The following is a 1,153,433-nucleotide window of genomic DNA, read 5'->3' on the forward strand; positions in this document are numbered from 1 at the left end:
TCTCTCATTCTTTGGCCACATGTTCTTGCTCGGCATATTTTAGAGAGTTTGGGAAGATTTTTGTCCTCATTTTGGTATCATAATGCTTGAGGGTGGTTATGTAAGTAAACATTACTTAGGTAAGAGCTGTCAAATGTGTTGTGAATGCTCAAAAACTTGTGATTCTAAACATCTTTTTGGAATGAGATTTATTCTTTTTCAGAAAGCCCAGGAAGACTTTGCTAGATATCCTCAAAGTTCATTAGTGCTTAATGATTCTATAAGCTTTTAGAAAATACAATTAAACATACATTATTACAAATCTCACAAGAGTCAGGGTTGTGTCAAAATTTGGCATGGTTCTTCTCCAAAGAAATGTGATGTTCTCATAGAATTTTGAGCCAATATTAATGCAGAAAGTTTTTATTAAAATTAATAAACCCTTCTTTTGTTTTATACCATAGAGTGTGGTAAGAGTTCAATGTCTTAGTCTCATGTTTGCAAAGGTAATGCTTGTGTAAAAATGCTGGCTGGTCATTATTCTTTCAGTGATCAATTGTATATTGAGGATCTGTCAAGCCTGTGCTAGGAAACTAGGGTTGTGCAAATGAGCTTAAACTCAGTGTGGTTTGTGTCTTCATGGAGCTCAGAGCCTAGTTAAGGAAGATAGATATGGGTCAAAGAATTACTCAAACAAATATAATATAGTGCTATGAGAGCTTGTAATAGGAGAATCTGACAAGGAGCTCAGAGAAGTTTCATGAAGGGAATAACACAGTTGAAATCCAAAAACTGGGTAGGAACTCACCAGGAAAAATGAGGAGTGAAATGTTACTAGGCTGAGAAGACAATTGTGCAAAGATCCTTGTGGGCAGGAGTATGGTAAATATGAGAGACTGGGAGAAGGCAAGAGTGTTCAGTTTGAGCTGGTAAAGGAAAGCAGGGTAAAATGGGAAACTGAAAAAACATTTTAAGGCAAGATCCTGAAGGGATGTAGGCTCTTTTAAAGAACTTAATTTTTATTCTTATATATAAAAAAGAAAGCCAGTTAAGAGTTTTAGGGAGTATTTCTGTAGGGGGAAGAGCAGACGGATGTGGACAGACCAGAATAGTTCTTATATTACAGTACCTAAAGGCATAGTTTTGATTAGTGTGGGAATAGTAGATAAAAGGAGAATGGAATAAGTTCAAGAGATTTGAGGAGGCAAAATCAAAAGTTTTAGAGTTGGATAAGATATAGGAAGTGATGGAGAAGGACATGTTAACACTAGTTTTCTGACTTTGCACAAATTGATATATGGTGGTTCCATTAATTGAGATAAGCAATAGCAAGAGGAAAGCAGTTGTTGTGGGGGAAGATTATAAATTGGGTTTCAGACATGCTGAGTTGGAGGTACTTTTGCAACATCCAGAGGATATTTAAGTTATTAGATATATGAATCTATGAGGTATGATCAAACAATATGGTGAATATTTAAATTAAAAACATTGATTACAGTAAAAGACACATTGCCATTAACCATGCTCAAAATGCTCCCTGTCATTTTGAACACACGTATCCCATCGTTCTTGCAACTTTCCAAAGCAGTTCTGGAAGTCCACTTTCCTAAGTGTCTTTAGTTCCACTGTTGTGGCTGCCTTGATGTCCTGAATCATCTTGACTTTGGGGAAGAGCCAGATCCAGTGAATAAGGTGGATGAGGACACACTGTAATATTTTTATTTGACAGAAATTGCTGTACCAGAAGCTGTGTGTGACATAGAGCATTGTTATGATGGAGGATGATTTATGGCACACTTTAAAACACACTCTCCCTCTGTAGGTCACACTTGATTGACTGCACCAAACAAGATGAAACTTGTCACACATTTTTACTAAGGTTCCACGTGCTACTTCCTCTATCAAAGATCCTTGCCTTTCTGTTGAATGTCACTCCACAGCAGCATTCACCATATTTTTTTTTTTTTTTTTTTTTATCACGACAGAAAGTCTCTATGTCACACATCACTGCTGGTATACGGCAATTTATGTCAAATAAAAACATTAGGGTGTGTCCTCATCCACCTTATTCACTGGATCTGGCACCATGCGACTTCTGGCTCTTCCCCAAAGTCAAAATGATTCACGACATTGAGGCAGCCATGACAACACAGCTAAAGCCACTCACGAAAGACAACTTCCAGAACTGCTTCAGAAAGTGGCAAGAATGATGGAATAAGTGTGCTTGAAGCGAATGGGGGTATTTTGAGGGGGAATAATGGCAAAGCGTCTTTTACTGTAATAAATTTTTAAATTTAAACATTCACTGTGTTTTTTGATCACACCTTGGAAATCTTAGAGGCAAATCTGAAGATGTAATTTGTAAGCCTTCTGCATCGAGATAATAATTGAAGCCATGAGTGTAGATGAAATTATCTATGGAGTTTGTGTTCGAATAAATATAAAATGACAATGGTGATAATTTTCTGCCTTCAACATATGAAGAGATAGCTACTGATCTATTTATGTCTAAATTACTTGAAATTATTTAAACAGATTTCAGATCCTTTCAAGTGATCATTCACATATATCTACTTGCAATAGATACCTGAAAATGTTAGAATTTTCAACAGCCTAGTAAAAATAAGGTTAAAGGAGAGGATAGACTTGCTATATTATTAAGTTGAGAAAACAGTGGAAAAAAACACAAAGCTAAACCCCTCTTTATTTGACTGGGCCAAAGCCATGACATAAATCAAACAAACCTAACTTCAAACATTATACTGCTTTAAATTGGTTTAAAGTAAAAATAATTTTTTTTCAGAAAAAATTTTCTTGGGAAATTTGTCAAGTCATATACACAAAAAACTTAAAGATGTCTGCACTATAATCAATCAGAACTTGCTGGGTTGTCTTATTACCCTGCTAAGAACAAAATCTACTTCTGTGCATTTTTCACATTCATTAGTAGTCAATTCAAATACTAGTTGCTTATCCTACAGCGTATTAGATTGAAATCCAGCAGAAAGCATTCAACCTGCAAGGCATCCCTGGGTGAGTCTAGAACTTGGGAGATTTATTCTAGGAGAGCATTGTTGGAATGGGAAGTAAACAGAGCTGTGTTTAGTGGGTTCTCAGTAGGTGCATTTTGGAAGAGATTATGAATTTCTTATGAATTACTAAGTATAAATTGGTAAGTATAAAATATTTAAATGTAAAAATTAATATTTATCAATTACTTTAATTACTGTGGAGTGCAAATCACAATTTTTTTGGTAAAAAATATAATTATATGATTTTTCCTTAACATCACAGTAGCTATGATCTTTAATAAATGGTTGTATTTTATTTTAACACTTAGATGTTTCCTTGACCTGATTACAATTGGCTCAGTATATTAGAAGCCTTTCCAACAGAAAGCTCTCTTTAATTCTATTTACCTTACTAGTTACTTTTTTCTATTTATCTAGACACCTGTGCAAACTATGCAGATACATGTTTGATTGATAATGGCAGGAAGACTAGTGCCAAAGGAAAATGTTTATGGTAAACTCCAGTTTTATTTGTGGTGAAAATGCTAAAAAAGAAGTTGTTTACAAGAAGTTTAAAATGTGGGAATGTGGAAAAACAAAGCCCTAGCTCATTTGTAAATCAGAATATTCACTTTTAAAACCTGAAAGTTGGTATTAAGGTGGCTAAACAACAAATCCTGGCTTGTGATCTCTTTCTTTGTGGCTTGTTAGGTTGTTTCATGACCTGGAATGGGTTACTTTCCTTCACCTGCCAGAAGAGAAAGGCACTAATATAGATGGAGAATGGCTACCAAGCAAATTGAGAAGCAGCCTCCAGTGGTGTTTGGGAGCATGGGTTTTGCTTGATTTGTGTCTTGGATTTAGCTCTGATTAGCTCTGTGGCCTTGGGCATTTGATCTCTCCATGTGGAGTATCTGTTTCTATATGTAAGAAAGGCTTTGCTCCTGGCATTGTTAGATCAGGTTTCAATAGGTCATCTGTGTGTGTGCTCTGCCTGTGTATGCTGCTCTCTTTGCCTCCAGACAGACTGTTGGCCCAGGTTATGAGACACGTCTGCCTAATCTGAATCTTGGTCCCAGAATTTCCAAGCTGTGAGAAACTGAGCAAGTTACTTAACATCTCTGTACCACATTTTCCCATTTAAATAATGGGGATATTTATCGAACCTACTTCACAGTATAGTGTGAGGATTAAAAATCACTAAATGATGTAAACCACTTAGGACAATAAATGTTTGTTGTTATTATTGTCATTTAGCTCATGCTAAATTAAAGCTCTAATCAACATTTATTCATATTTATCATAAAGTGTCTTTTATACTGTTCACTTGTGAGCATGGACTACAATGACTCAATGCATTTCACTTGGAAAGAAAAATTTTGAATAGACTTCTTTCCAAATCTTTCTTTGCTGCAGTCACTGAACTTCTCTCTCTCCTCTCCTTCCTTCAGCATGGAGTCTTCTCCCCAGCACCCCATCCCTACCTCTCCTTTCTTTAACTCTCTCAAGCTCCCTCTCCTTCACTATGGGCTAGACCAGTTATGGAGGTAATGATTTTGTAGAGGGAAGTGTGTGTGTGTGTGTGTGTGTGTGCGTGCGCGCGCGCGCGTCTAAATGTTGAATAACAAAGTTGTTTTATTCAAATACTAAAGAAATCGTTGCAGTGTTGTATACAATGTCATTGTTTCACTTTTATAATAAGTGGAAACCTTGAGAAGAATGCTTGTGACCTCCAACCAGGATGCCAAGTTTCAGAGGGTGGGAAGGTACAACACTGACTTTAGGATATAACCTAAAGCAGTTAGAAATTATCATTCCTTTTCAACTACATTCTTTTCATGCTATTGTGATTATTATGCTTTTGCATCAGGTGTCTTAAGTGCTTGTCCTATAATAATGATTTTATAGGAAAGAAGCCTATGAATGAAGCAGAAGTGCTTCTTTTTCCTTAAATGTTTTTATTTTCTTATTTCAAAAGTATTTCTGATTGTGATTAAACATATTTTGTGTAAACATATAAGATATAAAGCTTTTGTATTTATTTGTGAGCCTTTAATTCAAGTCAAGGAATTTTCTGTTGTAACCTTGAGCAAGTCATGTGTAATTTGCTGTTTCCTCCCATATGGACATACTTCAGTTGTTCCTTTTCAGGGTGACTTCTGTGTTTGAGGTACTTTCTGCAGGCAATTCACCATAGACTGCTGCTGTTTGTTTTATTTTGATGATTTGAAAAAGCTGTGTTTGGAAGTCAGGTGCAGAGTGAATTTTTAAATTTTCAAAGAGGCCTATGCAGCTTTCCAGGGCATCTAAGATTTGCTCTATTCAGTTTTCTCCTTTGAAAGCATCCTTCTCCATTTCATCGCAAAATTTCTGAGGGAAGTGTAAACTTTTCCATCTTTAGTTGTGCTGCTTGTTGTTTCAAGATGAGCCTTTCTGAAATGGCAGCTCTGGAAATACCTGCTGGATAAATTGAATAGGGGGATAAGGAGCACTGGAAAGGTCTGGTTCTAAAGGGATTAAAACAAGACACGTTATGTTTTATGTATCCTCTAGCATTATAATTAGTTTATTTCAAATATTCATCATATCACATCAAGTATGTCGTTCTTTGTCTTCTCTAGCCAGGAAAATTTTCTCCATTTTGAAGTGTAAATAAGCATGTGGTTACTTGTAATATGTCTTATTATGATTCCAATTGTTCTCATTATTCTAGCTTCATTGACTTTAAGAGTTTTAATGAGTAGAAGAGTAACTTCACCAACCACTTAGCATCTTTCTACTTAAGAGCGATGCCTATGGAACTTGGCAACGTCAAGTTACAATTTCTGTATGGACTTCCCATTCCCCCTTGGAATATCGGGTCTTTAGACCCAGGACTGTGAAGGGTGGAAGAGACTTGAAATACCTCAGAGTTGAATTTCAGCTGAAGTTTTTACTAATTCCTCACACATTTTATTTTACTCATGAGCACAAGAAATAAGCAATTTGACCTTGTGCCTCCCAGGTACTTTCATTTCAAACAAATAGAAACACTACAGGCAGAGACCTTTGGAGACCTTCTGAAATTATAACAAATTAAGTGTTGACTCCTTATATGTACTATGCTTCTGCCATACATATTCTACTTATATAACATATTTAGTGTGCTGTATATCATGATATTTTGTTGTAAGTCTAAGAAGGATAGCCTGCACCTTTGTACTATAAAATAAAGTTACTATATCTCTAGTTTGAAATCAGTGGACAAAAGATGAATAACCCAATTAAAAACAGGACAAAAAGATGAATAGCACTTCAAAAATGAGGTAAAGCCACTTTGAAAACTTATGGCAGAAACTATTACAATTGAACATACACATACCCTATGACCTATGAGTTCTACTTCTAGTTATAGATAGAACAGAAATTCACATGTGTGTGCACCAGAAGATGTGTTCTTGAGTGTTTATGGCAACATCACTTCTAATAACTCCACATTAGAAACTACCCAAGCATCCAACAACAAAAGAAAAGAGAAATAAGTTGTCATATACTCATAGAATATTATACAACAACATAGATGAAACACAGAAACATTTTGAGAAGCAAACAAACAAAACCCAAACACTGAAAATTGCATAGTTTGATTTTGCTTTTAGAAGAGAATAAAAAACAGATAGCAGAAATATATGTAATATTTAGAAGGCAGACAGTATTTACCTTGTAGAGAAAGAGATGACTGAGAATGGCAGAAGGGAACTTCTGCAGTCTTACAATGTTTTGTCTTTTTTTTTCCCCCTCTTGCGTGGTAATTACACTGTTATCTTCACTTTGGGAAAAATCATTGTGCTCTATATAATGATGTGTGCACTTTTCAAACCAAATGTTGTACTTCAATAAAACTTTACTAAATACCAATGACAAACCTAGGGAACACTTGGACAGCCTGCTTTTGTTTTGTCTTTTATCTTGATTGGTTTTGCCTGTTAAGCAATTAATGCTGGTCTACTTAGCTTTGAAAATAAATAACATCTTTCAGTCTCTGATTATTGATGCAATTTCCAGTCTTTTAAATATGTTAAGAGAATGAACAGCAGCCTTTTTAATGTTTCACATTGAACTACACTAGTTGTAAAATAATGAAATAAACTTGTAGCCTAGAAATAAACATTCATAAATTGTCCAAATTATGTACTGTGATACACTATAAGCTGAACTTGTAATACTCTATAAGCTTTCTCCATTATGAAATTCCACTCCAGTATTCTTTGATATATAGAAATGTGTTAGGGCTTGCGGTGGGGAATAGAATTATGTGTGACTTCCATCTGTACATCCATCTTAACCTAACCGTTCACTATTCCTTCTCTAGTCATTTCTCCTGAGTTTGGTAAATTTGATGGGGCAGGGAAAGATGAGTATAAGGAATCAAAACAGAAAAGATCAGGGAAAAATTTATTATCTACTGAGTTGTGCATTCAATTTCCAAGACCATAAAGAGTTTGGCTCCTTCTTACTCCCCTTTACCTTTACCCCTAAGAGATAAAATAGCTAAAATAAAGCTAAAAACATAACATTGATTTTTTAAAAAAATGGTCAGATAATCTTACCTAAATTTGAGAGAGGGACACTAGTTGTGAGGTCATGTCATTGAGAGGCTGGATATTGCTAATTGTTAATATTTTCTCCATATAATTTGACTATGATCATTTCCTCCATTCTCACGAAATAAATGGCATGGAACTTTCCTACATTTTGCAGAGACTATTGTTTTGTCCTCTTTCATATGTATGCTCTTTGTTGACTATGCACTCAGTGGTGCCAGTGACCAGACAGTCCCTAGCTGGTGATTTCCCTAGTCATAATTTATCTAATCATAGTAGGAGGAGGTGGTATGGTCAAGGCAGCACAGAGGGAGCTCAAACCAATACAAGGCTGCTCAGGTAGAAGGAGGAGAAGTACCGTTGCCTTGGTCTCCCCTGCTTCCCTCTGCCCTCCATTGTCTTCCATGGTGGAACCTAACCCAAAAAAGGAATTAATGGGCCACAGAGCCTGGGAAATGCGCTTCTCTGTTATCCTGCTCATGGCAGAAGATACGGGCATGAATTTGAGAGGGAAGAGGCAGACAGTTGGCTGAGCCAGCAACCACAGCAGTACCAGATGGGATTATAAATTAGCCGGACTATGGCTGGACAATAAACTGAGGGACAGACATCCACAGGATCCAGTTAATCGTGGTTCATTTGCAAACTTCTGCAGTCATATATTTTTATTGTGCCATTCTTCTTGATGCATACATTGTCTATTTACCTTGATTTCTTATGTGTTTAAAGATGTACTTTTTTCTGAATTTCTCTTTAGCATTTGTAATCTCTAAATGAAACAAAAAATTCAAAATATGAAAAAAATCCTAATATAGTAGTAGATACATACACGTAAATCTTTAAAACAAATGCTTGCATAAATGACACTTTGCTTTGTATTTGACCTTTCTCATTGAAATATTTTTAAAATTGTCCCCAAAACTCATATTACTGTGTTGTGATTTAAAGTTACCTTTCCCTGCTCCCCCAGATTTCTGCATAACAACAAATTATCTAAAACTCAGCTGGGAGCTTTTCTCATCTGGATTCATTAAAAAGACTGTAAGTGAAAGCAAATGCAAAAACACTAAAACCTTATGATTTTCTCCAAAATATGTAAACTCCAAGCAATGACTTGCCTTTGTCTCCTTTTGATGTGAAAGATCACTGAGTTCTAGCGTGTTACGGAGAAAACGGTTGTGTTAACTGTGGAGTGATAGAGTACACAGATAGTCTACTAAGCTTTCATGTATTCTCTTAGAAGTGGCATTCAAAAGGAATATCAAAGATAGAAATTTTCCTCGGTTCTCAGTAATTTTCTTTCTGGGCAAATCTAAAGACTCCCAAGATTCCTTTAACTTTTATTAAAAAAGAAATCTGAGATGTTCCAAAGAAAGTCTAACTCCTCTGGCCAGGCTTCAGACATTTTCCCTTGTCACACATTATATGATTACCAGTACAGTTCATTTCCTTCTACATTAAATGAAACATAACTAAAATCCCGATCCCAATTATCTCATAATCTCTGTTTGCCTCCGTTTTCTGTTTGTCTGTCTGTGTGAATCACTCTCCTGTTCTCTGATCTGTCGCTTCACCCTGATCTGTGTGTATATGTCTGCCTTGTTGATGTTTTTCGTTTTTGTTATTTTTCTCTCAGTACACACAGATATAAATTCCAGTTACCAGGTAAACGTCAAATATCTTGCTTTCCAATACTAGTTGGAGAGCACATAGTGGAGAAATCAGAAAGGTGTATCTCATCTGCTCTTGAGACCACTTTGTTGGTGTTGCCTTTCTGAGGTTGTGTGCCCAGGCCTGTGAGCAAGGAAATGTTAAGATTAAATAAAAATCAGAATATTGAAGTAAATAAATTTGTGTTCAATTGGTGCCTGGAAATAATGCTTGGAATTTCTGCATTTAAAAGATCATGAGAGACTTCCGGAAAAATGGCGACGTGAGGTAAGCCTCTGTAAAGCTCCCCTGGAATTTACAACAAATCGAACAACAAAAACTCCACAAAGGACTCCCTGCACAGCAGACAGGCAAGACGAAGAGGCCCACTACCGACTGAAATCACCTACAGGTGGGAGATTCGCGCGAGTGGAGGGAGGAGGAAACGGAGAAGTTTTCGGAGACGGAGCCGCGCGGGCGCAAGACGCAGACCTAGCTCAGTGCTCCGAGCTCGCTGCTTCCCAAAACTACCGCAGCTGCGGGAGAGGGAAGAACTCGGACTGCTAGGGCTCCGCTTGTGGCCCACAGGGCTGAGGGGACAGCATATACCACGGCTGAACCCAACGCTCACGGCAGAGACCTCGGAGAAAAGACTGAGGGAAAAAGGCTGAAAACGGTGGTTTAAGCCCACACTGCCGAGCAGAGAACGGAGCCTTAGGCACTGAGACTAGCCACCCCTTCCCACCCCTCCCAGAGCTCGCCCCACCCCCACCTCCCCGGTGCTAGAAGCGGAACAGTAGCAGTGTCAGATCAAAACAACAGAAAATTTGCTGTTTTGAGATCTGTGGGCCGCAGACACAAATTCACAGCCCAACTAGTTCCGGCAAAGGGGAGGTAGCCGTGGAAGCAGGACCGGCTGTGGTGGTGGTTGCCGCCATTGCTCTGGGCCACCTCTCACAACTTACCCCGCCCCTGACCCCACCTATCTGGGCGGATCCCTGCAGGAGTAAACAGAACTGCTGAAACATACGGGCTCTGAATCAGGAGCTGGAAGAGCTTTGGAACATCAAAAGTTCTCTGCATACCCACTGGGACACTGCGCCCTGTGACCTAGACGAACTATTAACAGAGGAGAAGCCATCTCCCAGGGAATCCCCCCATTGTGTGAGAAGCAGGAATAGTGCAGAGAAAACAGCACTACCGTGTGGCAGAAGAAAAATAAATTGCAGTTGGAGAAATAATAAGACATTCTACCAACAAGTACTGGAAGACAAAAGAAAGACCTCTTGCTATCAACCTGTTGCAGAAGTCACTCCTGTAGATGTCTAGGAAGAGAAATAGTAAACCAGTAATCGCCATGAATAACCAAGGCAACAAGATTGCTCAGAAAGAAAGTGAAAAATCTCCAGAGAAGGCACTTAAAGATACAGAAATATGTGACTTAAGTGACAGAGAATTCAAGATTGCAGTTCTGAAAAAACTCAACGAGATACAAAAAAACACAGATAGGCAGTTAAATGAACTCAGAAACTCAATCAAAGAACAGCATGAGCATTTTACGAAAGAGATTGAAATTTTAAAAAAGAACCAAAGAGAATTTCTGGAGATTAAAAACTCAATAGAAGAAATTAAGAAGGAAATAACCAGCTTAGGTAGTAGAGTTGACCAGATGGAGGAAAGAATCAGTGACATCGAAGATAGAAACCTGGAAATGACACAGATAGAAGGAGAAAGAGAATTGAGACTCAAAAGAAATGAAAGAACTTTACAAGAACTTTCTGACTCCATCAGAAAGAGCAATATAAGAATAATGGGCATACCAGAAGGAGAAGAAAGACAGAAGGGAACAGAGAATATATTCAAACAAATTGTCGATGAGAACTTCCCAAATTTGTGGACAGAACTGGACCCTCGAATCCAAGAAGCAAATAGAACACCTAGTTACCTCAATCCCAACAGGCCTTCTCCAAGGCACATTGTATTGAAGCTGTCTAAAATTAACGACAAAGAAAGAATCCTCAAGGCAGCCAGGGAAAAGAAGGCAGTAACTTACAAAGGAAAGCCCATTAGATTATCATCAGATTTTTCAGCAGAAACTCTACAAGCCAGGAGGGAGTGGAACCAAATATTCAAACTATTGAAAGAGAGAAATCATGAGCCAAGAATAATATATCCAGCAAAAATATCCTTTAGATATGAAGGAGGAATAAAGACCTTTCCAGGCATACAGAAGCTGAGGGAATTTTCTAATACACGACCTGCACTACAAGAAATACTAAAAGAGGCTATTCGACCACCATCAACAGGGACAATTTGTGGCAACCAAAACTCAAAAAGGGGGAGAGTAAAGGCCTGAACCGGAATATGGGAATGGAGAAAGTAAGCGTGCTGAAGAAAATGGAATACTCTAAATATCAAACTTTCTTTTACATAAACTTAAGGGTAACCACTCAAAAAAAATCCAGAACTGAAATATATACTGAAATAAAAGAAGAAACAGAGGGAAACATCATAGACTACCACCACACAGAAATAATAGACAACAACAGAAAGGCAAAGGAACAACGGAGACACAGCCTTACCAGAAAACTAAAGACAGAATGACAGGAAATCCTCACATATCAATAATCACCCTAAATGTAAATGGACTGAACTCACCAATAAAAAGGCACAGAGTAGCAGATTGGATCAAAAAACTAAACCCAACCATATGCTGTCTCCAAGAGACACATCTCAGCTACAAGGACAAGCATAGACTCAAAGTAAAAGGGTGGAAATTGATACTCCAAGCAAATGGTACCCAGAGAAAATCAGGTGTAGCCATAATGATATCAGATGAAACAGACTTCAAGGTGAAAAAGATAACAAGAGACAAAGATGGACATTTCATAATGGTGAAGGGGACTGTACAACAAGAAGACATAACAGTCATCAATATTTATGCCCCCAATCTGGGAGCACCGAAATACACCAAGCAACTACTAACAGAACTAAAGGGAGAAATTGACCAAAACACAATTATACTAGGGGACTTAAATACATCATTGACAGCTATGGATAGATCATCCAAACAGAAAATAAATAACGAAATAGTAGCCCTAAATGACACATTAGATGAAATGGACATAATTGACATTTATAGAGCACTTCATCCTAAAACATCAGACTATACATTTTTTTCTAGTGTACACGGAACATTCTCAAGGATAGACCATATATTGGGACATAAAATTAGTCTCAACAAATTTAAGAAGATTGAAATCATACCATGCATATTCTCTGATCACAAGGCTTTGAAATTGGATATCAACTGTAAAAAGAAAGCGGGAAAAAACACAAATACATGGAGATTAAACAACATACTTTTAAAGAAGGACTGGGTCAAAGAAGAAATTAGAGGAGAGATCAAAAGATACATAGAAACAAATGACAATGAAAATACATCCTACCAAAATTTTTGGGATGCAGCGAAAACAGTTTTAAGAGGGAAATTTATCTCATTACAGGCCTATCTCAAGAAACAAGAAAACTCCCAAATAAATAACCTCATGTTACACCTTAAAGAACTAGAAAAAGAAGAACAAGTAAAACCCAAGGTCAGCAGAAGAAAGGAAATAACAAAAATTAGAGCAGAACTAAATGAAATAGAGAACAAAAAGACAATAGAAAAAATTAATGTGACAAAGAGCTGGTTCTTTGAAAAGATTAACAACATTGACAAACCCTTGGCTAGACTTACTAAGATAAAAAGAGAGAAGACACTGATTAACAAAATCAGAAACGTAAAAGGGGAAGTTATCACGGACACCACAGAAATACAAAGGATCATCCAAGAATACTATGAAGGACTATATGCTACCAAATTCAACAACCTAGAAGAAATGGACAAGTTCTTAGAAACATATAGCCTTCCAAGGCTGAACCATGAAGAACTGGAAAATCTAAACAAACCGATCACCAGTAACGAAATTGAATCAGTCATCCAAAACCTTCCCAAAAGCAAAAGTCCGGGACCAGATGGCTTCACTAGTGAATTCTACCAAACCTTCAAAGAGGATCTAATACCAATTCTGCACAAACTCTTCCAAAAAATTGAAGAAGAGACAGTACTCCCTAACTCATTTTATGAGGCCAACATTACCCTGATACCAAAACCTGGTAAGGACAGCACAAAAAAAGAAAACTACAGACCAATATCTCTAATGAATACTGATGCAAAAATCCTAAATAAAATTCTAGCAAATCGAATACAACAATGCATTAAAAAGATTATTCATCACGACCAAGTGGGGTTCATCCCCGGGGCACAAGGATGGTTCAACATCCGCAAATCCATCAATGTGATACATCACATAAACAAAATAAAGGACAAAAATCATATGATTATATCAATTGATGCAGAAAAAGCATTTGACAAGATACAACATCCATTTATGATTAAAACACTTAATAAAATGGGTATAGAAGGAAAATACCTTAACATAATAAAGGCCATATATGACAAGCCCTCTGCTAATCTCATAATGAATGGAGAAAAACTGAAGCCCTTTGCTCTACGTTCAGGAACACGACAGGGATGTCCCCTATCACCTCTGCTTTTCAACATAGTGTTGGAAGTCCTTGCCAGAGCAATCAGGCAAGAGAAAGAAATAAAAGGCATCCAAATTGGGAATGAAGAAGTTAAATTATCACTCTTTGCAGATGACATGATGCTATATATAGAAAACCCTAAAGACTCCACCAAAAAGCTATTAGAAACAATCAACGAATACAGTAAAGTTGCCGGCTACAAAATCAATGCACAAAAGTCCATTGCCTTCCTATATACTAACAATGAAATCTCAGAAAAAGAAATACAAAAAACAATTCCTTTTGCAATTGCAACAAAAAGAATAAAATACCTAGGAATAAACTTAACCAAGGATGTGAAAGACCTATATGCTGAAAACTATAAGACATTTTTGAAAGAAATTGAAGAAGACACAAAGAAATGGAAAGACATTCCGTGCTCATGGATTGGAAGAATCAACATAGTTAAAACGGCCATATTACCCAAAGCAATATACAGATTCAATGCAATCCCCATCAAAATCCCAATGGCATATTTTAAAGAAATAGAACAAAAAATCATCAGATTTGTTTGGAACCACAAAAGACCCCGAATAGCCAAAGCAATCTTAAGGAAAAAGAACAATAATGGAGGTATCACACTTCCTGACTTTGGGTTGTACTACAGGGCTACAACAATCAAAACAGCATGGTATTGGCAGAAAAACAGACACATAGACCAATGGAATAGAATTGAGAACCCAGAAATAAAACCACGTAAATATGGACAGATAATTTTTGACAAAGAAGCTAAAAACATACAATGGAGCAAAGACAGCCTCTTCAATAAATGGTGCTGGGAGAATTGGATAGCCACGTGCAAAAGAATGAAACTGGATTGCTATTTGTCACCATGTACCAAAGTTAATTCAAAATGGATCAAAGACTTAAGCATAAGACCTGACACAATAAACTGCATAGTAGAAAACATAGGTACTAAACTTATGGACCTTGGGTTCAAAGAGCATTTTATGAACTTGACTCCAAAGGCAATGGAAGTAAAAGCTAAAATAAACGAATGGGACTATATGAAACAAAAGCTTCTGCACAGCAAAAGAAACCCTTGACAAAATAAAGAGGCCACCAACTGAATGGGAGAAGATTTTTGCAAACAGTGCCTCCGATAAGGGGCTAGTATCCAGAATATACAAGGAACTCATGCAACTCAACAACAAAAAAACAAACAACCCAATTGAAAAATGGGCAGAGGACTTGAAGAGACATTTCTCCAAAGAGGACATACAAATGGCAAATAGACATATGAAAAAATGCTCAACATCACTAATCATCAGAGAAATGCAAATCAAAACCACAATGAGATATCACCTCACCCCAGTCAGAATGGCTATCATCAACAAGACAAATAATAACAAATGTTGGAGAGGCTGTGGAGAAAAAGGAACCCTCATACACTGTTGGTGGGAATGCAGACTGGTACAGCCGTTATGGAAGGCAGTGTGGAGGTTCCTCAAAGAATTACGAATAGAATTACCATATGACCCAGCAATCCCCCTCCTGGGTATCTACCCAAATATTCTGAAAACATTTATACATAAAGACACGTGTGCTCCAATGTTCATTGCAGCTTTGTTTACGGTGGCCAAGACATGGAAACAACCAAAATGTCCTTCGATAGATGAATGGGTAAAGAAGTTGTGGTATATATACACAATGGAATACTATTCGGCAGTAAGAAAAGATGATATAGGAACATTTGGGACAACATGGATGGATCTTGAGAGAGTAATGCTGAGCGAAACAAGTCAGAGAGAAAAAGCAGAGAACCATGTGATTTCACTGATATGTGGTATATAAACCAAAAACAACAAAAGAACAAGACAAACAAATGAGAAACAGAAACTTATAGACACAGATAATAGTTTAGTGGTTGCCAGAGGGTAAGGGGGGTGGGGGGTGGGGCTGGGAGATGAGGGTAAGGGGATCAAATATATGGTGATGGAAGGAGAACTGACTCTGGGTGATGAACACACAATGGGATTTATAGATGATGTAATACAGAATTGTACACCTGAAATCTATGTAATTTTACTAACAATTGTCACCCCAATAAATTTAATTAAAAAAAATAAAATAAAATAAAAGATCATGAATAATCAAGAAGACAATTTTGCTAGTTCATTTTTATTTTCAAGTTTATATTCCCATTTTCTTGGCAATTCTCACAGCAGATACACACAATGCTTCCTCACAGTATTTTCTCCTCTGGCTTTGCTCTTTGTGCTCAAACCCACAAAGTCCTTGCTTAGTTATTCTCTTTTTCTGCCAAAGTTTTCCTACTTGTTTTCAGAACTGGTTGCACTGCAGCAATTTGAAATAATGCACACATCCATTCTTGCTTTTTAAAAAAATAGACTTTAATTTATAGAGTACTTTTAGGTTCACAGAGAAATTGAGCAGAAAATACTGAAATTTCTCATATACTCTCTGCCCCCACACATGACAACTTCCCCCACTATAAACATTCCCCCATCAGAGTAGTACATTTGTTACAATAGAGGAACCTACATTAATGCATCATTATCACCCAAAGCCCATAGTTTACCTTAGGGCTCACTCTTGGTGTATATTCTATGGTTTTGTACAAATGTATATGACATGTATCCATCATTATAGTACCACACAGAGTGTTTTCCTTGCCCTAAAAATCCTCTGTTCTCCACTTATTCATCCCTTCCTCCCCTCTAATCCCTGGCAACCGCTGATCTTTTTACTGTCTCCAAAGTTTTGCTTTTTCCAGAGTGTCATAATAATTGGAATTACATAATATGTATTCTTTTTAGATTAGCTTCTTTCACTTAGCAATATGCATTTAAGTTTCCCACATGTCTTTCATGGCTTGATACCATTTTTTCTTTCACCACTGAATAATATTCCATTGTCTGGATGTGCGAAAGTTTATCCATTTGCCTCCTGAAAGATATCTTATTTGCTTCCAAAATTTGGCAATTATAAATGAAACTGCTATAAACATCCACGTACAGGTTTTTGAGTGGACATACGTTTCAATTCTTTCGGATAAACATCAATGAGCATGATTACTGGGTGATGTGGTAAGAGTATGTTTAGTTTTGTAAGACACCACCAAACTGTCTTCCAAAGTGGCTGTGCCATTTTGCGTTCTCACTAGCAATAGATGAGAGTTGCTGTTGCTCCACATCCTCACCAGCACTTGCTGGTGTCAGTGTTCCTGATTTTGGCCACTTTAATAGGTGTGTAGTGATATCTTTTTTTTTTAAAAACAATCTTGTTTTTTAAATCTTATCTGGGAAATGAGAAATGCTGACATTTTGTAACAGGGTCATGGGATCCTTCATTTTGGTAGTGGGAGGAATGCTGTGTTTTATTTGCACTGCCCTCTTTCTCTTTGTTGGATTTGCATTGTCTTTGTATACTTGCAATTATGATCTCAGTTAAGCATTTTTTCTACATAGGTTTATCTGGGTATCATTCTTGGCTTCTGAGACTTGAAATGCTAAATCTCTTAGTTGTTTTTTTTTTGTTGTTGTTGTTGTTTTATAATCTCTTTCTATTATTCTTTCTCCTTGCATTTTAGTAGCAACTTTTTCTGTTCCAACCACTTACAGTTAATAAAATAATATTCATTACATTGCTGGAACACACACAGAAATAAATACTAGTAAAGGTGGCTTAAAGAGATCCTACTTACAGTTATGTACCAGTATGTATCTTACATATATGTACTATGTTTATTTCAAATGCTTTAAGTCACTTTTTAGATAATTTTGTTAGTATGTTATGTTGATGAAGTATATATTTTATGAATGGGAAGCTGGCATACAGACAATTTGAACAAACTGCTGCAGGGTCTATGAGATCCTGAGGTCTGAGACAGCGGGCACTGTCATGTAATTATTCCAAATTTGTGCCTATCCAGGCTATAATTTAAACGAGAAAATCAGAATACAGGAATGTGACTGAGGGCTAATAAATAAGCTACATCAATGATCAAATAAAGGCCATCTTCAGCATCTTCTGTGAATCACATTTGTATATCACCACTGGGTTCTCTGTGTGACACCTGACATTGGCTTCCCCATCTGTATGATGTAATTTTTTAAAACTAAATAGCTCACTGACAAGGAGTGGGGCTGAGCTGCAACACTGGAGCAGAGGGGAGCACAGCTGTGTTGCCAATGTAGAGCAGAGCAGAACTGCAACAGTGGGGCAGCCTCAGCTCATGATTACATAACAGCTGTGCTGTATCATAATTGAGCTGCAACACTATTAAGCTGTCTTACAGCCATGCTATATCACAACTATCACAACTGACCTGTCTGCACTGAATAAAGTCTCCCCATTCACCACACCCCGAATTGGGGACCCCATGTTGGCAATGAATTGGGGTGACAACCTTTGATTGACAACTCCTTTATCATTATGTAATACCCTTCTTTGTCTCTTTTTACAGGCTTAGTTTTAATATCTATTTTGTCTGATGTAAGCATTGCTACTCCAATTTTTTTTCATTTGTATTTCCATGAAACATCTTTTACCACTCCTTGACGTTCAGTCTTGTGTGTGTCTTTCAATCTGAAGTGAGTCTCTTATAGGCAGAGTATAGATGGGTCTTGTTTTTCATTCATTCAGCCACCATATGTCTTTGGATTGGATCATTTTGTCTATTTACATTTAACATACTTATTGATAGGTATACACTTATTGCCATTTTGTTAATATTTTTGGTTGTTTTTGTAGTTCAGTGTTCTCTCTTTCTTCTTGATCTCTTTCCATTTGGTTTGCTGGTTTTCTTTAGTGTTTTGTTCGGGTTTTTTGCTCCTTATTTTCTGTGCACTTTTTGTAGTTTTTGGTTTGTGGTTACCTTGAGATAGATAGATAGATAGATAGATAGATAGATAGATAGATAGATAGATAGATAGATAGATAGATAGCAGTCAATTTTAAGCTGATAGGTGTTTAAGTTGAGACACATTCTAAAAGCACTATATTTTCACTCCCCTCTCCATACTCTGTGTTTTTGTCATCATGTTTTATTCCTTTTTGTTTTGTGTATTTCCTGATTATTATAGTTAATTTTGCTACTTTTGTCATTTAACCTTTATTTTTGCTTTTTAAGTGACTGATTCACTGTGTTAACTCTATATTTGCCTTTACCTATGACATTTTCGCTTCCTTGTATTTTCTTATTTCTAGTTATGGACTTTTCTGCATAAAGAAAACCCTTTAATATTTCTGTAAAGATGACTTAGTGGTGACAAACTCCTTTAGTTTTTGCTTGCCTGGGAATCTGTTTATCTCTCCTTCAATTCTGAATGATAACATTGCCAGATATAATATTCTATATTGTAGATTCCTTTCTTTCAGCACTTTATATTTCCTGCCACTCCCTCCTCGCCTAATAATTTTTTTGCTGAGAAATCAGCTGATAGATAGTCTTATGGGGTTTCCTTTGTCTGTGATTTGTTTCCTTCTTGCTGCCTTCAAGATTGTCTCTTTATCCTTAACTTTTGCTATTTTAGTTACAATATGTTTTGGTGTGGGCCTCTTTGGATTCCTCTTGTTTGGAACTGTCTGTGCTTCCTGAACCTGGATATCTCTTTTCTTCCTCAGATTAGGAAAAATTTCAGCTATTATTTCTTCAAATGTACTTTCTCTTTCTCCTTCTGAAATCCCTATAATGAGAAAGTTAGAGTGATTAACATTGTCCCAAAGTTCCCTTACACTTTCCTCAGTTTTTAAAATTCTTATTTTCATTTTGCTGCTCTGATTGGGTGATTTTCACTCTTCTGTCCTCCAGGTTGCTAATTTGTTCTGTATGAATCTGCTGTCTATTCCTTCTAATGTATTTTTTCTTCATCTCTGATTGTTTGTTGTTTTTCTTTTTAATTATATTTTCTAATTCTATGTTGAAGTTCTCTCTGAGCTCCTCCATTGTACGCTCAAGTTTGTTGAGCATCCTTGTGACTGTTACTTTGAATTCTTTATCTGGCAAATTACTTAATTCTGTTTCATTAGAGACTTTTCTTGTTTCTTCATTTGGGACATATTCTTCTGTCTTCCTGTTTTGTTTGGCTTTCTTTACTTCTATGATTTAGATGGAATAGCTAGCTATCTCCCCGTCTTGAAAGAGTGGTCTTGTGTAGAAGTGGCTCTGGATAGATTACATGTTGGGTGGTTTCGGTAGGCTGGTTTGAATTGGGGCATGTATGTATGGTGCCTGGGGTGCTGCCTGGCTAAAAGGAACAGCCAAATCTGTATTTGCCTGTAGTAGCTCCCTGTTGTTCTAGTGGTACAAGGCCAGACCAGAAAAATTGTGGGACAGACTGATGTTTGTGTGTGCCCTGCTGGTACAGGTGAAGCAGTCCTGAGGGCTCATGCTACAGAGCCCTGCTAATCCTACACTTGATCTGTGAAGGGCTGCCTGGTGTGTGAATAAGAGGCACACCCTGTTGTTTTTATTGACTGTTGGCCTGGGTTGAGGAGCCCTGTCTACAAGAGTGCTGCATCTCTCCACTGGCTCCCTCTTACTCTGGGTCTGGCCTCCTGCTGTGTGCTAGTGAGGCATGCTTTGATTAACTGCTGCAGGAGCCAGCTCTGAGCTGGACTGCCCTGTGGGTATGAGCACTGTTGCATCTCATCAATGCCTTCTCACTCTGAGTGAGACTGCCCAGCATGCTGAGAGCTATGACTCCCTGGTGGTTCTGCTTTTACTCAGGGTGGTGCAGCCCAGTGCATAAATGAAGCAGTGGCTTGGTGAGGATAAGCCTCAGCTCCCTATTCAACCCACTAGATCTAGCTCCAGATATGGGGGGGCCTTTACACAGCTTCTATGGTGTCCGCTTCTTCCTGCTGGAGCTAGCTCAAGGAGGGGTAGCTGGATACATGCTACTATGACCTTGCAGATCAATCAGAGCACCTGGTTAGAGTTCCTTCTTCCACCATCTCAGTGCAGAGGAAACACAAACAATGGTGCCCATGAGCTCCTCCAATCTTGGTGGGTTCTCTCAGATTCTGGAGAGCTCTCGCAATTGCCCAATGTTCTCATGACCGCTCTCTCTTTCTCTTCTTTCTTGTGTAGAAGCGATTCAGTTGTCCTTCAGTTGTCTTTCAGGAGGACTTATTGTAAATATAGGTGTGCATTCAGTGTTTTCATGGGAGGTGGCAAGTCCTCGTCCTCTTATACCACAATCTTGGACCTGCCTACCAGTTTGAAATCTTGATTGAAGTGTTAAGTATATAAAATCTGTACCACTAAGTAACTTTTTAATGAATATGAGATTTTTCCCCTTATTTTAACAATTTTTTTTTAATCGTAATTTTTTTTAATTAAATTTATTGGGGTGACAATTGTTAGTAAAATTACATAGATTTCAGGTGTACAATTCTGTATTACATCATCTATAAATCCCATTGTGTGCTCATAACCCAGAGTCAGTTCTCCTTCCATCACCATATATTTGATCCCCCTTACTAGCTATGGTTTTCAGTGTAATACAATTTAAATACAATACAACTATCATGTGGGAGACCCTGCTCGTGCACCATGTGTCATGCGGGGCAGCCTGCGGAGTCTCAGCTCCCACTCCCCACATAAGAATGCAGGATGTGACTAGGCCAAAAAGGAACACCCACTGAGCTATAGGTAGGGGAGTCATACCACTATAGTCTCTCGGGACTCTGAGTGAGACACACGCAGTAGTAGCCACACCATCGCAGTCCACCATTCACTTCTCTGCGTGCCAACCAACCAACCAATCAACACAGCCCTGCAGGTACATCAGTAGCCAGTTGGCTAACCGGTTACAGCTGATGGCCAACCAATCACAGTTGATGGTCATTCACTACCCAAGCCAGCACCTCCCCACACGAAGCCGAGAGCCTGGAACCTGCTCTCTGGGACTCTGTCCCCACAACAACTTAAACTTATGGAGCATCTACAGTATATGTCACAAAGTCATCACACAATAAATGTTTCTTAAATTTTTTACAAATATATAGTTTTCTGGAAGTATTCTTCATTCTAAAACTAGGGAAAAGCATGATATTTTTTATTTCAGAAGAAACAATATTACTGTTCCAGTAAATTGATATCGATACAAACTTCTAAATTTAAACAGCTAGGAGATTTTTAATTTTTGTATGTAAATTGATTTTTTAAATTCCTTTGTTTGCTTGCTTATTTGTTTTCCTAATTTTTTTTAGGAGTTTTAATACAAGTTATCTGAAATTATAGCATTTTTGGTCTGCTATGGCTTATTACATTAATATTTAAAGCATTGCTTATTACAATAATATTTAAACAACATAACCCTCCCTATCATAAATATCTTCATATTATCCTTTTATTACTGGAGGTTTTCTTTGTATGTGTAGAATGTTACCTGATTATAGACAGATTAGCAAATTTCATTTAGCTAATGCCCTCTTTAACCTTTGGGATAAATGGAAGAAAAAAATTTCATTTCTTTGCTCTTTTGCTACACATCTTTTGGCAAGAATGGAGGCATACACCATTAATCTCTTTGGCTATCCATCAATTTTATTTCATGACAAAATATACTACAAAATATTAGGGAAAGATAGTAAAATTTGGTAAAGTGCCTAGATTAGGAAATAGCACAAAGAAATGTATAAAGGGTATTTCCCTTACAAAGAGACAATTCCAGATGTGGACCTTTGTTAAAATGGCATCATTTGCATGTGATACCTGGGTCTTTGGCATAAGATGAAATATTTTTAAGTCCTGCCTCTATCCTTTAGGATAAATTCAAAACATAGAGAACACATGCTTATCCATACTGATGGAGGTTTAAAGGAGAAAATAACAAGTCATCTGCAGTTGCTGCATGAGTCATACACAAACACATTTTTAGACCTCTGAGCAATAAAGCTTCTACTCTTCTAATCTTTATGAAAATGTTAAAATCAAAGCCCATCAAATATAAATTCTCTGTTTTTTTAACATTTTAACATTTAAAAGAGCTGTAACATTTCAGTATGTGTAGTTTTAATTCTTAGTTTTCTGTAAAACAAATACTTGTTCATTTCGTCTTACAATTATTTATTTATAATTAAATAATATAGTGCGTGTTAAGTGGAAACCAGTTTTTGAGGCTGAAAGTGCTTTCCAAAATATTGTGAATATGGAAATGTATCTACTCTGTTCAAGATATGCAACCAGGTAAGCATTTGTTTTAATTTGTTAGTTGAAAACAAGAAATCCTGGAGTCAAAAATGTGAGAGAAGGCAAGTTAGACGAAATTAAGTACTTTAATTATAAAGATTCAAAATAGAAATCAGTAGTTACTTTTAACAGTTGTAATTCTTACCTGCATGCCTAGGTATCTGGATTCCAATGCTCTAGTTTGTGACTGTGATTTAACATGGGTGGGGAACTTATGAAAGACTATGCCAGAAATGGCCAAACTCAGGCTGCTGCTATATGTGAATATGCCAGAAGGCTTCAAGGATGCTCCATAGCTTCCGTGATAATAGAGGAATTCAGTTGTGGTATGTAATGTTCTCTGTGCCTATAAAAAAGAAATGTGCTTTATTTGCCCTCTTTCTATACAGGTCTATTATATGATACTGTATTTGGAAGAGCATATTATCAGAAAACATTTTTAAGGGATGTGGTTAAAAGTATAGTCAGTTTCTTTTTCATCATCAGTGTTTTTATTTACATACATTTTTATCTTTATAAACTGCTAGAGATGAAAGAATTTTTGAGGATCATTTAATCTAACTTTTATTATTTAAAAGGATAAATATTGAGAAAAACTATTTTTCAACAAGGTCACATGACACTGTCACCATTATTAAAGTCTTCACTTATACATCAGTATCACTTAGTACTAAAAGTCAATAATTTAGGTTTCTCAACTTTAGATAGAATAATTGCAAATATTCACTGCTAGGAAAAACACTAAACAAATTCATTAAATGGTTTCTTTCTCACATAAAGTATGACCACAAATATTACTTAAGTAATGAAAACCTATTTTAATATATTTTTGTATATTTTAAATACAAACTTTTGAATTTATTATGCTATGTTCATATTCTCACAAATAAAACTATTAGGCGTTACTTAAACAACTATGGCTTCTTAGGATATTATTTGATTCTCACTTAAGACTTTTAATATAAATAAAATAATATCTATCTATCTACTTATTTATCTATTCCTATATGTAGCTTTAAATATGAATAAATTAATATGAATGCATATATATATGTGTGTGTGCATGCATGCATATGTGTATGTATATGTGTGACAATTTGGCTCCGTAGAAATTTACTCAGATGATAGCTTACAGCAGATATTTGCTTTCTAATGACCCATTTACTAGAAGCCCATTTTTGAATTTCTGTAAACAAGTAATTTGAAATAAATTAACATAATTCATTTCCATCCAGATTGAGAAGAAAAATGACTTTGTCTTTATTTCCAAATAAATCTCAAATTTGTTCATACCTTCCATCCTTAATGCCAACTTCTAGTTTATGACACAATTGAGTATTTCCTGGAATACATTATGTATATTTCTCTTTTTTTTCCCCTTCCTTTTCTTTCCTTTCTTTCTTTCTTTTTTTTTTTTTTAGTTTCAAGTGTATAAAATGTAATAATTAGACGTTTATAGCCCTCACAAAGAGATAACTCTCCTCCCCCAATCTACTACACCTCTGACATCTTATCTTAACTGATGTCCCAGATTTCACTTTTCTCCATCTCTAATATATTATATTTGGGGAATTCTTGTAAAAATACATATCTGATTACATCATTATTTTGCTCTCTTTTATAGCTTCTCACCTCTTAAAATAAAACACAAAATCCTTAATGAGATCAACGCTCCATATATGTTGTAGCCCCTGGCTTTTCTATACAACCTCAATTCATTTTACCCTTCGCTTCACTTCGTGATGCTTAGCAGTCATGATGTTCTTTCAGTGCCTAGACATTCTTAAGTTTTTTTTCTCACTCAGGGACAGTCTACATGCTGTTTACTCTTCTGCAATAGTCTTACACGTCTTCTTCTTTTAATATAACCTCTTCCTTTTCTTAAATATCAATTACTTGGAAAGGTTTTATTTAATCCCCATTCTTAGGCACCTCCTCCTTATCAAACACACACTGAATAACGTCTCTTTTTATAATCTACCAAATCATTTATTTTTTCATCTTAGTATTTATCACAATATGTCATTATACATTTTTGTGCTTGTTTAATTTCAGTTGCTTCCATGAAATTCTAAACCCATGAGTACAGAAACTTTGCTTTGATTAATTACTGCTTCATTATTAGTCTTAGCATTGTGCCTGACACACCAGAGATGTTGAATTAATTTTTTATGTATAATGAATAAAACCATGTTTCTAAAAATAATAAAGCCAAGATATTTGTCATATGGATTTTTAATGAACTATATAAGGTTACTAAAAATCTATATAATATTCTCTAGGCATATTAGGTATGATTATTTGTTAAGGATTGAATGTCTCTAATGATACATTTATGAAAGGAAATGTTTTCTCATTTAGAAAGGTTTAAAGATAATTATAGAAAAGTGAAATTTCCTTTGTATTTATTCTCTATAATTTAAATTCAATATTATTTGATTCATTAAAAATATTTATTAAAATAATTTAAATATTTCCATGTTTTACCATTCATTTGTTATTTGAGGATGGAATCATTCATTTATAGTGATAAGAAATTTTGCTCAACCAGATTTCAGGTCTAGACATAAAAATTCTTATAAATTATATAAATAGTAGATAGCTAATTTTCTAGGGAGGTTGCCTGTAAAACTGAAAGCTCTATTTAAGTTCTTGGTTGAAATATTGACCCATGGGTTGTATTAAAGTACTAGAAATAAAAGCATAGGAACATTTACTTAATTTACTTCATTGGAGATTCCTTTACACAGTGAATATTTCTTTTTATTTTTTATTTTATTTATTTATTTATTTATTTATTTATTTATTTTGAATATTTCAAACTTCTAAAGTTTAAGTTAAGTATATGTATAATGTCTACACTGGTACATGTATTACTGGACAAATGCAGTGTGATGTCTAAAATTTTATGTATAAATACTTAAAACTACCTATAGCTGTTTCTCAAATATCTTAGAATGCTATAATTCTATATCGTTTAAATATATACTATTAAATTGTTCTGTTACAGAGAGTCCTCAAATTACTTTTGAGCCTCAAGATGTGGAGATAACATCAGGAAATACTGTCTACTTCATTTGTTGGGCTGATGTAAACCCCAAACCTAAGATTATTTGGATACATAACAAGTAAATACTGAGCATGGGAATGTGTTGTAATTCTCTTTCTGATTTCAGTAAGTATTTATCTTACTTCAACTCACTTACTTAGAGATGACATTTCTAAAGTTATCAGAAATTTTTGCAGATAAAATGTCTTTAAGTTTTATTTTTTGACTTGCTCAAGGTATCTAGAGGACTTAAAAATTGCTTATTTCCAGACATCAATGATTGTGAAACTAACTAAAATAAATTTACATTATTGTTGTTAGAAGAAAGTATTGGATTATAACAAACTATTACATTTTGAAAACTGAATGTAATTTAATATAACCTCTTCTCAATTATTTTAGGTTCAAACTGCTATTTTGTGTTGTAACTTTCATATAATAAGTTAGTATAGGATTATGTAAGTACATTGGCAATAACAGATTTGCAAGATTATTTAAAATAGTCATTTATTTTATTTTCATTGTACCAGTTGATAAAACACAGAACTTGAAGCTAAAAGCCTGTGAATGTAAAATTAGTTAGTAATAATAAATCTTTAAAAAGTTAAAGTAAAAGTGCTAAAAGAGGAATGGGAAGATAACATAAAATCAAAAATAAAATGAACTGTATACTTGATACAGTTCAATGATTGTACTGTATTTGAACAATTATCATTTATTACATTATTGGTAACTAGTATTCCACTATTGCACAAAATCTCATTGATCTTCTGTAATGTGTATAATCAACTCTGAATTTTCATCCTTGCATTTATAAGATATTTTAAGAGAGATTACAAATAACTTATATGTCTTTTGTATATAATTTGGGTTTCTAATTTAGTCGGAAACTCAGGCATACTTGTAAAATGTGGTTTTAATTCTTGCAAAAAACAAAACAAAAAACAAACAAACAAACAAAAAAACACCTAATAAGTATAGGTTAAAAATAGCTTGGAAAGAAAGCAATTATGAATACTATTAAGTCTGGAATCTAGCCCAGGAGAAACACTTCAATTGCTAGAAGACTTTTACTGATTTCCATCTAGAGTTAGTTCAAGGGCACTTGAGAAACAGAAATTGAGGCTTATAATGTCTTAAAATTGCTTGGTCTGACTTTTTACAGTTTAAGTTCAATCATCATGTGTTCAAGGTTACAAAGGTACCTACTAGTATTTAGAAGGAGACTAGTGAAAAAATCATATTACCTAATGGAACTTATGACATAGAAGTTTTAAATATAGTGACTAAAGAAGCTAAGATGAATTTTAAAGGAAACAAAAATATTGAAAAGCAAGGAATAAAATAACGGTGAAGTATAGGTAGAAATGTTTGTTAAAATATTTCATTTCATATAGAAAAATTAAAAATAAAAGGGAATAATTTATGCTAAGAAATGCTTAACAACAAGTTTTAACATTATTTGTTGTTGAGTATTTTTCATGAAAAGATAATACAAATAGTGAAAGTACATTAAACATATAGTATAACAAATAATTTGAAACAAACATCTGTTTAACATAAATCAGGCTAAGAGAAAAATACTGTCAATTCATTAGAAGCTACCTAGGTATTGCTTCCTTAATATTATCCTATTCTTCTCCCCTTGAGATAACCTTTATCCTGACTTTAGTTTCCTCAGAGGAGTGGGTAAAGACCTGATTAGACGCAGTAATGGTAGAATTAAAGAATTAAAAGGTAGATTTGTTGAAATAAAGTAGATTTCAGAATACTTAAGAGACAGAGTCCATAATGAAAAGGTACAAGACATATCCACTAGGAAAGGTTAGAACTTAAGAGCTGGACGCAATGTTTGGAGAGGTAACAACTAGAAATTTACCAGAAAGGAAAACAATCATGAGATTTCAAGTTAAGAATTGTATTGATCCCCAAACAGGTTTTAAAAAGAAATCTATACCTGGTGCATTATTATCACAACATTGAGATAAAGTCTTTCCTTCCAAGGTAATTTTCAGATTCCCTTCAAATGTATAGCTTAAAATGGCAGTTAACTTTATATAAGCTAAAAAGTATGAAATACATTTAGAGTGTTAAGGAAAAATTCGGGTTTTCTTCAATTTTGTATCCACCTAAATTATCTGACAAGTAAAATAAAGGTACTTCAGACAAATAACTGAGCCAGCCTTACTAAGGGATATTTGGTTAAAAATCAAACAAACAAACAAACAAACAAACTCTACAAATGAATGTGCTTCAGTAAGTCAGAAATCTGATCCATAAGGAAGATGTGATATGCAAGAAGCAAAGGTGAACAAAGTATTTTTTAAACATGTTGATAAATAAGAATAAACTGAGACCATTAAATACAGCATCAATCAAGTTTAAAGTAAGGGAGAAGTAAAATGTTAGACATACTAACAAAAGAATTGTAAAGAAAAAGCACACAATTAAACTATTTTCCATGGCTCATTTTTTTAATTGGAAAGGCATCTTAACTTTGGATTTTATTATGTCAAGAAAACCTATTAAAAATTATGGTAAAAATATGACTCCAAAGGCAAGGGAAATAAAAGCTAAAATAGGACTATATCAAACTTAAAAGCTTCTGCACAGCAAAAGAAACCATCGACCAAATAAAGAGGCAACCAACCGAATGGGAGAAGATCTTTGCAAACAACACCTCTGATAAGGGGCTAATATCCAAAGTATATAAGGAACTCATACTACTCAACAACAACAAAAAACAAACAACACAATTGAAAAATGGGCAGAGGACCTGAAGAGACATTTCTCTAAAGTGGACATACAGATGGCAAATAGACATATGAAAAGATGCTCAATATCACTAATCATCAGAGAAATGCAAATAAAAACCACTATGAGATATCACCTCACACCAGTTAGAATGGCTATCATCAACAAGACAAATAATAACAATTGTTGGAGAGGCTGTGGAGAAAAAGGAACCCTCATACACTGTTGGTGGGAATGTAGATTGGTGCAGCCGCTATGGAAGGTGTTGTAAAGGGGATCAAGTATGTGGTAAAGGAAGGAGAACTGACTCTGGGTGGTGAACACACAATGTGACATATAGATGATGTATCACAGAATTGTACACCTGAAACGTACGTAACTTTACTAACAACTATTACCACAATGACCTTTAATTTAAAAAAAAAAGTGTTCTGACTTTGTGCCAATACTATCTTAATGGATATTAAAAGTGTAAATCTATGGGCAAAGAAAAAAAAACTTACTGTGAATGGTGAACACACAATATGATATATAAATGATGTATTACAGAATTGTGTACTTGAAATCTATGTAATTTTACTAACCATTGTCACCCCAGTAAATTTTAATTTTTAAAAAAGCCATTCTAAAAAAATTATGCTAAAAATACTAACAAATAGAAAGAAAATATAACTTCCATACTAGAAGGGAAAGAATGAATAAAGAAAACTGTATTGAAGGAAGAAGAGAGAATAAAAAGGCAAAGAAAGAGCATGGGAAAGAGAGAAAAAACAAACAAAAAATCTCATCATAAATAAATTAAAATACATCAGTAAAAACAATGAATGCAAAGATTTAAATAACCTATTGAAAGACATTACAAGATTGGATTTAAAAATCCAGCTATGTGCTATTTATGAAGCATATCTAAAACATTATGACACTGAGAGGTGGAAGCTAGATAAACGCATTTAATAACAAACTTATACTAACCCAAATAAAGGTGATACAGATATATTAGTATCAACTAAAATCAATTTCAGAGCAAAAGTATAATTACATAAGATTCATAAATCTGCATAGCTTACAAAATAGCTGCTAAAAATAAAACAAAATTGAGAGAAATAGGTGAATTGACACAAACCCAATTATAGTGTTAAATTTTAATGCTTTTTTCTTAGAAAAAATAAAAATAAAATTAAAAAAATATCTAAAAACATAAGAAGCCTGATTTTATTATATATATTGGAGGTGCCATAAAAACGTATACACATTTTAAGAGATATTATCTATACGCAAGCAGCACTTTGAACATGTCTTGTAATTGCAGAAGTCAATCGTGACTTGTATTCATCTTTTTTTGGTATAGATTGAGTATTACAATTAATACAGTTTTTTCCTTTCTTAAAATGTGTATACATTTTTGTCACCATATATATATATATATACATATATGTATATATATGTGTGTATATATATATATATATATATATATATATAACAGCTATATAAGAAGCTTAACTATATTATCTTTTCAAGTAACTATGGAACATTTACCCAAATTGATCGCATATAGAGAAACAAAATCTCAAGTTATAGCAAAAAATCAATTTCATAAAGACCTCTTTTTTTAACATAATTTAATAAATTTAGAAAGCAAGCATCTGTCAGTGTAATTTTGGTGATTCCTTGGGCTATTAAGCATGAAAGTAAAGCGACTACCAGCACCTAGGAGTAACATTTTAAAATAAATTTTAAATAAATAATTGACTAAATTCAAAGAAGAGGGAAAGCATTCCAGCAAGAGGACTAATGAGTAAAGGCACAGGATGGAAATCAATAAAGACTGGATTCAGGAAAGAAGGTAGACCATGTTTTTAGGAATAAAGTTTTTACCTATGAGAGTAATAGAAAAAGATTTCAAATTAGCTAGAAGACTTTTAATATGTAATTTTTGAATGTTGAATAAGAAGATGTTGATTAAGATAGTGATACGATGAAAGAAAATTTTAAACCCATTATACTTTTCTAATGTTGAGGTTCTAGACTATAGAAATTTTAATAATTTTAAAGAAATTGAAACTGTGGCAAATATTACAGTTACAGTAGGTTACAAGAAAGCCTTATATCTTAGAGTTAAATATAACTTCATATAGAGGGCATTTTGAAATTGTGGGCATGGATAATAACATTCATCTTTATATTTCTGGTAGTTAGCCACAGTTCTTAGTTCTTAGAAAGCACTTAAATGCTTCTCATAATGAATTGCCTTTATTAAAGGTTATTCATACTTCTATTAATCAAATGTGTTTATTGGCATATTTTCAAGGTGGAAATAAAAAATAAAAACTAGATAAATTCCATCATGCAAACCTTTGTGCTTTTACATATGATTGCTACTTGTTTGCATCAAACTAACAATGTGAAAGGAAATACTGAACCATGAAAACTTGGTTTGACTTTTTGAAGGAACATCATGCATGATTCATGAGAAAATAAGTTTTTGAGAATAACAAAGAGGCTATGAACAAAGGGGGAACTAATCAGGAAAAGGAATGTTACATTTAAAATTTATGGCTGTGATGCGCTGCTGTTCATTTTATATAATTTTTAACATTGTGAATCTTGGTGAATTCTATTGCATTATCTAGACAGAAGGTAGGTAGCGTGTATATGTCTGGTAACTTTTTGTATTTTGGGGTTCAGAGTTTTAGAACAAATTTTTTGGCCCCATATGCTTTATTTCAATATATGTTATGTGTATACATGTATGTTTCTTTCCCTTCCCCTCTTCCTTCTCCTCCTTCTCTTACTCCTCCTCCTTCTTCCTGTCTGAATTCTCCATCATATGGAGGATGAGACCATTGCTGTGTTGTTCATAGTCTATCCGCCTACGAGACTCTATCTCCATGAAGGAAGGGTTTGTGTCTGTTATATCAATGTTCCAAGGATCTAACAAGAGGTAGCTTGCCCATTATTTAATAAAAGAAAATAACTCAGGAACAGCCAGATGAAAGAGATGCATAGGGCAACGTATGTGGGAAGGAGTATGGAGCTTCCATGCAATCTGAGCACACTACTCTCCCCGAATCTCCACATGTTTGTCAACCTGTAAGCAACTAGAACAAATTTTAAGGAATCTAAATCATTTTCTGAAAAGAAATGTTCCTTTGCAAATATTCTTAATTGAGTTCATGTTAGATGACTTTAAAATTATGTTTAAGATAATTAATTTGTTTAACACTAAATGAGCCTTTTGTATTTGGGTACTTTAATTTTTTTTTAATGTTCATTCCATATTATTTATACTGAGTAGGTCACAGAAATATCTGGTATCTAGTTCCGTTGTCTGTGCCTAGTATAGCTGGCCATTCAAAAGCAATACTGTTTTTCCTGAAGCTAATCTCTTAAAAATTAACACGTTGAAGTTCTCATTTAACTAATTGGCACTTTTTCTTCAGATTAGGCTTTTTGATGGGTGAAAAACAAATTTCCTCTATCTGTCCAAATTAAATTTGGCCATTATCTGCTTCTTCATATTTTATGACAAAAATTGCTGAATAAGGATGATCACTTCCCCATTTCTTTAACATGCTTTAATCTTTGCATATGTAATAATAGGTTCAGTTATTATTCTTCAGTGTTGGCACATTTGGAAATTAGTAGACAAATATTGACATGGAATCAACTGACTTTGTAAAACAAGCAAATGAAAAAGAGAGAAATGGGACTTTTCCTCTATGAAAGGGTGTTATTGGTGGATGACATATAGAAGGTAATGAATGAGTGTTTGTTCAACGATAAATGATGGGGGAATGGATTTCCTTTTTTATGCCAAATATATTCATTAGTACTAAGTGTACTCCCGTGAACATCTATGTACCCCACTCCATATGATCATTGAACGTTTTTAAAGAAATAAACAAACCCTGGCTTGAACATAAATTTTGTAAAATATTCCGACACATATGCATGTGTCAGTAGTTTTGTTAATGTGATTTGTTTACCTGTAGTTAATATATTGTATAGAAATTTTAAAAATATATACTAGTACATTGAAAAATAATAAATCCATTACATTAACATACATTTTATTTTTATGAATAATTACAATTCTCAAAACAAAAAAATGAGTAATAAGAGCCGTATTATTCTACAGTACAATTTCTCTTTTTTTTCAATTATAGTTAACATACAATATATTAGTTTCAGGTGTACAACATAGTGTCATATGGATATTAGACTACCAGCTTGATCACTTCATAAGTACAACTTATGAAGTACAATTTATGAAGTGATCAAGCTGATAGTCTAATACCCCTATAGCACTATATATAGTTATTACAATGTTATTGACTGTATTCCCTATGCTTTAGTAGTGTTGTATTTGTTATAAAAAATGACCCGTACATGCACTCCCTTTCTTGTAATTATTGATGTAATGTGATGTTACATGTCTGAACTTCCTGGATGATAGTCATCACTACTTGTACTCAATGGATTTTTCCATTTAAATTTATAAATGATATTTTCCTAGTATTTCCAAAATGTCCCACCTCAATTAAGAGCCTAACATGCAACAACTGGGGAGGTAGGGTATGACTATTTAATGCTAAGTCATATAATTATATCTGGCTTTGAGCCATGTTACCTTGATATGATTATTTCTATTACAATTTTTTTAATTTTTAAAATTTATTTTTCAGTTATTGTTGACATACAATATTATATTAGTTTTAGGTATACAAAACAACATAGTGATGAGACATTTATATACCTCACAAAGTGATAACCCCAATAAGTCTATTACTTATCTGACACTGTACATAATTATTACAATATTATTGAATATAGTCTCTGTGCTGTGCTTTACATCCCCATGACTATTTTTCAATTATAATTGACATACAGTATTATTTTATGTTAGTTTCAAGTATACAGCATAGTGTAGACATTTATATAATTTATGAGTGATTGCCTCAATTAGTCTAGTACCCACCTGGCCCTATACATAGTTATTACAATATTATTGATTATATTCCATATGCTTTAATGTATATCCTTGTGACTATTTTGTAACTACAAATTTGTGCTTCTCAATCCCTTCAACTTTTTTACCTAGCCCCCAAACCCTCTACCATCTGGTCAGAAGTTTGTTCTCTGTATCTATAAGTCTATTTCTGTTTTGTTTATTCATTATTTTGTTGTTTATATTCCAGATATACGTGAGATCATATGGTATTTGTCTTTCTCAGTCTGACTTATTTCACTTAGCATAATACCTTCTTGGTCCATATAGCAGAGTAATATTCCATTGTATGTATGTACCAGAAATTCTTTATCCAGTCATCTATTGATGGACATTTTGTTTGCTTCCATATCTTGGCTATTGTAAATAGTGCTGTAGTGAAAATAGGGGTGCATATATCTCTTTGAATTAGTGTTTCATATTTCTTTGGATAAATACCCAGAAGTAGAATTGCTGAGTCATAAAGTAGTTTGATTTTTAATTTTTTGAGGAAAGTCCATACTGTTTTCCATAGTGGCTGCACCAGTTTGCAATCCCACCATGCACAAGGGCTCCCTTTTCTCCACATCCTCCAACACTTGTTGTTTTGTTGATTTATTGATAATGGCAATTCTGACAGGAGTGATATTTCAGTGTGGTTTTAATTTACATTTCTCTGATGATTAGTGATGTTGAGGATCTTTTCATATATCTGTTGGCTATCTGAATGCTATGTTTGGAGAAATGCCTATTCAAGTTCTCTGCTCATTTTTTAATTGGATTGTGGTTTTTTTAGTGTTGAGTTGTATGAGTTATTGTAAATTTTAGATATTAACACCTTATCAGATGTATCTGTAATGATGAGTGGGGAAAAGAGAGAGGAGGAGCACACTAGAGAGGGACTAATATTTATTTATTTAGCAATATCTAATCAATATATTTAGCAATGTGCAATAACAAAAGACAAAGGCAATTCAAACGAGGTGTGAATGACAGAACGTAAAGGTGGTTAAGACTAAACTATATACATTGAAAACAATGTCATATCAAAGGATTATGCATACATATAAGTTTAAGAGATCTCAATATATTTACTATTGATCAAAAATTACTTGTCTAAATACACAAAAAACATCAATAAGGAGTATCCAAAAGCAGTGATAAACTTTATAGAATAGTAACTATTACAGTAGATGCCAAAAGCTGACCGAATCACAGGAAAAACAGCATAGAAAAGTCATAAATCAAACTTGCCAGGTCTGCAGCTGAGAGAAACTCAGGCGTCTCCCACACTGCTGCTTGCTAGTTCCCAAGAATGTTGTTACTGTTGCCATTGCTGTTGCAGTTGTTGTTGCTGAAAGTTAGGGTGTCTTCTGATGCTGCAAGCTGCATGCTACATACAAGTTTGTGGGATGCTAACAAGTCCTCAAGAAGGCTAACCTTCTGGGGACAACACTGGAGAGTTCGGAACGAGCCAGACCTCACCAGGTCTGCAGCTGGAAGTCAGGGCATCTCCTGGTGTTGTAAGCTGCACGTTGCTGGAAGTTCCAAAATGTTAGAATGATGAAGAATCACCAATGACAAATGACAAGATGATGAAATTACACTGCCAACTGAGGTCTGTCTTATATGTTTTCTCAGATGTACTCTACAGCCAAGCTCCTTGTCCCTACCTCCCACTCCGGAAATGGTCAGTTCCGGGAGGGCCCAGCATTTACTGTGATATTACTTATCCGGCTGAAGGGCCAGTTCATTCAGACAAACAACACCTGCTGTTCTCGCCTGGGACCATCAGCCCAAGGCCTTCCAAAGCCTGGCAACATGCCTGTCACATCATTCTGATATAACTTAGTTACTTCTCCATCTTATCTGCTGATGTGGGCAACACAGACAGAAAGCAATATCCTCCTATATCTCTCCTGCTGGGAATGAGGTGAGGGAGAAATTTTCTTAGCCCTAAGCTAACCAATACTTCATGTGTAGTCTCTCATGGGAGGGAACCCTACATGCAGTCTCTCATGTGGGGGAACAAAAAGCTAACCAGCTCCTCACATGCAGTCCTCCACATGTGAGGGAACAAAAAGCTAACCAGCTCCTCACATGTAGTCCTCCACATACGAGGGAACAAAAAGCTAACCAGTACCTCACATACAGTCTCTCACATGAGGGAACCCCACATGCAGTCTCTAAGTGGGAAAACAGAGGAACAAAAACTAATCAAAAGCTAACCATCAACTCTCATGCAGTCTCTCATGTGAGGGAACAAAAACTAACCTTAATCTGACCAACCACTTCACATGGGGGAGACTAACATTGCTCCACATAAGGGAAATAGACAAACAAAAAAGCTAACATCAGCCAATGAAGGCGAATTTTCTTAACATCTTCCCTACAGTATTATTGGTGTATATCGTCTCACATTCAGTAGGATGTCTTTTTGTTTTGTTGATGGTTTCCTTTGCTGTGCAAAAACTTTTTTAGTTTGATGTAGTCACATTTGTTTATTTTTTCTTTGTTTCCCTTGCCCAAGGAGATACATCAGAAAAAATATCACTAAGGTTAATGTCTGAGAATTTACTGCCTATGTTTTCTTCTAGGAGTTTTATGATTTCTGGTCTTACATTTAAGGCTTTAATGCATTCTGAACATATTCTTGTATATAGAGTAAGAAGGTGGTCCAGTTTCATTTTTTTGCATGTATCTATCCCGTTTTCCCAGTACCATTTATTGAATAGACTGTGTTTACTTCATTGTATATTCTTGCTTCATTTGTCATAGATTAAAAGACCATATAGGCATGGATTTACTTCTGGGCTCTTGATTCTGTTCTATTGATCTCTGTTTATATGCAAAATACCATGCTGTTTTGATTACTATGGCCTTGTAGTAATCATTTGATATCAGGTAGCATGATACCTCCCACTTTGTTCTGCTTTCTCAAGATTGCCACGGCTGTTTGGGGTCTTTATGGTTCCATAAAAAATTTAGGATTATTTGTCCTAGTTCTGTGAAAAAAAATGCCATTGGTATTTAGATAGAGATTGCATTGAATATGTAGATTGCTTTGGGTAGTATGGACATTTTAACTACATTAATTCTTCCTATCCATGAGCAGGGTATATGCTTCCATTTGCTTGTATCTTTATTACTCTCTGCAATGTCTAATAATTTTCTGAGCACAAATATTTTACCTCCTTGGTTAATTTATTCCTAGGTATTTTATTGTTTTTGATGCAATTTTAAATGGGATTGTTTTCTTAATTTTTATTTCTGATAGTTTGTTATTGGTGTATAAAAATGCGACCAATTTATAAATATTTGTTTTGTATCCTGCTACTTTACTAAATTCATTCAGCAGTTCTAAAAGTTTTTAGGTGTAATCTCAGGGGTTCTCTATAGTATCATGTTATCTGTAAATAATGTCCATTTTTTGTCTTCCTTTCCAATTTGGATGCCTTTTATTTCTATTTCTTTTCTGATCGCTGTGGCTAAGATTTCCACTATCCAATACTATGTTGAATAACAGTGGTGAAAGTAAACATCCTTGTCTTTTCCCTGATATTAAGGAGAGTGCTTTTAACTTTTCCCTATTGAGTATGATGTTAGCTGTGGTTTTGCCACATATGGCCTTTATTATGTTGAGATATTGGTTGCTGTATTCCCACCTTGCTCAGAGTTTTTATCATAAATGGATGCTGGATTTTAACAAATACTTTTTTATCTGTTGATCTATATGATATACATGATCATATGATTTTTATTTCTCATTTTCTTTATGTGGTGTATCACATTAATTGATTTGCAGATATTGAACTAATCTTGCATCCCAGGAAAAAAATACCACTAGGTCATGGTTTATGATCTTTTTAATGTATTGCTGAATTCAGTTTGCTAATATTTTGTTGAGAATTTTTGCATCTGTGTTCATCAGGGATATTGGCCTATTGTTCTCTTTTTTGTAATATCTTTGTCTGGTTTTGGAATCAGGATAATGGTGGCCTCATACAATGAATTTGGGAAATTTCCTCTTGAATTGTTTGAAAGAGTTTGAGAAGGATAGGTGTTAATTCTTCTTTGAACGTTTGGTAAAATTCACGTGTGAAGTCGTCCAATCCTGAACTTTTGATTATTGGGAGCTTGCTGATTACTGATTTGATATCACTTGTAATTGGTCAGTTCAGATTTTCTGTTTCTTCTTGATTCAGCCTTGGAAGACTGTATGCTTTTAGGAATTTATCTATTTTCTTCTTGCCCAATTTGTTGTATAGTTGCTTGTAGTATTTTTTTTAATTTTATTTTTTTTAGATATCCATTGTCACTTCTACTCTTTCATTTCTGATTTAATTTACTTGGGTTCTCCATCTTTTTTACTGATGAATTCAGTCAAAGGTTATCAATCTTATTTATCTTTCCAAAAACCACCTCTTGGTTTCATTGACCTGCTGTATTGTTTTTTTTAGCCTCAATTTTATTTATTTCCACCCTGATCTTCATTATTTCCTTTCTTGTACTCTATTTGGGCTTTGTTTGTTGTTCTTTTTCTAGTTTGCTTAAATGTAAAGTTAAATGGTTTATTTGAGATTTTCTTGTTTCTTAGGTGGGTCTGCATTACATGAATTTCCCTGTTAGGACTGTATATGCTGGGTCCCATAGCTTTTGGGTCATTGTGGTTTCATTTTTGTTTGTCTCAAGGTATCTTATGATTTCTTCCTTGACCTCATTGTTGACCCACTCATTATTCAGTAGCATGTTATTTTAAAATGTTCCATGCGCACTTGACAAGAATATATATTCTGCTTCCTTGGGGTGAAAAGCAATACAAATATCAATTAAATTCACCTAGTCTAGTTTATCATTTAAAGTTGCTATTTTCTTGTCGATTCTCTGTCTGGAAGATACGTCCATTGGTGTCAGTGGGGTGTTAATGTCCCTTAGTATGGCTGTATTACTGTTGATCTCTCCCTTCATTTCAGTCAATATTTGCTTTATATATGTATGTGCTCCTATTTGGGTACATAGATGTTTACTAGGGTTATGTCCTCTTGTTGTATTGATCTCTTTATCATTAGTTAAGGCACTTCTTTGTCTCTTGTTATAGTTTTTGTTTTAAGGTCTATTTTGTCTGATATAAGTATAGCTACCTTGTTTTTTTGTTTTGTTTTGTTTTTTCTCCCTCTTGTTTCCATTTGTGTGAAATATTTTTTTCCATCCCTTTACTTTCAATCCATGTCTGTCTTTTGATCTGAGGTGGGTCTCTTGTAGACAGCATATGTATGGGTCTTGTTTTCTTGTCCACTCAGCCACCCTACGTCTATTGATTGGAGCTTTTAGTCCATTCACATTTAAAGTGGTTATTGATAGGAACTTATTGCTATTTTGTTATTCATATTTCTGGTCTTCATTTGTTAGTTTGTTTTCACCTTTCTTCTGCTTAAAGAAGCTGTTTTAACATTTCCTGCAATGCTGCCTTGGTGGTAAGGAATATCTTTACCTTATTCTTTCCTTGGAGCTCTTTATCTCTCCTTCAATTTTAAGTGATAGCCTTTCTGGATAGAGCAGTCTTTGTTGTAGGACTTTTTTTTTTTTTTTTTCATCACTTTCAATATTTCCTGCCACCCTCTTCTGCCCTGAAAAGTTTCTGTATGTAAGTCAGCTGATAGTCTTATGGGAGTACCCTGCTAAGTAAGTTGCTGTCTTTCTGTTGCTGCTTTTAGGATTCTCTCTTTGTATTTAACATTTGCAATTTTAACTATGATGTGTCTTATTGTGTGTCTGTTTGGTTTCATCTTATTAGGAAATCTCTTATTAGTGCTTCCCGGGTTTGTGTGTCATTTTCCTTCACCAGGTTAGGAAAGTTTTCAGTCATTATTTTTTTAAATAGGTAATCAATCCATTGTTTCCTCTTTTCTCTTTCTGGTGGTCCTGTGATGCAATTCTTGTTGACGTTGAAGTTATCCCACAGGTGTCTTAAACTATTTTCATTGCTTTTTATTCTTTTTTCCTTTTGTTGTTCTTATTGGGTGATTTCTGCTCTCTTGTCCTCTAAATCATTGATTCAATCCTCTGCTTCATCTAATTTGCTGGAGATTCCTTCAAGTGTATTCTTCATTCAAGTTATTGTATTCTTTATTCTGACTAGTTATTTTTATAATTTCTGTATCCTTCTTTATGATTGCTATATTTTTTTATTTTTTTTTTTACAGATTCTCACTAAGTTCCTTAAACATTTTTTTCATTTATTGGGGTGACAATTGTTAGTAAAATTACATAGATTTCAGGTGTACAATTCTGTATTACATCATCTATAAATCCCATTGTGTGTTCACCACCCAGAGTCAGTTCTCCTTCCATCACCATATATTTGATACCCCTTTACCCTCATCTACCACCCCACATGCCCTTACCCTCTGGTGACCACTAAAGTATTGTCTGTGTCTATGAGTTTTTATTTCTCATATGTTTGTCTTGTTCTTTTGTTGTTTTTGGTTTACATGCCACATATCAGTGAAATCATATGGTTCTCTGCCTTTTCTGTCTGACTAATTTCACTTAGCATTATACTCTCAAGATCCATTCATGTTGTCACAAATGTTCCTATATCATCTGTTCTTACCGCCGAATAGTATTCCATTGTGTATATATACCACAACTTCTTTATCCATTCATCTATCGAAGGACATTTTGGTTGTTTTCATGTCTTGGCCACGGTAAACAAAGCTGCAATGAACATTAGAGCACAAGTTCCTTAAACATTTTTTGGGTAGATACCCAGGAGAGGGATTGCTGGGTCATATGGTAATTCTATGTGTAATTTTTTGAGGAACCTCCACACTGCCTTCCATAACAGCTGCACCAGACTGCGTTCCCACCAACAATGTATGAGGATTCCTTTTTCTCTGCAGCCTCTCCAACACGTGTTACTATTTGTCTTGTTGATGATAGCCATGCTGACTGAGGTGAGGTGACATCTCATTGTGGTTTTTATTTGCATTTCTCTGGATTAGTGATGTTGAGCATTTTTTCATATGTCTATTTGCCATTAGTATGTCCTCTTTGGGGAAATGTTTCTTCAGGTCATTGGCCAATTTTTCAATTGTGTTGTTTGTTTGTTTGTTGTTGAGTTGCATGAGTTCCTTGTGTATTTTGAATATTAGCCTCTTATCGGAGGCACTGTTTGCAAAAATCTTCTCCCATTCAGTTGGTTGCCTCTTTATTTTGTCCATGTTTTCTTTTGCTGTGCAGAAGCTTTTAAGTTTCATATAGTCCCATTAGTTTATTTTAGCTTTTACTTCCCTTGCCTTTGGAGTCAAATTCATAAAATACTCTTTGAACCCAAGGTCCATAAGTTTAGTACCTATGTTTTCTTCTATGCAGTTTATTGTTTCAGGTCTTATGCTTAAGTCTTCAATACAGTTTGAATTAATTTTGATACATGGTGACAGATAGCATTCCAGCTTCATTCTTTGGCACCTGGCTATCCAATTCTGCCAGCACCATTTATTGAAGAGGCTGTATTTTCTCCATTGTATGCTTTTTGTTTCTTTGTCAAAAATTATCTATCCATATTTATGTGGTTTTATTTGTGGATTCTCAATTCTATTCCATTGGTCTATGTGTCTGTTTTTCTGCCAATACCATGCTGTTTTGATTATTGTAGCCCTGTAGTACAAGCTAAAGTCAGGGAGTGTGATACCTCCAGTATTGTTCTTTTTTCTTAAGATAGCTTTGGTTATTTGGGGTATTTTGTGGTTCCAAATAAATCTGATGTTTTTTTGTTCTATTGCTTTAAAAAATGCCATTGGGATTTTGATGGGGATTACATTAAATCTGTGCGTTGCTTGGGGTAATATTACCATTTTAACGATGTTGATTCTTCCAATCCATGAGCATGGAATGTCTTTCAATTTCTTCGTGTCTTCTTCAATTTCTTTTAAAAATGTCTTATAGTTTTCAGCATATAGTTCTTTCACATCGTTGGTTAAGTTTATTCCTAGGTATTTTATTCTTTTTGCTGCAATTGCAAAATGAATTGTTTTTTGTATTTTTTTCTGAGGTTTCATTGTTAATATATAGGAATGCAATGGACTTTTGTACGTTGATTTTTAGCCAGCAACTTAGTGAATTCGTTGATTATTTGTAATAGCTATTTGGTGAAATCTTTAGGGTTTTCTATATATAGCATCATGTCATCTGCAAAGAGTGACAATTTAACTTCTCATTCCTAATTTGGGTGCCTTTTATTTCTTTCTCTTGCCTGATTGCTCTGCTAAGGACTTCCAACAATATGTTGAAAAGCAGAGGTGATAGGGGACAGCCCTGACATGTTCCTGAATGTAGACAAAGGGCCTCAGTTTCTCACCATTAATTATGAGATTATCTGAGGGTTTGTCATATATGGCCTTTATTATGTTAAGTCATTTTCCTTCTATACACATTTCATTAAGTGTTTTAATCGTAGATGGATTTTGTATCTTGTAAAATGCTTTTTCTGCATCAATTGATATAATCATATAATTTTTTCCTTTATTTTGTTTATGTGATGTATCACATTCATGGATTTGAGGATGTTGAAACATCCTTTCCCCTGGGGTTGAACCCCACTTGGTCATGATGAATAGTTTTTTTAATGCATTGTTATATTCGATTTGCTAGAATTTTGTTTTGGATATTTGCATCTGTATTCATCAGAGATATTGGTCTGTAGTTTTCTTTTTTTGTGCTGTCCTTACCAGGTTTTGGTATCAGGGTAATGTTGGCCTCATAAAATGAGTTAGGGAGTACTGTTCCTTCTTCAATGTTTTGGAAGAGTTTGACCAGGATTGGTATTAGATCCTCTTTGAAGGTCTGGTAGAATTCAAGAGTGAAACCATCTGGTCCCGGACTTTTGCTTTTGGGAAGATTTTGGATGACCTATTCAATTTCATTACTTGTGATCGGTCTGTTTAGATTTTCCAGTTCTTCATGGTTCAGCCTAAGAAGGCTATATGTTTTTAAGAACTTGTCCATTTCTTCTAAGTTATTGAATTTTTGGCATATAGTCCTTCATAGTATTCTTGGATGATCCTTTGTATTTCTGTGGTGTTCATGATAACTTCCCCTTTTTCATTTCTGATTTTGTTAATTAGTGCCTTCTCTCTTTTTATCTTAGTGAGTCTAGCCACAGGTGTGTCAATTTTGTTAATCTTTTCAAAGAACCAGCTCTTTGTCACATTAATTTTTTCTATTGTCTTTTTGTTCTCTATTTCATTTAGTTCTGCTCCAATTTTTGTTATTTTCTTTCTTCTGATGACCTTGGATTTCATTTGTTCTTCTTTTTCTAGTTCTTTAAGGTGTAACATGAGGTTATTCATTTGGGATTTTTCTTGTTTCTTGAGATAGGCCTGTAATGATATAAATTTCCCTCTTATTAATGCTTTCATTGCATCCTAATAATTTTGATAAGATGTGTTTTCATTCTCATGTTTGTATGTATCTTTTGAACTCTCCTTTTATTTATTATTTGATCCAGTCGTTTTTTAATAGCATCTTATTTAATTTCCATGTATTTGTGGTTTTTCCCACTTTGGTTTTGTAGTTGATCTCAAATTTTCAAAGACTTGTGGTCAGAGAATATGCTTGGTGTGATTTCAATCTTCTTAAAGTTGCTAACTCTGGTTTTGTGTCTCAAGATATGGTCTATCCTTGAGAATGTTCCATGTGCACTAGAAAATAATGTATAGTCTGGTGTTCTAGGACAAAATGCTCTGTAAATATCAATTATGAAAAGGACAATAATCTTAAAACCACAATATAGAATAAATTTTTTAAACTGCTACTGGTACTTACCTGCCACATAACTGCTGTATTATTTTTTTCTCCTCTTTCCCCCATCCACGCCTAGTTTTGTAATCCAGTTCCAGAACATAGAGGTTTTAATTGGCACCAGCACATCTTTGGAATGTATGGCCACAGGCCACCACATCCCCATGTTACTTGGACCAGGGACAGTGGGGAGATGCTGGATGAATCCAGGCATCTGTCTACTCCCAGAGGCACTTGCAGAACATCACTCTGCAGGATTACAGTCCATTTACCTTTCATGCCAACCACAATCAAGGCTTTGTTCAAGCTACTTGTATAAAGTATGAGATCAGAAAGTCATGATTGAAATGTTTATGCTTCCACACTCAGAAAATTATTTTTGAACATAAAAAAAGTCAATAAATAAAGGGAGAGATATTTTTATTTGCTGTTTATTTTTGAAATAATAGAATTTTTAAAGTTAATCTGTTTCATATTAAAACTTGGATTTTTCTTTTTCACTTCAGTCTTTATCGAAGTGCCATAATCAACCACCAGCAATAAAAGAGATCAAGTCATTAATCTGGTAGCAAACTGTCAGAAGATATTTGTGCTTCACAATGCTTTACAATATAGGAAAGACACTCCAGATATGAAAGTGGAAAGGCTGTGCCCTACATTCGTAGTCACTTACTAAGCTGTCTACTCAACATAGCTTAAAAATATGCTGATAGCTTTTACAAGTAGCCTAGGCTGTATAACAAAAGCAATAATAAAATTATTTTGAACACAATAAATTCATATACATGGGCATGCAAACAAGTTAGAAAGGCTGTGTTTTTCTGCTATGCTATTCTTCTGTTCTTAAGCCAGGGCCTGCCTCTTTCTATTGTGGTTGTTGTTTGTGGGGATGTAGGTTTGTGTGCATGTATGTGTCCATGCATGCACTCGACACTCCTTGTGGGCTTAGAGGTTTAATAAACAGCAAGATATATGTTTTTGGAGTGATGTCAAAAGTCCTGATCTATACCAAACAGTTTTTCATCAGTTGACAAGAATACAATAATTTATAATTATCCATTTCAAGAACTTGCTGGAATCATGGACATTGTCATTTAGTTAAGAAATTTTACTATTTTACTTAACATTTGCATAGGATCTGATTTATCAAAAAATCAGACTCTGATAAACACAGGGGAAAATAAAAAACAGTTTAGAAATATGGAACTGACCAGCATAGCTCAATACTTGATTGTGGGCAATATCAGGGCAGTTCACTGCTGTGAGCAGTGAAACTGACCTACCAAAAGGCACAGTGCTTCATCTATACTAGGTTTTCAGCATTCAGTAAATATTTGCTGAATTAAGTTCTTTACCGTTAACTCCTAAATAGCAATAGATAAGTAATTTCTTGTTCCAATTGATATGTGTTAAGAAAAAGTTGTGTTTTCTCCTAGGAATATTAAAACCATGAAAATCAGTTTCTATACTCTAAAAAAAAAGTGTACAAAATAAATTTTTTCTTGAAGTCTATGGTAATTCCTGGAGGAGATTACTTTTGAAAGATTAAAGCATTATTTTGAGACTTTTAATGTGTTGGGATTGAAAAATATTTTTAACACAATGGTGTTTGTTGTTTTTTTTTTTTTTTTGCTTGTGTTTTTTTATTTAATGTCTGTTTTTGATGCATAATGACTAATCAAACATTTGTCCTCTAATAGTCTTTATTTCACATTGTACTAGTCTTCTGTTTCTAAGCTTCTTGCCTTTAGTTTCTATTTGTCATATTTGTTCATCTGCCTCAGTTTATGTTTAACTAAACTCTAATAACATTTACGATCCTCTTCGTTTCTCAACTACAATACACTAATGATTTCCATTGTCATCAGTTTGCACTGAAATCACCATCTGCTTATCTTTTTCTCCTTGCAACTGTGTACTTGTAGATCTACATGTTGAAATTTTTAATTGGTCTTGATATTGTTCATTAATTATTCAATACATTTATAAAAGAGGCTTATTTTGACTAGTGCATACATATTTTAATATTTTAAGATTTATCTCTTTTGAGTCATCAACAGATGTTTCATCCTGTTTTTTTTTTAGTTCTTTTAATGTCCATTTAAGCCAAGACCACAATTACTTACATTTTAATTTCCTTCCTGTAGCGGGCCAGCCGCCACGAGTCGAACGGTTCCTGACAAGGGGAGTGGGAATGAAAGAAGGCACTCACACTTTGATGATGGCGATCGCGGACCCCAGTGTTCCTGGAGACGCTGAGTTTATTTTGTCCCCAGAATTTATACCTTCTGTGGACGTGCAGTTTAACAAGTACAAACAATGCATTACCTAGTTAACAGTGAATCTTTAACTTTAACACAGGAGACACAAAATTTACTGAAACTCCCAAATGTAATTATCTTATCAATAGCCCTGATAGGCATCAGCCTTCTGTTCTGGGAACTGGCCACTCCCACCACATTCCTGAGCAGCATGCAAGCACTCTCCAGATGCAGGCAGAGACAATTGCTTCAGGGGGAGGAAATAGGTTAAGTATAAACTGAGCCATTAAGGCTTTAAAGTTAACTGCAACCATGGCTCCCCACATCTCCCCCTTTTTTATTTTATATTTTTGAGATCGTGTCTGGCTTAGGTGGTCAGTACAGACATTTTTACTTACCCGTCATTGGATATCGATCATCAAAGCGATCGACTCCTGTCTTAGGTTGTAAAAACGCTTACTGATCATTACCCGTCATTGGCTACCGATCTCCTTTGAGGAAAGCCAGAGACAGCAGTGGCTTTTCCCAGGCAGGGGGAAGGGGAGGCAAGGCCTCTTCCCATATTTTTCTAAGGCAGCTCATTGGGGGTCCCCACTCGGTTTTGCCTGGCTTAGGTTGTATCTCCCTTGAGATATCTTACCCGTCTTTGGCTGCAAACCATCTTTTGGGGACCAGACAGAGAGACATGAGGTGTAAAACATAAAGATAAGCAAAGTCCTAAAAAGCCAGTCTTACAGGCTCTTCTTTCCTTAAGGAAAGACATGGGGGGACAGTCGGCTAGGCTGTTGTGTGACTACATCTCCCCCTTTTTTGTTTTTGAAGCATGAGAAACACAGAACATGTAGTTATTTCATTTACAGCCTGTCGGAGGGCTATTTGTCCACATCTGAGGACTATGTAAAACAAACAGAACAATAAACAGAATAGCAATATCCCCAGCAAATCCTCTACCCAAAGTCTTTATCCATTTAACAGGGTCTGAAGTGGAAAGTCCTTCTGCAGCTGTGGAAAGTGAGAGCTTTTTCACACCCTAGGGGCGTGGATGGGTATCTATAGATGTCTTCTCTTCTGTGGGCTGTCGCTCATGGTATGGTTTAACACCGACCAGGAATTTACAAAGGTTTTTTCTTCCAGACCTGGAGAAATACAAGCAAAGCCTCTTCCCCATGTTATCTCGCGGAGAGAAGTAGGATCAGCTTTTCCACGTAATATTTTAAACAAAGGTTGTAATTTACCAGTTGTCAACTGCAACTGAGGTCTAATCCAATTAATGTCTCCCAGTAGCTTTTGGAAATTATTTAATGTTTTTAAACAATCTCGCCGGATTTGTATTTTTTGAGGCACAATGGCTTGAGGCATTAAACAATATCCCAGATAAGAGTAAGGACGCACTTGCTGAATTTTTTTGGGGGGCTAGAACTAGCCCATAATTGTGGAGCTTTTTTTGTAAATGAGCAAAAGCAGCAAGCAACTTTGGTTCACAAGAGTGGGCAAGAAGTATGTCATCCATGTAGTGGATGATGTAAATATCTGAAAATGCCCTTTGGGTAGATTTTATTTCAGCTGATACAAATTTTTGACATAATGTAGGGCTATTAGCCATACCCTGAGGTAGCACTAGCCAATGATATCTCTTAAAAGGTTTTTGTAAATTAACAGAAGGAACACTGAAAGCAAATCTAGGGCAATCACTAGGATTTAAAGGTATAGTATAAAAACAATCTTTTTAAGTCCAAAACAATTTTATATGTGTTTTTTGGTATGGCTGTAGGACAGGGCAAGCCTGTCTACAAAGCTCCCATTAATTTCATGGTTTTATTAACTTTTTGTAAATCTTGTAATAATCTCTATCTACCAGATTTTTTTTTTTTTTTTAATAACAAAAATGGGAGAATTTTAGGGAGAATTGGAGGAAGCAATGTGTCCCTTTTAAAGTTGCTCCTGTACTAGCAGCTTGTAAAATCTCTTGTAGGGGGGACCTTTGATCTTTTACACCTGATAATTGCCTGATTGTCACAGGGGCTAAAACAGGAGCCTCAGGCTGTGGATCCAGCCCTGCAACTACACTTGGAGGAGAATTTAGTTGTAATCTAGGCTTTTATTTTGATTGAGATTTTAATAAAGGCCCAGTCTGTTGAGCCTGGACTAATTGCATTTGAACAGAGAGGGAAGTGAGTGCAGCTTGTAATCTTTGCACCTCTGTTTTTAAGGGGGATCTTTACCCCGAGGATTTTATTGATCTCTAAAAGGAATCTGGGGACTCCGAGGACAATTTTCTCTGTCCACAGCAACTTTAAGCTCAATCAGCTGTCCCTGAATCTTTTTTAGCTGATCTGCAAAAGAGAGTGCAGTGCCTGCAGGCTGCTCCTCTCCTTGAGCCATAGCCACTAAAGGAGGGTTTTTGTCCCTATCATATTTAGCAGCCTCATCCTCTAATTTTTCCTGGTCTCTAGGGCTCAAATTTTTCCATATGTCGTCTGGAAACTCTTGAGCAACCGGCTCTTTGTTAACTTTAAGAACTCCCTCTAACAACTTTGCGCCCCCTCCCTCCTTCTCTCTCTCTGCCGGAGAAGCGGCAGAAGCGGCAGATGGGAGAATTTCCTCGTTTTCAGCTTGTTTCACTTTTTCTAGCTTGCAGCCCTTTTGTTTAAGTCCATGGGCAACATAATAATCTTGTAACTGTTTTTCCACCTTTCTTTTGCAATTTTTATAAAACTTGTCTAACTGTTCTCTGCTCACCCGACTGCCACGGGCGGTAAGCAACTTCTTAAGTCCTCTAACATACAGGTCCTTGCTGCTGGTGTGACCCATCCTTTTTCCCTAACTCGGCCCTTCTTTCAAACAAAGAAAAACACCCAGGTGTCCTTCTGGCCGTGTCCCTTGCGGGGCTAAATCCGTCTTAGCTAGAGGCGCTCCGGTATAAATCCCCGGACAGGTGGGTTGTAAAACCCAGTCGCCGTTATGCCATATGACAGAACCGGAACCGCAGGTTAGGACCCAATCAAGCTCCGTAACACAAAGTCGTGGAGCTATCACTCACTCACACACTCATTCGACCGAGGGGACAGTGCCTTGCTCACCGTGCATCCACTGATTAGCTCCAATGAGCTGGGCCCTTGCCACACAGTGTTCCTCACTATTACCCCTATATCCAGTCCCTGTTCGGGCGCCACTTGTAGCGGGCCAGCCGCCACGAGTCGAACGGTTCCTGACAAGGGGAGTGGGAATGAAAGAAGGCACTCACACTTTGATGATGGCGATCGCGGACCCCAGTGTTCCTGGAGACGCTGAGTTTATTTTGTCCCCAGAATTTATACCTTCTGTGGACGTGCAGTTTAATAAGTACAAACAATGCATTACCTAGTTAACAGTGAATCTTTAACTTTAACACAGGAGACACAAAATTTACTGAAACTCCCAAATGTAATTATCTTATCAATAGCCCTGATAGACATCAGCCTTCTGTTCTGGGAACTGGCCACTCCCACCACATTCCTGAGCAGCATGCAAGCACTCTCCAGATGCAGGCAGAGACAATTGCTTCAGGGGGAGGAAATAGGTTAAGTATAAACTGAGCCATTAAGGCTTTAAAGTTAACTGCAACCATGGCTCCCCACACTTCCTTAGACTGGCTGAGCAAATAATAAAAAAATTTAAAAAGCTTTATTGAGAGGGTTAAACATAGTGTGGAACAGTTAGGTGAAAAGGTCTATAGTCATCAACAATGCAAACGAAAACACTTGCTTTGTATGAGTCACCATGGTCATGGATTTTGTAAAATCTTCTCGAAGTGTGGGTTTTAATAAAATAGCAAATGCTTCATCTAAGCGCATGCTGGGTTAGCATTGGAGGTGGGATTCTGATAACCACCATTGTAAATGAAAGACCAAGAAATATCAAACTCATCATTCCGGTCTAGTTTCTCCAGCCTGCACTACCTACTTTGGTTATGTTCTGTTTTTTTGGGTTTTCTCACCATTGTATCAAAATTTCTTTATTGATCTAGCAAATCAGTCATTTTAGTGTTAGGAATGAATGTAAAATGATCGTGTACTCATTTATTTTCCTTTTTCTTTTTCTTTTTTTGATAGAATGTGGAGTCTTGGGAAATTAAAAAAAAATATATGAGAACACATGAAACATAAAAATGCTTTTCACCCAGACTTGGCTACTTACCTCATTGCTGAATATCACTACAGTCACCTTCGAAGCACTACCCTTGGGAAGTGATGCACCGATGCCAGTGCAGTTTTGGAACTCATTTTCTGGAATGGCCATCAGAGTTTTCATCGTATTACATTGAATATCATGAATGTCATCAAAATGTCTTCCCCTTGGGAAGCTATGCACTAACACCAGCACTTAGTCCGTTCTTCAAAGCAATTTTGGAACTCTTTCTGGAATGGCCATCAGAGCTGTCGGCCTGAATGTCTCAAAATGTCTTCCTTTCGATAGTTCCTTTATTTTTGGGTAAAGAAAGAAGTCATTGGCAGCCAGATCAGGAGAGTAGGGAAGGTGTTCCAGTACAGTTGTTTGTTTACTGGCTAAAAACTCCGTCAGAGACAGTGCTGTGTGAGCTGGTGCATTGTCGTTATGTAAGAGCCATGAACTGTTGGTGTTCAGGTAGTCCAACTTTTTCATGCAGCCTTTTCAGCACTTCCAAATAGTAAACTTGATTAGCTGTTTGTCGAGTTGGTACAAATTCATAATGAAAATCCCTCTGATATCAAAAAAGGTTAGCAACATCTTTGCAACAAGTTCTTGAACTTAATTGTGTGTGTGTGTGTGTGTGTGTGTGTGTGTGTGTGTGTGTATAGTACTCGTATATATCAACTTCTTTATCCATTCATCCATTGATGAACCCCAGGCTATTTCCAAGTCTTGGCTATTTTAAATAATGCTGCTATAAACATGCAGGTGCAGATATCTTTTGAGTTAGTGTTTTTGTCTCCTTTGGATATTCCCAGAAGTGGAATTGCTGGATCATAAAACATCTAGGAACAAATTTAACCAAGGAGGTGAAAAACCTCTACTCTGAAAACTGTAAGAAATTGATGAAAGAAATCAAAGAGGACACATAAGTAAATGCAAAAGTATCATGTGTTCAAGAATTAATATTGCTAAAATGTCAATACTACCAAAAGCCATTTATAGATTCAATACAATGCCTATCAAGATTCAATGGAATTTTTTTGGAAATAGAAAAAAAACACTCCTGAAATGTATATGGAACCACAAGTAACACTAAATAGCAAAAGAAATCCTGAGAATGAAGAACACAGCAGAAGGCATCACACTTCCTGATTTCAAGCTATACTATAAAGGTATAGTAATTAAGGCAGTATGGTACTGGCATAGAAATAGACAAAAGACCAATGGAACAGAATTGAAAACCCAGAAATTAACCCAAGTATATACAGTCAACTAATATTTGACAAGTGAACCAAAATATTCAATGGTGAAAAGATAGTCTCTTCCATAAACAATGCTAGGAAAATGGATATTGACAGGTAGAAGAGTGAAACTTGACCCCTATCTTTTACCACTCACAAAAATTAATTTGAAATGGAGTAAATATTTAAATTTAAGATGTGAAACTATAAAACTCCTAGAAGAAAACATACGGAAAAGCTCCTTGACATAGGTCTTGGTAATCATTTTTTGGAAGTCTAAAATAAAAGAAGCAAAATAAAAAATAAACAATTGGGACTGCAACAAACTAAAAAGCTTCTGCACAGAAAAAGAAACCATCAGCAAAGTGTAAAGACAACCTATGGAGTGAGAAAAAAATAACTGAAAACCATGTATCTGATAATATGATAAGGAATTAAATCCAAAATAGATAAAGAACACATACTACTCAATAGCAAATAATAACAATAATAACAACAGTAATAGTAATAATAATAATAATACAAATAAAATTAAAACCCCCCACAAATAATTCAATTAAAAAAATGAGCAAAGGACCTGAATAGACATTTTTCTAAAGAAGATATATGAATGACCAGCAGGTAAATGAAAACTTGCTCAACATTTTTAGCCATTAGGGAAATGCAAATGAAAACCACAATGGGAACATCTCTTTTTTGTGCCTTTGACACATCCAACCCAACAGGAATTTATTACTTAAGTATATTTTGCTATATAAGACCTGAAAAATTGCAAATTTGACACCTTCTTTTAATCATATTTCAACTAGAATTTTATTTCTACTAATACTAGTTATTATCATGTTTTTTACAAAAATACCATTTTATGTTTTCTTGAAACATATTTTTACAAAGCTAGTTAATTAGCCCCAGCTGCATAGACTATCTCATAGGAGAATACAGTTTCTCAAACCTGACAGGCTGAATCTTGGTCTTATGTTGATATATTTTTTATACTCGGGGTTATTGGGAATATACTGCAGACACTATGTTTAGACTCATGTCTAAACACTTTAGACATGAGCACTTTGGTTTATCATTACTAGTAATACTCTAAAATGAGATAGTTATTTGTCAGTAATTTAATGTCAAATGATGTAGAAAAGGAGAAGACTCAGGTTTAACTTTTTAAAGATAATTCCAATATAAGAATGAAAAATGGTTTTATTAAATACTATTGAAATTTCTAATTTCCTTGTTTATGTCGAAATGAAGGAACTTACTTGCAATATATATGACACCTAAATACTGCTTTACATTTAAATGGTATTTTTTTTATGTTTCTCTGCAAATTTGCTATAATTTGGTTTGATGTACTAAATCTAAATTAGGAGGCAACACATATTTAGATAAGAATATATGAAAAGTAGAAACAAGCTACTGTCAGATACAGCAATATAAATGTGAGAAGAAATGTTAGTAAGTTGACGTATTCATGATGCTGGGACATGGACCTAAGACTACATCAAGCTAACACTATAAATTATGTTCTCACTATATTTTAGACATATCTTATTTTTTAATGGTGGTTGAAGTTGTACGAGAAAAGATGCTGGGGAGGCTGTGAAAATAGCAACTCAAATTCAAAGGAAGTTTTGAAAATATTAAACATCCATTTCTTTGGCTCCATTTTGTCTAAATGGAAATACCAAAAGCTGGTCTGCAGAATTTTTAAAACTACTTTCGAATTGGGTTTCAACTGACTCAACTAATTAAAAGGATCAGAAGGTTTAACATTTATATGTTTTTAAAAAGGAGGACATAGAAAATAAATATTAGTCAAATAAAATATAATATGAAGATGCTAAAGTTGATGATCTTAGTTTTGTTCTCTTATTACTCCATTGTCATGTCCTTTCACCTCATAGGATATCTCACATTGATCACTAAATCTCAATTTAGAAGCCACTTCCCTAAGGGGGTTTCCTTTTTTTGACTCTATAATATCATAAGGTGCCTCTGTTGAAATTAATATTAAAATATACCCTTTAATTGAGTGATGTAAATGAATTTGGTAAATTTATCAAATATCCATAGCTGAGAAAACACCATTAGCAATAGGGGTAAATGTAGAAACAAACATTGTTTTAGAGAATGGAGAGTCCTAAATGTTGAAATTAGATTGTGTGAATGGAGTAAGGGTAGAGCACCATATGGAAGGAAACACTTGGAATGATTGGTTGAGTTAGAATGTACCAGATTTTGATTTTTGGCTATGGAAATATTGAAAAATGTTGATCATATTTATTATGTAGAATATTAATCAGTTCAAACTGAATATGATAGGCTGGAGTAAAGAAACACTGAAAGTGAAAAACCATTAGCGGTCTGACTATAGCCAAGTGATGTGTGAAGAGATCGACCATCTATGATAGTAGGAATGGAAAAGTAAATAAATTTTTTTCTAATAACTGGTAATATTTTTCAGACTCTTCCTTTCTTTCCTGAAGAGAATCAGGTTTCTTAACAATATTTTGAGCATAATGTCTCAATTCTTACGAATTTTTATATATCATGACAGCCTCATTCTAAGATGTCTCTTGCTGAATTTCCTATCATATTTTATTATGAAGGTTCTAATAATATTTATAGAATATTTTTAAATTAATTATTTTAATATTTCATGTGTCCCATTGTGTTGCGTCCCGCACGGTAAGAGTTGTGGGGGGCAACGAGGGCAGCTCAGGGTTAAGAAAAGACAGCAGCCATGAATATAATTTAAATGTGGAGGCTAAGGGACCGGCAGCCTCAAGATCTGGGCTGTGGCACCTGGTTGGGCCTGTGCAATAACTTTTATTAGTTAGGTGGGGAAGCAAAGGAGATAAAGCTTGTCAATTTCAAAATCTGTGAATTCTGTGCATCATAATAGAAAACCAATTTGAGTCAATCACCCTTGCCTGCAGGCAGCTGGACCATAAGTCTCAACTTCCCCAAGAGACAAAAACCTATATGCATATGAATAGATGGAGAACACCTCATTGAATTACTTCCCTTGCAGGTTTTGGGAAGGAATGTAGGGACAGAGGCTGAGGCTTTCCTTAGCCTGAGGAAGGTGGGGGGGCTGTGCCCAACTCTGTGAACCCCATGGGTTCTCCTGTTGGTCCCCACGACTGCATCTGGCTTGAGTTGTTCCTTCTGTGAGGAATCTTACTCGTCATTGACTGTCCAGTCATCTTTCTGGGACCAAACAGGGAGGCATAATGTGCAAACACAAAGGTTTAGCAAAGTCCCTGAAAGCATCTGTCTTACAGACTCTCCTTTCTTTTGGGGGCAGGTACAAGGAAACAAAAGGTGAAGGTGTTGTGTGGTGACACCATTGTTTATTGCTTTCTTGAGAACATCCACAGTTTATGTGTATTGCAGTGTTTCTCAAAGTTCTGTAGATCATTACTGGAGGTAATCTCCAAGACCCTTCTAGAATATTCTGGATCAAAACTATCTAATAATAATAGCAAGATGTTAATCCCCTTTTACACTGGGTTGACATTTGCACTGATAGTACAAAATTAATGGTAGGTAAAAGTGCTAGAACCTGAGGATGAACCAAGGCAGTGGCACCAAACTGCACTAGTGATGTTTATACTCCCCACTTGCAGTGGGGGAAAAAAATTATTTTACTTAAGAATGTTAGTGATAAAACAGGGGAAAATGCTACTTTTATTAAATCTTGACCCTTTCAGTAGTATGTGTGATGAAAAAAATTGGAAATAAAAACTACCAATTGTCAACTTTTGGTATAGTATCAAAGATTTTTCACAATTATCTGAGAGTTTTTAAAAAAATCTTATTTTTTTAAATACTTATAATTTGTGAGGCCATTCTTTATTAATATAGTTCAACTGACATGACTAATTGTAATACATTGAATTAAAAACAATTATTCGATTGAGATGTATAAAAGTATAAAACAGTGCTACTGCACTGTTTTAATTTTTGGAAAAATTAGTTAATTTTCATAAAAATAAGTTATTTATCTGAAATGTTATGGGTTTATATTGTGATTTTTAAATAAGTAAATAAAATGTAAATTTGTCAGATTTAATTTCTAATGTAAACATAGCTATATTTAACTGACATTAATAAAAGCTTTAAGGTTCTCAATAATTTTTAAATGTAAACTGTTCCTCAGATCAAAATGTTTGGGGAGCACTCATTTGTTAGTTTTTCTTTGCCTTTTTTCTAGACCTTTCACTTGTTTGGTTTTAATTTATCTCTTTATTTCCATATAATTTCATTTGTCTTTATCATGCATATTCTTTATGTCCCTTAATGTGTATTCACTCTAGAGATGCTTCTTTTAGTTATGCAATGGTTTTATTTTCTCCATCAATAATTTGCCCAACTATATGCAAATAAATGATAAACATTGGGTGAAATAGTAATAGTTAATGAAACCTTATTCCAGAGGAGATAAAAGTCTAAACAGAATATAGCAGGGGAGAAAAAAGTTGCCAAAGATCAGAGCAATGCAGAAAATCCTGCTGTTACTCTCTGGCATTGCAGTTAATTATCTGAATATTAAACTGTGAAAGAGTACCTTCAATAAAAACATGTGGCTAGGTGGTTTCCCAAGAAAAAACGTATTTTTAAATAAATGACAAACAATTCTAATGTGTTTAAATTGTTTCAGGGATTAGAAAATATTGAACACTATAAATATTTTTAATGAAACAAGCATAATCTTGATAATAATATCCTAAGAATTCATCAAAATTTGAAAAATGATATCTATTTCAAAAACCTATGCAAAAAAATCTAGGAGTATAAACAAATATTATAAATCATAAAGAATCAAGTAGTGTGATCCTGGGAGACAGTTGGCACAGTGCCCACCTATTCCACCATTTTAGCTCCTCCCTCCTCTTGCTGTATTTTTGATAGGAATTGCATTAAACTTAACATCAGTTTGTGGAGAAGTGACATCTTCTTGAGACTTCTATCTTAAGACTTCCAATCCATGAATATGATATGCGTATGTCTTTTCATTTATTTAGATTTTATTTGATTTCTTACATCAGCATTTTGTAGTTTTCAGCACACAAGTGCTATATACACTTTGTTAGATTTATGCCTAATTATTTTATTTTTTAAACACTTTTAAATCATTTTTAAAATTTCTGGGTCTGTATGTTTATTGCTTGAATACACAAATATATATATATATATATATATATATATATATATATATATATATATACACATTTATCTTGTATCCTACAGTTTTACTAAGCTCACTTTGAAGTATTGTAGATTTCTTAGAATTTTCTACATAGACAGTAATATTATCTGCAAAAAGGGACAGTTTTATTTCTTTTTATTTTCTAATTTGCATGCCTGCAATGTCCTTTTCCTTCCATATTATACTGGCTGAAACTTCCAGCACTATGCTGAGTAAGAGTGGTGAGAGCAGACATCCTTGCCTTGTTTTGCTTTCTGAGAGGGAAAGCGTTCACTCTTTAACCATTAAGTAGAAAGTCTATGTGCATTTAAAAATTGTCTAAGTTCTATTCTTATTTTTTCTGAGAGATTTTATTTAATTATAAATGAGTGTTGAGTTAAGTGAAGTAACTTTTTTGCATTAATTGGTATTATCATGTGACTTTTCTTCTTTAGATGTTAGTATGGTAGATTCTATTAACTGATTTTCAAATATTGAACCAATCTTTCATCCCTGAATAAATTCTACTTGGTCATGGTGTATAAATATTTTTATACTGATGAATTTTATTTGCCAGTACTTTGTTAATGATTTTTGTGTCTATGTTCATGAGAGGAAGTGGTCTGCAGTGTTTTCTTTTTTGTTTTGTTTTGTTTTTTTTCTTTCTGGTACTCCCTTTATCTGGTTTTGTATCAGGCTAAACTTCCTCAAAAGAGTCAGTCAACATGCTCTTTTATTTTCTAGACAAGATTGTATAAAATTGGCGTTAATTTTTAAAAATTGTTGTATAGAATTCTCTATTAAAGTTTTTTTTTTTTTTTTCCCTGGAGATTTATGTTTTGGGAGTTTAAACAATTATTAATTCAATTTCCTTAATAGTTATAAGGCTATTTCAATAAACTCTTTCACATTAGGTGAGTTATGTAGTTTGTGTTTTATGAAGACATGAAGTAAGATTGAATCTTTTCAATTTTAGCCAGCAATAAATATTTGGTGTTACCATGTATCTTACTACAGACTTACAAAAAGATACTGGGAAAGAATAATGAAAATCTCTGTACCCACTATTTAAATTAAGAAATAAATATGGTTAAAAACTGTGTGCATTCCTCTTCCTTTTTATCTGCTCTCCCCTCTACCTTAATTGCTACTACCCTGGGTTTAATGTTTATTATTTTCTCAGATGTCCAAGTAATTGATTTTTGAACTTCTTTCTTTAATTTTTCAATTATAGTTGACATACAATATTACATTAGTTTCAGGTGTACAGTATAGTGATTAAACAGTTATATAACTTATGAAAGGCTCACCATAGTTATTACACTATCACTGGCTATGTTCTTTATACTATACATCCTCATGCCTATTTTGTAACTACCAATTTATACTTTTTAATCCCTTCCCCTTTTTTACCCATCCCCCCAACCCGCCTCCCATCTGGCAACTCAAAATATTCTTAATATCTGTGAGTTTGTTTGTTCATTTATTTTGTTCTTTAGGTTCCACATGTAAGTGAAATCATATGACATTTGTCTTTCTCTGTCTGACTTACTCCACTCAGCAAAATACTCTTTAGGTCCATCCATGTTGTTTCAGATAACAAGATTTTATTAATTTTTTTATGGCTGAGTAATGTACCATTGTATATATGCACCACGTGTTCTTTATGCATTCATCCATTGATGGACTCCCAGGATACCTCCATATCTTGGCTATTAGTAATTGATTTTTTAAAAAAAACTAGTGTGGCTAATCAATATAGTATTCAGATATTTACTGTTTGACATGGCTGGCACATATTGACAAAAAAAATGATATTAACATGACATTAATTTTGTTTGTTTCCACAGTTTTCCCAGTGTTTACTGAACTGCTTCAGGATACAAGTGTAGAAGTTGGAAAGAATATAAACATTTCATTTCATGCTCAAGGAGAACCATAGCCCATAATAACTTGGAACAAGAGCTCAAATAAAAGTACAGTAATATTAAAAACACTGACAGATGTATTGACCCACTGAAACAGAGGTAATAGTTATCATATTGATTTTTTTACTATTGTGATTTTTGCTAGCAGGTAATACTTTTACACTGAAAGAGGTTTATTTCCTGCTTTTTCTTTTTTTTTTTTAAGTAACTATATCTGATTTTGGTTCAGGGCTTTGAATTTATCCTTTCTCATTTGCTTGCTCATAATAGCTTCATAAGTATAGCTAAATTTTTCTAAGGAAAAATTACTCTTGTTATGTATAAATTAAGAGTTTTCATGGCTAGCGAGAAACAAATTTGCATTAATAACTCAGAAGTAGCCATTAACTGATACAAGAAAGGAATGAAAAGCTTGGTATTAAAACAAAGTTACATGAAAAAAGTACTGCTCTGGGTTCAAAACTTGAGTGACTTTAGTAAAACAATAACTCTTTACATATCTTATTCCCTTACTCCTTTACTCCCATATTATTTCAACATAATTGATTAATTTTTTTAATCAAAATAAAATAATGGGTCTCAAATTCTGGTAGTCTTACAAATAAATGAAACTGCATACTCCTGAATGGCCATTTTTATGGAAAATTTTGACAAAATGTAAAATTTTTGAAAGTTGCTTTTCAAAACTACTTGGTTTATTATTATTTTTTGTTGCTATATGGTAATAAGGCCTTATATTTTTTGGTGGCTCACTTATTTTGTGCTGGAGCTAAGAATCGTATGCAGTTCTCTATAAAGAGTAAGTTTAGTGGTCTTAAATTTGAAAATTTAGGTCTATGTTCTGTCAATAGTATTAATATTTTTTTATAATTTCATTTTAATTTACTATTATATAATTCAAATGTTTTTAAGCTAAAATAGAAAATGTGAAAAAAAATACATTTTGGTCTGTATCTAAAGCATTGTTTGATAGTCTACTAAATGCTTTATCATATAATCTTACCAGCAAAATATCTCAGAGTCTAATTTCAAAAAGGTATCTTCTAATCATAAACAAACTGATTGAGGGCTGACTAAATACCAGACATATTACATACACTATCACGTTTTAGCTTCATAACAATCCTCTTCAATTCACAAATTTGAAAGGATATGTGTTAGGATACATTTGCTATGAGCTACAGAAACTACCTAAAACAAGCAGATAAGGAATTTATTGGAAAGCTGTCTGCTAGCTCAAAGACTCTAAGGGAAAGTTGTAGAACTGTAGGTCTAACCCAAGAGTTCTGGCAGCAAGTAAGGAGAAGAGAGGGGAAGGGAACAACTTTGGAAAGAAGATGCAGCAGTGGTCCATTAGAAGGAAGTGGAGGGACTTGTCCAGAAGGGAGGACCCTCTAGATCCTACTGCAGTGCACCTGTTTGCCTCATGCCCCTTCTATATAGATCTGATCTCTTTCAGTGTGCCCTTCCACCTGGTATGTCCCTGCCACTTATTCTTATTCACTACCTTGAGTTACCAGCTTGGACTTGTTTTGTAGCAATGACCAAAGACAGATGTGAGAATCTGAAGATCTATTAAACATTTTTTTTTTCACTCAAAACTTCTGTGGCTACATTCTGGCCTGTTGGATATCACTGGAATATAAATACTTTTGAAATAGTATCTCCCATCCTCAGTTTCCTGTAAGTCTTTGGGGGGAGGGGTGCAGGATAGAGACATCTCCATCCCTACTCCATTCCAAGTGTAGTCTCATAAAGCCAATTTCTTTTCCTCTCTAAATTAATAGCATAACAATGAAAAGTAAATAAATCCATGTTAACTATAAATGAATACACTTTAATAGTATTACATATAAAATGTAGCTATTTTTATCTTTTAAGGTATAATTTTAATTGAGAAACTGATATATAAAAACCATACAGTGATACAAAACTTATGAGTACATATGAAGACTTAGAAGAAAAATGAAAAAGATGAAATTATTTTGATGTTTTTATGTGGTAGATTTGTGAACATTTTTCTCCTTTTCAAATTTTGTTTTTATTGTTGATAGAATTCTTTTTTGGAAGTAAAGAGAGTATGGATAAACTGTATAGATTCTTCCATTAGAATGACGATTATAAAATAATCATCATATTAAATAAGTACATGACTGAACATTTCAGTATCATATTTATTACAATGAGAGAGAGAGAGAGAGAGAGAGAGACAGAGAGACAGAGAGAGAGAGACAGAGAGAGAGACAGAGAGAGAGAGAAACCCCACCTCCTGAAAACATCTCTCTCTTTTTTACTGTCCATTAGACTCATATAATACCTCATTTAGTGCTTGACACATAGTGGACACTTAATAGATATTCATTGAACAAAAAAAACTACATCAAACAAAATGTAAAGATGTTATTTTATAAGAAATCACATTTTCTCGCAGTTGACAATTCTTTTTCACTCCCTAGGCAGGCATTCAGATAGTGGTACATTCCATGTCAGCAGTGGAGGCATGTTAACCATCTATGATGCAGGGCAAGCTGACCAAGGAAGATATGAATGTGTGACTTGGAATTCATTTGGCCTCATGGCCAACATGTTTTTCACAGTCATTGGTAAGTATTTGTAGCTCCTCCTACAACACCAAAATAAATGTTTTTGAACAGCTTGTATTCTTACTACCCAGTTACTTATACATTCTTTTAAATCAAACATGTTAATGTTAAATTACAGCTATTTTAATTTTTTAAAAAAATCTGAGCTCTTAAGTGTAAACTATGTTAATAGGTATCAAACACCAAAATTAACAATGCCAAAAGAGACCATAAATAATAATGATTTGCAAATGTATATCATGTTTTCTTAAGATATGAAAATTATAGAATATAAGAATATTCATAGCCAAATAAATGTGCAGGCAGAGATTTAAGGATAAATGGAATTTACCATGTATTTAAACATACAAGGCCATGTCACCTTTTATTTAATCCTACATTAAAATTAAAAATCAATCAGTCAGTCAAACTTGTAGCTAAGATTTGCCACTATGAGGACAAATATCTTAATATTTGGAAGCATTTATAATTGGCCAAAATTGCCATTTTTAAACATTTTATCATCAATCTGGTTACATAGCTGCAGCCCTCTGTACTTGATTATAAATGATGATTGTTTACAAATTTGATTGTCATTATGTTATAAAAAATAAAGTCCTTTTTTTTAAATTTTATTTTATTAAATTTATTGGGGTGACAATTCTTAGTAAAATTACATAGATTTCAGGTGTACAATTCTGTATTACATCATCTATAAATCCCATTGTGTGTTCATCACCCAGAGTCAGTTCTCCTTCCATCACCATATATTCGATCCCCCTTACCCTCATCGCCCCCCACCCCCCGCCCCCCTTCCTTTTTTCAATTAATCATTTCATGTTAGATGTAAGACAGTCCGTTTGTGGCCAGACTCAAGTAGACTGAACTAAAACCTCTGTTGTGGTTATAGAAATGGAAACAGGCTGTCATGATTGATTGATATGTTCTCCACGTGGGGAAAATATTCCAGAAAAGCACATTATGTCTGCATGTGTGAGTTGACATCAGAGTTGCTTTTCTTGCAGATGATTTTAGCAGTTTTGGCCTTTTTGACAATCAGAAGTGGAAATAAATGAGTTCAGCTGCAAGTGTATGGGATGTTGTTTTGAGTTGTGCTCATTTTTTGATCTCCTCAGAAATGGGCAGATTTCACAAATAGAGTTTTGCAAATTATTTATCCTTTTTAGTTTTTCCAGCTCTTGTAGGTCTACAAAGGATATTCAGTGCTCTTTTCATTGTAAATACAGGCCTGGTTAAAAGTATTTAAACGAATCATATCCATAAAGATGTCACTATTTTTCTATCGTATAGTATATTAATTTCATGATCTTCCACCTGCAAATTCTTCTGAGGCAACAAACATGAATATCCCATTTGCTTGAGTATTTCATATGAAGTGTATCTTCATTAATAGCATATCAATTTTTATGTATTTACTATACTGTATAGTAAAACCTAGTCTCTGTAGAACATTTTTCTTAAAATTATAATGTAGCTAGTAACCAGCAAATATTTATTCTAGTAAGGATAGGAATTCCTTATTACTCAGGATTTCTTAATGTTACATAATCTTAGTCTTACTCAGCTATCCTCTATAATTTCATGTTTTTCCTGATTTAAAAATCTATGTGAGTTGTTTTCTTTTTATAAATTTGTGAAGGTCTCTCTGTGCTATTCAACTATTTATGAGACCGAACAAAAAATATCCTTGAGCCATCTGGAAAAAAGCTAATTTAAAATTTATGTTCTATACAAATGGCAAATAGACATATGAAAAAATGCTCAACATCACTAATCATCAGAGAAATGCAAATGAAAACCACAATGAGATATCACCTCACCCCAGTCAGAATGGCTATCATCTACAAGACAAATAATAACAAATGTTGGAGAGGCTGTGGAGAAAAAGGAACCCTCATACACTGTTGGTGGGAATGCAGACTGGTGCAGCCGTTATGGAAGGCAGTGTGGAGGTTCCTCAAAAAATTACGAATAGAATTGCCATATGACCCAGCAATCCCTCTCCTGGGTATCTACCCAAAAAATCTGAAAACATTTAGAGATAAAGACACGTGTGCTCCAATGTTCATTGCAGCTTTGTTTACGGTGGCCAAGACATGGAAACAACCAAAATGTCCTTCGATAGATGAATAGATAAAGAAGTTGTGGTATATATACACAATGGAATACTATTCGGCAGTAAGAAAAGATGATATAGGAACATTTGTGACAACATGGATGGATCTTGAGAGAGTAATGCTGAGCGAAACAAGTCAGACAGAAAAAGCAGAGAACCATGTGATTTCACTGATATGTGGTATATAAACCCAAAACAACAGAAGAACAAGACAAACAAATGAGAAACAGAAACTCATAGACACAGACAAGTTTAGTGGTTGCCAGAGGGTAAGGGGGGCGGGGGGTGGGGGGTGGGAGATGAGGGTAAGGGGGATCGAATATATGGTGATGGAAGGAGAACTGACTCTGGGTGATGAACACACAATGGTATTTATAGATGATGTAATACAGAACTGTACACCTGAAATCTATGTAATTTTACTAACAATTGTCACCCCAATAAATTTAATAAAAAAAAGAAGAAAAAAAATTTATGTTCTAGAGATGCTAAAAATCTCTACCCAAAGCAAACAAATAAACAAACAATCAAACAAACATTTTCTCTCTGCCTCTTATTCGCTCCCTGTCTCTGTTTTGCTCTGCCACACGCACACAAACATTGTAATCACAATGGCTAACATTTTAGAACCTCCAGTAAGACTTCCATTGTGGTTAGCTGAAATTTCACTAACGATCTTATACATACACACTAAAAGTAAAACATTCAGATTAAAATGTATTAATTGCTCTAGCAGATTTTAACACAGTGATGAGTAGCATTTATCAATAGTCTGCTCTATTGTGTAGAAAACAGAAAAATTAGGCTGTAGGTATAATACAAAAAAAGAGTTATTGTATCAAAAGAAAAAAAAATTTTGCTCTAGATACATTTATATATCAATATAAGGGAAAATTAATTTATATTTATATCACATACCAAATAAATTTAATAATATTAGAAATGTTTGTTTTTTTATAAAAGGAGGAAAATATAAGTATATAAATTTAAAAGGTTTGTGTAAGTTTAAGATTTCAGACAAGAAGTGTGTGTGTGTGTGTGTGTGTGTGTGTGTTTACATAACCCAAATTAGCACAATAGGAGAAATGTGTCAATATAAAATATCACTTATAGAACATTTTATGACTTAGATTTAGATTGACCAGGTAATCCTAATTAAAGGAAAACGCCCACGTGTTATAGGAAAATTTTCCAATTTTCTTGCCCTCACTTAGTAATTATGGAATGTTGTAAGTCCACTCACTGTGTAATAAGCAATACAAAGAGAATTATGCTTTCCAGTTTCTGTTCTGCATTGGGGAATATAACCATAGGAAGTAATCTAAAATAATGAAAACTACACAATAGAAATTTAAGCAAAAACTGAGCATTATTTATAAAAGGTACATTTTAGTGACCAATGTTCAAAGCAAGGAATTTATAATAGACAAAGAAAGTTTCCACAAGTTGTATTTTTTAAAGGATGTTTATTTTTCATAAATTTAATAGATTTTTAGTAGTTTTAATGGATTTAAATGACCAATAAGGCTGAAATAGTATTTACTGGGAACTTATCCTTTTGTTTAGGGTGACCTCAATGTGTTTTATATTGGCAAATATTACTCATGTCTGCACACTTCTTTTTCTAGATCATATTTGGCATGTGAATGCTATTCATTTCACTTTTAACTGAAAAAAAACAAAACATCAATTTTTGTTCAAAACAATTTATTTTAAATACACACACAAACACTGTTAAGTACTATGAAATATAAGACTTAGTTCCTGGTTTTGAAATGCTTCAGTCTAACTGAAGACACAAGACATTTATGTTGAAGATGAGAAGTGTGAGACAGTGGGAAAAAAAACTCTGGGTTAAATAATCAGACTTTATTGATATCAGCCACTGGATATCTTACTTTATATAACCGGAATTAATTTTCTCATTTAAAAAGGTGGAATTGAACACTCCTGAGAGTCCTCTGTGGTATAGAATTTCTGTTTCTGTGATAGATTCAAATGTGCAACAATAGTCTGGAAGCAGTTTTTGGCATGTCTGCATGATAGAATGCTTACTGTTGAGACTATAATATGTAGAGAAGGCTAAAATTATGGTGACACAGAATTTATTAAACAAAAATTTTGGAGCACAGACATGCACATACTATTTTTAATTATATAAAAATAAATCTAAACAATGTTCTTTTCTCTGAAATTCTGAGTTGAATATATAAGTGTCTGTTGGACATTTCATTTTGGTTGACCCACAGTACTCCCAATTCCAAATGTTAAAAATTGAGCTTGAATGTATTCCTCATTTTCTGAACTCCTCATTTTCCCCTCAAGATCCTGTATCTTTCTAGCAGCCCTTTAATATTGTCTGTATTCCTATGTACTGGAAGCATGAACCACTATTGATTTCTTCTTTTCCCCTATCCTCCTTTACCCCCACTACCACATATCACAAGGTTTTTTCTTCCTAACATTGCTTCTTTTCCACTGTTTTCTACATTACCTCCTCTTCCATAGTTTATCTTTTTGTCATTCAAGCTTTTGCAGTATGATCTTCCTATGATCATCCCATCTATAATATTCTCTACTTTGACTATATCTTTAATGCAATAAGTAATTATTGAACTTAACTGAATGAGAATTAAGGTTACATTAGTTGACTTTAAATTAGTGAGAACTTTTCTTATTTTAAGTAAATAACCTGTGTTAAATTCATACTAATATTACCAATAAAAATTAGTTAACATTTTGGACATTTACCATTTACCATGGACCACACCCTCCAGTTCTGTGACTTAAGCAGTCCTTTAAGGGCTTCCCCACCCTTACGCTGAGCAGTACTGACAGAGAAGCATGTAAACACATGGCAGACATGTAGGCTATAACCACTCCTGCGACCTAGCATAGAGGTGGAGGTCTAGTATTAGCCTCCAGCTTGGAATCTGGAACCACATTGACTTTCAATGGCACATCATTATCAATCTCGGCACCATCAAGATGGCGGGCCATGGAACCTGGGCTGGGCCTGCTAGGTCTGTGACTTCATTTACCAGGTGTTCCAAGTGCTATACATCAATGAACTTATTTAATTCTTGTGGGATACTTTTCAAATTTCTCAATTAATAATTTACTGATTATTTGACATTTAATGCAGATATTTATCATTGTCTAGACAAAATGTCAGTTCCAAAACTTCTGACCTTTTGCATGAGTGAACTATGAAGTATCAAAAATATTTAATGAATTATATTTAGTCAAATATATCAATGGAATTAAATTGATAATTGAATCATTTTAAATTGCTATTTTACAATATTTGTTAGTTTTCTCTGAATATGGTAGAAATTAGTTTACATAATAATTAATAGATACATGACAATCTTGTTTATATCACTAAACTTTAATACAAAATAAATGGTGAAATATTTCTATTAAAGGCAGCATATACATACACATACATTTATACTTTTTAACTATGTTGAACACATTACCCTTGCAGTTATCCATTAAATTTATAATAAACACGTGTCTTCATGAGATAAACCATGTGTTTCAAAAATGTTAGCACCACATTTCAAGATAAGTAAGTAGCTTTTCCAGATTTTTAGTGTAGATGTTTTTGGATACTTTAGAAATCATAAAGAAAATAAATCATATAGTTCTCGACTTTTTCTGTCTGACTTATTTCGCTTAGCATAATAATCTCAAGATCCATCTATGTTGTTGAAAATGGCACTATTTCACCTTTTCTTATGGCAGAGTAGTGTGTATATATTTGTGTATACATGCCACATCTTCTTTATCCAATCATCTACCCAAGGACACTTTGGTTGTTTCCATGTCTTGGCCACTATAAATAAAGCTGCAATGAACATCATAAAACGTACAACTTTACAGATAAATGTTTTCAGATTTTTTTGGTATATACCCAGGAGAGGGATTGCTGAGACATATGGTAATTCTATTCTTAAATTTTTGAGGAACCTCCACACTGCCTTCCAAAGCAGCTGCACCAATCTGCATTCCCACCAACAGTGTATGAGGGTTCCTTTTTCTCCACAACCTCTCCAACACTTGTTACTATTTGTCTTGTTGTTGATAGGCATTCTAACTGGTGTGAGGTGATATCTCATTGTGGTTTTTATTTGCATTTCTCTTATGATTAGTGATGTTGAACATTTTTTCATGTTTATTGGCCATTTGCATGTCTTTGAAGAAATGTCTATTCAGGTCCTCTGCCAATTTTTCAATTGGATTGTTTGTTTTTTGAGCTGTATGAGTTCCTTATATATTTTGGGTATTAGCCTTTTTTTCGGAGGCATTTGCAAAAATCTTTTCCTGTTCGTTTGGTTGCCTCTTTATTTTGTCAATGGTTTCCTTTGCTCTGCAGAAGCTTTTTAGTTTGATATAGTTCCACTCATTTATTTTAACTTTTACTTCCCTTGACTTTGAGATCAAATTCATAAAATCCTCTTTGAACCCAAGGTCCATAAGTTTAGTACCTATGTTTTCTTTTATGCAGTTTATTGTTTCAGGTGTTATGTTTAGATTGAGAATCGTATGATTTCACTGATAAGTGGGATATAAAACTGAAAACAACAAAGGATCAAGACAAACAAATAAAGAAACAAAAACTCATAGACATGGACAATAGTTTAGTGGTTACCAGGGGTAAGGGGGGAGCTGGGTGGTAGATGAGGGTAAGGGGGATCAAATATATGGTGATGAAAGGAGAACTGACTGGATGGTGAACACACAATGTGATATATAGATGATGTAATACAGAATTGTACACCTGATACCTATGTAACTTTACTAACTATTGTCACCCCAATAAACTTTAATTAAAAAATAATCAAAATAAAAAGCATATTTCAAATATCAAAACCTAAAAAATAAAAATACCTGATGTCTTTCTATTTTTCAGTCTCTGAAAAAAAACATGGCACCTGCAAGACAATGAATCTATTTACATTTTTAATGATGCAAAATAATGAGTAAGGCACAATTGTTTCTTTTCAAAGGAAATTATATCACAAAGGCAGTTATTTATGTCAATCTATATACTGTGAAAGTATCTGGTTTCCTAGGACAACAGTCATAAATGTCAGAGGTGGTCAGTGCCATTCTTTTTAGGGGAAGATTTAATGTGATCAGGTCTATTTAGTTATGACAGTTACATTATCCTGCTACTTTTCTCTAGGGGATGGGAAGGGAGAGATAAAGAATACTCAAAAACCCTGTTGGCAACTGGAAAATAAACTCAGCTTCAATGGAGACCTAGGCATTTTGTGGTGAGAATGATAGCAGGAGTACTCATTATAGTGGCCCTCCTCTAAGTTTCGTCCCCAGTCATACAGAGCAGACCATTTAATACGGTGGACACAGCACAGGTGGTGGGCCATTTGGCCTAAGCTTCCATTCTTGAAAGAACTTTAATTTGTCTTTTGACTTTATTCTCAAGGGGATAGAGTCTCATAGATACCATATTTTGCTGTGTATAATATGCTCTATATATAATGTGCACCCAAATTTTTGGCCTAAACTTGCAGGGAAACATTTTTTTTGGTTTTAATTCTTTAATTCAAAATTTTATTTGTTTACATTTAGGTACTTGTTTCTTGCATTATTAAGGAATTTTAGCATTTTTAAAAAACATATTATGGTACAAGAAATTTTATGTAACAAATAGTTTCAAAACACAAGAACAGATACAAGGTAGAAGAAATTTTATGTACCGGTAACAAATTTATGATATTTATGCATCATAGAAGGCCAAGAACTCTTCATTTTTGCAAGTTTGTCATTAAATACAACAGAACTGATGATCATATTCCAGGATATTATTTTGCATGTGGATATCATTATTGATTTCTAGAGTTACACTTTTAACTCATAAGCATAAATAAAAGAATTAAAAACATTTGTATATATATATGGAATTAGTACTACCCATGTATAACATGCATCCTTATTTTTCTCACAAATTTGGCCAAAAACGTGCTCATTATACATGGCAGAATACGGTGCATGGGCAGGATTTAAAGTAGATGTTCATCAGACAACTTAAGATGTGTTTATTTCTTAAACCTACTGAGGCCTTTCTTCTTTGTTAACTTCAAGAATTAAAGAAAAATAATCTAATTCTCTCTCCACCTCTGTAAAATTTTGCATAAAAAGATGGAGAATATTCTCAGAATTTTCTGATCATTCCATTCCTTGTGCCATTAATTGAGGCAGTTTTTGATACAAATAATTTATTGACAGTATGGTTTGATTCTAATGTGCCCCTCAAAACTGAAATTGTTTTGTATAATACAGTGCTGTTGTAAAGAAATTATAAAAATCCTTTCTCAGTTTGTATCAAATCAAACAAAACAATACTGAAACAAAATGAATAAAAAGATTAATATTGTCAAGAATATTTTCTGTGTGAACATATTGCATATTTAATGTACTTTTAAAATTCTGTGAACAACTTTTATATGTTTTTAATTTGTGTACTTTAAAATTTAATTATCTCAAAGTATATTTACATATTATGCCACCTTTCTTGTTACTTTCTCCTTTTTTTTATATCCTGACACTTGTTGGTTTCTTTTGAATACAGAGAAATAGCAAGTCAAGTTGAAGGAAATGACAGAAGACAATAGCAATTGAAAATTATGTGAGGATATAGATTACCTATTGGTTTAAAACATAATAATCATTATATTCACTCATTTTTGAATTGACATGTAGTTTTCTGCTTGCCTTTTTTGTTTGATAATCACACTTGATAACCACATCAAGCCTGAACTATATACTGAGTAAGTCTTATTATTTCTTATTATTTCTATTTTATGAATGAGTCAAAAGATCAAGAAGAGTTGTTAACTACCTTATGCTTATACATTTTATACAACTATAGCAGCAAAACTATTTTATAAATAGAATAAATGCAAAATTATCCAAGAAATGAAATTCAGATTAACATGTTAAATGATGCTTTCTGACATTTAACTATCACTTCCCAAGTTCTGTCTGCCACAATGAACAGCTTTTTGAGTTTTGGCATCTCAGCACTACTGTGTGCTCAGGGATAACTTAGTCCTAGCACACTTTTCTTACTTCCAAATGCAAGTACCACCTTTGATAACATATATTGCACACAGGTGCAGTGGTCCAATGACAATAATTGTCGTTAATAAGAGCACATGATTCATGATATTTTCTACACTTGAGGTTCAAGAGTGAAGGAGTTACAGGAAAACATGTCAGCCTAGATTAATTTGATTGATCTGTTTCCTTATTTCCAAGTAAAAGTAACAAATTAAGTGGATTCATGTTTACTGATTTTTTCATTAACATATCACAAGCAGATTGATGTACCTATATTGAGAATATTCAGTTTTCTCATAATCATTGTAATTATATTTATGTCATACCCAACTCCCATCATGTTCATTATATATGTAACAACTATAATACATTTAAATACTGGTAGTGTATGTTTTAATTAAATCATTTTATGGTAGTATGTTTCAGCTTTCTAATTTTTACATTAAGCGCTCTTCTTAGCTTCCATCCATGAGGGCATCCGGTCAATTCTAACTGCTGCATGGATAATTCCATATTGTGCTTCCACCATATTATTCTTGCCCACACTTCCATTGCTGCACAATTTTCTCCATTTCCTTTCACAAAAAGTTGCAATGAACATTCTCATTTATAACCCTATGGATTTGTATGAGAATTTATATACATATGTATATCTGTGTGTGTGTATATATATATGTATATATATATACACACATATGTATGTCTGTGTGTGTGTATATATATGCATATACACACACAGATATACATATATACTTATATATACATATATACACACATATATATACATATGTATATAAATTCTCATATATATATACACACATATATACATATATAATTAGATTAATAAATATGTATATCTTTGGACTAACATATATATATGTGTGTGTGTGTGTATATATGAATGAGCTTGATGAATTAAGGAGGTATACACTGGTAATTAATTCATTGATACTTTAAATTTTATTTCTGAGGTTTAAGTGATTTAGAACATCTCATATATTTATTAAACAGGGGTGTTTCCTCATTTATAACTTGCCTACATGTATTTTTTTCTTAGATTTAGAAACTGCAAATGTCATTACTCATTGTGTCATTTTTCTATGACATGTTACTTTTTTTACTTATGTCCTTCCTTGAATGAAAGTTGTTAATTTCCTATAATCAAATTGATCAAGTTGTCTTTTTTCTTTCAATTATCTTTAGCTAATATATGGTCAATACAATGTTTTTTGTTTTATTTGTTGTGTGTGTGTGTGTGTGTGTGTGTGTGTGTGTGTATTTTGGACTAGAAAACGTAACACTACCGTGTTACCCTGAAAATAAGACCTAACTGGAAAATAAGCCCTAGTATGATTTTTCAGGAGGACATCCCCTGAACATAAACCCTAATGTGTCTTTTGGAGCAATTTTTTTTTTTTTACTAGAATGCAAATCATTTTACTTTTATAAGAATTTAAATAAGATTGAATAACAACTCCCAAATATTAAATTAAAAATAATAGCCTTATTTAATTTTGATATAAAATCTATAGTTATTAACTATAATTTGTACTTCACTTTTCATTTGATAGAACATTTGTAATAGAAATAAAACAACAGAAACAAAACCATTGTTTTATGAATATATATGGAAACATTGATATTTTTGTTTGCATTGCCTTTAATGTATACCTATTTAATGAAAGCATATTCAAATGTGTTCCTTTGAATGCAATCACGTTTTATTTTATTTTTTGATATTATAAATTTGCCCAGTAAGACTCTCTTTATTTATTTATTTTTTATTAATTTTTTAAACTTTTTTTTATTAGTAGTTTCAGATGCACAAAACAATGTAATAGTTAGACATTTATCATTTATATCCCACACATAGTAATAACCCCCCTTCCCCCATCCACTGCCCCTTTGACATCGCACACAGCCATTACATTTCCAGTCTCATTTCCTAATGCTGTATTCCGCTTCTTGTAACTATATATGTATATAAAATTGTACCTGACATTCATTATTGTTCAGCTTCAGCTTCAGGTGTACAGTGCAGTGATCAGGCATCTAAATCATCCCTGAGGTGGTCTCCCTAATAAGACAAGTGCCCGTCGGATACCTACAAAATCTTTACAACATTGTTGATTACATTCCCCAAATTGACTTTCGTATCCCTGTGGCAATCTTGTGGTTACCGACTGTGCTTTCTAATACCCTCACTTTCCCCCTTATATCCACCCCCACCTCCCATTTAGCAACCCTTAGTTTTTCCACTATGTCTCTGAGACTGTTTCTGATTAGTTCATTCATTTATTATTTTATTTATTTATTTATTTATTTATTTACTTATTTATTTACTTATTTATTTTTAAATTTATTGGGCTGAAAATTGTTAGTAAAATTACATAGATTTCAGGTGTACAATTCTGTATTACATCATCTATAAATCCCATTGTGTGTTCACCACCCAGAGTCAGTTCTCCTTCCATGACCATATATTTGATCCCCCTTACCCTCATCTCCCACCCCCCACCCCCCTTACCCCCTGGTAACCTATTGTCTGTGTCTATGAGTTTCTGTTTCTCATTTGTTTGTCTTGTTCTTTTGCTGTTTTTGGTTTATATACCACATATCAGTGAAATCACATGGTTCTCTGCTTTTTCTGTCTGACTTATTTTGCTCAGCATTACTCTCTCAAGATCCATCCATGTTGTCACAAATGTTCCTATTCATCTTTTCTTACTGCCGAATAGTATTCCCTTGTGTATATATACCACAACTTCTTTATCTATTCATCTATCGAAGGACATTTTGGTTGTTTCCATGTCTTGGCCACCGTAAACAAAGCTGCAATGAACATTGGAGCACACGTGTCTTTATGTATAAATGTTTTCAGAATATTTGGGTAGATACCCCGGAGAGGGATTGCTGGGTCATACAGTAATTCTATTCATAATTTTTTGAGGAACCTCCACACTGCCTTCCATAACGGCTGCACCAGTCTGCATTCCCACCAACAGTGTATGAGGGTTCCTTTTTCTCCACAGCCTTTCCAACACTTGTTACTATTTGTCTTGTTGATGATAGCCATTCTGACTGGAGTGAGGTGATAGCTCATTGTGGTTTTTATTTGCATTTCTCTGATGATTAGTGATGTTGAGCATTTTGTCATATGTCTATTTGCCATTAGTATGTCCTCTTTGGAGAAATGTCTCTTCATGTCCTCTGCCCATTTTTCAATTGAGTTGTTTGTTGTTTTGTTGTTGAGTTGCATGAGTTCCTTGTATGTTTTGGATATTAGTGCCTTATCGGAAGCACAGTTTGCAGAAATCTTCTCCCATTCAGTTGGTTGCGTCTTTATTTTGTCAATAATTTCTTTTGCTGTCAGAAGCTTTTAATTTTCATACAGTCCCATTCATTTATTTTAGCTTTTACTTCCCTTGCCTTTGAAGTCAAATTCATAAAATGCTCTTTGAACCCAAGGTCCATATTTAGTACCTATGTTTTCTTCTATGCAATTTATCCTTACAGGTCTTATGCTTAAGTCTTTGTTCCATTTTGAATTAATTTTGGTACATGGTGACAGATAACAGTCCAGGTCCATTGTTTTGCACGGGCTCTCCAGTTCTGCCAGCACCATTTATTGAAGAGGCTTTCTTTTCTCCATTGTATGTTTTTCGCTTTTTTGTCAAAAATTATCTGTCTATATTTATGTGGTTTTATTTCTGAGTTCTCAATTCTATTTCATTGGTCTACGTGTGTGTTTTTCTGCCAATACCATGCTGTTTTCATTATTGTTGCCCTGTATTACAAGCTAAAGTCAGGGAGTGTGATACCTCCAGCATTGTTCTTCCTTCTTAAGACTGTTTTGGCTATTCGGGGTCTCTTGTGGTTCCAAACAAATATGATGCCTTTTTGTTCTATTACTTTAAAAAATGCCATTGGGATTTTGATGGGGATTGCATTAAATCTGTATACTGCTTTGGGTAATATGGCCATTATAACTATGTTGAATCTTCCAATCCATGAGCATGGAATGTTTTTCCATTTCTTTGTGTCTTCTTCAATTTCTTTAAAAATGATGTCTTATAATTTTCAGCGTATCATTTTTTCACGTCTTTGTTTAAGTTTATTCCTAGGTGTTTTATTCTTTTTGCTGCAATTGAAAAAGGAATTGTTTTGTTTTGTTTTTTCTTTTTCTCAGAGTTCATTGTTAACATATAGGAATGCAATGGACTTTTCTACGTTGACTTTGTAGCCAGCAACATTACTGTATTCATTGATTGTTTCTAATAGCTTTTTGGTGGAGTCTTTAGGGTTTTCTATATATAGCATCATGTCATCTGCAAAGAGTGACAATTTAACTTCTTCATTCCCAATTTCGATGCCTTTTATTTCTTTCTCTTGCCTGATTGCTCTGGCAAGGACTTCCAACACTATGTTGAAAAGCAGAGGTGATATGGTACAGCCCTGTGGTGTTCCTGAACATAGAGCAAAGGGCTTCAGTTTTTCACCATTAATTATGAGATTAGCTGAGGGCTTGTCATATATGGCCTTTATTATGTTAAGGTATTTTCCTTCTATACCTTTTTTATTAAGTGTTTTAATCATAAAAAATTTTGCATCTTGTCAAATGGTTTTCTGCATCTATTGATATAATCATATGATTTTTGTGCTTTATTTTGTTTATGTGATGTATCACATTGATGGAATTGCATATGTTGAACCATCCTTGTGCCTCTGGGATGAATCGCAATTGGTCGTGATGAATAATCTTTTGAATGCGTTGTTGTATTCGAATAGCTAGAATTTTGTTTAGGATTTTTGAATCTGTATTCATCAGAGACATTGGTCTGTAGTTTCCTTTTTTTGTGTTGTCCTTACCAGGTTTTGGTTCAGAGTAATGTTGGCCTCATAAAATGTGTTAGGGAGTACTGTCTCCTCATTAATTTTTTGAAAAAGTTTGAGCAAGATTGGTATTAGATCCTCTTTGAAGGTTTGGTAGAATTCACTAGTGAAGCCGTCTGGTCCCGGACTTTTGCTTTTGGGAAGGTTTCCTATGACTGATTCAGTTTCGTTACTGGTGATCGGTCTGTTTAGTTTATCCAGTACTTCATGGTTCAGCTTAGGAAGCCTATATGTTTCTAAGAACTTGTCCATTTCTTCTAGGTTATTGAGTTTGGTGGCATATTGACCTTCATAGTATTCTTGGATGATTCTTTGTATTTCTGTGGCATCCCTGATATCTTCCCCTTTTTCATTTCTGATTTTGTTTATTAGTGTCTTCTCTCTTTTTATCTTAGTGAGTCTAGCAAAGGGTTTGTCAATTTTGTTAATCTTTTCAAAGAACCAGCTCTTTCTCACATTAATTTTTTTCTATTGTGCTTTTGTTCTCTATTTCATTTAGTTCTGCTCTGATTTTTGTTATTTCCTTTCTGCTGCTGACCTTGGGTTTCACTTGTTCTTATTTTTCTAGTTTAAGTTGTAACATGAGGTTATTTATTTGGGATTTTTCTTGTCTCTGAGATAGGCCTGTAATGATATAAATTTCCCTCTTAAAACTGCTTTCGCTGCATCCCCAAAATTTTGGTAGGATGATTTTCATCGTCATTTGTTTCTATGTATCTTTTGATCTCTCCTCTAATTACTTCTTTGACTCAGTCATTCTTTAAAAGTATGTTGTTTAATCTCCATGTATTTGTGTTTTTTCCTGCTTACTTTTTACAGTTGATATCCAATTTCAAAGCCTTGTGATATGAGAATATGCTTGGTATGATTTCAATCTTCTTAAATTTGCTGAGGCTGATTTTAAGTCCCAATATATGGTCTATCCTTGAGAATGTTCCATGTACACTAGAAAAGAATGTATAGTCTGATGTTTTAGAATGAAGTGCTCTATATATAGCAATTATGTCCATTTCATCTAATGTGTCATTTAGTGCTGCTATTTCATTATTTATTTTCTGTTTGAATGATCTATCCATAGCTGTCAATGATGTATTAAAGTCCCCTAGGATAATTGTGTTTTGGTCAATTTCTCCCTTTAGTTCTGTTAGTAGTTGCTTGGTATATTTCAGTGCTCCCTGATTGGGTGCATAAATATTGATTACTGTTATGTCTTCTTGTTGTATAGTCGCCTTTACCATTATGAAATGTCCATCTTTGTCTCTTGCTGTCTTATTCACCCTGAAGTCTGTTTCTTCTGATATCATTATGGCTACACCTGATTTTCTCTGGGTACCATTTGCTTGGAGTGTCAATTTCCACCCTTTCACTGTGATTCTGTGCTTGTCCTTATAGCTGAGATGTGTCTCTTGGAGACAGCATATGATTGGGTTTAGTTTTTTGATCCAAGCTGCTTGTCCATGTCTTTTTATTGGTGAGTTCAGTCCATTTATATTTAGGGTGATTATTGATATATGAGGATTTCCTGTTATTCTATCATTAGTTTTCTGGTAAGGCTGTTTCTCCATTGTTTCTTTGCCATTTTTTGTGGTGTATTATTTATGTGTGGTGGTATTGTATGATGTTTCCCTTTGGTTCTTCTTTTATTACAGTATATATTTCAGTTCTGGATTTTTATTTATTTATTTTTTTTGAGTGGTTACACTTAATTTTATTTAAAAAAAAGTTTGATATTTAAAGTATTCCATTTTCTTCAGTATGCTTACTTTCTCCATTCCCATTTTCCAGTTCAGGCCTTTACGCTCCCCCTTTTTGTGTTTTGCTTGCCACAAATTGTCTCTGTTAATGGTGGTCAAATAGCCTTTTTAAAATTATTATTATTTCTTGCAGTGCAGGTCGTGTATTAGCAAATTCCCTCAGCTTTTGTATGTCTGGAAAGGTCTTTATTCCTCCTTCATATCTAAAGCATATCTTTGCTGGGTATATTATTCTTGGCTCATAATTTCTGTCTTTCAATAGTTTGAATATTTGGTTCCACTCCCTCCTGGCTTGTAGAGTTTCTGCTGAGAAATCTGATGATAATCTAATGGGCTTTCCTTTGTAGGTTACTATCTTCTTTTCCCTGGCTGCCTTGAGGAGTCTTCCTTTGTTGTTGATTTCTGACAGCTTCAATACAATGAGTCTTGGAGAAGGCCTGTTGGGATTGAGGTAACTAGGTGTTCTATTTGCTTTTTGGATTCGAGGATCAAGTTCTTTCTACAAGTTTGGGAAGTTCTCATTGACTATTTGAATATATTCTCTGTTCCCTTCTCTCTTTCTTCTCCTTCTGGTATGCCCATTATTCTTATATTGCTCTTTCTGATGGAGTCAGAATGTTCCTGCAGATTTCTTTCATTTCTTGTAAGTCTCAAGTCTCTTTCTACTTCCATCCGTGTCATTTCCAGGTTTCTATCTTTGATGTCACTGATTCTTTCCTCCATCTGGTCAACTCTACAACCTAAGCTGGCTATTTCATTCTTAATTTCTTCTATTGAGTTCTTAATCTACAGTAATTCTATTTGGTACTTTTATAAAATTTCAATCTCTTTGGTAAAGTGTTCATGTGTTCTTTGTGTTTGTTAATTCATTGAACTGCCTTTCTGTGTTTTTTTGCATCTCATTGAGATTTTTCAGAACTGCAATCTTCAATTCTCTGTCATTTAAGTCACATATTTCCATATCTTTAAGTTCCTTTTCTGGAGACTTTTCACTTTCTTTCTGAGCTATCTTGTTGCCTTGGTTATTCATGGCAATCAATGATTTATTGTTTCTCTTCCTAGACATCTACAGGAGTGGGTTTTGCCACAGGTTGATAGGAAGAGGTCTTTCTTTTGTTTTCCGGTATGTGTTGGTAAAATGTTTTATTTTCTCTCCACCTGCAGCCTGTTTTTCTCTCTCACCCTGTTGTGTTATGTTTTCTCTGCACTATTCTAGCTTCTCACACAATGGGATTCCGTGGAAGGCAGGCTTCTCCTCTGTTAACAGTTTGCCTGGGTCATAGGGCATGTGTCCCTGTGGGGATGTGGAGAACTTTTGAGGTTCCAAAGCTCTTCCTGCACCAGATTCAGAGCCCGTGTTTTTCAGCAGTTCTGTTTACTCCTGCAGGGATCCACCCAGATAGGTGGGGACAGGAGCTGGGTGAGTTGTGTGTGGTAGCCCAGAGCAATGTTGGCGACCACCACCCCAGCCGATCCTACTTCCCCAGCTCGTTCCCCTTTGCCGGAACTCACTGGGCTGTGAATCTACATTGGTGGATCACAGTTCTCAGAACTGCAAATATTCTGTACTTTTGATCCGACACTGCTATTGTCCCGCTTCTAGCACTGGGCAGGTTGGGTCAGGGCAAGCTCTGTGAGGGTAGAGAGGGGGTGGCTAGGCTCTGTGCCTAAGGCTTCTGTTCTCTGCTTGGCAGTGAGGGCTTACGCCACCTTTTTCAGCTTTCTTCCTTCAGTCTTTGCTCTGAGGTCTCTGCTGTGAGCATTGGGTTAAGCTGTGTTATATGCTATCCCCTCAGCACTGTGGGCCATAAGCGGAGCCCTAGCAGTCCGAGTTCTTCCCTCTCCCACAGCTGCGGTAGTTCTAGGATGCAGTGAGCTCGGAGCACTGAGCTAGGTCTGCGTCCTGTGCCTGCCTGTCTCCTTCTCCGCCCTTCTCCCTTCCCCCCTCCCCTGCTCACACAATTTGCCCACCTTTAGGTGAATTCAGTAGTGAGACTCTTCGTTTTGCCTGTCTGCTGTGCAGGGAGTCCTTTGTGGAGTTATATTTTTTCAATTTGTTGTAAATTCCAGGGGAGATTTTCAGAGGCTCACCTCATGCCGCCATTTTGATGACTTGTCTACACTGTAATGTTTTTATTTGACAGAAATTGCGTTGTTCCATAGGTGATGTGTGACACAAAGCATTGTCAAGCTAGAGGATAATTTATGGCACACTTTAAAACACATCTTCTCTCAACCGTAGCTCAAACCCAACTGACTGCAACAAACAATTTGAAACCTGTTATACACTCTTATTAAGGTTTGACACACAGTCTCCCATATTGAAGATCCCTGCCTTTCTGTTGGATGCCACTCAGCAGCAGCATTCACCATATATTGTGATCACAATGGAAAGTCTCCCTGTCACATATAGCTTCTGGTATGGCAATTTCTGTCAAATAAAAACATTACGGTGTGTCCTTGCCCACCTTATTCACCAGACCTCGTACTCTGCGACTTCTGCCTCTTCTCCAAATTCAAACTGACCATGAAAGATAAACATTTTGAATCGATGCAGGACATCGAGACAGCCACGGCAGCACAACTAAAGACACTCATGAAAGAGGGCTTCCAGAACTGCTTCAGAAAGTGGCAAGAATGATGGGATAAGTGTGTTCAAAGTGAGGGGGAGTATTTTGAGGGAGATTAACGGCAATGTGTCTTTTACTGTAATATTTTTTTAAACATTCACCCTATGTTTTGATCACACCTCGTATATATATTGATGAGAGATATTGGTCTGTACTTTTCTAAGTTCACATAATGAATTGAGAAATGTTCTCTTTCCTTCTCCAGTCGTGGACCACTTAAAAATGGGGATAGCTCTGAGAAATTTGTCATTAGGCAATTTTGTCCTTGTGTGAACATCTTAGAGTGCACTTACACAAACCTAGATAGCATAGCTACACACCTAGGTCATATATTATATGCTATTTCTCCTAGCCTGCAAGCCCATACCACATGTTGCTGTACAAAATATCATGACATTAAATCAAGTAGAAGAGAAAATGATGCAATCAAGAGACAGGGTAAGCACGAGATATGAGGCTGCTGCAGGAGTAATACAGCATCCTGTTTTATAGCAAACTTCTTTTCATAAGTAGAAAGAATACACTTTAAAATAATGACAAAAAGTATAGAATAGTAAATATATAAACTAGTAACATAGTCATTGATTATAATTATTAATTATTATGTACTCTACATAATTGTATGTGATATAGTTATATGTGACTGGTTGTGCTGTTACTTTGTTTACATTAGCATCAGCAGAAACATGAATAATGTGTTGTATTATGATGTTACTACAGCTTGATGTCACTAGATGATTAGAATTTTTCAGCTCCATTATGATCTTATGGGACAGCCATTTTATACGTGGTCCATCTTTGAAACATAGTTATGCAATGCATGACTGTTTTTCTAAGACATTGTGTAGGACTGGTGTAAATGTTTTTTTTTTTGTTTGTTGTTTGTTTGTTCATTAAAGTTTATTGGGGTGACAGTTGTTAGTAAAGTTACATAGATTTCAGGTGTACAATTCTGTAATACATCATCTATCTATCACATTGTGTGTTCAGCACCCAGAGTCAGTTCTCCTTTCATCACCATATATTTGACCCCATTTTCCTTCTTCTAAAACATCCATCCCCCCTTACCTTCTGCTAACCACTAAACTACTGTTTATGTCTATGAGTTTTTGTTTCTTCATTTTTTTGTCTTCTCTTGTTTTCAGTTTTATATAATTTTTCTTTAAAAAAAAATCACGTGTTTTGATTTTCTAGTGAAAATATCTGAGCCTGTAAATTTCTTCTTGGGAAGATTTATAATTATGAATTCATTTTTTAAATAATTATAGAGCTTTTCAATTTTCTGTTTTATGTTGAGAATGTTGTAGTAGTTTGTGCTTTTCAAGGAAATGGCCAATTCATCTATTGTCAAATCTATGTATTCAGATTATGTGTTTAGAGTTCATATCATTTCATATTATATTTTTGATGTCTGCACAATATTTAGTAGTATTCCTTTTTTATTCCTGATATTGGTAATTTTTGTTGTTTCTGTTTCTTTATTAGTCTTTTTGATATTTCTTGATATCCCTCTTTACCCATGTATTATGTAAATTGTGTTATTTAGTTGCCAAATGTTTAAAGATTTTTCTGTTCTTTTGTTGCTAATTTCCAGTTTGATTCCATTGTTGTCAGAGAACACATTCTGTATGAGTTCAATTCTTTTAAATTATTTTAAAATTCTTTGTTGAGGCTTGTTTTACAATCCAGAATATGGTCTGTGTTGATATGTGCTGCATAAAGCTTGAAAAGAACATGTAATCTGCTGATGTTGTGGTGTGAATTGTTCTATAAACAGCATATACAGTTTGGTGAAAACCTGTTAAAATCTTCTGTTCTTGTGAATTTCTGTCCAGTTGTTCTATCAATTGAGACAGAGTTGTTGAAGTGTTTAATTATAATTGTTATTTTTTAAACGCTCCTTTCAGTTCTATAATGTATTGCTTCATGTTTTTCAACTCTGCTTTTTGGTACATATACATTTAGGATGATGGACATATGTTCTTGGTGGATTGACTCTATTATCATATTATAATAACCATGTCTATTCTTGATCATTTTTTCTTTGTAATTGTGCTTTATTTGACATTACTATATTCACTCTTGCTTCCTTTTGCTTAATATTTGTATATCATATACATATATTTCATGTTTTTTATTTTCAACCTATCTATATCACTATATTTGATATTAGTTTCTTCTAAAGAGTCTATAGCTGGATCATTTTCTTTCTAAATCCAATATTCCAATCGCAGCTTTTACTCTGGCATTTTTATATAATTTACTTTTAATATAACTTGTGATATGTTGGAGCTTTTGTCTGCCACTTAATTTTTTTATTTTCTATTTGTTCTCTTGATTTTTATTACCTTTTTTTCCTTTCTCTTTTTCTGCTTTGCTGCAGGTTATGAAACATTTGTTTAGATTTGTATTTGTATTTATCTATAGTGTATTTAAATGTAAATGTCTGCATAATTTGTTGGGTTTTTTTAGTACATTATATCTTCGTAATATGCCTCTTTCTGTTGCTATTTACCAGTTCAAGTGCAGTATAGAGATCTAACTTTCCTTTACATCCTTTTATCAGCCTTCATTTATAATATAAATGTATTAGGAAACTTTATAAACAAGTGTTCTTATTTTCAACCATCATTCATAATTTAAAAAGCTCAAAACAAGAAGTTAAATCTAGTGTATTTAATCACATTAACTTTTTCTACTGTTTTTTCTTACTTCATGTAATGACAAGATTATGTTTTCATAGTTTCTTTTCTCTTTAGAAAATATCCTTTAGCCATTTATTTATTTATTTATTTTGTAAGTTTGTTGCTCATAAATTTCCTTGCTTTTACTTAGTCTGAGAATGTCCTGATTTCTCCCTTCTTTTTGAAGGATATTTTTACTGGATATAGGATTTGGGGTTCATAATTAATTTATTTCAGTACTTGAAAATTATTGTGCTACTTCCTTCTGGCCACTCTGGTTTCTGAAGTAGATTTCGATCTACTGTCATTCTAATTGTTTGCTGTTCTTTCCGCCCCTGCCCCATGGGGATAGAAAACAGGTCAATAATTGAAAGATGTTGGGATTAGGGGAAGGGGCTATCTATAAATGGCACCAAGTAATTTATTGGTGAGACTAAATTGTTCTATATATTGAATTTGGTGGTGGTACACAACCATATCCAATGTCAAAACTTGCAGAATTGTATTCTGAAAAGGTTGAATTTTTGTACCTGGTATTTACCTTAATTTATCTTAAAAATTAAAATAAGAATATTCTTGAGGTCATGATTCTTTTAAAACATATACATAATTCTACCTTTTGCTAACACAGTTGACTCTTTAACAACGTGGTTTGAACAGCACAGGTCCACTTCATATGCAGAATTTTTTCAATAAATATACAGTTGACCATCTTATCTCCAGGTTTCGTATACTCAGATTCAACTGACTGCAGATCGAAAAGAGTATTTTTGATCTGTGATTGGGAATCTGAGGATGAGGAGGGTGGACTATATGCATAGTTCTACACCATTTTAAATAAGGGACTTGAGCATCCGCAGATTTTGGTATCCTCAAGGTGTCCTGGAACCAATCTGCAAATTTCGAGCGACTACTGTAGTTACATTTTGGGGAGCAAAGATTATCTGAAGATTTTCAACTACACAGTGGTCAGTGCCCCCAACCCCTGTGTTTGTGAAAGGTCGACTGTATATAGTTAACTTTTAAAAATTCACATTTTGCTATTCTTGTTCATATATCCCTCAAAACACAGTTATCTGTTTATTTTTTGTGTGTGAGAATATATTTATAGAAGCATTTAAATCTATGTACTTGTACATCAACTATTTTTTACCTCAATGTAAACATAAATGTATGTATAGAATAACATTTATCTAAAATTCATAGCACATATTTGTGATTGATATTTAATATCTGTTTTGTTTCTTGTATTCATTTTAAGTGCTTAAGTTACCTATGATAGGCATGTACGATTTTTTCTTCAAAACACACAAACAAAAAACACATATAAAACAAGAGAGATGTTTGTTTGGTAGCTGGAATAGTATAGATATCAGACTTGATTTTAAAATTATTTACATGATCAGTCACTTTTATGTCACTGTAATTACCTGAAGGACATCTGTGGTCTTGTATGACATAGTGATGAGTTGCTTCTCAGTTACAAATGACCAGATAATGATGCCCTGTCAGACTAGTCTTCTTGATATAGAGTCAGCTCATAATCAAACATTGTGAAGAGATCTAAGTTGTCATGCTTTCAATAGTTGTAACTCTGGTTGTTTAAGTAACTTGTTAAATAGTATTTTTCTTCACACTTTAGGACCTTTTAGAGGTCAGATATCTATCTTCATAAATATTGATGAACTAGAATAGATCATGTCCGAAGAGGTTTGCATCCAAGTCAGACAGCTCACATCTGCTCCTGTTTATTGTAGTTATATCTCTTAGGATCATGCTCTAAACATATACAAAACTTACAAATGCAGTCCAAAAATGGAAACACAAATGTAGTTAAAGTATTTGTTTTTATTGTCTAGGATGCTTCATAAAAAGGTTACAGTTTTATTAGTAGTACATTGATAAACTCAAAGAACAAAGTGACAAGCTTTTGTCACTGATATTAATTTACATTTTACAAACATCCACCAAAACAATTAAAAATGAAATAAATAGATTTACATTTCATATTTCTGGAATTTTCACTGTATTTTAATATGTATAAAATATATAACATTTATAATATTTATTTATCTTCAAAAGCAACGTCAAATGTGCAAATAAGTGAATATTGATTTTAAAGTATTGAGGAATAAGAATAAATCATAAACAAGAGTTTTAGAGGTATGAATAAAGCAATTCTTTAAGGAAAGTTCAGAGTACAGCAGTATTAAGAGTTGTAAAAGGTTTGTTATTAATATCAGAATATCTACTCTTACCTTAAAAAGTAAAGCACAAGATTGCCCTTGTGCTTTTAAAGCTTCTCCACACTGCTGATTTCTATCAGTAGTTTGAAAGAGTTGTTCAAATATTACTGTCCAGAACAATAAATTAGGCTTCTCTCAAATCCAGCATTCCATGTAGACAAAGTTTATGAACAAGCTTTGTCATTGTAAATGAGGGAAATGTCAATATATAAACTAATGCACCCAAAGGAAAATTACTCTGCTAACATTGTCAATATGGACTTGACATTTATTTTCAAGTGATTACTTTTCTACTTGCTAAACGACAGTTTTGTGAGCAAAGGCTTTAAAACTGTAAGTTGGTATATGTTTGGAAAATGGGCAAGAAATTATTAGCTGATAATTTAATTCTCACTTAAATATAGTGCTGGATGATAAATGTTAGGATACACATTACATTTACATTATTTATTGAAATATTTTTAAAGTAAATACTTGTTGCAATATGACACATTTAAAATTGCCTTGTTTTAATATATTTTAGCTTAAATGGATTGTTGTTATTCTTTATCAGGCAAAATACATTATTATAGTAGTTAGCAAAGATTTGAAATGATAGTTGAACTCCTTTCTCTGACCTAAGAATCTGTAATACAATATTTTCTTTGAGCTTGCACTGTGTGCACTATAATGTATCCTTTAATGTGCGTATATAGGCACACTTTGTATACATATATATGCACACTTTGCATACACACACACACAAACACACATACACACACATATACCAAGGCACTAGAGGGGTTAACACAAAATTGAGCATTCTTCTATTAAAATGTGCTCTAGTACAAACTAGGTTTTGATGAATAAATCTCATGCATCTAAACCTAAATTAAATAAGAAATAGAGATTTTTCTTAGTATTTTTGATTTCTAAAGTGTCTCATTCAAGTAATCCAAGTTATAGCAAATGATACTGACTAATCATTGCACTATAAAAGAAAATGATAAATACTATTTACTAACTAATGAAAATCAGAATCATAATTTTTAATAGGTGGCTGCTCTACTAATCCTGTTAAGTAAAAACATAGGCCGTTTTTATCAATAGTACCAAAAATAAATATGGTAGTATCATAAACTAATTCAAGCTAAAATTTACAATGTAAGTTTAAAGTATGTTAAGTGTATGTATTTAAAATATATCCTTCTAATATAATTTGTGGTTAGTATTTTATTTTATATACACATACGTATATGTGTATGTGTGTGTGTGTGTGTGTGTGTACTATACAATGAGATGTATATATCTCATTGTGTACCTTTTCCTTTATCATACACAGAACCACAGGCTAGAAGATTTTTATGATATAAGAAAAAGGATATTGAAATAAATTGCCTTTTTGTTTTTTTCTTCTGGTTTTTGTTTTTAAGAAGGTCGCAGCTCATAGTGGCCCATGTGGGGATTGAACTGGCAACCTTGGTGTTATCAAAACCACGTTCTAACCAACTGAGCTAACTGGCCACCCCCCACCTTTTTGTATTTTTAAAATGGAGTTTTTACAAAACTCAACATTAATTTTTAATGATTACATTATATGTATTTAAAGTTTTTAAACTTTTTTTTCCTTTTGGCTAACTAGCCAATTTCATATTGCCTGTCGACCAGGTTATCTCACTGTGGACATATAGATCTTATCCTAAGGTGAAGCACACCGACATACAACTCTATTAGTAGCAGAGATTCTATAATGAACTGGCTGCTACTGTTTCACATCCTAAGTTAGACACCTCCCTCTACTTTTTCTCCATAAGCTCTCGACAGTGGCCTACCGAAGCCTGTTTTGTGGTGGGCTTCTGATTTTAGAATGACTGTTGTGTTTGATCCATACATAGTGAGGGGTAATTCCATGGTATTACCATAATTATATATATGTACTTAGTTTTTTGATCAAAATAAATTATGCTAAAACAGTACATTGTCAAATTTGCCACAGTTATTTTAATAGTGTGTCCTAGATTCAACTTGACACTTGCACGCACAGGTAAAATTATGAACCTTCACTTTTTAAAATTTAATATTCTTCAGAATTAGTCAGATGGAAAGTGAATTGATAATTTATGGTTATGTAAATAGTTTGATGTTAAATTTTTAATTGTAATGGTAGTGCCCTTTTTATAAAAGATCATGTGTCCTTCTTGAGTGACTTTTTTCTTCCATTAAAAATGTAAATCAAAGCACCTTATTAGATACTTGGTCATTTTCACAAGGAAATATTCCACTTTGATTTAGTTGAGAACATGTGCATACATAAAAAAAATATTATTTTCCTTTTTTTAATGAGTAGCTGTTGTTTAAAAGCAGATCTCATGCAGTTGTAGTGAAGGTCAGAGAGTGTTTCCACATTATGTAAATAGTTATGTAATACCTGGGATTTGAGTCTCGTGCACACACCTCCAAGGCTTTCAAATTTCAAACCTCTTCAGATTTACATTCCTAAGAAAAAATACCTAAAATTACTGACATAGCTTGCTGTTATATGATCACTTTTCATGACATGGTAAAATACACATTTTAAATTGTATTTTCATATCTCACTTTATTTTCTCATAAAATATTACTAAAATGGAAAAAATGTCATTTAACATAAGTAATAGTTTTGAGACTACTTTGTAGAAACATTTCAGTTCATGATTAGCTAGCAGGGTTTCTCACGCTATATTTGTTGATATTTTTTCTACCAAAGTTTTCTCATGTCACTGCAAGTGTATGAAACTTTAACTTGATAATAAATCCCATTAGGTAAAATATAAATCTCCTTAAATGAATGAAAGAACAAGAGGTTCATGAATGTTTCCTTCATTCATAATGAAATTAACACATTTTGGCATATTTGGTTGACACTGGCAGTGAATAAAACATGTAGTATCAGTGATCCAAAGATGAAATAGTCCATTTCATACTGTGTCTATCATAGGTCAATGTTATTATCCTTTTATAATTCTTAGGAATATTTACAATAAGATGAACAAAATTGGAGAACCAGTGTCAAATCATGGAATGAGAATACAGGAGAAATCTATGTCAGCAAGTTAAAGTGCTTTTTACTTTGATGAAATTTTTTTGTATGCTAATGTTCTTGTTGCCATATGTTTTTTTGCCTCATTTACATCACTAATAAAACAATTACAAAGGATTAATTTATGATCTGAACCCAACATGTATTTTGAATGCAAAATAATCTAAAATACAGAAGTAGCCATTTAATTGGTATTTTCATTGATAGATAGGTTACAATTTTTAAATTATTTACATAATTTGAATCATTCATTCTTTTGTCTCCAGTTTTCATGAAAATATACTGGTACAAGTCAACCAAGTGAGAATAAGCTCTTGCACTCATTTAGGATTATTCACAGATGCCTTTCAAAACAGAAGTGCTTTTGAGATTTCTTATGATCCTTTTTCTGCAGAAACTTTAATTTGACTTCACTGTTGATTTGATGATATCATTCTTTCTTCATGGCCCAAAATGATGAATATGTTTATCCTATTTATATAGCATGGTAAATGGCAATACAAATCTCAGCGTGTCAAGTTGTGTACTTTGCTTTGTTTGTAGTAGCAGAGCTGGCAGCAGCAGAAGCAGTAGCCTGATTGCCCAAAAAGAGAGGGTCCAAACAAGCTACTTTGGCAGCAAAGAATGAATGAATGCAGTGAAGGACAGCAAATAGATTTGAAAATTCCAGCTCCTGCAAAGAAAACAGAAATGGGTCAAACAAAATAAAAACAAATTCCTTTAAAAAGTTCATAATACCTAGACAACTAGAAAATAACTAGACATTTTTTTCAAGTGCAGTAAATGTTACTAGAATCAATTACATCTAATGTATGGAAACTGTAGAAATATTTATTCAATTTGTAAATTCCATATGCATTGTAGATTTACTTCAAAACATGGTGGTCTAAGAGCTAGAAGGACTAAACATTCTTATTATCCATGCAAGTCATTTCAGTATTGATATATGCTGCATAAAAATTTATCTGTCCAGATTAAAATTTTATTCCTGATAAAGTATAAGTAAAGAGAAACCTGGGGAATGCTTAAAAACTATTTTTATAACTTTACACACTTCACATAATAAATTTGAATTGGAATAATTAAAAATACTTTTCATTATTCTATAGAATAAGTCACTATTTGTCATTAAGACAGTGAATATGAAATACTGAAAGCAAGAGGACATGAATGTGTTTGACATTAGTTTCAATTTAAAAAAGTAATGTATGCCTTAATTTTAAATTTAAATAATGTTTTTAAAGTTTATTGGTGTGACGATTTTTAGTAAAGTTACATTGGTTTTAGGTGTACAATTCTGTAATGTGATATATAAAACTGAAAACAACAAAGGAACAAGACAAACAAATGAAGAAACAAAAACTCATAGACACAGACAATAGTTTAGTGGTTACCAAATTTATATAACTTCAATTGTTGTACTTGGTTGTTAAAATCAGTAAGTGATGCTCAGGATAGATTTTAAAAGTTGACATCACGAACATTTTTTATGAAAAACCATACAAATATTTTAATTCCAAGAGGATTGAAAGAAGACAGATACATATATGTGCTTAATAAAGTCCATATGATAAAATTATCCTAAAGAGGATAACTAGAGGGTAATAAACCATATGAAATTGCTGATAAAACTGTTGCTATATCATTACATATTTGTAATACAGGATGCAGAATTATATTTGATATGTACATTACTGAGAGTGTTTGCAGTTTATAGTGTGTGGCAATCTATTCAATTAGGACATTTTAATACCTGCATGTACGAAGGAACTATTTTTATCAAATAACTCACTTTGGGGGTATTTTTCTCAGGTCATGCCATAGGAATGCAATAGATCACAGCATAGATTCATAGCTCTGTACAACACAGATAAAATTGCCTATGTTGTCTCAGTGATTCCTTTTAAAACTTGAATATTTCATACTCAGTTTCCTATAGCAAATGTTGACATTCTATTTAATTCAAGTATTTGAATTTTCTAAAATGCTTCCCTATAAAAACTATTTTAGTTACTGCATCATAATTATTTCAGAAGCTTTAATTTAACAATTCACTTCACTGGCACTGTATGTTATTCATTAACTTACAGGTTTCCTCTTGACTTAACTGAACCCCAAAATCCTCCATTCACCGCTTCATTCTTTGTGTAGTCAGCATATGTCACCTGCCGATTTTTAATAATTTCTGTGTCAACCCATATTAAGTTCACCAGATATAAAAAGGGTGGGACAGGTTTAGAAAATAAGAAATGTGCTTGTGTAGTATTAAAAAAATAAAACAAACAAAAACACCCATGAAATTCACTTTTGGTGAAGGGAAAAATATTGTTGAATTTTGCAACTGGACAACAATATAACGAATAACTTTTTCTCAAAAATAATTCTGTCACATCTTTATTAAATTGGAGATTATATCTTTGTTATCAAAAACAAATATCTAAATATACAATAATTTTGGGAAGATTAAAAATTTCAATTATTCATGCCTTGTCATTTATATGTCAATTACGTGATGTAGACTGGCACTTTAAAAATTTTATGCCTTTTCTCAGGGAAGTAAGTAGTAGACAAGAAATAATAGGTAACTAGAAGAGAAAGCAGGAGACAGAGATGTGCTCAAGTGTGGTCCTTGATTCCAATGTCAACTCATCTTTCCTCAGCCTGACGGATCCGCTTTGACAATCATATTCATTTCTAGGGTTTCAATTATCACTTCTACGTATATAAGTAAGACCCTCTTTTACTCGTTTATAATGCAAACCTTAGACCTACAGTTTCATCTATCTACTAAGTATCCAAGTTATTTACTATCTCCTTGTAATAAAGCTCATCCAAACCCCATCTATCTCACCAAACATGATTTCTTCAAATTTAATCATTCATTCCTTAAGTGAATATTTATTGATGCTTACTATGCATGTAGTCTTTTTCTTGGTGAAACATATAATAGTGAGTAACACAGACAAAAATAAGTATTGATGGAACTTATATTCTAGTGGCAGGGAACAAAATATAAAGGCATAAGTAAATTAAATATAATATTTCTAAACATGATAATAAGTACAGTCAAGAAAATAAACAGGAAAGAGAGCTGAGTGTGAGAGAGGCTGTGGGACAAGAAAATCCACATTACCATGTGGGCAAACCTGAAGGGGACATAGAAGTAAACCAGTTGAATGTTTGTGGTTAAGACCATTCCAGGAAGAAGTGCAATTTCAAAGGCTCTGAAATAGAGACATAATTGGAGATTCTGAGGTAAAGCAAGGGGCTATTATGCTTGGACAGAATGGATTAAGGAGTAATTAATAGAAAATGAGGTCAAAGAAATAACAGAGGTCAGAATTTGCAGTGTTGTATCAGCCATGTGTGAGTTTTACTCTATGTGCGATAGCAAACCACTGGAGATTTGTTAGCAGAGAAGTGGCAAAAACTGACATAAGTCTTAAATGATAATTCTGGCTACACAGCTGTGAATGAACTTTCTGGGAATAAAATTGAAATAAAGGAGAGAAGTTACAAAGATTTTCAATAAGAAAAGGTGTGGCATTTGAAAGTAAAGTTGAGTCAAAGATGATTCCAAGATCTATGATAGAACAACTGGAAGGAGAGACTTGCCATTTACTGAAACAGAAGTTTCAGTGAAAAGCAAATCTCTCCTTCCAGTTTGCTCAACCAATTTGCTATTTACTGCATTGTGGGAAACACAGGCTTGTCATGAAATATCAAGACTGGTTTTGGACATATTGCATGTGAGAGAAAATTAAAATTATAAGGAGTAAGTATATAGCTGCATAGATTAATATAAATGTAAGGGAAAATGTGAGATCAAGATGTGGAGGGCACTTAGCGAAAAAGATATAGGACTAATTCCTGGAATCTTACAGTATAAAATTGTAGGATTAAATAGGAAAGAACGAGGAAAAAAAAAAAAAAAGGAAAACAGAACAGCAGTTGCCAAGGAAGTGAGACAGAGAAAACAGAAAGTCTAGCAAAATGACACCTGAAAATTGACCATTACATTTAGCAATATGGAGGTTATTTTTATTTTTGACAAGAGAAATTTTTATGGAGAAGTAGAAGCAAAAGACACATAGGAATGGGTGACTGGGTGACTAGGTGTAAAGAAATTAGAGGCTGAGTATAGATAACAACACTTTAGGAGTCCTTTTTTTTCCTATATGAGCAGAAAAATGGATCAATAGATAAAATCAGTAATGCTTTTCTAATGTTTAAGAAATTAGGGAGCATCTACATCTATAAAGTAGATATTAACAGACCCAAAGGGAGAAATAATATAATATATTACAATATAATACTAGTAAGGGACTTTAATACCCCACTTACATTGATGGATAGAGCTTCTAGATGGAAAATTAGTAAGAAGACATGAACCTTAAGAAACACATTAACCAGATGAGGTTAACAGAATATTTCATCCAATAGCAGCAGAATATACGTTCTTCTAAAGAACACATAGAACATTCTCCAGGATAGGTTATATTTTAGACCACTAATAAAGCCTTAATAAATTTAAAAAGATTGAAATCATATCAAGCATCTTTTCTGACTACAATGATATGAAAATAGAAATCAATTACAAGAAGAAAATTGGAAAATTTACAAGCATGTGTAAAATTGAAGAACATGCTGCTAAACAACAAATGAGTCAATGAAAAAATCAAAAGACAAATCCAAAATACCCTAAAACAATGAAGATCGAAATACAACATACAAAAACTTATGCAGCAAAAGCAGTTCAGAGTGAAGTTCATAGAGATAAATGCCTACCTCAAGAAACAAGAAAAATCACAAATAAAAAACAAACTTTACAGCTGCTGGAATAAGAACAAGAAGAACAAATGAAGCCCAAAATTCGTACAATAAATAAAATAAAGAGTACAAATAAATGAAATAGAGACTAAAAGACAATAGAAAAGAGCAATGAAGTTGGCATTTAGATTTGAATGCATTTATGACTGTTTGTCTCCTAAACACTGTCCTTTAAGGTATTTCCTCCACTAGGATTTCCTTTTAATAAGCTAAAATTGTATTCAAAAGAAAAAAGAAGAAAAGAGCAATAAAACCAAGAGCTGGTTCTTTAGAAAGATGAACAAAATTTACAAATATTGGTTAAACTCACCAAGCAAAAAGAGAGAGGAATCAAATAAATTAACTTAGAAGTGAAAGAGAAAATATTATAACTGATACCACAGAAATACAAATGATCATAAGAGACTACTGCTAACAATGATATGCCTGTGCCAACAAGTTGGACAATCTGGAAGAAATGGATACATTTCTAGATATACAGCATTTGAAAACTGAATCAAGAAGAAATAGAAATCTGAACAGAACCAATTACTAGTAAGAGGTTAAATCACTGATAACAAACTATAGTCCAGGACAAGACAGCTTCACTAGTGAATTCTACCAAACATAAAAATAATACCAATCCTTCTAAAACCCTTCCTTTTAACCTACTGAAGAGAAGGAAACACTTCTAAACTTGTTTTAAAAGGCAGGTATTACCCTGATACCAAAACCCAACTAGGACTCAACAAAAAAAAGAAAATTACAGGCCAAAATCCCCGATAAACATAAAATCATCAAAAATGCAAAAATCTTCAACAAAATATTAGCAAACTAAATTCAACAAAATGTTAAAGAGATCATACACCATCTTTAGGTGAGATTTATTCCAGTTCAAGGATAGTTTAACACCCACAAATCAACTATTGTGATATGCTACGTTAAAAAAATGAAGGATAACAATCATATGATTGTCTCAGTAGATGCAGGAAAAGCACTTGACAAAATTCAACATCAATTTATGATATAAACTCTCAACAAGGTGGGTATAAAGAGAATGTACCTCATCATAATAAATGCTATATATAAGAGAAGCCTTCAAAAACATCACACACAAGAGTGAAAAGCTGAAAGCTTTTCCTTTAAACTCAGTAAGAGCAGAACGATGCCCATTGTCATCACTTTTATTCAACACAGTATTAGAAGTCTTAGCCAGAGTAGTTAAAAAAGAAAAATAAATAAAAGACATTCAAACTGAAAAGAAAAAATTAAATGTCTCTATTTGCAGATGATGTAATATGGTATACAGGAAACCATTAAAACCCCACCAAAAATCTTTTGTAATTAATAAACAAATTCTCCTAAGTGTCAGAGTTCAAAATCAATATACAAAAATCTGCTGTGTTTCAATACACCAATAACAAACTATCAGAAAGAGAAAATTTTAAATAATCCTATTTACAATTGCATAAAAAAACCCTCAAAATAAATTTAACTAAAAAGGTGAAACAGCTGTACATGGAAAACAAAAAATATTGATGAAAAAAATAGAATAAAACACAAATAAATGAAAAGATATTCCATGCTCATGGATTGAAAGAATGATATTGTAAAAATATCCATCTAGGATGGATATTGCAAAATATCCATCTATCCATCCTGCAGGTTACCCAAAGCAACCTACAAATACAATGCAATCTCTATAAAAATTCAATGTCATTTTTTCACAGAAATACAACAAACCATCCTAAAATTTGTATGGAACCAGAAAAGACACCAAATAGCCAAAGAAATCTTGAGAAAGAAGAACAAAGCCTGAGGCATCAAGTTGCTTGATTTCAACTATACTACAAAGCTATTGTAATCAAGACAGTATGGTATTGGCATAAAAACAGACATATAGATCAATGGAACAAAATGGAGTCCAGAAATAGACTGACACAGTCTACGGTTAATTAATTTAAAACAAAGGAGCTAATAATATACAATGGGGAAAAAACAGTCTCTTCAATAAATGTTAGGAAAACTGGACATCCACATGCAAAAGAATAAAACTGGGTTAGTGTCTTATACTATACATGAAAATAAATTCAAAATGAATTAAGGAATTCAATGTAAGACCTGGAGCTATAAGACTTATAGAAGAAAACATAGGCAGTAAGCCCCTTAACATTAGGCTTGGCCATGAAGTTTTGGGGACCTGATACCAAAAGTAAAGTGAACAAAAGAAAAATAAACAAGTGTGACTATATCAAACTAAAAAAAAAATTCTGCCCAACTAAAAAATAACCACCAAATGGAAAGGCAACCTACTCAATGGGAGAAAATGTTTGCAAATCATATATCTGATAAGGGGTTCATATCCAAAAAAAATATGAAGAACTCATAAAATTTAATAATAAAAAATAATCCAATTAAAAAATGGGCAAAGAAACTGAATAGACATTGTTCCAAAGGAGAGAACAGATGGCCTACATATACATAAAAAGATGCTCAATGTTACTAATCATCAGAGAAATGCAAATCAAAACCATAATAAGATATAACCTCATGCTTGTTAGAAAGGCTAGTATCAAAGAGACAATAAATAATAAGTGCTAGTGAAGATATGGAGAAAGGGAACTCTTGTACACTGTTAGTGGAAATATTAATTGGTGTGACCACTATAGAAAATAGTATGGATGTTTTCAAAAACTTAAAAATCAAACTTCCATATAATGTAGCATTTCCACTTCTAGGTATTTATCCGTAGAAAATGAAAAAAATAATTTGAAAAGATATGCACCCGCATGTCCATTGTAGCATTATTTACAATAGCCAAAAAATGGTAAAAATCTATGTGTCCATAGATGGATAAATAGATAAAGAAATTCTAATTATATATACGTGTATACATATGGAATATTCAACCATGGAAAAGAATGATTCATGCCATTTGCAACAACATAGGTGAACATTGAGGTCATTATGCTTAGTAAAATAAGTCAGAGAAAGAAAGACAAATGAAGTATGATATAACTTTTACGTGGAATTTAAGGGGGAAAAAAGTTCATAAATACAGAAAACAGATTGATGGTTGCCAGAGGTGGGAGTTGGGGTTTGACAAAATGAATTAATGGGTCACAAGGTACAAACATCCACTTATACAATAAATAATTCATGGGATATAATGTATACCATGGTGACTATAATAATACAGTATTGCAATAAAACATCAATACAATTATCGAATGCTGCTAAGAAAGTAAATTTTACACGTCCTCATCATAAGGAAACAAATTTTGTAAATGTGTATGGTGATAGATATTACCCAGACATATTGTGGTGACAATTTTACAATATATACAAATACTAAATCATTATGTGTTACACCTGAAACCAATATAATGTATATTTCAATTTTACCTAATTTTTTTAAAAAACTATTTTAATAGCTTCACAACTTCAGGAAAAAATCATGTTTAAATTCATGCTTTATCACATATATTTTAAAACTGTGTATAGTGAAAATAATGTCCAAGTTAAAAAATAAATAAAAGTATAAAGCTTAATTAGATTTTTTAAATTTAAAAGAGGTCATCACATGCTGGATTATGTTTATTTTTAATTAATTTTGCTAACCTTCGGTTTTTGTTTGGAATGTTTAACTTATAAGGCCTGAAAACTAAGTTCGCGAACTTAGCACTGTGCACTTACATTGGCTGCACTGTACAAACAGCTCGGTAAGGTTTCATAACCTTGGTGTATCAGTTTCTCACAGCTGTGTTCATGTTGACGTGTGGCGGTGTCTTGCTGAGTGTCGTTCATTAATGTTGCATGTTTTTGTGTGCCATCTCTAGAATGTCTGAGCTTGAATTAGAGCAATGAACAAACATTAAATTTATTGTTAAACTTGGCAAGAGTAGAAGTGAAATCAGGGACATGTTAATCCAAATTTATGGGGATAATGCCATGAAGAAAACAGCAGTGTACAAATGGATTAAATGTTTTTCTGAGGGGAGAGAATAGGTCACTGATGAAGAGAGGTCAGGGCAGCCAGTGATTAGCAGAACGGACAAAAACATTGCAAAACTTCATCAAATTATGTGTCAAAGTAATTGGCTGAATGTGAGAAGCTAGCAGACCAAGTAAACATTGATAGAGAAACAGGAAAATCTTCACTGAAAATCTTGGCATGAGAAAAGTGTGTGTGAAAATGGTCCCGAAAAAGCTCACCGATGAACAAAAACAAAGGAGAGTCAAAGTTTACCAAGACCTTTTGGAGAGGCAAAACAGAGTTTTGGGCCATGTTATCACTGGTGATGAAACATGGGTGTACCAATAGGACCCTAAAACAAAGCATCAAAGGGCACAGTGGAAGTCAGCCAATTCTCCATGACCAAAATAGTTCTGTCAGTCCAAATCAAAAGTCAAAACGATGTTGCTAACCTTTTTTTGATATCAGAGGTATTATTCATTATGAATTTGTACCAACTCTACAAACTATTTGGAAGTGCTGAAAAGGCTGCGTGAACAAGTTAGACGAAAATGACCTGAACTTTTCGCCAACGATTCATGGTTCTTGCATCACAACAGCTCGCACAGCACTGTTGGTGAGGGAGTTTTTAGCCAGTAAACAAATAACTGTATTGGAACACCCTCCTTACTCACCTGATCTGGCCCCCAATGACTTCTTTCTTTAAACAAAGATAAAGGAAATATTGAAATGAAGACATTTTGATGATATTCAGGACATTAAGGGTCATACGACGACAGCTCTGATGGCCATTCCAGAAAGGGTTCCAAAATTGCTTTGAAGGGTGGACTAGGTGCTGGCATCAGTGCATAGCTTCCCAAGGGGAGTACTTCAAAGGTGACCATAGTGATATTCAGCAATGAGGTATGCAACACTTTTTCTAGGATGAGTTCGCAACCATAATTGTCAGAGCTCATAGTGACTTTAAATGTAATTTATACATAAAGTAAATTTAATATCTCTCATTTGCTATTTATTTGCAATATATCTTAGTAGTTTTTGTTCCTTTATTTTTCATTACTGCTTTCTTTTATGTGTGTATATATTGTTGAAGACTATATACATATATCGTGTTGTTTTTCTCTTATTTTAATTATCTTTTTTATTTTAGTATATGTTTAACTTAATCTCATTCAGATCAATAGCAACTTAATTTCAATAGTATTCAAAATTTATTCCAATATGCCTGTCCCCCCTTCTTCATGCTATTACCTGTCACACGTATTATATCTTTGTAAATTATAAGTCCAATGACACATTTTTACAATCATTGTTGTATGTAACTGTCTTAAAACAGAAGAAAAGAATTACAAACAAAAATGTATTTATACTGTCAATTTAACAGTGTTAATTTCTTCATGTGGATTCTAGTTACTGTCTTATTTTATTCTTAAGGACTCTAGTATTTCCTGTAGTGCAGACCTACTAGTGACAAATTATGTTGTTTTTGTTGTAATTTTTATTTTATCTGGTAATAACTGAATTTCTCTTTCATTTTGGTTTATTATGAGAAATTACCTGTTACCTTTACTAATGGTCCCATGTATGATTCACATCATTTTTCTCTTGCTGCTTTCAAGATTTTTTATTTTTGGCTTTTAAAAGTTTAATCATAATATTGTTTCTCTTTGTATTTATCCTACTTGGTGTTCACTAAACTCCTGGGATGTGTAGGTTAAGGCTTACATCAAATTTGAGGTTTTCATTTCTTCGCTTCTTCATGTATTCTTTCTGCCCTTTCTTTCTCTGCTCTCATAGGGTTCCCATTATGCATATGATGGTAAACTTGATGCGGCCACACAAATTACTTAGAACCTTTTCATTTTATTGATGGATTGTTTTCTTCTTACTTAGACTGAATAATCTCCATTGACTTATTGAGATTGAAATGTTTTGAACTTTTCAAGTTCTCTCATTGTTTCCTCAAAAACTGTAATTTTTAGTTGTTCAATTCCTTTATGGAATTTTTTATTTGTTATTGCACTTTTAAACTACAGAATTTCATTTAATTCTCTTTATGATTTCTATCTCTTAATTAACAGTCTTCATGTCATGAGATATGCCATACATTCTTTTAATCCTTTGACATGACTTTTTTTAGTCCTTTGATCATATATGCAGTTCACAGTGCACAGCTTTTGTCTAGTAAGTCCAACAGCTGAATTTCCTTAGGGAAATTTGCTACTGATAACTTACTTTATTCCATAAGGACCATAATTTCCTGATTCTTTGAATGTCTCATAATTTTGTTTAAAACTGGACAGTTCAAATAATATACTCTGGAAATTAAGGTTCCCATCCCTCCCAAGGGTTTGCTATTGTCACAGTTTGTTATTAAGTCGTCATTGCTCTTTTTTGTGTGTGACCTTTCTAGAGTAATTCATAATTTTTAAAAACTTGTATTTTCGTTAATATTGCCAATAAAGTATCTGCTTGTTTAGAGTAGGGGTGTAATGATTTGACAGATATTTCCTTAAATGGCTTGAATCAATTTCTTCTAACTTTTCCGTGGATTTTTGTGTGTATTTTGTTGTACTCCTTCAGTAGTCTAGCAGTTTATAATTCTTTCTAAGCCTTCACTTCCTTCTTTCACAAGGTCATAAAATCATCCAGGTCTGAGACATTAGGGCATCTTTCCTCATCATGTGCACAGCCCTGCTCAGTAATATGTCCTTTTAGGTTCTCAGGAATATATTAGTTTTTCAACCTCTTATTAATAGCTATGCCTCAGATCTTTATTTAAGTTTCCTTAGTTTCTTATTTGAACAACTGGTATCACCAACTCAGGAATATTAAACAATATTGCTGGTTGTTTTCAATAAATATCTTGCAGTACAGTTTTCCCAGGAAACAAGGTCTGAGTCATGTTAAGTAATGACAAGCATTGTAAATGGGCTTTTCCAGGGAGTTTCCAGATAGATCAAATAATTATGATTTTTCTGGGCATAGAGCTTTTTGAGGTGCTCCAAACCCAGTCTGCACTCTTAAGTGGCTTCTGGGCTGCTGGTTTTCAAAGCTGTCATGTTTTCTAGGCATCTCATTTTCATGGTGATAATGAAGCTCAGGAGCAGGTGATAGGAAGAAATAAGGCAAGTTAAAAAGCCATAAATCTCCTTGTTCTTTCCAAAATTTACCTGTTTGTTTTGTTTTTAATAAATGCTCTGTGATTATTACAAATATTTGGCTAATTTCCAGAGTTCTGAAAAAGTTAGTTCTGATAATTATGAGTGTTTTCTCATTATTTTTCCAGAGAAGTGCCATTTCAGAAAAACTTTTTGTGTCATTCTGGAAGTCCAACCCACAGTTACATCTGATTTCTTAAAATGCCTTAAGATATAATGATTTTCAAAATGTATGCAGTCAATAAATAGCAAATCATTTGCATTGCAATGTTTATATAAATAGATCAGATTCCAACCCTTTTTTTTTGGATCCTTTCATTTTACTCTTTTCACCTACATTATGGGTTCCCAATAATAACAGCCTATATCTCTTTGAGGTTTGGGTTTTTTATTTATTATGTATTTCTATCTCCTGACTTCAATTACAGAGCTTGTTGAATAAAAATAGAAAGTATTTAATTGACAATCTATATTAAACTGTTTACTTTCAAAGTCTTAAGTACTTCTAAAAGCTCGATGCAATATAATCCTGTTTAATAATAATGTCATTCCTTCGAGTTAATTTAAAGAAAATAAGATACGGATATATGTTAATATCATATTTATACCACTTTTCTACTATTAAGTTATTTAGTAAATGGCAACATATTAGCCAATGTCTTGATATATTGAACCACAAATTTGGAGAAGACATGACTACTGCAGTAAAGAAACTTGTCTGGTGCATTATTAGATCTAAGTTAAACAGTTAATCCAGTGCATATGCAAACGACTAATTAATATATGTGCGGCTTCAGAACAATTCTATGGTACTTGTTATCATCATCAAATAATTAATTTTTTAGGTTGAAATTCAGTTCATTTTTCCTATTGTGAAATACTTTCATGGCTATTGTATTGCTTATGTTTTTTAAATTTATTTTTGAATGATAGTTAACATACTGTAATATATTAGTTTCAGGTGTACAACGTAGTGATTAGAAATGTATATACCTTACAAAGTGATCATCCTAAGTAAAATACACATCTGGCGTCATACATAGTTATTACAACAGTATTGACTATGTTTCCTATGCTGTATCTTACATCCCCATGACTATTTTTATAATTGGACATTTACAGTTAATCCCTTTCACCCTTTTTATCCAGCCCCCAATGTCACTCCCATCTAACCACCATCAGTTTGATTATTGTAATTGTTGATATTATTTCTTTATTATGAGAAGATAACACAGTACCTGGTTGCTATACTCTGTATTTTACGTTAATTTACCTCCTTGGAAAATGCTTTTAAGTGCATCTTTGTTCTTAAAATTCTGTTTTTCAAAATGTTTTTACTTACATGAATTAATTACAAAATATAATTACATTTCTTCTGTAGGTAAAAGGTGGCTTTTGGCAAAAAGGAAACAGAATTAAAAATCACACTATGAACTAGTTCCCCTTCACAGGTTACTTTAGAGGCATTTAATATATTTATTTCATCCAAAAAAACATCAATTTAAGTTTTTCCAGAATTTGTAAAGAGAGAATGAAGATTTATAGAGATTAGCTAGAAGGTGGCATTATTGAAAGTCAATATTCAGTTCCTTATTTGAATCCTACTGAACCATAAAAGATGTGGAAAGGTCTTTTATGGCAGCATATAATCTCTGAGATCCTGGAGATTGGGGGAAGGAAAAGGTTTTGGGGACGAAGCCTCCAGTGACCAAGTCTATTTAAAAATGTTGTCAAACTCAGCACCGCTCCACTAAATAGAAAAGCGATCTTTTCCTTCCTTTATTAGTACTGTACAAAACATCTTGGCCTTGGTTTCTAGATCTCAAATCCAATAATTTAGGATTAATATTATGTATACACTCATTTAGGAAATTCATATATATTTTTTTCTTTACCTAGGAAATTTTTAATGTATTAAAAATTTTAATCTTTATGTATTAGTGTCTATATTAACAATACATATAAACCACTTTTTAAAAACTTTAAAACAATAATAAAATGAGCTTTTATTGTAAGTTTTCAAATAACTACAGCATTGCTCATGACTTCAGTTGGGAATCATTCCCTTGTTCTAGGAAAATTCAGAGAAGTTTAATGAGGCTTTAGAAAACAGATGGGAAATATATTCAGCTTTCTGAGTACTGAAGTGAGAATGGGGGTTTCTGTATTCAAAAAAGGGTATAACAGGCTTTTGGATTATGACATTGTTCTTATATAGCTATAAAACAGCAACAACAACAAGAATTAAATTCCCCCCAACTCCCACATAAATCTGCATGTCTTCTCTCTGGATTTCTGAGACTTTTTCACAACAAAAGTTAAATAATACTTTTAATCTTGTAGTACATATGGTAACTCAAGCAATCATGTCCCCTAAACAAACCATATTTTTTTGTTGTTAAATAAGTTCTGGTTATAATTTGCCTTGTAACTGGAAATGTATATACATATTATTAAAATAAGGCATGTTTTATTAAAAATATTTACTTATTATCCCATGTGACAAAATTAGGGTCCACTCTCTAAACCATTTCATCCTTTTTAAAATGATTTTCAAAAGAAGAGAAACATTGTAATAGCTTCCATATTTAACCACTTTTTCTGTACTATATTTCAAATGCTGACTCATTTTTTATTTTATTTTATTTTATAAAGCTTTATTTTATATCTTTGACATGTAAAGTGGTATATATTTAAAATGTATGAATTTATGTTTTTATATATGCATAGATTGTGAAAAGAGCACAACAATCAAATTAATTAACATACTGTCACCTCTAACATAGCTACCATTGTGTGTGTGTGTGTGTGTTTGTGTGTGTGTGTGTAGATTTTATGGTAAAATCTGTCCTCTTTGCAAATTTCAAGTATACTATACAGTGTTGTTAACTATCATCATCACATTATACATTAGATCTTTATTCATTTCTATAAGTGAAATTTGGTGCACTTTGACCAGCATCACCCCATTTCCAACTCCCTCCAGGATCTGGCAACCATCATTTTACTGTCTGCATCTGCATTTGAGTTTGACTATTTTAGATGCCACATATAAGTGAGATCATGTGATATTTCTCTTGCTGTGTCTTGCTTATTTCGCTTAGCATAATGTCCTCCAGCTTCATCCATGTCACAAATGGCAGGGTGTCCTCTTTTCTAAGGTCGAATAATATCACTTTTTTTTATTTACTCACCTGTCAAAGGACATTTAGATTGTTCCCATATATCTTGGCTATTGTAAATAATACTGTAATGAACATGGGAGTGCAGATATCTCTTCAAGATACTGGCTTTATTTCATTTGGAAATATACCCAGAAGTGGGATTGCTGGATAATACTGGTAATTCTGATCATTCTATTTAATATTTTGAGGAATGTTTATACTGTTTTCCATAATAACTGTACCATCATACATTCCCAACAGCACTGTATAAGGGTTCCCTTTTTCTTCATTCTTGTCAACATTGTTACATTTTGTCTTTTTGGTAATAGCCACCCTAATAGGTGTGAGATCACATCTCATTGTAGTTTTGATTTGTGTATCCCTAATGATGCATGCTGTTGAGCACCTTTTCATATATTTGTTAGCCATTTAAATTTCTTCTTTTGAGAAATTGATTAGTCCCTTTGCCCATTTTTTCATCTGAGCTATTTGTATTTTTGGTATTGAGCTGTATGAGTTCCTTATACACAAGGTTGGATAATTAAGTTCATGAACTTGTTGCAATGATGTTGCTAATAACCTTTTTTGATATCAGAGGGATTATTCATTATGAATTTATACCAACTGGACAAATAGTTAACCAAGTTTATTTTATGGAAGTGCTGAAAAGGCTGCATGAAAAAGTTAGACGACCTGAACTTTTCGCCAACAATTCATGGCTCTTGCATCACAACAATGCACCAGCTCACACAACACTGTCTGTTAGGCAGTTTTTAGTCAGTAAACAAATAACTGTTTGGAACACCCTCCCTACTCACCTGACCTAGCCCCCAATGACTTCTTTCTTTACCTGAAGATAAAGGAAATATTGAAAGGAAGATATTTTGATGACATTCAAGACATCAAGGGTAATACAAGAGCTCTGATGGCCATTCTAGAAAAAGAGTTCTAAAATTGCTTTAAAGGGTGGACTAGACACTGGCACCAGTGCATAGCTTCCCAAGGGGAATAATTCGAAGGTAACTGTAGTGATATTCAGCAATGAAGTATGTGGCACTTCTTCTAGGATGAGTTCATGAACTTATTTGTCTGACCTGGTGTGTGGGTGTTAATCTACTATTGTATATATGTTTTACAAACCATTTTTTTTCCCATTCCATGGATTGTCTGTTAATTTTTTTGACTTTTTTGTTTTTACTTTTGTTTTTATTTATTTGTGAAGAAGATTTTTGGTTTATGTAGTCTCACTTCCCACTTGTCCATTTTGGCTTTTGTTGCTTATGCTTTTTGTGTCATATTCAAAAAAATATTGCTAAGATCAATGTCAAGAAAGATTTTTTCCTGTTTCCTTCTAGCAGTTTTATGGTATGAGTTCTTACGTTTAAGTCTTTAATACATTTTAAGTTCATTTTTATGTATGGTGTGAGATAGCCATCCAATTTCATTCTTTTCCGTGTAGATATCAAGTTTTCCCTGCACAAAATTTTGAAAAGATTGCGTTTTCATTGTATGTTCTTGGAACACTTGTCAATAATCAGTTAATCATAAATGTACGGGTTTATTTCTGAAATCTCTATTCTATTCCATTGGTCTATATGCCTCTTTTATGCCAGTACTGTACTGTTTTAATTACTATAGCTTTGTAATATAATTTGAAGTTTTAGGAAGTGTGATGTCTCCAGGCTTGTTCTTCTTGCTCAACATTGCTTTGGCTTTGGGGTCTTTTGTAGTTCCATATGAATTAATTATTATTTTACTTCTGTGAAGATATCATTGTAATTTTTATAGGTATTAAATCTGTAGATTGCTTTGGGTAATATGGTATTTTAACAACATTAATTTTTCTATTTCATCAACACAGATGTCTTTCCATTTATATGTGTCTTTTAAAATTTTCATTAATGTTTTATAAATTTCATTATACAAGTTTTTTACCTAAGTTAAATAATAAATAATGTATTTTTTTTGTTGCTATTGTAAATTCGATTATTTTCTTAATTTCTTCAGATAGCTGGTTGTTAGTGTATACCACCAACTTTTATTAGATCTTTTTATTTTCTCTGTTATCCATTGTATGTTTCTCTACTTAAACAGAATGTTTTATTTTTCTTCAGAAATATATGTAAAATATAATATTAAAACCCTCTAAAACTAGCCCAGACTTGATAACTACATTTTAAATACTCAAATATTTTACTCATAATTTATCTGGTGAAAGCTTTACATTTATATGGTCATTAATATTCCTAGGCTGTGAAAAACTAAATAAAAAATTTTCAATAACATTACCAAAATCAGCAATAAGCAAAGTAAAACATATGGGCATCACATAAACTACTTAGTAAAATCTTGAAATACCAGGAGAAACTATCTTAATATAAACATTTTTATATCTTAATTATAAATTATATAAATTATAACTATCTTAATTATAATCATTTTATAAACATTTAATATAAACATAATTCATAGGCCACCTATTTGATTATCTATATAAAATGGGATCAAAGTGTGAAATACAAATTTTATTTTGATAAATAAATACTATTTAATATTCTAAGGATGAAAAATGTTCTGTTGAATGATAACTAATGGAGTGAGAGATGTGGAGAAAAACAAATTCTTGTATGCAGGCAAGGGCCTTCACCTGAACAAACTGGTTATTACAATCTCTCCCTAAATAAAAACTATTGCAACTCATAATTCAACCACAATTTAAATTTATTTTTTATTTAAAATTGAGGATAAAAAATATAAATATAAATGTTAAATTACTTTAAACCATATAAATTCCTCCAGTACTTTTTAATCATGTGGAATCTATTATTTTATTGTGTCATATTTGCAATGAAGATAAAGTGGAACCCAGGAATACATTGTAGAAACCTTTTTATTCTACAAAAAAATAAATCTATATAACTAGGTCCTTGTATATGAAGAATTCTTGCTATCATACTATTGAGCTATAATAACAAGATTTATGACCATAATAACTTTAATTATCAAATTTTGCTTTATTTCTGTTACTATTTCATTGGGGATGCGAAAGGTGAAGAACTAATAATCTGACTTACTATGACAATTATTTTTCTTTTAGAAGTGACATTAATAGCAAGTTGTTTAAAAATAAATATAATTTACTTTGAGACAATATAAGCAGATGTATGTTTCTCTATTCCTCCCACTAAAAATAATCAAAAGCTGTGGATATGATATGTAAAATAAACCAGAGGACACTCTGAAAAGAGGTGAGAAGAAGGCAGATAGGCTAGGGATCTAGAGACCTCAGGATCTGAGGAACAATATCATAGTTAGTTCTAGGTTTTTTTTGTTTGTTTATTTGTTTGTTTTCAGCATACTGGGGGTGCCAAAAAATGCATACAGGTGGACACTTTGGTCAGTGTTACTCCAAGCAGTAGTTTGCTGTAATGGGAAATGTCTGGATGCTGACGGTAACCACTTTGAGCACCTCTTGTAATTGCAGAAGTCAAACATGACTTGTATTCATCTTTTGTTATCGGTATATATTGAGTATTATAATTTTAATAGTTTTTTTTTCTTTCTTTCTTTCTTAAAATGTGTATACTTTTTGTGGCACCCTCTGTATATCCCAAACAAGATAGTGGAGAGTCTGGCAACCCAGAAATACCAATGAGTGCAAACAAATAAAAATAAAAATAAAAAAATCCCAGGAGACATCTACTGTATCTAACCATATGACCTGAAAAGGGGCAGTATAGCCTGGCAGAAAGCTTACACACATTAATTGCTCTACTTTAGCCAAATGTTACAGTAAAATTGTGACCCTGCTCCTGCTCCCACCAGCAAAGGTGGAGTGAAAAGCCTACACTTCTACTCTTACCAAGCTCTAATAAAGTCATATCCTGGACCACAAAGATAATGTCACCTAATTTAAAAAAGAAAAAAGTGAAATCATACAGAATATGTTCTCTGAGCAACCAGGTCAGACTAGAAATTAATTCGAGAAAGATAATAGAAAAGTCCCCAAATACTTGGAAAATAACATCACACTTTTCAAAAAGTCCATCTGTCAAAGAGGAAGCCTTAAGGAAATTAAAAACACATTGAATTGAGTGAAAAGAGAAATACAATATATCAAAATTTGTGGAATGCAGTAAATGTAATGCTAATAAGAAAACTACAGAATTAAATGCTTTATCAGAAACAAGGAAATTTCAAATAAACAATCTTAAAATCCCATCTTGGGAAGTTAGAAAAAGAAGAGCATTGTAAAACCAAAGCAATCAAAAAGAAGCCACTAATGAAGATAATAGAAGAATTCATTAAATTAATAACTGATTTCAGTAGAGAAAATCATGAGAAAATAATTCTAGGTCTTTGAGAATTCTTTAGCAAGATTAACAGAAAAATAGAAGGCACCAATTTAATTACTAATATGAAAAAGGAAACAGATATAATTACAGAATCTGCAGACTTCACAGTGGCAATAAGGGAATGCTATGAAAAAGTCTACACACATAAATTTGACGACTTAGATAAAATTGACCAAGATCTTGAAAATCAATTACCACAAGCAAAAATTACCACAAGTTATCTGATAAGAATGGGTAATTTGAATATTTATGGTTTCAGTAAATTGAATTCATAATTTTAAAATATGCCAACAACGAAATCCTCTGCTCAGATGGTTCCACTAGAGAGAATTAATAACAACTGTACATAATATTTTCCAGAAACTAAAAGTGGAGAGAAGAACATTTCCAACTTATCTTATAAATCTACTGTTATCCTGATACCAAAACCAGACAAAGATAGTGCGGAAAAGAAAAAAGAAAAAAGAATAAACACCAAAACAAACAAACAAACAAAACCCTACAGATCAATATCTCTCATGGATGTAAAAGCAAATATACTTAACAGATTTTTCACAAATATAATTCAACAATATATATAAAGAATTACACATATTTATCAAGTAGGCTTTATCCCAGGAATGTAATATTGGTTCAATATTTGAAAATCAATTAATACATCCCACTATAATGACAACCTAAACAAGAAAACTTACATGGTCATATTAGTTGATACACAATCATAGTGAAAACTTTCAACAAATTGAAATAAAAATAGAACTCAACCTGAGAAAAAATTCTTTAAAGTACTAAAGTTAATAACATACTTAATGATGAAAGATTAAATGCTTTCTGCTAAAATAAGGAATTAATGGAGAATGTCCACAAAGGTATTCAATATAGTATTAAATTTGTAGCCATGACAATAGGCAAGAAAATAAAAGTAATATGAACAGATTTTACAAAGAAAATATATCTTTCCTTATTTGCATGCCTTTATGATTTATGTAGATAAACACAATAAATCTTAAAAACAAAAACACCTAGGACTAATAAGTATATTTATACAGATTTCAGAACGCAATATAAATATAAAAATTATACTTCTACATAATAACATTACTATTTGGAAAACAAAATTTAAAAAGAAATACCATTTACCTTCCCTCAAAAAGATAAAAAAAAATTATTTACCTAAATGCAAACTAACAAAGCATGCATAAGGTTTGTATGATAAAAACTACATAATGCATAAGAAATAAATCAAAAAGGTTTAAAGAAATAGAGAACTATTCTGTTTTCGTTGCTTCAAGACATATACATAGTAAAGTCGTCGCTTCTCCTCACATTGATATGATTTATGCCATTCCTATCAAAGTGCCAACAAGATAATTCAAGACATGATAATTCTAAAATGTCTATAAAATAAGGAACTACAATGGCTAAAGTGATTACAAAAAATAAGAGTAAAGTATGAATCATGCTATTTAATTTGAAATATTATTATATATATAATGTATTCATAAACACACACACACTTGTGTTTTGGTATCCTGTCTGTGAAACCATTGCCTAATTCAAAATAACAAAGATATAATAGCATATTTTCTTTTGCAATTTTATATATTTTTAATATTAGTTTCAGGCATGAAAAATATAATGATTAGACATTTAGATCTCTCACAATGTGATACTCCCCCAAAGTCTATTACCCCTCTGACATCATATATAGCTGTTATAATACCATTGGCAAAATCTTACCATTTGCAAAACCAAGGATAGACCTAGAGAATATTATGCTAAGCGAAATAAGTAAGACTGACAAAGATAAATACCACATGATCTCACTTATATGTAGAATCTAAAGAACAGAATAAACGAGCAAACAAAATAGAAATAGACTCCGAGACACAGAGAAAAAAACTAATGTGTTTTGGAGTATAGGGGAGAATGTGAAGGGATTAGAAAGTAAAAATTGGTAGTCACAAAACAAACACAGGGACATACAGTGAAATACAGTATGGGGGATATAATCAATAATGTTGGAAAGATTATGTAGGGTGCCAGACGGATAGTGGACTTATCAGGGGATCATGTCATAGATTGTGTAGATGTCTGACCACTGTGCTGTACACCTGAAGCTGAAGTAGAATGATGTTGAATGTCAACTATAATTATATATATATATATATATATATATATATATATATATATATATGTATATGTATGTGCATATGTATATATGTATATGTATATATAAGTTAAATATTATATATATATGTATATGTATATGTATATGCATATGTATATATATGTATATGTATATATAAGTTAAATATTATATATATGAAATTACATATATATATATATATATAGTCACAGGGTGTAAAATAACATGCATATTTTCTTGTAAGAGTTTTTTAATTTTAGTTCTTATATTTAGTCCTAAGATTGATTTTGTGTTAATTTTCTTATGGTTTAATGTAAGGTTTCAAAATCATTCTTTTGCATGAGGATACCCAGTTGTAGCAACATTTATTGAAAATATTATTTTTTCTTCAGTGAATTGCCCTGGCAACCTTGTCCAAAATTAACTAACTGTAAATGGGAGGGTTTGGTTTTGGCCTGTCAATTCTATTTTATTGATCTATATCTACCCTTATACTAGAGTAATCAATACACTGTCTGATTACCATAGCTTTGTAATAAGTATTGAAATTAAGAATTCTCCAACTTCATTCATTGTCAACTATTTTGGTTACTCTAGATTTCTTGCACTTTCATAAAATTTTAGAATTAGCTTATCAATTTCCATGATAAAAACAGCTGTCATTTTGAAAACGTTAGTATTGAATCTATTGTTTAATATAGAGAGAAACTGCCTTTTTCACAATATTGTCTTCTGATTAATGAATATAGACTGTCATTTCTTTTATGCAAATATTCTTAATTTTTTTTATAACAATGTTATGTTGGTTTCAGTATAAAAGTTTTGTACTTATTTTGTTGGAAAATGTTTTTTATTTTATTCGTTTAGATGTTAATGTAAGTAAAATTGCTTTCTTAATTTTGGGGCAGAATTTTTTATTACTAGTATATATAAATGCAACTGACATTTTTATGTTGCTACATTGCTGAAATCATTTATTAATTAAAATAGTATTTTAGAGAGTTCCTTATATTTTTAAATATACAAATCATAGCATGTGTGAATCAAGATAGTTTTTATTTCCTAATTGTCCTGGTTAGAAAATCCAGTACAATGTTGAATAAGAGTGGTGAGAACAGACAATCTTGGCTTGTTCTGACTTTATCAGAAAAACATTCAGTCTTCTTACTATTAAGTATGATGCTAACTGTGGGTTGTTCACAGATACCTTTTATCAGATTAAGAAATGTCCCTTCTATTCCTAGATTGAGTATTTTTATAATGAAAGGGTGTTGGGTTTGTCAAAGCTATTTCGGTCTCTATTGAAATGATATATATTTAAAAACTTTTAGTATGGTCTATTGCATTGATTGATTTGGGGTTGTTAAACCAATCATGAATTCTTGTAATAAATCTCATTTGGTCATGTTCTATGTATTTTTAACTGAGGTCACATTAGTTAAAATGTCATATAAGTTTCATATCTACAATACTATATGAGGTCTGACAATTAAGTTTGCGAGTTCATCCTAGAAAAAGTTCTACATACCTCATTGCTGAATATCACTATGGTCACCTTCGAAGTACTCCCCTTGTGAAGCTATGCACTGATGCCAGCACCTAGTCCACCCTTCAAAGCAATTTTGGAAATGTTTTTCTGGAATTGCCATCAGAGCTGTCGTAGTATTACCCTTGATGTCCTGAATGTCATCAAAATATCTTCCTTTCTATATTTCATTTATCTTTGGGTAAAGAAAGAAGTCATTGGGGGACCAGATCAGGTGAGTACGGAGGGTATGTCAATACAGTTATTTGTTCACCGACAGTGCTGTGTGAGCTGGTGTATTGTCGTGATGCAAGAGCCATGAATTGGCACAAAGTTCAGGTTGTCTAACTTTTTCACGCAGCCTTTTCAGCACTTCCAAATAGTAAACTTGGTTAACTGTTTGTCCCGTTGGTACAAATTTATAATGAATAATCTCTCTGATATCAAAAAAGGTTAGCAACATTGTTCAGACAAGTTCGCAAACATAATTGTAACACCTCGTATACACTATAGCATGTTCACCACCAAGTCTAGATTCCATCTGTCACCGTGCAATTTGACCTGCTTTACTTTCACTCTGCCCCCTATTCCCTTCCCCTCTGGTAACCACCAATATGTTGTCTTTATCTGTGAGTTTACTTTTATTTTGTTTTGTTTCTTTTTTGTTTTATAATCCACGTATGGGTGAAATCATGTGGAATTTATCCTTTTCTGTCTGACTTATTTCACTTAGCATAATAACCTCAAAGTCCATCCATGTTGCAAATGGCAATATTTCATATCTTTTATGGCTGAGTGTATTACATTGTGTGTTATATAGACCACATCCATCATTACCAATTCATCCATCGATGGGCACATAAGTTATTTCCATACTTTGACTACTATAAATAATGCTGCAATAAACCTAGGGGTGCATATATCCTTTCAAATTAATATTTTCTTCACTAGTGAAGTCACTTTTTTATGGAAATGCTTAAAGTATTAATTCAGTATCTACTTTTTTTTTTTTTTAAAGATTTTATTGGGGAAGGGGAACAGGACTTTATTGGGGAACAGTGTGTACTTCCAGGCCTTTTTTCCAAGTCAACTTGTTGTCCTTTCAATCTTAGTTGTGGAGGGTGCCGTTCAGCTTCAAGTTGTTGTCCTTTCAGTCTTAGTTGTGGAGGGCACAGCTCAGCTCCAGGTCCAGTTGCCGTTTCTAGTTGCAGGGGGGACAGCCCACCATCCCTTGAGGGAGTCGAACCGGCAACCTTGTGGTTGAGAGGACGCACTTCAACCAACTGAGCCATCCGGGAGCTCAGCGGCAGCTCAGCTCAAGGTACCATGTTCAATCTTAGTTGCAGGGGGTGCTGCCCACCATCCCTTGTGGCATGAATTATAGTGCTGTTGGCTGGGATAACTTATAATGTATGTATGTGGGACTCGAGGAATTGAACTGGCAACCTTGTGGTTGAGAGCCCACTGGCCCATGTGGGAATCGAACCGGCAGCCTTCAGAGTTAGGAGCATGGAGCTCTAATCACCTGAGCCACTGGGCTGGCCCCCAGTATCTACTTTTAAGAGGTATAATAAAAAATTTCTTGTCTGGTCATTTTTGGTCGTTTGTGTTTTTATATAAATTTCATCCTTTCATCTAAGTAATCTAATTTGTACATAAAGTTGTTCACTGTATTCTTTTTTTTTCTTAACTGTTAGATCAGTAATGATGTCTTCTCTCTCCTCAATTATTTTAGCAATCTGAGTCATTTTTTTAAAAATCAGACTTGCTAAGGGATTTTCAATTCTGTTGACCTTTTGAAGAACCAACTTTTGATTTTGTTGACATTCTGTATTGTTTTTTCCTTCTATTTCATATTTCTCTGCTCTAATCTTTTTTTTTTTCTTACTTGGAAATCTGTTAAAATATTGATTTGTGATCATTTTTTCTTTTTTATGCACACATTTATATGTATAAGTCTTCCTCAATCACTGCTCTCTATGCATTTCATAAATTATCATGTTTGTTTTTATTTTATCTCAAAATATTTTCTAATTTCTCTTATAATTTTACCTTTGACCCACTAACAATATAGAGGGTTTTTTTTCCCTCCTCATTATTTGCAAATTCCAAGATTCTATATTTGCAAATTTATCTACTTGCAAAATATTTGTATTCCAAAATAAATAGTTGTGGTGCTTTCCAGGTCATTCATGAATATATGCAGAGCAGTAAAATATTTTAGTCACCCAACATGCTCTCTCCCAACAGACGTCAAACAAGGTGGTACTCTGATTTCTTGTTTCTGCTCTCAAACAGTAAAGTGTGTACAAAAAATGTGCCCTTGTTGCAGCTTCTTTAGTGTTAAGTTTTTAACATTTTTGTATTTGTCATTTTCTGTTTAAAATGTCCCCCAAAGATAGTGCTGAGGTGTTTTTTAGTGTTCCTAAGTACAAGAAAATTGTGATGTGTTTGCAGAGAAAATACATGTGTTAGATGAGCTTTGTTTGGGCATGAATTATAGTGCTGTTGGCTGGGATTTCAGTGTTAATTAATTAGCAATAATATTAAATAAGCTGTCTTTACACAAAAACACAAATAAAACAAAGTTATGTATTAATTAGTTGATGAACGTGCTATAACCAGAGACTTGCAGTATGTAACCCTGTATTTCCCCTAAGAACAAAGTTTCCATATTTGCTGACTTAGTGTTTATGGCTTTATAGAACTTATCACAAGTAACAAGAATCAACTGTAATCATGAATTTCCCAAATTCTATTCTTTTATTTCAATTAAATCTATTTGATAGAGAATACGTTTTGTATGGTTTCAATCATTTTGAATTTGTTGGGACTTTTGCATGAGATAGCATGTGATTTATCCTGAAGAGTGGTCTATGAAATGTTGAGGAAAATGTATATATTCTGCTGTTGTTAGGTGGAGGGTCCCATAGATGTCTGTACAAACTAGCTGTTTTCTTCTGTTTTTCAGGTCTTTACTCATTCATCTTCACCCCAGTTGTTGTATCGATAATTGTAAAAGGGGTATTGATGTTTCCAACTATTATTGTTGAATTGTCTATATCTCTTTTCAGTTCTGTGTGTTTTTGTTTCATGTATTTGAAGTAATATTATTGGGTACCTGTATATTTATAATTGGTATGTTTTTCTCACAGATTCACCCTTTTATCCCTTTAAAATGTTATTTTTTCTCAAGTAACAATGATTGTTTTAAAGTTTATTTTATCTGAATAGAGTTCCCATCAAGATGGCAAAGTAGATAAACTCTGTGCTCACCTCCTGTGACCAGATCAAAATTACAACTAAATTATAGAATAAATCAACCTGTGGAACAACCTGAAAACTAGCTGAACAGAAGTCCTATAACTAAGGATATAAAGAAGAAGCCACATCTAGATTGGTAGGAGGGGCTGATGTGAGATGGGCTGGTCCCATATCCATACTTGGTAGTTTAGAATTGGGAGTCATATCTCAGCTGCAAAAGGTCCCCACCTGAGGAGCAAAAGGTCCCAGCCTTACATCAGGCTGCCCAGCTCTGTCCACAACTTCTGACTGTAAAAATAAGCAGTGATTCCATCCATCTGGGTGAGACAGGCAGATGCTGGAAACCTAGGTGCTCCCTTAAAGGTCCCGTGCACAGACTCACTCACTTGCAAGCACTCACCCTGTACTCCAGCAGAGGGATGGCAGCTTGGGAGGTGCCAGAGATATATAGGAAGAGACTGAGGTGTGTGGCTTCAGAGCAAGAGCTAGAGAGAACGCCACCATTATTCCTATGTTGAGCCCTCCTCCCACACAGCTGGCAGGTGGGCACCATATTTAATGTGTTGAGCCCTACCCCCACACAGCCAAATCTGAATCTGTATTGTCCTGGTGAACACCACTCACTTCACCCTGATGACACTATGAAACAAACCCTGCCTCATGCAATCCCCATACCACCAGAAGCTTTTATGGCAGCAGACAGCTGGCCTTGGCCCACTGCCTTTTTAAAAAACTCTCAGAGGTCCACAAACCCTATTGGTAACAGCTGACCTCATTGCATCCTGTGCCTTTTCATGACTAGCCTCAGGCTAAGCATTGGTGCCAAATGTGAACCTGCATTATCTTGGTGAACACAACCTGTACAACCTTAATGACTCCTTGAGACCCTGCCTCACTGAACAGGTATACTACCCAAAGCTCTTTCAGTATCTGAGCCTTGCAGTCAGCTGGCAGGCAGTGGTAGGTTTTGGAGTACCCTGTAACTTATGGTGAGCTGCCCCAGGACCTATTCAGTGGCCCTCATTTCCCAGCATGGCCTGTGCCATGTGCTTCCAGTTTGAACACGAGAGGCTACCAACCATGGATCCCTTTATAGCCCTGGGCCAGTCATAGGCAACTACTGAACTGGACTACATAGGAATCTTTCCCAAGAGGTCCCAGAACCAACACAGGCTGTGGTTGATTTCAGTCACAACAGAACATCACCCAATTAGCTCACAAGCAGCACATCCAAAAGGTGGTCTTGGTAGGCACCAGAGCCTTCTGGGGAAAATCCTGCTCCATGGGGCCAGCCACAACACAGCAGCTTATAAGCTATAGTCATGGTAAATCCTCATATCCAGTCTGCTTGAGGGTCAATCACACCCATTGATGTGCCAACAGCAGTGAAAGCTCAACTACAACAGGAGTGTACATACAACCCTTACAAAGGACAATCCTGGAGCACCCAGGTCAAGTGATAAGGGACAATGTGCCACTGGGTCCTACAGGACACCCATTATATAAGACTACCCTGCCAAGACTGGGAGATGTAGGAGATCTACATACTACATAGAAACAAACACAGAGAAGTAACTACAATGAAGAGATAAACAAACATGTCTCAAATGAGAGAACAAAGGAAAACTATAAGAAAAGAAATACATGAAATAGAGGCAATCACTCTATCAGATACAGAGTTCAAAACACTGATAATAAGGATGTTCAAGGAACTTTGTGAGAACTTCAGCAAAAGATAGTAAACATTAAGAAAGGACATAGAAACTATAATAAAGAACCAGGTAGAAATAAAGAATGAAAGGACTGAAATGAAAAATAAACTAGAAGGAATCAACAGCATATTAGATGAAGCAGAGGATCAAATCAGCAATTTGGAAGACAAGGCAGCAGAAAACACACAACCAAAACAACAAAAAGAAAAGAAGAATTGAAAAAAAAAAAAAAAAAAAAAAGAGGACAACATCAAGCATAACAACATTCACATTATAGGGGTGCCAGAAGGAAAAGAGAGAGAGTAAGTGGTTGGGAACTTATCTGAAGAAATAATGACTGAAAACGTCCTTAACCTGTCAAAGGAAACAGACATGCAAGTCTAGGAAGTACAGAGTCCCAAACAAGATGAACCCAAACAAGCCAACACCAAGAAATATCATAAATGCCAAGGATTAAAGACAAAGACAGAATCTTTAAAACAGCAGAGAAAGGCAGTTAGTTAACTAGAAGGGAGTGTCGTGTCCATAAACCTGTCAGCTGATTTGTCAACTAAAACTTTGCAGGTCATATGGATTGGCACAAAATATTCAAAGTGATGAAAAACTAGGAACTACAGCCAAGACTATTCTATCCAGTAAAATTGAAGGAGAGATAAAAGCTTCCCAGACAAGAAAAAGCTAAAGAGTTCATCACCATCACACCAGTATTATATGAAATGTTAAAAGGACTTCTTTAAGGAGAAGGGAGAAAAATAAAAAATAAAAATAAAAGTAATGAAATAGCAATAATTATGTACCTATCAATAATCACTTTAAATGTAAATGGATTAAATGTTCCAATCAAAAGATGTAAGATAGATGAGTGAATAAGAAAAGAAGACCCACACATATGCTGTCTATAAAATACCCACTTCAAATCAAAAGACACACAGAATGAAAGAAAAGGGATAGAAAAGGATATTTCAAGAATATGGAAAGGAAAAAAAAACTGGGGTAGCAATACTTACATTAGGGAAAAAACAGACTTTAAAACAAAGGCTATAAGAGACAAAATAGGACATTTCATAATGATAAAGGGATCAAACCAACAAAAAAATGTAACCCTTGTAAACACTTATGCACTCAACATAGTTATTTATGCACTCAACCTAAATGTATAAAACAAATACTGACAGGCATAAAGGACTTTAACACCCAACTGAAACATTGTCAAATATTACAGAAAGAAAATCAACAAGGAGTGGCCTTAAATAACACAGATGGATTTAATTGATATTTCTATCCCAAAGCAGCAGAAGATACATTCTTTTCAGGGGCACATGGAACATTTCTGAGATATAGTACATTCTTGGCCACGAACAAGTTTCTATAAATTTACGAAGATTGAAATCATACCAATCATCTTCTCTGACCACAATGGTCTGACTCCAAATCAATTACAAGAAAACAAAGAATGGAAAAACACACAAATACATGGAGGCTAAATAATATGGTACTAAACAATAATGTTAACAATAAGATCAAGAAAGAAGTCAAAAGATATTCTGAGACAAATGAAATGAAAACAAAATGGTCCAATATCTATGGGACATAGCAAAAGTCATCTTAAGAGGGAAATACATAGCAATAGAGGCGTACATCAAAAACAAGAAAAATCTCAAATAAACAATCTACCTTTACACTTAAAGCAAGTAGAAAAAGAACCACAAACAAAGCCCAAAGTGAATAGAAGGAAGGAAATAATAAATACTAAGGTGGAAATAAATAAAATAGAGTCTAAAGAAACAATACAAATGATCAGTGAAACAAAGAGCTGCTTCTTTGAAATGATAACCAAAATTGATGAACCTTGAACCAGATGCATCAAGAAAAAAAGAGAGAGGAACCAAATAATTGAAATTAGAAATGAAATAGGAGAAATGACAACTGACACCACAGAAATACAAAAGGTTATAAGCAAATACAATGAACAATTATATGTGAACAAAATAGACAATCTAGAAGAAATGGATAGATTCCTAAAAACATACAGTCTTCCAAGACTGAATCAAGAAGAAACAAAAAATATGAACTGTCCGATTACTACTAATAAAATCGAATTAGTAATAGAAAAAACTCCCAAGAAACAAAAGTCCTGGATCAGATGGCTTCACAGGTGAATTTAACCTAACATTCAAAGAAGAATTAAAACCTATTCTTCTCAAACAATTCCAAAAAAATTTAAGAGGAGGGAAGTCTCCCAAGCTCATTCTACAAGGCCACCATTATCCTGATTTCACAACCAAGCAAAGACATTACAAACAAGAAAATTACAGGCCAATATCCCTGGTGAACATAGATGTAAAAATCCTCCACAAAATATTACCAAACCAAATTCAACAATACATAAAAATTATCATACGCCATGATCAAGTGGGATGTATTCTTGGCTTAATGTTTGGCTTAATATCTGCAAATTAATTATTGTGATATACCACATACAAAAGAAAGATAAAAATCATATGATTTTTATCAATAGGTGCAGAGAAAGCATTTGACAAAATCCAGCATCCATTTATGATAAAAATTCTCAGCAAAGTAGGAGTAGAGGAAATATACCTCAACGTAATAAAGGCTATATATGACAAACCCACAGTTAATATACTTAATGGGAAAAAGCTAAAAGTGTTTTCCTTAAAATAAGGAACAAGACAAGGATGTTCAGTTTCATGACTTCTAGTCAACATACTATTGAAGACCTATCCACAGCAAACAGACAAAAAAAAAAAAAAAAAAAAAAAAAAAAGAAAGGAAGAAAAATAAAAAGAAAAGAAAGGTATCCAGATTGGAAAGGGAGAAGTAAAACTATCATTATTTGCAAAATACATGATGATATAGAGAGAATATTAAAGATTCATTAAAAAAACTGTTAGAATTGATAATTGAATTCAATAAAGTAGAAGGATACAAAATTAATATTCAGAAATTGGTTTCACTTTACTATACCAATAACAAACTATCAGAAAGGGAAATAAAAAAACAGTCCCATTTACAATTGCATCAAGAAAATATAAAATACCTAGAAATTAATCTAAACCAGGAGATAAAAGGCTTGTACTCAGAAAATTATAAGACATTGAAGAAAAAAACTGAAGGAGATACAAATAAATAGAAGCATATACCAGTCTCATGGTAGGAAGAATTAACATTGTTAAAGTTCCATACTATCCAAAGCAATCTATAGATTCAATGCAATCTGTATCAAAATGCCAGTGACAACTTTAACAAACTAGAACAAATAATCCTAAAATGTATGTGGAACAGCAAAACCCAAATAGCCACAGCAATCTTGAAAAAGAACAGCCAAGTCAGAGGTACCACTCTACCTGATATCAAATTATATTACAAGGCCATTGTAAGCAAAACGGCATGGGACTAGCATAAAAACAGACACATAGATGAATGGAACAGAATGAAGAGCCCAACAATAAGCCCAGGCTTATATAGACAATTAATCTATGACAATGGAGGCAAGAATACACAGTGGGTAAAGACAGTCCATTCAATAAATGGTGCTGGGAAAACTGAATCAATACAGGCAAAAAGATGAAACTAGAACACCTCTTTATACCACATATAAAAATAAACTCAAAATAGATTAAAGACTTAAATGTAAGACTCAAAATTATAAAACTCTGAGAAAACATAGACAGAAAACTCTCTTATATTACTTTCAGTAATATTTTTTCTGATATAGTTCTTCACTCAAGGGAAACAAAAGAAAAAAGAAACAAATGGGACTCTCAAACTAAAAAGGTTTTGCACTGCAAAGGAAACCATCAACAAAATGAAAAGAGAACATACTTAATGGGAGGAGATATTTGCCAATGATACATTTGATAAGTGGTCAATATCCAAAATTTATAAAGAACTCATACAACTTAACACCAAAATAATAATAACAATAATAATAATAAGCTAAAATAGAGCAATCCAACTAAAAAATAGGCAGAATACTTGAATAGACATTTTTCCAAGGAGGACATACGCATGGCTAATAGACATATGAAAAGATGCTCAATGTCACTGTTCATCAGAGAAGTGTAAATTAAAACCGCCATGAGATATCACCTTACACCTATCAGAATGGCTATCAATAAATTAATAAATAACTGTTGGTGACAATACAGAGAAAAGGGAACCCTCATGCACTGTTGGTGAGAATGTAAATTTGTGCAGCCCCTGTGGAAAATGATTAGGCGTTTTCTCAAAAAATTGAAAATAGAGCTACCTTATGACCCAGCAATTCCACCTCTGGGTATTTATCCGAAGAAATCCCAAACACTAATTTGAAAAGATATGCATACCTCTATGTTCACTGGAGTACTACTTACAATAACCAAGATACAGAAGCAACCTAAGTGCCCATCAATAGATGAATAGATAAAGAACATATGGTACATATGTTCAACTGAATACTACTCAACCATAGAACAAAATGAAATCTTACCATTAGCAGCAACCTGGATGGACCTATTGGGTATTATGCTAAGTGAAATAAGTCAAACAAAGAAATCCAAATACCATGATTTCATTTATATATAAAATCTAAAAAACAAAATAAATGAAGAAACAAAACAGAAATAGACTAATAAATACAGAAAATAAACTGATGGTTACCAAATGGGAGGGGCATTCAGGAATTGGATGAAAAAAGTGAAGGGATTAGAAACTAGTATAAAATAATATTGAATGCACAATTTTGTCATACTTGAAACCTATGTAACTTTACTAACCATTGTCACCTCATTAAACACTAATTCAAAGTGAGACTCTGCTTAATACAGGAAAAGAATAAGGGAGAAATCTGAATGGTGGCAGCTTCCAAAACAGGAAGCAAAGAGATTTTGTTTACTTGAATAAAGGAACTGAAACAAAAAAACAAACAAACAAACAAAACCAAAAAACAAAAAAGCATTGAACATGAATTATAATTGGGAAAAACAATAAATTAAAAAATAAAATCCATTTTGTCTGATGTTATTGTAGCCATTTAAGTTTCATTTGATTTACTGCTTCTTCGTTGGTATATCATTTTCTATCCTGTGACTTTCAATGTATTTATTTTTCTGAATCTTAATCATGCCTTTTATAAACCACATATAGTTGAACATTTTAATGCATTCTGCCAATCTCTGCCTTAAACTGGGACATTTAAGCTCTCTGCATCTAATGCAATTACTGTACATGGAGAATATTTTTCTGTCATTTTTCTCATTGTTTACCATGTTTATTGGATTTTTTCCTCACTATTTGTTGAGTCCTGCTTTCTTTTCTGTTAGAGATTATCTAATGCAGATTTTTAATTCTCTTTTCTTCTTTATTTTATAATTTTATTTTTGCTGTTGTTACTAAGAGGATTACAATAACTTAAATCAATCTATTTCTTATTAATAACAACTAAATTAAATTATTTAGATGAGACTTTGCTTCAGTATGCCCCTGCTCACTATTTTTGTCATACAAAGTATACCTTTTTTACATTTTAAGTACATCAATACAGTTTTCTGAGGTTCTGTTCATTTTTTATTACTTTATTTTCTCCTGCTCAGAGTAGATCATCTTTATTGGCCTATACTCAAGATTGTTGATTCTTTCTTCTGCCAATTCCAATCTTGTTTAGCCCCTCTAGTAAGTGTTTAATTTCAATAAATGAGTATTTCAACTATATATTGTCTATTTTTATATATAATCTCTGTTTTTTTATTGGTATTTTCTATTTGGTAAAACACCATTGTGCTACTTTCCTTAATTCTTTGACATGATTTTCTCTAGTAATTTGAATGTATTTATATAGCTAATTTGAAATCTTTGTCTACTAAATCCAAAATCTAAGCCCAAGTAGAAGTATATTCTGTTGATTGATATTTTTCCTGTTTATGTATATACTCAGAGACCAAAACTAACAACATAGGATGGTCTGAACATAAAAATTCCTAACTACTTGAAAGCAAGTCATGGCCAGTAGTCACATCCTTAGCCTGTAGCTTCCTCTGACAAAGGTCAATCTTTACCTTATCTGAGCCTGTCTATTGAATTTTTACAACTAAGATAACACACCCTTTGAATGTCAGAGTAACCCCTTTTTTCCAACCCCTCAGAGCACAACCTGCCATACCAGAGCAGGAAACTACAGTCTCTCATTGTTGTTCCTATCCCGATTACTATCTCTATGTGCTGTAAAATGCTATTAACTATCCTGTACCCACCAATGTAAAAGAAGTATCCATCTCTCCAATTTACTTTTTATCCAATCCCAGAGATTTCCCCACTTTGCTTTCTCCCACCCCCTTAATCTACCACCAATGGATCATGTAATCCTCCTACTTAGATTCTAATGTATAAAGTAAATTGCAAAACCGCCATTTTCTGGAGCATTTTCTCAATCCATTGAGATTTTGCTTCCTGGAAATTGTCAGTTTGGCTCAAATAAACTCTTATAAACTTTCTCTTAGGCTGGATGTTTTTTCATTGACATTGCTATTTCTTTGTTTTGCAGTTTTTTGCACTGACTCTACAGATTTTGCATTCCCAGTAGTGTGTGGCCACTAATTTGTGTGTGTGTGTGTGTGTGTGTGTGTGTGTGTGTGTGTGTGTGTGTTTAACATTTATTAAGTCAAGCTTTCCACTGGTCATGTCTGGGTCAGCCAACTGTGGTCAGACAATTTCATTAAATGTGTTGCCTCTATATCTGTTACCTTTTGCCCAGGGAATTTGCTTATGAAGGCACATTTTCTTACATTAGACCATTCCCAAGACAAACTTGACTTTAATCTCCTGCCTGTTATGATCTCAAGCTGTCAGAGTGAGTAACTCCTGCCTTTTCCTTTTTCGTATCTTTTGTAAACATGCATACAGCCTTGAATATGCATATATGAATTTAGATCCCCAAGAATATGTCAGAAGTTTTCCTAAATTGTCAATCATTATCTAATTTTTCAAGATTTTCTTTTAAATTCTAGGCTAGGATTTTATTTACTCCAATTTAAATCTCAGCCTTAGGTATTTGAGATGTTGCTAACAGCTTGCTATTATTAGGTCCCCTTTGTTTTTTCCCCTCCCGCTGCTAGCTAAGCTCTGAGTCAAATAGCCACACATTCAATATAGAGAATTCCCAGGGAGTTGCAAATTCAACCAAATTATTGATTGTGCTCTGATTGAGGTCAAGCCTCTCGATTTTCTGCCATGCTGTTGGCTTTGCTACAAAGCCACTGATCTGGAAAAGGAGAGGCTTTTAATATCTTCAAGTAAAAATTTTAAGACATACCCCATTATCTTACTGAGTGAGATCCAGCACAGAAAATGTTCAGTCTGTTCTGTAACTTTCGTTATTTTTCATTTTTGTTAATTTGACTAATTCTAGAATGTTTTTAAATGAGTGTTTTATCTCAGCTGCTTTGCCTGTATTTTCAAAGTTTTAGAGGGATTCCACTGGATGATTTAACTTTTGTTTTATTTTTGGATTTTGAAATTTTGGTAATATGATTTAGGGTTTTTTGTTTTTTTTGTTTGTTTATTTGCCTGTTTGTTTAAAGTAATCAGGGCTCAGATTTCCCCTTGAATATGAAAACTCAAGTACATACTCAGTTTGGGGGATTTTCTTGTAATTTTAATTTTTTGTCTCCTTCATTTCCTACTCATTTTAAATGCTAGTTATTTAGCAGTAAATTCATGGAACTGTCTTTCACTTTTTATTTTCTATATGTTTTCTACTTTATCTTTAGAGAATCTCTCAGCTATAGTTTTCAGCTTTAGATGTTTCTATTCTGCTGTGGAGTTTTTATTTCAATTCTGATATTTATATTTCATAGAATCACTAATTAGTCTGGTTCATAAGAGTTAGGTTTTAAAAATTGGCTGCAAGTTTTTCTAAGCACTATGAGGAGTTTGATGTATATTCTGCTTAAGTGAGCTTGTCTTTGATGATTATTGAAGATGAGAAATATTGTCCCTAAAGATAGCTGGAAGTTTTCCTTATGGAGTAGGGGGTGCTATCCTTTCTAGAGACCCGTGGGGCACTCAGAGATTGATCCACATTCACAGCTGAAATATGAGAGTAAATCATTTCTTATGTCTACCTTAGCAAAGCTCATGAGTTAGGAGGGATTGGCTAACCCATTAAACTCAAAGGTAGTTTTCAAATAACTATCCTGACAATTGCACAAGTGTCGACCCTCATCCCCCAGTACTTCAGACTGTATACATGGATAACTTCCCGAATAAAGGTCAATCACTTGAATTTCTTTCATGGTCTTCTCTTGCATCTGTTTAGAGTCATGGGTTCTTCTGTGAATTGATCTTACTTTAATGCCGATGGCACAAATGACTTTTGTACTTTTTCTCTACCTATAACTTTCTGCCAATTCTAGGATATTTTTGAACATGTAACAGAAGTACATTAGTATTCTCAACCTTCTGAGAATAGCACATGTACTTTTATCCTTATAACTACCGTGGAATTTATTAATCTCCATCTTATATAAGAGGATGCCAAGGCTGAGTTTAATAACTTATCCCACATAAAAGACATTTATATGTTAAAGCCAGAGCTTAGAGCTTATTAACTATTAAGCTCATATTCTTACAACTACAGGGCAGCATTTTATTATAAAAATTAGATAAACAACAAATGATATATAAAGATAAACTGCAATAAATGATTTTTAAAATTTCAGTAACTGATATTCATTTAGTATTGCTTTATTTATTTAAAGCTAGGACAAGTGAGGTAATACTTACTGTCTCCATATCTTTACTCACCAAAGGGTTCTTTACGTTTAACCTAAAAATAATCTTTCATACATTAGTGATTATAAGAAAATATTCACAAGTGGTTCTCCAAGATCATACAGGATTTATAACATACCTGTAAAAGTACACTGAGACCTCTTACCACATAGCTTTCAAAACATTTCTCAAAATACTGTAAGTTGAAATCATCATCATTTTGATCTCTTTAATCTTAATTTAAGTCGTAAGAAAGCTGATATTTCTAGGTTTGGTCAATTTTTCATTAAATACATATGGAATTTTATGTCATTGGTTTTTAATGAAAATATGTTTAGTGTTTCTTCTTTTTTATTAGCTACTTCAGGAAATAATACCAGGAATATGGTGATAAATATTGTTTTTGTTAAACATTTGTTCATAAAAGCTCAGTTGCATCAAGTGATTTCATGCTTTGGATCCCTAAGAATGGGATCAAAATTGTATATATACAACTTACTTTCTTAGAAAACAATATTTTTTAATATAGACTAAAATATAGTGATCTAATTTGCTGGTTATTTTGTCATTTTACTAAGATTATTTTCTACTCAAGTTAAAGTTTACTTAGTCTGCTTTTAGATTATACAATTAAAAGTATATAATTGCAAATTATTTAAACAGCTATAAATTCAAGGCACTGTCCAATAAAACAATGGGTGAGAAATTTGGAAACAGATTGAGAGAGACAACATTCCACAAATAAAACATATCGCAAATTGCTCAATCATGCTTATGTCTGCAATTTACTTCAAAATGTGTCAACATTTTGATGGATTAATGGATAAATGATGAAGTGGATAGACAGATGTGTGATAAAGAAGTATAATGGAATATCAATAGTGGAATTTAGATTGATTATATATGGGTGTTTATTGGAAACCACGCTAAATATGCTGTATGCTTGAAAATTTTCATAACAAAATGTTGAGAAAAGTGTTTACAATTCTCCACTGTAAAGTAGTGACCTAGTATGTTTTAACAAATTTTTATTTTATGTCTGTAAACAAATTCACAAATACTTTTAAATCCATATAGCTTTATTTTTGTTTCTGATGGTTTGGTAAATGCCTTTAATTTCCCCAGAAGTCAGTTTCTTATACGTGATAAATAACATATTTCTGTACTGTTTTATTTTCTGTTGAAAGAAAGTATAAATGAAACCAAAATATAAAAAAATAAACAAAAGGAAACAACAGATAATCAGCATAAACAATTCAGCATGCATTTATTATACATAAAGAAATGCCAAATACTTCTACAGATCTTCTAATATACATTCACAACATGTACTTCATAGTCCATTCAGATTATGACTAATTAGTTAATTTGTTTGCCTAAGTGGAAAAAAAAAAAAGATTGGAGAGAGTGACTAAATAATGATACCAGGAAATATTAACTAAAACAGAGACAGTTATTACTTGTGCATTCCCAGGCAAGCATCAGGCTAGCCTTAGGAATACTATGTTGTAAGATATATTCTTTGTGTTTAAAAGTTGTTGATCTAGAGAATAAGGCACACTGATGAAATAACTGCCAGGAAGGATGGTCACCAATGTTATGGTATATATAAATTTAGAGGAGTTATATAATATAATCTATAAAAGTAGTTCTTGTCTCTGTAAAGTTTATAGCTCTAAACTTGAAAATTTTAAATGTGGGAAGGACAGAAGATTTATATACATTTAATAATTATCTTTACTGACTACTCTTCTAATAATAATAGCTATTTTTTCTAATATTTCCTTAGTTACTGTGCTAGTTTCTTTAAAAATGAAACCTTTCATTAGTGATTTATTGAGTGTCTTCTATATGCTGAAAACAGGGGGTATTTATTCTTTATATTTTCCCTGCAAGGTAGCAGTGGTAATTTACTGGTAAATACCCCAGGTAATAAAGCTAAAGAAGAGATTTTATCTCAAAGCTACCTGATTCTAATTTTCTTTTGACTGTATCATGTTACCTACCCCCTTAGTTAAAAATAGTGATGTTCTAACAAAATGTTGAATCCTCAAATGATATCAACTTCAATCATAAGGATGGCTTATGATACATGGGTCTTGTAAGTCCAGTAATGAAATACTTGCTGGTTATTCTCCTTGCTTTCCTTCTATGTGATACTTTTAATTCTTGCTCACAGTTGTAATTATAACAGTTATAAAATAGAATTTGTGGTAGTTTTAATTCTTATACAATTTCTATGATGTCAACAGAGGTGACACATACAGTATGGCTAAACGATTCTATAGAACTGGTCATTGTTTGATTGGTTAGTGGCATTTGATGTTAAATAGTATCCACGTTTAGTCTGGTATTTTCAATGTTATTCATGGAAGTACTATTTTCCCTTGTTTTATAGAAGGAGATGGTGACTTTACAGAACTTCAATAACCCACCAAATACTCTCATTATTTTTAAGACTGCTCTTTCTACTATTCAAAAATTGCCTATAAGTTTAACACATTCAATGAAAACCTTTTGAAACTAGCTCTTAATGAATGAATTTTTAAAATATTGTTAAAAACACTATAATAAGCATATAATAAGTAATATTTAGAAGCTGACAGGTTACTAATAACTAGTAAAGTTAACTAAATATAATTAGCTGCATATATAAAGGACTTATCTTACTACATTAAACTTGTCTATATACTATAGTGAATAATCATTTTATTGAATTTATCTTTTGCTTCTGTTGTCATAAAGGATTTGTTGGCACATTAGAAAGGATTACAAGAGAAGTAACTTATCAAATGCTATACTGCTGTCAGCAACTAGGGCTTATGGTTCAACATTTGCCAGAAGAATATAGAACTGACAATATTAACATCATTCACCAGTATTAAGATATGTCCAGTGTTTTGAAACATTGAGAAATCTATCAAAAACTAAATATAAATAATTCTGAACAATAGTAATGCATTTTGATAATAACAGAAAGAATCAATTTAATGAGCAGTGTTAGTGGCTGGAACAAAGTAAATGATCAATCAATGGTAACCAGAGGGGAAAAGAGAAGATGTAGCAAGAAATGAAGAGAAGACTGCTCCATAGATAAGTCTATACTTAGGGAAGAGGCAATGATGGAATGTAGATTTGAAAATTATGAGACAAGTTACACAAAGGAAGTGGATGAAGTTACCAAGATATTTGTCTAAACTGAAGGGAGACAAATACAAGGCAAGACCATGTGTAACAACAAAGCTCTGGAGATATACAGTAGGAAAGGAACCAGCAAAAAAGGACCTACAGCCACAATTCCCTTTTTAAATAACCTACAGACTAGGAGGGGGTAGTAAGATAAGTCCAAAGACAATCATAAGACAGAAATGGGTTATTCTCAGAGAGAATCAGGAAAAAACTAATGAAAAAAGTTAAGAGAAAAGCATGAGCAGATATATAAGGCAAAAAGAAGATATCTTGTTAAAAGAAGAATGAGAGTGCTAGAATAGCAAATAGGGTCATTCGTTGGAAGACTTTTAATGTCAGGCTAAGACTATTGCCCCCAAATTTAATAGGCACTTTAATGTAACAGAATTGTGGTAATTTTGATCTAGAGTTGAAAAATTAATTTTGAGGATTAATTTCCATAGAATTAATTTTTCACTTTGGTATTTGTTATTTTTCCTTTTTTTTCACATTGGAATACTATATTTATAATTAATTCTAACCCAAACATTGTTGTGGTGAATTCCATAGTAGAGTAATGGAAATAATTCATATTTTTAATAGTGAAAAATATATGTATTCATAAAAATAAAAGTAGTGAATATTTCTAATGAGTTAAATACAACATAGTTAATGTATTTCAGAATATCAAACATTTGCATGAAACAAAGCAAAAAATCATTTATTTATTAATTTCATTTAAAACATAATAACATGAGGAAAACATAAATTAATTTTAAAAATAATTTTTGTAAGGATTTCTATTCATATCCAAAGAAACCCATAAATAATGATAAAATAGTCAGATTTTTTAAAACATTTAAATTATCATTTAGAATGTTAAACCACTAAGAAAGTGACTGTTTAGTTACCAGAATGTTATTTTAGTGTGATATAAATGCAGTTCATAAGGAATTAAAAGTAAGAAATGCAATCAGTTATGCATAATTTAAGTTATGCCTTTCAGTGAAAATTAAAATCTTTAATTTATTCTTTTGGTCATGAGAGACATTAAAGGTAAACAAAGAAAATGTGTCCTTTTACACTTTTGGTTCTCTTAAATTTTCTCCCCTTTGCTTCTTAACAGTATTAATGCAGTTAGAGGTGGTTTATGTGATGAACTTGGGTTTACCTTTGCTTCAATCTGTTTAGTATCTGGATTCTGAAACAAAAATTTGATTTTGCTTTTGCCATCATCTGAAGAACCTTTAAGCTGAGAAAATTTATACCTCCAAAGTATAGCCTAAAAGAAAAAAAGAAACATATACAAATCAATACAATTAATACCTGTGTTGAAACCAAGATAGAGTTCTTGCTTAAGTGGGAAGTTAATCGTATTAAGTTAACATTATATCTCACTATTAAATACTAAATTGAAATACATTTATCTAAGGCTATAATAGTATTCAATATATACTTTAATTTCTAAAAATAACTTTAGTATGTATTTTCAAAAAATACATACAGAAAAATCAGAGTATCTTGATTTATATTATTATAAAATAAAAACAAGCTCATTTAAAGCATATGTCTATGCCAGCCACTAAGCAAAAACACCTATTGCTTGTTTCTTTGTTTTGTTATCAGTAGAAGTGATAAAGTAATTTTGAATTTATACTTCCATAGATAATTCTCAAGAACTTTCTTGTGAAGCTCAAACTAATAATCTGGAGCTTTTCAAAGATGAAAATAATTATGAGTAAATAATTATGACAAAGTTTTGCATGGAGTCTTCCTGAGATTGAACTAGAATAAGCATTGTATAAAACTAGACACATCAAACAATAATATCTCAGTTCATTGGATTATTTGACTAAAATTCCTCTTCCAGTATTGCAGCATCAGATTTAGATAGTATACAATCTACATAAGAATCAAACCACTAATTAAAATGTAACTGTGCTCATATTGTTTAAATACATAGTGAATTTTTCCATTTCTTTGAGATTGTCCAATTTGTTAGCATATAATTGCTCATAGTATTTTCCTATACTCCTTTGTATTTCTGTACTGTCATTTGTCACTTCTCTTATAGTGCTGATTTTATTTCTTTGGGTCTCTTCCTCTTTTTTTTTTGATGAGTCCAGTAAAAGCTTTATAAGTTATTTTTTCAAAGAATGAGCTGTTGATTTCATTGATCCTTTGTATTGTTTTTTCAGAGTCTATTTCCTTTATTTCTACACTAACCTTTATTATTTCCTTCCTTCTACAGCAATTGGGCTTTGTTCACTGTCTTTTTTTCTAGTTCCGTTAAGTGTAAGCTTAGCTTATTTATTTGAGGTTTTTTTTTTTTGTTTTTGAGGTAAGTCTGCATTGCTATGAATTTCCCTCTTAAGACTGCTTTCACTGTGTCTCATAGCTTTTGGGTCATTGTGCTTTCATTTTCAATTGTCTCAAAATATCTTTTGATTTCTTCCTTTATCTCATTGTTAGCCCATTCATTGTTTAGTAGCATGTTATTTAGCCTACATGTACTGGTGCTTTTTCAGGGTTTTTTTTTGTGTGTTTTTTTTGTTTTTTTTTTCTTGTAATTGATTGAAAGTTAAATACCATTGTGGTCAAAGAAGACACTTGATATATAATTTCAATTTTCTTAAATTTGTTGAGACTTGTTTTGTGGCCTAACATGTGGTCTATCATGGAAAAGTATTGATATGCACTTGAAAAGAAAGTATATTCTCCTGCTTTTGGGGTGAAATGCTCTGAAAATATCAGTTAAATCCACCTGGTCTAGTGTGTCATTTAAGGCCACTGTTTCCTTGTTGATTTTCTGCCTGGAAAATCTGTCCATTGGTGTCAATGGGATGTAAAAGTCCCTTTCTATGACTGTATTGCTGATTGCTGTCTCCCTGATTGCTGTCGATCACTCCCTTTATGATGATCAATGTTTGCTCTATGTATTTGGTGCTCCTATGTTTGGTGCATAGATATTAACTAGGGTGTATCCTCTTGTTAGATTAATCCCTTTATCATTATATAATGTCCTTTGCCTCTTATTATAGGCTTTGTATTAAAGTCTATTTTGTCTCATATAAATATTCCTACCCCAGCTTTTTTATTTTTTTGTTTCCAATGCATGGGATGTCTTTTCCATCCCTTTACTTTCAGTCTATGTTTGCTTTTCAATCTGAAGTGGGTATTTTCTAAACAGCATATATATGGGTCTTGTTTTCTTATCCATTCAGCTACCTTATGTCTTTTGATTGGAGCATTTAATTCATTTACATTTAAAGTGATTATTGATAGGTACATAGCTATTGCCATTTTATTATTCATATGTATGTTCTTTTATTCTCCCCCCCAACACACACACACCTTCTCCTTTATCATTTCTTATAATATTAGTTTGGTAATGATGAACTCCTTTAGCTTTTCCTTGTCTGAGAAACTTTTTATCTCTCCTTAGATTCTAAATGATAACTTTGCTGGGTAGAATAATCTTGGTTGTAGGTCCTTGCTTTCCATCACTTTGAATATTTGAAGCCAATCCCTTTTGGCCTGCAAAGTTTCTGTTGAGAAATCAGATGAGTCTTATGGGAGCTCCCTTATAGATAACTAACTGCCTTTCTCCTGCTGATTTTAAGATTCTGTATATGTCTTTAACTTTTGGCACTTTAATTATAATATGTCTTAGTGTGGGCCTTTTTGGGACTCTTTGTACTTCCTGGACTTGTACGTTTACTTCCTTTGTCAGGTTAAGGGAGTTTTCACTCATTATTTCTTCAAATAGGTTCTTGATCCCTTGGTCTCTTTCTTCTCTTTCTGGTACCTCTATTATGTGAATGTTATTACACTTGGTGTTGTCCTAATTTATTATTTATTGATTGATGGATTGATTGATTGATTTTGCTGTTCTTGTTGGGTGTTTTCTGCTTTATTATCTTCCAAATGGCTGATTCAGTCCTTTGCTTCATGTAGTCTGCTGGTGATTCCTTCTAGCTTATTCTTCATTTCAGTTATTGTATTCTTTATTTCTGGTTGGTTCTTTTTTATGGTCTCAATGTCCTTTTTTTTATGCATGTTATTTTTTTGTTGAAGTTGTTACTAAGTTCCATGTGCATCCTTATAACCAGTGTTTTGAACTCTGCATCTGGTAGCTAGCTACTTCCATTTCATTTAGATTTTTTTCTGGATTTTTCTCCTATTCTTTCATTTGAGACATGTTTCTTTATTTTCTCATTTGGCTGCCTCTGTTTCTATATATTATATTAGGAAGAGCTCCTATGTCTCTCAGTTTTGCCTGGTGGCTTTATGTAGTAAATGTTTTGTATGTCTCAGTGGCACAGTCTCCCTGATTACCCACACCAACTGCTCCAGGAGTGTCTCTTGTGTGAGTTGTGTGCCCTACAGTTGTAGCTGAGCCTTGATTGCTATTGGCAAACCAGTGGGTAGGTAGGATTGACTCTCAGCCTGACTGACTATGAAGATTGGCCATGCCTACAGCATATGAGCTGCTGTGTGGGGGCTGACCCCACAGAGGGGGATTCTCCCCAGTGGGTTTGTGTGCCTGTTGTGACCACCCTTTTGGTGTGCCACTTGTGGGGTTAGTTGCATAGTAACTCTATTATAGCCTGAGGCTGGCTTCTTCTTGTGTTGGTTCTGGGGCCTCTTGGGTGGGGCTCTGGTGCAGGCCCAGGTCAGCCACTGTCTGTGACTGGACCAGTGCTACCTGGTAGAAACTATAAAGTTACCCATGGTTGGTTGCTCCCTGTGATGGACCTGGAGGTGCATGGGAGAGGCCACGCTGAGAACTGAGTTTAGCTGTTACCAGTACCAGGCCTGAGGCAACTCATTAAAATGTTCAAGGCACCCTGAGGCTTGACTCTACCTGCCAGTTGCCCGTGAGGTTCAGCTCAGCCACTAAAAGAGCCTTGGACTCTACACAAGTTGGGTGAGGTTGGGCCTAGAATAGTCACCAGGGTGGGGCAAGTTATGTTTACCAGGTCAATGTAATTCAGGTTTGGTGCCATTGCTAAGCCAGAGGCCCTTAAAAAGTCTCAGAGCAAATCTAGGCCAGCTGTTACCCTCCTCATGTTTGCAGACCCATGAGTGTTGTCCAGGTAATACTGAAGCCTTGGTGAGGCGGGTTACTCACCATGGAAAGTGCCTCATTCAGCGTGCAGCCTGAGACAAGCTATTTCTTCCTGAAAGAGTCTCCTCAGGTGCATGGGTTGGGGTTGGTTGTCCAGGCTCCCAAAATGGCTTTGGTGGTGTGCTAGTTGGGTGAGGCAGTGTTCCAGGGAGTCACTGGGGTAGAGTTAGAAATGTTCACCAACCCAACACAGTTTCAAAGTTGGCCATGTATGTGAGGGCTCAGGGAAAGATGGTGCCACCTATAGGCTACATTGGAAGAAGACTCAACACTGGGACAGCTTTTCCGTGTTCCTTTGGTGTCACTTGAGTTGCAATCCCTCTGCCAGAGTCCAGAGTAAATGCCTGTGAGTAAGTCTGTGTGCAGGTCCTTTAAAAGGACATCTGGGTTTCCAGCAGAGTTTCTGTTTCACCCAGATGGGTGGAATCCTTGCTGATTTTCACAGCCAGATGTTGTGGGGATTCCTCTTCCCGGCACTGGAAACTTACGCTTGGTGTCCTTGTGTGATGCTAGGTCCTAAGGGTGGACCTCTGCCATCAAGATATCCCTCCTGATGCTCCACCAACACATGTGGGTGTGGGGTCAGCCATTTTGTGTCTCTGCCACTCTTACCAGTCTCAACATAGCATCTTCTTTAAATTCTTAGTTATAGGACTTCTGTTCAGCTAGTCTTCAGATAGTTCTCCAGGATGATTATGCTATAAGTTAGCAATAATATTAATGTGATCATGGGAGGTGGCAAGGGAAGTATTTTCCTACTCTGCCATCTTGCCTGGAACTCTGCTTGCACCTCTGTCTTCAGAAGGTTTAGTTCTGGATAAGGCTGGGGTGGTGAAAATGGGTTATCTTCATTCCACCTCACTCCAACCAGCTTGGGAACCCCACTTTAAATCAATCCCCTGAATAAACCCAGGTGGGATTAATGCAGATCTTCTTCAGGAAACCAAAGACTGTGGTTGCTAATGGCGACTGCATGTAGCAGGAACAACTAGTGAATTCTAATATCTCAAAAAGTTGATAATGTGTGTATAATTGAACAAAATGTATTTTGATGTTTACCCATCCACCATGGGAACTACAGTATCTCTGATCACATAAAAACAGCACAAATTGGAAGATATTTGAAATATTAGTAGCTACTTTTTAAAAATGCCCAGAGTTTTTATAATATAATTAGACATATAATTATATTTAAAAATCATTCTTTTTGCATAAGTATTTATTTAGATCAAATGACTCTGCTTTAAAAAAAAATCTGGTCATTTTGAACTTCAAGTTTTCTTATACATGTATCAAAGTGAAGCTATTGAAATTGATTTGTCTCCATTAACAGGAAAACTTCACAATTAAATGATGTCATTTGTCTACTGATATTTTACTTAGAAAATCAGTTAACTCTAATAACTTTTTTTTCCATTTAAGTTGTACAATCAAAGTAAAGCTTTAGAAATTTCACTATGTCAAATCTATTGTTTTGAATGCTATTATAAATTCAGTTAAAACTTCAGCATTGGATATGTTACTTGTAACTGCAATGGTAATATGAATCAGTAGAGCACAATGTTGTGGTAATATTAATATTTCCCTAAATTAAGAAACATGTAGCTAAAGTATACTTGAATTGGTTTTGGTGAATACATCATTCATAATTGCATCTTAACAAGCTGCAGTACTTTACTAAATTATGTACCAAAAAATAATTACCCTGCTTATTAAAACTTAGATATTGATACAAATGTCTTTCAATTTTTCTCTACTATGCCTAAAAACATGTTTATATTTTAGGGATAATAGTCTTTTAAAATAACTTTTGAACAGAACTATTTTTCAGGTCTACCAATATCAGAAAACTAACGTGTTTTCTAATAATTACTTATTATCACATGTGAAGAGTAAATTGCATGGTCACCCCACTTATTGATTACAAAGGGGTCTGATATTCAACTAGAACTGTAGGGAACTCAAAATTAGAGGAAAATGTTTGACTATGTCTCCTACTCTCATCCTTTTTCCAGAGATCTGACATCTTTTACTTAATGATCAATGACCATATAAATGTACAATATCTTTCACTTGCTACCTTTGTTGGTTTGTAATTATCTCCACTATATCTGCATGTCTTCCTAAAGCATAGACTCATCCTACTTTTGGTATTAAATATGGAAAAGTTAGTTAATTTAGACCACTTAAAGTAAAAGGCATATGTTAAATATGAGGGCAGAAAATTAAGTTCCCGAACTCATCCTAGAAAATGTGCTGCATACCTCATTGCTGAATATCACTATGGTACCTTCAAAGTACTCCCTTTGGCAAGCTATGCACCAACACTAGTGCCTTCAAAGCAATTTTGGAACACTTTTTCTGGAATGGTCATCAGAGCTGTCATCGTATTACCCTTGATGTCCTGAATGTCTCAAAATGTCTTCCTTTCAATATTTTCTTTATTTTCAGGTAAAGAAAGAAGCCGTTGGGGGCCAGGTCAGGTGAGTAGGGAGGGTATTCCAATACAGTTATTTGTTTACTGGCTAAAAACTCCCTCACAGACAGTGCCGTGTGAGCTTGTGCATTGTCGTGATGCAAGAGCCATGAATTGTTGGCGAAAAGTTCAGGTCATCTAACGTTTTCATGTAGCCTTTTCAGCACTTCCAAATAGTAAACTTGGTTAACTGTTTTTCCAGCCAGTACAAATTCATAATGAATATAACCCCTCTGATATCAAAAAAGACTAGCAACACTGTTGCAACAGTTTGGGAACTTAATTGTCAGACCTTGTACAAACAATGTTATGAATCAGAGGCCTCAGATAAGTTACAAATAAACACATAAATCTATGTTTTTACAATTAGAATGATCTCTCTCTCTGTCTCTCTCTCTCTCTCTCTCTCTCTCTCTCTCTCTCTCTCTCTCTGTCTCTCTCTGTCTCTCTCTTTCTCTCTCCCTTATGTTTCAAAAAAAAAAAAATCCTTTTGTTTTTCTGGCTTAACAGTTCCTTTTGCCACTTTTTGAAAATTCTTCCCCCAACTTATTTCATAGCTGTTCCATTCTTTCCATCTAGGCCCCTCTAGAAATAGAGACCTCAAAGAGCCTTTTCCTGGCAAACTGTTAAAAGGCCCTTCTGAGGTCTTCTTTTTCTCAATACTTTGCTCATTTCCTTGACAAACCTGACTGCAATCTGTGATCATCTTGCTCTGTCTCTCTCCAATATGAAGAAAGTTTCAAGTCGACAGGTAGTTGATCAAACAAGCTCATCACTGCATCCCTCGATCTTAACAGAGCAGCTGATATATAGTAGACACACAGTGAACCTAACTTTTGTGAAAAAAATGCATTGAGAGAGGATAAATATTAAAGAAGAAACGTGTCCCTTCTCTTCCCTTGTATTATTAGGCTGTCATGTTATTGGAGTCGTGCAATTAGGAGAAGTGGAAGAGACATACACTAAAGTGAGAACTTATAAAGTACTGTGAATTTTCCAATCACCAGTAGTAATCTTAATAGGTTAAACTTGATGGAAATCAGGTCAAAAAGGAGGGAGTAAAAGGAAAACAAAACAAAACCAATAAATAAATAATAGCAATTTATGAAGATATTTCAGAACATCTTTGAAATCTGGAATTTGACCCAAAGCCTTCATTTATAATAAAATTACATACTAAATTTTCACTTCCCCATGTCTTTTCATGGGTAACTTCTGCTTGCTCCTGAAGAAAAAGGATGTTAAATAAACATGGTCAAATACATTTAATGAGGATTATCTGCATAATAGCGTCTGAGGATATTTTTGGAAGAAAAACGTATTTAATTTTGTTAAACCAGGTAGATTTTCCCATGGAATACATTTCAAAAAATGATAAACATTTTCAGTATAAAATAAAATATTGAATGAATTTAAGTATAGCAATAATGGATCCAAAACACCTATGATTTATCAAAACATTTATTTGTTTTTGACAGTCAAAAATAGTGTTGTAGTCAACATATTCTTTGAATGATTATATGGACTGATACATATAAAGTGCATCTGGCATTTTGAAGATACATTTAAATATTTTAAGTGCTTAAAAGCTAAACGCAAAGATAACTATATGTATGAAGAAAGAACAATACAATGGATCACAACATTTTCAATATTGTTGGTGTAATAAAGTCATTGAAGATGACAAAGAAGGAAAATAATATGAAAATATATAGTAAAAGCTTATTAATCTAAGTGCTCTTACATTAAAGATTTTGAAAAATAATCATTTTGCAAAAGAATCTTTTGTCCCTGAGCTACTCTTTGCAATAGCTACATTTTATTTAAAACAATCCAAGCAAACAGATAAATGCTAAAAAACTTTGGATGTAATGCCATTTGGGGTTTATCATTTAAGGTCATAATTCTTAACTTGGGGAGTAATCTTTATAAAATGTGCTTACAAATAATGATTAATGCATTTGTGATTGAAGATGAAACATTGATTATTATCAAGCACAGTATGTTATGTAAAGATAATGAAGCACATAATACGTAATCTATCATTTATTCCTAATACTGATGGGTGAATACATGTACAAATCAATTTTAAAATACTTCATTTAGTGCCTGTGAAGCATTCCCTGTGTCTGTTGTTGTCTTTTCATGGAACATTATTATTACAATGAACATAACACTGTGGTAGGCCCTTTTGTACATTTTCTCTAATTTTTGCAAGAGCTGTGTGCTAACTAGAATATTGCCATTTTCTAGACTATATAATTAAGAAAACATCATACACATTGATAATATTTCATAGCTAATTAGTGGGAATCAAATCCAAGTCTGTTATTCTCCATGGTTTATATTTCTTCTTTTATCTCAACCTGTTTCTTTGCTTTGCTATAATTACCTTAACTAAACACCACAAACCCATTTATTGAGCATGATTATAAGTGAATTGCCTGATTTCTTTCTAAATATATAAGAAAAACCCAGAGCACTATTTAGTACAAGACACTAAACCCAGAAAAAGTAATTTACTGATTTTTTTCAAACATAGTGTGCAGAGTCATAATTTCTTCTTCCTTATAATGCTGTTATTATTTTAAGCTCCCCTCCCCCACCTCCTCTAGTAAAATGTTTCCCATAAGCTATTCATTCGTTTAAGATCCATTTTTAGAACTGACTTTAAGTTTGGAAATGCCAGTGATTTAGAGAACTTCAGTGGGAAGGAAAAAGAAACACCCTGCCCTTATTCTTCACTTTTGCCATTTATAACAAAGATTCTCAAAGGTAGGTGTAATCCATCAGCGAGCTGGAATGCAAAGCTGGCTACAAACCAAGGGATGCGGATTAGTGAATTAATTGACATTTGTAGAGCATCCAGCGTTCCTTAGCTGCAGGCTATTAAAAAATAAAATTCCTTGATTGTATATAAATGAAAACCAAAGTTACACAAATGATAGTGAAAACTTCCATATTGAACAAAAATAGGCAAAACAAACTCAAGTGCATCATTTATCAGTTTCCTTATCACTATTTGCATACCCCAGTTTTTCATGCCCTACAGAAAAATTCTTCTTTAAGAAAAACAGAAACAACTACTACATATGAAGATAATTTAAGCAGTATGCCAGCTACTTCATGAGAAATGGAAGTAGGATAGTTTACTATATAGGGGCCAAAAACACTAAAAGAATAATCTATGTGGATTGTGACTTAATACATAGAGCACTAAAAATTATAGCAAAGATGCTTTGAAGCCAGGATCTAATTTTGCACTCCTTATAACACCAGTTACCTGGTATTTGACATTTAACTAATGTTTTCCCAGGAATAACCACAAGCATTTTTATTTTCTTTGCAAATTATCTTTATGTGTCTTTTAGTTAAGCAGTAAATCAAACCTTCCCACACAGTCCTATTTCTATTTTGCATCACCCTTCAACTTTAGCAAAAAGCACACGGACACATAATCCTTTTTGGCCTTCTATCCACCGCTTACCCTCACAATATTAATGTGGCTCTTCAAAGTGTCTCCTTTCCTTCCTTTTTTTGTGGGTTTGCTAGGGGGTCATATTTAGTAGAAAACCATGAGAAACCTTTTCTTTACCACTACTTTTCTTTACACATCTTTACACTTCTCATTTGTTTTTCATTCATGTGAAATTATCCTAATTAAATATGTCTTTGGCTTAAGTAATTGCATTTTACAAAATAAATATTTCAACTACATACTAATTTTATAAATTTTGTAAATTTGAATGGCAATTATGAATAAAGGGATAAAAATAGAAACATCAAAAGATCACAAAATAGACAAATGTTTATAGCTTTCACTATTTCCTTAGATAGTATCATATTAATTAATATATTTACCACTAGTCATAGAATTAATTCTGTGTTACTGAACTATGTTTGAGTCTGGACAAAGAGGTTAGAGTTAACATCCCCACCAGACTCGACTGTAATGCATTATAATAAGTGCTATGCTAGGGTATGCTTACAATTCTCTGCTCTCAAAGGGACATCTAAATCAGATTGGTGAAAAAAGCTTTCTGAATGAGGGTTTGCACTCTTGGGAGTGTTACGTATAAAAGCATGGAGTATAGCAGAGCCACTGATTGCTGGGGGGGATTGCAAGAGATGATGCTAAATTGTAGGCAGAGACCAGAACATTAAGAGGTTTCTATACTATGCTAACATATTGTCTTAAAGGTAGTAGGAAGCCACTAAAGTAATTAACAAGACATACTAATGACATAGCTGAATTTACATTTTAGAAGGATCACTAATCTGGTAGCGGTGTGGAAGATGGAACACAGAGGGATATAACTATATGTCCTTATAATGCTTTGGCTTCTTATCACACTATCTGAAAGTAACCAGGTCCAGATATGTCTTTTCTATTACATTGTAGGTTTCTTAAGAGAAGGAACTGTATCTATTTTTGTATTCCTAGTGTCTGTCAATGATCGTAGCACGTAGTTGGTGCATAAAAAAGAATGTGTTCAACAATAAATCGAGCAAGCCTTTTTGGACAATGTTGCAGTAATTCAAATGAGAAAGGATTACCCAAGTTAGTTAAGGTACACCTTCTAGATTTATTTAGAAGAAGTTGTTGAGGAACAGGTATAAGTATAAAATACAATTCAAATTCCTTTCAATATCTGAGATAGAAATGCAAAGGAGTCAGACAGCAATGGACAACAAATTCAGGGGTGGACACTCTCTGTTTAAGGTGCAGCCTTTCAGATCAAGATGTATGTCTGAGCTGGAGTTAACAGAACAGAAATTCATTATCATCAGGAGAATTGCCTAAAGTAAAGACTGGATGAAATTGCTCAATCAGGCTGAATTTCTCCATCAAAAGTATTTCAAATAAATTAATTCCCCCCAAATTGACTCTACATATTGAAATATATTTATATTTTTTTCATCAAATATACGGAACAATCAAAGAGGAGTATACAGATTTTCACTCTAAGAATTTATTTGGTTGATGTATTAAAATAGAAGTAATAAATATTCAAAAAATTATTTGGAATCTATAAAAAAGTTAAAAAAGGCAGGATAAATGTTTCTAAAACTCAGACCTTGTAGGTCATTTTATTTATTTATTTATTATTATTTTTTATTCATTGTGAGGCAACTATGTCTTAAACACTGTCCAATGGGAGCTGGTTACCATAAGGTCCTCAGTTCAATTCACAGAGTAACCTCAGTAATACAGATAAATTGAATTTGGTTTCTTTGCAGTCTAAAGATTACTGACTATTATGCTTGCCGATTAGAAATTTCTATTTATTTGTTTTAGTTTGTCTGAAATCTATGTTTTTTCATTTCATATATTTGATAGGTTGTTTTGTATTAGATTAAATTCACCAATTTAGTGAGTTGATGTACACAGAGTACTTATTTTAATCATATTTATGTAAAATTTTTCAGAAGAATAACCAAAATACATGTGGGAAAGCAAGCACTAACATGTTTCCACATATTATTCAATATGGTATGCCATTTATTATTCTTACCATACTAATTTCATTTTGAGAAACTTTATATGTTGTCTGTATAATAAATACTGTCAAGAAAATTTTGTTTTGTTGGCATAAATTTCTCAGAATCATAGGTTTTTGTTTTGTTTTGTTTTGTTTTAATTGTTGTTGCTGTTTTCTGACAACACGATAAAATTCAGCCACACTTATAATTCGTATTATCAATTCTCTATATAAGTCAACTCTTTTCTTTTTAACATATGCACACACAGTTGCTGCCAGCTCAGTGGATAATGACAACTCTAGAGAGAAAAAGAGATGAGTTTACTGCGATAGCTACATCTAAGTCAATATACCTGTGCAATGCAATAAGCCATCACTGTTTCATGCTCCAGGTTGTCTGTAGGCTGCTCCAATGACAGAGATTAAACACTTCATTTAAAACTGCTAAATTAACACCTAAGTTTCTGCATATTTTTATTTTGAGGCAGCACCAGCTAGTCTACACATTTACTAATTTGATTTCTAAACTTTAATTATGAATTTTATTGTTATGAGTCAACCATTTATTATTTTTTCCCTGAGCATAATAAAAAAAAAAATCTCCAAATTAAAACAAATTTGTGTTTCTAGCAATTGATAGTTTCCATTTGACTCAAATGTAAAAAGTATCACTTGGGAAATTATTGCATTCATTAAATTAGCAACATATAATGAATTGCCTTGGGATGTATACTCTTTCTTTCTGTATTGAATCATTTTGATTTAGTTAAACAGGCCATACAATATTGCAAATGGTGAGAGTCTGAATTACTCAAGGTTAATAAGGGTATATATACCATAAATATGATGCTTGAGTAAATTTATACAGGGTAGATCCAATATAGAAGGTGCCAGCTGGAGCCTAAATCTTGTTTACCCAGTGAATTTGGAAAAAAATTATATTTTGGTATCCTGGTGAAGCCTGATAGTCATAAATTTGTTTGTATTAGAGACAAGGAAACCTTTTGAAGTGAAAGTCATTCTGAGATAAGTAATACATTATATAGCATTGCATAGTATATGGAAAAGCTATTAGAACTAAACCTTGGCACTTTAAGTCCACAATATACTTTGTTTATAATATCTGAATCTTTGGTATATCACACTATGTTCAAATGTGTTTTTTCCAAGAAACAGGCAAGTTATTTAATGTAAGACACATAGCATTAGAAAAGTGAAAAATGTGTACTTCTCATCTTTACATTGAACATTCATAGTAACTATTCAGTGACCTCTCCATAGCCACTTTCATGAGAACAATTTAATGAATATCCTGCACATCCATTTCTTTTCCATTGTATTTCCTTTTCCCACATAATGCTCAAGTCAGAAACTTTGCTGTCATGCTTGTTCCATCCTTTCTATTCTCAAGCCCTACTCAGAGTCTATCCTCATTGTTACACAATCCCAACCACTCTGCATTTGAAAAGCACCTACGCTAAACCACATAATCTCCTATTAACCTCCTCCCATCCCAGCATCCACTCTTCTCCATCTCCAAAGCATTCTCCGCAAAGATGCTGAAGTCGTCTCAGATTGTACCCTGTTACTCACATAAAATCTGTTAGTGGGTTTCCATGGCCTTGGCACGATGGGCATATCAACCCTAATTTTCACGAATGCCTATTGCAATATAACTTAGAAATGCCCTTCCACCATAGACTGAGGTGATCTGTCTTTTTACTTGGTTTTGGTCTCAGTCACATGACATGCTTTGAACAAGGGGATTTTGCAATTTTTCCAGCAGCAAAGGCTAAAGCAAAATTGCACATTAAGGCTTATATTCTTTTGCATTTGCCATCTACAAGAAAAGGACACGCCTGGGATAAGCTGGTTCCACTAATAATAAGGAACAAGGAGAGCAGAACCTAATCGAGCATATTTGAAAGAACCATCCAAACTGCAGTCTCATTGATGAACCCTGTCCAAATCAACAGTTTGAACCCCACGGAAGTGTGAAAAATAAATATTTACTACTGTAAGCCAGTGAAGTATTGTCATTGTATGTTACATAGCTATTTTGTGGCCACAGCTATAATAACTGATGTAAGTTCCAAAGCTTTACAGTGAAGATAAAAGCTCCTCATTATTTGGTGTCTGACTACTTTACTTTTGAAAACTGCTCCCCTCTTATTCTCCTGCTCTTGCTACATTGATCCTGTCAGCACTTTCTCACATCTTAGCACACATGCTACTCAGTCTTTCTCCACCGTGTGCATAGTTAGCTTCTCACGACCTATGAATTCTCAGGTGTTATGTAATTTTCTCTAAGTACCACCTATGGTCCCTTAACCTAGTTTATATGCTTCCATGCTATCCCAAACTCCCTTTTCTGAGAATCATTAAACTTATCAATTACTTGTTTAATGTCAATCTTGTCTACTAGGTGCCATGAGAACAAAAACCTCTATAAAAGCAGAGACCCACGAGGACTAGAATATAGCAAACATGTTGATTGATTGATTGATTGATTGATTGATTGATCAAGAATTCTAAAAAAGACAGTGCCACTTTGACATCTTGAGAGTGCCAGTGAGGTAGAAGGTGTTGTTTGTGCTAGTGCCCTGCAGTGGTCAGAATTACCTACCAGTGAATAAGCAACAAAATATCCACCTCTTATTGAAGGTTCATCATTTCCCACTCACTGTGCAACACATTCCACATACATTTTCTTAATTAACTTTACAATAATCCTATGAGAAGGGTGTCATTTTCATGTCCACGTTAAAGGTGAAAAAGGCTACAGCAACTATATGATTTGCAAAGATCCCACCAATGTTAATGGTGGGAGGACAGAAGCAGCTAATTTATGAATTTTGGAGGATTTGAAATAGAAGGGGGAAAAGAAGAATAGATTCCTGGGGTTAGATGAAAGACTGTGATTTGTGGTTGAGACAAGATCCATTGAAAGGTGGGATACCTGGAAATAATACTTAAGGACTTCCAAATCTAGGTGTTATATTTTTTAGTTTACTATTTTTTTTTCAAATAAGCTGTCTCATTTAGTTTTAGAATAATGTTGTGAGATAGACCCACAGCTATTATTATTTCCATTTATTATTTGAGAGTTTTAAAAATCAATACATTGTATTAACAAAAAAAAATAATGTAAATCAAAACTGACAGCTGAAGGAAAGACAATCTAAAACACAATGAGAAAAGTTTTAAGAGAGATATTCTTACTAATAAAAAATAAATAAAACCTATCAAAGACCATAGAAGGGAAGTAGAATTAGAAAATGTAAAGGGTGAAATAAGAGGAAACAAAAGATATAAAATGAAAGAAGTATGTAAAGCATATATTAGCCAAAGAATTTTTGACTATTACCTGATTTTTTTCTTTATATACTTTTAATTATAAATATAGTCAGTCATCTAATGAAGGACATTTTGGTTGTTTCCATGTCTTAGCCACCATAAATACAGCTTCAATGAACATTGGAGCACACTTATCTTTATATATAAATGTTTTCAGATTTTTTGGGTAGATACCCAGGAGAGGGATTGCTGGGTCATATGGTAAAGGGGATCAAATATATGGTGATAGAAGGAGAACTGACTCTGGGTGGTGAACATACAGTGTGATTTATAGATGTTGTAATACAGAATTGTACACCTGAAATCTATGTAACTTTACTAACAATTGTTACCCCAATAAACTTTAATTAAATATAGATAAATAAATAAAGTCAGTAAAGTATGTGTTAATTCTACATAACTTTCTAGTCTTTATATGGCAAGAAATGAACCAAAAAATCCAGAATTTTATTATTGTATTACATCTAGTTATATACTGGCACAAATACTTGGGTTAATACTTTTCTTCAGAACATTTACAGCTAACTTTGAAATGTTTGAGGGTTAAAAAAAATTACCTGATGGATTGTTTCCCTAAATGCCTGAGTTTGTTTTATAATAAGTGCAATGTTTTTTATTGCAAAGAAGAAATAATTTATCTGAAGAACATAAAATTTCCATCAAATAGTTAATTGTCCGTCTTTTGGTGCTGTAAGTTACACAATTAGAGAATAAAAAAGATTGAAAGATACTGTAAAAAGGAAAATGCTAAGATTTATATAGATATTGTCATAATGACATTCTAATTAATGTATTTTAAAATTTCTACTTAGGAGATATTTCAAGAAAATATTCATTTCAATAACTTCAAATTTTCCTTTTGTATTTTTAATAACTGTCTTTGATATGAAATAGCAAAAATACTATAGAACAAATAGCATAAAGTTAAAAAAAAAGTAATTCTATTTCAAGAGGTCTGACCTACAGAATTCATATTATAATTCTTTTATAATTATAAACGTTTTTTAGAAAAATTCAAATAAGCATATTATGAAATGTGTGCATATGAAAGACATACATATATCTTTAGGAGAAACAGTAGCTCAAACATTAGCTCTTTATAATTAGTGACCTTCAATTTATCCAATCCATATCAAAGACTTTTGAAAATGAAAAGTATAAGTATAAGTCAAATTAACTTTCAGATTCTACCTTGAAACACTGTAGAAATCAGTGTGTACTTAAAGGTATGAATGGATTAGATCGATTAAGATATTTCATGAATCAAATGCATTAACAATGAATTTAGTTCTGAAGCACAATTATTTGGGAACAGGAGCACTTCTAATTTTATAGAAAAAAATCTAAAACAAGAAGGAAGTGATTTTGGTTAGGGTGATATTGTTTTTTGCTACACAGAATATAAGTTCTTAAATTGCAAGTCACCATGCGGATATATGGGTTTTACAGATTTTCCCTAGATAATGTTTTCAATCTATGTTCAATGAAAATTAGTTATAAGGATAAGAAGAAAGCATAATATCTTTATAATAGATTCTAACATACAATGGAGCTAATTCTTTAAAATGTTACTATTTTATTTTGTAATTTATGATCTTTCAAAGATCTGTTGTTAATCATGATATCAAAAAATATTTCTAATATGCTATGTATTATTTAAATATCTTGAAATAAAGAAGTTTTTAAGTAAAGAAGCTGTTAAAGAAGCTCTTGACATTTCTCAAATTCAACTATTAAAACATTAAAAAAAAAACAAAAAACTATCAGACAATTACAATTTGGCAGAACTAATGGATTCACAGACTCTACCAGGGAAACAGTAAGAATGTGAGTAATAATGTCTTTCACTTTGACCCAGGTTTAAGGGTCAAGTTTTGTGGTGTTCCACACATTGCAAGGGACAATTACACAGAATGAAGTCCTCATGCACCAATTACAGCCAATGGAGCACTTGAAGTTGGCTCATCTGCAACATGATAAGGACTGAAGGGGAGCTTTATGGTGTGGCATTGGGATGACTTTTTCCTCATTTTAACCGTTACAGATGAGGTGTTATTTGGTTGATATAAATAAATAAAAAACACGCCTTGTCTCATTTTTTTTTTTTTTTATGGTTTCAAATTTCATGATTTTTTTTTTTAAGAAGTTATTCTTCTAAATTTTCAAGGGATAACATAAATGTCCATTAATTCAGTCTTGCCTCCACTCAATCAATGCAATCTATGCACCTCAGCTAGAATGATCTTTCCACAGTATAAATTAGATTTAAGTCAGATCTGGTCAAGATGGCAGAATAGGTGAATGCTGTGGTTACCTCCTTTTACCAACACATCAAAATTACAACTAAAGTACACAACAACCATCATTGATAATCACTTGAAGTCTAGCTGCACCAAAGCCCTACCATTAAAAAAATACAGAAGAAGCCACCTCAAGACTGGTAGGAGGGGCAGAGACACAGCATGGGGGGTCCTCTACAAGCATGTGATCATTAAAAATTTGGGGAGATATCTCCATTGCAGAGATCCTGCTGGGTGGAGTGGGGGGTCATATAGCCCCACACCAGTTTCCTCAGCCCAGAGTTTAATGAATTCCAAAGACTGAAGGTCCCCCATAACTTCTGCCTGTGAAAACTAGTGCCATTGTTTCTATGTTGAGACTTCCCTTCTCCCAGCATGTAGCCATAGGTGGCCACCATATCTGAATCTCCATCAACCTGACTAACACCATTTGTTTGCCCTGATTCCCTGAGATCCTATCCCACCCCACTTCCAGGCACATCCAAACTGCTTCCAGTGACTTTTCTGGCCTTTCTTGGTTCATGCTGTGGATTTTCCTAAAATCTCTCAAAGGCTCACAAATCCCACACAAGCAGTATCTGGCTTTGGTATGTCCCCTATCTCTGGCTAAGCAGACCTAAGCACTAGTGACAACTGACCTTGGTTCTTGGCTTGGCCTCTTGAGACACCTCCAAACCCATTTCAGGTGTTGGCCATCTGTGAATTGCTTTGTGGCTCATTCCAGGTGTCCCTAGGCAGGGTGAAGTCTATGGTTGAGCATAGCCTGCAGTGGGGCCCCTTCCAGGAGGACATGGGGCTGGCATGCCTGGCTAGGGCATCAGCCTGCTGCTCTAGGGATAAAACACTCAAAAGGGCACACTGGGCAGGCACCAGAGCCCTGCAAAAGTGCATCCTGCTCTGTAGGGTCAGCCCCTGTACCACAACACCTCCATTGTAGTCTCGACCAATCCTTACAACTAATCAGCCCAAGGGTCAATCTCTCCCATTGACATACAATTAGCAACCATACAAGGCTCAACTACAGTAGGAGGGCACACACAGCACACACAAGGGGCACACCTGAAGCACGTGGCTCAGGTGACCAGGAAGACAGCGCCACTGAATATCACAGCACACCTACTACATAGGGCTACTCTACTACCGTGTTTCCCCCAAAATAAGACTGGATCTTATATTAATTTTTGCTCCAAAAGATGCATTAGGGCTTTTGTTCAGAGGATGTCATCCTGAAAAATCATGCTAGGGCTTATATTGCAGTTAGGTCTTATTTTTGGGGAAACACAGTAAGAGAGAGAGAGATAGCAGGCCTCTCTAATGCATAGAAACAAACACAGGGACACAGCCAAATGGAGAGATTGATGAGACAAGCGTTAATAACAGCAAACTTGTACACTAACAGGAATGAGCTTAAACATGAAGCACTTGGCTCTGAATCCCCTGGCTAGTACTGCACCTGCAAGCTGACAAGCACCTTACATCCAGCATAGGTGGAAATAGAGCAGTTCCCAACCGCAACAGCAACCTATAAGCTGACATGCATCATATATGGGAGCAGGACAGTTCCCAGGAGAAGACAGTTGTAATGGCCGCCCCCACCCCCCAACCCCCTCAAGCCAACAAGCACCCTGCATTCTGCTTAGAAAAATATAAAACTCAAGCTAAACAGAAACCCAATGCAGCTGTCTCCATTGGCCTCTCCCCTGGCTAAACTCCTTTTGCCAGTATCTCTCTTGCCTCTCTGTCTCAGCAGCTCTCCCTATCAGACTGCTGTGGCAAAACTTTTGCCATTATTTCTCTTCCAAACAGAACTCTCTCTCTCTGCCTGACTTTCAATACAGCTTTCTTGCTCTCCCACTTTGTAGAGTCTCGTGGATGCTTTCACATTCTGTGAATGACCAGGGGTTAATTCTGTGCCAATACAAAGACACAGAAACATGTCCCAAATTAAAGAACAGAACAAAGCTCCAAAAAAAGATCTAAACAAAGAGGAGACAAGCGATCTACCAGACACAGAGTTCAAAACACTGGTTATAAGCATGCTCACTGATTGCAGGAAAACTTCAACAAAGACGTGGAAAACACAAAAATGGGAAAACATAAAACAGAACCAGCCAGAAATAAACAATATAATAATTGAAGTGAAGACTACATTTGAGGGAATCAACAGTAGATTAGATGAAGCAGAAGTTCAAATGAACGACTTACAAGATAAGGTAGCACAAAACACCCAAACAGAAGAGCAAAAAGAAAAAGAAGAAGAAGAAGCATCCAAAAACTGAGGATCGTTTAAGGGGCCTCTGGGACAATATCAAGCATACCAACATTCACATCATAGGGCTACCAGAAGAAGAAAAGAGAAAGGGAGGAATTGAAAACCTATTTGAATACCAATGACTAAAATTGATAAGTGAAGATGTAGTCAATATGCATATTACACATGTTTTAAAGAAATGGAAATAAATAGTCCTTGGCTCTGCAGTGAACAACACAGATGGCATTCCCTCTCCAAACCCTCACTCTCCATCCTCTGGAGAGTACATACATTTGGATATTTTGGGGGATCTGTTCCTTACCCTCTGAACTCCCACTGCTTACATCTGAAACCCAGACCACAAATAAATTTGGATCATTTGGATCATGTGGTGCTTTTCACTTTCTGAATTTGGTATCTGACTCAGGAACTAAATAGATTCAGATACTTGATATTTACATAAGCTTACTGTAACTGCAGACCCTTAACTGGGAACTCCAACCCGTGTCTGACTCATGCAGCATGGAAGGAAAGGTTGAAAAGGAAATGTTGAGGATTCTGTTTTCACTGGCATAAGCCCTAGCGATCAAGATTACAGAAAATATCTGACAGTCGTAGGGGCATCCAAACTTGTTTAAACTGATTTCTCTTGTTGAATTCTGAATCTCTTTCCAAAGTAAACAGCATACTTTCTTCTTGTTCAGGAAAAAAAGAAAACATATTTGAAGAAATGGTGACTAATAAATTTTCTAACCTGGTGAAGGAAATAGACACACAAGCCCAGGAAGTGCACAGTGTCCCAAACAAGGTGAACCCAAAGAGGCCCACACCAAGACACATAATAATTAAAATGCCAAATTAAAGACAGAGAGAGACTCTTAAAAGCAATAAGAGAAAAGCAGTCAGTTACCTACAAAGGAGCTTCCTTAAGACTGCCAGCTGATTTCTCAACAGAAACTTTCCAGGCTAGAAGGGATTGGCAGAAAATATTCAAAGCAATGAAAAGCAAAGACCTACAATGATGATTACTCTACCCAGCAAAACTATCATTTAGAATTGAAGGACAGATAACGAGCTTCCCATATGAGGAAAAGCTAAAGGTGTTCATCAACACCAAACCAGAACTACAAGGGATCTTAGAGGGATTTCTTTAAGATGAACAACAAAGAACAAAAAAAGGATAAGGAATATAGTCAACAATATTGTAATAACTATGTGTGGTTTCAGATGGATACTAGATTTATCAGGGTGATAGATGAAAGAGGGGTTTGGGAACAGGGTGAAAAAGGGGGAAGGATTAAAAAGTACAAATTTGTAGTTAGAAAATAGTCAAGGTGTGCAAAATAAAGCATAGGGAATATAGTTAATACTATGGCAATAACTATGTATAATGCCAGATGTGTACTAAGACTAGTCAGGGGTACGTACAGCATAGGGAATACAGTCAATAGCATTGTAGTGTCAGATGGCAGCTGGTGATCATTGGTGATCATTTCTTTAGATACACAAATGTTTAATAACTGTTGTGTACACCTGAAACTATAATAATATTGTATGTTAGCTATATTTTAATATAAATCTTTTAGAAAAATCAGATTTAGGTCAAACATGAAATGGAACTTAACCATGTGGCCCTGCTTATTTTTTTCCCCCTCCAGTATTGTCTCTCTCCATCCCCTTCCTGCACCTTATCTTTCGGTTATACTAAACTACACTGTGATTACTGTTACCCTCAATTTGTAACAATGTGTTTATTTGACCTTGTCAACCATGCATATAATTTTCTGAGCGATGTCGTAGAGTGATAGATGCCCAGTTGAAGACAGATTTTGAGAATTTAGAATCTGTAGTTTGCCCAGGTTCGCTCAATCTTACTCATATACTCTCCTATTAGTTGTGTATTGTCAAATAAACCTCTTATCATTTCCTTCCTTTTTCTCAAACCCTTCAAAGGTATTCTTCTGTTCTTAACACCAAATCTGAATTCTTTAATAGAACCCCTTTCATCATCTGTCTCTTAGTTAGCTACACACTTGATCTCACATTTCTGACCTCAAATTCAATGTCCTTCCTCACTTACAGATATATGTCTGGATAATCTTACTCTCGGTGTCTCAATTTCTATGAAGCCTTCCTTGAGCACCCACGACTGACAGGTATACCCCACCTGTGTTTCTCTATAAACAGCAAGTATCAAGTAAATACTTATTTGAAAATATTACCAATGAAGACTCTGTTTACATGGAGATCTATTATTATATATAATTAACTAATGTACCTACGACTATGTGTGTTTAAAGGAACATAATGGCAGAACATTTATACTCTTAGCTATGAGAATTATATAAGTACCGCAACATCAGACTTTGACACATTAGTGAGAAAACCTTTTCCTAACATGGAAAAGGCTACATTTTAACAAGGATGAGGATTACAAAGGACAAGCTGAGCTGTATATGCCAACAAACTTCTGTGAGGGAATAACCCCAGCAACACTAAGGGAAACAGAAGAATGTACAACCTCCTGCTATGTTGCTAATGTAAACTGAAGTACATGGAATATGGTGCTATTTAGTGTGTCTTACACTCTCTGGAAAATCCAGGAAAATGGTTTTTATGGGGACTTTCATACACAAGTACTATGTAACAAGAACCAGCTTGACATTCCCAGACACCTCGCTGCTTCCAAACCAGTAGTATTCAAGTATAATCTAAAATCATGCTGACTCTCATTTCCTACGCTGACCACACCAATAGACTCTTATTTTTTCTCAAGATCAAAACACGTCTCCTATCTGTACACTGCCTTTCTCACATATTTATATCACTATCCTGTTTTATTTGCATTTGCTTTTTTAAAATCCTGTACAAGTCTTACTTTCTAGGTAAAATATATTTCCCAGTAAAGGGTTTCTCGTTAATCCTTAAAATTAGTGACAAAAAAAATATTGGTTTGTTTCTTAGGTTATACTTCGATAAAGGAGAAAGTGAGGTGCACCTAAGGAATTGATGTCCTTTTAGGAGAGAAGAGAGTGTCTTCCATTAAGACCAGAGCTCCAAGTCAGAAAGTTGAAGCAGTGACTCCAGTACTGGAAGATTAACAGTAGATGGTAGGTCAGTTGAGCTTTAGGATTTTTTAGATATAACTGGCTGAGAAAGTGCCCTTAATCATTCAATATATGTCCGTCCCACAAACATAACCTTTGTGAAAATGGCACCCAATTAGAGAGCACAAGACCATATTAAGTTATGTGTTTACAAGGATTGTATCCTTGGCTTGAAACTTCAAACCCTTAAATTCCTCCATTCTATAATTCTAACATATTATCCATAAAACTGAAAAATATATTTTCCCTATTCTGATATTGGAGATGTTGCTGCAGAAAAGTAATAAAGGGATATTTTGCTTTAAAAATAGTTTGGGGGAAGGAAAATTTCCCCTCAATATGAAGCCATACCTTTAGTAAAAGAGGATATATATGTATACATATATAATATCATATATACACTTTATATAGTTATAGTGTTTTTTGGCAAAAAATTGTTTATTAAAATTATTTTTTTTTGTTTTTCTATAAACAGATTAAAGCATAATTTAACTTTTTGAATGACAGGCATTCGAAGTTATTTCAATCATTCTTAAATTAGAATGTATGCAGCACATTTCCCAGAGCTGACTTGATCACATTACCTTTGTTGCAGCATCAAAGCAGATAAATCCTGTGCTAAAGTCAATCGTGAGTCCCATTAGATGACTTTCTAGGACACATGCATATGTCTTGCTCTAGACAAAACAGAAAATACTGTTACTTTTCATGTAATTGACCCAATATCAGCCTAAATAGCCAACATTTTTCAAAGACACTGTGAAAGCTCCTGTAGTAAGTTCTCTATATAATAGCTAACTTAATATCTGCAGTAATTGTATAAGGAAGAGAGTGTTATTAACTTCTTAATGTTAATAAAACAGAAGCTAAGTGATTTTTGACCTGCTAGGGGATACTCAGGGCCAAATTCCCAATTCTGCTCTGTCAGCTCTTGTCTTTACCTTGGGCCACACTGGCTTCCTTTGGTATTTTGGCAATAAACTTGGTATTAAAAATTTTAGGTGTAGGCAAGATTATGTTCAGTTGTTAAGTCCACTAGCTAAATATCACTGCATTTTCATTAAGTCAAAAGTGAATTATTAAAGATTAAAATGTTACTTAAATTCTTGACATATTAATTTTATGGATATTATTAGAAGAACTCTCAGGCACACAAATTCAGATTCCCTAACAAAGGCAAAAAATTCAAGAAACATCTTGACCTTAACAGTTTCAGTATGTTCATTCATGTCATGTAGCAAAACATATTTCCCAAATTACCACTTGTTATTATTTGTATAAACTTATTGATTCTTCAGAAATCAACAATTAATTAATTTTTACATTGAGACAGATTAATTTATAATGTTACTTATATAAAATTATTGGAAAGACTAATAAAACAGGTACTGAAATATAAGAATAACAGGAAATAAAAACTTGAGGCTTATACGCAACGTAATACATTTTTATATCCATGGGCTTGTTTTATTTGCATAGTTAGATATCCAAATAGAGAAAATTACTTGTAATTAACAAACAAGGAGAAAGAGAAGGAGGGAAAATAAGGCATAAATCTATTTCAAGCAAATTTTCAATACCAATCCTTACATTGCATTTGTTTTTGTATTACTGTATATGAAAATACATTAAATGAATCACATTCTCACTATAATTTCGGAGAAATGCATCAAGTTGTCTTCACCAAAAAGCTATATGGTATATTCATATATTTAAGTTCAATTTGCAAAGGAAAGTTATAACCATGCCAAATTATTCATTTGGAAATAACTTTTTTAGGATTAGCAAACAAACTTAATAGGACCTATAAGGTCGTTTGGGGTGGAAGTTTATTTATTTAATACATGGACATCTTCTATGCTTGCATCCACCCATTACTACTTTGTCAATACGACTATCAACATTAAGGAATGTTCAAGGCTATCTCATTTCCTCTAATTTAGACATAATTGTGTGCTACTTCAAGTACTATCATTTTTTAAAAATATGTCAGGTGAAAATATTAAATATTACAGAAAATTAAAATTTATTTCTTTAAGTTCAGATTTACAAATTAAATTACATTGTTTCAATAATCATTAAATTGAAACACATATGATGTAAATTAAAATACACTGAAGTTTAATTCTATAATGTCTAATCTTAATAAACATATATAATGAGTATACTTAACATGTTTTTCACATTAAAATATTTGATTAATTTCTATGTTTATTTTATAATAAAAATGGAATTATAGTTAGAAAAATGCAAAAAAAGTTTAGGAAGTTTCAAACTAGAAACACTTCAAAAGATTTTGCATAATTATATATTATTAACAACATTTAAAGATACATGACACAAAATATTTGTTAATATACCCTGTTGAATGACAGCTAAATGTGTATAGCTTGGTAATATACATATGAAATTGTCTGCAATCATAATTAAAGGAAATCATTATTTTCTTTTATAATTATATTCAAAAGTGAAATGATCACTTTTGAAAATGATACACTTTTTCCTTAAAAGTTCTGCTGTAAAAGAACTATATATTTTTCAAATTAAATTAATGTAAAGTCTAAAACAATTATCTGCTTTTTACTAACATTATTCATTTACTCTGGGAAGATTGTTCAGAAATAGGACAAGCAAAGGAACTAAAAATACTATAAATGAATTAGGCTTCATACTGGTACTTTGGATACTATGGAAATGTAAGACTTTATTCATATAAATTTTTACCTTTCTGTTTCAATATTTACTACATTTTCTATTACTAAGGTGTGAATTTAAATGTCAATATCAAGTGTTTAGAAATACCTGCATTCAATGGATTACCTATTAAATATGTAGATATTTATAACAATATTTAGTATAGTAGAGATCAGAAAACTTGTAAGTAGATAAAGGAATAGATTACAAGCTAGGAAATGTTAGAGTGCAATCCCATTAATGAAAACCAATTTCCAAATAAAAATAATTTTATTTATTAATTTATTAATCATATTAATCACTTCATTAATTTTCTACATTTCTGCCTATTTCACATATTTTCCCTCTTTATTTTTTTTATCAACTTTAATGTTAGTGGGAATATTGAGAACATAGAAGGAAACATATAAAGTTCTTTTGTAAATATATGCACATTCTTGTTTTTGAAAATAACACTACCAAAGTGTTTAGTCATTAGCTATTGATTCCTGATAAAGTAATTGACATAAAAATATTTTTATATTTGTATAGAAAATTTATGACTGGGAAATTATAAAGTCTATGATAAAACTGAAAGCTACAATGGCATTAAATATTTTACTTTTCACTTACTATATGCATTTTAAATTGGCATTGTGAATAGGTAAGTTGATAGATAGTCCAAAGAAATGCATTGCTCAAGACATCAGCTTAGAGAATATGAAGCCCATTTTACAAACATACACACACACACACATAAATAAACAAAAAGTATTCAAATATAGTAAAACAACATAACTTTATCTCTAGCTCATTTCTAAACATCAGGAGACTCAAAATGAAATATCAAATTGAGACCAACAGGTAGAAATCAATATGTAGATTTTTCCAAGTAAAATGTGATATTCTAGGAACATGATAATTAGGGAAACCTAAAAAATATCAATATAATTTTAAATAATGTCAACGTCTATGAAACTGACATGTTTTATGCTTTAAAATGGTCTTAGATGTTGTCACTTGAAATAAAATAATATTTAAGACAGTTTTCACCTTTTCATTTTTGATATTAATGTACCTATTTACTAAATTGAGGTTATATATACAGTTAAATTTTTGAAAGAGTATTTCTGTTACTTTAACATTTTTAGATATATGCAGATCAGCAGAGCTATTAGAAAATGTCAACTGAGAAATAAAACAAGTAGAATTTGAATCTTCTTCTTGTTCTTTTCCCCTTTTGTCATGTCATACTGCAAATTGATGTGTTGAATACAGGTTTGTAGTCAGAAAAAAATAATAATATATGTTATAAATCAGTTCAACATACGGAAAAAATATGCATCCAATCTCCTATTGTAGATAAGCATTCTAGGATAGTCAATGCTATATCATCATCGTCACATATTTGTTTTTCAAAATTAACTGCCTATGTGTCTATTTAGGTTCTGGTTCTATGAGTCTATTCACATGTGGCAAGTGCACCACAACTGTTCAGTATTGCCATTGATCTCTGGTCCCTGCCAGGCTCATAACCTATATTTAGTAGTCTGCTTCATTTCATAGTTCTATGAATTAGGGAGGCTGAAGGCTCTATGAAGTTTGATCTGGATATAACTTCATACTTAAGAAATAAAACTTAATAAGTATGTATTGAATACTAGTGATGTACAAAATACACTGTACTTCCATTTGTAGAGGAATAAAATAATCTCAAGCAAACTATAACTATTGTGAGCAATGTCAAGCACACATCACTTCAATACAGACAGTGTGAGCAGACTTAAGAAAGTGATATTGGTGTTAAAAAGTGAACAGGTTTGTTGTGGAAGGAGTAGTGGTACTCAGTGGCCAGCGAAGACTGGAAGTCAGGAAAATCTTCATGGATAATATGACCTATGAAAAGAGTTTCAAATTCTGTGTAGAGTTTTGAAACATAGAGACGAAGATAAAGCTTTCTAGCAAGAAAAAACATTATAAGTGAATGAAGCCATTCAGCTGAAAATTTGGTGGTCATGATTGGAGAACAGAAAATGGTCTTGTAAATGATTAATGAATATCAGAGTATTTCATTTTAGATTTAAAGTGGAGAAGATTATAATTAAAATTAGAAAGAATATATTTTGATGAGTGGCAGGAAATAGCCTAGACAGATCAAATTTTAGAAAAATTAAAGTGTTTTTCACAGCTGTATTACTATTCATTTAATCACAATGAATAATTATAAAATGTATTTGAGAAGCCAAGACTCACAGAACTGTATTTTTATGCTAATTTTAATTCAATAATTAGACCTTTAGGCCAGTGGTCATATATCTGTGTGAATCATAGATCCTAAAATTCCACAGACTCTCACCTGTATTCGTTCCACTTCCAGAAAGGTTGCTGTTTGGAAGGCTCTTTCCCACTGGGCAAGGTCACAATCTAACTCCACAGAGAAGTAGAGGTCTTCTCCAGACTCGGACTGCACAGTGAAGCAGTGTTTCCGCCGGTCTAGCAGGTCACTGTCCTGTGATGTATACACAGGCTGGCATACATCAATTCATATTGCTAACATGGTCAAACCTTGAATCAATGTTGACTAATGCACACTTAATACATGAGATTCAGGTTCTTATTGTACAAAGGGATAACACACAACCTCCTTTATTAATAATAGAGTCATAAAGGTTACTCTATTATTTTTATCATGTAATCTTCATTAAAATTGGTCATGGCAGTTAAATGCCAGGCCTCAAAGTCCATTACTAACATGTTTCTTTCCTGTATTGACACTGAAGTATGTCCATAAAATCGAAGTTTGGATTTCTGGTTTCAACTCTTATTAGCAATGTAACTACCAAACATTTAATACATGAGATTCAGGTTCTTACTGTACAAAGGGATAACACATGGTTATTCCTTTATTCCCCTACAGAGCTGTCAAGATGATAAAATTAAATAGAATGTGAGTTTGGCCCCAATAGAAATAATAACCTCCAGAATACTTTTTGCTAATTGGAAAGTATCATTTAATAATGGTAATAAAATAATAACTAAACATATCTGCAACAATATCTTTGTACACTTCCCTCATTTATGATTTCTCCTTTCAGAAATATCCTCTAGATTTTAGATTTATTCCAAGTCTCCTGGACATTTTCTGCAGACTAATAACCAAATGCTGTCCTTCCTAGGATAAGTTTGAAATTTATAAAGCAATAGTACATAGAAACCACATATTACAAATATGGTTGATAGTAATGTCTATATTTTTTCTAAGGTATTCAGAGATCAATGGGTCTAACCAAAGTGTATTACTTTTTTAAAACAACAACCAAAACAAACCATATGCTTATAATAATTATTGAACATATAGACATTACCAGTCATAAATTTTCTACTGTCTCAAAACATATAAAACTAAAGGCACTAAAAGCTGCAAAAAAAAATCATTGAGTAATTTATTGCTGTGGCAAGTTTCTGCATATATCAGTATGGTTTCTTCTCTCCTTTATACTATATCACCCAATATTCACTAATATGACAAGTTACTTGTTTCCCACTGTGGACAGAAAAGGGGCCACATACTAAACCTGACAAGCTCAGGGGAGGCCAGCATGGGAGGTCCTGCAAACTCAGAGACTGAAATTAACCACATAGATTGTTCTGCGCATAAAAAGTCTTGACTAAAAGCAGTCACTGCTGATATTCCATCCTTGGCATATAGCTTCCTTGAAAAACTCAATCTTTATTTACCTTAAGTGAACCTGTCTATTGTCTTTTTGCATCTAAGATAACATACCCTTGGAATGTCAGAGTAATCCCTTTTACCAGACCCCTCAAGGCTCAACACACCACACCAAAGGAGAAGACCACAGAACCCCTCATTTTTATTTTGTTCCCCAAATACCATTTCTATGTGCTGTAAATGTTAACTATCACCTATCATGTACTCACCAATGTAAAAGAAGTATGTGTCTCTCCATTTTACTTTTTATTCAATCCTAAAGATTTCCCCACTTTGCTTTCTCCTACCACTTAACTAGCACAAATGGATTTCAGGTTACTTTCCTTACATCTCCTCCTTTGATTCTAATAGATAAAATAAGCTGCAAAAGTGCCATTCTCAGGAGAATTTTCTTTTCTTCTTTTTTTTTTTTTTAATTAAAGTTTACTGGGTGACAATTGTTAGGAAAGTTACATAGATTCCAGGTGTACAATTCTGTGTTACATCATCTATAAATCCCATTGTGTGTTCACTACCCAGAGTCAGGCATCCTTCCATCAACATATATTTGATCCTCTTTACCCTTATCTCCCACCCTCCTCTGCCCTTACCCTCTGGTAACCACTAAACTATTGTCTGTGTCTATGAGTTTTTGTTTCTCATTTGTTTGTCTTGTTCTTTTGTTGTTTTCAGTTTTATATACCACATATCAGTGAAATCATATGGTTCTCTGCTTTTTCTGTCTGACTTACTTCGCTTAGCATTACAATCTCAAGATCCATCCATGTTGTCACAAATGATCCCATATCATCTTTTCTTACCGCTGAATAGTATTCCATTGTGTATATATAACACAACTTCTTTATTCATTCATCTATCGAAGGACATTTTGGTTGTTTCCATGTCTTGGCCACTGTAAATAAAGCTGCAATGAACATTGGAGCACATGTGTCTTTATGTATAAACGTTTTCAGAATTTTTGGGTAGATACCCAGGAGAGGGATTGCTGGGTCATACGGTAATTCTATTCGTGATTTTTTGAGGAACCTCCACACTGCCTTCCATAACGGCTGCACCAGTCTGCATTCCCACCAACAGTGTATGAGGGTTCCGTTTTCTCCACAGCCTCTCCAACACTTGTTACTATTTGTCTTGTTGACAATACCAATTCTGACTGGGGTGAGGTGATATCTCATTGTGGTTTTTATTTGCATTTCTCTGATGATTAGTGATGTTGAGTATTTTTTCATATGTCTATTTGCAAATTTTATGTCCTCTTTGGAGAAATGTCTCTTCAGATCTTCTGCCCATTTTTCAATTGGGTTGTTTTTTTTTGTTGTTGTTGAGTTTCATGAGTTCCTTGTATATATTGGATATTAGCCCCTTACCGAAGGCACTGTTTGCAAAAATCTTCTCCCATTCAGTTGGTTGCCTCTTTATTTTGTTGATGTTTTCTTTTACTGTGCAGAAGCTTTTAAGTTTCATATAGTCCCAATCATTTATTTTAGCTTTTACTTCCATTGCCAAATTCATAAAATGTTCTTTGAACCCAAGGTCCATAAGTTTAGTACCTATGTTTTCTTCTATGCAGTTTATTGTGTCAGATCTTATGCTTAAGTCTTTGATCCATTTTGAATTAATTTTGGTACATGGTGACATATAGCAGTCCAGTTTCATTCTTTTGCACGTGGCTATCCAATTCTCCCAACACCAATTATTGAAGAGGCTGTCTTTCCTCCATTTTATATTTTTAGCTTCTTTGTCAAAAATTATCTGTCCATATTTATGCGGTTTTATTTCTGGGTTCTCAATTCTATTCCATTGGTCTATGTGTCTGTTTTACTGCCAATACAATGCTGTTTTGATTATTGTAGCCCTGTAGTACAAGCCAAAGTCAGGGAGTGTGATACCTCCAGTATTGTTCATTTTTCTTAAGATTGCTTTGGCTATTCGGGGTCTTTTGTGGTTCCAAACCAATCTGATGATTTTTTGTTCTATTTCTTTAAAAACTGCCATTGGGATTTTGATGGGGATTGCATTAAAACTGTATATTGCTTTGGGTAATATGGTCATTTTAACTATGTTGATTCTTCCAATCCATGAGCACGGAATGTCTTTCCATTTTTTTGTCTCTTCTTCAATTTCTTTCAAAAATGTCTTATAGTTTCCAGCATATACGTCTTCACATACTTGGTTAAGTTTATTCCTAGGTATTTTATTCTTTTTGCTGCAATTGCAAAAGGAATTGTTTTTTGTATTTCTTTTTCTGAGATTTCATTGTTAGTTTATAGGAATGCAATGGACTTTTGTATGTTGATTTTGTAGCTAGCAACTTTACTGCATTCGTTGATTGTTTCTAATAGCTTTTTGGTGGTCTTTAGGGTTTTCTATATATAGCATCATATCATCTGCAAAGAGTGATAATTTAACTTCTTCATTCCCTATTTGGATCCCTTTTATTTCTTTCTCTTGCCTGATTGCTCTGGCAAGGACTTCCAACACGATGTTGAAAAGCAGAGGTGATAGGGGACATCCCTGTCGTGTTCCTGAAAGTAGAGAAAAGGGCTTCAGTTTTTCACCATTAATTATGAGATTAGCTGAGGGCTTGTCATATATGGCCTTTATTATGTTAAGGTATTTTCTTTCTATACCTATTTTATTAAGTGTTTTAATCATAAATGGATGTTATATGTGGCAAATGTTTTTATGCATCAATTGATATAATCATATGATTTTTGTCCTTTATTTTGTTCACGTGATACATCACATTGATGGATTTGCAGATGATGAACCATCCTTGTGCCCCGGAGATGAACACCACTTGGTCGTGATGAATAATCTTTCTAATGCATTGTTGTATTTGAATTGCTGGAATTTTTTTTTAGGATTTTTGCATCTGTATTCATCAGAGATATTGGTCTGTAGTTTTCTTTTTTTGTGCTGTGCTTACCAGGTTTTGGTATCAGGGTAATGTTGTCCTCATAAAATGAGTTAGGGAGTATTGTCTCTTCTTCAATTTTTTGGAAGAGTTTGAGCAGGACTGGTATTACATCCTCTTTGAAGGTTTGATAGAATTCACTAGAGAAGCTATCTGGTCCCGGACTCTAGCTTTAGGGAAGGTTTTGGATGACTGATTCAATTTCATTACTGGTGATCGGTCTGTTTAGATTTTCCAGTTCTTCATGTTTCACCCTTGGAAGGCTATATGTTTCTAAGAACCTGTCCATTACTTCTAGGTTATTGAATTAGTGGCGTATAGTCCTTCATAGTATTCTTGGATGATCCTTTGTATTTCTGTGGTGTCCGTGATAACTTCCCCCTTTTCATTTCTGATTTTGTTAATTAGTGTATTCTCTCTTTTTACCTTAGTGAGTCTAGCCAAGGGTTTGTCAATTTTTTAAATGTTTTCAAAGAACCATCTCTTTGTCACATTAATTTTTGTGTATTGTCTTTTTGTTCTCTATTTCATTTAGTTCTGCTCTGATTTTTGTTATTTCCTTTCTTCTGCTGACCTTGGGTTTCACTTGTTGTTCTTTTTCTAGTTCTTTAAGGTGTAACAAAGGTTATTTATTTGGGATTTTTGTTGTTTCTTGAGATAGGCCTGTAATGATATAAATTTCCCTCTTAAAACTGCTTTCACTGCATCCCCAAAATTTTGGTAGGATGTATTTTCATTGTCATTTGTTTCTATGTATTTTTTTATCTCTCCCCTAATTTCTTCTTTGACCCAGTCATTACTTAAAAGTATGTTGTTTAATCTCCATGTATTTGTGTTTTTTCCTGCTTTCTTTTTGCAGTTGATATCCAATTTCAAAGCCTTGTGATCAGAGAATATGCTTGGTATGATTTCAATCTTCGTAAATTTGCTGAGGCTGATTTTATGTCCCAATATATGGTCTATCCTTGAGAATGTTCTGTGTACACTAGAAAAGAATGTATAATCTGATGTTTTAGAATGAAGTGCTTTATATATGTCAATTATGACCATTTCATCTAACGTGTCATTTAGGGCTGCTGTTTCGTCATTTATTTTCTGCTTGGATGATCTATACATAGCTGTCAATGATGTATTTAAGTCCCCTAGTATAATTGTGTTTTGGTCCATTTCTCCCTTTAGTTCTATTAGTAGTTGAGTTGCTTGGTATATTTCGGTGCTCCCTGATTGGGGGCATAAATATTGATGACTGTTATGTCTTCTTGTTGTATAGTCCCCTTTACCATTATAAAATGTCCAATTTTGTCTCTTGTTATCTTTTTCACCCTGAAGTCTGTTTCATCTGATATAATTATGGCTATACCTGATTTTCTTTGGGTACCATTGGCTTGGAGTGTCAATTTCCACCATTTCAGTTTGAGTCTATGCTTGTGCTTGTAGCTGAGATGTGTCTCTTAGAGACAGCATATGATTGGGTTTATTTTTTGATCCAATCTGTTAGTCTGTGCCTTTTTAATGGTGAGTTCAGTCCATTTACATTTAGGGTCATTATTGATATTTGAGGATTTCCTGTCATTCTATCTTTAGTTTTCTGGTAAGGTTGTGTCTCCATTGTTTCTTTGCCTTCTTGTTGTTGTCTATTATTTCTGTTTATTGGTATTCTATGATATTTCCCTACGTTTCTTCTTTTATTACAGTATATATTTCAGTTCTGGATTTTTTTTTAGTGGTTACCCTTAAGTTTATATAAAAGAAAGTTTGATATTTAGAGTATTCTGTTTTCTTCAGCATGCTTACTTTCTCCATTCTCATATTCCGGTTTAGGCCTTTACTCTCCCCCTTTTTATGTTTTGGTTGCCACAAATTGTCCCTGTTGATGGTGATCGAATAGCCTCCGTTATTATTTCTGTAATGCAGGTCATGTATTAGAAAATTCCCTCAGCTTCTGTACGTCTGAAAAAGTCTTTTTTCCTCCTTTGTGTCTAACGGATATCTTTGCTGGATATATTATTCTTTGCTCATAATTCCTCTCTTTCAACAGTTTGAATATTTGGTTCCACTCCCTCATGGCTTGTAGAGTTTCTGCTGAAAAATATGATGATAATCTAATGGGCTTTCCTTTGTAGCTGACCGTCTTCTTTTCCCTGGCTGCCTTGAGGATTCTTTCTTTGTCGTTGATTTTAGACAGCTTCAATACAATGTGCCTTGGGGAAGTCCTGTTGGGATCGAGGTAATTAGGTGTTCTATTTCCTTCTTGGATTCGAGAATGAAGTTCTTTCCACAAGTTTGGGAAGTTCTCATCGACAGTTTGAATATATTCTCTGTTCCCTTCTCTCTTTCTTCTCCTTCTGGTACGCCCATTATTCTTATATTGCTCTTTCTGATGGTGTCAGAAAGTTCTTGTAGAGTTCTTTCATTTCTTTTAAGTTTCAAGTCTCTTTCTTCTTCCATCTGTGTAATTTCCATGTTTCTATCTTTGATGTCACTGATTCTTTCCTCCATCTGGTCAACTTTGCTACCTAAGCTGGTTATTTCATTCTTAATTTCTTCTATTGAGTTCTTAATCTCCAGAAATTCTATTTGGTTCTTTTTTAAAATTTCAATCTCTTTCGTAAAATGCTCATTTTGTTCTTTGATTGTGTTTCTGAGTTCATTAAACTGCATTTCTGTGTTTTCTTGCACCTCATTGAGTTTTTTCAGAACTGCAATATTGAATTCTCTGTCATTTAAGTCACATGTTTCCATATCTTTAAGTTCCTTTTCTGGAGACTTTTCACTTTCTTTCTGAGCTGTCTTGTTGCCTTGGTTATTCATGGCAATTGCTGATTTATTATTTCTCTTCCTAGACATCTACAGGAGTGGCTTCTACAACCGGTTTATAGAAGAGGTCTTTCTTTTGTTTTCCAGTACTTGTTGGTAGAATGTTTTATTATTTCTCCAACTGCAACTTATTTTTCTTCTCCCACACGGTAGTGCTATGTTTTCTCTGCACTATTCCAACTTCTCACACAATGGGGGGATTCCCTGGGAGAGGGGCTTCTCCTCTGTTAATAGTTCGTCTAGGTCACAGGGCGCAGTGTCCCAGTGGGTATGCGGAGAGCTTTTGATGTTCCAAAGCTCTTCCAGCTCCTGATTCAGAGCCCGTATATTTCAGCAGTTCTGTTTACTCCTGCAGGGATCCGCCTAGATAGGTGGGGCCAGGGGCAGGGTGAGTTGTGAGAGGTGACCCAGAGCAATGGCTGCGTCCACCACCATAGCCAGTCCTGCTTCCACAGCTCCCTCCCGTTTGCTGGAACTAGTTGGGCTGCGAATCTGTGTCTGTGGTCCACAGTTCTCAGAACAGCAAATATTCTGTTCTTTTGATCTGACACTGCTACTGTTCCTCTTCTAGCACCGGGCAGGTGGGGGCGGGGTGAGCTCTGGGAGGGTAGGGAGGGGGCGGCTAGTCTCAGTACCTAAGGCTTCCGTTCTCTGCTCAGCAATGAGGGCTTAAACCACTGTTTTCAGCCTTCTTCCTTCAGTCTTTGCTCTGAGGTCTCTGCCGTGAGCGTTGGGTTCAGCCGTGTTTTATGCTGTCCCCTCAGCCCTGTGGGCCATAAGCGGAGCCCTAGCAGTCCGAGTTCTTCCCTCTCCCGCAGCTGCGGTAGTTCCGGGAAGCAGCGAGCTCCGCGCACTGAGCTAGGTCTGCATCCTGCGCCCACGTGGCTCCTTCTCCGCACTTCTCCCTCTCCTCCTGCCCTGCTCGTGCAATTCTCCCACCTGTAGGTGACTTCGGTAGTCAGCCTCTTCATCTCCTGTCTGCTGTGCAGGGAGTCCTTTGTGGAGTTTTTGTTGTTCGATTCGTTGTAAATTCCAGGGGAGCTTTACAGAGGCTCAACTCACGCTGCCATTTTGATGAGCTTCGAGTGCTGTTTTTCTTATTCACAAAACTCCAAGCCCTACTAAAACAAAGCTTCACCTGTTGAGTCCTTCAATAATCATTTAGATTTCAAGTTTATTTAAAGCATTCTATAACTTTCCTAATTTTTTCAGTCAGCTAGGCTTTTTGTCAGCTCATCCTTCCTTTGAAGTTGTATTGAATCTCTAATACATACTGGAGTCCTTGGTATATATAGGGTACTTAACAAATATTTTTAATATATTTTTATTTTTCAATTACACACACATATGATGTTATATTAGTTTCAGGTGTACAACATAGTGATTTGACATTTATATAACTTATGAAGTAATCATTCTGATAATTCCAGTACCCACCTCACACCATACATAGTTATTACAATACTACTGATTATATTCCCCATGCTATACTCTATATCCCCATGACTATGTTGTAACTACCAATTTATACTTTTTAATTCCCTTCCCCCTTCACCTATCCCTCAGACTTCCCATCCAGCAACCATTAGAATGCTCTTTTTATCTATGAAATTGTTTATGCTTTGTTTGTTCATTTATCTTGTTATCCAGATTCCGCATATAAGTGAAATTATATGGCATTTGTCTTTCTCTGTCTGACTTACTCCACTGAGCAAAATACCCTCTAGGTCTATCCATGTTTTCACAGATGGCAAGATTTCATTCTTTTCATGGCTAATATTCCATTGTATATATGTACCACCTCTTCTTTATCTATTCATTCATTGGTGGACACCCAGGGTGCCTTCATATCTTGGCTATTTTAAATAATGCTGCAATGAATATACAGATGCACATCTCCCTACAAAGCAGTGTTTTGGGTTTCTTCAGATAAATACCCAGAAGTGAAATTGCTGGGTCCTCTTTGTCTCTTGTTATCCGCTTGTTTTAAAGTCTATTTTGTCTGGAATAACTATTACTACTTCAGCTGTTATTTTTATTTCCATTTTCATGAAATATCTTTTTTTTTCCATCCCTTTACTTTTTAGTCTGTGCATATCTTTCGATCTGAAATGAGTCTCTTGTAGGCAGCATTTTTTTTTTTTATCCATTCACCCATCCTATGTCTTTTCACTGGATTATTTAATTCATTAACATTTAAGGTAATTATTGATAGATATATAATTATTGCATTATTATTATTATTTTTATTAAAGTAGTTCCTCTAAGATTCCTTGAAATACTGGTTTGGTGGTGATTAACTCCTTTAGTTTTTTCTTGTCTGGGAAGTTCTTTACCTCCTTCAGTTCTAAATGATAGCTTTGCTAGGTAGAGTAAACTTGGTTGTAGGTCCTTGCTTTTTTTTTTATCACTTTGAATATTTTCTGCCAATCCCCTGGGCCTGCAAAGTTTCTGTTAAGAATTCAGCTGACAGTCATTTAAGTAACTAGTTGCCTTTCTCTTGCTGCTTTTAGGAGTCTCTGTCTTTAACCCTTGACACTTCAATTATGATATGTCTTGGAGTGGGTCTGTTACAGTTAATCTTGTTTGGGACTCTCTGCATTTCCTGAACTTGTATGCTTATTTCTTTCACAAGGTCAGAGAAGTATCCAGTCATTACTTCAAATAGGTTCTTGATCCCTTGCTGTCTCTCTCTTCCCCTTCTGGAACTGCTATGATGCAAATATTGTTATGCATGATATCCTGAAGCTCCCTTAAACTATCCTCACTTAAAAAAAAAAAAAAAAAATTGTTGTTGTTGTTGTTGTTGTTGTTCTGATTGGGTGTTTTCTGCTACCTTATATTCCAAATCACTGATTTGATCCTCTGTTTTATCTAATCTGCTGTTGATTCTTCCTGATGTGTAATTCATTTCCATTATTATACTCTTTATTTCTGACTGGCTTTATTTATGTTTTCTATCTCCATTTTTTTATGTGTCTATCTCTTTGTTGGAATTTTCCCTGAGATCACTGAGCATCCTTATACCCAGTGTTCCAGTGTTGTGAACTCTGCATCTGGTAGTTTGCTTATCTCCACTTTGTTCAGTTCTTTTTCTGGAGCTTTGTTCTGTTCTTTCATTTGGCATGTATTTCTTTGTCTCCTCATTTTTGCTGCTTCTCTGTGTTTGTTTTTATATATTACATAGGACTTCTATGCCTGCCAGAGTTAGTAGAGTGGACTTATGTAGTAGGCATCCTGTGGAGTCCAGTGGTATAGTCTTCCTTGTCAGCAGAGCTGGTCTTCCAGGTTTGTCCCTTGTGTGGGACTTGTGAGCCCTCCTGCTGTTGAGACTTGGTTTCTGCTTGCATATCAATTGGAGAGAGACCCTTAGCCTGCTTGGTTTTGAGGACTGGCCATGACTATAGTAGAGGAGCTGTTTTGTAGGGGCTGGATCAACAAAGCTAGACTCTCTTTAGTGGGGCTCTGGTGCCTGCCCAATCTGTCCTTTGGGTGTCTTTTTTGTGGAAGTGGTTTGTTACTGCTCTGGTATGATATAAAGCTGGCCACCAAATGTGTTGGTTGTAGGGCCTCTTGGGAGGGGCTGTGCTGCAGGCCAAGGTCAACTGCTGCTTGTGCCCTTCCAGGGCCACTTGATATAAGATACAATGTGACCTGCAGCTGGTTTCCACTTTTGTTGGGCTTGGTGGCACCTGGACGATTCTAAATAATAGCTATGCTAAGAAGAAGCTAAGCTGGGAACTGAAGCTGGCTTCCACTAGTGCCAGGCTTGGGGCTGCTTAGCAAGAGGTACAGGGTATGCCACACCAGGTACTGCTTGTTTGTGTATCTTTGAGAGATTTAAGGAAAGTCCCCAGAATGAACCAACTTTGTATGGAAAAGCCATTGGAAGCAGCTTGAGTGGCCCACAAGTTGAGTGTGGTGGTGTCTCACCAACACGGGGCAAACTGTGTTAGCCAGGTTAATGGAGAATCAGATATGGAGGCCACCTCATTTGCATGTCAGGAGGAGGGAACGCTCAATAGTGGAACTATGGATTCTGATAACACTTCTGTGTAGGAGAAAACTGCTGCATCTCCCCTTGCCCTGGATCCAGACAATTCCATTCCTCTGTATGTCCCTGGTACCTCTGAGCTGCTGCCCCAGTACTGGACCTCAGAGCAAGTGAATCTGTCAGAGAATGTGTTCATGCTTAAGAGGAACACCTGGGATTCTAGCGGCCCTCCATCTCACTTAACCAAAATCTCTGCTGGTTTTCACAGCCAGAATTTGTGGAGGCTTTTCTTCCTGGCACCTCAAGCCTGGACCAGGGAGCGTGGTATGGGGCTGAGACCCCTCACTCTTCAGGAGTACCTCCACAGCTGAGATATCCCTCTCAATTTTTAACCACCATATGCGGGCATGGGAAAGCCCATTCCTCATCTCTGCCCTTTCTACCAGTCTCAAAGTGACTTCTTCTGTATGTCCTTAGTTGTATGACTTTTGTTCAACTAAACTTCAGGAGGTTCTAAATGATGGTTTTTCTGTAGTTTAATTGTAATTTTGATGTGTTCATGACAGGAGGCAAGCATAGTGTTTACTTACTCTGCCATTTTGTAGAACTCTCAACAAATATTTATATTATGAATTAATAAAGAAAAATGCATTTACAAATCAATTAATGCATTGCTGATCTTCACAATAGCCTATGTTTTATTAGCCCCATGGTCCAGGTGAAGAAACTGAAGCTTACAGTGCCTAATATAATTGCAAAGGGTAATACCCTAGCTCTTTGTAAACAGTGTATCTCTTTTCAGTGTGCCGCTTTCTCATTCTCATATCTTTCCATTTTATCAATGCTTATACTACCAGAGAAAGGGTCAATATGTTATAACACTTAAAGCACAGATTTCGGGGATAGATTGCAAGATTCAGATCCTTTGCTCCAACGTTAACTAGCTATATGTCCTTGAGATATTTAGTTAAACTTTCTTTGCCTTACTTTTCATATCTGCAAAAAGGGAATAATAATAACTGCCTCATAGTGTTGTATTATGTAAACCCCTTAGAATAATACCTGGCACATACATGTAAGCTATATACAACTAATGATTATTTCTTCATTTTCTCTTTTATTACTTGGTGTAGCTTCATATCAGAAGACAGAGGGTTTTCTCAATTAGTGGCCCCAGGCAAGATGTTCTCTGGTCCAGATCATTAAATTGTGGTTTCAAATTGCTTTACCTGAGGGATCCCTTTCTGGAGACAAAAGTCATCAACACACACAGCTTGCAGAAGACTTCTACCTTACAGTAATAAATGGTTGGTTCTTAGGAGTTGCCCCTTCAAATTTGCTACCCAGATCCAACTGTCTGAGACCCAGCTTCTTGTTAAACCAATTATCCTCCAGGCACTGGTCTGCATGCAGGAGATAATCCATTTAGCACTAAAGCTTATGTCCACTCCTCTGTTCTTGTGCTATATGGAATTTTCTGTTGGGAATGAGAATTCTTGATGGATAATTCTGCATGTCAACTGTGAATCCATGATGCATAGAACTTTGGTGTTTTACTCAGTAATGGTAGGAGTGTTTTCTTATTTATGTATAACAAATAAGAGTAGATTTTTTTTTTTCTGTGTCTGAAAATATTTATCTCCAGGCCTCACTGCCTATGCAAAATTTTCCCAAAGCAACTAATAAGCTAAAGACACATTTTACATTGAAAGATAAATGTAAAGTGCTCTTTGATTTTAATTCGGTCAAAGTGCAAATACAAGGGCACTTCCAGATACTTGTGATAGCATTATAAATTGGTATGGTTTTTCTAGGAAGCAATTTAGATATATAAACCTGACATCTTCAATATATTAAGATATTTTCCACCCAGGAATTCCTAAACTCATAATTTACATTAAAGGAAATAACTTGGAATTACATAAACTCTGTGAGCAAGGTCAATTCTTTGCTATCTATTTTTTGGTATCCCTTTATATTTACTTAACATCTGTGTGATCCTTATAAAAGGTAAGCTCAATGAAAGCAGAGATTTTTCTTTTCCTGCCTTTTCCCCAGCCATATCACAATATTATCTGGTATATAACAAGTACTCAACAATTATCTATTAAATAAATCAAAGAATGTTTGTTGTAATATGTCTGATAAATGGGAAAGTATATAAATCGTAAAATGAAGGATTTAGCTAAATAAATATGACTAAATGATGGGATAGATGAAATCTACCAAAAAATATCATAGTATTTTTGAAAGAATATTAGTTGACATGAAAATTTCAAGACACTTATTTTTACATAAAAAAGTAAATTACAAACAACGTAATCCTAACTTTGCAAAACACATTTTTTTAAGAAAAGAGAAATAAAATAATGAGTACTTATATGGAACCAGATATAATTCATATTGTCTCCTTTAAAATTGTTCCTATTTCAAGTATAATAAACCACAGGGTTTTTAAATGTTCAGACATCTTTTTTTTTTTTTTTTTAATAAGAGGTTATAAGGACTACTTAGCTACTTGGACAACAGGAAATAATCTAAGTCTAAATAAAAATATAAAAATGCATGCTGATCAAGAAAATTATACTGATGTATAAAAAAAGTCGTATTAATGTATAAATAAGGAATGGACAAATAAAATTGATTTGTTAGGGTAGTTTCCAGGTTTCTTTCTTTGTCTTTTCTTTCTCTATTTTCCTTCGTTCCTTCCTTCCTTCCTTCGTTCCTTCCTTCCTCCCTCCCTCCCTCCCTTCCTTCCTTCCTTCCTTCCTTCCTTCCTTCCTTCCTTCCTTCCTTCCTTCCTTCCTTCTCTCCTTCCTTCCTTCCTACTATCCTTCCAACTTCCCTTCCTTCCTTCCTTTTTTCCTCCCTTCCTTTCTTCCTTCTTACCTGTCTTTTTTCTTTTTCTTTCATTCCACTGGGGCTTTTGCTTAAAAAAATTCAACTAGAAAGCTATCTCATTAGCCATTTTTTGTAGTTATTTCAAAAACTAGAATTGAGTATTATCTCCTTTACTTCAGATGCTGGTACACCTTTTAATAGTTGCCAGAGCCAACTTTACTAACAATAAACTCAAGAATATCAGAGTTGTTCTTCCATGGTTAGTCTCACAATAGAATTAAAACCACGCACAGCAATGAACAAGCAATAACGTATATTTTTATTTAGCTCTTATGTTGTTGTAAATATCAGCTTTAATCTAGGATTATTCTGTAGGGAATAAAAATTATGAACAGTTTTGAGGTAATGATATATGTTATATATATAGCCAAAAAATGTATACACATTTTAAGAAAGGAAAAAACTGTATCAAAATACAGATAACAAAAGATGAAACCATGTGTACACATTTTTTTGACACCCCAGGATATATATATGTATTTATTTTCTTTGTATTTATCTTGTATTTTCTTTTATATTCATGCATCATTTATTGTCATGAGCTACGTTTAAGCCCAGAACCACTCTTTGTTGAGAAAAATACACTAAACTTTTACTACATATTGATCATACCTTGAGAATCTTGCACATAATCTCGTAAACTGAAAACGTTTTTTCTGCTCGGGTCCAGTCCCATGTTGTCACCTTGAAAAGATAAGAAACTAATATGCCATTTGTTTTAGAAAGATAGCTTTAATTCCTTTATGTTATTTATATAATATGGTGTATAAGTGAACCACTCACATATGTACTATATAATTTCTCAATTGTGAAGTTACTGTCATAGAGATCCACGTATAATGTTTTAGTTTCCTCTCTTCTAAGCTTGATCACCTCCTTCAGCAAATTTTTATATAACATGCAACAATCTCCACTTGCCTGATTTTTTTATACATTTTAAATAATGTGTGTATTCTCTACAATAAATACTAAGTATTTATATTTCATACATATTTTTTCAGTTTACCTTTATATATATATATATATATATATATATATATATATATATATATATGCATATATATGAATACTAGATAGCAACACAGACTTTAACTTTTTAAAAAAAGGCATTATTTTATATTAAGAAGTCATATCAAGATGTGAGCGTTTTATAACACTGTAAATGCATCAAACACTACAGTAAAGTTGTTTCATTTATTTAAGTTTGAAATATATATCCTCTGTCCAGTCATAGAAAGTATTCAGAGTAGTAATATAGTAAAACTTATAAATACAAACGTTTTTTTCCTACCTTCCTGGTGTTCTGAACTTTATGACACAGACATTCAAAACAGCAGCAAGCCAGACTTGATCATTCCAAGACCCTAAGCATTATTACTTGTGCAAGTGAGTGATATAGCATTTGATATTTATAGTCAACAAATATTTATTGAGAATCTACTGTTGTGTAAAGTGCATGTTTCAAAGGCAGGACTTTACATACAACAGATACCCATACATATTTAATACAAAGCCTAAAAACTAGAATATAGGATATCAAAAACATTATTGATTTGATTTAGATAGACATGCCACATAAGCTTATTGTGACTGTTATAAATGCCTAAACAGAAAGGACTTCTAGATTTTTCTGGGGTTATAAAGAAATGTTTAATGCCAGAACATATATCTTTAGCTAAATATATTCAGAAATATTTGGACTGTGTTCTATATTTTTCCTGTATTTTATTTTCTAAATATACTGGTAATATATTATCTGCTATTGTTTAGTTGATATCACTCTGTTGTGATAAGATGAGAAAAATAAAAAATGTTGGACAAAAATACTTACTGGAGGTGCCGGAAACTTGTGAAGACATGAGCCCCTCAGGGCTAGAAATGTTGGAAAGTACACACATTCTTGAAGGGGGTCCTGTTCCCGTGCTTCACACCAGCCCATGTAGACTATCTGCAAGGAAATTGAATATAATTACTGACAAATAAATCTCATATCAGTGTGTTATGTGAATTTTTTCATATCTTGTAGTATTTTAATTCTCATAAAATTATCAAATTAATTGATGCAAACAAGTACATTAACCAGATTTACCTTCAATAAGTGAATGGGAACCACTCATAAGAGTTTACAATATGTTTCTACCAGCACTTATTAAGTTTTTATTTGTTCATGTAATCCATCTTGGCATAAATTATAAATCCCACCCTCAGCCATTCATACTATGAAAATATTTTTTGTAATATAATTCGTTGACTTATACCATCATTTCCCCAATTAGTCACATTTTACTGTCTGGGAATGTGCTCCCAGGATAAAATATTCAAATGGATAAAGGAAATAAGTCAAAGAGAGAAACCCGATGTGATTTCCACTAGTGTGGTGCACCACATCTCTCCTGTGCCTGACAGGGTGGGATGATAACCTTTCTTGTTTTAGTCACTGATCTCAGAGGAATATAGATTTATTAAGCACTATTAATTTGTAAAGTGGCAGTGACATCAACTCTTTTCTTCTAGCTCTTAATTTAGGTGGAACAATTTCCAAAAGAAAATCATGAGATGAACCACCCCTCTAGACATCATTTGACAGTTTTAAAATAAAAAATGTACATAAACATTTATTAAATGAATATTACATATCTGAAAACATATTCATACGTCATTGCATGTATCTTTGACCACAATCTGTGTGGTATTATTTCCTACATCATGTAACTTTGATTTTATGGTTGGCAAAATGTTCTTTCCTGCTCCTACCATGTTTTCCCGAAAATAAGACCTAGCTGGACAATCAGCTCTAATGCGTCTTTTGGAGCAAAAATTAATATAATACCTAGTTTTATTTTACTACAATATAAGACTGGGTAATATAATATAATATAATATAATATAATATAATATAATATAATATAATATAATATAATATAATATAAATACTGGGTCTTATATTAATTTTAGCTCCAAAAGATGCATTAGAGCTGATTGTCTGGCTAGGTCTTGTGTTCAGGAAACAGTAAACTTTCATTTTTTGTTATGATGACTAGAATATTAATGCACATACACAAGTAAGTTTAACGTATACCTTGTGCTTCTGTTATTACTATGAAAAAAGCATGCCCAAGACACTAGCATATGGAGCAGTCTAGAGAGCCCAAACTATCTCCTGTACCAAAACCCAGCCAGTTATAGCCTAGTGGCTAATGTCAAACAACCAATTCACTTGCAGAGAGAAATAAATACTTATTGTTGTGCTACACCTACTTTTTGGGTTGTTATGCAGCATCACTGTGGTGATAGCTTATTAAAAACAATGAAAAATTTGAAATGTAGAATTGGAATTAGGATATCTGTTTGATTTCAGCCTCATTTCCTTTCCACTATATTATAGTTACTCTCCAAAATAACTATATTGTCCATTATCTCATTATCAGAGTTTGATAATAAGCCTCTAAGAAATACAGACCTTTCTTTAGTAAATTAAGGAATTGTGATTTAAATAAATTATCCTGACAAGAGAATCAAACTTGATATGTTAGAATTGGAATTTGAACCAAGGTCCCTTATTCTTTTAATTATACTATGTAGTCTCTATATCTGCTTTGAAATATATAATACATGGGAGCTATTCAGAACTTCATTGGTTAACAATAACACAATAACAACCAGCTATAATAATTGATTATTTTGTATTGCTTATATGGCTATGTAGATATTTAATTAGATATCATCTTTTTCTTTCTTTTAGAGTAACTTCATTACTCTTTTAAAAAAGTTACTTCATTACTATGTGACCTTCTGAAATTTAGGGATGCATATATGAAAATTATTATTATTAAACATTGACAATCCCAATCATAATCTCAGCAATTCATTCTGTGGATATCCACAAAATGATTCTAAAGTTTATATGGAGAGGCAAAAAGATCCAGAATAGCCAATACAGTAATGAAGATGAACAAATTTGGAGGACTTACACTACTCTACTTCAAATCTTATTGTAAAGCTACATTAAATAAGGCAGTGTGGTATTGGTGAAAGAACAGACAAATGAGTTAATGTTACAGAGTAGAGAGACCAGAAATAGATCCACACAAATATAGTCAACTGATTTTTAACAAAGGAGCAAAGGTAATACAATGCAAAAAAGAAAGCTTTTTCAACAAATGGTGGTGGAAAAACTGGACATTCTCCTTCTAAGAAAAAGAAAGAAAAAAGAAAGGAAAAATCTGGACAGAGACCTTACACGCTTCACAAAAACTAACTCAAAATGGATCACAGCCCTAAATATAAATTCCCAAATATAAAACTTCCAGAAGATAGCATAGGAGAACATCCAGATTTTCTTGGATATGTTGATATTTGGCGTGCAACACCTAAGGCATGAGCTATGAAAGAAATCATTGCTAAGCTAGACGGCATTAAACGTTAAAAAACAAACAAACAAAAACTATGCTCTGCAAGAGACAATATCAGTAGAATGGGAAGATAAGCCACCAATTTGTGAGAAAATATTTGGAAAAGACATTATCTGATAAAGGACTTTTATCCAAAATATACAAAGAACTCTTGCAACTTAAGAATACAAGTACTGTAACTCAATTTAAAAAGTGGGCCAAAGACATTAACAGATACCTCACTAAAAAAAGATATACTGATGACAAATAAACATATGAAAAGATGTTCCACATTTAAGTTATTGGGGAAATGCAAATTGAAAAACAATGAGATACCATTATACATCTATTATAATGGCCAAAATCCAGAACACTGACAACACCAAATGCTGGTGAGGACATGGAGTAATAGGAACTTTAAAACCTTGCTGTGCGAATGCAAAATGGTATAGACACTTTGGAAGACAGTTTGGTGGTTTCTTACAAAACTAAGTATACTTGTACCATACCTTTCAGCAATCATGCTCCTTGGAATAAACCTAAATGAGTTGAAATCTTATGTCTACACAAAAACCTGCACATATATGTTTATAGCCCATTTATTTATAATTTCCAAAACTTGGAAGCACTCAAAATGGTTTGGTAGGTGAATGGATATATACACTCTGTTACATCCAAACAATGGAGTATCATTTACTGATCAAAACAAATGAGCTATCAAACTATGAAAAGACATGGAGGAATCTTAAATGTATATTACTATGAGGTGTGATCAGACAATACGGTGAATGTTTAAATAAAAACAATCATTATAGTAAAAGACACATTGCCATTAATATCCCTCAAAATACTCCCCCTCACTTCGAACACACTTATCCCATCATTTTTACCATTTTTTTGAAGCAGTTCTGGAATTCCTCTTTTGTGAGTGTCTTTAGTTATGCGATCGTGGTTACCTCGATGTCCTAAATCATTTTGCTTTTGGGGAAGAGCCAGAAGTCACACAGTGCCAGATCTGGTGAATAAGGGGGATGAGGACACACAATAATGTTTTTATTTGACAGAAATTGCCATACGGCGGAAGTGATGTGTGACACTGATCATTGTCATGATGGAGGACGATTTGTAGCACACCTTAACACACAATTTCTGTCAATCGTAACTCTCACCCCATTGACTGCACTGAACAAGCTGAAACTTATCACACACTGTTACTAAGGTTCGAGGCACTGCTTCCCATATTGAAGATCCCTGCCTTTCCATTGGATGGCATTCGGCAACAGCATTCACCGTAATTTCTGATTACAACAGAAAGGCTCTGTGTTACACATAGCTCTGATACAACAATTTCTATCAAATAAAAACATTAGTGTGTCCTCATCCATCTTATTCACTGGATCTGGCATCCTGCAACTTCTGGCTCTTCTTCAAAGTCAAAATGACCATGAATGGTAAATGTTTTGGATCGATTCAGGACATTGAGGCAGTCATGATAGCACAACTAAAGACACTAACAAAAGAGGACTTCCAGAACTGCTTCAGAAAGTGGCAATAACAATGGGTAAGTGTGTTCGAAGCGAGGGGTAGTGTTTTGAGGGGGATTAATGGCAATGTATCTTTTACTGTAATATTTTTTATTTGAATATTCACTGTATATTTGATCACACCTCATAAGTAAAGGAAGTCAACCTGAAAAGACTGCATGATCCCAATGATATGTCATTCTGGAAACAGTAGAATTATAACAATAGTAAAAATATCAGTGGTTGCTAGAGGTTGAGTAGAGAAGGATGAATTGGTGAAACACAGGATTCTCAAGATAGTGAAATTATTCTGTATGATACAATACGGAGTATACATGTCATTATACATTATTAAAACCCATAGAATGTACAACACCAAGAGTGAACCATGATGTAAACTATGGAATTTGGATTATAATGACCTCTCAATGTAGGAGCATCAGTTGTGACAAATGTACCATCTGATGGAGGATGTTGGTAATGGAGAAGTCACACAGGCTGTGTATGGGAGGGGGGCAGGAGGTCTATGGGAAATCTCTGTATCGTCCACTCAGTTATGCAGTGAACTGCATAATTCTCAAAACTAAACTAAACTAGTGAACTAAAACTTCTCAAAAAACAAAATGTATTTAAAAGAGGAAAATTATTATTTTAGCATTTATTATATTTTATTATGTAATAAAATATAATAAATTATTATACTTATATTATAATGGAAGGGGAAGTATTTAAGAAGATAGATATTACAATATAGCTTGTAATAACATATGCTTAACAAAAAATAAAACTGAAGCAAAAGGTACATTCTTGCAGCAGAATAATTATAGCACACTAAGTCTTTGCATTTATTAATATAGGTCAACAAGGGTGGGTTTAACTTTTCTTAGCTAAAGTGAAATCAGACAGAACACTTAATCTGATCTCCTGTGATAGTGTGGTCCTTGGTCCATCAGCATAAGTATCATCTTGGAACTTGCTAGAAATGAAGGTTATTATGCCATATGATTCATATCTACTGAATCAGAACCCTTGAGGTCGGGGCCCAGCACTCTGTGACTTAACAAACCCTCCAGCTGATGCTGGTGCTGCCTAAACTTTGAGCATACTTATCCTGAAACTAGGGAGTAGACTATCTAATTGTGTTATACTCCCAACAACTGGTAAGTTTGTGTATTATTGAGAACAGTGTTTTCTACTTATGATAGAAGAAACCACTGCAAAAGTATTTTAGTTCTTGAAAGAGAAAAAGAAATGTTGAGTTCTTCATAAACAGGGTATTTCCAAATACAACAATGGTCGACCAGCTTGTTGAAGACAAATTCTACTTCCTGGGACAACTAGAATAAAGTAGGCAACCATTTTAAAAGGAGGATTGTCATGCAGGGTGACAGGAGGGGTCTCTGCTCTCGCTCCCCACACAAGAACGCAGGATGTGGTGAGGCCCAAAAGGAGCACCCACGAAGCCATAGGTAGTGGAGTCATAGCATTATAGTCTCACTGGATTCACACGATGTGTGACCTGCTGTCCGCTTTTCTGCCAACCAACCGACTCCCCTCCACTCGATTCCCCAGGGCAGCCAGGGAAGTTATATTAGTGGCCAGTTGGCTAACCAGCTACAGCTGATGGCCAACTAGCCACAGTTGACAGCCATCTACTACCCGAGCCAGCACCCCTCCACGTGAGGACGAGAGCCTGGAAACTGCTCTCTGGGGCTCTGTCCCCACAGGATAAAAAACATTTTAGAAAGTATCGCTATGTTACCAAGGTATAAAGACTTAAGCAGTCCAGCTCCTAGTGAAAAATAAAGTGTAGAGATATGAGTCACCTTCAATTCTAGTCCCTCATGACATTCATCCTTTGTAAACTAGCTGTGGAGGGGCTGAAACAATGGACCTCAGCCTATTCAAAGTTTGATGTAATATGTTGGATTTCAGAGCATTCCAAGAAAAAAGTCCAGCAGAATACAACATAGGAGTAAAAACAAATGAGTAATAGGCTAGACCTCCTAAAGACTGGCGCTTATTGTATAAGCACTCAGTCCTGATTGTGACTAGGTAAATTGTAATTCTGATTTTATTTTGCCAGAATGAAAATAAATTCTCTCTGGAGGAAGGTGACATCATTCAGAGCCTCAAATTATGTCTATATAGATTTTTTTTTTTGCAGTGTCTACTCAACTAATATTTAGAAGTCATATAAGGAGACAAAAATAAATATAATTAGGAAAAACAGGAGATAAAACAGACAATAGGGGTAAAATAACACACACATAGGAAATTCAGATTTTGGAAGTATCAGACCCATATTTTAAAACTGATGTTATGCTCAATATATGTTCAAAATATAGATGACTAGTTTACAAATTATAGCAAATAGCTGGAAATTGCAAAATAATAAAACACATATCTAGAAATAAAAATATTAGAATAACTGTAACTGCACCTCAATATAATGATTTGCCAGAAGTTTATATACACCTGAAAAGAGGAGCACAGAATTAAATGAATTTAATAGTCACTGTATATAAAAGAAACATCACAGTCAGTTGCATTTCTATACTGAAAAGACCATTTTCTACCTTTTGATGTGCATGTGAATTTGCACTTGTGCACTTGTACGTGTGTGTACAAAGATAATTAGCAGAACTTTAAATGCTACAACTAAAACCAACTGGGAGTAACAGCTCTTTCTCAAGGCCAAAGCAATCTAAAATGTCTACAGAAGTCGAGAAGATAAAAAAAAATTAAATTATTTATTATGGAGTTCTGGTTTAGTGGTACCCTCGTCTCACAGCACTCCTCACCTTGCAGAACTTCAAAATTAGCCTCAACTTCCTAAATCAAAGGAGAGATGTAATATCTCCTAAATTACAATCATCTTTATGTTCCACCTTGCCCCTTATTCTTTCAGACCATGACATCGACAACTTCTAACAAATTCATGTCTTCCTTGGATAATGTTTCCAGGAGGTTTCTGACAAAACTGTGCCTATACTCATGACAGTATGTGGTCACTGCTGCCACTGTGTAACTCAGTTGTCTTTTCCCACAGTATCCACTCCAGCTGCTTCTTGGAGAAAAGCCTTTCCATGGACCTGTGGGCTTGAGTTCTGGACTGGTTCACCTGCTTTATAATGTGAACATGTCCTTTCTTCCCCTCCCATTGTTCTTTGCATTCAGTGGACACCACTTCCAGAAGCTGAAGCCATTCAACTCAAGTAACAGGACAGACTATGTCTCATCAAAAACGTTTATGTTAGTTGGCATCAAATTCACCCTCCCTGTCAGGCCAGGAGGCCAGCCTGTTTCTGTCTGGCCTCAGAGTAGAAGTCAAAACCACTCCTTCAGTCCTTTCCTCTGTCCAACCCCATTGTAATGTCATTCACTCACTGTTTGATAAATGTTTCATCAGGTGATTTTATTGAGGGGGGACTTTTACAGTACTTCTGTTGTGCTGATTTTTCTCTAAGTCAAATCTTAATAAAATGAATTTGAAAGAGAGCTAAAAATGGAAGAGAAGTTACAAAATATACCCTGAGTGCTCTGGTACAAGCAGGGAGAAGTAATCGTCACATTGTTGATTATGAGTTTACAAATGAACCTTTACCATTTTTATGCCAACTGTAGAAAACCATCCCCTTTCCCTGTTGCCAGCTGCTTCCCTGAAAACCACTGATGAGCCAGCAATTATTGTAGCAGCACAAAGCACCTCAAATAGGGGAGCGTGGCAATTACTTTGATTTGTCACCACAAAGGGTTGGCTATAAAGACTTTTTTCAAGACACTGAAACTAAGCAGCTTGGGACTATGCCAGGGTATTTTAGAGAGTAGCAATCAGGAGAGAAAAATGAGACACCACTGTCAGCACAAAAAAGTAGGTAGACTTGGCAGGAGGGGCTAAATGTGTTAATAAGAAATAGGATGACTGTTTTCTGGCAACAGGTGTCAGAGTTATCTGAGAAACATTGTTTTTCTGAGGTTGGTCACTCTCAGACAAATAAAATTATTCTAGGCCATCTTGATTCACAATTAAAGAGTAGAACAAGATTTTTGTTTTGTTTTATTATGTTTTGTTTTGTTTGGCTAAGAGGCATTTCATAAATAATGACATTGAAAGTTTCTGCATATATAAAGGTAACATTTTCAGATGATTGGTAACCTGAACATCTTTCCTTTTCATATACGCAAAATTTAGAGTAGTTGATTCAAGCCTCTGTTATAAACATTGGTGATATAGCAGTGAACTAAATACACACTGCAATAATATAACTTAGAGTCCAATTTCGAAGATTGAGAATGAAAAGAGAAAAAAATTAAAATATATGTTATATTAAAGAGTAAGAAGTCCTAAGGGAAACAAAGTTTTAAAAAAAAATAGGGAAGGAAAAAGAAAAAGAATTGGGAAGAGTCTGAAACTTTAGGTGAGATTGCATAAGGTCTTATGGAGGGGACATTTGCGTACAGATGTAACAGAACTGATATTTTCCAAATACTATATTTATCTGGAGGAAGAGAATTAAGGTGAAGGGACAAAAAAAGGCAAAGGCTGGAATGTAAGAGCGTGACAGGATGATTGGTAGGACTGTGAAGCTATGACGATTAGAGAAAAATGATTTAGAGATTATAGTGGATCATGAGGTAGATGGAACGTGACCACAGATGTGCACAACTTTGCAGACCACTGTAAGGACTCGGGCTTTTGCTCTGAGTGAGAAGGTCAGTTACTGGAGGGTCTGAGTATAGGAGACACAGAATCTGATTTGTATCTGAACAGCATCACTCAACTGAAAAAGAAATGAGAAAAGAGGCAAGGAGGCCTGTCAGAATGCTTTTGCAGCAATTCAGGCAAAAGACGATGGAGGCTTGAAAAGACTGGCAACAGAGCAGGTTTTAGGAAGCTGTTGGACTCTGAATGTATTTTGAAAATTGAATTTCAACATATGGTGTGAAAGAAAAAAGTGAAGTGAAAGATGATACAAGGGTTTTTGACCTTTACAAACAGAAGAATGCTGATGACCATTATGAAATGGGAAACCTTTGAGAAAATCAGCTTTGGAGGAAAAATCAGGAACTCAGTATTACACATTTTAAGACTATGATCATTTTTGACATAAAGTGGACATACCCATAAAATGTTGTGGAGTTCAAGAGAGTGGTCAAGTCTTATTATGTAGAATCCTGATTTGTCAGTTTAAGATATTTAAAGCCTTGAAACTGGGTAAATGTGTACTGAAGAGAGAAGAGGCCCAAAGATAGTCTTGGAGCAGCAAATGATTTGTGTGGCAGAGAAAAGGAGAAAATACCAGCAAATTTGATGTCATGTGAGATAAGTGAAAAGAGGTTGATCAACTGTATCAAGAAGGTAAATGGGGTCAAATATATGGTGATGGAAGGAGAACTGATTCTGAGTGGTGAACACACAATGTGATATAAGATGACATATTACAGAATTGTACACTTGAAACCTATGTAATTTTACTAACCATTTCACCCCAATGCATTTTAATTTAAAAAACAATGCCGCTGATGACTCCACTACCATGAGGACTGAGAACTGATCATTGATCTAGCAAAACAGTGTTTATTTGTGTCCTTGGAACAAACAGTTATTGAGTTGGGCACAAGGAGGACTCTAACTGGAGACATTAAATATTTAGCCTCTCTGTTAATGAGGTTCACTCTAAAGCAGTGGAGAATGGAGTGGTCATAAGAAACAAATCAGTGGAGAGGAAAACAATGATGTCAAGTTCCCTTGACTCAGGAGCACTATGCCTGAGTGAGCAACAGTGATAGCTAGGAGCTCAAACAATTCATTTAGACAAGAGCAACAGCAGAGCCAGCACAGATGCAGGGAGCTGGACAGATGTGTTCACTTCTCATCTGATTGCTTCAATTTTCCCAGTGAAGCAGGGAGCAAAATTGTCTTTGGAGTCTAAGGATATGGGTGGAGAGTTGAAGAGACAGCAGAAATTCATTTAAAAGAGAAGGAAATAGTGACCTAGGGGAAGATAGAATAATTGCCAAACTAGGAGTCTACTTGAGGTCAGTGATCATGAATCTGAGACATTATCATGACTGTTTATTGTTCATTAGCTATGTTTAGCTATATGAGAACAGTGATATAATGGAAAGAAAGTTTGATTTTATTTGAATTATTTTTTCGCAAGGGAGAATAAGGAGAAAAGCAAGCTGAGGATATATGTGATGGAATGGTAACATTAATTGATCACAGAATTTAAGCTAGGTAAGTGTAATGAATGCAGTAAAATTAAAAAAAAAATGATAGGGGGGGAAAAGTTGAAAATTCCATTAAAATCAGAGTATTATGCAGTTTGGGGTGCTAGAAGGGCCAGGGGAGAAGGATTAGATTTATCATTCTAGCAGAATGTTTGAAATTTAGATTACAGTCACTTTGTAGTTCCTCATAATGACAAGGTGAAGGGAATGACCAAGTGGTGAGGAAGTATGAAGGTCAAAGTGATTGGATAGGAGCAGGTCAGGAAACTGAACGACCAGGACACTTTAGTACATCTTCTTTCATATGGAGATACATATTGAATGAGTAATTATGGAGATATTTATAATGACCCAGGGACTAAAATTGTCACCTAGCTGGGCAGATATCTAAAGATGTCTGGCATAGTGGATAGTAAAAGCACGCGCGTGTGTGAGAGAGAGAGCGAGAGAGAGAGCGAGAGAGAGAGAGAGAGAGAGAGAGAGAGAATGATGAAAAAAAGATTAGAGGGACAATGTAATGGGAGCAAGCTTAATGGCTATGCCTCTCCAAGATTAATAATATGAAGAGTTAGGGAAAGAAATTAGATACCACTTGAGAGAAGTACAGGACTAAACAACTCTCCACAGGAAAGCCAAGTTTCAGTTAGCCCAGGAAAGTAAGCAACTCAGATTAAAGAGCTAAAATAATAACAAAAAGAACACCTTTAGCTAGACTCATCAAAAGAGAGAGAGAGAGGACCCAAATTAATAACATCACAAATGAAAGAGGAGAGGTGACAACAGACACCACAGAAATACAAAAAAATTTAAGAAAATACTGCAAGCAACTATATACCAACAAATTAGACAATCTGGAAAGAATGGATAATTTTCTACAAGTATACACCCATGTTTCCCTGAAAATAACACCTAGCCAGACAATCAGCTCCACTGCGTCTTTTGGAGCAAAAATTAATATAAAACCCAGTATTATATTATATTATATTATATTATATTATATTATATTATAGGAACTAGTCTTATTTATATATATTATATTATATTATATTATATTATATTATATTATATTATATTATATTATATTATATTATATTATATTATATTAAAGACCTCATTTTATATTATAGGAAATAAGACTGGGTCTTATATTCATTTTTGCTCCAAAGACGCCTTAGAGCTGATTGCCTGGCTAGGTCTTATTTTTGGAGAAACACGGACCCTTTCAAGGCTAACTCAAGAAAAAAACGGAAAACCTGAACAGACTGATTACTACCAGTGAAATTGAATCAGTAATCAACAGGCTCCCAACAAACAAAAGCCCTGGACCAGATGGCTTTACAGGTGAATTTTACAAAACATTCAAAAAAGAACTATCACCTGTTTTCCTCAATCTATTCCAAATAATCCAGAAGGAGGGAGGGCTCCCAAACTCTTTTTATGAGGCCATTATCACCCTGATCCCAAAATCACACAAAGACATTATAAAAATAGAAAACTATAAGCCAATATCCTTAATGAACATAAATACAAAAACGCTCAACAAAATATTCGCAAACAGAATTAAGCAATTATTAAGATCATACACTATGACCAAGTGGGATTCATTCCTGGTATACAAGGTTGATTCAATATCTACAAATCAATTAATGTGATACACCACATTAACAAAATGAAAAATAAAAATCATATGGTTATATCAATAGATGTAGAAAAAGTATTCGACAAAATCCAGGAGCCATTTATGATAAAAAATCTTAAGAAAGCGGGAATAGAGGGATCATATCTCAACATAATAAAGGCCTCATATGATAAACTCACAGCTAAAACATAGTCAAAGGGGAAAAACCTAAAACCATTCCCCTTAAGATCAGGAACAACAAGCTTGACCACTTTCACCACTTTTATTTGACATAGTTCTGGAAGTTCTAGCTACAGCAATCAGATAAGAAAAAGAAATAAAAGACATCCAAACTGGTAAGGAGGAAGTAAAATTGTCAGTATATTTAAACAACATGATACTATATAGAGAGAACCACAAAGACTCCACTAAAACACCATTAAATCTTTTAAATGAATGTAGTAAAGTAGCAGGATATAAAATTAATATTCAAAAACCAGTTGAATTTGTATACACGAATAACAAACTATCTGAAGGAGAAATTAAGAAAACAGTCTCATTTTCAATTGCTTTAAAAACTATAAAATACTTAGGAATATATTTAACCAAAGAAGTAAAAGACCTGTACTCTGAAAATATAAGACATTGAAGAGAGAAATTAAAGAAGATGCAAATAAATGGAAACATGTAAAATGTTCATGGATAGGCTACATTAATATAGTTAAAATGTCCATACTGCCTAAGGCAATATACAGATTCAACGCAATTTCTATCAAACTACCAAGGACATTTTTCACAGAACTAGAATATGTAATCTTAAAATTTATAGGAAACCATAAAAGACCCCAAACATCCACGGCAATCTTGAGAAATAAGGACAAAGTGGGAGGTATCACAATACCTGACATTAAGTGATACTACAAGGCAATAGGAATCAAAATATCATGGTGCTGACATAAAAACAAACCTATAGATCAATGGAACAGAATAGATAGCCCAGAAATAAATCCATGCCTAAATGGTCATTTAAACTATGAGAATAGAAGCAATAATTTACACTGGGGTAAAGACAGTGTATTCAATAAATGGTGTTGGGAATCCTGGACAGAAACATAAAAAAAAAAAAAAAAAAAAAAAGAAAGAAAAATGAAGCTGAACCTCCTCTTTACACCATATATAAGAATAAATTCTAAATGGATTAAAGACTTAAATGTAAGATCTGAAAACATAAAACTCCTAGAAGAAAATATAGGGAGTAAATTGGCAAACATTACCCTTAGTAATATTTCTACTGATATATTCCCTCGGGTAAGGGAAATAAGAGAAAAAATAAGCATATGGGATTACATCAAACTGAAAAGTTTTTCAAAGCAAAGGAAACCAGCAATAAAATGAAAAGGCATCCCATTGAATGGGAGAAGATATTTATCAATGATACATCTGATAAAAAGTTAACATCCAAAATTTGTAAAGCAAACTCATTCAACTCAACATCCAAAAAAAAAAAAAGAAAAGAAAAAATACACAATCCAATTAAAAAAATAGGCAGAGGACATGAAGAGACATTTTTCTAGAGGACACACAGATGGGAAACAAACATATGAAAAAATGCTCAACCTCGCTAATCATTAGAGAAATGCAAATAAAAACTATGAGATACTCCCTCACCTCAGTCAGAAAGGCTATCATGAGTAAATGAACAACCAGTGCTGGCAAGGATGTGGAGAAAAGGGATCCCTCATGCACTGCTGGTGGAATTGCAGATTGGTGCAGTCACTATGGAAAGCAGTGTGGAGGTATCTCAAAAAACTGGAAATGGAACTGCCTTGGGACCCAGCAATTCCACTCTTACCTGTCTATCCAGAGAAATCCAAACACTAACTCAAAAATATGTATGCACCCCTATGTTTATTGCAACACTATTCACAATAGCCAAGACATGGAAACAACCATAATGCCCATCGGTAGATGACTGGATTAAGAAACTGTGGTACATGTATACAATGGAGTATTACTCGGCCACAAAGAAGAATGAAATCTTACCATTTGCAGCGATATTGATGGATCTAGAGAACATTATGCTAAGTGAAATAAGTCAGACAGAGAAAGACAAATACCATATGATCTCACTTATATATGGAATCTAAAGAATAAAATAAATGAAAAAACGAATCAGAAACAGTCTCAGAGATATAGAGAAAGAAACTGAGTGTTGCTAGATGGGAGCGGGTAGGGATGAGGGAGAAGGTAGGGATTAGAAAGCACAAATTGATAACCACTGGATTCCCATGGGGATAAGACAGTTTGGGGAATAAAATCAATAAAGCTGTAAAGATTTTGTAGGGTGTCTGATGGACACTTATCTTATTAGGGAGACCACTTCATGGACAGTGTAGTTGCCTGAGCACTGCAGTATATACCTGAAGCTGAAACTGAATAATAATGAATGCCAACTAATATATATATTTTACAGGATGTAGAGCATAGCATAAAGAATAGAGTCAGTGGAACTGTAACATCTATATATGATGTCAGAAGGGTAGTAGATTGGGGAAGGGGGGTTATCACTTTGAGTGGTGTAAATGTCTAAATATTACATTGTTTTGTATACCTGAAACTAATGATAATAACAAAAATATATATATATTTTTTTATTTCTGTGGTGTCTGTTGTCACTTCTTCTCTTTCATTTCTGATTTTATTAATTTGGATCCTCTCTCTCATTTTCTTGGTGACAGGCTACAGGTTTGTCGATTTTGTTTATCTTTTCAAAAAAAACAGCTCTTGGTTTCATTGATCTTTTGTATTTATTTATTTATTTTTTGGCCTCTATTTCATTTATTTCCACTCTGATCTTTATTGTTTCCTTCCTTGTACTCCATTTGCTATTATTTTTCCAGTTCTTTTAGGTGTAAAGATAGACTGTTGATTTGAGATTTTTCTTGTTTCTTTAGGTAGGCCTGCATTGCTATGAATTTCCCTCTTAGAACTGTTTTTGCTGCATCCCAGAGATATTGGGTCATTGTGTTTTCATTTTCATTTGTCTTGGGATATCTTTTGATTTCTTCTTTGATCTCATTGTTGACCCATTCACTTTTTAGGAACATGTTATTCAGCCTCCATGCGTTCGTGTGTTTTCCGATTTTCTTCATGTAATTGATTTCTAGTTTCATAGAACTGTGGTCAGAGAAGACACTTGATATGATTTCAATCTTCTTAAATTTATTGAGACTTGTTTGGTGGCCTAGCATGTGGTCCATCTTGGAAATTGTTCCATGTGCACTTCTGAAGTGTGTATATTTTGCTGCTTTGGAGTGAAATGCTCTAAAAATATCGATGAAATCCAACTGGTCTAATGTGTCATTTAAGGCCACATTTCTGTGTTGATTTTCTGTTTAGAGGATCTGTCTATTGGTGTCAATGGGGTGTTGAAGACCCCTATTATGATAATGTTATTGTCGACCTCTTTCTTTGTGTCAGTCAAAATCTGCTTACTATATTTAAGACCTATTATGTTGAGTGCATAAATCTTTCCTAGGGTTATGTCCTCTGTTGGATTGATCCCTTTATTATTATGTAGTGTCCTTTTTGTCTTTTATTATAGTCTTCATTTTAAAGTTTATTTTGTCCAATATAAGTATTGCTACCCCAGGGTTTTTCTCCTTTCCATTTGCGTGAAATATTTTATTCCATCTCTTTACTTTAACTCTGTGTGTGTCTTTTGATCTGCAGGAGTCTCTTGTATAAAGCTATGCATGGTTCTTTTTTATCTTATCCACTCAGCCACCCTACGTTTTTTGATTGTGACATTTAGTTCATTCACATTTAAAGTGATTATTGATAGCTATACATTTATTGCCATTTTATTATTTGTATTTCTGGTCTTCCTTTGTTAGTTTGTTTTCAATTTATTTTTAACATTTAACATTTCCTACATTGCTGGCTTGGTGGTAATGAATTTCTGTAGCTTATTATTTTCTGGGAACTTCTTTATCTCTCCTTCAATTTTAAATGATGACCTTGCTGGATAGAGCAATATTGATTCTAGGCCTTTATTTTTCATCACTTCAAATATTTCTTGCCACTCCCTTCGGGCCTGCAAAGTTTCTGTAGAGAAGTCAGCTAATAGTCTTATGGGAGTTCCCTTGTAAGGAACCCACTGTATTTCTTTTGCGGCTTTTAGGATTCTTTATTTGTCTTTAATCTTTGCCATTTTAACTATAATGTGTCTTGGTGTGGGCCTGTTTGGATTCATCTTGTTAAGGATTGTCTGTGCTTCCTGGGTTTGTGTGTAATTTTCCTTCACCAGGTTAGGGAAGTTTTGGGTCATTATTTCTTCAAAAAGTGTTTGATCCCTTTCTTCTCTTCTCTTTCTGGTATTCCTATGATGCAAACGTTGTTACACTTGATGTTATCCCACATGTCTCTTATTTTCATTGTTTTTAATTCTTTTTCTTTTTGTTGTTCCAATTGGGTGATTCCTACTATCTTATCTTCTAAATCACTGATTCAATCCTCTGCTTCATCTAATCTACTGGTTATTCCTTCAAGTGGGCTCTTCATTTCGGTTATTGTGTTCTTTATTTCTGACTGGCTATTTTTTTATGATTTCTGTATCCTTCTTTCTGTTTACTATCTCTTTGTTGAGATGCTCACTAAGTGCCTTAAATATTCTTATAATCAGGGTTCTAAACTCTATATCTGATTGGTTGGTTACCTCGGGTTCATTTAGTTTCATTTCTCCTGGTTTCTTCTGATCTTTTATTTGGGAAATGTTTGTTTCCTCATTCTGGCTGTCGCTCTGTGTTTGCTTCAATGTACTAGGTAGATCCCCTATGTCTCTCAGTCTTTTCTGAGTGGCCTTATGTAGTATGTGTCCTTTATATTTGAATTTCATAGTCTCTCTATTCTCCTGTGTATATGTTCCAGAGGTGTTCCTTGTGTTGTGTGTATTCTCCTGTTGATGTTGAGCTTTAATTGCTTTTGGTTTATCAGTGGGTGGGATTGCCTACCAGGCAGGCTAGTTGTGAGAATTGGCTATGTCCACAGTGTATGAGCTGCTGTGTGAGGGTTGACCTATCAGAGAAGGCTTGACCCCTGTGGGCTCTTGTGCCTGTGGAGAATTTCCTTTGGATGTGTCGCTTGTAGGTCCAACTAGGTAGTGCTCTGGTTTGGTCTGAAGTTGGCCTCTGGGTGTATTGTTTCTGGTGTCTCTTGTGTAGGGTTCCTACACAGAGCAGTTTCAACCCTGTCTGTTACTTGCCATGGCTACCTGGAAGGTTCCTCAAAGCTGTATGCAGTTGGCGAATGCCTGAGCTGGGCCTGGATTCATGTGGGGGTGGCCTCTCTGTGATCTGAGCCTGGCTGTTTGAATATGGGAGTGGAGAAAGTAGGCATGCTGAAGAAAATGGAATACTCTAAACGTCAAACCTTCTGTACATAAACTTAAGGGTAACCACTCAAAAAAACTCTAGAATGGAATATGTACTGTAATAAAAGAAGAAACACAGGGAAACATCATAGAATACCACCACACAGAAATAATAGACAACAACAAAATGGAAAAGAAACAATGGAGACACAGTGTTACCGGAACACTAAAGATAGAATGATAGGAAATCCTCACATATCAATAATCACCCTAAATATAAATGGACTGAACTCACCAAAAAAAGGCACAGAGTAGCAGATTGGATCAAAAAACTAAACCCAAACATATGCTGTCTCCAAGAGACACACCTCAGCCAGAAGGACAAGCATAGATTCAAAGTGAAAGGTTGTAAATTGATACTCCAAGGAAATGGTATCCAGAGAAAATCAGGTGTAGCTATACTGATATCAGGTGACAGACTTCAGGGTGAAAAAGTTAACAAGAGACAAAGATGGACATTTCACAATGGTAAAGGGGACTGTACAACAGGAAGACATAACAGTCATCAATATTTATGCCACCAATCAGGGAGCACCAAAATATACCAAGCAACTACTAACAGAACTAAAGGAGAGAAATTGACCAAAACACAGTTATGCTAAGGGACCTAAATACATCATTGACAGCTATGGATAGATCACCCAAACAGAAAATAAATAGTGAAATAGCAGCCTTAAATGACACATTAGATGAAATGGAAATAATTGACATTTATAGAGCACTTCATCCTAAAACATCAGACTATACATTTTTTCTAGTGTACATGGAACATTCTCAAGGATAGACCAATTTTATTGGGACACAGAGTTAACCTAAGCAAATTTAAGAAGATTGAAATCATACCAAGCATATTCTCTGATCACAAGGCTTTGAAATTGGATCTGAACTGCAGAAAGAAAGCAGGAAAAACCACAAATACATGGAGATTAAACAACATACTTTTAAAGAAAGACAGGGTCAAAGAAGAAATTAGAGGAGAGATCAAAAGATACATAGAAACAAATTACAATGAAAATACACCCTACCAAAATTTTCGGGATGCAGCAAACGCAGTTTTAACAGGGAAATTTATATCATTACAGGCCTATTTCAAGAAGCAAGAAAAATCCCAAATAAGTAACCTGATGTTACACCTTAAAGAACTAGAAAAAGAAGAACAAATGAAACCCAAGGTCTGCAGAAGAAAGGAAATAATAAAAATCAGAGCAGAACTTAATGAAATAGAGAACAAAAAGACAATGGAAAAAATTAATGTGACAATGAGCAGGTTCATTGAAAAGATTAACAAAATTGACAAATCCTTGTCTAGGCTCACTAAGATAAAAAGAGAGAAGACACTAATAAACAAAATCAGAAATGAAAAAGGGGAAGTCATCATGGATGCCACAAAAATACAAAGGATCATCTAAGACTACTATGATGGACTATATGCCACAAAATTAAATAACCTAGAAGAAATGGACAAGTTCTTAAAAACATAGCCTTCCTAGGCTGAACCATGAAGAACTGGAAAATCTAAACAGACCGATCACCAGTAACAAAATTGAATCAGTCATCCAAAACCTTCCCAAAACAAAAAGTCCTGGACCAGATGGCTTCATTAGTGAATTCTACCCAACCTTCAAAGAGGATCTAATACCAATCCCGCTCAAACTCTTCCAAAAAAATTGAAAAAGACACAGTACTCCCTAATTCTTTTTATGAGACCAGCATTACCCTGATACCAAAACCTGGTAAGGACAACAGAAAAAAAGAAAACTACAGACCAATATCTCTGATTAATATAGATGCAAAAATCCTAAACAAAATTTTAGCAAATCGAATTCAACAATGCATTAAAAAGATTATTCATCACGACCAAGTGGGGTTCATCCCAGGGGCACAAGGATTGTTCAACATAACGTAATTCCATCAATGTGATAGATCACATAAACAAAATAAAGGACAAAAATCATACGATTATATCAATTGATGCAGAAAAAGCATTTGACCTGATACAACATCATTTTATGATTAAAACACTTAATAAAATATATATAGAAGGAAAATATCTTTACATAATAAAGGCCATATATGACAAACCCTCAGCTAATTTCATAAATAACGGTGTAAAATTGAAGCCTTTTGCTCTACATTTAGGAACATGACAGGGCTGTCCCCTATCACCTCTGCTTTTCAACATAGTGTTGGAAGTCCTCGCCAGAGCAATCAGGAAAGAGAAAGAAATAAAAGGCATCCAAATTGGGAATGAAGAAGTTAAATTGTCACTCCTTCCAGATGACATGATGCTATATATAGAAAACCCTAAAGACTCCACCAAAGAGCTGTTAGAAACAATCAACGAATACAGTAAAGTTGCCGGCTACAAAAACAACATTCTAAAGTCCATTGCATTCCTTATATACTAACAATGAAATCTCAGAAAAAGAAATAAAAAAAGCAATCCTTTTGCAATTGCAACAAAAAGAATGAAATACCTAGGAAAAAACTTAAGCAAGGATGTGAAAGACCTATATGCTGAAAACTACAAGACATTTTTAAAAGAAATTGAAGACACAAAGAAATGGAAAGACATTCCATGCTCATGGATTGGAAGAATGAACATAGTTAAAATGGCCATGTTACCCAAAGCAATATACAGATTTAATGCAATCCCCATCAAAACACCAATGGCATTTTTTAAAGAAATAGAACAAAAATTTGTCAGATATTTATGGAACCACAAAAGACCCCGAATAGCCAAAGCATTCCTAAGAAAAAAGAACAATGTTAAAGTTATCACATTTTCTGACTTCAGCTTGTACTACAGGACAACAATAATCAAAACAGTATGGTATTGGCAGAAAATTAGACCAATGGAATAGAATTGAGAACCTAGAAATAAACCCACATAAATATGGACAGTTAATTTTCAACACAGAAGCCAAAAACATACAATGTAGAAAAAACAGCCTCTTCAATAAATGGTGCTGGTAGAATTGGAAAGCCACATGCAAAAGAATGAAACTCTCTCTTCTCTCTCTCTCAGATTTAACTTACAATATTCTTCCTTTATTGTACAATTATAGAATGATGCAGATATAGACATAAATTAAGATTTCAAGTTTCATATTTCATGATCTTACATATCTGAAGTTACATAAATAATTTAAAAATTTAATAATCCCTACTTAGCTTTTATCATTTCTGATTTCTCATCAATAACATGCCCAACGGAAATTGAATCTTGAAACTAATTATAAAATTATTCAGGCAATTGAGAAAATCAACTGATTTGTCAATTGAAAAAAATAATCAAATATTTCCAATGCATAGGCTCTGGACTAGGTAATGAGGTCATACATATTAACAATATCAGAAGAGATTGTTTTCCTTTGACACAGTAGATAAGTTCATCAGACAATATATCTTCCCAATATTTTTGGATTATGAGATGTACTAGCTACAGTATGGCATGTTAAAAAGCACAGAAAATAATGAACTTACAGTTTATAAGAGCATAGGAAATTACCTAATCAACGTGGCTTTGAAGTCATAAAATACAGTGCTCTGTGTGAATCTTATAGAAGTATAAGCAGCAGATGAGTGTTGAAATGCATCTTTTATGAGCAGGGATGGCATGTCTAATTTTAGGGATTCATTATTCTCTCAGCTTATAAAAATTGTTCATATCACTATGACATATTTAAAAAGCTTCCAGTCATGCAAAGCATAGATGATTTGCAAACATTCTAAATTTGAGAAAAAGAAAAATATTTTCAAATGTTTTTCCTCCCATAACCAGAATTTTGTATTTATTATCTGGGTATGGTTAATAAGGATCTGTTAGGGTAAATGGTTTCAGGAAAGTTTGTGAATGTCTGAATAGTGTTGGCTCCTGCTCTACAGTATTGACGAGGGAAAAAATTACTTCATTTGAAGTATCACTTTATTATCATTATAATATCTCTTTATACGTACTACAACACAAGGGAAATTATAAACAGAAAATATCATTTCAAAATAAACAATATTCAGGAAATATTACAATAACAATTTAAATTGTAATAAAAATTTGCATACATTTGAAAAAAATCTCCCCTACAAAACAAAACAAAGCAGACATAAAAACCACAGGTAAGACACTAAAACAAAAATGAAAAGAAACATAGCTGGTTTATCTCAGTAGAGAAATGACAACAAAATTTAAAATTTACAGAAATGAAGTTGAAATTCAAAGATACTATCAGAATAAACACTGCTGAAACTCACCTAGGAATAGACAATAAGACTGAGAAAATACGAAAAGTAAAATAGAAATGAAGAATATAAAAGAGTTCACTAGAAAATAACTATGGAAGAAAAGTAAAAGACACCCAATATGTACGTAACTAGTGAAACTGAATAAGAGAATAACACTTATGGGGAAAAAAACAAACATATAGAGCTATATTTAATACAAAAAAAGTTTTTGCAAAATGTAAGATTTGTGTCTAACAATCAAATAAGCACATGGTGTTCCAGGAATAACTGAACCAGAAAAGTCAATATTGAGGCCTAGATCAATCAAGTTATAAAAAAACAAAACAAACAAACAAACAAAAAAACAGAACAACAACAACAAAAAAAAATCATCAAAGAAAAGGAAAGAATCTTTTGATCATCTAGGCCAGGTCAATAAAGAAATCTTCTAAGAGGAAAATGGATGGATTTTGCGATTATAACGCTAAGCAAAATAAATCAGACAGAAAAAGCAGAGAACCATATGATTTCATTGATAAGTGGTATATAAACCAAAAACAACAAAGAACAAGACAAACAAATGAAAAACAAAAACTTATAGACACAGACAATAGTTTAGTGGTTACCAGAGGGTAAGGAGGGAAAGGGGTGGTAGATGAGGGTAAGGGGGATCAAATATATGGTGATGGAAGGAGAACTGACTCCGGGTGGTGAACACACAATGAGATTTATAGATGATATAATACAGAATTGTACCCCGGAAATCTATGTAACTTTACTAACAATTGTCACTCCAATAAACTTTAATTAAAAAAAATCAATTTAGCTTCGGTCACCTCAACTGCAAAATTTAACACATGAAGATAATAATGTTTTGAAAGGAAGAAACTGTGAACTTTTAATACCAATATGCTAGTCAAGCATAAAGGACACAGTTTACAAATTCTGAACATGTAAAAACAAATGGAAAAATTATTCTCTTGAAGAGAGATAATTTTCTTATAGAAAATATAAGAGGGCAAACTTCTGCCAACCAGAGAACTGAAATGAGTAAAAACAAACAAACAAACAAACAAACAAACAAACAAACAAACCAAGATGGTACTGGATAGTAGAAATTATAGTGTCTTTAAAAAGTAAGACTAAATTGAATCGGCAATTGTTACAAAAGCGGATTTAAATGTTGCAAACTATTGAACATTAAAACGTGCAATAAAATAAATAAGAATAGTTGGGAGTGTTTGGGGAAAGAAAACTACCAGTAGCATAATTATGCTGACTTTATCATATATTATAGTCAGTTATCAAAATATACCATTCAATGCTAAAGATAAAATAATAGGAAAGTAAATATATTGAATATATAAAATAATTTATAGAAGTCATGTGACATTAGGAAAGAAAAAAGAAAGGATAAATGTTTACTCGTACATTATCTTATTTTTCAAATTAGGGATTCTATAGCTCATATCTAATAAAATGGAGAATAATTGTAAATTAGAGGATTATAGTAAGGTAAACCTTTTCAACTGAAAGTAAGCACAAACAGGGAGTATTCAGTAATATAATGTATTTAATAAAACCTATAAAATAGGATTGTAGAATTAACACATATCTGTTATTTAATTATAATAAATGAAGTAAATTTCTTCATTAAAAGAAGTCTGTCATATTATTTCAGTAAGCAAAACACAATTATGCAATATATATAAAAATCATATGAAACGATGTGACTCAGGAAAGTGAAAATAAAAGGTGAGCAAAGGCAGACATGCCAAGCAAATGGAATAAAACAGAAGTGACGGTGTTTATATCCAGACATGGTAGAATTCAGGGAAAAAGCATTAAATAAGATTAATAAAAGCACTTTATAATAAAAAGGTGTGCAATAGACAATATCAATGTGCAAATAACAAAACCTAAGTATCAATAATAGAAAAGAAATGAGAATTTTGTGAGAAATAAATTAAGACTTTAATTTGCATTTCTTTTTTCATGACGGTCAAATGGCTTAAACCTTAATAATAACATAGAAGACTGTTCTTTCTAATTGAGGAACATATTTAACTTAATTCCTTGAACTGATTTATATAACCTACATTTGTATTGCTGCTTTTGTTACCTACTTCAATGTGTAGTCAATAACGACATAGTAACTGATATTTTCAGCATACTTTTGAAACATTTTGGCAGACTCTAACAAGAAATACATATTAAAAGGAGCTTGTTCTACAAAGAAAATTCAGCACACATATCTTCATAAGTGTGGTTATGCCTGAAAATATATATCTTAGAAACTCCTAGATCTAGCAGAATCAGCTGAAAAAGTGTATGCTCTCAGACAGACAAATCTGCATTTGAGTTCTGATATCAGAAGAGACTTTGAGCAGCTTAAGTAACCAGTCTGGACCTGTGCGTATAGCTGCAGGACGTGTACAAAATCCCACCACCACAGAAACACTAGGAAGAAAAAAAAACATGAGGTGTCTGTCTTCTAAAAGAAGCTTTTAAAAACAATTTAATACATATGCATTCCTATGCCATCCTAGCTATGTGAATCATATGTACACATATCAGAATACCCAGGTCATGTTTAACAATTTTATGATTCACTGAATGAAACCAAAACATATTATTTTTTTTAATTAAAGTTTATTGGGGTGACAATTGTTAGTAAACTTACATAGATTTCAGGGGCACAATTCTGTATTACATCATCTATAAACCCCATTGTGAGTTGTCGTGCTGGAGACCCTGCTCGATGCGCCATCTTTCAGGCGGGGCGGCCTGCGGGGTCTCTGCTCCCGCTCCCCACACAAGAACGCAGGATATGGTGAGGCCAAAAAGGAACACCCACGGAACCATAGGTAGGGGAGCCATACCACCATGGTCTCACTGGAGGCTGGGCCCACTGGACGCCGACCTGCCGTCCACTTTTCCGCCAACCGACCGACCAACGACTCTCCTCCACTCTCTCCTCTGTTCCTCTCTCTCGGCTCTCCTCTTCCGCTCTCCTCGGCCCTCCTCTTCTGCTCTCTTCGGCTCTGCTCGGCTCTGCTTGGCTCCTCGGCAATCCTCCGTAGCCGCAGCAGTTATACCAGCGGCCAATCGGCTAACTGGCCACAGCCGACGGCCAATCAGCCACAGCCAACGGCCATTCACCACCCAAGCCAGCACCCCTTCACATGAGGCCGAGAGCCTGTAAACTAGTCTCTGGGGCTCTGTCCCCACAGAGTTCACCACCCAGAGTCATTTCTCCTTCCATCACCATATATTTGATCCACTTTACCCTCATCTACAACACCCTTCCCTCCTTACCCTCCGGTAACCGCTAAACTATTGTCTGTGCCTACGAGTTTTTGTTTCTCATTTGTTTGTTTTGTTCTTTTGTTGTTTTTGGTTTATAAACCACAAAGCAGTGAAATCATATGGTTCTCTGCTTTTTCTGTCTGACTTATTTCACTCAGCATTACACTCTCAAGATCCATCCATGTTGTCACAAATGGTCCTATAACATCTTTTCTTACCACTGAGTAGTATTCCATGGTGTATATATACCATGACTTCTCTCTATTCATCTATTGAAGTACATTTTGGTTGTTTCCATGACTTGGCCACTGTAAATAAAGCTGCAATGAACATTGGAGCACATGTGTCTTTATGTATAAATGTTTTCAGATTTTTTTGGGTAGATACCCAAGAGAGGGATTGCTCGCTCATATGGTAATTCTATTTTTAATTTTTTGAGAAACCTCTACACTGCCTTCCATAATGAGTGCACCAGTCTGCATTCCCACCAACAGTGTATGTGGATTCCTTTTTCTCCACAGCCTCTCCAACACTTGTTGCTATTTGTCTTGTTGATGATAGCCATTCTAACTGGGGTGAGGTGATATCTCATTGTGGTTTTGATTTGCGTTTCTCTGGTTATTAGTAATCTTGAGCATTTTTTCATATGTCTATTTGCCATTTGTGTGTCCTCTTTGGAGAAATGTCTCTTCAGGTCCTCTGGCCATTTTTCAATTGGGTTGTTTGTTTATATTGCTCTTTCTGATGGAATCAGAAAATTCTTGTAGAGTTCTTTCATTTCTTTTAAGTCTCAAGTCTCCTTCTTCTTCCATCTGTGTCATTTCCAGGTTTCTATCTTTAATGTCACTGATTCTTTCCTCCATCTGATCAACTCTACTACCTAAGCTGGCTATTTCATTCTTCATTTCTTCTATTGAGTTCATGATCACCAGAAATTCTATTTGGTTCTTTTTAAAAATTTCAGTCTCTTTAGCAAAATGTTCATGTTGTTCTTTGATTCTGTTTCTGAGTTCATTAAACTGCCTTTCTGTGTTTTCTTGCACCTTGTTGAGTTTTTTCAGAACTGCAGTCTTGAATTCTCTGTCATTTAAGTCACATATTTCCATATCTTTAAATTCATTTTCTGGAGACTTTTCATTTTCTTTCTGAGCTGTCTTGTTGCCTTGGTTATTCATGGGAATTAATGATTTATTATTTTTCTTCCTGGGCGTCTACAGGAATGGGTTCTGCAACAGGTTTATAGAAAAGAGGTCTTTCTTTTGTTTTCCAGTACCTGTTGATAGGATGTTTTATTTTCTCTCTGACTGCAGCCTTTTTTTCTCTCTCACAGTGTAGTGTTATGTTTTCTCTGCACTATTCCAGCTTCTCACACAATGGGGGATCCCCTGGAAGGCGGGCTTCTCCTCTGCTCATGGTTTGCCTGGGTCATAGGACGCCGTGTCCTTGTGGGGATGCAGAGAGCTTTTGAAATTCCAAAGCTCTTCCTGCAGCAGATTATGTTTCAGCAGTTCTGTTTACTCCTGCAGGGATCCACCTGAATAGGTGGGGACAGGGGCAGAGGTGGCCCAGAGCAATGGCTGTGACCATCACCACAGCCAGTCCTGCTTCCATGGCTTCTCCCCTTTGCATAACTAGTTGGGCTGCATCTCTTTGTCTGTGGACCACAGTTCTCAAAACTGCAAATATTCTGTTCTTTTGATCTGACACTGCTACTGTTCCGCTTCTAGCACTGGGCAGGTAGGGGTGGGGCGAGCTCGGGAAGGGTAGAGGGGGCCCAGCTAGTCTCAGTGCCTAAGGCTTCTGTTTTCTATGGCAGTGAGTGCTTAAACCACCGTTTTCAGCCTTCTACCCTCAGTCTTTGCTCCAAGGTCTCTGCCGTGAGCAATGGGTTCAGCCATGTTATATGCTGTCCCCTCAGCCCTGTGGGCCATAAACGGAGCCCTAGCAGTCAGAGTTATTCCCTCTCCCACAGTTGAGGCAGTTGTGGGATGTAGCAAGCTTGGAGAACTGAGCTAGGTCTGCGTCCTGCACCTGCGAGGCCCTGTCTCTGCACTTTTCCCTTCCCTCCTCCCCTGCTTGCGCAATATGCCCTCCTTCAGGTGAATTCAGTAGTGAGCCTCTTCGTCTTGCCTGTCTGCTGTGCAAGGAGTCCTTTGTGGATTTATAGTTGTTCAATTTGTTGTAAATTCCAGGGGATATTTCCAGAGGCTCACCTCACGCCGCCATTTTGATTGCAAAAGATATTCTTATCAAAACTACAGTAGCAAAAACTTCAGAATATTAGCTAATATGTTGTTGATCCAAATAGTTTTTGTTAGACTGAAACAAACTGATGGCATTTAAGAGTATTAGATGTGAAAATATTCACTTACTTTTAGAAGGTTAACTAGGTATGAGCAGGGTAATCTGTGGTACAATGAGATGGTGATATGTGATTACTTTAAAAAAGTAATGTCCTGAAAGATCAGTATAGGTAGATGACTTCATATACAGGTATTCCTCATGTTATTGTGCTTTGCTATATTGCACTTCGCAGATATTGCTTTATTTATTTATTTATTTTTATGTAAATGGGAGGTCTGAGGCAAACCTGCGTCAAGCAAGTCTGTTGGCTCCATTTGTTCACTTTGTGTCTCTGTGTCTCATTTTGGTAATTCTTACAAAATCTAAACTATTTCATTATTATTATATTTGTTATGATGATCTGTGATCAGTAATCTTTTATATTACTGTTGTAATTGTTTTGGGGCACCACATACAAATTGCAAATTTAGTCCATAAATATTGTGTCTGCTCTGACTACTCTACTAACCAACCCTTCTCCCATTTCTCTCCCTTTCCTCAGGTCTCCGTATTCCCTAAAACAGAAAATGTTGAAATTAGGCCAAGTAATAACCATATAATGGTCTCTAATTGTCCAACTGTAAGGAACAGTCACAAGTCTTTCACTATAAATCAAATGATAAAAATAATTAAGCTTAGTGAGGAAAGTATGTTGAAAGCCAAGATAGGCCAAAAGCTAGGGCTGTTGTACCAAACAGTGAACTTGTGAATGTAAAGGAAATGTTCTGGAAGGAATTTAACAGTGCTACTCCAGTGAACACATGAATCATAAGAAAGTGGAACAGCCATATTCCTGATATGGAGAAAATTTTAGTGGTCTGAATAGAAGATCAAACCAACAACAACATTCCCTAAGCCCAAACCTTATGCAGAGAAAGGGCCTAAATCTCTTCAATACTGGCAAACTGAATTAAACAGTACATTAAAAGGATCGTAATTATTGATCAAATGGATCAAGTGGGATTTACACCAGGGATGCAAGCATGGTTCAATATCCACAAAACAATTAATGTGACTCATCACAAAAAAGAGAGAGAAAAGAAAGATAAAAATCATATAATTATCTCAATAGTTGCAGAAAAAGGATTTGTCAAAATTCAACATCCATTTATGATAAAAACTGTCAACAAAGTGCATATAGAAGGAACTTACCTCAACTTGATAAAGGCTATGTATGTGACAAGCCCATAGCTAACATCATACTCAATGGTGAAACTCTGAAAGCTTTTCCTTTAAGATCAGGAACATGACAACCATGCCTACTCTCACCACTATTATTCAACCCAGTACTAGAAGTACTAGCCGCAAAAATCAGACAAGGAAGACACATAAAAGGCATCCAAATAGGAGAGGACGAAGTAAAACTGTCACTATTTACAAGTGACATGTTAGTATATATATAGAAAACCCTAAAGAATCCACCAAAAAAATTAATAGAATGAATCAAATAATTCAATAAAGTAGTGGGAAACAAAATTAATATACAGAAATCTGTCACATTCTTGTTCACTAATAACGAGCAATCAAAAGGAAAAATGAAGAAAACAATCCCATTCACAATTGCATCAAAAAGAATAAACACCTAGGAATAAACTTAACCAAGCAGGTGAAAGACATGTACTCTGAAAACTGTGAGACACTGAAGAAAGGAATTGAAGAGGACACAAATAAATGAAAGGATATATCATGTTCATGGATTAGAAAGATTAATATAGTTAAAATAACCATACTACCCAAAGCAATTTATAGATTCAATGCAATTCCTATCAAAATACCAATGTCTTTCTTCTCAGAACTATATCAAATAATCCTAAAATTTATATGGAACCACTAAAGACCCTGATTAGCCAATCCATTCTTGAGAAAAAAGAGCAAAGTTGTAGTTATCAGGCTCTCTGATCTCAAACTATTCTACAAGGCTATAGTAATCAAAACAATATGGTACTGGCACAAAAACAGACACATAGATCAATGGAACAGCATAGAGAGACCAGAAATAAACCCTTCCTTACATGGTCTACGACAAAGGAGGTAAAAAATATTCCCTGGAGGAAAGACAGTCTCTTCAATAAGTGGTGTTAAAAAAACTGAACAGATACATGCAAAAAAAATGAAACACTCATATCATATACAAAAATAAACTCAAAATGCGTTAAAGACAAATGTCAGGTCTGACACCATAAAACTCCTAGAAGAAAACATAGGTAGTAAACTTTTGACATCAATCTGAGTAATATCTTTTTGGATAAGTCCCCTTGAGCAAGGAAACAAAAGCGAAAATAAACACATGGGACTACATGGAACTAAAAATCTTCTGCACAGCAAAAGAAACCTTGAGTAAAACAAAAAGTCAACCCACTGAATGGGAGAATATATTTGCTAATGACATACCTGATAAGGGGCTGATATTCAAAATATACAAGAAACTCATATGACTCAATACAAACAAAAAATCCAATTGAAAAATGGGCAGAGGGCATGAAAAGACATTTCTCCAAAGACATACAGATGGTTAACAGACATACGAAAGATGGTCAGTATCATTAATTGTCAGGAAAATGCAAATCAAAACTACAGTGAGATACCTCACACTAGTCAGAATGGCTATTATCAAAAAGTCAACAAATAATATGTGTTGGTGACAATGTGGAGAAAGGAAACACTTGTGCACTGTTGGTGGAATTGCAAACTGGTGCAGCCTCTATGGAAAATTCTATGGAGATTCTAAAAATAAAATAAAAAAACAAACCTAAAAGATGTATAGACCATATGAACCAGCAATTCCAGTTTTGGGTATTTAACCAAAGAAAAGGAAAACGCTAATTCAAAAAGACATATGCACCCTTATGTTAATTGCTGCATTAATTACAATAGCCAAGATATGGAAACAATCTAGGTGTCCGTCAATAGATGAATGGATAAAGAAGTGGTTATATGTATATATACAATGGAATATTCTGCGTCAATAAAAAATAATAAAATCTTGCCATTTGTGACAACATGGATGGATCTAGAGGGTATTATGTTAAGTTAAATAAGTCAGGCAGAGAAAGACAAACACAGTATGGTTTCCTTTATATGTACAATCTGAAAACAAAAGAAAACAAAAACAGACTCATAGAAATAAAAATCAAAGAGATGGTTATCAGAAGCAAGGGAGTGGGTGGATGGGGAAAAGGGCAAGGGGAATATAGTCAATAATATTATGATAAGTTTGCATGGTGACAGATGATCACTAGAATTAGTGCGATAAACAAATTGTAAGGTATAAAAATGTCAAATCACTATATTGTACACCTGAAACTGATATAATAAATATAAGATTATATACCAACTATACTTAAATAAAAATTAATTTTAAAAATTCAACATCATTATGTATGTAACAAAAGAATAGTTGTGAAACATTAACATTTGAAACATTCACACTTAATATAAATTACACTAATTATTAATTCTTCACATGTTTTGAAAGATTCACATTTAATATAAATTACACTAATTATTAATTCTTCACACGTTGAGGTTAGAAAGGGCAAAGAAGGGTACTAACACAGATATTAGAGTCATTCTTCAAAAAGGTTTATCATTTATATTTTTGGCAAGAATTCCCCAAATAAGTTGATCTACATTTCTATACATTTGGCAATAAAACAACCTAGGTTTCTGATGGACATTACAACCTTACTCCATTGCTGATGTTTCTTTCCATTTGATTAATTTCTCATTAGTAATTTCTTTTCCCTTTACTGAAACCCTATGAAATTGTTAAACTGTTTTTCCCAAGATGTCACCTTGTACCACCAGCATCAGAATTACCTGGGATGGGATGAGAGATGCAAAGGTAGTTTTTCATGTTTCGTCATAGAGCTATTGAATCAGAAGCTCTAGGCAAAAGATCTGGTCTTAGCATTGCAAACAAGGGCCTCAAATATAACCACAGCTTGCTGAGGAATGTGATAAGACACATATATCTCTCCAACCTCTGCATCTATGCAAAACATCAACCTGTCTCAAGCATGAGGTCCTGAATTTAGGAGGCATGGGATGCCTAGGGCTGGAAATACATAGTTCTGAGAATTGTAGACATGCTGAGTTCTGCCGAGCTGTTCTCACTAATATTTCAGTCACACATGGCTTTGCGTGCTAGTCAGGGCTAGTGGCATAATTAATAATATAATTTATACAAGAACATATATTTTGTATTCCAAAGAACAAGTCTAAAAATTTAACACATTATCGATAATAATAGTGTATATTGAGAACTTTACATGTGATACCATTTAATCCTAAAAACAAACTTATTAGTTGTGCTTATACAAACAGATGAGGGAACTGAGGTATAGTTAAGAAAATAACCTAGTTTTTATAAACTGAAGGCAATTTTTACCATTGAAATTAATTTGTGATTGGTATACCATTTATGAATAGATACCTTAGACATTTAATTTTGATTAGTGGTTGCAAACTGAGGTTGATGTCAAGGGTAAGAAGTTTACGCCTTGCCGATGCAGTTGCACCATCACACAAATCCTGTATACCAAGTACATGCATGAGACAAAACACTGAGCCTTCACATACTTTTCCTACTCAAATTAATGTTATTTTGTTTATAAAAGTAACACAAAACTTGATTTTAGCATAATAAAGTTATAAGGGGTATCAGTTATTTACTATAACCAACTATTAATTTTATGTCAACTAAAATCTTTGCTTGATTAATTAGACGTTATCTTCATTCAATGCCTCAATTTAGACTCATTTGAAAAACAGTCAGCAAATTTTGAAAATTTCCTTTAACTTTTAGATCAATTTAATAAAGCTCTCCCAAATGTTGATACAGTAAAATTCTCATGTAAATAGCTTTCCAAGTTCTTTAACATTGTATTTAAATACATATAATATATTTGTATAATTAGTTTACTTAGATAAAAGATTTTTAAAACTGCTTTTTAATATAATGAAACAGACATATACTATGAAAGAAATCTAATAAACTACGTATTTTCCTGAAGATAGCAAATGATAGTACCAACTATTTCCACATAAAAATGAAATGCAATCAAGATTATCTTCTGTAATAAATAAAATGAAAGAAATACATAATTTGACTTTCTAAGTATTCTTCCATCTTACCTGCTGGTTTACAGGGAAGTTTCTGTTGATTTTTTTAATCTGCAATGTAAATAAATAATAAAAGTGAGAACAAAGATAAGGTGACACAAGATTCTTGGAATTTTATGAGAATCTGTTTCTAGTGAGTACTTACTATTGGCATACTAAAATAATTGCATATCAAACAACAATTATAAAAGTTATAAAAGTAAATTTTTTTTACCAAAATTATCCCATATTTCATATGAAAACATTTTTTTAATGAATACCATGGTATCACTTCAGGAGAAGAAACCAGCTCATCTGAAGTAGTAAGTTATATACAAAAAGAAAAAGATTTTGTTGATTTTTTAAGAGATTTCCATCTAATTTATTTTGTTGTTTATGAGAAACCAAAAGACTGTGTCTTTTGTACACGTTAAATAACTATCTACTAAGAATATAGAGATTAACATCTGTAGTTTTGTATTTTTTTTTTTTTTACTTTGAAATCATATTATTTTCAAGGTGCTTTCACACTTAAGAGAACAAAGGAAATGGGATATTCAAATACTAAAGGATAAAATATGTGTTAAAATATTTTCAGTGAGAATCCCAAATAAAGTATAACATTTACTTCAAGACAAATGAGTGACATTTATAAGAATTTAAAATAAATCTTCAGAGAAAGAATTTCCTCCATCATAAGTTATGTTAAAAAACTTAAAAAACCCAGTGAAAATGAGTGTGAGATTTAGATAAATGATTGTACACTACACAAAGTCTTTGTTCAACAGCATTTGTACTAATCAAAACAATTATGATTTTTCTTTCTTTTTTAGATAAACTTAAAGAACGCTAACTCTGTATGGTTTAACCTTATATCCTACTAATGCAGCCTATTTTCATTTATAAAATGTTTTATTTATTACTTTATTTTTTCCGTTTTAAATTTTAGTTCCCTTGTCTTGCTGATAAATGTTAAATCATAGGAAATTTAATGGATATGGTGGATGAAATTGGAGAATCATCAAATAAATCACCTACAAGCAAGACCAGATTTTCTAGCAAGGTATTTCTCTTTTAAAATAGAAAAGAAATTTGAGAAGATTTATATGATTTCAGCAGGGTCATGTAAAAGAAAAAAATGTCTCTCTTACATTACAATAATTACTTCAAAGTAGTTTTGCTCTGGTGAGGAATCAGCTAAGCAAATCTCTAAAACTACTGGTGCCTTCAGCTAAAATGAGGATAGTTTGGAGATGTAGACAGAAAGAGCAGATCCTTATACATTTGTTATAAATCAGTCAAAAAGCCTGTATTGAATACTTTGTGGAATTATGCTTCTTGTTAGGTCTTATTAATTATTATAAAAAATCAATTAAATAAAAATATTTTTGTGGACCTGTGTTCAAGTGTATGCTATCTAACTTTGTAGTTTTGGTTTTTTGATCTGAAAAAAAAAGTCTGAATAATCTGTTTTGGAAAGCTGAAAATTATGTAGAGAAGCATTCCTTGATGGAAAATAGTGGTTGAGAGTAAAATACATGTGGATCGCAGAAATCTTTTTCTACTAACCCACATTCAGTAGTGTTTGTGGAATTCACATGCTTTTTTCTGTAGTAGTACAATTTCTTTTCCCATTACAGTATTTACTAGACCATCAGGTTTATTTACCTGTGTAAAGCTAGCATATTGTATTTGTTGTTGTTTTGTTATAGGTATCCTTAGTATATCCTGACTGTTCTCATAGATCAACTTAGTAACATATGAATCTTACCATCTGTTTTTTAAATACATTTATTTTATACTATTACTTCTATATAAAATAAAATGCATGGTATATTTTCCACCACTCTCCCCAAACTGCCAAGAATGTAGAAGCAACATAGATTGACAACAATTAGAATATAGGAAAAGTAAAGAAAGGGTATTTTAATGATTAGAGAGTTAGTATCACAAAATATTTAGTGAGATATACAAACAAGAATAGAATCTTTTAAAAAATGGTATGTAAAGAAATAAAAAATGTCTGGAAAATCATGAAATGGACCTTAGAAGTTACTTCTAGATTGTTTTCCTAACATGCAACAAATACAATATATTAATAAAAATAAAACAGAATAAGACCTTAATATTAAGTCAATTATTGAAGAATTAATGTTTTTAAAATTGTAAATACTAATAAATTATGTTCCTTTTTTCAAATTATACCATCATAAACTTATGACTTCATGCTTCTTTATAAATTCTTCATACCATATTTTTAACAATTTATCTTAACCTAGGAATCTGAATAAAAATATTTAAATATTTGAAAACTGCTACCTTTAGTATTAATAAATTTAGTTGGCAATGGCATGAACTTTTAGAAAGTTATTTCTAGTAAAATATACATATTTTAATTGTGTTTTGTATAAAATAATCTGCGTATACTTCTTCATGTTTTAATTAGACAAAAAATTAAATAACCTAAGTACTAAGCATAAAGAAGTGGAAGGTTGCTAATCAGAGGGTGAGGCTGGTTCTATGGCACAGGAAAATGTCCCATCTAGTGCCCCATTTTGGCAGCAAGTAAAGTAAATCAATTCAGGTTTTTGTTGTGGAGTTTTAGACACAAAATATAACTAACTGTTAAGATTTTGAACCCATTTACACACCGTAATCCACTCTAAAGATAATTTCAATTATTCCTACAGCAAGTAGAGTAGAGCAATATAAAATATTCCATTTTCTTGTTATAATATTAACATTTTAAAATAAGACAATATAAAAAAATGTGAAAGCCTCACATCTGAAAAATTTTAAGAGTTCATTTTAAACATTCTAATAGTATTTTACACTCCCACAGAGAACAAAAATTGAATATAAAGTGTACTGCTGTTAAGATTTATATACAGCATATGGGGGCTAAAAAAATTAATACTTGTTCACCCACCTTCTAAGTTCTTCTAGCTGGGCTAATAATCAAATTAACAGGAGAAAAATCAAATGTTTTAATGTGTGCACATGGGGGATTCATATATGCATGAAAATTCCAAACACAGTGAGGCAATATTGGCCATATAAGACATTTTTGGACAAAGGAGAAAGTGAAGGGGACTACTGGGGTATTAGATTGTAGAAATGAGAATGGGTACTTAAAGAAGAGTGGAATGCACACTCTAAATTCTTGCCAGGCAACTTAGAAACAAAGAGACACAGGGTATCTGACTAACAGGTACCTGTCTGATGTCCTCTTATTTAACATACTTACTTCAAATTATCCTAAGGCAGCATTCTAACATTCCTTCCTGAGAAGATTTCTCTCTCTGAATCTCTTGGGCAGGAAAGGGGAAAGGGTTAAGGGTTCTTTTTGAGAATTATTTTTTGTAAAAGCTTAAAAATCAATATCCCAAAAAGCAGCTTCAGGGTGGCAAAATTTTAGTTCCCTTCAAGCATATACTGAATTATTTATAGTATTAAACAATGATCGATAAGTCCAAAACATTAGAATACTGTGTAGTCATCCCTAATGTTCATGGTATATTATTTATTGACTGATAAGAAACAAGGCTTATAAAATGCTCCCATTCAAAAACCGTGTTTTAAGCAATTATTTTAAAAATTTGATATAAACACATGTAGATTGGTAAATTATGCATAATCAAACACTTATTCTTTTAGATTAATGTATGCATGTATGAACCATTTATTTTTGTATGTCAAATACACACATATAAATAGACATATATGTATTTGTGTACAACAAAGTTTTTGACAATTATAAAAAATGTTAATTTTATTTTTGGTTTGGGAATTATAGCATAATTTTTTCCTTTGGTGCTCTGCATTTTCTCCTTATTATTTTAAAACAATATTACTTGGATAATTAAAAAATAATAAATTAGTGCAAGCCTTATTTTCTTAAAAAAGCTGTCTCACTATACATAAAATACCTTCAACACAAAGCCCAGAATAAGACGTTTTAAGGAGAATCCCTTTTATGTTTTCCCTCTCTACATGAAGTTTTAAGTCATTCGTGACATATTTAACAACCCTCAGGCCACAGTAATTGTATGTATGTATGTGTACGTGCACACACACATTTCTGTATATATTTGATAAATTAAGTGAGAAGGGGGTAGACTACTATTCATTCGTTTCTAAAATCCTTTTAATGATCTTCTACCAAGTGTGAGTCATGGTGCTAAGTGGTGGAACATGGAAATGAAAGACATCCCATGCAGAGACAATAACATAATGATGTAAGCCTACAGAGTCCAAATGGTCCAAAATGGCTACAGTGGGGAATAAAAGTTGAATGCAGGAGCTACAATGGAGATGGATAATGGCATAGTCAGGGAAACCTGAGTTTGAATTCTAACTGTAGCTGTTATTAAATATTCTAAGCAAGTTATTGATTACCCTGTTGTCTAATTCTCTTTCTTTGTAAAACGTCGATAATTACATTAACTGCTTGTATTTGTTGGAAAATTAAATGGAAAAACAAATGTCATGAAGGTAGACCTCAATAAGTGACAATTATTATTAATATAAAAGAAGTGTGGATTTTATTTTGAGACCGGAAGGTGACTTCCTCCTGTTGGTCAGAAAGGTCAGCTACTGGAGCCTGATAAGTTCATATCTGCCCTAGAGTACCACGCATCAGCATCAAGGAGACTTGAGAGGCAAACCAAAAAGATCCACTGCAGGGACCTAGCCCACAGTCATATATGAGATCTGACAGTTAAGTGCGCGAACTTGTTGCAATGGTGTTGCTAACCTTTTTTGATATGAGAGGAATCATTCATTATGAACTTTTACCAACTGGACAAATAGTTAACCAAGTTTACTATTGGGAAGTGCTGAATAGGCTGCATGAAAAGTTAGACGACCTGAACTTTTTGCCAACAATTCATCATGACAATGCTCCAGCTCACAGGGCACTGTCCGTGAGAGAGTTTTTAGCCAGTAAACAAATAACTGTATTGGAACACCCTCCCTACTCACCTGATTTTGCCCCCAATGACTTCTTTCTACTCGAAGATTAAGGAAATATTGAAAGAAAGACATTTTGATGACATTCAGGACATCAAGGGCAATATGACGACAGATCTGATGACCATTCCAGAAAAAGAGTTGCAAAATTGCTTTGAAGCATGGACTAAGCAATGGAATTGGTGCATAGCTTCCCAAGGGGAGTAATTCAAAGGTGACCATAGTCAAAGGTGACCATTCAGCAATGAGGTATGTAGCACTTTTTCTAGGATGAGTTCACAAACTTAATTGTCCAATCTCATAAACTAATAGTCAAGGTCTCCTGCCTCCTTGGGCATGCTGTGTATGTGAAAGCATGCCTGCAGGGCCTGCCAGATGATTTCTCCCACAAAATGCTCTTTGTTTAGCTCTACCTGTATAACCTTGCTTCTTCTTTGCCTCTCAGGTCGGTCACCACCAGAGACTCTCTCCAGTCTGTAAGTCTCAATAAACCTATGTCCCTCACTCATCCACCCAAATGTTCTCTGGGCTTGTGGCTTATCGAACACAAATCTTGAAAAAACTCAGATTCAGTCTGACCATCCACATACCATCAACAAATGATTTTCCCTATTACTGCACATGCACAGTAAGGCCCAAGAGTGTCCCTAAGGTGAACTTTCCCTAATTTAAATACTAAACATCATGCTCAGGGGTGGAGATTTCCAATGCAAATGAGACATGCGATGCATGAAGCAGCAAGTGGACGCACTTCCCAGGTGCCAAGAAACCTCCACCTTTATAGGCCTGAACATAGCTTTTACCCCACCTAGTTCCCTTTAAAACCCTGTCCCAACTTTTCTCAGGGAGCTACCAGAACCTTTCCTTTCTTGGTGTTGGCTCTGTTGTACACAAGCTTAATAAATCTTTTCCTCTTGCCTGAACTTTTCTGTGGTGATCTCACTTGATTTCCATCTTTGGAGACCTCAAGAACCTAGGGCACCAGTAACAATTTGAAGAGAATGAGGGTTTTTTTAAGGAATGCTGAGCAGAGATGTTTTCCCTCCACTACACTTTGCAAGTGCCTGTCTGTTTTCTTGCAAACTCTAGGTTAGGATTTGCACACTCACATGTCAAGTGGATGACAACTATGTGTGAATCAGGCTGGCTGCAGACCCTATGGCAGACTGGAGATTGCCTGCTATTAGCCTCCCCACTCTCAATCATTTGTAGGCATGCCCACAGTTACATGGATAATAAATCAATTAAAGCTTTCTCAGATGTGAAAGAGGTAGAATATCCTACTGTTTATAAATTGGAAACAGTATACCTCCTTTAAAACTTACAAGCATAGTCTAGGAAACCTAAATTATGAATAAACTCTGTGTGTAGAAAATACTAGATATCATTTGTTCTGAAAATTACTTATTTTGTAATCTTAACAACTAATATTGATAAAATAGCTTAATAAGATAAAATATTTAAAACATTGACAATAGAAATTTATTTTTAAAATAAAACATTATGTCATATGAGTGAGCTTGTTTAATTTATTATATGTAATAAAACGTTAAACTATAAATAATATATCTTAATAATAAAATACATTTATAAAGGGAGATCAAAGATGGCAGAGTAGATAAATGCTGTGTTTGCCTCATCCAGTGAACACATCAGCATTACAACTAAATTATAGAACAATCAACCTGGAGAACTATCTGAAGTCTAGCTGAACAGAAGTTATAATTGAGGATATAAAGAAAAAGCCACATTGAGACTGATATGAGGGGCAGAGATGTGAAACACATAGGCCCCAAATCTCTGTGTGGAAGATGAAAATTGGGAGGGATATCTCAGCTACAGAGGTTACCCACAAAGGAGAAAGGGACCCCAGCCCTACAAGAGGCTCCCCAGCCAAGAGTAATGGTAGTGGGAAGAGGAGCCCCCACATCTGGCTTTGGAAACAGTAGGGATTCACCAACAGACAGCAGACCACAGGGTGTCCTGGCTTTTTGCACAGCTACACTAGATGGATACTGGTAGCAACCATCCTCAGCATGGCCTCTCTCTTGCACATCCAGATTCAGCACAGGCAGTGACCAACCATGGATCACTGTACCTCCTCTCAGGTAGTCTCCAGATGATCACAGGCAGTGGGTGGCCTAGGCCTACAACAAAGCTCTTCTAAAGAGGCCCCAGACCCAACATACTTGGAGGTTGGCTTCAGACCACAGCATAACACCACCCAATTGCCCCACAAGTGGCACACTCAAGCAACAGAGCCCACTGGAACAAATCCTGCTGCATGTGGTAAGCACCCTGTATAGCAGCCCATAAGCTGTGGACATGGCCAGACACCACAGCAAGTCAGCCTTAGGACAAACCCCACCCACTGAAATGTCAATAGCAATCAAGACTCAACTATAACAGGAGGGCACACACAGCACACACCAGGGACAATCCTGGAGCACTTGGCACAGGTGAACAGGGAGACTGTGCCAGGGCCGAACAGGGCCAGTACTATATAAGGTCACACTTCAAAACTGAGAGATGTAGCAGGTCTACCTAATACATAGAAATATACAGAAGTGCCAAGATGAGGAAAAGAGGAAATATATCTCAAATGAATGAACATAAGAAAACTCGAGAAAAAGAACTAAATGAAATAAAGGCAAGTATCCTACTAGAGACAGAGTTCAAAACACTGGTTATAAGGATGTTCAAAGAATTTAGTGAGTATGTCAACAAAGAGATAGCAAGCATTAAAAAAAAAAAAAAAGACGTAGAAAACAGTCAGAACTGAAGAATAAAGTAACTGAAATGAGTAGTGCGCTAAAAGGACGCACCAGCAGACTAGATGAAGCAGAGGATCGAATCAGCAATTTGGAAGAAAAGACAGCAGAAAACGCCCAATCAGAAAAGTAAACGGAAAAAAGACTTTTTATAAAAAAGAAGATAGTTTAACAGACCTCTGAAACATCCAATATAATAACATTTGCATCATAGTAGTATCAGAAGGAGAAGAGAGAAAGCAAGAGATTGAGAACCTATTTGAACAAATAATAACTAAAAATTTTCTTAACCTGATGAAGAAAATAGATATATGAGGTCTGACAATTAAGTTTGCGAACTTGTGGCAACAATGTTGCTAACCTTTTTTGATATCAGAGGGATTATTCATTATGAATTTGTACCAACTGGACAAACAGTTAACCAAGTTTAGTATTTGGAAGTGCTGAAAAAGCTGCGTGAAAATGTTAGTCAAGGCAAAGAAACAACGGAGACACCATTCTACAAGAATATCAAAGATATAGTGATAGGAAATCCTCATATATCAATAATCACCTTAAATATAAGTGGACTGAACTCATCAATAAACAGGGACAGAGTAGCAGATTGGATCAAAAACTAAATTCAACCATATGCTGCCTCCAAGAGACATATCTCAGCTATGAGGACAAATGTAGACTCCAAGTAAAAGGGTGGAAATTCGCATTCAAAGCAAATAGTATTCAGAGAAAAGCAGGTGTTACTATAACGATAACATATGAAACAAACTATATGATAAAACCGGTAAAAAGAGACAAATATGGACAATTTATAATGATAAAGGAGACTATACAACAAGAAGACATAACAGTCATCAATATTTACGTTCTCAATCAGGGAGCACCAAAATATACAAAGCAACTACTAACAGAACTAAAGTGAGAATTTGACCAAAACACAAATCTAGTAGGGGACATAAATACATCATTGACAGTTATGGATAGATTATTCAAACAGAAAATAAATAAAGAAATATCAGCCCTAAATGCAACATTAGATGAAATGGACATAATTGACATTTATAGAGCACTTCATTATAGAACATCAGACTATACATTCTTTTCTAGTGTACATGGAGCATTCTCAAGGATAGACCATGTGTTGGGACATAAAACTAGCTTCAGCAAATTTAAGAAGATGGAAGTCATACCAAGCACATTCTCTGATCACAAGGCTTTGAAATTGGATATCAACTGCAAAAAGAAAGCAGGAAAAAAACCACAAATATGTAGAGATTAAGCAACATACTTTTAGAGAAGGACTGGGTCAAAGAAAAAATAAGAGGAGAGATCAAAACATACATAGAGAAAACAAGATGGTGCAGTAAGTAAACACTGTGTTTACCGTCTCTCACAACCACATCAAAATTACAACTAATCTACAAAACAACCAATATTGATAATCCCCTAAAATCAAGCTGAACTGAAGCCATTAAACTAAGGACTTGCATAAGAAGCCACCTCCAGACTGGTAGGAAGGTCAGAGATGCGGAACGGGCTGGTCCTACACCTGCATGTGACCTTTAAAGATGAAGAGAGCTATTTCAGTTGTGGGCGTCCTCCTATCCCCTAAAGGAGCCAGAGAATCCAGCCCCATGCCAGCCAAGGATTCCATAACCAGGAAAAGAAGTCCCCATAATTTCTGGTTGTGAAAACCAGTGGAGATTATGACTAAGTGAGACTGAGGGTGGCTGCACTCACAGGAGCTTTTCTTAAAGGGACTGTGGCTGTACTTATCCCCCAACAGAATCACTTACTCTGAGCTCCAGCACTGGGGCAGCAGGTGGGAAGGCGGTGGGAACAGATGGTGGGGAAATGAGTTGTCTGGCTTGGGATGGGGGCTGGAGAGGTGGTTTTCTCCTGGACCAGGAAACCAGTGGAGGACATCGTTTCTTTGTTGAGCCCACCCCCTTCCTGGCGGCTGAACACAGGCCACTACTGAGTGTCCCTGGGTGGGGCCCTGGGTGGCCCTGACTGGGGCTGAAGTAGGCCTACAGTGGATCCCCTCCAAAGTGGTTTTGGGGCTGATGCCCCCAGTAGGCAACTTCAAAATGAGCTGGAGCATCACCCAGCTGCCTCCAAGTATGACACACTGAAGGGGAGGTTTGGGCAGGCACCAGAGTCCTACTGAAGCAGATCCTGCTCTGCAGGGAGTCAGCCCCTGCACCACAACTCCTATACTGTAGTCAAGGCCACTCCTCACAACCAGTGAGCCCAAGGGTTAGTTTCTCACACTGATGTGCAATTATCAACCAAGGTTCAACTACAAGAGGAGGCCACACACAACTCACACAAGGGACACACCTGGAGTCCCTGGCTCAGGTGACCAGAAATACTGTGCTAATGAACCCCACAGCACACCTCCTACATAAGGCCACTCTACTAATACTGAACACATAGCAGCCCTAACACAGAGAAACAAACACAGGGAGGCAACCAAACACTGGTTATGAGAATGTTCAATCTGAGGGAGAACTTCAACAGAGCAACAGGAAGTATTAAAATGGAGATGGAAACCATAAAAAAGAACCAGTCAGAAATAAAGGATACAATAATAGAAATAAAGAATACATTATAGGGAATCAACAGTAGATTAGATGAAGCAGAGGATCCAACCAATGATATATAAGGTAAAGTAGCAGAAAACACCCAACAATAACAGCAAAAAGAAAATAGAACCCCAAAATTTGAGGAGTGTTAATGAGCCTCCAGGAAAATATCATATGTACAAATATTCACATTATAGGGGTACCAGAAGGAGAAGAGAGAGAGCAAGGAATTGAAAACCCGTTTGAAGAAATAATGACAGAAAATTTCCCTAACCTGGTGAAGGAAATGGACATACAAGCCCAGGAAGCACAGGATCCCAAACAAGATAAACCCAAGGAGACCAACACCAACACACATCATAATTAAAATGCCAAAGGTTAAATACAAAGACAGAATCTTAAAAGCAGCAAGAAAAAAATCAGTTAGTTACCTACAAGTGGGTCTCCATAAGACTTTCAGCTGATTTCTCAACAGAAACTTTGCAGGCAAGAAGGGAATGGCAGGAAACATTCCAAGTAATGAAAAGCAGCGGCATACAACCAAGATTGCTCTACCCAGCAAGGCTGTGATTTAGAATTGAAGGACAGATAAGGAGCTTCTCAGACAAGAAAAAGTCGAAGGAGTTCATCACCACCAAACAAGTATTACAAGGAATCTTAAAGATTCTTAGAGAATCTAAGTTGAGGATGGATGGGTTAGATTAAGGATGGGGGGTTAAGGATGGGTGAAAAGGGAAGAGACTAAGAAGTACAAATTGGTTGTTATGCAGTAGTCATGAGAGTGTAGGGTATAGCATAAGGAATATAGTCAATAATCTGATAATAACTAGGTACGGCGCTAGATAGGTACTAGATCCATCAGGGTGATAGACGGGAATGGTGTTGGGAGCAGAGTGAAAAAGGTGAAGACATTAAGAAACACAAATTGATACAGATGAGACAAATAAAGTGTTAACAGGAGTGGGCTTGTGAGCTGGCAGGATGGGACAGGCAAAAAGTTAACAGGAACGAGCTTGTGGGCTAATAGAAACAAACTTAAACATTAACCATTTGGCACTAGCTCCCCTGGCTAGCACTAAAACTGCCAGCTGACAAGCACCTTACATCCATCATAAGTGGGAACAGAACAGTTCCCAATGACAACAGCAACCCCCTGCAAACTAACATCCATCATAAATGGGAATAGAACAGTTCCCAGGAGAAGACAATCGTAACGGCACTCCCCTGCAAACTGACAAGCATCCTACATGCTGCATGGAAAAATATAAACCCCCAGCACACCTTCTCATTGGTGCAGCTGTCCTCCATCAGACTCTGCCTTGGTTAACTTCCTGCCAGTGTCTCTCTATTACCCTTCTGTCTATGCATCTCCATAGCTGTCCCCAATCGGACTCTGCCCTGGCACCACTCCATTTGCCAGTATCTCTCTCTTGCTCCGCTGTCTCTGCACCTGTCTCCATCAGACTGCTCTGGCACACTTCTGCAAATATCTCTCTCTTACCCCTCTGTTTCTGCAGCTCTCAGTCCCAAATGGCCCTGGTAAAACTTCTGCCAGTTCCAAACAGAATTCTCTCTCTCCCTTTTCAACTTTCAGTAAATCTTTTTTTTTTTCTGGATACTCTTATAGAGTCTTGTAAATTCTTTAACATTCTGTGAATGATGAGGGGTTAATTCTACACCAAGACAGTTAACACAGTATGGGGAGTGTAAGCAACAATGTTGTGAAGATCACATAAGGTGCCAGGTGGGCACTGGACTTATCAGGGGGATCATGTCAGAGACTGCATAGATGCCTGACCAATGCAGAATACACTTAGAGAGCTGAAGTAGAACAATAGTGAATGCCAACTATAACTGAATATATAAGCATATATAGTCATGGTATGTGGAGTACAACATAGGGAAGATAGTGTATGGTATAGTAACAGTTATATAAGATGTCAGAGGAGTAGTATCTTGGGGGGGGGTTGGTTATCACTTTATGAGGGGTTTAAATGTCTAACTATTACATTGCTTTGTACATCAGAAACAAGCAAACAAACAAACAAAAAGAATAATTTAAAAAAAAGATATATAGAAACAAATGAGAATGAAAATACATCCTGCCAAAATTTTGGGGATGCAGGGAAAGCAGTTTGAAGAGGGAATTTTATATCATTACAGGCCTATCTCAAGAAAGAAGAAAAATCCCAGATAGCTAACCTCACGTTGCACCTTAAAGAACTAGAAAAAGAAGAAGAAATGAAACACAAAGTCAGTAGAAGAAGGAAACAATAAAAATCAGAGCAGAACTAAATGAAACAGAACAAAAAGGCAATAGAAAAAGTAATGCAACATAGGACTGGTTCTTTGAAAAGATTAATAAAATTGACAAACCCTTGGCTAGATACACTAAAATAAAATGAGAAAAGACACAAATAAACAAAGTCAGAAATGAAAGAGGGGAAGTTATCACTGATGCCACAGCAATACAAAGGATCATCCAAGAATACTATGAAGGACTAAATGCCACCAAATTCAATAACCTAGAAGAAATGGACAAGTTCTTAGAAACATATAGACTTCCTAGGCTGAACCATGAAGAATTCGAAAATCTAAATAGACTGATCACCAGTTAGAAAATTGAATCAGTCACCCGAAACCTTCCCAAAAACAAAAGTTCAGGACCAGATGGCTTCACTAGTGAATTCCAGTACACATTCAAAGAGGATCTAATACCTGTCCTAGTCAAACTTTTCCAAAACATTGAATAAGAGATAATACTCCCAAACTCATTTCATGAGGTAAACATACCCTGATAACAAAACCTGGTAAGGATAACACAAAAAATTACAGACCATTATCTTTTTTTTTTTTTTTTTTAAAGTTTATTGGGGTGACAATAGTCAGTAAAATTACATAGATTGCAGGTGTACAATTCTGTATTACATCATCTATAAATCCCATTGTGTGTTCACCACCCAGAGTCAGTTCTCCTTCCATCACCATATATTTGATACCTCTTACCCTCATCTCCCACCCTCCTCCCCCTTACCCTCTGGTAACCACTAAACTATTGTCTGTGTCTATGAGTTTTTGTTTCTCATTTGTTTGTCTTATTCTTTTGTTGTTTTTGGTTTGTATACCACATATCAGTGAAATCATATGGTTCTCTACTTTTTCTGTCTGACTAATTTAGCTTAGCATTATACTCGCAAGATGCATCCATGTTGTCACAAATGGTCCTATTTCATATTTTCTCACCACCGAATAGTATTCCATTGTGTATATATACCACAACTTCTTTATCCATTCCTCTATCGAAGGACATTTTGGTTGTTTCCATGTCTTGGCCACCGTAAATAAAGCTGCAGTGAACATTGGAGTACACGTGTCTTTATCTCTAAATGTTTTCAGAATTTTTGGGTAGATACCCAGGAGAGGGATTGCTGGGTCATATGGTAATTCTATTTGTAATTTTTTAAGGAACCTCCACATTGCCTTCCATAATGGCTGCACCAATCTGCATTCCCACCAACAGTGTATGAGGGTTCTTTTTTCTCCACAGCCTCTCCAACACTTGTTACTATTTGTCTTGTTGATGGCAGCCATTCTGACTGGGGTGAGGTGATATCTCATTGTGGTTTTTATTTGCATTTTTTTGATGATTAGTGATTTTGAGCATTTTTTCATAACAGACCATTATCTTTGTTGAATACAAATGAAAAATCTTAAATAAAATTCTAGCAAATTGAATGCAACAATACATCAAAAAGATTATACATCGTGACCAAGTGGGGTTCATCCCAGGGGCACAAAAATGGTTCAACATATGCAAATCGATCAATGTGATACATCACATAAACAAAATAGGAGAAAAATCATATGATTATATCAATAGATGCAGAAAAACCATTTGGCAAGATGCAACATCCATTTATGGCTAAAACACTTAATAAAATGGATATAGAAGGAAAACACCTTAACATAATAAAGGACATATATGACAAACCCTCAGCCAATATCATAATTACTGGTGAAAAACTGAAGCCCTTTGCTCTACTTTCAGGAACACGACAGGGCTGTCCCCTATCACTTCTGCTTTTCAACATAGTATTGGAAGTCCCAGCCAGAGCAATCAGGCAAGAGAAAGAAATAAAAGGCACCCAAATTGGGAATGAAGAAGTTAAATTGTCACTTTTTGGAGATGACATGATGCTACATATAAAAAGCCCTAAAGACTCCACCAAAAAGGTAGTAGAAACAATAAATGAATACAGTCAAGTTGCCGGCTACAAAAGTCAATGTATAAATGTCCATTGCAGTCTTATATACTAACAATGATATCTCAGAATAAGAAATTAAAAAAAAATTTCCTTTGCAATTGCAACAAAAAGAATAAAATACTTAGGAATGAACTTTGTTTCTTTTTAGTATTTTTTGAATTAAATTTATTGGGGTGACAATGGTTAGTAAAATTACATAAGTTTCAAGTGTGCATTTCTATAATACATCATCTATATATCACATTGTGTGCTCACCACCCAGAGTCAGTTCTCCTTCCATTATCAAATATTTCACCCCATTTACCCTCTTTTACTAACCCCCTCACCCCTTGTCCCCTGGTAACAACTAAACTCTTTTCTGTGTCTATGAGTTTTTGTTTCTTTGTTTGTCTTGTTGCTTTGTTGCTTTCAGTTTTATATCCCATACATGAGTGAAATCATATGGTCCTCTACTTTTCCTGTCTGACTTATTTCGCTTAGTATAATAACCTAAAGATCCACCCATGTTGTCACAAATGGCACTATTGCATCTTTTGTTACGGCAGAATATACGTACACCTATGTTCATTGCAGCATTATTTACAGAGGCCAAGACAGAAACAATAAAAGTGTCCTTTGATAGATGATTGCATAAAGAAGATGTGGTACATATACACAATGGAATACTAAGAATAAACTTAAACAAGGACATGAAAGACCTATTCACTGAAAACTATAAGACGTTTCTAAAGAAATTAAAGAAGACACAAAGAAATGGAAAGACATTCCGTGCTCATGGTTTGGAAGAATCAACATAGTTAAAATGTCTGTATTACCCATAGCAATATACAGATTTAACATAATCCTCATCAAAACCCCAACGACATTTTTTAAAGAAACAGAACAAAAAATCATCAGATCTGTATGGTATCACAAAAGACCCCGAACAGCCAAAACAATCCTAAGAAAAAAGAACAATGCTGGAGGTATCACACTCCCTGACTTGAGCTTGTACTACAGGGAAACAATAATCAAAACAGCATGGTATTGGCAGAAAAACAGACACACAGACCAATGGAATAGAACTGAGAACCCAGAAATAAACCCACATAAATATGGACAAATAATTTTCAAGAAGGCCAAAAACGTACAATGGAGAAAAGACAGCCTCTTCAATAAATGGTGCTGAGAGAATTGGAAAGCCACATGCAAAAGAATGAAACTGGACTGCTATCTGTCACCATGTACCAAAATTAACTCAAAATAGATCAAAGACCTAAACATAAGACCTGAAAAACTCACTGCATGGAAGAAAATATAGGTACTAAACTTATGAATCTTGGGTTCAAACAGCATTTTATGAATTTGACTTCAAAGTCAAGGGAAGTAAAAGCTAAAATAAATGAATGGAACTATATCAAACTAAAAAGCTTCTGCACAGTGAAATAAACCATTGAGAAAATAAAGAGGCAACCAAAAGAATGGGAGAAGATTTTTGCAAATAACACCTCCAATAAGGGGCTAATATCCAAAAAATATAAGGAACTCATACAACTCAACAACAATAAAACCCAACAATACAATTTAAAAATGGGCAGAGAGCCTGAATAGACATTTCTCCAAAGAGGACATACAAATGGCCAATAGACATATGAAAAAATGCTCAACATCACTAATCATCAGATAAATGCAAATAAAAACCACAATGAGATATCACCTCACCCCAGTCAGAATGGCTATCATCAACAAGACAAACAGTAACAAGTGTTGGAGAGGCTGTGGAGAAAAAGGAACCTCATGCACTGTTGGTCAGAATGCAGATTGTTGTAGCAGCTATGAAAGACAGTGGACATTCCTCAAAAAATTAAGAATAGAATTACCATATGATCCAGCAATGCCTCTCCTAGGTATCTACCAAAAATAATCTGAAAACATTTATCCATAAAGATATATATGCTCCAATGTTCATTGCAGCTTTAATTACTGTGGCTGAGACATGGAAACAACCAAAGTGTTTTGATAGATGATTGGATAAAGAAGATGTGTAAACACAATGGAATACTATTGTGCCATAAGAGAAGATGAAATAGTGTCATTTGCTACAACATAGATGGATATTGAGATTATTATGTTAGGCAAAATAAGTCAGACAGAAAAAGTGGAGAACCATATATTTTCACTGATATGTGGTACATAAAACTGAAAACAACAAAGGAAAAAGACTAACAAATAAAGAAACAAGAACTCATAGACACAGGCAATAGTTTAGTGGTTGCCAGAGTGTAAGTGGGGAAGGAGGTGGTAGATGAGGACAAAAGGGATACAATATATGGTGATGGAAGGAGAAGTGACTCTGGGTGGTGAACACACAATGTGATATGCTTTCTCCTGCAGTAGTTCAATTTATTTTCCCATTACAGTATTTACTAGGCCATCAGGTTTATTTAGATATGTCAAACTTTCATATGGTATTTGCTGTTGTTTCATTATAGTTTTCCTTAGTATATCCTGACTGCTCTCATAGCAGTCTGGTATGGCTTCTGGTACGGCTATTTCTGTCAAAGGAAAACATTATGGTGTGTCCTCATCCACCTTATTTACCAGATGTGGCACCATGCAACTTGTTCTTCTTCAAAGTCAAAATGACCATGAGAGGTAAACATTTTGAATTGATTCAAAACATCAAGGCAGCCACAACAGCTCAACTAAAGACACTCACGAAAGAGGACTTCCAGAACTGCTTCAGAAAGTAGTAAAAATGATGGGATAAGTGTGTTTGAAGTGAGGGAAAGTATTTTGAGGGGGATTAATGGCAGTGTGTCATTTATTGTAATGAATATTTTTATTTAAATATTCACTGTATTATTTTATCACACCTCATATAAAAAATAGATTCCTAATTGGAATAGGAGAGCAAGAGGCACAACTCCCTTCCTATTGTTATCAACTGGAATGGAAAGATACGCTTACTAAAAGCATTTTGTTGAAAGACATCTAAGTGTTCCTGCTGTAACAAACGTGAGCATGACTAAGAGTACAGAGATGAGAAACACAAAGACATGAGGTGACCTTCTGTTGCTGGAAGGTAAGCACAGAGAAGAGGCTGGGAAGTGTAATTTGCTGCACAGAGAAAATGTGGGCAGACAGAGAAAGATACAGAGCATTTGCTTTTCTCCTAGGATATTAGCAACATTTGTGAACAGTGAGGCTTCAAACACAACATTGGTTCATCACAAGACATTTGCTATATTCTGAACCTTGAGCAAAACAAAAAGCTACAAATGTTAATGGGAAAACCTATGAAAAAACAGTTGATTTAGAAAACTTGCTATGCTGAGAGGTAAATGAGGAAAATTCATAATCAGCTAGGAACAGGAGTTTTGAGAATAGACCATATTCTCAGCTCTAAGGCATGGAGGGCTGTATCTTTGGGGACATGTTGAAAACAGAAGTTAACAGATCCTTAAAAAAACTTCAAGCCAGCCTTAATTCAGCTGATTGGATTAAGACATAAATCTCGGAATACAGGACTGTTGAATGTTCATATTCTATGATTTTTTTGTCTAAATACTTACATTAAGTAATGTTTTCAATGATTAATGTACAAAAAATTAATAAGACACTTTGATATTAATGATATGTTTTAAATGATTTATATGTCAAGTAATAACTCATTCATTAATTATGATGTAAATAAATAGCAGAATACCTATTACTTCATTAAAAGTAGGTAATCTCAGAATATAATTACTGTTGTGGAAAATGCTCATGATTAAATGTTAACTGAGCAAAGGATAATATCATCTACACAAGAGGATGGCAATTTTATTTTATATATGTAAACAAAAATACATATATCTCAATGTATATATAAACCATACATTAATTTAAAAAAAGCAGTAGCAATAAATATACCAGTATTATTCCAATATTTGTTATACTTTTCTGCATTTTCAGAAATACCTAAAACAAAAAAATATGAAAACACATATTTTAAAATATATTTGTTTACCAACTCTATTAACCCCAAAGACAAATGAGCCTTTTTGTTTAATTTTCTAGAAAACAATTTGTCCAAGATACATTCAAATCAAATAATATTTATATACTCTCCCAGAAAGAAGATTTCAAATAATCTCCTTAGGGAAAGTGTAAGTTAAAAACCCAACACGAGGAGAATCTTCACAGTTTTTAATGAAATGGACTAGAAAGAAAGTTATTTTAAAGATTTTACAATTTATTACTGAAAATTGTACTCGTTGTTGCAGATCATCTGCATTATTTTTACAGATGTTAAATAATATTACGAAAAATATGCATCATGTTTTATCAAATATTTTCATCATTTATGTTGCCCTCTTATTTTATTCTATTACATTAGTGATTTTTTTTTTCCTAGTAGGAATCTCTGGCATCATTGAAGTTTTACATTTAAAGAGACAAATAGCTAAAATCTCTATTATATGCAAAATTATATTCCCATATTAATAAAAGTCTAGTTTATATTCAGTAACTTATTCATTACAGAATTGTCATTAGAACTTTGTTAAATTTAAGACTCTACTTAAAAAGCAGAAGGACAAATATAAAGTTATTTAATGCTTATATTGCAAATGTTTTTCAGATGGTATTCCTTACCATCAAAAACTGGAGAGTGGTGATGTCATAAGATTGGCGTCATCTTGAGACCTGGTCTTCTTGAGTTCTTCTCTAAAATGTATCACAAATTGAACATCTATAACCCATCAAAGGACTTTCTGCTCATCACACAGAACAGCTAAGAGACTCCTACGAGGATTACTTGAAGGTAGGCAAACCAGACAAGCAGGGGAAGAGGGAAGGGAGCAGTGCAGAGACACAGCCCACATCTGTGGCTGCTGGGTCATGGGGCCTCAGGTCACAGAACAGAGATCACAAGACCCAGGAAGTGGGCTCTTTCACTGCTTCCCGCACCTGATCTCTCCTGCTGAGAAAGCAGCATATACAGCCTTTGAGGCGGTAACCTCAGCTAAATTCTCTAGCTGGGCCCTAGGGCAAACAAAAAAGACAAAAGGCAAATTCCACACCTGGGCTCCTCCCCCCACTATCCCACAGCAATCCTATCCCTGCCCTTCCAGAGTCTCAAACTGGTCACTGAACTGAAGAGTAGTGTCAGATTACAGAGGAGCTGTAGTGATCAGGACCTAAAAAAAGCCACCTTACAGCTGTGACCTAGGAAAAGGCTGGAAAGAGTGTGACACTACTGGGCTGGGAGACGGAAGACATCTCCCTTCCCAATCCTCACCTTCTTGGGGTTGCAGCCAAGGAGAATTACAGCTACACACACACACACACACACACACACACACACACACACACACACACACACACACGGTCAATAGCAGGTGGCAGAGGCAGCTGTGGGCTTTTAACAGGTCAGAAATCTCACACCCTCCACACCCCCTGAAGAAAGAAGTGCCCTAAGACTCAGGAGAACTGGGCACAGGGAATAAACCCACCTCCGATTGACTGGCTAGGGTGCTCTCAGAGTATGTTCTGTGCAGACAAGAGCAGAAACTGCACTGACTTTGTAAAAACAACCATCCACACCCCACAGCCCCACTCATCTAGAACTGCAGTGCCAGGGAAACTCTGGGCACAAGGTGGACAGATCTGCCCCCACAAGATCCAGAGGACTTTTTGTACAGCAGAGGACAACCTGGAGAAAGTTTGGTAGGTTTAAGCAAAGACTGATGCTTTTTTTCCTTTTTTTTTCATTCTTGTATTTTTGCTATTTTTGCCTGTGTTGAGTGTAGGTTATCGGTTGTTTTTACATGTTAGTGTATCTGTTTTTTTCTTTTTAATTTATTTTTTTTATTAAATTTATTGGGGTGACAATTGTTAGTAAAATCACATAGATTTCAGGTGTACAATTCTGTATTACATCATCTATAAATCCCATTGTGTGTTCATCACCCAGAGTCACTTCTCCTTCCATCACCATATATTCGATCCCCCTTACCTTCATCTCCCACCCCCACCCCCCAACCCCCTTACCCTCTGGTAACCACTAAACTGTTGTCTGTGTCTATGAGTTTCTGTTTCTCATTTGTTTGTCTTGTTCTTTTGTTGCTTTTGGTTTATATACCACATATCAGTGAAAACACATGGTTCTCTGCTTTTTCTGTCTGACTTATTTTGCTCAGCATTACACTCTCAAGATCCATCCATGTTGTCACAAATGTTCCTATATCATCTTTTCTTACGGCCGAATAGTATTCCATTGTGTATATATACCACAATTTTTTTACCCATTCATCTATCGAAGGACATTTTGGTTGTTTCCATGTCTTGGCCACCGTAAACAAAGCTGCATTGAACATTGGAGCACACGTGTCTTTATCTCTAAATGTTTTCAGATTTTTTGGGTAGATACCCAGGAGAGGGATTGCTGGGTCATATGGCAATTCTATTCGTAATATTTTGAGGAACCTCCACACTGCCTTCCATAATGGCTGCACCAGTCTGCAGTCCCACCAACAGTGTATGAGGGTTCCTTTTTCTCCATAGCCTCTCCAACATTTGTTACTATTTGTCTTGTTGATGATCGTCATTCTGACTGGGGTGAGGTGATATCTCATTGTGGTTTTGATTTGCATTTCTCTGATGATTAGTGATGTTGAGCATTTTTTCATATGTCTATTTGCCATTTGTATGTCCTCTTTGGAGAAATGTCTCTTCAAGTCCTCTGCCCATTTTTCAATTGGGTTGTTTGTTTTTTTGTTGTTGAGTTTCATGAGTTCCTTGTATATTCTGGATATTAGGCCCTTATCGGAGGCACTGTTTGCAAAAGTCTTCTCCCATTCAGTTGGTGGCCTCTTTATTTTGTCTATGGTTTCTTTTGCTGTGCAGAAGCTTTTAAGTTTCATATAGTCCCATTCGTTTATTTTAGCTTTTACTTCCATTGCCTTTGGAGTCAAATTCATAAAATGCTCTTTGAATCCAAGGTCCATAAGTTTAGTACCTATGTTTTCTTCTATGCAGTTTACAGGTCTTATGCTTAAGTCTTTGATCCATTTTGAATTAACTTTGGTACATGGTGACAAATAGCAGTCCAATTTCATTCTTTTGCACATGGCTATCCAATTCTCCCAGCACCATTTATTGAAGAGGCTGTCTGCGCTCCATTGTATGTTTTTAGCTTCTTTGTCTAAAATTATCTGTCCATATTTATGTGGTTTTATTTCTGGGTTCTCAATTTTTTTTTTTTTTTTTTTTTTTTTATGAGTCTGGCTGGAAGTTTGTCGATTTTGTTTATCTTCTGTAAAAATCAACTCTTGGATTCATTGATCTTTTGTATTGTTTTTCTGGTCTCAATTTCATTTATTTCTGCTCTGATTTTTATTATCTCTTTCCTTGTACTTCCTTTGGGCTTATTTTGTTGTTCTTTGTCCAGATCTCTTTAGTATGAAAATAAATGGTTGAATAGTGTTTTTTTGTTTCTTTAGGTAGGCCTGCATTGCTGTGAATTTCCCTCTTTGGACTGCTTTCACTGCATCACATAGATTTTGGGTCGTCATGTTTTCATTCATTTATCTCGAGATATCTTTTGATTGCTTCCTTGATCTCATGGTTGACCTATTCATTATTTAATAACATGTTAATATTAAAGTCTATTTTGTCAGATGTAAGTATTGCAACTCCAGCTTTTCTCTCATTTCCAATTGCATGAAATATCTTGCTCCAACCCTTCACTTTCAGCCTGTGTGTGTCTTTTGATCTGAGGTGTGTCTCTTGTATACAGCATATACAAGGGTCTTGCGTTCTTATCAACTTAGCCACTCTATGTCTTTTGATTGGAGCATTTAAACCATTTACATTTAAAGTGATTATTGATAGGTGCATAGTTATTGCCATTTTTTATTTGTTGGTAGATTGTACTAATCTTTCTTCTGTTTGCAGAAGCCCTTTTAATAATATCCTGCAATGCTGGCTTGGAGGTAATAAATTCCTTTAGCTTACTCTTTTCTGGGAAGCTCTTTATCTCTCCTGCAATTATAAATGATAGCCTTGGTGGATAAAGCAATCTTCGTTGTAGGCCTTTGTTTTCCATCACTTTGAGTACCTCCTGCCACTCCCTCCTGACCTGCAATGTTTCTGTAGAAAAGTCATTTGATAGTCTTATAGGAGTTCCCTCGTATATAACCTGCTGTCTTTCTCTTGCTGCTTTGAGGATTCTCTCTTTGTCTTTAACCTTTGCCATTTTAACTATAATGTGTCTTGGTGTGGACCTGTTTGGGTTTATTCTGGTTGGAACTCTCTGCACTTCCTGGTCTTGAATGTCGGTTTCCTTCACCAGGTTAGGGAAGTTTTCTGACATTATTACTTCAAATATGTTCTCAATCCCTTGCTCCCTCTCTTCACCTGCGGGTATTCCTATGATGCACATGTTTTTGCACCTGATGTTATCCCAGAGGTCTCTTAAACCATTTTCATTCTTTTTTCTTTATGTTGTTCCACTTGGGTAATCTCTGCTAGCTTGTCTTCTAAATTGCTGAGTCGATCCTCTGCCTCATCTAACCTGCTGGTAATTCCTTCAAGTGTGTTCTTTATTTTAGTTATTGTATTCTTTAGTTCTAACTGGTTGTTGATTATGATTTCTCTATCCTTATTTATGTTGTCACTAAGTTCCTTAAACATTCTTATCATCAGTGTTCTGAATTTTGTCTCTGATAGGTTGGTTACCTCTATTTCATTTGGTTCCAATTCTGGAGGTTTCTAATGTTCTTTTATTTGGGACATGTTTCTTTGTTTCCCCATTCTGAGTGATTCTCTGTATTTGGTTCGATGTATTCGGTAGATCTCCTAGGGTTCTTGTTTTTTGCTGGGTTATCTTATGTAGTATGTGTCCTTTATATTTGACTTACACCACTTCCCTATTCTCCTGTGTATGTGCTCCAAAGGTGCCCCTTGTGTTGTGTATATTGTTCTGTTAAAGTTGATCTTTAATTGCTTTTGGCTTGTCAGTAGGTGGGATTGACTCCTAAGCTGACTAGTTGTGAGACTTGGCTCTGCCTACAGTGGATGTTCTGCTGCATGAGGGTTGACTGCTCAAATGAGGCTTCACCCCTATGGGCTCATGTGCCTGTAGAGAATTCCCTCTGGGTGCGTCCCTTGTAGGTCAAACCCAGTAGTACTCTGGTTTGGTCTGGAGTTGGCCTCTGGGTGTGTTGAATCTTGTGCTGCTTGAGCTGGGCCCTGGTGTAGGGCAATTTCAGAAAAAGCAAATCACCAAGCACAACAAAAACAACAACAAAGAAAAAACCAAATGCACTCACATGTAAAAACAACTGATAACCCACAGTCAATACTGGCAAAAATATCAAAAATGCAAAAATAAAACAAAACAAAAAAGCAGTGCCAATCTTGGCTTAAGCCCAACAAGTAATCTACAGGTTGTCTTCTGCTGTACCAAACAGTCCTCTGTGTCTTGTGCAGGCAGAGCTGGCCAACTGGTGTCCAGAGTGACCCTGGGACTGCAGTTCTGGATGAGACGGGCTATGGGTTCTGGATGGTGGTTTTTACAAAGTCAGTGCAATTTCTGCTCTTGCCAGCACATATGCGCACTGAGAGTAACACAGTCAGCCCTGTGTCCCGGTCTTCGAGTCTTAGGGCACTTCTTCCGTGTGTGTGTGTGTGTGTGTGTGTGTGTGTGTGTGTGTGTGTGGAGGGTGGGAGATTTTTGAGCTGCTGAAAGCCCAGAGCTGCATCTTCTGCCTGTTGCTGACCCCTGCGTATGTCTCTGCAGTTGTAATTGCCCTGCTCTAGGCAGGCCAGAAAATGTGGGAGCTGGGGATGGAGGAGTCTTCTCTATCCCAGCCCAGCAGTGTCACACTCTTCTCAGCCTCTTCCTTGGGTCAGAGCTGCTAGCTGGGTCTTCCCACATCCTGAGCGCTATGGCTCCTCTGTAATCTGACACTACTCCTCAGTTCAGGGGCAGCTTGAGTCTCTTGAAGGGCAGGGATAGGATTGGGAGAGTGGCGGGAGGGGCCCAGGTATGGTTTTTACATCCTTTGTCTGACCTAGGGCCCAGCTGGAGGTCGCAGCTGAGGTTACTGCCTCAAATGCTGGATATGCTGCTCTCTCAGCAAGAGAGATCAGCTGTGGGATGCAGGGAAAGAGTCCACCTCCTGGCTCTTGTGGTCTCTGTTCTGTCCTGGGACCCCCTACATCTCCGCAGCTGCGGATGCGGCCCGAGTGTCCACTCTGCTCCTTTCCCTCTTCTCTTGAGCACCCAGTTTGCCCACCTTCAAGTAATCCTCATACAAGTCTCTTAGCTGTATTGTATGATGAGCCGAGAGTCCTTTGATGGGTTATAGATGTTCAATTTGTGGTAAGTTCTGGAGGAGAACTCAAGAAGACCACCTTGCTACTCCCATTTCTATGACGTCTCCGCTTTCCCCTCTATGATAAGAACATTCCTGGGCTAGCTTGGGCTCCAGTGAAGGGATGGTGATTGGGGCGGGGGGGGGGGGGGGGGACTCAAAAACATACAGGAGACAGACTGTGGTGTGTAGCTTCAGCAAGAGGACTGAAGGACAGTTGGCATTTTTCTGGAGAGGGGTCCTTTTCCTGTGCAGCCAGCAGACGGGTGCCTTCTTTCTTATGTTGAGCCCAATCCCACAGGACATCAATGTTATTTTATATTAGTTTCAGGTGTACAGCACGGTGGTTAGGCATTTGTATAATCTATTAAATAATCCCCCCAATAAGTCCAGTACACATCTGACAACTTACATAATCTTTACAACATTATTGACTATATTCACATCCCCATGCCCATTTTTCAACTACCAATTTATACTTCCTAATCCCTTTACCTTTCTCTCCCATCTTCCAACCTCCCTTCCATGTAGCAACCATCAGTTTTTTTCCCTGTATCTCTGTGTCTATTTGTTTTGTTTTCTCATTTATTCTGTTCTTTAGATTCCACATATAAGTGAGATTACATGGTGTTCATTTATCTCGGTCTGACTTATTTCACTTAGCATAATATCCTCCAGGTCTATCCATGTTGTTGTAAATGGTAAGATTTCATTCTTTTTATGGCAGAGCAATACTCCATTGTATCAATATACCACAATTTCTTTATCCAATAATCTATTGATGGACATTTCGATTGTTTCCATATCTTGGCTATTATGAATTGTTCTGTAGTAGACATAAGGGTGCATATATTTTTTTAAAATTAGTGTTTTGGATTTCTTTGGAATAATATCCAGGAGTGGAATTGCTAGGTCATAAGGTAGTTCTAGTTTTAATTTTTGAAAAAAACATGGCACTGTTTTCCATTGTAGCTGCACCAATTTGTAATCCTACTAACAGTGCACAAAGCTCCTCCTTTTTTTTCACATCCTCACCAACACTTGTTGTTTGTTGATTTATTCATGATAGCCATTCTGACAGGAGTGAGGTGATATCTCATTGTGGTTATTATTTGCATTTCTCTGATGATTAGTGATGTTGAGCATCTTTTCATATGTCTATTGGCAATCTGTATGTACTCTTTGGAGAAATGTCTATTCAGGTCGTCTGCCTATTTTTTAATTGGACTGTTTGTTTTTTTTGGTGTTGAGTTACATGAGCTTTTTACAAATTTTGGATATTCACCCCTTATCAGCTGTATCATTGGCAAATATCTTCTCCCATTAAGTGGGGTGTCTTTTCATTTGGTTGATGGTTTTCTTTGCTGTGAAAAACACTTTTTTAGTTTGATGTAGTCCCATCTGTTTTTTTCTCTTGTTTCCCTTGCTCAAAGAGATATATCAGTAAATATATCACTAAGGGTAATGTCTGAGAGTTTACTTCATATATTGTTTTCTAGGAGTTTTAGGTTTTGGGTATTCTAGTTTTCAGGTCTTACATTTAAGTCTTTAATCCATTTTCAGTTTAATCTTATATATTTTTTTTCATGTATCTTTCTAGTTTTCCCAGCACCATTTATTGAATAGAGTGTCTTCACTCCGATGTAAATTCTTGCTTTTTTGTCATAGATTAAATGACCATATAGACATAGATTTATTTCTGGGCTCTCTATTTTGTTCCATTGATCTATGTGTCTGTTTTTATGGCAACACCATGCTGTTTTGATTACTATGGGCTTGTAGTTTAATTTGATATCAGGTAGCATGATACCTCCAACTTTGTTCTCCTTTCTCAGGATTGCCATGGCTAGTCAGGGTCTTTAATGGTTCCATATAAATTTGAGGATTATTTGTTCTAGTTCTGTGAAAAACGCCATTTGCATTTTTGATAGGGATTGCATTGAACCTATATATTTCTTTGGATAATGTGGACATTTTAACTATGTCAATTCTTCCTATGCATCCTTGTTTTAAAGTTTATTTTGTCCAATATAAATATTGCTGCACCATCTTTTTTCTTACTTCCATTTGCATGAAATATCTTTCTCCATTCTTTTACTTTCAGTCTGTGTGTGTCTTTCAATCTGAGGTGGGTCGCTTGTAGACAGCATATGCATGGGTCTTGTTTTCTGATCCATTCAACTACCTTATATTTTTTTATTGGAGCATTTAATCCATTTACATTTAAAGTGTTTATTGATAGGTACATAGTTATTGACACTTTATTATTCATATTTTTTTATCTTCGTTTTTTTTTTTGTTTTCTTCTTTCTTCTGCTTAAAGGAGTCCTTTTAACATTTCCTGGAATACTTCTTTTGTGGTAATGAATTCCTTTAGCTTTTTCTTGTCCAACAAGCTCTTTATCTCTCATTCAATTTTAAATGATAGCATTGCTGGGTAGACTAGTCTTGGTCATAGTCCCTTGTTTTCCATTACGTTTAATATTTCCTGTCATTCCCTTCTGGCCTGCAAAGTTTTTGTTGGGAAATCAACTGATAGTCTTATGGGAGCTCCTTTATAAGTTACTAGTTGTCTTTCTATCACTGCTTTTATGGTTCTTTCTTTGTATTTAAACTTTGCCATTTTAATTATGATGCATCTTGGTATGGGCCTGTTTGGGTTCATCTTGTTTGGGCCTCTGCACTTCCTGGACTTGTATGTCAATTTCCTTCACCAGGTTAGGGAAGTGTATGGTCATTATTTCTTTAAATAAGTTCTTGATCCCTTGCTCCCTCTCTTCTTCTGGTACTCCTATGATGCAAATGTTGTTATGCTTGGTTTTGTCTCACATGGTCCTTAAACTATCCTCATTTTTTAAAAAAAATTTTCTTCCTTTTGTTGTTCTGATGGGTGTTTTCTGCTACCTTGTCTTCTAAATCACTGATGTGATCCTCTGTTTCATCTAATCTGCTGTTGCTTCCTTGTAGTGTATTCTTCATTTCAGTTATTGTATTCTCTATTTCTGACTGGTTCTTTTTTATGGTTTCTATGTTCTTCCTTATGCTTGCTATAATTTTATTGAAATTATCACTAAGTTTCTTAAACATCCTTAAAACCAGTGTTTTGAATTCTGTCTCTGGTAGGTTGCTTGCCTTTATTAAATTTAGTTCTTTATTCTGGAGGTTTTTCCTGTTCTTTTATTTGGGACATGTTTCTTTGTTTTCTCATTTTGGCTGTCTCTCTGTGTTTGTTTCTATGTATCAGGTAGATCTGCTATGTCTCTCAGTCTTTGTGCTGGGGGTGGCCTTATGTAGTATGTGTCCAGTGTCGTCCAATGATGCAGTCTCCCTGATTGCCTGTTAATGGGTTCCAGGAGTGTCTCTGGAGTGTGTGTTCTCTTATTATAGGTGAGCCTTGAATGCTTTTGGCGTGTATGTTGGTGGGATTGACACTCAGGTTAGCTAACTGAAGATTATCTACCCCCACAGTGTATGAGCCGCTGTGTGGGGGATGACCCCCAGAAGAGGCTTCACCTCTGTGGGCTCTTGTGCCTGCTGAGACATCCCTTTGGGTATCCTGCTTGTGGGGCTAACTAGGATGTAATCTGGTGTAGTCTGAAGCTGGCCTCTGGGTGTGTTGTTTCTGATGACTCTTGGGAGATGCTCCCGTGCAGGCCAATTTCAGCCTTGCCTGTTACCAGCCCATGGCGACTTGGTAGGAGCCACAAAGCTATATGCTGTTGGCTGCTGCCTGTGTTGGACCTAGAAGCATGTAGGGGTGACCTCGCTGTGAACTGTGGCTGGCTGCCAGTAATATTGGGCCTGAGGCATCTTATCAAAAGGCCAAGGGGCCCCTACACCTATTTCCACCTGTCAGCTCCCTGTAAGGCTCAGCTGTTGAAAAATCCTCCTGAGGTGCTTGTGTGGGGCTGGTTGACCTGGTGTTGAGAGTGCCTTTAGCGATGCAGCACTAGCTGAGCAGGGTGGAGTCCCAGGGAGTCATGAGACATGGCTGGTGGTTTTCACAAAGTTAATGCACATTCAGTTCTTGCCAGAGTCCAAATTATGACTACTTTGCACAGTGCCCTGAAAACACCACAGTGAGCTACCACTTGCTTTGAATTCACAAACTCCTGAGAGCTGCCCAAGAGTGACTGCAATGCTGGTTTCAGGTCACTATCCAACTCCAAGAGTTCACCAGGCTGTTGCGGGCCTTCTGCTACTATAAAACGTTTTCACAGGCTTGTGAGTCAAGGCTGGCCACTCAGGCACTGAGAGTGCTCCCTGACAATGCAACTTTAGATGAGTGGGGCAAGGTGACAGGGAGCTAAATATTGTGATCAGTGGTTTCTACAAAGTCAATGCAGTTTCTGCTCCTGAACAAGTGCCAGACTTATGACCACCCCACAAAAAAGTCCCAAGAAGTCTAAGGCCAGCCACTGCCTGCCTCAGACCCACAGGTCCCCAAGAGCTGTGCAGGTCTTGGGTCACCACCCACCAACAAATGTTTCCCAGACCACCGTGGGCTGTCTATAGCTGCAAAAAACCTTCTGCAGCCTGTAGGGCAGGGCCAGCAACCCAACAGTTAAGAGTGTTCTGGGCAAAGCAGCACCAGCTATGTGGGGGTCAGGGATCCAGGGTATTACCAAGGTGGTGTGCACACTGCAGATTCTACCCAGTGCAGTACCAGGCTTGGCCCTTTGGGGGCAGACTCAACACAAAAACAATGGTGCCCTCCTGTAGACTACATGTGTATCAGGCTCCACACAATGATAATAATGACTCCTGTCCCTCTAGTCCTCGCCCTCCACACAACCTAGTCTTTCCCCACACATCTCTGGTCCTCTCGAGTTGCCATCCCTCCACCGGAGACCAGATGAGTGTTTGCAAGCGAGTGCGTCTGTGTGTGGGCTCTATAAGAGGGCATCTGGATTTCTAGCTGCCTTCTGTCTCACCAGGACAGGCAGACAGAGTCTTCATTGATTTCCTCTGCCAGATGTTGTGAGAACTTCTCTTCTTGGTACTGGACCCCTGGGTGATGTTCTGGCTATGTCCAAAGTTGGCCACTGGATGGCCACCCTGGCACCACCTGGGAAGAGACTTGCTGCAGATCAAGATCAGCTGCAGCCTGTGCTCTGCCTGGGACTACCTGGCATGAGCCACAAAGCAATCTGTAGATGGCCTCCTTTTGCATTGGGCTTGGAGGTGCCTTGAGAAATCAAACTGTAAACCAAGGCTGGCTGTCGCTAGTGTCAAGCTTACTGCTGCTCATTCAGAAGTACTGAACACACCAAAGTCAGATGAAGCTTGTTTGGGTTTTGTGAACCTTTGAGAGATTTTAGGAAAATCTGCAGCATGATCCACAGAAGGCTGTTTGTATGGAAAAGCCACTGGAAGTGGCTTGGGTGGGCCCACAAGTTGGGTGGAGCGAGGTCTTATAATTACCAGGGAGGGTTGAAGGAAAGGTGTTGGCCAGGTTTATGGAGACTCAGATATGGCAGCTGCTATGTCTTCAAGCCAGAGGAGCGCAGGGTTCAACAAACAATGGTTTCTGCCAGCTCCTCCTAGGACAAAGCTCCCCCTCCAGCACTTGCCCTGAGATGAGACACTTCAGTTCCTCCTTGTATGTCCCTGGAACATTTCAAACTGCTGCCCCAGTGCTGGAGCTCAAGGCAAGTAAATCTATCAGTGAGAAAGTCCATGTGGGTAAATCTATCAGTGAGTAAGTCCATGTGGGGTTTTTTTAAGAGGAACACCTGAGACTGCAGCTACCCTTCATCTCACTCAGCCACCATTTCTGCTGATTGTCAGAACGAGAAGTAATGGAGTCTTTTCTCCCTGGTACTGGATACCTGGGCTGTGGAGCCTGGTGCGTGGCTGGGACCCCCTCACTCCTCTGGTGGGGGACGTCTGAAGCTGACATATTGCTGCTGATTTTTTTAATGGTCACACGAGGTTGTGCGACCCATCTGTTCCATGTCTCTGCCCCTCTACCGGTCTCAAAGTGGCTTATTCTGTATGTTTTTATTTGCAGGACTTCGGTTCTGTTAGACTTCAGGTGTTTCCCGATGAATGTTCTATAGTTTAGTTATAATTTTGATGTGGTCATGAGAGGAAACAAGCACAGCATTTATCTACTCTGCTACCTTGACCAGAAATCTCTCAAAATCATTCTTATGCACACTAATCTTTAGATTGGAATTTCCTTAGATAGTTGTCTCAATATTTTTCTTTTGCACATATTAGTAACAGGTAAATTATTCAGAGTCAGACTTATAAAGGCCTACATGCCCTCAGAGTATTTGCAAATATAGAGATATTTAGTTCTATATTAATAGTATTAATGATATCAATATAGTCATTATACCATCACTAAAGTCAATCTAATGTTTACATATTATTACTATGGATAATAAGTTTTCAACATTTATGTAGCACTACAGATATGAGAGTGTGTTTTAATCATTAGTACTTTTGAATGAAGACTAATTACAAGATCAAAGGACATGCAATTGGAGTATAACCACAGGAAGGTTAAAGAACAAAAAGAACTTATAAAACGGCAACATCATCATACTAGATATAGCTAAAACACAATAGATAGAATTGTGTGCTTTCCTAAGTTTGATGCTGAACACTTATGAAAAACACGCAATGAAATTTGGTTCTTCCTTTTTTTGTGCTTACAGGGGACAGTGGCATTTATACCTACACCATTGCTGTTTTTTGTGTTTTCTTTTAATTAATATAGTGTTAACTTTTCATTAGCTTGCTTTTGGGGGTCATAGCACTCTAACTGAACATACATTTGAAAGAAACAATTTTTATAACAGAATTCCTAGGATTTAGGGTTGATATAAATTTGTATCTAGGTAAAGAGAAACACATTAGATTTAAAATTTAACTTTCTGTTCTTTAATTTTTTTCCTAATAAATATAAGATCTAAGCTTATTTGGGGCACTCTATTCATTGCATGTAATGAAATAGTCAGTACTCTAACAAGATATTTTTCTCTTTTTTTTAACCCTGGAACACCCATGTAAAGGAGTAAGGGATGAGGAGAGGAATGATCCTCAGAGAAATGCTGCTTTTTTACTTTTTATTTATTTTTAGTCAATCTGAAAACCTTCTGTCATCTTTTGCTGTTCCTGTATTATATCAACATATTAACAATGATTGGGTGTTGTCAGGTAATTCTTGCCCAAGCCAGACATGCCGAGGCCAGGCCTCGTTGTTGAGTGATGTTCCAGGTAAGGCTTTGTTTAGTTGGACCTATTTAGACACCATGAAAAAAATACACCTGCTTTTTATTTTATACCACAATGAGACACAGTTCCACACACACAAAATAGCCCCAAATTAAAAAGATAGGATAGTAAGAATTGTTCCAGTGATCTCTGGGAAAAGATTTGTCAGTCACTGAAAATAAGGAGGTAAATTACAAGTAATTTGGAAAACACTTGGCATTAACAGCAAATGTTGAACATGTACATATCCCATGCCTATCAATTCCATTCCCAGAAAATCCCTTCAACATCCACTAGGAGAAATAAGCATAGTTGTATATGATGATATTGTTGTCTTTAATGGCTAATGGTCTTCGTATTTAAAAAAAAAAAAATATATATATATATATATTTTTAATATATATATATTTTAAATATATTTAAATATATATATATATATATTTATCACAATCTTTTATAGATTTCAAAGCAAAATCTGTGCAAAGATATTTGGGTCTGGAGGGTCATTTATGTGAAGAGTTTTATATGCTCATGAGTTAGTGAAAAAGTTATATACTTTCAATTGACTATTTATATATCAGACCTCTGAATTTCCCATAGGACTTCTTAAATGCTCCAAAATGGCATAGAACAATTGTGGAAAGAGGACAGTATTATGCCATGGGTGGTATCTATTTTTTTAAATTAATTAAGATCAAATAATTTTAAATAATATGCATTAATACTCAATGAAGTGAGGTTTATGATTTTGCATATTTTGTTAAACTAATTTAAGTTATCAATCAATAGTGATAGAGAAAATAGTAATAATAAAGAGACAGGTATGGGGAAAGAAGAAAATGTTTAAGTAGAAAGACAGAGAAAAAGTAGAGAAGCCATTCCTAGTAATATAGACATGGCTTTTATATGCAAGTTACCAGATCCCACAATGACGTGTTCGGACTGTTCCTATACCAGTGTAGTCTTAGGTAATATCTTCAGTGTCCATGCTAACTCTTTTAACCATTCCTTCCAACTCCTTTGATAATTTCTACCTGCAATTCTCAGGTCACTAAAAGAAAATCAGCAATATTTTTGAAATTCATTCCAGAATGCTTTTATATAGATGATAGATAGATAAATGATCTAGACATAGAAATAGAGGCAGAAATAGAGACCGGTATTTAGTGATTACATGCTAAATATCTATTCTCATTTAACTAATGTAGATGTTTAGCAGGTTTCTGAATGGAAACCTATGTGTGTAACTATTCTGGAACTGATAAATTGGGCTAAAACTCTCAGGATAAAGTGATTTTCTTTTTATTAGTATTCCAGAAAACTTTCATGATGGATTTTCTTAGATGAAAACCGAACAGTTGATGCAGAGTTTTCCATATGTATATGGAATTCACCAAGGGGAGAAACTCTATGGTCATGTATCCCTTGAATCACTACTTACATTGTGCTTTGTGAGGTTTGAAATATTAGTTGCTATTGCTTGTAGCCAGTCAATACAGTCTTCAGCAGAGAGGCACTGAATAATCCCACTGCAGACCCCATCCACAGCAATGACTTGAAAAGCATTCTGCCTATAGATATGTCAGAACAAATCAGATCAAAACATTATCTTATTTATATATTTGCAACTTGAAATAGTAGCTGTTGAAAAGCTCTTCGTTCATACAATACAAATACAGCTTCAAATTCATATTTGCTTACTTCACTTAATATCTCTGTTTCTAAATGGAACACTAAAGACACATTAAGACAATATATAATTTTGAATTACTAGAAAGCATCTTAAGATTTAGATAAATTTGGAAAAACTTTGGGTTATAAAATATATATTATGTAAATGGAAGAATATCTAAGATATTTTAGGATTCTTTTTTCAGTTTATCATGAAATTATACGTAAAAGTTCAGCCATTATTTTGGCTATCATCCTCGCTTAACAATTTTAATGCATCTTCTGATTTATAATTGAAATATCACATTTTAAAAACCCAGAAATATAAACATATATAAAAAAAATTCACTTGATGTCATGACCTAGCATTTTGTCAGTTGGTAAACGACTTTTGATTTCAGTTAATTTATCTTCTCAGAGATGGTTTGGGAAAGAGATCATAGCTTCTCTTCAGGTCTAAATTGTCATACTGTAAATTACATGAATGTTGTGTATTTCAATGGCAATTAAACTTTTTCCTTAAAATGCAATGGCCAGTCTAAATATCCCTATGATCTTTTGTTATTGTTATTGGAGATAATTAAATAAGTTGTTTACCAAAATGCTATAGAATTTAAAGAAGCTCATAAAGCTTTGATGATTGACTTCTTTTTTTTTTTTTTTTTCCTGTATCAAGTTCTTGCATGGTCAGATATAAGCTTAATGAACAGGAATAGACAAAAACCCAAAATGAATAAAAGGTAACCAAATGTCTCATGCTTAAGAATTACTCTGTTGTATAACACTTTAGAAAATGTACAAAGTATATTTAAATTCCAGCCAATTATAATGCAATAGAAACATTCTGTAGTTCAGTATTCAAAAGCTATGTAAAAAAAGTATATATATATATATACATATATATGTATATATATATATATATATATTCCAAATATATACATATTCCAAATAAATACTTTTCTGCCTCTTCTGAGTTTTGTAACTAGATATTTGTTGACATTAGACATGCTATTATTTCCCCAAACAAAGTATACCCCACAGAGCATATGTCTGGCTCAGTCTCATCACTAGGCCTGTGTCGCTCTTTCTTCCCATAAGAACCAGTCCCTATCTCTGAACTAGGCATTAAACTTCAACATTAAACTTTTTCCTCTAAGATAGTCTGCATCCAAATTATTAATATTTTTAGAGAAATTTGCTCTCATATCTTTGACCAAGCACTTTCAACTGATAACAAGGAAGTGTTCAAATACACTTTTTTTGTTTTATCTTAAACTACGTGAAAAGCCTTCAGGAAGTACAACTATTGTTTCTCTCTGAAATAATGTTCTTTGGAATTTGTGAAAAGAAAAAAATATGCATAGCATGAAAAGAATATTACAACTTTATATAATTTTCTTAGCTTTAATTTTGATATTCAACAGTGAATAGGACTTTTAAAATCCAGAAAGAAGTTCAACTGTCCATGGAAAATGAGTTAAATTAAAATAATTTCAGATTAACAATATACACTTCTTTCTATTCTCTGATCATCATAAGCATTACTTAATGAACCACAAATTAAAACATGTCTTGACATACTTGTTTTTTCTGCTTTAAATGAGTCATGGCAGTTTGATAGTTTTAGCTGATTACAGTTAATAGACTTACATCAAATCTACAATCTATATTATATATGTAACATCGGCCCTAGATGGAATGATTCTGAAGACTAACCTTTTATAAACCTAGACTATATATTCATATATATCACTTTTACATTCTGTTTTCACTTTAAGGTTGATTTGATGGAAACTCTCATGACTATAACTGAATTATTTGAACAGTTTCTTTGCTTACATAAGATTTCTTGCAAAATAGGCTGATCATAGAGATTGCCACTTGGGTCATAGTTCTGCCTCTAATATTGAATAAGTGAGAGTATTGATTAATTAGTCCACTTGTGCCTCAATTTCCCCTAAAGGAAAATAAAAATAATATACTTTGCAATTTAACAATTATTTATGGGGTAACTGGTGGGATCCAAATACTTTTACTGAAGCTGTATGAATACATTTCCTTTGAATGTTCAATTAATATACGGTCTTGATAGCAGTATTTGAGAGCATTTAGTGAGAATGTCTCCACATGGACTTACTATTTCATTAAGGATTTAATAAGAACTGCAGTGCTTTTTATTTTATTTGTAGCCTTTACAGAATGTAATTCTTTGAGTGAAGATAATTGAAAAACAAAATTGTTTCATATTATTTGATTGTACAAGGTATCAAATAATCGAACAATACAGTGAATGTTTAAATAAAAAAATATTACAGTAAAAGATACATTGCCATTAATCCCCCTCAAAATATCCCCTCTTGCTTTGAATGCACTTATCCCATTGTTCTTGCCACTTTCTGAAGAAGTTATGGAAGTCCTACTTTGTGAGCATCTTTAGTTGTGCTATCATGGCTGCCTCAATATCCTGAATCGTTTTGACTTTGGAGAAGAGCCATAAGTCCCATAGTGCCAGATCTGGGGAATAAAGTGGATGACGACACACCATAATGTTTTCATTTGACAGAAATTGCCATATACCAGAAGTGATGTGTGACATAGAGCATTGTCACGATGGAGGATGGTTTATGGCACACTTTAAAATGCACCTTCTCTCAACCATAGCTCACACCCGACTCACTGCACTGAACAAGTTGAAACAGTTTCACACTGTTACTAAGGTTTGACGCGCAACTTCCCGTATTGAAGACCCCTGCCTTTTCTTTGGATGGCACTTGGCAGCAGCATTCACCATATTTTCTGATCACAATGGAAAGGCTCCATGTCACCACTGCGTCTGGTACAGCAATTTCTGTCAAACAAAAACATTACAGTGTGTCCTCATCCACATCATTAACTTGATCAGGCACCATGCGGCTTCTGGCTCTTCCCCAATGTCAAAATGACCATGAAAGATAAACATTTTGAATCAATTCAGGAAATTGAGGCAGCCACGACAGCACAACTAAAGACACTCATGAAAGAGAACTTTCAGAACTGGTCCAGAAAGTGGCAAGAATGATGGGATAAGTTGTTTGAAGCAAGGGGGAGTATTTTGAGGGGGGATTAATGGCAACTTGTTTTTCACTGAAATATTTTTTTTTTTATTTAAACATTCACACTGTGGTATATATTTTCTGAAATCAGTAAACTCCATTACCCGTTTATTTAGTATTGTAAGACATTAAACTTCAACATTTCTAGCAGTCTTGAGGATACCCCAAAAAAATTATGATACTTAGTACACACACACACACACACACACACACACACACACACACACATATTTGTTGAAAAAAGTTATGTAATTAAAGAGTTAGATAATCTTACGTTTTGAGTACAGATTCTTTTTCCACTCTCTGTTCAGTATCTTTCACATTTTTCTAGGGATTCTTGGTCATTGCCTTGGCAATAAAAATTATTCTCAAATGTTGCTGAATTTTAAATTAGGTTTATTTATTTAAAATAAAAATTTAAGCTTTGTATGAAAAATACACTGTTCACTATACTAATATATAAATAACCTTCAATATACCACATATATATATATATTATATCTATAATATATATGGTATATATATAGTATATAACATATATATTTCTGATTAATACAATAATTATTGTTTTGATTCATTGTTGATTATATAACACATGAAGTCATATGCCTAAAATTTCCTTCTATCCCACTCCGTTTATTATCTGTATGGTTATTACAAGTAACTTAATGTTATGTAACTCTCTGACCTCCAACTTCTTTGCATGTAAAATAAACATGGCAACATTTTTCTAGCATACCTCACATATTTAGAAACTTTTTTAGAGCAGTTTTAAGTACACAGCAAAATTAAGAAGAATGTCCTATATACCTCCTGCCCCCACACATGCACAGCCTCCCCAATTATCAACACCCCCACTAGAGTGGTACATTTTTTACGTTTAATGAACCAACATTGACACATCATTATCAACCAAAGTCCTAAGTTTACATTAGGGTTTACTCTTGGTGTTCTACAATCTATAGGTTTGGACAACATATAACTCTCATTATATTATAATGAGTATTTTCTCTGCCTAATAATTCTCTCTGCTTTGCCTATTCATAAATAGCAACACCCCACTATCCCCAGCTCTGACAATCACAGATCTTTTTATTGTCTCCATTGTTTTGCCTTTTCTATAGTATCACATAGTTGGAATCATAAAGTATGTAGCTTTTTCAGATTGGCTTTTTTCATTTAGTGATATGCATTTATTGTTCCATCATGTCCTTTCATGACTCGATCATTAATTTCTTTTAAGCACTGAATAATCTACTGCCTGGATGTACCACATTTTATTTATTCATTCACCTACTCTAAGATGTCTTGCTTTCAAGTTTGGCAATTGTGAATAAAGGTGCTATAAATATCTGTGTTTGGGTGGACATACGTTTCAACTCCTTTGGGTAAATATCAAAAACTGTGATTGCTGGATTATGTGGTAAGAGAGTTTTTAGTTTTGCATTAAACAACCAAGAGTCTTTCAAAGTGGCTGTACTATTTTTTCTTTCCCACCAGCTATAAATGAGATTTCCTGTTGCTCCATATCCTCCCTCACCAGCATTTGATGTTGTCAGTGTTCTGGGTTTTCAACACCCTAACAGGTGCATATATCATTATTGTTTTAATTTACATTTCCCTGATGACAGAAGATGTGAGCATCTTTTGATATGTTTATTTACCATAGTATATCTTCCTTGGTCTAGTAAGATTTTTAGCTCACTTTTTGGTAGCTTTTTTCTCATTTTTGAATTTTAAGAGTTCTTTGTATATTTTGCATAAGAGCTCTTTGACAGTCGTGTCTTCTGTAAGTATTTTCTCCCAGTCTGTGGGTGTTCTTCCCATTCTCTTGACATTGTCTTTGGCAGAGAAAAAGTTTTTAACTTTGATGAAGTCCAGCATATTGATTATTTTTTTCATAGATCATGTCTTTGCTTTTATATCCAACAAACCATTGCCAAGGTCATCTAAATTTTCTTCTATGTTATCTTCTAGGAGTTTTATAGTTTTGTGTTTTACATTTAGTCTTTGATCTATTTTGAGTTAATTTTTGTGAAAAGTGTAAGATCTGTATCTAGATTCGTGTGTGTGTGTGTGTCCATCTGTCCCAGCACCATTTGTTGAAATGACTGTTTTCTCCATTATATTGCCTTTGCTCCTTTGTCAAAGATTTGTTTGACTATGTTTATGTGAGTCTAGGATGGGTTATCTATTCTCTTCCATTGATCTATTTATCTGTTACTTTGCAATACCACAGTGTCTTGGTTACTGTGGTTTTGTAGTAAGTCTTAAAGTTGGGTAGTATTAGTCCTCCAGCTTTGTTCTTCTCCTTCAATATTGTGCTGGCTATTCTGGGTCTTTTGCCTCTCCAAAGAATCACAAAATAACTTACTGGTATTTTGAATGAGTTTGCATTGGATCTATAGATCAAGTTGGGAAGACTTAACTCTAACCCTAATCCTAATCCTAACCTTAACCCTAACCCTAACCCTAACCCTAACCCTAACCCTCCTGACATCTTCACAATATCAAGTCTTCCTATCTATAAACATGGAATATCTCTCCATTTATTTAATTCTCCTTTTATTTTCTTCATCAGTTTTGTAGTTTTCCTCATATAGATTTTGTACATATTTTCTTATACTTAAGTATTTCATTTATTTGGGTGCTATTGTGATTTTAATTTCAAATTTCCTTGTTCATTACTTATATATAGGAGTTATTGGCTTTGAATAGTAACCTTGTATCCTGCAACCTAGCTATAATTGTCTATTAGTTGCAGGAGTATTCTTTTGTTCATTCTTTCAGATTTTCTATGTATATGATCATGTCATCTGCAAACAAAGACAGTTTGGTATCTTCTTTCCCAATCTGTATATCTTTTATTTTATTTTCTTGCTTTTTCATTTTAGCTAGGACTTAAAGCATGATGTTAAAAATGAGTGGTGAGAAGGACATTCTTGCTTTGTTCTTGATCTTAGTGGGAAAGCTCCCAGTTTCTCACCACGGAATATAAAGTTAGTTGTAATTTTTTTGTACATATCCTTTATGAAGTTGAGGAACTTCTCTATTCCTAGTTTACTGAGAGGTTTCTTGTGTTGTTTTTTTTTTTTTTTCATGAATGAGTGTTACATTTTGTCAAATGCATTTTCTACACAGATTTATATAATCGTGTGATTTTTCTTCTTTAGGTTGTTGATTTGATGGATAACATTAATTAATTATTTTAATGTTGAACTAGCTTTACATAGCTGAGATAAATCATACTTGGTTGTAGTGTATATTCTGTTTATACAATGGTGGATTCAATTTGATAATATTTTGTTGAGAATTTTTGCTTCTATGTTTATGAGAGATATTGGTCTGCATTTCTAATTTTTGTTTTTCTTAATAATGCTTTTGTCTGATTTTTGCATTAGAGTCTCAAAGAATGATTTAGAAAGTATTATTTTTGCTTCTATCCAATGAAAGAGATCATAGAGAATTGGTATGATGTCTTTCTTAAAGTTTTGTGGCATTCCCGCTGGACCATGTGCTTTCTGTTTTGGAAGCTCATTAATTATTGATTCAATTACTTTAATAGAAATATGCCTATTCAGCTCCTCTATCTGCTTGTGTGTGTTTTGGTAAATTTTTTCTTTCAAGGAATAGGCCTATTTCATCTAGGCTATCAAATGTAGGCATAAAATTGTTCATAATATTCCTTTATTATTCTTTTAATGTCCATAAGATTTGTAATGATGATGTAATAATTTGTGAAGATTTGGAACAATGTCTTCTCTTTATTCCTAATATTATGAGCTTGTTGTCTTTCTTTTTTTTTTTCTTAGCCTGGCTAGAGTTTTGTCAATTTTATTGATCTTTTCAAAGAACCCAGGTTTTGATTAGTTTTCTCTATTGATTTCCTGTTTTCAATTTTATTGATTTCTGCTTTAATTTTTATTATTCATTTTCTTTACTTGTGATTTAATTTTACCTTATTTTTCTAATTTCATAAGTGGAAACTTCACTTATTGATTTTATATCATTTCTTATTATGTGCATCTGATGCTATAAATTTTTCCTCTAAGGACTGCTCTTACTGTATTCCAAAATTTTTGATAAGTTGTATTTTCATTTTCATTTACTTCAAAATATTTTAAAATTTTCTTTTGAGATTTCTTGTTTAAGCCATGTGCTATTAGAAGTGTGTTGTTCCATATTCATGTATTTGGGTGTTTTTCAGTTATCTTTCTGTTATTAATTCTTATTTTAGGTCCACTGTGCTCTAAGAGCAGACATTTTATGATTTTTCTTATTTTAAATATTTTCAGTGTGTTTTATGGCTTACTATTTGGTCTATCTTGGTTAATGTTGCATTATATTGTATTTTGAAGCCTATGACTGCACTTCTTAAAACCTGACAATCTGTTAAAAATGCTTGTTGCATTATTTCTACCTGTCAAATACAATTCAAATTTTAAAAAGTTAACTCAGATATCATCTAGTCCATGACTTTTTCTGTAACCCAGGTATTTGGAATAAATCTCTTCCACTTGAGTACTCTCAGTTTTCCCCACCCACTTATTGTAGTCTTTGTTCTTTGTGTTTCTTAAACCTCTGTTTGTATATATTACATACTGTTCTTTCTTAGTAGGCTGTAAGCTCCATGAGGAAGGACCATGTATGTTCATTTTAATTGCTCATAGTACTAGCTCAGTGTTGGTACTCTGAACTTTAATTTGTAAGTGCAAAACTATCCATCCCCATTTTATTTTAGCAATCTCTGCTTTTGCTAATTTGAGACCTAGTTGTAATTCAAGACAGCTTCACTCCTCAGCTTGAATTCTGATATTTCTGTTCTTTGACCTCTTTCTTTTTAACCTAATTAACTTTTCTTATTTTTATTTTATTTTATTTTATTTTATTTTATTTTATTTTATTTTATTTTATTTTATTTTATTTTATTTTATTTTATTATTTTTACTCCTTCCAGTTGTCTGGCCCATAAATACATTTAGGATTCTGTATCCCTACCAAGACTGGGTTCCCTGTTCATCCATATCAATTATGTGATTTTTTCTCCCCACCCTAGAATTTCTTGTCATTTTGACCTCCAGCTCTTCCTACATTACTAATATCTAGCCCTTAATAACTTCAATGTATAGCCTATTTTTCCTAATGTGCCAGGATTCTCTGGCAAAGGAATAATTTGTGAAAAGGAGTCACAATATAATTGGTCACTGGGAATCAGGTTGTTTATTTCCTCTTATATACTTTACTATGTTTCTACCCTCACAGCAGTCAGCATTGTATATTGCAGATTATTTGCCACCTAGTAGTCATTTTATTTATCTCTTCCTGATAAAATAAGAAAGTCCTATTCCTCATAACATATCTTCCTTAGCTTATCTGTCCGTTTTTAATTCCTGAATCCCTCCATCTCTATGTCATTCTGAGAAGACAGCTTTGCCTTACAACTCTTGAATATTTAGTTTTCAGGCAGCAGAAGCACCACATTGTATATCTTTAGTCTATTTTTGTCATAATTCATGGGTTTTTGACATACATATCCTTTCATTTCATCAATTAGAAAATCTTTCATCTGAGCCTAATGTGTACTGGAATATTGCTCTTTCAATGGTTAGTCCCTATTTATTTATTTATTTATTTATTTATTTACTTACTTATTTATTTTTTCTATTTTCCAGAGATACTCAAGTTCCCTGAGACTCTCTCTTTTCTGTCTATGGGAAATATTAAAATGTAATTAAAATGTAGTCTTGTATCATTGAATAAATATGTCACAAACTTCAGAAATGAAACCAGTAGGAAATCTTTGACAAGACAATTTTCTCCAGTTTGTAAAACCTATGCAAAGTTGCTCTAGAGCTGTCTATAAGAGTTTTGAGCTTTTAAAGAGAGAATTGTGTATCTTAAGGGTATTTTGGCAATTTCTTACTTAACATCACAGTACAATTGTGTAAGAAGGTGAAAAGGTGAGGTATATATGAAGATTGTGCTAGACATAGGGACACTTGCATTGCTCAAAAAGTAGGTAAAATCAAGTAGTATCTTAATTTTATTCAGTTAAATATTTTTTGAAAATCATTGAATGTTCCTGGTTTACATAGAACACAGTTCCTGTGGATGTGTTTATCTATTTGTCAGTTCAATAACTCTGGATCCCCATGTGTAGAACCACATGTAAAAATACAGCAATGGAATGGCAAAGGCCATGACACACCAAAAAAGGGATGTTGTCTCCATCTTTGATATTGACTCCCTCTCCTTAATCACTAACCATGAACATGATATACCTTGAAATTTATATGCCTCTTCTTCTTTCCTCATCACATTATAAATACAATAACCTTATACATTGGTTCTCTTTCTTTACTATCAATAATATTCTTATAACAAAACTGTTTTTCATCCAGTTGGTTCCAAAAATTATTCTACCCCAAATCACCCCAGAATTGATCACTATTTTTCAGTCATTTTAACATATTCTTTCTGTCATTGATGTGATCAACCATTTTCTTCTCTTTACAAACCTGTTTGAAATAGCTTCTCTGATATCATAATATCATACTTAGTTCTTCTTCCATTTACTTCTTTTCTATTTCATACATTCACTGTTTCTGTTTCCTCTTCAGATCTTCAAAAGTATACATTACTGAAAGTGCCACCCTTCCATGAGCAACCATGAATTGAGTGTTTACTATGAAGCAGATTCATACTTCTTTCTATTGTTACAAACCTATTTAAGCAGGTACTTGCATTATTGCAAGCATAGTTCTCACAACCCCTATCCTAAACTACTGTTCAGATACTGAATTTCATCCATAGGTGCCCCGTATGGCATCATCTCAGATGTTCTCACCTCAGGAGAAAAATGCTGTGTGTTCTTGAAAGGACAATAGAAATTCTGCTATCATTGGAAATTTTCTAAAATTAGTAGAAAATTCATTTCAATACTATTAATTTCCATAATTTATAATAAGCATGCAGTAGATGATACTCCTACTAGTAAAACAAACTAGAAATGAAATTCTTCCTCCTTATTATTTATTTAATTAACATTTATCAAGCACTTTTGAGCCATAAAATATGCTTAACACAGAAAGTACAGAGATAAATACTGTTTCCAAAACAGAAATACACACACACACACACACACACACACACACACACACACCGGGACTGCAACGTTCTGCATTATTAACACACTTCAGAGTTGAAAATAGGACATATTTTTATGAATTGAATATTACTCAGACATAACAAAAGGTAAACAATTGAAAAATGCAATGAATTGAAATAATTGTCAGGGAATTATGCCAAGTGAGAATATCCAAACCAAAAAAGTTATGTACTACAATATTCTGTTTATATAATGCTTTTAAAATGACAAAGTAATAGAGATGAAGAAGAGATTAGTAGTTGTCAGAAGTTAGGGGCATGGTAGAGGAGGAGTGATGCTGGCATGTTTGATAGAAAGGCAACAGGAGGATTCTTGTCATGAAACTTCTATATCATGACTGTGTTGATGAATATAGGAACATACACATGTGATAAAATTCTATAGAACTAAATACAATCACACACACACACATAAACTCTGAATGAGTGATTGATTTTATCAATATCAATTTCCTGAATGTGGTATTGTATTACAGTTTTCCAAGATGGTACCATTTGAGAAAATGTGTAAAGTATAAATGGAATCTCTCTGAATTATTTCTTACAATGGCATGTGACTCTACAATTAACTCAAGATAAAATATTTAATCATAAAAGTATTTTAAAGAATTGAATATAAAACAGATACTAAAGATAAAAATGGTGGCGTGAGGTGAGCCTCTTGAAATCTCCCCTGGAATTTACAACAAATTGAACAACTATAAATCCACAAAGCATTCCCTGCACAGCAGACAGGCAAGACTAAAAGGCACACTATTGAAATCACCTAAAGGTGGGCAAATTGCGTGAGCAGGACAAGAAAGAAGGGAGAAGTGTGGAGATGGGGCCGCGTGGGTGCAGGACGCAGACCTAGCTCAGTGTTTCAAGCTCGCTGCATTCCGGAGCTACAGCAGCTGTGAGACAGGGAAGAACTCGGAATGCTAGGGCTTTGCTTATGCCCCACAGGGCCAAGGGGCCAGTGTAGAACATGGCTGAACCCAATGCTCACGGCAGAGACCTCTGAGCAAAGACTGAGGGAAGAAGACTGAAAACAGTGGTTTAAGCACTCACTGCTGAGCAGAGAAGGGAAGCCCTAAGCACTGAGCCTAGCCGGCCCTTCCCCACCCTACCCAAGCTCGCCCCGCTCCAACCTGTCCAGTGCTAGAAGAGGAACAGTAGCAGTGTCAGATCAAAAGAACAGAATATTTGCAATTTGGAGAACTGTGGTCCACAGACACAGACTCACAGCCCAACTAGCTCTGGCAAAGGGGAGGGAGCTGTAGAAGCAGGACTGGCTGTGGTGGTGTTCACCACAATTTCTCTGGGCCACCTCTAATAACCCACACCACCCCTGCCCCCACATATTTGGGTGGATCCCTGCAGGAATAAACGGAACTGCTGAAATACATGGGCTCTGAATCTGGTGCAGGAGGAACTTTGGAACTTCAAAAGCTCTCAGCATCCTGAAATAGAGGAGGTGCCTTATGACCCGGGTGAACTGTTCACAGAGGAGAAGCTTGCCTTCCAAGGAAACCCCCTATTGTGTGAGAAGCTGGAATAGTGTAGAGAAAGCATAACATTACAGTGTGAGAGAGAATAAAAGGCTGTAGTCAGAGAGAAAAACAAACGAAAACATTCTACCAACATGTACTGGAAAACAAAAGAAAGACCTCTTCCTATCAACCTGCTGCAGAACCCACTAGTGTAGAAGTCTAGGAAGAGAAATGATAAATCATTAATTGCCATGAATAACCAAGGCAACAAGAGAGCTCAGAAAGAAAGTGAAAAGTCTCCAGAAAATGAACTTAAAGATATGGAAATATGTGACATAAGTCACAGAGAATTCAGGATAGCAGTTCTTAAAAAATTCAGAGATGCAAAAAAACATAGAAAGGCAGTTTAATGAACTCAGAAACACAATCAGAAAACAAAATGAACATTCTACCAAAGAGATTGAAATTTTAGAAAAGAACCAAATAGAATTTCTGGAGATTAAGAACACAATAAAAGAAAGAAAAAAAAAAAGAATGAAATAGCCAGCTTAGGTATAGAGTTGACCAGATGGAGGAAAGAATCAGTGACATCAAAAATAGAAATCTGGAAATGACATGGATGGAAGAAAACAGAGACTTGAGACTTAAAAGAAATGAAAGAACGCTACAAGAACTTTCTGACTCCATCAGAAAGAGCAATACAAGAATAATGGGCAAACAAGAAGGAGAAGAAAGGAAGAAAGGAACAGAGAGTATATTCAAACAAATAGTCAATGAGAACTACCCAAACTTGTGGAAAAAACTGGATCCTTGAATCCAAGAAGCAAATAGAACACCTAATTATCTCAATCCCAACAGGCCTTCTCCTGTTGGGAATCATTGTATTGAAGTTGTCAAAAATCAATGACAAAGAAAGAATCCTCGAGGCAGCCAGGGAAAAGAAGACGGTAAACTACAATGGAAAGCTCATTAGAATATCATCAGATTTTTCAGCAGACACTCTACAAGCCAGTAGGGAATGCAATCAAATATTCAAACTATTGAAAGAGAGAAATTATGAGCCAAATATAATATATCCAGCAAAGATATTCTTTAGATATGAAGGACGAATAACGACCTTTCAGACATACAGAAGCTGAGGGAATTTTCTAAGACACAACCTGCACTATAAGAAGTACTGAAGGAGGCTATTCGACCAGCATCAATAGGGATAATTTGTGGCAACCAAAATATAAAAAGGGGGAGAGTAAAGACCTGAACCGGAATATGGGAATGAAGTAAGTAAGCATGCTGAAGAAAATGGAATACTCTAAATATCAAACTTTCTTTTACATAAATCTAATGGTAACCACTCAAAAAAAAAAAAAAAAAAAAAAGAATCCACAACTGGAATATGTAACATAATAAAACAAGAAATAGAGGGGAAAATCATAGACTACCACCACACAGAAACAACAGACAAAAAAAAGGCAAAGAAACCATGGAGACACAGATTTACCAGAAACCTAAAAATACAATGACAGGAAACACTCACATATAAATAATTTTAGAAACCTAAAAATACAATGATAGGAAACACTAAATATAAATGGACTGAACTCACTAATAAAAATACACAGACTAGCAGATTGTATCAAAAATTAACCCAACCATATGCTGCCTCCAACAGACACATCTCAGCTACAGGACAAGCATAGACTCAAAATGAAATGGTGGAAATTGACACGCCAAGCAAATGGTACCAGGAGAAAATCAGGGGTAGCCATACTGATATCAGATGAAACAGACTTCAGGATAAAAAAATGGTAACAAGAGACAGAGATAGACATTTTGTAATGATAAAGGGGACTAAACAAAGAGAACTTAACAGTCATCAATATTTATGCCCCCAATCAGGGACACCAAAATATATCAAGCAACTACTAACAGAACTAAAGGGAGAAATTGACCAAAACACAATTATATTAGGGGACCTAAACACATCATTGAAAGCTATGGATAGATCATCCAAACAGAAAATAAATAATGAAATAGCAGCCCTAAATGACACATTAGATGAAATGGACATAATTGATATTTATAGAGCACTTCATCCTAAAACATCAGACTATACATTTTTTTTCTAGTGTACATGGAACATTCTCAAGGATAGAATATATATTGGGACATAAAAATAGCCTCAAAAAAGTGAAGATTGAAACCATACCAAGCATATTTTCTGATCACAAGGCTTTGAAACTGGATGTCAACTGCAAAAAGAAAGCAGGAAAAACCACAAACACGTAGAGATTAAACAACATACTTTTGAAGAGCGACTGGATCAAAGAAGAAAGAAGAGGAGAGATCAAAAGATACATAGAAACAAATGAGAATGAATATACATCCTACCAAAACTTTTGGGATGCTGTGACAGGAGTTTTTAGAGGGAAATTTATACCATTACAGGCCTATGAAGAAACAAGAAAAATCCCCAAAATAACCTCATGTTACACCTTAAAGAACTAGAAAAAGAAGAACAAATGAAACCCAAGGTCAACAGAAGAAAGGAAATAACAAAAATCAGAGCAAAACTAAATGAAAGAAGGAACAAAAAGACAATACAAAAAATTAATGTGACAAATAGCTGGTTCTTTGAAAAGATTAATGAAATTGACAAACCCTTGGCTAGGCTCACTAAGATAAAAAGGGTAAAAACACTAATAAAAAAAATCAGAAATGAAAGAGGGGAAGATATCACTGGTGCTACAGAAATACAAAGGGTCATCCAAGAATATTATGAAGGGCTATATGCCACCAAATTCAATAACCTAGAAGAAATGGACAAGTTCTTAGAAACACATAGCCTTCCTAGGCTGAATCACGAAGAATTGGAAAATCTAATAGACTGAGCACCAGTAAGGAAATTGAATCAGTCATCCAAAACCTTCCCAAAAGCAAAACTCCGGTACCAGATACAGCTTCACTAGTGAATTCTACCAAACTTTCAAAGAGTATCTAATACCTGTCCTATTCAAACTCACCAAAAAATTTAAGAAGAGACAATACCCCTTAACTCATTTTATGAGGCCAGAATTCCTTGATACCAAAACCTGGTAAGGATAACACAATAAAACTATAGTCCTATATCTCTGATGAATACTGATTCAAATCCTAAACAAAATTCTTGCAAATCGAATGCAACAATACATTAAAAAGATTATTCATCACAATCAAGTGGGGTTCATCCCAGGACCACAAGGATAGTTCAACATACCAAAATCTATAATATGATACATCACATAAATGAAATAAAGGACAAAAATCATATGATTATATCAATTGATGCAGAAAAAGCATTTGACAAGATACAACACCCATTTATGATTAAAACACTTAATAAAATAGGTATAGAAGGAAAATAACTTAACATAATAAAGGCCATATATAACAAACCCTCAGCTAATATCATAACTAATGGTGAAAAACTGAAGCCTTTTGCTCTACTTTCAGGAACACGACTGGGCTGTCCCCTATCACCTCTGTTTTCAACATAGTGTTGGAAGTCCTCCTCAAAGCAATCAGCCAAAAGAAAGAAATAAAAGGCATCCAAATTGGGAATGAAGAAGTTAAATTGTTACTCTTTACAGATGACATGACGCTACATATAAAAAACCCTAAAGATCACCAAAAAGCTCTTAGAAACAATCAACGAATACAGTCAAGTTGCCGGCTACAAAATCAACATACAAAAGTCCATTTCATTCCTATATACTAAAAATGAAATCTCAGAAAAATAAATAAAGAAAACAATTCCTTTGCAATTGCAACAAAAAGAATAAAGTACCTAGGAATAAACTTAACGAAGGATGTGAAACCTATATGGTGAAAAGTGTAAGACATTTTTAAAAGAAATTGAAGAAGACACAAAAAAATGGAAAGACATTCTGTGCTCATGGATAGGATGAATCAACATAGTTAAAATGGCCATATTACCCAAAGCAATATACAGATTTAATGCAATCCTCATCAAAATCCCAGTGGCATTTTTTAAAGAAATAGAACAAAAAAATCACCAGATTTATATGGAACCACAAAAGACCCCAAATAGCCAAAGCAATCCTAAGAAAAAAGAACAATGCTGGAGGGTATCACACTCCCCGACTTTAGGTTGACCTACAGTACAACAATAATCAAAACAGCATGGTATTGGCAGAAAAACAGACACATAGACCAATGGAATAGAATTGAGAACCCAGAAATAAAGCCCCATAAATATGGACAGATAATTTGTGACAAAGAATCAGAAAACATACATAGAGGAAAAACAGCCTCTTCAATAAATGATGCTGGCAGAATTGTAAAGCCACATGCAAAAGAGTGAAACTGGACTGCTATCTCTCACCATGTACCAAAATTAATTCAAAATGGATCAAAGACTTAAGCATAAGAACTGAAACAATAAACTGCGTAGAAGAAAACATAGGTACTAAACTTATGGACCTTGGGTTCAAAGACCTTTTTATGAATTTGACTCCTAAGGCAAGGGAAGTAAAAGCTTAAATAAATGAATGGGACTATATGAAAGTTAAAAGCTTCTGCACAGCAAAATAAACTATCGACAAAATAAAGAGGCAACCAACCGAATGGAAGATCTTTGCAAACAACGCCTGCAGTAAGGGGCTAATATCCAAAATATAAAGGAAATCTTGCAACTCAACAACAAAAAAACAAACAACTCAATTGAAAAATGGGCAGAGGACCTTAAGAGACATTTTTCCAAAGTGGACATACAAATGGCAAATAGACATATGAAAAAATGTTCAGCAACTGTAATCATCAGAGAAATGCAAATAAAAACCGCAATGAGATATCACCTCACCCCAGTTAGAATGGCTATCATGAACAAGACAAATAGTAACAAGTGTTGGAGAGGCTGTGGAGATAAAGGAACCCTCATACACTGTTCGTGGGAATGCAAATTGGTACAGCCGCTGTGGATGGCAGTGTGGAGGTTCCTCAAAAAATTAAGAAAAGAATTACCATATGACCCAGCAATCCCTCTCCTGGGTATCTACCCAAAATATCTGAAAACATTTATCCATAAAGATATATGTGCTCCAGTGTTCATTGCAGCTTTTTTTACGGTGTCTAAGGCATGGAAACAACCAAAATGTCCTTCAATAGATGAATGGATAAAGAAGTTGTAGTATATATACACAATGGAATACTATTCGGCACTAAGACAAGATGAAATAGGACCATTTGTGATAACATGGAAGGATCTTGAGATTATAACACTAAGTGAAATAAGTCAGACAGACAAAGCAGAGCACCATATGATTTCAATGATATGTGGTGTATAAACCAAAAACAACAAAAGAACAAGAGAAACAAATGAGAAACAAAAACTCATAGACACAGACAATAGTTTAGTGGTTACCCAAGGGTAATGTGGGAGGGGGGTGGTAGATGAGGGTAAAGGGGATCAAATATGTGGTGATGGAAGGAGAACTGACTCTGGGTGGTGAACACACAATGTGATTTATAGATGATGTAATACAGAATTGTATACCTGAAAGCTATGTACCTTTACTAACAATTCTCACCCCAATAAACTGTATTTAAAAAAACCCAAAAACAAACAAACAGAATATACTAAAATGTTAGATATTCCAATTATATAAGTAATTACATTAAAAGTAACTAGACTAAATAATCCAATTAACAGACTAAGATTTTTCCTTTGGATTAAAAACAAATAAAGAAAAAGAAAAAACACCCAAGCATGTGCAGCTGAGAAGAGGTGCATTTCATAGATCAAAAATAAAAAAGGTTAAGGATCTGGTCAAAATGGCAGAGAAGGTAATACGTTGTGCTTTCCTCCTGTCATGACCACATCAAAATTACAATTAAATTACAGAGCAACCATCATTGAGAATCACCTTAAGTCTAGATGAACAGTCGCCTAATGAAAAATACAGAGAAGAAGCCACATCAAGACTGGTAGAGGGAGTAGAGAGGCGAAACAGCTTAGTCCCACAACCATGTGTGGTGGTTAAAAATTGGGAGGAATATCTTGATTGAGAGGTTCGAAGGGTCACAGTCCCACAGGAGGCTCCCCAACCTGGGTTTCAGAGCCAAGAAAAGAAGTACCCATAACTACTGGATGCGGAAACAAGCAGGGGTTGTGGTTGAGTGAGCTAGAGGGCTGCTGAAGTCCCAGGTGCTCCTCTTAAGGGGCCATGCATACAAGGTCTGACAATTAAGTTTTTAAACTTGCCACCATGCCCTTACATTGGCAGCACTGTACAAACAGTTCAATAAGGTTTCATAACCTTCTTATATCACTGACTCTTGGCTGTGTCCATGTGGTTGCATGGCAGTGTCTTACTGAGTGGAGCTCATTATTGTTCTTGCATGTTTTTGTGTGCTGCCACAAGAATGTCTGAGCTTGAATTAGAGCAATGAAAAAATGTTAAATTTCTTGTTACCTTGGCAAGAGTGGAGGAAGAATCAGGGACATGTTAGTTCAAGTTTATGGAGATAATACCATGAAGAAAACGGCAGTGTACAAATGGAATAAACATTTTTCTAAGAGGAGAAAATGTGTCACTGATAAAGAGAGGTCAGGGTGGCCAGTAATGAGCAGAACTAATGAAAACATTGCAAAAAATTCATCAAATTGTGCATCAAAATTGTCACCTGACTGTGAGAAGCATAGCAGAACAAGTAAGCATTAATAGAGAAAAGGAAAATTTAACTGAAAATCTTGGCATAAGAAAGGTGTGTATAAAAATGGCCCCGAAGGAGCTCACCATGAACAAAAGCAAAGGAGAGTCGAAGTTTGCCAAGACCTTTTGTAGAGGAAAGACAATGTTTTGGGCCATGTTATCACTGGTGATGAAACATGGGTGTACCAATACGATCCTGAAACAAAGCGTCAAAGTGCACAGTGGAAGTCAACCAATTTTCCATGACGAAAAATGTTCCGTCAGTCTAAATCGAGAGTCAAAACAATGTTGCTAAACTTTTTTTTTTATATCAGGGGGATTATTCATTATGAACTTATACTGACTGGACAGACAGTTAACCAGGTTTACTATCTGGAAGTGCTGAAAATGCTGCGTGAAAAAATAGACAAAAACGACCTGAAATTTTGACAACAATTTATGGCTCTTGCATCACGACAATGCTCCAGCTCACAAGGCACTCTCTGTAAGGGAGTTTTTAGCCAGTAAACAAATAACTGTATTGGAACACCCTCACTACTCACCTGATCTGGCCCCTAATGACTTCTTTCTTTACCTGAACATAAAACAAAAAACAAAATTGAAGACTTTTTGTGTTTGTGTGTGGTATGAAATACTTTATTTATTTATTTTAAATTAAAATTTATTAGGATGACAATTGTTAATAAAGTTATACAGATTTCAGGTGTACAATTCTATAATACATTATCTATATCTCACATTATGTGTTCACCACCTAGAGTCAGTTCTCCCCCCATCACCATATATTTGACCCAGTTTACCCTCTTCTAGCATCACGTCATCTGCAAAGAGTGACAATTTAACTTCTTCATTCCCAATTTGGATGCTTTCTATTTTTTTCTCTTGCCTGACTGCTCTGGCTAGGACTTCCAATACTATGTTGGAAAGCAGAGGTGATAGGGGACAACTCTGTCATGTTCCTGTACATAGGGCCAAGGGCTTCAGTTTTTCACCATTAATTATGATATTAGCTGAGATTTTGTCATATACGGCCTTTATTATGCTAAGATATTTTCTTTCTATACCTATTTTATTAAATGGATGTTGTTATAATGGATGTTATCATAAATGGATAACACTTTTCTTGTCAAACACTTTTTCTGCATCTATTGACATAATCATATGATTTTTGTTCTTCATTTTGTTTATGAGTTCTATCACATTGATGGATTTGCATGTGTTGAACCATCCTTGTGCCACTGGGATGAACCTCCCTTGGTAGTGATGTATATAATCTGTTTAACTCATTGTTGTATTCGATTTGCTAGAATTTTGCTGAGGATTTTTGCATCTGTATTCATCAGAGATATTGGTGTGTAATTTTCTTTTTTTGAGTTATCCCTACTAGGTTTTGGTATCAGGGTAATGTTGGCCTCATAAAATGAGTTAGGGAGTACTATCTCTTCAATTTTTTGGAAGAGTTTGAGTAGGATAGGTATTAGATCCACTTTGAATGTTTGGTAGAATTCACTAGTGAAGCCATCTGGTCCCGGACTTTTGCTTTTGGGAAAGTTTCAGATGACTGATTCAATTTCCTTACTGGTCTATTTAGATTTTCTAAATAACATCAATCTATTTAGATTTTCCAATTCTTCGTGATTCAGCCTAGGAAGGATATATGTTTCCAAGAACTTGTCCATTTCTTCTAGGTTATTGAATTTGGTGGCATATAGTCCTTCATAGTATTTTTGGATGGTCCTTTGTATTTCTGTGGCATACATGATAACTTCCCCTCTTTCATTTCTGATTTTGTTTATTTGTGTCTTTTTTCTTTTTATCTTAGTGAGTCTAGCCAAGGGTTTGTCAATTTCATTAATCTTTCCAAAGAACCATCTATTTGTCACATTAATTTTTTTGTATTGTCTTTTTGTTCTCTCTTTCATTTAGTTTTGCTCTGATGTTTATTATTTCCTTCGTTCTGCTGACTTTGTGTTCCATTTGTTCTTCTTTTTCTAGTTCTTTAAGTTGTAACGTGGGGTTATTTATCTGGGATTTTTCTTTTTTCTTGAGATAGGCCTGTAATGATATAAATTTCTCTCTTAAAACTGCTGTCGCTGCATCCCCAAAATTTTGGTAGGATGTATTTTCATTCTCATTTGTTTCTATGTATCTTTTGATCTCTCCTCTCATTTCTACTTTGACACAATTGTTCTTAAAAGTATGTTGTTTAATCTCCTCATATTTTTGTTTTTTCCTGCTTTCTTTTTGCAGTTGATATCCAATTTCAAAGCTTTGTGATCAAAGACTATACTCGGTATGATTTCAATTTTCTTAAACTTGCAGAGGCTAGTTTTATGTCCCAATATATGGTCTATCCTTGAGAATGTTTCATGTACACTAGAAAAGACTATATAGTCTGATGTTCTCGGATGAAGTGCTCTATAAATGTTGATTATATGCCTTTCTTCTAATGTGTCATTTAAAGCTGACATTTCTTTATTTTCTGTTTGGATGATCTATCCATAGTTGTCAGTGATGTATTTAGGTCCCCTACTATAATTGTGTTTTGGTAATTTCTCCCTTTAGTTCTGTTAGTAGTTGCTAGGTATATTTAGTGCTCCCTGATTGGGGGCATAAATATTGATGACTGTTACGTCTTCTTGCTGTATAGTCCCCTTAACCATTATGAAATGTCCATCTTTGTCTCTTGCTACCATTTTTATCCTGAAGTTGTTTCATCTGATATCAGTATGGGTACATCTGATTTTCTCTGGATAATTTTGCTTAGAGTCAATTTCCACCCTTTCTCTTTGAGTCTTTCTTTGTCCTTGTAGCTGAGATGTGTCTTTTGGAGGTAGCATATTGTTGAGTTTAGTTTTTTGATCCAATCTTCTACTTTGTACCTTTTTATTGGTGATTTCTGTCCTTTTACATTTAGGGTGATTATTGATAGATGAAGATTTCCTATCATTCTATCTTTGATTTTATGGTAAGACTGTGTCTCCATGTTTTTTTTTTGTTTGTTTTTTGTTTTTTTGTTTGTTTGTTTGTTTTTGCCTTTTGTTGCTGTCTATTATTTCAGTGTTGTGGTATTCTATGATTTTGCCTCTGTTTCTTCTTTTATTATGTTATATATTTCAGTTGTGGATTGTTTTTGACTGGTTTCCATTAAGTTTATGTTAAAAAGAAGTTTGATATTTAGAGTATTCCATTTTCTTCAGCATGCTTACTGTCTCCATTCCGTATTCTGGTTCATGCCTTACCTTACTCTCCCCCTTTTATGATTTTATTGTCACAAAATATCCCTTTTATGCTGGTCAAATAGCCTCCTTCACTATTTCTTGTAGTGTAGGTCGTGTGTTAGAAAATTCCCTCAGCTTCTGTATGTCTGGAGAGTTCTTTATTCCTCCTTTATATCCAAAGTATATCTTTGCTTGATATATTATATTTAGCTCATAATTTCTTTCTTTCAATAGTTTGAATATTTGATTCCACCTCCTCCTGGCTTGTAGAGTTTTTGCTGAATAATCTGATGATAACCTAATGAGCTTTCCTTTGTAGGTTACCATCTTCTTTTCACTGGCTGCGATGAGGATTCTTTCTCTGTCATTAATTTTTTGACAGCTTCAATACAATGTGTCTTGGAGAAGGCCTGTTGGGATTGAGGTAATTAGGTGTTCTATTTACTTCTTGGATTTGAGGATGCAGGTCTTTCCACAAGTTTGGGAAGTTCTCATCGACCATTTGTTTGAATATATTCTCTGTTCCCTTCTCTTTCTTCTCCTTCTGGTATGCCCATTATTCTTATATTGCTCTTTCTGATGGAGTCAGAAAGTTCTTGCAGAGTTCTTTCATTTCTTTTAAGTCTCAAGTCTCTCTCTTCTTCCATGTGTATCATTTCCAGATGTCTATCTTTGATGTCACTGATTCTTTCCTCCATCTGGTCGACTCTAATACCTCAGCTGGCTATTTCATTCTTCGTTTCTTTTATTGAGTTCTTAATCTCCAGAAATTCTATTTAGTTCTTTTTTTAAATTTTTCAATCTCTTTGTCAAAATGTTTATTTTGTTATTTGATTGTGTTTCTGAGTTCATTAAACTGCCTATCTGCATTTTCTTGCATCTCATTGAGTATTTTAAGAACTGCAATCTTGAATTCTCGGTCATTTAAGTCACACATGTCCATGTCTTTAAGTTCATTTTCTGGAGAATTTTTATTTTTTTCTGCACTGCTTTGCTACCTAGTTTATTCATGGCAATTAGTAAATTATTATTCCTCTTTCTAGTCATCTACAGGAGTGGGTTTTGCAATAGGTTGTTAGGAAGAGGTCTTTGCTTTGCAGTAGGTGTTGACAGCATGCTTTATTTTCTTTCCAGCTATAGCCTCTAATTCTCTCTTGCTGTAGTGTTATATTTCTCTGCTCTGTTTCAGCTTCTCACACAATTGGGGCATTCCCTGGAAGGGGGCTTTTCCTCTGTGAGTAGATTGCCTGGGTCTGTGGGCACTGTCTCTGTTGGGGATGTGGAAAGCTTCTGAAGTTCGGTAGCTCTTCTAGCACCAGATTCAGGGCCTGTGTGTTTCAGCGGTTCTGTTTACCCCTGCAGGGATCTGCCCAGATAGGTGGGGAGGGATGGTTTGTGAGAGGAAGCTGTGAGTAATGTCAGGACCACCAGTACAGCCTGTTCTGCACCCAAGGCTCCCTCCTTCACTAGAACTTGTTTCGCTTTGAGTTAGTAGCTGCAGGCCACAGTTCTCAGAACTGCAAATATCTGTTCTTTTGATGTGACACTGCTACCATTCTGCTTCTAGCACTGGACAGGTTGAGTTGGGCGAGCTCTGGGAGGTTAGGAGGAGTCGGCTAGGCTCAGTTCCTAAGCCTTCCATCCTCTACCTGGCAGTGAGGACTTAAACCTCCATTTTTACCCTTCTTCTCTTAATCTTTGCTCTGAGGTCTCTGCCATGAGCATTGGGTTCAGCTGTATGATATGCTGATCACTCAGGCAGGACTGTGGGTCATAGCAGGAGCACTAGCTGTCTGAATTCTTCCCTCTCCCATGGCTGAGGTAGCTCCAGAATGCTGGAAGCACTGAGCTAGGTCTGTACCTAGGTCCTGTGCCTACATGGCCTGTGTGTCAACACTTCCCATTTCTCTCCTCCCCTGCTTGCCTAATTTGCCCACCTTTAGATGATTTCAGTTGCATGCCTCTTAGTCTTGCCTGTCTGCTACACTGTGAGTCCTTTGTGGAATTACAGTTGTTCAACTTGTTATAAGTTCCAGGGGAAATTTCAAGGGGCTCACTTCACGCTGCCATTTCTATGACGTCATTTTTGAACTTTTTATTATACAAGGGCAGAGCTGAGTAGTTGTGACAAAGACGTTAAGGCCTACAAAGCTTAAAATACGTACTATACTCTTCTTTATAGGCAACTTTCTGATACCCTAGAAATTCCATCTCAAGAAACTGTAAGAACAAATAATAAAGCCATGGAATGGAAACAATCAAGAAAGAAGAGGAGACTTCTGATTTACTATACATACACATGTAGAAGACCTTCAATAAAGCCCCAAATTAGTCCTTTGAAAAACAAATTAATAAAATTTACAACCCCCTTGCAAAAGTGACCAAGATAAAAGAGAAAAATACAAAATTCAAGAATGAAAAGGAAGACATAGTTAGTGCCCCTACACTTATTTAAAAATATAATAATATGAGAACATTATAAACTACATGAAAATAATTTTTGCTATTAAATGAACTATATAATTTCCTTGAGAAAAAAATACTCATTAAAGAGGACACAAGAAAAATTTAAAAATCTGATGACACTATCTCTATTAAAGACACTGATTCCATTACAAATGTTTGTATTAGAGTCAGGGTTTTAATTTATGTTTTTATTACCTGATTCATAAATATTTTACTGTACTATACTATTCTTTTCTAGCTCTTTATCTTGCTATTAGAAACGTGTTAAAAAAAAGGATCATAAGCATACTATGTTAAAAGCATACTATGTAAATGTCTCTTTTTCAATCAACAGTAAATTAGAACTCAGTAACATGAACTCACCGACTCAAATCTGTCCCAGGTACATACTGAGAGAAACGAGAATGAAGTAGAGGGATCAGTCTAAGGTCACACCATTGCTTTTCCCATCTCAAGCCTGGAGATGTTGGCCATGAGGAGCACGATAATGTGTCCTGAAAAAAATATTAATATTCAGTATTGTTTTTTTTCTTCCTGTTTTGAGTTTCTATGTAACAAATCCTTAGACATTTACAGACTACCACAAGAAGAAATCTATATTCATTGACAATAAAAATGTATTTAACGTCTTTATTAATGTAATTCTATAAGAAAGTGAGGAGCAAGTTGTTAAGATTAATATTCATAGTGAAACATGAAAAAGATGGGTTGGGAGAAGAAAGAAAAATTAAAAGTATGACGGAACTGATTTCATCGACAAATGGTAAAGATGGGGTAAAACTGTAATTGTAATGAACTAGTAAGTGACAAATAAAAATAAGTTGTACTTCATCCAATTAGCCAATATTTTCTGAGTATCTGCTAAGCACAAAACACTGATATAAGTCTGTGTGATTTATCAGTTATTTGTAAATATTTTTCAGTATAATGAACAATATTGAGTAAATATTTTTGAATATTTTAAACAACATTTAAAAACTACTCAAGGAAATGTTTGTCCATTAAAACAATGCTATACATTAAAACAATACTTAAAACAAAACTTAATGCTTATAAAATGTTTGTATTTTTTTATATTGTTTTAATGTCAAGTCAACTTGCATGTATTTTATGTTTCATTAGAAGTCTGTGGTTTTTTCCCTTATGTATGGAGGAAACAGATTTGAATAAAATTTGAGATTTTCACTTGATGTTGATTTATGCTTCTATCACCATATGAGCTTCATTGTTAAAATTTCTTCATGGCTATAGTTTAGTGGTTATCAGAGGGTAAGGGGGTAGGAGAATAGTAAAAAAATAAAGTTCTTCATAGCACTAGCACATGAAATAAAGTTGATATTTAAGTTGCCATGGGTTGTAAGGAGCCAAAGCTTAAATTGATCAGGGAAATATTGATACTGATTTTCTATAATTTTTGAGTGACAATGTTAGAAGGTTCTGTTTTAGTCATGTTGAAACTTTTAGTCTAATATCTTTTGGATATTAATTTATTTAAAAATGCTTTAGGGAAACAAAACCTTCCATTATTATCACTAAAGGTTGAGTGTTTCTTGGCATTATTATGTTGTCTGTCACCAATTGTGCAAATACAAATCTACTAAATCCTTAGAACAGTTTAGAACACCCAGAAGGGAGAACTGGCTAAGACCACTCAGTGAGGTGTCCCCTACCAGTGATTCAGTGAGCACTTTGGTCTAAGACAAAATCCTTTGATGCAAGACAGTTGCCTTTAATGCTTATCTGGTAATTTCAAAGGCACAAACCTAGGATTCATGTTTGTCTTTCTTCTGGCCTTCATGACAGATGTTACAGATGGTCAGCATGGGGTCGTTTGTGGGCAGGGGGGTGAAGGCTCAGGCTCCAAATCAGAATTGGACCACCTGGTTTCAAAATCCCAATTTCCCAACTGACTTGTCCTTTAAAGCTAGGGGAAGTTATTTAAATTGTTTGTGCCTTATTGTGCCTATTTCCAAATATAAAGGTATTATAAGGCTACGCTTACAAAAAAAAAAACCTCAAAGCTTTTTTAGACTCATTAAATTATTGCTTCCCCACCTTTTCTTCATGAGGACACTTGAAGAAATTATAATCCTGTGTGACACACAAGGATAAACAGACTATGTTTCTGTGGTCAGGCCAGAGCTAACCATAGGTATTGTAAGTGTCCCAGGTCCCACCAAGCTGCCCTATAACTCAGCCCATATCAGCATATAGTTCAAACCTTTTCCAAGACTCCAGTACACTGCTAAGACGGCCCACTCCTGAGCATTTCTATGGTCAATAATTTATCCAAGTCATCCAGCCAGCAAATGACTGGACCAGGATTTGCAGAAAGTTACATCTTTCTGATTCCAGGACCAACAAATCTATCATAGCACATTTAATATTCATAACCAAAGGTGAAATTATGGAAATAATTCAGATCTTTATCTTGATTATTTTACAGTTTTGCTATATAAGTTTAGGGAAATTATTTAACATGGTTCCTCATCTTTCTTGAAAAGTACAAATAGTTCCCCATTTGTTCATGAACAAATGGGATAGAAAATGTAAAAAATCATAAAAGACATAGGCAATAGAATATTGAAGACAATGATACCAATACACAAGTACGATAAGTTTTAAAAATGATATTTAATAGACTTCATATATTGCCAGATATGAAAATACATGTGATCTTTTACATAACTTTGATGTAGCATCCCAACTTGAGGCCTTTAGGAACCAAAGTTGTGAAATGTCACTTTCTTTAATGTTTGCTCCTTATAAAAAAGATGAATAAGCCCCACTTCAGCTATTGAATTAATCAGGGTTAATATATTTCATTTTATAGAGCTGTTATTTCATGGAAGACCTAGTGTATTTTGATGATTATTTATCTTTATTTATTTTAATTATGAAAGCAATGTAAATTTGCTTTCTGTCTTTTACTATAACAGTAATCTTAGAGTTACTGTGAATTGTATGTAAGATGATCTAAAAACACAACAATTTTTGGTTTTAAGGCCCTTTACTACTTTTCAAGAGCTTTATTCTTCAATGTCAAGAATGTTGAGTCCCATATTACTAATAACATGAATGGAGAAAGTAGCATTTATATAGCATTTGCTTTAAAATACTCTTTTTCCAGAACTTAACACATTTCAAGATGTATTGCCATAAAATAACCTCAGGGACAACCGTCTTATCAAAGTAGAATTGCAGAGATGGCAAAATGCTGATCCAGTTTCATTAAGAAATTTGCTTAGAAAGTATTTGTCAAAGGTATATAGTTATAACACAATGTTTCTAAAAGTCTGGCTGGATGATTATCTGAATTTAAGTCTCCTGATGAGAACAAAGCTAATTGTTTTTCTCTACCTTGGCTGGAAAACAAGATGACTCTACACTCTGAAATTGATGACATGAAGTCCTTAAAAAGACTAGACTATAATTTTCTGTAAGATGATGAAGTGATGTTAATACATTATAAGGTGTGATTTTGCCTTATTCTTAAAATACTGTTTCCAAAAAACAGAATTGTGCCTACTTACCCAAAATTTGCTTCAGAGAATAACTAAGGCATAGGAAGTGAAAATGAAGTTACCTGAGTCCAGGATAGATTCGAGGATTTAGACATATCAGTGAATTAAATATTTCTCTTAAGGAAATAATACATGCACATTTGGTGAAAAATACACGAGGTCTGACAATTAAGTTCATGGACTCATCCTAGAAAAAGTGCTACATACCTCATTGCTGAATACCACTGTGGTCACCTTCAAAGTACTCCCCTTGGGAAGCTATGCACGACACCATCACCTAGTCCACCCTTCAGAGCAATTTTGGAACTCTATCTGGAACAGCTATCAGAGCTGTTCTCGTATTACCCTTGATGTCCTGAATGCCATCAAAATGTCTTCATTTCAATATTTCCTGTATCTTTGGGTAAAGAAAGAAGTCATTGGGAGCCAGATCAGGTGAGTAGGGAGGGTGTTCCAGTACAGTTATTTGTTTACTGGCTAAAAACTCCCTCACAGACAATGCCATGCATTGTCATGATCCAAGAGCCATGAATTGTTGGTGAAAAGTTCCGGTTGTCTAACTATTTTATGCAGCCTTTTCAGCACCTCCAAATAGCAAACTTGGTTAACTGTTTGTCCAGTTGGTAAAAATTCATAATGAATAATCCCTGTGATATCAAAAATGCTTAGCACCATTGTTGCGACAAGTTCTCAAACTTAATTGTCAGACTTCGTAATTCACAATGTACACTTCCTTACAAGTTCCCACTGTTCTTTGTTATTTAGTGATGGATCACAAGATAACATGCATTTGACTGCTTCTAATTTTATAAATCTCTGAGCAAAATGTCATCCATTCTTTACATCTACATCAAAGGCTATTCAAGTTATGGAAGAGAAACACAAGATAGCACTTGCTGTGTAAGTCTGTGTGATCCAATCAAGCCTGAAAGCTCATTCCCACAAGGGCAACAGAACATATTTGTTTGTAATTTTTGTTGAGTTCAATTAAGTCAGATACTCAAAGTCTCTAACAGGTCTTTTCTCTGATATTAGGATGCTAATCTAATATCCATTATTTCTTTTCTGTTTATGGTATAGTTAAATGCATGCATTTTTTATAGATCTGAGTTTTAAACTTTTGAGTCAAGAACCATAATTAAGTTCATCTCCTGTTCCCTAGAGGAGTGTTTTCACCGAGTAGTGTCCTGGTAAATACTCATTTAATTGAAATGCATTGAGATTATTTTCTTTATTTTTAATGTACTTTATTTGAATTTACATTTGTCTTTATTGCAGTCTAAAATCATGATAAATATCATTAATTCCCTTACACCTAAATATCTTTAGCAATGTCAAAATAACGTTCAGTCCTAATGCTAAAAACAAATAAAATGTGTCTCTTGAAAATAGAAAGACATAACTCCAGTAAGAAAAAAAAAATTATGACAACTGTGTTTTTATTTTATACAACTGAATTTATTTGGAACAATCCTGTTATGGAATTACTCGGTGATTTTTCTTGCTTTACTTATAATTTCCTGAAGAACATTATATATCAAGCAATGACATAGAGGCACCATTCATAAAATGAATTCCATAGATTTGTTTCGTACATCAATGGAATGAGTTAAAACCATAATGATTATGGTTAACCAGAATGATTTTTACGCATAGAACTTCCACTCTGACTTCTCTACTTTTTATTATTATAGAGGAGTTCAGGGGTACCAGGAGAAGAATTATGATAAAAATATTACCAGTTTTCTCCCAGTGTTGAATAAAATAGCTCTTCTTTCCTGTCTTAAAGCAGAGCTGAGATGGGGATTCTTCTGTGACTGTCATGTGGAGGGAAAGTTGTTGGGGGAAACCTGTGAAGACTAAAGGAAGCAGTGAATGGGGCAAGGAAAAACCTGGCCAGAGATGGAAGAAAAGCGTCCATGTCATCTGCCAAGGCCCTGTAAGAGGGTTTGGTTTTACACCCCATCAGTAAGTCCTGGGCTGCAGCCACGCCAGGGAGTGGGGTGGGACGCCCTGATTCCTAGGCAAATGTTCTTTACAGGAGGGGTCCCTGTGAATTAGGGGCAGCCAACACTCACAGCAGCTGGGGGTGTGCACAACAGCTCAGTAAAGAGAACTGGAAGGTCTTTGAAAATATCAAGAGCATTTAGAATGGAAGAGAAGAGGTCAGCAAAGCAATGACTAAAGTAAGAGGTGAAGATTTGGTTGTATATTATAAGTTTGTAGAATTGAGAAGGGAGCTAATAGGAGCACAGAGTGTATATATTCATTTCTTTTCATTAGGAAGTCAATGTTTAAGTAACTCAGAACTTGCCGTTTTCTGAAGATTAGTGTTTTAAGATAACCTCTGTATGACAACTGTTTCTGTGGCAACAAAAGTAAAAGAAAAGCTCAGATAAAATGCACTCAGATGTGGTTAGGTTATACTTGGAGAAATAATATTGGTTTTGCCAAGGGTTCTTCTTTAGGAGAAAATAAATACCTTATTTTGCCCAAATTTGTGAGGGAAAAATAAGGATGCACTTTATACGTGGGTAGTACTTCTGTATCTATATAAATGTTTTTAATTATTTTATTTATGCTTATGAGTTAAAAGTTAACTCTAGAAATCAATAATGATATCCATTTGCAAAATAATACCCTGGAATGGGATCATCGGTTTTGTTGACATTATGACAAACTTGCAATGACGAAGAGTTCTTGCCCTTCTAGGATGCATAAATATTGTAAATTTGTTACTGGTATGTACCTTGTATCTGTTCTTGTGTTTTATAATTATTTGTTACATAAGATTTCTCATACCATAATGTTAAAATCTAAACACTAAAATTTATTTATAATACAAAAAACAAGTACCTAAATGTAAACAGATAAAAATTTGAATTAAAAAATTAAAATCAGATTTTTTCCCCCTGAAAGTTTGGGCCAGAAACATGGGGGTGCATTATACACAGGAGCGCATTATACACAGCCAAATATGGTAAATAAATAAATAAATAAATAAATAAATAAATAAATACTAAAATAAATAAGACTTGGGGACCTCAGGCACACAGCTTAAGAATGATACTGATACAGTTAGGTACAATGGAGACTATTCAGGCCTTAAGATGTTCAAAAGGAGTAAAATTTTACTTTGAAGTAAAATGCTACAATTGGATTAAGAACTTCAAATAGAGGATGAATCATACAAGTCAGAAAAAGAATGTATATGTCTTATATATCCCAATATGTGGAATAAAAACATAAAAGCCTATTTAAAGTAAGCTCTGCTACTCTTATGTTTGTGAGCACAGGGGATAATCGTTAGTCTTATATATAGCTAGAAAGAATTGTTTTGTCTTTAGAATATGTGAATATTTTAAAGGGTGAAATCCATGACAATTAAAAAATACTTAAAAAAAAATTTTTAAACCTATTTACTCCAAAATACAAGTGAAAAATAAAAAATTAACATTTTATTAAATATATTTAAAACACATGTCAATTTTTCATTACTAAATACATGTTTAAAGTTCATTACATTTAACATAATGTGTAGCTTAGATTTTCTCACTTTGCATTAATTCCTTGATATGCATGAAGATTTCTGATAAATTCTAACAAATGGCAAACGAAATAGCTAAGTTTAGCTAAATAATTTCAATAGAAAAGGTTATTTTAAAAATCATGGCAAATCATTTAGAGCATGAAATTACATGTAATACGCAATGTTATAAAGTGATTATATGATATTATGCATGATGGAGAAAAGTGACATTAAAAAACTAACTGACCTACTTATTTTTTCCTTCCTGGATTATCATAATATTTAATGATGAAGCAACCAAGGATTTCAAACCAGATTCAATAGCAGTTTTTACAAACTATAAATATACATATTGTCCTGGGTTTTTTGTTTGTTCGTTTGTTTTGTCTTGTTTTGTGTGTGTGTGTGTGTGTGTGTGTGTGTGTGTGTGTTTGTGTGCGTGTGTGCGTGTGTGTGTGTGTGTATTCAATCTTATTAATCTGAACTCTGCTTCAGTCATCTTACTGTATTGTTGGGATGATAGTTGAGATGTAAGCCACTGTCACAAAGAGGAGAGGAGGTGCCACTGCTCTCGTTACTTGGCGCACCTACAGGAAACAAAAACACAATGCACCATTGGTCAGAATGAGAAACTGTCCTAAACTAATGTGTTCCACATTATACATGTGTACTTCAGCATACCCAATTTTATCAAGTAAATCAGGTAATAAAATAAAATTATTGTACTTATATCAATGTACATTTTGCAAGTAAGCTAACTGTCTAAATGTATAAGGGCTGCAAGTCTTGATCATTGATTTCAGAACTTTGAAAGCTTTATTAAGGAAAATATATGAGCTTATAAAAAGTAAGGCCATTATCCATAGTGGCTTGTACTTATGAACCATACTTATAATAGCTTTGTTTGCCTACAAAGTTCTACATAATGTCATGTTTCAACCTACTGGCAAATCCTATCATTAGATACCATAATTTTCCATGATGCAAAAAAGTTTGCCTGTGCTTTATCACTACAAATGCTCTTGGTATATACTATACTTGGAAGTACCCTCATTATTGCTATCTAATTTTTGTGAAACTGCAACTAAATACTTCATGTTAGATCTTAATGAGAAACCTAATATCTATTTTTTAAAGAGAAAATGGGGGCCAAAGATTTTTTATTTTCTAAGAGTCTATAATTTGGTTTTAGAATTAGAATACATATTTCTTGTTTTGTGTTTATTTAACATTTTCTAGAAGCATTATGTTTTCTGGAGTTGCTAATGTTCATGAATATAAGTTCTTAATTTACTTGACTCCCAAATTTTATTTGGAATATTATACTTAAATTTAAAATCAGCATCATAGGTAAAACTCCTAACATATTAAACAATGAGTTCAAAAAATAATGATTTTGTTCACCTCTTTTATTACTCTAAAATTCTGTAGTTTTCATGATGCTAAGAAGGGACTCATATCCTTTTTTGCTATACCAGCATGGATACAGTTTTTCCACACTTTAAATCTTAAAGATTTCATACTTTGTTTTAGCTACATTTTCCTGTTGATGTTTATCTACATTTCTCTTATGAGACAATAATTTTAATACACACACATATTACTTCAATGCTTGTATGTTGTCACGCAGCAGCCTACCCGTCTGTCCCCTCGTACCTACCCCTAAAGAAAGGAGAAACTGATCCTTTCAGGGACTTTGCTTCACCTTTGTGCTTACACCTTATGTCTCCCTGTTTGGCCCCCAAAATAGTGGCTGGTTAGCCAATGACGAGTAAGATTCCCCACAGGGGGGACAACTCAAGCCAGGCACAGTTGAGTGGGGACCAGCAGGAGAACCCACGGGGTTGATAGAGGTGGGCAAAACCCCCCACCCCCCACCCCCCACCCCCGGTTGAGAGCTTCTGCCTTTGTGGCTGTGTTCCTTCCCACAACCTGCTTGGAAAGAGATTCAAGGGTGTAATAACATCAGCTCTCCATCTATCCATTTCAGTAAGTTTCAGCATAAAGGTTTTGTCTCTTGGGGAGGTACATCCTGAAATTGACAGTCCAGCTGCTTGCAGGCAAGGGTAATTAGTTCACATCAGTTTCTTAATATAATGTGTGAAATTCACAGACCTTGGAGAAAGCAAGTTTGCTTTCTTGTGTGTGCATCAATAAAAGCCACAAGGTGCAGGTCTGATTTGGGGCTCTCAGTCCTTTGAGGCTGTGAGACCCTTGGCCCCTGTTTCATAACTTTCTTGATTTCTGTTTCTTACTTTCTTAATCCTTCGCCACCCCTTCTCGTTCGCTCACTGCCTGTGTTGTGCTGGAGGTGACACTTGTATCCATTTTGAATTGAATAAAATGAAAATGTAACATATCAAATTCTGTGAATGCATATACAGCAGTCTTTTGAATAAAATTTAAAGATTTAAATGTATGCACAAAAATAAGGTAGGCATAAATTCAAGGATATATGCTTATATCTTAAGAGTTAAAAATGGAAGAGAAAGTTAAACAAATAGAACACTGAAAATAATAAAATAAAAGTGGAAAGAAATGAAATAGAAAATAATACTCAAAATTAACCAAGTCAAATGTGTGTTCTTTGAAAAGATTAATAAAACCTATAGTAAAAATTATCTAGTAAGAAACAGAAAAAATACAAGTTACTAATATCAGGAGGCAGCATTACTACAAGCCAACACATATTGAAAGGAAAAATGAAAGGATTTCACTAATAATTTTATGCAAATACATTGACAACTTAATTGCAATGGACAAAAACAATGAAAAAGCTCTTACCAAAACTTACAAAAGAAGAAAGTTAACAATATATTAACAAATTAAAACCTGTAATAATAATAATAATAAAAACACAGTATCTATGACGTTGTGGTGCTTATCCTAAGAATGCAAGCTTGATTTGGCATTTAAAATCCACTTTTAAAAAGTCACTATATCAACAGAATACTATATATATATATATATATATATATATATATATATATATATATATATATATATATATGTATGTATCTCAATCGACTTTTTAAAATTGAGACAATTCAATATCAACTTATATTTTAAAAAAAGAAAGAAAGGAAACAAAAGAAAAATCCTCAGTGACCAAAGAATAGAAGGGCACTTCCTCAAGCTAATAAAGGGCATCTGTGATCACCTATAGCTAAAATCATACTTAACGGTAAGAGACTGAAAATTTCCCCTCTGACGTCCTGAGCAAAAGAAGGATGTTGGCTTTCAATATTTTATTCAACATTTAACTGGAGATCCTAGCCATTGCAATAGGAAAGAAAAAGGAATTAGCATATAGTTTGGAAAGGAATAAGGCAAACTCATTACTTGCAGATGACATAATATTATATGTAGAAAATTTTAAAGAATGTACAAAATGTCTTATTAAAATTAATAAGAAAATTAAGATATGTTGCAGAATACACAATATGTAAAATTGTATTTCTATGTGTTAGCAACAGAATTAGAAATTAAAGTATGTAAATGCCATTTACAATAAAATAGAAAAACAAAATGCTTAAAAATAAATTTACTGACAGATATGTAAGACTTCCCCACTGAAACACTAAAATATTGCTGAGAAAAATTAAAATATAAATAAATGGAAAGGCATATTATGTTCATGAATTAAAATGTTTAAAGTTGTTAAGGGACTTAATCCTTCAAAATTGTCTATAAATTCAATTTAGTCTCATTTACAATCATAATAGGTTTATTTCAATAGAAATTGACAAGCTGTTTCTAAAATGTATGCAGTAATGTAAAGGATTTAAAATAACCACTGATCTTGAAATTTTGCAAGGTTGAAGAACCTATCCTAGGGGATGTTTTAAAGACATTATAGGCATACCTCAGAGATATTGTGGGTTCAGTTCTAAACCACTGCAATACAGTGAGTACATATAATGTTATGTTTATACTACTGTAGTCTATTAAGTTTGCAATAACATTATGCCTAAAAAATGTACACACCTTAATAAACAATATTGCTAAAAAATGCTAACCATCATCTGAGCCTTTAGCAGGTTATAATCTTTTTCACTGGTGGAGGGTCTTGTCTCAATGTTGTTAGCTGCTGAATGATCAGGGTGGTGGATGCTAAAGGTTGGGGTTTCTGTGGCAATTTCTTAAAATAAGACAACAATGAAGTTGACTCTGACATTAATTGACTCTGCCTTTCATGAATTATTTCTCCATGGCATGAAATGTTGTTTGATAGTAGTATTTTACCCACAGTAAAACCTCCTTCAAAACTGAAGTCAATCTTCTCAAATTCCACTACTGCTTTACAGACTAAATTTATATAATATTCTAAATCCATTGTTGTCATTTGAACACTATTCACAGCATCTTCACCAATTGTAGATTGATTTCAAGATAACACTTCCTTTGCTCTTTCATAAGAAGCATGTCCTCAACCATAAAAGTTTTATCATGAGATTGCAGCAATTCAGTCCCATGTTCAGGCTCCACCTCTAATTCTAGTTCTCTTGCTATTTCTAACACATCTGCAGTTACTTCCTCCACTGAAGTGTTGAAACCCTCAAAGTCATCTACAAGGGTTGGCATCTTCTTCCAAATTCCTGTCAATGTTCATAGTTCAACCTCTTCCCATGTCTCCTAAATGCTTTTTAATGGCATCTAGAAGGGCAATCTTCTTCCAAAAGTTTTCAGTTTACTTTCTCTAGCTCCATCAGAGGAATCACAATCCATGACAGTTATAGCCTTATTAAATGTATTTCTTAAATAGTAAGACTTTAAAGTCAAATTTTCTCCTTGAAACGTGGGCTGCAGAATGGAAGTTGTGTTACCAGACATGAAAACATTAATTTTGTTGTACATCTCCATCAGAGCTCTTGGGTGACTGGGTGCATTGTCAATAAGCAGTAATATTTTGAAAGGAATCTCTTTTTTCTTTTTTTTTTTCTGAGCAGTGCATCTCAACAGTTGGCTTAAAATATTCAGTAAATAACAGATGTGCTGTCATCTGGGTTTTGTTGTTCCATTTATATAGAGTACAGGAAGAGTATATTTAGAATGATTTTTAAGGTTTATAGGATTTTTTCAGAATGGTAATAAGTATAAGCTTCAATCTAAAGTCACCAGCTGCATTAGCCCCTAACAAGATATTCAGCCTGTCTTTTGAAGATCTGAAGACAGATATAGACTTCTCTTCTCTACTTATGAAAGTTTTAATGGCATCTCCTTCCAATATAAGGCTGTTTCATTTACATTGACAAACTGTTGTTAGTGTAGCCACCTTCAGTAATTATCGTAAAGTCTCCTTATAACTTGCAGCAGCTTCTACATCACCATGTGCTGCTTCACCTTGTGCCTTTATGTTTTGGTCCTATGTTCTTCCTTAAACCTCGTGAATCAACCTCTGCCAGCTTCAACTCTTTTTCCTGATGATTCCTCACCTCTCTCAGTCATAGAATTGAGACGAACTAAGGTTTTCCTCTGGATTAGGCTTTGGTTTAAGTGAATGTTGTGACTGGCTTGACTTATTTCCAGAATATTCTTCATGTAAGATGGCCATGGGCTGTGGCTAGTTGGCCATCAGCTGTAGCCGGTTAGCCAATTGGCCACTGATATAACTGCCGTGGCTGCGCTGGGGAGGGGAGTCGGTTGGTTGGCAGGCAGAAAAGCGGACAGCAGGTGCAGGACGTGTGACTTCAGCCTCCAGTAGGACTATAGAGGTATGACTCCCTTACCTATGGCTCTGTGGGTGATCCTTTTTGGCCTCACCATATCCTGCATTCTTATGTGGGGAATGGGAGCTGAGACCCTGCAGACCGCCCCACATGAAACATGGCGCAACGAGCAGGGTCTCCCGCATGACAAATAGCGCAGCGAACAGGGTGCGGTGCTGGCCAAGGCCTACTGAAGGATGGTGGAGCAGTTTCTGCATGTGAAAGCTCAGCTTCGGGAGGCCCGTGAGGAGCAACACCGGGAACAGGAGATGCAGTCTGCCTGGGAGACTCAAACCTCCGGATGGCACGCCACCCTGTTGGCCACAGCAAGTGTCATCTTCCTTTTGGTGGTCTGCTGCTGCCGTGGGTTCCTAGAGTTGTGGACATCTGACACGGATCCTCCACCCACTCAGACACCTGGCACGGAGAGCAGGATTCTGACCAGGTAGGAATGAGGTCTGACTCTGGGCAGGAGGATGTGTGGCCCCCCCTCCCCCCGGTGTGTGGTGTCCAGTGGCCACTGTTCTCAGGAGTTGGACCCCCAAGGAGGGGTGGGAGGACATGGATGGCTCTCTGGCCAGTGTGGAGAGGGCCCTGTAGGCTCTGGCTGAGCGGTTGTTGGAGGAGGCAAAGGCTACAGCTGGTCGCGTGGGCTGGATGTTCCTCACGGCCTTGAGTCTCAACATGGAGGGTGAAATAGCCCAGGTGCCAGACCAGGTGTCCCAGTTGGAAGCGCTAGAAGCCCAGGTCCGCCTGTTAGAACAGGGGCCCCATAGTGGAGACTGAGGCAGAGGTGGATGAAGTAAGTGGAGACAATTTAGCTCCCAACCCCCAAGCCCAGCCAATCTTGAAGCAAAGGGTAAAACGTGAGCAACCTTTGGGCCCCGGGGCATTGTTGCAGGCAACCCAGCTGTGACTGAGTTCACGACCTACACCCCATACACTCCCACTGAGTTGCAGGAGCTGGGGAGGCAGTACAGACAGCAACCTGGAAGGCAAGTCTCAGCTTGGCTATTATGTTTATGAGATGAGGGCGCAGACAACATTCTCTGCTCCCCAGGCGAGATGCATCCATCCTTGTGACAGTGCATCCATCCTTGTGACAAAGGTTACAGAATTGCCATAGGTTGGCCCAAAACCAGGGCAACCATTCTCTAATGGAGTGGCTCACTGCTGCAGTAAACACAGTATGGGGACAGGCTGGCGAGCTGCCAGACACTGTGAGTCAATGGCAGTCATATACGGAACTTACTCAAATCATCCATGAAATGGGCATGAGACATGCTATTTTCAACCCTAATATGCAAGGGCCAGATGACGAGCTTTTTACAGCCAGAATGAGAGATCTGGTTTTGGATACTGCACCTGCGAATGCTTTTGGATCCTTGGTCACCATTCTTACGTCCTATATGGGGCGGCGGATCCATAAAGTTACAACTGCCATGGCCACCCTAGGAGATGGTAAAAGCCAGAGGTGAAGGAATTTAAGACAGGAGGCCCAAACAGTCGAGACCTGGAAGCCCAAATCAAAAGTAAAGGGGCAAAGTCCTGGGCCTCAGAGAGTAACACGCACTAATGTGGCGTGACCTCGTGACAGCAGGGGTTGATCAGGGAAAAACAGACCAACAACCCGATGCACTCTTGTTGAAACTTTGGAAACAGTTGCGTCCAGAAGAGCAATTCTGGAGAAGCTTAAAGAAGTCTGGGAAAGTGCGACCTGTGTCCCTCCAGGACTTCATACAGCTGCCTGAGGCCGATTCCCTTCATCTTGATTAGGGGTAGGGCCAAGGTACCCAGTCAGAGGGGACAAGCAGGGACCGGAGGCCCCACGTGGAACTGTCCATACATTGGTCCCCTTCTGATGTGCAGAGGGTTTTAGCCCTAGTTGACACTGGCACAGACTGCAGTCTTGTTTATGGGAACCCAGAACTGTTCCCTGGACCAGCAGTCTGCATTGATGGCTACGGGGGAAAAACTGACTATGAAAGCCGTTTCCTTACCACTGGGTATAGGAAGGTTTCCCCCTTGTACCTACAAGCTTTATGTCTCCCCCATTCCGGAGTATAGTCTAGGGGTGGATGTGCTACATGTCCTCAGCTTACAGACGTCGGTAGGAGAGTTCCGTCTCTGGATCCAGGTAGTGAAAGCAGTGACACGTGGGCATGCTTGCTACCCGCCTCAAGTGTTGCCACAGCCCTGGCATGTGGTTACAGTGCGACAATACCGCCTGCCAGGAGGAGACTGGTGGTACCCTAAGAGGCCCAGGAAGTCTGGCTGTGCCCAGAAGGACTTGGGGTGCCCTGAGAAACCCTGACTGTGTCCAGAAAGCCTGGCTGTGTCCAGGATATTGCATACACCTCCAGGGTCCTCACACAGGGACCTTGCGGAAGATGCTTGTCGTGTAGATTGTGAGGTGAGACCCTGGAGGGGTGGAGAGTGGGGACAGACCCCCAGGGAGCAGTTTCCAGGCTCTCGGCCTCACGTGGAAGGGTGCTGGCTCAGGTAGTAGATGGCTGTCGGCTGTAGTTAGTTGTCCGTCAGCTGTAGCCGGTTAACCAATTGGCCACTGATATAACTGCCGCAGCTACGCTGGGGAGGGGAGTTGGTTGGTTGACAGACAGAAAAGAAGACAGCAGGTTGCAGGTCGTGTGACTCCAGCCTCCAGTGAGACTATAGTGCCACCAGTGAGACTATAGTGGTATGACTCTCCTCCCTATGGCTCCGTGGGTGTTCCTTTTTGGCCTAGCCACGTCCTGCGTTCTTATGTGGGGAGCGGGAGCTGAGACCCCACAGGCCGCCCTGCACGACAACTTTGTTGTCATTTATGTGGTCACTGGAGTAGCACTTTGAATTTCCTTCAAGAACTTTTCCTTGGTAATTTGGTTAACTGCTTGGTGCAGGAGGCCTACCTTTCATCCTTTCTTGACTTTCAACATGCCTCCCTCACTAAGCTTAATCATTTCTAGGTTTTTTCGTAAAGTGAGAGATATGTAACTGTTCTTTTCACTTGAACTCTATGAGGTTGTTGTAAGGTTATTAATTGGCCTAATTTTAATATTTTGTGTCTCAGAGAATAGGGAGGCCTGAGAAGACGGAGAGAAATGAGGGAACAGCCAGTCAGGTAGAGCAGTAAGAACACACATGACATTTATCAGTTAAGTTCACCATGTTATATGGGCATGGTACATGGCACTCCAAAACAGTTATAGTAACATCAAAGAAGACCAATCACAGATCACCATAAGAAATATAATAATGATAAAAAGGTTTGAAATATTGTGAGAATTACCAAAATTTGACAAAGAGACAAGAAGTGAGCAATGGTGTTGGAAAAATGACACTGATACATTTACTTGATGCAGGGTGGCCACAAACTGTCAATTTGTAAAAAAAAAAAAAAAATACAGTATCCCTGAGGCTCAAACAATACAATGAGTATGCCTGTAATGCTATAATAATTATCAGTGTGGTTTTGCTGAAAAAGTAGACACATAAATTCATGGAAATAAGAAAATGATTCCTTGATTCTTGATTCATACCTCAAACACAAAAAAGTAAATAATATGAAATGGATTATAAACTTAAATATAAAAGCCAATGCTCTAAACCTTCTAAGAAAAATTTAGGAAAATATCTTTGTAACTGTGGGGTAAGCCATTATTTTTCACAGAAGATACAGAAAGGAATAAGTATATATAACAAAAATTGCAATAACAGAAAGGTAAATCAGACTTTATCAAAATTAAAAATTGAGACAGAGGTCAAGATGGTGGAGTGGATAAATGCTATACTCGCCTCCTCCCATGACCACATCAGTTGTAATTTACAACTAAGTTATAGAACAACCACCTTTGAGAACCACCTAAACACTAGCTGAAAAAACTCCCATAACAAAGGCTATAAAGAAGAAGCCACAATGAGACTATTAGGAGGGGTGGAGAAGTCAACAGGTTGGTCCCACACCCATGTGTATCAGTTAAGAGAAAGAAGGGATACCTCAGCTGCAGTGGTTTCCCCATGAAAAGTGAGGGGTCCAAGCCCCAAACTGGGCTCCCCAGCTCAGACCACCAGTGCCAGAAAGAGGAGTCCACACAACATATGAATGTGAAAATCAGCAGGGATTCTGTCCAGGAGATGAAGAGTTGCTGGAATTCCAGGTGCTCTTCTTAAAAGACTCAAGCATGGACTTACTTACTGACCAAATGACTCACTATGAGCTCCAGGGGCAGCAACTTGAAAAGTTCCAGGAATATACAGGGAAGAACTGAGTTGTCTGGCTTCAGGGAAAGGGCTAAGAGGGGCAGCTTTGGCTAGGATGGAAATGCTGGCAGGTGCCTTTGTTCCTTTATTTAGCTTCCCTACCACATAGCCAGCAGGGACTGGAGAGCACGAAATCTGAGACTCCATCAAACTGGCTAATAATGCTAACTCCACTATGGTGATTCCCTGAGAACCCTCTCCACAACTCATACACAGGTCTGAATTTCCTCACAAGTGGTTATGTTTGACTCATGAGGCTGACTTCCTTATAAGCTCTGAAAGGAGCACAAACTCCCAACAAGCAGCAACTGGCCTCAGTGTGCCTTGTGCCTCCTGCTAATAGGCCCCATCCTGGCATGAGTGGAAGCCAACATCATTTCACAACACATCTTCTCTTTGGTGGCTCTAAGCCTAGTACAGTCAGCTATCAGGCACAGATCATTTTGCAGCTTCTATTTGGTGATGTTGGGCTTGGCACAGGCAGTGGCTGTCCTGAAATTGCACCATAGGCTCTCACAAGAGGCCTGTGAACAAACACACCCGATGAGCAGCTTCAGACCAACTAGAGCACCACCCAATTAGCTGCACAAGTGACACACCCATAGGGTAGACTCAGAAGGTATCAGAGCCCCACTACAGAGAATCGCAATCCATGGGATCAGCCCCCACACAATAGCTCATCTGCTATAGTCACAACCAGTCCTCATAACCAGGCAGCCGAAGGGTGAATTCCACCAACTGAGATGTCAAAAGCAATCAAGGCTCAACTGCAGTGTTTCCCCGAAAATAAGACCTAGCTGGACCATCAGATCTAATGCATCTTTTGGAGCAAAAATTAATATAAGACCCAGTCTTATTTTACTATACTATAAGACCGGGTCTATAATATAATATATAATATAATATAATATAATATAATATAATATAATATAATATAATATAATACCAAGTCTTATATTAATTTTTGCTCCACAAGACACATTAGAGCTGATTGTCCAGCGAGGTCTTATTTTCAGGGAAACAGGGTACAACAGGAATGCAAAAACTATCCACACAAACCCTCCTGGAGCACCTGGCTCAGGTGACCAGGAAGAGTGTAATACTGAGCCTCATGGGACACCTACTAGAAAAAGCCATGTTGCCAAGACTGAGAGATGTAGCACATCAAGCTAATATGTAGAAATAAACCAAAGAAGGCAAAAATGAGGAGATAAGAAAACATGATCCAAGTAAAACACAGGATAAATCTTCAGAAAAAGAACTAAATGAATTGGAGGGAAGATGTCTACCAGATACTGCATTCAAAACACTGGTTATGCAATGCTCAATGAAATTAGGAGAAGAATAGATGAACTCAGTGGGAATTTACACAAAGAGAAAGAAGCGATAAAAAAGAACGAGTCATAAATGATGACTACAATAACTGAAAGGAAGAATACATTAGAAGGAATCAACAGCAGATTAGATGAAGCAGAAAATCATATCAGTGATTTTGAAGACAAGAAAAAAATTAATTGGAACAACAAAAAGCAAAACGATTTTAAAAATTAGGATCGTTTAAGGGACGACTAGGACAACACCAAGCATAACGACATTCACATAATAGCGGTACCAGAAGGAAAAAAGAGAGAGCAGGAGACCGAAAACCTGATGAAAAGATAATGACTTTAAATTTCCCTGACCCGGTGAAGAAAATAGACATAAAATTCCAAGAAGTACAAAGTGTCCCAAATAAGATGAACCCGAAAAGGCCCACACCAAGATATACCATAACTAAAATGCCAAAAGTTAAAGACAAAGAGAGAATGTAAACAATAACAACAGGGATGCAGTTAGATACTATCAAAGTAGCTTCCATTAGATTGTCAGCAGATTTCTCAACAGAAATGTTGCAGGCCAAAAAGGATTGGCATGAAATATTCAAACAAATCATCAAAATGGCGGCATGAGGTGAGCCTCTGGATATCTCCCCTGAAATTTACAACAGATTGAACAACTATAACTCCATAAAGGACTCCCTGAACAGCAGACAGGCAAGACAAAGAGGATCATTACTGAATTTACGTAAAGGTGGGCAAATTGTGTGAGCAGGGGAGGCGGGAAGGGAGAAGTACAGAGATGGGAACTTGGGGGCGCAGGACGCAGACCTAGCTCAGTGCTCCGAGCTCGCTGCATCCCGGAACTACACAACTACAGTAGAGGGAAGAACTCAGACTGCTAGTGCTCCGTTTATGGCTCATAGGGCTGAGGGGACAGCATACAACATGGCTGAACCCAACACTCACGGCAGAGACCTCGCAGAAAAGACTGAGGGAAGAAGGCTGAAAACGGTGGTTTAAGCCCTCACTGCTGCAGAGAACGGAAGCTTTAGGCACTGAGACTAGCCGCCCCCTCCCTATGCTCCCAGAGCTCGCCCCGACCCTGCCCCCCACCCCCCGTCCAGTGCTAGAAGCAGAACAGTAGCAGTGTCAGGTCAAAAAAACAGAATATTTGCAATTCTGAGAACTGTGGTCCACACACAGATTTGCAGCCCAACTAGTTCCGACAAAGGGGAGGGAGCTGTGGAAGCAGGACTAGCTGTGGTGGTGGTCACCGCCATTGCTCTGGGTCACCTCTCACAGCCCAACCTGCCTTTGTCCCCACCTATCTGGGTGGATCCCTGCAGGAGTAAACAGAACTGTTGAATCAAAAGGGCTCTGAATCTGGTGCAGGAAGACCTTTGGGACTCCAAAAGCTTCCGCATCCCCACAAGGACATGGTGCCCTATGATCTAGGTGAACTGTGAACAAAGGAGACACTCACCTTCCAGGGAATGCCTGCATTGTAAGAAGCTGTAATAGTGCAGAAAAAAACATAACACTACAATGTGAGAGAGAATAAAAGGCTGTAATCAGAGAGAAAATAAAACATTCTACCAACATATACTGGAAAACAAAAGAAAAACCTCTTCCTATAAACCTGTGGCAGAACTAACTCCTGTAGATGTCTAGAAAGAGAAATAAAAAAATCAATAATTGCCATAAATAACCAAGTCAACAAGGCAGCTCAGAAAGAAAGTGAAAAGTCTCCAGAAAATGAACTTAAAGATATGGAAATATGTGACTTAAATAACAGAGAATTCAAGACTGCAGTTCTGAAAAAACTCAATGACATGCAAGAAAACACAGAAAAGCAATTTAATGAACTCAGAAACACAATCAAAGAACAACATAAATATTTTACCAAAGAGATAGAAATTTCATAAAAAAGCCAAATAGAATTTCTGGAGATTAAGAACTCAATAGAAAAAATGAAGAATGAAATAGCCAGTTTAGGTAGTAGAGTTGACAAGATGGAGAAAAGAATCAGTGACATCGAAGATAGAAACCTCGAAATGACATGGATGGAAGAAGAAAGAGACATGAGACTTCAAAGAAATCAAAGAACTCTATAAGAAATTTCTGACTCCAACAGAAAGAGCAATATAAGAATCATGGGCATACCGGCAGGTGAAGAAAGAGAGAAGGGAACAGAGAGTATATTAAAACAAATAGTCAATGAGAACTTCCCAAACTTGTGGAAAGAACTGGATCCTCAAGTCCAAGAAGCAAATAGAACACCTATTTACCTCAACCCCAACAGGCCTTCTCCAAAGCATATTGTATTGAAGCTGTAAAAAATCAAAAACAAAGAAAGAATCCTCAAGGCAGCAGGGAAAAGAAGACAGTAACCTACAAAGGAAAGCCCAGTAGATTATCATCAGATTTTTCAGCAGAAACTCTACAAGCCAGGAGGGAGTGGAACCAAATATTCAAACTATTGAAAGAGAGACATTATAAGCCAAGAATAATATACCCAGCAAAGATATCCTTTAGATATGAAGGAGGAATAAAGACCTTTCCAGACATACAGATGCTAAGGGAATTTTCCAATACACGACAGTACTACAAGAAATACTAAAGGAGGCTATTCGACCACCATCAACAGGGACAATTTGTGACAACCAAAACATAAAAAGAAGGAGTAAAGGCCTGAACCAGAATGTGGGAATAAAGAAAGCAAACATGCTGAAGAAAATGGAATACTCTAAAAATCAAACTTTCTTTTAGATCAACTAAATGATAACCACTCAAAAAAAATTCAGAACTGAAATATATACTGTAATAAAAGAAGAAACAGACAAAAAAAAACATAATACACCACCATGCAGAAATAACAGACGACAACAAAAAGGCAAAAAAACAATGGAGACACAGTCTTACCAGAAAACTAAAGATAGAATGATAGGAAATCCTCACATACCAATAATCACCCTAAATGTAAATGGACTGAACACACCAATAAAAAGGCACAGAGTAGCAGTTTTGATAAAAAACTAAACCCAATCATATGCTGTCTCCAAGAGACACATCTCAGCTACAAGGACAAGCATAGACTCAAAGTGAAAGGGTGGAAATTGACACTCCAGGCAAATGCTATCCAGGGAAAATCAGGTATAGCTATAAGGATATCAGATGAAACAGATTTCAGGGTGAAAAAGGTAACAAAGGACAAAGATGGACATTTCATAATGGTAAAGGGGACTCTACAACAAGAAGACATAACAGAAATCAATACTTATGCGCCCAATCAGGGAGCACTGAATATATCAAGCAACTACTAACAGAACTAAAGGAAGAAATTGACCAAAACACAATTATACTAGGGGACCTAAATGCATGATTGCCAGCTATGGATAGATCATCCAAACAGAAAATAAAAAACGAATTAGCTCCCTAAATGACACATTAGATGAAATGGTCATACTTGACATTTATAGAGCACTTCATCCTATAACATGAGACTATGCATTTTTTTTCTAGTGTACATGGAACATTCTCAAAAATAGACCATATATTGGGACATAAAACTAGCCTTAGCAAATTTAAGAAGATTGAAATCATACCAAGCATATTCTCTAATTAAAAGGCTTTGAAATTGGATATCAACTGCAAAAAGAAAGAAAGAGAAAACCACAAATACATAGAGACTAAACAACATACTTTTAAAGAATGACCGGGTCAAAGAAGAAATAGAGGAGAGATCAAAAGATGCAAAGAAACAAATGAGAATGAAAATACAACTTACCAAAATTTTTGGGATGCAGTGAAAGCAGTTTTAAGAGGGAAATTTATATCATTACAGGCCTATCTCAAGAAACAAGAAATATCTCAAATAAATAACCTCAAGTTACACCTTAAAGAACTAGAATAAGATAGATTCACTAAGATAAAAAGAGAAAAGACACTAATTAACAAAATCAGAAATGAAAAGGGGAAGTTATCACGGATGCCACAGAAATACAAACGATCATCCAAGAATACTATGAAGGATTATATGCCACCAAATTCAATAACCTAGAAAAAATGGACAAGTTCTTAGAAACATATAGCCTTCCTAGGCTGAATCACGATGAACTGGAAAATCTAACAAACTATCACCAGAACAAAAGTCCGGGACTACTAAATTTTACGAAACCTTCAAAGAGGATCTAATACCAATCTGGCTCAAACTCTTCCAAAAAATTGAAGAGACAGTACTCCCTAACTCATTTTATGAGGCCAACATTACCCTGATACCAAAACCTGGTAAGGACAACACATAAAAAGAAATCTACAGACCAATATATCTGATGAATACAGATGCAAAAATCCTAAACAAAATTCTAGCAAATCGAATGCAACAATGCATTAAAAAGATTATTCGTCACAACGAAGCAGGGTTCGTCCAAGAGGCACATGGATGGTTCAACATATGCAAATCCATCAATGTGATACATCACATGAACAAAAAAAAGGACAAAAATCATAAGATTATATCAATTGATGCAAAAAAAAACAAAAAACATTTGACAAGATACAACATCCATTTATGATTAAAACACTTAATAAGATAGGAATAGAGGAAAATACCTTAACATAATAAAGGCCATATCTGAGAAACACTCAGCTAATCTCATAATTAATGGTGGAAAACTGAAGGCCTGTGCTCTACATTCAGGTACCCGAGAGCGTTGTCCCCTATCATCTCTGCTTTTCAACATAGTATTGGAAGTCCTTGCCAGAGCAATCAGGCAAGAGAAAGAAATAAAAAGCATTCAAATTGCGAATGAAGAAGTTAAATTGTCACTCTTTTCAGATGACATGATGCTGTATATAGAAAACCCTAAAGATTCCACCAAAAAACTATTAGAAAAAATCAATGAATACAGTAATGTTGCCGGCTACAAAATCAATGTACAAAATTCCACTGCATTCCTATATACTAACAATGAAATCTCAGAAAAGAAATTAAAAAAAAAAATTCCTTTTACAATTGCAGCAAAAAGAAAATACCTAGGAATAAATTAACCTAGGATGTGAAGACCTATATGCTGAAAACTATAAAACATTTTTAACGGAAATTGAAGAAGACACAAAGAAATGGGAAGACATTCAGTGCTCATGGATTGGAAGAATCAGCATAGTTAAAATGGCCATATTACCCACAGCAATATACAGATTCAATGCTATCCCCATCAAAATCCCAATGGCAGTTTTTAAAGAAATAGAACAAAAAATCATCAGATTTGTTTGGAACCACCAAAGATCCCAAATAGCCAAAACAGTCTTAATAAAAAAGAACAATACTGGAGGTATCAAACTCCCTGACTTTAGCTTGTACTACAGTGCAGCAATAATCAAAACAGCATGGTATTGGCAGAAAAACAGACACATAGACCAATGGAATAGAACGAAGAACCCAGAAACAAAACCATGTATATATGGACAGATAATTTTTGACAAAGAAACAAAAAACATACAATAAAGAGAAGACAGACTCTTCAATAAATGGTGCTGGCAGAATTGTAAAGCCACATGCAAAGAGTGAAACTGGACTCTTATCTCTCACCATGAACCAAATTTAATTCAAAATGAATCATAGACTTAAGCGTAAGACCTGACACAATAAATCGCATAGAAGAAAGCATAGGTACTAAACTTATGGTCCTTGGGTTCAAAGAGCGTTGCATGAATTTGACTCCAAAGACAAAGGAATAAAAGCTAAAATAAATGAATGGGACTATATGAAAGTTAAAAGCTTCTGCACAGCAAAAGAAACCATTGACAAAATAAAGAGGCAACCAAGTGAATGGGAGAAGATATTTGCAAACAGAGCCTCCGATAAGGGGCTAATATCCAAAATATAAAAGGAACTCATGCAACTCAATGACAAAAAAACAAACAACCCAATTGAAAAATGGACAGAGGACCTGAACAGACATTTCTCCAAAGAGGACATACAAATGGCAAATAGACATATGAATAAATGCTCAACATCACTAATCATCAGAGAAATGCAAATCAAAACCACAATGAGATATCACCTCACCCCAGTCAGAATGGCGATCATCAACAAGACAAATAGTAACAAGTGTGGGAGAGGCTGTGGAGAAAAAGGAACCCTCATACACTGTTGGTGGGAATGCAGACTGATGCAGCCGTTACGGAAGGCAGTGTGAAGGTTCCTCAAAAAATTAAGAATAGAATTACCATATGACCCAGCAATCCATCTACCAAAAAAATCTGAAAAGATTTATACATAAAGGCAAATGTGCTCCAATGTTCATTGCAGCTTTATTTATGGTGGCCAATACATGGAAAGAACCAAAATGTCCTTCGATAGATGAATGAATAAAGAAGTTATGGTATATATACACAATGGAATACTATTTGGCAGTAAGAAAAGATGAAATAGGACCATTTGTGACAACATGGATGGGTCTTGAGATTATAATGCTAAGTGAAATAAGTCAGACAGAAAAAGCAGAGAACCATATGATTTCACTGTTATGTGGTATATAAAACTGAAAACAACAAAAGAACAAGAAAAAGAAATGAGAAACAAAAACTCATAGACACAGACAATAGTTTAGTGGTTACCAGAGGGTAAGGGGGTGGGGGTGGTGGTAGATGAGGGTAAAGGCGATCAAATATATGGTGACGGAAAGAGAACTGACTCTGAGTGGTGAACACACAATGGGATTTATAGATGATGTAATATAGAATTGTACACCTGAAATCTGTGTAACTTTACTAACAATTGTCACCCTAATAAACTTTAATTAAAAAAAAAGAAATATTAAAAAATGATGAAAAGCAAGGACATAAAAGCAAGACTATGCTACGCAGCATAGCAATCATTTAGAATCTAAAGAGAGATAAGGAGCTTCCCAGACATAAAACAAAACAAACAAACAAACAAACAAACAAAACCTAAAGGATTTCATCCCCATCAGACCAGTATTATAAGAAATGCTAAAAGGATTTCTTTAAGAAGATGAGTGTGAAAAAAAGATAAAAATATAAATAATAAATGACAACAATACAAAAGTATCAAAAATTAAAATAATAAATGGATTAAATTCTCCAGTCAAAAGACATAGGGTGGCTGAATGGATAAGGAAAGAAAACTCATGCATATACTGCCTATAAGAGACCACTTCTGATCAAAAGACACACATAGGCTGAAAGTAAACTGGACAGAAAAAGGTATTTCATGCACATAGAAGTTGGAAATAAAAAACAAAAATCTGGAGTATCAATAGTTTTATGAGCCAAAATAGTCTTTAAGACAAAGGTCAAAGACAAGAGTCAAAGAAGGACATTTCATGATGATACAGGGATCAATCCAACAAGAAAATATAATGCATATAAACATTTACACACCTAACAAAGGAACACTTAACTACATAAAGCAAATATTCATGGACAAAAAGGGAGAGATTAACAGTAACACAGTTGTAACTCAGGACTTTAACACCCTATTGACATCAATGGATAGACCATCCAAACACAAAATCCACAAGGAAAGAGTGGCCTTAAATGACACATTAGACCAGGTGATTTAATTGATATGCTTAGAATATTTCCCCCCAAAACAACAGAATATATATTCTATTCAAGCACAAATGGGTATTCTCCAGGATAAACCACATATTAGGCCACAAAACAAGCCTCAATAAATTTAGAAAGATTGAAATCATATCAAGCATCATCTCTGATCACAATGGTACACAACTAGAAGTCAATTACAAGAAGAACAGGGAAAAACTCACACAACATGCCACTAAACAATGAATGAGTTAACGAAAAGATCAAGGGAGAAATAAAAAATATCCTGAGACAAATGAGATGTAAAACACAATGACCTAAAAAATCTATGGGACACAGCCAAAACAGTTGTGAGTGGGAAATTCATAGCAATACAGTCCTATGTCGAGAAACAAGAAAAATCTCAAACAAGCTAACCTTAAAAAAAAGGAACTAGAAAAAGAAGAACAAACAAAGACCAAAGCGAGTAGAACGAAGGAAATAATAAAGGTTAAAGTGGAAATAAACAAAATAGAGTAAAAAAAAAAAAAATCAGTGAAACCAAGAGCTGGTTCTTAGACAAGATAAATAAAATTGATAAATCATTAACCAGATTCATCAAGGAAAAAAAAGTGAGAGGACACAAATAAATAAAATCAGAAATAAAAGAGAAGTGACAACTGATATCACAGAAATACAAAGGAGTAGAAGAAAATAGTATAAAGAATTACATGCCGACAAGCTGGACAACCTGGAAGAAACAGATAAATTCATAGAAACATATTACCTTCCAAGACTGAATAAAAAAGAAACAAAATCTGAAGAGATGGATAATTATGAACAAAATCAAATAAAGGATAAAAACAAACCAAAAAAAAAAAAATAAATAAAATAAGAAGAAAAGAAAAAAGAAAAACTCTCAACAAACAAAAGTCCTGGACCAGGTACTTCTCAAGTGAATTTTACCATACATTCCAAGAATTAACACCTATGCTTCCCAAACTATTCCAAAAAATTCAAGAGAATGGAAGACCCTCAGATTCACTTTATGAGGCCACATTACACTGATTCCAAAAACAGACAAAGACAGTATAAGAAAAGAAAACTACAGGCTGATATTCCTGATGAATATAGATGTAAAAATCCTCAGCAAAATATTAGCAAACCAATTCAACAATACATTAAAAAGATCACATACCATGATAAAGTGGGATTTATTCCTGGTATGCAAATGTGGTTCAATATCCACAAATCAATTAACATGACACACCACATAAACAAAATGAAGGATAAAAATCATCTGATCTTATTAAGAGATGCAGAAAATGTATCTGACAAAATACAGCATACATTTATGATAAAAACTCTCAGCCAACTGGAAATAGAGGAAATATACCTCAACATAATAAAGGCCATATAAGACAAACCCACAGATAACATAATACTCAGTGGTGAAAAGCTAAGTGTTTTCCTTAAGATTAGGAACAAGACAAGGATGTCCAATTCCATTACTGCTATTCAACATAGTAATGGAAGTCCTAGCCACAGCGATCAGAAAAGAAAAATAAATAAAAGACATTCAAACTGGAAAGGAAGAAGCAAAACTGTCATTATTTTCAGATGGCATGATACTATATAAAGGATCCACTCAAAACTACTTGAACTCATATGAATTCAGTAAGTAGCAGAATACAAAATCAATATTCAGAATTGGTTGCATTTTTGTACTCCAATAACAAACTATCCCAAAAAGAAATTAAGAAAACCATTCCATTTACAATTGCATCAAAATGAAATAAAGTAAAATACCTAGAAATAAATTTAACCAAGGAGGTTAAATCTGTACTTGCAAAATTGTAAGACATTGAAAACACAAATTGAACAGGATATAAATAAATGGAAGCATATACTGTGTTCCATTAGGAAGAAATAACATAGTTAAAATGTCCATACTCCCCAAAGCAATCTATACATTCAATGCAATCCCTATCAAATTACGAATGGCAATTTTCACAGATCTAGAACAAATAATCCTAAAATTTTATGGAACAACAAAAGACCCCAAATAGCCACAACAACCTTGAGAAACAAGCACAAAGTTGGAGGTATCATGCTGCCTGATAACAAACTATACTACAAGGCTATAGTAATCAAAACAGCAAGGTACTGGCATAAAAACAGACACATAGATCAATGGAACAGAAAAAAAGAGCCAAGAAATTAACCCAAGCCTATAGGGTCATTTCACCTATGACAAAGAAGGCAAAAATATACAGTGGGATAAAGATAGTCTATTAAATAAATAGTGTTGGAAAAACTGGACAGACACATGAAAGAAAATGAAAGTGGACTACCTTCTTACTCCATATACAAGAATAAACTCAAAATGGATTGAAGACTTAAATGTAAGACCTGGATCCATAAAACTCCTAGAAGAAAACATAGACAGTAAATTCTCTGATATTGCTCTTAGTAATATGTTTTTTCTGATATACCTCCTTAAGCAAGGGAGAAAAAAATAAACAAATGGGACTGCAACAAAATAAAATGCTTTTGCACAGCAAAGGAAACCATCAGCAAAACAAAAAAGACAATCTACCTATTAGGAAGGTATTTGCCAATGATACATCTGATAAGCAGTTAATATCCACAATTTATAAAGAACTCATACAACTTAACACCAAAAAAATAAACAATCCAATTAAAAAATAGGCAGAGGAACTGAGTAGACACTTCTCCTAAAAGGACATACAGATGGCCAACAGATATATGAAATGATGCTCAATGTCACTAATCAGATAAATGGAAATTGAAACCACAATGTGGTATCTCCCCTCACACCTATCAGAATGGTTATCATCAATAAATCAAAAAACAACAAGTGTTGGTGAGGATTAGGAGAAAAGGAAACCCTCATGCTCCATTGTGATTACAAATTGATGTAGCCACTATGGAAAACAGTTTGTTGGTTCCTCAAAAAATTAAAAATAGAGCTACCATATGACTCAGCATTCCCATTTCTGGGTACTCATCTAAAGAAATCCAAAACACTAATTGAAAAGAAACATGCATCCCCATGTTCATTGCAGCATTATTTACAATAGTCAAGATACGGAAGCAACCTAAGTGTCCACTGAGAGATGATTGAATAAAGAAGAGGTGATGTGTGTGTGTGTGTGTGTGTGTGTGTGTGTGTGTGTGTGTGCGTGCGTGCATGTGTGTGTACTATATGTAATGGAATATTACTCAGCTGTAAAAAAATAAATAAATCTTGCCATTTTTGACAACATGGATGGACCTAGAGAATATCATGTTAAGTGAAATAAGTCAGACAGAGAAACACAAATACCATATGATCTCACTTATATGTGGACCTTAGAAACAAAACAAATACATAATCAAAAACAGATACAAACTCATAGAAACAGAGAACAAACTGATGGTTGACAAGGTGAAGGGATTAAGAAGTATGAATTGGATTAAGAAGTATTAGTCATGGGGATGTAAAGTACAGCATAGGGAATATAGTCAATGTATTGCAATAACTGCATCATGTCAGGTGGGTACTAAGCTTATGTGGGGATCACTTTGTAAATTACATAAATGTATAAACAATATGCTGTACTCCTGAAACTCATCTAATATTGAATGTCAACTATATTTGAACAATAAAAAAGAATTTAAAAATAAAGCAATGTTCAAGAAAATTTAACATATAAATCTAAGACAACTTTAGACAAAAAATACTAGGGGTGCCAAAAAAATGTATACAAGTGGACACTTTGGTCAACATTGCTAAAGCAGTAGTTCAACATTGCATAATCAGAAGTGTCTGAATGCTGATGGTAACCACTTTGAGCACCTTTTGTAATTGCAGAAGTCAAACATGACTTGTATTCATCTTTTGTTATCGGTATATATTGAGTACTATAATTTTAATATAGTTTTTCTTTCTTTAAATGTGTATACATTTTTTGGCAACCCTGTATAGTTATAGATAGACTGAGTGAAAATATTTGTTTCACATAGAGCTGATAAATGGCTGTACACAGAATACATTTTTAAAACTCCTGCAGTGCAATAATAACATACAAAAAAAAAATGGGCAAAAGACTTGATTAGATGCATTATAACATTACATATGCAAATGAAATATAAAATACGCAAATGGAACATGATAAGGAGCTCATCATCATTAGTTTTCAGGGAAATGAAAATTAAAACTACAATAAGCTACCACTACACACTCCATATAATGCCTTAAAAAAATTTTGACCATTAAACTTGGAATAATTATAGAACAACTTGAACTCTCATATACCTACTGGGGTGGGAATTGAGAGTTCTTTATATATATATATATATGTTTGTTTTATAAATAAATTTGGCAGTTTGTTAACAAGTTAATTATACATCTGTCTGTAACTCTACAATTCCACTTCTCGCTACTTGTAATAGTGCCATAAAATTCTAAGACTTCCAAAGCTTTGTACAAGAATGTTCATAGCAGCTCTATTTATAATAGCAAAATACTGGTAAAAGATAGGTGTCTATTGACAGGAGAATGCATTACCAAACTTTACTATATTCATATAATGGAGTATTACACAGCAATGTAAGTGAATAATCTACAGAAATATGTAACAAGTGATTATACATAATGAAAGAAACCAGACAAAAAGAATAAATACAATATGATTCCATTCTATACAATTTTAGAAGAAGCAAAAATAATATATGATGATAAGAAATGAAGTTAATGGATGTTTCTGGCAGTGTTATTTACTGGGAAAAGACACAGAGGAATTATTTGTGATTTAAAGGAGTGTGGAGTAAGCAAATGTGTGTATTTGTCAGAACCATTCCAACTATGCATTTAAGATCTTTTAATTTCATTGTATGCAAATTATACCTCAGTTAAAAAATATTGTTCTATCAAAAACATTAGAAAACATACCTTCCATTTCATAATATGCAAATGATTGATATTTTTAAGTAGCTCTTATGAAAATTAATACACTTCCACGTAGACTGGTACTTCCTGCAATCTTCCAATTTTTTTATCAGGACAACTTACATGTAAATGCTTTTTAGCAAGTAACTAGTCAAATAAGTGTATATCATTTTCTAGTTAAAGAAAATATATTCATCAAATATTATTAATAAAATTTAATAAAGATATACAATGTGTATATTTGATATATTTATTTTCAAACACACAATACTTCTACAATTATAGATTAAAAATAACTGTAAATGTAATGAGTATATTTTGAAATAAAAGTTACATCTGTTCTCTTTATATAAGAATAACAGAATGCCATAAAAAATGTTTGTATTCAGGCAGAAATCCCAATATTAAAAAGAAATTACTAATTACTGTCATGAAATAATACTTTGAATGTAAATATGATGAGTATTTTACCTATTCTTCATAAATGCTTACATGCACAGTCTTCATTCAGTGGGAGTTTGAGGAAAGCAGGCGCTCTTTTTATAAAAGACACTGTTAGGGTCACTTCTTCTCCAGCATTCCGAAGAACTTGAACCTAAAATAAAAAAGCATAAAATGACACCATTATCAGTATGTCCACAAATTTTTGATGATCATAAAACTTTGAAATTATTTGTTGTCTTTCCCTCCTTTCATTGTTCCCTGGTGGTCAGAAACATTTTATGAAAGACAGAGAGAATAAATGATCTAACATTATAGATATACAGTCAATAACATTCCTCTTTTTACCATTCTATGGTTTCCTGTTCAGTCAGTGTCATGATCTTCCATTCACATTTACTGAGGTTGTCTTGAGTCCATGGTCTATATTAGGCAAATACTAGGGATCGTGAAGTCTACAAAATGATGTAGTGATCAAACCGGTGTATTTATTAAATTAATAAATATTTATTGAGCATCTATTATGCAACATTTGGAAACATACAAATAAATGACTGCAGATATTGTCCAGAGTGCTAACTTTAATTAAACAAAATTGCCCCAATTCACTCAAACCCACTGGAAAAAAAAAAAAGGTATTATTTTCCTATTATATTATTGCATAATTTATGTTTCATTTCTTGACAAGTTAGAATTATAATGAAGACTATTATTATCAATAACTCTCATCATTTCCCAAATGTAATTAATACGTGTAGATCGACCAGTTAAAATAAAGAAAATTTCTCAAAAAACTAATCCAAGAGAAGTATAAAAAATATTAGGATTACAAAAAGCTGTGGATTTATTTATAGAAGACATACCTGGAAAAGATGTAAGTATATTTAATTTTTTAACATTTCACATAAACTAAGAGAAGAATTAAGAATAATTAATAAGTAGCCGTTAATAAACATGGGACCACAATTTGTTAATGAAACATAGAAAAGATGCTCGGATGACATCACAGAAACGACAGTGTGAGGTGAGCCTCTTGAAATCTCCCCTGGAGTTTACAACAACTTGAACTATAATTCCACAAAGGACTGCCTGACAGCAGATAGGCAAGACTAAGAGATGCACAACTGAAGTCACCTAAAAGTAGGGAAATTGGGTGAGCGGGGAGGACTGTAGTGGGAAGTGCGGAGAAGTGGTCTCATGGGCGCAGGACCCAGACCAGAGCTCTGAGCTGCCTGTATTCTGGAGCTATCGCAGCCAGGGGAGAGGGAATCACTCAGACTGCTAGTGCTCCCCTGAGGGCCCACAGTCCCACCTGAGGTAGCAGCCTTTAATGAGCTGAACCTAACCCTCATGGAAGAGACCTTGGAGCAAAGACTGAGGGAAAAGGGATGAAAACGGCAGTTTAGCCCTCACTGCCAAGCAGAGGAGGGAAAGCATAGGCACACAGCCTAATCAACCCCCTCCCACCCTCCCAGAGCTTGCCCCACGCCCACCTGCCCGGTGCTAGAAGAAGAACAGTAGGAGTGTCAGATAAAAAAACAACAACAGAATATTTGCAGTTCTGAGGACTGTGGCCCACAGCCACAGTCTTGCAGCCCAACTAGTTCTGGCAAAGGGGAGAGAGCTTTGTGTGCAGGACTGGCTGTGGTGGCAGTCACCGCCATTGATCACAGTCACCTCTCACAGCCCACTCCGCCCCTGCCCCACCTATCAGGGCTAAACCCTGCCAGGGTAAACAGAGCCACTGAAACACACAGGCTTGAATTTGGTGCAGGAAGAGCTTCAGAACTTCAGAAGCTTTCCACATCCCCCAATGGAGGTGGTGTCCTGAGATGCAGACAACCTGCTCACAGAGGAGAAGCCACCTTCCAGAAAATACCCACATTGTGTGAGAAGCCAGAGCAGTGCAGAGAAAATATAACACTACAGCATGAGAGAGAAATAAAAGCTGTAGTTGGAAAGAAAATAAAGCATTCTACCAACATCTACTGGAAAGCAAAAGAAAGACGTCTTACTATCAACCTGTTGCAGAACCCACTCCTGTAGATACCTAGGAAGAGAAATAATAATTCACTAATTGCCATGAATAAACAAGGTAAGAAGGCAGTTCAGAAACAAAATTAAAAGTATCCAGAAAATGAACTTAAAGACATGAAAATATGTGACATAAATGACAGAGAATTCAAGATTGTGGTTCTTGAAAACCTTAGCAAAATGCAAGAAAACACAGACAGTTTAATGAACTCAGAAACACAATCAAAGAACATGAACATTTTACCAAAGATATTGAAATTTGTTAAAAGAACCAAACAGAATTTCTGGAGATTAAGAACTCAATAGAAGAAAAAAAGGATGAATATCCAGCTTAGGTAGTAGAGTTGACCAGATGGAGGAAAGAATCAGTGACATCGAAGATGGAAATATGGAAATTACACAGATGGAAGAAGAGAGAGACTTGAGTTAAAAGAAATGAAAGAATCTACAAGAACTTTCTGACTCCATCAGAAAGAGCAATATAAAAATAATGGGCATACCAGAAGGAGAAGAAAAGGAGAAGGGAACAGAGAACATATTCAAACAAATCGTCGATGAGAACTTCCCAAACCTGTGGAAAGAACTGGACCCTCGAATCCAAGAAGCAAATAGAACACCTAATTACCTCAATCCCAACAGGCCTTCTTCAAGGCACATTGTGTTGAAGCTGTCAAAATTAATGACAAAGAAAGAATCCTCAAGGCAGCCAGGGAAAAGAAAATGGTAACCTACATAAGAAAGTCCATTAGGGTATCATCATATTTTACAGCGGACACTCTACAATCCAGGAGGGAGTGGAATAAAATATGCAAACTATTGAAAGAGAGAAATTATGAGCCAAGAATAATATATCCAGCAAAGATATCTTTTAGATATGAAGGAGAAAGAAAACCTTTCCAGACATACAGAAGCTGAGGGAATTTTCTAACACACGACCATACTACAATAAATACTGAAGGAGCCTATTCGAGCCACATAAATACGGATAATTTGTGACCAAAATAAAAGGAGGGGTGGGGAGAGCAAAGGCCTGAACCGGAATATGGGAATGGAGAAAATAAGCGTCCTGAAGAAAATGGATTCCTCTAAATATGAAACTTTCTTTTACATAAACTTAAGGGTAACCACTCAAAAATAAAAAATAAAAAAAAATCCAGAACTGAAATATATAACATAATAAAAGAAGAAACAGGGAAAATAATAGAATATCGCCACACTGAAATAATAGACAGGTACAAAAAAGCAAAGGAACAATGGAGACACAGCCTTACCAGAAAACCAAAGATAGAATGACAGGAAATCCTCACATATCAATAATCACCCTACATGTAAATGGACTGAACTCACCAATAAAAAGGCACAGAGTAGCAGATTGGATCAAAAAACTAAACCCAACCATATGCTGCCTCCAAGAGACACATCTCAGATACAAGGACAAAGAAAGACTCAAAGTGAAAGGGTGGAAATTGACACTCCAAGCAAATGGTGTCCAGAGAACAGCAGGTGTAGCCATATCAATATAAGATGAAACAGACTTCAGGATTAAAAAAGGTAACAAAAGACAAAGATGGACATTTCATAATGATAAAGGGGACTATACAACAAGAAGACATAACAATCATCAATATTTATGCCCCTAATCAGGGAGCACTGAAATATACCAAGCCACCACTAACAGAACTAAAGGGAGAAATTGACCAAAACACATTATAGTAGGGGACCTAAATACATCATTGACAGCTATGGATAGGTCATCCAAACAGAAAATAAATAAAGAACTATCAGCTCGATGGAATAGAATTGAGAATTCAGAAATAAATCCACATAAATAGGGACACATACATTTTGACAAAGACGCAAAAAACATATTGGAGAAAAGACAGCCTCTTCAATAAATGGAGCTGGGAGAATTGGAAAGCCACTTCTGCAATTTGTTGGAAAAGAATGTAACTAGACTGCTATCTGTCACCGTGTACCAAAATTAAAATGGATCAAAGACCTTAAAGATAAGACTTGAAACAATAAACGGCACAGAAGAAAACAGGTACTAAACTTATGAACCATGGGTTCAAAGAGCATTTCATGAATTTGACTCCAAAGGCAAGGAAAGTAAAAGCTAAAATAAGTGAATGAACTATATCAAAGTAAAAAGCTTCTGCACAGCAAAATAAACCATCAAAGAATAAAGAGGCAACCAGCTGAATGGGAGAAGATTTTTGCCAACAACACCTCTGATAAGGGGCTAATATCCAAAATATATAAGGAACTTATACAACCCAACAACACAAAACCCTAACAATCCAATTAAAAAATGATCAGAGACTGAATAGACATTTATCCTAAGAAGACATACAAATGGCCAATAGACGTAAGAAAAAATACTCAACATCACTAATCATCAGAGAAATGCAAATAAAAACCACAATGAGATATCACCTCACACCAGTTAGAATGGCTATCAACAACAAGACAAATAATAACAAAAGTTGGAGAGGCTGTGGAGAAAAAGGAACCCTCATACCGTGTTAGTGGGAATGTAGATTGGTGCAGCAGCTATGGAAGAATGGAGGTTCCTCAAAAAATTAAAAATAGAATTACCATATGAACCATAATCCTGTGTATCTACCCAAAAAATCTGAAAAAACTTATCCATAAAGACTTGTGTGCTCCAATGTTCATTGCAGCTTTATTTATGGTGGCCAAGACAAGGAAACAACCAAAATGTCCTTGTCCTTCAATAGATGAATGGATAAAGAAGTTGTGGTGTACATACATAATGGAATACTATTGTGCCATAAGAAAAGATGAAATAGTACCATTTTTGACAACATGGATGGATCTTGAGAATATTATGCTGAGCAAAATAAGTCAGAAGGTAAAAGTTGAGAACCATATGACTTCACTGATATGTGGGATATAAAACTGAAAGCAACAAAGGAACAAGACAAACAAATAAAGAAACAAAAGCTCATAGACACATACAATAGTTTAGTGGTTACCAGAGAGTAAGTGGGCAGGAGTGTGGCAGAAGAGGGTAAATGGAGTCCAATATATGGTGATGGAAGGAGAACTGACTCTGGGTGGTGAACACACACTGTGATATGGTGGGGATGTATTACAGAATTGCACACTTGAAACCTATGTAATTTTACTAACCATTGTCACTCCAATAAATTTCAATTAAAAAGAAAAGAATTGGTTGTCAAGATGATTTACAATAACTTCTGTCACAAGATAACACAGATTCATCTCCCCTGTCCCTCCTAAATAAGTACAACTGTAAATACTGAAAAAATATGCAAGAGACAATCAGAGTAGAACTCTGAAAGATAGAATGAAAATAAAGAACTAATTAGGGACCCCCAGACTGCAGGAGGAGGACAGAGGAGGGATATCTTAAATGCTCCTACCCAATGGAGTAATTATCTACTTTCTGCTGGGTAAAGCATGCCTTGTCCACTTAGTGGCACCAGGGATCCACCTGGGAATGATATTTTCACCTCCTCAAACAGCACCAGCAGGTAGCAGTAGGAGTCCCAATAACAAAAAGAAAACCAATCAGATCAAAGTAGTAACAAACAGCCTGTAAATATTATGTTGTCAAATGAAACAAAGGCTACAAAATTAGACAAGGAATTTGTGCTAAACAGAGTGAATTCCTTCTTTTAAAAAGAAAAAAAAATAAACTTAAATAAGAGCCAGTCTCTTAACATAATATGCAATATGCAATAAGATATTTCAACAAGAAATTACAAATTCTCACTTGAAACAAATGAATAATTGCTAAGTTTTATCAAAGAAAGACAATGTATAAAAAATAACCAAATGAAAATTATAAGACTAAAAATACAATAATATAAATGAAAAAGAAACCATAGTGGATTGGCTCTATAATAGAGTGAAACAGACAAGATAGCATCATTAAACATGAGGACAGAACAATAAAATTAACTCAGTCTGAACGACAGGGAATATACAGATACACATGCAAGAAAACGATATATTTCATCACATTAACAGTAGATAAAAGGATATACATATATATATATATATGTGTGTATTATATATATATACATATATATATACACACATATATATTTAATGCAATAGATGCAAAGAAGCATTTCACAAAATTTATTTCATAAAAACTCATAGAAAACTGAATATACAAAGGGTATTCATATTATAAAGAGTATATGCAAAAAAATTTAAGACATACTATAGTTAATGGTGAATTACTGAAGCAGTTCTCTCTGAGATCAGGAATGAAGCAAAAATGTCCACTATCTCTTTTTTTTCTTAATCTTTCTTCAGGTCTTACTTCAATAAGGCAAAAATAAAGTAATAAAATATATAAAACTTGGAAGAAGAAAATAACCCTGATTATTTAGAGGTAACATTTTTTAGAATATAGAAAACACTTAAGAACTTATAGGCATGGTTACATGAGACATTAATGGGTGAGTTAGCAAGCAAGTTTAGTATGGAATAACATAGATACAAAGTTAATATACAAAGACCAACTTATTTTGATTTAATATCAAATAAATATAACAATTTTTAAATAAATGGAAGGATATGCTATGCCTTGAATTGCTAGACATAATATTATGAACATTTCAATTTGCTACTGCTTTTCTGTAAATTCAAGACAATCCCATTCAAAGTTCCAACTTTTTTTCATTCAATTTTTGGCTTAGTATGAATATATAAATGTGGCTTATGTTTTGCACTGACATTTAATATTGATATTATCATTATTACATGACTATACTGGGAGGTTATGACTCAGTGAAACATGAAGCTATAGAATGCAATCACTAAATACTTACGTTCTATAGTAAGTGTACAATAAATAATATCTAGAGTTAAGTAATCAACAAATAACAGTATAAGCATCTTAAGTGTAAACATGAGAATTGGACATGCATAAGTGAAATATAGTTGCTGCAGAAATAGACAATGGGGAACTGCTTTTCTTTTAAAACTTTACATTTGTACTTCAATCTTGAAGGTTTGTTCAAGTATAACCAAGAAAAATAAATTTTTTAAATTATAAAATCTCTCCCTAAAGAGATTATTTTGTTTTGTTTTTAATAAAAGGTCAGTTATGGGTATCTAGCTTTTTCAGCTATGTTCTGTATCAGCTAGTAAAATTAAAATACTAATTAGAATTTACATATTAATGTGTTAAGGTAGGTTTATGTAAGATAACTATAACTGAGGAAAAAAAATCTATAAAATCTATTTGAAAAAACTATAAAAATTGTAGGGATTTAACATGTAGGCATACATTGTAGCGATTTAACAAATAGGTATAGTAAATTGCAAATACTTATTGAAAGACAGAAAAAAATCTGTACCTTTTTGAGTATATACTTTATGCTTGATAAAATTTTCTGTAATAACCATTTAAGTCAACAAAATGTTTTAAATATCCCCCGGATAATCAAGAAATCCTTTTAAAAAAACAGGAGCAGTAGTTAGGAGAAATTGAAACTATATGCTGTTAAGACATATAGTCAAATAAATATATTGTTGATATACAAATGCACAGTATGATCAGTAGAAATGGATAGGATATCCAGAATAGATCGTAATGCTCTTGAACTTTTAATATATAATAGAGGTATTTTTTTTAAATCTAGTGTTTATTTATCAATAATGTGGCAGGCATATATGGCTTTTTTTTAGAAGAAAACAAACTGGGATACTATTTAGACAGTACACTAACAATACATCTTAATGAATTGAAGAGTTAAATGTAAATAATACTACGGAAATAATGTTGTAAGAAACTATACAGAGGATTCCATGTAAAATCTAGGAGTGAGAAGAACATATTAAACTGAAATGAAAACCCAGAACTTAGAAGAGATAGCTATATCTATCAAGCTATATATAGATAGACAGATATGTACATAAATGTTGCAACAATTACGCCTGTTCTTTAGAGAATTAGCCATTTCTTTTAAATAGATATGAAGACAACTGTTTTTATTTATTTTTACTCTTGTTTGTTTGCTTGTTTGTTTGTTTGGGTCACAATTTCTCTAAGCAACTCCTACACAAGGCCACTGTTCATTTAACCCTTGACATCATGCTTTTAGATGATCTTAAAAGTTCCATGGTTCTTAGATTTGTTCAGGCCAACAAATAGAGAAGAACAGTTTTCAATCTCATCATCTCACTCTTGTACTGGACAAAAGCACGATGAACAATAAGCTTGAATCTTAGCTATAGACTATATTTTAAATCATAGAAACAAAACTAAACCAACATGGTAAAAGCTGGCTGTATAATGTAATAGCAGGAGCTCCACCTGTCCTGTCTTGAAATCACTATCATTCTTAATTAACCTACACACACATCAATGGTTCTTTAAACACTATACTGTCGGAGATGACAATGACACATAATGCAACATTATTAAAATAGTCCAACAATAATTCAATATGACAATATTTCTCTAGTGAATATTAGACCAAATTATCTGACCAATAAATTATTTTGATTTGTTCATTTGTATTTCCTAAAAGTTTTACATTCAATTTTATGTTTAATGATTCATGTTTATGTAAATGAGTAACATGACACCACGTGTGCAAGTTACAATACAGCCTCAGGTTTACAAAATAAAACCCATGAAGTAAACAAGGCCAAAATTATTGCCTTTTATTTTACAAATGAGAATATGAAAACATTTAAAAGTTAAGTGACTTGCTTAGACATCACAGCTAATATATAATAGATTGACAAGTAAAACTACATGCATACATGTAAATGAATTCTCCATTTTTTCCAACTAGGCCATTTTCCAAGAAGCTCAATAGCTGTTTAGCTGTTTTTTAATGACAAATATTTAATAATTGTTTTAAAAGCATATTTGACTCTCATAGAAATTTTGAGATGATAATCATCATCACTCAGCTTCCACATACCCCTTTATCTATAGACTCCAGCGATACAGCACCAACACGCTGCTCTCCTTCTGAGAGGGAGCTTGGAGACAGAGTCCTTTTGGGTACCAAAAAGCAAGATAAAATGGAGTACATAACTTCTCTCTAAATTAGTAAGGCTGCATTTTTCTAAGTTACTTGTGCATATTTTCTTTTTGATATTAATGAATATGGAATTTGAATCAATTCAACAAACATATTTCAAGTGTCTACCATATTCAAAACACCATATAGAATATGCAATATTGAAATAAAGATGATAAAGCCCTTTAGTTCCAGAGACTACCAAACTAGTGAGAAGACAAATGGCTCACAGTAAATTAAAAAGAATAAAAAAATATAAGGAAAATTTGAAAAAGGAAATAATATATGTAAATTACTCAGTCCTAAATCTAGTCAGCATAATAACCATCACAGTATTTTTTCTAGTTACTCTGCTAACAAAAGTGATATCACTGCAGTTTTCTACACTCTTCTCATTGCTTAGCATGATAAAAACCACAACCAAAAAGCTCACAATGTCAAGGTCTAAGCAATCTTGCCACCAGTTTCTGCAGTTCTCTCATTGGTTATACTTCAGAGATCATCAGTGACTGTCAAATGAGCAATATTCAATTACCATACCAAATGTAATCAAATGTTTACTGAGGCCCTAAAGTATTTAAATGAGACATTGATGTTTGAATGAACCCCTTTCTTCCATCAATAATGAAAAGTATATTGATAAAATGGAGTCATTGCACCTTATAGCACATAAGTTCACTTTAAATTTTGGAGGAAGGGGGAAAAAGACATATTTTATAGGATGAAAATATTGTAGTATATTTTTATGTACAGTTTTGATATATTTGATGCAGAAGAGTGAGGTACAGAAAATCTCCATATTTATCTAAGAAAATCCAGTGTTTAAAATACCATACAGATGATAATATTTTGCTTAATCATATTGGACTGAAATAACTAATGCACATATTTATTCTAAATTTATAATATTAAAACCACAGCTACATAAATATCTAGTTTGTAAATACACCAGATTTAAGTAGTATTCCTGAAGGAAAAGAGAGAAATTGTAACACTTCCTTATTTTTTTAGAATTCTGTGTAAGATTATCTTACATAAAATGAATTGTCAAGATTTGAAAAACAAAGTTAAACATTATCACACTCTATTAGATTCACAGTTGCAGCATACAGTTGCTAAATATCTGTTTATATGTATTGTACATATAGATACAAAACATGTTTGCATAATATAAACCTAAGAAGTAAATATTTTACAACAGCTTGTGCTGTTTCCTGTCATATACTGTCATTTAATTCTATTGTAGGAGTCATTTAAATGTTATTTTGAATTTTAAAATCCATCCGCCTGTGATGCTCACTGAGTTCAGTATAAATACTCTGATACCATTAGCATCACTGTTGGGGACACCAAAATAGGCTGTGCCAGCATTTACTTGGTAATTGAAATTTGCACAGGGAAAAACACAGCTGTACTGCCATGGAAAAACAGCAGTTTCTTTGAGATTCTGGTAATTTCAAATACTTGAAAATGTGTATGTCTTAAATATAATGTATTAAATGATTAGGGACAAAACAATCTGCCTTATATGTTGCTAAATATATGAAGAAAAATATTTCTGCATTTTGTTACTCAATAATTACTTCATACAAATTGCCAGCTATAAAAATAGTCATGGGGATATAAAATACAGCATAGGGAATATAGTCACTAATATTGTAATAACTCTATATGGTGTCAGATACTAGACTTAGCGGGGTAATCACTTCATATGATACATAATGTCTAATCACCATGTTGTACACCTGAAACTAATATAACATTGTATGTCAACTGGAAACTGAAAAATACATTAAATTTTTTAAAAAATTAATTGCTTCAAATTTCAGTCTTCAGAGAAATCGATCATGCACAGAAATGTTGGAGATATGACAATTGTACAAGCCACAAGTTATTTATAAAATGATGCATAATACATGTGTTTTATGAGATGCATGCACTATATTTGGAATGTATGCACATGTATGTCACCATCTTGCTTATTGGAAATTACTGAGATTACATAAGGATGACTCTTAGCAAAAATTACAAACTTATTGTCTTTCTGTTTTGTCATCTTGAATTTCTCTCTGGTCTACTTTTCTATTTCATTCTAACAGAGGCCCTAAGGACACTCCTGCCACCACCTGAATGACAAAACAAACAAACAAAAACTAAAAAACACTCTTTGGGAAATCTCTGTTTATGCACTCCATTTCAGGCTCAGACTTCATTCTCATCCCCTTTCTTCTCCAAACTGCTTGCCTCGTCATCTCAATCCAAAGGAATTGCCAGGAAAGGGGTAAACACATTCAATGTAAATATGTTCAAAATAGTTTGGTGCGACTCTATTTTTACATGAGCCCCCACGTCTTAAAACTGCAGTTTGTCAGAAGACATCTGCAATCTTATATTTCTTTTGTGACCTTGTAGCAATGGTTAAACAACAGGAATTTAAGCTCTATATCTTTAAATGAATAGAAGTAAATTAATGCCCATTTCAGAAATCTATAAGCTATTCATTCAAGACATAAAATTGAAATGGTTTATATTCAGTTAGAAATTTTAGAACAAGTGTCCATTTAGGGTATGTGAACTCACAAATAATACTTTCAAATGAAACAGCATTGGAGAAAACTACTGATTGTAATCCTCACAAATATTTCCGTTGAAAAACAGGTGCTAAATAGGTAAGAATAAGGGAAGCTGGACTCCATGCCTACCTGGAGTGTTGAAGACATTAGACGCATATGTCTTTAAAATCCTCTTATTGTCATTCCACCTGCCTTAGTTATACTTGAAGTCCTGAGTGTAAGTCAATGTTTGTTAGTAATAAGAGGAGGCAAACAAAGCTGCTTTTACTTTCATATCTATTATTGCTCTGTCTTCATAGCAACCTGAGGCAGCAATACTCCCAGACAGAGTTATTCCATAACTACAACTTAATGAGAGAAAAAGAGGAAACATGGGAAAGACATGTTGACAGACTGAGTGGGGCAACAATTTATCAGATCACTAGACTGGGAAATCCCTGCTAACTTTATTCCTATCTTAACTTCATAAACTGGACACTCAATAAAAATGTTTCTAACACACAGCATGCAAGGTTGAAATCTAGGATCAGCACTATTTCTGTTCACTGATGAACTGACCATATCACTTTCTTTACAGTGCAGAAATCACAGAACTAATCAATAACAACAAATATTTCATTGTAAAGGAGATCAATAAGACCAATCAAGTATGCCTTCTCTTTGACATTGCTTTGTGAAAGAAACTGAAAAGAAATTTTTAGACATTTTTCAAACCAATCATCAAACTCTCTTTGATGTAACTAGGAGATATGTAACGTTACCCCAACTCTTGATAAGGAAAAAGAGAGCTACTATGATTTCTTTCGATGAGTCCAAAGAAACACAGTGGGAAACAGAGTGCAGGCCTTTTGTCCAGACTGTATATCATCTCAATGGGCTTTGACAGAAAAAGAAGAGTACACCAAAGTTTTTAATTATTTGCTACCCAACAAGCAGACTACTTCACATGCCTTCAATATATGGAGCCTGATTAATTATAGGAACAGAGTTGTAATGACAAGCGGGGAGGAGAAAAAGGGGGGGCACAGGCTAGAGTGGGGCTAATTAATTTATTTATTAACATATAATCAATTTATTTAGCATTATGCAATTGCAAAAGACAAAGCCATTTAATAGAATGTGCTAATGACAGAAAGTAAAGGTGGTTAAGACTAAACTATATACGTTGATACCAATGGCAAAGGAGTACACATACATATAAGTTTAAGAGATCCCAACATATGTTTACTATTGATCAAAAATCACTTGGCTAAATACACAAATAGCATCAGTAAGGAGTATCCAAAAGCAGTAACAAGATTTATAGGATAGTAACTATTACAGTAGATGCCAAAAGCTTGACAAACCAGGGTGGGGAACGGTACTGGAAAGCTCATAAATCAAAACCTTGCCAGGTCTGTAGCTGAGAGAAACTCAGGCATCCCCACACCCAACTAGTTTGCTAGTTCCCAAGAATGCTGCTGCTGTTGGCATTGTTGCTGCTGTTGTTGCTGTTGTTGTAGTTCTTGGAAGTTGGGAAGTCTTCTGATACTGCAAGCTGCAAGCTGCATACAAGTTCCCAAAGATGCTAGAATGATGACAATTAACCAACAAAAGAAGTCTCTACTGTCCATTGAGGCAAGTTCCGATCTCTTACTCAGAAACAATCCAATCCTGAAAATGAGTCCTGAAACAGCAAGTCTTCTGAATAGCAATCTCTTGAAACAGAAATCAATCCATATCAATATGCCACCTGAGGTCTGTCTTATATATCTACTTAGATGCACCCCAGAGCCAAATTTTATGTTCCTGCCTCCCCCCTCTCAAGGAATGGCCAGTTCTGGGAGGGTCTGACAGTTGCTGATATGAATGCTGCCCATCTGGCACAAGGGCCAATTCATCAGGATGAGCAATATCTACTGTTCTTACTTGGGACCATCAGCCCAGGGTCTTCCAAGGCCTGGCAATGTGCCTGTCACATTGTCTTGATATAACTTAGCTACTTTTTCTCTTCATCTGTTGATGTGGGTGAAACAGACAGAACAGAGGGAATTCTCTCAACTCCTGATCAAGAATTTCTTTAACCCTAAGCTAACCATCACCTCACAGCACAGACAGAACAGCAAACATCATCTCATATCTCCCTGCTCGGGAGAATGAGACCAAAGGGGGAATTTACTCAACCCCTGATCACAGCACAGAAATCACCTCACATACAGGGACAGACAAAAGCTAATAGACAAAAGCTCACATCAACCAATGAAGGCAAATTTTCCTCAGCATTTACCCTACAAGAGTGTAAAAAAATCAAAATAAAGCATATTTTATATATTTTCTATCACTAGCATCTGATAATACCTTATGTTGTATGCTGTATATAATACTTTATAATGTATGTCTTCAAACTATTACTACTCTGTTTTGTGGATGCTGTCATCTTAAACTATAAACTCTAAAGGGAGAAACAGAGCCTCTAGTATGACTTTTTTTAATGCTATATGTACATTAGATATTCAATACTTGTTTATTAATAAAACTGATGGTAATTATGGTTTTGTGTCTCTGACACTATTTGAATTATATCACTTTGAAAACAATATGCATTTTCTCATTTTCACAATCTATAATTCTTTCAACTAAATATTTTATATTGTTAAATATAAGCTGATTTCTGCTGCAAAACTAAGAATATTTTACTAATCATTTTGAGACAATACAAAATATCCAATATCTGATCATCAAATATAATTTTGTAAAGAATATGAAACAATTTTGACTAAACCTTCAACATCAAGTTGGTGTGAAAGAAACACTTCAGAGACTCTAAATGCTTTTTTTGGATGATTCTAAATGTTTTTTGGATGTTTTATGTCAATATTTTCATGCCAAAAAAAATATATATCTCGTGTAATTATTTTAATGCTAACTAATAGTATGTTACCATTTCTTTTCTCAGATTTTTAATGATGCTGTATGTTAGGAACTTGTGAATTCGTGTGAGAAGCTCCCCTGATAAATAGTAAATAAATTTAAGTAAATCAAACATTATAGTTCTAACTAATGCAATGGATTTAGACATATCTCTGTCGTATATTTTAAGGTATATGTGGTATATAAAATTGAAAACAACACAAATAAATGAAGAAACAAAAAATTGATAGACACAGACAGTAGTTTAGTGGTTACAAGAAGGTAAGGGGGGTAATGAATGGTAGATAAGGGTAAAGGGGATCAAATATATGGTGATGGAAAGAGAACTGACTCTGGGTGGTGAGCACACAATGTGATACATATATAGATGATGTAATACAGAATTGTACCCCTGATATCTATGTGATTTTACTAACAATTGTCACCCCAATAAACTTAAAAAAACACACCCAGATATCTCAAGTCAGTGAACTGAAAGTGGCTACATCGATTCCAAAGGTGACTGCACTCACCTGATCTGGGACTGGCCCTGAAGTTAAATTTGTTCGTGTTGGAAAGATCTCAGAGAAGGAAAGGATGACAATATTTGTCAAAGCTACTGTAGGCTCCACACTCGGAGTGAGTATAAATGTGTGTGAGGTGAAAGTAGGAAGAAAGGGTAGAGAAAATGACTTACTGAAGAATGCTATATTGAAAGGTTTCTGATATTAACTCTTATGAGTTAAAAAAAAATTTTATTATATTCCAAAATATTTGACATGTAGTTTTAGCCAGAGGTGTTCTTCCCTGAGTTAGGTTAAGGTGTTACTGTTTTATGGTCTCCATAGATATAATTCATCTATTGTTATAACCTTACCTTCTCTAATTTATTATCCTAATCAACAAATATTTACTGAACTTCTACAATGAAAATTACAACAGCATTCATTAAGATACCAGGGAAACTTGAAATATAGACAAATATCTGTAATTGTCAGGGTCTAGTTGATAGAAACTACTACAGGCATTTTAAGCAGAGGGATTTAATCAGGGAATTTTAAGAAAATCTCAATGGAGGAATGAGACAATGTGTAGACTTAGCAGCAGCAGAAACCCACAACCACCCTGATATAAAGGACAATATAATGGGGCAATGTTGGATGGGCCCAAGAGACAAGGTGTTGCCAGACTCCAGATAGGGCTATCTGTGAAAACAGAGGAAAGGACTCTCCAGTGAGTTATAATGATGCCAGGATGTACAAATCTTATGCCATGTGAACCCAGCTTTTCTGCAGATGAGGGGTTAAATGAAACCTGGGGGACATATAGAAGGTGGGGGAAAGTTGGATGAGATAAAGGAAAGCAGCCAACAATTTCCCCCCAGTAGGGAAATCGATAGAGGACAGGAATTAAGAAATCCATTTCAAATGCTACAGGAGAGAAAGCATTTTTCCATTAACACACAACACACTACAGATTTGAAGCACAAAAAACACTATTGGACAGTAGGTCTGAGATGAGATTCACATTCAGGATAGAAAGCTGAATAATCAGGATAATCCCTCAATACTCAAGATCTATAAAATTCCGGGAAAAAACAAAAATCCAAGAACTTTAATCATATTCATATCTTCAGAAAAAAAGCTTACTATAATAAAATTATCCCAAAAATATTTAATCTAAATGGTATGTGCTCCAGAACTATGTATTGAGTTCTGGAATCAGACTTCAGTAGTTGAATTTCATAGCTACAATTTTCCAGCTGTATAGAGTCCAAAGAGTTTCTCAAGGAGAAGTTTTCAAAATGGTACTTGAAGACACAGATTTCTGTTAATTTATCTATAATCCCATGTGCTTTGTGGGAAAAGTAAAGGCATAATTTAAAACCATTTGTCCAAGGGCTAATATCTAAACCTTCCTTTCTTAAGTTGGTAAGAGAACTGTTATGGCAGTTTAATATAAAAATTGGTTATTATTTGGAAAGGGTAAAAAAAGAATAAGGAAGCAAGAGCTACAAGAGAGAAGGAAAACTATTTCTTAGACTAGTGGGGTAGTCTAGTTTGAAGTGGGGAGGTTATTTCAATATTTCATTCACTATATATTTATTCATCACTTGGATTTTGTCAATACACAACTCACTGAATAAATGAGAAACAATTCCCACCGCAAGGAGCTGACATGCCAGAAAAAGAGAGGAAAAAAATAAAAGTTAAAGAAAAAAAACAGTATAAGATCATGGTAAGTACCAGTCTATTCAGTTTTTTAAAATAAGCTTTTCTATATTAGAACAGTTTTAGATTTATAGAAAATTGAAATGATAGTACAGAGTGTTCCCATATACCTTATACTCAGTTTCCCTTATTAACATCTTACATTAATTTTGTAACTTTGTTATACGTAATGAACAAATATTGATACATTCTTATTAACTAAAGTCTATAATTCATTCAGATTTCCTTAGTTTCCCTTTAATGTCTTTCTTAGTTATAGGATCCCATCCAGAAAATCACATTATATTTAGTTGTCATGTCTCTTTAAGCTCCTCTTGGCTGTGACAGTTTCTCAGACTTCTCTTGTTTTTGATAACCTTAAGTTTTGAGGAGTACTTGTTAGATATTTTGTAGAATGTTTATGAATTGGGATTAGTCTGATGTTTTTTCTCATTATTAACCTGAGTTTATGTGATTTTGGAAGGACCACAGAAGTATGGTATCATTGTGCTTTTATCAAATCAAGGGCACATCTATCACCATAACTACTAGTGTTAGGCATGTTGATCTTGATCAACTGGCTGAGGTAGTGTTTGTCAAGTTTCTACACTCCCAAGTTACTCTTTCCCTCCTCTATGTAAAGCCCAAACTTATGAAGTGAAGAGTTATATTTCACCTCCATGAATGTGACCTATCTGCATAAATTATTTGATATTGTTCTGCACAGATTTGTCTATTGTTCTGTATTTAATTATTTATTCAATCATTTATTTATATCAGTGAGGTCTCATAGATATGTATTTATAAAGTGGATTATAATCCAATACTACTTTATTTATTTTGTTATTCAAATGGTTCCAGCTTTGGCCATTGGGAGCTCTTTCAATCAACTCCTTTGATCCTTTAACAAATGTCCATCAATGCTCTGTGTGTGTGGGGGGGATATAATAAAAATCACTGAAGTAGATGATGAATATAAAATTTAGGCTAGCGGTTATATCTGGAAGGCTATGATTACGATGGAGTATACAATGGGCATTTTGGATGGTAGACAAAATTGTATTTCTTAGTAGAGAAATGATTAAAAGTTTATTAGTCATAATAATTTGCTAAACTATATTTGTTTTGTATGGTTTACCATATTTGCTTTTTATTGTACTACAAAAATTTAAATACAATTAAATTTAAAACAGTAGAGTTTAAAATAACATTTAAATGGTACTAAATGACTTCTGCAAATGTATTTTCTTTTCATCCAACATTTCTATTGATAAATTATTTATAGACCATGAAATTCACCTATTTAAAGTATACAACACAGTGGTTTTTAGTATATATATATATATATATATATATATATATATATATATATATATATATAGAGAGAGAGAGAGAGAGAGAGAGAGAGAGAGAGAGAGAGAGACAGAGAGAGAGAGAGAGAGAGACAGAGACAGAGAGAGACAGAGAGAGGTGTAGTCATCACCACTATCTAATTTTAGAAAAAGTTTCGTCAGCCTAAAAAGAACTGCATCTTTTAACATTAACTTCTCATTACTCCCTCTCCCAGTCCTAGGCAACCATTAATTTACTTTCATCCCTATGGATTTGCCTTTCTGGATATTTCATTTAAATGAGCTCATACAATATGTGGTATTTTGTGACTAGCTTCTTTTACTTAGTTTATTTTCAACGTTCATCCATATTGTATCCTGTATAAGAATTTCATTCTGTTTTTGGTCCAATAGCATTCCATTATGTGAATATACCACATTTTGTTTATCCATTAATTTACTTTTTGACTGCTAAGAATTATACTGCTATGAACATTTGTGTACGAGTTTTTGTGTGGATATATGTCATTTCTCTTGGGTACTTACTGTAGAAAATCCAAGACAAAAATGAAATCCTGAAATAAGCCAGAGGATTGAGGAAACAACTTACTTATAGTGGAATACAAATTAGAATTACAGCTGATCTCTTATCAGAAAATATGAAAGCAAGGAGAGAGTGATGTGAAATATTTAGAGTGTTAAAAGAGAAAACCATCAAATTAGAATTCTATATCCTATGAAATTATTCTAGGTGGAGAAATAAAAATGTTATCAGATACACAACAACAGAGAATGCCTTAACAGAGCCCCATACTGAAAGAAATATTATAAGAATTTCTTTAGGGGTTAAGGAAATGATATGTCAGAAACTCAGACATAAGGAAAGCAAGAACTAAAGGAGTGAATAAAAGTAAAGTATTTTATTTCTCTTATTCTTAATTGATTGGAAATACAATGTTTAATTTAAAGTAGTAATAGTAACAATGTCTGAGGTCATTAAAAAGTATAGATAAGTTACATGAATGACAGCAATGTTGTGAATAAATTAGGAATATTCCATTATAAGGTAACTGAATTGTGCTTGAAGCAGTATTGGGCTACTTGAAAGTGCCTGCAGATTAATTAAAAGTCATTTGGAAACTCTAAGGTAAATACTAATTGTTTTTCATGTATAGTTCATACAAAAAGAAGAGATATAATGGACTCATACAAAAAGCTTAATTTAAACCAAGAAAGCAAAAAAAAGAATTGGGGTGAGTGGGTTGCGGGAGGTGGGGGGGTTACAAAAAACAAATGCAACAAATAGAAAAGAGTTATAAACATGTTGGACATTCATTCAGTTATTATCAATAATCAGTTTATATTTAAATGTTCCACATATATAAATTAAAACACAGAGATTGTCAAGGGGATATTGAAGACCCAACTACAAATTCTACAAAAAAAATAAATAAAATAATGTAAAGACATTCATAGGTTTAAGGTAAAGACATAGAGAAAAGGCATAGAAAAAAGAACTGACAAGTAAGTTTGCGAACTCATCCTAGAACGAGTGCTATATATCTCATTGCTGAATATCATTACAGTGACCTTCCAAGTACTCTCCTTGGGAAGCTATGAACTGATGCCAGTGCTTAGTCCACCCTTCAAAGCAGTGTTGGAACTCTTTCTGGAATGGCCATTAGAGCTGTCATCGTATTACCCTTGATGTCCTGAATGCCATCAAAATGTCTTCCTTTCAATATTTCCTTTATCTTTGGGTAAAGAAAGAAGTCATTGAGGGCCAGATCAGATGAGTAGGGAGGGTGTTCCAATACATTTATTTGTTTACTGGCTAAAAACTCCCTCAGAGACAGTGCTATGTAGCTGGTACATTGTCGTGATGCAAGAGCCATGAATTGTTGGCGAAAAGTTCAGGTCATCTAACCTTTTCACGGAGCCTTTTCAGCATTCCCAAATAGTAAACTTGGGTAACTGTTTGTCCATTTGGTACAAATTCGTAATAAATAATCCCTCTGATATCAAAAAGAATTAGCAACATCGTTGCAACAAGTTTGTGAACTTAGTTGTCTGACCTCATATACTGATATAAAACAACCTAGGAACAGACTATCAAAATATATAAGGCAAATGCTGATGAAACCAAAAGAAAAAAGAGACATATTGATTATTATATTTGTATACTTTAGCAGAACTTTCAAGAATTGATAATTCAACCAGGTAGCAATTTAGTAAAGATATATTTGAACTAAACAGTACTACCTTTCAAATTTATATAATAGACTGTTACTGAATACTCCATCCAAAGACAGCAAAATGTATATTCTTCCCAAGCTCATACGGAAAATTCACAAAGATAGACCAGATTCTAGGTCACTAAAAAACAAAGCTTAACAAATTTAAAAGAATAAAAATCATACAAACTATGTTCTCAGACAACAAGAAATTTAAAGTAGAAATCAGTAACAGAGATAGCTGGAAAATACCCCAAATGTTAGAAGATAAAACAATACCTTTCTATATAATGCATGAGTCAAAGAAAAACTCTGAAGAGAAATTTAAGAATATTTTGAACTAACTAAAAATAAAATGTAATTTTTCAAAATTTGTGGAATGCAGTGACAGCAATACTTGCAAAGAAATTTATACTATTAAATGCATATATTAATAAAAAAGATTAATTTGAAATCAATGATCTAAGGTTCCACTATAGGAAACTAGGAAAAATAAAGCAATCTAATCCTAAAGCATTAAGAGGAAAACAAATAATAAAAAATACAGAGGAAATAAAAGTAATGAAAAATAAACCAAAATGATAGAGAAATATCAATAAAACTAAACACATATTCTTCGAAATGATAAATAAAATTGATAAACCTCTAGCCAGACTAAGCAAGAAATAAAAGAAGAAGATAAAAATTACCAATATCACAAATAAAAGAGGGGTCATCCCTATAGATCCCACGGACATTTTTAAAAAGGTTCGTAATGCAATATTATGAACAACTCTGTGCCGACAATTTGGATAACTTGGATGATATGGATGAATTCTTTGAAAGACACAAAGATTATAACTCCCACAAAGACAAATAGATTTTATGAAATGGCCTATATATTTTAAAGAAATTTAATAGGTATAGATTACAATACTGCAAATTGGTTACAACATGTAACCAATAAAGATCACAATATTTTTTTTTTTTTAAATCACATAACCGTGAAAGATTCCCTGGTGTGTTCTATCACTTATTTAATGAAAAGATTATACGAAGTCTCCACAATCTTGTCTAGAATATAGAGGTAGAGGCATCACTTTGCAATACATTCTTTTTTTAAATTCCTAACTTTTTGTGTAATAAATTTATTGGGTGACATTGGCTAATAAAATTATATAGGTTACAAGTGTACAATTCTACAATACATCATCTATATTATTGCATTGTGTACTCACCACCTAGTGTAAATTCTCCTTCCATCACCATATATTTGGCCCCTTCACCTTCTTCTACCTCCCCCCACTCCCTTTACCCGCTGTCAACCAGTAAACTGTTGTCTGTGTCTATGAGTTTTTGCTTGTTTGTCTTGTTCCTTTGTTGCTTTCAGTTTTATATCCCACATATGAGTGAACTCATACGGTTCTCGACTTTCTCTGTTTGTGTAAATCATTCTTTGATCTAGCATTATCTTAGTACCAAAAATAATTTTAAAAAATTACAGAAAAAGGAAATTAAAACCGATATCTCATGAATAAAGATGCAATGATCTTCAAAAATTATTAGCATATCAAATCCAACAATGTATAAAAGGAATTATACACACCGCATCCAAACTGGGTTTACAGCAGGTAAGCAAGGATGATTCAATATTTTAAATTCAATCAGTGTAATCTACCACATCAAAAGGCTAAAGAACAGAGGATATATGGTCACATCAATTGATGCAAGACAAACATTTGAAAGAACCCAACATACATCTATGATTAAAACTCTCTGCAAACTGAGAATATAGGGGAAATTCTCAACTTGGTAAAGAACATCTACAAAAACCTAACTAACATCTTACTTAATGGTGAGAAAGTAGACTCCTTCCCACTGAGACAAAGAACAAAGCAAGGATGTACTTTCTCACAATGGCTATTCAAATTGTATCGGAAGTCCTGGCTAGTGCAATATGACAATAACAAAACGGAAATAAAAGATACATAGATTGGAAAGGAGGAAATAAAGTCATCTTTATTCACAGACGATATTATTATCTGTGTAGAAAATCCCAAAGAATCTACTAAAATCAACAATAACAATAGCAGACGATTCCTAGAACTAATAGAGATTTTTTTTTAATGGAGCAGGATAGATATTTACTATACAAAAATGAATTGATTTCCCATTTGCCAGCAATCACTAATTAAAATTTGAAGTTAAAAAAGTAATACCTTTTACTATAATACCTAAGAATTGAAATACTTAGGTTTAAATCTAACAAAATATGTGAGTATATAGCATATGTGCAAATCTAGAAAACTCTGAAGATAGAAAAAAGACAAAATAATCCATGCTCATGCATTTATAAAATTCAATATTGTTTAGCAGTTGATTCTCCCAAATTGATCAATCAATTTAATGAAACCACCATCAAAATCCTAAAATCTATTTTGCAGATATCTAAAAGTGATTCTAAAGTTTATATGGAAAAGAAAAATACTTAGAATAGCTAATAAAATACTGAGGAAGAAGAACAAAGTTAGAAGGCATACTCTTCCTGATTTCAAGACGTCCCATAAAGCTGCAATAATCATGTCAGTATGCTATTGGCAAAGCAACACACATACTGGTTAATAGAAGAGAATAAAAAGACCAGATATAGCTTCACACGAATGTAGTCAACTCATCAACAAAGGAGCAAGTATAATACAATGGGAATGAATAATCCTTTGACAAATGTGCTGGAGCAAACAGAAAGCTGTATGTCAAAAAGAAAATAATAATAATAATAATAATAACTTAGAAGCAGATTTTACAAAATTTCACAAAAATTAGCTCAAAATAATTCTTAGAAGTAAATGTATATTTCAACATTACAAAAATTCTAGGAGGAAACCAAGGAGATTATCCAATGAACTTGGGTTTGGTGATGAGTTTTTACATGCAACAAAAAAGGCAAAATTAATGAAAAAAAAAATTGATGCATTGGACTTTATTAAAATTAAAAACTTTTGTTCTGAAAAATACATTTTAAACAAAATTAAAAGGCAGCTCACCCACATATAGGGAGAAAATAATTTTAAAACATATATTTGATGTTGTATCAAATATATACAAAGAGCTATAAACATGGAACTTAGCAATCAACAAACAAACCAATTAAAATGGGTAAAATATATGAAAACATATATCATCAAAAAAATATGAGGGCAAATAATCATATGACAAAATGCCCAACATTGCTGTCATTAAGAAATTATAAATGAAAATAGCAATGAGATATGACTATACACCTCTTAACATGGTTAAATTCCAAAATCCTGACGATGCCAATTGCTGGGAGAGTATAGACTAATGGCAACTCTCCTTCATTACTGGTGGCTGTACAAAATGGTACAGATATTTTGGAAGAGTTTGGCAGTTTCTTACAAACTAAACATAGTCTTAACCATATATTCTAACAATCATCCTCCAAGGTTATACTCAATTGATTTGAAAACTTATGTCCGCACAAAAACCAGTCTGAAAATATTTATTGCATCTTTATTCATAATTGCAAGAATGATATTATTCAATAGATGAGTGGATAAACAAACTGCAGTGCAGTTGTTCAATATTCCATTGTCTGAGCAATGGAATATTATTCAGTGCTCAGAAAGAAATGAGCTGTCAAGCCACGATAAGCACTATCAAGCCACTAAAAAACACTTAAATGCGCATTGCTAAGTGAAAGAAGCCAATGTGACAATGCTACATTCTCTACGACTCTAATTATATGACAATCTGTTAAAGACAAACTTATACAGACCATGAAATGGTAATTTCCAGAAGACTGTGGTATGGGGAGGAATTGGGGAGGAAGAGATGAAGAGAAATGTTTAGGGCAGTGACACTGTTCTATATGATATTGTAATGGTGGTGTCGTGCGGGAGACCCTGCTCGCTGCGCCATGTGTCATGTGAGGTCTCCCGCACGACAAATGGCGCAGCGAGCAGGGTACGGTGCCGGCCACAACCTACCGAAGCATGGTGAAGCGGTTTGTGCGTGTGAGAGCGCAGCTTCGGAAGGCCCATGAGGAGCGACACCGGGAACAGGAGGTGCGGTCTGCCTGGGAGACTCAAGCCTCCAGCTGGCACATCACCCTCTTGGCCATGGACGGCATTGCCTTCATTTTATTGATCTGCTGCAGCCTTAAGCTCCGAGAGTTGTGGACATCTTACACAGAGGCCTCCACCCACTCAGACACCTGGCACAGTGAGCAAGAGTCCAACCAGGTAGGCATGGCGTCTGACTCTGGGCAGGAGGACATGTGGCCCCAACACAGTATATGGTGTTTGGTGGCCACTGTTCTCAGGAGTTGGATCCCCAATGAGAGGTGGGAGGACATGGACGGCTCTCCGGCCAGTGTGGAGAGGGCCCTGCAGGCTCTGGCTGAGCGGTTGCCGGAGGAGGAGAAGGCTACAGCCGGCCGCGTGGGCTGGATGTTCCTCAAGGCCTTGAGTCTCAGCACGGAAAATGGGCTTAATGAAGTGGCCCGGGTGCCGAACCAGGTGTCCCGGTTGGAAGCGCTGGAAGCCCGGGTCCACTTGTTAGAACAGGGCCCCAAGGTGGAGACTCTGAGGCAGAGGCAGAGGAAGCAAGTGGAGACAATGTAGCTCCCAACCCCCAAGCCCGGCCAATCTTGAAGCAAAGGGTAAAACGTGAGCAACCTTTGGGCCCCGGGGGCGTTGCTGCCGGCAACCCAGCTGTGACTGAGTTCACGACCTACACCCCATACACTCCCACTGAGCTGCAGGAGCTGGGGAGGCAGTACGGACAGCGCCCTGGAGAGCCAGTCTCGGCTTGGCTATTACGTTTATGGGATGAGGGAGCAGACAGCATTCTCTGCTCCCCAGGCGAGATGGAAAAGCTAGCCTTCGTGACAGTGCATCCGTCCCTGCGACAAAGGTTACAAAACTGCCATAGGTTGGCCAACAACCAAGGCAACCATTCTCTAATGGCGTGGCTCACTGCTGCGGTACGCACCGTATGGGAACAGGCTGCCGAGCTGCCAGACACTGTGAGTCAGTGGCAGTCATATACAGAACTTACGCAAATAATCCGTGAAATGGGTATGAGACATGCTATTTTTAACCTCAACATGCAGGGCCCAGATGACGAGCTTTTTACTGCCAGCATGAGAGATCTGGTTTTGGATACTGCACCTGCGAGTGCTTTTGGATCCTTGGTTGCTATTCTTACACCGTATGTAGGGCGGCGGATCCATGAAGTTACAACTGCCATGGCCACCCTAGGGGATGTAGAAAGCTGGAGGCGAAGGAAGTTAAAACAGGAGGTCCGCACAGCTGAGACCTGGAAGCCCAAACCAAAGGTAAAGGGGCGAGGTCGCGGGCCTCAGAGAGTAACACGCGCACAGATGTGGCGTGATCTCGTGGCAGCAGGGGTCGATAGGAAGAAAATAGACTGACAACCCAATGCACTCCTGCTTGAACTTAGGAAACAGTTGTGTCCGGAACAACAATTCCGGAGAAGCATAAAGGAGGAGTCTGGGAAAGTGCGACCCGTGTCCCTCCAGGACTTCATGCAGCCGCTTGAGGCTGAACCCTTGCAGCTTGATTAGGAGTGGGAACAGAGACCCCGCAGGCCGCCCGCACCACGCCCCGCATGACAAATGGCGGAGCGAGCAGGGTCTCCCGCATGACAGGTGGATACATGATACTATGCACCTGTCAGAACCCACAGAATTTGCAGCCAAAACTAAGTGAGACTTAATCTATGCAAAACTTTAAAAAAAATCATTTAGGAGGTTGGGGGATATCATAATGGAATGCAGAATGTGTCAGGAGAACCTACTTGTATTACAAATATTTGAAACAATTCCACTGAAGGGGTTGAGGTAGTGGTACTGACTTACGCAACTTCGGAAATGAATGAAATTTGTAAGACTGAAAGAAAAAAATGAACTGTACATAAATCTTTTACTTGGGGCCATCCCAGTGGCTCAGGTGATTGGAGTGCCGTGCTCCTAATGCCAAGGTCACCAGTTCGATTCCTACATGGGCCCGTGAACTGCGCCCTTTACAGCTGAGATTGTGAACAACGGTTCTCCCTAGAGCTGGGCTGCCATGGGCTGGGATGGGCTGTTGTGTGTTGTGTGCTGCCATAAGCAGCCGGTGAACAGTGTGAGCGGCCTACAGCCAGCAAGAGCTAGTAAGAGCTGCTGTGAGTGGCCAACGACAACCTGTGACCAACTGCCTCAGCCCCCGGGAGTGCAAGGCTCATAATACCAGCATGGATGGTCCAGGGAGCTGTGTCCTGCACAACTAGACTGAGAAACAACAGCTGCTTGAACTGGAGTTGCTGGGTGGAGTGGGGAGGGTGAGGCAGAGAAAGAGGAAAAAATTAAAAAAACACAAAAAAACCTTTTACTTAATAACCTTTTTCTCATTGGGGAATGGGTTAACAATTTTGATACTGCTATACATGTGTTTTGGATTTGAACAATTAACTAAATGGATGTCAGATGGTATAACTATCTGTTGGAGCGGGAGATTACAGATAAGAAGGAGGAGGCTGGAATGATTGATGTGATAATGGATAAAGTTGGAGACAGCCATATAAACTTAATATTTAGCCTGATATAAATATACATGGTTTCATACAGAAATGTGTATGACTAGATATGTATATATGAACAAGTGTATATACACACATTTCCTGTTCTATCAGCTGACAGGGCCTAGAAGACACTGCTACTCTAGTAGCATTGAGCACACCTAGCACCCAGATTTTAGTTTATAATATGTTCTCTAATAAAAGGAAATGGGATCTCTAAGAGAAAGAGCTGATTCTTGGACTGGCAGGAAATATATACAAGATGAGCCTGAAAATTCTTGTGGTGCTGGAAACCAAGGAAGAGCTTAAAAAAAAAAAAAAAAAAAAAAAAAATCAAGGGGAGTACATATTTCAAAGCAACACTGAAACCAACTGAAAGAGCTCCCGATAGCCAAAGCTGGAACCATGTGAGCAATAAAATAAATAAAATAGCATAGACTTTTAAACTGTTTAATTTATATGATGATTTCTTCCATCTCTCTATAAATATTTGAGTATTAAGTCCTTGTTTCCCCCTGAACCTTGTGTTGTCTCTCTTTCATTTTTTTTTTCTTTCTGTTTTAACCGTTACCTTTGATGTGCGTGATTTTATTCAAATACTGGTAATCCCACGGTATCAGCCAATATTTACAAGTGAGACATTAAAAAGCAAATTGATGTCTTTGGGTAGAGGATACATGGCTTATCCACCACTGAGCTCTGCTGCGGAGTTATTACTAGTGGGAACCCAGCCTGCAGAGCTCAAATGTATTGTTGCATAATTTGTGGTCTACTTCTCTTAAATCAGTTTCACTAAAGAAGAATCTTCTAACATCCTCTCTTAGTGAAAAACAAAAACAAAACAAAACAAACAAAAACCTGCTGCCTGTGTTCTGAGAGTTGAAAGAAGAGCAAAGGCCGAGAAACTTACTATTCAAAATATATCTCTTCCTTTATTTCAGTAGGAACTTCACCCACACCCTCTGACGTTACTGGGGCCAACTACTCAGACTCTAGTAGAATTCTAACTCAATCTCCTATTCTTTTTTTTTTTTTTTTCATTAAATTTATTGGGGTGACAATTGTTAGTAAAATTACATAGATTTCAGGTGTATAATTCTGTATTACATCATCTATAAATCCCATTGTGTGTTCATCACCCAGAGTCAGTTCTCCTTCCATCACCATATATTCGATCCCCCTTACCCTCATCTCCCACCCCCCACCCCCCGCCCCCCTTACCCTCTGGCAACCACTAAACTATTGTCTGTGTCTATGAGTTTCTGTTTCTCATTTGTTTGTCTTGTTCTTTTGTTGTTTTTGGTTTATATACCACATATCAGTGAAATCACATGGTTCTCTGCTTTTTCTGTCTGACTTGTTTCGCTCAGCATTACTCTCTCAAGATCCATCCATGTTGTCACAAATGTTCCTATATCATCTTTTCTTACTGCCGAATAGTATTCCATTGTGTATATATACCACAACTTCTTTATCCATTCATCTATCGAAGGACATTTTGGTTGTTTCCATGTCTTGGCCACCGTAAACAAGGCTGCAATGAACATTGGAGCACACGTGTCTTTATCTCTAAATGTTTTCAGATTTTTTGGGTAGATACCCAGGAGAGGGATTGCTGGGTCATATGGCAATTCTATTCGTAATTCTTTGAGGAACCTCCACACTGCCTTCCATAACGGCTGCACCAGTCTGCATTCCCACCAACAGTGTATGAGGGTTCCTTTTTCTCCACAGCCTCTCCAACATTTGTTACTATTTGTCTTGTTGATGATAGCCATTCTGACTGGGGTGAGGTGATATCTCATTGTGGTTTTGATTTGCATTTCTCTGATGATTAGTGATGTTGAGCATTTTTTCATATGTCTATTTGCCATTTGTATGTCCTCTTTGGAGAAATGTCTCTTCAAGTCCTCTGCCCATTTTTCAATTGGGTTGTTAGTTTTTTTGGTGTTGAGTTGCATAAGTTCCTTGTATATTCTGGATACTAGCCCCTTATCGGAGGCACTGTTTGCAAAAATCTTCTCCCATTCAGTTGGTGGCCTCTTTATTTTGACAATGGTTTCTTTTGCTGTGCAGAAGCTTTTAAGTTTCATATAGTCCCATTCGTTTATTTTAGCTTTTACTTCCATTGCCTTTGGAGTCAAGTTCATAAAATGCTCTTTGAACCCAAGGTCCATAAGTTTAGTACCTATGTTTTCTTCTATGCAGTTTATTGTGTCAGGTCTTATGCTTAAGTCTTTGATCCATTTTGAATTAATTTTGGTACATGGTGACAAATAGCAGTCCAGTTTCATTCTTTTGCACGTGGCTATCCAATTCTCCCAGCACCATTTATTGAAGAGGCTGTCTTTGCTCCATTGTATGTTTTTAGCTTCTTTGTCAAAAATTATCTGTCCATATTTATGTGGTTTTATTTCTGCGTTCTCAATTCTATTCCATTGGTCTATGTGTCTGTTTTTCTGCCAATACCATGCTGTTTTGATTATTGTAGCCCTGTAGTACAACCCAAAGTCAGGAAGTGTGATACCTCCATTATAGTTCTTTTTCCTTAAGATTGCTTTGGCTATTCGGGGTCTTTTGTGGTTCCAAACAAATCTGATGATTTTTTGTTCTATTTCTTTAAAATATGCCATTGGGATTTTGATGGGGATTGCATTGAATCTGTATATTGCTTTGGGTAATATGGCCATTTTAACTATGCTGATTTTTCCAATCCATGAGCACGGAATGTCTTTCCATTTCTTTGTGTCTTCTTCAATTTCTTTCAAAAATGTCTTATAGTTTTCAGCATATAGGTCTTTCACATCCTTGGTTAAGTTTATTCCTAGGTATTTTATTCTTTTTGCTGCAATTGCAAAAGGAATTGTTTTTTGTATTTCTTTTTCTGAGATTTCATTGTTAGTATATAGGAAGGCAATGGACTTTTGTGCGTTGATTTTGTAGCCGGAAACTTTACTGTATTCGTTGATTGTTTCTAATAGCTTTTTGGTGGAGTCTTTAGGGTTTTCTATATATAGCATCATGTCATCTGCAAAGAGTGATAATTTAACTTCTTCATTCCCAATTTGGATGCCTTTTATTTCTTTCTCTTGCCTGATTGCTCTGGCAAGGACTTCCAACACTATGTTGAAAAGCAGAGGTGATAGGGGACATCCCTGTCGTGTTCCTGAACGTAGAGCAAAGGGCTTCAGTTTTTCTCCATTAATTATGAGATTAGCAGAGGGCTTGTCATATATGGCCTTTATTATGTTAAGGTATTTTCCTTCTATACCCATTTTATTAAGTGTTTTAATCATAAATGGATGTTGTTCAATCTCCTATTCTTAGCTACAGGTTCTCAACTGTCCCTTTTAATATCCCAGCTAGCTCAGATTCCTATCTGAGTTCTGTAATGAATGTTTACTAGACATTAGCATTTGCTTCAGCTTTCCCAGACCTTCTAGGACAGTTACCATTGAAATGAAAATCTGCTTTCCAGTTTCAAAATATTTACCAACAACACAGTTTATTGTCATATAATAGAGTTTCAGGAGAGAAGAGAAGTAAAAACATCTAATTTAACTCCAAATCTCTGAATTAACTTGCTCAGGATTGAACGTTTACCACTTTGGAAGGTGGCTTACTTCGCCCAGGCAGCTATGACAAAATACCACAGACTGGGTAGTTTACATACATCGGAAATTTATTTCTTACAGTTCTGGAGGCTGGAAATTTAAGATCAGTATGCCAGAGTGTTTAGGTGAGGACAATTCTTCTATATTCACGTGAGGGAAGTGGCCAGGGAACTCTCTGGGGGGAACTTCTTTTATAAAAGCACTAATCCTGTTCAGGAGGGTGGAACCTAAGCACATACCAAAGGCCCCAGTTCCTAATACCATCATGTTGGCATTAGGGTTTCTACATACAAATTTGGGGGAGGCACAGGTTTTCAGACCACAGTAGAAGGCATTAGATTTGTCTTTTGATGGGTACTCCTGAAAGGATCAAATATGCTATCTCCTGTGCTATTTTGATAACCCAAACCAGGAACCCAAGGAAGTGTTCTGGGAGTTTGCTCGCATGTATATCATTGGTACTATTGATTAAAGGAATAATAATTTCTATAGGACAAGTCTGTAGCAGCTGCTTTAGGGATCCCAGGCATCATAGCATACATATACAGGATATATAAAGCATATATTAAAAATAAGCATACACATGTAGGATATCTTTCTGCCTCAAACTACTCCTTATCTGGGTGACCACAGATATAGGGATCTTTAACTAGATCTTGGGGGTTTTCTTTTTCTTTTTGGTTTCCAGATTTCTGATCCAGGGAATCATGTCTATTGTCCAGATGACCTTCAGTAGTAGCTTATAGCATCGTGAGATGTCTCACAACTACTACAGAACATACAACTCCAGAAGCTTCTTGGTAAGACTTCCAGTATTGCCCAGGTATAAATGTGAATTCTTTAAGGCTTCACACTAACACAGGACCATAATAACGTTTTCACAACTGGGAGGATACAAGCTATTTTCTCTTCATTAATGAGAACTACCCACCTTAAAAGGGAGAGATAAATGTACAACCCTTATCTCATTTATTTTTATACCCATCATAAAAAACATAGAATCTCAACCCTCACAGCCATCTATCCCCTGATATTTCTCAGTATGACCATATGCTCAGAAATCAGTCTTTCTGTTTACCCAATGCCTTATTCTCTCTCTCTCTCTCTCTCTCTCTCTCTCTCTCTCTCTCTCTCATCTCTCTCTATTACTTTCATTCTTTCCTTCTCTCTGTCTCTCTCTGTCTCTCTCTGTCTCTCTGTCTCTCTCTCTGTCTCTCTCTCTCTCCCCCCGTCCCCATCTCTCTCTAAGTGCCCAGAGTGGACAATAAAGAATACCCCTTCTACAAAAGCCAAACCTTACAACTGCAACATAAAGTAACAACTATATTGTTGAAGGCTTCCTAAGAGTTAAGTTGATCAGAGACAGATGCAGAATTTCCAACAATATCAATGAATGGTGTAGGTTAATAAAAGTTATATGCACATGCACAAACAACATATAGTCATGCCCACCCAATTTGTTTCTGACTTTAAAACTTTATGTGAATCATTGACCTGGAATAAACAATGTGGTAGATCAGCATACTGTTTTAAAAACAGCTACATCCTCTGAGCTTCTGTTGCTTTTTTTGTTCCCATGTAAGTCCATTCTTAAATATTTAATTAACATCCCAGTCCCATGGAGGTGCAGTAGGTCTATTTGTTTAGGTAATTAATAGTGAAGACAAAAGGATCTAATCACTGGTGGACAGTGAAAGATTGAAATTAAATAAGAATATCAGTACGTACATTTCAAAGCTGATGAAGGTAAACCTCTTAAAAAAATAAAAGTTTATTGTGAAGGACCACACATAATTTGCAATACAATTCTACATTCCTTTTCTTTGAAACAGAATGAACATTATTAAGAAATGACATTATTAACAAGTTCCATTCTTTCATGCCACGCTAATGAGTTTAATCAAAGCTCCATCAGTTTGTCTAAGCATGCTGCCTGCCTCTGAAGGGAAAACTGCAAACATGATTCCATCTAACAGCATGTGGTTCTAAAGGAGAATGTACTTGTTTTTGCTCCCCGTATGAGTTTAAAATCACTTTGTATTTTTGGGAAAAAAAAAAGACTAACATTAAAATGTCTTTGCTTACATGGCAATATTTAAGATTCACACGAATCTGCAGAACAGAGTGCTCTGTGCTATGGTGTTCTCTCATTTGTCTAAAACACTGCTTTTCTCTCTACATATTCATTGGAAACTTAAGACTTACATACTTATATTTTACATAAAGTTCGTCACAGAATGGCAATAGGGTGGCCCAAGTAAGAAGACAAAGACAAGTGATGAATACAAGTGATTAACTATTCCAAGTGCTAATAATCAAGAACGCTCTCTAATATTAATTATTTGTAGAACTGTGGCTTTTTCACAGACACTCCAGGTTGCCTCTTTGAGGTTTAAAATATGTAAATATGTCAGAATAGGGTTTTCCAAATAGCTTTTAACAGAGGAGCAATGTATTAAAAGAAACAAATAAATAAGAGCTGTGAGAAGCAAAAGGCTTACAGTCTTTTTCATTTTGTTTGACCCTTGATATAAACATTTAAACATAATTTTTCCTCTACCCCTTCCCATGTGAACTGATGCAGAAATTCAGCAAAAGTTCTATAAATAGTATTTAATCAACCATGACAAACATTTCCCAAAGAATCTAACACTGTCCGATTCCCTTCTGTATCATTTTTATGTAATCGTACCATCCCAAACAGAAGCTCCTCAACCTTCCATTCTGCCTAGTACTAAACCACCTGTTTGCCTTGAGATTAAGGTCATTTAAATTCTCTCTCGCTCTCTCTCTCTCTCTCTCTGTCTCTTTCACACACACACACACACACACACACACACACACACACACACAATCTTTATATCATCTTCCAGTTGTTCCTGCTCCTGTATGATAATTTATGGGCATAAATTTTATTCTTTATAAATTCATAAACATTTGCAAAAATGTAGAGATGATTTCCATGTAGAGATATACTTAGTCGACATCGGTTGGTAGGGATTGATAGAAAAATTGGGAAAACATAGCAAACCCCCCACACCCAGGTATTTCTTTGAAATACATTTTATCCTGGGAAGTACTCGCTGATCTGTTTTTAATATGAAACAAACAAACAAACAACACAGCTACCAATTAAAAAATCAAGAAGTTCTTTGTAAATCTGATACCATAATGGACAAATGTCATATCTTTCTATTGAATAAAATGAATAGTTTTTAGCAATGTATTAAATCTTCATTTACATGTGGGGAAAAATCATATTAGGAAAAATAAAGAAAACTCACCACTTCTTCATGTCTGCATTTTCTCACATTAATTCCATTTATCTGCAATGAAAACAAAGCACAGTTTTATGTGGTATAATGTGAAATAACTTTATGTTTTGGTTACACATAAAGGAATAATGGTAAAATGCATACCTGCAGAATTGCATCCCCAATAAAGAGTAGTCCTGAAAGTTCCGCTATGAATGGAAGAGGACAATTGTTATGCATCAACTATTTTCTTCATACAGAGGAGTTTTTTAAATTAAATAATATCAAAACTGATAAACAGAAAAAATATAAATGCTTGATATGGATATCGTCTTAAAAGACCCACGAAGAATAGAAATGCAAAACAATTCTATGACTCAGCCCAAATATTAAAACACAAACTGAGATATTTCCATTTAGTTCTACCATTTTATATCTTACAGTTGCTTAAAAAAAAAGAAAAGAAAAAAGTGACTCTTCTGGAAGAATGATTAAATTTTCTCATGTGCTTATAATTTTAAGGTATTTATGAAAAAGTTTAGATCTAAACATTCAATCCATCAGTCATAGAATCACCTCCAACTTTCTTTTAAACATTAGATTGTCTTATAAATGTCAATCATTGATACAGTTACTTTACATCTTCATTGTTTTCCCTAGATACAATTTTATAGGGAGGGCTGAGTTAAATTTCATATGAGAACAGAAAATAATATACATTAAAATAGTTTACACTTGATGTGACTTGTTATCATCAGATATGTTCATTGTTTGTTTGTTTAATGAAACTAAAGTTATGCAGTCCCTTATTCATATAATCACATGCTCTGTTATCTTTCAGTTTTGCTCTTCCATGACAGAAGTCTTTCCCTAGAGTAATAAAGAGTCTAGACTCAGGAATCAGACTCATCCACTTAATGCCTGGTCATGGGGAAGCTGGAACTAGTCAATCACATATTTATGACTCATAATATCATCTTGTTCTTCAATAACAATGACTTACAAAGAATGGCTACTGTATAATTCTCTTAACCCATTACCTCTTTGTTCTTTGGAGATTTTTGAAATGACAACTGGAATGTTATGTTCTGCTCCTCCCTGAAAAGAAAACAAAAAACATATATGGTTCTTTTTAATCTGAAAAAATAAAAATGCAGCGTCTAGTTAGGAACTTGAGGCTATGAATAGTATATTAATGAAGATTAGATACAATTTAAATAAACTTGTGGAATTTTTTTACTAAGTAGATATTGTTCTCAAGAAACTTATCTACCTGTTCAGAATTTCACTATAACATCCAATAATTAATAATAGATGGCTTTGAAAGTTTTCATTTTCCTAATAAAAAATGATAATGAGTTAAATGGGTATTTTCTTCAATGTGGAACAGAGATGTCCATTATAGAAATTCTTATTTAGGGCTCCAAATACTTGATAATCATGTGTTTCCACTATATGCCTAAGTTGTTCTATGCAGGTGACCAAGCACAGCCCCTTTGCATGCTAAGTGACTAAAGAGACCTCTATCTGAACAAATCGATGAAATCAGAGTGTGCATATGCATGGTGTGGAAGGGATAGTCTGCATTTTTTAAATTAGCATTATATTCCTTTTCATGTGGAAACACATACTAAACAATTAATAGAGTAAAATAAAATGGCAAGAATACTGTAGCACTGCTTTGTCTAATTAACAAAATGAGATATGAAAATCAAAACAAAAATAAGTTAGCTGAATTTATGTATAATGAAATAAAATAAATCCCTGAAATAACTACACAAAAATTGTTTCTATATTACAGAGTTGAGACAGTTGAAAGCAATAATCGAAAAGTCAATTTGTGCATTAAAGAATAAAACGTCATGTGGAAAAGAAGTATAGCACTTTTAACATACGGTTGAAAAGGTGATATAATTCCACTGGAGTTTATCTTCAGAATAAATAAACTTTCTAAGCCTCTTTTTGGTAAGGACAATAAATTATTTTACAATAGACATCTATCCTCCATGAATGTCTATTTTTAACACTGAATTACCAAAATACTTAAATAGCAGATAAGCAGTAGTTGTTGAGAAAAGTGGTGATATTCGACTTTTGCTTGGAAAGTAGTTCTTTCTACTTCTGGAATATTAAGAAGAGACATGAAAAATAAAATATTGAAAACTGTCTTACTCAAGTTGAAATTGAAACCCACTACTCAATTAACCTTTTCTATTTCCCACCAACCCAATATTCCTCCACCCACCCTCACTAATTCAGTGAAGAAAGTCTCTGGCATAAGCTGCTTTGGCTTCTAACTTTGCTTTTGCCTTTTAGTCTGTATGTCCTTAATGAGCACTGTCTAAGATAATCTCTCATCTGATCAAAAGGATAGTGATTTTTGACTGATAGTGTGGTGGAACTGAGTGCTTATTTAGCACACAGTAAAAACTAAAATAAATAAAATGTAGCTATTATTGTAATGTAGTCTATTAAGATTTATGAGTAAAATTGTATGACATTAAATAGTAAAAATGTTAGTATTAATCTATTCCAAGTCTCTTAATATTTACTAGTTAGGATTCCAAATTCACAATCCCCTACATTCTGTTCTATTCTTTTCCATCATACTTACCAGTTTCTAATCTATTTTCTTTATTCATTTCTTACATTTATTATTTGTTTTCTTTCTCCTTCCTCCATCCCTAACTAGAATGCAAGTTCCATGAAGGCATTGAATTTTTCGGCAATCTGTTGTGTCCATTGATGTAACCGTAGTGCGTGGGATAATGTTTTTACTTTTTATCTTTGAAATGTTTGTGGAATAACTGAGTGAATGAATAAATGAAGTCTAAGGCTTTGCCAGCTTAAAATTGTTTGAATCTTCAAATGCATTGAGGAATGATTTTTAGTAGAAGATAATGTAACCACACATGAACTTCATTCCTTTAGCATGCGTTCTGCTTTAATCCACGCTTGCTTTGTTTAGCTGATAGAACTACATACCTCTCTTGCATTCTTTCCCTCAGATCCTCCTACTTGTGCGTATACTCTATGTCCATTCCTTTTAATCAGTAAGTCCTTAGGACATTAGATTCTGGTCAGCATCAAACTCACTCAAGAATAAAGCTTCAAGTTTATCAACCATGACCAAGATACAATAACCAAACTTTGTACTAGAATAAGGTTTTAATAAAACAAAGACAACACCTTCGCTTCAGTTGTGTTTTAGCTCCAGACTCATGAAAAGAGACCGGCCCCACGGACCACATCCCCTTGGAACTGGACCGAATGCCAGGACTGACACCAGGACCTGAAGCTATGATCAATTGCTCCCTGCCTTAACCCCGACCAATCAGTAGAGCCGACGACCCCAAGTCCTACAGTAACCATGATTAATGATTTTTCCCTTATATAACCTAGCTGCATGAAGCCAAGAGGCAGCCAGGTTTTTGAGAGCACTAGCTCACCTGTGTCTCTGGGCTTGACACCAACTCCTTAACTTTTACTTTCTTTGCTGCAAACTCCTGCTTCTGTCTTTTTTAGCTTGGATGCACACAGGCAAATGGACCCTTTGCGTCTATGATAACTAAAAAGGTGTACAATGAAATCAAATGTTCGTGGTCACTGACAGTTTCTAGACATACTTGGAAATTGGAAAGATTTTTTAAGAATGCATCTCCATTTTTTTAGAAGAAAAAGCTGGTCAACTAAAATGAATCATCCATTGAAGAAGTTTTAGGTGACAAAAAAAGAGGAAGCAAAACCATACAGATATTTTAGGGTAAACGATGACATTGTTTATGTCACTCTTGCTGTATGGCTGTCATCGGAGTATTTTTCTGTAGCTGTTTTTTTCACAATTTTCTCTCCTTGCATTATTGAGTCCAAAGTTTATCTTAGTCCTTAGATTTGTAATGCAAGTTACAGTGATAAGAGGGTGGGAAACCTCTCCCTGATGTCTGTCTAGAGAAAAGGCTGTTGAGATTGCAACTTTCTGAATGTCAACTCAGTAATGCCATTCTTCCCTAAACACTTAGATTTATAAGTATCTTTTAATGACAAGATATAAATAACCCCTATTTTGTCAACACTTTTATTTTACATATAAAATTTCTCCCGAAATCTGAATGGTTTGTGCTCAAAGGTATTTTATTTATTTATTTATTTTTTTATTCAGACATTTGGCGCTCTGAGAAAAATTTTAAACTATTTTTGGAAAATGACTTTATGATTAATTAGAAAAATTTAAGACAGCACTCAGGAGGTAAAAATTGTAACTTAAAATCACAGTACCTTCATTTATTAGATGAAATGTGAGAGCAATCCAACTCTATTGAAATTAATTAGATTTAGTTCTGGACTTAAATGGGAAAATTTGAGGTTTTCCCAGCAGTAATCTAATAATGTGACTCACCCTGTTTAAAACAGATGATAGACTTCCCCTTACACTTATAATAAAAACCAGAATGCTTAACAACCTTCTCTCATGTGGCCTCATTTTTCTTCTGCAGCTTCATCCTGTACCTTCATCACTCTGAGCACTAAGGGAGGTCAACATATATTGTCCTGTCTTCCAGGAAAGCATTTCTTTCTTTACTTTTAACCAGCTAAACTCCTGCTCATATTTAAGATTTCAGCTGAAGTGCCCCACTCCTTCAACAACTCTTTACTTGAAGTAATTCTGTAGCTCAAATCGTGGCTGTGATTTACATTTCTTTACATTGAAATTTCATCAAATTCTACTTTGCCACTAGAGTATAAAGGCCCTAAGGTCAAAGGCAGGGTTCCCTTTGTCAGCTTCTCTCCAGCCTGTTCTTAGACCAGAGTGTGGCTCAGGATCATGGTTTGGAGAATAATGAATTAATTGAACTCTATTATTCCAGTGTAAAATCAAGATTAGGAAAATAGAGGTGACATTCTAACATGCATCCCAGAAAATATTAAAGCATACATTACTCAATTTTGTAATAGTCTTTTTACAAACCATAGTTAATGTTACAGCTAGCCTTATAGGAACCAGATATAAAGTCCCATCTAAAAGCATTTTGAGCAGGACTCTATACAATGATTTTGCCAGTATAACCCTGCAATTCATTCAAATGAACTCCAGAATGTTTTTGATGATTGACAACTGTGCCAAATAAATCTTTTCAATGCAATATGTATATATTTTTTTATTTCAATCAATCAATCAATCAATCAGTCATATTCTGGGCTCTGGAAGAAAAAAGATGCATAGACTCCACCATTATATATTCATTTAAAGTAAAGAAAATACTGGTAAACAGGTAACAACACAGTTATTAGACTTAAGAGCCCAGTGAACAGGTATGGAAGAAGCAACTAAGGAAGATCACCTGAAAGAATATGGGCAACTATCCTTAATCTATTTGTATCCCACACTTAGCTGCCAAAATCACTTATTTTGGTTTTGTGGATGAAAAAGGGGTTCTCCAGAAAGTAACCTCACAGGGTGATCAGATCATAAATTCCTAACTGGGCAGGTCATGGTGGGTAGTCGCACCTCAGGCATATAACTTTTTAGTAAAAGTTTATCTTTGCCTTAAGCAAGCCCTGACCATTGTTTCTGTGCATCTAGGTTAACACACCTTTGAAATGGCTCTTTCAGATCCTTCTTTCTAAAGCATGACCACCTTCAAGAGAATACATAATCTTATTAACTATCCTATAGTCCAGTCTCCACCTTGCCTTCTCCTACCTTTTTGCAATCTTCCTTCAATTCCCTCCTTAATTCCAAATGCATAAAAGAAACTGCAAACTGTCATTTCTCGTCAAACAGTCTTTCAGCATTTTTCTAGTATGTTGAGATCTTGCTTCCAGGTGTATCCTCTATTCAACTCAAATAGATTATTATAAAAATTCTCTACAGGTTTGGATATTCTTACATTGACATTTTTGACAAAAATTAATAATCTTTCCCACAAACTATATGACTGCCTTCATAAAAGTCCAAAATGGGAAATCTATAGAGAAAGAAAGAGACTAGTAGTTGCTTAGAGCTAAGACAGGAAGACAGGGAGGTAAAGGAGTAATAGCTAACGGATATATATTTTTTCTGAGCTGCTGAATATATTGTAAAATAGAGTGAAATGATGATTGTACATGTTGGAGCCCAGGGCAGGCTGCCACAAGACATCCCATAATAGCATATTGATTATTTTGAATTAAAGTTACTTAAGAAACTATGCTTGCAAGAAGAAAACCCTGACCTCTCTGTCTCCTTAAGGGTGAGACAAATCTCACATTTGTTAAGTGCCCTCCTTGCTTTTCGGATTTGAGAGACAACTTTATCACGAGTTAAAAGAATTTAGAGTTGAAAAGTTTGTATAAACAAATCTTGTACTACCTTTGCTAAGTTACTACCCAAACCCAAACTTTGTTTAGATTCTTCACTAAGAAATATCCAAACATTGCTTTGATTCCTTTGTAATGAATACTAACTTTCCTTGTCCTGTCAATTTATGACAAATGTATTGTTTCTTTGTCTAAAAAGAATAAAAAGTTACCTGGTTTCACCATTTCTGTGAGCCTCATTTTACTATCTGAGCATCATATTGTGATTCTCCCTTGAGCATGTATTAAATTGGTTTTTCTCCTGTTGTTCTGGTCTTATGACAATTTTATTATAAATCTTGCCTTAAGTACTTAAGAAGGTGTGTGTGTGGGGAGGGGGGGAGGATTCTCCCTCTCCTCTACACACACGTCTATGAATATAATAAAAAACATTGAATTGTACACTTTAAATGGGTAAGTTGTGTGGTAATTATATCTCAAAAGGCTATTTAATTAAAAAATAATTTTTCAAATAATAATTTGTCAGTGATCTTTACTGATTTTGGGGACTAAATCATAATCTTCAATGTAAGCTTCATCACCTGCCTATTTCTATGGTGGTAGGTATCCATGTTATCACTGGTGGAAACAGATAAATCAGACTTAAGAAGAAAAAAGCAAGGGGACAAAATGGGGAGAAATGTATGCAAATGTGTGTGTGTACTTATATCAATAGTTGATATTTAAAGAGTTTTGCCCTAAAATGATTAATAAATTAATGACAGAAATTCATTACAGCTACAATGAAGGTGTACATTTTTATTTCGTAAATTTGACACTAATAAAACTCAGGACTTCTTATTAAGAAATCATTTGCTTGATCCTGGACATTTTAATCCATTTATTTTAGTTTTAAATAAACCTGATTGTAAATAACTTTGATAAGAAACATTTTTTGTTTTTTCCCAAATAAAGTGTTTAGAGATAATTTAGTTTAGGTTTTATATCTGTATAGTTATTAAGAGAAAGGGCTTTGTCATCAGGTTTGCATGGGGTTGAGGCGCAGCTCTGCCACTTACAATAATGAGTAAGTTAACTTATGTGTAGAGTGCCCCTGGAAGCTGTTAGAATGAGTTTTGTGTGAGCAAGAGTGACTCCATATTGAATGAGCAAGAGTAACTCCATTTTGGACATGCACAAAGAACTTAGTAGACAAAGCCCAGGGAGCTGCCCAGTTGCCCTGGTAATTGGGTATAACCAGCTATACCCCCAAAGGTCTGCTACTGAAGATATGATGATGTCAGGGTGGTCAGCTGGCTGCCCCTATAAGGTAACATCAGGAAGGCACTCAGAACTGCACAAGAACTGAGGACTTTTGCAGCTCAGAGAGCGGTCTCAATTGAGAAATGACCACGCTGCCACTCTGCTCTGCTCTAAGAACCCTCCACTCGGCTCTGCTCCACTCAGGCCGAACCTCTGCTGGATGAACCTGACAGACTAGTCACTCTTCCTCACTCCACCAGGACTCTGATTGACTTTGGGACTGGTTCGTTACTCTATTTTACTAAATTATGGTACTACTCTGTGTGCTTTACTGTTTGGCGTATTGATGATTAATGTTTGAGTAAAGAGCATATTGAAAGGCATTTAACACCTTGCGTGCTCTGTGCTTCACTTGTGCCATGGCTACCATGGAGGCCTCAGTCAGTGCCAGGTAGATCCTGGGGTTCTGAGAGTCTGTCTGTCAGGAATTAGTTTCCTGACTTGCAGGGAGAGACTGCAGCATAGACTGTGAGCCTTGTAGTCACCAGTGACAACTTAACTTCTTAATACTTAATCTCATTATTTGTAGAGGGATAACAATAATTAGTTAGATACTCTGATGATAGTAAAAACCAAATGAAACAGAATATAAAGTATTTACCTCAGAATATGATGCTTAAAGATCAGTTAATAAATATTAGCAATTATTGTTCATATATGATACAATTTTAATGATAATAATAGTTATAATTTCATTTTTTATTGTTGCAAAGTGAAAGCTTCCACATATAAATCACTTTTGATTGCAAACATTTCCTTGATGAACTTGGCTAACTTATTGTTTACATTAGAAAACTTGTCTGTTAGAAAATACTCCATAAAATATTTTTCTATTAATAATATTCAAAACATCATTTCTCTAAAAGGTGATTTTTTAAATGACAATGACCAGAGGTATTTAAAAATATGTACATGTATGGTATTGTATTGTAAAAGATATGGAAGATAAAAAAATGTCTCACATGCTAATCTGCATAAGAAGAATGAGGCAAAAATACAAAATATTGGGTCCAATGATGCAAAAACTTGATAACTATTTGGTGTGTAGTGATAGAAACATTAAGTTACGTTTTAAAACAGTAAGTATCAGAACGATCCAGACAAGGAAGATGAGCACTTAACAGAAGAAGTCTACAGGAGGGCCAGAGGGCAGGAGAGCTGTAAGGGAAATGAGGCCGAGCCCCAGAGGTGGGAGCAAGACCCAGAAAATGCCAATATGAGTGGTGAAGCAACTTGAAGAATTAGACAGGAGCCCAGAGGTCATGTGCAAGATCAATACAAATAGGGAAGTCCTTCAGGAAAACTGAGAATATATACCAGCTTGCCTGATGAATCTGAGAGTTTCAAAGAAGCAGTTTCAGTCTGAGAACCGAGAATAATATGTGATTGCAAGTGGAAAGTTTAGTAATTCTTTTGTTCAGTTTTTGGAGAGTGACTATTGGGAGATTTAAAAATGCAAATACAAGAGCTTGACACTTACTGAAGGGCAAACAAAACCAAAAACTAATAAAAGAACACACACACACACACACACACACACACAAGTTTGTGACTTCTGAGGGATGTTTTAATCAAGAATTGTCAAAAATAAAATAAATAAATAAAGCAAAGTTACAGTAGATATTGAAGCAGGGCCTGGTTGGGACCCCTGTAGTAAAGGCCTCGCTGCATCCCCAACCTCACGTTTCCTTGACCTATAGCTTAGTAACAGATTATCTTCTTGCAACTTGAGTTCAGATTGTCCCCTGTCCCAGGTCCCTGTTTCAGAAAATTATTCTGAAACTTACAATCGATAAATACCCTTAGGTACAATCTCTATTGTCTAGCATTCTTTCCAGGCTATTCCCATCATTGTTCCTGGGTTGCTGACACCACCAGAGAACCATGTTGCTGAAGGGAAAGCTCCATGCAGACCCACAGAACCATCATGTATCCTCTGGAGGAACACCCAGAGTTTTCCTTAAGACAGTCTGACCGTAAGACAGTCTGAGAATGTTAAGGCAGTTTTTGAAGGTGTTAACGTGCTGCCTTCTCCAATCACCTGTGCTCTAACAATAAATGCTTATCCTATAGCCCAACTCCTGTGTCAGTCTATTGGCTGAGTGGCGAAAAAAACACAAGCCCCAGTCTCGGTTGCCCTCTGGTTTCAATATGAGAATGGCTCTTCAATATGAGCAGCACAAGAGTACAAATAAGAATAATAATTCTTATTTATTAAAAATAAATCTGGGAAGACTGAGAGCAGGTATGATTGCAGTGCAACAAGCCCTAGAAATGATTCATTACTAAGTTTCTGATCAGAAAGCATGGCAAGAATTTCTCGCTTCTTTGAGGTTGTAGAGCATGTGGATGAAAGGTCATTTAAAGGCAATGAGGGCTGTGCCAGGATCAGAATATGTGCACCACGCTTCCAAATTTCATTTCATTGCACTCTGGTTCAGTTGCATATCTGTTCCTTCTAGATTTGTTAACTGCTGCAGTGAAAAAATAACTACAACATGAGACAAAAAAGCAAAGAAACAAGTTGTGATTCATGGATGTACATACTCCCCAGCGGTAAAAAACAATTCCTTTCATTTTTAGGAGATGAAGACAATTCATTTAAACCAGAGGATGGGAACACGGGAGCAAGAAAGTCAGCTTTGTGTGTGTCACCTCCTCTCTTCATGACATCTGCTTTACCTTATGATGCATCAGTACAAAACTGTTATGTGCTCAGATGTCCTTGGCTGTGTGTGTGCGTGTGTGTGTGCGTGATTCTTGTTTTCATAGTTTAGAATTAACATGTATATATAGGTAATTTTGGTCTCCACCTTTGCATGGTAAAATACTACCATTACAAAATGATGGGATTTTAGGAATGTATACTGTAAATTTGTCTAAGAAGATAATTGTGTGATTTCTGTATTGAATCTCAATGTAATTGATGTAGAAACATTTTTTGGATGACTGTGTTTCAAATTGAGGGTTTAGCATCTTTAGACATGATTCTAAAAATAATAACTATGATTCTCAAAAGAGAGTCTCAGAATCTGTAAAAAAAAATTCTTACAATGCAAACCAAAAAATTTCTTAAGGTGAAAAAAAAACAAAACAATAACAGAAAGGGAAGTGGACAAAATTTGAAAAGAAAGTGCATTAAAACTTACTTAAATTATATTTTTATCATTTAAATCTAATAAATATTTCTTTCATTTACATTAAATATATTATTTCCTCTTAATCTTTGGGATATTAGGAAATTTTGAAGTGGAAACCTTCCTCAATGGGCACTGTCATGTCTGGCATTTGGCCTTCAAGGGAAGATGTCAAATTGAAGACCTAGAACTCAAGTGTAGAGACATATAACTGTCTCAGTCTCTAAGTCACCTGCACATTTTTTTGTCACAGAAGTTTCAAAGTTATCTCATTAATAAGGCAAAGAAAAATAAAAGGGGTAAAGGCTGACTTTTACTTCTTCACCCCTCCAGGGGAATCTCTGGCTGGAGAGAGTGTTTGGGAGCAAGAACAGTGTTGTACATGGGCAGGTGACATCAGGCTTAATTAACAGCTTCAGAGACATCATACTACTGAGGGATGTTAATAAATAAAGCACTAGAAGAGATGCTATATAAAACGCTTCTGTGATGTTGGCTATCAACTTTCTTTTGTAGCACTGACTGCCACATGGGACATCTGAGGAATTACTGCCATGTACAATGGTGAGAGTGGCAGGAAGGTCCCAGAAGCCAAGATTTGTCAGGAGTATGGAGCGTGGTCAACTAGCCTAGACTTCTAATACCACATGTTAGAGTATTTTAGTATTTGCTGACCAAAAAGGACATCTTGTTATCTTTCAACCAATTTTTAAAAAAGAGTTTTAGGGAAGGTAAAACTGAAATAACAGCACTACATTTTCTGAGTACAGTAAAATTCAGGAACACCTACAAGAGTCTTAACTATATTGGTAAATGTCTTTTCAATTGTCTAACATATGCTTTTCCTTCTTTTATCGCTAGTTGAGATATTCACGGTTTTAAATAATAATTCCCACTTATAACAATCTCCAGCGTGTGTCAGTAGTAATTACTTAAATGAAACAAATAAGGATAAAATATATATTTATATATTATGTGCATAGTTATAGCTGACTGAAATTACTCCAGCAATAGATACATAGGTAGATAAATAAATGATCAACATTAAAATAATAATTCTGCATTTAACCTAGAATATTTTCTTAAACTGTTCATTTTATATATATAATTTATAATATAAAATATAAATCTAATTACATTGTATAATATAACATATTACATAATATAATCGTACTGTATAAACTATCAATATATAACTATTAATATAAAATAATATTAAAACATATATAACATATATATTTTAAATTCTCACATCTAAAGAAAATAGTGCGAGTAGATAAACACCGTGGTTTATCCAATTTACATGTGACAGAGCAAAGGAAACAAGGATTTGTATAATAACATTGTAATTTAAAATAAATAATCATATTTTGAAATACATTAACAGAATAAAAGGTAGTTTAAAAAACAGAAAAGCAAAGGTCAGGGGTAAGTATTGAGAAAATTAAAATGGAAAGCTCTAAAAATAACTCTTCAGTATAAATAGGTGTAAGGGTGACACTATATCTTCTATTTTGAGATTTAAACCTCTAGTGTAATTCGATTTCACAGTGTGGTTAGCTTGGGACTTTTTGAAAGATTTTCTTTTCTTTGCTTCTCAACCCTCAAACCAAACATTAACGACTTGGTTTACTATACATTTACTATGCATACCAGTTTCAATGGTCCTGTTTACTTTGGGCCCTGTGCCTGCCTGGCCCAGTTACTTGGCAGAGGGATCCACTCCTGTCCCTGAGGCAGACTAACCACTATGAGGAAGCTAAAGGATATAAAATACCTGATTAGATTAGACCCATCACTCATGCCTGCGCAGTAAGGGTTGCAGTGACCTTCATTCCACCTAGCCCTCATTATACTATCATTATAATCTCATACCTATACCTGGATGTTCCTTAATATCATTATAACAGACTGAATTATGGGAAGAAACATGCAAGTCTGAAAAGATGATGTAAAGTCTCCTGTCAATCATAAGTACCAATCAAGAGGCTCCACACCCAAGGAGGAACAGCCCATTGTGGAAGAGAAATAAATAAAACTACCAAGTCTTCACCAGTCAGGGCGCTGAGCCACTCTTTTGCTCGGGTCTGCTTCTATCCCTTTGGAGTATGGTTTTGCTTCTAATAAACTGCTCTTTCACCACTTCCATTTCGTGTCCCTCTCAATTCTTTGTTTAGGATACCAAGAACCTGGACACCACACCGAGGGGAGTCCATGCTCTGGTAACAATGCCATTAAATCTTTCAGAGCAATCTCAACAAATATATTGGTTAAAAATAAAAACAAACAAACCAACAAAACTTGTCTATCGGATGATGGAATTCCCACAGCATAGTTTCCATCATAAATCCTATAACTTGTTCTGTATGTCTCCTGGGTCTTACTTGATGATAGATAAAGTGAGAGTACAAATATATTTTAAACCTAACATTTTATGTAGTAATATTTTTATCACTTGACAACACAATACTATTCCACATTGATCAATTTTCTGAGTCATTGTCATAATGTTGACTAAAGCTGTAGTTCCAAATATTGAGTTCCACTTTCTAAGCATACATAATTTGATCTGTGTTAAAATTTCATGAAATATATACTTGAGATGTATGATGTTCACCCTGCATAAGGAAAATGACTAACCAAACAAGCAAGTTAAATTTCATTTATCTAGCAGAGGTATGGGTTTCTAAAAGGCATTCAAAGTCATTGAGTTAACCTTTCCAATATTTATATAATTTCCCATACTTTCAAAATTTCTGTTTTGCTTCAATGATGTAATTGCAGGTGTGGTACATCTTTAATGGTCAACAATATACAGAAAGGAAAGCCCTTTAGAATTTAATAATAAATGGAAATAAAAAGATATTATTTTTTATAATAGATCAGATGCGAAACATTAAGTCTATCCTATATACTTGGCAATGTAACATGAGATTTTACTGGTTTCTTGAATAAAAAAGAAAATGAAACAAAAGAAAAAGAAGAATAGACAACAATTAACAACTAACTAATAAGGCATTATTAGCATAAAACTTATTCTTGCTCCATTCATTGACAGGTTAGCATTTCCTAATCTGGCTGCTTAGAGGAAGACATGCACTTTGAAACACCATATTTAGTATTTTAGATTAAACTAAATGAACTTAATGAGTTATATTCAATGGCAGCTAAGGTAAAATTTCCAAATATTTTTGTAAAATTTCTAAATCAAAAGGCGGCCATGGTTCTATGAGAACCTACCTAATGCACATCCAGGTCCAAATATTGAGAAGTTTGCTATAGCCATTCTTGTCTAATAATTAATCAGTCAAAAATTAAAATACATGAAAATGCAGCATTATAGCACACCCTCTGTAAGAACAGACTGGAAGGATAGGCTACCTTTATGCTTAATCCAAATCCTCCTACAGTTTGTCGTCTAATGGTCACCGTTCTTTCCTGAAAGACAGGATTTTAAAAGTGGTTAACATTTCCTAATACTATACTTACACAACATTTTCCTTCTTTAGGTTTTATATGTATACATGAGGTCGGACAATTAAGTTTGAGAACTCATCCTACAAAAAGTGCTACGTACCTCATTGGTCACCTTCCAAGTACTCCCCTTGAGAAGCTATGCACTGAGGCTAGCGCCTAGTCTACCCTTCACAGAAATTTTAGAACTTTTTCTGGAATGGCCATCAGAACTGTCCTCGTATTATCTCTGATGTCTTGAATGTCATCAAAATATCTTCCTTTCAATATTTCTTTTATCTCTGGGTAAAGAAAGAAGTCACTGGGGGCCAGATCAGGTGAGTAGTGAGGGTGTTTCGATACAGTTATTTGTTTACTGGCTAAAAACTCCCTCACAGACAGTGCTGTGTGAGCTGCTGCATTGTTGTGATGCAAGAGCCACAAATTGTTGGCGAAAAGTTCAGGTCATCTAACTTTCTCACTCAGCCTTTTCAGCACTTCCAAATAGTAAACTTGGTTAACTGTTTGCCCAGTTGGTACAAATTCATAATGAATAATTCCTCTGATATCAAAAACGGATAGCAACATCCTTGCAACTAGTTTGTGAACTTAATTGTCACACCTCGCATATGTGTGTGTGTGTGTGTGTGTGTGTGTGTGTGTGTGACAGAGAGAGAGAGAGAGAGAGACAGAGAGACAGAGATAGAGAGAGAGAGAGAATAGAGGCTCCAATCTTGCAATAAATGGAGGGCTTTGTAATTTTAAAAACAAAGGTTAGTAATTTATTGGTCAAGATGAAAGGGATAGTACTGTTATTAAACAGCTCAAGTTTTAAAAAACAATCCTTTTCAATGATCTTTTGGATGCATTTTGGAATCAACTTTTAAAATATTTTTATTAAAATATAGTTAACATACAATATTACATTAGTTTCAGGTATACCCCATAGTTATTCAATATTTATATACCGAAAGAAGTGATCACCATGATAAGTCCAGCAGTCATTTGACACCGTACCATGTTATCACAATATTATTGACTATATTCTTTATGCTGAACGTGACTTATTTGTTTTGTACCTGGAAATTTGAACCTCTTATTTACCTTTACCTTTTCCACACCTTTCCAAAATTTTCAATTACAGTTGACATTCGATATGGTTTTATATTGATTTCAGGTAGAAAGCATAGTGGTTAAACATTTATATAATTTAAGAAGTGATCCTACTGAGTAGTCTAGTATCCATCTGGCACTTTTCATAGTTACTATATTATTGACTCCCTATGCTTTACTTGACATGCCCATGACTATTTTGTAACTACTAATTAATAGTTATTTTCCTTTCACCTTTTCCACGCAGCCCCCTAACTCCCTCTTCATCTTTCACCCTGATAAATATAGTACCCATGTGACACTATGAATAGTTACAATATTATTGACTATATTATTCCTTATGCTATACTTTACATCCCCATAACTACTTTGTAACAACCAATTTTACTTCTTAATACCTCTCCTTTTCAACCACTTCCCCAAAGACCCTCTCATCTGACAACCATCAAAATGTTTTCTGCCTTTACGATTTTGTTTCTGTTTTATTTGTTTATTGTGTTCTTTAGATTCCGTATACAAGTAAAATTACATTGCATCTGCCTGACATACGCCATTCAACAGAATACCCTCCAGGTCCTTTCATGCTGCTGTGGATGGGAAAAACACATTCCCTACATGGCTGAGCAATATTCCATTGTATATATGTACCACCTACTGTTCATCCATCCATCAATGGACACCCCGGCTACCTCCACATATTGCCACTGTAAACAATGCTACAAAAAAAAAAGTATATATATATATATGGATGACACACGCCCTCGAAATAGCATTTTGGGTTTCTTCTGATAAATACTCTGAAGTGGGATTACTGGGTCCTTCTTTGTCTCTTGTTACAGCCTTTGTTTAAAATCTATTTAGTCTGGTATAAGTATTGTTACCAGAATTTTGTTTCCATTTTCATGAAATATCTTTTTTCCATCCCTTTGCTTTCAGTCTTTGTGTGTCTTTCAATCTGAAGTGAGTCTCATATAAATAGCATATGTAAGGGTTTTGTTTTCTTATCCATTCAGTCACCCTATTACATTGGAGCATGGAATCTATTTACATTTAAAGTAATTGTTGATAGACATATAGTTATTGCCATTTTGTTATTCATATTTGTGTGTGTGTGTGTTAAAGCAGTTCTATGATTCTTTGAAACACTAGTTTAGTGATGATGATCTCTTTAGCTTTTTCTTGTATGTGAAGCTCTTTATCTGTCCCTCGATTCGAAATGATAGCTGTGTTGTAGAGTAATCTTGGTCCTTGCTTTTCATAACTTTGAATATTTTATGTCAATCCCTTCTGGCTGGCAGTTTCTATTGTGAAATCAGCTGATAGTCTTATGGGAGCTCCCTTGTAGCTAACTAATTGCTTTTCTCTTGCTGCTTTCAAGATTTTTTTCAATGTCTTTAAACTTTGGCACTTCAAATATGATGTATCTTTGTGTGGGTCTCTTTGAAATCATCTTGTTTGGGACTCTGCTTTCTGAGCTTGTATGTCTTTTTTTTTTGTGTGTGTGTGCAGGTTAGGGAAGTTTTCCATTACTATTTTTTAAAATAGGTTTTCAATCCTCTGCTCTCTTTTTTCTCCTGGTACTCCTATGAGGCTAATGTTGTTACAGTTGATGTTCCAGAAGCCGCTTAAAGTATATTCAGTTGTTGGATTCTTTACTCTTTGTTTTTGTCTGATTGGGTGTTTCTGCTAGTCTTCTAAATCCCTGATTTAATACTCTGCCTCATCTAATCTACTAATGATCCCCTCTAATATGGTCTTCATTCCAATTATTGTATTCTTGATTTCTGACTGGTTCTTTTATTACATTTTCTATCTCCATTTTTATATTTTCTATCTCTTTGTTGAAGTTCTCCCTGAGATAATTAAACATCTTTATAATTGGTGTTTTGACCTCTGTGTCCGGTAGATTTCTTGTCTCCATTTTGTTTAGTTCTTTTACTGAGCTTTGTTTTGTTTCTTCATTTGGCACATGTTTCTTTGTTTCCCCATTTTGGCTGCCTCCTTGTGTTTGTTTTTATGTGTTAGATAAGGCTATTATGCCTCCTGGTTTAATACAGTGGCCTCATGTAGTAGGTGTCCTGTGGGGTCCAGTGACACAGTTGCCTTGGACACCTGAGCCAGGTGCTGCAAATGCATGTCCCTTGTGTGGGTTGTGTTTGCCCTCCTATTGTAGTTGAGCCTTGGTTGCTGTTTGCATGTCAATAGGAAGGCTTGACCCTCAGGCTGATTGGTTGTGAGGACTGGTCCTGACTACAGTAGGGGAGCTGCCATGTAGGGGCTGAACCTATGGAGCAGAATTTGGTTTTAGCAGGGTTCTGGTGACTGCCCAGTCTGCCCTTTGGGTGTGTCATCCTTGGAGGCAGCTGTGGGATGCTCTGGCTCAGTCAGAATCTGGCCATTGGCTGTGCCATTTCTCGGGCCTCCTGGGAGGGGCCCAGCTGCAGACCAAGTTCAGCTACAGTCTTTTCCCTGCCTAGGGCCACCTGGCATGAGTCACAAAGCACGCCACAGATGGCTAGCACATGAGCTAGGCTTGGAAGTACCTGGAGAGTCCAAGCTGCAAAAAGAGGCTACCTGACACTATGCCAGATTTAGGGTTGCTCAGCAAGTGGTATAAGATACACAGAAGCCAAATGGTGCTTGTTTGGGTTTTGTAAATCATTGAGAGATTATAAAAAAATCTGCAGTATGAGCCAAGATAGGCCATTCATTAAGAAAAGTCGCTGGAAGTGGATTTGGATGTGCCTGAATGTTGGATGGGGCAGGATCTCAGGGAATCACCAAGGCAGGGAAAGTGAAAGGTGTTAGCTAAGTTGGTGGAGACTCAAATGTGATGTCTGCCTGCAACTGCATGCTGGGAGGGGGAAGGCTCAACAAAGAAACAATGGCTTTTGCCTAACTCCTTCTAGGAGAAATCTGCATCTCCAGCCATTGCCCTGAAGCCAGACAGCTCAGTTCCTCCCCATCTGCCTCTGGCACCTTTTGAGATGCTACCCTGCCCTGGAGCTCAAAACAAATGAGTCCATCAGCAAGTGAATCCATGCATGGACCCTTTAAGAGGCGTGCCTGGGACTGCAGCTGCTCTTGTCTCACTTAGCCATAATCTCCACCAGTTTTCACAGCCAGAATTATGGGGACTTCTCTTCATGGCACTGGAACACTGGGCTGAAGAGCCCAGTGTGGGGCTGGGACCCCCTCACTCCTCAGGGTTTGGACCTCCACAGCCAAGATGTCCCTCCTGATTTTTCTTCTTTTTGAAAGCTTATAAGAGTTTATTTGAGCCAAACTAAAAATTTCTGGGAAGTAAAATGTCAACAGATTGAGGAAATACTCCCTCTCTCCCTATTTTTAATGGTCACACACAAGTGTGCGACCAGCTCGTTCCTTGTCTCTGCCTCTCCTACCAGTCTCAAGATAACTTCTTCTGTATGACCTTAGTTATAGAGCTTTGGTTCAGCTAGAATACAGGTGATTCTCAATGATGGTTGCTCTGTAGTTTACTTGTAATTTTGATGTGGTTGTGAGAGAAAGCAAGCACAGAATTTATTTACCTTGCCATCTTGACCAGAAATCCCTGGCATCAACTTTTAAATCTCTTCTCATTTTCACATTATGTATTCTTATTGTCTAAGAAATGACAAGCTTTTGGTTCCATAGAAGGAACTCAATGTCAATGGTAATATTATCTTTGTCAACCAAGGTCTTATCTATATTACTACCAAGTCATATTGCTTGTGAAGATTTGAGAGCTGATCTGAGAGGCTGCCATGTCCCATCACATAAATGATTAATTTATACGTCTGGGAATGAAACTGCAAATAAACAGTTTCAATAAAATTGCTTTTTTTCTTTAAAGGATTTTATACCTAACAAATAATTATAATGGAATTATCAATTTTCAAAATCAGTCCCCCTTTCCCCTCCACATTGGAAATAATAATTCAATTACTGGTATATGATTCTCGAAAAACACAAATCTCTGGAACATCACAAAAATGGTGGCATGAAGAGTGGTTCTTGAAATATCCCCGAGAAGTTACAACAAATTGAAGAGTTATAATTCAACAAAGGATAACCTAAGCAACACACAAGCATGTCAGAGAGATCTTCACATTGAATTGTCTGAAGGTGTGCAAATCAGGTTAGCAAGGGAAGAGAAGAGGGGGGAGTGCAGAGATGTGGGCTGCAGGACACAGTCCAGAGCTCACTGCAGTCTGGGGAGAGGAAAAAATTCAGGCTGCAGGTGTACTCGCTGTAGCCCACAACCCTGCCTGAGGGATCAGCGTATAATATGGCTGATCACAGCATTCAGGGCAGAGACCTCAGAGCAAAGACCAAATACAGAAAGATGAGAACTGTGGTTTAAGCCTTCATTGCCAGGCAGAAAATAGAAAACAAAGACATGGAGCCTGGTGACTCCCCCCACTGCCTTCCCAGAACTGCCACTCCCACCCAACCCTCCAGGTATTAGAAGCGGGATCCAGAAGAAACAGTAGCAATGTCAGATTAAAGGGAGGAATATCTACAGCCCTAAGAGCTGGATACACAGTCCCATAGCCACAGACGCACACTGCAACTAATTCCAGCAATAGGGAAGGAACTGTAGGGATGAGACAGCTGTGAGCTGGTAGTTGTCATTACTCAGAGCCACAAACACACCAGCTACCTCTCACAGCCCATCCCACCCCCATCTTTCTAGGCGGATTCCTATGGGGGCAACCAGAGCCACTGAGAACACAGATCTGAATTGGGCTGCAGGGACAGCATTGAGATTTCAGAAATGCTGAGCTCTATTGCCCTCCATATTCTCCTATAGAGGTGATACCCAGAGATCCAGGTGACCTGCTCACAGAGGAGAAGCCCACCTTCCAGGGAATCTCTGTTCATGTGTGTGAGAAGCCAGGATATCACAAGAAAATAAAATGCTGCAGCATGAGAGAAAATAAAAGGTTGCCGCAAGAAAGAAAATAAAACATTCCACCAACACCTACTGGAAAGCAAAAGAAAGCCCACTTTGTATCAACCTGCTGCAGAACCCACTCCTGTAGATACTCAGAAAGAGAAATAATAATTCATTAATTGCCATGATTAACCAAAGTAACAAGTCAGGTCTGAAAGAAAATGACAAGTCTCCAGGAAATGACCTTAGAGACAAGGAAATATGTGACTTAAATGACAGAGAATTCAAGATCACAGTTGTGAAAAAACTCAGCAAGATGAAAGAAAACACAGCTAGGCAGTTTAATAAACTGAGAAATAAAATCAACAACCAAATGAATATTTTACCAAAGAGACTGAAATTTTAAAAAAGAACCAAATAGAAATTCTGGAGATTAAGAACGCAATAAAAGAAATGAATACTGAAATAGCCAGCTTACAAAGTACAGATGACCAGATGGAAGAAAGAATTAGTGGTGTTGAAAATAGAAATCTGGAAATAACACAGATGGAAGAAGAGAAAGACTTGAGAGTTAAAAGAAATGGAAGAAAAAAAAAATCTCTACAAGAACTGTCTGACTCCATTGGAAAGAGCAATATAAGAATAATGGGCATACCAGAAGGAGAAGAGAGGGAGAAAGTAACAGAGAACATATTCAAATAAATAGTAGACGAGGACTTCCAAAACTTATGGAAAGAACTGGATCCTCAAATCCAAGAAGCAAACAGAATACCTAATTAATGCAATCCCAACAGGTGTTCTCCAAGGCACATTAAATTGAAGCTGTCAAAAATTAATGACAAAGAAATAATTCTCCAGCAGACAGGAAAAAAAAAATAAGACAGTAACCTATAAGGGAAAATTCATTCAGCTATTAATATCATCAGACTTTTCAGCAGAAACTCTACAAGCTAGGAGGGAGTGGAACCAAATATTCAAACAATTGAAATACAGAATTTATCACCCAAGAATAATATATCCAGCAAAGATATCCTTGAGATATGAAGGAGTAATAAAGACCTTTTCAGACATACAGAAACTAAGGGAATTTTCTAACATATGACCTGCATTACAGGAGATACTGATGGAGGATATTCGACCTAAAACAACAACAATAAAAAAATCAAAAGAACACAAAACCATGAGGAAGATTTCGAACAGAAAGACAGAAGCAGAAAATGGCAGCCTATACACAAAATAGGGCACAATACACTTAAATATAGCATAAAGGGTAAATAAGATAAAAACATTTAAGAAAAAGAGAAAAAATGACAACTTGCTACTGCAACTCAGAAATCATCTCACAGAATAAGGAAGGAAAACTTATGACAAAAAAAAAAAAAACATAAAAGGGGAGAGAGTAAAGGTCTGAACCTGCCAAGGGAAATGGAGATAAGAAGCATGCTGAAGGAAAAGGCCTACTGTATATATGAAAATTTCTTTTCATAAACTTAACAGTAGCTACTCAAAAAAAAAAAAAAAAAAAAAAAAAAAATCCAGAACTGAGATATGTAACATAAAAAAAGAAGAAACAGAGGGAAAAATCACAGACTACTACCACACTAAAGTAACAGACAGCAACAAAAAAGGAAAAGAAAAAATGGAAACACCAAGCTACCAGAAAACAAAATATGGAATGACAGGAAATCCTCATATATCAATAATAACCCTAAATACAAATGTACAGAAGTCACCGATAAAAAGGCACAGAGTAGCAGATTGGATCAAAAAACAAAACCCAACCATATGCTGCCTCCAATACACTCATCTCAGCTAAAAGGACTAACATAGACTAAAAGTGAAAGGGTGGAAATCGATACTCCAAGCAAATGGTCTTCAGAGAAAACCAGGTGTATTCGTACTTATATCAGATGAAACAGATTTCAGTATAAAAAAAGGTAACGAGAAAAAGATGGACATTTAATGATAAAGGGGACAATACAACAAAAAAGCATAACACTGATCAATATACTAGGTCTGACAATTTCATGAACTTGTTGCAATGATGTTGCTAACCTTTTTTGATATCAGAGGGATAATTCATTATGAATTTGTACCAAATGGACAAACATTCACCAAGTTTATTATTTCAAAGTGCTGAGAAGGCTGCATGAAAAAAGTTAGAGGACCTGAACTTTTTGCCAACAATTCATGACTCTTGCGTCACAACAATGCAACAGCTCACATGGTACTCTGAGGAAGTTATTAGGCAGTAAACAAATAACTGTATTGGAGCACCCTTCCTACTCACCTGATCTGGAATCCAAAGACTTCTTTCTTTACCCAAAGATAAAGGAACTATTGAAAGGAGACATTTTGATGACATTCAGGACATCAAAGTTAATATGACAACAGCTGTGATGGCCATTCCAGAAAAAGACTTCCAAAATTGATAGCAAGGGTGGACTAGGAGCTGGCATCAGTGCATAGCTTCCAAAAAGGAATACTTCAAAAGTGACTGTAATAATATTCAGCAATGAACTATGTAGCAGTTTTTCTAGGATCAATTCACGATATTAATTGTCTGACCTCGTATATACCCCCAAACAGGGAGCACCAAAATATACAAAGCAACTACTAACAGAACTAAAGGGAGAAATTGACCAAAGCACAATTATGTTAAGGGACCTAAATACATCATTGACAGCTATGGATAGATCATCCAAACAGAAAATAAGTAAGGAAATATCAGCCTTAAATTACACCTTAGACCAAAAAGGCATAATTAACATTTGTAGAGCACTTCATCCTAGAACACCAGACTATACATTCTTTTCTAGTGTACACGGAACATTCTCAAGGATAGACCATATATTAGGACATAAAATTAGCCTCAGCAAATTAAAGAAGACTGAAATCATACCAAGCATATTCTTTGACATAAGGCTTTGAAATTGAATATCAACTTCAAAAAGAAAGCAGGTGAAACCACAAATATGTGGAGAAAAACAACATGATTTTGAAGAACAACAGGGTCAAAGAAGAAATAAGAGGAGATATCAAGATACATAGAAACAAATGAGAATAAAAATACATCCTATTAAAATTATTGGGATGCAGTGAAAGCAGTAATAGTCATACCATTACAAACCTATCTCAAGAAACAAGAAAAAATCCCACATAAACAACCTCACATTACACCTTAAAAAACTAGAAAAAAAGAACATATGAAACCCAAAGTCAACAGAAGGAAGGAAATAATAAAAATCAGGACAAAACTAAATGAAATGGAGAACAAAAAGACGATAGACTAAAATAATGCAACAAAGAACCAGTTCTTTGAAAGATTAATAAAATTGACAAACCCCTGGCTTTGTCAGATTCACTACAGAAAAAAGAGAAAAGACACAAATGAACAAAATCAGAAATGAAAGCGGAGAAGTTACAACAGAAATACAAAGGATCATACAACAATATGAAAAACTATATGTTACCAAATTTAATAACCTTGAAGAAACGGGCAAATTCTTAGAAACATGTAGCCTTCCTAGACTGAATCACAAAGAACTGGAAAACCTAAATAGACCAATTAACGCTAAGGAAATTGAATTAGTTATCCAAAACCTTTCCAAAAGCAAAATCCCGTGACCAGATGGTTTCACTAGTGAATTCTACCAAACATTTGAAGAGAATCTAACACCTGTCCTCCTCAAACTCTTCCAAAATATTGAATAAGACTCAACACTTCCTAACTCATTTTATGAGCCTGATACCAAAACCTAGTAAGGAAAAAACAGGAAATTACAAACCAATATCTCTGATAAATACAGAGGCAAAAATCCTAAACAAAATTCTAGCAAATTGAACACAACAAACAATGCATCAAAAAGATTGTACATCACAATTAAGTGGGGTTCATCCCAGGGGCACAAGGAAGGTTCAACATATGAAAATTGGTAAATGTGATACACCACATAAACAAAATAAAAGATAAAAATCATACGATTATATCAATAGACGCAGAAAAAGCATTTGACAAGATACAACATCTTTTTTGACTAAAACACTTAATAAAATGGGTATAGAAGGAAAATGAGCATAAAATGGGCAATAAAGGTTATATATGATAATATCTCAGCTAATATCATAATTAACAGTAAAACAACTGAAGTTTTTGGTCTACATTGACGAAAAAGACTCAGTTGCCCCCATCACCACTGTTATTCAATGTAGTATTGCAAGTCCTAGCCAGAAAAATCAGGCAAGAAAAAGAAAGAAAACACATCCAAACTGAGAATGAAGACATGAAGTTGTCACTTTTTGCAGATGACATGGTGCTATGTATAGAACACCATAATGACTCCACCAAAAAGCTATTAGAAACAATAAACAGATACAATAAAGTTGCTGGCTACAAAATCAACATACAAAAACTCCATTGCATTCCTATATACTAGCAATGACATTTGAGAAAAAGAAATGAAAAAAAAAATTCTTTTGCAATTGTAACAAAAATAATAAAATACCTAGGAATAAACTTAACGAAGGATGTGAAGGACCCATACACTAAAAACTACAAGATATTATTAAAAGAAATTGAATAGGACACAAAGAAATGGGAAGACACTCCATGTTCACGGATTAGAAGAATCAACATAGTTAAAATGTCCATATTACCCAAAACAATATACAGATTTAATGCAACCACCATCAAAACCCCAATGGCATTTTTTTTAAAGAAATAGAACAAAAAATCATCAGACTTGTATGGAATCACAAAAGGTGCTGAATAGCTAAAGCAATCCTAAGAAAAAAGAAGGTTGGAGGTACCACACTCCCTGACTTTAGTTTGTACTACAAAGTGACAATAGTAAAAACAGCATGGTATTGGCAGAAAAACAGACACATAGACCAATGGAATATAATTGAAAACCCAGAAATAAATTCACATAAATATGGGCAAATAATTTTTGACAAGGGAGGAAAAAATGTACTCGTACAATGGAGAAAAGAAAGCCTCTTCAATAGATAGTACTGGGAGAATTTGAAAGCCACATGCAAAAAGAATGAAACTAAATTGCTATGTGTCACTATGTACCAAAATTAACTCAAAATGGATCAAAAATCTAAACATAAGACCTGAAAGAATAATACGCATAAAATAAAGCATATGTACTAAACTATGGACCTTGGGTTCAAAGAGGATTTTATGAATTTGACTGCAAAGGCAAAGGAAGTCAAAACTAACATAAATGAAAAGGACTATAGCAAACTAAAATGATTCTGCACAGCAAAAGAACCATCAACAAAACAAAGAGGCAACCAACTGAATGGGAGAAGATATTTGCAAACAACATCCATGATATCGGACTAATATCCAAAATATATAAAGAATTCGTATAACTCAAATACAAAAACAACAAACAATCCAATTTAAAAATGGGCAGAGGATCATAACAGACACTTCTCCCAAAAGACATACAAATGGTCAACAGCTATATGAAAAAATGCTATTAGGGAAATGCAAATCAAAACCATAATGAGATACCACCTCACTCATGTTACAATGTCTATCATCAAGACAAATAATAACAAGCGTTGGGGATTCTGTGGAGAAAAAGGAACCCTCATATACTTTTGATGGGAATGTAAACTGGTACAGCTGCTGTAGAAAGCAGTATGGAGGTTCCTCAATAAATTAAGAATAGAATTACCGTATGACCTAACAATCTCTCTCCTGGGTATATGTCCCAAAAATCTTAAAACATTTATCTCTAAAGATATGTACTCCAATGTTCTCAATGTACTCATATGTACTCCAATGTTCATTGCAGCATTATTCATGGTGGTCAAAGGATGGAAAAAAAACAAAGTGTCATTTGATAGACTATTGGATAAAGAAGATGTGGTATATATACAGAATGGAATAGTACTCTGCTATAAGAAAAGATGAAATAGTGCCATTTATGACAACATGGATGGATTTTGAGATTATTATGCTAAGCGAAATAAGTCAGACAGTAAAAGTTGAGAATCATATGACTTCATTCACGTGTGGAATATAAAACTGAAAGCAACAAAGGCAACAAGACAAACAAACAAAGAAACAAAAATTCATAGACACAGACAACAGTTTAGTGGTTACCCAGAAGGTTGGGGGCAGGGGGAACCCTAGAAAAGGGTAAAGGGGGTGAAATATGTGATGATAGAAGGAGAACTGACCCTGGGTGATAAGCATACAATGTGATATATAGCTGATGTATTATAGAATTGTACACTTGAAACCTATGTAATTTTACTAACCATAGTCACCCCAATACATTTAATTACAATAAAAAGAACACAAAGAGCCACGTTTGGACACATTCTTTAATTTTCAATTTAAAAGATCAATAATACTCTGTTTTGCAGCACTTATCTTTCCATAATGAATATTCTGAAGGCATGAAGAAAGGTTGAAAGCTTTTATGTATGACTTTCTTCATTTATTTATAACCTCATCTTCTGGAATCTTTTCTTATCTATAAAGACTTGAGACACATTTTTCTCGTACCTGCCATAGATATTTGTTATATGGTTCCCGTATCTCACAAATGCTTAGTTTATTTGACTACATTATCCATTCCCAAATCTAAATACTGCCCTCTTTCTTATAAATGAATTCTCTCTATTACTCCCTGGTTTCAGAGGGGCTGTGTGAAATAGATATCATATCATTTAAAAAGCACCAAGAGAAAATCTGTAAAACATGGGTTTATAGTGGCTAATTTTAAAATGGCATAAAATTCATCACTTTGGAAAAGTTACAAGCTACCTTCATTTAGCCAAGTATTTAGATTTCATAAATAAAAACAAACTAATGATTATAGAACAAAATTGCCATAAAAGAAATTGAGGTTTATTAACTTATTTATTTTTAATTAAAAAATAATCCTTATTGTTCGGAGACTGGGGTGTATCAAAAAGAAAACTATTGGTGCCAATGAGTAGCATTTAATAACATAAATTTTCTTCTTTTTGACCTTGTGCTAATTAATTTGATCTATTTTAAAAGTACTTATAACTTTTACTCTTGTAACCAGTTACCTAATGATGTTTTGAAGCCAATATTAAAATTATATTTATACAACAAAGTTTATAGATATATTACAATTGATACAGGGCAACTTGAAATATAAAACACAATATTCATATTAAATAATACCATAAACTCTATTCTTTTAAATTCATGAACAGATTTTTATGTCAATTCCCGTCAGTCTAGTCACAAGTATGAGAAGATGCAGTGTTTTAGAATTTATATTGCAAATTTTATTAATATAAACATACCTGAATGTACAAAAGCAAAAAGAAGGTGAACATATGCATTATAAATATACAAAATCTAATTTAAAATAAGTTAAATGTTTTGGTGCTGTCTTTTTATTGAATAGATAAGAGCAATCTATTAAATTAATTCATCTTTGATTATTTTCCATTAAATGATTAATCAAAGGGAAGTTGTATATTACTAACAATATTGTAATTGAAGTCAGAGACTCTACCAATGACTCAAATATTTACAAATTAATTATGTTTGGCAAATTACTTAAGCCCTGTGAGTCTCTGTTTCCAAATCTGCAAAACTGTATATGACTTAATATTTGTGAGAAAACATAGCATATAGTAGAAACTTCATGAATACTGACACACACACACACACACACACACACACACACACACACACTATCTGTTATTCCACACAGGAATTTTTACTTAACAGTTACTTAGACATATAATTACTGTTTAACTACCTCATATTCCAGTATTTGTATTACAGAGTAGCTCAAATACTGGAATACTGGAATACTCATTCAGAGTGTGGATAACTAATTGGCTATCTTTATTCTTATAAAACAAAGAGGCAAACTGCTTTCACAATACTGCCTATCAAACCAAACTAACATTCTTCGATAGCAGAGTTATTTTCTTAATTCCTTTTCTCTTAGGAATAAATACTTGATTCCTTAAAATAGTATTAAAAACCAATGCAGTCAGCTCAGAAAACCCATATAAACTGTCTTAAAATTAAGATTTCAATCTGTCAAAACAAATGCATTTTACTTAGCAAATGACATCACCAAAATTTTCTAGAACATCTTCCATAACAATCATTAGCCACGAAGGCAACCTGGTGGGTAAATTCTATTCCGTAGGCAGTATATGTTGAAACACGGATATTCTTTGAAGAAACGATAAGCATGCTGCTGTTATTAAAGGCCCATGCAATGCCTTTACTCCTTCTCTAACAAGACTGCCTTCCAATCTTTGGTAGCGAATATTTAGAACACGTTCCAAGTCAAATACAAAATTGCTGATGCAGACAGAAGTTTGGAGAAATTAAAGTTTCAATAGAAACTGCTGAAAGTCTCAGAAGCAGCACTTATTATAATATTTTTTAAATACAAGGGCACACATACACGCACACGCAAACCCCAGCCAGCAGCTCTATGTATTATTGTTTCATTAGCTTACTTTTAGAAAGTTAGGAGAGCCAGGTAAGACAAATTATTTCTTGTTTTGAAGCCAAAATACTCAGTTGGTCACTGCAGGCAGCAAATAACTGTTCTCAGTTTGGCACCTTGCCGATATTCTCCCCAATTTTGTGTGTGTTTGTTTTAGCTTTGCCCTCTATCCCCCTTCTACTTCTCCATATTTGGTGTTTCCTTCCAGTCCTCTCCCTTCCCCTTCTGGTCCTTTCCCTCTCCTCCCCTCCCCTCCTAGTCCTTTCCCTCCCCTCCCCAATAAAAGGCAATGTTAACAAATTGTTTCGTTGCTCACCTCATAAATCAGAGAATACCTGGAAGCTGATCTGAAGTTGTATTTAATTAACAAATCTTGAATATCATAAAGGTGTTGCCTAGCAACAAGCACTGTACTTTGGGAAACCATGGTATTATCAGTTATTTTTTTGAACACAAAATTAAGATGGGCATTCCTATAAACTCAGATATATAAAACAACTTTCCTTAATCTTCCAATTCCTTATAAAATGTAAAGGATAGAGTTCAAAATAATATTGGACTATATAAAGATGTACTGCACACCTAAATAATCAGTATTAACGTTTTGAAAAAAGCTTAGTTTGAATGGATAATGTGCTTTATGCTATACACCATTAAAGAAACAAAAAAATTGGTTTTCTACTGAGCACTGATGGAAACAAAAAAAATCTCATAGACCTTGAGGCTCTGACCCTCCATACCTAGTTGCCCAGTAAGTTTTGGGTCATGCAAATAACACCCCATAAGCTCAGTATGGCTACTGAGACCTCCTGAAGTCAGGATGGAGCCAAACCTGGATCCTCTGGCATATTCTGCCTGTAGGAGGATGTGTGCTCCCTTGTCCTCAGTCTCTTGCCTGAAAACATGGTGCTGGAGGAGGTCAGGCCTCTCTTAGACGTGTTGGCTGTCTGGAGCCCCTTAAGATTAATTGAATGAACATCAATAAAACATAAGCCACCATCATAAATGATGAAACTCAGTGATTTTTTTCCCCTTAGTCAAGACATCCCTGATAAAGGATGAAACCCAAGGGTTAACACAATTGGCCAGACTTCAGGAAGTCATCTTAGCACTGAATCCCTTGGCAACATTTATTACAAACTGTTGAGTCATTGCCTAAGAGCTGTCCCCTTCGGAGTAAAGAACTCTGGGACTCTTTTGCCTCAAGGTGCCAAAAATACAGAGGATGCCAAAAAAAATGTATACAGATTTTAAGAAAGGAAAAAATTGCATTAAAATTAATACTCAATATATACCGATAACAAAAGATGAATACAAGTCACGTGTATACATTTTTTGGCACCCCCGTTTTATATCAGATTCACACGTGTCTACATATACTAAGGGCCTTTCTAGGACACTTCCTTATCTCCTTCATAGTTACAGACATTGCTGATAGTAACCAGGGCACACATTTCACTTCTCAGAATACACAATGCTGAGCTCTTAATAAAGACAGTCAATAAAACTTTCATGTCCTTATAGGTACCAGATAGCAGGTTTAATTGAGAGACATAATGATCTCCTCAAATAACTTCTTCCTAAATTCTAGTCCAGCAACCAGGACTGCCCCTAAATGAGCCTTTGTCTTGTCCCAGACCTCAATCTCTCTTAATTCAAGGTCCCTTAAACAACTCACACCAACTTAATGAAAACTTTCCCATTGCCCTTTCCTAAATTAAAAGGGTGATATCTCTTCCTTCCATGTATATAACTCATTATGAGTCCCTCTATCTTTATAAATCCTCAATCTTGCATTCATTGTATAAGAGTTGGAGGCCAGATCAAAGGTACAGATTTTTCCAGAACCCATTACCTATAGATTGTCTCATGGACCAAGAGAAGGAAACTTTTTAAGACTAAACTTTTATCACTCCTCCTCAAGGTAAATTCCAGAATATCAGGGTTATAAAGTAGAGATACTTAATCTGGGCTCTCCCTCGGACCCTCTCCAGAAAATGGTAATTATATTCTTAATTTTTTGAGGAACCTCCATACTGTTTCCCACAGTGGCTGTGCCCATTTACATTCCCACCAGCAGTGTATGAGGGTGCTTTCCTCCGCAACCTCTCCAACAATCTCTATTACCAGTCCTGTTGACAATAGCCGTTCTAACAGGTGTGAGGTAGTATCTCATTGAGGTTTTATTTGTTTTTTCCCTAATAGCTAGTGAAGTTGAACATCTTTTCATTTATCTGTTGGCTGTTTGTATGTTTTCTTGGGAGAAGTGTCTGTTCAGATCCTCTGCCCATTTTGAAATGTGATTGATTTTTGTTGTTGTTGAATTGTATGAGTTGTTTATGTATTTGGGATGTTAGCCCCTTGTTTGCAATATTTTCTCCCATTCGATTGGAGACTCTTTGTGTTGTTTATGGTTTCTTTTGCTGTGCAGAAGCTTTTTAGTTTGATGTAGTCCATTGATTAATTTTTGCTTTTACTTCCCTTGCCTTTAAGGTCAAAATCAAAAAAATCCTTTCTAAGACAAATGTCCATAAATTCAGTATCGAGGTGTTTTACTATGTATTTTACTGTTTCTGGTCTTATATCTAGGTATTTGAGCCATTTTGTGAAAATTTTTGTGTATGGTGAAAAACAGCAGTCTAGTTTCATTCTTTTGCTTGTAGCTTTCTGATTTTCCAAGCACCATATATTAAAGAGGTTTTCTTTTCCCCGTTGTATGTTTTTTGCTTCTTTGTCAAAAATTATTTTCCCATATATATGTAGGTTTATTTCTGGGTTCTCAGTTTTGTTTCATTGGTCTGTGTGTCGGTTTTTCTGCCAGTACCATACTGTTTTGATTAGTTTCACTTTGTGGTATAATTTGAAGTCACAGAGTGTGACTCCAGCCTTCTTTTTTTTTCCCCCTCAGGATTGCTTTGGCTATTCAGGGTCTTTTGTGATTCTATGCTAGTCTGATGATTTTTTGTTTTGTATTGTTTTGTTTTGTTTTTAAAAGTCATTGGGGTTTTGATGGGGGTTACATTAAATCTGTATATTGTTTTGGGTAATATGGACATTTTAACTATGCTGATTCTTCCAATCCATGAACATGGAATATCTTTCCATTTCTTTGTGTCCTTTTCAATTTTTTTAATAATGTCTTGCAGTTTTCAGTGTATAGGTTCTTTATATCCTTGGTTAAGTTTATTCCTATGTATTTTATTCTTTTTGTTGCAATTGCAAAAGGAATTGTTTCTCATTTATTTTTTTTAAATATCTTTGTTAGTACATTGGATTTTGTACAATGATTTTGTATCCAGCCACTTTACTGTATTTGTTTATTGTTTCTAATAGCTTTTTGGTGGAGTCTTTAGGGCGTTCTATATAAAGAATCATATTTGCAAAAAGTGACAATTTTATTTATTCATTCCCAATTTAGTTGCATTTTGTTTCTTTTTTTTTTTTTTTTTTTTTTTTTTTTGCCTGATGGCTCTGGCTAGGACTTCCAATACTATGCTGAATAACAGTGGTTGAGGGGACATGATTGTCTTGTTCTTGGTTTTACAGAAAAAACTTGCAGTTTTTTCACCATTAAGTATGATATTAACTGATGGTTTGTCATATATGGACTTTATTATGTTGAAGTACTTTCCTTCTGTACGCATTTTATTAAATGTTTGAATCCCAAATGGATGTTGTATCTTGTCAAATGCTTTTCCTTCATCTATTAATATGATCATATAATTTTTACCCTTTATGTTGTTTATGTGGTGTATCACATTGATTGATTTCTTTGTGTTTAACCATCCATCTTTGAGCCCTTAGGATGAACCCCACTTGATTGTGATGTGTAATCTTGTTAATGTATTGTTGTATTCTATTTGCTAGTATATTGTTTAGGATTTTTGCATCTGTATTTATCAGAGGTATTAATCTTTTGTTTTCTTTTTGTCTGTGTGTGTGTTATCTTTGCCAAGTTTTGGTGTCAGGCTAATGTTTGCCTCATAAAATGAGTTAGGAAATATGATCTCTTCCATTTTTTTCAAGAGTTTGAGAAGTACAGGTATTAATGCATCTTTTTTTGTTTGGTGCAATTCACTAGCGAAGCCATCTAGTTCTGGACTTTTGCTTTTGGGGAGGTTTTGGATGATTGTTTCAATTTCCTTACTATTGATCAATTCTTTGTGATTCATTCTAGGATGGTTATATATTTCTAAAAACTTGTCCATTTATTTTAGGCTGTTGAATTTGATGATGTATAGTCTTTCACAGTATTTTTTGTATCAGCCTTTTTATTTCTATGGTGTCTCGTAACTTCTCCTCTTTCATTTCAGATGTTGTTTTTTGTGTGAATTTCTCTATTTTGCTTAGTGAGTCCAGCTAGGAGCTGTCAATTTTATTAATCTTTTTTTAAAAAAACAGCTTTTTATTGCGGTAAGTTTTTCCATTGAGTTTTTGTTTTCTACTTCATTTAGTTCATTTATTATTTCCTTCCTTCTGCTGACTTTGGGTTTCATTTGTTCTCCTGTTTCTAATTCTTTAAGAGGTAATGTGAGGTTGTTTATTTGGGATTTTTCTTTTTTCTTGAAAGAGGCCCGTTGCATTATATTAGGTTGGTGCAAAAGTAATTATGGGTTTGCAATTATTTTTAACCTTTTAAACCTCAATTACTTCTGCGCCAATCTAATATAAACCTCCATCTTATTACTGCTTTGGCTGCATCCCAGAAGTTTTGATATGCCATATTGTCATTCTCATTTTTCTCCATGGATCTTTTGATTTCTCCTTTTATTTCTTCCTTGACCTAGTCATTCTTTAGTAGCATGTTGTTTAATCTCAACATATTTGTGGTTTTCCCTGCTTTCTTTTTGCAGTTGATTTACAATTTTAAACCATGTGATTGGAGAATATGTTTAGTATTATTTCAATCTTCTTGAATTTGTTGAGGCTAATTTTATGTCCCAACATGTCATCCATCCTTGAGAATGTTCTATGTACACTAGAGAAGAATATATGACATGGTGTTCTGGGATTTAAGGCATTTTAAATGTCGATTATGTCCATTTGGTCTAATGTGTCGTTTAATGCTCATATTTTCTTATTTATTTTCTGTTTGGATGACCTACTCATAACTGTCATTTGAATATTTAGGCCCCCTAGTGTAATGTATTTGTCAGTTTTTCCCTTTAGTTCTGTTAGTAGTTGTTTTATATATTTTGGTGCTCTCTTATTAGGTGCATATATATTGATAAGTATTATGTCTTCCAGATGCATTTTCCCTTTAATCATTATAAAATAACCACCTTTGTCTCCTGTTACCTTTTTTATCTTGAAATCTATTTTGTCAGAAATAAGTATGACTATACTCACTTTTCTCTGGATGCCATTTGCTTGGAGTATAATTTTTCATGCTTTCACTTTGAGTGTATATTTGTCCTTGCAGCTGAGATGTGTCTCCTGAAGCCAGCATAAGGTTGGGTTTTGTTTTTTTATCCAGTCTGCTACTCTGTGCCTTTTTAATGATGAATTCAGTCCATTTACATTTAGGGTGATTATTAGTATATGACGATTTCCTATAGCCATTTTATCTTTTGTTCTCTGGTATCTCTGTCTCTCCATTGTTTCTTTTTCCTTGTGCTTCTTTGTTATTTTAGATCAGTGGTATGCTATGACTTTTCTTCCTGTTTCCTCTTTTTTATATTATGTGTCTCAGTTCTGTGTGTGTGTGTGTGTGTGTGTGTGTCTGTGTGTGTGTGTGTGTGCATGCATGTGTAGCTACCATTAAGTTTGCACAAAAGAAAGTTTTATAAATACAGTAAATTTGTCTCTCTGATGCATCTTATCTCCATTCTCCTTTGCAAATTTAGACCTTTATCCCCTCCCCTTTTATGCTTTTGTTGTCAAAAATTATCCCTATTTATGCTGTTAGTTCATTTCTGAGTTGCAGTAGCTATTGTCTTCTTGTTCTTTCTTTTTAAAATGTTTTTACCTCCTTTAATCTTTATGTTATATTTAAGTATATAATATCATATTCTAAATAAGAGTTACAATTTCCTACTTCTGTCTGGCTGTTAGTCATATTTCTTATAGTTTTGTATCCTTTTGTCTTTTTGTTTCAGGTAGAAACCCCTTCAGTATTTTCTGTAGTATTTGTCTTGTAGTAGTAAATTCCTTTAGCTTCTGTATATCTGGAAAAATCTTTATTTATATACATATAATATAACTTTGCTGGATATATTATTTTTCGCTGTTAATTTCTCTCTTTCAATATTTGAATATTTGAATCCACTCCCTCCTAGCTTGTAGGGTTTCTGTTGAAAAATCAGATGATAATCTAATGGGATTTCCTTTGTAGGTTGCTATCTTCTTTTCCCTGGCTGCCTTGAGAATTATTTCTTTGTCGTTAATTATTAACAGTTTTAATATAATGTGCCTTGAAGAAGGCCTTTTTGGATTGAGATAAGTAGGTATTCTATTTGTTTCTTGGATTTGAAGGCCAGTTCTTTCCATAAGTTTGGGAAGTTTTTTTTATCAACTATTTGTTTGAATAGGCTCTCTCTTACCTCTCCCTCCCTTCTTCTTCTGGTATACCCATTATTTTTATATTGCTCTTTCTGTTGGAATCAGATAATTCTCATAGAGTTATTTTATTTATTTATTTATTTATTTATTTAACTCTCAAATCTCTGTTCTTCCATCTGCCTAATTTCTATATTTCTATCTTTGATATCACTAATTCTTTCCTTCATCTGGTCAGCTCTATTTTCTAAGCTCACTAGTTTACTCTTCATCACTTTTATTGAGTTTTTCAGTGTCAGAATTCCACTTAGTTCTTTTTTGAAGTTTTAATCTCTTTGGTAAAGTACTCCTTTTGCTTACTGATTTCATTTCTGAGTTCATTAAACTGCCTATCTGAGTTTTCTTGCATCTCATTGATTTATTTCAGAACTTCAATCTTGAATTATTTCATTTCAATAACATATTTCCATGTCTTTAGGTTTATTTTCTGCAGACTTTTTCATTTTCTTTTTGAGTTGTCTTGTTATCTTGGTTACTCATGATATTTGATAGATTATTTCCTCTGCCTAAGCGTTTATAAGAATTAAATCTGCTTTTAAAAAAAAAGAAAAGAAAAGAATAATACCTTTTTAGCAGGTTAATAAGAAGAGGGCTTTCGTTTGATTTCCAGTAGGTGGTGATAGAGTGTAGGTGTTTTATTTTCTCTGGCACTGCACAGGCTTCTCAGATCTCTTTGCACAGTGGGAAATGCCTTGTGGCCAGGTTGCCTCCCTCTCAGGGCACCACCCCTGTGGGAGAATGTAGCCCCTTACTTTTCATGTGCTGCTTAAACTATTCTGATCTGGCTTCAGGCTTTTCCACACACCTGATACAGTCCTAAATTAAGTGGACTGAGGTACGAATATGACAGTTTGAACATACTGGCTCCTCTTCTGTTCATTGTTTGAATCAATTAGCTCTCTGTTGCCATGACAAAACTTAAAATATTTCCATGAGAAAACTCATCCTCTTACTACCCATCCTACTCAAACTTTGATGCTGCGTAAATGCACAGTTATTAGGATGATTAATACAAACTCCCATCCCTCCAGGGTCTCATAGTCGTTTGAAGGCAGCAAACATGTCAACATAGAGGTGCAATAAATGTCTTATTAGGCACACAGAGAGAAATGTAAACAGGCCCAGTGGAGATTCTAGTTCTCCCCAAGTGTGTGAAGTCAATGTTGACTTTGCTTGTTTGTTTTGTGCTGCATACCTATATAGTATTCTCTGAGGCTTGTCCTTATGGAATTTTTATGAGAAATTCTAGCTGAATATGTCTCAAATTCAATTTTTATCTTCCTCCTTTCTGACATCTGATATTCTTCCTCAGATTCCTCCCTTCATTAATGGCTCCACATTCCACTCCACTAAGCCATTTTTCATATGAGTTTGCACTTTACCTTACATCCTGCCCTACTTCATCCCACAAGCAACTTGTCCCATGACCCACAATCTTCGATTACTGCACGGTTTTTCATAGCTTGGTAATCTTCCACACACTTTCCCCTCTGCTTAGAAGTTCTGCTCTCCACATATATCTTTCAAAATTCTGCCTAATATTTAAGGCATGTTTCCTTAGTTACAACCTTTGGAAAGAGGTCTCTCATTTAGCTATCCATACTCTGTCATCAGCATGTCTATATATACCTGTGTTGGATCATGTTCACATAAATGAAAATATTATTTATTAAGCCTTTACTATGTGCCAGAGACTGTATTGCCTCTTCTAAATATATTAACTAATTTAATCCTCACAATTACCCAATGAATTAGATACTACTATCCTCATTTACATGATTTACATGTAAGGGAATGAGGTAAATCTTATTATTCTCTGCAGTTACATGTAAGGAAACTGAGATCATCAAACTAGTAAGTGAAAAAACGAATGGGTCTGGAGACAATTTTACACATTGTTCAATCGAACCACAATCGATTCCACAATCTTTTGCTCGAACCACAATCTTTTCTTCCAGGGCTGTCATATCTTCTGCAGCTTAAGTCCAGGGACATTAGTGACCCTTGTGACGATTGTTGACTGTTTGAAAACCAAAAATAACAGGAAAGAAGTTTTCCAGCACTGTCTTGTAAATTTAGCAATCTCTGTAACAATAAAAGAAAAAGGTACTCTAGTTTTAAAAGTTAGGCCTTTATACATCTTTCCATTTTAAAATCACAACTATCTAAATCATAATTGTCTACCTACAATTATGTGCTTTAATTTTGAGAAACATTCATACCCTTCCTTTCTTAATCTTATTTGCAGAATATTTGGAATGGCTGTCTCCCCAAAAGAGAATCGTTCAAAAAAGTAGGAGCAGAAACAAATACCCTCTATTGCTTCATTCATAAACATAAAATAAAATGTAAAAAGGATCAAGATTAAACCAATAACTTCTATTTTAATTTTACTGACCAATGACCACTTTTACTTCTATAACTGACTTGGGAAAATCAAATGAATTTACTTAGAACACATCAAATTTTAGAACATGTTCTAATAAGTCATATGTTGCCATATGAGATTACTTTTTAAAAGTTCAAAAAATAATGTGTATGTTGTGCATGTTTGTGTGTGTGTACCCAGATTCTGACCTCTGCATTGAATAGCTATTTGATGTGGAAAAAAGAAAAAAAAAAAAATAAAAAAAAAAAAATATATATATATATATATATATATATATATATATATATATATATATATATAATCAGGCTACAGACACTATCCATCCTAGATTATATCATAAGAATCTGTCACGGGCTGGCCCGGTGGCTCAGGCAGTTAGAGCTCCATGCTCCTAACTCCGAAGGCTGCCGGTTCGATTCCCACATGGGCCAGTGGGCTCTCAACCACAAGGTTGCTGGTTCAAGTCCTCGAGTTCCGCAAGGGATGGTGGGCAGCGCCCCATGCAACTAAGATTGAACATGGCACCTAGAGCTGAGCTGCCTCCCCGATGGTCCAGTTAGTTGGAGCGCGGGCTCTCAACCACAAGGTTGCCGGTTCGACTCCCCCAAGGGATGGTGGGCTGCGCCCCCTGCAACTAGCAACGACAACTGGACCTGGAGCTGAGCTGTGCCCTCCACAACTAAGACTGAAAGGATAACAACTTGAAGCTGAACGGCGCCCTCCACAACTAATATTGAAAGAACAACTTGACTTGGAAAAAAAGTCCTGGAAGTACACACTGTTCCCCAATAAAGTTCTGTTGCCCTTTCCCAATAAAATCATTAAAAAAAAAAAAAAAAAAAGAATCTGTCTAGTCTAGCTGTAATCTCTCTACTGATCAAATTGACCTCACCTCAGACTGCTCCACATCTTGTCACATCTCATGTGGAAGTTAGTTCTAACTCCAAAATTAAAGGTAAATATTACATTCTCTTAATGTTACCATCAGGAAATTATGGTTTCACTAATGGGATTATGAATTGCACATTTTCTCTCACATGGACAAATAAAGGAAGTTGTTTTGTTTTGTTTTAATGATGCCCGTAAGAACTTTATTGAGGTACTGAATATGTTGATGCTATATATCTGTTAATTCTGCCATAGTTAGAATTTAATCTCCAAGATTTCCTCAACTTTTACTTGCAGTGCATTTGAAATTGGTGTCTCAGTAATGAAATATTTAGCCATCTCATGTTGATTTTAGCCTCATCAGCCTTCTAAAAATATTTTGTCACTATTTAAAATTAGCATAGGCTAAATTTGATTTTTCTTCAGGACGACACTAAAGAGGATAACATCACTAGGTCAACCACAGCTATTTCTGCCATTGAGTGGTAGACGACAGGAGGAGCATGAAAGGGACTGAATGCTTGATTTCTGACCACAAGGGAAGACAATCACTTTCTTTTATGTCAACTAAAGCTTTAGTATGCAGTAGTCCCCCCTTTATTCACAGGGATATATTCCAAGACCCTCAGGTGCCTGAAGCTATGAATAGTACCGGGCTCTATGTGCTCTATGTTTTTTCCTATACATACATACATTTTCACTTAAAGAAAGCACATTAGGACGTCTCTTCGGTATATCTGAATTGCAAGAATCACTACTCTTACACTTTGGAGCCATTATAAAGTAAAATAAGGGTTACTTGTACACAAACACTGTGATACTGAGCGTTCATCTCATAACCCAGAAGGCTACTAAGTGACTAATGTGTGAGGAGCATATACAGTGTGGAGAAGCTAAACAAAAGGATGATTCACACCCTGGGTGGGAAGAGCTAAACAACATGAAATTTCATCACACTTCTCAAAATGGCAAGCAATTTAAAATTTATGAATTGTTTATTTATGGAAATTTTTATGTAATATTTTTGGGCCACAGTTGCCTGCACATAACTAAAGCCCCCAAAAGCAAAGCTGCAGGTAATGAGAGAATACTGTATATATCTGACAACTGCTGTGCATAATTCTGATCAGCACTCACTGTGCCATCTGCATCTAAAACTCCTGAGTAATTGCTCTCTGCGTTTTGTTACTGTTTCCCAACTATCTGAGAGGAACAGGTCTTATCTCAGATGAACTGCACACTCCACTTCTGAAGTAAAATCTCTGTCTTGGTCAGTTCAGGCTGCTATTTAAAAAAAAAAAAAAAAAAAAAAAAAAAAAAAAAAAAAAAGCATACCATAGGCTGGATGTTTCAAACAATAGAAATTTGTTTTCTCACAGTTCTGAGGCTGGAAGTCCAACATCAGAGTGCTAGCCTCGTTTGGTTTTGATGAGGGCCCACTTCCAGGCTTGCAGATGGCTACCTCCTAATTGAATCCTCATGTGATGGAGAGAGTAAGCTCTGTTGTCTCTTTCTCTTTTTATAAAGACACTTGTCTCATCATGGGGTCTCCATCCTCATAAATTTATCTAAATCTAACTACCTCCCAAAGATCCCCACCTCTTAATACCATCATATTTGGGGGTAGGGCTTCTATGTGTAAAATTTGGGGCAACACATATATTAAGTTCCTAACAACCTCTTCCCAGGTATTCCTTCATCATCCCAATCCAGTCTCCTGCCTTCTCATAGAGGCACTCACTCATGCACATGACTTTTCCAATTCTGGATTCCTGATCCTGAACTAAGCCCCATCATATGCCAAGGACTTCAGAGACAGGGGCTAAGATCACTCAGTATGGGTGCTTTGGTTTCAATCAATCTGCTAATCCGTGATCTTGAGAAACTAACGTTTTGCCGAACTTAAGTTCTTGAACCATTCCCTTCCATGTCTCATTTATATGAATGAGCATTTCCCTGGGCTCATGCTCCAGTGTTTTTGCTCCATGGTCAGTAGGCCAATTCCAGGTCCCAGGGCCCCTTCCCCCACGTATGGCTCAGATGTGCAGACATTGTCAAGCTGCACCACTAATTCCCCAGCGCAAGAATCATCCCACAGTGACTCTTCACTCAGAATGCCCAAGGGCTTTCTTTTATCCTGGACTGGGTAGCCCAGAAGTGTTAGGAGATGACAACCCTAGAAGTAGGCCTGAGCTAATGGGATGAGCCTAGGAACGCAAATGCCAGATTGCACCATTGTCAGGATGTAGGGAAACTGTGATAATCTACACTTTCTAGGAATTTTCTAAATAATGGACCTTCATTTTCCCTTAGAGTAAACTGCCTGATGACAAGGTGTCATTAGCCCTCCCAATGCCTGTGCCCTATTTGCACGTTCTCCAACCAGAGCTTCATAGCATCGCTCCCAGATTTCATACTATCATCTTTGCCTGGAGTCTCTACCTAATGTTTGCTATGCCCTACGGATACTCTCCCAAACTTCCCACTAATATGAGGGGCCTAAACATAACAGTTTTAGTTGTTAGACACAGATATGACTTTCTGCTCTCAAAGGATGGATGATTACTTCAGCCCCAATCCCAGCCCTCTTAAACTCATCTTATGATTAAGTTAAAAGTGAAGCTATCACTGTAAAGAGAGCACACTGGAACAAAGACAATACATTGTGAAGGGTCACGTTCAAAGAGGGTCTGTTTTCTCAGTGCAGAGGTATCTGAGGGACTTTAGCAGTGGGCGGTTTGCAAAAGCAGACATACAGAGTTCTCCCAGAGAAAAGTTGTGAGTCTGAGAATGCAGTGTGTGCTATATACTCTTTAGCAGGCTGGTTTCTCCCAGACCTAGATGCAGAGGGTAGAATTTCCCTTGGAAGTGATCCTAGGAAGCACTCTCGAGTAAGGGGAAGCCGGTTGGAGAGCAGAAGAAAATGAAGCCAGTGAAAGGCTTTTTTTTGGAAGCGCATTACTGAGGTATGCAACTGGGCCCAGTCCTACTGAGGGTCAGAATGTCCTTCAAAGTTCCCACCCAAAATCAAGGAAGCTGAGTGCTCACCTTCCACTTCCTGTTGGTCCTTGGTTAAATGCTGCTACCCAGGGAAGCAATTCCCAGCACCTGCCCAGTGCACTAGCACACTGTACTCCCACAGCCAGGGAGAGCTCTCAGCCAGACAGTGGCAGGGGCGTGAGACAGGAAACCACCATCAGGCAGCAAAAAGAGCACCACAGTATAATGAGCAGCCCCCTGCAGTACTGGCACCCTCTCTTATGGGGTGTGGGAAGGATGAAGATCTAGACCTGAAATGTTGCTGTGTCCATAAAGATAAAGACTAGTGACTCTTTGTTTTGGAGAAATATCTGAGAGATGGTGGCCTGAGCATAACTCTAGACCCTGCTGGTACATAGAAAGGAGCAGATAGGGAATACCTATTTATTCAGAGGGAAAAGACTATGGCCTCATGAGTTCCAATGTCTCTGTGAAAGGGAAAACAGGTTATCTCAGCTGCAGTAGCTACCACATACTTTCCTGAACAAATTCATTTGACCTAATAACAACATACTTATTGGAAAGGAAATCGGGTCTGTTTTGTTGGCAGTGTACCAAGAAGAGATGAGACTTCCTGTACAAGGTTCTTATGCTCTAAAGTTTTTTTGTGTGCGTTGTTTTTTTTTTGCTTTGTTTTTTAGCCTGTTGGTATCATGGGTTACATTGATTGATTTTTTAATGTTAAACCAGATTTGCACACCTGGGATTAAACTCATGGTGTACAATTCCTTTTATATATTGTTGAATTCAGTTTCTGAATATTTTGTTGAAGATTTTGCATCTATATTCATTAGAGATATGTCTTTGCTTTCTGTATATTTTTCTCCACCAATTTCATTTTAATCTGTAAGTGTCTTTATATTTAAAATGGATTTATTGTAGATGACATATAGTAGGGTCTGGATTTTGATCCACTCTGACAATCTGTCTTAATTGGTATATTAGACCATTGATTTCACGGTTGTCACTGATATCATTACAGTAATATCTAACTTATTTGTTATTGTTTCAATTTGTAGCCTTTGTTCTCTGTTACCTTTTTTGTCTTCCATTCTTTTTCTGCCCTTTGCTCTTTTAATTGATCATTTTAAGGGAGTCTATTTAGTTTCCTTTCTAAGCAAATGAGTTATAATTTCTTTTTTACTTCTTTAGTGGTTGGCCAAAAGTTTGCAATATATATTTACAGCTAATCCAAGTCCACTTTCAAATAATACTATACTGCTTCATCTCATAGTTATAAAATAATTTTAACTTTTCTCTCCTTTCCCTTGTATAATTGCTGTCATTCATTTCACTTATATATAAGCATATATATATATATTAAATATGTCTATATATATAATTTCAAATTCATAAACATATACAATCCAATATTTTTTGTTATTATTTTGAACAAACTCTTATCTGTTACATTAATTAAGAATAAGAAAAGTAAAATGTTTTATTTTTCTATCACTTATTTATTCTTTGATGCTCTCCATTTCTTTATGAAGATCCAAGTTTTTTCCCTATTACTTTGTGTCTCTCTAAAGAAGTTTTTTTCCTTTCTTGTAAGCCAGCTTTACTGGCAACAAATTGCCTCAGTTTTGGTCACAGAAAATCTTTATTTCGCTTTCATTTCTAAAGAATAATTTTGCACACTACAGCATTCTAGGTTGATGTTATTACTTTTTTTTTCCTCAACATTTTAAAGATCTCACTCCACTCTCTTCTTGCTTGTGTCACTTCTAGGGGGAAGTCAGTTGTAATTCTTATCTTTGTTCCTCTATAGGTAAGGTGTTTTCTTCCCTTTGGCTTTTTCCAGTATTTTTTCCTTATCTTTGACTTTTGTGTAGTTGTAAATAATATGTGTAGGTATAGGTTTTTGCTATTTATCCTGCTTGGCGTTCTCTAAGATTCTTACATCTCTGGTTTGACATCTAATATTAATTTGGGGAAATTCTCAGTCAGTCATTACTGTTTCAAATATTTTTTTCTACTTCTTTCTTCTCCTTCTGGTATTCCCACCGCATGCATCTTATATTTTTGGTAGTTGTCCCACAGTTCTCAGATATTTTGTTCTGGTTTTGTGGGGTTGTTTTTTTTTACAGTCTTTGTTCTCTGTTTTTCAATTTTTGAGGATTTTGTTGCTACATACTTTAGTTCAGAGATTCTTTCCCCATCTCTGCTCAGTGTACTAATAAGCCCGTTAGAGGCATTCTTCATTTTTGTTAATTTTTTTTTAAAAAACCTATAGCATTTATGTTTATTTCTTACTATTTTCATCTCTCACCTATATTGCCCATATGTTTCTGCATGCTATCTATTTTATTCATTAGAGTCCTTAGCATATTAAGCACAGTTGTTTTAAATTCTCAATCTGATAATTCCAACATCTATGACATGTCTGGTTCTGATGCTTATATTGTCTCTTCAAAAAAAATTTTTTTTCTTTTGCCTTTTTGGTATGCCTTGTGATAGTTTCTTGGTATCCAGATATGAAGTATGGGGTAATAGGAACTTCTGTCAATAGGTACTATTAATGTGGTGGTGCGTCATGGAGGGTGTCATGCAGCATCTCAGCTCCCACTCCCCACATAAAAACGCAGAATACCGTGAGGCCAAAAAGGAACACCCACGGAGCCATAGATAGGGGAGTCATACCACTATATTCTCTCTGGTGGCTGGGTTGGAGACACAGGAAGCAGAAGACACAGGAAGCAGGAGCCACACGATCTGCAACCCACTGTCCATTTTTCTGTCAAACCAACCTCACTTGCCAATTGCAATCCGCCGTGCTAACGCCAATCTGCACTTGCTAGCTTAGACATGGCAGTTATATTAGTGGCTAATGGCTAACCAGTAACAGCTGATGACCCACTAGTCATAGCTGATGACCATCTACTACCCGAGCCAGCACCTGTCCATGTGAGGCCAAGAGCCTGGAAACTGTTCTCTGGGACTCTGTCCCCACACTCCACCCCTATAGGGTCTCGCCTCACAATCTACTGGGAGGGTCCCTATGCCATATTAGTCTATAGACACGGGCGGAAAGAAATAGTGGTAGTCTTTGGAACCAACAATGGCAAATCCCTTCCATTTAGGAAGATACATGGCAGTTCTTTGTCCTGGGAAAGGAGGGTTGCTGCCACTGGCACCTTCCCCAGTTTGTGGTACCAGACTTTATGGCAGTGCTTGGGGTCCCTTGCATAGTTTCAACATGTAACAGAACAGGGGACCCCATAATAGGCCTTAACGAGAACACATAGGTTCCCCCCAAAATCATCCCAGCATTGGGACTTCCATATACCACAGTCACTTGCAGCGGCCACTTGGCCACCACCCCTGGTGTCACTTGCAAATCATGAGTCAAACCAGCCCCCCGTGGGGCTATCAGGCCCAACCACTGACAGTGGGGGCTTTTGACCCGCCAGGGCCAAATCCATTGCTGCCGTTCCCCTGCTTTCAAGCATGTGGGTGCTGGCAGCAAAATGTTTCCATTTCTGCCATAGCCTGACTTTAACAGAGTCTCACTTGTAGTAATCTGTAACTGAATGGGAGCAGCCATTCGATGTAGCAGAGCTTTTACTGGTGCTGGCCCTCCCTTCCGTGGTCTCTCATTCAGGACTCTCATGATGTCCCATAGATGCGAGGCCCAGTAGCACATTGTGGGAGGGTATTTTGACACCCAGAGGCCTTGCTTCAAAATCCGCTGTATCATTCGATCATGTCAGCTGCTTTTGGATTGTACGGGGTATGAAACAACCATTGCATGTCCATCCTGGCAGCCCAGCGCTGCACTTCTTGCCCTGTAAAATGGGTAACCCTGTCACTTTCAGTGATTTGAGGGCACCCATAGAGGGTGCACAGCCATGTAAGAGTGACCACTGTATGCCGCTGATCCGCAGCCGGACACGGCCAAGCAAACATCAACCCCGTAGCAGTGTCCACTGCTGTGAACGCATACATGGCATTGCGGGCCTGAGGTAGGGGTCCAATGTAATCCACTTGCCGGCGAGGGAGGGGCACCCTCCCTCGCATAGTCTGCTGTGTCTCCCATGGGAGCCTCCGCCTTTGGGGGCTATCTTAGGCACAGGAGGCACAGTCATACCAAGCATCTGTTATCTCCTGCCATTTCAAAGCAGACCCCAGCATCTGCTCACCTGCCACATGGTTTGGCTTTCAGCGTGCTGCAATTTCCTATGCAACCAATGGGCCACATCAATGGCAGGAGCCTGTTCTAACCATCGGACCCGTGCTAGGGCGTCTGCTTCATCATTACCTGGGGACCCTAAAGGGGAGTGACCTGTGACATGCATTAGGGTCACCTCTTTTCTCTGCCCTAGGTCCCAGAGGTCCTGCCACATGGCTTGACCCCACAGTGAACGGTGTCCTACCAACCAGTTTTGGTGTTTCCACGTAGGGAGCCACAACGTTAGACCCGGAACACCGCCTAGCTGTCAGTGCAAATAACTAGAGGCCAGGGCTCGTGGCTGATTACCATCCACACAGCCCATAGCTCAGCCCACTGGCTTCTCTGGCCCATCGCAGTATCAAACCAAAGGGTGTCTGTTTTGGGCTGCACACCAATAGCCGTCCAAATGGCTGCAGCTCCTCGGCTAGAACCATCAGTAAACCAGGCACCTCAGGTACTGGGGGCTGTCCTTCTTTGTCGAGCGAGGGCTCCAAGTCCTCCCCTCTAGGCAGAGCACTTAGCTTAGCCTGGGCTACAAGCTCCACAGGCCCCAGGACCTGTTGTAACTTTGTGCTCAAAGGGCTTGAACTAAGGCTGCTACGTTGCTCCAAGTAGGCACCCCACTTGGCAAGGGTGGTGGTCTGTGGCACCACCGTTTTGGGTTCCTGGGTCCACATACGGACACACCTCTGGACGGGATAGGTTGTTAGAATCAACACCCGTGTCATTCCTGTGATGGCTCCTGCAGCCACTAGGGCTGCATGCACAGCAGCCAGCTGTTTCTCTATTAGAGAGTAGTGGACTTTCACTCCTTTCCACAATTGGGACCAAAATCCCACTGGTGACCGGAGATGCTCCTGCCATTGCCAGAGGACCCAATTGTACCCCTCTTGGGTTACGTGAACATCAAGTTCAAACGGGCAACCAGGGTCTACTACTTGCAGAGCCTGTGTCTGCTGCACTGCCCATATTGTGGCAACAAAGACTTGCTCTATAGCCTCTGTCCAATCCCATGAGGCTCCCTTTCTTATCATGTTATAAAAAGGCCTTGCCATTTGTGCTAAATGGGGTAAAAAACCCCGCCAGTACCCCAGCAGATGCAAATACATCTGCAATTGGGAGACCTTGGTTCATCAGGGAAAGGTTTCTATTTTGTCAATAATTCCCTCAGGTATGACCTTTGTCTTACCCGACCACACAACACCCAAAATCTTGACGGATAAGCCAGGGCCTTGAAACTTTTCCTTATTCACCGCCCAGCCACGTGACTTTAGGTGGCAGAGAAGAGAGGGAGCTGCTTGCTCTAAATCTGAAAGAGAATCAGATGTTAGTAAAATATCATCAACATAGTGAAACAAGGCCACAGAGGATGGGCGATCCCACTGTGCCAAATTCTGGACTATGAGCCCATGCCAGATAGTGGGGCTATGCAAGTATCCTTGTGGAAGGACTTGAAAAGTCCATTGCCGCCTGTCCCAAGTAAAAACAAACTGCTCTTGACACTCAGGTGCAATGTCAATGGATAAAAAAGCCTTTGTCAAGTCCACTACGTACTGATACATTCCCAGGCAGACAGTCAGACGATCCATCAAATTGTGTATTGAAGGCACTGCAGTGCGCAAAGGTGGTGTCACGTTATTTAACTCCCTATTGTCCACAATCATTCGCCAGGTCCCATCTGGCTTCTTGACAGGCCATACTGGGGAGTTAAAAGGACTATGCATCGGCCTCACAATACGTGTCTTCTCCAATTCCAAAATTGTACGACCAATCTCCTCCTGTCCTCCTGGCAGGTGGTACTGTCGCACTGTAACCACGCGCCAGGGCTGCGGCAACACTTGAGGAGGGTGGTGAGCATGACCGAGTGTCACCACTTTCATCACCCGGATCCTGAGACGGAAATTTCCCACCGATGTCTGGAAACTGAGGCCATGTAGCACGTCCACTCCTAGAATATATTCCAGAATGGGGGAGACATACACCTTGTAGGTACGGGTGGGGGGAAAGCCTTCCTATACCCAGTGGTAAGGAAACCATTTTTACCTTCACAATCTTTTCCCCGTAGCCATCAATGCAGATTTCTGGTCCGGGGAACACTTCTGGGTTCCCATAAACAAGACTGCAGTCTGCGCCAGTGTCAACTAGAACCAAAACCCTCTGCACATTAGAAGGGGACCAATGTATGGACAGTTCCACGTGGGGCCTCCGGTCCCTGCTTGTTCTCTCTGACCGGGTACCTTGGTCCCACCCCTAATCAAGCTGAAAGGAGTCGACCTCAAGTGGCTGCATGAAGTCCTGGAGGGACACGGGTTGCACTTTCCCGTACTTTTCCTTTAGGCTTCTCTGGAATTGCTGTTCCGGATGCAACTGTTTCCAAAATTCCAACAAGAGTGCATTGGGTTGTCAGTCTATTTTTTCTCGATCAACCCCTGCTGCCATGAGATTACACCACATCTGCATGCGTGTAATTCTCTGAGGCCCAAGACCTCACCCCCTTACTTTTGATTTGGGCTTCCAGGTCTTAACTTCTCGGTCCTCATGTTTTAACTTCCTTTGCTGCTGGCTTTCAACATCCCCTAGGGTGGCCATGGTGATGGTAACTTCATGGATCCGCTGCCCCACATAGGGTTTAAGAATGGCAACCAAGGATCCAAAAGCACTTGCAGGGGCAGTATCCAAAACCAGCCAGAACCTGTAGGGCTCTCTCCACGCTGGCCGGAGAGCCATCCACGTCTGCCCACCCCTCCTCGGGGGTCCAATTTCTAAAAACAGTGGCTACCGGGTACCGCACACTGTGTGGGGGCCACCTGTCCTCCTGCCCAGAGTCAGACACCATTCCTACCTAGCCGAAATCCTGCTCGCCATGCCAGGCATCCGATTGGGTGGAGGGCTCAGCATCAGATGCCCACAACTCTAGGAGCCCACAGCAGCAGCGGACCACGAAAAAGAAGGTGACGCTCGCCCCAGCCAACAGGGTGGCGTGCCATCCAGTGGCTTGAGAGACCCACCAACTCACCGAGGAGTAATATTTCTCCCAAACAGACCGCACCTGCTGTTCCCAGCACTACTCCTCACAGGCTTCCTGTGAGGGCTTCATACATGTAAACTGCGTCCTCACAAGCTTCATACATATAAACTTCTCCATTACCTTTCGGAGAGTTTCGGCCAGCACCGTACCCTGCTCGCTGTGCCATTTGTCATGCAGGGTGTCAGGCGGGGTCTCAGCTCCCGCTCTCCATATAAGAAGGCAGGATATGGTGAGGCCAAAAACGAACACCCACAAAGCCATAGATAGGGGAGTCATACCACTATATTCTCGCTAGTGGCTGGGTTAGAGACACAGGAAGCAGGAGCCACACGATCTGCAACCCACTGTTCCCTTTTCTGCCAAACCAACCTCACTTGCCAACTGCAATTTGCTGTACTAACTGCAATCCATACCTCTCTGCAATCTGCAATCCACTCTTGCTAGCTTAGCCACGGCAGTTATATTAGTGACTAATGGCTGACCGGTAACAGCTGATGGCCAACTAGTCACAGGTGATGACCATTTACTACCTAAGCCAGCACCTGTCCACCTGAGGCCTGGAAACTGCTCTCTGGGACTCTGTCCCCACATGGTGAGATGGGGGAAGGGGAAGTGTTCTATAGTTCTATGATTATGTCCCAGTCTTTTAAAGAGTCTTTGCTTTTGGACTGTGAATCTCACAAGTGCTTCTCAGCTTTGTCCTTCTCCCTTATGTAGAGCAGGATGGCTAGAGTGGGCTAGAATTGGGTATTTTCCTTCCTCATGTCACTTAGAGTTTGGTAATACCACAGAAGCTTAGGGTCTGGTTAACTAGTTTCTCCTGAGGTCAGGCTTTGTTAAGAATAGTGTTGTGTATTTCAAAATGGTTCTTTCCCCCTTCCCTTAACAGAACCCCAGGGAATTTTTCTCCAATTTTTACCATGGAAAACTGGGTAGAAACAACTTGGATTTTCATTTTCTTAAAAGTTTTTTTTTTTTTTTTTAAAGATCAAAAGTGCTTAGTTTTGATTAAGTTCATTTTAACACCTTATTTTTAATTTTATTAGTATTGTTTTGTCCTAAGAAAATTTTGTCCTTCCCTAAACAAAATTATTTTCTATGATTTTTTCTAGATGCTTATTGGTTTTAGTTTTACATTTTAATGTAATATTAATCTAAAAAATGTTTGTAATATATATGAGGTAGGGGTCAGTTGTAATTTTTCTTTTCCATACATTTATTGAGTTGTTTTATTGCTATAATATTTATCAAAAATATTTTTATTCTCCTTTCAACTGATTTCAGACATTTGTTAAAAAAAAAAAATGACCAATCACATTAGGGAGGACAGGGGACTTGGAAGCACCAGGAATCCTTCTTTCTACCTAGATAAAAATTACACTGGTTGAATCTGTTGATGTAATTATTTCAGAATTTTGAAATCTATTGTAAGTATTGCAGCTTTCAGGAGAAAGCTTGGATGGTAAATTGGATCTAATTTTGGTCAATTTCAGGTCTAAGAACCATAGTAACTACCCATCCCCCATCACTTGTCAATGACAGGCAGGTGTGTAGTTGTTCTTAGAGCATCTTGCTTGCAGGTTATAGGAAACAGGATAGGCAATAAGGAACCTTTACTCTAAATATTGGGGACCCTTTACTCTAAATATTGGGTTTGCTAGTTTCGATTTCTGATTGTAGAGGTGCACAGAGAGAAATAAGCTGCCATTGTTGCAACCCCCGTTGACCAAAGTGACTTCCAAGAGACTTTAAGAGCTAGAAACGTCACTCTCCTTCATTATTTTCTTTTTCCTCTTTTGGTGTTAGACATTTAAGAAATGGGGTATTCAAAAGAAACTGTATATTTGGGGAAATTGTAAAGTTACAGTGAATGCCTGGCAAATGACATAGGCTCAGAAAAGACTTGAGAAGACCTCAGGTTGACACCTTAGGCTAATCCTTGGACCAAGACAGTCTATGAAAATTAAAGTAGCCAACAAACCAAAATAGCAAGCCCTAGGAAAGGGGAAAAATTTGATTTCCAGAGTTATCACATTGTTAGAGTCAAATATCCAGTTTTCAACAAAAATTCACAAGACATACAAACGGGAAAATATAGCTCATTCAAAAGCCAGCATTCCTATGAAGTGTACATGGACTATTTTCCAGGATACGCCACAAATTAAGTCTCAATAGATTTAAAAAGATATATCTTTCGTGACCACAACAGGATGAAAGTAGAAGTCAATAACAGAAGGAATAGTGAAAACTCACAAATTTGTGGAAATTAAACAAAATAATTTTAAGCAACTCGTGGCTAAAAGAAGAAATCACAAAGGAAAATAAAAATACTTAGAAAAGATGAATATAAAAGAAAGTACAGATTAACGAAATTTATGTAATGCAGTGAAAGTAGCACCAAGAGGGTAAACTTTTGTTAAAGTTTACATTAAAAAAGAAGATCTCAAACTAACAACCTTACTTTACTACTAGAAGAAATAGAAAAATAAACGAAACAGAAAGCTAGCAGAAGGAAAGAAATAATGATGCAAACAGAGATACATAAAATAGAGAATAGAAAAACAGTAGAGAAAAATCAATAAAATAAAAAATTTATTCTTTCAAAATACTAATAAAATCACAAATGTTTCCTAGATTGGCTTAGAAAAAAGAAGACTCCAATTATTAAAATCAAAAATAAAGGTGAGCTATGTTTTTAGCAATCTATTTTCACTTGATCGTTGCTTAAATTTGAACACCTTCTAAAATAACTCCATATACTCATGCATAAGGAACATCATAACCACGAACCAAAATCTACAAGAGATATACAAGAAATAAATAGAAAGGAATCTAAACACAACACTAAAGAAAGTGATCAACATATAAGAGAATAAAGCACAAGAATAAAAAAGAAACAGAAGAAATATAAAAACAATCATAAAACAATAAAATAGGAATAACTATCAGTAATTACTTTAAATGTAAATGGATTAAATGCTCCAATCAAAAGTTGAATGGATAAAGATGTAATACATACAAGGTGTGATCAAACAATGCAGTGACTGTTTAAATTTTAAAAATGTATTACAGTAAAAGACACATTGCCATTAATCCCCCTTAAAATCCTCATCCTTGCTTCAAACACACTTATCCCATCATTCTTGCTACTTTCTGAAGCAGTTCTGAAAGTCCTCTTTTGTGAGTGTCTTTAGTTGTGCTGTCATGGCTGCCTGGACATCCTGAATCATTTTGACTTTGGGGAAGAACCAGAAGTCACATGGTGCCAGATCTGGTGAATAAGGTGAATGAGGGCACACTGTAATGTTTTTATTTGACAGAAATTGCCATACCAGAAGTGATATGTGACACGGAGCATTGTCATGATGGAGGATGATTTACGGCACACATTAAAATACACCTTCTCTCAACAGTAGCTCTCACCTGACTCACTGCATCAAACAAGTTGAAAATTGTCACACACTGTTCCTGAGGTTTGACACATCCCTTCCTGTATTGAAGATCCCTGCCTTTCCATTGTATGGCACTCAGCAGCAACATTGATTGTATTTTGTGATCACAATGGAAAGAAAGATTCTGTGTCACACATCGCTTCTAGTATGGCAATTTCTCTCAAACAGAAATATTATGGTGTGTCTTCATCCACCTTATTCACTGGATCTGGCATGGTGCAACTTCTGGCTCTTCTTCAAAGTAAAAATGACCATGAAGGGTAAACATTTTGAATGGATTCAGGACAGTGCAACTGAAGACACTCACAAAAGAGGACTTCCAGAACTGCTTCAGAAAGTGGCAACAATGATCAGATAATTGTGTTCGAAGAGAGGGGGAGTATTTTGAGCGGGATTGATGGCATTGTGTCTTTCACTGTTATACACACTTACACACACACAAACACACACACACACACACATATATATATATATATATATATATATATATATATATATATATATATATATCTTTAATTTAAACGTTCACTATATTTTGAAATCACACCTCATATATACAATGGAATATTACTTGTCCATAAAATATAATGAAATCTTACCACTTGTGACAACATGGATGAACCTACAGGGTATTAGGTTAAATAATATCAAACAAAGACTAATACCATATAATTTCACTTATATGTGAAATCTAAAAAAACAAAATAAACAAACAAAACAGAAACAAAGTAATAGATACAAACTGATAGTTGCCAGATGGAAATTTGGGGTGCTTGGTGAAAAAAGGTGAAAGGATTAAGAAGTACAAATTGGCAGTTACAAAATAGTCACAGAGATGTAAAGTACAGCTTAGGGAATATAGTCAATAATATTGTAATAACTATATATGGTATCAGGTGGGTGCAAGACTTATTGGGGGATCAATAAGTTATATAAATGTCTAAACACTATGCTGTACACCAGAAACTAATAAGACATTTAATGTCAACTGTAATTGAAAAATTAAAAAAAAATAATAGAGGTGAGAACATACTAACATTTTAATAGAAATAAAAAATAATTCAAAGAGACTACTAAGAACAAACGGATAGCCTTGATAAAATGGACAAATTCCTGGAAACAAAAAACCTACTAAGACTGGATAATGAAGAAATAGAAATTTTGAATAGTCTTAACACTAGTAATGATACTGAATCAGTAATTATAACCTCCCAATGAAGAAAGTTGTGGACCTGATAGTTTTATCAGTGAATTTTACTAAACATTTAAAGAGGAATTATAATAGTTCTTCTCAAACTCTTTTTAAAAATTGAAGATCAAAAAACTCATAACTCATCCTTTAAGGCCAACATTACCTTGATACCAAAACCAGAATATAACAACACAAGAGAATATAACTGTAGTATCCCTTATGAATATTGATGCAAAAATCCTTAACAAAATAATAGCAAACCAAAGTCAGTAGCATATTAAAATGGTTATACATCGTGACCAAATGGGATTTACTTCTGAAATGCAAGGATGATCCAACATATGAAATTCAATCAATGCAATACACCATGTTAACAGAATGGAGGAGACATGCACGAGGGCGCACACGCGCGCACGCACACACACACACTCACGATCATCCTGATGCAGAAAGAAACACTTAACAAACTTAATACCCTTTCATGACAAAATTCAAAACCTTTAAACACTGATCAAACTAGATAGAAGAAAACTGCCTCCGTATAATAATAGCCATATATAATATAGAAAGCCCTCAGGTAAAACTATACTCAAAAAGTGAAGGACATAAGCTTATTTTGTAAAATCAGGATCAAGGCAAAGATGCCTAGTTTCACCATCTCTTTTAAATAAAGTACTGGATGTCTTAGCTAGATAAATTAGGCAAGGAAAAAATACATGTAATAGAAAGTATTGATTTTGGCTTGAGAGAGCAGAGTAGATAAGTACTATCCTTACCTCCTCTCATGACCACCTCAAAATTACAACTAAACTACAGAACAACCAAAATTGACAATTGTTTGAAGTCTATCTGAACAGAAGTCCTACAATTAAGGTCATATAGAAGCCACCTAGAGACTAGTTAGCCTGGGCAGAGACACAGAACATGCTGTGCCCACACCTGTGTGTGGTGGATAAAAATTAGGAGGGATATCTCAGCTGTGGAATTCCCCTTTGAGGAGAGAGGGGTTCCAACCCCACACCAGGCTTCCCAGTACAAGCCTCCAGTGTGGGGAACAGAAATCCCCACAACTTCTGGCTGTGAAAACCTGCAGATATTGTGGCTCAGTGAGACAGAGAGCTGCTGGAGTCCCAGGAGTTCTTTTTAAAGGGCCCATTCATAGACTTACTCACTAATGGACTCAATTGTTATGAGCTCTAGTGCTGCAGGAGCAGCTTGACATGAACCAGGGAAATATAGGAAGGAACTGAATTTTCTGGCTTCAGGGTGAGGGCTGGAGGGGCAGATTTCAACCAGAGAGAAATGCTGGTAGAATCCATTGTTTTTTTGTTGAGCCCTCCCCCGACCAGTGTGTATATGCAGGCAGTTGCCATATCTGAGTCTCTATCAATCTAGCCAACACCAACCATCCTGCCCTGATGATTCCCTGAAACCCCACTCCATCCAACTTATAGGCCCTCCCAAGCCACTTCTAGTGCCTTTTCCATACAAATGGCCTGACTTGACTCATGCTGCTGACTGTATTAAAATCTCTCAAAGGTTCAGAAACCTCAAACAAGCAGCATCTGATGTCACCATGCCCCACACCTTTGAAAGCAGCCCCAAGCTTGGCATTAGTGGCAGCTGACCTTGGTTCATGGCTTGGTGTCTCAAGGCACCTCCAAGCCCAGTAAGTGTGTTGGCCATCTGCAGATTGCTTTGTAGCTTATGCCAGGTGGATCCTGGCAGGACACAGGCTGCAGCTGAACATGGTTTATAGCACAGCCCTTCCCAGAAGTCCCTGAGGCCAGCACACCCATTTGCGGGCTTTGGACCAAGTACCACCCAGCCACCTTCAAGGGCTAGACATCCAAAAGGCAGACTTGGCAGACACCAGAGCCCTGCTAAAGATAATTTTGCTTTGTAGGGTCAGCCCCTGCACTGTAGCTCGTCCACTGTAGTCATAGCCAGTCCTCACAATCAATCAACCTGAGGGTCAATCCCTCCCATTGATGTACAAATAGCAATAAGGAAGCAAATTACAACAAAAGGGCAAACATAAACCACACAAGGGACAACCCTGAAGCACCTGGCTCAGGTGACCAGGGGAAAATAGCAGCCATAAGACTGTCATCTGATTTCTCAACAGAAACTTTGCAGGCCAGAAGGAATTGACACAAAATGTTCAAACTAATGAAAGTAAAGACTTACAACCAAAATTACTCTACCCAGCAAAGCTATCATTTGGGATGGAAGGACAGATAAAGAGATTCCCAGACAAGAAAAAGCTAAAGGAGTTCATCCCCACCAAACCAGTATTACAAGAAATGTTAGAGGGACATCTTTAAGAAGAAGAAGAAAACAAAAGACAAAAAATATGAATAAAAAAATGCCAATACCTACATATCTATCAACAATCACTTTGAATGTAAATAGATTAAATGCTCCAATGAAAAATAGGGTGGCTAAACGATTAAGAAAATAAGACCCTTACCTATATTGCCTATAAGAGACTGACTTCAGATCTAAAGACACACACAAACTTAAAGTAAAAAGATGGAAAAATATTTTTCATGAAAATGGAAACAAAAACAAAGCAAAACCAAAAATCTGGGGTAGCAATACTTATACCAGACAAAACACACTTTAAAACAAAGATTATAACAAGAGACAAAGAAGGACCCAGTAATCCCAATTCTGGCTATTTATCCAAAGAAACCCAAAACAGTATATGTGCATCCATATGTTCACTGCAGCATTATTTAAATAGCAGAGATTAAGCCAACCTGGGTGTCCCTGAATGGATGAATGGATAAAAAAGAGGTGGTACATATGTACAATGGAATATTATTCAGACATAAAAATAATGAAATCTTGCCATCTGCAACAACACGGATGGACTTAGAGGGTATTGTGCCGAGTGGAGTAAGTCAAACAGAGAAAGGCACATGTCATATAATTTCACTTATATGTGGAATATAGAGAACAGGATAAACAAACAATCAAAACAGAAGCAGGCTCACAGATACAGAGAACATTCCGATGGTTGCTGGACTGGGGAGAGAGGTTTTGGGAAAATGGGTGGAGAAGATTAAGAAGTACAACTGAGTAGTTACAAAATATTCATTAAGATGTAAAATATAGCATAAGGAATATAGTCAATAATATTGTAATAATTATGTATGGTGTTAGGTGCTAGACTTATCAGGGTGATCACTTTGTAAGTTATATAAAAATCTAATCACTGTGTCATACACCTGAAACTAATATACTATTGTGTGTCAACTATAATGGAAAATTTAAGAAATGTTTTAAAAATGAGAAATAGACAGTATCAAATTATAAACGAAGAAGTCAAATTATCTTTGTTCACAGATGACATGATCTTATATGTAAAAAGCCTAAAGATTACACATACACACACACACACACACACACACACACACTCATTAGAACTAAAAATAGTTTTCAGCAGATTAGTAGATACAATGTGAGCACACAAAAATCAGTTTGATTACTATACACTAACAATTAACAATCAAAAAAGAAAATTAAGAAAACAACTCCATTAATAACATAAAAAAGAACAAGATTCTTAGCAATTAACTAACCAAGAAGGTGAAAGACATACACTAAAATGTACGAAATATTACTGAAAGTAATTAAAGACATATATAAATGAAAAGGCATCCCTTGTTCATGGATTGGAAGGCTCAATATTGCTAAGATGCCAATAGTATCCAAAGTAATTTACAAATTCAGTGCTATCTCCACCAAAATCCCAATGTGATTTTTTTACAGATATAAAAAAATCCATCCTAAAATTTAGGTGTAATCTCAAGGAACTCTAATTAACCAAATTGTTCTTGAAAAAGAACAAATCTGGATGCCATGCACTGTCTGATCTCAAAATTTGGCAAAAGCTATAGTAATCAAAACAGTGTGGTACTGACATAAAGATAAACATATGGACCAATGGAGTAGAATAGAGAGTCCTGAAATAAAACCTCACACATGGTCAAGTGATTTTCAACAAGGGTGCCAAAACACAAATGGTATTAGAAAAACTGGATATATATCTGCAAAAGAATAAATTTGGACACTTACCTAACACCACATGTAAAAATTAATTTAAAAAGGATTAAATACATACATGCAAGAGCTAACACTAGAAGTTCTTAAAAGAAAATATAAGATAATATATTAATAGCATTGAAATTGACAATGATTTCTTGGATACAGCACCAAAGTATAGCCAACAAAAGAGAAATAGACAAACTAGATTTCATAAAAATGAAAAACTTTTATGTATCAAAGGAAACAACAGAAAAAAAGCTATCCCATAGGTTAGAAGAAAATATTTGCAAACCACATATCTGATAATAGAGTAAGCAACAAAGTAGTAGAGAATTACCATTTTATCCAGTAATTCTACTTCTGGGATCATAAACAAAAGAATTAAAAACAGTGACTCAGATATTTGTATGCACATGTTCATAGCAGCATTATTCACAAGGGCCAAAAGGTGGAAACAACCTAAATGTTCATTGTTGGGTGGATGAATAAACAAGTTAAACAAAGTGCAGTATATACATACAATGAAATATTATTCAGTCTTATAAAGGAATGAAATTCTAGTCCATGAGGATGGAACGTGGATACAATATACGAAGTGAAATAAGCCAGGTACAAAAAGACAAATATTGTGATTCTGTTTATATGAGTCAATACATAGAGATAGGAAGTAGAACAGTAGTTACCAGGGCCTGAGGAGAGGAGGGCACAGGAAGTTATTGTTAAATGGGTACAGAGTTTCAGTATGCAATAATGGAAGTTCTGGAGATGGATAGCAATGGTAGGTACACAACAATGGGAATGTACTCTGTGTCACTTAAAGGTACATTATACACTTAAAAATGGTTAAAATGGTAAATTTTATGTTATGTATAATTTACCACAATTAAAAAACAGCAATTGACCATATAAGTTTGGGTTTGTTTCTGTAGTCTTTAAAATGTTCCATTGATTCATGTGCTTATATTTACCACAATATCACTATTGTAGTCTTATATTAAGTTCTGAAATCAGGAAGTATAAACACTCCAACTTTGATCTTATTCAACATTGTCTTGGCTATATTAAGTCCTTTGTATTTTCGTGTAAATTTTAGAATCAACTTGGCAATGTCTACAAAAACATTTTTGGGTTTTGATTGAAATTGGATTATTTGGGAAGATGTGAAAACTTAGCAACATTTAGTGTTTAATTCATGATTGTGCTATATTTCTACATGTATTTGTTTACTTATCTTCATTTTCTTCATCACAGTTTTGTAGTTTTCAAGGTAGAAGCTTTATATACATTTTATTAAATTTATTCTGAAGAGATACCTTTGATATATTGTGAATTGCATTTTTATTTTGTTTGTTAAAAATTACAGACATACAATTAACTTTGGAGTTGGCCATTATTTCCAGCAACCTTGCTAAATTTACATGTTATTCTATTTTTATTTTTATTTTATTCCTTAGGCTTTTTTATGTACATCATTATGACATCTAAAATAACACCGTTTTAACTCTTTCCAATTATTATGCTGTTTATTTCCATTTCCTGACTTGCTGTACGACCAAAACAATATTGAGTAGAAATGAGGCAATTGATGATCTTGACTTACTTTCAAACTCAGAGACTATATTTAATGTTAAATAAAACATTAGTAACTCACAGAAGTTCCATCTTATTTATACTTTGCAGAAAGTATTTCTTATAAATGTGTGTCAAATTTTGCCAATTTTTTTTTTTTTTTTTTTTTTTGCATTTGCTAACATTATCATGGGATATTTCTCCTTAATTCTGTTTGAGTTCTTTCTAACACTCTTTTCAAAAGAGAGATTAGGTCTATGTATTAGGTATTTTGACCACAAAACTTAAAAAAAAATATTTCAATGTTGAAATAATGAATTTTACAAATTACAAAATTATACTGATCTGTGTAATATTTGATTCCAGAGAGTTATATGAAACATATTTATTCAGTAAAATAAATGAAAGAAAGAATAGGAAGGAAGGAAGGAAAGGCACTATTCTTTCCTTAATTGAAAGAAATAAAGAGCAACCCCATGGGAACAATGTAATCAGCCTTAACAGCAAGACTGGTGATTCAGGATAATTTAAATGGTCTGTGACATAAGAATACTGCAAAACGCCCATTATCTTTAGTTAGCAAGGACATATTGATGTAGGATCTATGTGACTCCTATAAGATATTAGTGAGAAGTGAGATGGAAAGTTCAGCATTATTCACCACCAACAAAAACACTTCAAGATAAACATAGGGGTGCATATATTTTTTTGGAATTAGTGTTTTGGATTTCTTTGGATAGATACCTAAGACTGGAATTGCTGGGTCATAAATAAGAATTAAATCTTACAATTTGCAACCATATGGATGGACCTACAGAACATTATGCTAAGTGAAATAAATCAGACAGAGAAAGACAAATACCGTATGATCTCACTTATATGTGGAATCTAAAGAATAGAATAGAATAAATGAAAAAGCTAATCAGAAACAGTCTCAGAGATATAGAGAAAAAAACTGAGGGTTGCTAGATGGGAGGGGGGCGGGGATGAAGGAGAAGATGAGCGGATTAGAAAGCATAGTCAGTAACCACAAGATTGCCAAGGGGACAAGAAAGACAGTTTGGGGAATGTAATTGATAATGTTGTAAAGATTTTGTAGGGTATCCCATGGACACTTGTCTTATTAGGGAGACCACTTCAAGGATGGTGTAGATGCCTGACCACAGCAGTGCAGAATGCGGAGTACAGCATAAGGAATAGAGTCTATAGAATTTTATCAGCTTTATATGATGTCAGACGGGGAGTAGATTGGGGTAGGGGAGTTATCACTTTGTGAGGGGTGTAAATATCTAACTAGTACATTGTTTTGTACACCTGAAACTAATTTAAAAAACAAACAAACAAACAAACACTCCAAGGTAGGCCTGTTAATAAGCTACAAATGAAATCTTCCTGCTGGGGATTTTTTCAAAATGGCGGCGTGAGGTGAGCCTCTGGAAATCTCCCCTGGAATTTACAACAAATTGAAAAACTAAAACTCCACAAAGGACTCCCTGGAGAACAGACAGACAAGACGAAGAGGCTCACTACTGAATTCACCTAAAGGTGGGCATATTATGCGATCAAGGGAGGAGGGAATGGAGAAATGCGGAGATGGAGCCGCACGGGCTCAGGACGCAGACCTAGCTCAGTGCTTCGAGCTCACTGCATCCCGGAAATACCACAACTGTGGGAGAGGGAAGAAATCGGACTGCTAGAGCTCCGTTTATGGCGCACAGGGCTGAGGGGACAGTATATAACATGGCTGAACCCAAAGCTCATAGCAGAGACCTCGGAGCAAAGACTGAAGGAAGAAGACTGAAAATGGTGGTTTAAGCCCTCACTGCTGAGCAGAGAAGAGAAGCCTTAGGCACTGATCCTAGCCACCCCCTCTCTGTCCTCCAGAGCTCGCCCCACACCCACCTGCCCAGTGCTAGAAGCGGAACAGTAGCAGTGTCAAATCAAAAGAACAGAATATTTGCAGTTCTGAGAACTATGATCCGCAGACACAGATTCACAGCCCAACTAGTTCCGTCAAAGGGGAGGGAACTGTGGGAGCAGAACTGGCTGTGGTGGTGGTTGCCGCCATTGCTCTGGGCCACCTCTCACAGCTCACCCCGCCCTGGCCCCACCTATCTAGGCGGATCCCTGCAGGAGTAAAAAGAACTGCTGAAACACACGGGCTCTGAATCTGGTGCAGGAAAAGCTTTGGAACTTCAAAAGCTCTCCGCATCCCCAAAAGGACATGGTACCCTATGGCCCAGGCAAATTATTAACAGAGGAGAAGCCTGCCTTCCAGGAAATCCCCCCCATTGTGTGAGAAGCTGGAATAGTGCAGAGAAAACATACCACAACATTGTGAGAGAGAACAAAAGATTGTAGTCGGAGAGAAAATAAAACATTCTACCAACACGTACCGGAAAACAAAAGAAAGACCTCTTCCTAACAACCTGTTGCAGAACCCACTCCAATAGATGTCTAGGAAGAGAAAAATAAATCATTAATTGCCATGAATAACCAAGGCAACAAGACAGCTCAGAAAGAAAGTGAAAAGTCTCCAGAAAATGAACTTAAGGAAATGGAAATGTGTGACTTAAATGACAGAGAATTCAAGATTGCAGTTCTGAAAAAGTCAACAAGTTACAAGAAAACACAGAAAGGCAGTTTAATGAACTCCAACACACAACCAAAGAACAACATGAGCATTTTACCAAAGAGATTGAAATTTTGATAAAGAACCAAATAGAATTTCTGAGATTAAGAACTCAATAAAAGAAATTAAGAATGAAATAGCCAGCTTAGGTAGTAGAGGAAATTGAATCCATCATCCAAAACCTTCCCAAAAGCAAAAGTCTGGGACCAGATGGCTTCACTAGTGAATTCTACCAAACATTCAAAGAAGATCTAATACCAATCCTGCTCAAACTCTTCCAAAAACTTGAAGAAGAGACAGTACTCCCTAATTCATTTTATGAGGCCAACATTACCCTGATACAAAAACCTTGTAAGGACAACACAAAAAAAGAGAACTACAGACCAATATATCTGGTGAATACAGATACAAAAATACGAATCAAAATTCTAGCAAAGCGAACGCAACAATGCATTAAAAACATTATTCATCACGACCAAGTTGGGTTCATCCCAGGGGAACAAGGATGGTTCAACATACGCAAATCCATCAAGGTGATACATCACATAAACAAAATAAAGGACAAAAATCATGATTATATCAATTCATGCAAAAAAAGCATTTGACAAGATACAACATCCATTATGATTAAAACACTTACTAAAATAAGTATAGAAGGAAAATTTCTTAACATAATAAAGGTCATATATGACAAACCCTCAGCTAATCTCATAATTAATGGTGAAAAACTGAAGCCCTTTACTCTATGTTCAGAAACATGACAGGGCTGTCCCCTATCACCTTAGCTTTTCAACATAGTGTTGGAAGTCCTAGCCAAAGACATCAGCAAGAGAAAAAAACAAAAGGTATCCAAATTGGGAATGAAGAAGTTAAATTATCACTCACTGCAGGTGGCATGATGCTATACATAGAAAACCCTGAAGATTCCACCAAAAAGCTGTTAGAAACAATCAACGAATACAGTAAAGTTGCTGGCTACAAAATCAACGTACAAAAGTCCATTGCATTCCTATATACTAACAATGAAATCTCAGAAAAAGAAATACAAAAAACAATTCCTTTTGCAATTGCAGCAAAAACAATAAAATACCTAGGAATAAACTTAACCAAGGATGTGAAAGACCTATATGCTGAAAACTATAAGACATTTTTGAAAGAAATTGAAGAAGACACAAAGAAATGGAAAGACATTCCGTGCTCATGGATTGGAAGAATCAGCATAGTTAAAATGGCCGTATTATCCAAAGCAATATACAGTTTTAATACAATCCCCATCAAAATCCCAATGGCATTTTTTAAAGAAATAGGACAAAAAATCATCAGATTTGTTTGGAACCACAAAAGACCCCGAATAGTCAACACAATCTTAAGAAAAAACAAAAATGCTGAAGGTATCACACTCCCTGACTTTAGCTTGTACTATAGTGCAACAATAATCAAACAGCATGGTTTGGGCAGAAAAATGAACATGTAAACCAATGGAATAGAATTGAGAACTCAGAAATAAAACCACATAAATATGGACAGACAGTTTTTGACAAAGATGCAAAAAACATACAATGGAGAAAAGACAGCCTCTTCAATAAATGGTGCTGGCAGAATTGAATAGCCATGTGCAAAAGAGTGAAACTGGACTGCTACTGTCACCATGTACCAAAATTAATTCAAAATGGATCAAAGACTTAAGCATAACACCTGAAACAATAAACTGCATAGAAGAAAACATAGGTACTAAACTTATGGACCTTGGGTTCAAAGAGCGTTTTATGAATTTGATTCCAAAGGCAATGGAAGTAAAAGCTAAAATAAACGAATGGAACTACATCAAACTTAAAAGCTTCTGCACAGCAAAAGAAACCATCGACAAGATAAAAAGGCAACCAACTGAATGGGAGAAGACTTTTGCAAACAGTGCCTCCGATAAGGGGCTAATATCCAAAATATACAAGGAACTCATGCAACTCAACAACAAAAAGACAAACAACCCAATTGAAAAATGGGCAGAGGACCTGAAGAGACATTTCTCCAAAGAGGACTTACAAATGGCAAACAGACATATGAGAAAATGCTAAACATCACTAATCATCAAAGAAATGCAAATAAAAACCACAATGAGATATCACCTCAACCCAGTTAGAATGGCTATCATCAACAAAACAAATAGTAACAAGTGTTGGAGAGGCTGTGGAGAAAAAGGAACCCTTATACACTGTTGGTGGAAATGCAGACTGGCGCAGGTGCTATGGAAGGCAGTGTGGAGGTTCCTCAGAAAACTACGAATAGAATTACCATATGACCCATCAATCGCTCTCCTGGGTATCTACCCAAAAAATCTGAAAACATTTATCTATAAAGTCACGTGAGCTCCAACGTTCATTGCAGCTTTATTTACGGTGGTCAAGACATGGAAACAACCAAAATGTCCTTCGATGAATGGATAAAGAAGTTGTGGTATATATACACAATGGAATACTATTCAGAGGTAAGGAAAGATGAAATAGAACCATTTGTGACAACATGGATGGATCTTGAGATTATAATGCTAAGTGAAATATGTCAGACAGAAAAAGCAGAGAACCATGTGATTTCACTGATATGTGGTATATAAACCAAAAACAACAAAAGAACAAGACAAACAAATGAGAAACAAAAACTCATAGACACAGGCAATAGTTTAGTGGTTACCAGAAGGTAAGGGTGGAGGGGGGTGGGAGATGAGGGTAAAGGGGATCAAATATATGGTGATGGAAGGAGAACTGACTCAGGGAGGTGAACACAAAATGGGTTTATAGATGATGTAATACATAATTGTACACCTGAAATCTATGTAACTTTACTAACAATTGTCACCCCAATAAACTTTAATTTTAAAAAAAAGAAAGAAATCTTCCTGCTAAATAGCTACGAATGTCTGGGGAATCCATGAAACCAACTGTTTGATACTTGCTATAATTTTCTTCTGAAATCACATGTGGGAACACTGTTATGATGATGTCTTTAATGTTATTATACAAAAAAATGATAAATTAAAATTGTTCTGTTTTATTATGAAATTGTTTTGTTGAATTTAATCTAATTTTGCATAAAATATCTTCCACCATGGTACTTCAGTGTTAGTTAGCAGACCAATGAGTTTGATCATTTATGAGGTTAGAATAGCAGCATAGTACTATGTCTACTGTTTAGAGCATTAGATAGAACATGCTACAACACTCAAGCATAAGTCTATCAACGAGGTCCATAGAATTTTTCATGCATAGCCCCCTGGTGTAAAGCCACTTGGTGTAGACAGAAAAAAAGAAAAAAGAAAAAAAAAAGAAAGAAAGACTGAGTTCAGTGATCACTACCTTAAGCCTTATGCTTCCTAGATGCCAAGAACGGGGCTCCCCCTTGCACCACCTCCAGAAGGTCAACATGTGAGAGAAGGTCAGGGCAGGAAAAACTGCCATGTTAATCCTCTGTGTGAAAAGGTAGAATACAACCAATCTCTCATGATCAGAAAATACAGGTGTCACTCCAGTCACACGTAGACAACTAGAAGTCAATGAGACACCAAACTAGAACTGGACACAAAGTGTGTGGCTGTGGACTCAAGTATGGGTACTTATACAAAGACACTGCTTACTTAATAATGTAGACAAAAATTATATTCAGGGTGATTGACTAGACTGTAAAAGTAAAATACATTAATAAGTTTTAAGCATTTTAATGAAAAACAAAAGAAAAACAAAAAACTAAAATCTTCAACGGAAGTAAAATCTACTTACACCAGAATAGAAAGGCTCACCAGACACACATATCACATCTTGTTCCTGGATCATCAAAATATCTTTGGCTAGGTGCAGTCGGACTTTGAAAGGCTCCTGATTACCATCCTGCAGCAAACAAATCCCTGTCTTCGTCTTCAGACAGGAAAAAGAAAAAAAAAAAAAGACAGAGAAAATAATTATACTTATAGATTATAGTTGTATGGTGTATTTACTGTAAAACATGATGAATAACATTTGAGAACTAGGGGAAATGCACTCTGATAAGTCTGAAACAATACTTAATGTAGGTACAGACAAAAAGATAACCATTTCACATAAAGTAGACACCCAGGTCCCAGATAATAGAGATTATGTCAGAAAATCCACATAAATATTTGGAAAATAAGGAGTATAGTTTATACACCATATTGGAAAAAATGAAAATTTTGTTTACTACTTTTCTATATATAAAATTTTTGTATTGAGATACAGCTTTATTGAGATACGATTTATATTTTATACGATTCAACCCTTTAGAGTGTACAATTAAATGTTTTTCAGTATATTAAAAGTTGTGCAGCCATCACTATAATTTCAGAACATTTTCATTACTCCAAAAAGAAACCTGTTACCACCATCTCCCCAGCCTACCCCTCAGGCCCAGGCAACCACTAAATTACTCTTGTCTCTATTATAGAATTTTAAATCTGAAAACATACCTACTTAACATCTTCTCTAACCTCCACTATTTAATCATTTCTAGTTGCCAACACACACACACACACACACACACTTTATACAGATGGAAAAACAAGGATAAAGAGGTGACCTGAACTGTCTAAATTAATACAGTTAATTAAAAACAGAGCCTGGTTTGAGACCCATGATTTTTTATTCCCAATCCACAGTTTTTGCTTCACACCTCTTTGGGAATTGTGAAACAACCTGTGAAGAAAGACTTCTGAACTTGTACTATATGGCTTTAAATCAGAAGCTTAGTAATCACTAGAGAAGTCCATGAATCTTGTCACTCCTGAAGCATGCCAGTGTTATAGTATCATCCAGATAAATAGGCAGATTCTCCCGAGCAACTGCACTTAATGTTCCCGTTTGTCAGAGATATAAAAAGAAATTATTTAGAGACAGAATGAAATCTCCGGATGTTATTCTGAACCAACAAGTCAACAGGAATAATGACTACTTTGGCAATTACACTTTTATTTAATAATTATTGAACTATTCTTAATTTAGATAAAGGGATCTGCTCATAGAAATACATATATTAATATATCCTTAGCATTTAATGAACACAACGTCCCAGACAAATAATGCCAGACTTTCCCTCTGTCTTGAAATAGAAATTTACATGTGGATTGCTAAGATTTTGTTTCTTTAAAGAAATGTTCCATAATGTTGATAAGCATACAGTTAGATAAGGCAACCTCCAAAGATAACTCTTTTAGTAAACTGCTTTAACCTACTTGTATGCACTAATACATGCCACTGTACCCTCTATCACATATGACATTATACTTTATAATTATTTTGCAAGGGTTATGATGTATTTTAAGGAAAAACATGCTTTGTTTGGAGCAAGGATGATATTCTTAACTCCTCTGAGACTGGTGCACAGCAGGCACCACTAATTAATCTATTCTAGAACAGAACTCCAGTGGATATGTCTAAAGGACAAAAATATTTCAGCCACAGCAAATTATATTTTCCTTAATACAGAACACAGTTTTCTACATTTTCACATGAGTTTCTTGTGCTTATAATGTGATCTTCGCTAGGAGCCAACATTAGGATACTCTGAGGTGGCAGGGGCAGAGAGGGGTATAAAATAACATCAAAGCCAGGTGAACAGAATTGAGCTCATTTGCTGGTTTTTCATTTGGTGCATTTTGCCCCCAGAAGTGTAATGGCAGAGCTGCCATTCACAAATAATGCTCTGTCTCAACTTGTAGGATGAAAGAACCCATAAATACATTATTGTTATACATCAAAAAGATATAAAAGATCACCCAGGGAAAGTTTGAAGGACTAAACAATTATGAGGCTTCTCTCATCACATTTCAAATGTGTTCAATCTTCATTCATTCAACATTCAAATAATATGTAAAATTAAAATGTCCCCTAATTATTAGATAGTTGTCTATAAAGAAAATACAGGCTCTGAACTCATGTTTTGGTTTTGAGATAATGAGAGAATGGGGCAGCTTTTTATTAGAATGAAATATACATATTACATATACAGGTAACCCCCATATAACACAGTTTTTGGGTTTCTAAAAACGTCGTGTTATGCGAATCCGTGTTATACGAAACAAAGAACTACCATGTTTCCCTGAAAATAAGACCTAGCCAGACAATCAGCTCTAATGCATCTTTTGGAGCAAAAATTAACATAAAATCTGGTCATATTTTACTATAATATAAGACTGAGTCTTACCTAATATAAGATTGGGTCTTATATTAATTTTTGCTCCAAAAGATGCATTAGAGCTGATTGGCTAGATCTTATTTTCGGGGAAACACGGTAGTACAAAAAAGGAGGTTAGGTTCCAAACTTAAAAAAAAATACTATTATATGTTTATAATTAGAAATATCTTTATTAAAGCAATTTTCACCAAAATTATAACATATTAATATGTATTAAATAATGTTTTCTTTGTCATCACTGCTAAGCTTTTACTGCATTCCATGTTGTTCGGGGATTTCCCTAATTTCAAATGAGATATCTTTTGCTCTTAAAAGCTTTTATTAAGCTCCATGTTGTTTGAGGATTTCTCTAATTCTCAAACCATTTTAGAGTGAAACCCTGTTCTAGGGTGTTGTGTTGTATGAGGATTTTCCACAATTCTCGAAACGTGTTACAACGAAACCATGTCATAGGAGTGCTGTGTTATATGGGGGTTTCCTGTGTGTGTGTGGGTGTGTGTGTGTGTGTGTGTGTGTGTATGGCATTTTGCAGAAATTACAGATGTTAGATATATTCCATTATGAAAATGCAGTTTGTGTACAAGAAAGTACATTTAAAACCCCACACATGCATCAATTTGCAAATATTGTATAACATTAACAGAGCCAGATATGAATTATACGATAATCTCTGCCCTCAGCATATTCCTACTTTCAAAAAAAATACATACGAGGTTTGACAATTAAGTTCGCAAACTCATCCTAGAAAAAGTACTACATACCTCATTGCTGAATATCTCTACAGTCACCTTCAAAGTACTCCTCTTGGGAAGCTATGCTCCAATGCCAGCACGTGGTCCACCCTTCAAAGCAATTTTGGAAATCTTTTTCTGGAATGGCCATCAGAGATGTCCTCATATTACACCTTGATGCTCTGAATGTCATCAAAATGTCTTCCTTTCAATATTTCTTTTATCTTCATGTTAAGAAAGAAGTCATTGGGGGCCAGATCAGGTGAGTAGGGAGGGTGTTCCAATACAGTTGTTTATTTACTGGCTAAAAACTACCTCACAGACAGTGCCGTGTGAGCAGGGGCATTATTGTGATTCAAGAGCCATGAATGTTTGACAAAAAGTTCAGGTTGTCTAACTTTTTCACTCAGCCTTTTCAGCACTTCCAAATAGTAAACTTGGTTAACTGTTTGTCCATTTGGTACAAATTCATAATGAATAATCCCTCTAATGTCAAAAAGAGTTAGCAACATCATTGCAACAAGTTCGCAAATTTAATTGTCAGACCTCGTATATAAGATGCAATGTGATATCTGATATGGGAGCAACATACAGAGAGGAATGGGATGTTCTTGATAGAATGGAATGCTAAGTGGGCTTTATAAGTAGAAAAATGTGTTGTTTGTGTTGAAAAAAATCAGTTGAGGAAATGATAATTGAAGGAGGCAAAAGTTATTTTATTCAAGATGGAAAAAGAAGTAACAATATGGAAAAGCATGAGAATGCTTAGTTTATATGATTCAAGAATACAGAAGCACAAGAATGCATCCCTAATGCTGATTCTCTGTGATTCATCAGGGGTCTAGGGAGAAGTGCCAGGAGAGGAGGAGATGGGGCAAAGCCCTTGTGTGATGTGCCAGGTGTTTGAAGGTAATGGAGATAACTTAATGAAATCACAGCAGTGAAATAATGCATTTACATATATGTTTTATAAAAAACATTTATTATAGCAGAGTAGAAGATTGATAGGAATTTGTAAAGTTCAAACATAGTTTTTGTTGATAGAAAAATAAACCTTGAGCTGGAAATGTTAGGGACTGGTAAACAATTGCATTAAATTCAGAGCTGCTATAGTAGATGAAAGAAAATGGATAAAATCCATCTGAGAGCACTCTCCTGATTTAGAGCAGAATTGCTGTACTGTATCATCACTAATGAAATGTGGTCATGTATTTCATTTACTTTTTGTTTAATAACCACTTATATAGAGCTTATTGTGTACCCAGAAATATTAATTTTTGACTCTCCCAATAACCCAGTGCAACCAGTCTCATAGACTGGACGGGAAGAGAGGAGCAGAGATGAGTGGGAGTCAGGATCTGAACCCTGGCTGCTGGGCTCCAGATTCTGTGCTGTTTTCATTTATTGTTTGGGAGGGCACAGATCACAGTGGTCCATTCAGAGATCGAACCAGCAACCTTGGAGCTATTAGCACCACAATTTAACCAACTGAGCTAACCGGCCACCCCCAGATTCTGCGCCCTTAACCACTCTCTTGGGTTTCCCTCAGGCAGAGTTTATTTGAGGGATGCCTCCTCCAATCTGCCTGTATACAGCCACATGGCTATTGGTGTCTTTCCCCAGGTAGCATTTTGGTCACCAAGAATCTCCTATAGGAGTGCAAAAATTCTGAGAAGGACCTCATCTTAAACTAGCTGTTCTTCATGTATCAAAGCAATGATTGCTATAGGGAAAATACAATGAGTAAGAGCCCACTCTGGAACCAACAGCTGATGTTCCTGTCAAAGACATGCTACTAAGGGAGTATAGGACACTGTCAGATATGGGGAGAGGCTTGACCTACAGACACTTCTCCCTCTGCATTGTTTCAGGAGTAAGAATGGGAAACAGGACCATGATAGTGGCCACTAATGTGGAAGAGCCTAAAACAGCCCACCACAAAGTCCTGACAGATCTGTGCACCCAGATTGTTTAAAAATAAAAGAATTGCCTAGTAATTATTGACCCCACATTTTAGTATAAATTTAATGTCTACACTTATCTTCTCTTTATTAACAAAACAATCATCTTTCATCAAACTTTTTTGACTCTGTATACATCTCACATGAGTCCAGAAATATATGCGGTCCAATTAAGTTCACGAACTTGCCATGGTGCACTTACATTGGCAGCACTGTACAAATAACTCAGTAAGATTTCATAACCTTGGTATATCAGTATATCACAGCTGTGTTCTGTGAAGAAGTGTCTTGCTGAGTGGCATTCATTATTGTTGTTCTGTGTTTTTGTGTGCCATCACGAGAATGAGCTTGAATTGGAGCAACAAACATTAAATTTATTGTTAAACTTGGCAAGAGGGGACATGTTAGTTTATGGGGATAATGCCATGAAGAAAATGGCAGTTGTACAAAGGGATTAAAACGTGTTTCTGAGGGGAGAGAATGCGTCACTGATAGAGGTCAGGGCAGCCAGTAACAAGCAGAACCGACGAAAACATTGCAAAAATTCATCAAGTTGTGCATCAAAATTGTCAGCTGACTGTGAGAAGCATAGCAGACCAAGTAAATATTGATAAAGAAACAGGAAAATCATAACTGAAAATCTTGGCATGAGAAAGGTGTGTACAAAAATGGTCCCGAAAGAGCTCACCAATGAACAAAAGCAAAGGAGAGTTGAAGTTTGCCAAGACCTTTCAGAGTGGTAAGATTATGCTTTGGGCCATGTATCACTGGTGATGAAACATAGGTGTACCAATTTGACCCTGAAACCAAGTGTCAAAGTGCACAATGAAAGCCAGCCAATTCACCATGACCAAAAAAGTTCCATCAGTCCAAACCAAGAGTCAACAGGATGTTGCTAACCTTTTTTGATATCAAAGGGATTATTCATTATGAATTTGTACCAAGTGGACAAACGGTTAACCAAGTTTACTATTTGGAAGTGCTGAAAAGGCTGAGTGAAAAAGTTAGACAACCTGAACTTTTCGTCAACAATTCATGGCTCTTGCATCACGACAATGCACCAGGCCACACAGCACTGTCTCTGAGGGAGTTTTTAGCCAGTAAACAAATAACTGTTTTGGAACACCCTCACTACTCACCTGATCTGACCCCCAATGACTTCTTTCTTTAACTGAAGATTATATATATATATATATATATATATATATATATATATATATATATATATGTATAAATATATATATATATGTGTGTGTGTGTGTATATGTATATATATATATATATATATATATATATATATATATATATATATATATATATATAGAGAGAGAGAGAGAGAGAGAGAGAGAGAGAGAGAGAGAGAAGAAAACATTTTGATGATATTCAAGACATCAAGAGAAATATGATGACAGCTCTGATGGCCATTCCAGAAAGAGTTTCAAAATTGCTTTGAAGCGTAGACTAGACACTGGCATTGGTGCATAACTTTCCGAGGGGAGTACTTTGAAGGTACTGTAGAGATATTCAGCAATGAGGTATATCTAGATATTTTCTAGGATGAGTTCGTGAACTTAATTGTCATTCCTCGTATGTGCTATAGTAATATATAAATATATTATGCTAACTCTAAAAAATATATAAAATTGAAATTTTAAAAGGTTGATTTATAAAAAAATTATATAAGTTCAAATGTTGTTTTCTTGTACCTGATGGATAATCCTATATTGCAGCTGGGTTTTACAAAACCCAGATTATTTGTTAGAGAAATATTAAAAGACAATATGTCTTAATTACTTAAGAAATAATACTTTTAAATATCTAGCTATTGACTTATTTTTCTGTGAATCAACTCAATGTGTTTATATATTTGCATCAATTTATTCTTTGTTTTAAAAACAAGCCTCACGTTTAAACTTATTAGGGATTTATGCTTCGCTTAAACTTAGTACCTTTGGAAGTTTAAAAAGGTGACTATCATTCGTTTTTTATTGATAGAGCACAAACTATTTGTTCTGGAAATTTTAAAACCTGTGTTCCTTTAATCTTGAAATATATAATTTGCAATATCAGTTGTAAGAAAATACAAACTACAAGAAACTAGTATACTCAGAATTTCTATAATTTGCTTGCCAAATATAATTTAATTTGTTCTATAAAGCTATTATTTTAAGTGATATATAGTATTTTATACTGTACCATACTGCTCTAGCAGCAGTGCACTAAATGCCATTTCATGCAAGGTTAAAATTTTATTTTATTCTTTCTTGTCCCTTTCCAAGATTACGTCTAATCGTGGTTTTCTCTTTGCTAAATTCTAGATGGTTTTCAAGTGCTATTATAAGACTCACTTCTCCATAAAGCTTTTGGAGACCACTCCATCCAAAAATGAGTACTTGCTGCTCTGAACTTAGAGTTTTCATTAAATAAATATATCCACCTAACAATTGAGTATTGTATTTAGGCATCACATGTAGTGACTTCAATAATATTTAGCTCTATATCACATTATTTGACTTTATCTTATACATCGTTATCTTAGGAAGATCTTAATAATAATATATTACTGTTTTTATAATTAAGGGTTATTAATCCATAGGACCTAGTACAGTACTTTATTTATACTAGATTTTCTTTCAATTCTTGTTTAAAGAATCATAGTCACAGATTATATTGTATTTCATGAGGAATTAAATTATATTATGTATGTGCATGAATTATTAAATTATTAAATTTGAGTTATAGAGAAATACGTATTTTCATAATCATCACACAGACATGGATTATATTTTAAGGAATGTAGATGTGAAAATAAAATATGAGGAAAGCCTACACTAGAGATAGAAAATTGGCTTACTGGATACATAGTTATTTTCATGAAACTTTTACAAGCAGATAAATCAATAATTATGCCTGACTATACGTATGCTTTTTCTTCTAAATTGCAGATTTTTTATTTGTTCCAATTGTATACTCTACCTTCATTTTTTGCATATTGTCAGACTTCTAAGTCTCAGTTCCTTTAAATAATTGCAATATTTTATTTTTAAGAGAAAAACTTTCTTAAACAATAAATAAACCTCTCTTTTAAAAAAGATCTGTATTAGAAAATTAAGATTTTAAAATGGAACTTATCTGGGCATAGTTCTATTCTGTTTCAAAGAACACATTTCCTGACATCAGCACTGTAACATTCTAGCTTGATTTGTCTGATGAACATGGATATCAGATTTTCATTTTTAATAATTTATTAGCAATCAAGAAAAAAAAATTGTTTAATATATCTTGACTGTGATATAATCTCCAGCAATGTAGTACTTTGGAAAGAGGCCCAAACTTAGACTTCAAGCTCCAAATTATGTTTTTAGCTAATTAAATGGCACTCAACATTTTATAAAACCTCTCAATTTCCTCATCTGCAAAATGACAGAGTTAAGCTAAATTACCTTTATGAATCCTTAAATATTCTGAGACTGTAAATTTCAGGCAAACTCACTGACTGTGTTCCAGTTGGAGGGTCATTTGATCATCCTCAGAGAATACTATGGTTTTGAATTCCTGCCAATCTACCCATCACGTGGAAGATACATGGGTACTCCTGCTGAACAGTTCTGAGAATGTTCGATTCCATGTGGGGACAGTCTAAAACAGCACAGATTTGCAAAGGGCCTATTCCAAGAGAGCAGGAACCCATTACTACTACAGAAGTAAGGGTAAGATGATCACAACAGTATTACCATTGTAAAATCAATCCTCTATTTATAGAATTTGATATATAGTCCAAATCAGTGAGTCAAAATAATTTTGTTGAAAAAAAAAAAAAAGGAAGTCTGGAAATCAACCTATGTGAGCCTTTGGAGTCTAAGGTAAACCATTTGTCAAAATAGCATTTGGCCACTATCTCTACCCCATGAATGTTATGTGTTTCATTTGTGTCTCATTCACACAAATATCCCTTGTTTTAACGAGTGCTTTACATAACACTTTGACAGAAATACAGATTTATTACATTCGATTGAGTATGAATTGAGTATGATTGTCGTGGGGGCGGCCTGTGGGGGCCTCTGGTCCTGCTCCCCACATAAGAACGCAGGATGTGGCTAGGCCAAAAAGGAACACCCACGGAGCCATAGATACGGGAGTCATACCACTATAGTCTCTCTGGCGGCTGGGCAGGACACACGCAGTAGTAGCCACACGATGCGCGGTCCACCGTTCACTTCTCTGCCTGCCTACCAACCAACCAATCAACGCAGCCCCGCAGTTACATCAGTAGCCAATTGGCTAACGGGTTACAGCTGATGGCCAACCAATCACAGCCCACGGTCATTCACTACCTGAGCCAGCACCTCCACACTGGAGGGAGAGCCTGGAAACTGCTCTCTGGGACTCTGTCCCCACACTCCACCCCTCCAGGGTCTCGCCTCACAATCTGTGTGACAAGCATCTTTCGCGAGGGTCCTTGTGTGAGGAGCCTGGAGGTGAATGTAGTATTCTGGAAACAGCCAGGATCTCTGGACACAGCCAGGGTTTCTCAGGGCACCACCAGTCCTTCTGGGCACAGCCAGACTTCCTGGGCTTCTTAGGGTACCACCAATCTCCTCCTGCCCTCCTGGCAGGCGGTACTGTCGCACTGTAACCACGCGCCAGGGCTGTGGCAACACTTGAGGAGGGTGGTGAGCATGCCCGCGTGTCACCGCTTTCACCACCCAGATCCGGAGATGGAACTCTCCTGCCAACGTCTTTAAGCTGAGGCCATGTAGCACGTCCACACCTAGAATATACTCTGGAACAGGGGAGACATAAACCTTGTAGGTATGATGGGGGAAGCCTTCCTATACCCAGTGGTAAGAAAACAGCTTTTACAGTCACAGTCTTTCCCCCATAGCCATCAATGCAGATTGCTGGTCCGGGGAACAGTTCTGGGTTCCCATAAACAAGACTGCAGTCAGCGCCAGTGTCAATTAGGGCTAAAACCCTCTGCACATCAGAAGGGGACCAATGTATGGACAGGTCCACGTGGGGCCTCCGGTCCCTGCTTGTCCCCTCAGACCAGGTACCGTGGCCTTACCCCTAATTAAGCTGAAAGGAGTGGGCCTCAAGCAGCCGCATGAAGTCCTGGAGGGACACGGGTCGCGTTTTCCCAGACTTCTCCTTTAGGCTTCTCCGGAATTGCTGGCCCAGACACAACTGTTTCCAAAGTTTCAAACAAGAGTGCATTGGGTTGTCGGCCTATTTTTTCCCGATCGACCCCTGCTGCCACGAGATCATGCCACATCTGTGTGCATGTTACTTTCTGAGGCCCCTTTACTTTTGATTTGGGCTTCCAGGTCTCGACTGCGTGGACCTCCTGTATTAACTTCCTTCGCCTCAGGCGTTCAACATCCCCTAAGGTGGCCATGGTAGTTGTAACTTCATGGATCCATCGCCCCACATAGGGTGTAAAAATGGCACCAAGGATCCAAAAGCACTCGCAGGTTCAGTATCCAAAACCAGATCTCTCATTCTGGCTGTAAAAAGCTTGTCATCCGGACCCTGCATATTAAGGTTGAAAATAGCATGTCTCATACCCATTTCACGGATGATTTGAGTAAGTTCTGTATATGACTGCCATTGACTCACAGTGTCTGGCAGCCCGCCAGCCTGTCTCCATATTGTGCGTACCACAGCAATGAGCCACTCCATTAGAGAGTGGTTGCCCTGGTCATGGGCCAACCTATGGCAGTTCTGTAACCTTTGTCGCAGGGACGGATGCACTGTCACGAAGGCTAACTTTTCCATCTTGCCTGCGGAGCAGAGAATGTTGTCTGCTCCCTCATCCCATGAATGTAATAGCCAAGCCAAAACTGGTTCTCCAGGGCGCTGTCTGTACCACCTCCCCAGCTCCTGCAACTCAGTGGGAGTGCAAGGGGTGTAGATTGTGAACTCATTCACAGCTGGTTTGCCCTCAGCAATGCCCCCGTGGCCCAAAGGTTGCTCATGCTTTACCTTTTGTTTCAAGATTGGCCGGCTTAGGGGTTAGGAGCTACATTGTCTCCACTCGCTTCTTCTGCCTCCACCTCAGAGTCTCCACCTTGGGGCCCCTCTTCTAACACGTGGACCCAAGCTTCCAGCGCTTCCAACCGGGACACCTGGTCCGGCACCTGTGCTATTTCATTAGGCGCGTTTTCCGTGTTCATACTCAAGGCCGTGAAGAACATCCAGCCCACACGACCGGCTGTACCCTTCTCCTCCTCCAGCAACCGCTCAGCCAGAGCCTGCAGGGCCCTCTCCACGCTAGCCAGAGAGCCATCCATGTCCTCCCACCCCTCCTTGGGGGTCCAACTCCTGAGAACAGTGGCCAGCGGACACCACATGCTGTGTGGGGGCCACACATCCTCCTGCCCAGAGTCAGACTCCATTCCTACCTGGCCAGAATTTTGCTTGCCATGCCAGGCATCCAGTTGGGTGGTAGCCTCAGTGCAAGAGGTCCACAGCCCTCAGAGCCTACAGCAGCAGCACATTACTAAAAGGAAGGTGACGCCTTCTATGGCCAAGAGCGAGGTATACCATCTGGAGGCTCGAGTCTCCCAGACAGACTGTGCCTCCCATTCCCGGCGCAACTCCATTCAGGCCTTCTGAAACTGCACTTTTACATGCACAAACTGCTCCACCATGCTTCGGCAGGTTTTGGCCAGTACCATACCCTTCTTGCTGCGCCATTTGTCATGCGGGACGGCCTGCGGGACCTCTGGTCCCACTCCCCACATAAGAACACAGGATACGGTGAGGCCAAAAGGAACACCCACGGAGCCATGGGGGGGGGGGGGGGGGAGTCATACCACTATACACTCTCTGGAAGCCGGGCGAGACACACGCAGTAGTAGCCACACGATCCACAATGTGCCATTCACTTCTCTGCGAGCCAACCAACCAATCAACACAGCCCCGCAGTTACGTCAGTATCCAATTGGCTAATGGGTTACAGCTGATGGCCAACCAATGACAGTCCACGGTCATTCACTACATGAGCCAGCACCTCCCCATGTGAGGCCTAGAGCCTGGAAACTGCTCTCTGGGACTCTGTCCCCACAATGATACTCTGCATTTAAACCTAGAGATAGAATAAGATTGAATTTGTTCTTCTAAATTTAAGCTTTTAAAACATTAATTTTTTAACATATGAATTGATAGATGTTAAAAGGATGAATAAATTATATACTATAACTTTATAGTATTCAGTGCTCACGAGAGGTTTGTAAACAAAAAACTACAATAAGAAGCATAAGTATCGAAAGTATAAAAAAGCAACTTATTGATTTTCTAAAAGAACTTAAGTTCTAAACTATGAATGAACTCTGACAAATATTTTTTTAAAGAAGATATTTTTGCAAGATTTTTAACACATGACATTTCATTAAAGGAACAATCTTCACAAATATTAATAACTGAAGGTTTTGTTGGTTGCTTTTTAACTCTCTCATAGGTTATCAAGTTGTGGTTGCTTTTTCTATTTATACACAATATTTATACACAACAAAATATTTTATACCTTTTCAACAAATGTGAAATATTTTAACCTTTGAATATATTCATTTTGCCTGAAGAAGGGAAATACAATGCTTTCAGTGTCCCATGTTTAGTAAAAAACATAGTCTTTCTTTCTAAAATAGAATAGGTACAATTCCCTGGAGGCTCAATCCACGCACTTTTTACTGTACACTTGAATGGCCTTTAATATCTTTGAAAGAGCAATGCACAACTGTAAGTCATACTGAAGTATGATGACAGTTCTACAGAGAATCCGAATTGCCATATATTAATACTTAAATAATATTGAAATACTTAAATAATATTGGAGTCATAAAGTCATAGAATTTTAGTGCTGAAAGAGACCTTAAATGTCTTCTAATTTATAAACATTTATGTGGAAACATTTATGTGGAAAGAAGTACTTCCAACCCTTCTACTACCTGAAATTATGCAGTGCGTAGTTTTTGGAGAAGGGCAAGTTAGTCAAACCACATACACTCCCATCTTCTTCTTAACAGAAGAGTGAATATCTGAGGCTTCCCAGCATTCTTTGGCTTTCTAATCTTGCAGAAAGGGATCATATTCTGTAAATAAAATGGACCCCTCACCCATTCCTCCACTAAAAGCAGTGTTCCACTAATATAAAGGAGGGCCAAGTGTTTCCTGTTTCTACCTTATTCTTATTTGAAAAGCAGAAAGCCATTTAACCTACCTCCTCACAGGCAGTCCTGAAATCCATGTGCTATGGCACTGCAAAGGATGTCGTCTGAAAAGACAGAGAAATGGTAAGCCATCAAGACAGCATCGAGTATAAGAGAGAAGAACACTGACAAAGCGTAAGAAAATTATGAAGCAGTTCCTGTGGGCCAACAGTGTTTATGGTCACCTGTACCAAAAAATAACTCCCAGTGTATAATAAAGAGAGATGAAGGAAGAGATGAAAAGGTCTGACTCCCTGCTTTTGTAAAATACAAACACACTGCCATCATTCAGTGTGGTTGAGAGTGCATTTCCACACTCTATTCTGCTAAGCATTCAGACATGATCGACAATATAATTAACCACTTGTCTCAAGTGTCAGCTCTTTACTAACATTCATTTTGAAACCTGAGTTGGCAACTGGGAATGAAACTTCAAAAAGAGTAATTAAAAGTTGGCTTTCCTGTGGTTATCTCTTGAAAAAAAAGGTTGACTAATCTTTCTCTTTTTAATTGAAAAGCTACATCCATGAATAATTCTCTCTGGAACTTGAAATTTTATTCATAAAACAGTGTCATGTAAGGAAACAAGCTATTTATCAGAATGAATAATATTAAGATAAATTCAACGTACAAAATATATAATACAGATTCATTTTATGATCACTATAATACCTAAATGGAAGACATAGGCTTAAATGTATATAAATGCACCTAAGTTTTTTTTAATATTGTTAGAGAGTTTCAATTATATAATGAGCTTAATAAAACTAAGAGTTATCATAGAAAATTGAGACCCTAACACTAGAAAAAATGCAGACCAAAATATAATGGTTTAGGTAAATGAGACTTAAAAGTAAAATGTATTGCGAATTCAATTCCTAAAGAAGACTTTGTATACCTCAAAATTACTCCCCCTCTCAGTCTTTGAAACAGTAAACTATTTTGTCCTTTTTTATCATTTTCTGTTGTGTGATATTAATGAACAAGTATGTGTGGGTGAAATAGAGTAAAATGCTCACTTATGCTGTCACCAAATTACTACTATTTCTTTTGAAAGAAAGGAGATTGACCATTTTCAACAGTGAATGAACATGCCACACGTTGACTATTTTCCCTAAGTAAGTCTTAAGAGTTGTGGCCCTGGGTTCATTTTATTGGAATGAATAAGGAGGCTGATCACAATAAGTCATTAGCAAATAAAAGAGCAATCTGTTAATAAAATTATAATTTGAAAATATAAACTACATTATATTATGGTATCTATAAGAAATTTTCCATTAGTTTAATAATTATTTTTCAAAATTGCTCTTAAAGATTGAATTTGAAAAAACTAAATATTTTCTCTTCTTCAACTTTGACATAAGCCTATTCCTTTACTATAAAAGTAGTATTTCAAAATTTATTGATTACATAGAAACATCCTATCTCTAGAATAATTTTTCTGCTACTAAAAAGCAAAAAGAGAAAATATATGAGGATATTTATCCCACCTTTCTAAACTTAATCTCATAATTAGTTTCATATACTGATTTTAATTTTTATGTATACATTTTTAAAATGTCATTTCTAAACAATATGACGTATTTGAGTAGAGGCTGTATCTACACCTTCTTCCATTTTTAACGTCCTTTATTTTTCTTAATCTGCCATCATTTTTCATCAAAATATTAGAGAACAGAATCACGTGTTCATTCAGAAAAAGAATTTGTATAAGATTCAAAATAACTTAATTACTACATAACATAATAAACTATATGGCTATAATAAAACTATTTTCAATGCTCATAAATTTAAAAACTAAACTAAACACTGTTCCATATTTTAGTTTTTAAAATTTTCTGAGACTTTTTGTATAAATTTTTGTGTTGAAATAGTCTTAAATTTACAGGAACATTATAAAATAGCACAGATTCCATATATTCCACATTTTTCCCTCTATTATTAATATCTTAACATTGTGTCGTGCAGGGTATCATGCGGGGTCTCACCTCCCACTCCCCACATAAGAAGCAGGATGTGGCTAGGCCAAAAAGGAACCGCCACCGAGCCATAGGTAGGGAAGTCATACCACTGTGGTCTCACTGGAGGCTGGATTCATACAACGTGCGACCTGCTGTCTGCTTTTCTGCCAACCGACAGACTCTCTGACTTCCCTCAACTCTCCTCGACTTCCAAACGTAGCCAAGGCAGTTATATTAGTGGCCAATGGCTCAATGGTTACAGATGATGGCCAACTAGCCACAGCTGACAGCCATCTACTACCCGAGCCAGCACCCCTCCATATGAGGCCGAGAGCCTGGAAACTGCTCTCTGGGGCTCTGTCCCTCACTCCACCCCTACAGGGTCTCGCCTCACAATCTATGCAACAAGCGGTTTCCGCGAGGGTCCCTGTGCCATATTAGCCTATCGGCACCTATGGACGAAAAGAAACAGTAGTCTTAGGAACCAACAATGGCAAATCCCTTCCATCTGGGAGGATACATGCTAGCTTTTTGTCTTGGGAAAGGAAGGTTACTGCCACTGGCACCTTTCCCGGTTTGTGGCACCAGACCTTTATGGCAGTGCTTGAGGTCCCTTGCATAGTTTCAACATGTAACAGAACAGGGGACCCCATAATAGGCCATAGTGAGAGCACATAGGTTCCCCGCAAAATCATCCCGGTATCGGGACCTCCGTATACTACAGTCACTTGTGGTGGCCACTCAGCCACCAACCCTGGCGTCACTTGCAAATCATGAGTCAAACCGGCCCCCTGTGGGGCTATCAGCCAAACCACCGACAGTGGGGGCTTTTGACCTGCCATTGCTGTTGTTCTCCTGCTTTCAAGCATGTGGGTGCTGGCAGCAAAATGTTTCGATTTTTGCCGTAGCCTGGCTTTAACAGAGTCTCACTGGTGGTAATCTGTAATTGAATGGGAGCAGCCGTTCGCTGTAGCAAAGCTTCTACTGGTGCAGGCCCTCCCTTCTGTGGTCTCTCATTTAGGACTCTCAGGACGTCCCATAGACGTGAGGCCCAGTCACGCATCGTGGGAGGGTGTTTTGACACCCGGAGACCTTGCTTCGAAAGGCCATTATAGCGTTCAATCATGCCAGCTGCTTGTGGGTTATACGGAGCATGAAACAACCATTGCACGTCCATCCTGGCAGCCCAGCGCTGCACTTCTTGCCCCGTAAAATGGGTACCCCTGTCAATTTCAATGACTTGAGGGCGACCAAGGAGGGTGCACATCCGTGTAAAAGTGACCACTGTATGACGCTGATCCGCAGCTGGACACGGCCAAGCAAACATCAACCCTGTAGCAGTGTCCACTGCTGTGAATGCATACATCGCATTGCAGGCTTTAGGCAGGGGTCCAGTGTAATCCACTTGCCAGCGAGTGAGGGGCACCCTCCCTCGCGTAATCTGCTGTGTCTCCCAGGGCAGCCTCTGCCTTTGGGGGCTGTCCTGGGCACAGATGGCACAGTCATAGCAGGCGTCTGCTATCTCCTGCCATTTCAAAGGCAGACCCCAGCGTCTGCTCACCTGCCACATGCAGCCAATGGGCCACATCAGTGGCAGGAGCCCGTTCTAACCATCAGACCTGTGCTAGGGCGTCTGCTTCATCATTACCTGGGGACACTAAGGGGGAGTGACCTGTGACATGCATTGGGGTCACCTCCTTTCTCTGCCCTAAGTCCCAGAGGTCCTGCTACATGGCTTGACCCCACAGTGGACAGTGTCCAGCAACCAGTTCTGGTGTTTCCACATAGGAAGCCACAACGTTAGGCCCCGGAACACCGCCCAGCTATCAGTACAAATTACTAAGGGCCAGGGCTCGTGGCTGATTACCATCCACACTGCCTGTAATTCAGCCCACTGGCTGCTCTGGCCCGTCTCAGTATTAAACCAAATGATGTCTGTTTTGGGCTGCACACCAATAGCTGTCCAAACAGCTGCAGCCCCTAGGCTAGAACATCGGTAAACCAGGCACCTCAGGTACTGGGGGCTGTCCTTCTTTGTAGGGCGAGGGCTCCAAGTCCTCCCCTCTAGTCAGAGCGCTTGGCTCAGCCTGGGCTACAAGCTCCACAGGCCCCAGGACCTGTTGTAGCTCTGTGCTCAAAGGGCTTGAACTAAGGGTGTTATTTTGCTCCAAGTAGGCACCCCACTTGGTGAGGGTGGTGGTCTGTGCCACCCCCGTTTTGGCTCCTTGGGTCCACGTACGGACCCACCCCTGGATAGGATATGTTGTTTGAACCAACACCCGTGCCGTTCCTGTGATGGCTTCTGTGGCCACCAGGGCTGCATACACAGCAGCCAGCTGTTTCTCCATTAGAGAGTAGCAGACCTCCACTCCTTTCCATAATTGGGACCAAAATCCCACTGGCAACCGGAGACGCTCCTGCCGTTGCCAGAGGCCCCATCCATGTCCCTCTTGGGTTACATGAACATCAAGTTCAAACGGGCGGCCGGGGTCCACTACTTGCACAGCCTGTGCCTGCTGCACTGCCCATTTCGTGGCAATGAAGGCTTGCTCTATAGCCTCTGCCCAATCCCATTAGGCCCCCTTTTTTATCATATTGTACAAGGGTCTTGCCATTTGTGCCAAATGGGGTACAAACGTCAGCCAATATCCTAGCAGCCCCAAATACGTCTGCAGTTGGGAGACCTTGGTCAGCCGGAGAAAGGCTTGTATCTTATCAATAATTGCCTCAGGTATAACCTTTGTCTTACCCGACCACAAAACACCCAAAAACTTGACAGATAAGCCAGGGCCTTGGACCTTTTCCTCATTCACCACCCAGATGCGTGACTTCAGGTGGCATAGAAGAGAGGGAGCTGCTTGCTCTAAATCAGAAAGAGAATCTGATGTTAATAGAATATCATCGACATAATGAAACAAGGACACAGAGGATGGGTGATCCCACTGTGCCAAATCCTGGGACACGAGCCCATGGCAGATAGTGGGGTTGTACAAGTGTCCTTGCGGAAGGACTTGAAAAGTCCACTGCTGCCCGTCCCAAGTAAAAGAAAACTACTCTTGAAACTCGGGTGCAATGTCAATGGAGAAAAAAGCATTGGCCACTTCCACTACATAGTGATATGTCCCCAGGCAGACAGCCAGATGATCCATCAAATCGTGTATTGAAGGTACTGCTGCATGCAAATGTGGCATCACCTTACTTAACTCCCTATAGTCCACAGTTATTCGCCAGGTCCCATCTGGCTTCTTGACCGGCCATACTGGGGAGTTAAAGGGACTGTGCATTGGCCTCACAATATGTGTCTTCTCCAATTCCAATACTGTACGACCAATCTCCTCCTGCCCTCCTGGCAGGCGGTACTGTCGCACTGTAACCACGCGCCAGGGCTGTGGCAACACTTGAGGAGGGTGGTGGGCATGCCTGCGTGTCACCACTTTCACCACCCGGATCCGGAGATGGAACTCTTCTACCGACGTCTGTAATCTGAGGCCATGTCCAACCCTAGAATATACTCCAGAATGCAGGAGACATAAACCTTGTAGGTATGAGGGGGAAGCCTTCCTATACCCAGTGGTAAGGAAATGGCTTTCACAGTCACAGTTTTTCCCCCGTAGCCATTAGTGCAGATTTCTGGTCCGGGGAACACTTCTGGGTTCCCATAAACAAGACTGCTACCTACGCCAGTGTCAACTAGAGCCAAAACTCTCTGTACATTAGAAGGGGACCAACATATGGACAGTTCCACGTGGGGCCTCCGGTCCCTACTCGTCCCCTCTGACCAGGTACCTTGGCCCCACCCATAATCAAGCTGAAAGGAGTCGGCCTCAAGCGGTCACATGAAGTCCTGGAGTGAAACAGGTCGCGTTTTCCCAGACTTCTCCTTTAGGCTTCTCCAGAATTGCTGTTCCGGCGCAATTGTTTCCAAAGTACCAACAACAATGCATTGGGTTATCTGTCTATTTTTTCCCGATTGATGCCTGCTGCCTCGAGATCACGCCACATCTGTGCGCGTGTTACTCTCTGAGGCCCGCGATCTTGTCCCTTTACTTTTGATTTGCGCTTCCAGGTCTCAACTGTTCAGACTTCCTGTCTTAACTTCCTTCACCTCCGGCTTTCAACATCCCCTAGGGTGGCCATGGCAGTTGTAACTTCATGGATCCGTCGTTCTACATAGGGCATAGGGTGTAAGAATAGCATCCAAGGATCCAAAAGCACTCCCAGGTGCAGTATCCAAAACCAGATCTGTCATTCTGGCTGTAAAAAGCTTGTCATCCAGCCCCTGCATGTTAAGGTTAAAAATAGCATGTCTCATACCCATTTCACTGATGATTTGAGTAAGTTCCGTATATGACTGCCATTGACTCACAGTGTCTGGCAGCTCGCCAGCCTGTCCCCATAATGTGTGTACTGCAGCAGTGAGCCATTCCATTAGAGAATGGTTGCCCTGGTTGCTGGGCCATGTGTCGTGTGGGAGACCCTGCTCGCTGCGCCATGTGTCATGCAGGGTGTCATGCGGGGTCTCAGCTCCCGCTCCCCACATAAGAATGCAGGATGTGGCTAGGCCAAAAAGAACAGCCACAGAGCCATAGGTAGGGGAGTCATATCGCTATAGTCTCACTGGAGGCTGGATTCACACGACGTGCGACCTGCTGTCTGCTTTTCTGCCAACCGACAGACTCTCTGACTTCCCTCAACTCTCCTCGACTCCCCAACATAGCCGCAGCAGTTATATTAGTGGCCAGTGGCTCAATGGTTACAGCTGAAGACCAACTAGCCACAGCTGACGGCCATCTACTACCAGAGCCAGCACCCCTCCACGTGAGGCCGAGAGCCTGGAAACTGCTGTCTGGGGCTCTGTCCCCACACATTGGTAGGACACATTTGTAAAAATTAATGAACCAATTTTATTATATGGACAAAAATCATAAAGATATTTGAGTCCCATGCAAATGCTTACAAAAGGGTGAGTTAGGCAGAGGAAGATTTTAAAAGTCAAGTGAACAGGAAGATCTGTTCTGTGGCTACCAATTAGCCCCATCCACTCTGTCATTGCCCAATGGACAAATGAATAAGGTGGCACTGGGGGCAGGGATGGAGGCTGTTCATTCATGTGCTCAACAACCCGGGCTTCCACACACCAAGGCCAACATCGTTACAGTTACTGCCCAGTAACGAATCCTCCAGCAGTAGAAATCAATATTGCATACAATATATTAATAGCACCATACCCTGGAATGGTTAACCAGCTACATGGTGACAGGTTGATTATATTGGACTACTTCTATTTTGGAAGGCACGGTGTTCTGTTCATACTGAACTAAACACTTGGGATACAGATTTGCCTTTCCAATACGGAATGCTTTGATTAAAACTGCAATCCATGGACTTAACAGAATGTCTTATTCATTGTTTGTATTCCATACAGCATTGCCTCTGATCAAGGAACTCAACAGCAAATGAAGTGGGGAATAGGCCAATGCTTATGGAATTTATTGGTCTTACCATATTCTCCACCATTCAGCAGCAGCTCATTTGACAGAACAGTATAGTGGCCTTTTGAAGGCTCAGTTGCAGTGTCAGCTACATGGCAATATCTTGCAGTGTGGGGTAAAGTTCTCCAGAAAGCTATACACTCACATGCTTTGAATCAGCATCCAATATATGGTGCTGTTTCTCCCATAGCCAGGATTCACAGGTTCTAGAATCAAGGGATGAAGTGGAGTGGTACCACTCACTATTGCCCATAGTGACTCAGTAGCAAAACTTTTATTATTCCTCTGACTTTGTGCTGTGCTGGTCTAGACGTCTTCATTCCAAAGGAAGAAGTGCTTCCAGCAAGAGACACAATTGTTTCATTGAAATGAAAGTTAAGACTGCCACCCAACCACTTGGGACTCCTCATGACTCAAAATCAACAAGCAAAGAAGGAGTTACTTTGCTTGTTACTTTATTGATCCTGACTACCAAGGGAAACCGGACTGCTGTTCCGCAATGGAGGGAATGAAGTGTATGTATGGACTACAGGAGATACCTTATGGCTTCTCTTAGTATTGCCCCCATGTCCTGTGATTAAATCAAGGAAAAGCTAAAGAAACTCAATTAATGCAGAGCTGCTAATGGACCTTTATTCTCAAAGGTGAGAATAAAGTTTTGGATCACCCCATGAGATAAAGAAACATGACCAGCTGAGGTGCTTGTTGATGTTAAAGGAACATACAACAGATAGTGGAAGAAGATAGTTATAAGTACCACCTATGATGATGTGTTCAGTTGCAAAAATGAGGACTATAGTTGTATTTCTTCCTCATTTTGCTAGGAACTTTTTTGTGAGTATGTACCATATACATTTCAAATATCTTTGTTCACTTTCCTCTCTTATCCCCTTATCATCTAATCATGTAACATAGGATTTATTAAAATAATAAACGTTTATATCTCAACATTTAAATTACAGTAAGCCAAGGAGCACAGTGAACTCCATTGAAGGACTTTGCACTCCTTTCAAAGGAAATAGCTAGTATATTTTAGACCCTATGAAGGATATTTGTATAATGTTGGTTAAAAATATGAGTTTATGGTTTTTATTTGGTGGTTTAGTACAATAAGGAGATGTGTTTTGGTGCCAAGTGGACAAAGGGTGGATTGTGATTATTAACCTTTATGTACTACTTAGTTAACCTGGTACTCAGTTATTCAATCAAACACTAACATAAGTTTTGCTGCAGAGGTATTTTGTAGCTATGGCTAACATCTACAATTAGTTAACTTTAAGTAAATTAGATTAATTTTAGGCAATGTGGATGGGCCTCATACAATCAGTTAAAAAGCCTTATAAGCAAACTTAGACATTTCTCTGATAAATTCTGCTTTAAGACATCAGCACCAATTCCTGCCCAATAATTTTCAGCTTCCAGCCAATCCTACAGATTTCAGACTTGCCATCCTTCACAACAGTATGAAACAATTCCTTGAAATAAATCTGTTAATATATGTGCCTAGATTTACAAGTATCCAACTGGAGAATCCTAAATGATGCAATACTGTATACCACTGAGATTTTGTGGTTTTATATGCAAAATTAGGAGGTGTTATTAAAACATACAGTGAATGTTTAAATTTAAAAAAATTATTAGAATAAAAGACACATTGCCATTAATCCCCCTCAAAATACCCCCCTCTCTTCAAACACACTTACCCCATCATTCTTACCACTTTCTGAAGCATTTCTGGAAGTCTTCTTTCATGAGTATCTTTAGTTGTGCGGTCATGGCTGCCACAGTGTCCTAAATCCATTCCAAAGATTTACCTTTCATGGTGATTTTGACTTTGGGGAAGAGCCAGAGTTGCACCATGTCAGATCCAGTGAATAACGTGGATGAGGACACACCATAAAGTTTTTATTTGACAGAAATTGCCATACCAGAAGCAATGTGTGACATGGAGAATTGTCATGATGCCATTTGCCCATTTCATGTTAATATGTTGTTCGTGATCCATAATTTATGGCACGCTTTAAAACACACCTTCTCTCAACTGTAGCTCACACCCAACTGACTGCACTGAACAAGTTGTACACACTGTTACTAAGGTTCCACATGCCCCTTCCTATATTGAAGATCCCTGCTTTTCCATTGGATCACACTCAGCAGCAGCATTCACTGTATTTTGTGATCACAAACCGAAAGTCTCCATGTCACACGTCACTTCTGGAATGGCAATTTCTGTCAGATGAAGACATTACGGTGTGTCCTCATCCACCTGATTCACTGGATCTGTCACTGTGTGACTTTTGGCTCTTCCCCAAAGTCAAAATGACAATGTGGGGACAGAGCCAGGAGTGCAATTTCCAGGTTCTTGGCCTCACGGGGAAAGATCCTGGCTCGGGTAGTAAATGACCTTCAACTGTGATTGGATGGTCATCGGCTGTGACTGGTTGGCTGTCGGCTGTAGCCGGTTGGCCAATTGGCTGCTGATGTAGCTGCCGTGACTGCATGGGTTGGTTGGTTGGTTGGTTGGTTGGTTGGTTGGTTGGTCAGTTGGCAGGCAGAGAAGTGGAAGGTGGATTGCAGATCATGTGGATCCTGCTTCCTGTGTCTCGCCTGGCCGCCAACGAGAATATAGTGGTGTGACTCCCCTATCTGTGGCTCCGTGGGTGTTTCTTTTTGGCCTCACCATACCCTGCATTCTTATGTGGGGAGCGGGAGCTGAGACCCCGCATGAGTCCCAGCATGACAAATGGAGCAGCGAGCAGGGTATGGAGCCGGGCAAAGCTTTCTGAAGGATGGTGGAGCAGTTTGTGCATGTGAAAGCTCAGTTTCAGAAGGCCCGTGAGGAGCTGCACTGGGAACAGGAGGCATGGTCGAATGGGAGACTCAAGCCTCCGGATGGCACACCACCCCCTTAGCCGTAGAAGGCATCGCCTTCCTTTTGGTAATCTGCTGCTGCCGTAGGCTCCGAGGGTGGCAGACATCTTACACCGAGGCCTCCACCCAATTGGACGCCTGGCGAGGTGAGCAGGATTCCAGCCAGGTAGAAATGGCGTCTAACTCTGAGCAGGAGGACATGTGGCCCCCACACAGTGTGTTTTTCTTTCCCACTTTGGTCTCATTCTCCCAAGCAGGGGAGACATGAGATGAGGTTGCTTTTCTGTGTGGTCTCATTTTCACGAGTAGGGGAGATGTGAGATGAAACTACTGTTCTGTGTGTTATGTGAGGTGATAGTTAGCTTAGGGTTAAAAATATTCTATATTCAGGGGTTGAGAGAATTCCCCCTTTGGTCTCAGGTCTCATCCTCCAGAGTAGGGGAGATACGATTGATGATGCTTTCTGTCTGTTTTGTCCACATCAGCAAATGATGTGAAGAAGTAGCTAAGTTATATCAGGATGACATTGCCAGGCCTTGTTGCTTATCTGGATGAATTGGCCCTTCGGCCGGATGGCCAGGATTCATGTCAGTAACTGCCGGACCCTCCCAGAACTGGTCATTCCCAAACGGGGAGGCAGGAACAAGAAACATGGCTCTAAGGTACATCTGAGAAAATATATGACAGACCTCAGTTGGCAGTGTAATTATTATTTCGTCATTTGGTCATTTGTCATTGGTGATTTTTCACCATTCTAACATTTTGAAGATTTCCAGCAACATGCAGCTTATAACACCAGGGGACGTCCTGACTTCCAGCCGTAAACCTGATAAGGTCTGTCTGGTTCCCGACGTTTCCAGTGTTGTTCCCCACAGTTAGCCTTCTTGAGAACTTGTTAGCATCTTGAAAACTTGTATGCAGCTTGCAGCTTACAACATCAGAAGACTCTTGACTTCTAACAACAACGACAACAGCAACAACATTCTTCAGATTGTTAACACCTTGAAAATTATATGCAACTTGAAGCTTACAGCATCAGAAGAGGCCTTGACTTCTAACAACAACAACAACAACAACGGCAACAGCAGCAACATTCTTGGGAAATAGCATGCAGTGGTGTGGGAGACGCCTGAGTTTCTCTCAGCTGCAGACTTGGCAAGGTTTTGATTTATGACTTTTCCAGCATTGTCCTCCCCTGGTTTGGTGAGCTTTTGACATCTACTGTAATAGTTACTATCCTATAGAGCTTATTACTACTTTTGGATGCTCCTTACTGATGTCATTTGTGTATTTAGCCAAGTGATTTTTGATTAATAGTAAACATATATTGGGATCTCTTAAACTTATATGTATGTATACTCCTTTGACATGACATTGTTATCAATATATATAGTTTAGTCTTAACCACCTTTACTTTCTCACTTTAGCATATTCTATTAATTGCCTTTGTCTTTTGTTATTGCATATTGCTAAATAAATTGATTAGATACTGCTAAATAAATTAATTAATTCTCTATAGCATGTGTCCTCCTTCTTTTCCCTGCTCGTCATTACACTTGGGAGCAACTATTCAGGCATCTTTTATCTTTCTTTTTTTTTTTTTTTAATTGAATTTTATTGGTGTGACAATTGTTAGTTAAGTTACATAGATTTCAGGTGTACAATTCTGTATTACATCATCTATATCTCACATTGTGTGTTTAACACCCAGAGACAGTTCTCCTTCTATCACCATATATTTGACATTGTTTACCCTCTTCTAGAACCCCCCTCCCCCATCTTTCTATATTAGTTAGAATACTGGTTGGTTACTTTTAGAAGATTCCAACATAATAGTGGCTCAAACAACTTGTTTCCTCTCCTACAGTATAAGGTCTAAACTTAATAGTCAAGAGGTGAATTTAAAATATCTGAAACCCATTCTTCTCCCATCTTATTTCTCTGCCATCCTCAGCATGTGTGGTGTGAGAGAGTCCAGTTTCTGCCCCATGTTCAAATTCCTGCAAGTAGAGAAAATGGGAATTGAACACACCAAGTTTGTTTACATTTCATTCTTCTCATCTAGCCACATTGAGAACAGGAGATGCAGTGTTTATGGGGGCAGCTCTGTGATAATACAAAACGTGTATCACAGAGAAGAGGGTCCATCAGCAGCCAGGCCACACCAAATATGAACACTTCCTTTTCTCAGTGTTGCTCTTACTGCTTTCACTTCTCTTTTGTCTCTTTAGAACAAATCCTCCTTTAGAGACCATTTTTAGAGGCCCTGAGATTATTGAGAAAATTTTATGTACTTTTTATCATGGTAAAATTATTTTTCCCTACATATCAGTTTTGGCCAGTTATGCCTACTCTACTTGCTTGCAAAGTTGTCAAGAATTTTAGGTAATGTCTGTCTGTCCCTCAGGGACCTGTCCAAAATCAATTTAAAAAAATGAAATAACTTCAATCACTTACTGATGTTTGGATATTTTACATGGACTCTAAATTTCTACATTGATCTTACAACTCTTAAATGCATATTTAGGCAATAATATCACTATTTTAGATGATTTTGGTTTTCATGCTAAACTCATTTTCAGCCATTCTATTTAGCTAGATTTTTTGGCATTTTTGAGTGAATATTTATTTTTCACTTTGTAGTTTTGATAATATGCTACAAAAAAAGGAAGGATTTTTTTTCCTTTGGGTTTTTCTTTTTCAATATTTGATACTTCGCTTAGAAGAAAAGTTCTGAAATTCATTAATAGATTGCCAGATAAGCACTGCAGACCTAGTGAATTAGAAATAAAACAAATAAGATGTTGAAAGAGACATATGTGTTTAAAGGAAACTTCCAAAAAGCTGAAGAATGCCCTATTTTGCAAAATTATCCCCTCTTCTATGTTCTTGAATTTGGTGGAATCTAAAATAGCCAAACACATAAAAACAGAATGATATTGTGTTTCCAGGACCTGGGGTGAGGGAGCAAGAAAGATGTTGTTTAAGGGTATAAACTTGCAACTAATAAATAAGTTCTGGAGATTCAATGCACAGTATGGTGAATATAGACAACACTATTGCCTTATAATCATCAGACTTGCTAAAACTAGAGCTTATTTATTCCCACCATAAAAAAATATAATTACATAATATGATAGAGGTGCTAATTAATGAAACAGTGACAATCGTATTAAAATATATAAATGTGTCAAATCAACATGTTGTACACCTTAAACTTAGAAAATGTCATATGGCAAATATATTTCCATTAAAAAAATTAAATTTGTTTCTTCCAATCTAGAAAATGGATAAAATAATTGAAATTATGTACAAACTTGTAAAACCTTCCCATTGTTTCCAGAAATAAACCAAGAAGGATATGTAGGTGGGTATCAATATTCATATTTCTAGACATTTGATGTTTTCTTCTTTTTTTATCCCCTAAGGTTTTTATAGATGAAGATCTACAAAACCCACTGCCTAGGTTTTGCCATTTCAAAACTTCAGGAAAAAACAAACAAACAAACAAACAAACAAACAAAAACAACTTCAACCAAGCTCATTTATATCATATCAAACTCCAGGCTCATTTGTCCTCACCATCGTCATACACACACCTGTCAAATACCAAAGAGGCATCTCCTTTAAATGTGGTTATTTTGTGCAGATGACTCAGGAAGTTGACAATTTATGGTACTTGTCTTAGGATGATCATGGGATTCATGGTGTCTGGCCAGGACAGGAGCTACCAGGGCAGGTCTGTTTGCCTCACTAGCTATTTCATTCTCCTGCATGCGGATGTACATTGGCAGGAACTATTAGAACATGGAGAGCTCTACAGATTTAAAATCTTCACACAAGGAAGTTGCCTCTGATTGTGAGATTTTCAAAGTATGGTGACATAGTTATTTTGAGGTTAATTATTTTGTTTCTATTTTGAAAAACATTCCTCCCCGTGCACGTGTCTGTACAATACACTGTATGACGGTCTCTATTTTCTTCTTCAGCATTTCTGAATAGAAGTTTTAAGTCTGAGACATGAGATTGAAGGAAGTAAATTCTGAATGCAGTATGTAAACAGCACAGGAAAAATGATCAACATATGTGACTTAGAAGGTGAAAGTGAATAGAGCTACAGAGTAAATTAATGCTTTTTATTAAACTCATAAAGAAATACATTTATACGTTTATAATGTCTGACAACTAAGTTCTCAAACTCATCTTAGAGAAAGTGCTACATACCTTTGTTGAATATCACTACAGTCATCTCTGAAGTACTCCCCTTGGGAAGCTATGCACTGATGCCAGTGCCTAGTCCACCCTTGAAAGCAATTTTGGAACGCTTTTGGAATTTTGGAACAAGAGCCAATTTTGGAACAAGAGCTGTCATTGTATTACACTTTATGTTCTGAATATCATCAAAATGTTTTCCTTTCAATATTTCTTTTATCTTCATGTTAAGAAAGAAATCATTGGGGGCCAGATCAGATTAGTAGGGAGGGTGTTCCAATTCAGTTATTTAAATACTGGCTAAAAACCCCCTCACAGACAGTGCTGTGTGAGCTGGTGCATTGTCATGATGCAAGAGCCATGGATTGTTAGTGAAAAGTTCAGGTCGTCTAACTTTTTCACTCAGCCTTCTTAGCACTTCCAAATAGTAGACTTGGTTAACTGTTTGTCCAGTTGGTATAAATTCATAATGAATAATCCCTTTGGTATCAAAAAAGGTTAGCAACATCATTGCAACAAGTTCACAAACTTAATTGTCAAGTCTCGTATTTGTGTGTGTGTGTGTGTGTGTGTGTGTGTGTGTGTGTATTATATAGAAGATGCCAAAAAATGTATACATATTTTAAGAAAGGAAAAAACTGGATTCATATATACGATAACAAAAGATAAATACAAATCACGTTTGACTTCTGCAATTACAAGAGGTGCTCAAAGTGGTTACCATCAGTATCCAGACACTTCTGATTATGGTGAACTACTGCTTGAAAAATATTGATCAAATTGTTAATATCTCTTAAAATGTGTATACATTTTTTTGGCATCTTGGTATATTTGTGAAAATAGATTAAATCCCTGGGATTCACAGAGGCAGATTAAAGCAAGTAAAGTAGGACCTTGAATAACGTCATTTCATTCAATGTTGTTATAATGTTGATGAAAAAAAAAAATCAATTCCTGGCCATGGGGACTATCTTTGTGGAGTTTGCACATTCTTCCCATATCTGCATGGGTTTTTTTCAGGTACTCTTGCTTCCTCCCATATCCCAAAGATGTGCACATTAGGTGTGAGTGTGGGTGTGGGTATAAATGCACCCTTCAATGGAACATTTTGTCCAGGGAGGGCTTCTGCCTTGTACCCTGAGTTGTTGGGATAGTCTCTGCCAACCTACAACAATTAGAATAAGCAGATTAGAAAATAATTATCTCACTTGTTTTTATTAACCTTTTTTAAATATATAGCTTACAATTATTTCAATGTTTAATAGTAGAAGTGTTTTGAGTCTTTATTTAGAAGTTTGGTGGTATTTTTGTGACTAGAAATATGCCACAGGAACTTACCACATTTTGCCATACATAATGCACTTCTCTGTATAAAGTGCACCCACGTTTTAGTCCCAAACTTTAATGGAAAAAAATATTTTGTTTTAATTTTGTAATTCAAATTTTTATTTGTTTACATTTAAGTACTTGTTTTTTGTATTAGAAAGTAATTTTAGCATTTATTTTTTTAACATATTATAGTACAAGAAATTTTATGTAACAAATAATTACAAAACGCAAGAACATATATAAAGTACAAGAAATTTTATGTGCTGGTAACAAATTTACCATATTTACACATCATAGAAGGCTAAGAAATCTTCATTGTTGCAAGTTTGTCTTAAGTGCAACAAAATTGATTATCGTGTTCCAGGGTATTATTTTGTATAAGGATATCATTATTGATTTCTAGAGTTATACTTTTAACTTATAAGCATAAATAAAAAAAATAAAAACAGTTATATAGATATGGAACTAGTACTATCCATGTATGATGCACATGTTTATTTTTCTCTCACAAATTTGGGCAAAAGATGTGCAATATACAAGGCAAAATACAGTAACTGTTGTTTATATCAATTGGCCCATGGAAAAATTTGTTTTATTCCACATTTCACTTAAAATTAAAATTTCCAAGAACTTATGTATGAGTTTCAGTGAGAACTTAATGTATCCAATTTAATGAAAATTCAGAAAGAAGACTAGTGGAGTATAGGAAACATCAGGCCACATTCAGGAAGTGCTCTATAATGACTGTGGTACTTATTTGCTGAATAATTTACTTAAATAGCCTTAGTGTCAGTACCCTTTTTTATCCAATGAGGAAAGTAATCAACACCCTTCTTCTCAGGGGTAATGTAAATAAAGTTCAAATGAGATACAATGTATATAAATATTTCAAAATTCATAATTTATTCTAACTATTGTCATTCAAAAGTATTATTAATCATTTCAATGAAAATTCAGAAGGAAGACATAGAAAAATATTTTACCCATTCTAGGATATGTAAATACTCAAATTTCAACCATAACAATGAGGTCTAATTTTCAGTAATTGCCAATTTAGTTTTAGATATAAAGTGAAGAGTGTATAAGCTCTACATAGTTAAAGTAAGGTAAAATTCCAATTGTTAATCATACTGTAAGAGGATTTTGTCAATATAACTTATCCTGGCTCCCTTTATGGGACTAACATCCCAAAATAACTGCATACTACGATTGTAAATTTGTCACCACTTCCAGGGGTTAAATCCAAAGAACTCCCATTTCTTTGCTAGTTTCCTTGACTATTTGTTTTCACTTTTTATTATGGTTATGATTATAATTTCACCAGGTCAGCACAGCATCCAGGACCACCCACGTTGGTCCACTTTGCCCAGCTGTGTGCCTGAAGGGGTTTGATGACATTAAAGTGAAGATTCAAAGCTCATGTCCTCAGAGGACAGCAAGGAAAACAGCATATTTTATCACTAGCATCCATCACATTTCAGAAATGATTTTGTTTCATTAACACTTTAGTTTGCTCCATATCAATGTGAGAGATCTCTAATAACAAACCTAGGGCAGAATATGGCCTGTAGATATATTGTTTGTGTGTTAGATTTTCACTCTGGCAGGACATTCACTCTTCAACTAATTAATCACTTGTTTCTTCTTTACAGGATACATTACACCTTTACTTGTTTATTTTATCTCCCAGTGCCTGTGGCATTTGAGCTTGTGAACCCTGTTTTTCGTTATGAAAACATTTCCATTTATGTGGAAACAAGTTTGCAACCTAAAACAGTTTTCCTCTGCTATATATAAATATATATATAGGAAATATAAAATAACCTAAGGAATAATATTTATCCAGCCATGGAATGCTGGAAGCCACTCTTCTCAAAGCCTGGAACTCTGTAGGGCAAAATTTAAAGACCACTCTACTAGGTAATTACTACAGCCCATATCATCTTATGGCCTGAGTATGTGGTCTATGAAGAGGCCTGACAGAGAGTGGCCAGAAAGTCAAGATGTTTTACATACCTTATTGCAATGATACTGTTCAATATAAATATCTACCATGCGTTACAAAAAATAAATAGACATTTTTCCAAAGAAGACATCTAAATGGACAACATTTATAATAAAAGTGGTAACATCACTAAACATCAGGGAAATGAAAATCAAAACCACAATGAGATATCACCTCAATATTGTTAGAATGGTATTATTAAGAAATAAAGACATACGTATTTGTGAGGATGTGGAGAAAAGGTAACCCTGTATAAATTGGTTCAACTACTATGTAACACAGCATGAAAGTTCTTAAAAAATAATAGATATATCATATAAGCCATAAATTCCATTTCTGGGGATATACCCAAAATAAATTAAAACAATGTATCCTAGAGATATATACACTCCCATGTTAAGTGCAGCATTTTTCACAAAAGCCAAGATATGGAACCAACCTAAGTGCCCATCAATGGATAAATGCATAAAGAACATACAACATATACACACAATAGAATATTATTTAGTCATACAAAAGAAGGACATCCTGCCATTTGTTACAACATGAATGGACCTTGAGAACATTATGCTGAGTGAGATATCAGGCAGAAAAAGACAAATACTGTATGATATCACTCCTGTGTGGAATCTAAAAAAGCCAAACTCATAAAAACAGAGAGTAAAATGGGGGTTTCAAGGGTATATGTAGTGGGGGAAAAGGACAGATATGGTTTAAGGCATAAACTTACAACATGTAGTAAATAAGCCCTAGAGATGTAATGCACAGTATAGTGAATATAGACAACAATATAGTATTATAATCATTAAACTTTCTGAGATTAGAACTTAATTATTCTAACCACTGAAAATAAATGATAATTGTGTAATATGATAGAGGTGCTAATTATTATTATAATGGCAATCATAGTACAATACATAAATGTATCAAATTAACTTGTTATACACCTTAAGTTGCAAGTTACATAGCAAATATATTTCAATTAAAAAAAAAGATAACTCCCTCATCCAAACAATATTGTAAAAATACACTGAAGTCTAGGAAAAATATTGACTAACTTTGAAAGGGCTGATATAACTTTGTTAGACAGAATTTAGTTACTTATTACAATTTTTTAATGATTTCAAAAATAAAAACACTGATATTTTGACAAGGTTAACGCTTAGATAGTAAGGGGAAAATATAATTGTACTCTTTCAAAAATATTACCAAATTTTTCTGTACCTAGAATAATACTTTCATTGGAATGATTTTAATGTCCAGCCCTGGGTTTTAACAATATTTTTTAACAGTTTATTTATCTTTTCTCTTTACAACTATTAAAGAAACCCTATTCTGAATGTAAAAGGGAAATATAATATTAATGGCTCTCACTGAAAAGTCAATTTTTCAACATAAATTGAAAAATTATGTTCTACGATTAAAAAAAATACTTAAAAATAAAAACTGAAGTCTTTACTTATTATGTGGCATACAATTGAATTGTATCTCAGAGAAATACAACCTAAAATTTCCATGCAAAGGAATCACTGTGGGATCCTGTGAGCATGCAGATTCCAGTTCAGTAGGACACTGGAAAAAGATCAGACTTCCAGGAGATGGTCAAAACCATATTGGTTCTTTGACCCCTCTTTTTAGCAGGGCTACAGATTTCCAAGGAAATTTATGATTTTACTGGCAAACAGAGAGATCTCAAGTACCTAAAAGGCGCTCAAAAATATGACAGATGGCTTTGGCAGCTTCTGTTTTACAGAGTCCTTCACCATCAAAATAGGTCATCTCCTAAGAAGCCATATATTTGAACACTAATATGTAATATATCATGATTCACAGCAAGAAACGCACACATTCATTTTACTCAATTTTATAAGAAAAAACATAATTTGTCAATTATGTTAGAGATGCAGAATACAATGTTAAAAATATGGAAGAAAAGGTGTGTAATGTTAATAATGAAAATAAGTCATTTTCAGAAGCAGATTTATTAGTGATCAAAACTCTTAAAGATTATCTCAGTTTATGAATCCATCATGTTTCTAATCAGATAGATAATAAAATTTTAAAAGCAAGCATAGCATTGATGATCATTTTAATATAACCTCCTCTTTATACTACTGAGAAAGGGAGTTCCAGAAAAATGGCATACATTTTCTAAAATACCTGTTTTGTGTCCAAATTTAAAATAGAACTCAATAGTTTTAAACCCTAGATGGGCTATTTATCCCATGGTCGCTTAAATATTTACTGAAGCACAGGTCTGGTTTGGTGTGAAATAACACACATCACATTCATAACTGAAAAGACAAAGTATAAACTTAATGTTAGAAAAGAAATATTAACTTTGTAGTTAAGGAAATCTAGGCTTGAATACTGACCACTCACTTACTAGCTTTAAGAAACTGTCAAATTATTTAAATTATCTAAGCTTCAGTTTCTTCCACTATAACATCAGGTTGATATCTCTACCTCCACGGGTGAATGGGAAGAATTCAGTTAGATGGCATACATAAAAAGATAGTTAGAGTGCCCATACATAGTAGACACTCAACAGTGTTAATAAGAATGGTATATGCTTTACATAGTAATACATAGAAACCAAAATATGTTACATTTCTGCTTAGATTAATGCCCAAAGGACATAAACAAGAATATATCACTGTGTATAGCAGTGACTTGAGATGATTCATGAAATAAAGTCAAGTTACAGGACATTGAATAATAAAGTCTTAGCCATGGTCTCACTTCAGAAAGCACAGGCTGACTCAAGAGCTTACAGGTCAGGTGACATCAGCAAAATAGCAGAACAGAAATTTCTACCATCATCCACTCAAAGGAAAACATGTTTGACAATCACCCAAGTATCTTTCTGGAAATCTGGGACTTTAGTGGAGAAGTTCCAACAAACCATTGAAGAAAAATAAAAATCCAAGATTGGACATATGAAAGAGGATAAGAGGAACAGTTTTACTTTACCCACATGACCTTTCTCCTGAGGTGGCAGAGCTTAGTGCCAAGAATGATTTTCTCAGCTCATGATTTCTTCCATGGAGGAAAATGAAAGTGTGTGAATAAATGCCTGGCTCCCCCAGCTGTGCAGAACACTGCCAAAGAGGCTCAATTCTTTCTTGCTCCATCCAGAATACTGTGGCTGCATGGTGGGGAGGGTTGGGAGAATAGCAACCAAGGGTCTGTAAGGGCATCAAAGAGACATGGATACTACTAATCACTTTGCAGACACATCAGGAAGCCCATCAACAAGCTTCTGGGGATGCCTTACCTTTGGGTCCCCCCAAATGGTGCTGGGCATCCCCAATGTGCCATTTGTCACACGCACATACCCCCATACCTCAAGGCTGACTCCCTGTGCATGCTCCTGAGGGCAGTGAGCACACACATTTACAAACAGCTAGTGAGAACGTGCAGAAAGCCATCCCAACTCTGGGATTGAGAGAAAGTACACAAACTAAAGACTTTAGAACTCTTATGGAAAGTAAACAGAAGGCTTTCAGTACTCTACCTAGCTTTCTAGGGTTGAGAGAAAGCATACAATCTTAAGAATCTCACCCCTAAGAGAGAACAAGTGTGGAGTGTGTATATCCATAGAAATGGTCTGAAAATGTCTCAGAATCCCTTGCAGCGTTGGCACAGGTTTTTCTCTTCCAAAGTCATTCAAAGTAGATTGGATATAGTGACTGCTTCTTCAAATGTGAAGACAGCAATGCAAAATCTCAAGAGACATTAAAAAAAAAAAAATGACACCACCAAAGAAAAACAATAATTTCTCAATAACCAACCAACCAAAAAAAAAAAAAAAAAAAAAGGAGATATAAACTTTGCCCAATAAAGAATTGAACAGTTTTTAAAAAGAAGCTTGGTGAGCTACAAGAAGACAATGCAATAAAGTCAAGAAAACAATGCATGAATAAAACAAGAAGTTTAACAGAAATATAGAAATTACAGAAATAACTAAACAGAAATTCCAGAGCTGAAGAATACAATGAATGAATTGAAAAATGCAATAAAGAGCATCAACCGCAGACCTGATCAAGCAGAAGAATCTGTGAAGTCAAAAATAAGTCATTTGAAATTATTTAGTCAAAATAAAACAAAGAAAAAAGGATAAAAAAATGTAAAGCCTAGAGCAATTTTGAGATAACATCAAAGGAAACAACCTACACATTACAACAGCAGGGGATATGTTCTAATACTAACAGTGGATGCCTCAAACTGCTGATAGTACTGACCCCTATATAGAATATGTTTTTTTGTTCTTGCATATACAAATTTAAGCTAAAGTTTAATTTGTATATTAGACATAGTAAGAGATTAACAACAACAGCCAGTAATAAAATAGAATAATTATAATATACTCTAATAAAATATATGTGGATGTTGTCTTTCTGTCTCTCTCATAATATCTTATTGTATTGTACTGTACATGTAGTGTGAATATGCTAGACAAATGGATGACACATGCCCCAGGTGGGACTGAATGGGAGAGCATGACATTTTATTACACAACTCAGTATGGCATGCAATTTAAAGTGTATGAATGTTTATTTTTGAAAATTTTCATCAAATATTTTCAAACCATGTTGACTTCAGGTAACTGAAACCATAGAAAGTGACAGCACAGATAAGGGAGGACTACTATATAGAGTCCCAGAAGAGAATAGAGAAAGAAAGGGTCAGAAAGCTTAGTAAGGGAAATAATTGTTGAGAATGATTTGGACATTTAAATTCATGAACCTCATAAGTCCTCAAAAAACTTCGACCCAAAAAGATCTTCTCAAAAACATATAGTAAATTGTCTAAAATCAAAAATAAAGAGAAAATTGCAAAAGGATGAAGAGAAAAGTATCTTCACACGTAAATTCATTAGTGGATTTCTCAGCAGAAACTTGCAAGCCTGGAGATAGGGGGATTGCATGTTTAAAATGTTGAAATAAACAAACAAACAAAAAATGCCAACCAAGAATACTTTACCTGGAAGAGCTGTTCTTCAGAACAAAGGAGTGACAAAGATGTGCCCAGACAAACAAAAGCTGGTAGGGATCATCACCACTAGCACTGCCTTAGAAGAAATGCTGAAATAAGTCATTCAATTTGAAAAAAAATGGGACACTAATTAATAATATAAAAACATATGAAAATTAAAACACACTGGTAAAGGTAAGTATATACTCAAATTTAGACTTTACTATAAAAGTTAAAGGACAATGGTATTAAAAATAAGTTTAGTACGACATTTTAATGGATAAACAATAGTAAAATATGTAAACTGTGACATCAAAAACATAGAATGTGGGGGAGGAGTAAAGGGGTAGAGTTTTTGTATGCAATTGAAGTTTAGTGGTAATTGACTTAAAACAGACTGCACTAATTACAAGATATATATACTTATATCATGGTAACCACAAAACAAAATCTGTAGTGCAACACAAAAGAAAAAAAGAATGGAATCAAAGCAAATCACTATTGAAAAATCATCAATTCACAAAGACAGCAAGAGAGGAAGAAAGGAACAAAGGGAGTACAAAACAGAGGAAATATTTAATAAGATGGCATTAGTAAGTCCTTACCTATCAAAAATTACTTTAAATATAAATGGAGGGATAGCTGCACTCCTATGTTTCTTGCAGCATTACTAACAATCTCACAATAGCCAAGACATGTAAACAAACTAACTTTCCATTGATGAATAAATGGATTAAGATGATGTATAGGCTAGATTATAGATTCCAAGACTAGACTCTGGAAGATAAGAGAGATGATTCTTGTAATGTCTTGAGAGTTGTTTTAAGAGTGAGGATGCTCAAGAGAGTAAGTACTATAACGGGACTTCTGAGACAAAAAGACCTGGTGGTCAAACAATGATAAAGAATGAGATCTGGAGTTAGCATCAACACAGCCCAAGTGATATCAAAGTCATTCTCACCATAACTAGATATAGATTTTAAAATATTTGATTTTATGGAAAAATAATATTCAGCTGAAAATGTATTGTACTCTTCAAGTGCACATTGAACTATAATAAAAATTATGATACCTCTTCTGAGTTTAGAGCTTTACACTTTTTAAAGGAGCTTCCTATCTATTGTCCTTATATCATCAGAATAACCCTGGGAAATAGAATCTATCTTGAAGATGAGGAAACTGAGACATATATTGTACACTTTTAAACAACTCAGTAATTTAATTGTCATTTAAATCCACTTAATCACACAGTGCTAGACTTAAAAATGAGGTTAACGAATCAATTTTAACACAACCCCCCATATTTGAGCCTATAAAATTAATTTTGTGATTATATATTTGCACTCTTTAAACAATGACAAAAGAAAATTGCAACTCATTTATTCTTATGAAACAAAGAAGGTTTTATTTATTTTACAAAATAGAATTCACCAAGTACTTCGTTGGGATGATTTGCAATAAAGGTATGAAATATTTTTTACCTACATTGGCATTTTTACCTCCTTCTGTTCTCTGCAGAGATAAGAATAAAACTAACTTTTAAAAGAAACTTGTAACATTGAACGTTTTAAAATTCAGTGTGTAAATGCATTTACATACATGCAGAATGGATAAATGTTTAAATTTAAATTTCCCCTTTCAACAGCTGAAATAAACAGAAAATAATTTTCAAAAAAAAAAAGTTAAATTCTAAACCAGTTGTTCTTTTTTACCATTGCCTCTTGGAAACTCTTCAGTTAAAAAATGTATTTTTTTGTGATTGAAATACTTTTTTTTGGAAATATTTTGACATACAACATTGTGTAAGTTTAAGGTGTATAACATATTGATTTGATGCATTATTGCAATATGATTGTCATTGTAGGCTTTTTTTTAAAGTATAAAGTATCCAGTTTATCTCCCAAAATTCAACCCAGTGTGGAGTTTCTTGCAATTTAGTCTATGACTCCACAGAGGGAGGCAATCCCTCAGTCTTCACTCTGTACAGACTTTAATTATTTAAATTCTTACACGATTTTAATATTTTTTCTTGCTATCTCATCCCATTACAAAAATAACACAGAGGTGTCTTTCTTTCTTGTAATTCCCAGAACTTCCCACTGAACTTGGCACAGAACAGATATTTAATAAAAGCGTATTAAATTATGACCATTTCATGTGACTTAGTTGTAATAAAAATAATTTTAAAAGTATATTTATCCATTTAAAAATAGAGGCAAAAGGGGAATGCCATCAGCAAGATGGCAGAATAGAAATTTCAGCCATTCTCCACAGAGACACTGACTTAACATCAATATCTGGTATATAAAATAGTAGGGAGGAGATGAAAAGTGGAAACGTTGTATGTGACTGAGGTTAAATTCTTATCAGATTAAAATAAATTGCTATAACTTTACAATGTTTAATGTAATCCCTATGAGAACCACAAAGAACGTACCTATAGAAGGTGCAAAAAAAGGATAAAGGAATCAAAGCATATCACTACAATGAAATGCAAATGATTGCAGCAAGAGAGAACAAAGAGGGACAAAATAATTACAAGGCATGCAAAAAACAATAATGAAAATAGCAATATTTGCTTCTTCCACATCAGTAATTATTTTAAATATAAATGGATTAAACTGTACACAATGGATGAGTGAATAAAAAACAAGATTCAACCATATGCTGTCTACAAGAGACTCACTTTAAATATAAGGACATACATAAGACTGAAAGTTAAAGGATGAAAAAAAGGTATTTAATGCAAATGACAGGCAAAAGAGAGCAGAGGTGGCCATACATATCAAACAAAATAGACTTTAAGTCAAAAATTGTCATAAGAGACAATGACGTACTTTATGTAATGATAAAAGGATTAATTCACCAGGAAGATATGACAATTATAAATATATATGCACCTAAAGCAGAGCACCCAAATATACAAAGAAAATTTTAAAGAATTGAAGGGAGAAATAGACAATAAAACAATAATAGTAGGAAACTATAATAACCTACTTTCAATAATGGATAGATCAAACAGATATAAAATCAATAAGAAAATAAAACACTTGAACACTATAGACCAATTGGTGTTAACAACTATATACATGATACTCTACCAAAACAGTATAATACATATTTTTCTCAAGAGCACATAGAAAGTTCTCTAGGATAGATCACAAAGTAGTCATAACCAAGTGTTAACAAATTCAAGATTTAAATCATACAAGTTATCTTTTCTGATCACAATAGAATGATGATGCAAGAAATCAAAAGCAAAAGGAAAACAGAAAATTCATAATATTGTAAATGAAAGAGAAAACATTACAAATGATGCTACAGAAATAAAAAAATGATCATAAGAGACAACTATGAACAAATATACATGGACAAATTGGATAAACTAGAAGAAATAGATAAATTTCTAGAAACATACAAACCAAACAGACTGAATAATTAAAAAAATAAAATACCTCTACAGTCTTATAACTTGTAAAAACATTTAATCAATAATGAAAAACTTCCCAAAAACGTTTAGGACCAGATGTCTTCACTGGTGAATTCTACCAAACATTCAAAGAATTAGCACCAACCTTTTTCGAATTCTTCCAAAATATTGAAGAGAGAGAAAATTTCCCAACTCATTGTGTGAAGAAAGCATTACTCAGACAAAGCCATTGCAAAAAAAAGGAAACGACATACCAATATTCTTAATGAATATTGATGTAAAAATCCTCAATAAAATACTAGCAAATCAAACTTAACAATATATTAAAAGGATTCTACAGAGCAACTAAATGAAATACAAGGATGTTCCAACACATTAAAATTACTGCAATAGACATTGATAGAATGAAGGACAATAACAACCTGATCATCTTGATTAGTACAAAAAAGTATATGACAAAATTCAAATTACTTCAACATAATAAAAGCAACATATGAAAACCCCACAATTACCATCATGCTCAATGGTAAAACACTGGAAGTTTTCTATTAGGAAAAAGGAAAGGATGGCTGCTCTTGCCACTCCTATTCAACATAGTACTGAAAGACCTAGCCAGAATAATTTCACAAGAAAAATAAATCAAAGGCATCCAAATTAGAAAGGAAGGAGTAAAATGATCTCTTTTCACAGATGGCATAAGCTAATATTTAGAAAACCCTAAAAATTCTACAAACAAATACCTGTTAGAACTAATAAACAAAGTCAGCAATGTTGCAGGATCTTAATCAACACACAAAAATCAGTTGCATTTTTATAAACTAACAATGAACATTCAAAAAGGAAAAAAAAAATAATGTATTTATAATAGGATAAAAAGAGTAAAATATTTAGGATTAAACTTGACCAAGGAAGAAAGAGACTTGTATATTGAAAACTATAAAACATATTCATGTCAATTTAAAAAGTCACACATAAATGGAAAGACATCCTGCATTCATGGACTGGAGGACTTTATATTGTTAAGATGTCAATACTACTCAATGTGATCTACATATTCAATGAAATCCCTGTCAAAATCTCAGTGGGCTTTGCCATCCCAGTGGCAATTTTTTCAGAAATGAAAAAATAGTCCTAAAATATACATGGAATCTTGAATACCTCAACCAGCTATAAAGAAAGTTGGAGGTTCACACTTCCTGATTTACTACAAAGTTACAGTAATCAAAACATTATCACTTTGCCATAAAGACATGCATAACAGACCAATGGAATAAAATAGAGAGCCAAGAATTAAACCCAAATAAGCTCAAATAACCTTCAGACAGGATTGAAGGCTGCACAATGAGAAAAGAGTGCTCTCTTCAACAAATGATGCTGAGAAAACTGGATATACACCTGTAAATGAATAAAGTTGGGCGTTACCTTACACCATATATAAACAGTAACTCAAAAGGGTTTAAAGACCTAAATATAAGGCCTAAAACTATCAAATTGCTGGAAGAAAACATCGGAGAAAAGTTTTATAGTATTGGATTTAGCAGTGATTTCTTGAATATGACACAAAATGCACAGTCATAAAAACAAATATAGATAGATGGGACTACACCATCTTTAAAACTTCTGCTAAACAAAGGAAACAATTAACAGAGTGGAAATGCCAGCTATGGACTGGGAGAAAATATTAAAAAATTAACTATCTAATAAAGGGTTAATATCTAGAATATATAAAGAACCTACACAACCAAAAAATTGGCAAATTAATTGAACAGAAATTTCTTTAAAAAAGATATACTACCCAAAAAATCTGAAAACATTTATACATAAAGACATGTGTGCTCCAATGTTCATCACAGCTTTGTTTACGGTGGCCAAGACATGGAAACAACCAAAATGTCCTTCGATAGATGAATGGATAAAAAAGTTGTGGTATATATACAATATGGGTGAACCTTGAGGACACTATGCCAAGCGAAATAAGTCTGTTACAAGAAGACATATATGAGGTCTGATAGTTAAGTTTGAGAACTTGCTGCAACGATGTTGCTAACCTTTTTTGATATCAGAGGGATCATTCGTTATGAATTTGTACCAAATGGAAAAACAGTTAACCAAGTTTACTATTTGGAAGTGGTGAAAAGGTGAAGTGAAAAAGTTAGACGACCTGAAATTTTCACCAACAATTCATGACTCTTGCATCATGACAATGCACCAGCTCACACAGCATTGTCTGTGATGGAGTTTTTAGCCAGTAAACAAATCACTGTATTGGAATACCCTCCCTACTCACCTTATTTGGCCCCCAATGACTTCTTTCTTTACCCAAAAATAAAGGAAATATTGAAAGGAAGACATTTTGATGACAGCTCTGATGGCCATTCCAGAAAAAGAGTTCCAAAATTGTTTTGAAGGGTGGACTAGGGGCTGGCATCAGTACATAGCTTCCCAAGGGTAGTACTTGGAAGCTGACCACAGTGATATTTAGCAACGAGGTATGTAGCACTTTTTTCTAGGATGAGTTAGCGAACTTAATGGTCAGGGTTTTCTCACACAATTATGGAAGCTAGTTCTCAAGATTCGCAGTCAGCAAGCTGGAGATCTAAGAGAGCTAATGTTGTAGTTTTGGTCTGAGTTCAAGTCCAAAGGTCTGAGACCCAGCAGAACCAATAGTATAAGTTCTAATTCCAAAGCCAGGAGGCTTACAAACCAAAAAGCCTGTCTTTCAGTTTAAGTCCAAAGGCAAGAAAAGACTGATATCCATAAAGGCAGTCAGCAGGTGGTGTTCATTCTTTCTTATGGGGAAGTCTAACCATTTTTGTTTGACTTAGGCTTTCAATTGATGGCATTAGGGTCACTCTCATTAGGGAGAACAATCTGCTTTACTCAGCCTACCAACTCGAATGTTAATTTCATCCAAAAACACCTTCACAGATACACTCAGAAAAATGTCTGACCAAATATCTGGGTGCCTTTGGCCCAGTCAGGATGACACATAAAATTAATCATCACAGGTGGTTACTACATATTATCTGCCAATACAGTTATGATTGTTTAAATATTTTTAGCAAACTGTGATTGATAATGATTGGAAAATGATTCCATAATAATATAAACAGTTGTTAAAATACATACATGTCTCTGTATTTTCAGTGGAGTGATTATTAAATGTAGTAATATTTTGAAAGACCACACAAGCAAACACATATTTCTATCACCATTATAAACAAAATAAAAATCAATGAAGTTTGCATATAAGGTTAGGTTATAATTGATATCTTTTAATACTGGCTATAATCCAGTATTTTTATATAATGACAAAATTAATGTGCTGCTGATGATTAATTTTATTGTTGGAACTTAATGAATTATACAACTATATCCATGGTAATGCTGCTAACTAAGAATGGGCTTCAGTTGATTTCCTGGTGGTCAAATGACTAAAATCAAAGTTTCAATTTGCATTTTAAAAAAATAGCTTCATGAAAAGAACTCGGAAAAACACTTTGAAAAACACTTGGAAAAAAAATAACACACTATCACATAGATGAGTGTTTTCCAAATATGATGGTCTCTGAATTACTTAGCTCAAACCAAAACAACTATCATCATCTCTGGGTAGGCTCTAGGAATCTATATTATTGTTATTGAAAATTTATCCCGGTTATTTTGATGTTGTAAGCTGTATTAATGAAATAGACAAAGTAGTTGATTGATTATATCTGTATTGTATCCCTTAATATCTGTATCTTTTAGACCTATATTCGTTTTTTAAAAAAACAACGTATGTAAAAATCAATTACAAGTTACTTATTAACAATGCAGATCCCCACCACCTATTTCCAGGCCCCAATATGATTCAGTCAATTTAGGAAAAAGCTCAGCATTATGAATATTTCTCAGGCATGCCAAATGATTGTGATTCAAGGGGTCAAAGACCACACTTTGAAAAGTCCTATGTAACTGCAGGGTGTGACAGAAAGGCAGTTGGATCAAGGCATAATTCTGTCCTGACGCACTCTGTGATCTTGGGCACAATCATGTATCATCTCTGATCTTGGTGTTGTCATCTCCAAGATTTGGGGTTAAGCTATGTTCTTTTCTAGATCTAACATTTAGAGGTCCTGTAAGTGTCCTTTACAGTGTTATTGTGGTGTGTTGCCTTTACCGTATCTGAAGCTCATGAGACCGTATAATAGTATAAATGCATTTAAGAATGGTTTCATTCATTGGGTGGACGATAGGTCTTATTCTATCATTGTTCATTGGAAATTTTTAATATTGCTTAATAAAAGTTTTATAGTCCTTAAATGGTTGGCTGATGAATAGTTTGCTAATACTTCAATGGCCATGCCTTTTAATTTAACCGTTTGAACTACAGTCAATTGGTGAGTTAGTTTACAAAAGCAGGAAATACTCAGAAATGAACTTTAATGTCAGCTGCCCAGAATCAAATCTAGATTTTAAACAGGTTTGCAATATTTTGTAAAAGAAAGTTTCCAAATGGACTTATGTTACCAATTAAAGAGAAATAAGTTTTTGAAATGTTTTATGCAATTTAAAATGAATACGTAAGAACAATTGTGCTTTACAACTCGTAATTTATGGTTATAAGAATTCTTAATCAAGAGCCATAATTAAGTAGATATCACAAAGTAATCAGGCTATTGAAATAAATAATAAGCCCACAGTAAATTCTTGAAGAAACTGGTCAAAATAACTGAATTTAAATCACTGTACCCATTCATGTAATTTCATAGCCCAGATATAATTTTTAAAAAGCACTTATTTATTCATTTTTGCAAGATTTTCTAAAGTCTATGATTTTATAAAGTTCTTTCATACTTTAGCTCAGATATGGTAGAAGTTTTCCTGTGTTTAACTAGTAAATATCAAGGAAAACTTATAAATGTATGTATATATTCTCAATATATATGCATTCATATATATATATATATATAATTTATTTATTTAATATATATTATTTAATAGATATATACATTTAATTATAATACAAAAATTATACTATATGACATAATATATTATTTAAATGTATTATATATAAAAATTCAAATATATATGTATACATATAACATACAGAGATAAAAGGTATATTTAAAAATAACAAATATAAAAGTAAATTCATCTAACCAACTTTTTTCTCCAAATTTGGTTTATTTTGTGTTAGGGTGTTGTTTAAATAATCACCTTATCATGTCCCTTGCATAAACTATAATGATATACCACCAGAAAACTAAATATATTTATGGGAAAGGCAATGGGTAAATCTTTTAGAAGGTGACATCAGCATCATGGTGGAATAAGACATCCCTCCTTTTTACCCTCTCCTTTAAACAATGAAATAGACATCCATTCACAACAAAAGTGCCTTTGTGGGTGCTGTGGGATCCAGCACCATATGCCGAAGGACCCAGAATGAGTTTCACCACCTGGGCATCTGGAAATAGTCAAATAGACTTTATTTTGAGCTGTTGAAAGAGGGGAGTCAGCAAATCTACCCAGTCTACTCTGGGTATGGTAAGGAAAAAACACCTGGAGAATGCTGACTTGGGCAGAGACCCAGGCATGAGAGAATTTGCAGAAACTCCACCTTGTGAGGGGGAGATTCTAGTATGTCATTGGAGAAAGAAAGAAAGAGAAAAAAAACTTCCCAAATATGAATTTAGATGGAGAAGAGATAGTGGTAAAGAGAAACTTTCCCAGTGGCAACTCATCTTCCAAAGGAAATAGTTCATGGAGCTGATCTATCCAGGAACAGTGACCTAATCTGAAGAGAAAAGGATAGCAGCAAGTGAGCGCCCAGGTGTGTGGGCAAAACTGGAGAAACTTGTTTTACTTCAGCAACACCAAGGTTACTGAAATGGGACCTCCATTACTGGGAGAAGTTAGATTGAAAAAAGGCAGACAAGGGATGCAATTTCAACTGATTGTGCACAGAAAGAAGTCCACCCACAACCCTCTGGGAGCACCAAACCTAGGGATCTCCTTACTGGGTCCATGAGCACCCTAACACCCTTAGTGGCAAACCCAGACCACTTGTGTGTGATTCCATGTGCCCCAGTGAGAGATCTTTGGTAGAGAGGGAGTACACTTAGAAAACAGGCCACGCTCTGTGGGCAAGGGATAAAACACAGACTTGAGCAATACTATCCAATTCTGGAAAACAAAAGAGAGATTTCTAGTAGTCAGCCTGGTTACTAGTAAAAACCAGAAAAGACATAAAAGCTTAAGAATCCTGTCAAAAGAGGGAGCAAGTCTCCAGTAATATAAAAAATATGGTTCTGGCATAATAAAACAGATATATAGAAAAATGGAACAGAATAGGACACCCAGAAAAAAGCCACTACATATACAATCACTAATATTTGACAAGAAAGCCAGGGACATACTCTCTAGGGAAAGACAGTTTGTTGAACAAGTGGGGTTATGAAAACTGGGTAAACACATGAAAAATAATGAAATTGGACCCCTATATTTCACCACTCACAAATATTAACTTGAAATGGATTAAGAAACTTAAACCTAAGATTTGAAAATCTAAAACTCCTGGAAGAAGTTCTTAGAAGAAATAATAGGAGGAAACTCCTTGACATTGGCCTTGGCAACAATTTTTCCTTTGGATATAACAGCAAAAGTACAAATGATAAAAGCAAAAATCAATAAGTGGAACTAGATAAAACTAAATAGCTTCTGCACAGCAAATATCACATAAAGAGTTAATATCCAAACTGTATAAACAACTGATGTAACTAACAAAAAAATGAACAATTTCATTTAAAAGATGAGCAGAGGAACTAAGTAGACATTGTTGAATGGTTGTTACTTTCTCAAAGCATTTTCACATTGTGCTATTGCACTCGCAAAATAAATATAAGCAACAGTTATGTTTGATATTTGTATAATGGAGTGAAAATATATGAAAAATATACAGATGATGTCCCAACTATTTTTTCAAAATGTTCAGTTTCAGTCATAACTTATTGTGAGTTTTACTTGGAATTCCTTAGAGCATTGCTCTAATTCTCTTTTATTCCCCTATTAAATTTAGGTTCTAAGTTGCTTTTCTGAGGTGCATGAAAAACGAAACTTATGGACTAAGACAATAGATGACCTCCCAGAAAACAACTATTTCCCAATTTTGTTTTATGACTATAGATATTTTACCATACACAAATATAGAAGTTTTTGTCTTTTGTTTGTTTTTGTTGTGTGTTTGTGGGGAGGGGCGGGGGGGTGGCTAGCAATTTATATTTTCCTTAAACAATAGTTCAATAACGTCTGACCCAGATGTTAAATTCAAATTGCAAATTTGGTCATAAATTACATGTTTATCAAGGATTTCCTAAAACACAGTTTTACTAAATTCCATCAGTTTATAAAATTTACCTGTGGGAAGAAACTAAATGGATTCAATACATAATATATGACAAATACATTTTGTAAAAATTGTTTTGGTTACTGATCCCTTGCAAAAATGAGAGGCAAATGTGTATGGATAAATTATTTTTTTTAAGCAAAAGTATAACAGTAACTACTGAAATGGAACACTCATGAAAAAATTTAATTTATATTAAAATATCTGTAATTCTAAATATTTTACAAATAACTTCTCAATTATTAACAGTGACTTAAGTAACTTTAAGATAATTATAATTAGTCCATGGTTTTGCTCTTAAAAACTGTAAAGAGCCTGAGATTTTAAAAGTTAACAATTCGTTTGCAAGCTAAAAATTTAGCTTGTCACAATGTCAAGGGTTCTGGCAGAACACAGGAGACTTCTAGGTCAGACACAAGAATTAATTAATTACTCACAGCACAACAAAAAACATAAGCATCAGCATATTGTGTCAGTTATTGTGCCCATGTCCCAAGGGGGTGGCACAGATGGGCGCAGATGGGTGACAGCAGACAAAGTTGGTTGCATTACAGTAAAGGAATGTTGACTATAGGAAACCTAAATCTTTCATAGCACACATTAAACATCCGTTGGCTTCTGCTCTGTAGACAGACATTATCTTTCTTGTGCTGGACATTAAGCATGCCTGCCCTTTGCTCTGGAAGGAAATGCTATACTTTTATTCTAAGGCTCTCTAATAATAAAATATCCTTGAAAGGATATCTGAAGCAAAGGGTAGTAAGTGCCCTTGGTAGTAAAGAAAAAAGATAAAAGAAATTATTTTTTAAATATGTCAGAGGAAAAGCTTGAGGATAATCTATCAGTGCTTTCTAGGATACCACATAGGTACCACAATGATAAGACTAATAAGTACATTTCTCCTAGAGAAAAAGAAAAAGAAAACATGATCTGCCAGATGTTGATAGAAAACTAGACTATCAAGAAGATGTTGAGCAATCCAGGTGTTTGGGAGATTTATATATATACATATATATTATATATTCATATATAGTTACATATAACATATATTATTTATAATATATACTATATAACTATAACTACATATAATATATTATATATATGCTATATGTAACTATATATAATACATAATATGTATATAACTTTACTATGTATATATAATTACATGTTTAACTGTATATTAGATATTTTGGAAATGTAATGGGGCATAGTATGTGTCAAAATAGCCAAGTTTGTTGCACAATGTAATTTGATTAGGGTTAACATCCTGAAAAATTTGTAATATGATGATATACTTGCGTGGGTGTGTGCACAGTATTTTCTACATGAATAGTAACACTAGCTAATAATAGTTGTTGATTATCACATTCATTGAAAGTTAGTATTGAGTCCTTCAGATATTTATCCTAACAAAGCTTCTACATAAAGGCTTAAATTTCTAGGAGAGCCATGGGTGTTTTGTTTATTTTCCTTTTTCTTTTTTGTTAAACATAAACATTCAGTGAATTAATTGAGTACCAAGGTAGTCAGAAAAATCTGTAATACATCCATGTGGATAGAGAGAAAAAGGCATTGCAGTGGAAAAAGCAGGAGAGAATGAAAGACTCTAGGTTTAAATGCAGAACATGGATTAAAAGAAGCCAATAGAAAGAAGAAAGATATTTTGAAATATTTTTTAATCCTCATTATTGAAGCTTTCTACCTTAAAATTTTCTCTCATCATGCTGACAGATGTTTTACAAAAGGGTTTTCTTTCACACATTTAATTTAGTGTACATTTGGGTTTTTTAAATTATTTTTTTCATGTTCAGTTGACAATCAATATTATATTAGTTTCAAATGTACAGCATAGTGGTTAGACATTTATATAATTTATGAAGTGATCCTCTTGATAAAATTCATACCCATGTGGCACCATACATTGTTAATAACATATTATTGACTATATTTTCTATGCTGTACTTTACATCCCTGTGACTATTTTGTAACTGCCAATTTGTATTCCTTAATCCCTTCACGTTTTTTATTCAGCCTCCCAACTCCCCTCCCATCTGGCAATGATGTTTGTTCTCTGTATCTATGAGTCTGTTTCTGTTGTATTTGTTCACTTATTTTCTATTTTAGATTCCACATATAAGTGAAATCACATGATATTTGTCTGCCTTTACAAGACAAAGGCACATTTTAGACAGGTTCACAAAATCACTTTGAGATTGGAAAACATTACTGCTATCATTGGTGCAAGACTAGCTCAAAACAAACTTTCTTGAAAAAGACGATCACATTGGGAACCAGAAGAAAACAGAAATACAAAAATTGGAAATAAACCAGGATTATATTGTGTTATAATATGCAAAACAATCTAATTTAGGACCACTTGAATTCCTGCAGTCTACAATGTGCAGACCCAGAAAGCAAATTGCACAAAGCAATAAAAGATCCAGCCCCAGTCCAGATGTTAATACATGCTGCTGAGTACAGCCGGGTGCAGAGCAGGGCCTGTGAACTGAGAAGTATGAGGGTATAAATGTTAGAAATCTAGAGATCTCGTAGAGTGGGGAGCAATTTCATGGACTGAGACAGTCAGCTCAGATGAAGACCGAGCAAATAGCGGAATAATAGTTATGTCTATTTTGGGAAATTTTGGCATTCATGTGCCCAAGCAAAGAACTAGCTGAAAGTTTCAGTTGTGAAAGCAAAGGCAAAGGGAAAAACATAAGGGCATTCTGCAGTTGGAAGGCAGAAATGATTACACTTTGACCAACATTGCAGTGCAGTGTGGTGATCTGTCTGTGGACGATCAGAAATGAAGAGGTTAAGAGTCCACTTTTTGAGGTCAGAGACTACCAGCATGCATACCTCTTAAAACATTGAGACATAAAGGAATCTCCAATTATGTGCAAACTTAAATATGCAATAATAAGAGATAAAAATGTCACACAGCGAATGTTCTTTTGTCACACTTGATGGTTTGAACTTGAATAATTAATTATGGTTTAAAAAACAATGTATATCTGCATAGAAGATGTTAATTGTCCGTAGTACAAGATGGTAATTTATTGACTAAATTTGAAATCTTTGAACAGTAGCATAGCATTAACCTTAACGGTGATAGAAGTAAATTATATTTTTGATACTTACAGTAAAGTCATTTGGTAATTTATAGTGGGTTAAATTATCCAAATAATCATTATAAAAATTGTCTTAAAATAATTAAGCTTTGAGAGTTGAACATAGCATCATTTGTTCAATGTTTTCTATGGCCTATATCATTGCAAACTTCATCATAAATCATGAAATGTAAATGGGGGTCCTGGGCTAATTGTCACTAGAATCATGCATCCCTCTTTATTTGATTCTCTCTTTCAGTTTGTCAAATGTAAAAATGGAAGTGGTGCTTTTGTTGTTGTCTTTCGGTGCTTCCTGAAGACACGTGGTCATAAGTAGTCCTGACCTTTGCTTTTATCTTCCATTAGTTAATAAATTAAGAAACAAACAAAAAAAATAACTTACTCTAATGAACATTACAAATACAAGACTGTGAACATTCTTCCAAACAAGTTGGGAATGACCTGGAGCACAAGTTGTATAGCAAACAATGTTTCTTTTCTTTTTTTTCAATCAAAATGTATTGGGGTGACAATGGTTTGTAAAAGTATATAGGTTTCAATGGGACACTATTCTGACATAAGAAAAGAAGAAATAGTGCCATTTGCAACAAAATGGGGGGATCTGGAGATTATTATGGTCAGCAAAATAAGTCAGAAAAAGTCGAGAACCATATGATTTCACTGATACGTGGGATATAAAATTAATGTTTCTTTAACTTGCATTCCTATAATGTTCAAGACGATTTTGAAAATAGGCCATGGGTCTCCTAGAGGAGGTTTGGTCCTTGTTGGTAAGCATAGCATCCACTGCACCCAGCACATGTGGTAGCTGCCAAATGGTGGGCACAAAATAAATATTTGAAAGAGATCTTACATTATGTTAAAGTGGCTGGAAAAGGCTTTTATGGATAAGATGGGGCTGGATTTTAAAAGAGTAAGGAAGTACTAATACAACATTAAAAAAATACAACTTCTAATTACATAATACTCAATGTGGACAGAATCAAATATCAGTCATCGGGGTTATTGAAAGGAAATAGTGGCTACTAAAATCCAGCAATTATTTATCGTTGGATTTGGAGTTCATTGTATTTTTTATTCTTATTAAGCCTATTTCATCATTTTTTATGTAATACAAGATAAAATCCCTTTATATTCCTTAAAATGACATCACTAACTAATTATTAATGTATTGGAAAATAATTGTAGGTGGCAAGAGAAAAATACTTCTGGAAATACAGATAATTATGAATATATTGATAGGGACAATCAAGCAATGACAGCATTAAATGTGTTTCAATATCAAGGCTGGTCAATTGCTTTTGTAGTCCAGTCTTATTGCAGAAAATGATGTTAATATAATATAAAATCTACCTATCTTGGTAACTGGAGAAATAGTGATAATTTCCAAATGCCAGGAATATTTACATTGAATTTGCAATGTAGTTTTGAACTTCAGAACATGAATTTGTCTGATTCTTTGAGAATTCACTTCAAAATAATAATAAAGCATGTTTCAGAAACAACATGTATAGTTAGTCTGTCACTTCAATCAAATTCAACTTAGCATTTATTGACTGACTTCTACATGCCTAGATAATATCCAATGCAGGAATACAGAGATGTAAAGGACTATACCCCTGGCCCTCTAAGAGTTCTGGCAAAGGAGACCAAAGAGAAACACAACTACCCAGTCGCATGGGCTGTGCTGTGATGGGACCACATTTACAGAGTGCTGAGCCCTGGTTGCTGAGGGGAAAGAGAGAGTCCCTCACAGCAGAGTATGGCTGATGTAGGCAATGGGTAAGAGAGAATTCCAATGGGGAAATCCTTAAATCATGAGGAAGAGCATCTTCTCAGGCAGACTATGAAGAGAAGCCTGTCTGCAGAAAGAAGACAAGACATGTGCTAAAGTCCAGCAGGGGCATTTTGGATACAACACACGAATGAAACTCTTACAGTGATAATTCACTAAGACTGGGAAAGCAGAGCTTGGAGCCTTCTAGTTGGAACCTGAAGTTATACCAAGGTAATTTGTTTCAGGACCAGCAATGAGTCTGGTATTGTACAAACACAATCTTAATGAATTCTTATAAGAGTTATTTCTACATTATGAAAATTAAAACAAAAAACAAAAAACTTGACCATTTGCTCAACAGAATACTACATTTATTTTTATGATAAGATTGCACATTTCTTTTGGACTATAAATCCCTGGTTGTGTCCACAACAGCACTGTGATGTCACTTTGATTCCTGCTTCTCTATTAAATTGGTACAGGGAAATGCAAACCTAGTCCGAGGCCTGCTCTGCTTTTATGTGCTGCTTTCACACCTTCGCTTGGAAGATGAACCTAATAATTTGGCTTAAAATCCCTGGAGACAGTCCCCTAAGGTTGCATAAGATGTTGTGAGTGAACTATCCTTCGACTTGATAGGTCTCTGAAGCCTGGAATCAAGTCAGCTTAGAAGCCATGATTAACTCCAAGCAAATAATCACAAGGTTTTTCAATAAACAGATTAGATTTATTCTGGCGATAGTTAAAGCTAAAAATGAGGATGTTTTATCTTACAATAAAACCCTCATTATTCTTACAGCATAAGGATCCCACAGATTGAGGTCAGACCCCACAATTGATTCTAAAGTGAATGGGAAACACTTGGGAATCAGATTTCTCATCAGCAGCAATTGATGCTAAAAGACAATGGAGTGACATCTTCGAAGTTTTCGCATGAAATGTTTTTCAAACTATCCTTTAAACATTAAGGCAAACAAAGACATTTTTTGACATTAAAAGATCTACAAATTTGATCTTTCATGTATCCTTTCTCAAGTAAAGCAAATGAGTATATAAAGAAGCATATAACTTAACAGGTACCAATTAATCCAAACATACTAATGTAATTCTCATTTTTGGATGGGAGTAGAGGGTAGCAAGAGAAAGTAATGCAAATTAGCTTGATTTTCTTCTTTCAGTAGATAGCATTCAAGTGTGATACATCATGAATTAGAGGTATAATCATATCATTTAGATTAAAATTGGCAATATAATTAATAAGAAAATTAATAAATGAGTATGAGGCAATCTAGGTACTTTAATTCTCAAATACCCTACTAAAGAGCTCTTTGGCTTATTTTTTTGTTTCTTAATTTGTAAAATAAAATATTTGAACTAAAATTATCTGTAAGGCAGCATGATTTCAGAAAAATAGTGTAGGTGTTGAAATTAAACAGATTAAAAAGACTTGCATTTAAATTTTTCTTCCACAACTTCCAGACCTTAAGTCTCCTTGTCAGAAATAATATATAGCTCTACAACTGCAAGGAACTCATTTATGCCAACAGTTATGTGAGCTAGTAAGAGGAATGACCCCAAGTTCCAGAAAAGACACAGCCTGGCCAACACCTTGATTGTAACCTTGGAAGACCCTGAACCAGGGACCCAATTAAGCCATACTTAGACTCCTCAAATAGAAACTGTGAGGTAATAATGCATGCTGTATTAACCCACTACATTTATGGTAATCTGTTACACAACAACAGAAAACTAATAGAGCAGAAGAGATAGTAATATCAATCCTCAGGTTACAAGATCTGCCTAGAGGTAACTAGGACAAGATGAAACAATATATAATAAAACAGCTAATTTTTTTAACCACTCTGTGAAAGATTCAGTGGTGATACAACATATAGAAAATCAGATCCTGAACCATAAGAGCCTAAATCTAGTATTATGAAAAATTAGGAAAGAAATTGTTATTAATATTACATAGAGTATTCTAGACAACATGTTGAAAGCTTTTGATGAAATCTAATTTAAAGAATGCTTAGTCATATTTTACTTTGAAGAGAGTCAATAGTGCTTTTTTAATGAAAGGTAGATCTGTGGCTGTTTGCTTCAGACAGAAAGAACTGTCTGTAACTTTTAAGGCTTTCAGGAGGGAAAAGATAAGGCTTCCTTTAGTAAAAACTAATAAAGAATAACTGAGGTTTGCATCAGCAGGACTGCATCAGGAACAGGCAGATTGAGCTTTCTGGATAAGGACAAGAAAGGACAGTACTTTCTGAAAGGGAAAGCAGTGCTTTGGCATTTATCAAGTGCACATTTCACTAATAGGTCTACCCTTCTGTGATAGATGCACTCTCTCTTCTGAGAGATTATGTGTCTTCCTCACTCTGAGAACCAGGTACATACTACCAATTAGTGATTTGAAAGCACCACGGTTTCCTTTGGGACCACTTAAAATAATAAACACTCAAAGCATGTTATTTGTGACTGAAGAATAAATCCTTCACCCTTATCTTCCTGGATGGTTTCCAGTCTCCATTTACCAATTCTTCACCCACATACAATTCTATTGAAAGCACCACTTCTGTTATCATACTAAATGTGGCTTTTCTGACTAAACTTTACCTTGTATGAAAAAAAAGAGATGTTTTCTGGCCTCAGTGCATTTACAGTTAACCATGTGGAAGAACACATACATAAAAATATATATCACTTGCTAAATGCACTTAAAATAAATGTTTATTCTGCATTTGACATGTGGATCACACAACCAAGCCCAAATTAGCTTGTCATATCTCATTTAAGGGAATTGTTTGACTTGGATTACATATCAAGGTAACAGTTTTAATTTTCATAGTGTTGATGAGTTCTACTTGCCTGGTATAATGAAAAGACTGAAATGTTCCCACCCATTTCCAGTGCTACTTTCAGTAAGTAGGATAATTAGTTAGAGTGTTTTTTTAATTCAGGTATTCTGAGAGGTTTAAATATTATGAGATTTATACTACAAAGTGACAATAATCAAAACAGTATGGTATTGGCAGGAAAGCAGACATACAAACCAATCAAATAGAATTGAGAACCCAGAAATAAACCCATACATATATGGACAGAAAATTTTTGACAAATGAGCCAAAAACATACAATGGAGAAAAGAAGGCCTCTTCAATAAATGGTCCTGGGAAAGCTAAAAAGCTGGACTCGAAAGAAACCAGATTGTTATCTCTCACCATATACCAAAATTAATTCAAAATGGATCAAAGACCTAAACATAAGACTTGAAACAATAAATTGTATAGAAAAAAATATATGTATAATTGTACAGAAGAAAGCAGAGACCTAAACATAAGACTTGAAACAATAAATTGTATAAAAGAAAGCATATGTACTAAACTTATGGACCTTGGGTTCAGAGAGGATTTTATGAATTTGACCTCAAAGGCAAGGGAAGTAAAACCAAAAAATAAATGAATTGGATTATATCAAACTACAAAGCTTCTGCATAGCAAAAGAAACCATCAAAACAAAGAGGCAACCAACCAAACAGGAGAAGATGTTTGCAAAAAACACCTCTGAAAAGTGGTTAATGTCCAACATATATAAAGAATTTGTACAACTCAACAACTAAGCAATCCAATTAATTAATTAATTGTATTATTGTAAATATTGTAATTATTGTAATGTAATTATTAATTAATTGTATTTACCATTATCACTTAATTTGAGTAAGTCTACCTTGCTGGATTTTAGTTATGTAATATCTAAGATAAGGTGCCTATAAATAAAATTCCTAAGTCTGTTCTAAATCAAAATTCTCTAAGCCCATACTCAATTTAACTTGTAAATATGAGTAAGAGAAAGTCAAATATATTAAATAGTGCAAAAAGGGAGAAAACAGCAATAAGGAAAATTTATCATGGCTGTATTTATCTTTCTTGTTTAAAAAAACTGGATAAAAACAGTTTCCATAGAAAGTTTTACAAAATTCTCTAATATCTTTTTCTTGTTGTTGGTTTTTTTTTTAAAGAAACATACAAAATTATGTAAATTACTAAAATTCCCTCCAAGAGAGAATTTTGCAACAGGATAAGTAGTATCTTAGGGCGAAACATTTTCTTAAAATGGTTTCAAAATAAAATGAAAACAAAAATGCTTACTAAGCTCTAAGTAGGAGTGTGTAAACACCATGAGGAAAGTAAGCTTTAGGAAATTATAAGCATCATAAACTAGCAATAGTTAGATAGTCAGGTTAGTCAGTGTGACTTCAGGCAGTCAGGAAATCCCTGGTAGAATGGACAGGGACAGTCATGTCTTCAAGGCCGTAAACCTGGGAAACATCATTAGCACAGAACAGCTGGTTTGTTTAAAAAGACTTCTCAAAAGCCTCCTCAAGGCTGAGAATTTGATAAAACTGTACCAATAGACATCAGCTTTTCTCCTGAGATATACAAGAAAAAGTACAAAAACCGAAGTGTTTTGCTTTAGCTGGTGGGCGTCCCAGGTTCGGGTACCTCCTCATGCTCAGGAGCTGTTACTCTGTGCTTTAATAAACTATCCTCTTCTGCAGTAAAACTATAAACTGCTTCAATTTACCTCTCTGTGTCCATGTCTTCGTTCTTCAAGTGCGTGAGGCCATGAGCCCCGGACACCAGAAACTAGAAATCCTACATTATTGTGAAATAAGGAATGTTACAATTCCATGTTTTAAGAAGTTTAATTATTAGCTTTTGGATATTAAAGTAACTCAACTATAATTATTATAATTACCACAACCACAGTATAAGATACAAGTCCATACTTTGGGTGCTCTCTCTGAAATAATGTTTTAGAGGTAAACACATGGTGACCCATCATATAAAAACAGAAAAATCTTGCAGATTTGCAGACTTTAGCATACATTCAAAAGTTTACTGTAAACTATCATTTTTTTGTTCTTAAATGAATAATGTATCATCCTTTTAATACGCAACTAAGTTAGAAGCGTTAAAATCTCAATGGCAGGGTATGTTATTCCTCGTTATCCTCTCTTTGAAGAACCCCAGCACTTGCATCTTGGAGGCACTCAATATTTATTTTTTATTCTTAAAAGCCAATATTATTCTTTTCCATTCCAAGAAGAGGTGCATTGGTATTTCTCAGTCACCAAAGGTAATCTAGGAACTGTCTGCCTACTTCAGGAAAAAGAGAACTTTACTACCATTTTAAAGAAATCTTAATCAGGAAATCAGTCTAGAATGTACTTGCCAGTTTTCTCAGCAAGGTATGTCCTGAGACATAGGAAATTTACAGCTCTGTTCCACCTTTCATATCTCCCTTAAATTAGATTGTAATTTGTTTTTTAACACTACTGAATTTTTTTCATTTGTTTTCACTATTTCTCCTTGAGGTTTTGTTTGTTTGTTTGTTTGTTGGTTGGTTGGTTGGTTTTATGCCAGGGTCTATATTTTATTGTGCTATGTCTATGCTATAGGCCTACTTATTTCTAGAACAGCTCATTGAATGATTTGGTTTAAAAGCCATTATTAAGTTATATATGATTAAATGCAATGCTAAGAAAAAAAGAAAAAACATATTAGTCAACTGAAAAAAATCATTTATTGTGTCAAAGATTAATTTTCTAGAAAGTTCTAAAAATAGCATTCATTTTTTCTTTCAAAAATAGAAAGCATTTTTGTGACTTTTCTATATAAACTCTACATTGGGATATCTGAATGGTGGTTGAAGGGAAACACTGTGCATGGAAGTATCCCATCTAAGTAACCAACTTGTTCAGGTTTATCTTGACTTTCATAGTTTTTCATTGAAAGTCCTACATCTCAAGAATGAGAAATCTTCATGCTGAACTACCGGATAGGTCAGGAACCCTAATGCCAACTAATATATAAACAATGACAAAACTAGAATATCAGTATTTGCAACCTTAGTGAGCAATAGATTAAGTGAATAATCAACAATGGCAGTCAATACCACAAAAAGAAAGACAAAGGAACACAAAAAACTTTCCAAAGTAATCATATACCACTACTTAGGAAAGCATCTTATCAAAAACCAAAAACACACTAAACCTGAATCTTATCAAATCTCTAGAACTAAGTACCAATTTACAGGACATACAAAGTTGTGTATAATAGCACAGAGATGCATTTAACAAAATCCAGACTGGGAAACTGTACAAAGGAGATCTCATTTCTTCAACAAACAAATTTTGAGGATAAAATAAACAGATTGATAAAGAGAAGAAGAAGGAATCTACAGACTAAAAGATTACATTTTTTGTAGATTTGTCCTGTTAGGCTATGGAAACTTTGAAGCAAGACCTTTGTCTCAATCTCCAGCACTCAAAATTTAGCACAGTTCAAAAGCATAATGGTCATTCAAAGAAGGTTTGCTGCATATTGGATAAATAAAGCTTTTTCTAATTTTCCTAATACAAGTGAATTTTTCCCCTATGAAATCCAACAATTTATGCATGCTATACTAACATACTTGGCTTGTTACACTAAGCACTTAGTTCATTTACTTAACCAACAGTAAACTTCTTAATATCAGGGACTCTTCCATATTATTGTAAATTCTACAGTGTCTCCCTTAATGTCATACATACTATAAGAATTACATGCATATCTAGCAATGCATGCTATAAGAACTAAATCAGGATTAAATTCACCAGGGGTGATAGTTTTAATTATATGCACAGGTGGTGTACTGAAATAGTTTCCTACAAAGCCTCAGCCCAGCTGTGTTATTAAAAGACAAAATTTAATCTAAATCAGGTAGCCACCAGGTAAGGATGATGTTGGAACTATGAAATGACTGTCTTCCCCCTTTACATTCCTTCCCTGGGAAGAGAGACAACAATGTAAGAGCTGCTTATCTTAAATCCATAGGGTATTATTTATACTTCACTTGTCACATTCATTGCAGGTTACATACTTCTGGGGTACTTAATATTCATCCTGATTAGTTTTATCCTGAAGGAACACAAGATATTCTGGATCAGAGACATATTTCTCATTAATTTCCATACAGTAAACATTAAGTGCATTGGTCTCCCTTGCCTCAAACCTCACCTTTGGAGCAACAAAATGAAAGCAAGGCCAAGTGCCCTACATGAGTAGCCAGACATCTATATGCAGGGGATGGAAAACAATGAATTTTCTCATTATGTATAAGAGAGAAACAGTCATTCCATCTTCCCAAAAGGAGAAAGGGGGAAAAATAAAGCCCCTTTGCTCCATTGAGGCTTGATGGGAAGGATTCTGGGTTCTTACCCTAACATTTTGGAATGCAAATACACCTTCCAAGGGCCAGGAAAGTGTATTCATATCCTTCTCTGTCTTTGGCTCTTAAATCCTAGAGATGTCTCCCAGTTCCCTGGCTTCATTCCCCTTGTAATGTGAATACCTAGAAAGATAAGTCTCCAGTGCCCTTGTCACCTTGGCAGCTCACCAGGTGCCTGTTCCAGGATGTATCCAGTTAACTTTGGGAGAGATCAGAGAAGTTTTACTTTCATTTTGCATTAGAGCAATTAACTGCATTATCAGAGAAGCAATTAGCTATAGATCTAATACGTATGGTATGTGAGACTATTTCTTGGAAAAATAAAAGTAAATGTTCTCTAACTTTATATCATATATATTTCCATAGCTCATAAGGCTAAGACTGTTTAAAGGCTCACTGGAATATCTAGGAATGTTTTGTTTCCCCATAGTCTTACTTAAATTATACATGTATATATATGAATATTTATGTTTGTGTGCCTTATCCATTCAATTGAATTGAAAGCTCTTTGAAGGATCCATAACTTCATAATTTCTTGCAATAAAAAACATGAAGGAATAAATATTTTTTGAGCATCTACTATTAACCATACACTAGAAAGACTCAAGAGATACAAAGATTAACAATGTGTCGTCCTTATTATCAAGGATCTCACAGTTTACTATTTTTTTCAATTTCATACATAGTATGTGCCATGTACATAATAGGAGCTCAGAATAAATGAGTCAATAAATAAATCCCATTTTGAACTCTAAGGAAATCCCAATATAGCACAACTATGAGGTCTGACAGTAAAGTGTGTGAACTTGTTGCAATGCTGTTGCTAACCTTTTTTGATATCAGAGGGATTATTCATTATGAATTTGTACCAGCTGGACAAACAGTTAACAAAGTTTACTATTTGGAAGTGCTGAAAAGGCTGTGTGAAAAAGTTAGACGATCTGAACTTTACGACAACAATTCATGACTCTTGCATCACAACAATGTACCAGCTCACACAGCACTGTCTGTGAGGGAGTTTTTAGTCAGTAAATAAATAACTGATTGGAACACCCTCCCTACTCAACTGATCTGACCCCCAATACCTGAAGATAAAGGAAATATTGAAAGGTAGACATTTGAATGACATTCAGGACATCAAGTGTTATACAACGACAGCTCTGATGGCCATTCCAGAAAAAGAGTTCCAAATTGCTTTGAAGGAGGGACTAGGCACTGGCATTGGTGCAGAGCTTCCCAAGTGGAGTATTTCAAAAGTGACTGTAGTGATATTCAGCAATGAGGTATATAGCACTTTCTAGGATGAGTTCACGAACTTAATTGTCTAACCTCGTATATCTAATGACATTTTTTGAAGTTGGTTAGAAGAAAAAGCCTATTTGTGGTTAATGTAACATAGATATCTGTTTAATCATAGATGTTTTTGCAATATCTTAGAATACCATTTCGCTCCATGATGGCCCCTTATCATGTCAAATAACATAATAATAAATTTAAAAATAATAGAATTAAGACCAAATACTTACATGCTATTAGTAAAGTGAACTAAGCCCAGTTAATGTAATTAAACACAATTAGATTTGGTAAAATAATACTATTAAACTAAAACAATGTGGTTAAAATTAACTGGATGGAAAAAGATATGAGGCAAATGCAGATAAAATGAAAGAGGGATTTAACATACTAACAAAAACAGCATACTTGAAAAAGCATTATTTTACATAATGACATTTTATATTTATAAAGATAAAAGTGCACCACAGCATAACACTGAAATACTGAAAAGTAAATTGTATGGATACAAAGAAAAATTGATAAAAGTCAATAGTCATTGCATACTTTGACTTTTGTCTGAACTTGATAAAACAATTAGAAAATAAGCTTAAATTAAAAATAAAATCAATTTCTAGCTGATACAATGCATTCATAATACATCCAATTTTTTGTAAATCAAGAACATATATTTTAACTTCCCTTGTATATGGTACACTGGAAGTACCATTAAGAGTAAAAAGCCAGGATCCCAGAAGGCAAATCCAAGATTCCTGAAGGCAGAATTGGCATCCCAGAAACAAAGACAACAGGTCAGAAGGAAGAACCAAGATCACAGAACCCAGAGCCAAGATTCTAGAGGGCAGAGTCAAGAGCTAAATGATTCATACCCAGGCACTGTAACTGAGCTCTAATCAGTGAACTGACATGCTGGCTTTTAGAATTGCTGTTGTCCAGTGACAGCTGTTGGTCTCCAGTCTTTCCACTTCTTGAATAGAAGGGTCTATTGTGGCTATTCTAGTTCTGCCCAACTATTGTATAATGGTTGTGTAGGAGAAAATAACTTGTCTCTTTGGTGCAAAAATGTATTAGTTTGCTAGGGCTACCATAACAAAATTCCACAGACTGAGTAACTAAACAACATAAGTTTATTTTCTCACAGTTCTGGCAGCTGAAAGTCTGAGATCAAAGTGCCAGCAAGTTTGGTTTCTGCTGAGGCCTCTCCTTGTCTTGCAGGTGGCTGCCTATTTCCTGTCTGCTGACGTAGTCTTCCCTCTGTGCGTGCGTGCGTGCGTGCGTGTGTGTGTGTGTGTTCAAATTTCTTCTTATAAGGACACCAGTCAGACTGCATAAGGATCCACCCTAATTGCCTCATATTAATTTAATCACCTCTGTAAAGTTTATCTCCAAATATTCATATTCTGAGGTACTGGGAGTTAGGGCTTCCACATATGAATTTTGGGCAGACACAATTGAGCCCAAAATAATATCCTTCAGAACTAAACAGGCTGCACTCAAAGAATTAAACATGAGCAGCCTTATATAAACCTAGAGCTAAGCTGGATGATTAAATCTTGACCTGGAACTATAACGAGATAAATTTTTACAGAGTTTTTGAGAGAGGTTGAATTGAGTGTATTTTGCATATGGGAAAGATGCTGTGAATTGTGGAGGCCAAAGGGCAAAATGTGATGGATTACATTATTCAAAAATGCCCACAGCAATACATCTGTTCTCACATGCTCTTCTAGAACACTGCCACTACCCATCAAGAAGTGGAATCTATTTTCATTCCCTTTGAAATTGGGTGGAGTGTGGGGACATCTTTGACAAATAGAATAAGGAAGGAGTGACACTGTGTGCTTTTCATGATTATATCCAAACAGATATTGAAACTCAATCATGGTTTTCTTTATCTTTTTCTGTCTCTCTTATTTATCTGTCAGGACACTTACCATTGGTATCCTCTCACCACGTTGTGAGAATGCTCAGGCTACATAGAGAGGCCACAGTCATTGCATGTAACTAATGAGTGAGTGATTCTTCGGATGAGTCCAGGGGCCAGCCTTCAACTTGCCCCAGCTAACACAGCCTAGGGGAGAAACCACCTAACCTCATTGACCCCTGCTCAAATTAAAGATCTTTGAGCAAAATAGACATTTTTGTGTTGTTTTAAGCTCCTAATCTATGTGTAATTTCTTTTTTAAAAATAAAGTCATACTAACTGGAACACCGAGGTTTGTTTTTGTTTTTCTCCCCAAAAAGAATATTTCAAAATTCATGAGAAAAAAAATCATAGTAACTTCTAACTATAACATTATCATCCAATAAACTAATAGTAAAACAGTAAATCCCCAAACCTAAACCTTCTCAGACAAAAAATGAAATGTCTTTGACGTTGTTGTTTACATCCTGTGTTTTGGACTACTGTCATTGACACTGTAATGTCCTGTCAGAAGGAAGAGAAACCAGCTGTAGGACTGAGTTATCCCTTCAGGATACTAAAGCTACTCAGACTACTCTATCCTTTGTGTTCACTGATGTCTTTTTCTTGAATATGCAAGCCAGGGAAGCATCCACATTTATCACATTGTGATGGTGTTAAGGCCCAGAGTTTCAATTCTTTTAAGCCTACAACATAATCTGATTTTTTTTAAAATGCATATCTTATATGAGGTCTGACAATTAAGATCACGAACTCATTGCAACGATGTTGCCAACCATTTTTGATATCAGAGGGATTATTTATTATGAATTTGTACCAACTGGACAAACAGTTAACACAGTTTACTATTTGGAAGTGCTGAAAAGGCTGAGTGAAAAAGTTAGACAACCTGAACTTTTCGCCAACAGTTCATCACTCTTGCATCATGACAATGCACCAGCTCACATGGCACTGTCTGTGAGGGAGTTTTTAGCCAGTAAACAAATAACTGGATTGGAACACCCTCCCTACTCACCTGATCTGGCCCCCAATGACTTCTTTCTTTACCCAAAGTTAAAAGAAATTTTGAAAGGAAGACATTTTGATCACATTCATGACCTGAAGGATAATATAGTGACAGCTCTGATGGCCATTCCAGCAAGAGTTCCAAAATTGCTTTGAAGGGTGGACTAGATGCTGGCATTGGTGCATAGCTTCCCAAGGGGAGTAATTCAAAGGTAACCATAGTGATATTCAGCAATGAGGTATATAACAATTTTTTTAGGAAGAGTTTGTGAACTTAATTGTCCAGTCTTGTATATACTGTGTCATTACTGTTTTTTATATAAAAAATCAATAGTATTATTGCCTTGGTTTTCATTATCTGATAACCTCACTATGTTAAGTTGTTATGGTGATCACATAAGAATCATAAACATAATTTAACCAATGATTAATTTTTATGCAACTACAGATAAAATACAGTAAAATAAAGTATTTCCTAAATCTTATCTAGTTCTTCATTTAAAAATCCAATACAGTATTGGTAATCCTGTTAAAAATAATTTGCTTGCCTTTATTTTGTTTGTACTTTGCCATCTTTTAAAGTGTTGTTTTCAACTGTTAATTACTTTCAACCATTCTAATATGATACTTTGACTGCTCTAATATAAATATCTCACTTTACTATTCTAGTCTTAAAATGTAGCTTTATAAACTCAGGTAAGGACTTTCGCATAGAAGTCATAGTAATGCTATAAAGGTTTTCCATTTAGTTGTTGGCTCATAAACTACTTACTAATTAATGCCGTGTAATCTATTTAATCAATGCTGATAGTATCCTTATCTATGTCCCACCTTCTGTTGTAGTTTTGAAACATTTTCACTCACTGGGAGGTTAAGTTTGATTAACTTTAACTGAGTATAAACCTTGTTGACTGACATAAACCCATCAGAAATTACTGTTGATTAAATAACAAGGCAGGAAAATTTTCTGTGACAAATTTGTTTGATTTGTGTGCTTATTTGTTTCCTGGTTTTGATTTCAAATTTGTTTTCTGGAAATAAAATTCCAGGCACTTTTTCTTAAAAAGGGATATTATCTTAATAATCCAGACTTATCATACTGATGGATTTCTGTTCCCAAAACATTTATAATGTCGGGTACATAATAAATACAAAAAGTGAAGACACTTATTTTCTTCAATAACGATCATATTAAGAGACACACAGTAGTGAAGAGTACAAACTTAAAATTTAGGGGTTCAAATTGCATCTCTACCACTCCTTGGGTCATGACTATGCAGTTATTTAACTGCTCAGTGCCTTAGTTTCCTCATTGTAGAATACCTGTGCCTGGCAGATAATAGAATACCTGTGCCTGGCATTGTAGAATACCTGTGCCTGGCAGAATACCTGTGCCTGGCAGATACTAGAACAACATAAACAGAAAATGTTACTATTAATAAACATCAATTCAATAAGTCTATATGATATGTATTAGAACATTCATTTTATATCATTTATTCACTTCAACAAACAAACATGATGTGGGTTTACCATGTACATGGAACTCTGCAGAGTCTGGGTATGCACAGACATAATCTCTGCCCTGAGAAAACTCCTACGTTCTGAGGAGGCAGGCTATAACTGTGGTTCATTTGACATGTACTATATAAGTAAATTACTATACAAGGAAAACAAAGAAAAGGACTAACTAGCTCAGATAATATGGGAGAACCTCACATAGCTTCCACCAATGCCACAAAATGAGTGGCATTGATAAATGAGTGATATCTCCGTAAGTGTATAAATGGAGACAGAACACGAATAAACAAAATCACTGGCGATAGGACAACATGTTGAGGTAATCTCTGGATGAAATTCCAGCATGTAGTGAGACAATAATGTTTCTAATAGTAATGGTAAATAGTAATGTGTTTAGCACACAAAAAAATGGCAGAAGCTGGATTTAAAATAAAATAATAAGCTGAAAGACTATATGATATTAGTTATACAGCTAGGAATTGAGACTATAAAATCCTGAATAATAAATGAGATATTCATATAAATTTGGGGAGGAATATAAAACATATATATTTTTAAATGGCAGTAAATACAAAACAAATACAAAAATAGTATAAAATATGTCTGACATTATATAAATTTGAGAAATATTAATTCTTTTAATTTGTATAGCAACCTTGTTAAGTAGGCACTTTTACTATTCCCACTTTGTAGATTATGAAGCATAGGCATAGACAGGTTAAGTTATTATGTCCAAGGTCCCACAGCTGTGAAGTGGTGGGGTCAAGACTGAGGCCAAAAGTTTGACTCTAGAGCTTGTACCTTAACCTCTGTTTCATGACTTTAAATATGCCCAGAAGTACCCAACATTAACCATCATTTAAAATATGTCATAGATAGCTAAATGAAATAAGTGAGCTCAAACTTATGGAGAAAGTTAGTTTAGCCATTCTGTACATTAAGTGATAGGAAAATGGTTGGAAGACTTACTGGAGCATTAAAATATTAAGATTTTACAAAGTTAGTAGTGACTTTTAAAAATAGTTTTTTTTGTTTTGTTTTTTAGGAAGAAGAGCAACAAATCACAGTTAAAAATAAGTTAGATAGTATCGCAATTACATCAATGATTACTTAAATATAAATGTTTTATTTGTTTGTTTGTTTTTTAAAGATTTTATTGGGGAAGGGGAACAGGACTTTATTGGGGAACAGTGTGTACATCCAGGACTTTTTTCCAAGTCAAGTTGTTGTCCTTTCAATCTTAGTTGTGGAGGACGCAGCTCAGCTCCAGGTCCAGTTGCCATTGCTAGTTTCAGGGGGCGCAGCCCACCATCCCTTGTGGGAGTCGAACTGGCAACCTTGTGGTTGAGAGGATGCGCTCCAAAAAACTGAGCCATCCTGGAGCTCAGCGGCAACTCAGCTCAAGGTGCCGTGTTCAATTTTAGTTGCAGGGGTGGAGCCCACCATCTTTTATGGGACTTGAGGATTTGAACCAGCAACCTTGTGGTTGAGAGCCCACTGGCCCATGTGGGAATCGAACCGGCAGCCTTTGGAGTTAGGAGCCCAGAGCTCCAACTGCCTGAGTCACTGGGCCAGCCCCAAATATGAATGTTTTAAATACAATAACAAAAAGAAGAAGTCTCTTAGAATGTATGAAAAGTGCAGTGACAACTATATGCTGTCTATAAGAAGCTGACTAAAAATAAAGACAGAAATATTAAAAGTAAAAGGATAGAGAATGATATACCATGTTAACACTAATCTAAATATTAGTCACTGGAGTGACTTCTTGTATCTGGTCTAGCATGTAAAGAGGTTGTAAGTCATCACTCTATACCAAAAACAAGTCAAAAGCTGAATAAACTGAATAAATCAAGTATTCTTAGACCCACCAGAGAATTGATGGATTAATAGAGCAAAACATTGCTGCCAAAATTAGATAAGTAATATAGAGTATCACAACTTAATGGAGCAGAAACATTTTACCTAGGAGCAGAAACCACTGTGGGAACCAGCACCAGGTAGGAAAACCTGAACTGTAATTGACAAATTACTGGAAACTCACTGTGGATAAGTCTGAGAGTTAAAAACTCTGAACTTGTGCATATGTGATTAGAAACTTCCAAAACTGAAAAAGAAAAAAAGAAGGAAAGAAAGAAAGAAAGAAAGAAAGAAAGAAAGAAAGAAAGAAAGAAAGAAAGAAAGAAAGAGAAAGACTAGAAAATTGATAGAATTTCCAAGAACTATAGTATTCCCACAAAAAGTGAAACATTGATAAAGATAACAGAAGAAGAAGAGGAAGAAGAAGAAGAAGAAGAAGAAGAAGAAGAAGAAGAAGAAGAAGAAGAAGAAGAAGAAGAAGAAGAAGAAGGTCGGAAGAAAGAATTCAAGCAATAATTACTAAGAATTTCCCCCCAAATTAAGTCAGACAGCAAACCATAGATCTAGGAGCTCAGAGAACACCAAGCAAGATAAATGCCACACACACACACACACACACACACACACACACACACACACACACACAAACACACATGCATACCCTACATACAGCATACCATAGTTCAACTTAAAAAAATCAAATATGAAAAAAATCTTGAAAGAAACCAGAGGGGTATGGAGAATGCATTATCTACAGGAACGCAAAGAATTACACCCACTTCTTAGAAACAAAGCAAGCAAGAAAAGAGTGGAAAAAAATCTTTAAAGTACTGACAGAAAAAACAATATACGAGAAATTATTTATCTGCAAGATTATTCTTCAAAAGTGACATAGAAACAAAGACTTTCTCAGGACAACAAAAATTGTAGGAATTTGTTGCCAGTTAATCTGTCTTTAGAAATGTTAAAGAAGTTCTTAAGAGAGAAGAAATATGATACAGGTCAGAAACTCAGATCTACATAAAGAAAGAAGGCATTAGAGAACAAATAAGTTAAAATAAAATTAAACCTATTTTTCTTATTTGTAATTGAGTTGAAGATAACAGCTTGTTGAAGCTAATAACTATGTATTTGATGATAATAGTTCATGTATAACTGAAATGAATGGCAGCAAAGATACAAGAAATGGGATGGAGGAATCAGGACTAATTTATTATAAGTTACTTGCACTACCTCTGAAATAGAGTACAGTTATTTGAAGGATTTGTATTAGTTGTAAATTTATATTGTGCACTCTAGACAACCATTAATAAAAATTCAAAAGAAGTATAATAAATATGTTAAGAATGGAAAAAATGTAAACATGTAAATGCTTAATTAACACAAAAGTCAGAAAAAAATGTGGTAAAAAATTACAATAGAAATAAGTAGAACTGGACATCATCAAAATGGCGGCATGCGGTAAGCCTATGGAAATATCCCCTGGGATTTACAACAAATTAAACAGCTATAACTCCACAAAGGACTCCCTGCACAGCAGACAGGCAAGACGAAGAGGCCCACTACTGAACTCACCTAAAGGTGGGCAAATTGCATGAGCAGGGGAGGAGGGAAGGCAGAAGTGCGGAGACGGAGCCGCGCGGGCGCAGGACGCAGACCTAGCTCAGTGCTCCGAGCTCGCTGCTTCCCGGAACTACCGCAGCTGCGGGAGAGGGAAGAACTCGGACTGCTAGGGCTCCGCTTATGGCACACAGGGCTGAGGGGGCAGCATATAACACGGCTGAACCCAACACTCACGGCAGAGACCTTGGAGAAAAGGCTGAGGGAAGAAGGCTGAAAATGGTGGTTTAAGCCGGCACTGCTGAGCAGAGAACAGAGCCTTAGGCACTGAGACTAGATGCCCACTCCCTACCCTCCCAGAGCTCGCCTCGCGGCACCTGCCCGGTGCTAGAAACGGAACAGTAGCAGTGTCAGATCAAAAGAACAGAATATTTGCAGTTCTAAGAACTGTGGTGGTCCTCAGACACAGATTCACAGCCCAACTAGTTCCGGCAAAGGGGAGAGAGCTGTGGAAGCAGGACCGGCTGTGGTGGTGGTCGCCGCCATTGCTCTGGGCCACCACACACAACTCACCCCACTCCAGTCCCCACTTATCTGGGCAGATCCCTGCAGGAGTAAACAGAACTGCTGAAACACACGGGCTCTGAATCTGGTGCAGGAAGAGCTTTGGAACTTCAAAAGTTCTCCGCATCCCCACAGAGATGCGGCGCCCCATGACCCAGGTGAACTGTTAACAGAGGAAAAGCCCGCCTTCCAGGGAATCCCCCCATTGTGTGAGAAGCTGGAATAGAGCAGAGAAAACATAACACTACAGTGTGAGAGAGAAAAAAGGGCTGCAGTCAGAGAGAAAATAAAATATTCTACCAACATGTACCGGAAAACAAAAAAAGACCTATTCCTATCGACCTGTTACAGAACACACTCCTGTAGATGTCTAGGAAGAGAAATAATAAATCATTAATTGCCATGAATAACGAAAGCAACAAGACAGCTCAGAAAGAAAGTGAAAAGTCTCCAGAAAAGGAACTTAAAGATATGGAAATATGTGATTTAAATGACAGAGAATTCAAGATTGCAGTTCTGGAAAAACTCAATGACATGCAAGAAAATACAGAAAGGCAGTTTAATGAACTCTGAAACACAATCGAAGAACAACATGAGCATTTTACCAAAGAGATTGAAATTTTTAAAAAGAACCAAATATAATTTCTGGAGATCATGAACTCAATAGAAGAAATTAAGAATGAAATAGCCAGTTTAGGAAGTAGAGTTGACCAGATGGAGGAAAGAATCAGTGACATCAAAGATAGAAACATGGAAATGACACGAATGGAAGAAGAGACTTGAGACTTAAAAGAAATGAAAGAACTCTACAAGAACTTTCTGACTCCATCAGAAAGAGCAATATAAGAATAATGGGCATACCAGAAGGAGAAGAAGGAGAGAAGGGAACAGAGAGTATATTAAAACAAATCGTCAATGAGAACTGTTTTCAGTTAAAGTTTGTGAAGGTCTCTGTCTAAATAAACTTCTAAATCTGAAACACAAAACTATAACACGCCTAGAAACAACATAGGGTGGAATCTAGAAGAGCTTGGGTTTAGCAACAACTTTTCAGATACAAAACCAAAAGCTTGATCCAGGCAAGAAATAATGGATAAGTTGTATTTCATCAAAATTTTAAAATTCTGCTCTGTGAAAAACACTGTCAATATGAGAAAACAAACCAGATTTGGAGATAATATTTACAAAAGATATATCTGATAAAAAACTTATCTAAAATATACAAAAAAATCTTAAAACTCGACAATAAAAAATCATACAACCTGATTTTTTTTTAAAAAAAAGATGTAAACAGATACCTTACAAAGTAAGATGTAAAGATGGCAATTAAGCATATGAAAAGATGCTGAGCATGCATTAAGGAATTGCAAATCAAAATATCAATGAGATACACAGCAATTAGAATGGGAAAAATCCAGAACACTGACAACACAAAATTCTGGCAATGATGTAGAGTAACAAGAACTTTCTTTTTCTTTTTTTTTTCCTTGTGGGAAGGTAACATCATATGGCCACTTGGAATAGTTTAGTAGTTTCTCACAAAGCTAAACATAGTCTCACCATATGGTCCAACAAACTCACTCCTGGGTATTTGTCCAGGTGAATGGAAACTTATGTGCACACAAAACACTGCACACTAATGTTGTAGCAGCTTTGTATTTAATTGCCAAAACTTGGAAGCCACCAAGATGTCCTTCAATTGGTGAATGGATAAACAGGCTATGGTACATCCATACAGTAGAATATTATTCAGTAATAAATAGAAGTGAACTATCAAGCCACTTAAGGATGAACCTTAAATGCACAGTGCCACGAGAAAAAACAAAAGAAACACAGTATGAAAAGGCTACACACCACATGATTCCAACTATATGACATCTGGAGAGAAAGAAAAAAAACTTTAAAGAGTATAAAAAGATGAGTGGTTGCCAGTGGTTTAGAGTGAAGGCTGGAGGTATAAATAGGTGGAGCACAGAGGACTTTTAAAACAGTGAAACTATTCTACATGATACTATAATGGTGGATATATGACATTATACTTTTGTCAAATCACAGAACTGAAAAACACAGAATTAACCCTAACATAAACTATGGGTCTTAGTTAATAGTAATAGATCAATATTGCTTCATCAAGTGTTAACAAAAGTGCCACACTAATGCAAGATGTTAATAACAGGGAAAACTATTTGGAAGGGCATATGGAACTCACTGCACTTTCTCCTCAATATTTTTAGCTCTAAAAACTAAAGTCTTTTAATTTTAAAAAGTTTATTTTTTTTCAAAATAAAAAAAAGCTGCAGACAATGTAGGCAACTACATATTTAATGCATCACATACGACATATAATTCAGTGTTGACAAATATCTTCAAGATTTATTCTTGTCATGGGTAAAATGGGAAGAGTCTTAATAAAAGTACTTGGGCCATTGTGCTTAACTTGTTTTTTACATATGAAGACAAAATGTATGTTTTTAAACTGACTTTTCTATACTCTCTTTCCAAGCTACTGAATATATCTTTTGCACTAGCAATGAAAAGATTTCACAACCCATTTGGGTTTTAGGAATAATCTGTTCACAGTCACTTGAATTACCTATGATTAAAGATTTATGCCAAACTTTTGCTTTTGCAAAATTTATCATAATTTAAAATATTTTCTTAGAGTATAAAGATGTATCAAATATGCATTCGGAATTATAAATATCAAGTTCAGGAGGTAGGAAGCAAAATAGAATTTTAAACAGTTACCGCGGGACATTTCTTTAGTATGGTAGTAATTAAGTGGGTATATGAAACTACTTTCTGTATTGTTCACACATCTAATTTGTATAATAATAAGTAAGAAAGCCTACAAATGTAAAAACTACAACTGAAACAGAAGGAACCTGAGTTAATAAAAAAGTATGTTTGAGAAATATGAAAAATATGAAAAAGTAGAATTATATATTCTAAGAAGTAAAATAGACTAGCATATCTATGAAAAAAATCCAGAAATCATATAAATTTTAAATGTGAGTTTCAGGGAAAAAAGAAGTAGATGAACTAAAAAGAATAAGTCAAATAAATACAGAAGAACAATTTAGAAATCTGGAATTATGGGGTCAATCAATTTAAGGAGATTAATATACATTTGCTAAATATATTACTTAAATGGATAAAAATACTAAAATTAAAGTGACTATGCAATTTAAAGAAAGATACGTTTAAAGTATCTAAACACAAAATAGTCAATTTTCAAAATAAAAATTGTTTAAAAATTTGCAAAAGCTTTATTAAATCCGTGGATTTTATGCTCAGTAAAATTGCTTTCAAGTACTATGTATATAGGTATACAGCATGAAACATATCAGGTAACTCATTCTGAATAATTTATTTCAGAAAAAGCTTCAGATAACAAAACCAACTAGAAATAGATTAGCATAGGACTAATAATAAACATTAAATATGAAAAATTTAAAATATTTAAAAGGAGAGATTTTCAAAATAACTACATACTCTGTCAATGAAGATTAATTAAAATTATCCAAAAATAATGGGAATACTATTATAACAGCCAAAAAATGGAAACAACCCAAATGTTTACCAATGGTTAAATGGATAAATAAATGTAATATAGTAATACAATGGAATAATACTCAGCACTAAAAAGGAATGAGGTATTTATATCAGGTTTTATTGAAAAAATACAGTGAATGTGTAAATTTAAAAAATTGATTACAGTAAAAATCACATTGCCATTAGCCCCTCCTCAAAATACTCCGTTAGCTTTGAACACATTTATCCCACCATTCTTGCCACTTTCTGAAGCAGTTCTGGAAGTCTCCTTTTGTGAGTGTCTAGGTACAGGTGATGGAAGTACAACATTGTGAATGTAGTAAATGTTACTGAATTGTATACCTTAAAATTGTTAATTTTAAGTTAGATGAATTTTACCTCAATAGAGAAAAGTAATTAAGAGAATTGAAAAATATGAAAAAGTATAATAAACTAAAGAGTAACACTTACCTTGTGGTTGTTACACAGCAGTAAAAGAATATTATTTCAGATGCAGGTTAAGAGAAATATAAGAGATCATTGCTGATTTCATTATTGCTCATAGGAGGGAATTGACCGTCAATAACCAAACCAAAACCCAAATCAGAAAAAAAAAGGGGGTCAAGAAGGATAATGCATAAAGTTATCAATATAAGGATAAACATTAGAATAAAATAGAAATCTTCCTAAACATGAAAATATGTGCAAAAAAGAGGAAGATCACAGATGAAACAGATACCAAAGTAAAAGTTATCATGTTTAAAATGGAAGTATGCATCATAAAATTACAAAAAAATAATTACCTTCATGGGGAGGGAGGGAATAGGTAGAAGTAGACAGTAAAAAATAGACACTTTTGATTAGAAATTGTTTTATACATTTCACTTTGGAATTATATAAATATTTATTATAGTAATATGATTATGATCATGTAAATATTTATTACATGACTATGAAACAAAAATATCTAAAAATTCAAGTTTTTGCAATTGAAAATGAAATGGAAAAAAAAATAAGCCTACATGTCACAGGTACTATAACTGTAGCATAATCACACAAAATTGATTTGACTTTCAATAACAATATTTTAACTATATACCTGTAATGGAATACACTGTAAGATTAAAAGTACTGTAAAAAATGGAAACTGTCTTCAGTCATCATATTTTGATGTTATTCTAAAAATGTTCTGTAGCTAATGTAAGATAACATAAGTTAGCACTTAGTAACTATGTAACACTTTAATTCTACCATCAAGGATATTCTAGAGAAACAGGATTCTTGTTATAGAACAGGTAAATAAAATAAAGGAAGATAAATAAAAACCATTAGTAAAAAAGTCAAAGTAAAAATACTAATATGAATTAATGTTGTAATTTATGTATTAAAAATGCATTCCTCTTTTTTAAGTTTGAAGTTTGAAACAGTGATCAACCCAGTAGAAACAAGTACTCCTAGATTCGATTAGCATCCCAAAATATTACTTCTTATTTAAAAGATGTGCTACTTGGGAAATGATCAATTTCGGTTTTGGGGTAGGAAACATTCAAGATGTGTCTGGAACATCATAGAAATAGCAAGGAAGGAATCAAAAACAGCTAAGTAAGTGTAAAAAAGAGAAACTAAAAAAAAAACAAAACTAGTTATTAATTAATATTAAAAAGATATGGAAGGAAACTGAACAGGCCCTCACAAAACACACAATTTGAATATCAATCAGAATGATAACTGTTGTGACTGAAATACACAAAATGAGTTCATTGAGGTTACAATAGTGAGTGTGTATGCGAGTGTACTCATGTTATTAGCTACCATTATGTGAACTAAACCATTTTTTAAAAAATTGTTATACTTTACATACTTTATAGCACCAAAATCTTCAGTGAATTGCTTGTTGAAGAAATATTCAAATGAGGATATAGAAAGCTTTCTGTACTCCAGAAGACTCCACAGGCCACTGTCAGCAGTATCTTCCACAAGAGTAACTATTAATCTAATTTCTGTTACCAGAGATTAGTTTTATCTGTTTTTAACCTTACATAAGCAGAATTATACATTATGTATTTTTTGTCTGACTTCCTTAAATCAATATTATATCTCTGAGATTATCCCAAGCTACTGTGTTGCTAATTAATTCATTTGAATTACCATATAATGTTCCACTGTGCACAACTCATTTCACCATTCTGTTAATGGGCATTTGACTTGTTTCCAGTTCTTAGCTAATGTGAATAAAGGGACTATAACAATTTTTGTATATATTTTAATGGGAATAAGCATGTATTTCTACTGACAATATAAATTATTTTTTGAAAACTATTATATAAATAGAAAGAAGCATGTGTCATACTTTCCCTATACAAGGTATAAAACTAGAAACCACATAGTAGAAGGGCTGTTTCTTTGTATATCAATATTCCTGTTGATAAACAAAAGTGGAATGATAAAAGTAGAATAGAAAATATATGCAATACCACTTTGAAAATTTTTTTTAAAAAAGAAATGCATTAAAATATGAGGTTGCTTCTTTCTGGTCAATATGGCAGAGTAGTTAAATGCTGATTACTCCTCCCATGAGAACATCAAAATTACAACTGAACTACAGAAGAACCATCAGTGAGAATCCCCAGAAGTCTAGCTGAACCCAAACCCTACAACAAAAGACATACAGAAGAAGAAACTGCCAGACATATAAGAAGGTAAAAATGTGGAACGGGCTTGTCCCATACCCATGTGTGACCATTAAAAATCAGGACAGATATCTCAACTGTGGAGTTTCCCCCAGAGTAAGGGGTCTCATACTCATACCAGCTCCCCGGCCCTAGCATTCCTGTACCAGGGAGAGTAGTCCCCATAACTTCTGACTGTGAAAACCAGAAGAGCTTGTGGCTGAGTGAGATGAGGCCTGCTGCAATCCTAGGAGCTCCTTTTAAAGGGAATGGACACAGACTTACTGGCTGACAGACTCACTTGCTCTGAGCTCCACTGCTGGGGCAACAGCTTGAAAAAGCACAAGGGACATACAGGGAGGAACTGAATTGTCTGGCTGCAGGGTGAGGGCTGGAGGGGCAGCTTTCTCTTTGACGGAAGAGCTTGCAAGTCATTGTTTCTTTGTTGAGCCCTAACTCCTCCCAGCATGCAGACTCGGTTGGTCCCCATATCTGAGTCTCCATCAACCTAGCTAACACCTTTCATTCTCCCTGCCCTGGTGATTCCCTAAAACCCTGCTCCACCCAAATTTCAGGCACACCCAAGCCCCTTCCAGTGGCTTTTCCATACAAACAGCCTGTTTTGGCTCATGCTGCAGATTTTCCTAAAATCTGTGAAGGTTCACAAAACCCAAACAAGGAGCATCTGGCTTTGGCATGTCTGTATTTCTCGGTGATCAGCCCTATGCCTGGCACTAGCAGCAGGTGGCCTCTGTTAGGGGCTTGGACAATCCAAGACCCTCCAAGCCCAGCATGGGTGGTTGCCATCTGTGGATTTCTCTGTGGCTCATGTCTGGTGACCCTGGGCAGGGCACAGGCTGTAGCTGAACTTGGCCTGCAACGAATTTGCTCTCAAAAGGCCACAGGGCTGGCACACATGGTGTCCAGCTTCAGACAGAGCTGGAGCATCACCCAGCTTCCTCCATAATGAAACACCCAAAGGGAAGACTGTGAAGGCACAAGAACACTGCTAAAGGAAGTCCTACACAGTAGGGTCAGCCCCTGTACAACAGCTTCTCCACTGCAGTCACAGCCAGTCATCACAACCAATCAGCCTGAGGGTCAATCCTCCCCAATGGTGTTCCAGTAGCAACCAAGGCTCAAGTACAAAAGGAGGGCAACACACAACCCACACTATGGACATGCCAGGAGCACTGGCTCAGGTGAACAGGGAGACTGTGTCACTGGGCTCCATGGACACCTACTACATAAGACCTCCCTCCTAAGACCAGGAGGCATAGCAGCCCTATTTAATACATAGAAACAAACACAGAGAAGCTGCCAAGTGGTGAGGGAATAAAAAACACATGTACCAAATGAAAGAAAAAATAGAAAAGCTCCAGAGAAAGAACTTTAAAAAATGGAGAAAATCAATCTACCAGATGCAGAGTTCAAAGCACTGGTTAAAGCAATGCTCATTGATCTCAGGGAGAACTTCAGAAAGAGATAGAAAGCACAAAAATTGAGTAAACATAAAAAAAAGTCAGAAATGAAAAAAACAATAACTGAAATAAAGAATACATTAGAGAGAATCAACCATAGATTAGATGAAGCAGAGGATAAGGTAACAGGAATCCCCCAAACAGAACAGAAAAATATAATCCAAAAATATGAGGATAATTTAAGGGACCTCTGGAACAACAGCAAGCATAATAATATTCACATAATAAGGGCACCAGAAGGAGAAGAGCAAGAGTAAGAAATTGAAAACCTATTTGAAGAAATAATGACAAAACTTCCCTAACCTGTCAAAGGAAATAGATGTATAAGACCAGGAAGTACAGAGTCCCAAACATGATGAACCCAAAGAGGCCCACACCAAGACACATCATAATTAAAATGTCAAAGGTTAAAGATAAGGAAAGAATCTTAAAAGCAGCAAGAGAAAAGCAGTTCTTTACTTACAAGAGGTTCCCCTAAAACTGTCAGCTGGTTTCTCATCGAAAACTTTACAAGCTGGAGGGGATTGGTAGGAAATATTCAAAGTGATGAAAAGCAAGGACCTACAACCAAAATTAATCTACCCAGAAAAACCATCATTTAGAATTGAAGGACAGATAAAGAACTTCCCGGACAAGACAAATCTAAAGAAGTTCATCACCATCAACACAGTATTACAAGGAATCTCAGAGGGACTTCTTTAAGACATAAATAAATGAATACATAAACATATATATATATATATATATATAAATACAAACAATAAAATGGCAATAACTATATATTTATCAACAATTACTTTAAATATAAATTATTGAAAGCTTCAATCAATAGATAGGGTGGCTGAATGGATAAGAAAATAAGACCTTCACATACGCTGCTTACAAGAGATTCACTTTAGATTAAAAGACACACAGACTGCATGTAAAGGGATGGAGAGAGATATTTCATGAAAATGGACACAAACAAAAAGTTGAGGTAGTAATACTTACACCAGACTAAATAGACTTTAAAGAAAAGGCTATAACAAGGAAATAGAAGGACCTAGTAATCCCACTTCTGCATATTTATCCAAAGAAACCCAAAATTCTACTTCAAGGGCAGATGTGTATTCATATGTTCATTGCATCATTGTTTACAGTGGCCAAGAGGTAGAGGCAGCCTGGATGTTCATCAATGGATAAATGGATAAAGAGGAGGTGCTACATATGTACAATGGAATATTGCTCAGCCATGGATGAGAATGGAGTTCTTTCCATCTGTGGTGAATAGACCTGGAGGATAAGTGCTGAATGGAGTATGTCAGACAGAAAGAAAGATGCCATGTGATTTAATTTATATATGGAATCTAACAAACAAGAGAAACAAAAAAACAAAACAGAAACAAACTTATAAATACAGAGAACATTTTGATGATTGCCAGATGGGAGCGGTGTTTGAGGGTGAGTGTAAAAGGGGAAGTGATTAATAAATACAAATGTGTTGTTACACAGTAGTCATGGGGATAAGGATATAGTATAAGGAATATAGTCAATAATATTTTAATAACTATGTGTGGTGTCATATATGTACTAGATTTATCTGTGTGATGGGAGGGACTTGGGGGGCAGTGTGACTTATGTAAAGGAATTAATAAGTACAAAATAGTAGTTATAAAATAGTCATGAAATGTAAACTAAAACTTAGTGAATATAGTTAATAATATGGTAATAACCATGTATAGTTCCAGGGGAGTACTAGACTACTCAGGGGGATCACTTCTTGAAATATATATATATAGTCTATATATATATATATATAGTCTAATACATACATATATATATATATATATATATATATAGTCTAAATAAATATATATATATGTCCAACCACTATGCTGTGCACCTGAAATTAATATAAAATAATATTGAATATCAATTGTAATTGAAAAATTAAAAAGGGGAGGGAAAAGTGAAGGGGAATAAGAAGATCAAATTTCCAAATACAAAACAAGTAAGTCACAGAGCTATAATGTACAGCATAAGGAATATAGTCAATAATATTGTGATTCCACGGTATGGTGTCAGGTGGTCGCTGGACTTATCATGGTGATCACTTCTTTAGGTATATAAATGCTGAATAGCTATGATATACATCTGACACTAATATAATATTGTGTTAGCTATATTTTAAAGTGAAAAAAGTGATGTTGCCAGTTAGATGGATGTGTGTATATTATTTTTCATATAATACGTTGTTGTGGTTTGCACAAATACACAGAACATATAGTTCAGTATTTTAAAACTGATATTGGCTCTGTAAGTCTAAATTATCACAGAAAACATAATTCAGATACTGACAAGAAAAGCTGGCAACTTCTTAAACCTACTTAAAGAAATTCGTCCAGCAGTATTGGCCGCAGAACTGTTGGTCCCCTCATTAGTGCTTTTGGAGACAAATGGTACAGACGGTTATCACAGGAGGGACACAGCACCATTCGTATTATGGGCAATTGAGAGATTAGTTCTGTTCTGTGATATGATGGAGGGCAATGAATTACATATTACCTTTTTTCCCCCAGGGAAAATGAGCAAAAATTTTTAACACACTGAGCTCCAGGAAAGTAAACAACATATAGGCCACAGCTTGCATATCAGTATGAACTCCCAAATTGAAGAAAGACAAAGTGTTTTATGCAGTTAAGCATTGTAACCAGTGGACTCCACAATGGAATAGCTATATGTTACCATAAAACATTATTTTACACATACTTGTAGATGGTCTTTATATACACAAAAAGAGTTTCAGGTATAGACTAAACAAAAGACGCAAGAAAGTCCTGTCCTCCAGTCCAGTGAGGAAGCCAAATACGCCTACACTAATTACAACTCAGGTGGTACGTGGCATGTGCTAAGTAGGAAAAAAAAAACGTTTTGAGGACCCATAAGAAAAGTAAAATTATTTAAAATCCCTTTGTAAACTCCAGTTTTTTGTCAGATTTGCTATACAAGATAACGACCAAGAATTAAATGACGTAAATAAGAAAATGTCAATACTTTACACTGCTCTTAATAATATTTTGTGATTTTTTGAAATAGCAACATGAGCAAAGGCAATAATCCCTCTTTCTGACAAACATGCTTTACTTTTAAATAATGAAACATAAAAAAAATGACTCCAAAATTAATGAAATATATACAACCATGCCCAGGATGTACATTTTCTGTTTTTAATCATGTCCTGTCATTCTCATGGACTCTACAATGGTTAGCACATTTTATAAGCTAGAAGAATATGCACAAGTTTGTTATGCATTACTTACACATCAACGGCATATTACAGGTGAGCAACAATAAAAACAATCCTAATAGTTATATATTGTTTTTAAAGAAAGCATATCAAAGCTCCACTTGGGAAGACTTTAAATATCACCTTGCTCTGTCATCTAAAAAATGAAAAAAGTAAGGTCTAGAGAGTATTCAAAATATGCTTAAGGGCACAACTTTTATTAGGTGATAATTATAGAATTAGAACACAGACTTAAGCACTCTTCTCCTGTATTATGATACTTGAGTTAATCATTTGCAATTATAAGACTAAGAGGAAAGAAGATTAAACATAATCTAAAAAACAAAAGACAAGGTAAGACAAACCTAACAACTGAAACCTGAAAATAAAGTGTGATTTTAAACTTCAGTTCTTAAAAAAACAACTAAATTTTGATTTGAATAAAAAATATGAGGAAATATTTGAGTAATAGTGTGTCCTTAAATGTTTAATCACATTCAATTTACACTTTCCTGAACTTCTAAGTAGTATTTATTCAACTACAATTCAAAAAGTATCCTAGAAATAACCTTGTCATGAGTACACTTTAAGCTTACAACCGATAATTTTTTAACTTAATTGCAATACAGATGTTTATGGTGTGAATAAAAGGGAGAAATGTTTTGATGACTTTGAATCCTTAGTAGTATTGTTATTATATTTTTTCAGTAGTGGTTTTAAATGTAGGTTACCTATGAAGCATACATTATTTTCACTGTGAGTGCCCAGGAGCAAAACAAATTTTTCTTGGAATAACTGCATTATCACAATTTCAAAACTAAACAATTTAATTAAACACTACAGGTTTTCTGCTTTGTTCTCTGAAGCAGTCTACATTTTCTGATTTTCCTTTCAGCACTCAATAACTTTCTGTTGCATTGTTTTCACCACCAAATATACCAGTTTATTATCCCTTACATGCTATTTTTATTACCCTTAAACAATTTACTAAACAGTGTTGCATAGTACAATAAATTCAGTTTTTTTATTTTGTTTCTAATTAAAGTTTAATGAATTGTCTGGCTTCAGAAAGAGGACAGAAGGGAAAGCTATGTCCCAGACAGAAGTCCTTACAAAATCCATTGTCCCTTTGTAGATCCCTCACCTCACCAAGCATGGAGACTTAGGCGAGCACCATGTCTGAGATTTCATCATCTCAGCTAAAACCCTTTGCCCTGCCATAGTGATTCCCTGGTGTTGCCCCATCCAACTCGTGGGCCCACCCAAGCCACTTCCAGTGTCTTTTCCATATAAATGGCCTGTCTAGTCTCATGCTGTGGACTTTCCTAAAATCTCTCAAAGATTCACAATTTTGATAAAGAAGCAAAAACCATACAATGGAGAAAAGACAGCCTCTTCAATAAATGGTGCTGGCCGAATTGGAAAGCCACGTGCAAAAGAACAAAACTGGACTGCTATCCGTCACCATGTACCAAAATTAATTCAAAATGGATCAAAGACTTAAGCATAAGACCTGAAACAATAAACTGCACAGAAGAAAACATAGGTACTAAACTTATGGACCTTGGGTTCAAAGAGCATTCCATGAATTTGACTCCAAAGGCATGGGGAGTGAAAGCTAAAATAAGTGAATGGGACTATATCAAACTTAAAAGCTTCTGCACAGCAAAAGAAACCCTTGACAAAATAAAGAGGCAACAAACTGAATGGGAGAAGATTTTTGCAAACAGTGCCTCCTATAATAGGCTAATATCCAAAATATGCAAGGAACTCATGCAACTCAACAAAAAAAAAAACAAACCACCCAATTGAAAAATGGGCAGAGGACCTGAAGAGACATTTCTCCAAAGGGGAAATACAAATGGCAAATAGACATATGAACAAATGCTCAACATCACTAATCATCAGAGACATGCAAATAAAAACCACAATGAGACATCACCTCACCCCAGTTAGAATGGCTATCATCAACAAGACAAATAGTAACAAGTGTTGGAGAGGCTGTGGAGAAAAAGGAACCCTCATACACTGTTGGTGGGAACGCAGACTGGTGCAGCCGCTATGGAAGACAGTGTGGAGGTTCCTCAAAAAAAATTACGAATAGAATTACCGTATGACCCAGCAATACCTCTCTTGTGTATCGACCCAAAATATCTGAAACATTTATCCATAAAGACAAGTGTGCTCCAATGTTCATTGCAGCTTTATTTACGGTGGCCAAGACATGGAAAGAACCAAAATGTCCTTCTATAGATGAATGGATAAAGAAGTTGTGGTATATATACACAATGGAATACTATTCGGTGGTAAGAAAAGATGATATAGAACCATTTGTGACAACATGGATGGATCTTGAGATTATAATGCTAAGCGAAATAAGTCAGGCAGAAAAAGCAGAGAACCATATGATTTCACTGATATGTGGTATATAAACCAAAAACAACAAAAGAACAAGACAAACAAATGAGAAACAATAACTCATAGACACAGACAATAGTTTAGTGGTTACCAGAGGGTAAGGGCGGAGGGGGTGGTAGATGAGGGTAAAGGGGATCAAATATATAGTGATGGAAGGTGGTGAACACACAATGGGATTTATAGATGATGTAATACAGATGTAATACCTGAAATCTATGTAACTTTACTAACAATTGTCACTCCAATAAACTTTAATTTTAAAAAAATGAAAGAAAGAAAGATAAAACACCATGCTTTTCATTACTTTGAATATTTTGTGCAAATCCCTTCTGGCCTGCAAAGTTTCTGTTGAGAAATCAGTTGACAATCTTATGGGAGCTCCTATATAAGTTACTAGTTGCCTTTCTCTTGCTGCTTTTAAGATTCTTTAACCTTTGGCATTTTAATTATAATGTGTTTTGGTGTGGGCCTCTTTGGGTTTACTTTCTTTGGGAGTGTGCACTTCCTGGGCTTCTATGTCTATTTCCTCTGCCAGATTAGGGACATTTTATACCATCATTTTTTTACATAGATTTTACGTATCCTTCTCCCTGTCTCTCGTTTCCTTCTGGTACTACCCCCAGTGATGTGCATGTTGGTATGCTTGATGTCATCCCAGAGGCCCTGTAAACTATCCGCATGGTTTTAGATTTTTTTTTTTTTCCTGTGCTGATTGGGTGTTTTCTGCCACCTTATCTTCTAAATTGCTGATGTAATCCTCTGCTTCATCTAATGTATTGTGGATTCTCTGCATCACATTTTTCATTTTAGTTATTGTATTCCTCATTTTTGACTTTTTTATGCTTTCTCTCTCCATTTATATGTTTCCTATCTCTTTGTTGAAGTTCTCTCTGAGATCATTAAGCATCTTCATAACCAAAGTTTTGAACTCTGCATCTGGTAGTTTGCTTGTTTCCATTTTGTTTAGTTCCTTTTCTGGAGTTTTGTTTTGTTCTTTCATTTGGGACATGTTTATTTGTCTCCCCATTTTGATTGCCTCCTGTGTTTGTTTCTGTGTATTAGGCAGCACTGCTATATCTCCCAATCTTGGTGGAGTGGCTTTACGTAGTAGTTATCCTGTGGGTCCCCATCATGCTGTCTCCCTTGTAACCTGAAAGAGGTGCTCCGGGTGTGTCCCTTGTGTGGGTTGTGTATGCCCTCATTTTATAGTGGAACCTTGGATGCTATTTCCATGTCAATAGGAGGGATTGACCCTCAGGTTGATTGGTTGTAAGGACTGGCAGTGACTACAATGGAAGAGCTGCAGTGCAGGTGCTGACCATAGTGAGCAGGGCTTCAGCAGGTGCACCTGTATATGATATTCACTGTGAATGAAGCTTGCAAAACTGGAAGTTGCTCTGGGTGAGTCCATGAGTGACTGGGGAGTGAATGGAAAGGTTTAGGACATTACTGTATTCTGTGGTAGACTTTATAAATGCTACACTTAGGCTACACAAATTTATAAAATATTTTTTCCTTCTTCAATAGTAAATTAACCTTAGCTTACTATACCTTTTGTAATAATTTCTTTTTAACTTTTCAACTCTTTTGTAAAAACATTAAGCTTAAAACACAAATGCATAGTAAAGATGTACAAAAATATTTCTTTTCTTTTGTATCCTTATTCTATAATCTCCATCTTCTAGTTACAGCTCTGACTTTCATTTTCACACTGGTACTCACCTTAGTTATTTCTGAATTTGGTTATACATCTAAAATAATGTTATAAATCATCTGCAAGCTTAAGAAATTTTATACTAACATTTTATATTTTTCCAATTTTTTAATTTACTTTATGTTTGGAGATAAAAGGGAGGAATTTAAGCAGGGTTATTAGAGAAATAAGCTATCTGTGGTTTAGGGCAACTATTTTTATTATTTTAAAATGACAACTAACCACCCAATTTTTGGAAACAGGACTAGAGAAGATTTAAACAGAAAATGCATGTGGGAACAAAAAGTATTTTTTGGTTTAAATTTGTACAATAATACTTAAATTATTGATTACATTCTCACCTATAACTTTGGGTTTATTACTTAATCAAACTTTCATATATTAAAGATAAGAACACTGAAGCCAAGAGTGAAACCCAGAGTAGGTGAGTAGCTCATCCATTGTCTTACAGGTAGATTATTGTCTATTTTAAAGACAAAAAAAATACTCTACATATGTAATTATAAAATACATTTCCAAATCACATTTGCATTGCCTTCATTCACTACTGTTGAAGAGAATCTATTCTTTCAGTCTTTTTCTTTTGTATGACTATTCAAGAATCCATGATGATCCCAGGAGATCAGATAAGACACAAATATCAAATAATTGAACTAGAGATCTCAAGTGCAAAGACTAGTTCGCAGTTACCTTGGCAACTTATTTAATTGAATATTTCACCTTACTCTCAAATGAATCAAAAACTGTACAAAGTGCATTTCCATGTAGTTTCTACAGAATATTTTTAAAAATAATCTTAAGCTTCAAATATTTCTAATTCTTATCTATTATTTAAAATGTTTTCTTTGTTGTCTTCATTACACACACACAACACGCACACACACACACACACACACACACACACACACGTGCGAAAAGGACTGACACATTTTACCATTTAAGACTGTGAAATGTATTTCCAGAATTTCAAGGTACATAAACCAAAATTATTTGTATTTCTAGTCACATTGTGCATATTAAAAAGATACGTTATAAAATTAAGACATTTAAGTATGAGGTTATTTATAGACACACAACCTACTTAATGTAGCTATTTCAAATCCTCCTACTAATAAAAGGCTGATTTTGCTTTTAGTCAAATGCTACATATAAACACAAAATACATCAAAATGGTTATAAAAGCATTTTGGAGTTGTGTTTAATTTTGAAATTGGAGGTTAATCATCACACATATCACTGACTATAACAGAGCACAGCCTTTACCGAAGTGGCTCACCTCATAGGTCCTATAGCCCCTGATATGAATGCTAACAGAGATATCTAGTTACTCGGGCAGGCTGCAGCCAGACCTCTTAGCCATGTTAGCTGAAGAGAGTTGATGAGAGCATAAACATGGAACACAATCTCAGCTATCCAATCACAAAATCAAAGAAATACATTTTAAAAAACAAAACTTCGAACCAGTAATTTTGACTTCATAAAGTTCATAGTATTTTTAGAAAAGAAGCATAACTTAATGAAATAAACAATGAATCATAAATTAGGACATAGTTTTATATCAGACATTAAGTAGCTATGAGATCTGAATAAATCTTTCTGGACATTAGCTTCCTAATTTGCACAAAGGCAGAAAGTGAGTGGCAAGTGAGAATTGAACACTTGAATTAGATTATAAGACCCTAGTTAGCTATAGTAGTCTATGATTAAATTATACACACACACGCACACATTCTATATATGTGGGTAAACATATTTTATAGCCATATTTATATTTTATCTAAATAAACAAGTTACTTAGCAAATGTAAGTTGTGTACAGATTGTTTTTCAAATGGTACTTATTAAATATAATTGCCATCTTTAAGTCTCTTGAAATTCTACTCTTAGAACTATTTTTAGAATGTATTTTTGCAACTATCTTTAGCAATGTCAAATCTTCACCATTCTAAATTGAAATTTTATGATACTCCAAAGAATGCACAAACAATTTCATTTAATAAAACTAGAAAACATGCTGGGTAAGAAGTTTGAAATAAAACAAAACAAAAAAGATACCTTGAGCAGTTATGGTATCACTTTCCAAGACGACCAATTTGAAGGACAACATTCATTGGAAACAATGAGCTTAAGAGTGTCTTGTAGATTAATGCATATGGCAGACACAAATGCATACTGAGATTTATTTAATATGCACTAAATAAAATGGACAGTTATTTGATTGTTTTAACACACGTAAACACATAGTTTTTAATTTTAACATCAATATAACAGATGTAAAAAAAAATGTTTTCCCCTTAATTGTCTTAATTCAGTGTTTCTTGTTTAATGGCCAGTGGGGTTTCTGGACCTTGAGTTTACATTGGCAAGGAATTAAAATGAAAAACACTTTATTATTATACTAAGTGTTAAGATATGTTTCCTCTAAGGACTTACAACTTTAGGGAAGAGAAGTGATTAGAACTATATTAAGCGTATATTTGACTTATATCTCCACTTCCTCTTTCAGGTGCTTACCTCAGCCATCTTTGAAATAGCTTCACATTTAAGCCAACAACTAAGGCATGGTATATTTGTGTCAGCCTTAAACGTCACCTGTCACTTTTGTAGATTTTTAAATATTACCATTAAAGACAGATATAATCAATGTGTCGTAAATGAATAAATGTAGCTTGTATGTCAAATTTCCCACACTTTTTATTGAAATTTGAATGCTGTGCTATAAGATTGACTGCCACATACATTTGTTTGCCCAGCAGTAGTTTTGCATCAAACAATGGATTAAAAAAAAAATCAAAACTAGCAGACTTGCTTTTCTTGGAATAATCACGCATTTTTTCCTCAAAATAGAAAAAAGCTATAAACTTTTTAATATCTAGAACTAAAGAGAGAGAGAAAGAGAAGAGTAAACACACTGCTCATGTCTAATCATTAAATACTATCATTTATTTTGGGGTAAATGATAGGTTACAAAAGAAATTTAAGCCTAGGTACCCTTTCAATATATAACAATAGCAAAATCATGCGGTTTTCCTCATCTCCTGAACTTTAAGCTTGATTAAACTCAGTAAAAGGTCATTAACACTATCAGACAGTATTAGAAAAACATTTTGTATTAGCTCTTTCCAGATAAGTATAAATGTCAAGATTTAATGAAAATACATTTGTTTTCTTTTGTGAAAGCTGTTTAAAGTCATCTTCAATGTTTAAATCAAAACTATTGCTTTTTAGTTAGACAAAAAAACCGGTTTATGAATAGAAACATATTTTAGAAAACATACCACTGTTTCTGTAATACTGTATCTCTGGAAACATTTCTAAGAAAATGAGGACAGAGGGTAAGGGGGGTGGGGGTGGGAGATGAGGGTAAAGGGGATCAAATATATGATGATGGAAGGAGAACTGACTCTGGGTGGTGAACACACAATGGTATTTATAGATGATGTAATACAGAATTGCACACCTGAAATCTATGTAACTTTACTAACAATTGTCACCCCAATAAATTTAAAAAAAAAGAAAGAAAATGAGGACAGCAAATTAACAAGAACAAACAAATCTAAATAGCATCTGTAAGTTTAACAGTTGATTGTTAAAATACATCTAATATCTATGAACAGTGATGAAATGACAGCAACTTTTAGTAGGCATTTAATAGTATTAATGAATAAGTATAACTTATGAGTAACTGAAGTGAAATAAAATTAACTGTAGTGTACTCTCTCCAGCTTAAGACATATAACTTGGAATATTATAAATCTCAAAATGGAAGGAAGAAGGAGATGGTGACAATGCAGATTTTTTATCTTCTTAAATGCCCCCCAAAACAGTTACTCACACACACACACACACACACACACAAACACACACACACACATGCTGGCATGCCAAAAAGTGTGTACAAATGGACACTTTGGTCAACGTTGCTCAAACAGTAGTTCGCCATAATCAGAAGTGTCTGGATGCTGATGGTAACCACTTTGAGCACCTCTTGCAATTGCAGAAGTCAAAAGTGACTTGAAATCATTTTTTGTTATCAGTATATATTGAGTATTGCAATTTTAATATAGTTTTCCTTTGTTAAAAATGTGTATACCTTTTTTGGCACCCTCTGTATATTAATAACATATTAATAAATGAATAACATCTACAATGATGACAACACAAAAGGAGATGAGGTAGCCTCACACAACCCAAAATGTGTTTGGTAGGGGAGAAATACACAGAAACAATTACAAGTCTGTCATGGCATTAGTATCTGTGTGGAAAGAGCAGAGAGAAAAAAAATAAAGCTCTGTTGGATATAAAATAACATAAAAGTAAAAGAAAGAAAGAAACTCACAGCCAATAGTAATTCTCGGGAATGTACAGCAGGCTAATTTGAGAATGACAACTGAGGCTTGGAGGTACTTAATCATCTCAAATTAATAGGTGAAGAAAAGGGGGTCTATGATAATGTCTAAAGGTGCTGGGACAATGTATCTGGTCAACACTTCCAATTGTTTACCCAAATTTCCCCCCGGAACAAAGCCCTGAACTGAGGGGAAATCTCTGACAAAATGTTCCTCATTGAAAGGATAGCAAAAATAGTGGCAAAGAAAAGGGGTGATCACAACTAAAATTAAAGGAAAACACAGATCCAGTACAACTCAGAAAGCATGAGACTAACTTTTTGAAAAATCTATATGACAACAGAACAATCCTTAAATACACAAAGCTAGAAAAGCAAACCCTATATACATTCCTTCCTAAAAGTTCAGGAAAAAATTAATACCATATAAAAAATAAAAAACAGAAAGAAAATACAATTAAATTACTTATAGAGCTGCTGTAAGGAAATGATAATGAGGAACCAAATAAGGTCCTTACAGAATATGAAAGCACAATGATTCATGTCAACAAATAGATGAAAACTATTACTGAATTTTTCAAAATGAAGAAAAATAAATTAAGAACATAATAGAAGAAAAATAATAAATAAAGTAGAATGAAGAAAACTGGAAAACTAAATGATAAAAGGGTAAAGAATTATAACTGTAGTACATTTATTTTTCAGAAGTAAACATTAAGTAAGATAAAAACACAAAAGTAAATAAACCCAATAGACAACGCTTTAAGAGACTAGAAGTTGGAAAGAAAAAAAACATCTTTTTTTTAATCAAAAAGAAGTGGAAAGACAAAAAAACAAAACAAAACAAAACAAAAAAACACACACACAAAAACCCCACTATAATGCCATACTACCACATATATCACACAAAGACTAAATTAAAGATTATATATATATATATATAATATATATATATATCCCCAATTGTTTCAATAGGTAAAGAGCAATTACATATCTCATTAAGCACTTGTGGGTACAATCACTTTGGAAGACTGGCAGTACTTACTAAAATTGGACACATCCATTCTCTAAGACCTAGCAATCCCATTCATAAGTATATGTTCAAAAGAATGTTTACCAAAAGACAGATATATTAATAGTCATAACAGAACTATTCATAATAGCTAAGACTTTAAGAGAGTCCAACTTTCAATTAGCAGTATGAAAAATAATAAATTATGGTATATTCATTCAATGGCACACAATAATATATTAATGAGATTTAATGGACAATTATACATAACCAAATGGATGAACTCACAAATATAAGATTGAGGGAATGAGGCCAGACACAAAAGTATACACACTGTAGTTATCCCTCATATAAGATTTAAAAACGTGTATGATATTAAAAATCAAGATGGTGGTTACTTTTGGTGATATTAGCAGTTAGATGAAGGTATGCAGGGCTAGTGGGGTCTGATAACTTTCTATTTCTTATCTAGATAATGTTTAACTGAGTATGTTCAATTCATTGAACTGTTATCTTCAGTATGTGAATTTTTGTGTATGTTACATTTCCACCTTTTTCACCCAAGAAATAAATAAAAGAAATTTTAAGAGTATTGGAAAGAAAGTGACATATTGAAGACAGGCAAAAAAATATATCTAACACACATGTAATAAGACTGCACATAGGAGAAAACAAAAACAAAAGAATGAATATATGTATAGATAGATAGATAGATGATAGATAGATAGATAGATAGATGATAGATAGATAGTTAGATAGATAGATAGATAGATAGATAGATAGATAGATAGATAGATAGATAGATAGATAGAGATATGTATGTATGTATGTATATACCTGAGTATGTTCAATTCATTGAAATTAGAAATAAATGCTACTTGAAATTTAAATAGCATACCTTAAATCAAATATAAGTAACCAACACCAAAACATATTCTAGTAAAAATATTAAACCTTAAAGAAAATTTTAAAAATTAAAAAAAATAAATCATTTCATCACCTAAGCCAATGTTGAAGAGGTCAAGCATAAAGAAAGGAAAAGAATACCACTTCCAGATTTTTCAATTTCCATACTTTTTGCCAAAAGAAAGTGAAATAACATATTTAAGATACTCAAAAAAGAAAATGTGAACTACTGACATTGCATTGAGCCAAAGTGACTTCAAAATTAAAAGGTCATGACTGTAAGAGCTCAGTGAAGTATTCCCATGAATACTTCTTGAGAAATCAACAAGAAAACGTGCTTCAGATAAACAAAATGACAGGAAAGATAATCACAGAAAGAATGGTGGTAAACACAAAATGTATTTGCTGGTGGATCACAATTAAATGATGACTATATGGGACCAAGTATACTATGGAATAACTATATTCTCAGACAACAAAGATATAGGTCAACTATCAAAATTAAAGGTGAGAGGAGTTAATGCGGAGGCAATTGAAAAACTGAATTGGTTTGATGATGGTCATAAAAATTGAAAGAATAAAAGCATTATTTCAGATCAGCTGGCAGCCAAAAGAATGGGAGAAAGAAGAAGTTACAAGATGTTTTAGTAATGTTTTCTGTAGAGAAAAATAATGAAACAAATGACAATACTGAGGACATTACGTAAATATATTTATATTAATATAAGAGTAACCACGGAAACAAAAATAAAAAACTTGCTAATACAGAAATCAATAAAAAATGGAAGGGAAAGAAAATGAAATACCAAAAAGGATGATTTATATAAATATCAGACTATATACATAAAAGATATAAATATGCACAAACATAACAAAGTATTGAATAAATTAAATGTATCTGTAATGTACATGGACACAAAATAACTTAAAATAAAAAAAAAAAAGACTTCTACAAACAAAGCAAAATCTTACTCTTGTGTATTCAAAAGACAGAAACAAACACAGAAAGGTTAAAATCCAAGTACATGCAAAGATGCCAGGCAAATACAAATATAAAGAAAGCTGGGGTCACAAACTTGCTACCTGACAAAATATACTTCAAAGAAACAAAAATTTCAAAAGAATAAAAAGGCTATTTTATCCTGCCAAAGGCTATGATTCACAATGATATATATAAATATAGATATAGGTAGAGATAGAAATCTGTGTGTGCATGAGAGAGCGATCAGAGACAGTGTTGGAAAAGGAACAGGGGAGAGAGGAAAAGATATGAGAAAAAGAAAGAGAAAATAAATGTAATATAATGTTAACTTTAACCCTTGAATAACCTTGTTCAAAAGTATACAAAAATTTTTCTACTTTTTTTTCATTTATTTTAGTAAATTTGAAATTACTTCAAGGTATAAAGTTAAAAAAACAAAAATCCCAGAAAGATGCTCATAGTGGAATGACAAAACACAAAGTCTCTAAGAGTCTTGTAAAGTTCTAACTCCAGAACTAGAGTGAAGTATATTGCAATTATTAATAAATTCTTTTTTAAAAATACATGATTTAGGAATCCGGTTTCTGATCCAACATCTAAGAAGTTTGGGACTTACCACTCTGTCCTATCAATAAATAAAAATCTGAACAGACTAAAAATATAACAAAGTATTCTTAGATCCATAAGAAAATTGAGGTCATGGGGCAAACTGCTGCCCTCAAAATTGAAGAGATCAATGAGCAAATATTGAGACTCACAACTCAATTGATCAGAAACCACCATGAGAACCAGTGCTTGCGGAAGATAATTGAGCAATAATTTATGAGTTGCTGGAGGCCCAGTGTGACAAGTCTGAGTGATAAAAACCTCCAGGGACAGCCAGTTATCAGGAAGCCCTGACTCTGTAGTACGTTTTACCACCTGGTTTTCACAGTGAATATCAGACATAAATCTCCTGTGCTTCCAATAGTGGAAGAAGAAAAAAAAACAAAAAACATTTTGAAATATGCCAGAGCATTCTGCATATTTGTTCCAAATAATATCTGCCCTCAGGAGAAACTAGATAACCAGAGTTTAAAATTCTGGGATTTTACCAGCTTAACTGACCTGGGGGAAGGGAAATACCTAAATCCAGCTTCCCCTAGCCTTCCTGTACTATCTAAAGGTGGAGGTAAGATAAACTTAAGAAGTTCAAATCCAGAAGCAAATGTTCATTAATAGACTGAGACCTAATCATAGGACTATAGAACACTATTCGTTCACACCTTACTAATACATTACTAAAGGCTCATTTATAACTGTTCTTTTTAACTGGTACGTCATGTCTGGCTAGCAAGAAAAAAAAGTATAAGATATAACAAAAAGGAAAAACAAAACACAACTTGAAGAGACACAGTAAGCATCAGAACCAGACTCAGCTATATCAGGAATATTGAAATTATCAGACTGGGAGTTTAAACAACTATGGTAAATCTGCTAAGGGCACTATTCAATAAAGTAAATAACATGTAAGAACAGATGGACAATGTGAGAAGAGAGATGAAAATCCTCGGGGCCGGGGGGAGAGAAAGAAAACTTAGAGAAGAGAAACACTATAATGAAATAAAGAATACTTTTGATGGGCTTATTAGAAGATAGGTCATGGCTAGGGAAACGATCTCTAACACAATTTCTTCCCCCAAAAAAGCCCTATACCTAAATATATTATTTTCAAACTAAAGAAAATTACAAAATTAAAGATAAAGAAAAAAATTCTGAAACTAGAGGAAAAGCATACAAACGAAAAATTCACCTACAGAAGAGCAAAGGGAAGAATTATATCTGAATTATTTTCAGAAATCATGTAAGCAAGAAGAGAGTGGACTGAAATATGTAAAGGGTTGAAAGAAAAAAATCCCACCAATCTAGAATTCTGTACCTTGCTAAAATATCCTTAAAAATGAAAATAAATAAATAAAGATTTTTCCAAATAATTGCAAATGAAGGAAAGTTTTGCCAGTAGATCCACTTTATGATAAATGTTAAAAAAAGAAAAATGTGTTTAAAGGGAAGGAAAAAGATATAGGTAAGAGACGTAGATCTACATAAAGTAAGGAAGAGCATCAGAGAAGGAAAACGTGTAGGTAAAATAAAAACTTAAATTTTCCTTATTCTAGCTAACAGATAACCATTTGTTCAAAATAATAATAGAGACAATGCATTTAGATAAATATATATATATATATATATATATATATATATATGCTTATAAATATATATATATATATGATTATGTATAATTTAAATAAATGACAACAAGGACACAAAGGATGGGAGGGAGAAATAAGGATTATGTTGTTATTATAAGGTACTTGCTCTACCTATGAAGTAGTATAGTATTATTTGTATCTGGACTTCGAATTGTTCTTAAATTTATATTGCAAATGCTAGAGCAACTACAAAAAGTAAAAAAAAAAAGCATAAATTGGAGTCACATAAAATACTCAATTAATAACACAAGAGGTTAAAAAATGTGGAAGACAAAAATAGGAACTAAATAATGGCAACAAACAAAAAACAGTAACTAATATGACAAATATTTATCCAGCTATATCAGTAATCATTTGAATGTCAACGGTCTAAATGCGCATTAGAATTCAGAGATAGCCAAAGTGTTCAGCCAAAAAAAAAAAAAAAAAAAAAGAAAATTTATGTGTTGCTTTCAATAAACCCACTTTATATGTAAGGAAACACAGGGATTAAAAGAAAATGGATGGAGAAAGATATATTGTGTCAGTAATCAAAAGAAAGTGGAAGTATCCATATTAATTTCAGACAAAACAGCATCAAGCAAGGCAAATTGTAAGGGATTAAAAGGACAATTACATAATGATAAAGGGGTCAATTCTCCAAGAAGAATTAATAGTTATTAACATGCATATGCTTAACAACACAGTACCAAAATATATAATGCAAAAACTTATTGAACTGCAAGGAGAAATAGATGAAGCCATTATTATAGTTGGATACTTCAACATCCCTCTATGAGAAATGAACTCATTCAGCAGGCAAAAAATTAGTAAGGACATTGTTGAAATCAACACCAATATTAATTAACTTGATAAAATGAATATATATATATATATATATATATATATATATATATATATATATATATATATACCACTTTACCCAAAACAGTAGAATACAAATTTCTTCTAATGCACCATGAAATATTTACCAAGATAGACTACATTCTGGGCCATAAAACACACCTTAACAAACTTTTAAAAATAGAAACCATCACTGTCTTTGTTTACATATGACATGATCATCTGTGTATAAAACCTGACAGGATCTAGAAGAAAACTCTTGGAACTAATAAATACTTATTCAATAGTTGCAGGATACAGGTTGATATACGAAAGTGAACCACTTTTTTGTGTATCAGAAATGAGCAAGTGGAATTTGAAGTTTAAAACACCATACCATATAAATTAGCATCTAAAAATGAAATACTTAGGTATAAATCTAAGAAAATACGTTCAAGATCTATATAAGGAAAACTGTAAAACTGATGAAAGGCACTAAAGAACTAAATGAATGGAGAGATTTTCCATGTCCATGGATAGTAAGACTCAATAGTATCACTATGTCAGTTCTTTTTAACTTGATCTATTGATTCAAAGTACTACCAATACAATTACAGGAAGTTATTTTATGGAAATTGAAAAAGTGATTATAGATTTTACATGGAGAAGCGAAAAAAAAAAAAAAAACCAGACAAACCAACACAATATTGAAGGAGAATAACAAAGTTGGGATAAACCTTACCTGACTTCAAGACTTATTATAAAGCTTACTATAAAGCTACAGTAAACAAGATAGCATAATATTTGGGGAAGAATAGACAAATTAATCAATGGGACAGACTAGAGAGTCCAGAAATTGATTATATGTATAAGAATATATATATGTATATATGTATAATTGAATATATATATATTCAACTACTCTTTGAAAAAGGAACAAAAATAGTATTTTAAACGAATAGCACACGTATAAATAGACATCCATATGCTAAAAAAAAAAGAACCTAAAGACTGCACCTTTCACAAAATTAACTCAGATTTGGTCAGAGAACTAAATTTAAAGTGCAAAACTATAAAATTCCTAGAAAATAACTTTCTAGGTGAAATTGGAGTAAATATGAATAAATCTAGATGACCACAGGTTTGGTAATAATGTTTTAGTTTCAACACCATAGGCATAGTCCATGAAATAAATAACTGATAAAATGAACCCCTTTAAAATTCATTTTTTTTTTTTGCTCTGTGAAGGATACTGTCAAGAGAATAAAAAGTCATTTTCAGAAAAAAATATTTACAAAAAAAGTCACATAAAATAGATAAAATATACTTTAAAAACTTTAAAAACTGAGCATACAATGTGACATATAGGTGACGTATTACAGAATTGTACACCTGAAACCTATGTAACTTTACTAACAATTGTCACCCCAATAAACTTTAATTAAAAAAAACAAACTCAACAACAAAGAAACAAACAAGCTGTTGGTCCAGTAAAGATAGCAGAGTAGGTAAATGCTGTGCTCATCTCCTCCTCCCATGACCACCTCAAAATTACAACTAAACTACAGAACAATCACCATTGAGACTCACCTGAAGTCCAGCTGGACGTAAGTTCTATAACTAAAAATACACATAAGTTCTATAACTCCTTGAGACTGGTAGGAGAGGCGGAGAAGCAGAACAAGCTGGTCCCGTACCCATGTGTGGTAGTTAAAAAACAGGAAGGATATCTCAGCTGCAAAGGAGCTAGGGGTTCCAACACCACACTGAGCTCCCCAGCCCACAGTTCTTGTGCCGATAATAGCAGTCCCCATAACTTCTGGCTGTGAAAACTAGCAAAGATTGTGGCGAAGTGAGTCAGAGGGCAGCCAGAGTCCCAGGAATTCCTCTGAAAGGGCCAAACCATGAACTTACTTGCTGACAGACTCACTCATTCTGAGCAAAATCTCTGGGGCAGCAACTCAAAATGCACCAGAGACATACAGGGAGAAACTGAATTGTCTGGCTTCAGAGAGAGGGCTGGAAGTAGAGCTTTCTCCCACACAGAATTGCTGGCAGAATCTATTGTTCCTCATGACCCCTTCCCGCACCCAGCATAGAGACATAGGCAGGCAACGTATCTGAGATTCCATCAACATAGCCTGGCCCTGGTGATTTCCTAAGACCCAGCAACACTTGTTGCTGCTTCCAGTGACTTTTCCAAACAAATGGCCTGTCATGGCTCATGCTGTGGAGTTTTCTAAAATTTCTGAAAGGTTCACAAACTCCACATAAGCAGCGTCTGGCCTGGGTGGGCCCCATACCTCTTGCTAAGCAGCCTCACACCTGGAATTAGTGCCCACCAGCCTCGGTTAGCAGTTTAGCCTCTTCCAGGGATGTACAAGCCCAGCAGAAGTGGCAACCATCTGCAGATTACTTTGTAGCTCACATCAAGTGGCCCTGGGCAGGGAATAATCAGCAGCTGAACTTGACCTGTGACAAATACCCTCCAAAAGGCCCTAGAACCAAAACACTTGGTGCCCACCATCAGTCCACAACAGAGCACTACCCAACCACCTGCACAAATGACAAACCCAAAGGATAGACTTGGCAGGTACCAGAGCCCTGCTGCAACAAATCATATTCCTTAAGGTCAGCCCCTGCATAGCAGCACTTCCACTACACTCATGGGCAGTCCTCACAACAAATCATACCAAGGGTCAATCTGTCCCATTGACATGCTAACAACAATAAAAAATCAACTACAATAATAGGACACACATGACCCACACAAGAGTAACACGTGGAGCAAATCTTTCAGGTGACCAGGGAGAGAGCACCACTGGGTCCCACAGGATGTTTACTACTGAGGCCATTCTACCAAGATCAAGACATGTAGCTGATCTACTTAATTGATATAGACACAAGGAGGCAGCCAAAATGAAGAGAAAGAAACATATCCCAAATGATAGATCAGAACAAAGCTCCAGAAAAAGAACTAAATAAAATGAAGACAAGAAATCTATCAGATGCAGAGTTCAAAACACTGGTTATGAGGGTGCTCAATGATCTCAGGGACAAGTTCAACAATGAGGTAGGAAACATAAAAAATGGAGATAGAAAACGTTCAAAAGAAGAAGTCAGAAATAAAGAATAAGGTAAATGAAATGAAGAATATATTAGAGAGACTCAACAGTAGATTAGATGAAGCAGAAGACTGAATCAGTGATTTAAAAAACAATGTAGCAGAAAACACCTTAGCAGAACCGCAAAAAGAAAAAAAAAATCCCCCAAAAAACCTAAAACCACTTCAAAGGGCCTCTGGTAAAACTTCAAGAATAAAAACATTCACATCAGAAGGGTACCTGAAGGAGAAGAGAGAGAGCAAGAAACTGTTTGAAGAAATAATGATGGAAAAGTTCCCTAACCTGGCAAAGGAAATAAACATACAAGACAAGGAAGTGCAGAGATTCTAAAACAAGATGAACCAAAGAGGACCACAAAAAGACACATCATAATTAAAATGGAAAAGGTTAAAGACAGAATCTTAAATGTAGCAAGAGAAAAGCAGTTATTTACCGATGAGAGCTCTCATAAGACTATCAGCTGATATCTCAACAGAAATTTTACAGACCAGAAGGGATTGGTACATAATTTCAAAGTGATAAAGAGCAAGGACCTACAACCAAGAGTACTCTGTCCAGCAAAGCAATCATTTAAAATCAAAGGACAGACTAAGAGCTTTCCAGACAAGAAAAAGCTAAAGTAGTTCATCCCACCAAGCCACTATTACAAGAAATATTAAAGGGACTGCTTGAAGAAAAATAAGAAAAAAGATAAAAATATGAACAATAAAATCACAATCCCTACATAACTATCAACACTTATTTTAAATGTAAATGCATTAAACGCTCCAATCTAAAGACATAGCTGAATGGAATAGAGAGCAAAACCCTTATATATATTGCCTATAAGAAAATCACTTCAGATTGAAAGACACACAGACTGAATGTAAAGGCATGAAAAAAGATATTTCATGAACATGGAAACAGAACAACAACAACGAAGGCCAAAGCTGAGGAAGCAATACTTATAGGTGACAAAATAGAGTTTAAAACAAAGGCTATAAGAAGAGACAAAAAATGACCCTCTCCTGGGTGTTTATCCCACTCCTGGGTAGTTATCCAAAGAAATGCAGAATGCTTCTTTGAGGGGAAGTGCACATCCATATGTTTTTGCAGCATTGTTTACAATGGCCAAGATGTGGAGACAGTCAGGGTGTCTGTGCATGGATGAATGGCAATGGAATATTGCTCAGCCATAGATGAGAAAGAGTTCTTGCCATCTGCAGCAGCATGGATGAACCTAGATGGTATTGTGCTTAGTGGAGTATGTCAGACAAAGACAGATGCAATGTGATTTCATTTATATATGGAATCTAAAGAACAAAATAAACAAATAAAATAGAAACAAACTTATAGATTCAGAGACCATTTTGATGGTTGCTAGATGGGAGGGTGTTTGGCTCTGAGTGAGAAAGGGGAAGGGATTAAGAAGTACAAATTAATTGTTACACTGTAGTCTTGGAGATATAGAGTATAGCATAAAGAATATATTCAATAATATTGTAATAACTATGTATAGTGTCAGATGGGTACTTGATTTATTGGGGTGATAGATGGAAGGGAGGTTGGGGGATCAGGTGAAAAAGGTGAAGAATTACAAAGGACAAATTGGTAGTTAGAAAATAGTCATGGGGATGTAAAGTAAAGCATAGAGAATATAGTCAATAATATAGCAATAACTAGTTTTAATGCAGGTGGGTATTAGACTAGTTAGGGGATCACTTTTTAAATTATATAAATTTCTAACCACTGTGCTGTACATTTGAAATTAATGTAAAATAATATTGAATGTCAAAATAAAGAAAGAAGAAAGTGTGAAATATAAAATGAAATGAAATTCACAAAAGTAAATAAAAGTTAATTAATTAATTAAAAAAAAAAGAACCAAGTGAAAATTCTCCAGTTTAAAATAACAATAACTGAAATAAGAATTTCAGTACAGGGTTACTGTAATTTTTAATTGGTTGAATAAATAATCAGTGAATCTGAAGACAGATCAATATAGAACAACCAATTTAAACAGCAAAAATTAAAAAGAATAAAGAAAAATAAAGAGACCCTTAATACCACAAGACTCCATCAAGTGTAGTAACATAACTGTAATAAGAGTACAAGAAGTAGAGTAGATGGAAAAGAGCAGAAAAAATATTTAAAAAAATAAAATCTAAAAACTTCCTACATTTCATAAAAAGTATCTTTATATTCAAGTAGCAGAATAAATTCTAAATAATATAAATATAAAGTTTCCACACCTTGCTACATCATACTCAAACTTTTGAAAGACATAAAGATAAAATCTTTTTTTTTAATTAAAGTTTATCGGGGTGACGATTATTAGCAAAGTTACATAGGTTTCAAGTATACGATTCTGTAATACATCATCTATATATCATGTTGTGTGTTCACCACACAGAGTCAGATCTCCTTCCATCACCATATATATGGCGAAGACAAAATCTTGAAAGCAGCAGTAGGAAAATTAATTATCATACAAAAGGGAACCACAATACGATAAATATCTCACTACTCATTAGAATTTATGGATGCCAAAAGGCAGTAGAGTGATGTATTATAATTGTTAAGTAAAAATTAAAATGATAACCAAAAATTATGTATCAACTAAAACTATATTTCCAAAATAAAGGCAAAGAATTCCAAGATGAAGAGGAACAGACAAAATTTGTTGCTAATACTTGCCTTACAAAAAATAGTAAATGATTCCTTAATGCTAAATGGAAATGACACCAAACATTAACACAAATCCACATAAAATAATAACTATTGATGAAGTAAATTGCATTGTTATATGTAAGTACTCACTTTCTCCCAGATCTTACTCTTATAATTGTTATTTTCTTGCTCTACATTTTCTTTAATCAGTCTTTCCTTTTTTATTGTTTCAATTATTTGGACATTCAACATTATTTTATATTACTTTCAGATGTACAGTGTAGGGTTAGACATTTATATAATTTATGCATTCATCCCTCCTATTAGTCTAGCACCCATCAGCACTATATATAGTTGTTGCAACATTATTTACTATATTCTCTGTGCTGTACGTAACCTATCCATAACTATTTCATAACTCCCCATTTGTACTTAATTCCTTCACTTTTTTCACCCAGACACCAAAACTGCCTCCTATCTTGCAACCGTCAGTTTGTTCTCTATATGTGTGAGTCTGTTTCTATTTTGCATGTTCATTTATTTTGTTCTTTATTTCCATATATAAGTGAGATGATATGGTATTGGTCTTTGTCTGATGTTTCATTCTGCATAATACCATCTAGGTCTATCCATGTTGTGGAAAATGGTAAAATTTCATTCTTTATCATGGTTGAGCATTGTATAATATGCACCATTTCTTCTTTATCCAATTTTCCATTGGTGGTTACTTATATTGCTTCCATATCTTGGCTACTGTAAATAAGTGCTATAGTGAACTTAGGAGTGCATATATCTTTTCGAATTAGTGTTCTGTATTTCTGCAGATAAATATCCAGAAGTTGAATTTCTGGGTCATAAGGTAGTTCTATTTTTAAATTTTTGAGGAACCTTTAAATTGTTTTCCATAGGGGTCTCTCAATTTTCAATCCAACCGAGACTGCATCAGTGAGGTTGAAAATTTTCCGCATCTGCACCAACACTTGCTGTTTGTTGATTTATTGACGATTGCCATTCTGACAGGTGTGAGGTGAAATCTTATCAGGTATTAATTTGCATTTGTGTCTTCATAAGTGATGTAGAGCATCTTTATATAGGTGTGTGGTCCTTCTGTATGTCCTTTTTGGATAACTGCCAATTCAGATCTTCTAACCCATTATTTATTTACTTTTTTAAAATTAAATTTATGGGGGTGACAATGGTTAGTAAAATTACATAGATTTCAAGTGTACAACTCTATAATACATCATCTATATATCACATTGTGTGCTCACCATCCATAGTCAGTTTCCTTTCATCAACATATATTTGACCCCCTTTACCCTCTTCTGTCATCCTCCTTCCCTCTTTACCCTATGGTAACCACTAAACTGTTATCTGTGTCTATGATTTTTATTTCTTTGTTTGTTTGTCTTGTTCACTTGTTGCTTTCAGTTTGATATCCCACATACGAATTAAGTTGTATGTTTCTCAACTTTTTCTGTCTGACTTATTTTGCTTAGCATAACATTCTCAAGGTCTATCCATGTTGTTGCAAATGGCAGTATTTTATCTTTCCTTATGGCAGAGTAATATTCCATTGTATACATACTACACCTTCTTTATCAAATCATCTATCGAAGGACACATTGGTTGTTTCCATATATTGGTCACCATAAATAATTCTACAGTGAATATCAGAGTGCATACATCTCTACAAATAAATGTTTTCAGATTTTTTGGGTAGATACCCAGGAGACAGATTGCTGGGTCATGTGGTAATGGTATTCTTAAATTTTTGAGGAACCTCCACACTGTGTTCCATAGCAGCTGCACCAATCTGCTTTCCCATCAACAGTGTATGAGGATTGCTTTATCTCCACAGCTTCTCCAACATTTTTATTATTTCTCTTGTTGATGATAGACATTCTAACAGGTGTAAGGTGATCTCATTGTGGTTTTTGTTTGCATTTCCTAATAGCTAGTGAAGTTGAACATTTTTTCATCTACCGGTTGGCTGTTTGTATGTCTTGTTGGGAGAAGTTTCTGTTCGGGTCCTCCGTCCATTATTTAAAGGGATTGCTTGTTTTTCATTGTTGAGTTGTATGAATTTTAGTGTTGTGGTATTCTATAATTTTTCCCTCTTTCTTTGTTTTAATGTTACGTATTTCCAGATTTCTATCTTTGATATAACTGATTCTTTCCTCCATCTGGTCAGCTCTATTGCCTAAGCTTGCTATTTCATTATTCATTTATTTTACTGAGTTCTTAATATCCTGAAATTCTATCTGGTTCTTTTTAAAAATTTCAATCTCTTTGATAAAATGTTCATTTTGTTCTTTGATTCTGTTTCTGAGTTCATCAAACTACCTGTTTTCTTGCACTTTGTTGAGGCTTTTCAGAACTGCCATTTTGAATTCTCTGTCATTTAAGTCATATTTGCATGTCTTTAAGTTCATTTTGGAGACTTTTCATTTTCCTCTGAGCTGTCTCATAACCTTGGTTATTCATGGCAATTAGTGAATTATTATTTCTCTTCCTAGGCATCTACAGGAGTGGGTTCTGCAACAGGTTTAATAGGAAGAGATGTTTCTTTTGCTTTCCAGTAGGTGTTGATGGAAGGTTTTATTTTCTCTCCCACTGCAGCCTGTTAGTCTGTCTCAGGCTGTAGCATTATATTTTCTCTTACACTGTTCCGACTTCTCACATGATGGGGGGGGTTCCCTGGGATGTGGGCTTCTCCTCTTTGAGCAGTTCACCTGGGTATCTGGACACTGTCACCATGGTGGGTGTGGAGAGCTTTTGAAGTATTGATGCTCTTCCGGCAACCAGATTCAGAGCCTTTATTTTTCCAGGACTCTTTTTACCCCTGCAGGAATTGTGCCAGATAGGTGGGGATGGGGGCAGGGTGGGTTGTTTATGGTGTCTTTGATTTGCACACAATTATCTTGCCCCTGCAGACCCTTCCTTTTCACGGGAATTAGTTGTGATGTGAGTCTGTGGCTGTGGGGCTGCTGTACTCAGAAGTGTAAGTATTCTATTATTTTGATCTGACACAGCTACTATTCTGCTTCTAGCACTGGAAGGGGGTGGTGGTGGTGCAAGCTCTGAGTGGGTGGGGAGGGGATCTGCCAGGCTCTGTGCCTATGTCTTATATCCTCTGCTTGGCAGTGAGGGCTTAAACCACTGTTTATCACCCCTCTTCCCTCAGTCTTTGCTCTGAGGTCTCTGCCATGAGTGTTGGGTTCAGCCATGTTATATGTTATATTGCTCAGTAGGGTTTTGGGCCATAGGGGAGCACTTCCCTCTTCTGCAATGGCAGTAGCTCCAGACTGCAGAGATCTCAGAGTTCCAGTGTGAGTCCTGTGGCTCACTGCCGGTGCCCTGCATCTCTGCACTTCCCCCTTCCCTCCTTCACTGCTTGTGCAATTTGGCCTCCTTTAGATGATTTCAATTGAGCGTTTCTTGGGCTTGCCTGTCTGTTGTACAGGGAGTCCTCCTTTGTGGAATTATAGCTGTTCAATTTGTTGAAATTCCAGGGGATTTTTCAAGAGGCTCACTTCACATCACCATTTCTACAGCGTCAATCAGTAATTTCTCTCTCCTTCACTTTTAAATGATAGCATTGCTGGGTAAAGTAGTCTTGGTTGTAGGTCCTTGGTTTTCATCACTTTGAATATTTTGTGCCATTCGTTCTGGCCTGAAATGTTTCTGTTGAGAAATCTGTTGATAGTCTTATGGGAGTTCCCCCGTAGGTAACTAACTGCTTCTTTTTTGCTACTTACAAGATTTTGTCTTTGTCTTTACCTTTTGCATTTTAATTATGATGTGTCATGGGGTAGGCCTTTTTGGGCTCATCTTGTTTGGAACAAGAGAGTCTCCCTGTGCTTGTATGTCTATTTCCTTAGACACATTGGGAAAGTTGTCCATAATTACTTCTTCATATAGGTTTTCTATTCTTTTTTCTCTCTCTCTCCTTCTGGTACCCCTATGGTACAAATGTTGTTAAGCTTGATGTTGTCCCAGAGGACCCCTAAACTATTCTCATGTTTTTGGATTGTTTTTTTCTTCTTGCTGTTCTGATTGGGTGTTTTCTGATCCCTTGTCTTCCAAATTTCTGATTTGAACCTCTGCTTCATCTAATCTGCTATTGATTCTTTCTAGTGTATTCTTCATTTAATTATTGTATTTATTATTTCTGACTCATTCTTTTATATGGTTTCTATGTCCTGTTTTATGCTTACTATCTCTTTGTGGAAGTCCTCATTAAGTTCCTCGAGTATCCTGATAACCAGTGTTCCTAACTCTGTGTTGTAGATTACTTGCTTCCATTTTGTTTAGTTTTCTGGTGTTTCCTCCTGTTCGTCTATGTAGGACTTTTGTTTATTTGTTTGTTTCTTCATTTTGGCTGCCTCCCTGTGTTGCTTTCTATTTTTTTTGTACATCGATATTTTTCTCATTCTTGGCTGGATGACCTTATGTAGCAAGTGTCCTGTGTGGCCCAGTGGCACAGTCTCTTTGATCTCCTGAGCCAGGTTCTTTAGGAGTGTCCTTTGTGCAGGTTGTGTGTACCCTGCTGTTATAGTTGAGACTTGTTTGCTGTTGGCCTGTCAGTAGGTGGTATTGACCCTCAGCCTCACTGATCATGATGATTGGCCATAACTACAGCATAGGATCTGCTTTGTGGGGGCTTACCCCATGGAGAGGATTTAACCCATAGGGCTGTTGTGCCTGCCAAGGTCACTTCTGGGTGTGCCTCTTATGGGGTTAATCAAGTGGTGTTTTGTTTTTGTCTGAAGACAGCTTCCAGGTGTATTGATTTGGGGGCCTTTTAGGGGCTCCCGTGTGGACCAATGTTTGCTGCTGTCTATGACCAGCCCAGGGCTACCTGGTAGGAGCTTCAAAGAGATTCATGTTTGGTTGTTGCCTCTGTTGGATAGAAGCACAAGGAAAAGGCCACCCTGTGAACAGAGGCCAGCCACTACCAGTACCCAGCCTGAGGCCACACAGCAAAAGGCTCAGAGCATATCGAGGCCATTCACTGCCCACCTGGGGACCACTGACCACTAAAAGTAGTCCTGGAAATACTGAAGCATAGGACTGGTGTTGGCCGCCTAGCACAGAAGGGTCTCAGGCAGTGCACCAGCCAAGGATGTGTGTTTGCTGCTGAAAGGGTACCCTGACATAAGCACACTGGGGCTGGCTGCCCCCTCCCACATCAAAAATGCCTCTGGGAGTGCTCAAGTTGGGTTGGGTGGCGTCCCAGGGTATCACCAAGGTTGAATAAGCAAATTTTCAACAGGCTAATGCAGATTCATATTTGGCTGTGTGGGTGGAGGGCCCAACACAGGAAAGATGGCACCGACCTGTAGGCTGGATGGAAAGAGGGACAATGGCAGCTATCCCTCCATCCTTCGCCCTGAAGCCATAAAACTCAGTCTTTCCCTGTAGGTCTCTGGCACCTCCAGAGCCACCATCCCTCTGCTGGAGCCCAGGGTGAGTGCCTGCAAGTGAGTCTGTGCATGGGTTCTTTAAGAGGATACCTGGGTTTCCAGCAGTTTTCTGTGTCACCCAAACTGTCAGAATCCCTACTGATTTTCACAGCCAGATGATGTAAGTGCTGGGGAGCCCAATGTGGGGCTGGGACCCTTTGCCCCTCAGGGGTGACCTCTGCCATCATGAGGTCCTTCCCAATTCCCAACTGCCACACATGGGTCCAGGAGAAGTCCATTTCACATCACCCACTTCCCCACCTGTCTCAATGTGGCTTCTTCTTTATATCCTTAGTTTATAGAGCTTCTGTTCAGCTAGTCTTCAGATGGTTCTCCAGATTGATTGTCTATAATTTAGTTGTAATTTTAATGTGTACATGGGAAGAGGAAAGCACAGCATTTACCTACTCCACCATGTTGCCCAGAATTCTCTATTTTTCTTCCATTGGAAAATTTGTCTGAATTACTTAATGTATAACCATAAAAGAAAATTTCCAATTATTGATATTTATTAGACTAAATTTTTGTTTAAATTAATTTTAAGTGACAAGTTGCACCTTAAAATGTTGTATATAGGTAAATGTGTGCTTACATGCTTTTAAGAATATGTGTTCATGAATATCTTCTGGTCCAATGTTCTTTTTCAACTCTATATATTTCTGATTGCATAATTAGATTGACCAGCAAAGTTAAAGTTAATTTACTACAACTACCTTTGAAATCAAATTATACTTTTATACTCAGAGACATTTGTTATCATTTCATCAAAAGTAAAGGAAAGAAAAGAACGTATTCATGAGTTCAGATGAGGACAGAAAATGGAATTTTTTATTTTTATTTTTATTTTTTGGTTAAACTAGGTCACATCAAGCAATTATTTAATTTACATTTTCTGAGTTACTAAACAAAGGAACACATTAGAAAAAATGCTTTGGAAAAGATAGATCTGCCAAGTCAATAAAATAAATTGCAGATGCTAGAAATTTATGTACCCTATCAGTCAAAGAGAGACATATTTTACAGCAGGATGACTTTTCTTGAATCACTGAAATTATAGTATGGCAGGATGTATTTTTAAATATGTCCATACAATAGCTCCTATTTCACATATTCCTTTCATAGTGTGACATTGACCCATCTCCCATTGAAAGGTGGGGACCATGACCCATTCCCTTGTAACTGGGTAGGATTTTGTGACATTTTGACCAGTGAAGTATGGTGCAAATAACATTATGTACTTTCTTAGTCTACATCATAAAAGGCAATGCCACCTCTGCTTTGTTTGCTGGAATACACATTTTTGAAGACTCCAGAAACCACTTGAATGTCCAATTGTCCACCATAGTGCAAGGAACCCAAAGTAGCCCACATGGAGGGATCAAATGACTAGACCCCTAGATTACATGAGATGAAAGAGATCTATACCACTGTTTTAGTTTGTCATTTTATGAAGGTATGTGAGAAAACCAAGGCAGACTTGTTGATCTGAGCTTTTCCCTCATTCTCAAACTTCTCATAAACTTGATGAGATAATAAAATTATTATTGTTGTTTTAAACTACTAAGTTGTTTTTTTGGGGGGTGGTTTGTTATATGTTACTGGAAACTGTACCATTTAGAATATATTTCATAAAATATAATTTGAGAAATCCACTTTAGGAATTATAATGATGTAATCATACTAATCTTAGTCTGCAAAATAGGCTGCCATAATAATTTTTTTAATGTTGTTTAATTTATATGATTACATTTTTCTTATGGTCCATGGAAAAGACTTTTAAAAATATATGAAAGATGTAAATCTGCAAGTACCTTAAGCCTCCACTGTAGACCCAGAAAGTGAGGAATAGTATGTATGGGTCTGACGATACTAATTTTTGTTTATACTTGTACAGTGGGGACAGGGAAAATGAGAAACACTATGTAAACTGAGATGTTGTGTATCTTGATTATGATTTACCCATGAATTTAGCACAGTGATCATAGTTGGAATGGCAAACTTTTGTTCAGTGAATGAATGAGTCAATGAATACAATCATTTTGAGTTCACTAGCCATGACCATATGTGGCATCAGGGTAATAATGATTAATAATAATTAGCTAGTTTTTATTGGGAACCCTCTATGAGCTTGGCAATAGTCTAAAAGGTATACATACAACTAATGCATTTAAGCTTTATAGCCAAATTGAGTGTATTACAATTATTCTCGCTTTATAGATGAAAAAAATACGATAAAGAGGTTATTGACTTGCCTAAGTTTATAGAAATGGCATGTTGAAATAAAAAGTCATGACTCATTTTGTTTATTTTCAGATATTAAGAAAGGTTTTAAATAATTTTAATTGTGCATATTTATTTTACTTCCTCAACTTTGATCCTTGAGATAGCTGTCCAAATGAATTTTATAATTTTGATAAAATTTTAGATCAATGTTCTTTTCATTGTAAGTGTAAACACTAATTTAGGCAAAGTACTGTACTCAGATGTCATACAGGAAACTGTAATTATAACCTTATCTCATGCTTGATTAATGAATATAGATTGCTAATATATAAAACTTATTTTTCATTTACCCTGAAAGAATTTATAGTCATATAACTGTTAATTGTAGGGAATTAAAAATCTTTTCACATATAATATGTCTGTGCCTAAATTATAGTATAGAAATATTAAATGGTACCATGTGTTAGGTGCTATATTTCCATTTAATATTTATATTATTAATTTTCTTTTCTGACGTTTCATTCAGTTTGGGGCTTATAATATTTTGTATCTACTGGGTTAAATAAAAAACACCATGAAAATTAAATTTACCTATTTATCTTACGTTTTAATATAGCTACTGGAAAATTTGAAACTGACATATGGAACAAAGCTATTGGATGCAAACCTATTGTTGCACTAACCTATGATGTCTCTGTGTGCTTCATCAAAAGATTACTTATAAAGGTTTTAAGATTCCAAAAAGATTATTTAAGTGCCTATCTCAAGGTACATACCTAATAAATTTTAAGTCTCATTTTCTTACCCTTTTTCCCCTCCAAACTAATAATTAAAATGAGGAAGCAGAGGAGGAGGAAGAAAAAATGGGCACTGCAACACTAGAAGAGGTTGAAATAAATGCAATATTTTGTATGTGAACAAGGAGAACTACCTGATTTTTATGCAGTCTCTACTGTCTCTAACACATTCTCTAAACAGAGAAACTAATGCCAGGAAGCTCTGGGGACCAGGAGGAAACCTTAAGTAAGTTCTCAACCTTATCTGAAAACAACGAGGTTAATACCCAAATAACAATTGAGCTTTATACATATTGGCAAATAAAGAATTTGGAATACAGTTTAATATTTTTCTGTGCTATAGTACCCTTATATCTTTACCTTTGACATTAAAATTATCAATGTGTGAACTGGTCCTGGAGGAATCAACTTAATTTTAATGGAACTTTAAATAATATTACCCATGATTTTGGAATTATGTTATTTGATTATTTTTTTTTTCACATAAGAGTTTTGAACATTCAAGGTCAAGGTATATGCTATTTCACTTTGAAACAAATGCATTTAAAACAACCTTGCCTTCAATGATTTATAGGAAATAAAATTTTCCTATTAGGTCTTATATGTTGGCATCGTTGCTTTGTGATCGATGTTTAAAGTATATAAAAACGCTAATCAAATAATAAAGGCTTTGTGGGGAAATAAATCTTTCTGGCAGTCCTCAGAGCTTATGCAAGATGCCTTAGGCTTCTGAGACATGGAAATGTATACAGTATAAAAATGGGAAATGTTTGCTTTCACCTCACCTGAAAACATTTTACTCTTCACATGACATAAGGATTACCTCCATAGTCATTTGTTGAGTTTCTCTGGTCTGAAAGGGTAATAAAACACTTACCTCCCTGAGATGGACAAATAGTCACAGCTCAGATTAGCTCCCAGGTTACACCACAAAGTACCAGGAAGACTAGAGAAAGTATCTTCCTAGGTATTTACATTTTAAAGAGAAATGATACCTGGGAATTTGCAAACATTTGTAGGTTGTAAATGTCCGCATACATAGGGCTATATGGCTTCCAAACAGATTCTATTTACATTACAAAGAGTTGGAGTTAGGACTCAGGCCCATTTTGTTCTAAAGGAGGAGACTCTTCCAGGAGAAGAAGGGGACAGCTGCTTCATTCCCCTTTATAAGCAAAGAAATATAATTTTCATCATCCCTCTCCTCTAGAGTTTCTGTCTATTCACATAGGAAAAATTTCCATGGGCTCTCATGACATGGGACAAGGGTTAAGGCATTGGGCAAGGGGGCAACAAATTTATTTAATTTTAAGTAATAAAAAAATCTCTCTATGATCAGGACACTTCATGTGAGCAGTCAAAATAAATATAATGAAGAAGATTATTGTAAACCTAATAGACGTCAATACATGTCTTTTTAGCATGTCCTCTCAACCAATTTTTGAAACCTAATTCAAACTTTGTTTACTTTTCATCAGTCACATAATGCTATATTTAATCAAACTTTTGTATTTTTTGTACAACCTACGAATTATTCATTGTACAGCACTCATGAAACTATTGCTGAATATGATTGCATGCAAAGTGAAACAAGAACACCAAAAGGAAAAATAAGACAATTCACATGCCATGTTTCCTGGAGAATAAGACCAGGTCTTAAACCATATTTCCCCAAAAATAAGACCAGGCCTTATATTAATTTTTGCTCCAAAAGATGCATTAGGGCATATTTTAAGGGGATCTCTTATTTTTTCATGTACGACCATCTACATTTATTCGAATACAGTCATGTCATGTTCTTCTAGAACATCATCATAATGTACTAAATGTGTCCATCTGGCTGATGATCTTAACTGGGGCTTATTTTCAGAGTAGATTTTATTTTCAGGGAAACATGATAGTTAAAGCTGGCAAGCTATTCCTACCAGTTTCATGTTTCCTTTTCTACTTTTTCATAGCATTTAGAGCTAGTCCAAAAGCATGCAACTTGTAAATTATTGTGTTTCATGCTTTCTTGTCTTTGTTCATGCAGATTCCTTTGTCTAAACCACTCTTCTACTCTATTATTTAGCTTTTATAATATTGCAGGATTCAGCTAAGTTCATTATTTGCATTTATATATAAATATGATGCATAGTGACTCAATGCATGAAGTATATTTATTACCTCCATTTTACAGATAAAGAAAGTGAAGTTTCAAAGGATTACTTGCAAATGTTACATAGTAAAGTAACAAACCCAGGCAATATGATGTTAGAGACAAAACTTTTCACTATTGTCTCACCTTTGTTGAAAGTAAACTGACATCTTAAGACATTTAACCATAGAGCTGGGAGGACTATGGGTGGAGTTGGGCCCCTTGTTGACTCTGTAGTCTTGACTACCTGTTGAACTCTGTGGTGACCTCCCTGGGGAGGGATGTGAATAAAGGGGGGAGCCAGGTTGGTCTCATGCTTCTGTCCACGTGGGCAGCCGGAGGGCAGTCCGATCAAGAGTGTGTTTGCACTCTCTGGTGGTTCCGTTTCTTTTCTTTTCTCAAATAAACCATTTTCTTTTGGTGGATTATCTGGAGAATTATTTGGCCAGACGCCACCTTACAAAACACATGTATTCTTCAAGTCACAGTCCAAACTTCATATCTTCTTAAAGATCCTTTCTTGATATCCTACTTTAATGAAAATGCCTTTCCTTTGCACCTCTGCACACATCTCCATCCTTACACTACTTATCACATGCTCAAATCATGCTGTAGTCACTCTTGTATAGACACATACACACCTATACATTCATCATATGCAAGTATAACAGGAATGTAAAGGAGACTAAGTTGATCTCTGCTTTTCTAGAATTTGTAATTGAATAAATACATACTTATTTAACTGAATAATTAACTAAGATTGGTTGGATCTGTAGATGTGGATCCCGTGGATACAGAGGGCTGAATGTATATGCTATTTTATTTCTAATTCCTAATTATAATTAGTATTCAATTTTCTGAGAAAGTGATTTTTTTTTAATGAGACCTGCATAAAAGAAGCTCACCATTGGAAAGAAGGAAAAAGAAGATGCATTCTACTGAGAAAGAAATAGAAAGTGATGCAAATAATATTTCAGGCAGAAGAAATATACTGCGGGAAAACCTTGACGTGAAAAGGAGTGGAAAACAATGGCCAATGTGCCAGGAGCACCTTTAATAAGGGAGTGAGAGACGCACGATCAGCTCGCTGTAAAGCTGGCAATGACGAGGGGAGTATGGCCCTTACTAGGGATAGTTCAGCATTTGAATAAGAAACTGATAGAGCATCTGTCTTCCCTCTCCACCCTATCCCATTACCTTGTTTTGACAACAAAAGCAATATTTTACCTATATTTCTGTTCTCATTGTCTAGCAGAGTGTCCTTACATAATAGATACCTAACTATTTATTGACAAAATGGTGTTGTCAAAAAAAGCCAGGTATATCAACCAACTCTTCCTCCTGCAACTTGTCTGTTTGCTACTACACTGCTCCCATGCTCAGTAATGAATTGTTCAAATAATGGCTACAATGTCATCGCTAGGTGATAGAAATTTTTTAGCTCCATTATAACTTTATGGGACCACTCTCATATATTAGTCCTTCATTGAAGGTAATCCTTATGCAGCATGTAACTGTATATAACTATATAAAATGTCTGCCCTTGGTCTTTATCAGCTAACATTTTCTTTATGAATTAATGCCTAATGAGAGGTATTTGTAGAATCAGCCACAAAATAAATCATTGAGAAATGGTGGCTGAAACAGAGAATCCAAGGATGAGTGTCTGAAGAGAAAAGAGAGCTTCTCATAAATCACAAAAAAGAAGAAAAAGAATAAGTTCTTCACTGTTTTGCTGAAGCCTGGTCCTACTCATTTTAGGATGAGTGCAAACCATATGAAGGATGCGGTGAAAAGGTCAGTGGTCTGAAATAGATTATCAGAGAGTGACCAACACTCAAGCACAAGCAGAATGCATTCCCAAAGCAAAGGAAGCACACCACCCACCATAAAAGAGGATAAGTATCTGAAAGGCCAGAATGAATCAGCATTCTCTGAAGAAGGCTTAATTGAAAGAGAAGAGCAGTGGGACCATTAATTAATTATGGGTCGGCAGCAAGAAGGCTTCTGGGGAATAACTGAACTTTTAAATTTCTGAAATCCTTTGGAATACCACTGCTTGACTTTGAGAAGCGTTCTCCATCTCTGCTCCCCAACACTCGCTTAGTAGTAACACACCTCCTGGGAAGCCCTCTTAATTGAACTTTAGAACTAAGTACAGATTGTTCCACATCACTTATAAATAAAGAACAAGCATTCATTTCAGTGATTTTACTTTTTAGTGACAAAAAAATTTGCAAACATGTGAGTGTTCTAACTTTAATACAGCCGAGCTTAATCCCTGATGTTCTGTTGATATAGTTTGCCTCCTAAAGTCAAATGTAAATAGCATTAATTTTAGCAGTAAAAAATAAATATTAAACACATTTATACATGAAAAAATAATGAATTGTTTAAAAGTTTTCCATTCAAAATATATTCATTCATGAAATAGATCATAAATATGTACTAAGCATTACCACGTGTCCTGAGCTGTGCTGAGCAGTGATAACTTAGGGATACATATGAGTGGACACTGCTTTTAAGGAATCCAGAGTTAAGTTGAATAATGATAAATTTAGAAATGGATTTATGGGATATGTGGGACATGTGTTTAGGGAGTGCTTTATGTGTTCACTGCTTAATAAACAGGATTGCTGATTTCCTCAAATATGATGTAAAGTCCATTTATAAAACGTGTGTGGTTTTGTTTTTTTTTTTAATAGCAACCTGTAACCCATCCTTTCCATTATTAGTGTTTACTCCTTTAATTAGGATACAGAACATTGTGCTGTGTTTGGAAAGTGTGTGTGGTCTGGTGGAAAACAAATTAAATGTTAAATGATTTCAAATCTTAAAATCTTCTTAAACACTTTAAAAAGTTTTTCCAGTCTAGAATTATATTAATGAGATACACACATACTCAGTTGCCATCATAGGATATAAATGCATGAGATGGAATTTCTATATTAAGAGTTTCTTTATTAACCACCAGGAATTGAAATCTCTACAATGGGTTTAGACTCAACAGGGGAACATTTGTTTAAAGATATTATGTCCTAAATGCTTTATTTTCTATATCAGGTATATGGGTTTTTGCAGTTTCTAATTTTTATTTTTTAACTTGCCTTTAAATAGTCAAGCAAATATTATGGCAATTAAAGAATATCTGCAACGATCAGAATAATTAAACTTCTAAAATTATTTGCCTGCACCAATTGTCATTGGCAGTAGTGTTTTTCTCTTTTTAACACAACACAAAAATGAGGAACCTATGATTTGATAAAGCAGGTGAATCGGATCAATAAATCTGTGATGGTATCTGGGAAACCACTTCTCAGTTAAAACTGCAAATATTGTCAATGACACACTGATTTAGATAAGAATTTTTGTTTCAAAGATATCATTCACCTATTTTATTAAAAGAGAAAAAATCTCTTAGAAAACTGTAAAAATTACATGCCCATATAGTATGTGTGCTACTATAGTACATATAATATTGTGTACGGATTTTTTAAAAAACATAAGCAGGTACATGCTTGAAATGGAGGTTATCAACAAAAATCATTTTCACTGTTCAATTGCCTATAAATATTGACATTATTGGTATTTATTTCTATTTACAGAGGGATGGATTAATATTATTAGAAAATGTGTGTTATTATTTAGTATTTAAATTGTAGCCTTATAAATGCACTGTATTGCTAGGCTTGATTTTATTGTATTTGCTTCTCTAATTTTTAAAAATATCTTGGAGGTAGATGCTGTCTTAAATAATTTCTTTATCAGACTCTAGTACATCCATGAGCATATGATATATACAAAATGATTTGTATAAAAATATTCTATTTATCTGACTGATCTGATTGTTTCAGAACCTGGCCACTAAGGGGAGGGATGTGATGTTTTGCTGAAGGAGTGATTTAGTGCAAACACTCTAGCTCTGGGGAGCTCCTAGCAGGATAATGGACCCCTGGACCACTGACCTGTGTACCGTGTTTCCCTAAAAATAAGACCTAGCCAGACAATCAGCTCTAATGCATCTTTTGGAGCTAAAATTAATATAATACCCGGTAATTATATTATATTATATTATATTATATTATATTATATTAATTTTATATTATTTATTTTTAGGAATTATTCAGTCATTAAAACAATAGTGTTAGATGTTCTTAATTTTTAATGCTATGTCTTTATTTATTCCATTATATTTTTTCCTGATTTCATATAATTTTGGATATGAGAGGATAGACATGTGCATCTATTCTTAAAATCTAATCCCATCTTCCACATTTCTTAATAATAGATCTTAAATTAATTTACCATTATTGTTTAGGTCATAATTTTGTCTTGATTAAGTGTTCTCTCCAGCAACATGACAGTGTAAATTATTTTTCTCTATGAATAGTAAAGTTTTATGATGCTACATATTGAATAATTTCTGTAAAAGTTTTATTTTTTCCCTTTCTAGTCATTTATGTAAACTGACTGTTATGAGATGAATTATGTTTTCCCCAAATTTATGTGTTGAAATACTAACTTCCTGTATCTCAGAATGTAAATATATTTGGATATAGGGTCTTTAATAAGATAATTAAGTTAAAAGGAGGTCATTAGGGTGGGCCTTAATCCAATATGATGATGTATTTATAAGAAGAGGATATTAAGACAGACAAAGACAGAGGGAAGCCCATGTGAGATACAGAAAGAAGACACCCATCTACACACCAAGGAGAAAGACCTCAGAAGAAACCAATTCTATTGACACCTTGACTTTGAACTTCTAGCCATGAAAATTTTGGAAAAATACATTTCTTTTGTTTAAGCCATTGTCTTTGGTACATTGTAATAACAGCCCTAACAAACTAATATACTGACAAAACATCTTGCTGTCCAATTCTACAATCCATTCCAAAGGCTACACAATAGATGCACACACTAAATGTCCCAAGGCACAAATTGATGTGAGCACAATTTTGGGACCTCACAGATACTACCTACATCAGACACCCTCAAGAGGAGGCTTCTGTACTTTCATTTTACTTCCATGGTTAGAATGGTTTTCATCTCAGATCTTTGGATATTCTTTCTTTAGTCCTGTGCTCTCTATCTTTTAAATGCTATTGGACACTGCTTTTTCTCTGGTGGTTCTTTTGTTAGGTAGAAGTTAGAAAATGTAGAAGGAAGAGGGATGAGAGGGGTTCCATAGCGCTTACAGAAACAGCTCATAAATAGCTTTGATTAACTGCCGCCAGCCATCTGTTTTTACAGTGGATGAAAAGAGGTGGTCTGGAACAAAATAAGGATCTGAGTTAACAGACCTTTATCCGTCTTAGGAGGTCACGCCCTCCTGTGGAAGAGCATGCACCAGCATGCACCACCTTTCCAGACAAATCAATATGTAACTCCCTCACTCCACCCAGAAAACTATATACAGGTAACCCCCATATAATTTGGTTGTCAGATTTCTAAAAAATGCAAACTCATGTTATACGAAACAAAGAACTAATACAAAAAAGGGGCTTGGGTTCCAAAAATTTAAAAAACACACTATTATATTTTTATAATTAAGAGAAATATCTATTAAAGCAATTTTCACCAAAAGTATAACATATTAATATGTATTAAATAATGTTTTCTTCATCATGAACTACTAAGCACCATTAATCGAGGGTATTTCCTTTTTGACGAGATATCTTCATCCTCTGAACTTAATACTCCACGAACAAAATGGATTTACAATTCCAATAAATTTTAAAATTCTGCAGTCAAATCTGATACGACATCCATGCTCAAATGTAAAATTTCAAATGAGATATCTTTTGTTCTTAAAAACTCTTACTACGTTCCATGTTGTTCAGGAATTTCCCTAATTTTGAATGAGATATTTTTTGCTCTTAAAAGCTCTCATTATACTCCATGAGTTTTGGGGATTTCTCTAATTATCAAACAGTGCTAGAGTGAAACTTTGTTCTAGGATGTCGTGTTGTACGAGGATTTCCCCAAATTCTCTAATCGTGTTAGAGTGAAACTATGTTACTGAAGTGCCATGTTATATGGGGGTTACCTGTAAGTCCGTGGGACAAAGGGTCCGGAGGCCTATGCCTTTCTCACCCACCTCAGCTAGGCCAGTTCTCTTCCCTGAGAACCTATCGCTAATAAACCCTGCTTGCATACTAATCAGCTTGCTGACCTTTGAGTCTTCACTATGTTGGCAAGAACTGAGCTTCCCACAATACTTTCTTGCCCCCATTCTAGGCATTAATAGATAAAGCTCATTTATTTCTTTGGTTTTAATTGTTTCTTATAGGTTGTAGATGAGTGAGAATGAAAATATTCATTCCAGTTCTGTTCCCAAATATAAAACACCCATTTAACAAGGAGCACATCAAACTCATTATGTCTCTTCCATCCACCAGTGGTTTTTTGTCTCAATTGACAGTAACACTTCCTCCAAGCACTCAAACTAGCAACCTGACCTAGTCTTTCAATTTTCTTTCAAATTCCTTTACTTCTCTCTTTCCACAACCACCATCTGGGTCCAAAATGCAATCATCTCTCACCTGCACTCCTGTAAGTTTCTTAAACTGTTGGTCTATCTGCACTTTCTCTTTACCTCTCTGTTAGTCTTCAAACTTCAATCAGACAGATTTTAAAAAAGAAAAGAAACAAACAAACAAGCAAAAAGAAAAAAAGAAAGAAAAAAACAACAACAATTGAATGTGTTAGTAATTGCACAGTGGAAAATCTTCAGTCATTCCCCAGTACTCTTTTTTTTTTTAAATTGTATTTTATTAAATTTATTGGGGTGACAATTGTTAGTAAAATTACATAGATTTCAGGTGTACAATTCTGTATTACATCATCTATAAATCCCATTGTGTGTTCATCACCCAGAATCAGTTCTCCTTCCATCACCATATATTCGATCTCCCTTACCCTCACCAATTGAAAAATGGGCAGAGGACTTGAAGAGACATTTTTCCCCAATACTCTTAACATGGCTAGCCAGTCCCATCCCAACTTCGAACCTGCTTCTTCTTTCTGCTCAAAACATATCACATTCTCCATCCCTCTTTATTTCACCCAATCTGGTCTGTCCTGTCTTCACATGGCTCATGCTTTTAACTATAACTGTTAATATGTTATGCCAGCTTAGAATTTCCCTTTTACTTTTCTACTCTGGTAAGCATTCACACTCAGTCTTTCCCTGATCCTCTGCTCTTCTATCAATGTTACTCTGTGGATGATATCCAGTTTCATAGATTTAAATCCCAACTAAATACACTAATCATTCCCATATTTATATCTCTAGGATTAACTTCTCTCATGAACTGCAGACTCAAGCCAAACACATATTTCGTTACACATGGCTATATAATAGGTATTTAAATCTAAGTATTCAAACAAAAACAAAACATAAAACTTTCCCCATTCTGTTGCCTACTTTGAACCTTTCTCCATTTCAATAAATGTCTCTACTATTGGCTAGACTGAGTCACTATGGGTCATCTTGGTGCCTCCCTTTCGCCCACATCTCAGATCCAATACATCACAAATCCTATCTTTATCTTCAAAATTATCCTAACTATGCTTTTTGTTCAACATTATTCCTAAAACTGATCCAGCACACAAGCCACTCTCACTTGGATTATTTTGTTATTCTCCTAACTGGTCTTTCTGATTTCATTCTTACGTTCTTGCAGCCTATTCTCCACTCACCGACCAGAGTGGTTTTATAAACACCCATTTCATCAAGTTACTCCTCAGTCAAAACCTGCATTGACTCTCCAACATACAAACAGTAAAATTGTAAGTTCTTACCGTAATCTAAAATGCTTCCCACAGTCTGCTCTACCTTCCATCTAATGTCATTTCCCACTATTACATTTTTCATGTGTTATATTGTTGGTCCTCATACACACTAGGCAAGCTTTGATTGCATGGCATGTGGACATGTTTCCTTCTATCTGGAAAAGTTTTGCCTTAAATGTTGACATGGCTTGCTCCTCTGTTTGACACAGGTCTCTACTCAAAGAACAATCCTCACAGAGGTCTTTCCTGACCACCCTTTTAAAAATAGCACTATTTACACTCTATCCTTCCACTCAGTTTTATTTTTTATCATAGCCCCTCTAATTACCTCGCATTTTCTTATATATTTATCTCTCTCTCTCTGTAAGACACTTAAGGAAACAGAATTTTTTCTCTGCTAAAACCTCAGGGTATGGAAGTGCATTGAAAATGCACAATAATTATTGCTTGAATGAAATTCACACATTCAGGAATGAGTGGATTAGAATGGTATTATTAACATTGTAACTAACTAGAACCTGTTTTAAAGGAGAATAAACAAAAATAGACACATATATAAACAATAAGGACAATAAAGTATATATATGTTATATTGATGGTTATATTTAGAGACACACAATGTGAGAACTTGAAAGAACTCTACAGATATTTGGTAAACTCAACCTCAACATTTTTGGATATTTGCCAAAGATTGCACAGTTATTCAATAACTTTTCTAAAACCCCAGTAATCCAAACAATGATGTTTTTCTTCAGAGGCCTTATGTTATATAGAAAGTACAGCAGTGAAGATTGGTATAACTTATCCTACAATTATTTTAATTAAAAAGAAGGAAACATTTTTTCCCAAGGACCTTTTGGCATTCCTATTGGTATTCTGAAGCCTGAGTTAGGTTACTTTCAATAGAGATGTTATAAAATAAGCAGAAATAATATAATAACTGACACATTACATGATCTGTTTATTAAAGTAATCCCAGATACTTAAAATGAGCAGAGCTTGGAAGAATCTAGGCACAGGAGAAGTTTGGCAAACATGAAACTGAGGGAATGTGCCAGAAAAAGTCCTCAGCCTTAAATGAGTTTGAGAGTTGCCCTTTCTGAGAAGTCAAAGTATACACCAGGCATTCACTGGCTCTGGTAGCACTGAAAAAACTGAAAAGACCTACAGGTTTAAAGGGAATTTAATCACACTCCTGTGCGTGCGTGCACACGCACGCACACACACACATACACACACACCCAGGATTAATGTTTATGGGCATCCAAATCAGATTAATTCTGATTAAGGAAAAAGCATTTGGAATCAGCAAAATATTAAGAAATAAAATTCAACGATTCATTCAAAGAATAATAAATCATAACCCATATAACCAAATTGGATTTATTCCAGGATGCTTTTTCAACATTGAAAAATCAATCAATGCGATCTCTCATATCAATACACTGAAAAAGAAAAATCATATGATCATATCAATAGATTTGGAAAGAACAATAGACAAAATACAGCACCAATTCATGATAAAAATTCTCAGCAAATTAGTAATAAGGACTTCCTCTAATTGATTTTAAAAATCTAAAAAACCTACAGCTAGCATCATGTTTAATCATGAGAAACTAGATGTTTTCCCCTAAGATCAAAAACAAAGCAAGTTTTCTCCCACCATCCTTATTTAATATTGTAGAGGAAGTCCTACCTATGTATTAAGACAGGGAAAGAAAATAAAAATTGATACAGATTGGGAAAGAAGAAATAAGAAGAATATCTGTTAGTACATAACATGATTGTCTATATAGAAATTCCCAATTATATGGAAAAACATTCCTGGAACTAATAAACAATTATATTAAGTTCATGGGATACAATGTTAATATGCAAAATTTAATTGTTTTATAATATACCAGTAATGGACAATTGGAGTTTGACATTAAAAACAAAATGTCATTTTCATTTACATTAGCACTAAAAACTGAAATAGTTATAAACCTCATGAAATAAGCATAAGATCTAAATGAGGAAAACTACAAAAATCTGAGGAAATACTTTTTTAAAGATCTAAAATAATGTTGAAATATTCTGTTCATAGAAAGAAACAATCAATATTCTTAAGATTCTAGTTCTTCCCAACATGATTATGGATTCAATGTATTCTAATAAAAGTTTCAGCAAACAATGTTTTTGAATATTGATGAACAGATCCTAAAGAATATTTGGAAAGGCAAAGAATCAAAATAGCAAATACAACACAATACAATACAAAAAGAACAAAGCTGGAAAATTGAAACTACCAGACATTAACAGTTCCTAGAAAACTAAATTAATCATGTTAGTGTGGATATTGTGAAAAATTGACACATATATCAATGGAATAAAGAGAGAACACAGAGTTATGTCCACAAAATATAATTAACAAATTTTTGACAAAGGCGTAAACACAGTTCAGTGGAGAAAAGTAGTCTTTTCAACAAATGATGCTTGAAAAATTGGATGTCATATGCAAAAAACATGAATGTAGACACAGACTTCATATCTTTCACAAAAATTAACTGAAAATCGATTATAGTAGAAAATATAAAATGCAAATCTGTAAAACTTTTGGAAGAAAACATAGGAGAAAATCTAGTTGACCTATGATTTGGCAAATGTGTTTATATACAACACCAAGAGCAAGATGCATGAAAGTAAAAACTGATAAGCTGGACTTTGTAAAATTAAATTTTTTTTGATATGCAAAGTACACTGTTAAGAAAATGAAAATGCAAACTATATGCTAGGAGAAACTACAAAACACATACCTGGGCAGACTTGTATCCAAAATATACATAACTCTTAAAATTCAACAGTAAAGAAACTAACATTCCAAAATATGGGCAAAAGATCTAACAAGCACCTCACCAAAAGGCGAGAGAGAGAGAGAGAGAGAGAGAGAGAGAGAGAGAGAGAGAAGGCAAATAAGTATATGTAAAGATTCTCAGCAATGTGTTTCATTAGGCAATTTCAAATTAAAACAACGAGATATTATTACACACCTGTTAGGATGCCCAAAGTAAAACTAAACAAATAAAAAAAAACCCTGACAAGACAAGTTAGCAGTTTCTCACTAAGTCTAAACTTGTTTTACCATCTGAACCAGCAATTGATTTAATTGAGTTGAAAACCTACACTTATGCAAAAAGTGCACACAAATATTTATATCAGTTTTATAATTGCCAGAATTAGGAAGCAAAATGCTTTTTGATAGATAACTGGATACACAAATATGGTATGTCTATACATCACAATATTATTCAGTAATTTATTAGGCTGGTGCAAAAGTTAATTGTGGTTTCAAAGGTTAAAACAATTGCAAAAACCGTGATTACTTTTGCACCAACCTAATAAAAAATTTCTATCAAGCCATGAAAAGACATGGAGGATTCTTACATACATAATACTAAGTGAAAGAAACCAGTCTAAAAAAGCTGCACATTATATGATTCAATTATATGACATTCTGGAAAAGGCAAAACTATGGAAAAGGCAAAACTATAGAAAAGGCAAATCTATATAAATAGATAAAAGATTTCCAAGGATTTTCAGAGGGGACAAGTTATTAATAGGTGAAGCACAGGGGAGTATTTCAGGGTAGTAAAACTATTCTGTATGATATGGTAATAATGGCTATATGACTATGCATTCATAAAATTTGACAGAACTGTGGAGCTTTCCCCAAGTTAGACAAACTGTGAGATCTAGGACACAGCATTCCAGGCTGTCATGTCTATGACTTTTTACTACCATGGCAAAGAGGGTCTAAATATCAAGTTTGAGGGCACAGTTTTTATAAAGACCACTTTCATTTCTGACACCAACTGCAAGTTTGAGGGTCTTAAAAATGATCCTCAGTTTCAGAAATCACTAGGGATACAAAGAACTCACTGACAACTATTATACTTATGATTACATTTATGACACTTATGATTAATTTTATTACAGAGAAAGGATACATTAAAACCAGCTAACAGAAGAGATACTTAGGAGAGTCTGGGAGGGTTCTAAACATGAAGCTTCCACTGTCTTCAGAACATGTTTGCTGCCTTATTGTTTTATGACAAATAGCATGGAGTAGTGGCACCCCAGGCATCTCACCCAAGCTTCACTGTCCAGAGGGTTCATTACCTTGGCATGATTGACTGATTGTTTATCCACGTGGTTGAATCTAGTCTCTAAGCTGACTGATAATTTTGTTACCCAAAGCCCCACAATAAAGCATATAATTGATCTTTCTGGTATGGCCATTTCCTAGCCTACAATCATTGAGTGTAGCCAGACCACCTGATTCATCTCCCTAGCATAAACGATCAACTGTGGTCAAAATGGCCCACCATGACGTATGAAAACATTCACATCTCTCAGGATATCCCAAGAGTTTACCTCCAAAAACCAAGAACCATATGACTTCACTGATATGTGGGATATAAAACTGAAAGCAACAAAAGAAGAAGACAAACAAATAAAGAAACAAAAACTCATAAACACAGGCAACAGTTTAGTGGTTACCAGAAAGTAAGGTGGGGAGGGATTGGCAGAAAAGGGTAGAGGGAGTCAAATACATGGTGATGGAAGGAGAGCTGACTCTGGGTGGTGAGCACACAATGTGATATACAGATGATGTGTTACAGATTTGAACACCTGAAACTTATGTAACTTTACTAACAATTGTCACTGCAATAAACTTTGGTTAAAAAAAAAAAAGAAGAAAATTTTTCAATGATCTATTGTAACCACAACAATTTATTGAGTTAAAATAATGTTAAACTCTAACTGGATTTATTTATTATATTAATATAACCTATGTCCAGTTTAGCTATTATATGACAAGCCTCTTTCTGTGAAAGACATTTCCTAATTTATAATAAATTGTATATCAAAGATCTTCATATATATATGTAAAATTATTATTAATATTGAGTAAACAAGTCAGGTAGGGAGGCAGCCAAATGAGCAAATGTTTGATAGGCTGTTAATTCCCCAACACAAACTGATAAAAACTGCTTATAGAATTAAGAGTTTGAGATTAAATCATTGTTACAAAATTATTACATTATTTTATAAAATTTTATAATTTTTTTAATTTATAAAAAATGGTGGAGAAGTAAATGCCAATTCCTTTGTACAATGTTAAAATTATTGCCTTCTAGAAGAGTAAAATAAAAGAAAATGTTGATTTACTTTTAAGATATGGAAGACAGTGAAATTAGATGAATGTTGTTTGTTTAGGTAATTAACATAACATATCCTGTCTCTGCATCTTTGCTAGTTAATAGGAATAAATCACAGTCATTGCCTCAATACAATTTCGTGGCACTCACTAACTTAAAAAAACTAAGAAGGTTTTATCAGCAGTAGACTAAACATGGCAAAGGAAAGAATCAGTGAGTTTGAAGATATGTTAATAGAAACTTTTCAAAATGAAAGCAAAGGGATAAAAGCATGAAAAAACACACCCGAATATCTAATAACTGTGGAACCAGTACTAATGGTGTCACACATGCATAAGTGAAATACCAGAAAGAAAAGAGAGAACAGAAAAGAAGAAATATTTAAAGTAACAATGACAAAGAATTTTTCGACATATCCTAAACCACAGATGCAGAAAACGGAAAACACTAAGCAACATAAATGCTACCAGATTTACACCTAAGCATCAAAGTAGTCAAACTGAAGTAAACCAAAGACAAAGAGGATATCTTGAAAGAAGATACAGGATGGAAATATCTCACCTATAGAGGAACATGGATAAGAATTCTATTGGCCTTCTTATCAGGCATCATGAAGCAAAAGAGTAGTAGAGGGAGATATTTAAAGTGTTGGGAAAAAAATACAGAATATGTATCCAGTGAAATTATGTTTCAAAAGTGCAGGAAAACTACAGACTTTTTCAGACAAATAGAAACTGACGAATTTTCTCCAGTAAACTTGCCATACAAAAAAATGTTAACAACAACTACAACAAAAGTTTGTCAGATGGAAACAAAATTATATATGAAAAACTTAAATGTATGCAAAGAAAGGAAAAGCATCAAATGAGTGGGAAAAAAAGATAAAATAAAATATTTTTATTTTCATATTCCTAATTGATCTAATAGATAATTGTTCAAACTAATAATAGCAACAATGTACTGGGAGATATATATATATATATATATATATATATATATATATATATATATATATATATATATACACTCACACACACACACACATATGTTGAAAAACTGAAATGAATAACAATATAATAACAAAGGGAGTTAGGAATTGTGAGTGCTCTGCTATAAGGGTTATAAGGTGCTTGCACTAACTGTAAAGCATAATGGTGTTATTTGAAAGTGAACTTAGATTCCTTGCAAATGTGAATTGCAAACTCTAGGACAAACACTAACAATATTTTTAAGGTCATAATTATGCTAGGAGAGAAGAAGTAGAATCTAACAAAATAATCACTTGTGTGAAGAGAAGACAGGAAAAGGGGAACATTACAAAAGGAAACAAAGAACAAGTGTAACAAACAGAAAACAGTTGAAAATGCTGTAGATATTAATTCAACTATATAATAACTTTAAACATTAATGATCTAAATGCATCAATTACAAGACAAACACTATCAGAGTGGATAAAAAACTGTATGCTGTTTACAGAAAACCCACTTTAAAAAAAAAAGTAGATTAAAAGTAAAAGGATAGACAAAGATGTATTGCACTAACATGAATCAAAAGAAAGCTGGATTAATTATATTAATATCAGATAAAGTAGACTTCAGAACAAAAAATATTATCAGTGATAAAGAGCAGAATTGCAAAATTATAAAGATATCAATTCTCAAAAAAGACAATAATCTGTAATGTGCATGTGTCTAACAATAGAATGTCAAAATCGTGAAATAAAAATTTGTAGACCTACAGAAAGAAACAGGTGTATCCACTGGTAGAGTTGGATATGTCCACAGCACTCTATCAGATTTAAACACCTTTTATCAGAAAACCAAGAAGCAGAAAATTATAGTAAAATAGTTGGACTGACCAGAAACACTGGTCAGCTGGATATAATTCACAGTAACAGAATACTTCACTTTTTGAAGATTCAAAATTTATGTAATAATTCTAACCAACTTGATCAGTAGATTCAATGCAATCCCAATCAAATCACAAGATATGCTGTGGATATCGACATGGTGATTCTAAAGTTTATATGATGATTTCCAGACCAAGATGGTGGCATAGGAAGATCTTGAATTCACCTTCTCCCGTTTACCCATTGAATTTATACATACGAACAGAGAAGTTTCCCCTGAAGAAGAACTGAGGGTTGACTGAACAACTTCTGCACAACAAACCAGAGAGAAAGACCAAATAGAAACAGGTAGGACAGACAGAGACAACATACTATGATTACCCCAGTTCCAAGATACTAAACTGCAGTGAGGAGAAAGCACTGGGAAGCCTGGACACAGAATCACCAGGGGACACAGTAAAAAACAAAAACAGTTGTTTAAAGGGTGCCTATGCTATATGGGAAGGAAATCTATTTACTAACCCTAGAGTGTCTGCAAAACTGAAGGGGAACTGTGGGAACTCTGTCCAGTGTGGGAGGCATCAGAGAGTGCCATTTGTTTCCTTTTTTCTTCCCCTTGATTGCACAAGCAGGAGCACAACAGGAATTCTAGCCAGCAAGCCAAGGCTGTCAGAGTTCACACCAGGCCCCAGCACTACACCAGCTCTGCAATTTGTTCCCAGGACTCCCCACAGCTCATGTTCATATTCCAACTACAGCTCTTGTCCTCAGATTGAATTACCTGCATGTCTCCCCAAGGCCTACTCCAGCTACAACATCCCGCTGGCATGCCAAGGCAGTCCCAGTGTACCTTCCCCTCAGGATTCCATGTGGCTTATACCCAACCTAGTTACGGCTCAGAGACCCAGTGAGGTATGTCCCCAGAACTCCTCATGGCCCAAGCCAGCTCCAATTACAACCCGAGCTGGCCCTGCCAAAGTGGCCCTGGTGAGGCTTGCTCCTGGGATTCCACATGGCCCACAACTGTTCCAGTTCCAGCTCCAACCAGCCTGCCAAAGTGGTCCTGGTGAGGCTTGCCCCCAGTTTCCTTGCGACACATAACACTATAGCTCCAGCATCAGCTGGCCTGTTAATAACACTAGGCACCTGAAGTCTACAAAGGGGAAGAATTTATACAAGTCCAGGCCTTCAGGATGGGGAGAGGTGGTTGTTTCACCTGATTCATAAAAACAAGCACAGAGAGCCAAGATGAGGAGACAGAGAAATACGTTACAAAAAACAAAACAAAACAAAAAAACCAAAACAGGGCAAAACCCCAGAAAAAGAACTAAATAAGATGGAGATAAGCAATCTACCAGATAAAAGAGTTCAAAGCATTAGTTATAAGGATACTCAATGAACTCAGGAAAAGAATAGATGAACTCAGCAAGAACTTCAATAAAAAGATAGAAAATATAAAAAAGAACCAATCATAACTGAAAAATACAATAGCTGCAATTAAAAAATACACTAGAGAAATCAACAACTGGTTAATTGATACAAAAAAAAATAAGTGAGGTGGAAGACAAGGTAGTGGAAATCACCCAATCAAAACAGTAGAAAGAAATAAAATAATAATAAAAATAAGGATAGTTTATGGGACCTCTGGAACAATATTAAGCATACCAATGCTGGAACCATGAGCTTTGAGAAGGGAAGGAAGAGAAAAGGGGGCAGAAAACCTGGTTAACAAAATAATGGCTAAACATTTCCCCAACCTACTAAAGGAAACATACATCTAAGTCCAGAAATCACAAAGCACCAAAGTAACCCAAACAGGCCCAACACCAGGACACATCACAATTAATATGCCATATGTTAAAGAGAGAATCTTAAAAGCCACAAGAAAAAAACAGCTAGTTATGGTCAAAGAATGTTCCATAAGCTAATTTTATATCAGAAACATTGCAGGACAGATGGGAATGGCAAGATATATTCAAAGTGATGAAAAGAAAATCTACAACCAAGAATACCCAGAAAGGTTATCATTCAGAATTGAAGGAGAGTTTCTCAGAGAAGCAAAAGCTAAAAGAGTTCATAACCACAAAACCGGCCTTAAAAGGAATGTTAACAGGACTATTTAAATAGAAAAGAAAAGGCCAAACCTAAAAATAAGAAAATATAGAACATATACTCTCACTGATAAAGGCAAACATTTAGTAAATTTAGTGAATCAACAAATTATAAAGCTAGTACAAAGGAGAAAAGACAAAAGTTCTAAAAGCATGTAATATATTAAGAGAGAAGCAAACACACAAACAAAAGATGTAAAATATTATATCAAAAATGTAAATGGGGGTGAGTAAAAAAATAGTGCTTTTAGAGTTCATTCAAATTTAAGCAACCATCAACTTAAAACAGACTGTTATAAACATACCTTGTTATATATGAATCTTATGTTAATCACAAAGAAAAAAATACCATAACATATACACAGAAAATAAAGAAAAAGGAACCCAAATGAAGCCATAGAGAAAGCCATAAATGTACAAGAAAAGAGTTAAAGAGAAGAAAGCAACAGGGAACTACAAAAACAACCAGAAAAAAATAAATAAAATGCCAGTAAGCATACATTAATCCATAGTTACTTTAAATGCAACTGGACTATATGTTCCAATCAAAAGAGATAGAGTGCTGTACTCCTCATCCTTGTGAGGGGTATAAATGTCTAACTATTACATTGATTTGTATACCTGAAACTAAATTAAAAAAAAAAAAAAAGAGAAAGAGTATGGCTGAATGGATAAGAAAACATGACCCTTACATATGCTAACTACATGAGACTCACTTCAGATTGAAAGACACACAGACTAAAAGTGAAGGGTTGGGAAAATATGCTTCATGCAAATGGAAATGGAAATTTGCATGAAGTACCCCATGGAATAGTACTACTTACATCAGACAAAATAGACTGTAAAGCAAGGACTATAAAAGAAAAATTGGGAATTACATAATGATAAAGGGATCAGTCTAAGGGGGATATAACACTTGTACACATCTATGTTTCCAGCTAGGAACATTTAAACACATAGAGCAAATATTACCAGACATAAAGGGAACTATCAACAGAAAAGTAATAATAATTGTAGACTGGGACATTGCACTTACATCAATGGATAGATCATCCAGACAGGAAATCAACAAGAAAACAGTGGCCTTACCAACATGTTAGATCAGATGGTTTTAGCATATATAAAGGGTGCAAAAAAATAAATGTATACACATTTTAAGAAAGGAAAACTGTATTAAAATTTTCATACTCAAAATGTACTGATAACAAAAGACGAATACAAGTCATATTTGATTTCTGCAATTTCAAGAGGTGCTCAAAGGGTTACCATCAGTGTCCAAACACTTCTGATTACAGCAAACAACTGCTTGAGCAACGTTGACCAAAGTGTCCAGTTGTATACATTTTTTGGCACCCCCAGTATTACAGAGCATTCCACCCAAATCAGTAAAATACATATTCTTTTCAATGGGACATTTTCCAAGATAGACCACATGTTGGGCCACAAAAAAAGTCTCAGTACGTTTAAGAAGATTTAAATTACTAGATGAAACTAAAAACCAATTACAAGAAGAAAACTGGAAAAAACACAAACACAAGGAGGCTAAACAACACACTGATAAACAGTCAATGGGTTAATGAAGAAACAAGAAGTAAAGCCATATATATATCGAGACAAATGGAAATGGAAACACAATGATCTAACATCGTTGGGGCACAGAAAAAGCAGTTCTAAGAGAAAAATTTATAGAGATACAGGTCTACCTCAAGATTTTTTTTTAAATCTCAATAAACACCAAAAGGAACTAGAAAAAGAAAAATATACAAAGTCAAAAGTGAGCAGAAGAAATGATAAAAATCACAGCAGAAATAAATTAAATAGAGACTAAAAACAAAACAATTAAAAAGATGAACAAAACTAAAAGATGGTTCTTTGAAAAGATAAACAAAATATATAAAACTTTATCCAGAATCATCAAGAAAAAAATTAGAGGGCTCAAATAAATAAAAGCAGAAATGAAAGAGAAGTAATAATCAACACCACAGGAAAAAAAAAAAAAAAAAAAAAAAAATATATATATATATATATATATATATATAAAGAGAATACTATGAAAAATTGTATGCCAACAAACTGGAAAGCCTAGAAGATACAGATAAATTCCTAGAAACATATAATCTTCTAAGACTAAATAAGGATAAAAAAGAAAATCTTAACAGACTGATTACTTGAAATGAAATTGAATCAGTAAAAAATAAATTAATTAAATAAATAAATAAATAAATAAACTCCCAACAACAAATGAAAAGTCCAGGACCACACAGCTTCACAGTGAATTTTAGCAAGCATTCAAAAAGAATTACAGCAATCCTCCTCAAACCATTAAATAAATAAATAGATGATAAATAGATAAATAGATAAATAAATAAATAGAAGGGAAAGCTGCTAAGTTCAGTGTACAAGGCCAGCATTACCCTGACACCAAAACTAGCAAAGACACTACAAAAAAACCCAGATAGTTACAGGCTTTTATCCCTGATGAATATAGATGCAATTATCCTCCATAAAATATTAGCAAACCAAATTCAGCAATACCTTAAAAAGATCATATGCAATGATCAAGTAGAATTTATATCAGGGATGCAAGGATTGTTTAATGTCTGCAAATCATTCAGTGTGATGCACCACATAAAAAAAGAAAAAGAAGGATAAAATTCATCTTAATAGCTGCAGAAGAAGCATTCAACAAAACTCAAAATCCACTTATGAGAAAAACTCTTAATAAATTTGGTATAAAAGGAACATGCCTCAACATCACACAGGTCATATATGACAAACTCACAGCTAACATCATACTCAACAGTGAAAAGCTGAAAGCTTTTTCTCTAAGATCAGGAATGAGAAAGGATGCCCACTCAGAGCACTCTTATTCAACACAGTATTGGAAGTCCTAGCCACAGTAATCAGAAAAGAAAAATAAATAAAACCATCAAAATTGGGAAAGAAGAAGTAAAAGTGTCACTATTCACAGATGGCATGATATTATATATAGAAAACCCTAAAGATTCCATCACAAAACTGTCAGAACTAATAAATTAATTTAGTAAAGTTGCAGGATACAATATTAATATTTTGAAATCTGTCGTATTTCTATACATAAATAACAAACTAACAAAATGAGAAATTCAAAAAAGATCTCACTTAACAATTACATCAAAAAGAATAAAATAGCTGGAATTAAATTTAACCAGGAAATAAAAGACCTGTACACTGAAAATTATCAAACACTGATGAAAGAAATTTAAGACACAAATGGAAGGGTATACTGTTCTCATGGTTTGGAAGATTTACTATTATTAAAGTGTCCATACTACCCAAAGCAATTTACAGAGTCAATGCAATCCCTATAAAAATACCAATGGCAATTAAAAAAAACAACAAAAAAAAAACTAGAACAAATAATCTGAGAATTTGTATGGAAACACAAAAGACCCCAAATTGCCAAAGCAATCTTGAGAGAGAAGAACAAAGTTGGAGGTATTGTGCACCCAGGTTTCAAACTATATTACTAAGCTATAATAATCAAAACGGTATGGTATTGGCAAAAAAAAAATAGATACATAAAACAAAGGAACAGAGACCCCCCAGAAATAAACTCACACTTATATGGTCAACTAATGTGGGACAAAGTAGGCAAGAACATACCATGGAGAAATGACAGTTTCTTCAATAAACAGTGTTGAGAAAACTGGACAGATACCTGGGAAGAAATGAAACTAGACTACTTTCTTACATCATCTACAAAGATAACCTCAGAAAGACTTACGTCTAAAACCTGAAACCATAAAAGTTCTGAAATATAATATAGGCAGTAAACTCTTTGACATAGGTCTTAGCAGTATTTTTTGGACATTTCTCTTTGGGCAAGCAACAAAAGCAAAAATAAATTAATAGACCTTCATTAAACTAGAAAGCTTTTGCGCAGTGAAGGAAACAATCAACAAGACAAAAATGTAAACTATTAAATGGGAGGAGATATGTGAAATTCATATATCTGATAAGGGAATAATATCCAAAATATATTTTTAAAAACTCATACAACTCCTCATCAAAAAAGAACAAATAATCCAATTAAAAAATGGGCAGAGGATCTGAATAATCATTTCTCCAAACAAGACATATAGATGACACAGACACATGAAAAGATGCTCCACATCACTAATTAAAAGGGAAACGCAAATGAAAACCACAATGTGCTATCAACTCATAATTGTCAAATGGCTATCATCAAAAATACAACAAACAATAAGTATTACTGAGGGTGTGGAGAAAGGGCAACCCTAGTACACTGTTGGTGGGACCGTAAATTAGTGCAGCCATTATGGAAAACAGTATGGAGACTTCTCAAAATATTAAAAACAGATATATCATATGACTCAGCAATTCTACTTCTGGATGTTTATCTGAAGAAAACAAAAACAATAATTCAAATAGATATATACACCCGATGTTCATTCCAGCTTTGGTTCATAGCCATGATGTGGAAAGAATGTAAGTGTCCATTGATAGATGAATACATAAATAATACATATACACAATGCAACATTCCTCAGCCATAAAAAAGAATGAAATCTTTCCATTTGCTACAACGTGGATAGACCTAGAGAGTAACATGCTAAGTAAAATAAGTCAGACAGAGAAAGACAAATACCATGTGATTTCACTCACATGTGGAATCTGAAAAATAAAACCAATAAATAAAATAAAACAGCAACAAACTCAAAGATACAGAGAGCAAACTGATGGTTCCCAGACAGGAAGGGAGGGTTCGGCAAAAGAGGAAGAGGTTACTAAGTACTAACTCCCAGTTATAAAATAAGTAATGTACAGCATATGAATACACTTAATAATATTGTGAGAACTATATCACTTTGTGTGGTATATACATGTTGAATCATTACATTGTAAACCTGAAAGTAATATAATATTCAATGTCAATAATAATTAAAAATAAATTTGGGGTATTACATCACATTTATGGTGGTGTGAGGTAAGCCTCTTGAAATATCCCCTGGAATTTACAACAAATTGAACAGCTATAATTCCACAAAGGACTCCCTGCACAGCAGACAGGGAAGACTAAGAAAGGTGCAATAGCAATCTTCTAAAGGTGGGCAAATTCGACTAGCAGGGGAGGAGGGAAAGAGAAAGTGAAGGGGAAAGTGAAGAGAAGCAGACTGCGCAGGCCCCAGAATGCAGACCGAGCTCAAAGCATCCAGCTCTCTGAATTCCAGAGCTACCACAATCACCAGAGAAGGAAGAATTCACAGTGCTAGTGCTCTCCTTATGGCCCACAGTCCTGCCTGAGGGATCAGCATATAACACAGCTTAACCCAAAACTCACGGCTGAGATACTGGAGAAAAGACTAAGGGAAGAAGGGTGAAAACAGTGGGTTAAGCCCTCACTGCCTGGCAGAGGACAGAAGGCATACACATGGAGCATAGACGACCCCTCCGCAACCTCCCAAACTCAGCTAACCTGCACCTTCTCAGCACTAGAATCAAAATGGTAGCAGTGGCAGATCAAAATAACAGAATACTTGTAGTTCTGAGAACTGCAACATACAGTCACAGATTCAGAAAAAACTAGTACTGGCGAAAGAGAGGGAACATTGGGTTCAAGATTGGTTGTGCTGGTGGTAGTACCATTGCTCAGAGCCACTTCTCAAAATCCACTCCACCCCTGTCCCACCTATCTGGGTGGATCCCTGCAAAAGTAAACAGAGCCCCTGAAACAAAGGCCCTGGAAAAGATTTCAAACTTCAGAAGCTCTCCACATCCCCCACAAGGAGATGCCATGAAACCCAGGATATGTGCTAACAGAGGAGAAGTCCAACTGCCAGGCAACGCCCTATTGTGTGAGACTCTGGAACAGTGCAGAGAAAATATAACACTACAGCGTGAGAGAGAATAAATGTTGGATATAAAATAAAATATTGTACCAACACCAACTGGAAAGCAAAAAAAAAGCAAAAGAAAGACCTCCTCTTATCAACCTGTTGCAGAATCCACTCCTGTAGATGACTAGGGAGAGAAATAATAATTTACTAATTGCCACGAATAACCAAGGTAACAAGGCAGCTCAGAAAGAAAATGAAAAATCTCCAGAAAAATCAACTGAAAGACATGGAAATACGTGACTTAAATCACAAAGAATTCAAGATTGCAATTCTGAAAAAAACTCAATGAGATTCAAGAAAACACAGACAGGCAGCTTAATGAACTCAGAAACCCAATCAAAAAACAAAATGAACCCTTTACCAAAGAGATTGAAATTTTCAAAAAGAACCAAATAGAATTTCTGAAGATGAAGAACTCAATAAAAGAAATGAAGAATGAAATAGCCAGCTTAGGTAATAGAGCTGACCAGATGGAGGAAAGAATCAGTGACATTGAAGATAGAAATCTTTAAATGACATAGATGGAAGAAGAGAGAGACTTGAGACCTAAAAGAAATGAAGTAACTCTACAAGAACATTCTGACTCCATCAGAAAGAGCAATATAAGAATAATGGGCATACCAGAAGTAGAAGAAAGAGAGAAGGGAACAGAGAACATATTCAAACAAATTGTCGACGAGAAATTCCCAATCTTGTGGAAAGAAATGGATCCTCAAATCCAAGAAGCAAATAGAACACCTAATTACCTCCATCCCAACCGGTATTCTGCATGGCACATTATACTGAAGCTCTCAAAAATTAAGAACAAAGAAAGAATACCCAAAGCAACCAGGTGAAAGAAGACAGTAACCTACAAAATAGAGCCCATTAGGTTATGATCAGATTTTCCTGCAGAAACTCTATAAGCCAGAAGGCAGTGTAATCAACTATTCAAACTAATGAAAGAGAGAAATTATGAGCCAAGAATAATATATCCAGCAAAGATATCCTTCAGATATGAAGGAGGAATAAAGACCTTTCCAGACATACAGAAACTGAAGGAATTTTCTAACACATGACCTACACTATATGAAATACTGAAGGAGGCTATTTGACCTGAAAGAACAAAGAATACAAAACCATGAGTAGTATTACAAGCAGACAGACAGAGCAGGAAAAGTTAACCCATACACCAAATAGGACACTATATACACTTAAACATAATACACACGGTAAAGAGGAAAAAAAAAAAAAAAACACAGTTAAGAAGAAAGAGAGAGGAACAAGACAACTTGCCACTGCAGTGTAGAAATCAACTCCCAGCATATATAGGCATAATTTGTGACAACAAAAACAAAGGGGAGAGAGTAAAGATCTGAACCGGCACTAGGGAGTAGACAAAGGAAGCATGCTGAAGAAAACAGAATACTCTAAATATGAAACATTCTTTTACATAAACTTAATGGTAACCACTTAAAAAAAAATCCAGAACTGAAATATACAACATAAAAAAAAAAATAGAAACAGAGGGAAAAATCATAGAATACCACCACAATGAAATAATAGACAGCAACAAAAGGCAAAGAAACAATGGAGACACCATCCTACCAAAAACCAGAGATAGAATGATAGGAAATCCTCATATATCAATAATCATCCTAAATGTAAATGGACTAAGCTCACCAGTAAAAAGATACAAAGTAGTAGATTGGATCAAAAAATTAAACCCAACCATAAGCTGTCTCCAAGAGACACATCTCAGCTACAAGGACAAATGAAGACTCAAAGTGAAAGGGTGGAAACTGACACTCCAAGCAAATGGTATTCAGAGAAAATCATGTGTAGTTATACTGATATGAGATGAAATAGACTTTAGGATAAAAAAAGGTAACAAGAGATAAAGATGGACATTTCATGATGATAAAGGGGACTATAGAACAAGAAGGAAAACAGTCATCAAAATTTAAGCCCCCAAGGAGGGAGTACTGAAATGTACAAAGCACTACTAACAGAACTAAAGGAAGAAATTGACAAAAACGCAATTATAGTAGGGAACCTAAATATATCATTGACAGGTATGGATAGATCATCCAAACAGAAATAAAGAAATATCAGCCCTAAATAACACATTGGATGAAATGGACATAATTGACATTTATAGAGCACTTCAATCTAGAACATCAGACTATATATTCTTTCTTAGTGTACATGGAACATTATCAAGGAGAGACCATATATTGGGACACAAAATTAGCCACAGCAAATTTAAGATTAAAATCATACCAAGTATATTCTCTGAATCCAAAACTTTGAAATTGGATATCAACTGCAAAAAGATAGCAGGAAAACCCACAAATATGTGGGGATTAAACACCATACTTTTAAAAAATGCTGAGTCAAAGAAAAATAAGAGGAGAGATCAAAAGATACATAAAAACAAATGAGAATGAATATACATCCTACCAAAATTTTGGGGATGCTGCTAAAACAGTTTTAAGAGGGAAATTTATATGATTATAGGCCGATCTCAAGAAAAGAAGAATAATCCCAGATAAATAACTTCAGAGTACCCCTTAAAGAACTAAAAAAGAACTATGAAACACAAAGACAGCAGAAGGAAAGAAATAAAAATCACAGCAGAACCAAATGAAATAGAGAACTGAAAGAACATAGAAACAGTTAATGCAACAAATAGCTGGTTCTTTGAAAAGACTAATAAAATTGACAAACCCTTGATTAGACTGACAAAGATAAAAATAGAAAAGACACAGATAAACAAAACCAGAAATGAAAGAGGGGAAGTTATCACGGACACCACAGAAATAAACACGATCATCCAAGAATACTATTAAGGACTATATGCCACCAAATTCAATAACCTAGAAGAAATGGACAAGTTGTTAGAAACATATAGCCTTCCTAGGTTGAATCACGAAGAATTGGAAGTCCAAATAGACCAATTAACAGTAAGGAAACTGAATCAGTCATATGAAATCTTCCCAGAAGCAAAAGTCCAGGACCAGATGGCTTCATCAGTGAATTATACCAAACTTTCAAAGACGATCTAATAATTTTCCTACCCACTCTTCCAAAAAAATTGAAGAAAAGTGAATACTCCCTAACTCATTTTATGAGGTCGACATTGCCCTGATACCAAAACTTGGTAAGGATAACACAAAAAAAGAAAATTACAGACCAATATTTCTCGTGAATACAGATGCAAAAATCCTAAACAAAATTAGCAAATCGAATTGAACAATGCATTAAAAAGATTATTCATCACGATCAAGTGGTGTTCATCCCAGGGTCACAAAGATGGTTCCATATATGCAAACCGATCAATGTGATACATCATATAACCAAAATAAACAACAGAAATCATATGATTATATCAATAAATGCTGAAAAAGCATTCAACAAGATACAACATCAATTTATGAGTAACACTTAATAAAATAGTTATAGAAGGAAACTACCTTAACATAATAAAGACCATATATGACAAACCTTCAGCTAATCTCATAATTAACGGTGAAAAACTGAAGCCCTTTGCTCATATACAGCAACACAACAGGGCTGTCCCCTATCACCTCTGCTTTTCAATATAGTATTGGAAGTCCTAGCCAGAACAACCAGGCAAGAGAAAGAAATAAAAGGCATCCAAATTGGGAATGAAAAACAGAAATTGTCACTTATTGCAGATGACCTGATGCTATACATAGAAAATCCTAAATACTCCATCAAAAAGCTACTAGAAATAATAAACGCAGTAAACTTACCAGTTACAAAATCAACAGAATACAAAAGTCCATTGCACTCCTATAACACTGAAATCTCCAAAAAAGAAATAAAAAACAAAACAAAACAATTCATTTCGCAATTGCAACAAAAAGAATAAAATACCTAGGAAGAAACTTAACCAAGGACGTGAAAGACCTATACACTGAAAACGATAAGACATTTTTAAAAGAAATTGAAGAAGTTGCAAAGAAATGGAAAGACGTTCCATGTTCATGGATTGGAAGAATCAATATAGTTAAAATGGCCATATTACCTAAAGCAATATTCTGATTTAATGCAATCACCATCAAAATCCCAATGGCATTTTTTAAAGAAATAGAACAAAAAATCATCAGATTTGTATGGAACCATAAAAGTCAGATAGCGAAAGCAATCCTAAGAAAAAATAACAATGCTGGAGGTATCACATTCTCTGACTTCACCTTGTATCACAGGGCAACAATAATCAAAGCAGTATTGCATTGGCAGAAAAACAGATACACACACCAATGGAGTAGAATTGAGAACCCAGAATAAACCCACATAAATATGGACAGATAATTTTTGACAAAGTCGCCAAAAACATACAATGGAGAAAACACAGCTTCTTCAATAAATGGTGCTGGGAAAATTGGAAAGCCATGTACAAATGAATGATACTAGACTACCATCTGTCACCGTGTACAAAAATTAACTCAAAATGGATCAAAGATCTTAACGTCAGACCTGCAACTATAAACTGCATGGAAGAAAACATGGATACCAAACTTATGGACCTTGGGTTCAAAGAATATTTTATGTATTTACTTCAAAGGCAAAGGAAGTAAAATCTAAAATAAATGAATGGGACTATATCGAACTATAAAGCCTCTGCACAGCAAAAGAAACTACTGACAAAATAAAGAGGCAACCAAACAAATTGGAGAAGACTTTTGCAAACAACGCCTCTAATGAGGGGCTAATATCCAAAATACATAAGGAACTCATACATCTCAACAACAAAAACATGAATAATCCAATTAAAACAATAGGCAGAGGACCTGAATAGGTATTTGTCCAAAGAAGACATACTCATGGCCAATAGACACATAAAAAAATGTTCAACATCACTAATCATCAGAGAAATGCAAATAAAAACCACAATGAGATATCACCTCACACTAGTTAGAATAACTATCACCAACAAGACAAATAATAACAAGTGCTGGAGAGGCTGCAGAAAAAAAAGAACCCTCATACACCGTTGGTGGGAAAGCAGATTGGTGCAGCCGTTATGGAAGGCAGTGTGGAGGTTCCTCAAAAATGAAGAATAGAATTACCATATGACCCAGCAATCCCTCTTTGGATAGATTTTTTGGGTATCTACCCAAAAAATCCAATAACAATAATATGTTGTCCGATGTTCATTGCAGCTTTATTTATGGTGGCCAAGACCTGGAAACAACCAAAGTGTCTTTCAATAGATGATTGGATAAAGAAGATGTGGCATATATACACAATGGAATACTATTCTGCCATTAAAAAAGATGAAATAGTACCATTTGTGACAACATGGATAGATCCTGAGGTTATTATGCTAAGTGAAATAAGTCAGACAGAAAAAGTTGAGAACCATATGATTTCACTAATATGTGGTATATAAAACTGAAAACAACAAAAGAACAAGACCAACCAATAAAGAATGCAAAACTCATAGACACAGACAATAGTTTAGTGGCTACCAGAGGGTAAGGGGGGGTCAGTAGATGACGATAAAGGGGATCAAATATGTGGTGATGGAAAGAGAACACACAGTGTGATATATATAGATGATGCATTACAGAATTGTACTCCTGAAATCTATGTAACTTTACTAAAAACTGTCACCCAAATATATTTTTATTAAAAAATAATAATAATTTTTAAAAATACAGAGGGTACAGATGTTGAACTACAATTATTGTATGAGAGAATGTCTGTTATGGTGGAGAGAACATGTCCCTTATAGTCAGACAGACTTGAATAAGTTATTTCACCCACCTGAGCCTAAGTTTCCTCACCTATAAAATGATAATATTAAATCTCTTTCATATGCAAATGATGTTTACCTGAATTTACAAAAGACCCACAGTAGCTAAACAAGACTGAAAAAGAAGAAAATTGGACACTCACCTTGTTTCACTTCATGACTTACTATATAGTTGTGGCCTTTAAAAACTTAATAGAACACTTTAAAAATTATATTATTCTCCTATTGGAAACTTTATCTTGGATATCTAATAGTATTCCTAATTCAACCTATCAAAAAATAAATACCTGATATAACCACCAAAATAGGTTTCACTCACAGCCATCCTCATCTCCAGGACCAGCAACTTCATGCTTCATGATTCTTAGAGCTCAACCTGTAGAGTCATCCATGACTCCTCTCTCTCAATCACACTTCACATCTAATCCACCGAGAAATGCTGTTGGCTCTACTTTAAAAGCACATCAATAAAATAACCTCTTCTTCTCACCACCTGTTCAGCTATCTTCCTGCTCAGGAGTCATCATAATGTTCATCTGGATTACTATATAAGCCTCTTCCTGGTCTCCAGGACTGGACTTGACCCTGTTGAAGTCAATTCCTCCTGCAGCAGACAGAGTGAACCTTTGAAAATGTTTTGATATGACCATGTTAATCCTCAGTTCAAACCTAGGGATGGCTCCCATCTCACTCAACTACAGACCAAAGCCCAAGCTGAAGCTTTCCAAGTCCCTCAGCGATCACCTAGTCCTTGTGTAATGCACTTCCCAGTAGTTGCCTCATTAAATCTCTGATTTTCTCTTTCATCATTCTCTCTTGCTCCCTTCATTCTGACAATTTTTCCATGGCTCAAACATACCTGTTATGAATTCACTTTAGGGCCTTGGCATGGCTGTTCCCAGAACATAAAATATTGTTCATTGACGTTGTTAACCATCTCACTTTCTTCAAGTATTTGTTTAAATGTCAGTTCCAGGGGACCTATACATCAATCTGTCTGTCTGAAATTGCAACATACATGTGTCCCCATTCAGCGTTTCCAATCTTTCCAATCCTCATGACACTAATCAAAGTTTCCATTTTTGCTATAACACTCAACATAATTTAACGTACTACATATCATTTTGTTATAACAGTTATACTTTGTTTTCTATATTTTCTGAGTATATGCTTAAGAGGGTAACAGTTTTTGTTTGTTTGTTTTGTTTTTCGTTTTGGTCATTGATATATCTCAGCACCTAGACAGTGCCTGGTACGCAGCAAGTACCATGTAAATGTGTGGAATGAAAAAGTGAACAAATGAATCAATGACCAGGTATGTGGTTTTTTGCAGAACTTCTATCAGGCTTGTGTTCTTCAGAAACCATTTGAACCATGTTGGATTAAGTATTTGCATAAGGCTCCCAGTGTGAAACTATGTACAATTTTATTGTGAATGCTGCTTCCCCCCCCCCCCAACGCTCTTATAATGTGACCTCCTAAGAATTGTTCATTAAAAATATCCTAAAATGACTCTAAATTTCAGTACTAGTCATCTTTCATGTTGATTCAAATTCTTTCTCATTCAAGAAGAATTTGAGATAATGTTTTTAGTTCTCATTATGGAAAATTTGAATAAACATTAAAATTTTTAAAAAATATAGAATTGCCAGAGGTATGGTCTAATCACTTTACCAGTCAAGGCTCAAGGCTTTTTGTCTTTGTGTCTCATGATGGCACTTAAAGTCCACAGGATAGGCAGTGGGAGGGAAAGATAGAAAGAAACAAAGGAGAGCAAGACCAAGCAGTAACTGTCAAGCATGAGCTGAAGACCACAAAAGGGACTGAAAGTTGTGTCAGTTCTTGTTGTATATGATCCTGATGGTATAGGGCCCTTGCAGAAGCTGAGACTCTTTGCTGTGGAGTTAAGTACACATACCTGGCAAAAGAAACATAAACAGTAAAGGAGGATCCAGGAGAAGATGTCAGTTGCAGGCTCAGCTGCTCCCTCAGGGCAAAGAAGTCAGCCAGTGGGGAAGGATACACCTGTGAGAACTACACAATAGCTGTTGCTTCCTCTCCCTCTAAAATCTCACAGGAATATTCCTTGTGGTCCACCCTAACCAGAAACATACAGAAAGAATAATTCTGGGAAATGTAGTACAGCCTATCCAAGTGAACATTTGAGAAAGCCACAATTAGCAATTATTTAAGAACTATATAATATTAAAACTAAGTATACATACCTTAACTTAAACACAAGCAGTTCCTCTAAGAAATCTTAGCTATAGAATTTTCAGGGTCAAGATGTTTAGGAAATAAACTCTCATAAAAATATATTGGCTAACTCCCCAGTTAAACTCAGTTGAATCGTGCTGATGAAAGAAAACTGAATTATGCTTTAATATTTTACTGCAATTTAACTGTTGGAAAGAAAAATGCTATAAGAAATCTATATAGGTACAAAATAAACCCTTGTAAATATAATCAGTAAAAAACAGCTCAAAAATTTAGAATTGATTTAAATGATGTCTGCCAATTAATTATCAGAAAGCATCCTGACCTCCAGACTTCAAATGTAAATCTAAAGAAAATATTTGTTAGTGATTTAAAAAAAAAAGTGGAAACAACCCACTGTAAATTTGAATATAAACATAAAATCTTTATGAGTTATGGATAAACATAAGAAATATGGCACATTAAAATGGAAAATTATATTGTTTGTACTTCTTCAGTAAACATTATAATCATTATTCTTACAATTTGTTGGCATAATAATGTATCTTCAGAAAGGTTTAGGGATAAAATACCAAAACTGACATTTTTAATAATGCTTTCAATTACTCACATGCTTCTATAATCTTTTCCCCTAATCATGTTTTCCTAGGGATGTTGTTATTCCACTTAATCATCCAACCTCAAAGTACTCAGTGTTGATTTGAATTTGATACATAGCACCTCATGTTCTCCCTCAAAACAAATAACCTGGTTCATCTATTTCTCTGACTCTGACCAAAAGCTTCTAAGTGGCAATAAAGGAGACAGCCTGTCACTGCGGGGCGGCCTGCGGGGCCTCTGGTTCGGCTCCCCACATAAGAACGCAGGATATGGCTAGGCCAAAAAGGAACACTCACGGAGCTATAGGTAGGGGAGTCATTCCGCTATAGTCTCAATGGAGGCTGGATTCACACGACGTGCGACCTGCTGTCTGCTTTCTGCCAACTGACCGACTGTCTCCTCAACTTCCCTCGACTGGACTCCCCAACGTAGCCGCGGCAGTTATATTAGTGGCCAATGGCTCAAAGGTTACAGCTGACGGCCATCTGTTACCCGAGCCAGCACCTTTCCACGTGAGGCCGAGAGCCTGGAAATTGCTCTCTGGGGCTCTACTCCCACACAGCCAGAGCATATTTAGAATATCTTTCTCTGTATTCTAACTATGCCCAAATGCACTGCAAACAGATGAGCTGTGATTGCCTCATAACTCTAGGTCATAGCTGTGAATACCTCGATCTTTAAAGGAGCTCTTTCTCTATAAGATACCACTACTTGAACAGCTCTTTGTTTTTAGGTCTTCCCTTTCTCTTTGATGCACAAAATCAATATGTGATAAGCCTAATGATTCTATCTCATGTATGTGTGCATGCATAATGTCTTTAAAATATTTACTGATCTGTTCTTATGTTACAAACAGTGTAAAGTACTGAGAATAAAGCCCTGAACAGAGATGTGGTTCCTTCCCTCATTGAGCTTGTAGGATGGAAGGACTCTTGAATCTGTCTCTTTAACTCAGTTCTTTCAAAGACCATGCAATTCTCAGTTCCTCTGGCCTAAAATATAGCCCAATTACAGAAGACCTGTTTGCACCCTAATCATCATAACAGGTTTTTGGTGTTTAATTTACACCAGATAGCAGAGATATTTGTTAGAATAACTTTTCCTTTTTCTAGTTGTTGCTTTTTTTCTTTTCTTTATTTTTGGAAAAAACAAAGTTTTCACTCATACATGTTTTTATCAGATTCCCTGTTTCATATCTGTGTGGCCCTGTTGAAACACCTATAATGACTCTAACAACCTATAGGAAAGTTATAACATTCTTAACCTGGATTCAAGGCCGTCTAAAATGTGGCTTGAGCTTTTTTTCTGACAAGACCATCACATAGAACTCTCGACTTGAAAGACATGGGCTTATTGTATATTGCCATCTCATGGATTTTTTGTTTTGTTTTGTTTTGTTTTGCTTTGTTTTGCTTTGATACGCTTGTTCAAGCTGTTTGTTTTGCCCTGAATTTACCCTAGTAATAATTTATGTCTACAAAAATCTTCTTGTTCTTAAAGATTACCACAAAAGGCTTGTGTTTCATGGAGTTTTCCAAAAAGCATTGCTATCTGCGTCTTCTGCTCACAGAGTAAATGTGTATATGTCTTTTATATAACTTACCACATACTGCCTTGCATCACCATCATTTATATCTGTCCTGTTTTTAGTTACAGAATCCTTGAAAGCAATAACTATGTATGCAATGTTTTTCATCTTTTTCTGTGTCAAATTATGGTTTACCATATGCAAGCTATCATTTATGGTAAAATAGTAAATGTTTGCACATATATATCACACATATTTACAGGACAAAATTGTGTACATAAATCTGAGTACCACACTTTAAGATCACCATGAGGGAAATTCAAATGTAACTCTGCCTGTACATGACATTTTTCTTTTAAAAAATCTGTTTTGAGCAAAATTTTAGTAAATTTTTTTTTGAGCAAAACTATTTTAAATTCTTGTGTGCACTGTAAGAATTAATGCAGAAAGATCCAGAGTACACTTTACACAATTTATCTCAATGGAAACCTAGTATAATAACCAGAATTATGACATTGGTACAACCGACCAATTTTATTTGAATTTCTTCAGTTGTGTTTGCACCAATTTGTTTCTGCATTTATTTAATTATAGAAGGTCGGACAATTAAGTTCACAAACTCCTTGCAACAATCTTGCTAACCTTTTTTGACATCAGAGGGATTATTCATTATGAATGTATACCAACTGGACCAACAAGTTTACTATTTGGAAATATTGAAAAGACTGTGTGTAAAAGTAAGACGACTGAACTTTTTGCCAACAATTCATGGCTCTTGTATCACGACAATGCACCAGCTCACACGGCACTGTCTGCGAGGGAGTTTTTACCCAGTACACAGATAACTGTATTGGAACACCCTCCCTACTCACCTGATCTGGCCCCCAATGACTTCTTTCTTTACCCGAAGATAAAGGAAATATTGAAAGAAAGACATTTTGATTATATTCACAATGACAGCTCTGATGGCCATTCCAGGAAAAGAGTTCCAATATTGCTTTGAAGGGTGGACTAGGAGCTAGCATGAGTGCATAACTTCCCAAGGGGAGTACTTCAAAGGTGACCATAGTGATATCAAGCAATGAGGTAGAGCACTATTTTTAGGATGAGTTCGCAAACGTAATTGTCAGACTTCGTATACAATATTGTCACATGTGTAAGTTTGTGTATCCACAACCACATTCAAGATACAGAAGTTCCATCACATAAGGATACTTCCTGTTGTCCTTTAATAAAAACACATATCCCTCCCAGCCCCACATCTGCCCTTTTGTTAACAAACAACTGACAACTGCTACTGTTCTCAATTTCCATAATGTTGTTATTTCAAGAATAGCATATTAAGGGAATCATATATCATGTCATCTTTGAAATTGACATTTTTCACTCAGTATAATTCCCTGGAAATTCATCCATTTTCTTGTGTTCCAATATTCCATTTCTTCTTCTTGCTGACTATTATTTATGATAAGAATACACCATTGCTTGCTTAACCCTTCAGCCATAAATGACATCTAGTTTGTTGCCTGGTTTTGATTGTTACAAGTAAAGAAAGCTGCTATGACCATTTGTTAACAGCTTCTTATATGATGACACTTTTCATTTCTCTAGGATAAATGCCCAAAAGTAAAATTATATAGGTTGTATCTGTTGTATGTCTAGCATTATGAGAAGCTGAAAAAATGTTTTCCAGAAGTACTGTACTATCTTACATTCCCAACAATGAAATATGGGTGGCCACACCAGCATTTGATATTGTCACTATTTTTTATTTTAGCCATTTTGATTGGTGTGCAGAAATATGTCATTGTGGCTTCATTTTACATTTCCCTAATGGCTAATGAGGCTGAACAGCTTTACATGTGCTCATCATCTGTATATCCTCTTTGGTGAAGCATCTCTTTATATTTCTTATACATTTTGTACTTGAATTGTTCGTTTTTAACTGTTAGGTTTGAGAGTTCTTTATATATTTTACATATTATGCTATTTCTTTGCAATATTTGTTTCTAGCCTTTTTTTTTTATCTTTTCACCCTCCTAAATAGTTTCCATAGAGAATGTTTTGAATTTTTATGAAGAACAATTTATGAATTCTTCTTTTTATGTATCATGATTGTGGTGTTATGAGTAAGAATTCTTGCCCAGTTTTAGATATCAAAGATATACTTCCTGTTTTTTTCCAGTATTAATTTCATACGAGGTGCGGCAATTAAGTTCAAAAACTCATCCTAGAAGAAGTGCTACATACCTCATTATTAAATATCACTGCAGTCACCTTCGAAGTATTCCCCTTGGGAAGCTATGCGCTGACACCAGCGCCTAGTCCACCCTTCAAATAAATTTTTGAACTCTTTTTCTGGAATGGTCATCAGAGCTGCCATCATATTATCCTGAAACTCATCAAAATGTCTTCCTTTCAATATTTTCTTAATCTTTGGGTAAAGAAAGAAGCCACTGGAGGCCAGATCAGGTGACTAGGGAGGCTATTCCAATACAATTACTTGTTCACCTACAGTGCTGTGTGAGCTGGTGCATTGTTGTGATACAAGAGCCATGAATTGGCGAAAAGTTCAGGTCATCTAACTTCTTCACACAGCTGTTTCATCACTTCCAAATAGTAAACTTGCTCAACTGTTTGGCTAGTTGGTATAAATTCATAGTGAATAATCCCTCTGATATCAAAAAAAGTTAGCAATATCGTTGCAACAGTTTACTAACTTAATTGTCAGACCTCGTAGCTTTACATTTGATGTTCAAGTCTCTGAATCCAATTAGTTTTTGTATAAGGTGAATGTTTATCCCAATGATTGTTTTTTTTTTTTTTTTTTTTTTTTACTATTCATATAAAATTGCTCAAATATTAATTGATGAAAATGCTATTTTATTTCAAATAAATTGCTTTAGCACTTTTTTTTCAAAACAAGTTGGGCATATTTATCACTATTCATTCTTGGGCTTTTTACTGTATTGTGTCCCATTGATCTGTGTAACTCTTCTTCTACCAATGCCATACTATCTTGATTATCGTGATGAAATATTAATGCTGAAGTGATTCTTCTCACTTTATTCTGTTTTGGGGTGTATTTTTTTTCAAAATTATTTTTGCAAATCTAGAACCACAGCCCATATAAAAATATTATATATATATATATATATATATATATATATATATATATATATATATACATTTTAGAATAATTTCCAAGAATTGACCTCTTTACTATGCTGACTCTTCCATGACACATGCAATCCATGAATCCATGATTATGGTATGTCTGTCTCTTCATGTGTTTAAATCTTCCTTGTTTTCATTTAGCAACATCCAGCACACAGACACTATGTATTTTATTAAATTTTTTTAAATAATCTATTGGGATAACAATGGTTAGTAAAATTACATAGGTTTCAAGTGTGCATTTCTGTTGTGTTTTTTTTTAAATTACAGTTTATTGGGGTGACAATTGTTAGTCATGTTACATAGATGTACAATTCTGTAAACCATCATCTATATATATATACATACATATGTATACACATATATATATACATATACATATACATATACATATATATATATATATATATATATATATATATATATATATATATATCACATTGTGTGTTCACCACCCAGAGTCAGTTCTCTTTCTATCACCATGTATTTGATCACCTTCACCCTCATCTTCCACCCTCCTCCCCACTTAGCCTCTGTCAACCACTAAACTACTGTCTCCGTCTATGAGTTTTTGTTTATTCATTTTTTTGTCTTGTTCTTTTGTTGTTTTCAGTCTTATATACCACATATCAGTGAAATCATATGGTTCTCTGCTTTTTCTGTCTGACTTATTTTGCTTAGCATTATAATCTCAAGAGCCATCCATGTTGTCAGAAATGGTACTATTTCATTTTTTCTTACCGCCAAATAGTATTCCATTGTGTATATATATACCACAATTTCTTTATCCATTAATTCATCGAAGGACATTTTGTTTGTTTCCATGTCTTGACCACCGTAAATAAAGTTGCAATGGACATTGGAGCACATATGTCTTTATGGATAAATGTTTTCAGATTTTTTCAGTAGACACCCAGGAGAGGGATTGCTGGGTTATATGGTAATTCCATTGTTAATTTTTTGAGGAACCTCCACACTGCCTTCTATAGCGGCTGCACCAGTCTGCATTCCCACCAACAGTTTATGAGGGTTTCTTTTTCTCCACAGCCTCTCCAATACTTGTTACTATTTGTCTTGTTGAGGAAAGCCATTCTAACTGCTGTGAGGTGATATCTCATTGTGGTTTTTATTTGCATTTCTCTGATGATTAGTGATGAGCATTTTTTCATATGTCTATAGGCCATTTGTATGTCCTCTTTGGAGAAACTTCTCTTTAGGCCGTCGGCCCATTTGTTAATTGGATTGCTTGCTTTTTTGTTGTTGAGATGTAAGAGTTCTTAATATATTTTGGTTATTAGCCCCTTATCAGAGGAGTTGTTTGCAAAAATCTCCCATTCTGTTAGTTGCCTCTTTTTTTTGCCCATAGTTTCTTTTACTGTGAAGTAGCTATTTAGCTTGATATCGTCCCATTATGTATTTTAGTTTTTACTTCCCTGGCCTTTGAAGTCAAATTCATAAAATGCTCTTTGAACCCAAGGTCCATAAGTTTAGTACCCATGTTTCCTTCTATGCAGTTTATTGTTTCAGGTCTTATGTTTAGGTCATTGGTCCATTTTGAGTTAATTTTGGTACATGGTGACAGCCTTCTAGTTTCATTCTTTTGCACGTGGCTTTCCAATTTTCTCAGGACCATTTATTGAAGAGGCTGTCTTTTATCCATTGTATGTTTTTTTGGTTTCTTTGTCAAACATTGTCTGTCCATATTTATGTGGGTTTATTCTATTATATTCCGTTGGACTGTGTGTCTGTTATTCTGCCAATACCATACTGTTTTGATTATAATTGCCCTGTAGTACAAGCTGAAGTCAGAGAGTGTGGTATCTCCAACATTGTGTTTTGTTTTGTTTTCCTTAGGATAGCTTTGGCTATTAAGGGTCTTTGCGGTTCCGTACAAATCTGGTGATTTTTGTTCTTTTTCTCTAAAAGATGCCATTAAGATTTTGATGGGGATTGCATTGAATCTGTATATTGTTTTGGGTAAATGGCGATTTTAACTATGTTGATCTTTCGATCCATGGACATGGAATGTCTTTCCATTTCTTTGTGTCTTCTTCAATTTCTCTTAAATAGTTTTATAGTTTTCAGGATATAGGTCTTTCACTTCCTTGGTTAAGTTTATTCCTAGGTATTTCATTCATTTTGTTCCAATTGCAAAGGGAGTTTTTATTTTTTTTTTTTGAATTTCCTTTTCTGAGATTTCATTGTTAATATATAGGAGTGCAATGGACTTTCATATGCTGATTTTGTAGCTGGCACTTTACTGTATTCATTTATTGTTTCTAATAGTTTTTTGTTAGATTCTTTAGGGTTTTCTATATAGTATCATGTCATCTGCAAAAAGTAATAATTTAACTTCTTCATTCCCAATTTGGATACCTATTATTTCTTTCTCTTGCCTAATCGGTCTGGCGAGGACTTCCAATATTATGTTGAAAAGCTGAGGTGATAGTGGACAGCCTTGTCGTGTTCCTGAATGTAGAGCAAAGGGCTTCAGTTTTTTCACCGTTAATTATCATATTAGCTGAGGGTTTGTCATATATGGCTTTTATTATGTTATATCTGTCATATATGGCCTTCTATACCCATTTTATTTAGTGTTTTAATCATAATTGTATGCTGTAGCTCATCAAACAGTTTTTCTGCATCTATTCAAATAATCGTATGATTTTTGTCCTTTATTTTGTTTATGTGGTGTATCACATTGATCAATTTGCGTATGTTGAACCATCCTTGTGCCCCTGGATTGAGCCCAACTTGGGCATGATGCATAATCTTTTTAATGTATTGTTGCATTTGATTTGCTAGAATTTTGGTTAGGATTTTTGCATCTGTATTCATCACAGATACTGGTCTATAATTTTCTCTTTTTGTGTTATCCTTACCAGGTTTTGGTCTCAGGGTAATGTTGGCCTCATAAAATGAGTTAGGGAGTATTGTCTCTTCTTGATTTTTTTGGAAATGTTTGAGTAGGGCAGGTATTAGATCATCGTTGAATGTTTAGTAGAATTAACTAGTGAAGCCAGCTGGTCTCCGACTTTTGCTTTTGGGAAGGTTTCAGATGACCGAATCAATTTTCTTACTGGTGATCGGTCAATTTAGATTTTCCTGTTCTTCGTGATTCAGCCTAGGAAGGCTATATGTTTCTAAGAACGTGTCCATTTCTTCTAGGTTATTGAATTTGGTGGCATATACCATGTTTCCCCCAAAATAAGACGTAGCTGGACCATCAGCTCTAATGTGTCCTTTGAAGCAAAAATTAATATAAGACCCTGTCTTATTTTAATATAAGACAGGGCCTTATATAATATAACATAATTTCAGACTGGGTCTTTCATTTGATATCAGTATGACTACACCTGATTTTCTCTGGATACTGTTTGTTTAGAGTGTCAATTTTCATCCACCCCTTCAATTTGAGACTATATTTGTTCTTGTAGCTGAGATGTGTCTCTTGAGGGCAGTATATTGTTGGGTTTAGTTTTCTGATCCAATCTGATACTCTATGCCTTTACACTGGTGAGTTCAGTCCATTTACATTTAGGGTGATTATTGCTATATGAGGATTTCCTATCGCTTTATCTTTGGTTTTCTGGTAGGACTGTGTCTCCATTGTTTCTTTGCCTTTTTGTTGCTGTCTATTATTTTAGTGCAGTGGTATTCTATGATATTTCCCTCTGTTTCTTCTTTTATTATGTTATATATTTCAGTTCTGGATGTTTTTTCAGTGGTTACCATTAAGTTTATGTAAAGGAAAGTTTCATATTTAGAATATTCCATTTTCTTCAGTATGCTTAGTTTCTCCATTCCTTTATGCCAGCTCAGACGTTTACTCTACCACCTTTATGTTTTTGTTGTCACAAACAACCTATATTTATGCTGGTTGAATAGCCTCCTTCAGTATTTCTTGTAGTGAACGTCATGTGTTAGAAAATTCCCTCAGCTTCTGTACGTCTGGAAAGGTCTTTATTCCTCCTTCATATCTAAAGGATATCTTTGCTGAATATATTACTCTTGGTTTACAATTTCTCTCTTTCAATACTTTAAATATTTAAGTCCACTCTATCCTGGCTTGTAGAGTTTGTGCTGAAAAGTCTGATGATAACCTAATGGGCTTTCTTTTGTAGGTGACCGTCTCATTTTCCTTGGCTGCCTTGAGGACTATTTCTTTGTTGTTAATTTTTGACAGCTTCAATACAATGTGCCTTGGGGAAACCCTGTTGGAGTTGAGGTAATTACGTGTTCTATTTGCTTCTTGGATTCGAGGATCCAGTTCTGTCCACAAGTTTGGGAAGTTCTCATCGACTATTTGTTTGAATATATTCTCTGTTCCCTTCTCTCTTTCTTGTCCTTCTGGTAAGCCCATTATTCTTATATTGCTCTTTCTGATGGAGTCAGAAAGTTCTCACAGAGTCCTTTCATTTCTTTAAACTCTCCAGTCTCTCTCTTCTTCCTTCGTGTCATTTCCAGGTTTGTATCTTTGATGTCACTGATTCGTTCCTCCATCAGGTCTATTACCTAAGCTGGATATTTCATTCTTCATTTCTTTTCTTCCATTCTTAATGAAATTCTATTTGGTTCTTTTTTAAAATTTTAATCTCTTTGGTAAAATGTTCATTTTGTTCTTTGTGTTTTTGAGTTCATCAAACTGCCTTTCTGTGTTTTCTTGCATCTCATTGAGTTTTTTCAGAACTGCAATCTTGAATTCTCTGTCATTTAAGTTACATGTTTCCATATCTTTAAGTTCATTTTCTGGAGATTTTTCATTTTCTTTCTGAGCTACCTTGTTACCTTGGTAATTAATGGCAATTAGTGAATTATTATTTCTCTTCATAGACATCGACAGGAGTGGGTTCTGCAACAGGTTGATAGGAAGAGGTCTTTCCTTTGCTTTCCAGTAGGTGTAGGTAGAATGCTTTATTTACTTTCCAACTGCAGTCTTTAATTCTCTCTCACGCTGTAGTGTTATATTTTCTCTACACTATTTCACCTTCTGACACAATAAGGGGATTCCCTGGAAGATGGGCTTCTCCTCTGTGAGCAGGATGCCTGTGTCTCTGGACACCACCTCCGTTGGAAGTTGTGGAAAACTGGAATTCCAAAGCTCTTCCTGTACCAGAGTCAGGGCCTGTGTGTTTCAGTGGCTCTTTTTACCCCTGCAGCGATCCGCCCAGATAGGTGGGGGCAGGGATGGGTGGGTTGTGACAGGTAGCTGTGAGCAATGGCATTGATCACCAGAGCAGGTAGTCTTGCACCCAGGACTCCCTGTCCTTCACTGTAACTAGCTGGTCTGTGATTCTCTGACTGCAGGCCCCAGTTCTCAGAACTGCAAGTATTCTGTTCTTTTGATCTGACAGTGCTACTGTTCTGCTTTTAGAGCTAGGCAGGTGGGGGCAGGGTGAGCTCTGGGAGAATAAGGAGGGGTTAGCTAGGCTCTGTGCCTAAGCCTTCCATCCTCTGCTTGGCATAAGCGTTACCTCCTTTATCAGCCTTCTTCCCTCAGTCTTTGCCCCGAGGTCTCTGCCGTGAGCATTGGGTTAAGTCGTATTATATGCTGATCCCTCAGACAGGACTGTTGGCCATAAGGGGAGAGCTAGCAGTCTGAATTCTTTCCTCTCCCTTGACTGCAGTAGCTCCAGAATGCAGCAAGTTCAGAGCTCAGTTCTGAGCTCGGTCTGAGTCCTGTGCCCGAGTGGCCCGTGTCTCTACACTGCCCACTTCCCTCCTCCCCCGCTTGCCCAATTTGCCCACTTTTAGATGACTTCAGTTGGATGTCTCTTAGTCTTGCCTGTCTGCTGCGCAGGGAGTCCTCTGTGGAATTATAATTGCTCAATGTGTTGTAAATTCCAGAGGAGATTTCAAGAGGCCCACCTCACACCTCCATATCTATAATGTCATCCCATTTAAAATCAAGTGTGCATTCTATAATACATCATCTATATATCGAATTGTGCTCACTACACAGAGTCAGTTTTCTTTTTATCACCATATATTTGACCCCATTACCTTCTGGTAACCACTAAAGTGTGGTCTGTGTCTGTGAATTTTTGTTTCTTTTTTTCTCTTATTCCTTTGTTACTTCCAGTTTTATATCCCACATATGAGTGAAATCATATGGTTCTCGGCTTTTTCTATCTGACTTATTTCCTTTAGTGTAATTATCTCAAGATCCATTCACATTGTCTGTTTTGTTAAATTTTTACCAAACTACATATTTTCTTGGAGGGATTTAGAATGGTGTTATGTTATGAAATTTTGTTTCCTTACGTTTATTGTAGTATATGGAAATACAAATGAATTTTCATGTTGATTTTGTGTCCAGTAACCTTCCTTAACTCACATTATTTCTAGGAGTTTTCTGCACATTGATTGTTACTTTCTTCATAGTCAATTTTATCATTGGCAAATAAGAATGGATTAGTTCTTCCTTTACATCATGTATGACTTTCACCTTTTGGTACTGTGTTTTATAAGAGTGATGAAAATGGACATTCTTATCTTTTTTATTATCTTTGAGGGAAACATTCATTCTATCACTGGAAGTATGACATCAGTTATATTTTGTTTTTATAGGTGCTCTCTATCAAGTTGAGGTACTTTCTATTTATTCTTGAATGTTGAATTTTGTCAAATATGTTTGAATACACATATACTCGTATAATAGTCCATTAGTATAGGGGATTACATAGTTTGAATTTTAAATATTACATAAGCTTTGCTGATTCATGTAGGAACTTAATGTTTAACATTTTGAGGAACTGTCAAATTGTTTTCCACATGACAGCACCATTTTACATTCCCTTGAGCAATGTATGAGCATCCCGATTCCTTCACATATTCACATTCAACAACAGCTATTGTCTGTCTCTTTGATTACAGCCATCTAGTGTGTAGGAAGAGTATCTCATTGTGGTTTGACTTGAATATCCATAATTAATAGTGATGTTAAACATATTTTCATATATTTTTAGCCAATTGTATACCATCATTGAAGAAATATCTATTCAAATTCTTCACTCATTTTTTTTTCATAATTTTATTAGTTTCAGGTGTACAAAGCAATGTAATAGACATTTAAACACCTCATAAAGTGATAACCCACCCCCTAAGCTACTACCGCTCTGACATCTTAATATAGCTGTCACAATACCATCGATTATCTTCCTTATGTTGTACTCCACATCCTGTGACTCTGTATATATTTGGTTATAGTTGACATTCAATATTATTTTACTTCAGCTTCAGGTGTATAGTGCATTGGTCAGGCATCTACACAGTCTATGACATGATCCCTCTGATGAGTCCAGTGTCCATCTGGCACCTTATGTGATCTTTACAACATTGTTGATTATATACTCCATAATGTATTAACTAGAAATTTGTATTTCTTAATACATTCACCTTTTTCACCCTGACCCCCGCCCCATTCCCATCTGTCACCCTGATAGATCTAGTACCTATCTGGTACCATCCCTAGTTATTATAATATTATGGACTATATTCCTCATGCGATACCCTATATCCCCATGACTACTGTATAACACCCAATTTGTACTTCTCAATCCCTTCCCCTTTTCTCCCATCCTTAACGCCCCTCCTATCTTAAAGAAGTCCATCTAAGATTCCTTGTAATACTGCTTTGGTGGTGATGAACTCCTTCAGCTTTTTCTTGTCTTGGAAGCTCCTTATCGCCCTTCAATTCTAAATGACAGACTTGCTGGGTAAAGCAATCTTGGTTGTATGTCATTGCTTTTTGTCACTTGGAATATTTGCTGCCACTGCCTTCCTGCCTGCAAAGTTTCTGTTGAGAAATCAGCTGACAGTTATATAGGGGTTCCCTTCTAGGTAACTAATTGCTTTCCTCTTGCTGCTTTTAAGTTTCTCTCTTTGTATTTAACCTTTGGCATTTTAAATATGATGTGTCTCAGTGTTGGCCTCTTTGGGCTCATCTTGTTTGGGACTCTATGTGCTTCCTGGGCTTGAATGTCTATTTCCTTCACCAGGCTAGGGAAGTTTTCTGTCATTATTTCTTCAATTAGGTTTTCAATTCCTTGCTTTCTCTCATCTCCTTCTGGTACCCTTATAATGTGAATATTGGTATACTTTATATTATCCTGGAAGCCCCTTTAACTGTTCTAAAATTTTTGTATTCTTTGTTTCTTTTTGCTGCTCTGGTTGGGTGTTTTCTACTATCTTATCTTCTACATTGCAGGTTAGATCCTCTGCTTCATATAATCTACTGTTGAGTCCTTATAATATATTCTTCATTTCCATTATTGTATCCTTGTTTTCTGACTGGTTCTTTTTTATGGTTTTCATCTCCATTTTTATGCTTCCTGTCTCTCTGTTGAAGTTCTCCCTGAGATCATTGAGCATTCTTATAACCAGTGTTTGGAACTCTGTGTCTGATAGATTGCTTATCTCCATTTCACTTAGTTCTTTTTCTGGAGCTTTGTTCTGTTCTTTTATTTTGGGACATGTTTCTTTGTCTCCCCATTTTGGCTACATCTGGTGTTTGTTTCTGTGTATTAGGTAGAGATGCTATGCCTGCTGGTCTTAGTAAAATGGCCTTATGTAGTAGGTGTGCCGTGGGGTTCAGTGGCACACTCTTTCTGTTCATCTGAGCCATGCACTCCAGGTGTGTCCCTTATGGGGTTTGTGTGTGCCCTCCTCTTGTAGTTGAGCCTTGGTTGATAACTACACATCAGTGTGAGGGACTGACCCTTGAGCTCACTTGTTGTGAAGACTGGCCTTGACTACAGTGGAAGAGTTTTTATGAAGGGGTTGACCCTACAGCTCCAGCTACTTTTGAAGCCAGCCACTCGGGGCATCAGCCCCAGTACCACCTTGGAGGGGATCTGCTATAGGTCTACTTCAGCCACTGCCCACACCACATCTAAGACCACCCAGTGGGAGCCAGAAAGAAATCCGCAGATGGCTGCCACCCATGATGTTCTTGGAAGGCCTTGAGAGGCCAAACTGTGAACCTAGGCCGGCTGCTGCTTGTGCCAGCTTAGGGCTGCGCAGCCAGAGGCACAGAACACGCTCAAGCCAGATGCTGCTTGTCTGGGTTCCACAAACCTTTGAGAGACCCTAGGAAAGTCTGCAGCTTGAACAAATGCAGGTGGTCTGCATGAAAAAGTGGCTGGAAGCATCCTGGGTGTGCCTGAAAGTTGGGCGGGCAGTGTCTCAGATCACCAGGGTATGGAGAGTTAGAAGTGGCGATCACCTGTCTTCCAGTGACAGAAAGGGGGATGGCTCAACAAAGAAAAATGACCTCTGCCAGCTCCCCTGTATAGGAGAAAGCTGCCTCTCCAGCCCCCGTCCCAAGCCAGACAATTCAATTCCCCACCACTTGTCCCTGCCACCTTTTCACCTGCTGCCCCACTGCTGGAGCTCAGAGCGAGTGATTCTGTTGGTGGGTAAGTCCACGCGCTGTCCCTTTAAGAGGGGCGTCTATGAGTGCAGCTATACTCAACGTCACTCAGTCACAATCTCCACTGGTTCTTACAGCCTGAAATTATGGGGACTTCTCTCCCTAGCGCTGGAATCCTGGGCTGGATTGGGGCTGGGATCTCCTGCCCTTCTAGGGGATGGTGAGGGATCCCCACAGCAGAAATAGCCCTCCTTATCCTTAATGATCACATGCTGGGTATGGGACCAGCCTGTTCCCCATCTCTGACCTTCTTACCAGTCTGGAGGTGGCTTCTTCTGTATGTCTTTAGTTGAAAGGCTTCAGTTCAGCTTGATTTTAGGTGATTCTCAATAATGGTTGTTTTGTAGGTGAGTTGTAATTTTGATGTGGTCGTGAGAGATGGTAAACACAGTGTTTACTTACTGCACCATCTTTGCTCCTCTGATGCTTTTGATATCTGCTTCACTCATTTTTAATTGGGTCATTTGTCTTTATATTATTGAGATGTAAGTGTATAGTTTGAATACAAGTCTTTTATCAGACTTGTATGATTTGAGATATTGTCTCTCACTCTGTGTATTGTTTATCACTTTCTTAGTGACACCATATCTAGCACCAAAAATATTAATTTTATTAATTAATATATTTTGTTACATAAGATTTTATTTTCATATCATAAAAAACTCTTGCAGAACCAAATTTCATGAAGACTTATTCAATGTTCTCTTCTGAGACTTTTATAGTTTTAGCTCATATGTTTAAATTTGTAGTTCATTTTAAGTTAATTTTTTATGTTATGGAAGGTGATCCAACCTCATTGTTTTTGCACATGTATATCCAGTTGTCCCATAACAATTTGTTGAACAGGCTAATTTCCCTACTCAATTCTCTTAGCATATTTGTTGTAAACCAATTTATCATAAATGTAACAATTTATATATGGAATCTTAATTTTATTCCACTGATTTATGAATCTGTCTTTAGGCCGGCATCACACTTCTTGCTTACTGTAGCTTTGAATTATTAAAATCTAGAAGTATGAGTCTGCTAACTTTATTCTTCTATTTCAAGATTGATCTGATTATTCTCAGTATTCTGTATTTCTATATGAATATTAGTATCAACTCATCAATTTTTACAAAAGAGCCAACTGGGGTTTTGATAGTGATAGTATTTAATCCATAGGTCAATTTGTGAACTATAGCTATCTTAATAATATTGTCTTACAATCCATGAAAATGAGTGGTCTTTCTATTTAAGGATCTTTCTATTAAAATCATTAATTCCCTAATGTTGCAGTTTCACTGTATATGTTTTACACTGTTTTTATTAAACTTATTCCAAAGTATTTTATTATTTTTGATGCTATTGCAAATGAAATTGTTTTCCTGATTTCATTTAAAATTTTTCTATTGCTAGAGTATAAAAAATAAATTGATTTTATGTTGCTATTGTATTTGTAAACTTGTTGAACTTTCCTATTAGCTCAACTAATTTTTTGTGTATTTCTTAGAATTTTCTATTTACAATATCATGCCATCTGCAAATAAATATAGTTTTACTTCCTTCTTCCACTATGGGTTTCTGTTATTTTATTTTATTGGCTACTTGCCCTATTAGAACCACGTGTCACAGATGAATAGAAGTGGCAAAAACATATACTCCTGTCTTGTTAGAGAACCCATCAAGAAAGAATTAATCTTCAGTTATTAAGAATGCTGCCAGTTGCAGCTTTTTCATAGGTGCCATTTATCTAGTTAAGGAAGTTGCCTTCTACTTTTAGCTTATTGACTGTTTTCATAATGAGATGGGTGTTATATTTTGCCAAATAAATTTTTTATATCTATTGAGATAACCATATGTTTTTTTCTAATAATACAGTATAATGTATTACATTAACCAACTTTCATGCTAGTGATACATGACACAGAGTTTGAAATAAATGAGATTTACTTAATTAAGATAATTAAAATTCCAATGAGTTCCATTTGATTATACCTAAAATACTTAAATTTTATGAACCATCATTAATCTTTCACTCTACTTTTGTTTTGCTCCTTTGTTTAACAAACTAAACCTGGCTCAATTTTTATATTTTATATTTCATACCAGAAGAGATCTCATCTGTGGTGAGCAGAGAAAGCTAGAAGCAAGCAATAAAGGTAATCCTGTTTATGATGGACCAGAATCAAGTCTAATCCTCAAAGTTATCTCAACTGATGGTTGAGCAATAGAGGCTTTTTATTTAGGTCTCTGGCTCATTCCTTCATCCACAAGTAGAAATTATTCATAATATAATGATCAAACAAGGAAAATAATTTTAGGTATAAATAATTTTACCAGTTTTTAATAAAGTTCCTATTTACTCATGAGAGATTCATATTCTGAATTCATATTTTTAAATATAAGAAAATGATGTGTATTTTTCTGTTTCACTTTTTCTAGCAATTAAGGATGATGAATAGAAGACTTAATGGAATTAAGTCTTGATAGAGTCAAGAAGTGTCCACTCTAAAAAGTCATCCAGAAATTCATGATATCATAGGAAAATTTTATCTTTTATTGGAATATTAGGATAAACAAAAAAACTGTGTCATGTAAGTGTGGATTAAGGACTTGTGGTAGAGTAAACCATTATGATACACTCACAACTTAAAAGACAGAATTACGCATTTGTTTACTTTTTTTTTAATTTACAAAACGTGTTCATATACCTTTTTTTTTAACCTTTTTACTTTCTAGTTATAGATCCATGTGAATCATTATGTTATATTTAAGGCCAAAACTATAGGGGAAATGGTAAAGAGGGTAAGAAAGAATAGCTTGGCATCAGAGTTACAATTTGGAAGAGACAAATTCACACTGCATGGGATTAATTGAAGTGATAGAAATGTCTCAGGTGAATGGAAGAAAAACAATGTTTTTGGTGTATGACAATCTTCTGTTGAATTTTAGCCTCCAGTTTACAGCAGTGACCAAGATCAAGCTATGTAATATTCCTATAAACATCTAGAAGATCTAGAGTAAGGGGATAGGGAATGTAGGTGGGTATTGTTCCAATGTCCAAGTGGGCAGGCATGGATGTTGAGAAGTCCCTTCATGGACATAAGTACTGTTCTTGTCAGGGGTGTCCAAACTTTTTTCAACGTTTTTCACCAAGGGCCATATGCGGTAAAATACACAAACAGCCGGACCACTCACTCGAGGTGAAGTACGTATTGCCTCACCTGGTTTATTTAAGTAAACTAAATATATTTTTGGAATTTGTTGCGGGCCAATTAACAATGAATCATGGGCCGCAGTTGGCCCGCGGGCCGCAGTTTGGACACCCCTGGGTTAGATGAACAGAGTTTATTTCTTGAGAAAACGAAGAATAAGGTGATGCCACAATACTAAGAGGAAGTTGCAATAATAGTTGTCACAAAGTTGCTGCGGAACATGAACTAATGTAGAAAATTAAAGATGAGCAGGGAAAAATGACTAGACCTATGGGGTGAAATACACTTCCAAATTATACAATAAGCTTTATTATCAGAACAGATGTACCACAGGGTATACACCTGGATCTTAGGAAGCAATACGGATCCCACAAGACAACTCAAACATACCCGTCTCAAGTCATCTGAGCAAGGATTATTCATAGACAGTCCTGTGGTACTGAGGTGCTAGGTGCAAATAATAAGCAGCATTGCTGAGTGATAGAGACATAGGCTGAAACTCTTGCTTCCTTTTGATATCATACCAGTATTGATCTGTGGCCTAGAATTGAACTGTAACCAATGTATCTTAGAATTGCTGAAAAGAAAGGCAAAAAGACATAGCTGTGTCTGGGTGTGAGGTGGAGGGTAGGTGTAAGTTCTTTTAATTGGTACTAGTGAATTAAACAAGGCATTTATTATTATCTCAAAATTTTATTTAAAAATAGCCTTGTAGAAGTTGAGATATTTATGGAAAGTGAAATGGATAGCATGTGCTAGTGTCAGACGTTTTTCTAACATGCTCTTTCTATTACATCCTAAGTCATTCTAGTTATGCTAATTTATTTTTATGAATTATAAATTATTACTGGTTAGTATTCTTGATAGTTTTTTAAAAGGTGCATCTGGAAGAGCTGGAAGTTTTTAAAAAGGTGCATCTATCTATCTATCTATCTATCTATATGTATATACATATACATACACATACACATATATATATACATATATACATATATACATATATACATGTATACATATATGCATATATATATATATATATATATAGAGAGAGAGAGAGAGAGAGAGAGAGAATTACAGATCTGAAGCTGTAAATGATATTGAATGGGAAAAATTTTTCTTAGGTTGCTTAACACATCTTTATACAGAACTCACATCCAGAAGAACCCAAGTCATACACTCATTATATACATTCTCACATGAATTTTCTAATCTAATTTTTGTTTTCTTAAAATAATCATTGAAATTAAATGTGAAAGCCAGTCCACATGTTTACTTGGTGCATCTAAATCCCTTTTACAAATCTTACAGAGACAAAGAGAAATCTTCTTTCCTAAAAGGATTAGTACAGCTAAATGAAATTATAGTGAAATGTGAGAACAAATTCACGTCTTTACTTAGCTCATCAAAACCGCTTTTTAAATAATGTACAGTGACAAAGTAAAATTGTGTTTGAGAATTAAATAGAAGCAAAAGCAGCATAGCCTTTACAAATAGTAATTACAGAGTAGTTTTTCTCAGATTTTCAAAGAAGTTAATTTCAAGTTAGAAGAAAGTGGATGAATGCACTCTGACATGTCTAGAGGTGCATCTGGAAGCACTAATGGCAGAAATATTTTTTTTTCAAATCCAGAGGTTATTTAAATGTGAACTTTTTCACATGTTCTATTCTATTGATATGTGTGTTTTGTTGATCACAAAGAAAATGTTGTCCCTAAATATTTGAGTAAAGCTGGTGCTCAAAGATGCACCCTATTTATTCTGTAGCTTTTTATATAATTTAGTATATTGATGTGATCCTCCAGAATATACACACATTTTGCTGTGTGAGGGATGGAAGTAGGTAGACATTATCTTCCCAATAAGCTTTTTGTATATCCACATCATTGTGCATACTACCTTAAATTGATTTAAGTGTTTATAGACAATAGATAATGATATCTGTTTTTAGAACAGTACTGCACAGAAATCATAGACTTTACTTTGATTTTTCCCCCTAAATGTGATGTGGTCATTTATTTAAATACAAATGTATTTTATTTTATGTTTTAGGTCATGACATTTTTATTTATTTGTTTAATTTTTATTTAAACATAATTGTATACAATACTATATTAGTTATAAGTGTATAATACAGTGGTTTGAGATTTTTATACCTTGCAAGATGATTGCTCTACTAATTCTAGTAATGATCTGTCACTGTACTAACTTATCACAATATTATTGATCATATTCCCTTTCACTTTTTTCACTCATTCCCCTTCTGGCATCCATCCCTTTGGTGTCTGTTTCTATGAGTCTGTTTTGATTTCATTTTGTTTGTTCATTTTTTTTTCTTTTTTTAGATTCCACAAATCAGTGAAACCATATATTATTTATCTTTCTCTGACTTATTTCAAGTTCCATCCATGTTGTCAAAAATGGCAAGCATTCATTATTTTTTATTGCTATTTAATATTTCATTTTGTGTGTGTTTGTGTGTGTGTGTATATACAAGGGTGACAAAAAATGTATACACATTTTAAGAGATGTTATCTATACTCAAGCAGTAGTTCGCTATAATAAGAAGTGTTTGGACACTGATGGTAACCACTTTAAGCACCTCTTTCAATAGCAGAAGTCAAACATAATTTATATTCATCTTTTGTTATTGGTATATATTATTACAATTAATATAGTTTTTTTTTCTTTTCTTAAAATGTGTATACATTTTTTTGGCACCCTCTCTATATAATCTCACATCTTTCTTATTCATTCCTCTATCCAGAGACACTGAGGATGCTTCCATATTTTGGCTATTGTAAATAATACTGCAGTAAACATAGGGGCACATATATATTTTCAAATTAGCATTATCAGTTTGTTCAGATAAATACCAAGAAGTGGAATTGCTGGGTCATATGGTAGTTTTATTTTTAATTTTTTGAGGCATCTCCATACTGTTTCCCATAATGGCTGCAACAATTTGCAGTTCCACCGACAGTGCATGAGGGTTCCCTTTTCTCCACATCACACATCAATATATTTCTTTCCACCTCTATTGTACCAATAATAAAAAAAATATTGTGCAGCTATTAAGTATTATATCAATGGCCCAGGTCATTTTTATTCTTTGGAGAAATGCCTCATAATTGCAATTTTGAAAGTCAGAGCCAATACAATACACTGCTGAAGACTGAAAAAAAATGAGTAATTAAAGAATATCAGTGAAAATAATTAAATATTCCTTATTAAAATATATTAGAAACTTCATGCATAGAAATAATATATGTCAGCCACTGGTTACATTAAATGTGACACAATCATGACTGTATAAATATTTATCTGTAACGATATATGTGCCCCAATGTTCATTGCAGTTCTGTTTACCGTGGCCAAGACATGGAGACAACCAAAGTGTCCTTTGATAAATGATTAGATAAAGAAGATGTGGTATATATGCACAATGGAATATTATTCTGCCATAAGAAAAGACAAAATAGTGCCTTTTGTGACAACATAGATGGATCTTGAGATTATTATGCTGGGTATTTATCCAAAGAAATCCAAAACAGAAATCAAATAGGTATGTGCACCCCTGTGTGTATTGCAGTGCTATTCACAATAGCCAAGATTGGGAGAAACGGAAATGCACATCAATAGATGAATGGATAAAGAAGTTTTGGTACATATACACAATGGAGTATTCCTCTGCCATAGAAAAAGAATGAAATCTTACCATTTGCAACAAAATGGATGGACCTAGATGGTATTATGTTAGTGAAATAAGTCAGACTCAGAAAGACAAGTCCATGATCTCAATTATATTTGGAATCTAAAGAACAGAAGAAATGAACAAAGAAAACAGCATACAGAGAAGAAACTGATGGCTTTAAGATGGGAGAGGGGTTGAGAGGATGGGTGAGAAAGGTGAAGGGATTAGGATGTACAGATCAATCGTTACAAAATAGTTACAACAATGTGAAATACAGTGTGGGGAATAAAAAAAGAAAAAGGAAGAGGAAAAAGAAATAGTGGCTGATAATGTTCCAAATCTAACTGAAATCATTGACCTATACATATGAGAATCTCAACAAACTCCAAACAGTAAAAATAAAATAAAGACAGTTCTTCATGCAGACATATCATAGTAAAATGCTGAAAGACAAAGAAAAAATCTTGAAAGCAGCAAGATACAGGAGGACCACAATAAGATTAATAGCTTACTTCTCATCATAAGGTTTGAACAACAGAACACAGCATGCTGGTGTATCTGAAATCCTGAAAGAACTATGAGCCAAAAATTGTATATCAAACAAAATTAGCTTTCATAAATTAAGGGAAAATAAGGAAATTACAATATGTATAAAACCTTAGAAAATTTGTTGTTAACCAACTCACCTTAAAAGAACTACTAAAATTTTCTGATTTCCAATATGGTAGATAGGAAATTGGAAGCATCTCTTCCAGGTATGCCATAAAGAAAAACCTGAACAAACTGAAAATTACTACTAAAAGCAACCTACAGATTCAATGCAATCCCTGTTCAAATTCCAATGGTATTTTTCACAGAAATAGAACAAATGATCCTAAAATTTGTATGTATTCAGAAAAACCCCAAATAGGCAAAGCAATATTGAGAAATTAACATTGGAGTTATCACACTCCCTATTTCAAACTATATTACAAAACTATAGTAATGAAAACAGTATGATATTGGCAAAAAAAACAGAGAGATTAACGGAGCAAAAACACAGAACTTAGAAATAAATCCACACATACATTGTCAACTAATTTACAACAAAGAAACTAAATATATACAATGGGGAAAAGGTACTTTCTTCAATAAATGGTGAGGGGAAAGCCGGATAACCACATTCCTAAGAATGAAACTAGATCACTATCTCATACCATACACAGAAATAAGATATCAAAAACAAAAGCAAGTTCAGTGACAGAGAATAATAACAAATATGGCACAGGATAATTCAAATATATCAAATCAATAATTGTTTTTAATGTTGATGGTCTAAATATATCAATTAAAATATTGAGACTGTTGAAGTAGATCAAAACCAAGTCTCAAGCATATATAGTTTATAAGAAAATCTCCCTTAAAATATAAATACACATATAGATTATAAATAAAAGGATGGATAAAAATAAACAATGCTAACATTAATTTTTTAAAAAGCTGGAGTAGCTATAGTAATTTCAGACAAAATGAACTTCACAACAAGGAAAATTATTGAGTTTTCAGAAGGATATTATATAAACATAAAAGGATAAATTCTCCAAGAAGGCAAAACAAACTTTAACATGTATGCACATAACAAGAGATCGTCAAAATACATGAGACAAACTGATAGAAATGCAAGGATAATTATGTAAATCAATTATTGTGCTTGGAGACTTAAATACCTCTCTATCAGTAATGGACTGGTCCAGCAGACAGGAAATCAGTAAGGATATATTTGAACTACACAGCATTATAAATCAACTGGATATACTTAACATTTATGGAATAGTTCCACTGAAACAGCAGAATGCACATTTTCCTTAGTCTAACGTGATATTTCACTAAGATAAACCACATCCTGGGCCATAGACCAGACATCAAGAAATTTGAAAAAAACTAGCAATCATGTTTTTTCAACAAAAATGTTTGCTTTCATGTCACAATGGAATTAAACTAGAAATAAATAATTGAAAGACAGATTAGCATCAAGCTTCCAGACAAGATGGCGCAGTAGATAAATGCTGTGCTTACCTTCTCTCACAGCCACATCAACATCACAACTAAACTACAAAACAACCATCATTGAGAATCACCTAAAATCTTGCTGAATTAAAGCCTGACAACTAAGGACATGCAGAAGAAGCTACCTTGAGACTAGCAGGAGGGATAGAGATGCTGAACTAGCTGGTCCCACACTTGCATGTGACTACTAAAAATTGGGAGTGATATCTCGTCTGTGGAAGTCCCCCCAGAGGAACAAGAAGCCCCAGACCCTCCATAGCCCAGGGTTCCAGTGCGAGGGAAGGACATCGCCATAATTTCTGGCTGTGAAAATCAGCAGAGATTCTGACTTAGACAGAGGGCTGCTGGAGTCCCAGTAACTTCTCTTAAAGGGATTGCATGCGGACTTACCCACCAACAGAATCACTGGCCTTGAGCACCAGCGTGGGGCAACAGCTGGAGAGGCAGCAGAAACATAGTGGGTAACTGAGTTGTCTGGCTTTGTAGCAGGTGGGAGGAGCAGCTTTCTTCTGGATGGAGGAGCTGGCAGAGGCCTTTGTTTCTTTGATGAACCCTCCCCATTCCCAGCCTGCAGACACAGACAGCCACCATATCTGAATCTCCATCAAGCAGGCTAACACCCATCAATCCCCATGCCCTGGTGGTTTCAGACCTTGCTCCACCCAACTTTGGGGCACACTCAAGCTGCTTCCAGTGGATTTTTCATACAAATCGCCTGTCTTGGCTCATGCTGCAGACTTTTCTAGGCTCTCTCAATGGTTTCCAGAGCCCAGACAAGCAGCATCTGGCTTGACTGTGTCCTGTAACTCTAGCTGAGCAGCCCTAAACCCAACACCAGTGGTAGCGGGCCTTGGTTCATGGCTTGACCCCTCAAAGCACTTCCAAGCATGACATGGGTGGTGGCCATCTGTGGATTTCTTTTCTTTTTTTAATTAAAGTTTATTGGGGTGACAATTGTTAGTAAAGTTATATAGGTTTCAGGTGTACAATTATGTAATACATCTTCTGTGTACCGTGTTTCCCCGAAAACAAGACCTAGCTGGACAATCAGCTCTAATGCATCTTTTGGAGCAAAAATTAATATGAGACTCGGTCTTATTTTACTATAATATAAGACTAAGTCTTATATAATATAATAAAAACCCGGTCTTTTTTTTTTTTTCAGGAATAAGCATGTATTTATTTTAGTTCAGTTAAAACAAACATACATTGCTTCATTGAAACGGTGTAGCACTCTTTGCCAACAAGTCATACTGGAATTGTTGGCCTATAACAGTACAATGGGGATTTTTACATTATATACAGGAAGTTAACACAACCAGGTTCTCACAGGCCTTAGGTACAAAATCAACAATTCTTTCAGGAACTCAAGCAGAAGTGCCAAGTCTTGGTCTGAACTAGAGGTGAGGTTCTGGATTTGAAGGGAGTGCCAAAAGCCCAATTAAACGAAAGCAGTGCTGCAGAATCTACCTTCTCACTGCCTTTCTAGATGGTTCCTAATTGTTTTGTTTGTAGAAACAAACAAAAATGGACCATTGGTTTCACCCAAGGTAGCACTACAAGACGTTTTCAATTTCCACAAGCGTCTTTAATTATAGATAGACATATCTTGTCTGTAATCTAGTCACATATAATATGAGAATGCATAACAAAAACCTGTCTGCCACATTTCTGGCCCTTGCCTAAAACTAAAAATGTTTAGTTTAAGACAAAACCTTAGAGCCAGATGACCAATTGATGCTTCCATTATTTGCTTCCCCCAATCATCAATGGAATTAATGTATGTTAGATTTTAGACATTATGCCTGATGAGCAAAGTACCACATTATTTAATAACATATTCACCATACTTCATAACGTACAATAAATGTGCTCTTAAAGCCAAATTTTTTCAGCCAAAAATTTAACTGGAATTGAAACGGAAGGGTGAACGTGCAGTTGGACCAACTACTTACATGCAGGTTGCTAACCATTAGTTGGATGTAAACAAATAATTCTCTGTTGTACAAGAATGAGATGACAATCCTGTGCAGAGGAGTCTTTAAAAAAAAACAAAACAAAAAAAACTTACTGCATGAAAAACGCTGTGGCCGATATGAAGAGAACTCATACCAAATATCAGTGTAATCTGTGTATTAGACCTCTGCTGTAGACATGAACACAACTAACATGAGCACGACTAAGCCATACATTATTGTCATTCACACTCCCAGTAGTAGGCGAGCATTTTGAAAAGTTGTACTCTGGATACATAGTTTTGCCCAATAGCCATCAAATGCCCATTATCCACTGCTGGAAGTAATGTCAAAAAAGGGCTGACCCAAAAAACCCAGACCTATCTGTATAACTCTGGAGACAGATGCAACTGAATAGACCCTGTTTTAACCAGTTGCACTATTTGATACCTGAAAAGTAGTTATTTTACTTTTCCATAGAAATATCTGCATTATCTTTCCATTCTAATAGATTAAAACCATAAATATCTCAGTTTGAGTGAACTAAATTATTTGGGGACAAAGAAAAGTGATGAACAGAGTTCATCTGATTTGGTACAACAATAATCAATCATCCTTGAACAGTGAAGTTTCAATGGATAAACCTATACTCCTATTCATGGTACAATTTTTCATTACATCATTTTGTTTAAAAATCATTTTGGGTAAAAAAAGTATTTGGCTTATTATGCCTATAAAAAGGCAATTCATTTCATAATACTAATATTTGTTTTGAAAACACCAGTGAAAAATTTTTTTGTGGAATTTATTGACAGCTATTTTTGGACAATATCCAAAGAAAGCAATTTTTAAAAAGTAAAATAGTGCTTCTGAGGTCTTTAAATATTTTTGATACACACACACAAAAATAGTGTTTTTCTCAATGGTTATTTGAATATGTTGCTATAAATTAAGAATTGTTTCTCACACTAAATGGTTCCATTAGGCACATTTAAGTAAAATCATAAAATATCCAAGTTTAATAATGACACAGCCAAACATGTGACTTGATAACACTTAAGAGTCTGTCCATTCTCTGGAATGGAATAAAATTGTCACTTCCATTAACCCAAGACTCGTGACTTTGCTGTTAATGTCCATTTCTATCATACAGAATAGTTTCTTTTAAGAAAATAGAAAACAAACAAAAAAAGAATTCACATATTCTGCACTCAGAAGAACCAGAGAGGAATGTGCACTTCAAAAGGAAGTGAAACTAAAATCATTGAGTGACATTGCATAGTGGTTGAGAGTTGACTCAACACTGGCATCAAATGGACTACTGAAGTTTTAGTGGTGCCCAGTTAAGGGCCGTCTCCATGGGCATTGTGTGACCAATCCAGAATTATCAAGGCCATGCTTCCGGTCATCACCACTATGCCACTTAACAGGAAGAACATAGCCCCAATCTTCTGTACAGATTTCATAGGTTCTTTCTTAATTAATTTGATGTAGAAGACTGATGGGAGAATAAAAATCAACATAGCAGCTGAAGATGCACCAATGAAACCAAAGATATCTCTAATAGTTGGGACAAAGATGACAAGCAAATTGGTAAATGCCAAAAAGGACACTGTAATGAGACTGATGCCACCAACTGAAATCTTTTGCTGGGCTCAAGTGAGTTATGGAACCCTGGATCGAGAAAATAATGACTGATACTGTTAGGGTGACAACCACCAACAAAGTCAAATGGACAATGAGAAGAAGAATATCAGTTCCCAAGGCACTGGAGTAGGTATGAAGCAATTCAGACTCAACGTGTTCATAAAATGTCAGTGTCATGCAGGGTGTCATGTGGGGTGTCTGGTCCCACTCCAGTGTCAAAACAAATGGTGTCTGTTTTGGGCTGCACACCAATAGCCATCCAAATGGTTCCAGCTCTTCGGCTAGAACCATCAGTAAACCAGGCATTCTCAGGTACTGGGGACTGTCCTTCTTTGTAGGGTGAGGGATCCAAGTCCTCCCTTCTAGGCAGAGTGCTTGGCTCAGCCTGGGATACAAGATCTACCGGTTCCAGGATCTGTTGTAGCTCTGTGCTCAAAGGGCTTGAATTAAGGGTGCTATGTTGCTCCAAATAGGCACCACAATTGGTGAGGATGGTGGTCTGTGCAAATCTCATTTTGGGTCCCTGGGTCCACGTATGGACCCACCCCTGGATGGGATAGGTTGTTTGAACCAATACCCGTGCCGTTCCTGTGATGGCTTCTGTGGCCACTAGGGCTGCATATGCAGCAGCCAGCTGTTTCTCTATTAGAGAGCAGCGGACACCCTCTCCTTTCCACAATTGGGACCAAAATCCCACTGGTGACCAGAGACACTCCTGCCATTGCCAGAGGCCCCAACTGTACCACTCTTGGGTTACATGAACATCAAGTTCAAATGGGTGGCCAGGGTCCACTACTTGCAGAGCCTATGCCTGAGCACTGCCCATTTTGTGCTTGCTCTTTAGCCTCTATCCAATCCCATGAGGCCCCCCTTTCTTATCATGTTATACAAGGGCCTTGCCCTTTGTGCTAAATGGGGTACAAACACCTGCCAATACCCCAGCAGACCCAAATATGTCTGCAGTTGGGAGACCTTGGTCTGCCGGGGAAAGGCTTGCATTTTGTCAATAATCGCTTCAGGTATGACCTTTGTCTTACCCAACCACACAACACCCAAAAACTTGATGGATAAGCCAGGGCCTTGGACCTTTTCCTCATTAACCATCCAGCCAAGTGGCTGTATCCCCAGCAGGACGACACTGACACCCCTCACGATGTTCGATTGAGCCTTGTGTCTATGGGACGTCTTGAGAATCCTGAATGAGAGACCACGGAGGGGAGGGCCTGCACCAGTAGAAGCTTTGCTACATCGAACGGCTGCTCCCATTCAGTTACAGATTACCACCAGTGAGACTATGTTAAAGCCCAGCTACGGCAGGAATGGAAACATTTTGCTGCCAGCACCCACATGCTTAAAGCAGGGTAACTGCAGCAATGGACTTGGCTCTGGCGGGTCAAAAGCCCCCACTGTTGGTGGTTGGGCCTGATAGCCCCATGGGGGGCCGGTTTGACTCATGGTTTGCAAGTGACACCAGGGGTGGTGGCAGAGTGGCCACCGCAAATGGCTGTGGTATATGGAGGTCCTGATGCCAGGACAATTTTGCGGGGAACCTATGTGCTCTTGCTGTGGCCTATTATGGGGTCCCCTGTTCTGTTACATGTTGAAACTACACAAGTGACCCCAAGCACTGCCATAAAGGTCTGGTACCACAAACCAGGAAAGGTGCCAGTGGCAGCGACCCTCCTTTCCCAGGACAAAATCTAGCATGTATCCTCCCAGATGGAAGGGATTTGCCATTGTTGGTTCCTAATGCTGCTATTTCTTTCCACCCGTAGGTATACGGCACAGGGCCTCTCACAGAAGATACTTGTCATGTAGATTGTGAGGCGAGACCCTGTAGGGGTGGAGTGTGGGGACAGAGTCCCAGAGAGAAGTTTCCAGGCTCTCGGCCTTGTGTGGGGAGGTGCTGGCTCGGGTAGTGAATGACCATCAACTGTGATTGGTTGGCCATCAGCTGTAACCGGTCAGCCATTTGGCTACTGATGTAACTGCGGAGCTGCGTTGAATGGTTGGTTGGTTGGCAGGCAGAGAAGTGAATGGCAGATTGCGGATCATGTGGCTACTACTGCGTGTGTCTCACCCAGCCATCAGGGAGACTATAATGGTATGACTCTCCTATCTATGGCTCCATGGGTGTTCCTTTTTGGCCTCACCATATCCTGTGTTCTTATGTGGGGAGCAGGACCAGAGTCCCCACATGAGTCCCTGCATGACAGTCAGGTATCCAAAGAGGGTAGCAAGCAGGTACATGAGAAACATAACAAAAAATGAAATCTTGGACACGTTCATCATTCTTCTATGGCTGCAACCTTTCAGCTCTTCATAACTAGGAAGAATAGCAGGATGACAGACAAATGAAAAGTTCAGAATTGGCACAGCATAGACGGTCTGTAAGTTGAAGATAAAATAATGCGATCTGCAAGAATCATCAGTCATGTTAAATATCATATCATGTACAGAAGCTATTGGCCATGTGAAGGTGCCATTTACTGTTTCATTAATTATCAAAGTAACTTCCATAGGACAAGCAATCTCAAATTTCTTGCAAATCACCACAATCAGAAGGAACATCCTACATGACAAGGAAAGGCCACAGGTACATCCCAAATATCCTAAATCTCTCAGCAGTGACAAAGGAAGAATGAGCACCAATGACATCAGCAGAACCAAGTAGTCACTGTTCAGACACTGCACTCACGCCAGTTGTATCTTCCATGTCCATTAATGCCTGGGTTACCAAAGGTAACTCGTGTTTCACTGTGAAGAGGTAGCTTGACACAACTCCAATATGCGGCATTGTAATCGATCCAGAAGCTTCCCAACCAATGCAAATGCCTTATGTCCCAATCGTTGATACAGTAGAGACCCTCCTTCACTGGCAGTCTCCAAAGGGAGATGAACAGAATGCAGGAAAAACATTGATACAAATGTCAAGAGGATGATAAAAAGAGCAATTCCAGTGTTAGCCATAACACTGCCAAAATCGCAAAGCCCAAGGATTCCACTGCCCACAATCGCATTGCTCAGATTAACTACTAACATACAAAAGGAACTAGTACCTGGATGAAAGTCTGTTTCATACTTCTTTTTCCACAAATTCGATTCAAGTAAAAAGCTCAGTTTTCAGGGTCTACATCTGCATAATAGCTTTTCAGAGCAGCTTGCTTGTTGGGGTAGGAGTAGTTGAAGTCGCTGTTGGAACTGTAACTGCTGTTGTCCTCATCCAGGGAAATATTGAACTTTCCCATTTCGGCTCTTTATGCTGGGCACTGGGAGGAATTGGATGCTTCGAGTAAGACTGGGCTCCTTTTCATATGGGGTCTTAATTAATTTTTGCTCCAAAAGAAGCATTAGAGCTGATTGTCCGGATAGGTCTTATTTTAGGGGAAACACGGGATCACATTGTGTATTCACCACCCAGAGTCAGTTCTCCTTCCATCACCATATATTCCCTCCCTTTTACCCTCATCTACCATCCCCCACCTCCCTACACTCTGGTAACCACTAAACTATTGTCTGTGTCTATGAGTTTTTCCTTATTGGTTTGACTTTTTCCTTTGTTGTTTTCAGTTTTATACCACATATCAGTGAAATCATATGGTTCTCAACTTTTTCTGTCTGACTTATTTCGCTTAGCATAATAATTTCAACATCGATCCATGTTGTCACAAATATCACTATTTCATCTTTTCTTATGGCAGAGTAGTATTCCATTGTGCATATATACCACATCTTTAACCTACCATCTATCAAAGGACACTTTAGTTGTTTCCATGTCTTGGCCACCATAAATAAAGCTGCAATGAACATCAGAGCACATACATCTTTATAGATTGTTTTCAGAGTTTTGGGGTAGATACCCAGGAGAGGGATTGCTGGGTCATATGGTAATTCTATTCTTAATTTTTTGAGGAACCTCCACACTGCCTTGCATAGCGGCTGCACCAATCTGTTTTCCCATGAACAGTGTATGAGGGTTCCTTTTTCTCCACACCTCTCCAATATTTGTTACTGTTTGCCTTGTTGATGATAGCCATTCTGACTGGTGTGAAGTGATATCTCACTGTGGTTTTTATTTGCATTCCTCTGATGATTAGTGATGTTGAGTATCTTTTCATATGTCATATGTCTGTGTGCTCTCTTTGGAGAAATGTCTATTCAGATCATCTGCCATTTTTTCAATTGGACTGTTTGTTTTATTGTTGTTGAGTTGTATGAGTTCCTTATATATTTTGAATATAACCCACTTATCAAAGGTATTGTTTACAAAAATCTTCTCCCATTCAGTTGGTTGCCTCTTTATTTTGTCAATATTTCTTTTGCTGTGCAGAAGCTTTTTAGTTTGATATAGTCCAATTCATGTATTTTAGCTTTTACTTCCCTTTCCTTTGAAGTCAAATTCATGAAATCCTCCTTGAACCCAAGGTCCAGAAGTTTAGTACCTATACTTTTTTTTATGCAGTTTATTGATTCAGGTCTGAAGTATAGGTGTTTGATCCACTTTAAGTTAATTGTAGTACATGGTGACAGATAGCAGTATAGTTTCATTCTTTTGGATGTGGTTTTCCAATTCTCCCAGCACTATTTATTGAAGAAGCTGTCTTTTCTCCATTGTATGGTTTTGGTGCCTTTGTCAAAATTATCTGTCCATATTTAAGTGGTTTTATTTCTGGGTTCTCAATTCGATGCCATTGGTCTGTGTGTCAGTTTTTCTGCCAAAACCATACTGCTTTGATTATTGTTACTCTGTAGTACAAGCTGAGGTCAGGAGTGTGATACCTCCAGCATTATTCTTTTTCTTAGGATTGCTTTGACTATTCAGGGTCTTTGTGCTTCCATACAAATCTGATAATTTTTGTTCTATTTCTTTTAAAAATGCCATTGGGATTTTGACGGGGATTGCATTAAATCTGTATATTGCTTTGGGTAATGTAGCCATTTTAACTATGTTGATATTTGCTTTTGGGAAGGTTTCATATGACTGATTCAATTTCCTGCCTGTTAATTGGTCTATTTAGATTTTCCAATTTTTTGTGATTCAGCGAAGAAAAACTGTATGTTTCTAAGAACATGTCCCTTTCTTCAGGTTATTGAATTTGGTGGCATATATTCCTTCATAGTATTCTTGGATGATCCTTTGTATTTCTGTGGCATCCATCATAACTTCCCCTCTTTCATGTCTGATTTTGTTTATTTGTGTCTTTTCTCTTTTATGTTAGTCAGTCTAGCCAAGAGTTTGTCAATTTTATTAAACTTTTTGAAGAACCAGCTCTTCGTTGCATTACTTTTTTCTGTCTTTTTGTTCTCTATTTCATTTAGTTCTCTGATTTTATTATTTCTTTCCTCTGCTGACTTTGGTTTCATTTGTTCTTCTTTTTCTAGTTCTTTAAGATATAACTTGAGGTTATTTATCTGGGATTTTTCTTGTTTCTTGAGATAGGCCTGTAATGATAAAAATTTCCCTCTTAAAACTGCTTTAGCTGAAACCCCCAAATTTTGGTAGGATGTACTTTCATTCTCATTTGTTTCGGTGTATGTTCTGACCTCTCCTCTTATTAACTCTTTGACTGAGTCGTTTTTTAAAAGTATGTTGTTTAATCTCCACATAGTTGTGATTTTTCCTGCTTTCTTTTTGCAGTTGATATCCAATTTCAAAGCCTTGTGTTCAGAGAATATGCTTGTTGTGATTTCAATCTTCTTAAATTTGCTGAGGCTAGTTTATGTCCCAATATATGGTCTATCTTTGAGAATGTTCCATGTACACTAGAAAAGAATGTATAGTCTGATATTGTAGGATGAAGTGCTCCATGAATGTCAAGTATGTCCATTTCATTAATGTGTCATTTAGGGCTGATATTTCTTTATTCATTTTCTGTTTGGATGATCTATCCATACCCGTCATGATGTATTTAGGTCCCCTACTCTAGTTGTGTTTGGTCAATATATCCTTTTAGTTCTGTTAGTAGTTGATTTGCATATTTCAGAGCTCCCTCATTGGGGGCATGAATATTGATGACTGTTTTGTCTTCTTGTTGTATATTCCCCTTCATCATTAGGAAATGTCCATCTTTGTCTCTTGTTACCTTTTTTATTCTGAGGTCTGTTTCATCTGATATATGTATACCCACACCTGTTTTTCTCTGAATACCATTTGCTTGGAGTGTCAATTTCCACCCTTTCACTTTGAGTCTATATTTGTCCTCATAGCTCAGTTGTGTTTCTTGGAGGCAGCATATGGCTGGGTTTAGTTTTCTGATCCAATCTTCTAATCTGTGCCTTTTTATTGGTGAGTTCAGTCCATTTACATTTAGGGTGATTATTGATATATTAAGATTTCCTATCATTCTATCTTTGTTTTTTTGGTAGAACAGTGTCTCCATTGTTTCTTTGCCTTTGTGTTGCTGTCTATTACTTCTGTGTCATGGTATTCTATGATATTTGCCTCTCTTTCCTCTTTTTTTATGTGATAAATCTCATTCTGGATTTTTTTTTTTTTTTTGAGCGGTTACCATTAAGTTTATGGAAAAACAGTTTCATATTTAGAGTATTCTATTTTGTTCAGCACGCTTCTTTTCTCCATTCCACTTTGCCTGCTCATACCTTTACTCTCTCCCCTTGCATGTTTTTATTTTCAGAAATTGTCCCTATTCAAGTTGTGAGTTGATTTCTATGCTACTGTAGCAAGTTGTGTTTTTCCTCTTTTTTCTTTTCAAGTTTTACTTTTTTTTTTTTTTTTTTTTTTTGTCTTCTTTCCTTTGTATGTTATGTTTAAGTGCATAGTGTCCTATTTGGTATAGGGGTTGCTATTTCCTGCTTCTATCTGTCTGCTTGTAATACTACTCATGGTTTTGTATTTTTTGCTTTTTCGTTTGTGGTCCTTCAGTATTTCTTGTAGTGCATGTCATGTATTAGAAAATTCCTTCACGTTCTATATGTCTGGAAAGGTCTTTATTCCTCCATGTCTAAAAAATATCTTTGCTGGATATTTTATTCTTGGCTCACAGTTTCTCTCTTTCAATAATTTGAATATTTGATTCTACTCTGTCCTGGCTTGTAGTGTTTCTGTTGAAAAATCTGATGATAATCTAATGGGCTTTACTTTGTAGGTTACTGTCTTATTTTCCCTGGCTGCCTTGAGGTTCCTTTCTTTGCTCTTAATTTTTGACAGCTTCAATACAATGTGACTTGGAGAAAGCCTGTTGGGACTCAGGTAATTCGGTGTTCTATTTGCTTCTTCGATTCGAGGATCCAGTTCTTCCCACAAGTTTGGGAAGTTCTCGTCAACTATTTGTTTGAATATACTCTCTGTTCCCTTTTCCCTTTCTTTTCCTTCTGCTACATTATTATTCTTCTATCTATTATTCTTATATTACTCTTTCTGATGGAGTCAGAAAGTTCTTGTAGAGTTCTTTCCCTTTTTTTAACTCTCAAGTCTTTCTCTTTTTCCATATGGGTCATTTCCACATTTCTATCTTTGATGTCAGTGATTCTTTCCTTGATTTGTTCAGCTTTATTACCTCAATTGGCTATTTCATTCTTCATTTATTTTATTGATTTCTTAATGTCAAGATTTTCTATGGTTCTTTTTTAAATTTTCAGTCTTTTTGGTGAAATGTTCATTTTGTTCTTTGACCGTTTTTCTGATTTATTAAATTGCCTGTCTGTGTTTTCTTACATCTCGTTGAGTTTTTTTCAGAACTGCAATCTTGAGTTCTCTGTCATTTAATTCACATATTTCCATGTCTATTAGTCCATTTTCTGGAGACTTTTTATTTTCTTTCTGAGCTGCCTTGTTTCCTTGGTTATTCATGACAATAAATGAATTATTATTTTTCTTCCTAGGTATCTACAAGAGTGGGTTCTGCAACTGGTTGATAGGAAGAGGTCTTTCTTTTGCTTTCCAGTAGGTGTTGGTGGAATGTTTTATTTTCTCTCCCACTGCAGAGTTTTATTCTCTCTCATGCTGTAGTGTTATATTTTATCTGCACTGTTCTGGCTTCTCACACAATGGACTGATTCCCTTTAAGGTGGGCTTCTACTCTGTGTGGAGGTCACCTAAGTCTCAAAGCACTGTCTACTTGGTGTATGTAGAGAGATTTTGAAGTTCCAAGCTCTCCCTGTACAAGAGTTTGTCTATTTCAATGGCTCTGTTTACCCCTGCAGGGATACTCCCAGATAGGTGGGGGCAGAGGTGGGTGGGTTGTGAGATGTGCCTCTGAGCAATGTCTGCAACCACCAGTACAGTCAATCCTGCACCCAATGCTACCTCCACTTCGCCAGAAGTAGTTGGGCTTCGAGTCCATGGCTGCATGGCCAGTTGTCAGAGCTGCTAATAGTCTGTTATTTTGATCTGACACTGCTACTGTTTAGCTTCTAGCACTGGGTAGGTGGGGGTGGGGTGAGCTCTGGGATGGTGGACAGGGCTCGGCTAGACTCTGTGCTTATGTCTTCTGTCCTCTGCTTCACAGTTATGGCTTAACCACTGTTCTCACCCCTTTTCCCTCAGTCTTTGCCCCAAGGTCTCTGCCATGAGTGTTGGGTTCAACCATGTTGTATGCTGATCCTTCAGGCAGAACTGTGGGCCATAAGGGGAGCACTAGCGTCTGAATTCTTCCCTCTCTGGTCACTGTGGTACCTCTGACTTCAGGGAGCTCCGAGCTCCTGTCTTCGTTCTGCGGCCCACCGGGCCTGCGTCTCCACACTTCCCAATTCCCTCCTACCCTGCTCGCTCATTTGCCCATCTTTAGATCATTTCAGTTGGGTGTCTTTTAGTCTTGCCTGTCTGCTGCACAGGGAATCCTGTGTGGAATTTTAGCTGTTCAATTTGTTGTAAATTCCAGGGCAGATTTCGAGAGGCTCACTTCATACTGCCATTTCCGTGATGTAATCCAGTTTTATTACTACTTTTTAACAAGTGGCTTTTCAAGGTCTGAACACTTGGCAAGCCATAGCTTCATATTATTATCACCATAGTGCCACAAAGCTGTCAATTTCCTCTCAAATTTGGAAAAGTGGGCCAAATGCAAAACATACACTGCTGTACTGCTGTCTGCTACCAGGTCCTTCCCATAACATCAGCTCTCTCCTGCCATTTTGACTACTATGTTCTTATAATTGGTCATTATTTTTTGCTATGTGTGTTTATATGTGTGTCATGGGGACAGAAATGGAAGTTCTTGTATTAAGTATTTTTCATTATTTTTATTAATCTTTTATTTCTTTGATCTTTTTTTAATACCTTAGCTTTTTTGAACTCCTCTGTGTCTTTCCTTTCCATTTTAATTCTCAATTTTTTTTAATCCTTTCTATCCTACTGCATTTTTCTTAATGTTCAAATTAACTTTCAGTCTTGAGTTTTTCTCAAATAAGTGCATTAAGGGCTACACATGTCTCAGTGTCCTACAAATTTTTATATTCAATAAGTGCTATTTACAATATTGTATGTATTTGTATATATTTCCATTATGAATTTTTGAACTATTAGATTATATTTCACTGCCAAATATATGAGGTTTTAACAATTTTCTTTTATTATTAATGGTTAACATAATTGTGCTATACCAGACAATATATTATATGTAATAATAATGCTTGTTTTATGGACTTGATTTGAAAGAAAAATGTTTTTTCCACTTGCCCAATGCAGTGTTCTATACACAGCCTATTATGCTACAACATGTGTTTCTATAAAGAAAATTCACTTAAATATGATTCATTAATAGAAGGATTATTTTGAAATGGAGTAAAAATTGTATTGGTTCATGCACAATACCTTTTAGGTAAGAGTAAGCAGAATGATATAATTATGATCTTTATTTGAAAAGGGAAATGTGTCAACATTACAGCAAAATGGCGAGAAAAGCACTTCAGCATTGCTCTTAAGATGCTAGGAATTAGGATTTCAAGATGGCAGATTAGGCAAATGCTCTGCTTACCTCTTCCCATGACCACATTAAAATTACAAATAATTATAGAACACTCACTCCCAAGAATCACCTGAAGACTAGCTGAACAGAACCCTATAACTAAGGATATAAAGAAGAGGCCACATCAAGACTGGAGGGAGGGACAGATACACAAAATGCGCTGACTCAAACCCACAGGTAGTGGTTGAGTATTAGGAGGGACAGCTTGGCAGCAGAGGTTCCCCCTGAAGAGTGAGGGGTCCCATCCTCACACAGGGTTTCCCAACCCAGTGTTCCTATGCCAGGAAGAGGAGACTCCACAATGTCTGGTATAAAATCAGTTAGGATTCCACACATTCTGGTGAGACAGAAGGTGGCTGGAAAACCAGAGGCCCTCTTAAAGTTCCTGCATAAAGGCTCACTTGCCTGCAAGTACTCACCCTGGACTCTGGTGGAGGAGCGTTAACTTGAAAGGTGCCAGAGACATACAGGGAAAGAGTGAGTTGTGTGGCTTTAGGAAGAGGGCTAGAGAAATAGCTACCATTATCCCTGTGTGGAGCCGTCTTCACATGTAGACTACAGATGGGCACTATCTTTCCTGTGCTGTACCCTCCCCAACATAGCCAAATCTGAGACTGCATTTGCCTGGTGAACTCCACACATGGCCAGCTCACACAGCATCACCAGGGCCACTATTGACACCTGGGAGGCCAGACACACCTCACAAGTTCTGGGAGGCTTTTCCAGAAGCACATCATGCAGTCTCTGTGGCTATCTGAGAAACTTCGAGTGGCAGGAAGTCAGCCCCAGCTTATGCTGCAGCCTTCCTTGGGAGACTCTCGGGAATCTCCAGGCCCAAAGCAAGCAGTAGCTGCCTGTGGTGTTCTCTGGGCATTTTGCACAGTGGCCACAGGTGCAGCAATGGTGCAAGAACTGAATTTACTTAAGTATGTGAGCAATATCCACCCCACCTTGGTGACCTTTTGGGGCCCCACCCCACTCAACTCAGGTGGCATCACTGGGGGCAATATCAGCACCTGGAAAACCACCCTGATCCCCGCACCTAAGGTGGCTCTTTCAGCAGCTGAACCTCATGGGCAGTCAGCAGGTCGCAACAGAACTAGGGGTGCCCTGGGCATTTTGCTAAGCTGCCCAGGCCCAATACTGGTGGCAGTCAGTCGAGGGTCACAGCTAGGCCACTCCCACGTGCCTCCAGGTCCAGCACAGGCAGCAGTCAACTGAATACAGTTTTTTAGCTCTAACCAGGTAACCCCAGGCTGGTCACATGGAAGGTGAAAATTGTCTTGCACAAGAGACTCTCCCAAGATGCACCAGAAACAACACAACCAAGATTGGCTGAAGACACAACAGAGCACCACCAAATTATGCCCACAAGTGGCCCACCCAAAGGGTGGTCTGAACAGGTACACAAGCCCAATGGGTTGAAACTCCTGAGGGGACAGCCCAACACAGCAGCTCATACACTGAGGGCATAGCCAATCTTCACAGTAATTCTACCTCAGAGTCAATCCTATCTATTGATTTGCCAAAAGCAATGAAGGCTAAACTACAACAGGAGGCCACAAACAACACACCCGAGAAACACTCCTGAAACACATGGTGTACCAGGGAAATCAGGTAGATTGTGACATTGGACAGCACAGAACACCTACTACATAAGGCCATGCAGTGAACACTGGAAGATATTGAACTACCTAATAGAAATAAACACTAGAGACAGCCAAAATGAGGAAACAAGAAACATTTCCTAAATAGAAGTAAACTCCAGAAAAAAAACCCCACAAAAAACTAAATTAAATTGAGGCAACCAACCTACCAGAGACAGAGTTCAAAACACATGCTATAAGAATGCATAAGAAACTTAGTAAGAATTTCAACAAATAGATGGCAAGCATAGAGAAGGACATATGAACCACAATAACAGAACCAGACAAAAATAAAGAATATAATAACTGAAATGAAGAGTTATTACAGGGACCTCTGAGATAATATCAAGCATAACAACAATCACATCACAGAGCACCAGACGGAGAAGAAAGAGACCAAGAAGTCAAGAACCTATTTGAAGAAATAATGACTGAAAACTTCCCTAAGCTGCTGGGGGGGGGGGGGAAAAACAACAACAAAAAAAAACATACAAGGCCAGGAAGCATATAGAGTCCCAAAAAAGATGAACCCAAAGAGGTCCACAATAAGATACATCATAATTAGACTTTAACACCCCATTGACAGATTTTCCACAGAATATCAACAAGGACACCATGGCCTTAAATGACACACTAGACCAGATAGATTTAATTGATGTTTTTAGACCATTTCACCCCAAAGTAGCAGAATATACATTTTTTTTTTCAAGTTCACATGATGCAGTTTCTAAGACAGGCCATAAAACAAGTCTCAAAAAATTCGAGAAGATTGAAATCATATCAAGCATCCTCCCTGACCATAATGGTATGAAACAAGAAATCAATTACAAAACCATCCAAACAAAGAGCCCTAAAAAACACACAAACACATGGAGATTAAATAACATGCTACTAAACAATGAATGAGTTAATGAAGAGATCAAGAAATAAATCAAATGATACCTTGAGACAAATGAAAATGAAAACACAACATCTCAAAACTACAGAGAAAGTATTTCTAAGATGGAAATTCATAGCAACGCAGTCCTACCTCAAGAAATAAGAAAAAAATCTCAAATAAACAATCACAATCGAACATTACACTTAAGGAAACTGGAAAAACAAGAGCAAACAAAGCCCCAAAGCGAGTAGAAGAAGGAAATAATAAAGATCAGAGCACAGATAAACAAAAAAAAGACTTAAAAGCGTACAAAAGATCAATGTAACCAAGAGCTGGTTCTTTGAAAATATAAATAAAATTGATAGACACTAACCAAACTCATCAGGAAAAAAGAAAAGACCCAAATAAATAAAATAAGAAATGAAAGAGGAGAAGTGATAACAGAAACCATCAAAATACAAAAAGTTTAACAAAATACTCTGCGCAATTATATGCAAACAAATTGGACAATCTTGAAGAAATGGAATAATTCCTACAAACATACAAGCTCCCAAGGCTGAATGAAAAAAAAAAAAACAGAAAATCTGAACTGACTGACTACTATTAATAAAATTGAATCAGTAATCAACAAGCTCCCCAAAAAACAGTAGTCCTGGACCAGTCCTGGACCAGATGGCTTCACAGGTAAATTTTATCAAACATTCACAGAATAATTAACATCTATTATTCTCAAACTGTTCCAAAAAATTCAAGAAGAGGGAAGGCTACCATTACCCTCATTCTAAAACCAGACAGACAATTCAAAAAGAAAATTAACTCTGGGTGGTGAACACACAATGTGATATATAGATGATATATTACAGAATTGTACATCTGAAACCTATGTAACCTTACTAACAATTGTCACCCCAATAAACTTCAATTAAAAAGAAAAGTAAACTATAGGCTGATATCCCTAATGAACATAGATGCAAAAATCCTCAACAATATATTAGCAAAATGAATTCAGCAATACATTAAAAATATTATGATTCCATGGGATTTATTCTTGGGATGCAACATATGTTCAATATAAACAAATCAATTAAAATAAAACAACAGATGAACAAAATAAAAATCATATGATCATACCAATAGATGCAGAAAAAGCACTTGACAAAATCCAGCATCCTTGTATGATAAAAATTATCAGCAAATAGAGAGAATGCATCTCCATATAATAAAGGCCACATATAGCAAACTCACAACTAACATCATACTCAATAGGGAAAAGCTAAAGGCATTCTCCTTATGATCAGGAACAAGACAAGGCTATTCACTTTCATCACTTCTATTCATCATAGTATTGCAAGTTCTAGCCACAGCAATCAGAAAAGAAATAGAAATAAAAGGCATCCAAATTGGAAAGGAAGACATAAAATGGTCATTATTTACAGATGACATGATACTATAGAGAACCCCTGAGATTGCACCTATTAGAACTGCTAAATGAATTTAGTAAAGTAGTAGGATACAAAAATAATATTCAAAATTTGTTGCATTTTTATATACAAATAATGAACAATCAGAAAATAATAAGAAAACAATCCCATTTACAATTGCATCAAAAAAATAATATATATATGAATAAATTTAACCAAGGAAGTGAAAGTCCTGTACTCAGAAAATTATAAAACACTGAAAAGAGGAACTGAAGATACAAATATATGGAAGCATATACCAGTTTTATGGATAAGAAGAGTTAATATATTTTAAATATCCATACTACCCAAATCATCTATAGATGTAATGTAGTCCCTATCAAAATACCAATGGGATTATTTGCAGAACTAAAACAAATAATCCTAAAATTTATATGGAACCATAAAAACCTCAAATAGCCACAGCAATCCTAAGAAAGAAGAACAAAGTTGGAGGTATCATGCAACCTGATATCAATCTATACTACAAGGCCAGAAATCAAAACAGCATGGTCTGCCAATTAAGTTCATGAACTCATCCTAGAAAAAGTGCTACATACCTCATTGCTGAACATCACTACAGTCACCTTCGAAGTCCTCCCCTTGGGAAGCTATGCACTGATGCCAGCACCTAGTCCACCCTTCAAAGAAATTTTGGGACTCTTTCTGGAACGGCCATCAGAGCTGTCATTATATTAACCTTGATGTCCTGAATGTTATCAAAATGTCTTCCTTCCAATATTTCCTTTATCTTCAGGTAGAGAAAGAAGTCTTTGGGGGCAAGATCAGGTGAGTAGGGAGGGTGCTCTAAATACATTCATTTGTTTACTGGCTAAAAACTCCCCACAGACAGTGTCATGTGAGCTAGTGCATTGTCGTGATGCAAGAGCCATAAATTGTTGGTGAAAAGTTCAGGTCATCTAACTTTTTCACACAGCCTTTTCAGCATTTCCAAATAGGAAACTTGGTTAACTGTTTTTTCCAGTTGGTACAAATTCATAATGAATAATCCCTCTGATATCAAAAAAGGTTAGAAACATCATCGCAAAAACTTCACAAACTTAATTGCCAGATGTTGTAAAAAGAGATATATAGATCAATGGAACAGAATAGAGAGCCCAGAAATAAATTCATGTTTATATGATCATGTAATCTATGACAAAGGATGCAAGAATACAAGAATATACAAAAGTCTATCCATAAGATATATGAAAAAAAAAAAAAAAAAAAAAAAGAAAAAAGAAGAAGAAGAAGGAGGAGGAGGAAGAGGAAAAGAAGAAGAAGTAGTAAGTGGAACACCTTCTTACACCATATACAAGAATAAACTCAAAATGGATTAAAGACTTAAAAATAAGACCTGAAACAACAAAAAACTCCTAGATGAAAACATAGGCTATAAATTTCAGACACTACCCTTTCATCTGTCTTGTTTCAGCACTCAGCAGTTATTGTCCAAAAAAAGGTTTGCCATCACTTCCACTCTGTCATTTTGGTCATTTTTAGTAACCAATGTGACATCTGTTCACAGTAATATATCTGCATGGGCAGTCCAAATAATTCCATTAACTCTCAGTTGCTCCTTTTGTTTGGTGCTCTTGTTACAAACTACATAGTTCTGTATATTCCTTCCAAATTATCTTTATTTCAGAAGCCTTGCTGTATGTATACACACACACACACACACACACACACACACACACACACACACGAGAACACAATGATTTTCAGATTAGGTTCTCACCAGTTTTAAGACACAGTAAAGATAAGAGTGCAGGTAGCTAGTGTCATCAACATTATCAAATTTGCTTCCTAGAGTATCGTACCTTATGAAAAGCTTTCTTCAGTGAGGAGTCCTGCCTCCCATTTTGAAGATTAAAATATTCTGCATTTGGATACTCTTATTTATTGTATTGGGGTAATGCAATCTATGACATGTTGAGACATTGATAAATCTAAAGGATACAAATTTAGGTTACCTAGGTTTGGAGAATAAATCATCTACATATTTTTTTCTTTGTTTTCTAAACTAATAGTTGTCAGTAGGAAATAAATATCAGAAATATGTGGAAAAAGACAGTAATTATGCATCATCACTCTTTGTCATTAACCTTCTATTGCTCCCATTAAACTTCTCTTCCATTCTCCAGTACATGGTACTTCTACTCGTATGAAGTTAATCTACTTGTCTATCCCTACATCAGCTAGTTTGTTTCCATCTCTGTACCTCTTTACCCCTCCTAAGTAGCTTTTCTCCCAACTTTAGGCTGGAGAAGCATTTCTATTCTGCTAATGCCCAAAGGAAGACACTTTTTCCAGATCTCCTTTGAACTCTCCTCACTTGACAATTAAGGATAATCCATCAATTTCCTGTTTGCTTGCAGATCCCTTCCTTCCCACCTTCTATGTTGCTCCTATTTCTCACATTACCTTGACCTGTGATTTCTAGTTAAGCCAATGGGAAATACTAGTGCAAGATTGGAAGGTGAGATGAGAGGAGAAGACAGAATATTTTTCTCCATCATTCTTGCTGTTGCATTCCAGTAGCATCATGTCTCATGTCTACTATGGATTCAGCTTCATGGGATTTACTCTCTTTTTGTGATCTCAGATCCCATTGGATAGTCCTGGACTCTGATTCCTCTAGTTTTCTATAGTTGATAATCTCTGAATTGTCTCAATGTTTGGCTTCTCAGCATTCCCTTTGCCTGGGTAACCAATTCCCTCTGATAAGTTCCTCCTGTTAGAAAGCTGTGTGTGTAGTACTTTCTGTCTTCCAGCCTGGAGTCTGATGTATAGAGCATACCTTTCAATTTTTATAAGTATGTATTTGCTATATTGACTGTGAATTTTTCTATAAATCTTTCATTTGAATAAATGTAAATATTTTGTTAGCCTTACTAAGGTATTTAGTTACTTAAAGAAGGAAATACCAATTTCTAATTCATTAGTTAGACACTTTCCTAAACAAAACCTATCCTAGTTTCTTTCTGTATTTAGTGGGTTTTAAATAAATAATAAAGTCTGTGTTCCCTTTATCTTTGTTTCCTCTCTAAGAATTTCGTTAGTTCCCTTTACCACATTTGTTGTTTGTGTTAAACCTACCATCCAAAAATATACTCCTTTCTCCACTAAAGCAACTCAAATATGCTAATGTTTTAAAACAGAAGTATGTATCTGTATGTCCTTTAGTGTTACCTTGTAATTTGTGTGGTTCAAATCTCCCTTACACTTAGTATCAATTTTGAAGAGTAGTGCATTAAATCTCCCAGAAAAAAACAAAAACAAAACTGAAGCTATGTCCATTTCTACTTGTAGTTCTTTCACTTTTGGCTTCACATATTTTATTTATATTACAGCTTTATGAAAGTCTAGAATTGTTCTTTTCTCCTCAATTGAACTTCCATGTTTAATCTCTAAAAAGGCTTTTGTTCATAAGGTCAATTTTGTCTTATATTAATAAAATTACATTTCTCTGATCTTGTATCATTTGCCTTTTGTAATCTGAGTATCCATCTGAAAACTGTGATACTTCATTACTGATGTTTGTTGCTTCTGCTACACTTGTTCCCTATGATTTATATCCTAAGGTTTTGAGGATAGTGGGATTATGATAAATTAAATTTTATCTATGCAACTTTTGAGACTTTGATTGAGAGTGGATTCCCTTTATTCATTCAGTCAGGTACATGGGAAGGGTACACATTGGGACCTTCTTAAAGTAAATTCCAAGCTTAAGTCTTCTGGGGGCTATAGCAGCAGTGTTGAGTCCAGTTTAAAAGATACATTGTAACCAGACTGTCATTGGAAATTCTTTGTTAAAGCTGTTTGTAAGCCCTCCACATAAGCATGAAAGTTTCCCCTCCCTCTTGTCAGTTGAGTGCTTTCTTGTTTTCATAATTTCTCTTTTCCTTCAGAAAATTGTCTTTGGAGTCAGTTTTTGTGCAAGATTCTCATGATTTCCCACTTTGTGCAGGATGTAGACTTTTTCTTCTTTCTTCCTTGTGAGTTCCATTAAAATGGAGACATTTGGACTATGGAAGATCATAATGCTCTCATGGTAGCCCAAGTTTGGTGCTTTATCACCCTTCATATTTGTTATTTTGGTTTCTGAGCATTTCTCTCACTTTCTTGCCAAATCAACTCTGCACATGAAGATGATATTTCTATTTACATAACTTGTTTTATACAGAGGGTTCCCAAAAAATGTATACACATTTTAAGAAAGGAAAAAATTCTATTAATTGTAATACTCAGTATATACTGAAAACAAAAGATGAATGCAAGTCACGTTTAACTTCTGCAATTACAGGACGTACTTAAAGTGGTCACCATCAGCGTCCAGACACTTCTGATTATAGTAAACTACTACTTGAGCATAGATAACATCGCTTAAAATGTGTATACATTTTTTTGGCATCCCCAGTATGTAAAGTATTGGTAAGGCTATTCAGATAATTAGTCTGCCATATTGCTGGCATATTAAGTCTGATTGTGGTCACTGTTTATTTTTTTCTGTGCACATGTATTTTTTAAATAGCCATAATTAAAACACATTATCCTGATGATAAAGTATTATTAAATATTTTTTTCTTAAATACCTGGAATGGTTGAAGGGTGTTTAGACGCAAAGTATAGCACACAATACTAATCATTCTTTCATGTTTTAAAACTTGTAATTTCCTACAACTTTCCTTAAACTCTTTATATGTCATTAGAATTATTAGCATGTGTACTGTTCATGTGGCTTAACAGAAAACACTGTCCTTGTTTTTTAAACTGGCATCTATAAAAGGAATTCAAAATTTAACTATGAAAAAAATGAAAAAATATCAATATATCCAAATTTCATGGCAGGGAATTAGTTCTTGCTGCAATAATAATCAGTAGTTGGAAAATTTATAAAACTCTCTTATCTCAAGAGTCTGAGGTGATACGGTATTTTTGTTATTTTTGTCTTTATTCCCAGAACAGAGGTTGATAGTAACAAAGTTCAAAGGAATCAAAGTCCAGAAATTGAGCTGACATACCCTCATTTTTCCATGGCTAATGATTAATCCAATCTCCAGTGTTTCCCTGATCTTCAAGTCCACTGGTTCTTCCTTTAGGAATCGCACACAGACAGAAATCAGAACAACAGTGTTTGAATTACTTCCCCATCACTCTCAGGAGCATTTTTAAAATCAAGTAATATTTCTTAGTTTCATAATTTGTAGAGTTGTCATGACGAGTATATATTTTTACTAAATGTAAAAACAGTGTCTTTAGAATATAAAGGGAGATTTAATGTACTAGGTTTTTAATATCATAAGTTTATTCAAGATCTGAGAATTAAATAGTAGATAGACTTGATCGTGTGTGTTTCCACTCAACGTTTTTCTATTATATCTACTATTGGCCTATTTTCATTATATGAAATGAGATAAGAACATTATTACATAATCACCACCTATTATGAAGGTGCTGAATAGCAATACAAATAAGCACCTAATTTTCTTGCCAAAATCAGGAAATAGTATTTTAAAAATTCAGACATATAGTATAGATTTAATTAAACTCATAATCTCCTAAAAATTTTCTAGAATGTTTGAAACTATTGGATTATCAGTATCAGTAGACACATCTCTGCCTATCATCTTTCTTGAATGGGGAGTTTGGAATCAATTAGTTATTTAGATTAAAATTGCTTATCTGGATTGATGACACTTTTTTTATGTTTCTAAAAGTAAATCTGCAACTTACCTCTTATTTTATTAATTTAAATAATCCCCATAATTTTCACTTTGAAGATCAGTTATGAAATTTCAGGATATCCAAATCCAACTTCAATCCTTTACCTATGTTCAATTATGGATGACAAATTCAAGCAGGAATTTACTCATACCAGCCCTATGCCTTACTAAAACAATAAAATATTATGAGGAATTGTCATTTTTTTAGGTAAAACTTCTTTTTTCATCTTACTGATCATTTCATAATATAACTCACATTTAATCATCTTGTTCTGAAGTATAAATGTCAATAGAAATGAAAAATAATTAAACTTCTTCACAATGTGATATGTCACATAATGCACATTATATGGCTAATTTTGCTTTATTTGCAGAACAAAAAAAAAAGCTCATAGAGAAAAGAAGGAAAACTATTTCTCTCTTTGCCCCTTGCCCATCCTTCAGCCAGTGGTCAATGTTTTGTGCATCCTTCTACATTCAATGTTTGCTATATTGATAACCATACATAAAATATACACAAACAAATAGCTCACTTTCACAGAAAACTCTGAAGTATACTGTAACATGGCTGAGTTCTTTAGATTAAAACATTGAAACATTGATTCATTTGTAATATGCAGTACCATTTGAAAGCTATATAGACTTAGATCAATTTACAAAATGTATTTAGTAAAGTAGAGCCAAATGTATTATGAAAAGCTACATCGAATCTATTCTTAATTGTTTTTAAACAAAAAGTGCATATAACAGTTTAATTTTTGTATAAAAAAAGATACCTCATAATCACAAATCTCCGTTAGAATACCATCCTCTAAAATTCTCAGCTGATTATTATGTTTTTCTCTTTTGATATACACTTGTGTCTTAATTAAGACAAGCCTGGTTGATTCTGCCTTGAAAGATAAGTCCCACAGGGACAATGACCCCTCCAATAGCAGTTGCCGCACATGGAGACATCTGGAGTCAGGCTACAGACGGCATCAGAACAAATCCAGACAACTGCTTTCTGGGTTTCATAAACAGAAAATTGACACAGGTTTGTTTTTGTTTCTTTCTTTCTTTTCTCTTTGACATCAAAGCTACTGAAAGTGCCACTAGTGAAGTCAAAAAAGGTCTCCTTGAGATATGCAAGTGGGTTGTGAGGGTAATAATTTCCCCTTGCTTCTAGGATATCACTTTTCTCTTGCTTTCTTATCATTGTCAGGCTAGTGGTGCTGAAACCAACTCACTTGTGATTTGCTTACACTGCTATTATCTATTTGCTTTGTGTCTTTCATTTTGTATTCTAATTGCCAAAGACTAATGGGAACAAATGAAAAACTTTGTCCTCAAATCAAACTATTAGAGATATAGACTTAATATTGAATCAAGTCAGGACAATTTCATTGCACAAATAACACTGACAAAATCTTCAGGAGGAGAAAACAAAAAACAGTAGAAAATTGCACAGAAGACATTTTCATGACCCTAATTTTTCTCGTACATGTAAAATACAAAACACATGTTTACCTCTATTACAAATGTTATACTTTCCTGTGTAAAGTGATCTCATATTTTTCTGGTCCATATAAAAATAAAGAGGATATCGAATTTGTATTTTTCTAATGCTGGAAATAAAACCACATTTCATTCTTTCAAAAGTTCAATGGCAAAACACTTCAAATTATTTTTAGATAAATTCATAATTACTTATATTTATGCCAAAAAACATTCCTGGGATTTCCCCCCAAAAGTAGTGTCTGGTATGCCACAGCCCACATAATTTATAAATAATTGTATCAGTACTAACCCCATTCCCTTTAGGTTTGTTTTACCATTCAATATTTAATCATAGGAATATAATTTGATGGAAATGTCTGTACACAATATTTCATTGAGAAATTTCTGTTCAGATATTAAGATGTTGCAGCTACAGAGAGAGAGAGAGAGAGAGAGAGAGAGAGAGAGAGAGAGATTGATTTCCTTCTAGTAATATCTATTAAATATCCATTCATGAGCAAGCAAGCTTGGTACTATTGTATATGTAAAGATATGTAGACATCCATACTTTCATAGGGACAATTACATCTACAAAGACATAAGGGAATTATGTCAGGGTCCCCATAACCAGTACAGACAATAAAATATAAGTACTTCAGAGGCAGAAGAAAATTTGTTTCCAAATGGGGGTTTGGGGAGAGGCTTTGCTGAGATGTTCACCATTGCATAGGCAATCCTAAATTGTGTTGTAGCTGCATTCACACATTCCCTGACAGAACAGTTCAGACTATTCCAACCAGAACTTCTATTCAAATTGGTCGGCCTAATCTTAAAATACAGTTGCTCAAAGAAAGTGAATGGCACTTTTGAATTCCTACCAACCACACTGCCTCATGGACAAATCATGTCTGATCTGCTCAATCCAATAGCAAGTCTATAATTTGATTTTTTCTGCTACTGAACACACACACACACACACACACACACACACACACTGTCTTAATAATTAGGTTCGTGAATTTGTTGCAATGATGTTGATAACCTTTTTTGATATCAGAGGGATTAGTCATTATGAATTTGTACCAATTAGAAAAACAGTTAATGAAGTTTACTATTTGGAAGTGCTGAAAAGGCTGCATGAACAAGTTAGACGAAAATGACCTGAACTTTTCGCCAACGATTCATGGCTCTTGCATCACAACAGCTCGCACAGCACTGTCAGTGAGGGAACTTTTAGCCAGTAAACAAATAACTGTATTGTAACACCCTCCTTACTCACCTGATCTGGCCCCCAATTATTTCTGTCTTTACCTAAAGATAAAGGAAATATTGAAAGGAAGACATTTTGATGACATTCTGGACATCAAGTTCAATATGATGGCAGCTCTGATGGCCATTCCAGAAAAAAAGCTTCAAAATTTCTTTGAAAGGTGGACTAGGCACTGGCATCAATGCATAGCGTCCCAAGGGTAAAACTTCGAAGGTGACCATAGTGATAATCAGCAATAAGGTATGTAGCCCTTTTTCTAGTATGAGTTCACAAATTTAATTGTCTGACTTTTGTATATACAGCCTCAGTGAACAGACAACATGGCAGAGTGTGAATTTACTATCTCATATCCCTGTGGCACCTTGTAATAGAAAAAAAAAATACTATTTTTCTTATAGTGAAATATTAGCGTTTTTTCTCTCCCTCATCTGTCTCTCCTCCTAGCCTGCAAATTATGTATGTGTATATTTGTATCTTGTATGCTTATAGAATGTTGGATAATGAATGCCCAATAGGTATGGAGTGATTATGTTACAGCTTCTATGTAATCTTGCATCTCAGCACTAAGTTCTATGTTGTTCTGTAGAGAGGCATTTATCCTATAAGAGAATTTAATTATTCATTCATTAGGGGATATAATCTGTCTATATTTACTAATGGTTAAAATGGTCCCTTAACTGGAAACTGATGAATGCAGGAAAGAGAAGTGTTGCCCAGGCAACAAAGCTGCTTTGTTTGAATGGTTTTTGTTATTATCACAATGGAAGTTAAAAAATATCATGTTCAAGAAATTGCTAAATTTGTAGCAATAAGTGGGCTGATGAAGAGAATAAGAGAAAAAAAACTACTACGTTTATGTGAAATATATAAAATTTCTGGACTTCTCTCAATGTTGTTTGGATATTATATTTATATTCATTAAAAATTATTGAAATCCCTGAAGGAATTCAGAAGTTTACTGCAGTTCACAAATCCAGTCTGTTACTTATTTTTGCTTATTAATTTTCCGTTTCTCCTTTTGAAATGTGAGCATCTTGAGAGGAGAAACCTTGTTAATCTTGTCCAAAGAGGTGAACTCATATACTCAGAATTAAAGACATAAAATAACAGGAAAATAAATTTTGTAATTAGGTATATAACATAAGTAGTATGTAAATTATTTTGTCTCATGAAAACAAAATTATTTTATATTTGTAATTTCAACATTTCTTATGAAAATAAAACACTTTTAAAAAGAATGAGAGGTTTAGTCTTATAGCTCATTTCATTGATAATTATTTCATTTCTCTGATAATAAAGATATGTCAAAATCTATTCAAATGTCAATAACAGTTTTCATTTTTAGAGCATGCACATATGAAATAGAGTGAAAATGCATTGTTTAAATATTTGCTTATTGCATCAAGTTGATTTCTTATATCCTCCTAGTGGTACTAAACAATAAATCTCGAGATTGCTTTATACTTGTTATGAAATTTTTCTGAATATTACCATGTTATAATAATAATAATAATAATAATAATAATAAATCATTGTGGATAGCTTCTAGAGTCAATGTATATTTTCCTCACTGCATTACATTACGTTTTTTTGCAGTGTGATTTTGTAAACCCTGTTTCAATTACTACTGTTAAATAATATTGATTTTTAAAATATTAGACTTAAAAGAAACAATCAGAAATTATTGATGCATGCATGTCAGTGATTGTGAGTCTTTCATATTGCAGGTATTGTCTGGGAAAATCATATGACTTGGCTAAGAACAAATTTAATTAGTACAAAGTAATTGTTCAATTAGGACTAGCTTCTATTCTGGTTCATTTTTTATCTTGTCACTTCTAAGAATTAAAGTAGCATGAAACTGATCCTTTTTAAAAATTTGATGGTATTATTACAATACTCCTTTGAGATATTTGACTAAATCCTTGAGTGTGACAAATCAAATGATTGGAATCACTTTGCTATTTAATTGTAGTCCAACTCTACTTACCAATGAAAGCACTATCACTAAATTAGTTCTGTTTGGTTATAGGATTAATTAAATTGATTTCCAGCAAATGTATTTTAACATTTATGCTATTCCTAGGTTAATATTTACAGGAAAGTATTTGCAGTCTACTTCAAAGCAATCTTGGTCAAAATAGAAAACCACTGTCAGGATAATTCATTTTGAACATAATTCATGCCCAGATAATCCAGTATTGACTTCATTCATTTCAGTGCTACATTACTTAGTCAATAAAAAGATGTCTGATGTCTAGTAGAGATATAGAGGTATAGTAAAGATAAGCTAAAATAAAATAAAAATGTAACAAATAAATCTCATTTGATATATACTTGAAATTTGCAAGATTGATGTCTAGGCTATCAGTCATCCAAACTTGAAGAAATCAAACATTTCTTGTTCCTATTTTAATGCATTAGTAAATTGTTAAATATAGATTAAAATCTGTCTGTACACAAAATACGTCTACTACATTTTTAAGGTAATATCTGTGCATTTTCATAACCTTATAAAACTAAAAGATCTCTAAGACAGAGCTGCCATTTACTGAGTTCATCAATAACAACAGCATTACTAGGTTTAAATATTATATATTTGTTACAAAACTTCTATTGACATTGCCTAGCTATTTCTGATCATCCTACATTCCTTTTATGGCTTCTTATTTTTTAAACTAGAAGTTTTGCATTATTCTTCCCCACAAATATAACAAGATTTTATTACAAATACATGTGCTTTTTAAAAGTCCGCCAAATAACACGACAAGATAGTACAATTGATGGACTTTTGCATTAACTGCATGCTCTCTTTCTCTCTCTGGTCCCAAAAACTGTTCGGAATTCCCAATTAAAAGGCATATATTTCACATTTTTTACTGCATGATTTTCTGCACACAGAGTAAAACCACCAAATAAAGTCTGAATACTGCCATTTAAGAAACAGTAAGCTTTTGGTTTCAGCTGTAATGAGTAAAGAACTTGGAAGTAGTCACTTCCATCTTTACAACAAGAAAAAAAAAAAAAAAAAAACTAACAAAACTAAAAGTCAGCAACTTTTATGGGACCCATCAGAGAACTAAGATCTCAGAACAGACAACCACCCTGAAATCTGTAGCGACTGGTGGATACAAAGAAAGAGCTGAGATCAGCTTACCAGAAGAGATGCTTCTGGATTCATAAACTGAGCTCTACTAGAAAAAGTAGACAGTATACAAGAACACACGGGCAATGTAAACAGAGAAACAGAAACTCTAAAAAATAATCAAAAGTAAATGCTAGAATAAAAAAAACCCTATAACAGAAATGAAGAATACCTTTGATGGGCTCATTTGATGCCTAGGGCATTGCGCAAACAGCCTGAAACACAACCCTAGTATTCCTGTGAAAAAGGCCTACTTATTTAGCCTGGAGTTTCAATATAAGAAACAAGCTTCAGGTCTCCTACGTACCTAGAGGCTAATGAGGTGCACCCAGGTAACAAAAGCACGAAGACACTATCCGTGTACATCACCTTAACCTTGCTACAACTCAAGTAGACTTTCCAGAAAGGAGCTTAAAATTTCATCTTGAGCCCCGATTTTGGCAAATGTTGCCCAGGTGTTCCTCCAGATGTCCTAGTCTAAAGACCACCAGGGATAATAATTGTGGCATCACAGTACTATATAAATTTACATACCATAGAAATCTGCTGCCTGAGGGTCTAGCATCCAATCAGCCTGAAACTAGGTGCTAAAAGAGATCCCTTTCTTTGGAACACTGACAGGTCTTGATACACCATCAACAATGTGGTCATAACAGGAGTAACTTAGGCAGAATAGATAATTGCAAAGATCTGAGAGACAACCAAGAGCTAGGACAAGGGTGAATAAGAACAATCGTCTCCTACACATGGCCACATTTTCAAGCATGAAAAAGGTAGCTATTTCATTTTTTATATATATATATATATATATATATATATATATATATATATATATATATGTGTATATATAATTGTGTATATATATAATATATATACATATATATTATATGTATAATATATATTAAATGAAGTATATATGTGTATATATGTATTATATAATATATACACATATATATTTTATATATAATATATAATAATATATATGTATATGTGTGTGAGTGTGTATATATATATATATCTATATATATATATATATATTCAAGAAAATGAGAAGATGGAGGAAGTGTGTTCCAAGCAGGAAATTAGACAGGATGCCAGAAAGAGAATTTAAGGATACAGAGATGATCCTAACAATGGTCAAGAAACTCACGAAAAGGAAGGTAGAACAAAGTGAGAACTCTAAGAAATAGATAGAAAATATAACACAGTACCAAATATAAGTTATAAATAAACGGTAAAATACACTACAGGGGTTAGAAATTAGAATGAAAGAAACAGAAGAATGAATCAGCAAGCGGAAAGGCAGAACAATGAATCTCTGCCAGACAGCAGCAAAACAACAACAGCAAATAATTTTAAAAAGTGAAAATATATTAAAGAACTTCTGGGACATCAACTGGAGCAATGTTCACATTATAGGGATCTCAGAAGGAGAAGAGAGATAGAAAGGCCAGAAGGTGGTGAACACACAATGGGATTTATAGATGATGTAATACAGAATTGTACACCTGAAATCTATGTAATTTTACTAACAATTGTCACCCCAATAAATTTAATTAAAAAAAAAATTATTTAAAGAAATAATGGCTGAAAATATCTCTATTATGGAGAAGAAAGTAGACATCCAGGCCCAGGAAGCCTATATTTTTTGAAATAAGATGAACTCAAAGATCTTAAACAAAACTCACCATATTAAAAAGGTAAAATAAAGGATTAGAAAGAACCTATAATGCAGCAAGAGAAAAACAATTTATCATATAAAAGGGAAGAAACCCCACAAGACTATAAACAGATTTTTCAGCAGTAACTTTATGGGCCAGAAGGGGGTGGTATGACATATTTAAAGTGCTGAAAGAAAGAAAAACAACTTAACAACAAATAATTCTTTACCTAGAATGATTATCATTAAAAATAGTTTTCCAGATAAGCAAAGCTTAAAGAATTCATCACCACTAAACTGGCCTTATAAGATGTGTTAAAGGAACTTCTTTAGGTGAAAAGATACAGCACTAGTTAATAATCAGAAAACATACAAAGGTAAAAATCTTATTATAAAAGACAAATATATAGTAAAAGTAGAGGAACAATCACTTAAAGAGCAAATATGAAAGTAAACAGACAGAAGTAATAAAATTAGCTAAAATTACAATAATTAATTATAGAATGTATAAAACTTTAAAAAGTAAAAAGTAACATGAAAATATAAAGCAAAGGGAGGGGAATAAAAATATATGCAGTGTGGTCAAAATATAATGTGACTGCTGCTGCCAAGTGCCATACAACAGAAAGGCAGGGGTCTTCAATATGGGAAGTGGCACGTCAAACTTTAGTAACAGTGTGTGACAAGTTTCAAGTTTTTCAGTGCCATCAATTGGTTGTGAGCTACAGTTGAGAAAAGGTGTGTTTTAAAGTGTGCCATAATCATGGATCATGGACAATTCATTAACATGAAATTTAGTTTCAAACAGCAGAACAGTGTTAAAGAAACACACGAAATGTTAAAATTAGTTTATGGTGATACTGCAGTGACTATGAAGATGGTTTACGAGTGGTTCGAACAATTTATAATAGTTTTGAATCTATCGAAGATGAGGAAAGATAGAGGAGTCCTTCAACATCAGAAACACAAGAGAATGTTGAAAGAGAAAGTGAAATGACTTGATCAAAGAGGCAATTGACTATTAGGGAAATTTCTTAGGATCAGAACATTTTTTATGGTTCTGTTCAAAGAATTTTAACAACAGATTTTAACATGAGGCGAGTGAGATGCGAAATTTGTTCCATGCATTTTTGACTGTCAAACAAAAGCAACAGTGACTTGTCAATTTTGTTGGCGTTTGTGATTGTGCCACTTCAGATTCCAGCTTTTTAAGATATGTCATGATCGGAGATGAAACTTGGGTCTATGGTTATGATCCTAAGACCAAGGTTCAGAGTTCTCAATGGAAGTCATCCAGTTCTCCTTGTGAGATGTGTCAATCAAGATCTACAAGTAACATCAATGTGATGTTCTTGTATTTTTTTACCTTGATGGAACTGTCCAAGCTGAGTTTATACCCAAGAACACTATTTTGAACACTGAATATTATAAGGGCTTATTAGAGCACTTAAGAAACAATGTGCATAGAAAACAGCCTGAGAAGTGGGCAAACAGTTTCATCCTCTATCATGATAATGCTCTGTGTCACACATTGCTTCTAGTATGGTAATTTCTGTCAAATAAAAATGTATGGTATGTACTCACCCAATTTATTCACTGGGTCTGGCACTGTGCAACTTCTGGCTCTTCCCCAAAGTCAAAATGACCATGAAAGGTATATGTTTTGAATCAATTCAGGACATTGAGGCAGCCACGACAGTGCAACTAGACACTCAGGAAAGAGGACTTCCAGAACTGCTTCATAAAGTGGCAAGAATGATGGGATAAGTGTTCAAAGTGAGGGGTAATATTTTGAGGGGCATTACTGGCAATGTGTCTTTTACTGTGATAACTTTTTTATTTAAACATTTACCATATTCTTTGATTATTCACCTCATATATGCAAAAATCCTCAACAAAATATTAGCAGACCAAATTTAAAAATATGTTAAAATGATCATATAATATGAAGAAGTGGGATTTATTCTAGGAATGCAAGAGTGGTTCAACACGCAAATCAATCAATGCAATATATTAACAAAATGAAGGATAAAAATCTGATGATCATCTCAATAGATTCAGAAAAAGCATTTGAGAAAGTTCAACATCAATTTATGATAAAAACTGTCAACAAAGTGGATATAAAGGGAACATACCTTAAAATAATAAAGGTCATATATGGCAATTCCATGGTTAACATACTCAACAGTGAAATGCTGAAAGTTTGTCTTCTAAGATCAGGAGTAAGACAAGGATGCCCAGTCTCACCACTTTTATTTGACATAGTATTAGAAGTCCTAGACAAATAATTAGGCAAGAAAAAGAAATAAAAGGCATCCAGTTCAAAACAGAAGAAATAAAACTGTCATTATCTGCAGATAACATGATACCATGTATAGAAAATCCTAAAGAGTCCACCCCATTTACAATTGCATTAAAAAAGCATAAAATATCTAGAAATAAATTTAACCAAGGGGAGATTCCTGCGCACTGAAAACTATAAAACTCTGATGAAAGAAATTGAAGAAAACACAAATACATGGAAAGATATTCTGTATGCATGTATTAGAATAAAAATAATTATTAAAATGTTCATAATACCCAAGAAAAGTTCCAGATTCAACACAATCCCCTTCAAAATTCCAATGGCATATTTTACAGAACTAAAACAAATAATTTAAAATTTGTACGGAACCATTAAAGATCCCAGATAGCAAAAACATTGGCTTCAAACTATACTACAAAGCTATAGCAATTCAAAATATGGTACTGACACAAAACATACACAGAGATCAATGGAACAGAATAGAGAGCCCAAAATTGAAACCTCTGTGTATATATACAGCAGTGACAGATTTATGACAAAGGATCCAAGAATATACAGGGTAGAAAGGACAATCTCTTCAATAAAAAATGTTGAGAAAACTGGACAGATACATGCAAAAGAATGAAAGTACACCCCTGTTTTACACCATACACAAAAACTAACAAAAAAATGGATTAATATTTTTAAAGTAAGACCTGAAACCATAAAATTCCTAGAAGAAACCTTAAGCAGCATGCTCCTTGACATTGGTTTTAGTGATGTTTTTGTGCATCTGAATCCAAAGGCAAAGGAAACAAAAGCAAATATACACAAATGGGACTATATCAAACTAAAAAGCTTATGCACAACAAAGGAAATCATCATATAAAAGAAAAGACAAACTACAAAATGGGTGAAGATATTTGCAAATCATACATCTGATAAGAGGTAATTATTAAAATATATGAATAACTCATACAACTCAACGAAAAAAAAAATAAAAATAAACAACTAATAACCCAACTTAAAAACAGGAAGATCTAAATACACATTTTTCCAAAGAACATACAGACGGTTGTTAGGACTATGAAAAGACGTTTAACATCATTAGTTATAAGGGAAATGCAAATCAAAACCATAATGAGAAACCACTAAAAAGATAAGACATACTAGAGTTGAAGAGGATGTAGAGAAAATGAAACCCTCATACTCTGTTGATGGGACTGAAAATTTGTATAGCTATTATGGAAATATTATGAAGATTCCTCAAGTAATGAAGAATGGACCTATGATATGATCAAGCTATTCCACTTCTGGATATTTATATGAAGAACACAAAAACACTAATTTGAAAAGATATAGACACCCCTATGTTCATTGCAGAATTATTTACAACAGAAAAAATATAAAACAACCTATGTGTCTATCAATGAAGGACACTATATTACTCAGGCATAAATAGGTATGAAATCGTGTCATTTGCAACAACATGGATAAATCATGAGATTATAATGCTAAGTGAAAAAAGTCAGGAGAAATACAAATAACATGTGATTTCACTTAAATGTGGAACCTAGTAGAAAAAAAAAAAAAAGAAAAGAAATTCATAGAAACAGAGAACAGATCAATGGTTACCAGAGGGAAAGAAACAAAGGGGGTCAATTGCATGGTTAGGGAAAGTAACAAGATTTTCAGGGGTGATCATTTTGTTTATGCAAATGTTGAATGATAATATTGTATACATGACATTATATATATCTATAATAATATATATATGAGAAGGGACAGTATATATATACATACATACATACACACACATGCACACACACACTCACACACAAATACAGAGGGCACGAAAAAATATATATACACATTTCAAGAAAGGAAAAAAACTGTATTAAAATTGTAATATTCAATATGTACTGATAACAAAAGATGAATACAAGTGATGTTTTACTTCTGTGATTAAAAGAGATGTTCAAAGTGGTTACCATCAGTGTCCAGACACTTCTGATTATGGCAAACTACTGCTTGAGTAACGTCGACCAAAGTGTCCACTTGTATCCATTTTTTGGGGTTGTATTGGTATACCCATGTTTCATCACCAGTGATAACACGGCCGGAAACATCGTCTTGTCTCTCTAAAAGGTCTTCACAAACTTCGACTCTCCTTTTGTTCATCTGTGAGTTCCTTTGGGACCATTTTTGCATATACCTTTCTCATGCCAAGATTTTCAGTTAAGATTTTCCTAACAGTTTCTCTATCAATGTTTACTTGGTCTTCTGTGCTTCTCACTGTTAGCTGACAATTTTGACGCACAATTTGAGGAATGTTTTCCTCAGTTCTGCTTATTAGTGGCCACCCTGACCTCTCTTCATCAGTGACTTGGTCTCTCCCCTTCTAAAAACGTTTAATCCATTTATACACTGCTGTTTTCTTCATGACATTATCTCCATTAACTTGGACTAACATGTCCCTGGTTTCACTGCCACTCTTGCCAAGTTTAACAAGAAACTTAACGTTTGTTCATTGCTCTAATTCAAGCTCAGACATTTTCGTGACAGCATACAAAAACACACAATAGCAATAATGAACGCCACTCAGCAAGACATCGCCACATGTTGACATGAACAAAGCTGTGAGAGACACTGATATACCAAGATTATAAAACCTTACCAAACTGTTCATACAGTGCTGCCAATGTAAACGCATGGTGGCAAGTTGATGAACTTAACTGGCAAATCTTGTAAAATAATATTGAATGTCAAAATAAATAAAGTGTAAAAATGTACCACTATGTACACAACTCACAAAAATTAACTCAAAACGAAGTAAAGACTCAATATAAAACATGAAACTGGAAAACTCTTAGAAGAAAAACGAGAAAATGCTTTTTTGCATTAGACTTTTCAACAATTTTTGGATGTGACATCAAAAGCACAAGCAACAAAAGCAACAATAAACATGTGAGACTACATCGAACTAAAATCTTCTGCACAGCAAAAGAGACAATCAACATGATGAAAAGACAACTTATGGAATGGGAGGAAATGTTTGCCAACCAAGTATCAGATAAGTGGTTAATATTATATATATATATATATATATATATATATATATATATATATATATATATATATATATATATCTCAAATATATGATCTGATTAAAAAATGGACAAAGGAGCTGCATAGACATTTTTTCAAAGAAGACATGCAAATGGTCAACAGGTACATGAAAAGGTGACCAACATCACTAGTCATCTGCTATATGCAAATCAAAATTCAATAAAGTATCATCACAACCTGTAGGAATGGTAATCATCAAAAAAGATATCAGATAAGTATGGGAGAGGATATGGAGAAAAGGGAAGCTTTGTGCACTGTTGGTGAGAATGTAAATTGGTTCAGCCATTATGGAAAACAGTATGGAAGTTCCTCAAAAATTATAAATTGAAGTACAATATGATCCTGAAATCCCACACTGGGTATATATCCAAATGTAATATAAACAGGATAACAGGATATCCCATGTTTCCTGCAACATTATGAAAACAACTTAAGTGTCCATCAATTGATGAATGGATAAAGAAAATGTTTTATATCTACATACATGGGAATGTTATTCAGCCATGAGAAAGAAGAAATTCCTGCCATTTGCTACAACAAGGATGGTACATGAGGGCATTGTGTTAAGTGAGATAAGTCAGAAAAAGACAAATACTCTATGATATCACTTATATGTAGGCTCATTAAAAAAACACCAAACTCTTAGAAACACAATGAAATGGTAGCCATCAGGGGCTGGGGTGTGTGGGAATTGGGAATATGTTGATCAAAGGGTAGAAACCTACCGTTAGTAGATGAATAAATTCTGGAGATCTAATGCACACTGTTGTGTTTATAGTAAACAATACTGTAATAGTGTACAATACTGTAATAACTTCAAAGTTGCAGGAAACTAGATCTTAAATGTTCTCACCACAAAAAAATAAATAATGATTATGTTATGTAATGGCTCTGTTAGCTTATGCTACATTGGCGATCATCTTGCAATACATAAATATATGACATTATCACCTTGTTCACCTTAAATTTACAGTGTTGTATGTCAATTAAAAATAAAGAAATTCTACCTCAACACAAAAAATTCAAATTTAAGATTAAATTGTAAAACCATCACTGTATACTAAGGTAATAACTCTGGATTAATATGTTAAGTAGAAAATTATCCAAGGTCAGAGATATTTCGTTCCTCATAGGTTACTTGGAAAAAAAAGAAAAAAGAAACACAAAACAGAGAAATAATGTACAGCTCAAGATGCAAGCATTGATTTTTCTCCTTAGAGTAACTTACACAGCATCCAACTAAAATCTTTGACTACTCAAACAAAAACACAAACAATATGTAAGGGCCTGTTCTCAATTAGAAGAGCTGTTTATTCTAATGTAAACATGGATCCCTGGATGTTTTCCTCTTTTATAATTGCTGAGAACTACATTAATTATAATTGCTGAGAACTACAATAAGTAAGACTTATGAGAACTACATAAGTCTTACTGCTTTTTTTTGTTGTTGTTTTTCTTTCCTGACTTAATACTATGTTAAAATGGAGCCGTGATAGAGATACTGAGTTTAGGAACAGGTCCTTTTTATGTAAAACAACTTGTAGAGTTTACACATAAAATATACTTATCAAATTGTAATAATTCATATATTTTTATTACTAAAGACAATATTAAACGCCCATGTTAAAAATTCAACTCATAGAAACTGAGAATTTTATGATGTTTCATAGAAACAAGATACATATCCCTTTCTAAACTTTAGTAGCACTGAAATCAAAATAATTGCCTTTTCAATAAATTATACAGATATATGTTTTTGTCAAAGAATTTTTATCTTTATATTTGAAGTAGGAAGATAGAGTACTCAAAGGTTTTAACAAAGTACTTAAAATAATGGAATTGTCCTAGTTGTATCTGAAAAGAAGCTAACCTTTCAAATGACAAAAGATTAATTTAAACCATAGGGAAAGTCTAAGTAAAACTGTTGTTTTAGTGTTTTTTTTAAATATTAAAAATGAACCTCTGTTTTAAAATAGATGGATAAATACTGAATTCATTGTTCACTTTACCTGTTTATAGGTTGAGACATAGTATAGATGTAGCTCTTTTGTTAATACGATAAATAAATAAAGCAAATAAAAACATTACAAGGAAAGATATTAATGAATTTTATTTTTCTGCCAGAGATAATCCTACGCCTTAACCCTAGGGCAAAGTGTAGTTAGAATGTAACACTGGAATGGGGCTAACTTCCTTGTTTTACAGATGCAATAACAAAGGCTCAAAGAAAGTAAGTAAAGTTCTGAAATTCATAAAGCATTTGAGTTGAGCCAGAGATTCCTATATCCCAGACCAAGAAGAATCTGGTGACACTAAACTCCTTCTGGTTTTATTCTAAAACAAACAAAACCCTTTTGTTGTTATTTTCTTTCTTGATCAGTATAAGTGAAGCAGCGCCCAGTTGGGACCCCCAGAGTAGAGGCTTCGCCATGTCCCCGGCCTCACCTTTCCTTGATCTAGCTTAGTAAGAGATTGTCCCCTGCTGCTTGAGCTTGGAATGTCCCGTCCCAGTTCCCTGCTTTAGAATATTACCCTGAAACTTATGATTAATACCCTCATGCTTATTGATCACAATCTCTACGGTCTAATATCTTTCCACCCTACTTCCATCATTGTTTCTGGGTTGCTGACATCACCAGAGGGACACATTGCCAGAGGGAAAGTTCCATGCAGTCCCCCAAACCACCATGTAGCTTTGAGAGAAATGATCAGATTTTCCCTTAAATACCCTAAGCCAGTATGAGAATGTTAAGGTAGTTGTTGAAGGTGTTAACCTGCTGCCTTCTCAGACCACCAGTTCTCTGACAATAAAATGCTTATCCTATAGCCCAGCTCTTGTGTCAGCCTATTGGCTGAGCAGCACAGGCAGCGTGAGCCCTGGGCTCAGTTAAGTATCAGACAGCCTAAATTCACTCAGGCTGTCCATGGCCAGGACTGGATTTGTTGGTTCTCACAGATCAGGCCACACTTAGCTATCTCCCTGGATTCTCTGACTCAACATAATCCAGTAAATACTGACAGGTATAATGATGCAGCAAAGTTTGGAGATTCTGCCTTTTATTATTCTACCATAATAAACTAATTTATTGAGATGAAAAACATTTAATAGTAATTTATATCGTTAGTCTTATCTCAAGAATAGGTTCCCCCTCATAATTCTGTGTTAGAAGTGTGGGTTTTTCAATATAATTTGCAGCTAGTTAATCAATGACAGCAACATAAATGATTTGCCAAGCTGTTTCAAATTGTGCTCTTATGAATAAACTGAATAATATTCCTTCATCTGTCATATTGCAACAACTTATGCCAAGAATTGACGTTTCAAAAGTAACCAAAAAATTGCAAAGCATCATTCCCCCTTTGTCCTACAATGGTGATTGTGCTGAACCAAAATAAGAATAAAAATAATTTTTTGAATAAAATCTTGTTCTTACCATCACCAAATGGCTACATATAATGCAGGTAGTTTGACTATCAGAGAAACTTTTGTCCCCTGGAAAATTACAGCCTAATATTTAAAAACCAACTAACCAACGAACAAAAAAACTACAGCCTAATATTTTTGACTAAAAGTCAGCCATAAACCTACGAGATTTTAAAAGAATGAATGTTTATGATATATGCCAAGCCAAATGAAAATTAAAAAACTCTGAAATAGTAAAATTTGAAAAGAAGAGCAGTACAAGAAAAAATAACAAACTGCTTCTCTAGAAAATAGTCTCTAAACCAGCAGGCTTATTGGCCATGAAAAGGAAGCTGTTTGTACTGTAATAACACCATTCTATCTAAGCCCAATTTACTCTTATTATCTTGTCATTTTACTTTTTTCCTACAGCTCTCTAGCCACCTTCCTTCATGTACTGAAAGAGTGAACACCAGGTAGCTGCTTCCTAACTTGGAGTCCCTTACATTGCCTTGCTAATAATAGCTTTTGCCCCAAATGACCATGCATGTCACTTCTGAAATGTCTGCAATATCTTGCTGTGTTTGTCACAGGAAGTGTTAAAATGGCTTACAAATCTTCTACAGGAATGTGCAAGAAGTTTTAATGAAACAATACGCCTTTAAAAAGCATTGACAAATGTTTAAAGAGAAAAAGAATACTTGCTGTGACTATACCTTCCAAAGTTTTCAAATGGAAAAGAGCATCCATTTGATTTATGACATGTTAATTAGTTACAGGCGATTCTTTATTTCTTTTCTCAGAAAAAAAAAAATTGACATCAATGGGAGCTATGCATTTGAAACTGATTGGAAATAGCCATACCCATACTGTTACCAATGCTGTCAAAAGCAGACTTAAATCACTTATGTCTTTTAATTTTAATTATACATAGTTATTGCCTCTTATTTCAGTAGAGCAGGTAGCAGATATTTGAGTTTGTGACACAGAAAAATATATTTTGGAGATAATCCATAATACCCCTTTATTTGATTTTTTAATTTGATACATTGAAAAAAATCAGAATTGTAATTTTATGAGCAGAAATCATGGCACATAAGTCTTACTGGTTTTTTTTGTTGTTGTTTTTCTTTCCTGACTAACCTCCTCAGTTGAGGGAGGTGAGGACTATAAAACACAGTTAACAGCTGAATTTTGCACTAGACATATTATCTTATGTAATGAAACATAAAATTGTTCTAGGAAGAATTAGAAGCAGAATGCTGGCCTTCCTCTGTAAAGACAGTTACAAATCACTAGACTGTGAGGTCCATAAAAGCAGAATTTATATTTTATTTGTCTTTGAATCCCCATGATTAACAAAAAACTTAGTATATAGTGGGTATTCAACACATACTTGCTGAACAGATGAATACATGAATGAAAGCTACCAAATAACTGTTATGGATAATTTAATTTTCAAACAGGAAATAGGAAATAACATAATCAAAAGTCTCCCATTGTTCTCAAAATACCATTCACTCAAATGTACTCTGGAGGAGAATTAGATTATAATTTAAATGAGGTTAGAATTTAGAATTAGGTTTCAAAGAACATTAATTCTTAGATCTGCTATTGATATTGATTTAAAATCTTTGTCTTTTTAAATACTTTCTTGTAAAGATACCATATGTTACGCATAGCATATTCAATATTCATACTTAAAATTTTATCTTTTCTGAAATATATCAGGTATTGAAATCTGCTGTGTAAATGTCACACAGTACCTAGATCTGCAAGCAGATTAACACAGGAGTTCTAGATGGTCTCACAGTGTACCTAGTACCGTGGAATATGAATGTCATCAGTTTATCTTCTACACAGGACTGTAATCCCTCACCCACAGAACAAATTCAGAAATAAAACACAGCTATCGGTGACAAATCACAGTAGAGTTAACATATAACTTGCTTTCTGATATAAATCACCCATTTCAATCTCTAGTGGCTTTCAAAGTGTGGTCCCTACATCAGCATTACCTGTGAACTTGAAAATGCAAACTCTTAGGTGCCATCCCAGACATACTGAATCAGAGAATCTGGATTTGGGTCCCAGAAATCTCAGTTTTAACAACCTCTGTCATTTTGATGACTCTCTATTTTGAGAACTACTACTCTGATATCTTAGGGTATTAAAAAAAAAACAAAAACATAATAAAGCCATAAGACAACATTAAGCAAGTATTTCCATCTATGAATTTCTTCCTTAAATTCATAGGCTCTCTGTTGGCTTAATTATGTTGCTACCAATGTTTCTAGGGTCCAATGGTCTGGAGATTGTCAAAATATCCCTTACAAGGTAAAGGGCAAGTTGTTGCTTCTGGTCACTTTTACTACTCCTACAGGGCCATCTTCGAATTTGGGAGGAATCATATACTTCGTTTGGGTAAAAGCCACTGGTTTTGAGTGGAACGCAGAACAAGAGAAGGCTCAGTAACAGATCCAGACTGCTGTGCAAGCTGCTCTGCCATTTGGGTCATATGGTGCCACATATCTGATGGATCTTGGAATTCAAGTGGCAGGGATGCTCTTTGAGCTTTTGGCAGGTCCCTCGAGGTGAATTATAGCTCAGGCCCTGAGGATTTTGGAACAAAACTCTACCATCCACAGTGGACATCTACTCTCCTTTTAAGAGGCAGCTTTTGGTCTGTTATAGGGGCTTAGAAGAGACTGAACATTTAATCATAGGCCACCAAGTTAGTCTGTACCCATTATATAAACTGGGTACTATTTAGTCAAAAAAAAAAATAAATAATAACATTGGGTATCTACGTAAGCACACATCATCAAATGGAAGTTTTATATATATATATATATATATATATATATATATATATATATATATATATATATATATATATATATATACACACACACACATACATATATATGTTTGGGCCTGAGTAAATCCTGGAGGTACAAATTGCTTGAAGAAGTAGCACAAAAGCCCATGGTCCCCACTTCTACTACAATGTCTTCTCTCCCTCTCCCTGCTATACCTATGGCCTCATGGGGAGTTCCCTCTGACTAGTTGACCGAGGACAAAACTCTCAGACTGGTTTACATAGATAGCTGCAAGTTCTTGTATGATAAGAAGGTGTTTAATAGAGAAAAAAATTATTTTGGATAATTAGTACTATACAGAGTTAGCATTGAGGAAAGATGGGATTTAGGATGAGGCAAAAATAGATCCAACAGGAAGAACAAATATAGTTATCATAATATGAGTCGAAAGATGAGAACACTGGATGGTTATAAACTTTATGAACAACTGGAATTTTAAAAAAGTAAGGAGATCCAATTGTGGGTTTTGCAATTTTTAACTTTTCACACCACAATTACTTTTATACCAAACTATGATTTAAAGATGAGACTTTGTATTGTCTTTGTTCATTTATGCATTCACCTGTGTTGTTTATAATTGCATTTTCCAATTTGTTAATTTCAAAACCTATGTGTTAAATTTTCCTTAATGTTTTTGAGGAGGAGAAGGACGAGAAGGAAGAGGAGGATGTGGAGAAGGGAGCAGAGGAAAAGCTGGGGGAAGAGGAGTGGGAAGGAGAAGAGAAGAAGAGATAAGAAATCTCACTTGGTTTCTCTCATGAGTACTATACTTTTCTGTCACAGAACTTGAAAATAATTATAACTACTTTAATTTTCTGTTTTCAATTCCTTAATGTTTCTGTCTGTAACCAAATATCATTCGTGATGTTATTTGCCTGGTCCAGTTTTAACAAACTTCATTATTTCAGAGAAAATGACTCTACTTATGAGGTATGGTTATAAAATATGACGAATATTTAAATTTAAAAAAAAAATTGATTATAGTAAAAGACACATTACCATTAATCTTACTCAAAATTCTCCCCTTGCTTTAAACACACTTATCCCATCATTCTTGCTACTTTCTGAAGCAGTTCTGGAAGTCCTCTTTCATGAATGTCTTTAGTTGTGCTGTCATAGCTGCCCTTGATGTCCTGAATAGATTCAAAACTTTTACCTTTCATGGTAATTTTGACTTTGGTGAAGAGCCAGAAGTCACACGGTACCAGGTCCAGTGAGTAAGGTGGATGAGGACACACCCTAATATTTTCATTTGACAGAAATTGCCGTACCAGAATCTATGTGTGACATGGGGCCTTTCTGAGTGATCACAAAATATGGTGAATGCTGCTGCCAAGTGCCGTCCAATGTAAAGGCAAGGATCTTTGATATGGGAAGCAACGAGTTGAACCTTACTAACAATGTGTGACAAGTTTCAACTTGTTCGGTGCAATCAGTTGGGTGTGAGCTATGGTTGAGAGAAGGTGTGTTTTACAGTGTACCATAAGCCATCCTCCATCATGACAACACTCTGTATCACACGTCGCTTCTGATATAGGGAAATTTCTTCTGTCAAATAAAAATGTTACGTGTGTCCTCATCCACCTTATTCACTGGATCTGGCACTATGTGACTTCTGGCTCTTCCCTAAAGTCAAAATGATTCAGGACATCAAGGCATCCACGACAGTGCAACTAAAGACACTCACGAAAGAGGACTTCCAGAACTGCTTAAGAAAGTGGCAAGAATGATGGGATAAGTGTGTTTGAAGTGAGGGGGAGAATTATGAGCGGGATTAATGGCAATGTGTCTTTTAGTGTAATACTTTTTTTTTTCATTTAAACATTCACCATATTATTTGATCACATCTTGTATTATGAGAGTATATTTTTAAAGTATCTTTTCAATGCATAGGTTCCTAATTCTAAAGCAATACTACAAAAATTCAATATTTTTAAAAAGCATAAAATTTAAAAATTGACAATATCAATTGCTGGCAAGGATATGGAGCAACAGGAATGCTCCTTCATTGCTGGAAGGAATGCAACAGTGTACAGCCACTTTGGAAGACAGATTCACAGTTTTTTATAAAACTGTGCATAGCCTTACCATATGATACAGCAGTTGCACTACAGGGTATTCAAACAACTGATGTGAAAACTTATTAAAGCCTGCACATGAATATTTACAGTGGCTTTCTTTATACTTTCTTTCAGTAGACAAATGAGTAAACAAATTGTGGTCAAAACATAAAAATATATGATGAATCTTAAGTGCATATTGTTATCTGAAAGGAGCTAGACTGAAAAGGCTAAACACTATATGATTCCATTATATTAATATGATATTTGGAAAAAAGCACAACTGAAGTGATGATAAAAACATCAGTGGTTCCCAGAAGTTTAGAAAAGGAAGGCTGAATAGCTGAAGTACATGAAATATTTTTAGATGATGAAACTCCCCTGAGTGATACTACTATAATGTTAGATACATGGTACAATGCCTTTGTTAAAGCCTAAAGAACTTTAGAACACAAAGGTTGGATCTTAATGCAAATGAAACCAACTATGAGACCCCTCTGGGTACAAGGCCCTGTACAACTGTATGTTTCTCCCATCCATGAAGTCAGCCCTGCTCCTATTGCATTGGTCTATTTATGTTTGTATAATGAGCTTGTAATCCCTTGTAATTGTGAGCAGATTCTGGGAAACCAGAGCCTCTGTGGCTCCTGTTGGGTTGTACCAGGCCCTCTAGCTGCTATAGCTCCTCCTCTGTGAGAATAATGGATGTTGTGCTGAAGATGGCCCCTATATGCAGTGGGGGCTGCCAGGAATCTTAGGACATGAGACACTAACTGCAGCTGAGGCTCTGTAAGCATGGAAATAATGTGAGCCATCACCAGGAAAATCCCAGCCTGAAAGCAAAAAGCATCTGAAGTTCAAAAAGTGGGCAGGACTGAGTGGATGAGGAAAGCATATGAACTAGGTCCATACTCATATGGGGGCACTATATCACTCATCATTTCACTTGCCATTCCCCTGGATTTCTAATTCTGGTCTGCAGCAGTGATACAGTGCCCAGCATTTAAACTGACAACATTTATGAAATTTTTAAAGATTATTTTGTTTCCTTTATCACCAAAGGTATCTGATAGTGACTTAAAGATTTTCTGTGAGTCTTCATCACAGTCAGGAAAAAAAAAAAGATACATGAATATACTCTGAGCCATAAGATCCTGAAAATAGTTTTTATCTAGCCAGAATTATCAAACCTTCCCTTAGCTGAATTTTCCAGAATAGAGAGGTATGGAATTTTTAAGACTAAAACAGCCTAGATTATTCTGTCCATGAAGGAAAAAAATACTAAGAGGTACCAGAAACCCATGCATAGTGACTGGGAAACGGAAAAGGGAGATCAGAGGGATTTCTTCCTTCCTATGTTTCCCTTCCTTCCTCTTTTCCTCCCTCCCACCCTTCTTCTTTCCCTCCCTCCCTCCCTCCATTCCTTTCTCTCTCTCCCCACTCCTTTCCTTCCTTCCTTCCTCCCTCCCTCCCTCCCTCCCTCCCTCCCTCCCTCCCTCCCTCCCTTCCTTCCTTCCTTCCTTCCTTCCTTCGTTCCTTCCTTCTTTCTTTCCTTCCTTTCAGTGTAGCAAGACTTACTCAACTATAGGAGAATGTCTCTGAATTGCATAGAATGCACCTCCAGAAACATTTTTATCAATTTGTTAATTTTTCTAAAATGTTTATTGGTATCCTATATATCTTAGCATGATGGTAGATCCTGAGGTCACAAAGAGAAATTATAGTTTCTTTCCTCAAACTCTCATGGAAACAAAAAATTAAAAAACAAAACAAAAACAAAACACAGGTCATACTTGTTTCTATACCAAAGAACAGCATTACTATTAAACCTTGGCCAGGATCTACAATTCCTACAACTTATTCAGTCACATCCCATAAGCAAGATAGATGGTAAGAGGATCACAGCGAGAAAACATTAAGAAATTAGCCAAAAATATGAAGTCAGCCTTGGACTCAAAGCTAGGCATCTTTGCATTTTGTAAGTGTCATTTTATCCATGATTGGCAACATAGTCATGACAGAGAATGTGATAGACAAAACTAAAGTAGATATTTTACCGTGCAGCCGGTGATTCTAACATCTCAAACATGCCTGAAAAGACTGGGGATTTGAGTAAAAATTCTGGTGGCAAATGGGCCAACAGAAGCTGTGTCCTGTGAGCAGATGCATTGTATAAAACAAAGAGGGAACAGACAGCAGAAACATCAACCAAAGTGCAAGCCAAGTTCAGATGCCTCAAACATCCTCAAAGTACAGAATAGCAGCAACAGTATAACATTTAATCATTCAAATATCAACTACTTATATTATAGTAATCTTGTTCTGGCAATAGGAACATGTCCTGGAAGGCAGAGCTCTCCTCTAGCCAAGTAAGGCGGGAGGCAAGCACAAAGCTGGGGCATCTGCTCACACACTGGACATACAGTTTATTCCTGCTCATGGGGCTATTTTCTATTCAAATGTGAAGCCAGTCTAGTTTTAAATGTGGATACTTATGAGCATCAATAAAACATGGGAGGCACAAGTAAAATTCTACAGGTCAGATGAGAGACTATAAGAAATCCACTAACAATGCATGCTGATACACGCAGTTTCAAAATATTTCTTACGTGCAAAGTATCAGAAAATAGGTAATGTGAGCATACTATATTTTATGACTGTGTTTACTATTTCTCCTCTTTAGTCATCCTCTCTCAAAACGATATCAATTCAGATGTGTTGTTTCTCAATATGTATGTTGAACTCTTAAAATAAAACTATGGAGACATAGATATAAAGCTAAGAGTACAGAGAAATGTTTGAAATGAATCTGGAGACTTTAAATAACATACTTACTTTTTGTTATAGCAGAAAAGGTGCTTTGAGGATGGGAAGAGCCACCCTCAAATGAATTGTCATTCTTCCCCTTACAAATGCCTTTCTCCCTTTCTTCATTTATAATGTATAACTTTTCTTGGGACTCTGTCAGGCTTTACAGTGTATGGTACTTTGCACAATGGTGAAGTGAAAGCATACAGAGCAACATGTGATACTGGGAAATTCTAAATAGGTAATAAATGACCCTCTCTGCAAAGCAATAACTTTGCCATTTATGCTTAGCACAGCATAATTTGGGTAGTTCTCACTGCTGTGGTTTGCTCTGTGTCTCTGTTTAGTTAATTCTTTCATATGGGCTTCAAAATTAAAGGCTGAGAAGCCAAGGAACACAGGGTTCCGGGAAATATGAATGTCCATTAGGTTCGAAGGGTTTTGGGGAATGAGGAATGGATTCAAAGATAAGGAAATGCTTGTGGCAGAGAGGACAAGCAGTTCTAGAGCACCCACCCGTTTCAATAAAAAGTGTTCTTTCCCCCTCTCTTTTATCTATTGAACCTCTTATGGTATTTTATTTGAAGAGAAAGTATAACCAGAAGAAAAGGCTTAGCTGTGAGAAATCATTTGAAATCCTTGGATATAATCCAGCACTTTCGCACACTAGAATGCGTTCTTGCTCTCTAGGAAAATGTTCATTAGAATTTTCTGAGTTTATTAAAATGATAAGGGAAAAGCTACCTGATTTCAGGTGGTTAGTAATCAGGATTGGTAAGGAAAGATCAATCAATCTATTAGCAACCCACCCTATCTGTGTTCTACTATGACAAATATAGCACAATATGGCTTCCATACCTAACAGAATATTTATTAACAAGGACAGCCCTAGACCTATTGTTTGTAATCCTAAGTGGCTCTGAACTTCACCATAATTCTTGAGAACCCAGTTTGGGAAACCCATTAATAAGTCATCTGCAAGGATGCATCCAGTTTTAGAACTCTATGAGTTTCATAACGCACAAGCATACATTCTGATGTATTCTTGTCAATTTAATATTACTTTTAAATATTATTTAATACAATAATATAAACAATACACTTTTAAGTGTTCGTATTCATTTTAACATAATAGATGACAGGAGTTTTATGATTATCACTAAAACCACAGTAGAAGTCCTTGTAGTGACAGGAAATAAAAACTAAAAAATACTGTGATAATTTGTTAGAAAAATAGATTTAGTGATGTGAATCCAAAATTTTGGCTACTCTGTTCTGATCTTTCTAACAAACAGAGTTTGAGTCTTTCCAAAAGTAACACTTGTCCTAGCACCAACGTCACAGACGATATTCATCTTCTACTTGCTCTGACTATGCTGACTCACGTTCCCTTTCTGAAGGTAGGTTTGATTTATTTTACAATTTCACACATTTTTCATCCTTTATTCTGAAAAAACAAAAGGAGTGTGATAGTCCCCTAGGCTCTAGCATTGTGAAGCATTTTACGACTAAGTTTCCCAGACACTCTTGGATTACTCTATATCTACCCTTTCTCTAGCATTCTAGTGCTCACTGAAATGTGTGACACTAGTTCTCATCTTGATAAGGACTCAGGGCCCCTTATCATAAAGTAAGCTTTTGAAAAACTGATTAATATTGTCATTCCTCTGAATAATACTCACTAAAGTAACAACATAAATTCAATACAGTTTAAATGAATATGGTGGAAAGATATGTCCAAATACAGTCTAATTACTAAACATTGGCATGCATTTGTAATGTTACTACCCTCCTCACATCAGATTTTTTTTAAAAGTTGATATTGTTCAAGAACATATAAAGAGCTTTAATATTGAAGAAAACAACTTCCTTATAGAAATGTAGAGAAAGAATATTTTTGTATTAATTTACTGACAAAGACATATTGAAAAGTAGTGATCTTACTTGGGGTTAGGTAGAGCAATATTCTCCTTTTATCGGAATTCACTTCTCTGGCAATCTCAACATTCTGGAGAATAGTCTAGATACAGAAAGCAAAAATAAAAAGTCTTATGAATATTCAAAAAAGAAACAATAATGTATACACTAAAACTTATTCACTTTATCCATAGGAAGACATGCATTCAATTTATATTTATATCATATACAATTTTACCACATTTCCTTGTTAATTTCTAGGAGTAACTCAAAATCTTGCAAATCATCAAGAGACTGAAATAAGATAATAATTATTCCCTAAGTGGCTAATGTCACAAAATTAAGTTTTGCAGAACACATTTTGTGGAGATTGGCTTTAAAAGAAGTACCAAAGGATATTTGATAATCTGCCCAGAATTGTATCTGCCAGTAGTTGGCATTGAGATCTAAACTGCCGATACTGCAGCCTTTAGAATGACTCCAAGTTACAAATATCGGTAATATTTAAAAGTTTTGTTGTGAGGAATTGCCTATTGGTTTGATGCCAAGAAGTGATTACTATTTTTAATAAGACATAGATATTAACTCAGTTTCATACTGAGAGAGAGGAGAGGGTTGGAGGTTTGACCACTATAAACCAAGGCTTAAGCAACAGATCACTAATTCTAGAGGTTGGAATGATATCTTTGCCTCTGCCAATTAATTTTTAATAATCCCATTTAAGTTATTTGTTATCTCATGAACTCCATTGTAGTTTTGAAAATGCTTTTATACTTTAATGAAATAATCATCAAGTGATATGTTATATTTAACAGAGCAATGCTTATCTGAGAAGTTCCAGGGACATACAGCTGGCTGCATAGAGGTAGCCTGTATGGTTCATCAAAGACATATCTGATTCAGTAGGTGCATTCTGATTCTGAATCTGGATTCAGATTTCTACAGAGCCCTATGAATACAGCATATTAATAAACTCCCCAGGAAAACCTGAACCTTAGGCAAGTTGGGAACCCTAAACTAGAATATAAACTTTTGGGCTGTGATAGGAATAATTCTGGAATGTGTCCTAGACTCCTGACCCTTGGTGAACACTCTGCATGATCTTTTATGACTGTGGGCTTAGCTTGTGACTGTGGTGTATTTCACTCATGTGATGAAGTTTCAGTAAATGACAAAGGCGAACTGATTTTGCTGCTGTAATTTCCCAAATGAGTTAATTTTCAGTTAACCAATTTAAGGTAGATTCTCTTGGGTAGTCAGACTTGGTCGAGTGGGAGCTCTTACAAATGGTAGGATATTAAAATTGGGACAGATTCTCCTGCTGGCTTTGAAGAAGTAAGCTGCCTTGTTGGGAAAAGGCCACATGCTTAAGTTCTTTAACAAGTGGCCGCTATGAGCTGAGAGCAACCAGTTGCTGACACACAACACGAAAACAGAGAAATCAGTAGTACTACAAACAAAAATAACTGGATTCCTACAATGACTTAAATGAATCTAGAAAAAGACCCTGAACTCGGTATGAGAACACAGCCTGGCCAACAGTGTGACTGCAGTCTTGGGAGACCCTGCATGTGATTAACGTTGTTTTTTAATGTAAGTGTAAGAATTAAGATTATGTATTAATTAAAAATAATATTAATTGCACTGCAATTATCAACATTGCATCTTATGATACATAAAATTTAAGACTTGTTTTGTACATAAAATTTCATTGTTTTTGTTATTTTTAATTGTCTTCTAAGAACTAATAATTTAACTTAATCACATTTTTTTCTATAAATATATTCTATAGGTTGAAATAATAAGTATATGTCAAACCTCTCCAATTAAGAAACAAATAAACAACAAAACACGTTTGTGTTCCACAGGACCACTGTTGAGGTATGAGAGTAGGGACATTCCTTAGAGAACAATGCTTCTTTAATCAAGCTGGCCCACACCTGCTTTGCATATGTACAGAGGGGAACAGATATTAAAACTTGACTATACTATGAGTAAAACAAAGAAGCCAAATAAAAACTAGAACAATGGGCAGCTCAAAACAGAGTTTGCTACAACTACTAAAGAGACACCTAAAGAATATATGTTAATTATTTATTATGTAAGGAAATACAAGAAAGGAGGGATTCAACGTTTTTGCCAACCAGGATATATGAGGCCAAAAAGAAACCCCAGGGCCTTCACTATGATGCCTTCCCTCAGAGTCTGAGTTCCCTGGCTGATCTGCCTTCCCAGGTCTTAATATGCATGTTTTATGTATGTCTAGGATTTTAAGTTGTACTTAAGTGGGATAAACAGGCAAAACTGATTCTACTCCATTTTGTTCAGAAACAAAAATCTGATTCCATATTTTGATTTAGGCATTTAATAGAAATTTTTTAAATATGAATTTTAAGAGTCTGCATGTGACTTAAAAAATACAATCCTGACTTTAGTTATTCAGTGAGAAATATAATAAGATGCATTACCTGCATACTCTATGTTGAATTTTCATAAAATAAATGATTATTTACTGAAATTACTGTAAGACAAATATCACCAAGGAAAACATATTCAAGGAAAAATATGGAAAAGTTAAAGAAAGAAAATTAAATAAATTAAATGTAAAGTATTTTGGAATGCTATTCATCTATACAGAAATTTAAAACAATTATTGTGTCTGACATATTATTTAATGAGGTAAGACATTGTTGAAATACTACTTGGGCTTAAACCCAAGGGATTAGCATAGACTTTGTAAGACAAAATCATCTTTATTTGACTGGCAATAAATTTTGATGTGTTTTCTTTTTTTTTTTTCTTTTCCATTTGGTGAACAATAAGAATTTCACAACCCAGAACTTCTTTAAATGGAATTTTTGTCAGTATTTTAAAAGTGTTATCAGCTTTAATGTTACAAAAAACAAACAAAACTCTAATATAATTGATGTCAGAGGAACTACTGTAAGACTTCTTGCCTCAACTCACTCTAGGACCCTGTTATAGTTAAGGAAATCTGTATTTTGTACTGCAAACATCAGAGTCTTTTGTTACAAAATAAAGTGTGTTGTAACAGTGACATCCTCAAATTAAAATTCCCACAGTAGCTAAAAACATGAATAGAGCAGTATGCTACAAACAAAGGGGTCAAGATTTGTGTTCAACCAGCAAACTACATGGAAAATATTCCAACCTACAAGAGTAAGGTAGCAATATTATTAGTGTTACTTTAACAATTCCCAAAATAATTCTAATTAATTATTTTCATAATATTTATTTATTTATTTTAATTTTTAGTAAATGTATTGGAATAACATTGCTTACTAGTAAAATTATGTAGGTTTCAAGTGTACAATTCTATAATACATCATCTATATATTGAATTGTGTGTTTGCTGTCTAAAGTCAAGTCTCCTCCCATTACCATATATTTGACCCTCTTTATATTTATAGAAAAATAATGTTAGGGATGTTTCACTGGCTTTGTTACATTCCAGAATACATTTTTTTAAAGATTACTGTGCCAAGGCAATGAACTAATTTGTCAGAGTAAACTCAGGATAATAAAGATAGGAAGAAATGACATCTTTCAAAACCATTACAGAGACTGTAAAAAGAGTGATGTCTTAACTCTTTGTTGTATCCAGATCCTTCACAAATGGACTTCATAGCATCTCAAAAATGTCTAGTTACATATTCCTTAAATCTATGCCGGGCTTGGTCAGTAACTTGCAGTACAAGTACATATATGGTAGGCTGCAACAAAGGTTCAAGAAGCTTTGCATATTTTCACTTCCTTTCAGAAATTTTCCAGTGGGAAGGACAAACCCAGAATGACCTACTGAATGACAAGAGCTCACATGGAGGGGAGACTAACTGTTTTATCTGAGGTCCTAGTCATTTGAGAGTTTAGCAAAAGTGCTTATCTGACCCGTGGTCAGCCATGAAAACATGCAAAAGCCAAGATAAATGACCTAGTTATTCAATTTACTAAAATTTGGGATAGTTTATTATGCAGTAAACACTAAAGACTAAGGGAGACAACCACAGAACTGGAAAAATCATACATGCAATTATGTATTTAACAGATACCTTCATAATTCTCATATTTGTGTAAGTCATTTACATTGACATCCTTAAGGATTGATTACACATATATTCCTTACTGTATTCAAAAAAGCCTTTGTAGACTTCCAGGCATTAGTCTGTGGATTACTCAATATTCTTCTCTCCTGTTTCTATCACTGTCATGACAAAACAAACCTGTATACAATTATGCAAAAATCAAAAATCTTTGCTAATATCCCCCACTATAACCACATAAATTTTATCCCTTATTCTTTCAAATTAATACAACAAATTGGAAAATAGTTTGATAGTTCCTCAAAGTGTGAATAAATGTATACAAGGTGTCTGCTATTTTATGTTAACAAAGTTCCACAAAAAAATCATGCTTAAGTTGTTGAAATAAAATGCTAAATGAAGAAAAATTAAGTAGCTGAAAATGGTTTGGATATAATACTATTTTTATATGGGTAAAACACAAGAAAATCAAACACCATATGGTTTAGACATACATACTTTTCAAAAAAGCAAGGGAAATGGGAGGATTCATGGAAGATTGCTGAGTAGGAAATACCAGGAATCTGTTTCCTAACATAGACAAGAATTTCACTGGCAGAATCTGTAGTTATTTTGGTCTCTGGAGTTTACTGAAGGCTTGCAACATTCATGCAAAGACTTGAAGAGTAAATTTCAGTTAATCGTTGCTACTAATATAGTCAGCAACCTATCTCCCATCCCTAGTCCTGTGTCAGGCAGCTGTGCACGTTTTTCTAGAGCAGACTCCATAGAGTTTGCAATAGCCAGAATGGACAAAACCACCCTGTCCTACAAATATTGGGGATCTGCACTCTGATCACTGATTACTGTTTCGGATCACACAGGTACAACAAAATAGTAGCAGTCATTGTTGTGACACTTTCCCCCATTGTGACAAGCACTTCCCCTATAGCAGAAATGACTTCTGAGGAGATTAAAAGGGCTAGAGCCCTTTCCCCTCACCTTCATTTTTCTCTTTTTCTCCGTTTGGAATCAGACATTAAAGACTAGGACATTAAAATGCAACTGCATATAAAATGAGAGTTAGAAAGCAACTGTGTATGGTCAGGAAATGACAAAGGCTCAGAAAAGTCCTGATAAGACCTTAAGTTTAAACCTAAGAATAATCCTTGATGCCGAAACAGCCCACAAAAATAAATAAATGTAAGTAAATACATACATCCATACATATATAATTTTAAGCAAAAACAATTTTTAAAAAGGCAAAATTAAGGAAGGGGGAATATGATTTCCAGGGTGACAGCATTGTTAGATGCAACTATCTAGTTAAAAAAAATCACAAGGCATACAAAGTTATAGGAAAATATGGCCCACTCAAAATTAAAATTAAAAAAAAAAAAAATCAGAGGAGTTCCGGAAAAATGGCAGAGTGAGGTGAGCCTCTGTAAAGCTCCCCTGGAATTTACAAAGAATTGAAAAACAAAAACTCCACAAAGGACTCCCTGCACAGCAGACAGGCAAGACGAAGAGGCCCACTACCCACTGAAATCACCTACAGGTGGGAGATTCGCGCGAGCAGGGGGAAGAGGAAAGTGAGAAGTACCGGAGAGGGAGCTGCGCGGGCGCAGGACGCAGACCCAGCTCAGTGCGCCGAGCTCGCTGCTTCCCGGAACTACTGCAGCTGTGGGAGATCGGACTGCTAGGGCTCCGCCAGGGCTCCACAGGGCTGAGGGGACAGCATATAACACGGCTGAACCCAACACTCACGGCAGAGACCTCGGAGAAAAGACTGAGGGAAAAAGGCTGAAAACGGTGGTTTAAGCCCTCACTGCCGAGCAGAGAACGGAGCCTTAGGCACTGAGACTAGCCGCCCCCTCCTTCCCCTCCCAGAACTCGCCCCGCCCCCACCTGCCCGGTGCTAGAAGCGAAACAGTAGCAGTGTCAGATCAAAACAACAGAAAATTTGCTATATTTGAGAACTCTGGACCACAGACACAAATTCACAGCCCAACTAGTTCCGGCAAAGGGGAGAGAGCTGTGGAAGCAGGACCGGCTGTGGTGGTGGTCACCGCCATTGCTCTGGGCCACCTCTCACAGCTCACCCCACCCCTGGCCCCACCTATCTGGGCGGATCCCTGCAGGAGTAAACAGAACTGCTGAAACATACGGGCTCTGAATCAGGAGCTGGAAGAGCTTTGGAACATCAAAAGCTCTCCACATACCCACCGGGACACTGCGCCCTGTGACCTAGACGAACTATTAACAGAGGAGAAGACTGTTACCCAGGGAATCGCCCCATTGTGTGAGAAGCTGGAATAGTGCAGAGAAAACATAGCACTACCTTGTGAGAGAGGAAAAAAAAAAGCCTGCAGTCGGAGAAAAAGTAAAACGTTCTACTAATAAGTACTGGAAAACAAAAGAAAGACCTCTTCCTATCAACTTGTGGCAGAAGTCACTCCTGTAGATGTCTAGGAAGAGAAATAGTAAACCAGTAATCGCCATGAATAACCAAGGCAACAAGATAGCTCAAAAAGAAAGTGAAAAATCTCCAGAAAAGGCACTTAAATATACAGAAATATGTGACTTAAATGACAGAGAATTCAAGAATGCAGTTCTGAAAAAACTCAACGAGATACAAGAAAACACAGATAGGCAGTTAAAGGAACTCAGAAACTCAATTAAAGAACAGGATGAGCATTTTACGAAAGAGATTGAAATTTTGAAAAAGAACCAAATAGAATTTCTGGAGATTAAGAACTCAATAGAAGAAATTAAGAATGAAATAACCAGCTTAGGTAGTAGAGTTGACCAGATGGAGGAAAGAATCAGTGACATCGAAGATAGAAACCTGGAAATGACACAGATAGAAGAAAGAGACTTGAGACTTAAAAGAAATGAAAGAACTCTACAAGAACTTTCTGACTCCATCAGAAAGAGCAATATAAGAATAATGGGCATACCAGAAGGAGAAGAAAGAGAGAAGGGAACAGAGAATATATTCAAACAAATTGTCGATGAGAACTTCCCAATTTGTGGACAGAACTGGACCCTCGAATCCAAGAAGCAAATAGAACACCTAGTTACCTCAATCCCAACAGGTCTTCTCCAAGGCACATTGTATTGAAGCTGTCTAAAATCAACGACAAAGAAAGAATCCTCAAGGCAGCCAGGGAAAAGAAGACGGTAACTTACAAAGGAAAGCCCATTAGATTATCATCAGATTTTTCAGCAGAAACTCTACAAGCCAGGAGGGAGTGGAACCAAATATTCAAACTATTGAAAGAGAGAAATCATGAGCCAAGAATAATATATCCAGCAAAGATATCCTTTAGATATGAAGGAGGAATAAAGACCTTTCCAGACATACAGAAGCTGAGGGAATTTTCTAATACAAGACCTGCACTACAAGAAATACTAAAGGAGGCTATTCGACCACCATCAACAGGGACAATTTGTGGCAACCAAACCTCTAAAAAGGGGAGAGTAAAGGCCTGAACAGGAATAGGGGAATGGAGAAAGTAAGCGTGCTGAAGATAATGGAATACTCTAAATATCAAACTTACTTTTACATAAACTTAAGGGTAACCACTCAAAAAAAAATCCAGAACTGAAATATATACTGAAATAAAAGAAGAAACAGAGGGAAACATCATAGAATACCACCACACAGAAATAATAGACAACAACAAAAAGGCAAAGAAACAATGGAGACACAGCCTTACCAGAAAAATAAAGATAGAATGAAAGGAAATCCTCACATATCAATAATCACCCTAAATGTAAATGGACTGAACTCACCAATAAAAAGGCACAGAGTAGCAGATTGGATCAAAAAACTAAACCCAACCATATGCTGTTCCAAGAGACACATCTCAGCTACAAGGACAAGCATAGACTCAAAGTGAAAGGGTGGAAATTGACACTCCAAGCAAATGGTGCCCAGAGAAAATCAGGTGTAGCCATAATGATATCAGATGAAACAGACTTCAAGGTGAAAAACATAATAAGAGACAAAGATGGACATTTCATAATGGTGAAGGGGACTGTACAACAAGAAGACATAACAGTCATCAATATTTAATGCCCCCAATCAGGGAGCACCGAACTACACTAAGCAATTACTAACAGAACTAAAGGAAGAAATTGACCAAAACACAATTATACTAGGGGACTTAAATACATCATTGACAGCTATGGATAGATCATCCAAACAGAAAATAAATAACGAAATAGTAGCCCTAAATGACACATTAGATGAAATGGACATAATTGACATTTATAGAGCACTTCATCCTAAAACATCAGACTATACATTCTTTTCTAGTGTACATGGAACATTCTCAAGGATAGACCATATACTGGGACATAAAATCAGTCTCAACAAATTTAAAAAGATTGAAATCATACCATGCATATTCTCTGATCACAAGGCTTTGAAATTGGATATCAACTGTAAAAAGAAAGCGGGGGAAAAACACAAATACATGGAGACTAAACAACATACTTTTAAAGGAGGACTGCGTCAAAGAAGAAATTAGAGGAGAGATCAAAAGATACATAGAAACAAATGACAATGAAAATACATCCTACCAAAATTTTGGAGCTGCTTCGAAAGCAGTTTTAAGAGGGAAATTTATCTCATTACAGGCCTATCTCAAGAAACAAGAAAACTCCCAAATAAATAACCTCATGTTACCCCTTAAAGAACTAGAAAAAGAAGAACAAGTAAAACCCAACGTCAGCAGACGAAAGGAAATAACAAAAATTAGAGCAGAAATAAATGAAATAGAGAACAAAAAGACAATAGAAAAATTAATGTGACAAAGAGCTGGTTCTTTGAGAAGATTAACAAAATTGACAAACCCTTGGCTAGACTTACTAAGATAAAAAGAGAGAGGACACTAATTAACAAAATCAGAAATGTAAAAGGGGTAGATATCACGGACACCACAGAAATACAAAGGATCATCCAAGAATACTATGAAGGACTATATGCCACCAAATTCTATAATCTAGAAGAAATTGAAAAGTTCTTAGAAACATATAGCCTTCCAAGGCTGAACCATGAAGAACTGGAAAATCTAAACAGACCGATCACCAGTAACGAAATTGAATCAGTCATCCAAAACCTTCCCAAAAGCAAAAGTCCTGGACCAGATGGCTTCACTAGTGAATTCTACCAAACCTTCAAAGAGGATCTAATACCAATTCTGCACAAACTCTTCCAAAAAATTGAAGAAACAGTACTCCCCAACTCATTTTATGAGACCAACATTACCCTGATACCAAAACCTGGTAAGGACAGCACAAAAAAAGAAAACTACAGACCAATATCTCTGATGAATATCGATGCAAAAATCCTAAATAAAATTCTAGCAAATCGAATACAACAATGCATTAAAAAGATTATTCATCATGACCAAGTGGGGTTCATCCCCGGGGCACGAGGATGGTTCAACATACGCAAATCCATCAATGTGATACATCACATAAACAAAATAAAGGACAAAAATCATATGATTATATCAATTGATGCAGAAAAAGCATTTGACAAGATACAACATCCATTTATGATTAAAACACTTAATAAAATAGGTATAGAAGGAAAATACCTTAACATAATAAAGGCCATATATGACAAGCCCTCTGCTAATCTCATAATTAATGGAGAAAAACTGAAGCCCTTTGCTCTACATTCAGGAACACGACAGGGATGTCCCCTATCACCTCTGCTTTTCAACATCGTGTTGGAAGTCCTTGCCAGAGCAATCATGCAAGAGAAAGAAATAAAAGGCATCCAAATTGGGAATGAAGAAGTTAAATTATCACTCTTTGCAGATGACATGATGCTATATATAGAAAACCCTAAAGACTCCACCAAAAAGCTATTAGAAACAATCAACGAATACAGTCAAGTTTCCGGCTACAAAACCAACGTACATAAATCCATTGCATTCCTATATACTATCAATGAAATCTCAGAAAAAGAAATAGGAAAAACAGTTCCTTTTGCAATTGCAGCAAAAAGAATAAAATACTTAGGGATAAACTTAACCAATGATGTGAAAGACCTATATTCTGAAAACTATAAGACATTTTTAAAAGAAATTGAAGAAAACACAAAGAAATGGAAAGACTTTCTGTGCTCAAGGATTGGAAGAATCAACATAGTTAAAATGGCCATATTACCCAAAGCAATATACAGATTCAATGCAATCCCCATCAAAATCCAATGGCATATTTTAAAGAAATAGAACAAAAAATCATCAGATTTGTTTGGAACCACAAAAGACCCCGAATAGCCAAAGCAATTTTAAGAAAAAAGAACTATAATGGAGGTATCACACTTCCTGACTTTGGCTTGTACTACAGGGCCACAATAATCAAAACAGCATGGTATTGGCAGAAAAACAGACACATAGACCAATGGAATAGAATTGAGAACCCAGAAATAAAACCACATAAATATGGACAGATAATTTTTGACAAAGAAGCTAAAAACATACAATGGAGCAAAGACAGCCTCTTCAATAAATGGTGCTGGGAGAATTGGATAGCCACGTGCAAAAGAACGAAACTGGACTCCTATTTGTCACCATGTACCAAAGTTAATTCAAAATGGATCAAAGACTTAAGCATAAGACCTGACACAATAAACTGCATAGAAGAAAACATAGGTACTAAACTTATGGATCTTGGGTTCAAAGAGCATTTTATGAACTTGACTCCAAAGGCAATGGAAGTAAAAGCTAAAATAAACGAATGGGACTATATGAAACTTAAAAGCTTCTGCACAGCAAAAGAAACCATTGACAAAATAAAGAGGCAACCAACTGAATGGGAGAAGATTTTTGCAAACAGTGCCTCCGATAAGGGGCTAGTATCCAGAATATACAAGGAAATCATGCAACTCAACAAGAAAAAAACAAACAACCCAATTGAAAAATGGGCAGAGGACTTGAAGAGACATTTCTCCAAAGAGGACATACAAATGGCAAATAGACATATGAAAAAATGCTCAACATCACTAATCATCAGAGAAATGCAAATAAAAACCACAATGAGATATCACCTCACCCCAGTCAGAATGGCGATCATCAACAAGACAAATAGTAACAAATGTTGGAGAGGCTGTGGAGAAAAAGGAACCCTCATACACTGTTGGTGGGAATGCAGACTGGTGCAGCCATTATGGAAGGCAGTGTGGAGGTTCCTCAAAAAATTACGAATAGAATTGCCATATGACCCAGCAATCCCTCTCCTGGGTATCTACCCAAAAAATCTGAAAACATTTAGAGATAAAGACACGTGTGCTCCAATGTTCATTGCAGCTTTGTTTACGGTGGCCAAGACATGGAAACAACCAAAATGTCCTTCGATAGATGAATGGATTAAGAGGTTGTGGTATATATACACAATGGAATACTATTCGGCAGTAAGAAAAGATGATATAGGAACATTTGTGACAACATGGATGGATCTTGAGAGTGTAATGCTGAGCAAAATAAGTCAGACAGAAAAAGCAGAGAACCATGTGATTTCACTGATATGTGGTATATAAACCAAATACAACAAAAGAACAAGGCAAACAGATGAGAAACAGAAACTCATAGACACAGACAATAGTTTAGTGGTTACCAGAGGGTAAGTGGGTTGGGGGTGGGAGATGAGGGTAAGGGGGATCAAATATATGGTGATGGAAGAAGAACTGACTCTGGGTGGTGAACTCACAATGGGATTTATAGATGATGTAATACAGAATTGTCCACCTGAAATCTATGTAATTTTACTAACAAGTGTCACCCCAATGAATTTAAAAAATAAATTAAAAAGAAAAATAGCAAAAATTTCAAATCAACAGCCTAACTTTACTTAAGGAATTAGACAGTGAAGGACAAAATAAATCCAAAGCTAACGGAAGAAAGGAGATAATAAAGACTTTATTGTCAAATTTACGAAACTAGAAAAGATTATAGAAAGTACTATGAACAATCATGTCAAAAAAGTTGAATTGGGATGGCCAGATGGCTCAGTTGGTTAGAGCGCAAGCTCTTAACAACAAGGTTGCCAGTTCACTTCCCGCATGGGATAGTGGGCTGCACCCCCTGCAACTAAAGATTGAAAATGGCAACTGGAATTGGAGCTGAGCTGTGCCCTCCACAACTAGATTTAAGGACAAGAACTTGACTTGGAGCTGATGGGTCCTGGAAAAACACACTGTTTCCCAACATTCCCCAATAAAAAACTTTAAAAAAAAATTGAATAATCCAGATGAAATTAAAAATTCTTAGACATACAAAACTTACTAAGACCAAATCACAAAGAAATAGAAAAACTGGAATCATAACTCTACCTTATTTCAACATAGATTACAAAGATTTAATAATTAAAACAGCATGATAGTGGCATAAAAACAGACACATAGATCAGTGGAATAGAATAGATACCATAAAAATAAACTCACATATATACAGTCAACTAAATTATGACAATGGATCCAAGAACATGCAATAGGGAAAGGACAGTCTTTTCGATAAATGGTGTTGGAAAAGAATGAAGCTAGACCACTGTCTGACACCATCTACAAAAATTAACTTAAAATGGATTAAAGAATTGAATGTGAGACCTAAAACCATAAAATACCTAGAAGAAAACATATGTAGCAAGACCTTGAAATAGGCCTTAGCGAAGATATTTTTGGATCTAACACCAAAAGCAAAAGCAATAAGAAACAAGTGGGATGACATCAAAATGTAAAGCTTCTTCACAGCATAAGAAGCCATCAACAAAATCAAAAGACAACCTAAAAAATGAGATAAAATATTTGCAAATCATACATCTGATAAGCATGAAATATCCAACTATGTAAAGAACTCATACAACTCAATAGCAAAGAAACAAATAGTCCATTTTAAAATGGGCAGAAAATATGAATAAACATTTTTCCAAGGAATATATACAGATGGCCAGCAAGTACATGAAAAGATGTTCAAAATCTTTAGTCATTAGGAGAATGCAAATCAAAACCACAATGAGGTATTGCCTCAAACTGTTAGAATGGCTATTATTATTAGAAAAGCAAGGAATAATAAGTGTTTGTGAGGGTGTGTAGAAAAGGGAACTCTAGTATATTGTTGGTGGGAATGTAAATTGGCACAGTCACTGTGGAAAATTGTATGGAGTTTCCTTTAAAAGTTTAAAACTGGAATTACCATATGATCCAGCAATTTCACTTCTGGGTATTTATCCAAAGAAAACAAAATCTGTAATTGAAAAAGATATACGCATGTTCATTGAAGTATGTTTAACAATAGCCAAGATATGAAAACAAACTAAATGCCCATCAAAGGATAAAGAAATTGTAGCTGCATGAACTTATTCCACCATGAAAAAAAATGAAATCTTACCACTTGAGATAATAACCTGGATGGACCTTTAGGGAATTATGCTAAATAAAATGTCAGACAGAGAAAGACAATTACCATAAATTTCCATATGACCTCTCTTATACGTGGAAACACACACACACACACACACACACACACACACACACACACACAGAGGTTGCCAAAAAAAAAGTATACACATTCCATTTGAGACGACATGGATGGATCTTGAGATTATAACGCTAAGTGAAATAAATCAGACAGAAAAAGTAGAGAACCATATGATTTCACTGATATGTGGTATATAAAACTGAAAACAGCAAAAGAACAAGACAAACAAATGAAGAAACAAAAACTCATAGACACAGACAACAGTTTAGTTGTTACTAGAGGGTAAGTGGGGAGGGAGGTGGTAGATGAGGGTAAAGCAGATCAAATTTATGGTGAGGGAAAGAGAACTGACTTTGGGTGGTGAACACACAATATGATATATAGATGATGTAATACAGAATTGTACACCAGAAATCTATGTAACTTTACTAACAATTGTCATCCCAATAAACTCTAATAAAAAAAAAAAAGTATACACATTTTAAGAAAGGAAAAAAATTGTATTATGATTGTAAACTCAATATATACTGATAACAAAAGATGAATACAAATCATGTGTATACATTTTTTTGGCACCCCCGGTATACACACACACACACACACACACACACACACACACACACACACACACGAGGTCTGACAAGTAAGTTCAAGAACTTTGTTGCAACAATGTTGCTATCCTTTTTTTGATATCGGAGTGATTATTTATTATGAATTTGTACAATCTGAACAAACAGTTAACCAAATTTACTATTTGGAAGTGCTGAAAAGTCTGCATGAAAAAGTTAGATGACTCGAACTTTTCACCAACAATTCATGGCTCTTGCATCATGACAATGCATTAGCTCATATGGCATTGTATATGAGGGAGTTTTTAGCCAGTAAACAAATAACTATTGGAAAACCCTCCCTGCTCACCTGATCTGGCCCCCAATGACTTCTTTCTTTACCCGAAGATAGAGGAAATATTGAAAGGAAGACATTTTGATGACATTCAGGACATCAAGGATAATATGATGACAGTTCTGATGGCCATTCCACAAAAAGAGTTCCAAAATTGCTTTGAAGGATGGACAAGGCACAGGCATTGGTGCATAGCTTCCCAAGGGGAGTACTTCGAAGGTGATCTTAATGATATTCAGCAATGAGGTATGTGGCACTTTTTGTAGCATGAGTTCTCGAACTTAATTGTATGACCTTCATATATACATGTGTATATACATATACAGAGGGTGACAAAAAATTGTATACACACTTTAAGAAAGGAAAAAAGCTATTAAAATCACACTAATGGTAACTACTCTGAGCACCTTATAATTGCAGAAATCAAATGTGACTTGCATTCATCTTTTGTTATCGATATATATTGAGCATTACAATTTTTTTTGGTTCTCCAATATATCTTTTTTAATTCTTTCAATGTGATTTGTTCATTACTTAAAATGTGTATACAGGGGCGGCTGGTTGGCTCAGTTGGTTAAAGCACCATGCTCTTAACAACAAGGTTGCAGCTTCGATCCCCACATGGGCCTTGAACACATGAGCTGTGCCCTCCACAACTAGATTGAAACAACTACTTGACTTGGAGCTGATGGGTCCTGGAAAAACATACTTACAATAAACAAATGTTTAAAAAACAAATGTGTATGCATTTTTTGGCACCTCTGGATGGATAGATAGATAGATAGATAGATAGATACTAGATAGATGATGGATAGATAAATAAATAGATATAACTATATCTATGTCTATGTCTATAGATATATAGTATATTATATATATATATATATATATATATATATATATATATATATATATATATATATTATATCTATATCTATAAACATAGATATCTAGATAGATAGATATATACAGGTACAGAGAACAGATGCTTATAGATACAGAGAACAGATTAGTGGTTACCAGAGGTCAGGGGTAGGATGTGGGAGAAATGGGTGTACTGTTGTTGTTTTTTTTCTTTCTTTTTTAGTTCAAATTTAATTTAAAACATAGAAAATCTGCATAGATCTATAAGGATGGAAATTGGATCACTAATGAAAATTCTCTGGATATAAAAAAGCCCTTGGCCTTTATGATAAATTCTACTAAACATTTAGAAATGAACTAATGCTAATCTTTCTTAAACATTTCCAAAAAATTTAAGATAAAGGAATACTCCATTCTATGAGGCCAGCATTGCCCTGATAACCAAAGCCAAACAAAAACACAATAAGAAAACTATAGACCAATATCACTTATGAACAATAATACAAAAACTGTACAAAATATCAGCAAGCCAAATTCAGCAGCATATTGAAAGAATTTTACACCATGACTAGAGGGATGTATTCCTGGAACAAAAAGATAGTTTAACAAAATGGAAGGGGGAAAAATGACCATCTCAATTGGTGTAGAAACAAAGCATTTAACAAAATTCAATATAATTTCATGATAAAAATACTCAAGAAATTAGTAATAGAAGGAAACTAACTCAACATAATAAAGTTTATATATTCCCATAACAAATACCATACTCAATGTTGAAACACGTAAAGTTTTCCCTCTAAGATAAGGAACAAGGCAAGGATGCCTGTTTTCACCAATTCTATTCAACATAGTCCTGGAAGTTCTAGCCAGAGAAATTAGGCAAATAAAGTAAAATAAAATGGCACCTAAATTTGAAAAGAAGTAAAATTATCTCTGCTTGCAGATGATAATATATATAGAAAACTCTAAAGATGCCACACACAATAAAGTACTTAGAACTGATAAATCTATTAAACAGATTACCAGGATACAAAGTGAACACACAAAAATAAGTTGCATTTCTATACACTAACAATGTACATTCTAAATAGGACATTATAAAGCAATTTCATTTTAATAGCATGAAAAGAATAAAAGCTTAGGAATAAACTTAACCATAGACTTGGGAGACTTTCACAGTGAAAACTACAAAACATTGCTTAAAGAAATTTAGGAAAATATAAATACATCAAAATCTACCTTATGTTAGAACACTTAATATTAAGATGTCAATATTACTGAAATTGAGCTACAGATTCAACGCAATCCATATAAAAATCCCAATGGCAATTTTTTTTTTTTTGCAGAAATAGAAAATTCAATCCTAAAATTCATGTAGAATCACAAATTATCCCAAATAGCCAAGAATATTTTGAATAAAGCAAATAAAGCTGAGAGACTCACACATTCTGATTTCAAAACTTACTACAAAGCTACGGTAATCAAAACTGTCTGTGTTTTTTCTGGCATAAAGACAGACAGATATATACACCAATGGAATTGAATAGGGAAACCGGAAATAAAGCCTTATATATGACGTCTGACAATGAAGTTTGTGAACTCATCCTAAGAAAAGTGCTACACAACTTATTGTTGAATATCACTATGGTCACCTTCAAAGTACTCCCCTTGGGAAGCTATGTACCAACACCAGTGCTTAGTCCACTCATCAAAGCAATTTTGGAACTCTTTTTCTGGAATGACCATCTAAGCTGTCATCATATAATACTTGATGTCCTGAATGTCATCAAAATGTCTTCCTTTCAATATTTCCTTTATCTTCAGGTAAAGAAAGAAGTCATTGGGGGCCAGATCAGGTGAGTAGGGAGGAGGGTGCTTCAGTACAGTTATTTGTTTACTGGTTAAAAACTGCCTCATAGACAGTGCTGTGTGAGCTGGTGCATTGCCGTGATGCAAGAGCCGTGAATTGTTGGTGAGAAGTTCAGGTCATCTAACTTTTTCATGCATCCTTTTCAACACTTCCAAATAGTAAACTTGGTTAACTGTTTGCTCATTTGGTACCAATTCATAATGAATAATCCCTCTGATATCAAAAAAAGGTTAGCAACATCGTTGCAACAAGTTCACAAACTTAATTGTCAAACCTTGTACATGGTCAAATGATTTTTGATAAGCATGCTAAAATTATTTAATGGGAAAAGAACAATATTTTCAAATTTTTGTGTTGGGAAAATTGGATATTCACATGCAAAAGAATAAAGTTGGACCCTTATCTAACACCACATGCATACATCATCTAAAAGTAGATCAGACATAATTGTGAGATCTAATAGTATAAAATTCTTAAAAGAAAACACAGATCAAAAACTTCACAGGTCTTGATTTTACAGTGACTTTTTGGATGTGACACCATATGCATAGACATCAAAGAAAAATATAAACAAAGTGGCCTCCATTAAAATTCAAAAAAGCTCCTAAAGTAATAAGTTTAGTAAAGTTACATCATACGAGATCAACATATAAAATTCAACTGTGTTTCTGTATACTAACATCAAACAGATAGAAACCAAAACAAAAAATGCAATGCTCTTTACTATCATCCCAAAGAAATATTTAGAAATAAATATAACAAACATGTTCAACATCTACATAGTGGGAGTTACAAAATGCTGATGAAATAATCTTAAGAGGATTTAATTAAATGGATATTTATGGGTTGGAGGATAACATGCTAGTGCAAGCCATATAGGTGTTCCTTGCTGGGCATGAAACTATCACATACGTTTAATTAATTAACTTAGTTACATTAAGCAATATTAAGTCAATTATACTCTTACCACTTAAAAAAATTTCTGTCTAGAGGTTAAGTACAAGAATAAAAAATACATCAGTATGTAGGGAATGAAAGACTTTTGGGTGTATTTTGACCAGTAGGCTTATCTGGCCTTTGATTTGAATAAATCACTAGAGTGCAAAATGTCTTCAATATATCCATACATCAGCTTGCTGAACTGTGATATAAAATGTTAATCTTTACAAGTAAAGAATTTGCTAGTGCAAGGTAAATAGGTCTTTGAGTGAGGATGGAGATTAATCTTTAAGTTAAATTGATTTCACTTAATTAAATGGAGCAATATTAAGCCATTTGTACAAAGCTATACTTTAGTAAACAAAGCTATGCTTGTGAAGCTCATCATTGTGGAATGCAACACTGCTCTACTCTAAAGATTAAAAACACCTGACACAAAGTTTAAGACTGTCTTTAAAATGAAAAAAAAAAAGATTTTACCCCAACTTAGGGGGAAAGAAAAACATCTTAGTATCTATGAATAATATGGTTGCTATTTTATTTCACGGTACATATGAAATAAGCTAAAGGCAAATTTAAAAATTTGTAAATAAGAAATGACTCATTGGGCCAGCCCTGTGGCTCAGGCAGTTAGAGCTCCATGCTCCTAACTCTGAAGGCTGCCGGTTCGATTCCCACAGGGGCCAGTGGGCTCTCAACCACACGGTTGCCAGTTCAATTCCTCGAGTCCCGCAAGGGATGGTGAGCAGCACCCCCTGCAACTAAAATTGAACATGGCACCTTGAGCTGAGCTGCCTCCCAGATGACTCAGTTGGTTGGAGCACGTACTCTCAACCACAAGGTTGCCGGTTTCGACTCCCGCACAGGATCGTGGGCTGCGCCCGCTGCAACTAGCAACGGCAACTGGACCTGGAGCTGAGCTGTGCCCTCCACAACTTAGACTGAAAGGACAACAACTTGAAGCTGAACGGCACCCTCCACAACTAAGATTGAAAGGACAACTTGGCTTGGAAAAAAGTCCTGGAAGTACACACTGTTCCCCAATAAAGTACTGCTCTCTTCCCCAATAAAATTAAAAAAAAAAAAAAAAAAAAAAAGGGAAAGAAATGACTATTAATTTACCAGCATTTTAGAGAAATATTTAGAATAACAAACTTTATCCCCTGATGTTATTTTGCCATACTTTTTAAGATGGCCACAAAGTATAATATTTCCAACTGCTGACATAAGGGTTATATATTTCAAAAGGCTATTTTCTACTTATATATTCCCAAATATTTGAGTGCCTGCTAGAAACCCAGTATTTTTCTAGAGTCTCTGAATGCAGAAGAGAAAGAACATACACAATGAACAAATAAATAAATGAAAACTTACATCGTATGTGATACTTTATATGCACCAAAGACAATTTCAACTAAGCAACCTCTAATGATTTAAAATGTGTCTATTTGTGGCTTACTTAAAAACCTATCTACTTTTAAATATCTTTTGATTTCTCAAACTAAACTATCAGTTCAGAGAGAATGTCTAATAGTTATGGTTTTAACCTGACAAATGCCAGTAAATGGGATTTGCTTTGTCATCTATTATTCATCCTTGTCAATTTACAATTATGTATTCTCTAATAAAAAGTAATCCCTTTCAGAACTTGACACTGGAATAGAACATGTTTATGTGAAGAGTTCTTTGTAATTGTTCACCATGTCATATCCACACTGGTAAAGCACCTGAATAGCAGCAGAGTAATATTTTTTACTCACTTTAACCATTTAAGTTTATATGTGGAAAAAAGTGAGTTTTATGTTAATTTTTACTTATGACCACATTTTAAGCATATTCAACAAACCCTAAGTGATATAGAGCACAAAGGAGAAGCTCTAATTTTCTATCAACATCTTTGAGATCAAGAATATTAAATTGGCTAAAAAGGAAAATTAAAAACTAAGCAAACACAAAAGGTAGATCAAACATACAAATTTATATCTTTCAGTTCAATAATTTGTAGTGTTAAGGGCTACAATTGTAACAATATAGTTATTATCCTGAAAGAGGGAAGATTCAATAAGTGACTTCTGAATTCTTAATTTTATTATTTTCACTTTTGATTTTTAAACTGTTGTTCCAAAACACTGTACAATTGTCACCCCGATAATCTTTAATTTAAAAAAAAAGAAAAAGAAAAAACTGTTATCCTATAATGTATATATTGCATTGTGTGTTCACCATCCAGAGTCAGTTTGATTCTTATTTTTTGGATGGGACAAAATCACAACTTGTCAGAATAGGCAAACCACATTTTATTTTATTTTGTTTATTTGTTTATTTATTTTATTTTTTATTTTTTTTAAAAAATTTATTTTATTAAATTTATTGGGGTGACAATTGTTAGTAAAATTACATAGATTTCAGGTGTACAGTTCTGTATTACATCATCTATAAATCCCATTGTGAAACCTATATAAATTTACTAACCTATGTCACCCCAAAAATTTAATAAAAGTTAAAATATAAAAAAAAAAAAAAAAAAAAAAAGAAAAAACTGTTATCCTAAAAGCTTATATATAGCCACATTTGGAAAGTTAATTTAAACAAAATCCTTGAGAAGCAACTTTAATTTCTTAACTTTCCTTTAAGAAACTTGCAAAAAAAAGGAAGACACAAATTTCACAAATGTTATATTTTGGTATACTCATAAGCAACAGTAAAAGTTACATTGTCCTTTAATCAATATTCTGTATGTTATGATTAGGTAGATATTTGTCAAAATTTTTAAAATATGAGACACTGGCTGAAGATGAAATGAGTCTATTTCTTGAAAGGCAGGTAGAGTAACTGGAGGAGTTGAGAAGTTTTCTTCCCTGTTGGCATGATCTATAAAGAATTTGCAAATATGGAAGGGCATTCATGGATAGTGAGGGAGCGGGCCTCTTTCTTGAATGGGGAGCCAGGACCTAGGCAGCAAGGAATTTGGCCATTTAAATCTGGAAGCAGATAATTGGTAAAAAGCTGGAACTATTTACCCCCAAAGTAGCCAAAGTAACCTGTGAGTAACTTCCTTCCATTTTCCTTAAACTATTAGAGAGGTCTTCTTAAGTATTTTGAGGTGATCTCAGCTGTGTCTTGCAGTGAGGTATGAGAGAAAGAATGTGTGTAAGCTCCCGTATGTAGTAAAGGAGGAAGCCCACTGAAGTCAGGATAGTTGGCACATTTCTTCCTGAGGAAACTCCTGGGGCAGATGTCAGGAGCAGAATGAGATTACTGTGTAACTAAGAAGGAGTGACCAGAATGATTTAGATCAAAGTAGAATGATTTGGCTTTACATATGTGACATAAATATCCCTTTCTAACCTAGCTCTCTAGATAAGATAGAGCCCTAAATGGCTGAGGGCACAGGTGGCAATGGAAGATGAAATCCTGCTAGCCACTACATGGTTCCTAATAACAAGTGGATTTCAAGGTCAACTTTTGGTGCGGCCCCATTTCCCCCCAGCTTTGTTACACTGCTTTCCCACCCTAAAGTGATTTACTGAGCTGCCCTGATAATAACCAGGGTTACTAATTCTCTGATCTAATACATTTTTCTTCAACAGCTTATTTTGTCTGTGGGGGCAGAGCCCCAGAAAGTAGTTTCCAGGCTCTCGGCCTCACATAGACAGGTGCCTGGCTCAGGTAGTAAATGACCATCAACTGTGATTGCATGGCCATCAGCTGTGGCTAGTTGGCCATCAGCTGTAACCAGTGAGCCATTGGCCACTAATATAACTGCTGTGGCTACGCTAGCAGAGAGAGAGAGAGAGAGGAAAGAGAGAAAGAATGGGGGCTAGCAAGAAGATGGTGGCTGGGCTGGCAAGTGTGGATGGCGGTTTGCGGACAGTGTGGATCCAACCTCCAGTGAGAGTATAGTGCCGCCAGAGAGAATATAGTGGTATGACTCCCCTACCTATGGCTCCGTGGGTGTTCCTTTTTGGCCTCACCATATCCTGCGTTCTTGTGTGGGGAGCGGGAGCAGAGACCCCGCCGGACACCCTGCACGACAAATGGCGCAGCGAGCAGGGTCCCCCCCACGACATTGTCCTTACAAGTGAGTCGTAGTTAAACCAAGCTCTCCACCTTTCCTCTCTGTAACTTCTACAACTCATTTATTTCAACAACATGACATCTTTTTCTCCCTCTTGCCTTTCTCCTTCTTCTTCCCTCTCCTCCTCCTCCTCCTCTGAGCTTCATTCCTTCTCTTCATTCTTCTAAAGCAGGTGAGGCCAGATTGTAGAGGATTTTGAATACCTGGCTAAGATTATATACTTTATCAATGCACGGCAGGGAATGAATTGAGTTTCTAAAAACTGATTCCCTCTTGATCTAATTTATGATCTTGTCTTCTGCCCCTTAAATAGTCATTCAACCATTTTTTTCTGATCTTTTATACTTTCTTTTGGTAACTCTTTTCTTATTATACCAATACTTTCAAGTCTAGAGCCTATTTTACCATATCCACTCAAGAATCAATTACTGATTTATACCTTGAGGTCAGAGATTTTCGTGAATTCAAGATAAACATATAAAGCACTGTAACATACATCCTTTCTTATATAGTCCTCAAAATCAACACATTAAAATAGAAAGTTAGGATTTTCCCACCCAAAACACACCCGTAGTTCCACATATACTGTCTCCATCAATGGTACCATCATATACTAGTCTCCTAAGCTTTAGATTTCATTTCTTCCTTCACCACGGCCCTCTACATTCAGTGGGTCAATAAGTTCTATATAAATTTCCTCATAATTATACACCCCCTAAACATTTCTACCCACTTTGGCCATTATTTCAGTTTATTCTGTTATCATTGCATGCTTAGATTTCTATAGTCATAGGAATACTGATCACATGGTATTCCATATAAAATTCCTAATTTGCTCTATCCTCTGCTGTAAAGTTATATTACAAGCATTGTAACTGAGTTCCAAACATGTAATCTTTTTAAAATGCAAATATGTAATTGTGTGACTCTTCAGCTTCAAGTCCTTTCACAAATCTTCATAACCTTCAGGACAAAATCATTATCACTTAGAATAATATTCATTGTCCTTAAAGATCTGTCTATAAGCCTTGACTTTACAGTCTAATTATCTTCTCAAATTTACTGTTCTAAAGTCATTGTCATTCTGTAAATGTGAGTTCCTCTCTTTGCACCAGTGTTACTTTTCATTGGCAGTTGCATAAGCCTGGGCTCCTCTTTCCCTGCATCCCTTATCCTTTGGTCTTTCTGCCAGTCTTGTTCACATTTGTTTTCCAAAATTTTCCAGAAAGTACTCTCTAGTCTATGTGCTCAAGTTGTGAACTCCCAAAGAAATACTGTAGGTAGCCGTGGCTTTACAAGAGCCCAGTGAGTGTCAAATGAATGAATGAATATATATATATATATATATATATATATATATATATATATATTTATGTTTTATATATATATACATATATATACATATATACTTATATATATGTATATATATATGTGAATGTCAACTTCAAACTGCATAAAGATATACAAAATGCATAAAGATATATTTAAAGTAATTATAAGCTATGCATATTGTTACTTAGGGTGTTGCATACACCTGTTATTATTCAGGAGGATCACAGCTATACATTTTATTATTAGAGTAATTTAATAACACATTATTTTATTTTTGTTACATTTCATTCTCTATGAAATGTGAAAGTTAAACAGCACTCTAGTCAGTAATATAAAATCAAAATACAGAAGGGAAAAACATGTCAGAGCCTCTAAGTAACTAGGGCAATCTTGAGCAATTCCTGTGACCCTTTAAGAAAACAGACATTTTCTATTGAAGAGGTAATTGTTTGATAAGAATAGCATTTTCCCTTGAAAATTAATCTTAGGAGTCAATAAAAAATTACCAGTTGCCATTAGAATAGGTACTGTTTATATCATATCATTCACACAAAAATTTCAGATATAATAGAAAATCAATTTGCTGTGTCAAAATGTGTGTGTCAGAAATCGAATTCAATCCTATAAGCCTCTTGAGGACTATCTAGAAACAGTCTCCCAACCCCCCAAATTAGTAAGTTTTTCTCCAAACACTTGTAGCAAACTGCATCAAAAATTAAGGGCAGTGCCCAAGAGCATCTCTTCCTTTCATTAGAAAACTCATCAAACACATCATTCAATATGAATTTCATGAATGTCAAACATGCAGCTTTCTACATTTTTTGTTCTGAATTAAAATTGATCCCAGCTAATTTCTCTTTTTAAATCTATTAGGTAAGTGCCTATTTTAGGTAATTAGACTCATTTTTTAGTAGTAGAGGAAGCTACAGATAGATTCTGGAAAAGGCAGTTTAATTTCTCATTCTAATTTACTAGTGGTCAAGTAAATTATTCCTGATCAAGCTAATTAGGGCTCTGATCTGTGGTCAATTCATATATGATGAGATTAGTAAGACCAATGGGGCAGGACAAGAATGAGAAAATGTCTGTGAAAGTATCATAGAAACACAAGACACTGCTAGTGAATGAAATGGTTGATAGAGTCAAATAAACAATTGTAGGCAGATGGCTTTTAGTTTCACTGAAAATTTAAAATAATTATGACTATTTTACTTACTTTTTATTCACATATCAAAGTTAAGCATGGAATAACAATAGACTAAAGACATATTTCCTTTTTTTTTCCCCATCAACCAAAATTGTATGAGATTATGTGAAAGGTAAATCAAAAATTACAAAGAACAAGAGAGGATACAACAAAATTTTGGAAGTTAAAAATCAGATGGATGATGGGTACCTCTCTTTAAAAGCCAACAAATGTTTAAATCTGCCCTAAGCCAATAGTTGGCAAAGAACAGAAATAAAACAATTTATATCACAGAATTCTAGTAAAGCTAGAATATGTAGAAACTAGGTAATTTGAAAGTATTGCCAGAAGTGGGGCTGAAAATAAGAAGAATGATTTATAGGATATCTGAATGAGTTATGTCACAAACTCATAGAATGTATCTGCAACAAAAATAAAACTACAAAAGGAATATTTAAAGTATATTAAAAAATCATTAAGATAAAGACCAATAACCCACCATAAAAATAAATACAAGACAAGAACAGTCATTTTAGAGAACAAGGAACTCAAATGGCCAGTAGTCATATCAAATGACACTCATGCTTATGAGTTATCAGGCAAAGGCAAATTATATTCACGACACAGTGTTATTCACAACCATCAAATGGTTGTGATAAAATTTAAAATTTAGATAATTTTATCTAATGTGGTAAAATTCAGATAATTTTAGTATCTAAAATCAGTTAGATAACATATGTCTGTGACTAAGTGAAGCAACTGATTTTTATACTCTAATAGGAACACAAATTGGTAAACTCACTATGGAAAATAGTCTAGTGTTATTTATTAAAGTAGAAGATGTACATATCTGAAGTCCCAGCTATTCTATTATCAGATATATTACCACTTAAAGCAAAACAAAAACTCTTGTACATGTGCATCAAAACATACCAGAATTTTGTTCATCAAAAGCATTTTTATAATTGCAAGAAACTTAAGAAAAATAAAAATACATTCATGGAAAAAATAATAGAAAAAATGTGCAATATTACTGCAATGAAAGGTTGGTTACAACACTGAAAATTAATTAACTACAGCTACATGAAACAACTTGGGTAACTTGGAAACATGCTTAGGTACTCAATAATTGCACAGTTAAAAAATTAACAAGCTGTTAACTTTCAATTTTACATTATTTTTTGGATTCTATTAACTTTGCTAAATAGAAGGGCTGCTCATGCTCCACTATCATAGGTATAGCATCCATTGAGCATTGTCAATCATCAGAGATTCTGCCCAGTGCTCTCCTCCAGTGTCCTCATTTCCATTTTATACCCCAATAAGTGTTCAGAACCCAATAGGTTATTGTGTATAAAGGTCATATCTATCAATATATACTGTATTAGAAAGTAAACTAAAAAATTAAAAATATATATTCATTGATTCATTTAAAAATAGCAATCAACCCATCATATGTTGACATAAGTAACATGTCCTTATAAAAATAATTATTTCCATAGCAAAGTAAATTACTGAGAAGAATGTCAATGTTATACTGTTTTTGCAATCTCATTAATGTCTACCTTCAGAGACAACAGTCAAATCTTCCTATTTGCATCTGCATTGTATCTGTTGTGATATGTTGTTTTTAGTGAAATTCATGAAGTAAATACAACATTCCCCAAATCTAATTTTATTTTGAAAGCTTGTATTTATCATTGACAACAAATACTGTTACTGTTCCCTTTGAATTAATTCTCATTTCGTTCATTTTTGAGAAAATATTTGCTGAAGCCTACATAACAATATTTCATTTGTCAGTCCTACATTGAAGTAATAATGGTGTTCAATGAAAAGAACTGTTTAGTCCTCAGTTAAATCTCTCAAGTGTTTTCCCTTGTGATAACCATTGTACTTTGGTATACCGCAGAGTTGACTGCATAGTTCCTATTTCCTCATACAGAATATTAAAAGGATATATACTCAATGGTGGAGATTTAATAAAATTATACTTTTTCTGCTTCATCAAAAGCAGTTTTAAATATAATTAGCATTCTTTTTTTAACCGTGAGTATATGACAGTGAAGAATATTATGACCATTCTATGGTTTGGTGCCACTTCCTTGGTTCATGCTAAGGCACCAGAGGATTTTGCACCATTGGAGCAAATTAAACGTAGTGCAATGGGCAAATATAAACAGTATTCTTATGAATATAGTTTTGACTTCTCAGAACTGCTGAAAGCATTTCAGACACCACTCCCTCCCAAGTTCTGTAGACATCATTTTGACAACTGCTGAAAAAATGAACTCATACATATGAGCATATAAACAAATACAAGAGGAAAAATCTTATACATGCTGCACACCAGAAAGTAATAAACCAGATGGCATTCCAAAGTCCTCTGGGACTTTAAGGGCAGGTGAAATTATTTCCCTCTTAGGGCCCAGGAAACCCCTTTTAAAATAGTTAATGTTTTGCAAATTTGGAGATTCTGGGACTGATTCTCCAAACAGAAATTATAGGAACACATGTGTGGAAATGAGAAAGTGCATGATATATGTGGGGACAGAGCCCCAGAGAGTAGTTTACAGGCTCTCGGCCTCACGTGGAAGGGTGCTGGCTCAGGTGGTGGATGGCTGTGGGCTGTGGCCGGTTAGCCAATTGGCCGCTGGTATAACTGCTGCGGCTATGGAGGACTGCCGAGGACTACCAAGGACTGCCGAGGACTGACGAGGATTGCCGAGGATTGCCGAAGAGCCGAGCAGAGCCGAGCAGAGCGGAAGAGAAGAGAGGAACAGAGTCTAGGAGAGTGGAGGAGGGTCCGTCGGTAGGCGGAAAGGCAGACGGCAGGTCACACGTCCGGTGCGCCCAGCCTCCAGTGAGACCATAGTGGTATGACTCCCCTACCTATGGCTCCGTGGGTGTTCCTTTTTGGCCTCACCATATCCTGCGTTCTTATGTGGGGAGCGGGACCAGAGACCCCGCAGGCCGCCCCGCACGACAAATGGCGGAGTGAGCAGGGTCTCCCACACGACAATATATGAGCTAAAGAGAAGGGAATAAACATAACAGACTGTCATGCGGGGTACTCTGCTCGCTGTGCCATGTGTCATGTGGGGTCTCTGCTCCCGCTCCCCTCCTAAGAATGTAGGATGTGGCTAGGCCAAAAAGGAACAGCCACGGAGTCATAGGTAGGGGAGTCATATCACTATAGTCTCACTGGAGGCTGGATTCACGGGACACGCGACCTGCTGTCCGCTTTTCTGCCAACCGACCGACTCTATTCGACTGCCCTAGACTCTCCTTGACTCTCCTCCCCAGCGCAGCCGGGGCAGTTATACTAATGGCCAACGGCTCAATGGTTACAGCTGACGGCCAACTAACCACAGCTGACGGCCATCTACTACCCCAGCCAGCATCTTTCCACGTGAGGCCGAGAGCCTGGAAACTGCTCTCTGGGGCTCTGTCCCCACACAGACATAGACATTATATGGTCAAGCATAACGTGCGCAGCCACTGTCTCTAAGGAATTGTTTCTGCTCACATATTTACTGGGGCACCTTAAACCATTAAATCCATATTACCAATTTTCCAGTTTAGTTTTTGCTCTCTTTCATGATTATTTAAAGTTCAAAATTATTTTTAGAGTTGAGCTCAAAATCACTGACGTCATTCAGTTAGGCAATAGCTAGTTATGTTTGGCCTCCATTTTTGAGACATAATATGGATATCTATACTAAAATATATTTAATGTTGGTAATGGGTATATTACCCTTAATAAAATAATTAATATTTAACTGAAGAATGTCAATTTAAGAATTAGTTCAGTTAGTCTGTTATTTTCCTTTAGAGACATTTTACAAAAATGAGCATATGCAAGAGTTGAACAAATACTATGTAAATTCAGAAATTTATCTTTTTTCTAAAATTCTGTTCTTGGATACCATGACTCCACTGTAATCTTTCTCTAAAGATCAGAAAGTGACATTTTGTTGCTCAAAAGAAATAATATCCTAATTTTATACCTCAAGAAATTAGGACAGGAAGAATAAACTGTCCAAATTAATTAGAAGGCATGAAACAATAAAGGTAAGAATATAAATAAATAAAAATAGAAACTAAAGCAACAATAGAAAAAAATAAGGAAACCAAGAGTTAATTTTTTAGAATGATAAACAAAATTGACAAACTTTAGGTAGATTAAGGAAAAAAAGAGTACTAAAATAAGCAAAATTACAAATGAAGAGTAGAGATTACAACTTAAATACATAGAAATGCAAAGCCATCACAGACCTAGAAGTACAAAGGATCATAAGAGGCTACTATGAATGATTATACATCAAATTGGAAAACCCAGAAGAAATGGAAACACAACATGATTCAAGAATGAATCATGATGAAAAAAAAATCTAGACAGAACAATAATGACTAATGAGAATGAAGCAGTAGCCAAAAGCCTCCCAAAGGAGAAGCTCAGGAACATATAACTACAAAGGTGAATTCAAAAAACACTGAAAGAATTAATACTATGTGTATGTCCTCTTTGGAGAAATGTCTATCAAGTCCTCTGCCAGTTTTTTAATGAGATTGTTTGGTATTCTGATGGTGAGTTGTATGAGTATTTTATAAATATGGGAATTAACCACTTACAGATCTAACGTTAGTGAATATCTTCTCCCATTCAGTACCATGTTTCCCCGAAAATAAGATCTAGCCAGACAATCATCTCTAATGCATCTTTTGGAGCAAAAATTAATACAAGACCCAGTCTTATTTTACTATAATATAAGACCTGGTCTTATATAACATAATATAAGACTATGTCTTGTTTCACTATAAGACTGGTCCATATAATATAATATAATATTATATCATATAATAGAATATAATACTGGATCTTATATTAATTTTTTTCTCCAAAATACACATTAGAGTTGATTGTCCAGCTAGGTCTTATTTTCAGGGAAACAGGGTAGGTTGTCTTTTAATTTGATTGATGGTTTCCTTTGCCATGCAAAGATTTTTAGGTTGATGAGTCCAATTTATTTAGGTTTTCTTTTTGCCCAAGGAGGAAAAAAAAAAAAATTACCAAAAGCAATATCAGAGAGTTTACTACCTATGTTTTCTTCAAGAAGTTTTATGATTTTAAGTCTTTAATCCATTTTGAGTTAATTCTTGTATATAGTGTAAGAACATGGTCTAGTTTCATTTCTTTTGCATGGATCTGTCCAGTTTTCCTTACACCATTTATTGACTAGACTGTATTTACCCTACTGTATTATTATTGCCTCCTTTGTCACAGATTAAATGACCATACAGGTGTGCACATGGTCAATAGACATATGAAAAGATGCTTAATGTCACTAATCATCACAGAAATGCCAATTAAAATCATAACTAGATATCACCTTTCCTCTGTCAGAATGGCTATCATCAATAAATCAACAAACAGCAAGGATGTGGAGAAAAAGGAAACTTCCTGCCTGTTGGTGGGATTGTAAATTGGTGTGGACTATGGAAAACACCCTGGAGGTTCCTCAAAAAATTAAAAATACAAATACTCTATGAGCCAGCAATTCTACTATGGAAAACACCCTGGAGGCTCCTCAGAAAATTAAAAATACAAATACTCTATGAACCAGCAATTCTACTATGGGTATTTAACTGAAGAAATCGGAAACACGAATTCAAAAAGTATATATGGACCTCCATGTTCACTGCAGCATTATTTACAACAGCCAAGATATGGAAGCAGCCCAAGTGCCCATCAATAGATGACTGTATAAAGAAGATGTGATAGATATACATATACATATAAATGATATAGATATAGATACAGATATAGATGATATAGATACAGATATATTTCATTACATAGATATATATTCCATTATATATATATATATATATATATATATATATATATATATATATATTCCATTATATATATACATTCCATTATACATATACATTCCATTATATATATACATCCCAGCATATATGTGTGTGTGTGTGTGTGTATATATATATATATATATATATATATATATATATATATATGCCATAAAGAGAAAATAAAATCTTACCATTTGCAACAAAATGGATGGACTTGGAAGGCACTATGGTAAGTGAAATAAATCAGAATAAGACAAACAACATATGATCTCACTTATATGTGAAATTTAAAGAACAAAATAAATGAACAAACAGAACAGAAACAGAATCATAGATACAGGGAAGAAACTAATGGTTGCCAGAGGGGAGAGGGGGTTGGGGACCTGAGTGAAAAAGGAGAAGGGATTAAAAAATACAAATTGGTAGTTACAAAATAGTCACAGGGATGTAAAGTACAACATAAGGAATATAGTTAATAATATGGTAATAACAATGTATAGTGCTAGGTGGGTACTAAACTATCAGGGGAATCACTGAATAAATTGCATAAATCTCTAACCCCTATGCTATACACTTGACACTAATATAAACTAATATTGAATGATAACTCTAATTAAAAAATAATAAAAATAAATTGACTTGAAGAAAGTATCAGAGTACAATTTGCTATTCTGAATAAACATTTTAAGACAATTCATTTTAATCTATAATGCATTTACATACAAGATGGTTTTGCCCCTGAATAGTAGTAAGCACTAAATAAAAGAATACTGAAATTTTTTAAAAGAGAAAAATTTCAAATAATTACTGTGCATTTTTTTATACAATGTGAGTATTATAATGATTTTGCCAGGACCTGTGCAGTGATTTCATTTCTTTTAATTAAAATTTATTGGGGTCACAATGGTTAGCAAAATTATATAGGTTTCAAGTGTACATTTCTGTAATACATCATATATATATATATATATATATATATATATATATATATATATATATATATATATATCACATTGTGTGCTCACTGCACAGAGTCAGTTCTCCTTCCATCACCATATATTGACCCCGTTTACCCTCATCTACCACCGCCCACGCCCCTTACCCTTTGGTAACCACTAAACTATTGCCTGTGTCTATAAGTTTTTTCTTTATTTGTTTTTTTCTTTGTTGATTTCAGTTTTATATTCCACATATCAGTGAAATTAGATGGTTCTCAACTTTTTCTGTGTGACTTATTTGCTTAGCATAATAATTTCAAGATCTATCCATATTGTTGCAAATGGCAGTATTTGATTTTTTTGTATGGCCAAGTAGTATTCCATTGTGTATATATACCACATCTTCTTTATCTAATTGTCTATTGAAGGACACTTTGGTTATTTCCATGTCTTGGCCACTATAAATAAAGCTGCAATGAACAGCAGATGTTCCTCAAAAAATTAAGAATAGAGGGTAAGGGGGGTGGGGGGTGGGGGGTGGGAGATGAGGGTAAGGGGGATCAAATATATGGTGATGGAAGGAGAACTGACTCTGGGTGGTGAACACACAATGGGATTTATAGATGATGTAATACAGAATTGTACACCTGAAATCTATGTAATTTTACTAACAATTGTCACCCCAATAAATTTAAAAAATAAATTACAAAAAAATTAGGAATAGAATTACCATATGACCCAGCAATCCTTCTCCTGGGTATATACCCCAAAAATCTAAAAACATTTGTCCATAAAGATATATGTACAGTGGTTTCAAAATGAAACTATAATCTTCATACTTTTTTCTTTCACTTTCAGATTCATTCAACTGAAATGTTGAACTTCATTAACCTTGTTGGAAACTTCAAAATACAACAAAACTGCTTTTGAATGTCCTCTTAAAAAATAAAAAGGCATCCAAGTCAGAAAAAAAGAAATAAAACTGCTACTTACAGAAGAAATAATATTGATATATAGAAAACCCTAAAGACTCCATAGAATAACTTTTAAACCAGTAAAAAAATTTAGTAAAGTTACAAGATAGAAAATCAATAGGCAAAAATCTGTTGTGTTTTCAGATACTAATAACAAACTATCAGAAAGAAAATTAAGAAAATCTCATTTACTGTATCATAAAGAATAAAATACTTAGGAATAAATTTAAACAAGAAGGTGAAAGATTTGTATGTTGAAAGATTTGTATTTGTAAGGTGAAAGATTTGTATTAATGAAAAAATAAAAGAAGATATAAATAAATAGAAATATGTTTTGTGTTCAAAGATTGAAATAATCAGTATTAATAAATGTCCATACTACACAAAGCAATCAACAGATCCAATGCAATCCCTATCAAAATTCTAATGTCTATGAAGTATAGCATAGGGACTGGAGTCAATGGAATTGTAATAGATATATACGATGCCAGAGGGGCAATAGATTGGGGTGAAATGTCTAACTATTGCATTGTTTTGTAGAACTAAAATTAAAAAAAAAATTCCAGTTGTATTTTTCACAGAAATAGAACAATCCTAAAATTTGTATAAAACCAAAAGAAAAACCCTAAATAGCTAAAACAATCTTGAGAAAGAAGAGCGAAGATGGAAACATCATACTCCCTGATTTTAAACTGTATTACAAAGATATAGTAATTAAAGTGGTATGATATTGGCTTAAAAACAGACGTAGAGATCTGTGAAACAAAATCAAGAGCCCAGAAATGAACCCACATATTTATAATCAATTAATGACACAGAGCCAATAACATACAATGGGGAAAGGACAGTCTCTTCAATAAATGGTGTTGGGAAAATTTGACACCCATATGCAAAAGAATGGAATCGACAACTATCTTACACTGCATATCTGTAATTTCTGTATTTATGTGTATATATGCTATTAAAGCATACAGGAGTTTATGTTGATATCTCCATTACTTTTTCCATTATCTTCAGGCCTACAACGGTTTTGATGAAAAGTTAGGAAACATCCTAACTGTTTCTTGTATATAGTGTTTCATTTTCTCTGAATGCTTAAATATCACATTTATTTTAATAGCATTCTTGAGTTTTAATATATTACATAAAATAAACTGAATGTTTTTTAAAATATATAAATTTATTAATATTGACAAGTTGACAATTTCTACCATATGTATTTGACTATGAAATATATTCCATTACCTCCTAATTTTTCTTCATGTAGCTTTGTATTCATTGCTTCCCTCTCATCCATTCCTGCTCCCCACCCTCATACATTTTTCCAACAACCTTCATTTGATTTATTTCACTATAGATTATTTTTCACATTTTAGACACTTATAAGAAAGGAAATAACGCAACATTACTTTTGTTTTTGATTTGGCTTCTTTCACTCAGCATAATTATGCTGCAATGCACCAATGCTATTGTGTTATAAATAGTCCATCCTTTTTATTTTTGAATTATATGCAAGTGTACAAACATATCAAATGTAATTTGATTATGTATTCACCAATTATAGGCATCTAGTTTGTAGGTTTTGTCTATTACAAATGAAGCTTCTATGAACATTTTGTACAACACTTTTGTTTGGAAATATACTTTTATTTCATCTTGATAAATACTTAAGAATGGAATGGCTAGATAATATGGTAGATGTATATTTAACTATTAACAAATTACCAAATTGATCCTTAAAGTGATGCTTTATTCCCAGTAACAGTGTAGTAGAGTTCCATTTTCCACAATCTTGCCAACACTCAGTATGGTCAGTTTCTGTAATATTAAGTATTTTGATTGGTATGTTGTGGTACATCATGTGTTTTAAATTCACATTTCTCTACTGACTAATGAGTTGAGCATCTTTCATGTAATTACTTGTTATGCTTATGTCTTTTTTGATGTAGTGCCTGTTCAAAACTTTGCCCATTTTTAATTTCAGGTTGTTTGTTCTATTTTACAGGTATACGTCAGATATATTGCTGATTCAATTCCATACTTCAGAGATATTGCTGATTCAATTCCAGACCACGGCAGTTAAGTGAATGTTGCAATAAAATAAGTCACACAGTTTTTGTGTTTTTGTTTCATTGCATTAAAATATATGTTTACACTATATTGTAGTCTATTAAATGTGCGGTAGCATGATGTTTAAAATATGTACATACCTCGATTAAAAAATGCTTTATTGCTAAAAAATGCTAATGATCATCTAAGCCATCAGCAAGCCATAATCTTTTTACTGTTGGAAGATCTTGTTTCAATGTTGAAAACACAATATCTGCAAAACGTAATAAAGCAGAAGTCATCAATAGGAAGTATGCCTGTAATTGTATTTTGAGAGTTCTAACATATTTTGGAAACAATTCTTTCACGTGTTATGTGATTTACAAATATATCCTTCCAGGCTGTGGCTTGATTTTTCATTCTCTTAATAGTGTATGTCAAAAAGTAAAAATGTATTTTGGTAAGTACAAATTGTCAAGTCTTCCTTTATGGATTGTGTTTTGGGTTTTATAACTGAAAAATTTTGCATAACCCAAGGTCATAAAGATTTTCTTCTGTTTTATTTTATAAATGCCATAGTTTGGGGATTTACATTAGGTCTCTGATAACCTTTGCATTAAGATTTGGATATGGATAGATGTTTGAATTAAGGTTCATTCTCTTTACTTACAGATATCCAATTGTTTTATTAGTATTATTTAAAAATACAACACTTTGGGTCAACTTCATAAAATCCTCTTTGAACCCAAGGACCATAAGTTTAGTACCTATGTTTTCTTCTGTGCAGTTTATTGTTTCAGGTCTCATGATTTGTTCTTTGATCCATTTTGAGTTAATTTTGGTACATGGTGACAGATAGCAGTCTAGTTTCATTCTTTTCAGTATAGCTTTTCAATTCTTCCAGCACCATGTATTGAAGAGGAGTTTTTTCTCCATTGTATGTTTTTGGCAAGGGAAATAAAAGCTAAAATAAATGAATGGAACTATGTCAAACTAAAAAGCTTTCCTGCACAGCAAAAGAAACCATCAATAAAATAAAGAGGCAACCAAATGAATAGGAGAAGATATTTGCTTGCAAGCAATGCCTCTGATAAGGGCTAATACCTAAAATAGACAAGGAACACATACAACTCAAAAACAAACAAAGAAAAAAACTATTGAATTTAAAAATGGGCAGAGGACCTGCATAGACATTTCTCCAAAAAGGACATACAGATGGTCAATAGACATATGAAAACATGCTCAACATCACTAATGATCAGAGAAATGCAAATAAAAACCACAGTGAGATATCATCTCACATAGGTTAGAATGGCTATCATCAACAAGACAAATAATAAGTGTTGGAGAGGCTGAGGAGAAAAAGGAACCCTCAAACACTGGTGGTAGGAATGCAAATTGGTGCAGGTGCTGTGGAGGCAGTGTGGAAGTTCCTCAAAAAATTAAGAATAGAATTACCACATGACCTAGCAATCCCTCTCCTGGGTATTTACCAAAAAAGTCTGAAAGCATTTATCCGTAAAGATATACAAGATGGACAACTAAGTTCGGGAACTTGTTGTAACTATGTTGCTAAACTTTTTTGGTATCAGAGATATTACTCATTATGAATTTGTACCAACTGGACAGTTAACCAAGTTTACTATTTGGAAGCACTGAAAAGGCTGTGTGAAAAAGTTAAATGACCTGAACTTTTCGCCAACAATTCACGGCTCTTACATCATGACAATGCACCATCTTCCATGGCACTGTCTATGACGGAGTTTTCAGCCAATAAACAAATAATTGTATTAAAACACCCTTCCTACTCAACTGATACGGCCCCAAATAACTTCTTGCTTTACCCAAAGATAAAGGAAATATTGAAACAAAGACATTTTCATGATATTCAGGACGTCAAGGGTATTACAACCACAGCTCTGATGACCGTTCCAGAAAACAGAATTCCAAAATTGCTTTGAAGGGTGGACTAGGCATTGGCATTGGTGCATACCTTCCTAAGGGTAGTACATCGAAGGTGACCATAGTGATATTCAGCAATGAGGTATGTAGCACTTTTTCTGGATGAGTTCCCAAAAGTAATTGTCAGACCTTGTATGTGCTCTGATGTTCATTGCAGCTTTATTTATAGTGGCCAAGACATGGAAACCACCAAAGTGTCCCTCAATAAATGATTGGATAAAAAAGATGTGTTATATATACACAATGGAATATTATTCTTCCATAAGAAAATTTGAAATAGTACCATTTGCAACAACATGGATGGATCTTGAGATTATTATGCTAAGCAAATAAGTCATACAGAAAAAAGTCGAGACCCTTATGATTTCACTGATATGTGGAATATAAAATTGAAAGCAACAAAGGAACTAGACAAACCAAGAAAACAAAATGCACAGACACAGACAATAGTTTAGTGGTACCAGAGGGTAAGGGAGATGGGGCGGGGGGGTGGAGTAGGTGAAGGTAAACAGGGTCAAATATATGGTGATGGATGGAGAACTGACTCTGTAGTGAACACGCAATGTGTTATATAGATGATGTATTACAGAATTGTACACTAGAAACCTATATAATTTTACTAATTGTCACCCCAATAAGTTTTAATTAAAAAAGTAATAGTCATAAAAAGACACAACTTTGGTTTTAGTTCTTTAATTGTCACGTTAAATTTTGTTCCAAGAAAAAGAAAAGATGATCCTTTCCTCATTGAGTTTTCTTTGCAACTTTGTTGAAAACAAATTGATCGAGTAAATGTGAATTTAACTTAGACTCTCAATTCTGTGCCATTGATCTCTTTTCCTACCTTTATACCAGTACCGCAATGCCTTGATTACCACAGCTTTATTTTAAGCCTTGAAATCAGGCAGTACTATAATTTTGTTTCTGGCAGGATGGCAAATACGCTCTTGCCTTAAATGAAAATCTAACTCCTCAAAAAACATTTTAATAGAGAATTTTCCTATAAAATTCTCCCAGTTTCCCCTAAGGTTAACATTCTAAATAACCATATAAAAAGTTAGCACTGGTATATTACTATTAATTAAATATACACTTTATTCTGATTTCACCTTTTTACCACTGTTGTCTTTTTACTATTCCAGGATAACATCCAAGACACATTTTATTTAAGCAGCATGTCTCCTACGTCTCCTCCAACCTATGGCATTTTTTTCCCCTCGGAATTCCTTTGGTTCTCATTACCTCCACAGTTTTAACTAATACAGATCAGGTAATATGTCTTTCAATTTACTTAGTCTGATATCTTCTCATGATTAGACTATGTTTATGGGGTTTTTGTTAAGAATATGACAAAGATGAATGCCCTTATTATTTCATTATATCAGGACGTCCAGGAAAGCATCATGACATCACTGGTGATGTTCACATTAATCACTATGTTAAAGGAGGTGTCTGCCAGGAGGTGTCTCCCTTTATATACTTTATTCTTTGAAAGTGAGTCTATAGTTTCAGCCCACACTCAAGAGAGAAGAATTAGCTTCATTTCCTGGAAGAGTGTGTATATATATACATCATTTGGAATTCTTCAAGAAAGATTCCCACTCAATATATCTACAGAGGGTACCAAAAAATGTATATACATTTTAAGAAACAAAAAAAAACTGTATTAAAACTGTAATACTCGATATACACTGATAACAAAAGATGAATACAAGTCACCTGTATACTTTTTTGCCACCCCTAGTACGTCTTCAAATTTCCACCTAACATTTTATATAAAGATATTTCAAGCTATCAAGTTTTCAGAATTTTAATAAGCATATTTCTATTTACCCTTTAAATGCATTTCAATTTTATTATTTATATATTTATTTACATTTATTATATATATCTAATTGTTCAAAACTAAACCTGTATTTTAAAATTATTTAAATGATTAAACTTCTTTGCACCTGTCAAAATATATAAAAATACAAGTGTAATGTGAATTTGATAATAAGGTTTGTTATTCACTTTTAATAATATGTTTTATTAAATTCCATATATCACAAATATTATTATTTCAACATATAATCATTACTTAAAATTATTAATGATATTTTTATTCATTTCTTGTACTAAGTCTTATAGTATATCTTAATTGTCACATTTCAAGTACTCAATGTCCACATGAAGCTAGTGACTACCGTATGGGGCTGCATTGCTCTAGACATTTCAACAGCAATTGCACAATCATCTGTCTCTCTTTAAGCATTCTCCTTTCACAGTTGATAATCTCCTGGTTTTCCTTCTGCCCTCCTACCTCTCTCACCTCCTAGCTGCTCTTCTTCTTTATGCGGCCTTCTTTCTGTCTTTTTTCTGTAGCCTATCCTTGGTTGGACTAGCCCTGTCCATGGCTTTCTATCAAAATGCTGCTGACTCCCACATTCTCAACCCAAAGCAGTCCTCTCCTCTTACTTTCAGACTCTTACTTCCAACTAAGTTTCTAATTCCCCATGACCTCTCAATCTGTTACCTAACCGTGGCCTCAAAGTCCTACATAATCTAGTGCCTACCCACTAATTGTTCCTATCTTCCCTTGGCTTGCTGGACACTGGTCACTCTGCCTTTATTTCTCTTATTAAAACATATCAAGGGTGATCCTGTCCCAATGTCTTTGCACAAGTTTTTTTTTTTTTTTTTTTTTTTTCTGTTGCTGTGTTTTCTTTTTTTTTATTTTGGAACAATCAACTTTATTTTCTTTCATCTAAATTTGGCTGCATGAGTGAAAATAAAATTTCAGTTTAACATTCCTTAAAACAGAATATCTCAGCACTACCTTCTCAAAACAATTCCACAACATTACTCTTTTCAAAGGCAGTGTAGACATTCAAGTTCCATCCCAAGAGATTCATCATCAGTAAATCTGTAAAGGGGCCCAGGAATTATCAATAACAGACTTCTTATTTGACTTTAATCTACAACTAGGGTTAAGAAACATCTCATGATCTTGCTATATATGTTTTGTTTTAGCATAACAACTGGTTATGAATCAATTACTCTGAAAGTAATAAAAATGTAGAGAAGTCCTTCCTCCGTAGACAAAACAGTAAACAAATGGAACAAATGTCAATAATTTTATCTATCCACCTGTGTGTGTTTCAAATTATCTGCTTTTGTTCACAGTGAACCTTATTAAAAGATTGTTCTATAGTTATTTCTCCATTTGCATGTTTTTGAAAACCTTGTCAATCTTTTAAAATCAAACTTTTCCCCTTCTCCTCCCCTAAGGTTTCTCTGTTCATGGTTGTTGGAGCTCTCGATGTTATGACACCTGATGACACACAACAACATTCATTATAGTTGACATTTCCTTCATTCCTGAAGCATTGTGTTTCCTTTGCTCTGGGTAGGTCACGTTACTGGTGTTCCTCACTAAACTTCTCATCTCCTTCCTTGTTGCTGTCCCCTCAGCTGGGTTTTCAAAACCTGGAACATTGCAAGTTTTGTGCATATTCTCTCTAATCTCACTCTAGAATCTCTCCATATGATCTCCTTCACTCCCACGACATTAAACATCTATATGTCAGTGGCTATGAAGCTTATTCTTGTTCCTGAGCTCTCGTCAAGATAGCCAAGACTGCCAACCTGACAACACTACTTGGATATTTTATAGGCATCTCAAACTTAACATCTAAAAAAACACAACTATTGATCCCTTCCGGTACAAAAAAAAAAAAAGGAACAAATAAACTCTTTCCATATATATAAATAGAATCACCATCCACCAAGGTGCTTAAGTCCCAACCTACAGCATCCCCTCCACTCACCTCTCAAATGGAATATATTTATTCTTTTCTAATTTGTCTCTGTAATACTACTTGGATACACATGGTTCTCTCTATTGCCATTGTTTGCACTATTATGCAAATCACCATCATTTTCCAGCATTAGGGAAGAAGTTGCCATAACGTTCTCCCTGATATGATTTTGGCACATTATTATTTATCCTACAGTGATAAACATGAGCCATGTTATAACACTTCCCACCATAAAATTCTCCAATACTATTTTATTGACTTGGTAAAATTATCACCCTTTACCTACAATACACTAATTTCTTTATACTTTGCTTAAACCATTAATCCTTATTTATTACTCGTCCATCTTTGGTTTACTGAGTAGATATCTTTTCCTAAATATAAGAGTTTGTTCCTACTGCACGACCTAACACTTAACTGTTTCCTATTGCTAAAATAGTCTTTCCTCAGCTCAAATATCTCTTGCTAAAAGAAGCACTAATTCTTGATAACATATCTTAGGTATTGTCTAGCCTTGCACTTATCTCTATCTTGTCAACCAATTTTATTTTCCTTATAGAAATGACCACTACCTGGGAAGCAGGTCTGAGATGGTGGAATAGGAGATTGCTGAGCTCACCCCCTCCCAAGAACATAACAAGTGTACATCTACATTTATAGCAATTCCTGAGAGACAATTGAGGACCAGTTGAACAACTTCTGCAAAAAAAACAAGATATAAACTTCATAGAGATATTTGGGGAATTGTGAGAGCTCTCCAGGAGCTGAGGGAAATCCCAGGAATGGAAATAAACAGTGAGGATGATTGTTTACATTTCCCTTGCTTTTGGGTAATAGGTTGGAGCTCTATCCAGGTTCTCTAGCCAAACTTCAGGGCCACTGTAGCATGTCCCAAGCCACCCCTCTTGGAGTTAGATCCAGCAGGAACAGGAGGGTGCCATAGTATATGCACATGCCACCCCCGCCTTGCAGAGATTGACCCAGCAGGTGTGACAGGTCCCTACTACACTCACTCACCAGACTACACACACGCAGGGAGTTCCCTCCTAGAGAAAATGTGAAACTAGCAAAACACTGCTATACCAGCATGAAGGTATGTCCCATCCAGAGAAAGAGTAGAGATAGTAGGGCATGTCCAAATGCATATATGGGACAGTCTTGCCTGGACAAAGTGTAAAAGTAGTAGGGTGTGATGTGTGAGTACCTAGGACTGTCCCGGCCAGAGAAAGTGTAGAACTAACAAAGTGCTGCAGTGAGGACACACCAGTCAGCGCTACCTGGATCAGAAGAGCAAAGAGGCACACACACAACAGGCTGCCCAGTGCAAAACCCATTCTCCTTCCAGCCAGGCAACACAACAGGCACTGCTCATGTCTGACCCAACCACAACTGGCCTGACAAAACCACCTGGCACACATTCTACACAGAGGCCACTTTCTCAAGATTGAAAGAGATAGCTATTTCATCTAACAAACACAGAAAATCAAACAAAATAAGGAGACAGGAGAATATGCACTACATGAAGGGGGGAAAAAACTAAGAAAAACTCTAATAAACAATGATAAGTAATTTGCCTGATAAAGTGTTCAAAGAAATGGTCATAGAGATGCTCAACAAACTTGAGAGTAGAAAAGAGAAACTCAGACAGAACTTCAAGAGTTACAAAACATAATTTTAAAAAATGATCAGAGATGAAGAATACAATAACTAAAATGAAGAATCCATTAGAAAGAATTGACAGCAGATTAGTTCATAAAGAAGAATGGATCAGTGCACTGGAAGACAAAATAGAAGAAATCACCCAATCAGAACAGAAAAAAATGAAAAAAGAATTTTTTAAATTAAGATAGTATAAGGGACCTCTGTGCTCTAATATTTGTATTATAGGGATTCCAGAAGGAGAAGAGAGAAAGGGGCAGAAAGTATATTTGTAGAAACAATGGCTGAAAACTTTCCTAATCTAGAAAAGGAAACAGACATCTAGATCCAGAAAGCACAGAGAGTTCCAAAGAAAATGATCCAAAAGAGGCCAACACCAAAAAATATGGTAATTAAAATAGAAAATATTAAGGATAAAGAGGCAATCTTGAAAGCTGCAAGAAGAAAATAAGTCACATACAAAGGAAACTCCATAGGTTATCATCTGATTTCTCATCAGCAACTTTACCAGAAAAGAGTAGCAAGAAATATTTAAACAGCTGAAAGAAGGGAAACTACAACCTTGGATACTATACCTAGCAATGGTATCATTCAGAATTGAAGAAGAGATAGTTTCCCAGACAAGCAAAAATTGAAGGAGTTCACAATCACTAAACTGACTTTTCAAGAAATAATTGAGGATCTTCTTTATGTAGAAAAGTAAAGGTCATAACCAGAAATATGAAAATACAGGAAAGAAAGAAATTTCACTGGTGAAGGCAAATATATATAATCACAGTGAATCGACTACTTAAAAAGCTAACATAAAGTTCAATAAATTTAATAGATAAAAGTAGCAAAATTAATTATGACTACAATAAAGAGGAGATATAAAACAGAAAGATGTAAAACATGACATCAAAAACATAAAAAGTGGAGGGGGTAGTAAAAATATAATGCTTTAGAATATATTTGAAATTAAATGCCTATCAGCTTAAAATAGACTGCTACAGATAGAGATGGATACATATGACTGTCATGGTAACCACAAACCAAAACCTGCGAATATAAACGCACAAAAAATAAAGAGAGAAGTGATGCCAGCATCATGGCAGTGTGAGAAGACCCCCAGGTCTCTCCCCTTGAAGTCACAAATTAAACAGCTATAAATCAACAAAGAACTCCCTGCTTAATACACACACATCTGAGAGATCTATGCATTGAGACAACTGAAGGTGGTTATCAGGGAGAAAGGAGGAGAGACACAACAGGGAAGGACAGAGACAGGAATCACAGATGCAGTCCAGCATTCGCTGCAGACCCAGCCAACGTGATACAAGTGAAGAGTCAGGGCACAATCCCAACTGGGAAGACCAGAAGGGCAGAGGCAGAAATCTGACTTGAGTGACCAGTACACATTGAGGCTGAGCCCAGAGTCAGTGGCAGAAAAGCAGTGCAAAGAATGGTAGTGTTCCACAAGCTGCCATCACCAGGCAAACTGCAGGTGTGGGAATCCACCGTCCCTCCCACTTCCTGTGCCCCACTCAGTATTACAACCCTCACTCAGCAAATCGCAAAGGGGCAGAAGCAACTTTCCTGCCTAAGTGTTCTGTACTAATTGTGGTTGAAACTACTGGAAAGAAGAGAGCCACAGACACACAAACCTTCTTGCCCCTGCACACTGTTCTCCCACCCATCATGGCACAACCTGGTAGAGGCAGCTAAGACACCTTAAACAGAGTAGCACACCTGGCTGCTTCTGACTGTGGGAATATGGTGCTGAGAACACACAGACTTGGAAACCCATAGCCTGCCACATCACACCATGGGGATGGTGACCAAGATGAACTGGTCGTAAAGAGGACTTGGGAAATCTGGGGCATTTTCCACAGCTGAGGGACACCACCCAACAGAGATTCTGGAAGTCCCAGCAGTGCAGGTAAGAGAAAATAAAAACTTGTACCCCCTAATGGACAACAAAAGAAAGACCTTCGTTTATCAACCTGCCAAACTGTTAAAAAGAGACAGAATTTAATAAAAAGACTTCATTCCCTCAAATGCCCAGGCAGAAAAATAATTCACCAACTACTACGAATGACCAAGGTAACAAGGTAGTTCAAAAAAAGTTTTTTTTTCTAATCTCCAGAAAATAAACTAAAAGACATGGAAGAGTAATTTAAATGACAGAGAATTCAAGATAACAATTCTGAAAAATCTCAAACTGATACGAGAAAATGCAGAAAAGCAGTTCAATGAGCTTAGGAATAAAATCAATGAACAAAAAGTGTACTTTACTAAAGAGATTGGCACTTTAAAAAAAGAACCAAACAGAAATTCTGGAGCTGAAGAACTCAATAAATTAGATGAAGAATAAATTAGAGAGCTAAGAAAATAGAGCAGACCAGATGGAGGAAAGAATTAGATACACCAAAGATAGAAAACTAGAAATAACTCAAGTGGAAGAAGAGAAAAGATTAAGAAAAAAAAAATATGAAAGAACCATAGGAGAACTATCTGACACAATTAGAAAGAGCAATATAAGAATAATGGGTAAAGGAGAAGGAGAAGAGAGGGAGAAGGAAACAGACTATTAATGGAATTTATCACCACAAATCCACATTATAAGAAATGCTTAGAGGAGCTCTTCTATCTGAAACAAAAAGGCAAAGGATAAAAACTATCGGTAAGATGACAAAAGCAGGAAATTGCAACTCTTGTTCAGAATAAGATTTAACACTTACATATAACATAAATGTTAAAACAGGTAAAGTCATTTTAAAAGGGACAATAGCTATTGCAATTTGGGAATGAATACACCAAGTATAAAGGGATAATTTGTGACAACAAAAACATAAAAGGAGAGGGGAAAAGGACTAACTTGCACAATTTAATAGACACAAGAGGCAATCAGAACAAAAAGGCCTATTGTAAGTTTGAAAATAAAATTTCTAAACAGACAGTAACTACAAAAAACAAACAAACCCTAGAACTGAGACACATAACATATAAAAGAGGATACAGAGGGAGAAAAAAATCATAGAGTACCATCAAACTAAAATAGCAAACAGAAACACAAGGGAAAAGAAACAATACAGACCCAGAGTAACCAGAAAAAAGATAAAATGGCTATAAAAAGTCCTCATATATCAATAATTACCCTAAATGTAAAAGAACTGAATTCACAGATTAAAAGCCACGGGGGGGGGGGGGGAGGGGGATGCATCAAAGTGGTAGTAAGAGGAAAGTTTATAGCATTACAGACCTACCTCAAGAAACAAGAAAATTCTCAAATAAACAATCTAACATTTCAAATTTAAGAACTAGAAAAAGAAGAACAAAAGAAGCCCAACATCAGTAGAAGGAAGAAAATAATAAAAATAGAGCAAAATTAAAGGAAATAGGGAACAAAAAGACCACAGAAAAAATTAATGCAAAAGAGACAAAGCTGGTTCTTTGAAAAGATAAATAACATTGACAAATGGTAATAAACACATACCTATTAATAACTACTTTAAATATTAAATGAATTAATACATTCTTTAAATGTAAATGAATTAAATGCTCCAAACAAAACACATGTGTGGCAGAATGAATTAAAAACCTACAAAATTTAATTTTTAAAAAGACCCACCTATCTGCTGACTATAAGACACTGACCTTAGATCCAAAAACACACACCGACTGCAAGTGAAGAGATGGAAAAAGATATTCCATGTGAACAGAAACAAAAAGAAAGCTGGGGTAGCAATACTCAGATAAAATGGACTTTTAAAAAAAGAACATGAAAAGAGAAAAAGGAAGGACATTACATAATGCGAAAGGTATCAATCCTAGAAGAGGATATAACAATTTTAAATACACACCCAACATAGGAGCACTAAAGTAAATAAAGTAACTATTAATGGATTTAAAGGCAGAAATTATCAGTAAAACAATAATAGTCAGGGACTTTAATACTCCACTAACCTCAATGGGTATATCATCCAGACAGAAAATTAATAAGAAAATAATGGCTTTAAATACCATGTTAAAACTGCAAAAATTAAGAAAACAATCCCATTTATAATTGCATCAAAAGAATAAAATACCTAAAAATAAATTTAACCAAGGAAGTGAAAGAACTGTACTGTGAAAACAATGAGATATTGAAGAAAAAAACTGAAGATGACACAAATTAATGGAAAGGTATACCTTGCTCTAGAATTGGAAGAATTGATATTGTTAAAATGAACACACTACCCAAAGCAATCTACAGATTCAGTGCAATCATGAAAATACCATATTTTTTCACTTATATGTGCAATTAAAAAAAAAGTCTAAACATACAAACCCACAAACAAAACAGATGCATCGAAATAGAGAAGAAACTGATGGCTGCCCAAGAGGAGGGAATGGAAGATGGCTGAAAAAGATAAATGGAAATATAGTCGATAGTGCGAAAGCTGTGCATGGTGATAGTTAATAGAACTAGTGTGTGATGAGCAATCATTATGTTGTACACCTGAAACTAATACAATGTGGTATACCAACTATCCTTTTACTAACAAAATAAATAAATAAAAATAAAATGACCACTGGAAGACAAATTACAACTAAAATTATTGTCTCCATTTGTACCTTTTCCCACTAATTGATTTTTCCCTCTGCCTTACCTCCATAATTCCAACATATAACACAAGTTAATTTACTACATAAATAAGGTACTTCATCAGTGACTTTCGTGACCATTTAAAAATTTTTTAAATGGCATATATAGTATAATTTGAGGCATCATTGTGCAATGTTATGGTTAAGTAGGCATTTGGTTCAATCTGAAAAATATTTCCAGGCTAACATTTCTAGCCAGGACACTGGAAATAAACATGTAGCTCTATCTATTTGATAATGCTAGTGATGCTATGCATTATGATTTAATCCTCTTCTCCAGTGAACACTGACTCAGGTCTATACAAAAGAAGATGGCATGCTTTCTGGTGACATGCTTTTGTTAGGCATTTCATTTACCTAATGTTAAAGAGAATTCTATTTTTTTTAATATCAATTTTTCTTACTTTTATTATTAATTTCAGGGGTACAAAACACCATAAGGATTAGAAATTTATACCCCTCACAAGCTGATAACCCCAATAACTCTGCTGCCAATCTGGCACAGTAAGTAGCTATTACCATACCAATGATTATATTCCCTATGATGGACTTCACATCCCATATCTATAGGTGCAATCAAACAATAAGATGAAAGTTTAAATTAAAAAATTATAAAAACACATTGTCATTAATCCCCCTCAAAATACTCCCTCTCACTTTCAACACACTTACACCATCATTCTTACCACTTTCTGAAGCAGTTCTGGAAGTCCTCTTTTGTGAGTGTCTTTACTTGTGCTGTGTGGCTGCCTCGATATCCTGAGCCATTTTGAGTTTGGGGAAGAGCCAGAAGTCACATGGTGCCAAATCCAGTATATAAGGTGAATGAGGACACATTGTACTGTTTTTACTTGACAGAAGTTGCCATGTACCAGAAGCAATGTGTGACACAGAGCATTGTCTTGATGAAGGACGATTTATGGCACAATTTAAAACAAACCTTCTCTAAACTTTAGCTCAGCCCCTACTGACTGCACCAAACAAGTTGAAACTTGTCACACACAGTCACTAAGTTTCAACATGCCAATTCCCATAATGAAGATCCCTGCCTTTCCTTTGGATGGCACACGGCAGAAGCATTCATTGTATTTGGTCATCACAGTGGAAAAGCTCTGGTCATACATCCCTTTTGGTACACAGCAATTTATATCAAATAAAAACATCAGGGTGGGCCCTCTTCCACCTTATTCACTGGATCTGGTACCATGTAACTTCTGCCTCTTCCGCAGTCAAAATGACCATTAAAGGTAAATGTTTCAATCTATTCATGACATTGAGGCAGTCATGACAATGCAACTAAAGACACTCACAAAAGAGGATGTCCAGAACTGATTCATAAAGTGGCAAGAACAATGGGAGAAATGTTCTTCAAGTGAGGGGGAGTATTTTGAAGGGGAGTAATGGCAATGTGTCTTCTACTATAATATTTATTTTAAATTTAAAACATCCGCTGTATTTTTTATCACTGTATATAATTATAGTTAATATCCAATACTATTTTATATTAGTTTCAAGTGTGCACTACAGAGGCCAGGCATCCATATCTTATGAAGTGATCCCCCTGTCAAGTCCAGAACCAACACCCTACACAGTTTTACAACATTTTTTATATATTCCCCACACTAAACTTCACATCTCTGTGACTATTTTGTAACTACCAATTTGTGCTTCCTAATAACTTCACTTTTCTCACATTTTGGCCCAACTCCCCACCTATCCAGCAACTATCAGATTGTTCTCTGTTTGTATGAGTGTATTTCTGATTTGTTTGTTCATTTATACTGTTCCTTAGATACCACATATAAGTGCAATCATATAGTATTTGTATTTCTTATTTGACTTATTTGACTTAGCATACTATCATCTAGGTTTATCCATGTTGTTGCAAATGGTAAGATTTCCTTGTTTTAGATGGCAGAGTAATACTCCATTGTATAAGTGTAGCACGGTTTCTTTACCTAATAGCCTATTGAAAGGCATTTCATTTGATTCCATATCTTGGCTATTGTGAATAGTAGCACTGCAGTAAACATAGGAGGGCTTATATCTTTTTTTGAACAACCGCTTTGGATTTTTTTTTCCAGGAGTGGAATTGCTGGGTCCTAAGGTAGTTCTATTTTTTTAATTTTTGAGGAACCTCCATACTGTTTTCCATAGCAGCTGCACCAATTTGCAACCCGCCAAAAGTGCACAAGGGTTCCCTTTTCTCTACATCCTTGCCTACACTTATGATCTGTTGATTTATTGATGACAGCCATTCTGACACGAGTGATGTATCTCACTGTGGTTTTTATTTGTATTTCTCTGATTAGTGATGTTCAGCATCTTTTCATATGTCTATTGGCCATCAGTACATCCTCTTGGGAGAAACGTCTATTTAGGTTCTCTGCCAATTTTCTAACTGGATTTTTTTTTTATGTTGAGTTGTATGAGTTTATTTTATTTATTGATACTAACCCCTTATCAGATGTATAATTCTCTCCCACTTAGTAAGATGTATGTTTCATTCCATTGATGATTTCCTTTGCTGTGAAAAAAACTTTTTAGTTTGATATAGTCCCATTTATTTATTTTTTCTTTACTTTCCCTTACCCAAGGAGAAATATCAGTAAAAATATTACTAAAGCTAGTTTCTGAGAATTCGTTTCCTATATTTTCTTCTAGGGATTTTATGGTTTCGGGTATTATTTTAAAGTCTTTAATCCATTTTGAATTTGTTTTTGTATATGGCATAAGAAGGTGGTCCAGTTTCATTTTTCCCATGTATGTGTCCAGTTTTCCCAGCACTATTAATTAAATAGACTGTCCTTACCCAATGAAAAATTCTTGCTTTCTTTGTCATAGAATGAGCATATAGACATGGGTTTATTTCTGGGATCTTTACTCAATTCCATTTATCTATATGTCTGTTTCTGTGCCAATACCAAGCTGTTTTGATTACTATGGCCTTATAGTGTAATCTGATATCAGGTAGGGTGGTACCTCTAGCTTTGTTCTTCTTTCTCAAAGTTGCCAAGACTATTTGGGATCTTTGATGTTTCCATATAAGTTTTAGAATTGTTTGTTCAAATGCTGTGAAAAATGCCATTGGTATTTTGGTAGGGATTGCACTGAATCTATGGATTGTTTTGGGTAGTATGAACATTTTAAATATATTAATTCTTCCAACCCATGAACATAGCATATGTTTTCATTTATTTGTATCTTCTTTAATTTATCTCTTCAATGTCTTAAAATTTTCTGAGTATAAGTCTTTTACTTTCTTGGTTAAATTTATTTCTATGTATTATTAATTTGGTTTTGAAATGAGAATGTTGATGGCCTCATAAAAATATCTTGGGAGACCTCCCTCCTCTTGGAACTTTTAGAATGATCGTAGGAGAATAGGTGTTAATTCTTTCTTGAATGTTTGGTAAAGTTCACCTGCGAAGCCATCTGATCCAGGACTTTTGTTTGTTGGGAGCTTGTTGATAACAGATTCAATTTTGTTGCTAGTAATTGGTCTGTTCAGATTTTCTGTTTCTTCTTGATTCAGTCTTGGAAAATTGTACAAGGTACCTAACATTTAGGTTTGTGAATTTGTAGCAAAATTGTTGCTCACCTTTTTTTGATACCAGAGGGATTATTCATTGTGAATTTGTACCAAATGGATAAACAGTTAACCAAGTTTACTATTTGGAAGTGCTGAAAAGGCTGCGTGAAAAAGTTAGACAACCTGAAGTTTCCACAAACAATTCATGGCTCTTGCATCATGACAATACACCAGCTCTCATGGCACTATCTGTGAGGGAGTTTTTAGCCAGTAAACAAATAACTGTATTGGAAAACCCTCCCTACTCACTTGGTCTGGCCCTCAATAACTTCTTTAGTTACCCAAAGAGAAAGGAAATATTGAAAAGAAGACATTTGGATGACATTCAGGACATCAAGTTTAATACAATGGCAGCTCTGATGGTCATTCCAGAAAAGGAGTTACAAAATTGCTTTGAAGCTTGGACAAGGTGCCGGTGTCCGTGCTTATCTTCCCAAGGGGAGTACTTCACAGGTAACTGTAGTGATATAAAGCAATGATGTATGTAGCATTTTTCTAGGATAAGTTTGTGAACTTAATGGTCCATACTTTTATGCTTCTAGGAATTTATTCATTTCTTCTGGATTGTCAAATTTGTTGACATGCAATTGTCCATAGTATTTTTTAAACGTTTTCCTATTTTTGTGTGGTCGGTTGTCATTTCTCCTCCTTCATTTCTGATTTTATTTATTTGGGTCCTCTCTCTTTTTTTCTTGATAAGTCTGGTTAAAAGTTTGTCAGTTTGGTTTATCTTTTTAAAAAACCAGCTTTTGGTTCCATTGATCTTTTGTAAATTTTTTTTTCCAGTCGTCTCTATTTTGTTTATTACCACTCTGATCTTTATTGTTTCCTTCCTTGTACTCACTTTGGGCTTATTTTGCTTAGGTGTAAAGTTAGACTATTTATTTGAGATTTTTCTTCTCTTTTAGGTAGGCCTGCATTGCTATGAATTTCCCTTTTAGTATTCCTTCCTCTGTGCCTCATAGATTTGGGGTTATGTTTTCATTTTTTGTTTTGTCTCAGGTTATCTTTTCATTTCTTCTTTGATCTCATTTTTGACCCATTCATTATTTAGTGGCATGTTATTTAACCTCCAAGTGTTTGTGTGTTTTTCACTTTTTTTTCTTGTAATTGATTTCTAGTTGCACACCATTGTGGTCAAAGAAGACACATGATATGATTATGATCTTCTCAAATTTATTGTAACTTTTTTGGAGGCCTAACTAGTATACTATCTTGGAAATTGTCCCATGTGCACTTGAAAAGAATGTATATTCTGCTGCTTTGGTGTGATATGCTCTAAAAATATCAATTAAATTTTTCGGTCTAGAGTGTCATTTACAGTTGTTGCTTCCATGTTGATTTTTTTGTCTGGAAGAACTTTCCATTGGTGTCAGCGGGGTGTTAAAGTCCTTTATTATGCTTGTGCTACTTTTGATCTGATTTCATGTCAGTCAATATTTGCTTTATATATTTAGATACTTCTATTTTGGGTGTATATATATTTACTAGGGTGATGTCCTCTTTTTGAATTGGTGCACTTATTATTAGGTAAAGTCTTTCATTATCTCTTAGTATAGTCTTTGTTTTAAAGTCTACTTATTTTGTCCAATATAAGTATTGTTACCCAGCTTTTTTATAGTTTTATATTTACATTAAATACCTTTTCCATGCCTTTACTTTCAGTCTGTGCGTGTCTTTTGATCTGAGGTGGGTCTCTTGTAGACAATATACGTATGTGTCCTTTTTCCTTCTCTATTCAGCTACTCTACATCTTTTGATTGGAGCATATAATCCATTTACATCTAAAGTTATCATGCACAGGTACATAGTTATTACCACTTTACTATCCAGATTTCTTACCTTTGTTTGTTTTCTTCTTTTTTCACTTAAAGAAGTTCTTTTAATATTTCTTGTAATACTGGCTTGGTGGTTGAATTCCATTAGCTTTTTCTTGATGGGGAAGCTCTTTATCTCTTCTTCAATTTTAAATATCAGCCTTGCTGGATAGAGTAGTCTTGGTTGTAGGCCTTTATTTTTTGTTACTTTGAGTATGTCCTACCACACCGTTCTGGCCTGCGAAGTTTCTATTGAGAATCCTGCTGCTGATGGTCTTATGGGAGCTTGTAAGACTATTTGTAAGTAACTATTTGGGTTTCTCTTGCTACTTTTAGCGTTCTTTCTTTGTCTTTCACTTTTGCCATTTTAACTATGATGTGTATTGGTGTGGGCCTGTTTGGGTTCATCTTGTTTAGGACTCTCTGTGCTTCATGGGCTTGTATGTCTATTTCTTTCACCAGAGTAGAGAAGTTTTCAATCATTATATCTTCAAATAGATTCTTGATCCCTTTCTCCCTCCCGTCTTCTTCTGGTGCTTCTATGATGGGAATGTTGTTGCACACGATGTTGTCCCAAAGTTTCCTTAAACTGTGTGTGTGTGTATATATTTATATTATTATTATTATTTCTTTTGTTGTTCCAACTAGGTGTGTTCTGCTGTCTTGTTTCTAAATTGCTGATTCGATCCTCTGCTTCATCTAATGCACTACTGATTCCTTCTAGTGTATTCTTCATTTCAGCTAGTGTATGAAGTTTCCAATTAATTTTGTGAACTCATTCTAGAAAAAGTGCTACAAACCTCATTGCTGAATAGCACTATGGTCACTTTCGAAGTACTCCCCTTGGGAAGCTATGCCTTGACGCCCACACCTAGTCCACCCTTCAAAGCAATTTTGGAATTCTTTTTCTGAAATGGTCATCAGAGCTGTCATTATATTACTCTTGATGTGCTAAATGTCATAAAAATGTCTACCTTTCAATATTTCCTTTTTCTTCGAGTAAAGAAAGAAAGTCACTGGGGGCCAGATGAGGTGAGTAGGGAGGGTGTTCCAATACAGTTACTGGCTAAAACCAATACAGATAGCTGGCTAAAAACTCCCTCACAGACAGTGTCGTGTGAGCTGGTGCATTGTTATGATGCAAGAACCATGAATTGTTGGCGAAAAGTTCAGGTCATTTTTTTTGTTTTAATTTTTTCACACAGCCTTTTCAGCACTTCCAAATAGTAAACTTGGTTAACTGTTTGTCCATTTGGTACAAATTCATAATGGATAATCCCTCTGATATCAAAAAAGATTTAGCAACATCATTTCAATAAGTTTGCAAACTTAATTGTCTGAGCTCATATGCTTTATTTCTGACTGTCTCCTTTTTTTTTTTTCATGATTTCTGGGTTCTTCCTTCTTCATACTTGCTATCTCTTTGTTGAAATTCTCATTACATTCCTTAAGCATTCTTATTATTGGTGTTTTAAACTCTGTCTTAGGTTGGTTGTCTTCAACTCATTTAGTTATATTTCTGGAGGTTTCCCTCTTCTTTTATTTGGGACATGTTTCTTTGCTTCCCCATTCTGACTGCCTCTCTGTGTTTGCTTCTATGTATTAGGCAGATCTCCTATGTGTCTCAGTCTTTGCTGGGAGGCCTTATATAGTACGTGTCCTATTTGGCCCAAAGACATATTCTCCTGGTTCCCTGTGCATGTATTCCAGGAGTGTCCCTTGAGTGTGCTGTGTGTGTTCTTCTGTTGTAGTTGAGCCTTGATTGCTTTTGGTGCATTAGTGGTGGGATCGCCTCCCAGGATGACTAACTGTGAGGATTGGCTTTCCCACATTGTATGAGCTTCTCTGTTGAAGCTTACCCTTCAAAGGGGGATTTACCTCTGTAGGCTATTGTGCCTGTTGAGACCACCTCTTGGGTGTGCTATTTGAGTCATTAACCAGGTTGTGCTCTGGTGTGGTCTGAAGCTGGCCTCTGGGTGAGTTGTTTCTAGTGTCTCTTAGGAGGGTCTTCCCTGCAGACCAATTTCAGCCTTGCCTGTGACTGACGCAGAGCTACCTGGTAAAAGTCACAAAGGTATATGCGTTTGCCTGCTGCCTGTGCTGGACCTGGAGCCATGTGGGGCTAGCCTTACTGTCAACCAGGGCCAGATGCCACAGCTTAGGGCCTCCTAGGCCTATTGGCACCTGTCAGCTGTTAATAAGTCCCAGCCACTTAAAGAGCCTCCTTAGGTACACAGGGTGGGTTGGTTGGACTGGAGTTGAGAGTGTCCTCAGCAGTGCAGCCCTAGCTGGGTTGTACAGGATCCCAGGGAGTCACAAGGCATGGCCTGTAATTTTTACAAAATTAATGTAGATTTAGGTCTGGTACCAGTGCTGAGCCTGTGAGCATTTCCCAAAGCACCTGAGAACCACTTGCCCTGGGGCAGTGTCTAGTATCGGACCACTCTGTGAATTGCCCTGAAAACACCACAGCCAGCTACCACTGTCCTCAGGCTGACAAAACCCTGAAAGCTGCCCACATGAGGCTGTGGTGCAGGTTTTGGGTCACTGCCCAACATCAAAAGCCCCCCTAGCAGCTGTGGGCCATCTCCCATATTAAAAGGCTTCTGCAGCCTGTGGCACAGGCCTGCCCCCCCCCCCCAGGTGTTGAGAGTGCTTCTAGCAATGCAGCTCTAGGTAGTCAGGCCTGGGTTCCAGGGAGCTACAGAATATGGGCAGTAGTTTTTACAAAGTTAATGCAGTTTTGGCTTTTGCACCAGTGTCAGGCCCATGAAAACTTCCCAAGAATACCAAGGACATCCACTGCTCGCCTCAGACCTACAGGTACCCAACAGTTGCCCAAGAGAGGCTGTAGTACAGGTTCTGGGTCACTGTCCACCACCTATAGCTTCTGGGGTGCTGCACACTGTCCACTTCTAGGCCTCCATAGCTTGTGAAGGTGGAGCCAGATGTTCAGTAGCCCAGAGTGTCCCAGGTGATGCAACACTAGCCATGCAGGGTGGGCACACAGGGTGTCTCCAAGGTGGTTTGTATGCATGGATTTCACCAGACCAATGTGGTCTAAGATTTGTCCTTTTGGGGGATGGGTCAACATAGAAAAGACAGTGCCCTACTGTAAGCTACAAGTGAGTCATGTTCACAAGGATAATGTCTCTTCTCCCTCTGGCCCTCACCTCAAGCCATACAACCAGTCGTTCCAAATAAGACTCTGGTAACTCTTGACTTACTGCCCATCAACAGAGATAGGGTGAGTGTTTGCAGGTGAATGAGTCTGTGTGCAGGCTTTTTAAGAGGGCATCTGCATTTCCATCCACCTTCCATCTCACTGAGATGGACCAATAGAGATCTCACTGGTTTTTACTGTCAGATGTTGTGGGAACTTCTTTTCTAGGAACAGCACCCCTGGGCTAGGGAGTCCACTGAGGTGGTGGGACCCCTTCCTCTTCCAGTGGGAATTCTGCCACCAAGGTATCCCTCCTGGTGTTCAACTACTATCTGTATGTTTGGGGTCAGCCTGTGTCATCGCTCTGCCCCTCATACCAGTCTGGATGTGGTCTCTTCTTTATATCTTTAGTTATAAGGATTTTATTCAGCTAGTCTTCAGATGATTCTTGAGGTTGATTGCTCTATAATTTACTTCTAATTTTGGTGTGATCCCAGGATACAATAGGCACAGCATGTACCCAATCTGCCCACTTGGACCTTGAACCAATAATTCCAATTTTTAATACTTATAAAGGTATTTGATATCACTATTTATCAACAGCATAGAATTGCTGCATTCCAAGTCTTTATCTAGGAGTCAGTCTTAAAGTTTATTCTCCATTATCAATATAGTAAAAAGCATCCTCAACGAAATTTTTATTTACTATTATGTGACACATCCATTCTTTTTGCTACACTAAAATATACACCCAAATCAAAAGTTGTGCATCTAACAGTATTGCATTAATTCTCCCTAAATTGTAAGCAACTTTTATCAAAATTTGCATCGCAGCAAATTTTAAACAAATGCATGTTTAAACATAAGAAAATATATGACAAAGCTTGGTGAAAACCAGTTGAATCCAGGTATTTTTAAAATTCTGTTTCTAATGTGAGTAATTTTTTGATGCATAGAATAAATCATTGTTGCACGACTGACTGGTTGTCACTTTAGTTGGGAATGTTATCTAGAATCATCTCTTCCATTGTTAAAATTTAATTTTACTTGCCTTTTATTCAGTATTTCAATATCAAGGGAGGAAAAGGGACACATTAAAACTTTTGTACTCCGTAAGTAATTTAATATTATACAATGTAGTGAGGCAAAAGCTGAAAACTAGGAATAAATTTTTGTCTCAGACAGAAAGTGATCTTATTATAAAAGCACTGGTAGTCAGAAACACATAAACAAATTTCCTACTAGATAAAATTTCTAGCATATGACAGCAGCATGGTAATGTAATGTCATTGTTCTGGGTAAACGGATGCATTATGGATTTTATTTTCAACATGTGGTTTTTACAAAACTAGTAAAAAGTCATATCATGATAAAATAAACCTGTCAAACTGTATTCATAATTTTGTCACACTTTTACAAAACAAGAATGTGGGGCACTGGAAATTTTTACTCCTTTTGCCATCAACTTCATTAACAAAAGAATATCTCTTCTCAAATAAAACTATGTAAAATGTTATTAGTATGTATTCTTTCTGGGTCACTGTTTCTTAAAAAATGAAATTTCTCTTATACCTAACCACTTAACTCATTTACCCCAAATTTTTAAATAAACAATAGGTTTGTATTAGGAAGAGAAAGGCAGGGGGTGGCTCAGGCGGTTAGAGCTCCATGCTCCTAACTCCGAAGGCTGCTGGTTCGATTCCCACAAGGGCCAGTGGGCTCTCAACCACAAGGTTGCCAGTTCAATTCTTCGAGTCCAGCAAGGGATGGTGGGCTCCACCCCCTGCAACTAAAATTGAACACGGCACCTTGAGCTGAGCTGCCGCTGAGCTTCTGGATGACTCAGTTGGTTGGAACGTGAGCTCTCAACCACAAGGTTGCCTGTTTGACTCCTGCAAGGGATGGTGGGCTGCGTCCTCTGCAACTAGCAACGTCAACTGGACCTGGAGCTGAGCTGCACCTTCCACAACTAAGACTGCAAGGACAACAACTTGACTTGGAAAAAAGTCCTGGAAGTACACAATGTTCCCCAATAAAGTCCTATTCCCCTCCCCCAATTAAAAAAAAATTTAAAAAAAAAAAAAGAGAAGACAAAGGCAAAATTTTTTATATATGCTTGGAATCATTCTTCAGTCTCCTACTCTGTTCTTATAATTTTCTTTATTCATAACTCTGATATAACTTTGATGTTATTATATTATAAATAACATTACATCCTTTGTCTTCACTATTGTCTGGATTTCTGTAGAAAAAAGTACAATGAATTCAGGTGTCTCCAGACTACTGCAAAAATGCTTATTTATAGTAATAAATATTTGTTTACTCCCTAAATAAATGTAGAAATACTTAAATAAAAATATTATATTCATACTATGAAATTATGGAGCCATATAAAGCAATGAGGTAAACATAAAAAAAAAATTATAGTGACCCAGAAAAATAAAACTCCATAATATATAAAGTTACAACTGCAATAAGTTGTTAATGAATATATACTATAAAAAGATGTAAATTGTGACATCAATTTTATTTGAGTTTTCTCATAAAATGTGTGTGGGTAGGAGAAAGTGAAATGACTGAGCCCTTACATGTAAAGAAAATTAAGTGGTTGTCAGCTTAAAATAAACTGTTATAATTCTAAGATGCTTGTGTAAGCCTCGTGGAAACCACAAAACAAAAACCTATAGCAGACACACACACACACACACACACACACAAAGGTAATCAAAACACACCGTTACAGAAAATTAACATATCACAAAGGAAGACAGCAAGTCAGGAAGTGAAGATCTACAAAACACACAGAAAGCAAATAAGAAAATAACAATGATAACTCCTTACTTATCGATAATTATATTAAATGAATATGAACTAAATTCTTCAATCAAGAGACATAGAGTGGTTGAATGGATAAAATAACAAGATCATATGCTAAACTATATGCTGCATACAAGAGACTCACTTCAGCTGTAAGGAAATATATTGGCTCAAAGTGAAAGAATGGAAAATACATTCCAAATGGAAACCAAAAGAAAATAGAGATCGCTATACTTATATCAGATAAACCAGGCTTTAAGGAAAGAAGGAAAGAGAGAGAGAGAGAGAGAGAGAGAGAGAGAGAGAGAGAGAGAGAGAGAGAGAGAGAGACTGGAACAAGTGACAATAGAGGCCATTATATAATAATAATAAAGGTGCAAATTTGTCAAAAGTAAATTACAATTACAAATATGTACACAGCCAACACTGACGCATCTAAATATATAAACAAATATTAACATATCTGAAAGAAATAGACAGGGATATAATAATAGTTGGAGATCTCAATACCCCACTTTCAACAACAGATAGATAATCTGGACAAAAAAATCAAGGAAACACTGGACTTAAAATACACTTTAGAACAAATGAATCTAACAAATATATACCGACTATTCCATCCAAGAGCAGCAGAATATACATTATTGCCAAGAACACACAGAACATTCCCCAGGACAGATCATATGTTAAGCCATGAAGTAAGTTTTAACCTATTTTTAAAAGTTTGAAATCATATCAAGTATATTTTCCAACCACAATGCTATAAAACTGTTAAAAACAAAACAACAGTCCCCAAATGGGATTACTAATGCTAAGCCCCATGACACCAAGCCAAGACTTAACAATTACAGCTTCAACTATCCCAGTCAATAAAGAACTGCCTGATAAGCTCTTGTCAGCTAATTTTTCTGGTATACCACTGGTATCCCCTAAAGGAAAATAACTGCAACATCCAAGCCACTTTTTTGCCTAGTATAAATTCCTTATTCCTACTCTCTCTGGTTATCAAAGTCTTTCATTTTGTACATCTCTTCAGAGCTCCTTTCTATCTGCTAGCTTGGATCCTGCCTGATTTTAATCAAATTTTACTCAAAATTCAACTTTTTAATGTTTCAGTTTATCTTTTAATTATATAAATTAATAAATATGTGGAGTTCACTCAAAAAGGAAATCAAAGGGAACTTTTTAAAAATTGAGACAAAAATTGACACAAAACACACAAAAAAAATGGGTTGCAGCAAAAACAGTTCCATAAGGTACATTTATAGTGGTAAAACCCTACATTAAGAAAGAAAAATGATCTTAGATAAGCAACCTAACTTTATACTTCAAGAAACTAGAAAGATAAAACAAAGTGTAATTAGTAGAAGGAAGAAAATAACAAAGATCAGAGCAGATATAAATGAAATGGAAACTAGAAAAACAAATGAAAGAATTAATAAAGCAAAGTGTTGGTTTTTTGCAAAGATCAACAAAATTGACAATCCTGAAACTAGAATAGCTAAGATAAAAATAGAGAAGACTTGAGTAAATAAAATCAGAATAGAAAAGAAGACCTTACAACTGATTCCACAGATATATAAAGGATATAAAGGATCATTAAGAGACAACTATGTGCAATTATAAGCCATGGATAAATTCTTAGAAATGTATAACCCCCAACCCCCCAAGATAGCATCATGCAGAAATACAATATCTGAACAGAATAATAATGACTAAGGAAATTGAAACAGTAATGAAAAACTCCCCTGCCCTCCCCCCCAAAAAATAAATAAAACTAAATGGCTTCACTAGATGAATTCTACCAAACATTTAAAGAAAAAAACAATCACAACCATTCTCAGATTTTTCAAAAAATTGAAGAGAACACTTCTAAACTAATTTTACAAGTCCAGCATTACCATCATAATAAAGCCAGATAAGGACACAACAAGAAAATATATATACCAATATTCCTTATGAACATAGATGCAAAAATTCTCAACAAATTCTGACAAATGAAGTTCAACATCAATTTAAAAGTATTACACACCATGATTAAATGGGATGTATCTGTGGTGTGAAACGATGGCTCAACACACGCAAGTCAATATATGCAATACACCACATTAACAAAATGAAAGATAGAAATCATACAATTATCTCAATAAATGTAGAAAAAACATTTCAAGTATTTTCATAACAAAAAATATGAAAAGAAAGAATATACTTTAACATAATAAAAGCCATATTATGAAAAACTCACATCTAACATTTTACTCAATGGTGAAGAGCTGAAAGCTTATCCTTTAAGATCAGGAATAAGAAAATGTCTTTTCTTACCGCCGAATAGTATTCCATCGTGTATATATACCACAACTTCTTTATCCATTCATCTATCAAAGGACATGAAATCTATGTAATTTTACTAACAATTGTCACCCCAATAAATTTAATAAAATAAAAAAATAATAATAATAATAATAAAAAGAAAATGTCACCTTCTCTTCTCACTTCTATTTATTACAGTACTGAAAGTCCTAGCCAGAACAACTAGGCAAGCAAGCAAGCAAGAAAGAAAGAAAGAAAGAAAGAGGGACAGAGAGAGGGAGGGAGAAAGGGAGGGAGGGAGGGAGGGAGGGAGGAGGGAAGGAAAGAAGGAAGAGAAAGAAAGAGAGGGAGAGAGACAGAGAGAAAGAAAGAGAAAGAAAGAAAGAGAGAAAGATATCCAAATCACAAGAGAAGAAATAAAATTATCTGTGTTCGCATGACATGATTTTATATTTAGAAAATCCTAAAGATACCACCATAAGATTGTAAAATAATAATAATAGTAATGATAAATTCAGTAAAATTACAGGACACAATATGAATATACAAAAATCAGTTTTATTTCTATATGCTAAAAATAAACTAAATAAGACATTAAGAAAAGAATTTGTGTTATAACATCAAAAATAATAAAATACTTAGGAATAAATTTAACCAAAGGGGTCAGCTTTAGACTGAAAACAATAACAGATCAATGAAAGAAATAAAAGAATAAATGGAAAGACATCCCATGTTCACAGATTGAAAGAATTAATATTGTTAAAGTGTCCAATCTACTCAAAGCATTCTACAGATTTAGTGCAATCTATGTCAAAGTTCAATGACAGTTATCACAGAAATAGAAAAAAATATCCTAAAGTTCATATGAAATAAAACAGATCGAAAATAGCTAAAGCAACCTTGGAAAAACAGAACAAAGCTGAAGGATCACATACTGATGTCAAGCTATGTTACAAAGCTATAGTTATCAAAATGCCATGGTACTATCATAAACAGGCACCGACCAACGGACCAATACAAAAAGACTGGAAACAGCCTCTACATATAATGTCAATTAATTTAGATAAGTGCACCAATAATACACAGCCAGGAAATGATAGTCTCCTCAATAAATATTGTTAGGAAAATTGTATATTATCATGCAAGTGAATAAATTAAAAAATTATCCTATATTGTATACAATAAGCAACAAAAAATTGATGGACAGCATAAAGGTGAGACTTAAAACTGTAAAACTGAAAGAAAAACAAAACAAGAAAAAGCTCCTTAATATTTTTCTTGGTACTAATTTTTGGATTTTTTTTTAACACCAAAACCACAAATAACAAAAGCAAAAATAAACAAATGTTCCTACATCAAACTAAAATGTTTCTGCAGAGCAAAAGAAACAATTAAAGAAAGGAAAAAGAAAAGGCAACCTATATAATCAGACAAAATATCAATCTGATAATGAGTCAATATCCAAAATATAAATTGAATTTATACAACTAGATAGCCAAAAAAATCAAATAATTAGATTGAAAAATGAGCAAAGGAGGAGTTCCAGTCAAAAATCCATTTTAAAAAAAGATTTAAAAATGGACAGAGTATGTAAAAATTGTTCTTGCCTCCTCCTGTAACCATATTAAAATTACAACTAAATTATAGAACAATCAACCTGGAGAACTATCCACAGACTAGCTGCACAGAAGTCCTATAACTAAAGATATAAATAAGAAGCCGCCTCAAGAATGGGAGAAGGGGTGGAGAAATAAAATGGGCTGGCCCCACACCCACTTGTGGCAGTCAAAAATAAGGAGAGATATCTTGGCTGCAGATGCCCACCCCCCACCCCTCAACCCAGAGAATGTAGGTTCCCACCCCAAAGCACCAGAAACAGGAACCACCACAATATCTGTCTGTGAAAGTCAGTGGGGAGTCCAACTATTAGGGTGAGATAGAAAATAGCTGGAAACCCTGGCATTCTCATAAAGGGCCCACACACATACTCTCACTTCCAGGCACTCACCATAGGCTCTGTTAAGAGGGATTGTGTCTCAGGAAGTGCCAGAGAAATAAAGGGAAAGACTGAGTTGTGTGGCTTCAGGGAGAAGGCTACAGGTAAAACCATCATTGTCCCTGTGTTGAGTTTTTACCCTTTGTAGCCAGCCAACAGATGCCATTTTTCTGTGTTGACCCCTCCCACACATGATCAAATCTAAAATTTCACTGGCCTGCTGAGCTCTGCTCTCTCCAACCTGGTGACTACCTGGGGATCCACCCCACCCAACTTGTACAATGGCAGAGGCTTTTTTATTGCTAACAGGCAGCTGTTGTTGCCTTAAGCTGCATTATTTCTTGGACAATTTTTGGGTGTCCTCAAGCCCCAGGTAGATGGTGGCTGGCTTTGGTGTACTCTGAGCCTTTTGCAGAGAGGCCCAAGGATCACAACTGGCATCAATCTAAATCTGCATTAACCCACTGAACACTACTCATCTTATACTGGTAACTCCCTGAGACCCCACCCCATCCAACTCCCATACCACCCTAGGCTCTTTCAGTGGCTGATCATTATGGAAAGCCAGCAGGAGAAGACAGGCCTCAGGGTTCCCTAGGTGTTTTGCTGAGCTACTGCAGGACAGGGAGAGGTGATGGCTGGCTTTGGCTTGCAGTGTGCTCTCTCCCACACACCTCTAGGTTCAGCAAAGGCAGTGGCCAACCATGGATCACTTTGTAGCTCCTACCAGATAGCCCTGGACCAGTCAGACAGTGCCTGATCTTGGCCTGCACAGGAGTCCCTTCTAAGAGGCCTCAGAATCAGCACAACCAGTGCTGCTTCAAACCACAAATTAGGCCTACAAGTGGCACATGCAAACAGTTGTCTTGGAAGGCGCCAGAGCCTACTGGGCAAATCCTATTCTGTGGGGTAAGCCCTCACACAGTGAGTCATACATTATAGTCATGTACAATCTTCACAATCAGTAAGCCTGAGAGCCAATGCAACCCACTGATGTGCCAACATCAGTCAAGGCTTAACTACAACAGGAAGTCACACACAACACACATAAGGGACATTTCTGGAGCATCCACCTTAGGTGACCAGGAAGCACACTGGGTGCCACAAGACAACTACTACATAGGGCCACCCTGCCAAGACTGGGAGATGTAGCAGATCTATCTAATATATAAAAACAAATGAGAGGAAGTCAAAATGAGGAAACAAACAAATAAAAAATGTCCCAAATGAAAGAACAAGAGAAAATTACACACACACACACACACACACAAAACAGACAAACAAACAAAATCAGCCCTAAACTAAGTGGAGACAAACAATCTACCAGATACACAGTTCAAAACACTGGTTCTAAGGATGCTTAAGGAACTTAGTGAGAACATCAACGAAAAGATGTTGAGGATGAAAAAGGACATAAAACCATAAACAAAGAATCAATCAAGAATGAGGAATACAATAAATGAAATGAAGAATACACCAGAAGGAATTAACAGTAGAATAGATGAAGCAGAGGATCGAATCCACAATTTAGAAGACAAGGTGGAAAAAAACAGCCAATCAGGATAGCAAAAACAAAAACATAATCGAAAGAAATGAGGATAGTTTTAGGGACCTCTGGAACATCACCGAGTATAATAACATTCTCATCATAGGGGTACCAGAAGAAAAAGAGAGAAAACAAAGGATTGAGAAGGTATTTGAGGAAATAATGATGGAAGACTTCCATAACCTGGTGAAGGAAATACACATACAAGTCCCCAAAGAGTCCCAAACAAAATTAATCCCAAGAGGTCCATATCAAGAACATCATAATTAAAATGCCAGTGGTTAAAGACAAAAAATGAATCTTAAAAGCAGCAAGAGAAAAGCAGTTAGTTACCTAGAAGGGAGATCCCCTAAGAATATAACTTGATTTCTCAACATAAACTTTACAGAAGGGATTGGGAGAAAATGTTCTAAGTGACAGAAAGCAAAGACCTACATATGCCAACAGTTTCAAAAATCTGAAAAAATGAATGCATTTCTAGAAGCATACAATCTTTGAAGACTGAATTAAGAAGAAAAAGAAAATCTGAACAGTCTGATCACTACTAACAAAATCAAATCTGTAATCAAAAAATTATCCACAAATAAAAGTCTTGGACCAGATAGGTTCACAGGTGAATTTTACCAAACATTCAAAACAAGATTAACACCTATCCTTCTCAAGTTATTCCAAAATATTCAAGAAGGTGGAAGGATCCCAAGTTTGTTTTACAAGTCCACTATTAGCCTGATTCCAAAACCAGACAAAGACATTACAAGAAAAGAAAACTACAGGCTGATATTTCTGATGAACATAAATGTAAAAATCCTCAACAAAATATTAGCAAACCGAATTCAGCAATACATTAAAAAGATCATACACCATGATCAAGTGGGATTTATTCCTCAAATGCAAGGTTGGTTCAGTATTAGCAAATCATTTAATGTGATATATTACCTAAAAAAAAAAAAAGATACAAATCACATGATCATATCAATAGATGCAGAAAAACATTTGACAAAACTCAGTACCCATTTATAATAAAAGTTCTCAGCAAAGTGGGAATAGACAGAATATACTTGAACATAATAAAGGTCTTATATGACAAACCAACAGCTAACATCATACTCAACAGAGAAAAGCTAAGAACATTCTCATTCAGGTCAGAAACAGTAAAAGGATGCCCACTTCACCACTTTTACTCAACATAGTATTGGAAGTCCTTGCTACAGCAATCATACATGAGAAAAAATAAAAGGCATTAAAATTAGAAAAAAAGAAGTAGAACTGACATTATTTGCAGATCACATGATAATATATAGAGAGAATCCTTAAAATTCCATTAAAAGTTATTAGAATTTATAAAAGAATTTACTAAAGTAACAAGATTCAAAAGTAATATCCAAATAGCAGTTGAATTTCTATACACCATAATGAATTATCAGAAAGAAAAATTAAGAAAACAATCCAATTTACAATTGCATCAAAAAATAAATACCTAAGAATAAATTTACCAGCGGTAAAGGACTTACACTCAGAAAATTATAAGACATTGAAGAATAATATTGAAGAAGATACAAATAAATGGAAGTATATATTATGCTCATGGATAAGAAGAATTAACATTGTTAAAATGTCCATACTACCTAAAGCAAACTACACATTCAATGCAATCCTTATCAAAATGCCAACAGCACTCTTCAGAGAACTCAAACAAATAATCCTAAAATTTATATGAAACCACAAAAGACTCTGAATAGACAAAGCAATCTTGAGAAAGAAGAACAAAGTTGGAGGTATCTCAATACCTGATATCAAAATTTACTACAAGGTTATAGTAATCAAAACAGCATTGTACTGGTAAAAACAAACAAAAACAGACATAGTTCAATGGAAGAGAAGGGAGAGCCCACAAATAAACCCATGCCTATACCCCAAAAATATGCAACGGGGTAAAGACAGTCTTTTCAATAAATAGTGCTGGGAAAACTGGATAGATACATGTAAAAAAATGAAACTAGACCATTTTTCACACCATATACATGAATAAGTTCAAAATGAATTCAAAGACTTTAAATATAAGACCCAGACCATAAAATTCCTAGAAGAAAACATAGGCAGTAAACTCTCAGACATTGCTCTTAGTAGTAATATTTATTTTCTTTTCTGTTATGTCACCTTGAGCAAGGGAAACAAAAGAAAAAAATAAACTAATGAGACTACATCAAACTAAAAATTTTTTGCACAGCAAAGGAAACCATTAACAAAATGGAGGCGTCAGATGGGCCTGTCCTCCCACTGGGGCCTCCCTTTCTCCACAGTCTTGGTTGGGCTATGCGGGCTGGCTGGACTGTGAGTGATTTCTGATGCAGATTCTCAAGATGAGAGAGGCTGGAGCTGGGGGTGGAAAGCCAACGCCACAAAGGTACTCAACTCCCAAATCCAGGACAAAGAAGGCAGACAGTCAGTGGCGAATATTTTAAAGCCAGGCTTGCCTGCCAGATGGCAAGGGGGTAAAGGGAGTACTCTCCCTAGCTCTCTGTTCTCTAGGGCAGCCAGATAAATGAAAAGTCTCCAGGGAGGTATAAAGGATGTTTAGATGGCCCTTATATTCCAGATTTGGAACTTCAAAAAGACATTTAAATCAAATGGTATTGAGAGGGATTGGGTTATGAAACATAGTGGTCCAAATGGCACTAGTAGTGATGAGACAGTACAACTTTGTGGACTGCCACTTGGTTGCAGCAAAGAGGAAATAGTTAAGTTCTTTCAAGGTATATTGAGATCCTCAGAAGTAGCAGGAGTGAAATCAAAGGATTTTATCATCCACCAAGAAGATTGCTGGACCAGCAAGTGGCACCATGTGCTAGACCAATAGAAAGAAAAAGGGGTTATTATGGAGGTGGGCATAGAAGTTATGGACATTTTGATGACTCTGGGGGCCACAATAATCATGGTTATGGAAATGACGGCTTTGATGACAGAGTGAAAGATGGAAGAGGTATGGGAGAACATGGCTATAGTGGAGCTGCTGATGCAAATTCAGGTTTTCATGGTGGTCATTTTGTACACATGAGAGGATTGTCTTTTTATGCAACTGAAAATGACATTGCTAATTTTATCTCACCTTAGTGAAATCCAATACGAGTGCATTTTGATATTGGAGTTGATGGCAGAGGGTCAGGAGAAGCAGATATAGAGTTTGTGACACATGAAGATGCAGTAGTTGCCATGTCTAAAGATAAGAATAACATGCAACACTGATACATTGAACTCTTCTTCAATTCTACTCCCAGAGGCAGCTCTGGAATGGGAAGCTCTGGAATGGGAGGCTATCGCAGAGATTGAATGGATCAGCTGGAATAAGGTTATGGATCTGTTGGAATAATGGGAAGGGGGAACAATTACAGTGGAGGCTATGGTACTCCTGATGGCTTGGGGGGTTATGGCCATGGTGGTGGAGGCAGTGGAGGTTACTATGGGGCAAGGTGGCATGAGTGGAGGTGGATGGCATGGGATGTATTAAAGCATAACCACCAACATAAGATTCTGACAATAACATCTGGTTTACTAGATTTTCTTACAGAATTAATTTCTTTTTTATTTTAAGAACTTTCTAATAACTGAAGGAATGTGTTTCAAAATATTATTTGGCAAAGCAACAGATTATAATGGGAAAATCTGTTTGCTGTAGGTTTTATTTGTTGCATATTTTGACTTAAAATTAATTTTTATGTTCAAAAAATGGAAAGACATAAATATGTGTATACATTGAATATATAATATATAATATATTATATATGTAATATTATTCAGCCAATAAAAGGAAGGGAATTCTGTCATTTGTGACAACATGAATGAATCTCAAGGGCATTACGCTAAGTGAAATATATATCAGACAGTGAAAAACAAAATCTGTATGATCTTACTCATATGTGGAACCTAAAATATTTTTTTAAAAAATGAAATTATAGAAACAGAGTAGATTGGTGGTTGCCAGGGGCTAAGTGGAAGGGAGAAAATGGATGAAAGTGGTCAAAGAGTACAAACATCCAGTTATAAGATGAATAACCTCTAGGTATCTAATGTACAGCATAATAACTATAGGTAACAATACTGTATTCATACTTGAAAATTGCTAATAAATTACACCTTAAAAGTTCTAACCACACACATTTAAAAAAGTAATAGTGGGAGGTGATGGATGTGTTAATTTACATTATTGTGATTGTCATTTGCAATATATACCTACTTCATATGCACATATGATTTAAACTTATACAATGTTACATCAATTATATCTCAATAAAACTGAAAAAAATATATACACCATTAGCTATTTGAAGTCATTTAAAACTCAATTTCATTTAGTGTGCTATATATAATGCAAGTTTTTAAAAATTATAGATATTTAAAGAGGGAGAAAGCATTTTGCCAGAAATATTGTGAGCTTAAGAATGCAGCAGAAAACGTGAGCATAATCATTTTAAAATACATGATTTTATTTGATGAAAACATAAATTTTAGTTGTGTAAAGCAATATAGTTTTGGTATGCAAAATTCAATATAAATGTATGAATCTATTTTTATACAGTTTAGCACCTGTAAATATTAACATATCAAAACATATCAGAAGCAAGTATTATCCAAGACATGAAAAGGAAAAAAGTCAGTAAAAACACATATTTAAACATAAATCACAATCAACTTTTTAAATTTAAGGTATATACTTGAGGTCAATGCAGCAAAGTTTCTTTATATTTAGATTAACTGTCAATTTTTAAAAATAAGTTATCCTCTCTTTCATAGAACATACTATTTAATGAAAATGTAGATCATAATGACAAACCAATGTAACTCAACTGAGTTTTTTCTTTCAACAGGTAGACAAAATTATTCAAGAAAAACCCTTCCTGGTACATTGTAATTAAAATTCTGGATAAAACACACAAATTAAGTTGGCTTCAAAGTAAGTGGATACCCTGAAAAACAGAAATAAGAAAAATGTGGAAGTTAACAGACACGTACAATCTTAAAATTAAAATATCAAGGAATAAATTAACAAGGGTGGTAAAAGAACCATACTGGAAAAATTATAAGACATTGAAAAAATAAGTTGAAAAAGATTCAAATAATAGAAGCATAAACTGTGCTTATGAATAGGTCAAATTGACATCATTAGAATGTCCCTACTAAAAAAAAATAAAATGAAAAATGCCCATACTACCTAAAGCAATCTATAAATTCAATGCAATGCCTATCAAAAGCCAATGGTATTTTTTGCAGACCTAGAGCAAATATCCTAAAATTGATATAATACCACAAAGACATTGAATAGCATAAGCAATCTTGATTAAGAAGAACAAAGTTGGAGGTATAATGCTACCTGATACCAAACTATGCTACAAGGCTATAGTAATCAAAACAGCTTGATACTGGCATAAAAACAAACACATAGCTCAAAGGAACAGAATAGAGAATCCAGATAAACCCACATCTATGAGGTCATTTATTCTAAGACAAAGGAGACAAGAATATACATTGGGATAAAGGCAGTCTAGTCAATAAATGGTGTTGGGAAAACTAGACAGATACATGCAAAAAATATATATAGAAAAACAATCATATAGAAAATACCACATAGAAAAATACCATATAGAAAAACAATCACAATGGATTTAAAACCATAAAAGGCCTAAAAACCATTAAATCCCTAGAAGAAAACATAGACAGTAAACTCTCTGACATCACACTTAACAATTATTTTTTTTGGTAAGTATCCTTGGGTAAAGGAAACAAAAAGAAAAAAAATGGGATTATGTCAAAATAAAAAACCATTTTTGCACAGCAAAGGAAACCATCATCAAAACGAAAAGAAAACCTACTGAATGGGAGAAGATATTTGCCAAAGATACATCTGATAAGGGATTACTATCCAAAATACATAGAAAACTCATACAACTAAACACCAAAAAACAAATATTCCAATTAAAAAAGTGGACAGATGACCGGAACAGACATTTCTCCAAAGAGGACTTACAGATAGTCAATAAACATATGAAAAGATGCTCAAGTTCACTAATTATCAAAAAAAGCAAATAAAAACCACAATGAGATATCACCTCACAACTGTCAGAATGGCTATCATCAATAAATCAACAAACAGTAAGTGTTGGCAAAGATGTGCACTATTGGTGGGATTGCAAACTGGTGAAGCCACTATAGAAAACATTATTGAGGTTCCTCAAAAAATTAAAAACATAATTACCATATGACCCAGCAATTCCACTTGTGGGCATTTCTCTGAAAAAAGGCAGACACTAATTTGAAAAGATATATGCATCTCTATATTCACTGCAGCATTATTTACAATAGCCAAGATATGGAAGCAACCTAAGTGTGCCCATCAACTGATAATTTGATTTAAAAAAAAGTGAGATTATCTGTGTGTGTATATTTATATATGAATATTACTCAGCTATAAAAAATGATGAAGCCTTACCATTTGCAACAATTTGGGTGAACCTAGAGGGTATTATGCTAAGTGAAATAAGTCAGACAGAGAAAGACAAACACCATATGATTTCACTTATATGTGGAATCTTAAAAAAGGAAATGAACATACAAAACAGAAACAACCTCATAGATATAGAGAACAAAATTATGTTTTATAGATGGGAGGGGAGTTGGGGAGTTTGGTGAAAGAGATGAATGACTAAGAAGTACAAATAGGCTGGTACTGAGTAGTCATAGGGATGTAAATGACAGCACAGGGAATGTAGTCAATAATATTGTAATAACTACGTATAGTCAAGTGGGTCATAAACTTACCGTGGGAATCACCTTATAAGTTATATAGATGTCTAACCACTATGTTGTAACACCTCAAATTACTATAATATTGAATTTTAACTGTAATTGAAAGTAAAAAATAAAAATAAGAAGTCATTTGTGAAGAAATATTACATGAACATAATAATAAATATAAAGTAATCTGCAGAAACTGACAATATTGGAAGTTATACAGAATCATAATTGTAAATACCACCACATTTTAATCAGCAACTATGAAACACAAAATGATCAGATATAATATGCTTAAATAATTGAAAGGTCAATTGGAAAAGAAATTGTAAGAATAAAAATTATCAAAATGTACATGATAGATTTGAAAAAGGCTAAAACAAATCTTATGAAAATTCTTTTATAGTCAAAGCACAGAAACAATTTTTATTATAGTGTTTCTGACTCGGATATATATATATATATATGTTAGGTTAGTTTCAGGTGTACATAACAATGTAAAAGTTAGATATTTATGGGGTGGCCAGTTAGCTTAGTTGGTTAGAGCATGTTGCTCTAAATAACAAGGTTGCAGGTTCAATCCCCACATACGCCACTCTGAGCTGTGCCCTCGTCAACTATACTGAAACAACTACTTGACTTGGAGCTGATGGGTTCTGGAAAAACACACTTAAAATAAATAAAATTTTTTTAATGTTAGATATTTATAACCCTCACAAAGTTATAACCCTCCCAATCTACTACCCCTCTAACATTGCATACAGCTGTTACAATACCATTGACTATATTTCCTATGCTGTACTTTCCATCCTGTGAAAATATATATATATTTGACATTCAATAAACAATCTTATGAAAATGAAATACATAATAAATTATATATTAATAAAAATTTAAACAGTAGAATCAGGGATTTAGGTAGTTTCTAGTAAATATTCAGGAATTATAATTTAAGAATAAAACAGATTTTTAAGTTATGAAATTTAAAGCACTAAGATACATCTAGTCTGAGTCTGGAAGGCAAGACTACAGAGACTGGCAAAAAACAATATCTGAAAGGATAATAACTGGGACTTTTCTAGAGTCAATGTCCCCAATTTCAAGAAGATGATCAGTTTCAAGAAGATCATCATATCTCAAGAAACATAACAGGGGAGAGATACTATTTAAAGAGGTAATTGTTAATAATTTTCCAAAATTGTTGAAATCATCTTCCCTCAGATTCAGGAAAACTAAAGTAATAGAAATAAGTAAAATGTCATAAAGTACCATAAAGAAACTTTATAATAGTAAAAACAAAAAGAAATTTTAATTCAGTCATAGGCAATAAATAAGTTGACAACATTGTAACCTTTTTCCCCATGGAAAGTATGAAAACCGTAAAAGGGGAATTAAACCATAGAAGAACAGAAAGAAAATAGCTGTCAAATCTGAATTTCCAGACACATTATTTTTTTTAAAAAAAAGGACAAGAACAAGCAACATTTTTATATGAGCAAAAATTAAGACAATGTGTTGGCAAATGACCTTCATTAAAATATATCCTAAAAGTGCTTTGTTCTGCTTTTGCCTAGGAGGTAAAAACATCTACACACACACATACACACACACAAACACATACAGACACATAGAGACATACACATGCTCAAGATAAACAAAAACAGGGAATATGGTAACATTTAGACTCAAAAGAAACTATAAACATGGCACAGTGCAATACTGAATGTGACAATCTTGTTCCCTCCAAAGACCCTTCCTAACTATCATGACTGTTCAATCAAATAAGTGACCCCTCTTCAAATGTTGAAATTCTTATACATCTTGGCTTCTAGAATTGAAGTCCTTTCTAGCACTGCACAGAACAAAGATTTGCCTCATAGATGCTTAGTGATTGATTGATGATTTTTGATCATCTGGGACATTATAGAATAATATATTATCTTAATGACATCATGAGTTTTGTGACATTGTACTCTAGCACTTATAATTTTTGCACTGTCTTTATTACAATATAAAACAAAACCACAGGGTTTTCTGTTACATGTGAAAATCTTCAGACATCAACTAGACTTAGATAGGTTGACACAAACTGAACCAAAATACTGAGCTATTTGAGTGTACTTATCACGAAGGATCAATGTGAGTCTTTCTGCAAACTCTCTAATCTCCTTTAAACTTCAGTGATTCACTCTTGGCTCTGAGCTTTGAAATTTTGACAGGTATCTTGGAAATGTGCACAGTGGACACATGAAAGACAATTATTTGTTTCTTCAAATAGCACCATTGTGGAGTGCATTAAGATAATTTCTGAATCCTATAAATGGAGAGAGCTCTTTCTTTGCTTTGCTGAACTCTGCAAGAGCAGGCTATATCATGACACATCTAATGAATCTGTTTTTATTTTTTATGTTTCATTAATGGACTTTTAAGAAAATAATTTGGAGTCATTTTAGTATATATTTCAAAATTTTATATTTGAAGTCAATTGTTGGCAGACATGATATGTGCATTCTATTTTCTAGGTCAGTGAACTCTCATATTATTGTAGTCCTTTGGGGTTGAGGCGGGGCATTCAACAATATATATTAAAGCCTAAATTGTTTACATAGTTTGATTACATACATTCATATTTCGAACGTAAGAAAATAACAAATATTGATAGACATTATGCATATGAATGTCCATAGCAATGTTATAGTAAAAAATAAAATCAAATTACATATCCAAATATAAATTATTAGTAAAGTAAATTGTGGTATGTACATTCAGTATATAATAATATTTTGCTGCTATCTAACAGTCTTATTAAAAAGGTTGTGATAACATAATTTTCCCAGACTATTTATCTCCTATGGACTGAATTGTGTCCACCCAGAATTCATATGCTGAATCTTTAACCACAATGTGACTATATTTGAATATAGGGACTTTAAGAGATAATTAAGATTAAATTGAATCATAAGACTGGGGTCCTTATCCAGTAGGATTAGTGTTCTTATAAGAAGAGATACCAGAGACCTAACTTTCTGTCACATCATTGAGGAAAAGCATGTGAGGATATAACAAGAAGGTGGCTATGACATAAACCCTTGCTTATACGGTAAATTCATCTATGAAAAAGGAGGCAAAACTATACAATAGAGAAATGACAGTCTCTTCAACAAGTGATGCTAGGAAACCTGGACAGATATATACAGAGATGTTAATGTATTGTTTGTTATCCATGATTACGGCACACTGTAAAACACACCTTCTCTCAACCGTAGCTCACACTTGAATGGCTGCACCCAACCAGTTGAAACTTGTCACACACTGTTACTAAGGTTCAACACACCACTTCCTGTACTGAAGATCCCTGCCTTTCCACTGGATGGCGTTCAGCAGCAGCATTCACCATATTTTGTGATCACACCACATAGGTAGTAAACTATTTCACGCAAGTGTTAGTAATATCTTTTTGGATGTGTCTCTCAAGCAACAAAAACAAAAGTAAAAGTAATCAAATGAGACTACATCAAACTATTAATAAAAAGTTTATGCACAGCCAAGGAACCAACAACAAAACAAAACAACAACCTACTGAACAGGAGATGATATTCACAAATGATATATTTGGTAAGAGATTTGTATCCAAAATATATAAGGAACTCACACCATTCAATGACAGAGAAATAAATAATATGATCAATAAATAAGCAGAGAATATGAAGAGACATTTTTCCAAAGATGACATACAGATGGCCAATGGACAAGAAAAGGTGCTCAACATCACTAAACACCAGAGAAATCCAAATCAAAACCACAATGAGATACTACCTCACATCTGTCAGAATGGCTATCATCAAAAAGTCAACAAATAACAAGTGTTGGTGAGGATGTGGAGAAAAGGTAACCTTCTTGCACTGTTGATGGGACCGTAAATTAGTGCAGCCGCTATGGAAAACAGTATGGAGGTTCCTCAGAAAACTAAAAATAGAACTTCCATAAGACTCAGCAATCCCACTCTGGGTATTTATCTGAAGAAAATGAAAACATGAATTCAAAAAGGAAACATATGTCTTTATGTTCACTGCAGCATTATTTACAATAGCCAGGATATGGAAGAAACCTAAGGTGTCCATCAATAGATAAATGGATCAAAAAGATGTGGCACATATATACAATGGAGTATTACTGAGCAATAAAAAATAATGAAATGCTGCTATTTGCAACAACATAGATCAACTTAGCGGGTATTATGTTAAGTGAAATTAATCATACAAAGAAAGGCAAATACAGCATGATTTATCTTATATATGGAATCCAAAATACACACAAATAAAGATAACAAAAACAGACTCATGAAAACAGGGAACAGACTGATAGTTGCCAGAGGGGTTGGCAGATGGGTAAAAAAGGTGAAAGCAAATATTATCAATAACATTGAGATAACTTTGTATGGTGACAGATGGTTACAAGATTTAATGTGGTAATAATATCACAAGGTCTATAAATGTTGACTCACTGTGTTGTACAACTGAAACTAATATAATATTGTATACCAATTATACTTCAATTAAGAAAAAAAAAAAAAAACTGTCTGCAAGCCAGGAAGGGGGTTCTTACCAAAACTTAAATCAACTAAATAAATCAACCTTGATCTTGGAAATCTCAGTATCTGGAAGTGTGAGAAACTAAATTTCTGTTGTTTAAGCCACCCAGTCTGTGGTATTTTGTTATGGAAACCTGAACAGACTAATACAACATCAAAAATAGGCTACTAAGTAAGATGTTCATTAGATCTCAATTTTGTCACTTAGAATATGAGTGTAGATCCTTACAGATAGATGAAAATATGCACAATCGTATAGAAAAAATACTAGACATGCACACATCAAAATAACTGCATTTGTACCTAGCACGATTACAAGTATGTTTTATTTTCCACTTTTTTCTGTCACTTCTACATTTTCAGAGTCTATTTTAGTAATTTTATCATAAAAAACAAAATTTTTAAATTAAAAAAGTCAGTATGTATTTTGTGTCAGCCAAACATAGTTTATTATTTTGATTACTCATAAAAATCTGCAATATCCATAACCACATTTATGAATCCCAACTTTTTATCCAAGTAAGTTAGGGTTTTTCTGCTTAAAATAGATGGCTAATTTATTAGCAAAAAAGAAAATCACAAATGGCTACATACAGCACCCACCAGCAAATATCTGCTGCATACCCACTGAGGCAAAGATGGTGTATGAGTTATTCAAGCAATATTTTCCATTAGAATTTTTGTATTTTCATTGGAATCATTCTGACTTATTTCAATTGCTGCTTTCCTGGACAGAAATTTTCAATGCTTTCTTTATTCAATACATATTTTCAGGAAATACATATTTCTTGAAAAAATACATATATTAATTTGTGTGTGTATGTGTGTGTGTTGCCCTGATGCCCTTATTCCTTATTCCTGGAATGTTGAATAAGGTGGTCAAAACAATATTATTTTTAGTTTCTAAAAAACAAGTTATCAGAATCTATAAATTATTTTTCTATCAGATTGGAGAATGGGACCCAGAAAACTGACTATATCCTGGGAGGTAAGGCCTGACTGGCATCTTGACACAATGATATTTTCCCAAGGAGTCAACACAAAACAAGGTCACTGTTTGTCACTAACTCTGATCCAGGCTGCCACAGCACCATCACTCCCGTCTATTACATGATGTATTGCTAAATTTTTATTTATGCCTCAGCATTCATAAATAATTCCAACTTTGTCACTCATTCTAGATGCAGAATCATAGAAAGGAGTACCGTATGTGTAGAGTCTAGGCCATATTAGGATGCTGTGACTCTTGACAAGCTGGGAGGGAACACTTTTGCACTTCTTGGTATCCATAACTTGAGATAACACACTGACTACCATCCATTGCACATGCCTCCAGCAAATAAGAGTGTTTCAATGTTAGGAAGTCAAAAAGGCAGAGGTCAACTGTATCTGATGTAGATACATATAAAAAAAAAATAGAGAAGACCAGTCCATAAATGAAAGGTCCATGCCTCTTTTTATTCTAAATAGAAATTATTACTGTAAACACTCAAATGTCTGTGAGTGAATGAAAAAAATATCTAAGGAGTACAAACCGATGAGCAATTTTTCCTGGGTGAGTTGAGGCAGCCTTCACAAAGGAAGTGATTTTTAAGAAATTAGTTGTATTTTTCCAATAAGAAAAGAGGAAAGAAAATTAGAGAGAAAAGCACACTCTAAGCAAAGTCTGGGTGATATAAAGTAACTAGATGTATTCAGGGAATGGTGAAAAGTCATTCACCTGGGATATAGGATGTACATAAAAGATTTTGAAGGGGAAGAGAGATGCGACACAAAGGGAGAGTTTGGGATCTATTAGAAAGCATGGGGTCTGAAAAGGCTTCTTCAAAGAACAAGTCAAAGAACAGATCTTTATTCTCTAGGAAATGGATAGGTTTTAAAAGCAGATACTTAAAGTGACTTGATTTGTGTTTTATATAATTTCTCTCATATCTCTTGAACAATGATTTTAACTCTATCATTGATAAATTTAATGATCCATTCTCAATCCTCATCTTATCTAACCTATCAACAAAATTTAACATATGTGTCAACACACCTGTAGATGACCCCTCATAGGGCCATGAAGATGATCCATACCTTTGGATACTAATATATTTGTGCAACCCCTTCCCTTTGAAAGCAGTTAGTATCTGTGACTTGCTGCTAGCCAATAAAATGGGCCAAAGGTAATGGGATGTCACTCCCATGATTATGCTGCATTTATAAGACTCCATCTTAAGCACATTGAAGTTAGAGGGTCTCCTTGCAGGCTTGTCGAAGTGAAAGTCCATGTTGGAGAAGGCCATGTGGTAAGAAAGTTTGGGTGACCTCCAAATTATACCCAGCAAAAAACTGAGACTGTCAGTCATATAGCTGCAAGAAAATGAATTCAGCTAACAACTTGAGTGAATTTGGAAGCAGATTTTTCCCCAGTTGAACCTCTGGATAGGAATGCAATCTGGCCAACACCTTGATTCTAGCCTTGTAGGTCCCTGAAACAGACACCTCGGCTAACATGTCCCGTGGACACTGTCCATGGATAATGTCAGATAAGAAATGTATTTTGCACCAAGCCATTAAGATTGTGATCATATATATGCAGCAAAATTAATATAGAAAACTAATATAGAAAAAAAATAATAAGCTAAACATTCTTTTTCTCTTTTGGAAATGCACTTCATCTGACTTTTGGAACATTCCCTTCTCTTGGCTTTATCTTTGCTCACTGGTGATAATTTTTGGTCTTCTGTTTGTTTTGACTCATCATTCCAATCTGGATGTTTTGGAAGGCACTGAGTCTCAGTCTACAGAACTCTTTACTCTGTATTGTCCCTTCCATGGGGACCGCATCCAACCTGAGAGTCTCAAATACAATCCCTGTGTTGATGATGTCTCAAGACAGGAAGCAGATCCTGCCTGAAATGTCTTCTAAAATCTCTTCCCAATAGATCCTCTTACTTTACTCACCTTCACTTTCTCCAGATTACTGTCAGCTATGACATTTTCATTGAGGTCCTCCCTGACCACCCCATGTAAAATAGCCCATTGTCACTCTATGTCTCTCACTCTGCTTTCTTTATTCTCAGTAATACGAATTGCCTTCTAACATACTATTTATATATACGCTTAACTATTAGGTTAGTGCAAAAGTAATTGCAGTTTTTGCAATTATTTTTAACCTTTTAAACCTCAATTACTTTTGCACCAGCCTAATAGTAGTTACTGTCCTCTCCCACCAAAAGATAAACTCCGTATGTACAGAGTCTTTGCTTTGTTTGCTGCCATGTTTCCACACTTACACTAAAGCATGAAACACGGTAATCATAATATAAATATTTGCTGAATGAACAAGGGGGAATTGACTATAGGCAGTGGGAGCATTTGTAATTAGTATAGTGAGATGGGGTGACTCAGAGCTTGTCATTTGCACTATAATGAAAATAAGTGAGCAGATTAAAAATGTTGTCTTACACTATGCTCCACTTTTACTCTCTTATTATACTAATGCGATGGCCTTCAAACTCATCTTTTCACTTTCATTCTCATTCTAATACTCTTCATTATCCACACTGCCTGGGAGGATTTCTAAATACAGCACATTAATACTGTGTAGGAGGTAAGGTTTTTATTTCTTAGAGTATACTGGAGGGTCCTCCCTGGTCAATCTGAAGCAGTTATTTTTCTGTATGTGTTGTATTTCAGATTGTTCTCAACATATCCCTTGCCAAAAATATTGTGGGGTCCCAAATGCTTTGTGCCCCTTTCTTCTTGGTGAAAACCTACTCGCATTCAATAGATGGTTCAAAAGCATCAGTTCTAAAGAAGCTCTTATTCATGTAGGTAGCACTGACCACAACTTCCTCTGTGCCCCAACCTCACACCAGCATGTACTTATGTCAGTCACCATGGGACTTGACTTAATGATTTATAGGTCCATATAATATGAGCTCCTTGAGCACAGGGATAATCCCTGTTCATCTTTGTGCCCCTCACAGCTCAGGCCCAAATAATATTCAACAAATAGCAAATGAATGCTCTACTAAGCAAATGGAAATTTTGATGTGAGGTTTAATGAGAGAAATCGTGAAAAAGGGAAAACAGAGAAAAGAGACAAGGAAAATGAGAGAAGAGACAGTGAGATTAGCTAAAATTGTATAAAGTTTATGAAGTAATCCTAACAGAATATGTATATTATGAAGCAAAAGGAGGTTACAATAACTCCAAAGACTCATAATCTCAGTAGAATAAGTCACGAAAGAGGTACCAAATAGTGATAAAGAAAGTTATGAAACAAATAAAGATTGACAAGAGTGGTGGAATCTATGGTTGAAAAGATTTTTTTTAAATCAAATTATTTAGAAAAACTATTCCTATAACATCTCAAAAATTGTTATTGCACTAAGAGATAATTAGTGATTTTGAGATAGTCCTAATTTTAATAGAATATAAAGAATCTCTTTTCCAAGTGTTCCATATTTCATTTTATATTTTTCTGTTGTCTAAACAGGAGCATTATAAACAAAGCCAAAGAAAATTCTGAAAGACTATGTAAAGTTTAACTGATGAGAAAATGTACAAGGTTTGACAATTAAGTTTGTAAACATATTTCAATGATGTTGATAACCTTTTTTTATACCAGAGGGATTATTCATTCTGAATTTGTACCAACTGGACAAATAGTTAACCAAGTTTACTATTTGGAAGTGCTGAAAAGGCTACATGAAAAAGTTAGATGACCTGAGCTTTTTGTCAACAATTCATGGCTCTTGCATCATGACAATGCACCAGCTCCCATGGCACTGTTTGTGAGGGAGTTTTTAGCCAGTAAACAAATAAATATATTGGAACACCCTCCCTACTCACCTGAGCTGGCCCCCAATGACTTCTTTCTTGAACCTACGATAAAGAAAATATAGAAAGGAAGACATTTTGATGACATTCAGGACATCAAGTGTAATACGATGACCACTCTAATGGCTCTTCCAGAAAAAGCGTTCCAAAATTGCTTTGAAGGGTGGACTAAGAACTGGCATTGGTACAGAGCTTCCCAAGGGGAGTACTTCAAATGTGACTATAGTGATATTCAGCAATGAGGTGTGTAGCACTTTTTCTAGGATGAGTTCACGAACTTAATTGTCAGACCTCATATAGTCACTAATAGACATATAAAAGACAATAAAATAGTTCTTGCTTCCTATTGATCATTTTAATATCTGTTGCCTATTAATGGTAGCTATGAAGAAGTTTCCCTGTTGGTAAATACAAAAATAGAGCTAAGATATCAATTTAAATAATAAGTGTTGACCAAAACAAAAATGAAATTAAAAGAAGATAACAAATCAGTTTTATTATTTTATGTGATCTTTTAAATTTTTGATTCTTCAATTTATGTATTACCACATAATGGAATGCTATTTAAGAACTGTCAGGATTTTGATACAGAATCAAATTCAAATATTAATGCACATGGAATAACATAAAATCAGACTTAATTCAGAAAGCTTTGAGGACAGAATCTTGGTAAGGAGAATTAATATTCATGGATAAGATCCAGTCACTTTTGATACTGTTTCTTGATAGGTTTAGTACTTTGAAAAGGGTTGACTTTTCTCATACTGCAGCATGCAGCAATGCAGAAGAGCAAACCTAAGCCTCATAGAAATATTAATATCCAAGCTGACTACTGCATTGACATAATTGGATATGTGGAGCTCTTTCTCACGAGGATCACAGAAAACAACAGATTCAAGATCAAATCAATGCCATTGTTTCTTTTTCTTTGATCATTGTTTTCACTGCAAAGAACATGAAAGAAGACTGAAATTGTTTTTAAAACTACTGAAAGAATATAATCAAAGCTGTACTCTTTTTAATAGTAAGTTCTGATCATTCTAGTCTGTCCAAAGTGAACCCCTCCATGTATGCTCTGAGTTTCAGTTCTTCCAGTAACCATATTCCATAAGTTATGCAATTTCCCTCTTTTTCTGCCATGTTTAATTTAAATTTTCAACTATTTTCTCTCCTTAAGCACATACAAATACCTTAGTGTTTCTTATTTTTAAAAAGTAAAAAGTAGAATACATTCTACCACCCATTCAGTCGCCTTAAGTATCATTCTCTCTTTCTTTCCCACCAAAGCAAGGTTACTTAAACTGTTGTCAACAACTTACTAATTAAATTTCCCCCAAATTCCACTGATACAGCTTTTCCATAGGTCAGGGGAGCCAGTGGACAAACACATTTCCTTTTCTTGCCTAATCTCTTTGTAACAGTCTATACCTGACCCATCCCACCTTAGTCAACACTGCCATTCTCTTTCTTAGTATCCCATCTAACATTCTAAGTCTCACCTGAAAGTTCCTCTTCCTGTACCCTGTCAATAAATGATGGTAATTTCCAGCATTCCATTCTCCCTCTTCTTTAATCAGTGATGCATATCTGATTAACATGGATGATTTATTCACTGCCATTGGTTCATAACTGTCATAATAGGTGCAAGAAAAACCTCACATGTTCTCAGCAATTCAAGTATATTATTTTCTCTGAAAGATACCCTGATATTTACCCACAACTATCTGCATTTAAATATAATCTACAAAACCTTAGAAAAACACCTATTTCCTTTATGTTGGCCTTCAAAAAAATCCTACTTGACAATGTAGGCTATTTAAACACCACCTCCTCAAGAATGGTCTTCCTATACATTCCAGTTTGAAATAGTTGTCCACACTGTCTGCTCTCATCACTGACTTTATATTCAAGCTTCTTTAAAAGAAAAAAACAAGGTTTATTGGGGTGACAATTGTTAGAAAAGTTACATAGATTTCAGGTGTACAATTGTGTAATACATCATCTATATATCACATTGTGTGTTTTACCACTCAGTTCTCTTTCCATCACCATATATTTGATCCCCTTTACTCTCATCTACCACCTTCCTCCCCCCTTACTCTCAGGTAACCACTAAACTATTGTCTGTGTCTATGAGTTTTTTCCCTCATTTGTTTGTCTTGTTCTTTTGTTGTTTTCAGTTTTATATACCACATATCAGTGAAATCACATGGTTCTCTGCTTTTTCTGTCTGACTTATTTCGCTCAGCATTACTCTCTCAAGATCCATCCATGTCGTCACAAATGTTCCTATATCATCTTTTCTTACCACCATATAGTATTCCATTGTGTATATATACCACAACTTCTTTATCCATTCATCTATCGAAGGACATTTTGGTTGCTTCCATGTCTTGGCCACAGTAAACAAAGCTGCAATGAACATTGGAGCACACGTGTCTTTATCTCTAAATGTTTTCAGATTTTTTGGGTAGATACCCAGGAGAGGGATTGCTGGGTCATATGGCAATTCTATTCGTAATTTTTTGAGGAACCTCCACACTGCCTTCCATAACGGCTGCACCAGTCTGCATTCCCACCAACAGTGTATGAGGGTTCCTTTTTCTCCACAGCCTCTCCAACACTTGTTACTATTTGTCTTGTTGATGATAGCCATTCTGACTGGGGTGAGGTGATAGCTCATTGTGGTTTTGATTTGCATTTCTCTGATGATTAGTGATGTTGAGCATTTTTTCATATGTCTATTTGCCATTTGTATGCTCTGACCATTTTTTAATTAAATTTTTTTCCTGTTTTTGAGTTGTATGAGTTTCTTACATATTATGGATATTAGCCCCTTATCAGAGGCGCTGTTTGCAAAAATCTTCTTCCATTTGGTTGGTTGGTTGCCTCTTATTTTGTCGATGATTTCTTTTGCTGTGAAGAAGTTTTTAGTTTCATATAGTCCCATTCATTTATTTTAGCTTTTACTTCCCTTGTCTCTGGAGTCAAATTCATGAAATGCTCTTTGAACCCAAGGTCCATAAGTTTAGTACCTATGGTTTCTTCTATGCAGTTTATTGTTTCAGGTCTTATGTTTAGGTCTTTGATCCATTTTGAATTAACTTTGGTACATGGTGACTGATAGCAGTCTAGTTTCATTCTTTTGCACGTGGCTTTTCAATTCTGCCAGCACCATTTATTGAAGAAGCTGTCTTTTCTCCATTGAATGTTTTTGGTTTCTTTGTTGAAAATTATCTGTCCATATGTATATGGGTTTATTTCTGGGTTCTCAATTCAATTCCATTGGCCTGTGTGTCTTTTTGTCTGCCAATACCATACTGCTTTATTGTTGCCCTGTAGTACAAGCTGAAGTCAGGGAGTGTGTGTATAGACCATATAAAATGTATTATACATGTTGGATTGAGGTTTACAAAAACAGTTGTTTACTAGTAGGGACAGGACTATGGCCACATATGTTTGAGACTGATAAGACTGAAGTGAAAAATATGTTTTTGTGTGAAACTGAGCATAACAAAATTGATTGATAAACACATTTACCAAGCGACTTCTGGTTATCATCTAAGATGTAAAAAAAAAAAAAAATCCTGGCAAACAACAACTGGTTATCATCTAAGAGGTAAAAAACTCCTGACAAATAAATCTGGTTATCACCTAAGAGATAAACACCTCCTGGCAAACCACTTCTGGTTATCACCTAAGAAGTAAACAAGTCCAAGGAAAAGAGGATAAAAGCAGAATTCCAGAGCAATGCCATGAGTAGTCTAGCTGGGTGATCCGACAGAGTCTTCTGCACGGTGCAAACCACCATACTCCGGGACTCTCCGAAGTTCTTCCTTGCAAGACCAGCTTGCCTTAGACCCGTGGTGGGCCCAGTTACCTCTCCTGGACCAGGAACCTTCTCCATCCCGATTCACTCTGGGACTTGGTTCGTCATTAAATTCTATTCTACTCTGTATAACCTTCTGTGCTTACCAGAGCATTGGCGTCTGGAGGGACATTGGCTCCCAAACAAAGCTGTGTTACTCACTCTGTCTGAACCTGTGTGCCGGGACTTTGTTCCCCACTCACCTCACGAGTACCAGCCAGGGACATAAGGCCCTGCTGATGGGTTAATGTCCCCTTGACTTTCAGGAAGATTGAAGTGTGACGACTGCCTTACAGGCAGGCACTCGTGACATTAAATTGGCATAGTTGTCATTCTCATTGGCATAGTGGACTTTAAATTAGCATGGTCGGAACTTTCACTTCCCTGCCAACTTCACAGCTGATGCCCACGCCGCTGCCATAAATCAGTGTAGTTTGCCATAAATTGGCGTCATTCGCTGTAAATTGGCGTCATCTGCTGTAAATTGGTGCAATCTGCCATAATCAGTACTGTCCCTTTAAGAACAAAAACCTTCCCAGAGGCCATTTAGCTCAGTTGGTTACCGATTACTGCTGGTAACCCCCAGGCAGTTGGTTTGATTCCCACCTGGGCCACTTTGAGCTCTTCCCTTCTTTAAAAAAAAAAAAAAACAGAGGAAGGAAAATGTTTTCTTAAAATCCATCTGGTGCTCAATGATACTGGGTAACAACATACGGAACATTGGATAGCCAAAATAATATATCAAAGAGCTGAATTGTGTGAGGAAAAAATTGAGAATTTGTTAATAGCTGGAACTGTGAAATGCAAATTTTTGGTCTGGAAAACTAATTGCTTATATTCTCTTGCATCCAAACTTCTATAGCTTGTTTTCTGTTTCTTTTACATATTATTTCCTTCTCTCTCTCTCTCTCTCTCTCTCTCTCTCTCTCTCTCTCTCTCTCTCTCTCTCGATGTGGACCCTAGCTAAATCCCTAAAAAAAGAAGCTTAGTGTTAGGAGACGTCCAAATACTGTGCTTAATAAGGAGGACACATTCTATGAGACGGACCAGAAGTCAGGAAACGGCTTCCTGTACAAACCCCTGAGGATGTACGGATGGACCTCAAAAATCCCAATAATGTGAATCCATTAATTTCGAGCGCGCCCATGCAGGAAATTCCTGCGATTTTGCTTAAAAGCCTCTCGCAGGTTGATGAGGACAGGAATAAAGGGAAGACATTGACCAGGAATGTTTTGAGCACATCTGCAGAAAACCTAAATGTTAGGTTTAAAACTGATGATGAATGGAAACGAAGGGATTCGCACCCAGAGAATCCAGCAGATTATGATAATCCATGGGCCCCAGAGGAAGTCTACCAGGCTAGACCAGTATTATCTAGAAAACAGGTTTAAGATTATAATCATGGACAGGGAATACTACAATACCTAGAGGAAGGAAGATAATTCACTAGAGCAGAACTCCAAACCATGAGGATTGATTTCTCACAAAAAGATTTGGCACATACAGAATGGCTCCTTCCTATTTGGGATAAAGGAACAAACACTATCATGCTTACAGGACAAATGTCAGCTATCACTGAGCAATCTCAGTTGAATGCACAGCTATTGGCCATAACTCAGGCATACCCAACAGGGATACTGACACTATGGGATTGAATTGCAAAGGCTTGGCGATCCACATACCCTACAGTGGACCTAACGTCCCTGGGGGATGGTTTACACTGGAAGGACACAGCCCAAGCCATCAAAGTCACTAGAAAATTGGCAATTCTAGCAATGATACATGACAAAAATATTAACACTCCCATACAGGTTACTGCTTCAAATGCAATAAAGAAAACCATACTCAGAGGAACCACACCACACCTAAAAATGTCATATATGAATTCAATAGCACAGGCAGGGATAATTGAAGACATAATTAAGGTCTTCAGACTGGCAGAGGAACTCCATGGCATTCCAAAATTTACATTCAATGAACAAATCAGGAATCCCAGCAGAAGCTTTATGCCACAGCAACAAACCAGGAAACAAGACAACCCTAGGCAGACACTTAACAGGTTCTGGAACAGCAGATTTTTCCCAAAACCAGGAACCATTATTAATATGTTCAGGAGATGGTCTCCAAGAAACTGGACTCCAAGAAATCAGCAGGTAAATACCTTTTCAGGGAATCCACAGCAGAATTCCAATTTTCAGGGTAATTCTTACCGGAGCCCTAATTTTCAAAATAAGTCTAGGAGAAATACACAACCCCTAAGACAACCTCTTAACAGGAATCCTAGATGGAATCCTAGAGATGACCAACAATCACAGTTACAATAAACTCAGAAATTCTGTTCAAAAAACAGGTAAACCCCCAGGTTGACATAGCTAACACCCATGGTCGACCCAGGGATAATAGACCTTATATAAAGTTATGTACAGAAATTTTTTCACACCCTCAGGTGGTACAGGCTCACAGGTTACTCTGTTGAATCAAACAAATAGCAGAAATTTGGGACTATTCCCATCCTGCAATATTGAAGGGCTTGGAGGTACACTCTCCAAAGCATATAAAACTCCTCTCACTATACATAATTATGATAGGAACCCAATTAACTCCTATGCCTATATAGGACTTAAGATCAAAAGGATGGACCATAAATGAGGAAAAGACCTCAGGTCCCGCAACAACTGTTAAATTTTTAGGCATAACATGGAATTCACAAGACAGACAAGCACCACATTCAGCAACTGACAAAATTAAAGCTCTAACAGCACCAAGGATAAGATACAGGCTCAGAGGCTGATAGGATTGTTTGGCTATCGCAGACAACACATTCCTCATATGGGAGCATTGCTGGCACCATTGTACAAAATAACTAGGAAGGCAGAAAATTTTGGGGGGACTGAGAACAGGAGAAAGCTTTTCAGCGGTTAAAAGACTATGTTATAACCTTTCACAAGGCGATGACTTGCGTTTGGAACTAGTACAGACAGGTGATCATGGCGCATGGTCTCTATGGACCAAAGAAAGGGTGACAGACTGTTCAAACCATGTGGTTTCTGGACCAAGTGACTTCCATACTTCCCTAATAAATATACTAAATTTGAGCAATCCATCTGGCTCTTATATGAGGTTTTAAAATCAACTGAGCCTCTCACAGGCAACACCAAGCTCACTGTTCGAACCACAGTACCTCTCCTACAATGGACTAAGCTGTCACCAGAAGAAACAATGAGCGTCCAATGTGACCAGTGGTTGCTAGCCTGAAATGGTATATACAAGGCGGGGATACTGCCCTGAGAGGGCAAGCTAGTCTTCTCACAGAGGAGATTTACAAGGCAGAGATAGACTTGCCGGACCTTGGTCCGAGGGATGAGCAAATCCATGTCTCAATAGGAAAATGGAGCTTATCCTGGTCTCCTGTCTTATACAACATCTGATTCACAGAGGGCTCAGCATTGGTAACTAAGGGCATGACTGCATGGACAGCAGCAGCTTTCAGGCCAGAGGATGTCGTGGTTCTCAAAGAACAAGTTCTGCTCAACATGCAAAGCTCATAGCTGTGGTGTTGGCAGTGAGACACTCAGTACAAGAAAAGCAACCTATGGTCAGAATTTTTACTGACTCCTGGACAGTTGCTAATGGAATTACAATTTGGTCACAAAGATGGAAAAACACAGATTTCAAAATTAATGGCAGAGAAGTCTGGTCCAGGGATTACAGGAAAGAACTAAGTTTATTAGCTGAACAGATTAAAATCTTAGTTACACATGTATCAACACACAGAAAGGGTGAAACACCAGATGAATGCTATAACATTGCAGACTCTCTCACCAAAGAATCAGAGCTAAGGGTAGAATCTAAGGATTCATTATCTACCCCAAAGAGACACACCTAATGTCCTATTAAATATCAAGACTATGATACAACTGGAGCATTTAAGCATCCTAATGAACCAGACAAAACACAATCCTTAGACCCCAAAACACAACCACATAGGCATTTAGGCATTAAGGAACACATTCCCATTATAATTGGCTGACTAAATGGTTTACAAATTCCATGACAATGCATTAAGCATATTATTTCTACATGTTTTGATTGCAAAACATTTAGTGACAGATATAAATATAAAGAACCACGTGATAATACATCTATACACACTTTAATTTTCTTTGTCAAATTGATTTTATTGGACCATTAACACATTCGTATGCCCAAAAAAAAGAATGCACCTTGATGGATAAATTCTCTGGCATAGGAATTTCATTAGCCTGTCACAAACCCACATCAAAGGCAGCGCAAAGAGAAACTCTTCGATGGTGTTTCTATGGACCACCTAAGATTATTGAAAGTGATCAAGGATCACATTTTACCTCCACAGCAACTAAAAAATTGGCACAACTTTTAGAAATTCAATGGCGATATCATTTGCTTTATAATCGCACTGCTTCAGGCAATATTGAAAGATTCAATGGACTTTTAAAAAAAGGAACTAAAATTACTAGAGCAACAATCTTCTTTTCAATTTGCACTGGATGTTGTAGGTTTCCATTTAAATCAAAGGGAAAGACTTGGTTGTGAGCCACCTCACTCCTATTTAAATTGTTCACCAGACATTGTCGATTTGCCAATTGACAACAAACCTTGTAAATTTCCTTATAAAGTCACCATTAAGGATCATAAAAATAAACTCCCCACAGGATATGATCCCTGATGGACGAGGGAATATGTGATGCAGGGTGTCATGTGGGTTCTCAGCTCCCGCTCCCCACATAAGAATGCAGGACACGGTGAGGCCTAAAAGGAACACCCATGGAGCCATAGATAGGGGAGTCATACTAGTATATACTTTCGCTAGTGGCATCCATCTCTCTGCAATCTGCTCTTGCTAGTTCAGCCACCATCTTCTTGCTAGCTCCCATTTTCTGCTACCACAGCTACGGCAGTTATATTATTGGCCAATGGTTCACTGGTTAAAGCTGACGGCCAACTAGCCACAGCTGATGGCCATTCAGTCACAGTTGATGGCCATTTACTACATGAGCCAGCACCTTTCCACGTGAGGCCGAGAGCCTGGAAACTGCACTCCTGGGTCTGTCCACACAATTACCTTTTTCCTTCGTGAATATGTCTACTGGAGGGGATAGCATGTGCCTCAAATACACCCTTTCAGCAAACCCCCAAAACATTATCAGGTCATGGGGCCCTCAGGAGGGGATATCCCACCTGTATAATTTAGGACATAGGCTATGCAATAGATACTGATGCATATGCACTTATGTAGCGGTAAGGCTACCTAACAGACAAACTAGGGCAATGGAATTTGAGAAAGTAAAACAGCCAGTTTTTTTATCTTTGGTGTGCTTAGTGAAATATATAAGTGGGGACAGAGCCAGGAATGCAGTTTCCAGGCTCTCGCCCTCATGTGGAAAGGTGCTCACTCGGGTAGTAAATGGCCATCAACTGTGACTGGATGGTCATCAGCTGTGACTAGTTGGCAGTCAGCTGTAACCAGTGAGCCATTGGCCACTAATATAACTACCGTCGCTACACTAGCAGAAAATGGGGGCTAGCAAGAAGATGGTGGCTGGGCTAGCAAGAGCGGAGTGTGGATTCTGGATTGCAGACAGGCAGATTGCAGTTAGAAAGTGAGGTTGGTTGGCAGAGACAAATGGATGGTGGGTTGTGGATCATATGGCTCCTGCTTCCTGTGCCTCCAACCTAGCCACCAGCGGGCTCACAGGTGGTACAGAGTCTCACTGGTGGTAACTTGTGGTTGAATGGGAGCGGCCGTTCCATGTAGCAGAGCTTCTAATGGTACAGGCCTTCCCTTCCGTGGTCTCTCATTCAGGACTCTCAGGATGTCCCATAGACATGAGTCCCAGTCACCCATCGTGGGCGGATACTTTGACACGCAGAGACCTTGCTTCAAAAGGCCATTATAGAGTTCAATCATGTCAGCTGCTTGCGGGTTATATGGAGCATGAAACAACCATTGCACGTCCATCCTGGCAGCCCAGCGCTGCACTTCCCACCCCATAAAATGGGTACTCCTGTCACTTTCAATACTTGGGGGCTACCATAGAGGGCACACAGCCGGGTAAGAGTGACCACTCTATGCCGCTGATCTGCAGCCAGACACGGCAAAGCAAACATCAACCCTGTAGCACTGTCCACTGCTGTAAATGTGTATATAGCATTGCTGGCCTTAGGCAGGGGTCCAATGTAATCCACTTGCCAGTGAGTGAGGGGCACCCTCCCTCGCGTAATCTGCTGTGTCTCCCATGGGAGCCTCCGCCTTTGGGGGCTGTCCTGGGCAAAAACAGCACAGTCATAGTAGGTATCTGCTATCTCCTGCCATTTCAAAGGCAGACTCCAGCCTCTGCTCACCTGCCACATGGTTCGGCTTCCAGCGTGCTGCAATTTCCTATGCAGCCAATGGGCCACATCAGTGACAGGAGCCCATTCTAACCATGCTAGGGCATCTGCTTCATCATCACCTGGGACACTAATGGGGAGTGACCTGTGACATGCATTAGGGTCACCTCCTTTCTCTGTCCTAGGTCCCAGAGGTCCTGCCACATGACTTGACTCCACAGTGCACGGTGTCCTACCAACCAGTTTTGGTGTTTCCATGTAGGGAGCCACAATGTTAGGCCCCGGAACACCGCCCAGCTGTCAGTACAAATAACTAGGGGCCCGGGCTCGTGGCTGATTATCATCCCCACAGCCCGTATCTCAGCCCACTGGCTACTCCGGCTGGTCCCAGTATCAATCCAAATAGTGTCTGTTTTGGGTTGCACACCAATAGCCGTCCAAACAGCTGCAGCCCCTCGGCTAGAACCATCAGTAAACCAGGCATCCTCAGGTACTGGGGACTGTCCTTTGTAGGGCAAGGGCTCCAAGTCCTCCCCTCTAGGCAGAGCGCTTGGCTCAGCCTGGGCTACAAGCTCCACAGGCCCCAGGACCTGTTGTAGCTCTCTGCTCAAAGGGCTTGAACTAAGGGTGCTACATTGCTCCAAGTAGGCTCCCCACTTGGCGAGGGTGGTGGCCTGTGCCACCCCCGTTTTGGGTCCCTGGGTCCACGTACGGACCCACCCCTGGACTGGATAGATTGTTTGAACCAACACCCGTGCCGTTCCTGTGATGGCTTCTGTGGCCACTAGGGCTGCATACACTGCAGCCAGCTGTTTCTCTATTAGAGAGTAGTGGACTTCTGCTCCCTTCCATAATTGGGACCAAATCCCACTGGCAACCGGAGATGCTCCTGCCGTTGCCAGAGGCCCCATCTGTACCCGTCTTGGGTTACGTGAACATGAAGTTCAAATTGGTGGCCGGGGTCCACTACTTGCACAGCCTGTGCCTGCTGCACTGCCCGTTTCGTGGCAATGAAGCCTTGCTCTATAGCCTCTGTACAATCCCAGGAGGCCCCCTTTTTTATCATATTGTACAAGGGCCTTGCCATTTGTGCTAAATGAGGTACAACCGCCCTCCAATATCCTAGCAGACCCAAATACGTCTGCAGTTGGGAGACCTTGGTCGGCCGGGGAAAGGCTTGTATCTTATCAATAATCGCCTCAGGTATGACCTTTGTCTTACCCGACCACACAACACCCAAAAACTTGACAAATAAGCCAGGGCCTTGGATCTTTTCCTCATTCACCGCCCAACCGCGTGACTTCAGGTGGCAGAGAAGAGAGGGAGCTGCTTACTCTAAATCAGACAGAGAATCTGATGTTAATAAAATATCATCGATATAATGAAACAAGGACACAGAGGATGGGTGATCCCACTGTGACAAATCCTGTGCCACAAGCCTGTGGCAGATAGTGCGGCTATGCAAGTGTCCTTGCAGAAGGACTTGAAAAGTCCACTGTCACCCATCCCAAGTAAAAGCAAACTGCTCTTGACACTCAGATGCATTATCAATGGAGAAAAAAGCATTGGCCAAGTCCACTACATAGTGATACGTTCCCAGGTGGACAGTCAGACGATCCATCAAATCATGAATTGAAGGCACTACAGCGTGCAAGGGTGGTGTCACCTTACTTAACTCCCTGTAGTCCACAGTCATTCACCAGGTCCCATCTGGCTTCTTGACAGGCCATACTGGGGAGTTAAAGGGACTGTGCATTGGCCTTACAATATGTGCCTTCTCCAATTCCAATACTGTACGACCAATCTCCTCCTGTCCTCCTGGCAGGCGGTACTGTCACACTGTAACCATGAGCCGGGGCTGTGGCAACACTTGAGGAGGGTGGTGAGCATGCCCGCGTGTCGCCGCTTTCACCACCCAGATCCGGAGACGGAACTCTCCTACCGACGTCTGTAAGCTGAGGCCATGTAGCACATCCACCCCTAGAATATACTCTGGAACGGGGGAGACATAAACCTTGACGGTACAAGGGGGAAGCCTTCCTATACCCAGTGGTAAGGAAATGGATTTCACAGTCACAGTCTTTCCCCCATAGCCATCAATGCAGATTTCTGGTCCGGGGAACAGTTTTGGGTTCCCATAAACAAGACTGCAGTCGGCGCCAGTGTCAACTAGGGCCAAAACCCTCTGCATATTAGAAGGGGACCAATGTATGGACAGGTCCACATGGGGCCTCTGGTCCCTGCTCGTCCCCTCTAACTGGGTACCTTGGCCCCACCCCTAATCAAGCTGAAAGGAGTCGGCCTCAAGCGGCCGCATGAAGTCCAGAAGGGACACGGGTTGCACTTTCCCAGACTTCTCCTTTAGGCTTCTCCGGAATTGCTGTTCCGGATGCAACTGTTTCCAAAGTTCCAGCAGGAGTGCATTGGGTTGTCAGTCTATTTTCTTCCTATCGACCCCTGCTGCCATGAGATCACGCCACATCTGTGTGCGTGTTACTCTCTGAGGCCCACGACCTCGCCCCTTTACCTTTGGTTTGGGCTTCCAGGTATCAACTGCGCGGACCTCCTGTCTTAAATTCCTTCACCTCCGGCTTTCAACATTCCCTAGGGTGGCCATGGCAGTTGTAACTTCATGGATCCGTCGCCCCACATATGGTGTAAGAATAGCAACCAAGGATCCAAAAGCACTCGCAGGTGCAGTATCCAAAACCAGATCTCTCATGCTGGCTGTAAAAGCTCGTCATCCGGCCCCCACATATTAGTGTTGAACATAGCATGTCTCATACACATTTCACAGATGATTTGAGTAAGTTCCGTATATGACTGCCATTTACTGACAGTGTCTGGCAGCTCGCCAGCTTGTCCCCATAATGTGTGTACTGCAGCAGTGAGCCACTGCATTAGAGAATGGTTGCCCTGGTCGTGGGCCAACCTATGGCAGTTCTGTAACCTTTGTCACAGGGACGGATGCACTGTCACGAAGGCTAACTTTTCCATCTTGCCTGCGGAGCAGAGAATGTTGTCTGCTCCCTCATTCCATAAACGTAGTAGCCAAGCCAAGACTGGATCTCCAGGGCGCTGTCTGTACCACCTCCCCAGCTCCTGCAACTCAGTGGGAGTGTAAGGGATGTAGGTTGTGAACTCATTCACAGCTGGATTGTCGGCAGCAATGCCCCCGGATCCAAAAGGTTACTCACGTTTTACCCTTTGCTTCAAGATTGGCCAGGCTTGGGGGTTGGGAACTACATTGTCTCCACTCGCTTCCTCTGCCTCTGCCTCAGAGTCTCCACCTTGGGGCCCTGTCATGCAGGGTGTCATTCGGGGTCTCTGGTCCCGCTCCCCATACAAGAACGCAGGATATGGTGAGGCCAAAAAGGAACACCCACGGAGCCATAGGTAGGGGAGTCATACCACTACGGTCTCACTGGAGGCTGGGTTCACTGGACGTGCGACCTTCTGTCCGTTTTGTCTGCAACCCACCGAAGACTCTCTTTCACTCTCCTCCACTCTCCTCGGCTCTCCTTCGTAGCCGCAGCAGTTATATTAGTGGCCAATGGCTCACTGGTTACAGCTGACGGCCAACTAGCCACAGCTGATGGCCATGCAATCACAGTTGGCCATTTACTACCTGAGCCAGCACCTGTCTATGCGAGGCCGAGAGCCTGGAAACTACTTTCTGGGGCTCTGCCCCCACAGGCCCCTGTTCTAACAGGCGGACCCAAGCTTCCAGCACCTCCACCTGGGACACCTGGTCTGGCACCTGGGCCATTTCCTTAAGTGTATTTTCCATGTTGAGACTCAAGGCCGTGAGGAACATCCAGCCCATGCGGCCGACTGTAGCCTTTTCCTCCTCCAGCAACCGCTCAGCCAGAGCCTGCAGGGCCCTCTCCATGCTGGCCGGAGAGCCGTCCATGTCCTCCCACCTTTCCTTGGGGGTCCAACTCCTGAGAACAGTGGCCACCAGGCACCACACACTGTGTGGGGGCCACACGTCCTCCTGCCCAGAGTCAGACGCCATTCCTACCTGGTCAGAATCTTGCTCACCGTGCCAGGTGTCTGAGTGGGTGGAGGCCTCCATGTAAGATGTCCACAACCCTTGGAGCCCAAGGCCGCAGCAGATCAACAAAAGGAGGACAACGCCTTCTATGGCCAAGAGGGTGATGTGCCAGCTGGAGGCTTGAGTCTCCCAAGCAGACCACTCCTCCTGTTCCCGGTGTCGCTCCTCATGGGCCTCCCGAAGCTGGGCCCTCACACGCACAAACCGCTCCACCATGCTTCGGTAGGTTTTGGCCAGCACCATACCCTGCTTATGAAACTGAGCTTTTATACGTGTAAACTGCTCCAGTACATTCCGGAGAGTTTCAGCCGACACCATACTCTGCTCGCTGCGCCATGTGTCATGCAGGGCGACCTGCGGGGTCTCTGCTTCTTCTCCCCACATAAGAATGCAGGATGTGGCTAGACCAAAAAGGAACACCCACGGAGCCATAGGTAGGGGAGTCATACCGCTATAGTCTCACTGGAGGCTGGATTCACACGACGTGCGACCCGCTGTCTGCTTTTCTGCCACTCGACCGACTCTCCTCGACTCCCACTCCCCGGCACAGCCGCGGCATTTATATTAGTGGCCAATGGTTCAAGGGTTACAGCTGATGGCCAACTAGCCACAGCTGACGGCCATCTAATACCTGAGCCGGCACCTTTCCATGTGAGGCCAAGAACCTGGAAACTGCTCTCTGGGGCTCTGTTCCCACAACACCTATAGAAAATCTGAAGAACACAAATATAATCTATAAATTGCTTTAAACTTTAGAAAATCACTTAACCCAGTGTGGGGCCAGAGTCCCAGAGAGCAGATTCCAGGCTCTCGAACTCAGTGGAAAGGTGCTGGCTTGGGTAGTAGATGGCCATCAGCTGTGACTAGTTGGCCATCAGCAGTAACCAGTTAGCCATTAGCCACTAATATAATGGCCGTGGCTAGGCTAGGGGTGGGTTGGTTGGCAGAGAAGTGGATGGCAGATTGCGGATCCTGTGGCTATTGTTTCCTGTGTGTCCAACCCAGCTGCCAGCGAGACTCTAGTGGTATGACACACCTATCTATGGCTCTGTGGGTGTTCCTTTTTGGCCTCATTGTCATGCGGGGTGATATGTGGGGTCTCTAGTCCCACTCTCCACATAAGAACGCAGGATATGGTGAGGCCAAAAAGGAACACCCACGGAGACATAGATAGGGGAGTCATACCACTAGAGTCTCGCTGGCGGCTGGGTTGGACACACAGGAGGCAGGAGCCACACGATCCGCAACACACTGTCCACTTGTCTCTGCCAACCAACCCCACTTGCTAGCTGCAATCCGCCTCCCTACAATCTGTAATCCACACTCCGCCACACCACTATACCACCACTTCGCTAGTTTAGCCGCGGCAGTTATATCAGTGGCTAATGGCTAACCGGTAACAGCCGATGGCCAACTAGTCACAGCTGATGACCATCTGCTACCTGAGCCATCACCTTTCTATGTGAGGCCGAGAGCCTGGAAACTGCTCTCTGGGGCTCTGTCCCCACAGTCACCATATCCTGTGTTCTTATACGGGGAGCGGGACCAGAGACCCCTCATGACACCAGGCTCACGGCAAACTATTATCATTAGACTACTATTAGACACTTTTACAGAGACACAGAAATATTTAACTAGGAGGATTCAATTTTTTAACACACATAGGAATGCCAAAACCAGACAATGTGTTGGACCTTTAGAACCAAAACATTGGACAGAAGATGAAATTATAACTAGTGTGGGACAGAGCCAGGAGTGCAGTTTCCAGGCTCTCGGCCTTACGTGGAAAGATGCTGGTTCAGGTAGTAAATGGCCATCAACTGTGATTGGATGGCCATCAGTTGTGGCAAGTTGGCCCTCAGCTGTAACCAGTGAGCCATTGGCCACTAATATAACTGCCGTGGCTACACTAGCAGAACAATGGGGGCTAGCAAGAAGATGGTGGCTGAGCTAGCAAGTGGCGGAGTGTGGATTGCGGATTGCAGAGAGGCGATTGCAAGTCGGTCGGTTGGCAGAAAAATGGACAGCAGGTTGCACGTCATGTGAATCCAGCTTCCAGTGAGACTATAGTGGTGTGATTACCCTACCTATGGCTCCGTGGGTGTTCCTTTTTGGCCTCACCGTGTTCTGCGTTCTTATGTGGGGAGCGGGAGCTGAGACCCTGCAGGCCATTCTGCACGACAACTAGGAATCTGAGAAACTACATTTTGGGTAGAAGAACAAATAATAGGGAGATTAGAAGGGGATTACAGGAATTACAAATCAAACCCTAATTAACTTTACCACTATCACAAATGATTTCACCTTGCAGATTCACTTGCATAGTTTTCAGCTTTCTTGTTTATTTGATCCTAATCTATACAGCCATATTTTGATCGGACACTACACCATTTGTGGGACTAGAAATTGCTGTCAGGATAACACCACTGCAGAGGCTGACTGTAAAGTTTACCAATTATATCTTGTGTCTTCTGGAAACATTGTGGCTCTAGATGAGGACCGCAGGAAGACTCTTCTTGGATGCATAGATTTGATCTTCTCACGCCTGTAAGGAATGGGACCTTAATGAAAGAACATAAGGACTTACTGATACAAGTTTGTTGAAGCACACAGCTTTTGGCTAGACATCAAACTGAATATGGAAATATAGGATTCGCTTGGCTTTAGTATATATGGTACATGTATTTGTCCGTTGCTTCTTAAGCATCGGAGAAAATATAACCCTGAAATTTTGCTTGCTAGACCTGAATTACCTACTCCTAGTCATTATGCAGTTCCACTGTTAGAACACATGCTTTCAGAAACTTCTATCCACCCTCCTTATACTCGCAGGTATAGACCCTATTAATAACACAATCTCTGCTACAATTCATACTGAAGCTCCATCTCCCCTTACTTTATTACCACCTGTAAGAGCAACATATAGGATACTCACAGATGCCACTCTCCTTCCAGCACCAGGATTAGAGGAACATATTCCTGAATACATTCTGTGTAATACTTCTAGGCTTTTCAGTACGTATTTTAACAGAGGAGCACAGATCCTATCATGGCTCAAGGTTCAATCCTATTGCTATCTGTCAGATACAGGACAGGTGCACGCAGGTTATACTGTAAAGACTGCAGACTGCCAGGGGATGGAGAGAATTTACACACCAAACACCACAAAGACAAGATGTCCAAATTTGCAAGGATACACTGATAGAATGTACACAATTGGATTATTGTACATTAAATCAGGATTTTAATAATATAACATCTCACTTTTCAGTATACTTAGAAGACCTAGAGGATGCAGAAACTTTTAAAATTCACAAAGGCTCTACACAATATAATGACACATCTTTTGGCATAGATATTGATATTACCCAAATTAAATCATATAGTCTCAGCCCTAATTCTACATGCTTCCAATCAATACTGGACTCTTACAAGGGCTTTCCCAATTTAATCTATAACTTTTGGTCGGTACCTGGAGAAGAGGAGGAGGATGTTTATGATGGTTATCATGATGAGGATTATGAAGATTATGAGGAGAGCAATAACATTACATATACTACAAGAACAACATGAGCAGTGAAAGCAATTTTTTTTAAGATCCCACTACTTAGAAAACCAGAGAAGAGGACACTGATAAAATGTACACTTTGCTGCAGCTTGCCTATGCTGACATTCAGAGACTCCTCAATTATGGTATTGCATCTACTAACTCTTGGAGCACTTCTTCTCTGTTAGAAATGGATTATTCCAGGCCATCTGTCTGTACAGCCAACGGTGAATGTCAGATCAATCTAATAGAACTAATAGATACAGCTTCAGTACTTTCTATAACTCTTATGCTACACCTGTCACAATTCAGGGATGAACCTTTGTTCCCCTTGAAATACCCTTTTATCTACAAGGTTATTACCTTCCTAGAGATCTTGTTCATCCTTTCACTTCATCTATTTACTTCACTATGCATCCTGTAGAAGTTACCTTGTCTGATATTCCTATGCTACAAACTGAAACCCCAACACTGGTAAAGAGCTTGGGTGATGGCGCGTGGATTTTGTGTACACGCAACATATCTCATTTATTATATTTTAATCACTCAGTCGTGTCAGATAACAATTGAACTTTTACAGCTTGCATACATGTTTTGAATGTCATTAATATTACTTTTAATGGTTATAGTTACATGACTTCTACTAACAAACCCATGGTGGCAGATACTAGAAAACCAGTTCCTTGGATTATTTCCATTACAATCAAGGAAGCTATTCATCAAAATTTGGATGCCCTAAAGACCACTCATGATGACACCATTAAACACCTCTAGGCATTGGAGGCACATACAACCAAAATACAGGCATTGGTTTATACCATGAATGCAGGGTTATCCAAGGAAGGCATAGCCACTGAATTAAGTACACCTTGTTCCTTTTGGGGACTCATTAAGAGATCCCTGCGCCTACACACTTTTCTTGCTCATGGAGTACATATAACCCTTGTATTTCTTTCGCAATACCTGGAATTTTGTCATTGGAAATGTTTGGAGTGGACTTAAAGAAATTTTGCTTTTTATGATATGTATTATTTTTGGATGGTATTTGCTGAAATATATAAAATGCACCTGTTGCACAGGTAAACTTTTCGCTAAAACACAATAATTGTGATTTCCTCAATGTTTTCTTTATAACATTTCAGAAATCAGGGTATGGCATATATAGAGCATATAAAATGTATTATATATGTTGGATTGAGGTTCGCAAAACAAGTTGTTTACTAGTAGGGACAGGGCTATGGCCTCATATGTTTGAGACTGATAAGAGTGAAGTAAAAATGATGTTTTTGGTTGAAACTGAGCATAACAAAATTGAGTGATAAACACCTCACCAAAACAACTTCTTGTTTTCATCTAAGAGGTAAAAATCTCCTGGCAAAAAACATCTAGCTATCACCTAAGAGATAAACAACTCCTGGCAAACCACTTTTGGTTATCACCGAAGAAGTAAACAAGTCCAAGGAAAAGAGGATAAAAGCAGAATTCCAGAGCAATGCCATGAGTAGTCTAGCTGGGTGCTCAGCTAAGACCCTCACAAGGCTCTGAGCCAGACACTATCTGACAGAATCCTCTGCAAGTGGCAAGCCCCGATACTCCGGGACTCTCCGAAGTTCTTCCTTGCAAGACCAGCTTGCCTCAGACCCGTCGTGGGCCCAGTCATCTCTCCCAGACCATGGACCTTCTCCACCTCAATTGACTCTGGGACTTGGTTCATCATTAAATTCTCTTCTATTCTATATAACCTTCTGTGCTTACGAGAGCATTGGTCTCTGGAGGGACATTGGTTCCCAAATAAAGCTGTGTTACTCACTCTATCGGAACCTGTGTGCCGGGAGTTTGTCCCCACTCATGTCATGAGTACCACGCAGGAATGTGGAGCCCTGCTGAGGGGTCAATGTCCCCTTGACTTTCAGGAAGAAACTGAAATGTGGCGACTGCCTTACAGGCACTTGCGACAAATACCAACATTCACCTAGCTGTTGCCAAGTCACTCTGCACTTGACATGACCCAGTTTTGCTAATTACAAATCTAACCAGTACTTATTAGGTTGTGAGGGAAAATCAAAACAGAACCTGATTTCCGACCTGATATTTAAAAAGATAATAAAAATGAATGCAGAAAATGTTACCTTCCTCTTAGTTCCTGAGACTTTTAACTTATTGGTAAACATTCTTATGGTCTGGGGGCAACACAGAAAATAATTAAACAGTGACTTACAGAAAGCAACTATAGTTGCTCCCTGGAGATTTAATGAGAGCTGTATCTTCCATGGTAAATTGAAGTATTTTTTAAAATCATTTTAAAAAAATAAATTCTAAAATTCAAACAAAAATCCAGTGAAAATTATTTTGCTCAGAAGCATGAGGGCTGGCATTATGCCTTACTCCCATCCGTAGCTATTTACCAGTTCATTCTGAGATACAGTGTTTTCCTGTGTGTTAGTCATATATCTTACATTTTATATTCTCTTTGAGGAAAATGAAGGGAAATATGTCATATACAGATGTTATAAATCAGTTTCAGACAAGGAATAATCCTCCCTGTTTTATTTTTCCATAATGTAGAAAATCTGAAGAATTACATGCATTTTGATCATACAATATAAATTAACTTAGCCTGTGTATTTTATGATATAATGGAATATCATTTTAGCCTCTAAACTTATAACAATATATTGTATCTGTTTTGAAGTTAAATTGTTTTTATATTACAACACATCCAAATTGTGTGCATACTCTGGAAATAATGTCTAGAAAGAGATTTGAATATTTTTATGCATATGTGAAACAACGACAAGCAATGGTTCTCATTCAGCTAAGTGATTAAACTTTATTAACAAGAAAGAATACAATATGTTGTTTCCAGTATTATTAAAAAGTGTTTTACAATATTAAGCATTATGATAATATTATGAAGTATAATATTCTTTATGCTATTCTCCACTGAGAAAATGAGTATTAGCATAAAAAAATATTCTAAGTGTTCAAAACCACAGGTTTTCTGTAAAGGAAACACAAATTTTTCCACTAAACTTAAAATGCTGAAGTAGTTTATGACTATCTTTCATAATTCTGAAGATTATCCTGCTAATGATATGATCAGGTTGAGTCATATGTAAATTTTCAGAATGAACAGAATAAAACTTAGAAAGTTATGGAATACTCGTATGACTTCTGCATTAGTGTAGAAATAAGAGCAACAGTTACCATAAGCTTCAAAACTAAATGCTCATAGAAATTGAGTTTAAAATAAAACATTTCTGACATACTAACAAACTAGTCTAACCAATTACAGTGAGAGATAGGTTTTAAAACATAAAACTTCATGTAAGCATGCCTCCAATGGGCATTCTAAGTGCATACTAAGAGGATATATGTTCAAATTTCTTATAAATTTATAAAGTCAGAATGAGGTGGGCAATAATTGAGGATATGGAAGTGGGTAAGAATTTGGTCCTACATGTTTAAAGTCCTTTCCTACACTAAGTCAATGATTCTTAAAAGTTATTATACAAGCAAAGAAAACCAAAAGACATGTTAAGAATCTCATAAATAATATAACTGAGGGTGGAGTTGGGGAAAAGCCAGAGGCAGTGAGAAGTCAGGAAGAAGGAACGCTAAAACTGATTTAGGAGGCATAATCTAATCCAATCTTCTTATTCTACAAATGAGTAAATCCTGCTTCATGGTATTACATTAAATAGAAAAAAAGTCATTTGTGTAGTGTATAATACCAGACAGTGTTTGTTATAATGTTTCAGACCATGGAATCTGGAATCCAACATCCTAAATTTTAGTGAAATAGAAATTGGAAGATATTAATATCTGCCCATATTGTATTTTTTACTGTAGGATAGGGATAAAAATGATGCACGTCTCATAAAGGAGTAAATTAAAAGATATGTGAATGTACTTAAATGTGCCATAAGCACAGTAAATACTTAATACTACTATTTTATGCTGCATGATGGCATATTTTACTTGCCCTCAGGACTAAGGTTGGATGACTGATACTTGATTCCTTTTAAACTAAAATTCTGTGCTTTGAATAAGCTTGGTCACAGGCAATTACATCATAGACCAATTACTTTGAGTACAAGGAATTGGAGCACAGAGGATGGATGACATGCCCAGATCACTTTCTTACTACCAGTCAGGACTAGAGTTTATATCTTCTAATGTTAATTTGAGCTTTTTTTTTTTTTTTTTGAGATTTCAAATGATCTTTTATTCATCTTTCTGTATTTTTCAATTATCTACAATAAATGTATCTCACTTTATTTTTTTTTTTAATAAATTTATTGGGGTGACAATTGTTAGTAAAATTACATAGATTTCAGGTGTACAATTCTGTGTTACATCATCTATAAATCCCATTGTGTGTTCATCACCCAGAGTCACTTCTCCTTCCATCACCATATATTCGATCCCCCTTACCCTCATCTCCCACCCCCACCCCCCACCCCCCTTACCCTCTGGCAACCACTAAACTATTGTCTGTGTCTATGAGTTTCTGTTTCTCATTTGTTTGTCTTGTTCTTTTGTTGTTTTTGGTTTATATACACATATCAGTGAAATCACATGTTTCTCTGCTTTTTCTGACTGACTTGTTTCGCTCAGCATTACTCTCTCAAGATCCATCCATGTTGTCACAAATGTTCCTATATCATCTTTTCTTACTGCCGAATAGTATTCCACTGTGTATATATACCACAACTTCTTTATCCATTCATCTATCGAAGGACATTTTGGTTATTTCCATGTCTTGGCCACCGTAAACAAAGCTGCAATGAACATTGGATCACACATGTCTTTATCTCTAAATGTTTTCAGATTTTTTGGGTAGATACCCAGGAGAGGGATTGCTGGGTCATATGGCAATTCTATTCGTAATTCTTTGAGGAACCTCCACACTGCCTTCCATAACGGCTGCACCAGTCTGCATACCCACCAACAGTGTATGAGGGTTCCTTTTTCTCCACAGCCTCTCCAACATTTGTTACTATTTGTCTTGTTGATGATCGCCATTCTGACTGGGGTGAGGAGATATCTCATTGTGATTTTGATTTGCATTTCTCTGATGATTAGTGATGTTGAGCATTTTTTCATATGTCTATTTGCCATTTGTATGTCCTCTTTGGAGAAATGTCTCTTCAAGTCCTCTGCCCATTTTTCAATTGGGTTGTTTGTTTTTTTATTGTTGAGTTGCATGAGTTCCTTGTATATTCTGGATACAAGCCACTTATCGGAGGCACTGTTTGCAAAAATCTTCTCCCATTCAGTTGGTGGCCTCTTTATTTTGTCAATGGTTTCTTTTGCTGTGCAGAAGCTTTTAAGTTTCATGTAGTCCCATTCGTTTATTTTAGCTTTTACTTCCATTGCCTTTGGAGTCAAGTTCATAAAATGCTCTTTGAACCCAAGGTCCATAAGTTTAGTACCTATGTTTATTTCTATGCAGTTTATTGTGTCAGGTCTTATGCTTAAGTCTTTGATCCATTTTGAATTAACTTTGGTACATGGTGACAAATAGCAGTCCAGTTTCATTCTTTTGCACGTGGCTATCCAATTCTCCCAGCACCGTTTATTGAAGAGGCTGTCTTTGCTCCATTGTATGTTTTTAGCTTCTTTGTCAAAAATTATCTGTCCATATTTATGTGGTTTTATTTCTGGGTTCTCAATTCTATTCCATTGGTCTATGTGTCTGTTTTTCTGCCAATACCATGCTGTTTTGATTATTGTAGCCCTGTAGTACAAGCCAAAGTCAGGAAGTGTGATACCTCCATTATTGTTCTTTTTTCTTAAGATCGCTTTGGCTATTTGGGGTCTTTTGTGGTTCCAAACAAATCTGATGATTTTTTGTTCTATTTCTTTAAAATATGCCATTGGGATTTTGATGGGGATTGCATTGAATCTGTATATCGCTTTGGGTATATGGCCATTTTAACTATGTTGATTCTTCCAATCCATGAGCACGGAATGTCTTTCCATTTCTTTGTGTCTTCTTCAATTTCTTTCAAAAATGTCTTATAGTTTTCAGCATATAGGTCTTTCACATCCTTGGTTAAGTTTATTCCTAGGTATTTTATTCTTTTTGATGCAATTGCAAAAGGAATTGTTTTTTGTATTTCTTTCTCTGAGATTTCATTGTTAGTATATAGGAATGCAATGGACTTTTGTGCATTGATTTTGTAGCCGGCAACTTTACTGTATTCGTTGATTGTTTCTAGTAGCTTTTTGGTGGAGTCTTTAGGGTTTTTTTTTATATATAGCATCATGTCATCTGCAAAGAGTGATAATTTAACTTCTTCATTCCCAATTTGGATGCCTTTTATTTCTTTCTCTTGCATGATTGCTCTGGCAAGGACTTCCAACACTATGTTGAAAAGCAGAGGTGATAAGGGACATCCCTGTCGTGTTCCTGAACGTAGAGCAAAGGGCTTCAGTTTTTCTCCATCAATTATGAGATTAGCAGAGGGCTTGTCATATATGGCCTTTATTATGTTAAGGTATTTTCCTTCTATAACCATTTTATTAAGTGTTTTAGTCATAAATGGATGTTGTATCTTGTCAAATGCTTTTTCTGCATCAATTGATATAATCATATGATTTTTGTCCTTTATTTTGTTTATGTTATGTATCACATTGATGGATTTGCGTATGTTGAACCATCCTTGTGCCCCGGGGATGAACCCCACTTGGTCGTGATGAATAATCTTTTTAATGCATTGTTGTATTCGATTTGCTAGAATTTTATTTAGGATTTTTGCATCGGTATTCATTAGAGATATTGGTCTGTAGTTTTCTTTTTTTGTGCTGTCCTTACCAGGTTTTGGTATCAGGGTAATGTTGGCCTCATAAAATGAGTTAGGGAGTACTGTCTCTTCTTCAATTTTTTGGAAGAGTTTGTGCAGAATTGGTATTAGATCCTCTTTGAAGGTTTGGTAGAATTCACTAGTGAAGCCATCTGGTCCTGGGCTTTTGCTTTTGGGAAGGTTTTGGATGACTGATTCAATTTCGTTACTGGTGATCGGTCTGTTTAGATTTTCCAGTTCTTCATGGTTCAGCCTTGGAAGGCTATATGTTTCTGAGAACTTGTCCATTTCTTCTAGGTTGTTGAATTTGGTGGCATATAGTCCTTCATAGTATTCTTGGATGATCCTTTGTATTTCTGTGGTGTCCGTGATATCTACCCCTTTTACATTTCTGATTTTGTTAATCAGTGTCTTCTCTCTTTTTATCTTAGTAAGTCTAGCCAAGGGTTTGTCAATTTTGTTAATCTTTTCAAAGAACCAGCTCTTTGTCACATTAATTTTTTCTATTGTCTTTTTGTTCTCTATTTCATTTAGTTCTACTCTAATTTTTGTTATTTCCTTTCTTCTGCTGACCTTGGGTTTCACTTGTTCTTCTTTTCTAGTTCTTTAAGGTGTAACATGAGGTTATTTATTTGGGAGTTTTCTTGTTTCTTGAGATAGGCCTGTAATGAGATAAATTTCCCTCTTAAAACTGCTTTCGCTGCATCCCAAAAATTTTGGTAGGATGTATTTTCATTGTCATTTGTTTCTATGTATCTTTTGATCTCTCCTCTAATTTCTTCTTTGACCCAGTCCTTCTTTAAAAGTATGTTGTTTAATCTCCATGTATTTGTGTTTTTTCCCGCTTTCTTTTTACAGTTGATATCCAATTTCAAAGCCTTGTGATCAGAGAATATGCATGGTATGATTTCAATCTTCTTAAATTTGTTGAGACTGATTTTGTGTCCCAATATATGGTCTATCCTTGAGAATGTTCCATGTACACTAGAAAAGAATGTATAGTCTGATGTTTTAGGATGAAGTGCTCTATAAATGTCAATTATGTCCATTTCATCTAATGTGTCATTTAGGGCTACTATTTCGTTATTTATTTTCTGTTTGGATGATCTATCCATAGCTGTCTATGATGTGTATAAGTCCCCTAGTATAATTGTGTTTTGGTCAATTTCTCCCTTTAGTTCTGTTAGTAGTTGCTTGGTGTATTTCGGTGCTCCCTGATTGGGGGCATAAATATTGATGACTGTTATGTCTTCCTGTTGTACAGTCCCCTTCACCATTATGAAATGTCCATCTTTGTCTCTTGTTATCTTTTTCACCTTGAAGTCTGTTTCATCTGATATCATTATGGCTACACCTGATTTTCTCTGGGTACCATTTTCTTGGAGTGTCAATTTCCACCCTTTCACTTTGAGTCTATGCTTGTCCTTGTAGCTGAGATGTGTCTCATGGAGACAGCATATGGTTGGGTTTAGTTTTTTGATCCAATCTGCTACTCTGTGCCTTTTCATTGGTGAGTTCAGTCCATTTACATTTAGGGTGATTATTGATATGTGAGGATTTCCTGTCATTCTATCTTTAGTTTTCTGGTAAGGCTGTGTCTCCATTGTTTCTTTGCCTTTTTGTTGTTGTCTGTTATTTCTGTGTGGTGGTATTCTATGATGTTTCCCTCTGTTTCTTCTTTTATTTCAGTATATATTTCAATTCTGGATTTATTTTGAGTGGTTACCCTTAAGTTTATGTAAAAGTAAGTTTGATATTTAGAGTATTCCATTTTCTTCAGCACGCTTACTTTCTCCATTCCCATATTCCGGTTCAGGCCTTTACTCTCCCCCTTTTTGAGTTGTGGTTGCCACAAATTGTCCCTGTTGATGATGGTCGAATAGCCTCCTTTAGTATTTCTTGTAGTGCAGGTCTTGTATTAGAAAATTCCCTCAGCTTCTGTATGTCTGGAAAGGTCTTTATTCCTCCTTCATATCTAAAGGATATCTTTGCTCGATATATTATTCTTGGTTCTTGGTTTCTCTCTTTCAATAGTTTGAATATTTGGGTCCACTCCCTCCTGGCTTGTAGAGTTTCTGCTGAAAAATCTGATGATAATCTAATGGGCTTTCCTTTGTAAGTTACCGTCTTCTTTTCCCTGGCTGCCTTGAGGATTCTTTCTTTGTCGTTGATTTTAGACAGCTTCAATACAATGTGCCTTGGAGAAGGTCTGTTGGGATTGTGGTAACTAGGTGTTCTATTTCCTTCTTGGATTCGAGGGTCCAGTTCTGTCCACAAATTTGGGAAGTTCTCATCGACAATTTGTTTGAATATATTCTCTGTTCCCTTCTCTCTTTCTTCTCCTTCTGGTATGCCCATTATTCTTATATTGCTCTTTCTGATGGAGTCAGAAAGTTCTTGTAGATTTCTTTCATTTCTTTTAAGTCTCAAGTCTCTCTCTTCTTCTATTTGTGTCATTTCCAGGTTTCTATCTTCGATGTCACTGATTCTTTGCTCCATCTGGTCAACTCTACTACATAAGCTGGTTATTTCATTCTTAATTTCTTCTATTGAGTTCTTCATCTCCAGAAATTCTATTTGGTTCTTTTTTAAGATTTCAATCTCTTTCGTGAAATGCTCATGTTTTTCTTTGATTGAGTTTCTGAGTTCATTTAACTGCCTATCTGTGTTTTCTTGTATCTCGTTGAGTTTTTTCAGAACTGCAATCTTGAATTCTCTGTCATTTAAGTCACATATTTCTGTATCTTTAAGTGCCTTCTCTGGAGATTTTTCACTTTCTTTCTGAGCTATCTTGTTGCCTTGGTCATTCATGGCGATTACTGGTTTACTATTTCTCTTCCTAGACATCTACAGGAGTGACTTCTGCAACAGGTTGATAGAAAGCGGTCTTTCTTTTGTTTGCCAGTACTTGTTGGTAGAATGTTTTATTATTTCTCCAACTGCAACTTATTTTTCTTCTCCCACACGGTAGTGCTATGTTTTCTCTGCACTATTCCAACTTCTCACACAATGGGGGGATTCCCTGGGAGAGGGGCTTCTCCTCTGTTAATAGTTCGTCTAGGTCACAGGGCGCAGTGCCCCGGTGGGTATGCGGAGATCTTTTGATGTTCCAAAGCTCTTCCTGCTCTTGACTCAGAGCCCGTATATTTCAGCAGTTCTGTTTACTCCTGCAGGGATCTGCCCAGATAGGTGGGGTCAGGGGCGGGGTGAGTTGTGAGAGGAGGCCCAGAGCAATGGCGGCGACCACCACCACAGCTGGTCCTGCTTCCACAGCTCTCTCCCCTTTGCTGGAAGTAGTTGGGCTGTGAATTTGTGTTTGCGGTCCATAGTTCTCAAAACAGCAAATTTTCTGTTGTTTTGATCTGACACTGCTACTGTTTCGCTTCTAGCACCAGGCAGGTGGGGGCGCGGCGAGTTCTGGGAGGGGTGGGAGGGGGCAGCTAGTCTCAGTGCCTAAGTCTCCGTTCTCTGCTCGGCAGTGCGGGCTTAAACCACCGTTTTCAGCCTTTTTCCCTCAGTCTTTTCTCCGAGGTCTCTGCCGTGAGCGTTGGGTTCAGCCGTGTTATATGCTGTCCCCTCAGCCCTGTGGAGCCCTGGCGGAGCCCTAGCAGTCCAATCTCCCGCAGCTGCAGTAGTTCCGGGAAGCAGCAAGCTCGGAGCACTGAGCTAGGTCTGCGTCCTGCGCCCGCGTGGCTCCGTCTGTGCGCACTTCTCCCTTTCCTCCTCCCTCCACTCATGTGAATCTCCCACCTGTAGGTGATTTCAGTTGGTAGTGGGCCTCTTCGTCTTGCCTGTCTGCTGTGCAGGGAGTCCTTTGTGGAGTTTTTGTTGTTCGATTCTTTGTAAATTCCAGGGGAACTTTACACAGGCTCACCTCACGCAGCCATTTTTCCGGAAGTCTCTAATTTGAGCTTTTAAACTGTTTCCCATACTGACTGTTGCATTAGTATCTCATAGAAAATATTCAAAGGTGATTTATTCAAACATAGGTTATGCATAAAGTCATTGTTTAGTCTCATAAATAATCTCTACTAGGCAACTGTAACAAGGAAGAAGGAATGGGTATAAGGCAACAGGGGGGAATTGGGCAAGACCATTCATTAATGCCTCAGTTCTTTTAGTACTAACACATACATAGTCATATATTAAATCTCTTGGCAAAGAAAGCATTAAATGATTTTACATATGTGAACAACCTTCAAATAAAGAAACAATTAAATAAATAATTTAAATATAATTTTGTATATAAATGAGTAAATAATAAAATCTATATAATTTATATTATATATATATACCGGGGGAGCCATAAAAATGTATACAAGTGGACACTTTGGTCAACGTTGCTCAAGCAGTAGTTCACCGTAATCACAAGTGTATGGATGATGACGGTAACCATTTTGAGCACTTCTTTTAAGTGCAGAAGTCACACATTGACTTGTATTCATCTTTTGTTATCTGTATATATTGAGTATTACAATTTTAATACAGTTTTCCTTTCTTAAAATGTGTATACATTTTTTTGGCACTCTCTGTATATAATTTTTAAGAACAAAGCCATCTCAAAAATTATACTCATTCTGATTCAAGAAAAGGTAGTATTGACTTACTTTCCCTTGCTTTTTCCTCTAAATAAAATGAACTATCCTGGAAATTATTCAACAGAAAACCATACAATGAGTCTGAAATTTGGTGGTAGAAAAGACAATGGATTGGCTAGAGAACTCATACTTGAGGAATAACCATGTGATAAATTTGATTAGTTTTCTTTTATCTTTCACATATACTATACTGGGTGTCAAAGAAACCTACAGGATTTTTAAAAAGAAGAAGGAAAACATGCTTTCTCTAGACAAAGGATCAAGAGAGGGAAGCCCAACAGAAACCTGGGGTGAATGTCATCATTCACACTGTTGCCCTTGTGGTGGCCCCATCCCTGGGAGCAGAACAGGGGTGAAGCCTCACTGCTGGCCACGCTTAACATCTGGCTGGGTGGGTGGTCTGACCTACAGGCCACCCACCTGATAAACCCCTGGCTGACCTGGCTGATGTCACAAACACGACACTGGCAGTGGCCTGTTCACCAACATCAGTGCCAACAGTGAAGCCTGACTATCGCAGTCATAACTGGCATATTGGTGGACGACCTCATCTACTATTGACAGCAACAGCAGCACTTTACTCAGTGGCATAAAAAGACCCAGCCAAGTCACTTTTCTACCTTCTCCAATGTCAAAAGTTTTCTCAGCGACAACTGGTGGCCCAAGAAAGCAACTGCTATCTCTGCAGAGGGCAGCAGCAAGGATTGAGTCAGAGACACAGATTTTTTCCTTTTTGTTAGTGAAGTACAAGTTTAAATACTATCAAGAATTTCTTGAGAGTTCCGGAAAAATGGCAGAGTGAGGTGAGCCTCTGTAAAGCTCCCCTGGAATTTACAAAGAATCGAACAACAAAAACTCCACAAAGGACTCCCTGCACAGCAGACAGGCAAGACGAAGAGGCCCACTACCGACTGAAATCACCTACAGGTGGGAGATTCGCGCGCGCGAGCGGGGGGGGGAGGAGGAAAGTGAGAAGCGCGCGGAGACGCAGCTCTGGGGGCGCAGGACTCAGACCCAGCTCAGTGCGCCGAGCTCGCTGCTTCCCGGAACTACCGCAGCTGCGGGAGATCAGACTGCTAGGGATCCGCCAGGGCTCCACAGGGCTGAGGGGACAGCATATAACACAGCTGAACCCAACGCTCACAGAAGAGACCTCGGAGAAAAGACTGAGGGAAAAAGGCTGAAAACGGTGGTTTAAGCCCGCACTGCCGAGCAGAGAACGGAGCCTTAGGCACTGAGACTAGCCGCCCCCTCCCTCCCCTCCCAGAGCTCGCCCCGCCCCCACCTGCCCGGTGCTAGAAGCGAAACAATAGCAGTGTCAGATCAAAACAACAGAAAATTTGCTATATTTGAGAACTGTGGCCCACAAACACAAATCCACAGCCCAACTAGTTCCGGCAAAGGGAAGACAGCTGTGGAAGCAGGACCGGCTGTGGTGGTGGTCGCTGCCATTGCTCTGGGCCACCTCTCACAGCTCACCCCGCCCCTGGCCCCACCTATCTGGGCGGATCCCTGCAGGAGTAAACAGAACTGCTGAACAAAAGAAAGACCTCTTCCTATCAACTTGTTGCAGAAGTCACTCCTGTAGATGTCTAGGAAGAGAAATAGTAAACCAGTAATCGCCATGAGTAACCAAGGCAACAAGATAGCTCAGAAAGAAAGTGAAAAATCTCCAGAGAAGGCACTTAAATATACAGAAATATGTGACTTAAATGACAGAGAATTCAAGGCTGCAGTTCTGAAAAAACTCAACGAGATACAAGAAAACACAGATAGGCAGTTAAATGAACTCAGAAACTCAATTAAAGAACAGTATGAGCATTTTACGAAAGAGATTGAAATTTTAAAAAAGAACCAAATAGAATTTCTGGAGATTAAGAACTCAATAGAAGAAATTAAGAATGAAATAACCAGCTTAGGTAGTAGAGTTGACCAGATGGAGGAAAGAATCAGTGACATCGAAGATAGAAACCTGGAAATGACACAGATAGAAGAAGAAAGAGACTTGAGACTTAAAAGAAATGAAAGAACTCTACAAGAACTTTCTGACTCCATCAGAAAGAGCAATATAAGAATAATGGGCATACCAGAAGGAGAAGAAAGAGAGAAGGGAACAGAGAATATATTCAAACAAATCGTCGATGAGAACTTCCCAAATTTGTGGACAGAACTGGACCCTCGAATCCAAGAAGCAAATAGAACACCTAGTTACCTCAATCCCAACAGGCCTTCTCCAAGGCACATTGTACTGAAGCTGTCTAAAATCAACGACAAAGAAAGAATCCTCAAGGCAGCCAGGGAAAAGAAGACGGTAACTTACAAAGGAAAGCCCATTAGATTATCATCAGATTTTTCAGCAGAAACTCTACAAGCCAGGAGGGAGTGGAACCAAATATTCAAACTATTGAAAGAGAGAAATCATGAGCCAAGAATAATATATCCAGCAAAGATATCCTTTAGATATGAAGGAGGAATAAAGACCTTTCCAGACATACAGAAGCTGAGGGAATTTTCTAATACACGACCTGCACTACAAGAAATACTAAAGGAGGCTATTCGACCACCATCAACAGGGACAATTTGTGGCAACCAAAACTCAAAAAGGGGGAGAATAAAGGCCTGAACCGGAATATGGGAATGGAGAAAGTAAGCGTGCTGAAGAAAATGGAATACTCTAAATATCAAACTTACTTTTACATAAACTTAAGGGTAACCACTCAAAAAAAATCCAGAACTGAAATATATACTGAAATAAAAGAAGAAACAGAGGGAAACATCATAGAATACCACCACACAGAAATAATAGACAACAACAAAAAGGCAAAGAAACAATGGAGACACAGCCTTACCAGAAAACTAAAGATAGAATGACAGGAAATTCTCACATATCAATAATCACCCTAAATGTAAATGGACTGAACTCACCAATAAAAAGGCACAGAGTAGCAGATTGGATCAAAAAACTAAACCCAACCATATGCTGTCTCCAAGAGACACATCTCAGCTACAAGGACAAGTATAGACTCAAAGTGAAAGGGTGGAAATTGACACTCCAAGCAAATGGTGTCCAGAGAAAATCAGGTGTAGCCATAATGATATCAGATGAAACAGACTTCAAGGTGAAAAAGATAACAAGAGACAAAGATGGACATTTCATAATGGTGAAGGGGACTGTAAAACAAGAAGACATAACAGTCATCAGTATTTATGCCCCCAGTCAGGGAGCACCGAAATACACCAAGCAACTACTAACAGAACTAAAGGGAGAAATTGACCAAAACACAATTATACTAGGGGACTTAAATACATCATTGACAGCTATGGATAGATCATCCAAACAGAAAATAAATAACGACATAGTAGCCCTAAATGACACATTAGATGAAATGGACATAATTGACATTTATAGAGCACTTCATCCTAAAACATCAGACTACACATTCTTTTCTAGTGTACATGGAACATTCTCAAGGATAGACCATATATTGGGACATAAAATCAGTCTCAACAAATTTAAAAAGATTGAAATCATACCATGCATATTCTCTGATCACAAGGCTTTGAAATTGGATATCAACTGTAAAAAGAAAGCGGGAAAAAACACAAATACATGGAGACTAAACAACATACTTTTAAAGAAGGACTGGGTCAAAGAAGAAATTAGAGGAGAGATCAAAAGATACATAGAAACAAATGACAATGAAAATACATCCTACCAAAATTTTTGGGATGCAGCGAAAGCAGTTTTAAGGGGGAAATTTATCTCATTACAGGCCTATCTCAAGAAACAAGAAAATTCCCAAATAAATAACCTCATGTTACACCTTAAAGAACTAGAAAAAGAAGAACAGGTAAAACCCAAGGTCAGCAGAAGAAAGGAAATAACAAAAATTAGAGCAGAAATAAATGAAATAGAGAACAGAAAGACAATAGAAAAAATTAATGTGACAAAGAGCTGGTTCTTTGAGAAGATTAACAAAATTGACAAACCCTTGGCTAGACTTACTAAGATAAAAAGAGAGAAGACACTGATTAACAAAATCAGAAACGTAAAAGGGGAAGTTATCACGGACACCAGAGAAATACAAAGGATCATCCAAGAATACTAGGAAGGACTATATGCCACCAAATTCAACAACCTAGAAGAAATGGATAAGTTCTTAGAAACATATAGCCTTCCAAGGCTGAACCATGAAGAACTGGAAAATCTAAACAGACCGATCACCAGTAACGAAATTGAATCAGTCATCCAAAACCTTCCCAAAAGCAAAAGTCCGGGACCAGATGGCTTCACTAGTGAATTCTACCAAACCTTCAAAGAGGATCTAATACCAATTCTGCACAAACTCTTCCAAAAAATTGAAGAAGAAACAGTACTCCCCAACACATTTTATGAGGCCAACATTACCCTGATACCAAAACCTGGTAAAGACAGCACAAAAAAAGAAAACTACAGACCAATATCTCTGATGAATACCGATGCAAAAATCCTAAATAAAATTCTAGCAAATCGAATACAACAATGCATTAAAAAGATTATTCATCACGACCAAGTGGGGTTCATCCCCGGGGCACAAGGATGGTTCAACATACGCAAATCCATCAATGTGATACATCATATAAACAAAATAAAGGACAAAAATCATATGATTATATCAATTGATGCAGAAAAAGCATTTGACAAGATACAACATCCATTTATGATTAAAACACTTAATAAAATAGGTATAGAAGGAAAATACCTTAACATAATAAAAGCCATATATGACAAGCCCTCTGCTAATCTCATAATTAATGGAGAAAGACTGAAGCCCTTTGCTCTACGTTCAGGAACACGACAGGGATGTCCCCTATCACCTCTGCTTTTCAACATCGTGTTGGAAGTCCTTGCCAGAGCAATCAGGCAAGAGAAAGAAATCAAAGGCATCCAAATTGGGAATGAAGAAGTTAAATTATCACTCTTTGCAGATGACATGATGCTATATATAGAAAACCCTAAAGACTCCACCAAAAAGCTCTTAGAAACAATCAACGAATACAGTAAAGTTGCTGGCTACAAAATCAATGCACAAAAGTCCATTGCCTTCCTATATACCAACAATGAAATCTCAGAAAAAGAAATACAAAAAACAATTCCTTTTACAATTGCATCAAAAAGAATAAAATACCTAGGAATAAACTTAACCAAGGATGTGAAAGACCTATATGCTGAAAACTATAAGACTTTTCTGAAAGAAATTGAAGAAGACACAAAGAAATGGAAAGACATTCCGTGCTCATGGATTGGAAGAATCAACATAGTTAAAATGGCCATATTACCCAAAGCAATATACAGATTCAATGCAATCCCCATCAAAATCCCAATGGCATATTTTAAAGAAATAGAACAAAAAATCATCAGATTTGTTTGGAACCACAAAAGACGCCGAATAGCCAAAGCAATCTTAAGAAAAAAGAACTATAATGGAGGTATCACACTTCCTGACTTTGGCTTGTACTACAGGGCCACAATAATCAAAACAGCATGGTATTGGCAGAAAAACAGACATATAGACCAATGGAATAGAATTGAGAACCCAGAAATAAAACCACATAAATATGGACAGATAATTTTTGACAAAGAAGCTAAAAACATACAATGGAGCAAAGACAGCCTCTTCAATAAATGGTGCTGGGAGAATTGGATAGCCACGTGCAAAAGAATGAAACTGGACTGCTATTTGTCACCATGTACCAAAATTAATTCAAAATGGATCAAAGACTTAAGCATAAGACCTGACACAATAAACTGCATAGAAGAAAACATAGGTACTAAACTTATGGACCTTGGGTTCAAAGAGCATTTTATGAATTTGACTCCAAAGGCAATGGAAGTAAAAGCTAAAATAAACTAATGGGACTATATGAAACTTAAAAGCTTCTGCACAGCAAAAGAAACCATTGACAAAATAAAGAGGCCACCAACTGAATGGGAGAAGATTTTTGCAAACAGTGCCTCCGATAAGGGGCTAGTATCCAGAATATACAAGGAACTCATGCAACTCAACAACAAAAAAACAAACAACCCAATTGAAAAATGGGCAGAGGACTTGAAGAGACATTTCTTCAAAGAGGACATACAAATGGCAAATAGACATATGAAAAAATGCTCAACATCACTAATCATCAGAGAAATGCAAATCAAAACCACAATGAGATATCACCTCACCCCAGTCAGAATGGCCATCATCAACAAGACAAATAGTAACAAATGTTGGAGAGGCTGTGGAGAAAAAGGAACCGTCATACACTGTTGGTGGGAATGCAGACTGGTGCAGCCGTTATGGAAGGCGGTGTGGAGGTTCCTCAAAAAATTACGAATAGAATTGCCATATGACCCAGCAATCCCTCTCCTGGGTATCTACCCAAAAAATCTGAAAACATTTAGAGATAAAGACACGTGTGCTCCAATGTTCATTGCAGCTTTGTTTACAGTGGCCAAGACATGGAAACAACCAAAATGTCCTTCGATAGATGAATGGATGAAGAAGTTGTGGTATATATACACAATGGAATACTATTCGGCAGTAAGAAAAGATGATATAGGAACATTTGTGACAACATGGAGGGATCTTGAGAGTGTAATGCTGAGCGAAATAAGTCAGACAGAAAAAGCAGAGAATCATGTGATTTCACTGATATGTGGTATATAAACCAAAACAACAAAAGAACAAGACAAACAAATGAGAAACAGAAACTCATAGACACAGACAATGGTTTGGTGGTTGCCAGAGGGTAAGGGGGGTGGGGGGTGGGGGGTTGGAGATGAGGGTAAGGGGGATCGAATATATGGTGATGGAAGGAGAACTGACTCTGGGTGATGAACACACAACGGGATTTATAGATGATGTAATACAGAATTGTACACCTGAAATCTATGTAATTTTACTAACAACTGTCACCTCAATAAATTTAATTAAAAAAAAAAAAAAAAAAAAGAATTTCTTAACATAATAGCTATAAATACCCAGGATAAGTAAAATCTCATTTATCAAACCAAGATACAGGAAAACAAAAATTTGAATAAACTGATGCCAATATTAAGATGAATCAGAAATTGAAATTATCTCACAAGAATTTGAAAGTAACCATGAATTGCTTAAATATTTGATTAAAAATTATTTTTAAAAATTGAAGAAAAACAAAGAAAATAAATATAGAAGATTTAAAAAAGAACAAATAAGAAATTATAGAAATGAAAAATAAAATCACCAAAACAAAATATCTTGTTGGATGGACTCAACAATAAGAACATATGACAATACATAGATTCTAAACAACTGAGGGAAATAGACTGAACAGAGCCTCAGAAGTCTTTGGGGAGCAAAAATCACATACTATTAGTACCATTAGAATCCCAGAGGAGAGGAGAAAGAGTGTGGAACTAAAAAATGTAACAGCTGAAATAATGGCTGAACACTTTCCGTATTGGGCAAGAGACACCTATGATTCCAGAAGCTGAGAAAATTCTAAATAAGAAAAAAAATCCTATTACGGTGCATCACAATTAAATTTCTGAATACTAAATTTAAAGATAAAGAAAAAATCTTAAAAACTTCTAAAAAGAAATTATGCATTTTGTTAACTATAAAGGAACACAATTCAAACGATAGCAGATTTCTCATCTGAAACCATGATAAACAAGTGAAAATGACACAACATTTTCACAGGCTGAAAAGAAGGTTGTCATGCAGTTAATAAAGACATTCTCAAAGGAAGGAAAACTAAGATAATTTATTTCTATCATAACTACCCTTAAGGAATGAATGGCTAAAGAGGATCTCCAAACACCACCAAATATTATATAGCTGATTGGGAATTTCAGAAAAAAAAACAAAGAATTAGTAAAGATACAAGTAAATATAATAGACTATAATTTTATGAGGATTTTTAATCATAACTTAAAGTCAAATAAAAATTGACACTGGATGGCATCTAATGTGGTACAGGAAATACTTAAAATACTTATATTTTAAAAGTGTGAATGTTAAGGGGGTCTAGCTCTAAATGGTAAAACATTGACACCAATAGGCTGTGATAAATATATATATATATATATATATATATATATATATATATATATCAAGCATTAAAAAACTATACAAAGCAATAACTCAAAAATATTATAATTCAAAATGGAACTCGTATAAAGCTTCAAGTCACCCACAGTAAAATAGGAAAATAATAATAACAATAGAAAAACAGAGGGACAAGAAACAGAGAGATCAAACAGAAAATGAATAATGCATTAAAAAGTTAAGCCATAAAACGTCAAAAGTTATTGTAAATACCAATGTTCTAAATGCATCAATTATAAAACAGAGATTGGCAGAATGGGTAAAAAAAATGACACAACATTCTATGAGAAAATCTCTTCAAAGTTAACAATATAGGTAGGTTGAATGTAAACGGATTGAAAAGAAATACCTCACAAATATTAATTTTTATAAAAATCAGAAATGGATATAAAATAAATTTCAGAGCAAAGAAAATTACTGGCCAATAAGATGGGCATCACACAATGATAAAAGAATCAATCCACCAAGATGATATAGCAATCCTAAATCCCAACCAATAGAATTAAAAGAAGAAATAGTCATCCACAATCATGTTAAGAATTCTCAGCAATTGATAGAACTACTAGACAAAAAATAAGCAAGCATGTAGAAGAACTAATCAGCATAAGCATTATAGGACAGCCACCAAACAACATCAGATTAAGCATTCTTTTCAAGTGGACATGGAACATTCACGAAAAAAAAAAAAAAAATATATATATATATATATATATATATATATATATATATATATATATATATACACATATATATATATATATATATATATATATATATATATATATGTCAAAAATATAACCTTAAGACATTTAAAGAATTGAAATCATACAGAAAATGGTCTATATACTGATTGGAATCAAACAATACATCAATAAAGCAAGACAACAAGAAAAAATATCTAAACATTTAGAAATTAAACACTAGACTTCTTAGTAATACGTGTGTCAACAATTCACGAAGAAAATAGAAAATACATAAAACTGAATGAAATGAAAACAAACTATATTAAAATTAGTGTGATGCATATAAAGCTAAGAGGAAAATGTATGGCATCAAACTGTTATATCACAAAAGTAGAATGATCTCCACTTAATAATTTCAGCTCCTACTTCTAGAAACTAGGAAAAGAACAAGTTAAAACTAAAACAAGCAGAAGTAAAAAAAATAAGTGAAATGGTAAAACAAGACAAATGGAGAAAATTAATTAAAAAGTGGGTTCATAGGAAAATCAATTAAAACAGACTTCTAGTAATATTTACAAAGATAAAAAAGATAAAAGACATAGATCACCAATATCAGGTATTCAATGGGGGTACCATACATCCTGCAACCAATAATATCATAAGGAAATGCTACTAATAACTTGAAATTCATATTAAACAACATAGAAGTAATAATCTATTTTTTTAATTGCAACATTAAAAACTCAGTCAAAATGAAATAGAGAACCTGAATAATCTTGTAAATAGTAAATAAATAGAATTTGTAATTTAAAATCTTCTGAGAAAGAAGTCTCCAGGATCAATAGTTTCACTCGAGACTTTAACCAAATACTCAAGGAATTACTGTTAATTTTACACACTATCTTTCAAAGAATGGAAGAGGAGAAAACAATTCCCAACTAATTTTATAAGACCAATACTACCCTGACATCAAAACAAATTAAAAGAACACCAAAAAAGAAAACTACAAGTCTATATCACTCATGAGTTTATACAAAAATCCTCTAAAAATATTGAATTCAATAGTGTATGAAAGCATAATATACTGCAGCCATGTGGGATTTATTTCAGTTATGTAAAGATGGATCAATATTTGAAAATCAATCAACATAATACACAATTTCAACAGGTTAAAGAAGGAAAACATTATTTGGCACAAAAAGCTTTGACAAAATCCCACACCCATTTATTATAAAAACACCTGGCAAGTTTAGAATAAAGGAAAAATAACCTGTTAAAGAGCATTAACAGGAAACCTCATATCTAGTGTGCCACATAACGTATTTTTTGTAAGGTCAGAAGTAATGCAGGGATTTTTGCTCTCACCACTCTGAAGCATAATACTGAGACTGAGAGTTCCAGCTACTGTAATAAAACAAGAAAATGCATAGAAGAAAAAATTACAAATTGGAGCTCATCAAGAATAAAGACTTCTTCTGCAAAAGAGGATGAAAAGACAAGCTACCAATTGGGAAAAACATTTAAAAGTATGTCTCTCTCTCTCTCTCTCTCTCTCTCTAACTCTACCTTTCTCGTTTTCTCTCCACACAACACACACACACACACACACACACACACACACACACACACACACACACACACACATATGCATGCACATTTTCTTTTAATCTCTCAGTCAGCATAGTTATCACTTCTCTTCTTAACTCTGGATTACCATGATAATAACTTCCCTGCAAAAGTCTCCCACAATCTTAACTCTCTAGCTTACATTGTAAAAGCACATTTTTAGTGAAATTCAATCTACATTTTTTTTCATTCTTATACCTGAACACCTGAATTTTGCATGAGAATATCAGAAAAGTTAACAGGAAGGTTTCATTTTAAATTAATGATCTAAAACTTAAGCTTTATTGTAAGCCTTATACGTTTTCAGTTAAATTTATTTTCAAGTATTTGTAGCATGTTGGTCATTATTGGAAATAAATTTATGTTTTGTCACTTACATTAACATAAAAAAAGTCTATTGGTTGTATATTTATATTTTACATAGTTATTTTATCAAATTGTTTAAAACAAGTCCAGAGGCTTTTTAGTTGAGTATTTGATCTTCTAGGTATGTAATAATGTATGTGAAAATAAATAATTGTGTCTCCTATCTGATATAGTGTTTGTATTATTCGTTAGGGACTATTACTAGTGAGGATCTCCAAAATAATCCAGTACTACTCATACTGGAGATAAGACTCTCACCTGAGTTGTATTAATTTTAATAATAGCTCCTTTAGTATTTCACCATTTAATATATTTTCTATCTGCTTCAGGAAAACACCATTACAATGTCTAAGTATTTTTAATCTAGTCCTGATTTAATTGTCTTTAAATAAAGTAGTAATTTAATATTATCAAATGTGATTTTGAGAGTTAGGTAGGTGTTTTGTTTTTTTTTTTTTTCCCCTATTATAATAAATAAGTAATGAAAATATGTTATGTAAAGTTGAACCATTTATTCATGCTTACATTTAAATTCTTGATCATATTGCATAATTACTTTGTTACATACATTTTTATTTTATTAACTAGTGTTTTAATTAAGATTTTTAAGATGCATTCTTAGGTTGAATTGGCCTAATGCTTTATTTTATGATATATTAATTTTCCAGTTTAGGGATTACATTAACCTCACTTTTCTCTTTTCTATTTTAATATGTTTATAATTGAGTAATCTCTGTATTCCTACCTGGTTTGCAACATTATTTTTCTGATATAACCTCTGATTAAATTTACTAACATTATAATTAGAATGATTATGTCTATATTCTTAAATCAAACTTAGTTATAGCCATATGTTAATAACATTCTTATCTGAAATATATGCCAACTATCTTTTGTATAATCTCCAATTCATTAGATGTTGAACTAATTTTTGTTCTCTCAAGGCTCACTCTTACCTTTTGTATTTGCCCTTTTATTCTAGTATCATTGCATTATTCAAATTTTCTAACCTCTGCAGTACAATTTGATAAATTTTAATTTTCTTAAAATAATCTATTTTTCTCTCAAATTTATTGCCATAGGATTATAGGGTTACCTGTGTCACTATATTAAACTATATTATTGTAGCCTTAAGGATTGTTTTTCTTTTTTAACCTTCTTATGATTTATTTCATTCTAAATCTTGGAAGCTTTTTTCTTTCTTTTTCCTTTTTTTTTTTTTTTTTTTTAAGCTATCCGCTACATCCCATTTATCACTCATGATTTCCATATGCTGGAATTTTTCCGTGGAATTGTTGCTTGTGTTCTCCAATGGAGCTTGGCAAATATAATACAGTTTTACCTGTGATCATCTTTTTCTCTTTTTATTAAAAGGTTTATGTGGAGGGAGGGGTTTATTAGTGCTAGTGCTGCCATAGCAAAATACCATAGACTGCAAAGCTTAAACAACAGAAATTTATTTTCTCACAATTGGGGAGGTTAGTAGTTTAATATCATGGTGTTGTCAAGATTAGTTTCTGGTGACATCATAGAAATGGTGGCAGTGGCGTGGGCTTCTTGAGTTCTCCCCTGGAAGTTACCACAAATTAAACATATATAACTCATCACAGGACTCTCTGCTCATCCCACTGAACTGCTAAGAGACTCACACGAGGATTACATGAAGGTGGGCAAACCGGGCTAGTGGGAGAAGAGAGAAGGGAGAGGTGTAGAGACGCGGCCCACATCTGTGGCTGTGGAGATGAGGGGCCATAGGACGCAAGCCAGAGATCACATCATCTAGGCTGTGGGCTCCCTCCCTGCACCCGACAATCCTGCTGAGAGGTCAGTATATAGGACAGCGGTGCCCAGCATTTGAGGCAGAAACCTCAGCTGAGAACTGCAGCTGGGCTCTCTTGGTCAGAGAGAAAGCAGAGAAAACTCCATACCTGGGCTCCCACCCCCACTCTCCCACAGCAATCCTACTCCAGCCCTTCCAGAGTCTTAAACTAGATGCTGAATGGAGGGTAGTGTCAGATTACAGAGGAGCTGTAGACCTCAAGAACTGGAAAAAACTGATTTGCCGCTGTGACCTAGGAAAGAGGCTGGACAGGGAGACAAAAACACCTGCCTACCCCTGTCCCACCTTTTCTGGGTGGCTCCCAGCAGGGCAGTTACTGCTGCTGAGACACATGCAGGGATCTGCAGCAGATGGCAGAGGCAGGTCTGGGCTTTCAGCAGCTCGGACATCTCACACCCTCCACACCCTCTAACTCAAGAAGTGCCCTAAGAACCAGGAGACCTGCGCACAAGACATAAGCCCACCTCCAGGTGGCTGGCTGTAGTGCTCTTGGCACATTTGTGCAGGTGACAGCAGAAACTGCACTGACTTTGTAATAACTACCAACCACAACCCATAGCCCAACTCATCTAGCGCTGCATTGCCAGGGTAACTCTGGGTGCCAGGTGGCCGGTTCTGCCTCCACAAAATGCAGAGGAGTTTTTGTACAACCTGGTGACAGCTTGGTGACTTAAGCCAAGAATGGCACTTTTAAAAGTATTATTGTTATCATATATATATATATATATATATATATATATATATATATATATATATATATGATTTTTTTCCCATTTCTCTCTCTTCCTTTCTTTTTTCTTTTCCTTGCTCTGTGTTTCCTTCTTCTTTCCATTTTTCTGTATTGATATTTTTGGGGGTGGTGTTGCTATTTTTGTTTTGTTTCTTTTGTTTGTTTTGTTTTTCGTATTTTTGATATATTTGTTTGTGTTAAGTGTTGGTTGTCAGTTGGTTTTACATGTGAGTGTATTTGGTCTTTCATTATTGTTGTTGTGCTTGTTGATTTGTTTTTTTCTGAAATTGTCCTTCACTAGGGCCCAGCCTAAGAAGCACAAGAATCAACACACCCAGAGATCAACTCCAGACCAAACCAGAGCATTACCTGATTTGACCTACAAATGACACACCCAAAGAGAATTCTCTACAGTCACAAGAGCCCATAGGCGCCAAGCCTCATCTGAGGGGTCAAACCTCACAGAGCAGCTCATACCTTGTTTGCATAGCCAATCTCACAACTAGTCAGCCTGGGAGTCAATGCCACCTACTGACAAGATGAAAGCAATTAAATATCAACCTTAATAGGAGAATACACACAACACAAGGAACACTTCTGGAACACACGAACAGAATAAGGAGACTGTGCAATTCAATTATCAAGGACACATGCTACATAAGTCCACCCAGCAAAGACTGAGAGACCTAGGGGCTCTGTCTAATACATAAAAGGAAACACAGAGATTCAGCCACAATGAGGAAACAAAGAAATACGTCACAAGTAAAAGAAGAGAAGAAACCTCCAGAATTGGAACTAAATAAAATAGAGGTAACAAACCTATCAGAGACAGAGTTTTGAACATTGATGATAAGAATGTTTACAAAAATTAGTGAGAACATAAAGAAGCATAGAGAAATCATAGAACTAAAGAATACAATGACTGAAATAAAGAGCATACTTGGAGAAATTGCCAGCAGGTTAGGTGAAGCAGAGGATCAAATCAGTGATTTAGAAGACAAGATAGCAGAGATCACCCAAGCAGAACAACGAAAAGAAAAACGGGTAAAAAACAATGAAATGAGTTTAAGAGACCTCTGGAATAACATTAAGTGCAACAACATGCGCATCATAGAAATACCAGCCGGAGAACAGACGGAGCAAGGAATCGGAAACATATTTGAAGTAATAATGACAAAAAACTTCCCTAACCTGGTGAAGGAAATTGACATACAAACCCAGGAAGTGCAGAGAGTTCCAACGAAGATGAACCCAAAGAGACCCACACTAAGACACATTATAGTTAAAATGGCAAAGTTTAAAGACAGACAGAATCCTAAAGCAGCAAAAGACAGACAACGAGTTACTTACAAGGGTGTTTCCGTAAGACTATCAGCTGACTTTTCTACAGAAACTTTGCAGGTCAGAAAGGAATGGCAAGAGGTATTCAAAGTGATGAAAAACAAAGGCCTACAACCTATATTGCTTTATCCAGCAAGGCTATCATTTAAGATTGAAGGAAGGATAATAAGCTTCCCAGAAAAGAATAAGATAAAAAAATCGTTACCACCAAGCCAGCATTGTAGGAAATGTTACAAAGGCTTCTTTAACCAGAAGAAAGATGAAAACAATCTAACTAATGAAGACCAGAAGTACAAATAACAAAATGGTAATAACTACGTACCTATTAATAATCACTTTAAATGTAAATGGATTAAATGCTCCAATCAAAAGACATAGTGTGGCTGAGTGGACAAGAAAAGAAGACCCTTGCATACGCTGTATACGAGAGACTCACCTCAGATCAAATGACAAACATAGGCTGAAAATAAGGGGATGGAGTAAGATATTTCATGCCAGTGGAATTGAGAAAAACTCAGAAGTAGCAATACTTATATTGGACAAAATAGTCTTTATAATAAAGAATATAATAAAAGATAAAGAAGGGCACTACATAATAATAAAGGGATCTATCCAACAAAAGGACATGACCCTAGAAAACATCTATACACCCCACATTGGAGCACCTAAATATATAGAACAGATATTGACTGACATAAACACAGAGATCAACAGTAACACTATCATAATAGGGGACTTCAACACACCTCTGACAACAAGAGTCAGATCTTCCAGATAGAAAAATCAATATGGAAACATCACCCTAAAATGATGCATTAGACCAGTTGGATTTAATCGATATTTTACAGCGTTTTACCCCAAAGCTGCAGAATATATATTCTCCTTGAATTCACATAAAACATTTTCCAAGATAGACCAGATATTAGGCCACAAAACAAGTCTCAATAAATTTAAGAAAATTTAAATCATTTCTAGCATCTTCTCTAGAACACTAAAGACTCCACCAAAAAACTATTAGAACCGATAAATTAATTTAGTAAAGTAATGGCATACAAAATAAATATTCAGAAATCATTGCATTTGTATATACCAATAATGAACTATCAGAAGGAGAAATTAAGAAAACAGTCCCAATTACAACAGCTTCAAAAACTAAGAAATACTTAGGAATAAATTTAACCAAAGAAGTAAAAGACCTGTACTCAGAAAATTATGACATTGAAGAGAGAAATTAAAGAAGATACCAATAAATGGAAATACATACCATGCTTTTGGATAGGAAGAATTAATATAGTTAAAATGTCCATACTGCCTAAGGCAATATACATATTCAATGCAATTCCTATCAAACTACCAATGACACTTTTCACAGAAACAGAACATATAATCCTAAAATTTATATGGAAGCATAAAAGACACTGAATAGCTACGGAAATTTGAAAAATTAGACCAAAGTGGGAGGTATCACAATACCTGACCTCAAATCATACTACATGGCTATAGTAATCAAAACAGCATGGTACTGGCGTAAAAAGAGACTCGGAATCAATGGAACAGAATGGAGAGCCCAGAAATAAATCCATGTCTATATATGGTCATTTAACCCAAGACAATGAAAGTGATAATTTACATTGTGGTAAAGACAGTCTATTCAATAAATGGTGATGGGAAACCTGGACAGACACATGCAAAAAAATGAAGCTGGACCACCTCCTTGCACCATATATAACAATAAATTCAAAATTCATTAAAGACTTAAATGTAAGATCTGAAAACATAAAACTCCTAGAAGAAAACATCGGAAGTAAATTTGCAAACATTACCCTTAGTAATATTTTTATTGATATGTCCCCTCGGGAAAGAGAAGTAAGAGGAAAAAAAAAAATAAACATATGGGATTACATCAAAATAAAGAGTTTTTTTGACAGCAAAGGAAACAATCAATAAATAAAACAAAAAGGCATCCTACTGAATGGGAGAAGATATTTGTAAATGATACAGCTGATAAGGGGTTAATATCCAAAATTTATAAAAAACTCATTCAAGTCAACACCAAAAAAAAAAAAAAAAAAAACCAATTAAAGAAATGGACAATGGACATGAAGAGACACTTTTCTAAAGAGCACATACAGATGGCCAACAGACATACGAAAAAATGCTTAACTTCACTAATCATTAGAGAAATGCAAATAAAAACCACAATGAAATACCACCTCACTCCAGTCAGAATGGCTATCATCAATAAATCAACAAATAAGTGCTGGCAAAGATGTGGAGAAAAGGGATCACTCATGCACTGCTGGTGGGATTGCACTTTGATGCAGCCACTATGGAAATCAGTATGAAGGTACCACAAAAAACTGGAAATGGAACTACGCTATAACCCAACAATTCCACTCTTACCTGTCTATCCAGAGAAATCCAAAACGCTAATTTGAAAAAATGTATGCACCCCTATGTTTATTGCAGTGCTATTCACAATAGCCAAGACATGGAAACAACTGAAATGCCCATCAGTAGATGACTGGATTAGGAAACTGTGGTACATTTATACAATAGAGTATTACTTGGCCATAAAGAATGAAAAGTTACCATTTGTAACCATATGGATGGACCTAGAGAACATTATGCTAAATGAAATAAGTCAGATGGAAAAAGACATACACCATATGAGCTCACTTATATGTGGAATCTAAAGAATAGAATAAATGAATAAACTAATTACAAACAGTCTCAGAGATACAGGGAAGAAACTGAGGGTTGCTAGATGGGAGGGGGGTTGAGATGGGGGAGAAGGGGAGGGGATTAGAAAGCACAATCAATAACCACAAGATTGCCACTGGGATACAAAAGACAACTTGGGGAATATAATCAGTAATGTTGTAAAGATTTATATATATAATATATATGTGTATGTCATATATATGTGTGTGTGTATATATATATGTATATATATATATTAACAGGATAATTAGTACAGCATAAGGGAGTCAGTGGAACTGTAACAGCTATATAGCATGTCAGAGGAGTAGTAGATTGGGGGAGGAGGGGTTATCACTTTGTGAGGGGTATAAATGTCTAATTATTATATTGTTTTGTACACCTGAAACTAATAATAATACTTTTTTAAAAAAGCTTAATTTCTGGTGAGGATTCTTTCTCGCTTATAGACAGTTGCCTTCTTACTAAGTCCTCACAGAGTTTTTCTTCTGTGTGTGTAGAAAGAGAGAGGGGAAGAGTTTGCTCTCTGGTGTCTTTTCTTATATGTAAACTAATCCAATGGGGTTAGGACCCTACCTTCACAACTTTGTTTTATCTTAACTACCCCTTAAAAGTCCTATCTTCAAATACAATCACAGTGGGAGTTAAGGCTTCAGCATATGAATTCGGGATGGAAACAATTCAGTCCATACCAGAGAGGTATAGTAGTTTACTTAGTAGGAGGTGATCTCAGAAAGCAAATGTGAGGGAGCTTGTAAGACAGGAAAAGAAAAAAACACACCAATACTGACATCTATTTATTAGTATCAGTACTACAACTAAAAGAATTGATTCTTTCAAGAGTCCTGAGATGACACTGAACGCCTCCTCAAATATCTGTGTGAAACAGAGGTCTTCAAACAATAATCGGTAGATAAAATACTCAGTTAACTTTGATTTTCACATAAACAACAAATAATTGGTTTAGGATATATTCATGCTAATAAAAGTTAATGGCTTTTTATCTAAAATTCCAATTTAAGTAAGTTTCATGAATTTCTATATGTAAATATGGCAACCCTTCCCACTGACCAAATTTGCCAGTGGCCTGTTTTTGTAGATAAAGTTTTATTGGAATAAAACCACACCCATTTATTTGTGTATTCTCTATGGCTATTTTTGCACTGTAGTGGTATGAAATATTCACAACAAAGACTGTGTGCCAGCAAAGGCTGAACCATTTACTATCTGTTAACTGAAAAATATTTGTAGACCTAGGGTTTAAAGAACAAGAAACTCCATCTCCCATTAGTTGAAGTTGTATCCATGAGCGTTAGTCCCTTTACCTGCTTTTCCAGGTTCTGCGTGCCTGCAGAAGGACTGAAAAGTACTCAGTATTATTGAAAAATAACAGTTTAAGCTTACACAGTCCCTCTACCACAGCTGGGGATGAAATCAAGGATATCAAAGGCATGTGCTGCCACTAAATGACAAAGCAGGAAGAGTGATGATGGTCGTAACAATGCTGCCAGTACCTGAATTTCCTGTTGAATGAAACAACGCAGTTCTTTCTTTATTTAACCAATTGTGGTAGGTTTTCTATTCATTAAGTTTGAGTACAATCCTGATACACAAATGAACATTCTTTTAAAGAGGCAAAATATGGTTTAAGAACTTTTGCCCTAAATGAGAAATTAGACATAGGTTAACCAATATCCCCTAGTATCATTTCTCCATGTTTTAGACTCTCCACTGAGGCTGTTGATTCTGCCGACTACTGTGTTTAGTTTTTTCATAATCTCTTCCAGTTTATGGCAATGTGATTTTCCATAGAACATCAGAATCTATGATTTCTGAAACTTGTATGTGAATATTAATTGCATCTGCTTAGCAATTCTCATTACATTTTATATTAATGGCCTATTTGCACAACTATTTGCCTATTTATATCAGTAAATATACAGGTTAGAATTTTGAATCTTCTGGAATGAAAGGCAGTTGAAGCTCAAGGGGCAGATTATTTTTCCTGAGTTTTCACAGTATGCCACTGCTTGATATTCTCTGACTTCTCAAGAGAGGAATGTAGGATATACACTAGGCCCAGGAGCAAGAAGTGTACCTGATGTCAACAGAAATGACTAATCTCTTAAAGCTGCACTTAGCAATCAGAGGGTTCCTTCCCCTTTATTAATCGGATTTCCTTAAATCTATTGTATTCTCCTGTTTTGACCATATACAAGGTGTGAGCAAAACAAGCAGTGCATGCTGCTGCTCATAACATCTAGATGATGTTAATTGTGTTTCTTAATCTTGCTTGAATTGTGTGAGATGAGTTTGTACCCAGGAACACTATGGTGAACTCTGAATATTATAAGGGCTAATTAGAGCATTTAAGAAACAATGTGCATAGAAAATGGCTTGATAAATGGACCAATGATTTCATCCACCATCATAACAATACTCTATGTCACACATTACTTCTGGTATGGCAATATCTGTCAAATAAAAACATTACGGTGTCCTCATCCACCTTATTCATCAGATCTGGCACCATGCGACTTCAGCTCTTCCCCGAAGTCAAAATGACCTTGAAAGGAAAATGTTTTGAATTAATTCAGGATATAGAGGCAGCCATGACAGCACAACTAAAGGCACTCATGAAAGAGGACTTCCAGAACTGCTTCAGAAAGTGGCAAGAATGATGGGGAAATTGTGTCCAAGGCTAGAGGGAGTATTTTGAGGGGGATTAATGGCAATGTGTCTTTTACTGTAATAATTTTTTTTATTTAAACATTCGCTACTTTTTTTTATCACACCTAATACATACAGAGAAGTGATGCTAAGATTGCTGCAGAAGATGTCGTCATCTCATACCTGCAAAAATTCTTAGGTGTCTGATATGTCCAAAGTCTTTTTCAAATTCCTTCTTCAGTCCAAAAGTAGATCATAGTTGTATTAGTTGTAAGTTTCCCTAAACAGTGTACTGAATATAACACAATTCAAAAACGTCTCTTCAATCTCTATATGACCAGAATCCCCAGGAATAACTTAGCAAAAGTCCTGCCAAAGAGGTTTTTAACAAAGACTTGATAAATGGATGAAACATATATAAAGTATTAAAAAATATTTTAGCTTCAATAAGGTCACAAAAATAAAATACCATATTATTTTTGTTGTTGTTTTATTTAGGTATAAATCTTAGCTGTTTCCACCTTCATATACCTTTTCCTTATATTATAAATCTTGCTTATTGTACAGTATCCTTTCTTTCCTACAATTATTTTTAGACACATTGAATCAATCCCAATTCCATTTGAAATTATTGCCAATGATGGCAAGTGTATGTTACTATTACTACATCATCCTTTGACCTATCCTCTGAAATACCAGAGTATAATCTGTCCTGTATTTTGTAACATTTGTTCATTCTCTGAAGGCAGCTTGACTTTACTCACCATGTCAAGTCAAATAAATAACAGCACCCTAATATTTTTAAAACAATGTTCTATTTTGCTTCAACGACTTTTAACAGAGTTCTGCTTAGTTAGTACAAGATATTTACCCAAGGATTTGAAAACAGAATACTCTGCAAGTCAGGGTTTGTGTGACCCATGGGAGATCACCTCATTATAATCTAAAATCTCATCTGGTGCAAATATTTAGTACACTACCTTATGCAGTTTGGATGTGATCAATGAAATGGACACTGATTCATTATTTAAACTATGGCTTTGGGAACATCCAAGGCAAAAGCAAAGTATTATCACTTATCAAGGGAAATTATTTATGAGGCACTAAAACTATTTTAAATATGTCCTTATTTGATTTTTACACCTTAGTGATTTTTTTCTTGTTAAATCCATGATTCCTAACTTAAACTTCTTTAGCCTTTCAGATAACTTACTCCTAAATCTTAAATAAAGTGCATTTGTTGTAGTTACTAAAAATAACAGACTAATAAAATAAAATATTTAATTACAGATTGCGTTTAAAAACTGACTTTAAATAAAATTTATGCATGCAAATCTGTCTATCATGTATCTACCTATTTACCCATCCTGTCTACATAGTTAACATTCTGTATAGAATCCTAATATACCCTCGAGGGAGGGGTGTATGTCTCTCTCCTTCAGTTTAGTCATTTTACTCTGTGTTTTGGCTAGTTATGACAGTCTTGAGAGACTTTCATGAAAGGTAAAGAAATTTAGAGGATGAAAATATTAATAGGCAACAAGGAAAATCAATTTGATGCACATCATTAATAGTGTCTTCATAGACAGTACAAGTTTATGTTCTCAAATTGTCTTGGTATAGAATGGAAAATTACTTTAATTGTATTAACTTCCACTTTGGTGCTCTATGTGCATATTGTCAACAGGCTAGAGGATGCTCCTGCCAGTCAAAATAACTTTTATTTTGTTCCCAAAAGTCACTCAGCTATATTTATTTTCAAACCTGGTTATTTCAGTGAAACTGGTTGTGATTAGGTCAATGAAATCTATGAATGCTTGGTTAGATATAACAAAAGTCAGTTGATAAGCAAAAATGTTATCAAAATGAAAATATGACAAAATTAAAATAAAATTGTAGGTTTGAGAAACTTACAAAAACGTAAAAATACTGCATTCAGATTGCTTTTTAAGAATTTAAATATTATTATTACACTTAAGAAGATCCTGAAAATGGAAATGTAATATAGAAAATGCAAACCGGGAACCATTTATGCAAAGGAAAAAAATGGTACCATTTATGCAAGGAAAAATAAGAAGACTCTAAGCAGCAAACACATGCTCCAAAAAAATGCCTTAGCCTTACCTCAAAAGGTCAAATAAATAATGCAATTATTATTTGATGTTAATATACTTGCAAGATTATGTCATTTTTAAATCTCCCCTTTTTAAACAATGTTTTCAATTAACCAACAACTCTGTTTCCTGAAAATGTGTGTGTGTGTATGTGAGTGTGTGTGTTTCAGTGGCAGACTGTTTAAAATGTAAAAATGTGTGGGTTTTGTTGAGAAAATAGTACAACTCCCTAAATTCTCAAAGACCAGAGTAGAAAATCTACTTATATGATAGAAAATATAGTTAGTAATGGAGTGTGAATGGGTGACTACCTGTTCCTAAATATCTCTCCCAAACAGGTCTGAAACATAGTCTGAAACTGTATCATTTGAGACATATGTTTCAATTGAATTCCCCATTTTGTGTGAGGCTGTTTATTTGTTTTGTTTTGTGTGTGTTTTATTTGAGATATTTATTGTTTTAAGCCAAGAAGTTTGGGGGTAATTTGTTGCCAATGCATAATACATCACCAAAATCTTCCCAGCAAAGACCATGAAATGTCTTTCCTTTATTCAGATCATCTATTTGTTATTAGAGTTTTGTTTTGTTTTTTCCTATAAAGGTCTTTTGTTTTGGTTAAATTATTTTCTAGATACTTGACGTTATTGTTTGTTGTTGATGTAGAGAAATTCTTTTGATTTTTATAAGCTGTTTTGTATTTTTTTTAATTCAGTATAAAATGTGAACATCTCCAACACTCCTTCTGTAATCTGTACATAGATTGTGGACTCGTTTATGTGCACATGGTTTATTAACCACTACTTAAAAAGGAACATTAGTTTCGTTTGGTTACTATTTTATGTAAAGCTATAGTGAATACCTATCTCCTTTGTTAAATTATGAGAACTCCATGCGAAAATGGACTTTTCTTCCATAGACTATCCAAAACCTGAGGAATAAATGAATGCATATATTTATGTTAAATTCTCTCCTGAATCATATGATGATGTATAAATAAGAACTGAGGCTGAAAGAAATACTTGTTCATAATCACATATGGTAAACATTGCATTATATAATAGACTTGTCTGTCTACTGAGGAGATCCACAATGGCAGAGTAGGCAAATGCTGAGTTTGTGTAATTCCATGAACACATTAAAATTAAAATTAAATTATAGAAGAGTCAACCTGGAGAACCATCTGAAGTCTAACTGAACAGAACTTTTTAAACTAAGGATATAAAGAAGAAGCCACGTCGAGACTGGTAAGAGGGGCATAGACACAGAAAACAATGCAGGAGTTCTTTTTCTTGTGGAGTTTGTATTATAATAACACTTAGAGAAACTTGCTGTGGGGAAGGGGCACACAGCTACAGTTTATTGATCTCCTGACAGTTCATGGTGGCCCCAAACCTCCTTGTGGTGGCTGAGAATTGGGAGGGATATCTTGGCCATGGAGGTTCCACCCAGAGGAGTGAGGGGCCCCAGCCACAGAATACACTCCCCAACCCAAAGTACAGCTACTAGGAATAGAAGCACCAACAATATCTGTGAAAACAGTGGGGATTCTGATCATCTGGGTGGGATAGAAAACTGCAGGAAACTCAGACATCCTCTGAAAGGGCCTACACACAATCGCACTCACTTGCAGGCACTCACCCTGGACTCTGGAGGAGGGACTGTGACTCTAGGGGCATTGGAAACATATGGGGAGAGACTGAGTTGTTGGCTTTTGGGTGAGGACAGGAGGTAGAGTTGCCATTTTCCCTCTGTAGGGTCCTTCTGTGCATCCAGCAGGCAGGACCATTTTTACTGTGTTGAGCTCCTACCCCCATGCCCATGGCCAAATCTGAATCTGAAATGGTGTGGTGAGCTCCAGTTGCTCTACCCTGGTGACTCATTGAGATCTTGCCTCACCCAACTTCCATACTGCAGGAGGCTTTATCAGTGACTGAACCTTACAGAAGCTGGCGGGTAGCAACAGGCCTCAAGTGTCCTGGCTTTTTGCAGAGTTACCCCAGACCTGATACTGCTGGCAGCCATCCTCAGTTCATCGTGTGGTCTCTCCAACACACATCCAGGTCCAGTACAGGCAGTGACTAACATGTATCATGTTGTAGCTCTTACCAGGTAGTCCCTGGCCTGTCACAGGCAGTGGCTGGCCTGGACCTGTAAAGGAGCCCCTTCCAAGAGGACCAAAAACCACCATACATACAGGTTGGCTTCAGACCACAGCAGAGGACTATGCAATTAGCCCCACAAGTGGTACACCCAAAGGGTGGTCTCCATAGGCACAAAGCCCACTGGGGTTAATCCTGCTTTTTGGTGTAGACCCCACCAAAACAGCAGTCTGTAAACTATGGATGTGGTCAAACCTCACAGCCAGTCAGCCAGTGTGAGGGTCAATCCCACACACTGACATGCCAATCAAGCATCAACTATAACAGGAGGGCACACACAATCCACACAAGGGACACTCCTGGATCAGCTGGTGCACTTGACCAGGGAGACTGTGCCACTGGTCAGCACAGGGCACCTAAAACATAAGGCCACCCAGCAAGACTGGGAGACATAGCAAATCTACCTAATACATAGAAACAAACACAGAGAGGCAGCAAAAATGAGGGAAAAAATAAATACATCTCAAAAAAAAAAAAAAAAAAAAACACAGGAGAGAACTCCAGAAAAATAACTAAACAAAATGGAGGCAGTCACACTACCAGAGATAGAGTTGACAACACTGGAGCTTAGTGAGAACTTCAATATCTTTATGGTAAGCATTACAAAGGACATAGACACCATTAAAAAAAAAAAAAAAAACAATCGGAAGCAAAGAATACAATAACCAATATATTTGAATAAATGAATACATAGGGGAAAAAAAGACTACAATGACTGAAACAAAAAAGCACTAGAAGGAATTACCAGCAGATTACATGAAACAGAGGATAGAATCAGTGATTTGGAAGATCAGGTAGCAGAAAACACCCAATCAGAACAGCAAAGAGAAAAAAAGAATTAAATAAAATGAGGATAGTTTAAGAGACCGTTGGGACATCAAGTGCAACAACATTCGCATCATAGGGGTAGCAGAAGGAGAAGAGAGTGAGCAAGGAATTGAAAACGTACTTGAAAAAATTAGGACTGAAAACTTTCCTAACCTGAAGAAAATAGACATAAAAGTCCAGGAAGTGCAGACAGTCCCAAACAAGATGAACCTAAAGAAGCCCACATCAACACACCTCATAATTAAAATGTGAAAGGCTAACGACAAAGACCTAAAAGAAGCCAAAAAAAGGCAACTGGTTATTTATAAGGGAGTTCCCATAAGATTATCAGCTGTTTTCTTAACAAAAGCTTTGCAGGCCAGAAGTGATTGGCATGAAATATTTAATGTGATAAAAAGTCAGGAACTACAACCAAGACCACTCTACCCAGCAAAAATATCATTTAGAATCAAAGGACAGACGAAGATCTTCCCAGACAAGAAAAAGCTAAAGGAGTTCATCACCACCAAACTAGTATTACAAGGAATGTTAGACTGACTTCTTTAAAACAAATAAAAAAAAAAAAAAATGAACAATAAAATGGCAATACCTACATATCCATCAACAATTATGTTCAATATAAATGGATTAAATGTTTCCATCAAATAATAGCATGATTGAATGGATAAAAAGCAAGGCCATTACACAGACTCACCTCAGTGGAAGTAAAGGGATGAGTAAAAGACATTTCATGAAAATGGAAAAAAAACCTACAAATAAAAAAACCTGTGGTAGTAATACTTATACCAGAGAAAATAGACTTTAAAACAAAGGCTATAACAAGAGACAAAGGAGGACCCAGTAATCCCACTTCTGCGTATTATTCTGAGAAAACCCAAAACACTACTTCGAGGGGACATGTGCATCCATATGTTCATTTCAGCATTATTTACAATAGCCAACATGTGGAGGCCATCTGGGTTTCCCTCCATGGGTGAATGGATAAAGGGGAGGTGATACTTATATACAATGGAATATTGCTTAGTCATGGAAGGGAATGGGTTCTTACCATCTGCGGTGGCATGAATGGATCTGGACAGTGTTGTCCTGAGTGGAGTATGTCAGACAGAGAAAGACAGAAGCAATATGCTTTCACTGATATGTGGAATTGAAAGAAAAAAATTAACAAACCAACAAATCAGGAACAAACTCACTGAAACAGAACATTTTGACAGTTGCCAGATGGAGAGGAGTTTGGAAAAGGTGAAAAGCGAAGGTGTTAAAAAGTAGAAATTGGTTGTTACAAAGTAGTCACGGGGATATTAGGCATAGCATAAGGACTATAGTCAATAATACTGTAATATCTACGTATGGTGTCAGAAGAGTAGTAGATTTATCAAGGTACTAGATGGGAGAGGGGTTGGGGAACAGAGTGAAAAAGTTGAAGGCATTAAGTACAAATTTGTAATTACAACATAGTCATGGGAATGTAAAGCATAGGGAATATAGTAAATGATATGGTAATACCTATGTATAGTGCCAGGTGGGTAGTAGACTAGTCAGAAGGATCACTTCTTAGATTATGCAAATGTCTAACCACTATGCTGTATTCCTGAAATTAATATAAAATAATATTCAATGTAAACTGTAATTGAAAAATTAAGAAAGAGAGGAAAAGTGAAGAGGCATGATAGGTCCAAATTTCCAGGTATAAAACAAACAAGTCATGGGGATGTAATGTACAGCACAGGGAATATAGTCAATATTAGTGTGATAGCGTGGTACAGCGTCAAATGGTTGCAGGACTTAACATGCTGATTACTTCTGTAATTTGTGTACATCTGAAACTGATGTAATGCTTTATGTTAGCTATATTTTTTAATAAAAATCTTTACAAAAAGCAAAATTATAAATAAATAAAATAAAATGGACTTGTCTAAATCCCAAACTCATGCTTTCTCCACTATATTAAGAAACATTCCCTTACCTGTCTTGAAATGCAATACTTTGGGAAGAATATTTTGTTCATTAAATTCTCTAGAGTAAACTAGTTTGGCAGATGGCCTCTTCTTGACTAGCAAGATCAAATCAGTAAACACTTTGAGCTTACTGGAAAAATGTTGAAACCATGTAATAATTTAAAAGGATATCAAGAGACAATGAAAATAAATCTGTCTCCAACCAGTTTTGCGTAGGGTTAATGGTATGTTTTAATTAATCTGAAATTCCTACTCCTATATGAAAAACGATGACAATTACAGGATTTGGAATAAGTAGAAAGAGTTCCAATAGCTTGTCACACCTCAAAACTTAATATTTACACCTTTCAAAATATTCATATAAAAATTTATGTATAAATTTACGTAGACCAAAGATAGTCATTGAAAGAAAAAATATGGCATAAACAAGTTTGAACAAAATACAGCACACTTAAAACAATACCTACATTACACAAAAGTTTCTTTTGACTCTGGTAACTGCCACAATTCTGGATGAGTGAAAATTCTCTTAAGGTTTTAGAGTCTGAATTAGAATTAAAAGAAACTTTTCTTTATACTCTCTAATGTGTGTGTGTGTGTGTGTGTGTGTGTGTGTGTGTGTAATAGTCAATAATCCTTCTATCTGGAACACTACTTTTAATAGAAAAATCCATCCATCACTGAAAAACTCTTTTATTTTGCAGTAGCTGTACCTGCAATCTCCTTTTCAAATTTAACAATTTACAAACTAACTTTTTTTCTTTCCTCTACACTGTATATTTAGTATAAGAATGTTCTGAGCACTCTTGTAGGCACTGATGAGGCATTGCTGGATAACTCAAAATCTTTTCTCCCATTTAGGTTACATTATTCTGGGAAAGTCAAGAGGTAAGGGATTCAAAGGACAGAGACAGGGCTCTTTGTATAGTATAATTAGCAACTTAATAATATGACATCCTCAGGTTATTTTCATTTTTCTTCTCTACTCCTCTTAATGTTTAATTCATTCTTAGGTTGGTTTCATTGTCACACTATGTAGACAATCTGTGCTGCAGTCTGTACTATATACCTCCTGTTCATAGTCACCAGGAAATAAAGCAAACATGACCCCTGAGCCTGGAATATAAATTATTCCCTATGTCTGTGTCATTTAGAGACATAGGATATACCTGGAGAAAGACAAGCTTGGAAAGCTATGTTATGTATTGTGTTTAAACTGCCTGTATCATTCCAGGGAGTTATGCCCAAGACATAAGTGGGTAGCAATTCTGTGACTCAACTGAGTGTGCTCATGAACAGAGACAGGATTTCTGTGCTGTTTGAAAGAGCTCATTGGAAATATGGGTTTGGAGGTCACCATTAAAAGGAAAAAAAAACTAGTTAAAAAAAAAGAAAGCCTGTTGCATATTGTGTTAAATAGCGAATAACAAGGATGCAGGTTTTAAAAGCAGTGATAACCTTTTAGGTAATTATAGTGGTAGAATAAAGCTTTTTTAAGATTAGAAATGGGCAGTGTTTTAGAATAGTCTTTCTGAAGATAATTGTAATACTCAATATATACCAATAACAAAAGATGGATACAAGTCATGTTTGACTTCTGCAATTACAAGCGGTGCTCAAAGTCAATACCATCAGCGTCCAGACAATTCTGATTATGACGAACTACTGCTTGAGCATAGATAACACCTCTTAAAATGTGTATACATTTTTTGGCACGTCCAGTGTGTATGTGTGTGTATATAAGTTTAATAACATAGGTCAATTAGAAAAAAATAAAAAGACATTAAAATCTCTCACTAATTTTACAAAAAATATCTGGAGCATTATAGTATAATACCACAAGACAAATGTACTCAATCCTAACGAGACCTTGAAATGTCTCTCTTGTAGGATAAAACACAATGACCCTTCCTTAGAATTGTAGAGAACCACAGAACACACTTACCTTCAAAAAGACTATTCTAAAACCCTGCCCATTTCTAATCTTAAAAAACCATTATTCCACCACTATAATTAAAAGATTGTCACTGCTTTTAAAGCCTGCATCCTAGTTATCCACTGTTTAACACAATATGCAATAGGCTTTTTTTTACTAGTTTTTTTCCTTTTAATGGTGACCTCCAAACCCATATTTCTAATAAGCTCTTTCAAACAGCATAGAAATCCTGTCTCTGTTCATGAACACACTCAGTTGAGTCACAGAATTGCTACCCACTTATGTCCTGGGCATAACTCCCTGGAATGATACAGGCAGTTTAAACACAATACATAACATAGCTTTCCAAGCTTGTCTTCAGGTATATCCTATCTCTCTAAATGACACTGTAAAGTAATATAATGTGAGTTAGGTGCCCCTTTGTGCCTTCCACTTGTTTCGTCGGGGAACGCTCTGTCCCCGTGGCACCTGGACATTGACTCCCCAGTCAGCAAGACTAAACTCAGGAAGGCCTCGCCAGCTTCCCTGGTTAAACAACAGCTGCCCCGCAGTGGAACGCATAATTAGGATCACGTAGGTTGCCCTGTGGCCATAGCAACCTCATGTACATTGTGAAACAGCCGGAATCATGTCCCCCGCCTCCTGCCCTAGATAATTACCCTGAAACGTGTGATTCATTGTCCCCATACTTGCTGATTGGAATCGTTATGGCCTAGCATTCTTTCCCGACTGGTAATCTATTGGGAAAAACCTGATATAATTAGTTTCCCTGGGGTGCCCTAATCGGAACTCTCCAACAGGGATGCTCTCCAGACACACCTGAAGCCAAGACGCTGTCTCGGTTCCCCAGCGCCTTGGAAACACTCTTCGGGTGGTGAGAACTCACTGTTGCTCTTTGTCTCACTTTGCTTTATTCTATCTATCTTGCTTATTGCCTCACTTAATAAATAGTGTTTTGCTGCCTCAACTCCATCTCAGTGTGCATGGTGAATGCGTACTTGACACCCAAATTCTGCGGCCACTTAAAATGTAGCCCTTTCCTGCTACATTGACACAGGGAATAATTTATATTCCAGGCTCAGGGGTCATGTTTGCTTTATTTCCTGGTGACTATGAACAGGAGGTATATAGTACAGACTGCAGCACAGATTGTCTACATAGTGTGACAATGAAACCAACCTAAGAATGAATTAAACATTAAGAGGAGTAGAGAAGAAAAATGAAAATAACCTGAGGATGTCATATTATTAAGTTGCTAATTATACTATACAAAGAGCCCTGTCTCTGTCCTTTGAATCCCTTACCTCTTGACTTTCCCAGAATAATGTAACCTAAATGGGAGAAAAGATTTTGAGTTATCCAGCAATGCCTCATCAGTGCCTACAAGAGTGCTCAGAACATTCTTATACTAAATATACAGTGTAGAGGAAAGAAAAAAAGTTAGTTTGTAAATTGTTAAATTTGAAAAGGAGATTGCAGGTACAGCTACTGCAAAATAAAAGAGTTTTTCAGTGATGGATGGATTTTTCTATTAAAAGTAGTGCTCTAAATAGAGGGATTATTGATTATTTGTCTTGATTTGTATATATTTTCTGTATATTTTTAATATTCTAAAAATGTCTTTCATATTTTTAATAATAAAAGGAAAGTTATTTTAAAAAATAAATAAAAGATGTATTGACAAATTTCCTCCATAATTACTTTGTAACATGGACAGTTGTGATTACCTAAAGAAGTTGCATAATGGCTTCCTGATATTACATTATCTAACTTGAGAGTGTACATTGACTGATACATTTAAAAATTGCAAACATGCTCATAATTTATTATAAGTACAAACACGTTCATAAATAATAATTTTAGGCATTATTGAACAATAGTTTACTCTCACTTGAGTCATGGAATAATTAAAGCAAGGATCTTCAAAGGATTTATCCCAAGTCATATAGATCTTGGTCATCCAGATTTTAAAAGAAAACTGTTACAGTATATTTAAAGATTTTTGTACCACTACACAATGTTTAGCATAGTGTTTTCTTCAAATGAGACATTTATTATTAGAGTTAGGGGATGTCTTTCACAGGTGGGTATTGCAGTATATACTTAGTCTAGAATGAGTATGTACATAAAATAATTTGTGTATTTAAAGGTATAAGAATGAGACACTTGGAGTTTAAAGAAGTTTTCGATAAAATTTGCATCAACATATGCAGGATGACCAAGAAAGTATTAAATTAGTGTGCTATACTGTTTTTTCCAGTAATTCTATATTCAGAAAACCATGTTATATTATTTGCACAACCAAATGAATAATAATCAGTCACAGCAAAATTACTGACTAGGTGGTGAGAAAACATGTGCATTGAACAAACGAGAATAATAAACACACATAGTTCCATCATTTTGGCAGTTAACATTTCCCCAGAAATGGGATTATATATCTAGGACAACAATCAAATTTTAACACACCAATCAAATGAATGCTTGAAATACTTGCTTAATTAATCTTATAGCATGAACTATTTCTGATTGATACAATCCTGGTAGTGAAAGAATATATTGTCTTATATAACATTCAGAAATTTGTATCTGAATTTGTACATTGGTAATGGACTCAACACAGGTTTATAATTGCCTAATTCTTCTATTACGTATTACCGGCATAAGCCTTGTTTCTCAATGAATGGGTTTGATTATATTTGCTGAGCTTGATTAAGTATAATCATCACAGGATAATGTGTAGGTACATACTGACTTGAGCTATTAAACAATGAATTAAAAAAATGTCTAAGTACCTTTAACTTTCTAAATAAACACTTATGTAAAATTGTTTTTATGGCTTATGACATGAACACGAAGGTCTGACAATTAACTTCGTGAACTTTTTGCAACCATGATGCTAACCTTCTTTGATATCAGAGGGATTATTCATTATGAATTTGTACCAACTGGACAAACAGCTAACCAAGTTTTTATTTGGAAGTGCTGAAAAAGCTGTGTGAAAAAGTTAAACAACCTGAACTTTTCACCAACAATTCACGGTTCCTGCATCATAACAATGCACCAACTCACATGGCACTGTCTGTGAGGGAGTTTTTAGCCAGTAAACAAATAACTGTTTTGGAAAACCCTGCTTACTCATCTGATCTGGCCTCCAATGATTTCTTTCTTTACCCAAAGATAGAGGAAATATTGAAAAGAAGATATTTTGATGACACTGAGAACATCAAGGGCAATACAATGACAGCTCTGATGGCTATTCCAGGAAAAGAGTTCCAAATGCTTTGAAGCGTGGACTAGGCACTGGTATCAGTGCATAGCTTCCCCAGGGGAGCAATTTGAAGGTGACCAAAGTGGTATTCAGCAATTAGGTATGTAGCACTTTTTAAATATGAGTTTGCAAACTTAATTGCCAGACCTCGTAGACACATCTTCTTCTAAAAACTCAACTACAAAACTGGACAAATAATCAAAATCAACAATTTTTGAGCTCTGGAATTTGATCAAGGTCATATAACAAACTGAGAAGCATTGATTCATGAAAACCACTAAACTTCAGCTAAGAATAGTGAAAAATTGTACTGAACACGTGATGGCTGATTGGCCCAGTTATTCCTTCCATTCTGGTGGCACAGAAGTTTAACAAAGTCAGGACAGGCTATGGAAACCAGGAGCTTCATAACAACTTGGGAAAAGATTTATCTCTCTTGATCTGACACTTGTCATTTAAATTGGCAATCTTCGTGGCAATTGAAAAGAGGTCAGTGGCTCCATTAACATGAGATTGAGGTCCTATTTGTGCAAATAGTAGGAATAGGACTGTAGGAATAGTGTGGGATTTAACAGGGAGCTATAGTAGCTGAGATAGCCATAGAGGTCCAGGGGACTTGATAAGCTCCATATATCCCTACTTGACAGGATCAGTGAATGTTCACTGCAGAGACCAGAGGCACAAAATGTTCCCAAGAAAAGAAAACTTGTGTATGTACAGATGTGACATTGGTAGGGTAGGTCGAAAGGTAGAAAGAGCAGGAGAAAGAGGGAACTAGTGCTGGCTAGAAGTCCCCTTGCAGCTGCTCCCACTTGGGGAACAAACACCTTGCTTGCTCACCAAGATATCAAGACCAAGATAAGTCATTAGAAGAAGGAAAAATGTTGGAGACAGAGAGAAAGAAACCATTCAGCTTATTAGAATACAAATCCTGCTTCTTAGAACCATTTTTAATGAGTTTATCAAATAAATCATGGTAAATTAACCAATTCACACTTATGCCCTGAGAAACAACCTTGAGAACCAGAAGGGAGAATTGGACACCTTAGCAAAGAAACAGAAAAATAACAGAGAGGGAGAGGGGAAGATAATTCTACCCATAGTGATAAAAAAACTCTCACACAATGTAAGGAAAGTCTGCTTCCCTCTCTTGGGTCATCCTGCTTCATGTCTGGGAGTGTACTTGCCTTTATTAATAAACTTCTTTCGGCACAAACTGTCTCCTTCAAGAAGACAAGAGTTGAGGTACAACATCATTTCCCGTAAGAGTATGATGAGATTCCATTAGAAGTAAAAGCCAGGGAAACTAAAAAGGCCTGACATTTTAAAACTCTCCCTAGGCCATGCATAGACCCAGCAACAAAGACTAGAAACCTTCATGACTAATGGTCTTTGAGCAAATTCTTTTACAAATCTTAAGATGAACACTAAGCTTTTTAAACACAGTAGTTATTAGAAATACAGATGTAAAAATAAGCCCAAGAGGGGATTTCCAGTCATGATGGTGGAGCAGGTAAATGCTCTGCTCACCTCATCTCAGGACAACATCAATTACAACTAAACCACAGAACAACCATTATTGAGAATCGCCTGTAGTCTAGCTGAACTGAAGCCCTACAACTAAGGACATACAGAAGAAGTCACATTGAGACAGGTAGGAGTGGCAGAGACATGGAAAGGCTGATCCCACAACCACATGTGACCATTAAAAATGAGGAGGGATAGCTCAGCTGTGGAGGTACCCCCTGGTGAACAAGTGGTCCCAGCTCCTCCCCAGCCCAGCTTTTCAGTGTCAGTGAAAGAAGTCCCCATAGCTCTTGTGAAAACCAGTGGAGATTGTGGCTGAGTGGGACAGAGGGCAGCAATATTCCCAAACACTCCTCTTAAAAGGTCCAGGAATGGACTTTTTCACTGATGGACTAAGTTGCTCTGAGCTCCAGTGCTGGTATAGCAGCTTGGTATGTGCCAGGGACATATAGGGAGGAACTGAGTTGTCTAGCTGCAGGTTGAGGTTTGGAGGGGCAGCTTTCTAAGGGATGAAGGAGATGGTGGAAGCCATTGTTTCTTTGTTAAGTCCTCACCCTCCCTGTGTGCAGATGCAGGTAGACAACATACTGTGCTTCCCTGAAAATAAGACCCAGCTGGACCATCAGCTCTAATGCTTCTTTTGAAGCAAAAATTAATATAAGACCCAGTATTATATTATTATATTATATTGTATTGTATTGTATTATATTATATTGTATTGTATTGTATTGTATTGTATTGTATTATATTATATTATATTATATTATATTATATTATATTATATTATATTATATTATATTATAGACCGGTCTTATAGTAAAATAAGACCAGGTCTTATGTTAATTTTTGCTCCAAAAGACGCATTAGAGCTAGGTCTTATTTTTGGGGAAACACGGTATCTGTGTCTCCATCAAACTGGCTATCATCTTTCATTTGCCCTGCCCTGGTTATTCCATGAGACAATGCCCCACCCAAATTTCAGGCATAACCAAACCACTTCCAGTGGCTTTTACATATAAACTTCCTGCCTTGCTCATGCTGCAGACCTTCCTAAATCTCTCAAATGTTCACAAAACCCAAAAAAAAGCAGTGTCTAACTTCAATGTGCCCCCAACCTCTGGTGTAGCAGTCCTAAGCCCAGCAAAAATGACAGGCAGACTTTGTTCACAGCTTGGCCTCTGAAAGCACCGCCAAGCACCAAGCACCATTCATGTAGCAGCCATCTCTGGACGGCTTTGTGGCACATGCCAGGTGGCTATGGGCAGGGCATAGACTGCAGATGAACTTGGCCTGCAGTGGGTCTTCTCCAAGGAGGCCCCAGGGCGGGCAGGACCAGTGGCCAGCTTTAGACTGGACTGGCATCATGTGGTCACCTCCAAGGATAACACACCCATAGGGCAGGCTAAGCAGGCACCAGAACCCTGCTAAAGCGAACTCTGCTTTGTAGGGTCAGCCCCTGCACAATAGCTCCTCCACTGTAGTCAGAGCCATTCCTCATGACCAATCAGCCTTAGGGTCAGTCCCCACCACTGATGTGCAAATAGCAATCAAGTCTCAACTACAACAGGAGGACAAACACAACACAAACAAGGGCCACACTTGGAGAATTCAGGTCTGATGTCCAGGCAGACTGCACCACTGGATCCCACAGGACACCTACTACATAAGGCCCTATGCTAAGATCAGAAACATAGCAGCAATACATAGAAACAAACACCAGGAGGCAGCCAAAATGAGGGGACAAAGAAACATTTCACAAATAAAACAATAAAGCTCCAGAAAAAAAACTAAAGAAAATGGAGACAGCAATCTACCAGATGCAGAGTCCAAAACACTGGCTATAAGGATGCTCAATGATCTCAGGGAGAACTTCAACAAAGAAAGAGAAAACATAAAAATAGAGACAGTAAGCATAAAAAAGAAAAAGTCATAAATAAAGACTACAACAACTGAAACGAAGACTACATTACAAGGAATCAACAGCAGATTAGATGAAGCAGAGGATTAGATCAATGATTTAGAAGACAAGGTAGCAGAAAACACCCAATCAGAATTGCAAAAGTTAAAAAGAATCCAAAAAAATGAGGACAGTTTAAGGGGCCTCTGGGACAATGTCAAGCATACCAACATTCGCATTATAGGGGTACCAGAAGGAAAAGAGAGAGAGCAAGGATTGAAAACCTCTTTGAAGAAATAATGATTGAAAACTCCCCAGACTAGAAAAAGCTAAAGGAGTTCATCACCACAGAACCAGTATTTGAAATAATTTTAGAGGGGAACCTAAATAAATAAATAAAAGAGCAATCAAGTCTCAACTACAACAGGAGGACAAACACAACACAAACAAGTATCACACTTGGAGAATTTATTTATTTAAAATTTATTTATTTTAAAACCTAAATACATACATACATGCATACATACATACATACATGCATAATATGAATAATAAAACGGCAATAACTACATATCTCTCAACAATTACTTTAAATGTAAATGGGTTAAATGCTCCAGTCAAAAGACATAGGGTGAATGAACAGTTAAGAAAACTATACCATTACATGTGCTGCCTACAAGAGACTCACTTCAGATTAAAAGACACACAAGGACTAGAAATAAAGGGGTGAGAAAAGATATTTCATGAAAATGTAAACAAAGAAACAAAAAAGCTGGGGTAGCAATACTTATACTAGACAATATAGACTTTAATACAAAGGCTATAACAAGTGAAAAAGAAGGACCACTTCTAGGTATTAATTTGGAGAAACCAAAAAACACTACTTTGAAGGGATGTGTACATTAATATGTTCATTATAGCATTGTTTACAATGGCAAAAATGTGGAGGTAACCTGGATGTCCATCGATGCATGAATGGATAAAGAGGAAGTGGTATGTATATTCAATAAAATATTACTCAGCCATGGAAGGAATGGGTTCTTGTCAACGGTGGCAGCATGGATGGACATGGAGTATATTGTGCTGAGTGGAGTGTCAGACAGGGAAAGACAGATGCAATATGATTTTGCTTATATATGGAATCAAAAGAACAAAATAAAGAAAACAACAAAATAGAAACAAACTCATAGGTAAAGAGAATATTTTATTGGTGCCGGATGGAAGGGGGGTTGGAAAGGGTATAAAAGGGGAAGGGATTAAGGAGTACAAATTTGTTGTTACACAGTAATCATGGGGATGTAACATATACCATAAGGAATTTAGTCAATAATTTTGTAATAACTATGTATGGTCAGATAGCTACTATATTTATCCAGGGTGATAAATGAGATGAGGGTTGAGGGCCAGGGTGAAAAAGGTGAAGGGTATAAGAAGTACAAATTAATATTTACAAAGTAGTCATGGGGATGTAAAGTGAAGCATACATGTTTCCCCAAAAATAAGACCTAGCCAGACAATCAGCTCTAATGCATCCTTTGTAGCAAAAACTCATATAAGACCTTACATTATATTATATTATATTATATTATATTATATTATATTATATTATATTATATTATATTATACTATACTATATTATATTACATTATATTATATTACATTATATTATATTACATTATACATGGTATTATATTATATTATATTATATCATATCATATTATATTATAAACACCCGGTCTTATAGTAAAATAAGACTATAAGACCGGGTCTTATATTAAATTTTGCTCTAAAAGACATATTAGAGCTGATTATCCAGCTAGGTCTTTATTTTTGGGGAAACATGGTAGGAAGTATAGTCAATAATATGGTAATAATTATGTATAGTGCCAAGTGGGTAGTTCACTAATCAGGTGATCACTTCTTAAATTATAAAAATGTCTAACCATTATTCTGTCCACCTGAAATTAATATAAAATAATATTAAGTGTCAACTGTAATTGAAAAATTAAAAAAAGAGGGAGAAGATGAAAGGGGAATAAGAAGTTCAAATTTCCAGGTCTTAAACAATTACATCATGAGGATATAATGTACAGCATGGGGATATAGTCAATAACATTGTGATAGCATAGTATGATGTCAGATGGTTGCTGGATTTATGGTAACCACTTCTTTAGGTATGTAAATGTTAAATAACTATTGTGTACACCTGAAACTAATGTAATATTTTATGTTTGCTATATATATATATACATATTTATATATATATATATATACATATACATATATATGTATATGTATATATGTATATATATTTTAATCTTGGGACAGAACAAAGCAACAACCAAGAATATATTTAAGGGCAGAGAGGCTTCACAATTTTTTTCCACACAAGTTATAAAACAAATTTGAAAAACAATATTCAGTAGGATAAAATATGAATCTCAACTTGCTACAATAAATTGCTCACTATTATACCAAAGAAAATTAAAGATGAAATGAAACAAGAAAGTGTGACAAATACTCAGTAAAATAAAACAAAATAAAATAAACTTTCCATGCACATTGCCTCTGAAGAACAAATGTGCGACTCAGCCAAATCTTCAAAGCAGCCTTTATAAATGTTTAAAGAGCTAAAAGAAATAAAGTCTGAATAATTAAAATATAATGGCAGTGGCTCAGTAAATAGAGAACCTCAACAATCATAAAAATTAACTTCAAAAACAACTGAAAATTCTTGAGTTTAAAAGTACAGTGGCTAAAACAAATTTGCTAGAAGAGAAAATAAAATTTGAGATGGGAAAGGAATCAGTGACCTTGAAGATAAAACTAAATATTCAATCCGGAGAACAGATAAAAGATTAGATAAAAATGAACAGAGTTTCAGCAACCTGTGGGAAAATGTCAAGTACAGCAACATACATGAAATTGAGCCACAGGAGGAAAGGAGAAAGAAATAGGGGTTGAAGCAATGTGTGAAGAAATAACAATTCAAAAATCCCCAAGTGTTATGGAAAATTTCAATCTACAGATATAAATGACCCAATAAATCTCAAATAACATAAAGAGGTAACATCTGGGCATAGCAATCAAATTGTTGAAAATCAATCAATCAATAAATAAATAAATATAGAGAACTTCGCAGCAGTGAGAGATAAATGACCAGTTATATACAGCACAATAAATGACTGGCATCAGAAATAACAGGCAAAAAGTAGTGTTTTATTATATTTAAATTGATGACAGAAAACTATTATTAACAAAGAATTTTATAACCAGAAAACTCATCTTCAAAATTGAAGGCAAAGTATAGACATTCTTGGAAAGAAAGTTGACTAAGGTTGTCTGTTGCTACCAAACATGACTTATAAGAAATACTGAAGGAAATCCTTTAAACTGAATGGAAATATCCACAGAATAATTCATACTTACAGAAAAAAAATTAAGAATGCCAGAATGGTAAATACATGGATATATATATATATATATATATATATATATATATATATGACTATAAATATGTCTTCTCAGTTCTTTTACTAACTTATATAAAAGACATAAGGTGGTATGAAGTAATAATTGTCACACTGTAGACATATATAAATATATAAACATATAAATATATAAATATATAAATATAAAATATATAAATATATATGACAATATTAACACCAAAAGGGAGAGAAAAAAAGAGACTATTATAGCAAAACTTCTGTATTTTAACATAATTAAGCCATTGCAGTTCTGATATTGATTGTAACAAGTTAATATACACAGTGTAATCCATAGAAGGTGAGAGGGCAAATTTTGACCTATAGATAAAATCTGGCCTGCCACCTGTTTTGTACCTATTTTTTTAAATTGGGAAAAAAGCCATACTTTTCATATTGACTTTGTTTGCTTTCACAGCAAGATGGCAGAGTTGATCAGTTACAACAAAAGAAAATATGGCCTACAATGTCTAAAATATTTATCATTTTGTCATACAGAAAAAAAATATGCTAATTCCTACCTTAGATGAACACTAAGAAAATAACTCAAAATAATGTAATAAAAATATAACCACAGATATTAAAATAGCACGCTGAAAATGCTATGTTAACACCAAAGGAAGCAGTAAAAGAGAACAGAAGAAACTGAATTGATAATGAGATGATTAAAATATAAGTAGCAAATGGCAGGAAAAATGCAATAATAGAATTAAATATCAATGGACTGACCATCCAATTCAAGAGACAGATTGTGTCTGTACTAATGAAAAATTAGGATACAACTGTATGTTTCCAATAAGAAACACATCTTCAATTTAGGAAATAAGCAGATTGAAAATGAAAAGACGGCAAGTGATATACCATACAAAGAGTAACCATCAGAAAGCTGGACTGCTTTTATTAAAATCAGAAAAAATAAACTTAAAATAAAAATATTACAAGAGAAAAGAGGGAAATTTCATGACAAATTTGTCAATACACACAAAAATATAAAATTTATAGGATCATATACACTTTAAAAAGTCAAAAATATATGAAGCAAAAAGTGACAAAATTGAAAAAAGAAATATAAAATTAAGCAATCATAGTTGAAGATTTCAACTATCCTCTCTGAACATTTAGTTAAATGATATAGAAAATCAGGAACTATATGAGGTGTGATCACAAAATCTGATGGCTATATAAATAAAAAAAATTATTATAGTAAAAGAAACATTGCCATTAATCCCACTCAAAATACTCCCCCTTGCTTTGAACACACTTATCACATCATTCTTGCCACTTTCTGAAGCAGTTCTGGAAGTCCTCTTTTGTGAGTGTCTTTAGTTACGCTGTACGCTGTAGTGATTGCCTCAATGTCCTGAATCCCTTCAAAATGTTTTCCTTTCATGGTCATTTTATCTTTGGGGAAGAGCCAGAAGTCGCACAGTGCCAGATCTGGTGAATAAGGTGGATGAGGATATAACATAATGTTTTCATTTGACAGAAATTGCCATACCAGAAGCGATGTGTGACACGGAACATTGTCATGATGGAGGATGAAATAAAGACAATCATGAATGAAGACTTCCAGAAGTGCTTCAGAAAGTGGCAAGAACAATGGGATAAGTGTGTTTGAAGTTGAGGGGGGAGTATTCTGAGGGGCATTAATGCCAATGTGTCCTTTACTATAGTAATTTTATTTAATTTAAGCATTCACTGTATTTTTCTATCACACCATGTATATACAAAACATAAAAATGTTATCAATAAACTAGACCTAACGGACATTTTAAAAAACTCCATCCAAAGTTTGAAGAATACATACATTCTTTAAAAGTGCACATGAAACATTCTTAAGATAGATCTTATACAGATCACTAAAAATAAAACAATAAATATAAAAAATAACTGCTATGCAAAGTATATTCTATGGCAATAAAAGGATCTAGAGATCAACCATGGAAATAAAATCAGGTAACCACAAATATTTAGAAATTAAATAATACATTTATGATAATGCATACATAAAAAATTAAAAATAAATTTTTAAATATTTTTATTGAATGAAAATTAAAGCAAAATATATCAAATTTATAGAATGCAGCTAAATCAGTATCTAGAGGAAAATTTATATTTTTAATGCTATGTCAAAAAAGAAGAAATGTCACAAATCCTTAACCTAAGCTTTTATTTTAAGAAAGTAGAAAAGAATTCAACTAAACACCAGTCAAGCAAAACGAGACAACAAATAAATTATAGAGTGGAAATTAAAAGCAACAAACAAACCAAGAGAAAAGCAATAGAGGAAATCAGGTAAACCAAATATTGATTCATTAAAATGATAAGGCATAAAAAAAGGAAAAAGAAAGACAAATGCATACTGTCACTGAAAGTACGAAAAAAATACCACTGTTGATTAATTTTGAAAGTAAAAATATTGTTAGAAATAATAAGACAAGTTTATGCCATCAAATTAGACAACTTAGATGCAAGAGAAAATATCTACAAAGACACAAATTATGCAAACTGACTCATTAAAAAAGAGAAAATCTAAGTGTACTTATAACTGGTAAAAAAATAGAATTAGTAATTAAAATCTCTCTGCAAAGAAAACCCTAGCTGAGGTGGCTTCACTGTGTATTTTAGCAATTATTTAAAGAATTAACAATACAAATCTTCACAAAATCTTTCAGAAAATAGTGACGAACACTTCACAACTCATTCTTGGATCCAGGACACTGTGATAACAAACCAGACAGAGGTGTCTGAAGCAAGAAATACTAAGCTTAACATTCCTCCTTAATATAGACACAAAAATTCATAACAAAATATTAACACACCAAATTTAGCAATTTATAAAAATGATTACACATCATGATTAAGTGAATCTCATTCCAGGAATGCAAGATGGGTTTAACAAACAAAAGTTAATTAATGTATTAATTTAAATTATAGTGATAAAATAAAAGACAAGCCACATAATCACTTCAGTGATACAAAAGAATTTTACTAAACCAACACCAATTCATGACAAAAAAAACCCCACAAAACTCAACAAACTAGGACTAGAAGATAAGTTTTTCAACTGACAGGAGGCATCTTCAAAAAAACCTGTGACTAGCGCCATACTTAATGGTGAAAGAATGAATGTATTCTCCTTAAAATGGAAACAGGTTAGAATAGCAATTTTTCATCACTTATACTCAACATTTTACTTGAAGCTCTAGCCAATTCAATAAAGCCAAAAATAAGTAAACATGTAAAGGCGTCCAGATTGGAAAGGAAGGAATGAACAATCTTTATTTGTGAAAAAACATGATCCTTTATGTAGAAAATTGCATTAAGTCCACAGTAAAACTACTAGAACTAATGAAAAAGTTCAGCTAAGTAATAGGTTAAAAACTCAACACAGAGTATGTCACAGAAATGGTGGCATGAGGTGAGCCTCTTTAAACTTCCTTTGGAATTTACAACAAATTTAACAGCAATAATTTCCATAGAAGACTCCCTGCACAGCAGACAGGCAAGACTGAGAGACACGCAATCAAATTCATCTAAAGGTGGGTAAATTGGGTGAGTGGGGGAGGAGGGAAGGGGGTAGTGCAGAGATGTGGGACTCGAGGGTTGCAGACTGCAGACCAAAACTTCAGGAATCTGGCTTTACAACAGTGATGCAGAGATTAAAGTGCAAGTCAGGTGACAGGAAAAGCTGAAATTAGCGGTGATCTCACAGGCAGATAATCTGCCTGAAGATAATTCCAAATTAATATAAAAGCAACATTTTCAGAGCCCCTCTTCAGCCACATGCACTGATCCCACTGAGATTGTAATTAGAATTGCATTATACCTATTACTTGAGAAGGAAAATATCGCTATGTAGACAATTTATCAAGGAACACGATTGATTTTCCCCCCATTCTTTCACATCTTTTGTGTCTTTCAGCAAAGTTTTGTACTTTGCTTCACACAGGTCCGTCATATTGATATTACAAGTTTTTCTAGGTATTCTGTCTATTTGTGTATGTGTGTGTGTTTGTGTGTGTGTGTGTGTCTGGAATGTATGAGTGGGCTGGGACATGATGTGTAGTAAAGTAATTTGAATTAGAAACTCTAGAAGGATTTTTTGAGAACATCTAAATCTGTCTTACAGATTCCTATAATCATTCATGCAGTAACTACTGATTGAGATCCTGCCTTGAGACAGGCCCTGCTATGCCCCTGTGCCCAAAGACTGAAGACAGAGGACAGGGGACCACATACACAACATCATTCAAGATCTAGTAGGACAAAGCTGTGAGCAAGCAAAGCATCTCCAAATGTGCATTCTGAAAACCTCAGGCCAAGGGCAACAAAATCATGGTGTGAATTTTCAAACTTTGACAAAAAGAGAATGTTGGTCAACTTCAGATTTTTATCTAATTAAGATAATACATGAGTTAAGATTGAGAAAATATATTTTTAAAAGTAAAGAAAACAAATTACAAGTTGTTAAAGATAAGACCTAAGGCTTAACAAATTTTAAGAACTGGAAGGGTAGTTCAAGAAACCAATTAGTTTCACACTATGCTAAGTAAACAAGCTTATCCGAAATAAAATTCCACATCAGAAATGCAAAGACCTGAAATAACCATATGGCCCACAATTGTTTTTCAACTAATCTTATTTTCTTAATGGTTTAAAGGTAAATTTAAGGTTAAATTAAGTTCAGAATGCAATTGTAAGTTAAATGGTATGTAAATTAATAGCTCTGTCTTTTTTTCCACCGTATTTTCTTTTTTCTTTTTTTTAATTAAAGTTTAGTAGTAAAGTTACATAGATTTCCGGTGTACAATTCTGTAATACATCATCTATATATCACATTATGTGTTCACCACCCGGAGTCAGTTCTCCTTCCATCACCATATATTTGACCGCATTTACCCTCTTCTAGAAACCCCCTTTCCCCTTACCCTCTGGTAACCAGTAAAATATTGTCTATGTCTATGAGTTTTTGTTTCTTCAATTGTTTGTCTTGTTTTTTTGTTGTTTTCAGTTTTATATACCACAAATCAGTGAAATCATATGGTTCTCTACTTTTTCTGTCTGATTTTGCTTACTGTTATAATCTCAAGATCCATCCAAGTAGTCGCGAATGGTCCTATTTCATCTTTTCTTATCGCCGAATAGTATTCCATTGTGTATATATACCACAATTTCTTTATGCATTCATCTATCAAAGGACACTTTGGTTGTTTCCGTGTCTTGGCCACCGTATATAAAGCTGCAATGAATATTGGAGCACATATGTTTTTATGGATTAATGTTTTCAGATTTATGGGGTAGATACCCAGGAGAGTGATTGCTGGGTCATATGGTAATTCTATTCGTAATTTTTTGAGGAACCTCCACACTGCCTTCCATAACGGCTGCACCAGTCTGCATTCCCACCAGCAGTGTATGAGGGTTCCTTTTTCTCCACAGCCTCTCCAACACTTGTTATTATTTGTCTTGCTGATGATAGCCATTCCAACTGGGGTGAGGTGATATCTCATTGTGGTTTTTATTTGCATTTCTCTGATGATTAGTGATGTTGAACATTCCTTTTTAATATTTTATTGATTGATTGATTGATTGATTGATTTTTATTGGGGAAGGGGAACAGGACTTTATTGGGGAACAGTGTGTACTTCAGGACTTTTTTTCCAAGTCAAGTTGTTGTCCTTTCAGTCTTAGTTGTGGAGGGTTCTGTTCAGCTTCAAGTTGTTGTCCTTTCAGTCTTAGTTGTGGAGGGCGCAGCTCAGCTCCAGGTCCAGTTGCCGTTTTCTAGTTGCAGGGGGCAGAGCCCACCATCCCTTGCGGGAGTCGAGGAATTGAACTGGCAACCTTGTGGTTGAGAGCCCACTGGCCCATGTGGGAATCAAACCGGCAGCCTTCGGAGTTAGGAGCACGGAGCTCTAACCACCTGAGCCACCGGGCCGGCCCGAACATTTTTTAATAGTTCAATTTTTAAAGTAATGATAACTTTAGTTTGGATTTTGAAATAAACTTATCAAAAAACACAGATGTGTGAAATAAGAATATTTTCAGCTTTATAAAACTTTATTAAAATTGCTTACACTAAAACATAGCAATCAAACTAATAAAAGAGAGAAAGCAACAGTACTAAGTGCAAAATATTACTGTACTTGGATGTCCTTTAGGAGGACATATATTTAAGACAAAACAAAAATAAGATAAACATGGTTAACAGAAAGTGTATTTTAAAAAATAATGAAAAATAATTGATAAAAAAATCAGTAATAATTAATAATGTTTATTGTGTGCATTTACTGCTATAATCAAATTCACTGCCCTGTTTGTTCCAATGGTGTTTTCTACATAAGTATATGAAGAGGTTCAGAGCAGGCCTCCCAAACATGTGCTACTTTGTCGTGGGGATTATTTTGAGCTGAAGGCAAGTGAGACCCTGTGGGTTCAGAAGACACTTCTGAACTACCTAGAAGAATCTAATTTGAGGTCTTGCCTATAAAAAGAGTTATTACTAAAGATAACATTTTATGACCTAGCTATAGAGCGGGCAAACTTCTAATTACTGAACATCCGCCTTTCTTATTCATCTCCCTTCTGAAGCCTTGAGTACCTAACCTCACCTTAGCTCAGAATGTCAAGTATACCTCAGTTTTATCTTTCTGTCTTGGAACTTCTAATCTATGTGGGGGATCTGACTCACTCATGTATATAGGATTCTCTTATGTACATATGTAATTAAATCTGGTTATCTTTCTTTATTATTATGCCTCACGTCAATTTGAGTTACACCAACTGAGAGAACCTAAAAGATTAAGGAAAATTTCTACCTCTCCCCCAAGTACAAAGTTTTCTTTATTATGTTGTATTGTTTTTCATTCAAGGATTTTCCAATACATAGGTCATTAGGTACTAGAAACTACTAGTGACTAAGTAGCTTGGCTGATAATTAGAATACTTCCATGTTTATCCTTTATTATTTTAAACACTGTAACTAAAGCAGCTTCTATTCATCCTTCACATTCTATATTTAGAATATCGGAAATAGAATTACATACTCATACATTTTACTTCAAGATCTGCACTAATTAATTTCTGAAAATATTTGCATTACTATAGCATAGGTATAAACAAAAAATGTGGGAAAGAGATGGGGAAGAAAAGGAAATAATTTAATCAATTATTTTTAAGTTATCATTGTACTATAAGTATAAGTATTATTATTATTAGCCTTATTTTTCAAAAACTTTCCACTGAATTAAAAAAAAAAAAACTCCAATAAAATAAAGAGGTAGTTTCATATGGGGGTTATTTTAAGCTGAGAAAGTAATATGAAAAACAGAATTCTATAGACCTAATCCTCTTGTCGCAGCATCCCAGGAGATATCTTTACCTTGAACATTTTTAAAAGACAGTAAATTAATATAGCTATGATAGATAGATAGATAGATAGATAGATAGATAGATAGATAGATAGATAGATAGATAGATAGATAGATAGATATAAATATATATATACGTGTGTGTGTGTGTGTGTGTGTGTGTGTGTGTGTATTTCAAAGTACTCCTTCACCTGCAGGAACTTCCCATATTGGTTAAAGAGCTGGTTTAAGCATTTCGTCTTGTATATAATCAAACTATTAGAGTATATATAGCAAAATGCACAACAGCTTATTTACACAATGGTCAATATTGTGTAACTATTCTGAATATATTGATATTTCCCAAGACATCTTTTTAAAGGGGATTTTATAATATCCTATAAGTTGTCATTTTAAAAAAAATGATTGACTCACATAGTTTTCTTAAGGTTTGTGTGTAATTAGACCCTATTATTTTTGATAAGTCATACCAGAGAAGTGCCTGGCAATTGAGTTTCAACAAACTGGACTTTAAATTAAATTGTAAGTTAACTTCTTCATCTTATTTGTTTGCCTCTGTATTCTTTTTAATGTAAAACTAGAATTGTTTTTATTTTCTAAACAGTTTAAAACAAAATAAGACTAAAGCATGATGCTTAATATCAACTTCTTCTGGAATTAGTGATAAGTGAATTTTTATTTAATTTATTGTGGTGACAACTGTTAGTAAAATTATATAGATTTCAGGTATACAATTCTGTATACCTGAATACAATTCTGTATTACATCATCTATAAAGTCCATTGTGTGTTCACCACCCAGAGTTAGTTCTCCTTCCATCACCATATATTTGATCCCCTTTACCCTCATCTCCCACCCCCCACCCCCCTTACCCTCTGGTAACCACTGAACTATTGTCTGTGTCTATGAGTTTCTGTTTCTCATCTGTTTGTCTTGTTCTTTTGTTGTTTTTGGTTCATATACCACATATTAGTGAAATCATATGGTTATCTGCTTTTTCTGTCTGACTTATTTCGCTTAGCATCATACTCTCAAGATTATCCATTTTGTCACAAATGTTCCTATAGCATCTTTTCTTACCGCCAAATAGTATGCCATTGTGTATATATACCACGGCTTCTTTATCCATTCATCTATCGAAGGACATTTTGGTTGTTTCCATGTCTTGGCCACCGTTAACAAAGCTGCAATGAACATTGGAGCACACATATCTTTATGTATAAATGTTTTCAGATTTTTCAGGTACATACCTAGGAGAGGCATTGCTGGGTCATATGGTAATTCTATTCGTATTTTTTTGAGGAACCTCCACACTGCCTTCCATAGCAGCTGCACCAGTCTGCATTCCCACCAACAGTGTATGAGGGTTCCTTTTTCTCCACAGCCTCTCCAACACTTGTTACTATTTGTCTTGTTGATGATAGCCATTCTGACTGAGGTGAGGTAATATCTCTTTGTGGTTTTTATTTCCATTTCTCTAACGATTAGTGATGTTGAGCATTTTTTCATATGTCTATTTGCCATTTGTATGTCCTCTTTGGAGAAATGTCTCTTCAGGTCTTCTGCCCATTTATCAATTGGGTTGTTTGTTTTTCTGTTGTTGAGTTTCATGAGTTCCTTGTATATTCTGGATATTAGCCCCTGATCGGAGGCACTGTTTGCAAAAATCTTCTCCCATTCAGTTGGTGGCCTCTTTATTTTGTTGATGGTTTCTTTTGCTGTGCAGAAGCTTTTAAGTTTCATATAGTCCTATTCGTTTATTTTAGCTTTTACTTCCATTGCCTTTGGAGTCAAATTCATAAAACGCTCTTTGAACCCAAGGTCCATAACTTTAGTACCTATGTTTTCTTCTATGCAATTTATTCTGTCAGATCTTATGCTTAAGTCTTTGATCCATTTTGAATTAACTTTGGTACATGGTGACAGATAGCAGTCCAGTTTCATTCTTTTGCACGTGGCTATCCAATTCTCCCAGCACCGTTTATTGAAGAGGCTGTCTTTCCTCCAGTGTATGTTTTTAGCTTCTTTGTCAAAAATTATCTGTCCACATTTATGTGGTTTTATTTCTGAGTTCTCAAATCTATTCCATTGGTCTATGTGTCTGTTTTTCTGCCAATACCATGCTGCTTTGATTATTGTTGCCCTGTAGTACAAGCTAAAGTCAGGGAGTGTATTACCTCCAGTATTGTTCTTTTTTCTTAAGATTGCTTTGGCTATTCGGGGTCTTTTGTGGTTCCAAACAAATCTGATGATTTTTTGTTCTATTTCTTTAAAAAATGCCATTGGGATTTTGATGGGGATTGCATTGAATCTGTATATTGCTTTGGGTATATGGCCATTTTAACTATGTTGATTCTTCCAATCCATGAGCACGGAATGTCTTTCCATTTCTTTGTGTCTTCTTCAATTTCTTTCAAAAATGTCTTATAGTTTTCAGCATACAGGTCTTTCACATCTATGGGTAAGTTTATTCCTTGGTATTTTATTCTTTTTGCAGCAATTGCAAAAGGAATTGTTTTTTGTATTGCTTTTTCTGAGATTTCATTGTTAGTATATAGGAATGCAATGGACTTTTGTACGCTGATTTTGTAGCCAGCAATTTTACTGTATCCGTTGATTGTTTCTAATACCTTTTTGGTGGATTCTTTAGTATTTTCTATATATAGCATCATGTCATCTGCAAAGAGTGACAATTTAACTTCTTCATTACCAATTTGGATGCCTTTTATTTCTCTCTCTTGCCTGATTGCTCTGACAAGGACTTCCAACACTATGTTGAAAACTTGAGGTGATAGGGGACAGCCCTGTCGTGTTCCTGAACATAGAACAAAGAACTTCAGTTTTTCACCATTAATTATGAGATTAGCTGAGGGTTTGTCATATATGGCCTTTATTATGTTGAGGTATTTTCCTTCTATACCTATTTTATTAAGAGTTTAAATCATAAATGGATGTTGTATCTTGTCAAATGCTTTTTCTGCATCAATTGATATAATCCTATGATTTTTATCCTTTATTTTGTTTATGTGATGTATCACATTGATGGATTTGTGGATGTTGAACCATCCTTGTGTCCCGGGGATGAACCCCACTTGGTCGTGATGAATAATCTTTCTAATGCATTGTTGTATGCGATTTGCTAGAATTTTATTTAAGATTTTTGCATCTGTATTCATCAGAGTTATTGGTCTGTAGTTTTCTTTTTTGTGTTGTGATACCAGGTTTTGGTATCAGGGTAATGTTGGCCTCATAAAATGAGTTAGGGAGTACTGTCTCTTCTTCAATTTTTTTGGAAGAGTTTGAGCAGGATTGTCATTAGATCCTCTTTGAAGGTTTGGTGGAATTCACTAGTGAAGCCATCTGGTCCAGGATTTTTGCTTTTGGTAAGATTTTGGATAACTGATTCAATTTCGTTACTGGTGATCGGTCTGTTTAGATTTTCCAGTTCTTCATGGTTCAGCCTAAGAAGGTTATATGTTTCTAAGAACTTGTCCATTTCTTCTAGGTTATTGAATTTGGTGGCATATAGTCTTTCCTAGTATTCTTGGATGATCCTTTGTGTTTCTGTGTTGTCTGTGATAACTTCCCCTTTTTCATTTCTGATTTTGTTAATTAATGTCGTCTCTCTTTTTATCTTAGTGAGTCTATCCAAGGGTTTATCAATTTTATTAATCTTTTCAAAGAACCAGGTCTTTGTCACATTAATTTTTTCTATTGTCTTTTTGTTCTCTATTTCATTTAGTTCTCCTCTGATTTTTGTTATTCCCTTTCTTCTGCTGACCTTGTGTTTCACGTATTCTTCTTTTTCTAGTTCTTTCAGGTGTAACATGAGGTTATTTATTTGGGGTTTTTCTTGTTTATTAAGATAGGCCTGTAATGATATAAATTTCACTCTTAAAACTGCTTTCGCTGCATCCCAAAAATTTTGGTAGGATATATTTTCATAGTCATTTGTTTCTATGTATCTTTCGATCTCTCCTCTAATTTCTTCTTTGACTCAGTCGTTCTTTAAAAGTATGTTGTTTAATCTCCATGCATTTGTATTTTTTCCTGCTTTCTTATTGCAGTTGATATCCAATTTCAAAGCCTTGTGATCAGAGAATATGCTTGGTATGATTTCAATCTTCTTAAATTTTCTGAGGCTCATTTTATGTCCCAATATAAGGTCTATCCTTGAGAATGTTCCATGTACACTAGAAAAGAATGCATAGTCTGACGTTTTTGGATGAAGTGCTCTATATATGTCAAATATGGCCAATTCATCTAATGTGTCATTTAGGGCTGGTATTTTATTATTTATTTTCTGTTTGGATGATCTATCCATAGCTGTCAATGATGTATTTAAGTCCCCTAGTATAATTGTGTTTTGGTCAATACTCCCTTTAGTTCTGTTAGTAGTTGCTTGCTATATTTCAGTGCTCCCTGATTGGGGGCATAAATATTGATGCCTGTTATGTCTTCTTGTTGTATGGTCCCCTTTACCATTATGAAATGTCCATCTTTGTCTCTTGTTATCTTTTTCACCCTGAAGTCTGTTTCATCTGATATCAGTATGGCTACACCTGATTTTCTCTGGGTACCATTTGCTTGGAGTGTCAATTTCCACCCTTTCACTTTGAGCCTATGCTTGTAAGGACAGCTGTCTCTTGGAGACAGCATATGGTTGGGTTTAGTTTTTTGATCCAATCTGCTACTCTGTGCCTTTTTATTGGTGAGTTCAGTCCATTTACATTTATGGTGATTATTGATATGTGAGGATTTCCTGTCATTCTATCTTTAGTTTTCTGGTAAGGCTGTGTCTCCATTGTTTCTTTGCCTTTTTGTTGTTGTCTGTTATTTCTGTGTGGTGGTATTCTGTGATGTTTCCCCCTGTTTCTTCTTTTATTACAGTACATATTTCAGTTCTGGATGTTTTTTGAGTGGTTACCCTTGAGTTTATGTAAAAGAAAGTTTGATATTTAGAGTATTCCATTTTCTTCAGCACGCTTACTTTCTCCATTCACATATTCCGGTTCAGGCCTTTACTCTCCCTCTATTTAAGTTTTGGTTGCCACAAATTGTCCCTGTTGATGGTGGTCGAATAGCCTCCTTTTAGTATTTCTTGTAGTGCAGGTCGTGTATTAGAAAATTCCCTCAGCTTCTGTATGTCTGGAAAGGTCTTTATTCCTCCTTCATAAGTAAAGGATATCTTTACTGGATATATTATTCTTGGCTTATAATTTCTCTCTTTCAATAGTTTGAATATTTGGTTCCACTCCCTTCTGGCTTGTAGAGTTTCTGCTGAAAAATCTGATGATAATCTAATGGGCTTTCTTTTGTAGGTTACCATCTTCTTTTCCCTAGCTGCCTTGAGGATTCTTTCTTTGTTGTTGATTTTAGACAGCTTCAATACAAAGTGCCTTGGAGTAGGCCTGTTGGGATTGAGGTAATTAGGTGTTCTATTTGCTTCTTGGATTCAAGGATCCAGTTCTTTCCACAAGTTTGGGAAGTTCACATCAACAATTTGTTTTACTATATTCTCTGTTCCCTTCTCTCTTTCTTTTCCTTCTGGTATGCCCATTATTCTTCTATTTCTCTTTCTGATGGAGTCTGAAAGTTCTTGTAGAGTTCTTTCATTTCTTTTAAGTCTGAAGTCTCTTTCTTCTTCCATCCGTGTCATCTCCAGGTTTCTATCTTCGATGTCGCTGATTCTTTCCTCCTTCTGGTCAACTCTACTACCTAAGCTGGTTATTTCATCTTAATTTCTTCTATTGAGTTCTTAATCTTCAGAAATTCTATTTGGTTGTTTTTTAAAATTTCAATCTCTTTCATAAGATGCTCATGTTGTTCTTTGATTGTGTTTCTGAGTTCATTAAACTGCCTTTCTGTGTTTTCTTGCATCTCGTTTAGTTTTTTCAGAACTTTAAACTTGAATTCTCTGTCACTTAAGTCACATATTTCCATATCTTTAAGTTCCTTTCTGGAGACTTTTCACTTTCTTTCTGAGCTGTCTTGTTGCCTTGGTTATTCATGGCAATTACTGATTTATTATTTCTCTTCCTAGACCTCTACAGGAGTGGCTTCTGCAACAGGTTGAAAGGAAGAGGTCTTTCTTTTGTTTTCCAGTACTTCTTGGTGGAATGTTTTATTTTCTCTCTGACTGCAGCCTTTTGTCTCTCAAACATGGTAGTGCTATGTTTTCTCTGCACTATTCCAGCTTCTCACACAATGGGGGGAATTCCCTGGGGAAGGGCTTCTCTTTTAATAGTTCGCTTGAGTCACAGGGCGCAGTGTCTGTGTGGCTGTGCAGAGAGCTTTTGAAGTTCCAAAGCTCTTCCTGCACCATATTCAGAGCCCTTATGTTTCGGCAGTTCTGTTATTCCTGCAGGGATCCACCCAGATAGGTGGGGCCGGGGGTGGGATGAGTTGTGAGAGGTCGCCCAGAGCAATGGGGGCGACCACCACCACAGCCGGCCCTGCTTCCACAGCTCCTTCCCCTCTGCCAGAACCAGTTGGGCTGCGACTCTATGTCTGTGGTCCTCAGTTCTCAGAATAGCAAATGTTCTCTTCCTTTGATCTGACCCTGCCACTGCTTCACCTCTAGCACCGGGCAGGTGGGGGCCAGGCGAGCTCTGGGAGGGTAGGGAGGGGGCGGCCTGTCTCAGTCCCCAAGGCTTCCATTCTCTGTTTGGCAGTGAGGGCTTAAACCACCGTTTTCAGCCTTCTTCCCTCAGTCTTTTCTCCGAGGTCTCTGCCATAAGCTTTGGGTTCAGCCGTGTTTTATGCTGCCCCCTCAGCCCTGTGGAGCCCTGGCGGAGCCCTAGCAGTCTAAGTTCTTCCCTCTCCCACAGCTGCGGTAGTTCCGGGATGCAGCGAGCTCAGAGCACCAAGCAAGGTCCGCATCCTGCACCCTCACGGCTCTTTCTCTGCACTTCTCCTCTCCCTCCTCCACCAGCTCGCGTGACTCGACTACCTTTAGGTGAATTCAGTAGTGGGCCTCTTCGTCTTGCCTGCCGGCTGTGCAGGGAGTCCTTGGTGGCGTTATAGTTGTTCAATTAGTTGTAAATTCCAGGGTAGATTTACAGAGGCTCACCTCACACCACCATTTTGATGACGTCTCTGATTTTTTAAATGTATTCATCAACTGATGAACACTCATGATTTGTCCAGTTTTTGGATATATTGAATTAATGCTGCTATGAACCTTCAAATGCAACATTTTGTGTGGACATATGTTTCTATTTCTCTTGAATATATAATTAGGAATGGAATTGTTGGCTCATGTGGTAATTCCATGTTTAACTTTGTGAGGAACATCCAACCATTTTCCACAGCAGCTTGCACCAGGGTGCATTCCCAACAGCAATGTACAAGGGTGCTAATTTCTCCACATACAGACCATTTGTTATCTTCTGTCTTTTTTTTATTATATTCATCCTAGTAAATTTGAAGTGGTATCTCATTGTGGTTTTAATTTGTATTTATTTAATAAATAATGATGTTGAGCATCTTTTCATGTGCTTATTGGTCATTTGTATATCTTCTTTTGTGATATATATATCACTATATACATATATATATATATATATATATATATATATATATATATATATATATATATATGGTAAAATCCTTTGCCCCTTTTTTAAATTGGACTGCTTGTCTTTTTGTTGTTAAGTTGTAAGAGTTCTTTATATTCTTTATAAGAGTACTAGACCCTTATTAGAAATGTGATTTGAAAATATATTCTCCCATTCTCTGCGTTGATGGTATCCTTTGACATGTAAGTTTTTAATTTTGATGATGTCTGGTTTAATTCTTTCTTTTGTTGTTTTTGCTTCTGGTTTCATATGTAAAAGACCATTGCCTGACATATAGTCAAAGGGGTTTCTTTTTATATTTTCTTCTAGGAGCTTTATTGTTTTAGCTCTTACATTTAGGTCTATAATCAATTTTTAGTTTATTTTTGAAAATGTTAAGAAGCAGGGTGTCCAAACTCATCCTTTGCATGAGAATATCCAGTTGTGACACCACCATTTGTTAACAAGGCTGTCCTCTCCTCATTGAGTAATCTTGGCACTATTGTTATAAATCAGTTAAGCACAAATGTGAAGGTTTACTTCTTGACTTTCAATTATATTCCAGTGATTTGTATGCTTAGCTTTATGCAAATACTTCAATGTAATTATTGGTGTAGATTTGAGGTAGTTTTTGAAATTGGAAATGATGAATCCTCCAACAATATTCTTTCTTAAAATTAGTTTGAATGCTCTTAGTAATTGCAGAATTTGTATGAAATTCACTTTCATATGAATTTTATAAGCAGTTTACCAGGTTCTATAACAAATGTGCTAGCATTTTTATGAGGGTTAGAGTGAATCTGTAGATTAATGTAAGGAATATTGTCATTTTAATAATGTTGTCGTATGTTTAATGAAAATGGATTGTCTGCCAAGTATTTAGAAATACTTTAGTTTGTTTCAAGAAGTTTTACATTTTTCAGTGTGCCATGTTCATTTCAGAAAAATATACATCCTGCTGTTGATAAGTGTTGTGCTCTACAGATGTCTGTTAAACCTAGTTGTTCTATAGTGTTCAAGTCTTCTATTTTTTCATTGATCTTCTGGCTAGTCATTTTATCTATTATTGAAAGTAGGTATCTAATCTTCAACTAAATTGTTGACTTATTTGTCTCTTTAATTTTGTCAGTTTTTACTTCAGTATTTTGAGGATCTACTTTTATGTGCTTCTATGTTTATAATCATTTATATTTCTGATTAATTAATTCCTTATCATTACAAAATGTGCTTGTTTGTCTCCAGCAACAATTTTGTCTTAACGTCTGTTTTGTCTGATATTAGTACTGATATTTCATCTCTATGTTAAACTACATTGTGTATTTTCCCATCTTTATTATTTTTCAACTTATTTACATTTTTAAATGTAAATTGTTTCTCCAGTAAACAACATTTGTTAAATTGTATTTATTTTTAATATTCTGTCAATCTTTGCCTTTCAGCTGGAGTGTTTAATCAAATTTAATGTAGGTATGGGTAAGGTAGTATTTATATCTGTCATTTTGCTATTTGTTTTCTATATGTCTTTTTAATTTCTTTATTTTTATTTATTTATTTATTTATTTATTTATTTATTTGCTTCTTAAATAAATATATTCTAGTATAAATTTTGTTTTTTCCTTGTTTCTTTTAATGTATACTTTTTTACTTATAATCTTACTGGGTACCCTGAAGATGACAACTTTTCAGTTTAACCTAATCTAGTTCAGATTAATACCAACTTAATTTAAATAGTATTCAAAACCTTTGCTCTAATATACTTCTCTGTTTCTTTCCCACTTTTTTGTATTATTATCATACAAATTACATTGCTATACATTATAAGATCATCAAACTTTCATAATTTGAACAGATCGTTGCCTAACACATATTCATAAAGGATATGCAGCTATATTTAAAACAGATGATAATAAAACAATAGCAAAAGAAGTACATGTATACCATCTGCCATAATACCATTGTAGTTACTTTCACAGTCACTCTTTCTTTCTTTGTATGTACTTGGCAAACCATCTACTGTCCTTTCATTTTACCCTTTAGTATTTCTTGTATAACACCTTTGCTAGTACTCAGTTTCAGTTTTTCTGGAAATCTTTTAATTTGCCTTTGTTAGTAAAGATGAGTTTAGCTGCAGGAAAAATTCTCAGCAAACAGCCTTTTGTTTCTAGCACTTTGAAAATGTCATTTTTCTGCCTTCTGTTTGTCATGATTTCTGATAATAAGTCAGCTGTTAGTATTATTAAGGATCCCTTGTACATGATAAGCTATTTTTGATGTTTCTAGGAGTTGATCTCTTTGAGTTTATTTTACTTGAAGGACGTTGAAAATCTTGAAAGTGGAAGCTAACTATTTAATAAAATTTTGTGACCTAACAGCTATAATTTCTTTAAAAATTTCCCTGTCCCTTTTTCTTTCTCTTCTCTTGCTATGAATATATCTACACCTATATCTTTCATGGTTTACCACATATTTCTGATGCTCTGTTCTTTTTTTTTTTTTTTGTAATTCAAAATTTATTTTAAATGGCTAATATGCACAAGATTTTTAAATTTTGAATAATAAAAATGAGTATACAGTGAAAAGTAAATTTCCTCCTCTATTCCATCCACCAAGATTGCCACAAGTATATAAAAAACAGTTTGGGGAATATAATCAATAACATTGTAAAGATTTTGAAGGGTATCCGATGGATATTTAGAGAGACCACTTCAAGGACGGTGTAGATGCCTGACCACTGCAGTGTACACCTGGAGTTGAATAATAACGAATATCAACTTGTAATGACAAGCAGGGAAAAGAAAGGGGAGGGACATGCTAGAGAGGGGCTAATTGATCTATTTAGCAACATGTAATCAATTTATTTAGCAATATGCAATAGCAAAAGACAAAGGCAGTTTAAACGAGGTGCTAAGGACAGGAAGTAAAGGTGTTTAAGACTAAACTATATGCATTGATAACAATGTCATGTCAAAGGAGTACACATACATAAAAGTTTTAAAAAATCTCGACATATGTTTACTATTGATCAAAAATCACTTGTCTAAATACATGAATAACATCAATAAGGAGTATACAAAAGCAGTAATAAACTTTATAGGATAGCAACTACTACAGTGGATGCCAAATCTCACCAAACTGTGGGGAAACAGAACTGGAAAAGTCAGAAATCAAAACCTTGCCAGGTCTGCAGCAGGGAAAGCTGAGGCATCTCCCACTGCTGCTTGCTAGTTCCCAAGAATGTTGCTGCTGTTGCTGTTGAGCTTATTGTTGCTGGAAGTGAGGGAGTCTCCCGAAGCTGCAAGCTGCAAGCTACATACAAGTTTCTAAAATGCTAACAGTTCTCAAGAAGGCTAATCATGGGGAACAACACTGGAGAGGGTGGTAACCAGCCAAACCTCACCAGGTCAGCGGCTGCAGGTCAGCGGATGGAAGTCAGGGCATCTCCTGGTGTTGTAAGCTTCATGTTGCTGGAAATTTCCAAAATGTTAAAATAATGAAGAATCACCAGTGACAAATGACAAAATTACACTGCCAACTGAGGTCTGTCTTATATATATTTTTTCAGATGTACCTTAAAGCCAAGCTCTTTTTTCCTGACTCCCTGTCAGGGAATCACTAGTTGCCGGATTGGCAGTTACTGTGATAAAAATATTGCTTATCGGGTTGAAGGGCCCGTTCATTCAGACAAATAATACCTGCTGCTCTCTCCTGGGACCATCAGCCCAAGGCCTTCTAAAGCCTGGCAATATGCCTGTCGCGTCATTCTGATATAATTTAGCTACTTCTCCATCTCACCTGCTGATGTGGGGCAAACAGACAGTAAGCAACATCCTCCCATATGTCTCCAGCTGGGAAAGAGACTCGGGAGAAATTTTCTTAACCCTAAGCTAACCAATACCTTACGTGCAGTCTCCCATGGGAGGGAACCCTACATGCAGTCTCTCATGTGGGGGAACAAAAAGCTAACCAGCTCCTCACATGCAGTCCTCCACATGTGAGGGAACGGACAAACCTCACATGTAGTCCTCCACATACGAGGGAACAAAAAGCTAACCAGTACCTCATGTGCAGTCTCTCACAGGAGGGAACCTCACATGCAGTCTCCCATGTGAGAGAACAAAAACTAACCTTAATCTGACCAACTACCTCATATAGGGGGGACTAACATCACCCCACATGAGGGAAACAAACCGACAAAAAAAGCTAACATCAGCCAATGAAGGCAAATTTTTCTTCAACATCTTAGTCTGTTCATTTTTATTCACTGCTTTTTTCCCCCTCTGTACTGCATAATCTCTATACACCTATCGTCAAGTTACCTGATTCTTTTGCTTTCTCAAATCTATTGTTAAACTCCTCTAACAAAGTTTTCATTTCAATTATTTTACTTTACAACACCAAAATTTCTACTCAGTTCTTTTAAAATTTTATTTTATTATCAATATTCTGTATTGAGTGAGACGTTGTTTATATTTGACCCTTTAATTCTTTAGACATGGTTTCATTTAGTTCGTTAAACATTTTTATATTAGTTGTTTTAAAGTCGCATACTACTGTTTGTTTTATATGTCTTATATCCCAAATCTGGATTTTTTTGGACATTTTTTTGTTGGATCCTTTCTTTCTTCTGTGCATATGGCACTCCCTTCTGTTTCTTTGCAGGTCTCATAGTTTTCCGTAGACATTTTATATAGTATACCTTCTCTCTTATCAGATTCTTTCATTACCTGCCCCTTAAGATCTCTTGTTGCTGTTGTTGTTCCTTATTTGTCTGGCACCTGTCTTACTAGTTATATAGATTCTGTATTTCCAGCTGTTTCTGTACACTGAAATCTCCTCTAATATTGTTTATTAAATTCTTTTTACTATTTTTAAGCTTGGTTTCCTAGGAGTCATACTTTGTTTATTATAACATAATGGTAAGCCAATGCTTGGTTGGAAAATTTTCTTAGATGCCTTGCCTACATGTCTTCTATTTTTTGCCAAAAGGATTTGTGTATGAGGGTATATATTCCAACTTCAGACAGTTTACAGGATTGTTATAGCACTTCATTTTTCTGCTTATGTAAGTATCAATGTCAGCAAAAAGTGAGTGACTGATATTTGTCATTCCTCAGAACTTTTATACACACATACACACACCTCTAGATCCCCAGGAATATGTCAAAGCATTTTTGAAGTCCCTTTCATTTGTAGTTCTTATGATTTCCTTTTAAATTTCAAGTCAGGCTCTTGTTTGCCCCAACAGAAATTGCATCCTTAAGTACTTACAAGGTTGCCAGCAGTTTTCTATTCTTCCTGTAATAATGTGAGGTACAGTTTTATTTGCTTCCACCCTGAGTTGAGCTCTGAGTCAAATCAAACAGCCACCATACTTGGAGATTTATCGGGGAGCTGCAAATTTGGACAAAATATTGACTGTGATCTGGGGTTGTGCTTTTAATGGAACTTTAAAAATGGTCACATATCTCCATTGTCTGCAAAGATTTTGGTTTTTGGCTACTATATCACTGAGTTGATAAGTGGGAGGAAAGGGGATAGGAATAGCCCCAAGTTAAAAATCACAGAGCCTGCAGTCATACTGTGGGGCTCAATTATGTCTCTTAGACAGATGATTTTCAGTACATTTTGTGGCTTGGTGAATTGCCCAAGTTCTGAAATGGTTGATTTTAGTTGTTTTGTCATATTTTTGTTGCTTTAGAGGAGGACTAAGTTAATCAAGTTCCTCCTTACTCTGCAATTACAGAATTAATTCACCAGTGCAACATTTCAGGTTCCCAGTCTGAACTCCTTTAGTGTGTGTACCTATGAAAAACCTTGGGCACATGTCTGTTTATTTTCTTTGCTATTTCCCCTGGAAAATGTTAAATATATTTAAATTTTATAGAATTATGTAAAGCACTAATTAAAAGAAGCACAATATTTTTACCTGATTTTTGTTCAGAGAATTACTTTAACAGAGAACCCTGTTGAAAAAGTACAGCTTTGTCCTAAAAGTTATAGATTTAATTGAGAGAAATTTTTGCAATTTATTTTACAAATAAAAGATCAATAAGTTGACAAAATTTGACAAGGAAACAACACACAGACAATTTTATTTGAAAAATGTGAAAGCAAATAAAAATCTATGAAATACGTCTATTTTGCTTTTCTCTGTTTTAACAAAAAGGCCTTCCTAATCTTTGTAGTCTACTAAACATTCAATGAACACTTTATCACTCTGTTAAAAAATAATACTGTTTCAGGTTTCCATTCAAGATGACAGGGACAGGGCAGGAAATTTGCTGTTCCTGCCTCCTCTCATGACCACATCAAAATTACAACTAAACTAAGGATATGCTGAAGAAGCCACCTCGGGACTGGTAAAAGGGATAGAAATGCAAAATGAGCTGGTCCCAAACACATGTGTGGGAGATAAAAATAGGGAGGGATATCTTGACTGTGATGGACCTGGAGGAGTGACAGGTCTTAGCCCTACACCAGACTCCCTAGTCCAGTGTTCCAGTGCTGGGAAGACAAGTCCCCACAACTTTTGGCTGTGAAAATCAGCAGAGACTATAGCTGAGTGAGACAGAGCCTCAAGTGTTCCTCTTAAAATGTTCATGCATGAACTTATTCACTGATGGACATAAGGAAAAGAACTGAGTTGTCTGTCTTCATGGTGAGGGTTGCAGGGGCAGTTTTCTCCCAGGCAGAAGTGCTGGCAGAGTCCACTCATTCCTTGTTGAGCTCTTCCCCTTTAAGCTTGCAGATGCAGGCAGCTACCATATCTGGCTCTCCATCAAACTGGCTAGTACCAGTTGGCCTGCCCTGGTGATTTAAGACATTACCCCACCCAACTTGTGGCCCACCCAGGCCAATTCCAGTGGCTTTTCCATACAAATGGGCTGTCATGGCTCATGCTGTGGATTTTCATAAAATTTCTCAAAGTTTCACATAATCCCAAACAAGCAGTATTTGGCCTCAGCATGCCCCTCTTGCTGAGTAGCCCCAAGCACAGCACTAGTGGCAGCCACCGACAGTCTGTGGCTTGGCCTCTCAAGGCACCTCCAAGCCCAGCATGGGCGGCAGCCATAAGCAGATTGCTTTGACTCATGCCAGTGGCTGCAGGCAGGGCACAGGCTGTGGCTAAACTTGGTCAGGATACCTGGTGGCCAGGTTCAAGCTGGATGGAAGACCCACCTGGCTAACTTCAAGGATGACAGACCCAAAGGGCAGATGAGGCCAGCACCAGAGCCCTGTTAGAGAAAATAGTGTTCCATAGTGTCAGCCCCTACACAAAGGCACCTCCACTGTAGTCTCAGCCAGTCGTCACAATCAATCACCCCAGGATCAATCCCTCCCATTGACATGCAAAGAGCAACCAAGGCTCAATGACAACAGGAGGGCAAACACAACCCACACAAGGAACATACTTGCAGTACCCACCTCAGGGAATCAAAGAGACTGTGCCACTGAGCCACATAGCATACCTACTACATAAAGCCACTCTACTAAGACAGGGAGACAGAAGTTCTACCTAACACATAGAAACAAACACAGGGAGGCAGCCAAAGTGGGAAGACAAAGAAATGTCCCAATGAAACAAAAGAACAAAGATCAAAAAGATAATAATAATACTTAACCAAAATGGAGATAAGTAAGCTAACAGATGCAGAGTTCCAAATACTGATTATAAGGAAGCTCAATGATCTCACAGAAAACTTCAACAAAAAGATAGGAAACATGAAAATGAACCAGTCAGAAGAGAAGAATACAATAACTAAAATAATAAATACATTAGAGGGAATTAGCAGTAGATTAGAGGAAGCAGAGGATTGAATCAGCAATTTAAAAGATACAGTAGCATAAAACACCCATTCAGAATAGCAAAAAGAAAAAAAGAATCCAAAAATATTGGGGTGGTTTAAGAGCCTCTGGAACATTAAGCATATCAACATTCACATCATGGAGATACCAGAAGGAGAAAAAAGAGAACAAAGAATTGAAAACCTGTGTGAAGGAAAACTAATGGAAAACTTCCCTAACCCGTCAAAGCCCATGAAGCACAGGCTCCCAAACAAGATGAACCCAAATAGACCCACACCAAGACACATCATAGTTAAGAAGCTAAAGGTTAAAGACAAAGGAAAAATCTTAAGAGCAGCAAGAGAAAAGCAGTTAGTTACCTACAAGGGAGCTCCCATGAGAATATCAACTGATTTTCTCAACAGAAACTTTGCAGGCCAGAAGGGAGTGGTAGGAAATACTCAAAGTAATGAAAAACCAGGACCTACAACAAAGACTACTCTACCCGGCAAGGCTATCATTTAGAATTAAAGGAGAGATAAACAGCTTTTCAGACTAGAAAAAACTGAAGTAGTTCATCACCACCTAACCAATATTGCAAGAAATGTTAAAGGTACTTCATTAAGAAGAAAAAAAAGATTAAAAATATGAATAATAAAATGGCAATAACTCCATATCTATCAACAATTACCTTAAATGTAAATGAATTACATGCTCCAATCAAAAGATAGGGTGGCTGAATGGATAAGGAAACAAGACCCTTACATATGCTGCCTACAAGAGACTCACCACAGTTCAAAAGGCACACTTAGATTGAAAGTAAAGGGATGGGAAAAGGTATTGCAGGAAAATGGAAGCAAAAAACCTGGAGCATCTATATTTATACCAGAAAAAATAGACTTTAAATCAAAGGCGATAACAAGAGACAAAGAAGGACCCAGTAATCCCACTTCTGGGTATTTACCTGAAAAAAACCAAAACACTACTTCTAAGGGACATGTGCATCCACATGTTCATTTCAGCATTGTTTACAACAGCCAAGATGTGGAGGCAGCCTGGGTGTCTGTCGATGGATAAATGGATAGAGTAAGTAGTTCATATACACAATGGAATATAACTCAGTCATGAAATCTTGCCGTCTTCAGTAACATGAGTGGACCTAGAAGGTATTGTGCTGAATGGAGTAAGTCAGACAGAAAAGACACATGCTACATGACTTCACTTATATGTGGGATCTAAAGAACAAAATAAATGAACAAACAAAACAGAAACAATCTCATAAATACAGAGAACATTTTGATGCTTGCCAGATAGGAGAGGGATTGGGAGTTGTGTATGACAAAAAGGGAAGGGATCGAGAAGTACAAACTGGTAGTTACACGTTAGTCATGGGAAGGTAAAGTATAGCACAAGGAATATAGTCAATAATATTGTAATAATTATGTACGGTGTCAGGTAGGTATAAAATTTATCATGGTGATCACTTCATAAGTTATACAAATGTCTAATTACTATGCTGTATACCTGAAACTAACATAATATTGTATATCAACTGTAATTGAAAAATAAAAAATCTATATAAAAAAATAATAATACTGTTTCTGTCCACCAAGCTTAAATACTGGTAAGATAATACTAAGAATATTTGTGAATCAGTTATTCATTCATTCACCGAATACTTATTGAGTAAAATGTCTGGGCCTCTATTAAGCATGTTTCATTATTCTGATGTATTGAAATCTGGGGTTCGCCATTGTAAAAGTACTACCCCTCCCATTTCCTAGATGTAGTAAACAACTCACTTCTCACCTGCAAGTGTGCCTTTCATCTTGAAACTCATCTATCCAAAGTCCACACCTTAACCACCTCCCTTAGTGCTCACATTCCAGGTCAACATCTGCATGTCCCCATAAGCCCAGCTATCAGAAAACTACTAACAACCCCTATGCTTCAGAGCCTTCTGGAATATTCAACTAGCCAACCCTAAAACTGCTTACCATGCCTCACCTGTTCCTTCTCATAGAAATAACAAGAAATGCTCTTGCCCACAGTTCTCTCTTCTTTTGCTTTCTGATTGAATCTGTTCCTCCCCTTTGCGTCCTCTCCACTTGGGAAATGTAACAAACTTTCTTTTAAATGGCAGTCTCTCTGATCTCTTGGCCTCACTATAACTGAATAATAATACGATATGCATTTTAAAACAGGGCTTAACATTCCAGTTAGTTTAATAACCTAACTTCCTCAGGGTCATTGCAATAATATGAGACAATAACCAATATATAACCTGTCTGAATTGTTAAAAAGTTTGTACAAATGTAAGGGATGAATATTATCAAGACCTTGTACTTCTCAAGATTTTTCTTGAGGTAGTTCACCTATTTTTGCAGTCCTTTGCCACTTCAGTCCTGGGCATGTACCGAATAGTGACAGAATTTTTTATGTGTGAGGAAGGACCAAATTTCCATGTAGAAAATACAACAATCCATTCTCAATCCCCACATTCTATTAAAACACAAACGAAATTAAAGCCTTTGTTGCAATTTCCTGCATGAAGACAGGCAAACAGAAAGTGAGATGCAGGCAACATCCACAGAAAAAGACCAATGTGTTCATGACAGCTAAGCAATAAACAATTTAAAATAAAACATTTTTTTCAGGTAAAATTAACATGTATGTAGAAATTATTCATCTTTTACCAACTTCACTTAACCTTTTGCCACAAAATTATTTAATATTGCTTTTATTACAGAAGAACTTGAATTTACTACATGAAATTGCCAATTTATGGAAGGTTTTTTGGGTCATAGTCTGCTCCTAATGAAGAGGCAATGAAGATGATAAAGCTTTTCCAGTGATGATCTTTGCCCATAAGGAAACACTACATTTTGTGGCTGTTCAAAGTTTTCCACCTTCCTTGGAACATAAGATCGAGGAGGGCAGAATCTGCTGTCTCTATGTTTACTGCTGTATTCTCAGCACCAGGCACCAAGTCAACACATCTTCATCTTTCAGTATCGGAAAAGAGGATAATTTCACAAAATATATTCCTCCCCACCTGGCATTAAGGAACTGACAATCTCTGTCCAAAATTCAAATGATAGCACAATTCCTTTCCAAAACATAGAGGACACAGGAATACTCAAAAGATCTTTCCTTGCCTTGGGATAGTGGCCTAAAATCACAAAAGTATGCATATTAAAACTTACCAGTGCTGGATTTAACATTTTTCTGCCATTAAAAGAATACTTAAAAGGTAAAAAAAACACATAATTTAAAGTTAAATAACTTTATCAAAGCTCTCAAAATTCTGAGTTTTAACACATCTTTGGAGGAAGTTAGACACATTGGTGCCAAAAAATATGGAAGAGTTCATGGAATATCCTTGCATAAGACTAATAAGTAGCATGTAAAAATATGTTTCTTTAAAACATTATTTTTATCAAAAATCTTTGATAAAAATCTTTGACATGGAGTATTGTCATGATGGAGGATGATTTACGGCACACTGTAAAACACACCTTCTCTCAACCACAGCTCACACCTGACTGACTGGACCGAACAAGTTGAAACTTGTCACACACTGTTACAAAGGTTTGACGTGCCACTTCCTATATTGGAGATCCCTGCTTTTCTGTTGTATGGCACTTGGCAGCAGCACTCACCATTTTTTGTGATCACAACGGAAAGTCTCCGTGTCACACATCACTTTTGGTACGGCAATTTCTGTCAAAAAATTTTATGGTGTATCCTCATCCACCTTATTCATTTGATCTGGCACTATGAAACTGCTGGCTCTTCCCCAAAGTCAAAATGACCATGAAAGGTAAATGTTTTGAATCGATTCAGGACATCGAGGCAGCCACAACAGCAAAACTAAAGACACTCATGGAGGACTTCCAGAACTGCTTCAGAAAGTGGCAAGAATGATGGGGTAAGCGTGTTCGAAGCAAGGGGGACTATTTTGAGGTGGATTAATGGTAATGTGTCTTTTACTGTAATATTTTTTTTTATAAAAACATTCACTGTATTTGTTGATCACACCTCATATTTTGGTGATTTTCTAGGACATGTGATTTCTTATCTATATGTATTAGCAATCATATGATGCATTCTGATTTTGTCTTATGAAGTTGGGCATTTGATTAATCTAACTCTCTAAATACTAAGGAAACACATACGGATCAAAAAAATTACCACATTAACCAAGAACACCCCTTACTAACAGTGTGATCATAGAAGCTCCTAAAACTCTTTGTGTTTCAGTTTTCTCATCTGTAAAATGAGGAAAAGGTCTCATGAGACTTTGTGAGGCTTAAATGAGTTATTGCAAGTAATGCACATAGAATAGTGCCTGGAATAATTGAACACATTTTTTATTGTAGGTATTGAATAGACACAATTCCAAATTAATATAGAGAGGTCCAGTAAATGTTAATACATGTTAACAACTTTCTTTAAAAATGAATACATGTTAATAACTTTCTTTAAAAATGAAAAATTCATCAAGAAATTAAACTTAATTAAAAAGACTTGATGAAAAGGAAAATAAAAGGGCATTCAAGAGACAAATATAGGATATAGTACCAGTATTGTGCATATTTGAATAAATGAAAATTAACACATTGCAACAATTTTTCTTAATAAAAGCTCAAATCAACCTTAGGTTGATTTTGGAAGATTGGCAACAACCAACAATGACAAAAAATGTTCAATAATTATTCCAGACATATATAGAGACAATGGCTGTGACAAGAATTAGTTCTCAAACCACAGAACATAATGAAATAAGATAGCAGCACAAAACTCCAAAGCAACAATGCTTATGCCAGTCCTTGGATTATGCATCTCCTTCCTTTATATTTATGATGAAAGCAAACAAACATATGCCAAATGACATTCCCATACTTTCAATCCCAGAGGAAAAGTATTTGAAATCTACACAAACTATCCCTTTGGCTAGAGTAGTATTTATATTAGAACTCTTACGCTAAGCACAATGGTATAGAAATATTCCCAATACTAAAATTAAAGTTAAAAGAGCATGGTAATTGCAATTAAGTTATAAATTTTAAGTGGGAGCTCTGTGTTATGTAAAAATGATTTTCTGTCTATAAGCATGTAAATCATATAGAACCCGGGTACAAAGAAGTTCAGAAATAACAACATGACAGCTTAGAAACTTCTCACATAGGCATATGTAATGTCCTTACACATATAAGTTATGACAATTAAGTTCAAGATCTCATCCTAGAAAAGGTGCTACATACCTCATTGCTGAATATGACTACGGTCACCATTGAAGTACTCCCCTTGGGAAGCTATATTCCGACCCCAGCACCTAGCCCAAGCTCCAAAGCAATTTTAGAACTCTTTATCGGGAATGGCCATCAGAGCTGTCATCTTATTACACTTGATGTCCTGAATGTCATTAAAATGTCTTACTTTCAATATTTTCTTTATCTCTGGGTAAAGAAAGAAGTCATTGGGGGCCAGATCATGTGAGTAAGGAGGGTGTTCCAAGACAGTTATTTGTTTACTAGCTAAAAAACTCCCTCACAGACAGTGCTGTGTGAGCTGGTGCATTGTCGTGATGCAAGAGTCATGAATTGTTGGCGAAAGTTCAGTCATCTAACTTTTTCATGCAGCCTTTTCGGCACTTCCAAATAGTAAATTTGGTTAACTGTTGTCCAGTTTGTACAAATACATAATGAAAATCCCTCTGATATCAAAAAAAGTTAGCAACAAGGTTTTGACTCTTGATTTGGACTGACGGAAATTTTTTGGTCATGGAGAAATAGCTGACTTTCATTTTGCACTTTGATGCTTTTTGCAGGGACATATTCCTACACCCATGTTTCATCATCAGTGATAACATGGCCTAAAACATCTTCTTGCCTCTCCAAAATTCTTAGCTAACTTTGACTCTCCTTTGCTTTTGTTCATCAGTGAGCTTTTTTGGGACCATTTTTGCATACACCTTTCTCATGCCAAATTTTCAGTTAAGATTTCCCTAATTGTTTCTCTATTGAGGATTACTTGGTCTGCTATGCTTCTAACAGTCAGACAACGATTTTGAGGCACAATTCGATGAATTTTTGCAATGTTTTCATCAATTCTGCTAGCCACTGGTTGCCCTGACATCTCTTTATCAGTTACATGTTCTCCCCCAAAAAAAACCTTTAATCCATTTGTACATTGCCATTCTCTTCATTGCATTATCCTCATAAACTTGGATTAGTATGCTCCTAATTTCACTTCCACTCTTTCCAAGTTTAACAAGAAATTTAATGTTTGTTTGTTGCTCTAATTCAAGCTCAGACATTCTCACGGTAGCACACAAAAACATGAAACAATAATGAGCACTACTCAGCAAGACACCACCACATGTTGATGCAAACACAATGTAAGACACTGATATACGAAGGTTCTGAAACCTTACTGAGCTGTTTGTACATTGCTGCCAATGTAAATGTACAGTGGCAAGTTCACGAACATAATTGTCAGACCTTGTAATCATGAGAAATCCAAGATATGATAAAAATAAATTGAATTCTAATAAATCAATAATTAACTGAAGCACTAACTGAAAAAAGGATTGTATGTAAGAGGCAAATGGTGAGATTGAAGAATAAAAATTAAGATTACTTGAAAATTACTTGAAATAACTGCTTACATGTTAGAATATTCCACAGAGCCTTTTTGATACACTAACTTTTCAATTATAGAGAAGCGCCTAATTAACAACAGGGGCTACATATAGCATGCACTAAGTAATACTCTATATAGATCTTAGCACAACCATTTAAAATTTTATGAGGAATCTAATTCACTTGTTTTAACAAATTAGCAATATGATAAAACTGGTGGTTGACACATAATTTGTTTTACTAAGATAAACTAGATAAAGTTAAATTAGCATAATATTATCTACTATGAAGTTCATGAAATTGTTCATTGTTTCTTCATCCATCCATCTATCTATCCACCGATGTACCAACAAACAACATCTGGGTGACTGGAAAAAAAATTAAAAGCCCATAATAATGAACTTTACGTAAAAAGGAAAATTGAGAAATTGAACCCGATTGCTAAGAAAAGCAATAGCTCCCAAGGATACATATAATAATAGAAAATAACAATCATCAAGTGCTTATCCAGACACTCAGAAATGTGCACAAATTAGCTCATTTAATCCTTCAAACTCCCCTTTGAGGCAGGTACAATTGCTAGTTTTTTCACATGAAGAAACTTCAGTATAGAGAGTTTGGTAACTTTCTTCATGTCACTTAGTTGCTGGGAAAAGAATGAATATTCCAATCCAGATAGTTTGACTCTAGAGTTCCTACTGTAAAGCACTAAGCGTTGCATTCTATACAGAAATATTGATTTTGTATAAAATCCTTGAAATTCTTCTTTGTTCCTCTAAATTCCTGCCCAGAAATTTTGGAATGTCTCTCAATTCAATTTTCACACCCCCTTTAGCTCACTTTGATTTCCTCTTTTCAGAATTAACACAGAACTTATCATCATTCAGGAAGAAGTCATGACCTGCCACAAGGAATATCTGGAAACAATTCATGTGTGTGTGTGTGTGTGTGTGTGTGTGTGTGTGTGTGTGTGTGTTTTACTTTTTCATCTTTTAAATTTTGTCTTGTGAATTCTCAGTTCATTGAGTCCTTAAATCTTGCTAATTTATTTTCCACTTCAGGGAATGCAGTGCCATTGAAAAGGTAAGAAAAACTGCTATGTTTTTATAAATTAGAAATTTCCAGTGAATATGGTAAAGACTATGTCTCCCTGCTCCTTCCTGCAAATACAACTGAAAATCCTGGCGGGAAAAAAATGCAAGAGACAATAAAAGGAGCACTCTTAAAGGAAGAGAGAAGAAAATGAATTGGTTAGGGACCCCAGAACTGGAGAAGCAGCACAGAGTTGGGGCATCATATAGCGCCCACCCATCAGAAGAAGAACACTCTGGCCCAAAGTTTCCACACCCCCAATATAACAACATAAAGCCGACCAGATAGGCTCATGACACCTCTGCATCAAAAGGTAGTCCTACCAACACTAGACATGTTGAAAGAAAACTGGTAAATGGGACTGATCAGACACTCTGTGACAGTATGTAGCCAGTGAACGTGGTCTTCTTCCTTGGCCTGCCTCTTCTCCCCTACCTAAAACACCATTTATCCAGGCATACCAGCAGAGACATGCTGCCACAAAACCTGATCAGCCTGGGAATCCAGTTTGTTCCCCAGGACCTGAGACTGTTCTCACCCAAAGACAGTAAGTACAATGTGGGGAAACATACACATGGGTAACCCTGCCCAATAAGCAGCCCCCTGAGAGGTGATCCCAAGGGATCTACTCTACTTCCTCCAAGTAGAGTATATTTCTACACAACAAACATTGCCTTGGAAAGTCTTGTTGAGGAAGGTTATCAAGAAAACATGACTGCCAGTGGACTGACAAGCTGGACCCAGGCAACTGGAAATTCTTCACCCTCTCTCCTGTCTTTGGACTGCATTTTGCTTGCCATCGTCATTCCCAAAATCTTCCCCAAGGATACAGCCTTAAGGTAGGAATGTGGTGTTGAGACTATCTGGACAGTATATTTGACTAAATCCAGTTAGGGCCTCTCTATAAAAACTAAGATTTGGCTGACAATCTACTTGTGTGTAGTTGCCCAAGAAAAGCGTCATGTAAATTCTCTTCTTTATTAAACCTGTTCCTTATCAATCTGGAGTGTTCTGGCTTTTTTTTTCTCTCTCTCTCCCTACGATCCACATATGGGGCTGGTTTAAGATTATAATGGAGCAGCTCCCAAGAAGGTTCCAAGACAACAGTTGGCGAGCCAGTCAAGAAACCAGAGAAATGGGCCTTGGGAAAGAGGAATCCATAAAGGAAATTCCACATTAGTCATTGACCTCTATGTGGAAATGTGGCCCATACAAGCCTTTTAAGTAAATTTTTTAACCTTGAAAAAGAGACATCCATGGCGAATATTCCCAAACTATCCATTGACCTCTTTGAGAGGAGGAGTAGCCTATATGTTAGATGCTTGTGGACCACTGTGTGAGTAAGATGATGATCTGAAAATGCCAACTGCTTTAAGGAGCTTGTTTGAAGAACATGACACACTGTGGCAAAGAAGTGAAATGAATGGTTGCAGTGAAACCAGAAGCCAAATGATCCAGTGCTTGTGTTGCCTGCACTGCTCAGCCAATAGACCAACACAGGAGTTCGGTCATAAAAATAAGCATTTATTAGAGCACCAGTGGTCTGAGAAGGCAGTGGGTTAACACCTCCAAAAACTGCCTTCACATTCTCAGACCAGCTTGGGGCTTTTAAGGGAAAATCTGGATGTTCCTCCAGAGGCTGTGTGATGGTTCCAGGGGTCCGCATGGAACCTTCCCTGTGGCTACATGTTTCTATGCTGGAGTCTGCTGATGGGAACAATCCGATCCTGAGATTATCTTGTTAGACCATGGAGATTGTGATCAATAAGCCTAAGGGTATTAACAACTGAATGGGACAGGGGACATTCTGAGCTCAAGCCACAGGGGATGATCTATTGTTAAGCCAAGATCACAGGTAGGTCAAGGAAGGGTGAGGCCAGGGACTTGGAGAGGCTTCTACTATGCGGGTGCTAACCAGGCCCTGTTTCAATTCCCCCCTGTCTTTTATTCATTTTATTTCTATGAAATTAGAATGGTTGCAAGGGCCAGGGATGATGACTGTTCTTGGTTGCTTCCTGCTGAGAGTGGGCATCGTTCCTACCCATGGGCACTGGAGTTTATTGCTTCTTCTTCCTAGAGGAGCCCAAGAAAGAGGAGAGCCGAAAGGTGTCCAATGGGCATCCCAGGTGGGGCACAAGTAGAGAAGCAAAAATGAGCCGCTCCAGCAGTTCTGTTTGAAGAGGAGCTTAAACAGGAACAAGAGTGACAATTGGCTCACAGGAACAAGAGTGGCAGTCTTCCTTTCTTGGGGGAGTCCTGTGGAGACTTAAATGAAATATGTTTGATTCAAGGGAAGGGGACCCAGCCACTGACTCTCTGAAGCCGGACAACATTTGGGGTGCTCAGAAAAATTGCAAAGGGTCCTTTCCATTTAGAAACTAACTAGTCTATTAGAGACCCCCTGCCCCTCTAAGCTTCTAATAGTACTTGGTCCCCTGGCTTTCCAGGGCGACAATGCATGGACAGGTTGGCCAGGGGGAGGTGCCAGTTCCCCATATTTCCTACGTGACTGCTGAACCTCTCCCCCAAGTTAACAACATAGGATATAACAGCATTGAGGTCAGAATCCAAAGCAATGGGCAGCAACTAGAGGTGGAGCTTTGAGGTCTCTTGACAAAACTTCTCCAAAGCCATTTTTAAGTCTGATTTCCTTGTTTCATTTCCTCTAAAGTATAGGCCAATGGTAAGAAATAGGCTTGAGTATAGCCCAAACTTAGGGGTTTTATTTATCCACACAACTGAACAGGTCTAGAGGAAACAGGCCCAAAGTGAGCAGTCAAGATAATATAAATGGCTCCCATATCAATCTGGAAATTAACAGGCTTACCTGCCACATCAAGAGTCACCCACAATCCCTCCCCTGTGATGAGCATGGCCTCTTTCTTTTTGGGAGCCACTAGGAACTTTAGGTCCATCAGTCAATTATAGCCATTTGCAGGGAAGGAGTTGGTCCCTGCTCCCTTCAGAATAGGGGACAATCCCTCCTCCAGTGCCCTTTAGTTTGCCTGGGGGGCATGGTTGCTTTGTAGGATTAGGACACTCCTTTTTCCAGTGGCCTGGGCTTCCATATCCAAAGCAGGCTCCTTTTCCTCTTCTGGGGTTGCTGGGATGGCCCTGAGGTAGCCCTGGCCTTAGCCTATTAACTGCAGCCAATAATCTGGCCTGCTTCTGCCCTCATCTACAATCTCACTGTTCCTGCTTTTGCCCTCATCTACAATCTCACTGTTCCTGCTTCTGCCCTCATCTACAATCTCACTGTTCCTGCTTCTGCCCTCATCTACAATCTCACTGTTCCTTAAAGATACCTGAGCTTCCTTACACCGAGGAGGACATATAAACTCTAGCCATTCTAACATACAGAAGTTTATATGACTATTAGCAAAACTCCGTTCTTAGATTTCATTTTCTCGAGTAACTAAAGACCTAATTTAAAACAGAATATTATTTTGATGACCCATATAATCTTTGCTTTTCAGGTAGAAAACTTTTCATAGTATCAGTAGCAGACCAACAGTCTAACAAACTTTGTCTTATATAGCAGAGAAAAAAAAACTTAACTAATGTTTTACCAGCTTACTTTTGATATTTAAATTTATTTAGTGTTTTCATGCAGCAGCTTAACCATCTGTCCCCCCATGCCTATCCCTAAAGAAAGAAGAGTCTGTGAGAATGTTCCTTTCAGGGACTTTGCTTCACCTTTGTGTTACACTTCATGTCCCTCTGTTTGGCCCCCAAAAGATGGTTGGTCAGCCAATGACGGGTAAGATTCCTCACAGGAGGAACAATCCAAGCCAGGTGGAACTGTGTGGGGACCACCAGGAGAACTCACAAGGTCAATAGAAGTGGACACAGCCCCCACCTTTCCCCGCTGAGGAGAGTCTCTGCCTCTGTGGCCATATTCCTTTCCATAACCTGCGTGGGAAGTGAGCCAATGATGTGATAACATCAGTTTTCCTTCCATTCTTAACAATAAGTTTTAGCATAAAGGATTTGTTCCTGGGGAGGCACACATCATAATTGTTAAGACATCACGGGACTTTTGATTCTGACTGTTTGTAGGCAAGGGTGATTGATTTGAACCAGTTTTCCGGTATGATGTATGATCAGGACTCACAGACTGTGGAGAAAACAATGCTACTTCCTTGTGTGTTCATTAATAACAGCCAGAAGGCGGCCCGATTCGGGGCTCTCAATCCTTTGAGGCTGGGAGACCCTTGGCCCTATTTCATAACTTTCTTGATTTCTGTTTCTTTCTTAACCCTTCACCTCCCCTTCTCGTTCTCTCACTGCCTGTGTTGCTTTTAGCTTAACCGTATATAAAATTGTCTCAAGGTTTTCTTTTACAAACTTTCTATAACTTATTTTGTCTCCTCTCACTCACTCATAAATAACCATTCTTAGGACAAACTACTTTCTTTCAGTTCCTTCAAAAATGCATTTCCACACCTTATACCTTCCTTGAAAACATACATCATTTCCTTTCATATTAGTTAGAATCCATAACCTTCAGAACCTTGATTTCTACTGACAACTAAAAGCAATCAACCAATATTTCCATTATCAAGTCCTTAAGTACATTTTGCAACCTTTAGAAGTACAGGTTTTGGGAATAAAATACAAGATATATTTATTAACAGATATTAATTTATCTTTTAGCTTTCTTGTGACAAGAAACCAAAAAGTAGGTGAACTCAGACTCATCCAACAACTAATATTTCAGCACTGTTATTTTGAAATACCAAGATATTCAATAGTTTTTATTATTTAACACAACTTAGTAAAACTGAAATCTTAAGATACCAACAGATGCTGAGCATCCACATCATACAATTGTTACTGAAAAGTTTCATCTAAAGCCTTATTTCAGTTAACATTTTATTAGTTCTTAACTCTGAGATTTCAAAGTTAATTATTACCCAAGCTACTTTCTTGACAAATTTTGTAACAGAGATAACATATTTTTTGTAAACCCAAATAAAACAAAAGATACCATATTTCATGTTAATAACCTTAAAAGACATACTATCCAAAAGTTAAACCAGCCTCAGTATCAAATATTTTTTTAGATCAAGTAATCCTGAAAAGTACTTGGGTTAGTTTTTTATTATTCAAATTTTATATGCAAGTGCTTAATCCTTTTTTTAAGCCAATCAAACATTATAAACTGGTAATGCCATCCAATGGCAAAAACACCATATTATATACAAAACACAGACAATCACAGATATCAGAGATCATATACACATAAACAGAATCATTAACAATTACAAAGAGGACCTAAGATCTTAAAATTGCCTGTACAATTTCAAAGAGGCTGGAACTGTTGGGACAGTTTTTCCGGCAGGCCCCCCCTAAGAGCTCAATCTCCTTATTGGAGCTATCTCTGGCAAGCTCCCCCTAAGAGCTCTGTCCCCCTCCTCCTCCCATACCTTATCGGAGCTGTCTCCTGCCGGCACCATAGTTAGAGGCCTCCCTGTCAAAACAAAGTTGAGGGATCACAGCTGCTAGGGACGGATCTCCCTGGCACCCCGGCCAGGTTTCCCCCCCAACCCGGAGGCCTAAACACATAAAATAAAGCACCTGACCCCAGTCAGTGCTCAGTTCTTTGGGAACAATCCCACTGGGCCCACCAGTGTAATAAAGCTGTGTTCTCCTTGCCCCCTGGGAGCCGCTTGGGTTTTTCGATCCTCGCGGCTCTTCCGCAACAGAACAAGGGGTGGGGGGTCTGGCTAGGTTTAGAGAATTAGCCATTTGGTTTTAAAAGTGTCTCTTTTTTTTTCTTCAATTAGTTCAGTTTCAGGCATTCCCAGTGGATTAAGGGACAGGTGGAGACCCATTTTCTCTAAATGATCAGTTTTGTTCCCTTCTTTTCACAATCTATCATAGAGGCTTATACATACGAAATTTCATCCTATTTCCCAGACCTTCAGTTGCAAAATATTATAGTTCAACAAACTATTGAGTGATCTTGAATCTATTGAGCTCCCGAATCTAATACATACATTGACCAAGCAGTACTATAAAAGAATATTAATTACTGTTTTGGTCAATGGCTCATAGCCATAGTTTTGCCAATGGCCTAATATTTTGCCCAATGGGCTCCCAGCCAGGATTAAAACCTTAGATTCCTTTATTGAGCTGAAATAAATGTACCTGCTCTTACCGTGTTTCCCCCCAAATAAAACCTAGTCAGACAATCAGCTCTAATGCGTGTTTTGGAGCAAAAATTAATATAAGACCTGGTCTTATTTTACTATAAGAGGGGTCTTAGCATAATATAATGTAATTTATAATAATATAATATAATATAATATAATATAATGTAAAATAATATAATGCAGTACCGGGTCTTATATTAATTTTTGCTCCAAAACACGCATTAGAGCTGTCTGGCAAGGTCTTATTTTCTGGGAAATACAGACGTACAAACTTACACACACAGACACTGATCCAAGTATCCCCTGAATGAGACAGATGAAAACCAGAAAAAACAGATTCGGATCCAAACACCAGATAAACCAGACCTAGCTAGGTGCCAGATTCAGATGCGACATCGTCTTACTCCATATACATGGTTTGTTGACCATCAGATGATAGGACAGTGGGCTAAAACCAGGAACCAGATGTGACCTTAAGACCACCAGATGCCCAAAGGCTGAAACCAGAAGTGGTGGCTTTTACAGTGCGGCAGGTGGGTCCCGCTTCCCAGGGAAAATGTTGCCAACCACAAGCACCCTTCCAGAACCAGAGCAAGCTGATAGGGTATTATGCCTTGCTGGATATTGCAACCTCACGTATTGGCACCAATGGGTCAGTATGACCCCCAGATGGCCCTCAAAGAGGATCCCCAGGTGGTCAGTGCAAAATCCTTTGGCTGCACAAACCGGAGCCAGCCCAATTTTCGAACCAGTAAATAGAGGCAGGAAACAGAGCAAATGCTTATTCTATCCCAACTGAGCAAAACAGGCATCCGTGACAGGTGGGCCTTGGCATAAACCCCACGTTGATGAGCGAAATTGCTTGGCAGCTGCTTCCAGAGGTTGGTGTGTGCCAAGGAATCTGCCCAGTCCCAGGCAGCCCCCAAGACCCTCCGCAAGCCGAAAAAGTTACCAGAAGAGCCCCGAGGCTATCCCTTCATGGTTGCCAGAAACTGAAACCAGAGGCCAAACAAGTCTGGGGCCTTGTGCTCCCCGCATTGCTCAGCCAATAGACTGACACAGAGTTGGGTCATAGAATATGTATTTATTATCAGAGCACCAGTGGTCTGAGAAGGCAACAGGTTAACACCTCCAAAAATTGCCTTAACATTCTCAGACCAGCTTGGGGCTTTTAAGGCAAAATCAGGGTGTTCCTCCAGAGGCTATGTGATGGTTCCAGGAGTCCGCATGGAGCCTTCCCTGTGGCCACATGAGTCTATGGAGTCAGCAACCCAGGAACAATGATGGGATTATCCTGGTAGACCATTGAGATTGTGATCAATAATCCTAAGGATATTAATAACTAGGTGGGACAGGGGATCTTCTGAGCTCAAGCCACAGGTGGATGATCTATTGTTAAGCTACAGGTAGGTCAAGGAAGGGTGAGGCCAGGGACATGGAGAGGCTTCTACTATGGGGGTGCCAACTGGACCCTGTTTCAGCAGCAGTGGGCTGGCTTCTTCTGTGGCCAGTTTAATACTCAATTAGAGGCTGAAACTCAAGTTAAAATGTTGGAAGATGAGCGGAAGTTAGAGAAGGATATGCTGGTGTCCACTACTCTGCTGGCTTCAGGGCTAACAGACAAGGAGGGAGAACAGGGTAATAAGTTGGGGACTTTAGCTTGCCATTTTGCAAAGCGAGGAAGGCACAAAAGGCTGAGAATTAAGAGTCAAGCACTTGCGACAAAGCCTGATTACAACACAAAGAGGTAGAATCTCTGAAAAAGTGATCAGAATGAGAGGATGTTATAATTATTGATGAGAAAAGGAATGAAACACCCCATGCCTTCTGACCTTAATGCAAAGGATACATTTAAATAACAATTAGCCCAAACCACCTGGGAGAAAATTTGCATTCTTTTCCTAGCTCTTAAAATTGTAAATCTTATCATGTCTTTTAAATGTGAGCAGTGCCAAAGGAGGATAAAGGGGAAAAAAAGAAAGGAGGATTTTTAAAATACAGGATGCTATAGAAGTTCCCTTGCCAAAATGGACTTGTAAAAGAGCTAAGTTTTTTTTATTTTGTTTCGTTTTACAAAACTACTCAAAAATAGTAAAAGTGAAAAACAGTGAGTACAAATGAAAAGTAAAGAAATTAGAATTTTTTTATACAAGAAAGACATAAAGGCCTTTTTTTGTTAAAGGAAAAATGAAAAAGAAAATAATTTTGTCCTAGAATTAAATGATTATTCCAAAATAGGAAAGGGAAAACATAGTATAAAACTTAATTGGATATAATAAGTTGCAGAAGTTTGTGGAAAAGAAATCTTAAAAAAAGGAATGTTTATGTGTAGTCAAGATAAGATTGGAATGCATTTATTTAAGTTAAAAAAAGGGGAAATTTTAATATCAAAAGTACATTGGTACAAAATTAGAATTCACTGTTAATTTGTTGAAAGGACAAACTTCCGTAGATTATTGGTCTGCTCTTAATAAAAAAAATGTAAACAAAGGTTTTTCTTTACCTTTAATGTAAACTGCCTAGAAAACAAAGAATCTGTGTTCTGTATTTATCAGAAATCTTTGATAACTTAAGAAAACTGAGTTTTCTTCATAAAAAAAAAAATAGCTAAGTTTTTACAACTATGTCACTTTTTGCATATGTTAAATTTCATGGGAAGTATTGTCAAATAAAAAGTGATGCTAAACTTTTAAAAATACATATTTCAGAAATAACTAAATTCCCTTGTCAATTGTATTATAATAAACTCTCATCAGATATTTAACCATGGGCATTTTAAAAAGTCTTTTGTCCTTTACAGTTACTGTTTTACTCTAATGCTTTGGTTAAAAAAAAAAAAAAATGTTCCTGTAAAATTATTTCATCTTCAAGAATAGTCATAAGAAAGACTTATACAGGTTTCTGATAACTAAGATCAATGTGCCTTCATGTGGGAGGGTCAATAATAAACCTTTCAAGTGCTTCCCCAAGGCTACCTGAATAGCCCTGCAACATGTCAAGGGATGTCAGCCCAAGACCTGTCCCTGTTCCCCTTCCTCAAATCAGTAAAATGGGCCCACACTGTGAAAACAGTGTAATGAAGACAGTGTATCATAGAAGACTTGCTTCTGCTACAGGACGCTCTGTAGCCTTTGCTGGAACATCTGTGAAGGAGAAGATGGATAACGAACCCACAGAAAATTCAAGGCCCAGGCACCACCATAAGGCTCTGGGAATCATTTGGTTATGTAAGATGCATGTTGCCCAGAAGCTCTGTTTGATAAGATACAACCCTATCAACCCCCCAAAACATAAAGGAAATGCAAACATTTGTAGGGATTTGGGGGTTTTATAGGATGTATATTCCCCACCTCCATTCCTTAGGCCACTTTTTAGAGAAAGGACACACATGTAATGGGGGATCAGAACAAGGTATCTTTGAGAAGGTAAAATACTAGTGAAGAAGATTAGAGCTCTGGGCATCTCCCAAGCAGGGCTACCATTTGCATTAGATGTTTCTGCAATTCTGGAAGGTATGGGGTAAGCACTGAGGCACACACACCAAAAGGGGAGAAAATGAGTGTAGAAACCCAATATAACCCCATGGAGTAACAGTTCCGAGCAGTGTACACAGTGCTCCTCCAGGTAGAACCTCTCAGGAAGGAATAAACCACAGCATTGAGTGCTTAACTCAGAGCTGTTTGGCTTGTGATTACTCATTGTCCCTGGACGTTAAACCTATGCATTAACAGTTGAGCTATTCTAGAGATTAGCCCTATGGCTTGGACAATGAAAAGTCTAGGGGTAGGTAATTCATGAATGGACCCTTGTGGGGTCAGGATTGGGTTCACCTACGAAAGCTTGAGTCAATCCTCCCTTCTCTGTTCTGACTCATAAGTCATTGACGGCTCCTGACAATCAGGAGCTGATACCCTAACTCAAGTATGAGCCCTAATAGCTGACCCTTTGGTACATAAAGCAGACTGGGTACCTAGAATGGGTGGCCACCATGTGTCTGAGTAGGATGGCATATTTCTAAGGATGCCAGATTGCCCTTAAAATACAGTGACTTAGTTAATGGAGTAACATCATGACATTTGAGTTCTAAACAAACTCCAAAACAACTGTCAAGGTAATCTGTGGCCATCTACCAAAGTTTCAAACTGGAAAGGAATTGACAAATTGATTATATTGCCCCCTCCCTTTGAGTGAGGTTCTAAACATGCCCAAGTTTGTGTAGACACGCATTTTGCCTAGCCCAAGCTTTCCTCTGTCACCACACCAACAAGGCTGCTACTATTAGGGGAATAGAAAAGCTGAGTACTGTAAATAAATAGTGATCAGGTGTCACATTTCAAAGGTCATGATATGCAACACTGAGCAAAAGAACATGGTATTGAACAGAGAGGTTCCACTTTTCCTATAACTCACAAGCAGCAGGGTTGATACAAACTAAAAACAAAATACCAGAAGTGCCAAAAAAATGTATACAAGTGGACACATTGGTCAACATTGCTCAAGCAGTAGTTCACCATAATCAGAAGTGTCTGGATGCTGATGGTAACCACTGTGAATACCTCTTGCAATTGCAGAAGTCGAACATGACTTATATTCATCTTTTGTTATTGGTATATATTGAACATTACAATTAATACAATTTTTTCCTTTCTTAAAATGTGTAATACATTTTTTAGCACCCTCTGTTTTAAAGCAGCAGATTCAATTATTAGTAGTAAAACCATATTGACCAGGGAGATTGAAGTACTGTCCCAGGTGTTAATACATTTGACTGATCAGTCAGTAGGTCCTGTTGCCCCATATGCCACACTGGAGAACCCTGTGGAAACACCAAATATTGTAATGGTATAGAGTTGAGGGAGAGAGCTATTGCCCTGACTCTCACCATGGATCAAAGTGCTATGCTGCTGAAAACACCAAGCCCCAATATGTCTGGGAAAGGAGTTATCTACAGAAATTTACAATGGGACACCCCACCAGAATGGATGAATTTCTTCGTAACTTTGGGTGAGAGGGAACTACTCAATCTCTACTGGGATCCCATTGTCCTGTTACAATCTGGACATGTTGAAACACATACCTGAAATGTAACACACACCATTGAAAGAGGGGAGAATATGGAAATTCTGGTCTCGTATATCCCACCCCTGGTCCATCTCCACATACCTGACAGTGCTGCCTCCCACCAGTAATATGTTTGGTATGCACAGCTAGGTCAAGTTCCTAAAGCTGCCAATCTCCCTATCCTCAAGGCCAGGTGAGCACATTTTGTTTCCCACTGGTATGATCATTTGTCTGCTATCTTTTTTTCCCTCCATTGACTTGGAGGACATTATAGCACACATAGAAGCCCTTATTAAATTCACCTAGCAAATCTTGAATGATAGCCAACAAACCCTGCCATTAATGAACACTAAAATGTCTCTTATAAAAAGTCTGCCCTCCAAAATAAAATGGTTTTGGACATTATTACTGCCTTGCAAGGAGACACCTGTGCCATTAATCAAACAGAATGGTGTGTGTTCATATATGATGAGTCTGCTAATGTGTTATCTTTATTAAGTCATATGAAAACACAAGAGAACACCTTGAGTGATCCAACCCCCAGCCTAAGGACTTAGTAACTTAATGGTTCTGATAGTTCCTATATTGGACTCTTGATTTATTTAAAAAAAAAAAAAAAAGTTGTCACTAATTTTAAAAATCATTGGCTTAACCTGTGTTTTCTCTTGGATATGAATGTATGTTATGATGGCATCTGCCAACCATGCAGCCAGATAACTACCAAATGAGCCACCTCTATGCTAAAGAAACCCCTTGCTGACTGCTTAGGACACATTAAGAAAAAGAGGGGCATATGACATTGTGAAAGCCAGTCACACAGGGCAAATTGTTGGGAGAGGTCATCATGAAGACATGACAGACAGTTTAACATGGAGATGGACAGGGGCAATTGAAGGCAGTCCACTGTCTTCCCTATTCTTGGGATGTGTGTTCCAATTGCCTTCCCATGTGATAAATTTAAATAAAGTGAATTCCTGTTAAAAAGAAAAAAATATCTTAAATATGACTCAGATTCTATTCTGCCATAAGAAAAGATGAAATGATGCCATTTGAGACCACATGAATGGATCTTGAGATTATTATGGTAAGCAAAATAAGTCAGACAGAAAAAGTTGAAAACCATATGATTTCAGATATGTGGGATATAAAACTGAAAGCAACAAAGGAACAAGACAAACAAACAAACAAAAACTCATAGACATTGAGAATAGTTTAGTGGTTACCAGAGGGTAAGGGGGGAAGGGCATGGTAGATAAGGGTAAAGGAGATCAAATATATGATGATGAAAGAACTGACTCTGGCTGGTGAACACACAATGTGATATATAGACAATGTATTACAGAATTGTACACTTGAAACCTATGTAACTTTACTATTCATTGTCACCTCAATAAATTTTAATTAAGAAAAAAGAAAGAAAATAAGAAAAGAGATCAACCACCTCCTTCCTTAGAGCATTACTTTAAAAATAAAATATATGACTCAGAGTTTCCTAACAAAATAAGCAAAAAGATAGGATACATCGCTTCTCAGCCTTTTGGCTAAGATCAAGTATAAAAAGATAGGATACAACAAAAAAAATGTGTCATACCAAGAACCAAAACAATAATAATTTGAAAGATCAAAGACAATCATCTAATATCAACAATTAGATAAATCACATATGGCAAGCTTACAAGAATTTTAAAGCAAGTCACAGAAATGTTTTAATAAGCAAATTCAAATTCTCTTGAAACAGATGAAAAAATATAAAATTTAAACAAAAAAAGTTACAAAAATTTAAGTTACAGAAATAAAAAACAAAATAACAGATATGAAAACAACAAGCTGAAGGAGCACAATTTTAGAGTGACGATGAGAGAAGATAGAATGAAAATGAGAGAAGATGGCAGACAGATCAAAAGACTTCACCCAATCTAAACAGCAGAGAGAATATGCATATGTCAAAGAGAGAGTGAGAGAGAATAGTCTCTGGGACCCGTGGAACAAAAACAAAATATCCAACCATCACATCATCAAATCTAATTCTATCTCATGGTGTTCTATATCTGAATTTCAAATATTCATCTTATAACACCTGAACTAAGGTGCTGTATATGTAAATCAACACTTTTATTTAAAATGGTGCAATGAGATAGGTATATTTATATATTATATGTACTTTGTAATAATCATTATAGCACAATATTGAGTTCATTTTGGATAAAAATCCACTTGAACTCTAACAAATATGTAATGCATTAAGTATACACTCAAATAGTCAAGTATGTTTATTTTTTACAGCAATATTTGTAGACTATGTCATTGTATTCAAATACTCTCTACTGTTCTTTTTTCAATGATGAGAAAAAATAGGACGTTTTAAAATTTCTTTCTGAGGCACTCATTCAATTAAAATTAATATGTATATATAAAACACATTATCATGACAAAATATATAATCCTTACTAAAGATTATCAATGTTCATTATCCTTGAAATGAGTCACAACATTTTACAAAATAAAATAAGTTTTCTTTTTATTTCTTCAACACTCATGATAATATGTAAACCATTTCTGTGTTTTCATTATTCTCTAATTTAGAACATAATTTTTTCTCTTGTTATAATGTGCGTTTTAATTATTATCATTAACAGTATGAATAGATTTTAGAAATTTACTAGAATACATCTTTTTAAGTATTACTATCAGAAACAATAGAAAAAACATGGCTATGTTTTTTCAGTGTATTTTCTGTTGCAAGAAATAAAACAAACAAGTAAAATGTAATTCAATAGGCTAATGCAATAAACGGGATTTATTAGCTCAAATAATGAAAGTCAGTGGGCAGGGAAGCTATATGCATCATTTAAATTCAGCAATACAACAACGTCATAAGGATTTCGATTTCATTAATTTCTTCTGCTTTGCATGGTGTGATATCAGGTTCATTTCAATGCTGACTTCCCTTTTACTTCTAAGCAGTCACAGGTTTACTTGCTCCTTCATCTAATTCCAAGGATAGAGGATTTCTTTTGGAAGTTATTTCAGGAGACTAAGAAAGTTTGCCTATTTGTTTCTCTAAAGGCTCCAGGCATCTCTACATATACATGATTGTGTCACACTGGTTCATATGGGAATCACCACAACAGTAGATATTGCTAGTGAACGTGATGTTAGGACTGAGCAACTCGTCCTTTCTACAGTCAAGATGGAGTCAGCTTTACTTTTAATTTAAAAGTAAATTGTGCAGGGGAGGTATGGAAACGTTAATAAGGAAAGGGAAAGCGGGGCTAGGAATGTTGAGCAGGCAAGTACAGTATCCACGGCAGAGCTTCATTACGTGCAAATTCTCTGGATACTGACAAAAATTTTAATTCCCAGTAACCACTAATTACCATTGTCCTCCTGCTGCTGAAATTTGGGAAACCACCAGTCTTTGTTATAAATATTTAAAGTGACTATGTTTCCCAAACAAACACTTTTTGGAACTTAATAATTTCCACTTTATGTGAAATGAGTTGGCCTAGTGTACATAAAATCCATGGGGCAGAAAAGATAGAATATAAGCAGCTGTATTATCATTATTACAACTACATAAATTGTGTATACAATATTACATTTAATCCTTATAAGTCATTAATGGTAGATGCATATTACTCCAATAAGAGACCAGAAATTCAGATTAAAAGATACTAAATAATGTCCCTAGGATTATATGACCCCAATACACATGCTGCTAACCACTACCATACTCAAACAGGAATAAAAGTCCTAACATAATTTGGGTTGCTTGGCAAAGTTTTTTTGTTTTTTTATGATTTTATTTATATGAAATGTTTACAATAGGCAAATCCATAAAGACAGAAAGCAGAGTAGTGGTTGCTAGAAACTAGAGGGTACAGAGAAATGGGAAGTGACTATTAATTGGTATATAGTTTCTTTTGGGAAAGTCTTTTAAGTGGAGCAATAACTCTAAGTCAATCACAGTGAAATTCAACTCACCCAGATTGCTCTGGATAAAGACCAGACATTGGGGAACAGAATGGAGACATCTAGAAGCATGACTTAATTCTAACTGAGAAGGCCAAGTGAGCAACCAATTTAATTTGGGTGTTTTCCAGAAAGAAAATGGCCAAATCATTTTTATCCCTCCTAGAGGCATTAGCAAAATGTTTTAATATGTACAAGAATAGCTCCTCTTACAGAAAAAAAAAAAGTAAAATATCAAGTCATTCCATTAATAAATAAAAACATCAATCTTCTAAATAGAATTTTCTTTTAAGAGGAAAAAGTAGATTTCACACAATAATCTTGCTTTTTAGTTGAAGTAAGGCAAATAAATATTTCCACATTAATACCTCAAAATTTTGAAATGTATTGTTTTATTCCTGAATCTAAATATATCTTTTATAATAAATAATATGAAATTAGTTTTAGTTCAGGTACTTAATGAAAACATGTTAATTGTTCCTAGATTCCATGAAAATATTCCTAACACATCTTATTTTCCAGAACACTGCAATTGTTTGGCGGGGGGGAAGCATTAATATTTAATCATCAGTAGTTAACATTTATAGTTTAAGTAATGGGAAGAAATAATTTCCTTGCCCTATGTTTTAAGCAAACACAAACTACCATTACCTTATTTAAATAATAGCTTTATTGAGGTGTAATTCATATACCATTAAATTCACCTTTTAAGAGTGTATAATTCAGTGACTTTTAGTATATTCACATATTTGTGCAAACATCACCAAAATCTAATTTCTAAACATTCTCATCACCCCACAAATAAAAGCCCTCACACTTACTCAGTATTCACTCGTTCGTCCCCCATTCTACCAGTCCCTGAGAACCACTAATCTGTCTTTATTGATTTGCCCACTTTTGGCATTTCACATAAATGATCTCTTGCAACAACTTCTTACAAGGAGCATAACATTAAGATTTAAATTTGTTGTAGCATATATCAATACTTCATTCATTTTTCTAGCTGTATAATGTTTCATTATATGAGTATACCACAGTTTGTTTAACCATTAGTTTGTTGATGGACATTGGTTTTGTCCCCATCTTTTGTCTATAATAAATAGTGTTGCTATAAATATTTTATACATATTTTGTGTGGATATATTTTCTTTTCTCTTTGGTATATACTTGGTAGTGGAATTGTTGGGTAATATGGTAACTTTTATTTTATTCTGTTATTATACAAACAACATCTCAAATATACCAAATTTGGAGGAGGTGTTGTATGTAATTTCTTAAGTAATTTTAAGAATTGAGACCTGAAAACCCTCATAGCTCAGAAGAACTGAGCTGTCCTTACAATAGTCATATTTGTTTTCAAAACAAAGGAAAAATTGTATTGATATTAAAATTATGTTACGATATTTTAATTATTGAACTTAAATAGCTGTTTATATTAAAATGTTACATTTTTATTGAAGAAAACAAAAGAAAATACTCCAATCATCTCAAAGAAAAATAGTCAATATTAAATTTTTCAAGTCATTTTTTTCTATTTCTTTAACAATGCAAGTAATTTTTAGGTGGATGTACTCTTTCATACTTGCTAAAATTTCTGACCGTCTCCGTAGATGAATCTTCTCATTGAATTATATTTCAAATTTAAAAACATTTTATAGATTAGGGGGATGATAAAAGTATATTTTATCTTCAACATACACCAAGTATAAACCATTAGTAACACATACAAGTAAGAGATATCAATTGTATAGTCTAGAAATCACATTATAGTTGAGGAGACAATACAGATAAAGGATAAAAAAAATGCTGTAGACCATCCTGAGGACTAAATAATAATGATATTGTGTTCCTGCATTCAGAAGAGAGAAAAAAATTCTGAAGGAAAGTCTTCTAAAAATATATATCTATTTTTTGATACATTATTTTCCTAAATGACTTAATCTCATCACTTCAATTTGTACCTAGGTTTCTTTGTAATTTACAAAGATATGACTTAATACCAGAACACTTTAATATAATAAAATGTCTAATACTGGAGGTGGCAAACACATGACATGCATGATAACGAATGAGGTGCCAAATGGAAAGAACATTGGTTGGTCTTGGAGCACCAAAGCCACAGTGTTGGCCTGCTTCTCTAGTTTTATTGTCTGTGTCAACTTTGGCAAGCAATTAATTTACGTGGGCTTAGTGTTCTTACTTGTATCCGCAAAATGGAATTCTGTTCCCTGTCTTCTTCTCATGGAAGTTGTTTAAATGAAATAAACTAATACTAGTGAAATTACTTTTTAAACCGTATGTTTTGCTGCAAACTAACTGTCTAACCTTCAAGAAACCGCATGATTTGGCACATGATGCTCCTTCCTGACTTTGAGAGGGCAGTTGTCACTGCTCTTCAAAAAACAGTAATCAATTCACAGATGTTCAGACCAGAAAGAGAACCTAACATTAGTTCTATGCCTATCTCACTTATACTCTGTTTTAAGCATGCAATAGGAGGCCTGTCTTGTGTGTAGAGAGGAGTTGACCACCCACAAAACCCTGAGAGTTGTTGGTGTCTTGAAGTAATGGTGAGCCAGTGTTATAACTAAACTAAATGATAAGGCATCCAGAAAGAAAATGAAAGGGGGGAAAAAAAACACTTTGACAACTGTATTTGACAACTGTATTGCTTGGCAACTTGCTCTGAATCTTTCAAAGGGATCAAGTTCAGACATGGTAAAATGGTTTCCCTCAATCTGCTAAAATAAACAAATTTGTCTACTGCTGACATGAAGGATAACCTCTTGTCCAAATCTATAGTAAACTAAAAGTATGGAATGAAGTACATTAAATAACCAGCAGGAAGCAGTTGTTTCTGACTACATTTATAAATCACAATCTCTGGTTTCTCATACATTTATTTGACTTCAGGGTCACAAAAGAGTAAAAGCTTAGGTTATTGGAGTCAAGGAGAATATTTGATGTTGCTTATGAAAAGTAGCGTAGAATCTGTGATATTTGCATTATGGGCTAGCTTTTCTCAGATCAGGCTCTGCACTGAAGTTTCTTTCTTTTCACAAAAAGGTGAGGCTCCTCACATTGTTACAGCATAGCTGAAAGACGGATAAAGACATGCAGAGCTAAAACGTAACATGAAAAACAGAAAAACATTCCAAGATAACAGGGACAATCAGGCATTTTCAGAGTGCACACAAGCTCTTTCAACATTTCTGTGATTAAAAATCTTGGAGGAACTGGAATTAACAGACTTTCAAGGAACATACCGGTTAAAACTAGGCTTAAAATCTGACCTAGAAATAATGGCAGTGAGAAAAACACTGAAAACTCTGCCGTAGATAACAAAAGCTGGGGAATAAGCAATCAATTATTTCAACAGAAGTGGCAAGAGACAAGAACAGAAGTAGATTATAGAGCTTGAAATATAAAAATATGACATTTGGACTGGCCTGGCACAGTGCTGGTTATTATGGTCAGCACTAAATGAAAAAAAGAAAGGAGAACAAGAAGGAGGAGGAAGAAGAGGAGGAGAAGAAGAAGAGGAAGAAGGAGAAGTAAACAATGTTAACTGAATGAACAGACTTTCTCCTGGCCATACCAGACTAAGCTTTTAACTTTTATTGTAGTGAGGAATGGTTAGACATTAATACCAGCTACAATTAATTGACCAATTCAACAATATTTATTAAGCCAGGAACTGATATCAGCACTGGGGATAAAGCAGGAAACAAAACAGAAAAGGAATCATCCTAGTTCTTTTGGAGCTTATATTCTAGTGGGAGGAGGCAAGTAAAATTAAGCAAATGATTTAATATATTTAGTATGCCCGCTGATGACAAGTGCTATTGAGAAAAATAAAGCAGAAGATGGGAATAGAAAGAAATGGGAGAGTCAAGTGTTCTCACAAAAAGTCACAGAGAAGCCATGGCTGTGAAGGGTAGACTTGAGCAAGTCCTAAAGGAGTGAAGGAGAGTGTTATGTAAACATCTGAGGAGAAAATATGCAGGCCTGGTGGAATAGCAAGTGTAAAGCCTTGTGTAAAGAGGTCTGTGTGGCTCTAGCGAAGGGGGTAAGGGCTGGGCAGCAACGATGTGCAAAAAGAACTGGGGTTCAGTGGTCTGACTCGTCATGAGTCATTGAGGGAATTTTGTGTTTTATAAGAGTGATGTAGAAAGTCACTGACATATGTTGATCAGACTTGATTTGACTTTATTTTATTAAGATTACTTTGGTTATTGTATTAAGAATACACTGGAAGGGGTGGGAAAAGATAGGCACAACAAATACCCAGTCAGGAGGCTGTAGTAATCCAGGAGAAGATAGTGGTGACTTGGATGGCATAGTAATAGCAGAAGTAGTGTGACATGGTTAGATTCTGATATCTTTTGAGAGAAGAGTTATTCTCTTAGTGGAATAAATGGAGAGAGAGACAGAGACAGAGACAGAGACACAGAGAGAGAGAAAGAGAGAGAAAGAAGATTTTGGCTTCAACAAGTAGAAAGTGGACACAACTTTTTTTTTTTAATGCAAAAGAGAAGGTTTGGACATCGCAATTTTCACATGGATTTTGGACATTCAAAGAGCTATATTGGACTGCATATATGTAAGACTGGACTTCAGGATAAAAGTCTTTATTGAAGCTATAAATTTCTGAATTAACATAGTTTTCGAAGTCAAGGAGCTGAGAAGGACTTCCAACCGCTGGAAAAAAATAAAAAATAAAATAAATAAATCTAAGAAACAGTAGCTAGTGAGATTGGAGGAACACTAGGGCACTATTGTTTTTTGGTTGTTGTTTCTTTTGATTTTTTTTTTTTTTTTTTTTTTTTTTGTGAAAGTCAAGTGATAAAATATTTCCAGGGTAAGGGTATGATCAACTGTGACATATATACTAATAGTTAACTCACTGCACTTGAGTTGAGTGGATTCATAATGAAATAGGAGTGGGAAGGAAGTGGAGATAGGAAGTAACGCCATTGATGAGTAATGGAAAGCGAAGTGAAGTGATTTTGATGAAAATCAAAAAAATAATTTTTTAACATTTTTTGATAGGCAAAATTAAAATTATCTATATGCTGATGGTAATAATCCATTAAGGCACAGGGATTAAGGGTATCCTAGAGAGAGGAGAGGGAAGAATTTCTGAAATGATGCCCTGAATAGTGAAATACATGGATGGTTTGGCTTTACATGCACATTTGTATTTATATATTTATATATTTGAGTTTAAATAAACAGAAAAGTGTTCTTATTCCACTGTTCAGTTTATATAGAGAACAACTTCATGGACTCACATAGTTGCCTAGTTCAGGTAAATCCAAGTAAATTTTGTATTCTTCAATGAATAATAACTAAGTGTCTCACAGAAGGTTATACAGTACTGATATACAGTACTGGATTCCATCCTTAAATTTAGATCACAAAGGAAGAAACACTTAGATCCCTGCTAATATCAAGGTCCTAGATATTAAATATTCAAGGGTTATGAAAAATTCTAGTTATTAGAACTATAATCTTCTGATAGTATTGAGTAGTGAAAAGCATTGGAAGTAGATCTAGATCACCTCCAGAGAGCAAATTTTAATAAACATTTTGATTACCATTAGACTCTTTCTTCAAATAATATTATATTTGTAATAGTATTTTAAGTACTGCAGTTTATTTATGGGGGCTTTATTGTTTTAGAAAGTATATTTTAAGTTTGTCCTTACTTCAAAGCTTCATAGTGACAAAAAAATTTTCCTCAGCATGGAATGTGAGGCTCTTAGATAAAATTAGAACTTAAGGAAAAGAAGAACAATGTCATGAAGAATGAACTGCTCTTTCTTTAAAGCATGTTTTAACAAAAAATTGTGGAGGAAAAAGAAAACATATTGCTTGTGCTTTACTTTTCACCTTTATATATTTATTCCAGAATAATGAGCAATACAATCTTTATTTCCAAGATTTGTAATACTGCAGGTAATTTGGCATATGCCTACTCCCTTGAAAAATTATATCATTCTAGAAGCAATAAAGCATTCATAAAATATTTAACTACATTCTTCTATTTCACTTAGTTTTCCGTATAAATTGGGGAAATAAGAAGATAAAACAATGAAAAGTGCTTGTTTTCTAAAATGGCAAAAACAAAACCAAAAAAATCAAATTTAAACAATAAACTTATTAATATATATTTTCTAGTGTTCAGTTACTCTTTTGAATTTCTAAGGTCTTTTTTCCCTTAAAATTTAGAGTTGAAACGTTTTCCCTGTAGTTGTACTTTCTGACTGTCAGCGTGAATTTGTAGATTCAATGAAACTCAGAAAATTTTTATGTAGGCCTAAAATGTGTGTAGGCCTAAGAAGTGTATCTTGATTACCAGCTAATGGGAAACCAAACAAACAGTATTCACAAAACAGAGGAAAACAGTGAGCTATTGAGGGAGTAGTAAGTAAAATCTGAGTGTGTAAGGTTAGCTGGTGAGCTACAAGGACACTGCAGAGAATGTTCTTTCTTGACCTGGTTCTTCATTCTTCATTGAACATAGATACCAATATCTATTTTATCACTGTTCTGAACATTTTTGCTGCAGTATTGCTTTACACTGAACAGGCTGAATGTGCATGGAGTGGAAGTGGGGACAGGAGTGGGGTGGGGGGAATCTCACTTGATAAACGTACCTCTTTGAACTACTGAATGCTCTTGAAGAAAAATCCCACAACCGCATATATTGGTGCCATCATTACTGCATGAATTCTAACTGTGTTCAACTAGACTCTTAACTCCCTCTACCAATAGTTCTATATCGATAATTTTTCGAGTCTTCCTTAGCAGAAATACTTTCTAATTTCTCCATTCTTCTCAAACTTAAAACCTTGTGACCACCTGATCTATTCTCACAAGATAATCTTATTTCCAATTTTCCTCACAAAAGCATTTAAAGATAAGATCCTCAACATTCACCCAAATTCCAACAAATATGCCTGTAGCTGCAAGCATCCTGTTTTTTTGTGTGTTTTTTTTTCATTTCCTGTTTCACACTGTATTGAGTGATCATGTTTAATTTAAAGTTGAACTCTTCATGAGACTTTGGGATTTTCTCCACTCTGAAATTCTTGAAATCTCATCAATACATTATTTCCTTTTCTCTTGCTTCATTAGTATCTCCCTTTCAGTTGGTGTTCTCAATCTCTGGATTCTCCCATCTTAAAACAGAAACTTCAATTCACCTTACAATGGGACCTCAATATTCTTATTTAAATTATAAGGTGATACAGCTAGGCAATTACTATATTTTTTCTAATATTTACATTCTATTAATTAAAATACTTTTGTGGTTTGATGTAGTAAATTGTCCTTTACAGCTTCTTACAATATAGGGTGATTCTAAATGAAATCAAGAAGTAGGCATTATTATCTTTAATACCCCATCTTTGATGTCTCCTCTAAGCCCTTCAATATCTTGCATTCCTGACTTTTCCACCATAAAAACTGTCATCTTTCATCTCATTATATCATTATATGATCTCTATGTTCAGTGAAAACATTAGTATTATTATTTGAAACTGAGGGCTTTATATTAGATAAGCTTTAATGATTCTTTCACCTTTGAAATAATATTATTTCATTGGGTTATCCCAATTCAATGAACAGCTCTTTATATATTTCTTTGTAAAAAAAAAAAATTCAAGAATTATACCCAATATTAGGTAGAGAGAAACAAAAATTTATGTTTTCACATGTTTTATTTATGCCATCTAAGACAAAAAATATTTATATAATGACAAAATAATTTTATATACAGTGTGCCAAAAAAATGTATACAAGTGGACACTTTGGTCAATGCTGCTCAAGCAGTAGTACACCATAATCAGAAGTGTCCGGATGCTGATGGTAACCACTTTGATCACCTCTTGTAATTGCATATGTCAAATGTGACTTGTATTCATCTTTTGTTATCAGTATATGTTGAGTATTAATACAGTTTTCCTTTCTTAAAATGTGTATGCATTGTTTTGGCACCCTCTGTGTTTGTATATAAATATGCTTACATATATACATATGTAACAATTTAACACACTGAAAACTCATGCAATAAAATTCAATAAACAATAGACTGTATAATGTATATATTAGGGGACTCGAATCCTATGTTGTAATTAGTAGAGAGAGAAAAGGATATAGAAGGAGGAAAAGTTTCCTTACACATTTACATGTATAAGAATTGAAAGATGCTTCAGTAGGAATGTGATGGTTCATCTGATATTCCACTCATTAGATATTCGACACCATACTCTTATTAACACAGCAGGAAAGTACCATGGAAAAGTACAATGGAAAAGTACTATGCTCATTTTAGGATGAAATTACCTTCACATATCATTCTCCTTTATCTTCTTAAAGACATAATACTTTTAATTGCACACACATATATATGTAAACTTACATATGACTAGGTTTTTTTTCTTCACAAAAGAAAAGATTTTAAAAATTTAGGCATGAATAATATATTCCTGAAAAAAATAATACTCTGTTTTCAAGTTTCCAATGACTTATGTATTTAAGCTCTCACCAAGAAAGTGAGTAAATGCAACACAATATGAATACCACTGGTTGCATTCACAAAAAGCTGATTTTAATCTTTCTGTGAGCATATCATTTACTAAGAATATGTTTTTAGCATTGCACCTTAAATTATGTGTGTAAGTCAATGGTTAATGCAACACATAAAACCCAATTGTTCTCAAAATGTCCATTAAGAAATGAAAGTCACATTTACCCACAGGGATAGTGAAGTGTTTTAGTCAGGAGAAATGTATTACTTGGAAATCTACCTGATGTTAGCTGCTGATGTTAGCCACTATCATGACAGTCAATACACAACTTTTTCCAACACTACCCATTTGTCAATGCTGATGTCTGGGAGTTTATTTCCAGTTAACTAGGTTTCTGAGGCTCTCTGTGTGTACTTATGACTTTCAACCACCAAGATTTCCTTTAATATTGAGTACCTCGAGTAATGTAAAAGTTAACATGCTTCAAATAAATATTGTAGAAATCTATGTAGAAAACTTTATGTAATAAAGTCATAGTTTTCAAACTACATGAAAATAAAAATATTTCCTCCCCCAAAAATTACATTGTGATATTGTCATTTATAATACATAACAAAAATATATTTGTTCTTTGTCCTTGTTTCTGGCACAAATTTCCTTAAATCCTTGAAATTTCCTGTGATAAGAGCAATAATGGTTTCTTGATATTCTTTTTTTTTAATTAAAGATAATTGTAGTGACAAATGTTAATAGTGTTACATAGCTTTCTGGTGCACAATTTTGCAATACATCCTTCATATATCACATTGTGTGTTCACTACCCAGAGTCAGTACTCTTTCCATCACCATATATTTGATCCTTTTTACCCTTTTACTACCACCCCTCTCCCCCTAAACACTCTGGTAACCACTAAACTATTGTCTGTGTCTATGAGTTTTTGTTTCTTCATTTGTGTCTTCTTTTTGTTGTTGATGTTTTCAGTATTATATACCATATATCAGTGATATTATATGGTTCTTGACATTTTCTGTCTCACTTATTTGGCTTAGCATAATAATCTCAAGATCCATCCATGTTGTCACAAATGGCAGTACTTCATCCTTTCTTATAGAAGAATAGAATTCCATTGTGTATATATATCACAACATCTTTATCCAATAATCTATCAAAGGACACTTTGGTTGTTTCCATGTCTTGGCCACCGTTAATAAAGCTGCAATGAACATTGGAGCACACTGTCTTTATCTATAAATGTTTTCAGAATTTTTTGGTATATACCAGGCAATGGATTGCTGGGTCATATGGTAATTCTATTCTTAATTTTTGAGGAACCTCCACCCTGCCTTCCATAGCAGCTGCACCAGTCTGCACTCCCACCAACAGTGTATGAGGGTTCCTGTTTCTCCACAGCCTCTCCAACACTTGTTACTATTTGTCTTGTTGATGATAGCCATTCTGACTGGGGTGAGGTGATATCTCATTGTGGTTTTGATTTGTATTTCTCTGATGACTAGTGATGTTGAACATTTTTTGAAATGTCTATTGGCCATTAGTATGTATTCTTTGGAGAAATGTCTACTCAGGTCCTCAGGCCCATTTTTTAATTGGATTGTTTGTTTTGTTGTTGTTGTTGAGTTGTATTAGTTCCTTATATATTTTGGATATTATACTTTTATCAAAGGCATTATTTGCAAAAATCTACTCCATTCAACTGTGTGTTTCTTTATTTTGTCGATGGTTTTTTTGCTGTGCAGAATCTTTTTAGTTTGATATAGTCCCATTCATTTTAGATTTGACTTCCCTTGCTTTTGAAGTCAAATTCATGAAATCCTCTTTGAACCCAAGGTTCAAAAGATTAGTATCTATTTTTCCTTATATGCATTTTATTGTTGCAGGTCTTGTGTTTCAATCTTTGATCAATTTTGAGTTAATTTTGGTACATGGTGACAGATAGTGGTCTAGTTTCATTCTTTCGCACGTGGCTTTCCAATTCCCCCAGCACCATTTATTGAAGAGGGTGTTTTTTCTCCAGTGTATGCTTTTGGTTTCTTGGTCGAAAATTATCTGTCTATATTTATGTGGGCTTATTTCTGTGTTCTCCATTCTATTCCATTCGTCTGTATGCCTGTTTTTCTGCCAATACCATAAAGTTTTGATTACTGTGGTATACTGTAGGTGAAGTCAGGGAGCATCACATCTCCAGCACTGTTGTTTTTTCTTAGGCTATTTGGGGTCTTTTGTGATTCCATACAAATCTGATGATTTTTGGTTCTATTTCTTTAAAAAATGCCATTGGGGTTTTGATGGGGATTACATTAAATCTGTATATTGCTTTGGGTACTATGGCCATTTTAACTATGTTGATTCTTTCAATGCATGAACACAGAATGTCTTTCCATTTCTTTGTGTCTTCTTCAATGTCTTTTAAAAATGTCTTAGACTTTTCAGTATCTAGGTCTTGCACATCCCTGGCTAAGTTTATTCCTAGGTATTTTATTCTTTTTATTGCAATTGGAAAAGGAAATGTTTTTTTATACCTTTTTTCTAAAATTCACTATTAATACGTAGGAATGCAATGGACTTTTTTACATTGAGTTTGCAACCTGCAACTTGACTGCATTCGTTGATTGTTTCTAATAGCTTTTTGGTGGAATCTTTAGGGTTTTCTATATATAGCATTATGTCATCTGCAAAGAGTGACAATTTAACTTCTTCATTCCCAATTTGGATGCCTTTTATTTATTTTTCTTGCCTGATTGCTCTGGCAAGGACTTCCAACACTATGTTGAAAAGCAGAAGTGATAGGGGACAGCCCTGTCGTGTTCCTGAACGTAGAGTAAAGGGCTTCAGCTTTTCACGATTAATTACGATATTAGCTGAGGGTTTGTCAAATATGGCCTTCATTATGTTGAGGTATTTTCCTTCTATACCTATTTTATTAAGAGCTAAATCATAAATGGATATTGTATTTTGTCAAATGCTTTTTCTGCATCAATTGATATAATCATATGATTTTTGTCCTTTATTTTGTTTATGTGATGTATCACATCGATTGATCTGCATATGTTGAACCATCCTTGTTCCCCTGGGATAAGTCCCACTTTGTTGTGATGTATAATCATTTTAATGCATTGTTGCATTTGATTTGCATTTGATTGCTAGAATTTTGTTTAGGATTTTTGCATCTGTGTTTATCAGATATATTGGTCTGTAATTATTTTTCCCCTTTCTTCCACCCCCCACCCCCCGCCCCCGTCCGGTTCAAGCTGTTCTTTCTCAGTCTAGTTTCCTGGCCCAGGCAGGTATTGAGAACCTTGCACTTCCCCCGCTCCAGCTGAGGCAGTCGGTTTCAAGTCATAGGTCAGCCGCTCACAGCAGCTCTCACCGGCTGCCAGCCGCTCACAGTGGCTGCCAGTCAGCCCCTCATGCTGTCCACCAGTCGCTCCTTGCAGTACATGGTAGACCACGCAGCTGTGGCAGCACACAACAGCCAGCGCTGACCTCTGGCTGCTCAGGGCAGCCCAGCTACAGGGAGAGCTGTAGAGGGCACAGCTCACTGGTCCATGTGGGAATAGAACTGGCGACCTTGGCGTTAGGAGCACCGCACTCCAACAACCTGAGCCGCTGGGTGGACCCTGTAATTTTCTTTTTCTGTGTTAGCCTTATCAGGTTTTAGTAGTAGGGTAATGCTGTCCTCATAAAATGAGTTAGGGAGTATTGTCTCTTCTTCAATTTTTGGAAGAGTTTGAGTGGGACAGGTATTAGATCCTCTTTGAATGTTTTGTAGAATTCACTATTGTAGCTATATGGTCCTGGACTTTCGCTTTGGGGAAGGTTTCGAATGACTGACTAAATTTCCTTACTGCTGATTGGCCTATTTAGATTTTCCAATTCTTTGTGATTCAGCCTAGGAAGGCTATATGTTTCTAAGAACATGTCCATTTCTTCTAGGTTATTAAATTAGGTGACATACTATAATCCTTCACAGTATTCTTGGATGGTCCTTTGTATTACTGTGACATCTGTAGTAATGTCCCCTCTTTCAATTCTGATTTTATTTGTCTCTTTTCTTTTTATCTTAGTGAGTCTAGCCAAGGGTCTGTCAACTTTAATGATCCTTTCAAAGACCCAGCTCTTGTTGCATTAACTTTTTCTATTGTCTTTTTGTTCTTTATTTCATTTAGTTCTTCTCTGATTTTCATTATTTCCTTTCTTCTGCTGACATTGGGTTTCATTCGTTCTTCTTTTTCTAGGTCTTTAAGGTGTAACATCAATTATTTATCTGGGATTTTTCTTGCTTCTTATGATAGGCCTGTAATGATATAAATTTCCCTCTAAAAACTGCTTTCTCTGCATCCCAAAAATTTTGGTAGGATGTATTTTCATCTCATTTATTTTTATGTATCTTTCAATCTCTCCTCTTATTTCTTCTTTGACCCAGTCATTCTTTAAAAGTATGTTGTTTAATCTCCACATTTTTGTGGTTTATCCTGCTTTATTTTGGCAGTTGATATGCAACTTCAAAGCCTTGTTTTCATAGAATATGATTGGTATGATTTCAATCTTCTTAAATTTGCTGAGGCTAGTTTTATGTCCCAATACATGGTCTATCTTTGAGAATATTCCATGTACACTAGAAAAGAATGTATAGTCTGATGTTCTAGGAGTAAGTGCTTTCTAAATGTCAATTATGTCCATTTCATCTAATGTGTCATTTAGGACTGATATTTCTTTATTTATTTTGTGTTTGGATGATGTATCCATAGCTCTCAATGTGGTATTTAGGTCCCCTACTATAATTGTGTTTTGGTCAATTTCTCCCTTTAGTTCTGTTACAAGTAGTTTTGTATATTTCGGTGCTCCCTGATTGGGGCTATAAATATTGATGACTGTTATGTCTTCTTGTTGTATAGTGTCCTTTATCATTATAAAATGTCCATCTTTGTTTCTTGCTACTTTTTTTATCCTGAAGTCTGTTTCATCTGATATCAGTATGGCTACACCTGTTTTTCTCCATATAATACCATTTGCTTGGAGAGTCAATTTCCATCCTTTCATTTTTAGTCTATATTTTACCTTGTAGCTGAGATGTGTCTCTTGGAGGAAGCATACAGTTAAGCTTAATTTTTTGATCCAATCTGCTACTCTGTACCTTTAATTGCTAAGTTCAGTCCATTTACATTTAGGGTGACTGCTGATATATGAGAATTTCCTATCTATCTATCTCTGGTTTTCAGGTAGTCTCCATTGGTTCTTTGCCTTTTTGTTGCTATTATTTCAGTGTGGTGGTATTGTATGATTTTTCTCTCTGTTTCTTCCTTTTTTATGTTATAAATTTCAGTTCTGGATTTTCTTTTTTGAGTGGTTACCATTATGTTTATGTAAAAAAAAAAAGTTTTATATTTAGAGTATTCCATTGTCTTCAGTATACTTCCTTTCTCTATTTCCTTGTGCCGGTTCAGACCTTTACTCTCTTCCATTTTGTTTTTGTTGTCACAAATTATCCCTATTTATGCTGTCAGTTGATTTCTGCACAGCAGTAGCAAGTTGTCTTTTTCCTCTCATTTTTTAAGTGGTTTTTTTTCTTTTTTCTTTCTACCCTTTACGTTATGTTTAAGTGTATAGTGAACTATGTGGTACAGGGGTAGCCATTTCTGCTTCTGTCTGTTCATAATGCTACTCATGGTTTTGTATTCTTTTGCTTTTTTATTTTGGGTCAAATAGCCTCCTTCAGTATTTCTTGTAGTGTAGGTCATATGTTAGAAAATTCTCTCAGCTTCTGTATGTCTGGAAAGGTTTTATTCTTCCTTCTTATCTAAAGGATATCTTTGCTGGATATATTATTCTTGGCTCATAATTTCTCTCTTTCAATAGTTTGAATATTTGATTCCATTCCTTCCTGGCTTGTAGTGTTTCTGCTGAAAAATCTGATGATAATCTAATGGGCTTTCCATGATAGGTTACAATCTTCTTTTCCCTGGCTGCTTGAGGATTCTTTCTTTGCTGTTAATTTTTGACAGCGTCAATACAATGTGCCTTGGAGAAGTCCTGTTGGGATTGAGGTAATTAGGTGTTCTATTTGCTTCTTGGATTCGAGGATCTAGTTCTTCCCATAAGTTTGGGAAGTTCCTGTCAACTATTGGTTTGAATATACTCTCTGTTCCCTTCTCCTTTTCTTCTCCTTCTGGTATGCCCATTATTCTTATATTGCTCTTTCTGATGGAGTCAGAAAGTTCTTATAGAGTTCTTTCATTTCTTTTAGTTCTCAGGTCTCTCTTCTTCTATCAGTTTCATTTGCAAATTTCTATCTTCGATGTCACTGATCCTTTCCTCCATCTGGTCAACTCTACTACCTAAGCTGGCTATTTTATTTTTCATTTCTTTTATTGAGTTCTTAATCTGCGGAAATTCTATTTGGTTCTTTTTTTTTTTTTTCCATTTCAATCTCTTTGGTAAAATTTTCATTTTGTTCTTTGATTGTCTTTCTGAGTTCATTAAACTGCCTGTCTGTGTTTTTTTGCATCTCATTGAGATTTTTAAGAACAGCAATCTTGAATTCTCTGTCATTTAAGTCACATATTTCCATGACTTTATGTTTATTTTCTAGAGACTTTTCATTTTTTTTCTGAGCTATCTTGTTACCTTGGTTATTCATCGCAATTAATGAATAATTATTTCCCTTCCTAGGTATCTAGAGAAGTGAGTTCTGCAACAGAATGAGAAGAAGAGGTCTTTCTTTTGTTTTCCAGTTGGTGTTGATAAAGTGTTTTATTTTCTCTTTTAGTGCAGCCTTTTATCCTCTCTCTTGTGGTAGTGGTATATTTTCTCTATAATGTTACAACTTCTCACACAATGGTGAGGTTCCCTGGAAGATGGGCGTCTCCACTGTGAGCAGGTTGCCTGGGTCTCAGCATACCACCTCCGTGGGGATTGTGGAGATCTTCTGAATTTCAAAAGTTATTTCTGCACCAGTTTCAGGTCCTGTGTGTTAACTCAAGCAGGGATCTGCCCAGATTTGTGGGGTTAGGGGCATGGTTGGTTGTGAGAGGTGGCTCTGAACAATGGCGGCGACCACCCACACAGCCAGTCCTGTACCTTAGGCTTTCTCCTCTTTCCTAGAACTATTTGGGCTGTGATTCCATGGCTGTATTCTGTTCTTTTGATCTGACACTGCTACTGTTCCACTTCTAGCACTGGGAAGGTAGGGTGGGGTGAGCTCTGGGGAAATAGGGAGGGGATCTGCTAGACTCTGTGTCTATGCCTTCCATTCTCTGCTTGGCAGTGAGTGATAAAAACTGCCATTTTCACCCTTCTTCCCTCAGTCTTTGCTCCAAGGTCTCTGCTGTGAGCGTTGGGTTCAGCTGTGTTATATGCTGATTCCTCAGGCAGGACTCTGGGCCATAAGGGGTGTACTAGCAGTTTGAATTCTTTCCTCTCCCAAGGGGAGTGCTGTAGCTCCAGAATGTAGGGAGCTTGGAGCTCAGAGCTCTGGTCTGCGTCCTGTGGGCCCACACGCAGCCCACATCTCTGTACTCCCCCTTTCCCTCCTCGCCTGCTTGCCCAATTTGCCCACTTTAGATGATTTCAATTGCGAGTTTCTTAGTTTTGCCTGTCTGCTGTGCAGGGAATCTTTTCTGGAATTAGAGCTGTTCAATTTGTTGTAAATTCCAGGGGAGATTTCAAGAGGCTCATCTCATGCCACCATTTCCAACCTTCTCTGGTGTTTTGATATTCTTAAACTCATTTCAACCACATTTGAGTTGTTAATTAATTGACCTTAATCAACCATGTGATTAGATGGTTGGAAGTTTTAACCCATCCTATCACCTGACCTCCTTAGAGAGGAGAGGGGCTAGAGGTTGACTCAATCACCAATGGCCGTTGATTTAATCAATAATGACTTTGTAATAAAGCTTCCATAAATATCCTAAAGTATGGGTTGGTGCACAAGTGGAGATTCTGAGTTTTTGGCTTGCCCAGAAAGCATGGAAGCTCTTGGCCCCTTCCTACTTTTTTGTCTTTTCATCTCTCCCATCTGGCTTTTCTTGAGCTCTAGGTTTTTATAATAAACCACTAATCTAGTAATTAAACTGCTTTCCTGAGTTCTGTGAGCCATTCTAGCAAATTAATTAAATGAGAGGAGGGGGTTGTGGGAACCTCCAATTTATATTCAGTTGGGCAGAATCACAGACATCTAGACTTGGAGTTGGCATCTAAAGTAGGGGCAGTCTCGTGGAAACGAGCCCTCAGCCTATGGGATCTGACAATCAAGGTATCAGAGTTGAGTTAAATTTATGGGACACCTGGTCAATGTCTGCTGAGAATTGGAGAATTGTTTGGTAGTATAGAAAAAATACATCATAATTGGTGTCAGAATTGAAAAAATCCAAATCTTAAATATGTAAAATTACTAAAAAGTCAGCATGCTAAGGTTGACTTGCTGAAATTGAGAGTGTGATCACTGTAGTGCTTTCTCATTTGGTAACTCTATTTAACATTTTAAGGAACTGCCAGATTGTTTACAAAAGCAACTGCACCAGTTTACAATCCCACCAATAATGTATGAGTTCTCAAATTTTTCCACATCCTGTTATTAACTTTCTTTTTGATCACAGCCATCCTAGTGCATGTGCAGTAGCATCTAATCATGGTTTTTATTTGCACTTCTCAAATACAATAGATGGTTAGCATCCTTTTGTGTGCTATTGACCATTCTATGTCTTCTTTTGTAGGATAGTCTTTCAGACTCTGTGCATTTTTTAATTGAATAATCTTTGTACTATTAAATTGTAAGAGTTCTTTATATATAAGTTGCCAATACTTTCTCTAATTCTGTCAATTCTCTTAATGATGACTTAACACAGAATTTTAATTTTGATGAGGCAAATTTATTTTTTCTTTTGTTTTCATTTATTTGACATTTCTAAGAAAGCTTCACAAAACCCACAATCAGGAAGATTTTGTTACATATTTTTTTCTAAGACTTACTGGCCAGGTCTTATATTTAGGTCTGTAATACATTTTGAGTTATTTTTTGTGTATTTTGCGAAGAAGTAAAACTTCATTTTTGGGGCATGTCAATATCCAGTTGAACCAGCACTCATTTTTTAACAAAATTCCTCCTTACCCATTAAAATACTTGCCACAAATAGAAAATAGGTTGACCATAAATGTAAATGATTATTTCTGGAATCTTAATTTTATCCCATTAACATGTTTGTTTTTTCTCATGCTAATACCACACGGTCTTGATGTAGTTTTGCAGTAAGTTATGAACTCAGGAATCCTGAGTCCTCCAACTCTGTTCTTTTTCAATATTATTTTGCCCATTCTGGGCCCTCTGCATTTTCATATGAATTTTCAGATTACCTTTTCAATTTCTGCAAAAAAAATAAATAACCAACCTGGGTTTCTCTAGAGATTGCATGAAATCTTTCGATCAATTTAGGGAGTCTTGCCATTTTAACAATATTAAAATTTAAATTCACAAATGTATGTTAGTGTTAAGGTTTTAATTTCTTTAAAATATTTTTGCAGTGTTCAAATAACATATCTTCTACTCCTTTGCTTTCCGTGGTAAATGGAATTGTTTTCTTAATTTTATTTTCTTATTTCTTATATAGTATATTGAAACACAATTAATTTTTGCATATGGATCTAGTACCTTGCAACTTTACTGAAATCATTCATTATTTCTAATATTTTTGTGGATTATGATTTCTCTATCTACAAGATCATAACATTTACAAATAGATGGGAATGTATTTCTCCCTTTCCTCCCTCCCCACCCCCTTTATTTGACTAACTATTCTTGCTGGAACCTCCAGGACAATGTTGATTACAAGTGGCAAGATCATACAAATTTATTTCATTTTCTGATGAGGAAAGCATTGAATTTTTCACAATTAAGTTATGTTAGCTGAGGGTTTTTCATAGAAGCCCTTCACTGGACTGAGGAAGTTCCCTTCCCTTTATTTGTTGAATGGTTTCTCATGAAAGGATTTTGGCTTTTGTCATATACTTTTTGTGTGTATATTGCTATGATCATGTATTTTTTGTCTTTGATTGATTTTCAGATATTATACCAACCTAATACTTTTTAGATAAATCCTGTGTGTTTATGATGCGTAATCTTTTTTATAGGCTGCTGGATTCAGTTTACTAGTATTTAACTAAGGATTTTTGAACCTGCATTCATAAGAGATAGTGTTCTGTGGTTTTCTTTACTTGTTATGTTCTCATTTGTTTTTGGTATCAGGTAGGGTTTCTGGGCTGCCTGTTCTTAGGAATTTTTTTCACTTTCCCCTTCCCGAATCCTGAGAATAAACTGTTTTCTGTTCTCCACGATGTATCATTTCCACAAAGTGACAGCCGATACTACCAACCACCTGGATTCAAGGAGCTGATTTTCCCGATTTCCTGGCCAACTTTTCTCAGGATTCGGGAACGGGAAAGCGAAAAAAATTCATGAGAACGAGTGGGAATTCCCACCTGGAAACCCTAGTATCAGGTAACACTGGCCTTAGAAAGATTCATTCTCTTATATTTTGGGAAGGTTTTGTTTAAAAAATTACCAATACTTTAAAAATATATTTGGTAGAATTCACAATTGAAGTAATCTGTGCCTGGGCTTTAACTCTATGAGAAGTTTCTAAATTAATAATTTAATCCATGTACTTGTTATATGCCTACTCAGATTTTTCTTGAATCAATTTTTGTAATTTATAGCTTTCTAGGAATTATTTCATTTCATCTAAGTTATCTAATTTATTTGCATACAGTTGTTATACACACACTCACACACACACACACACACACACACACATATATATATATATATACACACACATATATTTGATTCTCTAAGGTCAGCATTGATGTCCTTTTATTCCTGATTTTAGTAATTTGAATCTTCTTCTATTTTACTTGGTCATTCTAATAATAAAGGTTGTCTTTTTTTTATTTAAGAGAACTCATTTTGAGTCCATCAATTTTTTTGTTGTTGTTTTTTTGTTTTTTATTTTGTTATTTTTTGCTCTAATGTTCCTTATTCCTTCCTTCTGTTTACTTTATGTTTACTTTGTTCTTTTCCCCCTTACTTTGTTGGGATAGACTAGGTTACTAGTTGCAGAATTTTTTTTTTTTTTTAATATAGGCATTTAATACATACAATTCTTTCCAATCACTGCCTTAGCTGCATACATCAGTAAGTTTTTATATATTATATCTTCATTTTCTTTCATCTTTTTAAATTGACATTGTGATTTATTTTTTGACCAATTGGTTATGAGGAGGATTTTGTTTATTTCCACATATTGTGAATTTTCCACTTTTCCTTTTGATATTGATTTTTAATTACATTACACTGTGATCTAACAACATACTTTGCATGAATTCAGTGGCATTGAATTTATTGAGACTTTTAAAATATCTTAATAGCTGGTCTATTCTAAAAGATGTCTCAAGACCACTTGAGAAGAATGTGTATTCTGTTGTTATTGAGTGGAATTACAGCATTTTTCAAGGTTTCTCTTTGCTTATTGATCTCTTCCTACATGTTCTATCCTTTATTGAAAGTGGTTTCAGATGAGAAGTTGAAATCTCAAACTATTATTTTTGAATTGTCTGTTTCTCCTTTTAATCTTGTTAGCTTTTCTTCATGGATTTTGAATCTCTGTTATTAATCATGTATATGTATGTGATTATTATATATTCCCAAGAGATTAACCTTTCTTTTACTTTCTTTTATTTTTTTTTAAATTAAATTTACTGGGGTGACAATTGTTAGTAAAATTACATAGATTTCAGGTGTACAATTCTGTATTACATCATCTATAAATCCCATTGTGTGTTCATCACCCAGAGTCAGTTCTCCTTCCATCACCATACATTCGATTCCCCTTACCCTCATCTCCTACCCCCCACCCCCCGTATCCTCTGGCAACCACTAAACTATTGTCTGTGTCTATGAGTTTCTGTTTCTCATTTGTTTGTCTTGTTCTTTTGTTGTTTTTGGTTTATATACCACATATCAGTGAAATCACATGGTTCTCTGCTTTTTCTGGCTGACTTATTTCGCTCAGCATTACTCTCTCAAGATCCATCCATGTCATCACAAACGTTCCTATATCATCTTTTCTTACCGCCATATAGTATTCCATTGTGTATATATACCACAACTTCTTTATCCATTCATCTATCGAAGGACATTTTGGTTGTTTCCATGTCTTGGCCACAGTAAACAAAGGTGCAATGAACATTGGAGCACACGTGTCTTTATCTCTAAATGTTTTCAGATATTTTGGGTAGATACCCAGAAGAGGGATTGCTGGGTCATATGGCAATTCTATTTGTAATATTTTGAGGAACCTCCACACTGCCTTCCATAACGGCTACACCAGTCTGCATTCCCACCAACAGTGTATGAGGGTTCCTTTTTCTCCACAGCCTCTCCAACATTTGTTATTATTTGTCTTGTTGATGATCGCCATTCTGACTGGGGTGAGGTGATATCTCATTGTGGTTTTGATTTGCATTTCTCTGATGACTAGTGATGTTGAGCATTTTTTCATATGTCTATTTGCCATTTGTATGTCCTCTTTGGAGAAATGTCTCTTCAAGTCCTCTGCCCATTTTTCAATTGGGTTGTTTGTTTTTTTGTTGTTGAGTTGCATGAGTTCCTTGTATATTCTGGATACAAGCCCCTTATCGGAGGCACGGTTTGCAAAAATCTTCTCCCATTCAGTTGGTGGCCTCTTTATTTTGTCAATGGTTTCTTTTGCTGTGCAGAAGCTTTTAAGTTTCATGTAGTCCCATTCGTTTATTTTAGCTTTTACTTCCATTGCCTTTGGAGTCAAGTTCATAAAATGCTCTTTGAACCCAAGGTCCATAAGATTAGTACCTATGTTTTCTTCTATGCAGTTTATTGTGTCAGGTCTTATGCTTAAGTCTTTGATCCATTTTGAATTAACTTTGGTACATGGTGACAGATAGCAGTCCAGTTTCATTCTTTTGCATGTGGCTATCCAATTCTCCCAGCACCATTTATTAAAGAGGCTGTCTTTGCTCCATTGTATGTTTTTAGCTTCTTTGTCAAAAATTATCTGTCCATATTTATGTGGTTTTATTTCTGGGTTCTCAATTCTATTCCATTGGTCTATGTGTCTGTTTTTCTGCCAATACCATCCTGTTTTGATTATTGTGGCCCTGTAGTAAAAGCCAAAGTCAGGAAGTGTGATACCTCCATTATAGTTCTTTTTTCTTAAGATTGCTTTGGCTATTTGGGGTCTTTTGTGGTTCCAAACAAATCTGATGATTTTTTGTTCTATTTCTTTAAAAAATGCCATTGGGATTTTGATGGGGATTGCATTGAATCTGTATATTGCTTTGGGTAATATGGCCATTTTAACTATGTTGATTCTTCCAATCCATGAGCATGGAATGTCTTTCCATTTCTTTGTGTCTTCTTCAATTTTTTTCAAAAATGTCTTATAGTTTTCAGCATATAGGTCTTTCACATCCTTGGTTAAGTTTATTCCTAGGTATTTTATTCTTTTTGCTGCAATTGCAAAAGGAATTGTTTTTTGTATTTCTTTTTCTGAGATTTCATTGTTAGTATATAGGAAGGCAATGGATTGTGTGCGTTGATTTTGTAGCCAGCAACTTTACTGTATTCGTTGATTGTTTCTAATAGCTTTTTGGTGGAGTCTTTAGGGTTTTCTATATATAGCATCATGTCATCTGCAAAGAGTGATAATTTAACTTCTTCATTCCCAATTTGGATGCCTTTTATTTCTTTCTCTTGCCTGATTGCTCTGGCAAGGACTTCAAACACTATGTTGAAAAGCAGAAGTGATAGGGGACATCCCTGTCGTGTTCCTGAACGTAGAGCAAAGGGCTTCAGTTTTTCTCCATCAATTATGAGATTAGCAGAGGGCTTGTCATATATGGCCTTTATTATGTTAAGGTATTTTCCTTCTATACCCATTTTATTAAGTGTTTTAATCATAAATGGATGTTGTATCTTGTCAAATGCTTTTTCTAAATCAATTGACATAATCGTATGATTTTTGTCCTTTATTTTGTTTATGTGATGTATCACATTGATGTATTTGCGTATGTTGAACCATCCTTGTGCCCCGGGGATGAACCCCACTTGGTCGTGATGAATAATCTTTTTAATGCATTGTTGTATTCGATTTGCTGGATTTTTATTTAGGATTTTTGCATCGGTATTCATTAGAGATATTGGTCTGTAGTTTTCTTTTTTTGTGCTGTCCTTACCAGGTTTTGGTATCAGGGTAATGTTGTCCTCATAAAATGAGTTAGGGAGTACTGTCTCTTCTTCAATATTTTGGAAGAGTTTGTGCAGGATTGATATTAGATCCTCTTTGAAGGTTTGGTAGATTTCACTAGTGAAGCCATCTGGTCCCGGACTTTTGCTTTTGGGAAGGTTTTGGATGACTGATTCAATTTCGTTACTGGTGATCGGTCTGTTTGGATTTTCCAGTTCTTCATGGGTCAGCCTTGGAAGGCTATATGTTTCTAAGAACTTGTCCATTTCTTCTAGGTTGTTGAATTTGGTGGCATATAGTCCTTCCTAGTATTCTTGGATGATCCTTTGTATTTCTGTGGTGTCCGTGATAACTTCCCCTTTTACGTTTCTGATTTTGTTAATCAGTGTCTTCTCTCTTTTTATCTTAGTAAGTCTAGCCAAGGGTTTGTCAATTTTGTTAATCTTTTCAAAGAACCAGCTCTTTGTCACATTAATTTTTTCTATTGTCTTTTTGTTCTCTATTTCATTTAGTTCTGCTCTAATTTTTGTTATTTCCTTTCTTCTCCTGACCTTGGGTTTTACTTCTTCTTTTTCTAGTTCTTTAAGGTGTAACATGAGGTTATTTATTTGGGAGTTTTCTTGTTTCTTGAGATAGGCCTGTAATGAGATAAATTTCCCTCTTAAAACTGCTTTCGCTGCATCCCAAAAATTTTGGTAGGATGTATTTTCATTGTCATTTGTTTCTATGTATCTTTTGATCTCTCCTCTAATTTCTTCTTTGACCCAGTCCTTCTTTAAAAGTATGTTGTTTAATCTCCATGTATTTTTGCTTTTTCCCACTTTCTTTTTACAGTTGATATCCAATTTCAAAGCCTTGTGATCAGAGAATATGCATGGTATGATTTCAATCTTCTTAAATTTGTTGAGACTGATTTTATGTCCCAATATATGGTCTATCCTTGAGAATGTTCCATATACACTAGAAAAGAATGTATAGTCTGATGTTTTAGGATGAAGTGCTCTATAAATGTCAATTATGTCCATTTCATCTAATGTGTCATTTAGGGCTACTATTTCGTTATCTATTTTCCGTTTGGATGATCTATCCATAGCTGTCAATGATGTATTTACGTCCCCTAGTATAATTGTGTTTTGGTCAATTTCTCCCTTTAGTTCTGTTAGTAGTTGCTTGGTGTATTTCGGTGCTCCCTGATTGGGGGCATAAATATTGATGACTGTTATGTCTTCTTGTTGTACAGTCCCCTTCACCATTATGAAATGTCCATCTTTGTCTTTTGTTATCTTTTTCACCTTGAAGTCTGTTTCATCTGATATCATTATGGCTACACCTGATTTTCTCTGGGTACCATTTTCTTGGAGTGTCAATTTCTACCCTTTCACTTTGAGTCTATGCTTGTCCTTGTAGCTGAGATGTGTCTCTTGGAGACAGCATATGGTTGGGTTTAGTTTTTTGATCCAATCTGCTACTCTGTGCCTTTTTATTGGTGAGTTCAGTCCATTTACATTTAGAGTGATTATTGATATGTGAGGATTTCCTGTCATTCTATCTTTAATTTTCTGGTAAGGCTGTGTCTCCATTGTTTCTTTGCCTTATTGTTGTTGTCTATTATTTCTGTGTGGTGGTATTCTATGATGTTTCCCTCTGTTTCTTCTTTTATTTCAGTATATATTTCAGTTCTGGATTTATTTTGAGTGGTTACCCTTAAGTTTATGTAAAAGAAAGTTTGATATTTAGAGTATTCCATTTTCTTCAGCATGCTTACTTTCTCCATTCCCATATTCCGGTTCAGGCCTTTACTCTCCCCCTTTTTGAGTTGGTTGCCACAAATTGTCCCTGTTGATGGTGGTCGAATAGCCTCCTTTAGTATTTCTTGTAGTGCAGGTCGTGTATTAGAAAATTCCCTCACTTCTGTATGTCTGGAAAGGTCTTTATTCCTCCTTCATATCTAAAGGATATCTTTGCTGGATATATTATTCTTGGCTCATGATTTCTCTCTTTCAATAGTTTGAATATTTGGTTCCACTCCCTCCTGGCTTGTAGAGTTTCTGCTGAAAAATCTGATGATAATCTAATGGGCTTTCCTTTGTAAGTTACCGTCTTCTTTTCCCTAGCTGCCTTGAGGATTCTTTCTTTGTCATTGATTTTAGACAGCTTCAATACAATGTGCCTTGGAGAAAGCCTGTTGGGATTGAGGTAAGTAGGTGTCTATTTGCTTCTTGGATTCGATGGTCCAGTTCTGTCCACAAATTTGGGAAGTTCTCATCGACAATTTGTTTGAATATATTCTCTGTTCCCTTCTCTCTTTCTTCTCCTTCTGGTATGCCCATTATTCTTATATTGCTCTTTCTGATGGAGTCAGAAAGTTCTTGTAGAGTTCTTTCATTTCTTTTAAGTCTCAAGTCTCTTTCTTCTTCTCTCTGTGTCATTTCCAGGTTTCTATCTTCGATGTCACTGATTCTTTCCTCCATCTGGTCAACTCTACTACCTAAGCTGGTTATTTCATTCTTAATTTCTTCTATTGAGTTCTTCATCTCCAGAAATTCTATTTGGTTCTTTTTTAACATTTCAATCTCTTTCGTAAAATGCTCATGCTGTTCTTTGATTGAGTTTCTGAGTTCCTTTAACTGCCTATCTGTGTTTTCTTGTATCTCGTTGAGTTTTTTCAGAACTGCAATCTTGAATTCTCTGTCATTTAAGTCACTTATTTCTGTATCTTTAAGTGCCTTCTCTGGAGATTTTTCACTTTCTTTCTGAGCTATCTTGTTGTCTTGGTTTTTCATGGTCATTACTGGTTTACTATTTCTCTTCCTAGACATCTACAGGAGTGGCTTCTGCAACAGGTTGAGAGGAAGAGGTCTTTCTTTTGTTTTCCAGTACTTGTTGGTAGAGTGTTTTATTATTTCTCCAACTGCAATTTATTTTTCTTCTCCCACACGGTAGTGCTGTTTTCTCTGCACTATTCCAGCTTCTCACACAATGGGGGGATTCCCTGGGAAACAGGCTTCTCCTCTGTTACTAGTTCGTCTAGGTCACAGGGCGCAGTGTCCCGGTGGGTAGGCGGAGAGCTTTTGATGTTCCAAAGCTCTTCCAGCTCCTGAGTCAGAGCCCGTATGTTTCAGCAGTTCTGTTTACTCCTGCAGGGATCCGCCCAGATAGGTGGGGTCAGGGGCGGGGTGAGTTGTGAGAGGTGGCCCAGAGCAATGGCGGCAACCACCACCACAGCCGGTCCTGCTTCCACAGCTCTCTCCCCTTTGCCGGAACTAATTGGGCTGTGAATTTGTGTCTGTGGTCCACAGTTCTCAAAACAGCAAATTTTCTGTTGTTTTGATCTGACACTGCTACTGTTTCGCTTCTAGCACCGGGCAGGTGGGGGCGGGGCGAGCTCTGGGAGGGGAGGGAGGGGGCGGCTAGTCTCAGTGCCTAAGGCTCCGTTCTCTGCTCAGCAGTGAGGGCTTAAACCACCGTTTTCAGCCTTTTTCCCTCAGTCTTTTCTCCGAGGTCTCTGCCGTGAGCGTTGGGTTCAGTCGTGTTATATGCTGTCCCCTCAGCCCTGTGGAGCCCTGGCGGAGCCCTAGCAGTCCGAGTTCTTCCCTCTCCCGCAGCTGCGGTAGTTCCGGGAAGCAGCGAGCTCGGCGCACTGAGCTGGGTCTGAGTCCTGCGGCCGCGGGGCTCCATCTCTGCGCACTTCTCCCTTTCCTCCTCCCCCCACTCTCGCGAATCTCCCACCTGTAGGTGATTTCAGTCGGTAGTGGGCCTCTTCGTGTTGCCTGTCTGCTGTGCAGGGAGTCCTTTGTGGAGTTTTTGTTGTTCGATTCTTTGTAAATTCCAGGGGAGCTTTACAGAGGCTCACCTCACGCCGCCATTTTTCCGGAAAATCCAACCTTTCATCATTATAAAAATTTTCCTCATTATCTCAATACCGTGTTAGTTTTAAAGTGCATGTACTATGTACAGCTACTCCATTTTGTAAGATTGCATGATAAATCTTTTTCCATCCTTTTGCTTACAATCTACTTGTTTCTTTAAATCTAAAGTGTGTCTAGTATAGATGGTACATAGTTGGATTTTTTTTTTACTAATCTGATAATATATGCCTTTGTATTGCATTTGAGTGCATTAATTTATTCACATTTAATGTTAAAGAGATATAGTTGAATTTATATTTGACATCACACTTTCATTTTCTGTATATCTCATACCTTTTCTATTCAGTTTTTTTTTTAACTTTATTTTTCATTGAGTGAATATTTTTATTGAATAATTTTGATGCCTTCAAATATTTTTGAGTCATTTTCTTTGTGGTTGCTCTAAGGCTAACACTGTACATATTAACTTATCAAAATCTGTTTCAGATATATACAAATTTAATCCAGTGATTTATATATAAATGTGACTCTTATATAACTCAATTCCTTCTCTCCTTTTCTGTGCTATTAGTGCTTTACAATATTATTTCTAGCTATATTACAAACATGACAATATATATTGTTGTAATTATTACCTTATACAATTATATGTCTTTTAAATAATCTGAGAGAAAAAAGGAAAGCAAATATGTTTGTAGATTTTTATAATATTAACTTTTTTATTTAACATTTCTGTTTCTCTTAATTATTTCTTGTGGATTCACATCATCTTCTAGTGTCGTATCCTTACTTTAATATAGCTTTGCTGCCACCCACATCCTTGTGATGTCATGGTCAAATTATTACATTTGTACATGTTAAAGAACCAATAATACAATTATATATAGGTCAGCTGAGAACGGCATTACTGTCCTTGATTTGTGTGTTGTTGTTGTTTTTTGTTTCTTTTCGTGTGTGTGTGTATTTAAATTACTTTATGAGTATGTTGAGCTTCTCCAAAGTCTAGATTCATTTGTTTTCATCCCATTTGGGAAATTTTACACCATTATTTCTTCAAATATTTTTTCTACTTCTTTCTCTCTTACCTCCGATCTTGGTACTCCCATTGTTCCTATGTTAGTTATTCTCTGAAGCTCTGTTGATTTTTCTTTATTTCTTTTCTGTTCTTCAGGTTGCACAATCTCTATCAATCTATCTGCGAATTTGCTAATACTTTTTTCTGCCAGCTCAAATCTACTGGTGAACCTAATAATTTAATTTAATTATTGGTTATAGTTTTTAACTTCAGAATTTCCTCTTGGTTTGTTTTTATATCTCTTTATTTACATTGCCTATTTGATGAGACATTGCCATTAAACTTTTTAACTTCTTTATTTATGCTTTGCATTAATTCTTTGACTTTATTAATAATATCTGCTTTGAAATCTTTTTCTGATAAATTTGACTTCTGGACCCTATCCTTTTCTGTTAGTTTTTTTTTTCCTCCCCCCTATATATGGTTTACTGCTTTTTTTCTATTTTAGTCCTAATGTTTTGTTGAAAACTAGACATTTTAGATAGTATTGTAACAACTCCAGATAATGACTTTTAATATTATCCCCCCACGTCTTGTTGTTTTTGCTTTGCTTGTTTCATTACTTGGCTAGGCTATTTCACTGAAGTCTTTCCCCCCAACATGTGCCATATCTGTTGTCACTTCTCAGAAGTCAGTCTTGAGTCTGTGTGCAGTTGCCCTGGGATGACAGTGGTTTTCATAGAGATCTTCTGTTTCTTTCCTTGATTTCTCTGTTAAGCTGTCTGTTTGTTTATATCATACCCATCTTTTTGCATCCACTAATTTCAGGCCAATTGCTTTATTATATTAAAAAATGCCCTTTGTATAACTTTTTCCACAGTCTGATACAATTAAATTTGAGCTGCGTTGAAGGGGTGGACTTTGGGAATAGAATTTGAGGCTTGTTCCATCCAGCCCTTCTTAGATATATATTTCCTTTTTCCTTGCTCAACTTTTAGTTAGTCCAGGGTTTAGCTTGTTGTTCTTATACAGCTACCATTCTCTTTTAACTGCTTATAAGCAAAATTTCCATTGTTTTCAATAGCACTGTTAGGCTTAAATTTCTCACACCTTTTTCCACATAAAATTATTTCTTTTGGGGAAATCTTAGGAGCACTTTGTCTTAAAGTCTGCTTTTCCTCTTTGGGTAAACTTCTACGTCACTGTCCAGAATTTAGGTCAAGGATAACAGCCCATTTCTCCTGTAGTTAGACAAATTTTACATTGGGGAGCTATGTAGGGGCAGGAGGTTCTGATCTTCTCAGCTTGCCTCTCTCCCTGCAAGAAACCTTTACCCTACAAATGAGCTGGGACTGAGGGAATTTGGGCACCAATATTTGGCGAGGCATATCTTGGTTAGAGTTTCTACTTTATATGTGGGGTTTGGTTGATAGACTGTGTCCCAGAATTTCCAGACTTTTTTGCCTAGAATAGAACTTCTGGAACATGAAGCTGGGGAAGATGAGAAATATCACAGCTTTCTACTCCAATGAACATTTTAGCCGTAAGCTACATTGGGAGTGGGGTGAGGGGATGTTGGTTTTCATTCAAATTCAGTATCTCTTTATTCTTATCAAGATTTAGTAAATTTCTTGAATAAGTGTTCCTTTACTAGCTATATGTCATTGAGATAATTTCCAGAGACTGTAAATCATTGTTTGTCTGTTTTATAAAGTGGCAGGGCCTGGCTCAATTGTGATCACGTCCTAATGTCTTGAGGAAGATAGAAGTTGGGAATGATGAAATTGGATATTGGCTAAAGCTGTTCCTAAGCAAAATTTAAAGGTGTGGCTTGATTATTCTTCAACATTTACAGTAAATGCAACAAGAGAGAAATGATGTAAAGATGAAAATGTTAATCAAACATGAAACAAAACTAAAGTTTGAAAAATTCTAAGCCTATCCACATTGAAAAGAAAAATGAGAACGCATGTTCAGAAAAGAACACTAAATGTGTGGCCAAGCACTTCTTTAATAAGGAGATTAGTATCATTGTGAATCATGGACTTGGCCACCCCAGCAGGAAAACAGCCAATTTGAACTAAAGGGGAAGGAGACAGGAAGGAATGAAGAAATGTTGTAGGACTTTTTAGAGATTACATGATGGGACCATAGCGCTATTCGGCTGTGAAAATGCATTGTTATCCATTCAAGATGAGGGAAAAGGACCCCCAATGTGACTCAGAGATCATCAGGACTGCTCCCTTTGTTTCAATACAGGGTCCATCACCTGGATTTCAACAGGTCAGGTAACTCCTGCCCAAAACCATGAAGGCCAGACCCCTGTCCAGTAAAGACATGGGGCAGTGGCTACCTCCACTTAGATTTCAAAGAATGGAGCTGCCCAGAGCTTCAAGCAAGTGACCTAGGCAGAGGACCACAGTGAGGGCAAGGTCACTAAAGGGAGCCTCCACTAGAACAATAACCAGTTGCCCCGCTCTCCTTTAACTCTAGACCAGTAGTGACACAGGCATATAAATCTAACCCATGAGAGCTGCTGCATGGGCTACACCCAGCACAGTAATGGGAGCATGTTGCCCCAGTCTGTCCAGAAGGCTGGTGTCCAGTCTTAGTTGGCCTAGAAAACAGAGTACACAGTTAAAGAAGATTATCCTCAAGTCTTATGATTTGGTGTTGTGTGGCCTGTTCGGTTTTGTACATGTTTGGGACCTGTCACCCTTGTCTTTGCTATTTCTCCTTTTTGTAATGGGAGTTTTTACCCTATATCTGTTCCACCATTGTATTTTGAAAGTACATAACTTCTTTGATAACACTGGTTCACAGCTAGAGATAAATTTGCCTCAAGATGAATCATATCTTGAGTGTCACAATTTATCTCTTTGAGATGATATTTAGCTGAAACTTTAGAGTTGATGCTGGAACTAGTGAAGATTTTTGGGGACTGCTAGAATGAAATGGATGCACTTTGCATGTGAGAAGAAAATGAATTAGGGTGGCATAGGCAAAATGCTATGGTCTGAATATTTTTGACCCCCAAAATTCAAAAGTTGAAATCCTAATGCCCAATGTTCTATTACAAGGTAAGGCTTTAGGGAAGTTATTAGGTTATGGAGGAGGAGACCTCATGAATGAGATTTGTGCCCTTATAAGAGGCCCTGGAGAGATCCCTTGCCCCTTCTGCCATGTGAGGACACAGTGAGAAGTCTTCAGTCTATAACCCAGAAGAGGGCCTTCACTAGAACCTGATCATTCTGACACCCTGATCTTGGACTCACAGCCTCCAGAACACTTCATTATCTGAAGCCCAGCTGAATTAATCAGAACACCAGCTGAACCAGTTATAACTCTTTTCTATTCTATAGACTTGATCTTACATAGATCTTTGTTATTACAATGAATTATTTTAATTTTTAATGAGTAGAATTTTATGAGCCCTCTCACAAAAAACCCACTTATAAAATGGAAAGATCATATGATATAGACCATTATTATTTCCACTTGGTAAAGGATGACAAAAATCTGTTCATAAAATCATAGTTTTAAAACACAATCAAGTGAAGAAGTTATTACCACCTATGGTAAGAAACTATAACTCCGTCAAGAACCAAATTACTGAATTATTTGAAATAGCCAATTTGATTGTCAAAACTTGTATTATAAACTGAACAGTCTTCTTTTTACAATATTTATTGTATACGATTTACATACCGTAGTTCCCCCAAAATAAGCCCTAACCAGAAAATAAGACCTAGCATGATTTTTCAGGATGCTTGTAATATAAGCCCTACCCCCAAAATAAGCCCCAGTTAAGATCATCAGCCAAACAGACGTAGTTAGTACGTCCGTTGCAACACACGATGGACATATTGAATTATAAAATAATAATATTAATATATAATTAAATATAAATAATATTGTTGACACTAATACATAAAATAAATCATAATATAAATTATAATTATTTGTAAATACCCAAGCGGGCACCTTTGGATGAGAGGTAAACATCTATGTAAACAGACGAACTCGAGACTTATTGCCAAATGACCAGTAGGAGTACAGACACAATGCACAAATAATGTGTGCACTTGATAACGAACAGACGTGGTTGTGTCTAATATGAATCTTCATAATTCAATACATCATGTATTGTAACGGACATACTTAATGCACTCATGTGAAATAAAGAAACATTTTCTGAATTTTGGTGCCTGCAATTTTTCATCAGTTTTCTGTAGACCATCATTATTAACTGTCATCATTTTTGTTGCCACTCCTGTCTTGTAAGTCGTCAATTAACACTTGATTTAATGGTAGAATGAAAGGGAATACTATTTTGACCCCCAGGCAAAACGAGTGCAAAAAGAAAGAGCTATTCTGTCAAGTACAAGAAAGGAATTGTGGAGGACTCCTGGGGCAAGAATCTTATGGCTTTCTGCAAAGAGAAGAAGTTGGATCGCTGACTGGTCCGAAAATGGCGAACAGAGTATGATAATCTCAGTTAACAGGTGGATGAGGGAAATGCTAAGAAGCATAAGTGTGGATCAGGTCAGCGACCATTATTTCCTGAGCTGGAAGACATCATCTGTGAATGAATTGCTGGCAGGAGAGCAAAGGCTTTGGTTGTGTGCAGGGCTGATATTCAAGCATTTGCCCTTGCAATGGCACCACAGTTAGAAATATCCCCAGAAGAATTCAAAGCATCACAACACTGGCTAGATGGCTTCCTTCAGCGGTATGAACTGTCTAAGATCGACAACACTGTTCAAGCTGGAAGATACTGAAGTTATTAAATGTGCACTTGCTTTCATGTCCTTTGTTGATGGCATTGACTTTTCTAAATACCAACTCCCCAACATGATTGCTGTGGATGAAACTGCAGTGTTTATGGACCAAGGATCTCAAACGACAATTGATCAGAGGGGTGCCTTGTCAATATATAATCCCTCCACTGGTTATGAAAGTGCACGTGTTACCTGTATTTTGGCAATTAGTCTGGAAGGAAAGAAAGCCCCACCTCTAATCATCATTAAGAGCAATAAAGATCATGTTGAATGAATTTCAGGCATTTATGTTCTTGAAACCAAAAAAGTCTGGTGCACACAAGCAGTTAAAAGGGAGTGGGTCGATTTAATGCCGCCACTTGTTTTGAGAGGTTGCCAAAGAGGTCTGCTAGTCTGGGATTCAGCCAGCACTCACCACGCTAAAGACATGAAGAACTTTCTTGCAGACAGAATAGATCGAATAATTATCCCACATGAATGACTGCCTATCTCCAGACTTATTGCAATAAACAAGCCATTCAAGGACCATTTGCGTATGGAAATCAATGACTACATTGAAAATAGAATGGAGAGAAATCAGCGTGGAAACTTTGTGAAGCCTAGCCTGCAAGAGGTCGTGACTTGGGTAAAGAATTCATGGGATAAAATCACTGACAGCTGTGTTGCCAATGCACTACAAGCAGGCTACATGGACAAGAAATGCTCAGTTAAGGAGAGCTTTATTGCTGGACATGAGAGATTGGGGCCAATGGTTCTACAGGAAATGGAGACGCAAGAAATCCAAACCAGAATTCGGGTTTGGAGTTATGACAGTGTTCCAGAAGAAGATGACATGACTGTATTTGAATAAATGTAGATTTTTGTATGTAAATAAATGAATAAATGTAGATTGTTGTACATGAATAAATGTAGATTTTTGTACATGAAAAAATGAGACATGCTCTGAAAATAAGCCATAGTGTGTCTTTTGGAGCAAAAATTAATATAAGACCTGGTCTTATTTTGGGGGAAATACAGTAAAATATTGAGTCATTAACTCCCTCAACTTGTAAGTCTAAGGAAAAAAATTCCATTTTCTCCTCTAAATAAAAGCCTAACCTTCCTATGGGGAATTCTATGACAACTTAATAACATTAACATTCTCCAGGAAGATAATAAGAATTATTACTTCAATATTTATTTTAATGGGATAAAAAGTATTATGTTTGCTTCCACTTTTATAACATTTGCAGTACATTTGAACAATCAAATTTTGCCTCTGTAACCTTGCTTCTCAATTTCTCATGAAGTTTTACTTCCTTAGGGATCTAATCCTAGGCACCAGAACAGAGCTGATTACTTAGAATTGAATCAAAAATGTCTTGAGATAATTTTCCTTCTGGAAATTGGTAAGGCAGAGGTTAGAAAATGTACTCCAAGAGGAGAACAGATTGGTTTTTGCTACAGGTGCTTAAGAATTTAACATTATAAAGGCAATTTACTTTTCATGACTCTCCTCCTATAAATATTTTAATTTAATAGTATGTGTGGAAAGTTTACCATTTCATTAATGAAATCAGCTAGGCAGATATTCTTAAAGTGTACAATACTTAGCATGGTAATCTCTTCCTATTGCAAATTGTCAGTTCTTCAATTTACTTCCTATGGAATGTAGCAATGGTTTTGAAAAAGAGAACAAACCACAGTAATTTAGCAAGATAAGTTATACATTTAGGTCTAAGACATTAAGGAAAATTTAATCCCTCAAGTCATTCATTTAATGTTATTGGAAATAATCTATACTTTATTTCCCTCCAATCCAAGAGAAATATACTCTTTAGAAACGACAAAAACAAAAGCTGATCACAGCATGAGTTATATTTTTTAATGTTTGTGCTTTATTCTAAGTCAGTTTGGTTTTAAATCTATGACTTGGAAGATAAAATACTAGTTTCAATAGCAAACTAGAATTACAGAGAGTCAAAAAAAGTGGTGGAAGTAGAAGAGAGCAAGACAGAATTGTGCTTCTTGGTAATAGATTGAATTTGCACCCATTTGAAAGTAATCAAATGTTCTCATGAATAAAATTAAGCATAAAGTTCAAAATCTTAAGTAGGGCAGTATTATTTGCAAACTATAGAGAGGTGACAAAAAAAGGAGTATACTAACAGTGGTACTTTTCTACATCACTCTCAAGTAAACCATATAAAAGCACCAGGACTAGGAGATGGTGTAATCCTGGTGACTACAGTGGCTGCTGCTTACAGCTGTGGCTGAATTATAGGTGTTTCTCCTCCATGCAAAGGTTTCTGTGGCCTTCGGCAGGCAAGTTAGGAATAGAAGAACAAAGACAGGAAGTTATTGGCCACCTAGGCAACACTGAGGGCTCTTATATGTTATCTCACATGCATATCTTTAAGTTCACATATCACTAATTTCTCAGTAATCAAAAACAAATGAGGTTATTTACAATGTATTCAGAGAGCTCAATGATAAAATAAAGGATTTCTTAAATACATAAAGTTCATATTCTTTGTATTAAATGTCTGAATTTAGATATTTTATTGGACTCAGAATAAACTATACCATATGTATGGGATCACATTAAATGTATAATTTTATAAAAATGTTTTTTAAACTTTGATTTCCAAATCATCTGACTTTTATAGTTCATGTATAGACAACTATCTCTTAACAGAGATAATTCAGAAAGTTCCTATCTTAATTTTTTTTCCCTTGTCAAAGTTAAGTTCCATAAAATATAATTATCTATCAAAGACGATTTGCCAAGTATCAAAGTGATTGCATAACTGTATAGCTATGTTTGAAGTGTTATGGTCCATGAAATTACTCTCGTATAAATCATCCTATCCCTGCTCCATCTCTTTGGTTAAGTATGAGAGGAAAATGTCTTTATGAAGGTTCAGTAGTCTTCCTTTAGACAACCTTTTTGCCTTTGAAAAAAACGATATAAAAGTACACAAATTATATACTATTTAATGCTATTTAATTAGTGAGTTTCCAGCTTAATTGAATGATATTAAATTGATTGAACCATGTTTTCCATCTCTCATGGTTTAATACTAACTGTGAAGTATTAAACATGTAGACCTAAGTATTCATTCTATTAATATCAATTGTAGGAAATATATGGACATAAATATTACTAGATAAAAATCCATTTGATTACTTTTTAAAAAATAAAACTAGATATGACCTAGATTGGATTAAGATATCTACTTTCTTCAGGTAAATAAAAGGTAACATAAAATCCTTAGACCTTTATCAAGTTTATATAATTTTGTATTTATAAACACACACTTTATAATCATATATACATATATATACATATATTATGATATCTATTGTGTATGCATGTATACAAATTTGTAAATTAAAAAATGTTTAGCTATCAAAATTTTTTGCACACTTTCCTATTTCCAGAACTAATAAATAGCAGATCTGCAAAAAATATTTGCTGAATGAATCAAAATCACTTGACCCTACAAAATATTTTCAACTCTCAAAATGAAGGATTCAAATACTAAGAATACCACTGAGGTGGCCGTTCATACTATGACTGAAAAACCTCACAATGGTTATTAGGTAACTCTCCAGAGCATAGATATACTTTTGTTTTTATAAATGATTTCATGTGGAATTAGAAGGATAGTATTTTTTAACTTAAAGGAGATATGAAACTTTGACTGGACCAAGTCATTATAAGAACCATATTCATTTTTTTCCTCAAAGATTTTTACTTTTAAAACTATTGTTTTCTGCATAGATTACATTAACTTTAGTTATTTTGATTAACAAAAATCTGTGGTGAAAATAACTATTAATATCCACATTCCTTATAGATTCAATGCAATTCCTATCAAACTATCAATAACATTTTTCTCAGAAATAAAACATATAATCCTAAAATTTATATGGAACCATAAAAGACCCCCAATGGTAATCTTGAGAAATTAGAACGAAGTGGGAGGTATCATGATACCTAACCTATAGGTATCAAGGCCAGCATAGTAGTGGCATAAAAACAGACACATAGATCAATGGAACAGAATAGAGACTCCAGAAATAAATCCATTCCTATATGGTCATTTAATCTATGACAATGGAAGCAAGAATTTACATTGAGGTAAAGACAGTCTATTTATTAAATGGTGCTGGGAAAACTGGACTGACACATGCAAAAAAATGAAATTGGACCACCTCCTTATGCCATATACAAGAACAAATTCAAAATGGATTAAAGACTTAAATGTAAGACCCAAAACCATAAAATTCCTAGAAGAAAATATAGGGAGTAAATTTGCAGACATTACCCTGGGGGAAGTAAAAGAAAAAATAAACATATGGGATTACATCAAACTAAAACGGTTTTTTGCAGCAAAGTAAGCCATCAATAAAACAAAAAGGCATCCTACTGAATGGGAGACGATATCTGTCAATGGTACATCTGATAAGGAGTTAATATCCAAAATTTATAAAACACTCATTCAACTCAACACCAAAAAAACAAACAACCCAATTAAAGAAATGGGCAAAGGACATGAAGAGACATTTCTCTAAAGAGGACATACAGATGGCCAACGGACATATGAAAAAACGCTCAACCTCACTAATCATTAGAGAAATGCAAATAAAAACCACAATAAGATACCACCTCACTCTGGTCAGAATGTCTATTGTCATTAAATCAACAAACAACAAGAACTGTTAAAATTGTGGAGAAAATGGAACCCTTATTCACTGTTGGTGGGATGGCAGATTGGTGCAGCCACTCTGGAAATAAGTATGGAGGTGCCTCAAAAAACTGGAAATGGAACATTATGACCTAGCAATTCCACTCTTAGGTATCTATCCAGAGAAATCCAAGACGCTAATTCAAAAAAAATTATGCACCCCTATGTTTATTGCAGCACTATTCACAAGCCAAGACATAGAAACAACTGAAATGCTTATCAGTAGACGACTGGATTAATTGAATATTACTCGGCCATAAAGAAGAATGAAATGTTACCATTTGCAATGATATGGAAGGACCTAGAGAACATTATACTAAGTGAAATAAGTCAGACGGGGAAAGACAAATACCATATGATCTCACTTATAGATGGAATGTAAAGAACTGAATAAATGCGCAAAGTAAACAGAAATGGTCTCAGAGACATAGAGAAAAAACTGATGGTTGCTAGATGGGAGGGAGGTGGGGATGAAGGAGAAGGGGATGCGATAGGAAAGCACAAATTATAACTACAATATTGCCACAGGGATATGAAAGACAGTTTGCAAAATATAATCAATAATATTGTAAAGATTTTTTAGGGTGTCAGATGGGCACGTGTCTTATTAGGGAGACTACTTCATGGATGATGTAGATGCCTGACCTTCAGCTGTACACCTGAAGCTGAAGCTGAATAATATTGTATGCCAACTATAATTATATATATATATATATACATATATATATATGTATATATATATATATGTAGTTACAAGATATGGAGTTCTGCATAGGGAATAGAGTCAAAGGAATTATAATAGATATGTATGATGTCAGGGGGCAGTAGATTGGGGGAGGAGGGTTATCACTTTTTGCGGGGTGAAATGTCGGGCTATTGCATTGTTTTTTGCACCTGAATCTAGTAATAATTTAAAAAAAAGAACTCACTAAATTAACATTTTTAGCACTGTGATATTATGGGATATGCTTCATCATTTAAATAAAATTTTGGCTTAATGCTTTAAAAAAATAGTGATAATAATATCCACATCCCAAACAATTAAGATAAACTTAGGACTAAAACATATTATAAAAGTAGCATTTCATTTTTAATGCATTGATTTTTCCACAAGATTTTTTTTTTTTTTAAGAAAATTTATAAAAGCCCAATGGGGGCAGGGATTATTAGGTTTGTTATTTTGTTTTTTGCTTTCGTTGATGTCTTGTTTTAATACATACATTTAATTTCTTAACTGAAAGCAAAATATTTTCATGCAGTTTTAAGAAAAAGAAAAGCATTTCATAGAATGCATACATTAAATGTATAAAAATTAACAAATTACAATATTACAACTATTATTGATCACCTTAAAAAGATAAAGCTGTTCAATTGAATTAATTTACTATAATAAGATGTAATGTTAAGGTGGCATATTCTCTTTCCTAAAATTGCATTTGACATAGATGTTGGCAGACAGGTGAACAATTAACCATAATACAGGACAGGAAAAAAACAAACGATATTTGTCCATCTTTTTGCCCTATTCTAATCAGTAATGTCCTTAAAAATAATAGTGTAATCCTGTAAACCTATAAAGTCCAGACTTTTTATCATTCCAGCTTACTTGTCTTCAAGATAAACAAAAAGATGATTTTCATGATCTAGCAAAACCAAGGGCAAAGTTTCTGAGCCCGAAGCCAGATGAGACTCAAGTGCTCCCTATTTGCATTTGCATTATTTGGCTCTTCTAATCATGAATCTCGCACAGGGGTCAATGTATTTGTTCCTCTCCTCCTTTCTTCCTTTCCCTTCCTGCTATTATTGCCAAGGTCACTTCAAGTATGTTTACTTTATTCTGTGATACTTCCTCTTTTAACTCACATGCCTTCCCTTGCCTCAGATTAATACCTTGGCCTACCAGAAAACTCAATTCAATGTTCATCAGGAACCTAGTCTAGATAGATGATAGTCACTTAACAACGTCTAGTATTTAGCTCCCTAAACTCTTAAGCATCGCTCTTCACTATTGTATGTGTACACTGGCTCCAGACAGGCAGTTATAGAAAATGAGGATGATATATCATAAATTCATTCCATTATTATTGAAAATACAGTTCTCTAAGAAAAAAATGTTGTTGTTTTTCTCAAACAAGAGAAAAATACACAGGAGAAGTCATAAGAATGTATAGTTTGTGATTGAACATTCACCAAAAGTTAGGTTTAATGTTTCTAAAGGCTTAGGAAAATATTTTCCCTAAATATTTTTTGTTTTGTTTTTTTGGTTTTTGGTTTTTTTCTAAGATTTTATTGGGGAAGGGGAACAGGACTTTATTGGGGAACAGTGTGTACTTCCAGGACTTTTTTCCAAGTCAAGTTGTTGTCCTTTCAGTCTTAGTTGTGGAGGGTGCTGTTCAGCTTCAAGTTGTTGTCCTTTCAGTCTTAGCTGTGGAGGGCGCAGCTCAGCTCCAGGTCCAGTCGCCTGATGTTAGTTGCAGGGAGCACAGCCCACCATCCCCTGCGGGAGTCGAGGAATCGAACTGGCAACCCTGTGGTTGAGAGGACGACCTCCAACCAATTGAGCCATCCGGGAGCTCAGCGGCAGCTCAGCTCAAGGTGCCGTGTTCAATCTTAGTTGCAGCGGGCGCTGCCCACCATCCCTTGCATCCCTCGAGGAATTGAACTGGGAACCTTGTGGTTGAGAGCCCACTGGCCCTTGTGGGAATCGAACCGTCAGCCTTCGGAGTTAGGAGCATGGAGCTCTAACTGCCTGAGCCACTGGGCCGGCCCTAAATAATGTTTTATATTAAATTTTTAATTACCCAATTCAAAACACAGAATCACTTTACCAATAAGTACTTGAAATTAAATAATTTCAACTATACCCAAGTATGATTTATAACGTTTTTTATAGAAGGAAAATTGGGGAGCACAACCTGTGCTGCATGAGATGACGCTGCTAGGCAGCAGAGAGGTGACCAAGCTGCGGAGCAGAAGCTCAGAGGGGAAGGCATCCTCTGCTAGATGGCTAGGGGTCCCGGGGGCTGGATATGGAAAAATTAGTGAAGACAGAAATTGGGCTGTAGGCATTTTTTGTGTGAGTAAGCCCACATATAAAGGGTTCCATCTGCTTAGAGCTTAGACAATGATGAGAATTCCAGGGTGGCTCAATCTAGAGTACATAGGCAATGGTCACTGCTCCTAACATTTAATTTTTCTATGTCAAGCAGGCCTTAATTAAAGTAGAAAGAGGTATCTAAGGCAATCAAATTCAAGCAGAATGTAGGATGCTGGTTGCCAGGGCTGGGGGAGAGGGATAAAGGGGAGTTGTTTAAATGGATATAGAGCTTCAGTTTTGCAAGATGAAAAAGTTCTGGAGATTGGTTGCACAACAATATGAATATCTTTAACACTACTGAACTGTACTTAAAAATAGTTAAGATGGTAAATTTTGTTGTGTGTGTTTTACCATACCACAGTTAAATATTTTTTTAAACAGGAGATTGATTTACAATCTGACATGATGTTCACAGTTTAACAGCAAAGACAAATGAAAATTTAAGGTGGTTATCTAGAAAGTGTAGGTGCAAAATGCACTTGTCCAAACAACTAATCAAAAGGACAGAAAAGTTCCTGTTTATTTTTTTCCCTAAACTTGCTCCATCCCTGCATTTCAAGAGGCTAATGCCCTCCTTCCACCCTGACAATATGAAATACATCTGTCAAGCAATGCTCAACAAATTTTGTGTCATCTCTATAGGTTTAGTGACTGTTTTTTAACAGAAACTCTTTTACTAGGATAGAAATTTTCCTAAAATATAATCTGCCGATATAAATAACTATGTGCATCTCTACACATACACACAAGCTATAAATAACTGATGTATATTGCTGTTTGCACACTCATGAGGTATGAGTATGGACACTGCACAGTTCTCTTATTGAACATTCAGACCATATGCATTAAGCAGCCTCCATGCCTAGAGCAGTAATTAATAAGACAAGCAGGGTTCCTGCCCGCACAGAGCCTATAATTTGGAGAGACAGGCCATTACAGTCTGTGATGTTACAGCTGTGGAGTGTCACCAAGACAAGCTAAGGGTTGGATCCTTAGCCAGACCAAGCCAAAAACCCAAGCATGTGTCCCAAGGAGGTATATGTGTAGACAAAAGAAGAGAGGGACAGGGTCTAGAAAGAAGAGTAAAGGTTAGGCAGAAGGAGCAGCATAAGGAAATGACCTGAGGCAAGAGAAACATTGTCACCAAAACCACAGAATCTTGGTTATGAACAACTCATACATGATAGGAATGAACAGTTTTTGAGGTGGTCTGTGTGAAGCAGTGTACATATGTTAACACATGATCATCCCAGTACCTTTGTAACATCAGCATTATTTCCCATTATGGAGATATTAAAATTAAGGCTCAAAAAAGTTCACCTGTCTGTGGTCACAAAGCTAGTAAGCCACTTTTCTAGGAAGCAAATTAGGTCCTTCTAAACTATAAAGCAGTATGTCTCTACCTCAGAGGCTGTGTGTGTTTTCCTGTCTTCTAACCTTATCTTTTAATAATCCTTGCTGTGAATTCCACCCTTCCCATTTTCTACCTATGACATGATAAAACAGTAAGAAAGAGGAATATAAGTCAGGTTCAAACTTCAAAGAATAAGCACAGAGGGAGAGGAGGCTTTGTATACTGGGCATGGTCTCTTTGCCACCATCTCAACAACTACTTATCTGGGACACTCTTCTGAGTTTATTGAAAGATAACTTCTGTCTTTGAGCAATTTACCATCTAACAGGGAAGACAAAGCTCGAGAAACAAGTTCACACGAGTGACAGCACTGCACAGACCAGCAAACCTAACTATTGCCAGGGAGATCCTGACCCTCAACATCTAGGGATGGAAGAGAGAAAGCTTTGGTGTTGTGGGCATTGAATCATCAGATGGTCACATGGGCTCTGCATGAAAGGAAAGGATGACAGTGAGAGTCTCATGGTGGTGGTAGAGGCCATAGTGAAGTGATGACAAAAGGAGAAGCCATATCTATTTTTTGTCTTTCTTTAAAGAAAGGTAAGTAATCCCTATCAGGATATCCATGACCATCACAATTTTCAAGGAGCCCTGCCTAGACCAAATGTCCAGCCCCTTAACCTTGAATATGTCTGTCTGCACCCATTCTTCCTCTGGTCTACTTTCCTACCTAATTTTTCTTTTGAAAAAAAAAATATTTCAAACTATGAAAATTATTTATTCAGTATAAAAACTGAGATGTACACATAATTAGTACTAGGCTGAGCATCAGAAGGACTGGGTTCTAGGACCAGCCTGTACTCTGTTGGCTAAGTGGCCTTGCATATGTAGTATAATCTCCCTTGGGTCTGAGCATCCTCACTGGCCAAAATGAAGGGTTATATGTAAATGACCTTCAAGAGCTTTTCTGATTTCAAATGTAGGATTCTACATTCAAAGTTAGAATGCATTTTCTTAAATGTTTGTTTTAATTGGCTGATTTTTTTTTTTTTGAAGAAAATAATCTAAAATACTTGTGAGTATAGTACAAGGAGTAAAAATGTTTTACAGTTGACTGCATGCATTTTTTTAAGCAATGAACCTAATTAGTGTTGCTGAGAGGATCTGAAATTAATTCTTACTTCACCCTCTAGAACCACCTTTCTAAACTTTCCACTTCCCACCGACCCTCTCTTTTAGTCTGGTCTCACTTACCTTTGATTTGGGTGGGTTGAAATGACTGTACTTTCCAACACTTCAAAATTAAATCATGGGCTAAGAGCCCAGAATACTTCCATTTTCCCTCACCAGCACTTCCTATGTGCAAATTATTAGCATCTGCCCTGGGGGTCACTAGAACAGAGCCCAACTTCTGGTCTCTGAGCTGCCTTCTTGACCCTAAAATTCTTTTTTCACATAATATCAAGAGTGAACTCTTCAAAAACAAATGGATTATGCCATTCAATCTTGCTTAAAACCTGCTGGTGGCTTCCTGTTGTACTTAGATTAAGTTGAAACCCCTCTCTTGGCTTTAAATTCTCCACATGATCAAGACCGGGACACCCCTCTCGTTTAGTTCCTCTGACTGGCAGGCTCTCTGCCATCTTGGTGTCTCCCTTCTGTTTGTTAACTCTTCCCCTCATCTTCACATAGTTGGCTTGGTTATTCAATTATGCTCAGTATAAATTTTATCCCTGCAGAAAAGGCTTCCCAGAGGACCTTAAGTCACTTTTCTTTTTTCATGACATTGTAAAATTATCCGCATAACATTCATCAGCAACATGTTTCATTCTTTGTTTGCTCATGTTTTATTACCCAGTCCCTCACACACACACACACACACACACACACACACACACACACACACACACTTGCATGTAAGTTTCATGAAAACAGGAAACTCTGTTTTTATCAGCCTCATGGCCTGGAAAAAAATCAGGTAATACTTTAAGAATAAATATGAAAATGCAAAAACAGAAAAAGAGTGGTTTGCCTTGCAAACTTTCCTATCTGTATCAAAAACACCTAACTAAAACATTGTCATATACACCTCACTTTACAAAAACAAGGAAAGCTTCTCTTCCCATTCCTTTCTGTTTTCCACATGAATATTCCCACAATGAGCCTTCAAAGAAGGTCTTGCTTTCCTCCAAACAAGTTATAAAATCTAATTAAATTTGACTCTGATTGCAAGGTAAAAGATCTGACAATTAAGTTCATAAACTCATTGCAACAATGTTGCTAATAACCTTTCTTTGATATCAGAGGGATTATTCATTATGAATTTGTACAACTGCATAAACAGTTAACCAGGTTACTATTTGCAAGTGCTGAAAAGGATGCATGAAAAAGTTAGATGACCTGAACTTTTCAATAACAATTCATGGCTCTTGCATCAAGACAATGCACCGGCTCACACAGCACTGTCTGTGAGGGAGTTTTTAGCCAGTAAATAAATAACTATATTATAAAACACTCCCTACTCACCTGATCTGGCCCCCAATGACTTCTTTCTTTACCGAAAGATAAAATAGTGAAAGGAAAACATTTTTATGACATTCAGTACATCAAGGGTAATATGATGACCACTCTAATGGCTCTTCCAGAAAAAGAGTTCCAAAATTGTTGTTAAGGGTGGACTAGGCACTGGCATCTGTGCATAGCTTCCTAAAGGGAGTACTTCGAAGGTGATCATAGTGATATTTATCAATGAGACATGCAGTATTTTTTCTAGGATGAGTTCACAAACTTAATTGCTAGACCTGGTACATCTGGATGAACTATTGCTATATTGTAAACTGGGATATAAATCTTAAAAGTTAGAATCATAAAAATGGTGGCATGAGGTGACCCTCTTGGAATCTGCTACAATTTACAACAAATTGAACGGTTATAATTCCACAAAGGACCCCTGTGCAGCAGAGAGGCAAGATTAAGAGACGCAAAATTAAAATCATCTAAAGGTGGGCAAATTGGGTGAGCAGGGGAGAAGAGACGGGGGAAGTGTGAAGACACGGGCCGCATCACAGGCCGCAGAATGCAGAGGGAGCTTGGACTTCCGAACTCCATGCATTCCACAGTGATGGGAGAGGAAAGAATTAGACTGTGAGTGCTCCATTTATGGCCCACAATTCCACCTCAGGGATCAGCATATAACTCGGCTTAACCCTAACACTCACAGCAGAGACCTTGGAGCAAAGACTGAGGGAAGAAGGGTGAAAATGGTGCTTTAAGCCCTCACTGCTGAGCAGAGGAAGGAGGGCATCGGCAGAGAGTCTAGCCATTCTTTCACCACCCTCCCAGTGCTAGAAGTGGAATGGTAGCAGTGGCAGATGATAGAACAGAATATTTTCAGTTCTGAGAACAGTGGCGCACAGCCATGGACTCACAACCCAACTAGTTCCAGTGAAGGGGAAGGAGACTTGGGTGCAGGAATGGCTATGCTGGTTGTTGCCGCCATTGCTCTGGGACATCTTTCACAAACCACCCTGCCCCTGTCCCAACCTACAGGGGTGAATCCCTGCAGAAGTAAACAGAGCCGATGAAAAACACAGGCTCTGAAACTGGTGCAGGAAGAGCTTTCGAACTTCAGAAGCTCTCCATATCTCTCCTCGGAGGCAGCACCCTGTGAACCAGGTGACCTGTTCACGGAGGAGAAGCCCACCTTCCAGGGAATCCCTACATTGTGTGAGAAGCTAGAACAGTGCAGAGAAAATATAACACATGAGAGAGAATTAAAGTTTATACTAAAAGAGAAAATAAAACATTTTACCAACACCTACTGAAAAACAAAAGAAAGATCTCTTCCTATAACCTGTTACAGAACTCACTCCTCTAGTCACCTAGGAAGAGAAATAATAATTCATTAATTGCCATGAAAAACCAAGGTAATAAGACAGCACACAAACAAAAAGAGAAACACTGAAAAGTCTCTAGACAATGAACTTAAGGACATGCAAATATGTGACTTAAATGACAAATTCAAGATTGCAGTTCTTTAAAAACCCAATGAGATACAAGAAAACACAGACAGGCAGTTTGATGAACTCAGAAAGACAATCAAAGAATAAAATTATCATTTCACCAAAGAGATTGAAATTTTAAAAAAGAACAAAATAGAATTTCTGGAGATTAAGATCTCAGTAAAAGAAATGAAAAATGAAATAGCCAGCTTAGGTAATAGAGTTGACCAGATTGAGGAAAGAATCAGTGACATTAAAAACAGAAATCTGGAAATGAAACCAATGGAAGAAGAGAGAGACTTGAGAAGTAAAAGAAATGAAAGAATTCTACAAGAACTTTCTGACTCCGTCAGAAAGACCAATATAAGAATAATGGGCATACCAGAAGGAGAAGGGAACAGAGAGTATATTCAAACAAATAGTTGATGAGAACTTCCCAAACTTATGGAAAGAACTGGATCCTTGAATCCAAAACGCAAATAGAACAACGAATTACCTCAATCCCAACAGGACTTCTCCAAGGCACATTGTATTGAAGCTGTCTAAAATTAATGACAAAGAAAGACTCTTCAAGGCAGCCAAGGAAAAGAAGACGGTAACTTACAAAGGAAAGCCCATTAGGTTATCATCAGATTTTTCAGCAGAAACTCTGCAAACCTGGAGGGACTGAAATCAAATATTCAAACTATTGAAAGAGAGAAATTATGAGCCAAGAATAACATATCCAGCAAAGATATTCTTTAGATATGAAGGAGAAATAAAGACCTTTCCATACATACAGAAGCTGAGGGCATTTTCTAACACACTACAGGCACTACAAGAAATACTGAAGGAGGCTATTGGACCAGAAACAAAAAAGCAAACGAACACAAAACCATGAGTAGTATTATAAACAGACTATGGGGACAGAGCCAGGAGTGCAGTTTCCAGGCTCTCGGCCTCACATAGACAGGTGCTGGCTTGGGTAGTAAATGGCCATCAACTGTGATTGGATGGCCGTCGGCTGTGGCTAGTTGGCCGTCAGCTGTAACCAGTGAGCCATTGGCCACTAATATAACTGCTGTGGCTACCCTAGCAGGAAAAATGGGGGGATAGCAAGAAGATGGTGGCTGACAAGAGCGGAATGCAGTTAGCACGGCAGGTTGCGGATTGCAGAGAAGCGGTTGGCAGGTTGCAGATAGTGTGGCCCCTGCTTCCTGTGTCTCCAACCCAGCTGCCAGCAAGAATACAGTGGTATGACTCCCCTACCTATGGCTCCGTGGGTCTTCTTTTTGGCCACATCGTGTCCTGCGTTTTTATGTGGGGAGCAGGACCAGAGACCCCACAGGCTGCCCCGCATAACACATGGAGCAGCAAGCAGGGTCTTCCGCACGACACACACAGATAGAGGAAATGGCAACCCCTACCCCAAACAGGACACTATGCACTTAAACATAACGTACAGAACAAATAAAGGGGGGGGGGAAACAAAAACCTTGAAAAAAGAGGAAAAAGACAACTTGCAACTACAGCACAGAAATAAACTGACAGCATAAATAGGGATAATTTGTGACAACAAAAACATAAAAGGGGAGAGAGTAAAGGTCTGAACTGGCACAAGGGAATGGAGACAGTAAGCATACTGAAGAAAGTGGAATACTCTAAATATGAAACATTGTTTTACATAAACATAATGGTAACTAATCAAAACAAAATCCAGAACTGAAATATATAATATAAAAAGGAAGAAATATAGTGAAAAATCATAGAATACCATCAGACAGAAACAATAGTAACAAAAAAGGCAAAGAAACAATGGAGATACAATTCTACCAGGAAACCAGAGATAGAATGATAGGAAATTCTCATATACAATAATCACCTGAAATGTAAATGGACTGAACTCACCAATAAAAAGGTAGAGTAGCAGATTGGATCAAAAAACTAAACGCAACAATATGCTGCCTCCAAGAGACACATCTCAGCTACAACAACAAATATAGACTCAAAGTGAGAGAGTAAAAGCTGACACTCCAAGCAAATGGTATTCAGAGAAAAGCAGGTATAGCGATACCGACATCAGATGAAACAGACTTCAGATAAAAAAGGTAACAAGAGACAAAGATTGACATTTCATAATGATAAAGAAACTATACAACAAGAACACATAATTTTATCAATATTTATCCCCCAATCAGGGAGCACCAAAGTATACTACCCAACTACTAACAGAACTAAAGGAGAAAATGATCAGACGATAATTATAGTAGGGGAACTAAACACATCATTAACAGCTATGAATAGATCATCCAAACAAAAAATAAGTAATGAAATAGCAGCCTTAAATGACACATTACATAAAATGGACACCACTGACATTTATAGAGCCCTTCATACTAGAACATCAGACTATGCATTCTTTTCTAGTGCACATGGGACATTCTAGGATACATCATATATTGGGACATAAAACTAGCCTTAGCGAATTTAAGAAAATTGAAATCATACCAAGCATATTCTCTGATCACAAGGCTTTGAAATTGGATATCAACTACAAAAAGAAATCAGGAAAACCCAAATATATGTGGAGATTAAACAACATACTATTAAAGAACGACTGGGTCAAAGAAGCCATAAGAGGAGAGATCAAAATATACATAGAAACAAATGAGAATGAAAATATATCCTACCAAAATTTTGGGGATACAGTGAAAACAGTTTTAAGAGGGAAATTTATATCATTACATGCCTATCTCAAGAAACAAGAAAAGTCACAGATAAACAACCTCACATTACACCTTAAAGAACTAGAGAAATTAGTACAAATGAAACCTAAAGTCAGCAGAAGGAAAGAAATAATAAAAATCAAAGCAAAACTAAATGAAACAGAGAACAAAGAGACAATAGAAAAAATTAATGTGACAAAGAGCTGGTTCTTTGAAAAGATTAATAAAATTGACAAACCCTTGGTTAGACTTATAAGAGAGAAAAGGCACAAACAAAATCAGAAATGAGAGAGGAAGTTAATACAGATGCCACAGAACACAAAGTATCATACAAGAATACTATTAAGGATTATATATCACAAAATTTAATAACCTAGAAGAAATGGACATGTTCTTAGGAACAGATAGCCTTCCTGGGCTGAATCATGAAAACTAGAAAATCTAAATAGACTGATCCAAAGTAAGGAAATTGAATCAGTCATCCAAAACCTTCCAAAAAGAAAAGTCCGGGACCAGATTGCTTCACTAGTGAATTCTACCAAACATTCAAAGAGGATCTAATACCTGTCCTACTCATACTCTTCCAAAAAATTGAAGAGACAGTACTCCCTAACTCATTTTATGAGGCCAACATTACCGTGATACCAAAACCTGGTAAGGACAATACAGAAAAAAGAAAACTACAGACCAATATCGCTGATGAATTCACATGCAAAATTTTTAAACAAAATTCTAGCAAATCGAATGCAACAATGAATTAAAAAGATTCTACATCATGACCAAGTGGGATTCATCCAGGGGCACAAAGATGGTTCAACATCCACAAATCCATCAATGTGATGCATCACATAAATAAATAAAGGAGAAAAATCATATGATTATATCAATAGATGCAGTAAAAGCATTTGACAAGATACAACATCCATTTATGATGAAAACACTTAATAAAATAGAGAAGGAAAATACCTCAACATAATAAACAAACCCTCAGCTAATATCATAATAAATGGTGAAAAACAGAAGAACTTTGCTTTATGTTCAGGAACACGACAGGGCTGTCCCCTATCACCTCTGCTTTTCAACATAGTGTTGGAAGTCCTTGCCAGAGCAATCAGGCAAGAGAAAGAAAATAAAAGGCATCCAAATTGGAATGAAGAGCTTAAACTGTCACTCTTTCCAGATGACATGATGTTATATATAAAAAAACCTAAAGACTCCACCAAAATGCTATTAGAAACAATAAACCAAACAGTAAAGTTGCCAGCTACAACATCAATGTACAAAAGTTCATTGCATTGCTATTTACTAAAAATGAAATCTCAGAAAAATATATTTTAAAAAAACAATTCCTTTTCAAATTGCAACAAAAAGAATAAAATACCTAGGAATAAACTTATCCAAGGATGTGAAAGACTTATATACTGAAAACTATAAGACATGTTTAAAAGAACTTTAAGAAGACACAAAGAAATAAAAAGACATTCCCTGTTCATTGATTAGAAGAATCAATATAGCTAAAATGGGCATATTACCCAAAGCAATGGCATTTTTCAAAGAAATAGAACAAAAAACATCAGATTTGTATGGAACCACAAAAGACCCTACATACCCAAAGCAATCCTAAGAAAAAACAAACAATGCTGGAGTTATCACACTCCGTGACTTCAGGTTGTACTACAGGGCAACAATAATAAAAACAGTATGGTATTGGCAGAAAAACAGACACACTGACCAATGGAATGGAATTGAGAATCCAGAAATAAACCCACATAAATATGGAGAGATAATTTCCACTGAAGATTCCAAAAACATACAATGGAGAAACACAGCCTCTTCAATAAATGGTGCTGGGACAATTGGAAAGCCACATGCAAAAGAATGAAACTAGACTGCTATCAGTCACCATGTACCAAAGTTAATTCAAAATGGATCAAAGACCTAAACATAAGACCTGAAACAATAAACTGCATAGAAGAAACCATAGGTACTAAACTTATGGACCTTGGGTTCAAAGAGCATTTTATGAGTTTGACCTCAAAGGCAAGGGAAGTAAAAGCTAAAATAAATTTGTGGGACTATAGCAAACTCAAAAGCTTCTGCACAGCAAAAGAAACCATCAATAAAATAAAGAGGCAACCAACCAAACGGGAGAAGCATTTTGCAAACAACGCCTCCAATAGGGGGCTAATATCCAAAATATATAAGAAACTCATACAACTCAACAACAACAAAACAAATAATCCAACTAAAAAATTGGCAAAGGACCTGAATGGACATTTCTCCAAAGAAAATATACAAATAGCCAATAAACATATGAAAAAATGTTCAACATCACTAGTCATCAGGGAAATGCAAATAAAAACCACAATGAGATATCACCTCACCCCAGTCAGAATGGCTATCATCAACAAGACAAATAATAACAAGTGTTGCAGAAGCTGTGGAGACAAAGGAACCCTCATACACTGTTGGTGGGAATGCAGATTGGTGCAGCTGCTATCGAAGGCGGTGTAGAGCTTCCTCAAAAAAATTAAGAATATAATTACCGTGTGAGCCAGCAATCTGTCTCCTAGTATATATCATGAAGATCTGAAAACATTTATCCATAAAGATATATGTGCTCCAGTATTCATTGCAGCTTTATTTTCGGTGGCCAAGACATGGAAACAACCAAAGTGTCCTTTGATAGATGATTGGATAAAGAAGTTGTGATACATATACACAATGGAATACTATTCTGCCATAAGAAAAGGTGAAGTAGTACCATTTGTGACAACATGGATGGATCTTGAGATTATTATGCTAAGCCAAATAAGTGAGACAGAAAAAGAACAATATAATATCACTGACATGTGGGATATAAAACTGAAAACAGGAAAAGAATGAGACAAACAACTGAAGAAACAAAAACTCATAGACACAGACAACAGTTTAGTGGTTACCAGAGGGTAAGGGGGGTGGTAGGTGGGAGATGAGGGTAAGGGGGATCAAATATATGGTGATGGAAGGAGAACAGACTCTGGGTGGTGAACACACAATGGGATTTATAGATGATGTAATACAGAATTGTACACCTGAAATCTATGTAACTTTACTAAAAATTGTCACCCCAGTGAAATTTAACTTTAAAAAAAAGAAAAGAAAGTTAATAATATGTGTCAAAAATGGGAGATCTTCTTTTTAATTCTCTCTCCATCCCAGTTTTTCAAATAAAAGTAAGAAAAATAAATAACTCTGGAAGGAAATATAGTTTGCAAAAGAACCTGTTAATTGAAAATAAATGAAGCTCCTTTCCATGTATGCCATTAATAACATGAACAAAATCCTGAAGAATATAGTAATGCAGGGTCTCAGCTCCTGCTCCCCACACAAGAGCGCATGATATGGTGGGTCTAAAAGGAACAACTGAGCCATAGATAGGGAAGTCGTACCACTATATTCTCAATGGTGACTGGTCGAGACACAAAAGCAAACATCTGCCAATACCCCAACGAGGTGTCTTCCTCCACCCCAGTCTCGCTGGTGGCCAGGCGAGACACAGTGTCGTGCAGGGCGTCCTGCGGGGTTCTCTGGTCCCGCTCCCCACCTAAGAATGCAGGATATGGTGAGGCCAAAAAGGAACACCCACAAAGCCATAAGTAGGGGAGTCATATCACTATATTCTCTCTGGAGGCATCCGCCTCTCTTCAATCCGCTCTTGTTAGCTCAGCCACCATCTTCTTGCTAGCCCCCATTTGTTTTTGCTAGCGTAGCCACAGCAGTTATATTAGTGGCCAATGGCTCACTGGTTACAGCTGACGGCCAACTAGCCACAGCTGATGGCCATGCAATCACAGTTGATGGTCATTTACTACCTGAGCCAGCACCTTTCTATGTGAGGCCGAGAGCCTGGAAACTACTTTCTGGGGCTCTGCCCCCACACACAGGAAGTAGGATAAACACGATCTGCAATCCACAATCCTGTTGCTAACCACACTTCCTAGCCGCAATCCACGGTCCGCTTCTCTGCCAACCAACCAACCTTCAGGCATAGCCATGGCACTTATATTAGTGGCTAATGCCTAACCGGTTACAGCTGATGGCCATCTAATAACTGAGCCAGCACTTTTCCACATGAGGCCAAGAGCCTGGAAACTGCTCTCCTGGCTCTGTCCCCACAAATATGAAAAAGAAAAAATGCTGAAAAAGGCAATATAACAAATTTCCAATCCCATTATTTTGTCAGAAATAAAGACAAAATGTTTGAATCATATTTGAACAAATGGACCCTCTATGTATAAATATGCTTTTGTAGGTACTGCAGGTACACAATGATGCTGTTTTAAAGCACTATAAATTTTTCCCAAAACTTAGATTAATAGTCCTCTTCTTGTGGACTGCCTTTGATTTATGTGTATAGAGAAACTGTTTATTTTGTTTATTGGAGAGCTGTGGGGACAGAGTCCCAGAGAGCAGTTTCCAGGCTCTCGGCTTCAAGTAGAAAGGTGCTGGCTGGGGTAGTAGATGGCTGTCAGATGTGGCTAATTGACCATCAGCTGTAACCTGTTAGCCAATTAGCCACTGATATAGCTGCCGCAGCTGCCCTGGTTGGTGAGTGAGTCGAGTCAGTGAGTCAGTCGGTTAGCAGGCAGAGAAGCAGAGAGCAGGTTGCAGGTCCTGTGACTCCAGCCACCAGTGAGACTATAGTGCTGCCAGTGAGACTATTGTGGTATGACTCCCCTACCTACGGCTCTGTGAGTGTTCCTTTTTGGCCTCACCATATCCTGCGTTCTTATGTGGGGAGCGGGACTAGAGACCCCGCAGGCCGCCTCGCACAACAAATGGTGGAGCGAGCAGGGTCTCCTGCCACGACACGCCCCTATCTATGGCTCCGTGGGTGTTCTTTTTTGGCCTCACCATATCCTGCATTCTTGTGTGGGGAGCGGGACTAGAGACCTCGCATGGCACCATACATGATACATGGTGCAGCGAGCAGGGTTTGGTGTCGGCCAAAACTCTCCGAAAGGTAATGGAGCAGTTTATACGCATGAAAGCTCAGTTTCGGGAAGCCCGTGAGGAGCAGCGCTGGGAACAGGAGGCGTGACCTGCTTGGGAGACATGTTACCCCTCGGTGAATTGGTGGGTCTCTCAGGCCTCCGGCTGGCACACCACCCTGTTGGCCGTGGTGGGCGTCACCTTCCTTTTGGTGGTCCGCTGCTGCCATGGGCTTCTAGATTTGTGGGCATCTGACACTGAGGCCTCCACCCAATCGGATATCTGGCATGGCGAGCAGGATTCCGGCCAGGTAAGAATGGCGTCTGACTCTGGGCAGGAGGACAGGTGGCCCCCTCACAGTGTGTGGTGCCCGGTAGCCACTGTTCTCAGGAGCTGGACACTGAGGAAGGGGGAAGGGAGGACTTGGATGGCTCTCCGGCCAGCGTGGAGAGGGCCCTGAGGTTCTCGCTGAGCAGTTACCGGAGGAGGCTAAGGGTGCAGCCGGCTGTGTGGGATGGATGTTCCTCACCACCTTACATCATAACATGGAGGACGTGCTTAATGAAATAGCTCAGGTGCCGGACCAGCAGCCACAGCAAGAGGCGCTGGAAGCTCAAGACCACCAGTTGGAGGAGGCCCTCACTGCATTGAGTCACAACTTGGAGGAAGCGCTTGCTGGAATAGCCCAGGTGCGGGACCAGCAGTCCCTGTGGGAGGTGATGAAAGCTCTGGTCGCCTGTTAGAGGAGGAGCCCCATAGTGGAGACTCTAATGCAGAGGCAGACAATGCGCGTGGAGACAATATAGCTCACAATCCACAGGCACAGCCCATCATGAAGCAAAAGATAAAGTAAGAGCAACCTTTGGGCCCCAGGGGCATTGCTGCCGGCAACCCACCAGTGACTGAGTTCACAACCTACATCCCTTATACTCCCACTGAGTTGCAAGAGCTGGGGAGGCGGTGCCGACAGCGCCCTGGAGAGCCAATTTTGGCTTCGTTACTGCATTTATGAGATGAGGAGGCATATAGCATTCTCTGCTCCCCGGGCGAAATGGAAAAGCTAGCCTTCATGACAGTGCATCCGTCCCTGCGACAAAGGTTACAGAATAGCCATAGGTTGGCCCAAGACCAGGGCAGCCACACTCTAATGGAGTGGCTCACTGCTGCGGTACTCACAGTATGGGGAGAGGCTGGCGAGCTGCCAGACACTTTGAGTAAATGGCAATCGTATACTGAACTTACTCAAATCATCCGTGAAATGGGTATGCAACATGTTATGTTCAACCCTAATATGTCGGGGCTGGATGATGAGCGATTTACAACCAGCGTGAGAGATCTGTTTTTGGATACTGCACCTGCGAGTGCTTTTGAATCCCTATGTGGAGCATGAAGTTACCATCGCCATGGCCTCCCTGTGTGATGTTGAAAGCTGTTGGCAAGGGAAATTAAGACAGGAGGTCTGAGAAGTCAAGGCCTGGAAGCCCAAGTAAAAAGTAAGGGGCGAGGTCGCGGGCCTCAGAGAGTAACACACACGCAGATGTGACGTGATCTCCTGGCACCAGGGGTTGATCAGGAAGAAATAGACTGACAACCCAAAGCACTCTTGTTGGAACTTTGGAAACAGTTGCGTCCGGAACAGCAATTCCAGCGAAGCCTAAAGGAGAAGTCTGGGAAAGCACAACCGGTGTACCTCCAGGACTTCATGCAGCCGCTTGAGGCCGACTCCTTTCAGCTTGATTAGGGGTGGGGCCAAGGTACCCACTCAGAGGAGACGAGGGGGCACCGGATGCCCCATGTGGAACTGTCCATACATTGGTCCCCTCCTAATGTGCAGAGGGTTTTGGCCCTACTTGACACTGGTGCAGACTGCAGCCTTGTTTATGGGAACCCAGAACTATTCCCTGGACCAGCAATCTGCATTGATGGATACGGGGGAAAGATTGTGACTATAAAAGCTGTTTCCTTACCACTGGGAATAGGAAGGCTTCCCCCACATACCTAAAAGGTGTATGTCTCCCCCATTCCGGAATATATTCTAAGAGTGGATGTGCTACATGGGCTCAGTTTACAGACGTCGGTAGGAGAGTTCCCTCTCCGGATCCGGGTAGTGAAAGCGGTGACACGTGGGCATGCTCACCACCCTCCTCAAGTGTTGCTGCAGTCTGGGCACGAGGTTACAGTGTGACAGCACCACCTACCAGGAGGACAGGAATAGATGGGTCATACAATTTTGGAATTGGAGAAGGCACATATTGTGAGGACGACGCATAATCCCTTTAACTCCCCAGTATGGCTTGTCAAGAAGCCAGATGGGACCTGGCGAATGACTGTGGATAATAGGGAGTTAAATAATGTGACACCACCTTTACGCACTGCAGTGCCTTCAATTCACGATTTGGTGGATCGTCTGTCTGCCTGGGAATGTGTCACTATGTAGTGGACTTGGCAAATGCTTTTTTCTTCATTGACATTGCACCCAGGTGTCAAGAACAGCTTGCTTTTACTTGGGTGTTATGTGGTCAGGTAAGACAAAAGTCATACCTGAGGCGATTATTGACAAAATACAAGCATTTCCCCAGCTGACCAAGGTCTCCCAACTGCATACATATTTGGGTCTACTGGGGTATTGGCCGGCATTTGTACCCCATTTAGCACAAATGGCAAGGCCCTTGTATAACATGATAAGAAAGGGGGGCCTCATGGGATTGGACAGAGGCTATAGAGCAAGACTTTGTTGCCACAATATGGGCAGTGCAGCAGGCAAGGCTCTGCAAATAGTAGACCCTGGTCGCTCATTTGAACTTGATGTTCACGTAACCCAAGACGGGTACGGTTGGGGCCTCTGGCAACGGCAGGAGTGTCTCTGGTCACCAGTGGGATTTTGGTCACAATTGTGGAAAGGAGCAGAAGTCCGCTACTCTCTAATAGAGAAACAGGGCTGCTGTGTATACAGCCCTAGTGGCCACAGAAGCCATCACAGATACGGCACGGGTGTTGGTTCAAACAACTTATCCCATCCAGGGGTAGGTCCGTATGTGGACCCAGGGTCCCAAAATGGGGGTGGCACAGACCACCAGCCTCGCCAAGTGGGGAGCCTACTTGGAGCAACGTAGCACCCTTAGTTCAAGCCCTTTGAGCACAGAGCTATAACAGGTCCTGGGGCCTGTGGAGCTTGTAGCCCAGGCTGAGGCAAGTGCTCTGCCTAGCGGGGAGGACTTGGAGCCCTCGCCCTACAGAGAAGGACAGCTCCCAGGATCTGAGGTTGCCAGATTTACTGATGATTCTAGCCGAGGAGCTGCAGCTGTTTGGACGGCTATTGGTGTGCAGCCCAAAATAGACACCATTTGGTTTGATACTGGGACGGGCCAGAGTAGCCAGTGGGCTGAGCTATGGGCTGTGTGGATGGTAATCAGCTACGAGCCTGGGCCCCTAGTTATTTGTACTGACAGCTGGGCGGTGTTCCGGGGCCTAACGTTGTGGCTTCCTACGTGGAAACACCAAAACTGGTTGGTAGGACACTGTCCACTGTGGAGTCAAGCCATGTGGCAGGACCTCTGGGACTTAGGGCAGAAAAAGGAGGTGACCCTAATGCATGTCACAGGTCACTCCCCCTTAGTGTCCCCAGGTAATGATGAAGCAGACGCCCTAGCACGGGTACGATGGTTAGAGCGGGCTCCTGTCACTGATGTGGCTCATTGGCTGCATAGGAAATTGCAGCACGCTGGAAGCCGAACCATGTGGCAGGTGAGCAGACGCTGGGGTCTGCCTTTGAAATGGCAGGATATAGCAGATGCCTGCTATGATTGTGCTGTCTGTGCCCAGGACAGCCCCCAAAGGCAGAGGCTCCCCTGGGAGACACAGTAGATTATGCAAGGGAGGGTGCCCCTCACTCGCTGGCAAGTGGATTACATTGGACCCCTGCCTAAAGCCTACAATGCAAGATATGCATTTACAGCAATGGACACTGCTACGGGGTTGATGTTCGCTTGGCCGTGTCTGGCTGCGATCAGCGGCATACAGTGGTCACTCTTACACGGCTGTGCACCCTCTATGGCCTCCCCCAAGTCATTGAAAGTGACAGGGATACCCATTTTACGGGGCAAGAAGTGCAGCGCTGGGCTGCCAGGATGGACGTGCAATGGTTGTTTCACACCCCGTACAACCCACAAGCTGCTGGCATAATTGAACGCTATAATGGCCTTTTGAAGCAAGGCCTCTGGGTGTCAAAACACCCTCCCACAATGCGTGACTGGGCTTCACATCTATGGGACGTCCTGAGAGTCTTGAATGAGAGACCATGGAAGGGAGGGCCCGCACCAGTAGAAGCTCTGCTACATCAAACGGCTGCTCCCATTCAGTTACAGGTTACTACAAGTGAGAATCCGTTAAAGCCAGGCTATGGCAGAAATGGAAACATTTTGCTGCCAGCACCCACAAGCTTGAAAGCAGGGAAAGGGCAGCAATGGACTTGGCCCTGGTGGGTCAAAAGCCCTCACTGTTGGTGGTTGGGCCTGATAGCCCCATGGGGGCTGGTTTGACTCATGATTTGCAAGTGACGCCAGGGTTGGTGGCTGAGTGGCTACCACAAGTGACTGTGGCATACAGAGGTCCCAATGCCAGGATGATTTTGCAGGGAACCTCTGTGTACTCGCTATGGCTTATTATGGGGTCCCCTGTTCTGTTACATATTGAAACTATGCAAGGGACCCCAAGCACTGCCATAAAGGTCTGGTACTACAAACCGGGAAAAGTGCCGGTGGCAGTGACCCTCTTTTCCCAGGACAAAAAGCTGGCATGTATCCTCCCAGGTGGAAGGGATTTGCCATTGTTAGTTACTAAGACTACTATTTCTTTCTGCCCATAGGTGCCTGTAGGCTAATACGGCACAGGGACCCTCGCGGAAGACGCTTGTTGCGTAGATTGTGAGGCGAGACTCTGTAGGGGTGGAGTGTGGGGACAGAGTCTCAGAGAGCAGTTTCCAGGCTCTCGACCTCACATGGAAAGGTGCTGGCTCGGGTAGTAGATGGCCATCAGCTGTAACCAGTGAGCCATTAGCCACTAATATAACTGCCGTGGCTATGCTAGCAAGCGTGGATGGCGGCGAGCAAGTGCGCTTATCAAGAGGAGTGTGGATTGCGGATCGTGTTGATCCTGCTCCCTGTATCTCACCTGGCCGTCAGCGGGACTGGGGTGCAGATGGGCCCCTCGCTGGGGTACTGGCGGATGTTTGCTTTTGTGTCTCAGCCAGCTGCCATCGAGAATGTGGTGGGGTGACTCCCCTCTCTGTGGCTCCATTGTTGTTCCTTTTTGGCCTCACCGTATCCTGTGTGCTTGTGCAGGGAGCGGGAGCTGAGTCCCTGCATTAGACCTGCTTTGGATAATTACCCTAAAACTTGGGATTCATACTTGTTGATTGTAATCATTGAAGCCTAATGTTCTCTCTTACCGGTTCCAGGCCTAATTCCAATTAACAACACCTGAATGACTGGTTAAGGGGCCACAGGCTCTATAGAACTAACGGATTTCAATCACAGGTGTCAATCAAGTGGTCCCATGCCAGGAAAAGGACAGCCCATTCCAGAAAAAAAAAAAAAAAAAAGGATAAAAACTCCAAGTCCTTGCCAGTCTCGGCCCTTTGAGCCTTTTGAGCCTTGATTTTGCTTAGGAGCCCACTCCAAACCCTTTGGAGTGTACTTTTTCTTTTAATAATGGGTCCTTGGGCCATTCTCGGCTGCTCAGGTCTGCTCCTGTTTCTTTGGAATGTACTATCTCTTCTAATAAACTGCTCTTTCACCATTTTATTTCTGTGTCTCATTCATTTGCTCAAGATGCCAAGAACCTGGACACCGTTCAGAGAAGAGCCCACTCTCTGGTAACAATAGGACAGCAAAAATATTTTTTAAGGGCAAGACTTCTAATACCGTATTTCCCCAAAAATAAGACCTAGCTGGACAATCAGCTCTAATGCGTCTTTTGGAGCAAAAATTAATATAAGACCCGGTCTTATTTTACTATACTATAAGACCAGTATTTTCTAACATACGACTGGGTCTTATATTAATTTTTGCTCCAAAACACGCATTAGAGCTAATTGTCTGGCCAGATCTTGTCATGCAGGGGACCCTGTTCGCTGCGCCATTTGTCATGCAGGGCGACAGGCGTGGTCTCTGGTCCTGCTCCCTACATAAGAACTCAGGATACGGTGAGGCCAAAAAGGAAGACCCGTGGATCCATAGGTAGGGGAGTCATACCAGTATATTCTCGCTGGCAGCTGGGTTGGAGATACAGGAAACAGGAGCCACACGATCCGCAACCCTCACTTCGCCGCTTGCAGGCTCAGCCACCATCCTCTTGCTAGCCCCTATTTGCTGCTAGCATAGCCATGGCAGTTATATTAGTGCCCAATGGCTCACTGGTTACAGCTGATGGCCAACTAGCCACAGCTGAAGGCCATCCAATCATAGTTGATGGCCATTTACTACCTGAGCCAGCACCTTTCCACGTGAGGCCAAGAGCCTGGAAACTGCATTCCTGGCTCTGTCCCCACAGTCTTATTTTTGGGAAAACAGGGTCGTATCATGCTTCCTTGGCCCCGTATAACCTTAAAGCCACCTCCGCTTTCAGTCAACCCTTCAAAATCTAACCAAAGTGAAACATGAAGGTAATAATGTAATTAAGTAACCTCTTTTAGACTGCTGATATTTCAGTTTTTATTCTTATCTTGATATCTGTGGGAAAAGTATTTGGGGGAATTTTGTCTTCTGAAAAACATTCATTCCTGCCAGTATATTCTTGCCAGGTATTCTCTTCACCTGTCACTCCCTCCCATGTGTGGGGATATACAAATCATGACACTCTCCCACTCCTACATGTGGCTAAGCCAACTCCAATTGCTGTAAACTATTTCATACAAGATACAGCAGTGGTAAAGGAAAATAACATAAAGATGAATGACAACTATAATTATAGCGTTCACATTTTTTAAATAAGTGCATATAATTACAATAAAGATATACAATATAGATAAGAGAGCCATAACTAAAATGAGCTCAAGAAAATCATATTTTGTTGATTTTGTCTTTTCCATTCTTACTTACTGTCGTGCGGGAGACCCTGCTCGCTGCGCCATTTGTCGTGTGGGAGACCCGGCGGGGTCTCTGCTCCCGCTCCCCATACAAGAACGCAGGATATGGTGAAGCCAAAAAGGAACACCCACGGAGCCACAGGTAGGGGAGTCATATCACTATATTCTCTCTGGCGGCACTATACTCTCACTGGGGGCTGGATCCACACTGTCCGCAAACTGCCATCCACACTTGCCAGCCCAGCCGCCATCTTCTTACTAGCCCCCATTCTTCTCTCCTTCTCTCTTCTCTTTCGTAGCCGCAGCAGTTATATTGGCGGCTAATTGGCTAACTGGCTACAGCTGACGGCCAATCAGCCACAGCTGACGGCCATCTACTACCCGAGCCAGCACTCCTCCACGTGAGGCCGAGAGCCTGTAAACTACTTTCTGGGGCTCTGCCCCCACACTTACCAAATATCACACTCTCCTGGAAAGTGTAAGAATTAGAAAACCCACACACCTTTTCCTAAGACCCACATGAAACAAGGTTGCAGAAGCATTGTCTTTAAGTATGTAGATCTATTAGGATATGACACTGATTGCACTGTTTTTGTTAAAGCTTTAGAGGTTGCTGCCTGTAAAAGACTTGAATTAGCCATTTCTTGTTTAAGATCTTATTTCTTGACATCCATTTTTATATATGTGTATGGAGACAAACATGATTATCATATCAGTGCTACTCTGTGTTGTAGGCTGCCTGAGGTTGTACATAGATCATCTAATTTCACTGCCACAACAGCCTTAGCACCCTCAATTGTTTTAATACATGTTGATGAGTTTTGCTAGGAAATATTTACAAAGTAACAAAATAAAGTGGGAGATATGTTTATTTGGAAAGTTCAGGCTTCGCATTCCCGATAATGCAATCTAAGGACACAGTTGGGTTGTTCATTTTAGGATTTTGCCTCAATTACGCAAATTGGTTCAGTGAGTTTTTTCAAGTCACTAGTTGTACAATATATTTTGTTCAAACTCCTAACTTATGCTTTTATTACTGCACGTGTAAGAATAAGTAAAATTTCTGCCATAAACATAAAAATTTTAAATCTGTACATTCTTTGTACCAATGGCTCTTGTTAAATAACTAGCAGCTGATACATGGAACACTGTAGGATATTTCTGTGATGGGAAAATCTCTCCAGCTGGATAGAAGAAAAATTTGGCATAGGAAAGAAGCATATGTCAATCAAAATAAAGCAGAAGAAAAATCACCCTGAAAATGAGATGACATATATGGGTCCTAGAATTAATTTGTCAAAGGCATAGGAATCAAGGCCAAGGGCCTCTCAGAGCTTATCAGCCTTATAAAAGGCAAGCTGGGAAAAGCTCATAATTAGTATTTACATCTATAATAAAATAGTAATACATTTTGGAGACTTCAAGCTGTGTGGAAAATCTGCTCAGCAGTGTGGGTGAACACAGTGGTTTTGCAGGATCTCAAGATTTTTGTCTTGGTCTTCTACCAAGAAGAGAGTGGTACCAATGGGAATTAAAAACAGTTTAAAGCAAAAAGTCCATTACAATCAAATAAATAACTACTAAGTAGTTAGTAAAAATAAATCACATTAATCCATTTCCCATTAAAGACAAGCAAGTGATGAAAAGCTTCTGGGTGGGTCTTTGCCAATTGATTTGTAAATGTAAGTGATTTGTAAATCTAAGAGCTTTAGTTCTTGCTTGTGCATTTGAACTTGCAAAAGCAGGTGTGAGCTCTGGGGCTTACTGTAAGTGGGCAGCTTCAACTTACCTTGTCCATCATGATAATAGGTACACTAAGCTCAATATTGAACACACCTACCATTGATCCATGATCCAGTAGAGAGTGGTGCTGATGAAAAACAATCTTACTTTACTACCTGAATATGTTCTAATAAAATCAATTTAAGTTTAAAACTACTTTAACTAGCTAAAAGAAAAATTCATATGTCCAATCTATACATGAAACATATTTATGAAATAACTGAATATACACTGAAATCCATTATACAAAGTCTTTGGTCTTGAAGGGAAATGAAATATACCAAATATTCTGGCTGAAAGTATTTTCAATCATGACATATGTGAATTATAGATCTTTAAGAAACATGAATACAAAAGTACCTTGTATTAAAATGACGTCAGGCATAACTATTCTTTTGATGTTCATAGAAACTCTTCAAATTTGTTCACATTTTTGGAGACATTAATAACCTTGCCAATTATAGAGGTGTGGATTAATAAACACTTCTGCTAAATAGAATGCTGGATCAATAGGCATTTACAACATATGGATCTATAATGACTAAAAATATTATAGTTTTCTGAAGGATTTAAAGCAAACAATCAATAAGAAATATATTACTTAAATATTACATACTAATAAGTCAATAGGCTTTGTCCCTTTCTTTAAGGAAATAGAAAAAAATTGTTCATGAAAACATGTTGGTCTTTTTTCTGAGAAATACTCTGGCTTGATAGTTCACGGGGGGTATGGGGAGGGTTACTGATTTAACCAAGGGATCTATCATGTAAAATTTAAAGAAAATGGCAGATTTTATTAAAACCATAAATTAAAAGCAAGAAGAAAGCAAAGATAAGGTACACACACTATTATTTCAAGTTTTACTTTTGCCTCTATTTTTCTCTGAAAATTTCACAGAGAGTTAAGGAAATACAAACTGGATTGCCCTTCTCGCTCTAAAAAGCAGCATTTGTAAGTTGCTTTAACTTATGATACTTACTGGACATTACAGCATAAAATAATTTCTGTTAGAGCTGTTAGTGACTTTTATATTTGATACATAGTTTTATATTTTCATATTTGATACTAATCAAATGTATAAACCATTTAGCTATTTGACATCTCTCTGAATGTGGTCTGCTAATTTATTTACTACATTTTAAGACAATAGCATTCATTTTAATTTTACTTTCTGATCATGAGGGATTCTCTCTCTGCTTAGGTTTCCTTTAAAAATTACCCAGTTAGTTAAAAATTATTAGGGGGATGAAGATCAAATGAAAATACATGTTAAATTATTATAGCTATTTTTATGCAAACTACTCCCAACACATTTGTAATCATATTTTCTACATCTTTCTATTGTAACAGAAAATAAAATAGGTCATTTCAATCCTTTCATAACTAAAGAAATAAGTTTTTCCAATCAAGATGGCAGCGTAGGTAAATGTTGTGTTTGCCTCCTCTCATGACAATATTTAAAAAAAACAACTTAACTACAGAACAACCATCATTGAGAATTGCCTGAAGTCTAGCTGAATCAAAGTCCTACTAGTAAGGTCATAAAGAAGAAGCCACCTCAAGACTGGTAGGAGGGGCAGGGACACGGAATGCTACTGTGTCCCTGAAAACAAGACCCAGCTGGACAATCAGCTCTAATGCGTCTTTTGGAGCAAAAATTAATATAAGACCTGGTTTTAATGTAATATAAGACCAGGTCTTTATAATACAATATAATTATAATATAATATAACACTGTCTTATATTAATTTTTGCTCCAATAGATGCATTAGAGCTGATTGTCCAGCTAGGTCTTATTTTTGGGGAAACACGGTAGTCCCACACCTATGTGTGACCATTAAAAATTGGGAGGGATATCTGCACAGGTTCCCCACACTGAAGGAGCAAGGGGTCCCATCCCCACACCTGGCTCCCCAGCCAGGGTTCCAAGTGTCAGGGAGATAAGCCCCATAACTTCTGGCTGTGAAAAACTCTGGCTGAGTGAGGCTGACGACTGCTGGAGTCCCTAGGCGTTCTCATAGAGGGCCTGAGCATGGACTTATTTGCTGACCAAATCACTTGCTCTGAGATCCAGCACCGGGGCAGCACCTCAAAACGCATCAGGGACATATAGTGAGGAACTGAGTTTTCTGGCTAGAGGGAGATGGCTGGAGAGGAAGCTTTCTGCCAGAGAGAAGTGCTGGCAAAATTCCTTTATTTTTTATTTTTTTTTATTGAGCCCTCCCCACTCCTGTCATGCAGAAGCAGGTGGTCACCATATCTGGGTCTTCATCAAACTGGTTAACACTCTTCGCCCAGGCCTGGACCCACCCAACTTGTGGGTCCACCCAAGCCAATTTCAGTGGATTTTCCATAGACATGGCCTGTCTTGGTTCATGCTGTGGACGTTCCCAAAATCTCGCAAAGGTTCACAAACCCAAAACAAGCAACACTTGGCTTTGGTATGTCCTATACTTCCTGCTGAGCAACCCCAAGGCAACCACTAGCAGAAGCCAGTGTCAGCTTGCAGCTTGGCCTCTTTGGGCACCTCCAAGGCCAGCCCAGGAGGTGGTCAACTGAGGATTGCTTTATGGCTCATGCCAGGTGGTCCCAGCCTGGGCACAGGCTGCTGCTAAACTTGGGCTGTGGCATGGGCCCTCACAGGAGGCCCCGTGTCAAACTTTCAGACTGAGGCAGGACATCAACAGCCTGTCTCCAAGAATGACACACCCGAAGGGCAAACTGGGAGGCAGGTACCAGAGTCCTGCTAAAACGAATCCTATTCCATAGGATCAGCCCCTACATAATAGCTCTTCCACTGTAGTTATGGCCAGTCCTCACAACCAATCAGCCTGAGGGTCAATTCCTCCCACTAACATGCAAACATCAACTAAGGCTCAACTACAAGAGGGCACACAAACCCCCAAAAGGGACATACCTAGAGCATCTGACTCAGGTGACTGGTCAGAATGCTCCACTGAGCCCCACAGGACACCTAATACAGGACACCTAATACATAAGACAAGGAAACATAGTAGCCTACTTGATACATAGAAAGAAACACAGGGAGGCAGCCAAAATGGGGAGACAAAGAAACAACAAAAGAACAAAACAAAACTCCTGAAAAAGAACTAAACAAAATGGAGGCAAGCAATCTAACAGACGCAAAATTCAAAACATCGGTTATAAGCACGATGAATGATCTCAGGTAGAACTTAACAAAGAGATAAGAAACATAAAAATGGAGATAGAAAGCATAAAAAGAAACCAGTCAGAAATAAAGGATATAATAACCGAAATAAAGAATACATTAGAGGGAATCAACAGTAGATTAGATGAAGCAGAGGATTGAATCAGCTATTTAAGAGAAAAGGTAGCAGAAAACAGCCAATCGGAACAGCAAAAGGAAAGAAGAATCCAAAATAATGAGAACAGTTTCAGGGGCATATGAGACAACATCAACCATACCAACATTTGCATCATAGGAATATCAAAAAGAGAAGAGAGAGCAAGGAATTGAAAACCTATTTGAAGAAATAATGACAGAAAATTTCCTTGGTGAAGGAAATAGACATACAAGCACAGAGAGTCCCACACAAGATAAACCCAAAGGGGCCCACACCAAGACAAATCATAATTAAAATGCTCAAGTTTAAAGACAAAGAATGAATCTTAAAAGCAGCAAGAGAAAAGTAGTTACCTACGAGGTAGCTCCCGTAAGACGATCAGCTGATTTCTCCACAGAAACTTTGAAGGCCAGAAGAGATTGGCAGGATATTCAGAGTGATAAAAAGTCATGACCTACAACCAATATTACTCTACCCAGAAAAGCTATCACTTAGAATCAAAGGACAGATAAAAAGCTTCCCAGACATGCAAAAGCTAAAAGAGTTCATGACCTGACCATCAAACAAGTATTATAAGAATTGTTAGAGGGACTTCTTTAAGACAAAAAAGAAAGAGAGAGAAAGAGAGAGAGAGAGAGAGAGAGAGAGAGAGAGAGAGAGAGAGAGAGAGAGAGAGAAGGAGGGAGGGAGGGAGGAAGGAAAGAAAAATAAAATGGCAATAACTACATATCTAGCTATAATTACTTGAAATGTAAATACATTAAATGCTCTAATCAAGAGACAGGGTGGCTGAATGGATAAGAAAACAAAATCTTTATATATGTTGCCTGCAAAAGACTCATTTCAGATTCAAAGACACACACGGGTTGAAAGTAAAGGAATGGGAAAAGATATTTCATAAAAAAATGGAAACCAACAAACAAACAAAAAGCTGGGTAGTCATACTTACACCAGACTAAATGACTTTAAAACAAAGGCATAACAAGAGACAAAGAAGAACCCAGTAATCCCACTTCTGGATATTTATGCGAAGAAACCCAAAACGCTACTTCCGGGGGGTGTATGCATCCATATATTCATTGCAGCACTGTTTACAATGGCCAAGATGTGGAAGCAGCCTGTGTATCTATCAGTGGATGAATGGATAAAGAATAGGTGGTACATATATACAATGGAATATTGCTCCACCTAAAAAGGGAATGGCTTCTTGCCATCTGCAGCAGCATGGATGAACCTAGAGGGTATTGTACTGAGTGGGGTATGTAAGTTAGATGCAATGTGATTTCACTTACATGTTGTATCTAAGGAACAAAACATACAAACAAACAAACAAACAAAACAGAAATTAACTCATAGATACAGAGAATATTTTGATAGTTGCAAGATATGAGGTGGTTGGGGGGATGAAAAAGGGGAAGGGATTAAGAACAAAGTGGTTGTTACAAAGTAGTCATGGAGATGTAGGGTATATCTTAAGGAATATAATCAATAATATTGTAATAACTGTGTATTATGTCAGATGGGTACTAGATTTACCGGGGTGATAGATGTGAGGGAGTTTGGGGAACAGAGTGAAAAAGGTGAAGGGCTTTAGAAGTACAAACTGGTCATTACGAAGTAATCACTGGGATGTAAAGAATAGGGAGTATAGTGAGTAGTATGCTAATAACTATGTATAGTGCCAGGTGGGTACTAGACTAGTTAGGGGTGCATTTCTTAAATTAGATAAATGTCTAACTACTATGCTGTCCACCTGAAATTCACGTAAAATAATATTGAATGTCAGAAAAATCTCACAAAAAATAAAACTGCTCAAAACTAAAAAAGAAATACAGGAAAAATACATCCTGAAACTTGCAATTCTATCTGTTTATTTTTTAAACACAGTGAATTTTTATTAAAAATATAATAGAAGTGCTGATAAAATAAGGGATGAGGAGAAGAAAAGTAGCAATTTGTAGTTGCTCCATAAAATAATTCCATAATTTTCTTACACAGTGCTGTAATCATTTTTTCAGGAGTCTGATTATCCAAAAAATGAGCTGAGCCTCCACAAAACTGGATTTGTTTTTCTGACATAGGCCATGTTGTCCTTCACTCTGTGGGAGACTTGACTTCAGCAATAAAAATAGTAACGACTATGTAAGGCTTTACATTTTTCTAGGCTATTTCCAGTAGCTAAAGTAAATTTAATTCTCATCATACCCTGGGGAGATAACAAAATAGATATCTTCTACATTTACTTTGTAAATAGATATCATTAAAATAAGTAATAAAAGAGTGTGAGCTCCAAACTCTCAATTTAAAGTATTTTGCTCTGCCAGGCATCTTCTGTTCACTCCTGTACCTCTCTCTACCTTCTCTACCCATTTTGTCATATGAGGACACTGATGTATATTATTACAGCACAGCATCTCATCTCTAGCTTCTAGGTTTATCTGGCCATTAGGCAGCATCAACAGAAGGTAGAATGAAGGGAGAGAGAAGAATGAGGACAGGGCATTTATCCTCTGGTTCCCTCTCAAAGGTCTCCTCAGACTGACTGAATATCTAGAGAGCAGGCTGCAATCCCTGCTAGCAGGCCTGCTGTCTCCAGGGAAGAGGAGTTGTGACACATTGGTTATTAGTCCCTTTAAGGGTAAATCCTCCTAATTTGACATGTTATTTGTTTTCTGTTTGAACCTTGACACATACAGTCTCCTTTGCTGGTTTCTTCTGCACTATCCTTCCTCTAAATGTTGGAGTTATTCTGGCTTATTCCCAGCCTTTCATCTCATTCACTTCGTTGATGGTCTCATCCATTCTCATAGACACAAATCTCATCTATAACCTAATGACTTCAAACTGTACAGATCCAATTCAGACTCCTCTGAACTCCAGACTCTTATACACACCTATTTATTGGCATCTTCATGTGGAAGGCAAGAATTTTATCCACATGAATATGCCTGATACTGAACACTTGATTTCCACCTATGCCACCATCCCAAACTTGTTTCTAACCAAATTGTCTCCATATCAGTACATTGGACCCACCCAGCTAGTTGGCCAACGAAGAAACCTACACGCTTCGCCTTGATTCATTATTACCCATCACATCAAATCTACAAGTCCTATATATTCAACTCAGTAACACATTCAAAATCTGTCCAAACGTGTGTTATGATCCTAGTCCAAGCTGCATAATGTGTGGCCTAAACCTCTGCACCGGCATCAAACTGAGCCTCATTCTATCACTTCCTCCTCCCAGGGCAGGTATTCTTGGAAGTCACAGATAAAAACGCAACAATAGCTACAAAGGATGTATTATGCCAGTTACTTAACCTAAATCTCCCCCTTATTCTAAACTCTGGTCCCTCATTTCTAAGCTCCAGCCTGCTCTAACTTGTTAAACAAAGCAAGATCTTTCCCATTTCCACAACTATGTTTGAGTTTTTTCTCCTATTTGGAATGCCTCTCCCACTGTTTTGTGTAGAATTGGTTCCTTCTGTTCCATTCTCACCCCAAAGGAGGTATTCTCCCTCTACATTCTTATCAGACATTTGCATTATTTAATACAGCAGCATTTCCTTTATAGAATTTCCCATGGTCTGGTTACTGTCTTTCTCAGAATCTCTGTGAAAAGAGGGGCTAGTATATTGCTTTATTTTTCATGATTATATTTACTGGTGGCAAGAGCCAGCGCATGTTCACAAATTGTCTCAAAAAGCTCAATGAATATTAATAAAAATTTGCACTTTCTAATAACAGTGCTGCCCTTTCCTGGTTTTGTGACCATGGCCAGCACATGCTTTCTCTGTGCTTCAGAGGAGTCAAAGTAAAATAGGCCAATTCTATCTGCCTCTATGGGGTTAAGAGGACGCATTTAGATATTTTATTTAAAACCCGGATACAGTAAGCATTCAGTCAATGACACTTTTTTCCTCTGAGCTTACTGATTATTTATTTTTATTTTCACTGCTAAATATCACTGCTTTCACCTTTGACATACCTACTATAGCATATACTATGATGAATTAGATGTCAGCAAACCTAATTTCTATTCTTACTCGACCACTAATTAGCTATGCAAAATTGGAGTAAAAATATAATCTTTCTTGATCCCAATTTCAGTATCCGGAACAATGAAAGTGTTGGAATAAATGCAATAATACTTGAAAACTCTAAGATTATCAGGGTTTTATGAGTAACCAAACAATAGTAGCTTTGGTATTGTCTAGACAGCAGATTTATATCATTTTAAAAGAGTATGATGTGAGCCCTTGCCAGTGAAGAAATGTAGTTTCAAAACAGTTACAATATTTTTTTGAGTTCTGGGAGAAATTCACCTCTTAGAGCTTTAAGAAATGAAGAAAGCCAGGGAAGCATTGGGTATAACACACTTTGGCAGACAGTGAAGGTGAATATTGACATATTTTCCACCTGCCAAATCAAAACCAGCTACCCAGACATTTACTGCATGATCAAATTTATCATTCTGAGAAAGAAAAATATATAATTCTCATGAACAAAACATAGGTATTATTAAACTGTCTTTGTCATGATTGGCAAAGAATAAGCATTTCCCCTGAATTCCTGATTTCATTGGAAAAGAAAAAAACAGTAACCTAATATTTATTAATGCAAATAGGAGCTGCAAGAGGAATAGCATACACATGCACATAGCACTTGTTCAAAACCTTTACAATTATAATTAAATCTGAAGATAAATTGTTTATTTTATCAATAATGTGCCATGGGACATTTGAGATGGTCAGTAATATATTTAACTTTAGTTTTAATAGAAGTTAAGCAGCTAACACTTAAGATTTACTTATAGAGGAATAGCCAGAAATGTCCAATGAAACCAGTTGTCCTCTGAACTTTCCTTTATGGTCAAAATGTTCCAATAGTAACTAAAACATGTTTGAAAATTTCAACAAGTAATAACTACACCCATTAAAACATTACTATAACAGGATAGGTCAATTAACCCAAAAGTGTGTATTAACAAGTACTCCCTCGTGTTTTTGTATGTATGGCATTCTTAGGCCATACAAGTTACCTATGAGCACACAGAATTTAGATCTCTCATTTATTACAACTGAAAACTATAAAAATCAAAGGCATCCAATGAATGAATCTATCTATCACGTAGTGCTGTGTGTTTTTTTAAGAGATGCATGTTTATCCCAATTAATATCGCATGGATTCAGGCAATTCAAAATAACTAAATAACAACTAAGATCTCATGAGATGAGCTTCATGCCCATGAGAAAAGGAAGACAATGGTCTTCACTTAACAAGATCATTGAATTATAGATTAAGCATAAGGTCTGAGTTACTTTTAGTCCAACACACAAGGATTGAGTATTCGTTCTTAACTTGAAATTGAGCTGTAAATCAGCTTGTTGTGTGAATTTTTTTTTCCCTGATGACATTGATTCTTGATATATGTTCCTATAAGTGTGTACTACCATTTCAAATGACTCATTAGCAACTCTGGTGAACAGTATCCCAACTGGCTTCTCACCAACCACAAACCAACCACCAGCCCTGTCCTAGGAAAAGCAGCTTCTAGAATCATCTAGCTTACAGACAGTATGGCTTTAAACATTAAGTGTCTGAACTGAGGAGAAGCACAGTATATTTTTCTATTTGGTCTGAGGAAGCTTTGGGAACCAAGGAGTGAAAGCCAATGCGTGAGCATCAGTTCACTTATGATGTGGAGAGCATGGTTCTCAGAAGCTCTGGAACCTCTAAAAAAAAAAAAAAAAAAAAAAAAAAAAAAGGCTGACAGACTTTGGAGGACCTAATGGGAAAAGGGGAAAGATGAATTTGTCTCCTTTATACCCTGAGCCTGGGAGCACCACAGAATTTGTAGTTAAGGCAAATGGAGAGAATGGCTTCTTCCCAATGACTCAATAACAGACCGACAACCTTCTGGCCCAGAGGAACTCCATCATTTTTCCTGGTTTTGCTTCACAGCCAGAACTGAGCTTTAAGTATCAATCATGAAAAACAAAGAAAAATAATCTAGAAAGAGGGAAATTTTTTAAAAATGGGTTTTTACCAAAATGAAGCTGTTAGATAAGACGGAGGACATTTAAATAAAAAAATAGTGAGTACTTAAGAAGATTCCCGTACAAAAGTAAAGTCCAGGAAAAAAGAACATAATTTTCAAACTAAACTACCCAGTAGATGATTGAAGAATAGACAGTAATTGTTGAGTAGCTTGAGAGTTAAGGTTGAAGAAATATCTCAAATTACATAGAAAAAATGCCCATGACAAGAATCTTGAGGGAAAAAGATAACAGATTTGCAGGACACATTCAAGTCTTTGTTAGTAGATCTATGAATCTTTGTATCTGGTAGAGGATATCTATACATCTTTAAGGTTCAACTCCCTCAACACAAAATGAGGAAACTAACCCACAATAATTAATGAAAATTAAAATGATATACTTAAAGCAGTTTTGAGAGATCCAGCTCAGTGTGTGAACTTAATAAATGTTAGATTTTAATAATAAAATATCATTCCATGTGGGTTTTAATTTACAGAGATATCATGAGACAAGAAAGGAGAGAATAATTAAGAGTCAGATATGTTTTTGCTGTAATTGCACAGATCAAAACCTCTTCTGAATTTTATTTTTAAGGTGCTAGATTTTAATGTTAACAGAGTTTCAATACAGCAAAAATGCATTTATTTAGAGAATGTTTAAATATCTTTCAGCATTTTCCTTTAAAGTCTTAAACTCTGATGAGTTGGTTTCCTAAGAAATTAGAAAATAGTGATTATGAATAAATGAAATCACTCATAAGTTAACCTTCAATGCGTATTAAAAAGTCAGCTAGCAATATACCTCTTGTCACTAATTTTCACAGCTTACTAGTTAGAAAATGCAAATATAGTAATTGACATAGACTACATCTATGGAGATTAAAATATCACTAAATTTTTTTTTAAAAATCCTTCCTGGAAGATACCATTTATAACATGCATTCTTACAAGTGAACATGTGGAGCAAACCTGGTTTGCTTACCATCCTGATGAAGATGATGACAGCAAAAACAATGCCTTCGACAATATAGCTCTTTGTAGTTTGCTAAGTGGTTTCACATGCCTTACTTCACCTGCAATTTATAGGAATCTTGACTAGTTAGCATCAGAAATATCTTCTCTAATTTATACATTAAGAAATTGAGTATCAAAAGGATCAAATAACTTATAACAGGATCTATGGCTAGTAAATTGCACATACAGAATTAGGAATAATGCATTTTACTTTTAGTTTAAAGCTTTTTAAAAATCATTATATAGTTTCTATTTCTTGATTTAATTGTTATATATGCTCCTATTTAGTTTTTCTTGAATGAAATACATAAATTAACTTCTTTTATTCAGTAATCATTTTAGGATTCTAAGAAACCTGTTAATAATGTCCAAAATGTTTTAAATGGGTAGGATGGATATTTTGGGAACACTTGGTTTTACCTTTTTCTTGAGATTTTGTAAATGTGTAACAAGAGCAAATATCCCACTGCCAGTTCTTTCTGATTTTTTCACATCCTATGAAATATTTAGAAAGAAAATGTTGTGATATATTGAAATACAGAGTTACAAGAAATATAAATATTTTTTAATGCTAATTTGATTTAAGGTATGAATCCAAGAACTCATACAATATATTGATATTTAGTGTGACTTTTAAATATGTTTTTTAAAAATAAATATTTGAAATGTAAGGATTAACTAGAAAAGATCAAACACTTCCTAATATTGTACCTTTTGCTTAAATTATATTCCCTATCTTTTTATTTCAAAGAACTTATGAATTGTGCTACTTAACAAAGGTAACATTTATTGAGCATGCAGATGACAGATATTTGTATAGATTTTAGTTGATTAGTTTATGTAATTTCTACAAAATCTTAAATGGTTTGATTTAACTTTTTTTCCCAAATAAGGAAAGTGAAAGTCAATGAGAAAAGTGACTTGCCTAAGGTTATACAGATAAGTGAGTGCTGTGGCAAATCCAAGTCCAAGTTCTTTTCTTACATATGTTTACAGTGGTAATTTTCTCAGTAACACTGTTTGTCATTTTTGTATTATCACTGAGAATAATTTGTAACTGTTTTGAGGATAGAAATCAGTATTTTTATTCTTCTGTAATCTCTTGCAACACTTAAGTGTTTATTCTTTAGTAGATGTGTTAAACCTGTATGTTGAATATGTTAATATTAAAATTGAAAATATGAATATTTATGAATATATTCATTTCAAGAGTAAAGAAAATGGTAAGCAACTGACATGAAATTTGATTCCAACTAAAGGTTACATCTCCTAAGAATCACTTAACAGAGATACAAGGTTAACCTTTTCATACATAGTTTAGGTTTTGTCTAGATAAAAAGAAGAATTGTGTCATGTAATCATCGAATTTCATAAAATTGACCAGATTCAGATTATATTAGAAGGTGCAATTTGACTATAAAAAACATTGTAAGACTTAATTCAATATTAAACTGCTTTCCTCCCTTTCCAAATAAGAAATATTATCTTTTCTATTTCAATAAGAAAAAAAAATCCTGAAATCACTTCCCATTTAATTCTATAATGTAAAATTTAGCACAACTACTTTAAAATTAGTTTTAAATAGTTAAAATTTTCAAAAATCCAGGTAAAATTTAGAAAGGATTGAATTTCTTCATATGTGTGAACATTTTACCACCACACACGTCCACAAATTTTCCAACATATTTTTCATAGAATTTCACTGAAGCCTAAACTGGTTAGAACATATAGTGAATTATATCTCTGAATTTAGGTGTTTAAAATATTTCGCGTAGTTGTAGTAATAGATTTTAATGCGCTCCTGGGTATGAGACAATGGTGACTATAATAGCTAGGAGTGTGAATTATCTGGATAATAAAAGAATGTTAATGGTAACTGGATAAAGTAGTAAACATGGAACAGAGGAATATTTAGGGAAGTATGAAGTTTTATACATATGTACACACACACACACACACACACACACACACACACACACACACATTGGACTAGAGAGAGGCAGTGGGAACAATGAAAAGAACAAAGTCCAAAGAAGAGCATCTTTAGACTCAAATATCAAATAGCTTCTAAGCCTTCTACTTAGTGTGACCCAGGCGAAGATATTTAATCTTTCTTGATTCTCAGTCATTTTATTTGCAGTAAAAGGGCATGTTTATGATGACCTGTTTTCATGCAGAGATCAGATTAAAATGAATGATATTTTCAATTATTGTCCAGCAAGTATTCCCACTCTACTGTTCCCCCTGTTTACAGAGTGCCCATTCCTGTTCCACTCATGTTCAGCTTGGCTATATAATATGCTTTGACAGTGGACTATTACTGAATTGATGCAAACAGAGGCCTTAAATGTACCTGTGTTCTTTGGCTTGCCTGTCATGCTCCAGTCATCATTATGAGAAGATGACCTGATAGCTGTCCCTTCAGAGTGGGCCCTAGGATGCATGCATATGAAACAGACAAACCTAACCTGAGTCTGGGGCAAGGCTGAGCCCAGCACAGATCAGCTGAACATGGTTCATTTATAGACTCATGAATGTGAAAATAAAGTCTTGTTGTTTTAAGTTGTTATAAGTCACTGTGTTCAAAATGCAGCATTATCTGGGTGATAGGTGATTAACATAAAATCAATGAAGAAAGGTTAAGGAATGCAGATATTGTCTTTCTAACCACTTGGAGCTACTGAATAATGGAATAGGCTCTCTAAGTGTAAAATGTTTCTATTGCTTAAGGAGCTCCAGCAGAGCGCAGAGAAGATTCTGATCTGCCAGGGATACTGCACCAGGGACTTCCACATTTGGAGGAGGAAGGTCTCTTTATCATAGAGTCTATCAATCTATGAATGTGTTTGTATTTTAGTACGAAAATTAACTTAGCAAACTTCTAACAATGCTTCTAACAATATTATACAATTATAAATTCAAAGACTAAAGATGGAATAAATGAATGGTATCTTAAGCAGGGTACTAAATACATAATTATTAGATATTTATAATATCACCTCATGAGAGCAAATTACATGGTAATTAATATTTGAATTGGGGTATTTATGATAAATACAGTAATAAATAGTAGTTAATATTCAGATAAAAGAATTAAGAATACATGTTATGAATTGACACAAATGTTTTTTCTCCAAATACTTCCTAACACAGGACTTACTGATTTATATACTGAAAGGTATAGTAGTAAATTTCATTATTCTTAAACTAGAATTCTCTACTCCGCAATGTACAGAGAGTTTTGCAAAGTCAAACTTGATACCCTGTTTAAGCATCTTAGGAGCTATTTTTCTTTTCCCAATGAAATAGTTGTGAAATATGTCAGAATGAGGAGCCTACAAAGATATCCCACTAGGATAATAATAGACAAGAATTAGGATATGCATAAAATAAGAATAAGAATAGAGTTAACTGTTGAAATAATTTGGAAAGGGGCATTAAGAAGATCATTTTTTAATTATCAACACCAAAATAATAACACATAAAATATAGGATGATAATATTCCTTAATTCTACTTTTATACTAACCACTTTATATGTGTTAGAACCATTATGAAATTAAATTTTCCTTAAAAACCTTAAATAATAAATTCATCAAAAAATAATATAACAAAAACTGAGCATTTAAACTTAAGTGGTTGCTTAAATATTTATTGAACTAAAATAAAAATGCAAATCAAAATCAAATGCTATATATCAATTGATGCGAAAGTTTATTTTTATAAGAAAGACCAATTTTATAATTTTATTATTGTTTTGAAGGCTTTTCCATTTTAGCTTATTTTACTTTATATATTTCATTGCTCCTCTTTTTCGTTTTTAAAATAAAAAGTAGAGAAGAGATGCTCTCAGCTTAATGGATTCTGGATCTTCTCAGGATCTGCTGTCTTCCCAAGAAGGCCTATGTTTAGAACTTCTTTTGAAACTCTGTGCTCTTCAGGAGAATAGAAGAATGGAGGGTGAGATTTTCTTTATAAAAAACAACATAAAAAAAATAAGCATAGAACATACTAAAGAGCTACAGAACAATTTGTTCAGTCTGGTTACTTTATAAGCCTATTGAATGCTTGAGAGAATCAAAGCCAACTTAAAAGACATATGGCACAAATTTGACTTACAAAAATAAAGTACAATACGTTGCTTTTTTTATTAAATGAGCATTTATTGTGTCTCTCCTAAGTAGTAAAGGGCAAGGGGATTTTAAAAAGCTGTGATAAGACCACATGGTACTCTATCATTTAGTTAAATTATTTATTGACATCTGACTATTAACAGATAATTTACAGATGAGATCCTAATGGTTGAAAAAATGTGAAGAGATTTTAAAATTTACTAGTAATGATTGAAATTCAAGTGCCAACATGTTAATTTTCACCAAACACAATGGCAAAATTTAACAGTAGACTATGCCAAAGGTTATCTAGCATGTGAGAAAATGGAAATCCTCATCAGTAGTGGAGAGGGTATAAATTCAAATAGTCATTCTGGGAAATAATCTGGCAGTACTTAATGAAATTAAAAATACAAAAACCAGGCCAGCCCAGTGGCTCAGGCGGTTGGAGTTCCATGCTCCTAACGCCGAAGGCTGCTGGGTCGATTCCCACATGGGACAGTGGGCTCTCAATCACAAGGTTGCCAATTGGACTCCTCGACTCCTGCAAAGGATAGTGGGCTCTGCCCCCAGCAACTAAGATTGAACACGGCACCTTGAGCTGAGCTGCCGCTGAGCTCCCGGATGGCTCAGTTGGTTGGAGCGTGAGCTCTCAACCTCAAGGTTGCTGGTTGGACTCCTGCAGGGGATGATGGGCTGCGCCCTCTGCAACTAACAGTGGCAACTGGACCTGGAGCTGAGCTGCGCCCTCCACAACTACAATTGAAAGGACAACAACTTAACTTGGAAAAAATCCTGGAAGTACACACTGTTCCCCAATAAATAAATAAAACAAACAAACAAAAAAACTGAACTTGAAAATGGAACTACCTTATGATCCAGCAATCCCACTCCTAGGTATCTATCTGGAGAAATCCAAAACTCCAATTCAAAAATCTTTATGCACTCCTATGTTTATTGCAGCACTATACACAATAGCCAAGACCTGGAAACAACCGAAATGCCCATCAGTAGATGACTGGATTAAGAAACTGTGGTATATTTATACAATGGAGTATTACGCAGCCATAAAGAAGAAAGAAATCTTACCATTTGCAACAACATGGATGGACCTAGAGAACATCATGTTAAGTGAAATAAGTCAGAAAGAGAAAGACAAATACCATATGATCTCACTTATATGCGGAATCTAAAGAAAAGAATAAGTGAATGAACTAATCAGAGACAGTTTTGGAAACATGGAGGAAAAACAGAGGGTTGCTAGAGGGGCGGGGGGGTGGGGATAAGGGGAAGGTGAGAGGTTTTGGGAACGTACAGAGGGATAGTGGATGGGGGAGGGGGGTTCACACAGTGTGAGGGATATAAATGATAAACGTCTAAGTTTTGCTTTGTCTTGTGCACCTGAAACTAATAAATAAATAAATAAAAATAAATAAATATATATATATATATATATATATATATATATATATATATATATATATATATATATATAAAACCTTCTGACCCAACAAACCCGTAAGTCAATAGAAGACATATGCAAGTTTAGTTTATTCTACTATTGTGCATGATATCTGGTAACTGAAAGCAATCTGGGTCCATCTCTAGAAGGCAGGTATGTAAAATATGATCAGTCACTAAGATGGTATACAATGCAGCACATACAGTAGAAGTAGTTGAACTATAGACTATGGAGACATAAAAAAAACATGGTGATATCTTCACAAACTACTGCTGAAGGAAAAAAATGATAAACATAACAAGATGTGTAGTACAAAACCATTTGTATAAATTTATAACACATAAAATGTTACCTATTTTATAGGGATATTTTCGTATTTTAAAAAAATCCTTCATTCACATTCACCGCTAATCTCTGTACCATGAAGGCTGAACTGAGTCGACTATATCAAGTGGCTTTCTTGCCTCTGGCTTCTGCTCGGATGAAGCCAATGAAAGGCTACAGAAAATAATTTATGGTGTTTATTCCCAAGTCCCCTGTCTATGAAGTCCTTGGGGGGCTAAATTCTTCTTCAGGAAAACACAGGCCCTGGCAGGCAGCTCTATCCTTATAATCACCTCTCTGAGATCAGGAGAGTGCTCCCATTTGCCATCCTTTGCCTCTTGAGGCAATTTCCGGTAGGATACTGCATATTCTCGTTTCACCATATCCTGCCCACACGTTGTAAATAATCCTTGTATTAAGCTGCCTTCAAATGATGTCCTTTCAGTGATCCAGTTTCCTGCTGGGACACTGACTGGTAGTAAACAGTATAATTAATTAAATTCCTGTCATAAAGTCCAAGAATATAATGGAAGAAACGGAGGGAGAGAAAAGGGAGCAGGTGGAGGAGAGGAAGGAATTTCACTAAATTTTAGGCACTGGCAGACTAGTACAGCAGTTCATTTGAATCCTGAATATGTAGCCAGGAGTTTCATCTTGAGAATTCAATTTAACATGCATACATCATGTTTCTCCATCTATAAAATGGAGATTATAATTGTAGATTTAATGGAGATTTAATCTGTACAAGAACCTTCTAGGATTCTTGTACAGATTAAATTAGATATGGCATGCAAAGTGCTTAGCACATGCTAAGCTGACATTGTGGTTTTGGAACATATCATGGGAAATGACTGTACATAAGATTAGAGAGACAGATGGGCTCAGCTTGTGAAATAGCTTTGCAAATTACTCCAAGGAGCTATCCTACCAGTTGTGGGTAGCCAATGGAGGTTAGTAGTTAAGGACATGGAAGGATTAGGATTTGTGTTTTAGAAAATAATCCTGAGAATGTTATGGATTTGAAAGGAGTCAGAGGACCAATTACGAGGCTGCTGGCAAAGCCATGGAGGTGAGAAGGAAAATGCAAAGATAAATGCAAGGCAGAATTTAACACTGGTTACTTACAGGGTATGAAAAAGGAGGCAGAAAGACAAGGTCAATGACTATAACAAAATGACCAGCTTGTGGATCTGTCTGGTTGGAGTAATGTTTCACAGAGGAAACTGAAATAAGAAGAAAGGGTGATAGCTAAAAAGAGAGGGAAGGAGAGAGAGAAGAGAACAGTGTCTTCAAGAAGAGCTGAACAACTCTTTAAAGAGAAATGTAAAATCAAGATCTAAGAAAAGTCACATATAGCATTTGGTTGCTATTTTTCATAAGTTCCTTTTCAGCTATAGTTTCTCTTGCCACATATTTGTTTAAAAAGCCTAGTCATTTGCCCAAACGTTCCCCATTCTGGGTATACGATTGAGTCCTAGTGGTATTGCTCAACATATTGTTTTATCCCCCACATTTCCTCCAAAATAGCAGTTAGGCCTAGATCAGCACTTAACAGCTTTAGGGAGGCGAATCGAAACTTAACAAACTGCACATATTTAAAGAACACAATTTAAAACAACCACCACCACAATCAAGGTACTGAACACTTTACTTGAACCAATTTTACATTTTATGTTTTAAATACCAAACATGTGAGTGATACTTCCACAGTTCTCTAAAACTGCAAGTTGCATAATTCTTAAAAGAATATTTGGTTCATTATAAAATTAACTCATCCTAAAAACAGAGATATTTTAGCAAAAGTGGCTTTGATACATTCAGCACACTGAATTTTCAAGGTAAATAATATGGGGCACATATATAAAAAATAGAAGAAAATGTTTTATTTTATCTAAATCAATTTTAAATTTATTGTTAAAAGATATTCATTTAGTTGATTTAATTTTAGCCAATTCTGTTAATGGTCCTTACTCATGTACTAAGCCTTTAAATTATATCCATTAGTTAGCCATTGCAAATGATCCCTAGATTCTTGAATTGTGGAAAATCAGCCATTGCTAACAAAGTCCACAGGATCCATTCCAATTAGGATTCTATTTAGTGTTCATAAACATTTTTCAGTTTTAACTTTAATTGGTTTTCATTGGCTTCATTTTCATATTATCAATTAGTTCCTTTAAGCTGAAAATGCCAAAGTTCATTGTCACTAATATCCATTGAAAAATCAAAAATATGGTAGCAGGACATTTAAAAACAGAAAAGGCACAATTGTATCTCATGCATTTCCCCAGTCGGGAAAATGAATGGAGAATTGAGATGAGAATAACAATGTTAAAGACCACAAATGAGCACATCTGTAAGGTTCTCTGGTAAATTGTAGTGCTCGGTTTTGCAGTGGCCAAGGTGTTGGCACTCTAGCTTACCTCCACTGAGCAAAAGCTGCCGATTGAAAACAAAGTACTGTGCCAGGTGTATAGGAGCGAGGCCGTGCTGATGGCAAACCAATCTGGGTGCTTCAAACCTTGGTCCAATGCCTTGATGTCTCTTAACCAGGACTTGGAAAGTAGGGATCTACGTGAATGTGGATAGAGCTGCCTCCTCTGCTTCAATTATTCTTTCTTACCTCAGCTCTCCTTCCTCACATGGGCCCACTTTACCAGTGACCAAGCATTTCCCACACGTAAAATCTTCCTAAGCATCTCTGCCTGTTCCTTAATACAAAAAAGATGAATAACGGCTTTGAGGGCCCTTAATAAAGGAAACAGTATGGGGGTCACTGGTGATATGCTTCAAATTCCATATTTCATTGTGATGCTCTGCAATAATTTCTTTTCAGAAGATGATATCAGAACACTCAGAGGAGCTTAACATGCAAAATACACACACACACACACACACACACACACACACACACTTTCTTCTATTTCACTGCTCTCTCATTCCAGAGATAAGGTTAGGTTTTAGCAAGTCTGAACTAGAGTCAAGAAACTATACTTCTAAAAGCTTCCTAGAACTTGTTGGCCAGTTTTATTAACCAGTAATCTAGACAACTTCTTTAACTCCCTCAGCCTTTATTGGTACTGGATGGTTAAAAATTACCAGTGTTAAATGAGTGTTGGCATTGACTTCTCATTCATGTCCTCTCACACAGATAAATAATAGTATCTTCTTAAAATATGTTTAAAACTTTTGTCCAAAAATTCAAAAAGAAGCAAGTCCTTTATTTCTGCTTTTGTCTCTAGGCTTCTTATCTAATCCTGTCAGAAATCCCTTTGTAATACACGTGCATAAACCTGTTTGAACTATTTGGCTGATTAGGAGTTTTATGCTGAAACCCATGAAATTGATTTTAAATCAATCTATTTACCTGTCCAAATAGAATATTTCCACAGGCATATAGAAATATATTTATCTTATTTTTGCATCTGTATTTTTTAATGAAATTTCTTATGAACTATAGGCATAATCATTGCAATGACAATTACTTTTGGATTTTGACAAAATTATACTAAGTTTAAAAAGCCAACCACAAAAAACACACAGATTCTATGATTTCATTTATATGAAATTCCAGAATAGGAAAAAGCCATAGAGATAAAAGTAGATTAGATGTTTCCAAGGGCTGACAGGAGAGGAAAATGGAGAGTGATTGCTAGTGGGTACAGTTTCTTTTTGGGTGATGAAAATATTTTGAAAGTAGATAGTGGTACTAGTTGCACAACCTTGTGAATATACTGAAAGCCACTGAATTATATACTTTAAAAGGGTGAATACTATGTTATGGGAATTATATCTCAATTATTTTTCAAAAAAGAAATAGTGAGCAAAGAAATTGTCAGTAAATAGTCTAAAGATACATTGAATATATTTTAAAAAGCAATAATAACTAGTTTGAAATAGCTAAAACACTGCAACTTAATATAACACTGAACGACAATAATTAAGTATGGTGATATTAACAAACAGTAAATCTAGGGGAAGGGTCTATAAGTGTTTATTGTACTACTCTTTCAACATTTTTGTAAGACTGAATTTTTTCAAAATAAAAGGTTAAAAGGAAAGTGAATGGAATTGTATCAAAATTAAAGAGCAGAGCAAAATTATATGTCACATTAGTCTTTTTTTTAAAGGTAGATATTCACTTACAAATATTTTTGAGCACTTACTGTGTACTGGAACTCAAACAGAGAAACTGGGTCTTATAGTTTGATGGTTCATTTTTTTTTTTTAGTGCTGAATAATATTCCATTCTGTGTATGTACTACAGTTTATCCATTCACTACTAGTTGCCTCTAAGTATTGGCAATTTGAATAAAACTGCTATAAACGTCTGTGTACAGGTTTTCATGTGGATGTATATTTTCAATTCATTTGATTAATACCAAAGGGCACAACTGCTGAATTGTATGGTAAGAATACATTTATATTTGTAAGAAACTACCCAACTGTCTTCCAAATTATTTGTACTATTTGCTTTCCCACCAGGAATGAATGAAGGTTCCTATTGTTCCAGATCTTCAACAACATTAGGTGTTGTCAGTGTTTTGATTTTTGGCTATTCTAATAGGTATGTACTGGTAAGTCATTTTAATTTGCAATTTTCTAATCACATATGATATTGAATATCTTTGCATATGCATATTCATCATCTATATCTCTTCTCAAGTGAGATCTCTGTTTCAGTATCTTGATCACTTTTTAGTTGGGTTGTTCATTTATTTTAGAGTTTTAAGAGTTTTTCATATATTTTGAATAACAGTACTTTGTCAGATATGTATTTTGCAAATATTTTCTCCTAATCTATGGCTCATCTTCTTTTCTTCACATTATCTTGCACACAGCAGAAGTTTTTGCTTTAATGAAGTCTAATGGATTGTGCTTTTGGTGTTGTATTTATAATAAAATATCATCACCATACCTGAAATCATTTAGATTTTCCCTTATGTTGTCTTGTGGGAGTTTTATAGTGTTGCATTTTATATTTATATTTATATTAGGTCTATGATCCATTTTGAGTTAATTATTAAGGAGGATGTAAGATTTGTGTTGATTTATTTTTTTTAATTTTTATTAAATTTACTGGGGTAACATTGGTTAGTAATATTATATTGGTTTCAAGTGTACATTTTTATAATACATCATCTGTATATTGCATTGTGTGTTCAATACTCATAGTCATTTCTCCCTCCATCACCATATATTTGAACCCTTTTCCCTCATCTACCACATTCCTCCCCCCTTACCCTCAGATAACCACTAAATTGTGTGTCCACAAATTCTTGTTTCTTTGTTTCTTTGTCCTGTTCATTTGTTGCTTTCAGTTTTATATCTCACAAATGGTTCTTGACTTTTTCTGTCTTATTTCGCTCAGCATGATAATCTCAAGATCCATCCATGTTTCCCAAATGGTGGTATTTCATCTTTTCTTATGGCTGAGTAATATTCCATTGTACATATGTACCACATCTTTTTTATCCAATCATCTACAGAAAGACTCTGTATTTCCATGTTTGGGCCACCATGAATAATACTGCAATGAACATAGGGGTGCATACATCTTTACAAATAAATACTTTCAGATTTTTGGGGAATGGATACCTAGAAGGCAGAGTCTTGGGTCATATGGTAATTATATTCTTAATTTTTGGAGGAAACTCCATACTGTTTTCATAGTGCCTATACCAATTTACATTCCCACCAGCATTGTACAAGTAAGAGGCTTCCTTTTTCTCTGCACCCTCTCCAACACTTGTTATTATTTGTCATGTTGATAACAGCCATTCTAACATGTGTGAGGTGGTATCACAATGTGGTTTTGATTTGCATTTCCCTAACAGCTAGTGAAGTTGAGCATTTTTTCATATATCTGTTGGCCATTTGTGTCTTCGTGGGAGAAGTGTCTGTTCATGTCCTCTGTCCATTTTTGAATTGGATTGTATATTTTGATGTTGAGTTGTACAAGTTCTTTATATATTTCGGATATTAGCCCGTTATTGGAGTTGTTGTTTGCAAAAATCTTTTCCCATTTCATTGGTTGCCTCTTTGTCATGTTGATGGCTTCTTTTGCTGTGCAGAAGCATTTTAGTTTGATATAGTCCCATTCATTTATTTGTGCTTTTACTTCCCTTGCCTTTGAAGTCAAATAAAATTCTCTGTGAATCCAAGGTCCATAAGTTTAATACCTATGCTTTCTTCTATGCAGTTTATGGTTTCTGATATTATGGTTAGATCTTTGATCTATTTTGAGTTAATTTTGGTACACGGTGACAAATAGCAGTCTAGTTTCATTCTTTTGCGTATGGCTTTCCAATTTTCCCAGCACCATTTACTGAAGAAGATTTATTTGCCCTATTGTATGTTTTTGGCTCCTTTGTCAAAAATTATCTATTCATATATATGTGAGTTTATTTCTGGGTTCTCAATTCTATTCCATTTGTCTGTGTGTCTGTTTTTCTGACAATACCATGTTGTTTTGATTATTGTCTCTTTTGTAGTATAAATTGAAGTCAAGAAATGTGATCACTCCAGCCTTGTTCATTTTTCTTAATATTGCTTTGGCTATTTGGGGTTTTTGTGATTCCATACATATCTGATGATTTCTTTTATTTCTGCATTCAGGCATATTTTATGCTGATCTCAGGCAGGATTGCTGCGCTCACAGAGAGCACACCTGCAGTCTCCCATCCACCCTTCTCCCAGGACGGCAGTGAGCCCTGGGCTGCAACCTGAGGGACCAGTCTGCATTTCTCCTTTCCCTCCTCCCATTTGCCCCCATTTGCCCACCTTCAGATGTTTCTGATGCATGGATCTCTCAGATGGGGTTGTGTCGTATAGGGAATCCTTTGTTGAGTTATAGCGGTTCAACTTGTTGACACTTCAAGGAGAGAGATCAAAGGGCACCCCTCACACCACCATGTGTTTGACGTCACTTATAGATTTATTTTTGCATATGGATGTCCAGTTGTTCAAGCACCATTTCTTGGAAAGACTTTTTTTTTAATTCATTTTTAATTATGTGGTACTAATCAAAGATCATGCTCTTAGAATTGTAAACATTGAATTTGGCATGGTTTGCTTTGTGAAATTATATATGGTCATCTTTTTGTAAATATACTTGTGAACTTCTATTATAAGTTGAAATATTTTATATTTGCATATATTGTGTGTTGATTTTTAAAATTTGCATATCATTTTTTGTTATAGAATGTGTGCAAGATTATAAAATCAAGTAAATATGACATTAACTAAAATTACTTCTTAGAAAATCAATAATTTTGTGAGAGCATTATTGAATTATTTAAGCTTTCACTTTAATTCTTAGAAAAATATAATTGTTTTATACTTATTGCATATCAAAAGCCAGTGTTCATAGAGCAAAAATAATTTGTATAAAACTATCATTCATCAGTGTAAAGCCAGAGTTTAAGATTGTATTATTTGTTCAAAATCCTTTATGTTCTCCAGAATATTGTCTACCTTTTCAGTATGTATTTCTACTATTACTATTGGCTTCCTAACCTGATAATTTATGAGTACATTTACAGTTCTACCTTGTAATGACTTTATGATTCTATATATTCTTGTTTTGACTTATTGGATTCCAGCCTTCTTGAGGTCAGAGACCAAGCTTAGTCTTTAAAAGTAATGTATACTATCTCATTCTGCATAAGGTGACCTACAAATACTTGTACAGACACTTGTGAGTTATGAGTTGTATTTGCTTCTATTTATCAGTATTCCAACCACTTGACGTTGAAATTTAGAATTTTTGGCAATGCCAGCAAAGTGCTGAACACAAATTATTTCTAATAAATGTATTTTTTTCTACAAAGTGACATTCACCTTTCTTTATGAAAAACATAAGAGTTTAAAGTGGTTGGAATAGAGAGATGCAAGATGGTGAAGTAGATAAATGTTGTGCTTGCCTGATTCTGTGATCACATCAAAATTACAACTGTAGTATAGAACAATCAACCTGGAGAACCATCTGAAGTCTAGCTGAACAGAAACTTTATAACTAAAGGTAAAAAGAAGAAGTCACATCGAGACTGGTAGACAGGGAAAACACAAAATGGGCTGGCCCCAAACCTCTGTGTGGCAGAAGAAAATTGGGAGGGATGCCTCAGCCACAGAGGTTCTCCACAGAGGAGTAAGAGACTGAAGCCTCACCCCAGGCTCCCCAGTTAGGAGTACTGGTACCAGAAAAAGAAGCTCCCAACATCTGGCTGTGAAAAACAGTGGGGATTCTGACTATCTGGGTGAGATACAAGACTGTGGGAAACCTAGACATCCTCTTAAAAGGTCTGCACAGATCGACTCCCTGGGACTCACATGGGGCTTTGGCAGAAGGACAGTGACTCGGGGGCATAAGAGACATACAGGGAAAGACTGAGTTGTGTGGTTTCACAGCAAGGAGTGGAGGAATTTTCCCTGTGTGGGGTCCTCCTACTATGCAGCCAGCAGGTGGGTGCCATCTTTCCTTTGTTGAGCCCTCCCCCATGACCATAGGCAAATCTGAATCTGAACTGGTCTCATGAGCTCCACTTGCTCCACCCCAGTGATTCACTGAGACCCCACCACACCCAACTCCATACCATAGGACATTTGATCAGTGGTTGAATCTTACAGGCGCTGGCAGGTGGCAGCAGGCCTAAGTGCGTCCTGGCTTTTTGTGGAGCAACCTGAGACCTGATACTGGTGGCAGATGTCCCTGGTTCACAGCATGGTTTCTCTCATGTACCTCCAGGTCCAGCACAGGCAGCAACCAACCATCGATCACTTTGTAGATCCTATCAGGTAGTCCCCGGCCAGTCACAGGCAGTGGCTGGCTAGGGCCTACACCAGAGTCCCTCCCAAGAGGCCCCAGAACCAACATACTTGGAGGTTAGCATCAGACCACAGCAGAGCATCACCCAATTAGCCCCACAAGCAGCACACAAAAAGGGCAGTCTCAACAGGCACAAGAGCCCGCAAGGGGGAATCCTACTTCATGAGGTAAGCACCGCCACACAGCAGCCCATAAGCTGTGGACATGGCCAAATCCCACAGCCAGTCAGCCTGAGGGTCAATCCCACCCACTTATGTTCCAATAGCAATTAAGGCTCAAATACAATCCCCACACACACACAAGGTACATCTCTGGAGCACCCGGTGCAGGTGACCAGGGAAACTGTGCCAGTGGGCCCCATGGGACACCTACTACATAAGGCCATGCACAAGACTGGGAGACATAGCAGGTCTACCTCATACATTGAAACAAACAGAGGCAGCAAAAATGAGGAAACAGAGAAATGTATCCCAAATGAAAGAACAGGGGAAAACTCCAGAATAAAAACTAAATGAAATGGAGGCAAGCAACCTACGAGAGTTCAAAACACTGGTTATAAGGATGTTCGAGGAACTCAGTGAGAACTTCAACAAAGAGATCACAAGCATAAAAAGGACATAGAAACAAACAAACAAAAAGAACCAGTCAGAAGTTAAGAATACAGTAACTGAAATGAAGAATGCACTAGAAAGAATCACCAGCAGAGTAGATGAAACAGAGGACTGAATCAGCTGTTTGGAAGACAAGGTAGCAGAAAACACCCAATCGGAAGAGCGAAAGGAAAAAAAATAAATTTAAAAAAAGAGAATAGTTTAAGAGACCTCTGAGACAACATCAAGCATAACAACATTGACACCATAGGGATACAAGAAGGAGAAGAGTGAAACAAGGGATTGAGAAATTATTTGAAGACACATTGACTGAGAACTTTACTACCCTGGCAAAGGAAATAGACATATAAGCCCAGGAAGCACGGAGTCCCAAGCAAGATGAACCCAACAGGCCTACACCAAGACACATCATAATTAAAGTGTCAAAGATTAAAGACAAAAAGAGAATCCTAAAAACAGCAAGAGAAAGGCAACTAGTGACTTATAAAGGAGCTCCCAAAAGATTTTTGGCTGATTTCTCAACAGAAACTTTGAAGGTCAGAAGAGAGTGGCAGGAAATATTCAAAGTGATGACAAGTCAGGATCTACAACCAAGACTACTCTACTAAGCAAGGCTATGATTTAAAATCAAAGGACAGATAAAGAGCTTCCCAGAAAAGAAAAAGTTAAAGGAGTTCATCACCACCAAACCAGTATTACAAGGAATCTTAGAGGCACTTCTTTAAGATGGAAAAAAATAAATAAAAATATGAATAAGAAAATGGCAATAGATATCTATCAACAATTACTTTCAATGTAAATGGATTAAATGATCTAATAAAAAATATAGGGTGGCTGAATGGATAAGAAAACTAAACCCTTACATATGCTGCCTACAAGAGACTCACTTCAGATTGAAAGACACACACAGACTGAAAGTAAAAGGACGGAAAAAGTTATTGCAAGAAAAAGGAAATGGGGGCAAAAAAAGCTGGATTAGCCATACTTATAACAGACAAAATAGACTTTAAAACAAAGGCTTCCACAAGAGACAGAGAAGGACCTAGTAATCCCACTTCTGGGTACTTATCCAAAGAAACCCAAAATGCTACTTAAGGGTACATTCCATATGTTCACTGCAGTATTATTTACAATAGCTAAGACGTGGAGGCATCCTGAGTGCCTATGGAAGGAGGAATGGATAAAGAGTAGGTGTATATGGTACATATACTCATGTATAATGGAATACTGCTTGGCCATGGTAGAGAATGGGTTTTTGTCATCTGCGGTGGCATGGATGGACCTAGAAGGTATTGTACTGAATGGACTATGTCAGATAGAGAAAGACAGATGCAATGTGATTTCACTTATAGGTGGAATCTAGAGAACAACAACAATAACAAAAACCCAGAAAGACACTCATAGATATACGGAACATTTTGAAGATTGTCAGCTGGGAGGGGGCTTGGGAATGGGCGAGAAAGTGGAAGGGATTAAGAAGTACAAATTGGTAGTTAAAAAATAGTCATGGGGATGGAAAGTAAAGCATAGGGAATATCGTCCTACATGGTAGGACTGGTAATAGCTATGTATAGTGCCAGGTAGTCAGGGGGATCACTTCTAGTGAGTACTAGACTAGCCATTCAAATGGCTAACCACTATGTGTACACCTGAAATTAATATAAAATAATACGGCAAGTTAACTGTAATTGAACAATTAAAAAGTGTGGGGAAGTTGAAGAGGAATAAGAGGTTCAAATTTTCAGGTACAAAACAAATAAGTCATGAGGATGTAACGTACAGCATGGGGAATACAGTCAATGATATTGTGATAGCATGGTATGATGTCAGAGGGTTGTTGGGCCTATGGTGATCACTTCTTTAGCTATATAAATGTTGAACAATTATGGTGTACACCTGAACCTGATATTATGTTATATGTTCACTATACTTTTTTAATAAAAATTTTAAAAAAATAAAATAGTTGGAAAATTATATCTTCATATATTAACATATGAATCTTGTTTTATAATTCTATATGCTATAGAAATTTAAGAACTTTCAGCTTCTTTACTATATCAATTAAATAAAATTTGTATTGGTTTAGCAGAGCTAGTAGATACACTATCCCATTCATTAAAATTTAACCTCTCTCGGAGTATTACTCAGCTATGAAGAATGAAATCTTACCATTTGCAATGATATAGATAGACCTAGAGAACATTATGTTAAGTGAAATAAGTCAGATGAAGAAAGACAAATACCATATGATCTTACATATATGTGGAATCTAAAGAACAGAATAAATGAGCAAACTAAACAGAAATAGTCTCAGAGATATAGAGAAAAAACTGATGGTTGCTACATGGGAGAGGGGTGGCGATCAGGGAGAAGGTGAGGGGATTAGAAAGCACAATTGGTAACCACAATATTGCCACGGGGATATGAAAGACAGTTTGGGGAATATAATCAATAATGTTGTAAAGATTTTGTAGGCTGTCAGATGGGCACTTGTCTCATTAGGGAGACCACTTCATGGATGGTGTAGATGCCTGACCACTGCGCTGTACACTTGAAACTGAAGCTGAATAATATTGAATGTCAACTATAATTTTATATGTGGAGTACAGCAATTATAACTGTTGTATATGATGTCAGAGGGGTAGGAGATTGAGGGAAGGGGGTTATAATTTTGTGAGGCGTATAAATGTCTAACTATTACAATGTTTTGTACACCTGGAACTAATAAAAAAAATTTAACCTCTCTAGACAGGAACTTGGGCCAGGGCTTCTCAGAGTAGGTCCTTGGCTCCGGAGCAGACTTCATATATATATTCTGCAGGGGCTCAACCAGGCATGAACTGTAAAAGTGAAACCATGAAAGTACTGCTAGGAAACATGGATGAATCATTTTTATTCTATAATTTTGGAGTGGAGAAGATATTTCTAAAGCATAAAACAAAGCCCAGAAATGATAGATAAGTACGAATACATCAAGTTTAAACAATATGATCATTGCATGTTCCACAAGTAAAGTCAGGTGACAACAAATGGATCTAGGGAACATTTGTGCAAATACATGTGTAATAAGAATATTGATTTCAGCATTACTTATTATAATAACAAAAAATTGAGTAAAGAGTAATAGGCATTTAAAAGAGTCAGGTTAAATAAATTTTGGTACATCCTTAAAAAAAATAAAAACTAACCTGCCTTGAATTTCTCTTCAAAATATCCTAGAAAAATTCAAAACCACCGGTATTATAGGAACACATATATGGCTTTAACAATCCAGTATATAGATCTAATGATGTTCTATAATGTGTTGAATCAATATCATCTGTTAAACATTTATTGCTAATTCACTTTATAACATGCTTTATTAAAAGGTATTAAAGCCTGCAGCTGCATCCTGTAATCATTTCCTAAATATAAAGCCTGCATTTATAAATGATCTCCTTGTTCAAAATACTGCCATACAGCTCACAAGCTCTTTGTTAGAAGCCAGACAGCTTTAATTCGTTACAAAAAGAAATGCTAAGTAATTCATCAGATGCCAAACTTTTTTTTTCTTTTCTTTTTTTTGGCCACATATCAGCCTTGTTCCAAGTGTTCAACTTCTATGTTCGTTAAGAATATTTAAAATATAGTCTCAGATTAATGCTCAGGACTTTGATCTATTTGAGCGCCATCTTGCTCCAAGGAGTCAATCCCTTAATATGTATCCGTGATGAACTTGAAAAAGTTCAGTGATTTGGCTCAGCTAAGCACACTGATGTGAGGTTCTTATGTAAATATTTTGGAACTACACAGTGAAGGAAGAGACTGCATTTCATTTGGAGTTTTGTTAATTCTGTTCAGGAGAAAATAGCCTAACTGGGGCTTTATATGAGTGTATACATAAACAATGTAAATGATTTCTAGGCTTTTTCAACTGATTATTCTATGATTGTACTTCTCTTATACATATCTCAAAAAAATAAGTTCAGAGAAATAAAGTTTGGATAAGATTTAAATTTAATTTTCACATAAAAATGAATTGTGTGCGATAGAGTTGCTTATTTCTTAAAAATTTTCATTGGAAATCTTCAGCATTTGTCAATGTTTTGGGCAGTACCTCCTAAAACAATTTAACTAGTGGGAAGAGATGCTGAAATACGAATAAAACACGTTATGAAATAGTGTTGATCCATCTTCATTCCTATTTATTCTATGGACTATTTTTCCCCCGACAATATTTTTGACCATTCAGAGAAAGGGTGTATCTATTTCATCTCAGCCACTCATCATTTTTTGAGATCTATTTCTGGTAAATTTCTAAAAGATATTAAGATTAGGTTTTTTTTGCCAAGTCATGGTTCATTCTTCCATTTTTAGTTAAAACCACAGAGGACTGGAAAAAGACTCTGACTAAACAAGTCAGTATTGGGTTTTAGCAAATGCCACTGAAAACAGAAAAGCAATGGTTCTACAGGCTACAAGATACAGAAGCATCCTGTGTACTGAGTCCACCTTGTAGGCAGTTTTATTGAAAACTTTTTTAAATTAAATTAGGTGAAAATAAGGAAATTTTACACAAAATTATGTTTTTAGTTCCCATGTTTTGCTATAATCAAGGAGAGCTGAGAATCAGGAACCCTACTGTGGGATTTCTCTCTGCAGTTTGCTGCAGGCCCCATTGGCTAGCCACACTCATTAGCTTACCTAAGGCCCTATGGCCATTTGAATTGAAGCCTCCATGCAAGGAGATATAGGCTTGAATAAGAAAACAATCTAGGATGAAGCATGAATAAAAGAATTATGTAGAAGCAGCACTGTATGTTTTGGAAGACAATATATGACACAGGGTTTTATCTGAAGAAATATTAAGAGAACAACTGTGTGAGACTCAGAGCCACAATACCCAGACTGTCCTAACAAGGTAAGTAATAACAAACATCAACTTCACCAATTTCCTGCTGTGTATGGGCAGTGCATGAGCCATTTTCTATACCCTGTTATATTGACTGTTCCCAACAACATATTGAGGTGGAAATTTTCTTTTGTTTTACATATGAAAATAAAGAGATTCATTCCTTGCCCATGTTTGCATAGTTAATGCATCCTGTCTGTAAATCAGGATTGAAATTCAAATCTATCTTGACCCTAAATCTCATACTTTCCACCATAAAAGCATGGGCACGTTTATGATAGAAATGGTCTGAGGGAAGAAGAAAAAAAGTTTTGAAGTCAACTAAACCTATAGGTATTTGTTTGTTTTCTAATTGGCATAATGATTTCCCAAGATAATCAAGAAAACAGATGAGCTATTTAATTAAGATAAAGTGATTTACACAAGATCACATACATATTCAGCTGATGAGGAAACTATGTTTGACTGAAAGAAAATTTGTATGTATTTCATGTATTTTTAGCCATGCAATTCTGTTTTCTTATGGACTTTCTTAAATTTCTTAATCTCAGATACTTATGGTACTTCTCAATATGGATCTCTTTGAGAAGATTCCAGGAGAATGCATTATTCTTTTCAAGTTTTATATGTGTAACAGATTATTGTTTTTGTTGTTGTTGTTGTTGTTGTTTTAATTGGGGAACAGTGTCTTTCTTGAGGGCCCATCAGCTCCAAGTCATTGTTCTTTAATCTAGTTGTGGAGGGCCCAGCAACCTTGTTGAGAGTTCACACTCTAACCAACTGCGCCATCCGGCCACTCACGGATTATTGTTAAAATTCTGATATGATTTCTAAAAGATCCCTTCTTTCTGTTACTTTATTTAGTGATTTATTAAGTAAGCATTTATTCCTTAAATAATTAAATCTTTAGCTCTTCCAAATTTTGAATGAATGGTAATATATTTGGTAAATATAAATGTAGTCGTAACTACTTCACAAATTTTAATTTTAAAAATTTCTGCAAGTATGTACATTAAATGTGGTGAAGCGATAAAGAATTAGCCCATATCCCAATGCATGGATTTAATGATTCTTTTATTAAAAAAATAGATAAATACTATTACTTTAGCTTTGATGAGAATTTGAAGACAAAATTCATGAAAATCTTAGATGATCTTCTGACACTTTGAATGTGTAGAATGTGCTGAACAAGCTTCACATACATAATAATTTAAAGATAAAGCTCTTGGTTACATGACATTATTTTAATGACCTTTCACTTCCTTTTTTTCTATTTTCCATTCTATTATTTCTTTCCTTTTTTTTCTTCTTTTTTGATAAGTGATGACAAATAAAACCAAAAAAAATAAAAATCTCAAAATTCTATCACTAGCTAGGTAATTATATAATTTTGCATCTCTGGTAGTCAAATAGTTTAACCACACAACTATATTGGAAATGACTATAACACCAAACAATAATTTAGATATCCTGAACACGCTAGCAGTATATTTTTAGTGCTTCTGTAGAAATCTATGCGGACTAAATTTAAAATTTGCTTTCTAGCTAGTGAAGATGGAATTGAAGTGGGGAAAATTTAAAAATTTAAAAATTACATTTAAAAAAATCATAGTCCCTTTTAAAATTTCAACTGATGAAAAAATAAATAAGCACGTGAGACCTCTTAAGGACATCTATGAATAGAACCTAAGCTTTGTACTAAATCAATACAACGTCTTTACAGCATGTCCAGTGTATCCACATAGATTAGGTCCATGTAGTTCACACTTCATTCCATCTTCACTAGCTAGAAAGCAAATCAAAAAGCTTTCCAATTGTATTTTTAAATTTTGAGTTTTAAAGTCCACTTAATCTTATCTTTTTCCTTGTTGATATAAATAATAATAAATATTAATCTCTTTATAAACCAGAAAATTAAGACACAAAGGCAGTGATTGATTCATTTAAGGTAAAAATGAAAGTAGTTAAAATGAACTTGGGATATGCTGATCACTATGGTATGAAAATGTGATGTCAATTTTGAATAATAAATACTTTTAAACCAGCTCCTAGCACCATTGAAATCTTTATTCCATTAAGAGATATAAGAAAATTGATACTGAATTAACACAAAAATATACTCTCTACATTGAGAGTTTTTAAATGTATGAGGCATACCCACCATATTGTAATTAGCGGGGAATTTTTTGATAAATGAAGAAATTAATGCTATTGGAGATTATTTATAATAACTCAAAGATATAGCACTTAAGTTTCCAAAACACTCTCAAAAGCATCATATTGGGACTTTCCAATATTCTACAGAGTAGGAATCTGTTCATTCATCCAACAAATACTTAGGTGTCAACTGTATAAAAAGGATTGTGCCTTAAATGGGAGGTAAAGTATCCCTTTTTAGAGAAGAAAAATGAAGTTTCATTGGTTTGAGTGGTTTGTCCAAGATCTAATGACAAGCAGTTCAAGAATCCTAATCTTTTGACTATCAAAAAGGACTTGTTCTGCTATATCAAGATGCATAACATATTTATACTGCAGTATATTGTCTCTTTCAACATGTCATGTATAGCTCTTCTCCTAAACAGGAAGAAAATATTAAATAAGAGGTCTCTCTCTATTTGAGTACTATTCTATGACTCACTGTACAGATTTCTGGGAAACTGAGATGACTATGGAAATAATTTCTAGCCTACAACATGCTTTTCACTAGTGGGTTTTGCCTTGCTTGTTACAATTAGATGAATAAGCAGGTTGGTTGCCTAGAATATACATCTTTTGAATGACGCACACACACAAAAAGTTAATTACTGAGGGCCTTCTTAAATTCCAATAATAATCATCTCATATTTTATACTTTTAAATAAATAAGTATATAACTTGGTTCAAACCAAAGAAACAATTCTAAAGGCAAACTCTTAACATTCAAATCCACTATGATCTGATAGTATCAATAATTATATTGGAATATCCAGTTAATGTTTAGATTGTCTACACAACAAGTTAAACAAGAAGTATTTTTATAATATTTTATAATTTAAAGATGCAGGCCATAACTTCCTGTTCCACTCTCCACACAGTATTTTTTGGTAAAAGAAGAAAAGCAACTGAACAGATTCTAAGGCTCATTTCTAGTTATCCTCTGGTCCTATATACACTTTATATTTTCCTACTTATGCAATCCTATTTCACTTTTCTCCTTTCAGTCTAAACTATAAGCAACAGTCAACCACACTTTACCCTACCAACAAAATGATTTCCCCATCACCAGTACCATCACCACCCTCATGGAAGAGGGTATGTTGAAGCATTATGTCTGGTACTCTGCAAACCTCAAGCAACTGTTTTCCTTAAGGGACCAAAATAATTATGAAAACGAACAGCTTGCTTTAATAGGATATGGATATTCTGGAATAAAGCTTTACAGACAGGTGATTCTGTGCAAAAAAGACTTTGTTCTGTTAACTCATCCACTCCCTTTTTTTTTTTTTTTTTCTGGCAGGAGGCAGGTAATGGGGATTACTTTACAAAACTCCATCTCAGTATGAGGACATTTCCCCAAAGATAAGTATTGACATGAGCTTCCATGTATCTTGCCTGAGCTTGGAAGGGTGAATTAGAGTTATTTATTTCTATTACTAACTCGCCAAAGGGATTAGGCAAGGGTAACTTTAACTTTGTGCAGTTTCAGCCACACATAAAGAAATCCTGCCCTCCCTACCACTAAGAAGGTAACTGTAGCCACGTACCCACAGGTATGCTTCCTGGAATACATTATCTGCTTTCATTTTGCGAGATGCCAGCCACAGAGTCTGTCTATGTTAATTAATTGACAACCCATATATCAGTGTAACAATATACTGTAAGTCTCCTAAAACATCATTAATTATCCCATGTGGTAATTTACCGTTCACATCTCTCAGATTAGAGGGGGAAAAAAATCAGGTTGAGTTAGAAGCACATCGTAGTTCTCCTAGGAAGGAATGTAAATCAATGGTACATTTTCTCTTCCTCAGATTATCTTTCTGACCTATATAGGGCAATACAGCCCCCAGCAGCTCAATGACATAAATGCCTCTGTTCCCTTTCTGCTATGCAAGTAGGTTCATGGTAAGTGGTAAGTGACAGACAAAAATGATTTTTTTTCTTACAGTGTAATTGCTACTCTCAGCCATTACAAAACAAGGGCCCATCAGCCCACCAACAAATACCATCTTAACTGCCTCAGAGGTTTTTTTGTGTTGAAATTGAACTGTAATTTTTCAAAGGGGCAAATTCTTTCCACAGTGTTGGTTATACATATAGTATCAGATGTATTTACATGGCTGTAAAAGTCCATCCTTGCAAGTCAACACTCCATTGAATTGAATGTGCTTATTGGAATTGATCAAGCTCTTAGTGAAATGTCAGACACGGGCTATAAATTTGTATAACTGCCTTTACCCAATGAAACCTTTTTATGAAAGTAGAATGCTTGTCAAGGTCACTATGAAAGACTGTAGTTTTAAGCTCCAGGGGAAGACTCCAGAAATAAGAATCAACAGAAAACAGATTTAATGAACACTTTAAAGCTTATGATTTGTCAAGAACCTATTTTCGCCTACCACTTTTTGGATTTCAGTGACAAATGTATTTTGTGCATCTAAGAAGGCAGAATGCTATCAAAACCCAGCTCTCCTACAAAGGCACACGAAAGCTTTTCATTTTCTGCCTTCTGGCAGATGTGGTTTGAGCAAGCAGTCTTTAGCTTTAAAAGGCTGGAAAGACGATGCTAAATAAAAATGTGTGTATTTTAGTTAAGATTCTATAGGTGTAGGCATACTTGGAGTTTCAGGTGGAGAGAGAGATCAGGTGTGTATGTGCACATATTTGTTCCTGTTCATTGTTTGGCAAATTATATAAAGTACAACAGAAGGTGTGGTTAAACCGTGTCTACTTGTGACTTTTAGAGTCTTACAAACTATATAACACAGACAAGATTACTTTAAACTGTATACATAAGACAAAAAAATAAACCTCTTACAAAATGCCAGGTTATATTAGTTTGGAGGGAAAAGACATACACAACTTCAAAATTATGTTAGATCAGCAATATGAAAAATACTCAACTAAGAGTTTATTATAATTATGTAAGCCAATATAGGTAATTTTTAATATTCTTGTCACATAAGGGAATTCAGAGAAGTAAAATATCCAACTATTTTCTTAGGCAAGACATTTCCTAAAATAATGATGCAGGAACGATCATTTAAAAATCAAGTTGCTCATCTCCTTAATCGACAAGGAAAAATAATACTGTTTATAATCTTTCTGTTAAAATCTTGAAAAAAGTCATTAGAGCTCTAGATAAGAAAAAGAAAAATAGTATTATCACTTACCTGCCAAGTAAAATAATTAGAAGTCTTTCAGTTTCTCTAACGTGGAGTTTTGAGTAGTTCTGGAACCTCCTCTCACAAAGCTATTCCCCAAACGGTTGCAATTCTCCCATGAATATTTTGCTTATTTCAAAATGAGTGGGCCTTTAAGCATTTCGACCCCTACTTCAGAATCCATGATTTCTCAGAGCCTTTAAGAATTTTGAACTCTTCTGCTTGCATTTCTCTCAGCCCCCTATAGAAAATTATTCTTGAAGTTGCGGCTGAGGGTTTAATCTGTGGAACAAGAGTACTCCTCACAGCCCTGTATGGCAGTTATAGCAGGTGAATAAGGAGGCTTACTTTTCGTTTATCAAGGAAGGGGAGGAAGGACGACGGGGTATTAGAAGACACCGCCTTTTAGCTGTGAGGAGCAGGGAGCCCAGCTGCCCGTGGCGACGACAGTGGCAGCAAGGCCAGCAGCAGTGGCAGCGGCAGCGCAGTTCTGTTCCCGTGGCTTCAGCCTCGTCTGCAGATGCTGTCCATCCCCTCCGGTGCTGAAGTATGTGTACCGGAACCCCCTCCAGCCCGTCCCCAAATTGCACTTTCCTCCACCAGCGAATGCAAAGGGTTTCCTTGTCTTCCAGTCTCACCTTTTCTCCTCGCGCCTTATATTTTGGCAGGGGTTAATTGTTTCTCCAAAATAATATCCTCATACTTATTTGGTGGCAGCGTTTCCGGACATTATTTGACGTGGAAGTAGGAATCCGTGGGAAATCATATTTAAGCCTCTCCAGACTTTTCAGTGGCTCTGAACGAGTTTCCAAATGAAAAGAAACGCAGGCACACGCGCGCGTGCACATGCGCACGAGGGGAGGAGGAGGGAGAGAGAGAGAGAGAGAGAGAGAGAGAGAGAGAGAGAGAGAGAGAGAGAGAGAGAGCTATATTGAATACGTATTATGTACCATAGAAAAGCCAGAGCTTCTTTGGGTCTCTCATTACATGAAATGGAAAGGACTATTTTGGAAGACTCCAAATCTTGATTACCAATTATGGGGACCGCATTTAAATTCTGAGAAGCCCAATTTGAAATTCCTAGATTAGACACAGTAAAGAGGTCATGGATTCTTCTTAGACCCTCCAAGCAGAAACGACAAGTTATTGTGAAAAAATGCAAAGACAGAGGACGAACGAAAGAAAAGGCATCTTGGCTTTGCTACCTTTTAAAATGGTGCTGAATTGGTTCCGAATCGTTGCAGAACAGTTAAGAGGACCCAACCGGACGCTGTTCGTGTGAGTGTCAGTGTTCGGGGAGTCTCGAGAAACGGCTGGGAAAACCGGGAGCCTCTGGACACTGCATTCCCAGGGCAGCGCTCTCGAGCCACCCACGGCTCAGGCTCCTGCGGAGAGGGGTGGGGGGATGGGGTGAGAAGAAGCTGATTTCACAAAGGATCGTATAAGGACTGCACAAAGGCGGTAGGAGGGCTCCACCATCCCCGCCCTTTTAATGACAGAACAATTCCCAACGCAACGGGCTGTGTACCCGGGGTTTCAGCCCATTTCCCGTCACGTCTCCCATGCTGCCCTCTAGACGACTCCCAGGTCCGGAGCCTGTGCTCTCCCCAGGCCTGACAAACTCCGCTCCCGCTCGGTACAGGCCCCTACTTCTGCCCGCCCCAGCTGCTTTCAGCAATCGAACAAAAGGAAGGGTTTGTGTGGGTGGTTCCGAGGCAGTCACCGGTAGCTGTGCTACCTACCACTCAGCACCGGATGCAGACTCCAGTCGGTGTGAGATTGGGGACTTGATATACACAACGTTGAAACAACGCTGAGACTTGAAAAATTGATCAAAATCGTGTCCACGGGGATCCTCGAAGCTTTGCGTAGTAAAGAGGGAAAATGTAGTAGAAGGGGAGACATAATACAGCCCGCCTCTTCAGGCACCGAACGTGTGCAGTCCAGGAGATTGTTGGTAGACTTGTGAGTAAATTCGAAAAAGAATGAGTAGGGGTGCGGGGGTGGAGGTGAAGGGAAGCACTAATTTGTCCAGCGCAATAGTACAGCGGTTGATCGCGGTCTCTGGCCTCCGCGCCCTGTGAATTTCTCAGATTGCTCCTCCTCGGTTTCTGACTGTAGAGGGGCGGTCTTACGGGGTGGAGTACTGTTTCCTCCCGAGCTTTTACCAAGGATTGGGGCGCGCCTGCTGGTGTGGAACCGCTGATTCCGGTGGGTTGTACTTGCCTCCTGGAGGGAACGCTGTCTCCCGGCCACTGGCTGAGCAGAGGCCAGGCGAGCTAGGTCGAGCCGGGCGCGGGTGGCAGCCAGGAAGAAGACCCAGCTTGTTCCTTTGAGGCGAAACGTGATGAATTGGGAATGAAAATCAAACAGGCAAATTATTTACTCACACTAACAGCCCATGTTCTCATTAGACTTGGAGCCATTTCGCTGCCGCATCGATGCCTCGTTTCCCTGGGGTGGCCGCCAGCCGGCGCTGCGCGCTGCAGGGCTCTCGCTGCAGAGAACTCGCGGTGTCCGACTCCTCTCCGGCGGCGAACGCTGTGTGGAGCTGCACACGGAGGCTACGTTCGCCTCGGGAAGACGCCCTCAGCATCCTCTAACAGGCCTTTTGAACCCAGGCACTATTAGAAGGTGTGAGGCTGTCTCTCAAACTACGTCTGAAGAAGCCACCTGGCCTCACTGAGATACACAAACCTGCTAAGGGTATTTGTTAACTTGCGGCTAATGTGGAAAGGCTGTGTTTTATTTTATCCGTGGGGTCCGTGGGGAACGAGATGGATTGCTCAGGATTGTGATAAACAAAGTTTCCCTTTCCTTTGACAAATATAGACAAACACATGCTTCTTGTAGCTACATAAACAAGTAACTTTCAGAAAGCGCGGGGTTTCTGTTAGGGGACGAAAACAAACCTCCTTGTGTGAGGGCTACACTTCCGGTGCCACTCTCTCCCTGTCAGTAAAGAGGATTTTCTCCGCAGGATTTAATTCTATGCTTATTGCAGCTGACTGAATTATTGAGTGTTTTAATTATTTTCTCGGAAGATGTGGAAGCAAGAATAATCGCACAAATGTAACGCACGAAATAAGAACGTTTAAATGAGGCACAGAGTACAATGTTGTTGCTAACTGAAGCATATGCACTTGATAATTCAGACCTAAAGGAACACATTCTTTCTTGCTGAGCATTGATCAATGTAAATGCAGAGCCTGTCCATCTTTCTTCCCCCCACCCTATCTCTTTTTCTCTGCCGTTAAGAGAAAAAATAAATAGTTATTAATTTGAACTGCCATTCCCAGTAATATCATGCTAGTTTGATGTCTTTTTTTGAAGAAACAAAATCCACTCCTTATTTTTCCTCATCAAGTTGTGTAACCAGTTATGGAAATTAAGATGATGAAAGTAGATGCAGTCTAACATCTGATGCTACAAAGACTATAAACGAAGTACATTGAAACTAGGGAGCAGATAAACTGAGATGAATTAAAGAAATATTAAAAGAAATTTCACCCTTGGAGTGGAGTTTTTAAAGTTTATTTTAAATGTAAATTTTTATTCTTATTTTAAGTTAGCATTTTTAAAATGTAAACATAGTAAAATGTGAATGTAAATAATCAAAACAATGCAATATATGTAGCATTATGTTCACAAGAAAATTTAGTGCCCTAGGATGGTTACTGCTAATCCTAAAGCAGGTCATTTCAATATCTCTATTTACAAAACTAGTATAAAATCCCTACCCAGCCCACCCTTCACACTGTCAGAAATTTAGAAAAACATATTAGTTTATGGAACATTTTGAACACAATTTGAAATCTTTTGGAGGAAGAAATTTGAAATGCAAAGCAAAACCTCCATACAATATGATCTCATGTAATGATCATTGTATATGAAACTCTGACACTGGCTGTGTAACTTACACAGCCTCTCAACTATTTTGACCATCTTGAGACTATATATAAAATGGTAATAATGGTATAATTTCTGTTACAGAAAAAAATCTTGGAGATATCATTTAAAGTTTTCTCATTTATTATTTTTTTCTCATGTCTTATCACACCATTTTTTAGACCAATCTAATTATATTTCTCTGTCAAAATCACCAATGAGTTCTCTCTTTCTGAATCCACTGCTCATCATTCTGTCCTCACTACATTCAACTCTTACCTGACTAACGAGCAGCCTTTGACCCATTTGATGACTCTTTCTTGAAATGCTCTTCCTTTGGTTGTTGTGATGTTATTCACACAAATAGCTATTTTTCCTCAGCCTTCCCTTTCCTTATCTGCTCAAATCCATTAATGTTGGAATGCCACAGGATTTAGTTTCTGGTCCTCTCCTGTTTTTTTTTCTTCATTATCTGCTCAAGTGATCTATCTCATCCAATACCATTTATATAACATTGACACTTAAATCTGTAAAGCACTCCTAACCTGTCCATTGAGCTCAAAATATATATAGATACAAGTTGTATACTTGACGTCTGTACTTGAATGTTTACTAAACATCTCATACTTAAAAATCTGACACAGCACTCTGGGTGACCACCCCAGTGAAAGTGTCCATTGTCTTTATTAAGTAAATGTATCACTACCTACCAGGCTAAAGCTTACAATCTAGGAGCCATCTCAAAGTTTATCTTCCTTTACCTACAACATACAAATAATCTGCCAGGACTCTTGCTTCTGTTTCTAAAATATATCCCAAATCTACCCACTTTCTCCAGGATAAATTATTCACTCTAGTGCAAGCTGTTATATTTTCTTATCTATACTAATTCAGTAGTCTAGTAATTAATTCATTGTAGCCACTTTTTGTCTTGGAATCCTGCCCCTGCACAGCAGTGGGAATAAATTTGTGACAACATGAATTCTTCCTTCTATAGCATGCCTTTGCTTAAATTTTCCAGGGTTTCCTAATACACTTGGGAAAACATCTGGCTTTGCCAGTCTGATATTTATCTATTACTCTCTCCTCCTTGATCTCCTCATATTGGCCAAGCTCAGTGCTGCCTTGGGGACTCTGCAGGTGCCATCCCCAAAGCCTGATAGCACTCTCCGTCCCCTGTCCTTAGCTAGATCTTTACACATTTGGCTCCTTCTTTTCCTTCAGGTCTCAGATTGAATGTCACATCATCAAAGAGGCCTCCTTGACACCCAATTTAAACAATCCTCATGGTCTCTTTGTGTGTCCATAATATCTATAACAAGTATCACTGTGGGAAATCATTGACCTGCGATTTTCCTTATTGATTCCTCTCTATGATCCAGGATGCAGGAAAGCAGTAACCTCGTGTGCCTTGTGAGTCCCCTTCCTAAAAACAGTACCCAGAACATAGTGGATGCTCAGTAAATGGTTGGTAATTGAGTGATTGAAAGACTGAAGCTCAATGATAATTCTTGAGAGTGCAAAATTAAACAAAATATTGTCTTTGCTCTTCAAACTTGGGAAATATTTGTTACTTACATTAATAAGAGCTTTAATACTGTGGTCCTTCCTATATTACCAGCTTTTAAAAAAGATGCTCATCCATTTTGAAACTATCAAATGTGTATTTTCAATGTTGTAATAAGAATTTATTTTTAGAGAGATTCACCTTGCATGCTTATATAATTATAACATTTTACTATAATTAACTAGATAAATATTTATGTTTAATATAATGGAAACTATTAATCTGGCAAAATCAAAAGGTTATATAGGTGGGGGATGAGGGTGAAGGTGAAGGGATAGAAAGCACAATTTGGTAGTCACAAATTAGTCACGGGGATGTGAAATAAATGTAGGGATTATAATCAATAATATTGGGGGGAATCACTTCATAGATTGTATGTATAGATGCCTGACCACTGCCCTGCATACCTGAAGCTGATGTAAAAGAATATTGAATGTCAACTATAACTACACACACACACACACACACACACACAGGTGTGATCAAAAAATATGGTGAATGTTTAAATAAAAAAAAAATTATTACAGACACATTGCCATTAATCCCCCTCAAAATACTACCCCTCACTTTGAACACACTTACCCCATCATTCTTGCCACTTTCTGAAGCAGTTCTGGAGGTCCTGAATCTATTCAAAACATTTATCTTTTATGGTCATTTTGACTTTGGGGAAGAGCCAGAAGTTGCACAGTGCCAGATCTGGTGAATAATGTGGATGAGACCACAGTGGTAATATTTTTATTTAATAGAAATTGCCACACCAAAAGCGATGTGTGAAATGGTGCCTTTCCATTGTGATTAAACAGTTTGGTGAATGGTGCTGCCAAGTGCCATCCAATGGAAAGGCAGGGATCTTCAATACAGGAAGCAGTGCACTGAACCTTACTAACTATGTATCACAAGTTTCAACTTGTTGGACCCATTCAGTCAGGTGTGAGCTATGTTGAGAGAAGGTGTGTTTTAAAGTGTGCCCTAAATCATCCTCCATCATGACAACATTCTGTGTCACACATTGTTTCTGGTATACCACAATTTCTGTCAAATAAAAACATTACCATATGTCTTCATTCACCTTATTCACCGGATCTGACACAGTGCGACTTCTGGCTCTTCCCCAAAGTCAAAATTATTCAGGATACATAATACAGTCACAAAATGTAATATACAGAATAGGGAATATATTCAGTGGTATTGTAACAGCTATGTACAATGCAGAGGGGTAGTAGACTTGAGGGGGTTATCACTTTGTGAGGGGTGTAAATGTCTAATAAAAATTATTTTTAAAGACAAAAAAGAAAGTAAAGTCATAGGCACAGAATTTATTTTAAACTCTCCTTCTCACTCTCTTTGATTTACATTCCTTATATTTTCAAAAATTGATTTCTGTAGAAGGAGTAGTTATGAATAATTTTATCTATAAATGCATCTTTTATTATAAGACCAATACAGTGACTATGGAATAATTGGGGAAAAATGAAGGAAAACTGGCTCATCCTTACCAATATGTCACAATTTAAATGGATTTTCTCCTAAACATTTTTCAATGTGTCACCAAGCCTACCATTAATTATCACAGTACAGTTACAATTTTTACTAATATTTTTAATTTAATACTATGTAAGATTTTTCTGTGTTGTTATATAATCACTTTTATACTCCTTATAATAACTTTTAAAGGCTGCATATAAGTCTATTATTTGGAGGTAACATAATTGGTCATATCTTTATTTTACAACATTTAGTGTATTTTGAAATTCTGATATGACTTATATGAATAGTTTCATAAATATACCTTTTCTATCATTTGCATTATTTGGAGTGGGGGAAGAGATAAAAAAATGAAAATATGCATTTAAAGAAGTTGCTTATTTTTGTGGTTCATAATATATGGTCTATGGGTGTGTGTGTGTGTGTGTGTGTGTGTGTGTGTGTGTGTGTGTGTGTGTGTCTGAGAGAGAAATACTGAAAGAAAGCAAATTACCTGGGCTACCCTGCCTTACTAGGAAGATAATGAATGAATTCTAGGATGATAAATGAATTCTGTTATTCTCTCCAGGACCTACCACATGGAGTTTCCCGTATGAGAGGTAGCATGATTTTAAATTAGCACATGTAATTTTTCATTATTACTCTATGGAATTATGTTTGCAACTATTCTTTGTTTCTGTTTTCTACATCTTTTTTTCTTTAATTAAAGTTTATTGGGGTGACAATTGTTAGTAAAGTTACATAAATTTCAGGTATACAATTCTGTAGTACATCCTCTATAAACCACATTGTATGTTCACCACCCAGAGTCAGTTCTCCTTCCACCATATATTTGATCCCCTTTTGCCTCATGTACAACCCCTCTCCCCCCTTACCCTCTGGTAACCACTAAATTATTGTCTGAGTATGAGTTTTTGTTTCTCATTTGTTTGTCTTGTTCTTTCGTTGTTTTTGGTACATATACCACATATCAGTGAAATCATATGGTTCTCTGCTTTTGCTGTCTGACTTATTTTGCTTAGCATTATAATCTCAAGATCCATCCATGTTGTCACAAATGCTCCAATTTCATCTTTTCTTACCACCAAATAGTATTCTATTGTGCATATATACCACAACTTCTTTATCCATTCAACTATAGAAGGATATTTTGGTTATTTCCATGTCTTGGCCACTGTAAATAAAGCTGCAATGAACATTGGAGCACATTTGAGTTTATGGATAAATGTTTTCAGATTTTTTTGGGAGATATCCAGGAGAGGGACTTCTGGGTCATATTGTAATTCTATTCGTAATTTTTGAGGAACCTCCACACAGCCTTCCATAGTGGCTGCACCAGTCTGCATTCCCACCAACAGTGTATGAGGGTTCCTTTTCTTCCACAGCCTCCCCAACACTTGTTACTATTTGTCTTGTTGATGATAGCCATTCTGACTGAGGTGAGATGATATCTCATTGTGGTTTTTATTTGCACTTATCTGATGATTAGTGATGTTGAACATTTTTCATTTGTCTTTTGGCCATCTGTATGTCCTCTTTGGAGAAATGTCTCTTCAAGTCGTGTGACCATTTTTTTAATTGGATTGTTTGTTTTTGTGTTGTTGAATTGCATGCGTTCTTTATGTATTTTGTATATGAGCACCTTATTGGAGGCATTGTTTGCAAAAATCTTCTCCCATTAGGTTAGTTGCCTCTTTTTTTGTCAATGGTTTCTTTTGCTGTGTACAAGCTTATTTTGATAGAGTCCCATTGATTTATTTTACCTTTTACTTCCTTTGCCTTTGGATAAATTCACGAAATGCTCTTTGAACCCAAGGTCCATAAGATTAGTATGTATGTTTTCTTCTATGCATTTTATTGTTTCAGGTCTTATGTTTAGGTCTTTGATCCATTTTGAGTTAATTTTGGTACACAGTAACAGATAGCAGTCTAGTTTCATTCTTTTGCACATGGCTTTCCTATTGTCCCAGCACCATTTATCGAAGAGGCTGTCTTTTTTCCATTTTATGTTTTTGGTTTCTTTGTTGAAAATTACCTGTCCATATTTATGTGGGTTTATTTCTGGGTTCTCAATTATATTCCATTGGTCTGTGTGTCTGTTTTCTGCCAATTCCATATTGTTTTTATTGTTTTTGTCCTGTAGCACAAGCTAAAGTCAGGGAGTATGATACCTCCAGCATTGTTGTTTTTTCTTAGGATTGATTTGGCTATTCGTGATCTTTTGTGGTTCCACACAAATCTGAGGATTTTTTTGTTCTATTCCTTTGAAAAATGCCATTGGGATTTTGACAGGGATTGCATTAAATCTGTATATTGCTTTTGGTAATATGGCCATTTTAACTTTGTTGATTCTTTTAATCCATAAACATGGAATGTCTTTCCAGCCTTGTCCTGTTCCTGAAGGTATGGCAAAGGGCTTCAGTTTGCTCTGTCAATTATGATGTTACCTGAGGATTTGTTATATATAAGCTTTATTACGTTAAGGTATTTTCCTCTACACCTATTTTATTAAGTGTTTTAATCACAAATAGTTGTATCTTGTCAAACACTTTTTCTGCATCTATTGATATAATCATATGATTTTTGTGCTTTAGTTTGTTTATACCGTGTATCACGTTGATTGATTTGTGTATATTGAACCATCCTTGTGCCCCTGGGATGAACCCCACTTGGTCATGGTGTATAATCTTTTTAATGCATTGCTGCACTCAATTTACTACAATTTTGTTTAGGATTTTTGAATCTGTATTCATCAGACATATTGGTCTGTAATTTTCTTTTTTGTGTGTTATCCTTACCAGGTTTTGGTATCAGGGTAATGTTGGCCTCATAAAACGAGTTAGGGAGTATTGTCTCTTTTTTCCATTTTTTGGAAGAGTTTGAGTAGGACAGGTATTAGATCCTCTTTGAATGTTTGGTAAAATTCACTGGTGAAGCCATCTGGTCCTGGACTTTTTCTTTTGGGAAGGTTTCAGATGACTGATTCAATTTCCTTCTGGTGACCGATCTATTTAGATTTTCCAATTATTCATGATTCAGCCTAAAAGGCTATATGTGTCTAAGAACTTGTCCATTTCTTCTAGGTTATTGAATTTGGTGGCATATAATCCTTCATAGAATTCTTGCATGATCCTTTGTACTTCTGTGGCATCCATGATAACTTTCCCTCTCTCATTTCTGATTTTGTTTATTTGTGTCTCTTCTTTTTATCTTAGTCCAGCCAAGTGTTTGTCAATTTTATTAATCCTTTCAAAGAACAAGCTCTTTGTCACATTAAATTTTCCTATTGTCTTTTTTTCTGTATGTCATTTAGTTCTGCTCTGATATTTATTGTGTCCTTCCTTCTGCTGACTTTGAGTTTCATTTGTTCTTCTTTTTCAAGTTCTTTAAGGTATAATGTGAGGTTATTTATCTGAGATTTTTCTCGTTTCTTGTTAAGATAGGCCTGTAAAGATATAAATTTGCCTCTTAAAACTACTTTCCCAGGGGAGGGAAAAAAAAACAAAAAACTACTTTCCCTGCATCTCTAAAATTTCGGTAGGATGTATTTTCATTCCCATTTGTTTCTAAGTATATTTTGATCCCTCCTCTTTTTTTTTTTTTCATTGACCTAGTCATTCTTTATATTATTTTATTTATTTATTTATTTATTTATTTATTTATTTATTTATTTATTTATTGTAAGAATTTTATGGTTTTATTAAAACACAATTTCCACACAAGCTGTCTATTCATTTTCTTCACCGCGGGGCATTGGGATTGGTGACGCTGATGGCCAGTGGTCTGCTCTTTCCGCAACGTCTTTGTGGTTCTTTGAGGAGATGTTAGGAGCAATCTCAGCACGGTAAGATTTGTTGCATATCAGCAGCACTTTAAGCTCTTTGACATTGTGGACCAGGAACTTCCAAAAACCACTGGGCAGCATGTGCTTTGTTTTCTTGTTACTCCCATAATCAATGTTGGACATCAAGATCTACCCCTTGAATCTTCTGCGCACCCTGCTGTCAATACCTCTGGTTTTCTGCCAATTACGCTGAATTTTGACATATCGGTCTGACTGGTGCCGGATAAACTTCTTGGTCCTTTTTTTGACGATCTTGGGCCTCACGAGTGGTTTGAGGGTAGCCATGATACGTGTTGTTAGGATAACGTAGAATATTTGGAATTCTTTCTGAGCTTCTAAGGCCTGGTGAAGTTGAAGCCGCTCCTCCGTCAGCTTTTAGAGTATTTCCGCCGTCATTTCTTCTGCTCGACCCAGTCGTTAAAAGTATGTTGTTTAATCTCCACATATTTGTGTTTTTTTCTCCTTTCTTTTTGCAGTTGATGTTTGATTTCAAAGCCTTGCGATCAGAGAATGTGTTTGGTATGATTTCAATCTTCTTAAATTTGCTGAGGCTAGTTTTATGTCCCAATATATGGTCTATCCTTGAGAATGATCCATGTACACTAGAAAAGAATATATAGTCAAATGTTCTAGAACGAAATTCTCTATAAATGTCAGGTATGTCTATTTCATCTAATGTATCATTTAGGGCTGATGTAATTTTGTTTATTTTCTGTTTGGATGATGTATCCAAAGCTGTCAATGATATATTTATGTCCCCTACTATAATTGTTTTTTGGTTAACTTCTCCCTTTAGTTCTATTAGTTGTTTCTTGGTATATTTCAGTGCTCCCTGATTGGGGGCATAAATATTGATGACTGTTATGTCTTCTTGTTGTACAGTCCCCTTTACCATTAAGAAATGTCCATTTTTGTCTCTTGTTATCTTTTTTATCCTGAAATCTGTTTCATCTGATATCAGTGTGGTATACCTGTTTTTCTCTGTATACCATTTCCTTAGAATGTCAATTCCCATTCTATTATTTTTGTGTCTATACTTGTCCTTGTAACTGAGATGTGTCTCTTGTAGGCACCATGTGGTTGGTTTTAGTTTTTTGATCCAATCTGCTCCTCTGTGCCTTTTTATTGGTCAGTTCAGTCCACTTACATTTAGCGCGATTATTGATATATGAGGATTTCCTATCATTCTATCTTTGGTTTTCTGATAGGACTATGTCTCCTTTGTTTCTCTGCCTTTTTGTTGCTGTCTATTATTTCAGTGTGGTGGTATTCTATGATTTTTCCTCTGTTTCTTCTTTTATTATGTTATATATTTCAGTTCTGGAATTTTTTTTTTTGAGTGGTCACCATTAAATTTGTGTAAAAGAAAGTTTCATATTTAGAGTATTCCATTTTCTTCAGCATGCTTATTTTCTTCTTTCCCTTATACCAGTTCACACACACCTTTACTCTCCCCCCTTTTATATTCTTGCTGTCACAATTTATCCCTGTTTATGCTGGTCAAATAGGCTTCTTCAATATTTCTTGTAGTTCCGGTCGTCTGTCAGAAAATTCCCTCAGCTTCTGTATGTCTGGAAAGGTCCTTATTCCTCCTTCATATCTAAAGGGTATCTTTGCTGGATATATTATTTTTGGCTCATAATTTCTCTCTTTCAATAGTTTGAATATTTGAGCCCACTCCCTCTTAGCTTATAGAGTCTCTGCTGAAAAACTAATGATAATCCACTGAGCTTTTCTTTGTAGGTTACCGTCTTCTTTTCCCTGGCTGCCTTGAGGATTCTTTCCTTGTCGTTAATTTTTGACAGTTTCAATACAATGTGCCTTAGAGAAGGCCTGTTGCAGTTGAGGTAATTTGGTGTTCAATTTGCATCTTGGATTCGAGGATCCAGTTCTTTCCACGAGTTTGGGAAGGTTTCTTTGAGACTATTTGTTTGAATATACTCTCAGTTCCCTTCTCCGTTTCTTCTCCTTCTGGTATGCCCATTATTCTTATATTGCTCTTTCTGGTGGAGTCAGAAAGTTCTTGTAGAGGTCTTTCATTTCTTTTAACTCTTAAGTCTCTCGAGTCTCTCACTTCTTCGATCTTTGTGATTTCCAGATTTCTATCTTCGATATCACTGATGCTTTCTTGCAACTGGTCAGCTCTATTATCTAAGCTGGCTCTTTCATTCTTCATTTCTTTTATTGAGTTCTTCATTTGCAGAAATTCTATTTGGTTCTTTTTTAAAATTTCAATCTCTTTGGTAAAATATTCATTTTGTTCTCTGATTGTGCTTCTGATTTCATTAAACTTCCTGTCTGTATTTTCTTGCATCTCATTGAGTTTTTGCAGAACTGCAATCTTGAATTCTGTGATTTAAGTCACATATTTGCATGTCTTTAAATTCATTTTCTGGAGACTTTTCATTTTCTTTCTGAGCTGCCTTGTTACCTTGGTTATTCATGGAAATTAGTGAATTATTATTTCTCTTTCTAGGCCTCTACAAGAGTGGGTTCTGCAACAGGTTGGTAGGAAAATGTCTTCCTTTTGCTTTCCATTAGGTATTGGTAGAATGCTTTGTTTTCTTTCCAACTGCAGCCTTTAATTTTCTCTCACACTGTACTATTTTATTTTCTGTGCACCTTTCCAGCTTTTCACACAATGGGGGAGAGTCCCTGGAAGTGGGCTTCTCCTCTGTGAGCAGTTTTCCTTGGTCTCAGGGCACCACCTCTGTTGGGCGATGTGGAAAACTTCTGAAATTCCAAAAGTCTTCCTGCACCAGATTTAGGGCCTGTGTGTTTCAGTGGCTCAGTTTACCCTTGCAGGGATCCTCCCAAATCGGTGGGGGCATTGGCGGGGTGGGTTGTGAGAGGTGGCTTCGAGCAATGGCAGTTACTACCAGCACAGCCCGTCCTGCACACAGGGCTGCCTCCCCTTTTCCGGAACTTTGGGCTACGAGTCCATGACTGCGGGCTGCGGTTCTCAGAACTGCAAATATTCTGTTCTTTTCATCTGACACTACTACTATTCCACTTCTAGCACTGGGCAGCTGGGGGTGGGGTGATCTCTGGGAGGGTGGGGAGGGGTTGGTGAAGCTCATACCTAAGCCTTCCATCCTCTGCTTGTCAGTGAGGTCTTAAACCTCCGTTTTCACCCTTCTTCCCTCAGTCTTTGTTCCTAGGTCTCTGCCATGAGCATTGGGTTCAACTGTATTATATGCTGATCCCTCAGGCGGGACTGTAGGCCGTAAGGGGAGCATTAGCAGTCTGAATTCTTCCCTCTCCTGTGGCTGGGGTAGCTCTGGAATGCAGGGAGGTCAGAGACCCGAGCTACATCTCCATCCTGCGCCTAAGTGGCCTGCGTCTCCATCTCCGCACTTCCAACTTCCCTCCTCCCCCACTTGCCCAATTTGCCCATCTTCAGATGATTTCAGTTGCGCGTCTCTTAGACTCGTCTGTCTGCCATGCAGGGAGTCCTTCGTGGAATTATCGTTTTCAATTTGTTGTAAAGTGCAGGGAAGATTTCAAGAGGCTCACCTCATGCTGCATTTTAATGACGTTCATGCTTTCCAAGTTTTAATATGTATGTGTCAATATTACTCACCTCTTGTAATATTATAATTTCAGCCTCTGAAGAGGATAACTATCTGCCAAGACATCCGAAGTCTGACAATTAAGGTCACAAACTCATCCTAGAAGAAGTGCTACTTAACTCATTGCTGAATATTACTATGGTCACCTTTGAAGTACTCCCCTTGGGAAGCTATGCACCGACACCAGTGCCTAGTCCACCCTTCAAAGCAATTTTGGAACTCTTTTTCTGGAATGGCCATCAGAGCTGTCATCATATTACCCTTGATGTCCTGAATGTCATCAAAATATCTTCCTTTCAATATTTCCTTTATTTTCAGGTAAAGAAAGAAGTCATTGGGGGCCAGATCAGGAGAGTAGGGAGGGTGTCTCAATACAGTTATTTGTTTACTGGCTAAAAACTCCCTTTGCTTTTGTTCATCAATGAGCTCCTTTGGGACCATTTTTGCACACACGTTTTTCATTCCAAGATTTTCAGTTAAGATTTTCCTAACTGTTTCTCTATCGATTTTTTTTTTCATCTGCTGTGCTTCTCACAGTCAGCTGACAATTTTGATGCACAATTTGATGAATGTTTACAATGTTTTTGTCAGTTCTGCTTGTTATTGGAAACCCTGACCTCTCTTCATCAGTGACGTGTTCTCTCCCCTCAGAAAAACTTTAATCCATTTGTACACTGCCATTTTCTTCATGGCATTATTCCCACAAACTTGGATTAACATGTCCCTGATTTCACTTCCACTCTTGCGAAGTTTAACAAGAAATTTAATGTTTGTTCATTGCTGTAATTTAAGCTCAGACATTCTTATGATGGCACACAAAAACAATAATGAACACCACTCAGAAAGACACTGCCACACATCAACACGAACACAGCTATAAGACACTGATATACTAAGGTTATAAAACCTTCCCAAGCTGTTTATACAGTGCTGCCAATGTAAACGCACTGTGGCAAGTTTGCGAACTTAATTGTCACACCACATATACCCCCTAATTCCACAAGTGTTATTTCTATAAATTCTACAAGACATATTTTTCTCAAACCACCTCAAAAATAGTATTGAAGTATGATGGTATTCAAACTTCTCTGCATAATGACCATTTAATGTTTTTTAGGTTCTCTTCAGGGTCCTCCCAAGTAAATTTCATATAGGATATCTTCTTTAAGTAAACTCATCCCAGACATATACTAATTCAAGTTTTTGATAATGGGTAGGTTTCAAAAGAGAAAAATAAATTGAAATTTGTCTTTCCTTTTTAGATTCATATATATATATATATATATATATATATATATATATATATATGAATTTAAATATATATATATATATATATATATATATATATATATACATATATTTTTATTTTCAGAAAGTTTAGAATGAAACACATAAATAAAGTCAACAGTTGAGTGTGACTGGATAAAGAAGTAGTACAAATATACAATGGAATATTACTCAGCCATACAACAGAATGAAATCTTACCATTTGTGACAACACAGATGAACCTAGAGCAGGGATGACCAAACTTTTTTCAACGTTTTTTACCAAGGGCCATATGTGGTAAAATACACGAACAGCCGGGCCACTCACTCGAGGTGAAGTACGTATTGCCTCACCTAGTTTATTTAAGTAAACTAAATATATTTTTGGAATTTGCTGCGGGCCAATTAAAAATGGATTGCGGGCCACAATCCCACGGGCTGCAGTTTGGACACCTCTGACCTAGAGGGTATCATGCTAAGTGAAATAAGGCAGACAGAAAGACAAATACCATATGATTTCACCTTTATCAGAAATGTGAAAAAGAAAAAAAGTGAAGAAACAAAACGAACAAACTCATACATAGAACATTTGAAGGTTGCCATAGGAGGGGTGTTAGGGAGATAGATGAAAGTGGGGAGGGGATTAAAATGTGCAAATTACCTGTTTTGAAAATAGTCTCAGGGATGTTAGGTACAGCACAGGAAATATAGTCAATAACATTGTAATAACTATGTATGGTGTCAGATGTGTTCTAGATTTATTAGGATGATTACTTCATAAGTTATATAAATGTCTAATCACTATGTTGTACACCTGAAACTAATATGATATCATATGTCAATAATAATTGAAAATTTATTTTAAATATTTAAAAAATAATCTACTTTTTGTGAGTGAAAAAGGGGTCACATACTAAATCTGACAAGCTCAGAGGAGGCCTGCATGGCAGGCCCTACAAACAAGAGACTGAAATTAACCACATAAAAATTCCTAACTAAAAGAGGGTTCTGGCAAATAATCACATCCTTGGCCTATAGCTTCCTTGACAAAGGTCAATCTTTACCTTAAGTGAGCCTGTCTATTGTCTTTTTACATCTAAGATAACACACCCTTGGAATGTCAGAGTAATCTCTTTTTCCAGAACCCCCAGGGCACAGCTCACCACACCAAAGCAGAAAACTACAGAACCCTCATTGTTGTTCTTGTCCCCCATTACCATCTCTGTGCTGTACAATGCTAACTATTACAATGCTAATATTAACTATCCTGTACCCGCCAACATAAAAGAAGTATCTGTCTATCCAATATATTTTTTATCCAATCCCAGAGATTTCTCTGCTTTGCTTTCTTCCATCCCCTGAATCTACCACCAATGGATTTCATACCCTTCCTCCTTAGATTCTAATGTATAAAATAAGTTGCAAAACTGCCATTTTCCAGTGAATTTTCTCAATCCTTTGAGATTTGCTTCCCCTCAATTGTCCTAAGTTTGGCTCAAATAAACTCTCATAAGCTTGTACTTAGGCTGGATGTTTTTTCGTCAACATTTTAATAATCTCAGCATGGATCACCTAATGTAATCATAACAAATAAAACCAAAGCATTTTAAAGGAATGCTGTGTAAGTGCTGATAATTTTAACTTTAGTATACATTTTTTTATATTTGAAATGCATTAATACTCCATTCAGGTTAAAATATTTTTTTAATGTATTAATTCACCTGCATATATTCTTAGAGAAAATTTTTCATAAAGAAATGTTACTGGTATCTTTAACATTTCAATAAATATATTTGAAGAATTAAGTGGAAAACCTTAAAATTCGTGCACAGAGAATATAGAACATCACATTTAATATCCACAAGTGTATTTTACTTTTAAAACGCTACCTCAGTTTTAGAGACAAATATAAGCACATGCATATGCTTTATTTCTGAACATTTATGCAATGAATAAGTAATGGTATGGAATAGAAAAGATTGAGCATTTCATTTGCTGCAGGACCTCATATTAAATCCAAAAATCTTTAGAATGGTCATCCCTTTAGATCAGAAGTGATATAGAAATCTTCATGAGTATGAATTTTTGTGTTTACATTTATAACATAGTATAACAATGATATTACAACATTAACATTTTTATGTCTTACTTTGATTCTTTCCTTTTTACTCTCACCTACCTTTGGTTTAAAACAATATATATCAAAAGGAAAATAACTATCATTCTGATGTTAGGATAGGGCATTCTTTATGGAATTTCTATATGTCTGTGACATTTTCTGTCCTGCATTATGTTTTCAAGGATATTTGTATAGCAAACCACCTTGGAAGACAGAAGTAGTGATACAGGAGAGTTAGCATATCCCTAAGTAGACAGGGAGGTCCCTGGTGGAATAAACAAAAGACAGCCATATCCTAAAACTTCAGGTTTTGAAATCACTCCTTTGCTCCAACACATAATGTAACAAGGCCTTGAGGTTAATCATAAAATTCATTTGGGCCTGACAAATGGAGCAGACCTGATAGATAAAGAGTGGGTTACTTTCCTAATTCCTTTAGGATGGGCAAGCAGAACAAACCTGGTAGACGAATTTCATTAGAAGGTGCCAGTTCCCTTCTCCAAACAGCTCCCCTGCCCCAAATAGGCAAAGGGAAGGTATAAAAGTAGGAGCTTTTGCCTCAGTCACAGGCACCCCTTTTCGGAAACTCTCCCACTCAGGAGCTGCAACCTCTGCTCCTGCCTCTAATAAACTACTCTTTTTTAAAAACTTTTTGTCTCTCCCTGGTCCGTGTTTCCATTTTTCGGCTTCACGAGAAACGATCCTGGCCCACACTTAGAAACTGCTAGCAGAACCAACATCATCTATATCAGTAGTTAGTATATTTTCCTAGGGCAGAGGAATGTTTTTGTTTGTTTGTTTGTTTTCTGACCTGGGATAACAAAGATAATGTCTCTCTGTTTGGCAAAAGTTGAGCTGTTTTGTTTGCAGCCCCTTTATAAAATTGGAGATTTTCTAAGCTCTGTGTTATGTGACTGCGACACAAACCCGCTCTATACACGGCCTCCACCTCTGTATTATCCCTATGGGACTTGAGGGACAAAAGAAATTGATGTGAACATGAAGCTTATTCTGCTTGCGGTGTCATGAGTAAAGTCTGCTGTCTCTCAATCTTGAGTTTCGTTTCTCTTCTCAGCATATATTAAATTATGGCAGGTGTGGGATTGAAGATAAATACTTTTCCTCCCATTTTCTAAATTCTTCTATCTGGGCTAATACTCAAATTAAGAGATGGATTAATAGGAGAAAGTCAAAATTTTAATACATGCACATGGGGAATTCACATAAGTGTGAAAATTCCAAAGATAATAAGGTAAAATTGGTTATATATGTTATCTTGGACAAAGGAGAAGGGAAAAAAGATTTCAGACGTAAGAATGAGTGATTTACAAGTAATTGAGGAAGAGCAGAAGACAAATGGCAGGGAAATTCTTGTTTCAGTGGGACACAGGTGGTGATCTAGCCTCCAGGACCCCAGCTTGGCATTTTCCTAGCTACCATAATTAAAATTCAAATTAGGCTAAGGCAAACATCCTGTATTTTCTTCAGGAGCAGGTTTCTCTGTGTGAATCTCTTGAGCAGAAAAATGGGGAGGGTTAAAGCTTCTTTCTGAATGTTTTGTTTCTTAATAACCAGCTTAAAATCCGTATCCCAAAAGACAGCTTTAGGGTGGCAAAACTTTGGTCCCCTTCACAGGCTAATTTGGTAATTTATAAGTAAGGTAAAATCTCAGTACCTTCATAGTTATCGACACCAGAAGAACAGAGAAGAGCCCCATAGTGTTACTGGGGAAAGTAAGATTTTTCTCAGAAAATCTTGCTAAATCAGGCAAGACTGTGTTAATCTAGATCTTTACATTAGTGTATTTGAATCCAGTCAGGGGAGGAAATTCAAGGAAAAAAAAAATCTAAAGTGCTTCATAACCAATACTAAAGAAATGAATTTAGGATTTAATTTTTTTTATTATTTTAGTGAAAACTATGTGGATGGAAAAGGGGCCACCTATTAAACCTCACTAGCTAGGAGACTGAAAATAAGCACATAAGATGGCGTGAGCATAAAAAATTTCATAACTAAGTGGGCCATGGTAGGAAGTCACATATTTAGCTTCCTTCATAAAGTTAATCTGTGCCTTTAAGTGGGCCTGTCCATCGTCTTTTTGCATCTATGATAACATCTTTGGAATGTCAGTAAACATTTTCCGGAACCAGAGCTGGAAACTGCAAAATTCCTCATTATTATGCTTGTCTCCTCATTACCATCTCTGTGTGCAGCAAAAAGCCAAGTGTTAACTATCCTGCACCTACCTATGTAAAAGAAGTACCTGTCTCTCCAATTTACTTTTATGCAATCCCAGAGATTTCTCTGCTTTGCTATCTATCACCAATGGATTTCGTGTAATCTTCCTCCTTTGGTTTTATGTATAAAATAAATTGTAAACTGCCATTTCGCAGAGCATTTTCTCACTCCCTTGAGATTTTGCTTCCCGGCAATTGTCCTCAGTTTGACTCAAATAAACTCTTATAAACTTTCTCTTGGACTGGATGTTTTTCGTCGACAACAACTAATGTAAATCTAGAAGCAAGTCAACTGGTCATCTTAATTAATGCTAATTTAAAGATTTTTCAACTCTCTGACCTTAGCCAGTATGATTTTATCTGCAGAACCATTAAAAGCTTGGCTGAATTAATATTAGTGAATGTTTCTTAAATATAGCAGTTTAATTTTTAAACACGTGGACACCAAGGAGGATTAAAACAATGTGACTTCTGTGAATTGATTAAATTAAGGTATTTTTAGCTTGTGATATTGGCGTGTATATATTTGGCTAAAATAAATTTATTTTTTATGTGCCAAAAGGAAAAAAAAGATACCTAGTCACTTCAGCATTCTGCTTTTTATCTAAAATGTTTACATAATGTTTACAGACTTCATAGCAAAAAATTGTTCATAATATATTTACTCACTTCCTGACCTTGTCTTCTAGCTATTTAAATCCTTTTTTAAATTAATAATTTTTTAAATGATTTTTAATAAAAACTCTTAAAATATGAAATTATGTAATCCAGAGTGGATATTTTACTTTGGAATATAATGCATAAAACATGTATTATTTCATGTGGATAAACCCAAAACTTAGTAATATAAACCTCCATGTAATAAAGCCGACAGTGTGATAATATAACTCGAACTGTATGCTTAGGAAAGCACCTCTTCTTCCTAAATGTATGTAACCAGTAATTTGTGATATCTTAAATTGGCATATTGCCATAGTGCTCCAATAAAGGAAAACAAAGATAAAAGGAGTTATCATTATATTAAATCCATTTATTACATTCTCATTTCATAGCTACTCTGATTTCTTTTGTTTCCATTTCTCTACAGTGCAGTAGATTCACAAGATTCTCATATATTTGCAAGTTATTTACTGTTTCTTCCAAATAGATTATTCTCCTTCCTCCTGGATATTACCCTGGAAAGTCCCTGTGCCTGCTACCTGCTTGACTGTTGAGAAACATTGTCCTGTGAAGCTGTTTTTTTCTCTGAACTTCTCTGCAATTTTCATTTAATCTCTTTTTGTAAAAAATGGCTAAAAGTACAGAAAGCAAATAGAAAATTTCTATTAAAGAATCCTATCATGTTTCCCTGAATATAAGACCTAGCCGGACCATCAGCTCTAAATGCGTCTTTTGGAGCAAAAATTAATATAAGACCCAGTATTATATTATATTATATTATATTATATTATATTATTATATTATATTATATTATATTATGTTATGTTATGTTATATTATATCATCATTACTGGGAATAAAATATTATATTATATTATATTATATTATATTATATTATATTATATTATATTATTATACTTGGTCTTATAATATATTAAAATAAGACCGGGTCTGTGGAGACAGAGCCCCAGAAAGCAGTTTCCAGGCTCTCGGTCTCACATAGAAAGGTGCTGGTTCAGGTAGTAAATGGCCATCAACTGTGATTGCATGGCCATCAGCTGTGGCTAGTTGGCCGTCACCTGTAACCAGTGAGCCATTGGCCACTAATATAACTGCTGTGGCTATGCTAGCAGAAAAAATGGGGGCTAGCAAGAAGATGGTGGCTGAGCTAGCAAGAGCGGATTGCAGTTAGGATGGCGGATTGCAGACAGTGTGGATCCAGCCTCCAGTGAGAGTATAGTGCCACCAGCAAGAATATACTAGTATGACTCCCTTATCTATGGCTCTATGGGTGTTCCTTTTTGACCTCGCCATATCTGGCATTCTCTTGTGGGGAGCGGGAGGAGAGACCCCGTCTGATAACCCACACAACACATGGTGTAGTCGGCAGGATATGTTGCCGGCCAAGGCTCTCCGAAGAGTGGTGGTGGAGCAGTTTGTGTGTATGAACACTCAGTCTCAGGAATACCAGGAGGAGCAGCTGCCGGAGAGCTGGACCCCCGTGGAGGGATGGGAGGACGTGGATGGTTCTCCCACCAGCACAGGAAAAGCCGTGCAGCTGCTGGAGAACTGGATCTCTGTGGAGGGGTAGAAAGATGTGGACGGTTCCCCAACCAGCATAGGCCAAAGAAAGCGAAGGTTGTTGCGGTCCTGTGGGCCGGGAAGTACTTGCTGAGGCAGCCCGGATGCAGGACTTGTAGTCCCAGGAGAAACGCTTGCTGCGTCCTCCATGGGAGCTGCGGGTGAGGTCAAGGTCGTCCCTCACTCCCAGGACAGCCCTGGCGAATGACTGTGGACTATGGGGAATTGCCTTCTATCCCTAATTTAATGGACCTCTTGATTGTTTTTTTGGGGAACATACCACCATGTAGTGGAACTAGCGGATGTTTGCTTTTGTGTTTTGACCAGCCGCCACAGAGAATATGTAAGCACCTTGACTGTGAGTCGCTGTTGTTCCAGCAGGGTACCCTGAGAGGCCCAGACAGTGGCAGTGCCCTGAGACACCCTGGCTGTGTCCGGGAAGGCTGGTGGTACCCTAAGAATCCCAGGAAGTCTGGCTGTGCCCAGAAGTACTGGTGGTGCCCTGAGAAACCCTGGCTGTGTCCTGGGAAACTGGTGGTACCCTAAGAAGCCCAGGAATCTGGCTGTGCTCACAAGTACTGGTGGTGCCCTGAGAAACCCTGGCTGTGCCCAGAGAGCCAGGCTGTGTCCAGGATATTGCATTCACCTCCAGGCTCCTCGCACAGGCCCCTCGCAGAAGACGCTTGTCACATAGATTGTGAGGCGAGACCCTGTAGGGGTGGAGTGTGGGGACAGAGCCCCAGAAAGCAGTTTCTAGGCTCTCGACCTCACATGGAAAGGTGTTGGCTCTGGTCATAAACGGCCATCAACTGTGATTGGATGGCCATCAGCTGTGGCTAGTTGGCCGTCAGCTGTAACCAGTGAGCCATTGGCCACTAATATAACTGCTGTGGCTACGCTAGCAGAAAAAATAGGGGCTAGCAAGAAGATGGTGGCTGAGCCTGCAAGTGGCGCAGTGAGGCTTGAGAATTTTGTGGCTCCTTCCTCCTATGTCTCCAACCCAGCCGCCAGCGAGAATATAATGATATGACTCCTCTACTTATGGCTCCGTGGGTGTTCCTTTTTGGCCTCACCATATCCTGCGTTCTTATGTGGGGAGCGGGAGCAGAGACCCCGCCTGATACCCCACACGACATGTCTTGATGGATAAATGATTTCAGATATTTTAGGTAGATACCCAGAAGAGGAGTTGCTGGGTTATATGGTAATTCTATTCGTAATTTTTGAGGAACCTCCACACTACCTTCCATAATGGCTGCACCAGTCTGCATTCCCACCAACAGTGTATGAGGGTTCCTTTTTCTCCACAGCCTCTCCAACACTTGTTACTATTTGTCTTGTTGATGATAGCCATTCTGACAGGGGTGTGGTGCTATCTCATTGTGGTTTTTATTTGCATTTCTCTGATGATTAGTGATGTTGAGCATTTTTCCATATGTCTATTGGCCATTACTATGTCCTCATCAGAGAAATGTCCCTTCTGTCTGTTTTTAAATAGGATTGTTTGTTTTTCTGTTGTTGAGGTGTATGAGTTCCTTATGTATTTTGGATATTAGCTCCTTATTGGAGTCGTTGTTTGCTAAAATCTCCCATTCAGTTGGTTGCCTCTTCATTTTGTCGACGGTTTCTTTTGCTGTGCAGAAGCTTTGTAGTTTGATATAGTCCCATTCGTTTATTTTAGTGTTTACTTACCTTACCTTTGGAGTAAAATTCATAAAATCCTCTTTGAATCCAAGGTCTGTAAGTTTAGTACCTATGTTTTCTTCTATGCGGTTTGTTGTTTCAGGTCTTTATGTTAGGTCTTTGATCCATTTGGAATTAATTTTAGTACATGGTGACAGATAGCAGTCTAGTTTGATTCTTTTGCACATGACTTTCCAGTTCTCTCAGTACTACTTATTGAAGAGGCTGTCTTTTCTCCATTGTATGTTTTTTACTTCTTTGTCAAAAATTATCTTTCCATATTTATGTGGGTTTATTTCTGGGTTCTTGATTCTATTCCATCGGTTTGTGTGTCTGGCTTTCTGCCAATATCATATTGATTTAATTATTGTTGCCCTGTAGTGCAAGCTGAAGTCGGGGAGTGTCATATCTCCACCGTTGTTCTTTTTTCCTAGGATTGCTTTAGCTATTTGGGGTCTTTTGTGGTTTCATACATATACAATGATGTTTTGTTCTATTTCTTTGAAAAATGCCATTGGGATTTTAATGGGTATTGCATTAAGTCTGTATACTGCTTTGGGTAATATGGCCATTTTAACTATGTTGAATCTTCCAATCCATAAACATGGAATGTCTTTCCATTTTTTTGTGTGTCTTCATCAATTCTTTTTAAAATGTCTTATAGTTTTCAGTATATAGGTCTTTCACATCTTTGGGTAAGTTTATTCCTAGGTGTTTTATTCTTTTTGTTGAGATGGCAAAAGGAATTGTTTTAATTATTTCTTTTTCTGAGATTTCATTGTTAGTACATAGAAATGCAATGGACTTTTGTACGTTGATTTTGTAGCCGGCAACTCTACTGTATTCTTTTATTGTTTCTAATAGCTTTTTGGTGGAGGCTTTAAGGTTTTCTATATATATAGCATCATGTCATCTGCAAAAAGTGACAATTTAACTTCATTTCCAATTTGGATGCCTTTTCTTACTTTCTCTTACCTGATAGCTCTGGCTAGGACTTCCAACACTATGTTGAAAAGCAGAGGTGATACAGGACAGCCCTGTCGTGTTCTGAGAAGTAGAGCAAAGGATTTCAGTTTTTCACCGTTAATTATGATGTTACCTGAGGGTTTCTCATATATGGCCTTTATTATGTTAAGGTATTTTCCTTCTATACCCATTTTATTAAGTGTTTTAATAATATATGGATGTTGTATCTTGTCAAATGCTTTTTCTGTATCTATTGATATATTCATACGATTTTTGTCTTTTATTTTGTTTATGTGAAGTATCACATTGATGGATTTGTGTATGTTGAACCATCCTTGTACCCCTAAGATGCACTTCACTTGGTCATGACGTAATGTTTTTATTGCATTGTTGTATTTGATTTGCTAGAATATTGCTGAGAATTTTTGCATCTGTATTCATCAGAGATATTTGTCTGTAATTTTCTTTTTTTGTGTTATCCTTACCAGTTTTTGGTATCAGGGTAATGTTGGCCTCATAAAATGATTAAAGGAGTATTGTCTCTTGTTCTGTTTTTTGAAGGAGTTTAAGTAGGATTGGTATTAGATCCTCTTTGAAGGTTTCGTAGAATTCACTAGTGAAGCCATCTGGTCCTGGACTTTTGCTTTCGGGAAGGTTTTGGATAACTGATTCAATGTTCTTACTGGTGATTGGTCTATTTAGATTTTCCAATTTTTGTGATTTAGCCTAAGAAGACTATCTGTTTCTAAGAACTTGTCCATTTCTTCTAGGTTACTGAATTTAGTGGCATGTAGCCTTTCAGAGTATTCTTGGATGAGTCTCTTTCTGTGGCATCTGTGATAACTTATCCTCTTTCATTTCTGATTTTGTTTATTAGTGTCTTTTCTCTTTTTATCTTAATGAGTCTAGCCAAGGGTTTGTCAATTTTATTAATCTTTTCAAAGAACCAGATCTGTGTCACATTAATGTTTCTATTGTCTCTTTGTTCTTTATGTCATTTAGTTCTGGTCAGATTTTTCATTATTTCTTTCCTTCTGTTGACTTTGGGTTTCATTTATTCTTCTTTTTCTAGTTCTTTAAGGTGTAACCTGAGGTTATTTATCTGGAATATTTCTTGTTTCTTGAGACAGACCTGTAATGATATAAATTTCCCTCTTAAAACTGCTTTTGTTGCATATCAAAAATTTTGGTAGGATGTATTTTCATTCTCATTTGTTTCTATGTATCTTTTGATCTCTATTTTTATTTCGTCTTTGATTCAGTTGTTATTTAAAAGTATATTGTTTAATTTCCACATATTTGTGGGGTTTTGTTACCTTTTTTTTTTTTTTTTTTGCAGTTGATATCCAATTTCAAAGCTTTCTGATCAGAGAATATGCTTGGTATGATTTGAATCTTCTTAAATTTGCTGAGGTTAGTTTTATGTCCCAATATAGGGTGTATCCTTAAGAATGTTCCATGTATACTAGAAAAAAAATATAGTTGATATTCTAGGATGAAGTGCTCTATAAATGTCAATTATGTCCATTTAATCTAATGTGGCATTTAGGGCTGATATTTCTTTATTTATTTTCCATTTGTATGATCTACCCAAAGCTAGTAATGTATTTAGGTCCCCTACTATAATTGTGTTTTGGTCAATTTCTCCCTTTAGTTCTGTTAGTAGTTGCTTGGTATGTTTCGGTGCTCCCTGATTGGGGGCATAAATATTGATGACTGTTATGTCTTCTTGTTGTACAGTCGCCTTTATCAGTATGAAATGTCCATCTTTGTCTCTTAGTTACCTTTTTTATCCTGAAGTGTTTCATCTGGTATTAGGGGGGTACACATACTTTTCTTTGGATGCCATTTGCTTGGAGTGTCAATTTTCACCATTTCACTTTGAGTCTATATTTGTCTTTGTAACTTAGATATATCTCTTGGAGACAGCATATGGTTGGGTTTAGTTTTTTGATCCAATCTGCTACTCTGTGCCTTTTTATTGGTGAGTTGAGTCCATTTACATTTAGGGTGATTATTGATATATGAGTATTTCCTATCATTCTATTTTTGGTTTCTGGTAGAACTGTGTCTCCATTGTTTCTCTGCCTTTTTGTTGCTGTCCATTATTTCAGTGTAGTGGTATACTATGATTTTTCCTCTGTTTCTTCTTTTTTTTATGTTGTATATTTCAGTTCTGGATTTTTTTTTTTTGAGTGGTTACCATTACGTAAAAGAGTATGTTCATATTTAGAGTATTCCATTTTCTTCAGCATGCTTACTTTATCTATTCCCTTAATCTGGTTCAGCCCTTTATTCTCCTCCATTTTTATGTTTTTATTGTCACAAATCATCCCCATTTATGCTGCTAGAATAGCCTTCTTCAGTATTTCTTGTAGTGCAGGTGGTGTGTTAAAAAATTCCCTCAGCTTCTGTATGTTGGAAAAGTCTGTATTACTCCTTCATATCTGAAGGATATCTTGGCTGGATATGTTATTCTTCGCTCATAGTTTCTCTTTCAATACTTTGAATATTTGAGCCCACTTCCTTTTGGCTTGTAGAGTTTATGCTGAAAAATCTGATGATAATCCAATGAGCTTTCCTTTGTAGGTTACCGACTTATTTTGCCTGAGTGCCTTAGGGTTTTTTCTTTGTCTTTAATTTTTGACAGCTTCAATACAATATGCCTTGTAGAAGGTCTGTTGGGATTGAGGTAATTAGCTGTTCTATTTGCTTCTTTGATCTGCAGATGCAGTTCTGTCCACAAGTTGGGAAGTTCTCATCGACTATTTGTTTGAATATGCTCTCTGTTCCCTTCTCTCTTTCTTCTTCTGATATGCCCATTATGCTTATATTGCTCTTTCTGATGGAGTCAGAAAGTTCTTGTAGAGTTCTTTCATTTATTTTATCTCTCAAGTCTCTCTCTTCCATCTGTGTAATTTCTAGATTTCTATCTTTGATGTCAGTGTTTTTTTTCCTACATCTGGTCAACTCTACTACTACCTAAGCTGGCTAATTCATTCTTTGTTTCTTTTATTGAATTCTCAATCTCCAGAAATTTTATTTGGTTCTTTTTTTAAAATTTCAATCTCTTTGATGAAATGTTCATTTTGTTTTTTGTTTGTGTTTCTGAGTTCACCAAACTGTCTGTCTGTTTCATCTTGTTGATTTTTTTCAGAATTGCAATCTTGAATTCTCTGTCATTTAAGTCACATATTTCCATGTCTAAGTGCATTTTCTTTCTTAGCTGCCTTCTTTCTTTGGTTATTCATGGAAATTAATGGATTATTATTTCTTTTCCTAGGCATCTACAGGATTGGGTTCTGCAACAGGTTGATAGAAAGAAGTCTTTCTTTTTTTCTAGTAGGTATTGATAGAATGTTTTATTTTCTGTTTTATTGCAGCCTTTTATTCTCTCTCACACAGTAGTGCTATATTTTCTCTGCAGTGTTCCAGCTTCTCACATGAAGGAGTGATTCCTTGGAAGGTGGGCTTCTCCTCTGTGAACAGTTTGAGTCACAGGTCACTGCTTCCGTAGGGAAATATGGAGAGCTTCTGAATTTACAAAGCTCTTCCCGCAGCAGAGTCAGAGCCTGTGTGTTTCAGTGGCTCTGTTTACTCCTGCAGGTGTCTGCCCAGATAGGTGGGGACAGGGGCATAGTTGGTTGTAAGAGGTGGCCCAAAGCAGTGGCGGTGACCACCATGACATCCAGTCCTGCCTCCAAGGCTCCCTCTCCTTCGCGGGAACTAGTTGAGTTGTGAGTCCGTGGTTGCCAGCCACAGTCTCAGAACTGCAAATATTCTGTTCCTTTGATCTGACACTGCTTTTGTTCCTCTTCTAGCACTGGGCAGGTGGGGGTGAGTCGAGCTTTGGGAGCGTGTGAGGGTGTGGCTAGGCTAAGTGTCTAAGCCTTCCATTCTCTGCACTGCAGTGATGGCTTAAACGACCATTTTCACCTTTCTTTCCTCAGTCTTTTCTCTTACAAGGCCTCTGCCATGAGTGTTGAGTTCAGCTGTGTTATATGCTGATCCCTCAGGTGGGACTGTGGGCCATAAGTAGTCCCAGTTCTAACTGCTCCTGTACCTGCATTAGTTCTGGAATGCAGGGAGCTCGGAACTCCAAGATAGGTCTGTGTCCTGTGCCCGCTCTGCCCATCTCCACACTTTCCGCTTCCCTTCTTCCTCACTCACCCAATTTGCCCACCTTCAGGTGATTGAGTTGTGTGCCTTTTAGTCTTGCCTGTCTGCTGCACAGGGAGTCCTTTGTGGAATTATTGTTGTTCAATTTGTTGTAAATTCCAGGAGAGATTTCAAGAGGCTCACCTCATGCTGCCATTTTTATAATGTAATCCTGGGAGTTACTGTTTGATGGCAGAGTTTCATTTGGGATGATGAAAATGTTCCATAAATTGGTGGCGGTAAGAGTTGTACAACAATGTGAATGGGTTTAATGCTGAAACTAGGCCCTAACATTGAAACTGGGTGGCTTCTGAGGACATAACACTGAAACCAGACCCTAAAAGGTTTTGTTTCATTTTACTTTTCTTTTAGTATTTTTCATCGTATTACACCAGGCCTCCATACACTGCTCCAGAAACCACCAAACCTAGCTGGATCAAATGGGTCCCAGAAGCTTGACTAGGCACAATTAGCAGTAAAATAATCCATAACAGAACCAAGGTTTCCAAAACTTAAGTAACAGAGGTGCCTCTGTTTGTCACGTGGAACCCTTTAAAAAGCAAGATGTCCACCAATAAGAAAAATTCTGTACCTAGACCAAATAGAGATCTATACTATACTGACCAACCAAACTCTGCCAGATTGAAATCACTTTGTTCTGTGCTGCCCTCTTTCATGTTCCTTACCCTAAGTGGCTTAGTTCCAGATTCCCTAAATTAGAATTAATGAATATGCATAACCCCTGTTCACCTTAGTCTTTAAATTTGCTTTAAATTTTTATTCCAGGAGATGGATTTGTACATTCTCCCTGTCTCCATATCAGGTTATTTCACAAATAAAATCAACTTTGCTCTGTGAAAACCCTGTTGTCAGAATCTGGCTTCTCTGTATGCAATGGACAAATGACCCACCAACTTTGGTCAGTAATAATACCATTGAGTTGTACACTTAAAAATAGTTAAAATGGTCAATTTTATCTTACATATATTTTACCATAATAAAATAGTAAAATAAGCAAACCAAAATGCAACAAAAGAAACCCTTATTTAATTTTTAAAAGGAAAAAGAAAAAAGATATCCCCTTTTACTTTTTTTGCTTCCTTCTATAACATACTGCATACTTTTCATAAGCTTTCACATTTTCTATCTACCCTAACATTGTGTAATACAGTTATTTTATTATGCTTTGTATAAACCTGAGAGAGAAAGGAAAACTACTTTTATTTTATTTATATTTTTTTGGGGGGTGGCGGAAGGGGAACAGGACTTTTTTGGGGAACAGTGTGTACTTCCAGGAATTTTCCAAGTCAAGTTGTCCCTTCAATCTTAGTTGTGGGGGGCGCAGCTCAGCTCCAGGTCCAGTTGCTGTTGTTAGTTGCAGGAGCTGCAGCCCACCATCCCTTGCAGAAATCGGACCAGCAACCTTGTGGTTAAGAGGACATGCTCCAACCAGCTGAGCCATGCGGGAGCTCAGCGGCAGCTCAGCTCAAGGTGCTGTGTTCAATCTTACTTGCAGGGGGGTGTAGCCCACCATCCTTTGCAGGAGTCGAGGAGTCGAACCAGCAACCTTGTGGTTGAGAGCCTGCACTCCAACCAACTGAGCCATCTGGCACTGGCCCATGTGGGAATCGAACCGGCAGCCTTCAGTATTTGGAGCACAGAGCTCCAACCGCCTGAGCCAATAGGCCGGCCCCCAGGAAAACCACTTTTAATCATTTCCAATTTTTCATTTTCACGAGTGCCAGACTAGGTTATCTATTTTTGTCCAAAATGTATGCTTATATCAGTGTATTTATTTAAAATGCTTTTACTTCCATTTTTATCATCTTATACTGGCAACTTCAGCCAGAATTTCAATGTTTATAACTGTGATATTTTAAGGAAGAAAACACAAGAAAAAAGAATTAGAAAATGAAGAATATAGACAGAAGGAAGAGATGTAGAATTATAATTGGCATTTTTAAAGCTGGCTATTTTAGAAGAAGGAAAAAGAAAATTCCTCCACCTTAGATTCAGTGGCTGGGCCTACTAATTAAACTAACAAAAGACAGATTAGCAGGAGAAAAGGATTATTTTGCATGGGGGCTTCACAGAAAAGAAGTCAAAACCCCAAAGAAGTCATTAGGCCTTTTCAGATCCTCATATACCATTTTAACAAAGGTTGATAAATTGTGAAGAAGTGACTAGACAAAGGAAGGGAGGTTTGGGTGGTAAATTATGGGGAAACTAATGAATGGTAAGAGTTATTTAGTAAGGCTTGTTTATAGAGACAAATCAGTGAAGTCTTTAGGGGTAAGAGCCCTCTATTTTGAATTGTTCTCCTCTTCTTGATACTGGAGAGGGAGAACCCTTTACCAATAGAATATCATGCCCTGATTTTAGGCAGAAAAGGGGAGAACAGAGTTCTCAATTGCCTTTAGCTCAAAATAATCATTATGTCAAAATGGCCTTTTCTGATCCCTTTCACTACTAAGATGCAGTATGAAACTGTACTCTTGTAAAAGTTCAGAATATGCTTGTAGTGCTTAATCTGACAGTGACCACCATTAATTATGTAATTTCAACATCAAACAAAACAAGTGGTTAAAGGCTGATTATTTAGCATCCTGAACTTACACTTTAACTTACTCCTTCTGTTTTATTTAGTAATTGCCTTTAATATTCAGACTGCTCTACAAATGTCAACATTATTCTTAATTTGGTCAGTTTTCATTACAATTATGTATAGACACATTTCAGTGCATGCCTCTATGCGTGATATAAACGCTACATACAAACACATATATACTAGGTAGTTCTTTAAAATATTTAGACTCCAGGGTGTCCTATGTACATAAATTTAATGCTGAACTACTGGATGTAGATACAAGCAATTTTTTTCTGGGTAAAAGTGCTCATACTTCTTACCATGGTATCTAAAGTGTGGATGAAAAAGGTGTGCTGTGAATCATAAATTCCTAACTGAGCAAGTCATGACGGATAGTCAAGCTCCAGGCTTACAATTTGCTTAGTGAAAGGCTTTTTAAAGCAATCCCTGCCCATTGTTAATGTGCATCTAGGTTACCACACTGTTGAAATGCTACCTTTTAGACCCTTCCTTCTAAGATGTAACAACCTTCAAAAGAGCAAATAACCTTAAGTATCCTGTAATCCAATCCCCACCTTGCTTTTTCCCACTTTCATGTTATCTTCCTTACATTCTCTCCTTAATCCCATATGCATTAAAAAAAACTTCAATCTGTTATTCTCAGGGAGCATTTGAGATCTTGCTCCCCAGCATATGTCACCTGTTTGGCTCAAATAAACTGTTGTAAGAATTCTCTACATGTTTGGATATTTTTTACATTGAGAAAATATTCACAGCCACTGAAGATGTATTATGTGAACACAGCATTTTCTTTTTTTTGGGGGGGGAATCATTTTATAGAACAATAATTTCTAGAGAAAAAAATAAAAATAGTCATTATTCTCCCTCCCACATTGAGGCTCTTCTCTAAACAACTTTTGGAAAATTGTATATTTTTTGTCATTGATATTGTTTTCATTGTCTAGATAAACATTTCTGTTAAGGATAGCATTTGTGAGTGAGTAATGGTAGAGGACTTAAAAGGCAGAGCAGCTTCCATACTGTTCTTAAAAGTGCTTCCCATCATAAGACAGCATAGGGACTTGGATCCAGAGACAAAGGAATTGGATGGTTGAGAAGCATGCCAGATAAGCTGACCACAAGAATATCACCACCCGCTGCTCCTTACACAGAACTGCAGAAGTAGCTGATTATTATCCCCCTTTTAACCACTTAGTTCCTTGCAGATGTTGAATCCACTGTTCCGCATGTGCAGTTGATCAAGGTTTGACCACTGTACAACCTTCCTGGGGTGGAGCTAATAAGCAGCGCACCATCTTGCCCCACAGCCCAGGCAAGAACATAGTTACCAGGCAATGCAGCTATCAAAGAAAGCCCATCACTTTAAAAAAGCCTGCCTTTTTTGCACAAGCCTGTTTTGTCCCCATCTTATAAAAGCAGTCAAGCAGAGCCAGTCCCCAAGTCAGTTTGGAGGACCTTCTTCTTCTCGTCCTGCCTCCCTTGTGCTTGAGCATAAGCTTAATAAAATTTGTCTGGAAATTTTTCTTGGGTTTCTTCTTGATTTCTGCCTTGGGAAACCCAAGAATCCAAATGCTAGTAACAATAGCTCAGATACTGTCAGAGCAGTACCATGTGATCTCCAGCAGCATTCTGTGGAAGGAAGCTGACAAGACTTAGGGGTTATGTGTGAACTTGATAACCTGATAACACTCTGATGCCATCTTTTTACTCTAAGCGCAATGCCTACTAGAGAACATATTACCATAAAGGACACACACACACACACACACACACACACACACCTAAGAATTAAATTACTGCAGTATTTCAGATTTGAAGAACTTACCATTATTGATGAAAGAACATCCAAACTTATGAAAAATTTTTACAAGAGTTTATTTGAGCCAAAATTTTGAGGACATGACAGGAAACAAGACCTCAACAGATTGAGAAAATGCTCAGGAGAATGGAAGTTTTGCAGTTTATTTTATACATTTAGAATCAGAGGAGAGAATTTAAGAAAGGTTTCATGAAATCTATCTGTGGAGAGTAAGGAGGTGGGAGAAAGAAAAAAGGGGGACTCTCTAGGATTGGATAAAAAGAATGGAGAGATGAATACTTCTTTTACATTGGTGGGGACAGGATAGATCATATTTAACATTTACAGTAAATAGAGATGGTGTTTGTGCAAAAGAATGAGATGTTTCAGGGCCATAGTACTCCACACGGTGCCAGGTGGTTACGACTCTTAGGGGTTTGGAAAAGATTACTCTGACATTTCAAAGGTATATTATCCTAGATGCATAAGCACAATGGACAGTGTTCACTTACGGTAAAGATGACTTTTGCTAATGAAGTTATAGGCCTGGGACTTAACTAACTGCCATGACCTGCCCAGTTAGGAATTTATGATCAGAACACCCTGTGTGATTACTTTAGGTCAGTGTGCTTATCAGGTCTGTCATGTGTCCCCCCAGGTTTATCACATAGCCCCTTTTTGTTCACACCATGCTTATTTCTATGCTGCTCACTGATATGTAAGTTAATGTAGCTTAAATTACTATATTAATTTAATATAATTAATTAAAGGAAATTAATTTAATATAATTAGAGAAGGAAAAACTACTTCATCCACATTTAAATACTTTTAATTATCTTTTAGGCAGCATGTCTTGTAAAAAGTACACTTTGTAGTAATTTAACTGACAATTCAGTGAATTAAAAATGTTTATTGCTTTTCAGATATGTGTTCACTCTCTTTAGCATTATGCTTAGTACCTTCATTGGACTGATATACCTAAATTCATTTAACATAGGAAGAAGCAATCTACTTTTCTGATATATAAGAAAAACTTTTCATGGGATAGTTTATCTAGAAGTGTCTAAATCCCTGTAAATTTTCCTCATGTGAAACATTCCCACTTCATAGCTGCTTGTCAATAATAATATTATTGTGTTGATGTAAAGAAAAAAAAAAAAGCATGCAAATATGTACAGGATTTTTATGAGTTTATTTGAGCCAACACTGATGATAGTTGCTGGGAAGCAAGATCTCAAATGCTCCAGAGCATAACAGTTTGCATCTTCTTTTATGCATTTTGAATTAAGTAGGGAACATAAGGAAGTTTATACGAATGTGAGAGAAAGCAAGATGAGAATTAGGTTATAGGATAGTTAACAAGATTATGTACTTTCTTAAGGGTACTTATGCTCATTTCAAAGATTTGTTAACCTAGATGCACCAAAATGATGGATAAGGCTTGCTTAAGGCAAAGATACGCTTTACTAAAAACATTATATGCCTGTGATGTGACTACCCACCATGATTGTCCTGTGAGGTTACTTTCAGTAGAATCCCTTTTTCATCCACAATTGTAACAGTAATAATAGCTAACATCTATTGGATTTTCTAAATGCCAGGCACTCTTCTGCATTCTCTTATCTCCGTTTTACTGATGCTCAAACTGAAGTTCAGAGAGGCAAAGATTAAGTTACTTGCCCAAGATTATGCAACTAGCAAGTGAAGCGTCATCACTTAAACAAGACGTTGAGCTTCAGAACTCAGGCTTGGCATGGTCACTCGCTTGTGGGTTGTGAAAGCATTCACGAGGCTCATAGGAATAGGAGTTAGAAAGTTTATTTAAGAAGAGAAGCCCCGACAGAGGAGTTGCCAGGGCATAGTCTGGAGCAGATAGCTGTGCTGAGTTTCTGTTTAGCTGGGGTTTTTATACTTTTCTGACCACTGTGTAACTTGCTTCGGCCTGTAGTAGAATCTTCCATTGTATCTGTTGGGGTGGAGGAAGGTGTGGTTAAACTTGTTATGGCTCCCTTTTATTTGTTATGTAAATTTAACTTGGAGCCCCAGTGTCAAATGGCTGCCCCCTAGGCTCATTCTTGTTTATATCAAGGCTCTCAGCAGGACAAAAGGTAAAAGAGATGGTATTTTCTTCTTCTAATCCTCCTACTGTTAAGCCCTCCATAAAATAACTTTTTCCCAAGAATTTATACTATATTAATGACAATATCAAACAATAAATTTTGACTCACTTTACTTTTAGTTTGAAGGTTGTTTGTTTATTACTTGGCTAATATCTGACATGTCACCACTTGAATTGGAATTCTATAATATCAGTTGATGTCAACCACACATATACAAAACAGTTGATAAATACTAATTTTTGTCAAGAAAATAATCTGCAATTGCTATAATATGTGCAATCTGCACATAAACCATAATAATTCCATATCTACGTATTTTAGGATACCTGAATGAGAATATTAGAATGACAGATATTAGATATAGATTTTAACAAAATCACTATACATAAAAATATAAAGTAATCTTGGTCAGTAAGAAAACATTTGATTCTAATAACCCAAGCTACTATTCTGTCAAGACAGAAGTAAAATATAACAGCTAAGTCTCTGATTTAAGAGATTAAAAGCTTGGATAAATTTATTAATATTTTAAAGGTTTCATGAGTTTTAGTTGAATATACTGTAAGTTATTTGAATGCTTATCTTATATTAGCTACTCTGTGTGGTGCTGAAGATATAAAGATAAATTTAGTTCCTCATCATGAAACAACTAGGAATTTTGATGGAGTATGATAACTGTTATAATAGAGACACAAGTCAGAGGGAATATGTAGGGACAGAAATTAGCCTTGCTGAACAATGAAGCAGGAATGAATTAGAAAATGATTCCTGTATCTAGTGATCTCTGAGATTTCAGGGATGAGAAGTTAACCAGTCAAGAACTGACTCTGGGTGATGAACACACAATGGGATTTATAGATGATGTAATACAGAATTGTACACCTGAAATCTATGTAATTTTACTAACAATTGTCACCCCAATAAATTTAATAAAAAAAAAAAAAAAAAAAGGTAGGCATGGTTGATACAGGCACAAATTAGTGAAATAATTAATTCATGTATAAAAGCAAGGAGATGAGTGATCTCATGACATTTTAAGATTGAAGTAAATAGTTTGGCATACAAGTATTCATTTAAAATGTTGATATTTTAACACTGATCAGGTATGCAACATCTTACAAATTTTTGTGAAAAAAAGAAAAAAATGAATGAAAATTTATTTTTACTTACCATAGTTTCAAATCTACTTGCAGAAAGAGCATACACATAAAGATTAAAAAATTTTCAATATTCTATTTTGAGATTTAAACCTCTAGTGTAATTCGATTTAACAGTGTAGTTTAGCTTGGAACTTTTTGAAAGTTTTTTTCTTTTCTTTGCTCTATTTACTTCCTGCCAAACCTTAATGAATCTGTTTACTATACATTTACTATGCATACCAGTTTCAGTGACTCTGTTTACTCCAGACCAGTCTTGATGATTATTTTTATTCCAGACCATATGCATGCCAGGCTCAATGAAGCTCTTTCCTAAAGGAAACCTCCAGGACACTGACTGCAAAGAAGTTTTTACATCTGCATAAGATCCACTCCTATCCCTGAAATAAACCAGCCTCTGGGAAGCACCTTTTCAGTGACTCTGTTTACTCCAGGCCAAGAACACCTCCTCCCCATCCCCTTTTTTCTTTGTTCTGCCTCTTCTTATGTGCCTATAAAACCTTTTGGCTGTGCTGAGAGCAGGGGAAGGGGATGGATGGCCTTCATGCAGGAGTCTGCCATCCTTCCAGAATGCTGGCATTTTGAATAAACCTGCTTTTCTTTTCACGAAACACGCCTATCTAGTTTTGGCTTTCATGCGTTGAGCAGCTGGACCTTTAGCAGGGTAGCAATCATACTAATGCTACTAAAATTTTATTGACATTTTTAATCCTCTTATTGAATGTTAGTACTGTGCTTCACGTTAGAGGCAGAAAGAAAAATAAGATACAGTTGCTGGCCTCAAGAAGATTACAATTAATGGTAGGGACAAATATGTCAATAGACACTTTAATAGAAACTGATAAAGGCTAAACAAATCAATAATAAGATACCATAGAAAGAAGTATCTATCCTGGGGTGTCAAGAAAGTGACTCAGAGAAGATGGTACTGAAGGACTAATAGAAATTAACCAGAGTTGGAGGAAGAGAGGGTGAAAGATGCTTTCAAGAGTGATGGAGTAAAGAGGTAGGAAATCAATACTCCTCCCAGCAAACAAACAAAAACTATAACACCTAGCAAAATTATAACAAAGTTTATATGGTCAGGGCTCTAGAAATTGACCTCAGATAAACACCAGATTTTAAAAGAAAAACGAAAAGAGAAACTGCTGTAGTTTGGACAAGAACAATATTCCATATTTGTCTGGGAATTCTTCACCACCACCACCTCTACCCTATCTCCAGCTCATTTTATTCAGGAACGTTACAGGAGAGAGATGAGGAAAACTAGCAGTTTTGTAGTTAGAAGACACTAATTTGGAGCAGAAAGGATAAACTCATGTCTATTGGCATTGTCATTAATGACAGCAATCTTGATAGGAAATATTTGGGAAGAGGCTATGCTAACAGAAAGCCATAGAAAAAATAGTTATGTTCTCCACGCATCCCTTACTGAATGGGAGTTTACATATTTGGAAGGAGAGACCTAAGGAGCATAATCATGCAACATACTGCTGTTTTTTTGGGACATTGTAATCAATTCAAGGATATCCTGAAAGAGCCTGGCACAAAGCAAAATCTGGGGTAGACTTGAAACTTTCCAGAATATTGAATACAATCCCCAAGCAACACACAGATCTATAAAAAGAATATTGAAACTTCGCTGGCTCGACCTCTGTTATCACAATCACTGACTAATCATTTGCTTACCACTAAGCTGTGCAGTAAATGAATTATCTCTAAGAAGCAGGTATGAAAAATAAAATAAACAGAGTTGCCAGGGACTGCTTACCACTGGGCATGCACTGGGCATTGAAAATTCTCAGATTACATCCAAGTAAGTTACTAAAAAAAAACAACAACAACACAAAGCCTCAAGAAACTAAAATAACACCACAAATAACCATAACAAAATTGAAAACAAAACTCCCCAGAAACATCAATAAGCAAGAAAGGGGAAAAAAATGAGTTGCTACAATATAATATCTCAAATATCTAGTTTCCAGCAAGATATTATGAGACATACCCACTCTTCAAGAAAAGCAAAACAAAACAGGAAAATATGACCTATGTTTAGGGGGGAAAATTTAATAGAAACTCTTCCTAAATGGGCCTAGAGATTGCATTTACCAAAGACATAAAACCTCTATAATAAAGTTGCTCAAAGAATTTTTAAAGAAAAATATGCCAAAAAATTGTAATCGAAAACTGTCAGGGTTCCGGAAAAATGGCGGCGTGAGGTGAGCCTCTGTAAAGCTCCCCTGGAATTTACAAAGAATCAAACAACAAATACTCCACAAAGGACTCCCTGCACAGCAGACAGGCAAGACGAAGAGGCCCACTACCGACTGAAATCACCTACAGGTGGGAGATTCCCGCGAGTGGAGGGAGGAGGAAAAGGAGAAGTGCGCAGAGACGGAGCCGCGCGGGCGCAGGACTAAGACCCAGCTCAGCACGCCGAGCTCCCTGCTTCCCGGAACTACCGCAGCTGCGGGAGATCGGACTGCTAGGGCTCTGCCAGGGCTTCACAGGACTGACGGGACAGCATATAACACGGCTGAACCCAACGCTCACGGCAGAGACCTCGGAGAAAAGACTGAGGGAAAAAGGCTGTAAACAGTAGTTTAAGCCCTCACTGCTGAGCAGAGAACGGAGCCTTAGGCACTGAGACTAGCCGCCCCCTCCCTCCCCTCCCAGAGCTCGCCCCGCCCCCACCTGCCCGGTGCGAGAAGCGAAACAGTAGCAGTGTCAGAACAAAACAACAGAAAATTTGCTGTTTTAAGAACTGTGGACCGCAGACACAAATTCACAGCCCAACTAGTTCCGGCAAAGGGGAGGGAGCTGTGGAAGCAGGACCGGCTGTGATGGTGGTCGCTGCCATTGCTCTAGGCCACCTCTCACAACTCACCCCGCCCCTGACCCCACCTATCTGGGCAGATCCCTGCAGCAGTAAACAGAACTGCTGAAACATACGGGCTCTGACTCAGGAGCTGGAAGAGCTTTGGAACATCAAAAGCTCTCCGCATACCCACCAGGACACTGCGCCCTGTGACCTAGACGAACTATTAACAGAGGAGAAGCCCGTCTCCCAGGGAATCCCCCCATTGTGTGAGAAGCTAGAGTAGTGCGGAGAAAACATAGCACTACCTAGTGAGAGAGGGAAAAAAAAAGCCTGCAGTCGGAGAAAAAGTAAAACATTCTACCAACAAGTACTGGAAAACAAAAGAAAGACCTCTTCCTCTCAACCTGTTGCAGAAGCCACTCCTGTAGATGTCTAGGAAGAGAAATAGTAAACCAGTAATGACCATGAATAACCAAGACAACAAGATAGCTCAGAAAGAAAGTGAAAAATCTCCAGAGAAGGCACTTAAAGATACAGAAATAAGTGACTTAAATGACAGAGAATTCAAGATTGCAGTTCTGAAAAAACTCAACGAGATACAAGAAAACACAGATAGGCAGTTAAAGGAACTCAGAAACTCAATCAAAGAACAGCATGAGCATTTTACGAAAGAGATTGAAATTTTAAAAAGGAACCAAATAGAATTTCTGGAGATTAAGAACTCAATAGAAGAAATTAAGAATGAAATAACCAGCTTAGGTAGTAGAGTTGACCAGATGGAGGAAAGAATCAGTGACATCGAAGATAAAAACCTGGAAATGACACAGATAGAAGAAGAAAGAGACTTGAGACTCAAAAGAAATGAAAGAACTCTACAAGAACTTTCTGACTCCATCAGAAAGAGCAATATAAGAATAATGGGCATACCAGAAGGAGAAGAAAGAGAGAAGGGAACAGAGAATATATTCAAACAAATTGTCGATGAGAACTTCCCAAATTTGTGGACAGAACTGGACCCTCGAATCCAAGAAGCATACATAACACCTAGTTACCTCAATCCCAACAGGCCTTCTCCAAGGCAGATTGTATTGAAGCTGTCTAAAATCAACGACAAAGAAAGAATCCTCAAGGCAGCCAGGGAAAAGAAGACGGTAACTTACAAAGGAAAGCCCATTAGATTATCATCAGATTTTTCAGCAGAAACTCTACAAGCTAGGAGGGAGTGGAACCAAATATTCAAACTATTGAAAGAGAGAAACCATGAGCCAAGAATAATATATCCAGCAAAGATATCCTTCAGATATTGTGGGGAGCCATGGTTAAAGCTAATTGCAAGCCTTAATGGCTCTGCTAATGCATAACCGGTTTGTGCTCCTGAGGCATTGTCTTTGCCTGCACCTGGAGGGTGCTTACGAACTGCTAAGGTATGAAGTGGGAACAACCAGTTTCAAGACATAGTGATGCTAATCAGGATAATTGATGGATTCTGTCATGGGACAATCGTTTTGGGGAGTTTCAGTGATTAAGTAAAGTTTCTGTGAAAAAGTTAAAAAATCAACTGTTAATGATGTAATGCATTTTTGTGATTGTGAGCTTGCACGTACTCAAAAGGTATAAATTCAGCAGAGAAAATAAACCTGGTGCTTCAGGACCACTGAAGACCGGCCGCATTAGCATATGTGTGAGTGCCTTTTTTCATTCCCACTCCCCTTGTCAGGAACTGTTCGACTCGTGGCGGCTGGCTCGTCACAAGTGGCGCCCGAACAGGGACCTGAATATAGGGGTAATAGTGAGGAACACCGCGTGGGAAGGGCCCGGCTCATTGGAGCTTATCAGTAGATGCGTGGTGAGTACGGCACTGTCCCCTCGGTCGAATGAGTGTGTGAGTGAGTGATAGCTCCACGACTTTGTGTTACGGAGCTTGATTGGGCCCCAATCTGCGGTTCCGGTTCTGTCATACGGCATAACGGCGACTGGGCTTTACAACCCACCGGTCCGGGGAATTATACCGGAGCGCCTCTAGCTAAGACAGATTTAGCCCCGCAAGGGACACGGCCAGACGGGCACCTGGGTGATTTCTGTGTGAAAGAAGGACCGAGTCAGGGAAAAGGGATGGGTCTCGCAACCAGCAAGGACCTGTATGTTAGAGGACTTAGAAAGTTGCTTGCCGCTCGCGGTAGTCGTGTAAGCCGAGAGCAGTTAGATAAATTCATAGACTTTATAAAAGAAGTCTGTCCGTGGTTTCCTGAGGAAGGAACAGTCAGCTTGGAAATCTGGCAGAAAGTGGGAGAACAATTAAAGGATTTTTACACTGTCCACAGGCCTCAGCAGGTTCCGATTGAAACATTTGGACTATGGACTTTAATCCGGGACTGTATGAACCTTAAACATAAAAAATGTAAATTACAAAAAGTAAAACAAGCCGGCGATGAGGAGGAGGGAGGCGCAAAGTTTTTAGAGGGAGTTCTTAAAGTTAACAAAGAGCCGGTTGCTCAAGAGTTTCCAGACGACATATGGAAAGATTTGAGCCCTCAGGATCAGGAAAAATTAAAAGATGAAGTAGCCAATTATGATAGGGACAAAAACCCTCCTTTAGTGGCTATGGCTCAAGGAGACAAGCAGCCTGCAGGCACTGCACTTTCTTTTGCAGATCAGCTAAGAAAGATTCAGGGACAGCTGATTGAGCTTAAAGTTGCTGTGGATGGAGGAAATTGTCCTCGGAGTCCCCAGATTCCTTTTAGAGATCAATGAAATCCTCGGGGTAAAGATCCCCCTACAGTTAATCCCTCTGCACCTCCTCCTGAGGAGCCCCGTAGGTGGGGACCTCCGCTGCAGTCTTCGGTTTGGGAAATGCCTGCTGAGCCTTCGCCAGGTTATGTTAAGCCAGGATCGGACTCTGTTGTACGATCCCCTCTTCAAATGGCTTGTGAAGAAGTTCACAAGCAGGGCTGGATCCACAGCCTGAGGCCCCTGTTGTAGCCCCTGTGACTATCAGACAATTATCAGGCATAAAAGATCAAAGGTCCCCCCTACAAAAGATTTTACAAGATGCTAGTACAGGAGCAACTTTAAAAGGGACACATTGCTTCCTCTAATTCCACTGGAATTCTCCCATTTTTGTTATTAATAAAAAATCTGGTAAGTGGAGATTATTACAAGATTTACAAAAAGTTAATAAAACCATAAAATTAATGGGAGCCTTACAGCCAGGCTTGCCCTGTCCTACAGCCATACCAAAAAACACATATAAAATTGTTTTGGACTTGAAAGATTGTTTTTATACTATACCTTTAAATCCTGATGACTGCCCTAGATTTGCTTTCAGTGTTCCTTCTGTTAATTTACAAGAACCTTTTAAGAGATATCATTGGCTAGTGCTACCTCAGGAAATGGCTAATAGCCCTACATTATGTCAAAAATTTGTATCAGCTGCAATAAAACCTACCCAAAGGGCATTTTCAGATATTCACATCATCCACTACATGGATGACATACTTCTTGCCCACTCTTGTGAACCAAAGTTGCTTGCTGCTTTTGCTCATTTACAAAAAAAGCTCCACAATTATGGGCTAGTTCTAGCCCCAGAAAAAATTCAACAAGTGCCTCCTTACTCTTATCTGGGATATTGTTTAATGCCTCAAGCCATTGTGCCTCAAAAAATACAAATCCGGCGAGATTGTTTAAAAACATTAAATTATTTCCAAAAGCTACTGGGAGACATTAATTGGATTAGACCTCAGTTGCGGTTGACAACCGGTAAATTACAACCTTTGTTTAAAATATTACGTGGGGAAACTGATCCTACTTCTCCCCGCGAGATAACACGGGGAAGAGGCTTTGCTTGTATTTCTCCAGGTCCGGAAGAAAAACCTTTGTAAATTCCTGGTCGGTGTTAAACCATACCATAAACGACAGCCCACAGAAGAAGACATCTATAGATACCCATCCACGCCCCTAGGGTGTGAAAAAGCTCTCACATTCCGCAGCTGCAGAAGGACTTTCCACTTCAGACCCTGTTAAATGGATAAAGACTTTGGGTAGAGGGTTTGCTGGGGATATTGCTATTCTGTTTATTGTTCTGTGTTTCTCATGCTTCAAAAACAAAAAAGGGGGAGATGTAGTCACACAACAGCCTAGCCGACTGTTCCCCCCATGTCTTTCCTTAAGGAAAGAAAAGTCAGTGAGACTGTGGCTTTTTAGAACTTTGCTTATCTTTATGTTTTACACCTTATGTCTCTCTGTCTGGTCCCCAAAAGATGGTTTGCAGCCAAAGACGGGTAAGATATCTCAAGGGAGATACAACCTAAGCCAGGCAAAACCGAGTGGGGACCCCCAATGGGCTGCCTTAGAAAAATATGGGAAGAGGCCTTGCCTCCCCTTCCCCCTGCCTGGGAAAAGCCTCTGCTGTCTCTGGCTTTCCTCAAAGGAGATCGGTAGCCAATGACGGGTAATGATCAGTAAGCGTTTTTACAACCTAAGACAGGAGTCGATCGCTTTGATGATTGATATCCAATGACGGGTAAGTCAAAATGTCTATACTGACCACCTAAGCCAGACACGATCTCAAAAATATAAAATAAAAAAGGGGGAGATGTGGGGAGCCATGGTTAAAGCTAATTGCAAGCCTTAATGGCTCTGCTAATGCATAACCGGTTTGTGCTCCTGAGGCATTGTCTTTGCCTGCACCTGGAGGGTGCTTACGAACTGCTAAGGTATGAAGTGGGAACAACCAGTTTCAAGACATAGTGATGCTAATCAGGATAATTGATGGATTCTGTCATGGGACAATCGTTTTGGGGAGTTTCAGTGATTAAGTAAAGTTTCTGTGAAAAAGTTAAAAAATCAACTGTTAATGATGTAATGCATTTTTGTGATTGTGAGCTTGCACGTACTCAAAAGGTATAAATTCAGCAGAGAAAATAAACCTGGTGCTTCAGGACCACTGAAGACCGGCCGCATTAGCATATGTGTGAGTGCCTTTTTTCATTCCCACTCCCCTTGTCAGGAACTGTTCGACTCGTGGCGGCTGGCTCGTCACAAGATATGAAGGAGGAATAAAGACCTTTCCAGACATACAGAAGCTGAGGGAATTTTCTAATACACGACCTGCACTACAAGAAATACTAAAGGAGGCTATTCGACCACCATCAACAGGGACAATTTGTGGAAACCAAAACTCAAAAAGGGGGAGAGTAAGGACTGAACCAGAATATGGGAATGGAGAAAGTAAGCGTGCAGAAGAAAATGGAATACTCTAAATATCAGACTTTCTTTTACATAAACTTAAGGGTAACCACTCAAAATAAATCCAGAACTGAAATATATACTGAAATAAAAGAAGAAACAGAGGGAAACATCATAGAATACCACCACACAGAAATAATAGACAACAACAATAAGGCAAAGAAACAATGGAGACACAGCCTTACCAGAAAACTAAAGATAGAATGACAGGAAATCCTCACATATCAATAATCTCCCTAAATGTAAATGGACTGAACTCACCAATAAAGAGGCACAGAGTAGCAGATTGGATCAAAAAACTAAACCCAACCATATGCTGTCTCCAAGAGACACATCTCAGCTACAAGGACAAGCATAGACTCAATGTGAAAGGGTGGAAATTGACACTCCAAGCAAATGGTACCCAGAGAAAATCAGGTATAGCCATAATGATATCAGATGAAACAGACTTCAAGGTGAAAAAGATAACAAGAGACAAAGATGGACATTTCATAATGGTGAAGGGGACTGTACAACAAAAAAACATAACAGTCATCAATATTTATGCCCCCAATCAGGGAGCACTGAAATACACCAAGCAACTACTAACAGAACTAAAGGGAGAAATTGACCAAAACACAATTATGCTAGGGGACTTAAGTACATCATTGACAGCTATGGATAGATCATCCAAACAGAAAATAAATAACGAAATAGTAGCCCTAAATGACACATTAGATGAAATGGACATAATTGACATTTATAGAGCACTTCATCCTAAAACATCAGACTATACATTCTTTTCTAGTGTACATGGAACATTCTCAAGGATAGACCATATACTGGGACATAAAATCAGTCTCAACAAATTTAAAAAGATTGAAATCATACCATGCATATTCTCTGATCACAAGGCTTTGAAATTGGATATCAACTGTAAAAAGAAAGTGGGAAAAAGCACAAATGCATGGAGACTAAACAACATACTTTTAAAGAAGGACTGGGTCAAAGAAGAAATTAGAGGAGAGATCAAAAGATACATAGAAATAAATGACAATGAAAATACATCCTACCAAAATTTTTGGGATGCAGCGAAAGCAGTTTTAAGAGGGAAATTTATCTCATTACAGGCCTATCTCAAGAAACAAGAAAACTCCCAAATAAATAACCTCATGTTACACCTTAAAGAACTAGAAAAAGAAGAACAAGTAAAACCCAAGGTCAGCAGAAGAAAGGAAATAACAAAAATTAGAGCAGAAATAAATGAAATAGAGAACAGAAAGACAATAGAAAAAATTAATGTGACAAAGAGCTGGTTCTTTGAGAAGATTAACAAAATTGACAAACACTTGGCTAGATTTACTAAGATAAAAAGAGAGAAGACACTGATTAACAAAATCAGAAACGTAAAAGGGGAAGTTATCACGGACACCAGAGAAATACAAAGGATCATCCAAGAATACTAGGAAGGACTATATGCCACCAAATTCAACAACCTAGAAGAAATGGATAAGTTCTTAGAAACATATAGCCTTCCAAGGCTGAACCATGAAGAACTGGAAAATCTAAACAGACCGATCACCAGTAACGAAATTGAATCAGTCATCCAAAACCTTCCCAAAAGCAAAAGTCCGGGACCAGATGGCTTCACTAGTGAATTCTACCAAACCTTCAAAGAGGATCTAATACCAATTCTGCACAAACTCTTCCAAAAAATTGAGGAAGAAACAGTACTCTCCAACTCATTTTATGAGGCCAACATTACCCTGATACCAAAACCTGGTAAGGACAGCACAAAAAAAGAAAACTACAGACCAATAGCTCTGATGAATACCGATGCAAGGATGGTTCAACATACGCAAATCCATCAATGTGATACATCATATAAACAAAATAAAGGACAAAAATCATATGGTTATATCAATTGATGCAGAAAAAGCATTTGACAAGATACAACATCCATTTATGATTAAAACACTTAATAAAATGGTTATAGAAGGAAAATACCTTAACATAATAAAGGCCATATATGACAAGCCCTCTGCTAATCTCATAATTAATGGAGAAAAACTGAAGCGCTTTGCTCTACGTTCAGGAACCTGACAGGGATGTCCTCTATCACCTCTGCTTTTCAACATCGTGTTGGAAGTCCTTGCCAGAGCAATCAGGCAAGAGAAAGAAATGAAAGGCATCCAAATTGGGAATGAAGAAGTTAAATTATCACTCTTTGCAGATGACATGATGCTATATATAGAAAACCCTAAAGACTCCACCAAAAAGCTATTAGAAACAATCAACGAATACAGTAAAGTTGCTGGCTACAAAATCAACGCACAAAAGTCCATTGCCTTCCTATATACTAACAATGAAATCTCAGAGAAAGAAATACAAAAAACAATTCCTTTTGCAATTGCAACAAAAAGAATAAAATACCTAGGAATAAACTTAACCAAGGATGTGAAAGACCTATATGCTGAAAACTGTAAGACTTTTTTGAAAGAAATTGAAGAAGACACAAAGAAATGGAAAGACATTCCGTGCTCATGGATTGGAAGAATCAACATAGTTAAAATGGCCATATTACCCAAAGCAATATACAGATTCAATGCAATCCCCATCAAAATCCCAATGGCATATTTTAAAGAAATAGAACAAAAAAATCATCAGATTTGTTTGGAACCACAAAAGACCCCGAATAGCCAAAGCAATCTTAAGAAAAAAGAACTATAATGGAGGTATCACACTTCCTGACTTTGGCTTGTACTACAGGGCCACAATAATCAAAATAGCATGGTATTGGCAGAAAAACAGACACAGAGACCAATGGAATAGAATTGAGAACCCAGAAATAAAACCACATAAATATGGACAGATAATTTTTGACAAAGAAGCTAAAAACATACAATGGAGCAAAGACAGCCTCTTCAATAAATGGTGCTGGGAGAATTGGATAGCCACGTGCAAAAGAATGAAACTGGACTGCTATTTGTCACCATGTACCAAAGTTAGTTCAAAATGTATCAAAGACTTAAGCATAAAACCTGACACAATAAACTGCATAGAAGAAAACATAGGTACTAAACTTACGGACCTTGGGTTCAAAGAGCATTTTATGAATTTGACTCCAAAGGCAATGGAAGTAAAAGCTAAAATAAATGAATGGGACTATATGAAACTTAAAAGCTTCTGCACAGCAAATAAAACCATTGACAAAATAAAGAGGCCACCAACTGAATGGGAGAAGATTTTTGCAAACAGTGCCTCCGATAAGGGGCTAATATCCAGAATATACAAGGAACTCATGCAACTCAACAACAAAAAACCAAACAACCCAATTGAAAAATGGGCAGAGGACTTGAAGAGACATTTCTCCAAAGAGGACATACAAATGGCAAATAGACATATGAAAAAATGCTCAACATCACTAATCATCAGAGAAATGCAAATCAAAACCACAATGAGATATCACCTCACCCCAGTCAGAATGTCAATCATCAACAAGACAAATAGTAACAAATGTTGGAGAGGCTGTGGAGAAAAAGGAACACTCATACACTGTTGGTGGGAATGCAGACTGGTGCAGCCGTTATGGAAGGCAGTGTGGAGGTTCCTCAAAAAATTACGAATAGAATTGCCATATGACGCAGCAGTCCCTCTCCTGGGTATCTACCCAAAAAATCTGAAAACATTTAGAGATAAAGACACGTGTGCTCCAATGTTCATTGCAGCTTTGTTTACAGTGGCCAAGACATGGAAACAACCAAAATGTCCTTCGATAGATGAATGGATGAAGAAGTTGTGGTATATATACACAATGGAATACTATTCGGCGGTAAGAAAAGATGATATAGGAACATTTGTGACAACATGGATGAATCTTGAGAGTGTAATTCTGAGCGAAACAAGTCAGACAGAAAAAGCAGAGAACCATGTGATTTCACTGATATATGGTATATAAACCAAAAGCAACAAAAGAACAAGACAAACAATTGAGAAACAGAAACTCATAGACACAGACAATGGTTTGGTGGTTGCCAGAGGGTAAGGGGGGTGTGTGGTGGGGGGTGGGAGATGAGGGTAAGGGGGATCAATATATGGTGATGGAAGGAGAAGTGACTCTGGGTGATGAACACACAATGGGATTTATAGATGATGTAATACAGAATTGTACACCTGAAATCTATGTAATTTTACTAACAATTGTCACCCCAATAAATTTAATTAAAAAAAAAAAAAGAAAACTGTCAGGAAAAATGGCAGAGTAAGGATCTCTTAAATTTTTCTCTTTCATAATAGTAATGAAAAAACTGTCAAAAATGTTAGAATAAACATTTTCAGAACTCTGGAAATTAACCAACTGCTTGCAGCAATCAGCGGAGAGTTTATTCCAGAAAAACTGTTGAATTTCAATTGGAAAAGCAAATTTTGTGCATTTTAATATGACCTAGTTCTATTTTCCACTCTCCAACTTGACAGTAGCCTTGAAAATTCCTGGATTATTTGCTACTTGAGGCTAAGAAATAGAAGGCTTGTGTTTTTCCTTACGGTCCCTGTGAAAATAGACGGATTTCTTTTTCTGCACAAATTGAGATGATCATGTTGTTTCTTCTTCTTTCATTCTGTTTGTGCTGTATTCAATCAATTGATTTTTGTATGTTAAACCATCTTTTCATTCCAGGAAGTTGGAAGTTGGTGACTTACACAATGAAAACTACAAAACATTGTTAAAAGATTTAAGAAAAATATAAATATATAGAAACCCATTCTATGTCCATGAATTAGAACCCTTAATATTGTTCAGATATCAATACTTGGTGAGCTACAGACTCAATACAATACATACCTGTCCTATAAAATGCAAAAGCGAATACTTCAGGATGAAATTCAGTTCTTCAGGACATTAGACAATAACTCAAATCCAACAAAGAAACAATACTAGTAAAGGTAATTGAACAGGTAAATATAAAAGACAATTATAAGTAGATTTTCTAGTTTTAACTCTTTTAGCTTATATAATTTAAAACATTACTGTACAAAATAATAATTATAAATTAGTTTTGATGGGCATGCATGTATAAAGATGTAATTTATATGAAAATAGTAGGACACAAGCAAGGGAAGGGATAGAGTAATAGAGGAATAAAGTTTTTGTATATTACTGAAATTAAGTTGGTATTAATGTGGAATAGATTGTTATAATTTAAGGCATTAATTGTGATCCTCAAAAAACCAATAAGAAAATAACTAAAAAATATGTAGTAAAAGAAATGATGAGAATTGAGATAATGCAGTAGAAAACCTTTCTCCCTTTTGTTTTCCCCTTTGGCTTCATTTCCTGTACTTTTTTTTGTCTGCTTTTTTTTTTCTTTGTTTCAGGTGTACAAATAACATAATGATTAGACATTTATATTCCTCACAAAGTGATAACACCAATAAGATTATTACCCATCTGACAATGCACATAGTTATTACAATATTATTTACTATATACTCTATGCTGTACTATATATCCCCATGACAATTGTTTTAATTACAGTTGACATTAAATATTATTTTATGTTAGTTTCAGATGTATAATGTAGTGGTTAGACACATAATTTATGAAGGGATAATTGAGGAATTCAGTGGTTTTTAATATACTCATAGGCTTGTGCAACCAGTACAACTATCTAATTCCAGATCATTTTCATCCCCCAAAGCAACTCCATCTCCATTAGCAGTCACATCCCATTTCTTCCCACCCACCAGCCCTTAGTAACCACTGATTTCTGAGTCAGTTTGATGCTTGCTCCATCTAATTAAACTGTGTTTTCGTTTCTTTTGCATATTTTTTATGCTTTGCAATTTTTTTAAAAGCAAAACATAAAGTACTAAGTAAAAGAACTGAGGTAAATAGGGTCTTAGTGTGAGGTTTTGTTGATCTGGATAAGAGGTAGGCTTTCGGGGCCGCCCCGGTGGCTCAGGCGGTTTCAGCTCCATACTCCTAACTCCGAAGGCTGACGGTTCGATTCCCACATGGGCCAGTGAGCTCTCAACCACAAGGTTGCCAGTTCAATTCCTCAAGTCCTGCAAGGGATGGTGGGCTGCACCTGCAACTAGCAATGGCAACTGGACCTGGAGGTGAGCTGCGCCCTCCACAACTAAGACTGAAAGGACAACAACTTGACTTGGAAAAAAAAAAAGTCCTGGAAGTACACACTGTTCCCAATAAAGTCCTGTTCCTTTCCCCAATTAAAAAAAAAAAAAAAAAATTGAAAAAAAGAGGTAGGCTTTCTTTACAGTTTGATATAGCTGCATGATAAAATTTTCCCTGGTTTCCTTTGTTTTGTCCCCCATGTTGTTTTCAGGGTTCATAGATACTTATTAATAAAGTCTGATGTGAAGTTTTCTCAGTTGTTATTATATGGGAACTCCATTGATGTGTCAGGAAAGTGTGGGGGTAGGGGAAGCATTCTGTAGTCCTATGTTTAGGTCTCAGTCTTTTAGTGAGCCGGTACCTCTGGCTTGCTACTTTTGCAAGTGCTTCTCAGTTTTACCCACTGCCTTAGGTGAGACAGAAAGGCTAGAGGAGGCTGAAATTTGGTATTTTCCTTTGCCCAAGTACATTGGGCTGGTTAAAGCCAAAGTTATGCAAGCTCTGTTGAAACAGTTTTATTTCAGGGCAAATCTTGTTAAAAACAAAATACTCTGGGTATATGCCTTTCACATAACTACTTTCTCCTCTGTCTGGTAGAAGCATGGACAGTGTTTTTTGTTTTGTTTTGTTTTCTTTCATTTGTTAATGTGAGAATCAGTTAAGGATAATTGAGATAAAACTAACAAAACTTTGGGAGTCTTTCTAAGACTGGAGTTTTTTTTAACACAAATTTGTCCTGCTGAGCCTCTAGCAATTTCTCAAGTACAGTTTCAGTTTTCCTACTCCAGTACTAGTTCCTACAGAGAGGGTACCTGCTCCAGTAAGTTGTGATTTTTTTTTTTTGATTTTTTTTTTGTATCTTTCTGTCTGTACATCCAGTTTTGGAGGCATCAGTTGGCTCTGTGACCTAAATTCTCTGATTATGGTAAGAAGTATTGATTTTCAGTTTGTTCAGATTTTTTTCTTGTAAAGATAGAATCAATACATTCCAAGCTCCTTACAGTGCTGAAAAGAAATGGGAACTTGTTTCATCATTTTGAGAAACAATTTTGCCAAATATCGAACTCTTGTTTGACAGTTTTATTTTACTTCAAGCATGTTAAATTTCCTTCTGTTATCCATTGCGTCTAAGGAGAATTAGTTATTATTCACATAGAGGATCACTTGTACGTGATGATTTGCTTCTCTCTTGATGCTTTCAAGATTTTCTTTGTTTTTAGCTTTCAACTGTGATTATAATGGGTCTCAGTATGAATCTTTTTGAGTTCACGTTATTTAGAGTTCTTATAGTTTCTTGGGTGCATATATTATTGTCTTTCATTAATTTTCTAAAATTTGTCAATCATTTTTTTCTTCAAATACTCTTTCTGCACTTTCCCTCTTGAGAGATTTCCATAATGTGTACATTGGCCTGCTTGATGGTGTCCCACAGATGTATCAGGCTCTGTTCATTTTTCATTCTTTTTTCTCTTTCTGCTTCCCCAACTGGATGATTTCAATTGTAATATTTCCATGTTTGAGGGCTGTGTCTTCTGCCTGCTCTTCTGTTGAACCACTCTATTTAAAGTTTCATTTCCATTATTGTACTTTTTAGCTCCAGGATTTCTGTTTGGTTCCTCTTTATAATTTCTCTCTCCTATTGATTATATCATTTTGTGTATATATTGCTTTTCTAGTTTCATTTCGTTCTTTATTTATGTTTTCTTTTAGCTCTTTGAGCATATTTAAGACAATAGATTTATTATTTTTTTCTAGTGAATCCAATATCTGGGCTTCATTAGGAAAGGTTTCTGTCAACTTATTTTGCTCCTTTGAATGGGCCATACCTTCCTGTTTCTTTATAGTCCCTGTGAATTTATTGTTGTTGTTGTTGTTGGAAATGGGACATTTGAATATTGTAATGTAGTAACTTTATAAATCCGAAACTCCCCTTTACCCAGGGATTAATGATTTTTTTTTGTTTTTGCTGTTGAAGGGCGATAATAGTCTATTTGTATAGTGACTTTTCCTTGCTGGTACTGCAGAATCTATGTTACTTATTGTTTGTGGTCACTGATGTCTCTGGTCCTTAGGTAATGTTCAGCTAGAGTTTGACAGAGATTTCCTTGAATGTCAGGAGCTAAAAAAATCAAACAAACCAAATAATACAAAAATAAAAACACCTCACCTACTCTTTTCATATTGGCTCTGTGCTGGCTCAATCAGGTATCATTTTTAAATAAAATTATAGGGTTTTTTTTTCAGGTATTTTCTGATCATGCATCTTGCCTTGGGCATGTACATGATTTTCTAACCCAACCCCCCAAAACATATATGGATGATTAGGAACACTCTAATTTTCCAAGGAAACTCTCTAGGCTTTCTTCCCAGGCCTTAAGAAGTCTTTTGTATTCTCCACTATAAAAATTTCCCCACGCATTTGTAGATGTATTTGTCAACCTTACAGTATTTTCAAACAATATTCAATAATTTGCTGGTGTAGGTAAACTCTGACTTAGGCAAAATAGAAATGAACACCTTATATCAGTTCTTCTGGTCCAAAATACAGGCTAGAGCAGACATATACAATAATTTGTGAGCAAGTTTGTTTTTGCCATCTCGAGAATCAGAGCTAAATCTCACCCTGAGGAGGTAGGTTGCTGTGATCAACATCACCCTGTCATCCACTGAGCTGGGGAGGATGTAAGTAAAAACATCATAGATTTACTTTCAATTAGGTTGCTTTTTTATTGTTCAGTATTTGCTTAGTTGCTGGAAACATGTGATTGTTTTCTGACCATTTTGTTGATATCAATCCAGAAAATATTTGTCTAAAACCAAAGAAGTCAAAAATGGAGAAACATAATAGAAATGACACTAGATATAGAAAACAAATAGCAAAAATTATATGTATATACATTAATGATATCAGAAGATTTATGTCTATCTTTTTGCTATTTGTTTGGCTTAAACACCCCAATTGGAAGGCAAAATAGATAAAAATCATCATTCAATGATAAGCTGCTTAAAAGAGATACACTTTATGGTAAAAAATACAAGTAGGATGTAGTTAGAGCAAGGTGAAAATACACCATGTGAACAGTAAAAAAGAGAGCTGGCATGGCTATACTAATTTCAGAAAATAAAAATACATTAGGATAAAAATTGTTACTAGAGATAATGAATAACACCTTATAATAATTATAGTGTCAATCCATTGAAAAATGTAATAAGTGCAAGCACACATGCACCTAACAACAGAGCCCCAAAATACGTAAGTAAAAACTAAAAGATTTAAAGGGGGAAATATATAATTCATCACCAATATCTGGAATCTTCAATATTTCTCTTTCAACAATGGATACAAATGATGCAGAAGATCAATAAGGAAATAGAAAACCTAAAAAATATATAGCAAATAAATTGAGTCAACATCAATACAATAATCCACCAAACATCAGCAGAATACACATGCTTCTCAAGTGCACATTAAATATTCTTTGAAGAGATTATATGTTCAGCCATAAAAAATAATTATAAATTTAATAAGGACTGAAGCCATATTAAGCACCTTATCTGACAATAGAAATAAATAACAGAAGGAAATTTGACAAATTTACAAATATTTCAAAATTAAACAACACACTTCTCAATAAATTAAAGAATAAATCTCAAAAAATTAGAAAATAGCTTGAGATAAATTAAAATTTAAATGTCGGGTGGCCTGTTGGCTCAGTTGGTTAGAGCACAGTGCTCATAACACCAACGTGGCTGGTTCAATTCCCACATGGCCCAGTGAGCTGTGCCCTTCACAACTAGATTGAAAACAATGACTCCACTACTAGATTGAAAACAACGACTTGACTTGTAGCTGATGGGTCCTGGAAAAACACACTATTCCGCAATAAAAATTTTAAAAATAAAAAATAATAAATAAATAAATGAATGGATGAAAAAATAAGTAAAGTAAAAAGTTAATGTCAAATCAAGAAGCATATTCAAGCATACAGTTAGCACAGTGCTCAGAGGGTAATTTTCTATTTTTAACTACAGCTGTAAACATCTGTATTTAAAAATAGAAAAAGTCTTAATAATCCAAACTTTCCCTTAAAACTAGAAAAATAAGAACAAATTAGGCTCAAAGCAAGCAGAATGAAAAAAAAAAGATAAATGTTAGACTGAAAATAAATGAAAGAAAATAGAAAAACCAATTGAGAATATTATTTAAACCAAAATACTTTCTTTGAGAGGAAAAAAACAAAACACTCTTGCTAGACTAAGAAAAAAGGAGAAGATTCAGTTTACTAAACTCATGCATGAAAGGACATTATTATTGACCTTACAGAAATAAAAAATATATTATAAAAGAAAACAATGAACAATTATTTGACAAAATATAAAATAGCTTAAATGACACCAACAAATACATCCTAGAAAATAATAATTACCAAAACTAACTGTAGAATAAAAATATCTGAATTGACCTAAAACACACACACACACACACACACACACACACACATGCTGCCAAAAAAAAAGTGTACACATTTTAAGAAAGGAAAAAACTGTATTAATTGTAGTACTTAATGTATACCAATAACAAAAGATGAATACAAGTCATGTTTAACTTCTGCAATTACAAGAGGTGCTCAAAGTGGTTACTATCAGTGTCCAGATACTCCTGATTATGGCGAACTACTGCTTGAGCGTAGATAACATCTCCTAAAATGTGTATACATTTTTTTGGCACCCCCGGTGTGTGTGTGTGTGTGTGTGTGTGTGTGTGTGTGTGTGTGTGTGTATTAGGTTGGTACAAAAGTAATTGTTGTTTAAAAGGTTAAAAATAATTGCAAAACTGCAATTATGTTTGTACCAACCTAATATATAGATATATATATATATATTTATATATGTATGATATATATGTAAATGTATATATCTATATATTTATATATATGTTATATATAAATATACATATGATATATATGTTCATATATATATACATCATATATGCCTCAAAGTATAAGACCAAATATCTTCACTGCTGAATTCTGCCAAGTGATTAAAGAAGAATTAACACAAATTTTCACAAAGCACTCCAAAACAAAGGGGAGGAAACACTTCCCAATTCATTCTATGAGGCCTCTATTATATGAATACCAAAAGCCGATAAAGATATCACAAGAAAAGTATAGACCAGCAACTCTTATGAATATAGATGCAACTATCCTCAACAAAATACTAAAAAAGCTAATCCAATACAATACAAAAGATGCAAGATAACAACATACTAAAGATGCAACAACATACTAAAGATAGGCTCAACCTATGAAAAATCAATCAGTTTAATGTATTGTATTAGTAGAATAAATGACAAAATCACACTATCAATAGACACACAAAAATATTTAATAAAATCCAATAGGCATCATGATAAACACACTCAGTAAAATAGGAATAGAAGGGAACTTCCCCAATATGATAAAAGGCATCTACCTAAAACTCACAGGTAACATCACTGTTAATAGTAAAAGATATAAAACTTTCCCCCTAAGATCAGGTAAAAAACAAGGATGTCCTCTATCATCACTTCTACTTACATTATACTAAAGGTCCTAGTATAGGCAATTAGGCAAGAAAAACATTAAATGCCATTCAGATTGAATAACCAACATTATTATTTATGTTTTCAGATAATTGTATAATTGAAGAATTGACACTATTATTTATATTTTCAAATAATTGTATATGGAAAAATCCTAAAAAATTCAAGCAAAATATTACAACCAATCAAATTTATTTAAAAAATTATTAAAGCTTATTGAAGTGGGGTACAATAATGATATACACAAGTTTTGTTTTCCCACACTACCAGTAAGCAATCTAAACATTAAATTAAATTAGGATGATTCCACTAATCATAGCATTAAAATAATAAAATATTGAGGAACAAATTTAATCCACAAATTGCAAGTCATGTACATTAAAAACCATAAAACATCATTAAAAGAAATTAAAGAGAACCTAAGTAAAAGGAAAGACATCTTATACTCATTGGTTAGAAGATTTAATCTTATTAAGATGAAAATATTCAAATTTTTCTACAGATTCAAAAAATATCTGTTAAAATCACAGCTGCATTATCATAGAATTTGCAAGCTGATCCTAAAATGCATTTGGAAATGCAAGGGATCTAGAATAGCCGACACCATCTTGAAAAAGTAGAAAAAAGTTTGGGGATTCACAATTCCCTATTTCAAAAGTTAATATAAAGCTACATTGTGTAATACTGGCATAAAGATAGATATATATGAGGTGTGATAAAAAATACGGTGAATGCTTAAATAAAATAAATTTACAGTAAAAGATACATTGCCATTAATCCCCCTGAAAATACTCCTACTTGCTTTGAACACAATATCCCATCGTTCTTGCCACTTTCTGAAGCAGTTCTGGAAGTTCCATTTTGTGATTGTCTTTAGTTGCACTGTCATGGCAGCCTCAGTGGCCTGAATCGTTTTGACTTTTGTGAAGTTGCACTGTGCCAGGTCCGGTGAATAAGGTGGATGAAGACAGATGGTAAAGTTTTTATTTGACAGAAATTGCCATAACACACCTTCTCTCAACCATAGCTCACACTTGACTGACTGTGCCCAACAAGTTGAAACTTGTCACACACTGTTGCTAATGTTCAATGCACCACTTCCTGTATGGAAGATTCCTGCCTTTCCATTGGATGGCACTTGGCAGCAGCATTCACCGTAGTTTTTTTTATCACACTTCCTGTATCAACGGAATGGAATTTAAATTCTAGAAACAAACCTACATATCCATAGTGAATTAATTTTTAGCCAAGGAAATAAGTCTCAGGAAATAAGTTAAATGGGGAAACAAAAGTCTCTTCAACAAATGTTCTGGGACAACTGGATATCCAAATACAGTAGAATGAATTTGTTTGCCTACCTCACAACACAAACAAAAATTCACTCAAAATGGATCAAGACCTAAATTTATAAAGCAAACACCTAAAACGTACAAAAAAAAAAAAAAAAAAAAACACAAAAAAAAACTATAAATGTAAATCTTTATGAACATTGAAAGATGCTCTACCTTATTAGTTATTAGGTAAATACCAATTAATATCACAGTGAGATACCACTCCATACCCACTAAAATGTCTGTAATAAAAAAGACAGACTATTTCAAATGCTGGCCAAGATGTGGAGAAATTAGAAACTTCATACATTAACAGTGGCTATGTGAAAAAATACAGCCACTTTGTAATATTGTTGGACAGTAATTCAAAATGTTAAGAATAGAGTTTATATAAGATTCAGCAATTCTACTCTTAAGTATGTACCTAAGATATTTGAAAATGTATGTCTACACATAAACTTTACATAAGTGTTCATAACAGCATTATTTCTGATAGCCAAAAATGGAAATAGCATTAATATCTATAAACTGGTAAATAAATAAATTGTGATATAGTCATACAATGAAATCTTATTTATCCTTAAAAATAATGAGGTCCTGCTATATACTACAACATGTATTTGGTATTCCAGGAGGAGAAGAGAGTGATACAGTGGAAAAAAAAAAATATGTAAAGAAATAATGGCTGAAAAATCCCCAAATTTAATTAAAAAATGTGAATCTCAAATTAAATGGGTCTAAATGGATCTCAAGTGGGTAAACATTAAGAAATCCACCCCTAGACATATTCTAAAGTGGAATTAAATTAGAAAGCAAAAATAGAAATATGTTTAGGAAATAACCAAATTAAAAAAATTAAGCCACATATTTTAACATACATACAACTTACAAATTTTGGATAGCAGTGAATAGAGGGAATTTTATGATTTTAGTCACATAAATGTTATTTTTTCAAATCAAAAATACATACTCCACCTTAAGGAAGGAGAAATAAAGGGAGCAAATTAAACTCAAAGCTAGCAGAAAGAAGCAAGTTAAAAAAAGATCACAGTGGAAAGCAATTAATTTGAAAACAAACACAGAAGAGTAAAACAATGAAACTAAAAATGTAGTTTTTTAAAATATCAGAAAACAATTGATAAAACTCTAGCTATACTGGTGAAGAAAAAATAAATAGATAAATAAAACAGAGGACACACAAACTTCCAAAACCTTGAAGACAAAAGGAATGTAACTATAGACTCCAGAAAAATTATGAGTAGTAGCAAGAAGTAAGGAACAACTTATGCCAACATATTAGCAATTTAAATTTAACAAATGGACATATTCCTAGAAAGACATAAATTTCTTAAACTTCCTCTATAACGAATTAAAAATCTGAATAAACCTATCCAAGTAAATAAATTGAATTAGTAGTTAAATTTTTTCCCACAAAGGAAATCCCAGGTGGTTCACTGAGAAGTCTACCAAAAATGTTAAGAAGCAATATTAGTATTTCGCAAACTCTTCCAGAAAATGGAGAAGGAACATTTTTCAACTCAATCCATAAGATCAGTATTATCCTGATACCAAAGCAGTTCAAAGACATCACAAGAAAAGAATACTACAAACCAACATTCTTCATAATCATTGATGCAAAAATCTTTATTAACTTACTAGCAAACCAAATCCTGCGAAACATTAAAAATATGCGGAATGACCAAGTAGGATTCATTCCAGAAATACAAAGTTGACATAAAATCTAAGGATTACTTAACGTAATACACCATATTAAAAGGATAAAAATAACCACATTAAGTATTTCAATAGTCACAGAAAAAGCATTTGACAAAATACAGCATGATTCATAATGAAAATTTGCACCCAGTCAGAATACAAGGGTGCTTCTTCAACCAGATACATACCTAGCATTTATGAAGAACTTATGGCTAGCATCATAATGATGACTCAATTCTGCTTAAAATTGAGTACCAGACAAGAATGTCCCTCTTACAACTTCTATTCAACATTGAACTGGAGGCTCTGAGCAGAGAAATAAGGTATCAAAAAGTTGAAGGCACACAGTTTGAAAAGGATGAATTAAAACCATCTTAATTTGTAGAAAACATGATTTAATATATAAAACATCCTAAATAAATTATATATAAAAATACTAAACCAATAAAAGAGTTTACCTAAGATGCAGAATGAAAGATCAATCTGAAAATATGAATTATATTCCCAATGAACAATCAAAAAATGAATTTTAGGAAACAATTCTAAATAAACAGGATATTTAACATTCATGAATTGGAAACTCAGTATTATTAAGATGGTAACTCTCCCAAAATTAACCTCTAGATTTAATACAATCTCTGTCAAAATCTCAGAAAGATTTTCATAGAAATTTAAAAGGTAATTCTATTATTTTTATGGAAATGCAAACACCCAGAATAGCCAATACAAATTTTTAAAAATAGGAGAACTTAAACTACTTGATTTCAAATTTTACAATAAATATGGAAAAATCAAGACAGTGTGGTATTTGAGTAAAGATTAGACCTCTGGATCAATGTATCAGAATAGAAAGTTAACCTTGCTTCACTTTTTTTTAAATCTTTACTCCAGAGAAGCCAACTTCCTCCACCGCTGGGACAAGGGATCCTTGCAATTCCTATTCTGCAGGGTATAATGATGGTTTTAGACCAATTTTTCTATAAGTTTATTATTATTTACTTTTCCAAATGAGAGTTTCTCCTGTGACGAAGATGATTCACAATTGTATCTAAGATGATTCACAATTGTATTTTTTGTATGAGGGTCCAGATAATTGCTTTTCAATTTATAAGTCACTTGATTATGAGACACCATGTTACAGAAGAGTGAAAAGTGAGGCTCTTGGAGAGGTGGAACATCAGCTAGAAATCCTGGACTTGAATTGGATGTGATAACTGGGTGGGATTGCAGTTCTTTCCCTTATAGTCATGAGTGGACTCTAGTGTGGTAGAAAGGAGATATAGTTGTTTAGTGTCATAAGAAGGTTATGCTGTGGACACCACGGCTGTCCACTAAAATCCATTTTCCATTTCCACTGAAATGGAATGATGGCTGAGTGAATGGCTGTCGAGCACATTTCATGGCATTACCTCACTCATGTAAAGGAAATGGAAACAACATATGGGTTGTCTAGGCTTGCACTATAAGTAGTTGACATGCCTCTTTTGTGGCATTTAGCCTTTTTCTTTGAGCCACAGAGAGATATCTGAAATTCAGCCTCCAAAATGAAGAGGGGGCCACATGCCTGGCATAAAAGACAAACAAGATGGGGGCTCTAAGTCTCCATAAGTCAGACTGCATAGATCTGCTGACGTAGCATGCTCACTTTGGAAAATTACATGAAATGAAAATACAAGACAGGTGAGCCACTGACTTATTGAGCTCTGGTTAGTACAATCTCCTCTTACCTTCTTCTAAAACAGAATTAAGACATACAAACAATTCAATGGGGCGAGACTAGTCCTTTTAGAAAAAGGTGTTGCAAAAATGAGATATACTTATTTAAAAAAATTAAGTTGGATTCTTAGCTTACACCATATACAAAAATTAATTCAAAATAGACAAAAGAACTAAACATTAAGATTAAAACTATAAAACCCTTAAAACAAAACCTAAGGGAAAAGCTTCATGACATTGGATTTGGCATTGATTTCTTGGATGTGACATCAAAGCACAGCCAACAAAAGAAAACAGATAAATTGGACCACAAAAAATTAAAATGTTTTGTGCATCAAAGGACACTATTACCAGAGTGAAAGGCAACACACAGAACGGGAAAAAAATATTTGCAAGTCATATTTGTGATAAGGGGCTAAAATTCAGAATATATTAAGAACTCCTACAATTGAATTACAACAGCAAAAACAACAACAAAAGCAACCCATTAAAAATAATTAAGGAAATACAAATCAAAACCACAGTGACACATCACTTCACACCCACTAGTATGGCTATTATCAGTAAAATAGAAAATAAAAAGTGTTGTCAATGATGTGGAAAAATTGGAACCCATGTATACTGCTGGTGGGAATGTAAATTGGTTCAACTGCTATAGAAAATAGCATGGTGGTTCCTAACAAAATTAAAAATAGAATTACCATATGATCCAGAAATTTCACTTCTAGGTATATACCTGAAAGAATTGAAAGCCAGGACTCAAATATTTGTGTATCCATGTTCATTGTAGCATTATTCAGAGTAACCAAAAGGTGGAAGCAACTCAAATGCCTATTGAGGGATGAATGGATAAACAAATATTATTTGGTCTCAAAAAGGAAGAAAATACTGACACGTTTGACAACATGCATGACCTTGAAGATGTTATACTAAGTGGAATGAGTCAGTCACAAAGAGACAAATACTGTATGATTTCACTTCTAGGAAGTACCTAGAGTAATGAAATTTATAGGGAGAAAAAATAGAACAGTGCTGGGGGAACAGCTAGTGGAGTTAGTATTTAATGGGGACAGAGTTTCAGTTTGGTAAGATGCAAGAAGTTCTGGAGATGAATGGTGAGAATGGTTGCACGAGAATGTAAGTGTACTTCAAATGGCATTCCATTGAACTTTACACAAAAATGGTAAATTTTGTGTTATGTTTATGTTACCACAATTTTTAAAAAACAAAATATAGCATGGGAAAATTTTTTAAAAGTTACAATATAAGTGACATCACAGGAAGGGTGGCATGACGGGGTGCTTCTTGAAGTATCCCCTGGAAATTATAACAAATTGAACAGCTATAATCCAGCAAAGGATTCTCTGCTCATCACACAGGAATGGCTAAGAGACCCTCACATTGAATCACCTAGAGGCGGGCAAATCGGGCTAGTGGGGGAGGAGGGAGGCAGGAAGTGCAGAGATGTGGGTCCCAGGGCTGCAGGACACAGTCCAGAGATCATAGCATCCTCAGGAGAAGAAAGAAGCCAGGCTGTGGGCTCTCTCCCTGTGGCCCAAAGTCCTGCCTGAGGGATCAGCATATAAGATGGCTGTGCACAGCATTTGGGGTAGAGATTTAGGGTGAGAACTGGGGCTTACACCCTCAAGGCTACACAAAAAAACAGAAAATAAAAACATTGAGCCTTGCTACCACCCTCACCCTCCCAGAGCTCACCCTACCCCTACCCTTCGAGTATTAGAAGCAGGCTCCAGAAGAAGCGGCAGCAGTGCCAGGTTAAAGAACAGAATAGCTATAGCCCTTGAAAACTGGGAGGACAATTTTGAGGCCACTGATCCACATTCCATGGTGGGGGTTGGGGAGGAGGAGCTGTGGGGGTGTGGCAGTGCTGAGCTGGTTGGAGTCAATGATGGGACCTGCCAGCCCATCTCTCGCAGCCTGCCCAGCCCCCACTTTTGGGGGCAGAACCCAGTTGGCAAACTAGAGCCACTGAGACACACACAGATTCAACAACGAGTTGCAAGGGAAGCATTGGGATTTCAGAAGCTCAGAATTCTATCGCTCTCCACATACCCCCATGGAGAAGGTGCCCAATGACCCAGGTAACCTACTCACAGAGGAGAGGCTGACCTTCTAGTGGATATCCATGTTGCTCTTAGCATATTTGTGTGGGTCAGAGCAGAAACTGCACTGACTTGGGGTGCCTGGGCTGGCCCTGCCTCCACAAGGCACAGAGGAGATTTTTTACAGCAACAATCAATCTTCAATGGCCTGAGGAGATAGCTGGAGGGTATTAAGACAAAACTGGCTTTGTTTTTATTTTTCTTCTTGTTTTCCCACTCTCACTTTTTCTTGCTTTTTTCTTCTTTTTTCTGTTTTTGTTTTTTTGTACTTTTGTTTGTTTTGGGTGATTGTTGTTTGTGTTCTTATGTGTGTATGCATTTGTTTTGTGTTGCTGTTGTTGGTTTGTTTTGTTTTTTGTTTCATTTTGTTTCGTGGTAAAGGGCCCAGGAATGGTCCAGGAGCCCAGACTAAAGTGAATTTGTAGAAACCACTGACCACACCCTTCAGCCCCCTATAACCCAACTCTGCCCACCTACAGCTGCATTGCCAGGGGCACGCTGCTAGCCTAGGCAAACAGCCCTGTCCCTACAGACTGTAGAGGAGGCTTGCTACAGCAGTGGATAGTCTGCAATGGTCTGGAGAGATTATGGTGGTAAGCAGTGACCCAGAAACTACACTGCAAACATGTGGGAGCAGCTCTTGGGAATTTGTGAGCCTGAGGTTGAGGCTGGCTGTAGTGTCCTCCAGGCACTGTACAAGGTAGTCACAGTCCAGGTACAGGTGTACGATCTGAATCTGCATTAACATTGTAAAAGTGACAGGTCACGTCTCGTGACTTACTTGAATTCGACCCCACTCAGCTAGTGCTGCATTGCCAAGAGCACTCTCAAACTTGGTCAACCAGCCAGACAAACTTGCCTAAGAATACTTTCAACCGTTGGGCCTTACGGACAGCTGACAACAGGCCTAGGGGTCCCTGGGCCTCTTGCTTAGCTGCCGCAGGCCCCATATTGGTGATAGCCAGCCTCAGTTCACAGCAGGACCATGCCCACATGCCTACAGGTCCAGCATGGGCAGGAACCAAAGACACACAGCGTTGAGGTACCTACCAAGAAGCCACAGGCTGGTAATAGGCAGGGCTGAAATTGCCCTGTATGAGTGCCGTGCCCAAGAGGCACCAGAAAAAACATACCCAGAGGCCAACTTCAGACCACAAGTGGCACACACAAAGGGGGTTCTCAACAGGTACAAGAGCTTGTGGGGCAAAGCCTCCTCTGAGAGGTCAGTCCTCACACAGAAGCTCATACACTGTAGGTACAGTCGATCCTTATAGCTAGTCAGCATGGGAGTCAATCCCACCCACTGACATTCCGAAAGCAATCAAGGCTCAACTGAAACAAGATAACACACGCAACACAAGGAGCACGTCTGGAACACATGCACAGGAGATTAAGGAGACTACAATTTGATTACAAAGGACACATAAGGCCACACAGCAAAAACTGAGCGATATAGCCGATCTACCTAATACATAGAAGCAAACACAGAGCAGCAGCCAGAATGAGGAAACAAAGAAACATGTCCCAAGTGAAAGAACAGAAAAAAACCCTCAGAAATGGAACTAAATGAAATGGAGGCAACCAGCCTACCAGACACAGAGTTTAAAACACTGATTATATGAATGCTTAAGGAACTTAGTGAGATTTTCAACAAAGAGATAGCAAGCACAAAGAAGGATATAGAAATCATAACAAATAACCAGTCTGAAATGAAGAATACGTTAGAAGGAATCACCAGCAGATTAAATGAAGCAGAGGACTGAATCAGCAATTGAGAAGACAAGGCAGCAGAATTCACCCAATTGGAACAAAAAAAAAGAATAAAAAACAAAGACAATAGTTTAAGAGACTTGTGCAACAACATCAAGCGCAAAAACATTCCCATTATAGAAATACCAGAAGGAAAAGAGAGGGAGCGAGGAATTGAGAACATATTTGAAGAAATAGTGACTGAAAACTTCACTAGCTTTGTGAAGGAAAATGACATACAAGCCCGGGAAGTGCAAACAGTCCCAAACAAGATGAACCCAAACAGGCCCACACCAAGACACATTATAGTTAAAACAGCAAAGGTTAAAGACAAACAGAGAATCCTAAAAGCAGCAAGAGATAGACAGCAAGTTACTTACAAGGATGTTCCCATAAGACTATCAGCTGACTTTTCTATAGAAACTTTGCAGGTCTGTAGGGAGTGGCAGGAAATATTCAAAATGGTTAAAAACAAAGGCCTACAACCAAGATTGCTCTACCCAGCAAGGCTATCACTTAAAATTGAAAGAGAGGGGTGATGTCATAGGAATGGCAGCAGCAAGTTGGGCTTATTAAGTTCTCCTCGGGAACTTACCACAAATTGAACATCTATAACCCATCAAAGGACTTTCTGCTCATCACACAGAACAGCTAAGAGACTCTCACGAGGATTACTTGAAGGTGGGCAAATCGGGCGAGCGGGTGAAGAGGGAAGGGAGCAGTACAGAGATGTGGCCCACATCCATGGCTGCAGTGATGCAGGGGCCCCAGGACACAGAACAGAGACCACAAAAGCCAGGTGGTGCTCTCTTTCCCTGCATCCCACAGTTGATCTCTCCTGCCGAGAGAGCAGCATATCCAGTATTTGAGACAGAACCTCAGCTGAGATCTCCAGCTGAGCCCTAGGTCGAACCAAAAGACAAAAGGCAAACACCATACCTGGGCCGCTCCCCCCACGCTCCCACAGCAATCTTACCTCCATCTTTCCAGAGTCTCAAGCTGGTCCCTGAACTGAAGAATAGTGTCAGATTACAGAGGAGCTGTAGTGCTCAGGACCTGGAAAAAGCCGGTTGCAGCTGTGACCTAGGGAAGAGGCTAGGCCGGGAGATAGACGGCACCTCCCTTCCTAGTCCCCACCTTTATGGGACTGCTGGCAGGGTAATTACAGGGTGCTGAGACACATAGCAGGTCAACAGCAGATGGCAGAGTCAGCTCTGGGCTTTCAGCAGCTCAGAAATCTCGCGCCATCCACACACCCCTGACGAAAGAAGTGCCCTAAGACCCAGGAGACTTAGGTACAGGGAATAAGCCCACATCCCAGTGGCTTGTTGTGGTGCTCTCAGAATGTGTATGTGTAGGCAAGAGCAGGAACTGAACTGACTCTGTAGAAACTAACTACCAACCACACCACATAACCCCACTCATCTAGAACTGCAGTGCCAGGGTCACTCTGGACACTAGGTGGCCAGCTCTGCCTCCACTAGATGCAGAGGACTCTTTGTACAGCAGAGGACAACCTGCAGGCAGATTGCCTGGTGGGCTTAAGTCAAGACGGGCACAGCTTTTTTTTTTTTTAGTATTACTATCATTTTTACCATATATGTATGATTTTTTCCCCTTTCTCTCTCTCTTCTATATTCTCTTCCCTGCCTTACTTTTCCTTCTATTTTCCATTGTTTCTGTATTGATTTTTTGGTGTAGTTGTGTTTTTGATATTTTGCCTGTGTTGAGTGTTGGTTATCAGTTGTTTTTACATGTGAGTGTATTGGTATTTTCTTTGTTGTTGTTGTGTTTTTTAATTTGTTTTGTTCTGAAATTGCCCTACACCAGGGCCCAGCCCAAGAGGTACAAGATTCAACACACCCAGGGGCCACCTCCAGACAAAACCAGAGAATTACCAGGTGTGACCTACAAGTGACACACCCAGAGGATATTCTCTACAGGAACAAGAGCCCATAGGGACCAAGACTCATCTGAGCAGTCAACCCTTACATAGCAGCTCATTCCCTGTGGGCATAGGCAATTCTCACAACTACTCAGCCTAGGAGTCAATCCCATCTACTGACAAGCCAAAAGCAATTAAAGCTCAACTTTAACAGGAGACTACACACAACACAAGGGTCACCTCTGGAGCACACACACAGGAGAATAGGGAAGAGGTGCAACTCAAATATAAAGGGCACATATTACATAAGATCACCCAGCAAAGACTGAGAACCCTAGGGGATCTACCTAATACATCGAAGCAAACACAGAGTCAGCCAGAATGTGGACACAAAGAAACATGTCCCAAATAAAAAAACAGAAGAAACCTCCAGAATTGGAACCAAATGAAATAGAGGAAACCAACCTATCAGAGACAGAGTTTAGAACACTGATGATAAGAATCTTTAAGGAGTTTAGTGACAACATAAAGAAGGATAGAGAAATCATAATGAACAACCAGTTAGAACTAAAGAATACAATAACTGAAATAAAGAACACACTTGAAAGAATTACCAGCAGGTTAGATGAGGCAGAAAATTGAATCAGCGATTTAGAAGAAAAGCTAGCAGAGATCACCAAAGTGGAAAACAGCAAAAAGAAAAAAGAATTATAAACAATGAAAATGGTTTAAAACACCTATGGGATAACATCAAGTGCAACAACATGCGCATCATAGGAATACTAGAAGGTGAAGAGAAGGAGCAAAGAAGGGAAGGACAACATATTTGAAGTAATAATGACTGAAAACTTCCCTAACCTCGTGAAGGAAATTGACATACAAGCCCAGGAAGTACAGAGAGTTTCAACCAAGATGAACTCAAACAGGCCCACACCAAGGCACATTATAAGTAAAATGAAAAAGGTTAAAGACAAAGAAAGAATTCTAAAAACAGCAAGAGAAAGACAGTGGGTTACATACAAGGGCACTCCTATAAGACTATCAAATGACTTTTCTATAGAAACTTTGCAGGCCAGGAGGGAGTGGCAGAAGGTACTCAAAGTGATGAAAAACGAAGGCCTACAGCCTAGACTGCTTTATCCAGCAAGGCTATCATTTAAAATTGAAGGAGAGATAAAGAGCTTTCCAGAAAAGCTAAAGGAATTCATTACCACCAAGCCAGTAATGCAGAAATGTTAAAAGGGCTTCTGTAAACAGAAGAAAGATGAAAACAATATAACTAATGAAGGACAGAAATACAAATAACAAAATGGCACTATGTACCTATCAGTAATCACTTTAAATGTAAATGGATTAAATGCTATAATCAAAAGACATAGGTGGCTGAGTTGATAAGAAAACAAGACCCTTGCATATGCTGTATATAAGAGACTCACATCAGATCAAAAGACATACACAGGCTAAAAGTAAAGGGATGGAGTAAGATATTTCATGCAACTGGAATTGAGAAAAAAGTTGGAGTAGCAATACTTATATCGGACAAAATAGATTTTAAAATGAAGAATATAATAGAAGACAAAGATGGGCACTACATAATAATATAGGGATTGATCCAACAAGAGGATATAACTCTAGTAAACATCTATGCACCCAGCATAGAAGCACCTAAATACATAAACTGATGTTGATTGACACAAAGACAGAGATCAACAGTAACATTATCATAGTAGGAGACTTCAACTTGTCAGTGACAATCAGGGACAGGTTCTCCAGATGGAAAATAAATATGGAAACAGCGGCTTTAAATGACACATTGGGCCAGTTGGATTTAATTGATATTTTCAGAGCATTTCACCCCAAAGCTGCAGAATACACATTCTTCTCAAGTGCACATGGGACTTTTTCCAAGATAGACCACATGTTAGGTCACAAAACAAGTGTCAATAAATTTAAGAAAATTGAAATTATATCAGCTGTTTTCTCTGACCACAGTGCTATGAAATTAGAAATCAACTACATGAAAAAAATCGGAAGACACACAAATACATGGAGACTGAATAACATGTTACTGAATAATGAATGGATCAACAATAAGGAAGAAATCAAAAGATAACTCGAGACAAACAAAAATGAAAACAGAATAACCCAAAATCTGTGGGATGCAGCAAAAGCATTCTTAAGAAGAAAATTCATAGCAATGCAGGCCTACGAAAAGAAACAAGAAAAATCACAAATCAAGAGTATATCCTTACACTTAAGAGATCTGGACAAAGAACAGCAAAATAAGCCCAAAGGGAGTACAAGGTAAAAGATAATGAAGATCATAGCAGAAATAAATGAAATAGAGACACAAAAAAAAAAAAATACAAAAGATCAATGAATCCAAGAGCTGCTTTACCGAGAAGATAAACAAAATCAACAAACCTTTAGGCAGTCTCATAAAAAAATAAAAGAGGACCCAAATTTATAAAATTAGAAATGAAAGAGGAGAAATGACAACAGCCACCACAGAAATCCAAAATATTTTAAGAAATTGCTATGAGCAACTATATGCCCACAAAAGTACACAATCTGGAAGAAATGGACAATTTTTTAGAAGTGTACAACCTTCCAAGGCTATCTCAAGAAGAAACAGAAAACCTGAATAAACTGATTACCACCAGGGAAACTGAATCAGTAATCAACAAGCTCCCAACAAACAAAAGCCCTGGTCCAGATGACTTTACAGGTGAATTTTACCAAACATTCAAAAAAGAATCATCACCTATTCTCCTCAAACTATTCCAAAAAATCCAGAAAGTGGGAAGGCTCCCAAACACTATTTATGAGGCCACTATCACCATGACCCCAAAATCAGACAAAGACATTACGAAAAATCAAACTACAAGCTGTTATCCCTAATGAATATAAATGCAAAAATCCTCAACAAAATATTACCAAGCAGAATTCACCAATACATTATAAATATCATACACTATGATCAAGTGGGATTTATTCCTGATATGCAAGGTTAGTTCAACATCCACAAATCAATTAATGTGATACACCATATTAACAAAATGAAAAATAAAAGTCATATGGTCATATCAATAGATGCAGAAAAAGCATTTGACAAAATCCAGCAGCCATTTTTGATAAAAACTGTGAAGAAAGTGGGAATGGAGGGAACATACCTCAACATAATAAAGGCCATATATGATAAACCTACAGCTCACATCATACTCAATGGGGAAAAGCTAAAATCATTCCCCTTAAGATCAGGAACAAGGCAAGTTTGCCCATTTTCTCCACTTTTATTACACATATTTCTGGACATTCTAGCCACAGCAATCAGACAAAAAACAAAAAACAAATAAAAGGCATCCAAATTGGTAAGGAGGAAGTATAATTGTCATTATATTCAAATGACATGATACTATATATACAGAACCCCAAAGACTCCACCGATAAACTATTAGAACTGATAAATGAATTTAGTAAAATAGCAGGATATAAAAGTAATATTCAGAAATCGTTGCATTTGTATATACCAATGATAAACTATCAGAAGGAGAAATTAAGAAACAGCTCCATTTGCAATTACTTCAAAGACTGTAAAATACTTAGGAATAAATTTAGCTAAAGAAGTAAAAGACCTGTACTCAGAAAATTATAAGACATTGAAGAGAGAAATTAAAGGAGATACAAATAAATGGAAATACACACCATGCTAATGGATAGGAAGAAATAATATAGTTAAAATGTCCATACTGCCTAAGGCAATATAGAGATTCAATGCAATTTTTATCAAAATACCAATGACATTTTTCTCAGAAATAGAACATATAATCCTAAAATTTATATAGATCCATAAAAGATCCCAGATCGCCTCTACAATCTGGAGAAATAAGAACAAAGTAGGAGGTATCACGATGCCTGGTATCAAATTATACTACAAGGCTACAGTAATCAAAACAGCATGTTATTGGCATAGAGACAGACACATAGATCAATGGAACCGAATAGATAGTCCAGAAGTAAATCCATGCCTATATGGTCATTTAGTCTACTACAAAGAAGCAAGAATTTACACTGTGGTATAGACAGTCTATTCAATAAATGGTGCTGGAAATCCTGGACAGACACATGCAAAAAAACAAAGCTGGACCACCTCCTTACACCATATACAAGAATAAATTCAAAATGGATTAAAGACTGAAATGTAATATTTGAAACCATAAAACTCCCAGAAGAAAATATAGGAAGAAAGTTTACAGACATTACCTGGAGTAATATTTTTACTGACATATCCCCTCCAACAAGGGAAGTAAGAGAAAAAATAAACATATGGGATTACGTTAAACTAAAAAGTTTTTTCAGAGCACTGGTAACCATCAATAAAAGAAAAAGGGATCCTACTGAATGGGAGAATATATAGGGTTAATGATATATTGGATAAGGAGTTTATATCCAAAATTTATAAAAAACTCATTGAACTCAACACCAAAAAAACAAACAACGCAATTAAAAAATGGGCAGAAGACACAAAGAGACATTTTTCTAAAGAGGGCATACAGATGACAAACAGACATACGAAAAAATGCTCAACCTCACTAATCATTAGAGAAATGCAAATAAAAACCACAATGAGATACCACTTCACCCCAGTCAAAATGGCTATCATCAATAAATCAACAAACAGCAAGTACTAGTGAGGTTGTAGACAAAAGAGATACCTCATGCACTGTTGGTGGGATTGCAGATTGGTGCATCCACTATGGAAATCAGTATGGAGATTTCTCAAAAAAATTGAATTGGAGGAAATGGAACTACCTTATGACCCAGCAATTTTACTCTTAGGAACTATCCAGAGAAATCCAAAACACTAATTTGAAAAATATATGCACCCCTATGTTTATTGCACCACTATGCTCAATAGCCAAGACATGGAAATAACCAAAATTCCCATCAATAGATGACTGGATTAAGAAATTGTGGTACATTTATACAATGTAGTATTACTCAGCCATAAAGAAGAATGAAATCTTACCATTTTCAACAATATGGATGGACTTAGAGAACATTATCGTAAGTAAAATATGTCAGATGGAGTAAGACAAATACCGTATGATCTTACTTATATGTGGAATCTAAAGAATAGAATAAATGAAAGAAACTAATCAGAAACAGTCTCAGAGATATAGAGGGAAAACTGAGGGTTGCTAGATGGGGGGGGGGGGTTGGGGACGAAGCAGAAAGTGAGGGATTAGAAAGCACAATCGGTAACCACAAGATTGCCACAGGGATATGAAAGTCAGTTTGGGGAATATAATATATAATGTTGTAAAGATTTTGTAGGGTATCTGATGGATATCTATCTTATTGGAGAGAAAACTTCACGGATGGTGTAGATGCTTGATAACTACATTGCACACCTTAAGCTGAAGCTGAATAATAATGAATGTCAACTATATATATTCACAAGAAGTAGAGTACAGTATAAGGAATAAAGACAGGGGAAATACAATGACTGTATGCGATGTCAGATTGGGAGAAGGGAGTTATCACTTTGTGAGGGGTATAAATGATAAATGTCTAACTATTACATGGTTTTGTACACTTGAAACTAATTAAAAAAAACAAACATGTATGAACATGAAAAAAGCAAACAAGGAAGCAAACATACAAAAAAAAAAACCACAAAATAAGTGGTACATATATACAGTGAAATATTACTCAGCCAGAAAAAAGAATGAAATCTTGCCATTCATGACAACATGTTGGACCTAGAGGATGTTATGCCAAGTAAATAAGTAAGACAGAGAAAGACAAATACCATATAATTCACTTATATGTAGAATCTAAAAAGCAAGATAAATGAACAAACAAAACAGAAACAAACGCATAGATACAGAGAATAAACTCATGGTTGACCGATGGCAGGGAGTTTGGGGATGGGTGAAAAAAGGTGAACGGGAGTAAGTACAAATTACCAGTTATAAAAATAGTTATGGGGATGTAAAATACAGCACAGGGCATATGGTTAATAATATTGTAATAAATAGGTATGGTGTCAGATGGGTACTAGATTTATCGGGGTGATCACTTGTAAGGTATATAAATGTCTAATCACTGTGTTGTACTCCTGAAACTAATATAATAGTGTATGGCAACTGGAATTAAAAAACAAATTTAAAAAATAAGAATTAAATAAATAAATAAATAAAAATTGGAGAGATAAGGAGCTTCCCAGAAAAGCTAAAGCAATTCATTACCATCAAGCTAGTATTGCAGGATATGTTAAAAGGGCCTCTTTAAGCAGAGGAAAGGTGAAAACAAACTAACTAACAAAGACCAGAAATAGTAATAATAAAATGGCAATAAGTATGTACCTATCAATAATCACTTTTAATGTAAATGGGTTACATGCTCCAGTCAAAAACTTAGGGTAGCTGAGTGGATAAGAAAACATGACCCATGCATATGCTGTTTACAAGAGACCATCTCAGATCAAAAGACACAAGAGACTGAAAGTAAATGGATGGTATAAGATATTTCACAGAAATGGAAACAATATAAAAGCTAGAGTAGCAACACTTATATCAGAAAAAATAGACATTAAAATGAAGACTATAATAAAAGACAAAGAAGGGCACTACATAGTAAGTAATAGGGGGATCAATCAAAATAGAGGACATAACCATAGTAAACATCTATGCACCCAACATAGGAGCACCTAAATATATAAACAGATATTGACATACATAAAGACAGAGATCATCAATAACATTATCATAGTAGGGGACTTCAACACCCCACTGACACTAATGGACAGATTCTCCAGACAGAAAATCAATACAGAAACAATGACCTTAAATGACACATTAAACCGGTGGGATTTAATGGATATTTTTAGAGCATTTCACCCCAAAGCAGCAGAATATACATTCTTTTCAAGTACACATGGAACATTTTCCAAGATATACCACATGCTAGGCCACGAAACAAGTCTCAGTAAATTTGAGAAGATTAAAATCATATCAAGCATCTTCTCTGACCAGAGTGCTATGATACTATACATTAATTACAAGAAGAAAACCAGAAAACACACAAACACCTGGAGACTGAATAACATGCTACTAAACAAAATATTAGCAAACAGAATTCAGCAATACATTAAAATCATCACACACCACAATCAAGTGAGATTCATTCCTGGTAGGCAAATTTGGTTCAATATTTGCAAATCACTTAACGTGATTCACCACATTAAAAAAATGAAAAGTGGGAGATATCACGCTACCAGACATCCAATCATACTACAAGGCTACAGTAATCAAAACAGCATGGTATTGGCATAAACACAGACACATAGATCAATGGAACAGAATAGAGCCCAGAAATAAATCCAAGCCTATATGGTCATTTAATCTATGACAATGGAAGCAAGAATTTACTTTGGGGTAAAGACAGTCTATTTATTAAATGGTGCTGGGAAACTGGACAGATACATGTAAAAAAATGAAACTAGACCACCATTTTAAGCCATATACAAGAATAAATTCAAAATGGATTAAAGACTTAAGTGTAAGACCGGAAACTATAAAACTCCTAGAAGAAGTAAATGGGAAGAACATAGGAAATAAATAAGAAGTAAATTTGCAGACATTACTCTCAGTAATGTTTTTACTGCTATATCTCCTTAGACAAGGGATACAAAAGAAAACATAAACATGTGGGATTACAGCAAACTAAAAAGCTTTTCACAGCAAAGAAAACCATCAATAAAACAGAAAAGCATCCTATTGAATGGGAGAAGATATTTGCCAGTGATACATCTGATAAGGGGTTAATTTCTAAATTTATAAAAAAACTCATACAACTCAACACCAAAAACCAAACAAACAACCCAAGTTAAAAAAGGGGGAGAGAACATGAAGAGACATTTCTCTAAAGAGGACATTCAGATGACCAACAGACATATGAAAAGACGCTCAATGTCACTAATCATTAGAGAAATGCAAATAAAAACCACAATGAGATACCACCTCACTTCTGTCAGAGTAGCCATCATCAATAAATCAACAAACAGGTGATGGCAACTCAGTGCACTGCTGGTGGAACTGCAGACTGGTGCAGTCACTATGGAAAACAGTATGAATGTTTCTCAAGAAACTAAAAATGGAACTACCTTGTTACCCAGCAATTCCTCTCCTGGGTATCTATCCAAAGAAATCCAAACACTAATTCAAAAAAATATATGCATCCTCATGTTTATTGCAGCACTATTCACAATAGCCAACATATGGAAACAACTGATACGTCCATCAATAGACGATTGGATAAAGAAGCCATGGTACATTTATACAATGGAGTATTACTAGGCCATAACAAGGAATAAAACCTTATCATTTGCAACAATATAGATGAACCTAGAGAACATTATGTTACATGAAAAAAGTCAGACTGAGAAAGACAAATACCATATGACCTCACTTATAATTGGAACTTAAAGAACAGAATAAATGAACAAACAAAACAGAAATAGACTCAGAGATATAGGATATAAAAACTGATGGGTTTTAGATGGGAGGAGCATAGGGATGGAAGGAAAGGTGAAGGGATTAGAACGTACAAATTAGTAGTCACAATGTAGTCATGTGGATATGAAATACAATATGGGAAATATAATAAATATTTAAAAATATGTGAGGTGCCAGATGGGCCCTGGACTTATCCGGGAGATCTCTTCATGGATTGTGTAGATGCCTGGCCACTGCACTATACAGCTGAAACTGAAGTTGAGTAATAATGAATGGCAACTATAATTATATATAGGGATGTGGAGTACAGTTTAGGGAATACAGTCAATGGTATTGTAACAGCTGTATACAATTACAGAAAGGTAACAGATTGGGGAGGGGTGTTATCACTTTGTGAGGGGTACAAATGTCTATTATATTGCTTTGTACACCTGAACTAATAGAAAAATAAAAGTTACAGTATATTTGCTATTTGTTCTCTTTTTGTTTTATCTGTGTGTTTTTAGCAATGTTGATGTAACAAATTCAAAATGTTTTTAATAAATTACCTACCCAGGGTCTTGGGGTCCTTCCCTCTTTCGCAAAGCTTCAACTCTGATGGTCCGTCCTGCTCCTTCCCTTTCTATCACCAGATAGTTTCTCTGTTTATTAGTTCTCATCTTAACCATTACTTCCTTGGAAAAGTCTTTTCTAACTTCCATGTGATATTATCTCACCTATGATATGATTTAAAGAATGCTGGATTTATTCAAAGTCTTCAGTTTCTTGTTATAATATTTTTCACTGTTCGGTAAGCTTTAGGAGGGGAAAATAGTGTTCTTTTTCCTTTCCATAAAAATAACCACTATTCTCTTTCCTGGGAGATATAAGTATAGATATAGTCTTCATTTTCACTAACACAAATAGTTAACAACTTGTATGTAGATCTTTGCTCTCATTAGACCTCACTCTTTTCTAATGATGATATATTTATAGAAATTAAATCGCTAGAACAAATGCCATGCCTATCTCTGTTTTGGATACATTTGCACAGTAAAGAGGATGACTTTAAAAATCATGTGGTTGCTAGGCAGTATTTTTACAAATTACATAGTATGGCTGACATTTTCAATTAATGAAAGGCTATTTGCAGTTTTCGTAAACTTTAACGAGATGTTTAAAAATTAAAGAATGAAGGTGGTTTATCAGGTTGTTTCTTAAATGATTTATGTTACATACATTTTTATTTTTTTATGTTTTTAATTACAGTAGACATACAACATAGTCATTAGACATTTACAAAACTTATGAAGTGATCACACCAATAAATCTAGTACCCATCTGACACCATAAATAGCTATTACAATATTATTGACTATGTTCCTTATGCTATACTTTACATCACAATGACTGTTTTGTAGCTACCAATTTGTACTTCTTAATGCCTTCTATTTTTTCACCCATCCTCACAACACTCTTCCCATCTGACAACCATCAAAATGTTCTATGTAACTATGAGTCTATTTCTGTTTAGTTTGTTTTATTTTGTTTTTTTACATTTCACACATAAGTGAAATCATATGTTATTTGTCTTTCTCTGCTTGACCTATTCCACTTAGCACAATGTTGTTGCAGATGGAAAAATTTCATTTCTTTTATGGCTGAGTAATATTCCACTGTATGTCTGTACTATCCCTTCTTTATCCATTCAGCCATTGATTGACAGTTAGAATGCCTCCATATCTTGGCTATTATAAATAATGCTGCAATGAACATATGAATGCACAAGTCCCCTCAAAGTAGTGTTTTACGTTCCTTCAGCTAAATATCTAAATATGGAATAACTGGGTCCTTCTTTATGTCTTGTTATATAGGCTTTGTTTTAAAGTCTATTTTGTCTGTTACAAGTATTGCCACACCAGGTTTTTTCTTTTATTTCCATATTCATGAAAAATCTTTTCCAGTCCTTTACTTTCAGTCTCTGTGTGTCTTTCAATCTAAAGTGAGTTTCTTTACTTTCTTTTTTTTAATTAAATTTTATTGGGTGACAATTGTTAGTAAAGTTACATAGATTTCAGGTGTACAATTCTGTATTACATCATCTATGAATCACATTGTGTGCTCACCACCCAGAGTCAGTTCTCCTTCCATCACCATATATTTGATCCCCCTTACCTTTATCTACCACCCCTTGCCCCCCTTACCCTCTCGTAACCACTAAACTATTGTCTGTGTCTATGAGTTTGTTTCTCTTCACTTGTTTGTCTTGTTCTTTTGTTGTTTTCAGTTTTATGTGCCATATATCAGTGAAATCATATGGTTGTTGACTTTTTCTGTCTGCCTTGTTTTGCTTAGCATTATAATCTCAAGACCCATCCATATGGTCCCATATAGACTATTTCATCTTTTCTAATGGCAGAATAGTATTCCGTTGTGTATATATACCACAACTTCTTTATCCACTCTTCTATCGAAGGACACTTTGATTGTTTCCATGTCTTGGCCACCGTAAATAAAGCTGCAGTTAATTGGAGCACATATGTCTTTTCAGATTTTTGGGGTAGATATCCAGGAGAGGGGTTGCTGGGTAATATGGTAATTCTATTCTTAATTTTTTGAGGAAACTTCACACTGTTTTCCATAGTGGCCACACCAATCTGCATTCCCACCAACAGTGTATGAGGGTTCCCTTTTCTCCATGGCCTCTCCAACACTTGTTACTATTTGTCTTATTGGTGTTAGCCATTCTAACTTGGGAGAGGTGATATCTCATCGTGGTTTTTATTCGCATTTCTCTGATGATTATTGATGTTTAGCATTTTTTCATATGTCTACTTGCCATTTGTATGTCCTCTTTGGAGAAATGTCTCTTCAGGTACTCTGCCATTTTTTAATTGGATTGTTTGTTTTTTTGTTGTTGAGTTGTATGAGTTCCTAATATATTTTGGATATTAGCCCCTAATCGGAGATGTACTTTGCAAAAATCTTCTCCATTTGGTTGGTTGCCTCTGTATTTTGTAGAAGATTTATTTTGATGTGCAGAATTTTTTAGTTTGATATAGTCCCATTCATTTATTTGAGCCTTTACTTCCCTTGAATTTGGAGTAAATTCATAAAATGCTCTTTGAACCCAAAGTCCATAAGTTTAGTACCTATGTTTTCTTCTAAGCAGTTTATTGTTTCAGGTCTTATGTTTAGGTCTTTGATCCATTTTGAGTTAAGTTTGGACATGGTGACAGTTAGCAGTCTAGTTTCATTCTTTTGCATGTGAGTTTCCAATTCACCTAGCACCTTTATTATAGAGGATTTCTTTGCTCTATTGTATGGTTTTGGCTCTTTTGCCAAAAATTACCTGTCCATATTTATGTGGGTTTATTTCTGAGTTTTCAATTATATTCCATTGGTCTGTGTGTCTGTTTTTCTAACAGTACCATACTGTTTTGATTATTGTTGCTTTATAGTACAAGCTGAAGTCAGTGAGTGCGATACCTCCAGCATTGTTCTTTTTTCTTAGCATTGCTTTGTCTATTTGAGGTGTTTTATGGTTCCATACAGATCTGATGATTTTTTGTTCTATTTGTTTGAAAAATGCCATTGGAATTTGATACAGTTTGCATTAAATCTGTGTATTGCTTTGGGTAATAAGGACATTTTAACTGTGTTCATTCTTCCAATCTAGGAACATGGAATGTCTTTCCATTTCTTTGTGTCTTCTTCAATTTCTTTTAAAAATGTCTTACAGTTTTTATTATATAGGTCTTTCACATGCTTGGTTAAGTTTATTCCTAGGTATTTTACTTTTTTGTTGCAATGCAAAAGGAATTGTTTTTTTAATTTCTTTTTCTGAGGTTTCATTGTTGGTGTATAGGAATGCAATGGACTTTAGTACATTGATTTTGTAGCCTGCAACTTTACTGTATTCGTTGATTATTTCTAATAGCTTTTTGGTGGAGTCTTTAGGATTTTCTATATATAGCATCATGTCATCAGCAAAAAGTGACTATTTAACTTCTTCATTCCCAATTTGGATGTCTTTTATTTCTTTCTCTTGCTGGTTGCTCTGACTAGGACTTCCCATACTATGGTGAAAAGCAGAGGTGATGGAAACAGTCCTGTCCTGTTCCTGAAGATAGATCAAAGGGCTTCAGTTTTGCACCTTCAATTATGATGTTATCTGAGGAGCTGTCATATATATAGCCTTGTAAGGAATAGAATATATAAAGGTCTGCCTGGGAACATTTGGGGATGTAAACTCTCACAGTGGCTGGTGTATGTGCTTGGCCTTGGAAGGACTGGCTACCCTCCCAAAGACCAAGAAAATACTTATAGGATGTGGAGCCTGGCCTTCGCCTTGACGCAGGTGGGCCGACCTCCTTGACGCCTGGCCTTCACCTTGACGCAGGTGGGCCATCTAATCTCGTACCAAGGACTGGCCCCGGCTCCTAGCCAGATCCGAGACCAATTCCTTGTGTTGCTGACACATATGCTTATTGGTTCCTTGCCACTGTTGTTAGTGAAGTCCTCAAAACCCCAGAAAACCGAGGCAGGCACAGTAGTTGTTGTTCCCGGGCTGCCTCGGCTGCTGCAAGATATTCCGCCCGTGCTGATGACTTTACTTGACTGGGATTTGCCCATGCTGATGAAGGGCCGGTGCTGTTTCTATGACGCTAATTGACTAGGCCCTGGTGGTATGATGAATTGCCTCCTTGCTTGTTAGTGGTATGATGATATATCCCCCTAATCTCTGTCTTGTCTTACTTACTTTCACTTTGTAATAAAACTCTTTAACCCCTTCATCCCGGCTTGTGGTGGTGTGTCTTGTGTATCGGGCCTTGAAATTAAGTCCGTGCACAGCAATCGATAATACTTATCGATACAAATTGGCGTAGTCGGCAGGACATGCACGACCACCGAAACAAGGCCCCTGTTTAAAAAGAAAAGTGAAGTGACTTGTGTACCTTGTGATGTTCCCAGATGGGAAGATCCTAAGTTTGCTTCGCTGGCTAAGGAACGGGCAATAGGGATGGTTTAAGTGAAAACTGGGATGGCAAGTTACAGACTGCCAACCCCCTCTGTTGCTTGAAGTGTTGAAGACTGTTCCTATAGAAAAAGGAGGGGAATTGGTTGCCATAGCAAGGTGAGAGTGTGTTCTGCTTACTGCTTATCGCCACATGTGTCAACGTGTTAATACCTCAGTTGAAGAAAAATGTAATCTGGAAAAAGAGAATACTAATTTACGAGGCAGGATGGCCATGCTACAGTGTCAAAACTATATTTTAGGTGATCAGGCCTGTGGCTATCAAATGGGAGCTGAGAAAGCTGCTGTATGGTGTGCTCAATACAAATATAAAAAAGGAGAGGTAGAGTGACTCCCCGTGAAGTGCACGCAGTGATCGCCTAGGCCAAGGCCGACTGGGACCCTGATAAATGGGATGGAGATATTTGGGATGATACTGATGATGAGGTAGATTGGGGAGACTTGGAGGAGGAAGCCAGGAGATATGATGAGGAAAAACATCCCCCGGCTTTACAGGTGAAGCCTCTGCAGCGTAGACAGGAGAAGATCTCCAATGAATGGACAAAGGGAGTTTTTAGTAATTAATGAAGACTTCTCCCAACAAGAAATTAATGATATCTTATTCAAATTTTCCCAAAATTCGGGAGAGAAATTGCTTGAAAGGATGATTGGAATTGCTGATCCTGGGGCAGGCAGTATTAATATAGATAGTGTGGATGCCCCCCGCTTTATTACCATTTCTACAACCTATGTTCAGGCAGCCATCCATGATCACCAACACGCGGGAGGTGCAATGACCACTTGATTAGCGCTAGCGGCCCGCGGATGTACAGCCCAATATGCTTCTGATACTTCCTGGCCGGTTGAGACAGGGCCCTGGTACACCATAGGGATGGCATGCACCATCTGAAGGGGGAGGCAATGAAAACTGCAGTCATGCTAGGACAGGCCGATCAGTATCTGACAGGCCCCATAACCGCCTACCATCCCAACCTAATTGTACAGACTGCCCCTCCTGCTTACAAGCACATAATGATGACTGCTATTAGCAGAAACTGGGCAACCAGTCGAGCAAATCTTAGAAAAGATGTCAGAAGTAGGAGATATGGGAGAATGGAATAAGGAAAAGCAAAATGCCACTGACAATAGAGGAAAGCCCAATAATTTTGGTGGACCCAGCAACAGCAATCAGGTCCCCAGAAAAGAAATGTTTCAAGCCTTATTAAAGGCCGCGATGAGCCTGGACAAATTGGATGGCATTTCCACCAAAGATACATGGTTGTTGTACAAGGAGAAAATAAAGTGAGCCAACTGGGTAGAAATCCAACAGACTGAGACTGAACCCATTCCCCTTTCGGTTCCTTCCCCCTCTGCCCCACCTGCTGGAATCTATCCCTTTGAAGATTTGTGTAAATTTGGATAGGATGGAAGCCAAGCTTCGTGTATCCCACAGATTAAGGAAATACACCGATGGGACTACCATCGTGTACAAATAACACTTCATTGGAAAAAATGATTCACTACAGTGGCTAATGCACTTGTGGATACTGGAGTGGAGGCCTCTTTAATTTATGGGAACCCAGGCAAATTTAAAGGAACCCCAATTACTATTTCAGGTCTTGGTGGTCATGAAATTCCAGCTAAACAAATTAAGGTGATAATGAGCATTGGTGATTTGCCCCGCCAAGAATATTCGTTGGTAGTAGTCCCCATTCCTGAGTATATAATTGGCATTGATATTTTAAGGGGAATGTCCCTTAAACTACAAGATGGGACTTATCATTTTGCAATCACAGCTTTGCAAATGCATTCTGTTGTAGTAGGCAAATTACTCATTGACCCCATTCACCTCCCGGAGCCCACAAAGATTATCAGGAGCAAACAATATCGTATCCCGGGTGAACATAATGAAATAACTCAAACCATTAAAGATTATGTTAATGCTGGTGTAATAATTCCAACTGCTTCAGCTTGGAACAACCCAATCTGGCCAGTAAGGAAGTCAGAGGGGTCTTGGAGATGACAGTAGATTATAGGGAGTTGAACAAAGTCACTCCCCCACTGACGGCTGCCGTACCAGACACTATCACTTTGATTGAGCGTATTCAGTCTCATCCTGGTGCTTGGTAGCTGCTATTGATCTGGCTAACGCTTTCTTTACTATTCCCATTGATCCATCCCAATGGGAACAATTTGCCTTCAGCTGGCAGGGGTGTCAATTTACCTTTACTAGTTTGCCCCGAGGCTACAAACATAGCCCTACCATTTGCCATCGACTATGGCTGAACATTTGGATGAATGTGACGTTGTTCACCCCTCAGTTTTAATCACTCATTATATAGATGATATCTGAATCCAAGCTTCCACTGAAGATTCTGTAAGATATTGTTTAGAACAAATTGTAGAACATTTGACAAAGAAAGGTTGGGAAATTAACCCTGACAAAATCCAGGGGCCAGCCCAGGAAGTCAAGTTCTTAGGAATACATTGGAATTTTGGGCATAGGGCCATCCTTCCGAAAGCCTGGCAGAAAATTTTAGACTTTGCAACACCCCAGAATAAGGAGGCTCAAAAATTTATAGGCCTTTTTGGCTATTGGATAAATCATATTCCTCATTTAGGTCAGATTTTATAACCTCTGTACAGAGTTACAAGGAAGAAATATAAATTTGACTGGGGAGCTGAGCAGGATAAGGCATTTGAAGCAGCAAAAGCTGCAATCCAAGCAGCCTTTGATCTCTGGCCAATCAGAGAGGCACCCTTAGAATTAATGGTTACTGTGGACGCCGGGTATGCTAACTGGAGCTTATGACAAAAGCAGGATGCCAAGCGAGTCTCTCTAGGGTTTTGGGCACAAAAATTACCAGAGGTTGGACAGAGTTATACTCCCTTTGAACAACAGTTACTCGCTGCTTACTGGGCACTAACTAAAACTGAACAGTTAATGGTGGGACATGAGGTGGCTTTATGGCCCCGAATTCCTATTAGGCAGTGGATTATGAGTGACCCAGTGTCCCATAAGATTGGACATGCCCAAGAAGCCAGTATTATTAAATGGAAATGATATATACAAAATAGAGCCAAAACAGGCCCAGCTGGAATATTATCTCTACATGAGTTAGTTATTGAGGCCCCAATTACCAATGATGATTTCCAACCGATAGCCATCGAAAGAACTGAATCTCCTGTAGTATATAATCATGGATATAATTCCCTTTCTGCCGAACAAAAGAGACATGCCTGGTTTACTGATGGCTCTGCCAAATATATCGGCAATGCTCGGTACTGGAAAGCTGTAGCCTGTAACCTTATCACCAAAATAGTGTTAGAAACTAGTGGAGAAGGGAAAAGTAGCCAATGTGCTGATCTGCAAGCCACTTATCAAGCTATGAACTTGGAAAAGGATGGACAGTGCCACATTTTCACTGACTCTTGGGCTGTGGCCAAAGGTCTGGGCCCCTGGATGCCTAGATGGAAAAAGGACCGTTGGAAAATCTATGACAAGGATTTATGGGGTGCTGATACATGGAAAGAAATTTGGGAGATTGCAAAAACCTCTAACCTCTCTGTGTTTCATGTAGGTGCACATGCTAAAAAAAACCTCGGTGGAACGTGAGTATAACGTTGATGTAGATCGCCTCACAGCAATTGCTGAAGTAGAGTGTTCCACCCCTATAAGTAAAGAAACTCTGGCACTTGCTCGATGGATCCACCAAAAGACAGTTAATGGTGGGACATGAGGTGGCCTTATGGCCCCGAATTCCTATTAGGCGGAACGCTGGTTCCGCTGCTATGCACAGGTGGGCACAGGACAGAGGCATAAGTGTTCCTCTGTCTTGATTTAAAGAGCACTAAGGAACAATGCACCACTTGCCAATTGGATGAAAAACACCCCTTACCAAAAATAGTCACTGGAGAATTATTGCGGAGGCAGGCTCCAGCTCAAATTTGGCAAATTGATTATATTGGGCCCTTGCCCCCCTCCAAAGGGTGTCGTTATATTTCTACCTGTGTAGACACTTATTCAGGAGTTCTGATCGCCTGTGCATACAAGCGTGCCACGCAGCTTAATACAATTAAAACTCTTGATATTCTTACCTTATATTATGGAATACCTCTACAAATTCAAAGTGATAATGGGTCCCATTTTAAAGGTAAAGAGATTACTAACTATTGTGAGAAAAACAACATTCAGTAGATCTATCATATCCCCTATTATCCACAAGCCACAAGCAGCTGGCTTAATTGAGCGCATAAATGGGTTGTTGAAAGAAAAATTACGCAAAATGGGCTCCATTGCTGGGTTCCATTCATATTACAAGCGGAAAGATCATCTTTTTACAGCCCTACAAGAACTCAATAATCACGCTCTCAGTACAGGAGGTACTCCCTTATCTAGAATGATGACTCCCAATTTGCAAATACAAAAGATCCATACTTTCCCAACACTGCACTGGTGGGCAGTCCACCCTGTGGGGAGCCATGGTTACAGCTAATTGCAAGCCTTAATGGCTCAGTTAATGTATAACCGGTTTTTGCTCCTGCGGCATTGTCTTTGCCTGCACCTGGAGGGTGCTTACAAGCCGTTGAGGTATGAGGTGGGAACGGCCAGTTTCAAGACATAGTGATGCTAATCAGGATAATTGATGGATTCTGTCATGGGACAATCGTTTTGGGGAGTTTCAATGATTATGTAAGTTTCTGGGAAAAAGTTAAAAATCAACTGTTAATGATGTAATGCATTTTTGTGATTGTGAGCTTGCACGTACTCAAAAGGTATAAATTCAGCAGAGAAAATAAACCTGGTGCTTCAGGACCACTGAAGACCGGCCGCATTAGCATTTGTGTGAGTGCCCTCTTTCATTCCCACTCCCCTTGTCAGGAACCGTTCGACTCGTGGCGGCTGGCTCGCCACAAGTGGCGCCCGAACAGGGACCTGAATATAGGGGTAATAGTGAGGAACATCGCGTGGCAAGAGCCCGGCTCGTATTAGAGCTTATCAGTGGATGCGCGGTGAGTAAGGCACTGTCCCCTCGGTCGAATGAGTGTGTGAGTGAGTGATAGCTCCACGACTTTGTGTTACGGAGCTTGATTGGGCCCCAATCTGCGGTTCCAGTTCTGTCATACAGCATAACAGCGACTGGGCTTTACGGTCCACCTGTCCGGGGATTTATACTGGAGCGCCTCTAGCTAAGACAGATTTAGTCCCGCGAGGGGCACGGCCAAAAGGGCACCTGATTGATCCTTTGTTTGAAAGAAGGACCGAGTTAGGGAAAAGGATGGGTCTCGCAACCAGCAAGGACCTGTATATTAGAGGACTTAGGAAGTTGCTTGCCGCTCGCGGTAGTCGTGTAAGCCGAGAGCAGTTAGATAAATTCTTAGACTTTGTAAAAGAAGTCTGTCTGTGGTTTCCTGAGGAAGGAACAGTCAGCTTGGAAACCTGGCAGAAAGTGGGAGAACAATTACAGAATTTTTATACTGCCCATGGACCGCAGCAGGTCCCGCTTGAAACATTTGGGCTATGGACTTTAATTCGAGATTGTTTAGACCTAAAACATGAAGGATGTAAATTAGAGAAAGTGAAACAAGCTGGCAATGAGGAAGAAGGGGACACCAAAGTGTTAGAAGGAATTCTCAAAGTAAAGAAAGAGCCTGTTAGTCAGGAATTTCCTGACGATATATGGGAAAACCTGGACCCTAAAGATCAGGAAGAATTAGAGGATGAGGCTGCCAAGTGTGATAAGGAGAAATATCCCCCTGTTGTGGCTATGGCCCAAGAAGAGGGACCGACATCTGATGCTCTTCTTACAATGTCAGAACAGATTAAAAAGATTCAGGGACAATTAATAGAACTAAAGGTTTCAAAAAATGAGGGAAACGGTCCTCGAGGCTCACAAGTCTCTTGTAGAGATCCCTGGAATCCGGGGAGAGGGGATCCTCCTTTTGATCCTTCAGCACCGCCCCCCGATGAGACTGGAGTGTGGGACCCTCCATTACAGCCTCCTGTCTGGGATATGCCTACACAGCCTCCACCGGGTTATGTTAAACCGGGATCTGATTCCTTTGATGTAAAATCGCCACTTCAAATGGCTTGTGAACAAGCACATAGGCAAGGGGAATCTACGGAACAGTTTGGGGTCTATCCTATTTTTGATAGAATTGACAGGAGAATGGGAAACAGAGTTTGGCATTGGGAGCCATTTCAATGGAAGGAAATAAAAGAGTTAAAAGAAGCTTGTGTGCAGTATGGACCCATAGCTCCTTTCACCATGGCAATTTTAGACGCTTTGTCAGGAGAGGCAACTCCCCCTGAGGATTGGAAACATATTGCCCATGCCTGCCTTTCTGGGGGCGATTACCTTTTGTGGAAATCAGAATTTTATGAGAATTGCAAGAAAAAGGCTAATCAGAATGCCTTGCGGCGAGTTCCCATTACTTTTGAAATGCTAGCAGGTGAAGGGATATACGCTAATTTAGAAAACCAAATGGGTTTTGTCCCGGGCGCCTATGCACAAACTTCTGTAGTGGCCAAGGATGCATGGCGAATACTGCCTGATACCTCCCGTAAAGAGGAGCATGTATCTCAGATAAGACAGAGACCTTCCAAGATTTTGTGTCTCGCCTTACCACCACAGCCGGAAGGATTTTTGGGACGTCAATTGCTACCCAGTCCTTTATAATGCAGCTTGCCTATGAAAATGCCAATTCGGCATGTCAAGCTGTTATTAGGCCAATTAGGAAGAAAGGAAACTTATCTGATTACATTCGCCTGTGCACTGATGTGGGCTTCTCTTTTACCCAGGGAATAGCGATAGCAGCTGCTCTTCAGGGAAAGCCTATGAGGGAAGTGCTATATCAACAGGCAAGACTTAATACAGGGAATCGTACTGGAGCATGTTTTACTTGCGGGAAAAGGGGACATCGAGCAGCCCAATGCCCAGACAAGGGAGAAACTGAGAATGCAGCTGCTCCTGCTAAGAAACCTCCAGATGTCTGCCCTAAATGCAGAAGAGGGAAACATTGGGCTAATGAGTGTAAATCTAGGACAGATAAAGATGGAAAACCGATTCAGGGAAACTGGGTGAGGGGCCAGCCCCAGGCCCCGAATCAGCAATGTTATGGGGCTCTGCAGGTTCCCGAGCAGAAAGGGAACGAACCTCAGAAAGGAAATACATCACAGATTTATTCCGGGCCACCTCAGGCAGCGCAGGATTGGACTTGTGTTCCACCGCCGACATCGTATTAACTCCTGAAATGGGAATGCAAGCCCTACCCACAGGGGTTTTTGGGCTGCTGCCGCCAAAAACCATTGGGCTTTTATTAGGGAGAAGTAGTACGACCATGAGGGGAATTCAAGTTTCCCCGGGAGTTATTGATGAGGATTTTACCGGAGAAATTAAGATTATGGTTCATTCACCCCTGACTATTTCCAATATTCCCTCTGGAACTCGGATTGCCCAATTAATAATTTTGCCTAGAATGAAAATAGGGAAAAGTAGACAAGACCAAGAACGAGGAGATCGAGGCTTTGGTTCCTCGGATGTATATTGGGTTCAAGAAATAAAGAAAGATCGACCTGTTTTACAGCTTAAGATTGCTGGGAAAGATTTTCAAGGGCTTTTAGATACTGGAGCCGATGTATCTTGCATATCTGCGCAACATTGGCCATCTAATTGGCCGATGCAAAGTACGAGTACAAGCCTGCAAGGTATCGGTCAGTCTCACGCCCCACAGCAAAGTAGTAATCTGTTATCATGGCAGGATGATGATGGTCATCAAGGAACATTTCAGCCTTATATTATTCCCGGTTTGCCGGTGAATTTGCGGGGACGTGATATTATGAGCAATATGGGAGTTTATCTTTACAGCCCGAGTGTTCAAGTAACTCAGCAGATGTTTGATCAGGGGCTTCTTCCCGGGAAAGGCTTAGGGAGCGCAGGACAAGGACGTCAGGAACCTATATCGCCCAACCCCAATTTACAGAGGACAGGTTTGGGGTATTTTCCCCAGGGGTCATAGATTTACCTGTACTCCACCAAAGAACAGCAGAGGCAATAACTTGGAAATCTGATATGCCTGTGTGGATAGATCAATGGCCCCTTACTAAAGAGAAAATCTTGGCCGCTCAAGCGCTAGTACAGGAGCAGCTTGAACAAGGCAACATAACTGAATCAACCTCTCCTTGGAATTCACCCATTTTTGTAATTAAGAAAAAATCAGGAAAATGGAGATTGTTGCAGGATTTAAGAAAAGTAAATGAAACTATGGAGGTTATGGGGGCTTTGCAACCAGGATTACCTCATCCCTCTGCCATACCAAAAGATACTTATAAAATAGTCTTGGATTTGAAGGATTGTTTTTATACTATTCCCCTTCATCCGCAAGATTGCAAAAGGTTTGCTTTTAGTGTCCCTAGTCCAAATTTTCAAGAGCCAATGAGGAGGTATCAGTGGCGGGTTCTTCCCCAGGGTATGGCAAACAGCCCCACCTTGTGCCAAAAGTTTGTTAGTGAAGCAATTGATAACACCAGAAAACAATTTCCTTCTGTGTATATCATTCATTATATGGATGACATCTTGTTGGCTTGTAAGAAAGAAGGAATGTTGTTAGCCTGCTTTGTAGATATGAAGAAGAACCTTCTGGCTTCAGGTCTTATTATTGCACCTGAGAAAGTACAGAGAAGTGAGCCTTACTCTTACTTGGGATTTCAGTTATTTGCTCAACATTTTTCCCCTCAAAAGATAGAACTCAGAAAAGATCATCTTAAGTCTCTTAATGATTTTCAAAAGCTGTTGGGAGATATTAATTGGCTGCGTCCTTCTTTGGGACTAACTACTGGAGATCTTAAACCATTGTTTGAAATTTTAAAAGGGGATTCTGATCCAACCTCTCCCAGGTCTCTTAATGAGCCTGCACGAGAAGCGCTCCTTAAAGTAGAGAAGGCTATCCAGGAACAACATGTTTCCTTCCTTGATTATGATAAATCTTTGGATGTGTATGTACTAAGTACTAAGCATACACCCACTGCAGTTTTGTGGCAAGAAGGGCCACTTAGATGGATACATCTTCCTGTGACTGCTCAGAAAAATCTTACTCCTTATTATGAATTTGTGGCTAGTTTAATTCAAGAAAGCCGCATAGAAGCTAGAAAATATTATGGAAGAGAGCCAGATTCTATTGTTGTTCCTTTTACAAAAATCCAAATTCAAGGTTTGATGCAGTTTACTGATAGCTTTCCTGTTGCATTGGCTGGTTTTGCAGGAGCATTGGATAATCATTATCCCAAGCATAAATTGCTTCAATTTTTTCAGCATCATGCTCCTATTTTTCCTTCGGTTGTGTCACATGCTCCTCTTCCTGCTGTACTTAATATTTTTACTGATGGATCTAGTAATGGTGTAGCTGTCTATGCACTCGATAAAAAGGTCATCAAAAGAGTGCAGACACCTCCAGCCTCAGTTCAAATAGTTGAGCTTCGAGCAGTTCATATGGTTTTGCTTGACTTTGCTTCCCAGTCTTTTAATTTATTCTCTGATAGCCATTATGTGGTCCGTGCTATCCAAAATTTAGAAAAAGTACCTTTTATTAGTACCAGTAATCCTGTTATCCAGGATTTGTTTTTTCAGGTAGAGCAGGCCATTCAGCTGCGCTGTAAAAAATTTTATATTGGCCATATTAGAGCTCATTCTAATCTTCCAGGCCCTTTGGCCTCAGGAAATCAAATTGCAGACTCTGCTACTCAGCTTGTTGCCTTAACTCGAATAGAGAAAGCACAAAAGGCTCATAGCCTCCACCATCAAAATAGTCAGAGCCTAAGATTGCAGTATAAAATAACCAGAGAAGCAGCACGTCAAATAGTAAAACAGTGTCCAGATTGTTCACATCTTCTGCCTGTGCCTCATTATGGAGTCAACCCCCGAGGCTTACGTCCTAATGATCTATGGCAAATGGATGTAACTCATATCCCTGAGTTTGGAAAGTTAAAATATGTTCATGTTTCCATTGACACCTTCTCTGGGTTCGTTGCGGCTTCCGTTCAAACAGGAGAAGCCACATCTCATGTAATTAGACATTGCCTTGCTGCATTTGCCATGATTGGAACTCCTAAAAAACTTAAAACAGACAATGGCTCATGTTATACCAGCAAAAAATTTGCTCTATTTTGCCAGCAATTTTCGATCGATCATGTTACTGGCATTCCTTACAATCCCCAAGGACAAGGGATTGTTGAACGTACTCATGGAACATTAAAAATCAATTTACAAAAAATAAAAAAGGGGGAGTTATACCCCCTGACACCTCATAATTATTTGTCTCATTCTCTCTTTATTCAAAATTTTTTGACCTTGGATGCCCATGGTAAGAGTGCTGCGGAGCGCTTTTGGCATCCTTCTGCAGCCCCTCAGGCTTTGGTTAAATGGAAAGACCCACTTATGGGCTCCTGGCATGGCCCAGACCCAGTCCTCGTATGGGGCCGAGGACATGTTTGTGTTTTTCCACAGGATGCAGAAGGCCCTCGGTGGCTGCCAGAAAGATTGGTGCGACATGTGGACCCTCAGCCCATTGATGATGTTGCTGATGCTTTGCCAAGAGACAGCGGAACCTGATCAGACGTATTGGGCTTATGTACCCGATCCACCTATTCTTCATCCTGCTATTTGGGAAGGTCCGGAAATTCCAGTATATGTCAATGATGCTCATGCCTTAGGATTGCCTTCTGATGGACATATGAAACAGCATTTGGAAAAGAATTTCACTTACAATGGCATAGGTTTGGGATTGCCTATTTGTATTGCAAAAATTAGCTCCATGATTGGGTGTTTGCGTAGTTCCCCTGTCACTATGCATATTGATGATTCTTTAATTGGATGGACTGTTCGTCTTAACATGCTAGGCGACTGGTTCGGGGGACGCAAAGTAAAACTGCCCATCCCTCCATCACGTCCATCTTGTGCTAAACAGCTGAAATTGAATGTTGAGACTGTTCCGTGGAGAGCTTGCCGTGGTAGTGATCCTGTTCGTTATGACATCCCTGGAACAGGCAGATACATCATTGACTGGTCGAGAAACAACCGGTCCGGACGGACCCGTGAATTGATTTCTGGACTATGGAGTTCTGATATGCAGTATCAGCAAAATTCATTATGGAGACTTTTGGGAGCAATGGATAAAGTTGAAACCTGGCTCTCCCTGCCTATGAAGGTTTTGGAAGATGGAACTAGGGATTGGGATACTGTTACTAAAACTGTTAATATATCTGCTTGTGTTCCCTCCCCTTATGCTTTGTTGATTGGAAATATTAGTGTACATTTTGTGGGAGATCAATTTAATGTGTCTTGTAATAATTGTATTCTGACTAATTGTGTTTCCTGGGTACCCTTCGGAACCCAAGTTATGGTTTTAAAGCAGCCCTCGTTTGTAATGCTTCCTGTTAACATTTCTGGACCCTGGTATGCTGAAAGAAGTTTGCAGATTTTTAAAGAAATTGAGTATGCCTTGAGTAGACAAAAACGGTTTATTGGACTTCTAATTGCAGGAATTATGGCTTTGGTTACTATAATTGCCACTGCAGCTACAGCGGCTGTTGCTCTTTCTCAAACCATTCAGAATGCTCAGTATGTAAATACCCTTTCTAAGAATGTTTCTTTAGCCTTGGGAACCCAAGAGGCTATTGATGAGAAATTGGAACAAAAGGTGAATGCCCTTTATGATACCGTTCAGTATATGGGAGATGTTATTCATGGTATGAAGGTTAAATCTCATCTAGAGTGTCATCCAGAATATCATTGGATTTGTGTTACCTCCAAAGAATATAATAATAGTCAGTATGATTGGAATCGAGTTCGTTTGCATCTTCAGGGTATTTGGCATAATGCTAATTTATCTCTGGATATGTTTAGACTTCATGATGAGATTCAGAGTTTGAGAGAAGCTGAACCTTTGAAATTCGATGCTGCTCAAGCTGCCTCTAATTTTGTTACTGTTTTGAAGAATGCTTTTCCTTCTTTGCCTACAATCACCCATTCGATTACATTATTTCTCACTTTGGGTATTTGTATTTGCTTGGCTCTGTGCTTGTTCCCACTCCTTGTTAAGTGTTTTGTTAATGGCATGCTAGACATGCGTACTGATATTCATCATCTAAAGCTTAAGGCAAAACCTTAGCAGTTCCTCCCCTGAGCATTCTGACGGACGGGTTAGCCAAAGACGGGTAAGTACTTGGGCACCACTTCAGAAGGGCCACATTTAGGCCCTTAAGTGAAAAATCTTCTGAAGTTGGCCTCCCGGGGCACCTAAGACAGGCGCCGTCTCCTCGCCATTCCGGCTGGATGGAAATTGCTCTTAATAAATAAAAAAGGGGGAGATGTGGGGAGCCATGGTTACAGCTAATTGCAAGCCTTAATGGCTCAGTTAATGTATAACCGGTTTTTGCTCCTGCGGCATTGTCTTTGCCTGCACCTGGAGGGTGCTTACAAGCCGTTGAGGTATGAGGTGGGAACGGCCAGTTTCAAGACATAGTGATGCTAATCAGGATAATTGATGGATTCTGTCATGGGACAATCGTTTTGGGGAGTTTCAATGATTATGTGAGTTTCTGGGAAAAAGTTAAAAATCAACTGTTAATGATGTAATGCATTTTTGTGATTGTGAGCTTGCACGTACTCAAAAGGTATAAATTCAGCAGAGAAAATAAACCTGGTGCTTCAGGACCACTGAAGACCGGCCGCATTAGCATTTGTGTGAGTGCCCTCTTTCATTCCCACTCCCCTTGTCAGGAACCGTTCGACTCGTGGCGGCTGGCTCGCCACACCACCCCAATGCCCAAGCCCCATATGTGGGCACTACTGCATCTGCAGGGTATGATTTACATAATGTTGAAGAAATCTGGCTAGATCCTAATACTAGCCAAACAGTCCCCACCGGAATTGGAATTCAAATTCCTAAGGGTTACTATGGTCAGATTGCTGCCAGGGCCAGCCTGGCACAGAAGGGAGTCCAAATCATGGCTGGAGTCATTGATACAGACTATGTGGGAGAAATAAAGATTTTACTGCATAATGTCTCAAAAGAAACCTTGCACTTTCTCCCAGGCACCAGGATCACTCAAATATTAATCATTCCATGTGTCTCCACTGGCTTTTGGGAGAAGTTAGATACTCCTCCTAATGCTATCACACAATATGGAGGCTTTGGCTCAACAGATTATGTGGCTGGTACCAAAGTTTGGGCCAGAAAACACACCACTGACCCTCCGAGGGCTGGAGAGGTCATAGCCCAAGGAGACAACATATAGTAATTGTCATGTTCCCTGGGCTAGATCAACCTGAAATGTATCCTACTAACCAATTGTTTTTACGATAGTAGCTCCTGATTTATGGCGGCCTAGTCTGGACCTGTTTCCTGGTTGAAGCTTAGACGCCTGGCATACCTGTGCAGCAACTCAGTCATACAAGCCCAGTCACATTCTATTGGAGATGGCGGAATAAAACTATCCCACGCACACAAGATAACTACACCTGCAAAGAAAACCAACCATGTATTATAGCTAATGGAACTATAAGAGCCACAAACCTCACCGGATGGATAGGAGACCACAACCCATATCGTTTTGCTTTCTCTGGACCTCCACCCATTAATATAACTATTACTGCACATGTAAATATGTCATGTTGGCAACAAAATTCCACCGATTTTTACGAAAAACCGGGATTAAATTGGAAACAACCCCACCGATGGGTTAATATGGCAACAGGCCACGCAGTTGCCTATAACCATACTTTTTCTGTACAGACTTCTCAATCTATCCTTTGTAGTAATGCAACCCCAATTGAAAATTGAACCATGTGGGGAGATTTTCTCTGGCTTTCTGTTGCTCGGCCTCGAAATAACATTCCCCAACTTGTACCTGTACCCCGTACCTGTAGTAATGTTTCTGTTGCCGCTAAAAACGACCTAATTCATTTCAACATTTCATTTCCTGAGTTACCTGATTGTAACCGTCGCCGCCGAGCCTGGTATGATACCCTGCTGGGTGGCCTCGGTTCTGGATTTGGTATTGCCAATTCAATTGACCTAGAAGACTAGGCCAGCCGTCTTCGGCAGACTGGCTCAGATACAGCTGAGGCAGTCACCCTGAATGCACAATGGTTACCCACTACTATTACACCCCATTCTAATACCTTAAAATATCAACAACAAATGCTACAAATTTTCAATACTACTAATATAGATACCTACATCGTGGAACTTAACATTAGCAAGTTATTTGATTGGACTAGATGCTCCTTACAAATGTAATATACCTTAATCCAAAAAGAAGAAGCACAGCACGTAGTAACACAAGGAGACTCCTACACGTGGAGATCTATGTTCCCCATTCCAAAGTATGCTTGGATAGCAAAAGCCAAGCCGAATGTTACGTGCACCTCTAGATGGTGTAGCTGCACTGTAACTTGTTATATACCTGTAATAACTAACCTGCTATGCTCTTTTCATGTTCTGCCCATTATCAAGGGTAATTATTTTTTACAGACACGCATTGAAGGCACCCATATAGGTAATAATAATAATAGTACTTATAAGCTTACAGATTGTATATCTTCAGATAAAGGCTTTGCATGTAATGGTTTATTTTGAATGATAGAACCCTGTTTACTTTCTCACTCTGTTAATCTATGTACTCTAACGATTTTTCCCATAGCCAATTTCTCTGTCCTATATGAAATAGAGCCACAGCATATATGCCTTGCTAGCTCTAATGCTGCCGAACTAGCCGCCATGGGATTACCCTCCCCTTTCTCGGGATGTCTGCAGCATCTCGAGTTGCTCCACTGGAACGGTGATCTAGTCTATTTAGTCTAGTCCCGATCTAGAGGCTAATGTATCCCTTACTTGGATCCCCCGGCGGCTACAGCCTCCTGCTACCTATATACACTTGTCCTTGGCTCGGATATTACAGAACTCTCAACTATTGCAAACCCACATAGATCACAATGCCCAGTCCCTCGTTGAACATCGGATTATGACTCCCATTGTCAGTAATAAATCAAAGGGCCTCTCACATATTATAACCCAAGACTCCAATCATCATTGGTATGATTTTCTATTCACCAGCACAACCGCGCATAAGTATTTTAATGCAATATTAACTCCCCTATTAATCATTGTGAGCATTTTACTATTATGTATATACAACTGTTGGATGTACTGTTGCATACAAAAAATACACACTGCATTCATGTTTCAAAACTGCTATGTAAACTATGCTTATGCCCCCACGCAGCCCTAGGGACAAATTGTAAGGAATAGAATATATAAAGGTCTGCCTGGGAACATTTGGGGATGTAAACTCTCACAGTGGCTGGTGTATGTGCTTGGCCTTGGAAGGACTGGCTACCCTCCCAAGGACCAAGAAAATATTTACAGGATATGGAGCCTGGCCTTCTCCTTGGCACAGGTGGGCCAAGCTCCGATACATCTAATTTCGTACCAAGGACTGGCCCCGGCTCCTAGCCAGATCCGAGACCAGTTCCTTGTGTTGCTAACAGGAGCTTATTGGCCAAGAGTTTATTGGCTCCTTGCCGCTGTTGTTAGTGAAGTCCTCAAAACTCCAGAAAGCCGAGGCAGGCACAGTAATTGTTGTTCCCCGGGCCGCCTCAGCTGCTGCAAGATATTCCGCCCATGTTGATGACTTTACTTGACTGGGATTTTGCTCACGTTGATGAAGGGCCGGTGCTGTTTCTGCGCATGATGTTTCGCCCGTGCTATTGAAGGACCGGTGCTGTTTCTACGACGCTAATTGACTGGGCCCTGGTGGTATGAAGAATTGCCTCCTTGCTTGTTAGTGGTATGATGATATATCCCCCTAATCTCTGTCTTGTCTTACTTACTTTCACTTTGTAATAAAACTCATTAACCCCTTCATCCCAGCTTGTGGTGGTGTGTCTTTTGTATCGGGCCTTGAAATTAAGTCCGTGCACAGCAAGCAATAATACTTATCGATACAAGCCTTTATTATGTTAAGGCATTTTCCTTCTATACCTATTTTATTAAATGTTTTAATCATAAATAGATGTTGCATCTTGTCAAACACTTTTTCTGCATCTTTGATATAGTCATATGATTTTTGTCCTTTATTTTGTTTACGTGGTGTATCACACTGATCGATTTTTGTATGTTGAACCATCCTTGTGCCCCTGGGGTGAACCCCACTTGGTCATGACATATAATCTTTTTAAATCATTGTTGCATTCAATTTGCTAGAAGTTTGTTGAGAATTTTTGTATCTGTATTCATCAGAGATAGTGGTCTGTAATTTTCTTTTTTGTGTGTTACCCTTACCAGGCCTCATAAAATTAGTTAGAGAGTATTGTCTCTTTTTCCATTTTTTGGAACAATTCAAGTAGGACTAGTATTAGATCCTCTTTGACTGTGTGGTAAAATTAACTGGTAAAGCCATCTATTCCCAGACTTTTGCTGTTTGGAAGGTTTCGGATAACTGATTCAATTTCCTTCTGGTGATCGATCTATTCAGATTTTCCAATTATTTGTGATTCAGCCTAGGAAGCGTATATGTTTCTAAGAACTTTTCCATTTCTTCTAGGTTATTTAACTTGGTGGCATATAGTCCTTCATAGTATTCTTGGATGATCCTTTGTATTTCTGTGGCATCTGTGATCACTTCTCATCTTTCATTTTGATTTTGTTTATTTGTGTCTTTTCTCTTTTTATCTTAGTGAGTTAGCCAAGGGTTTGTCAAAATTGTTAATCTTTTCAAAGAACAGATTTTGAAATCTTTTCTTTGTCACATTAATTTTTTCTATTGTCTTTTTTTCTCTATTTCATTTAGTTCTGCTCTGACTTTTATTATTTCCTTCCTTCTGCTGACTTTGGGTTTCATTGGTTCTTCTTTTTCTAGTTTTTTAAGATGTAACATTAGATTATTTACTTGGGCTTTTTCTTGTTTCTTGAGATAGTCCTGTCATGATGTAAATTTCTCTTTTAAAACTGATTTCAGTGTATCCCAAAAATTTGGGTGGGATGTATTTTCATTCTCATTTGTTTCTATGTATCTTTTGATCTTTCCTCTTATTTCTTCTTTGACCCAGTTGTTCTTTTATTTGTGGTTTTCCCTGCTTTCTTTTTACAGTTGATATCCAATTTCAAAGCCTTGTGATTAGAGAATATGCTTGGTATGACTTCAGTCTTCTTAAGTTTGCTGAGGCTCAATTTATGTCCCAATATCCTTGAGAATATTTCATGTACACTAGAAAATAATTTAGTCTCATGTTCTAATATGAAGTTCTCTATAAATGTCAATATGTCCATTTTATCTAATGTTCTATTTAAGGATATTTATTTTTCTATTTTCTGTTTGGATGATCTATCCATAGTTGTCAATGATGTATTTAGGTCCCCTACTATCATTGTGCTTTGGTCAGTTTTTCCCTTTAGTTCTGTTATTAGTTGCTTGGTATATTTTGGTGCTCCCCAATTGGGGGCATAAATATTGGTGACTGTTAGGTCTTCTTGTTGTATAGTCCCCTTTATCATAATGAAATGTCCATCTTTGTCTCTTGTTATCTTTTTTATTCTGAAATCTGTTTCATCTGATATCAGTATGATACAAATGCTTTTCTCTGGGGACCATTTGCTTGGAGTGTGTATTTCCACCCTTTTACTTTGGGTGTATATTTTTCCTTGTAGCTGAGATGTGTCTCTTGGAGGCAGCATATGGTTGGGTTAATTTTTTGATCCAATCTGGTACTCTGTGCCTTTTTATTAGTGAGTTCAGTCCCTTTACATTTAGGGTGATTATTGATATGTGAGGATTGCCTATCATTCTATTTTGGTTTTCTGGTAGGACTGTGTATTATTTCTTTGTCTTTTTGTTGCTATTATTTCTGTACGGTGGTATTCTATGATTTTCCCCTCTGATTCTTCTTTTATAATTTTATTTATTTGAGTTCTGGATTTTTTTGAGTGGTTACCGTTAAGTTTATATAAAAGAAATTTCATATTTAGAGTATTCCATTTTCTTCAACACGCTTACTTTCTCCATTTCCTTAATGCCCATTCAGACCTATACTTTTCCCGCTCTATGTTTTTGTTGTCACAAATTATCCCTGTTTATGCTGTGACTTGATTCCTGTGCTGCAATAGCAAGTCATCTTTTTCCTTTTGTTCCTTAAGTGCTGTTTTTTTCCTTCTTTACCCTGTATTTTATGTATTAGTGTATAGTGTCTTATTTCATGTAGGGGTTGCCGTTTCCTGCTTCTGTCTGTCTGTTCATAATACTACTCATGGTTTTGTATACTTTTGCTTTTTTGTTTCAGGTTAAATAGCCTCCTTCAGTATTTCTCGTAGTGCAGGTTGTGTGTTAGAAAATTCCCTCAGCTTCTGTATGTCTGGAAAGGACTTATTTCTCCTTCATATCTAAAGGATAGCTTTTCTGGATATATTATTTTTGCTCACAATTACTCTTTTTCAATAGTTTGAATATTTGAGTCCACTCTCTCCTGGTTTGTACAGTGTTTGCTGAAAAATGTGATGATCTAATAGGCTTTCCATTGTAATTTACTGTCTTCTTTTCCCTGGCTGCAGTGAGGATTTTTCTTTGTTGTTAATTTTTGACAGCTTTAATACAATGTGCCTTGGAGAAGGCCCGTTGGGATTGAGCTAATTAAGTGTTCTATTTGCTTCTTGGATTCAAAGATCCAGTTCTTTCCACAAGTTTGTGAACTTTTCATAGACTATTTATTTAATTTATTTGAATATACTCTCAGTTCCTTTCTCCATTTCTTCTCCTTCTGTTATGTCCATTGGTTTTGCTCTTTCTGATGGACTCAGAAAGTTCTTTCATTTCTTTTGTCTCAAGTCTCTCTCTTCTTTGACCTGTGTCATTTCCAGATTTCTATCTTCAATGTCACTGATTCTTTCCTCCATCTTGTCAGTTCTACTACCTAAGCTGGCTATTTCATTCTTCATTTCTTCTACTGAGTTTTAATCTCCAGAAATTCTATTTGTTTCTTTTCAAAATTTTTGATCTCTTTGGTAAAATGTTCATGTTATTCTTTTATTGTGTTTCTGTGTTTATTAAACTTCCTGTATGTGTTTTCTTGCATCTCGCTGGTTTTTGTCAGAACTGCAATCTTGAATTCTCTGTCACTTAAGTCACATGTTTCCATGTCTTACGTTCATTTTCTGGAAACTTCATTTTCTTTCTGAGCTGCCTTGTTATCTTGGTTATTCATGACAATTAGTGAATTATTATTTCTATTCCTAGACATCTACAGGAGTGGGTTCTGCAATAGGTTGGTAGTAAGATGTCTTTCCTTTGCTTTCCAGTAGGTATTCATAGAATGCTCTATATTCCTTCCAACTGCAGCCTTTAATTCTTTCTCACACTGTAGTGTTATATTTTCTCTGCACTCTTCTGGTTTTCTCACACAATGGGGTAGACCCTGGAAGGTGGGTTTCTCCTCTGTGCACAGGTTGACTGGTTCTTAGAGCACCACCTCCGTTGGGAGATGTGGAAAACTTCTGAAGTTCCAAAGTTCTTCCTGCACCAGATGCAGGACCTATGTATTTCAGTGACTCTGTTTACCCCAGTCAGGGATCCACCCAGATAGATGGGGTCCGAGGCAGGATGGTTTGTAAGCGGTGTCTGTAAGCAAAGGCAGCAACCACCAGCACAGCCCCTCCTGAACCCATGGCTCCCTCTCTTTAGCTGGACCTAGTTGGGCTGCAAGTCTGTGGCTACAGGCTGCAGTTCTCAGAACTGAGAATATTCTGTTCTTTTGATCTGACACTGCTACTTGTCTGCTTCTAGCACTAGGCAGGTGGGGATGGGGCGAGCTATGCGAGGGTGGGAGGGGTTGGCTAGGCTTCAAGCCTAAGCCTTTTGTCCTCTGCTTGGAAGTGAGGGCTGAAAACTTCTATTTCTCCTTTCCTCCCTCAGTCTTCGCTCCAAGGTCTCCGCTGTGAGCGTTGGGTTCATCCTTTTGTATACTGATCCCTCAGGTGGGACTGTGGGCCATAAAGGGAGTGCTAGCAGTCTGAATTCTTCCCTCTCCCATGTTTCAGTAGCTCTGGGATGCAGGGAGCTCCAAACTAAGTCTGTGTCCTGTGCCCACTGGGCCTGGGTCTCCTTAGTCTCTGCACTTCCCACTTTCCTCTTCCCCTCCTTGCCCAGTTTGCCCATCTTTAGATGATTTTAGTTGCCCGTCTTTTAGTGTTGCTTGTCTGCTGCGCAAGGTGTCCTTTGTGGAATTATAATTGCTCAATTTGTTGTAAATACCAGGGGGGATTTCAAGAGGCTCATCTCATGCTGCCATTTCTATGACATCATCCTTTGTAATTATTTTTAATCTTTTAAACTGCAATTACTTTTGCACCAACCCAATATAACCATGCTATGAAGTAGGTATTTAATTATGATTTCATAAATTATGTTATGAAAATATAGTTGCAACCATGCCTTGTAAGTACGTTTTTGGTAAACATTACTGTTTTTTATGAAGGATTAGTCTACTCTATTAAAATTTATGCTTCCAGGGCTTTATTCATCTACTTGATGTATTAGTTTTGATGCTGGAAGACAAGATAAGGTTGCATATATTACATTTTCCAAAACCTTTTAATGTAGGGAGAATCCCAGAAGGTATGCAAATATATAGTTCCTGACATTTCTCCAACATTAAACTAGAAATCCATTGAGTAAAATTTTCCAGTGTTTTAAAAAAATATTCTCTCCATGAAACTGAATTTCTAATGAATTAGTTAAATGTGTCTTTCCTACCTGTCTCCCATAAATTTTGAAGAAAATAAAAAGAAAATATTGCCATACTTCAGCTTATAATGATTTACTTATTCCCTTTTTGTATGTATTACTCTTTTTAACGGCATCATTTATAATTTACTGTGAAAATACATGTATGTGTTTACATCTATTTGCAAAGAAAGCATGAAACATACTATTTTATATTGTGATATTTTTAAAGATGAGGTTACGATTTCTTCCTTGTCATTCAGAGAGCTGAAAATGCAATATGTGAGAATGACTTGAATGTCAGGGTATCATTTATTCATTTAGGCTTTAATTAAACAAGATATTAATTCCAGTCTTCTGGTTTCACAGATAAGGAGATTGAGATTTTTTAAAAAAACTTATTTGCTTATGGTCTTGTCCAGTCACATTTGTGACTTTTCCTTATGTGAACAGGAAACTTAGCAAATGTAGAGATTTCCAGGGTGAATGTGGAACCCAGATACATATCAGGTGACAGGCCAGACTTAGAGCTCACTATAACAGCTAAAACGTCCAAGTAGGTGAAAATATATTCCACCATTATTGGTGCCATAGGACAGTATCCTCCCCTTGCTAAACAATTCTGAGAGCACAGTTGTATAAATATATTTATTTGTTTATACATATATTCCTTGGGCACTGATTTTTTTAAATTAAACTTACTGAGGTAACATAGGTTAATAGCATTATATAAATTTTAGGTATACAATATTGTAATTCAATATTTGTGTTCTCTATTGTGTGCTCACCACTCTGAGTCTAGTTTCCTTTCGTTACTGTATATTTAACCCCCTTTACTCAATTTGCCCTCCCCACCCCTTTTTTTCTGTTGTCTATATCTATGAGTTAGTTTTCTGGTTTGTTTTGTTAGTTTGTTACTTTTTTTTGGTTTTATATTCCACATATGAGCGAAATCATGTGATTTTTGTCTTTTTCCATCTGACTTATTTTACTTGACCTAATATCTTCAGGATATATCCATAATACTGCAGTATTTCATCTTTTTATGGCTGAGTAATAGATATGGATAAAGAAGTGATATATATATATATATATATATGGCTAGATAGATAGATATATTTATCTATCTACCAATCTATCCATCTATCTATCTATCTATCTTTTATCCATTCATGCATTGAGGGACACTTAGGTTGTTTTCATATCTTAGCTATTTTAAATAATATTACAATGAACATAAGAATAAATATATCTTTACAAATTAGTGTCTTCATATTTTTTGGGCCAAAAAGTATATACACATTTTAAGAAAGGAAAAAACTGTATGAAAATTGTAATATCCAATATATACCAATAACAAAAGATGAATACAAGTCACATTTGACTTCTGCAATTACAATAAGTGCATCAGTGTAATTTTAATAGTTTTTTTTCTTTTCTTAAAATGTGTATACATTTTTTGGGCACCCTCTGTACAATGACTCTTAAGATTCATTTTCTTTTTTTTTCTGAGACTTCTATGATATTTGTAAACCTTTTCAACAATAGCACTTATCTTTTGAAGGTAATTAGGCAAATCCACTCTTCAAGAGATGATTGAAAAAATGTATCCAATCAAGAAAAAAATATTTCATTAATACCTTCTTATATACATTGGTCACACAAATTCTAGATTAAGACTGCATAATGTCTTTTGTCAGTGGTTTCCAAATCTGTGGTACATGACCCAGTGATATACAAAATTATTTTGTGTTACCGTATACGAGAGTGCCAAAATAATGTATACACACTTTAAGAGATATTATCTATGCATTATTTTTTGAAGTTGAATTGAATTATATTAGCAATTTGTAGTATGATGTTCGCTCAAAAGATGACATTAATCAAATGAATGCTAGTGTCACCGTGTGACAGGAAAAACAGTCAAAGAGAATGGCAGAAGCACGGTTGTCATTCAAGGAGCACAAAACCATTTTGAAGTGGTATTTGAAATTTGAGAATATTGTGAAAGTACAATGACAATGGAGACATGAGTGTGCAACAGAACTTCCAACACACCTAACAATTGCACACACTCATGATAAGTTTGAATGCATGATACTGCGTGTGATGTGCACAAGGAAAGATCCAGGAGGCCTTACACAGCAAAAGTCCTGCTTCTTCTGCTGTGGTCTTGGAACAGTTTGCATGCTCACCACAGAAGTCTACCAAACAATGTTCGCCATAATCAGAAGTTCTGGATGCAGATGGTAACCACTGTGAGCATCTCTTGTAATTGCAGAAGTCAAAAGTGACTTGTATTCATCTTTTGTTATTGGTATATATTGAATATTAGAATTTTAATACAGTTTTTTTCCTTTCTTAAAATGTGTATACTTTTTTTGGCACCCTCTGTATTTTGCTCTCATCCTAATATTGAAATTATGAACCAAGACCCATGTAAACAAATTATAAAGGAAAAGAATAGCATAAAGAAAACATATTTTGACATATTTAATGATAACATTTGATTCTAATATCAGTTTTTTTAACAAAACGTCTTATGAAATAAATAGGTTCACTGATTTTTTTTTTCCAGTAAATTTGGGATATAAAATTACAAAGTGCTGCCTAATTGTTTTAGAAAATTAATTAACAAAATTATAGCAAAGTTACCATGGTAAATGGTGTTTTAAGGGGTATTTTAACTTCTAAGTTCTTACTTAAGTTTCAATGATAAAAAGAAAAAGTATACATCAGTTTTTGAGATTTAACATCTAAAAAGGAGCAATTGATTTCTTCTCACAAATTTGTCCTGCCCCAAGCTTTGCTGGGCCTTCCAATAATCACACCACCATCTGCATAGTCAGTGAAGCCAAAATCTCAGCTTCTGCCTTTATTTTTTTCCTTTAATCTGGAGTAAGTATATGTCCTGATTTATTCAGGAGAATCCCAATTTATATCTCTTGCCCTGGCTCAATTTACCGTAAAATGTATTATGGTTTGGTTAAATTATATGGTTATATGATTATTCCACCCGTCTCTAAATTAATTTCTCCAGCAAGCTCTGTGAGAGCAACCTACAAAACATATCTCTAATTGTTTACTCCTCTCATTTCCATTTGTCCTTAACATGCCCTAAGCCTCTGTCATATTTAATACCTACCACTCACTGTGCATCCAATCTCAAAGCAGCATCCAAATCTATTTTCATCAAATGCAAACCACCACTTTACTTAAAGCATTCAGTGTCATGCAGAAAGGCCAAACAAGCTCTTTGCTGTGGTCCTATCTCCACTTGCTTTGTTCTTGTCCAATATATTCAGAAATACATCGTTCATTTTGGCATGGTTGCACTAACTCCCAGGAACATCTGTATTCCCTAGTCTCTCAGGATAGAGCTCTTCCTCATGATCAGACCCTCTTCAATATCCACGTCTTGGAATGAATGCCAATTCCTTAGCCTTTCTTCGCCATCCAACAAAAATAGCCCACAAACTACTCATCAGTCTCTATTACATGGCTCTGATCACCTCCCTTTCCAGCACTTATAATTAGTTAGGTTTATTGTGATCATTAATCTAACTATCTTCCTCCTGGCAGGATATGAACTCAGAACTAGTACTTGTATCTTTTTTTCCATGACTATAGTTTTTCTGCTTCAAACAATGTCCCATATGTTCTATAATACACACATAGTAAACATTTGTTAATGAAAGATTAAAGTTGATAAAGGTCATTATGATTATTGTTATAAAATTCCTCCTTCTGTTATGAAATAGTCTCTCAAAATTTCTTCCAAATTAGAGTGTAGTTTTCAAAAACTAAAAAAAAATTAAGCCTCATCATTCTCCCCAAATTTCAGGACTTGAAATAGCATTTACTATACTTTACAAAATGATAATAATAATAATACTGATGTTATAATAAATTAAGTATAATAATATATTAATACATAATATAATAAATTATAAATAATGCAATAAGTATAATAATAAATGTAATCAATTGTGGTTGATTCTTCATAAACTTGAATGTAGGAGAAATACCTATTTATTTTTCTTTAGATCCCATGCCAGCATTTTTCTATGATAGCAGTAAATTTAATTACAGTCCCTTTTTTTTTTTAAGTACACATTGTTCCTCAAGGATGAACAATTATCTGAGTGGGGAGATGGGCAGGGTTGCAGCTGCACAGAAAACAAGGGTATGGGCTCTAATTCATCATGGTAACCACTGACAGAGCTTTTGCCAAGTCCACACAGTCCTTTGAAGTTAGGGGCTCCACTATCCCCCGTCAAGCTGGAAAGTCAACTTTCCCTGTTCTGTAAGCCCCAATGCCTGGGGTATTAGCTTCCTGGATGAACCTACTGAGTCAGAGCCTTTAAAGGCTCTGCCATGACAAAAAGTCTTAAACTTTGCCCTGTTCTCCTTTGGCAAAATGTGCCTAAGAGCGTTACCTTTCCTCATTACCCAACTAGTAAAGATGGTCTCCACAACCAGTCACAGCAAACCCATTATTTTTTCTAATTTGACAATGAGGGTATTCTCAAGGATATGGTCAACTTATATACTGGAATGTGAGGCATCTTCTCCATGTTGACTCAATTTTTAAAAACTCTGAGCACAGAAAATACATATGAATAAAAAGAAGTTTAAATCACGTTAATTTTCACAATATCACTGGGAGCTGAGTAGATACTGGGCATCACATACGCCCCATGGATAGTGGGTAAAATGAGGTGCAGTGCAGTTGTCTGAATACTAAAAGTACCTAAGTGAAAGAAATCACAGATGGAAGGCAATTTGCATAATGCCTTTTCCTCAATAAGACTAGAAATGTTACACAGCACATGTTTTTAAAGCAGAAATCAAACTTGGAGGATATATATTTTTTCCGTTCAATATGAGGCTAGTATTCATTTTTTCTTTGTATTCTGCCTTCTCTCTATACGTTTCTAAACAAAAATGTACCCTGAATTGCATTAGACACAAACAAAATTGTGTGATTTAAAATCCTAGTTTAGAGAAGAGTCAACATTTTATGTTTCATTTTATGAACATTTGGTTGTCTTTCATGCCATTGTATCATATCATATTACCATTTAACATGTAATTTTTAATTTTGATTCTGATCCAATTTCAGAATTAGAATCATTAAAGAGGCTGATTTTTGCAGAAAACATTCTGTAACTGATAAAATTGAATGACCTATCATCAAAGGTCAACATAAGAAAAGCAACCATCTGTTTAACCACATTTTAAACTATAAAGTAGATAATACATAGATTTAAGATGGCATTTCCACTGTAGTATTTAAAAAATATAGTCATTGGAGTAGGTACATTGTGAATCAGAGGCGCCACTTTTATTTGTTTATATTTTGTTGTATTTATTTGTTTTATTTTTATTTATACAAGCTATACATAATTTCCATATTAATTTTTTCTAAACAGAGGAGTTTAATGTTTGTTATTAAATGTATAACTCATATGTATTCCATTGGGTTTCCTACTTGTATTAGTAATTCTCCTTTGTGCTATTGCTATACATATACATATATATGCTTTTAATTCAGAAAGGGTATAAGCATGCAAATTACAAAGATGGGAGCCACATTGAATAATGCGTAATTAAAAATTTCAAGCTTAGCATTGACAATCTATTTTGTCAACAAAGGCACAAACAACTTTCCTAATACTCTGAGTGTACTTCAGTTGTACTGACTGATAAATAATAAGTGTACTGTCAGTAAAATATGCCAGAGAATTAGCAGCCTCAATGCAAGGTGTGACAAGGTTACAGCTTGTACTAAGTGGCCTTAATGGTTGTCAATGTATTGTGATAAAAGACAGTAATCATATTTCATGAGTTAAGGTGAAATAAAAATAAAACTGTTGTGTATCAGGTGGAAAATGCAATCTTAAAGCACCTCATAATTTGATTGAACCATAGTATCTCCATAAATGGTTTATGAGATGTGCATTTTCTACTGTCAGCCTGATAATAAAATATAAATTTTGTATGTTAAAAGTTAGGTAAAATTGGGAAACCATCATGAACTTTTTAGCTGGTACTTGTGGCCAGGGTGGGTGACCGCAGGCCGTCTTGTCCTCAGGTGCTGCTCGCTGTCCCTCTGGAGTAGGTGAAGGAGAAGGCATGTAAAGCTGTAGTGGCAGAGGAGTCTTGGTGACTGACTCTGCTGTGTCCCTGAGGAGCAGCTGGTGCTCACAGATCCTGATGGGTGGTGAGTTCCTCAGGAAAGCTGACAGATAAGAAAAGGCATAATTGAAATCAGAGAAGTGGATTAAAATGAGGAAATCTGCATGGCTGGAAATATGGTGCTCTGGAGCTCAGGGAGTAAGACAGGCATTGGCCGCTTATAAAGCATTTGTGGCTAACAGCATTTATAGTTACAGATGTTTGGCCTAGCAAATATGGATTGTTGTTCAAACGAAGCAGCTCTTCATGTGAGGTACTTCCAGGTCCACCCAGAGGAACTTCTCCCACTGTGTTCAGCATGTTGCTTCCACTAGAAGAAAGAACCACATTTGCTTGTCAATGTGCCAGAAAACATCACTGTTTCTCTGAATAAGGGTCCAACCTCTGGAACATGTCTATGAGGAGCTCCCTCACAGCACACATCTGAATCCTCTCCAAAGGAGACTCCCACGTGGACTGGACTTTCCAGAATGAGTCCTCTCTCCACAGTCTGAGTGGCCCCACTTCCTCACCCAATCAGCAATCTTGTTCTCCTTCCATCTCCAACATGGTGGCTCTAAAGTGGGAATGGAGTGTAGAGTGTGTCTTTGTTTGACCAAGATAGACCAAGACAGAAAGCACCTTTACCCCCTGTGTTCAGCTTGTTGCTTCCACTGGAAGAAAATCCACACTTGTTTCTCAGTGTGCCAGAATGATTTACAGGAAACACTTATTGATAACGCTGACTCTTATGTGAAAGATGAACAGGGACATTACCAAGCTGGATATGCAATAACTTCCATGTTCCAATGGACCGTTGCAGAAGAATAAAAGACAATATGGCAACAAAAAGGGGGAATCTTTGACCCAAACAGATATAGCTTAGTATGTACATGAGCTAATGCATTGGGGTCTTGGAAAATAATTTCATGGAGTAAAAAATATTATTAGAAACCTCCTAATGTAGCTCATAAAGTGTACAGCAGATGTTTTATCTGCTCAAAATATAACCCTGGAAAATCACTCCGTGGGTCCCAAGGACATTTACAATTTACTTTAGATCCACTTGAGGTATGGATCCAACTGCCACCGTCTCAGGGATACAAATATGTGTTAGTCATGATATGTATGCTATCTCACTGGGTTGAGACAGTCTCTTGTAGGAAAGCAGCAGTCTTAATGGTAGGTAAGTTATTTATAATAATAATAATCCCTAATTGGAGAATTCATGTGAGTTACATAGTAATTGACAGACTCATTTCACTGGGCCAATAATATATTCTGTTTGTAATATTTGGCTTATTTCACAGTATTTTCACTGTGCTTATCACCCCAGTCCTCTGGATTGGCAGAATGTACAAATGTAAATTAAAACTCAACTACCCTGTTTCCCCGAAAATAAGACCTAGCCAGACCATCAGTTCTAATGTGTCTTTTGGAGCAAAAATTAATATAAGACTGAGTCTTATTTTACTATAAGCCCTGGTATAATTAATATAATATAATAATATAATATAATATAATATAATATAATATAATATAATATAATATAATATAATATAGGGTCTTATATTAATTTTTGCTCCAAAAGACACATTAGAGATGATGGTCTAGCTAGGTCTTATTTTCAGGTAAACATGGTCGGTAAATTTTCAGAAGCTTTTAATCTCCCTTGGTCAAAAATTCTCCTTATGGTGCTTCTCAGCCTGAGATATATTCCTTTTGGTAAACAGAAGCTTTCACCTCATTAGTCATTGTTCACCCTATGCAAAGGGACATATGAACCAACATTACTAAAAGGAGACATTCTGCATTATTATCAAGGATTTATCAATTATCTTAAAGAAATTACTAAATTAATAACTAATTCACTTCAGTGTGCTCCGGGGAGATGAAGACTTAAAAGACCACAACTCACAAGCAGGAAATTTTTTCCACTGGACAAGACATCAGTTAAAGACTCTCTAACCTTGTTGAAAGGGACATATCAGTGGATTTCAAAGACTCCTCAATAATGAGAAGTTGCCAACATCAGGGTTAGACAGCTATCCCAAGATATCGAGAAGGACTGTATGTCTACATAATTGATATTGAACTTAAAATAATCATTTGTTTAATTGTCTTTACCAGTGTGCTAATAATAATAGTAATAATGATAGTTATACTTGTTCTATAGGATTTTCTCAAACGCTGTACTTACATAGCCCAGCAGTTAATAATTGCTGAATGTATATAAGATGATAACTTTTATATTATCAATAATGCTATTTTTATGATTTTGAAATTTAGAATTAATGTTGTAGTATGGAGAAAAGGGGTGTATGTGTATTTTTGAGAGAAGTTAAAAGGAATTAGTTTGTCCTGGTAAGTTGATTATTTCTGAATAAGGAAAAGGAGACAAACTGCGAAGGACAAGTAAAGTTGTAGAAGATTAGTTGAAAAGAAATATTGAGAAAAAAATTTTATATATATAAATATTAGAACCCAATTATGCTTACCCCTTAACACAACAAAGACTACTAACTGTATTATTTCAGATAGAAGCTGCAGTGACCCTCTATAATGGCTGCTGAGGCACAGAAAATTTATTTATGAAACTTTTACTATCCTCCTGGTCTCTAGAAATTTTTAGGTAGTAATTAAAATTTACACCATTGTGTTCTTATAGCCTTAGTCCCTATTAAACCTTAAAGTTATAGTTCCCAGTTATACAACTAGCAGAAATCATATTAATGAATAACACTTGAATGTTTCTAATGCAAAAGTAGATAGGCCATATTAAATCAAAAAGGTAAATATTATGTTCCCAATCTATATGGAATACTGCATTCATCCAATTCTGGCCTATCATATCCACCCAAAAAAACAACAACAATATGAGGTATATGGGAAGGGTTAGAAAATTTTTCTGTCATTCTAACTGATTTCTATTGTAATAGCACCAAGTTTACAGTAAATGCTATGGGAATATGGTGTAATACTGAAATCATAGTCAAATGAACTTTGCCTAAGGTTAATGAAACCTATGATAATACTGATACTGAAAATCCAATGTATTGGAAAATTGAACTTAATCTTCCCCATAAAGTCATTTGTATAGAAACTAATTAGCCAGAAGAAAAAAATTAGAACTTGTAGATCATGAAATAACAGAGAGTCTTCATTCATCTGGCCAAACTTATCATAAGGTACAAATAACAGTAGATGAGGGAGGAAAACACATTATTAGCTTAATAAAAAATTATGATAATGCATGTAAAGGTTCTTTGGATGGCTAAAATGTTTGCTCCCCTCAGACTCATGCTTGTTTAATATTGGACATTTTCTGCTCCTAATCGGTGTCACTGGTTTAATCCTATTGCTCTTGGTCCTAGTTTGTAAATGTTATAACAAAGAAACGAAAACAAAAATACCCGTAAGACAGAGAAAAAACTCAGATCATAATAGGTCAAAGATTAGCAATGATCCATAATATATTTAATAAAGACATATAGGATCTGACTGCCCCCCTCCGTCAAAAAAAGAAAGTTAGGTACAATTGTTTCAGAATAAATAACTTTTTGGGAACAGGTAGTTTAAAATTATATGTGTAAACAATTCAAAAATGAAGTTTCTAGATCCCTTGAGAATATCAATAATATGAACATGATTGGCAACTTAGGTAGACGCAAGGCCCAGTGCCACCTTTGTCCTGAAGAAGGCACATCTGACGTTCAGTGTCTCAGAATAGAAACATGGAATCCTCCATTACAGGGAAGGAATCACAGGTCATTTTAGAAGGATGCACTTCTGTGTTTCATTTCTCCCTTGTCCTCAGCTGGGTTAAATTTATAGTAGCTGGCCTGGCTGTGCCAGACTGCTCCCCCTCCCACCCTCCTCATGCCAAAGCTTTTCCTGTGAGAGAACCAGAGAGGATCCTTCATAAATGAATCATTAATGTGGGGAAACATTAAATTTTCACTCTTTAACAAATGGATTATTTAACATTTTTCTCATTTAAAGTTTAAGTTATATTTTACTATAGTTATCTTACTGTTTTTAAAATTTTTGAAGCAGCCAATTTTAAAGTTTGAAATGATAACCACTCTTCAGTTAAAACCCTTTTTCCATAGATTAAAAAAATTAATTTCAATGAAGTCAGAGCATTTATGAAAGACCTTCCCTTATGTATTTCTCAGACAGACATAATTGATTGGAAAGGACTTATCCAAAAAATCTTTTCTTTTCCAGGACATTTGGAAGGGGTAAAAAGTGGAGAAATAGAAAAAAATAATCCCCTAATGCTGTCAATATAGGAAATTTCTATCTTCAAGTATTATGCTACTCTCCTTTCTCTCTTTGATAATGTTTAATTTAATTTAAAATCCACTGGTTCATTTTTCAATTTTATTTAATGGATTGGAGAAACCAAAAGGGGTAGCCCAACATCACTTTGCATGAGAATCATCACATGATTATCCAGCCACTATCTGGAGACTTGACTGCCTCTTTTTTCTCTCCCTCAAAGTCTCACTATCCTTTTCTACTAGGGAACAAGGAAAGAGGAGCTAAAAATTGACACGTTACCCATTTTGCACTACACTTAGTATAGATTTTTTGCTTTTAAACATCCAACAGCCAGAGGATTAGTCTATAGAGGAAGCAAGACGCACAGTACTTGCTTAGCCTACAGAGATACTATGGAAGCCCATTCATTTTTAGATGTGACTTCTGAGTCCAGCAAGTTCTGAACTATGTCAAACTTATTGAGCAAATGGCTGCTGCTGCAGCAGCGTATTCATACAGGATAATATTGATTCACTCAAAATTAGAATGCTCCTCTATATACTACTCTTACCATAAGATTTTGACTTTCAAAGCATTGTCAGTGGCCTGGAATCTTTTTAATATGAGAACACAAGAGTGTTGATGAACTCGCATATACTCCTTGAACCTATCAGATGAGAGAGGAGAAACCATATCTCAAGAAAGTTTCTAAAACTGTGACTATCTGGGATATTTTTACTTTTCAGACAAGTGAGCCATTAGCTGGAAGGGGTTCTTTACAATCTCTGTTCTGTGCCATTACTCTCTGTTGAAAGGAATGTACAAAGTAGACCTGAAGCACCTCCTAATACCAGGAAGTAAGAAAGTACTCTGAAACAAAACACACACACACACACACACACACACACACAAAATGAGGGGCTATGTGAAAGAGACATAAGAAACAACTGAAAAAACTCCCAATGAACAAACTATGAACAATATGAGCAAACAACATATACAAAATAGCTTAGATTATAACTACGAGTTATATAAGTACAAAATAAATATTCATCCATATTAGTATGAATCATGATTGAATAAATAAATAAATGAAGGAAAAGGGACAACGTTTTTGTTCAGAATAATTCCAAATAATTTATGTAGATACTCTGACCTTAACTAGGTAGAGCTCAACTCTTCACTCCTTCAGTGTGGGCTGCACATAGTGACTTTCTTCCAAAGAGTAGGATAGGGGAAAAGGAATAACTTTACAATGGAGAAACTGGCAAACACTACTTCATTCAGGGGACTAGGGTCAATATGAGAAGTGATAAGTCCTGTTGTAGTATGTACTCTTAAAATGGTGTGATAAAAATAGCACTTTACCTCTGTGATCTTACACCCAACAATTCTTAACCCCGTCTAATGGAAAACAGATAAATCCTAACTGAGGAACATTGTATAAAATATCTGACTATTGTTCCTCAAAACTGTCAAAAACAAAGAAAGTATGAGAAAATGTTTCCACCAAAAGGAGCACAAGGAGACATGATGACTAAATGTAATGTAAAATCCTGGATGGAATCTTAGAGCAAGAAAAGACATTGGATAAAAACTAAAGAAATCTGAATTAAGTATGGGTTTTATTTAATAATAATGTATCAATATTGGTTCATTAATTGTGATAAGTGTGCCTTGTCAACATAAGATTTGAATAATAAGAGAAAATAAATGTGGGATATATGAAAACTCTCTATAGTATCTTCTCAACTTTTCTCTAACCAAAAACTGTTATAAAATTAAAATTTATTAAAAAGATATTGAATTCGTTATTTATAAGGAAAAAAACAGTAATCTAAAATACAAAACCAAGAACCATATCCAACATAAGAAATAGAAAATTTTTAAATTAAATTTGGGTTTATCCATTTAGTTAAATATTATGTTGCCATTACAAATATTTTCAGAATGTTTAGATAAAAAATGGGAATAATTATGTTGAAATGTTAAATGGAAAAAGCAAACAAATTCTATATTTCATATGATCACATCACACATCTACATAAACTCAAGATCCTTCCTAAATAGAAAGAGAGAGAGAGAGAGAGACAGAGACAGAGAGAGAGAGAGAGAGAGAGAGAGAGAGAGAGAGAAAGGGAAGCTATATGTAGAGAAATACCTAATCGATAACATAAAATATTCAATTGTATATTTTTAGGATGTGAGCATAAATTTTCTTTTATTCTGTTTTATGTTCATGGATTTTGTACATGGATTGGTCTTATAAGGGAAATATATTGTTCAAAGAAAGAAATATACGTCATATACATGATATATTTTATAGTATTCAATCCAAGATTTGGAATGTTAAAAAAATACTCTACATGAGTGGTTTGAGCTTAATTGTAAAATCAGACTTAATACTTATATGAACTTTGAAAAAATTATTCAATTTCTAACTCTTGATTTCCTCATTGGAAAAGTGGAGCATAATTATATCTATTAAAACATTTATCTCAATTATTGAATCATGGTGATGATGCTAAATAAATGGTTAGATATTTTGTCAGAAGAAAATTATAAGTATTTTAGTCTGAATTCTACAGAAGAAAGATGGGAGGAGGTGGAGTAATTCTGAGAAATAAACAGAGAGTATTAACTTATATTAATTTCCTCCAAAATCTTTCTTCAAGTCACTGGAGAAAGATAATAGGTAGACAGGAACATTATTCATGATAATGGAGGAAGGGTGGTAATATGAGCCTAAGGCAAAAGAACAAATTCCAAGTAAACCCTGAAGGGAATTAATGCAAACCATAGGCAAACTCAGCAAAGAAGCAGAACATTTTTCAAGAAAAAATAAGGCTAGAGAAATAATCTCTCGTTGTAAAAGAAAAAATAATGCTTAATAAGATTTTAGAAAAAGTAAAGTTTAGTGTAAAAGTGAAAAGATTCACAAAGAGATTTGTTTGAGATATATTACACTGGCATAGGGAGGTTTATGCTTTTTAAAATATGCAATGTGAATATTTAGGAATATTGATTTAACTGTTTGATTGGGAATACAAATTTTGAAGACAATTGTTAAATATGAAAACACAGAAATTAATATTTATGTAAGATTTTTTTGTTAAGTTCAGGTTGTTAGTGAAGTGATCTTTGGTGGCTCGTTATCACAGAACTCCAGAGGAGCCATCAATAAACAGAGCATAGCCAATTTATGGTAAGATAATCCTAAAATGCTTAAGAAGAAAGTAAAATGAAGCCATACAAGGAAAACTCCATTAAGTCTGAGCTGCAAGACTAGGCACTATTTAGCCACTGAGTAGCTTGTATTAGTTTGTCAGGGCTACCATAACAAAGTACCACAGACTGGGTGGCTTAAACAACAGAAATGTATTTTGTCACAGTTCTGAAGTTCAGAAATCCAAGATCAAGGTTTCAGCAAGGTTTGTTTCTTTAGAGGCCTCTCTCTTTGGCATGGAGGTAGCCATCTTCTCCCTGTGTCTCCACATGATCTTCCCTCTCTACATATATGTATCCTAATTTTCTCTTTACAAAAGGAAATCACTCATACCAGATTAGGGCCCACTCTAACCATCTCAATTTAACTGCATTACAACTTTAAAGGCACTATTTCCAAATATAGTCACATGCTGGGGTACTTGGGGATTAGGGCTTCAACATATGAATTTTGGAGAGACACAATTCAGTCCATAACAAATGTTATTTCATTTTAGTTTGGGATAAACACAGGGACAATAACCAGACGGATAGCACCAAGACAATTCTACATATAAAAGTAGCCATCTACACTGCCAACTGTAATTTGTACCCCACATAAGTAATATATCAAAGATTAGTACATGTGGTCAGGAGATGTTGTCATCAACATGGGTTTATGTCCTTCCACATGATTTGCGTTTTCCCAACCTCTACAGCAGTGTACACATACATATTTTAAAATAAGAATATACCTTTCAGAAGCATTTCTTTAAAGGCTTGAAAAGTTGTCATCTATTACCCTCAGAAAAGGCAACTCAAAAAGTGATAGCAATTGCCAAGATTACACAAGACCCAAGGGGCTAATAAATTTCAAAGAAGAGAGGACTCTGATGTAAGGAAAAGTGCCATGATTGTGAGATGGCTACAATTAGCTGTGGTAAAAATTAGGAACTACATGGGGTATCAGGATGAAGATCAAAGCATAATGGGAAAAGTTGAATTAAAGGCAAATGTGATGAGAGAATGTCAATGAAGAATCTCCTAGGAAGATGAGGATTAACGACAAAGAAAGAATCCTCAAGGTAACCAGGGAAAAGAAGACAGTAATCTACAAAGGAAAGCCCATCAGATTATCATCTGATTTTTCAGCAGAAAATCTACAAGCCAGGAGGGAGTGGAACCAAATATTATGAGCCAGGAATAACATATGGAGCAAAGATATCCTTTAGATATGAAGGAGGAATAAAGACCTTTCCATACATACAGAAGTTGAGGGAATTTTCTAATACACGACCTGCACTACAAGAAATACTAAAGGAGGCTATTCGACCACCATCAACAAGGACAATTTGTGGCAACCAAAACATAAAAAGGGGGAGAGTAAAGTCCTGAACCGGAATATGGGAATGGAGAAAGTAAGCGTGCTGAAGAAAATCGAATACTCTAAATATCAAACTTTCTTTTACATAAACTTAAGGGTAACCACTCAAAACCATCCAGAACTGAAATATATAATGAAATAAAAGAAGAAACAGAGGGAAACATCATAGAATACCACCACACAGAAATAATAGACAACAACAAAAAGGCAAAGAAACAATGGAGACACAGCCTTACCAGAAAACTAAAGATAGAATGACAGGAAATCCTCACATATCAATAATCACCCTAAATGTAAATGAACCGAACTCACCAATAAAAAGGCACAGAGTAGCAGATTGGATCAAAAAACTAAACCCAACCATATGCTGTCTCCAAGAGAGGCATCTCAGCTACAAGGACAAGCATAGACTCAAAGTGAAAGGGTGGAAATTGACATTCCAAGCAAATGGTCCCCAGAGAAAATCAGGTGTACCCATAATGCTATCAGATGAAACAGACTTCAGGGTGAAAAAGATAACAAGAGACAAAGATGGGCATTTCATAATGGTAAAGGGGACTATAAAACAAGAAGACATAACAGTCATCAATATTTATGCCCCCAACAAGGGAACACCGAAATACAACAAGCAACTACTAACAGAACTAAAGGGAGAAATTGACCAAAACACAATTATATTAGGGGACTTAAATACATCATTGACAGCTATGGATAGATCATCCAAACAGAAAATAAATAACGAAATAGCAGCCCTAAATGACACATTAGATGAAATGGACATAATTCACACTTATAGAGCACTTCATCCTAGAACATCAGACTATGCATTCTTTTCTAGTGTACATGGAATATTCTCAAGGACAGACTATATATTGGAACATAAAACTAGCCTTGGCAAATTTAAGAAGATTGAAATCATACCAAGCATATTCTGTGATCACAAGGCTTTGAAATTGGATTTCAACTACCAAAAGAAAGCAAATATGTGGAGGTTAAACAGCACATATTTTTAAAATTTTCTTCTTTTTTTAAAATTGAAGTTTATTGAGGTGAAATTGTTAATAAAGTTACATAGATTTCAGGTGTACAATTCTGTAATATATCATCCATGTATCACATTGTGTGTTCACCACCCAGAGTCAGTTCTCCTTCCATCCCCATGTACTTGATCCCCTTTACCCTTATCTGCCATCCTCCTCCCCCCTTACCCTCTGGTAACCACTAAACTATTGTCTGTGTCTATGAGTTTTTGTTTCTCATTTGTTTGTCTTGTTCTTGTGTTGTTTTTTATTTACATACCACATATCAGTGAAATCATATGATTCTCTGCTTTTTCAGTCTGAGTTATTTCGCTTAGCATTATAATCTCAAGATCCATCCATGTTGTTACAAATGGTCCTATTTCATCTTTTCTTACTGTCGAATAGTATTCCATTGTGTATATATACCACAACTTCTTTAGCCATTCATCTATCGAAGGACATTTTGGTTGTTTCCACATCTCGGCCACTGAAATAAAGCTGCAATGAACATTGGAGCACACGTGTCTTTATGTATAAATGTTTTCAGATTCTTTGGGTAGATACCCAGGAGAGGGATAGCTGGGTCATATGGTAATTCTATTTTTAATTTTTTAAGGAACCTCCACACTGCCTTCCATAGTGGCTGCACCAATCTGCATTACCACCAACAGTGTATGAGGGTTCCTTTTTCTCCACAACTTTCTAACACTTGTTACTATTTTTCTTGTTGATGATAGCCATTCTAACTGGGGTGAGGTGATATCTCATTGTGGTTTTTATTTGCATTTGTCTGATGATTAGTGATGTTGAGCATTTTTTCATATGTGTATTTGGCATTTGTATGTCCTCTTTGGAGAAATGTCTCTTCAGGTCCTCTGCCCATTTTTCAGTTGGGTTGTTTGTCTTTTTGGTATTGAGTTTAAACAACGTACTTTTAAAGAATGACCGGGTCAAAGAGAAATAAGAGGAGAGATCAAAAGATTCATAGAAACAAATGACAATGAAAATACATCCCACCAAAATTTTGGGATGCAGCGAAAGCAGTTTTAAAAGGGAAATTTTATCATTACAGGCCTATCTCAAAAAATAAGAAAAATCCCAAATAAAGAACCTCAAGTTACACCTTAAAGATCTAGAAAAAGAAGAACAAATGAAACCCAAGGTTATCAGAAGAAAGGAAGTAATAAAAATCAGAGCAGAACTAAATGAAATAAGGAAAAAAAAGACAATAGAAAAAATTAATGTGACAAAGAGCTGGTTCTTTGAAAAGATTAACAAAATTGACAAACCCTTGGCTAGACTCACTAAGATAAAAAGAGAAAAGACACTAATACACAAAATCAGAAATGAAAGAGGGGAAGTTATCACGGTTGTCACAGAAATACAAAGGATCATCCAAGAATTCTATGAAAGACTCTATGACACCCAATTCAATAACCTAGAAGAAATAGACAAGTTCTTAGAAACATATAGTCTTTCAGGCTGAATCACAAAGAGTTGGAAAATCTAAGTAGACCAATCACCAATAAGGATATTTAATCAGTCATCCTAAACATTACCAAAAGCAAAAGTCCGGGACCAGATGGCTTCACTAGTTAATTCTACCAAACATTCAAAGACGATCTAATACCTGTCCTACTCAAACACTTCCATAAAATGGAAGGAGAGACAATACTCCCTAACTCATTTTATGAGGCCAACATTACTTTGATCCCAAAACCTGGTAAGGATAATAAACAAAAAGAAAATTACAGACCAATATCTCTGATGAATACATATGCAAAAATCCTAAACAAAATTCAAACAAATCAAATGCAACGATGTATTAAAAAATTATACATCATGATAAAGTGGGGTTCATTCGAAGGGCACAAAGATGGTTCAACATAAGCAAATTCATCAATGTGACACATCATATAAACAAAATAAAGGACAAAAATCATATGATTAGATTATACCAATTGATGCAGAAAAAGCATTTGACAAGATACAACATCCATTTATGATTAAAACACTTAATAAAATAGGTATAGAAGGAAAATATCTTAATATTATAAAGGCCATATGTGACAAACCCTTAGGTAACATCATAATTAATGGGAAAAAGTTAGACCTTTTGCTCTATGTTCAGGAACACGACAAGCCTGTCCCCTATCACCTCTGCCAGAGCATTCAGGGAAGAGACAGAAATGAAAGGCATCCAAATTGGGAATGAAGAAGTTAGATTGTCACTCTTTGCAGATGACAGGCAGAAAAAGAAGAGAACCATATGATTTCAGTGATCTGCAGCATATAAAACTAAAAACAACATAAGAATAAGACAAGTAAATGAAGAAACAAAAACTCATAGACATCGACAATAGTTTAGGGATTTCCAGAGGGTAAGGGGGGTGGGGGGGCTCTAGAAGAGGGTAACCTGGGTCTAATACATGGTGATGGAGAGACAAGTGACTCTGGGTGGTGAACACACAATGTGAGATATAGATAATGTATTACAAAATTGTACACCTGAAATCCACGTAACCTTACTAACAATTGTCACCCCAATAAACTTTAATTTAAAAAAAATGAAAAAGGAAGAGAGGAAAGTGGATTCCTGAGGTTTCATTGGAAGGGTCTCAGAACAAGGGCCATTATAAGCACTTTTTTAAAAATTAGTTTCAGGTATACAAAACAATGTAATAGTTAAACATTTATCATTTATATCCCTCACACAGTGATAACCCCCGCCGCCCCATCTACTACCCCTCTGACCTTCCATATAGCCATTACATTTCCACTCCCTCTATTCCTAATGCTGTCCTCAACTTCTTGTAAAGATATATATATATATATATATATATATATATATATATATATATATATATATACACACACACATATATACATATATATATATATAAAATTGTAGTTGACATTCATTATTGTTCAGCTTCAGCTTCAGGTGTACAGTGTAGTGATCTTACTGTTTTTTATTCACACTTCTTTGAAAATAGAAATCTTTAGAACTGAACAGCATCAAATGTACCTATTGGAATATTTCATGTTCAATTAAAGTCATTGAGATATATTCACGGGGACATTTTAAGTCAGAATTTATGCAAATGAGATTAATTTTAAAACTAAAGTGAGTTAGAATAGAATATATTTGGGAAGTTCTGAAATCACTTGGGATATTTAGTATGCAAGGTCATAAAGTTGGATGTAATATAATAAATCTAGGTAACTTTTTAGTCAAGAAAATATTTATAAGAGTTTAATGATGAACTTCTTTTTCTTTGTCAATGTTTTAAGTATTTTTTTTTTAACTTTCATTTGCATTTATCTTCAGGTAAAATTGTCATCTTAAGTATGTACCTATGAGCAAGCTTCAAGTGGTGATTGACCTCAATTGTAATTGTCCCCTGTTAGCCCTTAATTATTAAGGACATCAGGTTATGGAGAAATAAGAACTCATTCTGAGTCACACACACACAGACACACACACACACACACACACACACACACACACACACACACCTTCCATTCACAGAAGCACTGAGCTTGAAATAATACAGATTGATTCAGATAAAATCAATTACTTATAAAATAATGTTAAAAACTGATCATTCAATTCCCACTGTATAAAACAATCGCAATAATAAAACCAATGCTGTACATCCAGTTACAACAACAGATGAAGCATGACATTTTTTACAGGCCAAAGTATAAACAGAGGTGAAATTACAAGAGTTTGGGAAAGGGAAGATGAGAAAAATAGATGAGCTGTCTGCTATGTCATTCTGGAATGTTGACACGCAGGCATCCAGTCACATAGGCATACACTCAACTTTAAGAGAATACTTAGGCTCTTAAGTTATAAAAATCAAGACATTCTTCTCCTTCTCATTTGGACAGATAGGATTTCTGAGACTGTTTTAGAGTATCTCATAATAATCTGTTACCACTTGGTTCACCAAACTGTAGTAAATGTAAAACAGAGCAGTCAACACCTATAAAGGAAGAGGAAATAGTTGTGATGGACACACATGGGAAAACAAAACCTTTCAACTCGCTATTGTTTGTACTGATTTTAGAGGCCTGATGACTCAGTACTTGTGCAACAAGCATAGATATACTGTTTCACACAGGATGTTTATTCAGTGCATGTTATATCCCAGCCATTGTGTTAACACACATAAAACAGTGGGTAAGATAGGCAAGGTCTCTCTTTTCAAGAGGACTATACTGTAGTTTGACTGAGACACTGATCAAGTCATATAAAACAAAGCAATGCATTAGAAAATTATGTGGATGATGTAATTAATGTTTGATGAGTGATTTTACTTGGGTGTTTGGGGAAATTCTCAGAGAAGGTAAACATTTGAACCAAAGTCTGAAGTGAAAAGGGAGACAATCCTATGAAAATCTTGGGGCAAAGCCTGATAAACACTACCTGGACGAAGGGGAAGAATGAGAGATGAGGGGGATTGGATTTTATTTTATATGCAGTGAAAAGCCTTAAGAGATTTTTGATAAAAAGATGATCAAATTTTATTGATATTTAAAAATGATCTCTTTGGTTTTGGAAGTAGAACAGATAGGATTTGCACATGAATGTGATGTCATCCAAAAAAGTGAGTTTGTCAATTCTCCCTCACTCCTCTCTGGCAGTCTCTAGCCTTATGGAGAGCTCTGATTTGATTCTTAGATTCTCAAATGCTTTCTATGTAATTGGTAATGTACTGGGGAAAAGTGACATCAAATGTCATTTCTGTTTTTTCATCTTAGATCTTGACTCTGCAATAGTTCCTTTCTTTGTAGTTCCCTAACGTTTTCTAATTCATGACATTTTAATTTTTTCCAGTTTTTCTAGTTGTATTCAACAGAGCCATTGGTCCCCATTACATATTTGACTATTTATTATGTTTATTATCATATAAAAATGCAAACAAAAACCAAATATGTATAAAAATATATAACTTATGAGTTCAGGTTAGTGACACAGTAAATGATTATGGTATCCAATTTCGACTGATTCTGCCTTTATAAAGTCAGGTTGCATAATGCATTATCAATGATAAATAAACACTGCAAATAATAAATACACTTGATAGATTAGGCTGCATTAAGATTAATAATTGTTCTTAGAAACAGACAATGTAGAAAGTGAAAAGATAAGTGACAAACTTGGAGAGATATTTGGATATTAAATAACAGACATAAAATTAGTATTCATCATACTATGAGAACATTAATAAATAGTAATAATAATAACTTATTAGAAAAATGAAGAGGGCTGGCCCAGTGGCTCAGGTGGACCATGCTCCTAACACTGAGCACCATGCTCCTAACACTGAGGTCACTGGCTCGATTCCCACATGGGCCAGTGAGCTGCACCCTCTACAGCTGAGATTGTGAACAACAGCTCTCCCTGGAGCTGGGCTGCTATGAGCAGCTGGAGGTTGGTGTGAGCTGTCGTGGGCTGCTGTGTGCTCCCGTGGGCTACCGTGTACTGGCATGAGTCGCCTATGGCCAGCGTGAGTCGCAGGCAGCCCTCGTGAGCAGCCAGCAGCCGTTGAGAGCTGCCGTGAGCTGCTGTGAGCAGCTGACCAACAACCAGTGACCGACTGCCTCAGCTGGGGGTAGCACAATGGTCATAATAGCAGCATGGGCCAAGGAGCTGTGTCCTACACAACTAGACTGAGAAATAATGGCATGAATCTGAGTGGGTAGGAAGAGATGGAAGAAAGGGGGAAAAAAAAAAGAAAAATGAGCAAAGGAAACAAGCAAACATTTTAGAAGAGCAAACACAAATGGCCCTAAATTATATGAAGATACACACATTATTAGTAATCACACAAATGCAAATTGAAGTTAAAATGAAATACCATTATATATCCATTTAATTGGGGAAAAAAGTTATCAGAGAGCTTAAAGAAAAAAAGTCATTGAAAAGTGAGGCAACAGAAACTCAGCTGTGGCTGATAAAAATATTATTCACAACAATAACTTTGGAAAATAAATTCACATACTTATTAAAATGAGAATGTATAAACATATGGCTTAGCTATTTTGCATACACAAGAACACACACACACACACACACACACACATACACATACACAGACTGACAATTAAGTTTGCAAACTTGTTGCAACAATATTACTAACCTGTTTTGATATCAGAGGGATTATTCATTATGAATTTGTATATTAGAAAATTCCCTCAGCTTCTGTATGTCTGGAAAGGTCTTTATTCCTCCTTCATATCTAAAGGATATCTTTGCTGGATATATTATTGTTGGCTCATAATTTGTCTCTTTCAATAGTTTGAATATTTGGTTCAACTCCCTCCTGGCTTGTAGAGTTTCTGCTGAAAAATCTGATGATAATCTAATAGGCTTTCCTTTGTAAGTTATCGTCTTCTTTTCCCTGGCTGCCTTGAGGATTCTTTCTTTGTTTTTGATTTTTTACAGCTTCAATACAATGTGCCTTGGAGAAGGCCTGTTGGGATTGAGGTAATTAGGTGCTTTATTTACTTCTTGGCTTCGAGGATCCAGTTCTGTCCACAAGTTTGGGAAATTCTCATCAACAATTTGTTTGAATATATTCTCTGTTCCCTTCTCTCTTTCTTCTCCTTCTGGTATGCCCATTATTCTTAAATTGCTCTTTCTGATGTCGGAAAGTTTTTGTAGAGTTGTTTCATTTCTTTTAAGTCTCAAGTCTCTTTCTTGTTCCATCTGTGTAATTTCCAGGTTTCTATCTTCGATGTCACTGACGCTTTCCTCCATCTGGTCAACTCTACTACTTAAGCTGGTTATTTCATTCTTAATTTCTTCTATTGAGCACTTAATCTCCAGAAATTCTATTTGGTTCCTTTTTAAAATTTCAATCACTTTCGTAAAATGCTCATGTTGTTCTTTGATTGTGTTTCTGAATTCATTAAACTGTCTTTCTGTGTTTTCTTGCATCTCGTTGAGTTTTTTCAGAACTGCAATTTTGAATTCCCTGTCATTTAAGTCACATATTTCCATATCTTTAAGTTCCTTTTCTGGAGACTTTTCACTTTCTTTTTGAGCTGTCTTGTTGGCTTGGTTATTCATGACGATTACTGATTTATTATTTCTCTTCCTAGACATCTACAGGAGTGGCTTCTGCAATAGGTTGATAGGAAGAGGTCTTTCTTTTGTTTTCTAGTACTTGTTGGTAGAATGTTTTATTTTCTCTCTGACTGCAGCCTCTCTGACTGCTTAGCATAGTCAGCACATATCTCCACTCTCACTAATTCTCTTTAACTACAATGATTTAATTTATGTACTGCTATTTTTGAAAACTTAAAAACATATTTTAATATTATAGGGCAGTTTTCTATACTTATTTTGACCGTCAGAGTGCTGTCACAGAATCACTATATATATATATATATATATATATATATATATATATATATATCCAAAAAAATATATACACATTTTAAGAAAGGGAAAAAAACTGTATTAAAATTACGCTGTATTAAAAAACTGTATTAAAATTACACTGATGGTAACCACTTTGAGAACCTCTTGTAATTGCAGAAGTCAGACATAACTTGTATTCACTTTTGTTATTGGTATATATTGAGTATTACAATTTTAATACAGTTTTTTCCTTTCTTAAAATTTGTATACTTTTTTTGGCACCCTCTGTTCGCGTGTGTGCCATGTATGTATTCAGATAACCATAATATGTATTTTATATGACAGGTAAACAATAGCGATAAATTAAGGAAAACTATCTTTCTTTTAGATTGCATTTATCTTTAACATAGGTCAAGAACTGTAAAATAAGAGATGCATTTTAATTTAAAATTAGCAGTTTTATGTAATCATTAACATTTGAGGATGTAGAAGAAAACTAGTTATAGAATGAAAAATCTTTCCAAACTTCACCTCTTCCTCCAATCTGTGAAGTCAATTGATTATGCATGTTCATCTCCTAACCATTTCAGATTTGAAATAACTTCTCTGTATTACATGATTTTATTTCCAGAATCACTCATATGCTCTCTCAGGCAAATTAAGCTTTTTACACTTACAAATACAACCACAGCTAAACATAATAGCTTGTTTCCTGAGATTGGCAATTGCAAAGAGAATGGTTGCAGGTTGCCAGTCAAATAAAGCATTACTCTCCCTATCAGATACAATTCACCAGGGGCACTTAATAGAGAATGAGATTTTTAGGCCTTAGCCCAGGACCATTGATTTAGGATTTCTGGAGATGGAGCCCTGCTATTTGCATTTTATCAAACTCCCACATGATTTTTAGGCACACCAAATTTTGAGAATCACAGAGCTGTAGCTTTGCTAAAATAAATTGCTATCTTTTTTGGTAATAACCAAGGCTCTTTCAGAGTTGTTATACTGTTGTAATACACTTCTCCTTTCTCTCCAGTATGTGTCATTTTAATTATTTAGTGATGAGGCAGAAAAAGAGTTAATAAAAGTGAGCCCAAAGAGGGACTGCCCAGGCCTGCATCCCCTCCCCAGTGGAATCCCCTATAGATAAATTAAGCTGTCCAAACACGTTAGAAAGAGGAGCTAAGACCCTAACTGGAGTGATCTAGTTGTAATGCCTGTGCAAACTGCTGAATCCTGCCCATTATTTGAACTCCAGCCTCTTTATATAATAATATAATTAAAATGGAATGGACATTATAGCTTGGCCCCCCTGTGGGTTTTTCTGTATATATTCTGGGTAAGAACATACACAGAAAGAAATTAATTATATAACCAACATATGTCAATCAAATGACCTCAGTCTACACGTCAAATGTCCTGAGTTTGGATGTCATATCTCTTGCTGTAAGAAAATTTACCTGCCCTTTCCTATATAAAAAAAAAGCTAACCTGAAGTTCGGTGCAGTTGTCTGCAGCAGTCTGCTTGAGAGTCTGCCCCCGGCAGCTCTGCTGGTGTTTCTCTTAAATAAACTTTCTAACTTCTGTTTCTTTTGAGTCTTGTGAATCCTTTCACATTCTGTGAAGGACCAGGGGTGTCCAAAGACAAAGCATTAGAGAAGTTGTCACTGCCATTTGAAGAAACACGAAGTGTTTCACCTAAACACTAGAAATGGAATGATTAGCTAGAAAAATATTTGACACATTGAAATTCAGTGTTTTCTGGAATTTTGAAAGGAGAAACTATGGAATAGTATTAAAAGGTGGTTTTCAAAAGGAAAATACTTGTTGATTGAATTGAAATTAAGTGGCTAGTTACATATTGGTTAAATTTTTAGAATATATTTAAGTAAATTAATTCACCTCTGTAGATTCCCAAATTCTTTTTCCAGTACCACAATGCTGCTTTGAATGAAATCTGCTTTCAGTTTTGGATCTTACTCCTGTGGTGTCCAGAATTCAGGACCAAATTGAGCTCTCATATTCACCATCAGACTCAAATGTGCTTCTACCTCAAGGACTGTGATGAACAGAAACCAAATATGATAAAGCCAGAAGGATATTTTCTGCAAAATAAAGAGAACAATATGCTCTCCTTCCAAAATATTAAGCCGCATCAACTGCAACAGAAAATAAATGAATATGTAAAGTCCATCTAGGATGACAAAGAACAAAGTAGTATGATCAGTTTACTTTGTGGGGTTTATCTGTCTTTACTTTTCACAGTGAAATTTAGCTTGAGATTTAAATATGGATAGCTCATTAATGTACTTTTTAAGATTGCACAAATATTTTCAAGAGTAGTTTATTTGAAAGCAGTGTTTGTCACTCTTCCTTGCAAAGCAATTTCAAAATCCTAATCTTTGTAGTGACTTGACATACAAATAATAGTTCCAGTAACCATTCACTAATTTGAAAATCTCTACTAGGATAAAAAAAGGATAAAATATCTATGAAGCTCACATTCCAGTTGGCTGTTAATAAAATAATCACTATAGTACAAGGTTTAACATATTTTGGGTTTACAACCTGGAGGCAAATAAATTTCAATATATCTAATTAAAAATGAAGCAAAACTTGTATATCCCATTTATTTAGATAAAACTATAAAGAAAATGCAAATCATTTTTTCTGAATAAATGAAATAAATATTTGGTTATAAAGATTTTAATTAAAATGTATTTAAAGCTTTAATAAAAGTTGTTTGAGGTACCATATTAGAAACACATTATATTTTTTCACCCCCTCAACCTTTTGGAAGCCAAATAATTATACTGTAATAAGAGAAACCTTTTCAGACACCAGAACTGAAATAGATTCTTTCTATAAACTATTGAGGAAGGAGAGTAACTGTGTAGTACTCTCGTTTTCTTGTTCCTTGATATGAAATAGTTTCAAGACAAATTTTTGAAAAGAAATTAGAAAAGAATCTTTAAAACAATAGACATTTGTTTATCCATTTGGTATGAGAGATAGGAATAACATGATAAGGTGAAACTTACTTACCTTGTTAGTTTAGAAAATTATTTCAGGAACTGGAGATGGTTGTGAAGCTGTGCCCCACAGGACTCAAGGCATTCATGAGAACTGTGAGAGATGACGGGTGACTTTACATGCATGCTATTATGCAGTGTGATTTTGGACAATTTATACGTCACTATGAGGGATTTTCAGTAGAGCAGGCATAACTCCAAACCTCACCATTTCTCATCCTGGGTTTCGTTGGAAACAAACCAAACACTGTAGACAATTTGACCTCCACTGGAAAATGACAACGGTGTAACAGGAGACTGGATATACTTACGTAAAGCATGGTAAATTGCACTGGCTATTTTTTCTGCCTAGAGTACTTTCCACAAAATTGACTGCTTTCCCTGTCATGACTCAGACTCCATGCCATCTTTTCAATGAGTCCTTCCCGAACTACATCAATTAAACAGATTTCCCTCAACCTGTTCTATCTCAATCGCTCCAACAAAATACTTTGTTTTATTTGCTTTACAGCACATATCACTGTTTGAAAAATGTTTTCTTTACTAATTTAGTGTTTAATCTTCTTTACTGGAATGTAACACTTTTTGGGAGAGTGATCAATTCTAGCTAAAAAACCACTATCATTCATTGACAAATACCTGTTGATGTCTCAGAATCTAGGTGTAAAATGTTGAGCAAAGCAGACATGACACTTGCCCTCATGTATTTTATAGTGCCCTGGAGAAAACAAATAACTAGACAAACAAATGTAAAATTATAACTGATAAATGCTAGGAAGGAGAGAAACATGGGCTATGAGAGCCTATAATAAAAAAATCTAATTTAGTTAAGTAGATCAAAGTTTTCTCTGAAAAAGAGACTTTTGAGCCAAGATTTAAAACATGAGTAGATATTAAGTGAAGAGTCTAAGCTGAGTGAACAGCCTGTTGAAAGACCCTGTGGCAAGAGGGAAGATGATGTACAGAAGGGAGTGAAAGAAGGGTGATGTACGTAGCTGGCACACAGGACCGGGGAAGGGAGACGAGATACAAGAACAAATTATAGAGATCTGCATTGAGTAGAATATGTGGGGATTTGAGAGTTGTAGCTATCCTGAGCAAAATAGAATTTTTGAATGTTGTGTGTTTGTGTATTTGTGTGTTCACCGGAGAATATTAACAGATTTGTGCTTTGTACAGATGATTGTGACTAATCTGAAGGGGACATTCAAATGATGAGATCTAAAAAGAGGTGTATGGATGTCGTGGCAGTATCCCTCAGGAGAACTGGTAAAAGTTGGGATTCAGGTATAGCTGATGGGAAAGGAAATATAAGTAGTATGCAGATTTAAGAAATATAAAGCAATAAAATTGAAAGGACTTGGTATTTGATTAGCTATAAAAGATATAAAGGATAGCTTGATGCCTGTTTGAGCTGATGAATTGTGTAGAAGCCATTCTCTGAGAGAGAAACTACAAGGAGATATTGTGAGGTATTAGATCATGAGCGGGGTTTTGACCTATTCAGTTATAGGATGTTATTGGGAGGTTGGATAAATTATGATTCTTTATTTTTCTTGAATTTCTATGGGTTAGAAATTTAGCTCTACTCAATTCAACCTGAGCAATTGATTTCCATCTCCTTAATAGTCAAATAGAATTCTGCAATTTTGTTTCCTACACCCTAACTTCTAAATAATGTATGAAGCCTTAAATTTCAGCTAGAAGAATTTTACTCTAGTGAAAACCGATGCATTGGCTGTCGCTGGTTTTATCTATAAATCAATAACTCGGAACCTGCTATCAAAATAATGTCTCAGTAAAATTAGTAGAATCTCAACATATAATTTCACAGAATCTGAGCAGAAATTGTCAAAACCTTGTTACATTTAATGCAGACATCATAGCTAAATCAAATAACATTTTATATCAGATTAGAATGATCATAGCAGATTTCAAGTAAGAGTTCTGATACCTCTCTAACATATTTAGCCTATATTATTCACTATGTACCCAATCGGCAGCAGAGCTGGGCAAGAAATATTTTAATAAGAGTTATGTTAAGACCTGTGTGATGTACTTTTTAAAGACAGCCCTAAAGTATCTGAACTGTAGGAAAATTACATTAGAAGCAATTAACTAGAATATACCTAGAAGACATTTTGTTCTTTTTATTTATTTTTATCGTCTTAATTCTGTAGAAACTCTGAGCTAGCACACAGGAATACTTTCAATTTTTAAATCATTTTACAAAAGTTCACATTAACATTACTTTTCAGGAAGATTTCTTATATTATTTTTAGGATATCCATCTCTCTATCTGCCTATCCATCTATCTATCTATCTATCTATCTATCTATCTATCTATCTATCTATCTATCTATCATCTCTATCTATCTTCAATCTAGCCTCACATACATAGGTGTGCATGCATATTAACCACTTTAAAATGCTTAGTTATGTATTATTCATGACATGTTTGATTTAAAATCTTACGTAAAATCCAACTACTTTAAACAATAACTTTCAGCAACAGTAGCACGATTCTAAACTAAGAAGAATTTTGACGATTTTGGGAAATTCATCAAATAACATAAACAAGCAATCTGCTTACACATAGACCAAGGATTTCTGTGAAAAGGAATTTGCTGATAACCTTAAAGGAAAAATAAAATTTCTTAAAATTTACCATTTCGTTTTACCACATTTTTTTCTGTTTAGAAAAATATCAATCTTTAATCAATGTCATTTAATTTTAGACTAAAGCCAAGTGAGATATACAGTCCAAAATTTAATTGGCCTCTACAAATATATAAAAATTATAAACGCAAGCAACCACCAGATAAGGAATATGTAAACAATGATATGCTATTGAGCCAAAGTGATATTTGAGTCCCTTCATTGACAGCAAGTGATAGAGGGCCACAAAATTAAAGGAATGCGTGTGCCATTTGGAAAGAGTAGTAAATGGTCAGTAGTGTCCATCACTGAGAATAAACAGTCTTGATATTTTTTCATGGTTATATGGTTGGATAAGAAGACAGTTTTACTAATAAGCAATCATGTGTGCTCTACAGGATGTTTAATGCAATGCCAGCCACAAAACACTGTAGTGATATCTACCTCTGAGTGAGTTCAGTATTTCTAATTTCTAAGCATATCATCTTATATTGAAAAATATTTGCAAGCAGTATATAAAAACTTTAAAATTGAAACTCATTAAGTATTTTCTAACCAATATTGAAGAAAGTAGAAATATTTTACCCAATGTAGGAAATATTCACGTTCAGAAAGTTTTTTTTCCAGTGCTCTTTTTTAATACATTTAAGTATTCTCTAATTATACACAAAATTGGTTGCATCAAAATTTGAGAAGATACAGAAAAAATGTAAAGAAGAAAATGAAAATCACCCATAATCCCATCTCCAGAAATAACCACCATTACTATTATGTTGTATTACCTTTTAGTAGTTTTACTAAATAATAGTCTTATGCATATATTCCTTTTAACTAAAACCACAATATATATAGATTATCCTGTTTTTTTCACTGAACTTTGCATCATTTTAATTTTCTGTGTTGCTAAATATAGTTTAAAATCATGAATTTTAAAGTCTACACAATAACCAATTCGTTAGATGTGCAATAACGTATGTAATAGATAATGGGTATGTTTGCTATTTCCAATGTTCATTATTAAAAGTAAAAATTTTGCAACTCTTTTACATGTTTGAATCCAATGGACTTTAAACCATTATGTTAGGCATCCATGCTTCAGTTTTAAGGCATAATAAATAACTGACATAAAGCAAGTCTTGCAAGTTTTTTGAAAATTAAAAAAAATAATTTTGAAATATTTTTTGGAAAATAATATGGATAATGAAAAGGTTACTACATTTGAAGACTCATTACTTTAAAAGGGCACGTGTTTCTCAAAACATGCTTTACTAATATTCTCCATGAACCTGATGGCATTTACAGCTATTGTCTTAGTATTGAAGAAAATGTCTGAACTTTTATGGGTGGCTTCCGTGATCTTGTCTAATAAATAAGATCTTGGGCAGGTTTTGTCTTCTTAAATGGAGAAGAGTCATCTGGAATAGCTTGAGTGCTGAAAGGTGTAGTTCACATTTTTAGCACTTCAGCAGGTGCAGTCATTTTGATTGTTAGACTCAACAATTAGTGCTGTATAAAATAAACAGTTGTTAAACTCAAGATCTATCCATGTTGTCACAAATGGCACTGTTTCATATTTCCTATGATGAGTAATATTTCTTAGCTGAGTAATATTCCATTGTATATATGTACACACACACAATGCAATATATAGATGTCATATTATAGAATTGTACAGTTGAAACCTACATAATTTTATTAACCAATGTCACCCCAATAAATTTAATTAAAAAAAGACAGTTTCTACAACAACATTCATTGTATTGCAATACAAAGATGATTAGCTGAGAAATGCTTATCTGTAAGTTAGGTTGCCTTTATAGTCATAAAGTGGAAAATAAGTGAAACATTTACCTAGATAATTCAAATCAATATACTTTATAAAGAGAGTAAAGAGTACATATTTTCAAAAATTAGTCTTATTTAATTGATTCTACTTTAAATTTATTATGTGGAAAATTTATTAAAACTCTTATGTTTTAACACTAGAGTCTATAAATGCCACCATTGTTTATTCTTTTTATTCCATTTAGTAGGTGGTCATTATTAGTAGTACTAGTCATTATCTAAAAAATGAAATAACTCCTTGTAAAAAAACATCAGTGGGACAAAACTAGGTTGTTTAGGACAGCAAGTAGATAGTTATTTGCTTCCTGAAAGTATTAAAAAAGCACATTTAGAACCTTGCCTCTGATTCCCAATCTATCCTCCCAAAACAATGATAAAAATTGTCATATGACTTTTCAATCACACTTTAGTGATAGAATGAGAGTGCTCATGGTCTGACTGATGGTTAACTAGAATGAGGGAGCTACTATTTTCTCCCTCACCATCCCACAAATATTCTTTATATCACAACCTTCATCCTCTTCAAGAAAAAACTATTGTCTTTATTGGTTAACTTAATAATTATGACATGCATTGTTTCATTCACTAGGTAAGAAATATCCTTATCAGAAAAAAGCTGCAACTTACCCACTAGTAGACAGATCTTTTTTTACATTAGAAAGCACAGATTCAGAATGAAAAAAGGAACTAATCCACCAGGTGGAGTCTGCCGCTTCGGGTAACCCTATCAAATAAAACTTTTATTACTCTCTTATAAAACACATTTGAGATATTAAAAACAAAAGAAAATACTGAGGGTGGTGCTGTTAAGAAATAAACCAAATACCTTGCAGGGATTTGTCCTCATCTATGAAGTTAACAGAGTCAGAACCAGTTAGAGAGCTAACTGAAGAAATACTGGCCTCTACGGGGGAAAAAAATAATAATAAATTAACAAATAAATAATAAGCAAGCATACACATATTATTTATTTATCTCTAAACTCTCAAGTCACATAGTTTGAAATCATTTACTTCTGGCTCATGAATTTATGAATTTAATAAATTATTAATCAATTAAAAAATTCTTCCAGAATAAGGTATATTGCATTTTTTATTAATATGGTATATTCTTTTTCATGGTAGACATTCTCTTTCTCTCTCTCTCTACCTCCTCCTATTCCTCCTTCCTCTCTCTCTCTGTCTTTCTGCATGGATACCATACATATAGGTATAGAATTTAAAATGTTATATATGTTGTCAAATTAAAAATCTCAGGAAACACAAAATTAAAAATAAATATGATTGTACCACATTAGATATAGTATGTGTATATATTTACATAACCTAAAAAGCTATCGAATTTAGAAATAAAGGAATTTTTTTTAAATAACAGTTTGTCTTATCATACTTGCATTTGAAACCTGTACATCTTTTAAAAGATCAGAATATAAAAATAACTTCTGTGGATATAATAACACTAAGTAAATAAGCATAGTTTAACTTTGTTGTAAAAAGAATAAATCAATATATATTTCAATATATATTTCTTATGCTACAAACAAACCTTGAAATAAGAGTTTTTTACATGTTGCTGGCATATTTTCAATAAGTGATAATTTGGTTTTCACTTTTATTTAATGAAATTTCTAAATTTTCTTTAAGAAGCTACAATTTTCTATTGAGCTATGAATACTCAGAGATGGATAGATAAAAATAAAACTGGAGTGATAAATGCTGACCTATTATTTATAGCAGCAAATGGAAATTAGAAAATCCCTGAAGCATAGTCATACTGTCCCTGCTTATCTAAGGAATAAATATTATTTTATTTATGTAAAATTGTCATTTTTTTTTAGTTAGTTTATTGGGGTGACAATTATTAGTAAAGTTACATAGATTTCAGGTGTATGATTATATAACACTAAAAAAAACAACAAGACAAACAAATGAAGAAACAAAAACTCATAGTCATAAACAATAGTTTAGGGGTTACTAGAGGGTGAGGGGGGAGGAGGGCTCTAGAAGAGGGTAAACGGGGTCTCATATATGGTGATGGAAAGAGAACTGACTCTGGGTGGTGAACACACAATGTGAAATATAGATAATGTATTACAAAATTGTCAGTAGTTAATGTATCCTGTTAAAGTTATTGAAATTAAACATAATTATGAAATATAAGCTGATTTAACTCATTTATAAGTGTTAATGGTTTCATCCATATAACATAACATACTTAAACAAAGAAATGAGACTTCCTTGATAATATTGATTCAGAGAGGTCTCAAATGGGTTCTATTCCTATTTCCTTCATGATTACAAATGGTTGTCAGTTTTCTCCCTTAAGTTCTGACCAGGTCATGATACATAGGTTACTAATATCCTATAGACATCACCTCAAATAATCCTCTAGGGATATCCTCTAGTGATGATACAACTTACTTCGATAATACTGATTTTTGGCCAGAAGGCAACCAATAGAAGGTACTGATGCCATTGCTTTCCCTGTAAGAGACCACCGGGGAGACTGTGAAGAGCAGTCTGAGAAACAGTGACTGGAAAAGAGAGGTTGATATTAACAACATGGAGTTTCCCTTTTTTCCCATATAAATAATTTTTGCAAACCAAGATAAATTAATACCATGTAATAAATATCTGATAAAAAGAATTAAAAAGTTTACATAAAATTATAATCAAATATACTGCAATAAACAAAAGTGCAATCAATGAGTATATTTATTTGAAAAAGCAAGGAAAAAAATTATGTAAACTACTACCAACAGTGTCCACAACTTATTTCATCTGAAATAAACGTAAAGGTCAGAGAAAAAGTATTAACACAGCCATGATATAGTCACTCACCCAATTGTTTTCTCCAAGTTGTTTTTTTTTTTTTTTTTTAATTAAGATGATTCAAAAATTTTCTCAGAAAATGCACAGTTTGAAACAACCAATTTGTTGTGATCCAGGACAGACTGTGTTTCCCCAGCAGGCCAGGAGACACTGTGCAGTGATTTTGAGTGTGGCCGAGGACTCCTGAGCACACCTTATATTTAGAAGTCTGAAACCTGAGCTGTGGGTGAACAGAGGTGAGTTGGGCACACAGCCAGCCAGAGGAACTTTGGGTAAGCTCTCTGCCCTTGACCATGACAGCATGCCAAGTGGGGCTCCATGCACCAGGGACAAACTTGGCCCAGATGTTGTTTTGCACTTGTCATCTGTAAGGTCACACCTTATGACTGTTACTTTCTACAGGGAAGGAGGTAGTACCCACATATCCTCTCAGCATTGGATACATCACGCATTCTGGGAAAAAGCACCATGCTGGACTCCATAGCAGACACCACAGACATGCTTCAGGCCAGCTGGGGGGATTGGACATACCCACAAATACACTAATGCAAGACAGAGTCACAGGGTCACAGAGAACAATGAAGAACATGAAACACTGAAGAACGATGAGTTAGAAATTCCAGTGAGAATGATACAATACATGAAAGTTATGGGTATAAGTGGAAATTATGTGACTTTATCACACTATATTAATATTATTTATTGATACAAAAGTTAATTTTCTATTCTAATTTTAGTATTATTCCTTATATAAACTAGTCTATCATTTCATAGACTTGGTTTGCCTATGGATCCAATGTTGTTCCTCATTACATTGAGAGAGTTCTCTCGTTTGTTCTTTATTTGGTTAACTATTAGTTTTACCAGCTTAAATCAGCTTTGATAATGTAACATTACTATAAAATTACTCATGTCAGCTAGGTTAAAATTTATTCAAAACATTTATTTTAGTATGCCATTATGGATCTCCACCTGGTTATGGCTCCTTTATGTTGCTAGTATTATTTAATTTTGCTTTTTCTCATTTTTTCTTTATTAGTTTTGCTGGAGGTTTCTTGTTAAGTTAAAGAACTTTATTAAATTAGTTCTTTCAAAGAACTATTTGTTTCTTTCTTTTGTTTCTTGGTCTTAAATTTCATTATTATCATTAATATTTTTTAATTAAAGTTTATTGAGGTGACAATGGTTAATAAGGTTACATAGGTTTCAGGTGTACAATTCTGTAATGCATCATCTACATATCAAATTGTGTGTTCACCACCCAGAGTCAGTTAAATAAAGGAAAAAGAAAAACCTCATAGACACAAACAATAGTTTAGTGGTTACCGGAGGATAAGGGGATGGAGGGTAGATGAGGGTAAACAGGATCAAATACATAGTGATGGAAGGAGAACTGACTTTGGTTGGTAAATTGCATTATTTTCTGTCTTGATTTTGTTCTTCTTTCTTTTACTTACTTTAGGATTATTCTTAATCTTATTTATTTCAAAATAATTTGTAACTGCCATTATGACATTTCTTGAACATTTGAATTATTTAAGGATACTTTTCTTTTTTCAAATGTATACTTTTTTAAAACTATCTTTTCACTGATGATTTATAAGTTCACTACACTGTATTGTCAAGAGAGAATGTTTGATTTTTATTCATTCTTTGAAATAGTTTTTGGAAATGGCTGTTAGTACATGGAGACCCACAGAAAAGCCCCAAGACTGAAAATCTACCTTGGTGAAAAATAGGCTGGTCATTCCAGTCTATTAATTTATGGATTTTATTAAGGGAAACTTACATAGGAGGTATGTCTTTGGCAGCTACAAGCTGAAATAAATCCCCACATTGCTTGGCAGGCACCAGAGAATTATACAGGGTAAAGGGGGTGGAAATAGTTACAGACAGTGATAGGTGAATACTAGCAGGTACACAAGTTATTTTACATGCTTGACCAGGTCAGGACAACAACCAGCACGTAGCAGGAGGCAAGTGAGTAGGGCTGATTTATGTCAAAATAAACATCAATTATGATCAGGCATTCTCTAAGGGAGATTTACAGAAAGCTACCTTCATTCTGGCCCAGGTCCAGCTCTTGGGACAGACGGCTGTCGCATCTTCCACATTGATTTTCTGTATATTTGAGAATAATAAATATTCACATTTACTGCTTGCAATCATTATTTTATATGTGTTCATTAGATTGTGTTACTTAATTTTGTTAAACAAATAATCTATATACTTACAAATGTTATTGCTTGATCTACCAGTCTCTAGTGTGATTGCATCATCTAATTCTATCAATTTTTGTTTCATATATTTTGAAACTATGTGCACACAAACCACAATTGTAGTATCTTCTCTGTAGCCTCTGCTTTTATCTTCATTTATCAGCACTAATGCTTTACTTTTGCTCTAGTTGGTGAGATATAAATATTGCTGCACCAGATTTTTTGTTAAGCAATTACAAGGTATATCATTTTGCATCTCTTTATTTTCCAATCTCTGTACTATTTTACTTTAGAAATCACTTATGTGCACCCTTTAGCTGTATTGTTTTTCCAAATTTTACATACAAACTCTCTTTCTAAAAATATGGGTTTAGTCCATTAACATTTATTGGAATTAGTCATGCATTTCAACTTGTTTTTAATCATCTTATGGTTTATATAAAACCACATTTTACTTCTTGTATAGACCTTTATCTCTCCACCCTTCTAGAACAAAATATTGCATTTTTATTCTTTTATTTATTTTACTTTACTCTTTGAATAAGTATTCTTATTTTTATTACCATAGTATTCAACTCTAAATTCTTAAACAAGCCCATTCTGCAGTTGTGCTGGGTTTGTCTAAGTATAGAATTTGTTTTATTATTCTGTACTGTACTGAGAATGTACATTCCTAATCGAACAACTATAACTCCACAAAGGACTCCCTGCACAGCAGACAGGCAAGACAAAGAGGCCCACTACTGAATTCACCTAATGGTGGGCGATTCGCATGCGCGAGGGAGGAGGGAAGGGAGAAGTACGGAGACAGAGCCACACGGGCAGAACACAGACCTAGCTCAGTGCTCTGAGACCGATGCATCCAGGAACTACCACAGCTAGGGGAGAGGGAAGAACTCGAACTGCTAGGGCTCCGCTTATGGCACACAGGGCTGAGGCGACAGCATATAACACAGCTGAAGCCAACACTCACAGCAGAGACCTTGGAGAAAAGACTGAGGGAAGAAGGCTGAAAAGAGTGGTATAAGCCCTCACTGCTGAGAAGAGAACGGAAGCCTTAGACACTGAGACTATCCCCCCACCCACCGTCCCACAGCTTGTCCCGCCCCCACCTGCCCGGTGCTAAAAGCAGGAACAGTAACAGTTTCAGATCAAAACAACAGAATATTTGCTTTTCTGAAAACTGTGGACCGCAGACACAGATTCGCAGCCCAACTAGTTCTGGCAAAAGGGAGGGAGCTGTGGAAGCAGGACCGGCTGTGGTGATGGTCGCCACCATTGCTCTGGGCCACCTCTCACAACTCGCCCATCCCCTGGCCCCACCTATCTGGGCGGATCCCTGCAGGAGTAAACAGAACTGCTGAAACATACGGGCTCTGAATCTGGTGCAGGAAGAGCTTTGGAACATCAAAAGCTCTCCATATACCCACAGGGACACTGCACCCTGTGACTCAGGCAAATTTTGAACAGAGGAGAAGCCTGTCTCCCAGGGAGTCCCCCCATTGTGTGAGAAGCTGGAATATTGCAGAGAAAACATAGCACTACCGTATGAAAGACAAAAAATAAAAAATAAAAGGCTACAGTCGAAGAGAAAATAAAACATTCTACCAACAAGTGCTGGAAAACAAAAAAAGACCTCTTCCTAGCAACCTGTTGCAGAAGCCACTCCTGTAGATGTCTAGGAAGAGAAATAATAAATCAGTAATTGCCATGAATAACCAAGGCAACAAGACACCTCAGAAAGAAAATAAAAAGTCTCCAGAAAAGGAACTCAAAGATATGGAAATATGTGACTTAAATGACAGAGAATTCAAGATTGCAGTTCAGAAAAAACACAATGAGATGCAAGAAAACACAGAAGTGCAGTTTAATGAACTCAGAAACACAATCAAAGAACAACATGAGCATTTTATGAGATTGAAATTTTAAAAAACAGCCAAATAGAATTTCTGGAGATTAAGAACTTAATAGAAGAAACGAAGAATGAAATAGCCAGTTTAGGTAGCAGAGTTGACCAGATGGAGGAAACAATCAGTGACATCAAAGATAGAAACCTGGAAATGACACGGATGGAAGAAGAAAGAGATTTGAGACTTAGAAGAAATGAAAGAACTCTACAAAAACTTTCTGACTCCATTAGAAATAGCAATATAAGAATAATGGGCATACCAGAAGAAGAAGAAAGAGAGAAGGGAACAGAGAATATATTCAAACAAATTGTCAATGACAATTTCCCAAACGTGTTAACAGAACTGGATCCTCGAATCCAAGAAGCAAATAGAACACATTACCTCAATCCCAACAGGTCTTCTCCAAGGCACATTGTATTGAAGCTGTCTAAAATCAACGACAAAGAAAGAATCCTCAAGGCAGCCAGGGAAGAGAAGACGGTAACCTACAAAGCAAAGTCCATTAGACTATCATTAGATTTTTCAGCAGAAACTCTACAAGCCAGGAGGGAATGGAACCAAATATTCAAACTATTGAAAGAAAGAAATTATGAGCCCAATATAATATATCCAGCAAAGTTATCCTTTAGATATGAAGGAAGAATAAAGACCTTTCCAGACATAAAGAAGCTGAGGGAATTTTTAATACATGACCTACACTACAAGAAATATTAAAGGAGGCTATTCGACCACCACCAACAGGGAAATTTGTGACAACCAAAACATAAAAAGAGGGAGATTAAAGTCCTGAACCAGAATATGGAAATAGAGATAGTAAGCGTGCTGAAGAAAATGGAATACTCTAAATATCAAACTTTCTTTTACTTAAACTTAAGGGTAATCAAAAAACATCCAGAACTGAAATATGTACCGTAATAAAAGAAGAAACAGAGGGAAACATCATAGAATACCACCACACAGAAATAATAGACAACAACAAAAAGGCAAAGAAACAATGGAGACACAGCCTTACCAGAAAACTAAAGATAGAATGACAGGAAATCCTCACATATCAATCATCACCCTAAATGTAAATGGACTCAACTCACCATTAAAAAGACACAGAGTAGCAGATTGGATAAAAAAACTAAACCCAACCATATGCTGTCTCCAAGAGACACATCTCAGCTACAAGGACAAGCATAGACTCAAAATGAAAGTGTGGAAATTGACACTCCAAGCAAATGGTATCCAGAGAAAATCAGGTTTAGCCATACTGATATCAGATGAAAGAGACTTCAGGGTGAAAAAGGTAACAAGAGACAAAGATGGACATTTCATAATGGTAAAGGGGACTATACAACAAGAAGATATGACAGTCATCAATATGCATGCCCCCAATCAGGGAGCACCAAAATATACCAAGCAACTACTAACAGAACTAAAGGGAGAAATTGACCAAAACACAATTATACTACGGGACTTAAATACATCATTGACAGCTATGGATAGATGATCCAAACAGAAAATAAATAACAAAATAGCAGCTCTAAATGACACATTTGATGAAATGGACATAATTGACATATATAGAGCACTTCATCTTAAAACATCAGACTATACATTCTTTTCTAGTGTACATGGAACATTCTCAAGGATAGACCATATATTGGGACATAAAATCAGCCTCAGCAAATTTAAGAAGATTGAAATCATACCAAGCATATTCTCTGATCACAAGGCTTTGAAATTGGATATCAACGCAAAAAGAAAGCAGGAAAAAACACAAATACATGGAGATTAAACAACATACTTAAAGAACAACCAGGTCAATGAAGAAATTAGAGGAGAGATCAATAGATACATAGAAACAAATGACAATGAAAATACATCCTACCAAAATTTTGGGGATGCAGCGAAAGCAGTTTTAAGAGGGAAGTTTATCTCATTACAGGCCTACCTGAAGAAACAACCAAAATCCCAACTAAATAACCTCATGTTACAACTTAAAGAACTAGAAAAAGAAGAACAAGTGAAACCCAAGGTCAGCAGAAGAAAGGAAATATCAAAAATCAGAGTAGAACTAAATAAAATAGAGAACAAAAAGACTAGAAAAAACTAATGTGACAAAGAGCTGGTTCTTTGAAAAGATTTACAAAATTGACAAACCCTTGGCTAGACTCACTAAGATAAAAAGAGAGAAGACACTAATTAACAAAATCAGAAATGAAAAAGGGGAAGTTATCACGGACACCACAGAAATACAAAGGATCATCCAAGAATACTGTGAAGGACTTTATGCCACCAAATTCAATAACCTAGAAGAAATGGGCAAGTTTTTAGAAACATATAGCCTTTCTAGGCTGAACCATGAAGAACTGGAAAATCTAAACAGACCGATCACCAGTAACGAAATTGAATCAGTCATCCAAAACCTTCCCATAAGCAAAAGTCGTGGACCAGATGGCTTCATTAGTGAATTCTACACAACCTTCAAAGAGGATCTAATACCAATCCTGCTCAAACTCTTCCAAAAAATTGAAGAAGAGAGTACTCCCTAACTCATTTTATGAGGCCAACATTACCCTGATACGAAAACCTGGTAAGGACAACACAAAAAAAGAAAACTACAGACCAATATCTCTGATGAATACAGATGCAAAACTCCTAAACAAAATTCTAGCAAATCGAATACAACAATGCATTAAAAAGATTATTCATCACGACCAAGTGGGGTTCATCCCCGGGGCATAAGGATGGTTCAACATCCTCAAATCCATCAATGTGATACATCACATAAATAAAATAAAGGACAAAAATCATATGATTATATCAATTGATTCAGAAAAAGCATTTGACAAGAGAAAACATCCATTTATGATTAAAACACTAAATAAAATAGGTATAGGAGGAAAATACCTTAACATAATAAAGGCCATAATGACAAGCCCTCAGCTAATCTCATAATTAATGGTGAAAAACTGAAGCCCTTTGCTCTCCATTCAGGAACACGACAGGGCTGTCCCCTATTACCTCTGCTTTTCAACATAGTGTTGGAAGTCCTCGCCAGAGCAATCAGGCAAGAGAAAGAAATAAAAGGCATCCAAATTGGGAATGAAGCAGTTAAATTGTCACTCTTTGCAGATGACATGATGCTATATATAGAAAACCCTAGAGACACCACCAAAAAACTATTAGAAACAATCAATGAATACAGCAAAGTTGCTGGCTACAAAATCAATGAACAAAATTACACTGCATTCCTATATACTAACAATGAAATCTCAGAAAAAGAAATACAAAAAACAATTCCTTTGCAATTGCAGGAAAAAATATAAAATTCCTAGGAATAAACTTAACCATGGAGGTGAAAGACCTATATGCCGAAAAATATAAGACATTTTTAAAAGAAATTGAAGAAGATATACAAAAATGGAAAGATATTCCATGCTCATGGAATGGAAGAATCAACATAGTTAAAATGGCCATATTACCCAAAGCAAAATACAGATTTAATGTGATCCCCATCAAAATCCCAATGGCATTTTTTAAAGAAATAGTATAAAAAATCATCGGATTTCTTTGGAACTACAAAAGACCCCGAATAGCCAAAGCACCTTAAGAAAAAAAGAACAATACTGGAGGTATCACACTCCCTGACTTTAGTTTGTACTACTGGACTACTATAATCAAAGCAGCATGGTATTGGCAGAAAAACAGACACATAAACCAATGGAATAGAATTGAGAACCCAGAAATAAAACCACATAAATATGGACAGACAATTTTTGACAAAGAAGCAAAAAACATACAATGGAGGAAAGACAGCCTCTTCAATAAACGGTGTTGGGAGAATTGGATGGCCATATGCAAAAGAATGAAACTGGACCGTTATCTGTCACCGTGTACCAAAATTATTTCAAAATGTATGAAAGACTTAAGCATAAGACCTGACACAATAAACTGCATAGAAGAAAACATAGGTACTAAACTTATGGACCTTGGATTCAAAAAGAAACCCTTATGCACTGTTGGTGGGAATGCAGACTGGTGCAGCCATTATGGAAGGCAGTGTGGAGGTTCCTCAAAAAATTACGAATAGAATTACCATATGACCCAGCAATCCCTCTCATGGGTATCTACCCGAAAAATCTGAAAACATTTATCCATAAAGACACATGTGCTCCAATGTTCATTGAAGCTTTGTTTATGATGACCAAGACATTGAAACAACCAAAATGTCCTTCGATAGATGAACAGATAAAGAAGTTGTGGTATATATACACAATGGACTACTATTCGGCTGTAAGAAAAGATGATATAGGAACATTTGTGACAACATGGATGGATCTTGAGAGTATAATGCTAAGCGAAATAAGTCAGACAGAAAAAGCAGAGAACCATATGATTTCACTGATATGTTGTATATAAACCAAAAACAACAAAAGAACAAGACAAACAAATGAGAAACAAAAACTCATAGAAACAGACAATAGTTTAGTGGTTACCACAGGGTAAGTGGCGGGAGATGAGGGTAAGGGGGATCAAATATATGGTGATGGAAAGAGAATTGACTCTGGGTGGTGAACACACAATGGGATTTATAGATGATGTAATACAGAGTTGTACACCTGAAAATCTATGTAGTTTTACTAACAATTGTCACCCCAATAAATAAAACAAAAGAAAACCGAAAAAAAAAAAAAAAAGAATGTACGTTCCACCAAAGAAATCATCTTCTTTTTCATTTTGGTGATTTGTCAACTATTTTTCCGTCAAATGCTGCTTTTATATTATATTAATTAGATCGTCCCACAATAGTACATCATAAACACCTATGTGCACATATACCAGTCAATGGCATGCAACAATAAGCATGTGTTTCTCATATCAGTTGGTACAAACAGTAATCGTGCCTACACATTTGTGATTAGCTGAAGAGGCTCTTCCAGGGCAGGTCTGCAGGTTGGCTGAGATGTGGAATGATCTCCATGTGGTCTCAGGCCATGTGTTTGGTTTTGGTTGTCTTCCTGTGCCTATGACTGCTCAGAGTCGCCAGCTAGTAGTGCATGTGTTTCAGATACATTGGATGGAAAGTTCCAGAGGAATTATTGAAAATATTCAATGACTTTTTAAGTCTAGGCTTGGAATGTCATATCAGCCAATATTCCAATGGCCAAACAAATCATATGCCTAAAACTAAGATTAATGGAGTAGGGACGTATACTATCACCATGAAGGGTTGGAAGTGTGTGGGGGAGTAAATATCTTCTGGACAATACTTTAATCTATCATGCCCATTATTTCCTCTATTCTTTATTGCTGGATCTCCTCTTAATTAGATGTCAGGGTCTTCCTCTATATTGCTTTCATGTTTCAACCACATATGTGTGTATACATTTAAAAATGTATACAATGTATAAATTATATAGTCAATTTTGTCATATATCTATGCTGCATTCTGAATGAATCTCACAGCATTTCTTTTCATTTACTACTTCCTGCCTTAAAAATGTCCAATTGAAACTTATCCTGTTTGTTGAGGTTTAAATTTTTTCATTGACGTCTTTTCTTTATAGTATTTCTAAATAGTTTTTCTTTTTTACTACATCTACCTAATCTACCTCTTACTGTGTTTTTATGCCTTTTCCCCCATAATTTTTTCATTTGTTTCTTTGACCATCCTTAACATGGTCATTATGAAATCCTGATTAGACTTCTCCATAAAATTAACTTAATCTGATATACTTTCTGTCACTATTGTTTATTTATTGGTTGTCTTTCTTGTCATTAGATTCCGTAATAAGTTTTAGAATGGGCTTGCAGGTTCATTTTGAGTGGGAGATAAGTGTTATTCTCTTTCTCTCTGCATCACCCCCATCTATTACATCACTTCCTCTGTCCTGGTATCAAGGTTTTACCCACCTGACTAGTTTTTGTACTTTCTATTATAGCAATACTCACATTTAATTGAGTTGTTTGTGTCATACATGTGACTTCCTCAAAGACAGAGTGTACCCTATTCATTTTTGCTTTGACAATGCCTACCACAAAGCCAGACACACATACCATGTTTCCCCAAATATAAGACCTAGCCGGACAATCAGCTCTAATACGTCTTTTGGAGCAAAAACTAATATAAACCTGGTCTTATTTTACAATAACATAAGACCGGGTCTAATATAATATAATATAATATAATATAATATAATATAATATAATATAATACCGTGTCTTATATTAATTTTTGCTCCAAAAGACGCATTAGAGCTGATGGTCCAGCTGGGTCTATTCTGGGGGAAACAAGGTATTAGTACATGTTTTGAAAATCTGATAAAATTAATGTATTCCTCCTGTGCATAGTAATGAGGATTGCATCTTTGGCAAATAATTAAAATGTCAAGGCTCAGATTTCCATGCTATAGCTATTATATAATGAAACTAATTTTTATTTGATTCATTTTTTTTTAATATCTAAGTATTAAAATTGTTTACAACCACATTTTTAATGAGTCTTTCATCCCAGAATTAAGTTATGTTAACATTTCTCTTTGATGATAATGAGAGTGATTGCCTAGCTGTGATGACAAACTTCAAACCAACGTGGAAGATGGAGCTATCATTCATGTGTCTGTTCAGACAAGTTGCAAGATGCTCCCAAATGACACCTTACATAGAGAAAAATAGATGTAAGAAGGAGTAAGTACTAATTAAAGTCTTTCTGACAAGTGATCTATTTATCACATGTGACATGCTGTTACTCTTTCTAATTATATTGATATTGAATGAAGTAGTAAATAGATATCAGATTACTGTTTTGTAGAACAAGGAAATTCATGGCAAGAAAAATGGTTAAGCTCGTAGATAATTTACCATGACCCTGAGTTGTCATAGACAATTGGAGAATTGAACAATATAAGATCAATATCTGACTGGTCTGGAAGGCTTAAACTGTACAGATATAATTCCAATCTACAGTTATTAGTATAAATACAAGATGTCAAAATTTTATATTTTCTTATTTACTTATTTTTATTAGTTTCAGATGTACAAAACAACAGTGATTGGACATTTCTATACCTCACAAAGTAATCACCCCCAAAAGTCTATTACCCATCTGACACTGCATATAGTTATTACAATATTATCGGCTATCTTCCCTATGCTGTACTTTATATCCCTATTACTATTTTTTTAGTTATATTTGACATTCAATATTATTTCACATTAGTTTCAGGTGTACAGAGTAGTGGTTAGACATTTATATAATTTATGAAACGATCACCACAATAAGTCTAGTACCCCTCTGACTATTCATATTTTTTACAGTATTATTGACTCTTTCCCATACTGTACTTTACATTCCTGTGATTCTTTTGTAACTATCAATTTGTATTTCTTAATCCCTTTCCTTTTTGTCATCCAGTCTCCCCAAACCCCTCCCATCTAATAACCATCAGTTTTTTCTCTGTATCTATGAGTCTGTTTTTGTTTTGTTTGTTCATTTATTTTGCTCTTTAGATTCCCAAAATAAGTGAGATCACATGGTATTTGTCTTTCTCAGTCTGACTCATTTCATTTAGCATAAAACCCTCTAGGTCCACCCAGTTTGTCACAAATGGAAACATTTCATTCGTTTTTATGGCTAATATTCCATTGTATATATGTACCACCTCTTTTCTTTCTTTTTTTAATACAATCGTCTATTGATGGGCATTTCTGTTGTTTCCATATCTTGGTTATTATAAATAGCGCTGCAGTGAACAAAAAGGTGAATATATCTTTTTGAATTACTGTTTTGGATTTCTCTGGATAAGTACCCAGGAGTGGAATAGCTGAGTAATAAGGTAGTTCTCATTTTAATTTTTTGAGGAAGCTCCATGCTGTTTTCCATACTAGTAGCCACTATGCACCAATTTACAATCCCACCAATAAGGTACAAAAGTTCTCTTTTCTCCACCTCCTTGCCAACACTTGTTATTTGTTGATTTATTGATGATGGCCATTCTGACAGGTGTGAGGTGATATCTCACTGTGGTTTTTATTTGCGTTTCTCTGATGATTACTGACACTGAACATCTTTTCATATGTCAATTGGCCATCTGTACATCTTTGGAGAAATATCCATAAGGTCTTCTTGCCGATTTGTTAATTGGATTGTTTGTTTATTTAGGGTTGAATTGTATGAAGTTTATGTAAATTTTGGATACTAACCCTTTCTCAAATGTATCACTGGAGAGTATCTTCGTATATTCAGTAGGATATCTTTTTGTTTTGTCGATGGTTTTCTTTGCTGTGCAAAAACCTTTTAGTTTGATGTAGTTCCGTTTGTTTACATTTTCTTTTGTTTCCCTTGCCCAAGGAGATATATCAGTAAAAAATATAACTAAGGGTAATATCTGAGAATTTACTGCCTATGTTTTCTTCTAGGAGTTTTATGATTCAGGTCTTACACTTAAGTCTTTAATTCATTTTGACTTTATTCTTATATATCAGCAAGGTGGTCTAGTTTCCTTCCTTCCTTCCTTCCTTCCTTCCTTCCTTCCTTCCTTCCTTCCTTCCTTCCTTCCTTCCTTCCTTCCTTCCTTCCTTCTTTCTTTCTTTTGTTTTTTTTGCATGTATCTGTCCAGTTTTCCCAACACCATTTATTGAATAGACTATCTTACCCACTGTATGTTCTTGCATTCTTTTTCATAGATTAAATAACCACATAAGCATGGATTTTTTTTTTTTCTGGGCTCTCTATTCTGTGTCACTGATTTATGTATCTGATTTTATGCCAGTACCATAGTACCATGCTGTTTGGATTACTATGGTCTTGGAGTATAGTTTGATATCAGGTAGTGAGATACCTCTAGATGTATTCTTCTTTCTCAGGATTGCTATTTGTGGTCTTTTATGGTTCCATATAAATTTTACCACTATTTGTTCTAGTTCTGTAAAAAAAATGTCAATGGTATTTTGATAAGGATTGCATTAAATCTGTAGATTGCTTTGGATAGTATGAACTACATTATTTTTTCCTATCCAAGAGCATGGATTATGCTTCCATTTATTTGTATCTTCTTTAATTTCTGTCTTCTATGTCTTATAATTTTCTGAGCACAGGTCTTTAATTCCTTGCTTAAATTTATTCCTAGGTGTTTTATTATTTTTAGATGCAATTTTAACTAGGATTGTCCTTAATTTCTCTTTCTGATATAAAATACAACCAATTTCTGGATATTGATTTTGTATTCTGCTACTTTACTGAATTAATTTATCAGTTCTAATAGTTTTTTGGTGGAATCTTTGGGGTTCTCCATATAGTATGATGTCATCTATGAATAATGACAATTGTAGTGCTTCCTTTCCAATTTAGATGCCTTATTTATTTATATATATATTTATTTATTTATTTATTTATTTATTTATTTATTTATTTATTTATTTATTGTTCAATTGCTGTGGCTAGGAGTTCCAGTACTATGTTGAATGTTGAATAAAAGTCATTACAGTGTGTGTCCTTGTTTTGTCCCTGATCTTAAGGGAAATTTTTTTAGCGTTTCCCCATTGTGTGTGATTTTAGCAGTAGCTTTATCATACCAGGTATGACAGTTAAGATCACAAACTTGTCATGTGTACTTACATTGGCAGCACTATGCAAATAGCTTAGTAGGGTTTCATGACCTTAGTATATTAGTGTCTCACAGCTGTGTTCGTGTCCATATGTGGTGGTGTCTTGCTGAGTGGCGTTCACTATTGATGTTACATGTTTTTGTATGCCATGGCAAGAATGTCTGAGATTGAATTAGAGCAATGAACAAACATTAAATTTCTTGCTAAACTTGGCAAGAGTGGAAGTGAAATCAGAGAAATGTTAGTCCAAGTTTATGGGGATTATGCCATGAAGTAAACGGCAGTGTACAAATGGATTAAACATTTTTCTGCAGGGAGAGAATGCGTCACTGATGAAGAGAGGCCAAGGCAGCCAGTAATGAGCAGAACTGACGGGTACATTGTAAAAATTTGTCAAATTGTGTGTCAAAATTGTCAGCTGACTGTGAGAAGCATAGCAGACCAAGTAAACATTGATAGATAAACAATTAGGAAAATCTTAACTGAAAATCTTGGCATGAGAAAGGTGTGTGTGAAAATGGTCCTGAAGGAGCTGACCGATGAACAAAAGCAAAGGAGAGTTGAAGTTTGTCAAGACCTTTTGGAGAGGCAAGATGATGTTTTGGGCCATATTATCACTGGTGATGAACATGGGTGTACCAATACGACCCTGAAACAAGGCGTCAAAGTATAAAATGGAAATCAGCTGATTCTTCATGACCAAAAAAGTTCTATCATCTAAATCAAGAGTCAAAATAATGTTGCTAACTTTTTTTGATACCAGAGGAATTATGTATGAATTTGTACCAAGTAGACAAACAGTTAACCAAGTTTACTATTTGGAAGTGCTGAAAAGGCTGCATGCAAAAATTAGATGACCTGAACTTGTCGCCAACAATTCATGGCTCTTCCATCATGACAATGCACCAGCTCACACAGCACTGTCTGTGAGGGAGTTTTTAGCCAGTAAACAAATAACTGTATTGGAACACCCTCCCTACCCACCTGATCTGGCCCCCAATGACTTCTTTCTTTACCAAAAGATAAAGGAAATATTGAAAGGAAGACATTTTGATGACATTCATGACATCAAAGGTAATAACATGACAGATCTGATGGCCATTCCAGAAAAAGAGTTCCAGAATTGCTTTGAAGGGTGGACTAGGTCTCAGTGCATAGCTTCCTAAGAGGACTACTTCAAAGGTGTCCATAATGATATTCAGCAATGAGGTATGTAGCACTTTTTTGGATGAGTTCATTACCTTAATTGTCAGACCTCATATATGGCCATTATTATGTTGAGATGTGTTCCCTCTGTTCCCAATTAGCTGAGATGTTTTATCATAAATGTATGTTGGATTTTGCCAAATACTTTTTCCTTCATCTATTGGTATGGTTTGTGATTTTCACTTTTCATTTTGCTTATGTGGTGAATATGTTAATTTTATTTTGGATATTGAGCCAACCCTGAATCCCAGGAATAAACCTCACTTGATATGGTGTATGATTTGTTTAATATATTGCTGAATTCTGTTTGCTACTATTTTGTTGAGAATTTTCTCATCTATTGTTTATCAGGGATATCGGCCAGTAGTTTTCTTTTTTGTAATGTCTGTCTGTTTTGGGATTAGGTTAAGCGTGACTTCATAGAATGAACTTGGGAGTCTTCCTGTCTCTTGAATTTTGTGGAACAGTTTGAGGAGAATAGGTGATAATTCTTTTTTGAATGTTTGGTAAAATTCACCTTTGAAGCCATCTGGTCCAGGACTTTTGCTTGTTTGGAGCTTGTTGATTACTGATTCAATTTCATTGGTAGTAATCAGTCTGTTCAGATTTTCTGTTTCTTATTCATTTGGGCTTGGAAGATTATATGCTTCTAGAAATTTATTTATTTATTCGACATTGTCTAATTTGTTGGTGTATAGTAGCTCATAGTATTTTCTTAAATTTTTTTGTATTTCTGTGGTGTCTATTGTTACTTTTCCTCTTTCATTTCTGATTTTGTTAATTTGGGTACTTTCTCTTTTCTTCTTGATGAGTCTGGCTAAAGGTTTGTCGATTTTGTTTATCTTTTCAAAAAACCAGCTCTCAGTTTTATTGATCTTTTGTTTTTTTTGTGTGTTTTTTTTTTTGGTCTCTATTTTATTTATTTCCACTCTGATCTTTATCATTTCCTTCCCTATACTCACCTTGGGCTTATTTTTCTGTTCTTTTTCCAGTTCCTCTAAGTGTAAAGATAGGTTGATGATTTGAGATTTTTCTTGTTTCTTTAGGCCTGCATTGCAATGAATTTTCCTTTTAGGATTGATTTCACTGCATTCCATAGACCCAAAGGTCGCTGTGTTTCCATTTTTGTTTGTCTCAAGGTATCTTTTGATATCTTCTTTGATCTCATTGTTGACCCATCCATTATTTAGTAACAGTTATTCCTGTGTGTTTGTGTGTTTTACAATTTTCTTATTGTAATTGATTTCTGGTTTCATAGCACTGTGCTCAGAAAAGACAATTGATATGATTTCAGTCTTCTTAAATTTATTTAGACTTGTTCTGTGGGCTATTGTGTGGTCTATTTTATAAAATATTCCATGTGCTCTTGAGAAGAATGTATATTCTGCTGCTTTGGGGTGAAATGCTCTAAAAATATCAATTAAACCCATCTGGTCACGTGTCATTTAAGGCTGCTGTTTCCATGCTGATTTTCTGTCTGGAAGATCTGTCCATTGGTGTCAATAGGGTGTTAAAATTTCCTACTATAATTGTGTTATTGCTGGTTTCTCTCCTTATGTCAGTCAATATTTGTTTTATATATTTAGTTGCTTGTATGTTGGGTGTGTAGATGTTTACTAGAGCTGTGTTCTCTTGTTGGATTGATCCCTTTATCAATATGCAATGTGCTTGTTTGTCTCATTATAGTCTTTGTTCTAAAGTCAATTTTTGTCTGGTATAACGATTGCTACCCCAGCCTTGTATTTGTTTCCATTTACTTGAACAATATTTTTCCATTCCTTTACCTCCTATCTATGTGTGTCTTTCAGTCTGAGGTGGGTCTCTTATAGGTAGCCTATGCTTGGGTTATGTTTCCTTTATCCATTCATCCATGCTCCGTCATTTGATTGGAACATTTAATCGATTTACATTTGAAGTGATTATTAATAGGTACATAGTTATTGCCATTTTATTATTCACATTTTTATCTTTTGTTTGTCTATTTGTTTTTCCCTTTCTTCTTCTTAAAGAAATCTCTGTAATATTTCTTGTAATACTGGCTTAGTGGTAATGAATTCCTTAACTTTCTCTGGTCTGGGAAGCTCTTTATCTCCTTCAATTTAAATGGTACCCTTGCTGGGTAGAGTAGTCTTTGTTGTAGGTCCTTGTTTTTAATCACTTTGAATATTTTCTGACATTCCTTCTTAGCTTTCAAAGTTTCTGTTAAGAAATCAACCGGTAGTCTTATGGGAACTTTCTTGTAAGTAACTAGCTGTCTTTGTCTTCTGCTATTAGGATTCTCTCTTTGTCTTTAATCTTTGCCATTTTAATTATAGTGTGTCTTTGTGGGGGCCTATTTGAATTCATCTTGTATGGGACTGTCTGTACTCCCTGGCCTTGTATGTCTATTTCTTTGGCTAGGTTAGAGAAATTTGCAGTCATTGTTTTCAAATAGGTTCTCAATCTCTTGCTCTCTCTCTTCTCCTTCTGGTAGGCCTATGATGTGAATTTTGTTGTGCTTGGTGTTGTCCCATAGCTTGCTTAAGCTATCTTCATTCTTTAAAATTCTTTTTTCTTTTTGTTGTTACAATTGGGTGTTTCCTGCTACGCTGCTTTCTAAATTGCTGATTCAATCCTCTGCTACATCTAATCTGCTGTTGATTCTTTCTAGTGTATTCTTCATTTCAGTTATTGTAGTCTTTATATCTGGCTTTTTAAAAATGGTTTTTATGTCCTTCTTTATGCTTACTATCTCTTTGTTCTAAGTTCCTTAAGCATTCTTATAACCAGTGTTTTAAACTCAGTCTCTGGTAGGTTGGTTGCCTCCATTTCATTTAATTATTTTTATGAAGTATTCGCTTGTTCTTTTATTTGGGACATATTTCTTTGTTTCCTCACTTTTGCTATCTTTTTGTGTTTATTTCTATATATTAGGTGGATTTCCTATGTCTCTCAGTCTTTGTCAGGTGGCCTCATGTTGATGGTGTCCTATGTGGTCCAGTGGCACAGTCTCCCTAATCACCTGTGAGTGTATTCCAGTAGTGTCCCTTGTCTATGTTATGTGTATACTCCTGATGTAGTTGGGCCTTGAATGCTTTTGGCATGACAGTGAGTGGGATTGACTTTCAGGCTGACTGGCTACGAGGATTGGCTATATTCACAATATATGAACTGCTATCTGGAGGCTGACCCCTCAGTGAGAGATTTGCCCCAGCAGGCCATTGTGCCTGTTGAGATCCCCCTTTGGGTGTGCCTTTTGTGGGGCTGGTGTTTTCTGAGACTGGCCTCTGGGTATGTTATTTCTGGTGTCTCTTGGGATGGGCTCCTGTATAGGCCAATTTCATCCTTGCCTGTGACCCTCCCTGGGCTACCTGGTAGGAGCTACAAAGCTATATGCTGCCTGTGCTGGATGTGGAGGCATGTAGGGTTGTTCTCGTTATGAACTGAGTCTGGCTGCCAGTAGGAATGGGCCTAGAGCAGCTTAGCTAAAGTCCCAGGGCCTCTGTAGGCATGTTGCCATCTACTATCTGCCCATGAGGCTCAGCTACTGAAGGACTCCCCTTAGGTGCCTGGGCCAAGCTGGTTGACTTGGTGCTGACAGTGCCCCTAGCAACGCAGCTAGTGTTGAGTCTGTGTCCACTCCACAAAGTGTCCAGAGAACACTGCAGACAGCCACTGCTTGCCTTAAGTGCACAGATCCCCAAGAGCTGCCCAAGAATGGCGCTGCATAAGCTGTGGCTGATTGCTGGCCACCGGAATTTTCCCAGGTTGCTGCAGGCCGTCCACTGCTGTAAAAGGCATCTGTAGCTAGTTAGGTGGGTCTTACCACTCAGGAGAGGAAATTACCCTCTTCAATGTGACACAGCTAAGTGGGGCAGGGCCCCAGGGCATCATAGGTTGTGTCCAGTGGTTTTCACAAAGTTAATATATAGTCAGTTCTTTCACCAGTACTGAGCCTATGGCCACTTTGCAAAATGCCCCAAGAATACTGCTGCCAGCCACCACTCACCTCAGGCCTGCAGAACCCTTAGCATTTCCCAAGAAAGTCTGCAGAGCATGCTGGGACTAACTATTCTTCACCAAAAGTTTCCTAGGCTGCTGCAGGCCGACCATTGTTGTAGAAACCTCCCACAGCTTGTGGGGCTGGGCTGGCTGCCCAGTAGCTGAGAATGTCCCCAAAATGCCACACTAGGTGTGTGGGGCAGGGTCCCAGGGAGTCACCAAGGTGATGTACACGTGGACTTTACCAGACCAATGTGGTCTCAGGTTAGTCCCTGTGAGGAGGGTCCTTCACAGAAAAGATGGCGCCCTCCTGTAGGCTCCACATGAGGCAGGCTCCACACAGCGATGATGGTGGCTGTCCCTCTGGCCCTTGTCTTGAAGCCACACAGCTCAGTCTTTCCCTGTATGTCTCTGGTACCTCTCTAGTTGCTTACACCCCTCTGAAGCCCAGGGTGAGTGCTTGTAAGCGAGTAAATCTGTGTGTGGGCCCTTTAAGTGGACATCTGGGTGTCCAGCCACCTTCTGTCTCACTGAGATGGACAGAATCCTTGCTGATTTTCACTGTCAGATGTTGTAGGGACTCTTCTTCCTGGCACAGGATTCATAGGCTGGGGAGACCAGTGTGGGGCTGGGCTCCCTCACTCTTCAGGGGGAACCTTCATTGCTGAGGTGAACCTCCCAGTTCTCAGCCACCCTGGGGTCGGTTTGGGGTCGGCCTGTTTCATGTACACACCCCTCCTACCCATCTTGATGTTGCCTTTTCTTTATATTCTCAGTTATAGGGGCTCTCTTCAGCTAATTATTGCGGTTGATTGTTCTAAAATTGAGTTGTAATTTTAATGTGATTATGGGAGGCAGCAGGCATAGCATTTACCTATTCCACCATCTTAGACCTTCTTCCAAGATGTCAGGGATTTTAAATATATAGTAATATCCAGACCAGTAACATGCCATATTAAACATAGATTAGTCAACTGTAACAACTAAGGCTTCAAATGAATATGTGTACCAGATACACATATATGTGTACCAGGTACACAGATAATGAATATGTGTACCAGATGCTGTTAAAAGACATGGCAATTTGCATTAAAACACTTCCATTTAATAATTGTTGTGGGAAAATTACCAATAATTAGTCAATGAATGTCTCTGGGCCTCCACATCTAATATGTAAAATGGGAATAATAAACCCCTACTTTATTTCAAATACAATCCAGTCCCAAAATATATAATTCAATTGTTTATTTACATTTTGCATTTATCTGAATTACCTATAGTCTATCAGTCAATTATTGTGGTTGTACACAACAGAAAACAATTCCATGTAGAAGCAGAGAAACTATTGGGAGAAGAGTGCCCAGTTCATAAAATCAGTAGGAAACATTGAAAGCTTGGTCTGAGAACCAAGATCATCCAATGAGATCCTGGGAGCTTATGTGGAGTTGTCTGGTCAATGAATCAACTGGTGACATGGGAGTAGGTGCAGCAAAACTGAGCTTCCCATGGCACAAGGAATTAAAATTGCCACAATTTCACACTGCAAGAGCTGGGCTGCTTGTTTTCCTAGACAATTCCCCTATAAAGTGGGTACCTCATATATTTGACCAGGTATATGGTGATGGAAGCAGAACTGACTCTGGGTGAATACATAATGTGATATATAGATGATGTATTACAGATCATAATGTGATATATAGATGATGTATTACACTTGAAACCTATGTAATTTTACTAACCATTGTCACCCCAATAAATTTAAAAAAAATGAAAGAAATGGGAACTAAAAAAAAATTAAAAATAAATAAAGAGCGAGCATCTCAAATCCAGTCTACCTTCTAACAAACAGTGTGTTTAGTTCTCCCCTAAGAGAGTTGTATTACCCTATAATAAGGAAGAACTGTAAGAATTCACATTCACCAGAAAATCCCGGCCCTGTGTGCCTCTTGGGGGAATAATGGAAGTCTGAGGTTTGGAGTGCCTTCTCTTACTGAACCCTGGCCCATAAGCTTTCCCCAAAAAATCCTGTTTTTCAACTGATACTATAAAATTTCGTGCATACTGTCCTGAGAACTATTGAACTTCTGGAAAGCCACCCAGAAGGAACCAGGCTTAGAATATGGCAGGAACCAAAGCAAGAAATCACCTGTCCAGGTTATGCCTAAACAGAATATGGTGAAGACACTGCTGTCAGCTATGACTAACCTTCCAATCCAAAACAGCCAGTGTAACTGATCTTATTGGCTGACCATTGGTCAGCTTATATCTAGCTGCATAATTAGGAGACATATCCTTGTAGCAAAAATTACTAACTGTCCTTTAGGGTCTCGTCTCTCCTTTTTCCTTCAATACTCAATAGACATAGTCCACCCAACTGCAGACTACATTTCTCAGCTTCCCTTCAAGCTAGAAATTGGCAAGGGCCAATGAAATGTGAAAAGTATATGGTTCATCTTCAAGGTTATGTCCTTAAAGACCAATCTACTTGCCTTGGACTTCCTGTTGGAGGTAAGTGGTCACAGCTCACGGGGTGTCATAGATGTCCTTACATAAGAATAAAATAAAATTCACTTTTTAGACATTTTATTCTGTTCTTGTTATTATGCAGCTTAGCCTGCTCTTTGACCATTAAAAATCACTCTGACTCTGTAGTGGGAGGTAAAGAGTGCTGGATCCTCCAAATAGAATGGATCCAGAGATGCTGGACTGCCAGGAGCAAAAGGTGATGTCACCATTATGTTCCATTGCATCGATTTCTAACATGTATCTTTTTTGAGCAGTTTTAGCCATTTTCTTCAACTTGTGGCATTCTGACTCTCACTATGTGTCTTTACTTACATTGCTTACCTGACTTGCAAGTCTTTCTCTTCTGCTCTCTTTCCCGATCACTTTGACGCAAAAAAAATTAAGTTCAATGACTTCCTTGTGTCTGTATTACTACTTGATAGAATAATGAGTCAGTTACCAACTCTGCAAATAGTCAAACATTATAAAAAATCAGCCCCAGTTTTTATCTTCTCTCCTCTGGCCCACATCTCCTTCCCTGGGCAGTTTTCAAACATTAATCATAATACAAAACACCATTTGGTCACTTATTAACAAGCACTAGTTTTGATTCTTGAGGTTTCATCCACAGGTCACCACCACACCATTTGCAAAGCCATCAGGCAGGTGATAACAATGGTGGTAGCCAAATCTATAAGAGTGGTAACAAGATGCTTCCTCCTCTTGTTAATTTATAGACTGAAAAGATAGTTTTTCTCCCTTGTGCAAAGACCATTTCTCAGTAGGTTCTTCCTTCAGAGGACTCTCAGTTGATATTTTAAAAAATTACTGTCAACCTTTTCCTTCTAGGTAAAGTATCTAAATTAGCATAATAACTGGCTGAACTCCCCATGGCTCTAGCACCTTACATTCTCCAGGACTACCAGGGCAGAGTCTAGAGAGCTTGTGAGGAAACACATGACAGTTATGTCATCAAATACATTTTCTTTCTTAAATGCTGAGATATTTAGGTTAGCAAATGCATTGAAAACAATAAATATATTAGAGGCAAAAGGATTTCACTTCAATTTTCTCTTGGTTTTATGATTTGAAGCATAGATAAATATTAATAAGTATCCAAGATAGTGTTTGTGAACACAAAGATAGTGGCTTGGGAATTTCATGCCTGCCAAGTTATATATTCACTTTCGGTAATGATCAATATAACAATCATTTGGGGACTTACGGAAAAGTTTGGAGACATGAATGAGTTTTATCTTTTATGTCTTCCATAGTACCTATAAAAGCAAATAAAAATTTATGGATTTCAGGTGAAACTTCTAAACATCATTTTCTTTCCCCTAATCTAATCACTTCTCAGTCTAAATATGAGAAGTTTGCTTATTTTGATATGTCCCAATATCCTAATCTGAAATGCATAGTGTATCTGATTATCTAACTGTAGGTGTCTTAGGTTCTCTGTTCTTTGGAAAACATATAAATTTGTATACAGTTGTTATAGGAGACTTCTCTCAAAACAAAACAAAACAAACAAACACACAGAAAGAAAAACAGAAAGTGAGTGAGAGAAGCAGAATTTGAGGGAAGTTGAACTGCAATATACTTGCCTCAGTAGATTTCATTAAGAGCTCTGGAAATAAGATGGCCCTTCTGAATTGCCCCAAACTGTGGCAAGGGTCAGGCTTTTGCCAACTTAAATCTACTAGTCATTGAATGTGGGCTGCCCCTGGGGGTAAATAACAGTGGAAAGGTAAGCTCCCTTCTATGGATAGAAATTCTTGGAGATGAGCAGCAACCCTCTAAGAGCGAGCCGTCATGGTTGCTGTGATGAGCACCTTCGTCCTAAGAGAAATCTAGGCATATAGCCAGGTCCCCACAGTCCACCCCTTGCATCACTGAAATCAAATGCTGCAAATAGTAGGTTCATTCTGTTCAGGGAAACCTCTGTGAATACTCAGGTAGGTTTCTTTTCCTGGGAAAACTTACAAGAAGGTGAATGGGATGAAGTGCAATCCCTGCCACTGCAGCTGCACTTGTATCACCTGAGATAGCCATTCTCTCCATCCTTTACTGTGCATCCTATATTCCCCGTATCCTTGCTAGCACCACTGCTGGTTCAAGAGCTTTACCAGGAGGACTGACCTAAATCTTCGTCTTGAGTTATTTGAGCCCCTGGTCATTATGCCCTTTTTAAGCTTGAGGATGTTTGTGTGGGAAAGGGCACATTCCCAGAAAGGCCTATTTTTATGACTGGCCCATGGCTGGCTCCTGTAAACTGAGCTCCTGGAATGTTCTGTCTCATAAGACTGTTTTGCATTCCAGAGGCCTTGAGCACGCTGTACCAGTTGTCTATATGGTTTATAACTAGGCGATTTATGGTGGTCTGGAGCTTCAGTAACTGAGGTAAGTCACGCAGGTGTCATGTGCCTATGTGACTAATCCTCCAATAAAAGCCTTGGGCTCCAAGACTGAGGAGAATGTCCCTGATTGAACACTTCACACATGTCACATCTTTACTGGGGAAATTAAGTGTGTCCAAAGTGCCACTACTGAGAAAAGACACCTGGACATTTGCACCTAACTTTCTCCAAACTTATCCCTAACCAGGGGAATTGTTGGAAGTTTACCATCATCTATAGGATCCATATGTGTTTTATAGAGGTCAGGCAGTTAAATTAAATAGGTATATGATGGCAACCATCACTCATACATTCTTGGTGTCTTTAGAAGTAGCAGTCATTCTTCCCAAAATGCATTTTTAAAAATTTACTATTTTAGCCATGGTGTGCATAGGGGCAGTTTGGGAGGCTTCCACCTTGCCTTTCCCACCACAGTCACTTCTACAGTCACAAGGTAATGACCGATATGGCAGTTCTGTCATCCAGAGAAATGAACATGAGACCCAGTGGACAGAAAAAGTATGAGTCAGACTTGGGCCAAGTCTCTGTTAATGACCTGGGTCCAATACATCCCATTCTAGCAAGAATGTCATAATGATATTTCTAATCCCTAGGAATCAATTCCAACATAGTCCTTTCATTTATAAGTCCTCAAAATGTCTATGTATTCCCACTCCACAGTATATCAATGCCTCTGAGGTCCTTTTGGGGAAGAACTACAGGAATTATCCGATTCACTTTCCATGGTATTATAGGATCCTAATTCATGGGAACCCAGTACTCTTTAAATCAATGAATTCCAGATATAAAAACTGTCTCAACTATTCGGCCTCAGGAATACCATGTTGTGTAAGCCATTTCACTGTATATAAGTCTCCTTTTGCTGCTACTCTGAACTTACAACCCATTATGATAATTGCAGTCACCAAGCTTCTGATATTTAAGTGCCACTGCCTTGCCTCCTTTTAGGGATCTTGTCATCTCCATTTCATTATGTAGTCAATTCTATAACAATACCTTTTGCAATCAGTCCTGAGCTGTAGAGAAAGTCCTCACTGAATTTCTCAATGAAGTTGGTGCTCCTCTCTCTAATGTGCTCCTCCTCATTTGGGAAAACAGAGTAGCCCCTGGGAAACATAGTCAGCTGAGATTTCTGGCCTTAAGGAGGATATCTACCCTATCATGAAAATTTCTGAGTTTATTTTTACCTCTGCCACAATCACTTTCTACAACAATTCTAGAATTTGTTTCACTTTGTATGGGCCATTTTTTCCTAAAAAAAAAAAAAAATCTTAACAACATATTAGCATTGCATAGTGCCCTTACCAGGTTATTAGATCCTATGTTATGGGGAAACTACCCTTATCAATAAACTCTCCCTCAGCCAACTTTATGACTGGCAGTCTTTGGTTCAGCACCATAAAGATCTAGTTCAATTTGTATTCACCCATGGACATGGCATGTCTGGCATGTCCTGCAGCTCCTTTAGAGTAAAATCCCTTTATACCTTAGCAGGCCCAACATGTCTTAGCTAACTAATGTAACTGATTTGAGTTATTTGTGCAATAGCCAGATAGGAGATAGGGGGAGTTCCTGAGGGCATGTGGTGTATTGCAAGCCAGAGGCTTATGCGTCATCTTTAAGCAAGGGAGTAGCTATGGTTTTTACAAAGATAAGTTGGCCATTTCTGCAAACACAGAAGTGGTGGTTGTCACTTTTTTTTTTTTTCCCAATGGCTTGACTCAGATGTCCCTATCACAAATCTCAATATCTAGTTTCTTCCCAACCAGGGCCCTGGCCTTGGAAAAGAAGAGTTGCCAGGGCTGGGAATTTAATTTTCTCTGAGCTCTGATCTTTTTAGAAGCAGAAGATAACAGTTCTATTAATTGCTACTTCCAAGATGTTACAAATGCTAGTGTTTCTACTTCCACCATTACCCTATCCCAGTTCACCACTGATAAATATTTTAACAGTTGCCCTGTGTATTAGTTTTCTAAGCTGCCATAACAAAGTACCCATACTGGTTGGCTTAAACAATATAAATTAATTTTATCACAATTCTGGAGGCTGAAAGCCCAAGATCAAGGTGTGGACATTGTTGGGTTCTTCTGAGGCCTCTCTTCTTGACTTATGGGTTGCCACCTTCTTTCTGCCTTCACATGGTCTTCTTCTGTATGTGTCCATGTTCTAATCTCCTCTCTTATAAGAACTCTGGTTATACTGGATTAGGGTCCTATCCTAAAGACAATTAAACTTAGTTACCTCTTTAAATACCTTACCTCCAAATACAGTAACATTCTGAGATTCTGGGCCGGGGGGTCAGAATGTCCACATGTGAATTTGTGGGGAACACAGTTTAGCCCATAACATGCTGCCAGGTACTTCAGAACTTCACCTATCACCAATGATAGGGTCCATTTTGCCAGATAGCTGAAGTGTAACCCAGCTCCTAAATCCCAGACCCTCTGTCGTACTATGTTTGGCTGAGTTCTCTGGGAAGCAGACTCTAAGATGCAATGGAGGAATTTATGGGGCATATCAGAAAGAAGCCTTGGGTATCACCTGTTCTATTTATTTATTTAACTATCTATCTCTTCATCAATTTTATTATCCTATCACTCAGATAATTTACCAAATAAAATCGAGATGTCAAACACAACAGTTTTCTAAGAATAAAAATTTTAATTTTGGACATGAATTATTTACTTTAATTGAATATCCAGTATTATATCTATTTTGATTTGTCTTTACCCATAAATGTAAGCATTGCTATTGCTGGAATGTAATATACATATTTTCTGACTTAAAATTTCACACACTGCAATCATTTTTTTTTTTCTGATCCTTCAACTAAACTTACACCAAACAATTTCTTAGTTAGAATTAAACCAGAAATGCAATGAGCTTTCGAGGCAGAGACACAAGACACATTTTTAATAGCCTAATGGTTATTATCAAAGCCAAAATCAACGCAACATGTTAAAGCATTAGATTAAACATTATTTATTTAAAACAAACATTTTAAATCTGAGACATACACATAAAAAGAAATAGCAGTTTTAATAGTGGTGCTTATTTTATTATACTTTTCACTCTTTATATTTAATTGAGGACATAATTTTCAACTGTTGTGTTATTTTACTTCTTATCTGCTTTTTTCTCTCTCATGGAAATAAATGTGGCTGAACTTCCAAAAGAAGTATTAACTTTTATCAGATTATTCAAAGCTCAAAATGGATTTTGAACAGCATATATCTTGATCAGTTTCATCACAAGAAAGGAAGGGCAAAATTACTTTGGGCAGAATCTTCCCAAGCTGTTGCCAGAAACCATAGAAAATTCACTTATATTAGAAATCCATTATAAAATCATAAAATGTTTTATATTATCAAGCTCAGTAGTTCAAGGTAATTTATGAATAGTTAACTCTAGAAAGGCACAAGCAATTAATTATGTGGATCATACACCTCTTCTATAAAGTATTAGGTCTATATGTATTCAAATGCATGCACTCACTCACAAAAACATGCAAGGAGATACAGAATTTCAGATGTCTAAACAGTAAAAATTTGTAACACTATAGTTTTACTTGGAATCTAGGGAAAATATTGGCAAAATGTTTGCTGAAAACAGAATTGCCACGATATATGGCACAATCTTCTATGTTTGTATCTATGACATTGAACTCAAAGGTAAAATTTGGTAGTCTTTCATGAATCTACATTTATTTCAAACTATTGGTGAATGTGTACAAATATTTTGGGGATTCATTATATTTTGACTAAGCCTTATTTTCCTCACTACTACAATGACCACCTTATCCCCACTTTATTTAGGGCCCAAGATGTGTGTGTGTGTTTCTATTTTAACCTACCCCCCTTTCCCAACCTCCAACAACATGGAATATACCTGGACTTGGGATCTGGAAACAAGATAAAAACATTAGAATGCAAATATAGGAGTCAGAGCGAGACAGAAAATAGAGCCTGTCATGTATGCACTGTTTTCATCCAAGTTAAAGTAGGATGAGACAGACACTCTATTCTCTTGGAACATGTCCATTTTAATGGTGCCACAATAGTAGTTGTTTGGTCAATATTACTCTGAATGTGCAATATAATATTTCAATCATAGTGTGGAGGAAAAAGAAATAACCTGACATTAGGTTATATACACTTCAATTGGTGGAGATAATTTTGGATAGGTAGGCCAATAAAGGAATGTGCACAGTCAGGCAAGTTAAGAAAGTTTTCATTTTAAAGGGGAAAGTCTATCAAACTAAGCCAAGACAGTTACAATCCAGGCTGAAACTGGAGGAGATTGCAGCTCAGAGGGAGGGGGTAAGGAGGGTTTTATAGGGGCTGTGCTGGCAGGGTAGTATTTATTTAACAGAAAATGCTGACTGCATGTAAGCCAGTAGCTGTTTTGTGGTGTTTTCTGTTATTGCTAGTTTGGCTCTGTTGGCAGGTGCAGGCCAACAGACTATTTTGTTGTTTTCTTGCAGACATGGCTCTGTCTATAAGTCAAGGTCACTGAGACCTAACATTCAGAGATCTAACAATTTTATGCAAAGACAGACAGAAAAAAAGACCCTCTGAAAAGAAAACGAATATGTAAATTGGTGGACGTGGCATTCAGGGAGCTGATGAGACATAGAGGTAGAGTCTCAGCATGCAGCTGATGAAACAAATTCCCTGAAGTAAGATTTCTGAGGTTAAGATTTCTTTAAAACTCTTTATTACATAAATAAACCCACAGTATTTCTTTTCTGGCCCCTTGTCTCATGTTGAGATGACAAAACCTCTCCAGCTGAAGCAAATTTTTAAATATCCCACTGTAAACAATGTGCTAACTTTAAAATATCAACCTAAGGGAAGTAAACTGCATCCATCTTTGTCATATTAATATTCTGAATGCATTTAAGCTGTAATTAAAACACATTTTGCTTTGAATTCACATGTAATATTCTCAGTAAGATTAATGAAATACCTTTAGCAAGCTGATCTTTTACTTTTTTGTTTCCATCATAACATATGCGTGGATTCAATACCTCACTTGAGATCCTTTTACTGTCTTCATTTCTCACATATACCAAATTAAGAATGTCTGAACATAGAACTTGAATAATACATCATAAAATCACAAATTATATGATCCATAATAAACCATTTAATTATAAATTGTCAATATTTTAAGTAAAACTATAATTATTTCACAGAATTGGAAAGAGATGTAATCCAGATTTCAGAATTTAAAGTTAGAAATCAGCACAAATTTCCTTGTATCTAATTCCTACAATGTACATTTTTCATGTACATCTGTTGGTAAAGAAAGCTAATGAAATTCAGGAGCCAGTCCATTTAGGTGTGGATTTGGTCTAAATGTGCTAGAGTAAGAGAGATGGCATATATCTCCATATATCTTTATTTCTTACTGTGAACATAGGCTATTAAAATTGAAAAGTACTTCAAAGTATTATATATAGGAATCTTTAAATTCTTGTGCACATTTGAAAAGCATGACACATTATAGCACTTGTTACTTATGTAACCCAATTAGTGTTCTCCATTTTTTTATTACTATTATATTTTAATTAAAGTTTATTGCGGTGACAATTGTTAGTAAATGCACATAGATTTCAGGTGTATAATTCTGTAATACATCATCCATATATCGCATTGTATGTTCATGACCCAAAGTCCGTTCTCTTTCCATAACCATATATTTGATCCCCCTTACCCTCATCTACCATTCTCCTGCCCCCTTACCCTCAGGTAACCACTAAACTATTGTCTGCGTCTATGAGTTTTTCTTTCTTCATTTATTTGTCTTGTTCTTTTGCTGTTTTCAGTTTTACATACCACATATCAGTGAAATCATACGGTTCTTGACTTTTTCTGTTTGACTTATTTCACTTAGCATTATAATCTCAGGATCCATCCATGTTGTCTCAAATGGTACAATTTCATCTTTTCCTATGGCAGAATAGTATTTAATTGTGCATATATACCATATCTTCTTTATCCAATCATCTCTGGAAGGACACTTTTGTTGCTTCCATGTCTTGACCACTGTAAATAAAGTTGCAATGAACATCTGAGCACATACATGTTTACAAATAAATGGTTTCAGATTTTTTTGGTAGATATCCAGGAGAGGGATTGTTGAGTCATATGGTAATTCTATTTGTGATTTTTTTAGGAACCCCCACACTGCCTTCCATAGCGGCCACACCAATCTGCATTCCCACCAACAGGGTATGAGGGTTCCTTTTTCTCCATAGCCTCTCAAACACTTAGCATTATTTATCTTGTTGATGGTAGCCATTCTAACTGGGGTGAGGTGATATCTCATTGTGGTTTTTATTTGCATTTCTCTGATGATTAGTGATGTTGAGAATTTTTTTATATGTCTATTGGCCATTTATATGTCCTCTTTGGAGAAATGTCTCTTCAGATCCTCTGCCCATTTTTTTAATTAGACTGTTTGTTTCTTTGTTGTTGAGTTGTATCTGTTCCTTGTATATTTTGGATATTAGCCACTTATCTGAGGCTTGTTTGCAAAAATCTTCTCCCATTTGTTTGGTTGCCTCTTTATTTTGTCGATGGTTTCTTTTGCTGTGCAGAAGCTTTTAAGATTCATATAGTCCCATTCGCTTATTTTAGCTTTTACTTCCCTTGCCTTTGGAGTAAAATCCATAAAATGCTCTTTGAACCCAAGGTCCATAAGTTTAGTACCTATGTTTTCTTCTATGCAATTTATTGTGTCAGGTCTTATGTTTAGGTCTTTGATCCATTTTGAGTTAATTATGGTACATGGTGAAAGATAGCAGTCCAGTTTCATTCTTTTGCACGTGGCTTTCTAATTCTTCCAGCACCATTTATTGAAGAGACTGTCTTTTCTCCATTGTATGTTTTTGGCTTCTTTGTCAAATATTACCTGTCCATATTTATGTGGGTTTATTTCTGGGTTCTCAATTCTATTCTATTGGTCTGTGTGTCTGTTTTTCAGCCGATACCATACTGTTTTGATTATCGTTGCTCTGTAGTACAAGCCAAAGTCAGGAAGTGTGATACCTCCATTATTGTTCTTTTTTCTTAAGACTGCTTTGGCTATTTGGGGTCTTCTGTGGTTCCAAACAAATCTGATGATTTTTTGTTCTATTTCTTTAAAAAATGCCACTGGAATTTTGAAGGGGATTGCATTCAACCTGTGCATAACTTTAGGTAATATGACCATTTTAACTATGTAGATTTTTCCAATCCATGAACATGGAATGTCTTTTTATTTCTTTGGGTCTTCTTCAATTTCTTTTAAAGATGTCACAGTTTTCAGTATATAGGTCTTTCACATCTTTTGTTAAGTTTATTCCTAGGTATTTTATTTTTTGTTGTTGCAATTCCAAAAGGAATAGTTTTTTCTTTTTTTCTTTTTCTGAGATTTCATTGTTAGTATATAGGAATGCAATGGACTTTTGTACCTTGATTTTGTAGCCAGCAACTTTACTGTATTCGTTTATTGTTTCTAATAGTTCTTTGGTGGAGTCTTTAGGGTTTTCTATATGGAGCATCATGTTGTCTACAAAAAGTGACAATTTAACTTCCTCATTTCCAATTTGGATGCCTTCTATTTCTTTCTCTTGTCTTATTTCTCTAGCTATAACTTCCAATACTACGTTGAAAAGCAGAGGTGCTAGGGAAGAGCCCTGTCGTGCTACTGAATGTAGAGCAGAGGGCTTCAGTTTTTCACCCTTAATTATGATATTAGCTGATGGTTTGTCATATATGGCATACGTTATGTTAAGGTATTTTCCTTCTATACCCATTTTATTATGTGTTTTAATCATAAATGGATGTTGTGTCTTGTTAAACACTTTTTCTGCATCTATTGATATAATCACTTGATTTTTGTCCTTCATGTTGTTTATGTGGTGTATCATATTGATTGACTTGCATATGTTGAACCATTCTTGTGCCCCGGGGATGAACCCAACTTGGTCATGATGTATAATATTTCTAATGCATTTTTGCATTCAATTTGCTAGAATTTTGTTTAGGATTTTTGCATCTGTATTCAACAGAGATTTGGTCTGTCATTTTCTTTTTTTTGTGTTATCTTTACCTGGTTTTGGTATCAGGGTAATGTTGGCCTCATAAAATGAGTTAGGGAGTATTGTTTCTTCTTCAGTTTTTTGAAAGAGTTTGAGTAGGACAGATACTCGATCTTCTTTGAATGTTTGGTAGAATTCACTAGTGAAGTCATCTGGTCCCAGACTTTTGCTTTTTGGTAAGTTTTGAATAATTGATTCAATATCCTACTGGTGATTGGTCTATTTAGATTTTACAGTTCTTCCTGATTCAGCTTAGAAAGGCTATATGTTTCTAAAAACTTGTCAATTCCTGTCCAGATTATTGAATTTGGTGGCATATAGTCCTTCATAGTATTCTTGGATGATCCTTTGTATTTCTGTGACATCTGTGATAACTTCCCCTCTTTAATTTCTGATTTTGTTTATTTGTGTCTTCTCTCTTTTTATGTTAGTGAGTGTAGCCAATGATTTTTCAATTTTATTAATCTTTTCAAAGAACCAGATCTTTGTCACATTAATTTTTTCTATTGTCTTTTTGTTCTCTATTTCATTCAGTTCTGCTCTGATTTTTATTATTTCCTTCCTTCTGCTGACTTTGGGCTTTATTTGTTCTTATTTTTCTAGTTATTTAATGTGTAACATGAGGTTATTTACCTGGGATTTTTTCTTCTTTCTTGAGATAAGCCTATAATGGTATACATTTCTCTCTTAAAACTGTTCTTGCTGCATTCCAAAAATTTTGGTAGGATATATTTTCATTGTCATTTGTTTCTATGTATCTTTTGATCTTTCCTCTTCTTTCTTCTTTCTTCTTTGACCCAGTCATTCTTTAAAAGTCTGTTGTTTAACCTCCACATATTTGTGTTTTTTTCTGCTTTCTTTTTGCTGCTGATATCTAATTTCAAAGCCTTGTGATCAGAGAATATGCTTGGTATAATTTCAATATTAAATTTGCTGAGGCTACCTTTATATCTAATTACGTGGTTTTTCCTTGAGAATGTTCCATGTACACTAGAAAAGAATGTATAGTCTCATATTCTAGAATGAAGTGCTCTATATATGTCAGTTATGTCAGGATTTCATTGAATGTGTAATTTAGGGCTGATATTTCTTTACTTATTTTATGTTTAGGTGATCTATCCATAGCTGTCAATGATGTATTTAAGTTCCCTACTATAATTGTGTTTTGGTCAATTTCTCCCTTTACTTCTGTTAGTAGTTGCTTGGTATATTTCGGTGCTCCCTGATTGGGGTCATAAATATTGATGACTATTATGTCTTCTTGTTTTATAGTACCCTTTATTATTATGAAAAGTCCATCTTTGTCTCTTATTACCTGTTTTGTACTGAAGCCTATTTCATCTGATATCAGTATGGGTACACCTGCTTTCTTCTGGATATCATTTGCTTGGAGTGTCAGTTTTCACTCTTTCACTTTGAGTTTATATTTGTCCTTGTAGCTGAGATGTGTCTCTTGGAGTCAGCATATGGTTTGGTTTAGGTTTTGGATCCAATCTGCTACTCTGGGCCTTTTTATTGGTGAATTCAGTCCATTTACATGTAGGGTGATTATTGATATATGAGGATTTCCTATCACTCTATCTTTGGTTTTCTGGTAGGACTGTGTCTCCATTGGTTTTGTTTTGTTTTGTTTTGTTTTGTTTTGTTTTGTTTTGTTTTCCCCCATTTGTTGCTGTCTATTATTTCAGTGGGGTGGTATTCTGATTTCCCCCTCTGCCCCATTTCTTCTTTTTTATGTTACATATTTCAGTTCTGGATTCTTTTTGTGTGGATACCATTAAGTTTATGTAAAAAAAAATTCATATTTAGAATATTACATTTTCTTCATCATGCTTATTTCTCCATTCCCCTTTCCAGTTCAGACCTTTCTGCTCCTTTCTTTTATGGTTTTCTTGTCACAAATCATCCTTATTCATGCTGTGAGTTGATTCCTGCACTGCCATAGCAAGTTGTGTTTTTCCTGTTTTTCTTTAAGTGGTTTTTTTTTTTCTTTTTTCTTTCTTTCTTTACCTTGTATGTTATATTTAAGTGATAGTGTCTTCTTTGGTGTAAGGGTTGCCATTTCCTGCTTCTGTCTGTTTGTCTGTAATACTACCCATGGTTTTGTACTCTTTTGCTTTTTTGTTTCAAGTTGAGTAGAGTCCTTCAGCATTTTGTAGTGCAGGTCGTGTATTAAAAATTCCCTCAGCTTCTGTATGTCTGGAAAGGTCTTTATTCCTCCTTCATATCTGAAGGATATCTTTGCTAGGTATATTATTCTTGGCTCATAATTTCTCTCTTTCAATAGTTTGAATATTTGGTTCCACTCCCTCCTGGCTTGTAGAGTTTCTGCTGAAAAATCTGATGATAACCTACTGGGCTTTCCTTTGTAGGTTATCATCTTCTTTTCCATGGCTGCCTTGAGGATTCTTTCTCTGTTATTAATTTTTGACAGGCTTCAAAACAATGCGCCATGGAGAAGGACTGTTGGGGTTGAGGTAATTAGGTGTTCTATTTGCTTCTTGGATTTGAAGATCCTGGTCTTTCCATAAGTTTGAGAAGTTCTTGTGATTATTTACTTGAATATACTCTCTGTTCCCTTCTCCCTTTCTTCTCTTTCTGGTGTGCCCATTATTCTTATATTACTTTTTCTGATGAAGTCAGGAAGTTCTTGTAGAGTTCTTTCATTTCTTTTGAGTCTCAAGTCTCTCTCTTCTTCCATCTGTGTCATTTCCAGATTTCTATTTTTGATGTCTCTGATTCTTTCCTCCATCTGGTCAACTGTATTACCTAAGCTGGCTATTTCATTCTTCATTTCTTTTATTGAGTTCTTAATCTCCAGAAATTCTATTTGGCCCTTTTTTAAAAATTTAATCTCCTTAGTAAAATGGTCATTTTGTTTTCTGATTGTGTTTCTTAGTTCATTAAATTGCCCATCTGTGTTTTCTTGTATCTTGTTGATTTTTTTTAAGAATGGCAATCTTGAATTCTCTGTCACTTCACTCACAAGTTTCCATGTTTTTAAGTTTATTTTCTGGATACTTTTCAATTTCTTTCTGAGCTGTCTGGTTACCTTGGTTATTCATGGCAATTAATCAATTATTATTTTTCATCCTTGGCATCTACAGGAATGGGTTCTGTAACAGGTTGATAGAAGAGGTCTTTCTTTTGTTTTCCAGTAGGTGCTGGGACAATTCTTTAGTCTCTCTCTGACTGCAGCATTTTATTCTCTCATGCTGTAGTGTGATATTTTCTCTGCACTGTTCTGTCTTCCCACACAATATGGGGATTACCGAGAAGGCAGGCTTCTCCTCTGTGAACAGTTCACCTGGGTCAGGACACCATCTCTGTGGGGGGATGAAGAGAGCTCCTGGTTTCAAAACTCTTCTTGGACCAGATTCAGGGTCTGTGTGATTCAGTAGCTCTGTTTACCCCAGCAGGGATCCACCCAAATATGTGGGGTGGGGGCGGAGTGGCCTGCCAGAGGTGGCTATAAGCAATGGCGGTGACCACCAGTACAGCCCCCAGGACTCCCTCCCCTGCACTGGCAGTAGTTGGGCTGCCAGTCCATGGTTGTGGGCCACAGTTCTCAGAACTGCAAATATTCTGTTCTTTTGATCCAACATTGCTACCCTTCCTCTTCCAGCACTGGGAGGGTGGGGGTTGGTCAAGCTCTGGAGGGTAGGAGGGGTTGGCTGGGCTCTGTGCCTAAGCCTTCTTCCATCCTATGCTTGGCAGTGAGGGCTTAAACCACTGTTTTCACCCTTCTCTCCTCACTCTTTGCTCTGAGGTCTCTTCTGTGAGCATTAGCTTCAGCAGTATCATATGTTGATCCCTCAGGCAGGACTGTGGTCCATAAGGAGAGTGCTAGCCATCTGAATTCTTCCCTCTCCTGCAGCTGTGATAGCTGCAGAATGCAGGGAGCTCAGAGCTATGTCTGCATTCTGCGCCCACACAGCCCACGTTTCTGCACTTCCTGTTTCTCTCCACCCCTATTTGCCCACCTTTAGATGATTTCAGGTTCAGGTCTCTTAGTCTTACCTGTCTGCTGCGTCCTTTGTGGAATTATAGTTGTTCAATTTGTTGTAAATTTCAGGGGAGATTTCAAGAGGCTCACCTTACGCCACCATTTCTATGCTATCATAATGTTCTCCTTTTACATTTAAATTAATCTCTAATTGTACGTTAGACAACTGTGAAATATCATGAACTAGTTTCTGCCTCTTCTAGTAAATCCCTAAGGGGGAATGTCTACTGGAGTTGGGTTACTGGAATATGTAATCTTATTAGAGAACATGAAGGGTTTCCTTCACTGAACTTCATTAAAACTAACTTCCCTTGGGGTGGCTGTTTAGGTTAGTTGGTTAGAGTGCAGTGCTCTTAACACCAAGGTTGCTGGTTCAAATGTGGGCCACTGTGAGTTGCAACCTCCACAATTAGATTGAAACAACTACTTGACTTGGAGCTGATGGGTCCTGGAAAAACATACTTAAAATAAGTAAAAACATACTTAAAAAAAACACACAAAAAGAACTCCTATCTTCCCTTGATCATTAAAACACAGTTTGCCTTTGTATCAACTTTTCTTGGTGAACATAGCCCTTTGTGAAGCATCCTACACTACAATACCTTTGAGTTTGATTTCATTTAAAATTGCTAACAGAATTAGCAATGCATATGCTATCAATATGTACAATGACTGAAAATTCACTGATATTATTTTATAAAATGTTTTGTGTTTACAGTAAATACAACAAAATCCACTCTTTTTTATCTTATAGGAATACTCTGAGTTTGTTTTAACTTTTAATTAATTTAATTTTCCAGACAAGACATGAAGTGCTTATTATTTTTTATAAATATTTATGAAAGCCTATTGTTCAAAATTCACAAGCCTTCATTCAGATTCACAAAATTATATTTCATCAAAAAGTGAGATCATAAAATGAAACACTTTGTAATTCTTTTTTTTTAAATTAAAGTTTATTGGGGGTGACAACTGTTGGTAAAATTACATAGATTTCAGGTGTACAATTCTGTAATACATCATCTATATATCACATTGTGTGTTTGCCACCCAGAGTCAGTTCTCTTTCCATCAGAAAAGATGAAATAGTACCATTTACAACAACATGGATGGATCTTGAGATTATTATGGTAAGTGAAATAAGTCAGACAGAAAAAGTTGAGAACCATATGAGTTCACTGATATGTGGTATATAAAAATATTTCAGGAGCCACAATAAAGTATGTTCATGAATTAGAACCACGCACATGTTAGTAAGCATTAGTAGTTTTTCCTTTAGAACATATATTACAAGTGCTTACTTAGGATCAACAGTGTTTTAGATACCACTTATCACTTTAGGGAGAAGTACTAACTGCTCAGTAACTTAAACATATGTCAAAATCTTTCAAAAAAAAATAAGGGAAAGACAAGGTTCTAATATTGTGTTTACAGATAATAATTAGTAAATCCTGAAGGAATATTGGGAAATTAATTTTATGATTTAAAAGTCAAGGATCCATGCATCATCATCTGACAGACTAAGATGAGAACAAATTTTCCAACATGTTGTTCAATGTAATAGTTATTTATAGAGTGGCATTATGCTGCTATTTTTATTTCCAAGAATCATGTGAACTTCAATAAAGAATACTGAAGTTTCACTGAGTGTCATATCTCTATCAATAATGGAATGGAAAGTCAGGGATTGAAATCATAAATAAATTTTCAAATAGGCATCTTGAGTTTATCATTCATGAATATTAGAGGTTTTTTTTTATAGATATTGTTTGACAAGCATGGTAAAAGGCAACATTCTATCTGTAAATTCTCAGTACCCATGAATATTTGGGATGCTTACACACAGATAGTCATGATCCTCAGTCAATTCATTCATTCATAGGTGGTTTGGAGCTTATACTATATACCATGGCCTATTATTATGCTGATACATAAGGTGAACAAGACAAAGTCCTTGATCCAATGGACTCTAGTGAGCAAATAATAATATGATTTCTGGTAGGGTAATATGCTACAAATAAAAAAAAGATAACTAATTTGTTGGGGGTGGTGGAGAGCTAATTTAGGTATGGTCATAAAAAACATCTTCTCAGAAGAGGGGTTATTTGGCCCTCTAAGTACTAACGTAATACAGTACTTAAACCCAAAAGTCTGCATAGGATTACCTGGTTATATGGTGTACAGAGACATGAAAATAACATGGAGAACTCAGTTCAGGGGTAAGCCCACATTTAGAAATCAAACCGAAGAGCAAGAACCATCACAAGAAATGGGGCTTCGGCAAATAATGCAGTACAATAAAATTTTACAAAATGTGTTGTTTAAGAGCAAAGTAAGATAAAGGTGGCAATAAGAAGGATTTGTCAATTGTGTCAAAACAGAAACCGTTAATTTGCAATGTGGAAGTCACTGAGTTTGACAGGAGATTTAGGTGACGCATGGAGCAGGCGTTCAATAATTGAAATAAGAGAACAGCAATAAGGATGGACAGAAGAGAAATAATACAAATGGTGTTTAACAAAAAAAACTTAATTGAACTCAGAAACCAATTGACCACAGAGCCAAGGAGGACTTGCAGAATTGGACAACAATCTCATTCTGTAGGCAGAAACTTGAAGGAATAATCTCATTTTAGGAAAATTCAATGGGGTCAAATTTAAACATATTTATACTGAGGTGCCTGAAGTATGCATGGAGTTGTGAAGAAACTGGATAACAGGACTCCAGCCAGGATTAAAAACATAAATAAATAAATAAATAAATAAATAAATAAATAAATAAATAAATAATAAAACTATAAAAATTTAAACAAATAACAAAACAACCATGAAAAAACTAGAATGCCTACTACGTAAGCTTGAAAAAAAATATACAAAAACAGAATTTTTTTTAAACTAAAGTTTATTGGAGTAAGATAAAGATTTAAGGAACACCAACATTTAAAGAATGCATTGCACAAAATGACACTGCCCAAGAAAATTAGACAAACTAAAACTAAAAGAATTAATTGACATATATGAATTAGATGCTACTTGAATGATGATGGTGAGTTATTATAAATTTCCTTGTGTTATTCTTTCCAAACTTTTTCAATCTGGTTCCAAATCTTTGCCTGGAGAACAGGCAGATTGATCAATAATTACTTCCACTGTAGTAAAACAGAGAGAAAAGGAAAGAGTTATAGAAGGGTGTAAAGATATACATATATATAATATTATATATTTATATATTGTACACACACATACACAAACACACAAACACAGAGGGAGCCAAAAAATGCATACACATTTTTTTTAAAATTAAAGTTCATTGCGGTGACAATTGTTAGTAAAGTTACATAAATTTCAGGTGTACAATTCTGTATTACATTCTCTGTAAATCACATTGTGTTTTCAACACCCAGAGTCAGTTCTCCTTCCATCACCATATATTTGATCCCCTTTACCTTCATCTACTACTCCCCTCCCCCTTTACCCTCTGCTAACAACTGAACTAATGTCTGTGTTTTTCAGTTTTTGTTTCTCATTTGTTCATCTTGTTCTTTTGTTGTTTTTGGTTTATATTCCACATATCAGCGAAATCATATGGTTCTCTACTTATTCTGTCTGACTTATTTCACTTAGCATTATAATTCCAAGATCCATCCATGTTGTCACAAATGGTTCTATTTTATCTTTTCTTACCGCCGAATAGTATTCCATTGTGTATACATACCACAACTTCTTTATCCATTCATCTATTGAAGGACATTTTGGTTGTTTCCATGTCTTGACCACTGTAAAAAAGCTGCAATGAACATTGGAGCACATGAGTCTTTAGGGATAAATTTTCTCAGATGGTTTTGGGTAGATACCCAGGAGAGGGATTGCTGGGTCATATGGTAATTGTATTCGTAATTTTTTGAGGAACCTCCACACTGCCTTCCATAGCGGCTGCATCAGTCTTCATTCCCCCCAACAGTGTATGAGGGTTCCTTTTTCTCCACAGCTTCTCCAACACTTGTTAATATTTGTCTTGTAGAATGCATACCCATTCTAACTGGTGTGAGGTGATATCTCATTGTGGTTTTGATTTGCATTTGTCTGGTGATTAGTGATGTTGAGCATTTTTTTATAAGTCTATTTGCCATTTGTATGTCCTTTGGAGAAATGTCTCTTCAGGTCCTCTGCCCATTTTTCAATTGGGTTGTTTGCTTTTTTGTTGTTGAGTTGTATGAGTTCCTTGTATATTTTAGATATTAACCCCTTATCAGAGGCACTGTTTGCAAAATCTTCTCCCATTCAGTTGGTGGCCTCTTCATTTTGTCGATGGTTTCTTTTGCAATGCAGAAGCTTTTTACTTTGATATAGTCCCATTCGTTTATTTTAGCGTTTACTTCCCTTGCCTTTGGAGTCAAATTCATAAAATGCTCTTTGAACCCAAGATCCATAAGTCTAGTACCTATGTTTTCTTCTAAGCAGTTTATTGAGTCAGGTCTTATGCTTAAGTCTGTCCATTTTGAATTACTTTTGGTAAATGATGACAGATAGCGGTCCAGTTTCATTCTTTTGCACGTGGCTTCCCAATTCTGCCAGCACCATTTATTGAAGAGGCTGTCTTTTCTCCATTGCATGTATTTGTATGTTTTTAGCTTCTTTGTAAAAAATTGTCTGTTCATATTTATGTGGTTTTATTTCAGGGTTGTCAATTCTGTTCCATTGATCTATGTATCTGTTTTTCTGCCAATACCATATTGTTTTGATTTTTGTTGCCGTGTAGTACAAGCTAAAGTCAGGGAGTGTGATACCTCTAGCATTGTTATTTTTTCTTAGCTTTGCTTTAGCTATTCAGAGTCTTTTGTGGTTCGAAATACATCTGATGATTTTTTTGTTCTATTTCTTTTAAAAATGCCACTGGGATTTTGATTGGGATTGCGTTAAATCTGTACATTGCTTTGAGTAATATGTCCATTGACAGAGTTATAGAAGGGTGTAAAGATATACATACATATATATATATATATATATATATATATATATATATATTATTATACATTTATATATTATACACACACACACACACACACACACACACACACACACACACACACACACAGAGGGAGCCAAAAAGATGGAACGTCTTTCCATTTCTTGTGTCTTCTTAAATTTCTTTTAAAAATGCCTTATAGTTTTCAGCATATAGATCTTTTACATCCTTGGTTAAGTTTATTACTAGGTATTTTATTCTTTTTGTTGCCATTGCAAAAGGAATTGCTTTTTTTAAATTTCTTTTTCTGAGATTTCATTGTTAGTATATAGGAATGCAATGGACTTTTGTACGTTGATTTTGCAGTCGGCAACTTTACTGTATTCATTGATTGTTTCTAATAGCTTTTCGGTGGAGACTTTAGGGTTTTCTATATATATAGCATCATGTCATCTGTAAAGAGTGACAATTTAACTTCTTCATTCTCAATTTGGATGCCTTTTATTTGTTTCTCTTGCCTGATTGCTCTGGCGAGGACTTCCAACACTATGTTGAAAAGCAGAGGTGATAGGGGACAGCCCTGTTGTGTTCCTGAACGTAGAGCACCCCATTTTTCAAGGTTAATTATGAAATCAGCTGAGTGTTTGTTATACATAGCCTTTATTATGTTAATGCATTTCCCTTCTATACCTATTTTATTAAGTGTTTTAATCATAAATGGATGTTTATCTTGTCAAATGCTTTTTCTGAATCAATTGATATGATCATATGATTTTTGTCCTTTATTTTGTTTATGTGATGTATCACATTGATGGATTTGCGTATGTTGAACCATCCTTGTGCCCCTGGGATGAACTCCACTTGGTTGTGATGAATAATCATTTTAATGTATTGTTGCATTTGATTCGCTAGAAATTTGTTTAGGATTTTTGCATCTGTATTCATCAGAGATATTAGTCTGTAGTTTTCTTTTTTTGTGTTATCCTTACCAAGTTTTAGTATCAGGGTAATATTGGCCTCATAAAATGAGTTAAGGAATACAGTATCTTTGTCAATATTTTGGAAGAGTTTGAGCAGGACAGATATTAGATCCTCTTTGAAGGTTTGGTAGAATTCACTAGTGAAACCATCTGGACCCGGACTGTTGGTTTGCAGAAGGTTTTGTGGGATTAATTCAATTTCCTTACTGGTGATCGGTCTATTTAGATTTTCCAGTTCTTCATGATTCAGCCTAGGAAGGCTATATGTTTCTAAGAACTTGTCTACTTCCTCTACGTTATTGAATTTGGTGGCATGCAGTCCTCCATAGTATTCTTTAATGACCCTTTGTATTTCTGTGACATCTGTGATAACTTCCCCTCTCTCATTTCTGATTTTGTTTATTAGTGTCCTTTCTCTTTTTATCTTAGTGAGTTTAGCCAAGGGTTTGTTAATTTTGTTAGTCTTTTCAAAGATTCAACTCTTTGTTGCATTAACTTTTTCTATTGCCTTTTGTTCTCTATTTCATTACACATTTTGAGCAAGGAAAATCTGTATTAAAATTGTAATACTCACTATATGCAGATAACGAAAGATGAATACGATTCCTCTTTTTTCCTAGACCTATGTGGACACAGATCTTTCTCTTTACCCCTCGGCAAAGTGGGCAGGCAACCACAAAAGCTAAGGAAAAAAAAAAGAAATCCTAAAACATAGATATTTTTAAAAATGGCATACAAAAATGGCGGAGTGAGGTGAGCCTCTGTAAAGCTCCCCTGGAATTTACAAAGAATCGAACAACAAAAACTCCACAAAGGACTCCCTGCACAGCAGACAGGCAACACGAAGAGGCCCACTACCGACTGAAATCACCTACAGGTGGGAGATTCGCGAGAGTGGGGGGAGGAGGAAAGGGAGAAGTGCGCAGAGATGGAGCCCCTCGGGTGCAGGACTCAGACCCAGCTCAGTGCGCCGAGCTCGCTGCTTCCCGGAACTACCGCAGCTGCGGGAGAGGGAAGAACTCGGACTGCTAGGGCTCCGCCAGGGCTCCACAGGGCTGAGGGGACAGCATATAACACGACTGAACCCAAAGCTCACGGCAGAGACCTCGGAGAAAAGACTGAGGGAAAAAAGCTGAAAACGGTGGTTTAAGCCCGCACTGCCGAGCAGAGAACGGAGCCTTAGGCACTGAGACTAGCCGCCCCCTCCCTCCCCTCCCAGAGCTCGTCCCACCCCCACCTGCCCGGTGCTAGAAGCGAAACAGTAGCAGTGTCAGATCAAAACGACAGAAAATTTGCTGTTTTGAGAACTGTGGCCCACAGACAAAAATTCACAGCCCAACTAGTTCTGGCAAAGGAGAGAGAGCTGTGGAAGCAGGACCGGCTGTGGTGGTGGTCACCGCCATTGCTCTGGGCCACCTCTCACAGCTAACACCGCCCCTGGCCCCACCTATCTGGGCAGATCCCTGCAGGAGTAAACAGAACTGCTGAAACATACGGGCTCTGAATCAGGAGCTGGAAGAGCTTTGGAACATCAAAAGCTCTCTGCATACCCACCGGGACACTGCGCCCTGTGACCTAGACGAACTATTAACAGAGGAGAAGCCCGTCTCCCAGGGAATCCCCCCATTGTGAGAGAAGCTAGAGTAGTGGGGAGAAAACATAGCACTACCTTGTGAGAGAGGGGGAAAAAAAGCCTACAGTCGGAGAAAAAGTAAAACATTCTAACAACAAGTACTGGAAAACAAAAGAAAGACCTCTTCCTATCAACTTGTTGCAGAGGTCACTCCTGTAGATGTCTAGGAAGAGAAATAGTAAACCAGTAATCGCCATGAATAACCAAGGCAACAAGATAGCTCAGAAAGAAAGTGAAAAATCTCCAGAGAAGGCACTTAAAGATACAGAAATATGTGACTTAAATGACAGAGAATTCAAGATTCAGTTCTGAAAAAACTCAAGAGATACAAGAAAACACAGATAGGCAGTTAAAGGAACTCAGAAACTCAATCAAAGAACAGCATGAGCATTTTACGAAAGAGATTGAAATTTTAAAAAAGAACCGAATAGAATTTCTGGAGATTAAGAACTCAATAGAAGAAATTAAGAATGAAATAACCAGTTTAGGTAGTAGAGTTGACCAGATGGAGGAAAGAATCAGTGACATCGAAGATAGAAACCTAGAAATGACACAGAAAAAAGAAGAAAGAGACTTGAGACTTAAAAGAAATGAAAGAACTCTACAAGAACTTTCAGACTCCATCAGAAAGAACAATATAAGAATAATGGGCATACCAGAAGGAGAAGAAAGAGAGAAGGGAACAGAGAATATATTCAAACAAATTGTCGATGAGAACTTCCCAAATTTGTGGACAGAACTGGACCCTCGAATCCAAGAAACAAATAGAACACCTAGTTACCTCAATCCCAACAGGCCTTCTCCAAGGCACATTGTATTGAAGCAGTCTAAAATCAACGACAAAGAAAGAATCCTCAAGGCAGCCAGGGAAAAGAAGACGGTAACTTACAAAGGAAAGCCCATTAGATTATCATCAGATTTTTTAGCAGAAACTCTACAAGCCAGGAGGGAATAGAACCAACTATACAAACTATTGAAAGAGAGAAATCATGAGCCAAGAATAATATATCCAGCAAAGATATCCTTCAGATATGAAGGAGGAATAAAGACCTTTCCAGACATACAGAAGCTGAGGGAATTTTCTAATACACGACCTGCACTACAAGAAATACTAAAGGAGGCTATTCGACCACCATCAACAGGGATAATTTGTGGCAACCAAAACTCAAAAAGGGGGAGAGTAAAGGCCTGAACTGGAATATGGGAATGGCGAGAGTAAGCGTGCTGAAGAAAATGGAATACTCTAAATATCAAACTTTCTTTTACTTAAACTTAAGGGTAACCACTCAAAATAAATCCAGAACTGAAATATATACTGAAATAAAAGAAGAAACAGAGGGAAACATCATAGAATACCACCACACAGAAATAATAGACAACAACAAAAAGGCAAAGAAACAATGGAGACACAGCCTTACCAGAAAACTAAAGATAGAATGACAGGAAATCCTCACATATCAATAATCACCCTAAATGTAAGTGGACTCAACTCACCAATAAAAAGGCACAGAGTGGCAGATTGGATCAAAAAACTAAACCCAACCATATGCTGTCTCCAAGAGACACATCTCAGCTACAAGGACAAGCATGGACTCAAAGTGAAAGGGTAGAAATTGACACTCCAAGCAAATGGTGCCCAGAGAAAATCAGGTGTAGCCATAATGATATCAGATGAAACAGACTTCAAGGTGAAAAAGATAACAAGAGACAAAGATGGACATTTCATAATGGTGAAGGGGACTGTACAACAAGAAGACATAATAGTCATCAATATTTATGCCCCCAATCAGGGAGCACCGAAATACACCAAGCAACTACTAACAGAACTAAAGGGAGAAATTGACCAAAACTCAATTATACTAGGGGACTTAAATTCATCACTGACAGCTATGGATAGATCATCCAAACAGAAAATAAATAACGAAATAGTAGCCCTAAATGACACATTAGATGAAATGGACATAATAGACATTTATAGAGCACTTCATCCTAAAACATCAGACTATACATTCTTTTCTAGTGTACATGGAACATTCTCAAGGATAGACCATATATTGGGACATAAAATCAGTCTCAACAAATTTAAAAAGACTGAAATCATACCATGCATATTCTCTGATCACAAGGCTTTGAAATTGGATATCAACTGTAAAAAGCAGCGGGAAAAAGCACAAATACATGGAGACTAAACAACATACTTTTAAAGAAGGACTGGGTCAAAGAAGAAATTAGAGGAGAGATCAAAAGATACATAGAAACAAATGACAATGAAAATACATCCTACCAAAATTTTTGGGATGCAACGAAAGCAGTTTTAAGAGGGAAATTTATCTCATTACAGGCCTATCTCAAGAAACAAGAAAACTCCCAAATAAATAACCTCATGTTACACCTTAAAGAACTAGAAAAAGAACAAGTAAAACCCAAGGTCAGCAGAAGAAAGGAAATAACAAAAATTAGAGCAGAAATAAATGATATAGAGAACAGAAAGACAATAGAAAAAATTAATGTGACAAAGAGCTGGTTCTTTGAGAAGATTAACAAAATTGACAAACCCTTGGCTAGACTTACTAAGATAAAAAGAGAGAAGACACTGATTAACAAAATCAGAAACGTAAAAGGGGAAGTTATCACGGACACCACAGAAATACAAAGGATCATCCAAGAATACTAGGAAGGACTATATGCCACCAAATTCAACAACCTAGAAGAAATGGATAAGTTCTTAGAAACATATAGCCTTCCAAGGCTGAACCATGAAGAACCGGAAAATCTAAACAGACCGATCACCAGTAACGAAATTGAATCAGTCATCCAAAACCTTCCCAAAAGCAAAAGTCCGGGACCAGATGGCTTCACTAGTGAATTCTACCAAACCTTCAAAGAGGATTTAATACCAATTCTGCACAAACTCTTCCAAAAAATTGAGGAAGAAACAGTACTCCCCAACTCATTTTATGAGGCCAACATTACCCTGATACCAAAACCTCGTAAGGACAGCACAAAAAAAGAAAACTACAGACCAATAGCTCTGATGAATACCGATGCAAAAATCCTAAATAAAATTCTAGCAAATCGAATACAACAATGCATTAAAAAGATTATTCATCACGACCAAGTTGGGTTCATCCCCGGGGAACAAGGATGGTTCAACATACGCAAATCCATCAATGTGATACATCATATAAACAAAATAAAGGACAAAAATAATATGATTATATCAATTGATGCAAAAAAAGCATTTGACAAGATACAACATCCATTTATGATTAAAACACTTAATAAAATAGGTATAGAAGGAAAATACCTTAACATAATAAAGGCCATATATAACAAACCCTCTGCTAATCTCATAATTAATGGAGAAAAACTGAAGCCCTTTGCTCTACATTCAGGAACACGACAGGGATATCCCCTATCACCTCTGCTTTTCAATATAGTGTTGGAAGTCCTTGCCAGAGCAATCAGGCAAGAGAAAGAAATAAAAGGCATCCAAATTGGGAATGAAGAGGTTAAATTATCACTCTTTGCAGATGACATGATGCTATATATAGAAAACCCTAAAGACTCCACCAAAAAGCTATTAGAAACAATCAACAAATACAGTAAAGTTGCTGGCTACAAAATCAACGCACAAAAGTCCATTGCCTTCCTATATACTAACAATGAAATCTCAGAAAAAGAAATACAAAAAACAATTCCTTTTGCAATTGCAACAAAAAGAATAAAATACCTAGGAATAAACTTAACCAAGGATGTGAAAGACCTATATGCTGAAAACTATAAGACTTTTTTGAAAGAAATTGAAGAAGACACAAAGAAATGGAAAGACATTCCGTGCTCATGGATTGGAAGAATCAACATAGTTAAAATGGCCATATTACCCAAAGCAATATACATATTCAATGCAATCCCCATCAAAATCCCAATGGCATATTTTAAAGAAATAGAACAAAAAATCATCAGATTTGTTTGGAACCACAAAAGACCCCGAATAGCTAAAGCAATCTTAAGAAAAAAGAACAATAATGGAGGTATCACAGTTCCTGACTTTGGCTTGTACTTCAGGGCCACAATAATGAAACAGCATGGTATTGGCAGAAAAACAGACACATAGACCAATGGAATAGAATTGAGAACCCAGAAATAAAACCACATAAATATGGACAGATAATTTTTGACAAAGAAGCTAAAAACATACAATGGAGCAAAGACAGCCTCTTCAATAAATGGTGCTGGGAGAATTGGATAGCCACGTGCAAAAGAATGAAACTGGACTGCTATTTGTCACCATGTACCAAAGTTAATTCAAAATGGATCAAAGACTTAAGCATAAGACCCGACACAATAAACTTCATAGAAGAAAACATAGGTACTAAACTTATGGACCTTGGGTTCAAAGAGCATTTTATGAACTTGACTCCAAAGGCAATGGAAGTAAAAGCTAAAATAAACGAATGGGACTATATGAAACTTAAAAGCTTCTGCACAGCAAAAGAAACCATTGACAAAATAAAGAGGCCACCAACTGAATGGGAGAAGATTTTTGCAAACAGTGTCTCTGATAAGGGGCTAGTATCCAGAATATACAAGGAACTCATGCAACTCAACAACAAAAAAAACAACCCAATTGAAAAATGGGCAGAGGACTTGAAGAGACATTTCTCCATAGAGGACATACAAATGGCAAATAGACATATGAAAAAATGCTCAACATCACTAATCATCAGAGAAATGCAAATCAAAACCACAATGAGATATCACCTCACCCCAGTCAGAATGGCTATCATCAACAAGACAAATAGTAACAAATGTTGGAGAGGCTGTGGAGAAAAAGGAACCCTCATGCACTGTTGGTGGGAATGCAGACTGGTGCAGCCGTTATGGAAGGCAGTGTGGAGGTTCCTCAAAAAATTACGAATAGAATTGCCACATGACCCAGCAATCCCTCTCCTGGGTATCTACCCAAAAAATCTGAAAACATTTAGAGATAAAGACACGTGTGCTCCAATGTTCATTGCAGCTTTGTTTACGGTGTCCAAGACATGGAAACAACCAAAATGTCCTTCGATAGTTGAATGGATTAAGAAGTTGTGGTATATATACACAATGGAATACTATTCGGCGGTAAGTAAAGATGATATAGGATCATTTGTGACAACATGGATGGATCTTGAGAGTGTAATGCTGAGCGAAATAAGTCAGACAGAAAAAGCAGAGAACCATGTGATTTCACTGATATGTGGTATATAAACCAAAAGCAACAAAATAACAAGACAAACAAATGAGAAACAGAAACTCATAGACACAGACAATGGTTTGGTGGTTGCCAGAGGGTAAGGGGGGTGTGGGGTGGGGGGTGGAAGATGAGGGTAAGGGAAATCGAATATATGGTGATGGAAGGAGAACTGACTCTGGGTGCTGAACACACAATGGGATTTATAGATGATGTAATACAGAATTGTACACCTGATGTCTATGTAATTTTGCTAACAATTGTCACCCCAATAAATTTAATAAAAAAAAAAAGAGATGAATACAAGTCATGTGTACACATTTTTTGGCACCCCCAATACACACACACACGCACACACACACGTTTTTATGTATATATATTCTCATAAACTGGTTTCTTTTGGAACATAAAATTTCAACCAATCTTGCTCATTTAGTGCACAAATGAACTATAGTTTAACATATTGGATAGGAGATAGCTCCTGAAGCAAACCAATCTGAAGTTGAATTCCTCTTGTTAGTTCTAAAGTCTGGCAACTTACTTCATCTTCATGGCCATTGCCTCATTTGAGGAATGAGGATCATTAAACAAACTTCACAAGGCTGTTGTAAATATTACTTATGATAATATGTATAAAAGTTCCACCATACTACTTGGAGCATAAATGCTTAAGAAATATTAATTTTCTTCCTGTCTCTACAATAGGTATTTTTGAAGACCATCCACTCCAATGAAATATAAGATTAAGGACATAATTATATTCTGAAACCTGTTTTAAAATTTCAATAGTTGTAGCTAGGAAAAGTTGAAATAAATCATGTTGTTTTTATTATTTAGAACTTCATTACTTTTTATTGAGGTAAAATTTACATACAGTGAAATGCACATATCTTAAGTGTATAATTGGATGTTTTGATAAATGTACCGTATTTCCACAAAAATTAGACCTAACCAGAAAATAAGCCCTAGCATGATTTTTCAGGATGCTCATAATATAAGCCCTACCCCCAAAATAATCCCGTTAAGATCGTCAGCAAGAGGGATGCATTTAGTAAGTCCATTGCAACACATGACAGACGTATTGAATTATAAATTAATAATATAAATATATAATTAAATATAAATAAATATTATTATTGACATTAATACTTAAAATAAATGATAATATAAATTATAATTAAGTATTTGTAAATACTCAAGCAGTCGCCTTTGGAGGAGAGGTAAATGTCGATGTAAACAGATGAACTCCAGACTTATTGCCGAATGACCAATCAGAGTACAGACACAACACACAAATAACACGTTCACTTGATAAGGAACGGATGTGGTTGTGTCTAATATCAATCTTCATAATTCAATATGTCGTGTATTGTAACCGATGTACTTAATGCACTCGTGTGAAATAAAGAAACGTTTTCTGAATTTTGGTGCCTGCAATTTTTCGTACTTTTGTGTGGACCATCATTTCTAACTGTCATCATTTTTGTTGCCACTCCTGCTTGTAAATCTTCAATTAACACTTGATTTAATGGTAGCTTGAAAGGGAATAATATTTTGACCCCCAGGCAAGATGAGTGCAAGAAGAAAGAGCTATTCCGTAGAGTACAAGAAAGTAATCATGGTGGACTCCTGGGGCAAGAATCTTATGGCTTTCTGCAAAGAGAAGTTAGATCTCCGATGGTGAGCACAGTATGATAACCTCAGTCAACAGGTGGATGAGTGAAATGCTAAGAAGCGCAAGTGTGGATCAGGTCAGCAACCATTATTCCCTGAGCTGGAAGACATCATCTGTGAATGGATTGCTGACAGGAGAGCAAAGGCTTTGGTTGTGCACAGGCCTGATATTCAAGCATTGGCTCTTCCAATGGCTCCACAGTTAGAAATATCCCCAGAAGAATTCAAAGCATCAAAACACTGGCTGAATGGCTTCCTTCAGCGATATGAACTGTCTCTAAGATCAACGACACTGTTCAAGCTGGAAGATACTGAAGTTATTAAACGTGCACTTGCACTCAAGTCCTTTGTTGATGGCATCAACTTTTCTAAATACCAGCTCTCCAACACGATTGCTATGGACGAAACTGCAGTGTTTATGGGCCAAGGCTCTCAAACGACAATTGATCAGAGGGGCACCTCATCAATCTACATTCCCTCCACTGGTTAACTGTATTTTGGCAATTTGTCTGTATGAAATGAAAACCCCACCTCTAATCATCACTAAAGGCAAGAAAGATAAGGTTGAACGTGTTTCAGGCATTTGTGTTCTTGAAACCAAAAAACTTGGCGCACACAAGCAGTTATAAGGAAGTGGGTTGATTTAATGCTGCCACTTGTTTTGTGAGGTGGCCAAAGAGGTCTTCTGGTCTGGGATTCAGCCAGCACTCACTGTGCTAAAGACATGAGGAACTTCCTTGCAGAGAGAAGAATAGATCAAATAATGATTCCCGCAGGAATGGCTGCCTATCTCCAGACTCTTGACATTGCAATAAACAAGCCATTCAAGGACAATTTGCACATGGAAATCAATGACTACATTGAAAATAGAATGCAGAGAAATCAGCGTGGAAACTTTGTGAAGCCTAGCCTGCAAGAGGTCGTGACTTGGGTGAAGAATTCATGTGATAAAATCACTGACAGCTGTGTAGCCAATGCACTATATGCAGGCTACATGGACAAAAAGTGCTCATTTAAGGAACGCTCTATTGCTGGACATGAGAGATTGGGGTCAATAGTTCTACAGGAAATGGAGTCACAAAACTTCAAGCCAGAATTCGGGGTTTGGAAAGTTATGATGATATTCCAGAAGAAGATGACATGACTGTATTTGAATAAATGTAGATTGTTGTACATGAATAAATGCAAATTGTTGTACATGAAAAAATAAGACATCCCCTGAAAATAAGCCCTAATGCGTCTTTTGGAGCAAAAATCGATATAAGACCCAGTCTTATTTTCGGGGAAATATGGTAGAAAGACTCGTTCCTAGGAAGTCTTAGTGTCAGCATTTGACTTGCTGAATGTTGGACCATTGGGAATATGGCAAGACCAAAACCTTACATGGCATTCAAGGCCAAATCATTTATTATATTTAAAAGAAAATATGAGCATATGGGAAGCCGTCACATCCTATATGTCTAAATCAAACATATTCTGGATCATTTCTAATCTTTGAGCTATCATCATCTGAATTTTTTTTCTCTCTCTCTATCTTATGTTGTTTTTTTGCATCTAGTATAACATGTACAATCTAGGACCAAGACCAATAGCATCAAACCTGTAACACTGATTAGGAGCAGAAAATGTCTACTACTAGAGAAGTATGAGTCTGAGGGGAGCAAACATCCTAGCCAACCAAAGAACAATTTACATGCATTAGCATAATATTTTATTAAGCCAATATGTTTTTTTCCCTTGTCTACTGCCATTCGTACCTTATGATAAGTTTAGCTAGATGAATGAAGACTCTATTATTTCATGATCTACAAGTTCTCATTCTTCTGGCCAATTAGTTTCCATAGAAATGACTTCATGGGGAGGATTAAGTTCAATTTCCCAATACATTGTATCTTCACTATCAATATTATCAAGGGTTTTATTGACTTCAGGCAAAGTTAATTTGCCTATGATTTTAGTATTACACCATATTCCCACAGCATTTACTGTAAACCTGGTGTCATTACAATAGAAATTAGTATGACAAGAATTTTCTAATCCTTCCCAACAGAAAAAACCTCTCTTTCTCATTTACCATATATTGTTGTTTGTTGGGGTGGATATGATATGTCAGGATTGGGTGAATTCAGAATTCCATATAGATTGGGAACATAACCATTTACCTTTTTTATTTAATATGGCCTATTTCGTTTACATTGGAAGCACTCAAGAGTCATTCATTAATCTGATTTCTTTTAGCTGTATAACTAGGAACTGTAACTTTAAGGTTTAATAGGGGCCAAGGCTGTAAGACAGAATTGTATAAATTAGAATTACTACCTAAAAATTTCTAGAGGCCAGGAGGACAGTGAGAGTTTCATAAATAAAATTTCCATGCCTCATCAGCCACTATAGAGGGCCATTTCAAAATATTATACATGCACTTCAGCTTCTATCTGAATTAATATAACTAGCAGTCTATGTTGAGTTTGGGGGTGAGCATAATTGGTTTTAATATTTATATATACAAAATTCCTTTCTCAATATTTCTTTTCCACTAACCTTCCTACATACAACTTCACTCATCCTTCTCAGTCTGTCTCCTTTTCCTCATTCAGAAATAACTTACTAGGACAAACTACTTCCTTTTAACCTCTCTCAAAAATACACACACATCACTTTTCTTCCTTTTATAATATTCCTTCTAAATTTCAAAACCATAAATATAATATTCATAATGAATTTATCTTGTATACATTTAGCAATTATTAACACTAGGGCTATATAAGTACAATGTTTGAAAGAAGGTTAAAGAACAAGTATAATTATCATTATTACTAATATTATTAGCAGACAGGTAATCAAACAAATGGTTATTTTAAGTTCAATATCAATTATGTAGATATACAGGCCTTCTTGATGTCTTGCATTAGCTGTCTACCCCTGATGTCAGCAGCTGCTCGTCCTGAAGGAGTCTTTGATATCCACTGATATCCCTTCTGACAAGGTTGGAGTCTTTAATTGATGTCTTCAGGAGACTTCCAGAAAAATGGCGGAGTGAGGTGAGCCTAGGTAAAGCTCCCCTGGAATTTACAAAGAATCGAACAACAAAAACTCCACAAAGGACTCCCTGCACAGCAGACAGGCAACACGAAGAGGCCCACTACCGACTGAAATCACCTACAGGTGGGAGATTCGCGCGAGTGGAGGGAGGAGGAGGAAAGGGAGAAGTACGGGGAGATGGAGCCGCGCGGGCGCAGGACGCAGACCTAGTTCAGTGCGCCGAGCTCGCTGCTTCCCGGAACTACCGCAGCTGCGGGAGAGGGAAGAACTCGGACTGCTAGGGCTCCGCCAGGGCTCCACAGGGCTGAGGGGACAGCATATAACACGGCTGAACCCAACGCTCACGGCAGAGACCTCAGAGAAAAGACTGAGGGAAAAAGGCTGAAAACGGTGGTTTAAGCCCTCACTGCTGAGCAGAGAATGGAGCCTTAGGCACTGAGACTAGCCACCCCCTCCCTCCCCTCCCAGAGCTCGCCCCGCCCCCACCTGCCCGGTGCTAGAAGCGAAACAGTAGCAGTGTCAGATCAAAACAACAGAAAATTTGCTGTTTTGAGAATTGTGGACCGCAAACACAAATTCACAGCCCAACTAGTTCCAGCAAAGGGGAGAGAGCTGTGGAAGCAGGACCGGCTGTGGTGGTGGTTGCCGCCATTGCTCTGGGCCACCTCTCACAACTCACCCCGCCCCTGACCCCACCTATCTGGGCAGATCCCTGCAGGAGTAAACAGAACTGCTGAAATATACGGGCTCTGAATCAGGAGCTGGAAGAGCTTTGGAACATCAAAAGCTCTCTGCATACCCACCGGGACACTACGCCCTGTGACCTAGACGAACTATTAACAGAGGAGAAGCCCGTCTCCCAGGGAATCCCTCCATTGTGTGAGAAGTTGGAATAGTGCAGAGAAAACATAGCACTACTGTGTGGGAGAAGAAAAATAAGTTGCAGTTGGAGAAATAATAAAACATTCTACAAACAAGTACTGGCAAACAAAAGAAAGACCTCTTCCTATCAACTTGTTGCAGAAGTCACTCCTGTAGATGTCTAGGAAGAGAAATAGTAAACCAGTAATCGCCATGAATAACCAAGGCAACAAGATAGCTCAGAAAGAAAGTGAAAAATCTCCAGAGAAGGCACTTAAAAATACAGAAATATGTGACTTAAATGACAGAGAATTCAAGATTGCAGTTCTGAAAAAACTCAACGAGATACAAGAAAACACAGATAGGCAGTTAAATGAACTCAGAAACTCAATCAAAGAACAGCATAAGCATTTTACGAAAGAGATTGAAATCTTAAAAAAGAACCAAATAGAATTTCTGGAGATTAAGAACTCAATAGAAGAAATTAAGAATGAAATAACCAGCTTAGGTAGTAGAGTTGACCAGATGGAGCAAAGAATCAGTGACATCGAAGATAGAAACCTGGAAATGACACAAATAGAAGAAGAAAGAGACTTGAGACTTAAAAGAAATGAAAGAACTCTACAAGAACTTTCAGACTCCATCAGAAAGAGCAATATAAGAATAATGGGCATACCAGAAGGAGAAGAAAGAGAGAAGGGAACAGAGAATATATTCAAACAAATTGTCGATGAGAACTTCCCAAATTTGTGGACAGAACTGGACCCTCGAATCCAAGAAACAAATAGAACACCTAGTTACCTCAATCCCAACAGACCTTCTCCAAGGCACATTGTATTGAAGCTGTCTAAAATCAACGACAAAGAAAGAATCCTCAAGGCAGCCAGGGAAAAGAAGACGGTAACTTACAAAGGAAAGCCCATTAGATTATCATCAGAGTTTTCAGCAGAAACTCTACAAGCCAGGAGGGAGTGGAACCAAATATTCAAACTATTGAAAGAGAGAAACCATGAGCCAAGAATAATATATCCAGCAAAGATATCCTTTAGATATGAAGGAGGAATAAAGACCTTTCCAGACATACAGAAGCTGAGGGAATTTTCTAATACACGACCTGCACTACAAGAAATACTAAAGGAGGCTATTCGACCACCATCAACAGGGATAATTTGTGGCAACCACAACTCAAAAAGGGGGAGAGTAAAGGCCTGAACTGGAATATGGGAATGGAGAAAGTAAGCGTGCTGAAGAAAATGGAATACTCTAAACATCAAACTTTCTTTTACTTAAACTTAAGGGTAACCACTCAAAATAAATCCAGAACTGAAATATATACTGAAATAAAAGAAGAAACAAAGGGAAACATCATAGAATACCACCACACGGAAGTAATAGACAACAACAAAAAGGCAAAGAAACAATGGAGACACAGCCTTACCAGAAAACTAAGGATAGAATGACAGGAAATCCTCACATATCAATAATCACCCTAAATGTCAATGGACTGAAGTCACCAATAAAAAGGCACAGAGTAGCAGATTGGATGAAAAAACTAAACCCAACCATATGCTGTCTCCAAGAGACACATCTCAGCTACAAGGACAAGCATAGACTCAATGTGAAAGGGTGGAAATCGACACTCCAAGCAAATGGTACCCAGAGAAAATCAGGTGTAGCCATAATGATATCAGATGAAACAGACTTCAAGGTAAAAAGATAACAAGAGACAAAGATGGACATTTCATAATGGTGAAGGGGACTGTACAACAAGAAGACATAACAGTCATCAATATTTATGCCCCCAATCAGGGAGTACCGAAATACACCAAGCAACTACTAACAGAACTAAAGGGAGAAATTGACCAAAACACAATTATGCTAGGGGACTTAAATACATCATTGACAGCTATGGATAGATCATCCAAACAGAAAATAAATAACGAAATAGTAGCCCTAAATGACACATTAGATGAAATGGACATAATTCACATTTATAGAGCACTTTATCCTAAAACATCAGACTATACATTCTTTTCTAGTGTACATGGAACATTCTCAAGGATAGACCATATACTGGGACATAAAATCAGTCTCAACAAATTTAAAAAGATTGAAATCATACCATGCATATTCTCTGATCACAAGGCTTTGAAATTGGATATCAACTATAAAAGAAAGCGGGAAAAAGCACAAATACATGGAGACTAAACAACATACTTTTAAAGAAGGACTGGGTCAAAGAAGAAATTAGAGGAGAGATCAAAAGATACATAGAAACAAATGACAATGAAAATACATCCTACCAAAATTTTTGGGATGCAGCGAAAGCAGTTTTAAGAGGGAAATTTATCTCATTACAGGCCTATCTCAAGAAACAAGAAAACTCCCAAATAAATAACCTCATGTTACACCTTAAAGAACTAGAAAAATAAGAACAAGTAAAACCCAAGGTCAGCAGAAGAAAGGAAATAACAAAAATTAGAGCAGAACTAAATGAAATAGAGAACAAAAAGACAATAGAAAAAATTAATATGACAAAGAGCAGGTTCTTTGAAAAGATTAACAAAATTGACAAACCCTTGGCTAGACTTACTAAGATAAAAAGAGAGAAGACACTGATTAACAAAATCAGAAACGTAAAAGGGGAAGTTATCACAGACATCACAGAAGTACAAAGGATCATCCAAGAATACTAGGAAGGACTATATGCCACCAAATTCAACAACCTAGAAGAAATGGACAAGTTCTTAGAAAAAGCCTTCCAAGGCTGAACCATGAAGAACTGGAAAATCTAAACAGACCAATCACCAGTAACGAAATTGAATCAGTCATCCAAAACCTTCCCAAAAGCAAAAGTCCGGGACCAGATGGCTTCACTAGTGAATTCTACCAAACCTTCAAAGAGGATCTAATACCAATTCTGCACAAACTCTTCCAAAAAATTGAAGAAGTGACAGTACTCCCTAACTGATTTTATGAGGCCAACATTACCCTGATACCAAAACCTGGTAAGGACAGCACAAAAAAAGAAAACTACAGACCAATATCTCTGATGAATACCGATGCAAAAATCCTAAATAAAATTCTAGCAAATCGAATACAACAATGCATTAAAAAGATTATTCATCACGACCAAGTTGGGTTCATCCCCGGGGAACAAGGATGGTTCAACATACGCAAATCCATCAATGTGATACATAACATAAACAAAATAAAGGACAAAAATCATATGATTATATCAATTGATGCAGAAAAAGCATTTGACAAGATACAACATCCATTTATGATTAAAACACTTAATAAAATGGGTATAGAAGGAAAATACCTTAACATAATAAAGGCCATATATGAGAAGCCCTCGGCTAATCTCATAATTGATGGAGAAAAACTGAAGCCCTTTGCTCTACGTTCAGGAACACGACAGGGATGTCCCTTATCACATCTGCTTTTCAACATCATGTTGGAAGTCCTTGCCAGAACAATCAGGCAAGAGAAAGAAATAAAAGGCATCCAAATTGGGAATGAAGAAGTTAAATTATCACTCTTTGCAGATGACATGATGCTATATATAGAAAACCCTAAAGACTCCACCAAAAAGCTATTAGAAACAATCAACGAATACAGTAAAGTTGCTGGCTACAAAATCAACGCACAAAAGTCCATTGCCTTCCTATATACTAACAATGAAATCTCAGAAAAAGAAATACAAAAAACAATTCCTTTTGCAATTGCAGCAAAAAGAATAAAACACCTAGGAATAAACTTAACCAAAGATGTGAAAGACCTATATGCTGAAAACTATAAGACATTTTTGAAAGAAATTGGAGAAGACACAAAGAAATGGAAAGACATTCCGTGCTCATGGATTGGAAGAATCAAATAGTTAAAATGGCCATATTACCCAAAGCAATATACAGATTCAATGCAATCCCCATCAAAATCCCAATGGCATATTTTAAAGAAATAGAACAAAAAATCATCAGATTTGTTTGGAACCACAAAAGACCCCAAATAGCCAAAGCAATCTTAAGGAAAAAGAACAATAATGGAGGTATCACACTTCCTGATTTTGGCTTGTACTACAGGGCTACAATAATCAAAACAGCATGGTATTGGCAGAAAAACAGACACATAGACCAATGGAATAGAATTGAGAACCCAGAAATAAAACCACATAAATATGGACAGATAATTTTTGACAAAGAAGCTAAAAACATACAATGGAGCAAAGACAGCCTCTTCAATAAATGGTGCTGGGAGAATTGGATAGCCACGTGCAAAAGAATGAAACTGGACTGCTATTTGTCACCATGTACCAAAGTTAATTCAAAATGGATCAAAGACTTAAGCACAAGACCTGACACAATAAACTGCATAGAAGAAAACATAGGTACTAAACTTATGGACCTTGGGTTCAAAGAGCATTTTATGAACTTGACTCCAAAGGCAATGGAAGTAAAAGCTATAATAAACGAATGGGACTATATGAAACTTAAAAGCTTCTGCACAGCAAAAGAAACCATTGACAAAATAAAGAGGCCACCAACTGAATGGGAGAAGATTTTTGCAAACAGTGCCTCCGATAAGGGGCTAGTATCCAGAATATACAAGGAACTCATGCAACTCAACAACAAAAAAACAAACAACCCAATTGAAAAATGGGCAGAGGACTTGAAGAGACATTTCTCCAAAGAGGACATACAAATGGCAAATAGACATATGAAAAAATGCTCAACATCACTAATCATCAGAGAAATGCAAATCAAAACCACAATGAGATATCACCTCACCCCAGTCAGAATGGCTATCATCAACAAGACAAATAGTAACAAATGTTGGAGAGGCTGTGGAGAAAAAGGAACCCTCATACACTGTTGGTGGGAATGCAGACTGGTGCAGCCGTTATGGAAGGCAGTGTGGAGGTTCCTCAAAGAATTACGAATAGAATTGCCATATGACCCAGCAATCCCTCTCCTGGGTATCTACCCAAAAAATCTGAAAACATTTAGAGATAAAGACACGTGTGCTCCAATGTTCATTGCAGCTTTGTTTACGGTGGCCAAGACATGGAAACAACCAAAATGTCCTTCGATAGATGAATGGATAAAGAAGTTGTGGTATATATACACAATGGAATACTATTCGGCAGTAAGAAAAGATGATATAGGAACATTTGTGACAACATGGATGGATCTTGAGAGAGTAATGCTGAGCGAAACAAGTCAGACAGAAAAAGCAGAGAACCATGTAATTTCACTGATATGTGGTATATAAACCAAAAACAACAAAAGAACAAACAAACAAATGAGAAACAGAAACTCATAGACACAGACAATAGTTTAGTGGTTGCCAGAGGGTAAGGGGGGTGTGGGGTGGGGGGTGGAAGATGAGGGTAAGGGGGATCAAATATATGGTGATGGAAGGAGAACTGACTCTGGGTGATGAACACACAATGGGATTTATAGATGATGTAATACCGAATTGTACACCTGAAATCTATGTAATTTTACTAACAATTGTCACCCCAATAAATTTAATAATAAAAAAAAAAATTGATGTCTTGTCCAATGGACAAACTTTCCTGGTTGTGAGTCACGGTCTTTGAAGTCTCTGTCTCCCAGGAGCACACTGAAGTGAATCAGCTAGTAATTTATTAATTTCTTTAAGATAATTGACAAGTCCTTGATAATAATTGTAGAATGCCTCCTTCTAGTAAGGTTGGTTGATATGTCCCTTCACATAGCGTGAACAATGACCCCTGAGGCGAAAAGCTGTGTTTACCAAAAGGAACATCTCAGGCTGAGATTGAAAGCTTCTGAAAATTTACCTAGTTGAGTTTTAATTTACCATTTGTACATTCTACCAATCCAGAATGCTGGGGTAATAAGCACAATGAAGATTCTTTAAAATAATCCAAATATTACAAATAGATTGTATCATTGGCTCAGTAAAATAAGTCCCTCAGTTACTATGTAGAGCATCTGCTATACCTTATGAGCTACAGTAAGAGGTTGTTGCTATTCTTTACTCCATGAAACCATCTTTCCAAGACCCCAATGCGTTAGCTCATGTACATGCTAAGCTATATCTGTTTGGGTCGAAGTTCTCTATTTTGTAACTGTATTTTCTTTTCTTCTGCAGCTGGCCATTGGAACTGTAAAAGTCTTTTATGGATTCAATGGGGAGAAGAAAAATTCTCAAGTCAGGATAATTTGGCTGCTTATTGCTACCAGTCTAGCTGCAGTATCAGCTAAATTATTTTCTTTTCCTTCTATGATGGCAGCCTTAGAATGTCCTGGAATTTTGATAATTGCCAATAGTTTGGGCTGCTGTATGACATCTAATTTAAATTCTATAACCTGTTTTCCATTCTTATGGTCTGCCGTAAGGAAATTAAGAAGCCTCACTGCTTCCACAAGTTGTGAGCTACACCAAAGGTATAGCAACTATCAGTGTAAATATTAGCTATTCAATCTTTGGCTCATTTATGAGCTCCTGTTAGATTAATTAATTCAGCTTGTTAGGCTGATCTATTCAAGTAAATAAGAAACTTAAATTTATGTTTACCATGAAAGTTATTGCATATAGCATAAGAATCAATCATACACATACTGGATGAGAGTAGAATTTCTGTAAAGTTCAACATTGTTCAAATCAACTTTTAGTATCTGGGAGAAATAGGTGGACTCTCTGTATACCCCTGGGGCATTACTATCCAAATAAACTCTGATCTTTCCAGGTGGAAAAACAAAGAGGTTTTTCCTGTCTTTTATTTCACAGGAATGCTGAAAAAGTCACAACATAAATCTATCACTGAAAAATATTGGCAATACACACAGGAATTGCTGATAATAGGGTATGTGCATTTGGACGCACAGGATATCTATTTATAGCTCTGAGATCCTGTGCAAATCTCCATCTTTTCCCATTGAGTTTCTTTACTGGAAGGATAGAATTACAGGTGCTCATACATGAAATTATAAGTTCCCTTTTATTTATGTAGTTTGTTTATTTATTTATTTATTTATTTATTTATTTATTTTTCACTGAGAGAATTTTTTTTTAATTTAAATAAATGGAGACATACAAGCACAACATGTGCTTTGACCAGAAGACTCAATACAGTTAAGACGTTAATTCTCCCCAAATGTATCTACAGATTCAATGCAATCCCAGTCAAAACAACAACAGAAATTGAAAAGCTGATTTTAAAATTTATAGGGAAATTCAAGTGACCCAGAAGAGCCAGACAACTTTGAAAAAGGAGGGTAATTTTTTTTTTTTTTTTAAAGGGAAGGGGAACAGGACTTTATTGGGGAACAGTGTGTACTTCCAGGACATTTTTCCAAATCAAGTTGTTGTCCTTTCAGTCTTAATTGTGGAGGGCGCAGCTCAGCTCCAGGCCCAGTTGCTGCTGCTAGTTGCAGGGGGCACAGCCCACCATCCCTTGCGGGACGCGTTCCAACCAACTGAGCCATCCGGGAGCTCAGCGGCAGCTCAGCTCAAGGTGCCATGTTTAATTTTAGTTGCAGGGGGCGCTGCCCACCATCCCTTGTGGGAGTTGAGGAGTTGAACTGGCAACCTTGTGGTTGAGAGCCCACTGGCCCATGTGGGAATCCAACCGACAGCCTTCGGAGTTAGGAGCACGGAGCTCTAACCGCCTGAGCCACCAGGCCAGCCCCAAGGAGGATAAATGTTTGAGAATTTATACTAACTAATCTCGAGAATTATTATACAACTGCAGTAATCAAGACACTGCTTTATTGACATAAAGATAGTCATATAGATCAATGGAACAAAATAGAGAGTGCTAAAATAGACGCATACATATTATACATATTTTGATTTTCAGTTGATTTTCAACAAAAGCTAAGCAATTCAATGGGGAAAAGATAATCTTTTCAGTCATGTACTGGAACTGGTGCACACCAGCTTCCAAGAGCTGATTGTGCACATCTCTTCCTAACTGCACCTTTGCTGATGTGAGGTTGTAAGCTTAATTCAGCCTGTGTGAGTAGTTACATTACAGACATTAACTACCACTACAAATTGGGGCGCTTTCCTTTCCTGGATAGCTGGTTGTCAAACATTTACCAGCACACCATTTCATGTATTCATGATCTTGATTTAACTGGTGTATAAATGTGTCAAAATTCATCAAAATATACACTAAAAACATGTGTCGTTATTGCATATCAATTATACCTCAATAAGTCTTTAAAAATAAAATTAAAACTTCCAGAAAGTCAGTCATATATATATGAAATTGGTATCAGTGCAGCTTTAGTCTGTTTTGTTTTATTATCAGCAGCACTGGATGCAAAACAGATACTCGAATAGTATTTTCTTTTTTCCTTTTTATTAGTTTCAGGTGTACAAAAGAATAGACATTTATCATTTATATCCCTCACCCAGTGATAACCCCCTTCCCCCCATCTACTACCCCTCTGACATTGCATACAGCCATTACATTTCCACTGTCTCTATTCCTAATGATGTCCTCCACTTCTTGTAACCATATATATATCTTGTACATATATAATGTAGTTGACATTCATTATTGTTCAGCTTCAGCTTCAGGTGTACAGTGCAGTGATCAGGCATCTACATCATCCCTGAGGTGGTTTCCCTAATGAGACAAGTGTCCATCAGATACCCTACTGTGGGGGCAGAGCCCCAGAAAGAAGTTTACAGGCTCTCGGCCTCACGTGGAGGGGTGCTGGCTCGGGTAGTAGATGGCCATCAGCTGTGGCTGATTGGCCGTCAGCTGTAGCCATTGAGCCGTTGGCCACTAATATAACTGCTGCGGCTACGAAGGAGAGGGAAGAGGAGAGAGAGAGAGAAAGAATGGGGGCTAGCAAGAAGATGGCGGCTGGGCTGGCAAGTGTGGATGGCGGTTTGCGGACAGTGTGGATCCAGCCCCCAGTGAGAGTATAGTGCCGCCAGAGAGAATATAGTGGTATGACTCCCCCATCTATGGCTCCGTGGGTGTTCCTTTTTGGCCTCACCATGTCCTGCGTTCTTGTATGGGGAGCGGGACCAGAGACCCCGCAGGCCTCCCTGCACGACAAATGGCGCAGCGAGCAGGGTCTCCAGCACGACACCTACAAAAACTTTACAACATTATTGATTACATTCCCCAAATTGACTTTCGCATCCCCATGGCAATCTTGTGGTTACTGACTGTGCTTTCTAATCCCTTCACCTTCCCCCTTATCTCCACCCCCCTCCCATCTAGCAACCCTCAGTTTTTCCTCTATGTCTCTGAGACTGTTTCTGATTAGTTAATTCATTTAACTAGTGAGATCATATGGTATTTGTCTTTCTCTGTCTGACTTATTTCACTTAGCATAATGTTCCTAGTTCCATCCATATTATTGCAAATGGTAAGATTTCATTCTTTTTTATGGCTGCGTAATGCTCCATTGTATAAATATACTACAGTTTCTTAATCCAGTCATCTACCGATGGACATTTCTGTTGTTTCCATGCCTTGGCTATTGTACATAGAGCTACAATAAACATAGGGGTGCATAAATTTTTTCGAATTAGAGCTTTGGATTTCTCCAGATAGATACCTAGAAATGGAATTCTTGGATCATAAGGTAGTTCCATTTTCGGTTTTCTGAGATGCCCCCATACTGTTTTCCATAGTGGCTGCACCAATCAGCAATCCCACCAACAGTGCACGAGCATTCCCTTTTCTCCACATCCTCGCCAGCACTTGTTGTTTGTTGATTTATTGATGATAGCCATTTTGACTGGGGCAAGGTGGTATGTCATTGTGATTTTTATTTGCATTTCTCTAATGATTAGTAAGGTTCAGCATTTTTTCATATGTCTGTTTGCCGTCTGTATGTCCTCTTTAGAAAAATGTCTCTTCATGTCCTCTGCCCATTTTTTAATTGGGTTGTTTGTTTTGGACTTGAGTTGAGTGAGTTTTTTATAAATTCTGGATATTAACCCGTCATCAGATATATCATTGGCAAATATCTTCTCCCATTCAGTAGGATCCCTTTTTGTTTTATTAGTAATTTCCTTTGCTGTGAAAAGACTTTTTAGATTGATGTAATCCCACATGTTTATTTTTCTCTTACTTCCCTTGCCCAAGGGGATATATCAGTAAAAATCTTACTCCAAGTAATGTTTGTAAACTTTCTTCCTATATTTTCTTCTGGCAGTTTTATGGTTTCAAGTCTTACATTGGAGTCTTTAATCCATTTTTAATTTATTCTTGTATATGGTGTAAGGAGGTAGTCCAGCTTCATTTTTTTGAATGTGTCTGTCCAGGTTTCCCAGCACCATTTGTTGATTAGACTGTGTTTACCCCACAGTAAATTCTTGCTTCCATTGTCATACAGTAAATGACAATATAGTCATGGATTTATTTCTGGGCTCTCTATTCTGTTCCAGTGATCTATGTGTCTGTTTTTATACAGTACCATGCTGTTTTGATTACTGTAGCCTCATAGTATGATTTGATGTCAGGTATCATTATACCTCCCACTTTGTTCTTATTTCTCAAGATTGCCAAGGCTATCTGCAGTCTTTTATTGTTCCATGTAAATTTTAGGATTATATGTTCAATTTTTGTGAAAAACGTCCTTAGTAGTTTGATGGGAACTGTGTTGAATATGTATATTGCCTTAGGCAGTATGGACATTTTAACTACATTAATTCTTCCCATCCATGAGCATGGCATGTGTTTTCATCTATTTGTGTCTTCTTTTATTTCTCTTTTCAGTGTCTTATAATTTTCTGAGTACAGATCATTCACTTCTTTGGTTAAATTTATTCCCAGGTATTTTATAGCCTTTGAAGAAATTGTAAATGGGATTGTTTTCTTAATTTCTACTTCTGATATTTTATTATTGCTATATAAAAATGCAACTGATTTCTGAATATTAATTTTGTATAGTGATACTTTACTAAATTCATTTATCAGCTCTAACAGTTTCTTGGTGGAGTCTTTAGGGTTCTCTTTCTATAGTATCATGTCATCTGCATATAATGACACTTTTACTTCCTCCTTACCAATTTGGATGTTTTTTATTTCTTTTTCTTGTCTGATTGCTGTGCCTAGAACTTCCAGCACTAAGTTGAATAGAAGTGGAGAAAATGGGCAACCTTGCCTTGTTCCTGATCTTAAGGGGAATGGTTTTAGCTTTTCCCCATTGAGTGTGATATTAGCTGTGGATTTATCATATAGGGCCTTTATTATGTTGAGATAGGATCCCTCTATTCCCACTTTCTTAAGGGTTTTTATCATAAATTGCTGCTGAATTTAGTCAAATGCTTTTTCTTCATATTGATATGATCATATGATTTTTATTTTTCATTTTGTTAATGTGGTGTATCACATTAATTGATTTGCGGATGTTGAACCACCCTTGCATACCAGGGATGAATCCCACTTGATCATGGTATATGATCTTTTTAATGTATTGCTGAATTCTTTTTGCTAATTTTTTGTTGAGGATTTTTGCCTCTATGTTCATTAGGGATATGGGCCTGTAGTTTCCTTTATTTTGTAATGTCTTTGTCTGATTTGGGGATCAGGGTGATAGTGGCCTCATAAAAAGATGTTTGGGAGCCTTCCCTCCTTCTGGATTTTTTGGAAGAGCTTGAGGAGTATAGGTGATAATTCTTTTTTGAATTTTTTGTAATATTCACCTATAAAGCCATCTGGTCCTGGGCTTTTGTTTTTTGGGAGCTTGTTGATTACTGATTCAATTTCCCTGGTGGTGATCAGTCTATTCAGGTTTTCTGTTTCTTCTTGAGTTAGCCTTGGAAAGTTGTATGCTTCTAGAATATTGTCCATTTCTTCCAGATTGTCAAATTTGTTGGCATATAGTCGCTCACAGTAATGTCTTAAAAATTTTTGTATTTCTGCAGTGTCTGCTGTCACTTCTCCTCTTTCATTTCTGAGTTTATTAATTTGGGTCCTCTCTTTTTTTTGATGAGTCTGGCTGAAGATTTGTCGATTTTATTTATCTTCTCTAAAAACCAGCTCTTGATTCATTGATCTTTTGTATTGTTTTTTGGTCTCTATTTCATTTATTTCTGCTCTGATCTTTATTATCTCCTTCCTTGTACTCCCTTTGGGCTTATTTTGCTGTTCTTTTTCCAAATCCCTTAAGTGTGAAGATAAACTGTTGATTAGTGATTTTTCTTGTTTCTTTAGGTAGGCTTGCATTGCTATTAATTTCCCTCTTAGGACTGCTTTCGCTGACTCACATAGATTTTGGGTCATGTGTTTTCATTTTCATTTGTCTTGAGATATATTTTTGATTTCTTCCTTGATATCATGGTTGACCTATTCATTATTTAATAACATATTATTCAACCTCATTGTATATGTGTGTCTTCCAGTTTTTTGCCTGTAATTGATTTCTAATTTAATAGCACTGTGGTCAGAGAAGACAATTGGTATGATTTCAATTTTCTTAAATTTATCAAGACTTGCTTTGTGGCCTAACATATGGTCTATCTTGGAAAATGTTTCATGTGCGCTTGAGAAGAATATGCATTCTGCAGCATTGGGGTGAAATGCTCTGAAAATATCGATTAAATCCAACTGGTTGAATGTGTCATTTAAGGCCATTGTTTCCATATTGATTTTCTGTCTGGAAGACCTGTCCCTTGTGGTCAGAGGTGTGTTGAAGTCCCCTACTATGACAGTGTTACTGTTGATCTCTGCTTTTATGTCAGTCAATATCTGTTTTATATATTTAGTTGCATATATGTATGTTGGGTGTATAGATGTTTACTAGGATTATATCCTCTTGTCAGATAGATCCCTTTATTATTATATAATGCCCATCTTTGTCTTTAATATGTTCTTCATTTTAAAGTCTATTTTGTCAGATATAAGTATTGCAAGTCAACCTTTTTTTCTCATTTCCATTTGCATGAAATATCTTACTCCAACCCTTCACTTTCAGCCTGTGTGTGTCTTTTAATCTGAGGTGAGTCTCTTGTGTAAGCTTATGCAAGGGTCTTGCTTTCTTAACCACTAAGCCACCCTGTGTCTTTTGATTGGCTAATTTAATCCATTTTCATTTAAAGTGACTATTGATAGGTACATAGTTATTGCCATTTTTTTATTTGCAGTTATATTGTTTTCATCTTTCTTCTGCTTACAGAAGACCTTTTAATATTTCCTGCAATGCTAGGTTGGTGGTAATAAATTCCTTTAGCTTATTCTTTTCTCTCCTTCATCTCTCTTTATCTCTCCTTCAATTTTAAATGATAGCCTTGCTGGATAAAGCAATCTATGCTCTAGTCTTTTGTTTTTCATCACTTTGAGTACCTCCTGCCACTCCCTCCTGGCCAGCAAAGTTTCTGAAGAAAAGTCATTTGATATTCTTATAGGAGTGCCCTTGTATGTAACCCACTGTCTTTCTCTTGCTGCTTTTAGGATTCTTTGTTTTTAACCTTTGCCATTTTAACTATGTGTCTTGGTGTGGACCTGTTTGGGTTTATCCTGGTTGGAATTCTCTGCACTTCCTGGGCTTCTATGTCAGTTTCCTTTACCAATTTAGGGAAGTTTTCAGACATTATTACTTCAAGTATGTTCTCGATCCCTTGCTCCCTCTCTTCACCTTCTGGTATTCCTATGATGCTCATGTTGTGCTTCATGTTATCCCAGAGGTCTCTTAAACAATTTTCATTGGTTTTTATTCTTTTTTCTTTTTGTTGTTCCATTTCGGTGATCTTTGCTAACTTGTCTTCTAAGTCGCTGATTTGATCCTCTGCCTCATCTAACCTGCTGGTAATTCCTTCAAGTGTGTTATTTATTTCAGTTATTGTATTATTTGGTTCTAACTGGTTGTTCATTATGATTTCTCTATCCTTCTTTGCGTCATCACTAAGCTCCGTAAACATTCTTATCATCAGTCTTCTGAACTCTGTCTCTGATAGGTTGGTTACCTCTATTTCATTTGGTTCCAATTCTGGAGGTTTCTTCTGTTCTTTTATTTGGGACACGTTTCTTTGTTTCCCCATTCTGGCTGACTCTCTATGGTTGCTTTGATGTATTAGTGTCAGGCGGGAGACCCTGCTCGCTGCGCCATTTGTCGTGCGGGGGACCCTGCTCGCTGCACCATTTGTCATGCAGGAGACCCGGCGGGGTCTCTGGTCCCGCTCCCCATACAAGAACGCAGGATATGGTGAGGCCAAAAAGGAACACCCACGGATCCATAGATGGGGGAGTCATACCACTATATTCTCTCTGGTGGCACTATACTCTCACTGGAGGCTGGATCCACACTGTCCGCAAACCGCCATCCACACTTGCCAGCCCAGCCACCATCTTCTTGCTAGCCCCCGTTCTTCTTCTCTCCCTTCTCCTCCACTCTCCTCCGTAGCCGCAGCAGTTATATTAGCGGCTAATTGGCTAACTGGCTACAGCTGATGGCCAATCAGCCACAGCTGACGGCCATCTACTACCCGAGCCAGCACTCCTCCACGTGAGGCCGAGAGCCTGTAAACTACTTTCTGGGGCTCTGCCCCCACAATTAGGTAGATACCCGTCATGCGGGAGACCCTGCTCGCTGAGCCATTTGTCGTGCAGGGAGGCCTGCGGGGTCTCTGCTCCCGCTCCCCACAAGAGAACGCAGGATATGGTGAGGCCAAAAAGGAACACCCACAGAGCCATAGATAGGGGAGTCATCTCACTACTATAGTCTCGCTGGTGGCTGGGTTGGAGAAAGAGGAGCCACACGATTCGCAACCCTCACTCCGCCGCTTGCTAACTGCAGTCCGCGCTTGCCAGCTCAGCCATCATCTTCTTGCTATCCCCCATTTTTCTTCTCTCTCTACTAGCATAGCCACAGCAGTTATATTAGTGGCCAATGGCTCACTGGTTACAGCTGACGGCCAACTAGCCACAGCTGATGGCCATACAATCACAGTTGATGGCCATTTACTACCTGAGTGAGCACCTTTCCATGTGAGGCCGAGAGCCTGGAAACTACTTTCTGGGGCTCTGCCCCCATAATACCCTAGGGTTCTTGGTTTTTGCTGGGTTATCTTATGTAGTATGTGTCCTTTATATTTGACTTGCTCCACTTCCCTATTCTCTTGTGTGTGTGCTCCAAAAGTGATCCTTGTGCTGTGTATATTGTCCTTTTAAAGTTGATCTTTAATTGTTTTTGGCTTGTCAGCAGGTGGGATTAACTCCTAGGCTGACTTGTTGTGAGACTTGGCTCTGCCCACAGTGGGTGATCTGCTGCATGAGGGTTGACCGCTGAAATGAGGCTTGGCCCCTGTGGGAACAGAGCCAGGAGTGCAGTTTCCAGGCTCTCGGCCTCATATGGCAAGGTGCTGGCTCACGTAGTAGATGGCCATCAGCTGTAACCAGTGAGTCATTGGCCACTAATATAACTGTCGTGGCTATGCTAGCAGCAAATGGGGGCTAGCAAGAAGATGGTGGCTGGCAAGTGCGGATTGCAGTTAGGACGGCGGGTTGTGGACAGTGTGGCTCCTGCTTCCTGTGTCTCCAACCCAGCCACCATTGAGACTATAGTGATATGACTCCCCTACTTATGGCTCCGTGGGTTTTCCTTTTTGGCCTCACTACGTCCTGCATTCCTATGTAGGGAGCAGAGCTGAGACCCCACAGGCCACCCTGCACAACACATGGCGCAGCGAGCAGGGTTGCAAATAGCATGTCTCATACCCATTTCACGGATGGTTTGAGTAAGTTCCGTATATGACTGCCATTGACTCACAGTGTCTGGCAGCTCACCAGCTTGTCCCCGTACTGTGTGTACTGCAGCAGTGAGCCACTCCATTAGAGAATGGTTGCCCTGGTTTTGGGCCAACCTGTGGCAGTTCTGTAACCTTTGTCGCAAGGCGGATGCAGTGTCATGAAGGCTAGCTTTTCCATCTCGCCTGGGGAGCAGTGAATGTTGTCTGTTTCCTCATCTCAAACATAGAAGCCAAGCCAAGACTGGCTCTCCAGGGCTCTGTCGGTACCGCCTCCCCAGCTCCTGCAACTCAGTGGGAGTGTAAGGGATGTAGGTTGTAAACTCAGTCACAGCTGGGTTGCCTGCAGCAATGCTCCCGGGGCCGAAAGGTTGCTCACGTTTTACCTTTTGCTTCAAGATTGGCCGGGCTTGGGGGTTGGGAGCTACATTGTCTCCACTCACTTCCTCCACCTCTGCCTCAGAGTCTCCACTCTGGGGCCCCTCTTCTAACAGGCGGACCTGAGCTTCCAGCGTGTCCTGCGGGAGACCCTGCTCGCTGCGCCATTTGTCAGGCGGGGAGGCCTGCGGGGTCTCTGCTCCCGCTCCCCGTACAAGAACGCAGGATATGGTGAGGCCAAAAAGGAACACCCACAGAGCCATAGGTGGGGGAGTCATACCACTATATTCTCTCTCGCGGCACTATACTCTCACTGGAGGCTGGATCCACACTGTCCGCAAACCGCCATCCACGCTTGCCAGCCCAGCCACCATCTTCTTGCCAGCCCCCATTCTTTCTCTCTCTTTCTTCTCCTAGCGTAGCCACAGCAGTTATATTAGTGGCCAATGGCTCACTGGTTACAGCTGATGGCCAACGAGCCACAGCTGATGGCCATGCAATCACAGTTGATGGCCATTTACTACCCAAGCCAGCACCTGTCTATGTGAGGCCGAGAGCCTGGAAACTACTATCTGGGGCTCTGCCCCCACACTCCACCCCTACAGGCTCTCGCCTCACAATCTACGCGACAAGCGTCTTCCGCGAGGGGACCTGTGCGAGGAGCCTGGGGGTGAATGCAATATCCTGGATATAGCCAGGCTCTCTGGGCACAGCCAGGGTTTCTCAGGGCACCACCAGTGCTTCTGGACACGGCCAGACTTCCTGGACTTCTTAGGGTACCACCTGTCTTCCCGGACACAGCCAGGGTTTCTCAGGGCACCACCAGTACTTCTGGGCACGGCCAGACTTCCTGGACTTCTTAGGGTACCACTAGTTTCCCCGGGTACAGCTAGGATTTCTCAGGGCACTGCCACTCTCTGTGGGCACAGCCACACTTCCTGGACTCAGCCAGGGCTTTCAGGGCACTGCCACTCTCTGTGGGCACAGCCACACTTCCTGGACACAGCCAGGGCTCTCAGGGCACTGCCACTCTCTCTGGGAACAGCCCGACTTCCTGGGCACAGCCAGGGTATCTTCAGGGCTCAGCCAGACTTCCTGGACTCAGCCAGGGCTCTCAGGACACTGCCACTCTCTGGGAACAGCCGGACTTCCTGGGCACAGCCAGGGTATCTTCAGGGCTCAGCCAGACTTCCTGGACTCAGCCAGGGCTCTCAGGGCACTGCCACTCTCTGTGCCTCTCAGGGTACCCTGCTGGAACAACAACGACTCACAATCAAGGTGCTTACATATTCTCAATGGCGGCCAGTCAAGAGACAAAAGCAAATATCCCCCAGTTCCACTAACAACAGTTCCCAAACAAACAGTCAAGTGGTCCATTAAATTAGGGATGGAAGGCAATTCCCCATAGTCCATAGTCATTCGCCAGGGCTGTCCTGGGGGTGAGGGACGACCTTGACCTCACCCTCATCTCCCACGGAGGACTCAGCAAGCGTTACCTCCTGGGACTACAAGTCCTGCGTCCGGGCTGCCCAAGCAGGAACCTCCCGGCCCACAGGGCCGCAACGACCTTTGCTTTCTCTGGCCTGTGCTGGTTGGGGAACCGTCCACATCTTTCCACCTCTCCACAGGGCTCCATCTCTGCAGCAGCTGCATGGCTTTTCCTGTGCTGGTGGGAGAACCGTCCACGTCCTCCCACCCCTCCACGGGGGTCCAGCTCTCCGGCAGCTGCTCCTCCTGGTCTTCCTCAGACTGGGTGTTCACACGCACAAACTGCTCCACCACTCTTTGGAGAGCTTTGGCCGGCACCATACCCTGCTCGCTGCGCCATTTGTCAGGCGGGAGACCCTGCTCGCTGCGCCATTTGTCAGGCGGGGAGGCCTGCGGGGTCTCTGCTCCCGCTCCCCGTACAAGAACGCAGGATATGGTGAGGCCAAAAAGGAACACCCACAGAGCCATAGGTGGGGGAGTCATACCACTATATTCTCTCTCGCGGCACTATACTCTCACTGGAGGCTGGATCCACACTGTCCGCAAACCGCCATCCACGCTTGCCAGCCCAGCCACCATCTTCTTGCCAGCCCCCATTCTTTCTCTCTCTTTCTTCTAGCATAGCCACAGCAGTTATATTAGTGGCCAATGGCTCACTGGTTACAGCTGACGGCCAACTAGCCACAGCTGATGGCCATGCAATCACAGTTGATGGCCATTTACTACCTGAGCCAGCACCTGTCTATGTGAGGCCGAGAGCCTGGAAACTACTTTCTGGGGCTCTGCCCCCACACAGAGCTTCCAACCGGGACACCTGGTCTGGCACCTGGGCCATTTCATTAAGCACATTTTCTGTGTTGAGACTCAAGGCCGTGAGCAACATCCAACCCACAAGGCTGGCTGTAGCCTTCACCTCCTCTGGCAACTGCTCAGTCAGAGCCTGCAGGGCCCTCTCCACACTGGCCAGAGAGCCATCCATGTCCTCCCACCCCTCCTTGGGGGTCCACCTCCTGAGAATAGTGGCCACTGGGCACCACACACTGTGTGGGGGCCACACATCCTTCTTGGTTTGGTCTGGAATTGGCCTCTGGGTGTGTTGAATCTTGTGCCTCTTGGGCTGTGCCCTTCACAAGGATCCTAAGAGAAGCAGATACTTATCAGCCCAGGTGAAAACAGTAAAACTGCATCAATCAAGCCTTGTGGTTTGAGCACTGCATTGGCAGAACCTGTGAAGCTTTGCCATTGCATGTGGGAACCGCCACCATCTTCCCTCACCCTGAGCGGAATGATCCAACACAGCAAACCACGATGAACTGAGCCATCCTGTAAGTTTTCTTTATACTATCCCAGCTTTGAAAAACTTGAACATTCTGGAGATTAGAGTTCTGAAATCAAGGTGTTGGCAGGGTTGATTTCTTCAGAGGCCTCTGTCCTTGGTTTGCTGACAGTCATCTTCTTGTGGTGTTTTCACAGGGTCCTTCCTCTGTGCACCTAGTATTTTCAATATACGTGTATCAGGGAGCTGGGCTGGATTGTGGGGCTGGCTAGAAAAGTCCAAATCCACAGGGCAGGCCATCAGGAGAGCAGTGGTTTCTTAGATATGAAGCAAAAGCCCTTGTGATCCTGAAAGGGCGAAAGCAAATCCTCTCCCTCCTTTGTAGGTGGCTGTTATTGTTACTCCATCTGTACTTGGGTAATGACACCCACCTTTCCATTCAGGCTTGTCTTGGGTGCCACAAATCCATCTCCTCCTATGCCAACCAGAATCAAAATTTATATAGAGGCCTTAAAGGAGTTCAGTTAGGGTTCAGTCCTGTGTACTAACCCACTGGTCTCAACAACTATAAGTTCTCCTTTTAAAGGTAATCTTTTACAATGAGCTAATTCCAGCTGGTGTAACAGTGCACCATAACTATTACAATACCCATTAGGCTAAGTTTCCTTACACTGGCATATACTCTGATGCCCCAGGTGGGCACATGAACTCCAGCAGTCCTAAAATACAGAAGTTTACATAATTATTAGCAAAACTTTGTTCTTAGATTTAGTTCTCTTGAATAACTAAAAACCTAATTAAGACAATATAAAACATAGAAAAATATTTTGATGACACATAATTTTTGCTTTTCAGGCTGAAATCTTTTCCATAATATTAGTAGCAGACCAACAGTCTTGTAACAAACTTTGTCTTACCTAGCAGAAAGAGATACCTTAATTTTACATTTGCTTACTTTTGATATTTAAATTTAGTTAATCGCATTTAGCTTAACCATACATAAAATTCTTTCAAAATTTTCCTTTACAAACCGATAAATTTCCCAGTTCCTCTTATTTCTGTCTCTTTTAAAATCATTATTTTCCCAATCTGATTCGTTTAGTTCTAAATACATTTCACCCTTCTGGGAGCATATGTGAGCATCATTGGTTAGAAAGTCTCACACTATCAGGTAAGTTGGGGCAGATTTTAGTAGTAATAATGTATGTTGCCCCTTAACATTTCCTAGCTGGAGGGGAACAGGTTCTGATTTAAACAGACATTGGTTGATTAGATGTTTCTACCATTTGTTTCAGAAGCTTTATTCCAAGGCAGAGGGCAATTTAGCCAGGTGGTGTTAACAGATAAAGTAACCCTAATGTTAATAAGAAGGGGAAATGCCCCCATAGTCCTTAGAGCAGCCCTATGCTTGCTTCTATTTCCCTTGTTTTTCTAAATCCTATTTTAGTTTTTTACAACCTTCAAGGTGACTTGTCTTTTTACAAAAACAGATTCCTCTACAGGAGCAAACCTTTAATAATTCTGTGGCTTTGCTTTCAGAAATCAGTAAATGCATTGATTGGAATACAGCAGAAAAGCCAGGATTATATGTTCTAACAGTTAATTCAAATTCCTTTCCAAAGTCATCAGGGTACTAGAGAGGTTTGGGGAATCTTTAGTAGATTCCTTAGTTCTGCCTGCATACAACTCCAGATTCCTCTCTGCCCAAGATCAGCTCCTCTCCAAAGGGAGCTGCAACAGAGCTGCAGAAGAGAGACAGAGGAAAAAGAGAGCAAGTCTGGACAAGTAAAGCACACAGTAGGGCAGCCGAAGAGTGAAAAGTGAGGTGTTGGCATTCAGCAGCTTCAGAAACCTTCTTTAGTTCAGAGACAGTCTCTAAAATTTTCTTACTAAGTTCCTGGAGAGAAGGACGTCTCTCTGTATCATTTCAGAGGCTTCTATTTGCCAGTTGAGGTAAAACTCCCATTCTGTTTAGTTTGATTTTTAAGCCGGCTTTTTCTAATTGTGCACACAAAAATTTAGATGTTAAAAGAGCTCCATTTTGGCCATCTTAAGTTGATATCATTTCTAGATAAATCTTTTCATATCTGTAAGTACTTGCAAGACTCCTAGAAACTGTACAGCTGCAGGAGAATTAGTGGGCTGGAACCTGGGAGCTTGTCGGCCTTTTTGGGCATGATTTCCCATGTTACTTTTTAGTTTTCTGAGATCTGCAGAGTCTGAACAAATTTCTAGTGATATCATGTAGTGGGTTGAAGTGTGCTGCTTATGGGTTGAGCTCCAAGGGTCTGTCACCTCCCAAGTCGCTTCAACCCTCTTACGTGCTTCTGTTTCTCTCCCCAGCTTTCTAGTACAACCCTGAGGACTTGCAGCACTAGGTGACCAGCCTTTATGTGCCCGTCCCTGGGTGAGTCAAACATTTAATTACAGTTGTGTTGCAATTTCTTGTGGGACCACTGTACATTTTGAGGAGTACCCTCAAACACCTCCACAGAGATTCTTAGTCACCTAAGAATACCTGAAATTCGAGCTAGAGGGAGTAAATGTCCCTTACCTTTGAAGTTAAACAAATTCAGATTCTCATTTATCCAGCAAAAAGTTTTGTTCAGACTCACAGTAAGCAATTCCAATTGAAAAGCCAAAATTAGAACCAGCCACCCAATTTTTTCTCCTGTTCCTGAGTTATCCTAACTCTTGTCCTTAACCTGGGTTGTCTCAACCCTTAACCTTTAATGCTACCTCGAGGATTTAAAAACAAACAAACAAACAAACAAACAAACAAACAGCTCAAATAAAGTCAAGACCTCCTACCTTAAAACAGGGAGGTCTTGAATTCCAAGAAAAACTCACCCAAGTTCACCAGATGTGATGCAGGGAGCCAGTGGGGCACAGTGGGCCCCTGCTGGTACCTAGCATTGAATCCCGGTCCTCAGGGTGGTCCTGGGTGGGCTTCTTTGGAATGCTGCCCACTACTCCAAGTAATATCTACAAAATACATGCAGCCTAAGAAAACGCTTAGAAGAGTTTATTTGAGCTAAACTGATGACAGTTGCCGGGAAGAAAAATGTCAACAGATTGAGAAAATGTTCTGGGAAATGGTGGTTTACAGCTTATTTTATAAGTAGAATCAAAGGAGGAGGTTACATGAAATCCATTGGTGATAGATTAAGGGGGTGGGAGAAAGCAAAGTGAGGAAATCTCTGGGATTGGATAAAAGTAAATTGGAGACAGGTACTTCTTTCACATAGGTGGTACAGGATAGTTAATAGTTCTCATAGAGCTGTTAATCAAGGGACAAGAATAATAGAGAGGGATTCTGTACTTTCCTGCTCTGGTCCAGAAAAAGGGATTACTGACATTCAAAGGATGTCGTCTCTGGTGCAAAACGACAATAGACAGGCCAACTTAAAGGCACAGATTAACTTTATGAAGGAAGCTAAAGATGTGACTTCCCGCCACGGGTCACTTAGTTATGAAATTTTTTATGCTCATGCCATCTTATGTGGTTATTTTCACTTTCCTGAGCTTGTCAGGTTTAATATGTGTCCCCTTTTCCATCCACAAAATACTGTAGAATAGGCCAGGGCGTTACAGTGTTACAAATGGATTGCATTATTACCCAATGATATGAGAGCCTCAGTCACATGTAACTCAGAGGGTATTCCTCAACTGGAAATTATTTTTTTCCTAACAAAATGTTAACTACTGTGAAGGCTGTTGCTATCCTGAAAAAGAATGCTTCAACACAGTGAGGCAAGATACAAATTATAACTAACACATATTTGTATCCTTGAGATGGTGGCATTTGGATAAATTCCAACTGCTATACATCAAATGGACCTGAAGGTTGTGGGAAGTGTCCCTGGGATCCACGGAATGGTTATATTTTAGACAGATAGAACATATGCTACATATTTTATGGGCTATGGTGGGGAAAAGGTTTTCTGTAATATTATTTACTCCACAAAATTATATTTTCAGGACCTCAATGTGTTAGTTAGTTCATGTACATATTGGAGTATAGGCAATTGAGCCCCTATAGGTAAGATTGGTTTCCCATTGGGTCCAAGCCATATCTGTTATTTGGGTCAAAAGTCCCCCCCTTTTGTTGCTATATCTTCTTTTCTTCTTTCTTAGCTATCTTTTTGAACTGTAAAAGAGAGTCTTTTATTGATTTTGCATAGAGCAAAGACCATTCTCACATCTGGATAATTTAATTGCTTAGTGCTGCTTGTTTAACTGCAGTATCAGCTAAGTGATTTCCTTTTGCTTTGATAATGGTAGCTTTAGTATATCCTGGAATTTGGATAATTGCAAGTTATGTTGGTTGCTATATGGCATCTAATCTTCCATAACATTCCAGAGTCATAAGTTACACCAAAGACACAGTGATTATCAGTGTGAATATTGGTTATTTGATCTTTGGACAATTGACATGCTTGAGTTAGAGCAATTAATTTCATCTATTGGGCAGATCATATTTCAGGTAAATAAGAATTTCAATTACATCCATATGGAAGTTACTGCATGTCCAGCTTGGTAATATCCCTGTTCTTCTTTGTGATAAGATCCATCTATAAACCATATTAAATCAGAATCATTGATAAAATTTTTACGTACATGAAGCAAGAAGTTGGTCAGTAAGTAAAATGCAATCATGGGTGTCTTTATCTTGTAAACAAGGTAGTACAGTTGCTGTGTTAAGACTGTTACATCAAGCTAAAGTAATATTGGGTGCACAAAGCACAGGTACTTTTTAAAAAGACAGTCAGCTGACTGAGTAATGCTGAGTATGGTGAGAGTTTAGCAAAGATTCAACAGAATGAGGAACATAAATGGTTAAAGGAGAACCAATAACTATTTCTTCTGTTTGTTTACACAACATGGTTACAGCAGAGATGGCCCTCATACATGGAGGGAGCCCTTTTGCTACTGAGCCTAATTGCTGGCTGTAATATCCTATGGGTCTATAATGATGACCATGTTTCTGAATTAGAATTCTTGAAGCATTTTCTTTATTTTCTTCTATGAAAAGGAAGAAAAAATGTTTAGAATTAGGCTGTCCTAAAATGGGAACTTTAGATCATTTTTCTTTAGAGCTTCTACTACTTTTTTGTCTTCTGGATTCAACTGGATTGCTTCAGGTTGATCTGATTCTAACAAGGCATATAGAGATTGAGCCATTAATAAAAATTTTGGAATCTAGTTGGGACAGTATCCAGTCACCCCTACAAAACTGCTCAGCTGTGTTTTAGTTCTTGGAAGTGGGAAAGATAAGATTTCTCTGAATCTTTCAGGGTTAATTAGTAGCCCATCTTTTGATATAAAATGGCCAATGTATTTTACCTGGGCAAACATAATTGAAGCTTGTCCTTTGAGACCTTATGTCCTTTTATAGTTATCAATTGTAATAGGTAAATTGTGTCCTTTTGGGAGGCTAGCAATTTCCTAGAGCATCAAAGTAAGTCATCCATATATTGGATTAGTGTGGAATCTCTGAGAAAGTCAATATCATTTAAATCAGCTTTTACCTGAGAGAAATAGGTGGGACTTTCTGTATATCCCTGGGACATTACAGTCCAAGTAAATATATGATCTTCCCAGGTGAATGCAAAGAGATATTCACTTTCTTTTTCAACAGGAATGTTGAAAAAATGTACTACATAAATCTATTGTTGAAAAATATTGGCAGTCCACGGGAATGACTGTAATAAGAGTAAGTGGTTTTGGAACCACAGGATATCTGGGAATAACTGTTTTATTGTTAGCTCTTAGATATTGTACAAATATACATTCTTTTCTAATAGGTTTATTTACTGAAAGGATAGAATTACAGGGCTTGTACATGGAATTATAAGTCTCCCTTCTAAGTAATCATGTATAATGGGTTTATTTCCAGCTAGAACATCACATCTTAAAGGATTTGACAAATATTAGGTAGAGGCAAAACATTGTCAATAATTATTTAGTTATTCTGATGGTAGTGGCTGACTTGATCTTCCCAATATCTGTGCTAGAAAGAGCTCAGAGCTCCATAGCAGCATCCTGCAGCACGCGTTTGGTTATAAGGTTAGTTTCCTGTTATGGAGGTTCCTTTAAAATCACAATTTTTCTCAATTGGTTCCGCATCTGATTCATTTAATTCTAAATACATTTCACCCTTCTAAGAAAAAGACATGTGGGTGTCATGGGTTTCAAGAAAGTCTCATCCTATCAGGTGACTTGGGACTGACTTGACCAGCAAAAATATATGTTGCCCTGAAACATTCCCTAGATGAATGGGAATAGGTTCTGATTTAAAAATGGACATTGCTTCCTTAGATATCCCCACCATTTGTACAGAAGTTTTGCTTTGAGGTAGAAAGCAACTTAATTGGATAGGGTTAAGAATAGATAAAGTAGCTCCAGTGTCTACAAAGGCCTTAATAGTTTCCCTTTTAATGATAATTTCTATTTCTCCTAAAGTATTGGTAAGGAGAAAAGGAAATGCCCTCTCACAATCCTCAGACGAGCCCTGTGCTTTCTCCTGTATCCTTTCTTTTTCTAAATCTCATTTCAGTTTTCTACAATCCTTTAAATAACCTGGCTTTTTACAATAATGATACAGGAGAGTTAGCATGTCCCTAGGTAAACAGGGAGGTCCCTGGTGGAATAAACAAAGACAGTCATATCCTAAAACTTCAGGTTTTGAAATCACTCCTTCCCTCCAGGACATGATGTAACAAGGCCTTGAGGTTAATCATAAAATTCATTTTGGCCTGACAAATGGAGCAGATCTGATAGATAAGAGTGGGTTACTTTGCTAATTCCTTTAGGATGGGCAAGCAGAACAAACCTGGTAGATGAATTTCATTAGAAGGCGCCAGTTCCCTTCTTCAAACAGGGAAGGTATAAAAGTATGAGCTTTTGCCTCAGTCATGGGGCACCCCCCATTCGGGACCCCCTCCCGCTCGGGAGCTGCAACCTCTTCTCCTGCCTCTAATAAACTATCCTGTTTTTAAAACTTTTTGCCTCTCCCTGGTCCATCTTTCCACTCTTTGGCTTCATGAGACACGATCCCGGCCCACACCTAGAAACTGTCGACAGATCCAACATCACCTACATCAATAAGAGCAGACTCGTTTCTCCCCTCATTAAGAAAACTGTCGGGAGGTCTGACCTGATTATTTAGTTTGTGGAGATGTAAATTCATAATTTTAGTAGTTTTATCTTTTTTCTGCCTTTTGAATAGTTTTAAATAATTGATCAGCCAGAGTTGCTAGTTTATCAGTATGTGTGGTCAGACAGCTTAATTCATGTTGTTTGATCAGAGTTACAAACTCCTCCTCTAATCATTTCAGAAATGACAAATTAAGCATTGGATCATTTTGATGATCCTTAAAACTGTCTGGAAGCAATCCTGAATATTGTTTGAAAGTTTTTCCAAATTTTTCAAAAAAATCAAATACGGTTTCATAGGTTTTCATCTACATTGCTAGATTTTTGTCCAATCTATTTTCCATGGAAAAACCACAGAGATGACTTGGTCAAGCCAAAGGTGTAATTTGCTGCATTTTTTCCTGTCTGTTTAATTTTGTTTTAAAAAATCATCCATAGGAATTTTCTAGCAGAACTTGCTTAGCCATTCTGCTGCTTTGCCCTCAGAAACCAATAAGTGTATTAGTTGGAACAGGTAAGAATAGCCAGGATCATATATTTCAACAATTAAGTCCAATTCCTTTGGGGCACAACAGGGTCTTGGAGAGGATTAGGAAAACATTAGTTACATTGTGTAATACTGCTTTAGCCCAAGGAGAGTAAATTACTGCGGGTTCTCCGCATCCTGAGACTGGCTTTGCAGGAAGCTTGCAGAGTTTCTGCTTTTTCTAGCCTATCCAAGTCTGGCTTTCTATTCATAGTTTTGCCTAAGTCAGTAGAGGGTGGTGACCAAGGAAGTGTAGAGGAGTAGAAAGGGAGAGCAAGTCTAGAAAAGGGAGTTCAGAAAGTAGTGGGGCGGTTAGAGAAAAGGGGGGAATGGGGTATTGTCATTGAGCAGTTTCAGAAGCCTTTATAATTCAGAGACAGTCTCTAAAAGTTTCTTATTGCCTTCCTGAAGAGAGGAAATTTTATCTGAGAGTTAAGAGACTCTTTAAATTTTTCTTATTAACTTCCTTAAGAGAAGAAAGTTTATCTGACCTCCTTTTAGAGGCTTTTATTTTCCAATCAAGGTAAACATTCTATTCATTCAGTTCAATTTTAGAGTCTGCCTTTTCTAAGTGATCATGCAAAAATTAATTTAGAGGTATCAAAAGAGCTTTATTTTGGCCACCTTAAACTTGGTCTCCTCATTTCTGTAGATACTTATAAGTTGAGCCTCCATATGAATTATACATACAATTCTTCAGAGTATTGAAGGGAGGTTAATAGTTGTAGGGCTTGTTGACCTTAAAGGCATGATTTCCCTCGTTAATTTTTCTTTTTCTTTTTGAGATAAGGCAGGACCTCCAAGAAAAACCACTAACCATCAGCCAAAGACAAGGGACCAGTAAATCAAGATGTGATAAGGAAGCTAGCCAGAATTTGTCAAGATCAAGGTGGTGACAAGATTCACTTCCAAGTAACCTCCAGCCACATTATACATTCATTGTAATATACCTTCACGATGCTAAATGACATACCCATCAGTGTCATGATATCTCTGGAGACACCCAAATAAGGACAAAAAAGGGGGTGTAACCAAAATTCCCAGAAAAAGCCACCCCTTTTGAGAACAAATAAGATATCAGTTATCCCCCTTATTCCCATGTTAAAAAGCTTAACTAATAAAAACCAAAACCATAAGGAGTGTCGGGCTGACTCTTGCCTAAGGGCAGCCTTTGCTCTACCTATGGAGTAGATCTTTATTCAATAAACTACTTTCACTTTATTTCCTGGCTCACACCGGTCTTCTTTCCTGTATGAAACTGAAGACCCTCTTTCCTGCAACATTTAAAGCCAATTACAAAATGTTGAAATTAAGAGCAGCAACATACGCACAGCTCAAATAAAATCAGGAATGACTACCTAAAGCAGGTAGGTTCGGGATTCCAAGGTAAGACTCACCCAGCTTCACCTGATTCTAGGTCTGGAGAATACTTTGGTGTCCCCCAAACATGATATATGTCAAATTTCTAGGCCTAATAGTCCAAGGGCATTTTAAACTCGGCAACAGTTTGGTGTCTGGAGAGGTCAAGTACCAGTAGCTGCTTTTTCCAGTACAAGACATATGCTAATTAAAAGCCATCACCTACCCCTATGCACAATTCCCCCTGGGCTGCCTTTTCAGGGCAAGCACACCTGGTGGTGCTGCACAATGCTTCGCTCCAAAGAGAGCCATTTGGAAGTCTTGATGCCTGGAGAGTTTTCATGGACCAAAGACCCTTATTAGTTAACAAATTTAATTAAGGACTAACTGGCCACTTCATCTTTAAAGCTGCGGCCTCACGAAGATTTACAGGAGATGTAGGGGCATCCTACATGCTGGGGGTTATGCAATGTTTGAGACTGCCCTGAGAAGCCTCCCAGGGCTGGCGGGCCCTGGATTCCTTAGGCCAGCGCACGGCATGCCTAAGCAAGTATGCAGTTTGTGTAGGTCCAGCACATCAAAAACCAGGAAACAGGCTGGTATCAGGAGAGGCGAGGAACCAGCAGATCCATTTTGGGAAACAAAGCACATGCCTAATTAAAAGACTTCAGCTACCCACATATGATTTTCCCCATGAAATCTAAGCTGGTAAAATATGGGCTACATATCAGGTTGAGGACAGGTGAAGTCAGCCAAGGTGATGTGCAGTGAGAGACCCTTGGACTCCTTGATGGAGGAGAAGCCCTGGCCCGCATCGAACAGTATGTCCAAATAATGGCTGACTGACCATGACATCTTTAAAGCTGTCACCTCACAAATATGTGGGAGAAGTGTGGGGGCATCCTACATGCTGGGGCTTGTACAGGGTTTGGGAACTGCCCTAAGGAGCATCCTAGGTCTGGAGGACACTAGACAGGGTTCCTATTGTGTATGTTCAGGCTAGGCAGGTCCAGGACACCAAAGACCAGGAGCCAGGCAAGTGTTAGGTAGGTTGGGCTTTAGGATCTAGTTCTTGGGGTAAGAAGGCACATGTCTTATTAAAAGCCCTAAACTACCCATATATGTAATTTTTCTCTGAAGGCTGAATTGGGAAATTCTGGATTGCTTATTAGTGACAGTCTGAGTGGGGTTAGGCACTGTTATCTTCCTTGAGAGACCTGTACATTTTGATGGCTGGAAAACCAGGAGTTCCATTAGGTAGCAAGTCCAAATGGGGACTAACTTACTGTCACTGCTTTCAAGCTGCTACCGCTCAACAATTTCCTGGAGGAGTGGGAGCTTCCTTAACTCTGGGGTTTGGGAATAGCCCTGATGAGCCTCCAAGGCCTGGAGGGCCCCTGTTGCCCTAGATTGGCAGACAAGGGAAGCTCATGGGTGGTTTGCGCAGATCCACAGGGTATCAGGCAATAGACAGATGTTAGGAGAGGCCATATTTCAGGAGCTGGCTCATGGAAGGGCTTCTCTAGTCATTAAGACATGCAGGTCTGCCATTAGAGAAAACCAGGTCTGTCATTAGAGAAAACCATGGCCAGCCTTACTGGCCTTGCCCTGGCAAGTCAGTGCAGATTTTCCCACTCCACATTCAAGGGGGAAATACCTATGTAAGTAGGTGAGGGCTTCTAATTAGACATATACCTTGGTCCACTCAAGAACAAGCTGCTTGGCACTGGCCTCTCCTGACATCTGCCTTTTGCCTGGTCCTTGGTCCATGTGTGGCCTTTACATGCTTAACGGTCGCCTTGTCCTCAGGTCTTGAGCAGCTGGGGCCCTCTAGCCTGCGTGTGCTGGGCCGGCCTGACCTCCTGCCTAACCTCTAGTATGGGGGGAAGACCCATGCTTCCTGAAAACCTTTGTGAGGCAGTAGCTTTAAAGTTAAAGCAGCTTCATTTGAAGTGCTGCCCTACAGCCTCCTGGGCTTCTCTGGCCATCAAGATGTCCTGGTGTGAGCATAGGTTACCATGCTGATTGAAATTAACGTCTTAAATTTATCACAATCTAATTTGAATTGATAGCAAGATAACTTCAACAGCATACCAAAATGCTGCTCCTGGACAGCTATCCCCCCAACCTTTAATGTTTTTGTCATAAATTACATCTTTACTTATTATGTGCCTGAAACATATATTTATAATTTTATATGAATTTGCATTTTAAATCATATAGGAAATAAAAAGTGCCTTTACAATCCAAAATTACAATGCTGCCTTTTATATTTACCTATGCAGTTACCTTTACCAGAGATCTTTACTAGTATTCTACTTTGAGTTACTATCTATAGTCCATTAAATATGAAGAACTTACTTTAGCATTGTAAGGCAGGTCTACCAGTAAAGAAATCCCTCAGCTTTTGTTTATCTGTGAATGTCTCATAATTCCATATATGAAGGATAATCTTGTCAGTTTTAGAATACATGGGTGACATATTTTTCTTTCAGCACTTTTAATTGGCATTCCACTGTCTTCCAGCCTCTGTGATTTCACTGAGAATTCTGCTATCAATCTTATTGAGGATCCCTTTTCTCTTATTACTTTCAATATTCTCTATTTGTCTTTGGCCTTTAACAGTTTGATTATAATGTGTCTTGAGTTTCTTTTGTGAATTTTAGATTGTGAATATATATATATATATATATATATATATATATATATATATATATATATTATATGTTATATATATTATATATATGTATCACACGTGCACACACACATACATGCATGATGCCAAAAAAATGTATACACATTTTAAGAAAGGAAAAAACTGTATGTATTAAAATTGAAATACTCAATATATACAGATAACAAAAGATAAATACAAGTCACATGTGACTTCTGCAATTACAAGAGATGCTCAAAGTGGTCAATATCAGTGTCCAGACACTTGTGATTATGACGAACTACTGCTTGAGCAACGTTGACCAAAGTGTCCGCTTGTATACATTTATATGTATATATAATTATTTTTGAGTTTATCCTTCTTGCGGCTTGTTGAACTTCTTGAATGTGTACATTCATTTCCAGTCTTTTATCACATTCAGGATGTTTATGACCATTATTTCTTCAAACATTTTTTTCTCCCTTTTTTCCCTCTTCTCTAAGACTCGAGCTATAATGTGAACACTGGCCTACTTAGTGGTGTTCCACAGGTCTGTTAGGCCTTGGTTCACTTATCTTGATTATTTATGCTCTTTAAGCTAGATAATTTCAATGGTCTTATATTTAAATTTGCTAATTCTTCTGTCTGCTAAAATCTGATGATGAAGACATCTAATGAATTTTTTATTTCAGTTGTCATACTCTTCAGCTCCAGAATTTCTATTTCATTCCTTTTTAATAATTTCTATCTCTATATTGATATATTATCTCATTTTATTCAGACCTTGTTTTCCTGGTTTCCTTTAGCTCATTGAGCATGTTTAAACAAGTTGATTGAAATAAAAAAAAGAAAAAAAAAATAAGTTGATTGAAAGTCTTTCTAGTTATTCCAATGTCTGTGCTTCCTCAAAAATGTTTCCTGTCAATTCTTTTCTATGAAGGGATTGTATTTTCTTGTTTTTGTATGCCTTGTGATTATTGCGTTGAAATCTGATCATTTGAATATTACAATGTGATAACTCTGATAATTAAATGTTCCCTCTTCCCCATGATTTGATGTTTTTATTGTTAACTGTGGTACTTTTCTATTTTTTTAGTGACTTTTCCAAACTGTTTTTGCAAAAATTGTGTTCTTTGTCATGTGTTGTCACTGAACACTTTGATTTTTAGCTTGTGTGCAGTTAATGTTTTGACAGAAATTTCCATTTTTAAGGGTCTTTTTCCTGTTTCCACTTTTTTGTTGTTGTTGTTAACCTTTGACTCTTCCAGCTACAACTTTCTGCTTGTTTTTGAATGTTTCTGTGGGGGACATGAATTGAGAACTGCCTACTTTGCTATTTTGTTCTAATGTAAGTATCTTCATCATAGAAGCACTGACCCTATGTCAGAAAGCAGCATTTGGGAATGGTGCAGCTCTAAATTCTGAGAAACGTGGCCTGGTGTGAACCCATAAGGTACATTCTTAAGTCAGTCTGTTCATAAAATCTACCAATCAAAATTACTCCAGTAACATTTAAAGGATTTTACACATGGTGCTGTGCAACAAAGAGAGCAACATATGAACAATAATAGAATCTTGCTTTTGTACTGTGTGACCATGGGCATGTCATTATGATCTGCAAATAAGAAATTAATATAAGCTGTTGACTAAGGTTTCTTCTGGATCTTTTGGTCTATGATTACATATCTGGGGCCTGTATGTTACTTTTTTTTTTTTAAGTAATTGCGGTTTTTGCAATTATTTTTAACCTTTTAAATCACATTTTTTTTTTTTTTTGTAAAGATTTTATTGGGGAAAGGGGACAGGACTTGGGGAACAGTGTGTACTTCCAGAATTTTTTCCAAGTCAAGTTGTTGTCCTTTCAATCTTAGTTGTGGAGGGTGCAGCTCAGCTCCAGGTCCAGTTGTTGTTGTTAGTTGCAGGGGGTGCAGCCCACCATCCCTTGCGGAGTCGGAGTTGAACCCGCAAACTTGTGGTTGAGAACCCACTGGCTCATGTGGGAATCGAACTGGCAGCCTTTGGCATTAGGAGCAAGGAGCTCCAACCGCCTCAGCCACCGGGGAGACCCCTGTATGTTACAATTTAACATACATCTTTTTAGCTTACCTTTTCATCAACTCATCAATACATAATCTTGTTTTATGTGTTTCTGTTTAAACAGGAACACACACATAAAAACAAAACCATGGCACTAATAAATAACACATTTGTTTATAGTATGAAAGTTAATCCAAAAATAAGGGCAATGGATATCTTTGGAAACATGGACTTTCTCAAAGAAAGGTAAGGAAACCAATGCTCCTGATGATGTAGATAATAATTGATAACTATTATTTTATTCTTATAATACTGAAAACTAAATAACATTAAATGCACTAAATTAATCTTAATCTGTAGTGAATTTCTTACTATTTATAAATAAAATATTTGATTCTCTTAGGCCATTAGATTTCATTAAGTACATCCATTACAACACACGACGTATTGAATTATGAAGATTCATATTAGACACAACCACATCCATTCATTATCAAGTACACACATTATTCATGTATTGTGTCTGTATGTTGATTGGTCATTCGGCAGTAAGTCTGGAGTTCATCTGTTTACATAGGCATGTACCTCTCGTCCAAAGGCACCTGCTTGGGTATTTACAAATACTTAATTATAATTTATATTATCATTTATTTTAAGTATTAATGTCAATAATATTATTTATTTATATTTAATTATATATTTATATTATTATTTTATAATTCAATATGTCCATTGTGTATTGCAATGGACATACTAAATGCATGTCTTGCTGACGATCTTAACTGGGGCTTATTTTGGGGGTAGGATTTATATTACGAACATCCAGAAAAATCATGCTAGGGCTTATTTTCTGGTTAGTTCTTATTGTCAGGGAAATACAGTAGCACTGTAGGACCACACTATCCACCCAAAAGGTTGGTCATCAATGAATGTATCCTTCGGATTAACTTATGGCCAAAAGGGGCAAGTCTGGATGGAAAAGGGGCCACATATTAAACCCAACAACCTCAGGAGAGTGAAATAACCACATAAGATGGCGTGAGCATAAAAAATTTTATAACTAAGTGGGGCCATGGCTGGAAGTCACATCTTACCTTCCTTCTTAAAGTTAATCTGTGCCTTTAAGTGGGCCTGTCTATTTGCACCTAAAATGACATCCTTGGAATGTTAGTAATCCCTTTTTCTGCACCAGAGCAGGAAAGTACAGAATCCATCATTACTATTCTTGTCCCTTAATTAACACCTCTATGAGAACTATTAACTATCCTGTACCACTTATGGGAAAGAAGTATGTGTCTCTCCAATTTACTTTTATCCAATCCCCAAGATTTCCCTGGTTTGTTTTCTCCCACCCCCTTAATCTATCACCAGTGGATTTCATGTAACCTTCCTCCTTTGATTCTATGTGTAAAATAAGCTGCAAACCACCATTTTGAGGAGCATTTCTTCAGTCCGTTGACATTTTGCATCTTGGCAATTGTCGTCAGTTTTGCTCAAATAAACTCTTATGAGCTTTCTCTTAGGCTGGATGTTTTTCTTTCTTTCTTTCTTTTTTTTTTTTTTTACTTACATTTTACTTTTATTTTTGCTAATAGTACATTATTTAAAACATTAGCCTGGATGTTTTTCATCGACAATTTTCATTGGATTGGTGGAAACAGAAATGGTACAATCAAAACTCAAATAGCTAAATTTTCAAAAAGTTTTAATCTTCCTTGGCCAAAAGCTCACCTTATGAAGCTCCTCACACTGAGATCTACAACTTTTAGTATATATAGACTTTCTACATATGAAATAATTACTGGTCGCCCTATGCATCTTGAAGAATGGGCATATGAACCAACCTTATTCAGAGTAAACATTTTGCATTATTTTCAAAAACTTATTAATCAGCTTAAAGAAATTGATAAATTACCAACTGATTCATTTCACAGTGCACTCCCAGGAGATGAAAATTTTAAAGACTAGATCTTTCAACCAGAATATTTTCTCTATTGGAAAAGACAGCAAATAAAAGACTCTCTTCAACCTCATTGAAAGGGATCTTATTAGGCATTACTGTCAACTTAAAAGCATCAAAACACATAGAGAATTTTTGTAAGAGTTTATTTGAGCCAAATAGAGGATACACCTGGAAGCAAGACCTCAACAGACTGATATGAGTACTTCTGAGAATAACACTTGGCAGTTTCTTTTATGGGCTTGAGATTGAGGAGGAATTGTATGGAAGATTACATTAAGGTGGAAAAAAGAAAGGCAGGGATTGTATTACAGGATAGTTAAGCTTTTGGGGGTGGTATTAGAAGGAAGGACCTGAACAGGTGGTCAGGTATTAGAAGGAGGGGCTTGAAAAGGGGCATTTCAAAAGTGTGTTAACCTATATGTACAGAAACAATGGGCAGGGCCTGCTTGAGGCAAAAATAAGCTTTTTAGTAAAGAAGTTTTATGCCTGGGATATGAATACCCATCATAACCTGCCCAGTTAAGAAGTTATGATCAGCTCATCCTGTGAGATTACATTCCATAGAACCCCTTTTTTCATCCACAGTTACACCTTTTGGTCATAAATCCATTTGAATAATGCATTGATGACCAACCTTTTGGAGAGATAGTGTGGTTTTACCACACTAGGAAGGCTCATTCCTAGGAAGTCTCAGTATTGATGTTGTCTTGTTGAAATGGTGGACCATTGGGAATGGGACAATTCTGTAACCATGGGATATGAGTTGAGGCCAAATTTTTCCCCAAAAGGGAAGGGCAGGTACATGGAAGGCAGTCTGGTCTTATGGCATTTATTGTGAAAAACAGTCTGAATCCTTTCTATCCTATGAACTATCATGATCCTAGTTTTGCCCTCTGTCTAATTTTTCTGCATTTGGCATCTAGTATAACATTTACATTAACCATAGTGGTAATCATGTTCTATTCTAAGATGAGAAGCCACTGACCTCAGAGAGTGAGCTACTTCAAGAGATGGACAAGGCCTGCATACCTACGGATTGATATTGAACTCTGAAACCATTTTTAAACTTTCTTTACCTATCTGCTAATGATATTGGTCATGATAATAGTTATACTTGTTCTGTGGTTTTTTCTACTTCTTAGTGTTCATTAGAAATTGAGGTTTTAAGGGTTAAAACTATATATATATATAGGAATAACTTTAGTGTTCCAGAAGGGCCCCTAAAATACCTAGAAGCTTTGTGTTTTACATTAGATTGTCTGGGAAACATTGTAAAATAAGTGATGATACATTTCTAGGGTATATTGTATGGATAAATTAAATGAATAGTAGTCAGCATTATAAAAAACCCAAGACAGCCACTTGGTTTTGATAAAAGAGAACTGGCATCTTAAAATGCTTTACCACAGAGCTGGGAGAACTATGGGTGGAGCTGGGCCCCTTGTGATCTTTCTAGTCCTGACTTCCTGTTAAACTCTGTGGTAACTTCCAGGGGAGGGATGCTAATAAATAGAATAGCCATCTTGGAACCAAGGATTATTCTTCTTCATGTGGGCAGCCAGTTGGAAGCCCAGATTGGATGTATGCGTTCCCACACTGTGGTGGTGGTTTTTGGTTCTTTTTTCTTTTCCCAGATAAACCACTCTTTGGTGGATATTCTGGAGAGTTAGTTTTGCCAGTCAATATTTTGGGGGCCTTGTTCCAGGATCCAGAGAAGAACACAATTCTAGTGGCTGTCTAGCTGGTGAGCATACCAAATAGGCACCTACTGAGCCATTTGCAGGTCCAATGCTTTGCTCCTCAGCTTAGGGACTGCAGGATAAGTTCTCTCCTGGATCTGAGCCAATGGGCTTTTTTTTGTCTCTGGTGCTCTCCAGGTTTTATTTGGGAATTGTTTGAAAATTTTTGTGTGTGTTTGTTTGTTTGTTGCTGTGTGTGTGTGTGTGTGTGTGTGTGTGTGTGTGTGTGCGCACGTGTGAATGCATTAAAGGCCTATTTGTCTATGTTGTCTAGGTACTCGTTGTGGTACATTGGCTTAAATTCTTTGAAAAAACAGTAGTTTAAGACAAAGACTGGCCTTCGCCTTACACCCTTTTGGGGATAAAAGGGTTATTTCTACTGAAATTGGTTAGTCTTGGCCAGTATTAGGCTAAAGTGGGAAGAGTACCACCCAGCTTAACCTGTAGTTTAATTCCCTGAGACTTGGCTATTTCCCTGGAATAGCTTTCTGTCCTTGGCCTGATTCTCAGTGATGAGACTGTTTGAATGAGGTGGGCTGAAGGCCTGCAGGTTATTTGAGCTGTGAATTGTTTTAGGGCCCAGTGTTAAAAAAGGGGGGGGGATCTCTGATGTCTAAGCTTTCTAAAATTGTCCCTCCTCCTGGGACACCTGCCAAGTATATGTTTAAATTCTGCGGGGAATTTTCATGCACGTATTTAACTAAATGGACAGATCTGACTAAGAGTAATTTTAAAAATCAGTGGCCACTTTGGGGAACTTTTGAGATTCCAAAACTTGATTTTCTGAAAGCTAAATTAGATAGTAACAGTGTTAGATAAATTAGATAGTAACAGTGTAAATTAGATAGTAACAGTAACTGAAAAAGAGGAATGGAATGGCTATTTGGAGTGGTATATTGAGGCTGCCAAACAGAACTACAAATCTAAAGTTTCATTTTACAAAATAAAGTCTCAAAGCTAAAGAAAGCTGTTAAAAATTCCAAAAGAGATAGAATGGCGGCTGAAACCTCATGCTCTTCGTCTACAACATTGTTTTCTCCCCCATTTTCAACTCAACCCCCAGCCACACCTTGTCTCGAATCTCCTCCCTTCTTCTTCCTCAGAACTTATCAGTACTTTTCTTTTTAAGATTAAACCCTCTGGAGATCCTAATAAACCTCACATTTCCTATGTCCCCTGGACAAAAGCTGAGTTACAAGCCATTGTAAAGGATTTTCCTAAGGTAATTGAGGATTCTAATAAGTTTGCTGAGGAATTTGATATTACTATTCGAGCATATCAACCTGGGTTTTCTGACTTGTACCAGTTGATCCATATGTTAGTTGGTGAAGGCCCAAGGTAGACATTGGATGAGGATTGCCAGATGGGAGCATCCTGAAAGGGATTTAGAAAAACAAACCTCCAAGTATTGGGAGGAAGCCAGGGAACTTGATTGAAAGCTACATCAATCAATTCATGAGGCTTTTCTAAGATCTATCGATTGGAGCAAAATTCACACTTGCTCACAAAGGCTTGATGAAACTCTTTATGACTATTATAATAGGTTTCGGTGGTTTATAAGGAAGATTCTGGCCTTCCTTCAAATATTGACTCCACATGTGTAACTTTTAATTTTTTGTTTGTCAATGGGCTAAATAAAGACCATTCCCTCCTGGTTAGGAGATCCAGGATGGGATGGGGAACTATGCCTACCCTAGACTTGCTAAATTTAGCCAATGAGCTTACTAGTGCCCTAGAGGAGCTGCCTAAAAACAAGATTGCCAAGACTTTTCATTTTTACCCATGGCAAATGGGAGACACTGTGGGAAATCAAAGAACTACAACTTATTGCCACTACTACAAAGAACAAGGACATTGGAAAAGGGATTGCCATAAGTTGAAGCATACGATATACTCTCTGCCAACTAACCAGTCTCTTTCAGGTCTTCCTGATTCCCAGTGACAGTGCTCTGAGAAGTTATAGGGTTTTTTCCCCCCAGTCCTTCCCTTTAATTCTCTTGGAGAAACAGGTTTATGTATCTGAACCTATTCCCTTTTTGTCTAGGTCCCTTAAGAGGTGAACATTAACATAGTTTTCTCTTTAGTTCTTCTGTCCCTACCTATTTATTAGACAGAAACTTCTTAGAGAAGTATCATGCTGGAGTTTCTTCCTCCTGAGGCTGAGGAAACCCCTTATGGCTGCCTAATACTAACAGGCCACCTCCTACTCCTGACTCCTTGTGATGATTTATAGAAAACTTATCCGGATAAAGCTGATTTCTCATGGTTTATCGATGGTTCATATTTAAAAAAACTACGCTGGTGAGTACTGTGTTGGTTATGTTGTCATAACCCCTTCTGAAGTCATTGAGGCAGCAACTTTGCCTCTGGCTACTTCAACACAGCAAGCTGAATTATATGCCCTCACTCAAGTATGCATTTTAGCAAGGGATAAAACGTCAACATTTAGGGCTTTTGTAAACAGAAGAAAGATGAAAACAATCTAACTACAAATTTAAAAAATGGCAATAACTATGTACCTATCAATAATCACTTTAAATGTAAGTGGATTAAATGCTCCAATCAAAAGACATAGGGTGGCTGAGTGGATAAGAAAGCAAGACCCTTGCATATGCTTATACAAGAGACTCACCTCAGATCAAAAGACACACAAAGGCTGAAAGTGAAGGGTTGGAGTAAGATATTTCACGCAAATGGAAATGAGAAAAAAGCTGGAGTTGCAATACTTATATCTGACAAAATAGACTTTAAAATGAAGAACATATTAAAGACAAAGATGGGCACTACATAATAATAAAGGGATCGATCCAACAAGAAGACATAATCCTAGTAAACTTCTATGCACCCAACATAGGAGCACCTAAGTATATAAAATAGATATTGATTGACATAAAGACAGAGATCAACAGTAACACTATCATAGTAGGGGGCTTCAACATACCTCTGACAACAAGGGACAGGTCTTCCAGACAGAAAATCAATATGGAAACAATGGCCTTAAATGACACATTGGACGACTTGGATTTAATCAATATTTTCAAAGCATTTCACCCCAAAGCTGCAGAATACATGTTCTTCTCAAGTGCACATGGAACATTTTCCAAGATAGACCACATGTTAGGCCACAAAACAAATCTTGATAAATTTAATAATATTGAAATCATGCCAATTGTCTTCTACCACCACAGTGCTATGAAATTAGAAATGAACTACAAGAAAAAAAAAAACTGGAAGACACACCAATTCATGGAGGCTGAATAACATGTTACTAAATAATGAATGGGACAAACAGGAGATCAAGAAATAAATCCAAAGATATCTCAATACAAACAAAAATGAAAACAGGCCAACCAAAAATCTATGGGATCCAGCAAAAGCAGTCCTAAGAGGGAAATTCATAGCATTGAAGGCCTACCTAAACAAACAAGAAAAATCATTAATCAACAGTTTATCTTCACACTTAAGAGATCTGGAAAAAGAACAGCAAAATAAGCCCAAAGGGAGTACAAGGAAGGAGATAATAAAGATCAGAGCGAAAATAAATGAAATAGAGACCAAAAAACAATACAAAAGATCAATGAATCCAAGAGTTGGTTTTTAGAGAAGATAAACAAAATCGACAAACCTTTAGCCAGACTCATCAAAAAAAAAAAAAAAAAAAAAAGAGAAACAGGACCCAAATTAATAAAATCAGAAATGAAAGAGGGGAAGTAACAATAGATACCACAGAAACAGAAAATGTTAAGAAATTACTATGAGCAACTACATGCTATCAAATCTGACAATATGGAAGAAATGGACAATTTTCTAGAAGCATGCAACCTTCCAAGGCTAACTCAAGAAGAAACGGAAAACCTGAATAGACTGATCACCACCAGGGAAATTGAATCAGTAATCAACAAGCTCCCAAAAAACAAAAGCCCAGGACCAGATGGCTTTATAGGTGAATATTACAAAAAATTCAAAAAAGAATTATCACCTATTCTCCTCAAGCTCTTCCAAAAACTCCAGGAGGAGGGAAGGCTCCCAAACATCTTTTTATGAGGCCACTATCACCATGATCCCCAAATCAGACAAAGACATTACAAAATAAAGGAAACTACAGGCCCATATCCCTAATGAACATAGAGGCAAAAATCCTCAACAAAAAATTAGCAAAAAGAATTCAGCAATACATTAAAAAGATCATATACCATGATCAAGTGGGATTCATCCCTGGTATGCAAGGGTGGTTCAACATCCGCAAATCAATTAATGTGATACACCACATTAACAAAATGAAAAATAAAAATCATATGATCATATCAATATGAAGAAAAAGCATTTGACTAAATTCAGCAGCAATTTATGATAAAAACCCTTAAGAAAGTGGGAATAGAGGGATCCTATCTCAACATAATAAAGGCCCTATATGATAAATCCACAGCTAATATCACACTCAATGGGGAAAAGCTAAAACCATTCCCCTTAAGATCAGGAACAAGGCAAGGTTGTCCATTTTCTCCACTTCTATTCAACTTAGTGCTGGAAGTTCTAGGCACAGCAATCAGACAAGAAAAAGAAATAAAAAACATCCAAATTGGTAAGGAGGAAGTAAAAGTGTCAGTATATGCAGATGACATGATACTATAGAAAGAGAACCCTAAAGACTCCACCAAGAAACTATTAGAGCTGATAAATGAATTTAGTAAAGTATCAGTATACAAAATTAATATTCAGAAATCTTGCATTTGTATATAGCAATAATAAAATATCAAAAGTAGAAATTAAGAAACAATCCCATTCACAATTTCTTAAAGACTATAAAATACCTGGGAATAAATTTAATCAAAGAAGTAAATGAACTGTACTCAGAAAATTATAAGACACTGAAGAGAGAAATTAAGGAAGACACAAATAGATGGAAACACATACCATGTTCATGGATAGGAAGAATTAATATAGTTAATTGTCCATACTGCCTAAGGCTATATATATATATTCAATGCAATTCCTATCAAACTACCAAGGACGTTTTTCACAGAAATAGAACATATAATCCTAAAATTTATATGGAACCATAAGAGAACCCGGATAGCATTGGCAATCTTGAGAAATAAGAACAAAGTGGGAGGTATAATGATACCTGACATCAAATTATACTACAAGTTTACAGTAATTCAAACAGCATGGTACTGGCATAAAAACAGACACATAGATCAATGGAACAGAATAGAGAGCCCAGAAATAAATCCTTGCCTATATGGTCATTTAATCTATGACAATGGAAGCAAGAATTTATGGTGGGGTAAACACAGTCTATTCAATAAATTGTGCTGGGAAACCTGGACAGACACATGCAAAAAAATGAAGCTGGACCACCTCCTTACACCATATACAAGAATAAATTCAAAATGGACTAAAGACTTAAATGTAAGATCTGAAACCATAAAATTCCTAGAAGAAAATATGGGAAGAAACTGTACAGACATGACCCGGAGTAAAATTATTACTGATATATCTCCTCAGGCAAGGGAAGTAAGAGAAAAAATAAACATGTGGGATTACATCAAACTAAAATGTTTTTTCACAGAAAAGGAAACCATCAATAAAACAAAAAGGGATCCTACTGAATGGGAAAAGATATTTGTCAATGATACATCTAATAAGGGGTTAATATCCCAAGTTTACAAAAAACTCACTCAACTCAACTCCAAAAAAAACAAACAACCCAATTAAAAAATGGGCATAGGACACGAAGAGACATTTTTCTAAAGAGGACATACAGATGGCAAACAGACATATGAAAAAATGCTCAACCTCTCTAACCATTAGAGAAATGCAAGTAAAAACCACAATGAGATACCACCTCACCCCAGTCAAAAAGGCTATCTTCAATAAATCAACAAACAACAAGTGTTGGCGTGGATGTGGAGAAAAGGGAACGCTTGTGCACTGTTGGTGGGAATGCAGATTGGTGCAGCCACTATGGAAAACAGTATGGAGGTATCTCAAAAATCTGAAAATGGAACTACCTTATGTCCAGCAATTCCACTCCTAGGTATCTATCCGGAGAAATCCAAAGCTCTAATTCGATTACATCTATGCACCACTATGTTTATTGCAGCACTATACACAATAGCCAAGACATGGAAACAACCGAAATGTCCATCAGTAGATGACTGGATTAAGAAACTGCAGTACATTTATACAATGGAGTATTACGCAGCCATAAAGAGGAATGAAATCTTACCATTTGAACCAACATGGATGGACCTAGAGAACATTATGTTAAGTGAAGTAAGTCAGACAGAGAAAGACAACTACCATATGATCTCACTTATATGTGGAATCTAAAGAAAAGAATAAATGAATGAACTAATCAGAAACAGTCTCAGAGGAAAAACTAAAGGTTGCTAGATGGGGGTGGGTGGGGATAATGGGGAAGTGAGGGGATTAGAAATCACAGTCAGTAACCACAAGTTTGCCACGGGGTTACAAAAGTCAATTTGGGGAATGTAATCAATAATGTAAAGATTCTGTAGGGTATCCGATGGACACTTGTCTCATTAGGGAGACCTCCTCAGGGAAGATGTAGATGCCTGATAACTGCATTGTATACCTAAAGCTGAGACTGAACAATAATGAATGTGTCATGCGGGAGACCCTGCTCGCTGTGCCATTTGTCATGCGGGGCGGCCTGCGGGGTCTCTGCTCCTGCTTCCCACATAATAATGCAGGATGTGGCTAGGCCAAGAAGGATCACACATGGAGCCATAGGTAGGGCACTGGGGGACAGAGCCCCAGAGAGCAGTTTCCAGGCTCTCGGCCTCACGTGGAAAGGTGCTGGCTCAGGTAGTAGTTGGCCATCAGCTGTGGCTAGTTGGCCGTCAGCTGTAACCAGTGAGCCATTGGCCACTAATATAACTGCCGTGGCTACACTACCAGAAAATGGGGACTAGCAAGAAGATGGTGGCTGAGCTAGCAAGCAGCGGAGTGTGGATTGTGGATTGCAGAGAGGCGGATTGCAGCTAGCAAGTGAGGTTGGTTGGCAGAGAGAAGTGGATGGCAGGTTACGGATAGTGTGGCTCCTGCTTTCTGTGTCTTCAACCCAGCCTCCAGTGAGACTATAGTGGTATGACTCCCCTATCTATGGCTCATGGGTGTTCCTTTTTGGCCTCGCCATGTCCTGCATTCTTATGTGGGGAGCGGGACCAGAGACCCCACATGACACCCTGCATGACAGGGAGTCATACCACTATAGTCTCACTGGACGCTGGATTCACACGACGTACTGTCTGCTTTTCTACCAACCAACTGACTCCCCTCTCCAGTGCAGCCATGGCAGTTATATCCGTGGCCAATTGGCTAACCAGCTACAGCTGACAGTCAACTAGCCACAGCCGATGGCCATCTACTACCCAAGCCAACACCTTTCCACGTGAGGCCAAGAACTTGGAAACTACACTCCTGTCTCTGTCCCCACAGAATGTCAACTACAATTTTATTATATATATATATATATTTTTTTTTTTACAAGAAGCGTAGTACAGCATTAGGAATAGAGACAGTGGAAATGTAATGGCTGTGTGTGATGTCAGATGGCTAGTGGATGGGGGGAGGGGGGTTGTCACTGTGTGAGGGATATAAATGATAGATGTCTAACTATTACATTGTTTTGTGCACCTGAAACTAATTAAAAAAGAAAAGAAAAAAACACTATAAAGGTAAATGGGGGGAAATTTAAAGGAATTAAAAGTGGTTGACTAGAGAGCAAAACTAAGAGGTGGGAAAGAATGGGGCAAGGAGTTGCCATTTTAAAAACATTTTAACACAACTTTCTCTTTATTTTATTACTATAATAAAAATTAAAATAAAATATAAAAAGAGTAAAAAACAAACAAACAAACAAACAAAAACTGTCAACATTTATACTAACAGCAGATATGCCTTTGGGGTGACCCATGATTTCGGAATGCTATGGAAACAATGTAGTTTCCTTACCTCCATTTGAAGTCTGTCAACTAGACTTCATACAGCTTCCTCCATCTTATGGATACAAATATGTTTTAGTCACAATGTGTATTTTTCTCACTGGACTGAAGCTTTCCCTTGCAGACAAACTAATGCACCTGCAGTGGCTAAAGTCCTGTTAGAGAAGATTATTCCTACTTGGGGGACTCCTCTTGAACTCCACAGTGATCCAGTGATCGAGGAACCCATTTCACTGGGCAGGTGCTGAAGCAAGTCTGTGTTGTTAGGCCATTCCTACAACATTTTCACTGTTTACCATCCTTAATCTTCAGGATTGGTTGAACGCACTCATGGTATTATTAAAACTCAATTGGCAAAATTGACAGTAACTCTTCAAATACCTTGGCCAAAAGCATTGCCATTAATCCTTTCAAATGTCAGATCCACTGCTTTTGAGACTCATAAGCTCTCGCTTTTTGACATAATTACAGGACATCTTATGCATTTAGCCCCTACTACATAAGCTAGGTTGCTATGTTTTAATTCTTTCTTTAATTTTGATCTATTTAAGCTCTGCTTCCACATACTTTTCCCCATGATGTAAGATATGACACCCAGAAGAGTCCCGTCTGACATCGAGGGACAAAAGGCTGAACAGACACTGAGGGACTAGAAACTGGACATTGGAAAACCTGAGACTAGAAGACCTGACTGTTGACCAATGATCTTTAAAGACAAGATCTTGATCAAGAGGGAGGAATGATAAAAGTGAACTGGCATCTTAAATGCTTAAACATAGAGCTGGGAAGATTATGGGTGGAGCTAGTCTCCTTGTTAACTCTCTAGTCCTGACTTCCTGTTAAACTCTGTGGTAACTTCCGGGGGAGGGATGCTAATAAATAGAATAGTCATCTTGGAACAAGGGATTCTTCTTCTTCACATGGGCAGCTGGTTGGAGTCCAGTGTTGGAGGTGTGCATTCCTGCACTGTGGTGGTGGTTTTTGTTTCTTTTTTATTTTCCCGAATAAGCTGCTCTTTTGGTGGATTTTCTGGAGTTAGTTTTGCCAGTCAACAGTTCTTTTCCTGGTTTCCTGGCATACGTCTTTTTTCAGTATTTACATTCCTTCTTGCATCACAGTATATTTAAGCTGAAGTATATTTTAGATGAAGGTATGAGCTGACATTACTAACAAGAGACGGCTTACACTATTGTAGAGCTAAGAGAAGTATAACTTTTAACACCCTTTTTATGGCTTATGTAAATGTGGGTTTTGTTTGTTTGTTTATTGCTTTTGCTTTGCCTTGCAATAAAACCCATAAGACCTGACTACCTTCCATGTATGTGCCCTTCCCTTTTGGGGAAAAATTTGGCCGCAACTCACATCCCATGATTAGAGTATTGCCCCACCCCCCAATGGTCAATAAATTGGCACAAATTCTGAGACTTCCTTGGAATGAGCCTTCCTCCCGATGTGAGACCACACTGTCCTATCAAAAGATTAGTCATCGGTGCATTCTTTGGGTTGATTTATGACCAAAAAGGGGAATTGTGGATTTGGAAAAAAGGGGGTTCTATGGAATGTAACCTCACAGGGTAATCTGATCATAAATTTCTAAAAGGGGAAAGTCATTGTAGGTAGTCATGCCCCAGGCCTATAACTTCCTTAGTAAAAGGCTTGTCTTTGCCTCAAGCAAGCCCTGTCCATTGTTTCTGTGCATCTAGGTTGTAAGGGTGAAATTCAGGGAATCAAAAATGCAGTTAGACCTAGCTAGTTTGCAGTTTAACTCACTGCATAGCTTGCTATCTGGCTACCTATACTTAGAATTAGTTTGTTTGCAGTTAGGTCCATCCTGATATTCATCATTTTTCTCTTTGTCCCTTCACTGATTAACTGAAGAACTCTATTCCTTTTTATCAAGAAAATCTGTACCTCATTAATTAACAACATCCTAGCCTGAGAAAGAGCAATTTCTTAATCCTCAGCTGCCTGGACACTGGAATCCAATCTACAACTCCCTTGCAGTTTTTATTGGTGACACATTAAAGTCCCAGGCCTCGATAGCTGAGTCCAATTCCAGAGTTCAGAGAACATTGTTTTCAAACAGACCAGACCCCAGGAATGATGTCAGCCCTCAAAGCTGCCTGACTGACTCCCTTTTTCCTACATAAGAAAAAGCTAACCTGAAGGTAGATGCAGCTGTCCAGTCTCAGACTCTGGACTCTGTCTCCGTGACCCTCCCTTACCCTTGCTGGTGTTTCCTTACTACCTGCAGCAGCTGTCCCCATCAGACTATGGACTCTGCTCTGATGACCAACCCCTACCACCAGTGTTTCTCTCCTTATTACCCGAGGCAGCTGTCATCTTTGGACACTGCCATGGGCATTCTCTCTCTGCCCTAACGTTAACAAAAGCTATCTTTGTAGAGTCTGTGAATGCTTTGTCCTGTTGTGAATGACCAGGGGTTAATTTCATGTCATGACATAGGTTAACACACCTTTGAAAAGCCTCTGGTGATGAGAAAACATCCAGCTGAAGAGAAAGCTTGTAAGAGTTTATTTAAGCCAAGGTGACAACAATTACAGGAAGCAAAATCTCAACGGATTGAGAAAATGCCCTGCAAAATTGTGGTTTGCAGCTTATTTTATACATAGAATCAAGGAGAATTACATGAAATCCATTGGTGGTAGATTAAGGGGGTGGGAGAAAGCAAAGCGGGGAAATCTCTGGGATTAGATAAAAGTAAATTGGGCAAACAGGTACTTCTTTTGCATAGGTGGTACAGGATAGTTAATATTAATAGTTCACATAGAGATGTTAATCAAGGGACAAGAATAATAATGAGGAATTCTGTGGTTTCCTGATGTGTTCTGCAAAAAGGGATTACTGAAATTCCAAGGATGTCATTTTAGGTGCAAAAAGACAATAGACAGGCTCACTTAAGGTGAAGAATGACCTTATGATGGAAGCTTCAGGCTAAAGATGTGACTTCCCACCTTAGTTATGAATTTTTTTTATGTTCATGCCATCTTATGTGGTTATTTTCAGTTTCCTGAGATTGCCAGGTTTCACCTGTGGCCTCTTTTCCATCCTCACCTCCTGTCAGATCCCTTCTTCTAAAACCGGACCACCCTTTCAGACCTCTCCTTCTAAAGCATCACCACCATCAAGAGAGGACAAACTCTTAACTATCCTGCTATAGTCTGATCCCTGCCTTGATTTCTCCCACCTTCATGAAATCTTCCTTTTTTCTCTCCTTAATCTCAAATGCATAAAAGAAATTGCAAACTGTTATTTTCAGAAGCTTTTATCTTGATACGGTACAAATGAAAGGGCTTCTCACAACAGAAACTCTAAGTTTTCTTTCTTTAGTGTTTTAACTCCATTAGTTTCTTAGTCATAAATAATAGATTGTTTTTAGTGAATCATAGAAATCTCTTACCCCCTGCTTTAGATAATTGCCCTGAAACATGTGATTTATGCTTGTTGACTGTAACCATTGAAGCCTAATGTTCTGTCCTACCCATTCCAGACCTAACTCCTGGACAATTAAGGACACCTGAAAAATTGATTAAGTTGCCACAGGCCCTAGAGAACTGACAGATTTTCCATCACGTACCCACCTCATGTTAATAGCTTTGAGCTCTACTCTTTAAGCCAACATTTTTAAATTTATTAATTAAACTCTATTTTTCCTCATTCAGGGGCCTTGGGGATACAGATGATACTCCAACAAGATTACCGGTCCCAACCAAAGAAGCCAACATGATCTTTCAGGCAGATCTCGAGACCCCTGTGAGGACAGAGTACCAGAAAGCAGTTTCCAGGCTCTCTACCTCACATGGAAAGGTGCTGGCTTGGGTAGTAGATGGCCATCAGCTGTGGCTGGTTGGCCATCAGCTGTTACTGGTTAGCCATTAGCCACTGATATAACTGCTGTGGCTACGCTCGTTGGTTGGTTGGCAGAGAAGCATATGGCGGATTGTGGATCCTGTGGTTACTGCTTCCTGTGTCTCCAACCCAGCAGCCAGCGAGAGTATAGTGATATGACTCCCCTATCTATGGCTCTGTTGGTGTTCCTTTTTGGCCTCACCATATCCTGCGTTCTTGTGTGGGGAGCAGGACCAGAGTCCCTGAATGACAACCCCTTCTTCTCATTTGAGATCAGATAGGGAGAGAGTTCCATGAATCCCCCAATAGGTAGGGACAGCTCTACGCCCCTGCCCAGCAGGAAGCAGATACAGAAGAAAAGACCTCCTGTCCCTCAATTTCCCATAGAGATTTTATGGGTATCACATCTCTCAAGGGGAAAACAAGGCAGGCAGTTAGAGATAATCATCGGGTCTCTGCATTCCTGCATAACCTACAGAATGCAACCACCCAAAAGACCTCTGTTGTGCGGGGGACCCTGCTCGCTGCGCCATTTGTCGAGCAGGGTCTCCCGCAAGACAACCTCCTCTCTCTGCCCAAAACTTCCCCTTTCCACTGTAATTATCTACCCCTATGAGGAAACAAATGGGTACAAAATACCCAATTAGATTAAACTGGCCACTGACACCTGCACAGTAAAGGCCACAATGACCTTCATTTCACCTGGGTCTCATTATAATATGTATATGCCCAGAAGTTCATTAATATCATTATAACAGACTGAATTCTGGGAAGGAACATGTGCAGTTTTAAAAGATGAGGTAATGGCCTCTTATCAATCACAGGTGTCAATTAATTCGTCCCACTCCTGGAAAGGAACAGCCCACTCTAGAGAAAAAAAGGGATAAAAACTCCAAGTCCCCACCAGTCAGTGCCTCTTGAGCCTTGCCTTTGCTTGGGGCCCACTCCAAACCCTTTGAAGTGTACTTTTACTCCTAATAATGCTGACTTGAGCCTTGAGCCCCTTGGGCCTTTGAGCCTCTTCTATTGCTTTGCCTGCTCCAAACTCTTTGGAATGTACTTTTTCTCCTAATAATGCCACCTTGGGTCCTTGAGGCGTTCTCTGCTGCTTGGGTCCACTCCTATTTCCTTGGAGTGTACTATTTCTTCTAATAAACTGCTCTTTCACCACTTTGTTTCTGTGTCTCATTCAATTCTTTGTTCGAGACACCAAGAACCAGGACACTGCACCAAGAAGGGCCTGCTCTCCGGTAACAATCTCAGTTTGTTGAGATCTTGTATTTAATCCTCTGTTTGGCTCAAATAAATATTTTAATAAAAATTCTCTACAGGTTTGAAAGTTTTCACACCAGCAATCATGTAAACTTGAAAAACATTTGAGTTATTTATCTATTGTATTTATGGAAATTTTATGAATGCTTAATTCATGTAAATGCTTAATTTTTGAGCCAATTAAATAGAGCTTTTTTACAAGTTAATTTTAGTAATATCATCTGGAGGTACAAAATACCACACATCTACAGCAGGTATGTATAAGTAGACACAGAGATCTTATAGCTTATGTTATAAAATTTTTTCCATAAGCCATGCAAAATAATACAAAACTCACTAATTATAAAATAAGTTAGATCTAAGCTGTTTTTCTGGTAAATGGTATAAGTTAAGGCTACCTGCTCAGATGTTCAAGCTTCTTACTAATGTTTGGTGGAAGGTAGGTATGAGAGACAGGAGGGGTAGGTGATAATGTAACCAGTGCTTTGCACTGCCCAGGTCCACTCCCCAAGTACCACCCAGGTCCAACCCCCAGGGACTAATTTTGTGGTTAGAACATCCTGATAAGAGGGAATTAAAATCCAACCAGAATTAATCTGGTTTTCAGCACCTGCACAGAATATCAAAGTGATGCAAGATATTTTTTTTCCATGAGTGAATGTCAGGATCGAGTCTCGTGAAACCGAAGAATGGAAGTATGGACCAAGGAGTTGTAGAAGAGGACAGTTTATTAAAGTAAAGGGTTACAGTTCCCAAGCGGGAAGGGATTCTTGAATGGGATGTCCAGTGACTGAGGCAAAAGCTCTTCCTTTTATAGGGAGCTGGAGCCTTCTAATGGAATTCATCTATCAGGTTCATCCAGTTTGCCCACTCTAAAGGAATTAACAAACCCATTCTTATCTATCAGATCTGTTCTGTTTGTCTAGCAAAAGGAATTTTAAGAGATAATTTATTAACCTCAAGGTGCTGTTACATTTTGTCCTGGAGTGAAGGAGTTATTTCAGAACCTGAAGTTTCAGAATATGGCTGTCTTTGTTTATTTTACCAGGAACCTCCCTGTCTACCTAACAATATGCTGATTAACCTGTCTCAATCCCCCCTCTGAAGACATAACCCTAACTGCCATTAGGGAATAGGGATGATGACTACTCTGGCTACTTCAGTCTGAGGAGGGGCATAGAGAGAGACCAGCAGCTAGGGCTTGTCCAGAGGTCTACCTAATGGTCCCTGGTAGATGGAAAAATCCAGGTGAGGATGTTATTGTCCTGTAGGCCATCATAGCCAACCAGTGGGTAGTCTGTAAGCTGAGATGCGTTGTAGGCAACAACATGAGGTAATCCCTATAATAATCAATAAAAGAAAAATGAGACAACTTTGATTGTGTTTGAGAAGTAGATCTTATGGAATGAGTAGCCTGTGAGGTAGCGTTGAGGGCCGTTGTTATTGAGCAAGCTATTTGACTAATCTCTACATTTAAAGTAATGGTTATAGTGGGTACTACAAAAAGAGACAAGGATACATACTCAGCTGGGCTGATTAAGTGTCCATTTTTTAATAAAGATGCTCATCAGTGAAGAGCATCCAATCTGGGTTGTCTAGGGGTAATTTTTATAAATCTATTTTGGCAGCATAGGTTTGCATTAAAGCTTGTTGACAGTTATGTTAATTCTTCCTTCATTTCAGGGAGGAATGTGGCAAGATTAAAGGAGGAGCAGGGCCCTATTTGGATTACAGGACCTTCTAACAAGAGGGCCTGATTCCGCAGGAGGTGGCTGTCTGTAAACCTGTGACTATTATCAGCATTTAAAAAGTCCTTGAATGTGGTGTGGGGTGAAAACGGTTAAATGTTGTCCCATCGTGAGCTTGGAGACTTTTTGACGTGATTAAGAAAAAATGCGAGAACATTAGGTTATCCCATATGCAACCTAAGGGCTGGGAGAAATATTTAGTGATTGGCTTGTCTATTATTCCGTGGACAGTAACATGTCGATTGGGGAGGGTCCCTTATATTTTTGGGGTGACTTTTGAACTTCTTAAGTTAACATAGGAAATAACAGAATTGAGGTTAGAATTTACAAGCAATGGGCAGTAATTAGGGCTAGGGCTTTAAAGGTCTCCTGACCAAACTTTTTTAGAGTCGTTTTCTTGCGTCTCTATTTATCTTTACAACCAACCGGTTTTTAGAGGAAAAAGGTCTGGAGTGAGCAGTTGAGACAGAATAAATGGCTTCTATATCAATTAGGAAATTAACAGACTTACCTGTCACGTCAGGGTCACCCGTAGGTTTACTCCTGTGATGAGAATATCTTGGGAGCTGCTGGGAACTTCAGGCTCATTAGTCAATCACAGCCATTGGTGGGGAAGGAGTTAGTCCCTGTTCCATTCAGAATAGGGGGCAATCTCTCTTCCAGTGCCCTTTAGTTTGCACAGGGCCCACGGCTGCTTTGGAGGATTAGGACACGTCTTATTCCAGTGGTCTGGGCTTCCACATCTAAAGCAGGCTCCTTTATCTGGCATTTTTTTCTCTGGGGCTTTTGGGGTACCTTAGGGTGGCTTCAGCCCTGGGTTGTCTAACTGTGGTCAAAAGTCTGGCCTGTCTCTGGTCTCATCCTCTGGTTCCTTTGTTCCTCATTTTCCTTTCTTAGTTGTTAAAGACATTAAACAAATTCCGGGCCTTCTCTAGGATCTGAGCCTCTTAATCAGGGATGTAGCAGTGGGCTAGAACCCTTAGAATTCCTTGCCAGTTAGCAGAAACCGTTAGGCTAAGCTTCCTTATATTGGCCTATAGCTGATACCAAGGAAGGCACATGAGCTCTAGCCATTCTAAAATCACCAGTTTACTTTTGAGATTTAAATTTACTTAGTTATCTACATTCAGCTTAACCATAGATACATTTTTTTCAAGGTTTTCCTTCACAAACCTACAACTTTCCTATTCCCTCTTAGCTTGTCTCTTTTCATTCATTCAGAAATAACATCCTTAGGACAAACTACTTTCTTTTAATACCTTCAAAAATGCATTTCCATACCTTATGCCTTCCTTGAAAACACACGTTATTTTCTTTCACATTAGAATCTATAACCTTCAAAACCTTAATTTTTACCGACAACCAGAAGCAAACAATAAGTACTTCCACTGGTAAATCCGGGAAAATATTTGGTAACCTTTAAAAGCATAAGCTTTTGTAATAAAATGTAAGATATGTTTATTAACAGATCTTAACTTATCTCTTAACATTTCTGTGACAAGAAGCCAGAAATACATGAACTTAGCAAAAATAAAACAGATGGTGAGAAACCTTGTCCAAATATCCACATATATTTCAGTAATATATTATTACTGAAAAGTTTCATCTGTAAACATTTTATTAGCTTTTAACTCTGTGAGATTTCAAAGTCAATAATCTAAGTTATTTTTTTGACAAATTCTGTAACAGAGATAACATGATTTTAAAAGTAGGCTTATTTAGAATGTTAGTACTCTGGGACTCCAGTCTAAAGGCGATTTCCCTTACAATGAATCCCACTGCTGGTGGTCCTTGCAGGATTTAGAATTAGAACAGTGGAGTAAGGGGGAGAGGGTCTGGCTTGAGAATTAGCTGCTTGGTTTTAAAAGTGCCACTTTTTTCCTTTAGTTACATCAGCCTCAGGCATTCCTGTTTATAGGTGGATTAGGAGATGGTGGAGCTCCTTTTTTTTTGAACTATTAGTTTCCTTTTTCATGTCCCCAGTGAGGGTTTCCAGAAACCTGGCACATCTGGCTATGCCTTTTACAAAACAAATCTAACTGTAAGATAGTATTATAGTTATTACTTCCCTCAGGAGGCCAGGTTTCCCTATCTTCTAGCTTGTATTGTGGCCAAACCTCAGAACAAAAGATCAGGCACAGTTCTTTCAGAGTCTGAGGGTCAAATTTGTCCCAATGTTTCAAGATGCAATTCAGGGGGGTGAAGGCGCATGAGAGGCTGATTCCCCATCTGAAAGGGGGGGAGAACAGAAAGGCGTCCCTTTGCAATTTATCTCCCAACAACCTTGTCTAGGGCGTCCCCTAGAAGACTGAGCCAGGAGATCGCATGACAGGTTCTGAGGTGTGAGGGGAGACAGCGCGCACCAGGGTTAGTCGTGCTTATCTGGGCTGCCCGGCCCATGTCTCCAGTGGGCACCTACCCAAATCCATGGGTGACCCCGCCTGGTTGTTTGGCGCCGGTCCACAGGCTGATAATGAGGTGCTTTACAAGTGGAAGGGTGTATGGCCCGCCTCTGGGCATCCTGAAAATTGACGGCACGATTGATATAATAGCGGCCTTCTGAACAGAGGTGTAAAGAAAGCCTGTAAGGAAGGCATATGGCCTAGGTGAGAGGGACTAGAAGGAGGCCCTGAAGCTTACATGTGAGGGGGAACAAAAAGAGGTAATGGAAACCCCAAAAGACTTCAGACAAGGCTGCTTCCTTAAGGAAAAGTGAGTCTGGAATATGTCGGTCGGTCCTCTTTAAAAAACTGCCTGGCAGTGGCTGTGGTGGCCGGGCGGTAGCCTGATGCTCCGAAGCCGTGCTCTTGTGGCTTTCCCCCTCCCTTTAGCTGCTGCTGTAGCAGCGCCAAGCTGGGGGCAGAGGCAGGCAGCAGAGAAGCGGCAGGCTGACGTCCCCAGGGGAGTTCAGCGAGATTGTGGAAGAACAAAGGACATGAAAAATCAAGTCTCCAGAGAGACATTATGCCGTACAAACACAGAACTTACAGGTGTTTGGATTTGACTTGAGCCTGGCAGGTCCTAAATAACCTTTTCCAAGACCAGGTTATCCTGTCATGAGAGTCTTCAAGTGGCAGACGCCCTAATGGCCATTTAACTGTCCGACCCGTGCCCACAAAGAATGGCAGACAAAAGAGGTTACAGAAGAATGAGTAAGAGGTTTTGGGGGGCCCATAAAAGGGGCTTACCTCCTGGCTGGCTTGCCAAAATATGTTACCGGAGAGTGTTGAGGAGCTCTCACAGGGAAGGGACCCCAGACCATCTCAAGAGCTCGGGAGAGATAGTGACAGGATGAAGGGAACAGTATAGATGTAGAAGTCATCCCACTGGCACCCTTATGGGCGGTCAGGCTGGGAAGGGACCAGAGAGAACTTTGGGACCTACCGCAGAGTTGCTATGGCCAGATCCCCTCAGTTGTCTGCAAAGGCCCACAATCCTGGCCTTGCACCAGCATTCAGCCTCCTTGCAGAAAGCAAAAAAGACAGCAAAGGAATAGGGGAAAGGAGCAAAGAGGGGGAGGGAGACCCTCCAAATGGCACACTTCTGGCCAGTTGGAAGACCCAGGGAGCCTTTGGAAACTCACCGTAGATTAGCCATGGCCAGAGCTCCTCAGTTGCTACCTAGGATTGTTCACGCCAACTTCGTGCCATTCTCGAGCTCTCCTCCTTAAAAGAGAAAGCAGTTGGACGGGAGCCAACATTCCCCCGGCTCAGTGCTGGGGTGGGATTGATTACAACCCTTCCATAAAGCCTTACCTCCATGGCTTAAGAGTGGTAGCCACGTTATTCACCTTTGAGTGGCTGACGGAGGGCAACTATTTGTGTGACAGGAGAAAGTGACAAAAAATGACGACGGCCCATAAGTGGGCAAGTAGAAAGGCACAGATAATGTTTACCTCTCCTTCAATCCTGCTATGATCCCCCAAGTTATGTGGGGAATTTTTCCTGTGTGAGTGTCGGGATCGTGTATTCTTCTCTTCATGAGAAACCGAAGAATAGAAGCACAGACCAAAGAGAGGTGAAGAGTTGTAAAAGAGGATAGTTTATTAAAAGTACAGGGGTATAGCTTCTGAGCAGGAAGGGGTCCCGAATGGGATGCAGTGACTGAGGCAAAAGCTCTTACTTTTATACCTTCCCTTGCCTGTTTGGAAAAGGGAGCTGGCACCTTCTAAAGGAACTCATCTATCAGGTTTGTCCCGTTTGCCCACCCTAAAGGGATTAACAAACACATTCTTATCTATCAGATCTGTTCAGTTTGTCCAGCAAAAGGAATCTTAAGAGATAATTTATTAACCTCAAGGTGCCGTTACATTTTGTCCTGGAGTGAAGGAGTTTTTTCAGAATCTGAAGTTTCAGGATATGGCTGTCTTTGTTTATTTTACCAGGGACCTCCCTGTCTACCTAACAGCATGCAAACTAACCTCATGCTAACTGTCTCAAAAGTTAACCCTTTGTTTAACCTTAGCCTCATTATAGTTACAAGAAATTAGCTTTGCGATTTTAACCCCTTCCATGGGTTTTTCTGTGTGTATTATGGGTAAGGGTATGCGCAGAAAAGAATGGGTTATATAACCTACACATGTACATCAAATGACCCAAGTCTGTAAGTCGCAAGCAGACCTGGCCCAGAGCCAACAATAGAAATAAAGCTCAAGCCCCAAACCCTTTGGGGCCATTGTCCCTCTTGATTTGGCTCATTTTTCCCTTACAATGTATCCTAATAAACTTTTCTTACTCTATACCTTTATGTTTGCTGATCTGTAATTCTTTACTGCATCAGCAAAAATGACTGAGCTGTTTTTGTGGAGAATGTAAAAGTATTTCTTAATCTGCCTAAGTTTCAAATTAATTTTTTACTCTTTAGTTTTTCTTGTGATAAGAATTATCTCCCTGAAATTTGCATCTCAATGAGATGGCCTATATAAGAATTTCTGAAGAAAACCAGGCAGAACATTTACATCTCAAAGGCACAGGGAAAGAATACAAGTTCCTCTAAAAAGGACTTTTGTTTCCTAAAGCCAACATATTTACAATACTTGTAAGCCCTTTGAGATAAATAGGGAGGTTTGTGGATTGGTAAGAGAAGATAGATAGGTTGTCTTTGAATTGTTTCTGGAGTCTAATTTCTGGGTTTGCAAAGATTTATAAGATAAAGACAGCTGCTTTTAAAACCTCAAAAAATTGGACTGCAACTTAAATAGCATCATAGAATGACCCTCTTGCCCAATTACATTATTTTCAATTTAATTCCTTATGCCAAAAAGAGGATTTCCACTAAGATGGAATTCAAAAGCTTCCGGTGTTTTTGATTTAGAACTGTTTGTCTTTGGAATGTTTTACTAAATTTTTCCACAAAGGCTTCTGAAGGTTTTTCTTTCCCTTTGAGTACACAGTTTCATTTTAGCTTAGTAGAGAAGATGTAAGAACTTAAAAGAAATGCTTTTAAATATTATGTCTGTTTTCAGCCAGGACAAATATTAAATATCCCTGACAGTGTTGAACAACCTCTGGACTCAAGAGGCATCCCCAAATAGAGTGCAAAAAATATTCCATTTTCCCCTCTCTAATGACTACTATAGACAGATCTGGGAGAACTGACTCGAATAAGAATTCTTACCCTTCACTGGCGTTTGCCAATCTTCCCAATAGCCTATCTGTGGATTCCAAGTACAGTCAGAAGTAGAACGTGTAGTTCTGATATCTACCAGAATTTGGCAAAGTTTTATTTACTTTTATTTTGGTTTCTCCTTGGCTGTTTAAGGGAATAATATAGTTGTTTACCCTTCTAATAATATAGTTGTAAACCCTTCTTCTTGAAGCAGGTTTTAGCTGGGCCCCCTGTACTCAGAATGCCTCCAGGATGCCCTGCCCCTATCCCAGTTGGCTTCACTTTTTCCTTAGCTGTAGTTAAACAGTAAATCACTCCACCTGCAGCTTGATCTCAGAATGCCTCTGGGCTTATCTTAGAAGATCAACTTGTAGATGCTAGCTAATTACAGACTCTATCAATCAGCATTTTCCCCAGGTTACTCCCCCACCATTCCTGGACCACTGGTACCAAAAGAGATATGATGACAGAGGAAGGCATCATGAAAGAAGAGGCTTCTGGGACCATCATGTAGTCTCTGGGAGAATGTCTTGATTTCCCCTTAAATACCCTAAGCCAGTCTGAGAATGTTAAGGCAATTTTTGGAGGTGTTAACCCACTGCCTTCTCAGGCCACAGGTGCTCTGACAATAAATGCTTATTCCGTGACCCAATTCCTGTGTTGATCTATTGGCTGAGTGGCAAAGGCAGGATAAACTCTGGACTCATTTGGCCTCCAGTTACAGTTTATGGCAACCACAAAGGGATAGCCTAAGGGTTTCTCCAGTAAGTCTTTTGGCTTGTGAAGCACCTCAGGGGATGCCTGGGACTGAGTGGATTTCTTGTTACAGGACCAAGCTCTGGAAGTAGCTGCTGTGATTTTGCTCACAGTGGGGGTGGAGGATGGTGGGTGGGGTTGGGGGTGGCTTGCTCCAGGGTCCGCCTATCAGGGATGCCTTTCTGCTCAGTTGGGATATAATAAGTATTTTCTCTGTTTTCCTGCCTCTAGTTACTGGTTCAGAGACTGGAGTGGCCCCGGTGTGCACAGCCAGAGGATTTTCCATTCACCATCTGGGGCTCCTCTCTGAGGGCCATTTGCTGCACTGTAAAAGCCACCACATCTGGTTTTGGCCTTTGGGCCTTAAGGCCACATCTTGTTTCTGGTTTAGCCCACTGACTGACTATCTGATGGTCAATGGACTATATTATATGAAGTAAGACGATGCTTTATCCAAGTCTGTCACTTAGCTAGGTCTGGTTTCTTTAACTGGTGTTTGGATCTGAATCTGTTTTGTTTGTTTTTTTCTGGTGTTTGTCTGGTGAATATTTAGGTCTGTCTGTTTGTCAAGTGTGACTGCCTTTGTTCCAGCTCAGTAACGGGATCTAAAGTTTCAACCCCACTGGGAGCCCACTGGGCAGAATATTAGGCCATTGCCAAGATTATTTCTATAAGCCATTGACCAAAAAGAAATTAGTATTCAATTGCAATTGGCCAATGTATATATTAGAATCTGGGGAATTTTGGTCGCTCAATAGTTTATTGAATTATTATACTATTTTGCAATTGCAATTGCTCTGTTACAGGCCTGTGAAATAGGATAAAATTTCTTATGTACAAGCCTTTATCATAGACTCTGAAAGGAAGGGAACTAAAGTGATAGTTCAGAGAAAAGGGGAATCCACCTACCTCCTAATCCACTTATAACCAGGAATGCCTGAAGCTGAGGTAACTGAAGAAAAAAAAAGAAGAGATACTTTTAAAACCGTACAGCTAATTCTCAAGCCAGACCCCCCACCCCTTTGTTCCAGCCTCAATGAAATTGTAGGGGCAATTGTAAGATCTTCGGTCCTCTCTGCAATTGTTAATAGTTCTTGTACATGTGTATTATTTCTGATATTTGTTTGCCTATGTTTTACATATAGTGTTTTGTCCCCGGATGGTATTACCAGATTATAATGTTTTATTGGCTTAAAGAAAAAAGATTAAGCACCTATATAAAATTTAAATAATAAAAGAGTAACCCAAGTACATTTCAGGATCATGTGATCTAAGAAAATATTTGATACAAGGCTGGTTTAACTTTTGGTTGAATAGATATGTCTTTTAAGGTTATTAACATTAAATATGGTATCTTTTTACCTGGGATTACCAAAATAACCTCATGTTTTCTCTTACAAAATTTGTCAAGAAAACAGCTTGGGTAATAATTAACTTTGAAATCTCATGGAGTTAAAAACTAATAAAATGTTAACTGAAATAAGGTTTGAGATGAAATTTTTCAGTAATAATTATATAGTGTGGATGCATAGACATGGTTTCTCAGCATCTGTTGGTAACTTAAGATTTCAGGTTTACTAAGTTGTGTTAAATGATAAAAATTATTGAATATATAGGTATTTCAAAATAATGAAATGCTAAAATATTAATTATTGGATGGGTCAGAGTTCATCTATTTCTGGCTTCTTATCACAAGAATGTTAATAGATGGATTAAGATCTGTTAATTAATATACCTTATGTTTTATTACAAAAGCTTATGCTTTTGAAGGTTACAACATGTGTTCCTGGATTTTCCACTGGAAATGTTACCATGTTTCCCTGAAAATATAACCCAACTGGAAAATAAGCCCTAGCATGATTTTTCAAGATGACATCCCCTGAACATAAGCCCTAATGCGTCTTTTGGAGCAAAAATAGTATAAGACCTGGTCTTATTTTTGGGGAAACATGGTAATTGCTTGCTTTTAATTGTCAGTAAAAATTAAGGTCCTGAAGCTTATGGATTCTAATTAATATGAAAGGAAATAATATATGCTTTCAAGGAAGGTATAAGAATACATTTTTGAAGGAACTGAAAGAAAGTAGTTTGTCCTAAGATTGTTATTTCTGAATGAGTGAGAGGAGACAAACTAAGAGGGACTGGGAAAGTTAAAGAAGGTTTATGAAGAAAATCTTGAAAGAATTTTATATATGGTTAAGTTAAATGCAATTAATTAAGTAAATTTAAATATCAAAAATAAGCTGGTACAAAATTAGTTAAGTTTTCTCTCTCTGCTAAATAAGACAATTTTTTTAGACTATTAGTCTGCTACTGATATTATGAAAAAGTTTTCTGCCTGAAAAGTAAAGATTATATATCATCAAAATAATTTTCTATGTTTTATATTTCTTAATTAGATCTTTAGTTACTCAAGAAAATAAAATCTGAGAACTAAGTTTCACTAATAGTTATGTAAACTTCTGTATTTCAGGACTGCTGGAGTTCATATGCGCTCCTCAGCGTCAGAATATAGGCCAGTGTAAGGAAGCTTAGCCTAATGTTTTACTAACCTTACAGGATATTATAATGGTTCTGGCCCATTGTTACATCCCTGATAAAGAGGCTCAGATCCTAAAGAAGGCCAGATTATTTGTTTAAATGTCTTTAACAACCGAGACGGGGAAAACAAGGAAAGAAAGGAACAGTGAAACTGGAGACAAGGCCAGAGACAGGCCAGATTTTTGGCTGCAGTTAGTAGACAGGCCAAGTCCAGGGCCACCTCAGGGTCACCCCAGCAGCCCCAGAAGAGGAATATGGAATCCAACATCACTGGAGTAAGGAGTGTCCTGATCCTCCAAAACAGCGATGCCCCTTATGCAAACTAAAATGGCACTAGGGGAGGGATTGTCTCCTCTTCTGAAGGGAGCAGAGAACAACTCCTTCCATACAAATGGCTGTGACTGAGACAGGCCTGAGGTTCCCAACCACCCCTCTGGAGAAAGGGGTAAATCTCATCACAGGGGAGGAACTGTGGGTGCCCCTTGATGTGGCATGTAAGTCTGTTAATTTCCTGGTTGATATGGGAGCTATTTATCCTATCTTGACTACTCTCTCTGGACCTGTTTGCTCTGAAACCTGCTCGGTTGAGTGGATAAATAAAGCCCCTAAACTTGGGCTCACATTCAAGCCTGTTCCTTACCATTGTTCTATACCTTAGAGGATGTGTAAAATAAGCAAATGAGACTTAAATAGGATTTTGGAAAAGTTTTGTTAGGAGACCTCTAAGCCCTAGCTCTAACTATTGCTCATTGTTTTGGATTCTGACCTCAATTCTGTTATTTCCTATGTTGTTAACTTGGTTAGAGAGGTTAGGTAGGGGCTTAGAAAATATGGGGGACTGGCACCTCCTCCAGGCCAACCCTTCTATATACTGTAGCCTGGAAAAGCCAGAGACAAAATACTATTAGAAGGTTAGATGGGGAAAGGGTATTAACAGACCAGTTGGCTCCTAAATGGAGGGGACCCTTTGTTGTAGTTTTTCTGAGCACCCCAGCTGTTGTCGGGCTTCAAAGAGTCAGTGGCTGGGTCCACTTCCCTCGACTCAAACTTGTTTCATTTGAGTCTGCATAGGATTCCCCAGAAGAAAGACTGTCGCTCCTATTCTTGTGAGCCAATTGAAGACCTTATGCTCCTCTTCAAACAAAATTGGTATAGCTGCTCATTATTGCCTCTCTACTTTTGCTCTACCTGGGATGCCCATTGCACACATTTTGGCTTTTCTCTTTTCTGGGCTTCTCTAGGGAGAATAAGAGACTAATATTTTTGTAAAATTTTTCTGATATAATAGTTAGGTTCAATAGTCTCTCATAGCAGGGAAGCCATGAACAGCCCCTTCCCTGCTATGATAGAGTGGCAAGAAGCTCTAGTGCCCATAGGCAGGGACAATGCCCTCTCTCAGCAGGAAGCAGCTGAGCACGGTCATTGTCCCCGACCCTTGCAACCATACTAATTTTATAGACATTAAATAAATAAAAGAGGGTAGAATTGAAACAGGGCCTAGCTGAGTCCCCAGAACTCAGAGTGCCTCCAGGATGCCCTGTCCCCCTCACAGTTGGCTTCACTTTTTCCTTAGCCTGTAGTTATACAGAAAACCACCCCCCCTGCAACTTGAGCTCAGAATGCCTCTGGGATGCCTTGCCCCGGTTCTTGCTCCTATCTTAGAAAATCACTTTGTGGATGCTTGCTAATTACAAATTCCATTGCTCAGCATTTCCCCCAAGTTACTCCCCCCACCAATCCTGGATCACTGGTGCCACAAGAGATATGATGGAGGGCATCATGAAAGAAGTACAGGCTTCCGGGACCATCATGCAGCCTCTGGGAGAATACCCTGATTTTCCCTTAAATACCCCAAGCTGGTCTCAGAATATTAAGGCAGTTTTTGGAGGTGTTAACCCACTGCCTTCTCAAACTACTGGTGCTCTGATAATAAATGCTTATTCTATGGTTCAACTCCTGTGTCGATCTATTGGCTGAGCGGCATAAGCAGCACAAGTCCTGGACTCATTTGGCCTCCAGTTATATTCTCAATTCTAAGAGGGGGCCTTATGTGGGGGCCTTCTTTGGGGTAGATATGGGAGCATTTGTAAGGCTACTAACTTGGGAGACTTTGTTTGGTTTTGTTCCAAACTTCATTCAAAGTGTTCAGGTGTGCTTGTAAGTTCAGTCAGACTGGTGGTCTCCCATATTATTTTCTTCCTTTTTTATCAATCCACTAATCTTAGAAGGTAATCTACTTACAAGAAATTTTGAGCAGCCTCCATGGGCTTAGGAAAAAAATTTAAACTACAACCCTTAGTTTGGCCATTGACAAAGAAGTGAAAGATATCTGAAGATAATCTCCTGTATCTTCAGGTGGTCCTATATTAAATGTGACTGTTTCATTGTCTCTTCATAGTGAAAAGTCAATTTAGAAAGAAGATTACTAGGATGAGTACTCAAATAAAGAAGGATGGAGGAGAGCAGTAAGAGTTATGTCTGTCTTACAGTCTTTTATTTTAGCTGCCCCTTATACTTTTATTTATTACTAGCCTTTTGCAATGAATTTATTTAATGGAATAATTTTGGAATCTTGAAGCCCTGTGAAAGCTTCTGCATACCAATTAAAATGTGTATACCATTCAGTTTATTTGATTTGGGAACCAGTGCTTTCAAATGTACTTTGTAAATAATCTTATATAATTGGGACATTCCCCATAATATAATTCTAAGTTGTTTTTTGTAATTCTAGGTAAGATTTTGTCATTTTTACAGCTATCTACAGCTTCCAGGACCATAGCTTTTAGACATAAAATAAGCAGGTATGCCAGAAAGTGGCATGGTCATCTTTTTGGAATGTTAAGGATCCCACTTCTACTTGTTTATTTATTTAGCTAAGACTTTGGATCTCTCAGAGCCAAACTAATACCTAAAAGGGAGGTTGTGCCACTTGGTTGGGAATTGTGTGATGTTTCACAATGTACCTTATTGCACAGAAATTTTCTTGAGATGGGCAGGTGACCTAATTTCAAAATAAATTTTTCTGTGACCAACCTATTCTAACACGGGAGTCTTAGGATTAGGTGGTAAGGGCTTTAACATCTTATACATGCTCAAACCATTCCCACCAATTTCTGTAGATTTTTGGCTTCTGAGTTTCCCATTAGCAATAGCGTTCATCTACACAAAAAAAGAAAAAACAAACATGTACACCTTGACACACCAGCAGCATCCAAGAGATATTACTGCAGCCTGGCCAAAAGAAAACACTGTGTACAGACCAAGACAAACATGTGCAACACACCAACAGTCACCAAAGATGCTACTGTGGCCTGCCTAAGAAAGGCTCTGTGTGAACCACCAAAAATTTTCAACGTGGAATCTGGGACTGGGGAAAGAAAAAGGATTGAATCAGCAAACTCCAAAGAGAGTACAAATAGTTTTACTTTGTCCACATCACACCTCCCTCAAGGCAGCACAGCTTAGTGCCAAGAAAGACCTTCTCCACCCATAAATTCTCCCATGGGGAAAAGAGAGAGCATAGTGAGTGAGAGCTCCGCATTCCCAGCCATGTGTAATATTGCTCAACAGTCCCATTTATTTCACATACCATTCATAATACTGAGGTTATCAGCTTGGCTGAGGGGTTGGGAGAGCCTGAGAACAGGGAAGACAGGGCAGACTTACAGCAACAAAGGCTGGAGACTCAACAGAGGGCTAGGTATCCTGCTAACTATTTTGTGGACTCCAAAAGGAAGCCTGCTTATGAGCTGCTTGTAATGCCTCAACTGCAGAACTCAGCAACTGGCATATAAGCACCCTGA

At 36.2% G+C, this 1,153,433-nt stretch overlaps 3 protein-coding genes, 1 long non-coding RNA gene and 3 pseudogenes across 12 annotated transcripts; 3 read left to right on the forward strand and 4 right to left on the reverse strand.

Annotated features, from left to right (window-relative positions):
• Positions 1–83,985: 83,985 nt before the first annotated feature.
• SNTG1 (syntrophin gamma 1) lies at positions 83,986–901,502 on the reverse strand. 9 transcript variants are annotated; one of them, XM_074318422.2, is made up of 21 exons: positions 901,374–901,502; positions 900,178–900,964; positions 607,784–607,859; positions 411,301–411,414; positions 406,602–406,655; positions 393,264–393,398; positions 341,952–342,008; positions 328,875–328,932; positions 328,000–328,043; positions 327,865–327,906; positions 294,122–294,224; positions 270,342–270,424; positions 263,148–263,278; positions 238,427–238,556; positions 204,857–204,895; positions 172,479–172,595; positions 171,260–171,331; positions 156,645–156,815; positions 152,200–152,292; positions 128,682–128,792; positions 83,986–88,134 (listed from the first exon to the last, which is right to left on the reverse strand). In XM_074318422.2, the coding sequence occupies exons 5-21, from the start codon at positions 406,626–406,628 to the stop codon at positions 87,976–87,978; spliced, it is 1,572 nt and encodes a 523-aa protein (XP_074174523.1). In that variant the 5' UTR covers positions 406,629–406,655; positions 411,301–411,414; positions 607,784–607,859; positions 900,178–900,964; positions 901,374–901,502; the 3' UTR covers positions 83,986–87,975. The 9 variants fall into 9 exon arrangements, with proteins under 9 accessions (XP_074174523.1, XP_074174522.1, XP_074174525.1 ...); XM_074318421.2 differs by lacking the exon at positions 411,301–411,414 and adding an exon at positions 704,548–704,640; XM_074318424.2 differs by lacking the exon at positions 411,301–411,414 and having other exon boundaries at positions 156,645–156,797.
• On the reverse strand, positions 559,637–565,329 carry LOC109435024 (sodium-coupled neutral amino acid symporter 2-like; annotated as a pseudogene).
• Positions 673,489–675,099, forward strand: LOC109435025 (heterogeneous nuclear ribonucleoprotein H3 pseudogene; annotated as a pseudogene).
• Positions 901,040–903,685, forward strand: LOC141568446 (uncharacterized). The gene is made up of 2 exons (XR_012491573.2): positions 901,040–901,446; positions 902,583–903,685. It is a non-coding gene; the product is annotated as an uncharacterized LOC141568446 (long non-coding RNA).
• A 6,813-nt stretch (positions 903,686–910,498) lies between these two features.
• LOC148757647 (large ribosomal subunit protein eL32 pseudogene) lies at positions 910,499–911,516 on the reverse strand (annotated as a pseudogene).
• Positions 911,517–991,226: 79,710 nt separating this feature from the next.
• On the forward strand, positions 991,227–992,846 carry LOC141568490 (endogenous retrovirus group K member 25 Env polyprotein-like). Its single transcript, XM_074318624.2, has one exon. The coding sequence runs from the start codon at positions 991,227–991,229 to the stop codon at positions 992,844–992,846; it is 1,620 nt and encodes a 539-aa protein (XP_074174725.2).
• A 38,344-nt stretch (positions 992,847–1,031,190) lies between these two features.
• On the reverse strand, positions 1,031,191–1,035,422 carry PPDPFL (pancreatic progenitor cell differentiation and proliferation factor like). Its single transcript, XM_019712588.3, has 5 exons — positions 1,035,261–1,035,422; positions 1,034,841–1,034,953; positions 1,033,247–1,033,324; positions 1,033,048–1,033,144; positions 1,031,191–1,032,081 (listed from the first exon to the last, which is right to left on the reverse strand). Exons 2-5 carry the CDS (start codon positions 1,034,893–1,034,895, stop codon positions 1,032,069–1,032,071), a joined length of 243 nt encoding a protein of 80 aa, XP_019568147.1. The 5' UTR covers positions 1,034,896–1,034,953; positions 1,035,261–1,035,422; the 3' UTR covers positions 1,031,191–1,032,068.
• Positions 1,035,423–1,153,433: the final 118,011 nt, after the last annotated feature.

The sequence above is a fragment of the Rhinolophus sinicus genome, chromosome 7 (genome assembly GCF_057876585.1).
Source record: "Rhinolophus sinicus isolate RSI-liver-muscle chromosome 7, RSI-T2T, whole genome shotgun sequence".
Lineage (NCBI taxonomy): Eukaryota > Metazoa > Chordata > Mammalia > Chiroptera > Rhinolophidae > Rhinolophus > Rhinolophus sinicus.

What these genes read in the sequence shown, in the direction of transcription:
- SNTG1 (XM_074318420.2), bottom strand. Translation starts at nt 406,628, where the DNA reads ATGGATTTCAGGACTGCCTGTGAGGAG. An exon ending in AATCTCCAAAGAACAAAGAG is followed by an intron (nt 328,044 to 328,874) that starts GTAATGGGTTAA and finishes TTCCATTCATAG; the next exon opens with CGGAACTTTCAGGACTACTC. An exon ending in GCTTTGATGCTGCAACAAAG is followed by an intron (nt 128,793 to 152,199) that starts GTAATGTGATCA and finishes TTTTTCTTTTAG; the next exon opens with GCTATACTTTGGAGGTATAA.
- LOC141568490 (XM_074318624.2), top strand. Translation starts at nt 991,227, where the DNA reads ATGTGGACCCTCAGCCCATTGATGATGTTGCTGATGCTTTGCCAAGAG.
- PPDPFL (XM_019712588.3), bottom strand. Translation starts at nt 1,034,895, where the DNA reads ATGGCATCAGTACCTTCTATTGGTTGCCTTCTGGCCAAAAATCAGTAT. An exon ending in CAAAAATCAGTATTATCGAA is followed by an intron (nt 1,033,325 to 1,034,840) that starts GTAAGTTGTATC and finishes TTTCCCCCGTAG; the next exon opens with AGGCCAGTATTTCTTCAGTT. An exon ending in TGAGGACAAATCCCTGCAAG is followed by an intron (nt 1,033,145 to 1,033,246) that starts GTATTTGGTTTA and finishes TTTATTTGATAG; the next exon opens with GGTTACCCGAAGCGGCAGAC.